This window comes from Mesoplodon bidens (assembly GCF_964165515.1).
Source record: "Mesoplodon bidens genome assembly, chromosome: 13".
Lineage (NCBI taxonomy): Eukaryota > Metazoa > Chordata > Mammalia > Artiodactyla > Ziphiidae > Mesoplodon > Mesoplodon bidens.
The window spans coordinates 51,888,560-53,041,992 of record NC_138169.1 but is presented as its reverse complement, the minus strand read 5'-3'; the positions used below and the strand labels follow the sequence as shown (position 1 = coordinate 53,041,992).

Here is a 1,153,433-nt window from a genome sequence, read left to right as displayed (position 1 = left end):
GAGGCATGGCCTTGACCTTTAGGAGATAGGGCCCAATCCATGCAAGTGGGAAAGCAATACTGATAAGACAATACTGCTCCAAATAAGTCTGACTGATCCATATTTAGTGGTTACAAAGTACCTGGCTCTTTGATGAGTTTTTTGACATTTACCTAATTGAATCCTCACAACAAGTTCAGTTAAATATTATTATCTCCCTTTACAGATGAGAAAACTGAGAAATAGAGAATTAACTCACTTGCCCCGGGTCACACAACTCAGCTGAAAGATACCAATGCCTTAGAATGTTAAGGGAGTCAAAATTCCAACTGAGTGTGACTGATTGAGAGATGACGTATTTAACCCCTACAGAGCCAGAGGGTGGAATTCCTCCCAATCACGTACCCTTTTGACTTCTGTTTATACAAACCCAGTTGATCCTTCCAAAAACCAGCTCATTCTTTGCCTTCACCATGAAGTCTCTAAAATTCACCTTCTCTGGCATGTTGCATAAACATTTTCTTGTCTAACATGTTTAAGTCTTGTTTCTCCAACTAACCTGTAAGTTATTTATACATTACATCAGAAGAAAGTACCTGTTACTATTAATACTCATGGTAGTAGCTGCTTCAGAAAGGTACCACTTATTCATAAAAAACAAATAGTACAGTAGCAACTCTGTCCTCAGTACAGTCCCAGGGCCTGGTACCATGCTCTCACAAAGCACACATTGTCCAACATATGAAAGGCAGTGTGAAGAGGTAAGAGTGGAGAGGGTAATGTAAAAGTCAATCAAACACCCCACCTGCCCTCAAGTCACCACCATCAATTGTGGATCTGTGGTATTTCCTCAATAAATATAATTTATAATGCAAATCAGGAAGTGATGCAAATCAGGTTCCCTGACTTCAGGCTATACTGCAAATCTACGGTAATCAAAACAGTATGGTACTGGCACAAAAACAGAAATATAGATCAATGGAACAGTATAGAAAGCCCAGAAATAAACCCACACACCTATGGCCAATTAATCTATGACAAAGGAGGCTAGACTATACAATGGAGAAAAGACAGTCTGTTCAATAAGTGGTGCTGTGAAAACTGGACAGCTACATGAGAAAGAATGAAACTAGAACATTCTCTAAAACCATACACAAAAATAAATTCAAAATGGATTAAAGAGCTAAATGTAAGACTGGATACTATAAAACTGTTAGAGGAAAACAGAGGCAAAAAACTCTGACATAAATCCCATCTTTTTCAATCCATCTTCCAGACTAATGGAAATAAAAACAAAAATAAACAAATGGGACCTAATTAAACTTAAAAGCTTTTGCACAGCTAAGGAAACCATAAAAAAAAACCAAAAAGACAACCCTCAGAATGGGAGAAAATATTTGCTAATGATGCAACCAACAAGGGATTAATCTCCAAAATTTACAAACGACTCATGCAGCTCAATATCTAAAAAAGAAACAACCCAATCAAAAAATGGGCAGAAGACCTAAACAGACATTTCTCCAAAGAAGACATACAGATGGTCAAGAGGCACATGAAAATATGCTCAACATCACTAAGTATTAGAGAAATGCAAATCAAAACTACAATGAGATATCACCTCACACTAGTCAGGATGGCCATCATCAAAAAGTCTACAAACCATAGACTGGAGGGGGTGTGGAGAAAAAGGGAACCCTTCTACACTACTGGTGGGAATGTAAATTGGAACAGCCACTATGGAGAACAGTATGGAGGTTCCTTACAAAACTAAAAATAGAGCAACCATATGGTCCTGCAATCCCACTCCTGGGCATATATCTGGAGAAATTTGTGGTTCAAAAGGATACATGCACCCCAATGTTCATTGTGGCACTGTTTACAATAGCCAAGACATGGAAACACCCTAAATGTCCATTGACAGATGAATGGATAAAGATGTGGTACATACATACAAGGGAATATTATTCAGCCATTAAAAAGAATGGAATAATGCCATTTGCGGCAATGTGGATAGACCTGGAGATTATCATACTAAGTGAAGTAAGTCAGACAGAGAAAGACAAATATCATATGATATCACTTATATGTGGAATCTAAAAAAAATTAAAAAGATACCAATAAACTTATTTACAAAACAGAAACAGACTCACAGACTTAGAAAACAAACCTATGGTTACCAAGGGGGAAAGGGGGGTGATCAGTTGATAGTTTGGGATTGACATATACACAATACTATATTTAAAATAGATAACAAACAAAGACTTATTGTATAGTACAGTGAATTCTGCTCAATATTCTGTAATAGTCTAAATGGGAAAGAATTTGAAAAAGAATAGATACATGTCTATGTATAACTGAATCACTTTGCTGTACACCTAAAACTAACACAACATTTTTAATCAACTATACTATACTATAAAATATATATTTTTAAAACATGTAAAAAATAAATTAATTTTTTTTAATTTTTACAAAAAGAGAGTGATAAGTGCAGTAATGGGAATGTTAACTTTCAGGAGGTATGAGATCTAGAAAAGAGAGAGGTGTGGGAATAGATCCACACCAAAACTTGAAAATATGTGCTTAATGTAATTAATTTACAATACCTGGAGCCTTAGCTTTTGATATTCACTGTTTCGCTTAAAGGTGCCTGCACTGATATTGACAAGTGATCTGGCTTTGAATCTATAGAGTCTCAGTAAGGAACGGAGGAAGGGCGGCTTATGATTTGACTGGTATAATCACTCTGTTTTTCCTTCTAAATCCATTTCACTTCTCAAGTCAAACCATAACCCTTTCACTGCTGTCATGACTTTCCCAACACCAGGCACAATGATTCAAGTAAATCTCTGCACCTTGAATGTCCCCTGGGGCCTGTCACTCCAGGTACTCAGGTGGGTCATTGTACTGCAACTTACCCTTAAGGTCACAAAATCAACATGTCCTCCTTCCAAGAGGAGACTTCGGTTCTACTCTCCCTGAGTCCCAAATGGGATTCTGGAAGGAGTTTTCTCACCCTGTGCATGAGCGGGTCACCCATTCTTTTGTCCATTGCTCTGTGCCTCAGCGTGGCTATCTGCATCTCACTGTGGGGCAGTAGGGCTCCCACAGTGCATGGCTGGCTTGGTACTTGCCTAAAGCATTGCCTCTCACCACTACTGCTGCTACCAGTGAAGAGGGCCTAAGCTTTCATAGTCTAACTCTGAAACTCTATCTTTTTCTCATGATCATCTCTTTCTGATCTGATTCCCTACAGCAGCCCAGTGCTGTCCCCTTCCCAGTAAGCCTCAGTCCTCCACGAGGGCTGGGTCAGGATGGGTTCAAGTACAGCCTCACACTACCAGACTGATCACTTTGATATACCCTCACGGGGTTCTGTTTTCCTCTCTGTAATTGGATTTATACCAACCCCAAATTATATCTACACATCTGACCCCCAGGAGGTATGGCCAAGTGACCCCAAACAGGCCATGACAGTTGGAAAGGCCTTGTCTGCTCAGAGCACACAGAAGCCCTGAATGGGTAGGAGGTATCATCCGACACTGCATGTTACCCTATCCAATGCCAGAATCACAATTCTACGAGTCATTCCTGTTGTCCCAGAGAAGACAGAAATTTCTGTCATGACCAAATTGTAAAGTGACCTTTTCCTCTTCCTGCTATTAATTTTGTGTCCAAATGCATAAGATACCAAAAGAATTCAGTTTATTTTTCCCACATCAACATTTTATCTATATGCAAGATAAAATGACATCTGGGTGATAGAGGAGGTGATTGATCAATTGATCAAAAACTGATATAGACCTTGGGTAGCTGTGTTCTTGAATTAAAACAAAACTATCTCATATTATTATTGAGAAATAATCATTATTATCAATACTAATAAAAATAATAGGGTTATACTTTCTTTCTACATGGGTGCTTCCTGGATAAACTATTAACATTTTTTAATGTAAAATCCTGAACAGTTTCATATAATTAATCTAGCCTGGGAATTTCTGTTACACATGATCAAGCTCTTCCTCTTGAAGGAGGCGTGGTGGACGGAGACCTGGGGAGGAGTTAGAGCTACAGGGTCAAGTTCAGCAGGAGACCATGAAAGTAACTGAGAGAGGAGAACTGAATGCAACCAGAGAGCCACGGAAGAACTTGACTTGCTCAGGGCGGGGAAGCTGGAGAGGATTTGGTGCAGATGTAAGGTTTCTAACTGGTTTAGGGTTCAATCAGGGAATGGTTTTGGGAACGTTGAGTCCAACGACCCAAACGATGGTTTAGTATTCATAAAAAGTTATTCTGGATATTGCCCCATGAACAAGAGTCACTTGCAAATCTCATTAAAAATATAAGTCCCAATTTCTCACCTGTTTCCTATAAAATCTCTGGAGGTGGAAGCCAGAAAACTGTACTTTTCAAGAAATTCCCCAGGTAAGCCTAACATGCAGTCATGTTTGGGAACCAGTCATTTGAACACCTAAAGAAACTTAGTCCATAGTGTCACTGCTCTGGGTACAGGGACACAGAGCCTAAGGCAAAATATTCTATCTTTGGACCACTACTTTTTTAGAATGATCTATCACATGTTGAGCCAAAATGCATCTCTCCACAATGTCCATCACTGGGTCCTGTTTCTATCCCTTGGGACCTCACAGAACAAACTGAATCTTTCTTCTTGATGATTAGTGATTTCATCTATAAATGAGCCAGAATGTCTTCTGATCCCCTGACCAGACCAGCACAGCTGTGGTCTTCCTCTGCCAGGGTCACAGCTTTGGGTGAGCTGTGAAGGTCATTTTGGAACTTGTTTGAAGAATTGGAGAAGCTGCAGCTGTTATTTTCATTCTGCATCCATGTATAACAACTCTTCGACCTGGAGGCTGAGCTACGGTCTACTAACTCGTCTTGCTCCTCTTGTTTTTTCTTGTTTGTACGGCTGTTTTTCCTCCTTTCATCCCATATCCTTCAAGTGTTTTTTTTTTTTTTTTTTCCGTAGCTTCCCTGCAGCACAGCTCTACAGATTTGTACATCAGTAAAGAAGCCAGAAGAGATGCTGTTTGTGCAGATTCCTCCTTCCTGGCTGCAGAAGTGCCCTTTGGACCCTACAAGTAACTGCAGGTTCTGGGTTTTCTCTCTCCCATATGAAGCAAAACCACAGGGTAATGGACATGGGCTAGCTCCATGCCACAGGCTATAGCACCCTATCTTCCCCCTAATCCTACTTTTGGCCTTTGGTACAAATTTTGCTTAACTAGCACATGGGAAAAAAAACTATATTATTTGGTCCAATATGTCAAAGATATTTGATTTGAAATATTATGTACAAGAGCATGAAAAAAAGTAAGTTGTTAACATTGAAATTATCTCTTGTGAAGGTCACTTATCCCCAAACCATCAAACCCCACACACCACACCCAAAGTGTACACCTAATGTGTGTGTTTGCTTTATCCTGGTGTCACAAACTCCATGAAGATAATCGGCATGTTTTTGTACCACTGCACTGCTTAGCATTTCAATGAAAATACATCATTTGGGTCACATGTACTCATACTACGTATCCAATGTTGATACAATGATAGCAAATCAATTGAATAGACAATAAGATGGCTAAAATGTGTGCAGAGAATCTGGATAATTTGACCCCATCTCTAGATTCACATTCACACTACTGACAGCTATACATGTTGCTTCCACCAGAAATCCAGCTTTGTCCAACTGTAACTTGGTCTTTGCCCCCATGGGGACTATGCCCTAGCTTCATGCTGGCCGAGCTTGACCTCAGTGCAAAAGTCTTTTGATTCTTCTGTCCTAGCTGGCTGCCCCTCACTCTGCTCAGGACATGAGAAGCAGATTTCTGACTTTCCTGTTGTGCCTTTCAAATCATTTCTTGTGGGTCTCCAAATAACCAGCCAGCATTGACCATCTACAGAGGATCTGGTCTCAGGGCTCCTGCTTGTTTCCCGCCTGTCTTATTCTGACCCGGAGACCTAGCTCATTCTGCAGGAAGCTTTCAGGAAAGGAGAGTGTGTGAATATGCAAGTGAGGCCCTGGATTGTGTTGTAGGGTCAATACCAGGTACACCTGGGTTCACATCTTGGCTCTGAAAAATACTGGAGGTGTGATCTGCAAGACTGGGCTCAATGGTATCAACCTCACAGGGTGGGTGTGGGAATTAAGTGAGCTGATCTATTTAAGATAAATGGCAATTGGGCACCTAATAAATATTCATTCCCTTCTCCCCCTCTTTTTCTTACCCTTCATGTGCATTCGACTAGAGGAATGAGAGCTTGTCTCTTCCTAATGTAGCTAAATGATCATACCCTGAATTTGTACAATACTTTATAAAATACAAAACACATTCAAAAGCCCTTCGCCCTAGCAGTTATTCTGAGTGGGCAGAGCAGATGTCATTATCCTCATCTTTCAGGTGAGGAGATGGAACCTCCTAAAATGTTTAGGTGATATGTCCAAGGTCCCATACTAGGAACTCCTGAGCAGAGACGACACGTCTTCTCAAGAGACTGTTAAACAATCTGAGGATCTGCTGGAGGAGCCACCCCTAGTCACCGCATGCACTCATCAGACCCGCATCCCTTAATAAACAAACTCTTCTATCTTAGATTAGTCCCCCTGAGGGTTTGCACACAGCAATCTGACAAATGAATTCACATGCAGGTGCCAGGGGCCGATAATGGCTTAATATGTTAACATTCCACAAGTATTGACTTTTTTTTTTTTTTTTTTTTTTTTTTTTTTTGCAGTACGCGGGTCTCTCACTGTTGTGGCCTCTCCCATTGCAGAGCACAGGCTCCGGACGCGCAGGCTCAGCGGCCATGGCTCACGGGCCTAGCCACTCCACGGCATGTGAGATCTTCCCGGACTGGGGCACGAACCCATGTCCCCTGCATCGGCAGGCGGACTCTCAACCACTGAGCCACCACGGAAGCTCCAAGTATTGACATTTTAACAAGGAAAGGCTCTGGACAATGCCTTAATGCAGGAAAAGCAAATAGATTCCGTCCTGAGCACCAGCTCTGATCAATTAGTAGTGGCTGCCCAGAAAGAGTTTTGAGAAGGACCCTGAGACTTTGGGCTCAGAGGAAAGCCTGCCATTGTCAATGTCTGCCCTAGGTGTGGATAAGGCAGGCGCACCACTCCTCACCCTTTAGCTCTGATCTCAGATCCACCAGAGACTTCCCAGGGAGCATCCCCAGTCTCCACCCCCCACTTTACCTTAACTCCTACAGGATGAGCTAGATGAGCAAGAGGTGGCAAAATGGGGCTTGGACAAGTTCCCTGCATGAATCCTAGCATCCTCTGAGTCTAGGTTTTCTCATCATAAGCACTAAATATGATGCTAGATGTAAAAGCTGTTTGAAAATTATAGAACATTATTCAGTTGTGAGGTGTGACTGCTATTAGTCCAAGTGCCACAGCCACCTGAAGGGGTGGGGAGTGTCCCAGTCTCATGTGGAATCTGGGGCAGGAACAGCTTATTCTGCCTTCACTTTATACCAGAATGAGGAAGAGGGTTTATTCTCTGGAGTCCCTTCTTCCTCCGCCATCTCTCCTCACCTCCTCTCCACTTGCCAGGAGATGAACCAGAAAAGCTGTCCCCGGCAACATCTCCTCCTACCTCCCAGGCTGGGTATTGACATCATTATCTGGATATCAGCAATAACAGATAGGAATGGCAGATACCGATGTTTCATTACCTTTGGTGCCACTGGGGATTTCTGCCCAGATATTTGGATTCATGTGACTTTCTTGCTCCGAGACTGACTTTGAAAAGTGTGAATTTGCCTCAGTAGGTTAACCAGTGCAGGCCTGAGGGACAGAGCACCTCTGGCCTTTGTATGGCCCTGGGTAGCTCCCAGCCATGCCTGGTCTCACCTGGTTCTGTCCACAGTAATGTCAGGCTCACATTCCTAGCATCATTCCATTGCTTGCACCATTAATAAGAAGCTTCTATGCCCGTAAAGCCCTGTATAGCTCTTACCTGGCTCTCCGAATTATCACATCTTTTCCTTGTCACTCACAGTTTGCTTCCAGAAAACTGGACTATCTACTGTTCCCACATACTCACCTCCACACAATGTCCTGTGCTGTCTGCTCTCCCTACCACACCCAGTCCCTAGTCTCTACCTTCTAAGTTCTACCCTTTGCTCAAAGTCCACTCAACATGGCACCTTCACGAGGTCCGTGACAGACTTTGGTTTTTTTTTGAAAATTCTTCATGCTATTTTGCCCTACAGAGGATTTTTTTTTAATTGGAGTATAGTTGTTTTACAATGTTGTGTTAGTTTCTACTGTACAGAGAAGTGGATTTCCCTGTGCTATACAGCAAGTTCTCATTAGTTATTCATTTTATACATATTAGTGTATATGTATTCATCCCAATCTCCCAATGCATCCCACCACCACCCCTTCCCCTCTTGGTGGCCACACACTTGTTCTCTACATCTGTGTCTCTATTTCTGCCTTGCAAACTGGTTCATCTGTACCATTTTTCGAGATTCCACAAATATGCGTTAATGCATCCCAATGTTCACTGCAGCACTATTTACAATAGCCAGGTCATGGAAGCAACCTAAATGCTCATCAACACACGAATGGATAAAGAAGATGTGGTACATATATACAATCGAATATTACTCAGCCATAAAAAGGAATGAAATCGGGTCATTTGTAGGGATGTGGATGGACCTAGAGATTGTCATACAGTGAAGGAAGTCAGAAAGTAAAGAAAATATTGTGTATTAATGCATAAAGACTCTTTTAATCCAGGATCATTTTCTCTTCCTTTTAAATAAATATTTCATAGTAGCTAACAGTTATATAGTGCATGCATGTGCCCTACAGTGTGCTGATTTCATAGCCATGATTTTGGTTAATTCTCACAATAACCATAGGATTAGTCACTATTATTTATCCAATTTTATGGATGATCAAACAGAGGCTCAGAGAAATCAAAGAATTTTCCCTCAATAAAGCAGTCAGTACCAGAGCTGAGATTAAGGCCTCATTCTCTATCTCCAGGACACATGCCTAGAACCACCACAGTCCAGAGTTTATTAAGACCAGCTCTGAACCCCAGGAGCATTTCTCCTGTTGACATAGATTATGTTCCACTTGGTATAAAAACTCGTGGTGATCTTGCCTCCATTTGACTGACTTGATTATAAACTCTGGTAACCAGTCCTCCCTCAGTATCCAAGGGAGACTGGTTCCAGGACCTCCACTGGATACCAAAATCTTTGGATGCTCAAATCCCTTATATACAGTCAGCCCTCTCTCCCACGGAGGTGGAACCCATGGAGGCGGAGAGCTGACCATAATCAAGAAGAGATTATATCTTCCTCAACTTTGTCTCCTCAGCACACAGAAATTGCTGAGTAACTCTCTGGATTTAACGAACCACCCTCTGATTCTATGACACCAGTCTATCTCCCCTGGGCTCCACATCCTGAACCCACCTTCTCACAGCTTAATCTGCTTGCATGTTTCAAGGAACCAGTTCTCCCTGCAGCCTCTCCCAAGTATCATGTTGTTTTCCTGCATCCTTTTTATTTGTGCTGTGCCATTTAACTCTCCATCCTCAATCACCTCTTCTTTTCTAAATCTCCAAAATTTAAAGCTCTACTCCTAGGCTACCTTCTTCTCCCTCCTCCTTTTAACCCTTACAGTGCACACTGGCCTGTACTGAACTACCAACACATATGTAGATGTTCACCAGCTCCTTCACTAATTGATAATCAGTAACACCTGTCATGTGCTGAGCTTCATATCAGGCACTAAGGGGATACAAAAAAAATATGCATTGCCCATACCTTCTATTTCCAACACAAGGGAGACAAGAGTTGTGTACATGAAAATGTAATAAAAAGGCCCAGTCACGTATAAGTGTCAGGTGAAGAATTTAGACAAAAATATATGTTAAAGTTACTCAGAGGAGGGTGAGAGTGTGTGCGTTCTGGAGCTTAGCTTGGAGGCTACCTGTAGGAGGAAGGGCTTAGAGGATGAGTCCAGTCTGGGTATGTAGGAAGGAAAGGGAACATGTTCCAAGTGGGGCAATTGTACAATCACTCGGTGAGAATATGAAACAAGAATGACTTGGGGGACTTCCCTGGTGGCGCAGTGGTTGAGAATCTGCCTGCCAATGCAGGGGACACGGGTTCGAGCCCTGGTAAGGGAGGATCCCACATGCTGCGGAGCAACTGGGCCCGAGCCACAACTACTGAGCCTACGCGTCTGGAGCCTGTGCTCCGCAACAAGAGAGGCCACGACAGTGAGAGGCCCGCACACCGCGATGAAAAGTGGCCCCCACTTGCCGCAACTAGAGAAAGCCTTCACACAGAAATGAAGACCCAACACAGCCATAAATAAATAAATAAATAAATAAATGAATAAATAAATAAAAAAGAATGACTTGGGAAGGAGGCAATGAAGAGACAAGTTTTATGGGTGGGAAAGGTAGACCAAAAATGGGACAGGGAAAATGAAAACTATTGAAGCCTAGCTTCCACATGGAAAGTCTCTTACTCAACCTCTCATTCTACATAAGAGATAATAGAGGTCAAAGATGGCCCTGTGGCTTAGAAATAGCAAAGCTGGGATAAAACTGGGGTCCACGGAACCCCAGGTCTGTGCAACCAAGTGGAAGTTCTTTGGAGCTGGAGAATACCACAACACCTTGGACTAGATTGCTGATCTGAATCTTACCTGAGAAACAGCACATCTCCATGTGGTGACCATCGGCTTAAGGACTAGCAGTCCTGCCAACAACCTGGTGTCTCCCCTTGGCCAGGTTGCTTTAATTCTCAGAGCATGAGTTTCTTCATCTTGGGAAAAAAATAAAGTTTATGGTTATAGCTGAAGTCCAAGATCCTAGTAGTATTTAATGAGATGTTGATTTTCTAGTGCTTAGCACAGAACCTAGAACACAAAGACTTCTCAATATAAATTCCTTTTATATGAAACATGGGGGTGATAATGCCTCTCCCAAGGAGCTATGCAGTCTATGCAATTAAATAACAAAGAACCCAAAACCAAGAGTTTGGAGGACCAAAAGTCTGTCCCAACTTAGATGTACAGAGGCAGCACAGCTGAGGTCTGCCAGCCACAACTCTGTAACTCCTGCTCTATCTAGCCCAGGGCACAATCCTTTGGAGATATTTAATAAAGGTTTCTGCACTGAATGGATTTAAATTGGATCGAATTTAATTGGATCCTTTGCTTAAAATTTTAAAAGGCTGTCTCTGAGAAGAGGTTGAATGGAACACTTCTTGGGTTTGGAGACTGTTAATTCCAGCACTCAGACTTGACCTATCCTATTGATAAGTCCCGACAGAACACCCCACTGTGTTTTCCCTCCTCCACTGTTTGGAGAGTTTATTGCACATGAGACCCACAACTGTGATTGGGGTTTGCTGGGAAACGTCCCTCGTGATTACGAAGTTGCATTTTCTAGACCATTCTTAGCATATGCCCCCAAAGTGCCAAATATCGTCAGCTGATACACAGACCCATTTGTACCCTGCTCTGCCTTTCTCTCTATTCCAGGAGGTGGAAGCCTGGAAACTGTGTGGCTCAGAATCCTTGGCTGCTCCCGAGGGGTACTCACTGGAGCCTGGAAGGCAGGAGGTGGGGAGAAGCCATTCTCCTCCTAGCTCTGGCAACAATTGGGGGTTTCAGGGAATCAAAGGCTCTGGCAACATCACTGGGGGGTTTAATCTTCAGAGATGTGAGCTCCTTTTATTCCTGCTCGCAGCAGAGGGGAGTGATTCCAATGGCAAGATATCTGCCTGTTATGGAGCTCCAGCCACATCAGCACAAGTGCCTGTGAAAGTGACACTAATGGCCAGCCATGAAATGAATAGCTGACAGTCCAGGGGACCAGCTGCCACACTGGGTGTGGATCATGAGATGGAGAGAAAACTGACAATGAAGTTTCTTTAGCCCACTGAGAAAACTCTGCCTTCACTCCCATGGTCAGCTCAAGGAATGACCCATCCACCCTTGTTTAGCGGGCCTCTGTGACTAGTGGTAGCCACAGATTGGGGGGTGGGACTCCATACCCGAGACAGCCTTCAGGGTAACCCTGAGGCCGAGACACAAGCAGAACACCAGTGCCCAGCTCCAAGCGTAATGTCCAGAGCAGCATCTAAGCAATGCTTAGAAAGAACATTTCTCTGCTCAGATATCTGCCACTGTCACACCTCTGCTTCCTTTGCAGAGCAGGAGATCGGTATGCACTGGAGGTGCCTCTAAGGTAAAACTGCAGATTGTAGCAAGATTCACAGCTTTGAAATGATCTGTGCCTTAAAGTTATTGCTTTTGGTTTTGTTTTGTGTTTAGAGGGGGAAAAATAACAGCAACAAAAATCCAAACCTTTAAGAAATCTAATTATATGTTTGAGTTATAGACTGGTTTTAACAACAACCAAAAAAATTAACAGAAAAGGGGGTTCATTAAGAGTCTTTTGTCTCCCAAACAAGTGTGTTTTCCTAAGCCATAGAGCAAGCAAATTCTAATTGCTGGCTTCATTATACAGAAAAGTCTAAGTGTAACAATCAGAAGCCTTATTACACATACATAATTGAGTTTCATTGCAACTTATGAAAACATAAACTCTGTTAAACACACTTGCAGAAAATGTTGCATCATCAAATCAACACTTTTATTATACAAAAGTAATTGTGTTTAAAGACACCAAACATATGTTACTTAAACAAACAAAAAAAATGAGTTGTACTATGATTCAGAAGTCTAAATCTTGAATCTGAGAGCAATGTTTTGTTTGCAAATGTAGAGCCAAAAAACGGGCAAATTACAAACTTTACTAATGAGATATAAAGGAACTTGCTCTGGAAATATTCTGCTTTGGAAATTCTGAAATCTCAAATTCCCTTTTCTGGCCAAATCTTTCATGAGCCTCCTTTCTTCCATGCCTGGCTTCTTCCAAATCTTTTTCATCGTGAATCTTTATATTTTTCCTTCTGGTTTGAATTCCTTCTTCCCCCAATCTAACCCCTGATCATTTGAATGTTTCTTTCACTAGCACCAATAGTCCCTTTGTCCCCTCAAGGTTCCATCATTCTCACCAAATCACACCCACCTCTCACGAATTCTTGCCCTCTAGTTCCTAAACTCCTGTGTCTGGGGTGATGGACCCTATGGAGCATCCTGTCCTGCTTGTCCACCGGGAACTGGTGATCTCCAAGTCCAGCTGCTCCTTGCAACCTGCTCTGCAGCTCTCTTGCTTCCCCAGGTGACTTTCCTCCCTGGGGCCAGCTCATAATTTGTGGGGCCCAATATGAAATGAGAATGTAGGTCTCCTTGTTCAAACAGCAGGGGGGAAGTCTCTTTCTTTCTTCCATGTCTTTTTATTTACTATTTAATACTGCACTCCCTTGAGCCCAGGGATACTTGCTGGAGACGGCAGATTCCGTGGTTGCTCAGACCCTTACCTCACATCTCAGTGCTTGGCCGTGTGCCCGATTTTCACCTCGCCCACACCTGCGTGCGTGAGTGGGTGGGAGTGGGGGAGCAGGAGCCAGGGCCCATCCTGGGAGGTGGGACCGCACATGAGCCAGGGCCAAGTCCCCATTTTACCACTGTACTAACTTACAAGACACAGTTCAATGATAAAACTTGTTAAAATTCCAAGATGGAGATACTCCAAGATGGAATACTCTCTGGGTACCAACCACAGAGCATTAGAGCCCAACAGGGGGGCCCTTTGGCCCTGCACTGGTCGTTAGCCCATAAAACTGGCCCTTCCCAGTTCCCCCCATTCTATTCAGAGCTCAGGCACCTAGCACGTGCCTCCATCCCTGGGTACCAACCACCCTGGCTGCAGACGAGTGGGCCGTATTTCACAGGTGAGTCAGCAGCCATCCCAGCTCCTTCAGTTGCTCTCCAAGCTGCCTCCTCACTCACCTCAAGCCACACACCTCCATCCCTTCTCTCACAGAAGAATAAACTCCTGCTTCATCCTGATCCAGGCCCACTCCTGCCATACAGGGTCCAGGCATGCCTCTTCCTACTATCTCCAAACCTCTCCTTCCTCAGGGTCCTGCTCCTCCCAGCCCAGCACACTACTAAGCACTCACCCAGCCTCTCCTTTGTGCCTCCCAACAAACTTGTACAGGGCGTGCTCTATTTATCCTCATTTCTCATTGAGTCTTAGAAGTTTAAAGTAACTTGCTCGTGATTACATCACTATTAAGAAGCAAAACCACTATTTCAGCCCAGACTCCAAAACCTAAGAGCACTTAGCCACCGTGCCTTCCTTCTGGCATTTTAGAATCCTCTTTCTGCTGTCTTCTTTCTCCCAAATGGAAATTCTCTCTAGTAGTCCACATCCAACAAGAGAAAGTCAAACAAAGACAAAAACAAAAACTAACCCAAAGATATGTGTCATGATCCCACTTGGCTCAAATGCCCACCCTTTCTTCCCTTAACTACCATACTTCTTCCTGACATCACAATATACGCCCCCTACCCTTCTTTCCTCCCTCCCCACGTCCTTCCCATGAAGATGTCTGTCCTTGGTGGGAGCAGTCAGGGATGTTCTGAGGGAGCCTGCGGGTGTTTGTTAGTGCTTTTCCTCCTCGACCTCTCTCCTGCTGTCAACTTGTTTCTCAGCATTCTCCATCCTTGGCCTGCCTGGGTCTCATTCTGCCTCTGTCACTCAGACCACACCTGGAATGGTGGCATCCCCAATCTACAGTCTTGCCCTCTCCTCTGCTGTCTTCCTGCATGGCTCTCACCTATGTGTAAGAGTGTCCCAGATGCCACACACACACTGTGAGAAAGCAAGAACGATCACTGTCTACTCTATGGAAGATATAAATCAGACTCCTTACCTGTATCATCTCTTTGAATCCTCACCAGCTCTTCAAAGTAGTGAGAAATCCGAAGTCTGGAATCTCCACGTCCCCTCTCCACAGGTGCCCTGCTGAGCAGTCCAGAGCTGGGATGCCAGCCGGGTCGGCCTGACTCCAAGCCCATCTTCCACCACTTCCCAGGGTCATCGCCTCTATGATGCATCAGTCACCTTTCAACCAAAAATTTCTGACTTCCTCAGATTTTATCCCAGACACCTCAAAGTTAAAATATCAACATTTCACTCAACTGCTTCCCCCCAGGATTTTCTATCTTGGTTAATAGGTTAGATATTCGATCTTGCCGTTCCATTCCTTTGTTCAAAATCCCTCAAGGGCTCTCTAATTCCTTAAGGGTAAAGTCAGAAATTTTTCTCCAGGACCTGCAAAGCCCTCCATGACCTGGTCCTCGTCTACCTGTGTGCTTGTCTTCAGCCATGTTTCTTGAAAGCATTCAGACCAACCAGTCTACTTGTAGCATCCAGCACTCTACCATATACCTTTCATCCAGCCATTCATTTGACAAATAATTGCTTATTGAGTGTCTGTTGGGTGCCATGCTCTGTTCCCAGTACCTTGGGTTATATCGGTGAACAAAACAGCTAAGATCTCACTATCTTTGAGCTTATAATCTAGTGCAGAGAGGCAGACTACGAATGATAAATGATAGTTATATGGTATATAATAACAGGATAAGTACTATAGAAAAAAGAACAGAAACTGAAAGCAGGGCAAAGGGGAATCACAAGAGCTTCCATGGTGCATAATCCCATAGCACACTCAGGGTGCACCTCACCAGAAGGGAACATGAAGGAGTTGAGGGAGGGGGTCATGCTGACACCTGGGAGAAGCCTGTCCCAAGTAAAAAGAACAGATGATGCAAAGACCCTAAGGTAGGAGTGGGCCCCAGAGAGCCTCAAAGAAGACTATCTCCCCACCAGGCTGTGAGTGCCTTGACTAGAGCAGAGGCAGCAAAGGGGAGAGTAATAGCAGAGGAGGTTACAAAGGTTAAGGGGGCAGGTAGTGAAAGATCTTGGATACCGCGAGGACTTTGCCTTTCCTCTGAGTGAAATGGGATCCCATAGAGAGTGATCTGATGTGACTTACACTTTAAAAGAACCACTCTGGGCACTGGGATGAAACAGACTACATGCAGGCAAGGACAGAAGCAGGGAGCCAGAAGACTATTGCAGTGACTTGGCAAGTGATGACAATGGATCAAACAAGGGTTGTAGCAGTGAAGGTAGGATGAAGTGGTCTGAACTTCAGCAAATAATATCCCCCTCAGTCTGGAATGTTCTTCTCCCACAACCCATCCAGTTGGCAGACTCACCCGACCTTCAAAAATATCCTCACCTCTTGGAAGCCTTCTCAGACCTGTTATCCTTGGCTAAATTCAGCAGTTCTTCTCTTTGCTCTCCCTCTGAACTCCCATAATACTACAGTACTTCATTATTAGAGCACATATCTGTCTATGTCAAAATTATTGATGTTATTGTCTATCTCTCCACCAGACTGTGAGTGCCTTGAGGCCATACTGCCTTATAGTTCTTTGCATGTTCAGGATACAGTTTTCGGAAATGCTCAATAGAAGATGGTGATGGAATAAATGACATAATTGTAAAAAGTAGTCTACATTCTCTGTCTCTATCCAGGCACAAACCCCCAGTGTCAGGAATTCAGGCACTGGTCAGTTCTCAGAATATAAATGCTCAGCAGTGATCATCCACACAAGAGCTCTACCACGTACAGCTGCCAAGACAACACCCTTGTCCTCAGCTGCTGAGTTAAGGAAAATAAGGAGGGTTGGCAATGGATATGTCAAGTAACTGGATGGAAAGACACATGTGTTCTATCACCTCTATTCACCTCACTGGTGAGGAGAGGGATCCCTCACACTATGTAGAATGAGATGGCCAGGCACATGACACCTTACCCTGTGCACGATGAAATGAGATTAACAGCACGCACTAAGTCACACACATGCACAGCCCAGGGGAGGATGCTGCATGCCATGAAAGGTCACACAGAGTTTGCATTCAGGAATAGAGTGAACCAGCAGGAGCTGTGGGAGGGAAGATCTGTAGCAACAAGAGGAGGAGGTGATGCCTAGTTTCCATGTAATTGGCTTGTTTGAATGATCTTATGGGCTGGCCATCAGGTTGAAGGCCTGGTGGAGTACAGCTGGTCCTGCTGATAATGGAAATAACCAGGGGGAGAGTCTTTTCCATGAGTGGGTGTTATATCTGGTGAGAGCAGGGGAACTTACAGTTAGGCCTTTGGGGCCCTGTGAGGCTCAAAGATGTCAAGGCAGCATTTAATATTGCAAGTTAATTTCAGGCCTCCCATCACAACGTGGACCTAAGAGAAGTGTTTAGGTCTAAGATTGGAAGAGGAAGAATATCGAAGAAGACAAAATTAGAGATGGTTTGAAACTTGGGGACAGCATTGAGATAAGGGCTTTATGACTGATGCAGTAGATCCAGACTAAGAGCAAAAGATAATCTGCTAGGAACACACACCATGACCTAGGCCACAAGTCTAGGTTAGATGGATGAATTCATTCTAAAGCACACAGAATAGACAACTCGGGAGGCTCTGAATAGACTTCCTGCTTTAGTCTGAAATCTCATGGAAAACTGAGCAGAGATGAGTTGGCAGTGGGATAAATGTGTGAACCCAAGAACTTATTTTTTTAATTGAAATATAGTTGATTTACAATGTTGTGTTTGTTTCAGGTGTACAGCAAAGTGATTAAGTTATATATATATATATATATATATATGTATGTGCGTGTGTGTGTGTGTTGTGTGCATGTGTGTGTGTGTGTATATATATATATATATATATATATATATATATATATATTCTTTTGCAGGTTCTTTTCTATTATAGGTTATTACAAGAAGTTTAATATAGTTTCCTGTGCTATACAGTAGGTCCTTGTTGTTTACCTATCTTATGTACAGTAGTGTGTATCTGCTAATCCCAAATTCCTAATTTATCCCTCCCCCCCTTCCCCTTTGGTAACCATTAGTTTGTTTTCTATGTGAGTTTATTTCTGTTTTATAAATAAGTTCATCTGTATCTTGTTTTTAGATTCCACATATAAGTGATATCATATGGTATTTGTCTTTCTCTTTGTGACTTACTTCACTTAGTATGATAATCTCTAGGTCCATCCACGTTGCTACAAATGGCATTATTTCATTCTTTTTTATGGCTAAGTAATATTCCATTGCATGTATGTATCACATCTTCTTTATCCATTCATCTGTTCATCAGTGGACACTTAAGTTGCTTCCATGTCTTGGCTATTGTAAATAGTGCTGCAATGAACTATTGCATGTATCTTTTCAAATTAGAGTTTTTGTCTTTTCCAGGTATATTCCCTGGAGTGGAACTGCTGGGTCATATGGTAACTCTAATTTTAGTTTTCTATACTGTTTTCCATTTTGGCTGCACAAATTTACATTCCCACCAACAGTGTACGAAGTTTTCCTTTGCTCCACAGCCTCTCCAGCATTTATTATGGGAGAACCTATTTGAATACCACATTCAGAGAAATATTAGAAAACTTAGAACTTCCACCACTGATGCACTCATATCCTAGCAATGTTTCCCCATTTCTTGAGCAATAAACTCTGAATTCCTATGCCTGTTGGTGAATGCCCCATAGAAGCCAGTTCTACTTACTTAACCTTAGCTTTTATTGCTCTCCTGCAGGAACCATCCTTTGTCAAGTCCCACCTCCTTTGTGAAAGCCTTCCAAAGAAATAAGGCTAACAGTGATGACTTTTTAGGTGATTAATCTCCAGCTATAAGAAAAATGGATTGGGTACCTACTCAATGCCAATACTATCCTAGGAATTGAAGATACAAAAAGATAAAAGATAAGCTCTTGCTTGCAAGGGGCTACAAACCTAGTTGAGGAGAAAGGCACATTCTTAAGTAAGTCAGAACAATGTAACGTAACACATGCTAGGTTGAAACAAGCAATGCAGGATGAAATGATAAGAAATGGAGAGAAGGAAACATAACTGGGGGGGGCAGGGACCTATGCTTTGCCAGTTCTACCTCATTATATATGGTACAAAAACAGGGATATCATCTATTTATGTACAGCCAGAGCCTAACATTGCGTCTAGATTACTGATTGATTGACTGCACAATTGACTGATATATTGATGTTTGCTTACCCTTTGGAATCTTTCAAATGTGCCTACTTCTGTTCTCTAATCATATCAGTAACAAATTAACTCATCTTAAAGGATCTTACCACCCTTGGGAAATTTAGTATCACTAACTTAATATCCTACCTTCTCGTGCTTGGAGGTAGGTATTATTACTGACATAATTAAAACCATATTAATTAGATTTTTTTTTAGTCAACTGGATTTCAGCAGACTGCAGCACTGGGGGTTGGGTAGCTATCTATGTTATGAGATATGAAAGGCATGGAAAGGCCTCTCTGACCCCAAAATATCACACCCAGCTGGACTTATAGAGTGGCTAACATTGGAAATCAACCCCATTAGATAACACAACTCTTGCCCATGCAGGAGTTGTTTTTGCAATGTGAATGCCTCTAGTATAGGTAAAACCAAGTCAGTAAGTATTTAGGGCCTTGGGGTTTTGTCTGTGATCTTTTTAAGAGCTACTCCTGTGTACCAGATGTTGCCCTGGGCATCATGGGGATACAAGATTGATCAAACATAGGCTCCTCCTTTAAGTACATCACTATCTGGTTAGTTGGAAGAAACCTGCAGTTACCCAGCCTTGCAGTGGATATTTACAAGGCAGCAGCACATAATTAAATGATGATTATGGAGTAATTATGAAAGAGGAGTTGGTTAAGAAGAGCTGAGATCTAGCCTAGATTTTGTCATTAAGGCACTGTGTGACCTTGGGGATTACTTGCTTCCAAAGATTTGCTCTGGGTCTGATGTCCTCTGCTTCCACTGGGTGATCTCTGTCTAGAGGTAGTTCATGCTTCAGAAGATCCTTGATAGCATCAGAAGGGACAGAGATCAGAGCTTAGCATAGTGCCTGACATCTTAGTTCCCAGCCCCAGGTTGGCTTGAAATGACTATATCTCCCAAAGCAGGGTGAACAAAGAAACAATGGTGACCTGGAGTGACCAGGAGAACTTCAAAGATAAGGAGGAGCCTAAGATGGACTTGAAGGAGAAGGTGGGATTTGGAAGGAGTGGCATGGGGAGGGCATGGCAGGTGGGGTAAGAACTGTGAGGAGATACCAGCACATTAACCTCACTGTGAATGATCTTTATCAGACAGAGTTCTTTATATGTGATGACTTTATATACCTTTGTGGAACATTAGCAATCATGTTCTAGGAAATGAAGACTTGGAGTTGAAGCTGACAGCAACACAGACACACTCTGCTTTCCACAATGATACCCGTTTCCCCATTCTAGGCAGAGAGGTGGAAGGTTTTCTCTGGAAGTACAGCAAGCATTGAAACCCAGCGAACTTGATCCTATGTCCCAGTCCAGCCTTTGTAGCCCATTGGTTCCTACTGTGCGTTACAGGTCTGCCCAAGTCTGAGGGAACTCTTGTGACTCAGATCAAAAACAGCCTTCAAGAAAAAATCAACTGTAGCCCTTAAACCACTGCACTCATATCTTTGTTGCTGTCTTATTGGCTACTTTGTTGTGCTGTTGTTGTTCAGGGAGGGATGGATACTGAAAGTAGAGAGATACTGTTCTATAAGTATTCCCTGGAGTTGATGTCTTACTTGTGCTATTTCACCTTATCTTCACTGAAATTCTCAGGGGTAAACATAGGTTGCCTATTTTACAGATGAGGAAAATCAGGCTAAGTGAGGTTAAATGACTCTCTCAAAGACCCAGCTAGGAAGTAGTTGAATCACAATTTAACCCTTCAAGCAGAAGCAGAAGTAGAGTAAGTCAAGTGAGTCAACCAAGGTGCAAAATGTCAGGAGGCCCTCATGCTCAGATGTTGACCCTGCACCTAGATGCCACCCCTGCACCTAGATGCCCCTGAGGTGAGTACTTTGTTTCACCCTAGTCCTGGGTATCCAGGACCCTCAGGGCTGTCTGGCTTCAAAACCAATACACTTACATCACACCCACATGTTCTCTACGGCCAGCTTTTCAACAGTAACATCAGCCCCTTAGGAGCCTATAGAGAGAAACAATTCCCAAGCAAGCCCCAGCCTGGGAATCTTAACTCCCAACTGCCTGCTAACCACAATCCCAGATGATGCTCAGACAAGGCAGAGCAGGAAAATAAAGACAGATAAATCATTTTCAGCCAGAACTGCTCCAGTAGGTGCCATGTAACACTCACAAGGAAAGAGATACTCGGCTATGATGTAGCCCCTGCTGGAGCTAAAGAGGGGTGCAGGAGCATAAGCTCCCAATATACCCACTTTTAGAGAGTCAGAACACCTTCAAGAGAACGTGTGCTCTCCAGTGTTCATGGACATCCCAGTTCCTTTAACTCATATAGACACTGCACATAACATTCCCTTGGAGAGACTACACTACTGGTGCAGGAAATTGTTAAAAGACGAAGAGCAGAATAATCACTGGACCCCAGCCCAGACCCATCCCAGAAACAGACACAGCTGTCCTACACAGGGGGCCTCACACCCCTTCCCATTCCCTGTGCATTTGGGACAAAGAGAGCCTCTGTGTGAAATGGCAAGCTGTGGATATTAAGTTGGACAGCAGGGCTGTAAAGCCACCACAGAAGGGTGACATTAAAGAGGCAGCATAAATCCCTTGAAGGCAGCAGTAAGTCAACACTGACATCAGGTTGTGCAAAACACACGGAGATTCAAGAAGCTCATGACAGTTATGTTCAGAGTCTCTGTGGAAAAAGGATGTAGGAGAGTAAAGAAACTAAAAAGTGACATTCTTTGACCATTCTACTAGTCCACATGATCTCAACCCACTTCGTTTCCAAACTATTTGGCTTCCCAATCCTGTTTCATTCTAGAACATTTCATCCCATCTCATCCCCTCCCCCTATACTCCATTCCAATCCATCTCACCTCAGTCTATTCCTGTATCATATGCTGATTATGACTATTTTGTTCAACCTTATCCTATATTCTACCATTCAATTCAATCTGTAACCCATACACCCTTACCAAGCTAACCCATTCCGTATACAACAATAATTTTAGTAACTGTCCTAATCTGATGCTCTTATGGAAAAAGACATATAAGCATGGAGAAATTGGTACTATAATTCGATGGACTCCAAACCTGCCTACCATGCTCAAAGACCCTAAATTATTGAGTAAAGTGAATATTAGAGAGATTTTTAGTGAGATTTTCAATTCTGAACCTTTCTCAAACAGACACTTTTATCAGCATATGGGCTGGAGACATAGAAAGTGGAGAAGAATGAGAACTAACATTTGCTCATTAGGTGCAAATTCTGCTATGAACTAGAATTTGCTTTACATACAATATTTCATCTTATCCTCGCTACAACTTTAAAGGCTATCATTTTAATCCCCATTTTACAAATAACTGAGGCTCAAGGTTTAAAAAACTTGGCCGTGTTACACAGCTAAGAAGTGCTTTCAGACCCAGTAGGACTGGTCACATGGAGCCCATGATCTTTCAGAGCTTCTGTCCTGTGTGGTTGATGACATGAGTGTGTGGTACTGGTGTCACGAGCTGTGGTAGCATTAGCAGTGGTGACAGTTGTTATCGTCATCATGCAAAATTGTCTCCCCATGATTGTGGATGACATAAAGCATGGAGCAGATATGGAAGCTGAAATATACAGTATATGAAATAGCAACACACATATGTACTTTGTATGAAAAGCAACCTCTGCCCAGCTCTGCCTAACACCCTAGTCTCTTTTGTTTCATTCCGTATATTACTTGTTTATTTGTTGATGATCTCTCTCATCCAACTTGAAGGTAAGCTTCAAGAAGGAAAGCACTTTGTTTTATTCACTGGCATATACCCAGCCCCTAAAAGAATGCCTGGCACATGGTTGTGCTCAAATATTATTATTTGTTAAATGAATGACTGAATGGTAGAACATATTTCTAAAAGAAGTTCTTGATATTTGAACAATAAGCAAAAGATAAGATCTAACAGAGAAATTGTTCTACATATAAGATGGGAAACACATGACTTCTTTCAGTTTAAACTACTAGAGCATAAATAAATAAATAAGAAGTGACACTCCTGCCTCCACTAAACTGCTGATCAGAATTCACTAGCACTCTGCAGGACAGGGGAAGACTGGAGGATGTTCGGGGAGGTGCTCAGGTTGACAAGAAGATTCTGGAGGTATTAGACCAAAAAAATTGAAAACCCGCCATGTGGGAAGGGTCATAGCATATGGGTACAATTCCAAAGGTAGAACAAGGGTCTCTGGATGGAAATTACATGGAGTTACATGTCAATACACGGATAAAAATTCCACCATTCTGAAATGTTCAAAACCAGAATTGGTTAATTCTCCCTGGAAACCTTTTTGTATCCTGGGGGGTGCCGCCAAAGCAGAGGCTGTATATTGGTTGTCCTTGTGCAATTCAAGCTTTAGATGGAGATTAGACTAAATGAATTCTAAGATTCTGTCAACTCTGAAACTTGATGGCTCTATGTTTCTCCTGGTCTTGCTCATCTGGGCATCCCCAGAAGCATCTAGAAAAGGCCCTAATGAAGTCCAGTCCCTGACATCAAAGTCCAGGGACTTGATAAGCTCGGCCATCTCCTCAGAACATCCTGACACTTCTGCTGTAGATAATTGTCATCCCCTGCTAAACCTTCCCTCAACCTTCCTGCAGACTCCACTATAGATGTCCTTCTCTTCTTCCTCCATCTTCTTTGCCTCCTCCCTTTCCCATCCCCATAATCTATGCACGTCCTGAATGTGGTCACCCCAGAGCCTGCTCTGTGCTAATTATTTTTAAAGGAAATCAATCCTTGTTTATGTGTCAGTGAATATGAGACAGAAGTCTCACCCAGAGAAAATGTACATGGCTCTTGAAGGACATTTATTATGAAGTAAATCCCAAAGGATCTCAGGTCTCCTCTAAACCTGTAAGAAAACATAATAAAGGTAACAGAAACTATAATAAGTGCTGGAGGTTGCAGTCCAACTAGGAAGGGACACTAGAGGATCCTGTTTGAAGTTGCAATTGCTTTGTAAGAATATTGTGTTCACTTAAAATGTCTATTGATTTGCAGTAACTTTAGATACAGCTTAGGGACATAATGGAAGGGTCTAGGGCTCCAAGCCCAATCTTGCTGCTGCCACTGATTTGGGGGTGAGAAAAACTGATCTCCCTGAATTCTTATCATGTTAAAATGACAATAAGCATACCTGAGGTGAAAGATAAGCCAGAAAAAAAAAAAAAAACGCTGATCATGGTCACTGGGAAGATGTGGGCATCTTTTCTATGGGCACAATTTCTATTGCAATTGTGCAGTAGAAAGCATTGCCAGAGCCACTCCCCTGCCCCAGTAAAGACTTCTTTCAAAAGCATGGATAACAAGAATATAACCTTAGGGATAAAAGGCTGAAGTATATTGAAGGAAGTGGGTAGAGATGGGAAGACTCAGTAAGCAGAATTCCAAGACTACTCAGTGCCTCAGCAGTAAAATCATCAAGAGGAGGAGGAGGAGGAAAAAGGGGGGAGAGGGGGGAGAGGAAGAGGAGGAGAAAGGGGAAGGGAGGGGGAGGGGAGGAGGAGAAGGGGGAGGGAGGGAGAGGAGAGGAGGAGGAGAAAGGGTGAGGGGAAGGGGAGGAGGAAGGGGAGAAGAGGAGGGAGGGAGAGAGGAGGGAGAAGAGAGGAGGAGGAGAAAGGGGAGGGAGGGGGAGGAGAGTGGGAGAAAGGGGAAAAGAAGGGGAGGGGAGGAGAAGGAGAAAGGGGAGGGGGAGGGGAGGGGGAGGGGGAAGGGGAGAAGCAGAGGGGAGGGGGAGGAGGAGGAGGAGTAAGAGGAAGGAGAAGAGATAACTATAGGAATTACTATTATATTTTTATTTTGAGCTAATTTGAATATTTGTAAGTTGAAGCTATACTTGAAGTGCTTGATCTAGACCCAGTGGGGAAGTCCTCTGTAAGTTGTATTGCTAATCCACATCACACACAGGCTCGAGGCGGGCAGGGAAGCTGCCCCAGCAGGCTAGTGACAGAACCCCCAGTTATAACATGGCTCAGAAATTTATATAAACACCCATGGAACTCAGTATTGCAGGCACTCACACCACGCTGGGGAAGCCAGCTTCCTGTTGAACCTCAGTACAAGAATGCAGATCTTTCCCATGGTCCAGAGAGAGAGGGAACCAGGGAAGAACAAGGCAGTCTGTTTGCCCATCATTGAATTCAAGGCTGCAGAGGTTGTGAGAGGCACTGGAGGAAGGATGCTATGAGATCCTCCGCATGCCCTGCTTTCTGAGGCCCACAGCTCTCTCCTCAGGCCACTTGGCCTCAGTCCCCTTACCCAAGTTTCTCGAAAAAGGAGCTCTGATTCTTCCTCTCTTTCTGTTCTTTATCAGTACACCCCACCTGGGCTCCAACTTCACAAGGTAATGTTCATCAATAACAAGTTATGGACAAAGAAATGCTTATGATGTCTTTTTTTCCCAATAAATTTATTTATTTATTTATTTATGGCTGTGTTGGATTTTCGTTGCTGCACACGGGCTTTCTTTAGTTGCATCGAGTGGGGATTACTCTTCCTTGCGGTGCGCGGGCTTCCCACTGCGGGCTTCAGAAGTTGTGGCATGCAAGCTCAGTAGTTGTGGCATGTGGGCTCTAGAGTGCAGGCTCAGTAGTTGTGGCGCACGAGCTTAGTTGCTCCATGGCATGTGGGATCTTCCTGGACCAGGGCTCAAACCTGTGTCCCCTACATTGGCAGGTGGATTCTTAACCACTGAACCACCAGGGAAGGCCACTTATGATGTCTTAATGAATGACACTAGGTAAACCCCACTGCTCTGGCAAACATTTATTGAGAAACTTCTATGTACCCAACACAGTTTTGCACTCATTAGGTCCTGTTATTCTGACAGCAGAATAACAAATCTATCAACTCTTTTCTCAAAATCTATTCCTAGTTAATTTAAGACTCTTCCTGCTGAAGCCTGAGGGTCAAGAACAAAAAGGGGGTCAGGGAGCCTTTGACATCAGGCCACCCCACTGCCGTTCTTACCACTCACTTTTTCATTTATTAATACCTGTGATTTCATACCTAGAAAACACATCCGCAGTCTCTGCTCTGTGCCACGGGGTGGGCAAGGGGCTGGAGAGCTGAGCCAAGAAAGTTGATCTGACCCTAGGCCCTGGGGCACCATCCTTTAGCTCCTTGTTTTTCTGACATTAAATCCCAGGGAAACAGCTTTTACATATTCCTGGCTGGACTGTCTAGTCTTGAAGCAGAGGTACCCCTCCTCCCAGCACAGGGGCTTTCGTCTTTACTGATTGGATTGAATAATTTGATTTAATAAATCAGGAGAGTTTGCAGTGGGTTTTGCACTTTCATTATGGAAGATGTATGTAGTGTAGCTGCTGTTTGGTCATGTGTTTAATTAAATTAATGAATGAACATCTTTGGTGCTAAGGACTCCAGGTGCATAGACCCCCTTGTTCTTTAGCCCCCAGGCTTTATTCAGTAAGATTTCTAAGTTTACCACAAATAGATTTAGAGAAAAGAGCTGAAACTTACTTGTTATTCTTGCACTGAAAGAATGGGGTCTAGTGATCCCCAAGCGGAAGGTTTTCACCTGTTTGTACTTTTGAAGTTAATCTTGCCTAACCCACCCATTCCCAACCCGGTAGCCTGACCTTCAGTCACCTCCTGCTCACTTGGGGATACTTGCTCTCACACACTCGTTCTTACTGAGGAGACCCTGCATGATGACACCTTGGCCATGGAGCGCTACTGGTGAGAGGGGCATTTTAACAAGGACTGAACTCAAAACCTGAGGGATGAAACACCAACTCTAGTGTTTCAGACCCCAGGCAGCAGGAAGGGACGACAGTCTGTGTGCAGACAGCGTCCAGAGCCACTGAGTACTCCTTTACCAGCCTAGAACCAGTGCTGCCCTCTGGAAGGAGGAGTCTGGCTACACGGAGGGCCAGCCAGGTAGCCCAGCTGGCTCCATCATCACTTGTTGGAGTCCATTTCTTGTGTTTTCTGTGGCTTTAACTGGATGGTTTAGTCCTTCATGAAGCAAATGGAGCTGTAATCAAGGTCTTTGTCACTCTCCCATATCTGCATGAAAGTGCTGAGGGTGGTGACAGCTCATCAGCCCTTGGCTTGCTCGGAAAGAGAGTTTTTTAAAGAAACAAAAGGAAAACAACTTTAAAAGGGTCCTAAGCTTTTGGGGACTCTGTGATTTTGGAGACACAGCAGACAAAAATATTCTAAGTCCTCCTTAGCTTACTTTGAATAATATATTGGTCCAAACAAGCCAACGACTAGACTCCAAGCAGAGAGAAGGTACCTCCGTTTGCAATGTTAATGGGCTGCTTCACAGATCAGTGAGGAGGCTGCCCAAGTGTGCAATGCATGCAGCTCCCCAGCTGAGGAGAGCACCCTGAAATCTAGTTTAATGATAGTCATCAAGACAAGGATGTAGAGTCCTGAAGTGAAGGGGAGGTGCTATGCCAGGCACTACAGAGGCAGGTGTCAATTCGGTCCTTACGGTCTGGCTTTGGGTTTTGGAAACAACGTTGTAGAATCATCTATGTCCTGTGGTTGGACCACATTCATGGTTTTCAACTTCTTTCTGTAGCATCATTTATTATTAAATAGAATAGAATAGAATAGAATAGAATATATATTACAAAGAAGCCCTACATGTAAGTCAGGCAAAGAGGAAGCAAAGGTGGGATTCAGGGTCTCTCTCACTCTGACCAAAGCCCTTCCTACAGGCCTCCCTGGAGACATGGGTATGGATTGCCTTAGGGTCATTGTACAAGTCCCTGGATTAGAAAGAAAGTAAGGGTCCCTCTAATCACAAGCTGTAACTCTGAGCTACCAATACAGGCTTCACAGACAGTGTGAAAGTTGGCTGATTCTGCCTGGAAAGGGGGAAGTAGATTGAAGCCAGTCTCCAACTTGCTTAGAAGACCATAAGACCATCATTTTGTATTAGAAGATAAATACAAAATGATGGTCAACTTTTCTGCTTTCTGGAAAAATGAACATCTGTCTCTCCTCTGTGGTGGTCACTAGTAATATTCACTAAATATCTGCAGTTCTCCACCTTCTGGACACATGGTAGGATTGTACTGCCTGCCCCTGTCCCTGGTTGGATGGGGTCATACAGTTAGCTCTGACCAATGAACTGTGGCTGGTGAGCCTTTGATTATGATGCCAGACCCTACAATGCTCTCTTTTCTCTCTGTCACAGCAACTAGCGGTGTCTGAGGTGGAAACTGCCTGGGTTCCTGGATGACTACAATGAATATATTCCCCTCCCCACAATGTTCCATGGTGGCTACATAGCATGAAGAGGAAAAACATTTTGCTACTTTAAGTCACTGAGATTTGCGGATTATTTATGACTAATGCATAACCTAGCCAATCCTGAGTTACACGTCTTCTCAAGACACCTCCATGGTTCCATGAAACAGAGGTCAAGTTGGTTGGTTCTATGTTAGGAAAACAACCAGCCAGTTCATTAACTAGTATTTATTAACCCTAAAAAATGCCCTGTCTCATGCTAGTCATACATAAGAGGGAGAAAAAGGTCCCTGTCCTCCGAGGCTCACCGTCTTAGCTGGAAATACACATTTCATGCAAGGAGGCCATGGGAAATATTTAAATATTAAAATGTGAAGGTGTTTGTTATAAAGACAAAGGAAATTCTACATTGGAGGGTGTTATGGACTGAATGGATGTTGGCCCCCCCCAAATTCATATGTTGAAGCCCTAGTGAACTCCTAGGGTGGTTGTTTGTTTTTTTTGTTTTGTTTTGTTTTGTTTTGTTTTGTTTTTTTGCAGTATGCGGGCCTCTCACTGTTGTGGCCTCTCCCGTTGCGGAGCACAGGCTCCGGGCACGCAGGCCCAGCGGCCATGGCTCATGGGCCCAGCCGCTCCGCGGCATGTGGGATCTTCCCGGACCAGGGCACGAACTCGCATCCCCTGCATCGGCAGGTGGACTCTCAACCACTGTGCCACCAGGGAAGCCCGGGTGATTGTTTTGAGAGTAAGAAAGTAATTAAGGTTAAAGGGGTGATAAGGGTGGCACTGATGGATTAGCATCAGTATAAGAAGAGACACCCCAGATCTTGCCCTTCTTCTCTCTCCACGTGCCTATGCTCAGGAGGGGCCCTAAGTGGCCTTGCTAAGAAGGCAGCTGTCTGCAAGCCAAGAAGAGAGCTCTCACCAGAAACCCACCCTGCTGGACCTCAATCTGGAAAGCACAGCCTCCACAACTGGGCGAAAATTCATTTTTGTTTGAGTCACCAAGCCTGTGTTATTTTGTTATGACAACTGAGCAGATAAGAAAGAGGAAGAAATGTAATTCTGGACTCAGCTTCCAGGAGGACCTTCTGGAAGAGGCAGTACTGCTATGGCCTTGAGGAAGGAAGCTAAGAGTAGCTATTTGTGCCATTCACTGTATATATATTATTTAATTTTCATAAAACAGTAATACAACATAGGAACTACTATCCCCTTTGCAAATGCGGCTCAGCGAGGTGAAGAGTAGGAGGCACTCGAGATCTACAGATTTCCCAGATCCTTTCTCACCTCACAATGCTTGATGGATGGGGGATGATTGGCAGGAGGGGCAGGGGAGCTCTAGATGGCTAGGGGATGACATCTTCAGGAGTAGACTCAGAAAATGGATCTGAATGGGACTAAAGATGCTTCTCTGGAAGCAATGACAGATACAGTGGGGTAGGAAGTCTGGATGATATCAGGTGTGGCTGTACTACTATAGAAAGAGGTAATGAGGAGTCCCCACAGAAATATCTAAATATTTAAAACTCTATTCTTGAAATTGTGATTAGACATCAGTAGACTCTTCATAGTCAGATATACTTTTTTCTGGCCATCTTAAAAATTGATCCAAGTCAGTTTTTAAGGTGTCCTAAAAAGCCTTTTTTGTTGTTTTTGGATTTGATATATTTCATCATTCTGACACAGCCTTGGGACAGAAGCCTCATCCAGGAAAATGTGAACTTTAAGTTGACTGCTTTGAGACAGTTAATCTAAACAGGGAGAGGGTGAAAGGGTGCATGAGTAACAGAAAATGTCCAGCTTCGTTATTGCCAAAAATTTCATACTCTAAAATAACAAACCTTTAATGTCCCTAATTGAGACTTCTCCAGAGCTTGGGTTTGCTAGAGAGAAGAGTGGATTGCCACTCTGCCCAGCAGATGGCTCAGCCTTCTCTCCTGCTGCTTTAATAGCCTTTTAGGTAATAACCTGTTTTATTAAGACAAACACCCAAACCCTTTAAGCTCCAGCAGAGATGAGCTTAAAAATAAAAAGCTCCAGGTGGCCACGGTGAGCTACTGAAACTTTTCTGTTCCTGTTTTCTTCAGTTTTACCCTCCCCTAGGGCAGGAGTTCCTGACCTGGAAACTACAGAGTAGTTTTAGCAGTCCATTAACCCCATGAAAATACAAAATATTGGGAAAATGTGCACTTTTTCCAGGGAGAAGTTCTCTAGCTAAAATTATCACATCCTCAAAGGGCTCTAAGGCTACAGAAAGAGCCACAGCCCTAGGGGTCCTTACCTTGATTCCCACTGAGACCACTGGAGTCTAGAGAGCCAAGGTGGCTGAGCAGAAAAGGTGCTGAATGCAGGTCCACTTTGTAGCTTCATCTCTACCATCTGTGGCCTCAGGCAGGGAATTGCCATGCTCAGGTCAATGTCCTCATTCAAGCTTCTTGCTTCTTCCTTTGCAGGGTTGGACATAATTGGCCAAGATTGGACTTAAAGTATATAACAGGCACTAAGTAAAACTATTCTTCCTAAAAGTATATAACAGGCACTAAGTAAAACTATTCTTCCTTTAATATTCCTATCCAAGCTGGAATGAAATTACCTCATTTACTCAGAAGAGACATAACCTCCATCCACCTCCACAAAAATCTTTCAGTATACAGTTCAGTAAACTCTGTGGTGTGCATCTGTGGTGGCAGGGACAGCATTCACTGGTGGATCTAATGAGCACCCAAACTCTAGGAAGGGAAGGGATCAATGCAGTGATGTGTTTACCAGGCCACTGCTGGGCAAAAATCCACCATTATCTTCTCACAATGTAGTAGAAAGACCATTGTTGTGGAAGCCGCCATACTCGGGTTCCAGTTGAGCTCCACATCTGTTACCCTTGAGAACTCTTTCAATCAATGACTTCATCTTTTCCGTCGAACGAGAAAAATAATACTGTCCCACCTTTTACACAGGACAGTGCTGAAGACAAAAGAGAATCTTGGATTGTATGAAATAATGAGTGTGAAACAACTTCGAAAGTGTTCTAAGGGCTGCAAAAATAAGGAATGGTCATCAACATTGTGATTTTCATCATCAATACACAAAGGCATCTTTACAGGACAAATAAGCACATTGGCTTAGAGAAAAACAATAATGCAGCCCAGATAAGCAGATAAGTTCTAGTCTCCGGAAGTTGGAAGCAAGCCGTCTTTTCCTTTCCTCCTCTGGATTTTCCCCAAGACATATGAGGAAATGTCACATGATTCTGTATGTGGGCACTCAGCTCCTCTATGACCAATGTGTGTAGATTTCCTTGTTTTATATTCCCATAAAATGACACCACTAACCAGCTCCTTATGTCATTCTAAAAATGAAAGCTTTCTCCTCCGGCTGCTGCTGCTCCCCACTTATGTATTCCTACACACACGTAGGTATTCCTAGCAGTCCTTCTCCATTCATGCTTTTCTACCTCTTCAAGGATACCTGAGTACTTCCATGGATCCTGCTCATCCCTCAAGGTATAGCTCGGAAGCCACCTGATGTGGACTTCTCTACTCGTCAGCCCACCCCAGCCCATGCTGGCCCTCCATCCTCTGCACTCCCACAGTCATGGACTCTGGGAACATGCACAGTGTTATTCACCATCCAAACTGGAACTTTTTTTTTTTTTTCCGGTACACAGGCCTCTCACTGTTGCGGCCTCTCCCATTGCAGAGCACAGGCTCAGCGGCCATGGCTCAGGGGTCTAGCCGCTCTGCAGCATGTGGGATCTTCCCAGACCGGGGCACGAAACCGTGTCCTCTGCATCGGCAGGTGGACTCTCAACCACTGCACCACCAGGGAAGCCCCAAACTGGAACACTTTTAAGACTCAAACAGGTAGCTGTTAAGTATCACCACCAGGACAACAGGTATACACAGAGTCTGTTCTGAGATAATGCAAATACATGGTCCCTCTAAGTTTGGGCTACACATGCAGGCCCTTTATTGTGTGGTGCCTGACTTTATTGTTTTACCATTCCTTGTAGGAGTCTGCTATGCCCAGCTGGACTCTTATGGGACAAAACTCATCTTGGTTCTCCTCCACCATTCCACATTCATCTACTGCATTGCCTTAAATACGGTTCCCATGAGGAAAGAGTCTGCAATGGGGATTTGCATGCAAAAGCCTAATGAGACCTGCTCTCAGGAAGACCATCTGTGAGGGGGTAAGGCCAGCAGAACTGGGCACGAAGAGAAGTTAAATTGCACAAGACCAGAGACGTCTCACCTTCCTACAGGCAACTCAAAAGCTGGGATGGCCCTTCAGCATTGTTCCAAATGGAGGCAAGAAGCTCAAGACTTTGTACTTCTATATCAATCAGTCATCAGAGGCAGGCTGCCACCAAATAAGGGACAAAACTTGGCCAGGAAGCTTCCTCCAGTCCAAGATGATTTCTGGAGAGAAACGTGGTTCTGAGTACTCCAAACAAACAGGAGAATGAGTAACTTGAAACTTGTATTAGTTTCCTATTGATACACAAAAAGTTATTAATGCACTGATTTATAGGCTTAAAACAGCACACATTTGGGTGGGGGGGAGGGATGGATTAGGAGTTTGGGATTAACAGATACAAACTATTATATACAGAATGGATAAATAGCACTGTCCTACTGTATAGCACAGGGAACTATAGTCAATATCCTGTAGTAAACCATAATGGAGAAGAATATGAAAAAGAATATATATATATATATATATATATATATATATATATCTGAATCACTTTACTGTACACCAGAAACTAATACAACATTGTAAATCAGCTATACTTAAATATTTTTTTTAAAAGCACACATTTATTAGCTCACAGTTTTGTAGTTCAGAAGTTTAGTTGGACTTGGTTGAGTTCTCAGCTTAGAGTTTCACAAGGCTGAAGTCAAGGAGCCAGCTGGGCTATGTTTTTATCTGAAGGCTTAAGGAAGAACTTGCTTCTGAGCTCATTTAATTTGTTGGCAGAATTCAGGTCCCTGTAGTTGTAGGACTGAGGTTCCTGTTTCCTGTTATCAGACAGGCCTACTCTCAGCTCCTAGAGGCTGCCTACATTCCTTGCCAAGTAACCCCCACCACAGTGGAGAATCTCCCTTGGACTGAATCCCTTATATTTTGAATCTCTGACTTCCTACATCAATGATTTCAATGACCCAGATTGAAAGGTTCATATGATAAGGCCAGAAACATCCAGATAATCTCCATATCCTAAGGTCAACTGATTTGGAACATAATTACATCTGCAGAATCCCTTCACAGCAGTACTTAGATTGATGTTGATTGAATAACTAAGAGAAGGTGTGTGCATGTGTATACCAGGGGCTGGGAATCTTCAGGAGAAACACAGGCCACCACAGAATCCACTGTAACCAGTTACTGAAAATCACTGAACTCCAAAGTTAGGGATACCTAGGCCATGACTGCCAGTTCTTTTCACTCCATTTGATTCTCACCTGTGGTATCTATTCTTACCGTGTGCTTCAACTTGAGTAGTAAAGAACCTCAATTCCCCCCGGGACTCTAAACCAAGAGGGTTGTTCCCACGTTCATACCTGCCTACCTCCAGCTCCTGGAGATCCAGGCCCAGATGGAGTCAAACCCAAACAGTCTAAACAAGGTTCAAAAACGTGATACTTATAAATGAAGGAAAAGAAAACACTGTATCCCCCTGAAAGGAATTCTTTCAACAGCTGATTTCTTAGCTTAGAATAGTGGCTACAGGGTTAGGCCCCAGAGGTCTGCCTGTGTTCAAAGCCTGGTTCTACTGCTTACTGTATGTATTTGGGCAAGTTTTTTAACATCTCTGTGCAGCAGTTTTCTCCTCTGTAAAATGGGCATAATAATACCTTCCTGGTGGGATTTCTGTGAGGATTAAATGAGATAGTACATGAATATGGACTATTTTCCATTTCCCCTCCAGATACATCTTGCATCTTTCTCAGCCTTGCTTGCTCTGAGCCCTAATCAACTATATAGATGGCTTCCCTTGCCTTCTGTCTTCTGATTGGGTATAGCCAGTGGGACACATGGAACACATATCTAAGGGGTATTTATTGTCCTGCTTCCCTCCCTCCAGGGCAACCTCAGGCTGGCTGCCTCCCTCGACCAAAGGTCACAACAATTGCTGAATGCCCTCTCCACTACAGCTCTCTCTTTCCAGGGTCTAGACATTGCCTCCATTTCTGTTCCTTCAAGTCAAGGGTGGTAACTGCCTGATTGTTGCTATAACCTGGATAACAACAGTCAGTCATCATGTGTATTTTCCCTCCATCTTCTCACTCTTCTATAAATAGACATTATAACTTCTTTCACTCCTTTTCCTGCTGGAACTCATGTAAAACTGGCATGTAGCCAGAATTTGCTGCCTTCTAGGTGTTAACAACTGTGGAATTACTGCCCAAGGATTTCTTGGTTTGTGGAACCCTCTTAGCCATAGATTTCCATCCCTCTGCCTCAACCGCACCTCATTTAATGCAGCTCCAAGGTCAAGGTAGAACGAGAAGAGGACACTGCAACATCTGGAGAGGTTCCTGGTCTTCTCTATAGGCCCTGCTAGGGCTCCTCTTCTGACCACAGACCACCTCCAGGGACCCTGGGCTTTACTGAATTTCCTGTGGACCTCTCACAAACTCTCATCTCCTACATGGGGAAAGAACTTTCTGATCTGGTCTCCAGAGTATCCAGCAGTCACGGGGCAGCCGTCTCTCTTGCCCTTCCCTTACAGGTATCTGTAGCCAGCCCTCTATTCAACACACTTCTCCCCTTTTCTCTGCATCTTCCAGAAGCACATTTATTAAACTTATTGGCTGTCAAGGGTGAGATGTTTAAATGTTTATGAAAACCTACAGAGAACTGCCTTCAAAGCCAGTGTTTTATGTGTCAAGACAAAGTCAGCCACAGCTGACAGACAACAAAAGGAGGACAGTCACCCAACAGGTTAAACTGAGACCCCATTCACCATGGACTGATTGAGAATGTCAAAACCAGCAGGAACTGACTGACTCCCAAAGCAGGAGCACCTGCATCATGGCCCCACACCTGCCCCTACAGAGGGTGACCCCACTGAATCCAAAGCTCATAGATTCACGACAAGACCAAAGGTCATTCTACAGTGCACCATATCAACCCGTTTCCTTTATTAAGCAGGAAATCACATTTATGCGTTGGGTCAGATGTCTATTCATTCAAGAAAAATGGGTTTTCTGAGAAAATGAAAATCATTGATTTACATTGAAATTTTACTGGGGAGAAATTCTGTTGTATTTGAATACAAATGGGAGAAAAAAATGCTGGAGTATTCCATTCTTCCTTTATTAATGAAGTAGGATACATAAAAGGCCCATTAAAATTACATAGAAGCCTCATAAGCGTCTTTCCCATCTTCTGACTCCGTCACTTTTTATGGCTTGAGAGCAACATTTCTGTGAGAAGGTGTTACCCAAACACAGGGACACTCACTCTCATACATTCACAGAGTATGGTTGTATTTGTCTATTCATTCATTACTGAAATAGGTATATTTTGAACACCGAGTGTGTGCCAGACACTGTCTTAGTTCCTGGGACCATAAATTAAGTTCCCTGCTCTGAAGGTGCTTACAGTTTAGTGGGGAAAATGAAGAAGCAAATGGGCAATTAAAGGCAGGGAAATCCATGAGTCTTGGGAGTTCAGATAAAGAACATCTAACTCAGACTTGGGACAAGAGGATCAGGGAAGGCTTCTAGATTGATACCTACCTGATGAAAAGGAGAGAATGACAGAGAGCAGGGTGTTCTAGCCCAAGGAAGAGAATCTAAAAAGATAGATGGAAATCTTGCAGTAGTTCAGTAATATTGGAGCAAAGTGTTTAAAGGGAATAGAAGAAGGGTGTAGGAGAAGGGAAAAGTTCGAGGCAAACAATGATAAGCAGTGAGACTGGACAGGTAAGAGAAAATCCAAGGCTGATTAGGGAAGTCTTCCTCGAGGTGGTGAGTTTTGATTTGGAAGTTGAAAGTCATGGTTATGCTAGATGCATTCTTGGGTATGGAGCATTTGGCTGTAAACCAAGAAGAAGTGCATTCATAGAAAATCACCTGTGCTGCTAAGACCTAAATTTATTCATTTACTCATCCATCTATCTGTCCATTCATTAAATTTTAATTGGTCCTCTAGAATGTGACAGCCCTATGCAAGGCTCAATAGAGAACTAAGAGGAATCAGACATGAATTTATGACTTTGTCTTATAGTCAAGCACAAAGTCAAGCTTTGCTGCCTTGGAAACTATTCTGTAACTGGAGGTAGGGGAGAAGTGGTGAGACCTGTAGGGTACACTCAAAGGGTTGATGGGGAATAAAGTCCCCTACCTGGCATTGGAAACCATTACCTTGAGAAGAAACAAGTGATGCTTTCTGGTCCTCTTGAAAACTGTCTGATCTTTCCACTGACCACTTAGGCCATTATCGTAAAATAAAAACTAACTGAGCCACTGCTCCAGTCTCCCTCTTGACCCTCCCTAGTCACATGCTTCAGTTCACAGGCAGAGAGCACATTGCTTCTTGCATGTGTAGCACAGGGGTTCAAATTCCTGCTCTAACACTATGGCAGTTTGACTTTGATGCAGTTATTTAGCCAGTTATTTTGAGTTCTAAAATGGAAATAGTAATATCCACCTTGCAAGTTTATTTAAAACATAATATATGATACCTATTTATAGCATTTAAATTTTTAAAAGAAAAAGTTGTCCAGTGAGTGTCAGAAGTTCTATATAAATTCTGGTGAAGTAGCATATGGCAGAGCAAAGGGAGAGAGTTTCAGAAGATACATCCAAACTGGACCATGAGAATCATCAGAAGAACCCATGTGAGTCAATTTAGGGACTGCCTTACCTAGGGGCAGAGTCTTTCCAGGAATTAATTCATTTATTCCTTCAATAAATAAGAATCATCCCTGTACTTGCCTCTGTTGAACCCATTGCCTGGAATATGTGTCTCCCATTTAATCCTCCATAGTTTTGTCAATCTGATCCATCTTCCAACACCAGACACACCCCTGACCTCCATCCACCGCTTCGCCTGTCTTTGTAGTGTGGTCATATTTTAGTGGTCATGTTCTTTGCATTACACTGAGATTATTTTCTGTTTACATATCTACTTTTCCTGGAATGCAATCTCTTTGACAGCAGTGATCATTTCTCCTCTTTATGTCTCCAGCAATGTTAGATGTCTAATAAATGTTTGTGTTGAATCAAGTGTGTGTGGTTGGTGCTTTGTAGTTTATAAAATGGTTCTATGCTCACTACCTCAGAAAATTTTAGGTACTCTTCAGAACAATCTTTGGAGTGGGCTGGAAAGATACATATGTTAGCTCCATTTTGGAGATGTAAAACCAAAATGAAATTCAGTTATTTCTGAAGAGCATTGATTCAGAAGTCTATACTGTGGGCAAGTCATGGAGCTTACACACAACAAGATCTAAGGGAGATAAGACAAGAGGAGAGGTGGCATGTTTCATACAAAAGAGAAAAATACAGTGTTACACCATACACAAAAATAAACTCAAAATGGATTAAAGACCTAACTGTAAGACAAGACACTATAAAACTCTTAGAGGAAAACATAGGCAGAACACTCTTTGACATAAACTACAGTAAGCTCTGTTTTGACCCACCTCCTAGAGTAATGGAAATAAAAACAAAAATAGACAAATGGGACCTAATGAAACTTAAAAGCTTTTGTACAGCAAAGGAGACCATAAATAAGATGAAAAGACAACACTTGGAATGGAAGAAAATATTTGCAAATGAAGCAACTGACAAAGGATTAATCTCTAATATATATAAGCAGCTCATACAGCTCAATGTCAAAAAAAAAACAAAAACCCAAGCCAAAAATGGGCAGAAGGAGGAGTTTCAAGATGGCAGAAGAGTGAGACGCAGAGATCACCTTCCTCCCCACAAATACCTCAGAAATACATCTACATGTGGAAGAGCTCCTACAGAACAGCTACTGAACGCTGGAAGAAGACCTCAGACCTCCCAAAAGGCAAGAAACTCCCCATGTACCTGGGAAGGGCAAAAGAAAAAAGAAAAAACAGGGAAAAGAATAGGGACGGGACTTGCACCAGTGGGAGGGAGCTGTGAAGGAGGAAAGGTTTCCACACACTAGAAGCCCCTTCCCAGGCGGAGACTGTGGGTGATGGAGGGGAAGCTCCGGAGCCATGGAGGAGAGAGCAGCAACAGGATGTAGAGGGCAAAGCAGAGAGTTTCCCGCACAGAGGATCGGTGCCGAACAGGACTCACCAGGCCGAGATGCTTGTCTGCTCACCCACTGGGGCGGGCGGGGTATGGGAGCTGAGGCTTCGGATTCAGTATGATCCCAGGGAGAGGAATGGGGTTGGCTGCATGAACACAGCCTGAAGGGGTTAGTGCACCACGGTTAGCCCTGAGGGAGTCCGGGGAAGAGTCTGGAGCTGCAGAAGAGGCAGAGACTTTTTCTTGCCTCTTTGTATCCTGGTGCACGAGGAGAGGGGATTCAGAGCACCACTTAAAGGAGCTCCAGAGACGGGCATGAGCCGCGGATAACAGAGCGGACCCCAGAGACGGGCATGAGATGGTAAGGCTGCTGCTGCCACCACCAAGAAGCCTGTGTGCAAGCACAGGTCACTATCCACAATTACCCTCCCAGGAGGCTGTGCAGCCCGCCACTGCCAGGGCCCCGTGATCCAGGGACAACTTCCTTGGAGAACACACGGAGTGCCTCAGGCTGGTGCAACGTCATGGCAGCGTCTGCCACTGTTTGCTCGCCTGGCATCGGTACCCCTCCCTTCCCCCGGCCTGAGTGAGCCAGAGCCCCCAAATCAGCTGCTGCTTTAACCCCATCTTGACTGAGCAAAGAACAGACGCTCTCAGGCGACCTACACGCAGAGGCAGGGCCAAATCCAAAGCTAAACCGCAGGAGCGGTGTAAACAAAGAAGAGAAAGGGAAATTTCTCCCAGTAGCCTCAGAAGCAGTGGATTAAATCTCCACAATAACTTGATGTACCCTGCATCTGTGGAATACCTGAATAGACAAAGAATCATCCCAAATTGAGGAGGTGGACTTTGGGAGCAATGATATATATATATTTTTTCCCTTTCTCCCTTTTTGATACTGTGCATGTGTATGCTTCTGTGTGTGATTTTGTCTGTATAGCTTTGCTTTTACCATTTGTCCTAGGGTTCTCTCTTTCTGTTTTTTTTTTATTACTATAAAAAATTTTTTTCTACAAAAGCATTTTTTTCTTAATATAATTATTAATTTTAATAACTTTATTTTATTTTACTTGATTTTATTTTATTTTATTTTATTCTTTCTTTCCTTATTTTTCTCCCTTTTATTCTGAGCCATGTGGAGGACAGGCACTTGGTGTTCCAGCCAGGCATCAGGGATGTGCCTCTGTGGGAGAGCCAAGTTCAGGACACTGGTCTACAAGAGACCTCTCAGCTCCATGTAATATCAAACAGCAAAAATCTCACAGAGATCTCCATTACAATGCTAAGACCCAGCTCCACTCAATGACTAGCAAGCTACAGTGCTAGACACCCTATACCAAACAACTAACAACACAGGAAGACAACCCCATCCATTAGCAGAGAGGCTGCCTAAAATCATAATAAGGCCACAGACACCCCAAAACACACCACCAGACGTGGACATGCCCACCAGGAAGACAAGATGCAGACTCATCCACCAGAACACAGGCACTAGTCCTCTCTACCGGAAAGCCTACACAACCCACTAAACCAAACATAGCCACTGGGGGGAGACATCAAAAACAAGGGGAACTATGAAGCTGCAGCCTGCAAAAAGGAGACCACAAACACAGTAAGTTAAGCAAAATGAGAAGACAGAGAAACACAGCAGGTGAAGTAGCAAGATAAAAACCCACCAGACCTAACAAATGAAGAGGAAATAGACAGTCTACCTGAAAAAGAATTCAGAATAATGATAGTAAACATGATCCAAAATCTTGGAAATAGAATGAAGAAAATACAAGAAACTTTTAACAAGGATGTAGAAGAAGTAAAGAGCAAACAAAAACTGAGGAAAAACAAAATAAATGAAATAAAAAATTCTCTAGAAGGGATCAATAGCAGAATAACTGAGGCAGAAGAACAGATAAGTGACGTGGAAGATAAAATAGTGGAAATAACTACGGCAGAGCAGAATAAAGAAAAAAGAATGAAAAGAACAGAGGACAGTCTCAGAGACCTCTGGGACAACATTAAATGCACCACCATTCGAACTATAGGGGTCCCAGAAGAAGAAGAGAAAAAGAAAGGGACTGAGAAAATATTTGAAGACATTATAGTTGAAAACATCCCTAATATGGGAAAGGAAATAGTTAGTCAAGTCTAGGAAGAACAGAGAGTCCCATACAGGATAAATACAAGAAGAAACAGGCCAAGACACATATTAAACAAAGTATCAAAAATTAAATACAAAGAAAAAATATTAAAAGCAGCAAAAGAAAAATAACAAATAACACACAAGGGAAACCCCATAAGGTTAACAGCTGATCTTTCAGCTGAAACTCTGCAAGCCAGAAGGGAGTGACAGGACATATTTAAAGTGATGAAGGAGAAAACCTACAACCAAGGTTACTCTACCCAGCAAGGATCACATTCAGTTTTGATGAGATATTAAAACCTTTACAGACAATCAAAAGCTAAGAGAATTCAGCACCACCAAACCAGCTTTACAATAAATGTTAAAGGAACTTCTCTATGCAGGAAACAAAAAAGAAGGAAAACACCTACAATAACAAACCCAAAACAATTAAGAAAATGGTAATAGGAACATACATATCTATAATTACCTTAAATATAAATGGATTGAATGTTCCAAACAAAAGACATAGATTGGCTGAATGGCTACAAACACAAGACCCATATATATGCTGTCTACAAGAGACCCACTTCAGACCTAGGGACACATACAGACTGAAAGTGAGGGGATGGAAAAAGATATTCCACCAAAACGCAAATCAAAAGAAACATGGAGTAGCAATTCTCATATCAGACAAAATAGACTTTAAAACAAAGACTATTATAAGAGACAAAGATGGACACTACATAATGATCAAGGAATCAATCCAAGAGGAAGATATAAAACTTATAAATATTTATGCACCCAACACAGGAGCACATCAATATATAAGGCAAATACTAACAGCCATAAAAGATGAAATTGACCATAACACAATCATAGTAGGGGACTTTAACACCCAACTTTCACCAGTGCACAGATCATCCAAAATGAAAATAAATAAGGAAACACAAGCTTTAAATTTTACATTAAACAAAATGGACTTGATTGATATTTATACGACATTCCATCCAAACACAACAGAATACACATTCGTCTCAAGTGCTCATGGAACATTCTCAAGGATAGATCATATCTTGGGTCACAAATCAAGCCTAGGTAAATTTAAGAAAATTGAAATCATATCAAGTATCTTTTCCGACCACAGTGCTATGAAATTATATATCAATTACAGGAAAAAAGCTGTAAGAAATACAAACACATGGAAGCTAAACAACACACTACTTAATAACCAAGAGATCACTGAAGAAATCAAAGAGAAAATCAAAAAATACCTAGAAACAAATGACAATGAAAACATACTGACCCAAACCTATGGGATGCAGCAAAAGCACTTCTAAGAGGGAAGTTTATAGCTATGAAATCCTACTTTAAGAAACAAGAAATATCTCAAAGAAACCACCTAACCTTACACCTAAAGCAATTAGAGAAAGAAGAAGAAGAAAAAAAAAAAAACCAAAGTTAGCAGAGGGAAAGAAATCATAAAGATCAAATCAGAAATACATGAAAAAGAAATGAAGCAAACTTCATTTGAAGCAAAATTAAATTTAGATTAATAAAACTAAAAGATGGTTCTTTGAGAAGATAAACAAAATTGATAAACCATTAGCCAGACTCATCAAGAAAAAAAGGGAGAAGACTCAAATCAATAGAATTAGAAATGAAACAGGAGAAGTAACAACTGACACTGCAAAAAAATGCAAAGGATCATGAGAGATTACTACAAGCAAGTATATGCCAATAAAATGGACATCCTGGGAGAAATGGTCAAATTCTTAGAAATGCACAACCTTTCAAGACTGTACTAGGAAGAAATAGAAAATATGAACAGACCAATCACAAGCACTGGAATTGAAACTGTGTTTAAATATCTTCCAACAAACAAAAGCCCAGGACCAGATGGCTTCACAGGCGAATTCTTTCAAACATTTAGAGAAGAGCTAACACCTATCCTTCTCAAACTAACTCTTCCAAAATATAGCAGAGGGAGGAGCATTCCCAAATGCATTCTATGAGGCTGACACAAAGATGTCACAAAGAAAGAAAACTACAGGCCAATATCACTGATGAACATAGATGCAAAAATCCTCAGCAACTAGCAAAAGAAATGATCACACACCATGATCAAGTGGGGTTTATCCCAGGAATACAAGGATTCTTCAATATATGCAAATCAATCAATGTGATACACCATATTAACAAACTGAAGGAAAAAACCATATGATCGTCTCAATAGATGAAGAGAAAGCTTTCGACAAATTCAACAGCCATTTCTGATAAAAACCCTCCAGAAATTAGGCATAGAGGGAACTTTTCTCAACATAATAAAGGCCATATATGACAAACCCACAGCCAACATCGTCCTTAATGGTGAAAAACGGAAACCATTCCCACTAAGATCAGGAACAAGACAAGGTTGCCAACTCTCACCACTCTTATTCAACATAGTTTTGAAGTTTTACCCACAGCAATTAGAGAAGAAAAAGAAATAAAGGAATCCAAACCAGAAAACAAGAAGTAAAGTTGTCACTGTTTGCAGATGACAGGATACTATACATAGAGAATCCTAAAGATGCTACCAGAAAACTACTAGAGCTAATCAATGAATTTAGTAAAGTAGCAGGATACAAAATTAATGCACAGAAATCTCTTGCATTCGTATACACTAATGATGAAAAATCTGAAAGTGAAATTAAAGAAACACTCCCATTTACCACTGCAACAAAAAGAATAAAATACCTAGGAATAAACCTACTTAGAGGAGACAAAAGACCTGTATGCAGAAAATTATAAGACACTGATGAAAGAAATTAAAGATGATACAAATAGATGGAGAGATATACAATGTTCTTGGATTGGAAGAATCAATATTGTGAAAATGACTCCACTACCCAAAGCAATCTACAGATTCAATGCAATCCCTATCAAACTACCACTGGCATTTTTCACAGAGCTAGAACAAAAAATTTCACAATTGGTATGGAAACACAAAAGAGCCCGAATAGCCAAAGCAATCTTGAGAAAGCAAAACGGAGCTGGAGGAATCAGGCTCCCTGACCTCAGACTATACTACAAAGCTACAATATCAAGACAGTATGGTACTGACACAAAAACAGAAATATAGGTCAATGGAACAGGATAGAAAACCCAGAGATATACCCAAGCACATATGGTCACCTTATCTTTGATACAAAGGCAAGATTATACAGCAGAAAAAAGACAGCCTCTTCAAAAAGTGGTGCTGGGAAAACTGGACAGGTACATGTAAAAGTATGAGATTAGAACACTGCCTAACACCATACACAAAAATAAACTCAAAATGGATAAAAAACCTAAGTATAAGGCCAGACGCTATCAAACTCTTAGAGGAAAACATACGCAAAACACTCTGACATAAATCACAGCAAGATCTTTTTTGACCCACCTCCTGGAGAAATGGAAATAAAAACAAAAATAAAAAAATGGGACCTAATGAAACTTCAAACCTTTTGCACAGCAAAGGAAACTATAAACAAGACAAAAAGACAACCCTCAGAATGGGAGAAAATATTTGCAAATGAACAACTGACAAAGGATTAATCTCTAAAATTTACAAGCAGCTCGTGCAGGTAAATATCAACAACAACAACAAAAAAAAAACAATCCAAAAATGGGCAGAAGACCTAAACAGACATTTCCCCAAAGAAGATATACAGGGCTTCCCTGGTGGCGCACTGGTTGAGAATCTGCTGACAATGCAGGGGACATGGGTTTGAGCCCTGGTCCGGGAGGATCCCACATGCCATGGAGCAACTAGGTCTGTGCGCCACAACTACTGAGCCTGCGCATCTGGAGCCTGTGCTCCACAACGAGAGAGGCCGCGATAGTGAGAGGCCCCGCGCACCGCGATGAAGAGTGGCCCCAGCTCGCAGCAACTAGAGAAAGCCCTCGCACAGAAACGAAGACCCAACACAGCCATAAATAAACAAACAAATTTAAAAATAAATAAATAAAATCACAGTCTCTTATGGTCTGTACTATAGCAGTAACAATTCCCTATCGTAGAGCTGTAGCAGTCTCCAATTGCTGATTCACAATATTAAGAACTTAGTGGCTTAAAATACAAACTTGTTAAAAAAAAAAGATATACAGATTGCCAACAAACACATGAAAGAATGCTCAACATCATTAATCATTAGAGAAATGTAAATCAAAAGTACAATGAGCGGGAGCCCGGAGGAAGATAGCGGAAGAGTAAGACGCGGAGATCACCTTCCTCCCCACAGATACATCAGAAATTCATCTATACGTGGAACAACTCCTACAGAACACCTACTGAATGCTGACAGAAGACCTCAGACCCTCCAAAAGGCAAGAAACTCCCCACATACCTGGGTAGGGCAAAAGAAAAAAGAATGAACAGAGACAAAAGGATAGGGACGGGACCTGCACCAGTGGGAGGGAGCCATGAAGGATGAAAGGTTTCCACACACTACAAGCCCCTTCGTGGGCAGAGACTGCAGGTGGCGGAGGGGGAAAGCTTCGGAGTAGCGGAGGAGAGCACAGCAACAGGGGTGTGGAGGGCAAAGCGGAGAGATTCCGGCACAGAGGATCGGTGCCCTCAGGCACACACCAGCCCGAGAGGCTTGTCTGCTCGGCCGCCGGGGCGGGCGGGGCTGGCAGCTGAGGCTCGGTTATCGGGTTTCAGTCAGAGCGCAGGGAGAGGACTGGGGCTGGAGGCAGGAAGAGAGCCTGAAGGGGTCAGTGCACCACGGCTAGCCTGGAGGGAGTCCGGGGAAAGGGTCTGGAGCTGCCGAAGAGGCAAGATACTTTTTCTTCCCTTTTGTTTCCTGGTGCGTGAGGAGAGGGCATTAAGAGGGCTGCTTGGGGAAGCGCCAGAGACGGGCGTGAGCCGCGGCTAAAAGCACGGACCCCAGAGACGGGCATGGGACGCTGGGGCTGCTGCTGCCACCACCGCGGGGCCTGTGTGCAAGTGTGGGTCACTGTCCGCCCCGCCTTCCGGGGGACCTGTGCACCCCGCCACTGCCGGGGTCCCGGGACCCAGGGACGGCTTTCCCGGGAAAGCGCACAGAGCGCCTCGGTCTGGTGCAACGTCACGCCGGCCTCTGCCACCGCAGGCCCGCCCCACACTGTGCGCCCCTCCCTCCCCTCTGCCTGAGTGAGCCAGAGCCCCCAAATCAGCGGCTCCTTTAAACCCGTCCTGTCTGAGTGAAGAACGGACACCCTCCGGTGACCTACGTGCAGAGGCGGGTCCAGATCCAAGGCTGAGACCCGGGAGCTGTGAGAGCAGAGGCAGGGAAATCTCTCTGTGCAGCCTCGGAGGCAGCAGATTAAAGCTCCACGGTCCGCTTGATGTGCCCTGCGTCTGTGGAGTGCATGAGTGGACAGCGAATCATCCCAAATTGAGGAAGTGGACTTTGAGGACAAGATTTAAGACTTTCCCCCCTTTTCCTCTTTTTACAACGAATTATCCCAAATTAAGGAGGTGGACTTAGAGAGCAAGATTTCAGACTTCTCGCCCTTTTCCTCTTTTTACAACGAATTATCCCAAATTGAGGAGGTGGACTTGGAGAGCAAGATTTTTTATTTTTCCCCCTGCTCTCTTTTTGTGAATGTGTATGTGTATTTTTCTGTGTAAGATTCTCTCTGTATAGCTTTGCTTCCACCATATGTCCCAGGGTTCTATCTGTCCGTGTTTTTTTCAATAATTACTTTTTAATTTTAATAACGCTACTATATTTCATACTTTATTCTATTTTACTTTACCTGCTCTTTCTTTTTTTCCTACCTTCCCTTCCTCCCTCCCTCCCTCCACCCCTCCTTTCCTTCTTTCTCTCTTTGTTTCCTTCCTCCTTCCCTCCCTCCCTTCTTCCTTTCACTCTTTCTTTTTCTTTCCTTCCTCCCTCCATCTCTCCCTCCTGTCTGTCTTCCTTTCCTTCCTTCCTCCCTCCCACCCTTCTTCCTTTCACTCTTTCTTTTTCTTTCCTTCCTCCCTCCCTCCCTCCCTTCTTCCATTCACTCTTCCTTTTTCTTTCATTCCTCCCTCCCTCCCTCCATTCTTTCTTTCTTTCTTTCTTTCTTTCCTTCATCCCTCCCTCCCTTCTTCCATTCACTCTTCCTTTATCTTTCATTCCGCCCTACCTCCTTTCTTTCTTTCTTTCCATCCTTCCTCCCTCCCTCCCTCCTTTCTTTCTTTCTTTCTTCCTTCCTTCCTTCCTTCCTTTCTTGCCTTCTTCCTTTCTTTCTCTCTCTCTTTCTTTCTTCTACTAATTCATTCTTTCTACTTTTTCTCCCTTTTATTCTGAGCCGGGTAGAAGAAAGGTTCTAGGTGCTGCATCCAGGAGTCAGTGTTGTGCCTCTGAAGTGGGAGAGCCAACTTCAGGACACGGGTCCACAAGAGACCCCCCAACTGCACATAATATCAAGTGGCGAAAATCTCCCAAAGATCTCCATCTCAAAACCAGCACCAAGCTTCAGTCAACAACCAGCAAGCTACAGTGCTGGTCACCCTATGCCAAGCAACTAGCAAGGCAGGAACACAAACCCACCCATTAACAGAGAGGCTGCCTAAAAATATAATAAGGCCACAGGCACCCCAAAACACACCACCAGACGTGGACCTGTCCACCAGAAAAACAAGATCGAGCCTCAACCACCAGAACACAGGCACTAGTCCCCCCCAACAGGAAGCCTACACAACCTACTGAAACAACCTTAGCCACTGGGGACAGACACCAAAAACAATGGGAACTACGAATCTGTAGCCTGCAAAAAGTAGACCCCAAACACAGTAAGATAAGCAAAATGAGAAGACAGAAAAACACACAGCAGGAGAAGGAGCAAGATAAAAACCTACCAATCCTAACAAATGAAGACATAATAGGCAGTCTACCTGAAAAAGAATTCAGAATAATGATAGTAAAGATGATCCAAGATTCTATTTCCAAGATCCAAAATCTTGGAAATAGAATAGACAAAATGCAAGAAACAGTTAACAAGGACCTAGAAGAACTAAAGATGAATCAAGCATCGATTAAAAACACAATAAATGAAATGAAAAATACTCTAGATGGGATCAATAGCAGAATAACTGAGGCAGAAGAACGGATAAGTGAGGTGGAAGATAAAATAATGGAAATAACGGATGCAGAGCAAAATAAAGAAAAAAGAATGAAAAGAACAGAGGACATTCTCAGAGACCTCTGGGACAACATTAAACACACCAACATTCGAATTATAGGGGTTCCAGAAGAAGAAGACAAAAAGAAAGGGACTGAGAAAATATTTGAAGACATTGTAGTTGGAAACTTCCCTAATATGGGAAAGGAAATAGTTAATCAAGTCCAGGAGGCACAGAGAGTCCCATACAGAATAAATCCAAGGAGAAATATGCCACGACACATGTTAATCAAACTGTCAAAAATTAAACACAAAGAAATCATATTAAAACCAGCAAGGGAAAACCAACAAATAACACACAAGGGAATCCCCATCAGGTTAACAGCTGATCTCTCAGAAGAAACTCTACAAGCCAGAAGGGAGTGGCAGGACATAATTAAAGTGATGAAGGAGAGAAACCTGCAACCAAGATTACTCTACCCAGCAAGGATCTCATTCAGATTTGATGGAGAAATTAAAACCTTTACAGACAAGCAAAAGCTGAGAGAGTTCAGCACCACCAAACCAGCTTTACAACAAATGCTAAAGGAACTTCTCTAGGCAAGAAACACAACAGAAGGAAAAGACCTACAATAACGAACCCAAAACAATTAAGAAAATGGGAATAGGAACATACATATCGAAAATTACCTTAAATGTAAATGGACTAAATGCTCCCACCAAAAGACACAGATTGGCTGAATGGATACAAAAACAAGACCCATATATATGCTGTCTACAAGAGACCAACTTCAGACCTAGAGACACATACAGATTGAAAGTAAGGGGATGGAAAAAGATATTCCATGCAAATGGAAATCAAAAGAAAGCTGGAGTAGCAATTCTTATATCAGACAAAATAGACTTTAAAATAAAGACTATTAGAAGAGACAAAGACGGACACTACATAACGATAAACGGATCGATCCAAGAAGAAGATGTAACAACTGTAAATATTTATGCACCCAACATAGGAGCACCTCAATACATAAGGCAAATACTAACAGCCATAAAAGGGGAAATCGACAGTAACACATTCATAGTAGGGGACTTTAACACCCCACTTTCACCAATGGACAGATCATCCAAAATGAAAATAAATAAGGAAACACAAGATTTAAATGATACATTAAACAAGATGGACTTCATTGATATTTATAGGACATTCCATCCAAAAACAACAGAATACACATTTTTCTCAAGTGCTCATGGAACATTCTACAGGATAGATCATATCTTGGGTCACAAATCAAGCCTTGATAAATTTAAGAAAATTGAAATTGTATCAAGTATCTTTTCTGACCACAATGCTATGAGAATAGACATCAAATACAGGAAAAGTTCTGTAAAAAATACAAACACATGGAGGCTAAACAATACACTACTCAATAAGGAAGTGATCACTGAAGAAATCAAAGTTCAAATTTAAAAAAAACCAGAAGCAAATGACAATGGAGACATGACGACCCAAAACCTATGGGATGCAGCAAAAGCAGTTCTAAGGGGGAAGTTTATAGCAATACAATCCCACCTTAAGAAACAGGAAACATCTCGAGTAAACAACCTGACCCTGCACCTAAAGCAATTAGAGAAAGAAGAACAAAAAACCCCAAAACGTAGCAGAAGGAAAGAAATCAAAAAGATCAGATCAGAAATAAATGAAAAAGAAATGAAGGAAATGATAGCAAAGATCAATAAAACTAAAAGCTGATTCTTTGAGAAGATAAACAAAATTGACAAACCATTAGCCAGACTCATCAAGAAAAAAAGGGAGAGGACTCAAATCAATAGAATTAGAAATGAAAAAGAAGAAGTAACAACTGACACTGCAGAAATACAAAAGATCATGAGAGATTACTACAAGCAACTCTATGCCAATAAAATGGACAACCTGGAAGAAATGGACAAATTCTTAGAAATGCACAACCTGCCAAGACTGAATCAGGAAGAAATAGAAAATATGAATAGACCAATCACAAGCACTAAAATTGAAACTGTGATTAAAAATCTTCCAACAAACAAAAGCCCAGGACCAGTTGGTTTCACAGGCGAATTCTATCAAACATTTAGAGAAGAGCTAACACCCATCCTTCTCAAACTCTTCCAAATAATTTCAGAGGAAGGAACACTCCCAAACTCATTCTACGAGGCCACCATCACCTTGATACCAAAACCAGACAACGATGTCACAAAGAAAGAAAACTACAGGCCAATATCACTGATGAACATAGATGAAAACATCCTCAACAAAATACTAGCAAACAGAATCGAACAGCACATTAAAAGGATTATACACCATGATCAAGTGGGGTTTATTCCAGGAATGCAAGGATTCTTCAATATATGCAAATCAATCAATGTGATACACCATATTAACAAATTGAAGGAGAAAAACCATATGATCATCTCAATAGATGCAGAGAAAGCTTTCGACAAAATTCAACATCCATTTATGATAAAATCCCTTCAGAAAGTAGGCATAGAGGGAACTTTCCTCAACATCATAAAGGCCATATATGACAAACCCACAGCCAACATCGTCCTCAATGGTGAAAAACTGAAACCATTTCCACTAAGATCAGGAACAAGACAAGGCTGCCCACTCTCACCATTCTTATTCAACATAGTTTTGGAAGTTTTAGCCACAGCAATCAGAGAAGAAAAGGAAATAAAAGGAATCCAAATTGGAAAAGAAGAAGTAAGCTGTCACTGTTTGCAGATGACATGATACTATACATAGAGAATCCTAAAGATGCTACCAGAAAACTACTAGAACTAATCAATGAGGTTGGTAATGTAGCAGGATACAAAATTAATGCACAGAAATCTCTGGCATTCCTGTACACTCATGATGAAAAATCTGAAAATGAAATCAAGAAAACACTCCCATTTACCACTGCAACAAAAAGAATAAAATGTCTAGGAATAAACCTACCTAAGGAGACAAAAGACCTGTATGCAGAAAATTATAACACACTGATGAAAGAAATTAAAGATGATACAAATAGATGGAGAGATACACCATGTTCCTGGATTGGAAGAATCAATATTGTGAAAATGACTCTACTACCCAAAGCAATCTACAGATTCAATGCAATCCCTATCAAACTACCACTGGCATTTTTCACAGAACTAGAACAAAAAATTTCAAAATTTGTTTGGAAAAACAAAAGACCCCGAATAGCCAAAGCAATCTTGAGAACGAAAAACGGAGCTGGAGGAATCAGGCTCCCTGACTTCAGACTATACTACAAACCTACAGTACTCAAGACAGTGTGTTACTGGCACAAAAACAGAAAGATAGATGAATGGAACAGGATAGAAAGCCCAGAGATAAACCCACGCACATTTGGTCACCTCATCTTTGGTAAAGGAGGCAGGAATGTACAGTGGAGAAAGGACATCCTCTTCAATAAGTGGTGCTGGGAAACCTAGACACGGACATGTAAAAGTTTGAGATTAGATCATTCCCTAACACTATACACAAAAATAAGCTCAAAATGGATTAAAGACCTAAATGTAAGGCCAGAAACTCTCAAACTCTTAGAGGAAAACATAGGCAGAACACTCTATGACATAAATCACATCAAGATCCTTTTGGACCCACCTCGTAGAGAAATGGAAATAAAAACAAAGATAAACAAATGGGACCTAATGAAACTTCAAAGCTTTTGCACAGCAAAGGAAACCATAAACAAGACCAAAAGACAACCCTCAGAATGGGAGAAAATATTTGCAAATGAAGCAACTGACAAAGGATTAATCTCCAAAATTTATGGGCAGCTCATGCAGCTCAATAGCAAAAAAACAAACAACCCAATCCAAAAATGGGCAGAAGGCTTAAATAGGCATTTCTCTAAAGAAGATATACAGACTGCTAACAAACACATGAAAGAATGCTCAACATCATTAATCATTAGAGAAATGCAAATCAAAACTACAATGAGATATCATCTCACACCAGTCAGAATGGCCATCATCAAGAAATCTAGAAACAATAAATGCTGGAGAGGGTGTGGAGAAAAGGGAACACTCTTGCACTGCTGGTGGGAATGTGAATTGGTATAGCCACTATGGAGAACAGTATGGAGGTTCCTTAAAAACTACAAATAGAACTACCATATGACCCAGCAATCCCACTACTAGGCATATACCCTGAGAAAACCATAATTCAAAAAGAGACATGTACCAAAATGTTCATTGCAGCTCTATTCACAATAGCCCGGAGCTGGAAACAACCTAAGTGTCCATCATCGGATGAATGGATAAAGAAGATGTGGCTCATATGTACAATGGAATATTACTCAGCCATATAAAGAAACGAAACTGAGCTATTTGTAATGAGGTGGATAGACCTAGAGTCTGTCATACAGAGTGAAGTAAGTCAGAAAGAGAAAGACAAATACCGTATGCTAACACATATATATGGAATTTAGAAAAAAATGTCATGAAGAACCTAGGGGTAAAACGGGAATAAAGACACAGAGATACATGAGAATGGACTTGAGGATATGGGGAGGGGGAAGGGTAAGCTGTGACAAAGCGAAAGAGAGACATGGACATATATACACTACCAAACGTAAGGTAGATAGCTAGTGGGAAGCAGCCGCAGAGCACAGGGAGATCGGCTCGGTGCTTTGTGACCGCCTGGAGGGGTGGGATGGGGAGGGTGGGAGGGAGGGAGATGCATGAGGGAAGGGATGTGGGAACAGATGTATATGTATGACTGATTCACTTTGTTATAAAGCAGAAACTAATAAAAAAAAAAACTACAATGAGATATCATCTTCCACCAGTCAGAATGGCCATCATCGAAAAATCTACAAACAATGAATGCTGGAGAGGGTGTGGAGAAAAAGAACCCTCTTGCACTGTTGGTGGGAATGTAAACTGATACAGCCACTATGGAGAACTTTATGGAGGTTCCTTAAAAATCTAAAAATAGAATTACCATATGACCTGGCAATCCCCCTACTGAGCATATACCCAGAGAAAACCATAATTCAAAAAACACATACACCCCAATGTTCATAGCAGCACTATTTACAATAGCCAGGTCATGGTAGCAACCTAAATGTCCAACGACAGATTAATGGATAAGGAAGTGGTACCTATACACAATGGAATATTACTCAGCCATAAAAATGAATGGAATTGGGTCATTTGTAGAGATTTGGATGGACCTACAGAATCAGACAGAATGAATAAGTCAGAAAGAGAAAAGCAAATATATAATAATGCATATATATGCAATCCAGAAAAATGGTATAGATGATCTTAGTTGCAGAACAGAAATAGAGACACAGACATAGAGAACAAATGTATGGATACCAAGAGGGAAAGGGCTGGGGTGGGAGGAACGGGAGACTGGGATTGACACATATACATTATTGATACTATGTATAAAATGGACATCTGGGGCTTCCCTGGTGGCTCAGTGTTTGAGAGTCTGCCTGCCGATGCAGGGGACAGGTGTTCGTGCCCTGGTCTGGGAAAATTCCACATGCCGTGGAGTGGCTAGGCCCGTGAGCCATGGCCGCTGAGCCTGTGCTCCGCAATGGGAGAGGCCACAACAGTGAGAGGCCCATGTACCGCAAAAAAAAAAAAAAAATGGAGAGCTGATGGGAACATGCTGTACAGCACAGGGTGCTCACCTTGTGTGCTGTGGTAACCTAAATGGGAGGGAAATCCAAAAGGTAGGGAATGTCTGTGTATGGCTGATTCATTTTGTTGTGCAGTAGAGGTTAACACAACATTGTAAAGCAACCATACTCCATTAAAAATTAATTAAAAGTAAATAAATACATACGTAAATAAGCAGTCAAGTGTAAAAAAAATAGTGTTACAAAATTTTTAGAGGAGCTTTAGCAAGACCTCTTGGAAAAGGAGAAAAAGTATGGTTTTGAGCTTAAAAAAGCAAGATTAACTCCTTCCCTGCCTTTATAGGCTGAGTGATGTGAAAGAGAAAGAAATTGACCCAACTGCTTAGTGTCTCTTTGCTCATCTGCAAAGGAGGACAGTTGCACCTCTTTTGTAAATTATTGTAAACATTAATTTTTAGATATATGCAAAATATACTGCTTTCAAGCAAATATTCAATAAATAGTAAGCCACTCCTCTCCAACCCTCCCTTGGAGTTTGAGAAATAGGGTAGCATCATACTGGAAAAGAATCAGCAGGGGCTCCATGAAGTAGCTAACATCTAAACTGGTCTCCCGTGGCTAATCCAGCAGAGATGGGGATACAAGGTTTTCAGGAGAAAACAAGTAAGTACAATGTGTGTTTTTCAAAGAATAGTTATGTGAGAGTCAATTTATGTCTGTAGTGTATATGTGTCTGAGTATATGTGTGCAGGTGTGTATGACTGTACGCTAGCTATATAGACGTGTGTGTGAGTGTGCATGTATGTTTGTGCATGTGCAGTGTGTGTTGGTATGATGTGTATGCATTTGTGTTTAAAGCAGAGAAATGGGAAAAGAAGTTGGAAACAGGGTGTCAGACTTGGGAATCCCCTACGTGGACATGGCCCACAGAGCAAGGAGTTTATTCTGTAACATTTGAGGGGACTGGGGTAAACTGTTGGGCAGGGGAGGGCGCAAGCATGTCAGCCTTGCAGAAGAAGAGAGCAGCATTAGTTTTCTGGCACCCTGGCAGGAGGAGAGAGCAGATCCAGGGAAAAGAGTGAGGCAGTAATGGTGGGCTGAATGGAGGGATACCACGCAAGCTAGGAAGGAAAGAACAGCCTCTGAAGGAGTAGAACTGAACACGATTTTCAAAAGTCCAGTTAATGGGGAGAGGAGGAGTTAATGCTGATTCCAACATGTGGGGCAGAGTCACTAGGCAAGCTTGGTGGCACCCAAGAGGTTTACAAATCAGAGAGATACCGATAGGATCAGGGCCAAGTAGCCAACTAGACTTTTTGGTTTGGGAGCAGGAGGAAGGAATCATTTTAAAGCTATATATTAAAGTTGAAACTCTCATTAGAAAAAAGAAAAATCCCCTCCTGGGCTTTCTATCCTAAGAACTTTATTCTGATAGGTCTTCAGCCTCCTTCGTTCCCCAGAGAACTCTCATTTGAAGGAAAATACAGGAGGAGAGGTAACATCCTCTCCTGAGTTAACCAGCGGCCCAGGGAGGAGACATTGCTCATTAGTCATCAGGCCAGAAAGCTCTCAGAGGAGGACCGACCCCACAGAAAGGGATTTGTGTGAGAGCGGTAAGAAAGATTCAAGCAAAATGCTGCAGTGCTCTGGGGGCAACAGAGGAACAATCCCTTGCCACTGGCCATCAGAGACCTCCCCTGAGATCCTAGCATTTAATCTGGGGCAGAAGAGGGCTGAAAGGGGAGGTAGGGAGGGAGTGGGAATTATGAATTTTGCCAAGGGCCAACCTGAGCACATCAGGGACCAAAAGAAGAGCAATTTCCTTAATCTTTAGCACATTCCAGAGAGATACTGTAAATATGGTCCAGGCTTTAGACTCCAGGCTGAGATGGAGATGCATTTCCTGTCCACTCAGAGTGAGCTAAGCATGAGGCCGCTTCATGAGGTAGCTCTGAGTAAGAGTCACCCCCTTCCCACTCTGATTTCTCCCAATGTGATTGTTTATTTCCTTATAAAGTGCATACAATTGTGGGGCATCAGGGCTCAGTACACCAGCCCCAGCTGAAAAGCAAGCCCTACTGTGTGTGGTATATATTGGTTAGTCAATTCCATAATGCCATCGCAAATATCTTCCCATATAAAATTACATAGTAGCGCCTCAGAACACAAAAATCCTTGCAATAAACAACACCCACAGAAGAGGTATATTCTGGCTCTTCCAATAAAAGTGGATAACTCCAAAGTTATTAATTCTGAATTCTGGAATAAACTACATGATTTTACTAGATTATTGCTTACTTTTCGATTTTCTTTTCTTTTATATAGAATACTATTCTTTCATTCAAGTGAACTTTTATTGAACACATATTATCAGTCAATAATAATTTTTAATTCTTAGTGTATGCTTACTTCAGCACTGGGTACAACTACAGAAGTTAAGAGATGTAGATGAAGAATGTCACCTGCCATATCAGTAAACAAGGGATGTTGCAGTCATCAAGGTTTCAGCCACTGCAGCCACCTCTGACTGTGCACCCTGAGGGGATTCAGGATGAAGAAAAGTAGGATACTGACCCTAGATAGTTAAGGTGTATACCAAAGGAATGTTTCAATGAACCCAGACTCTTGCATCTTCTCATACATGGAAAAATGATAAATTCATTAACTTGAGAAGTTTGATTTTCTTTAATTAATAGTAATCTTTTGATGTTCCAACTACCTGGGTTTTTTATTGCCAAAACTCCTATATATCCTGGTTCCCCACTTAACTCTTCAGAGCAGTCCCTCAGAGCTATCTGAGAGGCTATCTCCTGGGCTTAAGTCCTCAGTGAGTCCACTAAATAAAACATAATTCTCAACTTTTAGATTGTGCATTTTTTTTCAGTCAAAAGAGGCACACTAAGGATGCCTAGAATGGCAAACACAAGAGGCTTGGAGGTTTATTCCAGAATTCCAATCTCCCCTCTAGGATTCTAGCACCCTCTCTATAACCCTTCCAAGCCAGCATCAAACCTCAGCAACCCATCACACTGAACTTGTTCTTTTAGTAAAAACCCAAGCTGTTTTCAAGTGGCTATAATCTATACCAGTTCTTCCACAGCCCTTAGAAAAAAAATTTATTAAATATATAGAGACCCACTCTCTCCTTTCCTCCATATGATGACAGCTAATATTCACTATAGCTTTCCTGGTCTCCTTAGTCTTTTCTATTTTATATTAAATAACTCCCTGCCTTTCAACTTTCCTTAGATGTAACATAAGTAAGGTGATAAGAATAAACTCACAGATCAAGCTCTACAAAGACTAGTAGTGACAAACCATGACTGCTAATCACAGTGAGGCCACCAGACTTTGTTGCTAATATGTGATCCTAAATTAGTAAAGGGATGCAGGGAGGCTCGGGAGGTTCAAAAGCCTCATCCAACTCTTTGTGTCTGTAACTCTTACCTCTGGTTAGTCATCATTTCCAAGTTTTCAGGACTGGGAACGTTGGTCAAAATAATATGCATCTTGCTGTATTTTGTTTTGCTTTTTAAACTATATATCCTGTCACTCTTCTGCTATGTACAGCAGAAACAAAAAGGAAAAGAGGGCAGGTTGTTGGTGAAGTACATTTGCTTGCTGGACTCATCCATCATTATTTTCTGGTATGAACACTACTTTATAATCAAACATCACACATAATACCTTCCTTTCATTGGCTGATTTCTCATCTCAATACATAACCCATCCTAATTATGCTTTAATCATATTCTGCTGAAGAGTTTTATGTCCTTTGATTAGTAGCCAAAGGACTACTAAAGATTTCACAATTACTATAAGAAAGGGTATCAAGTCTTTGTTATGGTGTTATGTTTTGTATGGAACATTTTGAAGACTTTTCAGAGCAACTCTACTTTGATTTTGGTAGAATGTTCATGATCAGATCAATCAGAATTGTCCATTTAGTTTGTTGAATATTGAGAGGTGAACTTGGATAAGAACAGTAAATTCATATTCTGGCGAAACTGGAATATGGGAATGCTATAGAAAATGAGGGTTCCATGGGTATTGGTGTGAACATGCTGTTTTAGGAGGACATGTCTGCTTGGAGCAGGGGTCTGGAGGCAGAAATCTTGACTGGGGACTTTTGCCAACATGCAGACATACCAGGATGAGGGTCTGTCGCAGGCTGGCCTTAGTGAAAGTGGGAAGAGGAGACAGATTTTGCAATCCTAGAGACCAGCCCTGTAGGAAGAGTGAGAGAGAAGAGTAGTCAGTCAAGATCCAGAAGGTGCAGGCCTGGAGGATTGAGAGGATGATGAACTGATACAAGCATGTTGTTATTTGCTGAGATCACAAAGAAAATGTATGGAGGGAGGGCATCCAGACATCATCCAAACTTGAATACTCCATTCATCTATTCAAAAAAAGACTCATTTGCTTCTCTACTCTGCTATACTGTATTGGTGCAAACAAATGAAACAAAGTATAAAACATTCTTCTGACCACATTGCAAGGGTAAGTGTAGAGTACAATACTCACAGATGTCTACAAAACAAGGCAGTATATAACAGATGAATACTCCAAAACCAAGTGCCCATGAGGCTTCAAGGAAGAAAATAACTCTGGCCAGAAGATGTATGTGGTCTGCTTAGCTGTCTCTCCACCAAGTAACAACAGTGTCTATGAGATGGAAATCTTATCACCATCTACATGGAAACATAATAGAAGTCCCTTGAGGAAGGAGAGGAAACATGAAAGATAGGTCTTCAGGGTAACTTGGGACACTTCTATTCCAGCAGGCTACTTTCACCAATGAGGTATAAAAGCCAAGTAGACAAGCTGTCAGGGCCAGGCCTGCCAAGCAAGCCCATTCCCATTTTTATTGAGGAAGAGTAAAAGAGTTGTGCACATATCTATGTCTTTTAAATCAGAGACATTCCCACCAGTAAATGCAACACAGACATTGTACCAGACTTAATTGATGAGATGGGGCTATTCCTTCTTCCTTGTTGGGGTAGAGAGGGAGCCAAGAAGGGCATGGCATATTGGTTCAAGATGGCAGAGTAGAAGGACGTGCATTCACTCCCTCTTGCGACAGCACTGGAATCACAACTAACTGCTGAACAATCATCAACAGGAAGACACTGGAACTCACCAAAAAAGATACCCCACATCCAAAGACAAGGGAGAAACCAAACTGAGACAGCAGGAGGGGCACAATCACAATAAAATCAAATCCCATAACTGCTGGGTAGGTGACTCACAAACTGGAGAACAATTATACTACAGAAGTCCACCCACTGGAGTGAAGGTTCTGAGCCCCACATCAGGCTTCCCAACCTGCGCATCTGGCAACAGGAGGGGGAATTCTCAGAGAATCAGACTTTGAAGGCTAGTGGAATTTAACTGTAGAACTTCGACAGGACTAAGGGAAAGAGACTCCACTCTTACAGGGCACACACAAAATGGTGTGTGCATCAGGACCAAGGATGAGGGAGCAGTGACCCCATAGAAAACTGAACCAGACTTACCTGCTAGTGTTGGAGGGTCTCCTGCAGAGGCAAATGGTGGCTGTGGCTCACTGTAGGGACAAGGACACTGGCAGCAGAAGTTTTGGGAAGTAGTCCTTGGCATAAGCCCTGCCAGAGTCCACCATTAGTCCCACAAAGAGCCTGTAGCCTCCAGTACTGGGTTGCCACAAGCCAAACAACCAAAAGTAAGGGAACTCAGCCCCACCCATCAGCAGACAAGCAGATTGAAGTTTTACTGAGTTCTGTCCAAAAGAGCAACAGCCACCTCTACCCAACACCAGCCCCTCCCATCAGAAAACATGCACAAGCCACTTAGATAGCCTCAGCCACCAGAGGGCAGACAGCAGAAACAAGAAGAATTAGAATCCTGCAGCCTGTGGGACAAAAACCACATTCACAGAAAGAAATACAAAATGAAAAGGCAGAGGACTGTGTACCAGATGAAGGAAAAAGATAAAACTCCAGAAAAACAACTAAATGAAGTGGAGATAGGCAACATTCCAGAAAAAGGATTCAGAATAATGATAGTGAAGGTGATCAAGGACTATGGAAAAACAGTGGAGGAAAAGTTTGAGAAGATGCAAGAAATGTTTAACAGACAATTAGAAGAATTAAAGAACAAACGCATAGAAGAATGACAGAACAAACAAAGAGAGATGAAAAATACAATGAAATGAAAAATACACTAGAAGGAATCAATAGCAGAATAATGGAGGCAGAAGAATGTATAAGTGACCTGGAAGACAGAATGGTGGAATTCACAGCTGCAGAAGACAATAAAGTAAAAAGAATGAAAAGAAATGAAGACAGTCTAAAAGACCTCTGGGAAAACATTAAACACAACAACATTTGCATTATAGGGGTCCCAGAAGGATAAGAGAGAGAGAAAGGACCTGAGAAAATATTTGCAGAGATGATAGTCGAAAACTTCTTTAACATGGGAAAGGAAATAGCCACCCAAGTCTAGGAAGGGCAGAGAGTCCAATACAGGATAAACCCAAGAAGAAACATGCTGAGACACATCATAATCAAATTGGCAAAAATTAAAGACAAAGAAAAATTATTGAAAGCATCAAGGGAAAAATGACAAATATACAAGGGAATTCCCATCAGGTTAACAGCTGATTGCTCAGCAGAAACTCTACAAGCCAGAAGGGAATGGCATGATATACTTAAGGTGAAAAAAAGGAAGAACCTACAACCAAGATTACTCTACCCAGCAAGGATCTCATTCAGATTCGATGGAGAAATCAAAAGCTTTACAGACAAGCAAAAGCTAAGAGAATTCAGCACCACCAAACCAGCTCTACAACAAATGCTAAAGGAATTTCTCTAAGTGAGAAACACAAGAGAAGAAAAGGACCTCCAAAAACAAACCCAAAACAATTAAGAAAATGGTCATAAGAACATATATATCAATAATTACCTTAAACGTGAATGAATTAAATGCTCCAACAAAAAGATACAGGCTTGCTGAATGGATGCAAAAACAAGACCCATGGCGGAGATCACCTTCCTCCCCACGGATACACCAGAAATACAGCTACACGTGGAACAACTCCTACAGAACACCTACTGAACGCTGGCAGAAGACCCCAGACCTCCCAAAAGGCAAGAAACTCCCCACATACCTGGGTAGGGCAAAGCGGAGAGATTCCCACACAGAGGATCAGTGCCGAGCGGCACTCTCCAGCCCGAGAGGTTTGTCTGCTCGCCCGCCGGGAAGGGCGGTGCTGGAAACTAAGGCTCAGGCTTCGGTCAGAGCGCAGGGAGAGGACTGGGGCTGGCGGCGAGAACTCAGCCTGAAGGGGGCTAATGTGCCACAGCTAGCCGGCAGGGAGTCCGGGAAAACTCTGGAGCTGCCGAAGAGGCAAGAGACTTTTTCTTCCCTCTTGGCTTCCTGGTGCGCGAGGAGAGGGGATTAAAAGCGCTGCTTAAAGGAGCCCTACAGACGGGCGCGAGTCGCGGCTGAAGGCGCAGAGCCCAGTGACGGGAGTGGGACGCTGGGGCTGCTGCTGCCGCCGCCAAGAAGCCTGTGTACGAGCGCAGGTCACTGTCCACACCGCCATTCCGGGAGCCTGTGCAGCCCGCCACTGCCGGGGTCCCGGGATCCAGGGGCGGCTTCCCTGGGAGAACGCACGGCGCGCCACGGGCTGGTGCAACGTCACGCCGGCCTCTGCCGCTGCAGGCTCGCCCCGCACTCCGTGCCCCTCCCTCCCGCCCGGCCTGAGTGAGCCAGAGTCCCCGAAGAGGCTGCTCCTTTAACCCTGTCCTGTCTGAGCGAAGAACAGACGCCCTCCGGCGACCTACACGCAGAGGCGGGGCCGAATCCAAAGCTGAGACCCGGGAGCTGTGAGAACAAAGAAGAGAAAGGGAAACCTCTCCCAGCAGCCTCAGAAGCAGCGGATTAAAGCTCCACAATCAACTTGATGGACCCTGCATCTGTGGAATACATGAATAGACAGCAAATCATGCCAAATTGAGGAGCCCCGAGTCAGTGCTGTGCCTCTGAGGTGGGAGAGCCAACTTCAGGACACTGGTCCACAAGAGACCTCCCAGCTCCACATAATATCAAAGGGCAAAAATCTTCCAGAGATCTCCTTCTCAACACCAGCACCCAGGTTCACTCAACGACCATCAAGCTACGGTGCTGGACACCCTATGCCAAACAACTAGCAAGACAGGAACACAACGCGACCCGTTAGCAGAGAGGTGGCCTAAAATCATAAAAAGTCCGCAGACACCCCAAAACACACCACCAGACGTGGACCTGCCCACCAGAAAGACAAGATCCAGCCTCATCCACCAGAACACAGGCACTAGTCCCCTCCACCAGGAAGCCTACACAACCTACTAAACCAACCTTAGCCACTGGGGACAGACACCAAAAACAACGGGAAATACGAACCTGCAGCCTGCAAAAAGGAGACCCCAAACACAGTAACATAAGCAAAATGAGAAGACAGAAAAACACACAGCAGGAGAAGTAGCAAGATAAAACCCCACCAGACATAACAAATGAAGAGGTAATAGGCAGTCTACCTGAAAAAGAATTCAGATTAATGATGGTAAAGATGATCCAAGATTCTATTTCCAAGATCCAAAATCTTGGAAATAGAATAGACAAAATGCAAGAAACAGTTAACAAGGACCTAGAAGAACTAAAGGTGAATCAAGCATCGATTAAAAACACAATAAGTGAAATGAAAAATACTCTAGATGGGATCAATAGCAGAAAAACTGAGTCAGAAGAACGGATAAGTGAGGTGGAAGATAAAATAGTTGAAATAACTGCTGCAGAACAAAATAAAGAAACAAGAATGAAAAGAACAGAGGACAGTCTCAGAGACCTCTGGGACAACATTAAACGCACCAACATTCGAATTATAGGGGTTCCAGAAGAAGAAGAGAAAAAGAAAGGGACGGAGAAAATATTTGAAGAGATTATAGTTGAAAACTTCCCTAATATGGGAAAGGAAATAGTTAATCAAGTCCAGGAGGCACAGAGAGTCCCACACAGAATAAATCCAAGGAGAAATACACCAAGACACATATTAATTAAACTGTCAAAAAGTAAACACAAAGAAATCATATTAAAAGCAGCAAGGGAAAAACAACAAATAACACACAAGGGAATCCCCATCAGGATAACAGCTGATCTCTCAGCAGAAACTCTACAAGCCAGAAGGGAGTGGCAGGACATAATTAAAGTGATGAAGGAGAAAAACCTGCAATCAAGATTACTCTACCCAGCAAGGATCTCATTCAGATTTGATGGAGAAATTAAAACCTTTACAGGCAAGCAAAAGCTGAGAGAGTTCAGCACCACCAAACCAGCTTTACAACAAATGTAAAGGAACTTCTCTAGGCAAGAAACACAACAGAAGGAAACGACCTACAAAAACGAACCCAAAACAATTAAGAAAATGGGAATAGGAACATACATATTGATAATTACCTTAAATGTAAATGGACTAAATGCTCCCACCAAAAGACACAGATTGGCTGAATGGATACAAAAACAAGACCCATATATATGCTGTCTACAAGAGACCCACTTCAGACCTAGAGACACATACAGACTGAAAGTAAGGGGATGGAAAAAGATACTCCATGCAAATGGAAACCAAAAGAAAGCTGGAGTAGCAATTCTCATATCAGACAAAATAGACTTTAAAATAAAGACTACTAGAAGAGACAAAGAAGGACACTACATAATGATCAAGGGATCGATCCAAGAAGAAGATATAACAATTGTAAATATTTATGCACCCAACATAGGAGCACCTCACTACATAAGGCAAATACTAACAGCCATAAAAGGAGAAATCGACAGTAACACAATCATAGTAGGGGACTTTAACACGCCACTTTCGCCAATGGACAGATCATCCAAAATGAAAATAAATAAGGAAACACAAGCTTTAAATGATACATTAAACAAGATGGACTTAGTTGATATTTATAGGACATTCCATCCAAAAACAACAGAATACACATTTTTCTCAAGTGCTCATGGAACATTCTCCAGGATAGATCATATCTTGGGTCACAAATCAAGCCTTGGTAAATTTAAGAAAATTGAAATTGTATCAAGTATCTTTTCCGACCACAATGCTATGAGACTAGACATCAATTACAGGAAAAGAGCTGTAAAAAATACAAACACATGGAGGCTAAACAATACACTACTCAATAACGAAGTGATCACTGAAGAAATCAAAGAGGAAATTAAAAAATACCTAGAAGCAAATGACAATGGAGACACGACGACACATAACCTATGGGACCCAGCAAAAGCAGTTCTAAGGGGGAAGTTTATAGCAATACAATCCCACCTTAAGAAACAGGAAACATTTCGAGTAAACAACCTGACCGTGCACCTAAAGCAATTAGAGAAAGAAGAACAAAAAACCCCCAAAGTTAGCAGAAGGAAATAAATCATAAAGATCAGATCAGAAATAAATGAAAAAGAAATGAAGGAAATGATAGCAAAGATCAATAAAACTAAAATCTGGTTCTTTGAGAAGATAAACAAAATTGATAAACCATTAGCCAGACTCATCAAGAAAAAAAGGGAGAAGACTCAAATCAATAGAATTAGAAATGAAAAAGGAGAAGTAACGACACTGCAGAAATACAAAAGTTCATGAGAGATTACTACGAGCAACTCTATGCAAATAAAATGGACAACCTGGAAGAAATGGACAAATTCTTAGAAAGGCACAACCTGCCAAGACTGAATCAGGAAGAAATAGAAACTATGAACAGACCAATCACAAGCACTGAAATTGAAACTGTGATAAAAATCTTCCAACAAACAAAAGCCCAGGACCAGATGGCTTCACAGGCGAATTCTATCAAGCATTTAGAGAAGAGCTAACACCTATCCTTCTCAAACTCTTCCAAAATATAGCAGAGGGAGGAACACTCCCAAACTCATTCTACGAGGCCACCATCACCTTGATACCAAAACCAGACAACGATGTCACAAAGAAAGAAAACTATAGGCCAATATCACTGATGAACATAGATGCAAAAATCCTTAACAAAATACTAGCAAACAGAATCCAACAGCACATTAAAACGATCATACACCATGATCAAGTGGGGTTTATTCCAGGAATGCAAGGGTTCTTCAATATACGCAAATCAATCAATGTGATACACCATATTAACACATTGAAGGAGAAAAACCATATGATCATCTCAATAGATGCAGAGAAAGCTTTCGACAAAATTCAACACCCATTTATGATAAAAACCCTGCAGAAAGTAGGCATAGAGGGAACTTTCCTCAACATAATAAAGGCCATATATGACAAAGACACAGCCAGCATCGTCCTCAATGGTGAAAAACTGAAACCATTTCCACTAAGATCAGGAACAAGGCAAGGTTGCCCACTCTCACCACTCTTATTCAACATAGTTTTGGAAGTTTTAGCCACAGCAATCAGAGAAGAAAAGGAAATAAAAGGAATCCAAATCGGAAAAGAAGAAGTAAAGCTGTCACTATTTGCAGATGACATGATACTATACATAGAGAATCCTAAAGATGCTACCGGAAAACTACTAGAGCTAATCAATGAATTTGGTAAAGTTGCAGGATACAAAATTAATGCACAGAAATCTCTGGCATTCCTATACACTAATGATGAAAAATCTGAAAGTGAAATCAAGGAAACACTCCCATTTACCACTGCAACAAAAAGAATAAAATATCTAGGATTAAACCTACCTAAGGAGACCAAAGACCTGTATGCAGAAAATTATAAGACACTGATGAAAGAAATTAAAGATGATACAAATAGATGGAGAGATGTACCATGTTCTTGGATTGGAAGAATCAACATTGTGAAAATGACTCTACTACCCAAAGCAATCTACAGATTCAATGCAATCCCTATCAAACTACCACTGGCATTTTTCACAGAACTAGAACAAAAAATTTCACAATTTGTATGGAAACACAAAAGACCCCGAATAGCCAAAGCAATCTTGAGAACGAAAAACGGAGCTGGAGGAATCAGGCTCCCTGACTTCAGACTATACTACAAAGCTACAGTAATCTAGGCAGTATGGTACTGGCACAAAAACAGAAAAATAGATCAATGGAACAGGATAGAAAGCCCACAGATAAACCCACACACATATGGTCACCTTATCTTTCATAAAGGAGGCAGGAATGTACAGTGGAGAAAGGACAGTCTCTTCAATAAGCGGTGCTGGGAAAACTGGATAGGGACATGTAAAAGTATGAGATTAGATCACTCTCTAACACCATACACAAAAATAAGCTCAAAATGGATTAAAGACCTAAATGTAAGGCCAGACACTCTCAAACTCTTAGAGGAAAACATAGGCAGAACACTCTATGACATAAATCACAGCAAGATCCTTTTGGACCCACCTCCTAGAGAAATGGAAATAAAGACAAAAATAAACACATGGGACCTAATGAAACTTCAAAGCTTTTGCACAGCAAAGGAAACCATAAACAAGACCAAAAGACAACCCTCAGAATCGGAGAAAATATTTGCAAATGAAGCAACTGACAAAGGATTAATCTCCAAAATTTATAAGCAGCTCATGCAGCTCAATAGCAAAAAAACAAACAACCCAATCGAAAAATGGACAGAAGATCTAAATAGACATTTCTCCACAGAAGATATACAGACTGCCAACAAACACATGAAAGGATGCTCAACATCTTTACTCATTAGAGAAATGCAAATCAAAACTACAATGAGATATCATCTCACACCAGTCAGAATGGCCATCATCAAAAAATCTAGAAACAATAAATGCTGGAGAGGGTGTGGAAAAAAGGGAACACTCTTGCACTGCTGGTGGGAATGTGAATTGGTACAGCCACTATGGAGAACGGTATGGAGGTTCCTTAAAAAACTACAAATAGAACTACCATATGACTCAGCAATCCCACTACTGGGCATATATCCTGAGAAAACCATAATTCAAAAAGAGACATGTACCAAAATGTTCATAGCAGCCCTATTTACAATAGCCCATAGATGGAAACAACCTAAGTGTCCATCATCGGATGAATGGGTAAAGAAGATGTGGCACATATATACAATGGAATATTACTCAGCCATAAAAAGAAATGAAATTGAGCTATTTGTAATGAGGTGGATGGACCTAGAGTCTGTCATACAGTGTGAAGTAAGTCAGAAAGAGAAAGACAAATACTGTATGCTGACACATATATATGGAATTTAAGGAAAAAAATGTCATGAAGAACATAGGGGTAAGACAGGAATAAAGACACAGACCTACTAGAGAATGGACTTGAGAATATGGGGATGGGGAAGGGTAAGCTGTGACAAAGTGAAAGAGCGGCATGGACATATATACACTACCAAACGTAAGGTAGATAGCTAGTGGGAAGCAGCCACATAGCACACGGAGATCAACTCGGTGCTTTGTGACCGCCTGGAGGGGTGGGATAGGGAGGGTGGGAGGGAGACGCAAAAGGGAGGGGATATGGGAACATATGTATATGTATAACTGATTAAATTTGTTATAAAGCAAAAAATAAATAAATAAATAAATAAATAAATAAATAAATAAAAACAAGACCCATATATATGCTGTCTACAAGATACCCACTTCAGACTTAGAGACACATAGAGACTGAAATTTAGGGGATGGAAAAAGATATTCCACCCAAATGGAAATCAAAAGAAATGGAGTAGCAATTCTCATATCAGAAAAAATAGACTTTAAAACAAAGACTATTACAAGAGACAAAGAAGGACAGTACATAATGATCAAGGGATCAATCCAAGAAGATATAACAATTTTAAATATTTATGCACCCAATATAGGAGCACATCAATACATAAGGCAACTGCTAACAGCTATAAAAGAGGAAATCAACAGTAAGAGAATAATAGTGGGGGACTTTAACACCTCACTTACACCAAAGGACAGATGATCCAGAAAGAAAATTAATATGGAAAACAGAAGCTTTAAATGATACAATAGACCAGATAGATTTAATTGATATTTATAAGAATTCCAACCAAAAACAACAGAATGCACATTCTTCTCAAGTGCACACAGAACATTCTCCAGGATAGAACACATCTTGTGTCTCAAATCCAGCCTTGGTAAATTTAAGAAAATTGAAATCATATCAAGCAACTTTTCCAATCACAACGTTATGATTTAAAAATCAATTACAGGGAAAATAACATAAAGAACAGAAACACATGGAGGCTAAACAATACGTTACTAAATAACCAAGAGATCACTAGAGAAATCAAAGAGGAAATCAAAAAATACAAAGAGACAAATGACAATGAAAACACAATGACCCAAAACCTATTGGATGCATTAAAAGCAGTTCTAAGAGGGAAGTTTATAGCAATACAATCCTACCTCAAGAAACAAGAAAAGTCTCAAATACACAATCTAAACTTACACCTAAAGGAACTACAGAAAAAGAACAAACCGAACCCAAAGTTACTAGAAGGAAAGAAATCATAAATATCTGATCAGAAATAAATGAAATAGAAACAAAGAAAACAATAGTAAACATCAATAAAACTAAAAGCTGGTTCTTTGAGAAGATAAACAAAATAGATAAACCTTTATTTAGACTCATCAAGAAAAAGAGGGAGAGTACTTAAATCAATAAAATTAGAAATGAAAAAGGAGAAGTTACAATGGATACCACAGAAATACAAAGCATCATAAGAGACTACTACAATCAACCCTATGCCAATAAAATGGACAGCCTACAAGGAATGGACAAATTCTTAGAAAGGTATAACCTTCCAAAACTGAACCAGGAAGAAATACAACATATGAATAGACCAATCACAAGCACTAAAATTGAAACTGCGATTAAAAATCTCCCAACAAACAAAAGCCCAGGACCAGATGGCTTCACAGGCATATTCTATCAAACATTTAGAGAAGAGCTAACACCTATCCTTCACAAACTCTTCGAAACTATAGTAGAGGGAGAAACACTCCCAAACTCATTCTACGAGGCCAATCACCCTGATACCAAAACCAGACAAAGATGTCACAAAGAAAGAAAACAACAAGCCAATATCACTGATGAACATAGATGCAAAAATCCTCAACAAAATACCAGCAAACAGAATCCAACAGCACATTAAAAGGACCATACATCATGATCAAGTGGGGTTTATCCCAGGGATGCAAGGATTCTTCAGTACACACAAATCAATCAACGTGATACACAATATTAACAAACTGAAAAATAAAAACTGTATTTCAATAGATGCAGAGAAATCTTTTCACAAAATTCAACACCCATTTATTAAAAAATAAATAAAACCTCTCTAGAAAGTGGGCATACAGGGAACCTACCTCAACATAATAAAGTCCATATACGAAAAACCCACAGCAAACGTCATTCTCAATGGTCAAAAACTGAAAGCACTTCATAAAAGATCATGAACAAGAAAAGGATATCCACTCTCATCACTATTTTTCAACATGATTTTAGAAGTCCTGGACACAGCAATCAGAAAAGAAAAACAAGTAACAGGAATACAAATTGGAAAAGAAGGAGTAAAACTGCAACTGCAGATCACATGATACTATACATAGAGAATCCTAAAGATGCCACCAGAAAACAACTAGAGCTAATCAATGAACTTGTTAGAGTTGCAGGATACACAATTAATGCACAGAAATCTCTCACATTCCCATATATACATATTTATTTTTTTCCTTTTTTCTTTTTGTGACTGTGTACCTGTATGATTCTTCGGGTGATTTTGTCTGTATAGCTTTGCTTTTACCATTTGTCCTAGGGCTCTGTCTCTCTGTTTTTGGGGGGTTTTCTTTAATAGTTTTTAGTGTTTGTTATCATTGGTGGATTTGTTTTTTGTTTTAGTTGCTCTCTCCTTTCTTTTTTTTATTTTTTTATTTTTAATTTTTAATTTTTTAATAATTTTTTAATCTTTTATTTTAATAACTTTATTTTATTTGTTTTTCTTCTGAGCTGTGTGGCTGACAGGGTCTTGGTGCTCCGGAAAATATCAGGCTTGTGCCTCTGAGGTGAGAAAGATGAATTCAGGCCATTGGTCCACCAGAGACTTCCAGGCTCCATGTAATATCAAATGGCAAAAGCTCTCCCACTGATCTCCATCTCAATGGTAAGACCAAGCTCCACTCAATGACCAGCAAGCTACAGTGCTGGACACCCTATGCCAAACAAAAAACAAGACAAGAACACAACCCCAACCATTAGCAGAGAGGCTGCCTAAAATCATAATAAGGTCACAGACACCCCAAAACACATCACCGTATGTGGTCCTGCCCACCAGAAAGACAAGATCCAGCCTCATCCACCAGAACACAGGCACCAGTCCCCTACACTAGAAAGACTACACAACCCACTGAACCAAGCTTACCAACTGGGGGCAGACACTAAAAACAATGGGAACTACAAACCTGCAGCCTGCAAAAAGGAGAACCCAAACACAGTAAGTTAAGCAAAATGAGAAGACAAACACACAGCAGATGCAGGTACAAGGCAAAATCTCACTAGATAAAACAAATGAAGAGGGAATAGGCAGTCTACCTGAACAATAATTCAGAATAATGATAGTAAAGATGATCCAAAATCTTGGAAATAGAATGAGGAAATACAAGAAACGTTTAACAAGGATGTAGAAGAAGTAAAGAGCAAACAAAAACTGATGAAAAACACAATAAATGAAATTAAAAATTCTCTACAATGAATCAATAGCAGAATAACTGAGGCAGAAGAACGGATAAGTGACCTGGAAGATAAAATATTGGAAATAACTACTGAGAACAGAATAAAGAAAAAAGAATGAAAATAATTGAGGACAGTCTCAGAGACCTCTGGTACAAAAGTAAATGCACCAACATTTGAATTATAGGCGTCCCAGAAGAGAGAAAAAGAAAGGGACTGAGAAAATGTTTGAAGAGATTATAGTTGAAAACTTTCCTAATATAGGAAAGGAAAGAGTCAGTCAAGTCCAGGAAGTTCAGAGAGTCCCATACAGGATAAATCCAAGGAGAAACATGCCATGACACATATTAAGGAAACTATCAAAAATTAAATACAAAGAAAAAAATTAAAAGCAGCAAGAAAAAAACAACAAATAACATACAAGGGAATTCCCATAAGGTTAACAGCTGACCTTCCAGCAGAAACTCTGCAAGCCACAAGGGAGTGGTGGGACATATTTAAAGTGATGAAAGGGAAAAACCTACAAACAAGATTACTCTACCCAGGAAGGATTTCATTCATATTTGATGGGAATTTAAAACCTTTATAGACAAGAAAAAGCTAAGAGGATTCAACAGCACCAAAACAGCTTCACAACAAATGTTAAAGGAACTTCTCTAGGCAAGAAACACAAAAGAAGGAAATGAACTACACTAACAAACCCCAGAAAATTAAGAAAATGGTAATAAGAATATACATATCGATAATTACCTTAAATGTAAACACATTAAATTCTCCAACCAAGAAACATAGACTAACTGATGATAACAAAAACAAGATCCATATATATTCTGTCTACAAGGGACCCACTTCAGACCTAGGGACACATACAGACTGAAAGTGAGGGGATGCAAAAAGATATTCCATGCAAATGGAAATCAAAAGAAACCTGGAGTAACAATTCTCATATCAGACAAAATAGACTTTAAAACAAAGACTATTACAAGAGACAAAGAAGGACATACATAATGATCAAGGGATCAATCCAAGAAGAAGTTATAACAATTGTAAATATTTAATGCACCCAACACAGGAGCAACACAATATATACGGCAAATGTTTAAGCCATAAAAGGGGAAATCGACAGTAACACAATCATAGTAGGGGACTTTAACACCAAACTTTCACCAATGGACAGCACATCCAAAATGAAAATAAATAAGGAAACACAAGCTTTAAATGATGCACTAAAAAAGATGGACTTAATAGATATTGATAGGACATTCCATCCAAAACCAACAGAATGCACTTTTTTCTCAAGTTTTCATGGAACATTCTCCAGGATACATCATATCTTGGGTCACAAATCAAGCCTAGGTAAATTTATGAAAATTGAAATTGTAACAAGTATCTTTTCTGACCGCGACACTATGAGACTAGATATCAATTACAAGAAAAGATCTGTAAAAAGTACAAACACATGGAGGCTAAATAATAAACTACTAAATAACAAAGAGATCACAGAAGAAATCAAACAGGAAATCAAAAAATACCTAGAAACAAATGACAATGAAAACACAACGGCTCAAAACCTATGGGATGCAGCGAAAACAGTTCTAAGCGGAAGTTTATAGCTATTCAATCCTACCTCAAGAAAGAAGAAACATCTCAAATAAAGAACCTAACCTTACACCTAAAACAATTAGAGAAAGAAGAAAAAGAAATAGCACAAAGTTAGCACAAAGAAATCATAAAAATCAGATCAGAAATAAATGAAAAATAAATGAAGGAAACAATAGCAAAGATCAAAAAATTAAATGCTGGTTCTTTGAGAAGATAAAAAAATTGATGAACCATTAGCCACACTCTTCAAGAAAAAAAGGCAGAAGACTCAAATACAATTAGAAATGAAAAAGGAGAAATAACAATTGACATTCAGAAATACAAAGGATCATGGGAGATTACTACAAGCAACTATATGCAAATAAAATGGACAAATAACCTGGAAGAAATGGACAAATTCTTAGAAAAGCACAACCTTCTGAGATTGAAACAGGAAGAAATAGAAAATATAAACAGACAAGTCACAAGCACTGAAATATAGAATGTGATTAAAAATCTTCCAACCAACAAAAGCCCAGGACCAGAAGGCTTCACAGGCGAATTCTATCAAACATTTAGAGAAGAGCTAACACCTATCCTTCTCAAACTCTTCCAAAATATTCAGAGGGAAGAACACTCCCAAACTCATTCTATGAGGCCACCATCACCCTGATACCAAAACCAGACAAAGATGTCACAAAAAAAGAAAACTACAGGCCAATAACACTGATGAACATAGATGCAAAAATCCTCAACAAAATACTAGCAAACAGAATCCAAAAACACATTAAAAGGTTCATAAAACATGATCAAGGGGGCTTTATCCCAGGAATGCAAGGATTCTTCAATATACACAAATCAATCAATGTGATTAACCATATTAACTATTTGAAGGAGAAAAAACATATGATAATCTCAAAAGATGCAGAAAAAGCTTTTGACAAAACTCAGCACACATTTATGATAAAAACCCTCCAGAACGCAGACATAGAGCTTACTTACCTCAACATAATAAAGGCCACATATGACAAACTACCAGCCAACATCCTTCTCACAGGTGAAAACCTGAAACCATTTCCTCAAAGATCTGGAACAAGACAAGGTTGTCCACTCTCACCACTATTATTCAACATAGTTTTGGGAGTATTAGATACAGCAATCAGAGAAGAAAAAGAAATAAAAGGAATCCAAATTGGAAAAGAAGAAGTAAAACTCTCACTGCTTGCAAATGACATGGTACTATACATAGAGAATCCTAAAGATGCTACCAGAAAACTACTAGAGCTAATCAATGAATTTGGTAAAGTAGCAGGATACAAAATTAACACACAGAAATCTCTTGCGTTCCTATTCACTAATGATATAAAATCTGAAAGATAAATTAAGGGAACACTCCCTTTTACCATTGCAACAAACAGAATAAAATACCGAGGAATAAACTTACCTGAGGAGACAAAATACCAGTAGGTAGAAAACTATAAGACACAGATGAAAGAAATTAAAGATGATAAACACAGATGGAGTGATATACCATGTTCTTGGATTGGAAGAATCAACATTGTGAAAATGACTATACTATCCAAAGCAATCTACAGATTCAATGCAATCCCTATCAAACTACCAATGGCATTTTTCACAGAATTAGAACAAAATTTTCACAATTTGTATGGAAACAAAAAAGGCCCCGAATAGTAAAAGCAATCTTGAGAAAGAAAAGCGGAGCTGGAGGGACCAAGCTCCTGGATTTCAGATAGTACTACAAAGCTACATTAATCACAACATTATGGTACTGGAACAAAAACAAATATAGATCAATGGAACAGGATAGAAAGCCCAGAGATAAACCCATGCACACATGGTCACTTTAGTTTTGATAAAGGAGGCAAGAATATACAATGGAAAAAAGACAGCCTCTTCAATAAGTGGTGCTGGGAAAACTGGACAGCTACATATAAAAGAATGAAATTAGAACACTCCCTAACACAATACACAAAAGTAAACTCAAAAAGGATTAAAGACCTAAATGTAAGGCTAGACATTATAAAACTCTTACAGGAAAACATAGGCAGAACACTCTATGACATAAATCACAGCAAGATCCTTTTTGACCCACCTTCTAGAGAAATGGAAATAAAAACAAAAATAAACAAATGGGACCTAATGAAATGTAAAAGCTTTTGCACAGCAAAGGAAACCATAAACAAGACTAAAAGACAACCCTTGGTATGGGAGAAAATATTTGCAAATGAAGCAAATGAGAGAGAATTAATCTCCAAAATTTACAAGCAGCACATGCAGCTCAATATCATAAAAACAAACAACCCAATCCAAAATGGGCAGAAGACCTAAATAGACATTTCTCCAAAGAAGATATCCAGATTGCCAACAAACACAGGAAAGGATGCTCAACATCAATAATCATTAGAGAAATGCAGATCAAAATGACAATGAGGTATCACCTCACACCAGTCAGAAAGGCCATCATCAAAATATCTGCAAACAATAAATGCTGGAGAGGGTGTGGAGAAAAGGGAACCCTCTTGCACTGTTGGTGGGAAATATAAATTGATCCAGCCACTATGGAGAATAGTATGGAAGTTCCTTAAAACACTAAAAATAGAACTACCATAAAACCCAGCAATCCCACTACTGGCCATATACCCTGAGAAAACCATAATTTAAAAAGAGTCATGTACTATAATGTTCATTGCAGTTCTATTTACAAGAGCCAGGACACAGAAGCAACCTAAGTGTCCATCAACAGATGAATGGATAAAGAAGGTGTGGCACATATATACAATGAAATATTACTCAGCCATAAAAAGAAGCAAAATTCAGTTATTTGTAGTGAGCTGGATGGACCTAAAGTCTGTCATACAGAGTGAAGTAAGTCAGAAAGGGAAAAACAAATATCGTATGCTAACACATAGGTATGGAATCTAAAAAAAAAAAAAAAAAGAAAAAATAGTTCTGAAGAACCTAGAGGCAGGACAGGAATAAAGATGCTGACATAGAGAATGGACTTGAGGATATCGGGAGGGGGAAGGGTAAGCTGGGACGAAGTGAGAGATTGGCATGTACATATATACACTACCAAATGTAATATAGATAGATAATGGGAAGCAGTCATATAGCATGGGGAGTTCAGCTCAGTGCTTTGTGACCACCTAGAGGGGTGGGATGGGGAGGGTTGGAAGGAGACATAAGAAGGAGGAGATATGGGAATATATGTATATGTAGAGCTGGTTCACTTTGTTATAAAGCAGAAACTAACACACCATTGAAAACGATTATAGTCCAATAAAGATGTTAAAAATATAAATAAAAAATATACAAATGGGACCTAATGAATCTTAAAAGATTTTGCACCACAAAGGAAACTATAAACAAGAGGAAATGACAATGTTTAGAATGGGAGAAAATATTTGCAAACTAATAATGGACAAAAGGTTAATCTCCAAAATATATAAACAGCTCTTGCAGCTCGATATTAAAAAGCAAACAACCAATCCAAAAACAGGCAGAAGACCTAAATAGACATTTCTCCAAAAAATACATACAGATGGTCAAGAGGTACATGAAAAGCTGCTCAAAATTACTAATTATTAGAGAAATGCAAATCAAAACGACAATGAGATATCACCTCACACCAGTCAGAATGGTCACCATAAGAAAATATACAAACAATAAATGCTGGAGAGGGTGTGGAGAAAAGCGAACCCTTTTGCACTGTTGTTAGGAATGTAAATTGACTGAGCCACTATGGAGGACAGTATGGAGCTTCCTTAAAAAACTAAAAATAGAATTACCATATGACCCAGCCATCCCACTACTGGGCATATACCCAGAGAAAACCATAATTCAGAGAGACCAAGGCACCACAATATTCTTTGCAGCAATATTTACAATACCCAGGTCACTGAAGCAACCTAAATGCCCATCAACAGAAGAATGGATAAAGAAGATATGATACATATACAATGGAATATTACTCAGCCACAAATTAGAATGAAATTGGGTCATTTGTGGAGACCTGGATGGACCTAGAGACTGTCATACAGAGTGAAGGAAGTCAGAAAGAGAAAAACAAATATCGTATATTAACGCATATATGTGAAATCTAGAAAAACATTACAGATGAACTGCTTTGCAAGCAGAAATAGAGACACAGATATAAAGAACAATCATATGGACACCAAGCGGGGAAAGCGTTGGGGGGGAAGCGGGTGAGATGAACTGGGAGATTGACATTGACATATATACACTAATATGTGTAAAATAGGTAACTAATAAGAACCTGCTGTATTAAAAATGAAATAAATTTCAAAAACAAATAGATAACAAGAGGTAGTATTGAATAAATAGAAAAAAAATAAGGGAGTGGCAGAAGCATGGAGGATTGATGTGGGAAGAAGGCTGGAAGCATTGATTTGTTCTCTCCATTGTGCTAAATATCCTTCAAGATCTGAGTAAACCCTATACCTCTCTAAAGTCCTGAAAAGTCTCACCATTTATCTTAAACTAATAAAGAATTTCAACTATATTATATTTCAAAGAGGAAAGGTGGGGACGGGTAACTTGAGAGTTTGGTATTAACATATTCACAGTACTGTATATAAAATAGATAACCGGGCTTCCCTGGTGGCATAGTGGTTGAGAGTCTGCCTGCCGATGCAGGGGACACGGGTTCGTGCCACGGTCCGGGAGGATCCCACATGCCACGGAGCGGCTGGGCCTGAGAGCCATGGCTGCTAAGCCTGTGCGTCCAGAGCCTGTGCTCCACAATGGGAGAGGCCACAGCGGTGAGAGGCCCATGTACCACAAAAAAAAAGATAACCAACAAGGACCTACTGTATAGCACAGGGAACTATACTCAGTATTTTAGAGTAACCTATAAGAGAAAAGGGTCTGAAAAAAAATACATATATATATATATATATATATATATATATATATATATATATGTATAATTGAAGCACTGTGCTGTACACCTGAAACTAACACAACACTGTAAATCAACTTTACTTCAATATATATATATATATATATATATATATAAAACAAATATATATATTTTTTAACAAATTTAATCAGTTATACATATACATATGTTCCCATATCCCCTCCCTTTTATATATATATATAACCAAAAACAGAAATTCAACTATATTCCTCTTTTTATTAATTGCTTTTTTAAAAAAAATTATTTGGTGTGTATGTGTGATTTTCTCCACCTAAATCATGTTTCTTGGAGGCAGATTCTGTGTCCTATTTATCCTCAACCACCCCCCACCCCCAGTATGGCACATTGTGTAAGACACACTCAGTAAAGAGTAAATGTGACCCCAGGGTTGACTGCTTCATTGGACTTCCAGTGCAATCTAGAAAGAATCAAAGGCCCACAAAGAGGAAGACAGTATAAGAAGCCAACTCAGAAAGGGAAAAGATGCTCTATCTGGCTGTCAAGCAACTAAGATTTAAAGAGAAAAAAAAGGCTGCATCCTCAGGTAGAGGGAGTGAGAGCTATCACCTGCTTCTCCACTCAGGGGCAAACTCCACACCCCTGAGCATGACATGCAACTTCAGGGAGGAATAAGAAGGCTAAAAATCAGGAGGGCTGTAGGGGTTGCCGGGCAAGCCCCTTAAGCGGTAGAAGGGAACAGTTTATCGAAAGAAGAGAAATTCATGGATTTGTCCCAGTCCCATGAAGGGAAATCCTTTTCACATTCATCATTAAACCTTTAGCACTTAGCACAGTGACTGTCACTACTTAACACAAGCTGCCTGTATCCATGAAGCTGTGAGCAATCAATTAATGGACACGGGGAATCAATGAATGAATTCTGCACCAACTGTAAGTGCAGGCTTAAAACACAGAGGTCAAGAAAAAGGATTCTGATCCCCTTTTGTTTGTTCAGCCACGTCTCTAGCTTAGGAGGAAAGGCAGAGACCCAGGACTCAGAGAAGAACCAGGTTGTGCGGTAGAGCCTTCACTGCTACCATACTTCTTGGCAATGGTGAAACAACATGAAACATTCTTAATGTCAGACTTCAGTATACATCTGGATTGAATAGGATCAAATGGGATGAACAGAACTGAATTGCAGCATAGAAAAGTAAACAGGTATGGATGAAATCCAGCTAAAGAGATGGAAAATTCCACACAGACTTTTAGATCAGCTTTGGCCCAGTTGGAACTGTAGAGTCACAGAAAAACCCGGGTTACCCAACAATTTCTGTAATCATGGGAGGCATGTGAAGGTGTGTGACCACCAGATAAACCATCTAGGGTCACAGGAGTCAGTCTTTCCCTCTGCTGGCCTACAGCCCCCTTTGGGCATATGTTATCTGCTTGCACCACATGCTGTTCTGAGTTTTATGTATGAACTTCAGGGGAAAACATCCAACTGTGTGGAAGAAATGAAAGATCTTTTTCTCCTTTTTCCTTTTTCTTTTCTTTCTTTCTTTTATTATTATTATTATTATTATTATTATGGCTTCTGCCTTTTGTCCTCCTAGAGGGGCATAACGCATTGGAAAGCCATCAAGAATTTGTGAAGAAAAGGACAGTGACAACACCGACCAGCCCTGAAGCTCCTACTTTGCCCATAAGGAGGGGCTGGGGGCTTAAGGTCCTGGGGCAGGTCCTGGAAGAAGCAAGAAGGGAATCAGAACAAGATCTGGGAGGGGAAGGAGGAGCTGCAGGGGAAGGGGAAGGGTAGGAGTCAAGGGGCCGAGCATGATGAATGAGGAATGCTATGCTGAGGAATCACGTTCTGGGAATAAGTTTGCCCTTCCCATCTGGTGGGGCTGTAATTATGGGAGGATTGAGCTGATGAGGCACGGAGGACCTTTTCTGCTTACATTCACATCTTTCCTCTGTAATCATCTTTGAGAAAAACATTAACTTGGAGATGGATAAACAGCTCGGAAACTCAGATAATCAGCTCAGTGGGTGTGGAGCCCCTGCCACTGGGCTGAGTTTATCCAGAACCACCTGTCTCATGGTCAGAAGATTTGGCTTTCCTATGGGTGTGCTTCTCCAGGAGCTGGGGTATATTGCTGAGAAAAAAAGACAGCAGTCTGAAATATCTGTCCCACTCCAGACCCCATTTGGACAGTGCTCTCTTCCAGAACACAGATGGGCAACTTGGAAGCTACTTATGAAATAAGTATGGTGCTTGCTCACAGCGTGGCTGGAAAAAAACAAGTCTCACCCCATGAAGAGGTCAGCACAGCAAAGGATGAAGCTCAGCCTTGGGCAGGGGGACATAGTGTGGCTTGGTTCAGTAGGGGAAAGCTCCCTGGAATCAGAAAAGGAAGACATGGAGCTGGCTTTCCAGGTAGCATAATAACAGAATGAATAAAGGCAAGTGAGTTGAAGGGAGTGAGGCAAGAGCGGGAGCACTGGGCAAATTCCTTTGACAACTTCCATCCTTTGAGACCTCCTCAAATATTCCATTTTCCATGGATATTTTCCTATTTATCCCAGCTAGGAGTGTCTTCTAGTTCTTCTGAACTCTGGTAGCACATTGCTTTCATGCCTTTCAAGGTGCGGATTGTATATTGCCCTATGCTGAAGTTATTTACTTCCCTCACTTAAAATCCTTACTAGACCCTAGGATGCACAATGTCCTTAATATAAACCTCACCCAGATTAGAAATTTGGTAGAGGTTAGTTGGATTAATTAACCTATTAATGAATGATAGGAGGTATGTTTGGCAGGCATGGTAGGTAGAGGTCTGACTATAATTTGCAGATCTGATCTAACTCAGAAACTTGAAAACCCAAAGATCCAAAGTGGGCAAAATGCTTATCACCCCCTGTGCCTTGATGTTCAGCACACTCTTCTACATAGTGAGTTTCTTCCTTTGTTTTGTATCTTTTGTAGACTGGAGTCTGGGGCCAGCCATCTTAGTGGTTCCCTGCAAATCTCTATGTGCAAATTCCTCCCCAATGAACACGCTCAGGCACACACAGAGAATTATCTGGAAAGAAGTAGTAAAACTAGAATTATGGCCTGGCAGTAGCTTAAACATGAGTGTCTGTTTCATGTTTAAGAAATATAGAGCACTTAAATAATAGTATAAGAAAGAAACTATGATCCTAAAGCAGAAGGAATCATAAACAATAATAATAATAAATAATATAATGTATAATAATATAAATATGTAAATAATATAATAATAAATAATGAATAACATTCATGATACATTTTTATTGATTTCCCTTTTTTTAACATCTTTATTGGAGTATAATTGCTTTACACTGGTGTGTTAGTTTCTGCTTTATAACAAAGTGAATCGGCTATACGTTTACATATATCCCTGTATCTCCTCGCTCTTGCATCTCTCGACCACCCTCCCTATCCCACTCCTCTACGTGGACACAAATCACTGAGCTGATCTCTCTACTATGTGACTGCTTCCCACTAGATATCTATATTACATGTGGTAGTGTATATATGTCCATGCCACTCTCTCACTTAGTCCCAGTTTACCCTTCCCTCTCCCTGTATCCTCAAGTCCACTGTCTACATCTGAGTCTTTATTGCTATCCTGCCCCTAGGTCCTTCAGAACCTTTTTTTTTAGATTCCATATCTATGTGTTAGCATATGGTATTTGTTTTGCTCTTTCTGATTTACTTCACTCTGCATGACAGACTCTAGGTCCATCCACCTCACTAAAAACTCAATTTCATTTCTTTTTATAGCTGAGTAATATTCCATTGTATATATGTGCCACAACTTCTTTATCCATTCATCTGTCAATGGACACTTAGGTTGCTTCCATGTCCTGGCTTTTTAAAATAGAGCTGCAATGAACATTGTGGTACGTGACTATTTTTGAATGGTTTTCTCAGGGTATATTCCCAGTAGTGGGATTGCTGGGTCATATAGTAGTTCTATTTTTAGTTTTATAAGAAAACTCCATACTGTTCTCCATAGTGGCTGTATCAATTTACATTCCCACCAACAATGCAAGAATGTTCCCTCTTCTCCACACCCTCTCCAGCATTTATTGTTTGTAGGTTTTTCATGATGGCCATTCTGACTGGTGTGAGATGATACCTCACTGCCGTTTTGATTTGGATTTCTCTAATGTTTAGTGATGTTGAGCATCCTTTCATGTGTTTGTTGGAAACCTGGATATCTTCTTTGGAGAAATGTCTATTTAAGTCTTCTGTCCATTTTTGGATTGGATTGTTTTTTTTTTTATATTGAGCTGCATGAGCTGCTTGTAAATTTTGGAGATTAATCCTTTGTCAGTTTCTTTGTTTGCAAATATTTTCTCCCATTCTGAGGGTTGTCTTTTCATCTTGTTTATGGTTTCCTTTGTTGTGCAAAAGCTTTTAAGTTTCTTTAGGTCCCATTTGTTTATTTTTTGTTTTTATTTCCATTTCTCTAGGAGGTGGGTCAAAAAGGATCTTGCTGTGATTTATGTCATAGAGGGCTATGCCTATGTTTTCCTGTAAGAGTTTTATAATGTCTGGCCTTACATTTAGGTCTTTAATCCATTTTGAGCTTATTTTTGTGTGTGGTATTAGGGAGTGTTCTAATTTCATTCTTTTACATGTAGAAGTCCAGTTTTCCCAGCACCACTTATTGAAGAGGCTGTCTTTTCTCCATTGTATATTTTGCCTACTTTATCAAAGATAAGGTGACCATATGTGCATGGATTTATCTCTGGGTTTTCTATCCTGTTCCATTGATCTATATTTCTGTGTTTGTGCCAGTACCATATTTTCTTGATTACTGTATCTTTTGTAGTATAGTCTGAAATACAGGAGCCTGATTCCTCCAGCTAAGTTTTTCTTTCTCAAGGTTGCTCTAGCTATTTGGGGTCTTGTGTGTTTTCATACAGATTGTGAAATTTTTTGTTCTAGTTCTGTGAAAACTGCCAGTGATAGTTTGATAGGGATTGAATTGAATCTGTAGATTGCTTTGGATAGTATAGTCATTTTCACAATGTTGATTCTTCCAATCCAGAAACATGGTATATATCTCTGTCTGTGTGTATCATCTTTAATTTCTTTCATCTATGTCTTATAGTTTTCTACATACAGGTATTTTGTCTCCTTAGGTAGGTTTATTCCTCCATATTTTATTCTTTTTTTTGCAATGGTAAATGGGAGTGTTCCCTTAATTTCTCTTTCATATTTTATATCATTAGTGAACAGGAATGCAAGAGATTTCTGTGCATTAATTTTTGTATTTGCTACTTTACCAAATTCATTGATTAGCTCTAGTAGTTTTCTAATAGCATCTTTAGGATTCTCTATGTATAGTATCATGTCTTTTGCAAACAGTAACAGTTTTACTTCTTCTTTTCCAATTTGGATTCCTTTTATTTCTTTTTCTTCTCTGATTGCTGTGGCAAAAACTTCCGAAACTATGTTGGATTACAGTGGTGAGAGTGGACAACCTTGTCTGGTTCCTGATCTTAGAGGAAATGATTTCAGTTTTTCATGATTGAAAATGATGTTACCTGTGAGTTTGTCATATATGGCCTTTATTATGTTGATGTAGGTTCCCTCTATGCCTGCTTTCTGAAGAGTTCTTATCATAAATGTGTGTTGAATTTTGTCAAAAGCTTTTTCTGCATCTATTGAGATTATCATATGGTTTTTATCCTTCAGTTTGTTAATATTGTCTATCACACTGATTTATTTGCATATATTGAAGAATCCTTTCATTCCTGGGATAAAACCCACTTGACCATGGTGTATGATACTTTTAATGTGCTGTTGGATTCTGTTTGCTAGTATTTTCTTGAGAATTTTTTCATCTATGTTAATCAGTGATATTGGCCTATAGTTTTCTTTTTTTGTGACATCTTTGTCTAGTTTTGGTATCAGGGTGATGGTGGCCTCGTAGAAGGAGTTTGGGAACATTCCTCTCTCTGCTATATTTTGGAAGAGTTTGAGAAGGATAGGTGTTAGTTCTCTAATGTTTGATAGAATTCATCTGTAAAGCCATCTGGTCCTGGGCTTTTGTTTGTTGGAAGATTTTTAATCACAGTTTCAATTTCAGTGCTTTTTTGTGATTGGCCTGTTTATATTTTATATTTCTTCATGGTTCAGTCTTGGAAGGTTGTGCTTTTCTAAGAATGTTGTCCACTTCCTCCTGGTTGTCCACTTTATTGGCATATAGTTGCTTGTAGTAATCTCTCGTGAGCCTTTGTATTTCTGCGGTGTCAGTTGTTACTTCTCTTTTTTCATTTCTAATTCTGTTGATTTGAGTCTTCACCCTTTTTATCTTGATGAGTCTGGCCAATTGTTTATCAGTTTGGTTTATCTTCTCAAAGAACCAGCTTTTAGTTTTATTGATCTTTGCTATCATTTTCTTCATTTCTTTTACATTTTTTTCTGATCTGATCTTTATAATTTCTTTCCTTCTGCTAACTTTGGGGTTTTTTTTCTGCTTTCTCTAATTGCTTTAGATGTAACCTTAGATTGTTTTTTTGAGATGTTTCTTATTTCTTAAAGTAGGATTGTATTACTATAAACTTCCCTCTTACGATGGTTTTTGCTGCGTTCCATAGGTTTGGGTCATCGTGTTTTCATTGTCATTTGTTTCTATGTATTTTTTTTAGTTCTTCTTTGATTTCTTCAGAGATACCTTGGGTATTTAGTAGTGTATGTGTTCGTATTTTTTACAGATTTTTTCCTTTAATTGATATTTAGTCTCATAGCATTGTGCTTGGAAAAGATACTTGATATGATTTTAATTTTCATAAATTTACCAAGGCTTGATTTTTGACCCAAGATATGATCTATCCTGAAGAATGTTCCATGAGCACTCGAGAAGAAAGTGTATTCTGTTGTTTTTGAATGGAATGTCTTATAAATATCAATTAAGTCCATCTTATTTAATGTATCACTTAAAGCTTGTGCTTCCCTATTTATTTTCATTTTGGATGATCTGTCCATTGGTGAAAGTGGGATGTTAAAGTCCCTTATTATGTGTTACTGTCTATTTCCCCTTTTATAGTTGTTAGCATTTCCCTTATGTATTGAGTTTCTCCTATGTTAGGTGCATAAATACTTACAGTTTTTATGTCTTCTTCTTGGATTGATCCCTTTATCATTATGTGGTGTCCTTCTTTGTCTCTTGTAATAGTCTTTGTTTTAAAGTCTATTTTGTCTGATATGAGAATTGCTACTCAAGCTTTCTTTTGATTTCCATTTGCATGCAATATCTTTTTCCATCCCCTCACTTTCAGTCTGTATGTGTCCCTTGGTCTGAAGTGGTCTTGTAGACAGCATACATGTGGGTCTTGTTTTTGTATCCATTCAGCAAGTTTGTATCTTTTGTTTGGAGCATATAATCTGTTTACATTTAAGGTAGTTATGGATATGTATGTTCCTATTACCATTTTCTTAATTGTTTTATGTTTGTTATTGTAGTTCTTTTCCTTCTCTTGTGTTTCTTCCCTAGAGAAGTTCCTTTAGCATTTGTTGTAAAGCTGATTTGGTGGTGCTGAATTCTGGTAGCTTTCGCTTGTCTGTAAAAGTTTTAATTTCTCCATCGAATCTGAATGAGATCCTTGCTTGGTTGTAGGTTTTTCCATTTCATCTCTTTAAATATGTCCTTCCACTCCCTTCTGGCTTGCAGAGTTTCTGCTGGAAGATCAGCTGTTAATCTTATGGGGGATTCCCTTGTGTGTTATTTGTTGTTTTCCCCTTGCTGCTTTTAATATTTTTTCTTTGTATTTAATTTTTGATAGTTTGATTAATATGTGTCTTGTCATGTTTCTCCTTGCTTTTATCCATTATGGGACTCTCTGCACTTCCTGGACTTGATTGACCATTTCCTTTCCCACATTAGGGAAGTTTTCAACTATAATCTCTTCAAATATTTTCTCAGTTCCTTTCTTTTTCTTTTCTTCTTCTGGGACCCCTATCCCTTTCTTTATCTCTTCTTCTTCTGGGACCCCTATGATTGGAATGTTGGTGCGTTTATGTTATCCCAGAAGTCTCTGCAACTGTCCTCAATTCTTTTCATTCTTTTTTCTTTATTCTGCTCTGTAGTAGTTATTTGCACTATTTTATCTTCCAGGTCACTTATCCGTTCTTCTGCCTCAGTTATTCTGCTATTGATTCCCTCTAGAGAGTTTTTAATTTCATTTATTGTGTTGTTCATCATTGTTTGTGTGTTCTTTAGTTCTTGTCGGTCCTTGTTAAATGTTTCTTGTATTTTCTCTATTCTCTTTCCAAGATTTTGGATCATCTTTACTATCATTACTCTGAATTATTTTTCAGGTAGACTGCCTATTTCCTCTTCATTTGTTTTGTCTGGTAGGTTTTTGCCTTGCTCCTTCATCTGCTGTGTTTTTCTCTGTCTTCTCATTTTGCTAAACTTACTGTGTTTGGGGTCTCGTTTTCACAGGCTGCACCTTCTTAGTTCCTGTTGTTTTTGGTGTCTGCCCCCAGTGGGTAAGTTTGGTTCAGTGGGTTGTATAGTCTTCCTGGTGGAGGGTCTGGTGCCTGTGTTCTGGTGGATAAGGTTGGATCTTGTCTTTCTGGTGGGCAGGACCATGTCCAGTGGTGTATTTTGGGGTGTCTGTGAACTTATTATGATTTTAGGCAGCCTCTCTGCTAATGGGTGTGGTTGTGTTCCTGTTTTGCTAGTTGTTTAGCATAGGGTGTCTAGAACTGTAGCTTGCTGGTCACTGAGTGGAGCTGGGTCTTAGCATTGAGATGGAGATCTCTGGGAGAGCTTTCACTATTTGATATTACATGGAGCCAGGAGGTCTCTTGTAGACCAAAGTCCTGTACTCGGCTCTCCCACCTCAGAGTCTCAGGCCTGACCCCCATCCAGAGCACCTGTCAGCCACATGTCCAAATATGTGGGCTGTTTCTTGCCTTTTGGGAAGTATTAGGTCTTCTGCCAGCATTCAGTAGGTGTTCTGTAGGAGTTGTTCCTCATGTAGATGTATTTCTGTTGTATGTGTGGGGAGGAAGGTGATCTCCACCTCTTACTCCTCTGTCATCTTGAAGGTCCCTGCCTGATTTCCTTTTTATAGAATATTTTTATTTCTCTCATAATCTGACAGGAGGTAAGGGGGGAGGTCACAACCCTTAAAAGAATGACATAGCCTTTGACATAAATTGGTTAGATCCGATTACACCCAAGATGGCAGAAGATTCAACTTCCATTGGACCTTGAGCCTCATTATATGCTCATTGTAATACATTAGTATCTGCTAAATGACACCCCTAACACAGGCTCCATGACAGTTCCAAGGCCAGAGGATGACCATAAAACCCCCAAAAGTGGACAGCAGCCCAATTCCTGGAAATACCCGCCTCAGTCCCCAAAATAGTTGGAATAATCCTCCCACTTACTTGCCTCTGAAATTACCCAACCCATAAACCTAACCAGCCCATATTTTGAAGCACACTCACCTTCCAAGGTGACCCCATGCCCTGCAGCTGCCTCTCACCTTCTGAGACGGTCCACACTTGGTCTATGTAGTGTATCTCCCTGAATAAATCTGCTTTCACTCTACTTCAGTTTGCTCTTAAATCCTTTCATGCATAAAGCCAAGGACCCTGACTTGGGACCCATCCCAGGGACTCGCCCAAGACCTGGGACATGACCATTCTCTCATGCCCCATTTTCCCGCAACAATATCAGTTGGTCTGAGCTCCACTCTCCACCCTCCAACACACTGCTTGGCCCCAGGCTGACCTTCATAGACCGAATCACCCAGGTTCTCTAACGCCCTGGTTCCTGGACCCCTGGAAGGGGATGAGGGGGTGAGAGGAGACAGCAGCCAAGACGTATTCCTCCAGCTCCCTCCCTGCATTCTGCACACTGGCAGTCATTGTGTTTCCCCACTGAAACCTCTTTTTCTTCAACTGCAGCTACAAGTCTCTCTGAACCCAGCAACTGCTTTGCTCCTTCAGGCCTGAGCCACTAATGCTGGTAATGCCCCTGCTCTTGACAGCTCTGGGGAACTTCAACACCTTTTGCTGATTTTCCTTAATGCTGTCAAACCACCCACCCCATCTGGGTGCTTCCTATCCCTGTTCCTGCAAGGACCTTGACTGACAGAAGATCCCATTGATCCAAAAAATGTTCAGGGAGAAAAAGGATGGTCCATGACCACCCTGGTCTTTGAGATGACACAGAGAAGCACTGGGATATTGGAGCATTTGAGCTAGGTGGATACGTGCTTCTATAACTTGCTCAGAATCTAAAGCCTCCATCTATTTTTTAGTTGAAGTATAATTGATATAAAATATTATAAGTTACAAGTATACAATATAGTGATTCACAATTTTTAAAGGTTATATTCCATTTACAGTTATTATAAAATATTAGCTATATTCCTTGTGTTGTACAATATATCTTTGTAGCTTATTTTATATCTAATAGTTTGAACCCCTTACTCCCCTACCCCTATGTTGCCCTTCTCCCCTTCTCTCTCCCCACTGGTAACCTCTAGTTTGTCCTCTCTATCTGTGAGTCTGTGAAGCCTCCATCTTAACTAATCAGATAAAACCCTGAAAGCTGCATCAATAAGTTTATGATGAGCACAATGGAAAATCTCAGAGGAAGCAAACCATGCACTTCTCCCACAAAGGCCTTGCACTCTGTGGGAGAAGATCTCTTCTCTGCACTTTCCCCTCATCCATGTTCTTATCTTGGAGCTAATAAGCATTTCAGAAAGGAAAGTTTGTGCTGGACCCATGAAAGCTTTGTTACTTATTCCTGTTCTAATTTTTGAAACAGGAAAAGAGAAGACACATGTAAAAAGTAATTCCAGGCCATACACATCAAGTCTCTTATTCTCATAGTAGGAAGTTTAGACTATAGAAGTAGCTCATTTAGCCACTACCCATTAGGGTGGTGGTTTTGCTAGAGCGTGTCCCAGTCATTCTTTTGTGGTAGTGTCAAAGTCAAGGATGCTGCTAATCTAATACTCCTTAAGGGAGAAACTGACTATGATATATGCAAATCACCAAATGGTTGAGGTCTCCTGTTCCTGGATCTGGGGTGCAATCTCTAGGAGTCTCATGACTCCCATCATTGTGAGCACTCCTCTCTCAAAATAAGACACCCACCCCCAACGGCCCTCGTCATACCTGCTGTGAAGGCTCACTCTTCATTGATTGATATCATGGGCACACTATTCAATGCTTATTCAGTTGTCACAATGGCTTTTAAGTTTGTTCTCACTGGGGGTTAGATGTCACAGCCTATAGGCTCCTCAGGGCAGAGACCATGTGTTTTCTGTCACCTCATACAAAGCCCAAGTAGAGAGGGAGGTGGGGTTAAGAAGTAGAGAGGTTTGTTTTAAAAAACACTATGCAAATTCAGATTATTAACACCGTCATTATTAACAGATAATGATGATGGGAATGGCAATGCTGATGATTATAATAATCCCTCAGAAAACATTCTTTCTTTCCTCTCTTTAGAATGCACAGTCCGGCCTGCTCTGTGGTTGACGGCAAAACATACACTCAAGGAATCCAGGTAAAAGCTTATCTTATTTCCCTGAGCTTCTGGTAAAGTGCACAAGAGGCGTATGAGTGTGTGTGTGTGTGTGTGTGTGTGTGTGAGTGTGTACGTGTGCACGTGCTTGTGGATGCATGTACACATGAGGACCTGCAGACACGTAGATGGATTGCCTTCTGTCTCTGACAGGAAATGACTCCAAGGTAAGGCACAGGGGGAGGCTGGGCCGGCTGCAAGCTCCTGAGGTGTAACCATAACCATAAGGTCTGACGATTTGGGGAAAAATAGTTTGCAGTGTGGGAGATGTTCCTGTATTTTAGGGGAAGCATTTCTTCAGGCCATTGTGGACCAATAAACAGTTCAGTGTTTTCATTGTTCTAATTAATTTAATTAAGTTAACTTCCAAGGTGTGTTAAGAAGCAATGCCTTGGGTGATTAACTGTTCCCATATCAAGGTGTTTTCGCAAACACATTTACCCTGATTAGTGTACACATTATTATGTAATTAAATACCTCACACAGAGGAATTTATTAGTGCCTCCTTGTCTTCTAACAAATAAAGCAGCCCTCAGAATCTCTTGATTCCAGTTGCTAGGAGAGAGGGACAGACAGATGTGGAGACACACTGAGATCTAACCTGAGAGGTAGGGACTCACTGCCTCTCCCAGGGCAGTGCCACCTCCCAGGTATTTACAGCCTGACCCCCTCCTGCACCCATTGTCTTTCCTCTCCTCCCCACTTGGTCCAGGAAAAGCCCCCATCACCTACAGTCAAGGTTCTTTCTTTTTCTTCTCCTTTTACAAAGAGGGATAAAGAGGAGGCCTTTGCCTGGAAGGAATGAGGACTCCCTTTCATCTGTCCACATCCCTCTGAGCTAGCCTGCAGAAAACTCATGAAGTTCACAAAGTTTAACTTCCTCCACCTCCTCCTTTGGGTCCATCCAGCACATGCCACAAAATGTTAAGCCAGTTTCTATATGGCTCACTCGCTATTGCTTGGAAGAGAAGGGCTCTGTCTTAATCCATTCAGGCTGCTATAATAGAATACCATAGACTGGATAGCTTACAAACAACAAAAGTTTATTTCTTAGAGTTCTGGAGCCGGGGAAGTCCAAGATCAAGGTGCTGGCAGATTCAGTGTCTATTGAGGACCTGCTTCCCTGTTCATAGATGACTGTCTCTTGCTGTGTCCTCACATGGTGGAAGGGGCTAGGGAGTTCTATAGAGTCTCTTTTATAAATGCACTAGTCCTATTCATGAGGGTTCCCCCCTCATGACCTAATCACTTCCTTAAGGCCCCACCTCCAAATAACATCCCATTGGAGATTAGTTTTCAGCACATGAATTCTGGGAGGACACAAATTCAGTCTATGTCAGGCTTATATTCTGAGATATTGAGCTAAGTGAGTGCTGGCCAGATACTGGGTTCTGAGATAAATTAGAGGAGTAGTTCTTTCTGGACAGGCCACGTTCTCAAGGCCTTTTTCCTGATGGCCACCAACTTTATAATATGTATGATCGATCCTACCCATCCTAATTGTGCCCTAATGATCACAGTATTAATAACTTACACTCACTGATCACACTGCCCTGTACCATACTAAGTACTTTTGCCCTGATCTAATTTAATGTTATAACTCCATGAGGTAGGTGCTATTATTATCACTATTTAACAGATGAGGAAACTGAGGCAAAAAGTAATTAGGTAACATGGTCAAGATCACCCAGTTCCAAAGTGGCAGAGTCCATGGAAACAACTCAGTGCCTTGGGACATTATAGGCCCTGTCCCCTGTGGTCAACTCCCTGCCCCATCCTCGGAAGAGAACACAAGAGCCTGAGAGCAGAGTCTGAACCTTCAGGTCTAGAAGCCCAAGGCCTGTGCCTCTGATGCAAAGCCAGACACGTTTCTTTGCTCTCCTGCCCCATTTGATGCAGTGAGACCCAGGCAACTTAGCCATCTCGGAGAGGATAAATTAAGTGACATTTCTGAGGAATGTAGAAAATACTACTGAAGGCCAAGTGAATCAATGCTGAATGCAGAACAAAACAGTTCCCACCACTGGGATCAGACTGTTCAGGTTGGTGGCAGGGAGAGAGAATTATGTGAGCTGGGGGCCAGCTCCTGAGGGAGCTGAGATTGATTCTGTATGATTGATGACTCGGAGACAGAATGCCAAGTCATCAATTGTCTCGGCTCATGCCACAGACGGCATCAAGATCACTTTTCCCTGGTGTCCAGCCTGAAAGATTTCTCTTCTGTTTGTTTGGCCTGGGGCAGGCGCCTGCCGGGCTCAGCTATGTAACTTTACCATAGCCTTCTGAGAAAAGACAGGTGACAATATATGGCAGGAGGGCACAGAACCTGAAGGAGAAACAGCAGAATTGAGGGTGGGGATAGAGCTGTGTGTGTGTGTGTGTGAGTGTGTGTGTGTGTGTGTGTGTGTGTGTGTGTGTGACACAGAGGAGAGAAGTGGCAATAATTCTACCCTAGGAATCCTGGATTCTGTCCACTTCCACTTGTGCCACTGTGTAATATTGACCAACTAAGATATTTTCTCTGTGATTATGTTTCTTCATATGAATCACAGTAACTAAACTATTCTTTCTATCTCATCAGGATGTTAGGAAAAGACCCTCAACCCTCTCCAAAATTTGCTCATGATCACCTGAAGGTTTAATATTTATTTCCTTGAGCTTTATCATGGGAAATTTTTTTTTCTTGGGAAAATGTATGGTTTGCTTACACTACCTCACACTTGATTGTACACTGTTGGGTGGTCCACTATGGCTCCTGATTCAGAAGTCCTACCACTCAATTAATCGGGATGCTTTCTGAAGTTAGAGACCAGTTTTTCCTAGATCTTCTATAAGCCTGGAGCTTAGCAGACCTCATGCTCCATTACTATGTCCCCTGACCAGTTTTATATATATACATATATATATATATATATATGATATATTTTTTATTTATATATTTATATATATATTATATATTTTATATACATATTATATACTACATATATATGATCAATGTGTCCTATGAATTCCATGAACCTATATAACTGGTAAACTAGTATCAGAAAGGCTACAGCTTAGAGGAGACTGAAGACATTAGAAACTTCCACAAATACAGCAAGTGTGGTTTCAAAGACAATAGAAGAGGGATAAGTATATTGCTTTGGGAAGATAATATCAGGTTAAGAGAGAGTAGTGAGAAATCTCAATCTCTACTATTCTCTTTTGCTCTGTTTCCTCTGACAATGTTGATAAACTTTAACCTGAGAGGTAGAATAATGTAACTAAGAAGGAATTATAGCCCAATTTAAGTAAAAGGATGGTGGTAAAGCACATATCCACCTTTTAAAAATCCCTGTATCATATTGTAAAATGGATAGTTCATAGACATAATAAGGCAACTGGAATAAAAGAGAAAGGTAGAAAGAAGAAAATAAAAAACATGCCCAAGCCACTATTCGGTGCTGAACATTATTAAATACTAGTTTTATTTCTCTATCACACCATCATTGTGTGTGTCTGTGTGTGACTGTGGGCATGCATTTAATTAGAATTTTAATATTTAGTCCCTTTAAATGAGTTCAAATATTTGGACTCAGACTGAAACTCTACCCCAGGGCGGAGAAAACAATTAGAATCTCTTCTATAAGCAAGTGATCATAGAAATCCTATGTGAGTTAACTAAAAGAAATGTAAAAACAGTCTCATTTTCTTCTTAGATAAAGCATATCTTAATTTTTGTAAGTGATTTAACAAATAGCTCATGATATTCTTGAAGATAAGATAGAGAAATATGGGGTGGCATTTAGTCCAGGGATGCAAGAAGGGAATTCATGGCTGTACGTGTTGACCACACCCACAGTTGTTGGACGTGGATCATAAAGGTTCTTCCTGACCCAATCTTTCACTTAAGTCAAGATGAATGTGTCAAACATTTCATCTGTTTATGTGATGAGTGTCAAACATTCATCGCTCATCTGTTTATTACTCCAACAATTACTTACTAAGGGCCTGCCCTTGGACCAGGCACTGCTCTAAGGACCCAGAGTATGGCAACCAGAACAAATTCACAGAAAGTGAGCTCTTCAGGCATCGGCCTGAAATAAATCCAGGCAGTGAACAGGTTGGTACCCTAAAATGAAGGCATTGACTGACAATTAACAATACTAAGATTAACAGGAGAAAATGTAGTGAAATCTGTAACAGTCAAGGTTCTCCAGAGAAAAAGAAACAGTAAGAGACATTTATAATTTATTATAAGGTATTGGGTCGTATCCCACAACCTGCTGTCTACAATCTGGCAACCCAGGAAAACCAGTGGTGTGTGAAGACCTGAGAGCCTATGGTTTAGATTCCAGACTGGGTCTGAAGACCTGAGAACCAGCAAGGCCAAGGACAGGCGAAGAGGGATGCCTCACCTCAAGCATTCAGGCAGTTAATTCAACCTTCCCCTGCCTTTTGGTTCTTTTCAGACCTTCAATGGATTGGATGATGCCCACCCACATTAGGGATGGCAATCTACTTAGTCCACTAATTCAAATGCTAATCTCTTCCAGAAAGGCTCTTGCAGATACCCAGACATAATATTTAACCAAATACCTGGGTGCTTCGTGGCCCAGTCAAGTTAACACATAAAATTAACCCTTACAATATCTATCTAAATTTTAAAAATCACCCCCTTGGGAACACAATTAGCCAAAACTGATTTGAGCCATTCACATAAAGAAAGACTGAGACATTTCTCTCAAGTACAAGCCTAACAACAGTTGGATGCAGTTGCTAAAGAAAAGCTAATGGAGTCCTAGGCTAGCAAGGCATAATCATTATGCCGGCCCCAGCAGAGGAAGAGTCTGGCGTTCCTTGTGCTCTGGGCTGTTATACTGAGCTCTGGGCTCGGAACTTAAGAAGGGACTCTGACAACCCAAGATAAGTGAATCCAAACTCAAGGCCAAGGAGGTGAGAGACAGAAGCCTGGTCAGGAGAGAAAATAGAAGAAAACTGCAATGTTTAACTGGAGTAGAAAATCCACACAAGATGGAGGAGCATAGCCAAGGGGGACATGATGGAAGCTTCCCTTTAAGCCCCTGGGTAGATTGTTTTGGGAGGGCTGGTGGATTAATCCTGCATTACTCCCAGGATAAAGGGTGAAAATTACTGAAATACTGAAAGTTTTAAGTCAATATAAAGAAGAACTTTCCATTTAGCTGGAATGCTCCCTAAATGAACTAGTCTTGACTGTGAGATGGTGAGTTCCATTCCACCAAGGATGTTTGAACAACCAGGGTCACTATGTATCAGGACAGTATTCAGTGTTGGTCAGAGGTTGGAGAACATGCCTCAAGGGGTCTTTCTGTTAGAGAGTCCATGAGTCTCTAATTGCTGAAATTTGGCTGTATAAAAGGGATCAGTAAACTGGGAAGTGTCCATTTTTGGCGTCTTTTGTTCAGTTCTCTAGTGCCCCTGAAAAATCCTATTCTCAGTTATCCAGTAACTTGGAAAGAGCACATGTGTGCTTCACTCTCTAGGGACTCACCCACAGGGCTATTAACATGTTCAATGAGATTAAAACCTAAATTTATAAGCTCAACTCCCACCAGTGGCATGTCAATCATCAGACAGAGGCGGGCAGGGTAAAATTTTTCTGGGGCAGAGTGGACTTCCGAAAGTCCCTCACATCAGGTTGCCCAGGCTGCACTTGTGATTCAGCTGGCCATGGTGGGAATTCAACTTGTTTTATCAAATCACTTCCTACAGTCCCATCTCCACGTCTTCCATAAGGCTTTCCAGGGACAGCTCTGAACACTGACGCTCCCTCTTTTTTCTGAAGCCCAAGCCTATAACCCCCATGAATCCAGTGATGAAGTGAATTTGGTGATGAACTCAGTTGAGGAAGAAACAATCTGTTTCAGAGCAGTGGCAGATCCAAATATGTTAGTGAAACTCTGGAGGCCTAAAGCCATGGGGTGTTACAATGGAAGAGACAGAGAGGCAAAACCCTTTCTTCAAATGTAATTTCATCAGAAGCATAACTTTATCAAACAGATAAAAGCACATCTGCTCTGCCCAAAGCAGTGTTTAAGGGTGAAGGAGGCTGGAGCCTCATGCACTTCACCCTCTACATCTCCCACTCTCCCTTGGGGGGTCCCAAAGAAGCTTCTGCATAACATGGTTTGAAAACCAGTTAAGAGTCACTTCACATATGGGAAAACCGAGGCAAAGCACCAGAAAAGAAAAGTGAATACCTCAAATAAACAGATAATTAGCAATGTGCATGGAGTTTGTTCTCTTGGCTACCACAGTGGTCATGTTCTATGCATGATTACATGGCTAAATTAAGAAGATAGGAAAGACATATGTCCAACTGAAAACAGTGAGTCACTTTTTTTTAATATGCCTTTCATTAATTAGATCTGGGATTAGTTACATATATTTCCCCCAAAGAACATGCATGGTGGTGAAAATGGGGGGGGTGGAATGGGTAGGGGGAGAGATGAGAGAAAATTCTGCCTAGGCAACACAAAAGCATATTTTTAAAAAATTTGCTTCCAGGCATGAGTTTGGCTTTTTTTTTCCGCATGGAATGTCAGCATCTTTAATCTCAAAAACAGCTTTCTCAGCAAAATAATAGTTCTTGGTCCATAGAAGCTGACCTTTGTTCTTGCAAAACAGAAGTTTGAATCAATGAAAACTGGAATGTCCGTCCCTTATTCCCTTTCTTTCCTGGGATTCATGAACCTGGCTTTGTAAGATGGGGAGCTGCATCCAGAGAGACATTTAAGGGAATCAGGGGAGGGGATCTTCTGTAAAGCCAAATTGTTCAACACAGTGGATGTCTACATTTTTTAACATCTTTATTAGAGTATAATTGCTTTCCAATGGTGTGTTAGTTTCTGGTTTATAACAAAGTGAATCAGTTATACATATACATATGTTCCCATATCTCTTCCCTCTTGCGTCTCCCTCCCTCCCACCCTCCCTATCCCACCTCTCTATGTAGTCACAAAGCACCGAGCTGATCTCCCTGTGCTATGTGGCTTCTTCCCACTAGCTATCTATTTTACATTTGGTAGCGTATATATGTCCATGCCACTCTCTCACTTTGTCACAGCTTACCCTTCCCCCTCCCCATATCCTTAAGTCTATTCTCTAGTAGGTCTCTGTCTTTATTCCCGTCTTACCCCTAGATTCTTCATGACCATCTTTTTTTTTTCTTAGATTCCATATATATGTGTTAGCATACGGTATTTGTTTTTCTCTTTCTTACTTACTTCACTCTGTATGGTAGACTCTAGTCCATCCACCTCGCTACAAATAACTCAATTTCTTTTCTTTTTATGGCTGAGTAATGTTCCATTGTATATATGTGCCACATCTTCTTTATCCATTCATCCAATAATGGACACTTAGGTTGCTTCCATCTCCTGGCCATTGTAAAAAGAGATGTCTACTATTTTTAAGAAATAAGAACTTTATTTATATTATACAGTAACTATGACTGTATTCACATTTTTTTTCTTTTTTTATTGAAGTTTAGTTGATTTACAAGGTCATATTAATTTCTGCTCTCAGCAAAATGAATGAGTTATACATATACACAGTCTTTTTTATATTTTTTTTTCATTATGGTTTATCACAGGATATTGAATATAGTTTCCTGTGCTATACAGTAAGACCTTGTCCCATTCTATATATACCAGTTTGCATCTGCTAACTCCAAACTCCCAATTCAACCCTCTCCTACCCTCCTCCCCCTTGGCAACCACCAGTTTATTCTCTATGTCCCTGATTTTGTTTCTGTTTCATAGATAGGTTCATTTGTGTCATATTTTAGATTCCACATATAAGTGATATCATATGGTATTTGTCTTTCTCTTTCTGACTTACTTCACTTAGTATGATAATCTCTAAGTCCATCCATGTTGCTGCAAATGGCATTATTTCATTCTTTTTTATGGCTGAGTAGTATTCCATTGTATAAATGTACCACATTGGATGTCTGCTTTTATGTTTTGTGCAACATGCAGAGGCCAGTCAGCAGATGGGACCTGAGGGGCAGGTGGGCTAACTTCCTCCCTCTTGACCTTACATAGTTAGCACTTAGTGAACACTGCATAAATAATTGAAAATTAATTGAAGTCAAGGATACCATGAGGCCTCCACCATACTTCCTCATTCTCATTCTCATCTTCCTCTCCTCTTTCTCCTCAAGTTTGTGACCTTGAACAAATTACTTATCTTCTCTGAGCTTTAATTTCTCCATCAGCAAATGGGAACATACATGCTTTCATCAGAGGTTCTTTGCAAAGTTAAATAAGATGATATGGAAGTAATGTGAAAACAATCACCACAGGTTAATTTCCTTCTTTTCCTTCTTCCTCTTTCAGTTTTCTCCTTTATTTTTCTTCAGTCCTTTTCAGCACAAGTACACAGAAAACCTATACCTGTCTGGTTAACTGAGTGAATACTTGTATACCCAGAGTTCCTTGCCAAAACTGATACCCTTCCCCCACGTCTTGCTTTATCTTCTCAGAGGTGTATGGTTAAGAGAACACTCAGCTGCCAAGCCTTAGGAGCTGGTGCTAAGGGTTAGCAGAAGAGACTTATGGACCAGAGATGTCTTCATAATTGTGGAATCCAGGGACCATTTGGGGCCATCACTGGATGGTTGCAGGGTTGGAACCCACAGAGTTGTGCACTCAAATCAAAAGAGTTTAGGATAATGGTAAATCAGACCCTCTGAAGGCCTGATAAAACCAGGTGTCAGAGGAAAGAGTGGAATTGGAACCTTGAACTTTCTTCAAGAAACAAGAGAACACATGCAGCCGAAGAGGTGGAAAACCCTGAGCAAGCACCTGTGACCTGCAGCCATCTTTCAGATCTGCCCAGCATCCTTCTGGAATAGGCTGCAGCCTCCTGATACTGGGTGGGGCATCTTCAACCAGGCTCAACCAATCAGAGCTCTTCACCAGCTTTATCACATCTGCCCAAATCTTGTTGTTTTTAAAACATCTTTACTCTGAGCCCAGTTCAGTTTTAAATGCTTTGCTTAGATCATCCCAATAACCCTATGAGGGATATTCTATTATTATCTCCCTTTATTATTCCTTTGTAAAGGAAATTAAAGTAAACAGAAATTAAGTAAACCTACACATGATCTCACAGCTAGTGTATGGAATGTACCCTAAGATAGGCTGATTAGAGATCTTTCCTAGAATTTTTCCAGACTTGTTCAAGAAAGAAAAAGACGCATGGGCTGCACTGCCCAACATGGGTGTGCCATTTGGGTACATTCACATCTTTCTCTTCCTTTTCCAGATTGAGGCTGGCAGGATGTAAGTCAGGATCTGCCTGTAGCCATAATTCTTACCTTAGGAGAAGGCTGGTTTGGCCATCACCCAAACAACAGGAAGGAGATAGAGGATCCTGAGGAGGTCTGACCCCAGGTCCAGTCATCCCCAAGGCCAGCTCTGTTCCAGGTCTGCCTTTTGTGATGTGATCCAAAAGAAGCACCACCCCCTCTCTCATATACACATTTTATTTTTGAAGTAAGATGGTTTGAGGTGGTATTTTTTGTCATTTGCAATCAAAGTGTTGATGAATTCAGTAACTCAGACAGCTTCCTATCTCTAACTCAGTAGCTTTTAACCTCCTCACCTGGTGACACACAGTGAAGCTCTATACAACCTGGCCCCTGAAAAGTACCAGGGGGTAAGGAGGATGGAGGTCAGCAAAAGACACTGTGGAGGGAACAACAGAGCACAGAGGCTCTGATTACCAGTGAGCAAGCAGGGGACCAAGGCAGAGCCTTTTCTTCTGGATGGCCCCAATCATTCTGACAGACCCCTTCCTCACACCCATACATGCCCACCCCAGGCTGGCTGCTGCCTTCACATAACCCTGAGAATCTTGCCCACTGCTACTGTCATATTCATACCTGGAATACCCACAGATAATCTTTATCCAAAGACCTACTACTAGCACTTTAAATTGTAGGGAAAGTTCCAGGCCATCTAAAAGAGGCTCCCCCAAAGCAAGAATCCCAGCAGTAGCATCTGTGATAAAAGGTCATTTAGTGCCTGTCTAGCAACCAGCAGGGACAGCAAGCTCATTCATTTGTGAGAAAGCACTAACAAGGCTGAATTGTCTAGATGTTCAATGCTCCTCACTTCTCTTCACTGATTTTTTTTCCTTTTAAAATTTCTGTAATTTATTCACTCACCACATCTTTATCCAAATTGTGATATTTTTCAGAAAAAAATATTCACTTGTATTCTCACTATCCAAATCTAATAGATATTAATAGTTTGATATATTTGCCTCAGATGATTCTTTTTCTGAGAAAATAGATAGTTGCGGATACGGGTGAGGTGTCCTGCATAACTCCCTCTAACCTCACTCATCTGAATGGATCCCCAGATGTACCACATTGCACTCTCCCTGGGACTTGACTTTTACTGCATGTGCATAGCCATAAAAACATACACATTATTTGCAAGTTTTTCATCTATATGTATTGCATTCTTTACACAATGTTAAGGGTTCAGATCATTCACATATATGCAAGCCATTCGTCATGATGGATGTGTAAGTGTATTAGGTGAACATATAATTTACGATATACAATTTATCCCCTCTCTTATTGATAGACATGTATATTGTTTCCAATTTTTTGCTACTACAAATCATGCTGGAAAAATACCCCTGTAGACATCTACTTCTATACCTGAGTCTGTGTTTTCTAAGGCATACCCTAAGTAGTAGAATTGTGAGGTCATAAAGTATTTTTGACTTTAGTGCACATTGCTAAATTGCCCTCCAAAGTCTTTACCTATTTATTCTCCTATAACTAATATATAAAAATCCCTGGCCTTCAGATCTTCACCAAGACTTGGAATTATTAAACATCTTGACTGACATATGAAGAAGATGGTTTTTATTAATCAGTGATGCATTTCAACTCCTGTTCATGTGTACTGGCTATCTTTGTTTCCTTTTGCATTGACTGTTAGATCATTTCCCTAGATCATTTTCCTGTTAAACTGTTTAGCTTTTCTTATTGGTTTGTAGGACTTCTTTATACCTTCTGATTACCATTATTTTTTGTTATTGATTAAAGGTATTACAAACGTCTTCCCATGCGTGGCTTATCTTTGAACTTTGTATATGGTATCTTCAGTCATACAAATTTAATATTCAATGTTAGAAAAATAAAATTTTTTTTTTATGACTTCTGTTTTATACATCCTGTTTAAGCAATCATTACCCATGCCGATATCATAAAGATATACTTCTATATTCCCTTCTACAAGCATTAAATCTTGATTTCTACATTTTGTCTGTAATCCACATGACTTTTTTGTTTCTTCTTGATATGAAATTGGGATCCAATTTATCTCCACATGGAAAACCAATTGTAGCAGTATAATTATTTATATCAATATCTCTTGAAAAATTTGTCCTTAATTTCTCTCCTCAATCTTTTGAACACACATCAATCAAGAATTTATTCTCACTATTCCTATAAAAATGCTCTTGACAAGGATGCTAGTACCTTCCTCTTGGCTAAATACAATAAGTACAATGGTTTCTCAGTCCTCATCTTACTTGACCCATCAACAACACTGGATACAGTTGATCATTCCCACCTCCTTGATGCACTAATGGGTCTCTTATGGGTTTCCTCCTACCTCACTTACTGATTTTTCTGTCTTTTTCCTAGCTTCTCCTCAACTCTCTCATATGTACCAGGGTTCAGTCCTTGGGTTACTTTCCTTGTCTATTTACAATTATTCCCCTTGGTAACCTCACAAGTCAAGTCTCATGGCTTAATGATGCCTAAATACTGGTGCATTTCTAATTTTATCTCTAGTCCATATCTCTTCACTAAATTCTAATTTCATACACCCAACTACCTACTTGACATCTTCACTTTGATACTAAAAAGACATTTCAAAATTAAAGGTATAAAACTGAAATCCTAAAAATGCCCCAATTCCCCAAAATGTGCTTCTGCCACAATCTTTCCCAACTCAGTAAACACTATCCTTCTTACAGTTCAAGTGAGAAATCTCGGGATCATCTTTGTCTCCTCTCTTTAAATCTCATCCCACAATATCAGAGCATCCAGTTAATTCTGCCTTCAAAGTCTATCAGACGCTCACTACTCCTTACCATCTCCACTGCTACAAGCCTAGTCAGTACTACCTTCATCTCTTACTTCAATTACTCTCTCTAAACTCAGCTCTCTGACTCTATCCTGTCCACCCTCTAATCCAGTCTTAATCCAGAAACCCAAGTGATCCTGTTAAATTGATGCCACTTATCTGCTCAAAATCCAGTGTCTCCCCATCTTGCTCAGGTAAAAGCCGAAGTCCTTTTGGTGACCTATGTGACCTGGTCTCTGGTCACCCTTCCCCTCACTCACTCCACTCCACTTCTATCAGCATCCTCACTGTTCCCTCAATATGCCAAGCATGTTTCTATCTCTAGGTCTTTGCCCTTGCTCTTCCTTTACTCAGAAATGTTCTTTTATAAAAAATAAATAAAATTCAAAAAAAATTCATGTTACAGTGCAAGGGGCATTTCTGATTCTTAAGCTGAATCTTATGTAATGGTTTAAAATAAATACATCCTTAATCAAAAAAAAAAAGAAAGAAAGAGAAAGAAATGTTCTTTTCCCAGATACCCTCACAGCTCACTCTTTCATTTCCTTTAGGTAATATATTTGTTCAAAAGTCCCCTGATGAACGGATGTCTTCCCTGGAACCCTAAAACCATAATTTCCACTCCCAAATATTCTCATCACTTCCCATCCCATCTCCCCCCTTATTTCCTCTCCATATATTTATATTGTGTTATCATCTCTCTCCCCCTAGGATGTAAGTATCATAAAAGCTGGGATTTTTGTCTGATTAGTTCATTGCTACATCCCAGGGCCCAGAGCATACTTGGACATGAGTACTTCCTAGTCCCTTTCCGTGCTTCACCTTGTCAGTTTGGCTTCAGGTGAGTTGTTTAAATATGAACATACTTTCTCCCCATAGCTGAAGATCTAATGACCTTTACATAATTGTCACTCCAGGAAAAAATTGTGTTTATTCAACAAATATGTGTTGAGTGTCTACTATGTGTCAGACCTTGTGTTAGATGCTTGAAACACAATGGTTGGCAAGTTATACAAGGCCCCTACCCTCATGAATATACAGACCCCTCCTCTCCACCCCCAAAATAACTAAACAAGAAAATAAATAAATAGTTCAGAAATAGATTCCTATTGAATGGATAAGAAAATAAAATATTATTTTAGAAACACTATATAACAGATCATATTATGAAGTGATCAATATGAATTTCTGATTAATTAACAAAGTCAAGTATATTTAATAAATGGCTCATATATATATAGGATACTCTCTTAAATGCTTTAAATGTTTAATGGCCTTGCAAGGAACTACACAGCTCTTGTAAAACCAACTACACATCTTAGAAAATACAAATCAGGGAGCATGAACTGGCATCTATCCTATGTGTATGGAGCATCCATTTGGGGGCTGGTAGGAAGGAATGAGTCACTTTAGACCTAGTACACGTTGCTCTATTTAACCCTCACTGCTGTTGTAAGTGGAAGGAATTCCCAGGCTCCTTTCAAGAAGAGGAAACCAAGTATCAGAAAGCAGTCCCTCTGCTTTTAGTAATCAGGTGAGGATTCAAATTCGTGATGGTCAGATTCCAAGCCCTGTGCCTTCTACTAGTCCCCTGGATGAGTCCTGCCACAAATTTTCCAGTCTTTTCTATTTAGAGCTCATCTGTCATGCTGTTTAAGGACAGTCACTAGGCACAAGTCTGAAGTCTGGAAATTTGTCTTTGCTCTCCCTCCTCTCACCCACCCCCACCTAATCTCCCACAATCCACATTCCCCTCCCCTATCAGTCAGTATCTATTCCCTAAGGTCCTTCATTCTCCGGAGGCCCAATGGATTGATAGCAGCTGCAAAACCCAGTCTCCTAAGGGCAGACTTATTTGACATCCTTCAGAACTTTAAGATAGGGCCAGAAGTTTTAATGATGGAATTTTACTTGGTTTTCTCCAGCTGTATGAGAAATGTTGATACATTTGAGCTTTCCCTGTGGTTCCTAAAAACACCCCTCAGGGAAATACAGCACTGAGAGGAACTCCAAAGAACCTCTGAGAGGGGTCTCCAACTGCATCCCGGAGGGGAGGAGGTTCACGAGGTGTGGATACCCAGATCTTCTCCCTACAGTTCCCAAGCATAGCTGCCACCCATGACAGGAAGGTGCAATTGTCACTGACCCTAGAGTGACCACGGACACTCTAGCACACATTTTTCCTGTCCAAGGTCCTTCAATGAGTCATTGTGAAGATTTGGAGGTGGTTTCTATAGAGTGCTGGCACACAGTAGGCACTCAATAGATAGCAGTGGTTAATGGTTCTTTCTCCCTCTCTTAACTAAGGGTTTTAGGTCCACCAGTCTTTCTCAAAACTATTTAATAAAGTCAAGAAACCCTTTGAATAAAAATGGTGATGGAGTATATTGCCTAATTAACTGTGCTGGTAATTAAATTGCAACAGAAACGGCCTGTGTGCACTTAACTAGGCATTTATTATAGCTTAATAAGGTAATGGCTATATGATAAATACATGCCATTTGATTCCAAGGAAGAGATTCCCTAAGCATTAACAAATGCCAGTGACGGGAGGAAAATACTACAAAGTTGGTGGACTTTCTCTCATTTACTCCCTCACACAGTTCTTCAATTTTTTCACATCAAAAATATTCGACCGATTATACAAATACAATTAGACCAATCCAGTTGGTCCCTTTTGCCACAGTGCACCTCGGCTGCTGGCTTTGTGATTAAGCCTGGTGGAGTCAGGTGCCATGGGGAATGATAACTTAGAACTGGAAGGTCAGCTGGCTCACTCCCTCATGACAAACCTGAGGACCAAAGAAGAGGCTGCCTCGCCCAAAGTCACACAGGCAAGAGCCTCAGGATGAGAACCCAGCCTTCATGACTTGCTTTTATATGTTCTTTTCTCCACACAACTTGGTTATGTGCTTGTGAAAGTCAGTCTTCTCATATTCCCTGGAAGACTTTCTCCACCTGCTCATTGACCTCTTTCTCTTACAGAGTAGAAAGGCACTTTGTCTGAGACAGAGAATTAAGACACTGGAATTCACACTAAAATGTAAATGACTGATACACAATCTTGTTCAGACGGTGAGTTTTGACATAGATGACAAGAGAAACAGACAGCATTAGGCCAGCAATAAGCTGTAGCCAGCTCTCACAGGATCTGATTGCAGGAGCCAAATATGCATGTCCCTTCCCTGCTCCTCAGTGAAGTCGAGGTGGTCACTTGAAATCAGCCCTGGTATGAGGAGTATTTATACAATGGGAATCAGTAATTACTATAAATTGAGGCTTGCTTAAAAAAAAAACTGATTTAACAGCAAACCACAAATTGAGGTTCTGTGGGTCTGAAGTGAGTGGGTAACAAGGAAGAAGGAGTGTGCTGGAGGTTGGCTTTGGTTGAGTGTGATTAAGGTCAACAGGACCCATTTTCCAATTGTGCCAAGAGTTGTTTCTGGGCACAGCTTTTATCCCCAGAATCTTTCTGATTCAAATCCATCTGCACAAACATTTTTTAATTAAAAAGGAACTGAACACAAAAAGGAGGTAAACAGGACTGCAAAAGAACATAATTCAGGACACACTTTTGCTTGATTACTGCTGGTTAGCTGTCGAAAAATTATATATCTGAAACAGACTCTCCATTGGTTGGGTATGAAATGTAGTGTTTTCCAGAAAGCATTGTAGATTTGTTTTAAGCTTTGTAGAACTGAGGTGTAAAGCTCCAAAAATTACTGCTCTCATAATCTCATAATTAAAACCCAATAATTAAAACCCAATAATTGCCTTATGAGATCAAAGGAAATCCTTTCTGAATGCATGTAATAGACAAAAAGCCTAACTTTAATTTTTGATTTAAATCAAGCCATTTGGTTCTTTGTCATACTAAAAGACTAAAGAATAATAATAATGGTATTAGCCCAAATATATGAGAAAGCATTGCAAGATAGGATTTGGAAATTAAAAGAATATTGTATCAAGTGAGAAATCATATGTTTAAATCAATTACTTACCTGCTTTATGACTAATAGACATTAAATCCAAGGAGATTTAGAGAGTGGCTAGCACTGTTTTCCCTTCATAATATTTTTGGGTTATTTTTTAAATTGAAGCCCTTGGAGGTTGAAGCAACCTCTCTGTCTCCTGCGGTTCTACAATGAGATTTACTTCTTGTGACAGCAGAGAACACAAACTCTCCCTCATCTGGCCCAGGAGGTTGTGACCCGTCTATCCTCAGGACGTAGACCAGAACTCTAGAGCTCTGTGGAAAGCAGGTGGATGAATGACTCCACAGGTGAGTTCAAAGTCCCCAGGTGATTTGAATGTGTAGCCAGGATAAGAACTGCTGCTTCTGGTCCCTGTCAGTGTCATTGTGTCTTGCTCTCTCTTCCAAGGTGCTCATGTCTCTCATCATTATTATCAAAGTGCAGAGAATAGCACAGATGCCCCTTCCCTTTTCTCCCATGATACGCATCTGCTAGAAGTAATACTCTTTATTGTTATATGATATTATTGTCTCAGTTAAAACTCAAAATCATTCTGCCAGGTAGTTGTTGTTATTATTCCCATTTGATAATAAAGATGGTTTAAAAGTATCTGCCCAAACTAGGATAATACTGAGTGATAGGTCCAGACTCTACTCAGGTTCAGTGATGTGAGACCCAGAGCACCCCAACCCTACTTATAAAAATGCTGATGCCTAAACCTTACTCCACAAGATTTTGATTTAATTGATGGATCACCATTTTTTAAAATAATTCCAAGGGAGATTCTAATATGCAAACAATGATTTTGAGTTGAGCATCATCATGCCAGATATGGCCAAAATTCATGACCATCCCAACAAGCACAGGAAAAGATTTTTAACATAGGTAATCATTAGGGAAATACAAATCAAAACCACAATAAGGTATCATTTGACACCATTAGGGTGGCAAGTATCAAAAGAATAGAAAATGTTGGTGATGATGTAGAGATATTGGAAGCCTTATGGTTTGCTGGTGAGAATGTAAAATGGTGCAGCCGCTGTAGAAAGCTGTATGGCAGTTCCTCAAAAAATAAACATAGAGTTACCGTATGCTCCAGTAGTTCCACTCCTGGATATATACCAAAAAGAATTGAAAGGAAGGGCTCAGATCTTTTTACACCTATGTCCACAGCAGCATTATTCACAAGAGCCAAAAGCAACCTAAGTGTCCATCAACAGATGAATAGATAAAGAAAATCTGGTATGTACATAAAATGGAATATTATTCAGCCTTCATAAGGAAATTCTTACTCATGCTACAACATGGATGAAACTTGAAGCTATTATGCTAAGTGAATTAAGCCCATCACAAAAGGACAAATACTATGTGATTCCACTTATAGGAGACACCTAGAGTCGTCAAATCCATAGAGACAGAAAGTAGATTGGTGGTTGCCAGGGGCTTAGAGAAGGAGAGGAAGGGGAGTGGGGAGTTAGTTAGAGTTTAGTGCACACAGTTTCAAAAAATTTTTAACGTTCTGGAGATAGATAGTAGTGGTGAAGGTTGTAGGACAATGTGGATGGACTTGATGCCCCTGAACTGTACACTTAAAAATGGCTAAAATAGTAAATTTTGTTATGTATATTTTACCACAATAAAAAATCCAATTAAAAATAAAAACTCCTGTCCCTCAATCCCAAACCTGGGTGTGCAAAATCATCATGGGAGTGAACCAGCTGAATGCAGATCCTAGAGACCCACCTCTGGGGATTCTAGTTCAGAAGGCCCATTCAGAGTCTCACTCAGGAAACTGTATTTAACACACACACTCAAGGTGATTAAAATGCCAGTGGTATCAGGAACCCATCTGAGAAACTTTACTCTTAGTGCTATTCTATATTCTTTGGTCCTATACTACAGGTCAGAGAGAAGAGCAGTACAGACTGGAAGGTAGACTGCAGTTCTCAGGCAGAGTTCACAGAAGTAGCAGATTTGAATTACGCCTTGAACTAGTCCTTTCAGTGTGCATAAGAAAATCCTCCTAATGTACCTTTTTCCCCAGACCTGGCCTCTGGTTTTACCTCCTGCCTAATCTCTCAGTTAGAAACTGTTCACTGAAGCTCTCCATGGACACCAGGCTCCATTCACTTGACCTTCCCCACTAGGGGCCGTACCACTGGAGCACCTTCCAGTCAGTTTCCAACATAAAAAGGAGACACCCCTCTGTGCAGCTTCAAGCAGCAATATCTGCTTCATTTCTAAACCCAATGGGGCTCCAAGCTATGAAGAGGCAGAGTGGTGGAGATGAGCTTTCACACCTGTATTACTTACATGGGGGTGACTCCAAAGCCATGGCACAAAGGAGTGAGCTCTGGGTGCAGACAAGCTGACTCCTCCCTAGGATATAGACCCAAAAGAGGTCTTTTCCCCCTCTAATGAGAGAGGAACCATCCCCAGGACATAGGTCAGCTGCAGGACTACCTCCATGTCCATGTCTTATTAGGCATGGTTAGCTCAGGTAGGGTATTTGAGAAAGTACAGTGAAAAGTCAGGACATGTACCCCATTGCTTGGAATCTAGAATAATTCATGCTAGAGTGCCTTGACTGATGAGATGTTGGACATTTTTTTTTCTTCTTGTGACTTTCCAGGATCTCAAAATCAAAGAAGTAGTCTAATTCAGCCATTTGGGGTGGGGTTTTTTTGGATAGATTTTTTTTACACATCAAGATGTCAACTCCTTCTAAGATGGCCCCGGGACTCCTAGGCGACAGGAATGTAAAGCCAGTGAGTCTCTGCCCTCCCAGGAGGGAATTCTGCCTGAAGTCCATTTACTGCCCTCCATGTTGAGAAGCACATCCAGGAATTCTGAGGAGACCGATCTGTGCCCTTTAACCAGAACAGAAGCTAAATACACAGACCTAAACAAATCCCATTCCTGAAGTGTTTTCCTCCAAAAGCAAGGAGTGTTGAGGGTGAAAAACCTCCAGCTCCAGAAACTGCTCTCTAGATGTCTGCTTCTTCATAATTCAGAGGATTTTCAGCCTAGAAAAATCCACAGGCTGCAAAGAGGACCACAGGCCCAACTGAATTACTCTAGAATTTTCCTCAAGAGATGCTTTAAAAACTTGCACTAAAACCCCCAGTTGTGGCAGAGTGGAATCCAAAGGGAGGCATGCACCTTCCCCAAGCAGGGCAGCTATAAACAAGCCCCATCACTGCTCTGGACCCGAGTTTCCCTTCAACAGAAGAAGGTATTGAAGTCCATCACTCATACCCCAGAAGACAAGAAGTCAGCACGTTATTAAATGTATCTTAGGAAGGTCCTTAGAAAAAAAGTCTAATAAATTCAATAAGACAAGGATGTCCACTCTCACCACTATTATTCAACACAGATTTGGAAGTCCTAGCCATGGCAATCAGAGAAGAAAAAGAAATAAAAGTAATACAAATTGGAAAAGAAGAAGTAAAACTGTCACTGTTTGCAGATGACATGATACTATACATAGAGAAACTTAAAGATGCCACCAGAAAACTACTAGAGCTAATCAATGAATTTGGAGAAGCTGCAGGATACAAAATTAATGCACAGAAATCTCTTACATTCCTATATGCTAATGATCAAAAAGCTGAAAGAGAAATTAAGGAAACACTCCCATTTACCATTGCAAAAAAAAGAATAAAATACCTAGGAATAAACCTACCTATGGAGACAAAAGACCTGTATGCAGAAAATTATAAGACACTGATGAAATAAATTAAAGATGACACCAACAGGTGGAGAGATATACCATGTTCTTGGATTAGTAGAATCAATATTGTGAAAATGACTCTACTACCCCAAGCAATCTACAGATGCAGTGCAATCCCTATCAAATTACCCATGGCATTTTTTAGAGAACTAGAAAAAAAATCTTAAAATTTGTATGGAGACACAAAATACCCCGAATAGCAAAAGCAGTCTTGAGGGGAAAAAGCAGAGCCGGAGGAATCAGATTCCCTGACTTCAGACTATACTACAAAGCTACAGTAATCAAGAAAATATGGTACTGGCACAAAAACAGAAACATAGATCAATGCAACAAGATAGAAAGCCCAGAGATAAACCCATGCACCTATGGTCAACTAATCTATGACAAAGGAGGCATGGATATACAATGGAGAAAAGACAGCCTCTTCAATAAGTGGTGCTGGGAAAACTGGACAGCTACATGTAAAAGAATGAAATTAGAACACTCCCTAACACCATACACAAAAATAAGCTCAAAATGGATTAGAGACCTAAATGTAAGACTGGACACTATAAAACTCTTAGAGGAAAACATAGGAAGAACACTCTGACATAAAGCACTGCAAGATCTTCTTTTTTTTTTTTTTTTCAGTATGCGGGCCTCTCACTGTTGTGGCCTCTCCCGTTGCGGAGCACAGGCTCTGGACGCGCAGGCTCAGCGGCCATGGCTGATGGGCCCAGCCGCTCCGCTGCATGTGGGATCTTCCCGGACCGGGGCACGAACCCGTGTCCCCTGCATCGGCAGGCGGACTCTCAACCACTGCGCCACCAGGGAAGCCCACACAAGATCTTTTTTGATCCACCTCTTAGAGTAATGGAAATAAAAACAAAAATAAACAAATGGGACCTAATGAAACTTAAAAGCTTTTGCACAGCAAAGGAAACCATAAACAAGACAAAAAGACAACCCTCAGAATGGGAGAAAATGTTTGCAAACAGACAGAGGATTAATCTCCAAAATATTTAAACAGCTTATGCAGCTCAATATTAAAGAAGCAAACAACCCAATTCAAAAATGGGCAGAAGACCTAAATAAACATTTCTCCAAAGAAGACGTACAGATGGCCAAGAAGCATATGAAAAGCTGCTCAACATCACTAATTATTAGAGAAAAGCAAATCAAAACTACAATGAGGCATCACTTCACACCAATTAGAATGGGCATCCTCAGAAAGTCTACAAACAACAAATGCTGGAGAGGGTGTGGAGAAAAGGGAACCCTCCTGCACTGTTGGTGGGAATGTAAATTGATACAGCCATTATGGAGTACAGTATGAAGTTTCCTTAAGGAACTAAAAATAGAATTACCATATGACCCAGGAATCCTACTACTGGGCATATACCCAGAGAAAACCATAATTCAGAAGGATACATGCACCCCAATGTTCATTGCAACACTATTTACAATAGCCAGGTCATGGAAACAACCTAAATGCCCATCGACAGATGAAGGGATAAAGAAGATATGGTACATATATACAGTGGAATATTATTCAGCCATAAAACGGAACGAAATTGGGTCAGTTGTAGAGACGTGGATGGATCTAGAGACTGTCATACAGAGTAAGTCAGAAAGAGAAAAACAAATACCGTATATTAACGTGTATATGTGGAACCTAGAAAAATGGTACAGATGAACCAGTTTGCAGGACAGAAATTGAAATACAGATGTACAGAACAAACGTACAGACACTAAGGGGGGAAAGCGGTGGCAGGTGGGGATGATGGTGTGATGAATTGGGAGATTGGGCTTAACATGTACACACTGATGTGTATGAAATGGATGATTAATAAGAACCTGCTGTATAAAAAAAAAGTCTAACAAACTCTACAAATACAACATGTTTTCACACTTACACTGTTCCTAGTGCCCTTAATACAGGCCCCAATCTCTCATGGGGGTGGGGAAATGAGGGGTGGCTTGTGGCATTCGGCAACAATTTACCCCACAGATAAATACACCCATCCTGACATTTTCAAAGCCTGGCTCAGAAAAAATGTCCATTTTTCCCCTGAAGCATTAAGAGAAAATGTGTATGATTATTATCTCTCTTAAAAAAAATAGGGAAAGGAAGAGGGAGGAGGAAAGGGAATACAGCTGAACTGACACCAAGAAACTCACCATTTTATTCTGCACAATTGAACTTCATTAGTCATAGAAAATCAGAGATGGAAGAGACCTATTCGGTCACCCCATCTATCCCTCTGAAAGCATTAAAAGCTTTCAAATGAGACAGAAATTGGAGGTCCTGATTGCTGATGGTCATTAAAGATGTTTTTTGTGAAGAAAAATGTTAACCTTTATGTCCCTGACAAATTACACTCTGGATGGTGACAGGCTGCCTTCGCCAGGGTGCCCTGGCTCTGGGGTTGGAGGTCATCAACGCTTAGCATGCATGCCGCTAAGTGGCTTCATCAGGGACCCCTATTAGATAACCACCACTTGCTGGTTGAGAGGGCCAGCTTCCCTGCTCCTGCTCTGCTCTCCCTGCATGAGAAGAGGAACACAGCTTCCCCTCCAAAGGCACCACTTTTCACAGGATGTCATCCTGCCTTCACTAACTCACAATGTGTTCCCCTCTGCTAAGGCCTCACGGCCTGTTGACAGAGCACCTGCGCTCTCAGGATGTGCCAGGTCTTTGTACCCCTTCCTCCAACGAGAGTCCCCACTTTTTATTTTAGAGAGTTGTCCTTCTCCCACTCCAGGTGACTCTTGTGGGCAGAACCCTGTTTTCCAGTTCATAAGAGTGGTCCCATGCCCCAAGCCCACCTACCCTAGTAGTTCAACAAACTGACTACAATTACTGACCAGGAATGAGCAGATGACCCAAGGTACTCCAACATGGGCCATTCTCTGGAACTTTATATATCAACTCTGAGAAAAAGGTGCTTTCTCTTCCCTCTGATGTTGCTAAATTGGCATGATACCTAGCTGAAACTGCAGTGGCCACCCCAGTGCATGACAATAGCCCCTCAGATCAGGATAGAATGAGGAAAGCACTTGAAAGTAGACAGAGAGAATTGTGTGCATCTCATGAGTCCCTAAGGACAGCCACCCCTGTTTACCCAGTTTGGGGACCCAATAAGTTAAGCTTCTTCACTTAAGCTACTTTGAGCTTGGTTTCTTCCCCCGGGAATCCATGGAGTCTTGACTACTAAATGTCCACCATGTTTCTGCCATTCTCTGCTGATTTAAGGACAACTCCCACCGTGGACCAGAAACCATGCTTTCTTCTTCTTTGCAGTGCCACAGACTGAGCCCCACCTCCTAGGTTATTAATAAGTAGTAGATCACTGGATTGTATCCAAATACCTTTGCCAGTAGGAACTAGCTTTTATTTTTCTTCCCTGCAGGGGCTGCTGGTAACTGAGAAGCATCACGAGTCATAACCCCAACTCAATGGTTCATGACACCCCAAGAAAGGCAATTTAATCCTTCCCAGGACATGCATTCTCTTCTAAGGACATAATAAAGATGGCTGGACTGACTGAAGTGTCTCTCAGCCCAGCTGGTCACTCCTGGCTGACCCCCCTTCTCCAGGATATCTCGTGTTCTGGCATTTCATTCAGTGTTTGGATTTGCACTTTACATATCATGTGTGATTATCACACTTGTGTGAATACCACATGATGTGAATATCACACCAACCTTCTGGTCACATTTTCCGGCTGTCGTGGATCAGGCCCCATTTGGAAACCTGCTCTTCAAGGCCACGGACAGAGTTTAGTGGAGGAACTTTTTCATAAAAGCCAAGGAGGCATGTGACATCAGCAAACCTTCAGCCCAAAGGCTGAAGGTAACAAGAAAAATTAGTCTTACTGACATAAGAAATAACTGAAGTTAAGACCTTAAACAAAATCATAAAATGTGTATGCCCTCTCCCTCCCCTGTGGCATCACCCTGTCTACATCCCTGCTCTGGTGTCCCATCCTCCAAAGTCATCTCCTTCCTTTCATCTCCTAAGGACTTCCAAAACCTTCATGTGGCCAACCTCAGACAGGCATCAAGATCATTCATTATGTAATGAATGCCAATATTTATTCATCATCCCAGGGATGAGATGTATGCTTTGTGTTTGATATTTAATACTGAGTCACTGAATCTAATAATAATAATAATGGCAACAAACACTTGTATAGCACTTCCTAAATGCCAGACACTGTTCTAACTGCTTTACAAAGATCAACCTATATAATCTTCACAATAAACCTTAAAGAGAGAGCTAATATTATCATCAGCAGTGAAGTTAGCTCATTGGTTCCCATCCATATGACTGATAAACAACAGTACTAGGAATGCTTTTTACCAAGTAGATATATGCAGTCAATGAAATTAGAAAGATGCATTATTTTAAACTGGGATCAACTGAGGTACTGGCAGTTTGGGAACAAGCCAAAGAGGAAAAAAGGGAAATGGAAGTTGGAAACATAAGTCAGAATGGGCAGATGATTGGGGCTCACCTTGTAGAAGTGGGTAACAAGAGGGAATTTGAACAGGAGGTTGGACACTGAGAAGTCTGGATACCCATGCAACAAGTCATTTGGAGGGAGTTCAGCAGACGCTGCCCTAAGGGAGTAGCACGGGAGTCAGAGGTACCTCACAGGTTCAGTGGCCTCGAATGGCCCCAGGAAGAATGGCCCAGACCAAGGAACAGATACCCTGAGCAGGGCTCCACTAGTTAGGACTCAGGTTCTTCTTGACTGGGACTTTGTTTGCTCTATAGAGAACTATAATCTGAGTTTCAAATAATAACACAATGGTTAAAACACAGGGAATCCATATTTATAATAATAAATTATTATATATTATATATATTATAATGTTATATATATAATATTATATATATATTACATATATTATTATAATAAATTATTTTGATAATTTTAATTGTCCTTAGTAAAACAGATGATTTATATTTAATTGCCTTACTAAAATAAAATTAAATGGTTGTAACTATAATCGTTATATATAATATACAATGCACACTAGAAGCTAAAACGGTTCTGTTATAAACAAACACATGATTTAGTTAACAATTGCACATTTCAGATGTTTAAACCTGAAGGGTCTTTTGCTTCCAGGCAAAGGTTTCTCAGGCAGAGGTCTAATCTGTAAAATTCTGTTCCCTGTTGCCAAGTCAGGCCGTGCATATTCCCTGCCTGGGTAACTGCTGAGCTGACTGTGAGGAGGAAATGATCTCCTGATCCTTCACAAGTCAGCCTCAACAGAGGAAACGTTTCTTTCCATTTTTAAAAGCTACTTCATTAAGGTATAACTTACCCAAATATACTACACATATTTTGAGTGTAAAATCTGATGAGTTTTTACAAATGGGTACGTCCATTTAAGCACCATCATAATACATGACTACTGAGTTGAACATAAACAAATGCAAACACGTATAGTACAATGAGGGTTCCTAATGATAAGGGATGTGATAAAGAAATTCAACCCAAATCAGCACACATTTGTTGATAATGAATTCAAAAGCACCAGGGCTTCCCTGGTGGCGCAGTGGTTGAGAGTCCTCCTGCCAATGCAGAGGGCGCGGATTCGTACCCTGGTCCGGGAAGATCCCACATGCCGTGGAGCGGCTGGGCCCGTGAGCCGTGGCCACTGAGCCTGCGCGTCCGGAGCCCATGCTCCGCAAGAGGAGAGGCCACAACAGTGAGAGGCCCGCGTACATAAAAAAAAAAAAAAAAAGCACCTAGGACAGTGACTAGCACATTAGGCTCCAAGGTAATTTTACATACAAAGTGAAATAACTTCTATGTGCCTGACAGTGTGTTAGATTCTGTAAGTGCAGTGCCACAAAATATGATGCAAACAATTGAAAGAGTATGTAGAAAGGGATGCAAACTCTGAGAGAGGAACACGTTAGTGTGGGAATTAAGAGAAAGAAATGAAGACGTCCAAGTACAGAAACTTGAAAATCGTTCAAGGTAGAATTTTCCGAGCTGAGATTGGATAAATGAACTAGCTTTTCAAAGGTAAAATGTAGGAGTTATCAATGGTGAGAATAGCTTTCCAGAGGAACAGCTCCAGCAAGAGCACTGGAGTCTGAAAGCCAGTATGTGTTCATAGGATACCTATAGGAGGATAATGGGGGCAAAGGCTGAGAAATTAAGTTAATATGCATTTGAGAAGTCCCCTTACCCAAGATGCCCTATCTAGCTCTCTGATGACAATTACTCCACCACCAGAGGCCAAAATATTTATTTTGCTCAAAACTTCACTTATTAAAATGCAAACATATGCATACAGCTATGCTATATAATGCTCTTTAGGCTTTTGTTCTTAGGATAAACATGGAAGGAGGTTTTGAAGTAGGGAAGAACAGTGTGTGTTACCAAATATCCAAGAAAAGAAAGAGAGAGAAGTCTCAAAAAGGGGTCAAGGAGGGCTTCCCTGGTGGTGCAGTGGTTGAGAGTCTGCCTGCCAATGCAGGGGACACGGGTTCGTGCCCCGGTCCGGGAAGATCCCACATGCCGTGAAGTGGCTGGGCCCGTGAGCCATGGCTGCTGAGCCTGCATGTCCAGAGCCTGTGCTCCACAGCGACAACAGTGAGAGGCCCGCGTACCGAAAAAAAAAAAAAAAAAAAAAAGTGTCAAGGAGCAGGAAACCAAGGAGACCTTAAAGGCATTCCTAATGTGAAACCAGTAAACCTTAAGACTCAATGTGCTGGAATGACCCAAGTATGAGAGCACTACTTACAACTATACATTCTGATTCAAAATGGAAGGTCTTACTCAGCCATCCTGCTATGTGACTGCTCTCCATCACTGACTGAGACCTCTCTCAAAGTGTCAGCTCTCTGTAGGACTCCTCATCTTCCTATGTTGGGAGCCTGGATCCCAAGAGGTTAAGCCTTGGCTGCCATAACCAATGTGACTACAAATGAAGTCCAAATTGTTCAGTACAGTGAGATTAAGTGTCCATCAGCCCTCATACATTTGATTCTTTCTCTCAGTACTCTTCAATTATGGGAAAGTCTTAACCCTGTGGTTAAGGTTATTTTGGGAGCCAACGACATCTCCTGCCAAAGACCAAGAGTGATGTGTACTATTAGAGTCCCACAGTTGAGTGCAGCTGTTTTCTGAGACTGTGTTTCCTACAAAATGAAAAAGCAGGCTGCCTCTCTCAGAGGTACTGATGCATAGAAGGCAAGAGGGTAATGGGCAGTTCATGCAGCAAACTGAGACTCTGGAAATTCAGGTCCACTTGAGTTATTTCAGATGTTCTCAGAGGCTCAAGGACCTCGAAAGCACTTTGCCTTTAGTCAAGTGAACTCTAAACATTTCCACTCCTCTTGAGTCTTCAGCTCCAATTTTGATTCCATCACTCTCAGAAGACTGAGAATTTGCTAAACAAATAAGTTAAAATACATTTATTGCTCACTCAATATGTGCTGGCACTCTGCTTTTAAGAAATTGACATCTTTATTGGAAAAACAAGACACCCAGTAATGAAAACCTAGCCAATGAAAGAGGAACACAGCCAGGACTGAAGAAATTCTAAGGTTAGTAATAGTACAGAGAGTGGAAAATTATCTTGTTTAAAAACAAGTAATAAGTCATTAAAATGGTAGTAAGACTTCTCATTCTTCTTATGTTAAACAGAAATTTAAATGTTTTATACCCAACTCAAATTTCCCAGGCTTTAATTTTCTTTCATACGACCCTCTACAGACATGGAAAACCAGCCAATTCATAAAGTTCATTGAAATCTAGCAGTATACTTTCTTTAGAAAAAGACAAATGGAAATACCCTTTTCATGTTCATTCTCTGACCTCTTCACTGGTTCTTTTAAGTTCCTCTTTGTCCTCTTAGTAACTAAATGTGGATGTCTTTAATGTTCTGACATTGGTCCTTGTCTATACTCTTTGCATAGTCTTCCCTGGAATACTCAGCCACTTTTAGAGTGTTAGAATGATAAAAAGATCTTACAATTCTGTGAATGCCCCGTGAAACCCTACTGTGTTCCAGTACCAAGCCAAGGCCCAAACAGAATAACTGACTTTCTTGAAATCATACCACAACTCAGGTTTGGAACCAGTAATAAATCTCTGTCCATAACAACAAAACTCAAACGAGAAATATGACTTACATGGCCTTTCACTGTTTTCACTGAGTTGTTTGGTGGGACGTTTTAAGATTGTGTAGACACAAACTCAGTGCTCTAGACTTGTGCAATTGTAAACAAGTTTAGTCTAATGATTAGAAGTTCAAATATGAGTATCTGCCTTCTGGCAGAACATATTTCTTCTTGGGTCATCTAAGATAAGCACTCCTAAGAATGTACTTTGGGGAGCTATTTCATTAATAAGGTGACTCTCTTTGACCCACATTGTCAAATACAAATCCTCTATTCCCTTTCTTCTAGCAATGAACCAACAGATCTAATATATCTGTCAAATGAAAGAAAATATATACTTCCTAGCTTTCTCTCCCTTCTGTTTCCTTCATCTCCCAGATAAAGCCAACATCCTTTGAAAATGGATAAGAACTCTGTGACAGTGCTGACAACTGGCTCTAGTAAACAGAATGAAAAGGTTACTGGATTATTCATTTTATCCAGGTTCACTATTAACTGATTGACATATAGCTCCCAGCAATCCACTTAACCCTCAGGACCACAATTTCCTTAATTGTTAAATGAGAGTAATACACACTCTTCCCTCCTAGAGTGGTCATTCTTTCTAAACCAAATACCAATATATGTACCTTAAGTCCAAGTATCTCTATGGATGCTATGGTGTTTATTCCTCCACAATCTACCATGATAGATGTCCACATTATTTATTCAGGTAACAGAGATAAGTTTAGCCTAGAGAAACCCCAAAACCTACTCTGTAAACACCATCAGTTAATTCTACTTCCATAATATTTTCTGAAATCTTCCTCCTCTTTATCCATTTCCCTTATTTTAAACTTTTACCATGCTTCATCTGGATTATTTCAGTGGTTCCCAATTGGTCTATGGAGATCCCTGTCTCTGTCTTAGCCCTGTCAATTCATTCTCTACTATTATCAAAGTGACATTTCCAAAAGTTAAATCTAAGATATTATCTTCTATTTAATATCCCTCAATTGCATTGCATTCACAAAAACATCTACATTCTTGGTTGATTAAAACAGCCCTCAAAAATCCCTATCCTCACAACCTGGCCCTTACTAATACTATTTTCTCTAGCTGGATTTTTACTTTTCTTTTTTCCCTGCTTTTTTCTCACCAACATTTTCACATACTCAATTTTCCTAACATTCTTCATATCCTACTATATTACTGCTACTGTATTAGCTAAAATAGGTACACCTTCTTCGTATTTTCACAGTAGCATATGTCAAGACCTGTGAAGGGTCTGAAATTTTATCCTATCTACAAACTAACAAGTTAGCCTGCCACAGTTTCATGGATGCTGGGAGGAGACATAAGACTTTGAGTCAATAATGAGAGACAGTTTATCACTCATAACATTGCAATATCCAGAGTGTCAGCATTTGCTCCAGTTTCCAATTCCTATAGGGTACCTCAAAGGGGGCTATAAGGCATCTACAAACATAGTGGGTGATATAGGAGAAGAACCCAAATCTTATGGAAGCCAAATATTTTATAATGGGCTGTAAACCCACCTGCCTTTTGCCCCAGAGGAAGAGATTCTCTATCTTCCAAGATTGTGTGTTACACTAACATCCTTGAAAAGATAGCCCCAAACAAGAGACAGTGAATGCCTCACTTAAAAGACATGCACAAAATTGAGAGACCCATTGAGATCTGTCTTCCAACACACAACTTTCTGCAATAACGGTATTTATAACACTGAGTTCTTGTTATCCTCATGACTGTCTATCTCTGCCACTAGATTTTGAACTTCTTGACAAGAGACTTGTTATAAGGCTCCTTATTTAGTATATGACACATAGTTGGGATCTCAAATGTATTTGTTGAATAATAATAATTTGATCTAAGAAACATCTGAGATGCACATAATTTGTACATTCCTAAAGAGATAATTCATATAACTTCAATTAGATAATGGATGTGGAATTTTCTAGAAAGTTATAATGATCAATTTTTTAAGTAAGATGTTTTAATATCTTGAAAAGAATTCCCCAAATCACTTTCTTTTCCATTTTAAAAAATGGAGCAATTGAATTCTAAGATTGATTTATTACTCAAAGCCTCACCTACGTCTCCATTTTCTTGGATGTCTTTGAACAATTACTGTGAGAAAACACACCCAAATCCACACTGTCTTCACAGAACAATTCCTGATAAGAAGAGTTGTTATGTCTAATTCCATGGACTCTCCCTACTAGGTGAACAAACACGTCTATTTAATTCCCCTATAATGCCTCCATCTCCCTTGAGCCAAATCCTCCAGGCCTGACTTCTCCATCTCTCCCCTTACATGTCCCTATGTAATAGTCACACTATGAGACTCTCCCTTCCTGGGGTCTAGAAAAGGGTGGCATTATCTTCTGGTGCCCAGTCTCATTCATAGAGTTAGAATTTTCTGAGAGTCATGGAAGTAGTGTTCTGGAGTGTGGACAATTGAAGTGAGGGTCAGGAGGTTTGGAGTTTGTTACTAAATTAATGAAAACAATTTCCCTTTGACATTCCAAGGGTGGTCCAGCTCAGAACCAGCTCGATCTGCAGAGGCTATACATTTTTTTGTGTGTGTCCCAAATTATCACCCTCATTGACTTGTTCTTTCCTACCAGTCTTCAAAAATCTTTGTCCCATCTACCGTTTAATAAATTAGGTACATTGTCTCAAGAAGATCATGATGACAATTATAATTTAAGAAGAGAAGATGGAAACTAGGGAGGAAAGTGCTCACCTATCGTCCTTTTTACATTTGCACATCATTAAAAACATATATGAGGTTTATTGTATTTTATTATCTTTTAATGGGGAACATTTATAAGCATTTATATTTATTTCTGTAATTGATGTTCTTAGGCTTTAGCACTTTATAAGATGTCTTAGCATTCACTTACTTTCCTATCTTTTGCTGGATTGTAATTTAGCTGCTTTTATTTTTTCTAACTATCTAAAAGGTTATAAATCCATGTTTTAATTGTATTAATAGATAATGTTTTAAATATTTTGATGAAGTATAAAATACATGCAGAAAGTGGTACATGTATATCTCATTATACTTTCAGAAATATAAAGCTATGGAAACAACAAGCATGTCAAGAAATGGCACGTTGTTGGTATCTCAGAAGACCTCTTGTCCTCCATTCTAGCCTCTGGCCCTCCAAAATTAATTGCTCCCCTGATTTTTAAGGGCATGAATTAGTTTTGTACTTTATATAAATGGAATTATCCAGTATGTACTCCTTCGTGACTGGCTTCCTTAGCTCAACATTATATGTATGAGTTATATCCACATTGTTTCATGTAGTTACACTGCATTCATTCTCATTGCTATATAGTAGTCCTTTGGGTGAATGTTCCACCCTATATCTACCCATCTGACTACTAATGGGCATTTTTGTAGTTTCCGGTTCAGGAGTATTGACAATAGTGCTACTTCTGGCTTCTGCTTGAGATGTAGAAAGGTAGAAAGAGTGTAACTCTTACTCTCACAACAAAAAACGCTGCACAATCTATAAATTTATAACTTTGCTTGAACTTGTCAGCTATCTGAGCTTGCAGAACAGACAACTAATCTGAAATCTAAGTAAATACAAGTGTGTTTTTACAAGAAGAGGTAGAATATGAGCACTTGCTTAACTGGGGCAAATGCTGCCGGACATGGGTGAGAATTCAGCTGAAATTTTTATTGAACTGTTAAGGCCAAGTAATGTGTCTCAAGAGAATACAGAACTTGTGAGGTTGTAGATATTAGGGAAACATGCAGCTGTTCACAGGCTCTGCTGTATGCACTTAACCAGTGATCACAAAAAAAGATTGATGAAAGTCCAGAAGAAGTGTCCCCTTGTAGTGCAAGCTTGAGGAAAGAGATCAGCAGCAGCTGTAGAAAGTCATAAAACACCATCCATGTTCTCCTTGTCTGGCACCTCTTCATAATAAAAGTCTTAAACTGCTGGGAGAAGGCAACACACACTATCTTACTTAGGGCAATGGGGAAGGCTTCCCCTGCATCTGGGGGAAGAGCACAGAGAAAACAAAACAATTTCTCCTTTATGAGAGGAGCAAAGATCTGAAGTTGGACCAGAACATCCCCCCAGAGAAGCGCAGGAACACTGAGAAGACCGCAGCCCTGAGGCCCAGGGACAGTGCCTTTGTAAGACTGAAACTTAATGAGAAGAACAGAGGATACACCTGCTCCCCACCACAGGCTAAGAATCATGAGGTAACAAGTGATAGTTGAATACTGCTGGCAGATGGACAAGAGCATGAAAAGAAACTCTCTCTGAAGCACAGTATAAAGGGAAGGCCTAAAGCTAAGAGGAGATGAGACACTGAGAAAAATTCTCCAGTAAATCAACACCCAAACTCAAGACAGGGCAGTGCTTGAGGAATCAGAAGCATGTGATGTATGGAAGGTAACCATAGCAACAACAAATCTTAAATCCAGATGAACTAACTACATTTATGCAAATCCCCAAGCCAAAGTTTTAACAGAAAGAAAGGCATGCCTATGTTCAAGCATTCAAACTACTTACCTCAGCCTCAAGTGTCCTACACAAGATATGTCTTTCAACAAGATATATCTTTTCAGTTTCATTAGGTCCCATTTGTTTATTTTTCTTTTTATTTCCATTTCTCTAGGAGGTGGGTCCAAAAGGATCTTGCTGTGATTTATGTCATAGAGTGTTCTGCCTATGTTTTCCTCTAAGAGTTTGATAGTTTCTGGCCTTACATTTAAGTCTTTCATCCATTTTGAGCTTATTTTCGTGTATGGTGTTAGGGAGTGATCTAATCTCATACTTTTACATGTCCCTGTCCAGTTTTCCCAGCACCACTTATTGAAGAGGCTGTCTTTTCTCCACTGTATATTCTTGCCTCCTTTATCAAAGATAAGGTGAATGAAACTTAAAAGCTTTTGCACAGCAAAGGAAACCATAAACAAGACCAAAAGACAACCCTCAGAATGGGAGAAAATATTTGCAAATGAAGCAACTGACAAAGGATTAATCTCCAAAATTTACAAGCAGCACATGCAGCTCAATAACAAAAAAGCAAACAACCCAATCCAAAAATGGACAGAAGACATAAATAGACATTTCTCCAAAGAAGATATCCAGATTGCCAAGAAACACATGAAAGGATGCTCAACATCATTAATCATTAGAGAAATGCAAATCAAAACTACAATGAGATATCATCTCACACCAGTCAGAATGGCCATCATCAAAAAATCTAGAAACAATAAATGCTGGAGAGGGTGTGGAGAAAAGGGAACACTCTTGCACTGCTGGTGAGAATGTGAATTGGTACAGCCACTATGGAGAACAGTATGGAGGTTCCTTAAAAACGACAAATAGAACTACCATATGACCCAGCAATCCCACTACTGGGCATATACCCTGAGAAAACCATAATTCAAAAAGAGTCATGTACCAAAATGTTCATTGCAGCTCTATTTACAATAGCCAGGAGATGGAAGCAACCTAAGTGTCCATTATCGGATGAATGGATAAAGAAGATGTGGCACATATATACAATGGAATATTACTTAGCCATAAAAAGAAACGAAATTGAGTTATTTGTAATGAGGTGGATGGACCTAGAGTCTGTCATACAGAGTGAAGTAAGTCAGGAAGAGAAAAACAAATACTGTATGCTAACACATATATATGGAATCTAAGGGGGAAAAAAAAAGGTCATGAAGAACCGAGGGGTAAGACAGAAATAAAGACACACACCTACTAGAGAATGGACTTGAGGATATGGGGGGGGGTAAGATGTGATGGGGTGGGAGAGTGGCATGGACATATATACACTACTGGGCATGAGGTGGATAGCTGGTGGGAGGCAGCCACGTGGCATGGGGAGATCAGCTAGGTGCTCTGTGACTGCCTGGGGGGGGTGGGATAGGAAGGCTGGGAGGGAGGGAGACACAAGAGGGAGGAGATATGGGAACGTATGTATATATATGGCTGATTCACTTTGTTATAAAGCAGAAACTAACACACCATTGTGAAGCAATTATACTCCAATAAAGATGTTAAAAAAAAATTAACTAGACTTCCGGGGAAGAAGGCAGAAGAGTAAGATGCAGAGATCACCGTCCTCCCTACAGATACACCAGAAATACAGCTACACGTGGAACAACTCCTACAGAACACCTACCGAACGCTGGCAGAAGACCTCAGACCTCCCAAAAGGCAAGAAACTCCCCACGTACCTGGGTAGGGCAAAGCGGAGAGATTCCCACACAGAGGATCGGTGCCAACCGGCACTCACCAGCCCGAGAGGCTTGTCTGCTCACCCGCCAGGGCGGGCGGTGCTGGGAGCTGAGGATCGGGCTTCAGTCGGAGCTCAGGGAGAGGACTGGGGTTGGCGGCATGAACACAGCCTGAAGGGGCTAACGCGCCACAGCTAGCCGGGAGGGAGTCCGGGAAAAAGTCTGGACCTGCCAAAGAGGAAAGAGACTTTTTCTTCCCTCTTTGTTTCCTGGTGCATGAGGAGAGGGGATTAAGAGTGCTGATTCAAGGAGCTCCAGAGATGGACGTGAGCCGTGGCTGAAAGCGCAGACCCCAGAGACGGGCGTGGGACACTGGATTTGCTGCCGCCGCCACGAGGCCTGTGTGCGAGCGCGGGTCACTGTCCACGCCCACTTCCGGGGAGCCTGTGCAGCCCGTCACTGCCAGGGTCCTGGGATCCAGAGACAGCTTCCCTGGGAGAACACACGGTGAGCCTCGGGATCATGAAATGTCACGCCAGCCTCTGCCACTTCAGGCTCGCCCCACACTCCACGCCCCTCCCTCCGCCTCCCCCGACCTAAGTGAGCCAGAGTCCCCGAAGTGGCTTCTCCTTTAACCCTGTCCTGTCTAAGAGAAGAACAGACACCATCCGGCGACCTACACGGAGATGCGGGGCCAAATCCAAAGCTGAGCCCCTGGAGCTGTGAGATCAAAGAAGGGAAAGGGAAGTCTCTCCCAGCAGCCTCAGAAGCAGCGGATTAAAGCTCCACAATCAGCTTGATGTACCCTGCATCTGTGGAATACATGAATAGACAACGAATCATCCCAAATTGAGGAGCCAGGAGTCAGTGCTGTGCCTCTGAGGTGAGAGAGCCAACTTCAGGACACTGGTCCACAAGAGACCTCCCAGCTCCACATAATATAAAACGGCGAAAATCTTCCAGAGATCTCCATCTCAACACGAGCACCCAGCTTCACTCAACGACCAGCAAGCTACAGTGCTGGGCACCCTATACCAAACAACTAGCAAGACAGGAACACAATGTCACCCATTAGCAGAAAGGCAGCCTAAAATCATAAAAAATCCACAGACACCCAAAAACACACCACCAGATGTGGACCTGCCCACCAGAAAGACAAGATCCAGCCTCATCCACCAGAACACAGGCACTAGTCCCCACCACCAGGAAGCCTACACAACCCACTGAACCAACCTTAGCCACTGGGAAGAGACACCAAACACAACGGAAACTACGAACCTGCAGCCTGCAAAAAGGAGACCCCAAACACAGTAAGATAAGCAAAATGAGAAGACAGAAAAACACACAGCAGGAGAAGGAGCAAGATAAAAACCCACCAGACCTAACAAATGAAGAGGAAATAGGCAGTCTACCTGAAAAAGAATTCCGAATAATGATAGTAAATATGATCCAAAATCTTGGAAATAGAATAGACAAAATGCAAGAAACAGTTAACAAGGACCTAGAAGAACTAAAGATGAATCAAGCATCGATTAAAAACACAATAAATGAAATGAAAAATACTCTAGATGGGATCAATAGCAGAATAACTGAGGCAGAAGAACGGATAAGTGAGGTGGAAGATAAAATAGTGGGAATAACTGCTGCAGAGCAGAAGAAAGAAAAAAAAAATGAAAAGAACTGAGGACAGTCTCAGAGACCTCTGGGACAACATTAAACGCACCAACATTCGAATTATAGGGGTTCCAGAAGAAGAAGAGAAAAAGAAAGGGACTGAGAAAATATTTGAAAAGATTATAGTTGAAAACTTCGTAATATGGGAAAGGAAATAGTCAGTCAAGTCCAGGAGGCACAGAGAGTCCCATACAGGATAAATCCAAGGAGAAATACGCCAAGACACATATTAATCAAACTGTCAAAAATTAAACACAAAGAAATCATATTAAAAGCAGCAAGGGAAAAACAACAAATAACACACAAGGGAATCCCCATAAGGTTAACAGCTGATCTCTCAGCAGAAACTCTGCAAGCCAGAAGGGACTGGCAGGACATATTTAAAGTGATGAAGGAGAGAAACCAGCAACCAAGATTACTCTACCCAGCTAGGATCTCATTCAGATTTGATGGAGAAATTAAAACGTTTACAGACAAGCAAAAGCTGAGAGAGTTCAGCACCACCAAACCAGCTTTACAACAAGTGCTAAAGGAACTTCTCTAGGCAAGAAACACAACAGAAGGAAAAGACCTACAATAGCGAACCCAAAAAATTAAGAAAATGGGAATAGGAACATACATATTGATAATTACCTTAAATATAAATGGACTAAATGCTCCCACCAAAAGACACAGAGTGGCTGAATGGATACAAAAACAAGACCCATATATATGCTGTCTACAAGAGACCCACTTCAGACCTAGAGACACATACACACTGAAAGTAAGGGGATGGAAAAAGATATTCCATGCAAATGGAAACCAAAAGAAAGCTGGAGTAGCAATTCTCATATCAGACAAAATAGACTTTAAAATAAAGACTACTAGAAGAGACAAAGAAGGACACTGCATAATGATCAAGGGATCAATCCAAGAAGAAGACATAACAATTGTAAATATTTATGCACCCAACATAGGAGCACCTCAATACATAAGGACAAGACTAACAGCCATAAAAGGGGAAATCGACAGTAACACATTCATAGTAGGGGACTTTAACACCCCACTTTCACCAATGGACAGATCATCCAAAATGAAAATAAATAAGGAAACACAAGCTTTAAATGATACATTAAACAAGCTGGGCTTAATTGATATTTATAGGACATTCCATCCAAAAACAACAGAATACACATTTTTCTCAAGTGCTCATGGAACATTCTCCAGGATAGATCATATCTTGGGTCACAAATCAAGCCTTGGTAAATTTAAGAAAATTGAAATTGTATCAAGTATCTTTCCGACCACAGTGCTATGAGACTAGACATCAATTACAGGAAAAGATCTGTAAAAAATACAAACACTTGGAGGCTAAACAATACACTACTTAATAAGGAAGTGCTCACTGAAGAAATCAAAGAGGAAATTTAAAAATACCTAGAAACAGATGACAATGGAGACACAACGACCCAAAACCTATGGGATGCAGCAAAAGCAGTTCTAAGAGGGAAGTTTATAGCAATACAATCCCACCTTAAGAAACAGGAAACATCCCGAATAAACAACCAAACCTTACACCTAAAGCAATTAGAGAAACAAGAACAAAAACACCCCAAAGTTAGCAGAAGGAAAGAAATCATAAAGATCAGATCAGAAATAAATGAAAAAGAAATGAAGGAAACAATAGCAAAGGTCAATAAAACTAAAAGTTGGTTCTTTGAGAAGATAAACAAAATTGATAAACCATTAGCCAGACTCATCAAGAAAAAAAGGGAGAAGACTCAAAACAATAGAATGAGAAATGAAAAAACAGAAGTAACAACTGACACTGCAGAAATACAAAAGATCATGAGAGATTACTACAAGCAACTCTATGCCAATAAAATGGACAACCTGGAAGAAATGGACAAATTCTTAGAAATGCACAACCTGCCAAGACTGAATCAGGAAGAAATAGAAACTATGAACAGACCAATCACAAGCACTGAAATTGAAATTGTGATAAAAAATCTTCCAACAAACAAAAGCCCAGGACCAGATGGCTTCACAGGTGAAGTTTATCAAACATTTGGAGAAGAGCTAACACCTATCCTTCCCAAACTCTTCCAAAATATAGCAGAGGGAGGAACACTCCCAAACACATTCTACGAGGCCACCATCACCTTGATACCAAAACCAGGCAAGGATGTCACAAAGAAAGAAAACTACAGGCCAATATCACTGATGAACACAGATGCAAACATCCTCAACAAAGTACTAGGAAACAGAATCCAATAGCACATTAAAAGGATCATACACCATGATCAAGTGGGGTTTATTCCAGGAATGCAAGGATTCTTCAATATACACAAATCAATCAACATGAGACACCATATTAACAAACTGAAGGAGAAAAACCATATGATCATCTCCATAGATGAAGAGAAAGCTTTCAACAAAATTCAACACCCATTTATGATAAAAACCCTGCAGAAAGTAGGCATAGAGGGAACTTTCCTCAACATAATAAAGGCCATATATGACAAACCCACAGCCAACGTCATCCTCAATGGTGAAAAACTGAAACCATTTCCACTAAGATCAGGAACAAGACAAGGTTGCCCACTCTCGCCACTCTTATTCAACATAGTTTTGGAAGTTTTAGCCACAGCAATCAGAGAAGAAAAGGAAATAAAAGGAATCCAAATTGGAAAAGAAGAAGTAAAGCTGTCACTGTTTGCAGATGACATGATACTATACATAGAGAATCCTAAGGATACTACCAGAAAACTACTAGAGCTAATCAATGAATTTGGTAAAGTAGCAGGATACAAAATTAATGCAGAGAAATCTCTGGCATTCCTATATACTAATGATGCAAAATCTGAAAGTGAAATCAAGGAAACACTCCCATTTACCACTGCAACATAAAGAATAAAATATCTAGGAAGAAACCTACCTAAGGAGACAAAAGACCTGTATGCAGAAAATTATAAGACACTGATGAAAGAAATTAAACATGATGCAAAGAGATAGAGAGGTATACCATGCTCTTGGATTGGAAGAATCAACATTGTGAAAATGACTCTACTACCCAAAGCAATCTCCAGATTCAATGCAATCCCTATCAAACTACCACTGGCATTTTTCACAGAACTAGAACCAAAAATTTCACGATTTGTATGGAAACACAAGAGACCCTGAATAGCCAAAGCAATCTTGAGAACGAAAAATGGAGCTGGAGGAATCAGGCTCCCTGACTTCAGACTATACTACAAAGCTACAGTAATCAAGACAGTATGGTACTGGCATAAAAACAGAAAGATCAGTGGAACAGGATAGAAAGCCCAGAGATAAACCCACGCACATATGGTCACCTTATCTTTGATAAAGGAGGCAGGAATGTACAGTGGAGAAAGGACAGTCTCTTCAATAAGTGGTGCTGGGGAAACTGGACAGGGACATGTAAAAATATGAGATTAGATCACTCCCTAGCACCATACACAAAAATAAGCTCAAAATGGATTAAAGACCTAAATGTAAGGCCAGACACTATCAAACTCTTAGAGCAAAACATAGGCAGGACATTCTATGACATAAATCACAGCAAGATCCTTTTGGACCCACCTCCTAGAGAAATGGAAATAAAGACAAAAATAAACACATGGGACCTAATGAAACTTCAAAGCTTTTGCACAGCAAAGGAAACCATAAACAAGACCAAAGGACAACCCTCAGAATGGGAGAAAATATTTGCAAATAAAGCAACTGACAAAGGATTAATCTCCAAAATTTACAAGCAGCTCATGCAGCTCAATAACAAAAAAACAAACAACCCAATCGAAAAATGGACAGAAGACCTAAATAGACATTTCTCCACAGAAGATATACAGACTGCCAACAAACACATGAAAGGATGCTCAACATCTTTAATCATTAGAGAATTGCAAATCAAAACTACAATGAGATATCATCTCACACCGGTCAGAATGGCCATCATCAAAAAATCTAGAAACAATAAATGCTGGAGAGGGTGTGGAAAAAAGGGAACACTCTTGCACTGCTGGTGGGAATGTGAATTGGTACAGCCACTATGGAGAACAGTATGGAGGTTCCTTAAAAACGACAAATAGAACTACCATATGACCCAGCAATCCCACTACTGGACATATACCCTGAGAAAACCATAATTCAAAAAGAGTCATGTACCAAAATATTCATAGCAGCCCATTTACAATAGCCCGGAGATGGAAACAAGCTAAGTGTCCATCATCAGATGAATGGATAAAGAAGATGTGGCACATATATACAATGGAATATTACTCAGCCATAAAAAGAAATGAAATTGAGCTATTTGTAATGAGGTGGATGGACCTAGAGCCTGTCATACAGAGTGAAGTAAGTCAGAAAGAGAAAGACAAATACTGTATGCTGACCCATATATATGGAATTTAAGAAAAAAAATATCATGAAGAACATAGGGGTAAGACAGGAATAAAGACCCAGACTTACTAGAGAATGGACTTGAGGATATGGGGAGGGGGAAGGGTAAGCTGTGACAAAGCGAAAGAGAGGCATGGACATATATACACTACCAGACGTAAGGTAGATAGCTAGTGGGAAGCAGCCGCATAGCACAGGGAGATCAGCTCGGTGCTTTGTGACTGCCTGGAGGGGTGGCATAGGGAGGGTGGGAGGGAGACGCAAGAGGGAGTGGATAAAAAAATGTAATTCTATATTTTTAATAATTTAGGAATTATTATTTTTAACATATATATAAATAGTAATAGCAACATCAACAAAAGTAATAAATTATGCCTAACAAGAAAAAAAATTAACTAATTAATTTTAAAAAATAATTAAACAACAACAACACAAAAAAAAGATATATCTTTTCCCCAAAAAGCAAGGAAAAAAAAAAAAAAAACCACTATCAAGAGGCAATGCAATCAAAAGAAGCAGAAACACACATGACACAGATGTTGGAACAATCAGCCAATTTATAATAATGATAATTAATATCTTAAAGACTCTAATGAAAAGATGTATACCATGCAATATCAGTTGGGTAATTTTAGCAGAGGAATGGAAACTAGAAAAAAGAGTCAAATGGAAAAGCTAGAAATGAAAGCACAGTAACAGAGATGAAGACTCATCAGTAGACTTGACAGAGTTGAGGAAAAAATCAGTGACCTTGAAGATAGGGTAATAGAAATTACCCAAATTGAAACAGAAAGAGAATAAAACAGTAGTAATGGTGTAGTAGCAGTAGTAGTAGAAGTACTAGTAGTAGAAGAAGTAGTAGTAAGAGAAGTAGTAATAGTAGTAGTAGCAGTAGTAATAGTAGTAGTAGTAAAAGTAGTAGAAGTAGTAACATTAGTAGTAGTAATAGAAGTAATATTAGTAGAAGAGGAGGAGGGCCAAAAACACAAAACAAAACAAACAAATGAAAGAAAATGGAATACAGAGAAGGGGAAAAGTGAGAGACAATGGGACAGAAAAAGATACATGTAGAAAAAAAGAGCGGAGAACTTTCCAAAACTAATGATAATTATGACACCAAGCAGGGAAAAAAAATAAAACAAAACTATACATGCCATATCAAAACTACTAGAAGCCAAATACAAAGAAAAATCTTGAAGGCCTCCAGAGAAATATGACATCTTACCTACAGAGAAGTGAAGATAAGAACAATAATAGAAGATGGTGGAGTAGAAGGACGTGCTCTGACTCCCTCTTGCGAGAGCACCAGAAACACAGCTAACTGCTGAACAATCATTGACAGGAAGACACTGGAACTCATCAAAAAAGATACCCCACATCCAAAGACAAAGGAGAAGCCACAATGAGATGGTAGGAGGGGCACAATCACAATAAATTCAAATCCCGTATCTGCTGGGTAGGTGAGTCACAAACTGGAGAACACTTATACCACAGAAGTCGACCCACTGCAGTCAAGGTTCTGAGCCCCACGTCAGGCTTTCAAACCTGGGGGTCCAGAAACAAGAGGAGGAATTCCTAGAGAATCAGACTTGGAAAGCTAGTGGGATTTGATTGCAGGACTCTGACAGGACTGGGGGAAACAGAGACTCCACTCTTGGAGGGCACACACAAAGTAGTGTGTGCATTGGGACCCAGGGGAAGGAGCAGTGACCCCAGGGGAGACTTAACCAGACCAACCTGCTAGTGTTGGAGGGTCTCCTACAGAGGCGGTGGGTGGCTGTGGCTCACTGTGAGAACAAGGACACTGGCAGCAAAAGTTCTGGGAAGTACTCCTTGGTGTGAGCCCTCCCAGAGTCCACCATTAGCCCCACCAAAGAGCCTTCAGGCTCCAGTGTTGGGTCACCTCAGGCCAAACAACCAAAAGGGAGGGAACCCAGCTGTTCCCATCAGCAGTCAAGCAGATTAAAGTTTTACTGAGCTCTGCCCACCAGAACAACAGCCAGCTCTACCCACACCAGTCCCTCCCATTAGGAAACTTGCACAAGCCTCTTAGATAGTCTCATCCACCAGAGTGCAGACAGCAGAAGCAAGAAAAACTACAATCCTGCAGCCTTCAGAAAAAAAAAAAAACACATTCACAGAAAGATAGACAAGATGAAAAGGCAGAGGGCTATGTATCAGATGAAAGAACAAGATAAAACCACAGAAAAACAACTAAATGAAGTGGAGATAGGCAACATTCCAGAAAAAGAATTCAGAATAATGATAGTAAAGATGATCCAGGACCGCAGAAAAAGAATGGAGGCAAAGATCGAGAAGATGCAAAAATTGTTTAACAAAGACCTAGAAGAATTAAAGAACAAACAAACAGAGATGAACAATAAAATAACTGAAATGAACACTACACTAGAAGGAATCAATAGCAGAATAACTGAGGCAGAAGAACGGATAAGTGACCTGGAAGACAGAACGCTGGGATTCACTGCTGTGGAATAAAGAGAAAAGAATGGAAAGAAATAAAGACAGCCTAAGAGACCTCAGGGACAATATTAAATGCAACAACATTCACATTATAGGGATCCCAGAAGGAGAAGAGAGAGAGAAAGGACCCCAAAAAATATTTGAAGAGATTATAATCAAAAACCTCCCTACCACAGGAAAGGAAATAGCCACCCAAGTCCAGGAAGGGCAGAGGGTCCCAGTTCCATACAGGATAAACCCAAGGAGAAACACGCCGAGACACATACTAATCAAATTGGCAAAAATTAAAGACAAAGAAAAATTATTGAAAGCAGCTAGGGAAAAATGACAAATAACATACAAGGGAACTCCCATCATGTTAACAGCTGATTTCTCAGCAGAAACTCTACAAGCCAGAAGGGAGTGGCATGACATATTTAAAGTGATGAAACGGAAGAACCTACAACCCAGATTACTCTACCCGGCGAGGATCTCATTCAGATTCAATGGAGAAATCAAAAGCTTTACAGACAAGCAAAAGCTAAAAGAATTCAGCACTACCAAACCAGCTCTGCAACAAATGCTAAAGGAACTTCTCTAAGTGGGGAACACAAGATAAGAACAGGACCTATAAAAACAAACCCAAAACAATTAAGAAAGTGGTAATAGGAACATACATATTGATAATTACCTTAAACGTGAATGGATTAAATGCTCCAAACAAAATACACAGGCCTGCAGAATGGATACAAAAACAGACCCATATATATGCTGTCAACAAGAGACCCACTTCAGACCTAGGGACACATACAGACTGAAAGTGAGGGGATGGAAAAAGATATTCCATGAAAATGGAAATCAGGAGAAAGCTGGGGTAGCAATACTCATATCAGATAAAATAGACTTTAAAATAAAGAATGTTACAAGAGAAAAGGAAGAGAACTACATAATGATCAAGGGATCAATCCAAGAAGAAGAAATAGCAATTATAAATATATACACACCCGGCATAGGAGCACCTCAATACATAAGGAAACTGCTAAAACCTATAAAAGAGGAAATTGACAGTAACACAATAATAGTGGGGGACTTTAACACCTCACTTATACCAATGGACATATCATCCAAACAGAAAATTAATAAGGAAACACACACTTCAAATGACACAATAGACCAGATACATTTAATTGATATTTATAGGACATTCCATCCAAAAACAGCAGATTACACTTTCTTCTCAAGTGCGCATGGAACATTCTCCAGAATACATCACATCTTGGGTCACAAATAAAGCCTCAGTAAATTTCAGAAAATTGAAATCATATCAAGCATCTTTACTGACTACAACACTATGAAATTAGAAATCAATTACAGGGAAAAAAACTGTAAAAAGACACAAACACATGGAGACTAAACAATACATTACTAAATAACCAAGAGATCACTGAAAAAATCAAAGAGGAACTCAGAAATATCTAGAGACAAATGACAGTGAAAACAAGATGATCCAAAACCTATGGGATACAGCAAACGCAGTTCTAAGAGGGAAGTTTATAGCAATAAAATCCTACCTCAAGAAACAATAAACAACCTAACCTTAAACCTAAAGGAGCTAGATAAAGAAGAACAAACAAACCCAAAAGTTAGCAGAAGGAAAGAAATCATAAAGATCAGAGCAAAACTAAATGAAAAAGAAACAAAGAAGACAATAGCAAAGATCAATAAAACTAAAAGCTGCTTCTTTGACAAGGTAAACAAAATTGATAAACCATCAGCCAGACTCATCAAGGAAAAGAGAGGACTCAAATCAATAAAATTAGAAATGAAAAAGGAGAAGTTACAACAGACACCATAGAAATACAAAGCATCCTATGAGACGACTACAAGCAACTCTATGCCAATAACATGGACAAGCTGCAAGAAATGGACAAATTCTTAGAAAGGTATAACCTTCCAAGACTGAACCAGGAAGAAATAGAAAATATGAACAGACCAATCACTAGTAATGAAATTGAAACTGTGATTAAAAATCTTCCAACAAACACAAGTCCAGGACCAGATGGCTTCATAGGTGAATTCTATCAAACATTTAGAGATGAGCTAACATCCATCCATCTCAAACGCTTCCAAAACATTGCAGAGGAAGGAACACTCCCAAACTCAATCTATGAGGCCACCATCACCCTGATAACAAAACCAGACAAAGATAGTACAAAAAAAATCACAGACCAATATCACTGATGAATATAGATGCAAAACTCCTCAACAAAATACTAGCAAACAGAAGCCAACAACACATTAAGAGGATCATACACCATGATCAAGTGGTATTTATCCCAGGGATGCAAGGATTACTCCATATACACAAATCAATCACTGTGATACACCATATTAACAAAATGAGGAAGAAAAAGCATATGATCATCTCAGTAGATGCAGAAAAAGCTTTTGACAAAATTCAATACTGATTTATGATAAAAACTTTCCAGAAAGTGGGCATAGAGGGAACATACCTCAACATAATAAAGGCCACATATGACAAACCCAAAGCAAACATCATTCTCAATGGTGAAAAATTGAAAGCATTTCCTCTAAGATCAGAAACAAGACAAGGATGTCCATTCTCACCACTATTATTCAACATAGTTTTGGAAGTCCTAGACATGGCAATCAGAGAAGAAAAAGAAATGAAAGGAATACAAACTGGAAAAGAAGAAGTAAAACTGTCACTGTTTGCAGATGACATGATACTATACATAGAGAATCTTAAAGATGCTACCAGAAAACTTGAGAGCTAATCAATAAATCTGGTAAAGTAGCAGGATACAAAATTAATGCACAGAAATCTCTTGCATTCCTATACACTAATGATCAAAAAGCTGAAAGAGAAATTAAGGAAGCACTCCCATTTAGCACTGCAACAAAAAGAATAAAATACTTAGGAATAAACCTACCTAGGGAGAGAAAAGACCTGTATGCAGAAGACTATAAGACACTGCTGAAAGAAATTAAATATGACACAAGCAGGTGGAAAGATATACCATGTACTTGGATTGGAAAAATCAACATTGTGAAAATGACTCTGCTACCCAAAGCAATGTACAGATTCAGTGCAATCCCTGTCAAATTACCAATGGCATTTTTTTTGTGTGTGTGGTATGTGGGCCTCTCACTGTTGTGACCTCTCCTGTTGCAGACCACAGGCTCTGGACGTGTAGGCTAAGTGGCCATCGTTCACGGGACTAGCCGCTCCACGGCATGTGGGTTCTTCCCAGAATGGGGCACGAACCTGTGTCCCCTGCATCAGCAGGCGGACTCTCAACCACTGCGCCACCAGGGAAGCCCACCAATGACATTTTTTAACAGAACTAGAACAGAAAATCTTAAAATTTGTATGGAGACACAAAAGACCCCAAATAGCCAAGGTGGTCTTGAGGGGAAAAAAACGTAGCGGGAGGAATCAGACTCCCTGACTTCAGACTATATTACAGAGCTACAGTAATGAAGAAAATATGGTACTGGCATAAAAACAGAAATATAGATCAATGGAACAGGGCAGAAAGTCCAGACATAAACCCACTCCCCTATGGTCAACTAATCTATGACAAAGGAGGCAAGGCTATACAATGGAGAAAAGACAGTCTCTCCAATAAGTGGTGCTTGGAAAACTGGACAGTTACATGTAAAAGAATGAAATTAGAATACTCTCTAACACCATACACCAAAATAAACTCAAAATTGATTAGAGACCTAAATGTGAGACTGGACACTATAAAACTCTTAGAGGAAACCATAGGAAGAACACTCTTTGACATAAATCACAGCAAGGTCTTTTTTGATCCACCTCCTAGAGTATTGGAAATAAAAACAAAAATAAACAAATGGAACCTAATGAAACTTAAAAGCTTTTGCAAAGCAAAAGAAACTACAAACAAGACGAAAAGACAACCCCCAGAATGGGAGAAAATATTTGCAAACGGATCAATGGACAGAGGATTAATATCCAAAATATATAAACAGCTCATGCAGCTCAATATTAAAAAACCAACCCAATCCAAAAATGGGCAGACCATATGACCCAGCCATCCCACTACTGGGCATATACCCAGAGAAAACCATAATTCAGAAAGACACATGCACCCCCATGTTCATTGCAGCACTATTTACAATAGCCAGGACATGGAAGCAACCTAAATGCCCATCGACAGATGAATGGTTAAAGAAGTGGTACATATATACAATGGACTATTACTCAGCCATAAAAAAGGAACAAAAGTTTGTCATTTGTAGAGACCTGGATGGACTTGGAGACTGTCATACAGAGTGAAGTAAGTCAGAAAGAGAAAAACAAATATCGTATATTAATGCATATATGTGAAATCTAGAAAAATATTACAGATGAACTGGTTTGCAAGCAGAAATAGAGACACAGATGTAAAGAACAAGCCTATGGACACCAAGGGGGTAAAGTGGGGGTGGGGTGTGTGTGATGAATTGGGAGACTAGGATTGACATATATACACTATATGTATAAAATGGATAACTAATAAGAACCTGCTGTATAAAAAAATAAATAAAATAAAATTCAAAAAAGAAAAGAACAGTAGTAGACTTTTCATCAGAAACCACGCAAACCAGAGGAAAATAAAGTGGCATTTTAAAGTACTGAAAAAAACTGTCAATTCATTATACTCACCCAAAAAAAGAGTCTTTTAAAAATGAATGAGACAAATATTTCTCAAAGCAAAACAGAGAACTCGTTGTTAGAACACCTATATTTGAAGAAAGATCAAAGAAATTTGTAAAGGCAGAAAGAATATGATACCACGCAGAAACTGGACTCAACACAAAATAAAATGAAGAGGGATGAAAATGGAATTAATAAAGTAAAATAAATTTTCTTTATTCTTGTTTTAATAGCTTTAAAAGATAACTGTTTAAAGCAAAAGTAGTAGCAATGAATTGTGTTACAACATATGTTAAAGTAAAATGTACGATAAAAATAATACAAAAGATCTGAAAGAGAAATTGGGAATAACATTCATGTGAATGAAGAGAGTCCATTGTATTTAAGAAAAATATTGAACTCCAGGCTTTCTGGGACCCCCCCCCACCTCCTATGGAACTACCAGGGTGGCCAGAAGTGCACCAGACATAGCCGCTCTCAGCACCCAGGCTGGACAAGGTGAAGCCCTGATCACCCTCTGGAGTCAAGGGCTGCAAAGCTCCTCCTAAGACAAGCCCAAGGAGAAAGGAAAGCCAACTATTCTTATCTACTCCTGCTGCCTACTTCTCTGGAGTCCTTGACATATTTTTTCAGACACTGGAGAAAGAATTTATGCTTTCTCTCCTGGCTATAATTCAGCTTCTTTTCTGGGGCTCCAGCTCTTGGGACAAAAGCCTCTCTCTGTAGAAATGCAAGTCTTCAGGCCACCTGGACTATGGAAGGGACGGTTCCCTGGTGGCATTTACTTTCCTTTCTGCTCTCTCTTCCACCACAGCAAAGGAACCCACTTAGAAGTAATTTACAACAGAGGCAGGAAATCCAATCTCTTTGGCAAGAGAAATCTAGAAGAAAAAGCTGCAAGTAAAGCTCAGGAAGGTCGAATTTGAGACGGGAATAGCTGCAATTTCAATTGTGTGTCAAACCTGCAATGGCTGAGCGAACTCTGGGAGCTGCCTGGCACTGCCCAGCTCTAGGGGTGCTGAACTGAGCTAAAGAGGTTGGCAGGTGGTGATGAAGACAGTGCAGGACTAGTACAGGCACCTTCCAAAGAGGAGGCAAGGGGCAGGCTGGGGATGTGACACAGACCCAGCTGTACCTCCAAAACTGCCTATACCATTCTATCATGTTCTAGTCAAACCTGAGTAGTGAGCAGCTACCTGTGTGAGAGGCAGGCCTGAAACACACAGCAAGATGGAATCTGCTGGCAGCAACCAGCTCAAGCTGGAGGGCAAAAGCAGTTAGTACCATGTAGCTGCTCTGGTAATGCCTGCTTTGCAAGGGAGCCTGAAAAGCAGCCAAGAATAAATAGTCCACACCCAGAGTCCAAAATCACCACCAATGTGCCTTTGAGGTGGCTTCTTATGTCACCCTCCATCTGTCCAGGAGACATCTGGGTACAGTATCACAGATGAGGTGGGCGGCACCTTCACACGCTCTCCCCCACCTCCTACAACTCATTGGGTCTATGCCTACAGGATGCAAACTTCCAAACATTGAACCTCAGGTCACTATAACAAGAAAGCTTCAAGAGCCTCTACATGCAACTCAACACATTCGAAGCCCTGAGACCACTAAGAACTGTACAATATTAGCTAATTCCACTGTCCCTGTCTCCAAGAAAATGAATACTCCTCTTTCAATGTCCACACATTGTTCCTCCACCACAAACATTTCTCTGACTGTGTCAGTCAAAACCCGATTCCCTAAAAGGATTTGTGTTACTTAGACATAACTTTTCACCTAACAAATAGACAAAGATTAAAAATGCCCAGTCCTGGAAAAATTAAAGGGAAACAAAGCATTTGCACACAGGCTTAGGGAGTTTACTCATTGGTACACTTCTCTGAAGGTCAATTTAGCAACCTGTATAAAATGGAGAATGCATACAACCCTGGACTTGGAGTTCCTCCTCTAGGAATTTTTCCAACAGGGACATGTATGAATGAGGATGTTCACTGAAAACCAACTCATATTGTGGGTAAGTCTGGAGATATTTTCTAGCTCTGGTTCCTGGCTCTGTCACTTAGAAGCTCTAAAACCCTCTGAAACTCATTTTTGCATCTGCAAAATGGAGTTACAGACAGGGTTGTTGTGAAGATTAGACAATATAATGCACGCAATCTGACACATAATGAAAACTCAGTAACTTTTCATTATTGTCCTCTTATTGGAATTCAAATATTTTTCCTATATGTGGATAGCCATCAATAGGATTTGATCAGAATTATGATAGATCTATGCAATGGAATACTATGCAGGCTTTCAAAAGAATAAAAGGTCTATATACATATTGAATATCAAAAAAACACAGATTTCAGAAGAGCTTGTGTGTGTATTGTGGGTCTATGCATCTCTGTGTGGATGTGACTACGTCTGGTGTGGGTGTGTCTGTGTGGCATGTATGTCTGCAATGTGTGTGTCCTGTGTGTATATTTGTGGTGTATGTGAGTTTTCTGTGATTATCTGCAATGTGTTCATGTATGTGAGTTCTGCATGCATACCTTCAGTATGTGTATGAGAGATCTATGTGTGTCTGCAGTGTGTGCATGTGTGTGTATCTTGTGCATGTGTGTGAGCTCTGTATGTGTCATGAGTGTCTGTGTGTAAATTCTCTGTGTGTCTGTAGGGTGTAAGGGACTGCTGTGTGCGGTATGTGTGTACCTGAAGGGTATGTTCGTGTGTCTGTGGGGTGTGTGAGTTCTGTGTGTGCATGTGTGGTGTATCTGCATGTGAGTTCTGTGTGTCTCTTGGGGGGGGGGAGGAGTGTCTGCAGGGTGTGTGTATGAAACCTGCATGTGTATCTGCCAGGTTGTGCAAGTTCTATGTGTGTGTCTATAGTGTGTGCAGGTGCCTGCCTAGGTAGTAAGATCAGAAGGTGAATAAGTACCTGGGCTCAGGAGTGAAGGGAGCCTAGGTTAGGTTCCTGCCCTGTCACATAATAGTGCAACCTGGAGAGATTAGACAACTCCTCTACTTCTAGTTTCTTCATCCATTAAAAATAAAGCTGTCGGGGCTTCCCTGGTGGCGCAGTGGTTGAGAGTCCGCCTGCCGATGCAGGGGACACGGGTTCGTGCCCCTATCCCGGAAGATCCCACATGCCGCGGAGCGGCTGGGCCCGCAAGCCATGGCCGCGGAGCCTGTGTGTCCGGAGCCTGTGCTCCGCAACGGGAGAGGCCACAGCAGTGAGAGGCCCGCGTACAGCAAAAAAAAAAATAAATAAATAAATAAATAAATAAATAAAGCTGTCACCTCCAGCCCCTGGGCCATGTGAGGATTAGATAATAGAATGCATGGAAAGCACCTAACACAATTTCTGACACATAGTAGGTGCTCAAAGTGGTCCAGCTATTTTCATCGTGTCCGCATTTATAGAGAGACATCTGGACAGATGTTGTCTCATATCTTAACCCAGTTGGGTGATAGCAATTGTTGTATATTTAATTTTCTCTTTATAATTTTCTATGTTGTGTGGCTATTTTGCACGCACATATATTATCTCTGTAATGAAAAAAGCAATACATACTCTTTTCAACAAAAGTTGCCTCCACGAGGTAGGTAAAACACTCTTCAAACACCGACCCCCATGTCAAGAATCTCTATCTTTCAGGATGAATCTCTACGCGTCCCCAAAATTCCCATCCTTATTGTATGACTGTATGTAATCCAGCACTTCCGGATTAAGAGCCCAGACTGTGATGTTCTGTCCAGAAAACCCTGCTTTAAATTCCCATGATAACTGGCATTGACCAGTTGTGGGGGCCACTTTCTATCTTAATCCCACTAGAATTGAGTTTTCTAACCAGACTAACTTATTGTCACTTTGGAAGGAATGGTGGTAAAAGGCGGCTCACCACCAGCCTCGGGTGGGGGGGGTGGGGGCGGGGCGGGGAAAGACGCCGGGAGTGGTGGAGACAAGCCCTTGGCGGAGGGGGATTTCAGAGGTGAGCAGTTGCCACCATGGGCTGGCGGGAGCAGGGTGACAGCAAGCTCTGCATGAGTGGGGAGGGGGTGCAGGGAGACTAAAGGAAAAATTCACTTTCGTTACGATTTGGTTCAGGTCAGGTCCCCCCACAAGGGCAGGGTTCCATTTAGCATGTTTATCAGAATCATTCGGAGAGCTTGTTTAAAATGCAGATTCCAGGCAACCATTCCCCCCGACCAAGAGATTCTGGTACAGGTATAAAGTGGGGCCTAGACATCTGATTCCCAGGTGAGGACTGGATTCATCTTTGGGGAGCAATGAGGAAGGTCCCGCGGGATCAAAGTCGCACCGTGAAAAACCGAGTTTTCATAGCTGTGTGTCTTCAGTTTAGTTACACAACCTCTCTGGGCTCTTCACGCCAAGGAAATAAAGGTGACGGTCCAGAACAAAATGATGATGAGGCTACTAAGGATGGCCAGTTTCTGTGTAAAAACAGAAGCTGGTTGATTTGAAGCCAAGCACAGTTTTCCCATTCTCTGAGAGGGGTCAGTGTGCTCTGAGGATGGTTTCTGACCGCCGGGTTGCCGGGCCTGTCTCCCCTGCGTCCGAAGCTTCCGCGGACCTTCCCGGTTCCTGGTCCCACGGCTGCGGGCTGTCTGCGAGTGTGCTCCACTGCCCCCTGGTGGTCTTGTCTGGGAAGGGGACCAGTCTCTTTCCCGACTGGGCTTTATCCAGCTCTGAGCGAACACAAGGCCCCCGGGCCATAGGTGGAGAAGGGAGGAGGGGTCCACGAGGGCCGATTTCTGACACAGTGGAACCTAAAATCCCCCCTTCTCCTGGCACCATCACCACCTCCTCGCTGATGCTGGAGCTGTCACAGTGGAGCCTCACCACCTTGCCTCAGGGTTTCACGTTCCTGGATGCTTCCTGCACCCTGAGCCAGACTCTTGCTGGGAGCCGCACACAGAGAAGGGGAGACACACTTGTTGCCTCCCGAGCTGAAAGAGCCGAGTTTCACCCAGGAAATCACTGCACATGTGGGCGAGGCCATGCAGAATTTTGCACCATAAGGGGTTACAAGGCCAGCCCCGGGAGAGAACGCTGCAGGCTGTGAGCATCATACAGCTCCAGCAAGAAGGACCAAAGGAGAACCCTGTGCTCATGGGGAAACCTTGGCCTCGGGGCACTGCCATGTGCAAGGCAGGTGCTAGTCAGAGAAAACCCTCTTCAGCCACCATCCTGGGAGGCCCATTGCTGCAAACCTGACCTTTCTGACCTTCCTGTTTAGGCCTTAGGCTGTACACTCCAGAGTCTGAGTCCACCACCAAGTCCCCTCCCTTCTCCCCACAGTGAAACACCCCTGCCCTGGACCCCCAGGGTGGGGATCTGGGTCAGGCTGATGCCCCTACTTAAGCCTTCCTGAGTCAGAACCTCACCTTGGTTATCATATTCCTTAGAGACCCTGCTGGTGTCAAAGGCCACAGGATCTGAGGGTGGATTAGTGGTAGAGTCCATAGAGGGCTACATGCCATCCTCTAACACGTGGTGTGGACATGGCCTGGCCACAGGGAGCAGACATTTGGGAAGTCCATCACTCCACTGTGTCCCTGTGTTCGGGCACATGCTCCCTGGTATTGAGGGCTTGCTCACTTCATAGGCTGTGCTCCCTCCCACCCCTACGCGAGAATGGAAGGCAGTGCTGGGGCTCCCAGAGCCATCACCTCTCATAGGCAGCCTCAGATGGTGTCATGAAAGAAGGAGGGAGATGGAGGCGTGAAGGCGGGAGATGGAGGCGCCTAGGCGACCCTCTTAAGCATGGGAGAATGAACTAGACTTCTGCTCGGCAAGCTGTTCTAGCTTCGGGCCCACCAGTATTTCCATCTCAGGCTCTCTGGAAGGGCAGATCAGCGCCGGCCTCCTTTAATGAGACAAAGTGTAAAGGAGCCTGTTGACAACCACAAAGCTACGTATAAATATGACATCTTCACCACCACTGTCAACCCTGCACTGGAAGTGATCTTACTGGAGTTGTAATCACTTTTCTTTTTTTCCCCTGAGATTTCATTACCCACCAACCAACGACTACTTCCCCTGTTCCTTGTTTTCTTTCTCCCCTTAGAAAACAAGCCCCCACATCTGTTTCAATTTAAACAGAAAGGGGTAACACAAATTACAAAGACAAAGAAGATGAATGATTGTATTTTTATAATGAATTGGGTGTACATAGATTGATTTTAGCATAATTTATTCCATTTTACTCTTACGGAAACCCAGATGAGGCAGGAATATACCCAGTTCTAGAGACAAAGGGACAAAGGCTCAGAAAGGCCAAAATAGGATGTGGCAAAGCTAGATCTGGTCCTCGAATCTGAACCCCACATTCTCCTTATTTTATAAGTTGCTGGTCTTGGTGCTTGCCTGTAATTCCCAGTGCTGTTTCTTAGCCCTGCCCCTACAGGCCTGACATCATCTCTCCTCCACTCTTTTATTCCAGAGAGTTAGGTGCCTGATGTCTGTCTGGCCTCTTACTCACAAGCTCTCATTCTCCGCCAGGCACACCTTACAAGTGCAGCTCGGGTCAGATCATAGCATGCGAGTGGCCCACAGAACAAGGAATGTTTGCAACCTGGTCAACCAGATGGAACATTCCACACCCACCACTCTTGCTCCCCCAGGAGAGGTTAGCTCAAGGCACTTTCTCTTATTCCATCCTCCCTCCCCTCAATGTACACATTGCTCATGACACAGCAGTCACTGTCCTCTCAGGACGGCCACTGGCTCAGGCCTCAGGTTTGACCTCATGCTGATTTCCTCTTCCTGAAACTAAATCCTGCCCCCAAGTCACTGTCCCGGTGACAGCAATGCCATAGTGAGTAGATAAGGATGGAAACCGGAAGTGTTTTCCTCACTTGACTTTAGAACACACAGCACCTGCTTCCTACTTACCCCTCTGTCTGTTCCTTCTCAGCCTTTTTTTTCCTGGGGCTTCCTGGTTCTTCCAACCTGTAAACTTTGCAGAGCCCAGGCCCAGTCCGTCCTCTCTTCCTGTCTAGACTCACTCTCCCAGGGACATCATCCAGTCCCTGGGGACTTCCAATACCAAATATATATCCTGATGCCTCCCACCTCTACTACATATGACACCTTCACTTTGATGTTACATCAAAGATAATATGGTTGTCTTAATCCATTCAGGCTGCTGTAACAGAATACCACAGCCTGGGTGGTTTACAAACAACAAAAACTTATTGCTCACAGTTTTGGAAGCAGGAAGTCCAAGATCAGGGCACTGGAAGATTCGGTGTCCGGTGAAAGCCTGCTTACTGGTTCATAGACAGCTGTCTTTTTGCTGTAAACTCACATTGTGTAAGGGACTAGGGAGGTCTCAGGGACCCTTTAAAAGGGCACTAATCCCATGCATGAGGGCTCCACCCTCACAACCTAATCACCTCCCAAAGACCCCACCTCTTAATACTGGCACATTTGGGATTAGGTTTCAACGTAGGAATTTTGAGGGAATGCAAATATTCAGTCTGCTGCATTGGAGGAAACCAACCTCTTCATTTCTCCTCAAGCCTGATTTTCGGACAGTATCTTAGCATCTCAGTAGAGGCAACTGTCTTTTCAGTCACTCAGGCATGAAGTCATTCCTGTCTCTTCTTTTCTCTCCCACCCTCCATCAACCTGCCAGTAAATCCCATCAGCCCCACCATCTACATGTATCTGAAATCCAACCACTCTTCCCCCTCCATGCCCCGTCTGCTCCCAGCCCCTCATCTCCCTCCTGAATCACTGCAATGATCCTGACTCTCCCTGCCTCTGCCCCCACCCCTCCTCAGCCTGTTGTCAGGATGGCAGTTCCTCATGCACCCACAGCAGGAGCTAGGGCCTCACACCGACCTTCACAGCAGATGCCGTGCACCCCAGCCTGTCCAGGACCCTATAGTTTACATCTGTCCTTGTGTGATTCCAAATACCACACCCTTTCACTATCAAAAGACACCCACTGGATAATGCATCATGTGTCGTCCCCCCAACACGCACGTCCGTGATCTGGTCTTTGTTCCTTGGTGCCCTCCATCCTCCTTCTCTCCCCTCCCCCAGCCTAGTTGTCCCTGCCCCACCAGCTGTGTCTTCTGCCTCTATCTGGAACCCTCTCTCCCCAGGTAACCTTATGTCTCCTTCCTCATTACCTTCAGATGCTTCCTAATAATGCCTTGTACACCCCCCTCTCAGGACAACATCCTGCTCACTGTCCACCCCCCTTATCCTGCTGTATCCTTCCTCAGAGCAGGTATCCTCACCTGGCAGCTACCTTTGTATTGCCTTGCTCCACTCATTAGAAGGTAAGCTTGCCGAGCCCAGGGCTTTTTCTTTCTGCTCATGGCTTCATCTCCGGGACCTAGAACATGGGAGGTGCTTAGTAAGTATTGTTAGAAGAATGAAGGAAAGAGTGAATGAACGAATGTCCAGAATCAAGGTAAGTCACAAAATGTGGAGCTTTTCTCTTCCTGTGGACGCTTTGAAACCTGTTACATCTCGTCACGATGCACACAGGGCAGCTTAGATCAATGTAAACCAAGTAAAGGCTGGGCATCGTCAGTAACTCATTCTGGGCTGAGGTTGAGAAGATGTGACATTTGGGTGGACTGTATCACTGAGGCACACCTCAGGACTCCCTGAGCCTTTGCTTCTTTATCTGTAGAATAAAATAATGTCTAAAATTGTTTCTGGCACCAAAAATCTAGGATTCCACAGGTTGGGTGCCAGAAATGTGGCAGCACAAAAGAACAGAGAAAATAAATGGAATCATCAGGAGAGTGATGACTGCTACCTTCTTACCCTGCTGTGGGGTCCCAGCATCACCCACTATCTCAGAAGGTGTTACCTGACACATGCGCGCTCTGGAAGCCCTGGGACCAGGACAGACACAGGGACAAGGAAGTGCCAACATCCTTTAGAGTGCTGTCCTCCCCAGAGGGCTCTGACCTTTATACGTTAATGGGCAGTGACCTTACTTGTGAGCTGTATGTGTCAACATACACATATTAAGCGTACTAGCTGCAACATCACCTCAAGTCATAACCTTGAAACAGAAATGCAGAAGAAATGCATTTGGTGGAAGAGAGAACACAAAGTGACCTTCCTTGGGGGGGGGGGCGCATAACGTCCCAAACTGCATGGGTCCTATATGTCATGGGGAATGTGCCTGGGCAGGAGAAGAGATGAAAGAGCTAGCCCAGGATGCCTACCCAGTGTCACACCCACCACGGTCCTAGGTTTCCTGGAGGCCTAACCTTGTTCTCTGCTCTCGGAAACTTAATGGAAATGCCAGATCAGGGATTGGGCATGATTATTTATTCTATACAATATTATTATATATTTTGTTATAGGTTCTATGTATATAGGATATTTATAATATATATAATAACTACTGGATATGAATGGGGGTGGGAACAGAGATCCTAAAAGATCTATCAGAAATAAAATTAAATCATCTTAGAATTAAATTTTAAGTCCAAGGGAGATTATTAATTTATTTGCAAAAGAAAAAAATCAGTTTACACAAACTAAGAATAAACTGATTTTCAAGTAACCAAATCAGACCCCAGCAGCAGGGAGCTGGCAGGAAAGGAAATGGGCCAATCTCTGGTGCCAACAGGCGTTTTTCTCTCTTCCAGTCCCTCCTTCACTGCAGCTCCCAGCCCAGACTCTGTGCTCTCTCCCCATGCCTATGCTTACGTTCTTCCCTCGTTCCCACTGAGAGGCCTCTGGAATCCTGTCCATCCTTCAAGGCCAGTTTCAAATGGCCCCCTCCCCAGTTTCCTCGGGCTTGGCCTTTTCCTCCTAGGGCAGTGGTAGCTTGGGCCTCATCTGCAGGCCCCCAGCACAGGAACAGCCATATGCTCTAGTCTGCCTCGCCCCTGTCTCCCCGGGCTCTTCCCACCCCCAGCTATGAAAGGACCAGGTCACAGAATCAGGTGGGAAGACAGAAGATCCGCTCCAGATCTGGCAAGCCAGCAGTAATTTCCTGGAGCTCCTTGAAGAAATGAATCCTGTTCTTAGGGTGGGCCTTGTACACAGCACTCACCCCAGCACCCGCACCAGTGCCTGGAGTGTGATGGGAACATAATAAATAGGTGTTGAGTTAGTGAAGGAACAAACAAGTAAATAAATGAAATACACATGTACTCACAAATATCTATTTGGACATATTTTGCTCCCCTAAGCTCTATCCTGGGTTACGATCCATCAGTTCATTTGCTACTTAGAGCATTCAGGAGGGGGCTGGCTCTGCATGGTATCAGGTTATGAAAACAATCTTGAGACCAGTATTCTGTTCGATATTTACCTCCCACTGGTGCCCTCACCCTCAGTCAGTATGCAATCTATTGCCAAGGCTCTGGTTCACAGCGTTATACATACACTGAGTCTGTAATCAGAATCTAACAGAATCTATTTTAAATACATGGGGACTACAGTACATATGAATATGCTAATCAACTAAGCTTAATAGTTCTCGTTTGTATTAATGCAAATTAGGCAGCTGCATTTCTCACCAAATATTTTCCTTGGTATTTACTGACGAAATCAAGGTCCTTCTAATAAGTTCTAATATTTAATCTAAAAGCTCTAAAGAAGGTGCTTTAGTTGAGCATAATCTAATTTCACTGGGCAAAATTGCATCTAAAAGCAATATAAAGTTACAATTTGTTCCTTGTCAAATAGTAAAAATGGCCTTTAAATTTTACATGGTTTTGACCTTTGGTTTTTGCATTTCAATTAAACTTCCCTCAGAGCCCAGAGGATCAAATGTTCCCTGAGTGTGAATTAGGTCCTGGTGAGAGGTGGCAACTGGCCCTCTGCTTCTTTTCTTTTCAAACTGACATCTGTCTTCCTTTTGACACAGAGCAGAAGTTTCTCCCTCAGTGGCTGGAGCAGAGGTAAACAGAAATACCAGGTCTGGACAATGTCATATCTTTAGACCCTTGAAATTTCTACAAGTCAATTTTCAAAATTCATTCCTGGATCAGTACACCATGTTGCCAGACTTCCTATTACAGGTCTGAGAGTGACCCAGCCTCCCCTCTAAGCCATGTTTGAGCAAGAATTTTACCTTTACAATACTTATGGACATCTCTTATCTTGCTCAGGTTTCAAAAGAATCTGAGATACAGAGGAGGAGAGGTCATCTTTTGACTTTTGATAGAATCAGGTGCTCGGGTCTACAAGACACCACTCAATAGCCATCCTCCCCTTTCTTCTTGGTAATAGAGTCCAGTTTTTATTCAGGGCAACAATGCCCCCCGCCCAGCTAAAATACCACTTTTCGTAGCTTTCCTTGCAACTAGTAAAATAAAAAAATAGGAAAAAGTCCTGGCTTTCTAATGACATGGTAGAACCATCTTACTAGCCCTGGCTGTTACTTCCAGGCATCTTTGTACATGGTAGAAAGAAATCAGATGAGTTTTTACATTCTATGCAACTGAACCTAATCACATTTTTTGTGAAATTAGTTAGCACAGTTCCTGGTACATAAGAACTCAATAAATTATAGCAATTAGTCAAGAATCAGATAATCGGTCTAGATGACACATCATGGGATCCAACCAAATACAGGGAAAGAGAGAATAGACAACAACCTCATGTCTACAAAGATAGAGCATAAATTGAGAACAATATGTAGCAATAATAATGATAACAATATTAGCAAATATTTGAGTTTATAGACACCAAGCACTACGCTAAGCATGTTACATGTATTAACTCCTCTGTATCCCCAACATTAATGCAGCACTAGAAATATTGTAGGTCTTTGGTAAATATGTGTTCAATAAGCAAATATACTGAAAGATGATACCTTGCTTACCTGGATCTGAACCTGACATGCTCACTACCTGGGTAAGATCTAGGTCAAATGTCACACTAACTCTTCAGTTCCCTGGATAACATATCCCCTTGACCATGGTTTCCCCAAGGTTGGGATCATTTAGTCTCCAACTAACTGGGGAATTCTCATATGTAAGTATCATACATGTCTTCCCTCAAAAAGGGGATTTTATCAATGCATCTCCTCCCTGAGCTTTGCAAACATATAGCACTCTTTAAGATTTTGCCACCTCCCTGACCTGGGTGGTTCCAGGATGACAACTTTGCCAGAGTCCCCTCAGTGGCCATCGGACGCACCATAGGGCTAGGCCAGCAGAGAATTCTGGAGCTTCTGTAATAACCTACCAGGAAGAGAGCACTAGCAGAGCTCATCTTTGCAATGGCCTCCTAAGTTGGAATACTATTTTATCCAAAACACACTAAAGATCAGAAACATTGTGACTTCTTGCATTCATTCAAACTTGCTAAGCACCTACTATGTGCTAGGCTATAAATTTCAAGAATGTCAGGGAAAAGATGGCATCTTACTTTAAGGAGCTTAGAGTCCAGTGGGAGAGATAGACCCATAAATAAATAAAAACCATACATTTGACTGGTGCTCTAATGAAAGTATCAAATATCGTGGGGACATATTGGGGCTAATAAGAGTGGAGGTACTGTTGGAGCTGAGGCATAGGTAAGGGCAGAGATAGGAACAGAGGGGAAAATATTGCAGGAAAAGAGTTCAGTTACACAGAGATGCTGGGGTAACGGGGGTATAGGCATGATGCCCTTGTAATATGTCCACTTGACAGGCTGAACTACATTTCCCATAATTTCCTTTCTTGTATATTTATGGTCAAGGTGAGCCACAAGGGACATTCCTGGGAGATTTGGGGGTAGGGATGCAGAAGTGAAGCAGCAGCCATTCCATAATTCACACATTGTTGCTGATCTGTTGACTCACCTCAGTGTCCTAAAGCAGCAGCCGGGTGAGCAATTTCACCACTTTCCCTCCGATCTGCCTTCAGTTCCTCTGGCTTCTGCCCAGCTTTGTGATGGGGCCCCGGCTCCTGCACTCTAAAGTCATCACCAAAATCAGAGGTAACAAGCCTCTGAAGCACAGGTTTCAGGCTGGGCTCATGGGTCTCAGCTTGTGCTTGTGAGCTGCAGCCTTCTCGGGATCTTCCTTCCCTGACGACCTGACTTCAGACCTCAACCTCCAGCATCAGATGAGGACACTGTAGCCTCATAGAACTGCTTAACCAGCTCCCACAATTGTGTAAGCGTGTAGCAAAATCTTTAATATATATACATGTATATATGTCTTACTGGTTCTCCTCCTCTGGTTGAATCCTGACCAATACAGAATTCTCATCAGAAGTGGGCTGCTGCTGTAACAAACACGTAAAATGTGGGAGTGGTTTTGGGACCAGAGTAGAGGCTAGAGGAATTTTGAGGAGTATCATGGAGAAAACCTAAATTGCCTTGAGTAGACTATTAGTAGACATGCACAAGGCGATGCTAGTGACGGTTCAGAAGGAAGTGAAGAACATGTTATTAGAAACTGGAGGAAGGGGGATCCTTGTTACATAGTGGCAGAAAGCTTAGCAAAATTGTCCTCTGCTGTAAGGAGAAAGCAGAACTTATAAGGGATGAACCTGGTTATCTAGCTGATTTCCAAGCAAAGGCACTGCCAGGTTTCTTCCTGCTGCTTACAGTAACACGAGAGAGGAGACAGAAATTGAGGAAAGTACTGTTAAATAGAAAGGAATCAGAACTTGATGGTTTTGAAAACTCTCGCCTCTCCAGGTGGCAAAACATGCTGAAACTAAGAAATGACTTCCGAGCACATCAGGGAAACAGGGCGTAGAGTTGAAGTCTTATCTAAGGATGAAGCCACTCCCTTCCTAGAGCTTCCTGAATCACCTCTGATAAGCTACTTATTTCATGCTCTAATTCTTTGAGAACCAACCTAAAATGCATCTTTATTTTTTTCTAAAGTCCAAGGATTTGAAGCTCTCCCTCAGATTCTGGGCCATCACTTTCTCCCAGCTGTCACCCTGCTCTTGGGTTACTGTCTCTCAGTGACTTTTGTGGAGTTCTTTTCTTAAGTCTAGCTCAAAAACTGGTGTTGCCCAGAGGTCCTCACTCACCTCTCCTAGAGGGGGATTTTGTACCATCCCACAGCTTCAAATGTCAATTTACACATTAACACCTCACCTGAAACTTGTATTCAACCCTGTCGTCACTCCTAAAATACAGCCTATCTACCCAGCCTCCCACCGGAAATCTATACAACAGTGTTCTAAAGGCGTCTCCAGCTCACACAACCAGAACTGATATTCCTCTCTCTCTCTCTCTCTCTCTCTCTCTCTCTCTCTCTCTCTTTCTCTCTCTCTCACACACACACACACAAACACACACCAGAGCAAATCTCCTTTTCTAAGACTTACCACCTAGTCTATGAAACTAGACCACCTGACTGGAACTAATTCACCTCATTTGAGTTCCAGCTCTACCTGATTGTGATAGCTTGGACAAGCTGTTTTTTTTTTTTTTTTTTTTTTTTTTTTTTTTTTTTTTTTACCTTTCTGTGTCTCACCTTCTCTTGGGTTAATAATAGTTCTTATATCATTAGGTCTTGTGAAGCTAATATGAGTTCCACACGTAAAAGAAAACAGTACTTGGCACATATTATATTCTCCATAAAGTTTATCTGTCAATACTGGTATATCATCATGAATTGTGAAATCCAATAATCCTTGAACTCCCCTATTGCGCTGAGATACACAACTCTTCAATTAATCATCGAACTTGTTCTACCTCCTAAACACCTTCAGAATCCATCCACTTCTCTCCTTCCTGTCACCTCCTTAGTTCAAGCCTTCATGATTCCCCCATTGATCACAAGCAGTGTACAACCGCCATCACCTCTTACCTAGGTTTCATGTGTCCTGTAACCAAAACAACCCCACCCCAAGATACCTATGTTCAGATCCCTTCTCCGTACTGTAACCAGAATATCCTTCTAAGCTAAAACTTTCATCATGGCTCCCCCCTGCATAAGAGGCCTTAAGAATAAATCTTGAGGTTTTAGCCGAGCACAGCAGAATCCATGCTCTCTTGCCTCAGTGCTCACCGTCCTTAGCCCCACCCTCATCCCCCTGCCTCTTGTGCTCCAGTCATTTTGAACTATTGGCAAATTTTGAACCGTTTGTACTTTTAACATGTTCTTCCTCCTAGAGTCTTAAGTGCTAAAAAATAAGGACTCTTCACATCAAGGAATACCATTATAATCATACCCATATAATGATGTGTCCAGAACTTAGCAACAGGTGAGTAAGGTCTATGGTCCTGGGGCTTGCGATGAGAGGGGTAGGGAGATGGTCAGATCAAGCCCCAGAGCAGTGCCTGCTGTTAGCCCTGGGCTGCTCTGACCACTTCAGAGGGCAGTTCCCAGCTGAATGTGACCCCAAACTCTGCCTTCCTTGCTTCCAAGGCAACAGATAACTCGTGGACTGCCAGATAACGAACTTAACCCTAGGAAAGGTCAGGTAACTCCACCAGTAGAAGCAGATATTTCCTGCAGCAGTGGGGGAGATTTTCACAGGAGCACTCTGATTGAAAGGCTTTTATGTTACAGGGTTTGGGTTTCCTTCTATTTAAAAACAAAAAAAAACTTCCTTTAAAAAAAAGTAGTCCTCACAGGCTGTCAAGCATCTCCGCATCTCCATTAGAATTCAGAGTATTCCACAGTAATTACAAAACAGCTGTAATGGAAAATTGGTAGTCAAATCCATTTTCTAGCGACTAGAACGGTGAATGGGCTCCATTATGTTCCTAATTCTCATTAACTTAATTTGCATAGGAAACAATGAAGGAATACGTAATGAGGTACAGTGGGCGAGCAGCCCAGCCCTCACCCCTCAGAGCTGGGTTCAACCCACACTGACCCACGCAAAGTCCGAATGCCCAGCAGGGCTGCTCTCCACTTGATGATTTGCAATTGCAGATTCAGAGCTAGTTCCAGGATGGGGTCAGGTGAAGGATGACTCTGGAATCGCCTTGCATATGCGGTGCAGGCTATGTTTCTTCTCCAACCCCCACCCGAGCTTCTGGTAAGACAACAAACTGGAAGAGAAGGAGGAGGGAACTTCTTTTGGGGTAAGCAATTTCAGGCTTTGGCTGTGTGTGCACGCATGTTGCTTCCTACAAATCTGGTTTTAAGTGTAATTAGCTCCAGCAAAATGATGAGATCAGCAGCCAGGGAGCTGGATGGGTTAGGGGTGACTTGCTGGGCCTGAATTGGGCTCCTTTTGGGAGGTGAAGCCAGCAGGGCCTTGTCCCAGTCTCCACTCTAAGCAGTGACCACATCAGACCAGAGGCTTGGCTGGCAGACAGAATGGAACTCAAGATGAGGCAGGGATGGATCACAGACAAAGCTCCAAGCTCCAAGTTATCTCCTGACTCCATCTACCAAGCTGTGAGTAGTGGAAAGCTAGAAGTTGAACTCTCTAAAGAAGAATAAAAATTGGAAAAAAAAGTGACACATTCAACTCACTATTATTGACCAGCTGTGATATTTCAGACCCTATATTAGACAATCTCACTGAATCCTTATAGCAAAACTACAAGATAAAATTATGTCCATTTTGCTGATGAGGAAACTTAGGCTCAAGCAATTTGCTATGCTAGGGCTATTTAACTATTAAAAGGCAAAGCCAAGACTGAATCTGTCTTCTGAACCAAGCTAGTCTAGTTAGGCTGATACTTCCCAAATTTGCTTATTTCATGGCACACGTGAGAAATGATAATACAGCTGACCCTTGGACAACACAGTGGTCAAAGGCAGTAACCTTCTGCACACTCGAAAATCTACATATGATTTACAGTCATCCCTCCATATGCACAGTTCTGCATCTGAATATCCAACAAACCTGGGATTCTGTAGTACTGTAATATTTACCACTGAAAAAAATGTATGTACAAGTGGACCCTCACAGCTCAAGCCTGTGTTCTTCAAGGGTTAACTGTATTTTTATGGAACCTCAGGGTGAAGAAGAGGGGACTTGGAACCTAGAGAAGTTTGCATAGCCCCCGACTGGGTGAGAGGATTAATATTTCAAGTTACATGGGTTGGAAAGTCTAGTTCATAGGAAAAATGGTGGCCTCTTGTAGAGATAAACTGAGACCCACCTGGAAGATGAGTATATCCCAAGTGTCGCACTGAGTGAGACAAAAGTGCCTGAAATGTGGCACTTCTGAACTTCCAAATCAGTTTGGATCAATTGTTGCCCTCCCCAATCCCTCTTCTTATATGCATATTTCTGTGGATGGTGTATAATATTCATCCCATAAAGAAATGTAATGCAAGGAGTATTTATCTTTTTTTTTTAATTTTTTTACTTATTTTATTTATTTATTTTTGGCTGTGTTGGGTCTTCGTTGCTGCTCATGGGCTTTCTCTAGTTGTGGTGAGCATGGGCTACTCTTCATTGTGGTGCGCAGGCTTCTCATTGTGGTGGTCTCTCTTGCTGCCGAGCATGGGCTCTAGATGCACGGGCTTCAGGAGTTGTGGCTCGCAGGCTCTGGAGCGCAGACTCAGTAGTTGGGCACATGGGCTTAGTTGCTCCGTGGCATGTGGGATCTTCCCACACCAGGGCTCAAACCTGTGTCCCCTGCACTGCCAGGTGGATTCTCAACCACTGCACCACCAGGGAAGCCCGAGGAGCATTTATCTTGAAAATGATCTGGGTTTGTTCCCTAACTGCCACTTAATAGCTGAAAGAGTTTATGTAACTCACTTCCAGGGGACTGGACCAGAGAATCTTCATACTCTTAAAGCTCTGCAACTTCTTGTGCCATGGGTTTTGCTCTTGAGGTGGGATAGGACCAGTGATATGATGCAACCTGCTAAAAGGAAGAACGGCACAGGCAAACTGACCTAAAACAAGTTTTTCCAACAACCAGCTTCTCCCAGCTGGTCCACACTACTTTTCACTCCCCAAATCTCCAACAATTTCCTGGGAACCTACTAAGTCCTGGGAATTACACATGGTTTCTAATCTCTATAATAGCACTGTGAGATGGGTTTCCTCATCACCATCAGGTGAGGAAACCATCACAAGGGGTTAAAGCTGCACAGCCGAGTGTCTTGTCTCAGGTGGGTGTCCAGCTCTCTCTCACCCTGAATGCTGGGCCTTCTCTATTTTTTTGCAACAACTTGCTGCCTCTCTTTTAGCAAAACTCTCTGAACCTAGAGTTGATGGCACACTCATTCTCATTTCAGTGAGTTCTCAGGGAGGACTGGGGAACCCAAGCATGTCCCATCTTGATTGTTCCCCAACCTCATCCTTGGATATGCTGTCTGCATCCAGGAGACCTGGAGACTTATAGTTTAAGCATAACTTTTGCCTGAGCTGACTAATTGGATTGGTTCTTCAGGTGCCATGCACATGAGGCCCAGACAGAAACAGCCTTGCAAAACAACACAGTATGGAGTTTCCTTAAAAAACTTAAAATAGAGTTACCATATGATCCAGCAATCCCACTCCTGGGTATATACCCAGAAAACATGAAAACTCTAATTCAAAAAGATAATGCACTCCAATGTTCATAGCAGCACTGTTTACAATAACCAAAACATGGAAGCAACCTAAGTGACCATTGACAGATCAACAGATAAAGAAGATATGGTATACATACAATGGAATAGTACTCAGCCATAAAAAAGAATGAAATAATGCCATATGCAGCAACATAGGTGGACCTAGAGATTATTATACTAAGTGAAGTAAGTCAAATAAAGACAAATACAATATGATATCACTTACATATAGAATCTAAAAATAATTATGCAAAAGAACTTATTTAAAAAATAGAAACAGGGCCTCCCTGGTGGCGCAGTGGTTGAGAGTCCGCCTGCCGATGCAGGGGATACGGGTTCGTGCCCCGGTCTGGGAGGATCCCATATGCCGCGGAGCGGCTGGGCCCGTGAGCCATGGCCGCTGGGCCTGCGCGTCCGGAGCCTGTGCTCCACAACGGGAGAGGCCACAGCAGTGAGAGGCCCACATACCGCAAAAAGAAAAAAAAAAAAAATAGAAACAGCCTCACAGACATAGAAAACAAATCTATGGTTACAAAAGGGGTAAAGAAGGGAGGGATAAATGAGGAATTTAGGATTAGCAGATACACACTACTGTATATAAAATATATAATCGACAAGGACTTACTGTACAGCCCCAGGAACTATACTCAATAATATCTTGTAATAACCTATAATGGAAAAGGATCTGAAAAAGAATATGTGTGTGTGTGTGTGTGTGTGTGTAACTGAATCACTTTGCTGTACACCTGAAACTAACACAGCATTGTAAATCAACTAAACTTCAGTTAAAAAAAAACACAGTATGAGATGATGGAAAACAGCTAGTCTGCACTACTGTGGACAGACCACCCTCCTTTCTGTCTGTGCCTACCAGCAACCAGTTCATATAGCACTTGGTGTTTGTTGATTAATGGATTGACTTATTGCTTTTATTACTACCCAAGACTATTTGCTGTTACGTACCTGATATGTGCAGTCACTGTACCAGGAGACATAGAGAATTTTCATTACTTCAGTTCATAAAGCACATTTCATTTTTCTAAGTCTTCCTGTTGTTACTCAGAACTGCTTGGTTGGGACTAAGCATTGGAAGATGGCCATCTTTCTTGATGCTAACCACATGGTTTGCGGGTATACTGTTGTTTATGAAAGGAAGAAGCTCAAGAGACCAAGTACAATGTTCAATTGCTTGTTCCATTTCTCCCCTGATTTCAAAAACAAATATTGGCTCACCTATTATCCAAGCACCAATCCCAAGCCATCCCCACCCCCAGATGGATTGACCTTTAGATTCATTTTCCTGTGGTTCTCCAATCATGATCCCTCATTGTTCTATATATAAGAGAACAAAGCTGAAGATGTTCTAGAAAGATTCAGAGCTGGTTTCTTGCTCCCTTCTTGGATCCACTCAATGGCACTTACACACTGGCAAAACCCACTTGTGGCTGAAGTTTCCCACACAGTGTTGCAGGCACTCAGCATTCCCTCAGTTAAAGAGCCTCTTGCTGCGTTCCTGGGAACCAGCACCACACTGCACAGCTCTGCCAACAGCATCACTGCTAGATTCTGGGCTTTGAAACCAAATAAAAATTGATATGTGTGTAATCACATTTGTTTAATTAAAGTAACACATCTGTGCAGTAAATATTCCAGCACGAGCTGGTCAATAGCAAATCCTCAGCATGTACAGTAATAATTGACTAATGTAATTAAATGCATGTCAGAGTTTTAAAAGAAAATATAATGAGATTTCATCATTTTATATGTACAGGTAATTAGTTCTTAGGAATGTGAGTAAAAGCAAATTATCTACAGATTTGAACTATCAGCAGATAATTCAAATGACCTAGTTTGGGAGAGAAAATGCTATCTAAAAATGAGAGAAATGCAAAACAAAACAAACATTCCCTATGGTTAAATCTGAGAGCTAAGTTAAGAAATGAGCATGTATAATTTTGCTGAACATGTTTTCATCAAGCTTTCCTTTAAGATAAGTTGAGTATTAGTGTGGGTACCAGGTTTGAGTGACACCTCTCCTGGCTCACGCTCTTCTACTGGCTCTTCAGACGTCCAGGAACCTTTTAGTACCAAGTTCTGGGTCATTTTGAATTAGTATTTCTTTTACTTTATATTCAATCTGACTCAGGCTTCTGCTGCTTCCTAACCATTCCTATTTGGCCTGAAAGTTATCATCCTGAATTCGGGACAGCATGTGCTCAGGGAGGCTGTGGGAAGCGCATTCCAAGAGTAGGGAACAACACACACAGATGCAAGGAAGTAGGAAACACATGGCCTGTTTGGGAAGCAACAAACTCAATCTGACTGGAGAAGATTCCAGTAAGAGAAAGGAGGAAGCTGTGACAGTCGAAATAGGCTGGGAAATGATGGACAGAGACTTGAATAGCAGCCAAGAAGCTAAAGCATCATTCCTCTGAAGGCAGCACGGAGTTGCTGAAGATGCTGTTTCTACTACTTCACTCAACACAAATCATACCAAAGCTTCCAAAATCTCAACACCCAAAGGAAAACTTGCTGCTCTGAGAAACAGTTAAGTCCTCATCCCCAAAGCCTGGCAGGTTTGAGATTAGGGCCCTTCTTTTCCAGAATGGGTTGTTATCTGGATGCTTCTCCCTCACTTCAGGTGATTCCTCAGTTCAAACCCCTTCCCTTCTCTACACTCCCAGAAGTGATGACACTGGCCCCCTTAAAGGCCCCTTAGTGGTCACAGCTCTGGATTGTGAATCCTGTCTTGTGTGAATCTTATTGCCATAACCAGGCATGGCAAGGAAGGTGCCAGTTTATTCTATGCATGTAATTTTAGGTTTTTAATATGTATACACAGGGAGGGATAGATTGGGGGTTTGGGATTGACAAGTTCACACTGCTATATTTAAAACAGATAACCAATAAGGACCTACTGTAAAAAAAAATTAAAAATAAGAACTTGGAAAAAGATATATATTCACAGGTTGTTTCATTGCATCTTTGCTGCCATGACCCTGTGTCAGGAAGCAGGAGTAAGAAGATAAAATGACCACAACACACGCAAGACAAGCCCATCATTTGATGTGAAAGGGACACGTTTTTCACTCATTGGAGGACAGAAGCTTTACTGGTGACACAGTCAGTGGCTATACAGAGGGACACTCCCCACCCACTCCCTGGTTTGCACGCAATGATCAGAACCTTCCTTCTGTGGGACGGTTTGTGCTGGTGCATCAGTAGCCGGGAGTAATGGTCAACATGGCCCCAAGTTTAGGGTGTAATCATTGGAAGTTCTTTCAACAGCAATAAAAAATGCAATAAAAGTGATAAAGAGGAAAGTTATAGATTAGAAGAGACAAAGAAACATGTCAACTAATAACAAAGTGCAGACCTTATTTGTATCACCCAACAAACTGGAAGTGTACATATATATGTATATTTTAATATAATATTAATATTATATTAATATATTATATTTTATATAGTTTTTATATAAATATATAGTTAAAGAATTAGATATAATTATAATATATAATTGGAGAAATATTAACACTTACTAGATACTTGTGCATAAGGAATTTTTGTTAAGTTTATTAAGTTTTAGGTGTGATCATTCGTGGTTATAACTTGTCTATCATTTTCAGAAAGAGCCCTTACATTTTATAAATACAAACCAAAATACATACAGACGTTAGGATAAGATGGCGTCTGTATATCCTTCAGAGTAATCCAAGGAGAGGATAGAAAATAGATATGTAAGGATGGGAATGAAACAAGAATGGCCATGTACTGATCATTGTTGGAGCTGGGAGATAACTACATAGGGTTCAATATACAAGTTTCTTGTATATATTTAAATTTTTCCTTTAAAAATGATGATGGTTGGGCTTCCCTGGTGAAGCAGTGGTTGGGAGTCTGCCTGCCAATGCAGGGGACATGGGTTGGTGCCCCGGTCTGGGAGGATCCCACATGCCGCGGAGCGGCTGGGCCCGTGCACCATGGCCGCTGAGCCTGCACGTCCAGAGCCTGTGCTCCGCAATGGGAGAGGCCACAACAGTGAGAGGCCCGCGTACTGAAAAAAAAAATGATAATGGTTATGACTTGCAGTCAGCCAATGGCAGAGGTCTTTCTGCAGCTGGGTTGCTAGTTTATGGCCAGGGTTTGAGGTTGCACTGAGGCTGGAGTCCTGGGTTCCATTTGTGGCAAGGGTTGTAAATTCATGATTTATCAGGTAGGGAGCAATCTATGACCAAAGAAAGAGTACAGGACAGGTCAGAACAAGAGACTGTATGAGCATGGTTAGGGTGTAACTTTGGGTCTCGGCTTGGGATCAGTCTGTGGCCAGCTTAGCAGGAAGTTGGAATTAAGAAGAAACTGTCTGGATCCAAAGTAAGAATTCATTCTTTCGGAAGTTGAAGATGGTCTATGCCATCAATTAGGGAAGTATCTACTTCCAGAGCTAAAATTCAAATTGGTGACCAAATGGAGAGGGATTTGTGGGTATTCTCTGTGGCAATGGCATGGGGTGGACAGTGTACTAGATCTAGCATGACGTCAGCTCAGTGACTGACCCTTGGAAGCCAGTGTGTAGTTGAGGTCAGGTCATCTGTGGCTGACTTGGGGGGGTTAGTTTGCAGTGGGAGTGAAGGGAGCCTACAGTTCAGTTTCTTGATAGGGTTAGGAGGTGGTTTCGCACTCTGCGTCACATGTTGGAGTTACCTACAAGGGGAGGGGACATAAAGGTGCCAATGCCTAGATCCCAGCTAAGCCCGCTGATCCTAGAGCCTTGGTCTTAGTGGAAAACCCTGGGTTAGGGTGTCAGAGAGTGATGGAACTAAAGAATCCTTTGTATCTGGAGTTAAGGGTGTTCTGTGACTGGAGTTGCAAGTGTAGGGGGTAAAGCTATGGCATCTTAATAGAGAAAAGATATCTGGGCTCCAGAATGATGCAAGTTCTTTTTTTTTTTTTGCGGTACGTGGGCCTCTCACTGTTGTGGCCTCTCCCGTTGCAGAGCACAGGCTCCGGACGCGCAGGCTCAGCGGCCATTGTTCACGGGCCCAGCCGCTCGGCGGCATGTGGGATCTTCCCGGACCAGGGCATGAACCCGTGTCCCCTGCATCGGCAGGCGGACTCTCAACCACTGCGCCACCAGGGGAGCCCTGCAAGTTCATTTTATAAGCACTGTGTTCTAATCCCAAGGGCCCTGATTCAGGCCACTCAAAAGCACATACACACAATATGGTGCCTTGATTTAAAACAGTGCTCCTAATCCACCTCTATGACATATGTGGGAGTCTTTTTACCTGAAGCAAGAATGGTTTTCTCCACTAAGAAGACCTGATGCTACGTGGTCTGGAGCCTCTGACCTTTCAAGAGATCATGGATAAAATGGTCCATTAGCCATTTGCAGCTACATGGATGGACCTAGAGATTATCATACTAAGCAAAATAAGTCAGAAAGACAAAGACAAATACCATATGATATTACTTACATGTGGAATCTAAAATACAACCCAAATGAACATATCTACAAAATAGAAACAGACTCACAGACATAGAGAACAAACTTGCTGGTGCCAAGGGGCAGGGGGAGGGATGGATTGGGACTCTGGGACTAGCAGATGCAAACTATTATATGTAGAATGGATAAACAACAAGGTCATACTGTGTAGCACAGGGAATTATATTCAATATTCTGTAATAAACCATAATAGAAAAGAATGTGAAAAAAAAAAATATATATATATATATATATCTGAATCACTTTGCTGTATACCAGAAATTAATACTACATTGTAGATCAACTACACTTCAATTTTAAAAAATTGTCCATTAGGAAACTGAGCCACTGACATTGGCCTCAGTTGATCCATGTGCCAGTACACTTAGCTAACTCACCTAGCAGGACCTTACCAACAACGGTATGTACAGTAAAAGGTATAATGGCAATGGCGTTGAATGGAAAGAAAGGCAAGAGTGTTTTAACTTAAATGCTGGAAGAAGGCAGAGAGGGAAGATGCATCTCTTAGCTTTTCCTTAATCAGTAAACGCTTCCTTGAAGAAGTGAAATTCTGCTCTGCTCTGGATTCTAACTAATCAATCCACAATATGGTTAATGTACACCTATTCTTTGTACCTGTGAGGGTCATGGCTCTGTTCAGAAGCAGCTTGTGACCTAGCATCAAGGGCTCAGGGTCAGCTGGACAAGGAAGATATTGGAGATGTCTTGGTGGGTATGCAAGGAGATGGCAGGGTCACACCACCGCTGGGTTGACTCCTATCAGTTTAAAGGGCTCCAAATGGTCATCAGTCCAGAAGAAGAGCTAGTCATTGTTTCCCTATCAGATAGTCTCTGGTATCCAAAACTGGTCAGAATGTTTCCTATGTGAGACCTGCGACCACAAGAACATGTTCTATAGTTCCTTTGGGGTGACCTGCCATCCATTAGAGTCCTGATCTGGGTGCTGGTGATATGAGAGAGCACACAGAAGAGGCAGGTATGGGATGAAAAGTTGCTGAAGGGGGAGCCCAGAGAAGTGAGAGGCAGGATAGGTTGACCAGAGTTGTTGGCAGTGATAGATACTATAGTTGCCTATCAAATGTTATCTATTTTCCTTCCTACAAACAGAACGACGATTTAATTCATGGAGGCAATGTACCCAGTTTCAAAGATCATTTCCTGGCCTATCTTGCTATTTAAGATAATCATGTGATGTAGTTGTAACCAATGAGATATTAGTGAAATTCTTCTGGAGATATACATAAAATATACCTTCTTCCATTGCTCATTATTTCCAAGTTCCAAACAATTTTTATTTTTGCAACAAGAACAAGAGGCTTGAAATCACCATTTCATGGACAAGAATATCCTCAGACATGTTCCAGAATTGAATGAATTCTCCTTGGTCATTCTTCTGCAGCTACTGTCAAGGAAAGAGACCTCTTCTATGCTGAAGCCACTGACCTATGTGTATGCTAGAGCCTGGGATGGTGCTATGACCATCTCCTGCTAGTCCAGTTGCCATCTACTTAGCCAGGACATCCAGGAAGCCTGGGCAACAGGACAAGAGGCACCTCTTACCTCACTGTTTCCCCAAGCACTAGCAATACCAGGAAAAGAATCTGAGTTGTCCATACCCTATCCTTACTCACCTATGAACTTGTGACATCTACACAATTGGAAAGGAGGAAGGATACACAGATGATCTGCAAGTGTCTCTTTAAGCATGGCAACGGCTGTGGTGAAGGCTATGGTGAGAACTAAGGTATGCTGGGCTCTAGGTTTGGAACAAAACTCGTCCATCTTCACTTTGAATTAGTTTAGGTCACAATAAGTCAAGGGACTAGAAGGTATCTCTAGCCAGAGTATGCATCAGTGACTTATGAGAGTCACAAGACCATGAAACAGACCAGAAACCCTGTGTGTACCTTCTGCAGTCAACCAGGGACGTTCTTGGCTGAGCAAAATCCAGCCAAGAGAATGGGACTAGATCTTAATTGTCTCAGTTTACCAAGATAAGACCTCAGAGAATAACTTTCCAACTTTCCCTCCCAAACAAGCAGGAGCTGCAGGCTCTTGACCATGTTAGGTTACTTGCAAACAAGAACTAGGAATGGAGGAAAGCAAGTTGTGAGAGGTGCAGCAAATGGGAACTAAAGTCTGTGTTTTAATGGAATATTATTCAGCCATAAAAAGAAACAAAATTGAGTTATTTGTAGTGAGGTGGATGGACCTAGAGTCTGTCATACAGAGTGAAGTAAGTCAGAAAGAGAAAAACAAATAAAGTATGCTAACACATATATATGGAATCTAAGAAAAAAAATGGTCATGAAGAACCTAGGGGTAAGATGGGAATAAAGACACAGACCTACTAGAGAATGGACTTGGGGATATGGGGAGGGGGAAGGGTGAGCTGTGACGGGGTGAGAGAGTGACATCGACATATGTACACTACCAAATGTAAAATAGATAGCTAGTGGGAAGCGGCCGCATAGCACAGGGAGATCAGCTCGGTGGTTTGTGACCACCTAGAGGGGTGGGATAGGGAAGGTGGGAGGGAGGGAGACACAAGAGGGGAGAGATATGGGAACATATGTATATGTATGGCTGATTCACTTTGTTATAAAGCAGAAAATAACACACCATTGTAAAGCAATTATACTCCAATAAAGATATTAAAAAAATAAAAAAGACCAACTGTGAATAGTTAAGTAAAGGCCATAAAGTCTAAATGAGGTTGCAAGAACCAAAGGGCAGAGACCCTGGCAGAGAGCAAGCAAGATGGAAGAATTCATTTCCAGAGGTGGGATCACTTTCTAGCCTATAGTAGGGAAGATACTGTGACAGATGACTGTTGACTTCAAATTAAAACAACCCAATATAAGTACCATTATTACTTGGAAAATATCATTATTATTATTACTATTTGTGCATGCAAATGAGGAAGCTGAAGGTCTGCAAGATACACAGTCAGGCAGACAACACATGGCAGAAGATCAAAACAGGTTGTGTTTTGTGACACCAAAGCCTGAATTATCTTCTTTAGTCCTTTGTGGCCCTCATTGCATGGTGTGCCTGTGCATGTGTACATGTGTGTGTGTGTGTTGTATTGGGAGGTGGGGATGAGGGGACAAGAAGAAGGCAGAGGGTCAGCCAGAAGAAAATTATGCTAATAATGGATAGTCCTTAATGTCTAGCAGACAGGTTTTCAGTGGATTTAACAGTAAAGATGATCCATTGTAACTCCTTGAACCAAGGCAGTGACCATAAAAGTACTGTTTGGGGATGCTTAATCTTGCAGAGAAAATTGAAAGATGAAAGTTTTGGGAGCAGGGCACTTGGGCTCCAAGAATCAAAGTTATCCTCATTCCCCTCCTTGGCCACTGACTCAAGAATAACCAGCTAGTTTCATTGTCATATTCCCCCTTCAGTCTTATTGTCTCCTATTTCTGAACTGGAATGTAGGTTAGTGACTATGATTCCTTGTATCGGGATTTGCACCCCTGAGAGAAGTTTTCTCCATAAAAACACAGCAATTTGTTGAATCTTCACCAGTCCTCATTTCATATGAAAGAGAAATATCACAAGGAACACCCTCCCTAGCTACATTCTGGGGCTGAAGTTAACCTCCCACCTAAAGTGGAAAACCCTGTGAAGAGAGCCAAGCAGAGCAGGCAGCCTTATATCTTAAAAGATGTGACCCTCTTGGATAGAAACTTGGAAGAGATGGTGTCAGGGGTCTCCTCCAGCTCTGTGATATCATGTTGATGAGATTCTAATTCTTAAAAATATGTCAGGTTCAGCTTCTGCCTTTAAGCAGACCTACAATCCCGGAGGAAGCTCAATTCCTGGTGCTTGCCAAGCCGTTCTGCATTCCAGGATCTTGGCACTTGCTGTTTCCTCTTCGTGGATGGCTCTTCCTCTCGCTCTTTGCAAAGCTGGCTCATTCTCTTTCTCCAGGTAATTGCTTTAAATGGCTTTTGCTCACAGAGGGCTTTCTTAACCACCTACATAAGTGGATCACTCTGTTTTTTGTTTTTTTCATTTTGGAACACTGGTTATTTCCTACATGAATCTTACCACACTTTTATAATATTATACTTTCCTTGCTTGCTAACTCCACAGATATGTTTACTGATGGATTACCAGCTTGTAGCACAGTGTCTGGCACATAGTGGACACTCAAATTGGCTGGAAGGAAGGATAGATGAATGGATGGATGGATGATGGAGGGATGGGTGATGAAAGCATGGATTGATGATGGATGGAATGAGGAGGGATGGATAGATGAATAGATGAATAGATGGGTAGATGATGGATGGATGATGAATGGATAGATTGAGAGAGGGAAAGGTGAGAGGGAGATAAGAATGAATGAATTATTAAGTGTGCAATGAAAAAAGAAGGTATCTGAGGTCAAATGGGTTTGGAAAATAAGTTCTCTTTCCTTCTTGGAGATTCACAGTGCACATTAGCAAATTAAAGGGTCTGAAAATTCCCCCAGTAAGAAACAACTTGCTTAATTTTATTTAACCCAGCATTTCTTAAACTTATTTTAACTCAAAATACTTCCTTTTCATGATACTCTTACTTAACATTCTGCCAAAGAGTGTTCTTTAAAACACCAGTTTAGAAAATCTGCTCCTTTATAAACATTGCCATGATGTTGAATAGTAATTATTTTTTAACTCCCTTTTCAGACTGTGAAGTCCCAAAAGATATAGACCGAGACTTACTCATCTTTGTAACACAAATGTATAGCACAGTGCCAGGCACAGAGAAAATACTCAGAAATAATTGAGTAATTGAGAAGGAAGGAAAGAAAAGGAAGCGAGGAAGGGAGGAAGCGAGGCAGGAAGGGAGGGGGAGATGGAGGGAGTGGTGGAGGGAAGTAGAATGCAGCTGGGTTACTAAATCACTTCCTGATATGTACCTTCAATTGACTTTGAGGCAAATAATAAAATGCTAATAATGACCTACTGAATCAGAAGTCAGAATTATGTTAACCATCTCAGATAAATTCTAGATTAGTAATTTACCTAGGTTAGGATTAGAGTTAATTCACAGTAAACACTTCCTACCACCCTCCCACATGCAGGCATGCAGACATAGTGTCCTTATGGCAGGCTGTCTCCTATTTCTGAAAGATAATTACTGTATTTAGAGTGTTAGCAACAATGTTATATACTGGTTAAGAGTATAGGTTCTGAAGTAAAATACAGTCTCCATCATTGTCTGAATCTTGCCTACTCTAAAAATATACCATAGAGTGAGTGGCTTATAAGCAACAGGAATTTATTTCTCAGTTCTGGAGGCTGAGAAGTCCAAGATAAAGGCACCGGCAGATGCAGCCTCTGGTGAGGGCCTGCTTCTGGTTCATAGATGACCATTTTCTTATGGTGTCCCCACATGGTGGAAGGAGCTAAGGGTCCCTCAGGGTCTTTATTATAAGGGCACTAATCTCATTCATGAGGGCTCTACCCTCATGATTTAATCACCTTCCAAAGGCCCCACCTTCAAATACTGTCACAGTGGAGATTAGTTTTCAACACATGAATTTTGAGAAGGGACACAAACATTCAATTTATAGCAACCAGTTACTAACTGTGTGAATTTTGTCAAAATATTAACCTTTCTAAGGCTCAGTTTCCTCTTATGTAAAATGCAGATAGTAACAGTATATAATCACAGTACTGCTGTGAATACTAAATTAGATAAATATGTCATGGGCTTAGGATAGTGCCTGGTATGAAACAAGTAATCAGTAAACTACTGCAACCTGTAGGACTCCCTTCCTGGTGATGACATCAGGAGCCAAGGCATTTCATCTCCCGGGTGAAGAATGCCATGAGAAATGTTAACTCAGAAGAGCAATACTCTTTAAGATTTCAGGCCCATAGAAGGACAATTTCAGGGGCTGGGGCTCTTCACAACTTGCCTCAAGATTCTATCTCCCCTTTCTATACCTTGTGAAATTGCACACAAGCCTGTTTCATCTAGTACTTTGTAGATGCTCTCTGCACCAAGGGGCTGGTGGGGAACCACAAAAAAACATACTTTCTCAAGAGAAAATTCAACTCACACTGGCTTGTAGAAATGCACCTGGAGCCGGCTTTGTCCCTTTCCTTCCTTGTAATCATGTAGAATTCATTCCTTTTTTTCACACTGCTTTTTGGGTTTTATGAATTATAAACACAGGTACTTTTTATCTGAAGTTTTCTGTGTATACCTAATGATGGAAGAAGTTGGAGAGGCTATAAGAGGCAGGATGGGGCATAGTCTTGACCTTGGATGGGATTAAGGAGGAGTGGGGTAGGGAGGGAGTGTGCTTAAAAAAGTAGCACCGGGCCGGAGGAAGATGGCGGAAGAGTAAGACGCGGAGATCACCTTCCTCCCCACAGATACATCAGAAATTCATCTACACGTGGAACAACTCCTACAGAACACCTACTGAATGCTGACAGAAGACCTCAGACCCCCCAAAAGGCAAGAAACTCCCCACATACCTGGGTAGGGCAAAAGAAAAAAAGAATAAACAGAGACAATAGGATAGGGACGGGACCTGCACCAGTGGGAGGGAGCCGTGAAGGAGGGAAGGTTTCTACACACTACAAGCCCCTTCGCGGGCGGAGACTGCAGGTGGCGGAGGGGGAAAGCTTCGGAGTAGCGGAGGAGAGCACAGCAACAGGGGTGCGGAGGGGGAAAGCTTCGGAGTAGCGGAGGAGAGCACAGAAACAGGGGTGCGGAGGGCAAAGCGGAGAGATTCTGGCACAGAGGATCGGTGCCCTCAGGCACACACCAGCCCGAGAGGCTTGTCTGCTCGGCCGCCGGGGCGGGCGGGGCTGGGAGCTGAGGCTCGGGTATCGGCTTTCAGTCAGAGCGCAGGGAGAGGACCGGGGCTGGCGGCAGGAAGAGAGCCTGAAGGGGTTAGTGCACCACGGCTAGCCCGGAGGGAGTCCGGGGAAAGGGTCTGGAGCTGCCGAAGAGGCAAGAGACTTTTTTCCCTTTTCTTTCCTGGTGCGCGAGGAGAGGGCATTAAGAGGGCTGCTTGGGGAAGCGCCGAAGACAGGCGCAAGACGCGGGTAAGGCGCGGAACTCGGAGACGGGCGTGGGACGCTGGGGCTGCTGCCGCCGCCACCGCCGCGGGGCCTGTGTGCGAGCGCGGGTCACTGTCCGCCCCGCCTTCCGGGGGGCCTGTGCACCCCGCCACTGCCGGGGTCCCGGGACCCAGGGACGGCTTTCCCGGGAAAGCGCACGAAGCGCCACGGGCTGCTGCAACGTCACGCCGGCCTCTGCCGCTGCAGGCCCACCCCACACTGCGCGCCCCTCCCTCCCCTCTGCCTGAGTGAGCCAGAGCCCCCGAATCAGCGGCTCCTTTAAACCCGTCCTATCTGAGCGAAGAACGGACGCCCTCCGGCGACCTACGCGCAGAGGCGGGGCCCTTCCAAGGCTGAGACCCGGGAGCTGTGAGAGCAGAGACAGGGAAATCTCTCTGTGCAGCCTCGGAGGCAGCGGATTAAAGCTCCACGGTCCATTTGATGTGCCCTGCGTCTGTGGAGTGCATGAATGGACACTGAATCATCCCAAATTGAGGAAGTCGACTTTGAGGACAAGATTTAAGACTTTCCCCCCTTTTCCTCTTTTTACAACGAATTATCCCAAATTAAGGAGGTGGACTTAGAGAGCAAGATTTCAGACTTCTCGCCCTTTTCCTCTTTTTACAACGAATTATCCCAAATTGAGGAGGTGGACTTGGAGAGCAAGATTTTTGATTTTTCCCCCTGCTCTCTTTTTGTGAATGTGTATGTGTAATCTTCTGTGTAAGATTCTCTCTGTATAGCTTTGCTTCCACCATATGTCCCAGGGTTCTATCGGTCCGTTTTTTTTCAATAATAACTTTTTAATTTAGATAACGCTACTATATTTCATACTTTATTCTATTTTACTTTACCTGCTCTTTCTTTTTTTCCTACCTTCCCTTCCTCCCTCCCTCCCTCCGCTCCTCCTTTCCTTCTTTCCTTTTCTTTCCTCCCTCCCTCCCTCCCACCCTTCTTCTTTCCACTTTCTTTTTCTTTCCTTCCTCCCTCCCTCCCTCCTGTCTTTCTTTCTTTCTTTCCTTCCTCCCTCCCTCCCTACCTTCTTCTATTCACTCTTCCTTTTGCTTTTATTCCTCCCTCCCTCCCTCCTTTCTTTCCTTCTTTCTTTCCATCCTTCCTCCCTCCCTCCCTCCTTTCTTTCTTTCTTCCGTCCTTCCTTCCTTTCTTCCCTTCTTCCTTTCTTTCCCTCTCTCTTTCTTTCTTCTACTAATTCTTTCTTTCTACTTTTTCTCCCTGTTATTCTGAGCCGGGTGGATGAAAGGCTCTTGGTGCTGCAGCCAGGAGTCAGTGCTGTGCCTCTGAAGTGAGAGAGCCAACTTCAGGACACGGGTCCACAAGAGGCCTCCCAGCTCCACATAATATCAAGCAGCGAAAATCTCCCAGAGATCTCCATCTCAACACCAGCACCCAGCTTCAGTCAAAGACCAGCAAGCTACAGTGCTGGTCACCCTATGCCAAGCAACTAGCAAGGCAGGGGCACAACCCCACCCATTAGCAGAGAGGCTACCTACAAATATAATAAAGCCATAGTCACCCCAAAACACACCACCAGATGTGGACCTGTCCACCAGAAAGACAAGATCGAGCCTCAACCACCAGTACACAGGCATTAGTCCCCCCCACCAGGAAGCCTACACAACCTACTGAAACAACCTTAGCCACTGGGGACAGACACCAAAAACAACGGGAACTACGAATCTGCAGCCTGCAAAAAGGAGACCCCAAACACAGTAACATAAGCAAAATGAGAAGACAGAAAAACACACAGCAGGTGAAGGAGCAAGATAAAAACCTACCAGACCTAACAAATGAAGAGGTAATAGGCAGTCTACCTGAAAAAGAATTCAGAATAATGATAGTAAAGATGATCCAAGATTCTATTTCCCAGATCCATAATCTTGGAAACAGAATAGACAAAATGCAAGAAACAGTTAACAAGGACCTAGAAGAACTAAAGATGAATCAAGCATCGATTAAAAACACAATAAATGAAATGAAAAATACTCTAGATGGGATCAATAGCAGAATAACTGAGGCAGAAGAACGGATAAGTGAAGTGGAAGATAAAATAGTGGAAATAACTGCTGCAGAGCAAAATAAAGAAAAAAGAATGAAAAGAACAGAGGACAGTCTCAGAGACTTCTGGGACAACGTTAAATGCACCAACATTCGAATTATAGGGGTTCCAGAAGAAGAAGAGAAAAAGAAAGGGACTGAGAAAATATTTCAAGAGATTATAGTTGAAAACTTCCCTAATATGGGAAAGGAAATAGTTAATCAAGTCCAGGAGGCACAGAGAGTCCCATACAGAATAAATCCAAGGAGAAATACGCCAAGACACATATTAATCAAACTGTCAAAAATTAAACACAAAGAAATCATATTAAAAGCAGCAAGGCAAAAACAACAAATAACACACAAGGGAATCCCCATCAGGTTAACAGCTGATCTCTCAGCAGAAACTCTACAAGCCAGAAGGGAGTGGCAGGACATAATTAAAGTGATGAAGGAGAGAAACCTGCAACCAAGATTACTCTACCCAGCAAGGATCTCATTCAGATTTGATGGAGAAATTAAAACGTTTACAGAGAAGCAAAAGCTGAGAGAGTTCAACACCACCAAACCAGCTTTACAACAAATGCTAAAGGAACTTCTCTAGGCAAGAAACACAACAGAAGGAATATACCTACAATAACGAACCCAAAGCAATTAAGGAAATGGGAATAGGAACATACATATCAATAATTACCTTAAATGTAAATGGACTAAATGCTCCCACCAAAAGACACAGAGTGGCTGAATGGATACAAAAACAAGACCCATATATATGCTGTCTACAAGAGACCCACTTCAGACCTAGAGACACATACAGACTGAAAGTAAGGGGATGGAAAAAGATATTCCATGCAAATGGAAATCAAAAGAAAGCTGGAGTAGCAATTCTTATATCAGAAAAAATAGACTTTAAAATAAAGACTATTAGAAGAGACAAAGAAGGACACTACATAACGATAAAGGGATCGATCCAAGAAGAAGATATAACAATTGTAAATATTTATGCACCCAACATAGGAGCACCTCAATACATAAGGCAAAAACTAACAGCCATAAAAGGGGAAATCGACAGTAACACAATCATAGTAGGGGACTTTAACACCCCACTTTCACCAATGGACAGATCATCCAAAATGAAAATAAATAAGGAAACACAAGCTTTAAATGATACATTAAACAAGCTGGACTTAGTTGATATTTATAGGACATTCCATCCAAAAACAACAGAATACACATTTTTCTCATGTGCTCATGGAACATTCTCCAGGATAGATCATATCTTGGGTCACAAATCAAGCCTTGGTAAATATAAGAAAATTGAAATTGTATCAAGTATCTTTTCCGATCACAATGCTATGAGACTAGACATCAATTACAGGAAAAGATCTGTAAAAAATACAAACACATGGAGGCTAAACAATACACTACTCAATAACGAAGTGATCACTGAAGAAATCAAAGAGGAAATTTAAAAATACCTGGAAACAAATGACAATGGAGACACGACGACCCAAAACCTATGGGACGCAGCAAAAGCAGTTTTAAGGGGGAAGTTTATAGCCATACAATCCCACCTTAAGAAACAGGAAACATCTCGAGTAAACAACCTGACCCTGCACCTAAAGCAATTAGAGAAAGAAGAACAAAAAACCCCCAAAGTTAGCAGAAGGAAAGAAATCATAAAGATCAGATCAGAAAAAAATGAAAAAGAAATGAAGGAAAGGATAGCAAAGATCAACCAAGCTAAAAGCTGGTTCTTTGAGAAGATAAACAAAATTGACAAACCATTAGCCAGACTCATCAAGAAAAGAAGGGAGAAGACTCAAATCAATAGAATTAGAAATGAAAAAGGAGAAGTAACAACTGACACTGCAGAAATACAAAAGATCATGAGAGATTACTATAAGCAACTCTATGCCAATAAAATGGACAACCTGGAAGAAATGGACAAATTCTTAGAAATGCACAACCTGCCAAGACTGAATCAGGAAGAAATAGAAACTATGAACAGACCAATCACAAGCACTGAAATTGAAACTGTGATTAAAAATCTTCCAACAAACTAAAGTCCAGGACCAGACGGCTTCACAGGCGAATTCTATCAAACATTAGAGAAGAGCTGACACCCATCCTTCTCAAACTCCTCCAACCAATATCAGAGGAAGGAACACTCCCAAACTCATTCTACGAGGCCACCATCACCTTGATACCAAAACCAGGCAAGGATGTCACAAAGAAAGAAAACTACAGGCCAATATCACTGATGAACATAGATGCAAACCTCCTCAACAAAATACTAGCAAACAGAATCCAACAGCACATTAAAAGGATCATACACCAGGATCAAGTGGGGTTTATTCCAGGAATGCAAGGATTCTTCAATATACGCAAATCAATCAATGTGATACAACATATTAACAAGTTGAAGGAGAAAAACCATATGATCATCTCCATAGATGCAGAGAAAGCTTTCAACAAAATTCAACACCCATTTATGATAAAAACCCTGCAGAAAGTAGGCATAGAGGGAACTTTCCTCAACATCATAAAGGCCATATATGACAAACCCACAGCCAACATTGTCCTCAATGGTGAAAAACTGAAACCATTTCCACTAAGATCAGGAAGAAGACAAGGCTGCCCACTCTCACCACACTTATTCAACATAGTTTTGGAAGTTTTAGCCACAGCAATCAGAGACGAAAAGGAAATAAAAGGAATCCAAATTGGAAAAGAAGAAGTTAAGCTCTCACTGTTTGCAGATGACATGATACTATACATAGAGAATCCTAAAGATGCTACCGAAAAACTACTAGAGCTAAGCAATGAATTTGGTAAAGTAGCAGGATACAAAATTAATGTACAGAAATCTCTGGCATTCCTGTACAGTAATGATGAAAAATCTGAAAATGAAATCAAGAAAACACTCCCATTTACCATTGCAACAAAAAGAATAAAATATCTAGGAATAAACCTACCTAAGGAGACAAAAGACCTGTATGCAGAAAATTATAAGACACTGATGAAAGAAATTAAAGATGATACAAATAGATGGAGAGATATACCATGCTCCTGGATTGGAAGAATCAATATTGTGAAAATGACTCTACTACCCAAAGCAATCTACAGATTCAATGCAATCCCTATCAAACTACCACTGGCATTTTTCACAGAACTAGAACAAAAAATTTCAAAATTTGTTTGGAAAAACAAAAGACCCCGAATAGCTAAAGCAATCTTGAGAACGAAAAACGGAGCTGGAGGAATCAGGCTCCCTGACTTCAGACTATACTACAAAGCTACAGTAATTAAGACAGTGTGGTACTGGCATAAAAACAGAAAGATAGATCAGTGGATCAGGATAGAAAGCCCAGAGATAAACCCACGCACATATAGCCAACTTATCTTTGATAAAGGAGGCAGGAATGTACAGTGGAGAAAGGACAGCCTCTTCAATAAGTGGTGCTGGGAAAACTGGACAGGGACATGTAAAAGTTTGAGATTAGATCATTCCCTAACACCATACACAAAAATAAGCTCAAAATGGATTAAAGACTTAAATGTAAGGCCAGAAACTATCAAACTCTTAGAGGAAAACATAGGTAGAACACTCTATGGCATAAATCACAGCAAGATCCTTTTGGACCCACCTCCTAGAGAAATGGAAATAAAAACAAAGATAAACAAATGGGACCTAATGAAACTTCAAAGCTTTTGCACAGCAAAGGAAACCATAAACAAGACCAAAAGACAACCCTCAGAATGGGAGAAAATATTTGCAAATGAAGCAACTGACAAAGGATTCATCTCCAAAATTTATAAACAGCTCATGCAGCTCAATAGCAAAAAAACAAACAACCCAATCCAAAAATGGGCAGAAGACTTAAATAGGCATTTCTCCAAAGAAGATATACAGACTGCCAACAAACACATGAAAGAATGCTCAACGTCATTAATCATTAGAGAAATGCAAATCAAAACTACAATGAGATATCATCTCACACCAGTCAGAATGGCCATCATCAAGAAATCTAGAAACAATAAATGCTGGAGAGGGTGTGGAGAAAAGGGAACACTCTTGCACTGCTGGTGGGAATGTGAATTGGTACAGCCACTATGGAGAACAGTATGGAGGTTCCTTAAAAAACTAAAAATAGAACTACCATATGACCCAGCAATCCCACTACTAGGCATATACCCTGAGAAAACCATAATTCAAAAAGAGACATGTACCAAAATGTTCATTGCAGCTCTATTCACAATAGCCCGGAGCTGGAAACAACCTAAGTGTCCATCATCGGATGAATGGATAAAGAAGATGTGGCACATATATACAATGGAATATTACTCAGCCATAAAAAGAAACGAAACTGAGCTATTTGTAATGAGGTGGATAGGCCTAGAGTCTGTCATACAGAGTGAAGTAAGTCAGAAAGAGAAAGACAAATACCGTATGCTAACACATATATACGGAATTAAAAAAAAAATGTCATGAAGAACCTAGGGGTAAAACGGGAATAAAGACACAGACCTACTTGAGAATGGACTTGAGGATATGGGGAGGGGGAAGGGTAAGCTGTGACAAAGCGAAAGAGAGGCATGGACATATATACACTACCAAACGTAAGGTAGATAGATAGTGGGAAGCAGCCGCAGAGCACAGGGAGATCAGCTCGGTGCTTTGTGACCGCCTGGAGGGGTGGGATGGGGAGGGTGGGAGGGAGGGAGATGCATGAGGGAAGGGATGTGGGAACAGATGTATATGTATGACTAATTCACTTTGTTATAAAGCAGAAACTAATAAAAAAAAATAGTTGTCCAAAAAAAAAAAAGTAGCACCTAGCTCAACACAAATATATAAGAAATACCCTTTGAAATGAATTGAATACAAGTATGCAATAAAATAATTATTATTTTAAAGGAGGATTTAGGTTCAGAACAAATACAAGTCCCCTTTTCTGACTTCAGATGTACCCCATTTATTGCCTAGTGGAAGAGTTACATGCTCAAAAGGCTGAAAGGAACACAGATAGTTATATAATCCCCCTGCCTCTAGACAAGATTCACCTTAAATCAGTTCAGATGATCTTTACTTCTCTTTTAAATAAAATTTAAACTTATCTAGAAAATCCCAGACTCTTAGAGGTGGAAGGAACTCCTTTCGAAATCCAACATCATTGACAGATGGCTATATAGGCTTGGAGGGTGGAGGAGGGTGGGTTCAAGAGCTGCAGCCCATATCTTTAATCTTTAGAAAGTTAGTTCTTGTGTCAAGCTGAAATCTGCTTCACTGTAACTTCCATCTGCTCTTCGAGTTCTGCCATTTAGAGCTGGGCAGAGCGGGTCTGCTCACTTCCATTCGATACCCTTTCATTCCTGACCCCCACCTCCCATCATCCCTCCTCTGTGTTAAAAACCTTCCTTCCTTTTGAACGTCCCCCCACATGCTGTGGTTTCTATACAATTTACCATGCCAGTGACCTCCCCGTGAAGCCACACTGGTTATTGTGTGTCTTAAAATGCATCTCCTAGAACTAAGTCCAATGCACCAAATATGTTCAGATAACATAGAGCAGTGAGGCAACCAGTGGTTAAGAACAGCAAGTATTGCAATGAGATACCCTTGGTTCCACCACCTCTTAACTCTGTATCCTGCTACAAGTTAAACTTTCAGAATCTAAGTTTCTCCATCCATAAAATGGGCATAATAATAAGATTGTCAGCCAGTGTAGTCATGTATAAAAAGCCTTAAGCACAGTGCCTGGCACATGGTTAGTGGAAAATAAACAGTGGTTACAATGAATGTTGGTGTTATTTGCATTATTAGACATGATATCCCATTAATAGTTTAAAATTTTTAACAGCTATTCATATTGTTAATTCACAAAAGATGAGTCAGCCAAAACACAAATTTTTGTTTTAGTTGTCATCAAGCAAACATGTTCCCTATTTTCTATTTTTTCAACTTGTAATTCAAATCCAAATTCAGAATTTGTCTGTATTCATGTTTATCTTCTGGCTCATTTGTCCAACATATAAGTATCATCTTTTATGGGTGTAAAAGAAAAGACCCTTCCTTGGCTATGAGCTGTAGGACTTGACCACACACAGAATCTAGAAGCTTTTCTAACATAAGCAGGATCCCCATGTAGTTGAGATCGTCTTACATTGTTTTCTTTCCCCACCTGGGACTACAGTTTCTAAATTTCCACCATTAGGAATTCAACCTATGGGTTCATTCAACAAGTTAAATGCATGTTTGTTGAAAGCCTTCTCTATGGAAAGCAGTTTTCTGAACTTGGGCTACACAGTGGATGAGACAGGCAAGACCCCTGCTCTCATGGAGGGTACATTCCAGAGGGGGAGATGAACAAGAAAGAAGTACATGCCCCAGATAAGTTCAGACCAGAAATTTTTCAAGGAAATAAAGCAAATTGCAAGATGAAGAGGGATGTGGGTGGAGAGAGGACCACTAGATTGAGTGGTTCCAGAAGACACTCACTAACTAAAGCGAGGCTAGGAGCTGCCAACCCAACAGACTCACGAGTCAGCATTTCCTTCCCAGTCTCTTTGGTTGCTCCTTTTTTACAGACATGAATGACACCAAAATGTATATCATATAAAGGTAGTCAATTGCTCTATCTTCAAAACTTCTAAAAGCCTGGCCCAGATTGTCTACCCACCACAAGCTCCTTGGGCTCATCAGCCTCCTTTGTCATTGCCAAGAATGACAACAGCTTTGTGTGGTAATCTGGAGCAACACTTGCTCTTTGGAAGTTATGGGAATAATTAAAATGGGAAACATAGTTTTACTAAATTGGTTCACTTGAGAAACAAATCCTATGGGATCCATAAGGAGCTGGGTACAGGAGGTTTAGTTGGTGGGCAGAATCTGGAAATCATTTCCCTAGAGCTCAGGCCAGGGAGGGTCCCCACTCACTCACTGGATCTTCTCTAGCTCAGGGTTCAGAGCACCCCCCTCACTAGGCAAGGTGACTTCTCATAAACGGAAACCTCCCTCTTTTCTAATCAAAGGATTAGAGGTACACTGGCAAAGGGCTTAGAATCTACCTTATTTTCTCCCAGAGTTCCAGGCAACCTGCCCATTCATAGCAATTTGGCCTGCTTGCTTCCCAAGATGAGCTCTCGCAAGCTAAGTTTGGGACTTTGCTTTTGTCAACCCTATTGAAATCATATGAGAAAATGAGAAACTTAACCGTATTAACTAATAAATACACACTGGTCACAATCTGGGGGGACCCTCCACTAGTTACATGAGTCTGAAGCTGAGATGAAGAATAATTGGCAGGTGAGCTTGAAGAGGAAAACAAGGCCACAAGTTTGAGAGGACGGTCTTGCTTTTTCTTATGGAATAAATCTTAAATCAGAGATCTGAGCTCTACCTCACCAGATGCTGGGCCACACACCCACTGTTGCAGAGAGGGGTCTTTTTTCTTAGGTAACATGGTTGCTCTGTACTCCCCACCTCATCCCACCATAAACCCCTCACTGGTGCCTTCAACATATATTCTCAGAGTACCATTTCCCTGGAGTAAAGCTATGTGTTGGCTGTATGGATATATGTATGCAAAGTCATAGAAAACTTTCTGGAAGGATTCACACAAAATGCTAACAGAAGTTACCTCAGTGGAAAGGGCCTGAGTTGAGGAAAGGTTTGGTCAAATAGGATTTTGTTTTTAATGTAAGATCTTTATATTTGGAAGGAGACTATTTTCAAGAATTACTTGTGCAATGAAAATTAATTGTGTGAAAAAAGAACACACACACACACACACACACACACACAGCCCTATCATCTGGATAGAAGGGAACTGGATAGACTTTAAGGGGAAAGAAAGAACAGGCTCAAATATCCATTCAGCACTAAATATGAGGACACATCAAAGAAATACATAGAATTTCTGGGGAAATTCTACAATCAACTAAGTGGTCATTCTGTGCAAACTATATGAAAATGACATATCTTCTGAATGAAATTGCTCCAAAAATGTCAGTTAATTCAATAATAAACCATGTTAAATAATTCAGAATAAAAAAATTGGGGTTCAAAGGGATGGTGGTGAGTATCAAAACCATCTGAATATAGAATTGAGTCTAAATGGTTGTAGGAAATGTGGATGCAAAACAAAATGAAAACATTTTTTAATCAAAAGAATATACATAATATAAAAATAATTAATTATTAATATTCTGGTTCTGAAATTTCCCAGTAACTGCAAAAAAGCAGGAAGTGAATAGAAAGCTAAAAGTATAGGCTGAAGTAAAACAGTACTAATTTCTTCATCTGCAGAGCAGGCAATTGGCCTTTCTGCTTCATTTGGGCAAGTTCCTTCAACTTTCTTTGTCTATGTTTCTTGCAGTGAAAACTAAATGGCTAAAAACACATACATTTTTTGCACAGTGCATGGCATATATTAAGAGCTCAGCAAACATTATGTACAATAATAATATCATAATAATTATTATTATTATATTGAGTTTGATACTTGTAAAATACAGGTGTAAGTATGTTAAGCTGCTCAATTTTTCAATTCTTAGTAAAATTAAAAACCAGATGCATACTTAACAATTCACAAGAGAAAACAAAAGCAAAAAGTACAATCTAAATATGAATGACAGAAAACCAAAACACAAAGAGAAATAATGAATAAGAAGCATGAAATAAAAGGTAAAAAGATGAAAAATGAATGCATGTGGCAGTAAGGTGCTCTTGGCTACATGTATTGAAACTCTGATGTAAACTGGTTTAAACCACAAAAAAGAACTGCCTTATTTTATGTAACAAGAATGCAAGGTGTAAGGACAGCCACAGGGCCATTGATTCAGAAGCTCAGGGAAATCTCCAAGAATCCAGGTTCTTCCCATCTCTTTATTCTGCCATCCTTATGAGGACTCCATTTCAGTCAGACAGCAAGATGGTACCCCATGCTCTATGGCAGCTCCAGGTGCAGCGTCAGACATGATGAAGACCCACAGGAGAAAAGAGACTGCCCTTTCTTGTGGCTTCCTTAGAAACAAAGACATTTTCTCCAGAAAAAAACCCAAACTCATTTCGTTTCTCAGTGTCTCGACCAGAACTGAGTTACCTGCCCATTCCTGAGCCAATCACTAGCACAGGTTGGGATTACATTTGAAGCAATCAGGCACACCTCAGAGCTGGGGTGGAGTCAGTTTCTCCCCAAACCTGGGGTGAATTCCTGGAAATATCTGGCTCCATTAGGACAAAGCAAGAGGGAACCGATGCTGGGCAGAGGACAGCAATGTATACTACAGGTATCAGTTTGAGAAAAAAACTATCAATCTAGTTAACTCCCTCATTAGTAGACAAAGGCTTTTCATGTTTGATCAAAATACAAAATACACAACTCAAACAAAGTTAGAAATAAGGGTTAAATGCTTAGTCAAGATGTAGGTACACAAAAGGAAACATGGATAGAAATTGCAAACAAAGCATTAAATAGGCCAAGAGGGGCATTTTAAATTGATTATGGGTGTAATCCACAATTAGGATGCAACAAATGCACATCTTCATCTCACATTATATTATAGCATCATAGAATGTAAAGCACAGTCTCTGAAAATAAGAACACTGAGAGCCATACAGTAATCACAGAAAAATTGGACATGTATCGACCAGGTTTTGGCTGATCATATTGCCAGTGAAGAGTGGAGGGTTCCAAATAATATAATTAATAATGTTTATTTAACATATTTATAATTTAAATGTCTTCTAAGTGCTCTAATCTGGGCCTCAAAAAAATAGAAAATTCAATTGATGGCACCAGTTATGATCATTTTAAGCACCCACATACCCAGGCAGCCAATAACACCCTTGAAGAGCCTCCCTGCTGTTCCTTACAGCCCCTCAGGGCTCCTCATCCCCAGGGTTGCTACATCAATACAGAAGACCAAGAAAACTAGAAGAGACCTTTCTTTTAAGCCTTATGGCCAAGAGCAGACTCCAGGCTTTACCAAGGCTTTACCTAGTGCTCATAAAAAGGGAAAGAGAGAAGAGATTATTCTTATGAAGAGATGTGCCATTCCAGAGAGTGACCCCAGGCTTACCCACAGGGTCCCTCCAGCTGCTCTCCCTGCTCCACTCTTGCTCTATCCTGGAGATTCACCTTCCTGTCCAGCTGTGCTCTAGTGTATCTCCTTAGGCTATGTTTGGTTTCCCCAGGCTTGACCCCTGTTCCAGGCACAGGCTGACCATGGGAAAGTCAATCAGCTTCAGATGGAATCACTCCCTTCGACAACTGGGTGTGCTCTGGTCCCACCAGTGATACCAATCAAACATTTTACCTTTCTATTATGTTTTCAAAACGTTTAGGACTAAATTTCCCATACAGACACGTAGCTAACGCTATATACTACTAATAGAGTATATTTTTTCAAATGTGCATGAAGCACTATGAAAATGCATACTATATTAACCATAATAAAATCTGAAAAAATTGCTAAGAGGTGACATTTTGCAACGGAATTACAAAGAGTAGAAACAACAAAATACAACCACTTGGAAAATGAAGAAGTCTTTCTAAATCATACTACATCTAAAATGTTTAAATGACTATTTAGAAAATTGAAGTGAATGGAAAATTATATATAAAAACATCTGTGCTACAACCAAAAATTTTTCAGTGATAATTATGAGGTCTATATAATTAATTTTACTAAATAAAATTTAAAATGAAGTATGAAAATAAATGAATAAAACATCCAACTTAGTGATCAGGTGAAAAATAAACCCAATAAAAGCAGAAATTTAAAAATTAATGAAAAATAGTGAATTAGAAATGAGAAAACTGATAAATCCTAGAAATAAAGCTTTGAAAGGAAAATCCAAATACCTAAATATCTTGGAAATATGTTCAAGTAAATAATAAAGAAGACACAACAAAAAGTTAGAAAAGAGGAAGTAAATATATCCATAAGCTTTAAAAAAATTATACAACAATGATGAAATGGGCACAATTTTCTAGGAAAATATAAGTGAATCAAAATTTAATCATGAAGAGAAAAAAGAGCTGAACTGATCAAAAACAATGAGAAAAATCTCAAAATGTAAATATTTATTATCTCCCAAATGGCACAGAAAAATATGTGCGTTCTTTATAACCCTCAAGGAACAGACTATTTCCATGCTCTATAAACTATTCCAGATTTTATTTTTGATGGAATATTTCTAGTTTATTTTCCATAGCACTTATACCTAAACTTGGTAGACATACACACTTACATACTCACATACTGCATACAAACACATACACACCTACAAATACTACTTAGTGACAATATAAATGCAAAAACCCTCAATAAAATATCAACACAAATCAAAAATATAAGTATACTACTGAAAATATACATGATCAGATAAATGAGACTTCAGAAATTTAAGGATTGTGATGATCTTTTTAAATCTATCAATATCATTTCAACTTTTATAGAAAACATAATATTCCTGATATATAAAAGGATACTAAGAATAAAGCTTTCTTCCTTTAAAAAAATTCTATCTTGAAATAGTAGTGGACATTTGGTTAAATGATGAAACCCTGTAGGAGTCCACATTAGAGTGAACATCAATACAAAGGATACCATATATCACTGCTTTTACATAATACTTGGGAAGATGTAGCCAATGCAACAAAACAAGAAAAAATATTGAATTATTATATTTAAATAAAGAGGGCAAAAGGAAAACTTAAGAAAAGCAACCAAAATATTTATGGACAAATACAAAACACACACACTCACATACACACACACACTCCACAATGGCTTTCCCCAAAAAATATCAGCAAATATATGAAATATCTAGCAATAAATGTAGGAAATAAGTAGCAGTTGATGAAGAAAACTATTATACTTTACTGAGGGACATAAAAGAGTCTTGAATAAATAAGAAACAAATAGTATTTCTGAACAGGAAGAAATATTTTGTTTGAAATAATATCATAGGTATATCATTTCCTCCAAAACTAACTCATAAGTTTCAGTTCCTTTTAATCAAAATGCCAAAATCCTTTGAAAATGTAATATAAAAATCCATCTCGAAGAATGAACAAGGAAACCCCATGAAAAGAGAGTAATGAATGGAGACTAACACCACCAGATAATAACACTTATTTTATTATAAAACTCAGTAACTAAAGCAATATGGTGCTGGATTCATTGCCAAGTAAATCAAGGGCACAGGGAAACAGTTCCAGAAATAGACTCTAATACAAATTAAAGTTCAGCATTTGACCAAGATCACATTCAAAATCAGGAAGAAAGAAGAGAATATTTAATAAGTGGCTCTTAGACAACTGATTACGTATTTGAAAAGAAAATGTTACATTTCTGTCCTATATATATCATATACTATAAGTATAGATCCATTAATTATAAAATGAAGGGAAGTAAGGAGGGAGGGGGAAAAGGGGGATAAAACAGAAGAAAATGTATGTTATTTTAAAATGTAATCTAAACCCAAAAACAAAGACACTGTTAGAGGAAAGAATAAGTAAATTTTAATATATAAGAATCAGAAACTTCTTTTGAGAGGAAGGGGGAATCACTACTTAATTTTTAAACAAAAGCAAATATCTGGTGAAGATATTTGTACCATGTATCAGAGTTCTACAAAGAAATAAGATTAATAGAAAACGAACAAAGGATATGAGCGGGTAATTTCAAAAGGGAAATGAAAAATAAGCAAAAATAAGAAGAAAGTATTTAGTATTTTATGTAGACTAAAATACTACTTTTTCTTTTTGTAAATTCCATTCTTCAATTCTGACAAGGTTACACTGGAAACATATGCCTCCAAATATTGTTAATAGGAGTCTAAATTGGTTCAGACTTTCCGGATACCAATAAGTATCAAGATTTGATTTTGATTTTTTTTAAATTTACTTGTAGCAATATTTCCCAAGGAAATAATTTGAGACTTGCCCCATGTATAAATGTGTAAAATGTGCCCACAAATGCTATATTTTTAACTTAAAAAATTTAATAAAGAATAAATTTTATGCCTTCCAAATAGGGCTTTGGTAAAATATGTTTCCAAAATTTTGACAAAGGTGTTTGTAATAGATTGGGTGAAAAATCCTGATGAGTAACTTTATCATGTATAGCATGAATGTGAACTTAAGTTTGTAAAACACAGCAAAGGTAGATGAGAGAGACAGAGACAGAGACAGTGAAACAGAGAGAAAGAGACTAAACATAACAAATGTTAGCTAAGAGGTGGGAATATAGATGTGTTCTGTTTTCTTTTTATATAATATCTTCCTGAGTGTTCGCTTTTTAATTTAATAAATAAGCATTGCTTTTAATATCAGGAAAAGTGTGTTGTTTTAAAAATAGTCATTGTTTGCATCAGAACTCTTATTTAGGTGGAAGTATTTGGATTAGTGTCAAATCTCCTTGAACTCTATTTATGCTTTCAGTGTAGTGCCCACAAATAATCATCACCATCTTTATGCTCAAAAACTCCTTTGTTAAGCCCCTCTTCATTTCAGGTAGGTGGTATATACTGGAGACTCAAATATGTAATAAATTCACTAACACTGAGGAATTTGAAGTCCTGTTTGGCCTTGCATGTGGAACATGATGCCCCATTGAACTTGTATTTATTTTATTCATTTTTCATTCTCTAGAAATAATCTTAGTCTTCCTTACAAGGATAAATCATAATTGAGGAACAAAGATGACTTGCTTTCAGTGACAAAAAATGGCTCATCATCAGGCAAGGGCAGTAAGTAGACCATTCGTTTCTGTGCTTCTGACAAAGAGAAAGTGCCTCCCCCCATGGTCATCCTGGGGAGGAAAAAGGAACAGTATTTCGGACACTAGGACCCTTTCTGACACCACAGCTAGGGCCTTAGGAGACAGTCATAAATGGGGGTGAGCCAGTAAAGTAAGAGAACTGTGGCCCAGGGAACTATGACAAGGGACAAGCTTGACTTGATTGGCCCAGGGAGTGAATCCTTCTCCACACAAGATCCTGGTAAAGATCTTCATCCCTGCCCGGGCAAATTTAACAGAGATGTTCATGATCTAATGTATGTGTTAATCAGCTCAGGCTGCTAAAACAAAGTACCTTAGACTGGATGGCTTATATACAACAGAATTTTATTGCTTACAATTCTGAGGCTGGAAGTTCAAGATCAGGGCAGCAATATGTCATGTTCTGGTGAGGGCCCTTTTCCCAATTGCTGACCACTGACTTGTGTTTATATCCTCACATGGCAGAAAGAGTGAGAGAGCTCTCTGGAATCTTTTATAAGCGCACTAATCCCATGCATGAGGGCTCCACCCTCATGAGCTAATTACCTCCCAAAGGCCCCACCTTTTAATACCATCACATTGGGAGTTAGGATTTCAGCATATGAATTGGGGGAAAAGAAACATTAAGTCCATTATATTAAAAAAAATCCTGATGTATAACTTTATCATGTATAGCATGAATATGAAATTCAATCTGTAAAAGAAAACGTATTTTGTCCCATCCAGTAGTGCACTGCCAACAAGGACTCTGAAAGAGGACCTTTCATGAGTATCAAGATGTGGCAGCAAGAAGAAATAGCAGGACTAGGAAAAGTAGGAGCTCCCCACACAAGCCTGTCATTTAAGGATGACACCTCCCCCTTTTGGATTTTGTAGGCCCTTGTCATTTAATTTTTCTGAAAACTTGATTATACATTCAAAGAATAAGAGATAAATCACAGTAAAGAGAACTACAAAAGCAAAAAGGAAGAACTGGAAATGCTATTGTATCTAAAGGGAGCAATGAGTGGTTGTATTCTCTTTCCATGTGTTTATTATTACAGTTTGTCTCTGATCTAAATTTAAAAACTGTTTATGTCTCCTCACAACAGCATGTGTCAAAAAAAAAGGAAAGAAAGAAAGAAAAAGGCTTAAATTGCATTTACCTAACTTGATTTGCCAACAAAGAAATCACTTTTTTCTTCTTTCCTTTGTTTTTACTCAAGATATTTTGTTCTCCTACTTGGATCCCAAATGGGAGAAAATAATAATCAACGATTGATTTATTTGTGTGGAAAAAATGATTTGATGCTGTTTCTTGTTGTTGACAGAATGATCTGGGTAGAATTGCATTCCATTGATAAAACTGTGGTGAAATGTTATTCGCTGGATGAATAAAGTTAGAAGTCAAGAGAAATTGCTTTGGCTCACATGATATTTTTTCAGCCGTCAGTCATCTCTTGGCATTTGATCACATCATCATCTCTGCTCCCATAATATTGACTTCGTTGTCTGTTATTAATTGAAGCATGACTTTCCTTTCAAAACTACAACAAAGTGCACAAACTCTGGAAGATGGAAGAAATTTTACTTTTACTTTTCCTGGCTCCTTGACTGTCTGGTCCTCTCCAGAGTAATTCACTTTCCTTATTGGTTTACTTCAAATATCACAAACAGATATGTTCTGATTTTAGAGACATACTTTATAAAAGGACACTTCCCATGACATGACTTTATTCAGGATATCTTCAAAAGCCCTTATGAAGATACAAACTTCATAACAAAACTCTCTTACTATGAAGTAAGAATACTCCATGGTACTGAGAAATTTAAAAAAACTGATAACATATCACAGCCTAGGTGCATCCCACAAGCATAATGTTGAGTGAAAGGAGCCAGAATCACAAGATACACACTGTATGAGGTGATTTACATAAAGTCCAAAATCAGACAAGACTAGTCACTGATGTTAGAAGTCAGGGGAATGGTTACCATTGGAAGCTGTGACTGGGACGTGGCAGGTAGGCTACTTCTGCTGGTAAAGTTATGTTGTTTGATCTGCATGTGATTGTAGAGATATATTCACTTTTTTAAAAATCCCATCATGTTACACACTTATGGAAATCTTTTGCATTTTTGTTATATTTTATAAAAATGCACTAATTTTTTTAAAATTTATTTACTATTATTTTTTTTTCTTTTTTAGCCCTTCACTGATTAGATGCTAAAGTAAGAGGTAAGGTGACTGAAGGTGATCCCAAGTTTATCTCAGACATTGGTGGGTGAGTGTGAAGAAGGACACAGAGGACATAGGAGAGGGTCTTCTTTTAGGGGGAGAAGGGGTTGGTTGAAAGAAGTTGAGTTTGAGGTGCTTGCAAGTCAGGACAACCAGTCTAAACTCAGGACAACTGAGATGAAGCATATATTCAATTGTCAGTACAATGATGATAACTAGAGGCTATGAGGGAAAGGGATTGCAAGGGAAAAGCAAAATGAGAAGAGGAAGGCTGAGGAAGGGGCAGGAGAAGGTGCCTGTGGTGGGCTACAAATTCCGATCCCATCCCCGGGTACCTGGGCAGGATGGACTTCCACTCCATTCAGTCTCCGTGTAGCCAGACCTGCCCCTGGGGCCATCTCACCCAGCAGGAAGTGGGGTGAATCTCAAGGTTAAGCCTTTCCCCAATTTACCATCTTGACCTTAACCTCAGCTTTTCACAGTCACACACAAACTCCTTGCACATATTTGATGAACGATCGAAGGCCTCACAGACGTGTCCCGAGTCATAGTAGATTGATAGAATTTTGCAATGCCAAAAAGAAATGAAATGGAAACCACAGGTGAATGTAGTTGCTGTGTGCGTGTGTGTGTGTGTGTGTGTGTGTGTGTTGGCAAAATGAGGGGACCATAGGTACCATAGGTACAGGAGATTTATATTGAGCTTGGGCAGAGTGATAAGGAGGTGCAGTGGGGACAGTTATTAACAGTTCTCTCACTTATAATTCCCTGTCCCCCTTCTCCCAGTTCAGTTCAGTAGAGACACCCATAAAATCAATTCTCTCTCATCCTATAGGTACTCAGTAATATCTGACAACAGGAAGGCCAGCTGCCCCAAGACCCAAACTGTGATTCCCAGCCCTCAAGGTCATCGTTTGCTTGACCCTGCTTGCCTGGATGGGGCGTGTCTCAGTCACCCCCAAAGCTTAGTCTGGGAGGAGAGCAAACAGGTGTCCACTAGCCTTCCCACGAACTGCATGCAGCACCACTGGCTGCCAGTGAGCGGACCAACCATGCAAACTAAGGACTCGATCAAGGTTTCCATCTTTATCTCTTCTTCTAAGAAATAGGCAACTTCCCTTAGGAACCTTTGGAAAATCTGCATTTCTTTCATTTAATCAGAGAACCATCTCCTCAAAAACAAATGAACCAAGATGAAGTTCACTGACCCTGCCGAGGTGCTCCTGGGGGCTCCCTGGGCCACTCGGTGACTGTGGGCTGACTCAGATCCACTCATCCACTGGGGCCCTGCAGGAAGAGTCTCCATCACCGGGTCCCAGTCTGAAGGCTCCATCTCTCCTGAGAATGAGAGAAACTCACTAAATTCGGCCCCTCCTCCTGGGCTGCAGTCTGTGTGAGAGCAGAGATGTGACAAGGGTGACCCTCCCTGCTCCAGAACCACCGATACAGAGACGAGAGAAAGCAGCACACACACAAAGGCACACGATGACACACCCGGAAAATTTCTACACCAGTCAAATCCCCCACACACAGACACACAAGCACACAGATTATGGGACACACACATGCACACCCAGTGTCCCACAATAACATCCACAAACATTCAGTATATACACGCACACAACCTTCCCAGCAAGACAGCCAAGGACACCCACCCACGTCTGCCCAGTGCTGTGTGCACTCCTCCCCTGCCCCTCCACCTGCATTCCCCGGAGCAGTGCAGTTCAGGCCCAGAGTCAGAGGGAATGGAATTTGAATTGCTGTTCTAATTTCCACTCAAGAGCCGTGGACCTTGGGCAAGTTACCCAACCTCACAAGCCTCCACTTCCTCATCTGCAAAATGGCGGTAATAATATGGGTAAGGCTGCTGTGAGGTTTCAATGGGGTAAAGGATTTAAAGTACTTGGTACCCTGCCAACCGAATAGCTTATGTTCCATAAATGAGGTGGGTGGGTTTACAAGCCCACACTCTCGCAATCACAGAATCCAAAAAGATCTGAAAACCAAAAGAATTTTCATAACCTCGCCTGGACTTATAGAAGCTTTTATGATGCTTATTTATCTCACTTGGCATCAGTATTAGTAGGTTTTGCTGCAGAACTCAGTGTGGGCAGTTAGGATACTGCCCGGTTGCTACCAGGATTTTACTTCTAAACAGTATTTATCGCTCTACCTTTCAGAAATCTGAAAAGTCTTGAATTTTGAAACAAATATGGCCCCAAGGTTTTGGATAAGGAATTGCATGCCAGTATAACTATTACTCTCTGTAGTTTTTATTTAAAAAAATAAGAATATAGGATATGTCATAACGAGGATCACAATTTGATTAGGTCACAATGTGATAGCACTTGTTACTATCACTACACCCCGCTCCCTGCCCCTTTAGCATGTACCTCTAAGCGTGAGCCAAGGCGGAGAGTTCACACGCCACCCTTCTTCCTTCCCCTCAGATCCCCACTTTCTCTTTGCACCGTCCCCAACTCAGGAGGGACTGAAGCAAATCACAACTGCCAGTAGGATGAGTGCCAGGCCATCCACGGGTCTTGCTCGCGTACAAATCTTCCTTGGCTAATGCAGCACACGCTGACTTCTCCTATACAAACGCACACACACACAGAGCTCTGCTGGCCCCACTCCAGGGCTCCATGTTAGGCCATGTTTCAGAGCTGCCAGGGAGGGAGGAGGAAGCATCTCTCTCCAGATGCCCCAAGAACACTTGGACAGCAAAGAACAGACATCTCAGATCTCACGTCCTGAAATCCCACACCTGTCTGAGGGCCAAGACCATCAAAAATGACTAGTAGATCACTTCAATACCTTATAGTAGCTATAATGGAAAAGAAGCTGAAAAGGAACATATATATAGGGACTTCCCTGATGGCACAGTGGTTAGGAATCCACCTGCCAATGCAGGGGACATGGGTTCAAGCCCTGGTCCAGGAAGATCCGACATGCTGTGGAGCAACTAAGCCTGTGCACCACAACTACAGAGCCTGCGCTCTAGAGCCTGGGAGCCACAACTACTGAGCTCCCATGATGCAACTACTGAAGCCCGAGCACCTAGAGCCCGTGCTCCACAACAAGATATGCCACCGCAATGTGAGGCCTGAGCACCACAATGAAGAGTCCCCCCGCTCACCACAGCTAAGAGAAAGCCCATGCGTAGCGATGAAGACCCAACACAGCCAAAAATAAATAAATAAATGAAGAACATATATATACATACATATATATAACTGAATCACTTTGCTGTGCACAAAACTAACAAAACATTGTAAATCAACCATACCTCAATTAAATAAATTAATTAAAATAATTTTTTTAAAAATTGCAATCATAGAAGAAAAGCAACCAAAAAAAGCAAAAAGATAAAAAATGACTAGTAGATCCTGGTGCTACTGAGAAGTATACTTGGCTTTCCTTCCTCTTGGAACACTAAGCATGCTCAGTGAACGGGTGGTTCTCTCAAAGTCCCTGTCACCCGAGATCACAGGCTGGACCTGGACTTTTCTGCATCTAAGTCCTTGATCTCAACCTTGCAAGCTCATTAGAATCACCAGGGGAGACTTTGAAAACCCCAGTAGGTAGACCACACCCTAGACCTATTAATCTGGAATCCCTGGGGATGAGACCCAGGAATCAGTATTTTTTTAAGCTCCTCAGATATTTCCAATGTGCAACCAACACAGAAACCACTGTTCACTGGGTTTCTGGGTCGAAGACCACACCTGCACACTGGTGTTACTAAGTCCCCCCCAGTGATCTTCCCCTAGGTGACCCCAGGAGCCAGGGACTTTGGCCTGGGTCCTGAGAAAGGGGACTCTTCTCTGAGAGATTGTTTCTTATTTATCTGAAATTCAAAATTTAACTAGACATCCTGTATTTTTATTTGCTAAATCTGGCAGTGCTGGGCTGGGGGATTGGGTATTCACCCTGACTGCCTCCCACTTGTCATGAAAGTTTGTTTATGCAAAAAAGAAGAAAAGCAGTCATGTCATCTCAGATGACATTCATTCCAGTTGCCCAATAAATACAACTTACACTTTAAAGAAAATGAACAATTTAAAAAATCAAGCTTATCCATATTTTCTTTTTCTTCCAGAGACATGGTGCTTATATCACGCTGGCCCTTTTCCTCCTTGTCACAGGCTCTTCTGAGCTGAAAAGGAGGGAATGAGGGGATGCCTTCCCTTTCTGGGGGTACTGTGTGAAGGTACAACTGAGGGGTCACTGGCAGAAACTCCCTCAGCCACCTCCCGCCTGCTGCTTTTCCCCCAGGGACTCCAGAAGGGCCCTGGGCTCAGGCTCTTGTCTGCCCCAAACCTGGGGAGATTTACTCAGGGAAACAAGCACAGAGGGAACTGGGTTGCAGCAGAGACCGTGCTAACTGGAGCAAAAGATTTCGCCAACTGGAAATAGAAGCTCTAGGCAAGCTCAGGCTCAAGGAGCCCTGGGAAACTAAGGGTCTGACTCCAGCTTGGCTCCCCCAGAGAAGACAAGGCTGAATCCCCACTGAGGCAAGGCGGAAAAAGCTCAGAATGAATCAATTATCAGCAAATATAAGGCAATCAATGTTTGTGTCTTTTTTCTCCTGTCTCTCTGCGAATTTTAAAGTCTTTATAAGAGGAGGAATATTTGCTCCAGAGCCTCAGGACTTGCCGGTCAGGACCGATTCAAGCTTCACCACTGAAGAGACTCTAAAAGGGTCATGGAGGGTGGCCTGGGCCGGGAGCTGTCATCTTACTCTGAGCAGCCTGCTGGGGCTGTGCTGAGCCCTGGTTGGCACTCTTGCCAACCCCTGAGGGTTTTGCATAATATCCAGCTTCTTCAAAATGTCATCTTCCCCAGTCTCAGGAGCATCCTAGCTAAGATCACAGCCCTGCCTCTAAAGCCCACAGTGCACTGCTACACATCTCTTACATAACCTGGTCCCTTCCAGCCACCACCATCTGTGTGCATCAACCCTACCAGATGCATGATGGGGTGTAAGTGCACATCCCACCGTCCTTTTAGCCACACAGCAGCTTGTCTGAAATATTTGGTGGATGAATGAGTGAAAAAATAAATTAGGAGTGACAGCCACCTCCCCTTTAAATATGCATATTTACTATCTCCTTCATCTTTGAATAGCCTCATAATGACAGAAGGACTGCAATTATTTTTTGTTTGGTTGGTTGGTTGGTTTTTCTTTTTTCTTAATTTATTATATTTGAAGTATAGTTGATTTTCAATGTTCTGTTGATTTCTGCTGTGGAGCAAAGTGATTCAGTCATACTTATATATACATTCTTTTCCATATTCTTTTCCTTTATGGTTTGTCACAGGATATTGAATATAGTTCCCCGTGCTATACAGTAGGACCTTGTTGTTTATCCATTATATATATGCAATAGCTTGCATCTACCAATCCCAAACTCCCAATCCATCCCTCCTCCACCCCTCTACTCCTTGGCAACCAGAAGTTTGTTCTCTATGTCTGTGCAGGACTGCAATTATTAAGCTCATTTTATAAGATAGAAAACAAGATTTGGATCTATGACTTTCCCCAGTGGGCAGTAACTCATCTATGGCACTAGCCTGGTGCCTCCCACCCTGTGGTCCTGCCTCGGTGTTACTTCCCCCGCACAGCAGTGCCTCTTCACCAGGCTACTCAGGCTTGAAGGGCGTGCTGGACACAGATCTTCAAATGCCTGAGAGCCATCACCAAAAACATGGAGAGCAGATATGGCCTATCTCTTCAATAGTAAAGAAATAATTAATAGTAATAGCCATCTCAAAATATTAAGGAAAAGACAGGAACCTCCATGTATGTAGTTTGGATAAAATATCCAGACAGAATCCTTTCAAATAAAAATTATTGTCAACCAGAGCCCACTCTCAAAGCTAGAATGTTTTCTCAAGAAAAGCAAAGTATTATAAATCAAAGTGTCTCTTTGGGGTGTATTCATTTATTGAGTCATTAACGAAAGAGGCTTTCTGTCCTCACAGAGGCTACATTCTAGTGAGGGGTAGATAGACAATACAAAATAAACAAGCAACACAGTGTCAAGTTGTGGTGTGTGCGATGAAGAAAACAAAACAGGGTAGTACGACAGAGGAAGACTGAGGAGCTGCTTTACACTTGGTGTCAGGAAAGTTCTCTAAGAGGACGTGACATCTGACCTGAGACCTGCCTGACAGGAAGGAGGCAGCCCCGTGAAGATGCAAGGGAAGAGCATCCAGAGGGAGGGACAACCCTGGGGCTTCGAGAAACAGAAAGGCCAGTGTAGGGAGAGTGGGATGAGCAAGAGGGGAGTGAAGTAAGAGGCCGGACCCCATGAAGCCCAACTATGAGATGGCCTTGCAGGCCAGGATAAAGAGTTTAGACCTTTGTCTCAATGTGATAGAAGGGTTTGGGCGGAAGAGTGCATGCTTTGATTTACATCCTAAAAATGCCATTGGCTTTGTGAAGAGTGGATTTAGGTAAGACGTAGAAGCAAGGAGATGAGTCGTAAGAAGGCTGTTGGAATATTCCCCATTATGAAGATTGTGACCTGTCCCTGGTGGAGAAAGAAAAATTCAGAGGGATGTAGAATGTTATTTTAAGCAAAGTTAGTAGGATTTGCCAGTGAAAGATATCCGGGGAATAAAAGAGCAAGGTAAATGAGGATGAGGCTTCTGCTTGGTTTCAGCAACTAGATATATGGTGACACCATTTAGAGTTCAGGAAAATAAAAGTTAACAGAGGAAATCAAGAGTCTCCTTTTTGGGGCTCCCCTGGTGGTGCAGTGGTGAAGAATCTTCCTGCCAATGCAGGGGATACGGGTTCGAGCCCTGGTGCAGGAAGATCCCACATGCTGCAGAGCAACTAAGCCCATGAGCCACAACTACTGAGCCCACGTGCTGCAACTACCGAAGCCCATGTGCCTAGAGCCCGTGCTCCACAACAACAGAAACCACTGCAATGAGAAGCCTGCACAACACAATGAAGAGTAGCCCCCGCTTGCCACAACTAGAGAAAGCCCGTGTGCAGCAACGAAGACCCAACACAGCCAAAAATAAATAAAATTTAAAAAAAAAAAAAGAAAAAAGAGTTTCCCGTTTGGGTGTTTGAGGTCTGAGGTTCATAACTAGACATCCAAGAAGAGGTGATGAAAAGACAGTTGGATACATGTATCTCAAGATGATGGAAAAGGCCAGGCCTACCCATTTGAATATTGGGGTCATTGATAGAGGGTTAGAATTAAGGTGAAGGAATTCCTTGAAAAGAGATAGTGTAATTAAAGAAGAAAAGGGCCCAGGGTGATGCCCCAGGCATATCAACATTGGGGTGGGTCAGAAGAGCCAGCAAAGATGAGCCAGGTGTGGTCAGTGAAGCAGGTGGAAACTTAGAAGAGTAGGGAATCAGAGCGCCAATGGGCCGAAATAATCATGAAAGGCTTCCTGAAGCAAGTGGTATTTAAGCCAAGCCTTGGAAATGGGGTGGGATTTAGATCAGTGTAAAGCAGTTATGGGCATTCCAGGTGGATGTAAAAGTGTGAGGAAAGACTCAGAGTGGGGCCGGGGCAGTGAGGATCAGTGGTGACAGGCGGGAAGAGGGATCATTGCCCATGCGTTGGGGGCCACCAGCAAGGGGCTGACCATGTCTTCCACAGCCCACTGTCTCCCCCGGGCCTCAGACACCCTAGATGCACCAGGATTCAGGCCTGAGCATCCAGAGCTGTTGCCTCCTCCCTCCCCAACCCCATCAGCAAAGGGCCCAGAAAGGGCTGTCCAGGACCCAGGTCCCTTTGCCCATTGTGCAGCTGGGCCGTCTGCTGCCCTGGATCAAACCCCTCTTTACCTGCAGCCTGCTCTATGGGAGGGACACCATGGGAGTCTTCATCCCAAGAATTCAGGAAATGAACTCTACTTGAAGCTCTACTCCCTTCAGCCAACTTCCTGTAACCCCCTCTCTGCCCCAAATTAAGGTGGTTTCTTAATCAAGCTTCATTTCCCAGCCTCTCTGTAAGTGCAGGAGCCTTGTCTTTCCAACTTTCCTACTCACCTGCTTCTAAAAGTTTGCCCAGGGCTTCCCTGGTGGCTCAGTGGTTGAGAGTCCGCCTGCCGATGCAGGGGACACGGGTTCATGCCCTGGTCCGGGAAGATCCCACATGCCGCGGAGTGGCTGGGCCCGTGAGCCATGGCCGCTGAGCCTGCGCGTCCGGAGCCTGTGCTCTGCAACGGGAGAGGCCACAACAGTGAGAGGCGCGCGTACCGCAAAAAAAAAAAAAGTTTGCCCAACAGTCTCAGCTTCTCCAGATTAAACTTATTTTGAGGAAACTTACAACCTACCCAGACAAAGAACCTGGGCTCCAGCCTGGGCAAATCACACTCCATTTCTGCAGTGTCCTCTAACACCTGTCAGCTGGTGAAATACTTCTCATCTTCAGGCCTGAAAGCAAGAAATAGTCTAGAGCTAGTCCTGAGATCTGACTCCTCAGGAGAGGACCGATTCCCATAGGACACCGGGAGGTCACTACCTTGGTTAAGAGGGAAAGCTTCCTGGATGAAGAGAGAGAGTGGATTGGATAATTTGTGTACTGGCATCTTCAACCTCACCCCAATGTAAGGGAAGCCCCCACAAGTGTGTGCACACACATGTAAATATGCATACATTACACAGAAACACAAAATCATGTTCACCAATCATGAACTTATGTATAGAAACCACTCTAGTGATGCTATTAGAGGCCCCTCAGATATGCCCCCTTAATAATGTCCATGTTTCCACATACACGTGCACACAATTATGCAGTGTTCATTTTCAACCTGGCCTTTGTTTCATAAGGGAGGACAAAGTTTCCTACCAACTGGTTTCTACAATGTGCTTGGTGCTGCCGAGAGCTCTTCCTGTCCCCATTGCCACCTGATCTGACTGGGGGCTGATGGGCTGACCCCATGTGTTCTGGACCTCCTGCTTTGGGCATGCCTCTCTGTCCTGTCCCCTGGCTCTAGCTAGTCATGCGTAACCATTTGTACAAGTTAATGTCTTATTTGTATCTGTTCTTGGGCCTTTTAAATATGCATGTGTGCCCTAAATACTGGCCTGCGGCAGAAACCACATGTCTCAAATTAGGCCAGGAGGCTTGGGGTTCCCCAAGGGTTCAGATTGTTTGTCTTCCACCAGCCTGGAGACACCTGGTGATGCCATGCCTTATGCTGGAGGCTGCTCCAAGGCTGGGCCCTTCAGTTCTATTTCACCAGGTATTCTGTCAGGCCCACATCAGGGCTGGGCACACAGCAGATGCTCTATAGGAGGCATGAGACTGTCTGAGGTCAGGGGAGCTATGAACCCCCTCCTCCTAGGTACTGGTGTGCTTTCCAGTCCTCTTTTCAGCCAGTGCACACAAGGGCCCAGTCCTGTTTGTGCCAACCAGGTCTGGTAACACAGGCGTACATAACCATCTGTCCACATGGGTCCAGTTTCAGAAGCACCAGAAAGACCCTTTGGATGCTCCAAAACCTTGCCCATCTGCTGGTTAATGCCCAGTTTTTCTTCCATCACTGGAGATAAAACACAGAGGACAAGTCTCTCTTGGAAGATGATACAATGACTCTGACATTATTCCCTCTAACAGGCCAGTGTCTGATTCCATCACCTCTTTGAGGGAGGGGATGAGTACAAGAGCTCTGGGGGCCTACTCGTGACGAAGGTGCAGGGGAAATGACCTCCAGGAAGGAAGACTGAGTAACAGATGGGAGACCCAAACTGGACCCTCATGCTATGTTCTACCTATCCTGGTTCTTGTTCTCTTTCTTTATTACCTCTCCTCTGCTCACCACCTTCCCCTCTACTGCCCACCCCAAGTGTAATAAATAGTATCTAGAAGAGGCAAGATTGTGGAGGTGAGCAAGAGCAGCCAGTCCTCTGGTCAGAGCATCAGCACCCCCTTCTTGGGTGCTCTGGCAGCACTTTTACTACACTGTTATTGCAGTAGCTCACACAGGGCATTGGAGTTGGCTGTCGACCACTGGTACCTCTGGCAGATGGCAAGTAGCTTGAGTAGCAGCTGGGTCTTATTTCTCTTCATATTCCAAGTACCTAGCACTGAGCCCAATGTGGTAAACACTCCATGAGTACTAATAAAAAATCTATGAACACAGGGAGAACTTCTTATAGGTTGGGTTCCCCAGAAAGCAGACTCTGAGATGAAGATTGGCAGACAGAAGGTTTATTGGGATGTCCTTGGGACCCACACCTGTGAGTCAGTGGGAGAAGTAGGATTGGGCAGGAGGAGTTGAACTGCAGTACAGTCACTCCAGGGAGTTCTGGAGCTAATATCCCATCTTTATACACCATCATCCACAAGTCTCTGCAGGAGGGCTAGCCCAGGGTACCAACACTGCCAGCAGCTGGGGGAAGGAGTCCTTCAGTGCTGAACAGGGGGTCTGCAACATCTGCCACAGAATCCTCAATGGAGTGTTGGTATTTAGGGAACAGATAGAAATGTACTAGCAGAAGTGTTATGGGACCCAAATCAGGAGCCCTGTGTGCTAACCCACACATGTTTTTTGATCTTGGACAAGTCATCAAATCTCTCTAGCTATTTGTAAAATCGGGATGTGGAATACATCAGTGGTTATGATTACTGGCTGCTCACTAAAATAGCCTGAGAAGTTTTTCAAAGTTATCCAACTCTAGTCCCCACCTCATACCAATTGAATAAGCATATCAAAGGGTAGGAGCCCAGGCATCAGAGTTTTTTTGACACTTCCTGGTGATTTTAACAGGCAGCTGAGTTGGAGAACCAAAGGCTAATACATGGTCCTTGGGGCCCCTTCTGGACTGATGTCTAATATCCATGCACTAGATTTCCAGTGTCTATGCTCTGTAGCCAAGAGCTGGCCCCCTATGTGCATAGAAAAACCAAAGTGACTCGTAGCTGCAGAAGCCCCTCCAAATTCACCCTTTGTGTGGACTGACTGAATTGTGTTCCCCCAAAGTTCATATGTTGAAATCTAACCAGTACCAGAGTGTGACTGTATTTGATGATGAGGCCTTTAAAGAGGTAATTAAGTTACAATGAGGTCATTAAAATGGACCTTAATCCAATACGACTGGTGTCCTTATAAGAAGAGAAGATTAGGACATAGACATGTACAGAAGGAAAACCATGTGACAACACAGGGAGAAGATGGTCATCTACAAACCAAGGAAAGAGGCCTTGAAAGAAGACAACCCCGGTGACACCTTGATCTCAGACTTCCCACCTCCAGAACTAGGAGGAAATAAATATCTGTTGTTTAAGCCACACTTCAACCCCAAATCCTTCTGCCTTCTTTCAATTTCTCTCTCCAATTTATTCCTCCATTTCCTCCAACATCAGAGTTCATAAACATTCTCAAAGGCTCCCTTTCCCTCCAGGTTTAAATACCGATATCACAGGACAGAACTTCGGAAACTTCCATCCCTGTGAAAAATTATTGAAACCTACCCTGCAGATCTGTTCCCTGACATCTTCCTACCCTTTCTGTCTAGTTCATTTGTGAAGACAGAGTTGATCAAAGTCCTTCCAAAACAGCCAGCCCCTTGGGATCATTCTTAGTAAAATCATGGAGGGAAATGAGTAAGAGGACATTTATATGGAAAGCTAATTTTATGTGGAGTAGTGGTGCTATTCAGAGAACTTGAGGAAAGCCAGCCTGTGGCCAGTGCCTGAAATTCAACCATCCACAACATCCTTGAGTGTTAGTCAAGGCCTTTGTTATAATGTCAGTGCCAAAGAAATGTGAAAACAAAGCCATTATATGCTGTTTATATGTTAGGGTCAAGTTGCTATGAAGTTGTGTTCTATGAGCTGGTTTGATTAATGGTTGTTGGAGAAAATTAAGGCATTGGCTAATTAAAAGAAAAAGATGAACTTGCAGAAGGCCTGCTGCCCAAAGAGGCTGCTGCTCCAAAGTAATGGCCACCATCTCCTGTCTTATTTCACAAAAAGCCCCCAAACAAATAAACAGGGAAATTTCCCAGCAAGGGCTTTTATTGAACAGGCATTCCCAAGTTTCTCCAGTTACACTCCAAATGAAGCCAGTTGATTTGTCCAAATAAAAATTGTAAGTACAAAGTGTTTAAATAGCAAAGGTGGGTGGGTAGAAGGAACTTCTGGTCCATCTTCCACTGTAAGTAAATTCTGGTTTCTAAACAATTCCCACAATGACCTGTAGGTCCTGTGAACCCAGTACTACATTTCCTGGGGAGAATTTCCCTGAAGAATGTACTCTCCTTACACACTGTTTTGCATAAACAGGAATGAAGTGTGGAAAATAAAAAGTTCCAAACAGGAGATGCAATTATTTTAGGTCCTTTTCTACAGGAAAAGAAAACATAATCCTGCTATAATTTTCTCTTTACTTCCCTCCCTCGTTCTCTCCTCCTCTTCTACCCACTGTTTAATGAGCCCCATAATTTTTCTCCAGAGAACTTTTCCCCATCATATAACACAACCTTGGAAATACACATCAGCTCTAGTTGTATGGCCTGAAAAAAACAGGAGAGGCCTAAAGAAATGTATTCACCAAAAAGTAATCAAAGGAGTCTGTGTATCAGATAAGGCTGGGTGGCTTCTGATTTCTTCCCCTCCCCTAGTCAGGTAATTCTCACTTTAAGAAAACTCTCTAAGATGGATGCTTGGCATTGCCTTAACATTTGGCCAACACCAAGCCTGAAGAAAGAGTGTTTCAGAGGTCTTTCACAAGATCCTGGGACTCAAAGCTGTTGGCTTTTGTTTAGGGTGGACTAGCTATTGAGCCAGGGAACTTTCTTACCTGATTCTGGTCACTGCCTTCTTACCTTGTTCCTGTGTGTGAATCACTGGTCTCGATCATCAACACAATCCGGCCACTATAGGATGTGGTTCACCCTGCTCCAGACCCCACAGGATAGCCCGCTGTTCACTAACCCCATGCTTGTTTGCTGAGTTTGCCTAAATTGGCTGACTGTTGGGTCCCTCAATTTTGTGCTGCCCACCCCAAGGTCCCGACTCTGCAGAGAAGTCACAGAGGGAGGTTGTAAAAAGAATGGGATCTGCAGTGAGCTAGCCTGGGGTGGAGTCCTGGTACCATTTACCAACCGAGTTACCCAAGAATGTCATTGCTTCACTCTGACTACTTCCTCATCTATAAGAGGAAGAGCGATGTTACCTGTCTCAATAACAGGTTGGCTGTGATGAAAAAGAGTTAACACATGTAGCATGCTGAGAACAGTGCCTGGCACATACAAGCACTGGCCGGCTGTTTGCTTCCTCATAGGCTTCTCCCCACCTTGCGCTTCTTGCCCACTGGGACACTCCTGTTGCTGAGCAGCCACCCCCTTTGAGCAACAAGTTTTCTGTCTACTGCACTGAACCCCACCACCACCCCCCATGTCTGCCTCATGCAACTGGGCCAATCTAATTCCAAGGCCTAGCCACAACCTTACCTAAGTCACTATAGATAAACAGCACTGAATACAAGCCATCTCATCCAAAAATCATTTACTGAGCACGTACCATGTGCCAAGAACTATACCGGATAGGAGGATACACAATGAAGAACTTGTCTTCTCAAAGAGCTTGGAGTCTTGGGGCTTCCCTGGTGGCGCAGTGGTTGAGAGTCTGCCTGCCAATGCAGGGGACACAGGTTCGTGCCCTGGTCCGGGAAGATCCCACATGCCGCGGAGCAGCTGGGCTCATGAGCCATGGCCGCTGAGCCTGCGTGTCCGGAGCCTGTGCTCTGCAATGGGAGAGGCCACAACAGTGAGAGGCCCACGTACCAAAAAAAAAAAAAAAAAAAAAAAAAAAAAAAGAGCTTGGAGTCTGATACACTCATAGAGTGTCTCAAAAATCACAATGGAAGTTTACAGCAAAAAGGAGTCTTGTTTCCCCCTGAAATAGAACCCACTGTATACATTTAGATTCCCCCCAAAGTTGAATGTCTGCAGTTTTCAAGGCCGAGCTCTCTGGGTCAACTGAGATGGGTAGAATTTGGTCACCTATCCCAGCAACCTATTTAAAGACTGACTTTCTCCGTGTTGTAAGGAAAATGGGTCTACAGTGAAGGTACCCTGGAGAGAAATCCCATTGGCATGTCACTAGTTCCTACATATAAAGCCCTTGTTGCCATCAAGAGATTGTTTATGGAGGCTATACTGGGAGACAGAATCTCATCTTAAAGTTAGAAAGCTAGTGAAATTGGTGATCCTTGTTTCTTCTCTGATTCATTCCAGCACTGCTATATGTTTGTGTTCCTCCCGATTCTTAATGTGTTGGTATTTGGAGGTGAGGCCTTTGGAGGTGATTAGGCTACAAGGGTGGGCCCCTCATTAAGTGGGATTAGTGACCTGATAAAAGAGAACCAAAGATTCCTCACTCTCTTCCACCATATGAGGACACAGCAAAGATAGCTTTCTATGAAGCAGGAAGCAAGCCCTCGCCAGGCACTTTATCTGTCAGTGACTTGATCTTGAACTTCCAGGCTTCAGAACTGTGAGGAGTAAAATTCTGTTGTTCATAAGCCACCCAATCTGTGGTACTTCATTATAGCAGCCCAAACGGACTAAGGCAATCACTGTCCCACTCACTCCAGTCCTTAGGAACCCAGCTTGCTCACAGGTGTTCATGCTTATTTTCCTGGAGCTGGACCTGAAGGTATTTCTTGTCCCAGGGCCTTCGGCCAGCACCAACCGAGGATTGTCGGCAGTCCTGGGGTGAGAAGTACCCAGGCTTCAAAGTGCTCATGGGCCAGTGGGCATGCACACTGGGTGCCTCGGGAGGGGGACCACATATGGAGGTGGGAGGCACAGGGCTGCAACATTTCAGTCAACAGACCCTTATGGTACAGTCTATTCAGTGCAATAATCACGTTCCCCAGAAGACGGCCTAGGAGCCCCGAGGCACAGTGTGGGGAAGCTCCAGAAACCTTCCAGGAAAAACAAATGGGTATATTAGACTCAAAGAGGGCCCCAAAGAGGGCAATGTTTAACCCAAATGATATAATGTTTAAGCCAAGCGAGAAAAACACCTCAGGCAGACTTGCAGAGAGCCGCACAGAATGATGGGAATCTTAGCACCAGGCGACCGTGCACTCCAAGGATATTTAAGACAGCCTTGTGAGCGGTCTGTGTAAACCAAATGAAAAAGCAGAACCTGAGGTAGCCAGTGCCCCTCAGGAAGCTGTTTTCCCAGGTCTCAGAAACTGCCCTCCACTCCCTCCTCCTCTCTGCCTTCCCCACTTGCTGCTCTGCCCTCAGGGGCCGCGGTCAGGTGGGTTCCCTGCCTGGGTCTACTTCTGCAGGGTGGGGTTTGGGTCCCAGCAGAGGACTGGAGACTTCAGACCTTCAACTCACCCCCCTTCATCTATTAACAGGGCATGAAAGCACGTCTGTCCCCAGGAAGCCCATTTCTGCAGCATCAGCTTCAGAAAGCAGTTTCCCCACTTCCCTAATGCCTTTTCTGAGACACAGAGTAACTCACAGGAATGAGAGCTGAAGCTCTTCCTCCTTTCTGTGATCTGTGCGTCTTCACAGCATCAGTGTCACAGAGCCCAGCACCAGGAGCACAGGGTCCCTTCCAGGTGCCTGGGGCTCCTTCCTACACACATACCATTGACTCCTCCCTACACATCTCCCGCCCTCATCCCTTTTTCTCAGCACTCTTTCATAGTTGACAGTCACCCTCATCATGGCACATCACAAGTATGTATTTACTTGCTGGGCACCCCCTGCAGACCACCTCCAAGCCTATGAGCCAATAAATGTTGATTGCTTGTTTCCTTCAATCACTCTTCTCCTCAAGGAGGCCTTCTTCTTGGCCAAACACAATTCAGTCTCATCACCCCAGCCCTCTAGAACCTCATAGGCAGTCTTGAGATGGTTTGGCCCTTTCTCAAGTTGACTTACCGTGTGTCCTTCCCATGGGGTCATATTCGCAGCACCAGCACAGGATTGGCACATACCAGGAGTTCAGTGTTTGTGGGATGAATGAATAAGTGAATGAACAAATGAATGTGTCTTTCATGGCAGGCAGCTCTCAAAAGAGTGCGGCTCCATCTCTTTCACTTAGGTCTTGACCTGTCGCCAGCATGGTTCTGCACATAAAGATGTTCACTCACATGTTGGATGATTGCATTTGCAAAAACTATTTGGATGGCTTTCTTTTGAGGGATAACTTTTGTCCTCTCCATCTTTTAATACCTCACCCATCCCTGTCCTACCCCATTCTCCCCACACTGAGAGGCCAAACCTCCTTCTGACCCATTTTTTTTGCCCTCCCACAGCACTGCCTGCTAGTCTGAGCCAACCACACCCTGCCATCCTGATTATTAAAGTGCTGGGGATTTGGGGCTATTTCCCCTGCACAGAGGGTTGTTGCCAGGGCAGGCTCACAGTCTCTGCTGCCTCTTCTGAATCCTCGAAAGAGAGTGTGCTGGGCTCACCATGAACTCTGAACATTCTGCTTGGCCCGACTTGAATCATAACTGTAATTCACTTCCCAGAGGCCCCTTCATGGGGGCCAATTCTGAAATCTGACAGCAGTGGCCCTTGGCTCTCCGTGACCATAGACCCTCCCTCAGCGAGGGGCTCAGTCTGAACCAAAGGCACCTGAAACAGCCCTTTTGTTGTGAAGCTGGATCCTTTTTATGTCGTAACTCTGTTGCCCAAAAGCCATGTGCAATGCGCCTTTTCTAAATCAAATCAGCCTGTAGTGTCTTCAGAAGTGCTCTCCCTTCTACAGACAGATAGAAATCCAGATTCATAGTCACACTCAAGGCTTCGCATGCCACTGGAGCCTGCTGGCCCTTCGCTTCCCCCAACTCCCACCTGTGCCCCAGACAGCCCAGCCCTCCCCCACTGCCCACTCTTGGCTTTGCTGGGCGGACAGCCTGTGAGATTTCCACTCCCCGACCTCAAGGCCAAGTGCTCTTCCTAGTCTCTCCTTAGGAAACCTCCCAGAGCCCCAAAGTCTCCCTTTAGTCCCCCAGCAGACTTTGTTCCAAAACCACGGTCTATGCCACATTTTCCCATAAGATTGTTCATTCAGGTTTGGGGAATAAATGGAGTCTAATTGTAGCAAAGGAGACGCCCGCCTAAAGCATCCTATAGGGAACTGATAGGGAAACCACCTCCTCTGACATGAAATCCATCATCCTCCAGGGTTGGCAAAGTTGGAGACTCTCCCCCAGGGCTCAGGGAGAAGCTAGCCCTTGTACACCAGCACCCACCACTGAGTCAGCTGGTCCTCCAGAAACTCACCTTACCACCATCTCCACAGCCTGGTAGGGCATGCACAAGTCTTGTTTGCATCCTGCCCAGGCAGGATCACTCCAAGAGTCAGAGATTACATAAGGGAAATAAGCTGCTGTGCACCTGGATGATCAGGCAAACCAGGATGGTGATGGTGGGAGGCAGCAGAGACCAGGATTGGGAGGCCGCCTGTAACTCCCTCCACGCAGGGGCAAAGTCAAGTGCAGTGAGACCCTCACATGATCCACGGCCAAGACAGAGATGCAATGCCAGAGAGACCCTGCCCACTGGACTCCCACCAAGATTCCCATTTCCTGTAGATGCTTCACTTCTCTGCAGTCAATTCTGAAAATTATTGTGCCCTGGACACAAAGGACATCCAGGGTGTGACCTTGCCCTATGACCTCAAGGGACCACCATAAACAATACAATAATCAACAAGGCCAACGTTTATCTGAGAGGAAGCCGCCTTCATTGAGGCAGGTGGGGGATGTCATATGATAGTCTTTTCTTCATTCAGTCATTTTCAGTACAGGGAAAACTGCTCTCTCTCCCACTACTCCATCAATAGAGAAGTCTGCTAAATCCAAAGTATTGGGGCATGAACTCTACCACGTGAGTCTGGGTTTGAGAAAGAGAAGTTGAGGGATCTGAGTAAGAAACTGCCCACCAAGAAGTGACAGAGCCAGTAGGATGCACTAGTTAGTCTGGTAAAGTGATTCGGGCTGATGTGCTAACGGGCTGGGCCCAAGGAGCCTCCCCTGCTTCTTCCCAGCAGCATCTGTGCATGTGTGGGGCCATCTGGAGGGCGTCCCCGCCTGATGATGATGGGATTTGATCTGAATAGCAGAGGGCAGCACCGGCTGGTCCAGACCACAGGCCAGGCCTGCCTGGTGAACAGCTCCGCACAATCTCCCCTGTAGCTGGGACGCGCAGGGTCAGCTCCAGGGCCAAGGGAGAGATGCCAGGGCAAACCACACAGGGAAGGCCACTTCTCCCCTCCTCTCCTATTTTACAGCACGTGCTTTGGGGTTGAAGTGAATCAAGGGCAGCTTGACCAACACAACTGAGAGTCTAAATATCAGCTCAGACATAGGAGAGAGGGCATCACAGGTGCAAGAACTACTTTGACAAGGTTTTTGAGGGGGGAATGATCGTGTTGTGTTCTAGGGACAGAAAGGAAATCAGCTGATTTGAATATCAGCTTCTTTTTCATTAGAAGAAAAAAGATTGGGGCTTTTTCCCTGTACTTTTTTCAAAAAGAAATTAAATTTCTCTTCATTGATCTCACACAAAGAAGACCACTCCTTCCCTTAAGGGGTTTAAAATCTATCAGTAGGTAGAAGATAACAAAAATGTATCGTAATTCAGGCCTGAAGGTGAAAACACCACAGCACATGAGGAAGGGCGTGGAGGGCGTACTTTCAAGGAGAGACAGTTTAAGGGAGGTCAGAAAATGCCAGCATTTAAGAGGGTCTCGATGTAAGGATCATAACAAGAAAACTGTCCCAGGACTTGAGAATGCTGCTCCAGGGCACAGTTCCTCTGGGTTTGGCCCCCGAAGCCCCATGTGCTGTAGAGAAAGCAGGAAAATCATTTCCAGGTAAGATGTGCCCACAGTCATTGCTTCAGTGATTCTGCAGGTGGGGACTCATATCTTTCCTGTCTCAGTGATTTATAATAAACGCTGAGGGTGCCTGGAGCCATCTCTCTGCATTGCTAAGTGTGTGCTTCACAGCTCTTTGGGGAGAGACAGAAGAGCTGAGCCAGGCTTCCAGCCCATGCAGGTGACTGAGTGGGAGCAGTGAGATTTGCAGGGTAAAACCAGAGAGAGATTTTCCCCTCCTCCTTCTGTTGTCCCTCTCCAGACCCCACCCCATACTCAGCCTTCCTCGTGAGGGGTACAGTAGAAATGGGTAACAAAGAAAAGGTTGTGCTCCTACCTTCCTCTGCTGTAAAGAGAGAGGAACAAACCCTGGACCAGAGTCCTAGTAATAGGGGACAGGACCTGCCTGTGTGGGATGCCCACTGAGACCCTCCCATATCCTAGAGAATAGCACTGCCCAAAGCTGGTTCACATAAGCAGTGGTGCTGAGACTATAGGATTCTTCGTCCTTTTCAGAAGTCCACCACCCCTTTAGTGCCTGTCTTCCTGACCTTCAGGGGTGCTCAGTGATATCAGGTCCTAAAGGAAAGAGGGTCTTCTCCATCTGATCCAAATTCCTCCTTTTAGTGTGATCAGCCAATGCTCAGCCTGCAGGGAGCTCTCAGAGAGGCATTTGGACATTCAAAGACCTGTGCAATCCCACAGATAGGTGTCATTTCAGATGGCTGCTCTGCATTGGCCTTTGGGAGCTTTGGGCAAATTATTGCATCTCTCTCAGCTTGAGTGTCAGAATGACTAACTTTTCAGGTAGCTTGAATGACTGGGATCACACATATAAAGCTCTTAGATCAATGTCTATGTGCAAAAAATTACATCTTACTTTACATCATTTACAAAATAAAGCCCAGATGGATGAAAAGCTTAATACTTTTAAAAATAGAAGAAAATATCGGGAAATGTGTTTATGATGTTGAGGATGTGGAAAGTCTACTTTTAAAATAGGATACAAAAGCAAGTCATTAAAGAACAGGGTGATACAAATGAACTAAATCAAAATTAAGCACACTTGGGGCTTCCCTGGTGGCGCAGTGGTTGAGAATCTTCCTGCTAATGCAGGGGACACGGGTTCAAGCCCTGGTCTGGGAGGATCCCACATGCCGTGGAGCAACTAGGCCCATGAGCCACAACTACTGAGCCTGCGTGTCTGGAGCCTGTGCTCCACAACAAGAGAGGCCGTGATAGTGAGAGGCCCACGCACCGCGATGAAGAGTGGCGCCCGCTTGCCACAACTAGAGAAAGCCCTCGCACAGAAACGAAGACCCAACATGGCAAAAATTAATTAATTAATTAATAAACTCCTACCCCTAACATCTGAAAGAAAAAAAAAAAGCAGAATCAGAACAGATTAAAACAAAAATTAAGCACACTTACAAGACAAAAAGCAAACAATGCATGGGAGAAAATATTGTCACCAAGTATAACACAAAATATGTCTTTAAAAGATCTGCAAAAATAATTAAGAAAAAGATATGTATCCATTCATCTGTCAACGGGCACTTAGGTTGCTTCCATATCTTGGCTATTGTAAATAACGTTGTTATGAACATTGGAGCACATTTATCTTTTCAAATTAGTGTTTTCATTTTCTTCAGGTAATACTCAGGAGTGGAATTGCTGGATCATAAGGTAGCTCTGTCTTTAATTTTTTGAGGAACCTCCATACTGTTTTCCATAGTGGTTTCACCAATTTACATTCCCACCAACAGTGTTTTATTGTTACCTTTTCTCCACATCCTCGTCAACATTTGTTATTTGTTGTCTTTTTGATAATAGCATTCTGACAGGTGTGAAGTGATATCTTATTGTGGTTTTGATTTGCATTTCCCTGATGATTAACAACGTTGAGATCTTTTCATGCGCCTATTAGCCATCTGAATGTCTTTAGAAAAATGCCTATTTGGGTCCTCTGAGCATTTTTTAATCAGGTTGTTTGTTTTCTTTGATATTGAGTTGTATGAGTTCTTTATATATTTTGGATATTAACCCCTTATTAGACATATTGTTTGCAAATATTTTCTCCCATTTGGCAGGCTGCCTTTTCATTTTCTTGATAGTTTCCTTTGCTGTGCAAAAGCTTTTTAGTTTGATTAGGTTTCACTTGTATGTTTTTGTTTTTGTTGCCATTGCCTGAGGAGACAGTTCCATAAAAATATTACTAAGACCAATGTCAAAGGGTGTACTATATTTTCTTCTAGGAGTCTTTATGATTTCAGGTCTTACATTTAAGTCCCTAATCCATTTTGAGTTTATCTGAATGGATAAAGAAAATGTGAGATATATATATATTATATATATATAGTCAGAACCTCTTTTTTTTTTTTTCTTTTTTTTTTTTCTTTTTTTTTTTTGCTGTACGCGGGCCTCTCACTGTTGTGGCCTCTCCCGTTGCGGAGCACAGGCTCCAGACGCGCAGGCTCAGCGGCCATGGCTCACGGGCCCAGCCGCTCCGCAGCATGTGGGATCTTCCCGGACCGGGGCACGAACCCGTGTCCCCTGCATCAGCAGGCGGACTCTCAACCACTGCGCCACCAGGGAAGCCCTATACACACACACACACACACACACAATGGAATGCTACTTAACCATAAAAAAGAATGAAACCTTTTCATTTGTGACAACATGGATAGACCTGGAGGGTATTATGCTTAGCGAAATAAGTTGGACAGAGAAAGACAAATGATTTCACTTATATGTGGACTCTAGAAAACAGAACAAACAAATATAACAAAACAGCAACAAGCTCACAGATGCAGAGAAGAAACCAGTGGTTACCACAAGGGAGAGGGGTAGAGGAGGGGCAAAACAGATGAAGGGGATTAAGAGGTAGAAACTAGCAATTATAAACTAAATAAGTCATACAGGGATGTAATGTACTACACAGGGACTATAGTCAACATTTTATAATAAGTTTGTACGGTGATAATCTATAAAAATATCAAATCACTATGTTTTACACCTGAAGCTAACATAATATTATAAGTATACTAAAATAAATAAACAAGCAAATAAATAAGAAAAAGAAACCTAACTCAATGAAACAATGGGCAACAAACACAACAGGTAATCCCCAAAAGATACAGTACAAACAGCCAATAAATATATACAGTGGCTCCACTTCACTAGGAAGAAGGAAAGTTCTAATTAAAACACCAACAAAATTCTGTATCCTTTTTACATCTTAGATTGGCAAAATTAAAGTTCGGTAATATACAAGGATGATGAGGTGGTATGAAAGAACATAATTTGTACACAATTGAGGGAAGTGTAAGTTTGCACAACCACTTTTGGAGAGCAAAATGACAACCCTTGAGAAAATTTTAAGATGTATACATACAATAAAACATCTACAAGGACGCTTAGTACAGCACTGTCTACAGTAAGGGGAACTGTTAAACAATGGCTAAGTTAAATGTGATCACCCCATAATATGGAATAGTATGAAGCTGTTAAAATAAATATGGTACACCTCTATGTTCTGGAATGAAATAATCTCTAAGACACACGTTGAGTGGAAAAGACATATAGGTATATACCATTTATACTAGATTAGATATATGATAGATGATACTTACATATACTCTATGATTTTCCACGATCACATATATGTACGTAGATGCCTTCTTAAAAATCTTAGCAGGCTGCATACCAAACTTAAAACTGATAAATGCTGGGGAGGAGCTAGGAATGAGAGTAGTCATATGGAAATAATTTTCACTGTAATGTTTTAATTTTTACAAGATCAGACTTCAAAGTCTGATCTAAAGGATACATAATGATAACAGCTAATGTTAATCGGGAGATTATCAGATGCCAGACCTTGTTCTAAGTGGTTTCTACGTACGTTTTCTCTTCTTGTATGTTTCTGTATTTTCTATGTTTTCACTTTCATCTTCAGGACAACACGATGAGGAAGCACTGTTCTCATCCATCCTGTAAGTAAAGACAGTGTAGCAATAGAAAGATTAAGTGTTGCCTACAGTTCCCACCCCAAAGTAGTTGTACAGCTGGAATTTGCAAACTGACAGCCCATCTGGTTAGTAGCCATGCTCTGTATGTCCTATGGCTCCTTCTTGGCTCAGGGCAGAACATCTGTGTCAGCAACCACCTGGGCCCAGGTAGTGGGCAGCCCTTCCCAGCTGAGGGCCTAACTCTCCCCAAAGAAGACCCGGTCTGCCTTCTCACAGCCCAGACACATCATACTGAGAGGATGGCTTGCTAAGGGGTGGACCTTGAAGAGTAAGAATAATTGGGGAGCCAGTACAGGCATATGGAGTGGGAGATCACACCATATTCAATCCTCCTAAATTGGACATGAATTATTCAAAGAAATTAAAGAAGAAGAAGAAGAAAACCATTCTTGCAGTAAATTGATTCTTTTATTTTTTTTAACATCTTTATTGGAGTATAATTGCTTTACAGTGGTGTGTTAGTTTCTGCTTTGAGGGGGAAGGGTAAGCTGGGACAAAGTGAGAGAGTGGCATGGATGTATATACACTACCAAATGTAAAACCGATAGCTAGTAAATTGACTCTTATCTGATGATTAGCAAGGGGCAAAATGAGGCATTTGGCACAAGGCAAGAGCAATAAGTGAAACAATTCATTTGAAACAAATCCAACACTGACTCCAACCTCGGGCCACCAAGTGCCAGGAACTTCACCAGACTGCTGCCCACATGCCAGCCAGAGATGGTTCCCCAAACAAAGTTTGCTAATGAGGGTCTTCTTCCAGGAGCAAACCTCTGCAAAAGTGAGCAGAAGGAGGCAGCATACATGCAATTTAACAGCCACCAAGAACTGGTCGAATCAAATACACTCCACACTCAAAGCTTCCATGACTTGAAACCCCCCAGTAGACCACACAATGGTGGAGGCCATTGTCCCCAAAATCTCCATGGAGGTGTACCCAGCTAGGGAACCAGAGGAAGGCCCTGGGACATTCCTTAGAGAAATATCTGGACAAGGGGTTTTCAGAACCCTTGCATCGGAGTACTAACGGGTAGCACTTATTGGGTGCTTGCTTAGTGCCATAAGCTCTGCACGTATCACCTAACTTAACTCTCGCTGTAATATATAACTACTCATATTACTCCCATCTCACAGATGAAGAAACTGAGGTATTGAATAGTTGCCCAAGGTTGTGTCATTAATTTGTAGGTGCCAGAGGAGGGACTTGAACACAGGGACCCTGACACTAGAGCCTGTTATGCTCTAATCATACAGGATAGTATTAAGGCAGAAATTCTCAGGGTAGAACCAGGGAATCTGTATTTTAAGCAGCTGCTCAGGTGATTCTTATGCACCCAAAGTTGGAACTTTAGAATAGCGTGTGCCTCAGATAACCGGGTTGCTTCTTTGGGGCTGACTCTGTAATTTAGCTCATCCCACTATGTAGACTGCTTTCCTTCAAGGATCAGTGTTTTCACCTCTTGACATGTCCCCTGCCCCAACCCCAATCCCAGACCCCTTAGCACAGTTCCAGGCATAAAATTCAGTGAATACATTTTAGTCCAGGGAGATGACTCTGGACCCAGGGTCCAGAAGCTGAAACTCACATTTCAGTTGTTATGAAATTTGCCTGGGCAGGTCCCTGCAGCTGGTTTAGCCTCCACATTCTCAGCTATTCAATGGAGATAATGTCAGAAGTGGATTTTAAGGATAATATTTTTTAATTATCTCTTTTATTGGGTGTTTATTCTGTGATGGGCACTATGCCAGGACCTCTGCCATGCATTGACTCATTCTCAGGAAACTTCAAGGAAAGTACTGTTAAAAGGGACAGGTTTTCAGAGACACTGGATTGCTTGGCTAAGCCTGCACAGCCAACAATGACGGAAAAAGCATTCTTACTCAGGTCCCTTTGATTGCACATCACACACTCTTTCCCACATACCACCCAGTGTGGTCAGCCTTTTCTCAATCCCATGGATATAATGAGAACCAAATGAGATCATAGATATATCAGTAGGGTGGGCTAGGCTATGCTGTGATTAAAAAACAGCTCCAAATCTCAGAGGCTTAAAATAGCAAACGTTTACTTCTTGCTGTGGCCACATATCCATCAGGAGTCACCAGGACATTTCTGTGTACCATAATCACTCAGGGACCAAGACGGAGCAGCCACCATGCTGAGTGTCGCTCAAGGGAAGCAGGGTCAAATTGTGCAAGCACATTGAAAACTTCTGCTCAGTTAATAAGGTGTACATCTCATCTACTCATATTCCATTAACCAAAGCAAGTCTTAACTAGACCCAACGTCAGTGGGGTAGGAAAGCATGGCAAGGGCAAAGAAGAAACAATAACTGTGAACAAATAACCTACATAGACCATGGATGTAAAGCATGCTTTGGAAGGTACTCAAGTGAAACAGCATGAAGTATGTTTTCTTCCATAGCAGCATGGTGGCGGCCCCCTGGCTCCAAGCTGAGTCTCCACATCTGCAAACCCATGGATAGCTCCTCTGTTATCAGTAATCTAATTATGACTCTTGTTTCTGCTCAATTATTAAAGACAAGGCAGTGAAGAGCCCTGGAAGAGGAGGAAAATCTGTTTTGCAGCAATGACAAACCATATTTCATATGCATAAAGGAGAGAAATAAAAGCGCATTGCTTTTACTCTTATAATTGCAATTTCCTGCTCGTTTCCTTTTCAAATTAGTGGATGTAATTGTTTGGTAATAAAATATCAGCATAATATATTAGAGGCAGAGAACAGACGGGCTTAAGGGACAGTTGCCAAGAACAGAAGGGAGAGAGGAGTCAACAGAATCAGAGTGTACAAACCTTGTGGGTCTTTCACAAAATGTGTACTAGACTGTGTCCCAGCCCTCTCCATGCTCTTCCTCCGTGGCTCTTAACTGAGGCAAATGAATGGTCCAGATAAATCAGTATTCTCCAGCTACCTTAAAATTCGAGTCAGTACCAAGTTCAGACTGGAAAGAGAGAGAGAGTGGGAGGGAAAACAGGAGTGAGAGTTAAGCAGTGACAGAATGACTGTGGGGCAGTCCAGATTCGGGAACACACTTGGGTTTCATACCAGTTCCACCACCAGCTGGCTGTGGCACCTTGGGAATATTATTAACCTCTCTGAGTCTCCATCATTCATTGGTAAAGAAGGAGGGGAAAATATCTTGTCTTAAAAGGTAGGCGCTCCACAAAGAGTAGCTATTCATATTATTAGAAAATTAGAGCAAGTGGTTTACAACCCTGCAGAGAGGGGAGTGATGGACCACAAGTGTTCACTTTTGGCAGATGTCCAAACGAGGGAAGATTTTTCTTTATTGTCTTCAATTCTACCATTAGCTTCCATTGTCTCCACTCTGGGGCACTTCTCCCTTGACTGCCCCACTTTTTCAAGGCCTAACCCATGTCCCAGTGTTGTCCTCAGGTCAATGGTACCTGACATTTGCCATGGCATTAACCGGCCAACCAGGATTCTACCAGATAAAGAAATCCTGAAGGAGGCTGTCATGGAGGAATGAACGGCTCCTGGATGGGGGATGTGTTATCACCTCCCACATTACACTGTCAAAGCAGCCAACACCTTGCGTGCCTGCCCTAATTGAGTGTTTGGGCCCCATAGGTGAGCCCTAAATTGGGAGCCATGGGAAGTTAGAAATTAAATAACCTCAGAAACGTCCAGACTGCCTAAGGGAGGAGAGGAAGCCAAGTCCACTCGTGTGGAGGTTCTGAGCTCTGCTGCTCTCCGATGTGGGCATACCAGGAAGTCACTTGGTGGCATGAGTTCAGAGACCTGGAGGTCCTCCTGCTGCAGACCTGGGGCTCCCAACCTTCAACAGTAGCAATTCAGGTTTCTTTATACAAACATTGGTGAGCAGATGCCCCTTGGAAAGTATCCCCCATTTACCCTGGAATTTTACTTGCTGATTCCACAGTTGGGGGAGAGTGCGAGAACCTTCCTGAGGAAGGTCACAGGGAAGGGAAGTTGAAAGCTGATGAAGAAGTTCCTCATTCAGCCCTGACCATGTCCCCAGGGAGGTGAGCCATGCCAGAAAATAGGTCTGTGGGAAGCTTTCCCAGCAGGACCAAAAATCAAGAAAATGACCCTCCATTCCAGGAATAGAAAGTTAGTATATTCATAAAGAGGAACCTTCTGGCAATAAAGAACTGAGGCTGTGGGAAGCTGGGAGTTCTCTTGACACTCTATCCCCAAAGCCACTTCAATTTAAAATGCCCCTAGCAGAGAGTCTTATAACAAATACAGTCATTTTCCTCCAGAAGGAGAAAGTCTGTGTAGCAACTCCTCCAAGGGAGATGCCAGGCCAAGGAATAGGAAGGTAGAGAGAAATGCCCAGAGAACAAAGGATCTTGAAGAGCATCTCTGTTCTGTTGGTACCTCCCTGTAAGGCTTGACTTTGTCTTTCCCAGCACAACCTCTGGGGCCCCATCCCAGTCAGAGTCAAAGCCAGAGGTGCCTTGCATCATAAGACCCCAGACGTTCCCACTCAGGTTCTCACTAAATCAACCCACAAATACTTAGAGAAGACCTACTGTGTGCCAGGAAATGCACTGGGTACTTATTAAGCACTGCCTAAAAATTCTGGAAGTGCTGGACTCTTCAGGTGTATGGAATGGTGAGTCAGAGACCCTGCCAAAGTCCTTGCCAGCATCAAATACAGTTAATACCTGTGCATTTGGGGATCCCGGAGGCCATGACTGAGCACAGCCAGGGAGCCAGCCCTTGAGGAGGTGAAGTCCAAAGTGAGACACAGTGAATCCCATCTTCTGGTGCTTTCCTGGACTATGGTAGCAGGAAGGCATCTTTCCTACTGAATTGACCAGGTACTCACTGTCCTCACACGCAAATGTGTCATTACACTGTCCCCAGTAGTAAGTCTAGTTGGGGTCGGGGGGAGCGGGGGGTTATGTGACTCTCATCTCATAGCTACGTGAGAGACTTGACTGTATCTCACAATGCCTGGAATAGAATCTTGTAATATGGTGCATTGTACACCATATTAAGTAATATGGTGCATTGTGTCTATATGTATTGAAGGAATTGGGTGTCTAAATGTTTTTGCCAAGTGACTGTTGTTGACCCAAGTTTATCCCTTCTCCCATGTGCCGAGTTTCTCAGGAGGTTTCTAGAATTGGTCAAAAACACACGTAGGTTAAAAGAACAAGGTTTCCATGCATATGATGCTTAATATAAGTGTGTATTTCATCATTTTCAGTGCTTCTCTGAAGGAGCTGCCTGGATCTGGATGCATTTTCTCAGCCAGTCATTCCCAGGCAGGAGAACCCTTGAAGTTTAGCTCATCACCTCAGAGTGCTTAGACCTTGAATTTCAAGTAGAAAAGCAGTAAGATTCCAGTAAGGCTAAAATTGAATGCTCTGAAAAAACACAGTTATGACTCTACCCTGTGTCCCCATTTCCTCCACCTACCCAAAGCCTAACCTGAACCACAGTGCTCATCATCTGTACCGTGCAATTGAGACTTCAGGCTACTTGATTGTAACGTCTCTTTTCTTGATTTTTAACCTTTTTCTCATTTTGTTTTGGCCCCTCATCTAGACTGTAAGGCCCTTGGAAGGGCAAGGATGTGCAACAAGATAGAACAGGACACTTCCTGCTTCATTTTTCAACCGTACCCCTTTATGCAGAATTTACAAAGGAAAAGAAATCGAACATGGTTTTGCAACTTTTACAGCCCTCAGCTCAGTCAAGGATTTAAAGTGGAAAACGCTATGTTCTCTCCCCAGACCTAACAGAGGGTTCTCCAACAGGGCCACATGCAGGAATTTGAAACTATTTCTGCACTTAAAAGACACAGAGCGCTGCCACCTGACTCACACCTGAGAAGATTAAGGGGACTAGAGGCAGGAGTCTGACACCCACCTGGAAATCTGCCGGGTGAGGACAGAGTTGACCAACGACTCCAGTGGTGAGGGCTGCTTCTCCGCGATTGGCCTTCTCTCTGAGAAGAGAGCAAGATATGCATGAGTGTTTTTCGGGGACCAGATGTGGGCCAGGTGGAGAGAGGCTACCTAGGGCCTTTTTGCATCCTAGCCAATGAAACTGCCTAAAAGAAACAGGGTCCTCAGTAGAAAGAGATTCAGGGTGTACCACTGGATGTCCATGGAAAAAGAAGATGTCACAGTGTCCATTTGAATTAGACAGGGGTCACACACAGGTCAGGGAAACTTCAGAACAAAGGGACCCAGCAGGGAAAGTCTGAAAATCACAAGAAAGTGCCCTCAAGAGGAAGAATCTGGCCAATACCAGAGACCATGATGTCCCCAGCCAAGCCGACACAGTCTGATCCACTCACCACTCCCTCCCATGCCTCCAACCTCATGAGATTCATTACAGGGCCTCGTGACCAAGTCAGGGAAGATATGAGTAAGGAACAAGGGAACAGCAGATAGCCAAAGAACTGTGCCTCGTGTCCCACCCAGGCTTCCAGACCGAAGCAGTTCAAATCAGAGAAGGGAAGTATAGGCAATTCCAAGTTTGGTTCAGAGTTTTGATCATCACATGAGGCTATGTATACTATTTATTGGCTCCAGCCTGTGTTTATGGCCTACAACAATAGCATCTAAAAATGAGCAGAAAAGCCATGAGAACTGCCACAGTTCTCATTGAGCACTGGGAAAATTACTCTCCCTAAGGAAGTTTAAAACAATGTCAGAAAACAAAAATAAAGTCACATGTTGATGATGTCTAAATCATTCATATTCAAAATGCTATGGAACAATGCCAATGTTTCAAAGATCTGGACAAAAGTCCAACTTTTTAAAATAAAAAACATGATCCCCAAAGTAAGAGAAGTTAGGCACCAAAGAACGAATTTGATAGTAAAAAGTCAGAAAATAATCATGAGGGCCCACCCCAAGCTTCCAATCCACCCCAATCCACATTCCAAGAGACCACAACACCTGTCCTGTGGATGGTCACAGAAGGATGGCACATATAGCAAACGAGACCAAAATCTGTGTGGGTCATTTAAGGAGATAAACAGTAAGCCAGGGTGTGGGTTGGCTGGGAAAGCTAATAAACGCCAAACAACAACAACAACAAAAATCCTCTAATTTAAATATATTTTTAAAATTATAAAATCCAGCTGTGTTCCTTAATTCAACTGAATCTTTTTGACACCAACAACTTGCTAAGGCTTCAAAGGGCTGCTGAAAAGTAATGAACACAGTATCTCTAAGTACCAGGGCCTCCTGGGAAGGTATCTGAGTACCAGGCTCCCCTTAATGACATTGTCCTTCTGAAAAGTCAGGGACCACAAGAGACGGTGCCAACTCGCAGGAGTTATGACATGTCCAGGAAGAGTACAGGGTACAGATGTTTGTATCCTGGTCCCTCACCATTCAAATTGTCCCCATAGCAGCCTCGCTCTGGCAGTGGGGTTATTTTCCAAAATCCAAGGAGGTTGTTTGGAAATGGAAAGGAATGCTCATCATCCATCATCAGAAACCTCTTTTTATCCAGCAGGGTCTGGAAAAGTGGGAAAGTGGATTACAACAAGGAGTGTGTTGTGGAAAGCAGGAGGTTGAAGCCTGGTAGTTGCCCCCTCACTGGCTCCCCAAAACCACCGATGTGGGCATCCATACAGCTGTTCTCTCACCCTGGACGCTTCCTACAGATGTTGCCCCTCCATCTGCCACAGAGTCCCTCCAGGATCATTGCTTTCAGCACCCCAGACAGTCCTCTCAGCTCTCTTATTTGCATCTTAGTTTTACATTCCAAGAATCTCAGCTTGCTTGAGGATGAAAGGCTTGTATAAAGAAATTTTTCTGACAAAATCATCCTATGTCAACTTGTGACAGGGGAGGAAATCTCCTTCAAAGACCAAACCAAGCATCCAACATAGGAAGGAGGCTGTCAAAATTCTCTGCTAGTTCATCTGCTTCAAGGCCACCACCAACAAAAACAGCAGAGCTGACCAGTATTAAATAGTTATTTTTAAATTTTCTTTTTACCATTTTCAACATTATAAAGACCCAAACTAAAGTCACAGTTAATAGAGTAGTCTCTCCTTACACTTAGCATTAGTTTCAAAGGAGAGTTTCTTTTATAATCCTTCCTCAGATACCAAATCCTCCTCATCCCCCACCTAAGATGTGCTTTACACACAAGAGGAGATGAGTCAGATGCTCAGGGGATTTGTACAGTAAGTCACTAAAACTCAATTTCCCTGATACTCACATGGAAGGAAAAGAAGAAGAAGAAAAGGCAAATGAACAAAAGGAAAAATGAAAGTCTGGTTAACCTAGGAACTTGAAAGAGAAATGCAATCAACCGGCTCTGAAGTTGAGGGAATCAGGAGCTCTACAACCAAATGCAAATAGGCCCTGGGTGGAAAAATTGTGTGGGAGGTGATGGAAAAGTGGAGAGAGGAAGGAAGATGGAGATTTCTTTGGTACTTACCTGGCATCGACTTCAAGTCGTCTTTAAGTGGAACTGACGGCATTACAAACACAATAAGCACTTCTAGACAAACTGGAATAGCAATCACTTCAGGAGCTGGGAAGCATTCACAATCTTGCTGTTGTCAACGCTTTCAGTGGCTTTAATTTTCAATGGTAAGCACAGCTTCTATACAGTGTTGTCAAAACCGCAATGAAGTCATGTCATGGAATATTAAAGGGCCAGCCCGCGGAATGCCAACACAGAGATTTGAATTTCATGCTCACTCCTAAACATCAAGACAAATATGTCTAATTTCATAAAAACCTGGACAGCCCCAGGGAGGCTGACAATCATATCTATTGTTACCCAAGTTTGCTAGAAGAAAACCTGGCCTTCTTGGGTGCATGGAGCCAGAAGGGAGGAGGAAGGAGAGGAGAGAGAGAACGGAGGATTACCAAAGATAAGCAGTAAAAAATGGCCGACATTGTATGGATTTTGTCGACTGGGGGCAAAGCTCTGATTGCCTCCCAGTTGCTATCTAACTTGACCACTTTGGACTCAACCCTCCTAAGTGGTACTGAGAATTCTCTCTAAAGGAATTCTTTGAGCCTAACAAAGTGATATACTTCACCTCCAAAGAAACATGTACTGGACGTTTCCTACCATATGTCAGCCTGTCTTAAACAAAATAGGCAATGCTCGGAGTTGCCAGAGTGACCAAACTGTTTGGGCTATAATGGAGATGGATTTTAGGAACCAGTGGGAGCTTAAGTTTGAGAGGTGGATGGGGACAAAGGTGGGAAACATCTCCACTGGAGACTTGTCAGCAAGTATTAACATGTTAAATGTGGTGTTCCAAGAAGATTAATTCTAAGATTCACAGAGCTCAATTTGCTCCAAAATAAAGAGCAAAATGCAGGCAAGGACATGGTCCTTTTATGAAGAAGGAACATAATGAAAATGGTTCATAGAATAGGCTCCTCTTACTCTTAACATTCACTTTAAAAGATAGGCCCTTTGTAATCCCTCCTCAGACACCTAACCCCCTGATCCTCGCTGCCACCCACACCCCAGATCCACCTCACATTTGGAAGAAAAATACCAATTATACTAACAATCCAAGGGTCAAGTGTTGTTTTCAAGCCTTCTTAATCCATTTTTGCATCATGGCATTTTAAGATTTATGGGTGTTTTCACAGCTCTTATCTTGTTAGATTCTCGTATTGATCCCATCAAGAAGGTACCTAATGATACTAATTTGATAATCACCTTTTCCAACCCATTTTAAAGTTACCAGATGTGATGCCTGAGGAGCTATGACTTGTCCAAGGGATTCGCTTAAGTTCCATCTTAGGAGTTCTGACTCCAAAACTAATAATTGTTTCATCTCATTTTCTCCTCAGACTTCAGGCAGGGTTCCTGTGTTTCCTTCCACAAAGCTCACATCCTGATCCAGTTGAGATGCCTGCAAAAGAAACCCAGGATTTAAATAATACTTGTTCATTTTATGAGGACATGGGTCTTGTTTCAGGCATGATGAGGAGGGCAGATCTGAGTGTCCATGGAGAGTGGATGGAGTAATTCTTTCTTCCCACATTTCAAAAGGGCACATTTATCTCCAAAAGCTAGGAAAAAATAGGCATCATGAGTGATAGAATGAAGAAACAATGGGCAAACTGTAGGCAAAGAGGCAGAAAGTCATATATATAACCTCCTTCCTATGGCATTTATAGCCAGGACTAAATCATCTAGCCATTGATTAGTTTAATTTTGACCTCTTGTTAAGGGTAAGGACTGTGCATGCTTTTGCTATATTTTCTAAAGCAGTGGTTTCCAATTTTTGTAGTGCTCAGACACATATGAGATGGAAGACACTTGTCAAATACACAGATTCCTGGGACATTCAATGCCAGTGAGTCTCATCCAGCAGGTCTGGAACCATGTTTAATGAACATCTTTAGGAAATTAGGTGGTTAGGTCATGGAATGGCTATTGGGAAACTTGCAGGAGGCAGGAAATATGACTTGAAAGAGGCAGGAAATATGACTTGAAATAAGCAGGAAGCAGATCTATGAGTGCCTTCTACTGCATGCCAAGGCATTTGGACTCCATCTTAAAAGCAGTAGCAATCCTAATAGTATTTTAAGCATGGATGAGGCCATAATCATTTATTAGAAAGATTACTTTGGTTGCAAAGTAAAAACTGGATCAGGCAGGTAAAGCTGGAAACATATAGAACAGTTAAGAATCAGACTCTACCTGAGTCCCTGAACTGGGTCAGCTCTGAAGGAAGCAAAAAAATGGGCAGCTCCAAGAAGCAATCAGGAGATCAAGATCCTTGCTGATGGACAAGATGAAGAGATGGAGAAGGAGAAGTCAGGAATGTCTTCTAGCTTTGTGCTTGGACAACTGGGTGGATAATGATGGATGTTTATTAAGTGCCAACTATGAGCTAGGCTCTATTCCAGTGTGGAGGCACAGCAGGATAAGAAAAGTTGCTCAATTTGGAAGTGGTGGATCCAAGAATCAAATGCTAAAACCCGCATCAACTGGGTCTAGAGTTCATGCTTCTAGATGCAGATGGAGATAGAGAAAGACAATGAGTGTGAGTTTAGAAGCTGAGTTAGGAAAGGAGGAGAGGAAGAACAGAGAGTGAAAGAGATGTAGAGAGTGGATAGAGAGAGGAGGTGACGACAGAGGAAGTGGAATCCTGGAAATCACAAGAGGAAAATATCTGCCAAGATCCTGCAGGAAGAAGGACATTAATGCCATACGTTGCAGAAAGCAAGATAAGAACCAAAAATGTCCTTCAGGTTCAGCCACCTGTAGGTCATTGGAAAATTCACACTTAGGTCCATGAATTGGTATGGGGAGATGGCAGGGACTTAGGCAAAAGAAAAGTGATGAGAGAGGTGACAATCCTCACAGCGAAAGGTGATGTCAAGGAAGAGAGATGAATTATTCTCACACTGAGCTTATGAGGCAGCAAGGCCTTGAAGAGGCTGTTAAGGAGGAATAGAGAAGGCAGTAAGGATATTTGAGGTGAGTGAGGCAGAAGTGAGAGTGATGAGGGTCTGAAATGACAATCTTTAGGGATAAGAGGATATCATGGACCCACAAAGCGGTTGCTGGGAAATGCTGAGGACCTAGTGAGGCTGTGGCTCCACCACTGGCCTGGTTGTGGTGGGGTTTTCTCCAGCTGCACCCCTCAGCTTGAGTCTAGGTGTATGGCTGGGTCCACAGCTGAGGATTTTCAGGAAGGTTTTGTGTGGATATACAGTTAGATGGGATAAGAATAAAGTAGATAGGTGTTTTGATTTGAGTGAGTAAGTAAATAGTAAAGAAATGGGTGGCTGGATAGATGGATTACGTTCCTGAATGTGGCCCCCAGAGTACATGTCCCCATCCAACCATCATGAAGCAAGGAAGAAGGCAAAGCAGGAGTTCACAGGCCACATTCTCACAGGGAATCCAAGAATGGGTTATTGAAAGGTTGTGAAGAGCCTTTAGTGCAGGCAGCTGTGCCCTAGGAAAGCTCACCTCTACAGCCATGCCCTAGATCGCAGCGCAGGGCAGCCCACTGAGCCCAGGGTCTTAGGGAGAATCACGTGGCATGGGCAGGCTCTTCCCGAGTCCATTAAGTTGGGGAGCCATTACTTCTGAATGTAGCACTGGCACTGTGTCCTCATTCCCCTTTTTCTCTTTCTCCACATATCCTAATTTCTTTCCTTCAAGGTACAGGTCAAACCATGCCTCCTTAATGAAATTTCTCATGCCCCAAGGCCTGACACATATTAAGTGCTCAATAAATAATAACGACCATTTTTTCATGATCATGATTAGTGTTGTTTCAATGGTATGTGATTTCTTATATCCCCAGCCAGCCTGTGGACTCCCCAGAGGCAATAAACACACCTTATCATTTCAACATTCCTGCACCCCTCCTCCTGCCCGTGGCAGTTTGCCTGCAGTGGTAGATGACCTTCAGTTTATTCCCAACCCTGAGGGTGACCATGGTTGAAGTCACCTAACCAAACTGTCCAGAAGAAAAGTGTGAGGATAGAAACTCTGGGAGAGGAGACAACAGGGAGCCCCAGTACCTACAGCCAAATCCTGTCCCTACCTTCAGAGAGAAGTGTTTGTCTTCTCTCTGAAGACAAACTCAGTGTATCACTGAGGGCCATCAGGAAATGGAAGGTAACCAAACTGGGGTTTTGAAAAGAATTTGATGATGGGACTAGGGACAGGTTTCAGGAAGCCAACAGTAGATGTCAAGGCATCCAAAGATTCAAATAGCAGGGTCCTGAGGGACCAGGGGAGGGAGGAATTGACATTACCAGAACCCAGGGAGAGCACAGTACTGGAAGAGGGCCCGCGTGGCAGGAGCTGCAGGTGTAGAGAAACAGCTACAACCAGAACTGTTTTCCCAAGTATAAGAGAGCAGGACATACCATATGCTAACACATATATACAGAATTTAAGAAAAAAAAATGTCATGAAGAGCCTAGGGGTAAAACAGGAATAAAGACACAGACCTACTTGAGAATGGACTTGAGGATATGGGGAGGAGGAAGGGTAAGCTGTGACAAAGCGAGAGAGAGGCATGGACATATATACACTACCAAAGGTAGATAGATAGTGGGAAGCAGCCGCATAGCACAGGGAGATCGGCTCGGTGCTTTGTGACCGCCTGGAGGGGTGGGATAGGGAGGGTGGAAGGGAGGGAGACACAAGAGGGAAGGGATATGGGAACAGATGTATATGTATGACTGATTGACTTTGTTATAAAGCAGAAACTAATAAAAAAAAAAGAGAGAGAGAGCAGGACAGAAACACCCCGACCGCACTCTCCTTGTCACCTCCAGCATCCTGCTTGTGTCCCATCGCTGAACTCAACAGGAAGACAGACAGAGGCTGCAAGGGAACTTGGGGGAGGTAGTGTGCAGGGCTCAGCATCAAGGGCAGCGAGCAGGACAGTAAAGGGCAGAAAAAGGTGGAGTGTAATCATCACAATTAGCAAAGACCAAGAACCAGATGAGGGAATGTGGACCACATATTCATCAAAGAGTTAATATTCTCTGAAAGGGCTGGACACCTGATTGACAGGAGGTAATGACGATCACTGACTAAGTGTTTGCTTAATAGTTGTTGGAGACACACTAGGAAAACCAAGCAGTGCCCGTTCAGGCAGAGTAGGAGCAGTGCTAGCCTGATGTGGAATTTCATGACTCTGTGTCCAATAGCAAATTTAGGGATGATCATGAAACCTTCTTTTCCAGTCTTAGCCTCATATCCAGCAATCACTACCATGCAGCAATGGAATAAATAGCTAAAAATAAACTGAAGCCTGGCCTGAGGAAGGGAAGCAGCCCTACCTTCACCAGACCTGAGACAATGAAACATGAGCAAGTGGGTATCTGTCAGTTAAAAAGAAAACCCCCCTAGAAATTCCAGGGGAGAGAGGTCGACACGCCGGGGTCACTGGTAGCATGATGTAGGCAGTGACCACAGAGGCCCTGATGGAACTGGGGAGAGACTCTGATGAAACTCACAGACCAGTGGTTATTTTCTTCCTGGAAGGGAAATCAGGCTGGGAAATAAGCAATGATGCTCCTGGGATTAGCAGTGCAGCCCCTGCCAGGAGCAGGTGGTGATTCAGCGGGCTGGAGAGACTAGAGCCCCATATCCCTTCCCCACAACAACTGTGAGTTTTATTAAGAGATGCTCAGATTCTATGAGAGTGGGGATTATGTGGAACTGATCTTAGCACCCAGTTTCTTTCTCTAAGACCTTATGAAATGAGTATTGGGAGGCTGGTAAGGGAGAAGTCAGTCCCTAAAAGCCTCATCCCTTAAGTAGCTGGGCCACAAGGACTCTTGGCAAAATTTCCAACTAGGTCACCCATAAAGGTGACATAAATGGGAGGGGAGATGAGAATAGTACCAGACCCTCTTACCTTTATAATTATTATTTTGTGATATAATTCATGAAACAGTGCCCTGAAAAGGTAAATAAATATAAGGTATTATAAGAGCCAAGAAATGTAACTTCATACGCAAATGAGACATAAAACGAAATTTTCCTCTTCGGATCAAAATATACCTACACAGCCACACATGCAATTATGTATTACTAAGCATCAGAACCCTTCAATGGCACTTCTCATTTGACTCAGAGGAAAAACCAAAGCCTTACAATGGCCTACAAGCCCTCATGATGTGGCCCCCATCATCCCTCTAAACTCATCTCCAGCTGCTCACACAATCTCACTCCAGCCATATTGAACTCCGTGCTATTCCTCCAACATGCCACAGCCTAAGGCTTTAGCATAATAGGCTGTTCCCTCTTCCTAGTTGCTCTTCCTCCAAATACATGCCCACCTACTTCTTTTCCAAAATCATTTCAATGAAGCCTGCCTTGAACACTCTAATTAAAATTACCTTCACCCCAACCCTCTCAGTCTCTATACCCTTTCCCTTTATCTACTTTTCCCTCTTTTATTTCCACTACACATCACATTCAATCATACTATTTAGTTTCCTTATTTGTTATACTTATTGTTTGTTGTCTGTTTTCTTCACTACAGTGAAAGCTCCGCAAGGACAATGATCCATACATTGTTCACAAATGCTTAGAACAGTGCCTGGAATATATAGTCACTAAGTAGGCATTTGTTGAATGAATGAAAGAGTGAATAAATGCTCTACCATGTGTCAGACCTTAATTATGAGTCTTCATTCCACTCTGCTTGTTCCTAGCATAATTCTTGTCACAAATTAATGCTTCATAAAGGATAATTGATGATGTCATTTAGTCAACAAACATTTATTGAGAGCCTACTTTACCTAAAACATGATGGGAGACACTAAGAAATATAAGATATCCAAGCTACTCTTACAAAGTAATTATGTAGCTAGGGGTGTGTTCCCCAATACCCAGTTCTCCTCCCCTCCCAGACACCTAGAAAACTGTACTTTTCAACTGCCTTGAAGATGGGCAGTTGTGTGACTAATTGGCCAATGAAATTTGAGCAAGAATGATGTTGGCCACATCCAGGATGAGTCAGTGAAAAACATCAGCTACCCCTGGACAGTGACTTAAGTGGCCCTGTACCCCAAGATACAGTTACTAGCTGGAGGAGACCCACTAAGTTTGGATCCTTGAACAAAACAAGAAAACTTTCTAGTGTTGAGCCACTGAGATTTGGGAATCTTTTGTTCCTGCACAACATAGCCCTTCCTGATTATCATGGGGTGTAGGGGGACTACGAAACACAAGAATGATAAGAACTGAGTAAATAGCTTTCATGAAGCGGGATGTAACAAGTGGCCAGTAAGTGGTCCAGACGATCACTGAGGTGTCCATGGAGAGGCAGGAATGTTGGAGAGCTATTGGGTAAATTGAATGAAAGAACTGAGAGCATGGTAAGGATGAGTCGTATTTAGATAAGAAGAAAAAAAAAAGAGAACGTTTTAGTTGGACAAATGGCTTGAAGGAAAACATGATGATGATGATGATGATGATAACAGTGATGGTGGGGGCCACTGATGGGAGTGTTCATGAAAAACAAAGACAGCTGAGGTAATAAGGACAGGCTGATCAACTCACTAATTCATAAGCGTGACTCACAGAAGTATCAGCATCAGGACAAGCCCAGCAAAGAGAAGAACATTTCCCCTCCCATTGCCCCCACGCACATTTCACAGGAGCAAATGTTACTTAAAATTCAATTTACCCTTTTTTGTTGATTTAGGATGGCTGTTTAATTAGTTTTTAGCATTGCATATTGTTTATTGTCCTTGTTTCAATAGAAGTTAAAAGTGAGAACGTTTACTGCTCTTGATTTGTAGACAAAATAAGTAACTGTTCCAGATTTCTCTCCTCTCCCCTTGCCACATTTCTGATTTAAAAGTGTCTCTGACCTAGTGAATTGCTTCTAAATCATATCACTGCGGTTTGCTGAACTTCTATTGCATGGAATTCCTCCCCTAAGACAACATCCCTACAGCTGAGAAAACACATCTTCTCTCAGTGTTTCAAGTGAAAGGATGTCTGATAATAAATGTAATAGGCCAAAAGAACATTTGTCCTCTGGAAGTGGCATCATCCTCAATAAGGAAAATTCCACAAAAAGCTTATGCTAAGAATTTCACTTTGGAGTTCACTAAGTCGGGTTCACTAAGTCTGAGCAAACCTCAGACTTGCCCATGAACCAAACCAAACTTGCAGAGGGCTCCAGGCTGAGGCCATTTCTTTTCATTGTGGGTTTATAATTAATAAACAAAGGGGATCAACTAGGACCTGTGTTGGGAACCAGGGAATATGTAAGCAGAAGAGGGTCTGCCCCCACATTCCTCACAGCATTATCTGAGGACACATAATTAATTCTCATGGAAAGGAGGCTAACAGTGCCTTGACAGCAGCCATGTTACTCAGGCTCCCTTCTTGCTGCCCCGGCATCACAGCCTGCTTGCCCAGGTGCTTTTGACAGCCAAAAAGAGGAGCCATCTTAGAAAGAACTTCCTGAGAGAATTGAAAACACAGACAACTAATAGGAGTAAAGATTACCTAAAGTTCTAAAAATGAGACTGGGAGGAGACTGATACAAACATAGCACATGAAGAAATGGTCTATTTTAGGAATATTCCTATCCGTGGGAATTGCATAAGTGTTGGAGGGATGTACCTTTTGAAAAAGAGTTTTTTTTTTCTCTTGAAGCCCACCAGGATTTCTGCCTTATTGAGCTTCCATTCTTCCAGTCATTTCTAACTTCTCCTCCTATACTGATATAGAAGCTCTGCCTTGCGCACATGCATACACACGTACACACACACACACACACACACAGCATGAAAGCATAGTTCAGCTCAGCGGTTAGGAGCTTAGATGCTGGAACCAGCCTCCCTGGGTTCAAACTCAGCGTTCTGATTCTTTAGATTTGTGACCTTAGTCAAGTTACTCCATCTCCCTTTGCTGTGATGTTTTCATTTGAATAATAGGGCCAGTCATGGTATTTACCACATAAGGCTCTTGCAGGGATTGGACGGAGTGATGTGTGGAACATACTCAGAACAGTACCTGGCTTGAACCTGTGTCTTATGTTTCGGTTATGGTTCTTACTGTGTGCCTGTCAATTCAGTGGGTGGTTAGAAGAATCCCTGCAGTACGCTAGTGCTATGGACTACAGAGAGAATTTCATAGAGTCTCCACCCTTGAGGTTGTGATAATCTGGTTGGGAGTACAAGACTCAGAGAGAGAGAGACTAACTAGAGAAGATTCTAGGGTGTGCTTGAGGGTCAGATCAGAGGGCGCAGCTCCTGGCCCTGAGTAGCTGGACTCCACACATGTGCTCAGCTCTTTCCTTCCTTCCTGTATGACTCCCTCCTTGCCTGAATGCAGTAGGGCAACCATGGAAGCAAAGTCCACATATATCAGGGTGTCATGATGTCCAGGGGAAACTTGACTTCACCACACATTTCCCTCCCACACTCCTCTGTCCTGAAGCCTGGGGCTTCCCACTATGGCCTATAGGCCCAGCCATGCAGAAAATGGGTTGAGAGGTGTTCCCTTATTAAAGTTCTTCGAGCTTGACTATTAAACAGTCAAGAAACACCTCTCAAAATAGCCTAACTTGCTAAGGTGGCTTTGGGCTTCCAATCTGCCACTGCTTCTCTCTAGAGGGAGGGCAACAGCCTGCACAACAGGTCCACTCCCCATCAGAGCCCAGGATGGAGGTGGGACGAACCACCCGCCACTTTGTCTGCCATCCTTTCTTAGAAACTCACAGCCTCTTCATCTTAGGCCAACAAGAACACGTTCTGTCTTTGTTTTCTTTCCACACATAATCTCTCACCCCAGGACACCACAGGGCATTGTGTAAAAATATGATAACTCCTAAACATTTCAATAACACCATCCCACCTGTGCTCACATGGAAAACAACTCACAATTCCAGCTGATAACCAGATAACCAGATGCAGGAACAAGGTGGGGCTGAGGAAGGAGTCCTTCTTGAGTCATTTTCTCCCATTACAGGCTCACAATTCAGAGAAAGGAGGTATCAGAGGTGGTTGGGCAATGAAGAAATGCTTCCCAAAGCCCAGAGGAGTTTAGAGATGCTTGAGAAGTGCTTCCAATTAACATGTAAGGCAACAGTTAGAAATGGCGAGAGGATCCCAGATGTGGGAACTGGCAAAGGCAAAGGTGCAAGAGAAATCAATGTGGCACCTGTAGAGGATGTAGTGCTACAATTATAATGACATGACATGCAAATAGGCCGGGGGTGGGGTACAGACATACATACATACATACGTGTTTATTTATATTAGAGGACATTTCATACTATAAAATGCATCTACACAAATTACCTCATTTGATTTTCACAACTGATCTGTTGGATTAGCAAGATATGATATGATTCTTCATGTCACAGGGAAGAAATTCAAGCAGAGAGAGAGAAGTAATTTGTTTAGCTCATTAGGTTAGTAAATATGGAATTTGGATTTCAAGCCACAAGTTCTGATTCTAGGCTCAATGCATTTTCCAGATCCCCTCTTCCCTCTCCTTTCTCTTCTTCTCCTCTCCTTCTTCTTCCTCTTCCCCTTCCTCACCCTCTCCTGCTCCTCCTTCCTCTTCATTTTCTTCTTATTTTCCTCCTTTTTCCCCCTCCCTCTCCATCTGCCTTCCCCTCATCAATATGGTTACCTCCACCTTTATCTCCACCTCTATCCTTATCTCTATCTCCCTCTCCCTCTCCCTCTCCTTCTCTCTCTCCTTCTCTGTCAGCCCTGTTTGTACAGAGGTTGGTCAGGCATCTAGGATAGGGCTCCTATGTGCCCTCTGAGCCTATACCTCCCTTCAGTCTCTCTCAGGAGGCCTGGGTCCCAATCACTCTAACCTTTCCCCATGTGCCATCTCCTTCCTGCTCAAGGGATGGAACCTGCATGTACACATTCTCTTACCACTGGGCAGTAGAGTGTACCTGAGGCAGAGGGGAGTCCTTCGCAGAAGACCCATCTGCTGAGTCAAGGACATGATGTCCCAGGGTGAAGACAGGAAAAGGAAGAGAGAAAGAGGGGCCCTGGGAAATAACAGGCACAAGAAAGAGGAAGTGCCAGTATGGCAGCTGGGTCACCTGCATTCACGGATCTAAATGCACATAGAGGGCTGTAACAATAAATAAAAATAAACAGAAAAAGAACTGAATCCCTGAGGAGGAAAATGGCAGGCTGCATATGTAAATGTCACTGTCAGATAGTCATTCCTGGCCACTCACCTGGCCCAGGGACCAGACCCAGCCCAAGGCTCAGAGAGCTTGGGCATGTGCTCAATGTAGAAAGAGAGAACCTGGTCTCTGAGGCCTCCCCTCATGCAGTGATCTCTAGAATCTTCCATGGCTTGGAGGACCCCATAGGAATCCTAGATGCTGCCACAGACACCATGTCTCAGACATACACACACACGCACACACACATCACGTATCCCATCCCACTCACCTGTGGGACAGGACCTTGTGCTGGGACAGGACACAGGAACAGGACCCTGTGCTGGGAAACTCTTCACCCCAGACCCTCATCTCCTCCTCCACGATGCCTCACTTGGAAAGGCTGACAATCTCATTCCAATACAGGTGACAATGCATAAGAAAGGGACTTCCAAGTCTTTGTCCTGGGTCATATATGTATTGATGGAGAGCCATGCCTTAGGCCAAATAAAAGGACAAAAATGCTGCACAGGACACACACCTCATTTCCCTTCGGTCCCCAGGCACAGGGAAGTGGAAGCTCTTAGAAACTTTAGCCTTGGCTCAACCTCCATTCGGAGTGCTAGGGACAGGGACAGAGGGTCCTGGCCTCCTTGATTCCCACTCCAATTTGCACTTCAGAGAGCTCAGGGCCTGATGTGCTCTCCAGAGACGTGAACCATTCCCAAAGAAATAAGAGCTCTCAGTTCATCCCACCCTCCCCTTCCCCCACTGTGTCCACAAGTCCATTCTCTACAACTGCATCTCTTTTCCTGCCCTGCAAATAGGTTCATCAGTACCATTTTTCTAGATTCCATATACACGCATTAATATACGATGTTTGTTTGTTTGTTTGTTTGTTTGCAGTATGCGGGCCTCTCACTGTTGTGGCCTCTCCCGTTGCAGAGCACAGTCTCCAGACGTGCAGGCTCAGTGTCCATGGCTCACGGGCCTAGCCACTCCGCGGCATGTGGGATCCTCCCAGACCAGGGCACGAACCCATGTCCCCTGCATCGGCAGGCGGACTCTCAACCACTGCACCACAAGGGAAGCCCCCGATATTTGTTTTTCTCTTTCTGACTTACTTCACTCTGTATGACAGACTCTAGGTTCATCCACATCACTACAAATGACCCAATTTCATTCCTTTTTATGGCTGAGTAATATTCCATTATATATATGTGCCACATCTTCTTTATCCATTCATTTGTCAATGGACATCTAGGTTGCTTTCATGTCCTGGTTATTGTAAATAGTGCTTCAATGAACATTGGGGTACATTGACAAATATACACTACCATGTGTGAAATAGATAGCTAGCGGGAAGCTGCTGTATAGCACAGGGAGCTCAGCTCAGTGCTCTGTGATGACCTAGAGGAGTGGGATGGGGGGGTGGAGAGAGGTTCAAGAGGTAGGGGATATATGTATACATATAGCTGATTCACTTTGTTCTACAGCAGAACCTAACACAATATTGTAAAGCAATTATACTGCAATAAAAAATAAATAAATTCAAACATTTTTTTTAAAAAGCAAAAAAAAAAAAAAAGGGAAGAAAGAAAGAATAAGAGCTCTGAGAGGCCTCACTTCTGCTCCAGGGCTGCAGAGCCTGGCCCCTGGGAGGCCCTGCCCCTGGAAGGGCCGAGACTTATCCTTTCTCACTCAGCTGCTCCTGGCACCCTCCCCAATCCCTGCAAGTGGAATCCCTCAGAGCCCCTCTGAGAAGTCCACAGAACCCTTTGGATTGGTTTCTCTCTCTCTCTTAGGAGAACAAGTCATTCCTCCATGATCTAAATTGCTTTGTGGTCTCACCCTGCTGTAACCTCTTTTGAGCAAACAGAAATGCCCAAGTCTAGGCGTTTAAGAAACAAGACATTCTTCTTCTTCTCACTTCTTCCCCCTTCCAGGCCCAAGCTTCTCCAAATGTGTTTCTTACCCACAAACATACCCTCCAAGCTTTTCCTCACTTTTCTCCTCTGTGCCTCTGGGAGACTACTTGGTGCTTAGCAGTGGATGACTTGTTAGGACAGTGGGGCTGCTGTCTTTCTGGAAAGAGGAGTGGGAGGACAAGGCCCTCCCTCCAAAGGGAACCAGGGTAAGCAAAGGCACTGATGGCAGAAGTGAGTTTATTGTGAAAAGGGCCCAGGGCCACTGGGATCACTGGAGCCAAAGGGTTCAGGCAGGAAGGAGGCATCATGAGAGAATAGAAATTATCAAAACACATTGACCCTCAACTATTTAGACACAACATAGCCCTGTATGTTTTGCCATGGAGCCCTCACCCTATGAGAATTCCATGGGGATGAGCTTAATGGCTGGAGCATTTGTAGTAAGAACCCCAACCCTTGTACCTGATCAAACACTGCTTTAAACTTTAAGCAGGGCCACTCTAGATCACAATTCTCCTTAAGAGTTGTGTGTATATATGAGTCTTATCTGCAAAGAAACTATTAGCTCCTCTAGGACAAGGACCAGATCTCCCCTGGCATTGCTCTTCCTTCTCACCACTCCCTCCATCCCAGGGCAGCACTGGATGTGCAGTAAGGAGGTCACATGCTGTAACTGTGGGAAAAGCCAGGCTCGGAGAGGCAGGCTTGCAAGAAACCTGGGCTTTAACCCTGGACCTAATTATCCTGTGACTTTGGGAAAGTCACCTAAATTCTCTGAGCCTTTCCTTTCTCACCTATAAAGTGACACTTGAGCTACTTTACTTCTTTAATGGAAAATCAGCTTGAAAATGCTTTAATTAAAATACACTATTCAAATCTTAGGTACTACAGACTTGGCATTCACACACTCTATGCTCCATCTTTGACTGCTTGCAAGAGACCCCCAAATCCCATGGTATGACAAGAATTAACCATTCTGCTGGGATCTGAATTCCTTCAGGGGCCAATAAAGTTGAGGCATCTGTGCTCCTAGTGGGTGAGCCTAGCTGACTGCCCAGCATCCATCCTTCCCAAGTGCACCCCACACCTCTCTTTAGAAATCTGAAGAGCAATGGCAGTTTCTATGTGTGTCACCTCTGTCTTCATAACATGCATTGAGTTCCTCCACCTGCCCACCCTGGTCTAACTAATCGCCCTTGGGCTGTTGCAACACCCTCCTAACTAGTTGTCTTACTTTTAGTCTTCATCCCTGATGGTCTGTTCTTAACACAGTGGCTGGTATTTTTGAAAATCATAAGACAGATTCTGTCATCCCTTCATTCAAACTCTCCCATGTCTCCCCAGCCTCCCCATCACATCCAGGGCTGTCTGAGGGCACAGAGTACTGTGGACAGCTCCTGGATGGTACTGAGTAAATACTGGTAGAATTAATAACTGATCACTACTGCATTTGTAGAAAGAGGGAATTATACATGACTGTGTTTTTCATGTGTTTGAGATTCACAAAAGCCTCGGGATATAATCTCACAGATGTCAAGACTTTCCCATACTACAATAGTAAATAATCCATACATATTTAATTGTATATGGAAATGAAGTGAATGACACCTAAATCCACATTTCCAGACAATGCCCAGAATTGGTGTACAAATAAATCCAGGACTGTGCATTGAAGCATGAGGTTAGCACACATGCAGCCCAAGAGAGCATAGGGTCATGGGACAGAGTGAGATGGTAGGGGTCCTGGACAGGCACAGAGAGCCCTCCTGGAGGTGGTTGGGCAGGACAGTGATCCCTGCCCACAGGGGAGAGGAGCTACTCCGGGTGACTTGCTAAGAGAATTCTGTGGAGTATGTTAATTTCTGTGGGACTTCAGAGGCCCCATAACTCTTGGAGATTAATAAGAATCTGGGAAGTATCTGTCTTTGCCAGCTGCTTTCATTTGCACAGTAATAAAGCTCGCCTTTCTTGTTTAATAAAAACAATGTGGAAACAAATGGTTCTGTGCACAGTGGAACTTTAGAGAAGTGAATTCGGTGGAACAGAGGCAAGCATTTCATCATGCTCCTGGCTCCCCATATCCAAAACAGAAGCCGTGTTTCCTCTCTCCCACCCACTCTTGCACACCTCACCCTACATTTTGGTGGTGCATCTGGACCTCTCCCTGTTGCAAAGGGCTGGTGTGTCAGATGGAGAGGGACAGGCAAGTCCCCTGCTTCTGCTGGCCTGCACTTATTCCTCAAACAGAGGAAGCCAGGGCTTGGCTCTTGAGATCCCAGTGGCTGGAGGGAGGTGGGTGGAAGCCCAGTCCCAGGCTGGCAATAAATATGATGAGGAGGCACCAGCTCTCCTGCAAAGGGAAACAAACGTGCCTGTGAAGAGTGAAGAGTAATGGGCTGAGAAACAGTTTAGAAGTATCACTGGAAAACGGATAACTAATGGGTCCTGGGGAAAAGTTGGTTCACATCGCCCATTTGTACAACATGCGCTGGCAGATGACACAGGGAGGACAGACAGTCCCCATCCAACTGCCTCCACCAGTAACGAGCACCTGCTAAACAGCCATCGCTCTGACCCCAACAGTGCTTCTGATGTCCCCCACCCCTAGTTTCTCAACTGAGGACACGATCTCCCAGCTTAAACGTACCATAAAAGCAACAGGCTTTGCTAGAAGGTTATGCTTCCTCTTTAAGGTCCTGTATGACCATCTGAAAAGTGGTACTAAGGCTGGAGAGTATCTAAATGATGCTTTATGATGAGGAGAGAGACTAGTGGACAGCCTCCCACTGTGGGAGAAACTGAAAAATACAGGATTTATTAACTTCCTACTATGTGCCCTGCCCCACTGGCCACCATCCCCAGGGTGACACATGAATCACAGTAATGAATTAGAACTTCTTTAAACTAGACAAGTAGGGGGTCTGGTCTATCTGCACTAATGAAGATCTGATTTATTAACCATCTTTAAAGAAATGCAGTTTTATTACTTTCAAGTATAAGCATTGATTCATATCAAGTGCCGACAAGTATTGCCAAGTGGAGGTCCTGATGGCCCTGCCTTAACAAAAAGATAAGATTAATTTGTAATTAATGGCATCCATTTGCATGGAAACAATTAATGGGCTAAAGTCCTCATAAAAACAGTGCAATCTATTAACTAGATTAATAATGTCCCTTTACAATCTCAGAAAACTTATTAGTTTTTTCCAGAAAAGGCAAAGGTCAGCTCTTCGGGAGCTTGGGGGCTATGCTGAACCCAGAGAAAATTATAAAAATGCCCAGGCTTGTTTGCATGACCCCCAGCTCCCTTATCTCTTTTTCCTTCTCAGTTTCTCTCAGTTGGCATTTATTGAGGGCAACTAAAAGAAATTTAAAGAGAAAAGTATAGGATAATCTTTGACCTCAAGGAGCTTACAGCTTGGCTGGGAAGACAAGACACAGACATACTAAAATATTAGGGGGAAATTCAAATGCTTGATCAAAGCATGAGTAATAAGTAATGAGTAATAAGTTCCAAAAGTGGTTGAACCCCTTAGTTGTGCTAGTCCCTGTAAGAATCCCTTGACATGTGTATGTTAATATGTAAACAACCCTGGGAGGTAGGCATTATAGTTTCCTTTCCCAATCCACAGAGGAAGAAACTGAAGTACTGAGTGCTCCATACCTGGTCTACATTCACACAACTGATAAGATATGTTATAACTAGTCCTCAGAAATGGCCCCACAATGAACCATACCCACTGGCATTCACACCACTGTGTGGACTCATCCTCTTGAAACGGGGCTTGTTCTGTGACTCACTTTTGACCAATAAGGGTCTTGCAGAAGTGGTGGCTTGTGACTTCTGCAGCTAGATCATAAGAAGCCTTACACAGTCTGCCCAGGCCTCTGCAAACACTTCCTCTAGGAGAAGCCAGCCACTATGTAACAAGTCCAACTACCCTGAGACTGACATGCTGTGAGGAAGCCCAAGCTAGCCACATGGAGAGGCTATGTAGGAAAAGAAAGATGCTTAGGAGGTCCTCAGCTATTGTAGCCATGCCCACTAAGGTCCCAGACATGTAATTAAAGGCTCCACCTTGGAAACAGAGCCCAGTTGAGCCTTCAGTTAACGCCAGCACCAGCCACCTTCTGACTACAACCACAAAAGAGACCCCAACAAAGACCCACCCAGTTGAGCCCAGCCAATCCAGAGAACCAATAAAATATGGGTTTTTTCCCTTGTAATTCTCTGCAATAGATAACTAGAACTAGTTGTACACTTTGAATGACAGCAGTATAATTCCAGAGTTACAAAGCATAACCGCCATTCCAGACCAGCAGTTCAGTATCAGAGACCACTGTGTGATAACTGCATGTGTCTGTCCACCTTATCCCTTAGTTTGGAGAATCCCAAGCAGGCTTGCTCCTTCATTCAGATTCCTGTCCTCTAAGAATGGTATTCAGTCTGTGAACATGCTTCAGAGATGCAGTAACCCCACTCAGCTTCTGTGGATCAGCACCCATGACACAGGTATTAAAATACATGGCAGAGGGCAACTGCACCTGTCCTAAAACCCATTTTAATGCCCTCCTTGCAGCTGCTGTGTCCTGAGCACCCTACTCTGACTTACATGTCTCTGGTCTGAGCCCCATACCCTGATCCCTACTTTTTTTTTTTTTTTTTTTGCGGTACACGGGCCTCTCAGTGTTGTGGCCTCTCCCGTTGAGGAGCACAGGCTCCGGATGCGCAGGCTCAGTGGCTATGGCTCATGGGCCCAGCTGCTTCGCGGCATGTGGGATCTTCCCAGACCGGGGCACAAACCTGCGTCCCCTGCATCAGCAGGCGGACTCTCAACCACTGCGCCACCAGGGAAGCCCTCTGGTCCCTACTTTTAAGTTCATACTCCCCTCTCCCTAATACCCCGTTACCCCGCTGGATTCATGGGGGTTAGGCTACTGAGTCGGCTGGTACTTAAATTTGCTTTAGAACTAGGCAGGTGTCACTCTGAACTCAGATGAATTTATACAGAGTCTGACCAATCCCTGGACTTTGGTCTCTATTGGTCAACCCTCCAATAAAAATGCGTCCTTGCTAAATAAAGCTTTGTATTGTGGCCTATTCTGGTTTTGGGGTCTGCTGGCCCTAACAGCACCAACCAGAGGTTGAGACCCATGTACATTAAGGTGGACAAATAATGACAACAGCTCAAAATGTTATACTGCCTTGGCTGCCACCAAAGAAAGTGCATATTGTCAGAGTCAGTCTATTACTAATACAATGAAGTTCCTATTATAAAATTCCTGACATCTGTACATTATGGTCTAGATACTTTGATGAATCTCTTTTCAAAATCCCTGGACATCCCACCAGGTCACTTCCTCTGTGTACATATACCAGTGGATTGATCTCTGGTGACCGTCCACATCTCCAAGATTTTATTGGGATCCCTTTCTATAGTTTAGAACAAAACCAGGAGTTCAACTGGAGGATGAGGCTGTAAAAATGGAAGGATGTTCTTTAACATCTCCCTCCCTCTTCCTCTCAGCTGTCCACACCTCCCAGCCCAGAAGGCTCTAAAAGAAAGCTCCAGATAACGAAGCTCCCTCCTGAAGATGCATGCGACAAGCAAGTACACAGTACACGTGGAAGGTGGAAGATGACTTCCTGGAGACATCACTTGCTGAAGGCTCTGGCTAAGTCCCACTGAGGCAAATCACACAGCCAGCGTCAGGAGCCCTGATCTGGAGGTGACAGCCTGAGTATAAACTTGGACTCTGTTACTTTCTTACTCTGCAGCTTCAAGCAGGTTCTTTAATGTCTAAGACTAGTTTCCTCCTCCATAAAATAGGGTTAGTAGTGCTTACTGCATCAAATTAAATGAGAAAATATTCGTAAAACTCTTACATAAAACATTAAATGTTATCTGTTAGCAATTGTAGCATATATGCGCAGTTTTCATATTTTTGAATCAACTTGTAAGTGTTCAATATTTGGCCACAAATTGTATCTCCAGATTTAATTCAAATGCATAGAGTAAAAAAGTTCTCATATAAGATTTTATTGAATCCTCATAAAATCACTACCACAACTACACTTCTCTTAATGATGAAAATGAGATCTGGAGAGGTGCAGTAACTTGTATTATCATCTCAATTTTTCAAGTTAAGGATCTAAGACCAATGATGTGGCCAAGGTGGCCTAGCCCCCTGAAAAGAGAGGAAAGGTTTGAATCCTATCTTTGAATTTGAAATTTGACTCCAAGCCCATGACCCTCCACCCTGACCTCACTAATGTAACAAGTCACCTCTCCACCAACAGGCACTTGTTGGAGCACCTACTTTCTACCCAGTCCTAGAAAAGATATGAGAAAAAAATTCCGAGGCCCTCTTCTGAACAGTTGATGAAGGAGAGACAAGGGAAATGTCAGCATTATAATTATTGTTTTAATGAATACAGAGGACATTTTTAGATGTGTTCCAAGTTTAAGAAGGCCTATAGCACTTCCAAAGTAAGAAGAGAGAGTAAGACCTGGAAGATAGATATTGGGGATGTATGTCAGGGCCATTCCAGGAAAGGATGGGACACTCAAATTAGAGGGTTTCTTTGCAGAGCATTTATTACAATGGGGCAGGTAGGGTGACAAGGAAGCAAAAGGAGGGCCAGGAGGAGCAGCAGTGGAGCTGTGACGGGCCTCAGACTAAAGGGATGAGGAGAGGGAGGGGTCAGGGTCACTGAAAGGGAGAGAGGCTTGTGTAGAACACTGACAGGGGCAGGACCTTACAGTGACAGGCAATGTGGTCCCAAGGGAAGGAAGGAGGAGAGGAAACACCTTGACTCTACATTAAGTCCTTCCTTATTGGCCCAACCAACCGGAAGCCAGAGGGCTCACGTGCCTGTTGATGTACAGGGCATCCTGCAGGGCAGAGGGCAAGTGAGCAGTGGATCTGGAGGGCCAATGGGAGATATACAGTGTAGAGGGCTCTGAATTGTGATTGGAGACTCATTAGATCAGGAGAAGAAAGTTGAGGGAGCCAGCATTTGAAGGCAGAATGAAGATGTGAGACCAGTAGAAGGCAGTGGATGGTGAGAAAACTGGCTTCGTTGGGCTGGGTGGGCTTGGTAGGGGAAGAGTGGGATTTGAGGCTAGGCCAAATGTTCTGGATCATGGATTAGATCATCAGATCATCCAGCATGATGCCCAGCACATAGTAGGATCTCAATAAATCTTTTTGAAGAAATAAAGCAGCACAACCACTAAATACGTGGCTATGAGAATGTGGGGTGCAGCAAAGGAAAGCCCTCCCTAGATCCTACATGGGAAGGGGAGCTAGTGCAGGCAAACAGGGAGAACAGGCTTCGTGCCTTTTCCTCTTCCTGGCCTCTCTTTGTGGAATCACTGCCCTACTGCAGAACGTTATGGCATATACCCCATCAGGGCAGATATAGCCTAATGAGGCCCAGCAGAGCCACATTTCCTTCAAAGAGAGTCTAATTCTAGGGTTTTCACCCCACTTTTATCTTGAGCAGTAGCCCAAGACACTTACATTGGGATTACTGGGAGGAGGGTTTCTGGGTGGTAGAGGGCACAACAGTGCAGAAAAGAGTAAGGAGGGAGCCAAGCAAAGAGGCAGGCTCTCTAGACCACAGTCTGAAGGTGGACTGTGCCGGTAGGCTCCTGCCTCGACCTCAGACCTAAGGGTTTCCTCTCTCCCTGCTCCAAATTAACACTCAGGGCTGGGACTCTCCACCATCAGTGTAATAGCACAGAGAAATCCTACTTCCTTTGTGTTTGAGTCTCCATGGGACCTTGTGCTGATGTGTCCATTAAATATTCATGGAATGAACAGAGTAGAAGGGAAGAAGGCAGGCAGGAAGGGAGGAGGGGGTCCTCGAATGGTTACCCACACCAAGCCCATCAATAGCATATCCTAACTATCACTCATGTCTCTCCAGGACAACACAGGGTGCTGTTGAAAAGACAGGAAAAGAAGGCTTAGTTCAGTTGGGGGACAAGACTGTGTTAAAAGGCATTCACCAACTACCACCATTAAGTGGCAGGCTGAGTAACATGGAACTGGTCATAAATGTAAAAAATGAATGCATGCGAAGTACAGGTCAGGGGAGTGTGAGACTGAGTGGCTCAAAGGATTGCATTCTATTTTGATAGGATGAGCGAATGGAGCAAGGTTTCCCAGGTGAAGGATACGGCCTGGATGAAGGCAAGGAGGTCAGAACAAAGGAGACCCGTGTCCAGAGCAGATGCTCTCAATTCACATCTACAAATATTCACACACACACACACACACACACACACACACACACACACACACACCACGATTGGCCAAGGTACAAGGGATTGAAGATTAGAAAGACAGAGTCCCTACTCTCCAGAAGCTGCCAGATCGTTACCAGTTCTGAGAATCTAGGAGAGGTGAGAAACTAGCCAGGCCTCTTAACCAAAGATTCTTCTCAAGGAACACTGGAAGGCTGGTAGCCTGGCTTCTGCTCAGACATCCCCAGATAGGGGTTGACATAGGGTCATCTTGATTCTCTCTTGGACAGTTTTAATTGATAGAAAGTTTGTTCTATAATAACTTAAACATCCCAGTTGCTCTGAAATAATGTTGTTTTTGTTGTCACAATCATCATCATGATTATGACATGATTATTATTACGAATATGCCTCTTAGTTTCTCCATGCCCGCTTCTCTCTGTGGACTCTCCCAGGACACCAGCAGACTCTGCAAGAATGTTGGGGCCACCGTCCTCCTGGGCAGGACCTACTCTGATGGCCCTACTCTTTCTCGGGTGCAGGGACTTCAGATCAGGGAAGCCCCTGCTCCCAGCACCCTTGTCCTCTGTGCCTTAGTCACAGTGGGAAACCCATCGAAGGCTCCAGCCTAGCAGGAGAGCCTATGTTTCTGGGCATCACATGGCAAGAACTGTCATGAGAAATGGCAAGTGAAATCTCAGAGCCTCCTGCACCACCTGCCCTGTGGACACCACCCTTTGAAAGCTGTGGGAAGTAGGAAATTGCTCATCTTCTTTAATCAAGGACACTTTTTAAGATGCTTAAGTACAATACTAGTTAAAAATGGGCAGTTTTATATAAAGGAAAGGAGAAACAGTACAGCAGAAATGTAAAGTATATCAGATTGAATTAGTTTTTCTTGCCACAGCATGTAAACAAAACTGTTTAATTAGAACACCTTGTTTTTATTGCCTTCTGAGCAATTTTTCCATGATGAGGAGAAAAATAAGAGAGTGAAGAAGGGATTCTGAAATCTCTCAGGGACTCCCAGAGGTCTTCTCTGCTTCCCCTAATGAACCAGTTCCTGGGGTGCTCCCCCTGCATTCCCCGTAAGTGCCCCTGGCACCCCCTCTTCCCACTCATCCCCTCCCCCAGCTGCCTTCATTTGCAGAGATTACAGCAGATTTTATGCACAGAGGGGAGATGAGGTGTGGTCTCTGACATAACTTGGGACCCCAAAAAACTGGAGAGTCCCCAAGGCTCCAATAGAAGCTGGGAGAAAGGAGCAAGCCCTGGGTTGGAGTCCAGCATCTGGTCCTGAATCTGGTGCTGAGCGGGGGCTGTGGGTTCTGTCCCCCTGCTTCGGCCTCTGACTCTGCAGTTATGTAGGGGAGAGACACCTGCCAGTCCCCACACTCAAGGATTCAGACTTGTGTTTTGGACCTCATGCTACCCTACACACCCACCTGGTACACAGAGGCCTAAACCAGGGGAGCTGAGAAGGATGTATAGAAAGCAGCTGGTTGCCCCTCAGCCCGCTCAGGCCCATATGACACCCCGGTCTGCCCACCTGCAGTGGTTCTCACCTCCCCTCCCCGATGTGCACACGTCCTCACACACACACCCGTGCTTCTCCCCCCACCCCTGCCATGGCACTCACACCTGCAGGGGTGTGAGTATTTGTATTTTTGGTGTCTGGTTGGTTTCTGAACAAGCAGAAGATTTAAGCTTCTAATCCATCTGTTGGGTGCAAAGCATAATATATTCTGGGAGTGGATTAGGGGACTAAATTTGGGAAATGTGTTGTCAAAATGTGGTTTTGCAATGCAAGCTTATTGATGAGGGTGGCATTTGGAGTCTGAAGGCCTTTTGGAAGTCGCTGTGCGAGGAGGGGCAGGGGCTGGGAGGAGCAACAGGTGTACAGAACTCACCCTCCACAAAATGGTGGAAGTGGAAAATTCCTTCTGGGGTACCCCAATCACCACTTTCTGGACCCTCTCCTGTTTCTGCTCTCCTGTAGCAGGACCCTCTACCTTTCAGGATCCCTCCCCTCTATAGTAGCACCTTCAGGATACTGACATATTTATTCACACTCAGGAGTGACATCTAATAATAAAACATAAATCTCGACTTCTTTCTCCGGTGTGGGCATTTTAATGATGTTCAAATCTTATGTTCTCGTAGTAGGAATGCAGGCATCAACCAACATTTAGAGATGATACTGGGAGTGGAGACAGACTGGGAGACCCACTTCCCAGACCCAGACCCAGACACAAGTGCTCACTGGTGGCATCTCAGTCATGTGACACCTGGGATCAGTTTGGTCATTAGAACACAGATACCCATGGACCTGTTGCCCATGGACGTGGCCGAAAAATGGCTTCAGTCTATCTTGTTCCTGACACTAACCTCCATATCCCTCTCCTGTGCCCCTGGCCTCAGATAGGGGTCATGGGAGTGTGTAGCTTGGGATGCAGAAGTCAACTGCAGACTTGGGAGAACTAAGCAGCAGCCATAGGGTTACAGGGTTAGAGAGTAGGTGGAGCTGAGGGATATAGGCTGGGGTGGAGTAAGCATCCCAGAACCCATCACTCACCCATCCAGGTGGAACTGGGCACATCAAAGAAAAACAACAGGGTCCTAAGAGAACATCTACAGCAATGTAGCAATCCCCAGCATCCATGACTGGTAACTACCAACCTCCAATAGATTATCCCCAGGGAGGGAGATCTCACTACCTCTCAGAGAGGCTGACCACCATGCTCCTGGTGTGGAATGATGAGACAGGGGAGAACAGACTGACCCTTGATACATGAATAGATCAGAAAGATCAGAATCCAGTCTCACTATAAATTTGATATAAACGGTTAGGATGAAATCTCCCCATCAAACTCACCCTGCTTTTTTCCCAGCTGACTTGAAGATGGGGCTGAAACCTCTTCCAGTTTGTAGGCTTTGCTCATAACTGACCCCTGTCATCCCTTATCTGAGAATTGCCAAGTATTAATCAGTCCACTGTCCTTCTCCAGACAGGGTCTTAGTGCCCTGGAGCATATGAGAAGTATAGTCCTTGGCTTCAGAAAGCTCACAGACCATGTGGGGCTGAGAGAGAAACTGCTCCTAGGACACAGAGTGATTTCAGTTGGGGCGGGGGAACATGCTGTAGGGTAGGATGTGGATGAGAGTTCAGTAAAGTCAAGGAAAAAAGTAAGATCCTTTAGTTGGAAGTCACAGACACTGGAGACCCCACCCCTCCCAACACCACTGTCCCCACCTTGCTTCTGAACAGGACAGCCCTCACCTGACCCATTTCTCATTACAATCTCCAAAGCCATTGACCCTACCTATCCCTTTCTTTCATGGTCAGTCCCAGTTCGTCTCAACATGACCTTGGTGTCTTAAAATAGAGTCTGTCTGTATCGCTTCATGGACTAAGGTCACAGAGCCCAATTCTGCTTTCTCATGGTCCTCTCTGCAACAAAGGGAAGCACAGGAAATGGTTCAGGGTTCCATATTTAGAAAATAAATGCCCTGGTGCTGCTGTGCCTTGAGTGGAAGGATAATAGACAACAACAGAGGAAACACTGATGCTAATGATGGGATTGAGACTACCAAGGGGACTTGATGTAATCATTTGACAGGCGAGAATCATAACAGTGTAATGAATATCCCTACTGGGGTAAAGAATACCAGGAGTAAAAAGCCGGAAAAGCTTGAGCAGTTCCTTTGGTGGTTTCCATGTCACTATCCTTTCTCCTATTCTCTCCTGCATTATCAGTTTTTCACTTTCTACTGGATGCTTACCATCAGCACATAAACATGCCATTATGCCACATGTCTTCCATTAAAATAAAACTCTCTTGACCCAGCTTTTCTCTGACTCCTGACCCATTTCTTTGTCTCTGCAACAGGCCTCCTCAAAGGATTATCCTCTCTCAAATTCCTCTCCTCACTTTCTCTTAAACCCGCTCTTCACAAACACCTCTCAACCAAAACTTTTCTCATCATGATCCCTAGTGACCTCCACATTGCTGTGTCCACCCATCAATTCCCAATCTTCATCACACTTGCCTTCCAGCAGCATTGGACAACACCTCCTGGGACTCCATACTCTCTCTGCATGTGGAGGGCTTTTGAACATCACCTTGGTCCTCTTTTCTAACAATGCTCACCCCCTTGCTGCTATGACCAGGCCCATGACTTCAAATACTGATGTGGGCTCATGAATCCCACATTCACCTCTCGTCTAGATTTTGCTCCTGGTTTCTAGACGTGTGTCTCTGACTGCCTACGTGACAATCTCCACTTGAATGTCTAAGAACCCTCTTAAAGTCAACATGTCCAAAATTGAATACCCAATTTTTTCCTACCCAAATCCTATTCTGCCCACACCATTTCCTGTCTCAGTTACTCAGGCTGTGAAATCATCCTTGGCTCTTCTTTTTCTGTCACACCCTATATCTAATCTGCCAGTGGATTCTGTGGGCTTGACTTTCAAAACACATGCAAATTCAAGATGTTCACCCCCTCTGTTGTCATCACCCAACCCCAATTAACTATTACGTCCTTCCTTGAGTATTCTCACAGCCTCCCTTACCTTCTTGGAAGTATTCTTAACACAGCAGCCATGTGCTTTAAAACATGTTTCATGGCATTGGACATAAGAACCATGTCATGTGTTCAAAACCTTCCAGGAGCCCCTCACTCCACTAAGACTAAACTGAAGCCCTTGTGATGACCAGCAAGGCCCTCCTCCTTATGACCTCTCCAACCTCAACTCCTTTACTCTTCCCCTCGTTCATGGTCTCCAGTCACACTGAACTCCATGCTGTTCCTCAAGCACACTCTGCATCCCTTAGGCCCTTTGCTCTGGGGTCCCCTGACTAGAACTTCCTTCCCCCCAATGTCTGTTTGGCTCCCTCCATCTCCTTCTTTCAAGTCTTTGCTCTCACTTCCTCGAGAAGGCCCACCTGACCAACCTATTTAATCCTGCAACCTGCCCGCACAGCATCATGCCCCATCCCCTTACTCTCCTCTATGTTCTCCCATAGCATCAATGTACTGTATCATTTACTTATTTTCCTGTTGTTTTATGCTTATATCTTCCCCTGCTGAAATGTAATCTCCACATGGCCAAAAATCTTTGTTTCCTTTGTCCTCAAATGTATGCCAAGTGCAGTGTGTGGCACACAGGTGTTCAATAAATGTTTGTTAAGTGAGTAAATTTTCCTTTTTCTGCCCAAACACAGCCTGCTTCACTGGTTGCTTCCAGCTTAGTTCTCGATGAGTCTTGATCTTTGGGATAACATGCCTGCATCTCTGACAATAACAGTTACAACAGATACAGTAGCTATGGCTTATGCATTGCTTACAAGCTATGTAACCTAACCAATCACATGTGAAGTGCTTACAATACACCAGGCAAGGACCATGACAAGGACCATCTCTTTCAATTTTTCCCATGGTTCAGAAAGGTAGTATGATAAAATGCATTACTGGATCCAGTGTTTCATCCCCACCCCACCTGTAGCATCCATACCACTGAGGTGCCCTTATGAGCCCAGTGTATTCCCTCTCCCCTTAACTTTGAGTGTGGCCATGTGACTTGTTTTGACCAATGTTATATGAGAGAAAATGACAGCAACAAATTCCAAGTCTAGGCCCTAGAAAACCTTGTATGTTTCCTCTTGTCTTCCTGCAATTCTGTAATCCCCAGGGGATCGAGCCCGGGCTGGCCCACTGGTACGAGAGAAAAATAAGAGACATGGAGCCACTTCAGTGAAACCCAGCCTATATCAGACAGACTTCCTTGACCCCCAGCTACATGATCAGTAAAAATGGTTGTTTTAAGCCACCGATCTTTGGGGTGGTTTGTTACACAGCAATAGATAAGTGATAGAGCTACTGCTGTGTTTCACATTGGCTTTGCAAAGGTGAGTAATCCACCCAAGATCTCAGGGCTGGTGGGTAGTAAAGCCAGGGTTCATCTCAGGCCTTCTGATCCCAGAGCCTACATGCTAACCACCAGGAAACTCCACCAACCCCTTTCTTGCCTTCTCTGTTCTGCACTACACATTGCTTGGACATATTCTGAATTCTTCTCCAAATATATTTACTTATTCATTCATTTGTTCAATCATTCATACTTTCAAAAACTAAAAGTTGATTATCACACAGTGCCAATAATTTGAAAGCTGCTGGAAATGCTGAAAAAGAACCTGAGCTATGTAAACAGAAGTGTACCGGAAAGGGAGAAAACACAGAAAGAGTATAGCTAGAGAGAGATGTGTCCAAGATGAAACTGAGAACAATCACAAAGTAGACAGTGCTGGGGACAATTGTTGTGAAGGTTCTCAGAAAGCAGACCCTGATGTGGCCTGGAGCACCCAGCTTTGGGACAAGGTGTTTGAGATAACGAGACAGTTTCTCTCCTGGGTGCTGTGTAGACCCAGCCCTCCTTCCTTACAGATACTTCTTAACCCCCATGACCTTTCACTTCTCTCTCCTCTCTGAATACGAGAAAAGAACCTAATATTATTAGTTACTGCCACTCAATGTTAAAAATAGACAAGCCATTTTCAGGCTTCATCAAAACAATATCATGATGAGTCACTTATTTTTCAGGATCGTGAATATCCAGAAAATATTAAAACGTTCCCAAGACAGCAAGGCAGCTCTCATCGTAAGAACATGTGATTCTTTCTAAGATTTGTGACTTGCCAGGTGCCATGTGGCTAATAAGTGGTATAATGATAATGAGTATTTAAGGATGAACGAGACAATGTATAGAGAGAGGAAGCACGTCACTCTTTGACCTTGGGTGAGTTGGTAAACCTTTCTGAATCTCTGTTTCTCTATTAATAAATTGGAAATGAAAGTACCTAGTTCATAAGGTTGTCGTGAAGTTTAGATAAGTTAAAAAATAAACGGCCCAACATGTGTTTGTCACTAATCCTTGGGCACTGATGCAGCATCATGCCGTCCATTCAATAAATATTCAGTGAATGTCCACCACATGCCAGGTTCTATGTTATGTCCTGGAAATGCCGAGATACACAACATGGACCCATCCCTTCCATCCTGGATTCACTGTCTAGTAAAGGGTACAGATAAGTAAAACTGGCAGATCCAGCAGAGTGAGCCGCTTGCCCTGGTGGGTTATGTACAGGGTAAAAGGGAACACTGGCCAGTTTGCATTTTCAAACTTACAGTTCCCAAACCTAGGGCACTTGTAAAAACCTCAGAAGAGATTTCAAATGATAACACAAAGAACATATTCATCAGGGTGTACTTACCCTGTCACGAGATAGGAAAGACACATTCCAAGTACTCTGATGACACAACCCCGGAATGGGGACTTCCAGCCCAAAAGGAAATGGTCCAGCACTATGAAAACTCAATGAAACAGATGGAATTGCATCCAGATGGGATGTCTGCTTGTCCTCATTCTGCATTAATCCTACCTATGTATTGAATGCTTATTCCACGACCTCACATAATTCTCACAACATTCTCATGAAGTGAGTGCTGATATTTAACCCCTTTTCACAGATGAATGAACTGGTGCTTAGAGACATTTAGTAAAACTTGGAATTGATAGTTAGGAACTTACAGGGCTGTGACTCAAACCCAGGACCTCCTAAGCAGTGAGGGTCCTTCTCTCTCTCTTCATGGGCCTGTCTGGTGGTGCAAAAGAGCCTCTTGTAGGGAGCTCTTGCAGACCTAAGCCTATTTATGATTGCTCCCTTACCAAGAACCACAAGATCAAATTGGGGTTATAAATATAAGGGCTGTGGGTGATCTATGCAGTTTGAGTTACTTGAGAAGACTTTGAAATACAGTTAGGACTTCAGTTTGCCCCTGGGTGGAGAAGAAAAGCAACATCCGTTCTGTAATTCTTTTGATAAAGATGCATGTTCTGTGTACTGAGCTGTAGTTTATTTCTTATTCATCTGTTTCTGTCCTCTTTCTTAGAACATCTTAGATGCATAAAGAAAGAAAACAACTGAGTTGCTTCTATTACTGTAATTACAGCATGATAGGACTGTAATTGAAGAGTAAACCACCTCAGGGGCTGGGGAAGGAGGGACAAATGCCAAGGCAGTCACCCGTGCCTGTAGGAGGGCAGGTCGCAGGGCTTGCAAACAAAGCACTAAAGTTCTCAGTACACAAGATTCTTATCTGTTCCTTCTAGCAAGCCCAGCATGACCCTGACTTAGGAACTAGTTATTAGTTCATGATTCTATCTGCTCCCAGCCCTTCCAACAAGAATAATTCTCTTTTCAGACCTCCCATAACCCATTAACCATGCTTCTTTGGGACGATTTGGAACTTTCCATTTTGTGTGATGTTTATGTACAAGTGCAAGTTACTACTTCTGCTCAGCTCTCACCTCCATGCAGGCAGGCTCTGTTTTAACATGTCTTTGGGTCCCTCACAGCAGACTGTGTGTTTCATTAATGTTCATTGAAAGAATGAAGATACAGCTCCATCCCTTGGGGAAAAACTTGCTTTAATCACACTGGCTTCCTTTGAGGATCTGGATGAATGGGAAAAAAGAATTTGGGTCCTGTTCTCAATTTCTACACAAGAATGTCTGTCTGGTCCTTGGAAATGTCTGTTTAAGTCTCAGAAGAGTGGTAACTGCTAAGATCAATTGATGAAGACCCTGGGCAAGACCCTCATCAAATATTTAGAATAAAAGCTAAAACTGAAGGATACTAAACCCAGCAAACTCCCCTTCCCCTCCCTGCCTTGCTTGCTCCGAGCTTCTCCTCCCCTCTCTGCATCGTCATGGTCCGTCCCCAACCTCGCCTCAGTTTAGGCCCTCATCACTGCATCCTCCGGTATTTCAGAAGCTCCTGACCTCAATCACTCCCCGCTTCCTTCTAACCTGTATAATGTTTCCAGATGAACTTTCTGAAACTCTTACGTTAATTATATTGAGAAATGAATAAACACAGTGGTTGAACACAGAGCTTTAGAAATAGCCAGAGTTGGACTCAGTCCCAGCCCTACCATTTACTAAGCCTCAATCATCTCATCTATAAAACAATGATAATAACAGTACCTGCCTCATAGGCAGTGGTGAGAATTAAATGAAATATTATGTATATTTACCAGAGTACCTGACTCCTCACAAGTCCTCAAGAGATGTTCAGGAACAAAAAACAATAATTTCCCTGTTCCCTAACCTGAAATGGTTCTTGATGCCTACAAGGCACCTCCCTTTGCTTGGCATCCCAGGACCTCCAGAAGGTAAGTGCAATCACCCCTGCAGCTCTGCCCCCTACACAACCCCCGCAAGTCCCCCCCTCTGCTTCAGCCAGAATGACACAATTTCTCCATTTAAGGGTGCTGGCTTCTCCCTCTACTACTGACCTAAATCTTGTCATCCTACATCTAAATATTTGGGAAATATTTGGGAAATATTTGGGAAACGATCTTTAGGAGACCCCCTCCTCAGAATGTATCTTAAGATATAGCCCAGATTGATTTGAGAATTCAGTATTTTATGTATGAGTATGGATGTGGGTACGTGTGTGAACACAAAGGAAAAACAAGGTAAAATTAATCTGTTATTATTGTAATAAAGCCTTTCATACATAAGAGCAAAAGAAAAATACATAAATAAAAAGATTACTAGATTTGACCACACGAAAGCTTCCAAACCTCCCTACATCTAAAAAACACATCACAAACAAACCTGGAAAACAGAAAGATCAAATGAGGAAAAAGCACCATACATGCTAAACAGAAGAGTAATAATTTATAAACAGCTGTTACTAATCAATAGGAGGAAAATACCAATGGAAAAAAATAGGCAACGAATTTAAACTAGCAAATCACTTTAAAAAAATAAAACTCAGATGCTAAAGAAATATATAAGAAAATGCTACCCTTCTAATAATAAGATAAAATCGGAGTAAAGCCCAAAGTTCCACTTTGGTCTCTCAGATAGGAAACTGTCCTTTGCAGCCAGTAACAATCAATACTGGCAAACCAGCAAATAAACAGGGACTCACCCTGGCAGGATGGGCAGCCAGCATGACCTGTCCTAGAAGCCACTATGATAAGATATGTAAAAGAATTTTAAAATATGGATAACTTTTGACCAATAATTCTACCTTTAGCAATTAACCCTAAGAGAATAATCATAGATGAGCACCAAGATCTCTACATAAAGGTTTTCATCAGTGTTTTTTTCAATAGGAAAAAAAAAAAAAACACAACAGCTTAAATTTCCAACAGTAAGTGATTTAAAAGTAAATCATAGCATAGTCAAAGAATAGAATGTTCTGTAGCCTTTCGGCATTATATTTTAGAAAAATATTTAAAAGTTTAGGAAAACATTCACAAAATATTTTAAGTAAAAAAAGTTAAGTAGGATTGCAAACTTGTAATACATTCCCAGGGAAAAAAAACTAGGGGAGATGGACCTGGAAATGCTAAGTAATTATTATCTCATTGGTAATGGGAGGAATTACCAATATATAATTTTGTTTATTATAATTTCTTTTCTGTGTTGGTGAAAAATGAATATAAATTAAACATAACCAAATGGACCCTACACAGGCTTCAAAGTCAGCTCAAAGCCTTACTTCTTCCATGAGGTCTGTCCTGACTCCCACTTTCAGCCATAATTATCCATGTGATACAATCACCCATTTGTTCATACGCTTCCTAGTATTGCTGACTAATTATTCCAGATTAGTCTTCATTAATTAGTATTAGTTCTTCCGCAAGATTTCACTCAAGACCACTCACACCTGGATCTACCTACCTTTTTCAAGATGGCTGCAACAAGTTCTCCCATCCCATGTGCTCTTCTTACAATTGGCATTGACATTCCTCCAGTGAAGAGGCAAGTCATGTCCCCTGCCCTGGCACCTGAGCCAGCCTGTGATGACAGCAGAAGTGATACTAGGTGACTCCTGAAGGCAGAACATACAAGAGGATAGTGCTTCCACCCAGTTTCCTTGAGATGCCCTTTTTTTGGAAACCAGCTGCCATTCTGTGAGGAAACCTAAGCCACATGGAGAGTCCAAGTGTAGGTGATCAGCTGACTAAGAACCTCAGCTGAAGTCCCAGTCAACAGCCAGCAACAACCACCAGTATGCAAGTGAGAAAGCCTTTATGATGACTCCAGCCCCTTGCCACCAACTATCTGCCTGCAGATACCTGAGAGACCCTGAACAACAACTGCCTGGCTGAGCCTTGTCAATCCTTGAACTTGCAGAGATGAAAATAATAAAATGATTGCTATATTTTAAGTCATTAAGTTTGGGGGAGATTTGTCACACAACAATTGATAACTGGAACTTACTTATACTTCCTCTTCTCCTTCGCTGCCTCACAGCTCTCCTCTCAAGAACACTTTCAGTCCTAAATCCTTTGGCCCTATAAAAATTAATCCATGTATATTTATTATACAAATGAATGAGTGAATGAATGGGAGTTCTAAATGCCACTGTATTCCTTAGTTTCAAACTTATGCATGCTGACGAGTCAATTCTTAAGAACTTCCTGACCTAAGAGAACCAGCAAAGCAAATCCTTTTTATCCTTTTAGAGTCTGAACTTTGTTTCCTTCTGCATAACTCCTTTCAGTTACTCCTCTAGCTATCCAGCATGCACAAAAGTTTCATTCACTAAAAAAGAAGAGCTAATAAAACAAGAGGACCAATGAAGAAACTGACAGCACTGAGCTCACACTTTTCTCAGGAAGAAACCACTTTCTAGAAAAAGGTGGTTCCTCTTTATCAACCGACATGTTAGCAGGATATTGCTATCTTCATTCCCCCAGTCAATAGGGAGGCAAGCTATTGACCTCAGAGTCACTAGGAGGAGTCCCAAAGGGCAGAGCCCTCAATTCCATTAAGCCACCATTGCCACAGCCCTAGCACATGGCACCACCTTTGTGGTGTGGTTTGTAGGGCAAAGGGCCTTCTCTGTGCTAATCTATCATTTCAGATCCCCTCAAGGGGTAAGCACTTTCCTCTCCAGCCTCTTTCATTAAAGAGAAAGCTCCCTGGGAAGGGAGCACATGTTCACAGTGTGACAGAACCAGCAACAGCACTATTGTTATTCTGTCCTAACATCACAGAATGAGTCCCTGGGATTTTGTCCCTGGACTGGAGGGATAACTGTGCACAACTAAGGCAGGGGTTCATGGGTGAGGACATCCACAGAGAAGAAAAAAATTAAAGGAAAATAAGGCTAGGAACTCTGAAATCAAATTTCTCACGTTTTACAATCTCACCAAAATTGAGTGATGCTGCCAGTGCCTCTCTTTACTTGATGGTAACTGAGTAAATTGGGTTAATCTCTTTTCTTTTAATGCTTTTGGGAATCAGTGAAATTGGGATTACCTGGAACTCATGTTGCCCCCTCTTTCACTAGCCCTCAGAGACCTTAACTTGTCCCTTGCTGTTGAGGATGCTGTCAGTGACATAAGAAGTCAGACCTCAGAGTTCCTTTGCCTTAATGCTGCCATCTCACCAGTTGGACCCAATTACTAGGAAAAGCAAGGATGTTGGGACTCAAGGGTGGAAATAAGGGATAGAGGACTTATTTCGAGCACAACCTCACATGAAGTGCTCTCCAAAGGCAGTGGGATTGTCTCAGATGTTGAAGAAGAGTTTGATGATTGACTTTTCACATCCTTCCTCCCTAGACACACTTCAGAGAAGGAAAATGAGGATGATTGGTGCCTTCTTGTATTAATCTTACATTTGGGAGGTCAGTGGTTTGTTCGGCCACTAATATCAGCTTGAGTTGGTATCTCAGTGCACACTGCTCTGGGCCCACCAGAAAGCTGGTGCCATGTTGTAATATACTTGGTAGAACTGACACTAAGTATTTGGTTAGATAGAACTGACCACAGAAAAAGGTATTTTCTTTTCCCCTTTCCCAGAGGTAGATTTTTTTTTTTTTTTTGGCCAATAATCTACTTTCCCAGACAAGAAAGTAAAGTTCAAGTTAAGGTTTGTCCCCTAGATTTCCCAACAAATTTCTAAAACCTAGCTCCCTGCTGTTGTCACCACTGTCACTATCATCATCCTCACCATGTGCCCACAAGCTCTATCTTTCCCGTCACCCAATCAGGTTGGTCTCATTACTTTCCCCATCTCCATCATTAGTGCCAATTAATCATCACCATTAACATCATCAGAATAATGGCCTTAGCAAACCCCAACTGGGAGAGGCCTGTTCCCACCACTGCAGGAATTTCCATATTAAGACTTCTGAGCCCGTGAGCTCTGGAATATACTAATAGAGAGAAACCGTATTGGAAAAGACCCCTGGGAGAAGCTGAGGGAAAGCGTGCCCCAGTCACCTCTCAAAATATCCAGCAAGAAGCCATTGGGGAGCATGTGCCCGTTCTTTGAACTCCCTCAAAGTACCTTTCATCTGTTCTAAATCCAGGATCGTCTTTGTACAGGGCTTGCTGTTTCTGGATAAATCCTTGGCCCTTGTTCAAGCCCTGGACTGTGTCAGGATGTTCCACAGACCCCAGCAGGACAGCATTGCTAAACGAGCGTTTCCAGCGGGACCCCTTTCTTGTGACACGGATTCCAAATCCCAGCCCAGAGCGTCTGCACTCAGCAGTACAACATGGCAGTGACCGCGTTCTATTCTCATTTCAACTCCTGTCTTCCTGGAGGAGGGCCCCCACACCCACCACAAGACAGTCAGCAGCTGATCATTCTTTCCTGAGGCACTCTATTTTCGGCTTCATATCATATCACAGACTCTCCCTGTGGAGCAAGCTAGCGAAACACTTTTTCCTTGCCTAAGCATTTGCCTTGTATCTGATTCAAATCTCTAACCTGGAAATTGGGAGAGTAAGCCAACAGGACACCAGTAGGAGGGCCTCCTGCTCTGCCCGCAGATTACACCTCGGTCCAGGGACTTGCTGTGTGATGCTGGGCTGATATCCTTCCCTCTCTGAGCCCCCATCTCACTACCCATTGTCAGAGAGTGTTTTGCACCACCTGCTTCCTGGATGTGTCAGAAGACAAACTCTGTTTTCCAATGCATATTACCAAATTGTAACACTTTCCCCTGGTATTTTTTTCTTTTTTTCTTTTAATTTTTTCTAATTGTCAAATGGTTTTTTATTGAAACATTTTCCTTTGTAGTTCTTAACTAGGTGGGCATTCTGCTGTAACACTATTGATGTCATGTATGATGTCATGAAGGCAGCCATTAACACCGCAACCCACAGACTATGCAGTCATCTCTAATGGCTCCAGAGAGTTCTCTGGCTAAAAATTAGTGCTGCATCTGTCAGGCAATGCTGACAGTGTCATCAAAAGTGGTATTTCCACTGAGCTTAATATTGTTCTTGATGATGATCAGGGTAGAGGCAATGGTACCACCTCCATATAGTTCTGTCTCTTCTGAATAGTTGGTTTCACTGTAACCTTAGACCCATCCAGCCACCTGCTGCCTTGGTGACATCATCATCAACCTTTTCTGGAGACAAGTTCAGGGGGCCGATGACAGACATAGCACTGGCTTCCCCACAGATACAGCTCAGGTACGCGACTTTAATCTCCTCAAGGTCAAACCTGGGCAGTTGGCAGAGGCAGCTGGGGTAGGATGAACTCAGATGAAGGATAACCGAAGAAAGTTGCACCTTGGCCTCCTCCAAGTCAAGAGCCAAGAGCTCCCTGGTATTTTTACACAGTCTCTATCTCTTCATTGCATTTGCATTTAATGTGTCACATAAGCCACAACCTGTGAGCAAAGCAAAATGGTCTTATCCCGTTTTACAAATAAAAACACAGATCAAGAGTAGTAGGTACCTCGGGCTTCCCTGGTGGCGCAGCGGTTGAGAGTCTGCCTGCCGATGCAGGGGACACGGGTTCGTGCCCCAGTCCGGAAAGATCCCACATACCGCGGAGCAGCTGGGCCCGTGACTCGTGGACGCTGAGCCTGCGCGTCCAGAGCCTGTGCTCCACAACGGGAGAGGCCACAGCAGTGAGAGGCCCGCGTACTGCAAAAAAAAAAAAAAAAAAAAAAAAGAGTAGTAGGTACCTCTTTCAAGGTCTCGGCTATCTGGATAGCGGCCACTTTGGGACTGGAACCCAGATGTCCTAATTGCTGGGGCTAAACTCCTTACACTTCCCCCTCACTGCCCTGCATGGAATGAACACGAGTAAGTCACAAAATGAGCCTGAAACCAGCGGAAGGGAGCAAGAAAACTATGAATGGATTGTGAAATGTGAGTGAACTGTGAAAATTATCCATTTAAATATACCTCACACTCCTATGGGGACACTTGTCACATTAAAACACAAAGGTCCACGGACCACTTAGAGTTACAGGCAAGATGTGAGTGCCAGAAGAGGACTTGGGGGTCAGCTCACATTTTATAAAGGAGAAGAGTGATGCCCTGCAAGGCCACTCACTAGTCCAGGCCACTCCAGGACTCAGAAGTTCATCCGATGCCTGTTTCCAAAACCCTTCCCTTCAGAACAATTATCCCTCCTTCTATGAGAAGGACGTGACCTCCTCACAGTGGTAGAGGCTCTGGCATTTCACTGCAAGCCAAGGTAGTTGGCCCTCAGCCATGGACACAGGCAGAGAAACTGAACATACAGCCAAGGAACTTCAGAGTCACTAGGTGGAGCATCCTATGAAGCCACCTCCCTGCAGCCTGCCACAGCTCCTGAACTTCCAACATCAGGTATCCAGGTCCATGGATTATGGCATGGAGGACTGCAGTGCAATTGTGAAAGTGCCACACAGGATTATTGATGGCCAGAGCAATTTTTAGCCATCAGTAGCCTACTATAACTTAATCAAATAAACCTTGGCAGAGGGCAGGGCCCTGAAGAGATGGAGCACAGCACAGGTGTGTTTTGCCAGAAAGAAGAGGGAATAAGTGGTCCCTGGCCTGAAACTTGGAGTTTAGACTAAGGAAACTCCTCAGTCTGGAGGACAGCCCTGGATACTTGGGCAACAAAGGGATGCAGGGGAGAGGAGCAGTGATGACATTATGTGGGTACAGAAATCTTAACTGGGCCAAGTAGTAAAAAACCCATGCAAACTGGCTTAAGCATTAATAAAATAACAAAATTTAAAAATAAAATAAAATGGAATATACTGGCTTATGAAACCCAAAGGTCCAAAGGTGCACTGGCCTGAGGCTCAGCTGTCTCACTTCTCTGCCTGGCACTGATTTCCTCTGGGTGGGCTGAGACCTCCTCCAGGACAGCAAAGAACGCCCATGGCCCCCCCGCGGCTCCGCAACCCCTGCAGAAAAAGAACTCCACCTCCCCGGAGTGCAGAAGTGGACTCTGATTGGCTACCTTAGACCACGTGCCCCTCCTTAACTAATCACTGAGCTCTGATTAGCCAGGTCTAGATCACGTGCTTCCCCAGAGCTGTGTTGGACTGACAGCCTCAACTTTCATTCAGGAGGCCGATTCAGCCTGGGCAGTGCCATCAGCCCTGCCCCTCACGTCCTCAAGCCTATGCCACACGATGGGGGTCCCTGGAGGACACACAAACACACACATACACACACACATACACACTTAGGAGCACCTCTGCCACCAGGACTACCCAGCACTCTTCTGGGAAATGTCACAGTGATGGGATCCAGATGCTCCAGGGTGCAAACTGCTGGAAAGAAACCCAGGGCTCCCCCAGTTCTGAGCAGGACAGTTCCTCGGGAAGGGAACTGTTAAAACCACTATCCGAAGTAGCATTATTCGTTTAGTTGTCTATTGTTTGCTGGCATTCTTGTCGGGTACAAATATTAGCTCTATGAGGTCAGAGACTGAATGTTTCCTTGCTTGTGGAATCCCCAGCACCCAGAATGGGTAGTACCTGGCCCAGGATACAAACTCAGTAAACATTTAAGCTTGTACCACTGAAGCAACAAGTGTGTCTTTTAGGCTGTCCTCTGAGCTTCACCCCTACTCAGTTCGGGCACTGCCACTGCCCCTCTAGATTCCAGGAGCAGCTTAGGCTGACCACGATCAGACACATCCCTTCCCCTGTATCACTGGAGCACAACAGAGACTGATATAGCTCTCACCTCTCCAGATTGCAGGTACAGAGGGGTCCTGCTCTCCCCTTCCCCCTCCAGGGCCTACTCACACTTGGCAAAGTTAAGCCATGGAGGTCTGCCTAAATGAGTACATGCCCATAAGGGGGGAACAGCTGAGGGAGCTCCAGGCGGGGTGTTTAGGGCCTGGGTGGTCCAGATCACTGTAGTCTGAGTGGGGCACTAGGAGGCCAAGAGCACCAGGATTCTGGGGCCTGCATGGAAGGAAGTCCTGCTGGTGGGAGAAGGGAGCAGGAGAACAGGGAGGGGAGGTGGCAAGTGGCCTGAGCAAAGCTTTCCTTCTCTCACCCAGACCTGTCATTTCCTGTATCTCTGGGGGGCTATGAGGGGGGTGCTGTCGTCTTCCTTTCTGCACAGATACCTGTAATCATGGGTTCCATCAACTCCCCATCCCTGTGTGGAGACTGTTCGCCATACCAGCTCCAGACCAGGGTTGCCTAGCAACTCAGAGTCCTGAAAAGAAAGAGAGAAAGCAAAGGAGCCAGACAGGAAAGGACAGAGGGAAGTGGGTCTGGAAGAGGGAGGAGATACCAGGAGCAAACTGCCTTAGGCCCAGGCTCTCTAGTCCTTAGGACTGATCCACCCACCTCCAGCTGTCCTCTCACTGGTCATTAGGTGCCTGACATTCTACCACTGGAGACATTTCTCTTTCAATCCACTAATCTCCCTTGAATTGCAAATCCTCTAGAGAGGCTCTGCCCACTGCGCTGTCCCACTTGACCATGGGAAGAACTTGTCAGATGCTCTTGGGGAGAAGGAAGGGGGAAATGTGGAAATGAAGTCTAATCACATCCTAATCTGCCCTGTGCTTCCCACCACACTTGATACTAATTCAGTGGATTCCACTCTTCTCCATCCAAAGTCTGTCCACAGGGGCAGGGCCAAGATGTCAGGTTTGGGTGTTTGAGAGCCAAATCTGTGGGGCACTCAGTGAGCTGCTTACCTCTTGGAGCCTCAGTCCTTTCTAAAATAATCTTCAACCATGAGATTGTTGTCCAAGTTAGGAAAAATAATGCATTTGAGAATAACTGACACAATATTTGGCACTTAGTACACATATATGCTAGTTTCCCTTCCTGAAGATTGGTCGTAATGCCATGGTCACTGGGACCCTTGCAGTCCATGGAGCCCTTCTACTGTGGTGCAAACTAGCCAGACTCTAATTTTGGAGGTAAAATTTAGCTCCAAGGCTGGAGAAATCCCCGGAACCTAATTCTGACTTTAAAGCTGGGAGACTTCAATCCTTACTCTTGGGGAACACATCACCCAGTGGGCAAAGCAGAGTCCCAACAGTGGGAGTCAGAGAACCACAGATGATGGCACAAGGTTTTGCTCCTGAATTAATCAGGTATTCTGTCGGCCTTATTTTTCCAGCCTGTTGGAGCCATTCTTGCACCTGGCTGCCTTTGATGGGTCATTTCAGTTAACCTAAGGTGGTACTTACAGCTTAGCCTACCTGTCATCACGGTGCAGTGGGAGTCAAGGCTGGGACTAAGAATTTGTCTGGAATTGGGTTTGCCATTCTTTGGCTGGTGTTAGACCTCTAGACAAAAACAAAGCTTCATTTCAGACCCTTGGAGCAGGATTTAAGATCAAGATTTGGCTGGCAAATGAAATGATTTTGTAAACTAATAATCTTGGGTTTATCCATCCTCCTATCCATCCTGCACTTACGAAGTTGGACCCAGTTCTGCACTAAATATAAGGAATACATGAGAAAGAAGAAAATGCCCCCAGCCTGAAGTTTCTGCCTAATAAAAGAACACTAGAAAATAGTCCATCATTCAAATCCAGTTAGAGCGTTTCCTCTTCTTAGGGCAAGCGTAGTCCAGAGGTGGAGTTGGAAATAGTATGGTCAGGGTGAGAGGGCTCCTGGGGCAGAGGGAACTTTTTGAACCATCCTATCTCCACACAAACTACCAAAGCAAATTACGAAACTAATTTGACCTTTTCCAATATCCATATTCCTAGCCTACCCAAACTCTGGAAAAAGGTGTACCTAAGAATGGAGAGAAAAGTGACAGGCAAGCAAGGACCCCAAAGCTTGAAAGATATTAGAGGGGTTAGGAAATTGACAGGAGAGGAAAGAATAAGGGACAAGAGTGCCCCCAGTGTCATTTCTATAGCTACCCATTGGGTGTCTGATTAACAGTCTTAAACATCAGCTCAGCCCTGAGTCTTCATCCATTCACTGCTCTCCAATTAAAGCTGTTGTGTCCTCCATGTTCCCAAGGCCTGTGTGTGCATGTATGTCTGTGCGTGCACATGTGAGTATTGGGAAAGGACATCAGTGTGCCTGCTGAGGAACTGAGGGGCACCTACAGTGCATGCAGGTGGAGTCTGAATGGTGTGTGTGTATAAAACCGTGTGGATTCATGATGGAAAACACTCATATCAAAAAACTGATATTAGGGCTTCCCTGGTGGCACAGTGGTTGAGAGTCTGCCTGCCAATGCAGGGGACACAGGTTCGTGCCCCGGTCTGGGAAGATCCCACATGTCGCGGAGCAGGTGGGCCCATGAGCCATGGCTGCTGAGCCTGCGCACCCGGAGCCTGTGCTCCGCAACGGGAGAGGCCACAACAGTGAGAGGCCCGCGTACTGCAAAAAAAAAAAAAAAAAACTGATATTAAATAGTAAACTGATAATAAAGAACTGGCTCGAAAGCCAGAAATCCCTGGAATCTTTGGAAATATCTGACAATTTGGTTTCCTGTGGGGCCTCTGTTCAGTTTTATTCCTGGTACCAGCATGTGCAGCAGAGAGATGGTCTGAGATCAGAGCCCCTTTTCTCTGAGTTGTCCAAGGCCTTCCCGGTGATTATTTGAGCATCCCCGCCATGGCTGTGGTTGTATTTCATATTTATCTCAGGTGGGCTGGTCTCCTCTGCAGTGGGTGACCCACTTTCAGGGCAAGACAGAAGACTTGAGCGTCAGACGTTTGGTCTCTGCCTGACACCTCATGCACTGGGAGGGGTTCTGGCAGGGAAGAGACCCATGGCCACCCCTTTCTGGCCCTCACTTCTGTCCCGACCAGGAGGTTTCTCATCGCCCCCAGGGTGTGGCCTCTCATTCCCACTCCTGGCCTTTGTCTGTGCTGTGCCCTCCACCAGGAACACTCTCTCCTCTCCTTCTCTGTCCCTTCGGACTCTGCATCCTGCCTGGGGTATCTCCCCACCCCACAACTGACACCCCCCAGATCCCCTTGCCCACACAGCAGCCTCTCTACTGTCTCCCCTCAGACTGTCTGTGCAAACCACTTTGGTTTGCACAGACAAATTATATTCTGTCTTCTAGTCGTTTCTAGATGGATTTTTTTTCTCTCCAACTGAGGCAGGAGGTTGCAAATGTGCTTCCCTCTTTGACACTTCCTCCCTTGCTACGGTCTTTGCCTTAGGCCAGGCCCTTAATAAATCCTGCTTCTGTTGAATTAAGTGTAGCAACCCTGCTGGAAGACTCACAGCTGGATGGCTCAAAATTTACCTGAGCTGAGGACTTTCGTGTTTGCACCAAGCCACTTCTGTGAATCTTATAATCAGAGACTGACAATTCCTCTTTGAGGAAACCAGGAAAGGGCTTATTACCCCCATGTTATAGATTAAGGAAGGTGAGATTCGGGGAGATTCGTGATTTACTCTAAGGTCAAGTAGTCAGGTGAGGGCATCCAGACAGCCAGTCCTGATCCTACAGATCCTACACTCTTTTCACTACTGTATGTGGCCTGGGTATTACCCTGATGCCACTCACATCCTCATCTCAACCGTTTGTTCTCACCCTGTACCCTCCAGGTGATGTCCCTCCGTCTACCTTCTAACTTCCCTTGATCTCCAAAACCCCACCAGCAGTGCTAAATCCTTGGTCATATTTCTACTCCAGCCACATTGGAAAGAAGTTTAGAAACTTGATCACTATTGTTAACACTATTAAAACTAGTGCTAAAATATGAACACTTCAAAGGGGATGTGAGTTAGAACAGTAATGATCCCTTAATCCACTCCCCTCTCCTGGCCCAACTGGCAGAATTTCAGAAGAAAAAGATGGTTTAGACCCATTCCATCCAATATGGTGGCTATTGAGTACTTGAGAAATAGCTGATTCCAACTGATATATACTTTATTTTTTAACACTATTATTATTTTTTATTTAACATTTACCTAACCATGTTTTAAACTTTTTCCATATAAATGTAAATAAATCTGCTTCACTTTTCAAAATTATGGTAAAGCACACAAAAATTACCATCTTAACTATTTTATTGTATAGTTTCTCATTAAATATATTCACTTTGTTGTGTAACCAATCTCTAGAACTTGTTAATCTTGCAAAACTGAAGCTCTGTACCTATTAGACAATTTCCCATCCAATTGATATATAATTTAAATGTAAATAAACACAAAATTTCAAAAACTTATTTTGAAGAAAAGGATGTAAAACATCTTATTAATAATTTCTTATGATGATATGTTGAAATTAGAATATTTTAGATGTAGTGAATTAAATTTAAATGCATTCATAACATTAACTTCACCTGCTTCTTTTTACTTTTATAATATGTCTACTAGTAAATTTTACATTATATTTGTGGCTCACATTATATTTCTATTCAACAGTGCTGGTGTGGATCATACACTTCAAATTTCTAGGACTCTTCAAATAACTCCATGCAGGTAGCCATATGCTCAGATTGTGTTTGAGGTCCCATTAGATGCAGCAATAAGAATTCAGAACAGCGTCTTTTGAGAAGATGGTACTTGTTTCCTCCCAAAAGTTGCCCCTAGCAGTCAGCTTCCCTGACCTCCCAGGGTTGATGGTCGGCCCCACCACGGAAACACTAAGCATTCCCAGCTGAGCAAGCCCTGACTGAATTCCCTGAGCCAGGCTCACTGTCTGGGCGGGGCACCTCTCTAGTCCCTTTGTCTTCCTGCATACTCTAGCCTGGCCCCAGAGGGAGGACTCCTAGTTAAAGTCATGCCTTAACATTCTGCACACTGCCATGGAGTACTGAGAGGCTATGCATGCTCTCTACCGAATCTCCAGTGTCTTTTAAGAGGTTGCTCACTTTGACCAAAGTGAGGATACTAACTCAGGCTGGTTTAGAACAAATTAAGTTGGATCAACAAAGAGTAACTGACCACCTGTTGGTAAAATTTGTCTTCCTGTGTAGTACGTGTACTGCGCACATAGAAGCAGTTAATATAGTCTTGCCCTCATCAAATATATAACAGTTAGAAGACCACTCATTGATAAGCAAAAACTTAAATAATCACAACTCAAGACAAAAAAAAAAATCCCTAAAGACTACAATGGACAGCTTTTTATCTTAGAGTTTAGAAGTCTTCCAGTTAATTTCCACACCCAACACAGCCTCTGTGGCATGGTGGTGGGAAGGGGAATTGAACACCAGCTGAAGCTTGGAGCCAGATTTACTGGCTGTGAGACCCTTAGCAGAACAGCCTCCTGTCCACCTGAGCCTTGGTTTCCTCTATCATATTTTAAAGGTGAGGTGTGGACTGGTTGATCTCTTTAACTACTTGTAATTCTGTCCTCCTTGAAAGCTGCAATCTAACCTTTAGCATCCCCACAAAGGCCCACAGGCACCGTTTCAAACTTTTGGTAACATAGAGCTCTCTCCATGAAAAATATCTACGGTTTTTCAGAGATCTTCCTCTCAGGAGATGCCATTATACTCTCCCTAGCTTCCACCTGCAAAGTGGTACCAAATGGCTGAGTAGATTCTAGTGGCTCTAGGTTTCAGAGGAGGCCAGGGCTTGTCAAGATGGAGGAGTGATCAGCTAATGCAGGGAGGGGAGGAGATTTCAGTGCAGCCTTGAATAATGGATAATATTGGACCTGCAGAAAGCAAGAGTATAGAATAAACCAATGCAAAAAGAAAGGAAGGAATGAAGGGAGGGTGAATTAACTTCTGGCCTGAAAGAGAGACCCAGGGAGAGAGATGGTTCAGAATAAGGGAAATACACAGGTCTTCAATTGCTCTTTTTAGTCTGCAGAAGATCATCTCTAAGTGAGATAATAATATTTATAACCATTAAATGAAACATCTAACACTTATTGAGTACTTACTCTGCACTAAGCACTTTTATTTCATTAAAACTTCATAACCACCCCCATGAAATAGGAACTAAATGTTTCCCATTTTACAGATTAAATAACGATGCACATGGAGGATTTCTTTTTGCTTGTTTGTTTTTGCTTTTTGCTTTTTGTTTGTTCTAGCTCCAAATTCTATTATCTTGTGATTCATAAGAAATATCTTTGTTTCTGTTGGCACTGAAAAGCACCTGGAGATTTAGGACAGTAGATGACGATGAAATGCCTTCAGCAGATATCTCACCCCATAAATAGTTCTTGAGGTAAAGAGAGTGCCTCCCCCTTCACCCAGCGCCTTAGTGTGCATGCTGGTCGAGAGAGGGTAGGTTCAGGAGGGTAGGACTTTTGGGATGAAGTCAATGATCAATTTCTTGACAAGAAAGATGGGGTTGCCTAGGAAGGTGTTCACAGTCCATATTCCATGGGATGGCTGCCACTGGTCTCTGCTCTCATATCCATATCACCCCTTGATGGCCACATTGCCCTGGAACTATAGCTTGTCTCCAAAGATTCCACATAAGCCAAAGGAGGCCACCCTCAGAGGCCACTGCCTGTCTCAGCTCCAGCAAGAAGCTTTGAATAAAACAACAAAAGGAAACCACAAACAGCCATTTTCCAGTAGAGCAAAGGGCCCCCCGAAACATGAATCCACAAAACTAAGAAAGTCTGTAGATCCCAGGCTGCCCCTCACACTGAGGAGGGGGTAGGTAGGGGGTACACAACAATATCATTTCATATGATTAAAAAAATATTGCATAAGTAGGACCAAGGAAAATAGAATAAAATATAAACTAAAAATAAATGGTTGAGTCAACTCATCTTTAATGCTTTTCTCTGTAACATCTATTTTGTAAAATGGAATACGACTTTCATACTCCGACTACAAATTTAACCTTGGCCACAAGTTATGATGTACATTACAATACCCTTTTATTATGTTACACAGTATTGTGGTGGTTTTTTTTAATCTATTGCTAAGCTCCTAACAGTATGTCTGCGTCAGTGGAGCCCATCTGTCACAACCACAGTGGAGATATTATTATGTAAATACTTCTAGGGCCTCCTTTTGGGGGAATTTAATATACTGTCCCAATATCCCAGCCAGGAAAAAAACAATGTTTATGAAAAAACTCTCTTTTTTCCTTTTTTTTTTTTTTTGGTTTGTTTGTTTCGTCTGTAGAGAAAGGCAGGCTGAGTTGCTGAGGGTTTATTTTATTTAATAGTTCAAATATCTTTTCTTCTCTCTCTCATTCACAATGTCTTTAAAAGCTAATGCTATGGCTCCTAATAAAATAAAATAAAATACATGAGAGACTTCTTTTAAACACACCAGCAGAAGTGTAGAGCATTAATATCTAGCAGCCTAGTGCATTAACCATCTTTTCTATATTACAGTCATATTTCAATAAACTAAGTTTTCTTAGCAGGTGCCATCTTGGATTATTTCTTTATTAGACTGAGTTATAAAATATGCAGAATGGTAGGCTGAGTTTTTTTTATTTATTGAGGGTTTTAAAGCTTTGCCAAAATCCATACAACTAAATTTTTCTCCTTAGAGGTGGAGAGGCAACACCTGGAAGGGACCTGCAGGCACTTTTGCTTTCAGGGCTGCCAACCAGGTGGCTTGAGGAATAAGGGCAGGACGGAACAGAGTGTGATTTGCAAACAGAAGATGACAGTTCCCCAGACTTCTTAGTGCATCTTAATTAACCAAGTCAGGATCTTAGGGCAGCACAAAGAAAGGGGTTACCGGGACCTCCCAAGCCCACATCAACCATGTCCCCGATTTTACTCAATCAGGCATCAAAGGTTTGCTTAGCCCTAGCCAAATGGTGAGTACTTTGCAAGAAGCAAGAGAAGCAAATTGCATGTACTCCAAGACCTCAACGGTCACCCAGTCTAGACAGAGAGAAGCGACACCAGGTAGAGAACTGCTTGAGAGTTGTCTTAGTCTGTTCATGCTGCTGTAACAAAGTACCATTAACTGAGTGGCTTATGAACAACAGAAATGTATTGCCCACAGTCTGGAGGCTAGAAGTCCAAGATCAAGGCACTGGAAAATTCAGTGTATGCTAAGAGCCTGCTTCCTGGTTCATAGACAGCCATCTCCTTTTTATGTTTTCACATGGTGGAAGGGCAAGAAGCTCTCTGGGGCCTCTTTTATTTATTTATTTTTCTCTTTCTTTTCCCCACCAGGTTTATTGAAGTATAGTTGACAAATAAAAATTGTATATATTTAAGATGTACAAGATGCTTTTTTGTTTGTTTGTTTGTTTTTATTTTTTACCTTTGGCTGCATTGGGTCTTCATTGCTGCGCATGGGCTTTCTCTAGTTGCAGCAAGTGAGGGCTACTCCTCACTGTGGAGTATGGGCTTCTCATTGTGGTGGCTTCTCTTGTTGTAGAGCATGGGCTCTAGGAGTGTGGGCTTCAGTAGTTGTGGCACGCAGGCTCAGTAGTTGTGGCTCACGGGTTCTAGAGCGCAGCCTCAGTAGATGTGGCACACAGGCTTAGCTGCTCCGTGGCATGTGGGATCTTCCTGGACCAGGGCTCTAACCCATGCCCCCTGCATTGGCAGGCAGGTTCTTAACCACTGCACCACCAGGGAAGCCCACAAGATGTTTTGATCTACATATATTACGCAATAATTACCACAATCAGCTAGTTAGCATTTCTCTCACTTCACATAGTTACCTTTTGTATGGGGGCGGGGGTGTGGTAAGAACACTCAGGATCAACTCTCTTAGCAAATTTCAACTATACCTTATTATTAACTGGTCACCATACTCTACATTAGATCTCCAGTACTGCATCATCTTACAACTGAAAGTTCATTACCTTTGACCAACATTTCACCAGTTCCTCTGGGGCCTCTTTTATAAGGGCACTAATCCCATTCACGAGGGCTCCACCCTCATGACCTAATCTCCTCCCAAAGGCTCCACCTCCATATACCATCACATGGGAGATTAGGTTTAAATATAGGAATTTCAGGGGGTGGGGACATAAACATCCCACCTATAGCTGGGTAAAGTGGTCACGTGACAGTATGGATGGTTCCGACTAAGGGCTGTAGGGTTGGACAGAGGGAGCTGTGGTGCAGGGCTGGCTAATCAAGGGAAGCTTCCCGAGGTGGGGGGGTCTCAGCTGGGCCCAGAAGGAGAAGTAGGATTTAGCTAGATGGAGAGGAGAGAAGTTGCCACCAGGCGTCACAACACAGGCACACATCTGTACTTTTTCCAGGCAGATGAAAGGGCACAATGGAGGTCTGGGGGCAGAAAGAACAGAGGAGATGATAAAGAAGCAGATGGGGTCAGGGTGGCACCTCCCCATTTCAGCTTGCTGGGATCAAGAGAGGTCTAGGAACCAGGTGAGGCGAACCCATCCAGCATCTGTTTCACAAGGGGTTAAGCTTCCCGGCAGTGAACTCTCTTAAAATAAGCAGAAGTCAGGAAGCCAAGCTTGGCCCAGGAACAGAGAAGTAGTTGTTGTGATCAGGCTGAGAGCAGCATAATCCTCATTCCTCACATGCCCCTCCCAGTCCAGCCATCTCTCAGGTCCAAGGGGAAAAGTGGCTATGAAACAGGAAGGAAGGAGACAGGGCACAACCTTTGAAAGAATGACATAGTCCAAGGACATGACATAAACTGATTAGAACCAAATGGATCCAAGATGGCAGACAAGTCGACTTCCACTAGACCTTGAGCCTCAGTATACGCTCACATAAGCCAGCTAAATGACACACCCACAGGCGCCATGACAGTTCCAAGACCGACCATAAAGATCAAAAAGTGGGCGGTCGCAAAATTCCTGGAAATCCCCGCCCCTTCCTAAAATAGCTGGAATACTCATCCCACTCATTAGTCTACAAAATTACCTACTCTTCTAAGAACTGACAACCCCATACCCTGGTGCCTTTCTCACTTTCTGAGATGGCCCACACTCTGTCTGTGGAGTGTGTTTCTCTCTAAATAAATCTACTTCTCACCTATCACTTTGTCTCTCACTGAATTCTTTCTGTGATGAGACATCAAGAACCTGAGCTTCATTGAGCCCTGAAACCAGGTGTGTGATCTTAGTTGGAAGACTGGGATTTGGCAGGGTTTGAGTCCTAGCTGCGTGGGTTCAAGTCCCAATCAGGATTTTGGCCGGGCTCAAGTCCCGGCCACATGGGTTCAAGTCCCAATCTGGGTTTAGGCTGGGTTTGAGTCCCGGCACGTTGGTTCAAGTCCCAATCTGAGGTGCACAGTTTCAGCTACAAGGCAAAACCAGAAAATGCCACTTCACCAAAAGTGTTGCCAGGCATCACAGCACAGGCTTCTACTTGTGACCCCCATCAAAAGGACACAGAGGGGTAGGGAGACATCCTCTGACATGTTGACTGCGCACAGCTTTAGTCCCTAGTGTCACCTGGGCAATGGATGAGGTGGCCACAGCAGCAGTGGTGCCCAGCGGCAGATTGCAGGGGTGCATGGGACAGGAGAGTGAAGGTGGACATGGGCCCAGAGCAGAGAAGGCAGCCGCGCCCAGAGGAAGCGGTGCCCAACAGTAGCGACAGCAGTGCCCGGTGGGTGGGGCCACTACCCAGATTTACAGGAAAGTACATATTATGAAATGTAATCCGGGAAGCTAAGTGTCTTGGTAGAAAGATGTTTGTGAGCATCAGCAAGCGGCTATAGTGAATGTGACTCCATTTATGCACCAGCACCATGCCCTAGGAAGCTTGACACACACAGATGAGGGGAAAGGAAGGAACACTGGAAGTTGGCTGGTACTGAGGTTAGGGATGTGGGACTGAGAGCAGGCCTGCCCGTGGCAGCGTGAAGCCATGTGGGTGACTGGCCATCCTCTGTATAGTCCACTGTCTTCAGTCAGGATTCAGCTAAGCACCTCCAGGCAGAGGGACCCTCCCTGCCCTGCCTCCAGACAAAGCTAGTTCAGGTCAGAGCTGGCAAACGGGAGCCTGGGAGAATTCCCTGTGGCTTAGCTATGCGCAGCACTTGGCTTCTTCATCAGCGTGGACCACCATGGCAAGAGTGGTCAGGGGGTGACACCATGAAGGCCTCATCTGAGCAAACAAGGAGTGCCTTGTCCCAATAGAGGAAGGAGCCCCACAGGGAGAATGAACTTCCTCTGGTCTCCCTGTGCTCACTGCAGGAGCTCAAGACAGTTGGGGGAGAGGAGAGGGGTTGAGAAGCAGGAAACAGGGACCTTCCCAGCAGGGCTGAGTCTGGAACTGGCTTTGAGAAGCGAAAAGAATTTGACTTGGGAGTAAGAGGGGGTCCACTGGGAGCAGAGGACAAGCAGTGCCTGGGGCCCCCTCGTCACACTTCCCCAAGGCAGTCAGGATCCAAACATGCCAAGTTCCCCTTAAAGTCCCAGCCAAGAACCTAGGGGTAAGACGGGAATAAAGACACAGACCTACTAGAGAATGGACTTGAGGATATGGGGGGTGGGGGAAGGGGAAGCTGGGACGAAGTGAGAGAGTGGCATGGACATATATACACTACCAAACGTAAAACAGATAGCTAGTGGGAAGCAGCCGCATAGCACAGGGAGATCAGCTTTGTGACCACCTAGAGGGCTGGGATAGGGAGGGAGGGAGGAAGGGAGACGCAAGAGGGAAGAGATATGGGGATATATGTATATGTGTAACTGATTCACTTTGTTATAAAGCAGAAACTAACACACCATTGTAAAGCAATTACACTCCAATAAAGATGTATAAAAAAAAATGTAAATGGAAAAAAAAAAATCCCAGCCAAGAAACCCCAGCTCTGCCATTTGCTACATTGTGATCTTAGGCTATTTTCACAATCTTTCGGAGCCCCACTGCCCTCATCTGTAAAAGGGCATAACAACGCTTACCTAGCAGGACTGTTGTGAGGGGTATATGAGTTATCAAGGGCCACACAGTAGGTGTTCAACAAATGGCAAGCCTCTCTCTGCCTGTAGTTCCACTTTGGTGTTTGGGATTTATGTCCCATGAACTAATATAAACACACCTGTGGCATCTAATTACATTTCAACCTTCACTGCACACCCCTCTCCAGGAGGGTAGTGAATCCCAAAGTCAATCCCCTCTCCAGGGACCATCTGTGGAGTTTCCTTGATGTTCAGACACACCCTTCCAGTGTCTGCCCCCAAGTCCCACTGCTCATCAGAGGACACATATAAACTCTCTGGGTCCGTGCAGAGCTTTGAAGAGGCCACAATTAAAGCGACTGAAAACATGTGATTTCAAGGGGCCATGTGAACCTAACCCTGAAAGAGGCCAGAAATATCAGGGGGGACTTTCCTCAATTTAGCTTAGATCCCCCACAAACGTGCAAGGCTGCAGGGAGAGCGGCGTCCTAACTCTACCATCACTGACCCCAAGAGGGTCTTGGCAGGATGGGTGAGAGCAGAGAGCCCAAAGGTGGAAGGGCTCCCCAGGGCAGGAGGTGATGGGAAAGCCTGGGGTTCCCAGGATGACTTCACCAGCAGTCTGGCTGTGACAGCTGTGGAAGGTAAATTATAGGGTCCCCTCTAGGGCCAGGACAACAGGAGCTGAGGTTTGGGCATTGTCCACCCCCTCCTCCAGCCTCTCCCCACTAACCAGGTCTAGTGGGTCCCCTGAAATCACCTCCCACTCTCACAGAAGTAAGGCCATGGAAGCGGCCTAGCCTGACCTGGCTGCCCTGAGGACATCTTCATGGGATTTGGGAAAAGAAGGAGGCAGAAGAGGAAAAGGAAGGACCAGCAAAGCAGCCATCTGGAGAAAGAGCAGGATGGCCTTTAAAAGTGAGATTTCCCGGGGAAGAGCTAAACCAGAACCTCTTTTCATCAAATTAGCAGTTAGAACCTTCCAGGTCTTGTGGCAGCTTCGCAGAGATTAATTATCTGTCAGCTGAGAGGCAGAGGGGGGTGGATGCCCCAGGGTGACACCAGGGGATGGGGGACTCTGGAAGAGACTAAGAGGACACCACAGAAACCATGGAGGCCTGGGAGACAAGCTTTCCCTCCTTCAGGGGCTGAAAGTTGGCCCTGACACCTGAAACCATCTGGCACTCCCTCAGGAAGGGCACTGCTGCAGGGACCCCTCTGGTCAGACCCCACCAGGCCTGAGGTGCTGCAGCAAGATGAAAGGCATTGAGGAGAGGATGAGAGCTTTCAACTTTTATCTGAATCCTCTCTATCCAAACTCAGGTATCAGGTAGCAAAGGATGCTAAAATGAGATTTATGGAATATTTTTTCCCCAAAGTCATCAGGATGGGACTTTAGGTCCTTATTTCACAGATGATGATTTGCCACTCAAGAAGACTCACCAAGACCATGCAGTGACTCTGTCGCCCCAGACTCTGAGTCCCATTTCCATGTTCTTTCCATAAACTCATTCAAGCGGAGGTTAGGGCAGCTTTGGTACAGCCAGTCGGCTCCTCTTGTGCCTGGAACTGTGATGTCCAAGAGCAAATGCTTCTTCCCCTGGCTGACCCCATGGTTGCCCCAACTGCTCACCCATTGCTACGTCCAGAGCTGATTTAGCTGTTTGGACACAAGTGGCTGATTAATAAGAGGAAAAGCAAGCACGGTGGGAGGGGCCTAAGGGGGCAGGCACTCCAATGTGTGGGGCAAGATGTCCCGGGAAGACGTAGCTCCATTTGGAAACACCCCCACCAGGATGCAGATGTTCCAGCAGCTGGCTGGGCAGCAGGCCTGGCAGGAAACTGCTCCAGCGCTGACCCCAAAATCCATGCCTCTTCTCCAACCCCCTTCTCAACACTTCTGTCCACCCTTCTCCCTGTCTTCCCTATCCCCTACTCCCTTCCCACTTCCTATGCTTCCCACCTCTTTTCCTCCCCGTTGCTGCATTTCTCACCCACTCCGTCCCTTACACCTTGTCCCTTTCCCCTTTCCCTCCTTGGCATTTTCTCTCTCTCTCTCTCTCTCTCTCTCTCTCTCCCTCCCTCCCTCCCTCCCTCCCTCTTTCTCTCCCTCTCTCCTTCCCTCCCTCCACGTCTGGACTTTCTGGTGCTGAGTAGTTCATCTGGGAAGAACAGCCGACCTGGCAGTGTCTGGGTCTTTTCCTTTTGGCCAAAAACAGGAGTGCAGAACAAGCAAAATGTGCATAAGAGAAGAGGAGAAATTTCATCTAAGAACACGTTGTCTCATCTAAGGACACATTCCATTCTCATACTCCCTCCATTTGATAGATGGATGGGAAAAGAGAAGATAATCAGCCCATTGAACAGTTGGAACTCATAGGGCACAGACATGAAATCATTTTCCTTTTTCCCAACCCCTGTTTTCAGACGGTCCCTGTCAAATCCCTTTTCCCACCCTCAGTGATAACCCAGGCATATCTTATTGCTGGCTAATCACTTCCAATGATTAAAAAAGCACAAATGAACTGAGCCTTTTTCAGAACTCCATCATACATCCAATAAGGCATCATCTCCTCCCTTCCTCCAACACTGGCCAGGCTCTTGCCTAAAGGACAAAGAGATGATAAAGGGAGCTTGGTCTACGCTTAAGACATCTCCTACTCTCCACCCCCACCCCCTGCCACCTCTCATGTGCTGGGGCAAAAAGGATAGAAAAGATGGAAAGTGACAAGTGTCTTTTACAGGAGTGGTGCTATGGTAGTCCTTTGAATTGACAGGCCATTGCTGCCTGTTGGCTTCTAAACTTCACTTGCTCAATGGTGGTGACCACAGCGGCATCTCTGGAAGCCACTCACAGGGCCTGCCCCTGCACAGTGCCCTCAAGGGGGAGATTCAGATTCCCCTCCACCTATTTACCTTCTCATCACCCTCTACACCTCTGCCACTGGGCTCCTCTCCCCAGGCAGCCAACCCCTTGTGGATGGACCAGGGAGGTGCTGTAAAGGGGAGGACATGAACACTGAGGGAAGAACCCAACTTTTACATTTTAGAACATTCTTTGGCTGGGAGATCCAGGATTCTGTGTTCTGGTCCCTCACTAGCTATCTCTGTGTCAATTGACCTTTGAAGTTAGCAGAGCTGTATTCAGATTCTAGTTTGTAACTTGCTCACTTAGTGAATTTGACCAGTTTTCAGCCTCTTTGTACCCCAGTTGCTTCACCTGCAAAATGGGGATAATAATATCTTCATCCAGTGCTGCCAAATATGATAGAACTTCGCACAGGACTGGCACAAAATCAATGTACCATAAGTACTGGGAACAGTATTTTGCCTCTTGGAACCCTAGTTTCCCTCATATGTAAAATAAAAAGGAGAGTTTTGAACTCCCAAGTTCCTTTTCAGCTTTCAATTCTCTAGAATGTATACATTTATCTCCTCTGATGGGGGTATTAGCTATGTCTATGCTGGCAGGAACACAAATCTCCTTCCATGCTTGCTCAAGTATGCATATTGAATGGAGAGGCTGGGAGACTCCGATATCAACAACCCAACCCTTTGAGGATCAGTCAGCATCACTCAGGACTACACACCCAGGCTGGACCACTCACCAAGCCTAAGAGAAAATAAGGATGGACAATTCAGCATTGTCCATGCCCAGTACTAGAGATGGGAGAACACACTCTACTCAAAGGGGTCTGGACTGCCATCTGGGGATCTGGAAAATCATAATTTCTTACTGTGATATTTTTGTTTCCAAAGTTACAAACCACACCAACCACACAAGCAATCTCTAGTAGATGGATCAAAATTTTCAATACTATTTCTCTTACTGTATTTTGAATAAGTGAAGAACAGAAAAGGAACTTCTTTTGCCCAAGGTCACACAGTATCTAGAATTAAAACTCTCTTCATTCTGTAATTAGTCTACTGGCCAAATTGCCTCTAAAGCACTTTTCTCCCTCTCCTGAGCCATCCCTCAGGCTCTGCTAGGAGCAAGGAGAGGAGACCTGAGACCTTGGGGATGCCTGGTACTTTGTTCTCTTTCCAAGCTGATCAGACTGAGAGCCACTGAGACTCAGTGAGGGAAGAGCAGAGCTCAGCAGGTTTGGAATGACTCCAGTTCATAGCATTCTCCGCTCTCCCTGGGCCCCCAGTAAAGACAAAACCCAACAACCCCAGTACACCAAACAGAATTCAATAATATATTGGGATTTCCCAAAAACCCATGGAGAACTTGGCCGGGCAAAGGACATGTCAACAGCTCTTTTGATGAGTTCAATGTAAATGAATTAGAAACAGATGGGCTAAGTTTCCCTTCAAATACACATGTGCTGGAGAGTTACAGCTGAGAAAATGCTTAGATCTGTGCATTCCCAGGGACTGGTCAACCCCAAACAGAGTGGGATGTTTTGCTGAGTCTCAAACGCTGTCTTCTTCCCCTGTCCCTAAAAATAACTGAGCTGTCCAGCTGCTGGATGGATATTTTCTCTTTCGGTTTTGTTTCATTTGCTTTTCTCACAAAGCATCCGGGTGATAAATGACTTCAAAACCCGGTAGAATGTTCTAGAGAAATCAGGCATCCGGAAAAGTAAAAAAAAAAAAATCTGCCACTCTGCTCACATCATTCCCCTCACTGGGTATCCTGCCCCTTGAACATTACCTGTCATTACTTACCCATCTGTCAATGTCAACCCCAAGATCTACTTCCTCTGAGAAATCTTTGGGGATTATTTTGGTCTTCCTGGACATAGAAATAAATCATGGCAACAACATTTTGAGCGCTTAGTACGTGCCCACAATATTCTGAGTATTTAGTGAATGTCTGAGATAAGGCCTTTGCCCTCAGTGAGTATTTTCTCTAATTAAGAAAGTCCTACAAACTTGTGAAGCAATTAAGAGATAATAACAGGTGGTACAGGGAGGTCAAAATTAATGACACAAGCATTAAGTGGCTTCGGGAATTCAGAGAAGGTGCTGTGTGTATTAAAGAGGTCAGAAATCTTGATAGTAACCAGTATCTATTAACGGCTGTGTTTGGGGGAGTTTCACAAATGTTTTCTCTTCGGATCTTCACAAAAGCCCTTTAACATAGACAGGGATTGATTTTACAGAAGAGACTCAGGAAGATTAAATGTCTTGTCCACGGTCATACCACAGGTAAGTGGTGAAGTAGGATTAGAGGGCAAACCCATGGCTTCTAACCCGGGCACGCTCGCCTTACGTCACACCATGTTTTGCAAAGGTCTGTTAAAGTCAGACAGGTGAGGTTCCCTGATGTAACTACAGCCTTATCCTGGAATCTCCTTATGACTGGAACATCCTGGACATTTCTGAATATGTCCAAAGTTGACCTTCACACTCCCACCTTCCCATTTTGCTAATGAAATGCACTCACCTGGGATTTTCTCCTCTTCTCTGCCATTTTTAAAGATTCAGCCTAAGTCTGTACCTAGGATTTCTCCAGCCTAAAATGTTTTCTCCTTTTTTGGAACAAATAGGACTTACTGGTTGCATTTCTCACTTGTCAACCAATTATGCACTGGGTTGCACATCACTTCTGTTACCTTGGATGTTTATTTAAATAATCTTAGGTTATTGTTTAGCACATCAATGTTTCTTCTTCTGCAGAGATTAGTTACCTCTGAGGAGAGCTTTTATGTCTGATACATGCTCCCAGCTGTTTTGAGAGTGTTTCAATGGCCACAATGAGCAACTATGTCTTGATAAAAGTAACAGTCTCCACCCATGATGATGACTCCCAGCTGCAGCCCCAGGTCCCATCCTGCCGTAGGACTGTCCACCTGAAAGTTCTACATGCTTCTCAAACTCCTCATGTTGAAAATGCTACTATCTTCCCCTAAAACTAGCTTTCTTCTAGATATTTCTCTTGCTTCAGAGGCAATGTAATTCTCCCAGACTCCAAAGGTAATCATGAGCTTTGACCCTGACCCTGGACTCCTGTTGATTGTTAATTTGAAGTTTCTTATATGTGTTAAAGGGGGCCCTATCATTCATGTGTTGGATGATCTGGCAGAGATAAGGAACAGATTCCTGGGGGGTGGGGGTGCTGTAAAGTGAAAGGATGAGATACACAGGTGTTGGGCTTCACCCCGCAGGCCTGCAAACCCTGTGTTTGCCCAGCTTCAAGACGGAAGAAAGAGACCGGAGTCAGCAACAGAGACATCAATGGTTTAATGTGTCGGGGAGCTTACACGTCTGAAGCAACGTCCTGGAGCGACACCCCACTGTGTGCAGCAGATGGTGGGCAGGACATGGCAACAGTCCTCACTCCCAGAGGAAAAGGGAGATTGCCAGTTACAGGGGAATTGATGTCAGGTTGGCTCATCGGTTACCAAAGAAACTAGCAGAGGGACACGCCCCTCACTGCCCCTTTGATAAGAACAACCACTAGCTGGGGCCTGGGGCAAGTATGTAGGAATGTCAGTCAAGTGAGTAGGGTATAAGTGAAGCAGCTCGGCACCCATGGGTAGAGCAGGGGATGTACAGAGAGCAAGAGGTCAGCCACTTTGAGTCGCCTGACCACAAAACAGGGAAACAATTAGACAACAACCCAGACCCTGTGTTGTCAGTTCACGTTGCAAGTGCCATGGGTATGACAAGCTTTGGTTGAAGTAAGTCAAAGATGCTTCCTGGAAGAGGATTCAAGTGAGCCTTGGAGGCAGGGAGGGCTGAGTTGGGAGGAGAAGGCTCTGTGGCCTGCCCTTGGGGGAGGGAAGAGAAGATAAAAGCATAATCCTCTTCCCAGGCATCAGAAGAGATCCAGAGGAAAGGCAGATGAGACAGGGAAATGCTGAGATCCAGAAGGGGATATGTCCAATGGGGCTGGCTCAGGGAGCTGAGAAAAAGAATACCAGAACCAATGTTCGGAACCTAGACTACTTCTCTCTTCTCTTTCAGAACAGAGCCAGGTGTAGTCGCCCCATGGCAGGATTCTGGGTTTGTTCTTATGTGACCATGGTACATGCTTTCAGCAGCTTCATTGTCAGCAAGAAATTGTACCCAGAATAAGCCTTCCACACCTCCTTTGAGAGCCTCTCTCTCTGCCCCTAGAGTCTAACTCCCAGGGTGCCTTGGGGTGCCCCCAAGAACAAGAAGCTCAGGAGAGCCTCACAGAGGCTGAAGGATGTGGGCAGCTGAAGCCATTGGGTCTCAGCCTTAGTGACTGCGTTACCTCCATGTCCCAAGGCGATTTTTCAAAGGGGCAAAGAGGAAGTCAGCCAGCTTTCGAAGTTCCCCACCTGGGGGAGGCACTGGGGACTGTCGTCAGAATCCCACCTTCCCTCTCCTTCCTTACTGTGGTAGCCATGAGAATGATCATCCTGGACTTAATGGAACATAAATTACTAAGTGCTCCAACTCCTAATATTTTAAATCCATGGACTATGGCTCAAGGACTCCCAGAGGCTTTGTAGAACTTTCCTTAAATTAATCTAAGGATGCTTCCACCCAATGTTGTCTCCATCTCCTTCACAAAGTCAGATTTGGATGATGGTCTGAAGATTGTGTGTGTGTGTGTGTGGTTGTAATAAAAATGTAACAGGGAAGAAGCTTTTGTATCCTATTACAACTTAATCACTAAAGGGATGTTGTCTATAAGCTTAAATTATGCATAATGGCCCATCTCTGGGAACCCTTCTTCCCAGGTAATGAGCATTAAGCTAAAATACCTTTCTTTAGCTCACAGGAAACATCCTGATTAGGCCCACCTGTGAATGACTGCAGGGAGGAAGAAATTAACACATCCCCTCTGGAGGCTGATGGGAACCAGGAAGTGATTGACTTTACTCTCCCTTTTTAATATAAAAGGAGCCTGAATACTAACTCAGGCAAGATGGTTCTTTGGGGGATGAGTCCACCATCTTCTCAGTTTGCTGGCTTTCCGAATAAGGTCGTTATTCCTTGCCTCAACAACTCGTCTCTCGATTATTGGTCTGTGGTGCAGCGAGCAGTATGAGTTTAGACTTGGTAACAAAAACACATAATATGAAATTTACTTTCTTAACAAATTCTTAAGTGTACAGTAGAGAGTTGTTAACTCTAAACACAGTGTTATACAGCAGATCTCTAGAATTTTTTCAACTTGCATAACTGAAACTTTAAACCCATAGAACTCCCCATTTCCCTCTCCCCCCAGGTCCTGGCAACAACCATTCTACTGTTTCTGTGAGCCTGACTACTTTAGATACTTCATGTAAGTGGAATCATGAAGTATTTGTCCTTCTGTGACTGGCTTACTTAACATAGCATAATATTCTTGAGGTTCATCCCTGTTGTTACATGAGAGGATTTCCTTCTTTTTTAAGGTTAATTTATATTCCATTATATTATGTATTTACTGCATTTTCATTATTCAACAATAAGTGGAATTTAAGTTGTTTCCACATCTTCACTATTGTGAATAATGTTGCAGTGAACATGGGAGCACAAAATATCTCTTCAAGACCCTGACTTAAATTCCTTTGTATAAATACCCAGAAGTGGAATTGATGGATCATTTGGTAGTTCTATTTTTAATTTTTTTGAGAAAATGCCATACTGTTTACCTTAGAGTCTGCACCATTCTATTTTCTCACCAATAGTGCCAAGTGTTCCAATTTCTTCAAATCTTAGCCTACACTTGGTTTGGTTTGGTTTAGTTTGCTTTGGTTTGGTTTGGTTTGGTTTGGTTCCGTTTTATAGTGGCCACCCTAGCAGGTGTGAATTGATATCTCATAGTGGTTTTGATTCACATTTCCCTGAAGATTAGTGATGTTGATGATCTTTCCATATACTTGCTGTTCATTTGTATGACTTTTTTAGAGAAGAATCTGTTCAAGTCCTTTGCCATATTGTCAGCTGATCTTCAACAAAGGTGCCAAGGTTACACAATGGAGAAAGGATAGTTTCTTCAACAAATGGTTGAGAAAACAGGATATCCACTTGCAAAAGAATGAAATTGGACCCCTACCTTACACAATACACAAAAATCTATTCAAAATGGGCTAAAGACTGAAACATAAGGCCTGAAACTGTAAAACTTAAAAGAAAACATAGGCAAAAATCTTCATGACATTGGTCTTTGCAATGATTTCTTAGATATGACATCAAAAGCTCAGACAACAAAAGCAGAAACAGACAACATCAAAGCAAAAATTTTCTGCAAGCAAAGGAAACAATCAATAGAATGAATATGCAACCCACAGAATAGGAGAAAATATTTGCAAATTATGTATCTAATAAGGGGTTACAACTCAATATCAAAAGGACAGGTGACTATTCTAAACCTTCCCTGGTTCCCTCCCTTTTTTATGTCATAGAGGCTGTTCCCTCCTTCACCTCTCCCTGTGCTCAGAGATCAGGCAGGGAAGATAATATCAAGGATTTCATTCTCACAGAGGTGCCAGACACTGAATATGGCTCTAACATCTTCCTCCCAAGGGCAACTGCCTTTCGGAGAGTCTTGAGAGAAAAATTATAAACCAAAGTAATAAATCTCTAAGAGGTTGCAGGTGTGGGTAGAGATTTCAGGTACTTTAACAGGTGGGTAAAGGGTTTGCTTACCTTCATTTCCAAGGGTCAGAGAAGGCTTCTCAGCATTCTCAACATTCATCAGATCTGCCTGCATCCACAATGGGTAGGTAATATTCCTAATCCAAGAAGATTTCAGAGCATCAATATCACCATTAATAAGGAGTATTTTAAAATCTCAACCAGAGTTTATTCACTGCTTTCAGAGCTCCAAACACCAAACGGTATGATTCTTCCCACCGCCACAACTGCAGAGACTAATGGAATGTGGAAAGTACTACAGATGAGCCCTGAGGTGACTAACGATTCGAGGCAGTTCTTTTTTTCTTATCATATATCTTCTGGGATACTTTTCTTTGGAGAATAAAATTGTAAAAAGAAAAAACTCTTTAGGAAAAGATGTTTATTTTGTTTTTACATAAAATAGTTCTAGAACTTATGGACCTATATAATACACAGGAAAAAGAAGAAGGAAGAGGAGGAGGAGGAGGAGGAAGAAGAGAAAAAGAAGGAAGTAGAAGGCAAGTGTTGTTTGTCTCTCAACTCTGTCCCATCTGTTTTGTACTGCAAAATTATACCACACATACAGAAAGGTACCTAAAATATAAGTATATACTTTAATAAATAATTACACTACCCAGGTCAAGATAAAGGCATTTCCAGCATCCAGGATCCCCTCCAACTGCCTCTCTCTCTCTCCAACCAAAGGTAACCATTATCATGATATTTATGATAATCATTTGTTTGCTTTTCTTTATAATCTTATCACCTAATTGGCATTCCTAAACACTACAGTTTAATTTTGCCTGTTTAGAGCCTTATATAAAAGGAATCACATATATATTCTTTCATGTTCGGATTCATTTGCTTAATATTAGGCTTGTGAAGTTCATCCAGGTTTTGCATACAGCAGTAGTTTGCTCACTCTCTTTGCTGAATAGTATGCCACTAGATGAATATACTAAATTTTATTTATCCATCCTACTGGCGATGGGCATTTGGATTGTTTCCGGCATTGGGTTATTGCAAATTATCTCTTGGCCTGTGTGTGCATGAATTTCCACTGACTGTACACTTAAGAGTGAAACTGTTAGGTCACAGGATATGGATATCTTCAGCTCTGGGAAGCACAGCCAAACTGATTTCCAACATGGTTGTGTTGATTTACACTCTCACCAGTATTGTATATGAGCTCACACTGCTCCACATCCTTATAAAAACTTTCTATTAACTTTTTTTTTAATTAGCCATTCTGTAGTGATGTAGTGTTACCTCATTGTGGTTTTAATTTGCATTTTCCCTATTATTATTGATTACTAATGAAAGTGGACATGTCAGGTGAACACATGGTCTTTTTGTGGAAAACCTGTTGAAATCTCTTGTCCATTTTTCTGTTGTGCTGTCTTTTTTTTATTATTGATCTCTAGGAGTTCTTTCTTCTGGAGTTGGTTTTATGTGTTGCAAACATCTTATCTCATTCTTGGGGTTGCATTTTCACTCTCTTGTGGTTTCTTTTAATAGACAGAAGTTCTAAATTTGAACGTAGGTAAATTATCCATCTTTTCCATAGAATCAGTGTTGTTTCCTGTTTAAAAACCTTTTCCTCTTCTGAGATTATGAAGATATTCTCTATCTTGTCTTCAATAAGATTTATTATTTTGCCTTTTACATTTATATACACAATCCATCTGTAATTTTTTTATAATGTTGTTAGGTAGGGGTCAGAATCATTTTCTTTCTTTTTTAACCTTATAGAGATCTATTTTGTTCTGCAAGCATTTATTGAAAAGACCATTCTTTGCCCACTGCAATATAGTGTAACATTTGTCATAAATCAAGTGCTCATATGTACACGAGTCTGTTTCTAGGCCATTTATTCTGTCTCATTCATCTATTAACCTCTTACCGCAACAATACTGCACCATCTTAATTATTGTAGCTTTAAAATAAATCTTAAAATTCAATAGAATAAATCTTCTTATTCCTCTTCAAGAGTATCTTGTTTATTCTTAGCATAATTTACATCTTGTTTGTCTTTTTTTAGGTTTATTCTTAGAATTTCCTTTTATATCTTTGATGGTACTATAAATGGTATATTTATATTTTAAATTCTAATTTTCGAATTGTTTATGGCCGGTATTTCAAAATCAACTGGTTTGTGAGTAGTGACCTGTTTACAGAAAGCTCAGTAAAGTGATTTGTAAATGCTAATGATTTATCTGCAGATTTGTTTAGGTATTTTTTACATATACAACAATATAAGCTATGAATAAATACTGACAATTTTATTTCTTGCCTTGCAATTAAAATAATGTTATTTTTCCACTTGTCATGGTGCATAGGTTAGGGTATCTTATACAATGTTGAATAGAAATGATGATAGTGGGCACCTTGGCCTTGGCCATGATCTCAAAAGAAAATCTGTCAACATTTATACATAAAGTATTATTTTTTGTTTGTCATGCATTTTTTTCATATAATTAATAATTGTTATTTTTAAGAAAACACTTTATTGAGATAAGCTTGACATACCGAACGCTGTATATGTTTAACGTATACAACTTGATGAGTCTGGAGGCAGGTATGTATCTATGAAACTACTGCCACAATCTATGTCATAAACATACCCATCACCTCCAAAAGGTTCCTCCTGTCCTCTTAATTATATTAATTTTTTGTGATAAGCATGTTTCACATAAGATCCACAACCTCAGCAAATTTTTAAGTATACAGTACAGTAATGTTAACTGTAAGATCTATGCTTCACAGATCTCTAAGATGTAAAACTGACACTTTGTACCCTTTGACTAATACCTACCCAATCCTACCTCCCCCGAGCCCCTGGCAACCACTGCTCTGCATCCTGCTTCTATGAGTTTGACTATTTTAGATTCCCCATATAAGTGATAACATGTAGTATTTGCCCTTGGTACTGGCTTATTTCAACCCAGCTGAAAAATGGGCAAAGGAAATAAATATACATTTCTTCAAAAAAGGTATACAAATGGCCAATGGGTATGTGAACCGATACTCAACTATCACTAATTGGCAGAGAAATGAAAATCACAATTGCAGGAACTATCACCTCCCACCTGTTAAGATGGCTACTTTTTTAAATGATAATAATAAATTAAAATTTTTTTAAATAAAAATTATTTTTAATAAATAAAAATAAAAAATAAGTGTTGGCAAGTATGAGGATAAATTGGAACCCTTGGGCACTGTTGGTGGGAATGTAAATTGTTGCAGTCACAACGGAAAACAATATGGAGATTCCTCAAAAACTTAAAAATAGAACTACCATAAGATACAGCAATTCCACTCCTGGGTATATATTCAAAAAAAAAATTAAAATCAGGATCTCGAAGAAATATCTGCATTCCCATGTTCACTGCAACATTACTTACAATGGCCAAGACGTGGAAGCAACCTAAATGTCCATGACTGGATGAATGGATAAAGAAAATGTCAACACACACACACACACACACACACACACACACACACACGAATATTATTCAGCCATAAAAAAGGATACCCTTCCAATTGCAAAAAACATGGATGTACCTGGAAGACATTACACTGAGTAAAATTAAGTATTGTTTAAGGTAGGGGTTTTGTACACCTCCTTTATCAAAAAGATCATCCTTTATGGCAAGGAAGTTTATTTCTATCCCTAGTTTGCTAAAGTTTTCTTTTTATCATAAATTTTATCATTTTTCTTGTACCTATTGAAATAATCACATAACTTTTTCTACTTTAGTCTGCTAATTTGGTAATATATATTCATTGATTTTCAAATATTAAGCCAATTCTATATTCACAGAATAAACCCAGCTCAGAAGTGACAGATTATGTCTTCCCATATATTACTGGGTTTGGTTTGCTTTTTGTTTAGGATTTCTGTCTAAATATTTAGGAGAGATTCTGGCACTTACCTGATACTTTTCTTTTCCTTTTCAAAGATTTTGGTATCAAGTTTATGCTGGCTTCATAAACAAGTTGGAAAATGTCCCCTTCTTTTCCCTGTGTAGAAGAGTTTGGTTAAACGGGCATTATTTCTTTCTTAAAAGTTTGGTAATTCTTTTTGATGACACTTTCTCTTTCCAAAGTTTTCTTTTTTGGGAAAATACAAAATAAATTCCTTTATTAGTTATAGATCAACTTGCATTTTCTGTTCTTATGTTATGTTTAGTAGGTTGTGTTTTTTCTAGAAATTTGTCTTTTTCAAATAAATTTTCAAATTATTTGCAGAGTTTTTATAATACATTCTCTTTTTTTTCTAATGTTTTCCAAATCCATAATATTCATTTTTTCATTATTTGTGCTAGTTATCTTTTTTCATGCTTACTCACACCAAGAGTTTATCAATTATGTTATTCCTTTCAAAGACTATTAGTTTCATTTATCTTTTATTTTGTATGCTAGTTTTTACTTCTATATTTTTGTTTCATCTTTACTTCAATCTTTTCCTTTGTGTTTATTTTCAAGTTTTGTTTCTAACATTTGAAATGATTTATTATTAGTTTTCAGCCTTTTTTCTAATACATAAATTTATGGACATAAAGTTGCCCTTTAAATACTTCTTTTGCCACACTCCACAGCTGTATGTATTTTATGTTTATTACAATCCAATTCCAAATAATTTCTATATTACTTTGTGACTTCCTCTTTCACCAATGGCTTATTTATTTATTTTTATTTTTTGAATTTTATTTTATCTATTTTTTTATACAGCATGTTCTTATTAGTTATCCATTTTATACATATTACTGTATACATGTCAATACCAATCTCCCAATTCATCCCACAACAACCCCCCCAGCCACTTTCCCACCTTTGTGTCCATACATTTGTTTTCCTCACCCATGTCTCTATTTCTGCCCTGCAAACTGGTTCATCTGTACCATTTTTCTAGGTTCCACATATATGCGTTAATACATGGTATTTGTTTTTCTCTTCTGACTTACTTCACTCTGTATGACAGTCTCTACATCCATCTACGTCTCTACAAAGGACCCAATTTTGTTCCTTTATATGGCTGAGTAATAGTCCATTGTATACATGTACCACATCTTCTTTATCCCTTCATCTGTCGATGGACATTTACATTGTTTCCATGACCTGGCTATTGTAAATAGTGCTGCAATGAACATTGAGGTGCATGTGTCTTTTTGAATTATGGTTTTCTCAGGGTATATGCCCAGTAGTGGAATTGCTGGGTCATATGGTAATTCTGTTTTTAGTTTTTTAAGGAACCTCCATACTGTTCTCCATAGTGGCTGTATCGGTTTACATTGCCACCAACAGTGCAAGAGGGTTCCCTTTTCTCCACACCCTCTCCAGCATTTGCTGTTTGTAGACTTTCTGATGATGTCCATTCTAACTGGTTTGAGGTGATACCTCATTGTAGTTTTGATTTGCATTTCTCTAATAATTAGTGATGTTGCTTTTCATGTGCTTATTGGCCATCTGTATGTTTCTTTGGAGAAATGTCTATTTAGGTCTCCTGCCCATTTTTGGATTGGTTCATTTTTTTTAATATTGAGCTGCATGAGCTGTTTATATATTTTGGAGATTAATCCTTTGTCCATTTATTCATTTGCAAATACTTCCTCCCATTTTGAGGGTTGTCTTTTTGTCTTGTTTGTAGTTTCCTTTGCTTTGCAAAGGCTTTTAAGTTCCATTAGGTCCCATTTGTTTATTTTTGTTTTTATTTCCATTACTCTAAGAGGTGGATCAAAGAAGATGTTGCTGTGATTTATGTCTCAGAGTGTTCTTCCTATGTTTTCCTCTAACAGTTTTATAGTGTCTGGTCTAACATTTAGGTCTTTAATCCATTTTGAGTTTATTTTTGTGTATGGTGTTAGGGAGAGTTCTAATTTCATTCTTTTACATGTAGCTGTCCAGTTTTCCCAGCAACACTTGTTGAAGAGACTGTCTTTTCTCCATTGTATACCCTTGCCACCATTGTCATAGATTAGTTGACTATAGGTGCATGGGTTTATCTCTGGGCTTTCTATCCTTTTCCATTGACCTACATTTCTGTTTTTGTGCCAGTACCATACTGTCTTGACTACTGTAGCTTTGTAATGTAGTCTGAAGTCAGGGAGCCTGATTCCTCCATCTCCATTTTTTTCCCTCAAGACTGCTTTGGCTATTCGGGGTCATTTGTGTCTCCATACAAACTTTAAGATTTTTTCCTTCTAGTTCTGTAAAAAATGCCATTGGTAATTTGATAGGGATTGCATTGAATCTGTAGATTGCTTTGAGTAGTATAGTCATTTTCACAATATTGATTCTTCCAATCTGAGAGCATGGTATATCTCTCCATCTGTTTGTATCATCTTTAATTTCTTTCATCAGCATCTTATAGTTTTCTGCATACAGGTCTTTTGTCTCCCTAGGTAGGTTTATTCCTAGGTATTTTATTCTTTTTGTTGCAGTGGTAAATGGGAGTGTTTCCTTAATTTCTCTTTCAGATTTTTCATCATTACTGTGTAGGAATGCAAGAGATTTCTGTGCATTAATTTTGTATCCTGCAACTTTACCAAATTCATTGATTAGCTCTAGTAATTTTCTGGTGGCATCTTTAGGATTCCCTATGTATAGCATCATGTCATCTGCAAAAAGGACTCTTTTATTTCTTCTTTTCCAATTTGTATTCCTTTTATTTCTCTTTCTTCTCTGACTGCCATGGCTAGGACTTCCAAAACTATGTTGAATAATAGTGGTGAGAATGGACATCCTTGTCTTGTTCCTGATCTTAGAGGAAATGCTTTCAGTTTTTCACCATTGAGAATGATGTTTGCTGTGGGTTTGTTGTATATGGCCTTTATTATGTTGAGAGAGGTTCCCTCTATGGCCACTTTCTGGAGAGTTTTTATCATAAATGGGTGTTGAATTTTCTCAATAGCTTTTTCTACATCTATTGAGATGATCATATGACTTTTATTCTTCAGTTCATTAATATGCTGTATCACATTGATTGATTTGTGTATACTGAAGAATCCTTGCATCCCTGGGATAAATCCCACTTGTCATGGTGTATGATCCTTTTAATGTGTTTTTGGATTCTGTTTGCTAGTATTTTGTTGAGGATTTTTGCAACTATATTCATCAGTGATATTGGTCTGTAATTTTCTTTTTTTGTAGTATCTTTGTCTGGTTTTGCTATCAGAGTGATGGTGGCCTCATAGAATGAGTTTGGGAGTGTTCCTTTCTCTGTAATTTTTTGGAATAGTTTGAGAAGGATGGGTGTTAGTGCTTCTCTAAATGTTTGATAGAATTCATCTGTGAAGCCTTCTGGTCCTGGACTTTTGTTTGTTGGAAGATTTTTAATCACAGTTTCAATTTCATTATTTGTGATTGATCTGTTCATATTTTCTATTTCTTCCTGGTTCAATCTTGGAAGGTTATGCCTTTCTAAGAATTTGACTAAGAATTTGCAGCTTGTCCATTTTATTGGCATAGAGTTCCTTGTAGTAGTCTCTTACGATGCTTTGTATTTCTGCAGTGTATCTTGTAACTTCTGCTTTTTTGTTTCTAATTTTATTAACTTGAGTCCTCTCCCTCTTTTTCTTGATGAGTCTGGCTAATGGTTTATCAGTTTTGTTTATCTTCTCAAAGAACTAGCTTTTAGTTTTATTTATCTTTACTCTTGTTTTCTTTGTTTCTATTTCATTCATTTCTGCTCTGATCTTTATGATTTCTTTCCTTCTACTAACTTTGGGTTTTGTTTGTTCTTCTTTCTCTAGTTCCTTTGGGTGTAAGGTTAGATTGTTTACTTAAGACTTTTCTTGTTTCTTTTTTTTTTTTTTTTTTTTTTTTGCGGTACCTGGGCCTCTCAATGTTGCGGCCTCTCCCCTTGCGGAGCACAGGCTCCGGACACGCAGGCTCAGCGGCCATGGCTCACGGGCCCAGCTACTCTGCGGCATGTGGGATCTTCCCGGACCGGGGCACGAACCCGCGTCCCCTGCATCGGCAGGCGGACCCTCAACCGCTGCGCCACCAGGGAAGCCCCCTTTTCTTGTTTCTTGACGTAGGCTTGTATTGCTATAAACTTCCCTCTTAGAACTGCTTTTGCTGTATCCCATGGGTTTTGGATCATCGTGTTTACATTGTAATTTGTCTCTAGATATTTTTTGATTTCCTCTTTGATTTCTTCAGTGATCTCTTAGTTATTTAGTAACATAATGTTTAGACTCCATGTTTTTGTTTTTTACATATTTTTTCCCTGTAATGATTTCTAACCTCATAGCGTTGTGGTAGAAAAGATGCTTGGTATGATTTCAATTTTCTTAACTTTACTGAGGCTTGATTTGTGACCCAAGAATGTTCTGTGTGTACTTGACAAGAAAGTGTGATCTGCTGTTTTTAGATGGAATGTTCTATAAATATCAATTAAATCTATCTGGTCTATTGTGTCATTTAAAGCTTGTGCTTCCTTATTAATTTTCTGTTTGGATGATCTGTCCGTTGGTGTAAGTGAGGTGTTAAAATCCCCCACTATTATTGTGTTACTGTCGATTTCCTCTTTTATAGCTGTTAGCAGTTGCCTTATGTATTAAGGTGTTCCTATGTTGGGTGCATATATATTTGTATTTGTTATATCTTCTTCTTTGATTGATCCCTTAATCGTTATGTAGTGTCCTTCTTTGTCTCTTGTAACATTCTTTTTTTTTAAGTCTATTTTATGTGATATGTGTATCGCTACTCCAGCTTTCTTTTGATTTCCATTTGCATGGAATATCTTTTTCCATCCCCTCACTTTCAGTCTGTATGTGTCCCTAGGTCTGAAGTGGGTCTCTTGTAGACAGCATATATATGGGTCTTGCTTTTGTATCCATTCAGTGAGCCTGTGTCTTTTGGTTGGAGCCTTTCATCCATTCATGTTTAAGGTAATTATCGATATGTATGTTCGTGTTACCATTTTCTTGATTGCTATGGGTTCTTGATTGTTTGTAGGTCCTTTTCTTCTCTTGTGTTTCCCACTTAGAGAAGTTCCTTTAACTGTAGAGCTGGTTTGGTGGTGCTGAGTTCTCTTAGCTTTTGCTTGTCTGTAAAGCTTTTGATTTCTCCATCGAATCTGAATGAGATCCTTGCCGGGTAGAGTAATCTTGGTCATAGGTTCTTCCCTTTCATCACTTTAAATATATCATGCCACTCCTTTCTGGCTTTTAGAGTTTCTGCTGAGAAATCAGCTGTTAACCTTATGGGAGTTCCCTTGTATGTTTTTTGTCATTTTTCCCTTGTTGCTTTCAATAATTTTTCTTTGTCTTTAATTTTTGTCAATTTGATTACTATGTATCTTGGCATGTTTCTCCTTGGGTTTGTCCTGCCTGGGACTCTCTACGCTTCCTGGACTTGGGTGGCTCTTTCCTTTCCCATGTTAGGGAAGTTTTCAACCATAATCTCTTCAAATGTTTCTCAGGTCCTTTCTCTCTCTCTTCTCCTCTGGGACCCCTATAATGTGAATGTTGTTGCATTTAATGTTGGCCCAGAGATCTCTTCATCTGTTTTTATTTCTTTTCATTCCTTTTCCTTTATTCTGTCTTCCAGGTCACTTATCCATTCTTCTACCTCAGTTATTCTGCTATTGATTCCTTCTAGTATATTCTTCATTTCAGTTATTGTATTGTTCATCTCTGTTTGTTTGTTCTTTAATTCTTCTAGGTGTTTGTTCTTTAATTCTTCTAGGTGTTTGTTAAACATTTCTTGCATCTTCTCCATCTTTGCCTCCGTTCCTTTTCCAAGGTCTTGGATCATCTTCACTATCATTATTCTGGATTCTTTTTCTGGAGTGTTGCCTATCTCCACTTCATTTAGTTGTTTTTCTGGGGTTTTAGCTTGTTCCTTCATCTGATACATAGCTCTCTGTTTTTTTATCTTGTCTATCTTTCTGTGAATGTGGTTTTTGTTCCACAGACTGCAGGATTATAGTTCTTCTTGCTTCTGCTGTCTGCCCTCTGGTGGATGAGGTTATCTAAGAGGCTTGTGCAAGTTTCCTGATGGGAGGTACTGGTGGTGGGTAGAGCTGTATGTTGCTTTGGTGGGCAGAGCTCAGTAAAACTTTAATCCACTTCTCTGCTGATGGGTGGGGCTGAGTTCTCTCCCTGTTGGTTGTTTGGTCTGAGGCGACCCAACAACACAGCCTACCTGGCTCTTTGGTGGGGCTCTTGGTGGATTCTAGGAAGGCTCTCACCAAGGTGTACTTCCCAAAACTTCTGCTGTCAGTATCCTTGTCCTCACAATGAGCCACAGCCATCCCCCGTCCCTGCAGGAGACCCTCCAACACTGGCAGATAAGTCTGGTTCAGTTTCCTATGGGGTTACTGCTCCTTCCCCTGGGTCCCGATGCACACACTACTTTGTGTGTGCCCTCCAAGAGTAGAGTCTCTGTTTCCCCCAGTCCTGTCAAAGTTCTGCAATCAAATCCTGCTAGCCTTCAAAGTCTGATTCTCTAGGAATTCCTCCTCCCGTTGCTGGTGCCCCAGGTTGGGAAGCCTGATGCGGGGCTCACAACCTTCACTCCAGTGGGTGGACTTCTGTGGTATAAGTGTTCTCCAGTTTGTGAGTCACCCACCCAGTAGGTATGGGATTTGATTTTATTGTGATTAGGCCCCTCCTTCCATCTCATTGTGGATTCTCCTTTGTCTTTGGATGTGGGGTATCTTTTTTGGTGAGTCCCAGTGTCTTCCTGACAATGATTGTTCAACAGTTAGTTGTAATTCCAGTAGTCTCACAAGAGGGAGTGAGCACACATCCTTCTATTCTGCCATCTTGAACAAATCTCCTTATCTTGTTTTAATTGCTTGAAAATAGTAAGCAATTATTTTAAAGTCTGTGCCTGATATTTTCAGTATATGGATACTCTGTGAGTCTTTATTTGGGCAAGTTCTTATTCATGTTGTCTTTGCCTCCTCATATGTCTGGTTATCTTTGACTGTATGTCAGATAATGTATTTGAAAAATTATTTACAGAAATAATTTGACACCTAGAATGTCAGTTTTTTCCTCCATAGGTGACTTTTTACTTGATTTTGCTTTACACTTGAGGACAATAATCTTGGATTGCCTTAATCCAGTTTCAAGTATTGAGAATTTCTGGGCTATCCAGTGACTCCAGCTAGGCTGGAGTGTTAAGAGGATTCTTTTACTTCTACTTCACCTGTCCTTTCAAAGTCCCACCCCAAAATGAGAGCGATTTACCAGTGCTTCATCTCTGGATTTTTATCCTCTCCTGAGAAATTCTTTAACACTTTGTTAGCTTTTCAGTGCCTTCAGAGTGCTCCTTTTTGTTGTTATTCATCTCTTCTAGTCCTCAACAGAAGGCTTTGTCCAAATTAATTAGTCCCTCAATTCTGGCACTGTCCCACATCTGACACCTAGGAATCCTATACTGCCTCTGTCTCCAGAGAGACCTCTGCCCATCTCCACCCCTTAGCTATACACATGTTACTACCAAAGGGAATTGGAAGAGTTGTAGATTGTTATCCAGTGACCTCTGCCCCAGTCTGGCCTTGGCTTCATGTCTCAGTACTAGTAAATGGGCTATTATCTTATCCTTGTAACCAAATAATACCCACCACAGTTCTGGTAAACACATTCATGTCTTTTTCTTCACAATTAAAGGCATTCCCTGTTCTCTATACCCTCCAGAACTGGATCTCCACCTTGCTCCTTTTCAGGAGGTTCCTAGTCTCCTGCAAAGAGGCTACAGCATCTCTATGGGTATAAACCAGGACCCTGGAACCTGCCAGTGTTCCTGGGATGCCACCTGCTGGCCAGGTCCTCAGTTGCTGACACTTGATCCCTCTTCCTGTCCTTTATAGGACTTCCCTGAGGCTGTTTGTCATGCCATTATCTGGCTGCTCCTAGCACTCACCGTAAGAGTCTTTCCTGAAAAGCTAGACTTCCGCCTACCCTTGCCCTTAGGTTTACCCATCTAGGGATGTTCTTGCCTTTAGCTGGGCTCCAGCTGAGTCTGTCCAGGCTGCCAAATTCCATCTGTTCACCCAATCCCACCAGGAGGCAACCTGGCCATAATATGAGGTGAAGGACCTGAACCACAATAAGGGAGACTATAAAAGATTCATTCATTCATTCATCTACTGACTCATTTCATCTTCATGACCTGGGATTCCAGAGTGAGGGAGGGGGTAGGCATGTTTGTAAGTAAGTAAGACATAACATTAAATTTCTAATTACCAATAGTTTAACTACTCAAAAGCTATTGGCTTTAATCTTACCATCAAGTTGCCTTTTCAACATTGACTGTACAGTGATAATACTAGGTCTAGGAGACCAGTTTGTCCAGGACTTAACTAAAAACTATAAAAGCTTACTCCTAAGATAAAGCCTATTTAAAATAAACACAGTATTCATTTTTATGTAAAGACTGTTCTGTGGAAGCTTTGCTTTATTTATTCACTGAAATAAAACATTTATTTAGGCAGGCTCTGACCTGGAGATACAGAGAAAAGGGACTGGGGGATTGTCCTTGAGGGGTTCCCAGTCTGTTGCATTGTGCTGAGGGCCATGATGGAGGGTAGCAGGCACAGAAGGGCCTGAGCATCTATGGAATAAGAAGTCCAAGAGGGCTTCTGAGCATTGACACTGGGCCTATTCTTGGCAGTCAGCAGTCAGCTGGATCCTGCCCCCATCCCCACCTCCTTCTCTTCTGACGCTGCTCACTGACTTCACAGATACATTTTTCAAAGTGAAAAGTAAAATTCAGCTCAGTGGGTCTGAGTGATTGCTTACTCTAAATTAGTAGAGTTTGACTTAATGAGGTTTAAGAGGGTCATTTTTCTCCATGTAGTCAAATGAGTCCATGCTCTGCCCATGAGGCCCCTGGAATAAGACCTTGTTTTATTTCCTCAAGCTCTATCCTACCTGCTCAGTCTCCTCATTTGAAGGTCTAATTATTTCCTATTGGACAAACTGACCTAAGTCCTCCAAAGTCCCCATCAGGAGGGCTAGCAGGACATATGCTCTAATACCTCTGCTATATTTCTCAGTTTGTTTACCAAGGAGTGTAAGTATTTAATAATCTCCAGCTGCATACCTGGTCCTTAGGTATTATAGCTTTTTAAAATAAGGTTCCTATGTCAAGTTTGCTTATAATCTATGTCAGTGAAAAAGAGATATTTTCATGATAACTTAAGCAGTGCACATTTATTTATTCCACAAGTAGTTTTTGAGTATTGAGGATGTGCTGGGCATTGCACTAGACATCAGAAGCCCTAAGCCACTAGGACAAAAGGACAAGCTAACAGAAGACTACAGTATACACCCCTTCCAAGGGCTCTTCCCACATGGGTCCATATGGTTGCACAACACCCTTCCCACACAACCCTCTTGTTGGATTGGATCAGATCTGGAGTGAGCACTAACTCAGGAAAGACAATCTCTGTGTTGACTGCCAGCCTTTGAAGAGGTGGGCACCTAAATTGTGAGCAAATAAGCTCACTGGTAATCAGCTGAATATATCATATTTTCTCTGCTGAAAAACTTCTATGGGGAGAAAGAAAGTGGGCCCGTTGATAATGGGACCACAGAAATCACACCAAAAGCAGCCAGTCTGCAAAGCCCTTAAGTCTTGAGTTTGCTCAAATAAGCAGAAGCTACAAGTAAACAAAAATTCCAAAATGAGACAGAATAGTGGAGGAGGTGGCTGGTCATTAACGGAAAGAACAGGAGATTATGAGCTCCTGCTTCTCAGGGGGCACCAAGATAACCTGGGCAATAGAGCAGCCTGCTTGGAATCTGAAAGTCCTCCCAGACCCTGAGTATCACAGCCTCAGCATGGCCCCACTCTCCTGAGTTTCTGTCCTGGGAGGTTCAGCCTGTGCCTGTGGGAACCCCACACGATGTAAACCCAAACTCTTGTTGTGAACTGAGCATCTTCCACCTTAAAGAGTCTGAACGATGCAACAGGAGATTCCCACTCCCCAGAGCTCTGGCCAGCTGGTGGGTATTCAGGGAGGCTACCCCATCCACATCCTGAGGTCTGAGCCCGCCATTCACAGGCCGTGCCCCGATGCAGGCTGCTGATGGAGACGTGGATCATAGTTGTTAGAAACAAATTACTTATGGTGAAGCCAGGTGTTACTCTAGAGGTGCATGGCTGCCTGGGAAGAAGAAAAGGAAGGCCACTCCCTGAGCAAGACAGAACTTGGATCCTTCTTAGAAGACAGGTCATCCTTCCTTCATCACCCTCCAACCTCCTCCCACGCCTGGCCCCACAGATCTGGGTCAGGACAAGTGGGAGGTGAGAAGGATGAGAGGTGTGAAGTGACAAACCTCAGGTGACAAACGGGGAAAAGGCCACAGGACAGATTGCTTCTCCAGGGGACACTGAAAACTGTGCCAAAACTTTATGCAAACAAAGATCATATTTATGCAAATACCGACAAGGGCTCTACTAGTTGCCAGAGGCAAAAAGGCAAGTTCTGAGGGGAGAGAGCTCTTGACCTCCCTACCTTCCATACAGTCAAAGGATTGGAGCACAAGTCTTCAAATGTTGGGTCTTTAGGAAGCTCAGCCCAAACTACAAACAGATACGACTTCCTTTAGCAGGACCAGAGCTTCCTTTTGGGTGTAGCCATACTCAGTGCATTTAAACCCTGAACGCAGACAAACCATGCCTCTTGCTGTCCCTTGCTGGCTCCACCCTGCTCTCTTCTCAGGGAAGTGCCCCATGCGACAAACTTTTCTCCCTTCTCTGCTCTCCACACACCTTCTCCCTCACCTCAGCACCCTGAGAGGTGACTAATGCTAACTTAGCACACATTTCTTCCTAAGACAGTCAAGCATCATACACATCTGAACAAGTACCTTCAGTGCCTTAATCTAAAAGATAGCCGTCTCATAATGAAACTCCAAGAAGAAACATATTTTGTTTTGTTTTGTTTTTGAGGGTTTTTTAAACTTTTTATTTTATATTGGAAGATACTTGATTAACACTGTTGTGTTAGTTTCAGGTGTACAGCAAGCAGGCGGTGGGGGGATGATTCAGTTATACATATACATGTATTTATTCTTTTTCAAATTCTTTTCCCATTTAGGTTATTACATAATATTGAGCAGACTTCCCTGTGCTATACAGATATATACTTTGGATGGTGAGAGGCAGAGGCCTCCGTTAGGTTTCCAAAGTCACCTGCACAAGCAACCGACCCTCACCCGGCCGATGACAATGATGACCCCACCCCATGACAACTCATCCCTTCCTGGGAATCCTCAATTCTGCATGTAAATTTTTATTTCCCAAGTGGTCCTGCACCTGAGGCAACTCCCTTGAAGGAAAAAAAAAGGGGGGGGGCTGAATTTTTAGGAAACAACTTCCCCGGAGGCATGGCAGGACTGGCTTCTGGAATTCATTTTCCAGCTAAGCACTTTAGAACAGTGTTTCTTGTGGTTATTAGCACGAGTGACAACAGCCTTTTTCTCCCTGAGCCACACAGATTAAGGAAACCTAAGACTACATTTCTAAAATTGTTTCCATTTCAACCCACAGAGAATCAATACAAGAGAAGAGCATCGCCTTAAACACTAACGTTATCCAAACTCAAATTCATTTCTGATGGATCGGTGGCTGGGTTTTCTCAAGGCGAGGCCAGGATAAATATACACATTTCCTGAGACGCTTTCTCTTCCTCAGCAGCACCTTCCTGCCAACCTCCCTCCCTTCCTACACATGGAGAGGGCAGAGAATGATACACTCACACCACGTCGTCCCTTCAGGACACAATCTGTATGAGGGAATTGGGAAGCTATTTCTAGCAAAGAGGTCCTGGAGCTCTGCTAGAGCCGTCTGTCAGCACTGACTCTGCGTCTCAGGGGTCTGCGATCTGTTGGGAGATGCCTAGCACAAGCTGCAGAGAGCCCTGGGCACAGGGTGCAGACATAGACACCAGGACCGTCCGTAGTCACTGTTCGACTCAGCCCTGCACCAACTTGTCTGTGCTGCTGGGCTCCCTTAATTTCACCATCACCACCATGTATTCAGATGGTGCTCAGGACCAAGCATGGCCTGAAGCAGGAGGGGTTGAAGCTACAGGTCCACATGTCCAGGCTCAGCATCCAGTCATCGCTGGCCTCAGATGTCTGCCTTTCTGCCCTCCTGCTCCCTGAATGCCTGTCCTCACTTTCTTATTCCTCAGGACTCAGCTCAACCTCCCCGAGGAAAGCCTCCTTCCCAAACCCCCTTGTGGGGTCGGGCTTTCTCGTCTGTCTCCTATCATTACACCCAGGCACACCTCCACAAAGGAGATGCTCCATTATTTGATGCAGCAACCTGTGCAAGATGCATGTCTGCACTGCACATGGCTGTTTATGTACCTCCCACATCAATACAAACTACCTGACTGCACGGTCCATGCTTACTCAGCAGCGGATCTGAGACAGCGCCTGTCACACATTTTTTATTTAAGAAAAGGAAGAAAGGAAGGAAGAAATAATTGAATGAACCCCAACCCGGACTTTGTACCCAATGAACAAACCTAGCTTCTGCTTTCATTCCTGAGATTGTAGTGAAAACTTCCATATTGCTCAGTTCCTGCCATCAAAAGATGGATTTTTCTGGCCTTTGACACAGGATTTGGCTGTGTGATTTGCTTTGGCCAATGGAATATTAGCAACTGTGACCCAAGCAGAGGCTTGGAAACACTTGCTCAGTGGAGCTTGCCCTCTCTTGCTAGGAATCCTGCAAACATCATGTGAATAAGCCTGGGTTCCTATAGAAGGATGAGAGACCTCTTGGAGAGGGAGGCCCAGCTGCCCCCACCATCCTTGCTATCCTAGCTGAGGCCCTGGACATGTAAGGGAAGCCATTCTAGACCACCCTGCCCCAGCTACATGCCCAGACTGGAAGAACTTCACAGAATCATACGAAATAATAAATCATTGTTTTATGCCACTAAATGTTAGGGTTGTTTGTTTGCAAAAGCCAGCTACCTGATATGGCTCCATTTGCTATGCCAGCTTTAGTAACCTGTTCTCTCTCCCTTGCCCATTTTCCCACCATTCTGACCCCGTTTTACTTCCTTCAACAAGCCAAGGCTCTTCTGACTCAGGACCTTTGTATATGCTGTTCTCTCCACTGGGTTTCTCTCTTCTACGTTCTGAACCTGACAGACTCCATTTCATCCTCCAAGTCTCAGCTTTCCTAGTCATCCACGCCAAACATTGTTCTCTCTCATAAGCGTTCCCTATCTCGGTACCACACTGCTGATCCAGCCCCTATTACTGAAATGTGGCCTGTGATTGCTGTACCAGTAGGCACTGTGCTTTACTCACATGCCTGAATCTCCTTCCCGAACTTTCTGTGGGGCAGGTCAGTCCCTCCATTGGCGGCTTTGGATCTTATTCACACTAGTTCTTCCTCATCCCGGTTTTCCCAGCCCATGGCTGGCTACCTTCAAATATGTTACCAACAGAGTGACCCAACAGAAATTACAAACATGATACACAGATAAAACCAGTTTTATACCCAGGAGGGTGAAGGCACTATAGTCATTTCTGATGCACTGGAGTCAGTTCAGGCCGACCAAAAAGCAGCGTGGAAGATCAACACTCAAGCAGAGTTCTAATGGATGACAGAAAAGGTCAATTAATTTAGCCCCACCCCATTCCCAACTGTCATGAGAAATTAGTGAGCCGAGGGAAGGTGTGCAAGTGGTGTGGAAAAGCAGAAACATCAAACCATCACTCAACAAACATGACAGAGGACCTACTGTGGGCCAGCGCTGAGATCTCCAGCTGAAAAAATACAAAAGGAGGCAAATACTAGCATAATGAGGAAGCCAGGGTCATGTACGAAATAATCATCAATTAATCTAAGCCCCAGTGATGTTGTCCTAGATTGTGGAGGGGTACAAGAGGATCGGGGGGGATCCCCCCCAAATGGCAAATGGCGGGGTGGGGTGAGAGGGTTTTCTGGGAGAAGGAGGTGTGGGTGGTGAATACACAGAGTGTGGGCTGGGCCCTAATCCAGTACAGGAAACAGTGGGAGATGGTGCAGACACAGCTCTGGTCCTCAACCCTACACGCCTCCCTCGGGAAAGGGAAAGCTAGGGTCTAGCTCAGAAGAGAGCTACCTCACCCCAGCAACAGGACTTGATAAAACGTTGGTGCATTTTATCAGCCCCATAGAATTAATGGGAAGAGCTCACCTGGGGAGATTCCACCCATAAGAATTATGTCCAGCCGCCCTCTTTCCCCTGACTCTCCTGGTTTGGACTCCATGCAGGTCCAGTCCTGGATGTTGTCCCACTTCACCTGGGCATCTTCTGTCCCAACACTAGTGAGACCCTGCCCTCACCTCTTGGGCGGTATCTGATTTTGTTCATTACCTCTCCAATATGAGTCTTGCTACCTCCAGTGCTGTCCTACTGGACATTTACTGGAGTAAAAAGCCATCACAAAGTTCAAGGCTGTCTGCTTTATTGTCCTTACAATCACCCAGCTAGAGCAGACTGGAGGGTTGGCACACTTGTCATCATCATGGTGTGTGGGAAGCGGTTGTCCACCCTTTCCAGGCGCCATCATGATGGTCAGTCCAGCACCTTCCTGTGGGAAAACACCAGAGCAATGATAGTGCAGGCTTGAAGGTCAGCTTCTTGGGAGTTTGGCAGAAGTCTAAATATTCCGTTGTTCTGGCTGGGGAGAAAGAGAAAGGGAAGAACGGATTATGAAAGTATCTTAGCATTGGTCTCAGTCCCAGATTCCTCATATGTGGCTGGGGACTCAACTGAGGAGCAAGACTTCTGCCCTAGGGTGTGGCCCGAACACAGAGGGATCTCCAGGATAGGAAGCTGTCCTCTGGAGGATGAGACCCCTCTGATGGGGCCCTTTTGTAGAAGCTGTGGGACTGCACATTCAGTCACATCTTGGAGTTTTAGGATATGGTGACAAGTTTGAGCTCAGGGAATTCCAAGGGGACACTGAGTCACCACGTTCCTCTAGGAGATCTAGTGTCTGGATTGAAGTGCGGGGTTGGGGTGGGGGTGAAGCATCCTTGGCCTGACCTTTGGCTGGGTGGAGGGATCCACAGCCAGAAGGATTATTACACGTGGGTCAGGAATATCCAATCCTCTTTCCCAGAAGGTTTACCCTGTGAAAGGTGTAATCTAATGAGGCGGTCACAGCACTGATATTTAGTAAAGAAATTAGAGTCATATGCATTTTCGGTGACGTGTTATTATATGATTAGATTTAAAATGTTTCTTCCTGAGGATATTCTCACTGCTCATCATAGAAAACTAACAACTAATTTTAAGTTCTTGGAAGGCAAGGGTGACATTTTTTTTTGCTTGATTGTTCCACAGCATCTAACTGCATAATTGGCAAAATAAATAATTGCTGTGTCTGGCTGAATTTGAATGAACACTGATGAGAGACAGAGAGAGAGACTAGGAACATTGACCAGTGTTTGAAAAGTAGCATTTATTGTTAGACTATGCTTTCCTGACCAGATTCAGGTTTGGGATAAACCAAGTTTAGTCCAGAAGAACCACACCAAAACCTCTGAAGTAGTTTGGCTTAGCAGATAAGCTCAAGACTATCTATTTATTAATCATTTGTTTAATGATTCAATACATTTATTAAGCACCTACTATGTGTAAGCAGAGAATCATGCCTCCCCACAAAGTTGATGGCGGAATTGGGTGGGAGCTAGAAAATGCACATCCGACATGGACATTGCTAATGAAAGAATAGACTCAGGCTGCTAGTCAGGGAAAGAGTAAGGGATTTCTCTTTGCATCACCATCACAGAATCAAACACTCAAGGTTACCTTACATTTAATGCCAGCCTTCTGTTTTCTCCAGTTTCTGCCATCCACCTATTTTCTCCTTCTGCATTATTTACTCTGTACTATTCATTCTGACTTCAATCACATCAACCCTGTCTGGGCAATTCCAAGAGTAAAAATTTAGTGCAGATGTCAGCTCCTCCTCAGAGCTAACCTCAGCTCCATCTAAACCTGCTTCAGTCTACAATGTGCAACTGTCTATAATGCCGGTCTAGCTCCTAACTATAATTTACCTTTATCATGCTTATTGTTTCCTGTGGGGAACTCTATGTCCCCAGAAACTTCCCTCAAGGGACAAGGTTTTCTCCTTCTCTTGGTCTCCTTGGATAAGACAGAGTACACAGTTGGAGCTTAAGAAAAACAATTCTCAAATGAGTAAATCAAAGGGTAAATGAATGGATTATCTATTAGTTACTGTAGATATGGAAAGGCCTTGCATTTGGTAAGTGAGTCATCTACAGGTTAATTTATACTAAAATGTGAATGGTTAATGATTACAAACAGATATTTCTGCAGGATGACATTTGCATTCAGTCAGGGACCTTTAGAGTATTAGCCCCCCCCAATATGTTACAGTGAGTCATTAAGTTAGATGAATATAACCTAAGCTCATGGTGCTGTAACCCATTTAACCCATTAACAAGCCCTGGCTCCTCTTCACAATATCATCACTATCACCAGTTGATTCGATAGTGGTATCACAAGCAGAAGTCTGTGTGTTTGGTGAGACTCAAGGTTAAGGGGCATATGAGTAACCCCAGCCCATGTTAGCAAGCTCTGACCTCCCAAGGTTATGGTAAGCAAGAAAGCAACTACCCCCACCCCACCATCACCACGCCCTCACCACCTATACACACACACACACACACACACACATACACACACACATGCACACATATGCAAACATCCTTAGAAATCTCACGGCTCCCCATTCCTCTCAGCAGAGAGTGGGTTTTTAAGATAAATTCCTTTAAATGTTGTGTGCCTGCCAGCCACCGATGCAAGGAATATAATTAAGATGGAAAACAACCAAATCCTACAAGGAGCAGCAGCAGGACAAGACTGGGTCACCTCAGTGAAAAGTCCTCTCTCCCCTGTGGCTCTGAGCTCAAGAGCTCCCCACAGGCAAAAAAAAAAAAAAAAAAAAAAAAAAAGTGAGAGCAGAAGGGAACACAGGAGTAAAACAAAAGTTATATTTATGGAGCTCTGTCGGGCAACCCCCTCACCACCCCCTGCTGGCTTGACCCCTGGGGTCACCTTCCAGTCTGGGGCTGGATCACCATGTTTCACGATGTCCTTTCCCACAGGTCCCAGATGTCATAAGTCAAGTGAACTCAGGTGGGACTCCTGCTGAGCACTCAGCAACAAGGCATGTGGTGAAGGGGAGGATGCCCAGGGGAGGGAGAAGGAAATTGTGAGAGCTATAGGGCTGACTTTACATCAGTGACCAAGAGCCCCAAAGAGTTGTGATGTAGCCAACCTGGGCTCCAGCAGGCCCTGAGATCCCCAGTTCAGAGGATGGGGAGGTCCAGCAGCATGGGCTGGATGGCCAGTGTTATCAAATTTGGGTGGGGGCAACACCCTTGCCTGAGGTGTTTGGTTCATTTAGAGCCAGAAACTGTCCACTAGCTTGGGAGGCAAGGAACTGAGTTCAGGCACAAAGAGTCTAGGCAAAAACTTGCTGGAGAGTCAAGGCCAAACCCAAGAGGCCTGGGTTTCAAGACAGCTTTCTGTCCCTTCCCAAAGAACTGGATGGCAGGTTAGAAAACGGCAGCAGAAAATCCTCTTGAGGGTTATATAATTAGGGCTTATGGGACTGAGTTTCAAAATCAGGTAGATGTGGGCTGAAATCCAGCCTGTTCTTTTGAAAAATGAGGAGAATACCTCCCTATGGAACTATTGTAAAGGTTAAATGAGATAATGAATGAAAAGTGATTAATACAAAACCAGGCATATATTTATGGTATCATGATGGTGCTGATGGCAGAGATAGGGCTGCTGGTATTGAAGGGAAAATATTAACAGTGACATCTAGAGCTACTGAAAACCAAACTGTCAATTTCAGATTCTACTGGCTCATGGGGCCAGGTGACTAAAAGCTACACTGCCGGGTCAGGATTAATGCAAAAAGTGAAGAACTGTAAACTGAAAGCTGCTCTCACTCCAGCTATCCACTGCTAGAGCTGGCGGAAGCTGTGCCCAGAGACATAGGCAGCTTATCACTCCTCCCATATGTACCACATTGGCTTGGATTGTAGAGTTAAAAGACACATTAGCAATCAGCTTGCCCATGCACGGAAACTGATCTGCACAAGATCACACAGCTGGTTTGTAACAGAGCAAGAATCAGAACTGAGGCCTCCGAACCCAGAGCCTAGTATTCTTGCCATTCTGCTGGAGTTCTTCATCCTCGTGATGATCAGGATGCAAGAAAGCATCCATAACTACATCGCTCCTTTCCTCACTGCCCCATAAGCACACAGACTTATTCTTCTAGGCTTGGGTAGCTCTTCTTGTGGGAAACAGACCTGTACCAATGAACAGGCCAAGCATGGAGAAGCTATACGCCTGCATGAGTCTCCCTTCCTGGATGTGGAGGCCACTTCCTCACTAAGGCACAGGTAAGGGGTGTGGATGCCATGGAGAAGAGTCAGCTTTCCCCAAGAATTCAGATACTGGTCCTGCCCACTTTTTCTCCATATCTTTCTCATTGTCATGAGACACCAACTACTCTTCCAAACATGAGGCATGAATCAGAACTAAAATTCTGTTTCTTAAATTCACAATTGAAAAACAGCAGCATTTACGTTAGTTATTTTTGTCTAGGATACAAGGGCAGTCTATGAATATAATACACACAGTTGGAGAGGAGGAGACAATTCATCCCACATCTCTCTGCCAACCCAAAGGCCAACTGAACCAACTTCGTGACTTTCCATAGTTAAGAACATACCACCAGCCAACTAGAGTGGTTTAACCAATTCTTAGAATATTGAATTCAGGTCTCATCTGAACTGATTTGGTTTGTTGATTTAAAGTAGTTAAATTGAAATGAATTAATTTAACTCCATGAATTACTGAGTTGAATTATTTGAAGTAAAGTAAAATGAAGTGAATCTAGGTTAGTTCATTTTTTAGACTCGGAATAACCAAGGTCCTTAACACTGAGTTGATGACCAATGGATACTGGTGTTGACCTTCAGTAAATAATTGTTCTGGAAAACTGGCACCCAGACAGGGTCCTGCACAACGTAATTGCTGGGTCCTGCAAGTAAGGCCCATCTGGGACCAGGGAATCTAGGTCTGGCTCTGGGTGTTCATCACGCATCATCATGGAACCCCACACACAGAAGGAGAACAGGAAACTAGGGGTGCTTCATGACTGGGGCAAATCCTGTAGCATGTAGACCTTGTTCATACCCTAACCTCTAAATTTAATTCAGTCTTCTTTGTTAATATAGAATTCAAATGCTGATCTTAAAATTAAGAACCTCATGGGTGTGGTGTTGCTTAAAAGAAAGACTATGTGGGTCAAAACATACAAACCTACAGAATATTTTAGATATCCTCTGTGTCTTCTACTCTCCTTCCCTGTAGAATTAAATGTATTTTATACGTGAATATTCACATCTTCCCCCTTCTCCACCAAGAACACGACTTCTACCAATTTTTTCTTCCAATTCCCATTGTTATGTAAGCTGAGTGTCTTGGAAATAGGCATATATCTTAAAAATAGGCTTATCCAAATAATTTAGCTGTGAATGTGGTATTCAAGCAGTCTCCAACTTAAGAGCGTGCTCTGTTCCAAAAGCTTGAGTGGATGTCAGTTTTCTGATGCTCAAAATGCATTTTCCCATAGAAACCATGTTGTGTGTGGTGGTTAGGGCCCCAGGCAGCCCACAGAAGCCTGCCGAAGCCCCATGTGACTAGAGTGCAATAGTGTCCTAATAGCACCCTAGACCCCAACATTTTCTATGGGAGCACATTTGGAGTTCTAACTGGGGACTCCTCCTCCCCTCCAAATCCCACCTCTGATGGTTGTGGGATTGGTCACAGGATCTCCTCAAGTTCCCAGAGAAATGGATCCTCAAGGCATCTCAAGTTCCAAACACCTCCCCTGGAATTCATCAGTCTTCTGCTTTTCTTCCACATCTTGCTATTCACAGTTAAATGATGTTTTTCCTCACAACACACCAATCCAAAGCAGGGAATCAGACAGATGCTCACCCAGGTTGTCCTGCCTTTAGAGAGGAGAGCAGTGGGGAAAGGCCTCACCTGGGAGGCATGTAGCGTGGCTCGCATTGTGTGCTCTATCAGGCCCTGGGTGGCTGGTGGAGAGGGAGAAAGAGGCCCAAGGAGAGTAGGTGGGAGTGTGCCTAAGAATAACTTCATTGACTTAAGAAGCACCCTTAGTGCACAGAACTGCGCCAAACACATCAAAGAAGGAACAAACTATACATGAGGGTATGAGGTCAAAACAGAAGAAAAACAGATACACGTCCCTTTCAAATGATAATCATCCTTGAGTACATTATTAGGTGAAAAACAGAATAAACAAGAGGAAACAAGACAGAATGAGAGAAGGTGAAGGAAGAGATGCCATAGCTGAGTGAAAGTGAGTGCCCTCTCAGGAGACCAGAGAGCACCCCATTAGCCAGCATGCCGCTGGGTCCTGCCAGCCCAGAGCAGCTTAGGCACTGGGTGGAAATTCCCTCGGGCACGCTAGCAAGGTGATTTCTCCATTGCTCCTGACTGTAGTTATTTGTTTGTTTGTTTTTTCAAGTTTTGGTTTTTGGTTTTAGTATTTACCCTAAAGTCACCTATTCAATAAAGAATTGATATAATTAATGTTTGGAGAGAGAATCCATTTTTTAATTTTTTTCATAACCATAAGGTAGATAACTCATCCTCACAGCTCTCACTAAATTCTATTTCCAGCTTCCATTGTTGTACTGGAGAAAGGAAAATAATTCCATACCCAAAGCTTTGGGGCTCTCTTTCATGGTTCAGAAGTCCCTTTCCTTTGGTGAGGTAAGCACCACAAGTATTCAGTGGATCTCATCCGTCAGGAGGAACACAAGGGGTGACCGAGACCACCTGCCATCCCACGCTCTAGTCCTTTGGGCATCATCTCTGCAAAAATAATGGCTTTCACCATCAACAAATGAATGGGTAAACAAAATGTGATCTATACATACAATAGAAGATTATTCAGCTGTAAAAAGAAGAAAATTCTGGCACATGATACAATGTGGTTGAAACTTGTAAACATTATGCTAAGTGAAATAGGCCTCACACACAAAAAAATTGTATGATTCCACTTATATTAGATACATAGAGGAGTCAAATTCATAGAGACAGAAAGTAGAATGTGGTTTCCAGGGGCTGGGAGGTGGGGAGGAAGAAGATGGGGAGTTATTGTTTAATGGGTTCAGAGTTTCAGTTTGGGATCACGGGGAAAGTTCTGGAAATGGATAGTGGTGATGGTTGCACAACAATGTGAATGTACTTAATGCCCCTGAACTGTGCACTTAAGAAATGGTTATAATGGCAAATTTTATCTTATGTATAGTTTACCACACATACAAAAACTAAATGGGCTTCCAGCCTCTGCTCAAACACTCCATTCTAAAAACATGTATTGAGTGAGGACGACATGCAGTGTGTTGTTCAAGGTTGCAATTTTCAATAAGATGATCAGAGGAGGACTCATCATAAAGGTGAAGTCTGGACAAGGACTTGAAGTGGAAGAAGCCATGGCAATATGTGGATAGAGAGAGAAAAGCCAGTGCAAAGTTCCTGAGGCACTTGATGCCTTGATGTGTGGGGACCAAAGTGATGCTGAGACAACTTGCATGGGTTTACATGGTTGTGATTGTAATACTGCTGGAATTTCCAAGCAGAGATATTCTTCAGGTGGTCAATACTGGATTAGAGATGGAGATATCCAATTCAAGTCTCATCCACATGGAAGTAAGGAAGCTAATAGCATAGGCTAAGCATTTAAGCATTCTTTTCATTAAGGCATCACACACTCACCCTCTGTTGTGGCCAGTGATGCAGAGTTTGGGCCAATGTGGTTCAATTTATCCAGAGACTAAACTTCCCTTCTCCTCTCACAGTGTGAATCTAGGTGCTGGAGTGATTCTAGGTGACCTACCACTCCTCAAACAAAATTTTGACAAATGCTTTTTTAGTCCACTTTTTAAAAATCCCAGAACTTGCTCTCACCTTCTGGGGGGCCTGGAGCCTCCATTTCATTTTGTTGTATAAAGGAGTGAGTGGGTGAATAAACAACATACATGAAACCATAGAGAATCTGGTGCTGGAATATTAGTTAGTATTCCAGGGACTCCTGGAGGTCTAGTGAGAAGGAGAACTCACAGAAAACTTTTGAGGAATTAGGAATAGTGTGAAAGAATAGGGGCTGCTATGGATGGAGCACATCATGGGGCCAGAGCCGAGTGTCTAGAATGGTATAGGTGCCCCTACCAAAAGTGTGTCCTAGGACTTGTGTTCAAAAGGCCAGAGTGTATCCATACACACTTTGGGATTAAACCCAAGGGTCCCCTCAAATTCTAAGCCTTCTGTTCTTCTTCAGTGATTTCTTTTTTTTTTTAAACATCTTTATTGGAGAATAATTGCTTTACAGTGGTGTGTTAGTTGCTGCTTTATAACAAAGTGAATCAGTTATACATATATATATGTCCCCATAACTCTTCCCTCTTGGGTCTCCCTCCCTTCCACCCTCCATATCCCACCCCTCTAGGTGGTCACAAAGCACACAGCTGATCTCCCTGTGCCATGCGGCTGCTTCCCACTAGCTATCTATTTTAGTTTTGGTAGTGTATATATGTCCATGCCACTCTCTCACTTTGTCACAACTTACCCTTCCCCCTCCCTATATCCTCAAGTCCATTCTTCATGACCTTTTTTTTTTTCTTAGTTTCCACATATATGTGTTAGCATACAGTATTTATTTTTCTCTTTCTGACTTACTTCACTCTGTATGACAGACTCTAGGTCCATCCACCTCACTACAAATAACTCAATTTCGTTTCTTTTTATGGCTGAGTAATATTCCATTGTATATATGTGCCACATCTTCTTTATCCATTCATCTCTCTATGGACACTTAGGTTGCTTCCATGTCCTGGCTATTGTAAATAGAAGTGCAATGAACATTTTGGTACATGACTCTTTTTGAATTCTGGTTTTCTCAGTGTATATGCCCAGTAGTGGGATTATTGGATCGTATGGTAGTTCTATTTTTAGTTTTTTAAGGGACCTCCATACTGTTCTCCATAGTGGCTGTATCAATTTACATTCCCGCCAACAGTTCAAGAGTGTTCCCTTTTCTCCACACCTTCTCCAGCATTTATTCTTTCTAGATTTTTTGATAATGGCCATTCTGACTGGTGTGAGATGATATCTCATTGTAGTTTTGATTTGCATTTCTCTAATGATTAATGATGTTGAGCATTCTTTCATGTGTTTGTTAGCAGTCTTCTTTGGAGAAATGTCTATTTAGTGCTTCTGCCCATTTTTGCATTGGGTTGTTTGTTTTTTTGATATTGAGCTGCATGAGCTGCTTGTAAATTTTGGAGATTAATCCTTTGTCAGTTGCTTCATTTGCAAATATTTTCTCCCATCCTGAGGGCTGTCTTTTGGTCTTGTTTATGGTTTCCTTTGCTGTGCAAAAGCTTTTAAGTTTCATTAGGTACCATATATTTATTTTTATTTCCATTTCCCTAGGAGGTGGGTCAAAAAGGATCTTGCTGTGATTTATGTCATAGAATGTTCTGCCTATGATTTCCTCTAAGAGTTTGATAGTGTCTGGCCTTACATTTAGGTCTTTAATCCATTTTGAGCTTATTTTTGTGTATGGTGTTAGGGAGTGTTCTAATTTCATACTTTTACATGTACCTGTCCAGTTTTGCCAGCACCACTTATTGAAGAGGCTGTCTTTTCTCCACTGTATACTTTTGCCTCCTTTATCAAACATAAGGTGACCATATGTGCATGGGTTTATCTCTGGGTTTTCTATCCTGTTCCATTTATCTATATTTCTGTTTCTGAGCCAGTACCATACTGTCTTGATTATTGTAGCTATGTAGTATAGTCTAAAGTCAGGGAGCCTGATTCCTCCAGCTCCATTTTTCGTTCTCAAGATTGCTTTGGCTATTCGGGGTCTTTTGTGTTTCCATACAAATTGTGAAATTTTTGGTTCTAGTTCTGTGAAAAATGCCAGTGGTAGTTTGACAGGGATCACATTGAATCTGTAGATTGCTTTGGGTAGTAGAGTCATTTTCACAATGTTGATTTTTCCAGTCCAAGAACATGGTATATCTCTCCATCTATTTGTATCATCTTTAATATATTTCATCAGCGTCTTATAATTTTCTGTATACAGGTCTTTTGTCTCCTTAGGTAGGTTTATTCCTAGATATTTTATTCTTTTTGTTGCAATGGTAAATGGGACGGTTTTCTTAATTTCACTTTCAGATTTTTCATCATTAGTGTATACGAATGTAAGAGATTTCTGTGCATTAATTTTGTATCCTGATACTTTACCAAATTCATTGATTAGCTCTACTAGTTTTTTGGTAGCATCTTTAGGATTCTCTATGTATAGTATCATGTCATCTGCAAACAGTGACAGCTTTACTTCTTTTCCAAGTTGGATTCCTTTTATTTCTTTTTCTTCTCTGATTGCTGTGACTAAAACTTCCAAAACTATGTTGAATAATAGTGGTGAGAGTGGGCAACCTTGTCTTGTTCCTGATCTTAGTGGAAATGGTTTCAGTTTTTCACCATTGAGGACGATGCTGGCTGTGGGTTTGTCATATATGGCCTTTATGATGTTGAGGAAAGTTCCCTCTATGCCTACTTTCTGCAGGGTTTTTAACATAAATGGGTGTTGAATTTTGTCGAAAGCTTTCTCTGCATTGACTGAGATGATCATATGGTTTCTCTGCTTCAATTTGTTAATATGGCTTATCACACTCACTGATTTGCGTATATTGAAGAATCCTTGTGTTCCGGGGATAAACCCCTTGATCATGGTGTATGATCCTTTTAATGTGCTGTTGGATTCTGTTTGCTACTATTCTGTTGAGGATTTTTCCATCTATGTTCATCAGTGATATTGGCCTGTAGTTTTCGTTCTTTGTGACATATTGGTTTTGGTATCAGAGTGATGGTGGTCTTGTAAAATGAGTTTGGGAGTGTTCCTCCCTCTGCTATATTTTGGAAGAGTTTGAGAAGGATAGCTGTTAGCTCTTCTCTAAATGTTTGATAGAATTCACCTGTGAAGCCACCTGGTCCTGGGCTTTTGTTTGTTGGAAGATTTTTAATCACAGTTTCAATTTCAGTGCTTGTGATTGTTCTGTTCATATTTTCTATTTCTTCCTGGTTCAGTCTCAGCAGGTTGTGCATTTCTAAGGATTTGTCCATTTCTTCCAGGTTGTCCATTTTATTGGCATAGAGTTGCTTGTAGTAATCTCTCATGATCCATTGTATTTCTGCAGTGTCAGTTGTTACTTCTATTTCATTTCTAATTCTATTGATTTGAGTCTTCTCCCTTTTTTTCTTGATGAGTCTGGCTAATGGTTTATCATATTTGTTTATCTTCTCAAAGAACCAGCTTTTAGTTTTATTGATCTTTGCCATCGTTTCCTTCATTTCTTTTTCATTTATTTCTGATCTGATCTTTATGATTTTTTTCCTTCTGCTAACTTTGGGGGTTTTTTGTTCTTCTTTCTCTAATTGCTTTAGGTTCAAGGTTAGGTTGTTTATTTGTGAAGTTTCCTGTTTCTTAAGGTGGGATTGTATTGCTATAAACTTCCCTCTTAGAACTGCTTTTGCTGCATCCCATAGGTTTTGGGTCATCGTGTCTCCATTGTCATTTGTTTCTAGGTTTTTTTGATTTCCTCTTTGAATTCTTCAGTGATCACTTGGTTATTAAGTAGTGTATTGTTTAGCCTCCATGTGTTTGTATTTCTTACAGATCTTTTCCTGTATTTGATATCTAGTCTCCTAGCACTGTGGTCAGAAAAGATACTTCATACAATTTCAGTTTTCTTAAATTTACCAAGGCTTGATTTGTGACCCAAGATATGATCTATCCTGGAGAATGTTCCATGAGCACTTGAGAAGAAAGTGTATTCTGTTGTTTTTGAATGGAACGTCCTACAAATATCAATTAAGTCCATCTTGTTTAATGTATCATTTAAAGTTTGTGTTTCCTTATTTATTTTCATTTTGGATGATCTGTCCTTTGGTGAAAGTGGGGTGTTGAAGTCCTGTACTATGATTGTGTTACTGTCGATTTCCCCTTTGATGGCTGTTAGTCTTTGCCTTATGTATTGAGGTGCTCCTATGTTGGGTGCATAAATATTTACAATTGTTATATCTTCTTCTTGGAGCGATCCCTTGATCATTATGTAGTGTCCTTCTTTGTCTCTTCTAGTAGTCTTTATTTTAAAGTCTATTTTGTCTGATATGGTAATTGCTACTCCAGCTTTCTTTTGATTTCCATTTGCATGGAATATTTTTTTCCATCCCCTCACTTTCAGTCTGTATGTGTCCCTAGGTCTGAAGTGGGTCTCTTGTAGACAGCATATATATGGGTCTTGTTTTTGTATCCATTCAGCCACTCTGTGTCTTTTGGTGGGAGCATTTAAACCATTTACATTTAAGGTAATTATTGATATGTATGTTCCTATTCCCATTTTCTTAATTGTTTTGGGTTTGTTATTGTAGGTCTTTTCCTTCTCTTGTGTTTCTTGCCTAGAGAAGTTTCTTTAGCATTTGTTGTAAAGCTGGTTTGCTGGTGCTGAAGTCTCTCAGCTTTTGCTTGTCTGTAAAAGTTTTAATTTCTCCATCAAATCTGCATGAGATCCTTGCTGGGTAGAGTAATCTTGGTTTCAGGTTTTTCTCCTTCATTACTTTAAATATGTCCTGCCACTCCCTTCTGGTCTGTAGAGTTTCTGCTGAAAGATCAGCTGTTAACCTTATGGGGATTCCCTTGTGTGTTATTTGTTGTTTTTCCCTTGTTGCTTATAATATGTTTTCTTTGTATTTAATTTTTGATAGTTTGATTAATATGTGTCTTGGCATGTTTCTCCTTGGATTTATTCTGTATGGGACGTTCTGTGCTTCCTGGACTTGATTAACTATTTCCTTTCCCATATTAGGGAAGTTTTCAACTATAATCGCTTCAAATATTTTCTCAGTCCCTTTATTTTTCTCTTCTTCTTCTGGGACTCCCTATTATTTGAATGTTGGTGCGTTTAATATTGTCCCAGAGGTCTCTGAGACTGTCCTTAGTTCTTTTCATTCTTTTTTTTTTATTCTGCTCTGCAGTAGTTATTTCCACTATTTTATCTTCCAGGTCACTTATCCGTTCTCTGCCTCAGTTATTCTGCTATTGATCCCTTCTAGAGAATTTTTCATTTCATTTATTGTGTTGTTCATCACTGTTTGTTTGCTCTTAGTTTTTCTATGTCCTTGTTAAACGTTTCTTGTATTTTGTCTATTCTATTTCCAAGATTTTGGATCATATTTACTATCATTATTCCGAATTCTTTTTCAGGTAGACTGACTATTTCCTCTTCATTTATTAGGTCTGGTGGGTTTTTATCTTGCTCCTTCATCTCCTGTGTGTTTTTCTGTCTCTCATTTTGCTTAACTTACTGTGTTTGGGGTCTCCTTTTTGGAGGCTGCAGGTTCACAGTTCCCGTTGTTTTTGGTGACTGTCCCCAGTGGCTAAGGTTGGTTCAGTGGGTTGTGTAGGCTTCCTGGTGGAGGGGACTAGTGCCTGTGCTCTGGTGGATGAGGCTGGATCTTGTCTTTCTGATGGGCCGGTCCACGTCTGGTGGTGTGTTTTGGGGTGTCTGTGGCCTTATTATGATTTTAGGCAGCCTCTCTGCTAATGGATGGGGCTGTGTTCCTGTCTTGCTAGTTGTTTGGCATAGGGTGTCCAGCTTGCTGGTCATTGAGTGAAGCTGGGTACATCAAGTTGGTTGTGGAGATTTAATTCGCTGCTCCTGAAGCTGCTGGGAGGGATTTCCCTTTCTCTTCTTTGCTCGCACAGCTCTCGGAGTTCAGCTTTGGATTTGGACCCGCCTCTGCATGTAGGTCGCCAGAGGGCGTCTGTTCTTCACTAGGACAGGACGGGGTTAAAGGAACAGCTGATTCGGGGGCTCTGGCTCACTCAGGCCGGGCGGAGGGAGGGGTACGGATGCGGGGTGAGCCTGCAGCGGCAGAGGCCGGAGTGACGTTGCAGCAGCCTGAGGCGTGCCGTGCGTTCTCCCTGGGAAGTTGTCCCTGGATCACAGGACCCCGGCAGTGGCGGGCTGCACAGGCTCCCGGAAGGGGAGGTGTGGAGAGTGACCTGTGCTTGCACACACGCTTCTTGGTGGCGGCAGCAGCAGCCTTAGCGTCTCGTGCCCGTCTCTGGGGTCCACGCTGATAGCCGCGGCTCGCGCCCGTCTCTGGAGCTCCTTTAAGCAGCGCTCTTAATCCCCTCTCCTCGCGCACCAGGAAACAAAGAGGGAAGAAAAAGTCTCTTGCCTCTTCGGCAGGTCCAGACTTTTTCCCGGACTCCCTCCCTGCTAGCCGTGGCGCACTAGCCCCTTCAGGCTGTGTTCACGCCGCCAACCCCAGTCCTCTCCCTGCGCTCAGACCTCCGAAGCCCGAGCCTCAGCTCCCAGCCCCGCCCGCCCCGGCGGCCGAGCAGACAAGCCTCTCGGGCTGGTGAGTGCCGGTCGGCACCGATCCTCTGTGCAGGAATCTCTCCACTTTGCCCTCCGCGCCCCTGTTGCTGCGCTCTCCCCTGCGGCTCTGGCTCCGAAGCTTCCCCGCTCCGCCACCCGCAGTCTCCACCCGCAAAGGGGCTTCATAGTGTGTGGAAACCTTTCCTCCTTCACGGCTCCCTCCCACTGGTGCAGGTCCCGTCCCTATCCTTTTGTCTCTGTTTATTCTTTTTTCTTTTGCCCTACCCAGGTACATGGGGAGTTTCTTGCCTTTTGGGAGGTCTGAGGTCTTCTGCCAGCGTTCAGTAAGTGTTCTGTAGGAGTTGTTCCACCTGTAGATGTACTTCTGGTGTATCTGTGTGGAGGAAGGTGATCTCCGCGTCTTACTCTTCCGCCATCTTGAAGCTCCCTATCAGTGCTTTCTTTCTTGTTTAGTACTCCCACTGTGAAAGGAGGAATAGGATTTCCAAGAATTCTTGCTACTTTGTAAACATTTTTGTTATATGAGGTTGTATATGGCATCTGGACTTCCAAACCATTTTGAGGGCATTTCAGAACCTTTAATATACTGTATTTCACTCGGTTTCCAAACTATACATCACTGCCCTCACAAAGGCCATGACCTCATCAAAGGAAACAAGGATATCGTATTCATTTCTGTAGCCTATGTTCACAGCACAGCATCTAACTATAACTGGCACTCAGGAAGTATTTATGGAATAAATTAATGACTGATACTGATGCAACTAGAATAAAGTTTCGGTGTTTAAATGTGTCTTAATACCCCATTCTTCCTGCTATATTTAGAAGGGTTGGTGGGAATGGTTCCATTTTACAGATTAGTGACATAAAGAGTGTGTTAGTTATCTGCTGCTGCATAACGAATCACCCCAAAAATAAGTGGCTTAAAACAATCTGCTTTTATTATTTATTATTATCTCTACTATTTTCCTTTTTCTGTGGATCATAAATCTGGGCATATCTTCTGCTCTAGAATCTCTCACCAGCTACAATCCCGGTGTCAGCTAGAGCCACAGTCAATTCACGGTTCAGAGTGGGCAAGATCTGGCTCCAAGCTCACACAGCAGTTGTAGACATGATTAGGTTCTTTCAGGGCCACTGGAGTGAGGGTCTGTCTCAGTTTCCCACTGGCTGTTAACCAGAGGTTACCCTCAGGTCGTTGCCATGTGGGTCTCTCCACCAGGACACCTTGCTTCATCATAGCCAGCAAGCCAAGAAGGCAAGAGATAGAGGGCCAGCAAGATGAAAATCAGTCTGCTATAACTTAATCTCACACGTGGCCTCCCATCACTTTCACAATGTTCTGTTTGTTAGAAGCAATTCACTAGGTCCAGCCCACACCAAAGGCGTGAACTCCACCAGGCAGAGGTCACTGAGACCCATTTAGAAGCAGGTGACCACACAGGGCACTGAAGCTACCTCGGTCCTTCAAGATCATGCAGTGGATTGGAGGTCGGGGTCGATGATTGGAGCTTTGAGCTCTCCAGTCTCCTCCTCCCCATCCCGAATGGTGCTATGCGGCAGGCCTGTGGGAGTGGGGCGAGTGGATGGGGAGGGACAGGAGCAGAGAGTGAGGAAAGGGGAACACCAATCCACTTGCTTAAGTTTACACTGGAGCAGAATTTACATTTTTCACGTTATCAACGAGTTAGGCAGAAATGAAAGGTGACTGCAGGTATGGATTTATTACCACTAATGCAAAAGCTGTGCCTAATAATATTTTAAAGCATTTCCATAGAATACATCTGTTCAGTTCAAATTTATAATTGGGGTCTGAAAAAAAGCACAGTGGTGATCAGGGAGTGCCAAAGAGCTGAGTTTTCCCGGCCTTTTGTGTGCAGGTTTTCTGGTAGGGAAGGGAGTTATTTGGGCTGCTTTTGGTCCAGAAATCATCTCTGGTGAATTCAGCCATTGAAAAGTCCCCCACTCTGCCCCTCACTCTATGATGCTGCTCAGCTGTCACCATCCCCTATGGAAGAAAAGAAAGAGCTTGGGAAACAGTGCTGGGCAGGGGAATGGGTTCTCAAATCTGAAAGCTGTGTGAGTGATTAATTGAGATGATTCTGGACCCAAAGACTTTCCCCTCCTCCATCCATAACTCCACTGCCTGAGCCTCCCCCACTGTGTCCTCAGGTTTTTCCTCCTGTGGGCTTAGCTCCTCTCCGTTCGCAAACCAGGTGTGTATGTGTGTGTGTGTGTGTGTGTGAGAGAGAGAGAGAGAGAGAGAGAGAGAGGGAGGGAGATGGAGGTGGGGGAGCTGAAAATAGCAACATGTTTTTTCTGGGCTTTTTAGAAATAAATGAAGCATGATGAGAACAAAGAGAGGTAAGAGTGGATAACTGAGTTTGAAAGGTGGGGAGAGGCAAGTGGTGAAAGGAAGAAGGAGAGAATTCCACATCTGGTACTTTTTTTCCTCACTCTTCAGATTAGGTCTTCCCATGTGAGGAACAAGAAAACTGAGGCCAAAGAGGTAAAGTAGCTTGTGCAAGGTGACATAGTGGTGCATCAAAAACAGTGTCCCAGTGCTGCCTGATGTGCCTTGGATGTAACGGCAGCCTGACCATGTCTGGGGGAGCAGCTGGCCTTCCGCCGATAGGGGGTTGCCAGTATGATCCTTCTCCCTCCATCTTAGAAATTATATATATATATATATATATATATATATATATATATATACTTCTTGTTTCTGATTGTTCAGACCATTTTAGATGAAAAGTGAGCATTCTAGGAGACCATTTCCAGGAGCGGAACACTGGAGCACATCATCACAAAGTCCCCGCGAGTGAGTGGAGCTGGCAGCAGGACCCTTTGTGGTGCTCCAGGCACACCAGCCCCTCAGCCACACTGTGCTGTGAACAGAGGCTCCTCAGACCAGAAGGATGAGTTGAGAGTGAGGCCTAATAGGAACAAAGGGTCTTTGAAGCCCCAGAAGAGGCTTCTGGTTGCTGAGCGATGGAGTTTCCTGGAAAGCTGGCACCTGCCTACCAGTGGGGCCTCCCGAGAAGTTTAGGCAAGTCTGTCCATCTAGGGACCCCAGGTGACAAGGCTAGCTTTACCTGAAAGTGGAAGCAGTCTTTACAGCTGATCTTCAATAGCCCAAGAAAGGAAGAATTTCAAGGAGGAGAAGCCAATTGTGGACAGTTATGACAGAGGAAATAATGCCAACCCCCTCCAAAGCATGTCCTAATATGTCCCCTTACACGGTAAGGGTGGGATTAAGCTATTGCTGATGAAATGAGGTTGCTAATCAGCTGACTTTGTATAGGGAGATGAGCCTGGATTATTCAGGTGGGAACAATGTCATCACAAGGGTCCTTAAAAGAAGGAAGAGGGAGACAGAGTGTCAGCATCAGAGTGACAGTATGTGGGGACTCAACTGGCCATTGTTGGCTTTGAAGATGAAAGGGGGCCATGAGCCAAGGAATGTGGGTGGCCTCTGGAAGCTGGAAAAGGCAAAAAAGAATGATTCACCTCAAGACACTCCAGAAGGAATGCAGCCCTCCCAACACCCTGATTTCAGCCCAGTGAGACCTGTGTCAGATTTCTGACCCCCAGAATTGTAAAACAATGCATTTGTGTTTTAAGCCACTAAGTTTGTGGTTACTTGTGGCAGAAGCCATAAGAAGCTGGTAGGAAACAGTGTAAGGTTGTCTAAGTACAGAGAGGAACTCTGTGGGGTCCAGAGAAGCCACGGAATTCCTCCCCTGATGTGGGGCTGAGAGGAGAGTGGCAGCACCCAGTCCGGGCAGGGCGCCGCTGGTAGAGTTAGAGGGGAGTCTGAGCAGGCTGGTCTCACTCCTAAGCCATCAAGGGCTGTCGGTGAGACCCCAGACACAGCTCGAGAGGCTCTCAGCCTTCTCCCTGGGAAGCTTTGGAGTCATCATTTAAAAGAATTCAGGAACCACTAGCCAGTAACAGCCACCAAGAAGACCCGGCATCTCTGACGTCTTCACCACCTCTCCTGTTTTTTTTTTAATTTTCCTTGTAATGTTTGACAGTTGAACACTTTAAGGAAAGGGCTCTGTGATTTACTTCATGCAAAACGATGCTAAAGAACAAAACAAAACAGCTTCAATTCCCCAGTCAACCAACAGGGTTGCCAGAAACCTGGGGTAGAGAAACAATTGTTGGCAACAAGGGAGAAGCAGAATCCTGGTGGAGCCTGAGACAGGGAGAAAGAAAGGGCTTTCACAGGCTGTAAGAAGGTTGTCCACACAGGCACGGAGCCAGGACCACAGGAAGCGTGTGGCTACATCCCCAGGAGGGACCACTCTGTGTTCAGCTCAGGCCTGGCATGAAGTTGGCACTCAGCAAACGTGAGCTGCTCTTATTATTATCATTATTACTAATAAGAAAGAATGTCCTTTAGAGGATGATTATCAGATTACCCTCACATTTTTTTAAAAAAGCTTGACATTCTGTCATACGATTGTTTTATCTGATTCTTCCATAACCACGTTGACATGGTAGGACAGGCGGCATTTTCCCCTCCATTTTATACATTTTTAAATGTCAAAGTGGAACACATACTTGTTTTGCATGGACTTCAGGGGTAAGGACCTCAGTGGGCATCATTGCCAAGAGGCTGCAGGACAGAGAAGGAGAGTCAGCGGGGGCACGAAGGCACTGGTCTCAGAGCACCTGGGAGACACCCTGTGTGACCTGTGTGAGGAGACAGAGAGCCCAGAAGCTTGGACCCACTGTCTGCAGACCTCACAGCTGGCCACTGATTGGACCCAGGCTCCCAGATCTCCACTCAGGCCCCGCACCACCCTGCTCTGAACTTCCAGCCTGCCCTGTCTTGAGCTGGTTAGGAATGGGGCCATACATAGAGGAATACCACCCACCTGGCAGGACTCCCACCCTTCCGAGGCTCAGAGCCACACCCTGGTAAGGTTTCCAGCCATTTCTGCCTTCTTCTAGTTACCAAAGGAAAAAATACTGATTGTAAACACCACTTTAAAAGCATGCCATCCGACAGCCAGCTCAGCTGCAGTACATCAGCCTGAACTGTACTCATTTATGGTGAAGCATTTTATATTAATGTTTTCATTGCTTATCACAGACACTGGCTTTAAAGTGCTTAAGCCAGCTGTACTGAGTTATTTATTAGGCTTTTATTTCCAAGTTGCCTTTTCCTTAAATAAATTGTTTGTTTTACTTTCATACATTTAAGAATCCCTCTTGTCTCCTGTCAATCACTTCTGATGGCTGATGTGAATGCACCCCCTACTTCCCCAGGATATCAGATCCTCTGGAAAGAATGCGAACTGGAGCCAGAAATGCTGATGGAAGGACAAGTTTCCAGTGAGATGGAGAGTTTAGTCTCTACAGGGACATTTAGTTTTCCTTCCTCCATTTCCTTCTTTATTCCCACAAGCTGGATTCTACCTCCACTGTAACACTGAAGATCTTCAATGGTTGCCTAAAGAAAACTGATTGGACATCTGGACTATTGATCATCTCCCTCTCCTTGGTTCTCTTCCTGACATTCTGACCACTCCTCTATTCCCTTCATTAACTTTACCCTATTCCTCTTCCCTAAATGCAGGTGGTCCAAGGGTCAGACCTCAGGCCTGTCTCCTTCAGAACTAGCAGCCACATAAAGTCAAGTCTAAAGGCACAATGATGAGATACCCCACTTCCTTCCTCGTCTGGGGCCTCAGAAGACTGACAATAAGACAGAAAGCTAGAGGGTTTGTTGCTAGAGGGTCTGCATTTGTGAGTTGACTAACAAAATTTCCAGGACCCAATCACTCCACACTGAAGCCCATCAGTCAACAAGGCCTACCCATAACCACAGAATTCCAGTCAGCAACATGGTTCCTCACTCTGAAATATGAAGCGATAGCCAAGGATCAGCAGACATTTAAGAAGAACTCCAACAAAAACCAAAACCAAAAACCAAACCAAAAATTGCAAATAAGGGACTCAGGAAACAAAGGTAAAGAAGGAAGCAAAAGAATTCCTTTAAAAAATATATATAGTTAATATCTTCAGAAAAACTAAGTAGCCATGCAACAAGAACAGAAAGCTACTGTAAAAGAGCAGTCAGAAAATAAAAGTGTATGGATTTTAAATATGGAATAACTATAATGGAAAATTAAAGTCTTCTAAAAGATAAATCTAAGAAATCTCTTAGGAAGTAGACAAAGAACAATGAGATGGAGTGAAGAAGAGAAATAATAAGAAAATTAAAGGAGATCCAGTAGCCTTTAATAAACATTTCAATAAGAGAGCCCAGAGAGAACAAGGAAGGTGATTACAAAAAATAAATCCCAAGAAGATTTTCAGAACTAAAGGGTATGAAATTTCAGATATAAAGGTTCCATCAAAAGGTCAAACATATGAATGAATAAAAATGCACACCTACATATCTCATTGTGAAATTTCAAAACATCTGGGATAAAGAGTAGAAATAAAAGCTTTCACAGAAGGACAAAAAAGAGATCTCACACACACGGCTAGAAATCAGGAAAACATCAGACTCCTCAAAAGCAACACTAGAACCTAAAATACAGCAGAACAATGTATTTCCATCCTAGAATTCTATATCCAGCCAACTGGTAAGTCAAATGTGAAGAGATAATAAAGACATGTTGAGATATGCAAGAGCTCTAAAATTTTACCCCTTGCGTGTTTTCACGAAAACTTCTGGAAGAGGATCTTCACCAAATCAAGGACTGAAACAAAGAGAACACAAGATCCAGGAAAGAGGAGGTCATTAGAGGAGACAGTACAGTGGAACCTGGGGCACGAGGGGTGCAGCAGGCCTAGAAGGGGCCAGTCCAAATCGAATAGAGCGAAGGGCTGGGGACCCCAGAGGGACGGTCTCAAGAAAAAAACCAACACCATTCAGTCACCCAATGGGTTTGACAGTTTTGGGATGTTGGTAGCTCTAGCAGGAAGTCTGGGAAAGAATCAATGGTTGGTACATAGAAAACTAGACAAATGATTAAATCTGACCATTTTTAGCTCTTAGAAAAACAAAAAGTTGTTTAAGAAAGGAAGTAATCGTACTTGTATTCTTTTGTGAATATTTTCATAAATATACATATGAAAATACTAAAAATTCACTTAGAAAACTGCAATATAACTAGGCTGGGAGAATGGAAAAAAGAGAAGGGGTGGTGTGTAGGCTGAAAGAGAGAAAGCCTGAACTTCTGTAGATGGAAGTTAAAAAAATCGTGTCCTGAAGATATAGCAATATAATAACATTATTTAGAAATATGAAGGTAAATAGCAGCACTAAGAGCTCCGAAAGTTGAAAATGGTGTTTCTCGGGCATAAGACTCATGAGTAAGGAATAGGAGGCAAAGGAACAGCTAGGCTTTTTTTGTAAGTTTTGTCATAAATTTGAATTTTGTAATCATGTACATGTATTAGTTTGATAGAAAGTAAAAAATTAATTCATGTGTATAAACTTAACGATATATGCAAAGCTGCGTATTCTAGAAAAGGCAAGAGTCCACTATGAGCAGATGTACAATGGGGAGCAAAAGCAGATGCAGACCCTGCCCTCTTGGATCCTCTTTTCAAATGACATGCTGCCTCTTACCTCTGGACCCTGCACAGAGTGCTCCCTGTCCACTTGTCTGTCTGGAAAATGCTGACTAGATTATCGAGGCTCCGTTCACACATTCCCTGACTCCTGAAAGCAGCCAGGCCTGTCCTGGGTCCTACTGCCCTTTGTGCAAATCTCCATTGCAGCCACTGTCTCATTGTACCGAGCGTGTGTGTTTGCAGGCCTATCTCTCAACTAGTCATGCAAGGACCTCATTTTACTCTGAGTGTGTCCCTAGTGTCTAACAGTGTCTGGCTCTATATCAAAGTCCTGTAAGTGCATGTCAAAGAAAGGCATGCATGGATGGATGAGTGGATGGATGGATGGATGGATGCATGCATGCATGGACGCATGGATGCATGCATAGAGAACCAGGCTGTGTTTCCTAGCTGTCATCTAAAAGAAGGAGCAATACTGGCTGTTTAAATAAACAAGGAAGACGGGGAGAACAGGAAATACATAGGATACTGACTGGGCCACCCTCCCCGGGCTAGGCATACAGGTTGCACAGAGTAAGCCACTAGAACCTCAGTAATAGCTAAAGAACTATATTTTTGCTTCTGCAATACTTGGGACCCAATGTGCACACAGAAGAGGGTAAAAAAAGGGAAGTGATACAGAAGGGGGAGGCAGAGACCCTAAACACTTCCTGGCAGTGGCACCTGTTCCCAGCTTATGTCTTCGAGCAGGAAGCTCATATACCTCTTGGTGCTACGGAATGTTGCTCTCAGCTCACAGTGATCATGAAGGCAGAGGCCAGGGCGCCTCCGACAATGACCCTCCATGGCCAGTACCAGGGGCTTGATGAAGGGGTAGAGTTCCTCTCAGGCCCAGCCTGCGGGTGCCATCAGCACTGCTTACACTCATTCTTTCCACAAAGATCCCCAAGCAAGTGGGCCAAATGCAGGGATCATGTGCAAGCCCCCTCATGCCCCTGCCCCATCCAGCAGAGCCGTTTCCTAAATTGGGAACCTCAACTTCACAATCTGACTCTAAAGGGCAAGGGATATTTGTCCAAGACTCCAAGAAAACTTCTAAAGCCCTACTGAGGCGACTCTGTCCCCACCAAAGAATCTTTAGTAATTGAAAATTAAATGAATTTCTCATACATTCGTCCAACCCTGGATGGTAGCTGGTCAGCTTTGCGGCATGATTGAAGGGTTCTGAGAAGGCCACACTGCCCCAAAATATCTCCCCACTGGCCTGAAATTCTTCATTGCACTTTATAACCATGCCTGAAATTCCACCAATTAGAAACTCATTTACAAGCCCCTCTTGTAAAATGTGCAAGAGTGATTAGCTTTATTTGATGCCACTCCAGAATCTAAAATTAGGACCAATGGTTGGGCCTAATAAAGAAAAATTGATGGGCTTTAGTTTGACTGAAAAAGGCTTTTCTGTCAGTTCTTGCTCTTCATAATGGGACTGGCAGTTCCCCTGAATGACAGACAGATAAGCCATCACTTAAGACAAAATCTCCTTCTGGACAGCTCTAAAGGGGCAGAAAGTTCTTCCTCTCAGTGTATTAAAATTTGCTTCCCAACACTCTCAACAGTTTGCCCTAGGTCTGCTCTCAACAACACAAAGGGAGTCTAATTAGCATCTCCTTGTCAGATATTCTAAGCCAGGCCTCCTTACCCTAGGAGCTCCCCGAAGTCCTTCCTCCATGTCTAACAGCTGGACAATCTGTGTGCATTGATTTGGCTAAATAAGGCATGACTCCAGGATTCCTTGCCTGTCCACCAGAGACTGGCCTCTAGTTGGGTAGAAGTTGTAGTGTCTGTGCCATGCAATAAGTCTTCTATTCTCTGCTTCCCACTGACAACCTGTTCTGGCAGTGTGGGGCTGGAAGCATCACATGGATGTTACAGTCAGATAAGGCCATGTGCAGGGAAGTCAAATCAAAGAGGAGGGCTCAAGAATGTACTGACACCTGGGCTGACTGGGTTTGGCAAGACATGTACAGGGTGCAGGAGACCCTGAGGATGTGGTCTGATGTCAAGCCAGAGGTTGTTTGCTCTGTATTTCTCCATGAAAGATCTACTCTTGAAGGCTCAAAGCCTGGCCTTCTAAGCCCTCACTAATTGGAGGCTTCAAACAAGTTTCCTAGGCCCTCTGAGCCTCTATTTCTTCATCTATTCAATGAGGACTTTTCTATCTAGCTTCTGCATAGAGTCCCATGAGAATCCCATGAAATGAAGGACTTGAGGATACTTTGAAAGCTGTAGAGCAAAGCGCTACACAATGGCCCAGGGTGGAGATCACGGTTGACTTCTGTCTGACTGGGGATAGTCCAGGTCCTTAGCTGGGAATTAAGGCCAGAAGGAGAGCCAACGCTCTGCCGTGAAGCGTGTTTCTAATTCAGGCAGGAACTGAGTGTTCCAGAAGCCTAATGGTAGACTCATGGCCTCTTGTACCTTTTTCCAAAGAAAAACAATACCTGATGAAACTGTGTGGTTGCATCTTCTGACATGTTGCATGCAGTTTGGAGTCTGGGGTTCATCCCTCGGCATTGTCCGTTGCATGGAGGTGCCTCACTGGCCACACGGGTCTACGGGCCACACAGCCAGGCGTGAGTGGAGACATCTGTCTGTGTTCCTCACCAGCCAGTCCTAGAGCAGATCTTTGCTTTTCCAGATATAGAGGATATGAAAGCCAGGGGTGGAGGGAATGTGGAGTTCCTCCAAAGGGAGGGTAGAATCAGAGATTGAAAAGGAAACATGACTGAGTCTGTGATGGACTTTCCAAGGCAGCCCTAACTGAAATGTTTTTCTTGACCTAATTCTGGGCACAAATCAAGACAGACCAGCCAGGAAGCCTGGGTCCCTGCTCTTCCCCTAAATGTGGGTGCAACTGGGAGTATCCAGGCCTCACTGTTCTCTCTTGTAACTAAGGGAGCAAGACTGGGTGATCCTTTTTTATAGCTTCATTTTGATCCTTACATTCTACTCCCCTCCCACCCCCAAACATGGCTATCTCCTGACATCCGTCAAGACTCAGCCCTAACTTTGTTTTCTCAAGGAGGCCTTTCTACTTCCCTTAGGCCAGGCTAAAGCTCTCCAGACACTAGCAAAGCACTTCTAGCCTTCCTTCCCTCTTCTCTCTAAGAGCTCTGTGATCACCTGATCTTTCTATAGCCAATGTGCCTGGCACAGAGTGGGTATGTAATTAATTAAAATTAAAGGAGAGAGAGAGAGAGAGTCCTCTCAGTAAAGGTGGAATCACCAGCTCTCTTAGAATGCAAATGGAGACTAAGAAAGAAGCCCACTGCCCGGAGCAAAGGATTTACTATTGTGATTAACTACAAATAAACTCAAACTCTTAGCAGACAAGCATCTTCCATCAAGACTTGGATTTGACCAAGAGAATGTGTGATTTCCAAGCCTAGGCTTCGAAAGGTCTTGTAAGCTTCTTATCTTTCCACCTTTTGAACTCTGAGACAACCCTGTGAAGAAGCCCCAGCTAGCCTGCTGGAAGTTGAAAGCCCCCAAGGAGAAGAAACAAGGCACCCCAGCCAACAGGCAGCTAATTCCTGGCCAATAGCCTACCAACTTCCAGACATGTGAGTGAGAGCATCCCAGCTCATCAAGCCACCAGCCAACCCACCAGGTGACCAGAGACACCTGAGAAAATCCAGCAGAGATGAGCTGAACCAACCCAGGACAGATAAACATTGAACTAAATAAAAAGTTGTCATTTTAAACCCCTGCATTTTTGTAATGATTTCTTACAGAGTGAAAATTAACTGATACAAATTTTCCTCTGCCCCTTTTTGTTCAACTTAGCAGATCTAACTCTTGGCTAGTATCATGGAGGCAAAGGGCATGGACTAAGTTGTATTAGTTGTATCAGGAGTCCGGGAGCCTTCTGAGGCAGACACAGCCCACATCCTAATCCCTGCAGCACAGCTTTAGATTAGGGAAACCTGTATATGTGGATATCTGTGAGCATGATCATTCATAATAGATAATATCTAAAAACGCATCTATAGTTCTTACTTCATGCCAGACACTTGTAAGGGCTTTACATCTATTATCTCATTTAATTTTCAAAACAACCCTATGAGATGGTACCCTTTTATTTCTGCTTTACAGATGATAGCACTGAGGTTCAGAGATGCTAAGTAATTCTCGCAAAATCCCACTCTAGGAAATGGTGAGGCTGGAGTTTGGTCTGATGCAGGCTGATCTCCAGAGTCCTTGCTCTTACTCAGGATGCTAACCTCTGGCAAGAAATGATGGCTGGACCCAAAAGGGCATCTCCCAACAGGGAAGGGAGATGCAACCTGGTGACCCAGGATCAGTCCTAGAGCTTATGGGGTTTCATGGGGACAAGGTGATTTTGGCACAGAACGTGTGGAAACTGGAAATGCCTCAGGGCCCAGTCCCTCTGAAGAAGCAATTTGGGGAAACTGTGGCTCAGCATGTGAGAGTGAGGATCCAAGTATAGGAAACCCCAGGAATGGCTGTGGGTACAGGGATCTGGACCCACAAGGGCATCAGGAGGGTACCAGGGAAGGGCCCACAGACAACACAGGCCCTGTAGACCAGAATGCAGCAAAGACACCACCCCCAAGTAGGTGTGCCGTGGTCAGACGGAGCTTTCAATTTTTTCTCTCCCTGCTTTTGGGAGAATGTGCATGGTCAGGGATAAGAAATAAGGAAACGGACTTCCTGATGATAAGAGAAGTTGAGGTCTTACATGATTGATCAGGAAGATAAAAACAGAAGTGACTGTATTTGCATCCAAAGCAAGTGAAATGGTCTCAGCGGCTTCATAAGTATTTCTTGAGTAGAACTGCATGGTTTAGAAAGTGCTTTCAAATATTTTATTTGTCTGTTTGCTTCTCATAACCCTGCAAGATGGGTAGGACTGGTGTCATTGTTTCTGCTTTTCAGATGATGGGGCTGTGGCTCAGGGGAAGTGCCTTGCCCGGGGTCATGGAACCCATGGGAGGCAGAGGAGGATGCCAACACAGGACTTTGCCCTCCAGATCTAGAATTCCCTTCCAGTGGGCCATGGCACCTCTCCATAATCATGAAAAGCATGTAACAAATAAAGAGAAGTCATAAATAAGGACAGAAATCCAAGGGAATGCACATGGGTGACTCATTATCAAAACAGTGGTGCCAGACCCTAGAGGAGCCCAAAGAAGGTCACCGAATCCCCCACGGAGTCAACAATGGCCTCAAGGAAGAGCTGGGGGTTTGAGCTTGATTTAATTCATTCAAGCAACTCTTTGTTTCGCGAATGGTTATTTGAAAAGCTGCTGACAAATTCCATCCAGTTACTTTTTAGCAACAAGTTGCTTGGGGCTGATCTGCAAAATAGTCTGCTACTTGATGTAATCCATTTTTACCCAAACTCTTTTATGTGCTAAACAAATCACGGCCATTTTTTTATGTTTGCTTGTTTGTTAGCTGATAAACAGAGGCTGTTTTAGGGCAGCAGCCCCAGGTCCCCTACCCTAACACCTGCCCACTTTGGGCCAAGTCCCAGCTGTGGTTATGGCTTTGATGGCGAACACAACTTTCCATGGCTCATTGTTGAACAACTGGAAAAAGACACAAGCGAGAAGAGGACCGGCCCCCCAGCGTCAGAAGTCACTGGCATCGAGAAATTGCTGAAATGAGAGGAATTCTCATTTCTAGAGTTGTCTTTTGATAACAAATTGCTGAGGCCTAACTACCCACAGATTATTCTATCTGAGTTTATCTTGTTGCCACAGATCCACATGCTATAATCAATCACGCTGTGTAGCCGTAAAACAGCTTGATAGTACACATGTATTCGCCTCAAAATAAAGTTGTAACATTTACACATAATAACTTATCATGCTGCAGGCTTTGCCTGATGTAGGCTCAGTATCATCTGATGTTTTATTGGATCCCACACAAACTTTTGCCTAATACAGTCGTTCTACAGAGAAAAGTTAATTGAAGTCTTTTGTATCAAAGAAAATTAAAAAGAAAGAGAAGGAACTGAGGCAACCTGCTCTGGGTCTGAAGAGAGGCCAAGGTGGGTAAAGGCTTGAAGGAGAAGGACAAGGTGGGCTTCAAAGCCCAAAGCCAAGCCCATCACCCCACTCACTGGCCATGCGCTCTGCAGACCTCAGCTGCCTTATCTGTAAAATATTTAGCATCACCAAATGTTAAAATGTAAATTATACAGAGAAAGTCAGGGAGATGCAGGAGGATGCAGAGCTGGGCAGGAACGAGGTATAAGGGGCCAGTACATCATAGGGCACAGGTGGCCATACCCACCAACTCATATAGGGTTGGGTGGAGTCAAAACAGTGTGAAAATAGTTTGAGGCTTTCTTTGTTGACTGTCATTCTTACTAAAACCTGCATAAATGTTATTCATTTGTTGACTTATTCATTATCTCTGTCTCCCCATGGCACCCCATCCCAAACATCAGTTCCATTAGGCAGAGAGTTGCCATCTCACACACCGTGGTGTGAGCAGCACCTGGTGTGTAGTAGACACTCAGTAAACAACTGATGAATGAAGGAAACGTAAATGAGTGAATCAGTTAGGCCTGGAGGATACTGCCTCTGACACTTCTGAAAATCTGCCACAGGTGTCCTACTCTGGGCAGCCCCTCTGGCCAAAGCCCTGGGCTACATCTCTCCTTCCACCTCCATCCAAACTCACTTGTGCTGTGCCCACGCTCTCAGTATTATGACCAACCTAAGAAAGCAAGAGCAAATGGTCATGCTGCTCTTTGTGGACGATTTAAGTATCCCTCTGCTCTCTACCCTGATCAGAGGGCACATGGGATGTGGAAACCACTTTGGGGACACACTTTAAGAAACCCCAGAAACTAGGAAGTGCCATATAAGTAAGCAATGCTTTTTATGTTGTAGAAGTACTCAGTGAATTGGATGAAATGAACAACTATGCTAGTTGTTTTCAGGGCATCAATATCATCCATGAAGTTTTTGCAACTTACCCCTCAGGCTCTACTTTTAGAAGTCCTGATGGAATAGGTTTGTAATGGAGCCTGGACAGTTATGGTTCCTAAAATTTCACAGATGATTTTGATACACTCTGAAAATTGAGAACAGCAGGGCCAAACAATGACTTATGGCCTTCCCCCCAACTTCAATTCTAAGTGCAGTTTTTAAATGCCTTTTGGGGAGGGGGTGGGGAGTGGGAAAGAATGAATGTAGTTTTCTAAGAATTCAGAAAATCTTGAACAAAACCGGTAACTCAAATAGTGCGAGTTTAACATCTGACCCCTCTAGTTTTCACCGTCCACTGAGCATGCCATCCTCACTCCCTGCCCCTGTCCTAGGTTTATGGAATTCTTCAACCACCTACACTGTCTTTTGCATCTTCAATGCCCTCTCCAAATCACACCCATGTGTTTGCGGAAATGATGTATGTGGTTAATCATGTGAAAATCAGTTGACATTTGGGCAAAAACCTATTTAAACACTGTCTTACTGAGACCTTTAAAATTTGCCTTGGGATGGCCCACTCATATTCACTAATTTATTCACTAAGTGAACAAACATATTTAACCCCATTCTATCAGGAACTGTGCTGGGTGCTGGGTATAGAGCAGTGAACAAGCAGATATGGGGACACAATCCTTGCTTCATGCTTAAGCTTCATAACTTAAGAGCTATCTGCTACTTCCAGCTTAGCGCTTTGGGAAGTCAATGGTGTAGACAGCTCCCAAGAGTTTAAGGAGACAGAGATCTCATGAAGAATCACAGACATTATCCTGATGATTATCCATGCAATCATCCAGGGTTTCATTCTCATACCCTAGTGGGATGTAAGAGGCTGAGATTTCACGTGACTCTCTCTAGGAGGGGCTCCTCGGCCCCTGGCAAAATATAACAAAGGGCAAGTTGAGTTTAACCATAAACTCATGAATAATTGCCTGGGAAATGGGCCTGGTGCCTTGGCTCCTCTGTCCGGGTTGGCTGTGCCTTGCTGAAGCAGAGATGTAAACCATGACAAGTGCCTGTGGTTGCCTGGTTACCATGGCTGTGAGGTGGGGAAGGAGACACAGGAGCAGGCTGGGCACAGAATGAAGCAAATGAGCCTGGTATTAGGGTGTTAGGGGTCAGAGTTCTTCCCTCTTCCAGGCCAGTCTGTGTCCTTTGCACAAAGCAGCTGGACATGGTTTGTGGTGGCCTGGGCAAGCCATGAGGCAGGAATTAGGGACATTGCCCATGACATTCCACACTTATTCACAGCCACTGGGGCCCTAGGTTTTGCTCTCACCCTTCTCAGCACAGGCCATTCTGTTTGTCTAGAATGATTTGAGCAGCACCAGGATGGCCCTGGCCCTGGGAAATGGTCCAGGTGGGAGGGATTAATCACCACGCAATGTTCAGCCTTATCATCTCCTAGTTCCTATTGCCAGCAAGTCCCCCCTTTCCTAGCCCAGACCTCTGCTACCCCTGGGATACACAGGCCCCCCTACCTACCACACTGCACACACCCTTTCCCTTTAGTTAACCGGAAGCCAGCCTAGGACTTTCAAAAAGAGCTCTTATTAGGAAACGTTAGGAGCACAAAGAAGAGAAATAGATGAGTGTAATAATGCTTCACATTTGTATAGCACTTTGCAGTTTGCAAAGCACTTGCACATTCATTACCTCATTTACCCAACATGAATTCCTTCCCCTGACTTAAGTAAAGCCTAGCCAGGGACTGGCACAAGTTCCACTGGGAGTTTCCTCCATCCCCACCTGACCACCATTGGTCAGGCGACATCTGGCAACACTGGCAGCCTCCGTGGGTCCTGATGGTCCCCCAAAGTCTGATTCCTGGTCTCAGGTCTGAGTGCTACTTTTTCCCAGAGGTCACTTTCTAAAGCATTTTCACCAACTAGTTGTTAATGGTGGGTCTAACTGAAGTTTCTCGTTTCTAGGACAACACTGGGTTTGGTGTGTCTCAACTTATTTATGGAGAACTATGATACCAAGCATTCATTGAGCACTTACTGAATGTCAGGCACACTGCTTTTTAGGTGAATTAACTCATTTCTTCCTCACGAAAATCATCAGGTAGACAGTATTATTGCCACTTTATAGATGAGAGAGGCTTAGTAAATAAAAGCTATATTTGACATTGTAGAGGAAATCAGTTGGGTGAAATGCAGGACACTGAGACTGAAGTCCTTTTCTTTACTGAGTCATTACCTTAGGGATGCACACATTCAAGATGCATTTACCAACTTCCTCCCACCTCTCTGGCGGGCCACAGGACCCAACAGAGAATCAGTCGTGGCTCTGCCCTGAGGAGCCACTGGCTAGCTGGTCTCCATCAGCCTCTCCTACTGCTGATGATATAATGCAATGAGTATTATCACAGATGCCCAAACCTGGTCCAGGGGCCAGAGAAAACTGCCTTGAGGGCATGGCATCCATGAGAAGGGGGAGACGATGTCCCCAGCAGAAAGAGCAGCAGAAATAAAGGTTTGGAGGTATTGGAGGGCGTGAAACATTTAGGAAATTCAGTACCACTAGTCAAGTAGGGTGGGTGAGTCGGATACTGAGTCAAGGGGCTCGGGCTTTTTCCTGACATCACAAAAGCACTATCAATGGGTTTTAAGCAGAAGGAGCTGGCTATTCCACCTGCAGCATAGGTGATACAGAGGACTTTTACCCTCAAGTTATTTTTTTAAATTAAGTTCTTGCTTATCATCATCTTATTGTCCTATCGTTGTTTCTTTCCAATAAAAGGGAGTTCAGGTAGGGGACTCATTAAATAAGGCTCTCTGGCCACTGGTTGCTAATGAGCTAGCTTTGCCACCCTCTACTGGGGGAAAGGTAAGATGATTTTCTCCATTCTCTTCTGTTCCATGATCTCTCTCCCCCCATATTACAGGCTTTGGGTCACTTAAGCTGTTCTGGTCTGACAGATGACAGCAAATTCCAGGCATGTGTCTCTGAATACTCACAGTTTCCATTTCTTCTGGATTTACCTTTATCTTTGATGTCCATCTGCAATAGGCACCACTGTCCACATATGCTGTCAGAGTTCACAAATTACCCCTCACTGTTCCATGCCCCATTTGTCAGGCGTTAAAGAGCCAAGGCTTGCACAGAACTTTGGGCTGGCTGGCTCTATGCCAATGTTGCCCTTCAACTCTGAGAGGGGACTTCTGGGGGCGGGCCAGGGCCAGGTTTGGAGGAACCCAGACACTGGAACCTCCTTGCCCTTGGTGAGGGGGGGCATTCTTTATTTGGTTCAGCATGCAATTGAAGCAGACATGGGCATGGAGAAGTGAGGGTAGAGGGGGCCAAGGCTTGCCAGCCAGGCCCACCAAACCAATTCTGGTGATTGACAGGGCTGCAGGTGGCATAGCCAGCTCCTTCTCCTAACTGGGACTGTCTTATATAGGTCAGAAATGTCCACGTCCCCAGCTCTGAGTACAAATATAAGCTTGTCTTTGGCTGTCCCCCTCTTCAGGGTCAAAGTCCTGTTTTACTTCCACAGATGGGAGAGGCCTCAGAAATTATATTCTAACCAACCTAGGTTATGATCTGGGTTTGAGACACCAAGACAATAGACACTGGTTTCCTTGGACCATGACAGGCTAAAGGACTCAGAGAGTGCTGGGGTCCGTACACAATTGTGTGGGGTAGGTCTGCCAGTTGCTTTCATCAGACCCCAAAAGGGGCCCACAGTACCCCCCGCAAAAGGTTAATAAGCCCTGATGTGAAGGGTGCTTGCTGATCTGCATTCATCAATCCTATGGCAACCCTCCGAGCCCAGGGCCGACCCTCCCTACTGTGGGTCTGCCGGACCACATCCAGTTGACCCAACTAATGCAAACACAGCAATAATTTATTTCAGTTCAAAGAAATGCAAATTGGGTTAATATCCCTTTCTGTGAACCGTCACATATTCAATGTAAACTAATTCATTTCTACAGCAGTGAATTTTTCTAGAAACAAATGATACTCTGTTCTGCACAATTCAAACTAGCACATTTTTTAATGCAACAAACATTTATAAACCACCCATCCTTCCCCCCTTCCCTCCTTCCTAAAAATACCCATTGCAGCACCATCTTCTAGCCTACAGCCTGTCATCCCGAACTGCTGCATTGTATTTTTATAATGGGACTGTTTCAATCCCAGTCATCAAATTACCCTGTTTATTATTATCCCCATTTTACAGATAAAGGAACTAGGACACAAGGAGGTCACCTGCCTGGCCCCTAGTCCCAGGGCAGGGCTATAATGAAGAAACCATGTTTCCTGGTTACCCTAGCCTTGGGAGAGCAGAGGCAGGCGGGCAGGCTTGGTTATACTTCTGGAAACATCCAGTGTTTAGGAGGAGATGATGCCTGTAGCCTCTGACCAGAGGCCAGGGCAACGCAAGGAAGACCACGGTCAGCCTTGCAGTGATGCCTCCTGAGCCAGCTGCCCTGGACAGATCTGTGTGACTCCATGTGGAAGCAGGAGTCCCGAGAGGGCAGAGAGGAAGCGACGGGGTGAGAGGGAGGCTTCTCAGGGACCAGCAGCTTAGAACCGGCCTGAAAATCTGGAGCCCCGATAGAAAGGGCATTTGCCCAGGAATCCAGGCCCTAGTTGGCACTGCCTCTCCCTCACTAGCCCTGACATTGCAGGATAGTCCCACCTCTCTGAACCTCTGTTTCTCAGAGTGAATGATGGCCTGGATTCCATGATATCCAAAGGCCTTTCAGGAGCACCAAAGGGCGCTTTGTGAAAGGACTCCCAAAATTGCCACCAGTGCCCCCTCCCCGCACAGTGCTGGAGCCCTCTTCAGCCAAGGCCCAGAGGCCGGGTCCTCTGCCACCATGAAGCGTCCCAGACCTCTGTCGTGGGCGGTCAGGCTGCTGTAGGACAGCCAGCTCAGTGGATCATAACACCAGGCAGATTGTGGGTTGATGTCATCCTTTATATATACAAAATTTCATGCACGTGCATACACACACACACTCACAATTTTTCTGAACATGTAGTTTTCGATTTAAAGAACTAAACCCTGGAGATGGGATTGTTTCTGGCTCCTTTCCAAGACCATGATGGCAGAAACTGGGGACTTCGTCCTGGTGCCCATCAAAGTGCCACATCCAGGTACCACCTCCTCAAGAGCTGTCTGAGCTGTCCATCTGTGGGCTCCAAGGCTACAGCAACTGCTCCACTTGTGCATGCCCCGCCCCCCCCGCGGATGCCCCAGCGTCCAGCCCCGCACACGCTGGGCAGAAGTGGGTGTGGGGAGAGAAGCCACGTCAGAGCCATAGCATCAGCACTCTCCTGAGGCAGATTTTGTTATTAATAAACACGATGCTTCGAGCATTTGCTTACGATTGTTTGATATTTCAGTTTTCAGTAATTTTCTCAGTTAATAATTTATTAAATGGATTATTTGTCATTTCAATTTATTAAAAATTGATAAAGGGCTCATTTCTTTTTTCCCAAGCTGGGACACACAGAGAGATATACAGGCCGGAGTACAAATTAAAGGCACCCTACTTCCTTCCCCTTCCTGTCCCCGCCCAGTCACCCATACCTAGTGAACACCCTCGGGTCCCCCCCTTCCCAGTGGCTCTTCGCTCCGGGGTCCAGCGATGAGGCTGGAGAGGCCCGCCCCACCCCCTCCCAACCCCCACACCACCCATCCCCTGGCTTCTTATCTCAGCTCATCTCCCAACCACGCCAGAAGCCGCCCGGCGCAGCTAGAAGGATGCCTTACGGATCCTCCAGCAACGGTGGACTGCGCATGCTCTGTTCGAGGCAGACAGTGGTGGGACCCGAGGCGCCACGACTGGAGCAGGAGGCAGGAGGTGAAAGAACATGCAGGGAGACCTCAGCAGTGCTCTCTGCTCTCCCTGTGGCCACGCCCACCCTGGCGGGCAGCTCTCTTGTGTTTAGTGCTATTCATTTCTTCGTGGCTTCTATAATCTGACTATATTCTGATCGTGGTCCAGCCTATGTTTACCGAACAAGCATATGAAGGCATTTCAGGAGAAAGACAAAAGCAGGACAGTCTCCTGATCCTTTTCTCTCCTCCTTGTCCTCCTTTTCTGCGTCCACTATACGCCTCTCTTATTCACCCCTCTCTCTCTCTTTGCACTCTCTTACCATCGCTACGACCCGCCCTGCTCTCTCCATTCTCCTTGCCTATACCTTTCTTCTCTCTGGACCTTCCTCCCCAAGCACTGAGGATCCGCGGGCTGGTTAAATGCCTTCATTCCCATCTGCGGGCACAGCCTGCAAGGGGTCTCATCAGAGCTTCACCACCAGCTCCCTGAGGTCAAAACAGCTCTGACCTGTTTTCCAGGCTGAGAGGTAAGCCCCATGTACCTGGGTCCTAACCTCAGGTCCCACCCAACCACAGCAAGAAAAAATGACAGTGCCCTCTGGATCAAAGATAGTACAGATGAAGGCCTGCCCAGCTACAGCAGAACCTTAAGGGCAGAGGAAGAGGAAGAAATCATGGGTGGGCGGGAGGGTGAGCAGAGAAACAGCAACCACCATAAAGTCACTTTAGCCAAGAAGGTTTGGTCATCGTTTTGCCATTTTTGTCTGCCTTCATGGGCTCCTTGAGATCCCATGGATCACTGTTTTCCAGAGCGCTTTTCCCCAAGATGAGTTTAATGGACTTATAAAAGTCACATTGTGCACAAATTGGGAAGTTCCTGAAGCACCGTGCCGGCTCTCATGCATATACACTCGCAAAGTTCCCACAGCTGAGCAGGGAAGGCAATTCAAGGCACAAAAACATCCTTGAGTAAATTACTTCCTATTAGTATGTCACACGTTTCTTAGATGAGACTGTAGTTCCAGGAGGTGACGGCAGCAGCTGACAATAAACTTTGCACTTTTTTATATATATTTTCCCTGCTTTCTATTTTGCTGTAGTGTTTTTTCTTTCCCCTCAAAGTTACATAACATCACATCCAACTCCTTGCTCCCAGGGAAACAATGCCTCCTGAGGCTTTTCCTGACTCTCTCCCTGTGGGATTGTCCAACTTGACCTGTAACTTCAAGAGCCAAGGAGGAAACTCAAAGGGGCATTGCCACATCCTGAGGACAGGAGGCTTGGGGTTGAGGCTTGCTCCATCCCCCTCCCATTCCTCCCCAACTCCAGAGCTAGCCACAGCTTCCTGCCTCTCTTCAAATCCATAATTCTCCACTGAACAAATACCAAATGCCTTACACCCGAGCAAGATGAGCTGGAAGAGACAAGAGAAGAGTCCATCGTCTAGTTACTGAGTAAGAAAAGAGAAAAAGAAAGTAAGTATATGAGGAGTGACAACATGAGACTTATCCAACCAGGCTGCAGAATCTTGGCTGGAGGGAGACAAGGTCAGGCTAAAGGAGGCTGTGACCTAACACTAGGCTTTGAAGGGCAGGTAGAGGACAGAGACATTCAGGGCAGTGGGACTCCACCTCATCTTCTGGAAAATGAGGCTTCCTTTATGCTGTTCTCCACAACCACAGTGGCACCTGGGCGTTTAAGTACATCGGGATGGAGTATGAGAAAATAATGCTCCAGCGAGCGTCCCCAGTAGGGAATTGATGCTTCTGAGCAAGAATTTCTCTTGTCCCAAGAGTTGAAAATGTCTCTTCAATACAGGGATGGCCCAGCTTGCCAGCCTTGGGGTTGGAAGTGGAATGCACCCATGGATTTTAGTCCATGCTAAAATCCTACACCTCCAGCCCAGACCTCTCCACTCTCCCAGGACAGAACTGCCCCAGACCTCAAGGGCATGGCCTCTTGGGAATCTGTCTGTCCTCCAAGCATAGGTCTGAGGCTCTTCTGGCCTTTTCACCTTGCAGTAATTCCTTATTCCCACAGTCTGGAGAATTCAGAATCCTACACTCTCCTTGGGAGAATCCCACACTCTTCTTGGGGGACTCCCATACTCACCTTGCCTTCAGTTCTCTGGCCTCTGTTCCCCTTCTGGCTTCAACTCTCCCACCTGCAGGAGCCTCATTCCGGTGGTCCTCATCTCAAGCTCAGAACCAGCCATTGTACTAATGGCAACTCCTCCCCTCCTCCTTCCTGAGAGCAGCCATCTCATTCTCCTCAGATCTCTGGTCTAAAAAGTCTCCCAGCTCAAGCTTATGGCTGAAGAAGTGGTTCAGTTTTCTGCAAGGAATGTTGCAACCCTGTCCCTATAAAAGGATGGGAACCCAGACCCTAAAGAAACATCAGAACCACAAAATGCAGACAAGACCCACACCCACTGAGGAGGAAGGTGGGCAATGCCCTCTGGGGTACTGGATGAGACAGGGCTTTTTAAAGGAAACAGCTCTGGGGCTTCCCTGGTGACGCAGTGGTTGAGAGTCCGCCTGCCGATGCAGGGGACACGGGTTCGTGCCCCAGTCCGGGAGGATCCCGCATGCCGCGGAGCGGCTGGGCCCGTGAGCCGTGGCCGCTGAGCCTGCGCGTCCGGAGCCTGTGCTCCGCAACGGGAGAGGCCACAGCGGTGAGAGGCCCGTGGACCGCAAAAAAAAAAAAAAAGGAAACAGCTCTGAATTTTGTAGAAAATGAGGTCATTTTTTCCATAAGTGGACAAGGAAATAAAGGATTAAGGAACAAGGATTAGGGAAGGAGGCGTGGGATGTCATTTTGTGTAAATGCCACAAAATGGCGAATATAATCATTTTAACTTTTCAGCCAAAAGTTTTGATATTGCACTCAGTGAAACAATGGGAAAAACTATCACTAAAAAATAAAAACATAAACTTCTGTAGTTTAAGCCAAAAAAAATAAAAAATAAAAAAAAAATAAAAACACTGTCAGATCAACCCCCTAACTGTGAACAGTCCAATGCCATCTTTTTTATCAGTGTGGAAACATCCTGAATATTTTAGGACTTTTGGACCTTAATTCTCTACCACTTTTAATTCAAATTTGCATCTCCCCCCACCTTCTCCCAGGACTCTTTTTTTTTTTTTTTTATTCTTTTTTTTACTTTTATTGCGGTACAGGGGCCTCTCACTGTTGTGGCCTTTCCCGTTGTGGAGCACAGGCTCTGCACGCGCAGGCTCAGCGGCCATGGCTCACGGGCCCAGCCGCTCCGCGGCATGTGGGATCTTCCCAGACCGGGGCACGAACCCGTGTCCCCTGCATCGGCAGGCGGACTCCCAACCACTGCGCCATCAGGGAAGCCCTCTCCCAGGACTCTTAATGTCTCTTTTCTCTCCACCATCATTTATTTAAGCCTCCTAACTGTACTATTTATCTTAACATCATATCTGTATTATTTATTTTACTGTAGCTCCATAACAATATTATTTAAGTCTATAAAACAAAGCTTTTTCCCTTGAACTCTCTGGGCAAAACAAATTGTATTCTACTGAAACATGCTTTGAAATGTCCTTCTTTTCTACCACTGGATAATAATAGTAATACTTTGCATTTATATAGTACCTTTTATCCTGGGATTATTTAAGTCTGCAAAAGCGGTCTGTCTGAATCCTCTCTGCAAAAATCAAGTTGTATGAAAATATTCTTTGAAATGCCCTTTATTTTTCACCACTGGCTGGTACAGAAATGCTCTTTGTGCATTACTTTTCACCTAGGAATTCCCAACTGGTTCTCTAATTAATACCCACCTACTTAGAAATGTCCAGGTAAATATTGTCTCCACTTCCTGAGTGGAGAAGACCTCAAAGGACAGGAAATATGTGTAAATCAGAGGACATCGCACCTCACAGCTCCTCCCTGCCTTTGAGATATATCCTCACGGCCTTCCTCCTCCCAGCCATCATCTAGTTTTATCAAAGAAACATGGACTGAGCTCTGGAATCAGACTGCCTGGGTTTAAATCCACTTATTCCCCAAGCAGGTCTTTAAGCCTCAGTTTGCTCATCTGTACTCAGCATCCTCCCCACATCCTATGCTTAGCTCAAGCCTCTCCCCCATCCAGAACTGTCCTTCCTATTCCTAGCCACTTGTCCACCCTTCAACACTCAAACTCCAGGTCCACGTCTAAGACAAGCAAGTGGCAGCCCCTAACCTTCTCCAGTAATGGCAGTGGTACTGGCATTTTCATTTTGGATGACCCTTGGCGTGTAATGCACAGGCAAAACATCCTAGACCTGGATTATGTGTTATTTTGCAGTTTTTAACTGTCTCTTGTGAGTGAACTTTCATGTATTGATGGATTCACTCAACAAGTATTTATTATCTATTATGTATTGGGCACTCTTCTGCCTCTAAGGATACAGCTGTGAACAAAACAAAAACCCCAGCAATTTCAGAGCCGACACTCGTGTGGGAAAATAGATCCACCATCAGGTCTGTAAGGCTACATAGACTCAGCTTCTTCTCTCCTAACTCTCGAAGTGCTGAACCGAGCATGGTGCACACAGCAGGGAAGCAGAAGATATATTTACCTGATTTTTTAAAATATTAATGATAAAGATATAGGAGTCCTTGAAATTATAATGTTAACAGTTTTCTCTAGTTTCAAAAAAAACATTTTTTAAAAGTTGTCTTCACTATACTTCAAAAAAAAAAAAAAAGTTGCCTCCAGCCCCAAACTGGTTATTAAGTCCCTAAGTAACCTTATAATGTTTTATACGGTCAATCTCACTCTTTCCAGAAGTACCTATCACTGTGAAGTGGATCAAATCTACAACCTTCAGTTGCTCATCTGTCACATGGGGCTGGTGCCTTTGGGCCTTATTGAGAGGAAACAATGAGACAGCCAATCAAGGGCCAGCACCAAGCCTAGCACAAAACAGCAGCTTAATAAACCACAGTATCACATCAAATTACATCCTTTTCCTTCTTGAGGCTCTGGTTCTAACTCCATGTGATGACAGTGACTGAAAAGTTTGGGCTGATGAAAAGGGCCATCTGCTCTCCCCAGCGAGGTCCCTCCTTAACACTGGAACACAGAGCAGGGCTCCTGTCTCTTTTGTGGTTTCTGTCTGAACACCAAGCACTCCACAGCCTTCACTGGAGGCACTACGCCCCATGACACTGGGTTAAGGTCTGCTCTTTACACTGTCAAACCTCTTCCACCTTCCTTTGTTCTTTTAATCCCCCTCACCATTTCTTGAATTCTGTGTTTACTGTGTCTTGTGTCCTTGCATTCCTTTGCATTCTTCCCCGGGATGTTTCACCCTAATCAATTTCCAGTTAAATATTGCTCCTTGTTGTACCCATGTCCATCTTTGTGTGCCAACTGGAAGAGGACTGTAGTAGATGCTCAATAAACATTATTTGCATGGAATTTGGTTTGGTGTGGACTACATGAAGTAGTTATAATTACCCCCACGTTAATAGGTCAGAAAGGGAAGCCTGCCCCCTCCCAAGTTCCCCTCACTTGTAGCCCACACTGCCTCCTTTCCCTCAGAGAATAGAATCATTCCTCCCCAAAGCTGCACATTGTGTGTTCTTCCTGAGTACCTTCTCTGTGTCTGTAGTTGTGCTGGGCACTGAGGATACACTAAGGAGCAAGCCACAGTCCCCTGTATGCAAACATCACAATCTAGATGGGGAGACATACAGAAGTAGGCAACCAAAATACTGTGTGGCTATACCATGGGATAAAGCACAGCGTCCCATGGGGCCATGTATCATGGTCTCCTAACCCAGTTATACCAGGTCAAAAGGTTTTCTGACACATGGAGTAAACCAGAGATAGGGGTCAGGGAGATGGTAGACATTCAGGCAGAGGGAACAGTGCAAAGATCCCTAGGCAAGCAAGCATGTTCAAAGAACTAAAATAGTTCAGGGTCTCTGGATCCAGGGCCAGATCCTGAAGGGCCTTCTAAGCCCCACTAAGGAGTTGGGGCATTTCCCTGAGGTTACCAGAAAGACATTGGAGTCACTGAAGTTAATTAATCAGAGAAGTGACATGACTGGAAACAAAGAAAGCTCCCATGAGGGCAGAAATGGTTACCAGGAAGAAAGATAGGTGAGAGATAAGAAAAACCCTTGGAGGATTGATTTAGAAACTACTTGTTTAAATGTTTCTAAAAATGATCTTATATGTAGAAAATCCTAAATATTCCACACCAAAAAAAAAAAAAGAAAAAAGCCAATTTGAGATAATAATCAAATTCTGCAAAGTTGTAGGATACAAAATCAACACACTAAAATCAATTGCATTTCTATACACTAACAATGAACAACCCAAAACAAAAATTAAGAAAACAATTCCATTTACAATAGCATCAAAAAGTATAAAATACTTAGGAATAAATTTAACTAAGGAGATGATAGATTCATATACTGAAAACTAGTGTTCCTGAAAAAAAATTAAAGAAGGCACAAATAAACGGAAAGTCATCCTATGTTCATCAACTGCAAGACTTAATGTTGTTAAGAGTTTCATACTACCCAAAGCAAACTACAGATTTAATGCAATCCCTATCAAAATTACAACCGTGTTTTTTGCAGAAATAGTCAAATCCACCCAAAAATTCATATGCAATCTCAAGGGAGGCTGAATGGCCAAAAAAATCTTGAGAAAAAATAAAGTTTAAGATCTCATGTTTCCTAATTTTAAAGCTTACTACAAAGCCACAGTAATCAAAACAATGCAGTACTGGCATAAAGACAGATGTATATACCAATGTAGTCATATACAGGGCTCAGAAATAAATGCTCACATATATGATTAAGTGTTTTTCAACAAACAGAGCTGGGAAAACTGGATATCCACATGCAAAAGAATGAAGTTGGATCCTTACCTTATACCATATAAAAGCAACCCAAAATGGCTCAAAAACCTAAACAGAAGAGGTATTAGAAGAAAATATAGGGAAAAACTTAATGACATTGAATTAAGTAATGGTTATGAAAAGCACAGGCAACAAAAGCAGAAATAAATAAACTGGACTATATCAAAATTTGAAACTGTTCATCAAGGGACATAATCAACTGAGTGTAAAGGCAACTCACAGAACAAGAGAAAATATTTGCAAATCATATACCTGATAAGGGATTAATATCCATAATATATAAAGAACTCCTACAACTGGAAAAAAACTTGATTAAAAATAGGCAAAGGGCTTGAATAGACATTTCTTAAAATAAACATCCAAATGGCAAACAAACACATGAAAAGATGTTCAATATCACTAATCATTAGGGAAATGCAAATCAAAACCACAATGAGATTATCACCTCACACCCATTAGAATGGTCACTTCCAAGAAAAACAGACGCAAGGGTATAGAGAATTTGGAATCTTTGTGCACTATTGTGCAAATGTAAAAAGGTGCAGCTGCTGTGGAAAACATCATGGCAGTTCCTCAAAAAATCAAACATAGAATTACCATGTGATCCAGAAATCCCACTTCTAAGTATATACCAAAAAGAATTGAAAGCAGGATCTTGAAGAAATATTTGTACACCCATGTAAATAGCAACATTATTCACAATAGTCAAAAGGTAGAGGCAATCCGAGTGTTCTTTGACAGATGAATGGATATATAAAAGGATAAACAATGGGATGTTATTTAGCTTGAAAAAGAAAAGAAATTCTGACACTTGCTACAACATGGATGAATCTTGAGGACATAATGCTAAGTGAAATAAGCCAGTCATAAAAAGTCAAATACTGTATGATTCCACTTATGTGAGGTTACCTAGAGGAGTCAAACTCATAGTGACAGAAAGCAGAAGGGTAATTGTCTGGGGATGGAGAAAGGGGGAAATAGGGAATTGTTTAACGGGTACAGAATTTCAATTTTGCAAGATGAAAAGAGTTAGGGATGTTGGCTGTGCAACAATGTGAATGCATTTAATACTACTGAACTGTACACTTAAAAATGGTTAAGATGGTAAATTTTATGTTATGTGCATTTTACCTCAGTTAAAAAAAATTAATGCAATTGAGAAAAAAATGTTTCTAAAAGAATGATGGTGCTGTGAAGCTTTGCTTCCGAACTTCAGTTTGGGATCATTTTCTTCTCCATCACAATGTCAGGCACATCGGTATCAGCTTTTCCCCATTGTCCTCTCAGAGCCATAGGAGTCAACCTAAGTGTTGACAGAAGATTAACATAGCTCAGCTCTGTGGCCAAGTGGTCTGGCCAGTCCTTCACCCTTAAATTAGAGTCCCCACAGCTGCACGAGCTCTGGCTTGCCCTGCCCTGCACACCATGGTGGAGAACACATGGGCTGGAATCCTGCACATTGGCTGCCTCTGACCAGAGGGAGAGCAAGACCTAAGCTCAGCATCTTCCACCCCCACCCCCCAGCTTCTCATCTCCATCCCCCAACCCATGGAAGGGAGCCTGGGGAGATGTCAGGAGTGTAGATGTCCCTCCACTGAGGCAATGAGGAGTATATATTCTCCCCCGAAGAGCTACTTGGTAAATTAAAAATTGCCCCAACCCCTGTTTTCAAAGTTTTGTACAGAATAACACAAAGGGCAAGAGAAAGCAAACAGTCTTCTTTATCTCCCCTTCCTGGTTACCCCCATTTCCCTCCACAGGATCTGAGGATGAGTCAAAAACTTAGCACACAGCAAGCACCATATTTTTTAGAAGTCTTGTTTGAAAATAATTGCTCCAAAGTATCACCATGACCTTGCTGTCAATGGGGTGTGGGGTTTTTTGGTGATGAGCTTTTCTTAATCCTAATGGGACTTCACTATCTTTGAAGCCTAAGGACTTCAAGAAACTGAGGACTTGTGTGCAAATAGGAAGCATAACCAATGTGTCCCCAGAGATTTACTCTGCCCAGAGAGAGGACGTGTGTGGAGGGAACTTTTTTTTTAATGAATTTATTTGTTTGTTTGTTTGTTTGTTTGTTTTTGGCTGCATTGGGTCTTCACTCCTGCGTGCAGGCTTTCTCTAGTTGTGGTGAGCCAGGGTTACTCTTCGTTGCAGTGCGTGGGATTCTCACTGCCGTGGTTTCTCTTGTTGTGGAGCACCGGCTCTAGGCGCACGGGCCTCAGTAGTTGTGGCATGTGAGCCCAGTAGCAGTGGCTCGCAGGCTCTAGAGTGCAGGCTCAGTAGTTGTGGTGCACAGGCTTAGTTACTCCACAGCATGTGGGATCTTCCCGGACCAGGGCTCGAACCCGTGTCCCCTGCCTTGGCAGGCGGATTCTTAACCACTGCACCACCAGGGAAGCCCGTGTGGAGGGAACTTTTGATTGGTCAGTGGTGTCCAGGAGCAGTGAGGCCAGAGGTGCTGGGTCTCCTCCCCCAACTCACCCTTTTGTATTTGCAGCTGGAGGTTGAGGCTAAGGGTCTGGGTACATCTGCATAAGCACATCAGGGCTTCAGAAGGAAAGAGATGGAAATCCCCGAGCCCTTCTCCTTGAAGCATGGAGTTATTGAAACACACCAGATGGACTAGAGTAAGACTGACCTAGACCGAGTGGCAGGAAAGGAGGGCAAGTTCCCTGGGGAAAAAAAAAAAAAGGCTCTAATGGAATAGGGCCCAGACTCCATGCCAGAGCTCTGTAAAGGGAGAACAGTTCAGGAAGTGTCACTTGCTTGTCCCTCCTGCTAACTCACTCTCCCTAATGCAGACAAGGGGGATAAAAGGCTTCCTGGGAGTAAGAAAGAAGGGTCGTGAGGCCTGCAGCCCGGGCTTTCTTGAAATGAGGTGACCCAGAGTCTCCCAGATGAAGAAGCATCCTCTCTCCCAGGCGGCCGTCCACAGCTTGGACAATCTCAAGAGGCCCACTGCAGTGGCCTTGGAAGCAGGGAAAAGCTAGGTAGACTGATTCTCCAAACTGAGGCTCCAAGAAAAGGCTGAATATTTTATAATAAACATAACAAAAAATTACTATTGAAATCAGTAGAGATTTTCTCACAAAGATGTGCCATCTTTACCTTAGTCTTGGCATCCCCCGTGCCGCACGGCCTGCCCTGAGAACTCGGGGGCCTCAGTTCCAGCGGTGTGGGCTAATGTGTGGGTCTCAAGATCAGAAGTGCCAGTGGGTTTCTTCCGGTGGCATAGCCCCCACCCCACCCCACACCGTGGAGGTGGCTCATGGGCCTTCTATAGAGTGGAATGAAAGATCCTTTTGGTAGTCCAACACTAGTCAACATATTCCCGGTCTCCACTCCAGAAATCCCATCAAATTCCTTCCATAGCAGATGGAGCATCTCCCTCTGGGGCTGCAGGAGTGGAATATGAGTGGAACATGGCATGCAGCAGAGAGTAAAACATTAGGCCCTTGGTGAGTCTATGGGGCTCTAGGACTAGGAAGACTCATGAGGTGTGGAGCCAGTTTCTGAAACTCAGCAGACCCAGGGCTGGCTGCCAGCATGGGTCACAGGGCCGAGGGGTGGCTTCTGAAGAGCTGGGTTCAGAATCAATTAAGCGACAGGGCTATTTACTGACCACTTTAGATTACATAGAAAAGGAAAAAAAATAATCCACCATGAAAATGAAATCCTGTCAGTAACCCCAATAGGCTTGCCCACCAACTAACGAGAACAAGGTAAATTTGAGCTCAATTTACTCAGATGGATAATAAAACTTTCAATTATGGTTGCATTATTTGTTGCTATATGGTTGAAAGATTAGGTGACAATATGCAAAAAACAGTTTCTTCATATTATAATATTTAGTAATGTCATTTTATTTTTTATATGTTTCATTAAATTGTTTTGTGGCTTTATTATCTACCCAGATGCACAGCCCAGAAATACAATTATTCAGATTTAGAAGCAATAAAATTTGGCATGCATTTTCTCGTATTCAGAATTCCTGCATGTTAAAAAGAAATTATAGCGTTCTTCCCACATTGCACTGCTCTGAGGCCCTCACAGACCCATTCATTAACCGAAGACATTACAGAAAGCACACCATTTAGGTTAAAAGGCCCTTCGGATAACAGATATGCATGCACGAAGCAAATATTTCAGTGTAGCCCCGCCTTTTGATTATGACAATAATAGAGGCAAACGGATACGCGTTTGCTGTAATGTGCTGCTCGGTGATGGATCCATTGAGTGGTGAAAACTCTGATTGCAAAGCAGCACACAGAGAAAGCATTATGACAACAAAACCTACCTTCGTAACTATCAGGAAGTGGGAGTTTTACTACTTGGAGAAAAATGAAAGCTTCCTGGGGAATTGTATTTCAGAAGAGTTCTATAATATGTGAACCCTAAACATATTTCAGCTGCCCATGGAGCGGTGGGTGTAGACAGATAAGGGTTGAGGGATGGTGGCCACTCAGCTCAGAAATATTTCTTCCAAGTCACTACCTAGGGCTCAGAAGCCCCCTATTAAAATTCAACTAAGTTCCTTGGGGATACTTGTCTACCACTGGGACACTAACATGTGTTTAACAGACGGTTCCTTGAAATCATGGTAAGCAAAATGCCACTACATCAAGAAATATAACGCAAGACTATGTCAAGATGGCTTTGTTCTGGGGACAGTTAATAGTGTTAACTGGGGGGAGGTGTCAAAGAGGGAAACAAGGTAACAAAATGGGATCTTACACACAAAATAGAGGAAAAGATAAATTACAAATTGAAAAACTATATTTGGGACACATACCACCAACAAAGGATTAGTATTGAGGATATACAAAGAACTACTATAGGTCTGTAAGAAAGGAGCAAACAAGATGATAGAAAGAAAAGGACAGACGACGTAAAGAACCATCTCACAGAAGGCGAAACACATATGGCCAATAAACATTTGAGGAAATATCAAGGAAATGCATAACGAGTTGCACCTGATTTCCATTTAACTGGAAAAATTAAGAAAGATGACACTGGGCTTCCCTAGTGGTGCAGTGGTTGAGAGTCCGCCTGCCGATGCAAGCGACGTGGGTTCGTGCCCCAGTCTGGGAAGATCCCACATGCCGCGGAGCGGCTGGGCCCGTGAGCCATGACCGCTGAGCCTGTGCGTCTGGAGCCTGCCCTCCGCAACGGGAGGGGCCACGGCAGTGAGAGGCCCGCATACCGCAAAAAAAAAAAAAAAAAAGATGACATTAAATGTTAGAGACAATATGGATCCAGAGGATTGCCAGGGGGAGAGAAAATTGGTAAAACCTCACTGGAAAAGAATTTGGCATTATCTTATAAAGTTAAATAGTCATATATCCTACAATGCCCAAATTCTGTTTCTAGGTATATACTCAAGAGAAACTGGTACATATGTGTACCCGGAAGGATGTACAAAAGCATTCATAGCAATACTATTCTCAGAAGAAAAAATCTGGAACCATTCCAAATGGATAAGGAAATTCTAGAGTACATCACAATGAAACATTGTAAAGCACTCAAAACTAATGAACGGCAGCTACACACAACTATGTGGTTGACTCTTGGCAATACCATATTGTTGAAAAATGTTAGTTCCAGGAGACTACAGACAACATGATTTCTTTTTCTGAAAACTTTAATATGTAATAAAACTATCTTTTAAAGGGGATGATGAGCACAAGATCCATGTGAGTCCAGCAGACTATTAGGGTCTAATAAAATTGGGCACATGGGTGGTTGCGGTGTTGTTCTCTGAAGTTTTCTGTATGGTTGAAATATTTCATAATAAATTATTTTAAAAGCAGTACTTTAACATCAGACAGGCCTGCTGTATTCGAGTGTTCGTTCTCTTACCAGCAACCGTAGATGAGACACTTGAACTTTCCAGTTAAAGATCTCAGTTTCCTCATGTGGAAAACTGGAGCAGTAATAACACACACCAATGTGTAAAGGACATCGTACAGGGCTTGGCAATAGCTATTACTTTAAAAACCAAGTTTTTTTCTGTTAATAATAATATAATTAATCCAATTCTTTTCCTTCTCCTATATGTAATGTCCTTACATCTACCAAAAAAAAAAAACAAACAAAAAAAACAGGTCAGTCACGTCGAGCCTTTTGACCGAATTGATGTAGCACATGCTTTGGGGCAGTGTGTGAGATGTACTTACTTACAAGAAGGCTGGGCAGGTCCAGGCTTGGATGAAACCTAAAGTATGAAAGGTAATAAGTATTGGTGCCCACACATCCATTGGCATTCCCTAAGAGCTCCAAAGCCTCTACCTGCTGCCTTATCTCTGCTATTTCCTACTTAGGAGTTAACAGATAACAGAGGTTTGTGAGTATTCCTGTGTTTTGAGAGAGGATTCTTAGAAATAAAATATCTTTCAGATCCAAAGTCCTGATATAAAAAGCAGATTAGATTCTGCCCTAAACCCCCTCAAATCACACCAAGTAGAAATTTCTTGTAAAACAGGACTGGAGCTGGGAATGCAAAAGTCATGTGCCCTGACTTCTGAGCCAATATTCCTGCATTTATACATGCACGCGCACACACACACACACACACACACACAGAATTTTCTCACCCAACCTCTGCTTCTACATGTAAGTAGAGCCATCTAGAACAGGCTGAACATTGTATCCTGATATCCTGTTGTGGTCTGCAGAGTAAAGGTCTTGTCCCTGGAAGTACACATGGTCTCCCTTGAGAGGGACAATCATCCCAGAGTCAGTTATCCAAAGAGATGGCAGGTTCCCGAAAGGCAAGCCTCAGGCAGGGAAGAGAATCTTGTTTCTCTCAGAACCTCATTTTATAGGCTCTGTTCTTCAAGGAGTCAAGACGCCTGGGGTGAGCTCCTGGGTAATAGATGCTGAAGTGATGCCCCCCCCACCCCGCCCATGGAGACAGGCTGGGAGCCAGAATGAGATGAATCCTTTCATAACCAAAGAGCAAGCTGTAGGCTACACATAGATTCTGTAGTGCAGCATCCTCCCTGGGCTTGTTTCTCTTTGGCTTTCTTCCCAAGGACTCAGTAAAGAATTGTTGGAGCACACCAGTACCATCCTCCTGTTCCCATGCTTGTCTTGCTAACATGCATTCCTATGTGAGAATTAGTGGTGGGTCCTCCAATAAGCGCTAATTTTTATGTTTTTAAATTCATAAAGTGAAAACACGATTATAAAGAATGTTTGAACATGGAATAACGTCTCCCTATGACTCATGCCCAGAAGTTCTTACCAAACACCCCTTCCTCCAATGCAGAGACTTTTCCCACTACTACCAACTAGATCAGTGAGTTAGCTCTTTCTGTGTAACAAGCCACTCCAAAACTTAGTGATCTGAAACACCACTTATTTCGTATTATCTCACGATTATGTGGGTGGGCAATCTGGGCCAGGCTCAGCAGGGTGGTTCTTCTGCTGGTCTCCCTGGGATCACTTCTGTGGCTGCATAAAGCTCACAGGTGAGATGAGGGCTTCTTGGTCTAGGATGGCCTCATTCACATGTCAGGCAGCTGGTGGTGGCTGTCAGCTGGGGTGGGCAGGGCCACTGGGCCACATGTCTCCAGCAGGCTTGCCCTGTTCATTGACAGTGTGTTGGTTGAGGGTTCCAAGAGCAGCGAGAGAAGACAACTTCACTGTGCAATTGCTTCTCAGGTCTCTGTGTCACATTTAGTAATGTCCCATTGACTAAAGGCAAGCACATGGCCAAGTCCAGAGTCAGTTTAGGAGGGTATAAATACAAGAAGGGAATTATCACAGCCACTTTTTTAAACAATCTTCTATACCAGCCTTAAGTAGCCTGGATCTTATTTTATGAGATAGGAAAGAATTTTCCTTGGACACACCACACATCCATACACACTCACATACTTACGTCCACACATGCACACAAAGATTCATTGCATATTCTCATGTTAAAGCACATGTATGTACACATCATAGTTACGCATGGCCCCAGACACGGACACATGCCCACAGGAGAGAGTTACATGGAGATACACATAAAGCTGGTCGTGTGTATAGGCACAAAAGACCATTTATAAGGCAAGGTTTTTGCTGTACACACTCCGTTTCATTTTAGCTTTCAGCTTTTCCTTGAGAAAATCTGCCACAGCAAATTCTCGAGGAGGAATCTGCTGCTACAACCCATCCTTTGATATGAAGGGTTAAGCGATTAAAGATGACCCAGCCTGCCAGCTGCAGGCCCATCTCTGTGGTCTGATTTCTCAAGATGATACAGCTCACTTCCCAGTGGTGATTGCAAGATTTAAATCTAAGTCAGAAGAGAGAAAAATGCAATTCTTAGTGCAGTGTTAGAGCACAGCCAGAGACAACATAACCGATGAACAGACAGTTTTACAGAATTGTTTAACCATTTCACCGAATGGAAAATAAGGAGATGCATTTTCATAGAGCTCCAGAGCTTCAGGACCTTAAGAGGTCCCCTGGTCTAGAACTCTGAGTATCTAAAATGGATGTGCTCTGTTCTAGAAAAGATATGGCTTTTTATTTTTATTTATTTATTTTTTGCGGTACGCGGGCCTCTCACTGTTGTGGCCTCTCCCGTTGCGGAGCACAGGCTCCGGACGCGCAGGCTCAGCGGCCATGGCTCACAAGCACAGCCGCTCCGCGGCATGTGGGATCTTCCCGGACCGGGGCACGAACCCGTGTCCCCTGCATCGGCAGGTGGACTCTCAACCACTGCACCACCAGGGAAGCCCCGATATGGCTTTTTAGATAAAGATCTCTTCATTCTCTACTGAAAGCATATGACTTTGGCCTATGTTTTCATATCTCTATGCATATATTATCAACAATTTATAATTAGTAAGTGTTTACATTCATAATTTTTTAAAGTGACAGTATTATGGGAAAATATATTTAAAGTACGATTACATGTACTTTCATTTCTCTCACATTTTTTATGACTATGGGGGGAAAATCTTTTTTTCTACAGAGGCAAAATTTCTAGAGACTGTGTATCTGAAGAGCCAAAAGGGGTTTCAAATATGGAAACACTCCTATAAGCTCACCAAGCCTCCCTATAGACTTCCAGCCCAGGACAGATCTGTAACTCCACTCTGCAACTCCCCACGTGAACCACCTTTAAAACTGATCCCCCTACTTAATGCTTTCTGGATCCAGCCAAGTTCAGCCCTGCCCTCTCCCTTGCCCAAGCCCACTTGGCTGATGGATCACACCCAGTGTCTCAGTCTGTTTGGGCTGCTATAACGAAGTACCCTAAACCAGGTGGCTTAAACAACAAACATTTATTTCTTACAGTTCTGGAGGCTGAGAGTCCAAGATCAAAGTGCCAGCAGATTCAGTGTCTGGTGAGGGCCAACTCTCTGCTTCACAGACGGTTGTCTTCTCCCTGCGTCCTTGCATTGCAGGAGGGGCAAGGGAGCCTGCGCTCTAGAGCCTGCGAGCCACAACTACTGAGCCTGTGTGCCACAACTACTGAAGCCTGCGCACCTAGAGCCCATGTTGCGCAACAAAAGAAGCCACCGCAGTGAGAAGCCAGTGCACCACAACGAAGAGTAGCCCCCAACTCGCCACAAATAGAGAAAGCCCACACACAGCAACAAGGACCCAATGCAGCCAAAAATAAATAAATAAAATAAATTAAAAAAAAAAAAATGATAGACTAGGGAATCACAGACCTCCTGAATGACGTACCTCAACATTTCCAGGTTCCTTTACAGCCAGGAAAAGCCCCCATGGTGTGACTGTCACACATACACACACACACACACACACACACACACACACACACACTCAGAGAATGGGTCCTGCTATGACGAACTGATACAGTTGCATGTTTTAACAATGCATTAACCATAAATCTATCCCGCATTATTTTTTAAAGAAGCTTTTAAAAAGAGTACAATGCACTAGCTCAACAATCTATGAAAATGAGAAAGGTAAAGCTGGTGATAAATAGAGTTGAAATATGAGTGAGGCCGCACTAACTTCACACAAAAGGCGAGGAAGGTCTGACCCCTCACTCAGAGCCTGCCTTCATCCTCCAAAGTGCATTTCCCCTCACATCACCTCAAATCATTATCTGGCAATCCTGTAGGCCAGGGAGCAGCTGGTTAGAAAACAGAGGTCCAGAGAGAAGAGGTCACAAAGGAGTTGTGCTAGAGGCAAAAGGAGACAGGTCGTGGCTCCTCTCCCACATCTGGAAGGGCACTCCTGGGTCTCCCTGCCTGTCCAAACCTCCATCTCCCCCAGCACTGCCCTCAGGATGAAAGCCATATCCCAAGTTTCCAAAGGCAGGGTCTGAGTCTTAGATGCTTAGATGCTTCCCATCTACCCTCAGAACCTAGCATGGAGGGGGGCTATACACTGGGCCCTCTGGGGTGGAGGTTGTGGTCAAGCATATGGAAGAGTCCCTCGAATTCTGCCAAATACAGCTCCAAGGTGGGGGCAGCCCGCAGAAGTTGCCAGGAAGGGGTGGGCAGGGATCTGCTCAGAGGGTTGGACACACCCCTGCTTGGAGTTTAGAATGAAGCATATGCCTGCCCAGCGCCCCTAAAGCTCCAAGGCCGGGATTTCATACTTCATGCTCTGCACGTGAAAATGCTTACTTTGAAGGGAAGAAAAAAGTCAACAGAACAAAAAACATCAGCCCATTGCTAAGCCACGCGAGCTGACTACATTCCTGCAGCCTGTCTTGGGCCAACCATCCCAGAGAAGACAGGAGTACAAAGCGCCCACCATTTGGAAGCGGACGGAGCAGTCTGGGAAGTCAACACGTTCACGGACATGAATGAACAGTGAGGTTCCCGTGGGAGTTCTCATCCCTTAAATGCTCTCGGGCCTCCCAGTTCAGATCTCTGAAAAGATGTGAGGGCACAAAAGCCAGAAGGGCTCTCATGGGAGGCTTGAACCTGGGCCTGAGCCTCAAAGAATGAGCAGGTTGGGATGGGGTGTGTGCTGAGGTACAGGGGTCCGTCACAGGCAGAGCCAAGAGCTACAGTTCAAAGGAGTCCAGTTGGAAATGAGACATCAGACGCTGCCTGGCCAGGGTAAAAGGTTTGAATTGAGAGACAGAAAAGATACTGGAGGGTCAGCAGGTTCCGATCACATGGCCCTTGAACGCCACGAGGAAGAAGCTGACCTGTTCATCCACTTGGCAGGGAAAACAACATCAACGGCTCCCCCTTGGTCCTTCGGCATTTAGCGGAAATGGAAAGGAACACAAGCAAGACGGGAAATCGAAGACCGGGATGGTACCAAGGCCTAGTATTGGACCCAAGGCCCTTGCAAATGGTCCCAGGGCAGATCCAGTCTGTCCTGTAGTCACTAGGGCAGTTCTGGAAGCCGGTAGTGTCCTGATGCTGCACGGCGCCTCCCCCAACACGCTGCAAGCTCTTCTCAGATGGCCGTGCTTAGGCAGCTCCAACCTTGACCATGCAGGAACACGAGTGGCGGTAGCACCAACGAGGAGCACCTGGCCGGTCACAGAACCTCAGGTAGGTGTGGGGACAGGCTGCTTGGGTTCACCTGGGGACAGTTGTTTAACGGCTGCCCCGTCTCCCTCTGCCAAGGGTAGGAGATGGGGCTGGATGGAGGTGATGCCCTAAGCTGATGGAGCCAGAAACTCTTTGATACTGAATACCTCTCTGCAGAGTATAAGAGGGATAAAAGAAAATTAAAATCAAGACAATGAAAATAAATCTGGTAAAATAAGTTATTCATTTTTCATTTTCGTTGCATACCAGGAAATATGGTATGTAGCTTGACTGTAAAGACCAGTTGTAGGAGAAAGCAGTAATGATCTGGGAGTGGTCTGAGGATCACCTGGATGGCCCATGAAGAGTCTCCCCAGTCCACCTGCCCCCATGCCTTCACTCCATTTTTCCATTAGACCCTTACTGATACACGAATGCCCCATTAAAAACTCCACAGGTATTTTTTGGATTAATATGCTGTATTTCAATTTTTATTGAACTATATTTGACATATGTCATTGTGTAAATATAAGGTGTACATGTTGATTCGATGCATTTGTATACCATAATATGATGGCCATTGTAGCAGTAGTTAACACCTCTATCAAGTCACATAATTATCAATTCTTTTTTTTTTTTTTAATTTTTGGCTGCGTTGGGTCTTCATTGTTGCACGCAGACATTTTCTAGTTGTGGCGAGTGGGGGCTGCTCTTTGTTGAGGTGCGTGGGCTTGTCACTGCGGTGGCTTCTCTTGCTGCGGAGCATGGGCTCTAGACGCACGGGCTTCAGTAGTTGTGCACAGGCTTCGTTGCTCCATGGCATGTGGGATCTTCCCGTACCAGGGCTCGAACCCCTGTCCCCTGCGCTGGCAGGTGGATTCTTAACCACTGTGCCACCTTAATTATCATTTCTTTTTTGTGGTGGGAATAATTAAGATCTAGTATCTTAGAAGTTTGATGATTATAACACAATATTGTTGTTTATATTCACTATGCTGCACGTTAGACCTCTAGGATGTATTTATCTACTAGTTCCAAGTTTGTACCCTTAAACAACACTTCTTTTTACTCCCCCAGCCTGTAGCCCCTAGTAACCATCATTTTACTCTCTGTTTTCAGGAATTTGGTTTTTTTAGGTTCCACATATGAGTGATATTATATTATATTATATTATACAGTGTCCTCAAGGTGCACCCATCTTGTCACAAATGGCAGGATTTCCTTCTTTCTCGTGACTGAATAATATTTCATATATATCACCATATTCATTCATCTGCTGATGGGCACTACGTTGTTTCCATACCTTGGCTATTATGCATAATGCTGCAACATTACTGGAGCATGAGGGTACAGATAGCTCTTTGATATCCTGTTTTCCTTTCCTTTGGGCATATACCCAGAAGTGGAATTCCTAGATCATATGGTAGATCTATTTTTATATTTTCGAAGAAACTCCATGCTGTTTTCCATAGTGGCTGCACCAATTTACATTCCCACCAACAGTGTACAAGGGTTCCCTTTCTCTACACCCTCACCAGCACTTTATTTCTCTTGTCTTCTTGATGAGAAACTGCAGTCTGGTTTTACTGAGCTACTTGGGGTTTCCCCAACATTCCCCAACACATCATGCTCCCCGGTCACCAACCCTTCTACTGGCCACAATGCCTCCTTCCCTTGTCTGCCACGTAGACATCTGCTCCTTCCTGACTCAGATGAAACCTAGCCTGGCTGCTCCCACAGTGCTGCATCCATCCCTCTTTAGCACCTGGCTCATTGTTCTGTGATGATCTGTGTAGATGCCTGTGCCTCCTTTCCCCCACAGGAAGTTTCCGAGAACAGAGGTCATGTTTTATTTTGTATTCCTAATGATTGAGTCCTAAATGTAAATGCTAATACCTTTATCTCCTGCTGGTATTTCTCCTGGGCCAGTTTGTGAAAATGGGCAGGATTTGATGCAAGAGAGTATCAGGAACCAGACAGGACAGCGTGCCTTGGGGGAACAGACATGCTTCTTTATCTCATCAGTGAGGTAGGTGACCACATACAGTATAAATTGACAAGGCCTTAGGAAGGGTAGGATACCCACATGGAGAGACCCTCCCAACCTGACCACTGACGCCCAAAAGAGTAATAATAGTTACAATAAGGTAAAGAGTCTGGTGATACTGACTGTCCATTTGCGTGTTTCCTGTGGCCCAGGTGCTACACTAAGCATCTGACATGTCTGATCTCATTCAATCCATACAACAAAACTAGGAGGTATGTTATACTCATCCCAACTCCATAGGTAAGGATGCTGAGCCTCAGAGAAGACACATAACTTGATGATGGTCATGCAGCTGGCCACTGGAAGAGTCGTGATTCAAACCCACTCATCTACCCCAAAGCTCTTACTTTCCACTGTGCTGTCGAACGAGAAATCAGGCTAAAACTGCAGGTTTCATTTGGTGGGAAAACATGTTTATGCACATTTACACTGTCTTCCTCAAATCCTTTCAGACCATAACAAGGCATTAAATAAGTAATTATAAATAGGGATTTTAGCAAATTCACATCCACACACACTTGCCTAAAGCCAATTCTTCCCCTGAGCGAGAGCCTCCCTGTGGAGCGGGAGGTGCAGGTGCCAGACTCCTGAAGGAGATGACGTTAGGGAACAGGCAGGTGGTGGGAGGGGGAGAGGATAGAAGGCTGTGAGTGGAAGCTGCTGGAGAAGGCAGCTCCCACTCCTGCAGATTCTGTCTTGACAAAGCCCCTCTGCCACCCGCAGCTACTGTTGGGATTCAGGACCCTGCTTACCCCACCCAACTGTCTGCAGTTGCCCACAAGGATTCCCCTGCTCCTAGCCCCATCCATCCCAACACAATTCTCTCCTCAACACAGCCTGACCTCACTGAAGCACAGCCCGGATGTGCTCCAACACATTCAGAGACTCCCACTACCTTCTGATTGAAGTCTCAAATCAGCAGCTCAGCTCAAGGACTTTGATACTCAGCCTCCAACCAACCAACCAACCAGATTTGCCCCCCACCCCGTTACTGTTTCAGACACCCCAGGCTTCAGCTTCAGGCCCAGAACATGACTCACTGCATCCCAAATGAGCCTTGCTCTTCCCACTCTTCTTTCCCTTCTCCTAAAACACCACTGTCTTCTCTTAGGCTGCCAACAAACATTTGTGGAGCACCTACTAAGAATCAGGTACAGCGTTGGCTTGTAACATCAGGTTTCTCCTTCAACACTTACTGCAAAGGCTGACTTCTGCATGAGGTGTTCATCAGTCTCCTGATGAGAAGTAACTTCATCCTTCTCTATGTGCTCAAATATTTATAACACCTGGCCTTGAACCACAGGCATACATCTGCCTCCTCCAGCCCTGTAAACTACATAGGGGCAGAGAGTATGGCATTGATGGCCACGAGCCCCATCATTGATCATGGTGAGCTTCAGTCCAATCTGTATGCACCAATGGACAATTCCAGAGTTCCTGGGTCATCACTCCCCACTGGCATTTAAAGCACAACAAAGAATATTATTGAAACAATCACCAAAGTATCAAGGTATGAATTATTTGAAGCATCTAATTATTACAAAGACATAATAGAAGTCATTCAGTGTCCTGGATAATTCTGATTTATCTAACATTCTTCCTATCATGTACCTACACAATTAAACAGACTATGTGAATCTGTAACACTTAGTGCTACCAGACAGAGTCAATATGCAAGCCACAATGAAGAGGATCAAAATTATACTGTGCATTCCCTCTTGGGCTTAGATTCCAACCTCTAATGGTAAAAATAAAAGTGGATGTCAGGGTTGAGACCCATTTGTTCCATCAGCCAGTTGGAAATCATTTATTAAACACCTGTTGCACCATCCTGAAGCTGGGCTACGAAGTAAATGGACACAGTTCCTCCCTCTAGGTGTTTCTGCTCTGGTCAGGAATACAAGACTTACTCATGAAAAAACCAAGCTAAACAACACACAAGCAAGGTGTAAATTAATCACATGAATGCTGAGGAAAAATCAAAGTAAGAGAAAAGTCCAAAAAGTTGAGAGTAATCAGGAAAGATGCATTGGAATCATCTTACTTTCTCAATAGAGACAAGTAATGAGCCTCAAAAATCCCTGTATTAACCATCTTAAGGTGTCAGGTCCAGATGGTTCTGGTGGAGAAGGAGATACTCTGTGTAGGGCATCTAATCCTTTAGGCCTTTCACATATTTCCCAATTCATTACTCAATAAATATTTGTTGAGTACTTACCACATGCCAGACCCTGTGCTAATGCCCAGAATATGGTGGTGAACTCCATGGTCTTTATGAATTAGTGGTGTTTGGAATATACTACAGGAGAGGGTCTTTTTAATTTTGGAACTTTATGCCTTCAAATATAAGTTGATATTCAAGTGAGTTGAATTCCTAGGCATAGAATGGATGATGATTGGGATGGAAGGGTGGTGGTTCAGAGGCAGGTTGGATGGCAGGAGGAAACCTTACTGAGACCAAATCCATCATAATTTATAGCATTTCAAGGGCTAGAGGTTTGGGGGCAGCCATGGGGAAGAAGCCTCTGCCCAAGAAATAGAGGCCACAGAGGGTTCTGCACCAGGGTCAGCCCCCACCCCCAAGCTGAGACTTGGCATTGCTGGCATGGATGGCAGAGCCAAGAAGTGCAAAAACAATCAAATGGGGCTGCCATCAATGAGGAAGCATCGTGCAATGCCAGCACTTGATTTGGAAAGTATTCATAAGGCTTTCTTGGCTAGGATATTTAAGACAAAAATAGAAATATTCTCATCAATGATTTATAAGATTGCTTTAGCGAGATGGGGCAGAACCCAGTATAACAAAGAGCAGGAAAGCAGCCTCCTAACTTGTCACTGGGCTGGAGAACATGGGCCAGAAGAGAGAGAGGCATGAGCGGCTGCTTCTTGTTCCTATCACAGAAATCAGAGCCAGGAAAAAACTACCAATTTAGCCGGTCTGAACCTCAGAACCCAAGCCACTTTTTGGAATCTTCCAACTGCAATTTTATTCTCTCTGGGGTAGAAGTCTCCAGATGTGATATCTGAAAGGTGCACACGTATTATAGAGACTAATAACAGTATGAATAAATTAGCAGCCAATCAGATAGAAACATTATTCCAAACAGAAAGCATCTCTTCTGGATTCTACCCTTGGAAGAGGTGGAGACGGGGACCAAGGAATGAAACAAGAACAGATTTAGAAGGAGCAGAAAGTGAGAGAAAGCCTTCCCACAATCAGGTAAGGTCATTTCACAGTTATGTGCTGAGCTTATTATAAGCCCATTCCTGGATTCTGTTCAGTTATGCACAAACTGACTCCATCTCCTGGACTCTCCATTGGAAGCATATGGGATGGGAGAGGAAAAGTCACTCATTTCAGACCAGCCCCTCACGCCTGTTCACCAATCTCCAGTCCCTGATACCTCCTGCCTCCACCCCATCGTACCTGAAGCTCCCCAGCCAATCGTCCTGAAACTCAAAATCTCATCAAGTCACCACTGTAACGTGGACAACCTTCTGCACCCTATTCCTCAACTACAAGATCAAGATCCTACTCAGACTGACACGTTGGAAGCTCTCCAGTCATATAAGGATTCATTGTGCACACAGGATGCCAGGCTCTGGGGTGCAAAATTGAACAAGAAAGGCACACTTGTGCCCTTGAGGAGCTTACAGTCTACCAGGGCTGGGGGGAGCAGGGAGGAATCAACCAGTAAATTAATCGATTAATAACAATTGTGCAGATGGCTATAAAAAGGAGAGTGAGGATGAGAATTGTACCATCTGAGGCTGAGGGACCCAGCACAGGGGGAAGGGGGAAGTGACAGGAGACAGGCTTAGAAGGAAAAGCAGAGGGGACAGGGTGAGTTATGAGGGTCCTGGAATAACAAGCCTAGGAGTTGGGCTCCATCCCAGACGCAATGGGGAGCCATTGAAGGCTTTTGAGGAGGGAGTTGGCAAGACCAGATCTAGGATTTAGAAAGCCCATTCTGTCTGCAGAATGAAGTGCATGTGGGTCAGAGAAGGCAAAGCCAATGGCAAAAGACCAGTTAGAAGACTACAGCGATAGCATAAGTGAGCAAGAATGGAGGCCTGACAGGGAGGAGGTGAAGATGTGGAGAGCTGGCAGGACTTGGTGGCCAAGGGCATCTGCAGGATGAGGATACAGTCAGGAGTGATACAGTGATACAGTCGGGATGCAGGATACAGTCAGGAGTGATTCACATTTTGGCTGAGATGACTGGATAGATCATGGGGCCAAAATAAGAACCTCAAGTCGGGGGGATATTTTTTCTCATGGGAAGAGAGAACCCCTGAGTCTGAGAGTCTTTTGATGGAAACCTCCAGAAGTTGTAAGTAAGAGGCTGAAGCTCAGGAAGGCAGAGAAGACTGACTGTGCATGTTCGATTGGGACCTTCAGTCTGGGACAGGGAATTACCATCCTGTGTGAGAATGTAGTTCCCTAGGAGACTGCGAAGCCTTAGAAAGAAAATTCAAGGCTGGGACTGGGGTAACCCAGCATTTAAGGACTGGACAGAGAAAGGGCTCAGTCGGGGGACTAATGAGAAGCAGTAGGTGAACAAAGAGAGAACAGTGTATTTCTTAAAAGAGAAAGAAGATGGTTCAAAAAAGTGATTAGTAGCATTAACACGAAAACTAAAAACGTAGCCACTGGATTTGGCCAAGGAAGCCACTGATGACATTAGTAAGAATAATTTTGGTAAAGTGGGAGAGACAAAAACCAGTCTGAGCATATTACAGAACAAATGAGAAACAAAGAAGTAGAGAAAGCAAGGGTAGCCACCTATTTCAAGACCTCTAGCACAGGAAAGGAGAGAGATGGGGACATCTTGAGAGACAGGAGTCATGGCAGGACTTTTTTAAGGAATTGGCCCATTGTTAGGCAGACCCAAGAGACCTCAGGATGCTAGAGGATCGATTCCTCCAAGGCGTGTGGCAGCGAATAAGACGACCTCGAAACTCCATGCCAAATCTGAGATTCCACGCCTCTCTGGAAAATGAGCCACATCAAAACAGTCATTTTCACAGGGTCTGTTGAGGATAGGGAGCCACACTTCAGCATCAGCATCAGGACATCAGGATTAGAAGGGAGCACTTTCCTGTGCATCTTGGATATGAGTCAAGGAACATGTATATCTTCCCTAAAAAAAAACAAAAAACAAAAAACCTGGAGGTCACATGGCTCAGGCTAGAGAAAGGGACTCAGGAGGGAACCCATTCCCTCCCTCTAAGAGAACATCAGCTCCCCCTGGGAGGGAGCCAGGGAAATAGGATCAGGCTGAAAACAGATTGCACAGCAGCAGAGCTGACCCGCCCTCCCACCTCTGTGCCTCTTTCCCCAGGGCGGAGGCACTGCCCCCCAGGCTCCCTGTGAACTGGGAAGCAGACAGTGTTCTGTGCCTCGACCTCCGCCAGCACCCATGGGCCCTGGCCTGGCCAGCTGCTGAGACAGCCTTCCTGGAAGGCAGCATCTCCGCCACCCATGCGGCCTCAGCTCCTGGCCCAGGAATACAGAGGAGCGAGAGAGAGGAGGAAAGACAAACAGACAGGGTGAAAAGGAAGTACAAGGGAGAGACAGAAAGAAACAAAGATGTGCTGAACAATGAAGAAACAGCCATTTATAACTAAAGGGTAAGCGTGTGTGCATGAGAGAGAGAGAAAATGAGAGAGAGCCCTGGGTTGTATATCTGACCCTTGAGCAAGTCACTTTACCTCTTCGGATGTTAATTGCCGGATGTGTAAAATGAGAAAAGTGGATTAGAAGGTGCCTAAGGTTCCTTTCAGGTGGAAAATCCTGTGTTTCTCAAATTCTGTATCTGTATATATATAGCACCCCCAGAGGCCAGAAGCATTAGCAGCACAAAGAAAATATAATAAACCCCAATAAGGACGAGGCGCTCACCCATGTGTGTGTCTGGCAAACACGTAAACACGTGCACACGTGCGCATGCCCACTCTCTCTCTCTCTCTCTCTCACACACACACACACACACGCACACACGCACACACACAGCACACACAGGAGGGTGGGCGCTCTGTTTCAGGGTCTGCCTCTCAGCGAAGGATGCGGTTAGAGCACATTAGAGCTTACACATTAAACTCATCTGATCAATTTACAGTCACGCCTCTTCTACATACTAGGAAATGCTAAATCTCAACTAACCTAAATATTTGAAAAATGAATCATTTTAGATTTTCAAGCTCTCTAAGTAGCTAAGGATTTACTCTTCAAATGATCAAAACTAGTTTTAAAAGCCACCCCAGAGGGACATATTTGGTTTTTTGGATTATAATCAGACTACCGAACCTGGGTTCACTGTAGATTCCCAATAGCGCTGGTTATCCTATTGCTGAGAGCTGTGCCAGGCTGGGCTGGTGTCCCCAGGCACAGCAGCAGGAGGGAACAGACCACAGAAGCCTTCCTGATTTGGGGAGAAGAGCTGGGAGTGGAGACAAGAGAGGTGTTACTACACAGCACATCCCTTCCATCCCAGAGCTGGACCTTAAACAGGAAAGGGGGAGGGGGGAGAAAAAGAACATTTTCAAAGGAAGCTGAAAGCTGGGCGCTGGGCAACACCTCCTGTCTGGGTGGCTCTGGGCAACCTGGGGCCACCACTGGGGTGGGTGGGTATAAAAGGAGAGTGGGTTTAGGCAGAAAGATGGGGTTAAACAGATTCCATCAATTCTTTCTCCCTGTCCATCCCACTTGCCTGAGGTGTGGGAGAATTCCAGAAGCTATCTGGTTGCTGTCTGGGGTGGGAAACACAGGAAGAGACCTAGAAGCCAGGGTCTTCCCCCGCCCCCTGGGTGAGGGAGGGTGAGAGGCTGTAGTTGGGTGTAGGAGATGGGGGGACGTGGAGGCTGCCTGTGACCATGACATCCAGCTGGGGCCTGGTGGGCAGGGGAACTTGTCAGCTCCCACTCTAGGACCCCTAGGTTGGAGATCCTCCAGGAGTCCATCAAGGCCCAGACAACAGCACAAGGACAGCCTGAGGCCCCCTCCCCAGCACAGGTTGTGTAAGTTTCCCCCTACCTCAGATGCCATCTTGGCTAGAAGAGAGAGGGCAAAAACCTCCAAGGACGGAGGATTTGCCCATATAAGACTGATTACCCTGAAGGAAAATGACTGACCACTAACTAACACGTTTGAAGCCTTCCTCTTCCCCTGGCATAAAAGAGCCTGGGCCCTGGGCCGGGAGAGTAAAATGGCAGTTAAAGAAAATAAAGGCCACTGCGTGTTTGCCCCTGTCAGTGTTAAGTCCCTGAATGCTGCTGCAAGTGATAGCTGGCTCTGGCCCTCTCCTCACCTGCTGCCCCTGCTGCCCCTAAGGATCTTCCCAGCCCTTCCTGGGAGGTCTCACCCCAGGGCTCAGGGCCAGGGAGCCGAGGGCAGGGGCATTTCCAGCCTGAGAGGCAGGGCAGTGCTCAGAGAGGCCAGGGAGTTGCACCAGTCAGTGTGGGAGGAGGGGGGGTGTGGGCACTGGGCGCTGGCTGAAGGCCTCTGCCCCGCTCAGAACCTATGAGTTATGGGGCGCAGAGGATGGAGGGGTGGCTCCTTCCGGAGGCACCAGACCACTTCAGGCCAGCCTCAGACTTAGCTTGTAAGATTTGAGGGGCCAGAGAAGGCCTCAGGCTACCCCAGAACTGTTTCCCAGCAAAGCCCTCTTGCTGAGAATCTGTTTCCAAGGCAAAGGACTGAAGAACACAGTAGCCTGTGAGAATATTCAGGCAAAGGGTGAACCTGGAAGGAGGCAGGGAGTATCCCCTGAGACCTGGACAGGTGGGCCCCGGCCCCTGGACCTCCTCCATGGACCCCAGAGCCCAGTGTGACTGCCAATAAGATCACAGCCAGGGGACCCTCTGGACACAGTGGTCTTCAGAGCTCTCAGCCCCTGGGTCCCTGTGGCCTGACAGCCCAGGAGACCCCTGAATCTACTCATCACAGCCCCTGACAGGCCCCACAGCCCATCGTCACCACTGTGCTCTAGACCATGTGGACACACACACACGGACATGCTCACAGACAGACACACAGACACATGTCAACATGACCAGCACTCTGGATAAAGGGCCTCACTTAGAGTCAGGCCTCCCTCTTGTGGCCTTGGTCATCTTATTATTATCAGATTCTGAGGGGTGTGAAAATACCAATAGCCTCAGGCTCTGCCGTCTCTCAGAGGTGGCATGGAACCCACCTGTTCTTTCACAGTCTAGAAACTGACTTCTATCATCATCGTCATCACCATCACCACCATCAGAGCCAAGTGGCCTCAGAGAGATAATCCAAATAGGCGGGTGAGTGCCCTCATCAGGAGCTGCAAGGATCAGGCCCTAGGAGAGATGCTCAGGAGAATACAAGTCCGAGTTGGGAAGGGGAGATGTGAACAGTGATGAAAGCTCAACTTTATCCGATCTGCACAAAGAGATGATTTGTGAATCAACACGGTGGAAGACGGGTGTGCTGTGCCCGCATAGGACCCAGGGGACCTGGTTCCAACTCAAGGGCTATAAGGATTCCGAGTAGCAGAGACCAGTGCTACCACAGTGGTGGGGACGGCAGGGTAGGACTTGGTATGAAGGGAGCTCACAGCACTGCATGGGTTAAGTAAGTGAGCCTAAGTGCGTGGAGTCAGCCAGCCTGATGTTGAGTTTTCACTCTGGCACTTCCTGGCTGTGTGACCCTAGAAAAGACACCCAACCTCTCTGACCTTCAGTAACCTGGTATGTAAAATGCCGGTGCCTCCCTTATAAGGATGCAGAGAGGAGGAACTAAGCCGCTGTCGGGGCTGGGCAGTCGTAATCAGCTGGTAGCACCAGAGAAGGGTAAACAAAGGCAAGGAGACTTAAATGAGGACAGTGTGTGCATAACTGCAGAGGCCAGAAGACAATGATGGCTGGGGACTGCCCAGACGGTCACGCCCCAGAAAGGTGGGGCACCCAGGCTGGACGAGGGTGTGGCTGGAGAGGACACCTCTGAGGCCCCATCGCTGAGGAAGCTAGAGCCGTGGGGTTGGCAACGCTGCCAAACAAGTTGTCAGACCAGCCCTTCAGGGCTTTCTTCCCACTGGTCCTGACTCTGATGGAAATCAGCAGGCCGGCGGTGTGGGCCTGGGCAGCGCAACAGACAAGGCCCTGGAGACAGCTTAAGTGGACAATAATTGCAGGTTATTATATACCGGGCTACAGCCAAAAGCCAGGCAGCTATTAAGTGTGATTGGGAGAAATAATCAGGAGAAGGAGGATGGATGTGAGAACTGAGCTGCTCTTTCTGTTCTCAGGGCTGCTCTGAGGCCAGGGCTGTGCAGAGGCAGAATGGAGGTGGGTGGGGGCAGGAGCCCATCTATTAGTATAAGCACCCTACACCCTGGGAAGCAATTCCATCGTTCCTTGCCTCGGATCCTCCCTGCTTCCCACGATGTATGCAGAGCAAGGATTACTGTCCCCATCCCATAATTCAGAGAACAAGGTCCAGAAAGGGGAAGCAGCCGACCCAATCATACAGCGAGTCTTTCCCGAGTCCCATCAGAGCCTGGACTGAGCCTCTCTGTTATTTGATGGCCACAGAAGTGACTCCTGGCATGAAGTCCATCAAGTCCCAGCTCTGCTCTCAGTGGGGTGGTCATGAGGTTGAGCAGGGATCATCTCAGAACTGGGACTGGGAACGGTCATTAAGACCCAATGAGGGGCTTCCCTGGTGGCGCAGTGGTTGAGAGTCCGCCTGCCGATGCAGGGGACGCGGGTTCGTGCCCCGGTCCGGGAAGATCCCACGTGCCGTGGAGCGGCTGGGCCCGTGAGCCACGGCCGCTGAGCCTGCGTGTCCAGAGCCTGTGCTCCGCAACGGGAGAGGCCACAACAGTGAGAGGCCCACGTACCGCAAAAAAATTTTAAAAAGACCCATTGGGGCACAGATCTTTCCGTGTGGATCTCAGTCAGGACATGAGCGAGGAACTGGGAAATGCAGAGGGGGCAGGTTTATAACAATAAGATTGGTTATTTCTTAGAGCTTTATATATTCATTAGCTCCTTCTCTGGGATAGAAGGAGACCTGGAAGCCCATTTTCTAGATGAGGATACAGAAACCAAAAGCGATTCCGTGACTTGTCGCAGGTGGGGCAGTGATGCTGTCAAAGGCAGGGCCAGTGTGACAATTGCTGGTCTGGGAGCTGGCAGACCACATTCAAGATCTGTCTATTGGGGAAGACTTTGGCACAGGTAACCTTACCCCGTCCTCTGACACCAGGCCAGAAGGATTTGGGATTTTATCCCTTCTGGCCAGAGATTCTTATTTCATCAATATCAGAGGAGGGTCTTTCTTTCTCGGCCAAGGATGACATGAGGTTGCCCTTGTATGATGTGTGGATCACACATTCCCACCTCCCACCTCCCACCCCTCAGCTCCTCAAAGCCCACAGCTCAGTTTGGATACAAGAAGGAGGCACCCGCATCCCTGACACACAGACACCACGGACATCTTCAAGGAGATTCCCACAGGTCAAACACTGCCTTCATTATTTCCTGCAGCAAGTTTTACAGAGACAGCCCTGCCCTGACGGGGACACCAAAGTGTGGTGGTGGGCAGTGGACCAGCCCCCGACTCCTCCAAACACAGCACCTCAGCAGACATCCAGGAGAGTCTGCACAAGGCTCAGGGCCACCCTCAGGATCTGACGACCTGCCCCTCCCTCCGGGGATTGCCTCTCCCCAGACAGGCCCTCCCTCCCACCCCCCGCCAGGCCTCCCCAGCCCCAGTCTGGAAATGACCCTGCTTTGGGTCACAGGAGAGCAGGAACCTCACGCAGAGAGGGATCAATTACATTGTGACTCAGCGAGAGGGCAGGGAGCCAGGCAGTGAGTCACAGAGCTTGCCCACCCTCTCCTTCCCAGGGAGGGGGGCCGGTCATGCAGGCCTGTTGTGGGAGCCTCCCGGGGTCTGGGCACGCAGATGTGTGGAGGCAGGTTCCCAGGCAGTGGGGGGTGCTACAGCGCGGGCCCTTCCTAAAGCTTAAATGAGGTGGGCATCCCTGAACTGCTGGGCTGGAAGAAACTCATGGGGCCCCTCCCTGACATGGGCTCTGCTTCCCCAAACTCCCTCACAACAACACTGCACCCACAGCCAGGTCTCTTCTCTCCCCAACACACTGGAAGGACCACTGAGGAGAAACCCCAGTTGTCCTCTTCCTTAGAAAATCTCCATGTCCTATTACACATAGTCTAAACGCTATTTTCTGCTACAGCTTATATTTATCCCTGGAAAGGAGAGACTTAGTTTACTTTCTAATGAATACACTCATAACAATCACAGCTCACAAATTTATGGGCATCTACTATGTGGCAGATACTATATATTTAATACCTCTTTTAGTAATTTATTATCTCTTTACGACAATCATATGCAGTGTTATCATGCCCATGTTTCAGATGAGGAAACTGAGGCTGAGAGCACAACTTATATGGCTGGTAACTTATAGATCTGTCTGGTTCCAAAGTTCAGACTCTTTCTATACACGATGCATGTACTATGCCTATATGTATCTACCGTAACTTAAGTTTTATATACTTATTTTAAAGCAATAAATACCGAGTTGTGTTTATAGACTGTATTTCTTTAATTTTACTCTGCACAAAATTTACATTAATGTGCCTGTTTAGTAAGAGACCAGAATTTATATACACAACTTTGCTTATACACTTTGGAAGACTTTAAACTTATTAAAAGAAGGTTGCCATCTGGAAATCGTTTGGCGGGAGGAGGATGGTTCTTGAAAACCTACGGCACCTGCTTTAAATATTCCTAGTGGTAGCAAACCTTCATCCTTTGAATGCAGAAATGACCTATGGAAAATGGGTCCAATAAAGGGACCCTCCCCCTCAGCACGTGTGTTGGCCTGGGGGTGGAGGGTGATTTCTTCCTTCTTCATAAATACCCAGTCTTTACCTTCATTGTCCTGCTCTTGTGTCATTGATTACACTCTTCTGTGTTAGAAGCAGCAGCAGGTTAGCAGATGGTCAGTGAGTCCCTACCCTGAGTCTTTCCTATGGGCTCAGCCTGCTGCAAACACCTGCCCCATGGCCACCTGCCACCCCGAACACCAGCCTACAACCTGCCATGGCCTTCACTGCCGGACCTGACTGCCCACATGCCCTCTCCATCCCCATCGTACGCCTCTCCTTCTCTCTCCCCAGGCCACGCAGCCGCAGCCCTCTTGTCAAGCTCTTGTCAGCACCCAGCTGCTGGGTGAGGGAGCAGGAAGGATCCACATAGGTGGGTGAGTCTGAAGCCCCCAGATAACAACCCTTTGAAGATCCAGCCCAGTGTACATGTCCTGCAGTCTCACCTTCCCAAGCCCCCTTCCAGTTGGTGTGTCCCTGTCCCCTCCCAGCCACCTCACTCCATGTCACCTGCATAGCCGGTGGACACTGGGTTTCTTAACCCCAGCACTATCTGAAGGACGATGTGCCAGCCTGGGAGCCTGGCGGTGAGAATTCAGGTGAGAGAGCCAAGGTAGATAGAAGCTGTCCATCTAGCAACATTATCAGAGAAATTGTGGCCACAAGAAAGTGATATTTATGCACAGCATTGGGTGTGTAATAAATACAATGCACTTTTCCAGTTTCCAAAGTGAGTCCAGTGTCTGAAAACCTAAGGGCTCATGTACAGTAAATTAACATGATTAAAAATGAATTGTTAAAAAAAAAAAAAACAACGAATTGGTAAACCATCGCAATTAAAAGGAATTGCTGCGGCAACACCTCTCAGGTAAGAAGGGGCTGCGGGGTGCCAGCAGCCGGTACCCAGGGCAGGCCCCAGGTAGGGGTGCTGATGACGCCTTGCACTCCCGGAAGGCTGCCCGCTCCCAGGAGCACCTGGACAAACAGTCGTGCAGCAAGTGAGGGCACGCACTGTAGGGCCCACTTAGGCCCCAGCTGGAGGGGGTGCACCGCCTCCTCTGTAGGATGTGGGAGGGGCCTGGGACAGCCCCACAGCCACCACCGCACAGGCCATGGGGGGTGATGCTCTGACGACACTGGCTGATCAGACGCTGATCTAAGCGCTTCACCTGCATCTACTCAGTTACTCCTCACAACAACTGGATGAAGCAGCTGTTATTCCTCTTACTAGTTTACAGATGAGGAAACTGAGCCACAAAGAGATTAAAACAAAAAAAAAACCTGTCCAAGGTCCCAGAATTAGTAAGTGGGAGAGGCATGACTTGAAGCCAGCTTTACCTAAGTGCAGTTGTAAGTACCTGCTTCTGTTGGACTGAGTGCTGCCTGGCCCAGACTGTCTCCTTTTGAAAAAATGTAAATTCTCTGTGAAAGATAAAGAGTAAATTCCTAACCCTTCAGTTCAAATAAGTTAACTTTCTCTACACCTTTTTGTAGCCCATTGTGACCCTCAGTTTCTATTCTCACCTTAACAATTTTCACATAAGAACCATGAGTCAGCCTCCCAGATATGCCACGGTCTCCCCTTCTAAGATGTGATGTGAGGAAGAAAAGGAGGGTGGAAGAAAGGATCACGGTCTCCATTTTACAGAGGAGGAAGCTGAGACCCAGGAAAGCCATGACTCAGATCCCTCCCACTGAGCTCAGGCTCGCCCAGCCCAACTCACGGGATGCAGGATGCCTGGGCTGCAAATCCAGGTCCCTCTATCCTGCCTCTCCATTTCCTGCCCGCCCTCAGCCAAAGTGAGGCAAAGCCCAGATTGGCACGAAAGACTGGAACAGGAGCCTCGAGGGCACATCCACGCTGACCCAAATGTCAGAGACTCCCCAAAGCATTTCCCACTGCTGCCCAAGCCCAGGAGCCCCCACAAGACCAAGGCTGTGTGTCCCTGGGGGCTCAGCCAGCCAGGAAAGAAGTCCAGAGGCCCCGCCCTCACCAGCCCTGGCACTAGTCTGAGCTCCGAGAGACAGCCAGTCTCTTCTGAGGAGCCCCTGGGTTTCCCAAAACACACAGCATCCCACCCCCAATTTTCTTCCTCCCTCCAGGGGTTTGCTCCCGCGGCCAGGCCTGCTGTGGGCTCAGGACAGGACAGGGGAACCCTTTGACCGTGCATTCTGGGTGGCAGGAGGCTGTTAATGTTAACTGAGAGAAGGCAGGCGCTGTTTTCCTCTTCTTTCCCACCTCAGTTATTGTTCCTTCCCAAATTATTCAAGGACAGAACCCCTGGGCTTATGAAGAAGATAAAAAACAGACTTCCGGGCTTCCCTGGTGGCGCAGTGGTTGAGAGTCCGCCTGCCGATGCAGGGGACACGGGTTCGTGCCCCAGTCCGGGAAGATCCCACATGCCGCAGAGCGGCTGGGACCGTGAGCCATGGCTGCTGAGCCTGCGCGTCCGGAGCCTGTGCTCCGCAATGGGAGAGGCCACAACAGTGAGAGGCCTGCGTACTACAAAAACAAAACAAAAAAAAAAAAAACAGACTTCCGAGGCTGCCTTCAAAGCCTCATCTTGCCCTCCCCACCCAGCTCCGCACAGGAGCCTCTACCTCCTTACCACCACGCAAGAGCCCAGAGCCCCTTGCCCTCTCCAGGCCCAGCAGCTCCACCCACTGCCTCAACCTCTCTCCTCTCTTCCCAAGCTGATCCACCCCTTCCTGCAGAACCAGATCAGAGCTCTCTCCACCAGCGAGCCTCTCCCGGGTGCCACTGCCCACACAAGCACCGCCTTCTTCAGGGTCCCATGGCACAACTCTCTGGCACCTTTCACTCTAGCCCTGGATTGGGTCGTGCCTGTGTGTGATTACTCAGCTCTCTGAGTCAGTCTCTTGGCCCAAACAGCAAGCAAGTCAATCTCCCTCTCTCCAGCCTCCCCTCACTGCCCTCTGCAGGGCTGGGCCGAGCAGTCACTCCAGAAAGATTTTAACTGGAGGTCTGGTCTCTGTTAGGGGAGCCCATGCAGATGGAAGCTGCTTTCAGCTGGTTCTCAACAAAACCTTAGAGACCCAGATACCTCTTGTGCTCCTAGTGCTAAGGCCAGGCCATCACCCAGCTCTCTGGCCATCTACCCCCTTCGGCACCCTGCCTTCACAAGGACCCCTTTTTCCTCAAGGCTGCTACCCCCATCACAGATCACCACACACAGTTTGGATTGTTTTCTGTTTTCTCGCATGTGAATGTGGAACTCCTTGGGCCTAGAAGATACTTATCCATCTGTTGCCATTCGCTGTTCTGGGGCTTTTCACTTGGTATGACTTTGGTCTCTCTAACAAGACAGCCAGATTCTTCCCAGGTCTGTCCTTTCTCTGCTGCTTCCAGTGGGAGAGTGGAAGGGCTAGATCAACACAGGAATGACTGCGTGGTGGTGCTTCTAAGTCAAGCTGCTGTGTGTGTTCTAAACTACTTGTTCTCATCCTGGGCTCGGAACATCTGGGACAGAGTCTGCCTGGGGCCCTGCAGCTCGCCATTCTTAGAGTCTATTTGAATGAATACGGCATTGCCCCCCAAAGTCAGATTAGCCACTGGTGTCTAGAAACTCCAACCTGAGCACCTACTGTGTGCCCTTGCCTGTCAAGGGGGGCTGCCGTGGAGAGGCGGGGCCAGATGACTTGGTTCCTGCCCTCTACCAGTTCTCAATCTAGATGGAGAGAAGATTCACAGTCAGGAGAGCCAGTGCCCATCTGAGGGTATGTGGCCATGGCCAAGGCTGTGGAATGTGGTTCAGTGGGTGCCAGAAGGAGGGGAATAATGGTGGCCAAACTGGAGGGAAGCTGAGCACAAAGAGGGCCTCCTCCCTCCTTGAGGGAGAGGAGGAGCAAAGGAAGTGAAGAGCAGGGGGCAACGGAGAGGCCTGCACACGGACACCACCTGAACCAAGATCCCCACCACACGGCGCTCCTTACATCCCCAAAGATGAATCAGCAACAAAGTGTAAACCCAGAATGAAGAGAGCAAATGAGAAGCAACTGTTCCCAGCTCCCCCTTCCATTTGCCAGCCTTCTCCCTCTCAGTGGATGGAACAATTGTGGCCATGAAGTGGCACTTGGAGAAAAAGTTTTAAATCTGTTTAAATGTCACAGTGAGTAATACTTTGCCCCTATCTTCCCCTAATTACATTTCTCTTTGATGATTTAAGGTTAAAAAAAATTTAACTCAAGTCTTTCTAGACTATCAAGGGCAAGGAGACCAAAGCACCAACCTAACCATGCTCCTTACTCTTTTCTCAGGGGTCCTACTCCTTTATGGCATTCTTCTGAGACACCTGTGTGTGTTATTTTATCCCTAACACTATGCTGTGGCAGAGAGGTGGGAGCCGAACAGATCCTGCTCTGCGCCTTTAAGAGATCATGCCTCGGCAGAAGTTGTTTCTGTCCCAGGAAGCTGGGGCGAGGTGGGGTATCTCACCACACACCTTCCAGAGAGCTGAAAGTTGAGGAACGTGCTACCCCCTGAGGGGAGACAGCCCAGATCCAAAACCGGCCACTCGAAGGTGGGAGAGAGGGGGGAGTGAGGAATCTTCCCTACGGAAGAAGGGGCTCTCCATAACTTCCGGTCCAGGGTCCAGACGTGGAGGGAGAAAGGGAGGGGGCCTCGGTGCAGGGGGGAGGAGGTGCAGCCCTGGAGGGTGTTGCAGCTCTACCGCACGGAGGAGTCTCTGCGGGTATCTGAAATAACCAGATGCCCCCTTTCAGTAACAACTCGACTCTCCCACTCACTCCTGCCCCGGGGTTGCTTTTATTTATGTATTGGCAATTATTATTATTAATGAAACACCTGTGAATAATTTACCTGAACCTGGGGGGAAGGAGTTGAGGTGAGGTCAGAAAGAAGTGGATGTGAACCTCAGCCCCCTCCCCTGTGCAGGTCCCTCTTTTCCCAGCCCCCCTCAGCTCACTTTCTTTACTTCCCCTTGTCCTCACTTCACTTTGTGGGGAGGACGAGGCAGGGAGAAAAAGAGACCTCAAGGAGGAATTACTCTCCTAAACTCCCCTGTTAAGGCAGAAAGTACATTCCACTCCTTTGTGAGATTCTGGAAGTTAAGTGTCAGTGGCACAAGATGATGTTGGAAGAGATGTTTTCAACAGTTATTGGCCTCTGCTGACGTGTCCTGTGGGAAAGGGGAAGAGGAGGTCTCAGCCGAGTGGGTGTACATACACACAGACAGACAGACACACACACACACACACACACAGGCAGAGTGTGGATATAAACAGGGTCTAGGTACACATCCACAATGCATCCACACAAGCACCCACAATCCTGACAAGACATATGCACACACCTCCAAGCCACCAGCTCAAACCGTCTGTGTGCCTACCAGGGACGTGCTGCCTTATTACAGCACTTCACAGGCACACAAAGCCTATAGCCACATGGCAAAGAAGCTCTGTGTGTGAGTTTCTGTTCCATTGCTTCAACTTGGGCTTTTCTTAGACCGTCAGATAACACTGGATAACGTAAGCCCTGAACCGAGTTATGAATCAACTATACTTACACAGGATTCCATCAAGCAAAGGCAGGAGTATCTTAAAACGAAAGGATGAAATTCCACAGATCTCAGAACTGTACTTGCTGTTTGGTTTGGACCCTGGATCCTCGGGGAGAGGTGACCCGGGTGGGCTCAGGGCCTGGGGCAGCGGAACCTCGGGGCCTCCTCCCGGCGCTGGAGAGCTCGGCGTTGTGGCTGTACCAAAGGAGCTTGGTCTCAGTTTTCAGGCAGCTAGGGTATCATTTCTTTAAATAAAATTTTAAACATGATGTTGTCTAGTAACATCACGTAATCCGAGGGCAAGAAAAGAGAAACCCACAACACCGGAAAGGGGCCGGTGGCCACCAGGACAGGGTCAAGCCAGCAGCTCTGCCCTGCAACCCGCGAGGGAGCAGGCGCGTTATTTTAATTTGCCCGGAAGCCGAGAAGAGGCTGCCCTAGAAACGCAAATGTGGGAGAGCAGGGGTGCAGGTAAATATCATTAAAAGGGGAATCTATCTACTCTCCCAAGCCAAGTTCACCACCAGCGTTCTCCCCCAGAGGCGGGGCTGCTTGAACCCGGCTCCCGCGCCAGCCACTCCCTCTCCCGCGCAGCCGACGTCCTGGCCCCGGCGGGCCTGATGGGGAACCTTACGGAGTCTGGGCTGGGCGGCGGGACCCTTTGCTCTCGCCCGCAGACGTGACTCCCAGCCTCGCACTTCTGGAGCGGGAGGTGCTGCAAACGAAGCCCGAGGGGGCAAAGCACGCCGTAGGAGTCTGGGTCCGGCCGCAGCCCGGAGAGCGATTTGGGGGGTTTATTTCTTTGATGGTGGATTTAGAAAAAAAAAATTTTTTTCTTTTTCAATTTGAACCAGTAAAGCAGACAAGGGCAAAAGCAAGCCAGTCCCTCGTGCTGGCTCACCGGCCACCGCGCCCAGAACCTGCCTCCTTCCCAGCCGGGCGAGCGGGCCGAGGCGCCCGGCTCCTACCTTCCTCCCGCCAGTCGCCTGCCGGTCCAGCCGCCGCGCTTTGGGGCGGGGAGGCCGTCCGGGACGGAATACCCACCTCCAGCCTTCGCGGGCGGGCTGGGACGAGGGTCGGGCCCCGAATCTCTACGCCCCGTCCCCCCAGCGCTGCCCAACCGCTCCCCAGACCCGTCCTCCCCAGGTAGCTCGGGTGGCGGTAGATGCCGTGCGGGAGGGCGAAGATTTGGGGCTGCTCTGGCAGGTTGGGGATGCGAGGAGGGAAAAAGCAGAGAAAGAGAGAGCGCGCGCGCGAGAGAGCTCTTGTCTACCGATTTATCCACATAACATATATTTATGTAGCATTTTTTCTCTCGACACTGATCAATGCGCACTCGGATTGCTGGGCGGACTTCCTCCAAGCCGAGCCGGCTTTTTCAAGTCTAAATAAAGGGAACCAGATGGGAGAAAAAAAGCGCCCATTCCACCTTCGCCGCCGCCCCGCCCGCCATCCCTGCCTTTGCTTCGCCCGCCTGGCGCTCTAATAGAGCGCAGCTCGGGGGATAACGCCCCCCTACATACCCACACGAAAAATGAAAATCAATGTTTTTAAAAACAAAAACAAAGACAAAAGTTGCACCTGCTGCTATTACAAAAAGAACCCCCGAAAGGCAAAGAGGAAGGCAGCAGCCCCGTTCCTAACTGGCACCCGCTCCCCGCGGCCGCCGGGCCCGGAATCTCAGCGCCTCCCGAAGAGCCATGCGCCTGGCGCTATTTATAGCCGGGGGCCGTCTCGGACTGTACCACCGCTGCTCGCCGGGGCCGCCGACAGGGGAGGCGCGGCGGGGCCGGCGCCGCCCCACGCCACCCTGCTCCCGGCCGCCGCCCGCCGCCGCGCTGAGCCCCCCCGCCTAAATCTCGCCCTCCCGGCCCCGCGCCCCCCTCTTCCGCGCGCGCACACTCGCCGCCCCCACCCCTGGTCTGACTGGGAACTTGAACCGGTCCAGCCTGTTTAAACGCAAAGGACAGAGATCCTGTCTGTTCAATGTAAAAAAAAAAAAAAAAAAAAAATCTGATCAGACCGAAAGAGAGAGAGAGAGAGAGAGAGAGGGAGAGAGGGAGAGAGAGAGAAGAGAGGGAGGGAGAGAGAGGGGGGGAGAGGAGAGAGAGCGCGAGCGCGAGCGAGCGAGAGAAGAGAGGAGAAAGAGAGAGAGCAGAGAGCGAGAGGAGAGCGAGGTGTAGAGAAACCGAGGGGGAGAGAACCCGAGTGTGTGTATGCGTGTGCGTGTGTGAGCGCGAGCGAGCTTGCGAGGGAGAGGAGCGAGAGAGTGCGAGCAAGAAAGAATAAAAGGAAAGAAGATTTTCTCTATGTATATAAAGATGGCCACGTTAGCAAACGGACAGGCTGACAACGCGAGCCTCAGTACCAACGGGCTCGGCAGCAGCCCGGGCAGCGCCGGGCATATGAACGGATTAAGCCACAGCCCGGGGAACCCGTCGACCATTCCCATGAAGGACCACGATGCCATCAAGCTGTTCATTGGGCAGATCCCCCGCAACCTGGATGAGAAGGACCTCAAGCCCCTCTTCGAGGAGTTCGGCAAGATCTACGAGCTTACGGTTCTGAAGGACAGGTTCACAGGCATGCACAAAGGTGAGTGCACCTTTCGCTCCCAACTTTGCCGGGGAGAAAGAGCGGGCGGGCGGGCCGATCGGCCAGCGACGAACGAGCGAGCGGGAGACGGCGCGAGAGGGAGCCTCGGGCGGACGCCGAGGAGGGAGGCGCTCCGGCAGCAGAGACCGGGACTGGGGTGCGTGGGGAGCTGTTCGCCGGGGCAAGGATGGGTTTTGGGCAAAAAGCTGAAAGACGCGGTTTCGTGGGGAGAGAAGCGGGAGCAGAAGAAGAAGAGAAAGAGAGAGAGAGGATCGAGGGGAAACGGGGCTTGGATTTTTGGGTACAGCGACTTGAAAGATTGGGATGGGGACGTCTGCACCGGCCGAGCCCGGGACGCTGAGCAGACTGGCGGGCTCTCAGCCGGCCGGGGACCAAGGGTGCTGTCCATCGCCGTGGTGCTGAAATACTGAGCGGAGATGGTTTTCTCCTTCTCCGCTCCGGGCCAGAGTAGCAGGAGCGCAGCCGTCTAAAAAGAAGAGAGGTGACATATTCAAAGATATATTTTTATTTCGCTATCAATTTAACAGTAAACTCTCCGTGTCGAGCTGTATGCCTGAATAATCCGGTTGTGGTGCGAGTGGCGGAGGAGGGGTTGGGGGGGTTAGTTGTTTGAAGGAAAGGGGGACAAAACCTAAGGTAAGAATTAGCAAAGAACCAGCCATCCCCTGGGTGGAGTGGGGGGGTCAGGGAAGCCTGGATGATCCCCTCCTCCAGAAAGCAGGGCTTCGAGAAAAAAAATCTGTGTGTGAAAGATAATGCATTTTGGAGGGTGTATCCTAAATTATCCCAAACTCACCATGCAGAGAGGTTTATAGTACATCGTTTCTTTCCCTTGAAGCAATCATTACTAGTGAGTGCTTGGAGGAGGGGGAAACAGAATGATCAAAGAATTAAAACCCAGCAACTTTTTAGGAAAGTGGTCATGGGAATTGTCTGCAGCCTGCCTGTTTTCTCCTTGTTTTATTATCTTTAAGGCAGAGCCCCAAACGTGTTCAGTTGTAGAACGTGTGTGGGTGGCTGGTGGGTGACGAAATTAGCCCAGTGCTTGCTCCCTAACAGTAATGTATAGGATGTGCAGCGGGAATTAATCGGGGCTGGAGCTGTGTAGGCAAGTTAAATGCTTTCTGAGAGAGATTGATCGTCAGGCAGAGAAGGAGCACTGGGCTAAGGAAGTTGTAAGGGATGTGTATGGATGTTCCTTTTTTAATAAACAGTAGTGTGGAAAGCTGCTGAAGATGCTGTGTTAGAGCTGGTGGTTTTAAAGATGAAAACACACACACACACATGCACACCTACCCACACACAGAGGGCAGCCTCATCCTTGGCCACAAATGGGCTATGAACAGAGCTGATCCTCCGGCACATTAGGTGCAGAGCGCGGAGCTGTCTGGTTCTCTAAGCAGCAGTGGTTTTCACTATCACAGCCTCCCTCCTTCAGCCCTCCCTTCATCCGAATACCAAGCAGAGCTCCAAACTCTTCATAGTTGGAGTCCCAGAGAGCAGTTTTTATTGGCTTTAGCATCTTCCAGCTTGCCTGCTGAGGAGTAAATCTTAAAGTTAATGGCATGTTGAGTTGCACAAAAACATAGCAGAATGGAAATATACTGGGTTTGCTGGGGTGGGGTGAGGGTGGGAGCTGTAATGGAGAGAGAAACCAACCTTTATTCAACATGGAGAAAATGTCTGTTCAGAAGAGAAACTGGAAAGGTGGAATGGGGAGGCAGCCTTCGAAATAATATCAGTTTCCCCCCTTTTCACCCTCTTTCTCAAGTCAACCATATCTCTGTAGTTTTTCCCTTTCCAATCAAGCTCCCTAGAAGCTAATCAAGGTTTGTATTAAACCTTTGTCATTTTTATATGTCCCCAGATTTTAAGATAGCAATGATGAAAATTAAGAAGCAGAGGTAGGGAAATACTTTGCCCATCTTAATGGTAGGTTCTTGTGGGGATTTGAGATTTTAAAGTTTAAAAAAATCAGTATCCACTAGAGGCAAAAAGACAGTTGTGAAGAACTGAGCTTCCTATGAGATCTGGGTTGGAGCACGTTATTTGCTTCTTTATTCCAATGAAGATGATCTTAAACAATATTCCTTGGTTTCTTCTCACGATCCCTTGCTAGGATCATCACTCTGTTTCTGATGTTTTTGGGGCTCCCTTTTACTATAGCAAAGATGTAGAATTATCATCATTTGCATCAGCGAGGTAGAGAAGGTTAAGATATAGTTGCATCATATGTGTCATATCATATATATATACATACACATATCTGACCAGGATTCCTATGACAAGCAAAACTTCATTTTCTAAATAATTCCTCCTCTAAACTGGCTCAGTCAGGGGCAGGCAGGCCCGTTGGCTCTGGAAGGCTGGGTGCTTCATTGTCGAAGCTCACCCTTCAGAGCCTGAGCATATATTTTTTTCCTATGAAACTTCCTGCCTCTCCATCCCTCAGATTTTTATAGGCAAGGTTGGCCCACAATGTCCCTAACAGTGCTTGGAAGCTCTGAGAGAGCTGAATAAATGAGACAGTGTCCGAGGCCTGGTTTATTCATTCCTAGAAGAGTTTGAACTCCTCCTTCAGTGATACAGCCTGATTTATTAGCTAATCCTGATAAAATAAGCTTCCGGCCACCTTAAAAAATTACTTGCTTGCCATTGGTGATTAATTACTGTTAAGTCAAAAGCATGATGAGGCTTGAAGAATGAGGGTTGCATTTGGCTTCTAGATTTCCCCCAAGTCTAAATTATAACATGAGGCTAGGGATAGAAACGTGCCTTTGTTAAGCCTGGTTTCAGGGTATATTTGTGGCTTTTTCTTTCCCCTTCTTGAATTTCTAACTTCTAATGAATCATACTGGAATAAAATTGAGAGACATGACAGGATACTGGCCTTCAGTGTGGATGGAATATGTATGCTATTGGTTAAAAGAAGAAGAAGAAAAAAATAAGTAAAAATTAAATTAAGTACATGAGATTTCAGGTGGGTATCCATTTGTTGGCCACCTGCCATTTCTGGTAACTAAAGAAGGAAACAGTTCTAAGGGTTAATGGAATACCTGCCATGCGTAGAGTGAACCTTAAAAGGCAATTACTCCAGTCAAATTGGGAGTCTGGAGGAGGGAGTAGGTGTGTGTTGTGGAGAAAACCCAGCCGTATCCGAGAAAGGCTGTTGGGCTGGGGAGGCAGCAAATAGCAGTTGTGGACTGGGGTGATTACCGTAAAGGTAAATTCACCCCCTGGAGAACAGAAGGCAAATGGACAGGGGGAGATCTGGGTGCTAGGCAGAGAGAGAAAGAAAGGAAAAAGCCCAGAACAATTTGAAGAAACAACACCTAAGGAAGAAAACCCAGTTTACTGCAAACTCTCCCGGCGAACTCAGAGTCTCCTTTTCTCCCCCATTAGAAGCACTTCGAGAAAGATTGTTTTTCCAGGCTCCAAAGAGAAAGACATTGTGCTATTGATTAAAGAAGAGAGAGGCAAACTCCCAGGGTATCAGCGGAAGTGAACTGAGGACGAATTTTGCCCCTTCTTATAGAATTTTTCTCCCTTGGAGAAGGAAACAGGTCATCCACTCGTCTAATTCTTCCCTTCTATCACTTTTTATTTATTTGTATTTTATTCCTTGTATTTCCTGGAAAACAAAGGCAGTGACTGAAAATACGTACACACACACACAGAGTCACAACTGCTAACACACACACACATACGCAGTTAGTGGATCACACATGAACAAGCCACAATCCATTCATAACTTTGGTCTTATCTAGCAGGATAGGAGGCAGCAAAGACTGAGTTACTGGGAGACATAAAGACTAGTGCTCTCTGGATAGCCATATTATAATGCATTATCTTTGAAGTCATTTAAGTCCAATTTAAGTGGTATTTAGTATAATATTTATGAATTCATGTGATCTAGGCATAAGGCTGTCCCCAAAGGTTTAAACAGCCTTTACTACTGATATGTGCTTGTTCCCGGAGCCTGCGATGCATTTTAATCTAAACAGCCAAGTCCTCATCACAGTCCCTCTTGTTAACCAGTCAGAACAGATCTGTGGCCTGGATAACCACTCTGCATTGAGATTTTCCCCTGCTGCATGGAGGAAAATCTACTCTAGTGGCAGCCCGGGGGCTCCCAACCCAGGAGCCACAGCTTCAGGGACGTCGGGCCCTCATACTGTCATACTACATCCAGAGGGAGGATGAGGACAGAGTAATGGAACCTTGTGTGCATTGAGCTCTGGAGAGTATATCTTTTAGAAATATACTCATCGTCAGCTGCACAACCTCTCATTTCAACGGTATCTGAGTAGTAAATTCCTCAAGCCCCTTGATTTGGGGTACAGCTGGGAGGAGGGGAAAGGGCAAGGGTTATGATTATGTTTGGGTGATTTGTGACCATCTTCATAAAATTATGTCCAGTATTTTTGTGTAAAAGGTAACAATTCTCAAAACATCGAGTTTCTGCCACTTGACTTTAGCTGAAAGAGCTCATTGGGGTTTTTTGTTGTTGTTGTTTTGTCTTTTTTTTTTTCCTGAGATAGGTGAATTAAAGCTAGTGAGGTTCTATCTGATTTCTGTTTTCAAATGAGTCTAAGAGACAGGGAAGCCGAAATATCAGCATGGGCATCAGCTCAAGTAAGATGAACTTTTAAAAACTACTTGGAAAAATAAAAATTCAGTTCTGTCCAGGGAAAAACACTAGCAGAATGGCTGGACACACACCTATAGCTTTTAAAAGAAAGATTTGCCTTGTGAGACAGAGATGTGGAAAATGAGATAGCTGTAATAAGAAGAAAAACATTTAAAAATAAGTTTCACTAAAGAAAATTAACAATAGTAATTGTTGCAAAGTGAAAATAAATCTAAACAACTGCCCCCATTTAAAAAAAAAAAAAAAAACACCTCCAAATTCCAGATGTTGATAAGTATTCTATTTAGTAGCAAAGAAAAAAAACTATTGGGAATTGATTCGTTTATTTAAGACGCTCGTGGTTATTTGCTGGTTGTGCATGATTTCATTTATCTTTTAAACAAACTTCCCGAGAATCGACACACACATACACACACACACACACACCCCCCACAGAGATAAATTAATATGCACATGTGCACGTATATGCATCCATGTGCAAGCATGACTAAGCGCATCCCACACATATGGGAACCAGGGCTGGCCTAGATTTTACTGCAATCCAACAGGGAGATGTTAACACTCTTTCTCCCCCACCCTGCCCCACTCAGCTTTAATGGGGAATTCTAGATTGGGTTGAAAGAACCCCCTTGGCATACGTTCACTCTCTCCACCTGCTCCAGTTGGCTGATGTTTGTGACTTCTCAAACAAAAAACAAAATAAAACAAAAAGAAAAGCTTTTCTTGAATGAAGTCATAGCTTAAAAACAACCCAAAGGAAAACAATTACAAACATGTATGCCATAGATATGCAAACGTCCCCTCAGTTCATGCATATTGTAAAGTTTTCAGAGTGCTTTCAAAGAGCTGATTGCTGGGGGGCTTTCCTGATACCCAGTGATCTCACCACTCTCCGGTGACTCGAGCAAAGGCCATTATCGCTGTCATTATTATTATTATCATCATCATCCTCATTATTATAATTTATAGACGAGGATGGGAGAGGAGCTTCTGAGTGATGCCTGAGGAGATATCCAAAACACCCACTCTTTGGTTGAGAAAAGAGCTGGTCTCACTTGCCTCTGATGGATTTAGGAAAAACACTGCACAGCTCACACCTTCCAAGTCACCAGAGGGTGGTCAGTTTCCAAACTGACCCAGGAGGGATCTCAGTATAGAAGATTTGGAATGAGTACTCTGTAGAGGAGAGGAAGATGCAATAGAGAATGAGCCCCAACATCGTAGGCAGAAAAAAGGAAAACCGAAAGTTAGAAGGCCAAAATGCCAGCCGGAAGCTGGGATCACTGGTTGACAGTGGCTGAAACTGCAGCAGCTTCTGAACTTGGAAGGGAAATCCCATGTGACATGCTGAGAGAAGAGCTCGGGGGTGTGAAATCTGTGTGTGTCTCTGGGTACTGGAGGGTTGGGGGAGGGAAGATGCTGCAGCCTACGTGGGTGTTGGTGTGAGTGCATGCGTGTGTGTGTGTGTGTGTGTGTGTGTGCAGGGAAGACATGACAAATTCAAGTGTCGTGGAGATGATGTTAGGGGTAGTTTCATCTTGCAAGGCTATATGTGTGATCAGGGAGGTGGTTGATAGAGAAAAGAGGAGAATGACGCTGTCCTTGTGATTATGTACATGCTCCACCTCGGAACTCGTGGCTTGGATTTGTCAATGATCTAAGTTCCAGTGTGGAGGCGTGCTCTTGTTCATCTGCCTGATAGCCCCACTCAGGAGTCCAGGCTGAGGAGAGGGTTCATCGCCCCCCACGCATCACTCTTCAGAGGCTTGCCCACTTCTGCTCACCTACTGACTCATTTTAGAAATGACCTTCCATCTGAGATCTGAGTGGCCAGCCACAGAGCCCAACTCTCTGCAGAGATCATTCCCTCCACTCTCTGCATTCCCTACCCTACCTGCTGCCACTTGGCATTCCTGTCCAACTTTTCTTTTGTAGTGCTTACACACACACACACACACACACACACACACACACACACAGGGGAGTTGACCAAGTCAGTCCAGCTAGGCCCTGGCAAGCAAAGGGCTGCATTAGCCTGAAGGCACACAGGGGTGGCAGGGACCTGGTGGCCCGCCTTTTGGGCTCTCTACAAGGAAATCACTTCCTTTACTTTCACCTTTTCTGCAGCCCCTCAAATACACATATTCTCCAAGAATCACAGAAGGCATCTAATTCTGCCCAAATAGCCTAGGGAAGGGGCACAGAGCCCCCAGCTTAGTTGGAGCCCTTTTATCATGTGCTTCCACCTCCCTTTTTTCTTTTTTCTCCTTGCTATTTAAGATGCCCTCGAAAACCCACAGTGGGTCTGAAGAGAAAGATACATGTTCCACTTGGCAACGTGAGGGTACGGTTAAAGATGCCAGGGCAAGAGGACAACGATGGGGTAGAAACGGTGGCAGAGGAATTCCCAGAGTTGATGTGCTTGCCCTAAGGGCTTCCTCCATCTCCACTCATCCAGTTTCCAGTGGTCCCTGGATGGGTATAAAGCCGAAGCCACAGCTCTGCCCCACAGAAACCAACAAAGCAGCCAGGTGGGCAGCCCCAGGGTGATTGCCCTCCTTTCTGTGTCCCTCCGGGAGCAGAAGGGGATGTGCTCAGGACCAGGGAGTCACAGGGCTGCTTCCCTTCCACTCACTCCACCTTTGGTTTCCCTTATCCTCCCTTGTATATCTCCGCTCCAGCATAAGCTGACTGACACTCAAACCAAGCAATTCCCAGCAGCTCAGCTCAGGAACAAATCCTACGTGGCCCTCTGCAAGATGTAAATAAATGGGTGCCCTCGTGGAGACAGACATAGTTCCGGTTCCGTGAGGGTGGAACAGCCAAAAATATTGATCAAAGCTCAGGAAAAAAAAAATTGATAATGAGCTGGCCTCCAACAAGAGTTTAATTGACGGAGACTTCTGAAGGCCAGCTCTGGACAGCGCATAAACTGACCACGATGTTATTTTATTGCAATACACTCTGCTTTAATTAATTAATCACCTTTGTTAAGAGCTGCTCCAGATCAAAGGTTTCTGGATACTTAGCAGATCTTACTGACAAAGCCCCCATGCATTAGGCTATCCTACTGCTCACGGTGAGGCAAGCAACCTTCCTTCCCATTTTCTTTCCTCTTAGCTGTGGCTTCTTCCTCTTTGTTAAAGATGAATGTATCTTACCGCACAGCCGCTCTGTCCTAGGATGGGGATGGTGAGGGGTGTTGCCCACTGAGGGCATGGGGCTTCCTCTCAGCAGCTGTTTCTAAAATTACACAACTAAGACTCGGTTCACCTTCATATCTATCTGGCTGAAATGGGGAGTGTCAATAGAATAAAAACAGAGCTCATGGAAATGCAAGAGACGTGTGTATGTGTGTGTGTGTGAGTGTGTGTGTAGGCACGTGCACAAGCGAGTATGTGCACATCCACATAAATATTATGGGATCGATACATGTCACATCCGCTGCCCACACCTCTTAACTCCTCCCTCCTGTCTCTGGAGCACCTGTGCTACTGTTGTATTTCACTCTGAGAAATGCTCGGAGCTGAAGCGTGCATAGATGATGCTATATTGAACCAAGCCATTGTTTGGATTCGGTTACGGAGTCCGGGTACGCGTTGAAGGATGGTCCTCGCCTGGCGTAGGTGGTGCCTAAAGAATCTACTTCTCAAGATATGACAGGAACCTCATTCTCCAGAGTCCCCCAAACCTCCAAACTGACAGGTGACTTACTTGAAAGCAACCCTTGGAGTCATTCTAGGCAGATTTGAATGCCATACGTGGCTGTTTGTTCATTATTCTAATTTAATGATGCAGTCACACCTAATTAATCCATGTCTGGTTTATTCATACGCTAAGTCTGAGGATCCAAAAGATCTCTCTAGCTAGCTGGCTTCCCTTTACAGGGGCGAGTGAGGGGGCTCCCCCGGCAAGTGAGCGTGTCCGGGTCCAAACCGGAACGGATCACCGTAGACAGATTTGATGAAGGCACTGTCCACCCACGTAGGAATGACAGCAATTCCAGAGATGACACAGCAATCAGAGACTAGCGATGAGATCTGTGTGCCTGTGTGCACACACGTGAGCACACAGTGCGTGCATTCTACCAAATACGCAACGGGCCACACCCCCAGCGTGTACAAAACAACAAGGCCTTATGGAGTGTCAAGCATTCCTATGATTGGGAGTTTCCGTGCAGAAGGTTGTGAGACTGAGCTGAGTCAAACTCCCCTCTCTGGAGAAAGCCGAATGCGTGGCTGCCACTGCACAGATAAAGAGGAGACTGAGGCTGGGAGCAGCAAAGTCCAGTCTGCAGCGTGGCCCTCAGCGGACCTCCCCATAGCTGCTTCTGGCCATACTGCTCCCAGAGAGTGCCGCCTCTTGCCTGGTAGGTACATTGAGAGAACAAGGATCAACCTAATAATATCCTTATAAAGCCAAGCCTCCTGTGCTAGTCCTAGGAGACAAGAGGCATCCAAAGATCAAACACTACATCACAGTGTATTTGTAAGCACTCTCTGATACGGCTACCTGCCTATAATGCTCTAATTGACTATTTGATCAGCTCTAAAAGGCCCGGTGTTCAAGACAGACTCACACACATTCACACACTCACACACATATACACTCACCACACGAGCACACGCATGCAGTCTCTCTCTTGCACGTGGCACTGTACCCACACCAGTTCATCCAGCAAAGGTAGATTTGCACAGGAGATGCTTGAAGGTGAGTGAAATCACACACCTAAGATCATACATGCCCTTCCAGTAATGGGCTTATCAATAGCTCTTAAAGAAATGTGACAGCCAGCCCAGAGTGATTCAGTGGCATGGACAAAGGTCAGCATATAGATATCCATTATTAATAATATCAATATCTTGGTTGACCAATGTAACCAGAAACTGTATCATGTCGCTGCTGATGGGCAAGGCTAGGAGGACTCCTCTGCAATAGCAGGAAATTATGCCCATGTAAAATTAATCATATTGACTGGTTCTAAGAATATACGGAGAGGTGAAGATGTTGAGAGCTCTTGCCGTGGTGGGAAAGGGGGACCTTGTTCCCAGAGGCTCCCTGGTCTTGAACCCTTGGAAAGCGCCCAGGAAGGAGGTGTCTACCAGGGCAACCTTCAAATAGGCAAGAGGCCACACCCCCAGCGTGTACAAAACAGCAAGGCCTTATGGAGTGTCAAGCATTCCTATGATTGGGAGTTTCCGTGCAGAAGGTTGTGAGACTGAGCTGAGTCAAACTCCCCTCTCTGGTCTGAAGAAATCCGAATGCATGGCTGCCCCTGCACAGATAAAGAGACTGAGGCTGGGAGTAGCAAAGTCCAGTCTGCAGCGTGGCCGTCGGCGGACCTCCCCATAGCTGCTTCTGGCCATACTGCTCCCAGAGAGAGCTACCTCTTGCCTGGCAGGTACACCAAAAAGAACGCTTTCCCTCATCCGGCCTCCGCTTTCCAGCGGGGTGAGGTAGAGGAGAGGTGTTCTCTGAACAGGAAAAGAAAGAAATAGGATCCCCTAACCATTATCCACCCGACATATCCACATCTTTCTGTCAAATCAATACTTGGCTTGGCTTGGTCTCACCGGATGGGGCACAGAGAGCATCCTTGCACCCGCCGTGTGAAGAGGTCTATCTCTCAGGGGTGGTGTGAGCCTAAAGCAGCATCCCCAGTTACATGGCTGGGTATTGGCCTCGGGGGGGATGTCAGTGTGCACCCTTTGCAGCTTAAAGGTCCCGGGAAGAAAGGCACCCAATCTCATCAATCATGCGACTGGGTTCTTGAGACCAGCAGAGCCAGGCTCTTGTCTTGTCAGCCTTGCTGGTCAGCTTGGTATGGTCTGGACTGTAGAAGGTCATTGCTCACTCAGGCTCACCTCCAGGCACAGTGAGCAGGAAGGAAAGGGAAGGCCATGTGTCCTTGGCCTTGGAATTGTTGTCTGGCCTGCCCCTGGCCTCTCATGGCCTTGCACACTGGAGCCCAGCTCAGGCTGTTCCTGGTCCTCCTTGGCCACGCTGGGCAGCACCTGATCAGGGGTTCTGAGGGAGAAGTGGACAGCAGAGACTCCAGTGGCCGAGGGCTTGGCAGAGAGAGACAGAACAGAGCCGACAATTTGGATCATTTCTTTTCTCTGTTCCCAGAGCCTGTGCAGGCAGCTGGAAGGGAGACTGCCTTAGAGGTCAGGTCCCCCGGTGGGGTGATGATGGACGATAGGAAAGGAACTGCTAAGGTGCAGGGGAGGTGCCTTTGATGTAAAGGAAGGAGAGGAAATGGTCCCTGTGGCTGGGGTAGGAGCACTTGGAACCCAGCAGACAGGTCACCTGCCTCCCCATCCTGGCCTCAGGCACACTCAGAGTCCCGCCAGACACTTACCCCCAACCCTTGGGGCCAAGGGCTTCGGCCAGTCTCTGTTCCCTCCCCCATGCTAATGGCCCAGCCTTGTTAGCTGAGGCTACCTTGGACAGTTCCCAGATCTCTGGACTTGCCCACCACCCGGGCCCAGATGAGGCGTGGCCACAGAGGTGTGTGGGGAGGGCGTACCCTCCTTGTCCACAGAGCCACACCGCCGCCTCGACCCCAAAGGCCTGGGTCTAAGGAACTCTAGGAGAACAGCCCACAGCCCAGAGGCTAGGACCCTCCTGTAGACCCTTTCCCTACCTTAGGGAGGGATCCCCAAACTGTGCATGTGGAGGGGCTCCCCTCTCCTCCAGCGGTCGCCTGCCCTCTGACCGTGAGAGGGAGAACTTCCTACTCTCAAGCAGGGCCCCTGAAGCCGAGGCGCTGCTCCTGCCGCAGTCCTGGCTCGGTGTCCAAACCTCTCCCACACACCACTCCTTACCCCTACAGGACAAGGGGGGCCACTCTTCTTACGCATGGGAGCCCCGTGCAGGAGTAGGCTGCGTGGGACCCCGAGCCCAAAGCTGGGGCACCAGCAAAACAGTGCCAACGTGAAACAAGAGAGGAGGATCAGAAAATCCAGAAAGTATTGTAGTTCAGTATGCATGTGCGTTTGGTTTCATTTCAAAAATGAGTAATTCGTGTACGGTTTAGTATGGATTTTTTTCTTCATTCCCTATGTTGCGGCACCAGAATCTTTTCCATACTTAGGGGTCTGACACGGGTCCAACTCCAAACTGTTATATCCCTCAGCTTTTGCAAAGGACTCTCCAAATGCCCCCAGAAGACACACACGCACACTCAACCCTGTGCCTGACCACCCGGGCCTGGGCACAGGACTGATTAGTTAGTGATCACTTGGCACACCTGCCACCCAGGTCCAGCTGAGACCCCAGGGCACCAGCTCCGGGGCACCAAAGTTCGGTGGGCCATCGGAGTGAGAGGCACAGAGTGGGAGAGCCACCACTGGCTTATTTCCAGGCTTCATTTTCTCGTGCAATTTTTAAAACTCTTTTTCTTGAAAACTGAGACCTCCGCTTTGCTCTCATCTTGACAATTTCAATAAGTAAATTATTAGATTTATTTTAGAGTCAATTCTGTTGTTATTGTGTTGGGCAGTTTTGAAAATCCACTGGAATGAGAAGTAAAGGGTGAGGCCTGGGGCTGGAAGGGACGAGGCAGCCGAGCAGGTCCCCAGAGAGAGGAGAGGAATGCAGATAACTGGGCGGTGTCTCGGCGGGGAAAGCGCACCCGAAGGCGGCAGTGAGCAGCCACTCCACAGGCCAGGTCACAGTGGCAGGCAGCTGGACGGGAGGACAGGAGCACAGGCCCAGGCGGTGGCCGCAGAGCTGCAGCTGGGGGCGCCAGGTTCCTGCTCCCTTCTGTGCGAGGCGCCCCGTCTGCGACTCACACTCTCTCCAAAGCCTTGTTTTGTTCCTCCTGAGTTTCTCAAGTTTCTCAGCAGAACATTAACTCTGAATGTTCTGACTTATGTCAGCTGAGCCAGGCTGGTCCACAGCAGAGGCCACAGAGCCGGGAGGAGAGGGTTCCCCAAGGCTGGCAGAGGCAGGAGAATCCAGCTGGGGCAAGAGCAGGGGAGTCACCGACCCAGCTGCAGTCTGCATCTAGGGCATACCAGCCCCATGCGGAGAGCAGGGTGCCATTACTACCCCCATGGGGCAGGGCAGCCTTCTGCAAAGCAGAGAGCAAGTGCAGCATTCCAATCTGATGGGGGAGAAACTCAGGGAAGACCAGGGTGGGGTGGGGCGGAAACACGCCTCCCTCAAGGAGGCAGATGCATGTGCGACTCAGGTGCCCTGAGGGTCAAGTTCTCTCCTCGGAAGGCAGGAACCCACCCTCACCACCGAGAATAACTGGGTGTGCTAGGAAGCAGCAAACCCACAAATATAAGACTACCCAATGCGAATGTCCTGTGTGGGGAATGAAGGACCCCCCCCCCAAAGAGGAGTAATCAGATAGGGGTACCAGCTTCCGGCCCAAGGGGCTTGGCCCCAGGCTCCCAGGTAGAGAGGGTGGCCGAAGCCCGGCTGGGACATGGGAACAAGGCAGAGCAGAGCCCGGAGGCCAGCTTGCTGCCGGCCTGCTTGTTTTGTTTCGTTTTGTTCCATTATGTTTCGTTTTTGTCCCACTGCAGTAAAGTCTCGTTCTCAGGCTGGTGGATAAAGGAATTTCTCACTTTGAATAAATCTCGACCTACCACCGGCCCGGCTGAGAGAGAAGAGTTGGGGGCAGGCGTAGGTGGGTGGGTTGCAGATATGTCTGAGGAAGGAGGTGACACACATAGGACCTGCAAGGACGGGCCTCACCTTCTTTGGGGCTGCAGTGTCCTTCAGCTGTCCGAACGGCAGCCCACTTGGGCTGAGAAATTACTCGTGGAATATTTCAACCCGTGCCCATGTTCCCTGTCACCTAGTCAGGCATCCAGACTGTCCCCAAAGCTTACTCCGCTGAACATCCCGAGCAGTAAACTGGGTGTTTCTAGCGGTGGGAACCTGCCCCTGGCCCTCTGCTCTTCCTCTGTGCTGGCCCCCAGTTCAGGAGCGGCTGCAGGAAGCCGGGCAGTGGGTAAAGCCCGGGACAGCATTTCCTGGGGTGACACTGGTCTTGTGGCTGGAAGAATCTTGGCAGATCCCAGGAAGAACCACTCCCAGTGTGGACAGCACACCCGGGCAAGGGTGCCAGGCTCCCTGGGCAGCCTGTTTACTGCATGGGAGCAATTGGGGTGCTTCCTCCATCTCTGGGAGAGAAACCCAGCCCAGAGAAGCAGGAAGAGATGAGGTGACCCTTAGGGCCCGGAACACAGGAGTGTTTGTGGCTGACTCTTTAGGGGAAGGAAAACTCCCCTCGTTCAGGCCTTCCACAGAGCTTGACCCCGCGGCACCTTCCTGACCCCTGGGATTTCTCAGGGTGGGAGCAGAACTGGGCCCCGTCACGGAGCTGGAGTCCTCCAGTGCCCACCGCCCCCCCCGCCTACTCTACACTCCCCCGATGCCCCCAGGCCCCAAACCCCAAGCCCCAGGGCTCTCAGGGCACAATGGTCCCCAACCCAAATGACCTCCCTTTCCTATCCCTTCCAAGTCTTGCCCCTTGCTGATCTGACAAATCAAACTGGGCAGATGCATCCCTAGCGGCTAATGGACACTAATGAGTTACCGTCACTGGTGACATGTGCCTCGTACAGGGACCTTTTAGAGCCCAGGCCATAACCCAAAGAAACATCTCTCATGGTGGGATTTCTGGCACAAGCCAAACCAGAGGGAGAGGCCGTGAGGCTGAGAGGCCTCTGGCTGCTCCCTGGGCATGGGCCTGCCTGGCGTAAAGCTGTGTGGCCAGGACATGGACCACCCCCTCCCACGCCACAGGACCAGATGAAGCAGGCAGCGGAGGGGCTCACACCCTGCCTGTCTCCCAGCAGGGCCGGCGCACCCAGGAGGCTGCCAAGTCAGAGGTCTAATCAAATATTAAACACAGTCAGTAAACTTAAACCAGTGCCGTATCTGAAGTGCCGGGTCCCTTCCTGAGAGCAGCCCAGCTCCAGCTCAGGGACGTTGTCAGCTCAGCTTTGCCTGGGTGCAGGGCTGGGGGCTTCTGGGCCCATGCCCCATGGTGGGCAGTAAAAGGGGAGACACACAGGGACCATGGCAGGGACGGAGGCTCATGGTTTCTCTCCTCCATTCTGTTATTCATTTCCTCTGATTTTTATCTAATCTCTCCTGATTGTCCTGGTGAAACTTAATAGACAAAGTGAATTTTTATTACATCATCAATATAACCTCCAGCTAATCAGCAGACTCGGGGGCCACCGCAAACCCTATAGCTCCTCATCTGGCTTCATAAATAGTAGGAAAAATCACTGCCAAGCGTGACTCCTCCACCTCCTCACAAGAGGCTTTCTCCCCACTGCTCCCCTTTCCCAGACCTATTCTTGGGGTTTCTGCCTTCCCACGGATCCCCCCCCACCCAGTGGGCCACATTGCCGGTCGATGGAGATATCTTCCCCATTCGTATTTTTAGTTTTCTCCCTCCCAGCTTCAGCTGTTAAAATCACAAATCTGGGGCTCGTGTTTTGAATGCCAAAATAGCCTAATGTCGACTGATTTTGATTCTACTTTCCTCTGTGCTCGGAATATGATATGTCATAAGATATTACATAATCCGATAGATCACAGTATATACTCTAAATCACATTATATACCAAATTAAGTCATATATTTTACCGTACCTGAATAACCTATATACCAAAGGTGTTTTGGTCATTTAAAGTCAGATCTTGTATCTTGTAGACTGTATCATACATGTTACATTATATATTTCATTTATATTATAGTATGCCTTCCATTTACATAGCATTTTAATCTGTAAAGTGCTTTCTTGCCTATTACCTCTTTCATCCTTATTGCAACCAGGTACAGTTGATACCTTTTTTATAAAGAAAGATGGAAAAGGGATCATGAAGGAAAATTACAACCTGGTCAAATCCTGCCAGGATACAGCAGAACGGCTCAGGCTCAGAACAGATGCCGGCAAGCCAGGGAAGGGGCCTGGGCGAACCAGAGGGGCAGACGCCTGGCCGATGGCCAAGTAGGCAGATTCCTGGGGCCTGGCCTGGGCAGCCCCTGGCCAAAGGGCAGCGATGATTTAAGGAACGTATGATTGGTTTGTTTGTTTCCCCACCAACCTGCCCAAAGTTAAAGGGGATACTAAGTGTATCTTCTTGGGAGGCTGAGTCCGTTCATTAAATCAGGGTGTCTGTTCCCCTGCTCTCTGGGGCCACACCACTCTGCTCTGCAGTGGTTTGGATTTGGGGAAACCAGCAATCATCACTTAGAGTCAAATCCTATAAATAAGGTGGGTGACAAGGCTATGGAATCTGCCCTTGGGTGTCCACACCCCCGACTGTTTGAGGGGAGGGGGACTCAGCTCCTTGCAGGCAGATCAGAGCCAGCTCTGGGAGGCGCCGGCCACCCTTCACGAAGTCTCCCCTCTGATTCCTGTGCAAAAGTCTGCTTGTTCACATCTGTCCAGCAGATGAGCTGCATATGCATCAGAGGGTCTCGGGAAAGCTCCTTCTCTTTGGACCTGACAGTGCAAGGGGGGCCTGGATCCTCAGAGGGGCCCCCGGGAGCAGGCAGTGTTTGGCGCTCTGGACACTGCCTGCTTGCAGAGGTGGCTGGTGCACCAGGGCTGGAGCTGGACGCCTGGTCCTCGCCCTGCCCAGCCCTCTGGCTCAGAGTCTCAGCTTTCTCCTCTCTCGAATCACTGCAGTGACCCCTGCTCACCCCACCTCTTAGGGTCATTGTGAGGATGGAATGAGCTAAAAGGAGGGAAAACGAGGTGTAAAAGTTAAAAATCTCCAGGGGCATTGTCATGTATTAAGTGCCAGCACCCCCATCACCTGCTCACTCAGAAATAGGATGCTGGGGCTGACATCAGGATGGACAGGAGGGAATATTGACAAAGCACCTACTACATGGCGTACACGTAGGACTCTTGCTTATTTTATCTCATCAAATCCTCGTGACAAAACTGCGACAGAGATGTCACCGTGCCCCTTTGAATGCCACAGGAACAGAAGCTTGAAGAGCAGGAACTCGACGGAGCTTACGCGCTATGGAGACACAGAGCCAGAATTTGCAGCCATATTTGTCATATTCTCAACCCCCCCACATTTCCATGACTGCAGCTCCCTTTATGGAAGTAAATAAAAAGATCACCTCTTCCATCGCCATCATTTTACAGATGGGGATACTGAAGCCCTGTGACATTAAAAGCTAACGTTTTCTTAAATCATCCCACACCACATTTTACAGAGGTTCTGAAAACACACACATACACACACACACACAAGTACATATACACATTACAGACACACAGAGATAACTCACATAAACACACCCTCTTACAGATACACACATACACAGACACACACACATGTATAGACACACGAAGAAATATATACTCAGAGACACACATAGGAACACACACATAAGGACACTTAGATACCCACGTACACAAGCACACATACCCAAAAATATAGATATAGCACACACACATAAACACGTTTCACACACACATGTATAGAAACATACCGAGTCACACATAGACACACACAGACATGCACACATAGAGGTACACACACAGACATAGATGCATATACTCACACAGAAGCACACACTCACACACCAGACCTCAACAAGGCTTAAGAAACCTAAGGCCACAAGCACAATTTAGCCCCATAACTCTTTAGCAGGAGAAGCAAAACCAGCTGGTTTAGAGAAAGGGATGACAAGGGCCCAGCTTGGAGGCAGGGAGGGAGCCCAGTGGCCCCCTCAGCTCACCTTTCAGCCTTAGGCCAGGGGCCAAAAGTCATCTCGCCAGCGCCTGTGTGGCGCGGGAGCCCCGTAAAGGTCAAGGCCAAATCCTCATTAGAAGTCAACAAATCTACGGAAGGCATTTGCTGAGAATGCTCCCTCTGCAATTTTTCTTCCGCATCCACCCCCAGGATCCTGGCCAAGTTTCTGCTCAACTGACCAAGACCAAAGGAAGGTCCTAGAGAAATTTGGGGCAGGCCTTCCAAGGACCCCCCCAGCCCTGTACATCTGCCCTGGGCAGGTCTAGTACAGGTAAAGCCAGGTCTGTGACCAGAAGAGGCACCTCCAGGAAAGAGTGACTGGAAGGGATAAGACGACAGGTGTAGGTTTGCAGCTCATCCGTCCTGGAGGCCAGCACTCGGGCTGCCTCCTCTGTGGCTCCTAGCGATGAGGGGGGATGCCTTCCCACATCGAACCTCTGCTGTCCACCCAGGCCTGCTCCTGGCCTGCAGGGCTCCTGTCGGTCTATGGGACCACACTTTTCCCAGGCTTGGCAGACAAAGTGGCCCTGTCCATCTGTATTAAGAAAATACACACACACACACACACACACACACACACACACACTACATGGAGCAAAGGGTTAGCAATGATGCAATGACAAGGAGCTCATCAGAGAATGGGAAACATATGGTTTTCTTTAGGATAAAATCCTGAGGGTTTGGGAATGAGTTCACTAAATGTTCACCTCCTGAAGGACGAACAAACCATTTGGAAACTGAGACTTTCCTGGGACGATGGGGTGGGCCTGCTCTGCCATGCACGGACCTGGGCCGGGTGTGTTGGATATGAGATGCTCTGGGCTGCCCTGGAAGGTGGTGTGTATGTGTTGCCCCGTCCCACGTGACCATACTGTGCTGATGGGCCGTGAGGGGTGAGGCTCCGTGGGCAGCCCTGGGGACCATGGAGACAGCTATGAACGGCCACGGCATGGCTAGCTGCTGGCACAGGGCGTGTCTGTTCGAGGCATGCTGTGTGGATGCGTGTCGTCTCGTTGTGTTTGGCATTACTGTGTCCTGTGAGTCTCCTGCATGCGTGTACACGTATGCTCATGTTGTATGGGTCATGGGTGCGTGTCAGGTACAGGAGAGCAGTGATTTCTGCCCTGGTTCTGGAAAGGGGTGTAAGGGTGCAGAGGGGGCTCTTGCTTGTTCCTGCACAGCTGCAAAGCTCCCTCATCCTGGGACCTGCTACCCAGGAGGGTCCCCCCTTTCTCTCAGCCCAGGGGGATCTCATGCCAGAAACGCCTCTGCCCCCATCCTGAAGCTCTGGGTCTGAGCAGAGCTCTGGGATCTGGAGCCCTTGCCTGTAGCCTCTGTGAGAACAGTGTGTGTGTGTGTGTGTGTGTGTGTGTGTGTGTATGCACGCACACCACCTCCATATAAGCACACTGCAATCTCAGCTGGGGAGGCCCAGGCAAGGAGCCGTGTGGACGTGTATGCTCAGAAGTGCTGAGGGGATGCCGGTGTATGGGGGACGTCGGGGCCCAGGTGGGCCAGTTTCTAAGTTACAGATTGTAAGTCTATGACTAGAGTTTCTACCGAGTGCACGTGAAAAAGGGCAGAAAAGTTGGGTCCAGCTCCCTGGGCGGGCACTCCTGCAGTTCCCCGCAAATGTGTGTGACGGGGGGTGTCTCGAGGAGCCTCTGGCCAGGGTGTGGGAGAGGGGTGGGAGAAGGTCTGGCGGAGGCAGGGTCCCACACACGTGTTGTATGGGCAGCCTGAGTGGGTGGGACGCTAAGGGAGACTGTCCTCCAGAGACCTCGCTGCTTTCGTGGATGCACGGCTGGACCATCTGTAGCATTTTTCTCACTTTCTGCCCACAGCTTCCCCTGGGAGATGAGGAAGAGGAGGTCGGGACTCCTCAACTTCCGGGTAGCCCTGCGCACCCAGCTCCTCTCGGAGACAACCGAAAGTGTGGGGCTGCGTGTGTGTGTGTGCGTGTGTGTGTGTGCACGCGTGACAGACAGAGACAGAGACAGAGAGGGAGCTTGCGGGGAGGGGCAGCGGCTATGGGAAGAGAGAGGGCCCCCTCCCCACTGCCTCCATCTGGGTGGGAGCAGATGGTACTCAAACTCAACCAGCCCAGAGGCAGGGCTTGGAAGCAGTGTGTCCTGAGGGAGGGACAGCGCAAAGGAGGCCAGGGTGGGGCTCCCGGGAAATGCTCCCGGGCTGAATGCATCTCTGCCCTCCCGGATCCGTCCTCTGTCCAGACACCCAGGGTCCCTGAGCCCTGTCTCGCGTCTAGCTGCAGGGGCCCTGTTCCTTTGCTTCATCTCTGGGCCACTTGAGGCTGATCCAGCTCCTGGGGTGCAGACATGAAGCGCAGGCTCTTCCTAAGTCTGACCCCGGCGTGAACTCACTTTGCTCCAAGGCCTGGCAGGAGAAAAGCCGTGCTACCTGCCTCCATGGGTTCTGAGGTCTTGGGCTCATCAGGAGGGAATCACCGTGCTGGACTCAAATCCAGGGTCGTCATCTGTGCTTTGCCTGAAACATCCTCAGCAGGTAGCCCCCAGGCACACAGAGCCCTTAGGTGAAATCTGCCTTGTTTTCCCGCAGCCCAGGACAGCCCCTGACCCTCCCCTGCCTTTCCTAGGTCCCTGTGTCCAAATACCCTGGAAATCTGATGAGAAATGAAGATCCTGGCCTCTGCCTCAGACCTTGGAATTCCCAAGGTCTGGGACTCTGCAGCTGGAGAACAGCTCAGCAATCTCCAATGCCTGGTCCCCAGAGCCGCCCGGTGGCAACCCCCAGCCCCATGGTCAGTACCCAGTCCAGATTGTTGCTCCCTCCTGATTCAAAGCCGGACACCCTCCCAGCATCTCCTAACTTCCGGCACCCTGCCTCATGGCCCCCAGGGGTGCAGCCTTCTTCCCCAGGGGAGTGACCTCCTGCACAGCCGGGACCGCAGGATCACACATAAATCCCCCTCCTCAGGCTGCCATCGTCACTGCCAGAAACACACGTCTTTCCCACCAGTAGGAAGGGGTCCTGACCTCACACTCTCACATTTTCCTCTCACACACTCACACACATGTGGGCGCACACACATTCACACACAGATACACTCATCCAGACATACAGATACGCACAGGTGCACTGGCAAACACAGAAACACTGACACACACATAGACACACATACACACATGGGTTACGCTATTCTGTTCCCAGCTCCATGGAGTCATGGCTGTGCTCAGCACCTCCCATGGCTTTCCAGGCCCCATTCAGAGGGAGGTGGCGTCTCCAGAGGTGGCCAGGGGCTGTGAGACAGACAGTCCTGAGGTCAAACCCCAGCTGTTCCACAGACAAGATGTGTGACCTTGGGCAAGTCACTTTACTTCATGGGCCAGCCTCAGTTTCCTCGTCTTGCAAATGGGAACATACAAACTGTCTAAATGGGTTTATTTCGAGTATGAAATGCAGTAATCTAGGCAAAGCAGTTGGCACAGTGCCTGGAACACGGTAAGCCTGAGATGAATTGTAGCTGTATAATAAGTGAAAAAGAAAAAGAACTGAGAGAATTCCCATCCCAGCGACTCACCTCTGGCCTCGCTGCTGTTGCCCTTCCTGGGAGATCAGTTCCAACTGCACCTCTGCTCAGCTGTGCCCACACAGTGCACCTCTTCCCTCTGCCTCCCCCAGACCAAAGCCTGTCCCTTTGCAGAGACTGCGCTGAGCATCTTCCAGGAAGCCTCCTACAGCAGCAGCTCGAACCTCCCACCCAGGGCCTCAGACCCACTGCGCCGACCTCCTGCCACTGTGTGTCCATCTGGGTCCATCCAGCCTCTCCTTCCCCAGTGAGCTCCCCACAGACACCCCTGCGGGCCTCGGCTGGACACACCTCAGGCACAGATCCATGGTGGCCACCTTCACTCACCCAGAGGGACAGTCACTCTGGCCCTGGCACAGGCCAGTTGCTTTTTTAATATTAATTTTATTATAATTGTTTTCCATTGTGAGCAGTACCATAGAAAAAATAATCGAGATGGGAAAAGAGAAGAGAAGGTACCCATAGTCCCACCTCTCAAAGATGCTCCTGTGAATGTCATGGTGATTTTACTTAGGTCTGGCTGGCAGGTCCACTCAGAAGCAACACAGACTGAGCTCACTTGCCTACAGTGCACCCCGTGTTGGGCTTCACCTTGTGTAAGAAGCGGAAGGAAGAGCCACAGCCACTCACACTCACCCCCGACCCCCTAGGAGGCTCACAGGCTCGAGAGGAAATAACACTGGGGAACATGATGCCCAAAGCACAAATGAAACACAACCTACCCCCACCCATCACCAGCAGATACCACTGTGTGCCCAGGTCATAGAGGGATGTGCAGCTCCTGTGGCCAGGGTTTGAAAGTGGGTAGAAGCCCTGGGTTCTTGTCCAGGGGCCCCTGGAGTAAGTCATTGGGCTTTTCTAGATTTCCACTTTCTCACTTGGGCATGGAGATAAAATCGGTCACCTCTAAGCATGTTTCCTGTTTCACAGTCTATCACCTACCAGGTGAAGTGCATGCTGGATTTAGAGCCCAGGGTTGCACAAGAATGAGGGACTCTTGGAGGCTGGGGACAAGTGTGCAAAGATTTGAGGAGTCGCTCAGAGACCACAATCAGGGGTCAGAGGTAACAGGAAATGATGAGTCCACGGAGGGATTGAAGAGCCTGTGGCTGAGACTTGGTCATGAGTTGAAATGGAAATGGGGTGTGATGGTTGGCCCTCACTAGCACCGGGTTCTCCCAAAGAACAAGGGGAGGCGGTGGTGGTGCCGTGGAGAGAGCACTAGATCTGGAGTCCAAAGACTTGAGTTTTAATGTTTGAGAGGTGGATGATGACCACAGGCATTTTATTCCCTGAGCTCTGAGCTCCCATCCTGTAAATTGAGAATAGCAACACAGATTCCGCGGTTATCATGGCAATTAAATGAGAATATATAGAAACATCTAGAACAGGCTTGGATAATTAATAAGCAGAATAATAAGAGAATAATAAGAGAAATAGTTAACATGCCTTTGTCATTTACCAAGTGCTCAGCACAAAACCAAGCATTCCTTTGTGTTCTGTCATTTCATACTCCCACTTCTCCTAGAAGGAAGGTTAAGTTTCCAACTTTATTTTGCAGACAAGGAAACAGAGGCACAGAGAGTTTAAGTAACTTCCCAGGTCACACAGTGAGGAAAAGGCAGAGCCAGAATGCCAAGCAGGGCCCCCAAGAGTCACGGGCTTGGTTAAGAGTGCTTGTCCTGGTTGTGGTCAAGTCCCACATCCGGGAATGAGAAAGTCTTCACGTGTAAACACCATGATGGAAGATCAGAAAAGCCAGCTCCTGAAGTTCAGTGGATACACAATAAGCACTCAATAGTGAGTGTTTATTTATTGCTTCTGTTTACAGCTCTGTTCCCAAAGTGAATTGTTTAAGTAAGGAGCATTTACCTTTATTACAGTCATTGGTAAATAAAATTATATTTGCATTTCCACAAATATGTATGAGTTTAATTAGTCTTGCAATTCGTACACAAGAGCCGGTCCAGGAAACACATTCATGAGCTCACACTTCTTACCCCAGGCAAAAAGCCTTCTCAAACACCATCAGGATTAAATCATTCATTCATTCACAAAGAATGATCAAACTTCCATTTCAGCCATGCTGGGGGTAGGATGCCAATTAGATATCCAGGTGGATACATTAAGAAGGCAGGTGAATTAGGATGCTGGAGCTGAGTGAAGGTCTGGGCTGGAGGTATAAATGTGAGAGGCATTCGTGTATCGTGGTACTTAAAGTGATTTACAATAGGACAGATTAAACAAGACTTCATACGTGTGATTCTTGTTCCTCCCCAGCGTGGTCTGAGCATCCGTGAGGTCATGGACTGTGTGATACACACCTAGTCAGGCATGCATGGAGCCCGAGATGGGGTCTTGGGAGCCCCCACCCCTCCCCAATGTCTCAGCAGGGGCTCACCAACACCAGATGCCCCTGGCCCTCACTTTAATGAAGGCAGCAAAGGAGACTGTTGCTCCTGCCTCAGTTCCCCCTCAGACCATCTCACAGAGCTTATCTTGAGTGTGTCCTTCCCAGGCTCCCACCTAAATCCCTCCCGCTGTAGTTTCATTCCCTCCAGCTTTTGCCATGGCCATGGCCACTGCCACTGCCACTGCCCTTTCTTGGAGTGTCTCTTTCCCAGGATGCCCAAGTTGCATTCCACCCAGGAGGGAGAGCAGGAACTCTCTAGGGTGAGTCAGCCGGATTCACAGCGAAGATGTAGGTCGCCCAGCTCCCTCCTCCCTGCTCTGCAGTGGCTGAGGCCTCCCTGCCCCGCCTGCCCCACCAACCGTGTCCTTGTGGCCTGTACACCCTTGCCCCTCCACCCCACCAGCCTGATCTCACTAGTGGCTGCTCTGAACCCCTGGAAGAGAAGCATCCTGCAGGGACTTCTGTGTGGCCCCCAGAGCCACCACCAAACACCTGAGACAGACTGCTGGCCCTATTTTCTCTCTTTTAAAGTTAAAAGCTAATAAAAGCAACACACAATGGAATAAGCTGCTGGTGTTTTACTTACAAATTAGAGCTGAAATCATTCCCTAGGCACCTGGGAGTCTCTGAGAGGCTGGACTGGGGTGAAGGAGCTTGCGTGTAGAAGGTCCTCCAGGGCCACAGACCGCCCTCCGCTGGCCTGCAGCTGCTCCCCCAGGCACCTCAGAGCCAAACCCTCCTTCCTTGTCACCTTCATACATACATCTGGGTCAGAGCTGTCAGGAGGGTGGTCTTCCAAAGCCCCCTATCAAAGAGTGGTGGGTAGCTGGATGGGAGGACAGGTGGCCGAGGAGACGACCCCGTGCATCACTGATCTGGCGACAATAGTAAACATGTACCCATTGCGAAGCGCTCTAACACGCCAGGCCACGCTACCCGCGTGGCCGCAGGAGAGCTCTTCATCCTCTTAACCACCCCATGACACACCAAGTGGGCAGCTGACAGCCATGTGTGGCTACTTCCATGCCCGTTTATTGAAATGTAATTAAAAATTCAGTTCCTCAGTCGCACTAGCCATGTTGCAAGTGTTCAGTAGCCACAGCTAGTGGTAATTTATTATGCTAGACAATGCAGACCTAGAACCTGCCTTGCAGGGCAGAAAATCCTATCAGACAATGCTGTTCTAAAATACTGCAGGCGGGTAAAGCAGTGAGAGTGTCGCACGTGCACGTGCCAACCTGAGCGTGTGTGGAAACGATGTAGGTGGGTGTGGGCTTCACTATACTGTATGTGTGTGTGTGTGTGTGTGTGTGTGTGTGTGTGTCCAAGAGGTGCCTAGCCCTTGTCTACCACCCCAGACCTGCCACCAGAAGCAGTGTTATGAACACGGGCTCTAGAATCAAACTGCCTAGATTCAAATGCTCGCTCTCCCCCTCTCAAGCTGTGTGACCTTCGGCAAGTGGCTTAACTTCTCTGTACCTCAGCCTTCTCTTTATAAAACAAAGATAATAATAGAGCCGTGGCAGAGGGTTGTTAAGAGCATTCCGTGAGATAATACGCACACAGCTCTCAGCATGACTCCCGGCACATTGTGAGCTATTAATAAATGTTAGCTGTTACTGCCGTTTCCAGGAGGCAGTGTGTTTGCTGTGCTGGGGCAGCCTTGGAGAAGAGTCACGTAAGGGAGTGCGCTGAGAACTCTGATGAGGCACGAGGATCCCCTCATACTCGTGCAGTTCAGGGGCTGCGGAATGAGCTGGTGAGAAGCTGCCGGGGGACGGCCCTGTGCGTGCGGGGACGGGTGGTGCCGATGAGAAGAGGTGCACACAGAGGAGGAGGAGGATAAAAATGGAAAACCAGTTGGGCCTTAGCATGTTCTTGACAGCCTAGACCTTTCTATTTTGCTCTGAAGATGTACTGCTTGGAAGGGAGAGAGAGTCATGCACATAACTGTTTTACGATGTCAAATTGCCTTCTCTCTTCAGTGAGGCAGCGAGACAGTTATTCCCTCGTACCTTGCCCTCTAGGATCTAAAGTCTTACCTGGGAGATAAGGCCAACCCACAAGCGCCAACTGGAACGAGAAAGAATCAGAGCCAGGGTGGCACCTCAGGGAATTTCTGGTCCAAGGCAGACATTTGAACACAAATGGTTTCAACAGGTATCTGTGGAGTGCCTGTTCTGTGTAAAGCCAGCTTGTGGGTGCTGCAGGAGATTGAAAGAGAAAAGATATGAAAGGATCTCTGCCCTCAAGGAGGTGAGGGCCTGAGAAAGAGGCCCAAGGCCTCAGCAACCGAAGGTGAGATGGACATTCCAAGGTGGGCGAGGTCCTGTGTGGGAAAGATTGCAGTCAGGAACTGGCATTTGAAGTAGGCTCTGAAGGGTGGCTGAGATCTGAGAGAGCACAAAATGAGGTCCAGAGAGGTGGGACAACTTGTCCAACACCACACGGCTAGTAAAGACCAGAACCAGGCACGAGGTCCTTCCCCCATGGAGAGATGAGGGAAAGGGACCTACCCCTACGCGCGTGGTTCAGACAGTGGGGCCCTCAGAGATGCACAAAGGGAGAGACCAGAGCCATCCCGCTCTGCCAGTGCTGTCTGTCCTGGAAGCCTCCCTCCCGGAAGGTCCCACTCAGAAGCGGACTGGAGGCTGCATGTGTTTTCAGACATGGCCAGCAGAGGGCACCAGGACTACTGCACAGCCTCGACCAGAGAGTGGCCACCCCGGGCTCTGGATTCAGAGCCTGGGGCCCTCCGGGCACAGGGCACAGATATCGCACACTCACACACCCACGCAGGGTGCAGCCGTTCTGGAACACCAGATAGGCGAGCTACACAAGCAGCTCACAGGGACATGCTTGGGTGGGCAAGAGAAATCTCACGGCCCTCCCAGATCCAGGCACATCCGTAAAGGTGGCACCTGCAGTTGAATAAAAGAGGTTTCTCCGAAGACGAACCTGAGCCTGGCTGTGGCATAAAATTGGATGTGCTTTAAGTAGTTTCCATTTGGAGGAGGCAAAGGGAGGGGACTCTCCACGTGTCACCACCTCTGGGGTTCATTCCCCAGCCTCCCCACAGCCAGCCAAGAGGACAGAAAGAGGTCCTGGCAGTTTGTGTGTGTGGACTCAGGGTGGATAGAGTGGTCCGAAACAGACCCCAGAGACCTGCCATTTTCATGTCCCTTTTCAGAGAGAGGAACCATGTCCTCTTCTATAAACCTGACCGGGAACCAGCCTTTCTGCCCAATGATAAAGGCCACAGGCAGTTAGCACTTGGGCTGCTCTTCTGCAGAAGACACCCCCACAGACCTCCCAGGGACCCCCTCTCATGAATAGAGGCCCCATTCCCAGCTGAGCAGCCCAGGTCTTCAGAGCATGCACAGGCCCGCCTCAGTCCAGCCTGGGTAAAATTCAAAACTCCCAAGGGTGTGGGTCTGAATTCAGCTTTTCTTCTTCTGGCTCTGAGAACCAGCATATGTCTGGTTCGGAAGATGACAGCTTGGAGACTCAGATGACAGTGATGATCGAGGTGCCTAACTGAGCACAGAGCAGGAGATGTGAGGGGAGAAGAGGAAGAGATGGAGGATGAGGTGGAGGCAGAGGAGAAAGAGCGGGGGGAAAGGGGGGCGCCGAGTGGCTGGAAGTGCATCGGGAACGCCAGGCTGAGGACCTGCATCAGCCAGGCCTGCCGGGGGACGGTACCAGGCCCACAACGGCTGAGCCGCACAGAGCCACATCAGGCCACGTCAGGCCATGTTGGGCCCGTCTGCCTCGGCTGAGTGTATGAGTCTCGTGAAGTCAGTCACCTGGCAAGGCGGGGCTCCACCTCCGTCTCCGGCAACCCACGGCTCCTTGCGGCCGGGAGGCATCCTTCTCCACCTGCCTTGGAGCTGTGTGTGCACCAGTGCATGTGAGAGACGCAGGCCCCGGGGAGTGGCGCATGTCTGCGGGTTGTGCAGGGGTGGGAAGGAGCCAGTGCAAAGGCATCAGACTTGCAGGCTGGAGGTCAGGGCCCAGGGTTGCCGACCTGTCTCACTAATTCACCCCCTGTCTCAGATGTGTCACCACATCGCTATGGCTCCGCCTTGGCCTCTGTGAATGCAATCAGTAACCCCTGCCTGGCTAACCTCATACACATGTTGTGATGCTCAAATGAGGCAGAGATGGATAGGAAGCCACAAGGCCCATACAGGGGCCCGCGATGGACCTGTGGCTGGGATACCAGCCCCGGCTGGGAAGATGGCTGCCGCTCAGGGAGGGATGAAGAGCCAGGAAAGCACACAGAAGCGAGTCAGGCTCCAGGCAAGAAAGAGTCCCTGGTTGCCAGGCTCCAACCCACCTTTGGCCCTACAGCCTGTCCCCAGGGCTCCCTGAAGACCAGCAGCCTCAGCCCACAGCCATGCTGGCCTGCGCAGTGCTCAGCTTTCCCTGGGGAAGCCTGTTTGCCCCCCACCCCTCCCAACACCCCTCCAGGGAATATCCTCCCACCTCCCCCCATTGCCGCAAACAGCTGTGATTCAGAAAGACAGTCATTTCCAAGGAAACGAAAAAAAAAAATCCAGGCGTCAGGGGAAATTTCAACAACAAAGCAAGTAGTTCCAGAGGAGCATTGACGGCACCCAGGATGCAGCTTGGGGCTCCCGGCATTGTCAACACCATTCTTAGAGGAAGAGACATAAGCAGGACATATGTGCAGGGCATGGGGAGGGAGATGAATGTTTCCCCCAAGCGGAAATTAAAGTTATCAGTAACATTTTGTTGTCATTGTTGTTTAGCCACAGGGCCCTTGCAGCTACCGGAACTGAAAAAGAGCTGAGCAAAAGTTAGCAGGGGCCTTTTCACCAGGGATGAAATCTGGCGCTTGCTTGGGCCAACGTGAAGGGGTTCAGACTGGGCCCAGCTTAGCCTGAACGGAACCCCATGAGCAGGGCTCGCCTGTGCTGGCTCCTCTGGGTCAGTGGGGCTCAGGGTCGGTTTGGATCGCACATGCAGGACCCTGGTCACTAACTGTCCCTTCGGAGCTCACAGTACATATATACACTCAAATAATTCACTCCTATAAATTATCTACCTATGGCCCACGCATGCATGCGCATGCACATGCACGAGCACACACACACACAGAGGAGTGCACCGTATCAGGTGACGGGTTCCGTTAACTTTTCCTGTTACTCCCAGTATCATTCTGTGCTAACATGATAAAGTGAATCGGGTCCGGGATCTTGCCACGTGCATCCGTGAGTCACATGGGGACTGCCTTCTGGTTGGCAAGTCTGCTTCTCAGAGCCTTGGGGCCACCGGTCTTCAGAGAACGGGAACAGCTGCCTTCCGAATTTGTTCTGGATGGTGGCGTTAGTCTCATTTCTGCAATGACCAACTAGGAAAAGCAATGAAAAGACTTAATAAGGTATATACTCTCCTGTAGCTTTGAGTATGAAGAATTGGATTCAGCCTCATCCATATCACACAGAGATGTTATTTCGAATTCCAAGATTGCAGATCATGGGGAGGAAGAATTGCCAGCAGGGGATTCCATACAGGAGAAAGCCTGGGTGCAGGAAGGCAGCCGCAGCAGCTGGCCCTGGGGCCGGCTGTCCTTACTGCAGAGGGCAGTTTCCACCAGCCCTGCTCGGGGACACTGCACCTCTGTCCCCTTATTCCATAGAGTGCTGTGAGCAGCCCGGGCCCCTGCGGCAGTGGAAGGGGCTCTGCAAACATCCAGCTTGTCGGCTCTGTGAGGCTGAAACCATGCAGACAATAGGCCAGTGAGGAAGTGTCTGCATTCATATTCATTCCTCTGCCTTCCCTTCCCTCTCTTCCCCTCCCTCTCCTTCCCCTCTGGCCCTGGGGATGTATTTTGCATCCTTTAAATGATCTTGTTTATTCTATGTGTCGGAATATAGTTATCTGAATATTAATTATGGCTTTAGTGAAGTTCATCGGTTGAATGCAGGAATTGAGAATTCCTCCTTCACTTTCAGCCACCTGCTTTGATTTCTCTGTTTATCTGCTTGACTGAGCTGAAATCAGTTTCCGTAAGTGAAAGTCGGCTGCTTGGAGCAGATGTTAATGCTCAGAAATAGTGTACGGTCTGCTATTAGCATAAGTAGCATGATGCTAATAAATAGAGGTGCGCAGCGCTGGTGGCGGCGGTGGCGGTGGGAACCGAGGGACGGTGGCCTACCCAGTGACTGGGCCTGAGCGCTGCCCAGAGGAAGAGCGAGAGGCCCAGCCTGGGTGCCGGCACCTCTCTGCCTGAGCCAGCCCCGCCCTCCCGTCCCCAGCACCCTGTATGCAGCCGACTGGGGGCAGATGATTAATGATGGCGAGGGCTGTAACCAAATTGTAGTGCCATTAGCACCAAGTCACAACTGACAACTAGATACATCATCTCTGAGGTTTCCATCCAGCTAACTAATTTAACTACGTGAATACGGGAAACACTGCACTGATGCCATAATGCAAATATTGCCAAAGCCGGGAGCCCGTCCGTAATGAAAGAGAGAAGAGGAATCCATCAGGACCCAGTGGCTAGGTCCATGGCCCTGGCAGGGTCAGCAGATCTATCTGTGGGAAAACTCCACCATATGCTCCACCATGGAGCCAGATCCCGATGGGCAGCTCACAGTGGGGAACTGGCCAGTCCAAGCCCCCCAACCCAAGACTCCCCCGCTGGCCGGGAGATGACAGGTTTCCTTCTAAGTCAGAGAATGACAGATTTGATCATGGCAACACCTCTCTCCCTGTCCCCCAAGTTTCTCCCTGTCTCTGCAGCTCCCCACTTTCTCCAGGAGAGGGACTTGCAGACGCTTTGATGAGAAACAGGTGGGCCTCACTTCTCATAAGAGCGGCTCCTGAGATAGTGAATGCGAATTGTTATTATCTTCTTTTTGTCATCTTCCTTTTCTTCTTTTTTTTTTTTTAACAATGAATCCCATTTGAGATGTGCTGTGTTTGCTCATCAGAAGAGCCTTATAAGGAATCCTTTTAGAAATGAAAGACTCCTCTCCCATGTGTATAGTCGCCCTTTCATTTATCTGGTTTATGAGCTTAGGGTTCCCACACGGCCATGTTTCTTAAAGCCACCCACTGAATTATCAGGTGATTGATTCTCTGGATCAGAAACGCCTCACTCAGGTCATCCTCCCTACTGTAGGGGGCAACGGCTGGGGAGTTTGGGGGGCAGGAATGTCAACTCCATGATAGAAACCCTCGACTCTGGAGGCAAAAGAACATCTCACAGGCTCTGTGTGAAATACAGCAAATCTGGCCCTATCTCTGGGGTTCCCCGACTCCCATCCAGGGATGAGCCCATGGAATAACGTCTGTGAAAGCAGGCATTTTGGAAAACTCAAAGCACTCCACCAATGAGAAGGAGACACTTGTGCATAAGCAAACGTGCGGTTCTGCCTCAAAACTGCGCCACCAGCCCTGGCTGAAGCTAAGGGCATGGTATCTGGAGTGGCCAAGCCAGCTTGCTGGAAAGCTCCACGCTGGAAATGGCCACCCACACCAGTAAGCTCGGAAGAAAGGGATGGCGACGACACAGACCATTCTGGGAAATTTAACTTCCATGAGAGAGATACAGATAATGGAGACCGGAAGAAGGACTTTGGCGCCTGAACAACTGTGCAGCATCCCTCTTTCCAAAGGATCACAAAAGACAAAAACTTGGGCTTCCCTGGTGGCGCAGTGGTTGAGAGTCCGCCTGCCGATGCAGGGGACACGGGTTCGTGCCCCGGTCCGGGAAGATCCCACGTGCCGCGGAGCGGCTGGGCCCGTGAGCCATGGCCGCTGAGCCTGCATGTCCGGAGCCTGTACTCCGCAACTGGAGAGGCCACAGCAGTGAGAGGCCCGCGTACCGCAAAAAAAAAAAAAAAAAAAAAAAAAAGACAAAAACTTTAGGTAATCAACAATCACCTAAACAGACAATACATGCACGTGGATAGAGCACTTTCTCCTTTGCAAAGTTCTCTCTCCACCTTTCTCTCATACACGGTTTGTAACTGCCCCATGAGTAGTGGAACAGGGATTACCATCCCAATTGACAGATGAGAAGACTGAGTCTGAATATCAGTGTCAAGGGAGAAGGAAAAGCTAGTTTCGTTTTTGTCAGAAAATTCACACTCTGTCACTCAACTTTTTTTTTTTTCTGTCTTATTTTCCAGAAATAAAAAAATTTAAGATCGTGACCAGGTACCCTATTCTGCTTATCTCAAGTGCAAAAGCGTATGTTTCCTCTGCATCCCCCAAAGAGGCTGTTATCATTTCCCTTAAAGGTCTGTTTCTTAATCTGCAAGCTGCTTCAGATGTAAATGGGGTACAGCCTCCCCAAAAGATAGCCTCCACCCCTCCATCCATTATTCCACACACCCTGGGCAGGGGTTACAAAGGTGACTGAGATTCGGTCCCTGCCCTCAAAATACCTACAAAGAAATCAAGTACAAAACCTCATTTTCCCAAACTGCCACAGGAACACACATTCAAAGTGCCGGGAACGTTCAGAAGAAGAAAGGCCGTCTCCTGAGGGATGACTTGGAGAGCTGACGCACAGGGTGTCCTTCAATCTTGGACTTGATGAATGGATATGATTGTGAAATGCAGAGATCAGCAGGAGTGCCCTCCACAAGGAGAAAGCGGGTTGAGTAACGGCGGAGACGAGCAGAGCCTGGCCAGGCCGGGCAACAGGCCCCTGCGTGGACGGGGCAGAGGGCAGCTGGTGTAAACGGTCCAGGCCTAGATGCTTGGCCAAGGAAGGCGGGCCGTCGTTGATGGGCAGGGACCACACGCTCTGGCCTTGCTCAAGGAGATTTTCTGGGCTTGGCACCCCAGAGATGAAGGCCGGAGACAACTGGGAGAGCCCGAAGGGGGCTGGCCTCACACACTCATCACCCCACAGTAACCAAGGCAGACCAGTGCCCTGCCCTCCCAAACCCCGGCTTCCCTGCACTCAGTGACTCCAGCCGCACCAGATCCCGGGGTGCTGGGGCCCAGCTCCCCTCACTCAGGGCTGCATCCTACATCCTGAAAGCCTGATGGAACCGGCCCTCCAGCCTGGGCACAGGAGACCACCAAGTCCATGAGGGAAATCCTCCATTCCCCAACTTCTCCTGGCAAAGACCCTCTATCGGTTCCCTCCCACCCCACCAACCCCACCCCAGAGTCCTCCGCTTTCTTAAAGGTTTTGCCTTTAAAATAAACTGCTGTTATTAAATAAATAATTGATTCCCATCCCCATTTTTTATTAATCAAAGGCTAATCAGAGCTGCAGATCGGCATGCGGCAACCAGTGTCAGCCACACGGAGTGGATATAATTCTTGCTCAAAGCAGCGAGGTGCTATTTTTGTTTTCCCTGTGCAGACTCATCAAGGGGACATGTGCAATCTCCATTAGGCTTTGTGAAATACTGAGAAAGAGCTTGGGTTCTGAGACTCAAGGTTGCCAACCTCTGCTAAATAGTCCACACCTTTGAGGGATCTTGGGAGCCTAGAAAATGGCACTTTGGGGACCTGGCTCCTGAGCAGTGGGGACTAGCTGCCGGGAGAGAAGGATCTTCTGAAACATGGGAGGAGTCAGGACAGGCAGCCCAGGACTCAGAGAGCCTTCCTGGGCCAAGACTCAGGCTGAAACCTGCCTTGGCCTGAGGTTGAGGATCCTGGGGCTTCAGTCACAAGCCTGTGACTTCACCCCATTCCTGTCTCCCACAGGTGCCCCCTCAGCTCCTACCTTCCACCCTACCCCTGCCTGCAACCACTCCCTCCCCCCCCCCCAGCTGAGAGATACCACTGGCAACCACTGGGTTTACGACCTGGACCAGATTCTTATCAGACCCTTTTTTTATATATATAATCCTGCTGACTTTTTCCTTCCTTTTTTTTTCCTCTCTCTTTCTCTCTCTCTGTACGTATTGATCCCAAACGAAGAAAAAGTCTATTAATCCTAAACCCAGAGAAGATTAGAGATAGGGCCGAAAGGGCTTGTCAGGACAGAGCCACGTGGGCATTTTGTCCTGGGAAGGTGACCACGTCACCAGCAGGAGGAAGGGGAACAAAGGAAGGGAAACAAAGAGTGGCTGCCCCAGAAAGCAACTGTGATCCATCCATCCAGGATGGGAATCCAGGAAGGGGGCGGGGGGAAATGGTGATGGCCATGCCCACCCCCTGCCAGCCCTTCTCCATTCTCAAAGCACCTTGCTGAGCAGGCAGGGATGAGTTTTCATTTCCCCTGGGGCCACAGACACCTGAGCCCTTGCCTGGGGAGGCCCACAATCAGGGACAGCACTGGGGTGACAGCCAGGCCCGTCCAATATGGGGAAGCCTGTCTGGGACCGGGGGACTGCTGGAGTGGCATTCGGCAGGGGTGCTGAGGAGACGGATGAGCCACCAGAGACCTTAGGCAAGTTCCTTAACCTCTCTCTGCCTCAGTTCCCTCCCCCCATAAAACAGACACAATAATTGTCAAAACCTTAGAGGGTCATGGTGAGAATTATTTGAGATTATCTGTATGAAGACCCTGAGTGTTAGTCTTATTATTAATAAATAGTCATTATTACACCTTCATCCAAAACTCCAGAAAAGAGTCTGGCCCACTGTCCTCTTTGCAAGATGGACAGGGTTCCGGCTGGGGCAGGGGGATGCAGTCTTCAGGGACAATACAACGGTTAAGCCATGAGTCAACTCTGCTGTAACCAAAAACGTTTGGCTCTGTGCATTGACTGTCATCCATTCTGTGATTGGACCCTATACCGAGAACACACAGGACTGTCCCCAGCAGCCTCCGAGGACCCAGCTGCGTGTCTCAGCCCCCTCCAGGCCCCATTCGGCACTGACAGAATCAGAATCCCTGGATGTGAGGCCCAGGCACCTGCATTTTTCAGGTGGAGACACTAGGGCCAAGTCAAATTCCTGCCAGTGCTCCGTGGGCTGTTGGGTGGTAACTGGGTACTGGACCCCTGGGAACAGAATCTAGTTTCCTATTCCACAACCAGTATCATACCACAGTCTCCCTCAAAAGGTCATCCCTGGCTTGTCCAGAAATCTGCCAGCTGCTTGCAAAGAAAATCCAAAGACGCGTGGCTTCCCATGCCTGGAGGAAGGTGAGGCAACCAGCTGTCTCACCTGCTGGGGTCTTTCCTCCCTCCCTCTTCCTTTCCCCTGCCCCCATTCCTCTTCCCACCTTCCGCCATGTGGGAGCAGGTGCTAGGTTCCTTGGACGTGCCCTTGTCTATCTGCTTCCCCCGTGGGTCTCCCTCATGCAGTGGGCCGGCTGTGCTGCGTCCAGCCAGGTCTGAACTCCCCAAGGTCAGAGACGGTGTCTTCAAGCTCATGGGCACCTTCACCCATGTTGTCTGGGACCGGGCACTGGACAGATGGGAGCTCTGTTCCTGCTCACCTAGGAGGCTGGAACTGTTACTATCCCCATTTTACAGATGAGGAGGCTGAGGCATAGAGCACTTGAGGAACTTGCCTAGTAAATCTGGGCTTGAGAACCTGGTTCTTAACCCCGTACTGCACCTCCTCCACATGGGATGTTCCACCCTAGAGCCTCAGTCCCCTGGAAAAGCAGCAATTTGGGGCTTAAAAAAGTAAAGGGATGAGCTAAGGGCAGACGGCTTGTTTGTTGTTTATTACCTACTTGAAATTATGACACTTAGACTCCAAGTTACCGATGTACAGAATAATGGCAAGAGAGGCGGCTTGGTACAGTGAGGGGAGACATTGAACTAGGAGACCAGGTGTTGAGGTTTTAAAATTGTTATTATTATAAAAATAACACACACATGTGGTAAAAAGTGCAAGGGAGTATACAATGAAGTGTGATTCTCCCTCCCACTCGAGACCCCATCCCACTCGCCAGGGTGGGGAGCGGTTTCCTGTGTATTCTTCCAAAAATATGTCAAGTACAGACACGCACACGCAAACACGCCCACAGACACTTTCTGTTGTGGAAATTGGGATATGCTCCCCGCACTGCTGTGCACCTTGATTTCTGACTCTGCAGTATATCCTGACTCGTACCCGATCGACACTTGTGTGGATCCACTCCATTCCATTTAGTAGCTGCACCGTATTCTGTTTTCCAGATATTCACTAATTTACATGGCCAGACCTTCACTGAGAGACATTTCGACTGTTTCTAGCTTTGTGTTTTATTTTATTACAAAGCACAAACAGTCAATATCTTCACGCATACCAACTGCACACATGTATGATCCCACCTCTAAAATAAATTCTTACAAGTGAAATCATTTCTGAGCATCCCACATTTTGATTGATATTTGCTTCCAAAGAGATTGTACCAAGTTAAGCTCTCACTAAATCTTTTTTTTTTGAATTCTTGTTTTCCCAAACTCCTTACTAACATAATGTATAATCATAAATATTTACTGTTTGCCAAGACTTGGGTTTCAATTTCTGCCCTGACGCTAACTAGCTATGATGCCTTCAACAAGTCACTCTGCACTCTGGGCCTCAGGTTCCTCACCTGCGAACTGAAGGTTGGACAAGCTGATCTGTAAGGATCCTTCTCGCACTGCCTGTCTGTCATTTTAAGTATCTACCAAGTACCTGCTGTGTGTTGAAACTGTTTGAGACCCATGAGTTCTCCTAGCCCAAAGGAACCTAAAACCCGGTTGGGGAGTGAGTGGAACACACCCAGAGAAGATTTAAGGAGCAACTTGGGACATTCTGAAATCAAGTGCAAATTTGTGTGGTTCAGGCTATGGGCTTGTAGAAGGTCATGGGAGAGTGATCAAAGGGGCCATGGCTGGGGCAGATCCTGGAGAAGGCAGAACTTGCATGGAATGAGCAGGAAAATGCCCAGATGCTCTGCTGGACGGGACAATGGGAAACATTTTATCCACCCCTACCCGAGCCTGGAAAGCCAGCCCGCGGGTCCTCTCTCCCCCAGGCACCCAGCCGTCTGCTTCTTTTCCCACCACGAGCTGAAACCCAGTGAAACATCAGGTTTGTCTCAGAGCTTGGTTTGACGTTCCAGTTCGGGGAGGATCCGTTCCCGCCCCAGCAGTTTCACTAAGTACTGTGTTCTTTGTGGAGACATTGCTTCAGTGTACTGTTCTGGGGGAAAAAATATTATTACATATAAACCTTGATTAACCCGGGTTCTCAGAAAATGGAGGATTCTAATTAATTCTGTTTTCTGGGTAATAGAGGGTAAAAAAAAGTTTTCTGGAGGCTTGAGCTCCTCTCCCGCTTTGGTCAGCCCAGGTGGGTGACCCTTCTCTTGTGTGAGATCCGAACCTGCAGGATCCACACCCTCGGCCAGGCTTCCTGTAGCCAGAGAGTCACAGGTTGGACCGATGGTGACAAGCTGATATCAGGGAACTCGAGTGTCATTTTTTGGCTTTTGATCGGCTCTACAAAGCACAGGGCTTTCTTTTTTTTTTCTTGATTGTGCTCATTTGCAGGCAATTTGGCTCATCTTCCTGAGAAGAGGGTGGGGACAGGGGGGAAGATCATTGCAGCAGGTTGAGGATTCTGCTATATGGATGTTATGCTATTTGGGGCTTATATTCATTACTAGTATTGGTATGGCTTTTTACAGCTGGAGAGGCTCCTGGTCCAACTGGTCACCTTATAGATAAGGAAACTGAGGCCCAGAGAAGCTAGTTTCCCAATTCGGGTGGTGACCACACTCTACAATTCACGTTCTTTTATGACTTTTAGGTTACACACAGCCCACTGGGGGCAGAGCTGGGGTTCAAACTATATCCATTGGACACCAAAGCGTCTCCCATGAGGTCCCCAAAGCCCCGGAACCTCCTTCTTCCTGGGCTTTGGAAACTGTTTGTCAGGCAGGGGGCCTAGGAGCCTATATTTTAAAGGGCACTTGACACAACCCTGAGGTAGGCTGTAGATGTGAAAGATAAAGCTCTATTACAAGCTGCTTTCAATGGTCCAACGAAAAAAAAAAAATCAGTCTTAAAGAATCATCCTGGGCTTCCCTGGTGGTGCAGTGGTTGAGAGTCTGCCTGTCGATGCAGGGGACATGGGTTCGTGCCCCAGTCCAGGAAGATACCACATGCCGCGGAGCGGCTGGGCCCATGAGCCACGGCCACTAAGCCTGCGCGTCCGTAGCCTGTGCTCCGCAACGGGAGAGGCCACAACAGTGAGAGGCCCACGTACCGCAAAAAAAAAAAAAAAAGAATCATCCTACTTTTCAATGCAAGTGGCTATACCCCCAAGTTAGTCCCCTCCCCAAGCGCTGAGGCTAGAGGAGCCTCAAAAATCTGAAACCTTTCCAACTCCTACAGGTCAAAAGAAGATTCACAGCCAGGCAAATGCCAGTCACCGCTCCAGACGGAATACTTACCTCCATAAAATGGTGCTTGTGAGATGAAATAAAACGCACCTCTAACACTCTTAAAGCCTGTCTCACACTGAGGCCAAGAACGGTCCTAGCACTGACCCTGCTACCGTCTGGCCATGCCATGGTTCTCTGCCACCGTTCCTCCAGAGGTAAAAGGAAGATAGAATCATTTCCACCCCACCTACCTCCCAGAGCTGCGGGATAGTTGAGGTCAGTGGTGCTCAAACTTTAGTGCTCTTCAGAGTCCTCTGGAGGGCTTGTTATGCACAGATGGCCAGGCCCCTCCCCAGAGTTTCTGACCCAACCAGTGAGTAAGGCCTGAGAATATACATTTCTAATAGATTCCCAGGTGAGGCCCATGGGCCCATACTGAAGGTCTGGGGCCACACTGAGAACCGTGAACAAGGGAACTTGTGAAAGGGATTGCTTCCACTATTTTAAGTTTTCTGAAATGCAGGATCTTTCTTTAAAGTGGCAAAAGTACTCCTTCCTCCCTCCAACACCATATCTGATAAATTTAAGCTTTCGTGCACGCCATTCGTTTGTCTAAGAACGTATAGAAGTTTCAGAAAATATTCTAGACTCATCAACCAATCACCAAATGAGCCCAGCAGCTCATTCCCTCCCCACCTGTAAGAATGGTCAGCTCAAGAAGAGAAAGGTGAGATGCTTGCTCCAGTGCACAACCTGTCTGTTCCCACCCCCTCACCTCCACCTGCACAAACCTGGTCACAGATACACAGAACCCACAGCTACCCAAACACGGAAGGTTGCTCCCACTCTGCTCCACGCACCCCAGAAACCCAGTGGCCAAGGACTCTGCCACGAGCACAGCTGGTTCTCTGTCTAGATGTGGGGGGGCCTCTCCTAACATGGGGCTGTTGTCTGAGTTAGAAGGGGCAAACGAAAAATGGAAAGGGCTCCCAGAAGTCATTGACTCCAAATCAGAAGGGCCTGATGTTGGTTCCTGTTGGTGAACACGGAAGCTAACGGGCATGAGATCTGAAGGGAGGGACGGCCAACGTCTCAGCCAGGTTGGCGGGACCAGTCCCAGCGGCGCTCAGAACACACTGGGGGAAGGGAAGCAGAAGCCACCCTGTGGCCGTCGGGAGGAAGGGAGAGACAAACAAAAGCAACAGAAGGGTGGTCCGAGGAGGAGCAAGAGGCACCAAGGAGAGAGGGGAGGCTGTAACAAAGAGGAAAAGGAGGAGGGCCGGCAGCGAGAGAAAGGGGGGGAGCTGGAGAGCAGGAGTCCCCGGGAGAGGACGGGAGGTGCAGACAAAGAGAGCGCCAACCGACCGCGGGATGGGCCCGCGTGGGAGGCTCGGAGCGCCCCCCTTCCCGGCCCCCCGGGTCTCCCAGGCAAGCCGATGAGGTCACTAACATTGACCGCCGGGCGGGGGGGGGGGGGGGCGTGGCCGGAGCTCTCGCCGGGGAGCGCAGCGTGGGATGCAGCTCCGCACCCCCAGGGGGCGATGCCCTGCCGGGGGAGCCCCGTCTTTTCTCTGCTCCCTCCCGCCTCCCTGCCCTTAATGGCTCGGTAATTGATTGGCCCCGAGTCCTATTTTCACCGCGGGCGGCCGGCGCCAGAGGTCGGCTAATATCAATATTTCCCGCGGCTGCTCCAGGCCGCCCCGCCGGCCGCCGAGAATTTACCTTTGGTTTAACGAGAAGTGGGAGCTGAGTCAGGGATTAGGGCTTGTCGAGTCAAGTCAACACAAATTTTAAAGGGGTGGGGGGGGCGATGGGGAGAGGGGAGAGACATTCGTCAACGCGGGGGGCAATCACGACAGCCGGGGGTTAATTGTGGGAAGGAGGAGGGAGCAGGAAGCAGAGAGAGGCAGGGAAGGGACGAGATGAATGAGGAGGGAGAAAGAAAGGGATTTTAAAAGGCGTGGAATCCTTATTCCTGGGGTTGGCATTCGAAGCCATTTTCCTTCTTCCCATCCACCTTGTCACCCACCCCAGCCACCAACACCACGACCACAGGCACCCCTCAACCTGACCCATTTCCTTACCTCTCCCTCCCCCATAATATTATCTGGTCCTACTTTAAGTGGCCTTTTCTCTCCAACCAAAAGAGACTCATTCAAGGCAGAGAGAGGAACCAACATCACGGTGCTGTCGCTATATATCAGGCCCTATGCCGGTGATCATCAAATATTAGCTCGTCTAACCTCCTCAACAGCCCCAGAAGACAGGCTCCATGGGTGCGGGTCAGGGTCTGTCTCCTGCCCCAGCCTCAGCCCATCCGCAGCACCCAGTGCAGCCTGTGTAACTCAGAGCCAGTAAAAGTCTGTTGAAAGATGGAATGAAGCTACAAACGAATGATAGTAATGGTAGGGCAGCTGTAGTGGACACTCAGCGAGCCTGAGTTGCCCAAAGCTACACAGTCTCCTCTCCATCACTCCTCCTCGGGTCTTCACCTCTCCTTGACTGATTAATTGTAGATGATTGATCAGTGGTTCTGTATTAAAGACACTGTAGAGACTCAAGTTTCACACTGGGATGAAGGACCAGAAGGGATTGGTGGTAAGAAAGTCTGCAAGACAAAGGGTAGGGGAACCAAGTAAGCCCTGTAGGTGGGGTCCCCCTCAGCAGGCCATGGGGTCTCGCCATCTCCCCAGGACCCATTTTGCTTGCAGCCTAAGCTGCAGGAGTCAGTTGATGAGCAGCCCACGATGCGCCTGAATTTCCCAGAACCAGGCTGGGCCGGTGCCTGCTAGCCGGCTCTCCCAGAAGTTGTTCTCCCCCCACAAGTCTGTCTCCCCAGCCTGGGTCACCGAACTTCTTACCCTTGGTCAGGACTGCAGGTGTGTAGCTCAGGATCCCAGAGCTGGGGGCAGCCCAGGGGTGGAGACATTTGACAGGCACAAGTGGTAAACAATGGAGCTTCCTCCAGGACATCACCCTGCAGGGGAGGTAGGAGGTGTGAGTGGACTTTCTGATATCCCAGAAGAACATCTGGGATCCCTCTGAACCCTACTCCTGGCCCGAAAAGAAACACAGAGGAACATGAGAGTGGATCCAGGTCAACTCTGACCTTTCCTTTTAAGAGATGCCTGACAAATGAACCTCTTAAGACTTCTCCGGATCCATGAGGTCTTCATGTCTGTTCCTACTGCCATCCAGAGTACTGAAGGGTCCAAACCTGCACATCTGCACGTGTACCTGGCCACATGGTGAGCTGTCCAGGGAATCAGAAAGAGGAAGCAGTCCCCACCCCCTCCATTCTCAGTCTAGCTGTGGAAAACAGATCAGTCCACTGCCAAGCAATTACAGAACAGTGCAACGAGGTGACAAGGAACATTGTCCTTTGGTTCTTCACACTGGAAATCCTGCAGTTCAGAGACAGAAGTGCTCTGAGTAGCTGGCCTGACGTGGGATGGTTTTGTGGAGGAGGGTGGACAGGGAAGGGGTGAATACAATGCCGGAAATTTGAGGAGGCTCAAACTGATGGATTAAACCTGGGAGACTGGATGTCACCTGGCTAGGTGTGCTCACAGAGGCTGGAAGGAAGCCAGTGATCAGAAATATGGCCCCAGGGCCTCTGGTGGGCTCTGCTGCCCTGTCAGCAGATGTCCAGTGAGGGTGGGACCACTGAGATGGCCTGGAGTTCTCTCAAACAAACAGTCCTCCACCTGTTGAAATTCCTCTGCACCTCTTCCTCAGCTCTTCTGTCAACCTGCCCGTTAATGTGAGAGGGATAAGGCATTTTCCAGGCTCACTTCATTGACCCCCTCCAACCCCCCCCACACACACACAAACACACACACACACACATACACACATGACTATCTAGCTGGACCTGGCAGTCTCAGTGCAGAGGTGACCAGATTTTCTCCTTGCAATTGATTTCTTTGTCCCAATCTCAGTCCATCTCCCATCTCAGCTCCACCTGGGTCCTGGGCCAGGGCTGGGGGCGCATGGTTCCTGCCATCTTGGAACTCACATCTGGCACAGGCCAGAAGCAGAGAAGAATCTGAGATGGTCAGTGTGCTAAGTGGTAGGTTCTGTATGACAAGGGCAGGGATTTAGCGACAGGAAGGATTGCAGAGGCAGAGGAAGTGGGACTCATTTAGAAAACAATCTAAGAGGTGCCCTTTACGAGGCCTCAGTGTGTGTGCAGGGCGCCTGGCTTCTATGATCTCATTCAGTCCTCACATTTTCACCAGGAAGGAGGTACCATTTCCTTTCTCCGCTTACAGATGCAGAAACAGGCTACGGGAGGTGAAGAACAGAGGTTAGTGGCAGAGAATGAGGTTTGACCCAGGGCTGCCAACTCAGGAGCCCCAGCTCTTAAACTCACTGGGTGCTGAGTGGTGACAACCTGCTGTAACAAGGTGAGGGGTGGGTAGAGAAGACATCAAAAAGTCCCTCTGTAACTTAAAAAAAGGGAAGCTGGATTCTTCTGTGTTTCAGAAGGTATATGAGATGGCGTCCCCTGCTCTCTGTGACTGTCACTCCTCAAGCCCTCCTGCCTGCTTGGCAGGATGAAGGACGGACTTTCACAGGCAGACAGGAGAGGCCAGAGTCACCGCCGGCAAAGGCTCACCCAGTGCTGCTCCTGCTGCCTAGATGGGTGCTCTGATCCTCCGCTGGAGATGTCACGCAGGAGACAGGCAGGCTCTGATCCTCAGAGAGCTGCGGTGCATCTGTGATGACATGTGGGCATCAAGAACTGCATATTTATTATAGATAAGCTGTCAAAATGTATGTTGTCAATTTCACCTTATACTCCAGATTTAATGGTGCGCGTAAAGGACAGAAAATCTTTAATATTAATATTAATATGATTTTAGATTATAAGACCGCAGTGTAGATATCAATCAGCCAACCCTTAAGGACATGTCACTCAAGTTGATATAGTTTATAGAAAATTAATGTAATCCATCCTGTATGATCTATTACAGGGGGCATGAATGGAGAGAAGAAAGTGTGTGCTTGGGGTGGAGGCTGGTGGGCCATTATGACTCGCCCCCAGTTTTCCACACGTGCTAATTTGTGTTCGTGCCTGAAACATCAGAGGGGGGGATCTGCATATTTTAGGCTTGGCACGGGCCTCGGATATCAGCCATGCCACCTCCTTCACTTTGCTGTGAGGGAACAAAGGCCCAGCTAGGGGACTGACAGGACCACAGTCACCCGGTTAGTTGGTGGCAAAGGTGGACTAGAGCCAAGGCTTCGTGATGGCCAGCCCTGCCTCCCTGCCCACTCTCCACGATGCGGCCCAGGGCTCCAGAAGCTGCAGAGGGTTGATCGTTGGCAGAGGCCCTAGGGCTCCCTGGTACACGCCCATCCCCACCCTCCATCCCCAGTTGCAGGAGGCTGCCTGGGCAAATGGTTTCTTCCTCAGTTTCAAAGGATCCCAGGGGTCCCCTGGTCCTTTGAAGGACTCCTCTGCATGACAAGGGGCCTGGAGGTCCACGGAAGTGTGATTGCAGAGGGCCCCAAGCCCCCGATGCGTGCCCACTTGCATTCCAACGCCTGAGGCCCTGGCATTGACCCTCTACTTGTTCAAATACTGGACTGAACATCTACTAGGGCCATGGCAGATTGATGGGGACAAAGTGACCACCAAGAAATGTAAGATGCCGTAAGACTGTTCCCTCTGAGTGGGAAGGGATAATCCCAGACCCATCTTAGGATCCGGGCCGAAGCCTTTGCCCTAGCCTGCATTGGCGCCAGCAGCACCAGGCAGGCCCTGAGGTTTTTGAAAAGAGCTTTTGGGTTCCAGGGAGCCGGCCGAGCTAGATGGGGCTGAACAGAGAGCACCACTGGCCGCTAGGCTCCCGCTCTGCTCTCAGGTCCTGTCATCCCCCTGCCCATCCAGGCCCAGCTTGCTTCAACTGTACAGGGAAAAAACCCCAAAGTCTGTCGGCCTCCACCAGCTGGGTCCACAGTTAACCCAGAGGCCTTCTGGACCAGAGAAACCAGATCCAAAGCCTGCTCTCTTAAATGCTCGGCTCTAACACACTGGCTGACCCAACAGTCCTCCCTGGGCCTCCTTTTCTACACCCATAAAATGTCCTCTGAAAGGTACAAATGCCCACAGCACTCTGCGGTGCTTTCTGCAGCTCTGGGCCCGGACCTCTGCACTGCTGGCCTTGGCCAAGGGCCCAGGATGTGGGCAGAGAGGAGGGGCTGCTCCCGGGAGCTTGGGCCAGGGGCCGGGGCAGCCTATTCTTCTGGGGTCAGGCTCGGCCGATTTGGGCGCCCAGGGAATGGGGGGAGAGAATATAGACCTGGGAAGATGAGGGACAAGGCTCCCTAATTTGCAGGCCCCCCTCCCTCCTCAGGGGTTCGTAAGATCTCTGGAAGCCCTAGCCTTACCCAAGGAGGTGGGCGCAGCAGCATCTTGGTGCCTGAGTCTCCACAGGACCTACTTCCCCCTGGGGTTCTCCTAAGGCCTCAACAGAACACCTGGTCTCCCACCAATCGGCCAGCCCCCTCACTTCGGTCCCCAGTTCCTGCTCAGGCCTGCTGGGTCGCTATCCCTCTCGAGGACAGGATTCAGGAAAGTCCTGGCTGCGGTGGTTCATGACCACTGGAGCTTACATACATCCACACTTCTTATCTGAAGTAAGACAAGGCCTGGCGGGGCTCCATAAATCACAGAGGCGCAGAGGGTGGGCGAGGCCCAGGCGAGCTGGGGGGACACTTGCGGCTGGAGATCCTCAATGACTCCTAATGGACCCAGCCAGACAGACACGCGCCGGGCTGCCCACAGATCTCAGCATCTTATTTACATGCCACTGCAGACTGACGAACACCTGAAGCATTTTTCATTCTGTTCAGACTACAAAAGCTCCTTGGGTACTTCTGTGTTCGTGCTTCAGTACAATGGCAAAATGCTGATAGGAGGATTTTTTTTTTTTTTTTTTTTTTAATCTTCCACTGAAGCCTCCAAGAAACATGCCCCACGGAAGGGGGAGGAAGGAACAAACAAAGCCAGAGGAGGGCATGGCGGCCCTGAGCCTGCTTCTTTCTCCTGGGAAATACAGCGAGTCTGGCGAGGGTTTCAATCTGGGAAGGTGTGGCCACCCCTGACCCTGCCAGCTCAGAAACCCGCCAATTCACCCCAACACTCTTCGGGAGGCAGCTTCTCCCCAGTTGCTGTTCTGGGTCCCAGCTGTTAAAGGTTTAAAGCTGGGTGGGTGGGGACAAACCCGAGTGTCCAGGAAGAAAGGAAAATCAGGTGGGATTAGAGGGGTACCCCCTCCTCCCTCCCCGTGGGCAGGCCCTTAGAAGATGCCCAACTCTTTGTGGGCTCTTAGCACCTCCACCTAGAACTAACAAGAGACGGGTCTTGGTTCCATCCAACTCCAGGATTCTTCACCTGATGCTCCCAGGGGAGGGAGGATCCATGATCAGTTTTCAGGGATCCCATGCCCCCCCCCCGAAACTGTATGCAAAATGGCTTGTTTGTGTGCATATGCATGTGGATGCATTCATGCATGTGCATGCACTAGGACATTTTTCTAGGAAGAATGCCTTCAGCATCCATCACATTCTCAAAGGGCAAGGGATGCCTCTGAATCATTAAGAAACCACTGGGCTGCCCCCAAGCTACTCAGCCGTGGAGTCAGGGCCTCATGAGGCAGTGGGCTGCCCGGCGGTACAAGCGCACAAAGCAAGGCCCTGCACTTAGTAAATCAAACTCCAGCCCGAACAAGATTGCCTGGGGGTGGCAGGGTTTGGGGGGCTCTCCAGGACCCAGCAGCTATCAGGGCTCAGGGGGCCTCCCTGCCTTGGAAGGGAGGCCAGGAGGTTGTCCAAGCTGGCTGTGGCTCTGAGCACGTGGGTTCCCGGCATCTCTGGTACTCTGTCCGCCGTTGCCTGCCCGGAGGTTATTTTCTCTCCCTGACCCTGTCTGTTTATTTCCATGTCACCAATATCTGTTTTTATGTATTCTCGGGCCCGCCTTCCTCCATTAATACTTCTCATTCAGGGGAGGATAAACAGGGTCATAATCACACCATAAAGTGAGCCATGGGCTGCGTGTTGCTTATTGCCCAGGGGTCTGCTAATTGGAATTTATAAAGTTCAATAAAAACTATAATCCAATAAGGCCTGAAATTCTTCTTCATTTATCTTAGGGGTAATATTCTGCCTGCCCACCCACCCGCCTGCCTGCCAGCCAGCAGTGGGAGGCCAGAGAGCAGCCACCAAGAGGGCCTTCCCCAGGGGCCAGAGTCCCGAGAATGGCCAGCACTGAATCAAGAGCTGTGTGGCCAGGGAAAGGAGAGTGGAGGGCTTGATGGCGCCCTGTCCCCACACAGCCAGCTGTGATGGCCGTGCCTTAGAGGCCTGGGGACTCCCAGAGTCCTAGCATTGTCTTGCACCATTACAAACTCTCCCCCAGTTAGAGCCCCCCACCTGTGCTGAGCCGTTGCCCCACCCCGCCAAACCCTGCCTCCCCAAAGCCTCCAGCAGACTCAGGTCATCTGCTGCAGGGAATCCCAGACCTGGGATCGAAGGTGCCTTCCCTGGCCCGAGGGGGTCCACAGAGCACGATGTCACCGCACAGTGTACACCCCAACCAGAACTAGAGCTGTGCTCCCTCAGGCACCCACGACAAGCCATTTCCCAGACTCCACTATTGAGGGAGGCAAGTGAAGGTTGGGAGGGGGTGCCCACAGCCAAGCTGAGGATCTGTACCCTGGAGACAGTTAGAGGAGTGTGTTGGATGAGGGGGGTTACCACCCGTCCGGGTTTGCCCCAGACTGAGAGGGCTCCTGGACGTTTGACCTTTTGTGCTCAAACTGCAGCAAAAAGACTGAATGGTCCATGCAGTGGGCTGAGTGGCGGGGAAGGTGGGTGGAGCTCACCTCCACTGGGCAGCTCCTGGGAGGACCCAGGCTGCCCCTGCCTGGCAGCCACTCTGGGAACAATATCACTTTCCCCCAAACACCTCTTGCAAAAATCATGGAGTTTCCCATCACCTCCCAGGAAGCTCTCTCATTTGAAAAATAAAATGTATGCCCTCCAGCGGGAACACACGTACACCCGAATCCCAAACGCAAACAGCTGGCCCCTTGCTGGACACTCTCTGAGTGGGGAGAGAGAACAGGGCACTGAGCCGGCCAGTGCCAGCCTTCCAATCAGGACAAGCGGGGAGCGACTCATTCTCACAGCATTCATGGCTTGCTCAGGGCTGGGTAGAAGAGAGAGGCCTCCAGAACCAGCTGCCCCCACCAGTCCCCACGCTGGGATGGGGTGTGTGTGCGCGTTGGCGCGTGCGTGTGAGGGGTGTGTGATACCAAAAGGAGAAGTCACAGTCCCCACAGCCTCTCAGGCCTCTGCAGTCTCAAATGGAGACAATATAGGCCATGTTGTTGTCCTAATGCATCTCCCCGGGGGAGGGAAAGTTGGTCAACAGGTGGTGTACCAAGCTCTCAGCCAAAGAGGGCGGCAGCAGGAGCCCGCCGCCCACACCATGCCAGCTGTGGGGTGAGCCACCCTCTCTGAGCCCAAGGCCCTCATGGCCAGTAGTGTAACGGAAATAGCTAAGGCTTTGGCGCCAGACCTGCCTGGGTTCTAAATCAGCTTTCTGCCATGTCTATGGTGTTTAGCCTTGAGTAAGTTATTCACCAGCTCCACGTCTCAGCTTTTATAAAATGCTGACCGCAATGGCTGGTCCGCATGCAGTTAATTCTAGCTACTGTTGAGGGTCATTTATATTTTGTGTGAAATGCCCAGCTGGAGATAAGGGTTAGTCTGTGGCCATGGTCAGGGCTTTTTCTTCCCCAGACTTCCTTTGCTGGCCAGGAACCAGGTTAGGGTGAGCACGGGGATAGAAGAGTTAGTGAGGACTGGAGTCATCGGTCATTTGACTTGGACTTTGAGGTCAAGAAGGAATTCCAGGGAATTCCCTGGCAGTCCAGTAGTTAGGACTCCAAACTTTCACCACCAAGGGCTTGGGTTCAATGCTTGGTTGGGGAACTAAAATCTCCCAAGCTGCCTGGTGCGGCCAAAAAAAAAAAAAAAGAAGGCATTCCAAGAGGAAGTAATGTCTAAAAGTGGTGAGAGAAAGATCCAGGTGGATGGGCGCAGAGCCCCCCATCAGAGGGAACAGCATGTGCGCAGGCCTGGAAGGGAGGAGAAGAGAAGGCCTGGGGTACCAGGAGGCAGAGCCTGGCGGCCCTGTGCTTAGGATGATGGGAAGTCAGGAAATGAATTTTTGTTGTTGTTGTTTGGTGGAAGAGGCAGTTTGCCATTTGGAACAGGAAAGATCTAACACACGCTAACTCCCTTAATCCATCTCCAGCCTCCCCACCCTTTTCCCTTCACAGCATCGTCATTCATTCATTCATTCACTCCACCAGAGTGTATCTAGTGCCTCCAGGAACACAGTCCAGTCCAGGTGTCAGGGACCGAGTGCCTGCTTTCCTGTGGGATGAAGTACCCTCATCCAGTGTGGGCCCACCTCTGCTCCGGCTCTCTCCCCCACCCTGGGATTTTTTCCTATCCTCCACCCAGTCCAGTCTTTCAGGGCACGGCTGAGGTCCACCCCCCAATCTGGAAGTTCTGTCTGTCCTTAGTGGTCATTACCTCTGCCTGTCTTCTTGCTGGAGGGACGGCAGCAGCAACATCCCAGGCCTGAGCCAGGCCCAGCCTCCCGCCTGTAAGGGGCTCAGTTCACTGCTGAGGTTCTGATCCGACACCAGCCTTCCTTCCATCCTTGGCTGGGTCTGTTCTGTCTCCCAGGCGGACTGTGAGCTCCACGATGAGTGACCCTGCAGGCTCCCTCCGACGCTATGGTCCCTCCGCTAGTTGAAGAGATAAGAGACTCGTGCTCCGGCCCCCACTGGAGGGTGGGCCTAGAAATGCCACTTCCTCCCAGCTCCACGCAGGAAGCCTCAGTCTGCAAGAGATGGGGAGAAGGGAGAAAGCCCTTGCTGGGATGGGATCCTCCAGGAAGGAGGTCAGGCTGGGGAGAAGTTGCGGGGGCGTGGGGGGCAGAGAGAAGCATGTGGCGGGCGGAGGAAGACTTGTTGCGTCAGAGAATGGTGAAAAGCAGAAAGAATAAAAAGACTAAGGGGAGTCACGGGGGAGGCAAGACGAGTGTGATCTAAACCGCAAATCCGCCTCCTCCAGGCTCTGTCAGGCTTTCACTGTACTGTAAAAACCACTGCCGAACAGCAAGCCTGCTGGATGACAAAGAGAGATAATTGGCTCTCATGCAGATTTAAGCCCAAAGTTATCAAATAATAATAGCACGCAGAAAGAGACACAGGCAAATGGGCCTGGAGTGCCCGCTTCTTCCAAAGGACGAGGATTTGTTAAAAGTATCTAAATTATGATTCTGCAATGGAACAGGGAAATGGGGCATTTAAAAAAAAAAAAAAAAAGATTTTCTTGTACTGCTTAGATACATTTTTAAAAGTTCTTTTATAATTAGGGCCATAATCTATACAATTTATTTTAAAAATATCCTTTTTTTAATTTCCACCCGGTCCAGTTAAAGATGAACTGAAAAGTCCAGAATAAATTATTTTTTTAATAAAACCATTTAAAGGAGCCCCAACCTGAAGTGAAATAGATATGTGGATTTTCAGAGGAGAGAGGAAAAAAAAATCATATATTGAAAAAATAAATTTCCTAACCCATTTTATACCCCAGATTTTATTACCACCGGAAGGTTTTTAAAATTCTAATTCCCTTTGCTTTCCTTAATCTGTTTATTTACCACAGGGCTTCCTTGGGCCTGGGCTTGGGGCCCAGTGGGTCAGTTTCAGATGAGTGGCCAACCTAGTTTCACTTCCCTGATTCCTCATGTGATTTGTCTGTTCGGGCATCAGCCTTGCTCTTCAAGTGAACTCTGAGCTCCCTGAGGTCAATACCATGCCTGAGGGAGAAATCTCCCTTTCCCTCTCTTCAGCACCTAGTACAAGCTATGTATACAGTAGGTGCTCAGTTAATGTTTGTCAATGATGCGATGATGCGCCACACTGTGGAGAAGCCCTAACCCCCCAACCAACTGGAGACCAGAAAACATTGCTACCTTCACAGGCAGCTTTGGTTCCTGTTATAACATCCTCTTCCTGCATGGGAGTGGGAGCGGGGGGTGGGGGGCTTGTTTTTAGCTCTTAGTCAAAGACCCCTTCTGTTGAGGGGAAGACGAGCAAAAAGCAGACTACCTTGAATACTAGGGCCAGGGAGCCTAAGGGCTCTGGCTGTTTGCAATGGGTTGGGATGCAGAAAATGCAGACAGAGGTACCAAGAGGTGCTATAAACTAGACACGCTGATGTCACCATCCTTCCAGAAACTTGCCCTCAGCATCTCTTCCGTTTGCTGAGCTCAGAGGTGCCCATTTCATACCTGTCAGAAGGCATACACCTACACACACACATACCTCACCCACATGGAAGGGAGAGGGACAGACTCAGAGCCTCATGAACCAGTTGGAGGACACACAAGAAAGCTAGTTAGGACTGTTGCCACTGCAGCAAGACAAGGGGTGGAAAGACTCCTGAACACCTAAGGAAGGCTCCGTGGATGAGGGGGCATTTGAACTTGGCCTGAAAGCACAGGTTGGATAAAAATAAGCATGAGGACTAGGGAGGGTCCATTCCAAGGGCTGGGATCTGTGTGAGCACAGACATGGTGGTGAGAATGAGCAGGTATGTCTCAGGAACAGTAAGAAGAGCTACATAGGATAGCCTAGTCGGTGAAACAGGAGAGAGAAGGTTGGTCCTGGTTAAGGAGGGTCTGGGGTGAATGTAAGAATAGAGAAAATCAAGCTATTCAGTAAGAACAGCCCTCGCCCTGCCCAATGGTTCTAGAAGCCTTTCTTTGGAGTGAGACTGGAGGAAGCCCACACCATGGCCTATCCGTGGACACACTTTTGCTGAACAGCCACGTGACTGCAGAGAAGCCCATAAGGACAAGTCTCGGCCCGTTCCTGGGCTGCTCCCACCCTGTGGGTGGGGCTGCCCCGCCTCCCAGATGACAGACAGGCACTGAATGAGAGGGCCGGGCAGGCAGAAGGGAAGGATGGGCCGTTAGAGTTGGCACAACCAGGGAAGGCTTCTTGGAGGAGGGGAGACTGGCGCTTACCCTTGGAGGTTGAAGGGATCCATACTGGGGCAGGGAAGGGAGGCCTTTGTTCCATCTCCAGTCTCCACAGCAGGACCACACGCAGCCAGTCCAGTGGTGGGTGGGTGGTGAGGAAGGTGGAAGTTTCGTCCTCTCCAGCTGAACCTCTGGGGAAGGCACTTTTGTCACTTGTGCCTGGGTCCCTGTGCCAGTGAGATCACACCAGACCTCTCCCAGCCTCTGGGACACATGCCTTAGGACTCCCATTACCTAAGCTCCTTGTTCCCACAGGACACACCCCACGGCCCCCAAAGGCCAAGTCCTTCTGTAAGACTCCCAGGGCGAAGGGCATTTCCTGAGAAGACGACATCAGAGAGGATGAGGGGGTGGAGAATCAGTAACCTCCTTGAACTAAGCTCCGACAGTGGGGAGATGTCTGGTAAGGTAGCCGGCCCAGAGTGTGGGTCCTATTGATGGTACCTCTCACCATGCTTCCCACATAGTTTCCTGTCTCTTCCAGCCTAGGACACTGGGCTGGAAAGTAGGAACTGTAGCTGAGAGACCAACGGGAAACAATAAAGGTGGCTGAAGAGTTACTTGGAAACAAATCCTTCTTCCAAATGCCACAGGAGGGTGTGAAACACTCTCCCAGCTGTCCCTCGCCTTCCCAGACCCAGGAAGGATGACGGAGCCCAGGGTCCCAGACTGCTGCTTCGTTGCCAAGGAGATGGTAATTACTCTGTGAGCTGGGTAGGGTCTTTCTTTCTTTCTTTCCTTTTTCTTTCTTTCTTTCTTTCTTTCTTTCTTTCTTTCTTTCTTTCTTTCTTTCTTTTTCTTTCTCTCTTTCTTCCTTTCTTTCTTTCTCTCTCTCTTTCTTTCTCTCTCTCTCTCTCTTTCTCTCTTTCTTTCTTTCTCTCTTTCTCTCTTTCAGTTTTTAAATTCTGGGCCTGATAATCTCCGGTGGCCTGGCTGCCCTCTCCTCTACCTCGTCCCCAGCCGCTGACTCTGCATTAAAGGTAGCAAGGGCTATACACAGTTGCTTCCAAAATGACAGATGCCCCTGCTTGGGGTAAGCACGGCAGCAGGGAAACCATTTGTCAAAGTATTTATAAAGTGGGTGGAGATGCTGAAGTTGTATTCCCTCCAGGTTAAAAAAAGAAAGAAAGGAAAAACACGGCAGAGAGCCATGAGGAGAAGAGGAATCCAGCAACTTAGCTCACAGACCCACTCTCCTTTTCTACCAGCTGGAGATATTTACTGAGTGTTAAGTGCTGCGGTGAATGCGGGGATGAAGCGAACTGTGCTCCTGCCCTGAGGGGGCTCACAGTTTGGAGAGACCCACACCTGGGTAATCGGAGGCAGTGCACAGGGTATGAATGTGTCAGAGGGATGTGTGAGACCAAGAGGGTCCCAGGCCGAGCTGGAAGAGAGCAGGTGTGGTGTGAGCGGTCTGAGCCTCATGCCCTGAGGGAGGCTCAGGCTGAGCTGGGTCCTAAGAGGAGAACATGGGGGTGCAAAGCCCTTGGGTTGAGAGTGATAGGACAGAGCCCTGTGCAGGGGCCCTGGAGGTGGGGAGACTGTTCCCTCGCAGGGAGCTTGGTGCGCCCAGGGAGTCCAGACTCATGCATCAGTCACCTGGCCAGCGCAGAGTGGGACCAGGCCAAGCACGGTGACTGGCTTGCAAGGGTGACTGCTGCTTGTGTGTTGGAAAGATGGGTGAGTGAGTCACTGGGGAAGCTTGTGCTTCTGGCTCTAAACACGTGGATTTCAGGGAAGGGGAAGGTTGGTGAGCACTTCCTGAAAGAGGCCATCCCCTTTATTTCTTCATCACTCACCCATTCAACAGATACTTATGCAGCAGCACTGCCTGGGGACTGGGACACAGAGGGGAGCCCTCCGTGACCAGGAGGTGGGATGATGGCAGGTAAGCGGTGCCCTTGGGCAAAGACCCAGAGGCTGGACTGTTTGCAGAGCCATCCCCAGGGGCCACCCCCCAACCTCACTCTCAGGCACAGCCTAGGGTCTGCTCTGACCATTCACATGTCTTCCTGGCTGTTTCAGTGCTGTGATGGGAGGGGTCACATGTGCACGGGCCAGGTGGGAGCACCTGGAAAAGGAGAGAGAGACATTTCCAAAGAGAAAACAGATGCCCAGGGAGGAGAAGTTACTGTTGTACAATCCCATAGGGAGGGGCCTTGGCAATGTGAAGTCTACCCGCTCAGACCACAGGGCCAGCAGGAAAGCCAGGCAAGGGCTAAGGGCAAGCTGACTCTCATTCTCTAAGTATGGAGCCATCATGGGCATCCAGCTCATCTTGGGGCTTCAGACATCCTCCAGGCAGAGTGCAGGGGAGCTCATGCAGGATTTCCCCTACAGAAATGGGAGTACCTCTTTGGCCAGAGCTTGATCTGTGGTTGAAGAGAGCTTTCTGGCGTCACTAAAGAAGCCTGGAGGAGTAGTGAAGCCCCAGAGCTGAGGCACCCCAAGTGCTCGGGAGCCATGCTTGGAAGACGGACCCATGCCAGTTCTGGGGGAGAAGGTCAGTGTCCCTGCAGTGGTTTGGCCAGTGGGCCTAAATAATATTCTGAGAGGTTCGGGCAAGGACATGCCTTGTGTGCACTGAGAATCCCAGGCTGGAATATTCTGCTCTTTCATAGGGGAGGGAGGGCAGGCAGTGCTTGTGTGCTTTAATGTATTAATTTCCCCCTGGTACTTTCATTTCTTTTCTCTTCTTCTTTATCAAGTTAACCATTAACCAGTTTAAAGTATACAATTGGGCAGCATTTAGTACAATCACTGTGTTGTACAACCATCACCTCTATCAAGTTCCAAAACATTTTCATCACCCCAAAAGGAAATCCCATATGCATTAAACAGTTACTCCCCATTCCCACTTCCTCCCGGTCTCTGGCAGCCACTGGTCTTCTTTCTGTCTCTATGGATTACATATTCCAGATGTTTCATGTAAATAGAATCATAAAATAAGTGACTTTTCTGTCTGGCTTTTTTCACTGTGCATAATGTTTTCAAAGTTCATCCACCTTGGATGGATCCAAATTTCCTTCCTTTCTCCGGGCTGAATAATATTCCATTGTATGGTATATCACAGTTTGTGTATCCATTCATCAGCTGATGCAAATTTGGGTTGTTTGTTGAGAATTGTGCTACTGTGGATATGTGTATAGATATTTATTTGGATGCTTGTCTTCAATTCTGTGGAATATAGAGCTGAGAGGAATTGCTGGATCATATGACTAATATCTTCTTATTTTTTGTAAACTTCCAAGCTGACTTGTCTGTTTCAAGGTCTCCACCTTGATCCAGATTAGCTCAACGCTTAGTATGTGCCTACTGTGTATCATGCCCTCACTGATCTAGGAGCTACTCTGTCTAATAAGTTCTATCCCATTTTACAGATGTCAAAGTTAAGGTTCAGATAGATCAGGTCTGAGAGGTGCCAGAAACTTTTGTGCCATTTCTTGGATTTTCCCAAGGTACCACATGGCTCTCCCACATGGCCACTTAGTGCCTAGTTGTCCCAGCTTTATGGTGCTCACTCCAGAACCCAAAATGTCTAAATATTTAACTCCACGTGAAATCAGTATCCTCTAGATCCTACTACAGACAGTTGCAGGTGCTAATATTTTTTCTAACTGGAGGGGAGGACATGAAATTGATAACATTCTTCCATCAAATTCATTTTTATATAAGTGAGTTGGGGAAAGATAAGCTGAAGTCCGTTTCAATGGCTGAGCCCTTAAGCTCTGCCAGAGGGAAGGAGACTAGTATCCCAGCAAAGTCAAGATGGGACTTTGGGTTGGGAAGACAACATCAGGGCAGGAGCAATGTAGGCAGAAGTCTCAGGAGACTGCAGTACAGGTTGCAGCAGCAGGAGAGGTGACCCCAGGGGCAGATGAGCTGCAGACTGCAGAGATGACTGTTCTCAACTAGAGCACAGAGACTCTAATCTCAGGGTTTGCATCGGCACGTGCACAGCTGAGATGGCTTGCCTCCGAGGAAAAGGACCTTCCCCACCTCCCACCTCTGCTTCCCCAGCCAGGAAGAGATGGTTAGCTAAAGGGACCCATCGATGGCAACGAGGGGACTCCAAGCCTGCAGCCCACCAGACCACTTGAGCTCACAGAGTGACCTTGAACAGCACACCGCAGATGTGATGGGAGCAGCTGGCTCGTGTCCCCTGCGGCTGCACCTGTGGCATTTGTCAGCCTGGTGAACAGGCGCACCCGACCTATGCATACCTAGTGCCATCCATCAGCCCAGCAGGAGGTGGGGAAAGGAGCAGGGGACCACTCCACCCGACCCCCACCTGGCAAAAGACCTCAGCTGCCGAGTGTGTGATGAGACCACAGCCCAAGTCCTGGACACCCGCCCTGTAATTCTGTCACGCAATTAGCACAGCAAATGGGCCCAAAGGGGCCTGCCTGTAGGGAGCCGTCCTCCTGCCTCCAACTTCTTTCCCCTGCCTCATCCCATGTGCCGGTTCCAGGCTGAGAGTGCGCACACAGCACTCACCCCCTCCACCCCACACCCCTGGCTCAGCAACCACAGTCTGCATTGGCTCCAAAGCCTCTGATGTCTTAGTCTGGCTTTTGAGGTGCCCTGATCAAGCTCACTCTGTCTCATCTGCCAGGGCAACTTAGAACCAGATTTCAGCCTAATCAGGGAAAAGAAGTGAGAGAAAGGAGAGGCCCCAGTGAGGCCCGCACAGGGACACTGGGGAGGAAGTGGCCAGTCTCGGGAGCTGCAGGAGAGAAACTCAGCAGGTGATGACAAAATCTGGGCCTGAACAGGGGCAGGATAGAGAGGAGAAATCCACTTTGGAGATGGCTGCGGGGCACATGAGGATGAAGGAGAAGGCAGCCCTCCCAAGTTTCTGGCTTGGGATCCAGGAGAACGGGTCCAGGCGTGGGCAAAATAATGGCCACTCCTTTGCACAGGTTACACCTAAGGCACCACGGGCCCTCCAGGCAGCGACGTCCAGCGGATAGTGGTGTGTCTGGGAGATGGACACTAGGCCACTGTGGCTTAAGGGCCACAGGGGAGCCACTGTGATTCCAGGTGAAAGCAGTGAATGGGAGGGCCAACCAGGTATGAACCCAGGCTGGCTCTCAATCAGTTGCCTTCTCACCAAGGAGCCAAGATTTAAAGTAATTCCTCCAACGTCGAGACCAGCTAAGGGGAATGAGAGAGACCAATGTCACCAAGGAAGCCAGGCTGAGAAATATATGCTGATCTTAGAGGAAACAGGAAGTCACAGAAGCTTTCAAGGCAAGGAAGCGACAGATCAGAAGCTGGCTTTAGGACGATCGCCTGAGACTGAGACACTGGAGGCCAAGGGACAAATTAGGAGGTTGTCCTAACAGCCCAGACGAGAGGAGATGAGCCAGCAGACATCAGACAGGAGCTCACGGGGCGAGCGCTGAGACTTCTGTCATTAGGACTAACTTTACAGACCAGTTCTAGACAAATGCAAATGCTCCTCGTCTCAGGGCGGGCGGGGGTGAAGGGAAGAGGAGGCCTCCTCCCCACTCTGGGCCCAGCTCTCATTCAGATGAGGGGAGGGGGCCTCAGGGGCCTTGAGCAGGGTCCCAGGGGAGCAGAGGTGGCCGCCGCTGTGCTCAACCAGGATCCAGCCGATGCCTTGAGGTCTCCAGCATGGCAGGGGAGGCGAGAAACGGTAGCCCTGGTCAGACCCAGAGCTGCCTTCCTGGTGACTGTGACCGCCTGCAGATTATTGCTTCTCTCTGGCCCCTCATTCCCTTACCTTGAGACCGTCCAGTCCTCACTGCTTTTCATCTGTCACTTGGAAACTTAGGGCGCCTGACCCTCCCCCTCCCAGAAAGTGATGAGCAGTGGGGTGGAGGATGGGCAGGAGCTCAGGTGTTGGAAAAGTGCTCAAGGAGGAAGCAAACTTTTCAGAGTTAGTAGGGCTGTAAACTACGAGGCACCAAGGTTCCCGCCCATTTCCCAGGGAAGCTCCGTGTCGTTCATGTGCGCTGCACGCTGACTGTGCGGTGGGCGTCTGTTGGGGCTGGAGAGTCTGAGTGGTGAAGGCAGGCGGGTGGGAGAGGGAACAAGAACGTTCCAGCCCACCTGTGGCCCCAGCTCAAGTTCAGGGAGGTTGCCAAGCCCACTTGACCACATGAGACTGCTCCCCACCCACCTGCCTCCAGGGGATGGCCTGAGTCAAGGTTATAGATGTGTTCTGCGAAGTCACCCCTGGGCCCATGAGGATGGCTTGTCCTGGCTACAGCACCAGTGGGCCCTTCTTGGAGGATCCTGGTGGAGGAAGCTGGTCATGAGAGAGGGCCTTGTAATGGACCCCTCCGGTGAGCCAGCCATGGGCTTGACCTCAGGGGAACTGGTCTGTCTGTCCATACTTCCCTACACAGTGGGTTTTTTGGTTGGCTGTGTTCTCCCCAAACAAGCTCATACAATTAGTTTCTTCTTGTTTCCTAAATTATTTTTGCCACTGCTAATTATTTCACACTCCATATACAAGAGTTATTGGGGTGGGTAATGGGAAGCAAGGGATCGCTTCGCGGGAGCATTGCAGGCTCCAAGACATGCAGGCAACTTTGATTTGTTTTCTGCTCAGCTGCCTGCCTGAGAGAAGGAACGGAGAATTCTGAAAGAAGAGGGGGGCAGCATCGGGGTGGGCAGGGGAGGGGGAGACACAGATACGGGCTGAAGTTTTGGAAGGCGCATCGGGCCCACAGCCCGGGAGGGAACACCTACCAATGGGGCCAAGGCCACCACTCTACTGTCCCAGGTATGTCCTAGGGCAGCTCAGGGAGGGCTGCAAAATCCAGAGGATACCCTTGCTCAACGGCATCAACAAAAGGGACACATGTGGGGCCTGGCACTGCACTGGGAGCTTCACATGTGTCACAACAGGCCTGTATCAATTCCATTGTACAATTTGGAAAGTGGGGCTCAGAGAGGTTAAGGAACTCACCTGAGATCACACAGCCAAGAAATGGTAGAGCTCAGACAGGAACCCAGATCTGTCTGATGCCAAAGCCTGTATGTCTAACTGCCCTGCTCCCCTGCCTGCTTCTGGGGTTCTCTTTTGCCCAAGGATGCTCCCTGGCGGTGCTCCCCTGGGAAGAGAGCACTTACCTTAGGTGGAAAGGGCTTGGTTCCACAGTCATCCCCGCCTGGCCCCCAAAAGCCCACTCTGCCTGAGCTCCATCCAGGACAGATGTGCCCACTGCCACGCCTACCTCAGGGCAGCCTCCATGATGGGTGTGTCCCTTTCACCTTAGCTCTGATGAAGGGAGGTTAGAATTTTACTAAAGAAGATAAACCAGGAATCTAAGTGGGGAGGCAAAACCGAAAAAGATAAGAGCTGTTGAAAGGAAGGGTATGTGGACCCCAGACTGCTTCCCTGGTGCTATGTGTCTTCAGCCTGGCTGGCCTGTCATCTGCCTCAAGGGTCTCAGCCAGGTGAAGCCACTCAGACTTAAACTAGTGAGAGGATCCCACGTCCTGCTAGGACAGCTGGCTCCCTCCTCTCCTTAACCAGAAACCCGCCAGACGCTCCCTCACCTCATCAGGCTCAGCCTGGTGGCCCTTGGCTGCCTGAGGACGGCCGCTCCTGGGGATCCCAGCTGTGGCGATGACCAGCCTCCCTAGTAGTTCAGGCCCATCCTCTGAGGAGGCCTCTCACAGCAGCCAGATGCCAGGAGCTGGGACCCGCTCTGTAGATGCCGACTGACAGCCACACTTCCACGCAACTCTCTGGTCCCGCCTCTGGGACTCCACATTTTCCACACACACACACACACACAAACACACACACACACACTGAAAGCAGAGCCAGTGGACTAAGTGAGGAAATGCGTGCACAGTACTCACTGGGAAGGTGCTTCGTCACTGGCCAGGACTATACGGCCTACGGACTAGAAGCTGACACGGACCAGTGTGCCCTGACCCCGACCAGTGCCCTGACCCCGGACCGGGCACACACGTTCTCATTCAGCCTTTAGCAACCCAGTGAGAGTTAGTCTCCCATTTTACAGGTGAGAAACTGAGGGAGACAGTGGCTAAGAAACCTGCCCCACACCACACAGCTAAGGTGGTAGAGCCACGTGGTGTGCAAGCCCCATCCTTCACCACCTCTCGACACCTGCAAGGAAAGGGCCGCGCAGATCACCTCATCCGGCTCCACTGCCCTCCTTACAAATAAGGCCCCGGGCATCAACCCACTTTCATGATTTCCAGCCCAGGGCTCTTTTAAGAGAGGGCTCTTCCGGGGGGCTCCTCTCCCCTCCTCACCCCCCAGTGGGAGTTCTCTATCGTGGCTTCCGCTGGAGAAGAGGGCTGAGCTCTGACCTCACTCATCCACCCTGGATGGGCGGGCAGGGACAGGAGAGTCCAGGGTGAGCATGAAGCCGGGCGCATGGAACAGGGGCCTTGAGGGAGACGACCAGCAACCTAGTAGCACTACTGCCATCTCCAGTGATGCCCACACCACCCACCTAGGTAAGGGAGCTAGGGCAGGAATCACTGTGCCCATTTTATGGATGGAGAAACTGAGACCCAGAGAGGTGAAGGGCCTCACCAAGTCTTGGTGGCATAAGTGACTTTTGGGGAGTGCCCCATTCTGGGCTCTGGATCTCAGAAAACAGAAGTTAAGGGACCTGGGAAAGGTGACTTGTGGGCTGGGGTCCTGGCGTGGTGTGTCCCTGGGCACAGGACGCAGAGGGAGCTCTACCAAGGCAAGAAGCAGCACTTCTGCTGACGGCGCCAGGTTGGTACAGAGTGTCATGACCCCCAGCAGGCTCTGAGGGCCTCTCTGGCTTTATTGGCTAGAGTGCGAGGACGTGGCAAATGGCCAATGGTCATAAAATCCCAGCCCTGCTTCTTCCTAGGTAATAAGTGACTGTGAACATCCTCCCTGACCTCTCTGAGCTCAGGCTTGTCTTAGGTGAAATTGAAGAGAAGGCATCTGCATCTCAGGGGTGTGGTGATGCAACGGGCAGGACCTGGCTTTGTAGGGCTCCCCCCCCCCGAACTCTGGTGCCCACCCCTTCCTTGGCAGCCGATGTGCAGACTTCAAGGGGGCAGAGAGAAGAATAGACCCCATTGCTGGGTGCCTGGCACAAGCCTCTGGAGTTCAGAATGGAGGTATTGGTGCTACCTAACAGGGTCAGGGAGGCATGGCCTGGTAGAGATGGGATGGTACCCAGGCCCTGGCTGATGAGTGGGAACTCATCAGGCCGAGATGTGGAAGGAAGCTGTCCTCTGTGAGGTGAGACCAAGGGAGCGAGGCAAGGGCCAGACCTGTGGGAGTAGGAGGGAGGCTAGGGTGGGGAAGGAGTGAATAAACCCTGAAGAGGCCGGGGTGGCGGGGGGGGGTGTCTCTCACTGCAGTGCCCAGCAGTCCAGTGAGGGCCCTGGCCAGGCTCGAGCAGCCAAGAGCAGGTACTGGCCATGTAGGTGGCCTGGGCCACTGCGCTGTCTTCCAAGACTCCCTGTACCACCTTTCCCGAGAGCGCTGATTACACCCTTTCTGAAAGATACAGAACAGAAGGAAGAAAAGAAGCAGAGCCCTCTCCTCCGAGCCCTCCCTCCCTCCCACCCTCTGTGCGTCCCCCTCCCTCCCCGTCTCCCACCCGCTCTTGCTCTCCGTTGCTAAGTAGATGGTAGGTTTATTTGCGGCTGTCGGTTCCCAGTAGAAAAATTTCATCTTGGAGAGCCGCCTGGATGGAAATGGCTTCAGCACCGATTTCATGGAGAAGGTCTGTGCAGTAATTAGTGTTCATGAGGGAGGAATTGGACTGGCAGGCTCCCAAGAAAACTACTCCCCAAAAGTTAGCTTGAGTCCAGAGGGCTACATCAAATCCAATTCCAGAGTGTGCATCTCCATCGCTATATATAGACCCGCAGACGAAAACAGGCAGCGCTGTGGCTCGCAGTTCAAGGGGGAACTGGTCCTGGGAGGCAGAGGCGGCCTGTGCTGCTGAAACTGCGGGGGATGCAGAAACTTGATGGCTACTGCCGCCCGCCCGCTGAGCCCTGTGCATCTCCCTCCTTCCTACCCCGCCACCCCAGTTTGGACCCCCTCCACCCCAGCTTGGCCTGGACAGACACCTGGTGATGGAGGAAAGAAAAGAAGGAGAGGGGAAGGGAGGAGAGAGCAAGGCTGGGCTAGCCCGTGCTGGCCAACACTGAGGTACCATCCCACTGCAAATGCCCCCTGCCCCGCGGGTCCCCACACAGAGCACACTCACTCCAGCCACTAGGAATGACATCCCCCCCTTCCTCAACCCTCTGTCAAGGGGGCATGCCTAGGGGCATGCCTGCCTCCACAATGGTCCCCTGCTCGCCCATGCTGTTGCTGGCTTCCCCAGGCCTCTGCATTCAGAAGCTGGGTCACTGGGTGGCATGCCACCTTTCTCGACTTCCTCCGTGTCCCTGTGTCCCAAGCTGGGTGTCGCTGAGGTCCGGCAGCCCATCTTCCAGGCCAGTCCGGGAAAAGAGCAGGTGCCCTTGGACACTTAGGGAAAAACTGAGGGAAGCAGGTCCCGGAGGCCTGCCAGGAACTGGGGACTCCACCTTGTCCACCTGGGCCTTCAGGTTGAGGGAGGAACAGGTAGAAGCTGGATTAAAATCCAGAACTCTGAGTCTGCCTTCTTCATTCCTGGGAAGTGTGCTGCTCCAGCCGGGATTTTACAGACAAGGAAGCCAGAGTCCCCAGGAGACAAGGACCCTCATCTGGCCTCTGATGCAAGTTGCAGCTCCCCCAGGATCTTTTCACACTTCCGTGCTGTGTGGCCTTTGCACCCAGGGTCTCCCTCTGCATTCCTGCTGTTCCTGCCTCTGTTCCCCAAGTCCTGGACCCTCTGCTCTCATGTAGCCTGGCCTCTGGGCCACATTTCTGGTACCACTGGGGAGATCAGCCCGGCACTTCACAGGGTGTGTAAAGCCAGGGCAGGGCCCTCTGCTCAGTCGCAAATGAGGGCCACAGCTGCCCAGGAGGAGGCCCAGCAGCAGTTCCTTTAACCACCCCAATGCCTGGCTTCTCCTCAGCCTCAGCTCACCAAGCTGGCCTTCCTGGCCACAGGGTACAGTTAGCTTAGCCAAGACAAAGCAAAGGTCTAAAGAAAATGTCTAGGAAGCCCAGAGAAAGGGTAAGACCTGAGGATGCAAAGACTGAGAAATGGGCAGCTACGGAGTCAGACCCATCATGGAGGTGATAAGGTTGGGCCTCAGGTTGGCTCCCCCCGGCCCTGGGTCCCCACAAAACCCCCTTCTCAACCCACTCCAGCTGCCCCCCACTCTCCCAGGTGGGGGTGGGGTGCTACGTGGACTCGACCCCCACCCACGCCCGTGAACCTGTTCTACCTGTTCCCTTCCACTTGATGCAAAGCCTTGGAGACACTCTTCCATCTGCTGACCGTCTGCTCCCTGCATGCTTTGTCTGGGGCTTTCCACACTGGCCACCAAACACCAGCCCGCTCACCCCTCCTCAGGGCTGCACTGGGCTCCACAGCCCTCTCAGAGGCTTGCCCTCCGAGAGGCCAGGCAGTGGACCTGAGCTGTTTCTCTCACTGACCAGCTGTGTGCTCTTGGGATGAGTGCCTCACCTTGACCCACAGACGCGTCCCATTCCCCCTCAGTAGAAGAACAGTGGACACCCCCTGCTCCCTCGCCACCCCCCCCCGTTCACTCACTGATGAATTCATATGCGCTAGGACCCACTTTGTGCCAGGACTGTGCTGATGCTGGAGACACAGACTCATGGGATATCAAACCCATTTCACAAAAAGGAAACTGAGGTCCAGAGAGATCTGGTGACTTGCTGCAGGCTGTGGTTTACCAGTCAAGAGATCGCCTTCAGTCGGCATCCTAATGCCAAACCAGTGTGCATCTGTCACCCTGTGCTGGCAAGGCCCTGTGCCAGGAGCAGGGCTTACCAGGGTCCACGGTGGAAAGGTCAGCCCTGCCATCAGGGAGCTCGCAGGGTCCTTGAGAGAAGTCAGTGAGGAACACGGGTGGGAGTGCCCAGTCCACAGCCATCCCCTCCCCACGAGGGTGGAGTAGTCCATGCCCACCCTCAGGGGGTGCCCACCCCTCCCCTGCTGTCCCCTCACAACACTGCCAGGTCCTACACTGCTCCTGAGTGAGACACCCCCAGCCTTCCTCTCCCCAACCCTCCCAGCCCACATTCCCAGGTCTTAACAATCCCTCTCACAAAAGAAACAATTGACACTGAGGTGCCTCTTTGGGGAAGCATGAAGCCAGCTCTTTGTCACCCAGGTCCCTGCCAGCTCATTACTGCCTCCTGTCATTAGCATATTAGATACACGAGGTAAACAAAACACACACCCCAGACTTTCAATGCCAGCCATCTGTCACTCTGCCCCCAGCGTGCCGGCCTGTGCCGGGGCAGGAAGCACACACGGGGTCCACGTCTGTGTGAGTTTGTGTCGCAGGGGGGATGTGCAGGTCCCATGCAAGGAAAGCAGACATCACCAGACAGCGTAAATGCCAAAGCTATTTTTCACACTGTAGGGAATCTTTAGCATCACATCACAGCTGCTGCTACTGAAAATGGTAGCAATAGTAATCCCCTCCATTAAGTATATGCCAGGCGCTCTGCTGGACACCCACTACTCCAGCAGGTAAGTGTCCTTATCCCCATTTCCCGGGTAAGGAGCCTGAGGCCCAGGGGGCTACGCAAACTTCTAGCACAACACAGAGGCTACTGTCAGAACCAGATCCACCTCCCTACGAGGTCGCGGCCCTCTCCCGGACTCCAGACATCCTGCTGATGGAAACAATCAGGCCACAGGGGTTAAATGGTTTTCCCAGAGGCACCAGCTGGCTGACGGCAGAAACCAGGGGGTCAGATGTCACAGTTATTTCGAGATGGAAAAAAATGGTATACCCTGGAGTAGTCAGGATGGGAATTAAATAGATGGACAGGAGAGAATATGGGGTCCCAGCCATGAGGCCAAAAAAGAAAGGAAGGAAGGAGAAAGGGAGAGAGAGGATGTTGGAAGTGGGGGGGGGAGAAAGGAAAGAAAGAGAGGAACAAGGGAAGAAAGGAAGGGAGGAAGTAAAGAGAGGAAGAGGAAAGGAAGAACAGATGAGGGGAAAACCAAGGAAAGGTGCTAGGGAAGGTGTCTGGAGGAGCTTTGAAGGGGCGGGCACTCTCAGGGGCTCCAGCCTTCTAAACCACTTGGGGGGGCCCCAAACTCACCCTGCTGCCCTTACCTCTTCACCTTTGCCCGTGCAGAGCCCTTTTCCCAGCACATCCTTCCCTAGAGGCCATGCTGGGTTCAAGACTCAGGCAGCCTTGCACTGATTCTCCCCCGGGCGGAGCTGAGTATCCTCCTCCATGATTCAGGTCAGAGGCCCGGCAGGCAGCCTGCCCCGGCTCACAGCCCAGCTCCACCATGGACCTGGCCATAAGACCTCGGGCAAGTCTTTCATCTTTGTGTGCCTCAGTTTCCTTACCTGTAAAAGGGGGATAATAGTACTATTTTATAGAGTTATTGTATTCAATGAGACAATACATGTAAAACACTCAGAACAATGCCCAACATATAACCCCCAATCCCTAAGTGTTTGCTGTTATCATTTATGCCACTGATGAGCCCTACACAAACCTCAGCTTAGTGGGTGTGCTTGTTGCAGGTATATCACCTGGCCTTGCAAGTACATTTAGCCAGCGTCTTCTTCAAAGCAGGGGGTATGTCTTTCATCCTTTGGCAAATGGTAGACTATCAGTAAATGGTTGTAGAATGAATGAATGAGTGAGGCATCTTTCACTCCATCCACAGTTGACAGCACCCCGATCCCAGTCACATGGTTTGTTGAGTCTTGAGTACCAGTCAACTGATCAGTGAGTTCAGTCTTCTTTCTTGGTGGGTTCTGTGGACATGTGAGTGGGTCTCTGGGAAAAGAAGACATAGAACTGAATGCCAGGCTCTGTCCCACCGCCCCCATATGTCATCCTCCCCATTTGCCAACTGCCTTTCACAACCTTGGGCACTACCTGTAGGTCAGCAATGAAGGAAGGGTGACGGTGCATGGCCCTGCCTCTTCCCGGGATCAGGGACAGCTGACTCTAAAGCAAAAGCCAGAGCCCCCCACACACACACACACACTGTGAACAATATCTCTGCTAGGCTCGCGGGCTTGAGGGATTGGCTCACTGAAGCCAGCATCCCAATCACGTTTGCTGACTACTCCCTTGCCGCAGTCCTCAGGTTAAATATTGCTAAATGCCGGTGATTGAACCTGTATTACTGATGTTGGGTGAAGTGCAAAGCCTGGCCAGAAGAGTGGCTTAAGTGGTGAGATCATGAGGGAAAGGCATCCTCCACCTAGAGCTGGACCATGGCCTGCCTGGACTGAGTGAGATTGTTTTTCTGCTTTTAAAAAGAAAATCACATTTTCCAAACATCGATCCTGTAATATAGGACTCCTGGCTATTGGTCTTTTCAAAATAGTCTGTCTTGGATGCTGAGGTCGGAATTTCTTGATTGGTGTGCTTCTATTTTTTTGTTGTAGTTGTTCTTTCAGTGAATTAGGGCCTGTTAGGAAGGAGCCGGAGAAGAGAGGTGAGATTAATTCACCTCACCTGGGGGGTCCTGGGTGCCCATTTGCAATCAAAGAGGAGTGGCTCACCCTCCCCTCCTAATTCTGAGCACTTCAACTGATCTTGTGAGGCCCCCATCCCGGGGCTTGGTCGGGGATACGGAAGGAGCGGCACAGCCCCAAGAGCTGCAGTCTAGTTGAGGAGACAGAGTTCCCACAGATGCGAACAGCAGAAAGCTGTTCAACTAAGCACTTGTTTTTATGTTTCGGACACTTGGATGTGGAAGGGCTCATTGGGAGGAGAGTCAGCGCAGGCTGGGAAGCTGGGGAGGGTTCCGATGGTGGGGGAATCTGGTAGAGGACCCAGGTGCGGGGAAGGCATGCTGGTGGGGGGAAGAGCAGGAGCGAAGGCCCAGGAGTGACAGGGACACCCACTGTGGGGGAGCGTGGTTCAGGGTGACAGACAAAGGGACTCGTCAGCCCCCTGCCTTGTGAGTCTGCTTACCTCTCCTTCCGTGGGAGAAAGGAGTCAGAGAGACTGACCGCCCCACCACACAGCACATCATGGGGGTAGAGAGCTGTCTATGTGGGTGTGCTGGGGACAGTTCCAGGCTGCGGTCCCGAGGTTCCAGGATCATACCAAGGAGGGATTCCTCCACACATCCCTCTGCATGCGGAAGGAGATGCTACTGGGGAAAATGACACCCCCTCCCCGCCAATTTGGAGCTGTCCAACCACCGTGTAAAGCTCCAACAAGGGGAAATGTATGCAACTCACAAAGCATTCACTGAGCTCCCTCTGTGGGCATAAGACCTGCACGCGTCCAGCAAATGCTGGTGTCACTGGGGGCTCAGATCCCGCACGTGACCTTCCTGCACGCTGAGGAATCAGTCCGAGGCCAGCAGCAGGGTGGAAGTAAGCCAGCGAGGCTCTGCATTTCCGGCCAAACAGGCAAGGAGAGGGAGACGATCGCGGGCAGGCAGGAGTGGAGATGGGCAGGCAGAGGGCAGAGGCAGAGACCAGGGAGGTGCTTTGCTTCTCAGGTCAGTTATATGGGCCTTGCTTTCTCAGAGGCTCTGCCTGTTGCCCATGTGCCGCAGTTTAGCCATTGGTGGGGTCACACCAATGAGACCCCAGAGCCCCTCTCACGTGGTGCTCGGGGAGCAGTGGTCCCTTCCCAGGGAGTCACGCCCAGCTTCTCAGCAGGTGCATCCTGATCTGAGAAAATTCCAAACAGGAAGATCTGAACTCCCAGGCCAGGTTCGTTAGAAGGGGACACAGTTCGGTGTCTTGGCTCTAGCGTTTATCTTGGTATTTGTATGAGGAACGAGTACCCCACATGCATTTCAGATCCAGCCTTGGTGCTCCGACAGAGCCCTCTGTGGAGGAGCCCAAGACCTGGCTTTCACACTGGAGACGCCACCGGGGGTAAAGGGAGGTCAGGTGCATGGGGTCCAGGGAGGCCCCAGAGACCTCAGCTCTCTCCACCTGGATCCTTGGAGGAAGAGAATGAGGTCATCCCTGAGCCCCTCACCCCAAATCCCAGCCATGGGGTGGGGGTGTGGAGGGAGCACACCTCCCATCAGGGCCCCCAAGGTCCCCACTCACACTCCCTGACACACTGCCCAGGGCCTTGGGAGGGGATGACAGGAACTGAGCCCCAAACCAGGTCTCTGCTTCACCACCAGGCAAGTCACACAGGCCCCCCTGGTTGTCAGATGCTGGTAACACCCCTGTCTACTCTAAGGGGCAAGCATCATGAGCTCCCGGGCATGACAACACAGTGGCAAGTAAAAGCTCAATGCGTGAATGAAAGGGAGCAGTTTGTGCTGTCCTGGGGACCAGCAGGCGCTGCCAGCCTACAGCAGGGGCACAAGGGCAGCCCCTTGGCTGTGGGAACAAAAGCCAGCACGTGTCACGAAGCAGGTTGTACTTGTCTTGTTGGGCCTTAGAAGGGCTGACACTTTCCCTGGGCCCGTCCCCAACCCCTTAGCCTCATGGGCCCATCAGCCCAGCCACAGACCGAGAACTCTTTGTTAAGAAAGGGGAGAGGCCACCAGTATGTCATGTCCACTTTTTCACAGTGCCATAAAGATGTTGCAGCTGACACCAGACATGAAATTCTCCAGCACTGAGGGTATGAACAAGGGTAACTGGAAGGGACAGACCCTTGGCAAAGGCCCGCCTCCTGGTCCATCCTCTGAGGTCTGAGCCAATTAGGTCCCTGGGTCTGAACTTACTGGGCCCTGCCCAGTGCCCCCAGGAAGAGAAAGAGAGGGCTGGTCCCATCCCCTGGGGCTTCCCAGTCTAGGTCTGGGGATGTTCCCCAGCCCCACGCCCATCTGTATCTTGTGGCTGCCAAGGGCAGGAAGGCTGAGACCGTCACAGTGAGCCGGGTCCAATTCCCCACATCACACAACCAGCTTAACTCTGAGAAACTCTTGAACTTGGAGTTCACCTGCAGCTCAAACTCCTCTGGAGTTTCTGGTGTAAAGAGAGTTGACGCAGGAGGGCAGTGCTGAGCCCAAAAGCAGGCTGTGGGCTGAGGGTGGGGTTTCAGCACTGGAGGGCCCTGAAGAAAGGAGCAGACCAACAGCCCTGATTCACTGGCTGAGGGCACCATCCATCTCCCTGTCCTGCTGGCCGCCCTGTCATCCCCACCCCCCAGGCCTCCTCAGAGGAAGATGGATGGCTCCTTCTACCTCTGCGGGCCTCAGCCGGAGGGCAGACATCCCACCCCAGACCCTCTCCACACACGGCTTCCCCTGAGGTCAGCCATCTCTCCCCAGCCTTGCATCTCACTGTCACCCAGCCAGGGCCAGAGTGGAGTTTAACAACCACTGCATTCAATGACGTCTGGGTGGGGAGGGTACCCTGGAGTCAAGCAGCTCCTGTAGTAGAATATTTCCACGTGGGCAAACACACACCACCCAGAAGACACTGGGGAGGCCACCCTTGCCCACACAGACCATGGGGCACAGAGGTAGACAAAGATGTGTAGACAAAGATGTGTCTTCTAACTGCCAAATGAGAGGGACCATTGCTAAGGGCTTTAAGAGATGTTGGGGTTGGTGTAGTCAAGGAAGACTTCCTGGAGGAGGGGGGGCTTAGTCTCTTCTAGGACACGTGGGCTGCAAAGGAAGGAGGCATGGAAGAGGTAGCAGGAGAAAGGGTACTGTTCTGAGGCCTGGATTCCCCCGATGCAGGTGGAGAAGCAAGAGTCAGAGTCATGTTCTATGGGTGAGCGATCATTGTCCTTCTCTTATGGAGAGAGGAGAACATCAGCAGAGAAGTCCCCAGGGAAAGGGAGAGGGAGGGAGTATAGTCCAGGTAGAAAGGCCTGGAGGGACTGGAATGGCCAGGGCGGGTCCTGGGGAAGTTCTGGCAGAAGCATCACCCCGTGGCCGGGCACTGGGAAAGAGAGGCAGAGAGAGTGGCAGGGCCAGCCCCGTGGTTTCTTTCTCTGCCTGCTAGCAGGAGCTCACAGATTCTCAAGGCTCTCAGAGATTAGAAGAGGAGACGAGGCTCACCCCTGGGGCAAGCCATGAGCAGTGGTCAAGGGTACAGCCACATAGGAATCCACAGAAGGTGAGACCACAAGGCCGAGGTAGGCTCTTAGGGCCTCACTGAAGAGCAGGACCCAAGCGGTGGGTCTTGAGGAGGTGCAAACCTGGGGCAGGCCCAGAGGTGGGGGGACATTCCCAGAGGAAGAGCATATATGTGAAGAACTGCTCTGCAGCTGTCTCTCCCACACGAGGGAAGGGGGCATCTGCCCCAGAGGCACTGGGGAGGCCGCCCTCGCCCACCCAGACCATCGGGGACAGAGGCTCGATGGCGGGACACACATGGCCTCGGAACACCAGCAACCCTCTTTCCAGGGAAACTGGAAGACATCCCCTCTCCCCCTCCCTCTATCCACCCACACACAGTCTGCCTTAACTTCTCTGCAGCGGGGCCCACATCCGTTTTGTAAACCCTGGGATGAGGAATGATGCTCTGAGGGTGGGGTTTCAGGCCCCATGGCAGGTGGAAGGGTGGAGATTCAGGGCAAAGAAAATCACTCCGAACAGGGAGCGTCTCCTTGACCCTTAGGTCTGGCTGATTGGTGGGTTTCCTGTTCCCCACCCCCCCACACACCCAGCTTCCTCTCACTTCCTCCAGGCCAGTCAAGTGCAGGGCCTGAGGATCTGATGTTTTATTAAAGTCCAGATCTTCCTATTCTAGGGCCACCTTCCTCTGGCTAATTCTGTAATTCAATCAGTAGGCGGCCAAGGCCCGGCTGGGGTGGGAGGAGGAAGCGCTTTGGGAGCCTTCCTTTCCGTGATGATTACACCCCAGGCTTCAGCCCTGTTCAGAGTTGGGCAGGAAATTGTACTTCCTTCACTTCACAATGACAAGGGCCTTTTATCCCCACACACGGGGGCTTTGTAAATTACTGCCATCTCCGTGCAATTAATTCTGCGGCGCTGTGTTTTTTCCCTCGTGTGGGAGAGGGCACCCGCCCACCTTCTCAGGAATCAGCAGCGCCCCCTGCACCATCAGCCCAGGCTGCCCCGCTGGAGGAGGGTGTCTGCCACCCACCCACCTGCATCCTAGCCGGCAACGCCCACTCTGCCTGCCTCCCCCAGCTGGCTTAACCTCCCCTGGCCCTACCCTTCTCCTCCTCCCTCTCCTTCTCTGCCCACAGTGCTTCCTGATCTCTCTTCAGTGCCCCAAACCCCCAGTCGTGGTCCCCCCACCCTCTTCAGTTCCTTGGGCTAGAAGCTTCCATTTCCATGAAGCTTCAGTTCCGTTTAGAAGACTCTGTCTCCACCCTTCACGGAGCCGACAGTCTATTCAGAGACACAAGCCATGACAAGGATCAACAGAAGGATGGGTAAATAAGAACAGTGGGGGGCTCCCCGGTGGCGCAGTGGTTGAGAGTCCGCCTGCCGATGCAGGGGACACGGGTTCGTGCCCCGGCCCGGGAAGATCCCACATGCCGCGGAGCGGCCGGGCCCGTGAGCCGTGGCCGCTGAGCCTGCGCGTCCGGAGCCTGTGCTCCGCAACGGGAGAGGCCACAACAGTGAGAGGCCCGCGTACCGCAAAAATAATAATAAGAAGAAGAACAGTGAGTGGGAAAGGGTCAGAAGGCAGCATGAGGAAATGTGAGGGTGGACCAGTGTCCAGTGCACACAGTAGAACCGGGAGCAGCAGAGGCGAGGCAGGTCAGGGTGGGCCAGAGGGGTCCACCTCGTTCAGGGAGGCCAGGCCATCAGCAGCTGGTGGCAGCACTGTGGTGTGACTTTTCTGCAACTGTGACATTTCCCTGCCCCCATGCCCACCCCGATGATCTCCCAAGTCCGGTCCTGCTCCGCCAGGCTGCCATTCTATTCCACCAGGTCAGTGCTAGAAAGCGCTCACCCTGAGGCGGGGAGACTCAGGTGATGAGCTGGTGCTGGGAGAACCATCCCAGACACTGGGACAGGACAGGGAAGGCGGGAGCTGAGGGGCGAGGCTGGATCTCACCCAGAGGTTCTCAAGTCACTTCTGCGCCTTTTCACCTCAGATCCTGCCATCAGCGCCACACAGCCGGTTGGGCCTCAGGACACCTGGAGGGCGAGACAGGTGTGGGGGGAGGGTGGGCCTCTGTGCTCCATCATGGATTCTATCCCCCCCCCAGACAGCAACTTCTGGGACTCAGGGCCACAGGACCCAAATGAATACCATTTACAGCTTGCTGGGTGGAGAGAACCTACTTCAACTCCCAGAGCTCAGAGGAAGCTTTGAGGTAGGGCCATAGCAGGACCCACCCATGACAATTTCCCTCATGAAGAACCTGCCAGGAAGCTAATGTCCAGTGATCCTCGTCCGTGCCCTCAGAACGGGCTGTGGGTCCTGCATCCTGCCTGGCTCACCCATTTCCACCCACCCCGCTTTTCACTCCATCTTCCCCTCTTAGCAAAGTTTTTTTTTTTTTCTTTAAAGTTAATTATATAAATGATACATGATACATGCTGGGTCTAAATGTGTCAAACAAAACAAAAAGTGTTAAAGTCATGGGACACACCACCTACCCCCCCCCTTCCTCCCTCTTTTCAGCTTGATGGGACCCTTGTAGACCTTGTGCTATGGTGTAGGCACAAATTTGGGTGCATATGGGAGCCGGGGAGATGTCTCTGATGTGTATACATGGCGTCTGCTATTTTGCAACTTGCTTCTCCCATCTGACAGTGCGTCTTTCTGTGTTGGACATTTAGAACCATTTCATCTTTTTAATTGTTGTAGAGTATTCCACAGTTTAAACATAAAAACATTCTGGCACTGAGAAACCTTTAGACGGTTTTCAATTTTATTGCTATTCCCAAGAGCCACGGTGGACCCATGTCTCCTCCCCTGTGAGCATAAGTATACAGGCAGGGTCAGGCTTGGGAAGGGAAGTGTTGGGCCTGAAGGCAGGAAGAGATGTCTGGGCCACCAGCCCCATCCCCAGGAAGGGCGCTCCATTGTCAGACCTTCTCAAGCCTTCAGGTGCAGAGCCTGTACCACTCCCCCTGCCCACCCCACTCTGCTGCCTTGGATCAGAATGTGGCTGCTCCCTGAGAGAACCCCATTTCCCAACTAGACTGAGAGTTCCCAAGGGGCCTCACTGGGCGTGTCTCTGGGGACACCTCAGCTCCGTACAGGAGAGGGAGCCTGGCAGATTTAGTGACTGCCGAGCTGAGGCCCCCCTGCACCGCCCTCACAGCTCAAAGCCCCCTCCTCCACTCGTAGGAGAAGTGCAGATGAGGACAGGAAGTCACAGCTCGTTCAGCGAGTGTCCAGTGGGTGAGGCTTGGGAGCGCTCTCTCCCCTGGCCACCCTGGGTGCCCACCTTGGCCCCCACCCAGGCCCGCTGCCCTCTGCAGCACCCTGTGAAGGCAGACTCCCCTCCTGAAGCCCCCCCATCCCTGCCAAGCTGCCGCTCCTCCAGGGTTCTGCCCCCAGCAAGGGAGCAGATGTGGTCCCTTCAAGCACACAGTCAGCTGTTAATAACTATGTATTGTGTTTGCCTTTTTAAAAGAGCCACAGCGAGACAGCTCTCTCCGAGTGGACTGTCAGACGTGGCACCGGGCTGGCTGAAGACATAGTTTGAGGAGGCCAGGTGGGGTGGGTGGGCACCAGTTGGCCCCCGTGTAAGGCTGGTCCCTCCTCATGGAGGCGTAGAGGGACAGGAGGGACTCTGCCTCTCTGACCCACCCCCCCATCCACAGGAGTGACTGTGTTTACACTGTGCTCTGCGATTAGAGAGCCCTGCAGAGGTTGTTAATGCTCATTGGCTAGTAAGTCTCCCCGCCAGCCTCTGAAGGGAGTTAGAGATGAGGAAACTGGGACTCAGAAAGAGGCATCAGTAAGTGACCCCTGGCTGAGCACAGCTTCCTGTGTGGAACCACGCATCAGCCTTTTCAGGGGAGGATCAGATGGGGGAGAGAGCAGGACGGTGACAGTTACCATACTGTCAAGCCCTGAGCAAATGGGCTCAAGGAGGCCTTGGGGACAAGAGCCCTCCCTCCAGGGCGGCCTATCAGCTCTCACCAGCAACCTCTGTCCTCCCACTATGGAAGTCCAGTGTGGCTCTGTGTCCTCGGGGCCTTGATCAGCTCCCAGCACCACTGCCATGTCCCCGCACCTCCCGGCACCCCCAAAGTAGCCAAAGTGTTCAGGATTCCATGCTCTTGACAAATATGTGTTGAGCTCCTGCCCCTTTCTGGGCGCCGAGAACTAAGCAGGAACTGAACAAAATCAAGTCCCGACCTCATCTGAGCCCGGGGAAACGCTAATCAAGGAACAAACACACAGTATTAACATGTCTGGGTGAGGGGTGCCAAAGAGAAGCACAAACAAGACGAGGGGTCAGAGAGCAGGCCTGCGTCCTGGGCGGGTGGGGGGGGGAGGCGGGGGAGGAGGGGCTGCGTTAAATGAGGCCGTCAGGGGAGGCATCTCTGAGGAGGTCACGTGTGAGCGGAACCTCAAGGGAGTGAAGGGGCGGGCCGTGCGGACAGCAGGCTGGGCTCCTTCTGAGCAGAGGGAACCACCAGAGCCAAGGTCCGAGGGCAGAGTACGCCTGGCGGGGCAGCGAGGCTGGAATGAGTTGGGTGGGTGAGCAGGGGAGGAATGGCCGAAGGTGAAGTCAGGGGGTGCAGATGACAGGGGAAGTCACACGGGGCCTGGGGGTCCCTCAAAGATTCTGGTTCGCAACGCAGCTGTGAGCGCTCTCAAAAAAAAACTGTGGCAGAAATGCCTAGAAGCTGGACATATGCAACAGATTCTTTTTTTTTTTTTTTCCCTTTCTGGAGCCCTTTCCTTGTTATCCTGGTCCATGGAAACAATGTGGTCATCTTCTCTCCTTCCTCCCTTCTCCTCCTCCCGCTCCAAACCTGCCCTGACCTTGTCCTGAGCTGGCTTGCACAGCGGCTGCCTCCCAGTTGCAGGCAGGCATGGGTGGAGGACAAGGCCAGTGAGGGGACAAGAGGAAAGAGGCCCTGGCAGAGGCAGGCAGCAGCACGAGGGACGACATCATGGGGGCCTCTGACTGCTGTTCATTTTAGTCCCCCAGTGTCTCCATCAATAACTGTCTGCCACAACCAGGATGGAGGAGCGGGGAGCGGGGAGGAGGGGTGATCTGGGGTCTGGATGGGGAGGCATGAGGCGGAGTGGGACGGAGGCTCCTTGGCACTCATAGCTCCTCCCAGCCTGGGACAGAGTTGGAGGCAGGGAAGGCAGAGAGCCGTGGGAGCTGAGAACTCTGTCTCCCAGCTTTCTCTCCCTGCTTCCTTCTGCCCGTCTCTACATCTCCCGCACACATACATTCCCTTCCATCTCCTCTCTGAAGCTAGGAGAGGAAGGGAGGCAGGACCAATTTTTACACTGGAAGAAGAGGAAGGGAGTTTGTATTGGGTGATGGAGGAGTCAGGAACTGCAGAGGATGCTGGGAGCACTCTTACATCGAGGGAAACGAACGAGAGGCCAGAGCGAGCCTGGTGACAAGGCACCAGACTGGCACCAGAAGCCTACAAGCCTCATGAGAAGAGGGCCTGGGCTCCTGGACCTGTCACAGAAACTGGCTCAAGGGCACTCAGGAAATAGTTGATAAATGGCCAGGAGGATGACCACCTGGCCAGCTGTGGGCAGTCAAGAAGGGAGGTTGATTTAAGATGAACTAGACCAGTCAAGGTGGTCTTCCGGGAAGAAGTGGATCTTGATCAGATTCTTGAAAGATGGATGGGATTGGTAGATGTGAAAATGGGGAGAGAAGGCATACCAGGTGAGGAGATTGGAAAGGGGGAGAGCAAAGAAAGGGGGGCAGTGGTGAACACACATGGTTGGGAGGCCAGATCCTGGGAGAGAGAGTGAGACAAGGGAGAGAAAGAAGACAGTGAGACAGAGGTGGTGGCCAGCGCCCAGAGTGCCTTCTCTGGGGCCATGGTGGCTTTAGGAAGTCTGAGGCCACTATGGCCCTCCGGACGCAAGCCTGCTGCTGGCTGAAGTTGGCTTTTTGACTTTCCGTAAGACCCTAGGGCCGCCCAAGCCACACAGCCACATCTGGAGGCAGAGGAAGAGGCCCTGACACTGAGCAGCTTGAGGGAACTCCCAAAAAGCCTCTCCCACCAACAAGTATTCTCTTTGCCTTGTCACCGTGCCTGAAGGGCCAGCATTAAAAAGTCACCGCTTGAGTAAGACACAGTGTTCTGTAAAATCCAGATTCCCCGGTGAGGCACTGTCAGAATCGTGCAAGGGGAAAACTGGACTGGACCTTGCAGACCACTGGATCAACCCTCTCAGTTCACACGCGAGGAGACTGAGGCAGGACAAGGAGACTGCTGGAGTCACCCGGGGAATTAGAGGCAGAACAAGAGTCTCCAAGCCCTCCAGGAAGGGTGTGAAGATATCACTGCAGATGTGACAACCGACTGGGGCAGGGGACACATGGACAGCCCCATTCATTTTCTTAGGACAGCCTGGCCTGGGCTCCTCCTTACAGATGGAGCCTTTGTTTGAAAGGCCGAGAGGGTCCCTGCATCATCCCTCCTAAGGGGCCAGAACAAGAGTTCACGATGGAGTGTAACTAGAGGTGCTGGGGTGAGGGGTGGAAGCTGCCCCTTCTGGGAGGTATCGGGGCTGGAGCTGAAACAGAACAGCATCCGGAGGGAGGCAGGCGGGCACCTGGCACGCGGACAGGAAGAGACCCGCGGGGAGAGGGGGCGTGGCGGGGAGAAGATGCAGAGTGGGGAGACTTCACCGAAGGAGCAAAATAGAAAAGCAAGGAGAGAGACGAAAAGCAGGCACGGGAAAACGGCGAGGCAGGAAAGCTCGAGTCGAGCGCACGGGAGAGAAAGAGAGGTGGCGAGAGGGACCAAGAGCGGGGAGGGGCTGGAGACCGGAGGGCGGGCGGGAGGGCGCGTGGGCGGCCCGAGGGCGCCCCACTGACCCTTCTCGGCGCTTGCTTCCCTCCCCAGGCTGCGCTTTCCTCACCTACTGCGAGCGTGAGTCAGCGCTGAAGGCCCAGAGCGCGCTGCACGAGCAGAAGACTCTGCCCGGGGTAAGTGGCGCCCGCCGAGGCGCGAGCGACGGGCGCGCCGACAGGGGGCGACTTCGTGAGGCCGAGCCGCGGCGCAGCCGGCGGGGGCTCGCGGGCCCCGGTGCGCGGCGCCGGCCTTCGCTCGGGAACTCGTGCGTCGCCCCTTGGGCCCCCAGAAGCCTCGAGGCGCGGGGCTGGGAAGCGGGCGCGTGGGCGCCGAGCTCAGACCTCGCCTGGCGGCCTGCGCACTCGGCCGTCCAGGCCCGACGGAATCCGGGCGGGGGACGAACTCGGCCGTGGCCACAAAGCTCGGGCGCGGCTCCTCCCCTGACCCACCGAGGCGCCGCCGATCGGTTTTCTCCTCCGCGCACTACCCGTGCGGGCAGCCCGGGGTGGGGACGCGGGGTGCCTGGGGCCCTGAGACCCCGGAGCTGCCTCCATTGGGCTCGCCGGGCCGCCTGCGGCAAGGCTGCACGAACACCCACCGATCGACGTCGGACCCTCGCCGTTCCTAGGGTGGGGGCCGGGCCGGGAGGGAGGGAGGGAGGGAGTGCCTACCCGCCCGGGCTCGGCGCCGCGAGTGAGATCACCGCGGTTTTATTTAAGGAGCCAGCCCTCGTCTTTGATAAACTATCGTGCCTCAGCCCTGGTTTATAGCTTCTGTGCGGGGGAGAAGAGAATTATTTATGGCCCCCCTAACTGGGTGTGATATCAGCCATGGCTATTATCGAGGCTAGTTCATCACCATAAAATAAGAAGTGTTCCCCGGGTCAAGGGTCTGCGCGGTCTCTCCTGTGGGTTCAGAGAGATGGGGGTGGTGCGGAAGGAGGGGAGATATGCAGCTCACCGAGTATCTAAAGATAAACGGAAAGATGTGAGTGTTTGTGGGCGTAGTTTAAAGAATTTTAAAATGTACCGTGTTTAAGCTTATACAATGGACACTGCAGGGAAGCACATGTGTTCTGTATATATGCTCACCAATATTTACACATGCATGTTTACATTCTTACCAAGCAAACCGTATGTAAACACACGCTTCCATTTCTGCCCCACAGCGGGAAAGGTTAACCAGGTAGACAGAGAGAAAGCGCAACCAGAGGCGGGAGCAGTCTTCCTTTGCATCAGAGATCCTTCTTTACCCGTTTAGGGGTGGGGAGGGCCTTCCTTCCATTAAGATAGCCTTTGTATTGTATTTTGGTATTTGTGATTGCAAAGCACGAGGCTGAGTCATCTTAATAACACACCCGCGGATGCAAATGTATGGAAATCGTGCACCGCACAGGTTTTTGTGTGGAGCCCAGCTCTGGCAAGGTGGCCATTCCCCAGTTGGTTTTTCAGTGGCGCAGCTACATGCACATATATTATAGTAATTACTTTCTGGGTGCCCTCTGTAAGATGGCAGAAATATGCTCCACATCACCCCATGTTATGTGTGAAGCATAAAGCCATATTGTAAGATAATCAAAGGCTTCTGAGAAAGGTTTGTGCTGATTAATAAAGTGTTTGCGGTACTTTGTTTTGGGGGAGATTGTGATAGATATTTTAGAGCCACCCAAATGGAATAGAAAATACCACATTGTTATGGGAGGTCCTTCATCAGCTTGAGAGAGATTGCTGGGGAGTTTTGTGATGGCTAAAAACCTGGAATTAGATGGGGAAACCGAAAGAGAAGGTGGGAGGGGGAGGCTTGGGATTTTGAAGGGGGAGAGACTGGGGACTGGGAGAATTTCAGTAGCAAGTGTGGATTGTTCAGGATCTAACATTAACTTGTGGTTGTTTATTTTACATATAATAGAATAGCTAAATGATGGAGTGTATTAGTTCTTTAATAATTTATAGAAATACTTTGATGTTGCAGTAATTACATTAAAGGTCACATATCAAAGGTAATTTGGTTGAGCAGCTGTGATGGTTTCTCAGAAGCAATCAATACCACTGTCCGTGGTGCTGATTTCACCAAGGGGCCTGCCAGATTAAAGAAGGCTTATTACCAGGCAGAAAGGCCCAAGGGAAATCAGGAGCATGTTGGAGCGACGCGCCAGCCCCCCTTCCACCAATAATTAACACTGTTCCCCATAATCTGTGCTAATCCTTCATACTGGGAGATCCAGTGGCATTTTTCTGAAACCACAAAGACAAGTTGGGCAAGTCTGGGAGAAAGGACAAAAAGAAAAACAAACCATGAATGTATGTTGGGAGGTGGGAGGGGTGAGGAGGGAGGCCAACAATGGAACTAAAACATAGCCTAGAGTCCCCTTGCAGTGCTTGGAACGCTGTCCTTTCTTCAAAGGCCTCACGGGGAGACTCATGGCCTCAAAGACCTCATCACAATTCTCAGGGCAGGCACAGCCCACAGGGGGAGGGACAGGGAGAAAAGACAGGATTGCAGCTCCAACTTCCCAGGGCACATTGTCCCCCCCCACCACCACAAACTCACATGGGGATTAACGAAAAACAAAATGACCAGATTTTAAAGTGGAGTCATCTGGATTCCAGAAAGCAGAACTGGTGTTACTATTGTTGCTTGGTTCTCTCCTTTGAGATCAGAGAGAGTGAGACGCAAATGCTGGGAAGTGGCCCAAGCAGAATGCTCCACCCAACTGTATAATGGGTGTTCCCACCAGCTGAGGTGGTACTCACAGCTGCCTGCTTGGTTAGGGGGCAGAGGGAGACCTCTTCTTGTCTGGGGTGACCACACTAGGTGCCCTGGTGAGTGCACTCTGTGTCTGACTAAGGAGAAAAAAAATTTAAAAAAAGAACCTGGAAACTGGTAACCTCAGCAATTTAGGCACTTTTCCAGACTTCAAAATCCATTAAAATCAATCCATTAAAATTAGCCCTCCACTTTCTCACTGAAGAGAGAAAGAGGGGAGAAGATGGTGCAGGCAGCCCACTCGTTTCCCAGCAAGTTACAGAGTTAGCATCCTGTTGGCAGCAAGGAACACGATCCCATTGTTTTCATGTGAGAGCTCATGCATGCACACACTGCCACCATCAAAAAACAGTAACAAAACAACAGAGACAGAACTAGAGACAGTGCTCCCACGTGTCCCCATTTAGGGACTGGGAAGGGGAGCTGACATTTCTCTTGGGATAAGTGGAAGCTCAGAAACCAGATCCCAGTGGCTGTTTTTACAAGTCAGAGGTCAGTATCCCTCGGAACCAACCTAACCAAAGTCTCTCAGATGGCTGACCGAGTCATCCCTGGACCAGTGTTACAAATGGATTATTGTTTTTTAATTTGACATGCCTTCAGTGGAATGAGATTACTAAACCACAAAGCCTCATCAGGGTCCCTTCGAGCAGGGCCTTCTGCCGGCATCTAGGCAGAGTGATTCCACTTTTCTAAACTCACCGTCTCTCCCTCACACTCTCAATCTCACTCTCTCTCCTGGCCCCTAACCCTCTCCAGCCCACCTTCTTCCATTCCCAATGTTTGTTCCCTCATTTATAGGGTACAGTCAACATGGTTTCTCAGTTCATCAACAAAAATTTCCTGAGTCTGTGCTGGGCACTGTGCTAGGCATCCAGGCAGACACAGAGATAAGAAAAATGCATCACCACCCCCTCTTGGAGCTGTCCATCAAATTGGAGACAGAAGCCACACACACATCAGTGATACAAGACAGCACGTTATCATAAAATGGGTAGAGTAGGAAACAGTTCAATGATAACAGCTAATATTTATTAAGCACTCACTGTCTGACAGGCGTGATGCAAGCACGTTACCTCCATTACCCCATTTTATCTTCGCAACCACCCTATAAGGAAGATATCATGCGTATCCCTCACACATGAAGAGACCTGGGATTAGAGAGATTAAGCAACTTGCTCAAGGTGACAATATTAATAAATGGCCAAGCCAAGACCAGCACCTGATCTGCTTCCAAAATCCACCTCTCCTTTCTAGGGCCACCAGTTGCTTTAGAGGGGACCTGGGTAGCTATGGGGTGTAGGAGTTGCTCAGAAGTGTGTTCAGGACGTGGGCAAGGTGGGAATAGAGAGCTGGGAGGAAGATGGGTGTGTCAGATGAGAGCGCTGGTCTGAGAACTAGCCTAGAAGACAAGGCACGCGTGACAGGTCAGGAGCCGTGAGCTAGGCAGGAGAGGTCCACTTGGAGAGCTCCCTGGGGTGTGTCTGAGTGTGCACGGGAGGCCTATTGGAAGAGTCCTGTTCCTTAAAATAGTCCCCTGCTGCTTAGTCCCAGCTCCCCCTGCCTTTGGGACTTTTCAGGGAATTGTCTTCCAGGAAGAGCCCATCTGTTTCCAAAGTTAGGAAGGTAGGACCTCTGGGGAGAGACTCCGATCAGAGAAAACCAGGCTACGTGGCCAGCAGTGGCCAGCACTTTGCTCCTGTGGAAGCAGAAAAGGCTCCTCACCAGGGCTGCTGAGGGGGGAAGAGGTGGGTCCAGTTAGCGGGAGGCCTGAAAGCGGGGAGGAGAGAGAGCTGGCAGGGGGGGAGTGGGAGCTGTATCTGCTTGGTAAACATTAAAGTTCCAATTCACTAGTTAAAGATCGGCTTTTGTGCCCTCACTCCGGCAACCTGAGAATGCAAAGCAAACACACACAGTCCTCCATGGCTGTCTCCCACCCGCACCCCTCGCTCGGTTCAGCCTGGTAGACAAGCAGCATCGCTGCCATCACAGCTCCCGACTCAGGTCCCCACCACTCAGGACACGTCATTTCCATGGAAATTCAATGTGACCTTCTTTGAGTTTACCAGGAAAGATGTTAAAATGGAAAAAAAAAAACAACCTCAGTTGGATTTCTAGCACTGCTCTCTCAGGATGTTCTCCTTTCTCCCCCTGCCTCCCATTTTCATTTTCTTAAGTCCCACCTTCCCTTCCTTGCCTTCTCCTCTTTTCTCTTTATGCCTGTTTCCTCCTCTCTTCTCTCCCTCTGGTCACTTTCCTCTTCCTCTCTTCCCCTCTCACTTCCCATCCTTTCTTCTTTATCCTTCTCACTTGCCTCTCCCGTCCCTCTCCTCTCCTCCTCCTTCCCTCACACTCTCCCTTTCTCACCTTCTGCCCACCCCACCTCTACCTTGACACCCACAGGAGGCTCTCGTGGGACCGCCACCAGCTTTACTGGGACTTCCCTGCTGAGGCCCATCTCCCTCCTGACAGCCCCACCATAGAAGGATCCATCTAATTTTATGTACAACTGTAAAGATGAATGATAAGTAGAAAGGATGCAGGCAAGAACAAGATGAATAAATTATAAAGGGCAAATGATGACAAGACAGGGGTCCCCAGAGACACTGATATGATAACAGAAACTAAAGATGAATTTATGATGGATGTACTTGGCGTGTGTGGAGGCTGTTAATTCTTCAGGGTAGTTTTACAACTTCTAGTGATTAGTACAAACAAAGTGTTTCATTTTAGAGATGTGATGCATTTCCACCTGTCTGTCCTGTAGGCACAGTGTTGGCTTTTGTCTCTATACAGTGAGTTGGGTCCCATCAGCACGTATCTCTTCAGATGGTGGGTCACAAGCCAGATCCCTGCGTAGCTCCAGCTTCCTGGTCCTGTGGTCCTTCTTCCTGAGTGTATTGCTTGGGGGGCTGCTGTAAAAAAGTCCCACAAACTGGGTGGCTTAAACAACAGAAATGTTTTGTCTCACAGTTCTGGCGCTAGAAGACCAAGATCAAGGTGTTAGCAGGGCTGGCTCCTTCTGAGGGCTGGGAGGGAGACTCTGTTCCTTGGCTCTCTCTTCACTTCTGGTAGCTTCGGGCATTCCTTGGCTGGTAGATGGTGTTCTTATGTCGTCACATTAACTTCCCCGTGTGCGTGCCTGTTTCTGTGTCCAAATTTCCCCTTTTGATAGAGACATCAATCATATGGGATTAGGGCCCAGCCTAATGCCCTCATCTTAACTTGATTACATCTGCAAAGACCCTGTTTCAAATAAGGTCACATTCCCAGGTACCTTGGGTTCGGTCTTTAATATCTTTTGTGGGGAGGGGAGGAACCAATTCAACCCGTAACACTGAAAAATGGGCAGCCCTATGGCTCTTCCATGGCAGGGAGGGAAAGGGCTTCAACGGTGTTTGAGTCACTGGAAAGGGGGAGGAGAGTCCCACCAGCCCTTCCTCTGCATCTCCCCCCACCCCCGTCCTCATGCTCTTTTCTTTCTCTCTTGGGGAAATATCTTCCCTCTTTCCCCATATTCTCTAAAGAGAACTATTCATCTGTCCTTTTAGGGCGTTGGGTCTTAACAGAGAACACTTTTGCCCCCCAGGGGACATTTGGACACTGTCTGTAGATGCTACTGGCATCTAGTAGGTAGAGGTTAGGATGCTTCTAAATATCCTACAATGCACAGGACAGCTCCACGACAAAGAAGTGTCTGGCCCAAAATGTCAGTAGTGCCCAAGAGCCTGTGCTGGGACCGAGGACAGATGGAAAACGCACAGTGAGGCCCTGGGGTGGAGCTTCCCTCTCACTTACCCACTGCTTCTCATTCACCTGGGGGGACAAACCCCAGGGGTCCTTAGAATGTCAGAGGTGGGAGGGTTTGTCAAGGGGCACACACTCAAACGGTGTAAGCACAGAGGGAACCGTGGGCAGCAGGAGAGGGCAAAGCCCCCTTCCAGGCTTAGAGATCATTTCTGGTTGGCCATTCACACACTCCTATCTGCAGGAGGCCTAGTTTCAGCACCAACTTCTAGCTCAGTTTTCTCATTTTACCCACAGGGAATCTGTGATCCGAGGGAAATGAGTTGAAGTTCTCTTGTGACAGAGCTGGGACCAGAACCCAGGCCTCCACAGCCCACCCACGTGTGGGGTTTCTCCAGCCTCTCCCTTTGGAAGAGTCCCCATCCTGACAGGAAGCAGGCCTGGCGGGAACGTGTCCAGCCATCAGCCCCTCACCCCCTGCCACAGACCACGCCCCAGGCTGCGGCTGAGCGCACGTGGACCCCTCCCGGCTGGCTCTCCCAGCAGGAGGGAGCACTGAGTTCCAGGAGAGAAGGCAGAAATGCTTTAAATCCGGACTCCAGGTGCCAGATGAGCTACATTTGCATCCGCCGCACGCTCAGCTCTTGTCTCTCCTCTTCACACCGGTCCTTAGTCCCACCTCCCTCTGCTTCCATGGAGAGAGTCTTCACTCCCCTTCCCCCTTCCCACAGAAACGTCTTGAAGCCCTCCTCCCACCGGGGCTGTGCCCTGTGTCCTAAGTTGTGCTCTCTTCTCTTCCCTGCCCCTGCCCACACTCTCCTGAGTGCGGAGGTGTCCCCATTTTTCTGGGAGGGACTCTCACACCTTCTCTGAGGCCTCCATGACAGAACCCAGGACCAGCCGTGGCCTGTCCTCAGCAAGACACCCTCACTGATTTGTCTCAAGGACCCAGAGAGCCTTATGTCCACAGCCACCATGTCTAACTTGGAGGGATAAATAAGAGGCCATGTGAGGTGATGGTCAGAGCCTGGGCTGGAGTCAGGGAACCTGGGCACCAGGTCCCACCTGCCCCCAAACAAACCAGGTACTTTGGGCAAAGCGCTCAGCTCAGAGCCTCCCTGGGCCTCCCCCTTCTGGACTGTGGAAGGAGGCGGTGGGCCAGATTGCCTCCGGAGCCCCTTCTAGCTCTGACATTCTTTAAAATTCTAAGAATAATAGACTTGGCATTACTCACATTACTCACATTACTGAAGAAGACAGGGAGAGGAGGGGAGAGTGGGAGGGTGAGGAAGATAAGTGTCTCCTGGCCTCCACGGCCCAACTCCATTTGTGACAAGTATAATTAATAAAGCTCGCGTCAGCTCGGTCTCTCCCTGATGCAGACCAGCCAAACTGCCTGCCCCTGAGGGCCGGCTCCAGGACAGGGCTTCAGGGAAGGGCTGGAGCTCCACCTCCCCTCTGTCTCCATCCTTGCCCCTGGGCCCCAAGCCTTCCTCCTGCCCTCTGCTTAAGTCTCTTTTTAAAGAAACAAGGCAGACATTTCTCAGCTTTCTCCAGCACTTTCCCAGGCACAATTTGGACCATGATGGCCATCACCCAGATCAACAGCAGCAACATTTACAGATTACCTGCCCCATGCAGAATTCTTTTGAGGGGGGTAGGGTACCTGGCATCAGACAAAAATGAGTGAGACATAGCCCGTTGCTGAAGGTTTGGGAGGCAAGTGTGAAGAGAGCTCACGATCCAGAAAATAGCTTTAGGTGCCAAAAACTGGTCGTGATGGCAAGTGCCCAGGAATTCAGCTGAGAGAGACCTCAAGGCACAGCCCAGGGTGTCCTGGGGGAGCCCAGCCCACCCCACCGCAGGCTGCTTGCAGGCTTCTCCCCTTTGACATGCTTCCTAGGCTGGCCGAGGTTATCATGGTGACATAAAGATCTGACCGCCTGGAAACTCCTCTGGTTCTGGTCACCCGAGGGACTCGGATGGGTGCACACTCCCTCCCCCAGTGGCCACAGATCCACGCAGCTCTCACCCAAGTACGTCGCCTTCCTTCAGCCTCCTCTTCTTTCTGTGTCATCCCCTCTGCCCAGAGAGTTTCTCTTCATCCTTGGAGGCTCAAATCCAACTCCGCTTCCTCCGTACCGTCTCTCTGGCTCTCAGAGAGCTTTCCGATGCCCCGTGGCACCCGGTGCAGCCTGTTGATTCCACACTGCTCCGTTAACTCTACTTTTCAGCTATCAGAGTCCCCAGCCCCAGTGTTTCCTGTACCTTCTCCTTCGCCCAGAGCTGATTCAGGGCAGAGCTCTTTCTGCCCCTTGACCTGCCCAGCCTTGGCATCACCCAGCAGCATCCCAGCAGATCCATTCTCAGGGCTCCTCTTCCATCCACATCACCCCCCTGCTCCCTGGAAAGTATTCAGCTGAGCTCACCCTGCGGGGTTACACTTGGAAAGACAGGAAGGTCTCCCTTTGTGGTCGTGGGCACTTGGAGGAAACGCTGTGTGGAAGGCGCTTTGGCCTGGGCAGTGACAGCTGGCACGGGCGTGAGTGCCTGGGCGGCGGTGACAGGAGTGAGGGGGCTTCCCAGGCGGCCTCGGTGGACGCACCCTAGTGAGTCCATGTGAGGCTGTTTGAGGGTTTGCTGACCTTTCGCCAGAGCACGAGGCAGGGAAGCAGGCTGTCTGTGTGAACTCCTGCTCTGGGATGGATGTGTTTTAGGACTGGCAGGGTTTCTTCTAGAGAGTGTGTACGTGGGCCAGGCGAGCGGAGCCAGGCATCTGTGTTGTGGGCCTGCATCGTTCCAGAAAGGTGGGCTGCCAAGTCCCACCAAAGATGGGCAACCCTGGGGGATGATGGCAGAAAGCAGTGTGTTTTTTTGTTCTTCACATCTTCATGAAAATTGTTGTAAAGAGAAAAGGGCTGGAGTTCAGGGCCCCAGTTTACTGTGGCTCCAGTGTGTTTTGATCTAAGGTATTTGTAGTATGGTCTCGACGTGACCACCAGGGGGCGCCAGGCAGGTGGCCTCCTCTCCCGGTGGCTGAGAGGGGACAAGGCAAGTGTGAGCGTGTTGTGCCCAACTCTTGTGCCCAGCGGAACACTCGTTCCATCCTTCAGAGCACTTACAGCCTGCGAGGACGACGCTAACCTGCTGGATGACTTGGGACAAGCCTCATGACCTTTCTGGGCCTGTTTCCTAATTCCATAGTGAAAACCTTATGTGTAGGCTATGGATTGTTATCAATCCAGGGATGATTATTATGAATGACAAACAGCGATGTGAGTGTGGTTGACCTCTGGGTGCTTTGCCACAGTTACGTCCAGTGGCTCCTACTTCATTCATGAAATAGTAACAGGACAATAAAAATATGAAATGGTCAAAGATGCGATTTGTACTCTAAGGCTCATTACGTTTCAGAAAAGGGAAGGCCTGTGAGTGGATTGACCATGAAGGACCCCAGGGAGGGGAGACGGAGCCAGGTGTGTGGCCGGGAGGGGAAATTGGAAAGATAGTAAAGCGGGCAGACTTTAGGGAGCCTGGAAAGTCTGGATTTTCCTCCTGGAGTTAGTGATGAAAATGGGGGGATTGTGGTGGGAGAAGGCACTGCTACCCTTCAGAACATCCAGCCTGTACAGCCTGCCAGCCCTGGGCAACTCCAGGCAAATGAGTCCCGGACATACGGCTCACTCTGGGCATGGTTTGGGCACCAGCAATCCCCAGCTTCCCTCTTCCCTGGGAGGGTCTTGCCTCCCCCTGCCCACACACCCCAGTCCTCCCAGAGCCTCAGGACTTAGCTCCAAGCCCCCATCTTCATCTCGGAAGCTCTCCCAGACAGCTCTAACCCACAGTGCCCCCCACCCAACCCTTGGTCTGAGCATTGGCCTTCCCTTGGTCTGAGCAAGAGGTCTAAACCCTGGCCGAGTATGGACCTGGGCCCAGTGCATCAGCATCACCAGCTGCCTGTTAGAAGTGCAGAGCCTTAAGCCCCACCCAGAGCATCTGAGCCACATCACACAGACTGTGCTCCACTGCATCTTAACAAGATTTCTAGGAGAAACGTGCACATAAAAGTTTGGTGACCACTGGCCTAACTTTAGGCTCTGAAAGGTACGTAGGTTGAGTATTCCCAGAAGCAGACTTCAGAAAAGCATTAGAGTGCAAGTGTTTCTTGGTGACCCCAGAAACACGAATAGGAAGTGAAGAAGTGCCACAGGATGACAACTGCCATTCACCGAGGACTCACTATGGGCCAGACACTGCACAAGTATTCTCTCATTTATTTGTCAAAACAGCGTCACATGGGTGCTCTCAAGTAAGCGTTTACCAGCATGATTTTTTTTTTTTTACATCTTTATTGGAGTATAATTGCTTTCCAATGGTGTGTTAGTTTCTGCTTTATAACAAAGTAAATCAGTTATACATATACATATGTTCCCATATCTCTTCCCTCTTGCATCTCCCTCCCTCCCACCCTCCCTATCCCACCCCTCCAGGCGGTCACAAAGCACCGATCTGATCTCCCTGTGCTATGTGGCTGCTTCCCACTAGCTATCTACCTTACGTTTGGTAGTGTATATATGTCCATGCCTCTCTCTCGCTTTGTCACAGTTTACCCTTCCCGCTCCCCATAAACCATGCATGATTTTATGGACGAGGAGACTGAGGGGAGGGGGCTCGCTCACTAAGGAGCAGTCTGGCTCCAGGGCCCCCCCTCCTTCCACCACATCCTGTGGAGCTAACCCTGTGGAAAACCCAAGCTTCACAGGGCAGGAAGGGTGTCACCTTCCTCTGTTCCTGTCACCCCAAGGTCAAGGCCACGCTGCTCCCATAGGAGACTCTGGCGTGATTGCTAGACCCCCAGGGGGCCACGTGAGACAGGGCGGTGCCCCCACAGGTGTCACCACACGCCAGACCTGACTGTGGATTGGAGAAGTCTTGTTCTGCATGGGAAGCAGGGTCGAATTCCAGCCCCAGGTCTGCCTGGAGCCTATGTGCCCTTGGGGAACCACTTAAACTCTCTGGACCTCAGTTTTAGTGACTACCCTGTCAGTTAGAAATACGTTTGGCTACAGTGGTTTCAACAAATGGAGCTTTGGATTTTTGCATATCACGGAGTCTGGGGTCTGGTGTTGGCTTGGCAACATGACAATGTCAGCATCTGAGTCTCTTTCCTCACGGTTATAAAATGGCTGCCCTAGCTCCATGCATCATACCCACAGTCAAGCAGAGTAAGTCCAGCTGTGTCTGTCCATTTTATCAGGAATGCAAAAGATTTCTCATAGGCACCTCCCCAGTAGAATTCTGCGTGGGTCTCATTAACCAGAACTCCCTGACCACCCTAGCTGCAAGGGAGGCCGAGAAAGGGGATAGATATCTGGCCAGGGATGAGGTATATATCTGCCATGATCAAAACTGTGCTTTGGTCAGTGAGGGGGAAGAGGAGCTGGATGATGGGTTGGAGCCAAGAGAGTCGCCCCTATTAGCCTCCTAGACATGGGTGGGGGTCACAGGGGAGCAAGCTGGGCAGAGCAGCAGCCCACCCCACACACCTGCAGTGTTTGCCTTCACCTCAGATCATGACCCGACGCTTATATGAGGAGGCTGATTGGGAAAGAGCTGTTCAGAAAGAGTGTGTTCTAAGAGCTGCTTCTTCAGCACAGCACTGCTAACTCAGCATGTTCATCCAACTCTGACATGGTTTCTCATTCCATGAAATTCTTCACGGGTGATGAAGATTTCAGCCCCTTAGGTATCATATTTTTATCTTCTACATCTTTCTTGAACTTGCATCTTTCTTGAACTTGTATCCTTCTGTGCCTAGGTATGTGGCTTAAACATCAAAGAGTCAAAGGCCACTGTGCCACCCGACAGCTGTCCCCACGTCACAGGCATTCCATGGTCACGCCTCCACACTCACTTTGTGGCCTGGTGGGTGCACACCTTCTGAAAATGGCCCCACCGGTTTTCCAGGTGACAAGTCGACTTTTCAGAAACGGAAGCCTGTTTTGGGGGGTGTGGAGTGAGGCACATGTGCTCTCTGCCAAGCCTGCCTGAGGAGGGGAGAATTTGCCCCCGTGATTAACTTCAACTGGGCTGCGCTGAGAGTAGGGAGGGAAGGGGCCAGAGACACCCCAGCTGGCCTGTGCGGCCCTCCGCTCCTCAGGCCCTCCCTCGAGGCTCTGCCTGCAGCGGGAGAAAGTCCCACCCAGCCCTCCCCATCCCCCAGGGCATGAGCTTTTTCCCAAGAGGTAGTGAACCTCCAGCTACAGAAGTGTTCAAGCCGGGTCTGAGTCACCTGGGGGTGCAGGGAGGGGAAGGGGGAGCAGCTTGGCAGGTAATTCCCACACTGGACAAATCACTTCTAGGAAGTGAGCCAAGACCCGATGATTATTCTCGTGTTTTAGTTGTGTCTCCGTCATAGATAACCCCACAGTGCGCCAGTGCCAGCCCAGTCCTAAACCCACTGGCCCGCACTCCCAGCCTCCATCCAAGAGGAGGTCCACTCCAGCCCTCTCAATCTCTCCCTTCTCTGAGGACCCTCAGAACTTGGAGGCCAAACCCACCACCTCCCTGGGCAGGCTCAGGCCCCAAATTCAGCCAACCCAGCTCCACCACTCCGAGCTGTGGAACCTTTCCCAAATCACTTCACCTCTCTGTGCCTCGGTTTCCTCCTCTCGACCCTGGGATGCCAGTCTCCGAGCTGTGGAACCTTTCCCAAATCACTTCACCTCTCTGTGCCTCGGTTTCCTCCTCTCGACCCTGGGATGCCAGTGGTGCCTTCATCCAGGGACGGATGCGTGAAGTGATGCCAGCGAAGCACTGAACGCACTGTGCACACATGGGAACTAAGTGATGGTCTCTCCACTGCTGCTGCTACAGCGATATCCCCCACCCCACCCCCACCCTGCCGAGGAGCAGGTCTCCTGGCCTGGCCGCTTCTATCCGTCCCCACCCCTAACTGCCCTGGGCTAGAGGACGACTGGCCCAGGGTGCATAGCAACAAACCCTCCCAGCCACACAGCTAACACAGAACCGGCCACATGGGGGACCGACATACCTCACTGAGTGGAAGCCAAGTGTGGGAGTGGCGGGAACATCCCTCGAGACTGCTGGTCCTGTCCCTGCCAAGGCCTGGCTGTGCTTGAAGAGGGGGGTTTGAGATCACCCCTTCCTGTCCCTCAGCCCCTAAGAGGTGTTAGCTAAGTTTGCCCTGACGGTTTGCACAATCCCCACGTGACACTTATATACCTCCCTCTCCACACCCCGTTCACCAACCCCCCAGCCCTGGAAGCTGGGTGAGGGGAGCCCAGGAGGTTTAAAACCCTAACCAGTGAGAGCAGAAACAGAATCGTGCCCTGGTAGCCACACGGCTTAGGATGGTCCAGGAGGCCCTTCGAGGCAGGGTAACCCAGGGATCTGAAATGAATATGCATTCGGCCTCTCCCAGCAGCTCTGACAGCTGGGGCCGGACCGCTCAGAGCCTGAGAGAAGGTTTTTCATTCAACTGGTAAGTGTTTCCTGAGCACCCACCAGGAGCCCGGCCCTGTGTTGGTGCTGCTTGGCAGGTGGGCACGAGGAGAGGTCAAGGACCCTGCGGCCCCTGGGGCTTTCCCTCCTGCAGAGGAGAATCGATGTACATGCCAACCAATTAGAGGACAATGGATCGAGACTTTGGGCTGAAATGTAGAGCTCTGAGTGATCAGGGAGCACTGCAAGGCCGTGTCTACTGAGCACTTCCATGAGCTGTGGTGCGCTGAGTACCGGGCGCTGTCCTGGGAAGGACAGGCGGGATTTGGGTGGATAGAGAGTGGCTGGAGCCAGCATTCCAATGAGGTGAGGCATATGCAAAGGAGGAGGGAGGGAGGGAGGGAGGGAGGCTGTGAGGGAGACTGCACTCCTGGAGTTCAGGGCGCTCAGAAAGAGGTTACAGGTCTCGAGTTACAGAAGGCTGGGGACCCCAGTGGGGAAGACCTAAACATCCCACTGAGCAACTTGGTCTCTTTTCTTTGGAAACTTGGGAGCTATTGAAGCTTCCAGAGTAGGAGAGTGACAGCCTCAATCAGCAGAGCTGGCACAGCTCGGGCATGGGTTGGCAGAGGCTACTCTCTTGGTGTTGAGAAGGCCTCCTGGAGGAGGGTTGGGGAAAAATCGGCTCCCTCTGGATGCGGAAGTTGGTTCCGAACTCGGCTTCCCGCCACACCACCACTGGGAGGGCTTTTCCCACCTGGAGGAGAGTGCTGGAGAGGTCCTCAAACTACCTGGCTGCACATGGAAGTTTCTGAGACTCTCTCTCTCTCTCTCTCTCTCTCTCTCTCGCTCTCTCTCTCTCTCTCTCTCTCACACACACACACACACACACACAGAGGCAGGAGGTCAGGATGGGGTCTACAAATCCACATGTTGCAAACGCTCCCCCAGTGATTTCAGTGCCCATGCAGCTCCGGGAGACTTGGGCACCCCCGTTCTCTGTCTGGCATTGTTGGGAAACCTTAATTCCTCCTCTCAGGCTAGAGGAGTTTGATCCATGAATGGGACTCTTCTCCACCATTATGTATCTTTCCTGAGGCCCAGAGAACCTCAGAAAAGTAGAAAAGGCAATGGCTTAGCACTCCCCACCATTTTGCCTGGGAGACACAGTAGCCCAAAGAGGGCACATGGCATGTGAAGGTCCATGGACAGTTGGGCACAGCTCTGTCCAGATGCTACACTTGGGTCCTTTCTCATTTGCAATACGGCCTTTATCTCAAAGAGACTCCAAGATTGATGGATCCAGTAAACTGGTCAACCCGCCCCAATTCAGACGAGCTAGGGGGACACCCATTCCCATTAGCATCCATATGACGGGGTTGCTCGGTGCAGTTTTATGACTTTTGAGTAGACAGTCCAACAGTGCTTCCAAGTTAATGTCCTGCCAAGCCTGCTTTAATGAACAGATACAAAGTGTGTGTAATTAGCACCGCCATGGTGTGACAGTGGAAACTAGTGAGCCACTTGCAAATGCTGTCGGTCTCTTAGGTAGACCACACATTCCTACAGACAGTAATGCTGTCTACACTCTTTATTTGCTGATCAAAATGTTTTACGCCATAGATTTTACGAAGACTGACTTCTAAAGTCCAAATTACCTTCCATTCTGACTTGGTGGGCTCGAAATTTACAAAGGCTTCAACCAACTCCTTAAGGGTCGAGCATCTCACACAGAAGGAACTTTCAGTGGGTGGGTCACAACCCTTCCAGAAAGCCTCCCCTAATGTAGTGAACCCCCATTCTCTTTCACCCTCCTAGGGTGTCACGGGGGATTGTCCTGCATTATGAACTAGCAAAGTAGGCTAGACCCCACTGACGTCCCTCACTCCTCTCAGACCCCATGGAGCTTTGCCACTGTTTTGCGTGCTTTGGCCCACACCCTGCCCGGGTGTTCCGCAAACACTTCCAACCTTGTTAGATCACCGGGCAAGAACCCGATCGGTCACCCATCAGGCAGACCCGCTGTCTGGCCACTGTTTGGGCCTCCCTGCCTCCCGCCCACAGGTTCTGGGAAGGCAGTGTGGGTCATCTCCCTCTATTCTTACTAAACGACTCATCTGGGGAACTTAATATTTTCTTTTAAGATAAACTGAGCTAATGCGATGTGCTTGTTTTAATTTGCGAGGTTAACTCATCTAATTATTTGTGGCGTTTAGTTAAATCCTTGTGCCTGGGCTGGCTGCAGGTGTGGGCTTTGAATCCTGCCAACAGGAAATCTCTTAAAAACGAGCTGATCTAACGCAGCGTGGTCTGCTGGTATGAGGGATTTTGTAATAATGCATGAATTTATTAACAGCCAAAGATAAATAGAGGGTGTATTTACCTTCAACAAATTCGCAAGGAGCCGTCTGCTGCTTCCCTGCCCCCCTTCCAGTGGAAGCATCCCCCACCTCATATCACTGTGCCATCAGTGGAGTCGAGCAACCTTGGGGGCCCCATGAAACTACAAGTAGCTACTCCACCATCATGACAGTAAGTGGGGAGCTGCCCTGGCAGGGGTTAAAGACCTGGAGTTTTAGCTGACCCCGAGAGAGGAGCCACTGGTGTTGCCCAGATCCCTAAGGGCCGTCACGATCTTGCCAGGTGAATAGGTGCCTCTCCCTAAGGTAGGAAAGTGATGTCCCACTGTCTCTGGGCTGGGAGGGTGGTCCTGGAAATCTGTGTTTGGGGCTGAGAGCTACACCTCCCAAGGGGAGTGTGTCCAGGGAGGATCACAGGGGAAGGAGAAGGAAATCCTTCCACCTGAAGCGAGTTGATTGGCTGGTGACAAGCAGCCCAAAGGTGAGAGGCAGCCCACTCTGCACAGGGTGTGTCATGAGGAGCTCCCGGCTTGCCCTGACCCACCAGGAGTTGCCCCACCCCCTGCGTGGGGCTCCAGAGACCTCTCAGAGGCTGGGCTGGATGCCAGCACTGTCCCAAGAGAGTGGAATTTTAGCTCCAGAAATTCCACGTTGCTCGAAAATACCGCTAGCCGGTATTGTCTGGAAATCCAGGTTTGGGATGAGGCTAGGCAGCCGCAGCGGCATTGGAAATGCACCTCCCTTTACCTGAGGCCCAGATGCCTGACAGCCCAAGTCACTCAGCACTGACCTGTTTTCATCCAGCGTCAAGCTCTCCCTCTTCCACGTGAGTGATCCCCGATGAAATCACTCTTGCAAAGGCAGGTGTAAAATAAGCACAGATGTGCAAACCGTCCATGTGCATGCATAGATGCACCCCCGACACTCAACATTCAAAGGTGCACACACACGTACACCGGGGTGCATGGCATATATGTATGCAGGAATATGAGACACGTGTGTACACATTAGCACACGCGGGAAGACGTACACACACTGGCATCCAGGCGCACACCCACATGTGGGCACTCAAACACACATGTGCGCGCATCCTCTTCCTCTGGCTCCTTTGGAATTGAATGAGAATATAGCTCTACGGGGACAGCTGAAGATAAACCCTTGATTTCTGATTTCCACAGCAGTTTGGACAAGGTCCTCTGAAATGCATTAAAATGCTAATCACAGCATCTGTCTGAACCCTGGCAGCTGTGTGACTTGGGGGGAAATCGACACGGAACAGATTCGGAAGCCTGCGACTCCTCCTTGACTCTCCTTGCTTCGCTCTCTCCTTTGTCTCCCGCTCCTCTCCCTTGCCTGCCCCCTCGGCCTACACCCAGCATCAGCCTCCCTGCCACTTCATCCCCAGGCTTGGCCACTGTGGTCTCGACTCTGCCAGACTGTCGGTCCCAAAGTGTCACAGCTCCCCAGGGCTAACAAACAAGGCCTCTGCCAGGATGGCCAGGGTCAAGTTTCTCGGCATTAGAGAAATGGCCTCCCACCACTTGGGCCCACTGCTCCCCTGGGCCCCCTGGGTTGGGGGGCTCTAGGCTCCAGGCCTCTCCCCTCAGGGGAGAGCAGAGAAAGTGCCTGAACCATCAAGGATGGATGCTGAAAACATGCTCTGTTTAACCCGAGGAAGGGCACTCAGGGCGGAGTCAAAGGCACCGTGGGAGGCAAGTGGGAGAGCTTTCCGATGCCCTTGCTGACACCACATATGGATGGGGGAAGGGGGCGGGGGAAATCCTGCACCCACACTCACGGTGAACGGGACTAGCCCTCCCCCACCCATCCCTGACTGTTAGCCCAGCTCCTCTCCACAGCTGCCACCTGACACCAGGATCCAGGAACACCCCAGGATCCAAGAACACCTCACTCCCCACTTCCCATGCAGCATCAGATCCTGTGCTCTGCTGTGTTGCTTCCCTTTGCCCGGCATCCTCCTACATCCTAAGCCCTGGTCTACATTGAGACTCAGCCTGGCCACCACCTTCTCCAGGAAGCCTTCCCCCATCTGGACAAGGCTGGATAAGATGCCCCCAACCTGTATTCCCAGAAGCTCCTGTGCATGCCTCAATTGCCAGAATGTAACATGACCTCTTGGCCAGTCCTTCACCCTGGACCGCGTGCTCTTGGAGACAGGGTCTGGGTCCTGCCCATCCCTGTGGACTCGGCGTTGGCACAAGGATTAGCCTGCTAAGTTCTCAGTGGTGGGGGGGACATTGGAATGCATGGGCAGGTGTGCACCTGAATCCTTGGGACAAGGGCCGCTTCGTGGGGCCCCTTAGCGGACATCCTAGAGGTGTTTTTCCCTCTCTGCTGGGACCTGAAGTGGGCTCTGGTCAGACCTAGGTGAGCACAGGTCCCACACCAGTTCCATGTACCCACCCCTCACCCCCACCCCGTGAAGATCGAAGCTCCCAGCATCCCACGGTTCCATTTTTCCTCTTAAGCATCAAACTGTCATTTCACTAAACACCATCTGGAGACTCCTGGCTTCAACCCCTCACTTCTCCCAAACTCTTAGTAATGTGACGGGTGTTTATTCCTTCTTCCTGCTCTTCCACTTCCTCTAGAGCATCTCAGCTCTGTGGCCTGCAGACATTCATCTTATCTTTGGGGAGCTCAGCTCTGGTGGGGAGGCGGCCGCTCAGGCTTGGCTTTAAGCAGCTGACAGTGATAAAGAGCAGACAGAACAAGAGGGAGCTGCGCCAGCCCCTCCCGGAGCCCAGTCCCAGGCGGCCTGGGAGGGGGACGGCGGAAGGCAGGTCGGGAAAGGAACCCGGGTAAACCTGCTCTGCAGTGGCTTTGGCTCTGCCGCACTGATCTTCCCAGAACTCTAGGACCCTCCATGACTCCCTGGTGCTGCCAAACAAAGCCCAGATTCCTATCCCAGCCCTTGGCAGTCTGCAGCCTCCTGCCTTTCCCCGCATCGGCGTCTGCCTCAGCCCCTGGGCACCCATCTCTGCTGCCAGCTCACTGCTCATCCCTCCCTCCACACCTGTGCTCATGTTGTGACACTTATCTGAACACACTCATTCGCATTTCTTGCTCGTCTTCGAAGGAGGAGCTCATGCCTTCCTCCTCCGAGCAGCCTTCCCTGACTCCCCCACCCACATCAACAACCTTCCATGGCCCTCGCCACATGGATCACGCTGTTTCGTTCATTGCTCTAACTCACATCGTACTCATGAATTGTATCTCCTGGAACAGACACAAGACTCCCCAGATGGCGCCCACAGCACCCAGCACAGGACTGGGCACACAGCGGCACACAGTCAACCCCTGCTGTCTTGAATCAAAGTGAAGCTGCAGCAGTGACCCCACTGAGATGAGCCCCAGCTCCTCGGGGTCGCCTGGTTGCCAGTGGAGTGCTCGCAGGTGGAGCCCTCCCTCAGTGCCCGTACGGAGACCCACCCATTCCAGTCCCCACTGTGGCCCAGGCTGGCACTCAGAGGCCAGCCTGCTTCCCCTGGTAAAGCATTAAGCTAATGCATGTTGTGTCTCATTAGTGGCGTTCTGTTTGTGCCAGGGCCAGGCAATCTGATGGGTAGTTGATTGGCTATTCTGTTTATTTATGGCAGGAAAAGCATTCTTTATTGAGGACTGGGCATCACATTTCTGTCCCTGTGGCACTAAGATCCTCTGGCAATCATGCAGTTATAAACTAAGACTAAATAAATAATATATAATAAGCAATAAAGACAGCACGCCTCCATGTAAAGAGCTCTCCTCGGGCAGGGCACAGCATCTTCCCGCGGCTGGGACTGGAGACCCAGCCTGAGAGACACCACCCTCCCAAGCTCTCAGCCGGGTTCTCCGTTGTGGTGAACTTTAGCACCCACGTGGCTCAGCCATAACACCTGGGAGTGGGAAGCACACCTGCATGGATAGAGAGCCTTTAAAATTCTGCTGCCATTGACCCCACAAAACCTTGAGGAAGGGAGGGCAGGTACTGTTACCTCCAACTGATAGATGAGGAAACTAGGTAAGACCCACGGAGGTGGAGAGACCTGCCCAGGACCACCGGGAGAGGCAGCCATGCCTAGATCACCACTGTCCTGCCCTGGGCCCCTTGACCTTGCACAGGTGGTTCAGGCTGGGGATGGGAGGTGGAACCTCTTCCAGGGACGCAAGGTTGGTGTTGCCATCCCAGGGTCAACTCAGAGCCCGCTCACAGTTACCTGAGGGTGAGGGGGGAGAGCAAACATCCACAGCCCAACTCGGAACCTACCTCTCCTCCCCCATCATCATGCCGGAAGCCCCTCCCCTACACCGTCTAGAGGATGCAATTGAGTGGGTAAGCTTGTCACTGTCATCCTTGCTGGGCCTGGAGAGGCAGTCGTGAGGGAGGCAGAGGGAGCCGGTCAAGCCATGGCTGAGGACGGAATATTGTCATGAATCCGCCAAGGGAAGTGCAGGCACCCTGAGGTTTGGGAGCAGAGAGGGGAGAGGGCATGGCGGGGCCTGGACTGAGTGGCTAAAGCAGTCCTGGGGGACTTGGGAGGGTCCCCGGAGAGTCCTTGGGGACCAGTCCACCCATTGGGAGTACAGGCCGAGCAGGTGGTTATTCCCAGAGCGTGTCTGCGGACAGCAGGTGAGGGTCATCTGGAGATGACGCTGTTGCCCCGGCTCCATGCTCACCTGCCAGGGCGAGCTGCAGCTGGGCTTCAGTACTCCCCAGCTGTGAGATGCCTCCCCTCGAGGGGCTGGAGTGCCAGGAGCTCTGGAATTCACAAGGGCTGTGATTCTCAGCCAGCTGATCGCAAAACAGAACACTGGGTCAGCCAGAGCGGCTGTGCTCACCCCAGGCAGACTCCTGTGTCATGGGGCAGATGTGGGCGAACCACGGACATCTCCCCTGAGGGCCCAAGCACGATCAAAAGAGTCTCTCGGTGCAGCCCCCCACCAGGGGCCTGGGGAGGCCCACCTGAGTGTGTCCTGAAGCTAGAACTCCCAGGAACAGCAGGGCTGGGCCTTGCTGGGTGGGCTCTAAGAGCCTGGGGCTGTGCGCTCCGGGATGGCACTGCAGGCAGGCAGTGTGTGTGTGGACTTCCGCTGTACAGATGCAGCCATGTTTCACTCAATCCACACCCCTCTCCCAGCACCCCTCCCCGCTCCCCCCAACTCCCCTGCTCTTCCCTTCATCCTCGCAAAAACGAATTCTCTCTCACCAGCCAGCGCCCCGTGCTTCTGAGAGGTTTCTGCATGAAACTAATTATGCACTGCTAATTTGGAAGCTCGCAGCTTTCCCGCTAACGTTCATTTGATTTGGGTGGTTCTGCTGAGTGGCATTTCTGTAAATATGCCACGGGGTTGGGGGCCTATCAGGGAGGGTAACTGGAGTTCAGGGTCAAGGGGAGGGGTCTAGGGGCCTGGGGGTGGCCTGGTGCGGTGTGTCCCTGTGGGGCAGGGGACAGGAGGCACCATCAGCGTCAACCAGGGGAGGCCTCATGAGGGACCCGATGGCCCTGCGGGGAGGGAGGGAGGAACCTGATTATAAATTGTCAGTTGGGGTGGAGGCAGATGGGAAAATTACCACAAAGGTAAAAAAAGTGCTAGGCTGTCAGGATCATTCATGGGCCTGGGCGCTCTGCAGGGCGGGAGCTGGCACTGCCCTGGTGTCAGGGTGAGCGCTGGGCGAGGTGGGGCTGGAGAGTGTGTTGGGAAACAGCCCATCGCCCTGAGAAGCTCCCTCCAAGGAAAGGTCTCAAGCCCCAGTGGGTGATCCCACTTTGGTCCTGGCAGGTCAAGGAGGGAACAGGTGGGCAGCCCCCGGGGGGAGCAGGACGGTTCCCCTTCTGACCTGCTCTTCCCAAGCCAGCTTCATGGGCAGGTGCCCCATGCTCAGAGGGTTGGCACTTGGTTTCATGCTCTGCCATCACGAGCTCAAAATTCTTAATAATTTCTGAACAGTGGGTTCCAATTTTTCAATTTGCACCCACAAATTATGTCCCCACTCCTGTCAGAACCATTGAGGATGGACATTCTCGGGAGACTTCTGTGTATTCACTGTCCATCCACAAAGTGAAGGCTGGGCTCCCTGAAGCACCCTGCAAAGAACTCCGGCATTTAGCCTGGGTCTTCCACACTGTGTGCCCCAGGTTGGCCAAGATAAGTCACATCGGGCCATCTATTCATGCACACAGTCTTCTCTTCCATCTCCCAGCAATGCAAACAGGGTGCTCCAGCTCCCACCTCAACATAGAAAAGTGGATGCCAGTGCCTTGCCTCAGCATTGGCTCCGATCTCTGGCAGCCAGGAGCTCATCCAGCTACAGCTTGGAGATTTCGGGGCACGTCCACAGGGAGAGATTATCAGAGAAGTCGGGATGCCTGTAGGGCCCACAGTTGGCCCACCAGACAGGAAGTCCTCCTGGGAAGCAAGAAGGAGGGTGGAGAGAAGACATGTGACACCAGGGTCAGCAGTGGGAACCCCAGCTTTCTGCCGGAAAGGAAGTGGACACACCCAGGAGATCAGCAACCCTCCCTTCTCCTTTTCCCTGCCTAAGATGCCCCGGTAGTGCCAGAGATGCCCTTCTGGGACAGGGGTGGCCAAATGGATACAAGGGCCATGCCCAGGTCCCTTCCCACCTCTGCTGGGCTCTGGGGGCTCCATGGAATCAAGCACTCAGTGCTAAGTGTGAAACTCATTGCCTGCCCTGCTCTGTTGCCCACTCACTGTGGATCAAGCATCCATCACTTACTGGGCCATACTTCCCTCTTCAGTAGAAGGAATTCAGTCCTCCCAGGAGCTGTTTCAGCAGTACCATTGAGACTGCCCCTCACTTACCCCCAATCCTTCCTTGTCCTTAGTGTGCTCACCGCCAGACATATGTGGGATCTAATTCCAGCCCAGCAAGCCCAACTGTGTGGCTTGGGAGCTAATCTTTTAACTGTTCTGGGCCTCTGGCTCCTTTCCTACAAAATATGCATGATGAAGCCTCCTTTGGCGGGACCCTCAAGAGGAGGTGGTAATGGCAGCCACTGACAGAGCAGAGGCTCCCACTGTGACTCGGTGGCCATTCTGATGTATGATCATGTGGCCTGGCGGGCAGTTCTGGCTGCCTTCCTCCCACCTGCACTAAAACTGGCCCCATCCTTGATTACAAAGCTCAAGCCCCACCTTCTCAAGGGGATCCCAGTGAATTCCTCCAGGACTCAACAGTGAATCAGCCTCCATGCCTGTGGGTTAGCTGGCTGCTTCTGTGGGTGGCTCTTGTCTTACAAGTCACTCATCAGCCTACATCTCGTCCTCCAAGTCTCACACTTCCTGGGGCACACAGGAGACAGCCAGGAAGGAGATGTCGAACAAGTGTCCATACCTATGCATTACACCTTTGGCCTTCCACACACACACCAGGGTGTATTATATGGCATTTGTCACTGGCTTTTCCTTCCCCTGTTGGGATCTGAGTGTCCTCTTCCAGCAGGCTCGTTCCATTCCCACAGCCAACCTTGGGAGACCCACCTCCCACGTTGCAGCAGTGCAAGACTGTTACTTGACTGTTGACTCAAGTTTCCATTAGTTTCCTAGTCGGCCTGAGAGGCTGGCCTCCTGCTGAGTCATACTGACCAGCTGTCTGTGGTAACCAATGCTGAGTCATGGTTCAAATGGTAACCAGCATTAGCAAATAATTCCTGTGATAATTGCAGTCTAATTTGTGTGTGTGCACATGAATTAGCATGCATCTGTATGCCATTAGCACTCTGAATTATCTCCCGAAGCGGCGCTTGCCTCGGGCCCTGTGGACGAAGCCAACAGTGAGTGGATCTAGAGCTCATTTTCTTCTAAGAACAAAGGACAGAAAATGGAGTTTTAAGGAAGGGAAGGAGTTTGCCTCAAGCCCACTCTGTGGACTGTGGATTCTCTGTGTGAGTGGAACCGCTGGCCCTCCCAAGGCAGGGAGGCAGAACAAATCAGAAGGACCAGGCCTCATCACTGATAGTTGTTGGCGCAGACGAGGTCCTCAGTGGCAGCCTCCTGGGGTCTCTGAGGTAGAACTGAGGGCAAGTCAGGAGGCCCTGGCAGCGTAAGAGCTGGACTGATAGCTGGGCTATGGAAAGGAGCGTGTTCCACTTTAAATGTATTTGAAGAAGTCCCTATGAAAAAGGAGGGATCTCCTCCTCCTGACTTGAGGTTTCCTATCATGGACTTCCTGAGAGCAGAAATTATGGGTGTTAAGGTCTCTACCTGGACCCACTTATGTTCAGACATGGCAAGTCCTGGGCAGTGGTGATGCTTCGGAAAATTCCTGAAGAAATGCTGGTGACATCTGGGTCAGTTCCTTCTACTCCATCTCCCTTGCTCCCTGCTGCCTGTCCATTTACAATTTGAACTACTGGGTTTTCGTAAGAAGAACCTGGAAATTGTTATTTGATCTTCCTTCTGGGTTTCTGAAAAGTCCTTCAATATGACAAATCATGCCTCCAACCCTGCCTTCCAAGGACATGTGTGTTTAAAAGACTGTGTCCCCGCAAAAAACACCCAGCCCAGCACAGCGTTCCTAAGTTGGTTTTAGGGACCGAATGTGTCCACGGGTGACCAGGATTAATCGGGGTGTACCAGCTGCGGCCAAGGACAGCCTTGTACGAGCACCAACACCCCCACCAGTCCCTGAGGGGTACAGAGGCCCACAAGCCAGCGCTGACAAAGATAGTCAGGAATCCTCCTTCCAGGTTCTGAGGGCAAGGTCACATGGCCCCTGGGGCCCAGAGTAGGATTCACATGTGACACAAATGCCCCGCTTCTGGGGCGTTTGCGAGGATGTGCAGGAATTCTATAAACATGCAGGAATACGGAAGCGTTAGGTCTCCGTGCTAAGGAGAGCATGTAGACTGAAGGACATCAGGTCTTACTGAGCCAGCGGTGAAGAGAACCCAGGCACCTGGCTGGACGTTCAAGAGCTCTGAGCAAAGATCGGAGAGTTGGTTACACAGACTGTTAGCTGTGGGAAGGAGAAAACTCAGAGCGTGTTGGCTTTAGACAGGGAACTGAGTCTAGGCATTGAGCCAGCATCGGGGAGACACGGAGACCAGAGGGAATGATATGGAGCCGAGACTTGGTAGACGTCTTGGAGAGAACTCGAAACCCGTAAGTGCAAGAAAACACTTCAAAACCCGAGAGTGTGGGCACATGTTCTTAAAAATTCACCAAGAAGCAGATAATCCAGGCGTAGGAAATAGAATCAGAAAGTGTCCCAGGCTGTATCATCAGTGATGAACCCTGCAAGCAATGTCAGACTTGCAAATAACCCCAGGTTCTCTGACCAAGAGGAACTTTGCAAGCAGTGACGTTTCTGCAAGTAGAGGCAAGCTCTGCAGACAGCAGTAAGCTTTGTGGCTACTGATGAGTTCAGCTTATGAAGCCAGCATCTGCTAAAGACAATAAGACAGTACCTGGTTCTAAAGCTGGTGAACAACTCTGCAAGCAAGGACTGACTCTGCAAACCCTAGCTCTACAAACTGCTATGGGTTCTGCAAACTTTCGTGAGCTTTGCAAGCAATATCAGGCTCCGCAAACCCCAAGGAACTTTACAAGTGGAAGCCAACTTTGTGGCTATTCATGAGCTCTCCATGCAAGGCCTGGTTCTGCTAACAACAGATTCTACAAACAGCAACAGGCTCTAAAGCCAGTGACGAGACCTTCCAGAAACAGCTGACTCTACAAGCAGCAGTAGGCTGTGCAAATATCAACTGGCAGAGCTGAGCTCTTCAAGTAATAACAGAGGTGCTGCAAACTGCATCAAGGTCTCCCATGTCTTGGTCTCCGGAAATAGCAGGCTGAAGAAAGCTCTATCCATGCCACAGGAGCTCTATCAAACCTAGTCCTGCAGTGTTTCTTCCATGTGGGCCTCTGGGGGATGATAGGGTCCTCTCTCCAGAAACACTAGGGTGGCCAGTCTCCTCCATGAAGAAGTCTCCTCTAGTGGTGCATCCCTTTTAGAGCAGAGAACACTCCCAGATGTGGGAGTTGCAGCATGCACTTTGAAAACTCAGAGGTGGTGCCAGGGATGGGTGTCAAGGTAGCCAAAGCAGATGCTTAGATATGCACACCTGTGGGAAAGAAGCTAGACCCTAATGGAAGGAAAAGCTGCCTGGGACAGAGAAGCCTTGGCCATGGGCACAGAAAGAGGCCGCCCCTATTCCGTGATCTTAGTGGCCACTGGGAAGGACTCTTGACCAAAAGAATCCTGCTGCCTAGCCCATCTCTGTTGCTGAAATCCCACCATGAGAGCTTACACTGTTCAAGTTTAAGCGCAAACCTTGTTGAAATGAAATTAGCACCCACCCACTCTCCCAGCGCCGTCAGCCCGCAGCCTCAGTGTGAATCACCTCATCACGTCCTCTCCCTGGTGATAGACGTCCAAGAGCAGCGTCGGAAGGTGTGTGGGAGCGGCGCACACCCGGATCCTTGGAACGTCTATGATGCCCGTGAGGGCCGGGCAGGAGTGGCGGGATTGGAGCAAGAAGACAGCTCATGGGTCAGGCTTGAAAGCGGAAGAGTCAAAGTTCACAATCCTGCCAGGCCAGGGCCTCAGGAAAGCTGAGATCAGACAGTGGAATGGCCTTCTTGGCGTCTCCCAGGTCTGTGGGTGCTGAGTAGGAAAAAGAAAGGAGGGGGAGGGGGAGCTGGGAATGGTCCTCTGGCTGCAGGATGTGAGGTCTGCTCCCAGGCCGAGCTCCCAGACATTGTCAATAGCAGGAAGCCTTGCTCGGTTAATTAATGAGTTATTCAGGCTGACCCTTGATCTCTGGAGCAAATCAAGGGCTTTGTGTGCCTCCTATTAACTCCCTGGATTTGCTCAGCAGCTGCCTGGGAGGTGGGTTGGTGAAGCCTCCTCCCCCCTCCTCTCTCCAAGCTCTGCTCACACCCAGAGATCTAACAGGACACTCAGCCGTAGGTCTCAGGGCGCCCCTGGAGGAGGCTTTCAGGAGGGGACACCCCTCAGAAGAGGAGGAAGACCAAGCACATGCAGCAGTGGCCCAGGATGCAGATAGGGGCCACCATTGGCCATCTGCTGGAGGCAGCAACACACCAGAGCAGGCGACAGAGGTAAGAGCACCACGTAAAGCCAGCTCCTTGCCCCTCAAGGAAAGCCACAGACACCCAGAGGCCCTCCCAGTCCCAAGGAGACGCCCGGCTTCTGCAAGCATCCAGCAATCGAGCTAGCCTCTTTCCACTCAAACTGTACCTTTGGGGTGGGGGCAGGTCTCAAAAGCTCTCTCAGGAGAGATTCCACCCCAGGAGAGATGCTTCCAAGAAGGGCCTGGGAGGGGGAGACCTGTGAGCCAGTTGCACTCTGCAAGCCTCTGAGGATGGGTCACTGTCTCATCCAAGGAAGAGGAAAGGAATGGAGAGATGGGATGAAGGCTGCATCCCCAAACATGGAACCCTGGATCTGGAGGAGAGTCCCAAGGCCCGGTCTCAGGCCCTGCCCCTTGTCTGGTGAAAGTGATTGCTGGACGGGCAGCCCAGAGAGGAAGTATGAGTCTCCACCTCCCACCTGGGCATCACTGTGGTTCATCAGGAATGGGCCCCAGAGTGAACATCCACAGGAGGGTACAGTCCTGGTTCTGCTATTCATGACCGCATGTCATCTGATCACCCAGGCCTCAGTTTCCCCAGCTGTAAATGGGGGCTAAGTAGACCCCCCCCGGGCTTCCCTGGTGGCGCAGTGGTTAGGTATCCTCCTGCCAGTGCAGGGGACATGGGTTCGAGCCCTGGTACGGGAAGATCCTACATGCCACAGAGTAACTAAGCCCATGCGCCACAACTACTGAGCCTGCGCTCTAGAGCCCACTTGCCACAACGACTGAGCCCGTGTGCCACAACTACTGAAGCCCGCCTGCCTAGAGCCCGTGCTCCACAACAAGAGAAGCCACCACAATGAGAAGTCCGCAGCAAAGAGTAGCCCCCGCTCTCTGCAACTAGAGAAAGCCCGCGCACAGCAACAAATACGCAATGCAGCCAAGAAAATAAAATAAATAAATTTAAAAAAAAAGAAGAAGGAGACCCTCCCTGCCTTTGACCCAAGAGAATCCAATCAGAAGATGGCAGTAGAAGCCCTTTGGCAAGATATGGCCCTGTAGGTAAGAAAGTCAAGTTATTATCAAGGAGCTGGGTGGCCCTGAGCCGTTTGATTAAGGTTCCTTTAGCAACTGTGTGCTGTCAGGGTGCAGGGCTGGACAGGGCAGGACAAGGCAGGCTGCTAACCCAGGGCCCGCACACAGAGAGGCAGAGCCCCAGCCCCTCAGTCCACCCAGGGAGGGCGGCGCCTGGGCTGGAGGAAGCAGGCCGGTCCCGTCAACAATCCAGCACCAGCTTGGAGTCTTTGTGGAAGAAGAAGGTGAAATGGCCTGGGCTGAGAGGCCAGGAGAACGGGGAGTGAGACGGACAAAGTGCCGGCCAGAGTGAGGGGAAGCCAGAAAGAAGGCCTGAGTGGGCAGGGCCCACCCCCGCCCAACCCCCTTCTTGAGTTCTTACCAAGAACCATGATGGAGGGTGAGTTTCAGGACACAGAGATGGAGGTGAGGCCTCAGAAGGGAAGGGAAAGGCCGAGGTAGCTCCCCTGGAGAAGGATGAGAGGCCCAGGGAAAACTGGAGCTCAGAAAAGCCTCAGGGAAGGTGGGCAGCTGAAGAGGAAGGTGCTGGCACAGAAGCAGGCTGGAGGCCCGGGGTCCCCCTCTGCCACAGGTGCCAAGGACGGTCCCAGACACTCCACAGGCCTTCAGGATGAGAGCCGAAGCCTCAGGGCCCAGAATCAGCCACAGGACTCGCTCATCACGATTCATGGCATTGGAGATACAAGAGGGAACAAGATGTCCATTGGGGAGTTTCTGGTCTGGTGAGGGAGACAGACCAAGAGGAAGGAAGGAAGCCACAAGAGCCGGCGGTGGAGAACCCTCCGATTCCCCCATGGGGTCAAGGGAGGCCTCCCCACAGAGCCCTGGGGAGATGGGGCGGCCTTTCCCAGTTAAGTTTATGATCAGCCCTTCTCTGAGGATGCCCCATGACCCTATGACCTGAGATCTTGTGTCTGGGTCTGTGCAAGGATCACCATCTGTCCTCCACCGTCATAACATCGTTGCAAATTCTGAGACTCTGCACAGCCCTGATTCCCTGAGATTGAGGCAGAAGCACTCGGGGCTCAGTGCTTCAGCCCCTGTTCCTCAACTACCAGGTTTTGAAAGGGAGGGGTTCTCGGCCCTTGAGGAGGCCCCGCCCCCAGGCTTGTTCCTTCTCAGCCAGGAGAGTGACACTGAGGACAGCCGAGGGGTGGCCCCAGCTTCTGGCTGTGTTTTCCCAGAAGGATAAGGAAACACCAGAATGAAGGGCAAGTGGATCCATGAATAACTCTTGGAACTGAGGAGGAAGAGGTGGAGGAGGAGGGGGGAAGGGAAAAGAATAGGTAGAGAAGTTTTTTCTTGTTTTTTTGTTTTTTTTGAGGTACGCGGGCCTCTCACTGCTGTGGCTTCTCCCTTTGCGGAGCACAGGCTCCGGACGCGCAGGCTCAGTGGCCATGGCTCACGGGCCCAGCTGCTCCGCGGCATGTGGGATCTTCCCAGACCTTCCCGGACCAGGGCATGAACCCGTGTCTCCTGCATCGGCAGGCAGACTCTCAACCACTGCGCCATCAGGGAAGCCCTAGAGAAGTTTTTAAAAGAGGGAATCTCACTCACAAGCACCTTTGGAACAAATTAAGTCCTAAGCCTTAAGACAAAAGAAGGGAGGATTCATTTGTGCCCAGATCCCAGCTGCTGTGTACCAGGTACACTTCATCCTTTGGAGGGTGTGAGAAGGTAGCCTGAGAAATCCACCACCTCCCATCCACTCCTCCCGCCTCTAAATGCTTTAAATCCATCAAACTAAATGAAAGCAACTGCTGTTTTAAGGAAATAAAAGGCTCTCATATTTAAAAGCCCAGAGATTTTGAGTGGAGAGGGAGAGAAATATATACGAATGTAGATTTTTTTTTTTCTCCCAAAGTACCACTTAGTAATGCAAACCCTGCGTATCCTGGAGAACGCTCTCATCAGCAGGGGTGGAATGGGACACAGGCCCTGTAGGGACCGACACCAGTGGTGGGTGCCTGTGTCCTCCCAGTGTGGCCGTAGCAAGGAAGGGGGTCAATGGCTATTAGTTAACTGATGGCTGCTTTCCTCCTTAGGGTTCTTAGCACATCCAGAGCCTGTTTCATGAGCCTGGTGAAATGTGAGGGGCTCACTGTCCTGAGACCGTTAAGGGTGCAGGAAGGAGACCTGCAAAGAGCTGCTGTTCCTTGTCCCGCCAGGAAAGGGTCACTGGGGAGTCAGGTGGTCTGCCTGGGACCATTTGAATAGAGTGCGCCCCTGGGCTCCCGGGGTCCTCTGCAGCCACTTCGCCTGCCTCCTGCCACCACGTCCAGGTGTGGTCGGGTTCTGGCACCTGCCAGCACCTTTCACAGTGAGAGGCTGCTTTCTGCCCAGTGGATTTCCTTTTTTGCTTCCTAGCCAACAGATCTTTACAGAGTTTCCAGTTTCTGTTTTGTTTCATTTTGTTTTTGTGTGAATTACAACCTCCCTTTCCTAATATGATTGGTTTGTCTGAGGCAAGTAAATTGGCTTTTGGGTAGAAAAACAGATGAATGGAGAGAAAAGCATGGGGTGGGGGTGGGGGGCATGATGTGAGGCTGGCTTGTTGGACAGCTGCCTTCCAAGGGCTCCCCGTCCAACTGCAGGCAAGGCCCAAGGTCAGCCTGAGTGACAGGACCTGGGTTAGACCAGATAGGGGGTGGAAGAAGGACAGGACGGGGAGAAAATCAGCCCCTGCCTTTGGCGAGTCTATGATTCCTTCTAGGGAAATAAGCTTCTCTATTTTGCCTTATTAATCATCAGGAGAAAAGGTGAGACAGAGGCTCCTCCGGGCATTTTCTTTCAATGACTACCCCCGTCCCCAAGCTGCCATCCATCCAGTGACATCCAGTGCCTTAGGGGTCCTCAGTGGTCCGTCTTGAGTCCTACCCTCAGCCTGATGATCCCCCTATGCTGGCCGACCTCCTCCATATCAATCAGTCTACACTGTCCCTCCTCCGTGCTGTTGCCCCAAGGGTCCCTCCACCTGAAATGACCTCTCCATCCAAGTATTTCCCAGTTCAAGTGTCAGCCCTTTGTCTTAAATGCTATAGCCCTTAGAGTCTGGACAGCACCTCCAGGCCAAGTGAAGGGTTCTGGTGGGGACTGGTTCTCCTCCAGAGAACGGCACCCGATGCCTCCACCTGGAATCCCCTCCCCATGGCCCCGAGGGCTGACTGGGGCTTAGTCAGAGTAGTAGTGTTGAGCTGAGGGTTAGGGAGCACCCCAGACATGCAGTCTGTTTTCTGTGAACGCCCCTTGGTGTTCATCTGTTCATCCAGCAAACAGCAATAGCACATGGCATGAAGGTGGTCAGTTTAGTAAAAGGAGTCAGTAGGAGGTGCTGGCAACTAAGACCAGAAAGGAACGTTATTTCTATAGTCAGAGTAAGGAAGGAAGGGCAGTCCAGGTAGAGGAAGCCTCAAGGTCAATGGCCAGGAAACAGGGTATTCGAGGGGAGGTTGGGCCCGGCCTCCTCTGGAGCACCTGGACCGGCCTGGAGGCAGCATGACTCTGCAGGCCGGAGGGGACTTGCGCAGGCCGGTGATGTGCCGGCCCCGTCTCAGACTCACTCTGGCTGTGGAGACTAGGAAGGGATGGGAGGCAGTGGGGACCTGGCTTGGGACTGTGTTGGAGTCCCAGCTGTACAGAAGCGAAGGAGATGAATTCTGGAGCCAATTTCAGGGGAGAGAGAAGGGAAGTCAGGGTGAGGCCCCAAGTCAAGACAAGGATTAGTCTTCCGCTCCCGTACGTACTTAGCAAATGTTAATGGAAAACCTACTAATGTGGGGTCTGAGAGAGAAAGGATGTTCTGAAAGCAGCGTCCAATGGACTTGGGGTTAACGGTGGGGCAGGCGCTTGGATGGCGGGGCACCATTGACAGAGACCGTCATGCAGAAAGCCTTCTCTCTGCTTCCAACGCAACGCAGGTGACCTTTTAGACCCTCACACCTGTGGCCTTAACTGCAGGCAGGAGGCGCTGGGCCCTAGAGCCTCCCAGCCTGTGGGTAAATTACTCACCAAAGGCTGGGCCGGGACAGACACGGTCTCCGGGTCCACCTCAGGGTGCCACACACACGGCCACCAAGAGCCAAGTGGCCTTGGTTAGGCAGGTGACGCATTTCCCATTTGTGTGCAATTCACAGTGCTGACCTCAAGGACTGGCCTTGGCAAGTGTGGAGTTCGACCCACAGCCCCTGGTACGTGGCCGCCACTTAACAAGCAGTAGCTGTCACTACTCCCACTGCTATGATTACTATTATTAGACCCCCAAGCGGGACTAAGGGTGATGTGCATTCAACTGCCACCATCGCTGGTGGAGAGCAGGGCCACAAAGACGCTTCATCCTGGGGGAACTTGGCCGGCATCCCCCGGGCTCACCTACTGGCTGGCAAGCAGGGAGTACATGCCACCCAGGGAAGGGGCCAGTGGCAGCCAGGCAGAGTCCTGGGCTCTGGCACAGGCTAGAGGGTGGAGCCTTGTCTGCCGGCCTACCTGGCAAGAGGAGAGCTCAAATACTGAGGTAGGCGGGTAGACAGAAGGTGCTGGGACACCCCCCACCTCCAGGTTTCCCTGGAGGAAGCGGGCCTGTGGAGGCCCACGAGGTCCAGGGTACCGGAACCCCACTCCATCGCAGGTCCCGCGAGATTAGGGCTATAGCTGGGTACCCGGAGGGAGAAGCGGTGATGGTGGGGGAACAGGGGCAGCAGCGGGCCTCCTTGGGCTGCGCAGAGCCGTCCCACTTCTCGCCTGATGGCTCTTCAGGGTGTGCTGACTGGGGCGCTAAGTATGCTGTCCTCCCCAGGACCCCTGTCAGGAGCCACTGAGCTGTGAACACACACTCTAATGTGGCCCAGCTTGGATTCCAAGGGAGGGTCCTATGGCGAGGAGTGTAAAAAGAGGCGGGCAAGACCACACGCGTGCACACACAACAAGCATGCACACACCGCCCCACCTCCCTGTATGGGGCTCACGTTCCTGGACTACAGGGGGCCCCGCTGGGCCCTCAGGCACCAGAAGGCACATCCCCCCAGGGTTTCTTCAGTGTCCCTCTCCTCCTGAGGTGCCCAGTGGGGTCACCATCCTTCCTCCTTCTGCAGCGGGGCTGGGGCAGCCTGATTCTGCGACTGCCCCTCTGCAGAACCGTGCCACCCTAGAAGGGGTCTTTGAGGCCCCCTCTGCAGTGCCCTCCAGCTCCCGGTGCCCAGGGCTCCTTCAGATGGAAACTGCAATGAAAGGGCCGCTTTGCGTTGACAAGACTCCTACACTCACCGTGGGTGTGTCTGTGGCAGGTCCACAGGTGAGGGGATGGGGCCCAGAGCACAGAGCTCTGATACGGATCCCCTCCTTCCCACCCTTAAAACCGGGGCCTAGGCTGTGACAGAGGAATGCTTTGGCCCTGGCCAGGAGCATGTGTGTTATTATTGCACTGGACCCCAGAATGTCCTGAGGAGTGACGTAGACGGGGTGGGGGAGGGGTAAGGCACTTGGGGCCGCCTCACCTCCCTGCCAGGGTGCCTCTTGGGGTCAGCAAGGCTGTGCAGCCCGGAGGCCCCAGCAGGGAGATTGGGAGGGCAACATTCCAGCCACGGAGATCATCAGGGATCGCCATGGCAACAGGGGTGCAATTAAGGCCCGTTTCAGCTGGGAGCAGCTGTGTGCACTTTATCTGTCTTGAATAAGGGGTAGAGAAAAAACCTGGGCAGGGAAAGGGGGTGAGGAGGCGGACGGGAGGGAAATCGCAGTCCTTTGCAGGCCTCTTCCTGTTCTGAGAGAAAGAGGAGAGGGGACGGGAGGAGAGAGGGAGGGAGAGAGAGAGATGGAGACCAATAGAGACAGAGACAGACAGAGAAGGAAGCACCGCAGGGAAACCGAGAGACTGCAGGCGGCACAGACACGGGACGGAGAGCCCTAGAGAGAGACAGAGACATCCCACAGATGCGCACACAGACTCACAGACTGACTCAGGAACACAGACACAGGCACGAGAGGGAAAGAGAGAGAGAGGGAGAATGACCTCCTAACAGAGAAAGGAACAGACACAGGGCCAGAACCGCCACGCCCCCGCCCCCTTTCTTATAGGGGAATGTTTTCCGGCCACAGTGGGGCCTCTTGGCTTCCCCTTCCTCCTGACACACACATCCACTCATCCAGCCTCTGAGCCTTTGCTCCTCTCTTGCCCTGGCCTGGCCACTCCAAAGGCCTACACTCCTTGGGTTCCTCCTCCAGGAAGCCCTCGTGCCTTCCCCAAGACTCCCTCTGCAGGCAGAGACTTCAGCTCCCCTTCTGGCCCAGGTTTCCCTGATAGGGGGCAGGCACAGAGCCCTGCTCAGGACCTGCGTGTGGAGGAAGGAATAGTGGGCAGAGAAAAGAGCCCCACATTAATAAGGGACACATCTTGAGGTTAAGAATTCAGAGTCTTATTTCTTCCTTTCCTGGCTGGGCCACAGATTACATATTTTGTCTTTGTATCACCCTTTGGCAAAGGCATCTCAGCTCTCCTGCCTGGCTGGGGAAAAGATGGGGCCATGAATGCAGGAGCGGCCCTGTTTGAGGAGGCTTGGTCTCGGGAGGGTGAGCTGAGACACTCTTGTGCCATACTTCATTCCACAGGTTGCAGATGGCTCTTCCCCCAGCTGGCCCCCACTCCTGCCTCAGAGCCTTGGCACTTGCTATGCCCTCTGCCTGGAACACTCTTCGTCCACATGCTCACTTGGTTCTTTCCCTCATTTCCTTCAGGTTTCTTCTCCAATGTCCCCTTATCAGAGAGATCTTCCCTGGCCATTCAATATAAAACAGCTGGCCCCTGGCCCCAGGGCCCACATCCTCTCCCCGTTACTCTGCTTCGCTGTTTCCATCCCCACCCAGCCTATCCCATCCTGACCTGCATGCTGGTCTCCCTCCTCTAGACTGTGTGCTTCATGGGGGCTTTGTTCTCTGCTCTATCCCAGGATCCTGGAACAGGACCTGCCACACAGTGTCGAGGGGCCACTCAGTAAACCCTTCACAGCAGTGGCTGATGGCAGAATTTCTCCCACGCCCTTGGAGTCACGCAGGCGGCCTCATAGCAGAGTCGAGATTGAGCTCTCAGTGCCTTGACATCCCTTCCCCTGGGTTCCACATAGTCACAGCCCACCCTCTCCCTTTCCTTGTCTGCATGGGCCTGCTGTCCAGGCCACATTGATCTGCTCACTGGTGCTCAGAGGTAACCCATGCTTCCCCATGTCCTGGGATAATGTCCTTCCTCTTCTCTCATGACCTGAATGTCACCGGCCCAAAGGGGTTCAGGTGTCCCCTTCTCCCTGGAGCCCTGCCCTGCTCCGGCCCCAGAGCCCCGCCTTTCCTGAGGACACCTAGGCTCCTGGCCCGGGTGAGAAGCTGTGGTTGGTGGGCTGCTTCTGTTACTGGCCAGCTATGACTGAGCAAGTCACCTCATCTCCCTGACTTTGTTTCTTGGCTACAAATCGGAGGGGTGCAACTGCACCAATAAGGGCTCCCGCTCAGAAAGACCCCCTGGGGTCTTATGCCTGTACCGTGCCGGCATCGAGCGGTCAGTGGTTCCACATCTGGGTGACTGCCCGGGGCCCGAAGCTTGTTGGCCGAGAGGTGGGCAGGGTAGCGTCTGCTGGGCTGTATCGTGGGAAGATGGCCGTGCACATCCTGAAGAGCTGGGACCAGGCATCCTCCTGCGCGTTCATCCCTACGGAAGCAGGCCACTGGGGCTGGGCGCTCCTTGGGAAGCTCACAGAGAGACTGGAGAAAGGGCAGGCTGAGGCTGCCAGGCCCACTCGGGCGGTGGGATGGCCGCATCTATTCCTGGCAGTGCCCTTGAAGGCGGTCAGAGCGGCTCGCAGCAGTTCCCACCAGCTTCCCAGATGCTGGAGCACGGCTGGGGGCCATTGCCTGTTCCCGGAGCCCACGCAGAAGAGGAAGGGCACAGGGGTGGCTGCCACCCCCGACCCTGCTAGCCAGCAAAGGCCTCTTAACTGGGCACCCCCTGAGTGAGCGCTGAGAGCAGAGTTGGGAAAAGAAGGAAACCCTCCTGGGGAAACAATGCAGGGCCACATGGGAGGTGGGCCTAGCCAGGGGCTTCAGCCGTGGAGGGGCTGCGCCAGTCAGAGAGGCTTCGGGGGAGGCAGGGGGCGCCTTGCCGCATTCTCCGCAGAAGGGCCTGTGACCTCCCAGAGGAGACATAAAGGGTCCTCTAGACCTGCCCAGACCTCAGGCTCCCATCATCATCACGGCCTTGAGGCCTCTGGCGAGAGGACGCTCGTTCCCCCCAGTTCGAGGCAGGAAGCAGATGTGTGGTGATGCCACAGAGATCCTGAAGTTATCTACTGACTGCCAGCTTCTGTACAACTGGTATTTCAACCGCCTCACGGCTCCAGCTAGTTTTAAGGTGGGAGGGTGGCCCTGAGAAGACACGTTCCTGTCACCAGAATGGGGGCCGGGGGCCCAGGGAGCCTAGAGGGGACGTGGAGCTGCCTGCGTGGGGAGGTGAGGGGGACGCACACCCAGGGGTGCTGGCCGTCGGCGTGCTCGCTTGGGGTGCTCAGTCAGCTCGCGTGGCATGCATGAGCAGGGGTGGCACGGGGGGCTGAATACGTGAGTGTGCCCCAGAAAATACAATCAACACGTCGGGAACGCTGGTCCGAACCTGAAATGGAGGAGATGCAAATCAGAAGAGAAGGTGAAAGTCCTGAGGAGTGGAGGGTGCAGATACCACTGCCTGCCCCCCGGGGCCCGCAGGGCATGCAGCTGAGCTTCAAAGAGGGTGCTGTGCCTTCCTGTGGCCAAGGATGTGCAGGGGGGGCCAGGGGTGCTCAGGGGCTCCTGAGGCTGGGGGACAAGCTGCCCAGGGAGGAAAACAAAGGCAGTTACCTGCATTCAGCTACTGGAGAAGAAGGCCCAGGTGGGGACAATAGGGCCTAAAGGGAGTCCCAGGCACAAGGGAAGCTGGGGTCTGTCCCAGCTCTGACAGCACGGGGGACTGCGGGCCGGTCGCTCTCTTTCGCTGGGCGGTGTCTGTAGCAACAGCTGGGGACACTCAGCTCCAACCTGGCTGCCTCCCAGGGCTGCTGAGAGATGCAGTGAGAAAACGCACACAAGGCCCTTCATAAACCTGGACCGTGAGGGTGAGGATTACAATCAGGGTGAATCCTCTCTGTGGCACACCAGGGCACCTGTGAACTGAGATTCCGCATGTCTGCTGAGGGGCTCCTGGGCTCTGGGGCCCCTTGGCAGCTGGCTGCACAGGCAGCTCCCCGTGTCGTGTCATTAGCCTCCCAAGAATGGGACCCCACCTTTTTGAGACTGAATCTTGTATTTTAGTCCACTGCTCAGGCCAGGGCAGAATTCCGCTGTTTGCTCACCTCTGCAACCGATCGATCGCAGCCTGCTGGATCACTGATTATACTGAAGGGATGCTTAGTGGTGAATGAATGAGTGCGTGAGAGTCGCTTGTGTACTCGCCATGCTCCTCCTCTTTGGTGGAAGCTCCTTGAGGGGAAAAGAAAGTCTGATGTGTCTTGCGCTGATCGCAGTTTCTGCAGAGAAAATGCTCAGAGGTGTTGAACTGAATTAATTTTGCCCCTTCCCACCAGCAACCCCGTGTCCTTGCCATGAGTGGTCTAAGCGTAGCAGAGGCACAGCACCTGGAATCCCCCTGAAAACAGGCTCAATGGTTTAGGGAGTGGGGATGGAGCTAAGGAGTAGGGAGAGAGGAGGGGTGAGAAGCCAAAGCAATGATGCTAGTGATTAAAGAAATGTCAGTGCGTATGTACTGCGTGCTCGCTCTGTGCCAGGAATTGTGCTGAGTACAGCACATGGATTCTCATCTGATCATCCACTTTGGGGGCTGGGACCATTTTATAGGTGGGGACACTATCACCCAAAGGTTAAGGACCTTTAACCAAAGGTACACAGCTCTTAAGTGGCAGAGCTGGGACTCAGACCCAACCCTACGGGATCCGCGGCCCAAGGCTACTCTGCCCTCCTTCACACAGGGAGCCTGGTGGTGGGCACCCACACACAGCCTCACTGGGGAGCAACAAGAGGTTTTCTCTTCCGGTTCTAACTGCCTCCTTGTCCACGTCCTCCCAGGGGAGCGGGGGTGTGGACCCTGGAGGGCTGGCTTCAGTCACCCAGGCCTGGCCTGGCCCCTCCAGACTGGGGCTGTGCAAGGGGAAGGTGGACAGGCGCCACCCAGCCCACTGAGCTCTCACTGGCCGGGGGAGCCACTCTCCGGATCTGTTTGGTGCCTGCCTGTGGACAGTGAGGGGGCAAAAGTGAACGGGTGGCCTAGCTTGGTCTCTTCCTGGTGAGGCAAACCTTCCGTTTGCCTGGAAACTTCTCTGGAGCAGCGAGCAAGTGTGAGGGGAAGTGATGCTAGAAAGTCACAGGTCAGAGCCTCCCTTTCCCTTTCTATAAAGTGGAGATATTAATACATGCCTTGAGGTGGGTATTTATGAGGATAAAAGCTGGCGTACATGTGGTGCCTGGCTCAGACTCTCAAAGAGTAGGAAATAATGAGGAGGACGACGGGGTGGGGAGGATGGTGACGTGGTGACAGTCGAACAGACCACATGAAACTTCCAGGCATCCCTGTTGCCCTGTCTTCTTCAGCAAACACCCTCTTTCAGCTTCTCGGGGGAAGCTCTGTGGAAGATAACAAAATAAATCAGACTCGTCCCTCCCTTTTCTTCTTTCCAGGTTCTTGTCGGTGTGTCTGTCCCCCTGCCTGTCTCTCTGTCCCCCTGCCCCCCTCTCTGCCTCTGTCTCCCTGTGTCTGTTACCCCGTCGGCAGGTCTGTGTATGGGCCTCTCTCTCTCTGCCCTCCCCGCCACTCTCTCCTTTGCTTAATCATCTTAATCATTGTGTCCTTGTAACTCAGCCCTGGCTGTCTGGCCGTAGCAGCACCCCACGGGGTGACAACGCTGAGATACACACACACACTTGGATGCCAGCACTGATTGCCAGCCTGCAGACCCCTCCTCAGCAGGCCCCAAGCTCTCCTCAGGGACTCAGCCTCCCAAAACACTGATGAACCCTTCCTGGCTCTATTTCTGTTCCCGGGGGAGGAGTGGAGGGGGCAAACCCCTGTCACGCTCCCTGGGGCAGGACAGCTAGCTGGGGCCCAGACCAGCCCCTGGGGCCTCAGTCTCAGGGGTCTGAAGCGGGGCAGGTAGGGAGGCTGCGTCATCCTAGAGTCTCACCCACCCTTTCTCAGCCTCAGCCGGCCACCTAAGTCAGCCAGCTGGGAGCTGCTGGAGGTTCCCAGGCCCCACCCTCAGGCTTGCTGCATCTTTAGCAAGCGCACCAAAGTTAGAATTACGCGGGCCCCGAGACGGGCCCCAGCCCAGGCCTGTGCACCCGAATGAAGCCTGGCGGGCTGTGTGTGCCCACTGCAGACCCGCCCCAGCGCATCCCACTCACAGGCTGTTCCAACAGCGCCCTCTCCTGGAAACTCCCTCTATTTTTTGGAGCGTCAGACTCTGCTTGCTTTGGGGGACCATACCTGGTGTCTCTGAGAAAGTCTCTGGGGAGACAAGTCAGGGAAGGCTGAAGGGGCGGGGCCTCATCTGAAGCCTGTGGGCCAGGACACCCCCTCCCCAGCAAGCCAGGGGTGCGGCAACTGCTGCCCCAAACCCTGCACTTCTACTTCCTCCTCTCTCCTCCGATACTTCAGGGTGTGTGGGTGTGTGTGTGTGTGTGTGTGTGTGTGTGTGAGAGAGAGAGAGAGAGAGAGAGTGTGTTTCTTCTGGAGAAGGGCAGCTTTGTTTATTTTGGCTGTAACCTTGGCTTTTGGGTAGAGCAGGGCAGTGGGACTCTCTGGAGCCTGGAGCAAAGCATTTAATATTCATAAGTGACCTCACCATAAATGGACTCCAGTGCTACAGAAGGACTCAGAGATGATGGCCTACACCTCCCTGCGCCGTGGCCTCTCAGGGAGCTCATCAACAGCTCAAGCAGCAGCTCCTGACTGACCGCCCATCGTGTCCCCAGACCTGTCCTGGATGCTGGTCTCCTCCATCCCACCTGCGCAGGGGGTCTGTAGGGGTGTGAGGGCCCTGAGTGCAGGGTAAACACCATGGGCCTCAGGGCAGTGGGCTCAGCATCTCACCCAGACTCTCACACATAGTAGGACCTCAGGAAACAAAAGTATAATAGGTCTGGTCTAAGCACTTTATGTATATTAACTCATTTACTTGGCACAGTGGCTCATTTCACAGATGGTGACGTTGAGGCAGGGGGAAGTTATGTAATTGGTCCCAGGTTGCACCACCAGTAAGCAACGGGGCTGGGATTCAAGGCCAGGCATTACAGATTAGGAGGAGAATCTCACGGACACACCTGACTGTGTATCATTGGGCCTATATTCAGTTACATGAACCTCTAAATTTTAGCGTCTGTTTTAGGGCTCTGTGCTCAGAACATGCCCATTGAGTGTCTGAACTGACAGCTTGCTGGGCACTTCGTGGTGGGCAGTAAATATCTGGTAGATGAAGGTTGGATGAATTAGACCCCAAAGCGATTGAGCTTGTGAGCGTGGGAAGAGGCTCGGCCTCCATGTTGGTGACCCCCATGGGGAGGAAGGAGATGCAGGGGCTCGGGGTCTGCCCCCCACTCTCCCAGACTCATGAATCCAGGGGCAGGGGAGCCTGGCCCCTCTGCCTGAGGGTTTTGAGGGACAGAGCTTGGCAGCCTCTCTCCAGCCATAAGGGGATTGATGCCACGTCCTCTGGTCCGCACCCACTCTACACATCAGTGTGCTGGTATAGGGATGGGGTAGGGGCGGGGCAGGGGTGCAGTTGGGAGACGCCCTCGCCTCTTTGCTAACTAACCGAGAGCCTGCCTTGTGCATCTACCTTTAACCAAGCAGAAGGATGACTCCAGTCTTTTCTTCTTCCACTTCTGTAAGCAAAGGAAGGAGAGGAAAGAAATCCCGGGAGGTCGCCAGGCAGATACAGGTGAGGGCTTCACCCCCTGCAAGCCTTACAGCCTGGCACTAATCCGCAGGAGACGGGGCCTCACAACCCACCAGGTCTCACAGGGGACACAGGGTGTCACAGAGAATCGGGGTTCTCGCCCCCTGGTTAGCTCACATTTGGGGAGACTCCTCACTGGAAACAGACGTAACCCAGTGTTGGGCCACAGGTGCTTTAGGACCCTGTGTGCTGGAGGAGTCAGGGTGGGCTTATGGACCCGGTAGGATTTTGGAGCATGGAGAAGACACTAAGATAGGTGTAAACTAGCCCAGCGCATCAGGAGACAGAGAAGGCTGTGTGGTTGGTAGCAGGCACTGTGCAGGAAAGCGGGAGAGCTTAGCAGAGCAGAGAAGGGAGATTATGGATCCTGGCCTGGATGCTCCTTGGAGAAGGCTGAAATTCCAAGTTGCCTCCATTCCTGTGCACGTGGCCCCCAGCCCTCCAGCAGCCTGTGCTACTGGCTTCCTAACAAACGTCCAGAGAAGCACAGCACAATCTGCTTTCTGGTATTTGGAAGTGGGCCCTGTCGATGGAACACAGTCTGTCTGGTTTCCTTCCCCCAGAGTCACCGCAGGGCCTTCTCACGTTCACGTGTGGTTTGGGTCCAGCCCCATTCAGCAGTATCTGGCACTGTGATGCCATTACCCCAGCCACACCCTCCTGCTCCTCCTGAGATATTGATGGGCCATCCCTTCTCCCTTCCTAGAGGGGCTTTTGGCCCACCCAACCATTAATTTGCAAATGGGCCATTTTCTGCTTCAAAGGAAAGATGATTTTTTTTCTCTGAGATCTGCAGTTTTCTGATATTCTCAAATGACTAGCCAGAATCAATCTAAGATCAAGAGTTTTGTGCATGTGGAGTGTGGATTCTCAATTTCCATCTTCATTTCTTCATGGCAAGACCCAGTGAGCTGGCGGATGAATGAGGGACGCCAGGGGCCCCATGGAGGCCTTGTTACCCGGTTTTTTAATTTGTTCCTTCAGCTAAACTGCTGCTGATGATTTGTATCCCTCTTCCACTCCCCCAACTCCAGCCACTTTCCTAAAGCCCCTGTGTAATTCATTCTCCCTTCCCAAGTTTGCAGGCCCAGCAGCATGTCCAGCCCTGTGCCGGGCACTGCGGGGGAGCCCAGCGCAAGGAGAAGCTCCAAGAGAGAGGGCTCTGTGTGATCAAGGGTCTCTGCAGCTCAGACTTGGAGATCCAGGGGGCTTGGGAGGAGAACGCCTGTGAGTTGAGGTAGTCAGGAGGGCTTCCTGAGAGAGGGGGACTGAACTGGGCCTTAAAGAAAGAAGGTTCCCAGGGCCACACGTTTAGTGCTGGTTGAGGAGGGGATCTGGCTGCCACTCCAGAAACCCTGGGCAAGTAGGTGTCCCCCTCTGCTGTTTTTTTTTTTTTTTTTTTTTTGTGGTACGTGGGCCTCTCACTGTTGTGGCCTCTCCTGTTGCGGAGCACAGGCTCCGGACGCGCAGGCTCAGTGGCCATGGCTCACGGGCCCAGCCGCTCCACGGCACGTGGGATCTTCCCGGACCGGGGCACTAACCCGTGTCCCCTGCATCAGCAGGTGGACTCTCAACCACTGCGCCACCAGGGAAGCCCCCCTTCTGTTTTATGTGCACCTTCTCCCAAAGAGGGTGACCTTGAGAGAGAGAAGGTGATCACAAGGCAGATGGCCTGGCTCAAGAGGATGGCCCCCTGGCTGAACTGGGCCAGTCTAACCAAACCACCCTGCTCACTGCACTCCTCCTTCCTAATTGCCCCATTACTGTAAATAATATCTCCCCATCCGAACAATTAACCTCCTGGCTTTAAAGCTCCCAGTTTGTTTTCTCTGGTTCCGAGGCCCTAACTTTGCAAAACACAAGCACAGCCAGCATCTGTCTGTGGTCTCCCTGCAACCAGCCTGGCCATTAATGCTCTTACAGCCCCCGCAGACCTGCTCCCCAGTCCCCCACCCCCTTGTTTGTTCCTCATCCCGTTGCTGGGTTCTAGGAGACAGGGAGGAGCCAGCTCCCCGTATAGTGTCTGAAACCTGCAGGAAAACAAGGAGGGGGATGGGCAACTGGAGCTTCCTCCAGGATCTGCCCCGCCCTGCAGGGCTGGGAGGAGATCTTTATTTTTTATTTTTTTGTTTTGTTTTGTTTTGTTTTTAACATCTTTATTGGAGTATAATTGCTTTACAATGGTGTGTTAGTTTCTGCTTTATAACAGTGAATCAGTTATACATATACATATGTTCCCATATCTCTTCCCTCTTGCGTCTCCCTCCCTCCCACCCTCCATATCCCAACCCTCTAGGTGGTCATAAAGCACCGAGCTGATCTCCCTGTGCTACGCGGCTGCTTCCCACTAGCTATCTACCTTACGTTTGGTAGTGTATATATGTCCATGCCACTCTCTCACTTTGTCACTCAGCCGTAAAAAGAAACGAAATTGAGCTATTTGTAATGAGGTGGATGGACCTAGGGAGGAGATCTTTAAAACAAATTCCCAAGGCTTCCCTCAGTGGATGTGCCGAGTCACTGGTCCAAGGGAGGAGAGAGAAGGAAAAGATCTCAAGTCAGGAAGGGTTTAGATAGCAGCAGCCTGGTAGTAATGGTAACAACAATCGTAATATACCCACCATCTGGTATTTGTATTCTTTGCACCCCTTTACAAATCATCCTCAGGTCCATCAGATTCTTTAAAAAGCTCAGGAGAAGATCAGAGGAGAATTCTTATCTCTGTTTCAACAGAGAAACCTAGGCCCAGAGAGACTGCACGGTTTACCCAAGATCCTAGGAGAACAAGCAGATGGATGGCTAGTTGGGTGGGTGGGGAATCAGGTTGGATGGGTATTTGGATGGGGTGAGGTAGGTGGTTAGGCAGCTGGGTAGTTAGGATGACAGAAAGACTAGATGACTTCAGCCAATAGCCATCTCTCCCCTCCTGGCCACTCAGAGCAGTAATCACCTGCCCCATAGGATGCAGTTAGTTGTATTTTGAATTAAGCCGGTGCTATTCACTAATTATTCCCTGCGGGTCTCACCTCCTCCGTGGAAAGGGAAACAGCTTCTCCTCTGTCTGTTCCTTCACCTCCACGTGTGTATTTTTGGAGCTAAAACTCAGGACATCTGGCCCAATAAGGAGGATGAGCTCCTAGACGGTAGGAGACGTGAAATCATGGCTGCCGGGGACTACAAGGTGAGCTGGGTTGCTGCCCCACTGGGCTGGGGACAAACTGGGCACCCAGCCATGGCCAGCAGGGCCACTGGGGCTGAACGGGAGGCAAAGACATACCTGCCCTTCCTTGGCGGTTCTCCAGAATGTCCTCAGAGCTCCAGGGGGAGCGTGCAACCCAGCCTCCCCCCTCTCCACCTGGTTGTCAGTTCCAGCACGTTCCCCCTCGCAGAGGCCCCCCAGCCAAGGCTGCCTGAAAAACTCCACCGGGAGCATGTACAGGACACCTTGGGTCTAATGTAACATTTAATGGCCACATCTCAGGCCCCTGCATTAATACAGAACTATCTTACTTGTTCTAACCAGAGTCACACTGCTAATGGCTCCAGGGCTGAGCCTGGGCAAGAAGGAGGGGATGAAGGAGGCAGTGGCCACAGACACCTTGCGATGGCCTTGAGAGGTGGAGGTGGGCCATTCCCAGGGCCCGAGGTTTGCCCATGGCCTCTGAGGGCCAGGCCCTGCAACGTTCACCTCTATATCCCAGGAGCCCGAGGCAGAGTCGTGTCCACTTCCATGGATATCAAGGGGCAGGAAGCACTGTACCCTGGCCGGCCAAGTACTTCCGGGCCCCGTCCATACCCCTCTGCCCCTCTCAGGGTAAAACAGAGCAACTCCCCTCTCGGGTGCTCTCTCCAGCCAGACCCCAGCCCAGCTCCGGCTCTGCCTCTGACCAGCTGCCCAACCTCGCACATGTCCCCTTGCCTCTCCGAGCCTCAGTTTTCTCGTCTGTAAAATGAAGGACGGCCTGAAAAGTCCCTGAGGCCCTCTGTAGCTCCAGCATCGGACTGCAGGGCTGCTGGCTCTCAGGTGGAAGCAATTTCCCAGATCACTGAGCCCCACCTGGCCACCATTGTGTGAGGGCCTCCCCTGGGCACTGGCCGTCTGGAAACACCGCCATCCATCTTTGTGAATATCTGGTTAAAACACTCACCTAATCCTTTCAATCTGGGGAGAGAATTGAAGGAAACACACGCAAGCAGCCTGAAGCCTGAATGCTAACAGATGGGTAAAAAGTATGTATAAATTACACCCGCTGTTGTCAATTCAAGCTCTCCAGAGAAAGTGATATGAAAGGTGTTTCATTTATAGGGGAAATTAGTTGCCAGCTGTATGCCTGGATGGTGTGAAGAAACCACAGCCCCACGATGTGTCCCATGTATTTTCCCTCTCTGGATTCAATACCTTCTGTGCCAAGGGTGCCCACTCAACTCCAGACCTGCAGGGGGCACTAGGGTAAACATGACCCTAAACCAACTGTCCGCACGTTAGGACGCAGCCAGGGGAGCTTCAGACTTGGTGGGGGCACATGGCATTAGGAGGCAGGGTGCCTCCCTCCCCTCCACAAGCCATGACCTCATGTAGGTTTCCTCATCCCTCAGGACAGCTTCTTGAGCTGTGTCTATTCTATCTGTGAAGAGATGCCTTCTACTCTGTCAGTGCTCTGAGCACAGGACCACGAGGCAGTCCTCTCGTGCCCCATCCTGCCTTGCCAAGCACCCCCAAGGTAGACACTTGCTCCTGTGTCAGTGGGCAGCGTGTCACCTGGAACACCAGTAACATCATTTATTCTGTGACCACCCACCCACTCTGCAGCCAGAGGGCAACACTTGACCTCTCTGGCCCCAGTCTCCACATCTATGAAGTGAGGCTGTCTTAGTCAGCTCAGGCTGCTGTAATAAAATGTCACAGACTGGATGGCTCGAACTAAAGAAACTTATTTCTCATGGTTATAGAGGTTGAGAAGTCCAGGATCAAGGTGCTGGCAGATTCAGGTCCTGGTGAGAGCCCACTTCTGGGCTTGCAGACAGTCACCTTCACAGTTGGCAGAGAAGGACAAAGCTCTGGTCTCTTCCTGTTCTTACAAGGGCACTAATCCCATCATAGGGCCCCACCCTCATGACCTCATCTAAACCTAACCACGTACCAAAGGCCCCTCCTCCTAATACCATCACCTTGGGGGTTAGGGCTTCAATGTATGAATTTGGGGGGACACAAACATTCAGTCCATAACGGAGGTGCTCAGCCAGAAGGCCCACAGCTCCTGTCCCACGGCTGTGGGCTACTCCAGATGTTAAGGGTCCTATTATCACTGTACTTGCTGTGGAGATCGGGAGGCCAAGAGGATGTCTCTGCAGGAGATGGAAGCAGCAGGACGAGCCTGAATTCCCCTAAACCAGAGATTGTTTACAGGGGAGGAGGTGGGCCTGGCAAGGAAGGGGCTGCCCTCCTAGGCCTTGCCTTGGTCCCCGGGACATGGGATGGGGCTGGGCGTGGGGAGGCAGAGTGCTGGCAAAGCCAAGGCAGTTTGTACCCCATGCCCCTTGTTTCTGTAGACCCACACACACAACCAACCCCACCGAAAGCACCTTCTGGATCATTTGGTGCAGAAGTCTTTATCCCAGAACCATTTCTGAGAAGGGCAGGCTGAGCTGCTGAGAGGCTTCCCGGCTCTCAGACCACAGTCCCCTCTGCGGATGCTCAGAAAGTGTCTCCAGTGCTCTCGCCCTGCCCCCTCACCCCATCCTGTCCAGATAGCTGGGGAAAGGCCTCCAGCTTGGGAAATCGCTCCGTGGTTCCTGCTTTCCCCTCCTTCCCCTTCTCTCTTGGGCTGGAGGCCGGCCTGCATTGCGAGAGCCGATTAGTGAACACACAGGACCCCGTGCTCAAAGCTGCCTGTGCGCCCCGGGATCTGGAGCCGGCCCCCTAGCCTGCCAGCTGCTCACAGGCCCATGGGGTCTTTCCATTCTGATGAGGGGAAGGGGCGAGCGGGAGGATTTCCTTCGTGCACCTCCCCCCAATATTTATCAGAACTATTCAGACAATGAGCTAATATTCTATTCAGATTTAAATAATAAATTAATCTGCATTATACTGAGGAGGCCTGAGAGAGACTTAATTATCTGGTGTCCTTTAGGGTGGAAATGAATGTTGGGAATCGTGCTGGGAATAGACACAGTTACCAGTGATCACACCGATGCAGGCGCTGAGATGCCGGCCCCTGGGCTGAGGTAGGGAAGTGCCCCGCTCTGTCTTGCCCCAGAAACTCCCTCCAGCAGAGGGGGAGGATGCTTCCATTTCTGACCACTCCTCCAGGGAGAACCAGGGACACAATTCCTCACATCACTTGTCCTCCTGCTCAGGAAGCAGGCAGCAGCTGGGAGACAGGAACAGAAACTGGAGACCCTTTACAGCCGGAAGTGTTTGCTGAGGAAGTACTGGGGTCAGACGACCCCACCTCTGCGGCTGGGGGGCCTTAGGCAGGCTAATTAACTTCTCTGAGTCTCCGTTTCCGTCTGTAAAATGAGAGTGCTGCCACCTGTTTCCAGAGCAGCTGGAGGGTTAGATGCCACCAGGTGTGCAGCTTTTAGCTCAGCGCCAAGGGCAGGAAGCCGTCAGGAAATGGGGAGGCACAGACGAGAGTCCCAGTGAGCTGTGCAGGGCTAGTGTGTGGTCCCCCCACCTTAAACAAACTTAACGGTAAGCAGGATGGCAGGGTTGACACTTGTGTTCCTCAGCTAAGCAAGCAAGCTCCAGACCTGTGGTTAATTCTTCTCTCTGGCTGGTTCCTGCTGCTCCCTGGGAGTGGAGCTTTTCACACCCTGAGCCAGCCTGCCCTAGAGAGGACTATTTTCAGCCCAGAAACTACAGCAACAAAGATGTGAAGTCACTCCTGCTGCCTCCAGCTCACCCTGCCTGCCCTCCCCAGCCCCTGGGATGATGAGGGCAGAGGTGGAGAGACCAGTCTGGGGGTCCCGGAGCACTGCCCACCTGCCCTCTGTCCCCTGCACTCTGCGACCGTCTGGGCCCATTTCCTCACATCCATTAGTTTTCTCCTCCCCTCCCTGAAGGCTCCCTCAGGGCTGGGGTGGGGCTCTGCCCTGGAGACTGGGGGCTCCTCCAGGGTTCTGTCCCTTGGGGAGACGTACTAGGATGGGCTAGTGGGCCAAGGACCAGGGTGTCCATCGAGGCTGAACCAAAAGGAGCAGCTTCCTCTGCTGGGAGTCGCCAGGGAGGTGGGACTTGGTAGGTGTGTGATGAGGTGGGGTAAGGGGGGAGGCACCTGAGTGATGAATCACCGCAGAGAACCCAGGCAAGTGGGTGTTGCTGAGATCCTGAGCTGAGAAGAGCTTGATCGTTTGTTAAGTTCAAAACCTGTCAGTTGTCTCATTCAGCTCTGCAAGGAACACTGAGGATCGGAGACCTTCCTACCACAAGAGAGAGAAGCTTAGTGGCCAAGGGAGCAGAAATCAGACAAGAGGTGCAGGAGCTGCCGCTGGGTGTGGAGAGGGGAAGGCGTGGCAGCCTCACCACAACCAGACTAGAACCACTCACAACAGGGCAGTGACACATCAGACACAGCACACAAGCCAGAAGCAGCCCCTCAAACGCGCACACACACCCTCCAGGCCCAGGGAACAAGGCGGTGGGCTGAAACTGGTCAGCCAGCCAAGCCCTGGGCCTCCTGCGAGATATGCAATCCCCAATGGCTTCTAGATGCCCGTGTTGCTCTCTTGGAGAAAGTTCAGCTGGAAAAATTCCCCCTTGTCTCAGCTCAGCTAAAAAGAGGTTTTGTTCACAAGCAACCAGGAGGCGGAGGATCTAAGTCCTGAAACGTGGGATGTGCTGAGGGGCAGCACCCCTGAGCCCCCAAAGGGGGGCCGAGGGAAGCCCCGACGGCGGCTGGGGGAGATGGGAACCCTCACAAGAGAGGGCGGGGCCTGCTCTGGACCCTCACGACACCCCCTAGAGTTTCCCCTCAAGTGGACTTGTCACTCTTCCCACCCGGGGTTCCAGAGGAGATGGTCCAAAGATCTGGATCCGTACTGCCCCCACCACCGAGCTGCCATCCTCCCCCAGGGGTGACAAGAAGCAGCAAAGGAAGACACGCTCATTTTCCCTGCTCAGGGCTTCAGCCGGGACGTGAATGTGGGGCTGGGGACCGGGCCGGGGTGTTCGAGGGTGGGCTTACCACCTGCCTCCCAAACCAGGCATGGAGACACTTGGGGAGTTGGGTATAGGGACCAGAGTCCCCTCCCCACCCCTCCGCTGGGACAGGCTCCTGGCTGTAGGTGTTCGTTGATTGCAGCTGGGTCTCCTGCCATCAACAGACCAGCCCCTGCACGTCCAGCCTCTCCACTGCTTATTCAACCCACTGGGGAGGAGAGGCACCAGCATGCCCCCAAGTCCACGCCACTCTCCCCACACCTGGCTGGTGTAATGCGGCGGCAGACCTCACTCTCAGAGGCAGGGAGGGCAAGGAGGACAATGGCCACGCCCCCTGTTTGTCAGCTCTGCCCTTGGGGACCGGAGCCACAGGCAGCCACTCCGGTGGAGAGGATGGGTGACACGCCCTGTCCCCCAGGGGAGCCGCAGGAGTGGCTCAGGGCTTCCGGACCATTGATGGGCTCTGTTGGATGGTCCTTGGAAGTCAAATCCCAGTGGTCACAACAGCAGTTAACAGACTGAAAATGCCCAACACCAGCCTTCAGAGCTTTCCATGAGCCCTGCAGCCAGAAGTGGATGCTCCCTCCTCCTCGGAGTAACCCCAGGCCTTGTTGTTTGTACTTGTCATTGGGCAGCTAATCGTGTATGGCCTTGCAACACAGTTTCTCTCTTTATTCTGAACTCTTTATTATTAATTTGCTTTTTATGGTTTATGTTTCACTTCTCTTCTCCCCAAGAAAACTAGAAGCTCAGTGAAGTCAGACACCAGGCCTGATTTTTCTGCCTTACCCTTGGTAACAAGGACTCTAAATAACGCCCCCCATATCGGGAAAGCTGAGATTTCTCTATTTAAAACCTTCCGAACTCTCACAGGCATTTCAAGTCCTGAAGGATCTAGCCAACTTCAAGGACTGGTTTCAACAGAGCAAGCCGTCTTCAGGGCTCCAAGACATGTGCCACCCAGGCAACTTCTATCTGTCCCTGCATCCTCAGAGGGACAGAATCATAAAACCTAAGGGAGAGAATGAAACTCTGAAACTCTGTGGTCCATCCCCATGCCCGCTCTGGGAACCCCCTCCTGGGCCATCTCTGATGCGTGGTCACTGGTCTTTGCTTGCACCCACCTTCCAACAGGGACTCCACACTTGGCAGGTCGCCCATTCTGCTGTTGGCTAGTGCATACTAGATGTTCCCAGACAAAGATAGTCATGGCCAAGACATGGCATTTTGAGATTATGTCCAAAACAATGGCTCTGATGTTACTATTCATTGCCTACTGTGTGCTCTGCTGGAGACCCTGGGGACAGAGCAAAAGATGTGATCCTGTCCTGAAGCAGCATTCAGGCTAGTTGGGGACCAGACAATAGAAAAAGGATGGCCCCCGCAGAGGAGGAAACCCCACCTGCTACACCGTGCTGGCAAGACCAGAGCCCGGGACTGCAGGCAGGCCACCTCTAACTGCCGGGTGGTGTGAAGCAGCTCCTTCCCTAGGCAGCCCCTAGTGTCCTTACCTGCAGAAGGAAGGAGGGGGCCCAGAGGTTCTCTCAAGCCCACCCTGGCTCTCGCATTCCTGGAGGCACAGTCACTTCTCCGGGAGACTTCAGCTCGGGGGGCATTGAACCTGGAGGTGGAAGGGCAGTGCCCCACTGGGACACACTTTACATCACTCCTCACCTCCAACGGCAGTTCATCCAGTTCACTCAGTCCATTCAAGCTCAGAAATACGTGTACGTGGCAATAGCATTCCTGTGTTGTATGTCCCATGGATTAGGGCAGGAGCCGGACACTAGAAGGAAACTCGGCAGTCCTTGCAAGCTCACTTCGAACCAAGAACAAATCAAAAGAGCATAAAATATAAGAGTATGAAGGTGCTGAGAGGACACAGTAAGAAAATCATCAGAGGTAGGAGGTCAATCCAAGAAGGCTTCCTGCAAGAAGATGTTGAGGAGGGTGTGAAGCAGTAAGCGGGAGGCTCCGGCCACAGGTGTGGGACAGCAGAGCCAGTCTCTCCACGGGGGCCTCACCGAGGTACCCTGGCATGGATCCTGGGAGTGCCCTCTGGGGCTTCCAGGAGACACCCGGGACCCTGCCTTGAATGGTACCGCTAACCCTGAAACAATAAGTGTTGGTGACCCCTCATTCTCAGTATGACATGGACACGTGGTCTTTTTTTTTTTTTTTTTTTTTTGCGTTACGCGGGCCTCTCACTGTTGTGGCCTCTCCCGTTGCGGAGCACAGGCTCCGGACGTGCAGGCTCAGCAGCCATGGCTCATGGGCCCAGCCGCTCCGCGGCATGTGGGATCTTCCCGGACCGGGGCACAAACCTGCGTCCCCTGCATCAGTAGGCGAACTCTCAACCACTGCGCCACCAGGGAAGCCCGGTCTTTGTATGGACACTTTTATCAAACTATGTGAGTGAGAATATGTTGTATTCTCCCCTGCATTTTCCACTCTAAAAATGCTTGCGTGGCATCTTACAGCTCATCTCCATACCTCTGCTGCTGGGATTTGCTTTGCCGGGTCCACACGCAGTCTTCATTGCACTTTGTTTCTTCTTGTTGTTTATAAAGTTGGAGGACAGTGCCACCTGCCCTGAGTTCTCTTATTTTTGTTCCCTTCTTTCTCTAATTCAGTCTTTTCAAATAAGGGATAGGAGCACAAATGCCCTCTTTCCCATCTCCCAGCTCCCTCTCTGGGCCCAAGTGGGATGCAGGGGGGGTGGGGGGCTCCTGGGATGGGGTGAGCTCTGGAGGCTGAGTCCCCATTCCATCAGGTGACCCTCACAACAGCCCCCCACTGAGATGAGGTGCACAGATGAGAGGTGGGGTCCACTGCAGTGCTGGCTGTGCCTCAGCCAGTGTCCTGGGGACTCAGCAAGAGCAGACCTAAAGGGATGACCAGGCAGGACCCAAGGCTGAGCCACCTGGTGTCCCAGCCTCCCTGCCCTGACAGAAACAGCAATGGACAGGCATCCTTTGCGCCCCTCAATCCTTGCAATCAGTGGAAAATTAAACGTTCCAAGCAGGGAGACCTATTTCATCCCTTTACAGCTTTTCCCCAGGACGGAAGTCTAGGACTCAGGAGGCCTAATTATGTGAGCACAGACAAGCCTCTTGGGACCTCAGTTTCCTCATCTGTAGATTGGGCATGATGGTGCCTGCCCCAACAGCCTTGCAGATGTGTTAGGAAGATGAGAGAGTTAATAAGATAGCACTTTGAAAAGTATAAAGTACGATGCTCACCTGCCACGGAAATTTAATACTTTAATCTTATTACGGTGACTGGTTTATGAAGGCTTCACGTAACTTAAGGGAGAGAGCAGCTGTGTAATGGAAAGGGAAGGGGACACACAAATCAGAAGGGGACGGGGCTTCCCTGGTGGCGCAGTGGTTGAGAGTCTGCCTGCCGATGCGGGGGACACGGGTTCATGCCCCGGTCCGGGAAGATCCCATGTGCCGCGGAGCGGCTGGGCCCGTGAGCCATGGCTGCTGAGCCTGCGCGTCCGGAGCCTGTGCTCTGCAACGCGAGAGGCCACAACAGTGAGAGGCCCGCGTACCGCAAAAAAAAAAAGACTTAATGAAAATCAGAAGGGGACGATAGCCCTCCATGAAGAAAAGTGCTGGTCCTCAGCTAGTCCTCAGCATAATGACTTTGTAATCAATCAGTTGGCCAGTTCTCATTGGGTGCCTACTGTACGTGAGGGAGTGACTAGAGGGTGGGCCGGCCAATGATGACTAAGACACTCAGCATAATGACTTTGTAATCAATCAGTTGGCCAGTTCTCATTGGGTGCCTACTGTATGTGAGGGAGTGACTAGAGGGTGGGCCGGCCAATGATGACTAAGGAGAGAGCTGTCCCCGGGCAGAGGGGAGTGGAGGGGCCTCCTGGTACACAGCTCACCATGACACCCAACCGGAATGGGGTCTAGAGTCCTTTCCTCCCTTTACTCATCCCCAGACCCAGGCCGGACCCAGTACCCAGGCCTCCAGCAGCTGAACCCAGGGACACATGCCCCAGAACCAGGACTGAGGGGGAAGCTGGCAATAGAGGGAGCGTGGGGGAGGCGGCCCTGCCCAGAGACACCTGCAGAAGAAGTTCCTGCCCCCCCTTCAGCCCAAGTGAAAGCTGTTAATGCGAGCACCCTACCAAGATCCCTAGGGTGCCCAAGAGGGGAGCAGCATGGACAGGGCATCCTGGGCGCGGGGGGGGGGGGTCACTTTGGCTCCACCCCCAGAGGGGGTCACTGGCGGAGGCCAGGAGGCGATAACTGATATGGAGCCAGGAAAACAGGCCCCCTGACTCCCTGCTCATCACCCCTCCCATCACTCCACCTCCACCGCCAGGATTTGGGCCCCATCTGCCCAGCAGACTCAAGACATATAAACCATTTCTGCAGCCATTTGTTTGCACACTAGGCCTTAAACCTTAGTTATCTGGGGTCAGTTTCTTTCTGCACTGGGTTGGGTTTCATGCTTGGCTTTAGGTTTTGTTTAAAGCCCCAGCAGGCTTGAGCTGTTGGGCGCTCTGTGCTGTACACCATCCTCCCCGGCTCCGACCTTCCCCTCCCCAGGTGTGTGTGGGATGGGGGTGGGGACCCACTGCAATGCTATTGCAGTATTTGCATTTATATGAGGCACAGACCCCAAGTCTCCAGTCTCTGGATGCTTTTACAACCCTGTGTATACATAATTTATTTTTGTTGCTATTTAATCAGTCTCCGTGTTGAGATGAAAAGTTTCCAAGGGGCCCCAGGTTATTATGCAACTTTCAATTCCAGCAGCATTGACTGAGTGCATGGGGCCTCCAGCCTCGCTCAGCTGCAAAGACCGGGGCAGGGGATAGGGCAGGAGGTCATGCCAGGCTCGAAGTGAGGCTGGGGTGGCTGGGGACAGGGTGCAGATCCGAAGCCCACCTCCTGCGAGGGTCGGACAGGAGGAGAGTGAGCATCAAGCCACAGCCCCTGGGGCAAGATGCTGCCAGAGGAAGAATCCGAGAAAAGGGCACGATCTTCAAAGGAACGAGCCAGGCTGCACTTTTGGTTTCAGAGTCAGGAGACAGAGGGCCTGGGCAGGGAGGGATGCTGGAGGCTAAGTGGGAAACAGAAACTGCAGGTAGGTGCCTGACTCAGGAGGCAGAGGGAGGGAGGGATGAGGCCAAGTGTGTTGTCTTCAGCAGAGATCAGTCCGCAGAGGAGATGAGGTTGTTCTGGGTTCCTGAAGTAAGCCTTAGAGGACAGCCTCCATGCACGGCCAGAGGGGATCCCCAGGCTATCCAAGATCTCCACCTCCGATTATTTGTGGAACGTGGTAGCTTATAAATAAATAACCAAACAAAGGTGCTGTGGTGTGAGCTGAAGTTCTTGCCTCTGTCCTCTAGGGCTGAGGCCCTGGGGAGAGGGCAGTCCTGTGGGGGTGGCACTGCCCGCCTGGAAACTCCAGGACCCTTGACATACAAATGCACACACAGACACACATCAATATACATGTAGACACACAGAGATATTCAGTGACACAGGCACGAATACACACAGATCTGCGCACATAAACACAGGTATAGACACACACAGACACATAGGCACCCATAAAGAGGCACACACAAATGCACACACACACACACACACAGACTTATACACACACCTTTCCACCCTCGGCAGGGAGGGCTGGGGGGTGGGGAGGCTCCTCCTAAGAGAAGGTTGGTTGGAGTGTGGGGAGAGGGAACTGTGAGTAAACGTGCTCTCCTGGAAAAGCATCCTGTCCGGAGTCCTAGGTGTCCTCTGGCAGGGTACAGAGTGACCTTTCCAGCAGATCCTCTTGTCCCACGTAACCCCACTGACAGCAGATCATCTTCCTTGGGGTGCAGAGTTGAAGTTTGTACCAAGCTGAGATTTTAGGGAACTGCATGATCCTGTTCAGGAAAACCCAAGTAGTGAGTCTTTCCAAAGGCTTATGTGTCCCATCAACTGCTGCTGGTGCAGCTCTTCTGTTCCAGCTCCTGTGGGGTGACACCCCATAGACATCATCCTTGGAAACACAGCCACACCCCAGTGGATACGCTCACAGAAGAGAACCTCTCTGCTCAGCTGCTACCCCCCCTACCCCCGACCCTGTGCCTCCGCCCTCACAGTCAAAAGTCTACTTGAGAACGGCCCTGGGGGCCCCTCTCATTTTACAGATGAGAAGATTGAGACCCAGAGCAGAAATGTGGCATCGCCTTCTCTATCCGACCCCTGCCCACCCTTGGCTCATCGCCCAAGTGACGACTGGCCAGGTCCAAGCTTCATATCTAAACCGTCCTGCTCCTTTCCCTTGCTCTGCGTTCAGGAGGACTCAGTCACTGGCCAAAGCTTTTATTTTCTTCTCATCACCCTGATTATTCCCTGTTTAATTAAAATTTGTTTCAGCTAATAGGCCTTAAATTAGTATTTTCAAATATTGACATCTACAGGACCCTCATTCATTATTTTCGAAAGCTCTGGGGCTAATTGCTTTATCACTCTCCAATTAATTACTCATCCACTGGACAGTTAGCCACTACCCCCAGAACATGGATGGACATAGTCACAGGTAGGCGAGGCCACACACACAACAGATGCATGCAGACATGCGTGAGTGCACACACACACACACACACACACACACACACACACACACACACCATGGACGCCTTCCCCAGTAGAAGTCAAGCCTGGTTGGTAGAGTGGGTCTGTGCAAAGCTGGGAGACCGCAAGGAGAGCAAAGCGTTGCACGGCAGGTCTTCGGTACCAGGCCAGTCTCTCTTGCTGTCACACTAAGGACTCTGCAGGACTGCGGCTCTCCGGGTCCCCTCCTCTTTGCGACTGTGTGAGGGACTCAGTTCCCCAGAGGGACCCAGCTGGGGACATTGGCAAATCCATTATGGTCTTACACCGTCCACAGAGCAGATGCCCCAGCAGCCCTGGGAGGAGCTGGACATTGGCCTGTGGGAGCCCCTCTGGAGCGGTCCCCTGTCACTCAACTGCTCGGCCCCCTGTGCTGTTTCCCACCTGTGCTACCGAGACCTTTAGAGAAAAATGGTAATGTGTTCGAAATGTCACCCCAGGACGCCCACCTCCTACCCAGGCCAGTGATCCCGCACAGTCGCTTTGGGTGGGACCAGCTTCCAGCTGATGGAAGAAAGAGGGCTCAGCAGAAAAAGGATCTTCCCCGGATCCCCACCAGGATGTGCTCTAGGCTGCTGGGCCTGGGGGCTTCCCTTGGGATGCCCAGCTTCCGTGTCCATACGTGTCCCTGCTAAGGCTGAGTCTCTGCCCTGCAGAGGGGACAGGACTGGGAGACGGGCACTTGGCTCCATGCGGGCAGGTTTTTTTTTTTTTTTTTCCTCCTTGTAAACAGTCTGGAGTGATTGGGATTAAAGTCTCTGCAAGTTACTGGTATCGCTTTTCAGAAGAGCCAAGTAATCCACGGGGATTAAAGAAGCAGCCGTGCTCATCTCCCACAAATGAATATCTGTCAGAGGCACTGACCTGTTAAAATAATGAATTTAATGTGTAGCAAGCCGCACAGGCAGTAACGCAACATGACCAGGCAAATTGTTTTCCACGTGTCATAAGGACACTTTTAGGGAAACAGGACCCCCATTAGGCTGCCCTGCCCCCAGCCCTCCACACCCTCCAACCCCCTTCCTCACCTCCCTAAGCTGAGCGGTTCCGCGGTTTTTCTGATGGAGGAAGGAGGTTGGTGCCCTAGAAACCATGAAGCCTGGCCTTGCTCAGCTCACTCAGGAAAGGCAATCATCCCTCTCAATTTACTGCAGGTTTGTTATTGTCTTTGTGGGCCGTCGTGGCTTCCTCCATGGGCTCTCCCACAGCTCAGCCCCCATGTGGTCACCAGTAAGGTCTCGTGTGGCCCTGTGCCCCGCCTTAAGGCTCTGTCACAAGACAGTCTGTCTCCCTCCAGACCCTGATCCTGCCACCAAACCCTAGGACCAGAGCTGGGGCTGAAAAGACTGGCCCCTGGGGCCAGCGCTTTCCATAAAGGGAAACTGAAGCCCAGAGAGGGGACCTGGCTTCCCCTCGAGTGTCCATGGCAGGCAGAGGACCAGTGCCCCCATATTCCACCCCGACCCAGTTCTCCGTCCAGTCCCACTCTTCTGAGAACACTGAAAATGGCAGTCTGGGCTGCCACCTGCCAGCACGCATCACAGCTCTTAGGGTGGTAGAATCACGGAGCCAAATTCAGGAGTGGGAGGACGTGGCCACGTAGCCGGGATGAGGGAGTGAGAGCCCGCCACCCCTCCCCACAGCCAGGACCCGTGCTTGGGGGCAGATCTAGCTGGGAGCTGAGGTGCCAGTCCTGTGCTATTGGGGGCAGCCCCTAGCCAGAGTTGGGACCACACTCACCTGAGGGAAGGGGCTGTGTCCTTCTCCTCCCGCCGTGGCCACTGTCTATCACTGCCGACCTGCCTTCTATCCCTCCAGCCGTTGTCAGCGGTACAGGAGCCAGCTCTGCCCTCACCTGTGTCCTCTCTGAGTGATGGAGGCCCTACCCCCAGCACCTAACAGAGAACCAACGTATGGACAAAGGTCCCCTCAACAGGCAGCCCTGTTCTGAGCCCACTGGCGTGCCCATCTTCCACCGTGTCCCGAAGCTGGCGAGGACAGTAGCCCTAGGGCTTTTGCCAACAGCTTTAGCTTTTGCGGATACAGATGGTCTGACCTGTGCCAGGGGAGCTGGTTCTTGCCCCTAGAACTCTCCCAGGGAACCCACTCTTTTCCTTCCTGAATCTACATGAGGTTTCTTCCCCACGGACAACTGTACGGTGCCCGCTCTAATTAGGTAATTATGGACAAGTCGGTGGAATGGAAATGCACTTTCTTTTTTTCTCCTGTCCTTTCTTTTTTTCTTTTTTCTTTTTTTTTTTTTTTTTTTTTTGCGGTACGCTGGCCTCTCACTGTTGTGGCTTCTCCCGTTGCGGAGCACAGGCTCCAGGCGCGCAGGCTCAGCGGCCATGGCTCACGGGCCCAGCCGTTCCGCAGCATGGGATCTTCCTGGACCGGGGCACGAACCCGTGTCCCCTGCATCGGCAGGTGGACTCTCAACCACTGCGCCACCAGGGAAGCCCCCTTTCTTTTTTTTAAAGAAATCATGTGATTATGAATTTTCCAGGTCTCAGGTATTCTAATCTAGGAGGTACCAATAAAGCCAGGGGGCAATTAAATAAAGTTAAGTGGCAAGCTGGGAGGCGAGGCAGGGGAGTTTCTTGAGGTGGCCGCTCTCAGAGACCTCCTTAGTCAGCCTGGCTGAGGCACAGGGAGAGGGTTAGAACCCTGGAAGTGCCTTGTCTTTGCTGCAAAGCCAAAATATTAATAGATGTGTACACAGCTTCCCCATTTTAACCTGAGGGATTCTGCCCACGTCACCAGCCCGCGAGGGACAGATGACATGGTCAGATGATCCATCTTTGCAGTCATGGGCAAAGCATGTTCAGGTGCCAGCCCTGGACTTGGCAGGATGGGAAACCCAGATCATTGGAACAAGTTGTCTCTCTCCTCGGGAGTCCCACATTCACACCTGACAGGTCCCACGACAAGATGGGGCGAGACCAGATGTCCAAAGAGGAGCATAGGCTTTAAGAGACAGGAGTGTCGGGAACGGAGAGCCTGCCGCGTGGACCACAGCGCTCAGAGGACACTCCTGGAGAGGGCGCGGGGGGACCTGCGCGGGGTGATGGCCAGATGTGGAGGGACAGAGGAAGCACTTGGGTCTGAAAAAGCAGAGTGAGGGATGGCACGGAGGGGTCCAGATGACAGCAAGTCAAGGAGCAAGAGAGGAGGCTCTGGAGCCCAGGGCCCCGGACTTGAGAGCATGAGTGGGGAGTCTGGACCTCCTCTTCTAGCCAGAATGGAGGAGGCGTGAGAAGGGGCGGGGGCTGGAGACAGCGGGAGCTTGGTGGCGGGGCGGGGGCGGAATATCCTAATCACCTGGCTGGGAAGCTGGACGGGAGGGCAGATGTGACCCTTCATCCACAGCCTCACGGGAGACAGGCCCCCACTGTGGCCACAGGCATTGCTACCAAGCAGCTGGGAAGACTTAGCCCAGCTGCAGCAGGACTGCACAAGCCCTTAATTAGTAATAGCACAGGTAGTGTTGCTTGTACATGCTCACGGATGCTCAGAGTGCCCAAGGCAAGAGGTGCTGGGTTCTGGAGCCAGGCCAGGACCCTCCAAGGTGGGAGACAGGGTCTCGGGTGGAAGGCCAGAGCTCTCTGCCCAGGAGGCATGTTTCCCTCTTCAGCTCCCTCTGGTGCTGACAAGCCCAGCACCCGTTCTGAGTCCCCTCTGCACCTCTTCCTCCTTGGCAGACTGCTCCTTCTCCATTCCTTCTAGATGCCCCTCCTCCCCAAAGCCTCCCATGATAACCCCCTGCCCCTTGGGGCAGCACACCTGTGCACAAGCTGGGTTTTGTCTTAGATCTTGTCACTTTACCCTGTCTAGGCTTTCTAGGGATAAAGCCAAGAGCAGCTCATTCCTGGGCTGAGAGTACCAGCCAATCAGAGCCTTGTAGGTGCCACACTATTAGAGAAGGGAGCTAGACCATCCCAAGTTCATGGAAGAGGAAGTTGTCACACTAGGCCAGGCGCCATGAGTCCTGAAGGGCTTCTCAAAGGAGAGGACTTAGGAGGGTGGAGGAGGGAGACGCTCAGAGAAGAGGAGGAGGTGGCCTGGCATATGACCAGTCTGGCATCTGGCCAAGGAGCCGCTCCTTATTTGGGGTAGACCGCGTAGCTCGATGACCCCCAGTGGAAGATCCATGACGGTCTCAGCCATGGCCAGTCTCCCTGAGCCTCCCAAAGCCATTCTCCTGAAGGTTTTGAGTGGAGAGAAGGAGAAAGGAGGACAGGCAGGCTTCCTGCACTTTTTCAGAGGGCTTGGGGCTGGCTTCAGTAGACCAAGGCCACGACTGTTGCCAGGACTATGGGTACCTCCACTAGTTTGATTTCTCACTGCAATAGTTTCACACCACCTCTCAGCCCTGGGTTTGGGCGGGGACAATAGGCTAGTGACCCAAGGACACACGTGCCAGCAACAGGGGGAGAGTAGGAAGGCAGGCATCCCGCTGTCTGCCAAGGATGAATTCAAGGGCGCTGCACTCAGACCCCGCCTCTGCCAACAACGTTTCTTAACCCCACTGTAGACCCACCTCCAGCCCCACCCCCTCCAGGCAGCCTTCCCAGCCCATGTTGGTCCCACAGGGTCTTCCTTCCCTGTGAAAGCCAGTCCCCCCTGGAGTCAGCACCCCACAAGACTTGAGAAATTCCAAGAGAAAATCTTTAGTGCCGTTTATTTCACCAGGAAGACTCTCACAGCCCAATCAGATGTGGATGAGCCAAGGACCGGGCCCACCTTGTCTGCTTCCTCTGCCCCCAGCCCACCTGCTAGAACTCTCAGCACTGCACTGGGGCATTACACGGGCTTGTCTTGAGCTGACGAGCAAGCTCATGTGTGCGGGAGGAGTGTCCATTCTAACTGGAAGACCTGCACACTGGGAGCACCAGCTGTTCCTGTATCCTTTCCAGCCCTACTGAGCATCAGAGAACGTGGCTTGGGAAAACGAGACAGAGGGATGGGTACTGCGTGTCCTCTGAAGAGCCCGGGAGAGGTTTGGGGGTGGGCTGTGCTCATTGCAGAAGCTAGGAGGAACAAACAGGAGCATTTGTGGGTCATTTCTGTTGGAGAAGTAAAGCAAGGGAGCCTTTTCCATTGAGAAAGGCAGCAATGGGGGTGGTCTCTGGCCAGTTTCCTTGGCAAAACACGGCAGGGTATGGGCCATGAACGTCACCAGGGCAACTGTAAAGGGCAGCGTCCCCTAGTCACAGGACTCTCCCTCACCCCACCCATGTGCAGGAACACACACATACACACACACACATTCACATACACACTCACATGCACTCACACACATTTACATACACACAGGCTCCCACGTGCAATAATACACATTCAGTCTCACGTTTTTGGGTACAGCTGCTCCCTCCCCCAGGCTTCAGTCTCCTCTCCCGGTTCCCCCACTTATCCCTGACACTTGCAGGAATGACTTTGCCTTTTGAGTGGTGCACTTAATAAAGGCAGGGGTTTGGAGTCAAAGCTACAAGGAGTGTGAGGGAAGGGGGCACTGGGAGCCAAGAGGCTCCTCCTTTCTCCCTGGTAAATATCCTGTTTGTTTCACTGGCGGCCTGTTGGGGTGGGGAAAAGGCAGCTGTTTTTCTTAATGGGCCACAAGGGTTGCCACTGCCTGGCCCTCCCAGGGTGAGGCAGGCTGCCATCCCCTCCCGCTCTGCACTTGCTGATGAAAGAAGGGATGCTGAAAGTGCCTAATGAGGCCAGGAGCCTGGTCCCTGCTCAGGCACTAAACCCTTCTGTGATCTTGAGGGAATCACCTGCCCCCTAGACTCAGTCTCCTCACCTGTCGAATGGACATAGTAATTTGTTACCAGCAGCATAGTGGCGTCTCTTACAGCAAGAGGGATTTGAGCTAGACACAAAGGGCTGGCTTTTGGAAATGAGAGCTCTTAAGGGCAAGGACCCAGGAATATCCCCTCTCCGTGTTTGCTCACACTCTGCTGCGTTCTTTCTAAAAAGACACTAACGTGGGTGATCGGAGAGAGACGTGAGGATTGCCTTCCACGGAGAGAATCAGGCCACACTAATCCACACGGACCGAGGGAAGCTTGAATTCACATCAGATGTTTACAGTTCACGTTCCATAGGCTTCACGTGACTGTCCTCGGGTGGCTTGACCATAAGTTTGCTCCAGGAGCGCATTTTCTACGCAGAGAGCAAAGGTCGACCTCAATCACCCTCACGCCTCAGACGCAGACTCACGCCTGAGTCTCCAGTCCATTTATCACTCAGTGGCTCCCACTGAGTCCCCACTGTGCGCTCAGGCCCCCGGCCTCTGGAGAAAGGAGCGCGTGGCTGCAGTGGCAGGCGGCCAGGTCACTGTCTGGCTGGGGAGACATGACTCACACTCATGACACAAGCAAGAGCAGGGGCGGCCATCCATCAGAGCAGGAGGACTCCAAGTGCCTCCTCCATTGCAGGCAGAGGTGCGTGTGTGCTGACGTGGTTAAAGAAAAGCTTTGCGGGGCCCGGGGTGGCAGCGACGAGGTCCCCCGTATTTAAGAAGGTGGCAGAGACCCCGTGGCATCTGAAGCCGGGCCAGCCAGAGCCCAGGGAGGTAGAGAAGGCGGGCTGAGCAGGAAGAGCCGGGGAGCCGGGGAGCCGGGGAGCCATGTTCTGGTTACAGCCCTGCCTGTAATGCTTCCTCAGAACCTGAGTTTCCACCTCTGCAAACTAGGGGTATGGGGAGATCCTGCCTCCAACCATGGGCTGGGAGACTCTTGGCAGAATGCGGGCTGGCATGTGCCCTGAGAGGGCTGGGAGAGAGGTGATGGGGTCAGAGGTGGGAGGGTCAAGACTGAAGATCCAGCAGATCCTACAGGAAAGAGCGAGTTGGGGGAAGGGGGAAAATTGGCCAAGGAGACTTGGAATGTCCCAGGCTCAAGCCAAGTCCGTACTCAAGCTGGACCGGAGCAGGGCAATCAGACATGGCATTAGGCTCTTACTGGGGAAGGCTAGGCCCTGCGGTCCCTCACAGGCATCCAGACAGTTGAGGCTCCCAGGGAGACCAGGAGGCAGGGCTCCAGGAGCTGGGAGGAAACTCTGATCTGCTGCGGGCACTGCACTTTTCCTGGTGTTGGCAACGCTCTGGGCCTGCGGCTTGTGCTCCGAAAATTCCCTTCGTGAGGCTCAGGAAAACCGTTGCTCTGCCTGTTGGCTGAAGCAGTCATACCTCTGGGCAGGCCCAGCCCCCAAGCTCAGGGGACAAGCACTGTGCCCTGTTCTCTGCCAGGAGCTGGGCCATCCTGATGGCGCCCACGCCACCCGGACCCCTGCCCTGCTGTGCAGAGCATCCTTGCAGGCAGGAGGGGGACACGGCGCCCCCCCATAGGGCTCCCAGGGCCTGTCCCGCCTCCACACTTGGCTCCGGCAGTTCCCTGCACTTCCCTCTCTCGCCACCGGCTCAAGTCCCACCTCCTACACACAGCCTTCCCTGAGGATTCCGTCCACAAGCCTGCAGTCCCATTCTCAGACGCTTCATTCACTCCTCCTAACAGCCGTGTGAGCTAAAGGCTGTCATCCCTTTTACCAGATGAAGAAACTGAGGCGCCAAGAAGTGCAGTAGCTGCCCAGAGTCACGTGGCCGGTGAGGGCCGCACCCTCATGGTGAGGCCACACTGCTTCTCACAGCTGCTGCCGGCCATCAGGCACCAGACAAGAATCAGCCCCTGCAGCTCCTTCCCTGCAGAGGGCCAGTCTTCCCCTCGCTGCATGGCCGTCTTCTTTCAGGCAAGATCAGGGCTGCGAAGTCTTCGGTCCTGGTCCCCACCCCCAAGCCTCACAGCAGGGTGCCAAAAGCTGGTGGATCGATGTGCTGCTGGATTAGGATAGCAGATGGCTCACACGAGCACGAGATGCAGCTGCCAGAAGCCCAGAGTGGCCGTTTTGTGAGTCCTTCACAGAGGACACCCCTCCCACTGACGCTGTGCCACCACAGGGCTCCGTCCCTCCCCCAGATCCTTCTGTGAACTGGCCCTGCCAGAGGTCCGGGGACTTGCGAGGAGAAGCAGACAGGCCAGGAACCCAGCAGGACTGTTGCTCTCTTTGTCCTTAAAAAAATCCTGTAGGGACCCTTGCCAGTGTAGAGTGGACCGTGTTGGCCCCTGGGTCCTATACTGTAGGTACCCGAGAGTTTTCCTGAGGGTTTTATTGTCTCCACTCTGCCAGGGAGAGGGCACCCAGCTGACTTCCTGACCAGCGGTCCAGGCCACAGAGCCACGTCCCTCCCCTCCTGGCCCTGACCACACCCTGAGGCAGCTCTTTGGGCCTCTCCCCAGTGGGAGCACCAAGGTCTCTCCCTGCCCCCTCCCCCTGGGAAGGATGGGATAGGGGCTCCACCCATCCGGAAATGCTGCGAATCCTCAGGCTTGGACTCCGCTCTAGCTCCCAGCAGCCCTGAGGCCGGGGCCCTGGTGGGAGGTTTCTCTGGGGTCACAGACTTCAGCCCCAGCCCCTTCTCCCCTGCCTCTTGCCCTGATTCTCAGAGTGCCTGTGGTTCCCCAAGTAGAACATTGCCGGGAGATTAAACCCCTCCCCAGTACATCTTTCTTGAGTTGCAACCACGAAGATAATTCTGGAATCATTTTAAAGAAATGCAGTTTCATCACTTAAATGTGCAATTCATTTGTAAACCCATGTAATCAAACATAGAAAAGTAAAACCAATATTGATTAGCAATTAGCCTATACGTTCCATCACATTGATTGAGCCCCTCCTGGGTGTGAGGCCCCGCACTAGGCACTGAGGAAATAAAGAGGACTAGGGCACTGCCCGCCCTTGAGGACAGAGGGGACCTGCATCCCAGGTGCTCACAGCTGGACCCTGCAGCCTCGTCAAAGGAATCCAGTAGGTCCCTTCCATCCGGCCCCCCTTCCACCCTACTCTGTGCACCAGCTCCATGCCAGACACCAGATTAGCATGAAAGTCAACTAAGTCTTCCAGAAAGGAACTGTCAAGTGCACCTAACCTTGGCTCAGGTGGACAGTCTGGCTCTCAGGGGACCCACACACTCCCCGACAGTGGGCGCCCCGTCGATGATTCGAGAAGCTGTGTGCCTTTGGCAAGTTACCAAATCTCTCTGGGCATTAGTTTCTCCTCTAAAAAGAAAGTTCAGTGGTCTTCTTCCTGTCTGAGAGATGCTTTGCAACATTTTTTGATTATCCTCACAGCAACCCTATGAGACAGTCAGGGATATGTTTTTATTCCACGTTAAATTTTGAAAATGAGGGCTTCCCTGGTGGCGCAGTGGTTGAGAGTCCACCTGCCGATGCAGGGGACACGGGTTAGTGCCCTGGTCCGGGAAGATCCCACATGCCGCGGAGCGGCTGGGCCCGTGAGCCATGGCTGCTGAGCCTGCGTGTCCGGAGCCTGTGCTCTGCAACGGGAGAGGCCACAACAGTGAGAGGCCCACGTACCGCAAAAAAAAAAAAAAAAAGAAAATGAGGAAAACATAGGTGAGGCAAGGGACTCAACTTGGGCCACACAGCGGGGGGACTGGAGCCGAACCCAAACCTTCTGGTTCCTTCTTCATGGCTCTTTCAGGGTTGGGTTAGGTGGTCTCTAAAGCCCCTTTCACTCTGAAAATTATGTTTGGAGGCTCGGAGGGGGCAGTGGTTCTGAACAAAGGAAGCAGAGCCACCAGGAGTGACCAGCCAGGACGGCCTAAGTGCTCGGGGTTTAGGACTCCACAAAAAATCAGACCTGCCCGAACTTGGCCAAGGTTGAAACCTCCGAGCCACACAGTAATGAGATTTTTCGATGATGTTCCCCCTCTGGTTTATTTATCCAGCGGTAATTACAGCCGGCGGAGCTGGGCACTGGAGTTTCTGGCCTTCTCCAACCACATGCTTACTTTTCTGCATCCCCACTGTGTGGAGGGGGACAGATGGAGAGGCCGGGCGGGGACATGACTGGGGCCTTTGGTCAAACCGCTTTGCCTTGAAAGAGAGATGAGTTTCCATGATATCCCTAACTGGTGGCACTTCCAAGAGATCAGACCCACCAAGGGTGTGGCCAGGTGCCAGCCGTTGAACTGAGGGAACTGAGGGGTTAAGAGGAAGGATTTAGGAGCTTGGGGCTCAGTTGGCCCCAAAACCTCCTTCAGACCATCCTTCAGATAAACTATCACCCACACGACTCATTATGAGCAGGTGACATTTCTTACCCGCCCCTCTGTGGGTCTGGGCTCTAAGTGGTCTTTGCAGAAAGACTGGGTTGCCCAGAGGGTCTGACGGGACAACCAGGTGGGGTTGCCAGGGTCCAGAGATGGCCAAGGTTAGGATCAGACTGGGCTCTGGGGTTCCTGTAACCCTGGTACCTGTAACTCTCTCCTCCTAGCTTTATCTCTCTCCTGATTTCCCGGTGGGCTCTGGGGCAGAACATGCTTCTGGGAGAAGGTTCCAGCTATTGGTCAGACAGGCAAGAAGCACCCCGGGAGGCCTGAGGGTGGGCCCCGCCCCCGCCCCCGCCCCCGCCCCCGCCCTCAGGCTGCCAAAGCGAGTCAGCGCCACTTGGCCAATGGCAGGTGTTCACTGGGCCTGTTGTATTTTACTGGCAGGGCCCTGGGAAGATGTGGGGAAGGACCCTAAACCTGCGGAAAAGGAGATTGCCCACAGGTCAAGTCAGAGAAGCAGGGAGGAAGAGGGGAAAGCTGGGGAAGTCCAGCACTGTCTTTGGGCTGCTTGTGGGGAAGGGAACAGCTGGAGGGAGCTCCCACTCACCACGAGCCACCCCTGCAGATGGGCTTGTTCACACGTAGACCCGACTCCCAGCCTCCTCCCCTCGGAGCCCAGGTTCCCTGTCCAGAAAACTGCAATGGTGCCGGCTCACCAAAGGCTACGGGCAGCCTCACGTGACGGAGGCGGCTTCTTTATTTCCTGTTGCTTTCTTTCCATCCTTCCTTCCTGTCTTTCTTCCTTTCCCCCCGTTAATGTCTTTCTTTACTCCTTCTTCTTCCATACTTTCTCCTTTCATTTCCTCTCTCTCTCTCCTCTCTTGCCCTCCCTCCCTCTTCCCCTCTCAGTTCCCCAGGGAGACACTGCCGCCCCTAACATTTCCACCTGCCTTGCTTCCAAGCCTCCCTGATTTCAGAACTGTGCGTTTCTGCCCCTCAACACACGGCAGATGTGTTGCAACAACAGGGGATATGCAGAGTGAGGAAGAGCAGGAGGAAGGCCACAGCCTGTTAACAAGGCCTGGACACTCGAGAGTCCTATAGCCCCTCAGCTGCCTGAAGGCCCAGCCCTGGGTGTGGTGCCTGAGAAGACACAGGGACCTCCCAGGCTGGCCCAGCAGTGTGCCCAAAGATCCCCTGGGTCCTCTTTTAAAAGGCTGGTTCCCAGGCCTCAGCCCCAGAGCTCAGACTCAGTGTGTCCGGGATGGGGTTCCAGGATGTGCTTTCTTAAGGAACAGACCAGGTGATATGAAACAGGTCCCAAGATACTCTGAGGAATCTTGGGCTAAGGAGACAAGACATTCATGTGAAAACTGTGTTCGGTCAAGTGTGGATCCACCTCAAGCGAAGGGCTGAGGAATTCCTGGGATAGCAGCTGGAGAGCTGGAAAACCGAGGGTGGGGGGTTGTCCTGGAGGTTGATCACTTGAGTTGGGCTCTGAAAGTTGGGAGGATTTGCATGGGTTGTCAGAGAAGGGAGGATTACAGAGCAAATTATTTGAGTCAGATACTTCAAATGGCTAGCAATAAATTGGATGGATGGACAGATGTATGGACAGATGATTAGATGGATGGATGATTGGATGGATGGATAGATGGATGGATGGATGTCCTCAGTTGGCCCCGACAGACCTCTGGGCTCTGCATTGCTCTGTTGTCTTGGATGTCTGTGGTTTCAGGCCACAGCTCTGAGGGGCATGACACACTCCCCCAACCAGATGTCTCACTTGCCACCACCCTTAGCTGTCCTTCCACGTTCTAGAAGAGCCCAAACCAAGGAATGAAGGTTAAATCTGGCTGTTTCCCCCTCCCTGCCCCTCCCTGGGCCCAACATTCAGAGAAGAGTTAAGTGACAGAGCCTCGTTCTCCTGTATGAATTAATAATTGATTCGGTAACAAATCACTAATATTGCAGTAGTCGTGGTGAATAAGATAATGAATGTGATCTGTCCAGGGAGTGTCGTGTTGTGAGGATTCAGCTGAAATTATTCATAAATGTGATACTTTTCCTCAGCTCCAACTGGTGCTAGTTTAGCTCCTCTTTTTAATCTTCCCAACCTGTCACATTCAATGGTGGAAATCGTCAGGCTCCATATACAGCAGAATATTAAAGGGGAGCTGCCAAGGCATTATGTCAATTTTCAAGGGGTAATAGAAACAAAGTGCTCACAGACCCTTTCCCACTTGTCTTGAAGTTAAAAAATAAGGCTTTTTAAAAACTTTCTGGATGGGTTCTTGAGCCCATCATTGAGAAGGAGACCCCAGGTCACAGGGTCCAGAGACTTGGGTTGTGGTCCCTACTTTGTCACACACTTGCTGTATGACTTTGGCCTTGACACTCAACCCTCCTGGACCAAGTTTCCCATCTCTGAAAGAGAGGTGATTGGACCTCTCTGCTTTTGTCCTAAGGGTAATGAAAGAACTGCACGGTGATGGGAAAGAAAGTGCTCTAGGCCATGGATGGGTAGGTGGGCTGAATTTTCTCCACTGCTGCCCCCTACTTGTTCATGCTCTTCTCTAAACATGCCTTCCACGAACCCACCAGGGAGGGCCCCTCCTTTTCTCCTTCCTTCCCCGTCTGACCCTTCCAGCCCTCTGGGTTCAGTTCTGCTCACACCACCTCCCTCATGAAACCTTTCCTGATCCCACCTCTCGAACAGGCTCTTTCTTCCTCTAAGCCCTCCCCAGAGCACTCTGGCCCTTTCTTACCCTGCTCTTCCCTACACACCATCATCCCTAGTAGGCTGCAAGAATCTCAGGAGTGGAAGCTTTCTTTTACATCTTTGAATATATCAATAGTAAGAAAGAAAGAAATGTTTGTAGAATGAATCCATTGCTGGGTGGATGGATAGATGGATGAAAGAATAAAGACACTTGAAACTGGCATCATACTGCTTTCAGTCAATGAGCAAGTGTTTGCTGAGCCCCTGCCATATATCTAGTGTTGGTGTTTATCTCTGCTGCATCAGGTTGGAAATCAGAAAAAGTGTCAATGACCCAACACTGAGTGTTCTTGGAACAGGATAACAGTTATCAGACTGGGTTTGAGAGTAGAAATCACAACATGACAGCTGACAGACCCTAGGATGGGCCTTTTGGAGGCCTTACTGTGGCGCCCCCCACCCTACAAAGGAGACCTGGAGTACAGAGGATGCGGACCCTTAGCTCAGCTACACAGCTGGTGGTACAGGGCCAGATCCTGGGCCTCCGGACCATCAGACTGTTGGTCTTCCTTCATAGCAGAGGGTGACACAGAGAGGGAGGAGGATGGGTCCCTTAGCAAGGAGGAATGGGGCCCTGGAAGGCTGTGGGGCTTCAGTGGGAAGGAAGCATTTGTCCCAAGGGGTAGATGCTGATTCTGCCAAGAGATGGAAGGGGTGAAGGGCTCTCTGAGCTCCCTGAACACGTCCCAATCAAATCAAACCTTTCGAACACATCCCACAACAGCCTCGCACAGCCTTAACCACAAAGTGAGACACATGGTGCACCAGAGCAAATGCTGACACACACAGAGACGCTCACTGACACAGGTGAAAACACTACAGACACCCACATAAATGCAGAAAGGCACCCCATGAAACACACAAGTCCACACACTTGGGACACACAGACATGAAGAAACACACATGCTCATCCAAGCCTTCGTTCCGAGTAAGTTATTAAAAACGTAGACATCGCTGGTGCCCAGGGTCAATATGTTGTTTTTAAATTTAAACATGAATTTCCATTTCATTGAGCCTCCAGGGCTAACAAGATGTGCTGTGACAGGAGCAGCTAGCTGGAAAAGGCATGATTGAGGAGCAAGCCAATAATGTGTGTGCACAGCCTGGGCTGGAAGGGGAGGCTCCTTTGCCCAGCCGCCACCTCCTGGGAGGAGCCAGGGGCAGGCAGTAAGTGTCGCTGCTACCACTTAGCACTGAGTTCTGAGCTGGTCACGCAGTCCATGTTTCCAAAGCTAAGAGGTCAGAATGTGATATAAGCGACATCCATCCATCCATCCATCCATCCATCCATCCATCCATCCATCCATCCATCCATCTCTTCATAGTCTAGGAAAACCCAGACAGACCTGAGATAAGGGCTGTGGAGGTGATGAAGATAAATGCTGTCCTGGGCTCCTGGAAGTTTCCACTCTGATTGGGATAAGATGTGTGACTCAGTGAACTCCAGCCTGGAGACCTTCTGTGTGCTCCAACCCTCCGCTCTGTACTCCAGACAGCACCAGGCACTCCAGTTTATAACCACACCATTAGCAATCTCCCCCACCAGGTTATAAATTCTGTGAAAGAAAGCATCATAGCTGTCTTGTCCAGCACTGGACCCTCAGCACCTCACCCACAGTAGGAGCTCAATGAACACTTAATGAACTTGTATGAGATTGAAGTTCGCCCTTTCTCAACCCCAGCACCTGGCTGGCAGCAGTGTGTATGGTTGATCAGTAGAATAGGAGTAAGTGAGTGGAAAAAAACCCAACACATAGCAAAGAAAGGGGTGCTGAGTGGGCAGGACTTGCTCCTTGGAGGAGGTAGACCGGGAGGGCAGGCGCCCACAGGCCTGGCCACCAGAACGTGGAGAAATGGTGGCCGGGAGGGGCAGCTGTGGGCAGAGCTCCTGGCTGGGAGGGAGGCACGGTCAGACAGCTGAGCCCACCGCCAAGGGCCATGACCCAGGCACGCAGGGAGCCATGCCAGCCCCCCCATCCAGCCCCAGCCTTGTCTTCACCCCAGTCTGGCTGTCCCTCTGGATAAGAGGAGACCCTGAGGAGAGCGCTGCCTCAGTGGTGGCTATTCTCCCAGATTTCGGAGACCTTCAATTTGCTGGACCTGATGGACGCCGTAGGACTTCACATATCTTACTTCTCCTGAGTGCCAATCAATTCCCAAAGTTTTTCACTCACCGGAGACTTTAGCGTGAGAAGGAGAGAGCAGTGACGCCCACAGACAAGTTGCCCCATAGCCTCATCTCCTGGAGAGGGTTTGACCAAAGCTGGCCCTCCAGTCTCCTCCTTCTCTCTCTCTCTCTCTCTCTCTCTCTCTCTCTCTCTCTCACACACACACACACACACACACACACACACACACAACCAGGAGCCAGTGGCTAACGTGGAATCAGGGTGTACCAAACTCACACAGTCTCACAGCTGCAGTCACGTGCACACACAGACAAGCACAGATCTCACATTTTGGGACACTCTCTCTCTTCTAGCTTTCGGAACTCAGAATAAATCCCAAGACTCTCTCCTTAAAATTTGGGCAATTTGGTTTCTGTCTCTGGGAAAGCAGCCCCTCTCCCTGTCTCTGGATGTTACAGAAGCAGAAGTCCAAGAACAAGGGGGCGGCACTCCCTGCAGGTCAGCTCCTGCCAGGCCATGGGGCCAGCCACTGCCCAGACCCTCCCCTCTCTGCTCACGTAAGGAAACATGCCCATTCACTTAGTTTTGCACACCCTGATTCATGCAGTCACGCCTACACGCGCGCACACAAAAGGTGATTGCCGGGCACACAATGGAGCCTTCACGTGCCACAGCCATCCCTCCCCAACACGTCCACAAAACTGTGTGCCCAAACTGTGTATGGGCCTGTGTGCTGAGACAGTGCCCACCAGCACACACACGTGCAGGGGTGCCCACCTGTGTACACGAGCACACCGGTGATGTCACGCCCCATCCTTGGGTCGTCAGCCTGAGGTCCCGGCAGCACAGGGAGGGGTGGGCAGGGGGCAGGGCTGCCTACCCACACCTTCCTGCAGGTCCAGACCTCCAGGCACCCTGGAATGGAGGCCTGGGCCTCTGGCCCTTTAAACATCCATTTAAAGTCTCATCTCTCAAATAATTCAGCGGAGGCATCAGCCAAAAGGGCACGCTCTCCTTCCCTTGTCTTCAGGAGCTGGAGGGGGAAGGAGACAGGGGAGAGAGGAGATTAATTGGACCTGGAACATGGACCAGGGACTGTGTAAGGCCGGGCTGCCAGGGGAGCAGGGGCGGGGCATCCACAGCTCACTTCTCTTATCTCCTCCTTCTGTCCTTTACTTGTCACACTCTCCCAAGGATCTCACGTGTGTCTTCACAGGGAGGGGCAGCCTCTGTCCGGTCAACGCCTGAAAATCTCCCCGAGGCCGTCTCTGCCTCCGATGGCCTTTCTCATCCCCAGTTCTAACAACCAAAACAACTTTCAGGCCGGACCTAAGCAGCTCACTCTGCCCAGGGGTGTGCGTGGCCCTGACACACCGTGAGTGAAGGGTGACTTCGTAAAGCAAAGTGTGTCTCGGTTGCCCAGAGGGAGCCAGGGAAGGATGGCGGTTAGGCCTGGGCAGGGTAATGCAAGAAACCGCCTGTGAACTGCGTCTCCGTCCCTGCGGTGGGTCTCCGGTGTTGGTGCTGAGTGTCCAGTACGTCTGTCGTCCCCAGCAGACCCTCAGCTCCCCACCCCCTACTCCTGTTACCGGCTGTGAACTGCCCGCGTATTGGGAATCAGAAGGCTGGGAGGGCATCGCTGCCAGACTCTGTCGACCTGCCCCCTCCACATCCGGCCCCTTCCAGATGCAGCCCCCTCCCTAGGCTTTCGGAACCTCGATGGCAGGGTCAGGGTGGGGTCCCCAGCCCTTATCAGGATATCCTAGAGTGGGCCGGGGTGTAGGAGGGATGAGCGGGCAGGTTTAGCTCAGCGTAAAGAGCTTGCTTAGGGCTTCCCTGGTGGCACAGTGGTTGAGAGTCCGCCTGCCGATGCAGGGGACACGGGTTTATGCCCCAGTCCGGGAAGATCCCACATGCCGCGGAGCAGCTGGGCCCATGAGCCGTGGCCGCTGAGCCTGCGCGTCCAGAGCCTGTGCTCTGCAGCTGGAGAGGCCACAACAGTGAGAGGTCCACATAACGCAAAAAAAAAAAAAAAAAAAAAAAAGAGCTTGCTTAGAGCAGGGCTGTCCCATAGCACAGGCAGCCTCCTGTGCAGGGACCAGCTGCCCCAGGCTAGAAGCGTCTCCGAGGGGGCCGTGAGGCCCCCTTGATTCCTCCCAACTCCAACGCTTTGCGTTGTCTGCAGGACCCAGTTTGCCCCTCAGTGGGAACCAGCGCATCACACCACCTGCCCCTCATCAGCCAGCAGCCCAGGTTCTCAGGGGAGGGAGAAGCACTAACCGCATTCCGGGTTGGTCCAGGCATCTCTGAAAGCCCGTGGGAGTGTTTGTTCGCGTGGGAAATCCCTGGGGACAGCCACACTCCCCAAGACACGAGATAGGCAGGTCAGGCTCTGCGTTTCTCCTGCATGACCTCAGATACCTGAGGAGAGTCAGCAGGCCGGGCCCACCCTGGCCCCCCTGAGCCTTCACTTACGGCCAGTCAACCCATATGTCCTGAGCACTGGGTGCAGGGGGTCCCGTGGTGAACCTGCAGACTACTCCCGCCTGCTGTCCGGAGGGGCCCCTGCGGGACTAGGCTATGGCTACTGCAGCTACCACGCTCTCATCCTGACCCCCTCAGTTAGTCCCCTGTAGCCAAGAGACCAGAGCTGAGGACAGGGGTCGCAGAGAAGGGGACAGAGACAACCTCATACACCACAGAGCAGGAAGCAATGGGAACTTTGCACCAGGAAGACCATGGGATACCACCAGCAAGGCCGGGTCGGGGGAGAGTGTGTGCACCTGAGTCTGGCCCCGGTCTGAATCCAGACTCTCATACTTATTAGCTGTGGTCTGTGGACAAGTGACCTGGGTGTGGTGAGCCCAGGTCACTTCAGTGGTGATACTGATTACACCTGCCTGAAGCTTGTGGAGAGGCCTATCACACCCCCTCATGCATTGTTGGGACTCAGTAAAGGGGAGCCCCGGACATTGTGAGCCGGGCCCAGGAGAAAGCAGCCTGGAACCTGGGTCTTCCGAGCTCTGCCTGCAGAGCTAGAAAGCGGAAGGATCCAATAGCGAGGTGTGATGAGGTCTTCAGATTTACCAAGCCTTCTCCTCTCTTATCCACCCCCCTGGGGGAAAAAAGAAAAACAAAACTTGATTTTTCCATGAAGGACATGTTTTTAGTCAGGATGGATGACAAGCACCTGTGTCGGGGGAGGGGAGCACGTGGAGGAGTGAGATTCTCGTGCCCTGTGTTCCTGGGAATTCGGGCACTGGGTCCCTTGCACAGCTCTCTGAAAGGTAGGATGTGTCTCGGGGTCTTCCTAAGAGGAAGGCGGTGGCCTCAACTAAATGAAGGAAGCTTCCAGAAGGATGGGTGCCTTACACATAGTTCTTATCACGCATGGGATAACATTTCAACGAACAGTCCTGCTTTCTAACAAAAATAAAGGAGCCACATGTCTCCCCAAGCCCCTTAGTCTAAGAGCAGAAGAATCTGGAAAAGAAGAGGAAAGGAGTGAGGTGGGGAGGAGGGAAGGTGGACGGAGCAGGGTCTTTTCCAGATCCCACTCGCTGCCCTCCAGCTGCACCCCAGCCCCTTCCCCTCACCGATGCCTGTGCCGGCCAAGGTTCATACACGTTGGGATGTCAGTGTAACCGGGCCTTTTAAAAGAAATCCTTTTCTTTCAAATCAATGTAAAAATATTCTGCGATACAGAGCCAATTTGATTAAAAAGGGAAAAGGTTGCCTGAAATATGCCAAAAAAAAAATTCAGCTAATGGGAATCTCATTCATTATTTAATCTCCTGCTTATCAGAACAGGACCAAAATGGAATCTAATATGGCATATGCACGGTGTTGTCCTGGAGAGCAGACAGAAGGTAGGGAGCAAGACGAGGGAAAGACAGATACAGACTTGCCATTTCACTTAATATATTAAACCAGGCCGCAGGCTCTGAATCAGATTAATAACTGTAGCGGGCCTGAAAACCCCAATAAATGTGTGCATGCGTGTATACATAGATAGACACACGCACGCGCAGACCTATACATTTATCTGGTATCCTCTCTTGTGCGTTACACTGTGATTCATATACTGCCGCGTTACTGGACTTCATTAAATACAAATGAAATACACCTCCTCTGGCAGCGGCCGGCGAGACAGAGAGGCCGTGGAATGGCCGGGTGGCGCTGTGTCCTGCTCTCTTATGGTGTGCTGGCAAAACCCGCCTTGTTGTAAAGAAGGCCTGGAAGGGCCTGGAGCAAGCGCCCTGCAGCGCCCTCCCTGGAGTGATGTTGGGGGCGGGGACAACTGCTGAGTCCCCGTGCGCCCAGTTTTAGGTGTGTGGGGTAGCTTCAGGGTGCCTCTAAGCCCCACAGCAACTCTGAAGCCACTATCATCATCCTCGTTGTGCCGGCGAGGAAACTGAGGCACAAAGATGTAAGGAAACTGGCCCTGGTCCAAAGAACAGCGAGTGGCAGATGTGTTGCACCCTAAGGTGCGTGTCCTTTGCCCTGAGGGGTGTCCACGTGGGGCCTGACGTCCACTCTGCGTGGACGGATGAACCGGAATGCGGACCAGCGGCAGCTCTCCCAGATGTTCATTTTGTTCAGACTGGTCCTTCTCCCCACCCCCCAGCCATGCCCCCCTCCACTCCCTGGCTCACCACCTTCCCCCTCCCACCCCACGACCCCTTTCCCAGCCTCTCTTCCAGAGGAACACCTTACACCTCCCTTCCCCCGCCCGCTGAGCACCTGCGGAACACAAGGCCTGGAGGGCCCTGCACTCACAGGGCCGTATTCCATGTGCAGCATCACTGGGTTTTCCTTTTCTTCAACCCTGACCTCCAGTGGAGCATTTGAGGGAATATTCTCTCCCTTTAACCTGCTTTGTGGACGGGGTAACAAATGGGTCAGGTGTGTTGGGACAACTTCCCAGCAAACAGCTCCCTTGCCAGTTGTCCATCTGTGGATCGTTTGTGATGTAGGTCCTTGGTGGCTCCACGGACCAGGCTCCCCAATGCCCAACATCCCACCCCCCTTCCCTCTCAGTCCCAAAGGGCCCACAGCACATGACGGTCAGCCTAGGCCCGAAGATAGGGACGGATATGGGAGGCAAAGGATTCTTTCTAACAGTAATGGGTGGGTTTTTTAATATTTCTTCTTTTCTACTGAAGTATAGTTGATGTACAATGTTGTGTTAGTTTCAGGTATACAGCAAAGTGATTCAGTTATACATATGTATATAAGGAACGTGTGTTTTTCTTTTTTACACCTTTATGGAGTATAATTGCTTTACAATGGTGTGTTAGTTTCTGCTTTATAACAAAGTGAATCAGTTATACATATACATATGTTCCCATATCTCTTTCCTCTTGCGTCTCCCTCCCTCCCACCCTCCGCATCCCACCCCTCCAGGCGGTCACAAAGCACCGAGCTGATCTCCCTGTGCTATGCGGCTGCTCCCCACTAGCTATCTACCTTACGTTTGGTAGTGTATATATGTCCATGCCTCTCTCTCGCTTTGTGTGTTTTTAACGAGCTATATCACATAGGCTCGGTCCCACCGACCAAATCCAGAAGCGGTGTGGAAACATGCATGGGATTCCTGGGGTGAGGAGGGACGGGCCTCGTCAGACCTGCTAACTTCCTTCCCTCCTTTAACGCCAACCAGGGACATCTCTCCTTTACTCTCATCTTCTTTGAAATTCAGCTTGAGCTGTAGGAGAGTTTAAAAAAAATAAATAAATAAATAAACAGAGCAGGGCACCAAACCACCTACAAAACAACTCAGCAAGGCAGTTTCTCCAGCAAACCTGCCTCTTATATCTCCTGTGACAAAGAGATTTATAGCAATTTTTTATTAAAAAAGAGAGAGAGAGAGAGAGCTGCAGATAATCAGATCTGAGACGCAGAAATGGGAGCATGGGGGTGTTTTGCGTGTAAGTTATTTTAAAATATATGTTAGGGGCGTGATGGATTTTCCCGGTCCCGGCTGGAGGGGGGCCAGACCAGCCCCCCCAACCCCACTCTTGACTAAAATGATGGAAATGATGTGTGAAGGGAAGGACAGGAACGGAAGGGGGCCCAGGAAGGCAGGAGCTTGGCTTATTACACTGCCTCTGCTCTCAGGCTTCACCCCAGCCTCTGCCACAACCCCGCTCTCTCAGCAGGTAGAGAGAGGGGCTCCTGCTGCTTTCCAGAGGGGAGGACGCAGTCTGGGGCTCTGAACCCGGAAGCAATCTTAGGGTGCCCCCCCAGCCAGGGTTACACTCTTAACCCGGTTTCATCGATGAAGCAAACGAGGGTTATAAAGAGAAAGGCTCATTCTGCAGAATGAATAAAAATACGGCAATACTGCAGCAAGAAGAAGCATGGTGTAAGGGATAGGCAGTGCTTAACCCCCAAATTAAGTGCTAATGGTGGTGTGTCAGCCACCAGGGCAGACTCACAGGGGAAATACTGGAAGGGCAAGGGCTTTCCAGGTACGTCAGATTGCACTGTTAAGGTCTCCTCATTGGCCTTGGCTGCCAGGTACACACCCTCCAACCTAGTTCTCTGAGTCTTCCCGGGACACCTCCAAATCCTCTGTGAGCCCAGAGTGTGTGGGGTGAGAGGGCTGGGTGATGAGCAGGCATAACCCAGGTGTGGGAGGGCCCACTGTTCCTGGGCATCCAGGTGCTCCCATGCTCCGTCGGGTGAAGCCGGGACCCCTGCTCTCCAAGTTTCCTCCCCTGTCTCCCATCTCAGACCACATCCAGCCTCTTTGTCAGCGAATTAAGAATCTGAAAACAAAAACTTAACTCCAGAAGTGGCCTGCTCAAAGGAATCCCGGGTGAGTTATTCGGAAAAGGTGGCATCCTCCTCTGCAGGGTGAGGTCCAGAGAGCCGAGAAGTCCCCACCATGTGGCTGGGACCCTCTGCTTCTCCTTGGATAGTGAACTGACCACGAGCTGGACAGGAGCATGGCGGGTCCTCATGGTTGCCGCCAGGCGTGTGCTGTGGTCTCTCCGAGCTGAGTTGTCATTGTCTTGTCTATGAAACGTGGTCAGTTTTCACCTGGTGGTGGGGCTGTCGTGGGAGTAACGGAGATGAGGCACGTGGAGGCCTGGCCAAGCCCTGGGAGGGAAAAAAGGATGAGTAGACGGTGGTCAAGATCCCACTTGGGGGGAAGATGTTGGCTCTGAACCATCCTGGCTTTCTGGACAGATGGCCTCACGGCAGGGCCAAGACCAGAGCAAGGCCAGCCATTGGCACTGAAGCCGAAGTTGGGGAGTGGCCTCTGGAAACAGGATGGGAGAATTGGGGCCAGATCTGGGGGAGCCTCTAGCCAAGACCATCTCAGAAGAGGGGATGGTGGCCTGTTTCTTGAGGACAGTCCCAGCCCAGAAGATCTATGCGCTTCTTTCCCTGCCACGATGTCTATCTGTCCGTCTGTCTCACACACACGACCCATCACACATCATTTGAATGTGTACCTATGGAAACACTGACCTGTGTCACTCACGCCTGTGCCCAGCGCCACCCGTCTGCCAGGCGGGAACATACAAGATAGCATCCGTCACCTCCGCCTGTGCTGTCACGCCCTGTTACAAGCCCCTCCCCTCAGCCCCACACAGGCAGGGCCAGGCCTCTCCCCACTGCACCTTCACGCGCTGGCACAGCAACACAGGCCATCCCAGCAGCACACGACCCCACGGTCCCGGGGTCACACGATGTCACATGCAAACACTGTGGCCCGCCCCTCCACTACAGCCATTTGTCCCCAGCCCTTCTCATGGGCCTTGCTGAACTGGGGGAGGGGTGTGGAGAGCAGCAGGAAAGGGGGTGGCCTCGCCTTCATGGAGGGTGACTCCTTGAGGTATTTTTAAGCCTTCTCCTCATTTGCTAAATGAGGCTTTCGCTCTAGCTCCCTTAGAAACGGCTGCTCCTTTCACGGCGGGGGGTGGGGAGGCAGTGGCCTGACAGATGCTTAAGAAATTATGGGTGAACTGTGCTGACTCAGGCCTGGAGTACTTGCTGTCCCGGGACTGTGTTTAGTCCAATAAGCGCTGCTGGCTTCACCCCTCCTCCCTCACCTTCCTCTTCCTTTTCTGTGCCTCCCCCATTTCTGCCCTTTGCCCCGCTCCCTGCCTCTCTCCCCTTGCTCTGGCTGTCTCAGCCCAAGCATCTTTCTCTACCCGCCTCCTTCCCTTCTTGGGTACCCGTCATGCCCCCGTCCCCTGGAGGTGGCAAGCCTGCCCAGAGAGGGAAAAACGCCACCCCACACCAGCCACAGGAAGTGGGGTGGGGGCCTGGGTGTGCGTGGAGGGCGGGGAGGTCAGGACAATGTTGAGGTGGGGGCAGGAGCCGGCGAAGGCGCCACGGAAGGAGGGGCACTTGAGTTCGGCCTGAAAGGGACCTTGAACTTGGGAGGTGATGAAAGGGCACAAGGCTGCCCAGAGAAGGAGCAGCATCACCGTCCCCGGGGCGGAATGAACCGGGCATGGAGGATCAGGGATGAGTTCTGTGAAGTTGGAAGGAAGACCATTTTGAATTTTAGAAGTTCCCTTTGACTTGAACTTGGATTTATTTCTATACTTATTTGTTGTCTTTCCTCCTCACCTTTTCCCCACCCAGACCCTGGCTCTTCGCTGAAATAAAGAATGACAAAGAGCTTCTAGCCTCACTCCATCCCATACCCACACCCCATCTGCCACTTCTGAGCTGCAGAGATTGGGAAGGGGGCTCCTGCTTAGGCCACAAGGAGAGGAGGATCCAGTGGCACCTCAGCGCAGGACGGGTCAGGGAAGGGTCAGCATGCCCGATGGGGCCCGAAGGCGGTGGGCCGCCGGAGGTGGGAAGCCAGGCATACATCCCAAGCAGTTACAGGGGAAGGAGGGTTTAGAAGCAGGAGCAAGCATCCAGGGGGCCCAAATGCCTCTTCTCCCACATTGGCAACATGAAAGGAGATGGTAATCAAACTTGAATGCAAATGAAAATGGTTCAAATCAAACACTTAAAGACTCCTCTTGGCAAACTCCTTGCTCCTTCCCACTAAATCATGAGAAGGGACCGCCCCCCTCCAGGCAGCCCTGCAAATAAAAAAGGAAGGAAGCCCAGAGACAAGGAGTCCAGATGCCCAGGGACTGAATGGGGGAGGCTGAGGCCCAGAGAGGTGCAGGGATTTGTCTCAGGCCACAAGCAAACTGGTGGAATACTCATACTGAGGTTTTAAGGCCAAGGCATGGCCAGGGAGTGACATACCTGGACAAGCAGGAAGACCTGGGGTCTGGTTCTGCCTCCTTACAGATCACTGAAGGCCCTGGTCAAGGCAACTCTGGGCTTGAAGCACAAAGTTCTCATCTCTTTACTGGGCTGGGTGACAGCCTGCTGTGCCAGGGAGGTGGGAGTCAGCCCCTTGTGAGTGCAGTGGCTGGGAAGGATTCTGGATTATTTCCTCTATCTCCCCAATCATCTGCAAGCACCTTAAAGGCTGGGGCCTTTCTGGCCCTTGGCTGGTGCCAGGGAACCCCCAGACCCATGTCACATGGGAGCAGGAGCTGAGCCCCGTGTCTCACTGGCTGGGAGGTCTTGGACAAGCACCTGAACTTTCCCTGGCCATGTTGTCTGTGGAACTGGCTCATAGGGCTGTTCTGAGGACTAAATGAGTTCATGCCTGGACAGCACTTGACCCGTGATCAGGGCTAGGTCAACATGAGTTAGTATTAGTTCCTAAGATGGCCCAGGTCACAATGAAAGGTGCTTTTCTGAGGTCTTCCCCAATAAAAGCAAAGCCCACTCTCACTTCCATGATGATGCTGTGCCCAACAGGAGCTGAGGATGAGGCCTTCGTAGTTGCTTGCTGAGCTGCCAGACACAGCCCCCGCATGAAAGGGTTCAATTTGAAAGGAAATAATGGCCTGATGGGAGAAGGGAAATTGCCATGCCCATCTTTTCCATTTCCATCACTTTCTTTTCTAATTGAAGAAGACCCACCTGGGCCCACCTGCTGGGACCTCATGAAGCCCAAGCATCCCAGTGGCTGGTCAAATCCCTAGGCAGGGCCCCTCCCACAGCCTCTGGGACCAGTGGAGTCCAGCAGAAACAGCTGCAGAAGGGTCCCCACCACCAGCCTTTGCCCGGAGCCAGCTCTGTGTCAAGAGTGCCCAGGACCTGCTGGGATCAAGCTGTTCCAACAATGAAACACAAATCAGCCACCCTCAGCCCTGCCATTTGCCAGAACCAAATTCATGATCCTCTGATAAATAATTCAGGCTTCTCCATCTGTGGAAAAGTTGGATTTGGCCTAATTTCTCTCATAAACAAAGAACATCATCTGCTCAGAACAGTAAAATAGATACCAAATTTTTAAAAAAATATAGCCCAGGGAACCTCATGCATTTGGGGTCTGGGATCATGGAATCCGGGTTGCCTCTAGGAATCTAAGCAGACAGGGTGGACCAAGAATTCCAAGTCTGGCCTGAGAAATGGGCTGGGCAAGTGGTTCACTGAAGAAGAAGAGGACATACTTAAGACCAATGGATGCACCCAACTGCAAATGAGTCTCCATTACCGAAGTCCACCTGATTTGTTTTTCTGGGTATTGCTGAAAGAATGTGAAAGCAACAAACGCATTTCTCTGAAGAGTTCTTGGGCCCAGGTACATCAGCAGAGTTCTCTAGAGAAACAGAACCAATAGGAAATATACACACACACACACACACACAAACACATACACATATAATCTATGTTAATATAGATTAAAAGTATATACACATACATAATATATATTAATATATATTAAAAGATCTATTTCAAGGGATTGGCTCACGGAACTGTGATAAGTCTGAAGTCTGCGGTGCAGCAGCAGACAGAAGCTCTCAGGTGGGAGCTAGCACTGCAGTCCTGAGGCAGAATTTCTTCCTCCTCAGGGAAACCTCTGCTTGCTTTTAAGTCCTTTCAACTGGTTGCATGAGGCCCACCCAGATAATGGAGAATATGACTTTACTCAAAGTCAATCGATGTGGGCTTCCCTGGTGGCGCAGTGGTTGAGAGTCCGCCTGCCGATGCAGGGGACACGGGTTCGTGCCCCGGTCCGGGAAGATCCCACATGCCGCGGAGTGGCTGGGCCCGTGAGCCATGGCCGCTGAGCCTGCGCGTCCGGAGCCTGTGCTCCGCAACGGGAGAGGCCACAGCAGTGAGAGGCCCGCGTACTGCAAAAAAAAAAAAAAAAAAAAAAAAGTCAATCGATGTGGATGTTACCCACATCTTCAAAATTCCATCACTACACCACCTAGATTAGTGTGTGGTTGGCTGACTGGGTGCCAGAGCCTCACCAGGCTGACCCATGAATGAACCACCTCTCCAGGTCTGCCTTGGTGGCTGCTCTTCCTTGGTGTCTCCGCCCCCAACCAGCCTAAACCAGTGAGGCCCCCCTGCATGGGTGAGAAGCACTGCATCAGGGAAGGTGTGTGACAGCGTAGACCCCAGGAGGATGTGACTGGGGAGACTAAAGCCAAGAGCTCTGAATCTGTTTGCCTGAGGTCACGTGGCTACCTAGATGGGCAGGTGTGTTCAGAGGCCAGGACCACAGTGTTCTCACTGGCCACCTGGATGAAGTACTTGCTCCTGCCTTCGGTCCTGGACAGGGTTGAGCGTCTAGGAAGACACGGGAAGCGCACGGGCTCCACGTGTGTGGCTCTGTTACACACCAACCCTGGGCCAGCGGACAATGACTGGTGGGTCTCGGGCGCCCAGTGTTTCTGTTGTTTGGGGACTTTTTGACCGACAGTCATCCAGCTGTTACTAAAAGCCCCCTCAGCATGCCATCGTGCTGGCGATCGAGTATTTCTGAATAAAAACGACTGCGAACTATTCTTCTCTTCATGAATCAGATGGGGTGCCGTGCCGTCTGGCACAGCGCCTGGCATAGAACGGAGCCTCATAGTTGCTGACCCAAAAGAGGGTCTCCTGGCGTGAAAGGAGGGGCAGGCCTACCACACGGGGGAGCCATAACAGTTAGTCCTCTCAGCATCCCCCCCCCGGGGGTATGTGTTCACCCCACTGCACAGTTGAAGAGCACGGGACTGCCCAAGGTGTCCCGGCTTATGGTGGCAGCTGGGTGGCTACAAGCACGGTACTCTGCCCACCAAGCCCACCTCTCCGTGAGTCCCCACACCTTGGAGGCAAAGGCCGGGGACTCCAGGCAGCGTCCATGGTGGAGTTGTTCCTGCCCCTCTCCACCTACCTATCCTTCGGAGGACCCCCCGGGCCAGGGAGGAGGGGAAATGGAGGCAACTGGCCACAGCTCTTGGGGAGCCAGCCGGCCCCCTCCTGGACCACAGCAAAAAGCCTCCTCCCACAGATATGGGCCAGCTTCTTCCTCAAGATGGAAGCAGGTCTGCTCCCCACGGCCCCTCACAGTCCAGAGCCAGGCCATGGAGCAGCCCTGTGCATGGTGCCACGGCCGAGCAGGAAGGATCCCTTCTCCGCAGAAGTCATCGTCCGGAATAGAACAGCTCTCCTGGTCGAGATGCACCAGCCCATCCTCCCAGGACAGGATCTTCACTGTCATCCCTGCATGCTTTGGCTAATGTTTCCCAGCTCCACTCCCTTCTGACCTCCAAACTCCAGAACTTTAGAGGAGGAAGCAATTTGGCCGGACTATTATTAAAAGGGAAGGAAAGCCTGGCCTCCTGGGCCGTAAAAGCTCTCCCAGCAGCGGGGGCTGGCAGCTCCCGTCCCTCACCTGGCACACTCGTCCTCCCTGACGCGCCTGACCTTCACACTCTGGATGGGCCCAGGGCCCCTTTACAGCCCTGCTGCCCGGCCCAGGCCTGGGCTGGGAGGGACAGGAGGGAGGACGCAGCCCATAATCAGGACAGAGGGCCAGAAAAGCCCCTGCTTCAAAGGCAGAGCGACCTTGTGTCGGAGCAAAGCACATCCAAGGTTACCGCCCCACCCCAGGGTTGGGGCACAGGATTCCCAGGAGGCGCCGGGCTCAGAGACAGACCTGGGTTCTTGCACAGTCATTATTTACGATCAGGCAGTGTCTCCCCACGCTGGGTCCAGTTTCCGGTTCCGCGTGACCTGTGCGGCTCAACAGGAAGTAGCCAGAAGGGGCTCAGAGCCCAGATCCCACCTCCGTGGATTCCCCAGGGCCCCTCAAGGTACAGTGTACAGATCCCAACCAACACTTTCAACCTGCAGGTGAGGAAACGGAAGGCTAAAGAAGGCAGGAGATCCTCCCTGAGCTACCCAGCCAGTCCCACCCCTTCCCAGTTTAGACTGGAAACTCCCAGAGGGCAGGGACCATGCTTTGTCCAGCCCGGCACCAGGCACACCACAGGGTCCTGCAAACCTCCCTGAAGGAATGAAGGGTCCGCCAAGGCTCTCTGTGCACGGATGCACCTCAGGCTCCTTGAATGACGTGAGGGGCTGGGTGTGTCGGCACTGAGGGAGCTCAGAAAGTCAGGGCCACGGCCAGGCGTCCAGCACTGAACAGCCACTCCGCATCGCGGAGGGGAGAGCCCCGGGCCCTTTAAGGTTTGGGAGGGGTGAGGGTTTGCAGGAAGCTAGGGGTGATGGGGGCAGTGGGGAGGCCTGTGTGCCAAGCTGCAGTGGGTCAGGGCTCCTGCACTCACCTCCCCACCGGTCCCATGAGCCCCAGCGTCCAGCTGCCAGAGCAGGCGGGCATAGCAATGGCACAGCCAAAATGAAGACATCCAGACACGAGGCTGCACCTTCTGAGATGGAATCCTGGCTCGTGCTACTTTAATTAAGAAAAACAAAAGACATGAGCAGGGCAAGTGTGCCTGGGAGATGCCGGGGGAGGTGAAAAGGATGGGTTCTTGGCTTCCTCCAGGAGGGCTGTCTGTAAGGAACACTTGGTGGTTTGGTCGTGCTGTCAGTGACACTGAAGTCACGTTTTACAACCCACAAGGCACAGGGAAAGAACCCAAATCCCCTGTCTGAGACTGACGCCAACCATGGCCTCCAAGTGACCCTCATTCTGTCTGGCCACCGGCCTCATCCCTGCCGCCTCTCACGAGGGCCACTGCATTCCCTCCATCAGGGCTGTTTAAGCACCTACTAAGCTGAGCCCAGTGCAGGAGCTATAGCAGTGAGCCATGCAAGCTCCCTGCCCTTCAGATGTGACTCACCCTTGTTTGTGTCTGTCTGTTTCTAGTCCTTTCAAAGCCTCTTCCCATCTACCATCTTCAGGAATATTCTCAACAGCCAAAATTTACAGATGGGAAAAGGGCAGCACAGCTAGGACAAGAATTTGGGTTCCCGTCTTGTAACCACACATTCTTGGAGCCTTGCAGCACATACTGTGTGGTTGCACCCAGGGGGCTGCACAAGGGAATCCGAGGCCAGATGTCAGGGTGTGTGGGGTTGGGGAGAGTCGGTGGGGGGAGTAAAGGAGCTTCCAGCCTCACAGGAGGCATCCCACGAGTTCACTCAAATATACCTCCGGTCTCCAGGGAAATTTAAGAAGTCAGAGGCTTTGTGCTCATGGTCTGGATGGAGAGAAAGAACTTGCCCTCACAAACAATACAACAGGGTCCATAACCTGGCCTGGAACTGTGAGTTGGGTTTACCTAGACAGGCAAGAACAGGGAGAGGTAGCAGGTGGAACAAAGCAAAGATTCCATGGAAGAGTGAGAGGCAGTTGCTGGGGGTCCGTGAGGCGGCACTGCAACAGGAGAGCAGGATGTGGCATGGGGCTGGGGGCCCTGGCTCCCAGGCTGGCACCACGGGCTGTGGGGAGCACTGAAGGCAGAGCGCCCTGATGCCTGCTCCTTCCTCCTCTGGTGGGAGCATCGCCACCACGGGCAGGGGTATCAGAACTGGGTCTGGTACTGGTGTGTGGTCCTTGGAGTCCTCTCACCCGGCAGGCAGAGCTGGCCCCCGCCAATCACGCAGGCTTGGATTGGCCTTCAGTACCCCCAGCAGCTAAAGGAGTCTTCCCCCCAGGCTGGAGACCTCCAGGTGACACAGTCACACTTGGAGATGGGGACCCTAGTGTTCACCCCTCCCTGACCCGACCTCTCAGGGGGCTTGATATTTTACAAGGGGAGCCCAGAGAGGAGATCCTAATCCCAAAATGATGAGTTGCTAGTGGGGAAACCACTCATTGTGTCGACACATCTCCACCGAGCACCTAGCATGCACCAAGTTTGGGGCACAGTGACGGGAAGGATGCAGAGAAGCCACCATGGGAGTGATCCCCACCCTCCCCCTGCGGCTCGGCTCTGCTGGGAAGAAGAGTAGACATGCCACAGGGGAGGTGCCCCGGTGAGGGCATATTTAGACAGAGAAATAGTGGGCAACTGTGAGGCTGGGGCGCCATTTTCCATTATGGAAGAACATTCATCTGGACAGATTTGGGGGGTTGGAGTTTGAGGATTATCCGGAAGCAGGAGTGGAGGCCCTGGGAGTTGTGGAGGGTGGGGCTCACTTAGGGTCATGCCTTGGGAAGGGCAGGGAGGCTGGGAAGAAGGCTGCAGGAGTCATGCTGGGGGCACCCACTCAGCCGCAGGCTAGGAGGTGGCCCCAGTGGCCAGAGCAGGGGCAGGTCAGGAGCTCCCTTGTAGGGAAATGGGCCACACACATTTGGGGCCTGGAGGGGGCAACCCTGCTGGGCCAGCACCTCTGTGGGGGCGCGCTCCAGTCTTCCCATCCCTTAACGCCTCTGCACCCCGACCTCTGTGTGTGGATCCTGGGAGGACACTGGCATAGCGGTATTAAGACATCTGCGACTCTAATGAAAAGTTACCCTTTGCCGGCCAGGGGAGAGACACAAATCATTATGAATCAATTTAGCTCCGGCCAGCCGTCTGCCCGGGCCTCACGTGGTGGGAGCCAGACCATCGAAGGAAGGGCCGCTGCGCTCTCCCTTCCCAGCCAACCTTGGGGCTAGAGGAGCGGCCAGAGAGGGTCCCGGGCCGCCCATAGGCGGGGACGCTGGACTGAGGGCAGCCTGTCGTCGGGATTCCATCCCACAGCCGGCCTGGGGTGGACGCCTGCGGTGCGTCCGGGTATGCCGGGGTCGCAGGCCAGGTCCAGGGGCCAGGCGATGGCCTGTGAACCGGAGGAGAAAGGCGGACAATTCCGCGCCCCCTCGGGATCCACGCCGCCGCTCCGCAGCCCGCGCCCTCCGCGCCGCCCCTCGCGCCTGGTCCCGGGGTGGTGGGCGGCCTTTGCGCAGCGCGCTGGGGCCACGGTCACGGCTGCGCTGGCAACGAGGCCGGCCGCCTCCGGTCCCGAGCATCTGCCGCGGGCCCCTCCTGCGGGCCCGGGAGCCGATCGCCGCCCAGAGAGCGCGCCAGTTGTCTAGAGCGCCCCGCGGCCTCCGACAAGCTGGCAATTTGTTGTTGTTTGTCGAGTGCTTTGTCATGCAAATCCCAGAGCCGGCCGCTGGCGCTACGCTCGGAGGAGGTGGGGTGTTTTTGCCTTTTTTTCCCCTTCCCTTGGCCTTTGCCGTCGCAATTGTTAGTGTCGTTCCAAAAGAAAAAGGAATATCACTTATTTAATCTTCTTTGCACTGAGCGTGTGTGGCTCCCCAGCGTGCAGCTCACCTTCAGAGGATGCCAAGGCTGGGGTGGGGGTTGCTGATTAGGAGGTGAAGGAGTCCGCCTAGGGGGCACCCCCATCACCAAGACAGACTCAGACAGTGGGCTGGGGCACCGAATCCCAACTCCAAAAACCAGCGCCCTGGCAGGAAACGCCCTACCTCCCCGCCCCCACCCCCCCACAGGCCTCTACTATAGTGGCTTGCATCAGTGATGAGGACCTCAGGCAGGGCGGGGCCTCGGGCTGCCAGCAAAGCCCTCCCTCCATGGGCACTGTGCTCCCCCCAGATCCCTGGCAGCCCAAGTCCAGTATTGTCCACACTGACCCGGGCCTGGGTGCCCAGAGCACTGGTTCCTGCAGACCTGGGCCACCTCCTCCACATGTAGCTACACAGCCCCTCCTGATGGTGAAAGTTTGGCCCCAAAAAGTTATTTTGTATCAGATTCCCGTAAGCAGGGAGTCAGCTGATTCTCCAAAGGGATTTTTGTTGAATTCTTGGCAAACCTGATAATCCCTGGAAAGCAAAGAATGTCCCCTTTATGTAATATTTACATCATCTAAGCTAAGCTGAGACCAGCTAAACTGGTTACCCCTTGACCAGAAGGTACTGGGAGGGCACCAGGGTCTTCCTGAGGGGATCAGAGCTGTTCCCCAAGCCTCTGTTCTGTTCCCCCAATCCAGGTGTTCATTTAATGCATAGTGCCTGTATCAGTCAGCTCAGGCTGTGTAACAGACTACCACAGACTAGGCAGCTGAAACAGCAGAAAGTTATCTGGAGGCTGAGAAATCCAAGATCAAGATGCTGACAGGGTTGGTTGCCTGATGAGGGCTCTTTTCCTGGGTTGCAGACAGCTGCCTTCTCACTGTGTCCTCACACAGCAGAGAGAGAAGCAAACCCTCTGGTGTCTCTTCTTGTAAGGGCACTAATCCCATCATGAAGGCCCCTCCCTCATGACCTCATCTAAACCTAATTACCTCCCAAAGGCCCCACCTCCTAATACCACCACAAAGAATGAGGCAGGTGACGGGTCAGAGAGGGAAGGGGCAGTTTGAGCTGGAGTGGCAGGGAAGTCCCCTCTGAAGAGACTTTAGGCTGAGACCTGATGGGGCCCCAACACGGTCAGCAACACAACAGGCTGCTTCTCTTCTGCTTCTTCCTTCTTCCTCACCTCCTTGAACCCTACCCTTTCCTTCAACGCTCACCTTCTTCAGGAAGTTCTGTCAGAGGTACCAAAACAGAGACCCCAGCTCCAGCCAACCACAGAAGATGCAGTGTGGGGGGTGTGTGTGTATGTGTGTGTGTGTGTGTTATGTGTGTGTCTGTGTACGTGTCTATGTGTGTGTGCCTGAACACATCACTGTAACACAAGAGTCCCCAACCCCCAGGCCACGGACTGGTACCGGTCCGAGGCCTGTTAGGAACCGGACCGCACAGCAGGAGGGGAGTGGCCAGTGAGCGAGCAAAGCTTCATCTGCCGCTCCCCACCGCTTCCCATCACTCGCATTATTGCCTGAACCATCCCCACCCCCTCCCACCCACCCACCCCGGCCCCATCCATGGAAAAATTGTCTTCCACGAAACCGGTCCCTGGTGCCAAAAAGGTTGGCGACTGCTGCTGTAACTGACAAAATGCGTCTGAGTTTGTGAATTGCAGAATGGGTTTTTGCACATTCAGGTTCAGTGCTTTGGAGACCAAGAATTCCTGGGAAATGGCCCACTCGGGAGAGTTGCCAGGCCACACTGGGCAACATCTCATCTGCCTGTGAGCACAAAGGAATTTTCCAAGTGCAGGAAATAGCCTGCTGTTTTAAAGAAGGCAGACCCCAGCCTTGCAGTGGTCTCCCCTCTCTTCGCTCAGCTCAGCTGGGTTCTTAGGGGTCAGATTCAACAGGATGTGGGCCAGGCACCCCCTCTATCTCTCACAGGCTGTGCACATAAATAGGAGCCTTTCAACAGCACATTCAGTGGTTGCCCCGTATGCAAAGCAGACAGCCCAGTGCAAACCCAGCAGTTAAAATGAGGATGGCTGAGGGTGATGTTCTAAGCACTTGCTTATGCGGCCCGAGTGTGGCTGGGTGGGCAACAGGGATCATGGTCCTGTCATGGTGATGGAGCCCCCACTGGACTCAGCTTCCAGCCTGTTCTCAGGGAGAACCTTTCTTTCTCCCGCTTCCCCCACCACAGCGACGAGCAGATCTGAGCAAGTGCAGCTGAATCATCATCACAGAAGTGATTCTAGTTGAAGGGGAGCAGAGAGGCCCATAGCCCCCGGGGTCCCCCACATTCCGTTCCTGTGACCCAGTTGCAGGCAGCATCACTCACTCCTCCCGGCTTAACTCCACACACTAAAAGCCGCCCAGGGACCAGTTGTGCCCTGGATCTGGGCTCTCAGTGTGGGGTACAGCAAGCAGAATAATGCAGCTGGAAAGGCTCCCCGCAACTGCCTGCATCCTGTCTGCCCAGCTCCGCCTCTCCCTCCCTCCTCCACCTCACCTGAGTCCTGTCCTCCCTCTGCTCCTCCCCTGACCCTCAGGAAACCTGCCCTTCTCCAGCCTTTACTGTGTGCCTGGCCCCATGCAGAGCCCAGGGGGCTCCGGAGAGGACGACTCACTTCTGGTGCCAGCGTTGATTGGGCTGCAGCTGGGTTCCTCTCCCTGTGCTGGGAGTCAGGGAAGCCGTGGTCTGGTGGGAGAGGCAGACACACCAGCAGATCCCAGCAATGTCAGAAACATTCCTGGGCGCCCGGACTGGAACACAGGACCACTCGTGCACAGAGATCGTGATGGCACAGGGGACTTGTCCAGTGGGACTTGGAGCCGGAAGACCGCCCTGAGTTCAGAGCAAGCAGGACAGACACTATTTGGGGGCTTCAGAGAAGAGAGAGGGACGCCAGGGAGGATTCCTGTAGGCGTGGGCATGGGGGCTGCACCTCGAAGAGGGACCACTTGCCTGAGGCTGTGTCCGTGTGCCCTAATGGTTAAGGGAAGGCTTGGGGCCCCTGCCCCGCTGCTTCTTTTGGGAAACAAGTGTGAATTAGACTATAGGGGACCTCTGCCTGCTCCTTAATGCTTTTGTCTCCGGCCACCTATGGCTATGGTTTGGGGCCCTATCCCAAGGTCGTCCATTCCCTGCCCTCTCCTCCTCATGTCCCCTGTCCGGTGGCAGCCCATGAGACCAGACATGACTGAGGCGGGCAGCCAGTGCATTCTGGGCCGCTGCGACAGCTGACAAAGTTACAAGGACGGGGACGTCAGGGAGGACGGGTGGCCCGCTCCCTCCGGCGGCTGCCCCTCTCCTCCATTCCATTAGGATTGATCAGGCTGGGTCAGGGGTCCGCTGGGCCTGCACCGGGCACCTGGAGCTTTCACAATGACGGATGGCAGTACCGCCACCACAGCCCCCGCCCCTCCCCCACCCCCACTTCCACCTCCCTCCTCTCCATTAGTCCACGTCCAGGTCCCCCTCAAGTGGCTCTGGTTCTGACTGCTCCTTCCTGCCTTCCCTCCTTCCTTCCTTCCACGCTTCTGCTCCATCCCCCACCCCCGGCTGAGCCCCGCTCACCAGCGCCTTTGCCGGGCCATCCGCCCCAGCACACTGCAGGAGCCCTCACTCACCCAGCAGCGGGATGGTCCCAGCCAACCAGCGTTGACTTAGCCGGGCCCTGTGTGCCCAGCAGAGGAAAAGAGAGAGCCACGTCCCCAGCAATGGCCCAGAAAGAGTTGCCCTCCAGGTGGGGTAAGAAGACCCACCTGCACAAAACTGTTAAAAAATCAAACCTAGCCTGGGAGGGCCCAGGGATGGTGTGCATGCCAGGGCTGGGGGGGCAGCCACCAGTGTTTTCCAGTTGTCTCATTCTTGGGGCTCCAGGGGCCATCAGGGTGTCATGGAATGACGAAGAGAAAAAATCCAGTGGAGAAACTGCCTCACCACACGGGGCACCTCCACACACCACACTGCAGGCTCCCGCACAGCCATACTTGTGGACACGTGCCCCCGGCTCACGCGGAGGGGCAGGCAGGGGCACCTTGGAGGAGATCCTGGGCCAGAGTTGCTGGTTCCTCTGCCCTGAGTGGGACAGGGCAGGCTCAGGACCCTGAGTCCCGTGCAGAAGCAAAGCTCTATCCCCAGAACACTCCAGGGGCCCACCCCAAGGGATCCAGGGGGCATGAGGGAGGGTGAGCGCCCCAGACCATGTCCCGACAGTGTCCTCTGCAAGACAGCCACATGAGACTCTCCAGGTGTGTATGTGTATTGGGGACCAGCGTGGACTCCCTGCACAAGGCCTGGGTGACAGATTGGGTATGGGTGGGGCCCAGTGTTTTGCTGGTGTACTTGAGGTGATGTCTGTAAATATGTCTGAGCATGTGTGTGCGGGTGAGAGTCTGTGTGTGAGTGGCTGTGGGTGTAACTGTGGCTGCAGGGTGCGGGTTTATGGGAGGTGACCGTACCTAGCGGAGTGGGGAGTAGACATCTGCTCTCTGCTTTCTGCCGCCTTCCTCCTCCCCCCGGGCACCCAGAGGTCCGGCCGTAGTGAGCAAGTCACAGCCCAACCCCCGTTCTACACACACTTTTAATTAATTTGGTGCTTTCTTGTCAAGAAGACAAGCTAGTTGCTTCCTGAGGATCAGATGGTGATGGATGAAATATAGGGAATAATTAAATTAGCAGTGTAATGGTGGTACAAACCTCAATTAAAAAAATATTTCCATTGTCATAAAGTCTAGCCATAAATTTTAGGAGCCCTGCATTCCTGTGGCCTGCCGTGCTCAGCAGCTAGACCTGCTGCCTGTGATTGTGGGTTCCCAGCAGGGAGCAGGGCTGGGCAGCTTGACAGAGGTTTGAAGCCTGCCCCACCCATACCCTCTTCGCTGTCCCTGTCACAGCTGGGCATCTGGCTCCAGCCAGGTGTGTCCCCAGTGCTCACTCGTTGACCCCTCTCTCCCTCCACATTTCTTCTCACTTTATACTGACCATGAGGTATCTGGGAGGCCAGCTCCCACTCTATTTCATGTGCATAGAATCCCAGGCCTTTTCTCGAGGGGCTGACTCTGTCCCAGGTGTGGGGTGGGGGGGCAGTGAGGAGAGCATCAGCAGGAGCCTCAGGAAGTCTATGGAGAGGGAGCCACATGCCTGTATATGGCAGGCACCCAGGGCATCCCTGTCCACTGATGAACAGAGGTCACTCTCCAGGGCACTGGGGATGGTTTCCTGGACCAGAGGGACCAGGATGGAGAGTACTGAGGTGCTCTGGACAGAAGCAGAGGGTACAGGGTGGAGGGGTTGGAGAGGGAGAGGGACCCCAGGGGAGGGGGGAGCCCGCTTGCTTAGGAGGGGCCCTCAGATGTCCTGTGGAGGGCCTGGAAAGGCCCCCACTCCTGCATAGAGGGGATTGGCTGCTCCTCCCACCCACTAGCTATTGTGTGGCCTGTTATGCTAATGAATTCCAGCAACGGGCCAGAAAGGATGTAAGTGGGGGAGGAGAGGGGCCCCAGCCACAGGACCAATGGAGAGGGAACCTGCAGGGTCGCCTCTGGGACCCAGGCACCGCTGGTACATCTGGAGGAGGGAGAGAAGGAAGAGAAGAGCAGAGGGGAGGAGGATGGGGGTAGAGGAAGCCGAGAGGAAGGAGGAGGAGGGGAAAGCAGAGAGGGAAGAGCCAGAGCAGCAGTCAGAGGCCAGTGGGTGACCCATTCGGTGAGGCGGACAATATTCCCCACCCCCATCTCTGTACACAGCTCCTGGCACCACTAGGATCAAGCCTGACAAATGTGCTAAGGTTAGCCTGGACACCCTCATCCCCACCTTCGTTTTTTAAGAAGCCCCTGTTCCCACCTCAGACCATCCCTCCCCTTTCTAACATCTGCCCCAGAGAAAGTACCAACTAACTCACCGTAACCCCCGGGGGTGTTGCATTAAGGCAGAGGTGAGGACAGTGAGTAGGGATGCAGAGAATCATCATAGGATGGGGAAGAGGAGGGTCTGGGGAGAGAGGGCTCTGCTCAGCTGTAGGGTCAGTGCCCCTCCCTGCCCCGGGGTCCCTTTGGTAATCTGCTCAGGATACTGCAAAAATGAGGTCTAGCCCACAAGGAGCTGCCAGGGTACAAGAAGAAACAGGGGCTTCGGTCAGCCCTGGACTTTCCACCAGCCACTTGAGGCCAGAAAAGGCCCCAGTCCAGTGTCCCCAGGTTTCTAGCCAGTCTCTAGATTTGCCCAAAGAGGTTCAGCAGGAACAGCTGCGTTCAGTCCCATGGAGCAGAGACCTGGCTCAGACTTAGGTCTGGCACCAGCAAGGCTGCCAGATCCTGAACCTCCAGAATTGAATGCAAGCATCTGAGTGGCAAGAGGGCACTTGGAGGTTAAGGAAGCAGTTGATTGGCTGTAGTTTTGGGCATCCAGGGCCCAGATCACAGAGGCAGAGGCCATCCAGAGGCTTGGGGGCAGGGGGAGGTTCTGAGGGCCCCTGCCCCACTGCTGCACAGTGGGGAGCAGGACCTGGCCCAGCTGTGTGAGTTCAGCTTCGCTGAGGGGCTCAGCTAACCCAGACCACCCAGCTGCCAGCAAAGTGGAAATTAGTAGGAGGACAGGAAAGGAGGGGTGGCCTCCAGCTTTCTGCTAAAGAGTCTTGGGCACAAATAATGCTCAGTACAAGGGACCAGAGGAACTTGTGTTATGAACCAAAACTTGGGTCCACTCACTCACGCAGTAAAGCCAATCTACTGACACTGGGTTGTGGCGAAGGAAAGTGCAGCATTTATTGTAAGGCACCAAGCAAGGAGTCCAGGTAGCTAGTGCTCAAAACACCCGAACTCCCCAATGGGTTTCAGCAAAGCATTTTTAAAGGCAAGGTGAGGGAGGGGCGTCACAGGTTATGTGCTCAGCTTGTGAGCAATTCTCTGATTGGTTGATGGTGAGATAACAGGGCAGTGTCAAAGGGCTTAGCATTATCAATCCTTAGACTCCAGTAGGTCTGGGGGCTACATGCTCATCGTCACCAAGTAGTTAATTTCTTCCATTTCATGGGGGTTTTAACACCTGTGAAACAGCTCAGGAACTGTGCATCAGATACTATTATCTAGGTGCTCCAGAGTGGAGCTAAAGCAGAAGGTATGGGGGAGGAGTACACCTGGGGAGGGCCCCATAGTGTCCTGCTCTGTTAGACTTGGAGTCACCTCTCTCCCTTAGCTGCTAGAATCTGTGCTTTGGGCAAGGGCCAAAGCAATATCCGCATATCCCCAAGTGAGGCCCCGAGGGCTGTGAGCCATGGATGCAGCCCTGGGGACCCCACCTCTCTGATGTCACCAGTTAAACTAAGAGCTGAGAAATCTCCAGAACCATATGAGAGGCACGTTTTTCATTTTCCTCTGCTGGTGGTTTCTTCTTCAGGTCACTGCAAGAGAGTGCAGACTTATTCCATCAGAGGCAATAAAACCTTTTTATTGCAAAGAGAATTCACAGAACCCAACTCTGTACCCACCCTGAGGTGTGAGAGCAGAGTGAGGGGTGAGTGTGTAGTCAAGGGTTTCTTTGTGAAACCCTAGAAGGGAAACAATTTAGGAAAAAAGAAACTATTTAGGACCATAACAGTTAAAGATTATTGAGAAAGGGACTGAATTGTACCTAGGTGGTTTTTTCTTTGTAGGCTTGTTTTATAAGACTTTCCAATCTCCTGTTTAATGGTGCCATGTTCAAGTTAATTTAATTCAATCAAAGGTTCTATTTTGACTTTTTCTAAGGATAATTAGTAGGAAAGCGTGTGTTCTCTCTTGGTTAATGGTGTCATCATCTACACTGTCTCCAGATCAAGATAGCTCAGTGTCATCCGTGCTGATTCCGCCTCACCCATCCCTTCCCTCTTTGACCATCCAGTCCACCCCCCTTCCCCAGGCTTCCCTCTCTGTGTCTCTGCATCCCCTTCCTCCATCTCTCCCTGCAACCCTGCAGCTCCAGCTTGGCTCCCAACCACGGAAGGCCAGCATGCTTAGCTTTCACCCACTCTGCCCCAGAACTGCTTCTCTAGACATAAAACAATTGCCATTTTCTTGATGCACTCTACACTGCCCACAGGTAAAGGGAAGGTGTTTAAGGCTCATGATGGTCCAGCCCAGGAGCTGCTGAAGCCCCTCAGCTCCTGCTCTTCTTCCGGAAACTCTCTCCCTTCAGCCACATCACTTCTCATCCCTCCTGTCATCACCTCTATTTCTTTGCACATTTTGACTTCTCATTCTTGCTGAGAGCTCATCCCTTCCAATGGACACACACATTCCTGGCAAACTCTTGTTTTCTTCTTACTTGGCTCACTCTGATGTTAACCTCGTCTGTGAAGACTTCCCCTTCTTTGAGCTGATTATCCCTTTCTCTAAGCTTCTAGAACCCTTGGTTTATTTCAACACACATCACATGATATTGTCCTCCTCTTTGTCCATTTGTCAGTCCCACAGCAGACACATTTTTGGAGGTGGGGGTGGTTATACCTGGAACATAGAGGCAGGTAAATTAAAATTGTAGAAAAATAAGAAAGGGAAATACATTAATTCATGGTCTCCAGAAAAATATGCTCAAAGCATGTACCAAAGGCATATATCACCACCTGGTGGCCATCTTAAGAATTGCAAGTTTAGTCCATTTTGATAAACTAAGTGAAGTAAATCTAAATTTGTGAAGTAACAATAAATATCACGCTTGAGCACTATGAGTGTCTGAAAGTAACAGCCTGGCCATTTCACAGTCTTGAACAAAGGTGAAGGGTGTTAACTGACAAAAGTGCTTTGGAAAATTGATAAGTGTATGTTGAACCAGGCCACATGTCTGGTCCCTGCCACATACTGTGGAGGAGGAAGCTCCCCATGTAACTAGAAAAACAAGATTCACACATGAAGCGATCAGAGAAACATTCAAAACTGCAGGTGAGTGGCACAAGGTGACAGAAAAAACCATTCTGGACAGGACGTTGAGAGGGTTTGATAGCACAGGGCAGGGTTTGAAGAATGAATCAAATCAGAACATAGCCAGTCAACAGGAAGATGTTGTAGGTTCGGGGAGTTTGAAGGGAAGGGGCACATCAATTCAGATGGCTACTGGCCTGTCTGATTATCCGAGGATGTGAACCAGCTAAGGTAGAGGGGAGGCCACTGCACCCAGCTCCCACTTTTCTCTTGACATCCCATCACTGCCCAAACCACCATTGCTGAACCCATTACAAGTGATCACTATTTTCTTAACATAAAAGTCTGATAGAGTCTGACAAATATAACTGTATTTACTGGGACAAATGGAGGGAGGGTTTGGGGTGGAGGTTGACCCAGCACATCAGAGATGAATGGCTCTGTACTCATGGATACAGAATGGGGGATAGGAGTCCACTGAGGAAGGCAGAGAGAGGAGGCCACCTCTCTGGGGATGGAGGATGGGCCATGGTCCAGGAAGGAACAAGTAAATCAGGAGGAGCTCCTTAGCCATTCCTCCACTCACAAGATGCCCATTACTGTGAGTGGGACAACAGTAGCCCTGTCCAGCCTGTGTCCTGTGATGTTCCCCACTTATTTCTCTTACCACCTTCACTCTGCTCTGTCAGCACCGGCATCCTCTCTGGACTAAGACTTCTGCAGCCTCCCTTTCCTTGCACAAGTCCCAACATGGCCCTGAGGACTTCCAGGCACCAGAAAGGGCAAAAGGCCAGTGTCACATCCTGCCTTGATCATGGACTGAACTTTCTGAACCGAGGTGCATCCCAGTTCTTCCACTGCAGACCCCTCTTTGTCAGGGCGGGCCACAGGCCCCCTCCAGGCCCCCCTCCACCCTGCCCCACCTGCTCCCTTCCTCCCCACTCCCCATTCCCAGCCCCACTGGCTCCCTCTCCAGAGCTGAGGCCGGCCTGAAGACAGATATTAATGTGCAAATTAGCACAACCCGACTGGGTCCAGATTGCCACTTAGAATTTGCATATTAATAAATGTTTTTGTGACAGCATTTAGCAGCTCAGGAAGGACAGGGAGTCTCCCCTCCCCCCTCCATAAGCGAGATAAACAGACTTGATAAGGCAAACTTGCCCCCTCCCATCCCCCAACCTGCACAACTTCCTCTCATCAGTCCTTCTATCATCCGTCTATCTACCTATCTACCTATCTCTCTCACAGGTTGCTTCCCCCCACCGCCCACCCCCATCCCACCCTCCCAACCCCCCACCCCACCCTCCCGCCCTATGCCCAGCGTTGAGCCTCTCATCCCAGTCTCACAATTAGCTGGAAGAGGCAGGAGACCAGCTCAGAACCCCGGAAGAGCTGTGCAGAGCTGGCGGGGAGCAGTCAGTGTGGCCGGTGTGTCTGGAAGGTCTACCAGAGAAGGGAGAGCCATCTAGGCCCCCAGACAGGACAGGCATGGTGTCCTGAGGGAGAATTCATTTTTTCTGGAGATCCTGAGGGTCCTGCCTTCCTGACCAGTAAGGAGAGGGATTTAGGAGGCATCAGGGGCCCTGGCTCTGAGCGGGTCTCAGTCATAACTCACACAAGACCTGGGATCTTTTGGGGCCTCTATTTCCTCTTCTGTAAAATAATAGGTTTCCCCCTGACTCCCCACATCACAGGACTATCATGGGAATCAAACGAGATAACGGATGTAGACATGCTCTGCAAAGAAAGGAGGGGTTTACAGATGCCACATGACATTTGGCATGGGAGGAAGAAATCCTGGGGCTGTATATTACAGACTTCTGTATTATACATGAACCATCTGGAAATTAAGAATTATGTATAATAGAGTTCTCAGCTGGTTGAGGATTGCCACCTTCAAGCATCAAAACTTTTTTTTTTTTTTTTTTTCGGTATGTGGGCCTCTCACTGTTGTGGCCTCTCCCGTTGTGGAGCACAGGCTCCGGACGCACAGGCCCAGCGGCCATGGCTCACGGGCCCAGCCACTCCGCGGCATGTGGGATCTTCCCAGACCGGGGCACGAACCCGTTTCCCCTGCATCGGCAGGTGGACTCTCAACCACTGCGCCACCAGGGAAGCCCAAGCATCAAAACTTGTAAACTTTCATTTTAACTACTTGGAGGGTAGTAGTGAAAATGCATTTTAACTCCTTTAATTTAGGAATTAAAACTCATTTTAATTCCTAAAATGCATTCCAGTGCCCTGTTTTTTTATTCAGTATAAAAACATCACCTAAAGTTTTCCTCCTGACTCGGAGTTTGTCTTTTGCAGGGTGCTGTTGTCAAAAGTGCCAGAGGGGGTGGGCCGGTCTCTGTGCAGGCAGTGGCCGCCCATGTGTTCTGGTGGTTCTTGCTTCTCCCAGTGGTGGTGGCTCTGCTCGGCCTCTTGGTCCTTCATTAAATCAGTTGCCCGTCAGCTTTAGTGATGGAAACCAGAATCACTAGGCTTCACTCAGTTATCCAGGAGTATGTGTGCCAGGCTCCGTTCTGGCGTGGGAAATAGTAGTGACTCGATCAGGGTGCTCACATTTCTGGGGAGGGGAGTGGGGAGCAGCTTGTCAGCATTGTTTGTAAACTAGCAGTTAATAGCCCTAGAGTAGGTTTTCTATGAGCAAAGCACACAAGAGTTTTAATACATGGACCATAAATATTTTACATTTGTCGAATCAATGAAGGGATTAATAAACCTTAGGGGCCTTTATGACCTACTTCCTGCTTCTCTTGTGTTCTGAAGTGTGGAAAGCTTGCTTGCTAGTTGCACTGCAGATGGAAAAGGCATTATACATGCATGAGTGTGCACAAGTGATGTGTGTGTTGTGTGCGCACACGCGTAAATTCACTGGCCTTTGCCCCCTTGGAAGGAATAAACAGGACCTCTGGAAGCAGTGAACCTTCTTCTCCCAAGCCCAAGGTACAAGGCAGAGTGGGAGGAGCCCCAGTCTGCAGTTGCCATGCATGAGATGGAGCCTGGCTGGGTTATGGACCGACTGTGGGGGTGGGGAGACCCTGAACCCCCCGGATCCACGTTTCTCGTTTTCTACAAACGGCTTCTACCAAGAGAGACAGACAAGAAGAGCGGTTCAGTGTTCGAGAGCCAGAGTGCACCGGCTTGACTGCTGATACCAGCTCTGTGGACCTGGGCAAGCTGTCTACCCTCTCTGTGTCTTGGCTTTCCCATCTTTGAAATGGGATGGTAACAGTCCTCATCTCATCATTATCAGGCTGTTCTCCGTTAACAGATGCCCAGCACTTTTCAGTGTCGGCACATAACTAGCTCTAAGTAAATATTTCCGGGTTTTTTTTTTTCACTTTAACTTCCTTAGCAGGTCATTTTAAGGACCCCACAAGATTTAATGTAAAGAGTGGTCTTTTAGTGCTAGTTATTACCCTTGGGCCGCCTCCCAAGCCTGAGGCTCCTGCTCTCAGGGCTTGGAGCAGGTAGAGGCCTCCTTTATAAGACCCTGGGTTGCCTCTTCCCTCCCCATCCTTGCCCCCACTGGGCCCATCGATAAATATTCAGTCAGTGTTGATGGGTGATAAAGAGCTCAGGCTGAGACTGGGACAGGGCAGGATCTTGCTATGATTTCTTTAGATGTAAAAAGTGGGTCAGGGCTTCCCTGGTGGCGCAGTGGTTGAGAGTCCGCCTGCCGATGCAGGGGACACGGGTTCGTGCTCCCGTCCGGGAAGATCCCACATGCCACAGAGCGGCTGGGCCCGTGAGCCATGGCCACTGAGCCTGCACGTCCGGAGCCTGTGCTCCGCAATGGGAGAGGCCACAACAGTGAGAGGCCCGCGTACCACACACACACAAAATAATAAATAAATAAATAATAAAATAAAATTTAAAAAAATAAAAAAAATAAAAAGTGGGTCAAGCCAGAGGGAGGGTTGGGGGACAAACAAGAATGTGAGCCTTAATCCAGATGGCAGCTGGGGGTCAGCAAATCAGCCACGAGATATCCTGTGAGCTCAGTTAAGAAAACCTCTAGCATCTGAGTCCTGGCCTGGGAAGTGGGAAGAGATGTGGAGGAATAAATTGTGCCACCCCTGTCATTGGCGAGATCCTATTCAAATGGCAGAAGCAAGGCTTTCCTTTACCTCCTGTTAAAGGAGTGCTAGCGTGATGGATGAGTCAGTCCCGACCTAGGGCACCTGCAAGGCTCCCACCTAAGGGAGCCTGCTTGCCTTCTGGAGCCCCCATATGGTGTGATAATAGCCTTCAGCATTCCGAGAGCTTGGAACCTGGAGCTTGGGGGCCTGAGTTGAGCCCAGGCAGAGGGTGAGTTGTCCTTTAAAGCTCCCCTTCTCCAGAAGCCTTACCTGGTTTTGTGACATAATCACACAGTAAACTGTCTACAATCTTTACTCCGGCGTGGCCTCCTGAAGACTGGGACTGGACCTTATCCCAGCACCACTGCAGGAGCCAGCATTAAGTACGCCCTCAATACTGGTTGTTGGATGGACGGATGGATGCATGCATGGGTGCATAGATGCATGCATTCATGGATGGATGGATGGATGACAGAGGGATGGTTGGATGGATGAATGGATGGATAGAGTAGATAGATGGGTGTTGCTGGATGGATGCATGCATGGGTGCCTAGATGTATGGATGGATGCATGGATAGATGGATGGATGGATGGATGGTTGGATGGCAGGTGGAGGGGTGCAGGATTGAGTACTTGTAGAATAATGTCAGGAGTAGTAAGGTAGAGAGGAGGATATGGGTGTGGAGTTGGGCAAGGACACTGAGTAGTGGTTTGGTGGGAATAGTGGGGAGAGGGAACCTGCATGCAGACCTGAAACCCAAGGCCCAGGAGCAGAGACCTCAGCACCACAAGGGCACTGGGGAAAGCAGAAGTTTCCCCAAAGGGACAGATGCAGTGGGGAGTGGGGAGTGGTGCTTGACAGGATGTGGGAGGGAGGGCAGCTGGTCTGAGAAGGAGATAAGGTCAGAGGAGTTTCTCTCTGCATCTCCAAAATCACAACAGTTTTGGGAGGGGAGGGCCCAGGGCCCACCCTGTCACCGGTGACTCACCGTTGGGTTCAGAACAAATACAGCACTGGGCAGGAAAGTGGGGGCCACAGCCCCAAGCTGAAAGTAATGTCAAGTTCTGGGCCCAGTGGAAAATGTAGACATGAAGTCTGGTCCTGAATCCATGGACATCAGGGACTCATCAACCCTCTGCATGAGTGTCTAGGGGTGAAGGCCCCAGAACAGAATGCAGTTTAGTCTCCCTCACTGGGGCTCCTTGAGAGCCTGATACTGAGTCCACCCCTGCTTCTCTTCAATATCATGTACCATGCACACAAAATTGGGAGAGGAAGGAGGGAGCAGCAGGGCCATGGGATCGCTCAAGCACTCTCTTGGGAGAAGCCTTTCCAGCTCTGCTCATCCCAGCCCAGGCAGAAAGTCCTTCCCTGAGTCTCACCTCCATCCCTCTTGGTACACTTGCAGATGAAGAACAAAAGGGAGTCCGTTGGAGGTCCTAAAAGATGGTTCTCAGAATTTCCTAGAATTTGTCTAGGGCGAGGAGACATTGAAGGACTTTTCTGGCCTCAATGGGGCCCCAGATCTTGCCGGCTCATTCAGGAGCAAAGGACTGTACTTTTTTTTTTTTTTTTTTCTCATTGTGATGCCAGACCTGGCCATTATGGAGGTGATTAAATTTAAAGACACTGCAGTAAGCTCCAGCCTACGATAGACAGCCAGCATCATTAACACATAATTGGAAGCTAAGTTTAATGAGGTAAGAGAGGAAAAAATAACCTCCAGTCCATTTTAGGATGTCCACCGCACCTGCACTTCCGCCGCCTTTCCTCAGCAGCAGCGGCTAACGAAAGTCTGGCCGAGAGGTGTGTCTCCTGGCCAGGACAGGACACCAGGTGATGAAAAGCAGGGTGTCGTGATCGGACACAAGGACAGGAAGACCAAGGAGGCTGAGAATGGAGAGCGGGAGGTTAGTTGGGGGGAAGGACAGTGGAGGACTTTCTGGGGAAGGAGACATGTCAGCCTTGAAGGGTACAAAGGACAAGCTTATGCCATGAAATCGGGCGCTCAGGAGGTACTGGCTGCCTGGGGCCGTCTGGCCTTCCTGGACCCCCATGTTGACGTGGGACCATGTACCCCCAGCTTCTCCTTCCCTATCAGGCCTGGGCACCCCCACACTGTTTCCTTGTAGATCTGCTCTCCCAATATCTGTGGGTTTTCATAAGACTCTAAAAAATAAAAGCAGGGCTTACCCCCGAGTGCTATTTCCCTTTAATTTGGGGTTTATAATATATGTGTGTTTATGTCATGGCAATGAATGCTTCCAAGGGACTTGCTCATTGCAAGCGTTGTCTGATTTATTTCCTCTCCACGTTCCAAGAAGGATGTGGTTGTTAATAACAATAATGCTGCCCGTCTTACAGCACTCTGCTTTTCGGAGCATTTTAAAATCCATTATCCTATTTAATAGAATTGTTGACTCTCAGGGAAATTGTAAAGTCTGGGGGGTTTGTCCTTGGCCACCCCTATGGCCTACCAGTGCCCACCTCCTTCCCTGGGCTCCCCCGTCTAGCTGCCCCACCCCCGCGGAGCCGCTGTGAGGCCAGACCCAACGTCCTGTGACCCAAGCAAGGGGTGGCCCAGAATGCCTCCCTCTCCTCTGCCCTTCCTCTATCCCCCACCCCTGCCCAGGGGAATGAGTGCTCCTTCCTGGCTGGGCAGCCTGAGTCCCAGACCAGCCAGGCACCATCTCAGATGGGGGTCCCTCCTCTAACCCCAGAAGCATTTGGCTTGAATAACTCAAACCATTTCCCCCTGAGCACACCTGTCTTTTCCTGACAGCCCAGACCCAAGACTTGGGTTATCATCCCATTTATATACATTCATTTCATTTTCTCCATTTCCTCTCATGGCTATTTTCTCGGTGCCTCCCCCTCATTTCTGAAGCCTTCAGAAATGACCCTTCAGCTGGCATCTGCCCCGCCCTACCCTGCATCCTGCGTTAGCACGTGAGAAGCACCCGAGGAGCTGAAAAACATCCCAGGCCAGGGTCCCACATATGGATTCCAGTTGAGTTCGTCTGGGATGGGTGTTTTTCTTTTTTCTTTTCTTTTCTTGGAGTTCCTCTGGTAGCTCTCAGTGCAGCCGGGGCGGGGGCCCACGGAGGTAGTCCTTTGAGCTGTGTAGACCTCAGAGCCTTAAACAGGGTGGGCGGCTCCTGGAGCTGCCGGAGCCTGTCCTCAGTCGGTCCACCGAGGGGCCGTTGGAGGATGGGCACCCATGCCCACCTGGGTCACTAGACACCAGACCTTTGCCCTCCTGCCTGGACCCCTCTGCCTTCCTGCCTCTCAGGAAGCCTCTCGTCCATTCCCCCCACCCCACCCCTAGCCTGGCCCTCCCTACTGCACACCCAGCTGAAAGCCAATACTCAGTATAGAACCCCAGGGGCACCCAAAATGTAGGGAGGGACCCTCTGCTCTGCTTTCAAATTTCCACGTCCACCCCTATGAGCTGAACTGCAGGTTAGGACGCTAGTTCTCGCCAGGCCAGAGGGAAGCTGGGTCTGCCCTCCCCCTGCATCCCCGGAGGTGAGCCAGGCCAGCACTACCACCCGCTTTGTGGTGGCTCCAGGGACCTGACCCATTTTCAACCAAGGCAAGGCTAGACCCCAAGGCTCCTGTTCTCCTGCCCAGAGCCCCAAATTCCCGGGGATGGTGCATCATGGCAGGAGAGAAGTGGAGAGGGGCTCTTTTGCAGGCAGGTCTTCCTCAAGGCCTTCCTGGAATTCTTCAGCACCCAGCACTGGACCCTTGGAAGCCTTGAAGGCCAGAGGAGGCCTGCACTTTGGCCAGAGGGATAAGAGAAGGCAGGAGCACACCCGTGTGGGGCCGAGTTGCAGGAGGCAGCAAGAGGAGGCATGGGTACAGCGTTCGCAGAGGTGCCCAGGATGGGCTGCAGAGGGGACGCAGCTGGAAAGAGGATAATCAGGCCGGGAAGGGGCTTGGAGCACAGCACAGAAGAAGGAGGGCTGAGCTGATTCCATGAGGGTCAGGGAGCCATAGAAGCTCCTGAGAGGTAGGTGGTCCCAAGAGGGGACATGATCTGGAGCAGTGGGAGGCTGCCAGGTCAGGACAGGGCTGGACGGGGGTTGTCCTTGCAGGAAGGGGTGAGGGCTGACGGGGATGGGGGGAGGCGGAGGCAGCCATGGGTGCACTGCAGAGCCCGCTGGATGCTTCAGGGGCCCTCCTCATTAAAAACCCAGTCTCTGCTCCGGACTAACCTGCCCCCAAGTCTGGGCTCAGTAAAGGAAATTGATTACTTTCCATTGCAATTAACGTGTGGTCCTGGGTCACATCCTTAGGATAATTTGTTACAGGAAAAGCAAAGGAACTAGCTCCCAGGTAATAAAGTTCTCCTGGACCCAGTGAAAGAGACCTTCTCCAGACCATGGGGAGGGGCTGGGCTGGGGCAGGCGGAGCTGGTGACCTGGGAGACTGGGAGCGGGTGGGGAGAGGTCATCAGAAGCAGCTGTCTGGGGGTGAAAAAGTACAGGAGCTTGGCTCTGGCCCCAGCTCCAGCCAGGCCATGGGTGGCAGTCGGTATCGGGTGCTGGTAGGAGCCAGGTCTAGCCTCACGCAGACTTGGGTTTGCGTCCTGCTCCGCCGCCCAGGGAAGCCACTTCCCTCTCTGTGCCTCAGTTTCCTCTACCTCGTGGGGATGTGAAGGATTGAATGAGCACTTTGTACAGACAGGGCAGGCGGTCAGTGACAGCTCGTTCTGGTTGGGCAATTTGTGTGTCCACCCCCTGCCACCAGCACAGTTCAGTTTGTGGCGGGCTCCACAGGGTGTGTCCCTCCCTCCTCGCTGAGGGGACCAGCCCTGAGGGGACCCAGCTGCCTGCCCCGGGACCGGGGACGGGACCCTGCAGCTTCAGGCTTCATCACCATAATGCTCCTCCGTTCTCCAACCCCTTCCCTGCCGAGCACCTTCATAAAAACTCCCAAAGTTACGTTTGCAGTTCATTTGTTTGCCAGGCGGGCAGATTTATGGCAGTTATCTGTATAAATATTTATACTCTGCAGCAAGGAGGTTTTGGAGGTCACACACACACACACACACACAGGTCCTCGGGTCCCCCCGCCTCCCTCTCTGGCCAGCTGCAGCTAGTGGATGAGTGACGGCCACCCTGTGCACACACTCGACCTGAAAACACACGTCCAAGGCTGGCCAGGCCCACACCGCGGTCGTGCCCACCTGCACTGCCTCGTCCGCCGGACTGGCCCTGTGCCACCATCTCACTCCGTCTCTGTTCCACAGAGGAGGGGCCGCGGCTCGGAGAGACAGGGCTGGACCCAGAGCTCCAGGGCCAGTAAGAAACAGGGGTGAGGTTTGAGGGCATCGCTGGACAAGGATAACGTTTCTCTACTCTGTGCCTTCCTCGCACGGGGGGTTACCCTCTGTAGGAAAAGAAACCAGGCAGGAAGGGACACAATGGCCTTCCCGAGACTTTTCTATCAGGATTAATTCAAAACAATCCCCCTGAGACTTTGGGGGCACCTGTGTACACCTGAGGGCAAGACCAGGGAGACCCCAGTTCTGCACACTAGCCTGAGGTGGTCAGCACTCAGACCTCGGGACAGGGAGCCCAATGGTGGCCAGAGAGGGTGGAGATGAGAGAGGAGGCCTCCTGCAGGGGAGGGCTAAGATGGGTTAAGATGGTCTATTTTGTGTTATGTGCTTCACCACAATTTCTTAATTTTAAAAATAAAATAAAATTCTGCCATTGGGGAACTTAAAACAATAACTTTAAAAAAGAAAGAAAGAAAGAAATTTAGTCTTGTTGAGCCTGCACAAGGCTGGGCTAGGGGCTGGGGTGGGGGGCGGCAGTGGAAACCTGCAGGGAACTTCTGGGCCGCGCTGTGGCTGGGAGCTGCTGTCTTGGCAGTGGGAACAGTTGTCTCTCTAGCATGTAAATTGCTGTCGATTTGGGTAAAATGCACACTCCCAGTCCATCGCTCACCTCCCACGTTCTCCTCTCAAATTTTTCATTTGACGAGAGCTGATGTATGGTGGCTCATCACTCCCCAGTATTATTGTTCGATTAAAGCAGGCCTTTAACCCGGCAGCTGTAGATCATCCTCCATCACGGAGCCCACGGGCAGCTCGCCTGAGGCTACAGTGCTGGGAGGGACCTGCCTACTTGGGCCTCTCATGTCCATTAGCAGCTGGGCAGGGGCACTCATGCCTGGACACCCCCAGCCCTCCGTTCCCAGCTGGCACGATGCCCCACCTGGATGGCCTGCCCAGCTCCTCTCCGGCTCGCTGGTGCCCACCCATTCTCACATTTCAGCCTCCTCCGACTGACACCTGCATCCCTTGGAGGCAGGGAGGTGTGGGGACACAGTGGGCTCTGGGGCTGGGCGGCCTTGGGCATGCTACTGACCCTCTCTGTGCCTCAGTTTTCTCATCTGTAAAATGATGATTCTAAGTGCTGCTCTCACGGGATTGTGGTGAAAATCAAATGAGTAAATACTCAGATCTGCTGATCATCGGTAACTAATCATCACTGTTACTGCAACAACAGTCTTTGCTCCAACTAAGTTCCTCCAGGAGCAAGAGGCTCTGCCTCGTGGGTGTTTATTTCCCTCACATGGCTCTTCAGTGTCCGGGCCAGGTCCAGGGCTCTTGCAGTCTCTGGTCAGTGGGTGGGTGGAGCGTATGAGGTACACTGAGGCTCTGCCACCACTTACCAGGTGGGGTCCAATCCGGCCTCAGTCTCAGGGCCACCAAGGCATCCCCCCCGCCTGTAAAATGGAATCATCTTTTCCCCTGTCTTCCTGGCTTGCTGTGAGATGTAAGGAGACAGTGACTCACCTTAGAGGATCCAGTAAAGGGAGACTGAGTCTTGTCTTGTCTTGTCGATTGAGTCTCCTTGGTTGAAACCTTCTGATACGCGGCGCTCTTGCTTTTGGCCTCAGCACATCCCCCACCCCAGCCCTCAACAGACCACACCAGTCACTTGCCTAAGCAGGACCCTGCCACAGAGAGAACGCTTCTCTTTTTAAGGCTCTACTGTTTATGCTGCTTTTACCAAGCTCCAACTGCACACTGGAAGAGAAAGAAGTAAAAGAAACACGTGCTTCCAAGGGTCTGAACAGTGTCTGTCCCCAGGCCAGTCCTGTGACCTCTCTGGCCCCAGAGCTTTGTTCTCTCTGAGCCCTTGAATCGGGTAAATGTCTCAGTCACCCTCGATGCCACCCCCAGGGCCTGGCACTGCTTGAGGACTGCCCCAAGCCCTCCCTGGCTCTGTTCTTATTCCTTCCTGGGCCCGTGAGTGGTCACCCTCACTGGGGGTAGCAGAGGGCCTTGATTGCCCCCTCCCAGCTTCCAAGATCCCAGGTCCTGGAAGCAAGACCAGGCCTCTCCTCTCCTGTCCTCTCAATCCAGCAACAAACCAAGAAAACCCATACTAGGATCCTGGCACTGCTCAAGGAGCTTTTCTGCATGCAGATCATGAGAGGTCTCTAGCTGTTCAGTGTGAGGGCTGCATGGGAGAAGGGACCTTTCTATCAGGACAAGCGTGGCCAGAGACCTCAAGAAAAGGGGATGTTGGATGAGATGTCCACAAAAAGCCCTCCCCAGGAGGGGCCATATGCATCCTCAGAGGCCAGAGTCCCAGGGCTTCTGGTCAGTAATCAGGCCCCAAAGGACCGGCAGAGCACCGCAGGACGTTGGTACAACTAAGGCCTGGTACCATGAACTTTTCGGCTTTACACTGCCTGTTCCTAGCATGGGCAGTAAATGTTTGTTGACTGAATTCTTGGTTAATGATCTCTGAGAAATCATGGCAAGTGGGAAAGATGCCGAGGGGTGGAGCCAGGCGAATGTAAGTCTGATTTCCACCAAAGAGTAGGGTGGTTCCTCAAGCAACAAACCAGTGTGTACATGCCACCCCTCAGAGAGATTCTAGAAGAGGTGGCATCTGATAGCTTAGACAAATATGTGGTGGACCTTGGAGCTACCGAAGACCACCCAAGAAGCCAGGCCAGACAAGTTGTTTCCTTTGCAAACAAGTCAATTTGAGTTGGGGGACCCTCAGCCAGTTTTCTCATGAGGAATCTTGTGAGCAATTGACAAAGTATAGTCTGGAATTGGTTGAAGACCTGTTACTAGGGCATCATGGCAATTAGGAGGGTAACAACCCAGGGAGAGGTGTCCAAGATCAAGCGGCAGCCTATGGCCTTGGTCTTGCCCTGACCCGCATTGTTATCAATGACTTGGCTGCAGATGTGTCGGTCAGACTGACCAAATTTTCAGGTGGCTTAAAACTGAGAGGAAAGGTATTTCCATTAGATGACAGAATAAGAATGCAAAAATATCTCTGCAGATGAAAGTGATGGGTAGATTCCAACAAAATCAAGTTCGATAGGGAGAAATTCGGGGCCTTTCACTTGGAGCTGACATTCTAACTGCAGACACACGGAAAGGAGAAGGTATAGCTTCCAGCAGCTTTGGCAGCTCAGTGGGAATCTCCAGTATAACTCGGCTGCCCTGGAACCCGGGTGCACCTCAGACTGTGTTAAGACAAGTGCAGTGTCTGGAAGGAGGAAGTCATGGTCCAACTCTGCTCTGTGCTGTTGAGCCGGGTCTGGGGCCCAGTGAGAGGCTGGTAAACACTGGGTGTGCTCAGAGGCATGAGGTAAGACATGGAAGAATTTACACGTGTGACACATGACATTGTTTAAGGAACCAGCACTGTTAGGCCGAGGGAGGACCAACTGGGAAAAATGGTCACGCAAGGGTAGTTCCACAGAAAAGGCTTGTTTCCTGGGGCTCCAAAGGATGAACTTAGGATGACCTATGGAAACTACTGATAGTCAGATTTTGGGTAAACACTGAAAGCATGCTGACTTTCTCATTGCTGTACAAGGGATGCGTGGCCACTGTGGTGGTGAAGTTACTGTACATAGATGAACTGGACACTTCAGAGTTGGGGTCATTTAATGAGAACTTATGGTCAGGACACAGAGAGGCCAGATGGCCTCAAAGTTCCCTCAAAGTGCAGCTGGGTTCCGCAGTTCCTCCAGCGTGTGGAGAAATCCCAGGGGCATCTCCACCCTGCCATACACCTTCTAAGTGTAATTGTTCCAGTAACGTCCAAGACCAAGGTGGATGGGGCTGGTGGGAAGAGTGGAACCCTCCACCTCTGCTTCAGAGCAGCAGAATGAATCCATTAGCATATAACCCTGGGAAAACAGCCCCACCCTGGACAGAGAGAGGCAACCATCCTCTCCTGCTTCTCCCTGGGCTCAGGAAAGTAGGGTTGCTGGTCCCTCAGAAGGAGGAATGAAAGGGCTGTATGCCCAGAGAAGCTTTCTAGGATGGCACCTATTGGGCAGGGAGCTGGGAACCTTAGTGGGCCCTCAACTTGTAGGCTTTGGGAGTTAGGGTCTGGGGGTCTCTCTTGTCTGCTCACTCTCTCCATCCTTGTCTCTCTTGCTTCAGGAAGTAGGTACTGTCTGCTTTGGAAGAGCACTGACTGGGGATCAGGCGAGGGTCTGAGGAGAGAGAGCAAAGGTTTTGCATATTCTCACCCAGAGGCAGGGATGAGGGGAGCTGAGGCTTCCTGCAGTTTGCACAGCCCAAGGCCCCAGGGCACAGAGGAGCTGAGCAAGGGTCTCGTGCAAGGGACACAGTGCCCTGGTGCCTTCCCTGGGCAGCATCTCGCAGAATATGCTGTGGTCTGTGGTGGTTGGGTCCCCAGAGAGTGTAAGACCATGGCCCGGCCTGGCTGGAGCAGAAGGTATGAACAGGGTTAGAGGAAGCAGTCATTCTGGGAAAGCCACTGGGAGCAGACCACACAAGACCATGAACACCAGGCTGGAGAATTTAGAGCTAATCCTCTGGCACTGGGGAGCCATAGCATGTCTTTGAGCAGTTGAGTGATGGAATCAGGCATAGGTGTGGGGCAATAAGGAGAGAAACTAGGGCAGAGATGGTGAGACTAGAGAGGAAGGGGCAATTCAGCAAGGAGAGGGAGCGGTCAGGATCCTGCCCTGAGACTTCAGAAAACCCAGGGTAAACACACACTCACACTGTCACAAGGAGGGGTCACCCCTACATCTCTCTCCCTCCTACATGGAGTCCCTAGAGCCAATCATAGATTCTTCCAGAGGCCCAGAGAGCCAGTCCTCCAGGAGATCAGGAGGTGAGGAAGCATCTGAGGCCCTTGAGCAATGGCTGGACGAGAGTTTGGGTCCCACCAGACCCTGGGACCCAGCCCAGCCTCCTGTTGTCCCTCATACCCCATGGTGTCCTGGAGAGAGTTACATGTTCACAGATTTGGGTGCTGAGGACCCAGGGGTGGGGTCTGCAGGCCAGGGCAGAGGCTCAGCATTGGAAAGGGCCTGGGGGGCAGGAACTTGCTCATCCCTGTGGCAGCGTCTTTAAACGAGCCTCCCCCCAGCCTGCCCACCTCTCCTTAGTGCTGCTCAAACAAGCACCCGGCCCCTAGGAGGCAGATGCCTCTGAGGTTTGCTCGGGCTCCTGTGTGCAGGCCTGTGTGCTGAAGGGACCAGCGTGCCCGCCAAAACAAGGGCACCCAGGGGTTCACCCAGGTCCTCGCAGCCCTGCACCTGCTCGCACACGGATGGTGCTCGCCCACCTGCACCAGGCAAGGGCCCAGCAGACAGGCAGGCCTGAGCTCACACGCTGGGGGGCGGGGCACAGCGGCTTGCTCCCTCCGTGCCAGGGTGGCCCCAGACCCTGGGGTCAGGCTGGAAAAATGACTTTGCTGGCTGAAAGTGACGGCGGCTGGCCACCGACACAGAGAAAGAGGAAGTTTGATGGCAGAAAATTGGATTTGAAATCAAACCAGGCCCCTGGGAAGAGGGCCAGTCCGAGGCCGCAGCAGTCAGGACAAGCAGTGGACGGAGAGGCCAGCCAGGAGCCAGGGTGGGGGAGACAGTGCCCTCCGCTCCCCTCCCCGGGGAGCCAGGCCCTGCTGTCTGCCTGTTGGGGGAAAGGATCAAGACCCCAGGGCCAAACAGGCAGAAAGGGCTGAAAGAGACATTTGTGCACCATGAGTACGAGGGCAAAAGGGCAAGAGGAGGGAAACTGGCAGGGAGGCAGAGGAGAGATGGGGTCGCACGGTGGTGTCACCTGCATTGCACACAGGGGTGTGGGCGTGGGGGAAGGTTGTGTTCTCGCCTAACGGATCGATGAATAATGAATGAAATCTACATCCTGGGACATACTGTATCTAGTGTCACCGCACCCAGGTCACAGATGGAGTCTCTGAGACCCAAATGACCCACAGGCTGTGTTAAGTGGGGGCTGGAACCTGGCTCTGAGAACACCAGGGCCGGCACCCCACCCACATCACCCAGCCTGTGTCCCTGGGTTTTAAGTGCCCACCCCACTGGCCCACCTGCTCACCAAGGCCACCCTCCCCTGACCCTGCTGGAAGGCCGGCTGGGTCTGGGGGTGCTGTTAGTGCAGCCAAACAATGAACAGGAATTGCACAAAGGGGCGGGGGAACGCTGGGCGATGCCACAGTTGGCGTAGGGAGAGATGGATGAACTTTCCCAGTTCGTGGGCGCCACGGAGCTTACAGTAAATATCAGAGGTAATGATATTGACTTTAAGGTATTAGGGCTCCAAATGTCACTTGTGCTCTCGTTCTCTTTCTCTCTCTTAAGGAAAAAAAAGTCTCCCCGACTTGATTTACATTTTTCCTTCCTCTGCTTCCCAGTTCCTAGAGCAGGGAGGATGGAAACAGTCCAGCACTTTGCACCTGGTGGGTACCCAGCACCAGAGCTCGTTAGGAGAGAGTGCCTTTTGTCCCAAGGGTCTCTTACGGGACAAGGAAGACATCCCCAGAGCATCCTTTCCCTCCCTTCCAGCCTCGACCCAGCTCAGGAACCCTTTGCAGCCCCCAAGGCTGGGAGAAGCAAGCTCCAGAGGCTGAAAGGCCCCGCCCCCAACTCCTTGCAGCGGCCTCTCTCCCCTCCCCATGTTTGTCTCCAGTCAGGCCCCATCATTCCCGCCCCTTTGAGTACGTAGCTTCCTTCCTGTCCACCTGCCCCATCCTCTCCATCTCTCAGGTCACACCTCCTCCAGGAAGCCCACCACCACCACTACCTGAGTCCCCTCTTCCTCACTTCCTCCTGCAAACACCCTGTGACTGTGCCTCCTCCAGTGACACTGGCCCCACAGCCTCCCGGGTTTCCTCCCCCAGATCTCATCTCTAAGGCAGCTTAAAGCTTCTGAGAGGCCAGGATCCCAGCTCCTCTATTTCTGGATCCAGCAGAGCTTAGCACTTTCATTTAGTAAATATCTCTTAAATGGGAAACCAGTAAGGAGCCACTCAGAAAAGCTCCACGGGGAACGGGGAGATGAGTGCAAGCAGAAGAAAAGAGGAGGGCAGAGTGAGAGTGGGGCACCAGATCCACCCCAGACGGGGAGGCTCCGGGTGTAGTGGGAAGAGCAGAAGCACGTGAAGTAGGCGGGTCTCGGATTCCAGCCCAGGTGTTCTGGGACCCCAAGGACGCTACTTCCTTCTTCAAGCTCAGCCTCCTGGTCTTCCATTGGAAATATTGATGCCTCCTCTACTGGCTGCATCTCCATGGGAGCCGAGCTTCAGGTCCCTCTGAGCCAGGAGTGGACCAAGCAAGGGCCCCAGACAAGAGCGTAGGGATGATGGGATGGGGCAGACTGCAGCCACCTCCACACGAGCTGCCCACCTCTGAGCCCCAGTTCATTGTTTGCAAAGAAGGGATAGGGACCTATCCTGCGAGACCTGGGTGGGGTTTTGAGCTAGCAGGTAGAAGTCAGAAGCAGAGGGCCTGGGACACAGCAAAGCTGACATCTGGGCACGACTTGGGCGTCACTGTGGATGTGCTTAAGAACCAGGGTAATATAAAGGCTTGGCTAGGTGGTACTCTGCACTGTAAGAGGTCTTCTGGGTCCACCCACCGCTGTTCCAGCCAAAGCCCTATTCTGATGAGCACCTCGAGGTCTGGTGTGGGGAGAACAGAGACCACCCCTCTTGGCAGGGTCTTCACAGGACTAAGAACTAGTGAACACTAGCGGTGATAGTTATTGCCCACCCGAGTCCTCTCCTTCTCAAACATTTCCAGTGACCAAGGGCACATGGCCTTTTCAAGATGTTCTATTCCATGGTCCGACAGGTTTTTTTTGTTTGCTTTTTTTTTTTGCGCGGTACGCGGGCCTCTCACTGTTGTGGCCTCTCCTGTTACGGAGCACAGGCTCCGGATGCGCAGGCTCAGCGGCCATGGCTCACGGGCCCAGCCGCTCCGCAGCATGTGGGATCTTCCCGGACAGGGGCATGAACCCGTGTCCCCTACATCGGCAGGCGGACTCTCAACCACTGCGCCACCAGGGAAGCCCAGTCAGACAGTTTTAAGGGTTCGAAAATTCTACTTTAGGCTGAGCCAAAGCCTGCCTCTCTCTAAATTCCGACTGAAACCCCCTTGTCATGTTCACACAGATGACTGTCAAGAGGGAGCCCTCATTCCTGATCACGCAGTTGACCACCTGGACGCTCAGTGGGATTTTACTATTGTCCCCGCGAAGTGCCGTTGACTTAGTTTGCAGTGTGTCCTATCCCCCTGCAGGGAAAGTGAAGGAACCCTCTCTCCTCTGCTTGCTCAAGACCCCTCCCCAGTCCTTGGCTCCCAACCTCAGTCAGAGGGTGGGGGACATGCTACCCCTTCTGATGAGGGTTTCTGCCCCCGGTGGGGTGGGAGAGGGGTGGTCAGGAAGGGTTCCACCCACCCTCTGTGAAGAATTTCACAGAACAAAGGAACCTCCACTGGGCAAGGAGGCTGCTCTGTTTATCCCCTTTCTTCAGTCTCCACACCCAGAGGGGCCTAGGTTTTAGAGTGGTGTGTTCCTAGAGACACAGTGACAGATGTGGTCCCCACCCTGACAGTCCTCAGTATAGACAGATGGGGGACAAAGTGGAGAAGAACAGAGAATGGGGAGGGTGCTGGGCATGAGGCTAGGGGGCCAGCGAAGTGCCCAGCGGTGGGAGGGGGCTGGGCACCATTCAGGGGATGTTCCCAGAGACAGCTTTAGGGCCCCAAACTCCATTATCTAGAAGCTTCTGTAAGGAACTTGCTTTGAATAACTAAAGATAATCCAGATCACATCCTTCTCCCTATAAGGTGCTTGACAGCTGACAGTTCCCACTTCTACTAGGTTACTCTCGGGTTAACACCTGCAGCCCCTCATAAGTCTTAATTCCAGGCTCTTGTATGCTGAGAGCTCTTGTATGTTAAGATTCTGCCTAAAGTAAGAGTTATAAAGCTCTAAGAGAAGGCCTGAGAAAATCTACAGTATGAAAAATGTTTGTACTTCTTTTTTCATAACCTGTAACTTATTTTCTTTATGTTGATTTTAGATACCTGGGAAAATGTTTCCCCCTTTCCTATTTCTTGTCTGTGTCCTGGGAGGTGATAAATTTCTGTACATGGAAATACTGCCTGGGTAGGAAGTTCCCTTCCTTTGTCGTGAGGCTCCTCATGGCTTTTTCGAGGCACAAAAGCAACGCTCAGCATCTCGCAGCCTCGCCCAGCCCTGCAGGCTCTTCCCTCGAGCACATGCACACCCCTCCAAATGCAGGTCCAGGGCCCTCCTTGAAGGCCCCGCAGCACCTGTGCCCAGGGGGCATCTCTGCTCCTGTGGCCTCCAGCCAGCGCTGGAGAGGTGGGATTCCACCTTGTGCGGGGTGTGTGCCTAGAGGGACAAAAAGAAAGGACACAGTTTCAGAGAGAATCAGAGAAGATGGAGGAAGAAACCAGCGGAGTCTAGAGGGGACCTACTGTGTGCCAGGCTCTCCATCTCCTGGGGGATGGACCGTGCGTAAATATCACCTCCATCGTCCAGACAGGGAGGCTGCCCAGACCGCTCCTGAGCCCTGAGCCAGTGTGTGCACACGCAGAGAGATCTGTCAGGAGGGCCTGGTGGGGGAGGCAGGCAAACGGAGAGCCAGGAGGTGATGGACAAGAGATGGAGGGGAAAGGCTGCGGGTGACACAGGATGGGGAGCGAGGGTCAGAGAACTCAGGGAGGGCTGAAGAGGAAAGCAGGGGTGTGGGACCCTCCGATAAGTCCAGGGTGCGTTCACTCCGGGCTGTGGCATCCCCGCGGTCCTCCCTGTGTCCTGGCAGCGGAGTGCCCAGCAGGGCAGGCTGTACCTGCTCCCTGGCCGCACCCCAGCTTGCCCTGCCCCTTCCTGAGAGCCCGGAGTGTGGCCGGCCCCAGGTCCTGGGTGAAGGACCCGTGGAATTGCCAATCCCAGCCCTGGTGGGCAGGGGGGGCTGCCTCTCAGGCTTGGCCTCGACCTTCCGACCTTCCGCTGCCGCTGCCGTAGGGGAATGGAGCAGCGGCAAGCCTGACTTGATTAACATTTAAATGCCATTTGGTGTGAGGAGGCAGGAGCAGCAGCGGGGCTGGAACAAACAAACCTCGGAGCTGAAATGCAGGGGGTCGTCTGGCCCAAGGAGCCCGCTCCGCGGACTCTGAAGTGAAGACCTTTTCTGGTCCTGGGGCTTAAGGTGGCGAGGAGGGCCAGAAGGGGTGTGGCCAGGCCTCTGTGCCTTCTCGGAGCCTCCTGGCTCAGCGCTGCCTTAAGCTCTTCGCTCCTTTCGCCAGGACTGAGAGACACTGCCCATCAGGCCCACCCGAAACACAGAGTCTTTGCCTTTGCCGTCCTTTGTCAGACCACGAGTCCAGGTGGGAGTCTGACCGCAGAGCTTCTCTGATCCTCTGGCTTCCGCTCCTGCAGCACCATGGCCTGGCCTGGCCTTTGTGCCCCCGGACGTCGGGGTGCACGCAGTCCATCCTCTGAAGCTCCCCTTGTCCTCCCCTCACCTGTCCTCCCCGGCAGGTGTCTCAGAGGCGAAGGGAAGGAATCCTCCCCACTCTCCCCGGCCCCCTCCCCGGCCCTCCCTGGCAGGGGCTGCCACTAGAGCAGCTCTAATGGGCCAGGTTGCTCCCCGGCTGGGCATCTCCGAGGGGAGCCTTAACGTCAGCAAAGTCTTTAAAAGCCACTTAAAATGTCCTTGATGAGCAGGAGTGACCCCTCAGGAAGAAAAAAGGCCGGAATAGAGCGCAGAGCTGAGGGGAGCCATAGGGCAAGCCCGCCTCCCGCTCGCCTCCCCCCTTGCTGCAAAGGGGTCTACCTGCGGGTGGGGCCCAGCCACCGCTCCAGGCCACACCTCCGACTGTAAACTAAGCAGGCTAATTTTGTTAGCCCCCAGGGCTTGATTTGCACATCCAGGAGGAGTGCGGTCCTCAGAAGTCATTAACACAAGAGTCTAAATATCTTCGCTAATGGGCGGCCTGCCTTTCCGGTGTTTGCCAGACCTCAGATCTCTGCCCGCGTCTCTGGATGAGCCCGAGCCACTGGGGCAGCTGCAATGGGGTGAGGGGGTCGAGTTCCCCGAAACCCCATTTAGCCATTTCAGGTCTGGTGCATCCCTTAACCCAATAGCCCAAGGCGAGTTCCTGCCCTTTGGGTAGAGATGAGTTTGCTGAGCCAACTCCAGGGCAGGAGTGCAACACTTCCAAAGGTCAACGCTCTTGTGGAAACGCAAACGCTCCTGTACAAACGACAGCCATTGTCCTATAAGAACGGCCTTCTCAAGCTGAGTTTTTCAAGGCCTGGTCTGTGCCCAGCATTGCTGGGGACGCTGTGAGGGCTGCTAATAATAGCTGGAATTGAGTGAGCCCCTGTGACGCGCCAGCCTGTGTGTGCCCTCACGGAGACTCACCCCGCCACGAGGAAGGCGGTAACATTCTCACCTGCGATGACCCCATGGAGACCCATGGATTGGAGCTGAGAGTCAACTCCAGCCCATCTGGCTGCAAAGCCCAGGCAGTTCCCACACCCTCCTGCTGGTGCTCCCCCAAAACTTACCCACAGATCTGGCCAGAACCCAGACATCAAGCCAGCAGGGAACCTTCCCTCCTCCGGAAGGACATCGTGGTCATTAAGAGCACGGGCTGGAGCTGGGTTGCCGCCTCCAGACAGCCTCCACCCTGACCAGCTGCATATCTTTTGGCAAGTGATTTCACCTGTCTGGGCCTCAGTTTCCTCATCTGTCCAACGGGGATGATATCAGTAGTCCCACCCTTGAGTGGGGCTTAGTACACAGTAAGATCTCACTCACAGTGTTATTAACAAGAGACCACTTGGGGGTTTCTCCACTTGAAGGGCTCCACAGAAGGAAGTCTGGACTCTGCTCAGTGCAGGCTGGTTATTGTGTAGCTAGTGGCGCTGGTGCTGGGGTGAGGTCCCTGGCCCAGCAGTGATGACATGGCGCTAGCCTGGAGCCCTCAGGTCTCTGGTATCTCTGAGGCTCCATCCCTGGGTCAGATGGTGAGAGCCCGGGTGGCGGTGGCTGGAGAGTGGAGAGGGGGCACTGGGCAGACCTGAGCGAGTATAGCAGGCAGCTCCAGCCTCAAAGGCAATGACTGATGGCTGCACTGGGGTCCAGGCAGCCCAGGGCTGCTTAGCTCCAGGCTCAGAAATGGCCACTGACCAACCCTTCCCCAGGCACCCCTGAGAGCCTCCCACATGGGCCAAGGCTCCAGTGTACCTGACCTTTATCTTTCTCCTTGAGGCTCACCGTCCCTTCACTCACTCACCGGTCTTTACTGAGTTTCTATTATGTGTCAGGCCACAGGGAACAAGTCAGGCACACTGTGTGCACTCCTGGAGCCTGCGGTCTACCAGGCAACCAGGAGCTGACTGGGCACAGCCTACAAGCACGTGGGTCAGCCCTGGAGGGAGGGCCTGCGCCTGTGTGGTCCAGCCAAGATTCACAGCCAGATGTAAAGTACACCTGGGCTCAGGAGAGCACAGACAAAGATAGTTTTGGGGGGCCGGTCTCCCTGCCAGGCTCCCCGTGTCCTGCCTCAGCCCTCACCAGTCCTGCTCCAGCCACGTAGCCCACACTTTCACCCTCCTCACCTTTTCACTTGCTGTTCCCTCACCTGGATGCCCTCGGACCTTCAGCTGCCCGCAGGCCCCAAGCTCAGACCTCAGCTCCTCTGGAAACTTCCTCTGACACCTCCACAACCTCGTCTAAGGCTCCCGCTGGGCCTTGCACAAACCTCCATGGGCCCCTTGGGCATTTCAGGCCAAAAAGACGTTGGACCACAAAAGCACACGGGTGACCCAGAGAGCCTGGCACGAGCTGGGCCACCGGCCGGTGGAGAGATCTAGATCAGTGTCAGCAAGACCAAGGTCAGAACGTGGCTTAGCCGGAGGCTTGAGTGAGTTGCCAAAGCTCAAGGCCTCCACGCTTCTCTCCTAGAATGATGCCTTTCAGGACCATGGAGAGGATTCGGGTGGAACAGGCATGAAATGCACAGCCATTCCTGGGCCTCAGGGGCCCTCATTGGTGGGGCCCTTCCAGACACTAGGGTTCCCCCGTGTGCCTAGGTCTGGGCTCTGTCTCCTCCACTCCCTTCTCTCTCTGCACCTCTGTCCTTCCCGTGCCTCCTTCCATGTCCATCTCTCTGTTTGAGCCTCTCTCGGGCCCCTGCTCCACACGCCCCCACCACCCCTTTCTCTTTGCTGCCTCCCTACCCTTTGGTCACTCTCCTTTCAATTAGCATAACGCAGAACAGAAGAATATTTTATTATTTGGTGTCTTTATTAAATCAGGTTTTCTATTCCCTGTTTTTCATTTGTAAAGTGGATGAGTGCCACACTGTATTTTCCTATTAAAAAGCAAAGACTGAACAACAGAGTGGCCAGGATGGCCCCAAGGTGGTTTTGCCCACAGGTCTGTGCTCCTCGATAGAAAACGAGAAGGTGAGGGTGTTCTCCTGGGCCACGGGGATGCCACCTAATCAGAAAATAAGGAGTCTCAGCACACCCATGGCAACATTTCCAGAGAGGCCCTGGGACCAGGCCCTGCGCTGAGCCGGGCACCTGTAGCTGAAGGAGACAGAGTCGGTGGACTGAGGGGAAGGCCTGCGCAGGCCCTCTCCCCCCGGAGCCCCAGGCCTGGGCTTCGGCTCAGCCTGTAAAGCGCCACCATCACAAGCCCCCCGCAGGCCACAGGGTGAGGAGTCAGGGATGCAGAAGCCAAAAGGTTCCTGCCGCCTCCAGTCTGAGAACCTGGCTCAAAACAGCCCAGGCGTTTGCTGAGAGAATAGGTGAATTTTTACCTACTCATGGGCACCAGGGTGTTTTCCAGTTTACATTGTGTATAGCCACTCATGGGGCCATGGAAGAAACATCCTCACGGAGGTGTCTCGAAGCTCCCCCAGATGACGATGGAACTGTCCAAGTCCCCTGCACCCCCTCCAACCTGATGCATCCACCCCTCATCCTGCACCCCATTTCCCCTGCGGTGAACTTGGAGCCAAGCTGCATCTGGCAAGGTTAGATTTGTTCTCCCTTACTTGGAGTGAACTTGGTAGACTACTCACCTAGACTCAGTTTGACTGTCTGTAAAATGGGACAATAGTACCACTTCCTCCTACAGCTGTTGGGAGGGGAAGTGAGCTCCTGATGCCCTGCCTGGAACACAGTAGGTGCTCAGCAAACTTCAGGTCCTCCCCTAAGAGTCTAAGTCTTAAAAGAATAAAATTCCAAACCCACACCCCTGGTTCCAATCACCATCCTAAGGAAGGAACAGGCTCCACCACCCCATGGGTCCATCTGACATCTGCACCTGGAGTCTTAGCATAGTTAAATGCAAGCTCATCACGTCCCCATCCTCCGCGATCCCCCATCACCCACCCTCCTGACGTCCTTATTACTGTCAAAGGCATCGCTGCTATCAAGCGTTTGAGTCCCCTTGGGTGGCTCCTGGTCCCCCCTGCTGCTGACCCATCCCAGTGGTCCTTCCCCCCTACCCCATTGCTGCCAGCCAGCTCCAAGTCCTTTTGGTTCTCCCAAGTCCACACTCCATCACCTCAGACCCTTCCCCAGGAGCCAACCTCACTGCTCCACTGCTGTCCCCTGGGACTGCTCAGTCTGGCCCCCTGGGAGTTTCACTCTATCTGTAAAACCATATTCCCAATCAAGTTTACCTCTGGCCCCTTAGCCCCTTGAGAAAGGGTCCTTCCTGATGCCTTCTTGTAACGCCCGGCCCTGGCACAGAGTCACACCGACGGCATTGTTCTGCCCAGCTCAACCTCTGTGCCATAGCCTCTATCTCCCTGCCTTCCCAGCTGCCTGCCCTCGGCTGGCTGAGTCCCGCACCCACTCCCAGGAGTCTTGCGTACCTGAGGCTCCAAGTGGCAGCTTCCATCATCTGAGCCAGTTCCCCACCCTCCCCCACCGCTGATCCAACTCCCAGATTCTGACCTGAATTTGGCTGCTGAGAAGGGCAACCAAGGGTGCACCAGCTCAGGGGCCAGACTCCCTGGGCTCCACACCAGATACATTTCTGTTCTGTAGAATGGGCAGGAGGTGATGTGGAGGATGGATGGAGTGGTATGTGTAAGCTCTGAGCATGGTCCTGGAACTACATGAACACTCAGAACTGGCAGCCGTCACGGTCACTCTGTCTGGTGGCTTGCTTTGGTGTTCTTGCCCTGGCCTTGCCTTCGCCTGGCTCCTGCACTTCCAGCTACCAGAACCCTGGTGTGGAACCCAGGATCACAGTTCACAACTTGACGTTTGAGCTAGAAGGGAGGGTTGCTGGCAGCATCCCACGGCACACACCCCTGGTTCAAACTGCGCCATTGGCTGAGCATTTAGAACCTTGTTGTATGTCCAGTTTTCACTATCCTGACTTCACCTGCTGGCCACTCCTGTGGCCACCTGGAGCTTCACCTGAGCAGTGAAAAGGTCTTCTTGAAAGAGCTTTTTCTAGACACCTGCTCAATCTCAGGGTGAAACCAGCCCCTTCATATCACAGGCAACCCATTTCAGCAACCAGGCAGTGAGGACACCTTTGGAGACCTGGGCAGGAGGTTTAGGGCAGGTGGAACCACATGGGGATCTACGAGGCTGGTGGCACAGGCAGGTGGAGAGGGGAGAGGTGCCGTTTCTTGGAGAGGAGGCCACATGTCCTAATAATCCTTAGGACTTCCCTGGTGGTGCAGTGGGTAAGAATCCACCTGACAATGCAGGGGACACGGGTTCGAGCCCTGGTCTGGGAAGATCCCACATGCCGCGGAGCAACTAAGCCCGTGCGCCACAACTACTGAGCCTGTGCTCTAGAGTCCGTGAGCCACAACTACTGAGCCCGCGCTCTAGAGCCCGCGAGCCTCAACTACTGAAGCCTGCGCGCCTAGAGCCCGTGCTCCACAACAAGAGAAGCCACCACAATGAGAAGCCCATGCACCGCAAGGAAGAGTAGCCCCCGCTTGCTGCAGCTAGAGAAAGCATGTGTGCAGCAAGGAAGACCCAATGCAACCAAAAATAACTAACTAACTAAATAAATTTCTTAAAAAAAATCATTAGTAGCGATTCAGCTGTCTGCCACTGGTTTGCAAGATAAATTGCATTAATCAACACGATGACTTCAGAACTTTTGGGGAGCCGTTTCTTATGCTAATTGGGCCACTTAAAGTAGACTTTCATTGCACCAGGATCTCGGGCTGTCAAGACAGTTACTGGCATGTGCAAGCCCCTCCCTCCCAACCCCCTCTCTCCCCCACCATCACCTTTTCTTTTTTAAATATGAAATGAATGAGAAGAGCTATGCTAATTACCTGGCCAAAAATTAAACCTTGAAGGAAGAAGGGTGGAAATGGGTAAGGATGTGACGGATAGGAAGACTCAGGTCACCTTGAAGGCCGTAGGGAGGAGCCGTCTGGGTGGGGGCTCCCTGGAGGAGGTGGTAAATCAAAGACCAGGCCTGCAGCTTGCCAGGGTAGAATCCTGACCCATCCTCCTACCCCTGGGTGACCTGCAGGACTCAGGTCAGACACAGCATGAACCCTGGGAATGGGGATCCCAGAATCCTAGGGTCTTGGATGAGGAAAGCCCACAATCCCAGAACCAGACATTTCAAATCTTCTAGACTCTGAGATATCAAAGAATCCTTGAAAAGCCATCTGATTTCAGCCTGTCTCCCTGAAAAGACCAGCAAAATAACCCACTGATCAAGCAATGCCAAGTCCATTGCCCACCATCTTGGCGGTCTTAGTGCTGTCTGAGAAGGGGGAAGTATTTATAAGGTTGGGGGTCTGGTTGAAGATTAATCCCTACCTGACTGGTATTGGGGAGGGTTGTCAAAATAAAACCAGAGCCAGACAGTGGTTAAAGCAGTAAAAACAGATTTTATTCAGGGACTGTTGCAGTAGGAGACAAGAGACCTCAGCTGAGAACTGAGCTCAGTTCCAAATACAGTAGGGCAGGGGGGGTTTTATAGCCAAGGAGAAGGGTCGGGGGATGGGGGAAGTGGATGGAAAATTCCTAAGGGGAGACATCAGGGTTAAGGGAGATTCCTACTTGACAGGGCTCTTGATGAAGGCAGGCCAGGGAGGTCAGACATCACCTGGAGGGTGGGGGAAGTGAGGAATTTGGTCAGATACGAGGGTGGGGAATTCTTTCTAAACTGACTTGACAGGATTCTTGCTAAAATTGGGTGATGAGGCCTCACAAGGACAGACACCAAGAGTGCCTAGTGGTCTTAGAGGCGCTTGGCTGAAGTTGAGTCAAGGAGCCAGTCCTTGCAGGCCCCGTGGTATGACGGCTTGGAATTGCCACTGGTTTGCAAGATAAATTGCATTAATCAACATGATGCCTTCTGCCAGGGGAGGGTTTTCAGCTGGTGAGGATGAGGGAACAGCCACTCACAGGCAGGCGAGCAGGTTTGCCCAGGTGAGTGATGTATTGTCCCAAGAAAGGGAGCTTGAGGTGTTTACTACCTACAAACGTGGATTTTTCAGGAAGTTCCTGGAACAAACCACAAAGTTACTTGCAACTCTCTCTTCCTGGGTTGAGAAGTTTCTGGAATGGTCACGATTATGTGGACGGCATGGTCCCTGCCCATCCAGCGGTGCAGCTGTACGCGTTCGTCAGGGTGGGAACACAGTTCTGCCCGTCATGTGCCTGGTCCTGGTTGCTAACGGCCCCCGTCCGCCCAGCCGGACGCTGAATTCTCTCAAGTCTTGCTCTAACTCAATCCCCAGCATGCTCCTCTCCTACATCCCACTACCTAGCCCCACCCCTGACTTCAGGACCTCGCTGGGCCCTTCCTCATGGAGGCCGCAGGAGTGGCCCTACAAACCCAGTCAGAGCGACCAAGCCCACTCCCCTGGCCTTGACACCCAGAGCTGCCTCACCCTGGTCCCTCCAGCTTCTCCCCACCCGCCTCCACCTCCTCTCTTCTCTCTGGGCCGCGCCTCCCCTCCCCCTCCCGGCAGCCCCGCCCCCCCACCCCCACCCCGTGCAGTTTTCTGTCTCTGAAGCTTTGCACCTGCCACCCCTCTGCCCAAATGCCCTTCTCAGCCTGTGCTCCTGGCCAACTCCTGTCTGTCCTCAGGAGTCAGCTGCACCGCCCACCCGAGAGCAGGTCCTCCGTCACCTGCTGCCTTGTGGCCTCGTGCATCTCTGCCTGCATGATTCATGCCCATATGTGCTTGTGGAGCGAATGGGTACATCTTTCTATTGCCTTTTGGATAAAAAGAGGAATTCTTCCTGAGGCCCGCTGTAACCCCTCCTGCTCTACTGTGAGCCCCGCGTCCTCTGCCTGTCACCTCCTTCCTCCATAAACCCACCGTGGAAAGGACCCAGCCCCTCTACAGCCGCATCTGCATGCTGACAGGCCACCCGGGCCTCTGTGCCCGGGATCTGGAGGCATCCTAGTTTCTCCACCACCTCTGTCCTGCTCCTGTTAGACCCACCGGGGGAGGGGTGTGTGGGGCAGCGCGGCCAGCACTGTCGGGGGGCAGGGGCTGGGGTTGGGGGTTCTTCCGACTGCAGCTTCTCCCCACCCAGCCCCGCTCCTCTCAGGGATAGTGGCTTTCAGGGCTGTACCACCCGAGAGCCGCCCTGGGTGACTGCCCTCTGGCTTCCTGGAGCGGAGGGTGGGCCTGTGCCTCACATTGTATGTGGGATAATAAAGCTTCCTTGAAGAAGAGAAGGAAAGGAAGGAGGGGTGAGAAAAGAATGAAGAACGAGGGAGCTGGGGACCGGCCCTGGGGTCCTGGGGTCCTGGATTGTTTTGGATGCTGAGCGAATCCACAAAGGAATTCCGCCCCAGACTTTCAAAGGCCCCGGTCCTGTCCCTTGAGCTGCAGATCCAGGCAGAGGGAAAAGGGGAAGGAGATAGCCTTCGTGATGGGGGGCATAGGGGGCTATAGAGTGAGATGGGCCTGTTGCACAGGCTCCTGCTGTGCGTGTGGACAGGGCTCCGCATCTATGGGGAGCAAGTTGGGAGGACACACCCTAGTGGGAGGAATAACGACTCTGGACGATTTGGGGGTCCCAGGTGTGTGTGTGTGTGTGTGTGTGTGTGTGTGTGTGTGTGTGTGTGTGTGTGTGTGTGATCTGACTTTCACATCGCCCGGGTGAAGGACGTGTGACCCTGTGACGATTTGGGGGTCCCAGGTGTGTGTGTGTGTGTGTGTGTGTGTGTGTGTGTGTGTGTGTGTGTGTGATCTGACTTTCACATCGCCCGGGTGAAGGACGTGTGACCCTGTCTAGCAGAGGAGGAAACTGAGGCTAAGAGGGGTTAAATGGCAGCTGATTCCTGTGCTCTTTCTGCAAAGCTGTTGAAAGGAGAGAAAAGGGGATCAAGAAAGAACAGCCCAAGCAAAAGGCAGAGGTAGATGGAGGCAGAGCGGGGAACTGGGGGTCCAGGGCGCCGGGCAAGCGGGCAGGGATGCTCAGGCCTGGAGGCCAGGCTGGGAGAGAAGCACCCGAGCCGACCTCGGGCACCCCCTCCACACCCATGCCAGGCCCGCCACCTCTCTCCTGGGCACCCCCAGCCACCTGACTGGCCCCTCTTTGAGCGGGGAGAGTTAGAATCAGCCGGAAGAAAGGACAAATGGAGCCCTCAGGGAGGGTGCACTGAGCCCTAATCTGAGGCTCTGGGACCAACGCTTGCCCTGGCAGGCCAGGCAGCAACAGGTGAGCCCAGGAGGGTCAGACTCTGCTCTCTGCCCTTCTCCTCCTCCAGGAAGCCCTTCCACCTGCTCCCAGGACCCACTGGCTTCTCCACCACCAACCAGCACCCCACCCTGGAGTCAGACCCTGTGCACCCTCACACCCCAAATCCTCATACTTCCTGTTGAGCCTCCTCTCCCAGTGGGGCCAGGAAGGCCTGGCAGGTGTGGGCAGGTGTGGGGAAGGTGTGGGCAGGTGTAGGCAGGGGTAGGGCTGGCTCTGATGTCCCCAGAGCGGCGCTCAGGTGGGAATGAGGCAGGGGCAGGGCCGGGAGGACCCTCCAGCAGAGCGTGTGCAGCTGCTCAGTCCTGTCTGTGGGTGAGGAGAGCCTGCCCAGGCGGAGGGCAGAGCGATCGTCTCCGGGACACTTTCCAGGATAAAAGCAGATACTCAGGCACAGAGAGGCCGGGGCAGGGCAGGGGAGGCTCCCCAAATTCCTTATTAGTAAATGAAGAATCGGCATCACGGTCCCCTGATGGATGAGCCCCAGCCGTGTGTCAGCATCTCCCACATGAGACCACACATAAAGCTTCCCTGCGTGGCCACTGTCACCAACCCACTTGGCCAGGGAGGTGGAGACTCCCAGTGCACCCCTAGTGCTCTGGGCTCCCGCTTCTCTTCCCAGTGATGCCTCAGAGCCTGCAGGCTTCTCCGCAGGCCCCACCATGGGGCATCCTAGCGAGTGCCCTGAGGTCTCCTCCAAAGGCTCTTGCTGCGGCTGGGAACCGCTTCCTCAGGTGGTAACCCCTCCATCAGCAGGTCCTAGAGGCCCATCTCCAGGTCACCTCTCCCCACCAGCCCACAACTCAGGTCAGGAGCCCCCCTCCTTCACACGCATCAAGGCTCCCCATCAAGACTCCCCAGGGCTGCTGGGATAAGGACTCACTGGGGTGGCATCCCGGGGCCCTGCTGATTCCCCAGCCCAGCCTTCCTGAAGCCCCTCAGCCCTGCCTCCCTCCGCCCCACCCCACCTCTTGCTGACCCCAGAGCCTTTGCACAAGCAGCTCCTGTGGCCCCAAGAGTTTTTCCCACCTTCCGCCGTCCCCCGCTGTCTCCCTGTGCTCACCCTCAGTGTCACCACGGAGACAGATGCCTTCTCCAACTGCCCTAGCTAAACTGGACCCCCAACACTTTCCTCCATCCTGCCCGGCAGCCCTTTTACAATCCATCATCATTCGTACACAGTTCGCTTGCATTCCGCCTCCTGCCCTGGGCTGAATGGTCACACAGCAGGTACCCATGGCATGGCGGCCACATGATAAAGCAAGTCCATTCCAGGAGGCCAGTTAGGAAACTGACAGCTCTGTCACACCTGCGACCCACTCTGAGTTCATCTCCCACCTCCTCCCTAGGGCCCAGAGCCCTGTCTTCCCTGGGCCTCCCCATGGAGGCGCCTTCCTTCTGACGTACCGTGCTTTGAGCGTGTCTCCTCCCTCGGGGTGTGCGTTCAGAAGAAGACTTGGAGAAGGAGACTTGTGACTCATTCAGTAGGTGATGCTCAGATGGCGTGATGTCAGGCGCCGGGCAGGCCAGGTGGAGAAGGTGGGCGCTATTCTGCACAGGAGAGGAACCCCTCCTTCCCCTCCCACACAGAGGAGGTGACCGTGGGACGTCCCTGCCCCACGCCCCAGGGATGGCGTCCACAGAGGGCCAGGAGGACAGGCACGGCATGCCTCTCCTCAGGAAGGCACCATTTGGAGTAATCAGTTTTTTAATTACTAGTAATTAAATGTGTGTAACCTGCCCAGCTGCCATTCCAGGAACTGGGACAGAACTCCTGGGGGGGCAGCGGGTCCGGCACATGCTGGGAGGGGCAGGACCTGTCTTCAGCCCAGGCGCTGAGGAGGGTGGGTGGGTGAGCGGGAATAAGTGCTAACCCCCAGGCGCCAGAGAAGCCCCCGGGGTGGGGGTGGGGGGGCTGGAGAGACTTCAGCCTCAGGGCGGGCTTCCTGCGTCTCTGTCTCAGGGTCCCCAGCCTCCTTGGGGCCTCTTGCCATTTTCCCTTCAGCCCGGAGCAGCAGGATGCCTGCCCGAGCCCCGCCCAAAAGGCAGGTGTTCGCAGGGGGTCCCACCCTACAGTTTCCTCCCTTCCAGCTTCCCAGGAGCCCAGCCACTCCCCAAGGAGTCCTCCGAGTGCTTCCCCAGGCACCACTCCACGGAGCAAAAAGCCCACCCTATCCTCTAACCAAAGCACTTGCTTAATTTAAACATCTGTGAAGCATCCTCCGTCTACCCTGTGCGGGCTGCTGCAGCCTTCCCTCAGGGGATCCTCACCGCTCCCACCGGGTTCAGATTGAGGCTGGCGGTGGCCGGGCCTTCCAGGCCACACCTTCCTCTCAGGCTCCACTCTTTGCTCTGCCCTCGGCCCCCTGGCATCTCTGCCTCGCTCTCCCGCTCACTTTCTCAGTCCTAGCTCGCTCGCGCTCTCTCTCTCTCTCTCTGTCTCTCTGTCTCTGTCTCTCTCTCTCTCTCTTTCTCGCTCTCTGTCTGTCTCTCTCTCTCGCTCGCTGTCTCTCTCTCTCTCTCTCTCTCTCTCTCTCTCTCTCGCTCTTGCTCTCTCTCTGTCTCTCTCTCTCTCTCTCTGTCTCTCTCTCTCTCTCTGTCTCTCTCTGTCTCTCTCTCTCGGTCTCTCTCTCTCGCGCTCTCACTCTCTCTCTCTCTCTCTCTCGCTCTCGCTCTCGCTCTCTGTCTGTCTCTCTCTCTCTCTGTCCCTCTCTCTCTCTCTCCTTCATCTCTCTCCTTCTCTGCTCCCCGACTTTATCTCCCATTTAGAGTCTTTTGCAGAACAATTAAGAGAAAGTCAACCAGTTTGCTTTCTTACTTTCATTCCCCTTTGGCGGGGGCAGCCCCTGCTGGGATGCAGACCTGGACCAGATCCTTATAGGTGCCCCACGTGCCCGCAGTCCTAGGACTCCAGCCCCATTGGAGATGAGCTACCCCTGCCTTCTGAGGGGCTCACACTCCACAGCCCCTCTCCACCTCCTTGCTTCAATTCTCCCCTCCTCACCCCAAGTCCTACATCCTCCACACCTGGCCTTATGCAGACTCTGGACAAACAGGAAGAGGTTCCAGTGGGTGGAGTGGAATCTGAGGCTACAGGCACTGACAGGATCGGGAAGGGCACCTCCCCTCTTAGAGCCTTCAAAATGGGGGAAGGACCCCTGCATGCACCCCTCGGGGATGAAATCCAGGAGGCTGCAAGGCCACTTGCAGGCTGGGCTGCCAGGGCGAGTCCCCCTCTCCAGCCACGTGCCCCTCATCTGTCACACAGGAACAGTGACAGCTCCTGTCTTCAGGTTCACGAGTGGCTGTGTGCCTCTGTAAACCCTTTGCCAAAGTGTGACGCGGGGTCAGCGCATGGAGAGCAGACACATCAGAAACTACAGGAAGCCGTGCAAATGGACATGGCGATGAAGCCCTTGTTAGCTCCAAGGGCAAGAATTTTCATGCCTCACACCAGAGCCTCTCCTTGTCGCAGCAAGGACCAGTTCTTCCAGAGTCTAACTGGAGTTCCTCCTGCTGCAGCCAAGGAATACTGCCATCTTTCCGTACCTGCCTAGAAAGCAGATGGCCCACATGTGGGTCTTAAAAACAGCCCCAGGAGCCACTGTCCTCCACATTACCACTTTTTTCCTCTGCCCCTCATCACCCCAGGGCTCAGCCACAGCTTAAGTCACTTGTCCTGTGTCCCAGGGGCTGCTTGCAGGGGGTCCTCCAACAGTCTGTCCTTGGCACCAGCTTCCTGGGGCCCCATGGGGCAGGCAAGTTGGGGAAATGTGCCCCTTGATGATCTGGCTTTTACCTGGCACTTCCTCTGGGCGCCTGGCCCCGGGCTGGGCACCACCTGCCCTTGCAGGTCTCAACCTCTCTGGGGAGATTCAGGAATGAACTGTCTCAAGCAGGCAGTTGCTAAACAGTGTGGGCCCGACAGACAGTTCTGAGCCGTGGCTGGTTAGAGAAAGAGCAAAATGGGTGGCGGGGCCAAGGGGTTGATCTGGGGAGATCTAATGAGCTTCCCGGAGAAGGGCCTCTTAGGTAGAAGTCTTTGAAGGATGGGTAGGAGCTGAGGTGGAGGGAGACCACTCTCGGCAAGGGGAACATTCTCAGTGTGGGTAAAGGAGGGAGGGACAAACCATGGTGAGGGGCAGCCTGGCAGGAGTGAAAGGTGAGGCTCTGGGGAGCGGGAGGCTGGATGGGATCTGCTTAACACACACGCAGCCAGCAGCTTGTCACACATATTCCAGGGGAGCCAGAGTTTGCAGGGCATGGAGGGTGGGCTGTGCCCAAGGGGTCATGGCAGGAGGAGGATGCCGTGTGCAGGATAGCCACCCTGTGTACACGCGCAGGTGCAGCCCTGCAGCCAGGCGGTCCCTTCCTGCCCACCCCCAACACACACCCCACAGGCGCGCGCACGCGTGCGCGCTCCCCACCCCCATGGGAGGGGGGCAGGCGCGGAGGTTGAACACAAAGCCCAGCCTGGCCCAAGCCCACAGCGCTGAACCTTAGGCTGCACCTGGGCGCCATCTGGTGGTTGTGTGGAATTCTGCACCCTCTGAGGTTTCCGGCTTCTTGGAGCCTTTGGAACGTCACACAGAGAAGTGACATCCCTGGTCCTCACACACAGAATTATCAATGGCCGTTCATGACACAATGGCCCCACCCAGATGCACACAGGGCCTCACAATAAAACTCCAGCAGATACATATGGACGCAGATACAGTCATTCCCATTCACACTTCTTTTTACTCTTGTCACCAAATAAAATTTTTAGGAAGTAAGGAGAGAAAACACTATTCATAGCCCAGCACAAACATAACCACAGCGAACATCTTCTGTGTGTTTCCACTCGGCCTTGGTCTGTTTTCAGCACATTGTTCATTCTCTCCTGTGGCCATACTGCACACGGTTTCAGGCTCGCACATCTAGCTGTGTCCACATGGTTCCAGGACCTCCTCCTCTGATGTGAGCCCTGGGATGCTTCCGCAGGCAGCCCCTGCTGGCATGCGTGCTCACACAGACACACCTACACCCTGGGGGCCACATGGGGGACAGGACACTCGGTGCCCATCACGTAATCCATCACATGCTACCACCCAAAGGGCTTCCTCTCACTAATAGGAATGGTAAAGTGAAACACACTCTCTTGCCTTGGTTTTGATTTTTTTTTGGAAAAAAAACTTTTATTTTTTTAAACATCTTTATTGGAGTATAATTGTCTTACAATGGTGTGTTAGTTTCTGCTGTATAACAAAGTGAATCAGCTGTACATATTCATATATCCCCATATCTCCTCCTTCTTGCGTCTCCCTCCCACCCTCCCTATCCCACCCCTCTAGGTGGTCACAAAGCACCGAGCTGATCTCCCTGTGCTATGCGGCTGCTTCCCACTAGCTATCTATTTTACATTTGGTTGTGTATATATGTCCATGCCACTCTCTCACTTTGTCCCACCTTACCCTTCCCAATCCCACTGTCCTCAAGTCCATTTTCTATGTCAGCATCTTTATTCCTGTCCTGCCCCTGGGTTCTTCAGAACCATTTCTTTTTTTTTTTTTTTTTTTTTTAGATTCCATATATGTGTGTTAGCGTATGGTATTTTTTCTTCTCTTTCTGACTTACTTTACTCTGTATGACTGACTCTATTTTGTTTCTTTTTATGGCTGAGTAATATTCCGAATGTGCCACATCTTCTTTATCCATTCATCTGTCGATGGACACTTAGGTCGCTTCCATGTCCTGGCTATTGTAAATAGTGCTTCTTGCGTTGGTTTTGTCCCATGAGACTCACCATGCAACTTTATATACACTAGCTCAAACACTAGTTATTACATTCCCCCCATTATTTCCCAGATGAAGACACTGAGATTCAGAGAGATGAACTCGCCCACGGTTGCAAGATCAGGAGCTGGCTGCGGGGACCCCAGCCTCCCTTCCCTGGACTCTGGCCTGTGCTCCCTGGGGAGGGAGGGGCTGCCGGGAGGGCGGAGGCCGAGGGACGTTTCCAGTGCAAGCAGGGTGGGCAGAGTGCGGCTGCAGAGCGCAGCGGGTGTGGAGGCCAGCTCCTCACTCCTGCTCTGTGCTCCCTTCGGGAGGCCTCCCCACCCTGTGAGGCAGGGACCCTTCCCCACCAAGGCCGCCACAACAGAAAATAGAAGTGGCCACAGTTATTCTGCTAGAGGTGAAGGCTGCCCCTGGAACCAGCAGGGCCCAACCTTGCACTCCTAGCTGAAGCTGCTCAGAGAAGGTTGCTGTCCCTGAGGGCCCCCAGGGACTGCTGGCAGGGAGCAGGAGGACTCGGGAGGAGGTAGAGAGCCTGCCACGTGCTTCTGTGTGTGTATGTGTGTGTGTGCACACACATGCACACACATACTACTATTTTCCCCCGGTCTAAATTCCTGTATGGATGTAAAATGGCCTTAACCCTCTCAGGACAGAATAACCAGGGATGGCTCTAGGCGGCTGGGTAGACGGGGATGAAGGAGGAAAGAAGCTGGGGGTGGCACCTAGGATGAGCTGCAATGCTCCTCCATCCTCAGAGACTGGGACACACACACACACACACACACACACACATATACACACACCAAGCCCCACAGACAATGCAGCCTGCAGATACCCATTTATGGGTAGACCACAAATAAGAAGAGTGTGTGAATCCTAGCAGGGAGACCCAAATCAGTCAGAGAAGGGTGGGATTAATCAAGGCAGACTTCCTGGAGGAGGAGGATCTTGAGCCTAGTGGCCCCAGGAATCCATTAGAGAGATAAGTACCTGCTATGAGGCAAGCATCGTTAGCAGCTTGGTGTGAATACCTTATTTAATACTCATAGCAATCTTTACGTGTAGGAATTATCATTTCCCTTTTTATGGATGAGGAAACTGAGGCTCAGCAGAGTCAAGTAAGATATTTAAGGTCACACAGCCAGTAAGTGACAGAGCCGCGATGGAAACCTTAGCCACTCTGGCTCCTGGGAGCAACTTTCTTTCATCATCATATAATCGTAGTGTCAGAAGGAACCGAAGTGGCGGTTGGGCCCAACTGAACATGTGTGCAGATGCAGCCCAGGATCCGCTGGAGCCCTCTCATGGGACAGGTAGCAGTCCCCCAGCTGCAAGGTGGCCCAGCCCCTTGTTGGAGCTGGAGATGCTCCAGCCACAACCTGACACCCTCCACCCACCACTTTCCAGCCCTTTGGAGAGAGTGTGATGCCCCCACCCCTGCCCCTACCACCCTCATGTAAGGTGCTTCCAGACAATGTAGGTCCAAATGGATGTTCTTGTCCCCTGTCTGAGCACCCCGCATATTTCCACCTGAATGTCTGCATCCCACAGCACAGACTTCCCTTCCTGTCGGCAGTAGTTAGAACCCCGAGCTGGTGCCGTGAGGGGATGCTACCGCTTCTGCTCCTCTGGAACCACCAGGACTACTGATTTCCCAGGGACAGCCCAGCCTGCAGAACACACAGCCACACCACAGAGCTGGCCATTCACACGCGGATGGATCAGTTTCCTGCCTGTTACAGTAAGATCTGCTGACACCTAGCTTCCTAGCCCACCACATCCCACTGAGACCCCACCCCAGGGTGTCCCAAAGGCTGGTGCTGTTCCCTAGCCACCAAGGTGATTCTCACCATCATCTCTACTTTGACCAATTATCCTCAAGAAGAGAAATTGGGCATTTCTTGTATGAAGGCAAGAGATGAAAGGAGTAGAAGCTTCCAGTTGCTCAGGCTTCAGCTTGACATCCATGAAAGTGCGTCTAGTAGAGACAGCAGACTCACGGGTGGAGTGAGGGTGCCATCATGGGAGGCATCCAAGCCGGGGCTGCATGAGCACTGGAGGGTGCCATGCCGTGAGATTGCTGTCAGTGTCTCGAGGCTGGTGGGATTAGACACCTGTCATCTTCTGAGTCTATGATTCACTGTCACCGTCATCTCCATCAGCAGGGGCACTTTCTTCAAGAACCAGACATGTTTAGCACGACCGTCTGAGAAAACTCACCAGACCCCAACCCAGGGATCTCAGACCAGTAGGCCATGGTGTAGACAGTGGAGAGGGCACTGAGGTCCACCCTTAGGCCTGTGGGGCTGGTGGACAGGAAAGGGCACTCGGCTCAAGAATACTTGTTGAGTGGATGAGCAGGTGAATGAATGAACGGGCAGCCGCAAGACCACATCCCTGCTGAATCCTCTTTCAGCTCTGAGGCAGACCCCCAAGTCAGAGAACCAGTAGGCTCCCCTGGGACTCCCCACCCTATGGTGCACAGCCCAAAGCCTCGTGAGAAATGCTACAACGCTGCATCCAGGACCCAGTATCTTTGTCACCCTCTTAAGGGACCCCCAGCTCAGTCAGAGCTGAGCCCAGCCTAGCTGGCAGAGACATAAGCCCCAAAACTCAGAGAGCCATAAACCAACTTCGCCCTCCAAACAGATGTGGCATTTCTGAGGTCAGAAAGGATGCCCCAGCCTGAGAGTTAACTGGATTTCGTGATCCAGGGCTTTGTAGAAAAATGCTGCTGACACCCACCTTGCAAGCCCGGATGTCAACATGAGGGTTAACGTGAGATGCCTTGTACGGGGAAAACAACGGGACCCACCGAATCCCAAGTCACTGGGAATCCCAAGGCTGGGACAGCTGCCCCTTGGGAAGCTCAGAGCAGACCTCCCCACAGCTCCCTCCTGCCAAGTGTGACTGGCCAGAGCATCACCACGTGCCCACACAAAATACATCGAGGAAGAAAACTTACAAGCCTGTGACTCGACTCACGGGCACTTTTGTGTCCGCATGTTCAGGTGCAAGGACCCTCACAGCCAAGCTCAGGTGAGCTCCCTCCCAAAACCCAGCAGAAGTCCCCGCGTTCCAATAAAGGGATCCATCTGGGGGACAAACGCCCCCCTCCTCCACACAGAGAGAGTGGCTTGGCTGCAAGGTAAAATTTATCATCATTCTCCTAATATCTCGAAGATCGGCAGTGGCAGCAGCTAAAGAAAATACGAAGGCTTAACTTGGGGCACACGGGACAGCGAGGCAGAAGATAGGAAATATGATTTATGATGGAAATCAATGCAATCATAATACTCTGTGCTTGTGAAATTGGGCTGTGCCTTCCGTGCCCACAGGCCCACTTCAGTCCTGCCTCTCAGAGGGTGTTGGGGACCCTGGGGACTGGACCAAGGTGGGTGGAGGGGCCCCAATGATTGGGACACTGTCCAGCTCCTTCCCCTGCCTTCTGTGGGGGGAGTAGGGGTGCAGGGCCTTGTCTAAAGAGGAAGATGGAAGGAAGCAAATTAACCTATATCAAGCCGGGTTTGGGGCACACACTTTTGCCCATAGGACTTGTTCTGCTCACAACATATCCTGTGACGGTAGAGGATTCTATCCTGCATTTTCAAGTCCATGAAACTGGAGCACAGAGAGGTGAAGTGTCTAAGTTAAGGTCACACAGCTAGTCACGGCAGAGCCAGCTGTGCTGTTCCCATAACATCACACAAACAGAAAGGCTGTAGGGGGCTGCCCATGCCATGCGGTGTGAGGGGCCCCAAGAAGGCCCCACCTCACCCAAAACGTCCCCTGCCTGTCCCAGCATTCAGAATTCCACCATTAGCAATATCCCCTTGAATTAAGCCATATCTTATTCATATTTATAAAATGCAGTGGTGGCGGTGGTGGTGATGGTGACAATAATAGAGGTGGTGACACTGGTGATGGTGACAGTTGTGACAGCGGTGATGGTGACAGTGATGGTTTTCAGACATGTTTGTCACTAAAAAGGGCAGGGGGTCAGGGTAAGATACAGTCAGGCATTGCAGGGGATAAACATTTCTACTTCACAACATTTCTAGAAGAACCGAACCAAGAATTCTGCACTGCGGCCTGGGAGACCCAGAAATGTGTGGGGCAATCTTTCTTCCTGGCAGATCTGGACACGAGCATTCTTCTGTCACTGAGTGAAAAACCCCTTCACTTTGTGACAAGCCATTTGTGCTAAAGATGTGGCAGCGAGGGGCGGGGGGATGATGGAAAAACGACGTCCAAGGATCCCACACCTGAATTCCAGCCGTCTTGAGGAGTTGGCCTGGGGAGCAGCAGTAACTGAGAGAGTGTCCTAAAAGGGGCACTTTCTCCCTAGGTCCTCCTAGAACAAGGCAGGGTTTAAATCACAGGGAGGGATGAAGGAATGAGTGAAGGAATGAATGAATGCTGTCGGGAGCAGCTTCTTTCTGGCTGCACTTGTTGAATTCAGAGGCAGAGAATGAAACTGGACCCTGATGAAGAGCAGCCTCAGGGGAGCCAGGTCTCTGGGGGAACAGGCTGCTGGAGAGGGGCTTTGTGAGGGCACAGAGAGTCCAGCCCCAGGGAAGCTCTGAGGCCAGGACATCTCAGGAAGGAGCCTTTCTTAAATCAGGCTCTAATGGTGGGGTGAATCCCGAAGAGGGGGTGTGGGATTCAAGATGCGGGATGGTGGGTGTCCCCATCTCTCTACCACGCCCTCCTCTCTGGACACCGGGGCCCAGGCCAGCTCTGCATGCACCGTCAGCTTCCTGTCCACCAGACCAAGGGCCACTGCATTCCCCTTCCGAATCAGCACTCTGAGCCCCTGAGACCGAGGCGATGCTGGCGGGTGAGTGCAAAGGGACGCAGGGAGAAGGAAGATATCCGACGGGCGGACAGACACCGCCAGGCCAGAGAGCCAGGGGGAGCAGTGATGCAGCCAGGGCCAGGGAGACACCATAAGATGGAGAGAAATGAAGCGGGACTCCGCCCGAAGCCTGGGGTTGCGGGGCCGGTCCAGAGGGTCAGCCGTGGGGGTCAAAGGGTGACAGCTCTGGCATTTCGAAGGGCACCCGGGGGCCAGCGCCTGCCTTGATGAGTCCTCGGGAGCTCGATATAGACTTTCCAAACCTAATTAGTGTTTAATGGTCTGGAGAGACGCCGCATCCGCCGTCACCAGCCACACCACGCCGTCCGGCTTCAGATTCTTAATTAACCTTTAAGGAGATGATCCACTGTGGCCGCCTCGAGAGGCCATGTCCATCCCCATTCGTGCGCGCCAGGGCCCACGGCTCTCTTGGGCAGAGTGAAGTGCCCCACGCGCGAGTCTGAGGGTGACTCCAGCCCCCCAATTTGAATCAGGTTTTCGAAACTGCTCTGGAGCGCTCATCCCACAGAGGCTACCAACTCAGAACCACCGCCAAGTCTAGGGGAGGTAGCGCTGTGCACACTTAGGGTAAAGGAAAGAAAAGCCGCAGATATCTGCCGCGGCCGATAGGGGGCGCGCAACCCGGCAGGGAGCCTCCCACCCCCACCCCAGGGAGGCATGTGACGTCGAGGCAGCCGGAGGGGTGGGGCGTCTTCAGACCAACAGGGACCTGTCCCCTTGTGAGGAGGGGGGCTTTAGCCTCTGGGCAGGGAGAGTCCCTGAGGTGTTCCCAGCGGCTCGTGGTTCAGAATCATCCTGCTTCCTGCAAGGAATGTGGGACGGGACGAAGCAAAAGGAGGGGACAATCCAGTTAGAGGTCCTCCAGTTAGAGGACAATCCAGTTAGAGGCGGTGCCTGGAATAGGGCTGGATTCCAACCTGCGGGTGCAGAAGGTATTGGAGGGTGTGAGCCTGGCCCCTGGGCGGCGGCAGTGATGTTCCTAAAGCCAGACAACCCAGGGAGGGAGTCAGCCTTTGGGCTGGAGGTCACGCGTACCTGTGGGACAGCCAAGGGCCAAAGACCAAGAGAATCCAGAATGCAAAGCAAAAGAGGATGGGGATGGCAAGGGGGATTTGGGGATCGCCTCCATGGGGCGCAAGTTGAAGAGAAGGGGTTGGGCAAAGTCTCTGAGGGGAGAGCAGGGGAGGGGTAAGGGCCCAGCGGCACCTGGGAGAGCCCCGCCCCCGCTCCCCGCAGTTCAGGGGACAGGGATCAACAAGCAGAGGAGGGCACAGTGCAGGCAAGGAGGGGACAGCAGCGTGGAGAGTGAACCCGTGCACTCCAGCACCCCACCCGCACACACCTCACCGCCCACACGGCACACACACACACACACACACACACACACTGACAACCACACACCCACCACACAGGCACCACACCCTCCCAGTCACCCGCTCCCTCCGCACCCCTGCCTCCTCGCACACGCACTCACGTGTCCACCCCCGCCAAGCCCTTCAGCCCCCACGCACACGCGATCACACTCACGCCTAAGCCTGACACACTCGTGGGCAGTGCCCGTGACCCAGAGACCCTGGCGAGTTCCAGGAGGAGGGCCATGATCGATGCTTATTAATGAAGCTGCCCCGGAGATGGCTAATTGATGGCGGTGCGCGGCTGTTGTCTGGAATTTAACCTGATTCATCATTTAGCCTGTTGGAGGCTGGAGAGCTGTGTTAATTAATGCCAGGAAAACAGACTTGGATGAGCTGGCGGTGCAGCCTCATATTAGAAAACCGAGAGCAAGGGGCAAAGGGAGGCGGTGGGGGGAGGGGGGAGAGAGAGAAGGAATGATTAAATCTAAAGCCCAGAGACAAATTCCAAAAAGCCAATGTCGGTGCTGTTTCTAGGATGACTCAGGCTTGCGCTTGGCTGGCATCGTCAGGCTATGGTGTGGGACTGAGAGCAATTTCCTCTAGATTTGTCATTTACGTGGTGTGGGCTTTGTTTTTTCCTTTATCTTGTGTGGGGACTGTCCCTCCAGGCCCGAGACTGAGCCCTAAGAGACAGGGAGGAGGGGCCCGGGGTTGGGGGAGGGCGGTGGGAAAGGCCCCCTTCTGCTCATGGAGGAGGCTGAGCCTGGCAACAGGGTCCAGGGTCCAGGGCAGCCTGGTGGGGCAGGTGGTGGAGGAGGACTCAGCGCATCTGACTCAGGGGCAGGCTGAAGGGAGATGGGGAGAAGCAGAAGGGAAGGTGGGCTGTGGGACACATAGACGAGGGTCTCCATCCAGCCCCCCGGAGCCAGGGTGTCCACTCCCCTTCTCGGCTTGTTAGGAGGGTCAGAGTCTAAATGAAGAAGGCAGTGGTTCCACTGTGGCCTGGGAAAGGTCACACCCAGCTGGAGAGCACCGCGGCCACCCCCAGGTGCAGAGCCCCACAGCCAAGGGCCCTAGGGAGGCGTGAGCTCTCATGGTGGGATGGAAGAAACAGGTTCTCAGGTCCACGTAGCTGAGGGCAGCCTTGGAAGGTGGGCTTGCCTTGCCCTGTGGAGCTCTGGTACCAGGGCTGGTGAGAGGAAAGGGGAGGGGTTTTCGGGCTGGAAACACATCCTCTCTCGTCACTAGAGCTGGCCAGAGTGGAACTGGGACACCCATGCAAGAGGAACTCCCACTGTGGTGTGGGAGCAGGTACGGAAGAGCCAGCGCCCGAGACGAGGAAGGGACTTCCAGGTGGTGGGTGGCTAGGCCCTGCCAAGTGCAGGGCTGTGGGGCTGGGCGTTTGGGGGATCGCTTCTGAAACTGTGCTGAGAGCAGAAGGCACCCCGCGTGGCTGGGGTCCAGGAAGGGTGGGCTTGAACGCCTTTCAGCCAGGCCCTTCTGCAGACTGGATGGTGCGCTCCCCCCAGGGAAGGTTTGCTGTGCCATCCTCGTGCCAGGGAACAGGGCACAGCGAGGGCAGAGCCGGGGCAGGTGGAGGAGAGGCTTTGGGGGGACAAGGAGCAGGGAGAGGAAGGGAGGGGAAAGGCCTGGAGAGCATAGCTGTTGTTTGTTTCTTGAGCACTTACTAGGCGCCAGGCGCCGAGGGGCTCCCCACACCTCCCCTGGGATGTGACCCTAAGAGGTCAGGTAACTGCCCCAGCTCACATGCACAAGGAGGGGGCAGGGCTAGGACTGAAGTCCAGGCCTCCCAACTAAACCGGGACTCGTTTCATCCAGAATTATCTATCCACTGCTGTTTTTAAAAAAATCCCACACCCCCACCCTGAAGAGGGTTAGCGACCCAGCCTGGGCGTGCAGGCTAATGAGCTTCGTTTCCACGGCAGCAGATCTTAATTAGGACCACAAGGGTCCGCCCACCCTTGCCAGGGCAGCTCTGGCACGTTGGTGGGAGCGGATGAGAAGGACATGGGGCTTGGAGACAAAGAGACAGGCTGCCCTTGGCCACGTGGATCTGGGAAGCCCTGACTGCCAGGTAGGGGCTGAGCCCAGCGGCACTATGCCATCTCCAGGATTCCATCTCCTTACCTGCCACAGCCCAGAGAAGCTTCCACCCACGCAGATGGGGCCCAATCCCAGCCCCATGGCAATGGGGGGACGAGGAAAACTAAGAGGCTGACTGGGGATCACCCTCCCTTGTGGAAACAAGCAGAAGAGACCTCTGACTGGCCCAGGGAAGGGGGCACCTCCTTTGTTTGTACCCAGTGGGTGAGGGGAAAGCATTCTGTAAACTTAGATGCCAGAGAGCAGAGAGGGTGGAGGTTGGGAGAGGGATGGGAGAGAGAGAGGAGACAGAGAGAAGGGGAGGGGGCCACCCCAGGCAGTCCCACCAATAGGCTCCGTCAGCGCCGCCGCCGTTGGCTGGACACTGCAGAGCAGAGCATCCTGTTGCATAGCAACTGCCTGGGGCCTTGTTTGTGGGGCTGGACCACGGACGATGTACGGGCTGCAGAGGCCCCCGTGCCCTGCTCCCCTCCCCGCACCGCGGGCATCTAGCTCCCCACCCCACCTGCCTACAGGTGGGGAGGGGACCAGATGCCAAGGTAGTACTGGCCGTTCCTGATCTAAACGTTCACCCCCGACCAGGCTCCACTGCCCCAAGCCCTCTTGCTCTTTCTGAATGTGGCCCTAGTGGAATGCTGTTCCTGCCAAAAACTGACAGGGGACACCACTGCCCACTGCACAGGCTCAGACCCTCCAGGGGCCACACCAGGCCCCCCGCCTCCACCCGACCTGCCTGCACGTCACACTCTGAGACTTTCCTCACACTCTGTGACACGCTGCTGACTCTTCCCTCCACTCACCTACGTCGTCCGCGGTTATGCCTGCCAGCCAACCCCCTCCACATCCTCCCCACCCCGTGAGTTTGCTCACCGGGCTCATCTGGTGTCAGAGAGGATGGAAGGACATAGCCAAGACGCGCAGTCAGTGCAAGGTCTGGAGTTGCGAAGGACTCGATAACTGTCACCTGTCACGGTCACTCATGCCTCCCCGTCCTCCATCCAGGCACACGGCAGAGGCCATGCAGGTCCACCCACTCTCCTGTCTTGATGGTCATTAAGGCAGTCAGGCCTCTGTGCTGCTTCTCAGCCGCCTTCCTTCATCCCCTTGAGGGCCACTTTTGACAGCAGCTGACTGAAGGGATCTAGAGGCCATGACTGGCAGAGTGACAGGTGTGACTGGGGGGGACCCATCCCAAAGCCTCGCTGGAGGGGGGCACAAGGGCTTAGGACTCTGCCCTTCAGACCAATGAGAGGAGGTGAGGATGAAGGGGAAGAAGGGGAAGGATCCAGAGGTGACCTCAAGTGTTTTACCAAGGGACCAACAGAGGGCCTTGCCTGGCAGGCACCCCCACCACCACCACCACTTCAGGGGCAGCTCCGAGCTGGGCCATCTAAATGAGGAGAGGGGTGAAGAGCTGACAGGGCCTACATGCCTGACCCAACAAGCATCAGATGGCCTCCTGGATGCGGGGAATGGGAGCAGAACCAGATTTATTAAAAATCTTATCTGGAGGGTTTGCATTTCAATGGGCTGTGGATTTGCATATTTTAACAATAACCTCCAGGTTCTTCTGTCTGGTCTGCGCTCACTGGCTGTCTCTCTAAACCATGATCACTGGTTCAGTAAACCCTTCCTAATCCGGAGGTACAACATCGCCACTTTGCTGGAGGATGGGAGGGTTAAAGGGCCTTTCTCTCTGGATCAGAAATAGGGCTGTTCAGCAGGTGACCACTTCTGGCCTCTGGACACTCCTGTCGCCAGCCCGTGGCTGAGGCAGGAGGGAACGGTGCCAGTGACAGGCACAATAGAGGATTCAGTCATCCATTTGGTCAGTGAGCATTTATTGAACACCTATGGTGTACTGGGTGCCACGCCCGACTCTGGGTGTGCAGTGGGAACAGAAAAAGTGTGGACCTTCCCTTGTAAAGAGGAGACAAATATTAAACAAATAAATCCACAGCTTGAGAACCATAATGGCTTATCACTGTCCCAGATTGTGGCAAGGCAATGAAGGAAAGAAAGGGGAGCTTGAAGGGACCCCTAATTTATTGCAAGGCCAGGGGGATGCTGAGACCTGAGGGAGGCATGGGTGGTGGCTGAGCCGAGAAGGGAACAAGCACGCTGCACCCACAGCAGGCTCGGGACTTGCCCTCAGGCCCTGGGAGCAGCACCACCAACTGGCCTGGCCAGGGTCACCTCGGAGTCTGGCCCGTGGTGGGGGAGTGCCTCCAGCAAAGGCACATGTCACTCTGCAGTCACTGCTGGGGTGTCCTTAAGTCAAAACTTTATGACGACAGCAAACGGGATTCCTTGAACCTCTAACCCCACCCTGTGGAGTGAACCTTACACAATTTATTAAGGAGGTAATTAAAACAATACATTTACAACAAGCTACAAATAATGTGCGCTGCTTCTGCCATTCCCCTTCGATCCCTTCTCTCTGGGGGACTGGGGGGCCCCTGCAGCAAGGGTTCATCCTTTCCTTCCAAGGTTACTGAGGGCCCGCTGTGCACAGCCAGGGGAATCCAGCGGGGCCCAGGATTCAGAATCTGCCCTCCTGGGGCTTTAAACAAACAATTTCTCTATTAATTAATTTGTTCATTATGAATGCTAAGTGCCATGAAGACAAAATCCTGATGGAGGGCAGGGTCACTGTAGAGCCGCCCACCTGTGGTCCCCATGCTCTCATTAGTGAGTTCTCTTCTCTAGCTGTATCAGATGGTTGCATCCTCACCACCAGCCTTTTACACCAAAGTCTGGAAATTCTCAGTCTATCCTCCCAAACTTGCCCAAAGTTCACCTATAAAAGATAAATCTTGGGACTTCCCTGGTGGCGCAATGGTTAAGAATCCTCCTGCCAATGCAGGGGACACGGGTTCCATCCCTGGTATGGGAAGATCCCACATGCCGCGGAGCAACTAAGCCGGTGCGCCACAACTACTGAGCCCCCGTGCTGCAACTACTGAAGCCCGAGCGCCTAGAGCCCGTGCTCTGCACCAAGACAAGCCACCACAACGAGAAGTCTGTGCACCGCAACGAAGAGTAGGCCCCGCTCTCCGCAACTAGAGAAAGCCCGCGCGCAGCAACGAAGACCCAACGTGGCCAAAAATAAATAAATAAATTTATTTAAAAAAAAAATTTTTTTTTAAGATAAATCTTTGAGTACCATTCTCTGTTTCAGGAGCTTGTGCACAGCTCCACCTGAAAACACCTGATGGTCAGGGATATGTCTGATGCCTGGAGCTGGCGGATAGAGATAAGCTTGCAGGATGATGGGGACCCAGAAGGGCATCACGCTCAGGGCAAGTTCATGGGCAGGTCCCCTGTGCTGTCACACAGGGCCCCACGCTCAGAAGGGTCTCATGCTTAGGGTTTAGCGCTCTGCAGTTGCCACCTTGAAATTCTTAAAATTTTATCTTTGAACTTGTGCTTCATAAGTGAAGTCTGTGGCATGAAGGAGCCCGTGTAGGGGGCTTGGGGCCTCTGCTTATGATCGGTTTTGCCTCCCACCGCCTGCCTGATCCATTTACATCCTGGTCCCCACATGAAATCACTCTGCCTTCTAGGCCAGCCAGCAACGGCCTGGGTGGGGTATAGGGGGGAGCGGGTGGGGCCCACTTTCCCTGTGGTACCCCAGGCTGGCAGCGCTGTGGCATGTCTGTCTGGTCAACAGAGGCATTGTCTTAGCAGGGGTGAGCATCTTGCCCAGCTGACTAATGCATCCCTGGCACAGCATTTACAATCCCCTTGAGGATCACCTGCCCACTGTGGGTTAGGTCAGGGGGTACCATGGGCACAAGTAAAGTCTGGCTTTACTTCCCAGGGCACACCCTTGGCTGGATTGTACCAGGTCAGTCTGTAGTCAGTGGAAGAGAGAACCCAGCAGTCCTCAGGCCCAGCCTGCCCCCCATGTTGCAGGGCGGGGCTCTGGGTACCTGTGAGGGTCTCCATGCCTGAGGAGACCCTCTCTTTCTTCTTAACCTTCCTGAGTCTGGCTTGCATTTCTCTCCTCTGGCCAGCTCAAGGCACCCTCCAGGCATGAGTCACAAAAACGAATTGTATAATTTTGGTGATTCTGCATAGGCGTTAAATGTTCTGATGTTTGCACTTAAAACTGGCATCACACAAAATAAAGATGAATGGTAGAATCCATGCTAATAATTTAAAATTTATATTTTTCTTTACTTAAAACGACATCAAATAGCAGGTAAAAAAATACCATGACAAGTCAAGAAAGAGAAAGACCATGAAAGAAAGGGAAAGCTTTATATTTTAGTGCTTTAATGATGCTTTTTTCCTTGCTTTTTGAACAGGGGGCCCTGCAAATTATGTCTCTCTTCCCAGAGCAGCAGTGCCACTGAAGATGGGGCACAGATGCCCCAACAGTTCCAGAATGCAGGGTCTGCTGCTTCACCATTTCCATGACCGTCGTGTGTGCTGGGGTGGGGGGCAGACAGCATAAAAGCTGAGTTCTCTGGGGGGATGAGAACAAACAGCAGGACAGATGAAGAGCAGGGGCCAGGCTCTGAGGAATGTGTGGGCGCACAGAGCTAAGAGCTGCTTCCAGTGCAGACTGCAGGTTTGAACAGAAGAAGGATCAGCATTACCAGATTACTGCATGGTTTGGGGAGATGCGAGCCCTCCTGGTGAGCAGAAAACGGGGTATCACCAGACACCCACACATCCCAAAAGGAGCCAGAAAGGACCCTCAGCTTTGAGGTTTGGACACCCACCCTGGAAGTACATTTGGGGGCTCAGCTGCCGGCTGGAGAGCACGCTGGCCATCTCCATAGGCCACGCCAGTAACCCTGCCACCCCAACTGTCCTCCCCCTCCCCAGCCCCGTGCAGGGCATTGGTCCAGCCCTTCCTGCGGCATTTCTGGGTCACAGACTGGCAAACAGCATGGAAGCTGAGGTTTGTTGGGAGCACTGCACTTGTTTCCTCCCTCGTCTCGGTTAATCCCAACACCCAAGCTGAATGAATTGTTTCATGATGTCTGTGATGTCACACAAGTACTACTCAAGCGTGAGCATGGGTGCATGTGTGCATACACACACACACACACACACACACACACAGACTCCAGGGGAGCTCAGTCCTGAGTTAGGGTCTGGGGGTCTGTGAGTAGGAAATCATTGCCCTGCTGTTGCTTGAGAAACAAGTGTCTCTCTGTCGCAGTCACGCGTGCGCACGCGCACACGCACACACACACACACACACACTGAGAGAGAGAGAGAGTGGTATAGGGCCATGTGTGGCTGGGGGGCTGAGAGACAACCAAGGAAGTCTTATTGGAAGAGCAGGAAGTCTTTTGAGGAAGAGGAGGGTTTGGATGGCCTTTGAGGAGTGACAGGGAACTTCCCAGGCTCTTTCTGAGACAGCTCTGGGTCAGCTCACTGGGGCCTGGTGTGAAGCAGGGGGCTAAGGGTCCTGAGAAAACAGGTGGAGGGGGACCCAGCTCCAGGGGGAAGGGCCCCAAGTGATCCTGCGGGCAGCAAGGGCTGTCCCCAGTGAAGCAGGGGCGAGCTCCGGACGTCCCCAGGGCTCACCCTGGCACTGGCTTAGGCAGGTGCCAGGCAGTGAGGGACAGAGGGGGCTCAGCCACCCCCCAAAACCTCCACGCCAGCCCTCAGGAAGGTGATTGCAGCAGAAGGGAAGCCGAGTGAAGACAGTCTGGTCTGGTGGCAGAACACATCTGGGCACTTAGGGACCAGGGGCCCCCTCTGCAGGCTGGGCCTGCTCTGGTGGGGTTTCATTCCAGCCTCAGGGAGCCCCTCTCAGGGCCGGGGTGAAGAGGCGCACAGACAAGAGAATGGCTGTCACACAGGCACAAGCCCAGGGGCACAGCCCAGGTTGTACCAGGAGGACAAGGAAAGCGGCAACTGGAACCACAAGGGTTAATCAGGGCCAGCTTCCCAGATGCGGAGGGACGGCCCTGCACCCTGGCCCACAGGGGGCAGCAGAGACCCTCAGACCCCTGTGGGAGGGAGATGTGGCCCCCGGAGCAGAGATGGGAGGGGGTGTTGGGAGGGGGAGAGGGAGTCAAGAAAGAGCCAGCTGGCCTGTCCATCAGTCTGTCTGTCTGCCCACTGGCCACAGGCCTCTCCTTACGCGGGAAGCCACGCTGGACGGACAGGTGAAGACTTTGGACCAGATCAATCATTGTATTTATTCTAATTGTATCGTAATCGTCCCCAAGGAACCCAGTTCAAATGAGCTTGACATTATTAAAATTTTAATGCCCAGTTTTCATAGCTGAATGAATATTTAAAGGGTATGTCCCAGCTTAAGTTATGATGATGAAGAAATTAATGGAATGTCTTGTTTAATGCATGGGTATGTGTTGATGCAAAAAGTGGCAGAGACGGGGAGGAGGAGGGGAGGCGGGGCCAGGACAGAGAGGCCTGGGAGGGAAGGAGGCCCCGCCACCCACCACTGGCTGCAGCAGGGAGCAGAGAGGGCCCCAGACCTAGGCCAGGACCACTTGCTCCCCCTGAGGGGCCCCTGGGGCTGGAAGCAGGAACACAGTGGATGACAAAGGAAGTTAGTGATGTCCCCAGAGGGCTGACCCCAGAAGCCTGAGGGTGGCTTCAGGGAACTGTTCCTGACCCAGGGAAGGCGGCCCAGCTCAGGCACCTGGAGGCACAACCGGGGCTGAAGGCCACAGGGGAACATGGGGATGCTGATGACCCAGCCCCCAGGCCCAGGCCCAGGCCCAGTCCCTCCCAGAAGGATAATACAGTGGCCGAGAGGGACAGGATGGCTGCACAGAGGAGCAAGGGATGGGTTAAAGGAAAGGCACCAAGAAATGGGCCCCAGCATCCTCGACATTCACCTGCAGGGGATGCCCTGGGGCTCATGTGGCCAAGAGGTCCTGAGGCCACAGTCAAAGTTAGAAGACAGGCAAGGAGATGGCAAATGCCCCTCCCACCTTCCTACCAGTATCCTCTCTCCCCTTCTTCACCGTTCCTGCCTCACTGCCCATCTCTGTGGCATGGTCTGCCCTCTGCCCCCAGGATGTAAGCAGGCCCAGCCGAGGCTAGATGGGGCTGGAGTCTGGAACAGGGAAGAGAAACACGGGCCGAAGGAGGGAGATCTCCCTTCAGGCCTGAGGCATCTGTACAGAGTCTGCTCTACCTAAGAAATCTTCCCAGCTGAGCCTGACACTTTATTTCTGCTGAGAATTAAGAAAGCACGGGATTTCTTTCTCTCTCCATCTATCCTGGCACCCCCCTGACAGCCCTGCAAAGGCTGTATGGACTCTGACCATCCCTAGATAATAATAGGACATGAAATATGACCCCAGGAGCCACAGGTCCATGGGAACCAGGGCAATTCTGCTCCCTTGTGGGTGCCCAGACCATGGCTGAGGACAGGTGGGAGGCTAGATGAGCCCCTGGGTCCCCACTGCCAGGAGCCTAGTGATGGAGGAGGTCTGGGAGCACCGTCCAGGGCTGGCCTGGTCAGGGAGGGCTTGCTGGGGGGTGGGGGTGGAACTGAGGGGAATCAGGGCTAAGTCCGTGAGCCTGGGGCAGAGCATTCACGAGTGCCCAGGTGTCAAGGACAGCGGGACCGTGGCTGGCTGCCTGAGGGTTACATGCCCAGGGTGGAAGGCTCCATGCACAGGCAGATTCCATTTGCCTTGTTTAATTTACCATGGAAAATGGGCCCCATTATAACAGAAACAGTTGTACCCCAGCCCTTGTCCATCCATAGGACTCCCCGCCTCTGCTCTCCATAGAGACTTGCCATGGGACTCAGAAACAAGGTGCCAGGGGAGGCGTCCTCCCAGGGTCCCTGCCTTTCCTCCCAGCATTGCCTCTAAGCATTCGGGTCGGCCTGGGCCTGCTCTGGCCCCAGGGATGGAGCCTCCTCTGCGGCCTCCTCCTTCCCTCGTCTCCACAGCAGCAGAGCCCAGCTGAGCCTGGTTCACACTCCTCTGCCTGGCCCTCCTCACACCCCACTCCTTACCGGGGAAGCCTGAACCAGCCCACCACTCACCCCCTTCCCCATACTCTGGTTTGAACTTTCCCGGACCTTTCCTAAGCCTGTCACGTCTGGTTCCCAGAATCTCCCGAACATGTAGGCTGGTGTTAAGAGTCCTGGGTTCATCTTGATCACCGTGTACCACCTGTGTGACCTCAAGCTAGTTTCTTAACCTCTCTGAAACTCCATTTCCTTGGTTAAGGATCATCTATTTGCACACATCCTAGGGGAAGTGATGATAATCCAACACTATAATTTTGTAGCAGCTGTTCGTGTTCACTGTAGGTGTAGCAGTGCGGTGTCCCCCTTGCAACTCCATTCTCAACTTGACTGTACATTCTATATGGAAAAGGGAGAATTCCTGCAGGACCCTTCCCTGCTGGAAGGCCCCCTGGAAGTACCAGGAAGGCTTCAGGGTCAAGGGCCAGAGGCTGGTGGGGGTATGGGAAAAGAGCTCACAGGCCGAAGGAACAGATCGGGGAGGAAAGTGCCCGGTCGTGAGGAATGGAATGATGCAAGAGGTGGTGGGGGCCAGATTTGGGGGACCAGGCTGAGGAGGTTGTATTCGATTTGGTGGCCCTTGCCAGATGGACATCTTCCCTTGACCCCCTCCTTTCAGAGCAGCTTTGGGGTCAAATGAGGTGAAGTATAGGAAGTCCAACCCACCTTATCATGGTAGCACCATGCCTACCCACCCTGGCTGCAGCCTGGATCTGCCACTCCTCCGAGCTTGGCTTTTCATTGGCAGGAGAGAGATAATAATCCCTCTGTGGAGCATTATAATAATTACATAAGCAAGAAAGCCATAGAAATATACCCAGGAGAATACAATGTCGAGAACTGGGTCCAGGTCAGCCGTGGGGCCTTTCTGGAGTAAGAGACTATTGCAGCTTTGGGGGAGACTAGGAGGAAGGGGTGTTCCAGAAGGGAGGGACAGCCTAGGGAAGGGCTGGATGTGGAGTCTCCGAAGACACAGAATGGGCACCCGAGAGTACAGCCCTTCTCCCACAGCCAGATGCAAGCTCAGCCTTCTGGACCCTTCGCTCAAGGACTGGAAAGGAGGTGGTCTATGGGGGAGCCAGGACCCCTGAAATGAAGCTGGGAATTTCCTATGCCCCTCTTCCTTCTCCCTGTTAATTGGAGGTTCCCATAAACCCACACCTTCCTCCGCAGGCAGAGCGTACATACCAAGTACCTGCATTTCCCTCCACTCCATAAGGGGTGCCGAGTGGGGACCTCCTGGCAAACAATGGCACCCGGACCCCCTCTTAGTGGACTGGCCCCCCAGAATCCTATCTTACCCCCCGGGCCACCTGTGCTTCCTTTTCCTCGGTTCTGTGCCCTGCCTCCTGCCTCTGTCCTTCCTTGCGTGGCTCTGACCTTCCCCTGGCCTCATCTTCACCTTGCTGAGTCACGGGCACCCACACTCCCCCACCCAGCGTCTTGACGCAACCAAAGCTCACTTCGAATCCTAGACCAGAAGGAAGCTTGTGACTGGCTAGTCCAGCCTCCATACACAAGGGGAATTGGCAACGGAAAGTCACCTGGTGCAGGACAAAAGCCCAAAAATAGCCCTGGCGGACCCAGGTTCCCAGGCACATCTTGCCACAAGGTGGCCCCGCCTCAGCTTCTCCATCTACAAAATGGGGGCATTTAGTACCTGCGCTGACTGCCTCTCAGGGTTGGTTTGTGAGAGAAATGCAAATAGAGTAAGGGATAAGAGAGGTACAGGACAAGCAAAAGCACTGGCAAAGACATAAAATACAATTCCATTTGCGTGATTCCTACCATTTTTATTGTTTGAAATATCGTCAGGGCCTGAGAGCCCACCTTATGCCTCCGGCATCCGGAGGATGAAAAACAGGCTGCGGAGCCCCAGATCCTTGGAGTTCAGAGCCCCCTAGTGGCCTGAATGAGGCATTGAAACGGATCCTCCAGAGAGGCTGGCGGCTAAAAGGCTGGGGGCGTCAGGCCGTGCTTGGTGTCGTCCTGGCACCCAGACACCACGTGAGACAAGTAGCTGTGCCCACTCCACATACACCCCGAGGGGACAGCCTGGCCGCAGTCAGGAGCCCCGGCCCTGAGCTCTGCTCCGACAAGGAGCTGGGTGGTCCAGAGCCTCAGGCACCCCTGGGACCCACAGCCAGCGTCTGCGGGATACTGCAGGGATGGGGTGCAACTCACTGCCATGCCCCAACCTGGGCAGGAGTTGGTCTTTGGCCAGAGACCAGCTAGTTTCAGCAAAGCGATCTGTCTCCAGGGTGGGCCAGAGAGGGGACACCTCAGATTCTAGTATCACAGCAAGAGCTGCTCAAAGCTGGGAGAGGGACCACTGGAGGTCCCTCTCAGGATTGGAGGTCTCCAATCCTGAGAAACCCTCCTGAAATCAGGGGACCCTGGGGAGGGGAGATGGGTGGGGCTTTAGTGAAGACCCGCTAGTTTGCAGCTGCGCGGGTGCGCGGGTGTATGTGTCGGTGGTGTGGTCCGTGTGCTATGTCCCCGTGAACACCTGCGTACCTTCGGGTGCAGGTGTGTCTGCTCTAACACTGCCCCCCTGTGCTCTGTTGCAGATGAACCGGCCGATCCAGGTGAAGCCAGCGGACAGCGAGAGCCGAGGAGGTAGTAGCTGCCTGCGCCAGCCCCCTTCACGTGAGGGCCCACTTGTCTCTGCCCCTCCCCCTCCCTCCTTTCCTTCCCTCCCCCCTTCCCTCCCCCTGATGCAGCGTTGCAGCAACTCCCTGCCGCCTCCCCCTGCCCCCTGGGGACCTCATGGCCCAGGGTTGGGACAGGGCTTTGGAGCTCTGGGTGACGGATGGGGGGACAGAGTGGGGGAGCATTGGGGTCTGCCGTATGCTGGGGTTCCCTCCTTCCCATGAGTAAACAAGTAGGATGTCCTGGGCACCCCACTGCCCCCTTTAAGACACCCAAAAGGGTAGGCCCACCTCTCTGTCACCAAGGAAAACCCCACTGGGATGGGACTGGACTAGTTGAAAGGGTGCCAGGCTGGGAGGCAGGAAATGTGTTTCAGTCCTGCCCTGGGAAGGCTCAGGCCAGAGTGGGTGAATCTGAGGGGGGCTGCCCACTGCGGGGTGGGGTGCCGAAGTCAAGATCCTGGACCTACATACAGGTGGACAGGCAGATGTCTGGAAGGGGACAGAGCCTCACCCCCAGCCTCAGGCCTCTGTGCCCCAAGGGGAGGCTCTGTTCCGTCCACAGCGGGGGCCTCCCCCCAGCACCCCCCCCCCCACTGCACACAGAGGCTCGACCAGGCCAGGCTCTGGCTCCTCTGCCGAGTGCCCACCCTCCAGGCTTCTGGTCCGGGTGTCCGTGCCCACACCATGCCCAAGCCAGTGCCCTCTGCCCCTGGGCTCTCCCTGGCTAGGCCTGAAAACTCACTCTCAGCTCACCTCAACTGGGCGCTGAGGAACTTCTCTCTCCTTCCCCCTCTCTCCCCCACCAATTTTCCAGGAAATTAAAAGCAAAAAATAGGCAAAAGCTATTTGCAAATTCAGAGTCAAGGCTCTTGTCCTGAGGAAACTGTAGTGTGGCCACGGGCGGCCTGCCCACCCCTGGGACCTGTGGTCCCTCCAGCACAGGCCTCTGCCCTCTGGGCCCCAACAGGGCCTCCACCTTGGCACAAGGCCTCTATGGCTCTGGGGCCCTCCTGACCCAGGCCTCGAATCCCACCCAACAAGCCCAGCTGCCCGAAGGGGCCCCGTGCCCCAGGGCACAGGTGCGCCTCCCTGTGGCCCTCTGAGAGCTCCCCATCCAGAGGACCCCGATCATGGGGGCGGGTTGGTTGAAGAGTAAAAATGGTTCGGGTGTGAAGGGCTCGTGCTGCAGACCACACCTGGGTCACGCTGCTTGCTCCTGCCCCTCTCCTGGCAGTCCAGTTACTTGGTTTTCTCTGCACAAGAGGCTCCTCAAACACCCAGGGCCAGGCCCCCTGCCCTGGCGGAGAGAGGCATGCGGTCTGGCCTCATGCAGGTGCCCTCGGTGACACGGGGCAGGGGCAGGGCCTCTCCCAGAGACTGTCTCCGGGAGAAAGGACCAGCAGGACCTGGCCTCCAGGTCACCTGTCAGGCAGTGACTCACCTGCAACGCCCTGTCCGTGTAGCAGGGCCAGGAAGCAGCAGAGACCCCTGGCTTTGGTGGGGAGGGAGCTCGGACGGTAAGTGGTACCTGCGGTCCCAGAGGAGGGGTCCCCGAGGTGGGGGCAGCCAGAGACCTCGGAGGACGTGGCACCTGAGCTGCCTTGAAGGAGCGGATATTCCACACCTGGAGAAGTCGGGGTGGCATGAAGAAGGCCTAGTTTAATCCAGGACGGGAGCAGGGTGTCGGGAAGCCTGCTGCCAGCGAGGCCGCGCTGCGCTCTGATGCAAACCGTTTCTCCCCTCACCGGCCTTGGAGGCACTAACTCTCCGACTTCAAGCTGCTAACCTCATCTCCTTTCTCCCATATATCTCCTGCGCTGACACTTGCCCCAAACCAGATTAATCAGCTTTTTTATTCTTCCTGCAGTAGAAAGGGGGGAAAAGAGAGCCAAACCTAAACATCTATCTATTAATTGCATATTCGGTATTAAACAGGGAGATGATCCTGAGTCAGCATCATCACCAAGCTATTTGAAAAAAAAAAAGAAAGTTTAAAATAATTTAATATCCATTAAATACTTCTTCAGTGGGGGGAGGGGATGGGGAGAGGTGAACATTAAAAAGATGAAAGAAGTGGGAACAGGAGAAGGGTATGGAAGGCAGGGGTGGGAGTGGAAGGGGCGGGGGAGAAACACGATGGGAAAGGAAGAGCCCAGAAAGGTGAAGGGAAAGGGGCAGGGGGAGGAGCGAGGCCTGGGAGAAAGTGGGGAGAGGGGAAGGCGGCAGGGAGCTGGGAAGACCTGGGGGCACAGCTGGGAGGAGGAAGGAGGGGCCGGAAGAGGAAGTGGCCCCAGAGGGAGAGGGGGGTCTGCCCCTCCCGGGCTCTCCTCATCCCGGATTACACAGGCTAGGTGCTTGGCTGGGGCTCCCCAGGAAGAGTACAGGACGGCAGCTCTTGTCCTGGTCCTGGGTTCTAGTCCCATATTTGTCCAGAATGAGCTCTGGCCCAGACACTGCTTCTCTGGGCCTCCATCCCCCCACCCAGGGGTGGGAGATCTCACTATCCAGGAAAGCTGCTGTTTACGGAGCACCCACTGAGGGCTGGGATTTGATCTGATTTGATTTGATTTGATTTGATTTGGTCACACCACGCAGCCTGTGGGACCTTAGTTCCCCAACCAGGGATTGAACCCAGGCCCTCAGCAGTGAGAGCGCAGAGTCTTAACCACTGGACTGCCGAGGGCTGGGACTTGAAACAAATACATTTAATCCATACAAAAACCTTGGGAGGTGGAAGTTATTGGCCCCACTTAAAGGTACAAACCAAGGCACAGAGAGGCTGAGTAACTTGTTTCAGGTCACACAGCTAGGGGGTGGCAGAGCCAGAATTCAAAGCCCTGCCCGTCAGTAACCAGCACCCAGGTACTCTGCATTCCTCTGACTCCTAGGATAGTCTTTCGGACTCAGGGGACAGTGGGAAGGTGCTGCAGGCGTTTGTCATACCTCTAGGGCTATCCTCAAGGTAAATGAGGGGAGAGGAAGAGGGTCCCAGGTGAGGGAGGCAGGGCCAGGCTGGACGAGAAGCTCCCGGACCTACCCATAAGACATGAGAGACCAGGGCTGCAGGGGTCAGAGAAGAGAGAACCCACTGTGGCCTGGAGCAAGCAGGGAGGGCTTCCTGGAGGAGGTGAAAATTGGACCAAGAGGTGTAGACTTGGCAGGAGACAGTGAGGACCCAAAGTGAAAATGGGACCTGAACACAAGGCCAAGGGGTTGCACTTGTCTCCATCAGAAGCAGGAGGCACTGACCCTGTGGAGGACCAGGCAAAGAGAGGGCATCACAGCTGTAACATCCCTGGGCAGGAAGACAGGAAACAGCCCCTGATACCACCACCAAGAGCCAGGGCTCCAGCTAGGTGGGGAAAGAAAACCAAAGGAGAAAGAGCTTCCCCAGGACCCATCCCGCTGCAAGGAGGATCCTGTTAACCCCACAGAACTTGCCGGAGCAAGTCGTATATCAACTCAGATTCACCCCCAAATAAGCAAGCCAGTTCATTCACCAGGGGAGTGAGGCAGGCTGGGGATAGAGAGGAACCAGGTAGAGGGCACCCTCCCACCTGCCCTGGCCATCTCAGAGGCAAGGACGCTTTCTTTGGCGTGCACTGTTGTGTCCTTTGCCTCCTAGCAGGCAGACATACCCGCCCCAAGATCTGGTTCTCGGTCCCCGTCTGAACTGGGTCTCCACAGCTGCAGGGGCCCTTCAGCCTCTCCGTTTCACTCTCAGCCTCTGGGTGGGTGCCCGCAGTGTGCTGCCCTGTAGCCCTGACCCCCTCCCCATCCTCCCTGGTCTCAGTCCAAATGAGTGCTATGGCTTAAGACAGGATAAGCTTCCCCCACCAGGCAAGGCTCCTGCAGCCAGAATGTAGGGGGTCCTTTCAGGAAGTCAGGCTCTGAGCAGCCTGGCCTCAGGCAGGAAACATGCTTGGGGGCTCCCTGGGCTGAACCGGAGGAGGCTGGGGCTGGGGTCCACCGCTCACTCAAGGGGCTCAAGAGGGTCAGCAAACAAGTAGGAGCCCTTGAGGAGGGAAGGAGTGGCTGAGACCTGGGCCAGTACAGCAGACGTCGGCCTGGTCCCACCCCACCTCCGCCAGTCCCAGCCACAGAGCAGCAGATGTGAGCTGTGCCCTGGGAAGCCACACCCCTCTGGCCCCATCACCAGAAACCACCCCCACCTCTTCCCAGTAGCCAGCTGCAGGTCAGAAGTTTCAGCTAATGCAGGCCTCATCCAGGCCCCAGATGAGAGAGGCACTCACACACCTTTCCCACCAACACGCTATCCGCTCAGCGCTGACAAAGGCACCCACAGACACACACCCAATTCCACACTCCTGGTGAAGTGAAACGGAACGTCCCCACCAGGGATCCAGTGACTGGGGGCGGGGCACAGACTGGGGCCACCCGTTTGTATCTCATCTGCATGAAATGACAGAACAAAGCAGCAAGATGTCAGGCTGAGGCGCTGGAGAAGTTAGAAACCAAGATGGCTTGGGAGGGAGTCCTGAGAAAGAGGGGACTCAGGGTCCAAGGGGCTGCCCCCTCAGAAGGAGCAGGGAGGCACTGGGGAGCCCTTCCGAGAGAACAGGAGCAACGGTGAAAGCAGCCCTCCGGGGTGGCCGCCACACTCTCACCCCTCCAGACACCCAGACTGGAAACCACATGAGCACAGACACGCTCCAGCCTCCAGCAGCGTGTGAGACATGTGAGCCCGAGCGAGGGAAGCGGTCATGCCCACCGTGGGGACCGACGAGGGGCTCCCACGGTCCCTCTCTGGCCCATCAGGCTTGTTTTCCTGAGGGGGCCTTGGTCAGGCCCAGGCTAGGGAGGCAAAGGGGCAGCTGAGACTGAACCTGATAGGGGAGCCTGGACGGAGGCCCGATGATGGTGGAAGGAAAGGTGTAGGGTGGACACAGCAGGAGGGCTGAGCTCCGTGTTATAAAGTCCTGTGGTTCCCCCACCCCACCCCGCCCCGGGCAGCAGGGCCTGGAGGAGGCTCGGGCGATGTCAAGGGGAGCGGCCCTGAGCTGCAGCCATGGACTGTCCCCACCCTGCCCCTGCCCACCCTGACACACACACACACGGAAGCTTCTAGAGGGTGACGGAACTTCTTTTATGTACCCCTCCAAGTCCTGCAGAACCACCTGGGGCTGAAGTCCCCCACCCCCGAGCTTCCACTGCCTCCCTCTCCTCCCTTTGTGGACCTGGGAGCCCATGTCTGCGTCTCTCCACCAGTTCAGTCTCCCGCTCCTGTCTCCCTCTCTCTCTGGCAGGAAAGGCAGGGCGAGGAAGGCATGGAGGGTTGGGGGGCGGGTGCGACAGCCCGTGAGTCATTTGAGGCAGGTGAGGGCCGGTCACTTAGCCAAGCGGCTCCTGCAGGCTCTCGCGGCTCCCTGTCCGTTTAACAGCATCTTCAGGGTGTCCGTCCCCCTCATCACAGCCGGTGCTCACGTGGCAGCGGCGTCCCACTGGGCCAGCAAATGAGGTTGGACATGATGCATGTGGACGTGGCTCTGAGGCCCTCCCCGAGGCCACATTCCCCACCATAAAACCGGGGCTGACTCCGTCTTCCCAGCCCCTCCACCATCTGTAGCCCCATCAGTTCCTGTGGCTTTTAAAATCCTATTAAGTTCCTCACTTCTCCTCTAAGCATTATTTTATTTCTAAACAGACCCAGAGCATGTGCTGTCGGGAGGCCTTCAAGGGTCTGTTGGGAACCGGCTGAGGGGTGTGGGCCTCACCTTGCGGTCCTGGGGCCCCTGAGACCCATGGCCACACTGGTGACCCCCCGATGCTGGGCTTCTCACGTCCAGACTTTTCTAGCTATTTAGTTCCATGCTCTAGGTAGGCAATTTCGTGAGCAGCAGATGAGATGGCCCCGCTTTAGGAAAATTCAATATACAGAAGTTCCCATTTTCCAATCTTGAGAGGCAATAAATGACTCACTTGACAAAAGCTTCTGGATGAACAGAAACCCCTCAGGGTTCTGCTAGGAAGCCCCTGTCCCAGGCAGGAGGGGGTACAAGAAACATAAGGCTAAAGGGTGGGGGTGGGGCACAGCACACTGAAGATTCATCTGAAATGATACCGTGACAGTAAGACACAAGGTTTTAAAAAACGGTGTTACTCTAGATGACCCCTGACCCGATGTGCAGTTCAGGGAGAGGGGAGGGGGAAGGTGTGAGGAAAGCCTTGGAGGACAGGTGTGAACCCCTGCAGAAGGTCCTGGGGGCGGGGTGGACAGAGGCTCTGGCCCCAAGAACAGCCCCATTTCTGCCACAGCCAAGCCACCGTCTGGAAGTCAAGTCCCACAGCAAGAACCCCCACTACCTCTGCCCCAGTCTCCCCACTTTGGGGCCTCAGGAGCATCCCCCCCAGGTCCAGCACATCCTGACCTCTACTTTGGGGCTCCTGGTTTGTACCCTGCTGGAGAGACCTCAGAATGAGTGGAGCCAACCCCACCCCAACTAGAGGGTGCGACCCTGGGGTGAGAAGGGGTCCAGTGACTGAGGCCCAAAGCAGCCACCTAAAGGAGAGGGGTCTGCAGCTCAGAGCAGAAAACGCCCCGCCCCCGATCTTTCTGTGTCCCCACAGAAGCGCCTGGAAGCAGGCAGTGTGTGGACCCCTGGAAGTGTGTGTGATGGGGATGTGTTTCCTTCCTACACGCCCCCCTCCCAGACCCTGCAGACCCCCGTATCCTCAGATCCTCCGTCCTCCGGTTCAGCATCGTGCTCCCTCCCTTCCCGCAGCTGTGTCTGCGCCCAGGGGCCTGGAGCGAGACGTCAAGGTGAACCTTTGGCTGGAGGAGAGCTAAGTGCCCTGTTGGCCAGGACACAGCACCCCGTGGCCTGGAGGGGCCCAAGGAGCCACTGTGTCCGCCTTCCCTGTGGGTCGGCCTCTCACCCAGCTCCCCCCGCTTTCAAAAACCACCAAGAAGAAGAGCAACCCCAGGGCCTCTCAGCCTCCATCAGAGCTCAGAAACCCTGTTTTGTCAGCCTGCCTTGCCCTATTCCCACTGGAATTTCTCAAGCTGTAGACTGTAATGTTTTCCCTTGAACACCAGCCCCAAAGCCAGTGTCCCGGCAGATCGTCCCAGTACTTGCATCCCTGATGTATTTTGGACTGATGTTTAAGAAAAAGCAGTACAGTGTTCAGCTTGGGAAATTCATGTCAGACCTAAGACAGCACTTCCCCACTTCCCAGACAGTGGTGGTGCTCAGCCTCGGGCAGGGGCCGTCTGCTTTTTGGAAGGACTGAGGATTAGACACTTCATCACCAGGCCAAGTGGCCCACCAGGGCTTGGCTTCTTTGATGGGCAGGAAGTTCTACCACATATCTGACCGTAATCTCTCCTACTGTTGTTTAAGCACTTCCAAGTTAGGCTCCCTAGATCATGGTGCAAGGTTCCCCTGCCCTGGGTTTTATTCTCCATAACCCCTGTTCCTTCTGTCTTAAAAGGATCTTTGTCTCCTTTCTTTCCCAAGCTCCTTTTAAAAAGAAATTTTAAAACTCCAGAAAGGTCCTCTGGTTGACACAACTGAACCCAAATAGCAGCTGCATGAAGACAGGTCTTTGTGGTTGGGGAAGGAGGTGGCTGGTGGGAACGGTCCCTAGAGAGGGCCCCGTGGGGCAGACACACGTTATAAATACCTTGGTAACTCCTGTCATAAGTGTGAAATTATAATTAACTGCAAACCTGCCAAGCTTAAATGGACTTTAGGTTTTCAGCTGGGGGAAAGGGTGTTGATTGATCTGCATTTTGTTTTGAAGGTTCTTTTAATCCGTTCGGCAAGTTAAGTTGAGACTCATGGCTCCTCACCAAAATCCCTCTGGCCCCGGCTAATTTAGCAAAGGACTGTTTCAGGGGAAATGGGATATTAATTATTGCAAATGGGCTCCTGGATGATATTTAAAAGCTGCCCAGGGTGAAGGGGCTGATGACAGGAATAGGAATGACAGAGAGAGGGAACCACGGGGCCCTGTCTCCCACCCCGTGCCGCTCCCACGGAGTCCTGCTGCGGGCACTGTGTGGGCAATGCAGGAGGAAGATGCCCGCTTCCTCAGGAGACGGGCAGGATGAGCAAGAGGATGTCACAGGCAGTCCTTCCTGGACCAGGCATTCCTCAGCGAGGCAGCCCTGACGTGGGCAAGATGTATCCAGTGCCCTCCTGGCCCCCGACACACCCCACTTGGAACAGCCTGAGAGCAGTATGGGAGCAGTGAGGCTGTGCAGTGGGAGGATGGGATGGGAGGCAGGGAGAGACAGCACGGACCAGAGAGATCAGAAAGGGAAACACCTGGGACTCCCCTGGTGGCGCAGGGGTTAAGAATCCGCCTGCCAATTCAGGGGACACGGGTTCGAGCCCTGGTCCGGGAAGATCCCACATGCCACGGAGCAACTAAGCCCGTGCGCTACAACTACTTGAGCCTGCACTCTAGAGCCCGCGAGCCACAACTACTGAGCCCGCATGCCACAACTACAGAAGCCTGCGCTTAGAGCCCGTGCTCCACAACAAGACAAACCACCACAGTAGGAAGCCCACGCAAGAGTAGCCCACGCTAGCCACAACTAGAGGAAGCCCTCACCCAGCAACGAAAACCCACGGCAGCCAAAAATAATAAATAAATAAATTTATTTTTTTTAAAAAAAAAGAAAGGGTAACACCTGATTGACCTTCAGAGGGGAGAGGATTTGAGCGAGGAAAGGCAGAGTTTCCCAGGTGGGAAAATAACCCGAGTCAAGGAAAGCTTGGAGGATCCCAAGAGGCCAGAATCAGGGGTCTCCTGTGGGGGGAGGGCAAGATATGGGAACAGGGATTTCCAGAAGGTGCTGTAATTTGTTGCCTTTAGGCAAAGGGAAGCCGCCTAAGGCTTTGGGGCAGATATAAGTCGTGCTTTGGAAACCGTAGCTTAGGGAGACTCAGCCAGATGGGGGAAGGGAGCCGGAGCAGGGGAAAGAGCAGCACCAATGCTGGCATCGCACCCACATGTCCTGCCCTTCCCACAGTGATGTCTCGCCACCTCCTGTTACAAAGGGGATGGTGACAGCCCCTTGGAGCTGCCATAGGTGGAATACAGTTGGTGAGCTGTGGGATCTTCCTTGATGACAGCTGCTGCAGTTATTTTATTCTTAGAGTCCAGTCCATGGGAAATGAGAGGTGACGGGGGTGAGGACCTCTGACAAGTTGTGATCAACAAAGTGCAAAGAGAAATCATACTGCCCAGGGCCAGAGCTCTACTGTGCGTATGAAGTTACCAGAATGGGGTGGGACAAGGAAGGCTTCCTGGAGGAGGTGATTATTGGAATGACAGGTTTACCAAGAGGTAGGATCTGGGCTGTGTCACAGGCAAAGACATGAAAACAGGGACAAGCAAGGCAAGTATGTGGCATCTTAGACTTTTAAAAAAATAATTTAGAAGAATTGGTTTGGCTAAAGAAGAGAGAGTCCACTCCCTGCAGTCAGAAGACCAGATGTGATGCGTTGTGGGTCTCACTGCTGCTCGCATTCCAGGGTGTGGACACCTACACCCATGCACGCACAGTGTCTGAATCTGGGTGGGGGGGCCTGTATCTTCTCACCCTTCAGTCCAAGTTCACGAGGCCCAGTCTTCCTGATCAGATGTGCCTGTCCACTCTCCTTCCCCACCCAGCCCAGGATGACGCACAGGGGAACCAGGCAAAGCCTGCAGCAACTGCTGCTAAAGCCAAGCCAGGGCTCTGGAAGGAAGATGGATAGAGCCAGCAGGGCCTTGGCTCTCTCATTAGGTCCTCCAGAGCCTCCAGGAAGAGTACCTCAAGCCCTGCACCAGCCCCGCAAGGTGGATCGAGCAGCACCCCCATTCTCCTCAGAGAGGAGAGGTGACTTGCCCAAGATCACGCAGCCAGTAATCAGCCTTCACACCTCAACCCTTCTGGGCAGGACCCATGCCTTGCTGCCTTCTCTCAGGTCTGGCTGGGGTGCTGAGACCCAGAGGAAGTTCTCCCAGCATCAATGCCACCCATCAGAGGCACAAAGGGTGAGGCTGGACCACAGCCTTAAGGATGAGCCCTCCAGCTCCTCACTCCCCTCCCCCATGTCCTTTGGGAATGGGGGTGGGTGTAGGAGGAATCGGGGAGGGTCTGAAGCTGAACTATCCAAGGTGCAAACCCAGTCAGCAGCAGGAGGAGCCTGTCTGTGGCCCTTCTCAGTGTGGAGGCCCTTCTCAGGGAGGAGCAGGTGGAGAAACTCCACGTCTGCCCAGCAGAGGAGAGCCAGCCTGGGCACTCAGGGCGTTGTCTGTCCGGACCTGACGAGGAGGAAGGCTTTGCAGAGGCTGGAGGTCAGCAGGGACCAGCCAGCACAGATTTTCTTTTTGATCATATCAGAGACAAACCCATGATCCTGACATCACGGATGCCACATCCCAACAGAGTAACAGGCCCTGGTGACTTAGGAGGTTTAAGGCTTGGACATGAACGGCCAACGGCAAGTGACTCAAAAGTGCAGACAGATGACCCCTGCCCCTGGAGGGCTGACCATGAAAGTCAGATGCATGGTCAGGAAGGTGTCTTCAAGTCTTTGCCGAGCTTTGGACCCTAGGGAAGCTCACAGTCTGGTGAGGAGATCAGTTTACGGCCTCAAGAGCACCAGATGAGCAGTGGAGACAGCAGGAGCCACGGCTGGCAGAGGAGAGAGCTGTGCAGGCGGAAGCAGTCAGGGAAGGCTTTCTGGAGGAGGCTCCCTACTGGAGGGGATTCAGGCTGAGAAGACGGTGAGACAAGAATGCAGGGTAAGATGAGGAAACCAGCTGGCCCAAGGAGAGGGTTCCAAGGAAGGTCCCGCTAAAGAGATGGAGGTTTTCTGGAAGATGAGGGGAAGTGGTGATTGGTGGAAGCTGGATGTGGGAAGACTGGCTACCTGCAGGGGGGGACTGGACAGGGTGTCAAGGAGACCAGGGAGAGACTCTTCCAGCCTCCAGCTGTGAGGGGAGGGGCAGGGGCCATGGGAATTAAACCCAGGGTTCAAGAGCCCTTTTGTCACCATGAAATACAAGCCCCAAAGCCACCTGTGTCCTGACCACTACCTGCTGCCTTGAGACCTCCAGCTACATGCCCACTTTCAGGCACATGACCACCCTCGGACAGCCCTCTCTGACCCTTCCCAGCCGCCCAGCTCTACGTGGTCAGAGCCCTCGTCAGGGTCCACCCTGCTGGAATGCTTTGTCCAGCTGTTCCTCGCTGGTCTTTCCAGCTTAGAACCCCTTTCCTGTCCTCTGTCTGAGCCGTGAAGTCAAGCAGTGGTTGTTAGTTTCCCGTCTCTCCCGTCGAGACTGTGCCCTCGGTGCAGGCAGGCGTGTCCAGCCCTGCACCAGAGGCCAGTCTCCCACTCATCTCGCTAAACAGCAACTTTCTCTACTATCCCAGCTCTCTGCTGGCCTAAAAGCTGCCCCCTCTTGCATCTCCCCACCCCCAGCCCCTCCAAAGCCAGGCCCACAAGCAGGGGGCAGATGTGGGCAGCGGGGTGGGTGCCGCTGACATTGGCATTCTCCTTGCAGTGCGTCTTAATAATTTAATGGCTATTAGCAGAGCCGCAGTGATGGGGGGCAGGGGGCGCAAGGGGAAGATTTATAGAGAGAATTCACTCCAGATTGGGGTTTTGTCTTCCTCTGTTTTCCTGGCATTTATCATGCATGTTTTAATTTGGATTGGAGAGTTGCTACCATCTGGCCATTATCGCAAAGAAATATTCATTTTCACTGAGTGACACAGGCTCCATTCATCACAGAGCGTGCTGATGGCCCCGTGAGTGTGGGGCTGCACTTTCTCCTTCATTTGAAATGAACCTTGAGCTATGAGCAGGTCCAGTTCGAGGGGAGCAAAGGCACAGGGCCGGTGACCTCCCAGCCAGGTGGGCAGAGAGCACTTTGGGGGAGGGCCAGGGTGGGAGTGGGGGGAGCCCTCCCTGCCATCCCAGTCCTCCCACCTCCCCTCGCCTCCCCTGGGTGTGTGCGGGGTGGGGGGGCGCTATTGGCGGCCTCCACAGTTTCCCCCAGGCGTCTGACAATCCCCCACTCACCCTCATATACAGGGAAGCCCTCAGGCCAGACCAGAGAGATGGCAAAGGGTGGCCCCCTGCTCTGGCATCAGCATCTGCTAAAGGCACTGATGCTGTCCTGCCAAGGGCAGACCGTGCTTAAGCACTCTCTCCCTAACAGGACATCGCTCTAGTGGTGTCATCTCAGGTCAGGGCTGTGTGAGGAACAGAAGGGCCTCCTGGTTCTCCTCTCATCACGTTATGGTGGCACCATCGGGGCTGGGCCTGTGGGGAGAGACGTGTCTGCCTCCAATTGGGACATTTCTGGAGTGTCACCCTCGTACCCACGCGCCGCTCACTGCACAAGCCGTCAGGGGCCAGAAGGCCTCCTGTCAGCAATGGGAACCCAAGCACAACGCTGGACACCCAAGCCGGGGTGGGTGGTGAGAGAGCAACCCTTGATTGAGCTGAGCCCCACTCTAAGCCCACTCAATAAACAGGCATCCAGATCTGCAAAACAGAGAAAATCATTTTTCATCCATTTTAAATAGTGAGTTTTCAGGGCACCCAGAATTTGCTGGGCCCCTTCTGTATTCCCTGCCTGGTGGAGATCAGACTCCCCACCTCACCCTCCCATCCACAGCGTTTAACACTCCCAGAGGGGAGCCAAGGAGAGTCTGAAACAGCTTCATAGGGGAGATGTGTGCTTTGCCAGAAAGGCAAAATCGGGCAGGAGGGCTTTCAACTACAGAAGTTCCATATCCCAGGGGCCTGCTGACTTTCCTGGTCTCTGTCCCAGAAACTGTGGCCAGACTCTGAGCCTGAGGCCCTGACACCCACCCTCCCACCCGCCGCCACTAGGACCCACGTCTGACCAAGACCCAGGGGACGGTGCTGAAGGAACGGGAGCCCAAGGGGAGGACTGTGCGAGCTTTGCTGCCTCTTCCCCCATCAGAGAAGAAAGGCGCAGACGTCCTACCCCCGCAGTAGCCCCCCTTCACCTGGACTCTGTTCTGTAAGCTCTGAGTGATTGAACCTTCGTTGTGTGCACGCCACACCCGTCCAGAGGAGCCCAGCCAACATGATTCTTGGCCATAGGCAGTTTATAGTCTAGCTGGGTCTGGGGTAAAAACAATGAGCCCACTAGGAAACCAGAAAAGACCTCTAACACACGAAGGGGCCATTGCGTACGGTAAAGAAACCAACAGACCTTATCCCACCCCCTCTGCCTTGGGCCAGGTCCTTTCTGTGGGTGACTGTTTCCCCATCTTCCAGTTCTGTGACTTCCGTAATATCATCTAATAACATTGCTCCATTGTATAGATGAGGCAACTGAGGCCCACAGGTTTCCTAGCTGGTGCATCTGGAAAGGAACCCAGGTCCCTCTGATTCCCAGCACCACGCGGTGGGTGTGGAAAAACCTAAAACAACTTTGAGTAGGAGGTGGCATTTCAGCTGGATAGGATAGGAGCAGCAACATTATAGGCGGGGACCTGCCTGCCTGTCCTCAACCCCTGGCTTTCTATCCTGGCACTTGTTGAGCTAAATTAGCTGTCCTCCGCGGGATCCCGCCTCCCCGCTTCCGGCAGCCTGGGGTGAGGTCCCCACCCCCTAGGAAGGCGGGGACTGTCGCTAATCTGTGAGAAGGGCCCCTCCCCGCGCCCCCCTCCCCAGGAACGCGGCACCGCCCCCTCCTCCCTTGGAACTCATTCCGTGACACCAGCAGCTCTGAAACATCTGCTCCTCTATCCGGGACCCGCAGTTTGAATAAATTACCCCGACTTGGCGGCAGCCTGTTATTAATGGCCTGAGTTTTATAAGATGCTTTAGTTTAATAACACTGTAGCCCAGCGCTGCACTTCTCCCGGATATTTTTATATTTCGCCTCCTCCTGCCTCCCTCCACCCTCCGCCGCCTCCAGAGCCCCGGTCCCAGAGCCACGACCCCATCATCCCCTCCCCGCGCCCCGCTGGCTCCTCGCCGGGAACCCGGGACCCCCAGCCCCCACCTCCGTGCCACTGTCTCAAGCCTCGGAAGAGGGGACCACCACCTGGCTGGTTGCTCCTCCCCCAAGGGAAGCCCACGGGGACGGAGAGGCTGAAGGCAGGGCGATGGGCAGAGAAGATGGCCGAGGCACGTTCTGCACCCCTCACCCCATAGCCAGGGCTCTGCTGCCTTTGGGGACCTGCAGAAATCTGGTGAGCGAAGCTGCCTCTCCCCAGTTGGGCTGGCACTGTCTGCAGCTTGCCAGGGGCCGAGGCCACAACTTTTATCTTTATTCACTGTCCTTGGCTCTTCATTATTTTGTTGGCTTGTCCACGTGCTCATGCCCCACACACCTCCCACAGGAAGCCCCCCCAGGTTACCGCCCATGGCCCTTTCTGCTCTTCCTACAAGCCCAGACACACCCCTTCTCCACTGCCTTCTCTCTGTCCCCGTCTCTTCTCTCCACAGCCTACCGGCCAGTCTTCTTCAGGAACCCTCTGGGGCCTGGCCAACCCTTCTAGAATTAACAATAGGCACTCAAACGCGCGTGTTGCTTCAACAAGCTTGTGCATCTGTGTGGGTGAGGCTTCCTGCAAAGAATGGGTGCAATCGCTGAGAGGGAAAAAAGTGGGCCAAGGGGTGGGTGGGTTTGTTCGCTGGGGATATAGGATAGAAAGCGTTGAGGCTTAAATAAGTAGCCAGTGTAGTCACGTCCTCAATCTGTTCCCAAAAATGTAGACCACAGTCACGGTCTAGAAGTGCAGAGATGCGGGCTCCCTGCAGGCCCATCCCCCCAGCTCAGGAAGCCACGGATACACCTCACCATGAGGCTGCAAGGAGTTGGCCCTGGGATAGGTTTGGGAGCCTGCCACCAGGAGGCCCCCTGAGTGAGTGCTTGGAAGTAGAAAGAGAGGCTGTTCCTGGTTGGGAAGGGTGGGATGGGACAGGCAGGACAAAAGGAGGGCCAGATCCACCAGTCTCTGTCACCATGAGGGTTCTGTGAGCCCCAGAAGCCCAGACGCCACACTCCAGGGAGGTCTTGGAGGACCCTTCCGTGCCAGGGCCAAATTTAACTGTGTAGTCCCCTGTTCCTGGGGAGCCGGTGGTGACCCAGCCAGCCCTAAAAGGGAGGGTATTGCACCCCCTTCTATCCCCCCACCCCAGCCTGTGCCCAGTTCCAAGGGCTCCAGTGGAACGGCTGTTGCTGCTTCCCATTTGGTCTCATACTCCTTTGGGACTCTGCATTTGCTAAGAGCCCCACCATTATAACATAATTACTGCTGAAAATGACCTTTAAAATATATTTTAAATTCAAAATGTCTTTAAACCCTTCACTGAGCACCATTTTTCAGTTTCAATGACTATCTTCCTTTTTGCGGGGGAAGTGAGGGGTGGGGGGTGAACGAAGGAGTCCTCCGCAAGGATTTCGAGTGTTAGCCTCTCCTACAGAGAAGACCGAGCGGGCTCGGCACTGCCTGGCAGGGGCTCAGCGTGGGCAGGAGGAGAGGACGGGCCAGACCCAGACCAGAGCTCTCTGCCCTCAGCCTCCAGCCTAACAGGCTCTCACTCACCCTGGAGCATGTGAATAAGAGCCGGGGAAGTGCCCTCCTCCTCCAGCTTTCTTCCTCATCTGTTCTCCTTCCAGAGGCCATCCACATGTGATGTTCAGTTCCCTGCCTTCTCAGCACCCTCCAGGGGCCCCCAGGTCCTGCAGGATGGCGCCCCTTCCCCACTCTGCAGCCGCACAGCTCCATTTCATGCCCCCTTTGCCCTGACCTGGCTGGTAGCCCTGTCCTCACGCAGCCTGTGCTCCTGGCTGCTTCTGGCCACTCCAGGACAGCACCACGTGGAAGGAGAATGGAGAGGAAGCAAAGCTGGGAGAGGAGGGCCGTTTGCAAGCCCCCGACCCTGCTCTCCCGAAGGCTCACACAGGCGGCTCTGGGAGAAGGGTCTCACCGGCTGGACCCACCGCACTCCCCCGTACTGCTTCTACACGCTGTCCTCCGCCCCCGCAGCCCCCAGGAAACTCTGCTGTGCCCCCGCCCCCAGAACGTCCCCTTGCTTCTGTCCTCGCTAGTCCTGGCCCTTCCTCCCCTGCACCACCTCCAGGAAACCTGGGCTGGGAGTCCTGTGCTACCCGGTGTCTTCTCAGCACCTTCCGATGTGGTCCCCGACTTGCATCCTCCCTCCTAGGTGACCACAGGGCAGTCTGCCTGCTGTTCAGCCTGTCTCCACATCAGAAGGGGGCTCCCATAGGCCATGAGGGCTGCTGGTATGAGTGCTAATGGAGGGCTGCCTGGCATGGTGACAGGGGATAGAGGCATTGTGAGGCCTCTGGCCCCCTACATGGAGGGGGTACTTTGGGGGATCAAGTCCTGCAGATACTGACAGAGCTCCACTCTCCCCATCCACTTCCAGCGGCAGGAGAGGGTAGAAGCAGCAGTGAGGGAGGGGGCTCTGCTGTGGTGGGAGCGGTATGTGGGTAACTCCACAGATCTTTACCAGGAAGGCGTGGCCAATGGGCATCAGACAGTGTATTCTTAGGACTTTTTCTAAAATGGCCATATTCCCTTAGCATCCAACATGCTCAGCATGAAAGTCGACATATGTTCCAAAGTCCAAACAAAATGATGTGCATACTATCCAACTCTTTGGATCACCTGAGTTTTTAGATCATCCTTAATTTTGAATGACCTCTGCCTTTGAGGGGGAAACTAGGGCTGCGAAGCTGAGAGGTCATTTCAGCAGCTGCCCCTCCTAGATTGAGCTTTGGGGGTGGGTGGCAGCTCCTTGACCTCCCACAAAGGAGCTCAGTGGATGAGGGAGAGGAGAGAGGTGAGATGGACTCTCAGAGGTCCGAAGAGGGGCTTGTGGGGTGGGTGACATGGGGTGGCATCTATGACCCGACTTTGAGCCCAAGTCCAGTTCTTGGAATCCTTGCTCTGCCCGAGAAGGTCTTGAGAAAGGTGGATGGGGGGGCAGGCGGGCATGAGACCAGTCCGAAATGATGAGGCTGCTACAGAGAGTAAGATGCCAGAGGGATGGAGCAAAAAGCAGCGCTGGGGGTGGGACGCCAGCAACCATCCTGGCCAGGCATCTTGGCCTCCAACTCCTCCTACGATGACACCCTACGTACCTCCACCAGATCGGCATTCCTCAAACTAACCTGATACTCTATTCCCAAATGCAAGAATCTACAATGTTTCCCTATTTCCTATTCCCTTTGACTGACCTTCAAGAGTACCCCTCAATCTGGCCCGTTGTTCATCCCCTCCAATGGGAGTACAGGGTGGGCATGGAGTTACTTAGGAGTAGCCAGCATGAAGAGTTCTATTGCGATTCACCTTGCAGTATGGCCATCCTAAGGGAAGTATGGTGTCCAGGAGAGAGGAGATGATGGTTCTATTTTAATAACAAGATCACAGGTCCATCTTACAAATGAGGCATTTGTGATTCGTAAGGACTAAATTACTTGCCCAGAGCCACACAAATATTAAATGGTAACGACTGGATTGGAATCCAGATGTGCGTGACTCCAAAGTCTTGGCTCTCAGCCCCTTGTCTCTTCATTCTTTCTCCAAATCCTACCCAGGCACAAAGTCCAGTTCAAAGCCTCCTCACTCCAGAAAAGCTTCCCTGCTTGCATCAGCTCTCCCTGACCTCTCCTAGTCTCTGTACAACCTTGATCACGCTGTGTGTGTGTGTGTGTGTGTTTGTTCATCAATAAGGTCATAAGTTCCTGAAGGTCAGAGAGTAGCCCCAGCCCACACACCCCTCTGCAGGTCCTCCCCAAACCCGGGCCCAGGTGAAGGAAGGTGGAGGAAGGCCCACCCACCTTCCCGCACCAACAGCCCGCCTTTTCCTTTGCCCGCCCAGGCCCAGAGCAGGCAGGAGGTCTGCACAGTGGTGGTGAGGACAGCAGAGCAGGGAGAAGGCCGATGGTGGAAGGTTTGCATGTCAGAGAGACATCCGTGCTCTGTGATGTACAGTGACAAGAGAATGCATTGTTTCCCAGTATCACATTTATAACATCAATTCAATGCCTGCGACTTAAATCATTTTTAATAGAGATATGGCCACTCAATGAACCATTGGCAGAGTTAGCACTTTCTTGATCTCAGCAGGGTCCGACACAGAGCAATGGTTCAGCCAGGGCTCAGGCTCCCAGTACCTCCCCAGAGGGGCTCCTGGGGCTCATGGAACGGGAGGAGGGGCAGCACGGAGCAGGCGAGTCTGCTCTCCTGGGAGGCGCAGGCAGGCAAGGCTGAGCTGGGAGAAACCGTTTGGTCCAAACCCCTGCCTTGCCTGAAGCAGCCACGAGCGCAATGAGATGGAGGAAGAACGCCTGTCCTCAGGGCTTTCCTGGAGCCCTCAGCCCATAAGCTTCACCGCCGGGCCAAGCGAGCACTGCTTTGGGGGCTGTGTGGGAGCGGATGGATGGCTTTGGCCTCTGACAGTGCTGTGCTGGATGCAGCGCTGGGGTACAGGAGCCAGTGCAACAAGCAACCAGTGAACGGCTGCAATGGCAGGGGCACGGTGCCCCTGCCTCTGCCCCCTTGCCGCGTCAGGTCTGGTGGAGGACAGGGACGAGGAATCAGGCAGGGACAAGAGTATATGAGGACATGCAGGCTGTGCAACCCTGGGGTGGCCTGTCACTCTAGCCGAGGCACTTCTCCTTCATCCCCTGCCCGCTCGAGCCTCCCTTCCTTTCCATCTCCCTGCCTCCACCTCGGCCTCCACAGCCCATTCTCTACACAGGGATCCCAGCAGAGCCTGTGTCTCTGCTGTTAACTCTCCAGAGGCTTCTGTTCGTCTCACTCAGGTGGGAGTCCAAGGTCCTTACCTCCCCTGGCCCTGCAGTCCTGCAGCCTCCATGACTCCGCCCCCAGCCTCCCTCACTCCCTGGCTCCAGCTCCCTGGCCTCCTGGCTCCTCAAACATCCCTGCTCTGGCCTTTGCAGCACCTCTTCCTTCTCCCCCATGATCGCTTTTCATCGCGTCTCAGCTTATGCATCCCTCTCACCCAGGCCTGCCTGACTTGCCAACTGATGTAGCCTCAGCTGCCCCAGCTGCCACCTTGTTTTATTTTATTCATGGCACAGGCCACCATCCTGATCTCTTCTCACCCATCGTCCTCCTCTCCCCACTCAAAGGTGAGCTCTGTGCAGGCAGGGACTCTATTTGTTCCTCTCTGTATCTTGGCACCTTGCCCTGTGCCTGGCCCAGAGCAGGGGCCCGGGAATGGTTGTGTGGATGCACAGGATAAGAACCACGCAGGCGGTGCTGTGAAAGTGCTGGGGTGTGGGACTCCACCTGGGGCAGTTAGTGACAGTCTACAATGCAGGGGTTACATTTACGAAGCCCTGGGCCAGGTGCCAGGGGTCAGAAGTGAAGGGGGAAGGCCCTCCTTCAAGGAACCTAAAGGAGCTCAGAGGGTGCCCCCAGGCTCAGGTCTCCCCAGGTGGTGGAAGGGAGCAGGCTCCAAGCTCAGGTCCTGAGACAGCCTGACAGCAGCTGGGAGAAGATGTGCCCCAAGTGGGTCTATTTAGAAGTAAGAAGTGGAGGCAAACCACACAGGAATCTTGAGGCGGAGGGTCAAAGGCACAGAAGCCCAGGACTGGAAATGCAACTCACTGGCCTGGCCAGCTTCCAGAAAACTCTGTGCAATCAACCAGAGAAACATATTTGAGAAAACAGAATTGTGAGAGTAACTTTGAAGCCTCGGTTGCCATGGGAACATATCTGTAAATAACTGCAAACATTAAGTGACACTTGGGAGGGAGGGAGGGACCTGGAGGCTGCAGCGATAGATAGCCGCGGGAGCCAGCCAAGTCCAGCGGTGTCTCAGTCCTCAGCCAGGCTGCCACGCCTCTCCTTCCTCCCAGGGTCTCCGTCCTGGATTCTCTTCCCTCCACTCTCTCACTCGTTCCTCCTGTCCCCATGCACCAGACACTCCACGAGGGATGCTTCCAAGTGGTCCCCGAGACTCCCTTTCTGTCCCAGGTCTTCTGCCTGGTCCCTGGTCCCCACACCAGACCCCAGGACCCTTGCTCTCAGGAGCTTCCCAGCCTGGAGATGCCCGGGCCCCTGACCATTCCCTCCCCACCCCCTTCATCCATCTCAATTCTAACGGATGGCGCAGGAAAACAGCGTAAATCAAGGAAGTCTTTGCAACAAGTGCATTAAGAGACCCGGATGTTTTGCCTTCAGGTACTCTTGGCCTCGCTTGCTGATAAGGAGCCCCCCACTCTTTCTCTTCACGGTGCCTCCTCTGTCTGCCTGGTTGGGCCTCTCCCACCAGCCTCTTTGCCCCATGGGGGAGCCTTCTGTCCTTGACCTGGCGCTGACCTGGCTGCTGTGCTCCTGCCTAGCGGTTCTTAACCTTTCTGGGTCCCAGACTCCTTTGGGAAACCGAGAGAAGATTTTCATTCATGCATTCAATTGTGTGCGAACTGCTGGGCTGCCCTCCCGGGACTCACAGTTAGGGGAGGGGGCAGACAGTAGCAAGAACCCCAATCAAACACAGAGCTCCTGCATGTGTCAGCCAGCGCTCAAGGTCAGGACAGGGCCTGGCGTGGCTGGAGAGGGACAAGTGAGGACACAGAAGGAATGGGTAGAGAGCACGGGGAGAGAGACTCTGTAGGATCTAGCAGACCGTTAAAGAGGCTTTGGGTGTTATTCAGAGTGAAACAGGGAGCACCGGGCAGCTTTGAGCAGAGGAGAAACGTGCTCTGCTTGCTCTGGCTGCTGCGTGGAGACACTATAGAGGACGAGGTGGAAGCAGGGGACGGTTAGGAGGTCCCTGCAGTGACAAAGGAGAGATGGGCATGGCTCGAACCTGGCTGGTGGGTGTCATGGTGAGAAAAACTACAGTCCTTCTCCCTGGAAGAGGGGGCGTTTGTGCATCCTTGGGCTATTTTATGCACACTCTCAACATGCTGCAGGACCCCAGTTCTCAGCCATAGTCCCCCTAAGGTCTTGTGGCCCTGGGTTCAGAGCCCACCCCCCCCTGGGCCTCTCACCCTAACTGCACTGGAAATCTCTAATCCTTTGGCCATCTGTGGAGCGAAGGTGAGCCCGGTGTCAGCCAGGCTCCATTCCCATCTCCAGCAAGAGCCGTTCACCATTGGTGGCAGCGCCCCTGCCCAATACCCAGCAGGCTCCACGGAGCACCTGGAGAGGGCAGGGGATGCCTGGACGGGCCAGACAACATTGATGAATCTCCCAGACTGAGGGAAAGGAGCCAGACACGCATCAGTACATTATGAATAAAGTTCTAGAACAGGCAAAACCCAACTGTGGTGAAAAAAATTAGAATACTGGGTGTCTTTGAGGAGGTCGGGATGCTGCCCGGAAACGGTCACGAGGGAACGTTCTGGGGAGATAGAAATGTTTTATATCTTGACAGGAGTGTGGGGTACATCAGTGTTTGTATAGGTCAAAACATATTAAATTATACACTTAAGATGTATACATTTCACTACTGGTAAATTTTATCTTTAAAAAAAAAAGGAGACCTAAGAAGGATGGTGTGTCCCAGACAGAACCAGGATGGGTCAGCTGCCTAAAAGGATGCCCGTCTCTGGGAAAAATGCCCCCAGCCCCCTGCCCCACCACCACCTCCTGTCAAGTGCTCTGAGGCAGCTGCCAGCAGGAGGAACAGGGGGATCTGATAAAGGAATCTGTGTTGAAGTGTTAGAGGTTGACTACAGGGATAGCGCGATTTTGCATTTGAAAAGGGAAGCCTGAAGACAGCCATGCTTACCCCAAAGAGATGAGCCTAATGGTGGGATTCAAGACCCCTTGGCAGGCAGTGAGTAGGGGTCTCCCAGTGCCCTCAGCCACATGTCACACCTCGCAGATGATCTGCCCTGTGAACACGATGGGCAAAAAGGAGAGAGACAGAGAGACAGAGAGACAGAGACAGCACTTTATAAGCATTCCTCTCCTTCCAGCTGACTTTCCATCGGCCTCCGGGCCCTGTCTGTCTAGCCTTTGATTTCCCCTGCTCTCCTCTTATCTCCCAGTTGCTGTCGCTATCGTCCTAATTGATTTCTGGTCCAGGTCAGAGCTCTTGCAGTTTGGTTTCAGCCTGTTGTGTTTCTCACCCTGCTCAGATGAGGCCTGTGGGTCCGTGGGAAAAGCCTGGAGGGGAGATTTTGCTCCTTGATTTAGCCCTTGGTTGGCAGCGGGGGCGGGGAGGGCCTCTCCAGCTCACCGTGGACTTAGCCCCAGAGCTCGCACACTGCCCAGGCTGAAAGGAGAAAGACTCTTTAAGAAAATGATGCTGGGGACTTCCCTGGTGGTCCAGTGGGTAAGACTCCATGCTCCCAATGCAGGGGGCCCGGGGTTCGATCCCTGGTCCAGGAACTAGACCCTGCACGATTGCCGCAACTGAGTCCACATGTCGCAACTGAAGAGTACGCATGCCGCAAAAAAGACCCGGCACAGCCAAAAATAAATTAATTATTTTTTTAAAAAAAAGAAAAAGAAAATGATGCTGGACTGTGGGTGGGACCAGAGCCAGGGGCTGTCCCTTGGGTGGGGCATTGGTGTGGGCTGGAGAAGTCAGGGAGGGATTCCAGGGAGGGGTGTTACACAGGCTTTCAAGATGGGGGAGGACCAAAATCAGCAGGAAGAGGGAGACAGCACGATACTAGGGTTCCCATGAGTCCCTGTGAGTCAGGACAGGTCCGGAGTTGCCATTGTCCAGGACTAATTACGAATAGTGTCCCCTTTCAACCTAACAAGAGTCCCAGTTTGAGCAATAAATTATATAGTCATCCAATACATTAAAAGCAAACTGATAACAGAATGACAAAGCTGAGAGGCAGGTATGCCCGTAGGTGTGCCAAGTAGCTGGAATGAGGGGTCCTGTAGGAGGAGAGGAAAAAGGAGGGAGCAAGCAGGGAGGACAGAGATGGGGCTGGAGGCCTCAGAGCACCGTGCAGGGCCGCTCCCCAAGCCAGTGGGTCTCGGCAATCCTACACGCCTCTTTCCAAGGGAAGACAAAGACCCAGAGACGTGACTGCATTGAGCATGGACCACACAGCTCCAGCCTTTTGGTGATGACCTAGGGTGGAACCCGGGTTCCTCTCCCACACTCCAACACTAACAGAGATCTACCGGGAAAAGAGGGACAGCTGGGTGTCCCACTTCTGCTGCTGGGGGTGGAGGACTCCCCAGGCCCAACCTGGGATTTCCAGCCGGGGTGTGAGTACAGATCATAAAATTCTACCCCTTACTAACTGTGCAGCTGTGGGTGAGCCTCTTAATCCCTTTATGTGCCTCCCTTTCTTTATCTGTAGAGTAACCGTAACCATAAAAATGTCATTTCTGATGGCTGGCGCATTGTAGGATCTTCAAAAATAGACAATGTCCTTTCCCGGAGCCCCCAGGAGAGCACCCCTGCCCCCAGCTCTGCATGGAGCATTCTCTTACCCATGCCAATATGTGTAGCTTCATCACAACCCTCTGTGGGGTCACTGGCATTGAGTTCATGGAGTGCCCCTCATTTACCCCCAAAGTATAGTCCTCTCAGCTTATTAGCCACTCCACCCCAAACTGCATTCAAGCTCCTTGAAAAGTTGCAAGTCTGGGCTTAGGCATCATACGTGCCTTAGACACCAGTGACCACTGGATGATGTCCTTGAGGAAAACAGGAGGAGGAGACTGGACCTTCACAGCCCTCCTCAATCACCGCCTCTAGGACAGAGATTGGAATGGCCCGAGCCAACATCCAGGGCAGACAGCTGCTTCCACCTGCTCCTGGGGGAAGAGGAGGCGCAGTGTGAGGAAACGCCTCCCCCCACCCCCGATGTCAAACCAGAGCCCCAGAGATGGCAAGAGAATTGCCCTTCACCCACATGGCTCAGAAAGATGGACACTGACGGGGCTGGTACGATGCCTTTGGGGGGTGCCTTCCTGCCTGAGACTCGCCAATTATATCTGCTTGGAGAACAAACTCTAAACTGTCTAAGAGAAAACAGAGTTTAACTTCTGCATCTCTCCTATCTTCTTCAGCAAAGAGATTGGACTCAGGATGAGAAATGTGGATAAACACCGTAAAAAGAGAATTAACATCCCAACAAGGCAAGGAGATCAAACCTAGCCCTGTAAATTAGATTGAATCTCCAGGCCAGAGCAAACTGTGAGCCGTGGCCCTGGGAAAAGAGATGAAACAGGCAGACGGGATCTTGGAGCGGCTGGGGGTCGTCTTTGAGGCATCAGTAGAGCCTGGAAATAAACAACATTCAAGTTTTCAAAAGGTGAAGAGTCTGGATTCCAAAAACTGGCAGCTTATCAATCTTGAAGACAATCTTTGGCAACGTTCTAGAATGAATTTGTCAAACTGGGGGAAAGTGATGGTGAGTTAGGAACCACTATGGTTCACCCAGAATGGGTTGGGTTGGGGGCTGGGCACCTGTCTTAAGTGGGCACTGCTGGGCCTAAAACCTGGCATCGTGTCACCTAATGGGGGCAAATGACAAAGTTGCCCAGGGTCACTCAGAGCTGGGTGAACGGGGAGGGAGGTCCCTGGAGACAACCGTGGCCTCTGTCTTTGTGTCCTTCTGTTGAACATTTTTATCTAGGATGTGGGGAGCGGGGGAGGGGAAGTCATACAAGCTGAATTTTAAATTACTCATGACTCACAGCTGGTCTGGAGAATGAGATGCTAGATCATACATTCAAAACCCAAAGACATCTCCCCAGTGAAGGTCTCATTCCAGATGCAGTGTTGTGTGAGCCGCTGTGCCTCCCCACTGCCTTTGCCACAATAATAGTACTGAGGTTCCAACTGCTTGCTTTCTGAGTTCTGAGAAGCTACACCCCTGTTGAGATGAAGAGTACTGGAAGATTCTGGAAACTGTGTAAGATTGTGTATTTGCGAGTTCTTTGTCGGTTGGCTGGCTGGTTGGTTGATTAGTTTCTATGATCCCTCCCTCCCTGACCCCTACATACTTCACAAAATAATGAGACAAGAATCCTTTGGGGTCCTTTGAGAATCTGATGGAAGCTATGAACTCTTTCTCCAGGAGAAATACTCATAGATATGAAATGGTGCTGACCACTTTAGGGGATCCACAGGCCCCCTTTAGCCTGTCAGAGAGCCTCCTAGGAAACCACGGATTTCCAATAACGGGCCCCCACCTCATCTGGCAGGTTCAGCCCCTCAGCCTGACTCAGTCTATTCCTTCCTTCCTGGGAGAGGAGGGGCAATGGTCATACAATCCCTTGGTGACTGTTGTGAGTTAAATAGTGTCCCTCCAAAATTCACGTCCACCTGGAACCTCAGAATGTGACCTTATCTGGAAATAGGGTCTTTGCGGATGTAATCAAGTGCAGATGAGGTCACACTGGATTAGGGTGGGCCCTAGATCCAGTAGGACTGGTGCCCCTAGAAGAAGGAGGAAATTCAAGCACAGAGGCACAGAACATACAGAGAGAACACCATGTGATGATGGAGGCAGAGACTGGAGTGATGCCACTGCAAGCTAAGGAAAGCCGAGGATTGCCGGCAAACACCAGAAGCTAGGAAGAGGCAAGGGAGGATTCTCCCCTAGAGCCTGTAGAGAAATCCCAGCCCTGCCGGCTTCTAGAATCCAGAGCTGTGAAAGAATAGATTTCTGTTGCTTTAGGACACCCAGTTTGTGTACTCTGTTTTGGCCACCCTAGTGTAACTGAAAGTGTGGGCCGGCTGCTCCCCGCTCCAAAGCCATTAAAGAGGCAAGGCTGGTGGAAAGGAATGTTTGCTTTATTTTAGATGCTGGCAAACAGCAGGGGTTGGGGGGTGGCGGTGAGGGCCGATTCCTGTCCAAAGGCCGACTCCCCACCCCTGACTATCAGTGGGCAAGGGCTTTTATAGACAGAGGGATGGGGCTACATGCAGAAACAGCACAGTCAGCTCTGACAGTCACCTTGAAACTGGTCATGCGGTGGCCTGACCAGCGTCATCTTGATTGTTTTAAGTACAGTTTAATCTTCAGTTCCAGGGCCGATTTGTTCCCATTTCCTTGAGGCCAGTTCTCGGAATTGTGGCAGCTTATGTCATGGCCACAATCTGGCCATTATGTAGTTAACTGCTTTCACCTGGTGTGAGTTTCAATATCTACAAGACAGCTCACAGGATATGGCTCAGGATATTTATCTACAGCCCATGAAGAGGAACTAAAGGTCCTTGACTATGTTTAATGACTATTATTATTTGGTGTCCTTTGACTGTTTTCCTTTGTTTCTGCATTTTTTCACTTCTCTGATTAAACTTATCCTTTGGCTAATTTTTTTCCAGAGACAAAAGGCAGGTGAAGGACAGTGTTCGGGGCAGGGGTGTGGGGTTGGGGGGTCGGTCCCGCTCTGTTTCACTAGGAAACTAGTACAGTGCCCGAAGGAAGCTGGGGCTGCCCTCACCCCCCACACTGCATGGGTTTCTGTTGGTCCAGACTGTCCACCTGAGCCACTGCCACCATGTAGACCCCGGGTTTCCCAAAGAGAGGGTTACAGGCCACTTGAAGAGACGTTAGCAATCCCAGCACAACCATCTTAATAAGTTTTATTGTAGCCTGCCAGTTTAGACTAATGACTCATTTACTGTATAACATACCAGCAGTATATTTGTAAATTTTTTAAAATTAATTGTCTCAAACAAAGGTGAAATTTATAAAAGTGTTCAGAAACGGTGCACATTATAAAACTGCCTTGCAGCAGGAGATGAAATTATTACTAATATGGGATCAAATTATGACTGTATTGACTTAGCTACTTTATGACTTTGTAATGGATTTCTTCATTATTTTCTCGGGATTGTGGCATCCATGATTGCATTAAAGTCTGTTAATCTATGCAAGTGTCATTAGGCACCACTAATAACCAGGCAACTTTCCTCCATTTCAGGGACTGTGCTAAGTACTTGGCCTGCGTGGGTCACTTTCGGGTGGCAGGGAGCAGGCGAGACAGGCAGCAGGCAGCTCTCCGGGAAACCCTCTCCAAGCACAGCCCCACCCAAGGCAGAATGGGTGGGTGCTTCCAAAGGGCAGTTTGAGGGTCTTAGGAAGGTCTCCTTGCCCAAGCCATCACACATCTTCCCCCTGCAGTCAGAGGGCCTGACTTGTCACCATAAACCCCCATTCCTTTGGATTAAGGCTTTCGAGGGCCTTGTTAAAATGCTTCTGTCTTAGAAAGAAAACCTCATCCTCTCAATGTCCACCATTATTGCTCTGGAAGTGACAAGGCCTTCAAGGGGAGCACAGGGCCTTACTGTTTTGGGACAAGAGACTGGACAGTTTTTTATGAAGGTAAAAAAGGGGGCTGGATCTAATCATGAGTGCTACCTGAATAGAGTTGGCCAAAAAAGGATGTTCCTGGCGACACCTGTGGACCTAGAGACCTGGGAGGGATGTCCCCAGTGTGGTGGCGTAGGGGTGGGCAGGGCAGATGAGTAGAGGTAAACACCCTGTGAGCAGTCCTTTATTCAGAGAGATTCTATTTTTTTTTATTTTTTCTTAGAGTATAGTTGATTTACAACGTTGTGTCCGTTTCTGCTGTACAGCAAGACACATATATTTTCCCATATAGGTCATTACAGAGTATTGAGTAAAGTTCCCTGTGCTATACACTAGAGCCTTATTAGTTGCCTATTTTATATATAATAGTGTGTATATGTTAATCCCAATCTCCCAGTTGACCCCTCCCCCCAATCATAAGTTTGTTTTCTACATCTGTGATTCTAGTTCTGTTTTGTAAATAAGTTCATTTGTATCATTTTTTTAGATCAAAGGGATTCTAAATCCCGGTGGCCTCAGGTCTCCCCACAGCTGCAGGCCTAGTTATCCCATCACCCAGGAGAGGTGGTGAGACCAGAATGACTCCCCCAACCCCAATCACAGAGCTGATCCCAGCGGGTGAGAACCAAATCCAGGCCCCAGCCACTAAACCCAATGTGGGTTCCCATTTTACCTTTGCTGAAGGTAGACCCTGGTCACGCTGGGTGTGGGATAGAAAGAGATGCATCTGTGGGCCCAGGCTCCCTTCCTAACCTTTAGTGCTCTCAGACTAAATCTCCCCATGAATACGTGGGTTACTGTTATTCACTCCAAGACCATTTATCAAGCGAGCCTGTGCCACGTGAGGCCCTAAGCTAGGCACTCCCAGCAGCGAAAGACAGCAAGCTCCTTTCCTGGCATCGACAGCATTGAACACCATCCACTCACGGTTTTATCTGAAAGCTGCTGTGGGACTCAATCCTTCCAGCTCTTCTGGCTGCATCCAAGGATGAGCTTGAGTTTGAGGCTCAGAGAAGGGCAGACACCCGACCCAGCTGGCAGCTTTGGGGGACTCAGGGCTAGAAGCGAGTTTCCTAACTGCAGGTCTGGGGTGCTGCCCGTGTCCACCACGTTCCCCTTCCTGGGCAACAGCCCTGCAGTCTTGCAGGTGAGATGGCGTCAGGCCTAGGATTCACTCACCGCACGTGCTGCTTCTTGAGCTCCAGCTGCCCTCCTTGGAGCAGCATGCCCAGACTTTTCAAGGTTAAGAGACATGTTTAACATCAACAATTTCATCAGCATCCCACCACCACCCCCCACAGATATTTTACTTTGAGTATCCACTGTTTGAGAGAATGCAAAATGGCAATAAGCTACCTGGAAGTCAGCAGTGCTTTTAAATGAATTGCTACTCCTTAAATCACAACAGCATCTATATGCATTTGAAAAATAGGCACGTGTACCCAGGAGTGAAGTATTTCTGATGCAGTCAACAGACAAAGCTTGAGTGCCTGGGACCCCAAGGTCAGGTGGCACCACTGCCCTAGGCCATCTGGCTGCTGTGTGCTGGGAGGAGAGGAAGGAGGGCAGGGGCACGGGGCTGGCAGGGATCACTCCCACAGCCAGTAAGGGGGCACCTAGGCTGAGAGTCCTTGTCCTTCTCCTGTTCCTCTCTCATCAGCCTCTTCAGCCTCCTCTTTCTCACCCTAAGCCCAGGGTTGGGGGGTGGGGGGCCCCTGGCTGGGGCTACTGTAGCAAATGGGACACTTCCCACTGCCCATACACACCCGTCCCCGTCCCCACTGCGTGTCCTGTTACATGACAGAGCCCCTCCCCTCCCCTCTCGCCCCGCCCACCCTCTGTGGCCACCCCCCCCACTCCCCCCCCCTCAGCACCATCATCGCCCTCCTCCCAGCCACAAGCCACCCCCTCCCCCGACCCCTCTGATCCTTTCCCAGCCCTGTCCCTTCATGCTGCCTTCCCTGCATCGAATTTTCCACTCTCAGGCCTAAATGCTTATCTGGTCCCTTTGATCATAGGGGACATTTTCTAGCAAAATCAGTCCTGTTGAGGTGACCTAAGCCACCACATTTCAAAGACCTCCCAGAAGAGGGCAATGCTGAGTCCACAGGCATGGAGCCCAAAAGACAGAGTTCCAGGCCCTGGGGCAGACACGTGGGGGTCATTTTCTATCGTGTGCACCAGAGCTGGCAGAGACACCTGGCTCTGGTCCCACCTATGTCACATACTGCCCCGGTGAGCTTGAGCCTGTTCCTCAGCTTCTCTGAGCCTCAGCTGACTGATCTGTCAGGTGGGGTTACGATCATGTTATTGCAGAATGGCAGGGAGAAGTGGACAGAATGCTGGAAGTGCCCAGCCAGCGCCAGCCCTTGCGGAAGAGTCTGAGGAGGACTGGGGGCGGGGCGGGGGGAGGTGCCCCAGCCAACGAGGCGGGGTCTTCACCCTCCTCCACTTCCGGACACGCCTGCTGCAGGCATAGTGGGCCCACGGCACTGTCACTTCCGGCCACACACCTTCCAGACCTGTTGGTGGGAGGGTAGTGTGGCTTTTCCAAACACAATTCTCCAGCAAACAGGCACTGGAGTTGAGTAAAAGGCTTTGCATTCTCTCCTCTGTGCTCCCATCCCGGGTTTCCTTCCTTATCCCCACCCCTTCCTGCCCATCTCTTCCCAGAAAAGGGAGGCAGACAGCCTGTCCTCAGCGCCCGTGGTCTCAATGGTCATGATGGTCCACCCCGGCAAAGTCTTCGTGCTCTGCAGCGTAACTCCCCCCCGCCCATCAGCCCCATCCTGCTCTGCCTTCCATAGCTAGGCCATTCCAGCCCCGATCTGGAAACACTTTTGCCCAAGGCTCAGATCTACTCCTTACATCTCCCAGTACTATATACCTTGCACACAGTTTGCTGACGGACTGCGTGACTGACTCAAGGATAATGGAAGGGGTCCGGGGCTGCCCCACAGCTGGCTTTCTGCCTTCCTGCAAACTGAACTTCATGGTTACCAAATACTGCCAACCTGAAGGCCTTGGGGGGCCGCTCTGAGTGACAAGAGCAGGGTCCTCTGCAGTTAGCAGTGCCAGCCACGCACCAATAGTTAATATGCTGCCACCCTTCAAAATAATTTGTTCTCTAGAGGAAACTGACACTCCCCTCACAATCTCATTAGTCATTAGAAATAATGACATCTTGCAAATCGTGCAGCTCTTTCCAGTTCCCAGAGCCACATGCTCTCCTGAGCTCACCAGAGCCTCGCAGCCATCTGGTTGGGGGAGGGGGACCTTCTGCGTGGTGGATGAAAGCTCGGGAGCCAGACCACCTGGGTTCAAATCTGGGCCCTGCAGTTTTTAGCTCTGGGACGTCCAGAAAGTTGCCAAACCTCTCTGTGCCTCAGTTTCCTCATCTGTAAAGTGGGGGTGACAGTGGTACCCACCTCATAAAATTAAAGTGCTCGGAGCAGTGCCTGGCTCGTGGCGAGTGCTTCAGATGAGTCAGCCCTCCTTGTCCTCTCTGAGGGCATGGGTCCCAATGGAGGGAGTGAATGGATGAATCTCTGCATGTACCATATGGGCTGACACCTGCCATCTAACTGCAGGGGCCAGTCCAGCCTACCCGACTCCAAAAACCAACCTGCTCTGTGGGGTTGGAGGGCATGGCCTTGGGCTTTGAGGAGCATGCATCTAGAGGGGAGACAGACAGGAAGGGAGGTCCTCCTTAGGTATCGCAGGGACTCAGGAGGCAAAACGTCAAAGAGAAGCTTCAGGTGTCCCCAGGAAACCAGCCCTACTGCAACCTAAGTTAACCTCAAACCCATCAGACAAGTGTATGTTCAGGGGTCTGAGCTGAAAGAGAAGTTGCTTTAAGACAGGTCTTGAGCAGAACAGAGTTCCTTGTTCCTGGAAGCAGATACCCCAACAGGTGTGGGTGGCCGTGACTAGTTTTCTCACCTTTTACATTTCGAGCCCCTTATCTGAAGTCCTCAGAAACATCTTGGCCATCCATCCATCCATCTATCCATATTTACCCGTCACTATTTATGTACCACCGATCATAAATCTATCTGCTTTCTGCAATCATTTTTCTCTCACCTGTGTATCTATCATCCAACATTTAATCTGGATATCTAGCATCTATTAATAATGTCTGCCATCCGTCCATCTCTGTGTCTATCTGTAGTCCCTTATCAGTCATGAGTTAATACAGTGAGTATGCGTATACTTAAACCTGGACCATCTAGTTCCAAGGGGACGGGGGTGGGGCCAGGGGTGACTCCAGGAGGACTAGGGTGGCTGGAACAAAGATGGACGGGAAGGAAACTGGAGGGCTGATGAAAGAAGAGCCTGGGACCCTCCTCTCACAGCTGGCCTGGCCTGATGGATGGAGGGGAGAGGGGCATGAGAGAGGGGAGAAGAAGAAGAGGGGGAGGCCTGCTAAGCCATTAGAGGGGTGGGCTTCATGCTAACCTAGATAATCCCCCCTCAGTCTACCCCCCCAGATTAGTACAGTGTCTTTCCAAGGATAACCCCGTGAGGGATGGGGGGATGCCCAGGCTCAGGTGTCAGGGCAGAGAACACACACAGAATCCTGCAGTCTCAAGGGCTGAGCTTCTGCAGACAGGCCGAGGGCAGAGATGGGGTGCCCAAGGAGAGATGGCCAGGAGCAGCCTGGAAAAGACCCATCCCAGCCCTTCCCGGCCCTGGCTGTGTGCTGGTATCACCTGAGTAGCTTTTGAAACAAACAAAAACCAAAAACATAGAGGCCTGGACCAATCCATATCTCAGGGGCCAGCTGGGCACACCTGTATTTTGAAAGCCCCCAGGTGAATATCATAGCATCCAGGGGTGAGAACCACCATCTTACAAGAACCAAGACTCCTGCTATTATTCTCAGAAGTGTGTCTTGAGGAGGAAGGAGCAGACTTTGGTGCTCTAGGGGCAGGACTTGGGCTCTGGGCAGGGTTGAGCTCTCCAGGGTGCAAAAGAGGGAATATTCTTCTGGGCTGCCTCCATGGGGGCCAGGGAGACTTCTGCCAGGGTGTCCAGAAAGCATCATCCTCACCTTGGGTCATACTGCAGGAGGCTGGCCAGGTGACCTCTGAAGACTCCATCCCCACCCAGGGCCACCAGAAGTCCTTGTCACAGTTGTAGCCTCTGGTTCGGGTGTGACTCCTGCTGTGTTAGACTAGTCAGTTTGACCCTGAGCCGCGTGCACCTCCCCAGGAGGACAGCGGGCAGGCCATTAGAAGCTGGGGTGTCCCTCTCCTCCCTCGTCCCACAAGAAGCTGAGCCCCACCTTCAGTGTTAAAAATGAGCCATGGCTCAGCGGGGCAGGAGGTTTGCCGGGCACTGCATTCTGTCTCTGGCTGTGGCAGGGGGTGGGGAGGAAGGGGGTGGACCCATGAACACCACTCTCCTTGTGAGGCTGTGGGAAGATCTGCGGCCAAGGTAAGGGTCAGCCCGTGGCTAGGGTTAGAAGTTGGTCTATGGCCGGGTCATGTGCAGGTGGCGGGCAACTGTGCAGCTCTATGGCTCGGCTAACAAGAGCCCCCTCCACGGTTAATAGCGACAAGCACTCCAAGTGGGTACTGTTACTTCTTCCTCGGTATCTGTGGCCGCCTCAACTAGATTCTCACCCCGTCAATGAGATGTTCTTAAGGCGTTCCTTGGTCTCTCCTCCTGTTGCCCCTGCTGCCTTGTGGACCACCCTGCCCTTACCCACCCCCTGCAAAAACCTCCTCCCTTTGCTGGAATAAAGCCCGGCTTTGTCTGTCTCCTTGAGAGCTGAGGACAAACTGGCCATAATTTATGCTCCCGCATGATATAAAGGAAAAAATGCCCCATTATGCTATAAATTATCCTGTGATGGGTAAAATGCTGGAGACTGCGCCAGACGCCAGCGGAAACCCCATTAGACAACAGTGTTGGGCTGCAGAAGTCCCCATAGAACGCAGGGCCGTCTGTCGTGCGCCACGCGCCTGCGAAGGATAAGGTAGCAGATCTAACGTATAATCAGTTACCTGGAGAGCCGGCCACGTGCCGCAGCCCCACTGAAAGGTGACTTCTACTTAGTGCCACCGCGTGCCCTGAGCTCCTTCTGGGAGGCCTGGCGCAGACTTACAGGCATGAGGGTCACGGGCTGAAGGCCAGAGAAGGAGGTAGTGAGGGATGTGGGTATGGCCTCCGGGCCCCTCACCCATGCTGCCCCTCCAGGGCTTAGCTCTTGCCTAACTCAGGGCTCCCACGCCTGTCCATCAACTCAAAAAGCACAAGAGAAGAGGGTGCAGGGGCCATTCGTGGCGCCCCGGGGTGGTGACAATCTTCTGGTTGGGCCTCCCTGGTCATGCTGCAAGCCCCCGAGGGCACAGAGCATACCTCTGCCCTGGGCAGGTACCAGGGGCTGGAGGGGTGTGGGCTGCGAGTCGAGGGGATTCTGCCAGCAGGTCCGATTCTCTGTGTGGTGAGGGGAGAGGACCTTGCAGCCTAGATCCCAGGCAGAGGAAGGCCTGGGGACTCATCAGGACAGAGCTTAACATCTTTGGTCACCCGGGAGACTTCAAGACAGCCGTGCGCTGGGCAGAGGGGGTGAGTGAAACTGAAGAGGGGCTGTGAGGCATGTCTGCGGGTCATCGGGCACTCAGGAACCACCGGAGCCTGCTCCATCTGAGCTAAGCAGGGCCCCACCAGGCCCCTCTTCTGGGCTCTGGACAGAAGCCCTGGCCCATGCAGAGCAATGGGGTTATTAGGCCTTTGCCAGCTGTCTGTGCAGACATGGAGGGGTGGAGAGTGAAGAGAGAGAGAGATCTCCAGGTAGCACTGTCTTCTACCAGGAAGGAGGGTGACCCGAGAGCTTAGCTCCATTCAGACCCCCTGGGTCTGAGTCCTGGCTTCTGCAGTGACCGGCTATGTATTCTTGGGAAAGATATTTAACTTCTCTGAGCCTCAGTTTCCTCATCTGTACGGTGGAAAGAATAAAATATCCATTATACTTGCAAAGGGCTTATTTCAGTGTGGGCGTCATGGTAAATATTTGATAAATGAGAACCATTCTGATTATTAGTATTGTGGCGGTTATAACCACCTCGTGGAGGAGTGGGTGTGGTCAGAGCTATGGTCTCCCTTGGGCAGGGGCACCACAGAGCCCTGGGGAGGGAGCCAGTCTGACCAGTGCTGTCTGGGGGCAGCAGAGGCTCTGTGATGTGGGAGCTCGGTCCACTGGCTCTTGTCATGAAGAAGACACCGGGGTGACATTGAGGGGGTTGGGCCTGGGAGTCCAGTTGGACCACAGGAGAATCCCCGGGTGCTATGACTTAGGAGCCAGTCTGAGCCAAGAGAGGACATGGTGGGCAGTGAGTATGGACACAGGCAAGGAGGAGCCTGCACGCAGGGTCTGAGTCCCAGGCTAGGCTTCTAGTGGTCAGCGGTGAGGGTGCAGGCTTGGACCCTGAGGGAATTGTTGAGAATATGGTGGGTGGGGAAGAGGAAGGAGGGAGGGGTGTGTGTGTCCCTGTGACTCCTCGTCCCACGTGACTGTCACACTCCGTGCCTTTGCACATGCCACGCTCCCTGACCTGGGATGCTTGCCCCGTGCCTTTTCCACCTGGCAAACCCTGCATGTGCAGCCCCTAGGGCCTGGCTCAAGACTCCTAGACACCCCACACCCCCAGGGCTCATCACGGCAGGCTCTGTGCCTGCAGCGTGGCCGCTGCCCACTCATCTCCAGGAGACACTCACTTCCCAGTTTCTGAGGAATCCTGGAGTTCAGTGTCCTGCAGATGCCGAGGACATGATCTTGGAGACAAGAGGAGGACCTGCAGTGCACAGGCAGTGCCCTGCCGTGGGGCAGGCCGTGCCTGGAGTATTCCCGAGACTTCGCAAGACCTACGTTTCTGAGCAGAGGGATGGCGGGATCGGGGGAGTCAGAGTGTGGGGTGCCTGCGCAGCCCCTCACAAGGCTTGTGCTCAGTGAGATGGGAGCACCTGCGGGGTCTGAGCAGGAGATAGACAGGATCTGCCTTGGGTTGTAGCTGACTCCTGTGGCTGCCCTGTGGAGAGTGGCCAGCAGGGGCCTGGGTAGGATGGCAGGAGACAGTGAGGAAGGGACTCTCACGGCCTGGGCCCTACCCCGAAGCATTTGGAAGGCAGAGCTGGCTGAAAGAATGCGAGTGGGGGAGACTGGATGTGCTCTGAATCCTCCCACCCCGACATCAAGCAGAGACCGTCTGGAGGGAGCTGGCCAGATCAAGGCCTGGCACCGCCTGCCCTGGGGGCTGGAGCGGCTGAGGGTCCTCATTTTCATCTCCAGTGGAGCAGGAGCCCCATCTCGGCCCTTCTCACCGCCCCATCTCCAGTAGCCTTTCATCTGGTTTGATGTCTCCTTCAGCCTTCTTCCCAGGCAGGAAGGCTTTTATCCTTGGGAGGCTGCTCCCGCCCAGCTGCACCCCTGGCCCTGGCTCTGGCACAGTGTGAGTTGTGGGGACAAAGGGGGGCATCGCTCGGCTCCTTACTGGCGCATTTCACGTGGAGAGCTCTCCCAGGCCTGGCCCGTCTCAGGAGGGCAGTGACATGGTGACACGGCTGCAGAGGGACCCCACCCAGTTCAGGCCCTTAACCTTGTTGTGGATGGTGAGGCTGGAAACTCCCGCACCAGCAGGAGAGCAGGCAGTTGTGGGTCCCCAGGCAGAAGAGGGGGTGCAGACCCCCAGCCCTACCCACTGCTCCCCTGTTTGAAAGGCAGGCGTGGGGCTGCGTGCTGCCCACCTCAGGGCTGGCCAGGAAGGGGAAGAGGAGGCCTCTGGTCTCAGGGTGGGGGGTCAGCGACCTTGAAAATGGCACAGATTTCAGTTCAGACAACCAGTTTGACACCTACTTGTCCCTTAGGAGCCAGGGTGCTTGACAGGTCAGGACACAGAGAATTCATGGAAAGGGCACAGAGGGTTCTCAGTGTAACTTTGGGGGAAATGTCTCTTGTTGTGGATTAATCCAGGCAGACCACGTGGAGGATGCTGGGGAGCATCTCAGAGGGCCCCCAAATGTTGCCATTTGGTCAGGGGAGGCAAAGGAAAGCCCGGCTTCTCAGGCTGACCCCTGGCAGATGACTGTTCAGTGTCCCTGGGGTCCTCTCCACACCCCCAGGGGTGGTGTGGGCATCCCCATCCCAGCAGCTGCCACTGCTGCGGATGAGCAGTAGTCCTGGCTGTAACTAGCACAGAGCTGCATTTATTGAGCATTTTACCCTGTGCCAGGCTCTGGGCTAAAATCCTCAGGTACCTTAACGAATTTCATCTCCCAGCAGCCCTATGAGGTGGGTGTGATTATTCTCCCCTTTTACAGATGAGGAACTGGAGGCCCAGGGAGGGTATGTGACTTGCCTAAGGGGGCCCAGTCAACCAGGATTTGACAAAGAGCCTCAGTTACTCTCTGCAAGACGCCCCGGCCCCGCCCCTCCTGTCAAGTCTGTGTGCCTTAGATTCAAGGTCCTTCCTCATCTATGGGTGAAGTTAGGGAGAAGGAACAGGTTTTTCCCCCTAAGACTCACTGCCTGTGGCCCTTCAGGCATGAAATCACTCCCCAGGGAGAGCAGATGGTCCTGGGATCCAGAAGGCGGTCCGGCAAGTCCCCTGGTCCCACAGTAAAGACGCTAAGAGATGCTGAGGGTCTGGCATGGCCTCTGCCAGCAGCTGAGGGGCAGGTGCATGGGTACCCGGGGCTCTGGGTTCTGGCCCTGCCCTGCCCACCCCCAGGGCCAAAGGCTCAAGAGCAGGAGAGAGTCCTCTGGCTCAGTCACTGGGAGTGTCTGGAGGTTTCTTCTCACTCCCCAAACTGCTGCCCTTGAGCCTCCAGGGCCCTTTAAGAGCGTCTCCTACAGGTCTGGCCCTACATCCACCACCCCCAGGCAGGCCCTCCTGGTCTCCTAGCAACCCCTCTGGCTGCCCCACCAGCCACAGAACTCAAAACCATTTATTCCCCACCCCTGCCCCTGGCCCCCCGGTTCTCCCCAGCTCAGGTCCCCCCACAAACCCTCCCTCGGCAGCTGGAGGGAAGAGAACAGTAAAAGTCTATTGTGTCCATAAAGGCATTGGCCCTCTGAACACTCGTCCATGGCGCCCCAGCAGCCATCTATCCTTAAGCAGAAAATATCGTTTAATGCCCATGGTAATGAGCGAATCACATTTTGAAACCTAAACCAGAATCTGAGCATTGGCGCCAGGGTGCTGGCACTTGGCAAGTCAAGTGGCGCTGCTGCCATCCACCTCCTCCCCCCTCGGGGCCCACTCATCCTGCACAGCCAGCAGGATGCTCCCCACACAGACGTCTGGGGGCCCCGGGGTGCCACCCTGATATACCCCAAGAGGGGCCTGTCCTCGACTTGCTGTCAGTGTCTTGCTTCTCTGTTTTCTGGGCTCTCCTTTGAAAATGCAAATCCTTCCAGCCAGAGCCCTGTTCTGCCCAGACATGCTTTTTTTTTTTTTTTTAATTAGTTTCTGCTTTATAACAAAGTGAATCAGTCATACGTATACATCTGTTCCCACATCCCTTCCCTCTTGTGTCTCCCTCCCTCCCACCCTCCCCATCCCACCCCTCCAGGCGGTCACAAAGCACCGAGCTGATCTCCCTGTGCTATGAGGCTGCTTCCCACTATCTACCTTACGTTTGGTAGTGCCCAGACATTCTAAGTGAACAAGAGAGAGGCGTCTGTCTCCCAACTGGAGGGGCTGGAGGAAGCATGAGATTCTGGCAACTAGACTCCTCTGCCTTTTCATCTGCACTTAAATCTTCCTGGAGGTGTCCTCCAATGCTAATAGGTTGGGAAACTGAAACTCAGAATTAGATTGAGGTTCTGGGAAAATGAAGAATACTCCCGAGGTCAGAGGACTGGGAGATGTGTGTGTGTTGGCGGGGGGTACGGCAGGCCAGAGGGAGTTGGGAAAGCAAAGTCCAGCTCCCCCTGAACCCCCAGGCAGGGGCGGCCACTTGGGAGCAAGTGAAAAGAACAGCCAAAAAGGGCCCTCCCATCTCTCAGCCTTTGCTCAAATCCTGTTGTGGGTCTGGAGCCCCTGACCCTGACGCCAGGCCACCTCCTCCTGGAAGCCTTCAGAGTGTTGCCACTGCCCCCTGCCCCAACTGGCCCCTACAGACCTGCAGTCCAGAGCTATTACCTGGCTGTCCTCTCTCATGGGGGGCTCCGTGGCAGAGGCTCTGGGGCCAAAGACTGGATTCTCCAGGGATCTGAGAGCCAAGCATCCCCACACACACACACTTGCCCAAAGAGGAAAACCAGAAGGGCCCCCAAGGCTCATCTCAGACTCTCTGATCAGCCGAGTCCCAGGCACACAGTAAGTGCTCAGTCAATGCTTGCTGAAGGAGTGACCGGAGGCGGGATGCCAGGGGCTCTGGTCCATTCCCTTCTCAGGTGGTTGGAAACACGTGCACCTGACAGAACATGGTACTTTTCCCACCCGTTATTTTATTGGCTTCCCCCACCCACGGCTCCTGGGGAGGGGGAGGAAGATAACCTGTGCCCACTCCCCCCACAGTGAGAGCAGGACATCTGGGCACAGAGAGCTGAGTTGCCCGCTCTGGTTCAGGAAGGGCCGGGACTAGTGCCAACCTTCTGGGGTGTCACACCCCTGCCTCCTGGAACCCCAGGTGCTCCCTCACCCCTGCAGACACAGGCACTCATAGCTTAAAAGAGCAGGAAGGCAGCAGCAAGGGGGTCAGGATAAGGAATTCAAGAGACTCCAAGAACCCGGGCTTAGTCCCGGCCCCAGCTGCCCCGACCTCCTCATCTAAAAAAGGTGGGAGCCTTGGTGTTTTCCAGGGTCCAGCCCAGCTCTGCCATTCTGCGGCCTTGTTACCGCTGGGGAGGGCACACCAGCTCTGGGGGCCACTCTGTTGCAGCCCTGCTGGCCTTTGTCTTGTTCTGGAACTTGTTTCTTGTGGACGGCCTCTGTCCCCATCCGGAAGTCAGCTCCAGTGAGCCGACTCACCTCTCTTGTTTCCTGCTGTAGAAGCAGGGCATGGAACAGTGTCTGGCACAGAGAAGCTGCTCAGCAAACAGTTGTTGAATCACTGCGGGAGCATGAGCCCCTGATCAGCCCCTGGGCCAGGAGGAGCCCATGTGAAAACCCAAGGGCAGGGGAGAGTTGGGGTATTTGCCCATCACCCAGCAGGTCACTGGCAGAGCCCGTGACAGCCAAAACTTTCCTGTGCCAGCCACTGGGCTCAGCCCAGGAAGTCAGAAGTTGAGCTTAATGGAGCCACCTGCCTGCCCTAAGCTGGGCTCTGTCAAGAGGCAGATACTGGGCTGCAGACCAGCCTCCTGCATCTCTGAGGGAGACTGCTCCCATGCGGTCTCAGCGACCTCCCACTCAGGGATGTCTTCAGCCCCTTTTCCCCCTGACCCTGAGGTCTGTCCTGGCTTCACCTCCCATCAAGGTGGCCTGCATGGCCCAGTCCCAGCAATACCTGCCTGAACATCTCGTCAGAGGAGCAGCGACAGCCCCACAGCCCTAAAACAGGCTCAGGCTGAGGTTTCACGGGGTGGGGGGGGCAGTGAGAGCATCATAGCCCCACCATCAGCCAGGGACCCTGCGTCACTCAGGCAGGAGGGCTGAGGGCAGGGACTGCTCAGCCTGTGCCAGGAAATCGGGGTCTGTGTCCATGATGGAGCGGGTGGGAAGTAGCTGGGGAAATGGAGTCATTCTCTGAGACTCTCGCTAGGTTGGCATAAGATCCAAGACGCCAGCCAAATGGTGTCGCTGGTCATCTGACACAGCTTGGGGACAGAGCCTTGGGAAAGTGGCCCGGGGGGAGGAGGGCATGGGGGGTGGGGACACAAGGAAAGGTTGTCCATCTCAGCTGAGCAGCCACAGCCTGAGTCCAGTCCCACTTGTCACTTCAAGCGCTCCTCCCCCAGATGTGGATCCTCTGGCCTCTCCCTCTCTGTGACCTCTGTCCCCTCCAGTCAGGGCGGGGAGCCCCATTTCCTCTTCCTCCTGGATAGAGAACCCCAGGTCATGGTCATCGCTGTTGTTGTTACTGCTGGCCGGGCTCTGTCCTGCAGCATCTCCTGGGAGCCTATTGTCCACCACATGAGGAGGGCTGAGTTATTCCCATTTTAGAGACCGAAAAACCTGAGAGGACGAACAGGTATGCAGCTGGAAGGCAGCAGAGCTGGGGTGTGAGCCAGTGGGCCTGGGCCAAAGGGGGAGATCCACCCTCAGGCTGAGTCCTTCTCCTCCCTGGTCTGAAAGACAAGCCTTAGAATCACTCACCCAGTACCAAAGCCAGCTCGAAATAAAGAGCATCCTAGAAACAAATAAACCTTTGTGTTGGGTGGGGTCAATCCAGATCACCTAGAAGAAGTGAGTCTGGAGCCAGGTTTATTTGGTTTCTGGCAGCCTTCCAGAAAGGTCAGGCTAGTTGTAGTTTCCCTGGGGAAGTCCGGACAGGCAGGAAGAGTGGGACCCTGGCCCCCTCCACACTGGGAAAGTCCTCAGACAGGAAGGGCTCAGGCCTAGAACGGAGAATGGAGAATTGGCAGTAAGGGGTGATTTCAGGGAGTGGAAGAAGGAATTAGAAAAAACAAACAAACAAACAAAAAAAAAAAACCCCTGGCAAAAGGGAAGTGGCTGGATAGAAAGGCACGTGGGGATGAATTTTAATGTAATCAGAAAGCGACTCATAATGAAACGAGAGGAATCTATTCCGACGTCAGGAGAGAGGCAGGAGCTGCTGTTCCAGCATCTAAATCAGGCTCCGGGCAGGACCGGCCTTCTCTTCCTTTCCTAGTTCCTTCCTGGGAGGAGATGTTTGAGCAGGAGGGTCAGGGATAAGCAGGGGGCAGGTTTTCACTTCTTGGTCTTCCTGGAAATCCCATTTAATTGGAGCCTTTAAAAGTGGCTGGGGGAGGGGGAGCACCTGGCCGACCTGGGGAGCAGAATTTCAAGGCTCTCCGGAAGGCTTCCAAACTCCATTCACTTCATGTTCATGCTGCTGTGCTTCTGGGAGTTAAACGTAAGCCCTCGGCCCTCTCGCCTCTGTCTCTGCCCTCTCCTCCTGCCTGGCTCTTCTCTCTGCTCTTTGTTTCTAGTTCTTTTTCCTCTGTCTCCGCCTTTTCCCCTCCCTTTCTCCTCCTGTCCCTCCTCAGGAGGAAGTTTCACCCCTTCCACTCCCTCTGTCTTCCTTCCTCTTGGTCTCCAAGTCTCTGCTTCCCCCAGCCCAGAGCTTGGAGTTGGGGATGCCTGGAGATGGGGTGGGGGCATGCCCAGCCCTGCCAGCGCCTGAGCCACCAGGCAGAGCGCCCAGGCTAGGGCAGGCTCCGGGCCCAGAGCTTTGGCTGAAGCCCACCCATGTTGGAGGTCCAGGCTGGCGTGCCCTGACACAGCATTGGTCACAGGAACTGACAATGATACCCCGTGGGCATGGAAGGGGCACCTCATCGCTGACAGCTTGCCCAGTGCTGAGTGCTCCAGGCTGGGGGTACCAGCAGCATGGTGGTCAGGCCTTCCTGAGGAGGAGGACTCTGCAGTGGCTTGTGAAGCAGGGCAGGGCCTGGAAGTTTCCTCTGCTTTGCTCCAGACCCCAGGTCAGCCCCTCATCTCTATGTTAACTCTCCTGGCCGTGTGAGTGACGGGGGTGCTCTGGTGCAGGAGGTACCAACCACCCTGAATCCAGAAGGCCATGGTCCTGGAGTGCCCTTGCATTCTGTGGAAACCATGAACACATGGCCATTTGCAATTTTGCGGTGAGCATTTCTGCAGTTTTGGCTGTGTGTGTCAGTTATTGAATAGTCAACAAGCATCTAGAGGGTGTCTGCCACCACGGGGACCCTGTTCCAGCAACTATGGCTGCCTAACAACTTAGCCCCAAACGGAGTGGTATAAAACAAACATTTATTATGTTCATGGATTCTGTGGGTCAGGAATTCAGACAGGGCACAGCTTGGAGGGACTGTCTCTGCTCCAGGATGTCTGGGCCTCAGCTGTAAGACTCACAGGCTGGGGCCTGGAATCATCTCAGGACTCATTCACTCCATGTCTGGTGGTTGATGCTGGCTGTCAGCTGGAGGCCTCGGTTCCTTTCTGTGTGGACTCCTGGTATGAGCTAGTTGGGGGTTCTTCACAGCATGGTGGCTGGCTTCCACAGAGCAACCATCCCCAAAAGAGAGAGCTGAGAGTGGAAGCTGATCCTTTTTATGACCGAGCCTTTGAAGGCAGCTCGTGTCACTTCTGCCATTCTTTATTGGTTAGAGCAGTCACAGCCCCACCCAGATTCAAGGGGAGGGAACTTAGACCCCACCTCCCTGGGAGGAGTGAAAGTCACACTGCAGTAAGAGCTTGTGGGATGGGAAATCTTTTTGCATTCACAAGCTACTACAAATCCACACAGCCTAACGTGATCCCTGTCACCCTGAGCACACATCTGAGTGTTGTCAACAAACCATTTGGTACTCAACACAAGTGTGGGGGGAGGCTGCTGAGGGAGCCCAGTCTTCAGAAACAGGCCCTCCCAAGTGCCCAGGGCTGAATTTCGCAGCATGAATAGGAAGGGGCAAGAGGAGGGAGCACCAGATGGAGGTAAGAACATGTGAGGCAGAAAGGAGGTGTGCTCCTGGGACTGGCATAGGACACTCATTCATTCATTCCACAGCTCAGTCCTGCGGGCCTACTATGTGCCTGCTACCACTGCTCCAGCAGAGGCCTGGCCTCTTGCCTCAGGGAGCATAGATTGAGGGGTGGGGAGCTAGACAGAAACCCACTACTCAGGCAAAGCAGTAAATACTTGTCCTTTGAATTTTGGACCATGGGAAGGGCTGAGACAGAGAATAAAGAAGTGGAAGGAGGGGCTTTGATGAGAAAGCAATATTTAAACTGAGACCTAGCATTAGAGGATTCAACTTTGTGATGTGGAGGACACTCCAGGCAGAGAGAACAGCATATGCAAAGGCCCTGTGGCAGACTTGCCAGTTGGAAATTAATTTTGGCATCTGGGGGTGAAAGTGGCTGAGGAAGATAGTTTGTGTCTAAGCGGAGGGAGGAAGAGAACGTAGGGCTGCCCATAGGACCAGTGTGCCGGTGCCTGCCAGTGGCCCTGCCCCTCAGTGTGAGGTCTGCTCTCTAGGCAGGAAGGGGCAGAGTCGCTGCAATCCTGCCCCCGCTTAGACCCACCCCCTCCTGCCTCCCCTCCCCCTCTGGCCTTGCCCTCCTCTCCCCCTAACCCCCTCACCCCGCGTCCTTCCTCCCCTTCTAGGGTGCCCCACCCGCCTCCCTCTCTTTGTTTTCCCTCCCCCTCCTGCTGTGCGGCCCCCTTCCCGCCCCCTACCCAGCTCCTACCCTTCCCCTCCGTAACCCTTCCACCTCCGGCCGTGCCCTCCCCCCGGGCCCGACCCCGCGCAGCCGGGCCCGCGGCCCCGGTAAGCATCTCCTAATTTTGTTCCAGAAGATAGAAAACTCTTTGTGGGCATGCTCAACAAGCAGCAGTCTGAGGACGATGTGCGCCGCCTCTTTGAGGCCTTCGGGAACATCGAGGAGTGTACCATCCTGCGCGGGCCAGACGGCAACAGCAAGGGTGCGTGGGGGCGGGGCGGGGAGTGGGTGGGGCGAGTGGGTGGGCGGGGCGAGGCCGCGGTCTCCTGCCAGCCTGACGGCAGAGTCCCGAGCCGTCTCGGGCTGGCCCCGTCGGGCAAGCCGGGTAAGGCTGCTTGGAAGGGCCGAGGCGCTTGGGCCTGCGGGGATGGAAAGGCCGCGATCCAAGTCGCGGGGGACGGGCCCACTTAAGGGTCCTTGGAGGACTCTGGCCGGTCCCGGTCTTTCTCTGCCTCCTTGTGTGGCTCTGAGTTCGTCGGTTCTCTCTCACTCTTTCTGTGTCTCACTCTGCTTTCTTCTGGGAGGCGCCCTCTCCCCTCGGCCCCTCCCGTGCCCCGCCTTTCAGTCCTCCGCTTCTCTGACCTTCCTCTGGGCCCCGGCGCCGTGGCTCAGCCTCTCCCGTCCCCTCAGGGTGCGCCTTTGTGAAGTACTCCTCCCACGCCGAGGCGCAAGCCGCCATCAACGCTCTGCACGGCAGCCAGACCATGCCGGTGAGTGCGGCCGCCCCTGGGTAGTTGGGAGGCGGGGAGGGAATGGGGCAATGAGGGACAGAGACATCCCGGCCACCTCACGCATCCGCAGGGCCCCGCCAGGCCTCGCGCGCTTGGCCACAGGATGCTAAACGCTTGGGGTGCCCACAGCCTCCCCATGAGACCGGAAGGCACTGCCAATATCCGCACTTCTAAGACAAGGACATTGAGACCCAGAGATGTTAAGGAAGTGGCCCAAGGTCACCCAGATAGAAAAAGCCTGAGGTGGGGGGGGGGTTAAGACTCCAGACCCCTGGACAGAGGGTTGGTGCTTGTCACCATGCCACCTACCCCGCCCCCATAGCACCCCGTGGAGAGGACTGGGTGGGCCCAGGCCAGGGAGCAGAGGCGGTTAGGGCTGGCGGGCCTCACGCACAGTCCTGGCTGCAGGGAGCCTCATCCAGTCTGGTGGTCAAGTTCGCCGACACGGACAAGGAGCGCACAATGCGGCGAATGCAGCAGATGGCTGGCCAAATGGGCATGTTCAACCCCATGGCCATCCCGTTCGGGGCCTATGGCGCCTACGCACAGGCAGTAAGTGAGGGCACAGCAGGGTGGGGCGGGGGGCGGCAGTTCTTCGCAAATCCTAGGAAGCACTGACTGGAACAGGGAGAGCGGTTCAGTGTCCTGCTGACACCACACCACCCCCGCCACCGCTCATGGAAGGGTGTCCTCAGGCCTTCTGGTTACTCCTGGCAGGGGTCCTTTGAGGTGCCCCCCAAGCCCTCATCCCCTACACCTCCTCTGTAGTCCCCTCAGGCCCCAGCTCAGGCCCCCGCCCATCAACTTCTTTCTTCCACACTGGGGCGGGCTCTGCCAGCATCTCCCCTCAGCTGCCTCTCAGACCTGTAGCCCCACGTGGGTGACACTAAGATAGGCCAGGGTTCTGCTTCTAAAAATGCAAGCTCCCCTCACTTGTTCAGCAGGGTCCAAACTTGGCCACTTTCAGCAACCTCCCCAGTCCCCACTCAGCTCTGTGAGAACCTTGGGGTGCCTGAGGTTTTATTTGTGATTCTCCTGTAGCTTCTACCCTACAGACTCCAAGTTAGGACCATTTTGAACAGACATCCATTCCAACTTAGTTCTACAGAGGCTCATCCAACATGTCTCTAGAGCTTTGGATGTCACATCTCCATGAGGCCCATGGAGCCAGTCCCCTTCCCCCACCCTCTACAACTTTAGAGTGCCAAGGACCTTACTATTACTTTTGAACACAGTTTTCTCTTGGGGGGCGGGAGGGGGGTGGTCTCTAACAGCCACTGAAAGCTAGGGCAGGTATGGGGAAGGCATCAGGGCTCTCTGGGGGTGGGGGTCGGGAGATGTGTCTGAGCTCCCTGGGGTTCAGGGCCTAGGAGGCTGGTCTCTGGGAGCTGAACCCTTTGGTGGGGAGGGTCGCCCCCCCTGGAAGCGCATGATATTTTTTGCACTCCCTCTGCCCCAGCTGATGCAGCAGCAAGCGGCACTAATGGCGTCAGTCGCACAGGGTGGTTACCTGAACCCCATGGCTGCCTTCGCCGCCGCCCAGATGCAGCAGATGGCGGCCCTCAACATGAATGGCCTGGCGGCCGCACCCATGACCCCAACCTCAGGTAAGTGGGCAGGTACCAACACAGGGCCTGGCCTGGCAGGAAAGCAGCTGGACCCACATCGGTACCTTTTGTTTGGCCAATTTTGGCTACCAATGGACCATCCTGTGTCAAGAGCACATGGTGTCTGGGCCCAATGCAGGCCTTATCCTTGGGCAATGTGTCTCAAAAATGTTCTAATTCCTGAGGACCCATGGGAAGATGGGATGTGGACCCCTGATGTCTGTGATATGATTTCAGAGTGGTGAGAATTTCACTCAGATTGTTTAGCCATATCAGGAAGCAACTCATGTTGATCTCTGGTATAGATATCTGGAAAGAAATTGACCTGAACACATCTCCCTTTGAGGTTTGAGAGGGGACCAGCCCTGCCCATCCTGCGACCCCTGGCCCAAGCACAGAAGGAACCCCATTTTTTCATTTCCCTTTAACCCAACCTAGATTCACTGACTTTTTCCAAGACAGCTTCACAACAAGCAAGAGAGAACTGTAAGAGTTACTAAAGGTCAGAGGGGTTGGAAACAGCTCCGCTTACAAAGCATGTTTTTAATTGGATCCTGGCTATAATCCAGTTCAATGATTCTCAACCAGGGCAATTTTGCCCCTCCCTCCCAAATATCTGGCAATGTCCTGGACATTTTTGGTTGTCACAACTGAAGGGGGGCGGTGCCGCTGTAATCTGGTAGGTAGAGACCAGGGATGCTGCTAAACCTCCTACGATGCACAGGACAGTTCCCTACAAGGAAATGTGTGGCTACAGATGCCAGTAGTTTCAAAGTTAAGAATCCCTGTCTAGCCCCAAGGGCTGAGTTCTCATTCACCAAGTTTCCTTCGCTATCTGCACTCAGATGCACAGGACAGTTCCCTACAAGGAAATGTGTGGCTACAGATGCCAGTAGTTTCAAAGTTAAGAATCCCTGTCTAGCCCCAAGGGCTGAGTTCTCATTCACCAAGTTTCCTTCGCTATCTGCACTCAGATGCACAGGACAGTTCCCTACAAGGAAATGTGTGGCTACAGATGCCAGTAGTTTCAAAGTTAAGAATCCCTGTCTAGCCCCAAGGGCTGAGTTCTCATTCACCAAGTTTCCTTCGCTATCTGCACTCAGGCCATAGCAGCAGCCTTCCTGACATCCAGGAGCTATTCCTTTCCCAGCTAAAAGCTATAAAAGACTGTGCCATCTCTAGCCCCAACTTGAACACCACCCCAAAGCTCTGATCCCCAATCTAGGGACACTCCTGATGGCCTCAGGTCCTTATCCACAGAGAGACCCTGCTTCCTACATGAAGAGGAAGGCCTTTCCAGCCTCTGGGGCCTCAGTACAATCACCATGCCATCCACACCTTGGTTTCCATCCACCTCATGTAGGGGGGGCACGGCATATTGTCATCTGACCCCAACTTTACCCCTGCCACAATGAGCATTACCACGGTCCTAAGAGGAGGAGGCCAGGGTGTCTACTTTTTGGGTGAATAGGGCCGAGTGTGGACTCTGCAAAGGCCTTTCTCCCTCAATGCAAGGGAACACCACAGTTAAGACCTCCTCCACCTGAGTATCAAGACTCCCTCATAGGGAGTCAAATCAGCCCCACAGTGATCCAATTAAGATAGCAGAGAGCAGAGCCATAGCTTCGAAACCCCTTGGTGGCTAGACAAAGACCAGTCCATCCTGACTTAACTGGGGTGAGCACGAATCATTGAAAAAGACTAAAGGAAGACCAACTGTGGTCAAAGTCAAGGGCACTTAGAGGTCTATGTGCTGCAGGTCCAAGGTCAAGCAGTCAGTGGTAATAAGAGAAGTCCTTGTGGGGTAGGTGAGATTTGGACTCTGCTTTGAAGTATAGATACAGTTGGGATGAGTAGAGCCATTACATATAGGGAGATGATAACCCAAGGTCTGATTCACAGATAGGACTGAGTTGACGTGTGAGTTCCAAGTCTATCCCCAGGTCCTTGGAGCCAGCAGGGTGGAGCTCCATGGGTTGGCCTTCATCACCTTTGTTCTGTTTGCCTCCCCTTCTCCACCCATCTTCACTTCTGGAACCAGGTGGCAGCACTCCTCCGGGCATCACTGCCCCAGCCGTGCCTAGCATCCCGTCCCCCATTGGGGTGAACGGCTTCACTGGCCTCCCCCCACAGGCCAATGGGCAACCTGCTGCAGAAGCTGTGTTTGCCAATGGCATTCACCCCTACCCAGGTAAGAACATCTGGTAGCCCTTCCGCATGCAACACACTCCTCGTCCATTCTGTGCATGCCCTAGCTGTTATAACAGGGAGTGTGTGGCTCCCTGCCCTCTGTTCCTTGGTGGAACCCCAAATGTGATCAGGGAAAGCCAGCCTCCTGCCTTCCTTCAGGGAGCTCCTGATGGAAGAGAAGACAGATCCCTGGGGGTTTGTCAGTCTGATGGGTGAGAAAAAAACCCATTCCTGGGGCTCCCTCAGGGGAAACGAGAATAGATGAGTTGTCCAGCTCATCTAGAGAGAGGCTAATAACTGCAAATTACTTGAGAGTGAATTTGACCCAAAAGAAGTGAGGGGATAGAAGCTAAAAGAATAATCATATTTAGTATTAAATAGGAAAAGCCTCTTTTGGGAAGGAAGTGGAGGTATATAGATTGGCAATCTGGCCAATACATACCAGTTCGGTCCCTTGGTGCATACGAAACCGCGGTCAGAACTTTGGACAGAGGACCAGAACGTTGGACAGTTCCTGGGTCCTACCTTCATGAATTCTGGCGCACAAGAAGATCCAGGAGGCCTGTTCCTGATTAACTTTGTTCCTCTAAAACTTAGCAGTTCTCCTGTGGTAAGAGTGTCCAGTTGACTTTAAGCAGCTCATCTCCTTGGTCTTGAGGACTGGAGCTGGGAAGCTGGGCCCAAAGCCCTAGAGTAGACTGGCAAGAGGCAGCGTAATAGCGATGAGGAGAATGCTGTCCTTCTTCCTGGAGGGCAGGGGATGAGGCCACAGAGTCCCCATAAGTACTAGTAAGTGCCCAGTCTATGACAGATGAAAGGGGGTGGCCCAGAAGGAGAGCAGGACATGGGCCTATCTCCTGGGAGGTCAAAATCCAGTCAGGAACATGATATGCATCAACAGAATAGTGAGGCAATAAGGCAGAGTAGACTTTGGTCAAGAGTGAGTGTTCTCTGCTTTGAGATGCTTAAGGATTCCAATGAAGGTAGAGTTCTTTCATTCTGTAGGCTGAGGAAGCCCAACAGAGCTTCCTGAGGAGGCGCTCAGATCAAACATTAAGTACAGATGAGCAAGGAGCACACTGCTATGGAGGGGCTGTCCTGGCAGGGGCAGGGTGGGTTAGGAGGTTGGCCCAACTAGGGCAGAGGAGGTCAGCCTTGGGGGGCAAAGTAGTGCTTCCCACTCTGGTTGCCCATCAGAATCTACTGTGTGGCTTTGCAAAACCACAGAAGCCCAGAGATTCTGATTTCACTGTCTGGAGTGAGGCCGAGACATCCATAGAATATAAACGTTGTACCAGCAGCAGAGTACAAGTTCAGTGTGCCAGAGAGAAATAGAGGAGAATTTCCTGACTTTGAACTTGGAGTTGTTCATGATCCCATCTCAGTGCTTTTCCCACAACTCACCCCTCAGTGCATAGCGAAGAGACCAGAGAAGCCTAGAGAATGAAGTGACGGGGCCTGGAGGGGGATCTGGAGTGTTGTTTAATGGTGAAGGCTCCAGGCTGGGAGGGGCTTGGCAAGCTGGAGGTGGGAGAGAGCCCACCTATCTCAGGCTCTTGGGCTCCTCCTCACTCAGGCTCATGGGCTGGGAGGTACAGTCCCCAGCACATCTGGGTGGTTTCACCACCCCCTCCCTCGCCTGCCCACAAGCCCATCTGGGTCCCTGGATTTTGACAAACCTGCTCCTTCCCCACCCCTACCAGCATCCGTGAGCTACTTCCCTCGTGGAGTTTGGAAACGTTTCTCTGCCCATTTGTAACCATCTGTCATATCCCATAAACAATCCCCTGCCAGAGCAGGAGGGAGGGATGGAGGGAAGGGAAGGAAAAACGTAGTACGTTAAAAAAATTAATTTACCGTCTTTAAATGCAGAGTTTGGAGCTGCTGTAATGAGCGAGATCCTTCGAAGCGCTCATTCTTTGGCAGTTACTAATGAGGTCATTAAGCAGAGAAGCAGAGAGGGGTCTCAGAAATGCTTTTCTCCACTTCCTAGCCCCAGGGAGCATCTCTGCTCTCCCCTTTACTCATCGGGATCATGCTGGAAGCACACAGTGTGGCTTTTACTGCCACAAAACACCCCTGAAGGGGTGGCTCTCGCACATGATAGGGACTGGTTATTTCTTGCCTACGTCACGGTATTTGCTGAGCACTTGCTATGATCCTGGCACTGCGCTGGGGGAGCTGCCATAGAAGTTGTGCAGGTTATCTTTTGCACAGGGCACCAAAACTCTGCCCAGTGAAGAGACATCTTTTTTCTAATTGGCATAAAGGCATTCTGTGGTTGAGCAGCTGGGTAGCCCAAGAGGACAAGCAAGCTGTGGCTCTCCCTCCAGGGAGCTCAGGCTGGTGGAAGAGTCAGGCAGAGGGAGCAGGAGGCCACCTGCCAAACACCACCACTACTGCTACGTCACCACTGGGAGCTCCAGTGTCCACCGTGGGGGAAATAGAGGGATAGGGTTTTGTTCTGGACAACCCCAGGCGGGAAGGAGCCTGCATCCTTACCCATCTTCAGCTCCCCACTCTGGGCAGTGCCCTCCTGGGCCCAGCTCACGTGCTACCATCCACATGATCTCTAAGGACCTCTGCCCCAGGACTTTCCCTTGTCCCTCAGAGACCCAGGAGCTATTGTTCTAGTGTAATGTTACTGAGAGGCTCAGGGAAGAGAGCTCAGAAGGGAAATTTGGGAATTCCTCCTGGTCTGCAGGCCCCAAAGCCTGGCACTGCCATTTAGCTTTGCTGGCCTGGGTCACCAGGCCGATAAGCCTGGATGGTTTCCTATCTGCCTCCCTGTGTTCTCCAGCTTGCCTCAAATGTACTGAGGCTGGATGTGTCCCCACCCATCTCCCTGGGCCCCCAAGGCCAGCCCACTCCCACTTCAGTCATCACTGCCCTTGATCACCAAAGGCAGTGCCCACCATCGGTCCATGCTGCAGCCAGGCTTTTGCCCACCACATCTGCAGGCACAACAAAGGCAACAGAAGTGAACCAAGAAGTCCAGCGTCTCTGGGTTGCTTGCCAAATTATCAGCCTAAGGGCCCCTGCGCACTGGACAGTAGATGTCCCAGTCATGAGCTCAGGTGTTAGAAGGTCCTTGGTCTTCTTGTTCTTTGGTGTCTGTGGGCACCGTGGGGCAGATCTATTTGTGTGGTCAGTTCTACTAAGGGCATGCCCAGGAATGAAAGACCTCTGTGCCTCGTGCAAACTCCCTAAGAATTTGGGAGGGGGTCCCTCTATTTGAGTAGGCATGGGTGGCCCAGGAAGAATGGCAGGATGAGGCCTCCATGCCCTTTCTTTTGCCTAGCTGGGCTCTGCCCCTGAGTCCTGCTAGGGGTAAGTGAGGAGGAAACCACCCTCCTGATAGCCTCTAGCACCCTTGTCCGCTTTCCCACAGCCCTTCTCCAGGGCCAGGTCCCTCAGGTGTCTCCCCACCAAGCCGCTCATGGTCAAGCCCTTCTCTGGTGTCTCCTTCCCCGCCCTTCCCAGCCTTCTGCATGAACCACACCTCTCACCCCCGACCCAAGCCAGCGGCAGCCCGCATCCCCCCAGCCAGGGGAAACAGCTTTCCACGCTACCAAGGGCCCCAGGCTGAAGAAAGAGGAACCCCCATTCAGGGTTCCTGCCTCAGATGCCCTGCCCCAGGACAGAGACCACAGTGGCTGGGAAGGCAGTGCAGCTACAGCCTCATCTCCAGGGGTGTGGTGGGAGAGGAGCTGGTTTGGGTAGGCATCGCTGACCTCTGCCCCCTTGGCTCCCCTGCAGCGCAGAGCCCCACCGCCGCGGACCCCCTGCAGCAGGCCTACGCCGGAGTGCAGCAGTATGCAGGTCGTTAGTATCCACGCGTCCCCACGGTGGTCCCCCGGCTGTATGCACCTCCCCATGCCTGGGCACCGGTGCCCCCTACCCAGCCAGGCCTGGGCCTAGCACTGTGAGGGAGGGGGGTGCAGGGCAGGACGGGCCAGGAGCTGTGGTGGAAGGAGGGAGGGTTATGCTGACAGAGATCCCCCACCCCCGCTGGGCTCCCTCCCTCTCTGCAGGTGCCCCTTGGCCTTCAGGCAGAGCTTACCTAACCCTAACCCAACACGGCGGTGGTGGGTGGTCCGAACATGCGATGAGTTGGTGAGCCAGGCTAAGCTTTAACCTTGCTGTGAAGTGACTCATCTTTGAGGCCAGATTTCCCTCCCCTGTGGTGCTGCCAGGCCTGGCTTGTCCAGGAGCACCAAGCCTCCCAGCAGCACTGGGGTGAGGCCGGAGCTAGGTGTCACTGGCTCAGAAAGCACAGATGCCTGGGTTTGAGGGAAGGCAAGCAGTTTCCATCCCCCCGTCGTAGCCATACACCGGCAACAGGAGTGGGGCCCGAGCAAGGAGGACAGGGAACAAGGGAGGATAGGCGGCCAGAGGTAGAAAACAGGAGAGGCGAGCAGATGGCCTTGGGTCAGTGAATGGGAAGGTGCTGAGCTACCATAGGAAGCCCAAGGCCCGCTGTCAGCCACGCTTCTGTCCCTCCCCTGGGCTCGGCAAAAAACACACACACACACACACACACACACACACACACACACACACACACACACACACACACACACACACACACACACACACACACACACACACACACACACACACACACACACACACACACACACACACACACACACACACACACACACACACACACACACACTCTCTCTCTCTCTCTCTCTCTCTCTCTCTCTCTCTCTCTCTCTCTCTCTCTCTCTCTCTCTCTCTCTCTCTCTCTCTCTCCCCCCCACCTCTCTCTCTCTCTCTCTCTCTCTCTCTCTCTCTCTCATCCCCGCCCAGCCAGTGTCCTGCTGTCTGGCCTGGTCAGGGTCCCTCCTTGCTGAGTTTAGGAGCCAGCAGTGTCTCCCCTGAGGGTGATAGAGCTTCCTGGCACCATGGGCACCTGGATAAAGCGGGCTTCTCACATCTGGAGTCCAGAGGAAGCTCTCTCCTTCATCTGCTGAGCCCCCCTGAACCCCTTTGGGAGCCAGGCCAGGCTGAGGAGGGGGCTAGCCACTCCTGTCCCACCTCTGACCCTTTCCAGTTGAGTATAGAAAGCATCAGATTTGTTCAACTCAGCCCTCCGCCCCTGGGGAGCCACCCATTGGCAGGATCCCAGAGGCCAAGCTCACACCTGGGGGGGTCCCGTCTCCCACACAGGCGCCAGCTGAGCGAGAGGCCGGAGTCATTCGGGGCTCAGAGAAGGGGGAAACCTTGTGGGTTCCAGGTGGTGTGGGGCGATCCTCTCCAGGGCATTCTGATGTTTTTGATTATTCGTTATTGTGGATTACCCACACGTGGGTTGTCCACTGCAGATTAAACTCGCCTCCCCCATGCACACACCAGCGTGCGCGTGCACACACACACACACCAGCGCACATACACATCTAGTCTTCCCTTTGCCGCTTCTCCTTCATTACTGCTGAAAACTGGCTTTGTCTTAAAAATGCATTTTTTCGCTGGTCTGCTTTTACTGCTCAACACTGAAATTTCTCTCTTTCTTCCTGCCTCTCACCCTGTCTCTCTCTGTGTCACTGTCACCGTCTCTTGCCTCTTCTCTTTGGCCCTCCAGCAGCTGCCTACCCTGCTGCCTATGGTCAGATAAGCCAGGCCTTTCCTCAGCCACCTCCAATGATCCCCCAGCAACAGAGAGAAGGTGAGTCTGCCAGCGGGGCTCCTACGCCTCTTCCCCCCTTCTCTCCCCAAAGAGGCTGCGCGCCTGGGCCTTTGGCAGGGGTGTTCCGTTGGCAAGGTGACCACATCTGCATTGTGCTGAGGGTGAGAGGAGCCGCGGGACGGTGAGAGGCAGCGCCCTCCAATCCAGGCGCGGAGGTGCACTGTCACGGGCAGCTCTGTAAACCCAGGTGGAGGGAGGTCAGGAAGGTGGGGTCCCGGAGGAGGCAGCGTCCAAGAATCTCCCCTCCCTCGATGGGCAGCATTTGTCCAGTGGCAGGGAAGGGGAGAAATATGAATGGTCACGGCTGGGATGGTGGGTGGGAGTGGGGATACCAGTTCATCAGGGACAGAGGTTGTGCTTTCTAGGTGAGAAGGAGAGTCAGCTGGAGCTCCCAGGGCAGGACTCCATGGGCAGGTGAGGGGATGGGGTGCCCCAGTGTAGGCCTAGTGAAAGAAGGGGATCCTGGAAAGTCACATCTGGAGGCCCTGGTGTGAACAGGGCAGCAAGGCCAGTGGGCCTCGGGAGGCTGGAACCTCGTAAAGAATCTGAGTCCTCCCATTCCAGAGTCCGGAGCCCCACAGGAGCTGGATAACAGGTCCACGCTCAGGGGTGCAGGGATGCTCACAGAGCTCAGTTTGATGGGGTCCTGTCTCTCCACCCCGTGAAGAGGGTCAGCCTGCCAGTGAGGCCACCACACCTGCCCATGTAGCCCACGTGGCCAGAGGGTTCCAGTGGTTTCCTTATCGCTGGCTCGTAGCCCCTGCGGCAGACTCTCCCCGAGCTGTGGGATGTGGGCTAGTCCTGGAAAGGACCCCGGGGTCTGCTCTTCCAAAGCCCTGTGGTCAGACAGGCCCCGAACAGGCCCCAGAGCCTGGATGGTTGAAAGGCTGGTCTTTGAAAGCAAACCCTTCTGGGTCTGACTCCCAGCTCAGCCCCTCCTCTCTCAGCCTTGGTGTCCTCACCTGTAAAATGAGGACAGTGATGATCATTCCCTAGAGGGGTATGAGGATCAGACTAGCTCAAGTCTGCCTTCCAAACTCCAGCAATCGCCTGTGGATTTCTCACCATGCACACAGCCCTCCCCTCACCAGTTTGTCACCCTCTCCAAAGTTGTACGTGAGGCATTATCTTAATTCACATGCACCAGGCAGCTCCTGAGACCTGTGTCATCACCTCCCTGGGCCCATGAGGAGGAAGCTGCAGGAACCCAGAGGGTGCATGGTGAGGCCCCCTGCTCACTTCTGCAGCCATGCTGCAGCTCCAAGTCACGCCTGGGCCCATTGGTGAAGTGGGGGTGGACGATGGCCCATCAGCCTGCCGCTGCCTGATGGTCCCCTCACTGGGCTTTGGCCCTGGAGTCTGCCCTGCCCCCGCCCTCCTCCCTCCATTGATGCCTTCCAGCACCACATCAGTCGGGTCAGGGCCACAAGCAGTGGGTCCAAGAGTCCAGCATTGCCTGTCCCAGGCCCAGAGCAGAGAGCTGTGCCCAGTGGCCCTTACTGCTTCTGTCACCCCACTGGCTTCAGGCTGACCTGCCCTCACCTTGTAGTCAGTGCCCTGTATCACTCTGACGTGTGGCTCGGAGGTCTCTAAACCCTGCTCTACACACACACACACACACACACACACACACACACACACACACACACACACACACACACACACACACACACACACACACACACACACACACACACACACACACACACACACACACACACACACACACACACACACACACACACACACACACACACACACACACACACACACACACACACACACACACACACACACACACACACACACACACACTCTCCCTCCCTCCCTCCCTCCCTCCCTCCGCAGGTCAGTGGAGGTCTCTAAACCCTGCTCTACACACACACACACACACACACACACACACACACACACACTCTCACTCCCTCCCTCCCTCCCTCCCTCCGCAGGTCAGTGCTGCTCTGACTAACACATATGACAGCCCTTACACACTGTCCTTAAACACAGTCCCCCCCATCTGCTCCCTGCCCCACCCCCTACCTCATACTTTGTACCAACCCATGAGTCTAGCTCTGAACTCTTTCACATACCCCTCTCCATCTCCGAGCAGCTTCAGCTACCCCCACCCCCATGCCCTGCTCTCTAGAGCAGACCCTGTGTGGCCAGTCCCCACTCCAGCCTCCCATCGGGCAGGAGGATCTCCCACTGTTGTCCCCATCCTCCCTGACGTCGGTGCGCTGCGCGAGCAGGCCATGGGAAGCAGTGAGATGTGAACCTAGATCCCTATAGAAGCACGCTGCATATGAGGGCGAGCTCATGGTGCCGGAAGTGGGGTCTTCGGGGAAATCTGTGGGGTCCTGAAGGATGAGGACTCCCCTCCAGCACATAGAGATGGGGAGATGGGCATTTGAGGCTGGGAGAACAGCAGGAGCAAAGGCATGGGTGCTGCAAAGCCTGAGGTGAGCCTGGAAATGGGGTGGAGACAGGCTTAGAGTGGGTTGGAGCCAGACCAAAGCCGTGTCCAGTATTGTGTGAGGCATGAGCAAGAAGGCTGTGCTCCTCCAGCCACGCCCGTAGTTAGCCTCTTTCCACCGTGGTCACCTCCCCTTGTGTCTTGCCACTGAAACACCAGGACACACTGGTTGTTGGGCAGGACCCTCCTTCCAGCTCCCTTGTCTTTGAGCTGAGCCTGAAAACAGATGCCTGAAGGCCCTGAGGCTGTCTGCCCACAGACCAGCCCAGGTGACTGTGCCAGGTGCTGCAGTGTGGTCCAGGGCAGTCATTTTCTGTCTCTGGAGCTCCGTTTCACCCTTTGTCAGAAGGCTGGTTTGGACCAGATTGATCTCCAAAGTCCTGCGCAGGGTTATGCCACCTGGATGCTCTATAATCTGGGAATTAGGGTTCCAGGGTAGCCCCAGTAAGGCAGTGTGTAGGCTCACTGTTAAGGGGTGAGGGGCAGGGGGCTGGGAGAGCCGTCCCTGTGGGGCTCAGCCACACACCATGCTGATGGGACTGAGCCCAGAGGCTCTACCCTTGAAGGCTCCTTGACTCTTTAAGGAGAACAGAAATAACATCCACACAAAGCAGCTTGCAGAACTTGAACTTGTAGGGAGGACCCCAAGTTCAAGGCGGGTGTCAGCGTAGGTTGGAGGGGTGGGGGAAGTCTGGAAGAGTTGGGATGGGAGAGGAAGGGAGGCACGTGCTGGGGGAGGGGAGTAGGAGGACGGGGGTGGGGTGGGGGGAAGGCAAATGCCCCTGCCCCTAGAGAGCACCCGCTTCTGGCTGGAGAGAAAGCTTCCCAGACCTACCCGAGAAAGAGCCTCAGACTGCAGAATATGGGCTATGGACTCAGGGAGCCCCAGGAAGGGAGAGGGTGTGGGGAGGATCTGGGTGGGACCCTGGAGGAGGTGTGGATTAGGTGAGGCCTTCAGGCTGGTTCCTGCTGCAAGGGGACTCACATCTAGCTGGGGACCATCAAGGGACACATTCACAAAGAGTGTGAACCAGTGAGAACCTGCCATGGTTGGAGGGGAGGGGGCAGGGCCACCAGAGCTTGGGGAATCCAGCCCTGGGACCCCTGGCAGTGGGTGAAGGAGCTCGCTTGCGCCGGTTCTGAAAGCGCCGTCAGCTGGCAGAGCCAGCAGTCCAGGGAGGGGAAGCCGGAGGCCGGGGGTGGGCAGGTGGTGCAGGGCAGGGACCAGGGCCGAGGAGGTCGTTGGTTCAGAGGGAGGCTTTGGTGGTCAGAGGACTCTTAGCTATCAGCTGTGAACCTCAAGGGGGTGCGGATAGATGGAGGGAGGAAGTTAGGAGAGCGGGAGGGGAGAGGAGAGGAAGAAGAGGGCGGAGAGATTCCAGAGCTGATGATTTGCTCCAGACCCAGGTTATCTGGCAGCCTCACACGTCCCAGAGAACCAGGGTGCTGGCTGTGAAAGCCACACAGCAGCCCACGTCGGTGCCTTACGGTCTTCACTTTTAAGCTCCTGCCTAGTTTCTACCAGCCTCTGATCAGAACCTTGTTCTTATCCAACTCTTAGCAAGTGCAGCTGTTTCCTCTGCATGTCCTCCATAGGCTGGAAACAAACATTGAAATGTCCACACTTTAAAAGGTTAAGTTATCTGTGGCATACTCTATTTTAGATGGCAGGGAAAAAATGAAGGAGCTTGGAGAGATTTCCCATTCAAAGAGTTAAAATTGAGCATTTTGGTCATTTAAAAAGAAACATGTGAATCTTTAGCTATCTGCAAATTTCAGAAATCCAAAGACCTCAGCGGGGTTCAGGGTTTCTGGGGCACTGAGATGAATGATAGGTAGGTAGAGAGAGAGGAGGGCACAGACTACGGAGGCAGACAGCCTGGGTCTGGGTTCATATCCTGGCTCCATTGCCTACTAGCTATGTGACTTGGCAGGTGACAACTTCTCTGGCCTCAGTTTTCTCTTCTGTGAAGTGGGAATGACAACAGCCTCAGCGCTGCTGTAAGGATTAAGAGAATTAACATTCACGTAAAGTGTGTAGAGCAGCCTGGCATGTAATTCATGCTACAGAAGTGGCAGGGCTGTTACTGCTGTAATGAAACAGGAAGACTTACACCATAAGGCTCGTGGTACCCTGGCTTGTGGGTATCCCATCACGGAGCCTGGCAGTGAAGCCCCTTCTGCTCACCTAGCTTGCTGGAGGCGGTGGGATCAATCTTGGTTTCCACCTCCAAGATCAGGGCTGACTTTAAGGTTCGGGGCAGCAGAGGGTAGGGCCGTTGGAGACCAGATGGGAAGCAGGGGCTGCTGGCCACGAGGAGGATGGGGATTCCAGGCCCCAGAGTCCTGCCTCTGGGGGCTGAAGTGAGGCTTCCAGAGGCCCCAGCACCACAGGCACGGCTGCCCCAGGGCAGTTCCCTCCGACGTCCCCTGAGCAGGGGCCTGGCAGGTCTCCCTACCCCTGCCTCTTCTCAGCATCTCCCCTCCATGACTGATCAGGCCTTGGCACATTCACCCCATTCACTGGTTGACTCCACCCCTGGAGCCCTAGAGTTGCAAGGCACCCTGTTATGGACCCATTTTGCAGAAAAGGTCACTGAGGCGCAGAGAGGTTCAGTGACTTGCCCAAGGGCAGAGTGGAGACCAGAGTTCAGACCCGGGGCTCAGCAGCCCCCCCTTTTCCGTGGCCACTTTTGGATCTTGAATGAGACTCCCCCTCCTAACCTCGCCCCCACCCCTCCCTGCTGCCGCTGCCTAACTCGCTCACCTCTCCTCTGTCTCTCTCTTCCCCCACCCCGCCATCCCTCCTCCCCCGCCCTCCCCCTCACCGCAGGGCCCGAGGGCTGTAACCTGTTCATCTACCATCTGCCCCAGGAGTTTGGGGACGCTGAGCTGATGCAGATGTTCCTCCCTTTCGGTAATGTCATCTCCTCGAAAGTGTTTGTGGATCGGGCGACTAACCAAAGTAAATGCTTTGGTGGGTAAAGATAACAAACCAACTTCACCTAGGACAGGGTGGTGCTCGCACCAATTTACCGGTGTCCAACTGCTTTTAACCTGCTCCTTCACATCGGCCCCCACCCCCAAGTGCTCCCTGTGCCCAGCCTCCAGCCTCCACCTCTCACCCCTCTTCTCTCTTCTGTTCTTTTGGCTTCTTGGCTTTCTCTGCCCACCCCACCCCCCGCCCCATCCAGCCCCCCTACCCCCTGTCCCAGTCCAAGAGATAGTCTCTCCTCCCAGGCAAAAAGTTCCATTCCCACCGACTGAGAAGGGGAAGGGACCCACCTTGGGCAGGGGTGGGAGGGCAGGGAGCGGAACCTGGCGACACCCATTCTCCCAGAGCCCTTCTCCTCTCAGGGTCACAGTGGCCCCAGGGTAAAAGCCAAGCATGATCCTTGGGGTGGGAGATCCGCCCAGCCGAGGCCCCTACCCCGCCGGCCCCGTGGCCTCCTCTGTCCATCTCTCTGTCCTGCCCCTGCCCCCGTTCTCTGTCTACCCTGCTCTTTGCTCCCCTCCTGCCATCCAATGAACCCTCCTCCCCCTACCAACCCCCTCAGGCCACCAGAGCCAAATTGTTGAGGAATCAGGAAGAGGAAACTGGTTCCTGCCCTCAGGTAGCCTCAGGTCTGAGCTTAGATGAAAATCACATCTATTCAACAGCAGTGAAATCTGCGAGGCACCAAGTAATGGAGGAAGGAGAAAGGCAGGTGGATGCAAATAGACAAAAAGGAAGGGGAGGAAATTCCAGGCAGGGGGAATAGGGGGCTGGGATGAGAAGAGTCAAAGGTCAGTGAATGAGGAAGCAGGAGGCTCTGGGGAGAAAGGAGGGTTCAGGGGAGACCAGCTGTGAGGGTGGGCCTGTGCTGGGGAGGGTTTCAGCCATTCAGGTGAAGATGCTTCCTGTGGTGTGGTAGGTAGTGGAAGATGGTGGGAGTAACAGGATGAAGATACTTCTGGTAAATTCTCCTGGGCAGGGTGTTAGATAGGAGACGAAGGTTTGGGAGGATCTAGGAGTATGGTTGTCATATAAAACCCAGGATGCCCGGTTAAATCAGAACTTTGGATAAACAATGGATACATTTTTAGCATACATATATCCCAAATATTACGTGTAGTATGTCCCATGCAATATTGGGGATATACTTATACTAAAAAAGTAATTCATTGTTTATCTGAAATTCCAATTCAACTGGGCATCCTGAGTTTCAATTTGCTTCCAACCTCCTGGAAACCCACCTCATCCCCACACCTCTCCTCTCCACTCCTCCTTAGCCCCTCTCCCACCTCTTCTGCCTCCATGGGAGCTTCTTTCTGGGGCCAGACCCACTCATGATTCCCCAAGGATTGAGGAGTCCAGTCCCCAGAGCTGAGTCAGCCAGAAGCTCAGAATCTCCAGGTTGACCCCCAGATTCTGGGGCTGTGAGGACAGAATAGGATCCTGCTTTGGCCAGGGAACCTGGGTCCCCCCTTGGGAGTGGGGAAGGGGAGAAGGTACAAAAATGCAGAAGCACCAGGAAGCACATGTTAAGGAGATTCCAGTTTGGAGACCAGCTTTCCAGGACCAGGAAGGGCTTCAGGGTGGAAAGCATGTTCGCCAAGGCAGTCAAGGTCTTTGCACATTGTCCTTTCCCCTCTGGCAGCTGCCACTGACAATCTGTGGCATTTCAGTGGCACAGAGTTGCCCCAGCAGCTCATTTCTCTGGGAGATGGGAAAACAAGGCAAAAGGAAAAGACCAGGTTGCACCCCTCCACTGTTTGGTGTTTCTTCTGACGAATTACATTATGTATGTAAAAACGACAAACTGGGGATCAGCTGCCTTTGCTCTCTAAGTAAGCCTCAGATGTTCCATAAATCAGAAGAAAACTGTGAAGAGCCCAGAACATGCTGAGCCCCCGGGCTGGAGTGCGTTTGACTCCCTGGAGTCAGCCCCGGACTACCCTTGCCATTAGCTCATTCAAGTTCTCCAGCAAAGGCTTTCGCCCTGCTGCTTCTGGGAGTCCATCCCCACCTACCTCTACTCTGGCTCTTTCCTCTCTTCCTGAACAAACATCTAGCGCTGAACATCCACTGGCCTTGAGAAAGGACAGGCTCCCGCCAAGCTGGCTGGCCCAATAGCTCCTCCTTCAGCCTCTTGGGTTCCCTTCCTTGCTCTGGCAACCGAGCCTGTGCAGCTCTCCCCAGCACACACTCATGGGCAAGTTTACTCTCTGGGCCTCAGTGTCCTTATTTGTGGAATGGGGATTTCAGCAGTCAGCTCTCAGCAGTGTTGTGAATGTCATACGAGATGGTCCATGTGAGGGACCTGGCCAGAGCGGACCCTCAGGAGGTGCTAGGGTCCCCTTTATTCCCCAAAGGAAGGGCCATTTTTCTGCACACGTGGTCCTCTGTTAAAGTGAACTCCTTAAAGGCCCCGCTTGCTCTTTATAAACATAAACAGAATCTTTCAGAGGCCGTCGTGAACATATGTGCAGCACAGATGGTTTCTGCATTGGAAGACGGGCTGGAGGGCCGCCAGGAGGGCATCCTACCTGCACATACTCCCACGGTCTGGAAGGCAGGAATCTTCTCGGGAGTGGGAGGAATGGGGCAGGGGTGTCTGGGAGAAGGGACACAGCCCTGGAAACCGTGAACATGGGAGATGGTGCCTAGAGCCTTGCCGAGGGGGGGCCAGCAGGGGAGATGCTCCTTGCCCTGACTGCTAGCCAGTTAACAAAACTAGTTCAGGAAGAAAAGTTTCTTGAGCCCGGAATCCTTCCCAACCCCCAGGCTTCCAGAAACTCAACCCAAAGGCTGGGCTTCTTCCTTCCTCCAGGACCCTCTCTCTCCCTTTACACCTCCACCCTAGACAGCATCTCCAGCCGTTTTAATCTTTCTCCCATCTCTTCCCCACTTTGCTCGTATTTGTTCTTTTGTGGGGGGAACTGTCACCCACAGTTCGGCTATCTTGTCCCAGGAGGAAGAGAGGCGTTTAGTTTGCCCACCCTCTTAATCTGGGCGAGAGCAGTATAACAGATGCACCATTCACACATTTGAAAACTGCTCTGCTGACAGCTTGATTTAGTCATCAGTCAGAGAAGTTGGTGGGGAAGGGATGGGCCAGGAGGGCATGAGAGGGGGAGGTGGAAAGATGACTCACATTGATTTCCAGCTACGGATAATCAGAAATCTTTCCTCTGTGTTTTCGCCCATAGATTAATACATAATACATAGATGTTGGTCATGTTGCCCTGGGCCCATCTCTGACCAATCTCATCCGAGCTCACATGCTGCCACTCTTGAGTACACTCACGTGCGTGTACACACACCCCTCCCCCATCTTTGATGACGCATGGCCTCAAGAGAAAATGCACACAAATGCAGGAAGGAGAAAGAGAAAAGAGGCCGGTGGAGGCATTGTCTGGGGCGGAGGTAAAAGGGCCACCACACGGGGAGAGTAAGGGAGGGGTCACAGGCAGGCCCAAGGTACCACAGACAATTAACCAAGAAAGCAGCTTTCTACTTCAACGGAGTCTGTACACCTATCCCTTATATATCTAATGGCCGTTTGGAGACAAGCACCCCAAATGAAGTGTATTTGCAGGATGGCCTGGGAACTTCGCCAAGCTTAGTTTCATATATTTTGCAGGGTCTAAGTCCATTTTACAGGAGAAAAGGCCTCTAAAGTCAAATAAATTCCAGGGAATACTAGGTTAAACAAAGCCATAAAGAAGAGAGAAGTTGGGGTGGTAGAGGGATGTTTTTATTTGTGAATGTGCCATGAACTGTCCCAGAGGGGCCTGGCTGTCAATTTGCTTGACCACCAAAGGCCCTTTCTCAGGGAGCACCTTTTAGGGCCATTTTTGGGAAATGCTGATGTAGTGTAGTCTATAAGGAGATGCATTCGAAGTTCCAAAAGGTGACTTCTAAATCAGCTTTGGGAACCTAATCCGTTCCCACCTGGGAACTGCTTGTTTCAGAAGGTGACTGGGAGCCATGGATGGTTCTATATCCTGTCCTGGGATATTGGGAGGGGTGAACACGTGAAAAGCACTTCTGCAGTCTGTAGTACACGGAGAAGGCGCTCAGCTAACTTTCGCTAATAGGGTCAATTTGTACTATTATTGTTATACCATTATTAGTGTTAGAGGGATTCACAGGGGACACATCAATGGGCGCGTGCTTAGTCCGGGGCAAGAGCCCCTGCTCCCAGGGTGGAGTTTTACTAAATACAAGGATGGTGCAGACGGCCCCTGGGAGCGAGATGGCGGGTTAATGTGAGCCGGTGTGGACTGGCCCCGGTGGCCACCCGGAGCCTGGCTGGGGGCAGCCTCGGCAGGGACGGAGCGGGAGGAGGGGCGGCGGGGACCCTGCCTCTGCCCTGCCCCGCGGCCGGGCGGCGCTCGCGAGGGGGGCGGCCGGAATCGGCGGCGGCGAAGTTCGCTCCGTGGCGCCTCCCCTCCCTCCCCTCGCACTCCTCTCTCTCCCCAGGCCGGCACCCCGTGCCCTCCCGCTGCCAGGCCCCCTCCTGTCAGGGAGGACAGTGTCCAATAAACTCCTCCACCCGCAGGTGTGTCCGCCCTCTCCCACCGCAGGCGGGGGCTGAGGTGCCGGGGCCGGCGCGGGTGGGGGGCGGGCGCCTCTCCGAGCCCCGCCGCGCCGCGGGCGCCCCGCCTTGGGGAGAGGGCACGCGGGACAGCGGCGCCGCCCAGAGCCGAGGTGGAGCCGGGGCGGCCCGACCCGGGGCCGCCTGGGTCGGGGAGCCGGGAACCTCGGCAGCGCCCGCCCCGGGATGGGCCGCAAGCACGCGGGCTGTGGGGGGCACTAGGCCGGGACGGGGGCGGGGCCCCCAAGGGGAGGAGCCTTGAGCCCCGCCCCCGCCCGGAGGCGCGGCGGGAGCGGGGAGACACCGCCGCCCGCCCCGCCCTCGGCCCCCATGGACCTTCTCCGCCCCCGCCCCCTCCCGGCCGGGGCGGCCCCGTGGAAACCCAGGCCCTCGTCCCTCGTGTCTCGCCAGGCTTCGTGAGCTTCGACAACCCGGCCAGCGCGCAGACCGCCATCCAGGCCATGAACGGCTTCCAGATCGGCATGAAGAGGCTCAAGGTGCAGCTGAAGCGGCCCAAAGACGCCAATCGCCCGTACTGAGTGCAGGCGGGAGCGTCCCCCGGGGGAGACCAGGACTCGCACAGGTAACCGGGGTCGGCCGGGGCGCGGGGACGGGGGGCTGGGGAGGTTGATACCGGACGGACCCGCCGCCTCCCCTGACCTCTGTGGACCGGATGGAGCCTCGCTGTGCCTTGGACCCGCTGCGCCCGGCTCGACCTGCTCCTCGCCCGGTGCCTAGGGGGCAGGCGCAGAGCTGTGGTCACCCCGTCAGAAATGGGTATGACCATCCCCCTGCCGCAGAGCCAAGAGGAGCAGGAGTGAGGGAACCGGTGTGAGAAGGTCTACACCGGCAATTTTGTTTGCCAGAAAACCCTGGGGTGAGCAGATGGCAAGCTCAGGGCTGGGAGAGTTTGGGGGAGGAGTAGGCCCTGTGGGGAGCTGTAGGCCTGTGCTGGGGCCTTCTCCCAGACTCCCTGGCTCTCCCCTCCCCAGCTCTCTTGCCTGAAGGGCTGGTGGCTTTTAGACACTTGACCCCTTCACCCCTTCAGTTCCCCGCAGCTCAGTCTGGAGAGGAGGGACAGGACTTTTCAAAGGGAACTTTACCAAAAAGCAAAAGAGGATGGGACAGACGCTGAGGAGGGTGATGGTACGGGACTGGGGCCACTTACCCCGCCCTCTTTACAGAGGCCATGATGAGTGCGCAGGTGTCACCTTTCCCTTCTCTGTCTGGGTCCTGCCTTACAGCTGAAGGCACAGAGTCGGCCATTCCTCTTCCAGGCCACGTGCTCCCCTGGGTGAAGCAGCTTTCTGGGGAAGGGGGGAGGGAGGAGATGTGCCTGGCCATCAGAAGTCCACCCCCAGCCTGGTTTCTCCCATTGAGGTGCGCTCCACCCGTCCCAGCTCGTTCACAGTCCAGGGCCAGGCTGCCCAGGCCTCCGCTGCTTCAGCAGTACTGTGTGCCAGGTACTGTTAGGTACTCAGCATGAGTAAGACTAATCAGGATCCTTGTCCTTAGCAGGGGAGGCAGACAACAAACAAGGGCAGGATCAAAGAGTAAATTGTATAGTGTATCAAAATTGTTGGTTACAGTTAAATCAGGTAGTCAGGGTAGGCCTTGTTGAGGAAGTGACATCTGAGCAAAGATCTGAAGAAGGGGAGGCAGGGAGCCACGCCAGGGTTTGGCTGTTCCCTCCGTCCTCGCGCCGAGGGAACAGCCAGTGCACAGGCTCCAAGGTGTGGGCAATGCGGTGTGTTCAAGGACCAGCAGGAGGCCAAGGTGACTGGAGGAGAGCGAGCACGGTGGGGTGTAGTGGAAAAGGAGATCCCAGAGGTGAGGAGGGCCACCTCGTGTAGGACCTACAAGCTGTTGCATGGACTTTGGCCTCTCCTCAGAGATGAGGGGCTGCGGGGGAGCCATTGGAGAGCTCTGCACAGAAGAGTGATGCGATTAACTTGCATTTCAGGAGGCTCGCTGGCTGCCATGTTGATAGATCGTAGGGCCCAAAGCAGAGGTCTAGCGCCGGGACCGCTCAGTCCAGGGCGACAGCAGTGGGTGTGGTGTGAGGGAGTTGGTGCTGTTTGTAAGGAATTAGAGGGGATGTGAGAGAAGGAGGCATCAAGGGTGACGCTTGGCTTTTGGCCGGAGTAACTGGAAGAGCAGAGTTGTCGTGGTCTGAGATGGAGAGGGGCTGGGAGAAAGGTGAGGCACGTGACAGTTACACATCCGAGTGGAGGGTCGGAGTCTGGAGTTTGGGAGGGAGGTCTCCAGCTTCCCAGTCTCCTCTCAAGTCCCACCGCTGCCAGCAGGACCCCCTTCATCCACGCAGGAGCAGCCACACTCACCTTCTCTCAAAGAGGGTGCTTGAGCCTCTACTCGCCACAAAGCTAGAAAAGCAGAGTCCACCTCTCGTGCTTCCTCAGTGCCTGCCCCTGTCCGCCTTTGGTCTGTGTGAAATGCACACGCACACGTTCATTCAGAGCGTGGGCACCTTCCTGTGCCAGATGCTGGCTCAGTGCCGGGAGGCCGAGATGCATGGTCACCGTGCTGCCCGCGTGGAGCTTCCAGCTCTGTGCTCACACCGACACGGTGGCAGCCAGCCAATGGGTACATTTCCATAGGAGGGGAGGGATGGTGCAGTGAAAGCAGCCCTTTCGTGACGTGGAGCACTTTTTCTTAAACAGGCTTAGCTCTGCCACGAAGGCATGACCTGGGTCAAGGTGCTTTCCCTCTTGGGCTTCCATTTCTTCAGTGATGAAACCCAGGCATTGGATCCATCAGAGGACTTTTAAGGAGGCGGCATGCTCCAGTGTCAGGCCCTGAGATTCTGAGGGGCCCCTGTGGGTGTGTTTTGTGGCTCCCCCCAAAACAGCTTGTCTTAGCCTCCTAGACCTTGATGCAACTAAAACCCCAAGAAAGGAGAGAACATCTAGGTCAGAGAAATTCCCAGATGAAGGGGGGAGGACGGCAGACTTGTGGTTTGAGGCAGAAGGTAAGAAGTGGCCCTCAGGGTAGAACCAGTTAGCGGTCATGATTGGGGAGGGGGCTTGAGAGGAGTGGCTAAAAAACAGAGGGGTTCTTCCACCAGGGAGTACAAAGGCCAGAAAGATGAGAACCACAGACTTTCACACTGCGCTTACCATGCAAGAGACTGTTCTTGTAGGTGACAACTCTAAGACATAACTATACTTGTAGCTGCCTGTAAGGTAGGTAGTGTCATTATTCCCATTTTATAGATGGAGCACAGACAGATTAAATCACTTGCTAATCAGCTACGGAGCAGTAGAGTCATGATTTGAAGGGGGAGTGGTTACTTCCAGAGGCTGAGCTCTTAACCCCTTCAAGTAAGGAGATGGATAAACCCCACTCTGCTATCTTCACCTCACCCCTCCTACCCCAGAGTGTCCTGAATATCAGAGGGGACACATCAGGACATCTCATTTCTCTGGGGTCAGCCATCTGACTAGCCCTCCACTAGGCAGTCTTCTAAAAAACTGTGAGCTCGCGTAGCTCCTACAGTAAAGTTGACCTTTCAGCTCCATTCACAGGATTTTAACAAATGGTGCATTCAGGTTCCCAACCCAAGACTGTTAGAGGGTGTAACAGAAGGCAGGTGCCATAGGGCCAGGCTCGGGGAGTGCCGTGGGCAGTGGCTGCTGCCAGTAAGAGAGGGAGGAAGCAGCCCGCAAAGGCAACTTAAAAACTGCATGATTTTACAGGCCAGCAAAGGATGTTTACAGATGCTGGGTCCTAGATGCTCGGAAGGGCGGGGCTCGCCTAAGCAGGGGCTCGGGGGCCATAGTTAGGTGTGAAGAGGCACCGGGAGGGTGGTCTCATGGCCAGTGTTAAAGACAGAAGGCAAATAGGTGGCCAGGTCAGAACTGGAGTGAGGGGGTTCTGGGGAAGGAGAGGGCCCCTGGCAGGCAGCCGTGGGGAGGGGGAGTGTGGCAGGGCTTTGGTTCCATAAAATGAGGCCTGGGTAGGGTGGGGTCTGCGCACCCTGATGGATGGGAGTGTGGGTTCCGGGCTTCATTGCTGCCCCTGCCCCTCATCTCACGCTAAGATGGGAGTTTCTCCCAGAAATCTTTACGGGGAAACTAAGAGGAAGGAAACAAAGGCAGGGAAAGTGGGCAGAAACACGAACGTGGCCAGGTCCAGGCAGACACCCAAGTCCCTTGTTCCACCTCTGGGCCCAAGCTGAGGGCGGGCGCGCAGGCATCCGGCTCTTTGGAGGGAGAACCCTCTGAGTGGCGTGTCTGACTCCCTGGGAGCCCCGTTTCTTCTGGCCCCTGGGCTTTGGTTCTGAGTGTGCTTTTGCACAGCGTCTGCTCTGAGCTTTGCAGGCACGGGTGCTTCGGGTCAGACCTGCCCAGTGCTGGGCTGTGGCTTTGGGCCTGGGCCTTCTCTGGCTAGAGGCCAACTGTGTTTAGGACCTGGCATCTGAACTGGCTCAGCTTGACCATAATTTCCTCACCCAGGTCATGAGGTGGGGCTTCCCAGTCCTGATTCAAGCTCCCCTACGCCGGTCGGTGACTCTGTTGCCACCTCTAGGGCTGTGCCCGGAGAGGCCCTTCCAGAGGGTGGCCAGGCAGGGGTCACTGTGCAGGCAGAGGTGCCACTGCTCCCTAATAAAGAAAGTGGTCAGCAGTGCATAGGTAGAACCCCAGGGAGCCTCCTTAGCGGCTGAGCGAGTTTAAGAGAGTGTTTGTGTGCTGGGGGCCAAGCGTGTGTGAGAGATGAGTGGGTACGAGAAGGTTCCCTAGATGGAGATTTGGGGCGGGGCTGTGTGATATTCAGGCTTGAATCCCCAGCACTGGGCAGTGCCAGGCACTGAAGGGTGGCTGGAGGAAAGCTGGCAGCCGGCAAAGGAGCACAGTGGAGTGGGGAGGAGTGGGCGTCCCAGGACTGGGTGCACGTGTCCCTGGGTCGCCGTGGCTGACACCTGATGGCGCTGCCCTCTGTGCCGTGAGGCTTTCGGGATCTTAGTTCCCCCACCAGGGATTGAACCCGGGCCCTCGGCAGTGAGGGCACAGTCCTAACCACCGGAGCGCCGGGGAATTGCCCCCTCCTCAGTTCTTAGGCCTCTTCTCCCACCCCAAGGGCCCGCCAGTTGGCTCTCCTGGGTGGTGGGTCTAAGGGCTTTCTTTCTGGAGGGGCTGGAGATGCAGACGGGCCTTGGTGGGCCCTGGTCTTGGTGAGGGAGATCTGCTGAGGGAAGAGCAGGATGGGCAGGCAGGGCAGGGCTCTGTGGAGGAAGAGGGGCGGGGGGCTCTTCTGAGAAGGCAGAGCTGGAGGCCGGGGTCAGGCTTAAAATAGTCACCTCTCAGCTATTTTGCATCTTATCCACAGTGACATGTCATGATCTCAGGCTTCCCTTCCACACTCCCTGTGGGAAAACACAAAGCTGAGAGTGGAAGCCGCTGCGTGTAGAAGCCCGGTGCATCAGAAACCCCTGCAAACTCTGCAAGCCTGGTGCACAGACCCGGGGGCTGCAGGGGAGCAGGGACTGGGAAGTGAGCTCAGGGGTAACCGTGAGGAGGGCGTAGGGCTGGGGGCCCCCGGTGCCCTGGGTGGGGGCAAAGGACCCCAGATGGAGAAGCGTGCTCAAGACCACTCAAAACGGAATAATTGGATGATGCTTGACAGAGAAGGGAGCTCAGCCTCCACCACTTAGGGCTCCATTAGTGAAGAAGGCAGGTCGGGGCTTGTGAGATGGGTCAGTCTAGAAAGCTGTACGTGGAGGGGTATAGAGTATGAAGGAATGGAGAAGGGGGAGGTGGAGTGGGGGAGGGCAGCAGAGCACAAGTGCCAGCAGCAGAGAGACTGGGGAAACAGGGCCATAGCCCGCCCCTCTCCAGTGGAGTCTCCTGTTCCGTATGACCAGCCCTGCAGGGCACCCTAGTCTTCCACGTGGCCGTTTCCTGGGTCAGAGCTGCAGAGCCGTCTAAAGGCTTCACGTGCCAGGAAGCAGCCTTGCTTTGGCCACGTGGGCCACCTTGAGAGCAAAGCAGAGAGAGTAAGGCGATCATGAAATAAAATCAGTTGTGCCAGGATGTGTCTGTAGAATTCTGAGAACGTTGATGTGATTTACTCTAAATCTCAGAACTACAAGTGTTCATTTTCTGAAGGCTCTGAGGAAAGAGGGTTGAGGCAGAGTGGACGGGGAGAGGCTCACGACCTCATGCGGTGGGGGCTCTTTTAGTGGAGACGCCCTTCTCTGGGGATGGCGGCCACGGCGGGACGGGACAGGGCGGGAGGGCTGAGTTGCTGTCTACGTGGACTGTACTGGGCAGCAGGGTGTTTCGTGGATGGACCCCACGGATACAGCAGTCGCCTTAATCAGCCTCTGACCCACCCGGCAAATCGGGGCCACCCTGACAGGCTCTCCCTGCTGGTCCACAGGCTGAAGCCATGGAAGGCTGGGGAGGCGAGGAGAGCTCGGCACCTGGGGCGGGGAGAGAGAAAGAATCAAGGGTGGTCGGAGGCAGAGAGCCTGCTCCCTGACCTGCTTGCCGGCCAAGGTGGTTTGAGGGGCTGTTTTATTTTTTTCTGGCCCCCTCACCAAACTGCCTACACCCTCCCTCCTCTTCCCAGCGCATGATGGATGCCCTTAGTGGCCCTGTGTGAGGTTCTGCTACTGTTCACGGTGTATCATGTGTCTGCACAAACAACCGTGTGTGCGTGTGCGTGTGCGTGAGTGTGTGTGTGTGTTGACGTGCCCGTGTTGTTTGTCTGCCGGCTTCCTCCATCCTTTGAGTTTTTTTCAGTTCTCTTATGATTTGACTGCTGTTCTCTCATTAGAGCTTTTAGATCGATGCTGTGGTCTGGTGCTGTATAAATATTTTTCCTTTTAATTTTGTTTTAACTTCTTCCTTGCCCTTCTTCACCCTCAACCCGACTCTCCCTGTCCCACCCCCCACACTCCCCGACCCAACCCGCCCCCCCTCCTCCCCCCTTGCCCACACTCTCTTGTCCTCTCTCTCTTTCTCTCTCTCTCTACATATATAAATATATATATAAATCTTTTCTTCTTTTGTCATTCAATCAAATTCCAACAACCCAACCAGGGCCAGTCAAATCCACCACAGTCTCGCGCTGAGCTAGGAATAAAGTTCACGTAATCACATGAGAGTGGAGAAAACAGTCCCCCATCCGTAAGTTCAAATCAACTCAAAGTTCACAGTGTGACATGATGGCGTCATGTAACAAGGCTAAGAATCGGTTGCATGACAATTGCCGTCAAGTTTCGTGGAGGTGCTGTGATTGGAGCGTTTTTCTTGGATGTTGTATCAGTTGATGATTGGCCAGTCATGATCACACGTGCATTTTCTTGACTTTTGTGCTGCCACAATCTTTTTTGCTGTGCTCATTTTCGTTTCGTTCTTGGTGCTTGCAGTGGTTTTACTTTCTGTTGTTTGGTTTTTCTTGTTCAGCGTTTTTTATGCTTCTCTAGATGTCACATAGAGAAAAAAAACAAAAGAACAAAAAAATAGTAAAAATAAAGATGAATTCCCGAATTATCAGACATGGGATCATTTAACTGTGCAAACCATTATTTTTTTTTCTTAAAAATGAGGAAAACATCTTAAAAGTATCTATGCGTGGTTGATTTACTTGCACTTGAAAATATTGTGATTTTATTTTTTTCTAGAAATTTGGGGGCCTTTTTCAATTGACACTTTCCTAGGTCTGGTCTTTTTCCAGTTAGGCTATTTTAAATCTCACTTCAAAAGGAAAAACAAAAAGAAAAAAACAAAAACAAAATCTCTACAGTAACAGAATGATAAAAAAAAAAAAAAATTCTAAACCAAAAAACTAGAGTTCAAAGCCCGGGGCCTCTGAGAGAGAGCCCGGTAGCAATTGTAAGGTTTGTATTGTAGCCACTTCTGCTAAATTAAATGTGGGGAGGGAGGTGGGGGCCTGGGAGTTGGGAGGGCTTTTTGGTCGGTTTGGAAAAAACAGTACTAACAAAAGCAAAATGCACTTTTTTGTTTACAACTGAAAAAGGGTCCTTGACAAGTGTTTTTTAATTTTATTATTATTTTATTTGGTGTTGTAATTGTTTAGATTGCTGTGTACGGTTTGCTGTTTGTTGAATCAACAGTGTGAAAAACCTGCCAGCATGGATTGATATACGCATGACGTTGTCCCCTCAACTGGGGGCTTTGCAGTTCTAACTCTCTTGATGTAACCAGTCACCCCCATGTATAAGTGGAAGCTGCTTGCTAGAATGGAGACGAGTCTCATTTGTTAATTCACAATGATTAAGCATTTTCCTTCTGATTCTAGTCGGATCATGATTTTTTTTCTTTGAAATGCAAAACAAAACACCAAAAAGCCACCATTCAAAACAAAAATCAAGAATTGTCCTGAGTTAATTTAACTTTGATGATTAAATCCGTTCTGACTTCTTTTAGGTTCTCCCCATCCACTTCCTCGAAGTGCTGAATTTCCTCTAAATTCCCTGGCATGTATGAGAAAAATATTACGTGTGTGTGTGTGTGTATGTGTGTATCTATGCATATACATACACACATATCCATGTATATCCACATATGTGCAGGTGAATATATTCTACACATATATCCAGATATACATATATATACATAGCCTCGCAAATAGTGACCTTGGGAAAGAGGTGGTTGGCTTGGAAACTGGGCAAGAATTCTGCAAAATTCATGTCACGGATCTTGGGGGGGAGTGGGCTGGGCTGCTAGATTTTTGCTATCTTGTTTGCTAGGCTTCTGTATACATATTGTATCTGGGCTAGATCCCTTAGAGATCAGTTTAATGATGAATTCATATCCCACAGTCCCAAATTCTTCCCTTAGATCTAGCCGTCCCCCAATCCAGAACTCTAAAGGAACCCAAATCAAAAACCCTCTCCCAACAACCAAACCTCAGCTACAACCATCACCACTAGACCTCCCAGTGGTTTCTTACTCTGAATGGAAGAGTCGATTTCTTTTTTATGTATCATGATCATGACTAATTCTCATACTAGTCTCTCCCGCTATCCCCCAGAGCTCCCGCCCTAACCCCCGAGGCAGGTTCCTTTTGGTGTTTGGATGCATTTTGTGTTTCCTCTCTTGGCTTAATCAGCCCTGATTTTCTTCATTTTAGGGCAGGATGCTGAATGGGCTACATTAAAAAACAAACCTCTCTCTATATATATTTATAAATGAGAACTGTTGGATGACACCTTTGACATATCAGCCAATATCAATCAAGCTGAAGACTCCAGACACCCTCTGTGACTGTCACATTTCTTCAAGGAAAGTATAGCGTCTATGGAGTTCAGAGGGCACGTGTTTGGGGGAAAAATGTATATGACATAAAGAAGAAGAAGATGAAGAAAAACGAGAAAAAAAGAAAAGGCAACTTTAAAACAAAATAACTTGAGACAAGGTGGGGAGGCTGCAGTGCTGGGAACCGGGAAGGGCCACTGCTTCCCGATCCCTGGGGCTTTTCCAGCCCATGGGCGCCTGAGGCAGGCTGGGGTAAGCGGTGTGTCTGGTGGGGCCTGGTCCCCAGGGGGGCGGCTGGGAGGCCGCCACTGATCATCTCTGTCATTCCTTTAGCTATTTAGGGACCAAAGGACCAAACTTTTTATTGCAGATGTGTAGCTCTAGGTCAAATAGAGGGGGAACGGAGGAGAACCTCCTTCCTGCCTCATGGCTGTTCTTGAAACAGCTTAGAGCGATTCTATGAAAAATGTAATTAAAAAAAAAACACACAAAAAAAACAAAAAAAAAAGAAAAATAATGCTTCAATGCTTTTAAAACAGCAAGATAATAGTTCTTTGATACTTTGAGAGGCGCTTTGATTACTGTCATTCAAGTCTATGACACTTTCCTATGGTTTTCTGTATTATATGTCTGGATGGAGCTGTTAAGATGAACAAATTGGTGGATATTCGGGGAAAGTAACAAAATATGAAAACTCGTTAACTGTGAAGTGTGAGAAAAGGAGGGGAAAAAAAGGGACTGACGAGGCAAGATAATTGTTGTGAAAAGTCTGTAAATGCTTCTAACTCTTCCCCCTCTTAAAATCATAATAGTTGTACAGAATTTTAAAAAGGAGAAGTTTAAAATACCTATATAATAGAAGAAAAATTAGAGGAAAGCAAAAAAAAAAAAAAAAACCTATAGAAGTTAGCGTTACTGCTAAAATCCCAGATGTTGTAGGACTGTACTTTTGTAGAGTTTAGACTGAGCATCAATCCCTTCTCCCCGCGAGTGCTGTTGGACGCCGTTGACCCCGAGGGCCAGGCCGGACCCGCCCAGACCTGTGGGCCCCTGGCTGCCCACTTCCGGTGGAGGCCGCGCCTCTGGCAGGAAGGCCCGCCGCCGCCGCCTCCGCCCTCGCCTCGCTTCGCTCCGGGAGCTGCGCGCGCTCGCCTGCTCTCCGCAAGCCCTCGACACCTCCGCTTCACTCGCCTTCCATGCTTGCTCCAGAGACTTTCCGGGCAAGGGAGACCTGGGAACTTTCATCTTAAAACAACTAAGCAACACACACACACACAAAAACCTTAAACAAGAGAGAGAAAAAAAAAAAACAATCTTTGAAGAATTTCTGAAACTGTTTACAAGGAATTTTGAAAAACAGGGATGTTTAAATGATGCCGGCTCTGTTTTTCTGTAAATAAATTTGCATATTTTGTAGGACTTTTAATTGTAATGATAGAGAAAAAAAAACAAGGAAAACTATTTAATGAAAGCACGATATTTATCTTTGGTAAATGACTTTAGAGCAGTTAAAAAAGACATTGCTTAAAAAAACTCAGAATCAGAAAAAAACACTGAATTATTTAAGAACACATATATTTTAAAGTATAACATATTTATTATAATTTATTTGCACCATTGGGAGGACTTGCTTTGGCTTTCCGCCTTGACGCCCTCCTCACTGACGTCCTGTTCATCTGGAGGCTGGGGGGCCTTCGGACCTACCATGTTTTTTCCTTTTTTGCTTTAGAAGGACATCTGTCTGGTTCCTCTCAGGCCTTCTGCCTTTCCTTTCTTTCTATTTTGTTGGGTAATTATTATTTTAAAAATTTTCTTTTTCTTTTTCTTGGCTCCTTTTAGGATGTCCAGATGTTGTAAAAAAAAAAAAAAAACGAAAAAAACAAAACAGCTGCAGTTCAGTACAACTGCTCTTTTCACACTCAACTCCCTAAAACTCCTTGTAACCTTCTGTAACTATTGGATGACGCTTTCTCCAGCTTAGCCCTAAATAAAGCACAGTTTAAAAAAAAAAAAAAGCCTTATCCGTGGTGGTCTGTGGTTCATGGAATCTGGCCAGCCGTGCCTCTGAGGCCTAGGGCTGGCCCACTGGAAGCAGCTTTGATCCTTCCCTCCGTGGAATCTGTCTGCTACCTGGACCCTCTAGAAAAATCTCTCTCGACCGGTGTGTGCCTCTGAAAGTCTCCACTGCAAGCCCATCCCTAGGTTCCTGGGCAGGGATGGCCACATTGCCCAAACCTGACAAGAAGTCCCCCTTTCCTCCCTGACAGGGGGAAAAGCAAGCCACCAGACTGGGGCTGGGGTGGGGACGAAGTGCTGCAAGGAGCTGGGCAGTAAAGGAAGGTGAGGACACAGCCCCAGACTTGCCACCCAGCACTTTGCCCTGCACTTCCCACTGCATTGACAGTGTGCCTGGGTAGACAGGACCAAGGGTTCTAGATGATCCTCAGAGGCGGGGTTCTGGTGGGAGGAGCTTGGGGTGCCGCCATCTCTGTATCGTGACACAGAGACAGAGATAGGGAGATGTCCAAACCTGAATGCCACAGGAGGTTTGAGAGGAAGGTATTGGGGGGGGTTGGTGGTCAGGGGGAGGGTTCCAAAGGAGGAAGAATGTGAAACAGGGCTTGGAGGAGGGGAGGTGGAGAGGACGGAACAGGTCCTCCTGAGGTGAGAGCCCAGACACGCACACCAGCCTCAAGCCTTCATCAGACTCTGTCCTAAGACAGCCCTTTCTCTCGATTCCATCTTGTCCCCCCTGCCCCAGCCTCCAGCCTTGCAGCTCGGTCTAGGAACGGGCAGTTTCCACCAAGGGTTTCCACCTTGGAAAACCCTTGTGGTGGGGTGGGGAGAAGACGAGAGTCCTAGGACACCCGGGTGTTTGTCTGTCTGTGCCCTCCCGTGAGAAAGTGGGGAATGGCTCAGCCCCACCTGTCCTCTCTGCAGGAAGACTGGTGGAGGGCAGCGCGCAGAGCCCCAGCTACAGAGCAGCACCCGGACCCTGCTTCTATCCTCTCCTCCCATCTCGCTTCCCAGGGCCAAGGCCCAATCCCAGGTTTCCCACACTAGCCTGTGGAATTGTTAGCCTGGGGAGAAAAGACCTTTATGCATCAGGACCCGGGGCAAGCCTTCAAGCCTTGGCTTCAGACTTGGAGACAGTTCCAAGATGAGACCTTCCCTCATAAGTATGTGAAAATAACCCACGCTTAACCTGCCAGTTCTGGGGAGCTTGTGAGGGGCTGGACTTCTTGGAGGAATTCACTGCAAGGGGTGGTTGTCACACTGGGGGTTATGCTACCCTGTGAGGAACAGAAAAGTGTCTTCTAGGGAGTTCTCTGGGTTTTGAGCCTCAGACTATTCAAAACCGTGGTTTCTGTTGGACATTTGCCGCCAAAAGGCACTGAGTCTGCCAGAGGATGACAGCCTCAACCATACCGCGTCCTGTCGCTCTTTCAGACCCCAGGGAGCCTCACGGGCCTCCCCAGACCTCCCCTGTGCCTTTGTCCCCACTTCCCCACCGTGCTTCTCTCTGGCACAGCCCTCCTGCCACCTCCACCGCTCCGGCTCAGGGGCACTAGGGGCCCAGGGAGCTGCCCCCAAGGAGCTGGGCTGTGCAGGGGGTTGGCCACTTACGCTCTGTTCCAGGCACGGTTGACTGAGAGATGAAAACACCAGGCCCAGATGTGAATCCGCCAGTTCTATAAATGAAACCTCTATTTAAAACCACGCACCAAGTGACTGATGTATGCACAGCGCGTTTAAGAGAGAATGTAATTTATTAGCCTCTGGGGGGAAAACCATAGGTTCCTTGAAAAGTTGCTGAAAACTCTCAGGTCACTTTGCACACGATTACAGGGAGCACAGGGATCCCGCGGCTCATCCATCATCCCCTGGTTAAGAACCCCTGGTTTGCAGTGTTATTTAAGAAAACCCCAGACACAATTCTCATTAATTTCTGCTTATATTCTATGGCTTCTATTTCTCTGCTAGTACAGCCATCCCTTGGAATCTGCAGGGGATTCATTCCAGGACCCTTGCAGATACCGAAATCTGTAGATGCTCAAAATGGTGCAGTACAGTTGGGCCTCCGTAACCGTGGGTTCTTCATCCATGGATATGGAGGGCCGGATATGTTCTACCTGCAATGTTTGATTCCTTCATAGCTCCCCTATTTTTATTTATTTATTTTTAATTTTTTAAAATTTAAAAAAAAATTTTTTTTTTTTAATCTTTTGTCCACGCCGCGTGGCATATGGGATCTTCGTTCCCTGAGCAGGGATCAAATCCATTCCCCCTCATTGGAAGCATAGAGTCTTAACCACTGGACCACCAGGGAAGTCCCTCCCCTATTTTTAAAAGACTTTTTATTTATTATTATAAACCTTTTATTTCAAGCATAATGGAAAGTAGAGATACTTGCAAAACAAACCCCTGTGCACACACCACTTAACTTTAACATATATCAACTCATGAATTATTTTGAAGTTATCAAGTCATTTCATTGGTAGATACCTCAGTTTCCCCGCAACAGTTTCGATGCTGCATTGATGTGTTCAGGCTGGCTCTGGCCTGTCGGGCAGCTGCACCCCTGCTGTGGCAATTGCGGGGCTTTGTGGCCTCTCCCAGCCTCATCCATGGGTGGGCACTGGCGCCTGGTGTGAGGCCAGGCCTCCCTCCAGCCTCTGTTCCGGCAGCACCTTCAAAGGACTTTCAGCTCTTCATCCACCCCTTTGTACTCATATCTTCTCTCTTGCTTTTCTCTTTCTTTCTCTCCTTTCCCCCCTCCTTTCTGTTTGATGTTAATGTGAGAAAAGTGTTTCTGAGCTAGATCCCACCCTCTCCTGGACACAGAGCACCAGTCCAGTGACACAGGGTGTCCCAGAGCTCTCCCACCCACACGAGTGCCTCCAAGGCCAATATCCACCTTCCAAGTTCTGCCGCCCCTGGGCTGGGCAAATACGCAGCTCCTCCTGGCACGGGGTCTGCAGGGTCAGTGTTTGAATGACACCTGGTTAAAGCCAAATGGACATTCCTCCCCTGGGTAAGGTGGGTAAGCAACATCTGGGCAGTGAGCTCAGGGGCCCAGCCCCACCCGAGGTAACAGCATCAGACTTGGTCGTGAGTGCCACTTGTCTCTCTCCCAAGATGGAATCCGCCCCCAAACAAGAAGTATTAGCCACCACTGACGTCCCACCTTCAATAGACTCTTCACTCCAGGCAGTCGGGTATTCAGTCCATGTTGATTCACTGCCTGCGGCAATGCATGGGTTAAGGAAGGAAGGAAATAACAAACTGCAGACAACTGAAAGCATGTTCCGAAGAGGTAGGTGTTCGGGAAATGCTTTTAAAGCAATAGCACATGTGGAATAAGCGGATAGCCAACACTCCCTTCCCCTCAGATAACTATTTGCAAGTATACGTTTTTTGCTTTCTGGTTTCCTTTCTCTGCTGCAGATCTCCCCTTCCCCCATCAGTCTCTGGTCTTCAACTCTCCCAAGCGCCCTGGGGCCTGGTTCGTGGACAGCCATCACCCCAGGCCCCTCCTTATCACCCCAACTTCTCTTCCCTCATGCTAGCCTAGCTCCTCATCTCTTCAGGGGCCTCTGCATGTCTCCATCCCTGCTTGCACCCTCTGTGGACATCTAACCAGGATTTGCCCAGACCAGGAGGAGGGTTGGAGACTGTGTATCAGAGTGAAAAAGGCATGGGCTTTGACGTCAGGGATGCATATACCTTCTGTGTCACTTTGGAAAATGACCTAACCTCCCTGAGCCTCAATTCTCCTATCTCTCAAAGGGGGATAATAATACACCCCGCCCCCAAGAGTTGTGAGCAGTAAACAGAGACAGACACAGCCAGACCACATCCTAAGGGTCCTCTGAGTTGTAAACGCCTTAATAGTGCAGATCCTCAGAATGAGTAGGTCAGGCTCTGATCCCTTCTTCCTTCCCTTTCCTTAGTTCCATTCCCCTGACAATTCCCGTCCCAACCGAAATGAGCTTGAACTTGACACCAGACCACTTTCAGTCGTTTTCTCTTGAGTTCAGTCAGCCCGTGACACTCCCAGAGAATGCCTGCCATGCTGGGGTGCACACACCTCTGTCTCTCGCAGCTCACGCTCCTTCCCGGGGACCCCGATCCGCGGATACTCCTCTGCCCTTTCCCTTTCTTTTCCCCACACCACTGTGGCTGTCGTTGTCTGCAGCCATCCTCGCCTGGTTCGTGTGGCCTCAGGCTGCAAATTAGTTTGGTCTTTGCGTTTAAAAAGTACTGTCTATTTTGGGGGGGCTTCCCTGGTGGCGCAGTGGTTAAGAAGCCGCCTACCAATGCAGTGGACATGGGTTCCATCCCTGGTCCGAGAAGATCCCACATGCCGCGGAGCAACCAAGCCCGTGCGCCACAACTACCGAGCCTGCACTCTGCAACAAGAGAAGCCACCGCAATGAGAAGCCTGCGCACCGCAAAGAAGAGTAGCCCCCGCTCGCCGCAACTAGAGAAAGCCCATGCGCAGCAACGAAGACGCAACGCAGCCAAAAACAATTTTTTTTTAAAAAGTGTTATCTATTTTTTGGAATAAGTAACATATTGATAAATTTGAAAATTCAAAAAAATATGAAAAAGCCTATAATGAAAAGTCTTCTTCACACCCCTGAATCCAGCCACCCATTCCTGTCTCCAGAGGCAGCCAGTGTTACCAGCTGTTCTTGTTTATCTTGGTCTTTAGTGTGTAGATGTACGTGCCTTGGTGTAAGGAACTCAGCTATCACCTTCACTTTCGGGGGGGAGACCCAGAGCCAGGCTGTGCCATGCCCAGGCCCGAAGCTGGCCCGTGGGATTCCCAGGAGATGAGCCCAGGCCTGGGGCTGCTGACGACCCCCTGGCTGAGTAGAGGACCTGGGGCCTTTCCAGTCCACACTAATTAGCTGGGTGCTTCCCTTTGAGGCCCGATGGAGCTGTCGTTGCTGGGGTGCTTGCCCTGAGCTAGACACTACGAGCTGCTTAATTATAATCTCATCTAATTCTCTGAGGTTGGTGTTATCATCCCTATTTGACAGATGAGGCAACAGACTCAGAGGGGTTAAGTCCTGGCCAAGATGACCCAGCATCGGGGTTCCAGCCCAGGTCTGTCTGCAGAGCTGTGCTCTTAATGTCAGCATCTTGTCTCCCTCAGATGTAAATTCTCTGCACAGTCGCTCCCCTCCAGCCCTTCTCTTGTGTCCCCCATCTCCTTTCCCTCCTTCTCACTTTTTTCCCTCAATAATATCAATTCTACCTTTAGGGAATGGCATCGCCTCTACGGACTTAGGTACCTGTCCTTTTCTTCCCTCCTCTCCTTGATTATCTGGGCTGGCCCGGAGCTCTTAAAGGTGAGGGAGTGCAGGTTACTGAAGGTGCCCCTCCCCGCCTGTTGGTGGGGACAGAGGGAGCGTGTGGAGGGAGAGAGAAAAAAGACCCGGTTAAGCTTTTATTATGAACAAGGAGAGGAAATGAAATTGAAATAGATGGAGAATTTGTTAACATTTTATGCAGCTACCTGAAGTTCAAAACCCTTTTGAGCTGTGTCAGCTCGATTTTCCCCAGCACGGTAAACTCTGGAAAAAACTACAAGCACACTGTTAAGATCAGTGCAAACTCGTTCTCCGTCACTAAAGCTCAAGGGGAAATTGTAGCCAATCCTGAACGCCCCACACTCCACTAACTGAGGCACGAAGATTCCTCTCGTCTCCAGAATCTCCACATGAATCATCTTTGCTGTTGCTCTTCTCTCCCTACCTCCTCTTGGGGCCTGGCTCTGGGAGCCGTGGGCGTGCGGGTGGCAGGAAATCCAGCACAGCCAGGTGCTGTCAACCTGTCTCCCTTCCCCTCCCTGAAGAGGGGCTTCGGAAGCAAGGCTACTAAGGGGCATTTTCACTCTGCACAGGCAGCTCCTGGGAACTAACATGAGGGCCACCAGACAGACCCACACCCCTGCCCCACTGCACTCCAGCCCTGCTCAGGGCCTGGGATCCTATGGTTAGACCTTTTTCTTTGGGTGAGACTTGGGCCTCAATTAGTTCTGCTTTTTTAATGAAAATCACCTTGGGATGGGGGTGTATATGTTTCCACACCTGCTCAACCAAGTGCACATACCAAGTGCCAGCTGGGTGGTGAGGATCGGGGGGTGGGGTGATGACGACATACACACGCAGCTGCCTTCTGGGCACAAGGCCGGGTGTGTTGTGGGTGGGCTCTCTACTCCTGGGAGCCATCCTGCAGGGTGCTGCCAGATGGCCAATCAGAGGCTCGGGGAAGGTAAGTAACTTGCCCCAAGTCACACTGCAAAATCAGCTGCGCTCACCCCTCCCATGGGGTTCCCTGACAGGTAGAAGACAGCTGCAGGATGACGTGGTAAATTGTGCAGGGGCCCCCAGGGTGGCCCCGAGGAGGGAAGCCCAGTAGCCCAGCCTGGGGAGGAGGAGACCCTTGGGCCGAGTGTTGGAGGGTGTGCAGGGGTTAAACAGACCCCAAGGGATGGGGACATGGAGGAACAAAGGACCCCAGACTTGAAGAACTGCAAGATGTCTCAGGTAGGTGGGGAATATGCTGGGGAAGACACAGGGCCTTGTCTAAAAAGACTCCATTACTGATTGCCCAGGCAGTGTCCTGGCTACTTCACTGACACCATCCCAGTTAACCCTCCCAAGAAGCCTTGACCCAAAACTAAAAATAGAACTACCATAGGACCCAGCAATCCCACTACTGGGCATATACCCTGGGAAAACCATAATTCAAGAAGAGTCATGTACCACAATGTTCATTGCAGCTGTATTTACAATAGCCAAGACATGGAACCAACCTAAGTGTCCATCAACAGGTGAATGGATAAAGAAGATGTGGCACATATATACAATGGAATATTACTCAGCCATAAAAAGAAACGAAATTGAGTTATTTATAGTGAGGTGGATGGACCTAGAGTCTGTCATACATAGTGAAGTAAGTCAGAAAGAGAAAAACAAATACCGTATGCTAACACATACACATGGAATCTTAAAAAAAAAAAAAAAAAGGTCATGAAGAACCTAGGGGCAGGATGGGAATAAAGACGCAGACCTACTAGCGAACGGACTTGAGGACATGGGGAGGGGGAAGGGTAAGCTGTGACAAAGTGAGAGAGTGGCATGGACATATATACACTACCGAACGTAAAATAGATAGCTAGCGGGAAGCAGCTGCATGGCACAGGGAGATCAGCTCGGTGCTTTGTGACCACCTAGAGGGGTGGGATAAGGAGGGTGGGAGGGAGGGAGACGTAAGAGGGAGGAGATATGGGAACATGTGTATATGTGTATAACTGATTCACTTTGTTATAAAGCAGAAACTAACACACCATCGTAAAGTAATTATATTCCGATAAAGATGTTTTAAAAAGAAAAGAGAGAAGCGTTGACCCTGTTTTACAGGCGGGCTTAGTGATGTACTGGAAGTCACATGGTTTGGCAGAGCTGGGGTTTGAGCCCTGGTCCCCGAAAGGAGGTTCCATGCTTGTAATCACTGTATTACTTTGGAGGGGGCTACCTTTCCAAGGCACAAGTGTAAGAACTCTTCACTTGGAAGCCTCTTACTGACTGTATTTCCAAGCCTCATACAAAGACGCACAGCCTAACTACAGGACAGGAGAGTGGAGTCGGGACTGGCCTGGAAAGCCTCAGACCTCTGTGCCTCAGTTTCCTCCTCTGCAAAGTGAGGTGTCCTGAGTCTCAAGGATTCAGCGCAGCTCCCATGTGCCCAGAGCTCTCCGCTAAGTGCCAGGGGGGAGAAGAGGGAGGGCAGAGGAGGGATGCCCCGAATGCCCTCAGTCAAGCTCTCGAGATGAGAGTCACCTGGATGAGGGAACTGAGCTCCTGGATGAGCAGTGCTTTACCCACCACTCTATTCCACTCTCGACTGGGCAGATGACACTTGCTACCTTGTTCCAAGTGCTGGGTGACACGAAGGGGCCTCTGGGCTTGGGGCATCCTCTTTAATCAAGAACTACTTGAGAGCATTTTGTACTTTTAGCACCGAACTCAGTGCCCGGCACAGAGTCGATGCCCGATGATGTTTGCTAAATGAACGAGAAGAGGTGCAGGGTGGGGAGACTGCCTCTTGTGAGCCCCTTCTGAAGCACCCAGCGCCTGCACCCTCTCAGCAAGGCCCCTCTGCCCTACCTTGCCCAAACTCTGACCAGAAATCAGAAGAAAGCCTGGTCTTCTCGGTACCCGGGAGCTCCTGGGATGACAAGGGTCGTCCTGGGATGAGGGTCCTATTGGGGCCCTCAAAGATGGCTTAGGACACAGATTCTCCTGTTTTCCCAAGTCTCTGACCATTCAAATTCCCCTGCCCTTTGCTCAGGGTCCATCTGCTCCAGGGGGGCTCCAACTCAAACTGAGCACCTATTTTCTGACTTCCTGTTGCCCTCAGAGTGGGGACCACTTCACTGGGCCCTTGTTCAGACTGTTCTCCGTTGCTCTGAGTGTGTAGCTCCCTCCTAGCTGAAGGCCCTGAGGATAAGCATTGTCTCCTTTTCCAACCTGTCTCCTAGTGCTGGGATGGTCAAAGAGGGCAGTGGGAACACAGCAGAAGGCTAAGGATTTAAATGGAATGTGCCCAGTCATCCTCAATGCATGCTGAAACTCGTGGGTCAAAGGTAGATGAGACATGGTATTTACATAGTCTCAAGTAACCCCCTCCTGACACACACACAAGATACTAACAAATTACACAGGGAAAGGTAATGATTTTACAGTGGAGTAACCTGGCAGACATCACTTTAACCTGGTGATCAAAGTTAATATCACCTGGAATGAAGGAAATAGCTATCATGGGCCTCCTGGTATAATTACTGAGAAGGACACAACATTACCTATTCTTGCTGAAAATGCATAGCTGAATTTGGTCATAAGAAAACAAACAAACCCAAATTGGGGAACATCCTACAAAATAAGTGGTTTGTACTCATCTAAAGAGACATGATGACTAAATACAACTTTTTTTTTAAGTTTTTATTTTAAATTGGAGTATAGTTGATTAACAGTGTGATAGTTTCAGGTGTACAGCAAAGCCACTCAGCCATGCATATACATGTATCCATTCTCCCCCAGACTCCCCTCCCATCCAAGCTGCCACATAACATTGAGCAGAGTTCCCTGTGCTATACAGTAGGTTCTTGTTGGTTATCCTTTTTAAATATAGCAGTGTGTACATGTCAATCCCAAACTCCCTGTAACTATCCCTTCCCTTCCCCCTTCCCCTTCGGTAACCATAAGTTCATTCTCTAAGTCTGTGAGTCCGTTTCTGTTTTGTAAATACGTTCATTTGTATCATTTCTTTTTAGATTCCGCATATAAGTGATATCATACGATATTTCTTTCTCTTTCTGACTTACTTCACTCAGTATGACAATCTCTAGGTCCATCCATGTTGCTACAAATGGCATTATTTCATCCTTTTTTATGGCTGAGTAATATTCCATTGTATATATGTACCACATCTTCTTTATTCATTTCTCTGTCAACAGACATTTAGGTTGCTTCCAAGTCTTGGTTATTGTAAACAGTGCTGCAATGAACATTGGGGTGCATGTATCCTTTTGAATTATGGTTTTCTCTGGGTATATGCCCAGGAGTGGGATTACAGGGTCGTATGGTAGCTCTATTTTTTTTTTTTTTTTTTTTTTTGCAGTACGCGGGCCTCTCACTGTTGTGGCCTCTCCCGTTGCGGAGCACAGGCTCCGGACGCGCAGGCTCAGTGGCCATGGCTCACGGGCCCATCCGCTCCGCGGCATGTGGGATCTTCCCAGACCGGGGTACGAACCCGTGTCCCCTGCATCGGCAGGCGGACTCTCAACCACTGCGCCACCAGGGAAGCCCCATGTAGCTCTATTTCTAGTTCTCCATATTGGCTGTACCAACTTACACCCCCACCAACAGTGTGGGAGGGTCCCCTTCTCTCCACACCCTTTCCAGCATTTATTGTTTGTGGATTTTTTGACGATAGCCATTTTGACGACTAATGCAATTTATGATCGTAGATTACATCCTGGCTAGATTTTATTTTTCTTTTGTCGAAAAGGATATTTGAGGGAAGGAAATTAAAAAGTTAAAAAGGAAAGTTGGAAAATTTTAAATATGGTCTGTAGATTAGATACTAGTGTTCTATTAATGTTCATTTCCTGATTTCAATCATGGTCCTGTGGGTATGCAAGAGGATGTCCTTGTTTTTAGGAAATACGTGCTGAATTATTAGGAAAAAGAAGAGTATTATGTCTGCAATTTACTCTCAAATATTTCAGAAGAAAAGTAATATGTGTGTTCGTTTATATATGTGTGAGAAAGAGTGAATGATAAAGCAAATGAGTTAAAATGTTAACACTGGGGAATACGGGTGAAGGGTGTACAGGAGTTCTTTGTATTATTTCTAAAATTTTCTGTAGGTCTGACTTCAAAATTAAATGTCTGAAAAAAAATGTGGCCCGTTTGAGCATTAGCTGGGTCAGCCTGGGGAGAGCTGTCAGCCGTTTGGATTGGGCGCTCCAGGGACCAGCACCCCTCCCACCCCTTCTTCCCCTGGAAACGTCCTGGGGATCTGAAAGGAGAAGCCCTCCGACATGGACATGAGCAGCTGGTGTCATGGGCTGCCTGATGGGGCCACTGTGGCTCCTGCCTGTAGACCACTGAGAAAACACTAGCCAGCCCTGGCTCCTGGGGGTGCCTATTCCCACCCTCATCCCCAGGAGCAGCCTGACTAGCAAAACAAGAAAACAACATCATCATCAGTTCTGAAGGGAGATGGGACAGATTTGAATAAACTAGAGGTGGAGAGTGGAGACGGGCGGAGAGGGAAGGGCTGCGAGCCGCTCACAGGCGCCCTTATGGAGGTGGGCGGACCGCAGCCCCAGGGCCCCTGCTCTGGAACAGCTCTTGACGCTGTCTGCTCCAGACAGCCCTCAAGGCTGGGGTCTGGAGAGTCAGGGCTGTGGAAGCAGAGGTGGCCAGGACGCTGCATAGGGTATGAGGTGGTGAGAGCACAGTCCCGACTCCCAGGAAGGCAGCCCAGGCTGAGGGGAGAGACCGAGGTAAACAGTAGTCTGCAACAGGCAGGTGTGCAGTGGGCTGCCCTGCTGGAGACCAAGGAGGGGGCGCTGGGAGCATCAGTGAGGTGGGGACCTGCAGCAGGTAAGCGAGACGGTGGGGGGCTGGCCGGCCTAGGTTTGCCTGGCTGCCATGGAACCCGCAGTTCTCCGTGCTCTGGAGGGGCCCGCTGCCCCTTGCCAGCCTTCAGATAAATGACAAAAGCACCCGATATGTAGAAAGTGCTTCGCAGTTGATTACTCAGCAGATGCCTGAGCATCCTTTCACTGCATCCCCATGTAGTCTGAGAGCCAGCTGTGCACGAGTGTGCTGCCCTACATTTTGCAGGTAGAGGCACTGAGTTTGCACTGGTGAAGGGACCTGCACATGTCACACAGCTACGGTGGCACAGCAAGGACTTGAACCTCAGCCTCTGACGGAGCACTAGGTAAACTGGAAACTGTTGCTGAGTAACGGAATCTACACAGTTCTCTTTCCACTGGGCCCTGCTCCTCCCCAAGTTTAAACACTAGGCCTAGCAATGAGCTCACTCATCTTGGGGTCCCTGTCTCCATGCCTTTGACACAGTGTTCCTCTCTCTGGGGCACCTTCCTTCCTTCCTTCCTGCCCTGGCCCAGCAACAATGTCTTATCTTCCAGGAAATTCTGATTGGAGTCCCCCTCCTAGGGGCTGCCGTTCAGGCCTCTGGGGCTGCACCGACTTCTGGGCACTTTAATTGCAGCTGGACACAGTTCCTAGGTGCTGCTGGAGGCCAGGAACCACATCACTGGACTTTGTCTTGTACCTAATGGACAGTTCAAAGATGCTTCAGAGCTTCCTGAAGACCAGTGATTCTTGAACTCTTTGGATTACAGATTCCTTTGAGAATCTGATGAAAACTATGAATCCTCTGGTCCAGCTAAGCATCCAAGTGAGGAGGGAGGTGAGACAGGTAATGAGAGAGGGCTGTACGCAGGGCAGATCTCTAGCCAGACTGATGCTTTTGGAAGGGATTTCACATCATGGGGAGAGAGAGCTTTCATTTCTAATAGAGCCCCACTCTAACACCTCCCCCTGGACAGGACAGGACAGGACAGAACAGAAGGCCGCTGGAGTCCCTGGCCACATTTCTCCGTTCAAAGGCTCAGCTGGCAGATTCCGGGGAGGCGCCCCTAGCCAGGCCCTCCCGGGCTGCGGCCGCATGTGCTGCCCCACCTGCCGGGTGAGAAGCAAGCAGAGAGGCGGGGAGAAGGTCTGCTTGGGGGTCACGCTCTCAAGTCCCTTCTCAGACTCATTGCTACTCAACTTTCTTTTTTCTCCAACTCAGTAAATCTTCTATTATTCTCCAAGTTGATATAGTAAGCTGTGTCATTTTGAGAAGAAATACACAATGGTTTATTAGAGGAATCATGGATCTCCTCATTCATGCTTAGAAAAAATTTATTACAATGTAAGAAAGTCTGAATAGCACGAATTTATTATAATGATTTAACACTCCTGCACTTGAGTTAAAAATGCCCCTCCATAAATAACTGTCCCTGGAAAACATAGCAAATTTACACAGTTTACCATTCCTCAGTGTTATATAAATCCAGCAAGCTTAAATCACTTCCAGCCGGGAAGGCGAACACCACCCACTGGGGCTGAAGCTCATCCTGTCTCAACTGGCAGCCACAAGAGGCAGGAGAGCAAACTCGCCTTCCTACAGCCCCTCCTCTCAGCACCAGACAAGCCCACCGCAGAGCTTAAAGTGGCTCAAGTAGGGGGAAGAGAGGGACAAAGAGGGGGAAAACCAGAGTTTATAACTGCTGCACAGGTGAAGGACAGTGGGCCCTGGGCATCCCCGCAGCCGTCAGGCCGTGGGCCGCGGTCTGCATGCCGGTGCCAGCGCGGTGCCTGCCAAGGCTGCCAGCCGTCGGCTGCAAAGGAGGGGGCGGGAGAGGCCAGTGCCACACGCTGTCCAGACTTCAGCCGGAGCCTGGTCTTCTGGACAATCACCTCTTCAGCTCCTCACAAACGCAGCCCTGCGCTTCCCTCCTGGGCCTCTGGTTCCTCCTGTTCCAAGGAGCCCCTCTCAGAGCCTCCTCGGGCCCCACTGGCCGCCCTGCCTGCCCTACTTTCATGGACCCTTTGGCCTCATCATTCTGGCTTTCCTCTGGGCTAGTTTCCAGGGCTAGGTCAGCATGCCAGGCCCCAAACTTGTAAGGTAGGGATATCATCTCCATTTTTGAAAATAATTTTCTAAGTTATTATATCTGAGGCCTAGTGGATATGAGTAACTTGCTTAAATGTACACAGCTCACAAATGGTAAAGCTGGGTTGATTCCAAGGTCAATATATGCTGTATTTAGACACTTAACATTCTAATAGGGAGGACAGACAGCGCACGAAACAGCACAGCACAGTTTGAGGTGGGCCGTCACAGAAGGCTCTACAGGGTATTGTTGGAGGCCAGAGAAGAGTTGATACTGATGCCTGGGGGGAGGGGGGCGGTGAGGAAAACATGGCAGCGGTGACACTGCAGCCAGGCTCTGGGAAGATTCACCCCCAAGGAAGGGCCTGCAAAAGCCACGCAGGCAGGAAAGAGCGGCGCGCCTTCAGGAGGTGTGAAGGCTGTGAGGTGCAAGGGGAGCAGAATGAAGGGAGGGAGGTGAGGAGGGTGGGGATGTGGGCCAGGCGCCCGGAGCCTGGGACGCCCCTCTCAGGGGTGTGCTCCTTGCCCGAAAGCACTGCCGAGTCCTTGGATTTTAGGCAGGGAAGTTACAAATCTCAGATTTGTTTCAGAAAGAGAAGCCTAGTCAGTGCGGGGACGCAGTGGAGGCGTCCCAAGCCCCACTCCCCCCGAGGCCTCTCAGCACGGTCCTCTCTTCCTCCTGAGGGAGTTGCAAGCAGCCTGGAATAGTGTCAGGAGTGCTGGACTTTGGAAACACGGCTCTGTTTCATTTCTTCCCTCCCTGGCTCCCTTCCTCCCATGCACCTTACCTATCCACCTGGGTGATACACAATGAATGAGAGCCTGCAATGTGCCAGGAACCATGCTAAGCTCTGGGGAGTTAGTGATAAATGAGACTGACAACTTAGTCTGACTGTATGGTCTAAAGGAGGAATCAGATATATAGGTAAACCTAGCACAGTAAATGTTACTGTGTGCAAAGGGATAAAGGATGCGCAAAGGGCTAAAAGAGCTCACGAGACAGTCAGGAAACGAACATTACAGTGCCTTCAGGAACTAAGAGAAGCTCATGGTGGTTGGAGGACAGAAGTCAAGAGAAAGAAAGAGCAGGAAAAAGGAGCTGGAGGTCTCCAGACTGCAGTGGAGCCTTGTGCACTGCGCTCAGAAGTCCAAGCTCTCTCTTTTTTTTTTTTTTTTTTGCGGTACGCGGGCCTCTCACTGTTGTGGCCTCTCCCGTTGCGGAGCACAGGCTCCGGACGCGCAGGCTCAGCGGCCATGGCTCACGGGCCCAGCAGCTCCGCGGCATGTGGGATCCTCCCAGACCAGGGCACGAACCCGCGTCCCCTGCATCGGCAGGCGGACTCTCAACCACTGCGCCACCAGGGAAGCCCTCCAAGCTCTCTCTTAAGGGCAATAGGAAACTATCTAACACGTTAAGCTGGGGTGTGACATAACGATGACCCTGGTAGTTTTCTGGAGAATGGTAATAACAGGTAACCCATATTCAGTGCTGATTTATTCTCTGCTGAGCACTCTTCACACATTGGTTCATTTAACCTTCACAGTAACCCTGTGAGGTAGGTTCTGTTATGGTCTCCACTTAAAGCTAAGAGTGAGGCAGAGAGAGGTGAAGTCGCATACTGAAGGATGAATCCAGGGCACCTGACAGGAAGGCCAGTGAAGAGACTGTTGTACTAGAGAAGCGTCAGCAGAGAGAGAGAGAGAGAGAGCAGTGGGCAGGCTGAGAAGTAGGAGGACGTGGTGCTACTTGGAGACTGAGGGTAGGAGGGCGGAAGGAGTGAGAAATGACCCTCCCAAACCCCAGTTTCTGAGTCTGAATTCCATCCATTTGGAATGGTCTAGCAGACGACCTTGGTTAAGTCTTGGTTAAGTCTTTCATTATTGGTGCCAAAGGTATCACCCTCAAATTTTAGGTGTGCATCGACGTATGCCTAGCCTCATTCCATGAAGGATTTGAGGTGGCTCACAAGAAAAACCCCATATGATGAAATGATTTCTTTTAAGTATGAAAAGAGGCCCCATCTCATAAGGACTGAATAAGACACACAGGGCCAGCCCAGGGTCTGGTGCCCAGTTAGTGCTTTGTGAGTTTCTGATGTTTTCCTGGCACCCAGCGGCCTCTACTCACATGCCTGACAGGGTCTGGGTTTCCATCCTTCTTTCCTGGTTCTTTCTGTCCCTCCCACACCATCACCCTACAGTGACGTTATTTTTCTTCCCCATCTCTATTTCTTCCTATCCATGGCTTTGTTCTCCCCTTTGTTTGTTGAAAGTAGCCCCTGATTTTTGCATCTCCAAGGAGCCCCTTTGATGATACCCCCATGTACCCCACGTTGGGAAACAATCTGTTTCCTGAAATGAATATATAGATTTATCTGCCCATGTTTATTAAGCACAGATTAGCGTGTTGCGCATATAGATATGCCAACAAATCAGAGGTGACCCCCCTGCCCCAATAACTGAGGTCATCACGACTTGATAGAGTGATTTCCAGTTGAATATAAAGAAGTAATGTTACAGTTGGCCTGTGCAGCTCTTCTCCACAGACCCGCAAGGTTTCCATCAGTCTTTCTAAAATCATGAAAACTGCTCACGGATTACTGGTAACCCCTGTGGCGACCAGGCTGGGAATCAAGGGGAGGCCCCCACCAAGTTGGGAAAGTGCCCTGTAGCCAGCCCGAACTTTCACGTCCATCAGCCATTCTGGTCTCGCCTTCCTTTCACAGGCTGATTTCTAAGATGAGCGGCCCTGGACTCACTCTCCCCAACACCTTGCAGAATGGCTTCACCCAAGCCCAGTTTGGAGCCATAGTGATCAGGTGTTTGCTCTTGACTTTCCAGCACTCCTTGGCCGGCCAGCAACCAACGCCCATGGACACTTCTTTTGTGATAGCTTTATGAGATCTAATTCACATACCATACAATGTACCAATTTGAAGGGTACAGTTCAGTGGTCTTTAGTATATTCACAGTTATGCAACCATCACCACAATCAAGGAGAAACCCCATACTCTTTAGCACTCACTCTCCATTACCTCTATTTACCCCTGCCCTAGGCAACCATTAATAGACTCTCTGTCCCTGTAGATGTGCCTATCTGGACATTTCATATAAATGAAATCCTACCATGTGTGGTCTTTTGCGAGTGGCTTCTTTCACTTAGCATAATTCATGTTGTAGGACGTATTTCATTCCCTTTTATGGCCAAATATTCCACTATGTCTATATGCCACATTTTGTTTATCCATTAATCAGCTAATAGACATTTGGGTTGTTTCTACCTTTTGGTTATTATGAGTAATGCTGCTATGAATATCCATGCAAAAGTTTTTGTGTGGACATATACTTTTATTTCTCTTGGGTATTCACCTATGAGTGAAATTGCTGGTCATATGGTAACTTTATGTTTAACTTTTTGAGGAAATTACAGACTGTTTTCCAAGGCAGCTGTAGCATTTCACATTCCCACCAGCAGGGTATGAGGGTTCATGGACATTTCTTACTTTCCTTTAAGATCTTCCCCTTTGACACTACTGGGGTTTAGCACCTTATCAACCCTCCTGTCTAGTGCTTCCGTGAAGGGAGCTCCACTGGAGCAATTTCTGACTTCTTTCCGCATCCCCTGCTCATCACTCCCTCCTCGATGCTCTATTATTTATCTTTTCAGCCAGTGGCAATCTGACTTTTGGTGCACATTCTCAACTGAAGCAAGGCTGATCTAAGTGCTGCATTCGAGGTCTTTCTTTCCAACTCAGTCCCGGGCATGTGATGTGGATCCTAGGTTGTCTGATCTGCAGCCCCTAACTCTCCTTTGGGTGGGTCGTCATAAGGTCTGCACTTGGGAGGAGGTATTAGCAAGCCTGATGGTAGTGGCATATCAACTCTACACCCTTCTATCCAGTCCTACAGATGGGGGTGGCAATCTCTCAACACCTCACCTGACCTGTGGCAATAGCTTCGTAACAATTGGTGTCTCTGCCTAAAGTGCCACCCGCTTAGGCTAGAGGAAGCCTTGTACAGTAGAAAGAGCACAGCTGTGGAACTAGACAGCTCGTCTCCAGGCCACTTACTAGCTCTGCCATTTAGCAGCTGAGGCCCAACACCTAACCTCTCCAAGATCAATTTCCTTATCTCTTACAGGGGGATACTATCACCTATGTTTTGGGGTTGCTGTGTGGATTAAATGAAATAAGGTATCTATGGACCTTGCTCAACACTTAGTAGGCACACAGTAGATGTTTCCTTCCAACCTTATCCCATCCCCTCTGATAGAGCCGGACACTACTGCAAGGTAGATATTTCTAAACAAGTCATTCCAAGATAGTTTATGGATTTTGTTGCTCGAAGGATGGAACTCCACTGCCTGACATTTAACATTCTTCACAATTTGGGCCCAGCATATTTCTCTCAGTGTAGGTCGATGCCTTCTCTCTGGAACCTCACCTACTAGCTGTGATCTCCTCAGCATTCTTTCAAAACACATCTTGAGCTTTCTTGCCAATGAACACTCAACTTCTGCACCTTCCCACCCCCCAAGTCCCTCCCCACTCTCCATCCATCTTAGATACTCTGGCAAAGCCTAGGTCAAATCTCCCTCCTTTTACCCCTTCTCCCACAAATCCTAAGTAAACTCAGCCCAGCAATTGGCTCTCTGAAACCATAGTGTTTACAGCTTCCTACCAGTTGCTGGAAGACATACTGTGATGGCTTTTGTTTTATTATTGTTAAAAATTTAAAGTACGAAGCTTTGTCTTCTTCTATCTAGTCTGTAAGTTAACTGAGACATAAATGATAATAATGATAGCTACCATTAGTGGAACACTTTGTATGTGCCAGGTACTATTCCTAGGCCCTTCACATACATTATTTCACTGAATTTCACCCTTACAACCATCCTATGATGTATGCGTTATCATCCCAATTTTACAGATTAAGAAATTTAGGTTTAGTGTGGTTAATATATTGCCTAAGATGATTCAGCTAGGAAGCAGTGTAACTGAGATTTGTATAAGGTCTACTGAGTTCCACAGCTTGTGCTGTTAACCTCTTCCTTAGTGGGATCAACAACATCTAACACTGGGCCCAGGGAGCCACTCAGCTGGCCAAGAGCACTGATGAAGACAAGCCTTGGGTTCTGGCAAGTCATGGTCAAAGTGGTCGCCCCATTGGCAACATATGATATAGGTCATTCCTACTGGTTTTACTAGCCACCTCCCCTGCCAATTGAAGGTGGGCCTCACCCTCATTGTAGCCACTGTCTTTTCAGAACAAGTCTTAACTAGGGCTGTAACAGCCTTTATTATTTAGAGAAGACAGTGATGTCCATTATGCCACCTGGAGAGATTTATCTTTTTCCCAGGGGTATTTCTTGAGATAGCCTTCCCATGGCCTCTACCTCCACAAACAGAAAGAAGTTCCAGATGGTGGCACTTGAGGGTTACTGACCTAAAACCCCCCTGAGGAATGGACATGCTGCATTTTTGCCCCCTTGGCCCAAGTGGTTTGTGAGAGCTCACTTCTAACAGATGGTGGTAGAATGTTCAGTCCTAGTTGAGATTCTTAAAAATGTTCATCTTGGAATACCAGATCAAGGTAGTGATGTCCTGCAGTGGGGAGGATACCAGCTTGGCAGCCAGACTGGCCACTGACAGGATGCAAGAGCTCACCTTTCTCTGAACTTTCTTCATCTGTAAAATGAAAGTGATGGATTCTATGGGCTCTAAGGTCCAATCCAGCCACAGAATTCTGTGACTCTGGAAGGTGATGGCAGGGGCGGGGGGTAAGGAGTGGAGGTAGAAAAGGCCCTGAGCATTTTCTAGGTGCTCACTCAATTCTGAGTGTGCCTGTGGTGGAGGTGGATGGGAGGGAGAATAGCTATGGAGCTGAAGCCTGAGAGGGTAGAAAATCCCAGTTCTAAATGGAACAATGGAGTCCAAGGGGCTCAGGAACAATCCACTTTGAATAGCAACTCTGAGAAACTCTGAGGAACTGTGTAGATGGCTACTCATTTATGAAACTGGCTCTCTAGCTGCCAGGTTATTCTTCCTCTGAGGACCAGGGTGTCACCCTCACCCTACTCATCTCTAGCTTTGTTCCTAGACTCAAGGGTTATCTTATTACAATCGGGGCAACGATTACTTTGCTCATTTTCAGCTTGGGAGCCAGTTGAGTGATGATTTTGTCCTTGCCACCTCTGTCTCTGAGGGGAGCTGCAAAGCCTCCTGGTTCAGGGGAAGGTGTCAGGCTGACTGGGGGAGCAGGGGCAGGATAGAGTCTCTGGCTGTCTTGGTTGAATCCACAGAACTGGCTGTCTTGGTGATCTCTGAACTGGGCATTTCAGGTACCCAAGCCCTCGCCTATGTTCTACCAGCACCGAAAGCCAACTAGGCAGCACTATTTTTCTTGTGTCAAAGTGCCAAGACATTTCTTTGCTAAGCAGTTTTGGGGAAAAGCACAAAGAAGGGACTCAAAGGTGTGCACAGATGGAACCTCCCATTCTAGTGACCACACAACCTAGAGGAGGCCTGGTGTTCATGTGATGGGAGGGAAAACCTGTAGGATGTGGCAAACTACTTCCTTTCTTTCAACTGACCATTCCTGTTTTTTTTTTAACAAATACTAAGAGAAATAACATTTTGATAACCTGAGGCTCTTCTCTTGCTTTCAAGCTATACTCCACTTATCCGATGGGGGATGTTCAAGGAACAATTCAATATCAACACCACATGGGGACAATAGCCACTGAGATGTTGGCTATGACGGCAGACTTCGTCCAGCTCTGTTCCTTTAGGCCTGTCCCCTCCCCAGAGTCTGACCAGCAAATAACTCATGTGAACAATGGTACTGAAAAGAGCGCCGAGTGGAAGGAACGGCTCTGGGGGAGGAGAGAGCCCCTCCCTCCCCGTGACATTCGGGGTGCTCTGGACAAGTCTCCCCATGGAGGTCAGGTTTGTAAACACAAATGTGCCTCCTGGAAGGGTGGCTGTCAGAGAAAGCTTCTCCTTGACTGACTCTTGTCTTCTAAATCAAGCACTTTGGGCCCTACTTAAGGAGCTTCCATGGGCATTTGTCCTGACCCGTTTTGTAAACACTGGTTGGTCTTTCTCTCCCAGAACAGTGGGGAGCAGGGTAGGCAATGTGGTAACACTACCTGCAGCATCGCCAACACGTGTCCAGTCTTGCTTTGGGGAAATGGCTGGAGGCTGGGCAAGCGCATTACAGCCAGTCACTGTTGGGAGTGCTTAACAGGGAGGAAAGGCAGATTCCTGTGTGCCAGGCCCTCTCCCTTGGTAGATTAGTCTGCAATTAGGTCAAGCCTCTAGGCTCTACAAAAGCCTCGAGGCTCTACAACAACCTTTTCATACATATATATATAGATTTCAAAGTGAGACACAGATTAAAATGTTAACATATATTGTTCAATTCATAATGAAGATGTTAGACTAGACACAAATTCACATCCTATTGCCCTGACGACCAGGAAATGCCTACAGGATAGAGAAAGGCAACTGGCGGGGGCGGGGAATGTGGCATATGAAAAATAGGTTGATTGATGCTCTGCTGAAAATCCATCTTTGCTCTTCCAATTTGCTCATTCAGGAGAGGTAAAGAAGCAATTAAACTCCATTTTGTGGCTTGTGACACCCCCCCAAAGCCTTTAGTTTAGGTCCTGTTTATGACTGTTCTAAAGGCAAACAAGCTTCTTGAAGAAATCACAATCCTTTTCTTGGTCTTTCTGGCATCCTCTTACTCCAGAGAGCAGTAAGGACACTGGTGTCCAGAATAGGAAAGTGTGGTTATGGATGATCCGAGGGAGCTGGGTGTACTTAAGGTGGTCATGACACGTGGGGCAAGGAAAAGATAGCTCTGGAAACCTAACTTTAACTGAGAAAATGGTCAAGGGCTCTCTGTTTGTTTTCACCCAGTTTTTGGCCACACCAAAGAAAGCTCTATATTCCAAAGGCTTCTGGAATGGGATGAAACTGATTCAGTTACTTTCTTAGGGGTGAACTTTAAGAGGAAATTGTAATCTGCAATAATTTTCAACCTTTCAACTGAATGACTACAACTGGTTTGTCCCGACCTGATATTTACCTCAGATTAAGAATATGGTATTGGTAGGCTATATTCTTCTCTCCTCCAAAGAACAAAAAGACTCAAGTGAAGGAAGGTTGGGCGGAGGTGACAGGGCCTCGGTCTGAAGAGACAATGAGATTTGGATTTACCCAGACAAGGAAGTTGCTCCAGAAGGCTTTGGTAGCCTGAAATAATCTAGTTGGGTTTTTTTTTTTTTTTTTTGCGGTATGCGGGCCTCTCACTGTTGTGGCCTCTCCCGTTGTGGAGCACAGGATCCGGACACACAGGCTCAGCAGCCATGGCTCACGGGCCTAGCTGCTCCACGGCATGTGGGATCTTCCCGGACCAGGGCATGAACCCATGTCCCCTGCATCGGCAGGCGGACTCTCAACCACTGTGCCACCAGGGAAGCCCTGAAATAATCTAGTTTTGATAAAGACTTCAGGGAAGCCATGCAGTCTCACTAAGTGCAGGCTGCCCTGCATGGTCTGACATTAGCTACCAATAATGACTGACAGGCTTAGTCTCAGTTCAGGCCAGGGGTTGGTGAAAGGGAGAGAGAAAAAAGCAACACGCTCCATACCAATTAAAGTCATCAAGTAATGCATATCTTCCCCTGGCTTCCAATGACTGGAGAGTTTTTTTTTTTTTTTTTTTTTTTTTTTTCTTTTGCGGTACGCGGGCTTCTCACTGTTGTGGCCTCTCCCGTTGCGGCGCACAGGCTCCGGACGCGCAGGCTCAGCGGCCATGGCTCACAGGCGCAGCCGCTCCGCGGCATGTGGGATCCTCCCAAACTGGGGCACGAACCCGTGTCCCCTGCATCGGCAGGCGGACTCTCAACCACTTGCGCCACCAGGGAAGCCCAGGGAGAGTTTTAAACTCACTGGCTCCACCAGGCTCATCATACTGCCCATAAGCTTGGGAGGCCACTAGAGTCCACTGTAAGCTGAGGGACCCATCTCAAGAGCTCTGCCGAACAGGAGAGCAGAGAGAGTACGTCTTGAGTGTACTTCTTCCACAGGCTTTCTCTGTGAGGCCCAGTGGGAGAAAGGGGGAGACTCTGCGTGGGGTGGTGGAACATTATGAGCAGAGCACGTGCAAGGCCTGGTCAGTTGGGGCCTTGACTCCACATGGGGAGAGAGGGGAGGCCAGGGGAAGTCTGTCAGCCTGTAGCAGCTGATGGGAAGTTCACCAGGGTGAATAAAACAGACACTTGGGGCAAGGAAAAATACTGAGAGAGTGCTCTTATTTATCCTGGGAAATGGCCGACCATAGGACAAGCATTTCAGGCCAGTGCCTCCCTTAGGGCAGTACTCGCTTGTGTAATCTAATGCTGGTTTCTAAGGGTTGGGAGGGCCTCGCTCTAGCTCATTAAGCCCTTTTGGTTATAGGGTGGGCAGCAGCCAGGCTGATGACTGCTGAGACTGACTCACAGTTGGCCCTCAGTGTTGCTTATGATGGGAGGGGCACCACCAACTCTAACCTCAGAATTAACTGACTGACTTAGAAAGAGGTAGGTGGTAAGAAAACAGGGTGGAGAGGTAAAAGGGTCTATCTTTCTGAAATTGCTTATGTTACAAAGGGGCTACGTTTAAACTAGAGGGATCTCTCAATGGAAAGGTTTTCCTTATGTACAAAAGAGAGCCAACCTTTTCCAGCAAAATACTGAGAAGGAAACACTCTTGAATGAGGCTGAGTATGCAAAAGCCTCTGCCATGCAGAAAGTGTCCTATGTTAATGTTCTAATCTCTGCTTGGCATAGAAAAGCTACTGTCCTCCATCCCCGATCCGTCCTTAATGTGTTATCTACTGATTGGTCTGATCAGAAACACCCTGGGTGGTTAGAATGATTTCTATATTCGACACGTAACAGGATGCTAGTGAGATAGGTCCCTCCCTGTGAAAGGAGAGACACAATTACATTGCAGTCAAATAATTTAAAATCCCGGATCAGTATATAAAAACACCCACTCATTTCTGACGGAAATTTTGCAGCATGTGCTTCAGTGTCAAATGAAAAAGATATCTTCCAGAATTTGATCCTCCTCCAGGTCTTCAGGGGTCCTGCCTGCCCTGGTCTTGTTCCAGGTTGACTTTAGAGGACTGAGTAGGCAAGTACTGTGATGCCATGACCCAGCTTCTCTGGAGCGATGGGGCCGCGGTTTGGTAGCAGTCTTGGGACTCAGAGATTGAACCAAATCCAATAGAGATGTCTCATACCTGTTAACACATACAACCCAGACAGAAAATGATCAGATCAGTAAAACATTAAAATCCAAAAAGCCCACAGAGATGGGCTGCCCAGGGTAAGAATCAGATCACAGATCACAACATACGCAGGAGGGCCTTCTAGGGGAACTTTAGGGAAGGTAAACACCAGAGGGGCTCTGCTGTCTGTCTGTCTCTAAGCTCTTCTTTTCTGCTGACTACTAACATTCTTTTCTAACCCGTGAAGACAGACCGTGGAGTGGAGTGGGCAAAGTAATCATGAAAACAATAACAATATTAGTAGCAACGTTTATCGCAGGCTTACTAAAGCATCAGGCACTGTTCTCAATGCTTTACATGTATCTCACTTTCATTTAACCCTCTACATAATCCTATGAGGTAGGTCCTGTATACTCTGATCCCCATTATATACACGAAGAAAGCAAGGCTCAGAGAAGTAACTCATCTAGCAAGAAGACACTGCATGGCAGGGTCAGGATTTGAACCCAGGTCATTTGCTTCCAGCCCTTGTACACAGGACACTATGCTGCCTCTCAACTTCTTTGCAGCCAGACAGACTTGGTTGAAATCTCTGCTCTACCACGTGCAAGCTCTGTGACTTAGGGAAAGTTATTCAGTCTCTCAGTTCAGTTTGTCATGCGTAAGGGATCAACAGAAATCCTGTTAGGATTAAATTAATGAGTTGGTATAAATTAACATATGATAAGTACTCAAACGAAATGAACCACCATCAACCACAACAAAGACCGGTTTTCATGCAAAGAAGGTGATGTTGTGTATATGGTGGGATTGGAAGGGAGTCCTCTATGATGAGCTCCTTCAGGAAATCCAAACAATTGATTCCAACAAGTACTGCTCCCACTTAGACCGACCGAAAGCAGCACTCGACAAAAAGTGTCCGGAATGAGTCAACAGAAGTTGCATAATCTTCCATCAGGATAACGCAAGACTGCATGTTTCTTTGAAGACCAGGCAAAAACTGCTACAGCTTGGCTGGGAAGTTCTGATTCATTCGTCGTAATGGAAAATATTTCAATTCCCTGGAAGACTGTAAGAGGCACCTTGGAAGAGTTCTATGCTCAAAAAGATAAAAAGTTTTGGGAAGATGGAATTATGAAGTTGCCTGAAAAATGGCAGAAGGTAATGGAACAAAAGGGTAAATACGTTGTTCAATAAAGTTCTTGGTGAAAATGAAAAATGTGTCTTTTATCTTTACTTAAAAACCAAAAGCACTTTTTGGCCAACCCAATAAAATGTGATGGGACAAGGGAGCATGTGTGTGAACAGAGGAGATATGCCAGGCATGTATATGTGGGTTCTGGCCCATAGCACAGTGTGTATGCCAAACAGTTGGCTGTCTGTTTGGTATGCACATTCATGCCAGAATCAGTCTGGGGTGGTGCAGGGCCCCAGATTAGTGATGGTGATGGTGGCAGAAGCAGCAGTGGTGGTGGCAGTCGTGGGAGGCTGGCTTGCCTATCTTCCCAGAGCTCATCCCCAAGGCAAAAATATTAGCTCTCTGGCCTGATCACTGGGATAAGAACTGCTAGTGTTTAGGCAATAAACATCAATAAATTATAACAAAATAAAAGCATACGCATGGACATTGTAATATAGCATATCAAAGAGATATCAGAAATCTTCAAAGAGTTTAGAATCTCTGGTTTTAAAAACTGCTGCAATATTGCAAAGCAAATATCCACAGGCTGAGAAACAGAAATTAAATATAAAGATTGTTGCATTTGATGGAAAAGAACATTGTTTTTATATGCAGCTTCAAATGAACCAATTAATGAGGAATACAGTTTTAAAATTAATTTTTTCTTTGTAATTTAAGATACAGTAATAGAAAGCATAATAGGCGTTTTGAATTACCTACAAACCATTAGGTGACTTTCGGTTTCTCATATGACCTCTACAAGTTACAGAAAATGCCAGAGAAAACATTAAAATGGCATTGTATAAATTTAAATTTATATACATACATGAAACTATGTGTATGAAGAGTTAAATCTTTAAAAAAAATTGTTCCATAAAAACCATCAGTTCTAGATACACTAAAATATACTAATTATATTTGTATAATATACAAAATATACTATTTATATTTGAAATAATTTATCAGAAATCTATCCAAATGTCACAGCTTATAAAATATCCTTAACAGTTCCAGTGTCAGTTGCCTCAGCAGAAAGATCTTTCTCAAAATTAAAAATTACCAAAATTTATGTGTGATGTTTCATTTGCTAAGAGCAACTAATCTGATTTTAAGTATATCACTTAAAATAAAGTTGCTAAAAGTATAAACTTTGATAATCTAATAAATGAATTTGAAAAAACATGAACCAGAAAAATCTTATGATCAACCAAGTTATCACATTAATAAAGTATTATTATTTATTATATTATATAAAATTATAACATCAAAAATATTTTTTTGCTATCTGCGGGTTTATATTACTCATGTATCACCTGTTATTTTATAAATTTCTTCTTAAAGGAAAATGCTTTGTAGTTTAGTCCCTTTAACTGCATTTTTCATCCTACCTTTTGAAGAAGGGATTTTCATATTGCACTGGTCTTGTAAGTTATGTAGCTGACCCTGCCCTTAAGTCCCAGGCAAGACCTTGAAATGAAACAATTTCAAGGTCCAGTGCGTAAGCTGCACTGGATGAAAAGCTAAACATGATGCAGGAGCTTTCCCTTCCCACTCTCTTTTTTCACCTTTGGTGATTTCAGTAGACCTCTCCCGATTACCCTCCTCTTCTCTTACCTTTTAAATGATGGAATGTCCCAGGGCTTAATCTTTAGTTCTCACGTTTTAGGTAATTCCATTCATTCTCATGGCTTTTAATAACAGCAATATGTTAATGACTCCTAAATGTATAGCTCTAACATCAACCTCGCTCTCGAGGTCCAGACTCATACACCCAACTGTTGCCTGATATCTCCACTTGGATGTGTGATAGACATCTCAAACTATCTAAAACAGAACTATTATTTTTTTTTTCTCTAAATCCCACTCCTCTCCATCAACGCAGCTGCTCAGGGTTGCCAAAACCCTGCCGGTATGCTTGATTCCTACCTCTGGGCCTGTGTGTGTGTTGAATCCTCTGCTTAGGATGCTCTTCTCTCAGATCTTATTTGCTTTTCTCTTTCAACAGTTACAAGAGTAGGGTCATTATTTTGTTTATGTTATTATCTCCAGTGCCAAGAATGGTACCTGACCCAAGGTAGGAGCTAAATATTTGTTGAAAAAATGAATGGTTCTACGGTTCAAGTTTTAGCACCTTCCTCCATAGGCAGCTTTTTAGATCTTTGGACAGCTAGTCTTTTAAAAAATTACAATATATTTCAAACAATATGAAAGTATTACTCATCCAATTATTCTTCTTGTTCTCCTTTTATAAAAAAGGATAATATACATATGGATTGTGTAAACTACTTTTTCACTTAATATATTGGGAATATTTCTTCCATATCAATTTTTTATAACATTATTTTTAATGATTTCAGATTACTTTGTCTCCTGGAAGCACTCTTAATTTAGTTAACCAATCTGCTATTGAAGAGCACTTAGGTTAGGTCTAAGGTCTTTTGAGACTAAATCAGCTATGCCTCTCATTCCTTTTTTCAATCAGTCAATGCCCAAAGCATATTCTCTACCCCAATTCATCATAAATTAGCGAAGTACTGCTATCCCTATTACGTTCTATAGTTTTACTCTCTTTTTTCCCCAACCCGTCCCATCTCCTATTTTAACTGAAACTTGGCTCTTTCCTGAGGTCAATGTTTCCCTTACATCCTTCTCAGTGAGAATTGTTAATACTCAATATACCCTATATATTTCAGGGCCAAGAGGTCGTATTTGGATGATCACTGCTTCCATTTTTGCTTTTTGATCATTATTCTCCCTGTCTCTCATTAAACTCCCAGTGCTCTGAGGATTCTGTCACCTGCTCTACCACCTTCAACCTCTCTTCACCTGTAACATCTATTTACCCATTCACTCTCAATCACTGATGATAACACTTGATTCAGTCTTCTCCTTCAACTGTTACCACCATCCCTGCTAATGTCAACATTACATGAATGACACTCAACCAACACTCGACTTAGTTCTTTGACCTCTCAGGTCAAATACTTTCTCAGTAAGGCTTTCTTTTTATATCCAGGAACTTGTGACCAATTAAACAGCATCTCTTCTGAATTCAGTAGTTCAAACATCCTACTACTTCCTGATGCCCACATCTTACCCTCAAGCTTGTTTTTTCAACTATTCCCACTATCTCTGCCCATTGGTCTCAACGAACCATTAATTCAAACAATCATTGCTCTAAGAACTGGGAGTGAAGTGGTGAACAAGATATCTCAAATCTCTGTCCTGTGGGACCATTAATAGCTTACCTTCTTCCCAACCCTTTACTTCTTATTGAACTTGAATTTCATGGTCCAGCATTCCAAACACTCCTTTAACAAAGCTCTTAAAAACATGTCCCCTGTATATTTGTCCCCTCCCCTAAATCTGGCAAAATCATAATACTGCATGAATCCAAATGTCTGCCTTTTCTGTGAATTATAGTTGGGAAACTTAGTGTAAATAAAACAAAATCAAAGAAACAAGAAAGAAACAAAGAGCAGATCCAAAATAGATTCCTAGTCACTAAACTTAAATGGGTGCTAAAGATTTTCTGACAGAGCTACTGTATTTCTGTAATCAGCTGTTCTGCTCTGTTCATTTCCCCTTCTCGCAACTTATGCTAAACAGATGGCCTTGCTTCCCACATCAGAGAAAGGAGGTCATTAACGAGAAATTGTCGTCACTTTGTCACAAGTCTTTCAGCGCCTATCATTTCCTCCTTTTACACTGAAGGAAGTGATCCTTCTCTTAGACAAGGCTAATCACTCCATCTGTGCTTCTTAGGAACATTTTAGTATTGACTATCCACTCTAGAACCTTCAATCTTTTCCTGTTTACTAGATAACTAAGAGCACGTAAGACATTCTTTCATTTCCATAACCACACCATTTCTCAATTTTTTCCAACTTGGCTTTCATATTCTATACTAAAATTGAACTCACCAAATTTCACCAGTGACTTCCATGCTGCTAAATCCAATGGACATTTTGTAGTCCTTGTTTTACATAATGTCTCGCCAGCATTCAATGTGGCTGATTGCTTCTTTATAAACTTTAAACTATTGTATTGAGGTAAAACATGCATACAGAAAAGTATTTAAAGCATTCAGCTAGCTCAGTGGTTTTTAGTTTAACAGAGTTGTGCAACTATCATAATTTAATTTGAGAACATTTCATTCCCCGCTCCCCCCTCCCCCCCCGAGAAACTACCCATTAGCAGTCACTCCCTATTACATTCCTTTTTTTGCCAAATAATATGCCACAGTATGAATATACCACATTTTATTTATCTTTCATCTCATGATAGACACTGGATTGTTTCTATCTTTTGGCTATTGTGAACAGTGCTGCTATGAACAGTCATGTATGTGTTTTTAGTAAACATATGTTTTCATTTCTCTTGGGTCGATACCTAAGGGTGGGATTGCAAATTCTATGTTTAACCTTTTAAGGAACTGCCAGACTGTTCTCTAAAGTGGATGTGTCACTTCATGTCAGTATTTGGAGGTCTTTTGCCTGGGACTATTAAGCTTCTTCAAGAAGAATCTTTCAGTATTCTGGGAGGGAGATGTGATCTACTTCTGGGACAGGGAAGGAGGTCGACTTTTTCCATTTGTATACTTTGAATTCATCCCATTTTCAGCACTCATCTAATCTTCCAAAGTACATGACATTCCTGTGTCTTCTCTTCTCTGTTGAATTTCTCCAGTCTTTTGTCTGGGACTAATATTCCATATATGGCACTGTGGCAGGAATACTGGGTTTTTTGATTCTTGCTTCAAATGTCCACCTCATTTTTAGTTCTACCTCATATCACCACTCTTTATTGTTCATGTTGCTTCCAATTCCCAAACTTTTACAAAGTTCTGTGACATCAATCTCTTTTCATTTGAATACCCTTCTCAGTGTTTTCTATGTGGTAGCTTCCTCTGTCCTGTTTAGTAAGTTACTAACCCTCCATTCATTTTCCAAAAATGTATATAAATCTCAGGTATATTGATGACTCTTCTCCCATTTATTCTTGTGGATTTACATCTTTAAAAACATTAATTTACTCTCATCTTACTGGTGTCTCAGGAAATAGAAGAGATAAATACAAATTCTCAACTAATCATCTTAGCTAGGAAATACATTTGCAGAAAGGTTCCATAAATTTCTAGGTTTATTATTAGAAATTTCTGAGTTTTTTCATTGCTATTACAAATGAGTTTCCCCCTCCCCACTTTATCTTTCAAATAGCTAATGTTAGTATCAAGATTTATAGCAATTGAGTTTTTTGGGTTTTTTTTTTTTGGCCACACCACATGGCATGTGGGATTTTAGCTCCCACATCCTCTGCACTGGAAAAGTGGAGTCTTAACCACTGGACCGCCAAGGAAGTCCCTATAGTGACTGAGTTTTGTACATTATTGAATTCTCAATTCTTTATTTTTTCAATTGATTTTATGGGTTTTATGGGTGAACAATTACAAACCTTATAATCATAAGGTTTATGTTTTCTCCCATATTTATATTATTTTTTCTTATATTATTGTATTGGCTAGAACTTCCAGGGCAATACAAGTTTTATAGCCACCTTTGTATAATTCTGATCTAAACAGAAATTATTCTATTTTATCACTATTAAGTATTTCTCATCTAGATATTCTTTATTATATTAAGAAATATTTTTTCTTTGGCTTACTAAAAGCAGGAATGAAAAATTAATTTTACCAAGTAACTTTTAAGTATATACTGAGACGATAATACACTTTTTCTTCTTTGGCATATTGTTAAGAAATATTCTATTTTTGGTTTCCAAAATAGTAGCCATATTTTAATTATTAGAATACATTCTTCCTGGTTATATAGTATTATTCTTTATATTTACTCAGATTTTTATGATTATTTTAGGGTTTAAAAATCTATATTTATAGGAAATATTTGTTCATAATCCTTCTTATGGTTCTTTATATCCCTATATATTAGTCTTACCTCAGTGGGAGAAAAGGAATAGTACCAATTTAAGACAGAATGAATTTATAAAGAAGGTAGAAGGATAACCAATTACCACACTGGACTAGGAGACCTAAAATAGGTCTTCTCAGGAATCTTAAAACAGTTCCCCTCAAAAGTTTCCTACTTTTTAATTGCTAAAGCAAACCTAGGCTGGCATTCAGGTTTCTGAAAAATAGAAGATATTGCATATTTTATAAGTGCTTCCCAATCATCTGTCAAACATCAGCAAAAAGCTTAGTTAAGAAAAAAGGGTGGTCTTGAACCTGCCTATGAGGCTGCAGACCTCATAGAAGAACTACTCACATAGATGGAGAGAAAGTCAGATACGTGCAGACACAGAATTGAGGGTGATACTCAGAAACTTACCTTTCTATCTCTTGTTCTCCATTCAACAGAGGCGCTGTCACAAAAGGACTCTGCTAATCCTAATTTAATATATTTCTTCTTGGAGTGCATATAAGCCACAGAGTGAATACTATGCAAAGTCAGTGCACTTTGGAGGGAGGCTAAATAATTTACCAGAAAGTCGATGGGTATACAGGAGATCCTCTAATCAAGAACAATTTTAATATAACATATTAAAAGGCACAAATAACAGAGTAAAATCTTTTAGTCATGTTATTACATTTATATTTTCATATAATATTTACATTTTATCTAAGACTCCGTTTCTTACAGGGAAGAAGAAGGAACTAAAGTAGGCACAATAATTTTGAAGAAAAAAACAAAGCCAGAGGGCTCATACAACATGATTTTAAGACTTACTGTAAAGCTACATTAATCGAGACAATGTGGTATTAGTGAAGAATGCATAGACAGATCAATAGAAAAACAGACAGAGTCCAGAAATATACCAACACAAATATGATCAACTGAGGTGTTTACAGATGTATAAAGTAAATTCAGTGGAGAAAGGATAACCTTTTCAACAAATAGTGTTAGTGTCTAGTTTCAACAACTAGACATCATATGCAAAAACAAACTATAGCATAAACCTCATAACTTATACAAAAATTAACTGTACAGTCACCAAGATAGAACACATTCTGGGCCATAAAACACACCTTAACAAACTGAAAAAAATAGAAATCATATAAATCATACAATGTCTGCTATTAGACCACAATGGAATTAAATTAGAAATCAATAACAGAAAGATAACTGGAAAATCCAAAAATATATGGAGAATAAACAGCACACTTCTAAATAACAAATGGGTCAAAGAAGAAATCTTAAAATAAACTTAAATATATTTTGAATTAAATAGAAATGAAAACATAACTTATCACAGTCTATGGGATGCAGTGAAAGCAGTACTTAGAGGGAAATTTATAGCATTGAATGCATACATTAGAAAAAAAGAAAACTAAAATCAATCATCTAAGTGTCCACTTTAGGAAACCAGAAAAAGAAGAGCAAATTAAATCCAAAAAGAGGGGATGTATGTATATGTACATCTGATTCACTTTGCTGTACAGCAGAAACTAACACAACATTGTAAAGCATCTATACTCCAATAAAAATTAACAAAAAAACCTAAAGTAAGCAGAAGAGAAGAAATAATAGGAAGTAGAGCAGAAATCAGTGGAACTGAAAACAGGAAATCAACAGAGAAAAATCAATGAAACCAAAAGCTAGTTTTTTGAAAAGATCAATAAAATCGATAAGTCTTTAGCCAGGCTAATTAAAAGCAAAACAAAGCAAAACAAATGGCACAAATAACTAACATTAGAAATGAAAGTATATCACTACAGATCCTATGGACCTTAAAAGGATAATCAGAGAATACTATGAATACTAAGAATACTATGCTCATAAATGTAATAACCTAGATGAAAAGGAACAATTCCTTAAGACACAATTTGCCAAATCTCACACAAGAAGAAATAGACAATCTGAATAGGCCTTTATCTATTAAATAAATTGAATCAATAATTAATAACCTTCCAAAATAGAAAGCACAAGGCCCACATTGGTTCACTGGTGAACTCTAGCAAACATTTAAGGAAGAAACTATAAGAATTCTCTACAACATTTTTCAGAAGACAGAAGAGAGGGAATTCTTCCTAACACATTCTATGAGACCAGATTACTGTAATACCAAAACCAGACAAAGAGATTACAAGAAAAGAAAACTACAGACCAATATCTTTTATGAGCACAGATGGAAAAATTCTCAACCAAGTGGGATTTATCTCAGTAATGCAAGGCTGATTCAACATTTAAAAAATCCATTAATGTAATCCATCACATCAACAGGTTAATAAAACCCCACATTATCATATCAATAAACGTAGAAAAAGTATTTGACAAATCCAACACCCATTCATGGTAAAAACTCTCGGTAAACTAGGAATACAGGGAACTTCCTCAACTTGATATGAACATCTACAAAAAACCTACAGGTAACATCATACTTAATGTTGAGAAACTTGTAGCTTTCCCACTAAGTTCAGATACAAGGCAAGAATATCCTTTCACCACTCCTTTCCACATCATACTGGAAATGCTAGCTAATGATTAAGATCAGAAAAGGAAATAAAAGGTATACAGATTGGAAAGGAAGAAATAAAACTGTCTTTGTTTACAGATGACATGACTTTCTATGTAGAGATCCAAAAGAATCAACAAAACCCTGCTGGAACTAATAAGTAATTATAACCAATGTTGTAGTATACAAGGTTGACAAACAAAAGTCAACTGCTTTCCTATATAGTAGAAATTAACAGATAGAATTTGAAATAAAATTAGCACCCCCCAATGAAATGCTTAGGTATAAATCTAACAAAATATGTATAAGATTTATATGAGGAAAACTACAAAACTCTGATGAACAAAACCAAAGAAGAACTAAATAAATGAAGAGGTATTCCACATTCATGGATAGGAAGACAATATTGTTAAGAAATCAGTTCTTCACAAGTTGACCTACAGATTCAATATAATCAATCCCAATCAAAATCCCAGCATGTTATTTTGTGGATATTGACAAGCTGATTCTAAAGTTAATGTGGAGAGGCAAAAGATCCAGAATAGACAACACAAAAATGAAGGAGGAGAAAAAAGTTGAGGAGTGACTTTACCTGACTTCAAAACTTAATATAAAGCTACAGTAATCAAGACAGTGTGTTACTGGCAAAAAAAAAAAAAAAAAAAAAAAAAAAAAGACAAATAGATCAATGAAACAGAATAGAGAGCCCACATAAGTATTGATATAATCAATTGATCTCTGAAAAAGGAGCAAAAGCAATGGAGCAAAGATAACCTTTTCAACAAATGCTCAAAGATGGCCTGGAACAACTAGATATCCATATGCAAAAAGATGAATCTGGACACAGACCCTACACCTTCCACAACAATTAACTCAAAATGTAAAATGCAAGACTATAAAACTCCTAGAAGATAAATAGGAGGAAACCTAGAAGACCCTGGATATAATGATTACTCCATAAATACCACACCAAAGGCACTACCCATGAAAGAAATAATTGATAAAATGGACTTCATTAAAATTAAAAACTTCTGCTTGGCAAAAGACAATCTCAAGAGAATGAGAAGACAAGCCATGGACAGGGAGAAAATATTTGCAAAACCCACATCTGATAAAATACTATTAACCAAAACATACAAAGAACACTTACAACTCAACAATAAGAACACAAATGACCTGATTAAAAAATGGACCAAAGATCTTAACAGACACCTTTCCGAAGAAGATACACAGATGGCAAATAAGCATATGAAAAGATGCCCACATCTATGTCATCAGGGAAATGCAAATTAAAATAACAATGAGATACTACTACACACCTTTTTCTGTAAAGGACCAAATAGTAAATATTTTAGGCTTTGTTGCCAAGAAGCAAAATCCATGAGAAGGTTTTCTTATATAACAAGGGAGAAAACAAATTCCACAAAGCTTATATTGGCAAAATTAAAAACAGAATAATTGAGTATACTTAAAAATTTTTTCATTCAGGTCCACTAGTGAGAAGACTAGAATTCTTATTTTTTGGAGGGGGAGGGGAAATAATTTCACTTAATTAGGGTTCAAAGTTAATGTTCCCTATCATCCAAATTGAAAATGTTCAATAGCTAATGCTGATCTGTAATGAGATTTTTAACATTTTAATATACATATAAATATATATGAAATATATTTAATATATGTAATATATTTTATTACATATGTTATATAATACATATATAAAACATTAAATATAATATTATATTTAATTATATAAGTATAGTATAATTATAACATAATTATACTATAGTTATATATAATTATAATATATAATACATATAAAATGCATAATATAAAAATATAATACATATAATATATAATATTATAATATATAATAATTATTATAATTATATATAATTATAACAAAATTTATAATTATAATAAAATTTATTAAATTATATATAGTTATAATTTATAATTGTATATGAACTGTAATATATAAAACATATAAAATATAATATATAAAATATAATACATAACATAATAATATGATATATAATAATATATAACATTATTATATATTATATATTATACATTATATATATTATAATACATTATAACATTTAAAATTACATATAATATATTATATATTATATATTATATACTACAATACATATATTATTAATATGATGCATATAATATATTATATACATTATATTTACTATATTATAATATATAATATATATTATGTTATATATACATTATATAATACATTATATATATTATAATATATATTAATATAATGTGTATAATACATAGCATTAATATTAATATATGTTATATAGTATTATAAATATTTATATGAAATAACATAATTATTATATATTTATAATATTTATAGTAATATATTTATATATAATCATATATAAAATATATTTATAATATTAATGTTTTGTATGATATATATTATTATATTATATTAATATATATTAAATGTATAATATATATTAGTATATTAATATTATATATTATGTGTTATATTATATAATATATAAACTTGAAAATATATCATATATTATTATTATTAATAATATATAATACAATACACCATATATTAATTCTATAATTACAATTATTATATTATTAATTATATAATAATTAATAATTATCAGCAATATATTAATATATTATACAATTTAAATACTAATATTTAATGTAATATATAAAATTATATTTATATACGTTATATTTAATATATAATATATATTTAAAATATATGAAATATATTTTAAATATATTTCATATGTGAAAATGCAGACAGGTATTGTCAAATAGTGATATTAATCCACAAGTATATGATTTTAATATTAATATATAAGAATTCTATTAGATTCTTCTCTTAATATTTGCCTTTTAGCATGTCATTACATTGAAGACTAATCACTCCAATTGATGGTTAGGCAGAATGGCACAGTTAAACGAATTTTGCAATGTAGAAATATCCTTTCTCTGCCTTTGCATCCAAGTCAGAAAAACATTCCTAGAAGTGTAGGTTGAGCTCAGAAATCATATCCATGACAGATTTTTATGAGAATGAAGGTCTCACTTCTTTTAGGTTTTGACAGCATGAGAAGCCATAATTCAGAAAGAGTCATGTACCACAATGTTCATTGCAGCTCTGTTTACAATAGCCAGGACATGGAAGCAACCTAAGTGTCCATCAACAGATGAATGGATAAAGAAGATGTGGCACATATATACAATGGTATATTACTCAGCCATAAAAAAAACCAAAATTGAGTTATTTGTAGTGAGGTGGATGGACCTAGAGTCTGTCATACAGAGTGAAGTAAGTCAGAAAGAGAAAAACAAATACCATATGCTAACACATATTTATGGAATCTAAAAAAAAAAAGGTTCTGAAGAACCTAGGTGAAGGACAGGAACAAAGACGCAGATGTAGAGAATCGACTTGAGGACACTGGGAGCGGGGAGGGAAAGCTGGGATGAAGTGAGAGAGTGGCATGGACATATATACACTACCAAATATAAAATAGATAGCTGGTGGGAAGCAGCCACATGGCACAGGGAGATCAGCTCGGGGCTTTGTGACCACCTAGAGGGGTGGGATAGGGAGGGTGGGAGGGAGATGCAAGAGGGAGGGGATATGGGGGTATATGTATAAGTATAGCTGATTCACTTTGTTATACAGCAGAAACTAACACAACATTGTAAAGAAATTATACTCCAATAAAGATGTTAAAAAAAACTGTGTGAAAACAACAACAAAAACAACAACTTGATATTACTTGTGATTCACACAAGGTTAGTTCACTGAAATGACTATCACAGTACAAATTTGTATATAAGCATCTGTTTTGCCTTTTAAGTTTAGGTTGACTTCATTAAGAAACATTGTCAAACCTGCAGCAAAAGCTAATTTTCAAAGTGAATCTCAATAATAGAAGTCAAAGGGGATTTTTCTCATTCAGAAAAATTTCAATTTCAGTCCTCAAAAAAATCACAAAACTAAAAAAAAATCACAAAAATCTTTACCACTTCCAAGCCACTGAACTATTGTGTGGCAAGTCAGGATATTCATCCTTTGTATCAAAAACTCATGGAAGTGGGGCTTCCCTGGTGGCGCAGTGGTTGAGAGTCTGCCTGCCGATGCAGGGGACACAGGTTCGTGCCCTGGTCCGGGAAGATCCCACATGCCATGGAGCGGCTGGGCCCGTGAGCCATGGCCACTGAGCCTGGACATCTGGAACCTGTGCTCCACAACGGGAGAGGCCACAACAGAGAGGCCTGCGTACCGCAAAAAAAAAAAAAAAACAACAAAAAACAAAAAACAAAAAAACTCATGGAACTGATGATGGTTAAGACCATGAGGACAAATGAAGTTTGCCATTGACACTACTGATTCAATAACTTGTAATAAATTAAAATATGTTCCTCAAAGTAGCTGCTGATGAATAAAGTGATGAATAACAATAAGTTTTAAATACCTTACATTTTTCACAAGCTTTATAAATTGGGTTAATTAAACCTTTGTCTGCTCCATACATAATTTTGCCACCATCAGTTGTAATACTAGAGGATTCCACTTAAGGTTGTACTGAAAATATACTTTCTCAACTTCATTGAAAATATTCTTGCCTGTAATTTTTCCACATAGACTATTCACAGAAGGTAATTCTTCAGTCACTGGTACAAACTTGGCACTTGGCACTGACTCCAACAGAACCCAATCTGTAATATGAGTCAACTCATTAAGAGTCAAGGAAAACCACCTGAAATCATTTGCCTTGTTTTTAAATTGACTACTGATGCTCCTCCTAATGTTAGCTCTTTAATCAATTTTAGACACTACAGATATCTAGAGCTCTCTCTTTTGTAGCTCTCTCCTGTTCACTCCTCTGCCCTGCAAACACTAGCCATCTTGGTATCCTCAGACTCCCAGATCTGCCTCCTCAAGTCAGTGAACTTGCTGGGCTCCATGGAGGTTCCTGATTTGTGGTCTAGAAATGTGATTGTACAGCTAACCTCATTTATTTCTCCTCTTTCATGGATAACTGTCCTTGATGTACAATATTTGAAAACAGTTGTTTCATGTATTTTGTCTGTTTGTTTTCTTGTTCAGCTGGGGGAATAAATCCAATCCCGGTTACTCTATCTTGGCTGGAAAAGGAAGCACCTTGATAGGACCTAGACTTGAATTTTAAGAGCAAGCTTTAAGAATATGCTCTAAGTCACATCATAGACAAAAGTAAACTCAAAATGGATTAAAGACTTAATGTTAACACCTGAAACCATAAGACTCCTAGAAGAAAACATAAGCAATACACTTTTTGACATCATGCTTAGAAATTTTTATTTTAGATATGTCTCCTCAGGCAAGGAAAATAAAAACAGTTAAACATTTTTTGATTTTTTGATTGATTAATATAAATCAATGAATTAAAATTGCTTGTATATTAATTTAAAAAATAAAATCACTTGCAAGATTAAAAAAAAGAAAATATAAACAAATGGGACTACATCAAAATAAGAAGCTTTTGTGCAACGAAGGAAACCACCAACAAAAGGAAAAGGCAGCCTCCTTAGTGGGAGAAGATATTGCAAACAATATATCCAATAAGGATTTAATATCCAAAATACACAAAGAACTCATGTAACTCACCTAATTTATGACAAAGGAGGCAAGAACATACAGCGGAGAAAAGACAGCCTCTTCAATAAGTGGTGCTGGGAAAACTGGACAGCTACATGTAAAAGAATGGAATCAGAATACTCCCCAACACCATACACAAAAATAAACTCAAAATGGATTACAGACCTAAATGTAAGACCAGACACTATAAAACTCTTACAGGAAAACATAGGAAAAACACCCTTTGACATAAACCACAGCAGGATCTTTTTTGACCCACCTCCTAGAGTAATGAAAATAAAAACAAAAATAAACAAATGGGACCTAATTAAACTTAAAAGCTTTGGCACAGCAAAGGAAACCATAAACAAGACGAAAAGACAACCCTCAGAATGGGAGAAAATATTTGCAAATGAAGCAACTGACAAAGGATTAATCTCCAAAATATACAAGCAGCTCATGCAGCTCAATATTAAAAAAACAAAAAACACAATCCAAAAATGGGCAGAAGATCTAAATAGACACTTCTCCAAAGAAGATATACAGATTGCCAACAAACACATGAAAGGATGCTCAACATCACTAATCATTAGAGAAATGCAAATCAAAACTACAATGAGGTATCACCTCATGCCAGTCAGAATGGCCATCGTCAAAAAATCTACAAACAATAAATGCTGGAGAGGGTGTGGATAAGAGGGAACCCTCTTGCACTGTTGGTGGGAATGTAAATTGATACTGCCACTATGGAGAACAGTATGGAGGTTCCTTAAAAAACTAAAAATAGAACTACCATATGACCCAGCAATCCTACTACTGGGCATACACCCAGAGAAAACCATAATTCAAAAGGACACATGTACCCCAATGTTCACTGCAGCACTATTTACAATAGCCAGGACATGGAAACAACCTACATGTCCAACAACAGATGAATGGATAAAGACAATGTGGTACATATATACAATGGAATATTACTCAGCCATAAAAAGAAACGAAATTGAGTCATTTGTAGTGAGGTGGATGGACCTAGAGTCTGTCATACAGAGTGAAGTAAGTGAGAAAAAGAAAAACAAATATCATATATTAACGCATATATGTGGAATCTAGAAAAATGGTACAGATGAACTGGTTTGCAGGACAGGAATAGAGACACAGGCATAGAGAATGGACATGTGGACACAGTGGGGGAAGGAGAGGGTGGGACGAATTGGGAGATTAGGATTGACACATATACACTACCATGTGTAAAATAGACAGCTAGCAAGCACATGCTATACAGCACAGGAAGCTCAGCTCAGTGCTGTGATGACCTAGATGGGTGGGATGGGGGTGGGTGGGAGGGAGGTCCAAGAGGGAGGGGATATAGGTATACATATAGCTGATTCACTTCATTGTACAGCAGAAACTAACACAGCATTGTAAAGCAATTATACTCCAATAAAAAAAAAAAAAAGGAAAAGGCAGCCTCCTTGATGGGAGAAGATATCTGCAAAAAATATATGCAATAAGGATTTAACATCCAAAATGTACAAAGAACTCATATAACTCAACATTAAAAAAAACAAACAACCCAATTAAAAATGGGCAGAGGATATGAATAGACATTTTTCCCAAGAAGATAAGTGGATGGTCAGCAGACAGGTGAAAATATGCTCAACATCACTAATCATCAGAGAAATGCAAATCAAAACCTCAACGAGATACCACCTCACACCTGTCAGAACGACTATTACCAAAAAGACACAAATAATAACTGTTGGCAAGGATGTGTAGAATGCTGTTGATGGGATTGTAAATTGGTGCAGCCACTATGGAAAACAGTATGAAGGCCCCTCAAATCATATGATCCAACAATTCCACTCCTGGGTATTTACCCAAAGAAAACAAAAATACTAATTTGAAAAGACATATGCACCCTAGTGTTCACTGCAGCATTATTTACAATAGCCAAGATGTGGAAGTGACCTAAGTGTCCACTGATAGATAAATGCATAAAGAAGATGTGGTATACATATACAATGGAATATTACTTAGCCATTAAAAAATAATAAATTTGCCTCTAGCGACAACATGGATGATTCTAGAGGGTATCATGCTAAGTGAAATAAGTCAGACAGAGAAAGACAAATACTGTATGATCTCACTTACATTTGGAAACCAAAAACAAAACAAAATGAAAACAGACTCAGAGACACAGAGCACAAACGGGTGGGTGCCTGATGGGAGGAAGGTGGGAGGATGGATGAAATAGGTAAAGGGGATTAAGACGTACAAACCTTCAGTTATAAAATAAGCCACGGGGATGTAACATACAGCATAAGGGATATGGTCAATAATATTGTAATAACTTTGTATGGGGACAAATGGTTATTAAACTCACCATGGTGATCATTTCATAATGCCAAATCACTATGTCCTACACCTGAAACTAACATGATATTATACATCAACTATATTTCAATTAAAAAAATAATATGCTTTAAGAGGGTATCCTGCTTCCTTATGGTATTTAGGTTTTGCCGCTGAAGGTATTTAACCTTGCCTGCAAATGTTAATTATTTTGCTTAAAATAATTACTATTTTACTATTTACTATAATTTTACTATTTCCAAAAGTAACACTTTTGGAAATATACTTAGCATTTGCATTCTACAGGTGCCAGAACATAATGCATTTATTTCCCAAAATACCCAGATTAAAGTTACAAGAAAAAAGCTGCATGAATTCATGTAATGGCAATCCACACTTCCAGTTTCTCAGGGACCAAAAGGACAAGTAAGACATTCACAGGGTGAAACAGATCTCAGAGGCAAACAATCAGGTTTCAAAAATGTATATCAATGTGATCCAAATCAACATCAAGAATTAACTAACAAGAAGAATCAGGTTAAGATCTCAGGAAGGAATAGAGAAAACACAGACAGAATAGTATATTGGAACAAATTCTTGATTTCTTCTTCCATCAAAGAGATTAGACAGCTTTCAGGAATCCCTTTGAAAGATAAGATTTCTAAGAAAAAGTAATTTTAGTTTGAGGGCTCCAATAAAGCCATTGGCATTACAGAAATTTTCACAGTTTTTTTTTTAAAGTTGTCACTAAACATAAAAGAAAAATTAAAACGTTTGCTCCCCTACTTCCTTCCCCCAATTTCTCCACCTCCTAGTCAATGACTTTGCTGCGTACTTCATTGAAAAAATATAACCACAGGGAACTAAGGAAACTAAATTACTCTTCTGATCACCCAATTACCAACTTCCTTGCATCTGCATCTGTCTTGTTTCTTCCCTCTCTTACAATGGAAGAAGTGGACCATCTCCTAACAAAAGCTGACCCTTCCTTATCTGCTCTGAATCCCATCCCCTGTCACCTTCTTGGGGATCATCATCATTTGATCTTCTCTTCTCTCTTCTTTAGTATCAGTTTTTCTCTCTGTACAAAATCATTGCCATCAGCATTACCTGGTACCTTCCAAAATTAAAAAAAACATCCTTAAAGTCCTTCTTGTTTTAGAAAAATCGTAGCTTATAAATGAAGAGAGAATAACAATAGAAAAGTTGTCATTTTGCAGCCCCTAATCTATTTAGCAGTCATCAATGGCTGCTAAATTCCTAAGTGAAAGGTCAATAGTGACCTTTATAATAGATGGGTCAGGATGACATCATCTAAGCACACTGATACATCTTAAAATCATGAAAATAGGACAACCAGTAATTATTTTCTTCCTAATGTATTACAACAGGAAGTACACATCATCACCTATGAAGTATTCTTACTATAGGACAATTAGACTTTAAACTAATCAAACCTCTCGATCTACTTTGTCAATTTGCATGAAATGCAAAGTACAGAGGAAGAGGCTAAATGTTATAAGGATATAATTATCTAAGTCCCAGAATATGTGAAATTCTATAAAACAAATGACTCAGCTACTTCAACAAATAAATGTCATTACAAAAGAAGGGAAACCTGTTATAGGTCAAAAGAGATTTAAGAGATCCATCAGCCAAAAGCAGTATGTGGACCTTAATCGAATAGTGATTTAAAAAATCAATGATAGATATGTAGGTTTGAAACAAATGAGGAAAAACTGAATATGGACAGAGTACTAGATGATATTAAAGAACTTTTATTTTGTTGGGGGCGTGTTAGTGGTATTGTGGTTATGTTTTAAAAAATCATCATCTGTTAGAAATACATATTGAAGTATTTATTGGTAAAGTGATATGATGCCTCGGATTAAGAGGGAGTAGTGAACACTGAAGGTTGCTGAAACTCAGTAAAGTATATGGGTCCATTATATTCTCTCTATTTTTGTGTGCATTTGAAAACTTCCATAGTACAAAATTAAAAAGAAATCCTCCCTTCACTCATATTCCCTTCTGCTTCTTTCTATAACAAGCCTTTTGAAACAGTAGCACACACTGTCACTTCTTCCTCACCTCTCAGTTGGTCAGCAATCACTTCAACTTGGCTTTCTCCTGACCACTTTCTTGAAACCATTCTTCCCAACGTCACCGAAAAACCTCCATTTTGGCAAATCCAGTGGACATTTCGATTATAATATTTTGACCTCTTAGACTCATTCTACAGAATTGACCATATCCTCCTCCTTGAAATACTTTTCTCTGTTCTTGGTTTCCATGACATTACAAACTCCTGAATTTCTTCTGGCCTTTTGGGCCACTTCTCAAAATAATTCTAGCTCTTTTTCTTCCATCCAACTTAAAAATACTGACATTCCTCAGGGCTTAGGTCAGAGGTCTCTTTTCTGCTTTTCTCCTTTTACTCTTCCTTTTGAGCCGACCTCAGTATTATATAACATCTCCGTGACAATTCTCGAATTTATTATCTTTAGTCCAAGATCCAAAATCCAATCATTTACATGATTTCTCCACTGGACATCTAGAAGCATCTCAAACTTAGCTTTCCCTAAACCAAAGTCTTCATCTTTGCCTCATACCTACCTTCTCCTCATGGCTAAACTTGCTTCTTCCTCTCCCAGTTTTCTCATTTCAACAAAAGCTCTTTCATCCGCTCCATTACTAAAGCCAAAACCTAAGAATCATCCTTGACATCTCCCTCTCTTTACTGCCCTCTCCCCTGTAAGGTCCTGTTTGTTCTGCTTCCTAAATATATTATGGCTTGATTGTTCTTATTCCATTTCAACCTTTGGGTCCTGGTTCCTATCATCTCTCATCTGTATTACTGCAACAGCCTCAGTGGTTTCCCATTTTACTCCTGTTCTCTTCCACAGAGCAACCAGAGTTAACTTTTACAAAGTCAAAATGGATCTTGTCAAGCCCCTTGCACTTAAGTATAAAACAGCTAACAAGGGCAGTGTGATGGGTAAGTTATGTGTCAACTTGGCTAGGATGTGGTACTCAGTTGTATGGTCAAACAGCTGTCCAGAGAATCCTTTTTAGATATAATTAACATTTACCAGTTGACTTTAAAGCAAATTATCTTCTATAATGTGTGTGTGTTCTTAAGGGCGGCCTTAAGAGCAAGGATTGAGGTTTCCTAATGGAGAAGGAATTTTGTTTTCAGACTGCAGCATAGATATTCTGCAGGAGAAGGAATTGTCTTAAGACTGCAACATAGATATTCTGCCTGAATTTCCAGCCTGCTGACCTGCCTTATGGATTTCAGTGTCAAGACTGCAAACATCAACTCTTACTGAATTTCCTCACAACTCATGAATTCCTTACAATAACACTCTCTATATCTCTCTCCTAATTGGTTCCATTTCTTGGGAACAAGACCCCAAATGTCCTGTCTCCTGCCTGCTTCTCCTTTCTCATTTCACATATGACTTTCTGCTTCACTCATTACAATCCAGCTACAATGGCCTTCTTTCTATTTCTGGAATGGAAAAGTTATTTCCTGCTTTAAGACCTGCATATTTGCTCTTTCATCTGTTAGGAATGTTTTCCCTCTCTCATTCTCTTTCCTTTCTCTCCCTTTTTTGCTTTTTAATACACAAGAGTGCATATAGTATTTTATGTATAGTTAAGAATAATAACAAGGTAAACACTTGAATATCAACTATCTACCTATTTTTCTCCTGTAAAACTGTAATTCACCCTATTAGATATCAACTGAAATATCACTGCTTCAGAAAAGCCTTCCTTAACTCCACTATCTAAATTAGATTGCCTTAGTTATTTTTTTCTCATAATAATCTGTTTTTTTCTTCCTATTATTTATCACAATTTGTAATTATTTATTTGTATGGGTTTATTTGTTTAATGTCTGTCTCCCTCATTACACTGGAAACGAGGGCAAGAAACATTGTATTCTTAATGTAAAGTATGCAATAAATAACAAATGAAACTACCTTGTCACAACTGTGTTCTTAATTATAATTGCTCAATATGAGTATGTTTTCATTATAAAAATTCAAATATATAGAATTATACACAGAAAAATAAAATTCCCTTCAACATGTTACGTCCTACCAAAATACAAACCCCATTCTATTTCCCAGAAATCACTGTAAATAGTTTAGTATATATCCTTCCAAATTTTTTTATACAATTACATGCTTATACGTGCATACACAAATAAACATACATTGACACACATGTATTGATATTTAAAAACTTAAATTGAGTCATGCTTATGTGCTATGATCTATGATCTGCTTTTGCACTTAACAGAATGTTTTGGAGATCATTCCACAATAATGCATATAGATCTACCTAATTCTTGTAAACTACAGCAGTATTATATTTTATGGAGATGCCATTGCTCAATTTTATTAAAGAATCCCCATAGCTTTTATTATCTTACTCTAGCTATATTTTGTATTTATTCTGTTACCTTAAGGGAAAAAAATCAGTCTTTGGTCATTAGTGTTGATTTAAGGATAGTTTGCTTGAAAATATTTCCTTTAAAGCATGCTTTTCTTAAACTTCCTTTCTACTACCTTCATACAAGATAATGTCAACATAACTTGCTTTAATGAGCAGAAATAAGATGGCAAGACACAGTGAAGGGTTTGGGAAATCTCAGATAAAATAGCTCAAATTAGGTTTGTTTAACCATGCCATAATCTAGCCAGGTTCATAAAGATCTAGCATCTATCTTCCTTTCTGAGATAGTGAATTCAGATAGGTATCAGTGATCGCATGAGATAAGTACTTTTTTCTCACATTCATGCCAACCAGTCCCCAGTCTATAAGCAAGGTGTGCAGAGCCCAGGCATCATTCTGGTACACGCACTGGAGAAATTAAGAGTTCCTATGGGTTCTCTTCTGCCTTCTTAATGTTATTAGTTCTATAGTATCGGTTAAACTGAAATTATGTTGGCTGAAAAGTTTAACTCCTATTTCTATATCAATTTCATGATCTCAACCTCTAGATCTACTAAGTCAATATTATCTGTTGTGTTAGGGCTTTTAAAAGTGAATCCAGTTGATGAAACTGTTATTCTGATAAGTCATTACCAATTAAATAAAGTTGTAGCTAGAGACTTTCAGCAAAGTAGAAAAATTCAATGGGCTAAATTCATGAGTATATATACTTCTAATAGATGACAATTCTATTTTATCTATTTTAAATGGCATGGCTTTTCAGACACCAGTGGGAAACAGGCAATAACAAAGAGAATAAATATGGAAGAATTTGGAAATCTTCATGCCCAAGACTTTTCTATTCAAGGAGAATAATATCTTAGTCATCCTTATAGGGCTGATCATAACTCTAATATAGCATTTCTGGTAATAGCTCCAAATTTATATTCTTTATTAAAACACTTCATTCAAGGTAGTAGTAAGAGCTCAGGCTCCAAAGTAAAGATGCTATATTTGAATCCTGGTTCTACCAATTTCTAACTAAGTGACTTGGGGCAAGTTGCTTAGTTTTTCCAAGCTTCAGTTGCCTCACCTTTAAATTGGGGATAAAGACAATGTTTATCTTTGGAATTATGATAATGTATGTAAAGTGTTTAGCTCTATGCCTGGCATATAATAAGTGCTCAATAAATGAAATCTATTACTATTATTATTTTTTTTGAAGTATTGTTAGGAAGCAGGATATAGGCAGAGAAAGGGAGACTAGCTACCATAGAACCCAAGTTAAAAGATGAAAGAGAAGCTGGGAAAAATGTTTGTAACATATTACAAAAAGGACTACTTTTTTTCACATATAAAGAAAATGACTAACATATTAGTGGAAAAATAGATAAAAAATAGAACAATAGTTTGTAGAAAATACAAATGACTGAAATATAAAACTTCACTCATAACAAGAAAAATGTAAATTATAACTAAAAGATACCATTTTCACCTCTCAGATTGGCAAAGAACTAAACTTTTTGATTATACTCTTTAAAGTATAATAAAACAGGCACTTTCAAATATTGCAAGTGGGAACATAAGTTGTACAACCTCTATTAAAGCAATTTAGCAATATCTATCAAAATTTATAATGAATTTATCTCTGACCCACAATTACATTTCTAGGAATTTATCTTACAGATATCCTCACACATTTATAAATGACATGTATAGGAATATTCATTGCAGCATTATAGTCTGCAATCATGAAAGACTGAAAATAACTCAAATATTCATTCACTAGTGGGCTGGCTAAATGCACTGTGGTACATTCATACAATGGGACATCGTGTGGATTTTAAAAAATGGGGTACTTTTACAGTGCACAGATTCATATACATAGTCAAGATTGTATATGTATAACTATCCCTGAAAAGACACATAGGAAACTGAGAGAGGTTACATCCAAGGAGGGCGCTTGGCTGGCTGGGAAACTGGGGTGTGAGAAAGCCTATTTTCACTAAATATCCCTATGAATTTTTATTTACTGAATATGACAATAATTATAAAAGCAATTTAGTTCAGTTCTCTGTCTCTGAAAGTGAATATTTAACCCAACTGGATTTGAAATTCCTTAATGGGTTCCTCCTGAAATCTGTATAGCCTTTATCTAGGAGAACAATATGAAGATATAATTTAGAGAAAAGCAGAGACAATGCCTTTTACGGAGATTCCTGAAGTAGGAATAAATAAAATAAAATGGTGATGTGGGCCCAGAATCCTTATCTGTAATTGTGAAATCTTTTAATTTTTTAAATTTATTTGGCTGCACCCAGCCTTAGTAGTGGCATGTGGGATCTTCACTGTGGCATGTGGGATCTTCATTGTGGCATGTGGGATCTTTAGTTGCAGCATTCAGGATCTTTAGTTGCAGCATGCTGGATCCTTAGTTGTGGCATGCAGGCTCTTAGTTACAGCACGTGGGATCTAGGATCTAGTTCTCTGAGCAGGCATTGAACACGGGCCCCCTGCATTGGGAGCACGGAGTCTTAACCATAGGGAAGTCCCGTGAAATATTAAGAGTAATGAAAAGTGAAAGTTTTTTCATAACCTTTTTGGTAGCAATATCTGACCTAACCCAAATCCATTTGGTTGTAAAATCTGACCTGAACTGATATGAGGCTATTTATACTTATTGTTTATTACATTTAATGTGAATAATCATACATCATAGTGTATCCCATATGGTATGTAAACCACGTTACCTTAAAATTTTGTTAATTCTGAAATATGTTTGGCTCTAAGAATTTTGGATGAAAGACTGTGGACCTGTACGATTTTCTCTCCTGGCTGTCAGTCCTGAGTTAAGTCTTCACACAAAATATTATCATTACCAGAAAGAGCCTTCTAACAGTTAGTTATCCAGTCCTCTTCTTCAACAATACCCACCACTCAAGGTTTATGAGTTGCCTGCTTTTGGCTTTTTGTTCTTACTCTTTGGGAGTTTTGGTTAAAGACAATCACTATGCAAGCAATGTACCTGATCTCAGAGATTCTGATATGGAAAGAAAATTTGGGCAAATCTGATAATTTATGCAACTATAAAAATGAAATTCTTTAAGAAGAATTTATATTCTTTCTGTCATTGTAGCAAGAGCTACACACAGGTTAAAAAAAATTGCCACCCCACTCCCCATGCCTGTATCTTTCAGTATTGGGAAACTTAAGATATCTTAATTATTTTCTAGTGTCTTAATCATTTTGTGAAATCATGAAGTTGGATAATGGTCATTTAATATAAAATGTTCTCTTTTCTATGGAATTGTAGCTTCTTACTAATTATGAATTAAAGCCTAATTTAGTATGGCTGGAAGCCAGAATGACAAGTGAAATTTAGAGACCTCAACCTTGGTTATCTTGAGAGAAAAGCACTGTTAGATAGTTTGGAGTCAAAGAATGTTACCTGCTAGGCTCCAGTTGCAAAAGCAGTAAGCTGACTTCCAGAGAACATAATGCAGAAACCAAAACCGAGAGGAGAAATACCTGCTTGTGAACTCTACCAGGCCGAAGTGATGCCAGGTTACCCTGTTTATTAGCCTGCACTTTAGAAAGTTCAGGGCACGTATGGATATGCATTTATTCCATTGTATGTTACACATTATTGAAAACACATTCTACAATATAACATAATTCATCCATGCATTGCTTGAAATTTAAGATTACAAAACGAAATGATAGTGTTTTGTTTTATGACTGCCTGTACTTTCAAAAAGAAAGACAATATGGGTAGATTGACTTTATAACTTTTATATGCACCTATTAGGGAGAACAACACAACAGAAAAGAAACAACCCCCACCCCCTACACACACAGAGTTTCCCTATGTGTGTGCCACAGGCTGTCACCTTTAGTTTAGGTAAAACCACGTGCTCAGGGCTGTGTTAGTGGGGAGAGCATGAGCTGGAGGTTAAGGTGTTCTGCTTGCTCTCTGTGCCACAGCTGAAGCTGGGAGACTTGAACTGATTGGAAGCAAGCTGGGATGGAAGTTCTTTGGAAGGAAGGGACCTCAGATTCTTCCAGTTTAATATAGCAGATTATACCCTTCCATCCTCTGGTCACAAAGAAGGTGATACAGGTTGGCAGAGGGCAAAGTCATGAAACAACAGAAACTGGAGGACATAGTTAAAGAGCTCAACTACTTTGTTGATAAGTATAGGTAGCTCCCAGAAGAGTCACTACTTAAATGGTTTTTCAGGATTGTGGACTCAGACTGTTTGCCTAATTCTGGACACAGCTGCATAAAGAGGCATGTATTGGTTAACATATGACCCCCAAATAGTCACAGTCTGTGACGGCTTGGATGAAAATTAGAGATGGGGGAACATCCAGCATTTTGGGGTGACTAAGGGCAACAACAGTACACAGTATGCATCCTGAAAAAGGCAATTGCCCAACTCCCCTACTAAATGGAACACCACGGGTACAGCAGCTGATATGCTGTGAATGCAAGTCGTGTTGGACTGGCATTACGGTAACCAGGATATTCGCCTAATGAAGATGCCTGTGACCCAACCCAGACCACCATAAGAGATGTGATTAGAGTACACCTAATGTTCTTCCCATATTGCTTTGTTACTGGGGGTGGGGGTGGGGAGGCAGGTATGGATAAGAAATAATGCAAGAAACTATGTCTGATTTACTGTCCTAACTTCTTTCAATGGGCTTTACTGATGCTAGGAAAATTAGAATGATTCACTAGAAAGAGAGGAAAGGAAGGGGAGTCAACAGAGGAGAAAACAAAATAGGGAGAAAATATTTCAGTTGCTGTAAACACATGGAATGGAAAAAGCAGAAATTGATGGGGAAGAAGCCAGAGTTTTGACAGAGCATTACCAAGACTGGGGAAGCCACTGGCACCGGCAGTAACAAGACCCAGACAGATCAACTATGTATCCCAGTTTGGAAGAATTTAGAAAATTGGATGACAAGGAAAAGCACAATAAATTTGATATTGAAATACAAGAGGTGTCAGTAAGAAAGATTGAAACTGATGAAGACTGATGGGAAGGCCAGGATCTCCTGGCTCATTAGAGCTGGAATGGAGCCATAGTAACTGAACCTGACGTCCGTTGTTTGGGTCAAAGTTAATGATAAAATGGAAGGAAGGAAGTAAAAGAATAAATAAATGGGGTATGCTAAGGTGAAATCCAACCTTACTTTGGTGTCTTAAGAGAGGCTCAGAGCAAGACAATAATATTCTTTCTTAGCTCAAACTCTAGATGCCTGGAAGGTAAAGCAATATGGCTTGGCAAAGCTTCCTCTGCTTCTGAAAATTGGCAAAACAGAATGGCGACTGGCAAATAGGAATGGTATCCTTCAGCAAACACCTTTGTCTCGCATTACTCCTAACCAGGAAGATTACACTTAATCACTTTTTTTTCCTCTACAAAGAAATTCATTCTAATTGTGTGATTTAACTTTAATACATATTTTTCTCGTCTAAAAGGTAGACGTGGGAGTCATGTTTAGAATATACCATACGTTTTATAGCAGTGACTTATACTTCTGATTAAATTTGTGTATAGATCCAATAAAGAAGAAAAAAGGAGGGAAGTTTTATTGGAAACACAGTCACATTGTAGCATCCCTAAGGTAACTTAGGAGAGAAACATGTACATTCTCATTCCAACAATCAACCTTTCTAACAGGTCTATCTACGCACTTTTTTTTAGCACTGCTAATTCTCGCCTACCTCTTTCTTATTTATTCATGGAATACTTAACACAAAGAAGAGTTTTTGCTTTTTAAACTTCCAGATATTTCACAATTTAGAAAGAGTTAATCTAAAAAAAAGAGAAGTATATAGGAAGTGAAAGAAAAAAAAAGGATTAGAAGGAAACATACCAAATACTAAACTATTAACAGTGGGTAGAAGGACTATAGGTGGTTTAAAATATCACTTTTAAAGATATATATTCCACCACAATTGTCCCAAGTAAGCACAGGTGCTTAACCGATTATTGCCAATTCACTGGTGTCAGTTTCTTTAAAAACAAATTAGCAGAGAGTAACAGCCAGCACTACCCACCACCAGTCCCTCCCATCAGGAAACTTGCAGAAGCCTCTTAGATAGCCTCAACCACCAGAGGGTAGACAGCAGGAGCAAGAACTACAATCCTGCAGCCTGTGGGGAAAAAACACATTTACGAAAGATAGATAAGATGAAAAAGCAGAGGGCTACATGCCAGATGAAGGAACAAGATAAAACCCCAGAAAAACAATTCAGAATAATGATAGTGAAGCTGATCCAGGACCTAGGAAAAAGAATGGAGGCAAAGATAGAGAAGATGCAAGAAATGTTTAACAAAGACCTAGCAGATTTAAAGAACAAACAAGCAGAGATGAACAATACAATAACTGAAATGAAAACTACACTAGAAGGAATCAAAAGCAGAATAACTGAGGCAGAGGAACGGATAAGTGACCTGGAAGACAGAATGGTGGAATTCACTGCTGTGAAACAAAATAAAAAAGAATGAAAAGAAATGAAGACAGACTGAGAGACCTCTGGGACAACATTAAACACAACAACATTCGCATTATAGGGGTCCCAGAAGGAGAAGAGAGAGAAAGGACACAAGAAAATATTTGAAGATATTATAGTCAAAAACTTCCCCAACATGGGAAAGGAAATAGCCACCCAAGTCCAGGAAATGTAGAGAGTCCCATACAGGATAAACCTAAGGAGAAACATGCCGAGACACATAGTAATCAAATAGGCAAAAGTTAAAGACAAAGAAAAATTACTGAAAGCAGCAAGGGAAAAATGATAAAAAACATACAAGGGAACTCCCACGAGGTTAACAGCTGATTTCTCAGCAGAAACTCTACAAGCCAGAAGGGAGTGGCATGATATACTTAAAGTGATGAAAGGGAAGAACCTACAACCAAGATTACTCTACCCGGAAAGGATCTCATTCAGGTTCGATGGAGAAATCAAAAGCTTTACAGACAAGCAAAAGCAAAGAGAATTCAGGACCACCAAACCAGCTCTACAACAAATGCTAAAGGAACTTCTCTAAGTGGGAAACACAAGAGAAGAAAAGGACCTAAAAAAACAAACCCCAAACCATTAAGAAAATGGTCATAGGAACATACATATTGATAATTACCTTAAATGTGAATGGATTAAATGCTCCAACCAAAAGACACAGGCTGCCTGAATGGATACAAAAACAAGACCCATATATATGCTGTCTACAAGAGGCCCACTTCAGACCTAGGGACACATACAGACTGAAAGTGAGGGGATGGAAAAAGATATTCCATGCAAATGGAAATCAAAAGAAAGCTGGAGTAGCAATACTCATATCAGATAAAATAGACTTTAAAGTAAGGAATGTTACAAGAGACAAGGAAGGACACTACATAATGATCAAGGGATCAATCCAAGGAGAAGATATAACAATTATAAATATAAATGCACCCAACATAGGAGCACCTCAATACATAAGGAAACTGCTAACAGCTAGAAAAGAGGAAATCGACAGTAACACAATAATAATGGGGAACTTTAACACCTCACCCAATGGACAGATCATCCAGACAGAAAATTAATAAGGAAACACACGCTTTAAATGACATAAAAGACCAGAGAGATTTAATTGATATTTATAGGACATTCCATCCAAAACAGCAGATTACACTTTCATCTCAAGTGTGCACAAAACATCCTTCAGGATAGATCACATCTTGGGTCATAGATCAAGCCTCAGTAAATTTAAGAAAATTAAAATCATATCAAGCATCTTTTCTGACCATAACGCTATGAGATTAGAAACCAATTACAGGGAAAAAACCATAAAAAACACAAACACATGGAAACTAAACAATACATTACTAAATAACCAAGAGATCACTGAAGAAATCAAAGAAGAAAACAAAAAATACCTAGAGACAAATGACAATGAAAACACGACAATCCAAAACCTATGGGATGCAGCAAAAGCAGTTCTAAGAGGGAAGTTTATAGCAGTACAAGCCTACCTCAAGAAACAAGAAAATCTCAAATAAACAACCTAACCTTACACCTAAAGGAACTAGAAAAAGAAGAACAAACAAAACCCAAAGTTAGCAGAAGGAAAGAAATCATAAAGATCAGAGCAGAAATAAGTGAAACTGAAACACAGAAAAAGAAATATCAATAAAACTAAAAGCTGGTTCCTTGAGAAGATAAACAAAATTGATAAACCATTAGCCAGACTCATCAAGAAAAAGAGGGAGAGGACTCAAATCAATAAAATTAGAAATGAAAAAGGAGAAGCTACAACAGACACTGCAGAAATACAAAGCATCGTAAGAGACTACTACAAGCAACTCTATGCCAATAAAATGGACAACCTGGAAGAAATGGACAAATTCTTGCAAAGGTATAACCTTCCAAGGCTGAACCAGGAAGAAATAGAAAATATGAACAGACCAATCACAAGTAATGAAATTGAAACTGTGATTAAAAATCTTCCAACAAACAAAAGTCCAGGACCAGATGGCTTCACAGGTGAATTCTATCAAACATTTAGAGAAGAGATAACACCTGTCCTTCTCAAACTCTTCCAAAAAATTGCAGAGGAAGGAACATTCCCAAACTCATTCTATGAGGCCACCATCAACCTGATACCAAAACCAGACAAATATACTACAAAAAAAGAAAATTACAGAGCAATATCACTGATGAATATAGATGCAAAAATCCTCAACAAAATACTAGCAAACAGAATCCAACAACACATTAAAAGTGGGATTTATCCCAGGGATGCCAGGATTCATCATCCCAGGATTCATCAATATATGCAAATCAATCAATGTGATACACCATTTAAGAATAAAAACCATATGATCATCTCAATAGATGCAGAAAAAGCTTTTGACAAAATTCAACACCCATTTATGACAAAAACTCTCCAGAAAGTGGGCAGAGAGGGAACCTACCTCAGCATAATAAAGGCCATATATGACAAACCCACAGTAAACATCATTCTCAATGGTGAAATACTGAAATAATTTCCTCTAAGATCAGGAACAAGATAAGGATGTCCACTCTTGCCACTATTATTCAAGATAGTTTTGGAAGTCTTAGTCACAGCAATCAGAGAAGAAAAAGAAATAGAAGGAATACAAATTGGAAATGGAGAAGTAAAACTGTCATTGTTGGCACATGACATGATACTATACATAGAGAATCCTAAAGATGCCACCAGAAAACTACTGAAGCTAATCAATGAATTTGGTAAAGCTGCAGGATACAAAATTAATGCACAGAAATCTCTTGCATTCCTATACACGAATGATGAAAAAACCTGAAAGAGAAATTAAGGAAACACTCCCATTTACCACTGCAACAAAAAGAATAAAATATCTAGGAATAAACCTACCTAGGGAGACAAAAGACCTGTATGCAGAAAACTATAAGACACTGATGAAAGAAATTAAAGATGATATCAACAGATGGAGAGATATACCATGTTCTTGGATTGGAAGAATCAATACTGTGAAAATGACTATAGTACACAAAGCAATCTACAGATTCAATGCAATCCCTATCAAATTAGCAATGGCATTTTTTATGGAACTAGAACAAAAAATCTTAAAATTGGTATGGAGACACAAAAGACCCTGAATAGTCAAAGCAGTCTTGAGGGAGAAAAACGGAGCAGGAGGAATCAGACTCTCTGACTTCAGACTATAATACAAAGCTACAGTAATCAAGACAATGTGGTACTGGCACAAAAACAGAAACATAGATCAATGGAACAAGATAGAAAGCCCAGAGATAAACCAACACACCTATGGTCAACTAATCTATGACAAAGGAGGCAAGGGTATACAATGGAGAAAAGGCAGTCTCTTCAATAAGTGGTGCTGGGAAAACTGGACAGCTACATGTAAAAGAATGAATTAGAACACTCCCTAACACCATACACAAAAGTAAACTCAAAATGGATTAGAGACCTAAATGCAAGACCGGACACTATAAAACTCTTAGAGGAAGAACACTCCTTGACATAAATCGCAGAAAGATCTTTTTTGATCCACCTCGTAATGGAAATAAAAACAAAAATTAACAAATGGGACCTAATGAAACTTCAAAGTTTTTGCACAGCAAAGGAAACCATAAACAAGATGAAAATACAACCCTCAGAATGGGAGAAAATATTTGCAAATGAATCAACGGACAAAGGATTAATCTCCAAAATATATAAACAGCTCATGCAGCTCAATATTAAAATAACAAACAACCCAATCCAAAAATGGGCAGAAGACCGAAATAGACATTTCTCCAAAGAAGACATACAGATAGCCAAGAAGCACATGAAAAGCTGCTCAACATCACTACTTATTAGAGAAATGCAAATCAAAACTACAATGAGGTATCACCTCACACAACTTAGAATGGGCATCATCAGAAAATCTACAAACAACAAGTGCTGGAGAGGGTGTGGAGAAAAGGGAACCCTCTTGCACTGTTGATGGGAATGTAAATTGATATATCCACTATGGAGGTTTCTTAAAAAACTAAAAATAGAATTACCATATGATTCAGCAATCCCAGTCTTGGGCATATACCCAGAGAAAACCATTATTCAAAAAGACACACGTACCCCAGTGTTCACTGCAGCACTATTTACAATAGCCAGGTCATGGAAGCAAACTAAATGTCCATCGACATATTAATGGATAAAGAAGATGTGGTACATATATATGATGGAATATTACTCAGCCATAAAAAGGAAAGAAACTGGGTCATTTGTTGAGACATGGATGGATCTAGAGACTGTCATACAGAGTGAAGGAAGCCAGAAAGAGAAAAACAAATATCTTATTTTAACACATATATGTGGAACCTAGAAAAATGGTACAGATGAACTGGTTTGCAGGGCAGAAACTGAGACACAGATGTAGAGAACAAACGTATGGACACCAAGGGGGGAAGCAGGGGGTTGTGTTGGTGGTGGGATGAGTTGGGTGATTGGGATTGACATGTATACACTGATGTGGATAAAATTGATGACTAATAACAACCTGCTGTATAAAAAAAATAAAATTAAAATAAACCATTCTGGAGTCAATTTTATCATCTATGAATTTATCATGATAAATTTTATCATGATTAAAAAAATACATTCTGGAGTAAATTTTATCATCTGTGAATTACATATCAATAAAGCTGCTATTAAAAAACGAAACAAGGGCTTCCCTGGTGGCGCAGTGGTTAAGAATCCGCCTGCCAATGCAGGAGATACAGGTTTGAGCCCTGGTCTGGGAAGATCCCACATACCGCAGAGCAACTAAGCCTGTGCACCACAACTGCTGAGCCCATGAACCACAACTACTGAGCCCATGTGCCTAGAGCCCGTGCTCTGCAACAAGAGAAGCCACTGCAATGAGAAGCCCGTTGCACTGCTCCTGCTTGCCACAACTAGAGAAAGCCCACACGCAGCAGGAAAGACCCAATGCAGCCAAAAGTAAATAAATTAAATAAATAAAATTTAAAAAAAATTTAAAAACTGAAACAAAAGAAAAAAAACAAATTAGCAAACATATCCTTGAATGGCTCTCCCCTCACCCATACCCAACAGCCCTCTAAAAGGTTACAAAAAAAAATAAAATAAATAAATAGATAGATAAATAAATAAATTAATTTAAAAAAAGGATTAGAGTTGGCATGATGAGGGAGTGAGAGCTGGGTGCCTGTGTCATAGCCAATTGATCTCATTCAGTAGTTAAACCTGACTGGACTATAGGCTGCAGGTGGTGGCAAGAAAGTAAATTTGAAACAGTTCATTGTAGGCCACACAGTATTTCATAATTTTTGTAAAGGCTAAATGAATATATCTCTGAGAAGTTAATGTTAAAGCTACAATTCTAATTCTGTGATATCTTTGATCTTAAACCTCTGATATGGAAAACATCCAGAGGTAAGCTTTTTATTTCAACTAAAAAATTCGTTTTAATCAAATATCCAATTTAAATAATAAGTTCTGATTTGTTTCCACCTGGTTTGCTATTAACTTATTGCAGACATTTCCTTATACTGATAGCTTCCTCTACTACAATGTTTCCTTTTCTCTTTCAAATAAACAGTTGTATGAAGGAGAAATTTTTATTTCTTTGCCAGCAATGACTAGCTAAAAAAACATCTTGGGGGCTTCCCTGGTGGCGCAGTGGTTGGGAGTCCGCCTGCCGATTCAGGGGACACGGGTTCGTGCCCCGATCCGGGAAGATCCCACATGCCGCAGAGCAGCTGGGCCCGTGAGCCATGGCCGCTGAGCCTGCGCGTCTGGAGCCTGTGCTCCGCAACGGGAGAGGCCACAACAGTGAGAGGCCCGCATACCGCAAAAAAAAAAAAAAAAAAAAAAAAAAAAGATCTTGGCCCCAGTCTGATTATTTTTGATACCCAAACACTTGAGGGTACCTTGTGTTTCAGTCAGTACATTCACGATAATCTGTACTAATGAAATAGTACCAGTGGCCAATGTTAACTGAGAGATTTTTTCCTCTTTCGTGCCTTCAGGCCGTATTCATCCACATGGAAAGCCATATTAGCAGAAAATAATTCATTTTTTTTTGTCTTAGTAAAAGCTTTTTGCCAACAGATTTTTATCTGTCTTTGTTTGGAGATCTCAAATGGATCAACTTTACCTTTTTTCAACCTAAGATGAATGTGACACAGGGGTTTACCCTTTATGCAACAACAGGGTCAGAGAGAGAACGAAAGACTATGAAGTCTGCAGGGCGTGAAATTAAAATTCTCACACTGATACCAAAGCCTCCACTGAGGTAATGACACAATGCTACAGTCCTAGCATGAAACCTTCCGGTTTGAATAAAAGTCAGTGCCATGTGACCTACAGCTGTATATCAGTAGAAACATTTTGCTGTTCACAAAAATATTTATGTCCAAAGGGAGAAGATAAAAAATTGGGGCAAGCTTCGGTGAAGCATCAACTTACTGAAGGGGACAGTTCTGGAAAAGTTACTGAGCTCCAGCAGCACCTGGATGAGTGAAGGGAAACTGCAACCCTGGTGGAGGGTGCCTCATCTACAGCATCTACAGCATCACAGCAATGCCACTGACTCCTACCTCACCTCTTGTCCAGAGTGTCATGGTTCCCAGTGGTTCCAGGGCCAGTTCCAGTTTTAGTTCTGCCACTAATTAGCTTGTTTCTTTGTAAACCAACGGCTTGACTTACAATTATGATCTGCCCTTGAGATGAAGCAACATCTCAGCTTTTACCAGAAGCTGGCTCTTCCACCACCAGTCTATTTCTTTCCAAAGCCCAGAAGACAGGGTTTGGCTGTAAGGTGTATCAACTGGTTCAAAGAGAAGTTTTATTTTAGGAGCAGCACATTTCTCAGTCATGAGCTGAGATTGTGAGGACAGCAGACATGGGGCTGGATGGGATGAAGAGACACTGACTGAAAAGTCTCCTTCAAGCTAGCTGGAGCCATACTGCCAACTACCCATGCAGGAAGGCACCACTTCATTAATGAAGAACAGTTAGAAGCATCCTAATGAAAGTCCACATTGAATGCCATTTGTGGTGAATGGTCCAGTCTGCACCTGGTAGGACACGTGTCCCAAGGCAAGATACCAAGTGTCAAGTGCATGGCTGTGCTAACTTCTGTTGTACAGACTTTCAGGGTGAGGAGAAGAGACAGCCCTCAACAAGAAATAAACAACATCCTTTTCTTCATTGTGAACTGGCATGGTGCCCCATCTCTGGCTTTCATCCTGGCTCTTAAAAATGCTTCAGTGGGGTTACTCAGAGCCCCAGAAAGAAGAAAATCCCTAGGGTACAACTTCTAGCATCCTTTTATTTATTTACTGAATAACATTTAACAAACAATCCCACTGAAAAACAATCCCATGGGTAAGTGTACCTTTTATCTTATCTTCCTTATATATTATTATTATTATTATTTAATATGAACATTAATCCAGGTGATTTTTAAACTGTCAAAATGTAGAAAGGATGAATTCTCCATGTATGCTAAGGAACACAACTGCACGCAAGGCTTTTATAAGACATGCAGTTGTATACAAGGTTGGTCTGCTTTCTAAATAACTTGCCATCCTGGTATTAGGCTGGAGCCTTCTCGGCTCTAACGATTGGCTCTGGTTTTCAAGTAGCCCATGTCCTGGGACAGGGAAAGCCTGAGGCAGCGTCCCTATTCTAATACAAGTCACAATCCACCTCAGAATTTTCCAGCTTTCCCAGAGGAAGAAACAGCCTCTCATGTATAATAGTAATCACTCTCCCCTTGCTGGCCAAGAGGCTCACATTCCAGACAAGTTGATCATTTTATAAGCATTTAAGGACAAGTACAAAGCAACGAGATGATGCGCTTTCAATCTCAGTAATAGTCTTACTTTAGTATGCACCCACGACAGAAAGAAAATCAATGAAATGCTTGGTAAGTAAACAGGTAATGCATTGGCCAATTACTCTTGGGCTTCAAGACCAACTTGGACTCTTTCTTTCATGGGTAATGTTACGATTTGTACAGCAAGTGGCCCATTCTTATTCCCTATAAAGGTATAGAAGACATATTCCAGAAGTCTTAAGGCTAATGAAAATAACAATATTTATGTGTCTCCCTTTATTATTTACAAAGAACTTTCATATGTACCTGTCTCTTAAGTTTTGTGGTTAAACGCACAAAAGTTTACAGGTAATACAAAATGTTAAAATGCGTTTCTCCACAAGAAATAAAGAGAAGGTAGGTTGGAAGAAAATAAAGGACTGTCATATATTTTTTGGGGGGGGAGCTTATTAATATCAAAAGCAAATAATTTATAGGGAAAATATGAACAGTGTTAAATATGTTAAAAGTGGTATATATACACATATGATACATATATTTGAATATATAAACAGTGTACAAAAGTGTCCAGCTGTGCTGAAAATGCATTAGTCAATGACCATTAATTACTACATTATTCTGTTCTCTTCATTGTAAGTATTCTTATTGATAACGTCTTTGATTTACTCAGGGGCATACTTGGCACTATCATGCACAATCCTGACCATTTTTTTCCTAAGACAAAGCATGTAGCCTACACTAATATACAGTAACCTTTTTCAATATGACTAATGACCTCAATTTGGCCTTCAAGGGGACAAACTTCTTTTTCTCCTAGTGTCCTTCCTAAAGTAAAATCTGATGTTTTCCAGACACAGTTTCGTTTAAACCTAAAAATGAAAAAACCTTCAGTAAACACATGTTCACAGAGCATAATCTCAGGAAACGTAAATTATACCTGGGCCCCTGTCAACTGGGAAGGCCAAAGATATCCGAGGAATGGCTCTTCCCTGTGCTGTGAATGACGTGGTGCCAAGTTTGCTTATCTAGTTAGCATTTCTAAACTACCGGCCAGCAGAAAACCCAAAGATTTTGAAGAGAAGTTTAAACTGTGTTATTCTGAAATCAATTACTTAATTTTTAAAAATTAATTAATTAATTAATTATTTTGGGGGGCTGTGTTGGGTCTTTGTTGCTGCGCGTGGGCTTCCTATATTTGCAGCACGTGGGGGCTACTCTTTATTGCAGTGCGTGGGCTTCTTATTGCAGTGGCTTCTCTTGTTGTGGAGCATGGGCTCTAACCCGTGTCCCCTGCACTGACAGGTGACTCTTAACCACTGTGCCACTAGGGAAGTCCATATTTAATTATTTTTGAAAATACTCATCTCTTTATTATTTTCTCCTCAGAATGTGTAAATTACTCTGAAATCGAGAGATAGATGTACACGTTTTCATTTTGATTTCATCTCTAAACAAAGGGTACGGTTCAGACATAGGATGGACAGCTGGAAAACTGAGGTTCCATGTGGTCAAGGGACTTTGTCAAGGCTTTGCTACTGCTAAGCTGTGAGGCAGGATGAATACAGGTCTTTGGACTTTAATTCTCAAGGTCTTTCCTGTAAGCCATGCTGCCTGTCTACATGCAAGGATTTTTAATTTGAGAAAACCAAAACAAAGAACTGGTCATAGGCCTAAGTAGAAGAAGCTCTATGATATGGCTGAACACAAGATAATGGAGTGGTATATATTCTATACTAAGTGAAAACAATTGTGAGACGTTATCTAAGCAATCAAATCCCAATGCAGGGACTTCCCTGGTGGCACAGTGGTTGAGAATCCGCCTGGTTCAATTAATCTTGTTCAATGAATCCAGGTGAGGCCTAGAAACAGGTACTTTGTCAAAGGTTCCTAAGTGATTTCAATATGCAGATAGATTTTAGAACCACTGCTCTGAAGGGAATTAAGCCCTTTCAGAAGTTTTACAAAGAGCTAATTATGAGAAGAAATCCATTATCAATAACTTTGAATTCAGGGTTATTCAGTTTGCTTCTAAGCCACATTTCTGCACAACACTGTCACTCAGTGCATTTGGCAAGGGGGAGCCTGTGTCATTCACATGTACTGTGCTCCAGGTGCCCCCCAAAATCTTGTTGCCCAGAGCATAGAGAAAGAAGCTAACACTGAGGGCACACTGTGGCCCAGAACCAAGTTAAGGCTTTGCACACCTAGTCACGTTTAATCTGAGCAAATTTGCAAGGCAGTTATTAATACTCTTATTTTCACATGAGGAATCAGGCTCAGGCATGTTTGCAAGCATGTTTGCATGGTGAATATTAAAAAATACAACCCTATCGCCCACCTCTGAGATGAGTCTAACCTTATTCCTAACCTTTTGTCAGGGAACTCACATAGAGTTTAGAATTACAATAGCAAGGTCCAAACCTGAGCTCTGTTTCTTATTGCTTGTGCAGTCCTGGGAAGTTCTACAATGACAACTACTATTAGCCATGTACCAAGACTCTTCTAAGTACTTTATATAAACTATGTTGCTTAACCATCATGTCCAGACTATGGGAGATATTATTACCCCCATTTTAGAGATTAAACTAAGCGATTTGTTCAAAACCACATAGGCTAGCATTCAAACCTAGGCCTATAAACCTAGGTGTTATAATTATTACCCCTGGGCTCTTAAATGTTCTATTGCCTCTCTGAGCTTTGTCTTCTCATGATTGTGAGGATTACATTAGGTAACATACATAAAAGAATTTTTTTTTTTTTTTTTTTTTTGGCGGTATGCAGGCCTGTTGTGGCCTCTCCCGTTGCGGAGCACAGGCTCCGGACACGCAGGCTCAGCAGCCATGGCTCACAGGCCCAGCCGCTCCACGGCATGTGGGATCTTCCCAGACTGGGGCATGAACCCGTGTCCCCTGCACCACCAGGGAAGCCTCCCATAAAAGAATTTTTATAAAAGCATTTAAGTGCCTAGGACAGCAAGTGGCACTCAACAAATGTTTCTTAACATTGAAGTGAAGGGAATTTGATGATCTTGGACCAAAGGCACAAGTCTAAAACATCAGCTGACGAGGCCAAAAACTGAAATGATAGCAGGAACTGGCAATACTGAAGAGATGTCACTAATCGTAGCATTTTCCAGAGTTCAGTGCCCTGGAGAAGACCCACCAGGAAGCATAATCCTCACCTACTGCTGGCTCAACAAAGAAATAACATAATTATGTCTTATGTTCCAAGGGTAACCTTAGATTTTTTGCAACTACTTGGAACTACAGAGTGTAAAATTTTGAAATGGGTTAACCTCCTATAAATGTGTGCCCTTTGTTTTCTTTTTAAATATTGTTTTTAAAACTACGTAATACATTGTTGTTGTAGAATATTTGGAAGATATAGAAAAGTGTGAGCAATAAAATAGCTCTTATAATCCCTTCCCCTAGAATTTAGAGAGATTTCCTGAAGCCAAGGACTAGAACTCTAAGTGGCTAGTAAGTATAAGCTGTTGTAATGTACACTTTCCCTACTGTACGTTCATCCTATGTCAAGAGTGTCTTGACAAGATTCCTCAAACTGAATTCATTTCTTGGAATTATACTGTGTCTTTATTATTTCTACTTAGCCTATTTGTTTCTGTTTTCTTAATTTACACACTCTATAAGCAGTATGTGCAAGAGGAATGGATGATTATATTAATGGTTTTTAACAGTGGGAATTATTAGAGTAACACCCCAAAATCATGGCTTAATTAAAAGGAACATCTTTTCATCAAACACCTAAAAATTTCCATGCATTCAGCTGTTCTTGGTAGTAATGCACCTGCCAGCAGGGAATGTCAATTTATCAACATAGCTTCTATAAAAATCCTTTTGAATGGCTGGACTTTTCATCCTCCTGATATGGAAGACAGGTGTATTTATAACTTCATATTTTCTTTTACATATTCAACCAATTCTTTTCTGAAGTTTTTGGATTATCCCTTTTTATTGTCATCATTTATGTGCAATATATCATTCAATTTTGTTTTTATTTTGTTATCTGCAATATACACAAAATGGAAAAGTTATAGTAAATGGCATTTTGATTGCGTGTAGTATGTAAACTATTATTCAGAGCGCATATAAAGCTAAAATGATAGTTCTTGGCCTAGAAGCCCACACTTTTGGAAATCATTTTGAAAAAAATCTAAGAAGAAAATCTATCTAATACTTTGAAAATGAATTTTAGTAGTCATTAAAAAGAGCTTTACAATGATACATAGTTTGTATGAACATATATTGTGAAAGGACATAGCCGAACTTGCCCAACACAAGATGTGATACATAATAGGCATTCAGTGAATAGTAGCCAGTATTGCCACATATGGTCACCACTCATGTGCTCTATTGTATAGCAGCAATGAGTTCTGCTGTTCAAACCTACCACATAAACCCAAGTAGTGCCTGTAAGGCTCTAGTTTGAGGTTTGGGATTTTAATTTAGTTCCTCTTTCTTCACCTTGGAAGGATAACACATTATGTGCTAGGCACATGAGGGGATCTGGTTAAGTTCTAAAAATATCTGTGTGAATGTACAGGTGAGAAAAAAGTCTGATTTTTTAAAAAAAGGATTTTGTTACAGTTAGGATTCTGGGCACAAGTGCAAGAAAGCGTTGCAATTTGGCTGTTGTGTGTAATAGAAACACAGCACTTCCCCTTCTGTGTAAGACTAATTTTCTTCCTATCAAGTTATAAAAACAAATTCTAACTCTTAAAGTAAGTTTGCCGGATTCCTACTCTAAATCAGAATTTTATAGGCTTAGTGCCTACACCTCAGAATAAAATTCAAGTTTCACACAGTGTGAGAAAATGAAAAAACACTGAAATTTGGGATCAGAAGAAAGAAAGAAAGAAGTAAAAGACATCCAAATAGTTAAGAAGTAAAATTATCTCTTCGAATGACATGGTTTTCTATGTAGGAAACCCTAAAGACCACCCCCCCACACACACACACACAAAAACCTGTTAGAACTAATAAATGAATTTGGTGAAGCTGCAGGATACAAAATCAAGATATAAAAATCAGTTGTGTCTCTTTACACCAACAATGATCTATCAGAAAAAGAAATCAAGAAAAAAATCTCATTTATGATAGCATAAGATAGAATAGAATACTTGGGAATAAATTTAATCAAGAAGGTGAAAGATCTGTACACTGAAAACTATAAAACATTGAAGAAAAGAATTGAAAAAGACACAAGTAAATGGAAAGATATCCTGTGTTCATGGATTAAAATAATTAAAATTCTTAAAATAGCCATACTACCCAAAGTGATATACAGATTCAATGTAATCTCTAACAAAATTCCAATGAAATTTTTTGTAGAAATAGAAAAAACAACCTTAAAATTCATATGGAAACACAAAAGACTCTGAATAGCCAAAGCAATCTTGAGAAAGAAGAACAAAGTTGGAGGAATCACACTTCTTGATTTCAAATTATATTACAAACAGTATGGTACTGGCATAAAAAAAAGACACATAGACTCACTGGAGAGAGTCAAGTGCCCAGAAATAAACCCAAGCATAAATGGTCAATGGATTTTCAACAAGATATGCAATGGGGAAAGGATAACCTCTTCAATAAATAGGACAGCATGTGGGAAAACTGAATATCCACATGCAAAAGAATGAAACTGGACCCTCATCTTATACTATACACAAAAATCAACTCAAGATGGATTAAAGACTGAAATGTAAGACCAGAGACTATAAAACTCCTAGAAGAAAACACAGGGAAAAAGCTCCTGACATTAGCCTTCAAAATGATATTTTGCATGTGACACCAAAAGCTCAAGCAACAAAAGCAAAAATAAAACAGTGGGACTACATCAAATAAAAAAGCTTCTGCACCACAAAGGAAACATTAAACAAAGTGAAATGGCAACCTACAGATTGGGATTAAAATATCTGCAAGCTATACATCTGATAAGGGGTTAATATCCAAAATATATAAGGAACTCTTACAACTCAACAGCAAAAAGCAAACAGTCTGATGAAAAAATGGGCAAAGGACCTGAATAGACATTTTCCCAAAAAAGACATAGAAAAACACTCTTTTCAAGACAGAAGTTTAAGTTTTAGATTGCAGGGTACTTGGATCCTTCCAGCCTGGGTTGGCAGAGTGTGGTTTCAGGTTCCCAATATTCTGAGCCTGGGTCCCTCAATCTCAAACTCAGTGGGCAAGGAGTCTCCACAAGCCACCTTCAAGTCAGCCGTGTGTGAACAGTTGCCTGTGAGCTTGACTGTGCAGTGGGAATTGCTTTATAGAAAGCTCGGCAAGGTGGAAACTTACAGCAAAATTTTCAGAACACATTAAGCATATGGTCTGACAGCAAAGGAACAAGGTCTTAAAAAAAAAAAGAACAAATTAATCTATTATTTTTTAAAAGTTCCCCAAATAAGCTATTAAATCCTTCAAAGCACATACACAAATATTTTCCAACCTCCCTCAACAAAAAACAAGCTCTACAAAATCATCCCTCTTGACATAGCTCAAAAAACAAACCAAACAAAGTAAAACAAAAACCTTCAACTTGGTGTTGTGATAAAAACTAATCTTTCTGAAAAAACCTAGAGTAGTGAGGTGAACAGTGCTTCCTAGAAATAGGCTAACTACAGTTCCAGTTCCAAAAATTCACTAATTGGGCATGATTTGGTGAGATCAGTCTTTCTCTCTTCACATCTCACAGGGAAAAATAAAAAAAGAGGTCAAGAGTACCAGTCTTAACTCCTACGAGTCAGGAAAGAACAGAGAGAAGGAGCCTCCGTAACCTTTTACTTCAGGGACCGAGCGTGTAAGCCTGCTGCTGCAGGCCTGGTATTTGGCTCTATCAGTTTGGAAGGAATCCTTATTGCGTTGTCATAAGACTGAGAGATAGAAACTCCACTGGTATTTTAAAAAGTGACAAGATATCTGTTTCACTGAACAATCCCAGAAGATAGTCTTCATTTTAACATAAAATGTTTCAGATTTACATACCTGAATAGAAAAAAGACACCAACATATAAAAAATATACTGCATGCAGTAGACTTTTCTCCTTGGTCAAATTTGAAATAAAAGATTTGAAGATCCAAAGCTACATTAATGCAAATAACTGCCTGTTGAAAGTATACTTTTTGATTAAATTGGCATACATCAAGTACAATTAGAAAGGTTATTTATAATGAAGAAATACATAATTCTGCATCTTAATGGGGATGACAATTACAGCTGATGGTTTTTAATTAACATTAACTTCTTTTGCTCTGAGTCTCAGATATTTCTTATACGGTCTGTATGCTGGCAATGGACACAACTAATTCTGCAAGGTACAAAAGGGTTAATTATCAGCAACATTTGTGCTCATAACAAATTCATTGGTAACTTGCCCAGCTCTGGCTCCACACTGGAGACCTGAGGATCAAGTAGAATTGGTAAACTCTGACTCAGTGTCATGGCAGGACAGGTATTTGTTCAACTTTCTGAGCAAAGGCACACCTACCCACCAGGTGTTCAGAATGACAGAGAAAAGCCCCTCCAGTTCTCTCTCCTGGTGGAATGGTCTGTGGGTGTTGCCTGTTCCAGGCAAACAGAAATGCAAGGCATTGTTCAGTTCAGTGGTGCCACCCTCCTGTACCGAGATGCCCACTGTGCTTACTTTCTTGGACAGCTCAGGGATGTGTGAGCAGTATTGGAGGCTGGAAGTAAGATGGAAAGAGAGAAGCACTGCAGCTCTCAGCACAGAAAACTATTATAAAGCCCTCTTTGCTTGTGCTGTAAATTACATATTTATTTTGTTAGCATGAGATAGATGAATATTTCCACATACAAAGGTGCCCTGCTAAAATCAGGATAAGTGATATTAATGTCCTCTGGTCAGTATGATTGAACCTCGAAAGCAATAAACTTTATGCGTCAATAAATATTACATTTGCAACATAATTAACATTCCTTTACTGTCTCTAGCACTTATTACACATTGTAACCACAAGTCTACAATACATTATTCACATTTGGTGTGTCACCAAGTGATGGATTGCTGTAGGAGAGGCTGTCCTTTAAATAAATCAACAAATAAAAATGCAAATGTTAACATTTTCAGCCACAACTTCTCCCATCTTGAAAGCGGAATGAAAATTTCACATTACATTGACATGCAGCAGAGAGAACAATTAACAACGTACACTGTGAACGAGAAAGATGACTTTGCCAAGCTAGGTTTTATCACCTGCACATGGACCCACATGGGACTCTTATAGATGCCAGCACTTTTCAGAGAACAAAGGAAAACCTGTCGCCCACCGGCATCTGTCCCATTCCCATCCTTTTCTGCAGGTCTTGAAAATTCTTGGAATTTAGGGTGGACAGGGAAAGGACTTTTATTCTTGTTCTCCTCAGTACTTTCAAAGGTTTCTTGGGATGAAGAACAACAGGCTTTCCTCTTGCATTAAGAGTTTATATGTAAAAGCAGTCTATAAAAAAATGCCTTTTCTATACTTTGAAATAAAAATAATTCAAATAATCTTGATTCTGAAGTCTGGAAAGCAACCACTGTGCCTTCCTGGTAACTGATTTTCATAGTACTGAATCTTTTTTTTTCAACTCTGCACTTTGTATAATAGACCTATAATATGCCATCAAGCACTTCTAAGGATAAAATCTGGTGTGCTGCACATTGTTTTGTTTAGTCAAATGCTCATTATTTAAGAAGCTTCTGAGAATCTGTATTTAGCTGAACTGTAGCATTAAGAACTAATAGATAAAGAATCCTTTTTTTAAGGTCTGTAGATATGAGTTTTCACAGCGATTTTAACCTGGGCTTGTAAAACTCTACAAAGTTGATATTGCCATTTCAGAAAATGTGTGCTGAGGATGTACTATAAAACCCTCACTGGGGAAACATTTTATTCTTCTTTTTCATGCTTTTCTCTAAACTGAAGTGCAATCATCAAAAACACATTAGAGTAGTGTTAAAGATCTCATTGAAGATCTTAGTGTCAAAGATAGGAAAATTCATTAAGTTTGAAAATCCAGATTGTCTTTCCTCTTTACCTATAACTCCTCCAAAGAAATCCCTCAAGATGAGCTAGGATGGATCCTCTCTGAGCACAAGCATTCATCCACAATGTTAAGTGGTCCAAGGTGGAAGCCCCATCAACCTTTCAGAACCACAACTCACTGTAGGTCTTTGGCAAAATGCCATGCATGGTAGCATTAAAAATAAAAGAAAGGAGTAATGGACAAAGAATGTGGTAAACTAGTTAAATTTTCTTTTGACTGTGGGTGGCTTCCAAAATAGGGACGTTGTCACTGTCAACTATTATAATATTTAAGATCATGGACTTTGGAGTCTGAAATGCTGGCTCTACCTCTTACTAGCTATGTGACCTTAGGCAAGTCACTCAATCTCTCTGAACCTTAGTTTCCTGATTTTTAAAATGAGGATGATAGTAGTACCACCTCATAAGGCTGTGATGAAGATTAAATCAGATAATGCGTACAAAGGGCTGGGCACATAGTAGATGCTTAATAGATGATAGCCATTATTATTATCCTCTGTGTTAAGAGTCATTTCCCAAAAGTTCTTTAAAATTAAATCTATGTTTATCTGATAAGATGCTAGGAATTTAAGTGCTCAAACAATCATATCCCCAAGGAAACATAAACCAAGCCCTTTTGGTGTTGATGTTTATATATTCAGCCTTAAATGCATAATATGGGAGTTGGCTTATTAGATATGAGAAATTTTAATAACATGTTTCTTTTCCTGACTCCAGAAAAGGCTGATCAAAGTATTAACTCCTCAAATGTCTCTGGTATAAGTAAATGTTGACAGTCATTTAACTGTAGTACAAAACCCACTACAGTGTTTAATATCAATGAATTCAGTTAGTTAAGCTTATAGTCCAAGTGTATAACCATTCCATGATAAATTGGGAAGGACCTGCTGCTAAACAGATTCTTTGATGAAAGGCAGGATTAGCTTTGTGTTTCTATGGAAATCCTTGTCAATTGCCATTACCAATTAAGGAAAAGCATGCATAAAGGAAAGGGCTCCATGAGTTCAACCTGGTCATATCTAGATGCTTCCAAATAAGGGCCTCTCTCTTGAGTAGGAGGCATTAACAATTGTCAAGATTTTTCAATACTTATTAAATAACTCAAAAAAAGTTCTTATCTGCAGAATATTAAAACAAAGAATCCCTGAAACTTACCGGGGGGTGTCATGTTGCAATGATGCTGTGGTTGTGATTACAAGCTCCTTTTGGCTTCCTGTTGTCATAGGAGATGTGGACACATCTTTTCTAACTTCTGCCATTGTCCCTGCATGAACAATAAAGGAAATAATTTGGGCACTTAATAAAAGGAAAAGTCTACTCTGAGTAATATATTCGTATAGGAATCCCCAAACTTTAGAAGCAAGCCATTTTCCCCCATGAAATGAAACAACGGCAGATGGAAAACTCGGTGAGTTGTTTTGGTTTTGTAAACATCAGTGATCCATAATATCTTGTTTTTAAAAAAGTGCATTTGTGCAATAACAGACTAACTAGAGATTTTGTTTTTAAACCTGATGGCCTATCAAGGTCCTGCTGATTTGGGTTTATTGTAAAAATGCCCAAGGAGGTAGACTGGTTTATTTTGTTCCTTTTAACTATCAATATCATAAGAAAAGTTCTTTCCTCTCTTTGACAAAATTGATAATTCCAGCACTTTGTAGTTCTACACCCCTCAAATTAAATTGATCCTAATCCCAGAACTTTCAAGGTAGACATAAATCTTGAATATTTCTTTTAAAGAACTCAACATGTAAGATGCTAAACAAGTAAGATGCAAAAACAAGTAAGATAGTAAAACAAGTAAGATGCTCAACTAACCATTCTAGGGCTGATTTGGCCTTTGTTCCTTTCTAGCAAGAAATGTTTAGTTGATAATTACTTTCCTCTTCTGGAGTGCTCAAGACTAAGATGGCATGGACAGGAAGATGTTTTGTTTCTGTTTGTTTTATAATTATTATTATTTCTAATAACAATAAATTTATCCTCCTTTTTTAAAAAAATTAACAAAATTGCCAACTTTTTATTTATTAAAAATACAATAAGGCTTTTTAACTTATCAAATTCTCATGTTACAGCTGGAGGAGACCTTGGACATCATCTCATCCTACTTCTTATATGATAGATGATTTTTGTAGGACAAGCTCTCAGAAATGTTTTATTTTTAAAAAATTTTTTATTGGAGTATAGTTGATTTACAATGTTGTGTTAGTTTCTGCTGTACAGCAAAGTGAATCAGTTATACATATACATATATCGACTCTTTTTTAGATTCTTTTCCCATATAGGTCATTACAGAGTATTGAGAAGAGTTCCCTGTGTTATACAGTAGGTCCTTATTAGTTATCTATTTTATATATAGTAGTGTGTATATGTCAATCCCAATCTCCCAATTTATCCCTCTCCCCTGCCTCCCCACTTTCCCCCTGGTAACCATAAGTTTGTTTTCTACATCTGTGACTCTGTTTCTGTTTTGTGAGCTCATTTGTACCATTTTTAGATTCCACATATAAGCAATATCATATGATATTTGTCTTTCTCTTTCCGACTTGCTTCACTCAGTCTGACAATCTCTGGGTCCATCCACGTTGCTGCAAATGGCATTGTTTCGTTCTTTTTCATGGCTGAATAATATTCCATTGTATATATGTATCACTTCTTCTTTATCCATTCCTCTGTCAATGGACATTTAGGTTGCTTCCATGTCCTGGCTATTGTAAACAGTGCTGCAATGAACACTGGGGTGCATGTATCCTTTTGAATTATAGTTTTCTCAGGGTATATGCCCAGTAGTGGGATTGCTGGGTCGTATGGTAGTTCTATTTTTAGGTTTTTAAGGAACGTCCATACTGTTCTCTACAGTAGCTGTATCAAGTTACATTCCCACCAATAGCACAAGAGGGTTCCCTTTTCTCCACACCCTCTCCAGCACTGGTTAATTGCAGACTTTTTGATGATGGCCATTCTGATTGGTGTGAGGTGAGGTATCATTGTAGTTTTGATTTGCATTTCTCTAATAATTAGCAGTGGTGAGCAGATTTTCATGCGCTTTTTGGCCATCTATATGTCTTCTTTGGAGAAATGTCTATTTAGGTCTTCTGCCCATTTTATGATTGGCTTGTTTGTATTTTGATAACGAGCTGCATGAGCAGTTTGTGTATTTTGGAGATTAATCCCTGGTCAGCTGTTTCATTTGTAAATATTTTCTAACATGTTTTGGGTTGTCTTTTAGTTCTGTTGATGGTTTCCTTTGCTGTGCAAAAGTTTTAAGTTTAATCAGGTCCCATTCATTTATTTTTGTTTTTATTTTCATTACTCTAGATATTGCTGGGGCTTCCCTGGTGGCACAGTGGTTGAGAGTCTGCCTGCCGATGCAGGGGACACGGGTTCGTGCCCCGGTCTGGGAGGATCCCACGTGCCGCGGAGCGGCTGGGCCTGTGAGCCATGGCCGCTGAGCCTGCGCATCCGGAGCCTGTGCTCCGCAAAGGGAGAGGCCACAATGGTGAGAGGCCCGCGTATCGCAAAAAAAAAAAAAAAAAAAAAAAAGATATTGCTGTGATTTATGTCAGAGAGTGTTCTGCCTATGTTTTCCTCTAAGAGTTTTATAGTATCTGGCCTTACATTTAGGTCTTTAATCCATTTTGAGTTTATTTTTGTGTATGGTGTTAGGGAGTGTTCTAATTTCATTCTTTTACATGTAGCTGTCCAGTTTTCCCAGCACCACTTACTGAAGAGACTATCTTTTCTCCATTGTATGTCCTTGCCTCCTTTGTCATAGACTATGTGACTGTAGGTGCATGGGTTTATCTCTGGACTTTCTACCCGGTTCCATTGATCTATATTTCTGCTTTTGTGCCAGTACCATACTGTTTTGATTACTGTAGCTTTGTAGTATAGTCTGAATTCAGGGAACCTGATTCCTCCATCTCCATTTTTCTTTCTCAAGATTGCTTTGACTATTCAGGGTCTTTTGTGTTTCTACACAAATGTAAAATTTTTTATTCTAATTCTGTGAAAAATGCCATTGGTAATTTGATAGGGATTACATTGAATCTGGAGATTGCTTTGGGTAGTCTAGACATTTTCACAATATTGATTCTTCCAATCCAAGAACATGGTATATCTCTCCACCTGTTAGTGTCACCTTTAATTTTTTTTCATCAGTATCTTATAATTTTCTGAGTACAGGTCTTTTGCCTCTTTAGGGAGGTTTATTCCTAGGTATTTTATTCTTTTTGGATGCAATGTTAAATGGGATTGTTTCCTTAATTTTTCTTTCTGATCTTTCATTATTAGTGTATAGGAATGCAAGAGATTTCTGTGTATTAATTTTGTATCCTGCAATTTTACCAAATTCATTGACGAGCTCTAGTAGTTTTCTGGTGCCATCTTTAGGATTTTCTATGTATAGTATCATCCCATCTGCAAACAGTGACAGTTTCACTTCTTCTTTTCCAATTTGTATTCTTTTCTTCTTTTTCTTCTCTGATTGTTGTGGCTAGGACATCCAGAACTATGGTGAATAAAAGTGGCGAGAGTGGACATCCTTGTCTTGTTCCTGATCTTAGAGGAAATGCTTTCAGTTTTTCACCATTGAGAATGATGTTTGCTGTGGGTTTGTTGTATATGACCTTTATTATGTTGCGGTAGGTTCCCTCTATGCACACTTTCTGGATTTTTTTTATCATAAGTGGGTGTTGAATTTTCAAAAGCTTTTTCTGCATCTATTGAGATGATCATATGGTTTTTATTCTTCAGTTTGTTAATGTGGTGTATCACATTGATTGACTTATGTATATTGAAGAAACCTTGCATCCTTGGGATAAATCCCACTTGATCATGGTGTATGATCCTTTTAAGTTGTTGTTGGATTTGGTTTGCTAGTATTTTGTTGAGGATTTTTGCGTCTATGTTCATCAGTGATATTGGTATGTAATTTTCCTATTTTGTGATATCTTTGTCTGGTTTTAGTATCAGGGTGATGGTGGCCTCATAGAATGAGTTTGGGAGTGTTCCTTCCTCTGTAATTTTTTGGAAGAGTTTCAGAAGGATAGGTGTTAACTCTTCTCTAAATGTTTGACAGAATTTGCCTGTGAAGCCATCTGGTCCTGGACTTCGGTTTGTTGAAAGTTTTAAAATCACAGTGTCAATTTCAGTAGTTGTGATTGGTCTGTTCTTTTTTTAAATTTCTTCCTGGTTCAGTCTTGGAAGGCTGTACCTTTCTAAAAATTTGTCCATTTCTTCTAGGCTGTCCATTTTACTGGCATATAGTTGCTTGTAGTAGTTTCTTATGATCCTTTGTATTTCTGTGATGTCAGTTGTAACTTCTCCTTTCTCATTTCTAATTTTATTGATTTGACTCCTCCTCTGCCTTTTTTTCTTGATGAGTCTGGCTAAAGGTTTATCAATTCTCTGTCTTCTCAAAGAACCAGCTTTTAGTTTCATTGATCTTTGCTATTGCTTTCTTCACATCTATTTCATTTATTTCTGCTCTGATCTATATGACTTCTTTCCTTCTACAACTTTGGGTTTTGTTTGTTCTTCTTTCTCTAGTTGCTTTAGGTGTAAGGTTAGGTTGTTTATTTGAGATTTTTCTTGTTTCCTGAGGTAAGATTGTATTGCTATAAACTTCCCTCTTAGAACTTCTTTTGCTGCATCCCATAGGTTTTGGATCATCATGTTTTTGCTGTCATTTATCTCTAGGTATTTTCTGATTTCCTCTTTGATTTCTTCAGTGATCCACTGGTTGTTTAGTAACACATTGTTTAGCCTCCATGTGTTTGTGTTTTTTACAGTTTTTTTTCCCTGTAATTGATTTCTAATCTCATAGCATTGTGGTCAGAAAAGATGCTTGAAATGATTTCAATTTTCTTAAATTTAAAAAGGCTTGATTTGTGACCCATGATGTGGTCTATTCTGGAGAATGTTCCATGTACACTTGAGAAGAAAGTGTATGCTGTTGTTTTTGGATGGAATGTCCTATAAAAATCAATTAAGTCTCTCTGGTCTAATGTATCACTTAAGGCTTGTGTTTCCTTACTTATTTCCTGTTTGGATGATCTGTCCATTGGCGTAAGTGTGGTGTTAAAGTCCCCCAACATTACTGTGTTACTGTCAATTTTCCTTTTTATGGCTGTTAGCATTTGCCTTATATATTGAGGTTCTCCTATGTGGGTTCATATATATTTACAGTTGTTATATCTTTCTTCATGGATTGATCTGTTGATCATTATGTAGTGTCCTTCATTTTCATCTCTAATTTAAAATTCTATTTTGTCAGATATGAGTATTGCTACTCCAGCTTTCTTTTGATTTCCATTTGCATGGAATATCTTTTTCTATCCCTTAATTTTCAGTCTATATGTCCCTCTAGGTCTGAAGTGGATCTCTTGTAGACAGCATATATATGGGTCTTGTTTTTGTATGCACTCAGCTAGTTTATGTCTTTTGGTTGGAGCATTTAATCCATTTACATTTAAGGTAATTATTGATATGTATGTTCCTATTGCCATTTTCTTAATTGCTTTGGGTTTGTTTTTGTAGGTCTTTTTTCTTCCCTTCCTCTTTTGTTCTCTTCTCTTGTGGTTTGATGACCATCTTTAGTATTGTGTTTGGGTTGCTTTTCCTTTTGTATGTGTGTTATCTATTGTAGTTTTCTGGTTTGCATTTCCCATGAGCTTTTGAAATAGCAGTCTATATATATACAAGGTTGTTTTAAGTTGCTGGTCTCTTCATTTCAAATGCAATTCCCATTTCCTGCATTTGTACTCTCCTCTTCTCATGGTTTCTGGTTTAGATATCATATTTGTGTGTGGATGATTTCCTGCTTTTACTGTATTTTTGCCTCTACCAGTGAGCTTTCCCATTTGTGATTTTCTTATTTCTAGATGTGGCCTCTTTATTTTCCTCCCTGCCTAGAGAAGTTCCTTTAGCATTTGTTGTAAAGCTGGTTTGGTTGTGCTGAATTCTCTTAGCTTTTGCTTGCCTGTAAAGCTTTTGATTTCTCTGTTGAATATGAATGAGAGCCTTGCTGGGTAGAGTATTCTTGGCTGCAGGTTTTTCCCTTTCATCACTTTAAATATATTGTGCCACTCCCTTCTGACCTGCAGAGTTCCTTCTGAAAAGTTAGCTGATAACCTTATGGGGATTCCCTTGTATGTTATTTGTTGTTTTTTCCTTGTTGCTTTTAATATTTTTCCTTTGTATTTAATTTTTGTCAGTTTGATTAATATAATACAATATAATATTATAATTAATATATAATCTCAGGCCCTTTCTCTTTCTCTTCTTCTTCTGGGACCCCTATAATATGAATATTGGTGAGTTTAATGTTGTCCCAGAGGTCTCTTAGACTGTCTTCATTTCTTTTTATTTGCTTTTCTTTATTCTGTTCTGCAGAAGTGATTTCCACCACTCTGTCTTCCAGCTCACTTATTCTTTGTTCTGCCTCAGTTATTCTGCTATTGATTCCTTCTAGTATATTTTTCATTTCAGTTGTTGTGTTGTTCATCTCTGTTTGTTTGTTCTTTAGATCTTCTATCTCTTTGTTAAACAATTCTTGTATCTTCTCAGTCTGTGTCTCCATCCTTTTTCAGAGATTTTGGATCATCTTTACTATCATTACTCTGAATTCTTTTGCAGGTAGATTGCCTATCTCCTCTTCATTTAGTTGTTTATCCTGCTTCTTCTTCTGCAACATATTTCTTTGTCATCTCATTTTGTCTAACTTACTGTGTTCATGGTCTCCTTTCTGCAGGCTGCAGGACTGTAGTTCCTCTTGCTTCTAGTGTCTGCCCCCTGGTGAGTGAGGTTGGTCCAGGGTCTTGTGCAGGCTTCCTGGTGGGAGGGAATGGTGCTTGCCCTTTTGTGGGTGGAGTTTGGTCTTGTCCCTCTGGTGGGCAAGGACATGTCAGGGGGTGTGTTTTGGGATGGCTGCAAGCTTAGTACGACTTAGTACAACTTAGACAGGAAGGCTGTCTGCTGATGGGTGGGGCTGTATTACTGTCTTGCTGGTTGTTTGGTCTGAGGCATTCCAGCACTGGAACCTGCAGGCTGTTGGGTGGGGATGGGCCTTGGTGCCGAAATGGGAACCTCTGGGAGAGCTCATGCCAATTAATATTGCCTGGGGCCTCTGCTACTAGTGTTCTCGCCCCCATGGTGAGCTACATCCAACCCCTGCCTCCCCACAAGTCCCTCCAAGATCCCTAGGTAGGTCTAGCCAGGCTCCTATGGAGGTACTGCTTTGTGCTGGGTCCCAGTGCATTTGAGACCTCATGTGTGCCCTCCAAGAGTAGAGTCTCCATTTCTCCCAGCCCCGTGGAGCCCCTACACTCAAGCCCCACTGGCCTTCAAGGCTAAATGCTCTGGGGGTTCTTCCTCCCAATCCCAGACCCTTAGACTCTCTTGGAGGGCTATTTTTATATGGGAAGGTCCCTGTGTAGCCTGCATGGGTTTAAGATATATATATATATATATATATATATATATATATATATATATATATATATATTGTTGTTGTTGTTGTTGTTGTTGCAAGGGCTGTTTTTAGTATGGATGTCTGCTCCCTCTTTCCTCAGTGTATGCTGGATGTTATCCCCTTGATAGGGGTTTGACTGGTGTTGTGGTGACTAGAGCCTGCCCTGGGTATTGAGTGGGGCCTCTCCTTTGCTCTGTGGTTGTCGGGGTGGGGTCTGCCCCCTAGTTGGAGTAGAGACCCTAGATCTGTTTCTTAGCTGTGTTTCTGATCTGTGATGAGAGGTAGGTGGGATTGGAGCAGTCCCACTGGGAGAGAAGCCACTGAGTATTCCTCCTCTGGAGCTGTTCACCTGTGAACATGCTATGTTGTGTCACCTTTCACCTGTTGTGTGAGCTCACAAGTTACTCTGTTATTGGCACTGCTCTCAGCCCCATCTTAACTGTGGGTATGCTGGCAGTTGGCCCTGGAGTCTCTCAGGCGTTGTTTTTACCAGGCCACCAACATAGATACACTGAAGTCATGTCCCAAGATTGTGGTAATCCTGGATCTGGACCCACTGTGGGCGCTATGGGGGCAGCTCTGACTCTGACCTGGACCAACCCCCACATGTACGTGCCCACAAAGTTCACACCTGTTAAAGCCAGATCCACCTCAGTTGCAGGAGCACTTGTTGTCTGTTCAGATGTTCCGCAGGTGCTGAGTTTACCAAGCCAGTTGCAGGGGTTTAATCTGTGGCTTGTGCAGGTAAAAGGAGAGAATTTCAGCTCTTCTTCCTTAGTCGCACAGCCCCTGGGGCTCAGCTTTGGTTTCAGCCCCACCTCTGCATGTGGGCCATCCATAGGCGTCTGCTCCCTGCCCAGTCGAGAGGGGGTGGAGGTGGTGACCGGGGGTGCACTGGCATGCTTTGGTGGGAGGGGGCAGAGGTGGCGACTGACGGGGACATGCGAACCTGCTCCAGCAGGAACCCCTCTTAGTGCCTCTGGGGGCGGGGGCTGGAGGGCGGGGAGAGAGGCTGTCATGGTGGCCCTGCCCTTCACATGTCACTTAACAATGGCGCTTCACTTCCGTGGTGGTCTGGGATTCCTCCAGGAGCATTCCCAGTTGTGGAGTTCCTCACTCCCATCCCCTCAGGCTGTCTCCACACAGCCCACAGCAGTCCTCTCCCCAGGTCTGCTCTCCAAACCCCACGTTCCAGCATCCAGCCCCCGTCCACACCAGCAGACACATAACTCAGGCTGGGGCATGCAGGGCTGTGTCACAGACCATGTGTGTAAGTCTCACTCTGTCCTGCCTGCCACAGACTGGCTGCTGTGCTCTCCTTCAGGCCCCTGATGCTCCCCTTCTGTCTCAGCTGATCTTCCCACTGGCAATGGGGGTTCCCTCGGTGCAGGAACCTCTCCTCTCCTTCAGCTCCTCCCGAAGCCCCCACAGGGCGCAGGTCCCATCCTGCTTCCTCTTTTCTTTTTTTCCTTTTCTCTTTTTCGTTCTACCTGGTTATGCAGGGATCTTTTCTTATCCTTTTAGGTGTCCGAGGTCCTCTGCTAGTGTTCAGTTGGCGCTCTGTAAGAACTGTTCCATTTGTAGATGTATTCTTGATACCCCTGTGGGAAGAGGTGAACTCCATGTCCTCCTACTCCACCATCTTCTCCTTCTCCCCGCTTCTTCTTAATATTATTTTCCACATAACACAAAACTTTCCTGTCTTTTTTCTTGGAAGACTATAAAAATCTCATTCACAATTCTATTCTGGTTCCTAGGAAACTGTTGCCCAGGCTGCTGAAAGAAGTTATTTGGGAAGAGTCACTATTTCTTTGAGAAAAGGGTGAATATTCAAATGACCTGAAATCAGCTTTGGCTCTGGAATACCAGACCAAGAATACCATGTGCTAACTCTGGGAATGGTACAGTTTAAGTGTGACCAGAGAAAACCAGGTCTGGAGAAGGCAAGAGTCTTATATCTGTAGAGATTAGCACCAAAACAATCACCAAGATCCTTGGTATTCAAAAGCCATACTCAATATTGACTGTTCTCTATCATGTATAGATATAAAAGACCAGTCATCCAAATGTACAATTCAGACTTATATACAAACCTGTGGGACCTTCAACCTAAATCAGTACTTTCTCATACTGGACACGAACTCCTTTAGTTCATACAATGAATTCAGTCAGTAAATGTTTACCAAGTACCTAATGATTCACAGGGGCTGGTGCTAGGATTAAGCTCAGGCTTAGTTTATGGAGAGGGGAAGGAAGATGTGAGACTAAGAAATGAGATACTGTGAACAATCTGGTAAAGAATCATAAATAACTCAAGGCAGTATAAGGTAATAATAACAGCTAACAGATATAGTATGCTTAGTATGTGCCTGGTACTGTTCTAAGCCTTTTCCATATACAATGTATTCTTTAAAAAAAAATAGCTTTATTGAAGTATAATTTGAATACCATAAAATTTACCCCTCTTAAGTGTACAGTTTAATAAATAGTAGTAAATTTATACAGCTATGAAAGCATGGCCACAACCCAGTTTTTAATATTTTTGTCATGAATTTACTTATTCATTTTTGTAATCCAGTTTTAGAATATTTCATCACTTCAAAAAGTTCCCTCATGTGCATTTGTAGTCAATCTCTTCTCCCTGTTTGGTCTGCTCCCATTACCCTCCAGCTCTTTATAGTTTTGCCATTTCCAGAAATAGATACTATTAATTAATATATAATTTACAGATAAGGAAAATAAGCTGTAGGGGACTTCAATGACCTGCCCAAGATCACAAAGCTAATAAGTGACCAGCATTCATATTCAGCCAATCTGATCCCAGGGTTTTCACCATTATGCTATACTGCTGTAAAAAATAATATGAAAAGTCTGAGGAATTAAGAAGTGGGAGAGATCACATCTGGCTGTAGGATTAGGGAAGATCTGATGCAGGAGGTGAAATTTTGAAAGAAAGGAATAAGGAGCATAGAATTAGCAAAAGCATTAAATTAGAAAACCTTAAGGCTAAATATTTAATGTATTCAGGAAATATTTATTGAGCATCACTATGTCCTTTTAGCTTGCTAATGACTTTAAATCACTTTACCTGCATTATCTCATTAATCTTTATAGCAGTCCATAAATTATATTATTGTCCTCAATTTACAGATAAGGAAGTGGAAACTGTGAAAAGGTCAAGCAGCGTGTCCAATATCACATAGGGGCTGGTCAGAACAAGGCTGGGCTTTGAATGCAGTCAAGGTCTGTTTGACTCTGAATTGCAAACTCTTAAACATTGTGTTAGTTGAGCTCTAAAATAAAACAAAGCAGCAACAACAATTAAAAAACCCAAACTGGGACTTCCCTGGCGGTCCAGTGGTTAAGATTCTGTGCTCCCAATGCAGGGGGCATGGGTTCGATCCCTGGTCAGGGAACTAAGATCCTGCATGCCACATGGTGTGGCCTAAAAAATAAATAAATAAAAATTAAATAAACAAACAAATAAATGAATAAATAAAAAAAAACCCAAACTGATCTTTGGAGAGATTATTCTTGTGGCAGAACTTAGAATAGAGTGGAACAGAGAGAATGGAGGTAGGCAAAGCAGTTCACTACGACTACAACTGCTGGGTGGAATCTTGGGTGACAGAAGGGGAAATTAAAATAGGTAATAGGAGGAGAAACAACTGGAAGGGATTTGTGGCTGAAGTGAGAGGGGAGAAGAAATGCCTGGTAGTGATCAGAAGAGAAATATCTTTTTAGTCACTATCACGGAAAACCTGAACATTAGTCTTTTTTTTTTTTTTCCGTTTTGATACTTCTGTCAAAAACTTGGTTGAGACAATTGATATTTGATGGGGAAAATTTTTAAAAGAAATTTTAACAGAGAGTGCAGGGACTTCTATGTACTTCAAGAGTATGTAGAATTATGAGGAATCCCTCATAATTGCAGGCACAATAATGTATGTATACATGCTCATTCATTTTTCTGGGTAAAGAGACAATAGTTTTCATTATATTCTGAAAGGGACCCCAAAAAGTTAAGAATGATTGCTTTAAGGCATAGGGCAAGTTTATTCCTTTTTCTTAATTCTATAAGCTCTATTCCTTATTAAGTTTCCAGAAAGCTATATATCAGCTTTTAATTACATTTGTTCCTTCTATAAAATTTGATTTAATATTAAGTATACCAACAATTACATACAGTTAATGAATATTCATAGAATGACATATCTCTCTATATTTACACACACACATGCACACACAACCACACCCACACAAACACAATGTACACATTTTAAAAACAAAAGTGCTGGTAAGATAATCATCCACTAAGCAGATAAATCTCATGTATAAATGCATATGTGTATATATATGTAAATATATGTGAATATATTTATGTAAATAAACACACATATTTTTGCATACACAGATGGAATTGAACATAATGGATCACATCCTATTTATATAGAGCTGGGGGGTATGTCTGCTCATCCATCAATTGACATCTCATGATAAGAGAACTTCTTAGAGTTAACATTGAAGAAAACTCTGTTTCTTGACCCTTTGTTTCATTTTGCATTTTTGAAATAGCTGAGCTATATTATAGCATTCAGTTTAGTTTAAAGAATAAATGATAAAGAAAATACCAGGGTGAAACCTTTCTAGGTCAAGAAATAAAATACTGGCAGCATACAACCTGGAAGCATCACCAATACCCATTCCCGATTACAATCTCTTCTCACATCCAAGAGCCAGCCACTATTCTCGTAAGTACTCCCTTTCTATTCTCTATAGTTTTACCACTTATGTGTGCATCCCAAAATGTGATTTAGTTTTGACATTTTTGAACTTTATACAAATAGAAATATACTGTATATATTCTTTTTGAGACTTTTTTTGCTCAATATTATGTCTGTGAAATTGATCTGTGTTGATGGTTTATGTAGCTTCAGTTTGTGTTCTTTGCTATACAGTATTCCACTGTATGCAGTTATGACTTTTTATCCACTCTGTGATTGATGGACATTTGGAATATTTCTGGTTTGGGGCTAATGTGAATAATGCTGCTGTGACAGAGGCCACTAGTTATCCACCAAAACACACTCTTCCCTTCTTCCGGGGTACACAGCTAGATTATATTCCTCAGTCTTCCCTGTAATTATGTATGGTCAGGTGGAAAACTAATGGGCGCTATGTGTGCCATTTCAGGCCTGTCCTATAAAAACCTTGAAGCCTTTCACGTGTACTCTTCCATACCCCTCCTACTCTTTGTTGACCTGCTATGGCAGGGCCAACAATTTCTTACACAAACTCCTTCAGAAAACAAAGGAGAAAAAAAAGACTTCCTGACTCATTAAAAAAGAAAACTGTGGTGAAATACACATTTACCATTTTAACCATTTTAATGTGTACAATTCACTGGCATTAGGTGCATTATAATGAATGTTGTAAAACCATTGCCACGCTCTAGTTCCATAACTTTTTCATCACTCTAAATGGAAACCCTGTACCAATTAGGCAGTCATTCTCCTTTTTCCCCTCCCCCTGAGCCCCTGTGAACCACTAATTTCCTTTGTCTATTCTGGATATTTCATATAAGTAAAATCATACAACATGATTCCATCAACATGGCCTTTTGTATCTGGCTACTTTCACTTAGCAAAATGTTTTCAAGGTTCATCTACATTGTAGCATATATCAGAAGTTTATTCCTTCTTATGGTTAAATTATATTCCACTGTATGTATATATTGCATTTTGTTTATACATTCATCTGTTCATGGACATTTGCATTGTTCCCACCTTTTGGATATTATGAATAGAGTTGTTATGATCACTTGTGTACAAGATTTGCCTGAAAGCATTTTGTCAATTACTTTGGGTATAAACTTATGAGTGGAATTGATGAGTTATATGGTAATACTATGTTTAATGTATTGAGGAATCACCAAAGTGTTTTCCATAATGGCTCCATAATTTTAAAGTTCTAGCAGCAATATATGAGGGTTCTGATTTCTCTGCATCCTCTCTAACTTATTTTACATTTTAAAAATTATAACAATCATAGTGGGTGTTAAAGTGGGTATCTTATTTGATTGGATTTCCCTAACGATTAGGGATGTTGAACATCTTTTCATGCTTGTTGGCCATTTGTACATCTTCTTCAGAGAAATGTCTTTTCATGTACTTTGCCCAGTTTTTAAATAGGTTGTCTTTTTGTTTTTGAGTTGTAATAGTTCTTTATATATTCTGGATACCAGACCCATATAAGATACATGAGTTTCAAAATTTTAACCCACTCTGTGGACTATCTTTTCATTCTCTTGATAGTGTTCTTTGGCACAAAAATTTTTAATTTTCATGAAATCAAATTAAGCTATTTTTTCTTTTGGTTGCTTGTGTTTTTGGTGTCAAATCTAAGAAACCACTGCCTTATCCAAGGTTCTGAAGATCTGTACCTATGTGTTCTCTGAAGAGCTTTATAGTTTTAGCCCTTATATTTAGGTCTTTGATTCATTTTGAGTTAATTTTTATATATGGTGTGAGGTATACAAATGAAGGATCCAGCTTCATTTTTTTCACATGTGGATAGCCAGTTGTCCCAGCATCATTTGTTGAAAAGACTATGCCTTCCCTATTGAATTGTCACAGCACTCCTGTCAAAAATCAATTGTATCAACTATCTATCTATCTATCTATCTGTCTGTCTACCTACCTACCTACCTATCTATCCATCTCTAGCTATCTCCTTATATCAGTACCACACTGTTTTGATTACTGTACCTTTGTAGTAAGTTTTGAAGTCACAAAGTTTGAATCCTCCAACTTTGTTCTTTTTCAAGACTGTGTTAGCTATTGGGAACCCTTGCAATTCTTTATGAGTTCTAGGATCAGCTTTTCCATTTTTGCAAAAAGGTGTTGTTGGGATTTTGATAGGAATTGCACTGAATCTGTAGGCCAACTTGCAGAGTATTGCCATCTAAATAATATTAAGTCTTCAAATCCATGACTGTGGGATGTCTTTCCATTTATGTCTTCTTTAATTTGTTGCAGAACAGTACGCTGTACTGTTCAGCATACAAGTCTTACACTCAGTTAAATTTATTGCTAGGTATTTTATTGTTTTGATGCTGTTATAAATGGAATTGTTTCCCTGTTCCTTTTCAGTAGTTCTACTAGTGTATAGAAATACAATGGATTTTTGTGTTAAATTCTTTCCTGAAACTTTGCTAAATTCATTTATTAGCTCTAAAAGTTTTTGTGCAATTAGCTGTAGTAGTTTTTGGTTTTCTTTTGCATTCTCTAGGATTTTCTATATATAAAATCACGTAATCTGCTAATGCAGTTTAACTTCTTCCTTTCCAACTTGAATATGTTTTATTTCTTTTTCTTGCCTAATTTTTCTGGCTAGAACTTCCAGTAAAATGTTGAATAGAATTGGCAAAAGTGGGAATATTTGGCTTGTTCCTGATCTTAGAGGAAAAACGTGCAGTCTTTCACAATTGAAAATGACATTAGCTGTGGGTTTCTCATAGATGCCCTTCATTTTGTTGAAGAAGTCCCTGCTACTCCTATTTTATTATTGTTTCTATCATGGAGTGTTGAATTTTGTCAAATGCTTTTTCTGTGTTAAGATGATCATATTTTTTCTTTTTATTAATATGGTATATTATATTGATTGATTTTCATATGTTGAAGTACCTTTGAATTCCTGGGCTAAATCCTATTTGGTCATGATATATAATCCTTTTAACATGTTGCTGCATTCAGTTTGTTATTATTTTTTGGGGATATTTTCATCTATATTCACAAGGGATTTTGGTCTGTAGTTTTCCTTTCTTGTGATGTCTTTGGCTCTGGTATCAGACTAATGCTGGCCTCATTTTAATGACTGAGTAAGTGTTCCTTCCTCTTCTATTTTTTTGGGAAGAGTTTGAAAAAAAATTGTGTTAATTCTTCTTTAATATTTGGTAGAGTTCACCAGTGAAGCCATCTGGTCCTGGGCTTGTCCTGTTGGGAGTTTTTTGATTACTGATTTAATCTCTTTACTTGTTATAGGTCTATTCAGATGTTCTACTTTTCTTGAGTCAGTTTTGGTAGTTTGTGTATTTTTAGGAATGTGTCCATTTCATCTAGGTTTGTTGCCTTTTGGTTGTCTACTGTTTGTCTCAACTGTTATTTTTTACCCCAGGCAGCAGTGTTCATTTGGCTTTCAGTGTTTTCAAGGAATGTCCTACATGTAACTGCTTCTCTGTCCTGAAAAAGTCCAGAGGTAGGAAAAACAAAGGCAGTCTCCTTGTATCAGTCTTTTGGGAGATCCACACACAGGTTGAAACAGACAAACACAACTCCTTGAGAATAAGGTCTGCTTCCTCTGGGACCAGGTACGCACACCTGGAACTTGGCTGCAATCTACAAGACTGCTGCCATGCTGTGGAAAGGCGCAGGGCAAGGATAAATTAAAACTTCATTAAGTTCTCCTACCATGTTTCAGTGGCCTTTTTTTCTGGTTAAGCATTTGCTTGGTTTCCATAAATCATTCACCATCTTTCAGAGCTCTGATAATGTTGGTTCTGACAGTATGTGCCAGGTTTTTCAGTGTCTCTGGCAAAGGACAACCCCTGGAAGTCCCTACTCTGCCATTTTTGCTGACATGCTCCTGACTCATTTATGACACTAGTATAACTCTGATACCAAAACCTGACAAGGTCATTACAAAACAAAGGATATTACACACCAATATCTCCCAATCAGTGTAATTCATCAAATTAACAGAATAAGGAAGAAAACACATGATCATCTCAATAGGTGCAGAAAGAAAAGATGTGATGAAATTTAACACTCATTACAACAAAGGCTCTCAGCAAATGAGGAGGGAACTTTCTTAACCTGATAAAAGGCATTTACAAAAAGCCTACAGCTAAAATCATACTTAATGGTGAAAGACTGTCTGCCTTCCCTATGACAATGGGAACAAGGCATGAAGTCCACTTTTACCATTTTATTCTACATTGTAATAGACGTCCTAGAGAGTACAATGAAATAATAAGAAGAAATAAAAGGCATAAAAAGATTGGAAAGAGAGTAACTGTTATGGACTGAATTGTGGTGTCCCCCTTCACTCCCTGCAATTCATATGCAGAAGTCCTAGCCCCCAGTACAGCTCAGAATGGGACTGTATTTGGAGACAGGGCCTTTAAAGAGGTAATTAAGGTCAAATTAAGTCATATGTGTGGCCCCTAATCCAACATGACTCTTTGTCCTTATAAGAAAAGGGAGACACACCAAGAATGCACATTCACAGCAAAAAGGGCATGTGAGGACACACTGAGAAGGCAGCCGTCTGCAAACCAAGGAGAGAGGCCTCATGGGGAATGACTGGAAAGGAACGTGAGGAAGTTTTCATGAATAATGGAAATGTACTATTTCTTAATTATGTAGGTATATCCAATTGTCAAGGCTTATCAAACTGTACTATTAAGTCCTGTGCAATTTTATTGTATATAAATTAAACCTCAATTAGAATAAAAGAAAATGAAAAAAACCCCACAGTTTTCTTGGCTCTCAAGCAGTGCTGTTTTTTTTTTTTTTTTTTTTTTTTTTGTGCAGTACGCGGGCCTCTCACTGTTGTGGCCTCTCCCGTTGCGGAGCACAGGCTCCGGACGCGCAGGCTCAGCAGCCATGGCTCACGGGCCCAGCCGCTCCGCGGCATATGGGATCCTCCCGGACCGGGGCACGAACCCGTATCACCTGCATCGGCAGGCGGACTCTCAACCACTGCACCACCAGGGAGGCCCAAGCAGTGCTGTTTTTAAGACCCCACTCTACTGACTTTCTTTGACATTACCAATCAATCACCATTAGGACTTTGAAGGGACCAGCACATACACTTCTTAAGCCACTAAATCACTGCAGGGACTGAGGTCAAAAGGTCTAATTGATTAGATCCTTGTTGTGGGAAAATGGGGCAAGGACACAAAAAGAAAAATTAATATGTATAGAGTCAACCTTTGAACAACGTGAGGGTTAATGCGAGTGTAACTTAGAGTTGGCCCTCCGTATAGGCGGTTCCTCCACTTCCGTGGATTCAATCAATCATGGACTGTTTAGAACTGTAGTATTTACTACTGAAAAAAGTCCGCATGTCAGTGGACTTGGCAGTTCAACCCTGAGTTGTTCAAGGGTCAACTGTAATATATTAATGCATTAAACAAATACATTATGAGCACCTACCACATGTTAAGCAACATTCAAGGAAATGGGGAAACAACAGTGAACATAAGGAGTGTTTATATTCTCATGGGAGAAGACACAAAACATACATAATAAGCAAGTAAATTATATAGTATTTTGAGATTCTTCTATTGCAGAGGATAGGAAATGTAGAGCCTCTGGTTCAAGTTACTATTCGATATATAGCAACTTCAACTCTGAATGTTAGTCTCTTGCGTTTGAATTTTTTTTTGAGTGGGCGGGGCAGGACGATTTAATCTACATGTTTAGGTTTATTCATAGCTCTGTACTATGCTTGTCTTCTGTGTTCTAATGATAAAGGTACCAATTTTTAACAAATCTTTTAGCTCAGACTACTGGGAACCAGAAGTAATATATTGTGGTATCCTTTCTAATGATTAAACATATAATAATAATGATAATGCTAATAATAAAAGAAACATAAATAAATGTTCCTTAGAGGCAAGATGGAAATGGTTTCTGTACTTTAGATACTCCTACTTGCTTATTTCTTTAATCAGGACTGCAATATTAATCCAACATGGGCTGCAAAGAACGCTCACATCATTGCAAGCACAGGTTCACTTAGAGGAACAACTAGGAGCTTCAGAGATTATTTCTCACTTCAGATTATTCCTTCATTTCCAGTAAAAGAAAAATGTGTTTGGGAGTCTCTCAGGGAGTCTCAACCAGTGACAGCTGCTGTATATTATATAACCTAAAAAAACCCGAAAGACAAAATGAAGGGCATGGTCAATACCATCAGGTAAATCCAACTTACTCTAGGTTCAGCCTCTCTTATACCCTCTCAAAGTGTTAAAGGGAGTCAGAGATCGATGTCAGAGAAATAAACAGGAGGTAGCTCTAAATGTAGTATTGGGCTTTTAGTATTGGGTTAGTATTTTCCTAATTAATTCTGGAACATGCATGCTCAGTGGCCTCGCAACCTCTGCCACCCCATCAGCAAAACAGGAAAGAATATTCTCCCAGATTCGAGGGCTCTTATAAAAGAGAGTCAGTGATTGTTCAGGAAGGGGAAGTTCTAGGCAAGCTAGGAGAGAATAAAAATACTGCTGTGTAGGGAGGAAAAAAGAAGAATGAAGATTGGCTATTTTTAGATTTATGCCTTTGGCTTAAAAGTTCTTTACTCAAGTTTGGATTTTCCTAAGTAATGTCTCTTTGTTCCACAGAGCTCAATAAAAGCAACTAAGACAGAACATTCCAAGCATCTATGACTGGAAAACAATTTATATTTTAAGCATAATTCTGACAATACTGTACTGTACTTATATTTTTGCAATCACAAGGTTATTTCTTAAGACAAGAATCAGGTCTTTTTTTTTTTATACATGTTTAGTATTAATAAAGTTGACAGAATGGTGAGGAGGATAGGAGAGGTAAAGAAGAAAGAGACTGATAATAAAGATTAATGGTCCTGCAGTAAATGTCCTAGGTAGTACTTAATGATTAAAGGACAACAAAAGTAACAAAGGATATAAAAGAGAAGAATAATATATTTAAAAACTTAGACACGCTAAAGAGAGGAAAGCAATTAAGGAGATGCTAAACCAAGCAGTGTAACAGGTAATTGGTGTCAGGTCATTGCCTCATGCTAAACAGGGGGTCCAATCCCACTACAGCACACCTTGGAAAGTTGGTCTCCCACAAAAAATGCCAATGCAATAACTTTTCCCTGTACTGTGATCTGTGTATACCACCAGCTCTGCAACAGGCAGAATGGCTCAAAGGGGCAGTTTTAGCTCCTCAATCATCAGGTATACCATAATTTTGCTAATGGCTCCATATTAGAATAAAAGAAGAGAGAAATACAAGACAGCATTTCTTATGAGTAGAAGAAAAAGTTAATAGTTACTGTGAATACCTTGAAACAAAACTCTTTTAAAAAGATGAAAATTTTTCCATTTTCCTCACTAGAATGCTACAACCCTCCCCACCCCCGAAAAAAAGAGAAGGAGAAAAAAAAAAAAAACGAATGAAAAAAAAAACCATGAGTGAAAACTGTTCTTGAAAACTGCAGAATTATAACAGCTTTCTCTTGGTTAAATTGATTGGTATAGTAACATTATAAAATGACTATTAGGATTCATTGTGCACAACAGAAAGTGCTGAAATGTCAGCAGACTACACAGCAAAAAGTAATGGGTTCTGAACTCCTGTTAGTCAAAAATGATTTTGTTTCAAATTAGAAATTGATTTTTTTTTTGGACAAAAGCCCTTTCTAGACTTCCGGCTTCTGTAGCTGGGCCTGGGAGAGATTAACCTCCACCATGGCCAGGGCTGGCCTGATGATACCTTTCTCAGAGTGCCTTTTCAATTGCAGCTTTCTAATGTTGCTGTGGTCTCAACCAATAACACAAGTTAATTGTCCCTTTGCTATCACACTGCATTTTTCTCATTTTGCTATTTTATTTTAGTGCTGACACACAACACAAATTTATTGTCAAGTTAATAGAAGACTATGTTGAGCCTTGCAGTGTAACTACCACACCAATTCTGACTGGTTCTCCACTCTCCAAAGTGCAATGACTAAGAATAGAGGGAGCCAAAAGTAAGAGTTTCCCATCTCCGAAGGACTACCAATAGAGAAAGTAGAGAAGATTCCATCTCAGATACTAAGTCTACTCAATTTCATTTTTGTTTCTGGTAGCAAAGTCTACAAAGCCAAAAGTTGTCCTAAGTTGTCCTAAAACAACAGAGGTCTGTAGAACTTTTGCCCTATGTCAAACAAAATGTACCTTTGCTTTTGTTTCAAATTGTGGATAGTCTCCCTTCTGAAGCTTGGACTAATTATCATCTCTCAGTTATCTGGGAGAGGACTAAGCGATTTCTAGATTAATCACAATTAAAACCAAAAAACATGACAAAGTTGGCAGCTGATGAGGAAAGGCAGAGAGTAGTATACCTGTAAGATCTCATAAAGCACTGCTCAATTCTCAAATAAATAAATGTGAGAGTGGTTAGAGAGATTATGAAAAGTTGGTTGATTAACACTAGCAGTGGGCAGTGCTAGCTAGCCCAGTAAAAAAAGAGGTAAACAAGGAGGAAATCAGGGCTAGTGGTTGTGAGCAGGAACAAAAGATGTCTGGGAAAGAGGCGTGAGGGGAAGGGGGCTCTGAGACCTTTTGTGCTCTTTGTTTTCTGTACATGATTTCTGACTGATGAAGCTCAGACTTGTTCCATTCTGTCCCAGAGTCCCTCCTTTAATGATTCCAGGAGAGATTTAAGCCAAAACTCACTCCAGAAACAACTGAGAAATGCAATTAAATTTGACTGCCTCACTCAACCTTTCACATAGTTATTTATAATTGATTTCTTTTAAAATATCTACGATATATAAAATAGGAAGGATTATTGGCACTTCAAAGACTGCTAGGTAATATAGGCTTAAGACGTATGAGGTTCTGTTTTAGACGCAATGACCTCTCCTCCACCCTCCTTGTATTTCCAGTTAAACGAGGATTAACTGTAGTTATTAGAGTTTACTTTCCCAGCAAAGATCTATGTTCAATTTCTTGTCCTCTTTATTTGCTTTAAGCATTATTTTATGTCTATGACCACATTTACTGCTTAATAATTCTTACAGTTTGCTGTTTGCAAAAAGAGGGACACATTAGACAGTTTCTCATATGAGTGTTCTAAGAGAAATGTTGTTGCAATTCACTGATCTAGGTGACGTGCTACCTTTGGCCTTACAGGCCCATGTCAGTTTGTAACACATTTAACTCTTGTTCAGGGTTATAGGAAATCATCTGGAGCTCATGGCTAGCAGCCATCTGCAATCACCTGCCCCCAAGAGCTTCCTGTTTTGCTACTACAGATGCTGAGCTTACCTCTTTGGAGTTGATATGCATCTTTCCTTTGACCTGTCCACAGGGCATCATCTTCCATGTGTGACTGAAACCCAACTGTCTTCTTCTCCCTTCTATTCTCTCCATTGTTAGTGGAGTCTTGGTACTTTTTGCTGGATGATGATGTTCCAAGCGTCCAGCCATCACATTTTGACTTCAATAACCTGAAAAGAATAAACATTTATGAGCTGTAGAGACCACAGCAGGGGGTATAGATCACACAAAGGCATATATATTCAGTATGAGTTGAAATGCAATTCATGGCATAGAAACTTTCTTTTTCTTATCTTTTATTGATGTATAATTTAAATAATTTACTGAAGGTCTATTTTGTGTTCTGCCAAAACAATTTTGGAGAAGAAATGGTTTTTATCCTCAAAAAGTTTATATTTGGGGTTGGGGAAATGAGACTCAGACCCTAAAACTGCTAATAAAGCCATAGAATATGACTAAGAACCAGAGTATCTGTAAAAATAAAAAGTATGCTAAAACAAGACTTGCATAACTAAAATGTTTCCGAGTACTAAAAATGAACATAAGGGATGAAAATATCACCAATTTGCTTCAAAATATATTTGTGTTTCTCATTTTCAATTGTTATAGTATTTATTATGTACTCAGGGTATGTGAGGAATAGTACTATAGTGCTTGTGGGAGAATTGGTCTCTGTCCTCACATAATTTCATTATAAAGTCAACAAGGCAAATATGGCATAAAAGAAATTTTAATGAAAATAAACACACGTGCATATGTTTTTCTCTCCAATGAACTATGTTCCCACCATTAGCACCATTCCTCTTATAACATTTTATTTTTTAGAGAGAAATGTTATGATGATGTGTATCACTTACTATTCTACCAGCCCCTTCCTTCTAACTTAAGTTCACCATAGACTCATGATACTTTAGTTTTGTCTTCCCCATGACCATAAACAAGGTGAAAATTAAAATGAAGAAAAATAATTTATTCAAAAAGTAACATTCTAAAAACTAGGATATTTAAACTCCCCAGCAGCAGAGGCAATCTCTAGACAAGAATAAGTTGATGGAGTATTACTGGATCCATTATGAATGCTAGGTGGCCCTTGACCAGGATTCAAATCACATAAACCCATCAAAGTCACTGGCCTTCTTTTGTGTGGATCAGAATTTTTAGTAATGTTTGCTCACATCATAATTTATTAATAAAAACCAATACATTAAATGGTTGTATGTTCAGAGTGGTGAAAAGAAACAAACTATTAGCAGTATGGCTTTACAGGGGCATAAAGCAGTGTATTAAATTTATACACTTAACATTTTTTTTACCAGAACCCAAGGATCACTTTCCCTTGTGGACCTACCAGTGGACACATATCTTAGCTAATGTAACTTCTACTCATGGGATGGGAAAATACGGAGAGTAAAACTGTATTACTGTTAATGAAAGATAAGTTTACCTCAACCCAGAAGTCCCAAACCCTGGCAAATCCAACAACTACATCTCTACTTGTTCTTACAGAAAAGTTAATGTGACCAAGACTACTGGGTTTCCCAAAATCATACATTCTCAGGTCAGCCAAGCTCCCAATACTAGCCAATGTTGATCACTCCCAATACTGAATAGTTCCTTCCATTTTACACAGAAGCTTGTCTGTACCTTTATTCCAAATCCCATCCTGGGAACCTGGGTTCTAATTTCCCTGAAATAAAGATGACCATATAAAAAATTCCTTCTTTCATTTGCATTAATTTCCAAATTTACCCATCTACTATTCTTCTATCAACATCTCAGAAGAAAATCACACCTTTTACTCATACTCTTGATACCATTTTGGCCCCTCCCCTCTGTGACTATAGCCTGCCAATCATCTCCTTTTCTTATAACTTACAAACTCCTCCTCTAAAATGAAGTCTCTCCTAGGATTACTAATAAGACCAGACTTTCCATTAAAAATCAAAACCTAAATCTAAATCCCAAAACTATCCCTTAAGTGGAAACGAATAATAATACTCAGTGTCGATGAGAGTGTGGGGACAGGAGGATTTTAGTATAGTATAGTACTAGGGAAACTGCAAATTGGGATAACCCTTCTGTGAGTGATTTGTCACTACAAAATAAAAGTGCACCTAACCTCCTACAATTTCACTTTTAAGAAGTTACCCTATAGAATTACATAAACAACAGTGGAATTAGAAAATTTTCTCACACTACATACAAAAATAAATTCAAAATGGATTAAAGACCTAAATGTAAGACTGGAAGCCATAAAATTCCTAGAAGAAAACATAGGCAGAACACTCTTTGACATAAATCATAGCAATATTTGTTTTGGATTTGTTTCTTAAGGCAAAGGAAATAAAAGCAAGAATAAATGAATGGGACCTAGTTAAACTTAAAAGCTTTTGCACAGCAAAGGAAACCACTGAAAAAATGAAAAGACAACCCACTGAATGGGAGAAAATATTTGCAAATGACATGACTGATAAGGGGTTAACAGTCAAAATATATAAACAGCTCATACAACTTAACATCAAAAAACCCAAACAACCCAATTTAAAAAAATGGGCAGAAGATCTGAATAGACATTCTTCCAAAGAAGATATACAGATGGTCAACAGGCACATGAAAAGACATCGCTAATCATCAGAGGAATGCAAGTGAAAACTATGATGAGATATCACCTCATACCTGTCAGAATGGCTATCACCAAAAAGACAACAAACAACAAATGTTGGCAAGGATGTGAAGAAAAGGGAACCTTTATATACTGTTGGTGGGAATGTAAATTGGTGCAGCCTCTATGAAAAACAATACAGAGACTCCTCAAAAAGCTAAAAATAGAACCAACATATGATCTAGCAATTTCACTCTTGGGTATACATCTGAAGAAAACGAAAACATTAAATTGAAAAGATGCATGCACCCCATTTGTCATAGCAGCATTATTTACAGTAGCCAAGCTATAGAAGCAACCTAAGTGTCCATCAACAGATGAATGGATAAAGAAGATGTGGTATATATATCCAATAAAACACTACTCAGTCATAAAAAAAATGAAATTTTGCCATTTACAACAACATGGATGTATCTGGAGGGTATTATGCTTAGTGAAATAAGTCAGACAGGGAAAGACAAATACTATATGCTATCACTTATATGTGGAACCTAAAAAATAAAACAAATGAATGACTATAACAAAATAGAAACAGATTCACAGATAGAGAGAACAACTAGTGGTTACCAGTGGGGAGAGGGAAGAGGAGAGCGGCAGTATAGGGGTACGGAATTAAGAGGTACAAACTACTATGTATAACATAAGTAAGCTACAAGTATATATTGTACAGCACAGGGAATATAGTCTGTTTTATAATAATATAAATGGAACAAAATCTATAAAAATTCTGAATCACTGTCTCATACACCTGAAACTAATACAATATTGTAAATAAACTATACCTTAATTTAAAAAAATAAATAGGGACTTCCCTGGTGGTATAGTGGTTAAGAATCCACCTGCCAATGCAGGGGACATGGGTTTGAACCCTGGTCAGGGCAGATCCCACATGCCATGGAGCAACTAAGCCCATGCTCCACAACTACTTAACCTGCACTCTAGAGCCCATGAGCCACAACTACTGAGCCCGCATGCCACAACTACTGAAGCCCAGGTGCCTAGAGCCTGTGTTCCGCAACAAGAGAAGCCACCGCAATGAAAAGCCCATGCACCGCAACGAAGAGGAGCCCCCGCTTGCCGCAACTAGAGAAAGCTGGTGCGGAGCTACGAAGACCCAATGCAGCCAAAGTAAATAAATAAATAAAATCCTACTATCATCATTTATAAAATAAATAAATAAAATAAATGAAAACAGAGAAAAAAAGAATGAGGTAGTTCTCTATACTATACTGTGAATAAACTTCATGACATACTATTAAGTAAAAAAAGGGTAATTTGCAATAATAAAATATATAATATGATCTCATTTTTGTAAAAACAAAAATATACAAAATATATTTTTTAAGTTCTGGATAGATAAATAACAAATCAGAAAAGTAGAACAGAGTTACTGAGGGAAAGATTTTTATAATTTAATTTATATACTTCTGAATGTTTAAATTTCTTCCAATAGGCATGTACTTTCGTAATTATAAAACAAAAAATTTCACCATCTCCTTTATGTTACCATCTTCTCTCCTTCCCTTCTTTTTTTTTTTTTAAAGGTGACAGTGTTCTAGGCAGAGGGCCCCACAGGAAGGGGAGCCGGATTTTCTTTTTTTAGATGTTGGGGTAGGAGTTTATTGATTAATTTATTTATTTTTGCTGTGTTGGGTCTTCGTTTCTGTGCGAGGGCTTTCTTTAGTTGTGGCAAGCGGGGGGCCACTCTTCATCGCAGTGCGCGGGCCTCTCACTATCGCGGCCTCTCTTGTTGCGGAGCACAGGCTCCAGACGCACAGGCTCAGTAGTTGTGGCTCATGGGCCTAGTTGCTCCGCGGCATGTGGGATCCTCCCAGCCCAGGGCTCGAACCCGTGTCCCCTGCATCAGCAGGCAGACTCTCAACCACTGTGCCACCAGGGAAGCCCTCTCCTTCCCTTCTTTGCCAAACTTCTAGAAAACAATAATTTTAACAGATATGCCTACTAAAACTATTTTTTAAAGAACAAGTCTAGTGGCGTTTTCTCTTTCAACCATCTTGCTTGTTATAAGACTACTTCAGGGCCTCCCTGGTGGCGCAGTGGTTGAGAGTCCGCCTGCCGATGCAGGGGATACGGGTTCGTGCCCCGGTCCGGGAGGATCCCATATGCCGCGGAGCGGCTGGGCCCGTGAGCCATGGCCGCTGAGCCTGCGCGTCCGGAGCCTGTGCTCCGCAGGGGGAGAGGCCACAGCAGTGAGAGGCCCGCGTACCGCAAAAAAAAAAAAAAAAAAAAAAAAAAAAGACTACTTCACAGCAACTGACTCCTTCCTTAAAACTTATTTCCCTTGGAGTTCGTTACATATATCGTGATTGGTTTTCTAGCTTTAGGAGGCTGCTGCTCATATTCTTTTATTGGGAGCCCTTGTACTTCCCTCCCCCTAAATGCAGACATTCCTGATGATTCTGCCCTTGTCCTTTTCTCTTCCTCCCTTAGCACTTCCTTAGTGATCCCTGTCACACCACTGTATCTTCAATTATGATTTATAAATAGATTCATCTAGCCCACAATGTTCTCCAAAACTGCTGACCTCTTCAAGTATCTGTTGAAAAGCTGTGAAGAGGTGCCTTGTCCTACCTCCCAAAACCAACTCACGCTAAAGCAATGAATAATCTTTATCTTGAAACCTGTTCCTTTATCTGTTTCCATTCTCATTTAATGTATCACCATCCTCCCTGTTACTCAGATGAAAAACTTCAGCTGTCTCAAATTCTGCTTTCCTTATTCCTGTTCAATAAGTTGCCAAATCAGTCATTCATTTATATATTCATTAGATATTTATTAAGGACATACTCATATGTATGAAGGGGCTGGGGCGGGCAAATAGGGAAAAGAAATATTTACTGAGGACTTGTTATGAGCTAGGTGCTAGGTATACAAACCAGCAAGACCTGGTTCCTGCTCTCCAAGTGATTTTAATGGCGGAGACAGACATGGAAACAGATTTTTTTTAATATGATATTATACAAGTTATGATTCAGGAATATGTGTGGTGTTTAAGGGAGCACAAAGGCAGGGCATCTTACTCTATTTGAATAACTGAAGGGAACTTCCTGAAGCTTTCAAACTAAGTCTTGGTGGATAAGCAGGGGATAAGGAAGGACAGTAGGATGGAAGGCAGAAGAGAATAGTATTAGCAACTATACTAACTAGTAAAACTTCAACATATATTTTGGGCAAGTTAAATCACTTGGTATACTGTTAACTGTTATAGCATTGAGTTTGGGGTTTTGGGTGGGGAGAAGTGTAAGGTGAAGCAAGACAGATGGGCTGGGTCAGAACATGAAAGGTTTGGTTTTCCATGTCAAGGGGCTTGAACTTTATTTTGTCAGCAAATCAAAGTCATTGAAGGGCTCTAAGGCGAAAAATGACATGATACAACTTGAATTTATGAAGAATTGCCCTGGCACAATTTACAGAATGGATTGCATGAGTGGGAAGGCTGCTGAAATAGCTGTGATGAGAGATGATGAGGGTCTAAATAGAGATGCAGTGCTAGGAATGGGAAGGAGACAACTTTTAAAATACACTTAGGATTTAAAATTGGCAGAATTTGATACGTGTTTGAATGTGAAAAGTGAGGGAGAGGAGTGAGTTGAGAATGAATGACAGAATTTGGGTGGATAAGCAATATAGAGAAGGTGGCGGAGGGGGGGATTAAATGTAGCTTGAGGTGCCTATGAAACATCTGGAAAGATATTTCAAGAGAGCAACTGGATCAATAACCCTGCAGCTTTTTGCTTGTTGGCTGACTGACTTGAGAAAGCATGTGCTTTACTTTCAATTTCATAGGTGAAGTAGGAGGTAAACTCATTCCTGTAGTTGAAAGAAATGGGTATTGAGAAAAGTGATGATTTAGAGAAGGTATTTAGGGAATTCAAGGTAAAAATGACCAAGAACAAAAACAAGACTGTCCTGCAACATTTAGGGCTCTAACAGAATTAGAAATCATAAATTTGTATCTGGGCTCAGGTGCACAGATGTAAAAGCAGAGAAAGCAGCCTGAGAGCTTGATCCAGGGTTAGGATTTTTTGTGTAGGGTGCAGCAGAGTAGAGGTCAAGGGAAATTTGTATGCTAATAAGGGAATAGTTTAGGTCAACCATTTGGTCCAGAATGTACATGGGGAAGAAAGTGAGACAAAGACGGGCCTGAAAGACTGGCAAAAAAAAAGGGGGAGAAATGAAGGATTTAGATGTCTCTTTAAGGTAAAACAAAGATAAAACAAAACAAGAAAAACAAACAAAACACTTGGTATAGTCTATATGAGAAATGAGAACATGAACAGACCCAAGCGAAAGAGGTGAACTATAAAGGGGGTACCAGTCAGCGATTTCTGTGATGGAACCACAGCAGGGGAAGGCAAGCTCTGGACGTGGCCAGGGACAATACGGCTAAAGAAAACGAGTGAACCACGGAAGACAAATCTCTTTAGCTATGGCAACGGAGAGATCAACCACGTGAATACTGGAATCTCACAGAATGGGGTTAGGAGACGTGGGGGAGGAAATGACTGAGTGGATGTCAAATTCCTAGTGAGATCACAGTGGAAAACAAAGAAAAGGAAGGATGGACTGTAAGACCAGATATCCTGAGATTCACATAAACAAGGAGTTTCGCTAGAGAGTAAACTAGTTAAAAGTTTGAGATGTTGGAATGAGGAGAACAGGAAATGCTGGCACTACTGTCTCTGTTGTTTGCCAAATGTGACAGAAAGAATGGCCTGGATAGTAGCATTCTCAGAAAAGATGCCAAATTTAGGCAGTGATTCACAGCCTGCTATACATTAAAATTATGTGGGAAAAATTTTAAAAGAGCGATGGGCTGTCCTACCCATTCTTAGAAATAGAATGAATCCATCTGGAGTGAGCTGCATTATGTGCCACCCTCTCTCACCCTCTCTTGTCCTTTTTTTTAAAACTCCACAGGTAATCCCAATGTCCAGTCAGTGCTGAAAATCACTAACTTATGGCCAAGAATGAAAATATTTTGTGTGTGTGAAAAGGTTGAGGATGAAGTTTATTTTCTATGAAATAGGTGTTTGGTAAGGCACCTTTAGGAAATCCTGGGGGCAGTAGGAAGGAAAGGGGTGTTAGGGAAGGAAAGGTAGACTTTTAAGAGAATGAAAGTACAAGAGAGAAAAATCAATACAAATTACTCAAATTTTGGCATGAGTCACTTAACAAAAAGTGAAGGGGAACACATCCTCGATTTAGAAGACTATAAAATCTAGGATGGGGAAACATGTATTAAATCTTTCCTTCCTTTTTCCAGTTGCCAAATTTGGGTGCTAGTCATGCCATGTCTAAACAATTGCTATATCATCCAGTTTCTGGCTCAGTCATGGAATCAGACGTTTCTTCAAGGAGATCTAGTATATTTTAGTTTAAAAAAAAGAAAAAGAGCTAACGGAATTGGATTATCACTGTTCCTAAGTTCTCATAGAGCAAGAGACTATATGCATGTATGTACGTATATACACATATGTTTATTTATATATCTAGGTAAATATATTGAAAATCATGAGTTTACACTAATATCTTCAATTCCAAACCAACAGGGTTCATTTTAGTTTTCTACCTTTCCATATATATAACTCCATTCTGTAACAGTGAAAAAACTTGGCTACCATTTTCCTTAATACAATTACTTACTTAGTCATTTTGTATGAAAACCATATTCCATCACCACTGCCATGATCCTTTCCCCTCCCTCCCGTCAGTCACCACCACATTGTTCCAGGTGTTTCTGCCAGCACACCTCTGTATAGGCATTCTCCCCACTAAGCTCTGAGTGGGCTACCTCTGCTGTGAGAAAGCCCTCCTCATATCTCAGGCTCTCAAGACCCCATGCATGGCTGACTTCCACATGGATACCATCCTCATTTTGTTCAAGCTCCAACACCCTACACCAATACAGTCACCAGGATGAAAGCACTCCCCACCCTGCACAAGCTCTGACATTCAGTGTCAAGCTGCCCTCCTCTGTGGATCAAGCTCCAACCCCATGATCAAATAAATTTGGGGTATGATGTGAGGCTGGGGTCAAGGTTAATTTTTTTCATATCTATATCCAGTATATCCAGCATTATTTATTTAAAAGACTTTCCTTTTTCCACAGAATGCTTCATAGCTTTGTCAAAAAGCAGTCAAACATATGACTGTGTGGGTCTATTTCTGGACTCTATTATGTTCCATTGATCAATAGCTAATATATATCTATCATATGAAAATAAATTTGATTTTTATATATTGAACTTGAACTCTGTGGTTGTGTTAAATTCACTTAATAATTCTAGCAGTTTGGGAGTAGGTTCCTTAGGATTTTTCTATGTTGACAGTCATATTATTTAACAATAAAGACAGTTTTACTTATTTATTTCTAATATTTTTCATGCCCAATCACATCAGCTAGGACTTCTAGTACAATGCTGAATAGAAGTGGTAAGAGTGAACATCCTTACCTTGTTCCTAAGTGTTCATCATTAAAGAGATGTATCTTTATCTATATGCTCTATCTGATTTCTAGTTTGATAAGTCATTTTAAAAAAATGAGCATTGGAAGAGTTTTTTGCATCTGTTTGAAATGGTGTTTTTCTTCCTTACTATGTTAATATGGCAAATCACATTGATTGATCTTCAAATGTTAAGCCAACTCTGCATACCTGGGATAAACTCTATTTAGTCAAGCTGGATTATATATATTTTTATATATTCTGGGACTTAATTTGCTAATATTTTGTTAAGGAACTTTTTTGTTTTGCATTTATGTTCATGAGGAAGATTAGTCTGTCATTTCTTTTCTTCTCACACTTTTACCTGGGTTAGGTCTCATAAAAGGAGTTGGGAAAAGTTCTTTCTTCCTCTAGCCCAGTGGTTCTCAAGTGTGGTAGAAGAAGAGGATTTTGCCACACAGGGGCATTTAGCAATGTCTGGAGGGTTTTTGATTGTCACAGTTGTGGGGGGTGCTAATGAGTAAAAGACAGGGATGTTGCTAAACATCCTGCAATGTACAGGACAGACCACCACCACCCCACAACCTCACCCCAAACTATTATCTGGTCCAAAATGTCAAGAGTACCAAGGCTGAAAAACCCTGCTCTAGTCTTTGAAAGAATTTGTGTAAGATTGATATATCTTCTTTAGATGTTTGGTAGAATTCATGAGTGAAGTCTTATGGGATTGTGATTGTAGTTTTATTTATGGGACATTTCTTAATTAGAAATTAAATTTGTTTAACAGAGGGCTATTCAGATTCTCTATTTCTTTGGTATCAATTTTGTTATATCTTCAATTTCAAGGAATTTATATCATTTAAGTTATCAAATGTGCTTACAAAAATTATTCATAATATTCTTTAATTACTTTAAAAATATTGTTAGAATCTATGGTGATATCTTCTTTTTCATTACTGATACTGATAATTTGTTTTCCTCTCAATAACAGGTTGATCATCTTGAAAAGGCTTATTGACTTTATTTACATTTTCAAAAAGTCAACTTTTAGCTTTACAGATTTTCTCTATTGCTTGTTTTCTTTTTCACTGCAAGACTTAACAAACATTGGCTGCTATAAGGATAAAAGCAGAATATAAATACAGAAATAATACAAATTGGGCAATGCTGACAGAAACTGGAGTTCTGGCCCAGAATGGAAGATACTGTTAATGCCCACTGAGACACTAGAAAGTCCATATCCTGGATAAAGGCTTACTGTAAAGCTCTAACAAAGCCTAAAATGAAGATATAACAAAATGCACAGGGACAAAAAAGTTTGGAGATTGATTCTTACCAATTTAGAGGGCCTTGGGAAATACCTCAGGCTTTCCAGACATCTGTCCTTACAAAGTATATAACCAAACCTATCCAAGTTCAAGGTGAATAGGAGGTGATTGAATTGCTGAGAAGAGCAAAAATCAACATTCTTTAGAGAATGATAATAAAATCCGCATCTCTAAATGTATCATCCGTAATACCCAGCGTACAATATAAATTGTCAGACACAAAAAGAAAAAATATGTGACCCATAGTTAAGAAAAATATCAGTCAATTAAAATCAACCAAAAGATGCCGCAAATGTTGGACCTAGCAGATAAAGACTTTATTTAAACTAGCTATTATAAATATATTGATGGACATAAAGGAGAACATGGTTTTAATGAATGAAAAGACAGGCAGTCTCAGCAGAAAGAGACAGAAACTCTCTGGCTGGAAATTACAGTGACTGAAATGAAAATTGGAAAATGGAGATGAGAGGTTAAAGAATAAGTGAATTTTATGGAAGAATCAACAAAAATGACCCAATTTGAAGAACATAGGGAAAAAGAGATTGAAGAAAAATGATGAGTCCCAGAGATTTGAGAGACAATATTAAACTGCCTAACAAACATAACTGAAGTTGCAGAAGGAGAAGAGACTGAGAATGGGGTAGAAAAAATATTTGAAAAAATATATGTTAAAGAAACAATGGCAGAATATTTCCAAATTTGATGAAAAACTTTAACCCACAGATCACAGTCAAACTGTTGAAAACCAAAGATAAAGACAACCTTGCAAACAACCAGATGAAATGTTAATTACATAAAAAATAATGATTTTAACAGTTAACTTCTCATAAGAACAATGAAAGCTAGAAGATAGTATAATATCCTTAAAGTGCTAAAAGGAAAAAACAAAACAAAACAAACCCAAAGTGTCATCCTAGAATTCTGGATCGCATGAAAATATCCTTAAAAAAAAAGGAAGGAGAAACAAGATTTTCAGATAAACAAAAACTGGGAAAATTTGTTGTTGGCAGACCTGCACTTTCGGGTTGAAAGAAAATGATATTAGATGGAAACCTGAATCTAAGAAATGAAGAGCATCAGAAATAGTACATACGTGAATAAATATAAAATTCTGTATGTTTTTATTCTTCTCTTAATGTCATTAAAAGATATATGAATGTTTAAAGCATGGGATTTATAATACACTTAGCTGTAATGTATATGACAATAATATCAAAAAGAATGGAGAATATACCTATACAGTATAAAAGTTCTTACAGTCTACATAAAATGACACAATGTTAGTATTATATAATAAGACTTTAATAAGTTAGGAAAGCATATTATAATCCCTACAGAAATCACTAAAGGAAATGCAAAAAGGTATAGCTAATAAAATATTAGAGGAATTTTTAAAAAATTGAAAAAAATTATTATTTTCCCTTTCCCCTCCCAATAAAAGAAGAAAAGGAGAAACAGGAACAAAGAATACATAAGATTAGCAGGAAGGAAAAAAGAAAAGCAAAATGTTAGACCTAAATCCAATAGTATCAATAATAAATTAAATCAGACTATACTACAAAGCTACAGTAATCAAGACAGTACGGCACTGGCACAAAAACAGAAATATAGATTAATGGAACAGGATAGAAAGCCGAGAGATAAACCCACACACATATGGACACCTTATCTTTGATAAAGGAGGCAAGAATATACAGTGGAGAAAAGACAGCCTCTTCAATAAGTGGTGCTGGGAAAACTGGACAGCTACATGTAAAAGTATGAAATTACAACACTCCCTAACACCATACACAAAAATAAACTCAAAATGGATTAAAGACCTAAATGTAAGGCCAAAAACTATCAAACTCTTAGAGGAAAACATAGGCAGAACACTCTGTGACATAAAGCACAGCAAGATCCTTTTTGACTCACCTACTAGAGAAATGGAAATAAAAACAAAAATAAACAAATGGGACCTAATGAAACTTAAAAGCTTTTGCACAGCAAAGGAAACCATAAACAAGACAAAAAGACAACCCTCAGAATGGGAGAAAATATTTGCAAATGAAGCAACTGACAAAGGATTAATCTCCAAAATTTACCAGCAACTCATGCAGCTCAATAACAAAAAAACAAACAACCCAATCCAAAAATGGGAAGAAGACCTAAATAGACATTTCTCCAAAGAAGATATACAGACTGCCAACAAACACATGAAAGAATGCTCAACATCATTAATCATTAGAGAATTGCAAATCAAAACTACAATGAGGGCTTCCCTGGTAGCGCAGTGGTTGGGGGTCTGCCTGCCGATGCAGGGGATGCGGGTTTGTGCCTTGGTCTGGGAGGATCCCATGTGCCACGGAGTGGCTGGGCCCGTGGGCCATGGCCGCTGGGCCTGCACGTCCGGAGCCTTGCTCCACAATGGGAGAGGCCACAGTGGTGAGAGGCCCGCGTACCGCAAAAAAACAAAAACAAAAACAAAAAAAACCCTACAATTAGATATCATCTGACACCAGTCAGAATGGCCATCATCAAAAAATTTAGAAAAAATAAATGCTGGAGAGGGTGTGGAGAAAAGGGAACACTCTTGCACTGTTGGTGGGAATGCAAATTGATACAGCCACTATGGAGAACAGTATGGAGGTTTAAAATAAATAAATAAATTAAGTAAAGTGAATTAAACACCCAAATCAAATGGAAGGGAAATTGTCAGGCTAGAGAAAAATGCAAAACCAAAGCCATATGTTGTTTACAAGAGTCATGTTTTATTTTTATTTTTTTAACATGTTTATTGGAGTATCATTGCTTTACAGTGTTGCATTAGTTTCTGTTGTATAACAAAGTGAATCAGCTATATGTATACACACATCCCCATATCCCATCCCTCTTGCGTCTCCCTCCCACCTTTCTTGTCCCACCCCTCTAGGTGGTCACAAAGCACCAAACTGATCTCCCTGTGCTATGCAGCTGCTTCCCACTAGCTATCTATTTTACATTTGGTAGTGTATATATGTCAATGCTAAGGAGTCATACTTTAAATGTAAAAGAATAAATAGGTTGACATAGAGGATGTAAGGTGATAAGCCAAGCAAACAGTACACATGGAAGGCTAGAGTGCTTATATAATGTCAAATAAAGTAGATGTTAAGAAAAGGAGTAGAACCAGAGATAAAAAGATACATTTCATCACGATTAAAATATTTTATCATGATTAAAGGGGCAAATCATCAAACATACATAACAGCCCCAAATATATTTGCATCTAAAATAGTTTCAAAATACACATAACAAAACTCATAAGGGTAAAGGAAGAAGTAGAGAAATGCACAATCGTATTTGGAGATTTTAACATCTCGTTATCAATTGATAGGAAAAAAAATGAAAAAAATTTGGTAGGCTACATAAGATCTGAACAACACTACTCATCAATTTGATTTAATTGACATGTACAGAGCATTATACTCTATAGCAGAATATAAATATTTAAAAGTGCACATGCAATATTGACCAAGATAAATCATATGTTGAGTCATAAAATAAATTTTAATGTATTTCAAAAGAATAAACACTTATGGAGTATGTAACCACAATGGAGTTAAATTGAAAATAAAAAAAACAAGATATCTAGAAAAATCTAAAGTATTTGGAAGTTTTATAACATAATTCTAAGTAACTCATGGGTCAAAAAAATCACAAGAGAAATTAATAAGCATTTTGAAATGAATGATAACGAAAATACAACATATTAAGATTTGAGGGATACAGAAGGCAAGTGCTGAAATGCTTTTACTAAAAAAGAAGAAAAGTTTAAAGTCAATGACATAATGGGACTTCCCTGGTGGTCCAGTGGTTAAGATTCCATGCTCCCATTGCAGGCGGCACAGGTTCAATCCCTAGTCGAGGAACTAAGATCCCACATGCTGCACAGTATGGCCAAAAAAAAAAAAAAGTCAATGACATAATATTCCATTTTATGAAGCTAGAAAAATAAGAACAATCTAGATATAAAGCAAGTAGAAAGAAGGAAACAATAAACAGTAGAAATCCATGAAATAAATAACAATAAAAACATAAAAGTCAGCCCTTTGAAAATATTAATAAAATTGATAAACTCCTAATCCAAGACAAACTAAGAAAAAGGGAAAATTTATGAATATCAGGAATCAGAGAGGGGATATCACTGTAGATGCTACAGATAGTAAAAGAATATTGAGGCTATCTCATAAACAACTTTATGCCCCATATTCAATAACTAAGATGAAATGAAATGCACACATTGCTTGGAAAATATAACTGGTTAAAACTAACTCAAGAAGAAACAGGAAATATATGAATAGCCTCATATATATTAAAGAAATTAAATTCATAATCAAAACAGCCCCACAAAGAAAACTGATCAGATAGCTTCACTGGTATATTTTATCATATTTAAGGAAGCAATACTACTAATTTTAGACAAGCTTTCAGTAAATAGAAGAGGAGTGACCTCTTCTCAACTCATTTTATGTTACCATGTGATACCAAAACCTGATTAAGCTATTACGATAAAGTAATATTACAAACTAGTATCGCTCATGAACACAGACACAAAAATCCTAAACAAAATATTAGCATATTAAATCCAGCAATATATAAAAGGTACTACATCATGGCCAAATGAGTATTTTTCCAAAATGTAATGTTGGGTTAACATTAAAAAAAGGAAATCCACGTAAATTGTCACATTAAAAGAATAAAGGTGCAAAACCATATGATTATATCAATAAATGTAGGAAAAGCATTTGACAAAATAAAAACTCAGAAAACTAGGGAACTTATTTCACCATGAAAATTCTGTCATACGTTACTAGTCCTACAGTTAATGGGTACTACCCTTCTGGAATGTACTTGGCAATATGTATATATCAAGAACTATAAAAACGTTCACATAAAAAAGGGGGGGGGGAACTTACTTTAAGCTGATAAAGGGCATCTATCAAAGATCTATATTTAACATTATATTAATTGGTGAATTATTGGATGCCTTTTCCTTGAGAACAAAGCAAGGGTGTCTTGTTTAATCATTTCTCTTCAATATTGTAATGAATGTTCTAGCCAATGCAACAAGTTAAAAATAAGAAACACAAGGCACGAAGTTGGAAAGCTTTGAAGCTGTTATTATGGCTGTTCATGTGATTATGAACTTGAAAATCCTAAGGAATCTACCAATAAAACACCAAAAAACAAACAAAAAAACCCCAAAACAAACAAACCCCCTGCTAGAATACATGCATTTAGCAAGATTGTAGTATATGATGTAAATATTAAAAAATCAATATTCTTCCTATATACTACTAATAAATTCAATGAAAAAAGGGCAAGATTGTTACACTAAAAACTACATAATATAACTGAGTTAAATTTTTAAAGATGTAAATAAATTTAGAGATATACCATGTTCATGGATTGGAAAACAATATTTTTAGGATGTCAATTCTCCCCAAATCGATCTAATAACAATTCCACTTCCTTAACAGAAATCAATAAACTGAATCTAGAATGTAAAGAAAAGAAGTTGGAATAGCTAAAAGAATTTTTAATAAGAAAAATATTTGGAAGACAATCTAATTTCAAGATTTTTCTATAATGTTAAAGTAATCTAGACTGTGTGACATTGACAGAAGAATGGACATGAAGATGAAGGGAACAGAAATCCATAAACGTGTGTCCATGTGTATACATATCCAACTGACATTTGAAAATGCATCAGGCAATGAATGAAAAAAAATAGTTTTTTTCAACAAACGGTGCTAGAATAATGGCATATTGGTACAGATAACGAATGAACCTTGAGCCCTACCTCACACCACACAGAGAAATGTATTTGAAATGGATCATAGACTTAAATATAAAATATAAAGCTATATAACTTCTATAAGAAAATATAGGAAAATATCATTTTAACCTTCCTCAATAAAAAATCTTGCTCTTCAAAAACACCATTAAGGAAATAAAAGAGCGAGACACACCCTGAGAGAAAATATTCACAAAACATATACCTGATGAAGGTTTTATATCCAAATATGCAAAGAATTCTATGTTCAATAATGGAGTTGTTTACCCAATTAAAACTGATTAAAAAGAGACTAGTTCAAGATGGTGGAGTAGAAGGATGTGCTCTCACTCCCTCTTGCGAGAGCACTGGAATCACAACTAACTGCTGAACAATCATTGACAGGAAGATACAGGAACTCACCAAAAAAGATACCCGACATTCATAGAAAAAGGAGAAGCCACAGTGAGACAGGAGGAGGGACGCAATCACAATAAAATCTAATCCTGTAACTGCTGGGTGGGTGACTCACAAACGGGAGAACACTTATACCACAGAAGTCCACCCATTGGAGTGAAGGTTCTGAGCCCCACGACAGGCTTCCCAACCTGGGGGTCCGGTAACGAGAGGAGGAATTCCTAGACAATCAGACTTTGAAGGCTAGTAGGATTTGATTGCAGGACTTCGACAAGACTGGGGGAAACAGAGACTCCATTCTTGGAGGGTACACACAAAGTAGTATGTGCATCAGGACCCAGGGGAAGGAGCAGTGACCCCATAGGAGACTGAGCCACACCTACCTGCTAGTGTTGGAGGGTCTCCTAAAGAGGTAGGGGGTGGCTGTGTCTCGCCGTGAGGACAAGGACACTGACAGCAGAAGATCTGGGTAGTACTCCTTGGTGTGAGCCCTCCCAGAGTCTGCCATTAGCACAAACAAAGGGCCTGGGTAGGCTCCAGTGTTGGGTTGACTCAGGCCAAATAACCAACAGGGAGGGAACCCAGCCCAACCCATCAGCAGACAAGCAGGTTAAAGTTTCACTGAGCTCTGCGCATCAGAGCAACACCCAGCTCTACCCACCACCAGTCCCTCCCATTAGGAAACTTGCACAAGTCTCTTAGATAGCCTCATCCACCAGAGGGCAGATAGCAGAAGCAAGAAGAACTACAGTCCTGCAGCTTGTGGAACAAAAACTACATTCACAAAAAGATAGACAAGATGTAAAGGCAGAGGGCTACGTACCAGATGAAGGAACAAGATAAAACCCCAGAAAAACAACTAAACGAAGTGGAGATAGGCAACCCTCCAGAAAAAGAATTCAGAATAACGATACTGAAGATGATCCAGGACCTCGGAAAAAGAATGGAGGCAAAGATTGCGAAGATGCAAGAAATGTTTAACAAACACCTAGAAATATTAAAGAATAAACAAACAGAGATGAACAATACAACAACTGAAATGAAAACTACAATAGAAGGAATCAGTAGCAGAACAACTGAGGCAGAAGAATGGATAAGTGACCTGGAAGACAGAATTGTGGAATTCACTGCTGTAGAACAGAATAAAGAAAAAACAATGAAAAGAAATGAAGACAGCCTAAGAGACTGCTGGGACAACATTAAATGCACCAACATTTGCATTATAGGGGTCCCAGAAGGAGAAGAGAGAGAGAAAGTATGCGAAAAAATATTTGAAGAGATTAGAGTCGAAAACTTCCCTAACATGGGAAAGGAAATAGCCACCCAAGTACAGGAAGCGCAGAAAGTCCCATACAGGATAAACCCAAGGAGAAACATGCCGAGACACATAGTAATCAAATTGTCAAAAATTAAAGACAAAGAAAAAATATTAAAAGCAGCAAGGGAAAAATGACAACATACAAGGAAACTCCCATAAGATCAACAGCTGATTTCTCAGCAGAAACTCTAAAAGCCAGAAGGGAGTGGCATGACATATTTAAAGGGATGAAAGGGAAGAAACTACAACCAAGATTACTCTACCCAGCAAGGATCTAATTCAGGTTCGATGGAGAAATCAAAAGCTTTACAGACAAGCAAAAGCGAAGAGAATTCAGCAACACCAAACCAGCTCTGCAACAAATGCTAAAGGAACTTGTTTAAGTGGGAAACACAAGCCAGGAACAGGACCTACAAAAGCAAAACCAAAAAACAATTAAGATAATGGTATTAGGAACATACATATCGATAATTACCTTAAACATGAATGGATGAAATGCTCCAACCAAAAGACACAGTCTTGCTGAATGGATACAAAAACAAGACCCATATATATGCTGTCTACAAGAGACCCACTTCAGACCTAGGGACACATACAGACTGAAAGTGAGGGGATGGAAAAAGATATTCCATGCAAATGGAAATCAAAAGAAAGATGGAGTAGCAATACTCATATCAGATAAAATAGATGTTAAAATAAAGAATATTACAAGAGACAAGGAAGGACACTACATAATGATCAAGGGATCAATCCAAGAAGAAGATATAACAATTATAAATATATATGCACCCAACACAGGAGCACTTCAATACATAAGGCAACTGCTAAGAGCTAGAAAAGAGGAAATCAACAGTAACACAATAATAATGGGGAACTTTAACACCTCACCCAATGGACAGATCATCCAGACAGAAAATTAATAGGGAAACACAAGCTTTAAATAACACAATAGACCAGACAGATTTAATTGATATTTATAGGACATTCCATCCAAAAACAGCAGACTACACTTTCTTCTCAAGTGTGCACAAAACGTTCTCAAGGATAGATCACATCTTGGGTCACAGATCAAGCCTCAGTAAATTTAAGAAAATTAAAATCATATCAAGCATCTTTTCTGACCATAATGCTATGAGATTAGAAACCAATTACAGGGAGAAAACCGTAAAAAACAAAAACACATGGAATCTAAACAACACATTACTAATAACCAAGAGATCCCTGAAGAAATCAAAGAGGAAATAAAAAAATACCTAGAGACAAATGACAATGAAAACACAACAATCCAAACCTATGGGATGCAGGAAAAGCAGTTCTAAGAGGGAAGTTTATAGCAGTACAAGCCTACCTCAAGAAACAAGAAAATCTCAAATAAACAACCTAACCTTACACCTAAAGGAACTAGAGAAAGAAGAACAAACAAAACCCAAAGATAGCAGAAGCAAAGAAATCATAAAGATCACAGCAGAAATGAATGAAATAGAAACAAAGAAAAAATAGCAAAGATCAATAAAACTAAAAGCTGGTTCTTTGAGAAGATAAACAAAATTGATAAACCATTAGCCAGACTCATCAAGAAAAAGAGGGAGAGGACTCAAATCAATAAAATTAGAAATGAAAAAGGAGAAGCTACAACAGACACTGCAGAAATACAAAGCATCATAAGAGACTACTACAAGCAACTCTATGCCAATAAAATGGACAACCTGGAAGAAATGGACAAATTCTTGCAAAGGTATAACCTTCCAAGGCTGAACCAGGAAGAAATAGAAAATATGAACAGACCAATCACAAGTAATGAATTGAAACTGTGATTAAAAATCTTCCAACAAACAAAATGGACCAGATGGCTTCACAGGTGAATTCTATCAAACATTTAGAGAAGAGCTAACACCTATCCTTCTCAAACTCTTCCAAAAAATTGCAGAGGAAGGAACACTCCCAAACTCATTTTATGAGGTCACCATCACCCTGATACCAAAACCAGACAAAGATACTGCAAAAAAAGAAAATTACAGACCAATATCACTGATGAATATAGATGCAAAAATCCTCAACAAAATACTAGCAAAACAGAATCCAACAACACATTAAAAGGATCATACACCATGATCAAGTGGGATTTATGCCAGGGATGCAAGGATTCTTCAATATATGTAAATCAATCAATGTGATACACCATATTAACAAATTGAAGAAGAAAAACCATATGATCATCTCAATAGGTGCAGAAAAAGCTTATGACACAATTCAACACCCATGTATGATAAAAACTCTCCTGAAAGTGGGCATAGAGCGAACCTACCTCAACATAATAAAGGCCATATATGACAAAGCCAGAGCAAACATCATTATCAATGGTGAAAAACTAAAAGCATTTCCTTAAGATCAGGACCAATGGTGTCCACTCTCACCACTAGTATTCAACATAGTTTTGAAAGTCCTAGCCACAGCAATCAGAGAAGAAAAAGAAATAAAAGGAATACAAATTGGAAAGGAAGAAGTAAAACTCTCACTGTTTGCAGATGACATGATACTATACATAGAGAATCCTAAAGATGCTACTAGAAAAGTGCAGCTAATCAATAAATTTGGAAAAGTTGCAGGATACAAAATTAATGCACAGAAATCTCTTGCATTCCTATACACTAACAGTGAAAAATCTGAATGAGAAATTAAGGAAACAATTACATTTACCATCGCAACAAAAAGGATAAAATACCTAGGAATAAACCTACCTAGGGAGACAAAAGACCTGTGCTCAGAAAACTATAAGACACTGATGAAAGAGATTGATGATGATACAAACAGATGGAGAGGTATACCATGTTCTTGGATTGGAAGAATCAATACTGTGAAAATGACTACACTACCCAAAGAAATCTACAGGTTCAATGCAATCCCTATCAAATTACCTATGGCATTTTTTACAGAACTAGAAACAAATATCTTAAAATTTGTATGGAGGCACAAAAGACCCCGAATAGCCAAAGCAGTCTTGAAGTAAAAAAAACGGAGCTGGAGGAATCAGACTCCCTGACTTCAGACTATACCACAAAGCTACAGTAATCAAGACAATATTGTACTGGCACAAAAACAGAAACATAGACCAATTTAACAGGATAGAATGCCCACAGAGAAACCCATGCACCTATGGTCAACTAAGCTACAACAAAGGAGGCAAGGATATACAATGGAGAAAAGACAGTCTCTTCAATAAGTGGTGCTGGAAAAACTGGACAGCTACGTGTAAAAGAATGAAATTAGAACACTCCCTTACACCATACACAAAAATAAACTCAAGATGGATTAGAGACCTAAATCTAAGACCAGACACTATAAAACTCTTAGAGGAAAACATAGGAAGAACACTCTTTGACATAAATCACAGCAAGATCTTTTTTTGATCCATCTGCTAGAGTAATGGAAATAAAAACAAAAATAAACAAATGGGACCTAATGAAACGTATAAGCTTTTGCAAAGCATAGGAAATTAGAAAGAAGACGAAAAGACAACCCTTAGAATGGGAGAAAATATTTGCAAACGAATGAACAAAGGATTAATCTCCAAAACATATAAACAGCCCATGCAGCTCAATATTAAAAAAACAAACAACCCAGTCCAAAAATGGGGAGAAAACCTAAGTAAACATTTCTCTAAAGAAGACTCACCAATGGCCAAGAAGCACATGAAAAGCTGCTCAATATCACTATTAGAGAAATGCAAATCAAAACTACAATGAGGTATCACCTCACACCAGTTAGAATGAGCATCATCAGAAAATCTACAAACAACAAGTGCTGGAGAGGGTGTGGAGAAAAGGGAACCCGCTTGCACTGTTGGTGGGAATGTAAATTGATACAGCCACTATGGAGAACAGTACGGAGGTTCCTTAAAAAACTAAAAATAGGGCTTTCCTGGTGGCGCAGTGGTTGAGAGTCCGCCTGCTGATGCAGGGGACATGGGTTCGTGCCCAGGGCCAGGAGGATCCCACATGCAGTGGATCGGCTGGGCCCGTGAGCCATGGCTGCTGAGCCTGCGCGTCCGGAGCCTGTGCTCCATAGCGGGAGAGCCCACAGCAGTGAGAGACCCGTGTACCACAAAAGAGAAAAAAAGAAAAAAACAAAAACAAAAACAAAAAACTAAAAATAGAATTACCATATGACCCAGCAATTGCACTACTGGGCATATACCCAGAGAAAACCATAATTCAAAAAGACACATGTACCCCAATGTTCATTGCCGCACTATTTACAATAGCCAGGTCATGGAAGCAACCTAAATGCCCATTGACAGATGAATGGATAAAGAAGAAGTGGTATATATATACAATGGAATACTACTCAGTCATAAAAAGGAACGAAACTGGGTCATTTGTAGAGATGTGGATGAATCTAGAGACTGTAACACATAGTGAAGTAAGTCAGAAAGAGAAAAACAAATATTGTATATTAACGCATATATGTGGAACCTAGAAAAATGGTACAGATGTACTTGTTTGCAGGGCAGAAATTGAGACACAGATGTACAGAACAAACATATGGACACCAAGGGGGGGAAGTGGCTGGCAGGGGGTGGTGGTGGTGGGATTAATCGGTGATTGGGATTGACATATATACACTAATATGTATAAAATGGATAACTAATAAGAACCTGCTGTTTAAAAAAAATTAAACTTAAAAATACTGATTAAAAGATCTTAATGGATACTTTGCAAAAGAAGATCTATGAATGGCCAATAAGAACATTAAAATATGCTCTTCATCATTAGTCATCAGAGAACTGCGTATTAAAGCCACAATAAGGTACCATTTCACATTCACTAAAATGGTTAAAATGAAAAAGTCTGACTACACCAAGCCTTGGCAATGACACGATGCAAATAGAATTCTGATACTTCAGTGGTAAGATTGTAAAGTTATACAACTCTGTAAAATAGTTTGGCGATCTCATATATAGTTAAGAATAAAATTAGAATATGATACAGTGATTCTACCGCTGTCTGGTTACTTAAGAGAAAGAAAACATGTCTACAAAAGAGTGATATACAAATGTTTATAGCAGGTCAGTTTTTTTGTTTTCTGCCCAAATCTGGAAACAATGTAAATGTCCATCAACAAATGAATTGATAAACTTGTTGTGGTGTACTTATACAGTGCACTGCTACTCAGGAATAAAAAAGCAATGGACTAATGAAACATGCAGCAACATGCATAAATTTCCAAAACATATGGTGAGTAGAAGATGCCAGTCACATGCATACTGTGTGATTTCATTTGTATGAAGATTTAGAATAGACAAAGGTATCTTAAGTGATAGAACTCAGATCATTAGTTGCCTGGGCCTGGGGTTTGTGAGGGGATTTACTGGTATCCATCTGGGATGATGAATGGATAAAGATGAATGGATAAAGTATCCATTTCCATCTGGGACGATGGATACTTTTTATATTAATTGGATTGTTAGTTACACAGGTAAAAACACATCAAACTTCTTGTACATTTTATTAAATGTGTATTTCAATAAAGTGGATCAAAAAATAAAGTTAAAACAGTAAAAATAATTTACCAAAGAAACTTTTCAACATGCTGAGATAAAATCAAAATTAATAGCTATATTTTATTTCCAAACTTACACAGAATCAAGTACTAAGCTGAAGAACCATTCACTGTCCACATACTTTGTATCATTCATTCTCTATGTGAGGCACCATAAAGTCAAAACCTAATTTTCAGATGATCAGTGTTTCTCATCACTTCATACAGTCCAGATAAAATGTGTATAAAATTCATTGAGGGGCTCTAATATAAAACATCATTTACTGATATGATGAAATTATTAGAAATAATTTTCTGCTATTCTTATCTAGTATCTGTTGGAGCTGTTAAAGTGATAGTAAAATAGTGAAAATCAAGATAGCAGAAGAGGTTAAACTCATGGCATTTAGGACTGCCACACTGTATAAGTCACTCTTAAGGTACTAAGATTTTATTGAATTATATCTCCATATTTTAACATTATAAAATACTAGATGGGAAACTTTGGTAGCCCTGATTTAGGATGGGGAAATAAGAAAACATTTTCAGTTCTTCAAGTTCAATAAAATTCTAATAATCCAAAACTCCTTGAACTTTTCTATTTTGCCCAAATCTAATATCGCGATAGTCTGTCTGAACTTGAATAGTAAATTGTAGATGTCATTCAGGACCAATTGAATAACACTTGTATTTGCATTCCTTAAAAAGTAGAAAAACATTAACCTTTTGTTTTATTGAATTAAAATGCCACGGAAATGCTGATGTAGTCTTGAGAGACTGGAATACTTTTACAAAGAAGAATAGCTGTCATTTATTAAACACAAAGAACAATTACTTGATAGGATGCCTTCCGACAAAAAGCAGATTGGTATTCTTATCATAGAAAAGGCATTATAAAAAAAAAATCTAGCCCAGACCTCTGAGATTTGAATAATTTAAAGCTGCATTTGGTGCAATTTGAATTTTTCTTTAGGGAGGCAAAGTTAAATACCTTTAATTTGTTCTAATTATTTCAAATTTGCAAGTTAATTATGGCTGATCATTAAATAACAAAAAGGACTATCGTCTCCATAGAGTTTTACCTCCTACCCTCTGAATTACTTAAGCTAGATTTTAGTATGCATGAATTAACTTTCTAAATAATCACACGGTTTGACTAAGTGGCTCAGTAAAATGAGCTCTGATCCTCAGAATAAGCTTTAATGGACATTAGAAATGCTATTGGGACTCATGTTACTTACATTATAAGTATTTTTAACGGGGCTTTATTTACTAATCTTTATGTACTGTTCAAGATAGAACACCAGATAGATATGTTATTCTGCTTTACTGGAGGAAAAGTCCAATCTTTGAGACAATAAAAACAAATGTCCATTTAATACCAACTAAATTCATTTAAAAATTATGCAGGCACATGATGATGGATTTTAACTTGTTTTAGCTGTTCATCTCAATGAATCAATCCACCAAAAATGGCCTGCTTGGTCTGTAAATGGACTATTATGGATCTACTGATGTGCTAAGTAGCAAAAGGAGGTCCAATAAGCTAGTATTTAATTCCACCTGCTACTTCCAGAGAAAGAATTCATGATTTATTGTGTTGTGAGTTTCTAGTTATCATTTCTCTGCATACTTGTCTACCAACGAATGTGAAGCCAGATGGCACATAACCCTAATGCTTAGAACTATTAAAAGTAATTTTTCTAAATGTCCCAACTAAATCTTTACACTCCCCAGAGATGGACCTGTCAATGAACAAAATATTCTGAGATCAAAGAGTTTAAAGAATAAATCTTCAAAAATGAGATATTCCATATACTGTCAGATCTTTATATTTTCCCACTCCAAAATTATTAATACAAGTTTGATTTCCATATATCCAATAAATATTATCTGAGAGCCCACTGTGTGTCAGTTCTGTGTTTGGGTATGAGAGTACACAAGGGAATAAGTGACTATACCTTTGAATATTTACAAGTAAACAAGAAGAGATAGCTAGCTTGACAATGAACACACAATGGCAGGTGTGATGATGGCAGTATAAGCAAAGTGCTACATGGAGCTGAAAAATGTAACAGGAAGCTTGCAAGAAGGGAATGAGGGGTCATGAAGGGGATGAGGTAAGAAAAGTCAGTTAAAAGAAAAGATAACTTTATCAGCGTATAATATAGAAAAGGCGCTGGCCTGGTCCCTGGTTCCAAAAGTTGTAGCCATCCTAGTAAAGAATTTACTTATGAAAGGATGCCAAATCTCTCAGGTATGCTGCGTAGAATAATGGTGTCCAGAAGACAATAGGTGAGCAGAAAACACATAACTTAGATGTGCATGGCACAGGAAAGAGAGAGTCTGACCCTAGTTAGCCCCGTGTAATAGTTTAGTATATTAGTTTTGGTCAGACAGAACTGGGTACTCTAGAGCTATTTATAAGTTCTTATAGATGTGATTTCTTAAGCAAGTTACTTAAAGTTACTGAGCCTCATTTCCTCATTTATAAAATGAGATAAATAACAGTGTGTAGGATTGTTGTGAGGATTAAATGAATTAACATATGTAAGATACACAAAAGAGTGCCCAGCACATAAACACTCCCTAAATGTTAGCTTCTATTCTTATCATTATTTCTATTATTATTAAATGAAGCAACATTTAAAAGACGTAGAGCAACACCTAGTACTTTGTAGTTGCTTAATAAGTTATTAGAGACTAGCTAAATAAATGGATGGTATAATTGCTCAGAATTACGGAGAAAGAGTAGGTCACTGGGGCAGTGGGAGAGATAACTAGATTAGATTTGAAAACCTTGAATTTGAGGGACCCTAAGTCATTTGGGCTAGATAATATTAATATTATCATGCAGTTATAAGGACAGGTTTGGACCTCAGGAGGGAAAAGCTGAGACCAGAGATAAACATTTTAGAGTTATCAGCATAGAGATATATCTAAAGTCATGGGAATGAATTAAATTTCCCACAGAGACATCTGTTGAGAAGAGGGAAGAGAATGGAATTGTCACTACTTAAACGGTAGGTAGAGGCAAAGGAAAGTGTAAAATACTCTGGGGGGAGGGGAAGCAAATGCCAACAGGGAGAGAGACTCTCCAACAGGGAAATAAGCAGAGAAAGAAAGAATAGTATCAAGAAAACAAGTGAATGAAAGGTATATCAGAAAGGTTAGCTGTGTTGCTAGCTATTGAGAAGTCAAGTAAGATGAGGATTGAAAAGTAGTAAAAAGATTTGGGAATTAGGAAGATACTTGTGACCATGGAAGCAGGGTTTTAGTTGCATGATACAGTAGAAGAGGAATAAATGGACGATGAGGAAGTGGAAGCAGAGACAATGTAGATTATGCTATCAAGAAGCGTGGAAAAATGAAAAGAAAGATAGAGCAGTGCGGGGTTTTTGTTGTTTTTTAAGGAAGGATCTTTGAGCATATAGAAGAAGAACCTGAAGATGTATGAGAAGTATTGATGCAGTGAAATCTTTGAGAAAATAGGAAGGGAGGTGAACGAGGCACTGATGCAGGAGATATGTGGATTTGAGATACACTATGGGACCACTAAGCAGTAATGCCGATGGGCACTTTAAACTATGAACTCTGGAGAGATGTCAGTGTTTCACACAAAGATGGGACCCTCACCATATAATTAGAAATGAGGGCGGACCTAATTTTTAGTGGAGGCACACTTTGTACTTGAAGATGTCACTAGATTGTAATTTGCTCCCTCACCAAAGGGAATGTAGCTGGATTTTCATTAATTATAATATCTTTACTTTAATTCTTCTCAGAAGCAGCAGCAACTGAGGGAGAATCAGGAAAAAGAGAATGGTGATGAAGCTGTGATAAATAAAACACTACTGTATCCACCACCAAACCACTAATTTAGAGTTCTGTTGCTCTGATCCTAGAAATGCCTTCAGAATTTCTCTATGGCCTTCAATAAGGAAAATAGCTCTTTAAGCTAATTAATGCACATTTTAATGTAGAATGTGCACTTTTTAACTTTTTTTTTTTTTTTTTTTTTTTTGCGGTACGCAGGCCTCTCACTGCTGTGGCCTCTCCCGTTGCGGAGCACAGGCTCCGGACATGCAGGCCCAGCAGCCACGGCCCACGGGCCCAGCCACTCCACGGCATGTGGGATCTTCCCGGACCGGGGCACGAACCCGCGTCCCCTGCATCGGCAGGCGGACTCTCAACCACTGCACCACCAGGAAAGCCCCTAACTTTTTAAAAGTATGTTTTTACATATTTCTACAGTCTTCTTTTGAAGATTGACAGTTGGGAAGATGAAAATGTCAGTTCAATATAAACTAAGAAACACAGGTATAAACAAAGATTGCCTACTACACAATCAATTTCCTAAGGGCAGATTCTGTGCCCTCCTCTTCTTTGTAACCCCAGCAATGCCTTCTATGGGGGTGCACACAGAGAAGAGGCCCCACATACATCTACTGAAGAAATGATTATAATTTGGAAGGCATCTGTGGAATGAAAACAACAGAACTCTGAGTTAGTTAACTATTACCTCTTCCTTGCATTGTGGACCATTCATAGTCATTCCTAGATCTATAATCCATATTTTAATTTCATCAAAACGTGCACTTACAAAACTTCAAAAATCTGGTATAAGATGAGATTTGCAAAAATGTAAAGCAATGATACCCTTTTCACTAATTTTTTTTGTTTTGGAAAATACAGTTTTCACAAAAGTATATTATTTATATCACTATGCAATGGGTTTACTATTATTTTTAAATGAATAAATGTTTAATTTTTCTGTTTTTATTTCTAATACAGTAATAGATATAATCCACATTAAATAATGTACATAAAAGCTCCTGGGGGAACTCCATAAAGTTTGAGTGTAAAGGGGTCCTGAGATCAGAATATTTGAGAACTGCTATTCTATGTAGCATGATAAATGATGAGTCCATGGAAATAATTACCAACATGTTCTTTCAGAAGTTGAATTTGGCATCAATATGGAAGATTCTAGAGAATCAATGGCAGAAATAAATCTTCCTGCAAAAAGTTTTAATTTAAAAAGTTAGTATATAGTAAAATTGACTTTGGGGATAAGGTATATTGTTCTGTGAATCTTAACACATACGTAGATTCTTTAAAGCATCATCACAATGAAGATACAAAATCGTTCCATCACCCTAAAAAACTTCCTCTACTAGTCCTATGTAGTCACATACTCTTCTCATCCCTAACCTAACTCTGGCAACCACTTATATGTTCTCTATCACTACAGCTTTGTCTTTTCCAGAATACCATGTAAATAAAATCGAACAGGATTTGGTTTTGTTTTGAAGATTGGCTTCTTTCATTCAGCACATCTTTGAGATTCATCTAAGTTTTTGTGTATATCAATATTTCATTCATTTTTATTTCTGAGTAGTATTCCATTGTATGAACTTACCAGAGTTTGTTTATCCATTCACCTACTGAAGGTCCTTTGTGTGGTCTCCAGGTTTGGACTATAGTAAATAAAGTTACTATGATAATTCAACTAACTAAAGGTAGCTCCTAAATTTCAGTCAGAGGATAAAGTAGGAAGTCTTCTGGCTCTTACCACTGATAATAGTATGTATAAAAAGGAGCCCTGTTCCTGCATTCTCAACAGAAGTTTTGTGACAAACTTCAAAAATACCATCCAAATTTTCCGAGATCAGACTACATCGTTTACATTAAAGGGAATTCCTATTCTCCATTTATTGAAGGAAAGTAAACTTGCCTTCCAATAAACACCTTGAGAATTTATCACGAGTTCCAATTCCAATTTGCCCTTCCCTTTTGCCCATTTAAGAAACTCACATTAACCTTGCCTGATCAACAATCATCACGAAAATAACCCATTTTCTGGCATTTACAGAATCATGTGTTTTGGGGTCTGACTGCTGAGTAATACCAATTAGCAAGAGGTCAACAGGCTTTCTCATCTCCTTGGACCAAATAGAATGACGAATCTCCCTCTAGAGCTTTGATTATTATATAAGGGGACAACCAAACTGGCAATGTGAGACTCAGAATCAATAAACTTTCTATAAAAATCCTGGGCACATCAGCATGCTACAAGATCTTTTATGTTTTCATACACTCAATATGACCATAAGTATATACACACCATTCTCTACCACAGGGGTCTTAGAACTGGCTCACGGCCACTGACAGCAGGAAGCTTTGGATAAATGAATAGCAATTTTGAAATCCTCCCCCACCTTTTTTTTTTTTTTGCCAGTGGGTCCTATTCATAGAACCATCACCCACTGAAGTAAATGAGGATGTAAAAAAATAGAAAGCTGGCAAATAGAAAAGATAGCATTTTAGAGGGGTTTAAAGAAAACACTTAAAAGGACCAATAATTAGAGCAGCCAGCTTTGAGCTATAAAATTGTGGTTTTATTATAGTTTGTATGGGCCATGGCCTGGCACCCATTTGACCCAGAACCCTCCAACAGTATGAAAAGCTCCGGAGTATAAGGATAAAATGAAAGCCTTTAATTACCTCAGTATGACTCATTTAAAGGAAATCAATCATGCTACCTTAATGTTAATAGTTATATATAATTTACACAAAGACAGTCTTTTTGCATGTTTTTCTCAAAAACGTTTGTTGCTATTGGTGTTACTATATAGTTACCAGATGAACCATAGTTTTAAAATTCTGCTAAAATTTAAAATTGGTCTCTGTTGAGTTGTGCTGTTTTGCAAAGGCTTCTGTGCAGTGTGTTTCATCAAAAACCTTACTGCTAGGTGTCATGCTGAATTTCTTGTTGGGGATAAGTGAGAGGTCGGAGCAGGGAGGTGCTAAGTATGAATATATAATAACTACTTGACCATGCAAAACAAATCATGACAGCTTATTATGTCTATTAGTTCATTCATTTAGAGATGCAACTTCCTTTTACATTGCTCAAAGGCTGTGCAGGCACAAAATCAACGGATGAGAAGCCATGGTTCAAAAGGTTGACTTCAGATAGCACTACTCAGCCACCTTTGGCACATACCTCTTCTGGCAAGAAAAGGCAATTTTTTTTTTTTTTTTTTTTTTTGCGTTACGCGGGCCTCTTTCTGTTGTGGCCTCTCCCGTTGCGGAGCACAGGCTCCGGACACGCAGGCTCAGCAGTCACGGCTCACGGGTCCAGCCGCTTCGCCGCATGTGGGATCTTCCCGGATCAGGGCACGAACCCGTGTCCCCTGCATCGGCAGGCGGACTCTCTACCACTGCGCTATGAGGGAAGCCCAAGAAAAGGCAATTTTTTTTTAAATTTTTTTAATTAGTTACTGCTTTATAACAAAGTGAATCAGTCATACATATACATCTGTTCCCACATCCCTTCCCTCATGCATCTCCCTCCCTCCCACCCTCCCCATCCCACCCCTCCAGGCGGTCACAAAGCACCGAGCTGATCTCCCTGTGCTCTGTGGCTGCTTCCCACTATCTATCTACCTTACGTTTGGTAGTGTATATATGTCCATGCCTCTCTTTCGCTTTGTCACAGCTTACCCTTCCCCCTCCCCATATCCTCAAGTCCATTCTCAAGTAGGTCTGTGTCTTTATTCCTGTTTTGTCCCTAGGTCCTTCATGACTTTTTTTTTTTTTTTTTAAATTCCGTATATATGTGTTAGCATACGGTATTTGTCTTTCTCTTTCTGACTTACTTCACTCTGTATGACAGACTCTAGGTCTATCCACCTCATTACAAATAGCTCAGTTTCGTTTCTTTTTATGGCTGAGTAATATTCCATTGTATATATGTGCCACATCTTCTTTATCCATTCATCCGATGATGGACACTTAGGTTGTTTCCAGCTCCGGGCTATTGTGAATAGAGCTGCAATGAACATTTTGGTACATGTCTCTTTTTGAATTATGGTTTTCTCAGGGTATATGCCTAGTAGTGGGATTGCTGGGTCATATGGTAGTTCTATTTTTAGTTTTTTAAGGAACCTCCATACTGTTCTCCATAGTGGCTGTACCAATTCACATTCCCACCAGCAGTGCAAGAGTGTTCCCTTTTTTCCACACCCTCTCCAGCATTTATTGTTTCTAGATTTCTTGATGATGGCCATTCTGACTGGTGTGAGATGATATCTCATTGTAGTTTTGATTTGCATTTCTCTAATGATTAATGATGTTGAGCATCCTTTCATGTGTTTGTTGGCAGTCTGTATATCTTCTTTGGAGAAATGCCTATTTAAGTCTTCTGCCCACTTTTGGATTGGGTTGTGTGTTTTTTTGCTATTGAGCTGCATGAGCTGTTTATAAATTTTGGAGATTAATCCTTTGTCAGTTGCTTCATTTGCAAATATTTTCTCCCATTCTGAGGGTTGTCTTTTGGTCCTGTTTATGGTTTCCTTTGCTGTGCAAAAGCTTTGAAGTTTCATTAGGTCCCATTTGTTTATCTTTGTTTTTATTTCCATTTTCTAGGAGGTGGGTCAAAAAGGATCTTGCTGTGATTTATGTCATAGAGTGTTCTACCTATGTTTTCCTCTAAGAGTTTGATAGTTTCTGGCCTTACATTTAAGTCTTTAATCCATTTTGAGCTTATTTTTGTGTAAGGTGTTAGGGAATGATCTAATCTCAAACTTTTACATGTCCCTGGCCAGTTTTCCCAGCACCACTTATTGAAGAGGCTGTCCTTTCTCCACTGTACATTCCTGCCTCCTTTATCAAAGATAAGTTGGCCATATGTGCGTGGGTTTATCTCTGGGCTTTCTATCCTGATCCACTGATCTATCTTTCTGTTTTTATGCCAGTACCACACTGTCTTGATTACTGTAGCTTTGTAGTATAGTCTGAAGTCAGGGAGCCTGATTCCTCCAGCTCCGTTTTTCGTTCTCAAGATTGCTTTGGCTATTCGGGGTCTTTTGTTTTTCCAAACAAATTTTGAAATTTTTTGTTCTAGTTCTGTGAAAAATGCCAGTGGTAGTTTGATAGGGATTGCATTGAATCTGTAGATTGCTTTGGGTAGTAGAGTCATTTTAACAATACTGATTCTTCCAATCCAGGAGCATGGTATATCTCTCCATCTATTTGTATCATCTTTAATTTCTTTCATCAGTGTCTTATAATTTTCTGCATACAGGTCTTTTGTCTCCTTAGGTAGGTTTATTCCTAGATATTTTATTCTTTTTGTTGCAATGGTAAATGGGAGTGTTTTCTTGATTTCATTTTCAGATTTTTCATCATTAGTGTACAGGAATGCCAGAGATTTCTGTACATTAATTTTGTATCCTGCTACTTTACCAAATTCATTGATTAGCTCTAGTAGTTTTTCGGTAGCATCTTTAGGATTCTCTATGTATAGTATCATGTCATCTGCAAACAGTGACAGCTTTACTTCTTCTTTTCCAATTTGGATTCCTTTTATTTCCTTTTCTTCTCTGATTGCTGTGGCTAAAACTTCCAAAACTATGTTGAATAAGAGTGGTGAGAGTGGGCAGCCTTGTCTTGTTCCTGATCTTAGTGGAAATGGTTTCAGTTTTTCACCATTGAGGACAATGTTGGCTGTGGGTTTGTCATATATGGCCTTTATGATGTTGAGGAAAGTTCCCTCTATGCCTACTTTCTGCAGGGTTTTTATCATATATGGGTGTTGAATTTTGTCGAAAGCTTTCTCTGCATCTATTGAGATGATCATATGGTTTTTCTCCTTCAACTTGTTAATATGGTGTATCACATTGATTGATTTGCGTATATTGAAGAATCCTTGCATTCCTGGAATAAACCCCACTTGATCATGGTGTATGATCCTTTTAATGTGCTGTTGGATTCTGTTTGCTAGTATTTTGTTGAGGATTTTTACATCTATGTTCATCAGTGATATTGGCCTGTATTTTTCTTTCTTTGTGACATCCTTGCCTGGTTTTGGTATCAAGGTGATGGTGGCCTCGTAGACTGGGTTTAGGAGTGTTCCTTCCTCTGATATTGTTTGGAAGAGTTTGAGAAGGATGGGTGTTAGCTCTTCTCTAAATGTTTGATAGAATTCGCCTGTGAAGCCATCTGGTCCTGGGCTTTTGTTTGATGGAAGATTTTTAATCACAGTTTCAATTTCAGTGCTTGTGATTGGTCTATTCATATTTTCTATTTCTTCCTGAGTCAGTCTTGGCAGGTTGTGCATTTCTAAGAATTTGTCCATCTCTTCCAGGTTGTCCATTTTATGGGCATAGAGTTGCTTGTAGTAATCTCTCATGATCTTTTGTATTTCTGCAGTGTCAGTTGTTACTTCTCCTTTTTCATTTCTAATTCTATTGATTTGAGTCTTCTCCCTTCTTTTCTTGATGAGTCTGGCTAATGGTTTATCAATTTTGTTTATCTTCTCAAAGAACCAGCTTTTAGTTTTATTGATCTTTCCTGTCGTTTCCTTCATTTCTTTTTCATTTATTTCTGATCTGATTTTTATGATTTCTTTCCTTCTGCTAACTTTGGGGTGTTTTTGTTCTTCTTTCTCTAATTGCTTTAGGTGCAAGGTTAGGTTGTTTATTCGAGATGTTTCCTGTTTCTTAAGGTGGGATTGTATTGCTATAAACTTCCCTCTTAGAACTGCTTTTGCTGCATCCCATAGGTTTTGGGTCGTCGTGTCTCCATTGTCATTTGTTTCTAGGTATTTTTTAAATTCCTCTTTGATTTCTTCAGTGATCACTTCGTTATTAAGTAGTGTATTGTTTAGCCGCCATGTGTTTGTATTTTTTACAGCTCTTTTCCTGTAATTGATATCTACTCTCATAGCATTGTGGTCAGAAAAGACACTTGATACAATTTCAATTTTCTTAAATTTACCAAGGCTTGATTTGTGACCCAAGATATGATCTATCCTGGAGAATGTTCCATGAGCACTTGAGAAAAATGTGTATTCTGTTGTTTTTGGATGGAATGTCCTATAAATATCAATTAAGTCCATCTTGTTTAATGTATCATTTAAAGCTTGTGTTTCCTTATTTATTTTCATTTTGGAAGATCTGTCCATTGGTGAAAGTGGGGTGTTAAAGTCCCCTACTATGATTGTGTTACTGTCGATTTCTCCTTTTATGGCTGTTAGTATTTGCCTTATGTATTGAGGTGCTCCTATGTTTGGTGCATAAATATTTACAATTGTTATATCTTCTTCTTGGATCGATCCCTTGATCATTATGTAGTGTCCTTCTTTGTCTCTTCTAGTAGTCTTTATTTTAAAGTCTATTTTGTCTGAGATGAGAATTGCTACTCCAGCTTTCTTTTGGTTTCCATTTGCATGGAATATCTTTTTCCATCCCCTTACTTTCAGTCTGTATGTGTCTCTAGGTCTGAAGTGGGTCTCTTGTAGACAGCATATATATGGGTCTTGTTTTTGTATCCATTCAGCCAATCTGTGTCTTTTGGTGGGAGCATTTAGTCCATTTACATTTAAGGTAATTATCGATATGTATGTTCCTATTCCCATTTTCTTAATTGTTTTGGGTTCGTTATTGTAGGTCTTTTCCTTCTGTTGTGTTTCTTGCCTAGAGAAGTTCCTTTAGCATTTGTTGTAAAGCTGGTTTGGTGGTGCTGAACTCTCTCAGCTTTTGCTTGTCTGTAAACGTTTTAATTTCTCCATCAAATCTGAATGAGATCCTTGCTGGGTAGAGTAATCTTGGTTGCAGGTTTTTCTCCTTCATCACTTTAATTATGTCCTGCCACTCCCTTCTGGCTTGTAGAGTTTCTGCTGAGAGATCAGCTGTTATCCTGATGGGGATTCCCTTGTGTGTTATTTGTTGTTTTTGCCTTGCTGCTTTTAATATGATTTCTTTGTGTTTAATTTTTGACAGTTTGATTAATATGTGTCTTGGCGTATTTCTCCTTGGATTTATTCTGTATGGGACTCTCTGTGCTTCCTGGACTTGATTAACTATTTCCTTTCCCATATTAGGGAAGTTTTCAACTATAATCTCTTCAAATATTTTCTCAGTCTCTTTCTTTTTCTCTTCTTCTTCTGGAACCCCTATAATTCGTATGTTGGTGCGTTTAATGTTGTCCCAGAGGTCTCTGAGACTGTCCTCTGTTCTTTTCATTCTTTTTTCTTTATTTTGCTCTGCAGCAGTTATTTCCACTATTTTATCTTCCACCTCACTTATCCGTTCTTCTGCCTCAGTTATTCTGCTATTGATCCCATCTAGAGTATTTTTTATTTCATGTATTGTGTTTTTAATCGATGCTTGATTCATCTTTAGTTCTTCTAGGTCCTTGTTAACTGTTTCTTGCATTTTGTCTATTCTATTTCCAAGATTTTGGATCTGGGAAATAGAATCTTGGATCATCTTTACCATCATTATTCTGAGTTCTTTTTCAGGTAGACTGCCTACTACCTCTTCATTTGTTAGGTCTGGTGGGTTTTTATCTTGCTCCTTCTCCTGCTGTGTGTTTTTCTGTCTTCTCATTTTGCTTATGTTACTGTGTTTGGGGTCTCCTTTTTGCAGGCTGCAGCTTCGTAGTTCCCGTTGTTTTTGGTGTCTGGCCCCAGTGGCTAAGGTTGGTTTAGTGGGTTGTGTAGGCTTCCTGGTGGAGGGGACTAGTGCCTGTGTTCTGGTGGATGAGGCTGGATCTTGTCTTTCTGGTGGGCAGGTCCACGTCTGGTGGTGTGTTTTGAGGTGTCTGTGGACTTTTTATGATTTTAGGCCACCTCTCTGCTAATGGGTGGCGTTGTGTTCCTGTCTTGCTAGTTGTTTGGCATAGGGTGTCCAGCACTGTAGCTTGCTGGTCGTTGAGTGAAGCTGGGTGCTGGTGTTGAGATGGAGATCTCTGGAAGATTTTCGCCGTTTGATATTATGTGGAGCTGGGAGGTCTCTTGTGGACCAGTGTCCTGAAGTTGGCTCTCCCACCTCAGAGGCACAGCACTGACTCCTGGCTCCTCAATTTGGGATGATTTGCTGTCTATTCATGTATTCCACAGATGCAGGGTCCATCAAGTTGATTGTGGAGCTTTAATCCGCTGCTTCTGAGGCTGCTGGGAGAGGTTTCCCTTTCTCTTCTTTGTTCTCACAGCTCCTGGGTCTCAGCTTTGGATTTGGCCCCGCCTCTGCGTGTAGGTCGCCGGAGGGCGTCTGTTCTTCGCTCAGACAGGACAGGGTTAAAGGAGCAGCCTCTTCGGGGACTCTGGCTCACTCAGGCCGGGCGGGAGGGAGGGGCACGGAGTGCGGGGCGAGCCTGCAGCGGCAGAGTTCCGCGTGATGTTGCACCAGCCCGAGGCGCGCCGTGCGTTCTCCCAGGGAAGCCGCCCCTGGATCCCGGGACCCCAGCAGTGGCGGCCTGCACAGGCTCCCGGAAGGGCGGTGTGGACAGTGACCTGCGCTCGCACACAGGCTTCTTGGCGGCGGCAGCAGCAGCCCCAGCGTCCCACGCCCGTCACTGGGCTCCGCGCTTTCAGTCGTGACTCGCGCCCGTCTGTGGAGCCCCTTTAAGCAGCGCTCTTAATCCCCTCTCCTCGCGCACCAGGAAACCAAGAGGGAAGAAAAAGTCTCTTGCCTCTTCGGCAGCTCCAGAGTTTTCCCGGACTCCCTGCCGGCTAGCTGTGGCACATTAGCCCCCTTCAGGCTGAGTTCTCGCCACCAGCCCCAGTCCTTTCCCTGCGCTCTGACCGAAGCCCGAGCCTCAGCTTCCAGCGCCGCCCGCCCTGGCGGGCGAGCAGACAAGCCTCTCGGGCGGGTGAGTGCCGCTCGGCACCGATCCTCTGTGCGGGAATCTCTCCGCTTTGCCCTACCCAGGTATATGGGGAGTTTCTTGCCTTTTGGGAGGTCTGGGGTCTTCTGCCAGCATTCAGTAGGTGTTCTGTAGGAGTTGTTCCACGTGTAGCTGTATTTCTGGTGTATCCGTGGGGAGGAAGGTGATCTCCGCGTCTTACTCTTCCGCCATCTTACCCGGAAGTCAGAAAAGGCAATTTTGATACAACTTTGAATCTCTAGTGACCATAAAAATATGTAAATACTATTTGCTAAAGATAATGACAATAGCATTATAATAAAATGTTTACTGTTCATCAGTTACATTATAGCAGGACATGTAAGAATTATAAAGTAATTCACATAACGAGCACAACCTGAGCATAGAAAGGATTTTTCTCTAGTTCGTTCCCAAATTAGACAGCAGAATCTCCTAGGAGCTTTCTAAAAATACAGATTCCTGGGCCCCATCGATGGATATCGTGATTTAATAGGTTGGGGTTAAATATCCTTAGTTTCCTCCGTTACTTCTCCTGTAACATGGATTTTAGTTCCCTTACCTCCATGAAAGGACTAAATAACATCTGTCTATAAGATTACCTCTAAACACTGTTTTATCTGCATCCCACAAGTTTTAATATGTTGTGCTTTTACCTTCATTCAGTTTTATATTTTCAATTTTAACTGTGGAGTCAGCTTGCTTTACAAAATAATCTATATTTTCACCAGATATGCATATTATAATTTTCCCTGCAGCCCTACAAGCATGGGTGTTATCATTCTTTAATTTTTATCAGTATACAAAATGAGAAGTGACAGTTGACTGCTTTTTCCTTGATGAGTAAGAAGCCAATCACGTAAGAATCTAGGGACAGACTATTCCAGGCAGAGGAAACTGCCAGTACAAAGGAACTGGGGTGAAAATAAGCTTAGCATATTTGAGAAACTGAAAGGCCACTGTGGCTGGAATATCCTGAGCAGAGTGACAGCTGTATACAATGAGCTCAGAGAGGTACGCAAGGACCACTTCATGTAGGGCCTTGTAGCGTTTGGATTTGTATTTCAAGTATAATTGGAAGCCATTCGAGGGTTTTCAGCAGAGGACTGACATGATTCTGACATAGGCTCTAAGAAGGATGGGTTGTAGGAGTTTCAAGTAGAAATAGGAACATCAGTCAGCAGGCAACTGCAATAATCTGGGTGGAAGTGGAAATGGTGGTAGTGTGGATTAGAGTAGAAAATGGAAATGGAGGGAATTTGACAGAACGTGGATAATTTTAGAAGTAGGGTCAATAGGACTTACTAATGAATCAGATATGGAGGGTGAAGGAAGAAGGGAAATAAAGTCAAGGTGGTTTATGTAGTTTTTGACTTGAGCAACAGGACACAAATCTACTTGAAATGGGTAAGAAGAAAGGTATAAATGTGGCTTTTTCAAACATATTTTTTGGTCACCTTAGTGGTATTCCATAGGAGAGAGTGGTAAACATGTACTCAATCTAATTTCTTAGATCATAAATAATTTTATAATTAAGAATCATGTTCAGAATCAATGTCTAGTTCATTGGCATATGATATGCAGAATCCATTGTTTTAAAAAAATTTTTTACTGAACTTTAACCGTCTAGCCTCCTGGTACCTCCATAGTTTTCCAAAAATCTTCAAGGTTACCAATTAATGTTTAGCAGCCTTATTTACAGGAACTTTTACTACCCTGAGATGTATATAAACTAAGCTGGAATGGTTGAATTTATACATCTATATCCAAGTATGTATGTAAACTCCTCACCTATCTTTTGCTTCAGTTTTCATGTACGAACCATTGCTCTGCTCTTTCTAGACCAAAGATCATTCATCTTGGGAAGAAAAATAGTAACTGGGTAGTGTAATAATAATACGTAATAATATTAATAATAATAATAATTATTATTATTAAAAAAATGGCAACTGGAACACTCTTTGCCATGGGTTAACACATCATAGGTCCTAAATAATAAGGCTGTTCTTGATTTGCCCTTAATCCTTTAAACAAAATCAAATAAGTTACTCCATTCATTCATGACATGTTTTAAAATCTTAAACCTATTTTGGACTTTAGTATATTTTACAGTATTCTTACTGTTCTTTGAAATCCTCTTAAACCTTACCCTTAGACATATCTTCCTATTTTTGCAGCCATAATCTAAAGAATCCTCTCTTAATTCCTCAATTAATTATGTTTGAATGGTTAGAATTATACTTTTGATAGTTTCCCAGCTCTTTCAACTCTTATACTTTTGAATTTCAGATCAGAAGAGCATGCTTCTCTTTTCTCTGCCTTTCTTAAGTTTTGGTTACATATCTAATTATTATGAATTTTTCATTTGTCAGAAGTAGGATGACTATGTCAACTCTACTGGTTGTCTTCATCTCCTTTTAGGATATGAAATGCTAACATGAGGCAGTCAAGACATCTTAGAGTGAAATAAAATTTCCAGGGTCCTTTCTCTTTGATTTTAACCAAATGCTCTCCAGTATAATGACAAGTGAGAGTGTCTTTTCTCTTAACTCTGACCTATAGTCATACATTCACACTTAGATGAATAATTAGATTCAAAGAGTCTCAACAGGTTTTTTTTTTAAATAACAGTATAGACAGAGGTTCTAATGATAGCCTACTTTCTTATGAACTATGTCAAGTCTATATACCTCCAAATGAATATAAGAGAATCATCAACTAACCTGATGAACTCCATTCTCATAGAAGACAACAGTAGATTTTCTTGATTCTGCTAGAACTTAAACATTTTTTTTACTGTTTTTGTGATTTAAAATTGTTGGACATATACCTAATGGTAACTGAATTCATTCTTTTTCAAATTTCTTTATTTAGTTTACACACTGATAAAATGAGATTTGGATTATGCTTCTACAGGTTCTTTAAGCTCTAAAACTGTAAAATTCCATCTTTATACTCTGGTTTTTATTATTTACTTATTACTTTTCAAGAAGCACAACTTCTCTTTCAAAAAAGCTAAAAATAGAACTACTATATGACCCAGCAATTCCACTCCTGAGTATATATCTGAAAGAAATAAAAACACTAACTCGAAAAGATAGATGCATCCAATGTTCATAGCAGCATTATTTACAATTGCCAAGATATGGAAGCAACCTAAGTGTGCATCAACAGATGAATGGATAAAGAAGATGTGGTGTGTATGTGTGTGTGTGTGTATATATATATATATATATATATATATACTCACACATATACACACATATATATACAATGGAACACTACTCAGCCAATAAAAAGGAATGAAATTTTACCATCTGCAACAACATGGATGGACTTGGAGGGTATTATGCTAAGTGAAATAAATCAGACAAAGAGAAATACTATATGATATTACTTATATGTAGAATCTAAAAAATACAACAAAATAGTGAATATAACAAAAAAGAAACAGACTCATAGATATATAGAACAAATTAGTGGTTACCAGTAACTTATATAATACTGTACATCAAGTATACTTCAATAAAAATAATAAATTAAAAAAAAACCCATAGGAAAGCCAAGGTAAGAAATGCTGACTATCTCACTTAAAAAAAAAAGGAGTATAAACATATTGATTACCTCCAATTCTAAAATATACATTTTAACCTTAAAAAAATGTACAATTTCTACTGTATAAGTATGGTAGAACAGAGATTGTTTTTCCTCTTTATATTGACATATTTTTCTAGTTGCCACCTACCTGATAGTGCTTTTCCTGTTAAGAAAGGAGGAAATTTCTAAAATCTACATCCTTGCTTGGAATCTTATACTTCCAGATTCCTTTTATATTAGTTTCTTCGTTTTTTTTCTAGAAGTGCATCAAACTTTCTAATGAAGTAGAGTTTAAAATGGTATCCTTTTCTACTTTTGCCTCAAAGACACTTGCTTTCACATAAAACACTTATGACTGAAAGACAGAGCAAAATTTCTACAGTTTATCAGAATAGTAAACTACCTCATGGCTAAAAATTTCACTTTCAAGCAGAACTAGAGCCTTTTCTGGTTCTCTTTATGAGTTCCTGAGCTGGCTCTCTGGATGAGCTGCAAGACCTTTTGATTTCTTTAATAAAACCATTCCTTTCTTACACCATCTAGAATTTTTGCCCTTTACTTTACTAACAAAGAACAAAGATTATATAATCCCTTTACCAAACCACAAGGAATTAGAGATAATTACTCATCTTTCTCATTCTCCATGAGCAGTAAGCTCAAGTTGTGCTTTTTTTTACCCTTCCAGCTCAGCCAAAGTAATTTCTGTGTATCATTTTACAAGGAAGCAAATAAGCAAATAAAAAACAAAACACTTGACATTAATATTCTATGGAGAGCATTTTAGTAAGTGTCACTGAGATTCAGTGCATTGAAGTTCTGTTTACAATCCCACCTTTTCTTATTGCTAAAGCAGCGCAGCTACCATTAGATCACACAAAGAAGTCATGGACTAATTAATACATTGTAAAACCAAGATGAATTTTTTTTTTTAAAAACCTATGCTTTCTGGAGGGTTTTTATCATAAACGGGTGTTGAACTTTGTCGAAAGCTTTTTCTGCATCTATTTAGATGATCATATGGTTTTCCTCTTTCAATTTGTTAATATGGCGTATCACATTGATTGATTTGCATATATTGAAGAATACTTGCATTCCTGGGATAAACCCCACTTGATCATGGTGTATGATCCTTTTAATGTGCTGTTGGGTTCTGTTTGCTAGTATTTTGTTGAGGATTTTTGCATCTATGTTCATCAGTGATATTGGCCTGTAGTTTTCTTTCTTTGTGACATCTTTGTCTGGTTTTGGTATCAGGGTGATGGTGGCCTCATAGAATGAGTTTGGGAGTGTTCCTCCCTTTGCTAGATTTTGGAGAGCTTGAGAAGGATAGGTGTTCGCTCTTCTCTAAATGTTTGATAGAATTTGCTTGTGAAGCCATCTGGTCCTGGGCTTTTGTCTGTTGGAAGATTTTTAATCACAGTCTCAATTTCAGTGCTTGTGATTGGTCTGTTTATATTTTCTATTTCTTCCTGGTTCAGTCTTGGAAGGTTCTGCTTTTCTAAGAATTTGTCCATTTCTTCCAGGTTGTCCATTTTATTGGCATAGTTACTTGTAGTAATCTCTCATGATCCTTTGTATTTCTGCAGGGTCAGTTGTTACTTCTCCTTTTTCATTTCTAATTCTATTGATTTCAGTCTTCTCCCTTTCTAAGAGGAGACACCAGAGATCTTGCTCATTCTGTCTCCACCATGTGAGGACACAGTGAAAAGGCAGCCATCTGCAAGCCAAGAAGAGCCCTCACCAGAACATGAACATGCTGGCACTCTGATTTCACATTTCCAGCTTCCAGAACTGTGAAAAAATAAATTTCTTTTGTTTAAGCCACCCAGTCTTTGGTATTTGGTTATGGCAGCCTGAACAGACTAAGACAATACATAAACATGTATATATACTGATGTCTCCGACTCTAATCTAGTACCATAATATTCATTCTAGCCTTATGCTTTTGTTTATGTTTAATTTTTCCCTCAGTCTTTTTTCAATTTATAGATTATAGGTATCTAGTATTAGTAGCTGTCAGGGGGCTGGAGATATATCTTACTGGAATAGACATTTACTCTGGATATGGGTTTGTCTTCTGTGCCCACATTGCTTATACCAAAATTACCATCCATGGATCTACAGAATGGTTTATTTATCATCATGGTATTTTACACAGCACTGCCTCTGCTAAAAGAACTTACTAAAGGGAGGAAAAATAATAGTCATTGTATATCAGTCAAGGTCCAGTGAGGAAAGAGACATTATAGAATTACTTGAACAGGAAATGTTTAACATTAGGAATGATTAATTATAACATGGAATTGAAGTCATGAGTGATTGGCTAGTAAGAGGTACATGGAATTCTGGAGAATATAGAAAGAGTAGATAGAAAGAGCAGTTACCACCCCTAAGTGCTGAGCTAGACTCATGAAGATGAAGCCCTCACTCACAGAGGTTAGATTCAGATTTTATTGGAGGGAGCACGGCCAACAGAACTTTTTGGAAATCTGACCTATGATCTTGCTAGAAATCCATCTTCTCGGACAAGCATTGGCAAACTTTTCTGTAAAGGCCAAATGGTAAATATTGTAGGCTTTGTGGGACATACAGTCTCTGTCACAATTACTCAGTTCCGCAGTTGGAATGCGAAACTTCCCGGTACTGATTAGAGGAATGGTTGTAGCTAGGTTTCAATGAAACTTTACAAAAACACCTGGTGGCTCGATTTGGCATGCAGGCCGTAGTCTTTCAATGCCTCCTTTAGAGTGTCTGGGAGTTCTGTTCAAAGGATGATGTCTCACTAGAGGAACTCTGCTACAAAACAGCTTAGAGGGGAGAGGGGAGTATTGGGGAAAGCTGCTCGCTTCTGAGTGCTGCTTGGAGCCTGATGCTGGAGAAGCCCACATTGCTAAGGGAGCTGGGTGCTGAGGAAGCTGTGCATGATGCAGGAATCACTTATTTGTCCAGTGCTTCCCCCTCCCCCAAGAAGGCCTTAGGATTCTAATATAATTTTTATATTTACAGTATTTTCATTCCTATAATACATCTGTCTCTCATAGCTCATGTTTATCAATAATTAAATATTCCTTCAAAAAAAAACTTACTTCACAGCAAGTTAAATAGTACAATATGCCATGCTTATGGAATTCACTTGTCTTAGCATATCCCCCGTTATCCTGAAGCAGCTATCCTGAAGAACAATGAAGTGGCCTTTAGTGACTTGCAACAACGCCAGCTAGGAGGCAATACCTTGTGGGGCTGGAGAAAGGTCCTCCAGGATGCTCTAAATATGCTTTAAATCAGTATCCAATATATGGTGCTGTTTCTCCCATAGCCATGATTCACAAGTCCAAGAAAGAAGATGGAAATGGAAGTAGCCCACTCACCATTGACCAGAGTGATCCGTTAGCAAGTTTTTTGCTTTCCTTCCCCATGAACGTAGTGTCTATTGGTCTAGAGGTCTTAGTTCCAAAGGGAGGAATGTTTCTACTAGGAGACACCAGAGTGATTCCACTGAACTGGAAGATGACACTGCCACCCAACCACTTTGGGTTCCTCATGCCTCTGAATTATCAGACAAATAAAAGGGTTACTGTACAGGCTAGGGTAATTGATCATAACTACTGAGAGGGAAATGAGCTGCTATTACACAATGGAGATAAGGAGAAATGTGTTTGGAATACAGGAGCTCCCTTAGGGTGTCCTATGATTACAAGTCAATGGGAGGCTATAGAAATCCAATTCAGGCACGACTGTTAATGGCCCACCCCTTCAGGAGTGAAGTTTTGGGTCACCCCACCAGACAAAGAACCACGACTAGCTGAAGTGTTCACTGACAGCAAAGGGAATAAGGAATGGGTAGTGGAACAAAGTAGTTATAGATACCAGCTACAGCCATGTGGTCAGTTGCAGAAATAAGGACTGTAATAGTTGAGTATTTCTTCCTTATTTTGTTATAAATATGTTTGTATAGGTATATTAACCACATATTTTTGTTTTCTCTCCTATCTTATCTCTTTATCACCTAAGATGCACTAATAATAATTAACTTTACATCACAACATTGAAATGAAAGGATATCAAGGAGAAGAGTGACCATCACCCAAGGACTTCTCATCCTCTTCTGGGGAAAGGATGTTTTGAGTTGTATTTGAGATAGTTGTATCATGTTAGGTGGGAGTACTCCTTTTTTATGATCTCTATTTAGAGATTAAATACAGTTTAAGGAGATGCGTATGGGTGCTGAGTTGACAAGGGGTGGACTATGATGGTCTTATTTATATGTCAACTTGGCTAGGCTACAGTTCATAAATCAAACACTAAACTAGGTGGTGTTGTGAAGGTATTTTACAGATGTGATTAAAATCCATAAAATCTTAGGTAATCTAGATGGGCCTGATTCAATTTCTTGAGAAGCCTTCAAAGCAGAGCTGAGGCTTCCCTGAAAAAGAAAAAAAATACCCGCTGTGGACAGCAGCTTCAGCCCTTACCTGAGATTTCCAGCCTGTCCTTACTGACAGCCTGCCTTATGGACCTCAGACTTGCCTTAGCCAGTTCCTTGCAATACATCTCATAATACATACCTCCTACTGGTTCTGTTTCCCTGGTTGTCCCTGACCTATACAATCCTTCACCATGTCACATGATATAATAAAGAAAGATTCTCTTTCCATCAAATAGCTAAGGGTTCAGATTCAAGGTTAAAGGATTAAAGCTTGCACACCCTATTTACCAAAAGAGAAAATGCCAAATAGCAAAAGCAACACAGAAATCAATCCTTTTCACCACTGGAGAAAGAGAAAAACAAATGAGTTAAGTTCAATATAAAATTTTTTTTCTGTAGTATTATCAAAAATTAGCACTGTTTCATATGTAATAGCCAGTTCTTCTGAGACAGGCATCCACCTACAGCAAACCACCACAGGATAATCAAGATCATAACCATATCCGCAGACACTTTATGATCAAAAGGTATGCCCAGAAACACAGTCATTATCTCTTTTCATCTTACCTTCAAATAACCCCCCAGTTACCTGATCTACCCAGGAGTTCCTGCATACACACTTCTACAGATAAAAGAATGCCTTGATTTTTAAACTTTTGCATTTATATGTGTTTGCCCTCTGCATATTCAATTGTCCTGAATCCAAAAATCAAATTTTAAACTATATCCAGGCAGTTAGAAAAGCCACCAGAAGCTACTGTTAATTAAAAATAAAAAAACTTTTACGGCACCTAAAAACCTTACATCCTTTCAGACAGAACTGTTGGGACTTCTGAAAACAAGAATAAATAAATTGACCTAATAATCACTAGTCTTAATCTTGCTGCCTCCACTCTTTTATAGGCATATAAAAGTCTTATATGCCATGGTGGGGGCTCCCCTGGTGGCGCAGTGGTTAAGAATCCACCTGCCAATGCAGGGGACACGGGTTTGATCCGTGGTCTGGGAGGATCCCACATGCCACGGAGCAACTAAACCAACGCGCCAGTTACTGAAGCCCGCGCGTCTAGAGCCTGTGCTCCGCAAAGAGAAGCCACCGCAATGAGAAGCCCACGCACCGCAACGAAGAGTGGCCCTCGCTTGCAGCAACTAGGGAAAGCCCTCTCGCAGCAACGAAGACCCAGTGCAGCCAAAAATAAATAAATTAAAAAAAAAAAAAGGTAGCATGATGGTGTACTAAGGACACAAAGAAAATAAATCAGAAAGTCTTTTAGTTATTTATTCTCTACCTGTGTTTCATTGTTTTCTTAGAACCTTTTTTTCCAATTGATTGTGTAAAATTCAATGTATAAAATTAAAAAAAAGGACATTTAATGTATCTTTAAAAAAAAAGTCTTACACGCCAATGTGACGCTTTTGGTAAAATGTTTTTGGCGTCCATTCATTTTGTCTTAGCACTTACTCCCTCTTCCCTCTGCAAAATATCTTATGTGCAAATACTTCAACTGTACAGATGAAACACAGCAATATGTTCAAAGATTCCTTTCATAGAAAAATATTATGTACTTGTAGAGAGAAAGAAGGACTCAAGAATGGACATATTTTATCAACTACGTCATAATATCCAGAAACAGTCCTTTGTATTCTACCAAAGATTTGATATGATAATTAAATCTGCATTTGTAGGCTTCATACTAATCTCTATTTATTGGGGCTTGCAAAAAATGCTAAAAAATAAATGATATTTTTAAACCAACGGACACCTCTAGCACAACTGTTTTTCTCTGTCTCCTGGGAAACAATGTTCACTATCCAAGATGCCACCTCTGTTCCATATTGTGACAAGAACCCATATGTTTCAGACTGGAACAGGACAGGCAGTTACTGTCTAAAAAGAAATCAAATAGCTCTTATTCTAAGTAAATCTGGGAATGAGGTTATCAAAGCAAGCTGCACTGAAACTTCCAACTCCCCAATCCCGCTAATATTGTTGGCTGTGAGAAAATTACTTTCACAAAGATTTGTGTAACTACGTTAAAGCAAAAGGTGGAAAACCACCAGGTTATTCATTTGTGTGCAGCTGATAAAGTGTAAATGTTTACACAATTTATTATCCAGCTCCTTGTATTTAACCAGTGGTAGAGGTAATATTCTTCAGGAGATTTTTCTAATTTCTATAGATGATGCTCTCTATCCTCTACCCCCATGTACATATAAACCAGACCCTGGGAAAATGCTATGCAGCCAAATAATCTAACACCCTGAAAAATCTATGACTTGCCAGTTCAGAAAATACTTATCCCACAAATTCATTATGTACTAAGATGACAAATGTGATTTAAATTATCCAGAGCCAAGAACATGTAGATATCACACATGAAGAAGCTAATTCTAAGGATATGCTATACAAGGGGCAAAGGTTTGTCTTTTCCTATTTGAGTGCTATCAATCTGCAAAGTAACAAAGCATGTGCAGACAACAGCTTGGGAGAACTCTAAGTAGCCTTATGTTTCAATCTATAGCTATTATTTGAAAACCTGTGTTTGTGCTCAGGGTAGAGAAGGGAGGTACACTAGTATGGAATGTAAGAAGGAAGCTTTGCTCTTGAAGGCTATGTAAGGTCATGGTAAGGCATGGATAGAACAGGCACCAGACTGAGGGCTGTGCTTCCATCCCCATAATGCTTAAAATTAAGAAAAAGTAAAACTTGGTTTAATAAATTATATATTTATCACCAGTTTATCTTAAAATTTTTTTTGGTTATATAGTTTTTAAAAATAAAATTATCATTCACCAGGAAATAGGTCTTGTAAATAGAATTTGAATAGTATTTGCTCCTGCTTTTCATATCATTGTATCTGTTATAAATACAGAATGGGATGCCATCTTGGAGAACTAAGTTTTAAAAAGCAATTCCCAAGTACAGGAAGGGGTAAGAAAAATCTTGAGGAGCAAGACAGAAAGGCTGATGCAGTCTGAAAGCAAGCAAAGCTTTGTACTATCTCTTTTGTTCTTAGCTATCTTTATTTTGAATATTGAAAAATACTAAAAATGGAAGACAATTTTTTAAAGTTTTACTGAGATAAATTTATACTATAAAATTCACCCATTTAAAGCAATTCTTAGTAAGTTTAGTAGGTGCACTTAGAAAGTGCAACCATCACCACAATCTAACTTTATAACAGTTCCAACACCCCAAAAAGAAACCTCATGTATATTGCAGTTCCTCCCCATTCCCACCACCCACATTAGGCAATCACTAATTTACATTCTTTATTTATAGATTTGCCTTTTCTGGACATTTCATATAAATGGAAAGACACAATTTGTGGTGTTTGTGATGACCTTCTTTCAGTTAGCATGTTTTCAAGGTTCATCCTTGCTGTAGAATGTATTAATATTATGTTCCTTTTCATTGCCAAATGTTACATTGTATGGATATATGACATTTGTTTACCTATTCACCAGCTACTGGACATTTGGCTTGTTTTTACTTTTTGGCTATTCTGAATAATGATGCCATGAGCAGTCACACAGAAGTCTTTGTGTGGATGTACGTTACCTGGGAGTGGAATTGTTGGGTCATATGGTAATTTTAAGTGATGATTTTTATATTTATCAAAAAGGTGAAGGATTTAAAAAGATTAAAATGTGGGTCTAGAAGAAAGTACTGAAGAGGAAACAGATTTTTATATTATAGCTCAAAAAAAATGAGAGAAGATAGGAAGATCACAGTCTAATCCCTGAAAATTTCTCTATTATCAAAGCTATGTAATATTCAATAGGACAATTTTTTCTCATTTTACTTTAGTTATGCTTTATGCTGCAATGTCTCTGAGCCCTATTTTACAGTTTTACTGATGATGTCTAATGTGTCTAAGGTAGACAGCAGTGATCCACACCCACGTTAGTCAGACATGTTGTTAAAGAATTTTGAGGGAGAGAAATGTTCTCTTTTTGCATGAGCAATTCTTATGGCCAAAAGGTTATCTATGAGTTACAAAGAGCAAAGAAATGAAGAGAAGTTAGAAGGTAGGGGAAGATAATCAGAAGGGGAGTTGCTATGCCAAAAATAATTGTAAAATGATATTGCCAAATTGACCACCAAAGTGGCTCTAGCAATTTGCATTCCTACCAGCAGTGTATCAAAGGATATGTTTCCTCACAGCCTTGTTAACACTTGATATTATTAAACTTTTCAGTTTTGCCAATTTATTGATTTAAAATCAGTTTAAATTGATCTTAAAATTTTACTTTTGCTGTTTTTAATTTTCATTTTTCCAAGATTAGTTGTGAGAAGATTTTATATATGTATTGGCTATTTGAGGTTTACTTTTCTGAGAGTTGCCTATTTGGGGTAGTTTATCTTATCAGATAAATCAGAAATTTGAGGGAATTTCTACATTATAGATGTAATACTTCTTATTCATCATCTTTTGATGACTTCTTCCTATACCTTCTTTTGAGGCTATTCCAAGCATCCTCCTACCAGATGCTATCCTTACTGTCACCATTTTTAGTAGATGATCTCCCTTCTTACTTTACTGAGAAGATTGGGATCTTTAAAAAAACCCATTTCACAAATATTTTATAAGCACCTACTATATGCTGAAGATACAATCTGCATAACATGTAGAAGATATATCATCTGTAACACATATTGTGATCTATGCACTCATGAAGCTTAAAGTTGGGTGTTGGTGTGCGGGACTTCAGAGTACTGAAACAGGGAGCAATGGGAGACACGCTTTTTACATAGGGTGATCAGGAAAACACCCTCTCAGGAGATGATATTTAAGCTCTCATCTAAATAGGTTAATAGAAGGAAGAACAGGGTTAAGAGTGTTAAAGGCAGCTATACACATGATGCAGCACACACTAGAAACTGAAAGAAGACCAAGGCCAATGGTTGGAACACAGGATGCAAGGAAGAAAGTGCAAAGTCAAGATAGTAGAGCATAAAGGGCCCTAAAGGCCATGGTAGGAAGTTTGAATTTTAAGTAAAATGGGTGTAGGGATGACTAAGTGTTTAAGACAGAGAGTGGTATGAGATGAGATAAGCAGAAGCCAGATCATGAGCATTCTAAGCCAGCCAAGGAGTTCAGATTTTATTCTATGTGCACTGAGGGCTTTGAAGAGTTTAAGGCAAGAAAGTAGTTTGCTATTTTTGAATGATTTCTCCAGCTGCTGTGGAAAATGGATTGTAGGGGTGGTAAGAACAGAAATAAATAAAGTGGACTACATAGGAAACCTCTGCAGAAGTCCAGGCTTGGACTGTGGTGGGAGGAGTGCATATATTTTGGAGGTAGAATAGAAACATAAGAATGTGCTTATAGATTGGAGGGGAGAAGGAAGGAAGGAGAGAAATCAAGAACATTTTTTGACTTGAGCAACTAATAATAATTCTTGAGATGGCGAAGTCTGGGATGGGGTGAATGTGGAGTGGGTGGTGGAAAAAGGCCACAAGATTTGTTTTAGGCTTTGTGATTTGTGAGATGTCTATCTGTGAGAGTCTAGTGGAAGTTGTGTGGACAAGATCTGTGGGTTTAATGCCTTGAGGAAAGGTCAGGCCTGTAGAGATAAATTTGGGAATTATCAGCATATGGCTGATATTCAAAGTCAAGGGTCTACGTAGGGAGAATGTGTAGAAAGAACAAAGAAGGTATGGGTCCAAGTACGAGCAGAGGAAGAGAAGCCAGCACAAATAATTGAGAAATTGACAAGTGATTTGAATTGATCCCCCTACCTTTTCTAGGACTACACTCCATTAATTATGGAATTTCTATAATCTCTTCCTTAACTAGCCACTTCCCCAAGATTATAAAAATGTTTAGGTCAGGGCTTCCCTGGTGGCGCAGTGGTTTAGGGTCCGCCTGACGATGCAGGGGACGTGGGTTCATGGCCCGGTCTGGGAGGATCCCACATGCCGCGGAGTGGCTGGGCCCGTGGGCCATGGCCACTGAGTCTGCGCGTCTGGAGCCTGTCCTCCGCAACGGGAGAGGCCACAACAGTGAGAGGCCCGCGTACAGCAAAAAAAAAAAAAAAAAAAAAAAAAAAATTGTTTAGGTCATTCCTATCCTTAAAATTATACTCCCTCAACCAAATTTCTTTCCAAAGTACCATTTCTGCCTTTTCTCCTTTGTTTCCATGACACTGCCCCAGGCTGCTTCTTTGTCAACTTTTCACATTGTCACTCTTCTTTCAGATTCCCACATGTAGGCATTTTCTAAGGTTCTGTTTACATTTCTCTAAACTCGTCCCCAGAAATTAGCATCTTTTCTCACAGGTGCAACATCAATGCAGATGACTCCCAAATTTAAATCTTTAAATTCAATTTCTTTTAGGAAATTTAGATTCAAATTTCTACTTATATCCTCCCCCACTCCTGCCCTTCCTCCTCCCCCTCCTCCCGAGGCAAAGATAGCTTTGCTGGAAACCTGTTTAATAATCATGAACTGTTAGAGATGGAAGAAACTCTTAGTAAAATCCAGTTTAACTCTCATTTAAAAGGCAAGAAGATTGAGGCACACAGCATTATTTTTAAAGCCACACGGCTAATTATTAGAAAGACTAAAACCTAGAATTCTTGATTCTTATTCCAATGGTCTTTAAAATCAACTTAATCTTCTTCATCACAAAATCAGTTCTTTTTTCTTAGTTTTTTATTATTCCAGTCACACAGGTCCAAAATCTTTGGCCTGAGAGTTAAACCCTTTCATAATCGAATCTAATTTACTAATGTAATCTTTGGTTTCATTTTCCCTAACTCTTCTGGTCATACTAAAGCATACTAACTTCTGTGCCTCATTGTGTGATTTCCTTCCTTTACTCAGACTGCTTCCATGTCTTCTCCCATCAGAAACACACACACACACACACACACCCCTATATATATCCCATAGCCTATCAAAATTCTACCCTATATTTTAGGACTTATCTTAAATATTACCTCTTAGAAAAACCTTTTTTTAATTTCTTTGTATTTCTTTCATAGCTCTTCTATTCTTTATGGATGATAAATATTTGTATATTTGCCTTACTCTACTGTTAGGGGCTTCTTATATTTCCTACAGTACTTAGCAAGCCAGATTTTTAAAAATAATAGGTGTTTAATAAACTTTTTGTTGAATTGCTCATTATCATATGAAAATACAAAAATGGTCATATATTTAGAAATCTGCAAATTTACAAAACTAATGTTAGTTTATAAGGGTCAACTTGCATTGCTGACAAACAAACATCAAGCAAACTACAAAACAAACCAGAGAACCTATAAGCAATCAGACTTGCTCGTGACTTTTTAAGTCATTACCATCTTTCATGTGATAGTTACCTTCCAATGGTTTGGCTCAGCTGTGCTCTACTATTCGCTCTTATTTGTCATTAAGGCCTCACATATTATTTATTCTCATTCTATAGCATTAATGCAGGAAAGCAGCAATGTAAGCTCCCTTGACTGTGATTCTTCCCACAGATAATAGAAAATAAATTGCAATTAGATTTTGGTAATTGTATATAATTAACTCAAAATGAGCTGTTAATTATAAAAAATATGTTTTTCATTTCCTCATTATCTCATTTATTTTAGTTGCAAATTCTTAATGCCTCACTTGAGTAATTTAATATTTTAAATACACAGAGCATTTTTAATACTGAGATAATTTAAATTTCCAAATAAAGAAAATTCAGCTTAAAATTAAATTCTATCTAGGGAGTTCTACTGGCAAAATCAAAGAGCCTGCAAGGTAGAAAAAAGGTCACTTCCCATAACAATTCTTGATTACATTTTTTAAAGTCAGCAGACATTTTCATTTAAATAATTCTACAAAGCCTGCTCAAGGCTGTACACTATTCTCCCTGGACTCATCTCTACCTCTTTCTTGGGTTTGGCTATCATTTCCATAGCCAAATGAATCAAGAAGACAAATGAACTCATTGTCTATACTTCTTTTAATCTCACATTAGATTAAATAATTTAAGGGCTGCTGAGTGACAATTCTTGGCTTCCCAATGACCGTCAGACTTCGGAAACAGTTGCCAGAGTTTCTTCAAATCCTTATACTATATATTAAGATTTTAAAAGATCTATGATCTTATCGAAGACATATTAGGGAAGACTTCTTTTGGAAGCAGTGCATAGTCTTACCTTATTTTTGTCATAATTATTTGAATGTAGGACATGCATGCCCAGATGCACTAAAGTTTAAAGCATGTCCATCTCTTAGATTGGAGCACTAGTTTCTAAAGCATTTAATACATCTACCTGACTAACAGCGATAAAAACTTTCATAAATTGCAAGTGTAAGTATGAATTGCTATAACCTTTTGGAAAAGAAAGTTAGCATGGATTATTATAACTGTAAATTATACAAAACAGCCTTATGTAAAAATAGCCTTTGACCTAGCAATTTCATTTTTGGAAATTTATCCTAAAAAAATAAAAGTACCAGAACACAAGAATGTAAGTACAGTCATGCTTATTATAGCATTCTTTGCAGTGGTAAAGAACTTGAAACAATATCAATGTCTGACAGTAGAAATGCTGAATAACTTACAGTGTATATTATCTCATGTTTCTATAGAAACCAGGAATGATTATCCACTTATAGGAAATAAGTTAGTATTTGTATTAACTTTGTATTGCCAGTATAACAAACTACCACAAATTTAGTGACTTAAACAACACAAATTTATTATCCTATAGTTCTGTAGGTTAGAAGTCTGAAACAGGTCTCACTGGGTGAACACTGAGGTGTCGGCGGGGCTATGTTCCTTTCTGGAGGCTGTAGAGGAGGATCTGTTTCCTTGCTCATTCAGGCTGTTGGCAGAAATCTGTTCCTTGCAGTCTGAGGACTGAGATTCCCATTTCCTTGCAGGCCAGCAGATGAGGACTGTTCCAAACTTCTAGAAGCTACTTATATCCCTTGGGTGGTCATATATCCTTCCTCCATCTTGAGAGCCAGCAAAGGCAGGATGAGGCATTCTCTGCTTCAAATCTCTCCTCCTCCTTTGTCTTATCTCTCTGACACAGCAAGGGAAGGTTCTTCATTTTTCAGAACTCAAGTGATTAGACTGAGCCAATACAGATAACCCAGGATAATCTCCCTCTCTCAAGGTCTGTTCCCTTGATCATAACTGCAAAGTCCCTTAGCCACATAAGGTAACATATTCAGAAGTTCCAGGGATTAGAACACCGATGTCTTGGAGGGACAATCATTCTGCTTACCACAGGTCTACATATAAGAACCTGACAAATGACCATTAAAGCACCATTAAGTGGAATAAAAAAAGATTAACAAGTAATGTGTTCAGTTTGATCTCAAATGTATGTAGATGTTTATATACATGTAAGCATTAAAAAAGTATAGAAAGATAAACGTCAGGGTGCTAACAATAATTCCACCAAAACAGGATAGTGAATGAAAGATGACTGATCTTTTCTTAATGTGTCTTTGGATGTTTTACTTTTTACAAGTGTTTTTCTTTTGAAATTTAGAAAAAGTTTAATTAAAAATAAGGTGAATTATAAGACAAGATGTATAATATAAACATACATCACATGTTCATAAAAAAATAAGACCTAGAAGTTACAACCTAAGATTACCTCTAGATGATATTATGGGTATGCTTTATTTTCTTTTGGCTTACCAGCATTTTATATATTTTTCCTACCATAAGCAAGCAACTAAATATATGAAGATATAGGTAAACATGAGTAGCACTAAGAATAAGTAAGAAATTATTTTAAGTTAAAAACATATATAATAAAAAAACATATATAATAAAAAGTTCTTACACATCAGCTAAAGAAGGAATATAATACCCATACATAGAAAATGTGGATATAGTCAGGAAATAAAAATTCTACAAAGAAGCACAAAGCGTTAATAAATACATAGAAAAACATTCAGCTTAACTGAATATTGAATAATTGAAAATTACAGTAAGATTGCATTTTGGTACCTATTAAACTCCCAAATATTGCTTAATTATACAAATCAACATTGGAGAGCCAATTTACATGGTTGATTGAAAACAAACCATTATTCTTTTGTGACACTTCTCAAATAATTGTAAAAGGATAAAAAAAAAGACATAAAACAATGTGGTTGCAGAAAAATAAAGAGGAAAGGACAACAAACAAGAGATGTTGCAAAATTTAAAAAGCCTGGAAATAAGACATATAAGTTCAAATTCAATTAATCAACCCGAAAAATCAAAACTGAAATATTGGCTGGCTGAAATGGAGGAGGGTGTTAAGCTGAAACATGCTAGAGAACTCCTGACAGGCTCAGAGATTGAAGGAACCAAGTAGGGCTGCACATGGGAATGAAAGCATGGCTGGCTGGAAGTATGTATAGTAGTAAAAATCCAAGATACCCTCCTCTATCTCCAGAGCCAGTCAGCTATCTCTTTCCATCTTGTAAGATTGGAGGCTTATTTCCCTAGAGTGGTTGAATCAGACTGACTCTGGTCTTAGGGGTCTAAAATACAGTTGAGGGCAGAAATACCACAGAGTTAAAAGGGGTATTAAGTAAAAGCCTACATAATGAGCGATGGGTCTCATTCCTCTTCCTCCACTGAGCTCCCCACATTAGCAGCCAAGCTTATATAATGTTCCCATTCTTTCTTCCCAACCAGACAGAAGGTTTATGCCTAGGAAAATTGATCACCTAACAGAAAAGACCCACCAATACTAACAGGCAGGGGAGTCCCAGGGTCCCTACATAATCACCCCACAGTGAAGTCTATCAGTTGACAAGCCCTGCTTATATATACTGAGAACTTTCAATAGCTTTTCACCATTTTGTTTGCAAATATAAATAGATGATCAGACATCTGTGGAAAAAGGAAACTTGAACTTGGTGAAAATAGACAACAACTGTAAAAAAATAGAAACTTTAAAAACTGGTATTAATACACTCAGAGATAAGAAAAAATATTTCAATAAGCATGGGTTCTCATATTTTTTAATTTACAGAATAAAATGTTCTTGGAAATTATAGCAGTAAAAAATTTAACAGAAGGGTTAAAAAAATAAAGTTCAGGAAGTCTTCTGGAAAGTAGGGAAAAAGACAGATATGAAGGATGAGAGAAAAAATAAGAAAATGAGAGTTTCAACATCTGGCTAATAGTGTAATGAATGAAAAAAGGCCCAATTGATGCACACTGGCAATAATTTTTACAACAATGCAGAGAAAGATAAGATTCTTATAGTGTCCATGGAAAATGGGTCACATAAAATAGATAACGAACTCCCTCTTGTGAGAGCACCGGAATCACAACTAACTGCTGAACAATCATCGACAGGAAAACACTGGAACTCACCAAAAAAGATACCCCATATCCAAAGACAAAGGTAGGATGGGCACAATCACAATAAACGCAAATCCCATAACCGCTGGGTGGGTGACTCACAAACTGGAGAACAATTATACCACAGAAGCCCACCCACTGGAGTGAAGGTTCTGAGCCCCACGTTAGGCATCCCAACCTGGGGCTCCGGCAATGGAAGGGGGAATTCCCAGAGAATCACACATTGAAGGCTAGAGGGATTTGATTGCAGGACTTCAATAGGACTGAGGAAACAGAGACTCCACCCTTGGAGGGCACACACAAAGTAGTGTGCCCATCAGGACCCGGGGAAAAGAGCAGTCATGCCATAGGAGACTGAACCAGACCTACCTGCTAGTGTTGGAGGGTCTCCTACAGAGGCTGGGGGTGTCTGTGGATCACCGCAAGGACAAGGACACTGGCAGCAGAAGTTCTGGGAACTACTCCTTGGCATGAGCCCTCTTGAGTCCACCATTAGGCCCACCAAAGAGCCGGAAGCCTGCAGTGCTGGGTCGCCTTAGCCCAAACAACCAACAGGGAGGGAACTTAGCCCCACCCATCACCAGACAAGTGGATTAAAGTTTAATTGAGCTCTTCCCAACAGAGAAACAGTCAGCTCTACCCACCAGTCCCTCCCATCAGGAAGATTGCACAAGGCTCTTAGATAGCCTCATCCACCAGAGGGCAGACAGCAGAAGCAAGAACTACAATCCTGCAGCCTGTGAAACAAAAACCACATTCACAGAAAGATAGACAAGAAGAAAAGACAGAGGGCTATGTACCAGATGAAGGAACAAGATAAAACCCCAGAAAAACAACTAAATGAAGTGGAGATAGGCAACCGTCTAGAAAAAGAATTCAGAATAATGATAGTGAAGATGATCTAGGACCTCAGAAAAGGAATGGAGGAAAAGATCGAGATGTAAGAAATATTTAACAAAGATCTAGAAGAGGGTTTCCTTGTTGGCGCAGTGCTTTAGAGTCTGCCTGCCGATGCAGGGGACATGGGTTCGTGCCCCGGTCCACGAGGATCCCACATGCCGCGGAGCGGCTGGGCCCGTGAGCCATGCCTGCTGAGCCTGTGAGTCGAGAGCCTGTGCAATGGGAGAGGCCACAACAGTGAGAGGCCCATGTACCGCAAAAAAAAAAAAAAAAAAAAAATCGAGAAGAATTAAAGAGCAAACATCTAGAAGAATAAAAGAGCAAACAAACAGAGATGAACAATACAGTAACTGAAATGAAAAATACACTAGAAAGAATTAATAGCAGAATAACTGAGGCAAAAGAACGGATAAGTGACCCGGAAGACAGAATGGTGGAATTCACTGCTGCAGAAGAGAATAAAGAAAAAAGAATGGAAAGAAATGAAGACAACTTAAGAGGCCTCTGGGACAACATTAAATGCACCAACATTCACATTATAGAGGTCCCAGAAGGAGAAGAGAGAGAGAAAGGACCTGAGAAAATATTTGAAGAGATTACAGTTGAAAACTTCCCTAACATGGGAAGGGAAATAGCCAGCCAAGTCCAGGAAACACAGAGAGCCCCATACAGGATAAACCCAAGGAGAAACACAGCAAGACACACAGTAATCAAACTGAAAAAATAAAAATAAAGACAAAGAAAAATTATTAAAAGCAACAAGGGAAAAACGACAAATAACATAAAAGGGAACTCCCATAAGGTTAATAGCTGATTTTTCAACAGAAACTCTACAAGCTAGAAGGGAATGGCACAATATATTTAAAGTGATGAACGGGAATAACCTACAACCAAAATTACTCTACCTGGCAAGGATCTAATTCAGATTCAACGGAGAAATCAAGAGCTATACAGACAAGCAAAAGCTAAGAGAATTCAGCATCACCAAACCAGCTTTATGACAAATGCTAAAGGAACTTCTCTAAGTGGGAAACACAAGAGAAGAAAAGGGCCTACAAAAACAAACCAAAAACAATTAAGATAATGGTAATAGGAACATACATATCAATAATTACCTTAAATGTGAATGGATTAAATGCTCCAACCGAAAGACACAGGCTGTCTGAATGGATATAAAAACAAGACCCACATATATGCTGTCTACAAGAGACCCACTTCAGACCTAGGGACACATACAGACTGAAAGTGAGGGGATGGAAAAAGATATTCCATGCAAATGGAAATCAAAAGTAAGCTGGAGTAGCAATAATCATATCAGATAAAATAGACCTTAAAATAAAAAAAGTTACAAGAGACAAGGAAGGACACTACATAATGATCAAGAGATCAAATCAAGAAGAAGATATAACAATTCTAAATATATATGCACCCAACATAGGAGCACCACAATACATAAGGCAAATGCTAACAGCTATAAAATAGGAAATCGACAGTAGCACAATAATAGTGGGGGACTTTAACACCTCACTTACACCAATGGACAGATCATCCAGACAGAAAATTAATAATCAGGAAACACAAGCTTTAAATGATGCAGTAGACCAGAGAGATATCATTGATATTTATAGGACATTCCATCCTAAAACAGCAGATTACACTTTCTTCTCAAGTGCACAAGGAACATTCTCCATGAAAGGTCACATCTTGGGTCACAAATCAAGCCTTGGTAAATTTAAGAAAACTGAAATCATGTCAAGCATCTTTTTTGACCACAATGCTATTAGATTAGAATAAATTACACGGAAAAAAACATGAAAAACACAAACACATGGAGGCTAAACAATAACCTAGATCACTGAAGAAATCAAAGAGGAAATTACAAAATACCTAGAGACAAATGACAATGAAAACATGACGATCCAAAACCTATGGGATGCAGTAAAAGTAGTTCTAAGAGGGAAGTTTATAGCAATACAAACCTACCTCAAGAAACAAGAAAAATCTCAAATAAACAATCTAACCTTACACCTAAAGGAACTAGAGAAAGAAGAACAAACAAAACCCAAAGTTAGTAGAAGGAAAGAAATCATAAAGATCAGAGCAGAAATAAATGAATTAGAAACAAAGAAAATAATAGCAAAGATCAATAAAACTAAAAGCTGGTTCTTTGAGAAGATAAACAAAACTGATACACCTTTAGCCAGACTCATCAAGAGAAAGAGGGAGAGGACTCAAATCAATAAAATTAGAAACGAAAAAGGAGAGGTTGCAATGGACACCACAGAAATATAAAGCATCCTAAGAGACTACTACAAGCAACTCTATGACAATAAAATGGACAACCTGGATGAAATGGACAAATTCTTACAAAGGTATAACCTTCCAAGGCTGAACCAGGAAGAAATAGAAAATATGAACAGACCAATCACAAGTAACGAAATTGAGACTGTGATTAAAAACCTCCCAACAAACAAAAGTCCAGGACCAGATGGCTTCACAGGCGAATTCTACCAAACATTTAGAGAAGAGCTAACATCCATCCTTCTCAAACTCTTCCAAAAAATTGCAGAGGGATGAACACTCCCAAACTCATTCTATGAGGCCACTATCACCCTGATATCAAAACGAGACAAAGATACTACAAAAAAAGAAAACTACAGACCAATATCACTGATGAATATAGATGCAAAAATCCTCAGCAAAATACTAGCAAACAGAATCCAACAACACATTAAAAGGATGATACACTATGATCAAGTGGGATTTATCCCAGGGATGCAAGGATTCTTCAATATACACAAATCAATCAATATGATACACCACATTAACAAATCGAAGAAGAAAAACCATATGATCATCTCAATAGATGCAGAAAAGGCTTTGGACACAATTCAACACTGATTTATGATAAAAACTCTCCAGAGAGTGGGCACAGAGGGAAACTATCTCAACATAATAAAGGCCATATACAAAAAACCCACAGCAAACATCATTCTCAAAGGTGAAAACTGAAAGAATTTCCTCTAAGATTAGGAACAAGACAAAGATGTCCACTCTTGCCACTATTACTCAACATAGTTTTGGAAGTCCTGGCCATGGCTATCAGAGAAGAAAAGAAATAAAAGGAATAGAAATTGGAAAACAAGAAGTAAAATTGTCACTGTTTGCAGATGACATGATACCATATATAGATAATCCTAAAGAGGCCACCAGAAAACTACTAGAGCTAATCAATGAATTTGGTAAAGTTGCAGGATACAAAATCTCTTGCATTCCTGTACACTAACAATGAAAGATCAGAAAGAGAAATTAAAGAAACAATTCCATTCACCACTGCAACAAAAAGAATAAAATACCTAGGAATTAACCTAACTAAGAAGGTAAAAGACCTGTACTCGGAAAAGTATAAGACACTGATGAAAGAAATCAGAGATGACACAAACAGATGGAGAGGTATACCACGTTCTTGGACTGGAAGAATCAATATGGTAAAAATGACTATACTACCCAAAGCAATCTACAGATTCAATGCAATCCCTCTCAAATTACCAATGCCATTTTTTTACAGAACTAGAACAAAAAATCTTAAAATTTGTATGGAGACATAAAAGACCCTGAATAGCCAAAGCAATTTTGAGGTAAAAAAAACAGAGCTGGAGGAATCAGACTCCCTAACTTCAGTAATCAAGACAATATGGTACTGGCACAAAAACAGGAAAATAGATCAATGGAACAGTATAGAAAGCCCAGAGATAAACCCACACACCTATGGTCAACTAATCTATGACAAAGGAGGCAAGGATATACAATGGAGAAAAGACAGTCTCTTCAATATGTGGTGCTGGGAAAACTGGACAGTTACATGTAAAAGAATGAAATTAGAACACTTCCTAACACCATACACAAAAATAAACTGAAAATGGATTAAAGACCTAAGTGTAAGGCTGGACACTATAAAACTCTTAGAGGGAAACATAGGAAGAACACTCTTTGACATAAATCACAGCAAGATCTTTCGTGACCCACTTCCTAGGGTAATGGAAATAAAAACAAAAATAAATGAATGGCACCTAAGGAAACTTAAAAGCTTTTTCATAGCAAGGGAAACTATAAACAAGATGAAAAGACAATGCTCAGAATGGGAGGAAATATCTGAAAATCAATCAATGGACAAGGGATTAATCTCCAAAATATATAAACAGCTTATGCAGTTCAACATTAAGAAAACAAAAAACTCAGTCAAAATATGGGCAGGGGCTTCCCTGGTGGAGCAGTGGTTGAGAGTCTGCCTGCCGATGCAGGGGACACGGGTTTGTGCCCCGGTCAGGGAAGATCTCACATACTGCGGAGCGGCTGGGCCTGTGAGCCATGGCCACTGAGCCTGCATGTCCAGAGTGTGTGCTCCGCAACGGGAGAGGCCACAACAGTGAGAGGCCCGTGTACCGCAAAAAAAAAAAAAAAAAAAAAAAAAAAAAAGATGCTGAACATCACTAATTATTAGAGAAATGCAAATCAAAACTACAATTAGGTATCACCTCACACCCGTTAGAATAGGCATCATCAGAAAATCTACAAACAACAAATGCTGGAGATGGTGTGGAGAAAAGGGAACCCTCTTGCACTGTTGGTAGGAATGTAAATTGATACAGCCACTATGGAGAACAGTATGGACATTTCTTAAAAACCTAAAAATAGGATTACCATATGACCCAGTACTGGGCATATAGCCAGAGAAATCCAGAATTCAAAAAGACACATGCACCCCAGTGTTCTTTGCAGCACTATCTACAATAGCTAGGTCATGGCAGCAACATAAATGCCCATCGACAGACGAATGGATAAAGAAGATGTGGTACATATATACAATGGAATATTAATCAGCCACAAAAAGGAATGAAATTGGGTTATTTGTAGAGACGTGGATGGACCTAGAGACTGTCATACAGGGTGAAGTATGTCAGAAAGATAAAATCAAATATCAGATATTAATGCATATATGTGGAATCTAGAAAAATGGTACAGGTTTGCAAGGCAGAAAGAGAGACACAGATGTAGAGGACAAACGTATGGACACCAGGGGGGAAGCCGGGGGGGTGGGGTAGTGGTGGTGGGATGAATTGGGAGATTGGGATTGACATATATGTACTAAGAGGGATAAAATAGATAACTAATAAGAACCTGGTGTATTAAAAAAATAAAATTCAGAAAAATGATAAAGAATCAAACTGCACCAAAGTTCTTAATGCCAACACTAGAAATTAGAAGATAATGGAACATAACCTTCATTCTGTTCTGAGGAAATTTAATTACCAACCAAGAATTCTATATGCAGCTAAAGTATACATTAAATGTGAAGATACATGTAAGGCACTTTCCAGGGGCAGGAAGTCTCAAAAAATTTGTTGCCTCTGTACTCCTTGTCAGTAAGCTACTGAAGGACATGATTCAGGAAGATAAGTATAAAACTAAAAGAGGACATGTGATCCAGCAAAAGAGGAGGATAGCGAGAAAATTAAAGAAAATTTCCAGGATGATGGATAAGGAAAATTTCAGGATGAAATCTCTAAATAGCAAGCTTAGAGAAAAACCAGACTAGAGCAGAATCATGGAGGGCTCCAAGAGGATCTATTTTAAAAAATGAAGAGATATGACAGAATAACTGATATATCTGAATATATTCAGATAATTATACTTTTTTTGGGTGAGTTTGTAAATGGAAAGACACAAGAATTCTGGGCAGAAACTTTGGTGTTTTGTTTACTGCTATATTCCCCCAAAGTCTAGAAAGTGGCTAGCACTTGGTGGGAAACTTTATAAGTATTTGAGTGAATTAATAAATTAATGAGTGCATGGAAAATTAAACAAGGCTTTTCTAAACTCTGGAAAAAACTTATTATATAAAAATTAAATTTAATAATTATATAGTAGATGGCTCAGCTGTGTAGAAATTATCTATAGTTTTATTGTAAACAAATTGTGATAGCTATATTGAGAAGACAGAAGAAAGGAAATAGCATGTGTGTGAGTATGTATGTTAGAGAGAGAGAGGAAGGGGAAGAGAGCAGGAGCGAGAAGAAGGAAGGGAGGGAAAAAGGAGAAAATAGGGAGACAGCATGTAGGTCGTTATCTGTGAGAGCTAAATCATCTTTCATAGCAGAAAGTCAATACTTAAATCTGATGTTAAAAAATATGGGGCTTCCCTGGTGGCGCAGTGGTTGGGAGTCCACCTGCTGATGCAGGGGACATGGGTTCATGCCCCGGTCCGGGAGGATCCCGCATGTCACGGAGCAGCTGGGCCCATGAGCCATGGCCGCTGAGCCTGCACGTCCGGAGCCTGTGCTCTGCAGTGGGAGAGGCCACGGCAGTGGGGGGCCCATGTACCACAAAAGGAGAAAAGAAAAAAAAATGGATACAAATAGTAGAATAAACAGATTAAAACACATCTAAAACAGTAAAAACTTTTATCTCTAAAGAGTAGAAATTTGGAGTAGGTAGGAGTTGTAGAGGAGGGCACTATTTTTGCATAAACCTTATTGAACAACTGACTTTTTAAACTATGTACATGCTTGATTTTAAAAGTTATAAAATTAAACTATAGCAAGTCACAAAAAGACAAATACTGGCAACCTACCTCAACATAATAAAGGCCATACATGACAAACACACAGCTAACATCATACTTAACAGTGAAAAGCTGAAAGCATTTCCTCTAAGATCAGGAAAAAGACAAGGATGTCCACTCTCACCACTTTTATTCAGCATAGTTTTGGAAGTCCTAGCCATAGCAATCACAGAAGATAAATAAATAAAATGAACTCAAATTGGAAAAGAAGAAATAAAATGATCACTGTTTGCAGATGACATCATACTATACATAGAAAATCCTGGGGCTTCCTTGGTGGCACAGTGGTTAAGAATCCTCCTGCCAATGCAGGGGACACAGGTTCAAGTCCTGGTCCAGGAAGATCCCACATGTCGTGGAGCAACTAAGCCCATGCACCACAGCTACTGAGCCTGTGCTCTAAAGCCCACGAGCCACAACTACTCAGGCTGTGTGCCATAACTACTGAAGCCTGTGCACCTACAGCCTGTGCTTCAGAACAAGAGAAGCCACCATGATGAGAAGCCCTTGAACTGCAACAAAGAGTAGCCCCCACTCACCACAACTAGAGAAAGCCTGCGTGCAGCAGCGAAGACCCAATGCAGCCAAAAATAAAATAAATAAATTTATATGTAAAAAAAAGAAAATCCTAAAGTCATTACCAGAAAACTGCTAGAGCTCATCATGAATTTGGTAAAGTTGCAGGATAAAAAATTAATAAACAGAAATCTGTAGTATTTCTATACATTAACAGTGAAAGATCAGAAAGGGAAATTAAGGAAACAATTCCATTTACCATTGCATCAAAAAGGATAAAATACCTAAAAATAAAGCAACCTAAGGAAACAAAAGACCTGTATTCTGAAAACTATAAGACACTCATGAAAGAAATCAGAGATGACACAAACAGATGCAAAGATATACCATGTTCTTGGGTTGGAAGACTTAATATCATCACAATGACTATACTACCCAAGGTAATCTAATATTCAGTGCAATCCCTATCAAATTACTAATGGCATTTTTCACAGAACTAGAACAAAAAAATTTTACAATTTGTAGGAAATACAAAAGACTCTGAATAGGCAAAGCAACCTTGAGAAAGAAAAATGGAGATGCAGGAATAAGGCTCCCTGAATTCAGACTAAGCTACAGTAATCAAAACAGTATGGTACTGGCATGAAAACAGAAATATAGATCAATGGAACAGGATAGAAAGCCCAGAAATAAACCCATGCACCTATGGTCAGTTAATCTATGACAAAGGATGCAAGGAATATACAATGGAGAAAAGACATTCTCCTCAATAAGTGGTACTGGAGAAACTGGATAGCTATGTGTAAGAGAATGAAATTAGAACATTCTCTAACATCATACACAAAAATAAACTCAAAATGGATCAAAGACCTAAATGTAAGGCTGGATACTAAAAAACTATTACAGGAAAACGGGCAGAATATTCTCTTACATAAATCGCAGCAATATGTTTCTGGATCTGTCTCCTAGAGTAATGGAAACAAAAACAAAAATAAACAAACAGGACCTAATTAAACTTAAAAGCTTTTGCACAGCAAACAAAACCATAAACAAAATGAAAAGTCAACCTACAGAAAGGGAGAAAATATTTGCAAACAAATGACCAACAAGGGATTAATCTCCAAAATATACAAACAGCTCATAAAGCTCAATATCAAAACTACAAACAACCCAATCAAAAAATGGGCAGAAGACCTAAATAGACATGTCTCTAAAGAAGACATATAGATAGATGGCCAAAATGCACATCAAAAGATGTTGAACATCACTAATTATTAGAGAAATGCAAATCAAAACTACAATCAGGTATCACCTCACATCGGTTAGAATGGGCGTCATCAGAAAATCTACAAACAACAGATGCTATAGAGGGTGTGGAGACAAGGAAACTCTCTTGCACTGTTGGTGGGAATGTAAACTGATACAGCCACTATGGAGAACAGTATGGAGGTTCCTTAAAAAACTAAAAAGAGAATTACCATATGACCCAGCAATCCCAGTACTGGGCATATATCCTGAGAAAATCATAATTCAAAAAGACACATGCACCCCAATGTTCATTGCATCACTATTTACAATAACCAGGTCATGGAAACAACCTAAATGCCCATTGACAGATGAATGGATAAAGAAGATGTTGTACACATATACAATGGAATATTACTCAGCCATAAAAAGGAACAAAATTGGGTCATTTGTAGAGACGTAGATGAACCTAGAGACTGTCATACAGAGTGAAGTAAGTCAGAAAAAGAAAAACAAATATTGTATATTAATGCATATATGTGGAATCTAGAAAAATGGTACAGATGAACCTGTTTGCAGGGCAGAAATTGAGACACAGATGTAGAGAACAAATGTATGGACACCAAGGGAGGAAGCGAGGGGTTGTGGTGGTGGTGGGATGAGTTGGAAGATTGGCATTGACATGTATACACTGATGTGTATAAAATTGATGACTAATAAGAACCTGCTGTATAAGAAAATAAATTAATTTAATTAATTTAAAAAACACAATAAGGTATCACAAAGAAAGAAAACCATAATTCAAAAAGATACATGCATTCCAACACTCATTGCAGCACTATTTACAACAGCCAAGACATGGAAGCAACTTAAATGTCCATCAACAGAGGAATGGATAAAGAAAATGTGGTGTGTGTGTATATGTATATATATATATATATATATATATATATATATATATATATATATACACACACACACACACATACATATACATATATATATGTATATAATGGAATATTACTTAGCCATAAAAAAGAATAAAATTCTTTTTATTTACAGCAACGTGAATGGACCTGAGCAAAGTAAGTCAGACAGAGAAATACAAATGTCCTATGTTATCACTTATATGTGGAATCTAAAAAATGATACAAATGAACTTATTCACAAAACAGAATAGACTCACAGACATAGAAAAGAAACTTATGATTACCAAAGGGGAAAGGTGATAGGGATGGATAAATTAGGAATTTGAGAGTAACATATACACAGCACTATATATAAAATAGATAAACAACAAGGACCTACTGTATAGCACAGGGACTATACTCAATATCTTGTAATAATCTACATGGGAAAAGAATTTGTAAAAGAATATCTATCTATCTATCTATCTATCTATATATCTGAATCACTTTGCTGTACACCTGAAACTAACGTAACATTGTAAATCAACTATACTTCAATAAAATAACTTATTCTTATTTATTAAAAAGACAAATACTGTATGATTCCAGTTATTTGAGGTAACCAGAATAATCTAAGTGTGGAAACAGAAAATAAAATGGTGGTTGCTAGGGGCTGGAGGTAAGAGGAAATGAAGAGTAGTTATTAATGGGCACAGAGTTTCAGTTTTGTAGGATAAAAGAGTTCTGGAGATTGGTTTCACAACACTGTAGATATGTTTACTATTATTGAATACTATACTAAAAAATGGTTGAGATGGTAACTTTTATGTTATGTGTATTTTACCACAATTAAAAAAATTAATTATGGCAAAATTGTGCTAAAATAAGAATTCTTGGGTTCTGATAATGGCTGAGTAGCTCCTATAGGATCAAATCTACATATAACAACTATAAACTCTGAGAGGAAAAAAATAACATGAACACACTGAAAAGTGGCCAAAAGCAAGCAGAAACTGTAAGACGATTAGCACTTAAAAGAAAAGAGTGGCACTGGAAGAGTTCCCAATTTTTTTTAATGGCTTTTAGCTGAAAGTAGGCTTAAAGAACCAGAGGATAGAGTCTAGGCTGACCAAAGTAGCTAAAAAGTGAAAAATCTTGGAGTGGAGAGAGAGAAAGAGGAAAGCCTCAAATTCTATGCAACAATCCTGCCAGTTTGGGCTGACCCCGAACTACACATAAACTACACATGAACAGTGCAGACTCAGCAACCTAATTAAAGTTAAAATAACTCAATAGTGATTATCACTGCCACTTACTCCAGGGAGATAGAGCTTGGAATCTGAGTTCAGTTAAATTAACTGCCCACTAGCACACAGAAAATTAACATTGTTCACAGAAATACAGGCATACCTTGAAGACGCTGTAGTTTTTGTTCCAGACCCCCACAATGAAGTGGATATTGCAATAAAAGGAGTCACACAAATTGTTTGGTTTCCCAGGGCATATAAAAGTTATGTTTACACTATATTGTAGTCTATTAAATGTGCAGTAGCATTATGTCTAAAAAAAACACCTTAATTAAAAAATACTTTATTGCTAAAAGATGCTAACAATCATCTGAGCTTTCAGCAAGTCATAATCTTTCTGCAATAGTAAAATCAAAGATCACTGATCACTATAACAAATATAATAATAATGATAGTAATAATAATAATGTTAGAAATATTGTAAGGATTAGGAAAATGTAGCACGGAGATACAAAGTGAGCAAATGCTGTTGGAAAAATGGTGCCAATAGACTTGCTCGACACAAGGTTGCCACAAGCCTTCAATATGTAAAAACCACAATTATTTGTGAAGCATGATAAAGTGAAGCATAATAAAATGAGATATACCTATATAACTGAATTCTAGAGTTACTTACAATGAACAGGAAACAGTCCAAAATTACTAAACATACAAAAAAAACAGAGGAACGTGACCAACACTCAAAAGAAAAGTCAATTAGTGGAGACAAACCCCAAGATGAACCAGGTGTTAGAATTAGCAGACAAGGACTTTAAAGGAAAAAACACACCTATAATGAATAAAATAGAAAATTTTAACAGAGAAATAGAAATTATAACAAAGATCCAAATGGAAATTCTAAAACCAAAAAAGCCAACATCTGAAATTTAAAAAAATCATTGTATGGGCTTAACGGCAGATTAGAAGTAAAAGAAGAGACTTGATGAATCTGAGAATAGATCAATAGAAACTATTCAATATGAAGAATAAAGAAAAACAGATTTTAAAAAATTAGCAAAGAGCCAGGGACCTGTGGGACAATAAACTAAAGCTCTAATATACATGTAAACAGAGTTCCAAAAGGAGAGGATAAAGAGAATAGAGAAAAAATATATTTGAAAAAATACTGGCCAAAAATTCTTTATATTTCATGAAAACAGCATTCTCAAACATTGATTTTTGGGGTGTAAACCGATTTAACTTTTTATGAAAAGCAATTTGGCAATGTGAATCAAGAATCTTAAAAGGATTTATACGTACTTTAAGCTAGTAATTCTGCTTACAGGAATCTATTCCTAGGAAATAGGTAAAGTTAAAAATGTATGTACAGAAATGTTCCTCAAAGCATAATTTATTGTATAATAGTAAAACCTTATATTATCCAATAACAGGCTTATTAAATATTGAGTAATAGTAGTCACACAATAAATATTTGTTAAATGAATTAATATCAAGTTTTCATAAAAAAGGACATCAGAAACTGGGATACACCAAAATAAGCAAAAAATAAAATTCTGTATAAGCATAATCCCTATTGCGATATAGAAATTATTATTATGAAAGAGATAGAAAGGGGAAAAGGCCTCAGAGGATTGTCTCTGAGTGGTAGGATTATGAATGATTTTTATTTTCTTCTTTACACTTTTCTATATTTTTCAAAAATATATAATGTGAATATATTTATTCATATGATCAGAAAACTGGATTCACCAATATGAAGCTATAAATATATACCAAGCATATCCTTAATATCTGTGTGCTACATATTTTGCCTTCACTGACCACCCAAGTTTACCTTGGTCCAGAGCCACTCTCATTCATATCCAGACTGAGCTCTTGGGGTTTAGTAATGTCTTTATTAGCAACCAGTTCTCTTGACTTAAATACAGCTTGAGTTCTTAACCTGTAAGTATAAATTTAGACATAGAAATAGACCAAACAATACTAAAATTTGTATGGAACCACAAAAGACCCTGAATAGCTAAATCTTGAGAAAGAAGAACAAAGTTGGAAGCATTACATTCTCTGATTTCAAACTATATTACAAAGCTATAGTCAAAACAGTACTGGCATACAATTCAACACTAAAACACCAAATAACCAGGTTAAAAAAATGGGCAGACGATCTGAATAGACATTTGTTCAAAGAAGACATACAGATGGCCAACAGGCACATGAAAAGATGCTTAACATCACTTATCATCAGGGAAATGAAAATCAAAACCATAATGAGATATCACCTCACACCTGTCAGAATGGCCATTATCAAGAAGACAGCAAATAACAAGTGTTGACAAGGATGTGAAGAAAAGGGAATTCTCGTGCACTGTTGGTAGGAATGTAAATTGCTGTAGCCGCTATGGAAAGTACAGAGATTCCTCAATAAATTAAAAATAGAACTATTATATGATGTAGCAATTCCACTCCTGGGTATTTATCTGAAGAAAACAAAAACGCTAATTATTCAACAGAAAAGATACATGCATCCCTGTGTTCATTGCAGCATTATTTACAATAGCCAAGATATGGAAGCAACCTTAGTGTCCACCAACAGATGAATGGATAAAGAAGATGTGGTATATGTATATAATGGAGTATTACACAGTCATAAAAAGGATAAAATCTTGCCATGTGCAACAACATGGATGGACTTGGGGGGTATTATGCTAAGTAAAATAAGTCAGACAGAGAAAGATAAATACTGTATGATTTCACTTATATGTGGACTCTAAAAAACAAAACAAATGAACAAACATAATGAAACAGAAACAGAGTCATAGATATAGAGAACAAATAGGTGGTTGCCAGAGGGGAGACGGGTCAGGGAAGGTGAGAAATAGGTGAGGGAGATTAAGAGGTACAGTACAAATTTCCAGTTGCAAAATAAATGAGACATGGGTATGAAATGTACAGTATGGGGAATATAGTCAATAATTATGTAATGCCTTTGGTGACAGATGACAACTAGACTTATTGTGGTGATCATTTTGAAATGTATAGATATATCAAGTCACTATGTTATATACCAGGAACTAACATAGTATTGTAGGTCAATTATACTTCAAAAACAAAGAAACAAACTCATAGGAAAAAAAAGGTGAGATTTGTGCTATCAGAGATGATAGGTAGGGAGAAAGGGAATTAGATAAAAGTAGTCAAAAGGTACAAACTTCCAATTATAAGATAAACAAGTATCAGGGCTGTAATATACAACATAATAAATATAATTAACACTGCTGTATGTTATATATGAAAGTTGTTAAGAGAGTAAACCCTAATGGTTCTTATCACAAGGAAAAAACATTTTTTTCTATTTAATTTTGTATCTATATAAGATGATAGATATTTACTAAACTTATCTTGGTAGTCATTTCATGATGTATGTAAGTGAAATTACCATGCTGTACACCCTAAACTTATACAGTGCTGTATGCCAAATATAGCTTAATAAAACTAGAAGAGGGGCTTCCCTGCTGGCACAGTGGTTAAGAATCCACCTGCCAATGCAAGGGACATGGGTTCAATCCCTGGGCCGGGAAGATCCCACATGCCACGGAGCAACTAAGCCCGTGTACCACAACTACTGAGCCTGTGCTCTAGAGCCCGCGAGCCACATCTACTGAGCCCATGTGCCACAACTACTGAAGCCCGCACACCTAGAGCCTGTGCTCCACAACAAGAGAAGCCACCACAATGAGCAGCCTGCACACCACAACAAAGAGTAGCCCCAGCTCACCGCAACTAGAGAAAGCCTACGCACAGCAACAAAGACCCAATGCAGCCAAAGATAAATAAATAAATTTATTTAAAAAAACTAGAAGTAAAAAGAGTAAATCAGAAATAAATAGAAGAAAAATACTAAATCAAAATACAAAATCAAATGAGTGAGTATACACACCCACACATACAAACTGACATATAAACAGTCACAAAGACCAATAAAACAGAAAAGAAAACCCAGAAATAAACCCTTGCATATATGGTCAACTAATCTTTGATCAGGGCACTTAGAATACACAATTGGGAAAGGATAGTCTCTTCAATAAATGGTTTTGGGAACAATGGACAGCCCCGTGCAAAAGAATGAAATTAGACCAGTATCTTACACGTTACACATCACATAAGAATGAACTCAAAATGGGTTAAAGACTAGAATGTAAGACCTAAAACCATGAAAGTCCTAGAAGAAAACATAGGTGGTAAGCTCACTGACATAGTCTTGGTGATGATCTTTTGGAGCTGACACAAAAAATAAAGGCAACAAAAAGCAAAAATAAGTAAGTGGGACTACATCAAACTATAAAGCCTCTGCACAGCAAAGGAAACCACAAACAAAATGAAAAGGAGACCTACCAAATGGGAGAAAATATTTGCAAATCATATATCTGATAAAGGGGTAATATCCAAAATGTATAAGGAACTTACATAATTCAATAGCAAAAAACCAAACAATCCAATTAAAAAATGAGCAGAGGATGTGAATAGACATTTTCCCAAAGAAGGCATACAGATGGCTAACAGGTACATGAAAAGATGCTCAATATCACTAATCATCAGGGAAATGCAAATCAAAACTACAATGAGATATCACCTCATACCTGTTAGAATGGCTATTATCAAAAAGACAAGAAACAACAGTTGTTGGTGAGGATATGGAGAATTGGGAATCCCTATATATTCTTGGTGAGAATGTAAAGTGGTACAGTCATTATGGAAAACAGTATGGAAGATCCTCAAAAATTTAAAAATAGAACTACCATATGACCTAGCAATTGGGTATTTATCTTAAGGAAATGAAATTTGTATCTTAAAGAGATGTCTGCGCTTCCATGTTCATTGCTGTATTAATCACAATAGCCAAGATATGGAATCAACCTAAGTATCTATTGACAGATGAATGGATAAAGAAGATGTGAGATAGTCACACACACACACACAAACATACACACAGTGGAATATTATTCAGCCAGAAAAAAGAAGGAAATCCTGCCATTTGCAACAGCATGCATGAACCTAGAGGACATTATGTTCAGTGAACATACCAACATACCAAAATATGTGAGACTAACAAGCAGTGCTGAGAGGGAAATTTAGGGCACTAAATGCTTCCAATAAAAAAGAAGAAAAATATCAAATCAATAATCTAAGCTCCCACCTTAAGACAGAAAAAAAGAACAAGATAAATCCAAAGCAAGCAGAAATAAGGAAATAATAAAGAAATGAATGAAATAAATAAATGAGACCCATATTATCTTGATACCAAAACCAAAGACAGTATAAAAAAAGAAAACTACAGACCAATATCCCTCATACATCTTTATATAAATATCCTTAACAAAATATTAGTAAATAGAAATTTGTAGTATATTAAAAGTATTATACACTATGACCAAGGAGATTTATTCCAGGGATACAATGCTAGGTCAATATTAAAAAGAATAGTCAATGCAACCCACCAGATTGGCAGGCTAAAAAAGAAAAATCACACAATCATGTCAATTAACACATAAAAGGTATTTGACAAAATTCAACAGTCATTATGGAAACTTTATATAATCTACAATAAAAATAAAAAATCAAACTTTATCAAAACTGAAAACTTTTGCTTTGTGAAAGATCCTTTTTGAGACTGAAAAGACAGGCTACAGACCAGGAGAAAATACTTGCAATCTAACTATCTGACAAAGGACTTATATCCTTTGAATATACAAGGAACTCTCAAAATTCAACAGGAAACCAATTCAAACAATCCAGTTGGAATATGGCAGAAATATTAAAGGGACAATTTACCCAAAAGGATGGAAGGAGGGCAAACTAGCAAATGAAAAGATATTCAATATCACTAGCCATTAGGAAAATGCAAACTAAGACGACAATGAAATATCACTACACACAGATTAGAACATGTCAAATAAAAATCTGTGACACTATCAAATGCCGACAAGGATGTGGAGAAATGATCTTTCATACATTACTGGTAGAAAAGTATTTTAAACTAAATGTGGTGTAAGTTAAGTATGATCTTATCATAAGATTTAGCAATCTTACTCCTAGTTTTCATTTGTAGAAACAAAAACCTTAGGCCACACAAAAACTTGTATTAGAATACATAGCAGCTCTATTTGTAGCAGAAAAAAACTGAAAACAACCAATTGTCCTTTAACAGATAAATGGTTAAACATATCATGGTATATCCATATCGTGGAATAGTACTCAGAAATCAAAAGGTACAATACATGCAACAACCTAGATGGATGTCAAGAACATTATGCTAAATGAGAAAAGCCAATATCAAAATTTCACATACTGTATAATTCCATTTATATAACATTTTCAAAATAACAAAATTATAGAAATAGATAACAGATTAGGAGTCTCCAGGGGTTAGGGATGGGGCGGCAGAGAGTGACTCTAACAGAAGAGTACAAAGGAAATCTTGGTGGTGCTGAAATAGTCCTGTATTTTGATTGTGGTGGTGGTTACACAAATCCACACATGTGATAAAAGGGCATAGAAATACACATACACACTGTACCAATGTTAATTTACTAGTTTTGATAATATATTACAGTTGTATAAAATGTAGTCAGTGGGAGAAGCTGGTTTTTGCAACTTCTATCAATCTAAAAAATATAATTATTTAAAAATAAAGTTTAAAAAAATCTCTATACATATACATAAACGTTTACAATTTAATACACACAAAACTTGTTCAAAATCTGTGTTTCATAGCTCTTTCATCTAAGCTAGGGTGATCAAGAGAACAATAAAGACTTTATTATCATTATGCAGCACTATTTGAACATACAGTGCTGTTCAAATGAACATGATGCCTAATCTAAAATTACCCATTCTCCCCTGCTAGACTGTGACCTCTTTAAAGACTGCACTTGAAAATTTTTTTATCTATCCCAAGTACCTAGAACCATTCCTCACATAACATAGGCATTCGATAAATGTTTGTTGAATGAAGTTCTCAGAAGAGACTACACATTAACTGGAGTATTAGAGATTGGGGTCATAAAATTGAAGCAACATTTCAGCCTTTGGTTACAATCTTGTTACAAGAGACTTCATTTTCACTTCCTTTAAAAGCCTCCAGGTTTCAACAATGAAGAATAAAACTATCTGATCATGAAGGAAGAGAAAGAGGAAGACCATTTTTGCTTCCTAGAAGAGTCAGTATTACACTGGTAGGAAAAATGTCAAGATGGAACTTCCAAAGAAATTAGAATTTAAAAAATATTAGGCAAGATCTGAAAATGAAAGAAAATTAACTCCAAGAAGTAAAAGAAAACAACACTAGTATTAAGTGTGTCTGTATAGGATCTATGTGTCTAAGAATGCATACAAAGGGGAAATGGTATGTTTGACTAAGGAGGAAATGGCAGGGAAAGACATGCACACACACACACACACACACACACAAATTCCCTACGAAAACTTGAAACTTACTTTTTAAAAAAGACATAAATGCCATATTTTCTTGTGTTTAAAATACAATTGTGTCTGATTTATTACTATTTTTAAACTAAGATAACAAACTTTATGACTCTGCCTGTAAAACTATGCTGAACACTACATGATATAAAACAGGACTTTAGCTTTGGAAACATTGTTCTCAGGGAAAAATTGTTACAGGAAGAACAGTTTAAACGTGGGTAAGTGTATAAGAAACTGGTTATTGAACAGGCTATGCTTCATGACCAGAAAAGACTGAATTAGAAGGTTCCCATCATTTGTTGCATGGAATGATGACAGCTAGCCACACTTCGGTCTGACTTCACATCCTGAAATCTCAAGCTTTTGCTTAATGGTAATATTCTCTACAATGACATCAAACAGCAAAGGATTTTGTGTAATGGTAATATTTTAAAATACTGTCTTTCGAATCCAGCAAAAATTATACTGGACTGCTGAGAAGTAGATATTCTAAGCTAACGTTTTGGAAGACAAGGTAATCTTTCAAGTCTTCCCCAAAAGACAGTGCAATTTACTTGGAAGTCATAGCTGGTGTGCATCTTGAGCAAACCAAAGTCCCGAGGAACTTCTGTTCCTACACATCTGTTATAGTAACACAGCTGTCATTTTATACTGTGTTCTCCAAGCTATAGATACTACTGAAAGAACAGGTAGGACTCACCAGTTATAGTCCAGTCGAGACTGATGAAGCTGCTGCTGTTTTAGGAGTAGTTTTGTCTCCTGCTGGGCCAGTAGATGCTGAAGGCGTTCCTTTTCAATTTCCAGCTCCATTTTCTGAAGCATGAGTTGCTGCCTTCTATCTTCTGAGAGTTGCTTTTTGACATCAGTTTCACTAGGCTGCAGTGCCCCTTGGCCACGCATCAGAGACGCCCAGAAAAGCCCACAATACCTGCATGATTCCAGATGTGTCTTGGAATATTGAGGGGCCATGTTTGTCGGATGGCTCTCACGAACATGATCCGCATTTTCAGAAAGTCTATGACCACAACACTGACTAGATGGAGTAGCCTTAAGGTGTTGGCATTCCTTCATCTTCAGTTCCTCTGGTGGAACTTTCTCCGTAGGGACTGCATCTACTAGTTTTTTCCCTGGGGATCCATAATTACATGTTCTGGTCTCTGATGGCACCTTGTCCATATCCTCTTTGGGATAATGAAGGGCTGCTGGTTTCAAAGAATTATTCCTAAATTCTGCAAGGGATTCTGAAGCTGAGTCCTGATTTGCAGACTTAGGCCTTTGCTTGGTTTGAGTGTGGGTTTGTGGTTTGGCTACACTCAAGTAGGAACCATCCAGTCCCACAGACGAAGACCAGAGAGTGCTTTTCCTATTGGATACCTAAAAGGAACCGCAAGATCGCTTGTCAAATAAGAGCACAATAGGAGTTCTTTTGACTTTTCAGAAATCAGTGATACATGTTTACCAAGACAAAGCTGTGTTTTTGTCTTCTTAATTAATAAATGTTAGTATTCACATAGCTAAACAGACATGTGCCATAAAGCTAATCTCATTTTCAAACAATCTACATTTCAGTAAATCCACAAGGATGAGAAAAAGAAAGTGTTGCCACTCGCTGCTTAAGCAAAATTTCAGGAATTGCAAATAATGAGGGGTATATAGCATCAACTTTGAGAAGAAGAAAAACATTGAATGTTAATGCCTTAAAATGTTTAATTTTGAATACTAAGCCAAGAAATCCATTCAGCCACCTTAAATATCCTTTGATTGGCCATTACACAGCATGAGATTGGATGCAGAACATTTCACCTTACACTGAACAGGATGTTAGTTACTGCTAGAAATTTGATGAGTTCTTATGAATATCTTTACAGCACACAGATAAGACCAACCACTTTCCACAAAATATGATTCTAATCAAAAGCAGTTATTTAAATACAAAACATATTTAATTTCAGCTGTAAACATAAGTGATTTTTCAATTAAGCTGTTCAAGTGATTATAGTCTGATAGAACTCGGGCAGAAAGGAAGAGTTGCAAACTACCTTTGACAGACCAGTAGAGTGAGCTTTCCCAGCATTTTAGCCTCAAGCCTGTTTTATCAAGGAGAGCAAAACTTAGTTCATATCAATGACTCTCAAACTTTAGGATGTATCAGAATCACCTGGGGGCCTTGTTCAATGTAAATTGCTTGGCTTACTCCCCAGAGTTTCCAATTCAGTAACTCTAGAGCAGAGTCGGAGAATCTGCATTTTTAACAAGTTCCAATCTGGAACCACACTTTGAGAACCACTGGTCTGTACCATGGGCCACTGGACTGCTCCTTTGTCCCTATTTTAAGGACCATTTTGATTACATTGGGCTTACCCATGTAATCCTGGCTAATTTCCTCATCTCAAGATCCTTAACTTAATCACATCTGTAAAGCCTCTTGTCATACAAAGTCGCTTGTGCCATATAAAATGACATTTACAGGTTCCAGGAATTAGGACATGGACATGTTTGGGAGGCTATTATTCAGTTTGCCCCAACTTCTTTTAAAGTAAGAACTAATTCATAAACAGTTGAGATGGTTATGTATTCCAGAGACATGTACTCTAGAATGAATGAATAATTGAGATCCCTAGCAGAGGGGGAAAAAAAAATCCCACCAATTTACTTTGCAATAGTTGAAAATGATGAACTGATTGGTAAAAAGTGTCACCTAACATATATATAGCAATACAATTTGTCCTCTCCTATGATAAAAGAGGGCCATTACAATGACTCTTTTAAGATTTTGAGTTTCTAAAGCAATGTTAAAGGAGTTCTATTTAAATGAGAATGAGCCACATCTGCGGAGATGACTTGGGCCTCTTCAAAGAAGCCACACAATTTTATATGCTGAACAGATGACACTGAGCAGATGACAAGCTACATAAAAGGAACTAGTCCTAGGGCAAAATTTATGATAAACTACCTCACAAAAAAAATTAACCTTATTTTACACCTAAAGGAAAACTCTAGTCCACATTAATCTCCCCTACACTGAACTTCTGTAGCACTTATTGTCAACAGAAATATTTAACATTTATCACCTGCTATTTTGTATGATAAACCCTTTTTATAGATTATACTTTTAAAATGAGAAATAAATTTTTTTAAAGTCCAGAAACTTAAATCAACTATTTTATATCATCATATAGTTTCTAATCCATGTATCATTAATATAACAGTAGATAGCATGTATATATTATTTTATATTCTCATTTTTGTTCCTTAACATTATTTACATATGTGCATTTTTAGGTATTTACATAGCTTACACTTACTTTAATGGTGCTGAGTGTTACATTATTCACAAATGTCAGGTATTTGGAATATTTCTAAAATATTTTGTAGTTAGCTTTTACGCTTTTGAGAGGCACTACAACTTAATGATTTCCATGCATGCTTTGCTCAAAGAGAATACTGCTCTGCCAATTACCTGCTGGGTGACTGTGCAACTTGGCAGACCGAGTTCTAAGATGGTCCTCAAGATTCCCATCCTTTTGGTGTCCCCACCCTGTATTATCTCCTCCCTTAAGTGAGGGTAGAACTTGTGAATATGATCAGATCAATCCTGTAGTTATGTTACCTTATATGGCAAAAAGGACTTTGCAGATATAACTGAGGCTCCAGCTGACTTTGAATTAATAAAAAGGGAGATTTTCTCATGCAGGCCAGACCTAGTTAGGTAAGCCCTTTAACAGAGGGTCTGGTGCCCTTCCCAAGATCAGAGATTCTCCTGCTGGCCTTGAAGAAATAAGCTACTGTGTTGTGGGAGGGCTTTTTTTTAAAAAAGATTTTATTGAAGTAGAGTTGATTTACATGTTGTGTTAATTTCTGCTGTACAGCAAAGCAACTCAGTTACACATATATATTGGGTTGACCAAAAAGTTTGTTCAGTCAGTGAATACATTGTTCAATAAAGTTCTTGGTGAAAATGAAAAAAATGTGTCTTTTTACTTAAAACCGAACGAACTTTTGGGCCAAACCAATATATTCTTTTTCATATTCATTATGGTTTGTCACAGGATATTGAATATAGTTGCCTGTGCTAATACAGTAGGACCTTGCTGTTTATCCATCCTATACATAATAGTTTGCATCTGCTAACCCCAGACCCATATATAGAGAACAGTCTTGTGGTTGCCAAGGGGAGTGGGGTGGGGGGAAGGAATGGGAGTTTGGGATTAGCAGAGGCAAACTATTATACATAGGGTGGGATGGCTTATGGAGGGGCTCATGTGGCAATGACCTCTGGAGCAGAAGGCAGTTTCCAGACAACAGTGGCAAGAAAATGAGGCACCTACCATACATACACAAGGAAATAAATCCTGCCAACAACCCACTGAATGTAGCCCAGCTGGCATCTTGATTGCAGCCTTCTAAGATGAGCATAGGACCCAACTAAGCTGTGCCAGACTCTTGACCCACAGACACTGTGAGATAGTAAATGTGTGTTGTTTTAAGCTGCTAAGTTTGTAGTAATTTGTTACACAGCAATAAAAAACTAATATAGCATATTATCCAAGTTGCCTGAGCCTCAGGTTCCTCAACAGAAAACCAGGGATTAAAAATAGCAGCTACATCAAAACTGAACGTGGTGGTGAGACAGATGAGCAGTTATCAAGGGTGCTAATTTATAAGGGTACTAATTTACAAAAAGGAAACACAAACCTTATATTTACCCAACTTCTTTCAAGGAGAACATTGTGGTGTATGTGTGCCGGGGGAGTGGGGTGAGGTGAGATCACCAAGGGGCATGTTCAGTTACAACACATTATCTCTGAACTGTCTTCAAGGAGAATGAGTTCAGTTATCTATCTTCATTTTGCTACAGTGAGGTTTGTAGTTGGGCCAGAGTTGAATTGCTTGAGATAATAGAGAGATTCTTCATCTTTCTCCTTCATATAAAGGATGTCAGTCTTAACACTAATATCTTGTACCACCTCTTAAGGTTGTTGTGATGATTAGATGAGATAATTCATATAAAGTGCTTTGGATGGGGCTTAGTTTGCCTTTGGGACACACGGAAGTCACAGTGGGCCTAAATGAAACAGATGTATTTTTCTTTCTGGGGCTGCTCCATGCTTTCTATATGATATTTACAAATATAACTTCTCTTAACTAAGGCTTAAACTAACAACAAATCCCAAACTGCTGTCTCTGGTATATGGGTTTGACACAAATTTTTCAGATATATAACACTAACTTAGAAACCATTAGATTTTTTTTTAAATGGAAGCATAACTTATACATAATAAAATGCACATACCTTAAGTATACAGCTTGATGAATTTTTATACTTGCATTTACCCATGTAATCATCACCCAGATCAAGTTATAGAACAATTCCATTACCCCAGAAAGTTCCTCTGTGTCCTTTCTAGTCAATATCACATCCTCACACTCCCAGGAGTAACCATTATTCTGATTCTTATGATCATAGATTAGTTTTGCCTATGTTGAACTTCATATAAATGGAATCATACAGTATGCTACCCTTTTGTGACTGGTTTCTTAAGCTCAACATAATTTTTGAGTATCTTCTATGTTGCTGTGTATATCAATAGTTTACTCTTTTTTACTGCTGCATAGTACTTCATTGTATGAATAAAGCAAAATTTGTTTATCCTTTTATTGGATTAGGTTGTTTCCAGTTTAGGGCTATTATACATAAAGCTAAGAATATTCTCATACAAGCCATTTTTTTAAGACATACACATTTGTTTCTCTTGGGCACAGGGTAGGCATATTTGCCTTTATTAGAAACAGACAATAAGCTTTCCAAAGTGGTTATTCCGTTTCACATCCCCATCCACAAATTAAGAGAATCCCAGTTGCTTCACATTCACAGCAGCACTCCTTAGTGTGTTTCATTTTTAGACAATCTGGTGCCTGTATAGTTAAATAACACTGTGGTTTTATTTTCCATTTCCCTGATATGTAATGATATTAATGAACATATGCTTATTGGTCATTTGGATATCTTCTTTTATGAAGTTCTTGTTGAAACTAATATATTTAAATAATTCAAAATAATTTTTAAAGGAGTGAAGATGAGAAATGAAAAATGAAGGTCAGGGGAGACAATTTCATGCAAATTGTTTCTGATGAGATAACTTGGCTCTAAATGGTCACCTTCATTGACCACTGAATGAAGAACGTGCTCCCAGAACACCCTGTCACTTTGGCTTTTCTCAACTCAGAGTTTACCATATACTGTGCTAAATGTTTTACATATTCAACCTATTATTCTTAACAATAATTCTGTAAGGTAGTTATTATAATTAGCATTTTACAGATGAGAAAATGAAGTTCAAGGAATCAATACAACTTTCCCAAGGTCACATCAATACAATATGTGAGACATGGGACTATGCTTCACTCCAAATCTGTAATCTTCCATTGCTTTCTGCTGTAGATCTTTTTAAAAAAATTCTTTAATATGAAATACATTAAACATAGAAAAGTACACAAAACAATTATGAGCAAGGCAATGCCCAATGTAACTACCATCCAAGATATAGAAAACGACCCTTGTCTTCTGTACTCAGAAGACCCTGATGGCCCTGAGCAATCACCACTCTCTACCTCTCTTGCCAAAGCGAATGACTACCTTGAGTTTAATGGGAATCACTTCTTTGCTTTAATACTTCTCTGCTTAAGTATCCATACTAGAGTTCAGTTTTACCTGCTTTTTTTTAAAGTATAAATGAAATCATACGATATACATTCTTTTGTGTTTAACTTCTTTCACCCAAAGTTATATTTGTGAAGTTCATACATGGTGCTGCATGTGGCTATATTTTCATAGCTATATAGCAGGGGTCAGCAAATTTATTCTGTAAAGGGTCTGACAATAAACACTTTAAACTTTGCAGTCCATACAGACTTTGTCATAACTACTCAGTTATGCTTTTGTAGTGTGAAAGCAAGAGATAATACATAAATGAATAACTATTCTAGGAAAACCTTATTTGTAGACACACTGAAATTTAAATTTCATGTAATTTTCCCATTTCATGAAATATTCTTTTTTTCCCAACCATCTAAAAAGCTAAAACCATTCTTAGCTCATGAGTTGTACAAAACGATACAGTTAGCTAGATTTAGCATTCCACAGTTTGCCAAGTGAACTTGATAATTACGTTGTGTGCTCTTCCATTTAAAGGAGTCTATGAATATACTAAGATATGGTCAAAACTCAATAAGCAAACTGAACAATATGACTTGGGATGTGCTATCTATTTACATGTTTTCTGTGTGATGAAAATGAGTTGGACTGAGTGCTTAATTAGAAATAAACATAAAGCATGTAGAAGAATATACCTGGGCAGGACAAACACATTGTATAAATTAAAAAAAAAAGTTTAGATAGAAAATGATCTATGGAAAACAACAAATAAAAAAGTTAAGTTCAAAATGGTAGCATATTCGGATTTGTCTTATATAAAAGGTACCATAATCTTGGCTACATCTTTAGACTCTAGATGTGGCAGAAATGAAGCCATAAAATCTTTGACAGGGTATGCTGTGGGATTTACTGTACAAAAGAAAGATGAGGAGAAAATGCAGGCAATACTTGTCTTATGACAGAGTAGAAGCATAATATCTATTAATTTGGGTAGACACAGGCCAATGACTAGATTAAAAAAAACACCAATGAGAAAAGTATAAGGTTTAAAAAAAAGTGTGAGAGACTTATCTTGGACAAAGAAGAATTTTCTGATACTGAAAGTTAGTAAATTTCTGAGTTGGAAGGTTTTCAGAATCTTTAAGATACTCTTTTAAAATATGACAGATATTTTTAAAAGACTTCATAGAAAATAAAGGATGTCTATTTTATAAACATTTATGATATGATCTTGTATGCATGCATGGAAGCACACACAGATGTGTAGGTACATATATGAACATACACATTCCTATGGTAATCTAGGGCTTTCTGGTGTTCTCACATAATAAGAAATAACTGCAGTATTGCTTCATAAAATACCATCAACAAGTAAACAGTGATGTTTTATAAATTTCTGCAAATCATTTTTGCAGGCCTGGCCAATCTCTGCTATGAGCCATAAGGAGAGAGCCAAACTAAACTGCAGTAATTATTTCCTGCAACAGGTTGTTATTTACATAATTAGGAAGAGATTACTTACAATGCATTTATGAGTTGTTAACTACAGGATTAGTCAATAGTACCAACAGATCTTATTGGTATTCATTTCTCTAATGGTAAATAATAATTTACGATCCTGGCAAGCACCCTATTAACAATCCTCATATTCCCACGGAGAGCCTTATAAGAATAAAAATCTCAATTTTGTAACTTCAGAATTTCCCCCATCCTCTTTATTTTATGATGAAGTCAGAAATTCAAGAGCTAGATAAATATTTCTAAACCTAAACTACTGTGTGTGGGGCAGGTCATTGTATTACCAAGAACATTTGGAGTTAATATAAAATAAGGCAGAGAATGACAAGCTGCATTTTTAGTCAAACTTACATGAACAAGTTGTCAAGCTGACAGAAGCTACGTAATGCAACAGCTGCACTGTATGGTTTGCCAAAGTCTCATCCCAAATAAATGTTCATTCTCCCCAGTGCAATTAACTCTCCTATACTGGCAGATTTTGCTAGATCATCAAGGTAGATTACCTTTTAGTGTTATGAACTAAATACTTACAGGTGTTATATCATCAGTTATAACTTACAAACTTTGGCATTTAGCAAGACATCCAGGCAAATGAATCATCTAATTTATGAATTATTTATAAGAAATTCACAGCATGCTCCTGGCATCATCCATGGCCTTTTCCAGGTCATATGACACCAATTAGAGCTGAATTTTAAATTATTCAATAACCTGAACTCTCTTGTCATTTAACATATAGATATCAACGCAGCAAACAAGTTAAATCTAATGGGCCCTCGAGGTTTAAGCTTCTCCACTGCAAAATCGCTAAAGCTGTAGGCCATCAATGGAAGTAACAGAATGCAGCAGTCAAACACATTTGCAAGCCTCTAATAACTTTTTCTATTTCCCATAGGGACTGTGGCACAACCTAGGATTATTGAATCTAAAAGGCACTGAAGTCAATAATTATGAGATTTAAAAAGTATAGGCACACAAGATTGTATAAAAGACAGAATATTAGCAACAGATACCAAATGTGGTACCAACTCTTAAGATACATACATTATAGGCCTGCCAAAATTTTTAACAGTAATTACCAGACTCAGAAAAGGCTAAACCTCATATTCTTTAATCATTACTACATTTCCTGAAAGCTGGAATGTGTTGATTTGTTATAAGAATGAATACAGAACACAGAATAATTGACACTATACTTAAGGTCAAAATACCTTGATTAGAATTCCAGTACAGCTACTTAGGAATTCTATTATTTTTGACAAGTCATTTTACATCTCTTGGGCAATTTAGATGTTAGTAAAATGGTTGGGTTTGATAAGCTCTATAGTTTATGCTATCCTTAAGTGCTGAAAAACCCAGGGATTGGGTTGTTGTACCCCAAGGAAATGAGAGAAAAGAAAAGGATAGATGAGAAATTATACCAATCAGTAAATGTTCACCTATCAACTAACAGGCATACCAAAAAATTACTGAATGCCCCTTGGTTCTATTTCCCCTAGCAAATTCTGTGTTTTAACATTACTGCCTTATATGACTCACATGCTCAATAATTTAAATCAGCATCATAATTTATCTATCTGGTCACTAAATCTGAGAGAGACACAAATGAAGATTGAGTAAGACAAAAATACAGTTGTGAGGAGAGTCCTAAATATTTGATGGGATTTAAATATTTTGATGGGATGGAACGATCATTCACCATAGAAATACATAACAGTGGTACTGATTCAAATCACTTCCACGTATATGATCATAATTGCCAGAAGACAAAAAAGGCGCTTTATACATGGTTTTCTAAATCTACAAGAAGAAACAGATACCCAAGGCTAGCTTTAATTATATAATGAAGATCAGAAAGAAGCTAAAATAATTCTTATAGAGAAGATGAGACAAAGACAAATTAGAAGTGGTGAGGACAATCTTCACAGGTACAAAATGAAAACAAGACATATTGAATAATAAAGCCAAGGGTACTTGGATTCAGTTAGGGATGCAGCATAAGAAAATGATCCAAAAGAGCTAACACCAGTTTTCCCCTGCCACTCCCTTGGAGTTACGTTTGGACAGAGTGTCCTGGGGCTCACTGTCCTCTCATATATCCCAGTAGTAACAGCCAGGTTCAAGGATGGAAACAAAAACTGCATGTAGGCAAGATGTTTCAATGCAGTTTTTCTTCTTAAAGGAAACAAACAAGATTGGTTTGTGTCAAATGAAGGAAAGCTGTAACAAGGAATTCTTAATACACCTTCTAGAAAACATAAAGTTAACACTATTTGAATTTGACCAACTGTCCCTGAAGGGGAAATCAGAATGCATTTATGTTGTTGGTTCAGGGGAAAAAGTATTTGTGTTATATTTTTGAGACTAGAAAATAAAAATAAACTCTTGAAAAAGAGCATTTATGAAATACCAAGAAAGATAACCTATAGCCTACTTGCAGGAAATAGGAGGAAGGTAAAACCAGGCTCTTTATTATATCAAGGTTTCCCAAAGTGAATCACAGTCCTTTTACTAAAGATTAATGTCTTCCATATTCATTTTATCCCCATATAAATGGCTGCAGACCGGAAATGTTGAAGAAACTTAATGAGAAGCATTTCTGAATGAACAAAAACCTACCAAACCAAAGAGGTGGTCACCCTTAAAGGTCAAGCTCTTCTTGGGAGCTCAAGATTTTTTAGAATTCTTAGTCCTTTAATTATATAGTACCAAATCCCGACTTTTAAAAATTTAGAACATTTTTTACTAGCTATTTTAATTTACTGTAAAAAAAACCAAGAGAAAAGATTTCATTTAGAAACTAATAAAAGATAAAATGAGTGATGCAATTTCCTAGTACTCAAATGCCCTAACTCCTTTTTCTATGCTTTGAAATTCGACTCTTGTTTTAAGGCTGGCTTAGTACCACTGCCTCCCACTGTAGTTCCCTCACTTCCCAAGCTCAGATAAGCTGTGCCTTCCCCAGGAGGCACCCCAGGACAACTCCGTTCAGCCCTTTATTGTCGTATTTATTTCATCCTGCTCTATCACAGTTAGCTGTTTTCACATCTTTAACTTTCTTTGTGATGTGTAAGAATGTACATTTCTCCTTGTGGAAATTGTGAAATCTTTGAGGGCAGTGACCTCAAAAGATACCACCACTTTCATTCATTGCTGTATCTCAATAAGAGATAATAGGTGCTCAATAATTTTTTTTGCATACAGTTTGGCCCCTCTCCAGTACACATTTTATGGAACTTGAGGAGAGGGGCAATGTTACTCTCAATTTCATATTTCAATGACACTGGTCTTTATAAATAAAAGATACTTAAAGTAATAAATATTTGTGGAATGAACCAGTAAGCAGGAAGCAGAAGCAGCAACAGCTAAATGACCTAATTTGTATCCTAAGGAATTTGATAACTTAGTTTTACTTATTATAAAATATATTGTACTTTTTGCAGGAGCCACTTACTTCTTCTATAAGTACTTTTTTCCAATAAGTCTTTAAAAGTTAATAAAAATTCTATAAATGCAGGAAAAATTCCAACTATATCTGTCATTACACAGGGTCAATAAACACAGGGATCTCAATGCCTTATTTGGTTTGGATCTATGAATCAGTAAATTACAAGAGCACTTTTTGCTTTTGAGATGAGAATCTAAACTTAAAGCACATCATTATATTACTTTCTAAAATGTTCGATGAAATGGTTTTAAAACAAGAAACTATATTGAAAGACCACAAAATGTGTGCTATATCAACCTAGATTAGGGATAGGCAAACAGACTGGTTGTAAGACACACCTGAATAAAAGGCAACTAACTGCCTCAGGATTCCTACTTTGAGTTATTAAAAAAATATCAGTCATGACATAATTGACTTTCATATCATAAACAAGGCTGACATATTTTGAGAGAGACAACATTAAGTTCAGAAGCAAGATTTATGAAAATTTTACAAGCAGGGCTTTCAAAAATGTAAAGTTAATTGTGTTTTCCCCCAATCCTTTTTCAGTTAAGGGTGTCCTTCAATTTGTAAAAGATACCCCCAAATAAGTACAGTCCTAGAACTATTTAAAAAATACTTAAAATAATACATTATTAAGCAATATACATAATAAACAATAATACATAAATAAGCAAAACTTTTGCAGCTAAAAGTCAAATCTTGCATATTTGTTTAACAATAGAAGGGAAGAGTATATATAAGCAAAATACTATGGATAAACACATTTGGTATTATTATCCTCCTCCTGATCTATAATTTTACCCAAAGGTATAGGCTGCCACCTTGGGGTAAGTGAGGAGGACAGGCATCTGGAAGTGTCCGTGAGATACTGTCCTAGATGCCGGGAATACAAAGTTTGATGAGAATCCCAACATTCATGGCTCTCAAATTTTGGCTAAGGGAGAAAACATTTTATGTGATAAGAGTGTTATTGCAAAGAGTTGAGGACCATTAGTGACGCTACCTTTGCCTTTAGTGGGGGGAGCGGAAGTTGGGGCATTTTCATAATAGAGGGGACATTTAGACTAAATTATGGAAGACAGATTGGAGTTTTTTAATAATAAAGGTATATATGAAGTTGTATAGTGTATGTAGGGTAGGACATTTCAGGCAGTGGGGAGAATATGAGTAGGAAACCAGAGATTATGAAAATAAATGTGTATGGTGAACTCTAAGTAGTCCAGGGCATGGTGGACAGGGTGAGGCAGAATGAAGGAAGCCAAAATGTCAGAGAGGTGGCAGAGTACAAATGGTGTAACTGCCATGTTAAAAGAAGTTTCACTTTAAATTGTTTATGCCTACCTAACACAGAAGATGGCCAATAATCCATCTGTGGTCGGCAGTTGGAAGCAAATGAAATAACAAAAGGCAAGATAATCTACTCAGTACTTAAAGGAATCAAGACATGCTATATAAATGAGAGATAGTAAAAGACAAAAAAGGAAAGGAAGACCTATCATACACCAAAACATTAACTAAACGAATTAGTATAATTAAAATTAAAGTGTTTAGATCTACATATTATATTGAGTGATCTTTATAGAGAGTAAGGGGACTAGGTAGAGAGTAGGTGCCTAGCCAAGGCACAAAAAGGAGCTATAGCAGGAGGAAGTTACCAACGACCTTTCTACAATTTGTTGATTAAGTACCCAATAGAATTCAATCAGAATCCAGTACCTCCAAATTCTCAAAAGGGTTGGACAGAATACATTGTAGATTAGTTTGTTTTAAACCTCCCTTCATGAATAACTATGAGAACAAAATATATTATATATTAAAAAATCTGTTTGAAGGCACTGAAGTGTTACCAAGGTAGTGAGGAGGACATGAAGGGGCCAAGATCCCAGATCAAAGGTAAACAAGAAGGAAAGAAAAAAACAAAAAAGACAAGTGCTCAGCAAGATAACCCCTCCCCCCCCAAAAAAAAAGGTAAACAAGAAAAGTTAGCTTTACATTAGTTGCCACTCTTCTATTCAAGACAGAAGGAAGTTCTGGCTAAGAAGCTGAGAAGAGCTTTAAGCAGTGTCACAGGGGTAGAAACAAAATTTAGATTTTAGAGGCTTCCAAGAAAGAGGTCCTGTCAAAAACCCCAGACTCTCAATTGAGACCCCTAAAAAGCTAGTAATAAGAATGTAATAAAAAAGCCCATACTACAATTGGACTTCAAATCCACTCAGTCTAAGACTGGGTTAAGGTTATTTGAACTATGCTAACTGCCTGCAAGAAGCAGCAGCAAATTCTCTCTGGAGAAAGATAACATCAAACAGAAACTCATATTACATCTAATTTTTCCACAGACAATGTCTAACATTCAATAAAAAATAATGAAGCATACAAAAATAACAGACTTACAAGAGAAAAAAAAAGTCAATAGGAATAGAACCACAAGAGGTTTACATATTGACATTATCAAACATGGACTTTAAAATAATTGTGATTTATGTGATTAAGAAATTAAATGATATGATGAAGATATTACAGAGAACTGGAAACTAGAAAAAATCAAATGAAAATTTTAGGACTGAAAATACAATTAAAAACTTATCAGCAGATTAGATATATCTGAGGAGACAATTAGTAAACTGGAATAAAAGTCCAAAGATAATATCTAGACTAACAGGAAGAGATGGACATAAAAGGATGGAAAGATATAAAAGAATGTGTGAAACATGATGAAACGAGCCTAAAATAAATGTAATTATAATACTAGAAGGGAAAAAGACAGAATGAGGAAGAAGTAATATTTGAAGAGATAATGCAGAGAAGTTTTCAAAACTGTTATCAAGCCACAAATTTAAGAAGTAGCGTGAATCCAAAGGAGGATAAATATAGAGGAAGCCAAAATCCACAACAGAGTACATCATAGTAAAATTGGTAAAAATCAAGGACAAATAAAAAAATTCTCAAAAGCCAACAGAAAAGCAGGCACTTTACAAACTTCAAGGAGACAATAATAAAACTTGCAAATGACTTTTTTTTTTTTTTTTTTTTGCGGTACACAGGCCTCTCACTGTTGTGGCCTCTCCTGTTGTGGAGCACAGGCTCCGGATGCACAGGCTCAGCAGCCATGGCTCATGGGCCCAGCCGCTCCATGGCATGTGAGATCTTCCTGGACCGGGGCACGAACCCATGTCTCCTGCATCGGCAGGCGGACTGTCAACCACTGCGCCACCAGGGAAGCCCCCAAATGACTTTTAAAGTTAAAATAATTCTATTACCTAGCAAAAATATTCACTAAAAATGAAAGTGACAGATATTTGCTTCCAGTCCTGAGTACATCAGAAATTAATGTCCAAACTTAAACAAGAAAAACTGATCGCAAGAAAAGAAGAGAAAACTAAGAAAAACCTATCTCAAGAGGAGGAAACAGGTAGCAGAGATTGTGTTGTCTGAGAGAAAAGAATAAAATTCAGTGAATTCCACAATAGCCTATGTTTTCTGCCTGAAGGGAACTTCTAAATTGCAGCACAGAGAAGGAGGAAAACAAATGGAGCCCAGCAATCTCACTGAGTTGAGGAATCAGAGATTAGAGCTGGGGGAAGCAGAAATGGCTAGTATTTGAGGGACTAAGTACCTAAGGGAAGGGAGCATAAGGGTCTGCTTGAGTCTCTGGCTGAATCCCAATCTGTGCATGTGCAGGATGAAAACTCATGAGGAACTCCAGGGAAAGAACAATTACGGGGAAGCTGCAAAAAGAACAATTCACAAAACTCAAGAGATGGGGAACTCATACCAGTCAGAGTGGAGAGGTCTCAATGAATACAACAGCATTCAAGACAGATCACAAAAGGGCCACACCTTAGGTGTGTGGCAAAATTAACCCTCGAGTAAAGGCTGAACTAGAATTACTCTAAAATAGCTTAAATAAAGGCCTTGAATTGATCAAACTAATCTTAAAGCAAACTTACTGCTGTCCAGAACAAACCTCAACACTTTGTAGAGGAACACAACCAAATTCAGCACTGAACAACAGAAAATTCATAATGTATGACATTCAATTACTAGACAAATGAAGAAACAAAAATGTGACCCATAACCAGAAGAAAATCAATCAGTAGAGGTTGAAGAATAACAGAAATGATGGAATTATTTTAAAAAGACCTAAAATGAGCTACTACAAATATGTTCAAAGATATCATGGAAAACATGATAAGGAGAGAAATGTAAGAAATATTTTTTTAAACATGGAATTTCTGGGAAAGAGAAATACAACGTGTTAAATGAAAATTTCACTTTATGAGATGAACAGTACATTAGATACCTGCAGAAGAAACGATCAGTGATCATGAAGATACAGAATGACAAATTATCCAAAATGAAGCAGAGAGAAAAAAAAGATAGTGAGTCAGTGAAAGAGAAAGCGGAGGGGAGGGGAGAAAGAAATAGAATATTGGTAACATTTGTAAAATATGAAACAATCTAATGTTTTTATGTATGAATATTTGTGTTTCTATATATATACATGCATATGTGTATACATACATGTGTACATACTCACACATACTAGAGTGCCAGAAGAAAACAATGGGGAGGGAAACAGAAAAAATACTTGAAGGGATAAAAGCCTAAAATTTTTCAAATTTGTTAAAGAAGCTCAATAAAGCCTGTGTGGGAAAAATATAAAGAAAACCACATCAATGCACATCATAATAAAATAACTGAAAACTAGTGATAAGAAAAAAAATCTCAATAGTAAGCACAGAAAAAGGAAACATTACATATAGAACATAAAGAACTATGGCAGACTTCTTACTAGAAATTATGAATGCCAAAAGACAAAGGCATGATATCTTTAAAGAGCTAACAGAACTACCAACCTAGAATTCTATATGCAATAAAAATATCCTTCAGAAATAAAGAAGAAATGATTTTTTTCCCTCAGAAAAACAAAAGCTACGATAATTCATTGACAGGAAATCTGCACTGCATGAAATGTCAAAGAAGTTTTTCAGGCACAAGCAACTGACACCAGATAGAAACCTGGTAAAAGAAAAATAAAATGTTACAAATAGTAAGTTAGTTACAAATGATCACTAAGCAGATAATATAAAAGGCTTTTCTTTCTCATTAATTGATCTCTTTAAAAGATAACTGATTGTTTAATGCAGTAATAATAACAATGTATCAAAATTTTAAATATATGTAGAAGCAAAATGTTTTACAACAATAGCACCAAGGACAAAAGCATATTGATATAAGGTTCATATATTCTATATAACATGGAATGATAGTATTTGAAAGTAGAATGTAGTAAGTTAAAGGTTGACATTATAAAACTTAGAACCACTAAAAAACAAAACATAGAAGCATAGCTAATATGTCAATAGGAAATCCTAAAACATAATCAATTAACCTAAAAGAAGAGAACGAAAAGAAAAAGTACAGATGGGACAGAGAGAAATTAAAAAGCAACATGGTAGATTGAAATACAAACATATCAATGATTGCAACTAATGTAAATGAACTTAATGCTCGAAATCAAAGGACAAGATTCTCAGACTGCATAAAAAAAGCAAGACTGAATTATATGCTATCTACAAGAAACTCACACAAAATAAAAAGGTGAGGACAAATTAAAAGTAAATTGAATAAAAAAGAATGTACCATTCAAACATTAGTCAAAAAAAGGTGGAATGGGATGACTTCCGGGTAAGATAGCGGAAGAGTAAGACGCGGAGATCACCTTCTTCCCCACGGATACACCAGAAATACAGCTACACGTGGAACAACTCCTACAGAACACCTACTGAACGCTGGCAGAAGACCCCAGACCTCCCAAAAGGCAAGAAGCTCCCCACATACCTGGGTAGGGCAAAGCGGAGAGATTCCCGCACAGAGGATCGGTGCCGAGCAGCACTCACCAGCCTGAGAGGCTTGTCTGCTCGCCCACCAGGGCGGGCGGCGCTGGAAGCTGAGGCTCGGGCTTCGGTCAGAGCGCAGGGAGAGGACTGGGGCTGGCGGCGAGAACTCAGCCTGAAGGGGGCTAATGTGCCACAGCTAGCCGGCAGGGAGTCCGGGAAAACTCTGGAGCTGCCGAAGAGGCAAGAGACTTTTTCTTCCCTCTTGGTTTCCTGGTGCGCGAGGAGAGGGGATTAAGAGCGCTGCTTAAAGGGGCTCCACAGACGGGCGCGAGTCACGACTGAAAGCGTGGAGCCCAGTGACGGGCGTGGGACGCTGGGGCTGCTGCTGCCGCCGCCAAGAAGCCTGTGTGCGAGCGCAGGTCACTGTCCACACCGCCCTTCCGGGAGCCTGTGCAGCCCGCCACTGCCGGGGTCCCGGGATCCAGGGGCGGCTTCCCTGGGAGAACGCACGGCACGCCTCGGGCTGGTGCAACGTCACGCCGACCTCTGCTGCTGCAGGCTCGCCCCGCACTCCGTGCCCCTCCCTCCCGCCCGGCCTGAGTGAGCCAGAGTCCCCGAAGAGGCTGCTCCTTTAACCCTGTCCTGTCTGAGCGAAGAACAGACGCCCTCCGGCGACCTACACGCAGAGGCGGGGCCAAATCCAAAGCTGAGACCCAGGAGCTGTGAGAACAAAGAAGAGAAAGGGAAACCTCTCCCAGCAGCCTCAGAAGCAGCGGATTAAAGTTCCACAATCAACTTGATGTACCCTGCATCTGTGGAATACATGAATAGACAACACATCATCCCAAATTGAGGAGCCAGGAGTCAGTGCTGCGCCTCTGAGGTGGGAGAGCCAACTTCAGGACACTGGTCCACAAGAGACCTCCCAGCTCCACATAATATCAAACGGCGAAAATCTTCCAGAGATCTCCATCTCAACACGAGCACCCAGCTTCACTCAACGACCAGCAAGCTACAGTGCTGGACACCCTATGCCAAACAACTAGCAAGACAGGAACACAACGCCACCCATTAGCAGAGAGGTGGCCTAAAATCATAAAAAGTCCACAGACACCTCAAAACACACCACCAGACGTGGACCTGCCCACCAGAAAGACAAGATCCAGCCTCATCCACCAGAACACAGGCACTAGTCCCCTCCACCAGGAAGCCTACACAACCCACTAAACCAACCTTAGCCACTGGGGCCAGACACCAAAAACAACGGGAACTACGAACCTGCAGCCTGCAAAAAGGAGACCCCAAACACAGTAACATAAGCAAAAGGAGAAGACAGAAAAACACACAGCAGGAGAAGGAGCAAGATAAAAACCCACCAGACCTAACAAATGAAGAGGTAGTAGGCAGTCTACCTGAAAAAGAACTCAGAATAATGATGGTAAAGATGATCCAAGATTCTATTTCCCAGATCCAAAATCTTGGAAATAGAATAGACAAAATGCAAGAAACAGTTAACAAGGACCTAGAAGAACTAAAGATGAATCAAGCATCGATTAAAAACACAATACATGAAATAAAAAATACTCTAGATGGGATCAATAGCAGAATAACTGAGGCAGAAGAACGGATAAGTGAGGTGGAAGATAAAATAGTGGAAATAACTGCTGCAGAGCAAAATAAAGAAAAAAGAATGAAAAGAACAGAGGACAGTCTCAGAGACCTCTGGGACAACATTAAACACACCAACATTCGAATTATAGGGGTTCCAGAAGAAGAAGAGAAAAAGAAAGGGACTGAGAAGATATTTGAAGAGATTATAGTTGAAAACTTCCCTAATATGGGAAAGGAAATAGTTAATCAAGTCCAGGAGGCACAGAGAGTCCCATACGGAATAAATCCAAGGAGAAATACGCCAAGACACATATTAATCAAACTGTCAAAAATTAAACACAAAGAAATCATATTAAAAGCAGCAAGGCAAAAACAACAAATAACACACAAGGGAATCCCCATCAGGATAACAGCTGATCTCTCAGCAGAAACTCTACAAGCCAGAAGGGAGTGGCAGGACATAATTAAAGTGATGAAGGAGAAAAACCTGCAACCAAGATTACTCTACCCAGCAAGGAATCTCATTCAGATTTGATGGAGAAATTAAAACGTTTACAGACAAGCAAAAGCTGAGAGAGTTCAGCACCACCAAACCAGCTTTACAACAAATACTAAAGGAACTTCTTTAGGCAAGAAACACAACAAAAGGAAAAGACCTACAATAATGAACCCAAAACAATTAAGAAAATGGGAATAGGAACATACATATCGATAATTACCTTAAATGTAAATGGACTAAATGCTCCCACCAAAAGACACAGATTGGCTGAATGGATACAAAAACAAGACCCATATATATGCTGTCTACAAGAGACCCACTTCAGACCTAGAGACACATACAGACTGAAAGTAAGGGGATGGAAAAAGATATTCCATGCAAATGGAAACCAAAAGAAAGCTGGAGTAGCAATTCTCATCTCAGACAAAATAGACTTTAAAATAAAGACTACTAGAAGAGACAAAGAAGGACACTACATAATGATCAAGGGATCGATCCAGGAAGAAGATATAACAATTGTAAATATTTATGCACCAAACATAGGAGCACCTCAATACATAAGGCAAACACTAACAGCCATAAAAGGAGAAATCAACAGTAACACAATCATAGTAGGGGACTTTAACACCCCACTTTCACCAATGGACAGATCTTCCAAAATGAAAATAAATAAGGAAACACAGGATTTAAATGATACATTAAACAAGATGGACTTAATTGATATTTATAGGACATCCCATCCAAAAACTACAGAATACACATTTTTCTCAAGTGCTCATGGAACATTCTCCAGGATAGATCATATTTTGGGTCACAAATCAAGCCTTGGTAAATTTAAGAAAATTGAAATTGTATCAAGTATCTTTTCCGACCACAATGCTATGAGAGTAGATATCAATTACAGGAAAAGAGCTGTAAAAAATACAAACACATGGAGGCTAAACAATACACTACTTAATAACAAAGTGATCACTGAAGAAAACAAAGGGGAAATTAAAAAATACCTAGAAATAAATGACAATGGAGACACGACGACCCAAAACCTATGGGATGCAGCAAAAGCAGTTCTAAGAGGGAAGTTTATAGCAATACAATCCCACCTTAAGAAACAGGAAACATCTCGAATAAACAACCTAACCTTGCACCTAAAGCAATTAGAGAAAGAAGAACAAAAACATCCCAAAGTTAGCAGAAGGAAAGAAATCATAAAAATCAGATCAGAAATAAATGAAAAAGAAATGAAGGAAATGATAGCTAAGATCAATAAACTAAAAGCTGGTTCTTTGAGAAGATAAACAAAATTGATAAACCATTAGCCAGACTCATCAAGAAAAAAAGCGAGAAGACTCAAATCAATAGAATTAGAAATGAAAAAGGAGAAGTAACAACTGACACTGCAGAAATACAAAAGATCATGAGAGATTACTACAAGCAACTCTATGCCAATAAAATGGACAACCTGGACGAAATGGACAAATTCTTAGAAATGCACAACCTGCCAAGACTGAATCAGGAAGAAATAGAAAATATGAACAGACCAATCACAAGCACTGAAATTGAAACTGTGATAAAAAATCTTCCAACAAACAAAAGCCCAGGACCAGATGGCTTCACAGGTAAATTCTATCAAGCATTTAGAGAAGAGCTAACACCTATCCTTCTCAAACTCTTCCAAAATATAGCAGAGGGAGGAACACTCCCAAACTCATTCTACGAGGCCACCATCACCTTGATACCAAAACCAGACAAGGATGTCACAAAGAAAGAAAACTACAGGCCAATATCACTGATGAACATAGATGCAAAAATCCTCAACAAAATACTAGCAAACAGAATCCAACAGCACATTAAAAGGATCATACACCATGATCAAGTGGGGTTTATTCCAGGAATGCAAGGATTCTTCAATATACGCAAATCAATCAACGTGATACACCATATTAACAAATTGAAGGAGAAAAACCATATGATCATCTCAATAGATGCAGAGAAAGCTTTCGACAAAATTCAACACCCATTTATGATAAAAACCCTGCAGAAAGTAGGCATATAGGGAACTTTCCTCAACATCATAAAGGCCATCTATGACAAACCCACTGCCAGCATCGTCCTCAATGGTGAAAAACTGAAACCATTTCCACTAAGATCAGGAACAAGACAAGGTTGCCCACTCTCACCACTCTTATTCAACATAGTTTTGGAAGTTTTAGCCACAGCAATCAGAGAAGAAAAGGAAATAAAAGGAATCCAAATCGGAAAAGAATAAGTAAAGCTGTCACTGTTTGCAGATGACATGATACTATACATAGAGAATCCTAAAGATGCTACCAGAAAACTACTAGAGCTAATCAATGAATTTGGTAAAGTTGCAGGATACAAAATTAATGCACAGAAATCTCTGGCATTCCTATATACTAATGATTAAAAATCTGAAATTGAAATTAAGGAAACACTCTTATTTACCACTGCAACAAAAAGAATAAAATATCTAGGAATAAACCTACCTAAGGAGACAAAAGACCTGTATGCAGAAAATTATAAGACACTGATGAAAGAAATTAAAGATGATACAAATAGATGGAGAGATGTACCATGTTCTTGGATTGGAAGAATCAACATTGTGAAAATGACTCTACTACCCAAAGCAATCTACAGATTCAATGCAATCCCTATCAAACTACCACTGGCATTTTTCACAGAACTAGAGAAAAAAATTTCGCAGTTTGTATGGAAACACAAAAGACTCCGAATAGCCAAAGCAATCTTGAGAACGAAAAATGGAGCTGGAGGAATCAGGCTCCCTGACTTCAGACTATACTACAAAGCTATAGTAATCAAGACAGTATGGTACTGGCACAAAAACAGAAAGATAGATCAATGGAACAGGATAGAAAGCCCAGAGATAAACCCACGGACATATGATCACCTTATCTTTGATAAAGGAGGCAGGAATGTACAGTGGAGAAAGGACAGTCTCTTCAATAAGTGGTGCTGGGAAAACTGGATAGGGACATGTAAAAGTATGAGATTAGATCACTCCCTAACACCATACACAAAAATAAGCTCAAAATGGATTAAAGACCTAAATGTAAGGTCAGACACTATCAAACTCTTAGAGGAAAACATAGGCAGAACACTCTATGACATAAATCACAGCAAGATCCTTTTGGACCCACCTCCTAGAGAAATGGAAATAAAGACAAAAATAAACACATGGGACCTAATGAAACTTAAAAGCTTTTCCACAGCAAAGGTAACCATAAACAAGACCAAAAGACAACCCTCAGAATGGGAGAAAATATTTGCAAATGAAGCAACTGACAAAGGATTAATCTCCAAAATTTATAAGCAGCTCATGCAGCTCAATAACAAAAAAACAAACAACCCAATCCCAAAATGGGCAGAAGATCTAAATAGACATTTCTCCACAGAAGATATACAGACTGCCAACAAACACATGAAAGGATGCTCAACATCTTTACTCATTAGAGAAATGTAAATCAAAACTACAATGAGATATCATCTCACACCAGTCAGAATGGCCATCATCAAAAAATCTACAAACAATAAATGCTGGAGAGGGTGTGGAAAAAAAGGAACACTCTTGCACTGCTGGTGGGAATGTGAATTGGTACAGCCACTATGGAGAACGGTATGGAGGTTCCTTAAAAAACTACAAATAGAACTACCATATGACCCAGCAATCCCACTACTGGGCATATACCCTGAGAAAACCATAATTCAAAAAGAGACATGTACCAAAATGTTCATAGCAGCCCTATTTACAATAGCATGGAGATGGAAACAACCTAAGTGTCCATCATCGGATGAATGGGTAAAGAAGATGTGGCACATATATACAATGGAATATTACTCAGCCATAAAAAGAAATGACATTGAGCTATTTGTAATGAGGTGGATGGACCTAGAGTCTGTCATACGGAGTGAAGTAAGTCAGAAAGAGAAAGACAAATACTCTATGCTGACACATATATATGGAATTTAAGAAAAAAAATGTCATGAAGAACATAGGGGTAAGACAGGAATACAGACACAGACCTACTAGAGAATGGACTTGAGGATATGGGGAGGGGGAAGGTAAGCTGTGACAAAGTGAAAGAGCGGCATGGACATATATACACTACCAAACGTAAGGTAGATAGCTAGTGGGAAGCAGCCGCATAGCACAGGGAGATCAGCTCGGTGCTTTGTGACTGCCTGGAGGGGTGGGATAGGGAGGGTGGGAGGGAGACGCAAAAGGGAGGGGATATGGGAACATATGTATATGTATAACTGATTAAATTTGTTATAAAGCAAAAAAAAAAAAAGGTGGAATGGCTGTGTTAATTTCAGACAAAGTAGACATCAAAACAATAAAACTGCCAGGGAAAATGCAGACATTTCATAATGATAAAGGGCTCAATTCATCAAAGCATCAAAGTAATCCAACTGAGTATGCACCTAACAACAGAGTTTAAAAATATATGAAGGAAAAATGACAGAATGGAAATGAAAAATAGAATAACAAACAATAAAAGTTAGAGATTTCAACACTCTTCTGTCATTAAGCAATAGAGGAAGAAGAAAAATCAATAGGGTTATAGAACACAAACAAGACTATCAACCAATTCAATCGAATTCACATTCATTTTAAGTGTGCATGAAAAAGCTAGTAATATAAACTTTATGCTGAGCCATAAAACAAGTTTCAACAAATCAAAAAGAACTGACATTGAGACAAAGAAATTAAACAAGAAATCAATAACAGAAAGCTATCTGGAAAATCACCAATTATTTTAATATTCAGCAGTACACTTCTAAATATACTATGGGTCAAAGAACTCATAAGGGAAATTAGAAAATATTTTGAACTGAAGGAAAATGAACATATAACACATCAAAATTTAGGGGATGCAGTTAAAACAGTGTATAGAGGGAAATTTATAGCTCTAAACACCTATTTTAGAAAATAAGAAAGATCTCAAATCAATACAGTGTTTCCATATTAAGAAACCTGAAAAAGAAGAATACACTAAACCCCCATAGCAATCAGGACAGAACTAATAAAGATTAGGGCAGAAATGAATGAAGTATAACATGGACAAACAGAGAAACAATGAAAACAAATTCTTTGAAAAGGTAAAACTTTAGACAGATCAAGAGAGAAGACAAACTACAGTATCAGGAATCAAAGACAAACACCACTACACATCCTAGTCATTAAAAAAATAACAAAGAAATATGAATAACTTTATGCCAATAAATTTGACAACCTAGATAAACAAATTGTTTTAAGGACACAAATTACCAAAACAGATCAAGACATAATAGAACACTTATTAGCTCTAAATCATTTAAACAAATTGAATTTGTAATTAAAAACTTCTCATAAAGATAGCTTCAGGCTCAGATGGCTTCACTGATGAATTCTCTTAAAATTTAAGTAAAAAGTAATACCAGTCTACACAAATTCTTTCATGAGGTAGAGGAAAGAGGAACATTTTATGTGGCTGATAAAAAAAAAAAACCCAAAGACATTACAAGAAAAGTATAAACCAAAATCCTTTATGAACATGAATGCAAACATTCTTAGTAAAATGTTATGAAACTAAATATAGCAATATGTGAAAAGAGTAATATAAAATGACCAAATGGGATTTATCACAGAAAAAATAGATTAGCCTAACAATTGAAAATCAATCCACTATCTTGATAGAAAAAAAGATAATTATATGATCACATTGATAGAAGCAAAAGAAGCATTCGAGAAAACTCAACAACCATCCAGCAAGTTATAAAAAGAAATTTCCTCAATTAGATAAAGGGTACTTACACAAAAACCATAGCTACAATTAGACTTAATGATGAAAGAAATAATGCATGCCATATGAGATTGGGAAAACCCCAAAAATGCCCACTCTCAGCACATCTCTTTGAATCTCCTCTGTATCGTATTGGAGATCATAGCCAGTGCAATATGGAAAACGAATGAATAAGTGAATGAATGAATGAATGGCATAGAGTTCAGAAATTAGAAAATAAAACTGCCATTATGTATAGACAGCATGATCATATATGTAGAAAATCATAAGGAATTCAGAATATGAAAATTCTTATTAATTTTAGCAAGCTCGCAGTGTATAAGGACAATATATACAAATAAGGTATATTTCTATATTAGCAAATAGAAATTGAAACAAAAATAATATTTATAGTAACATCCCAGACATGAAATCACTTAGAGATAAATTTAACAAAATATGTACACTATTATACAGTGAAAATTTAAAAGTACTACTGAGAAAAATTGAAAAAGACCTGAATATATGGAGAGAGAGATTGTGTCCATGGATCAAAAGACTCAATATGGTTAAGATGTCAATTTTCCCCAAATTGATTTATAGATTCAATGAAATCCCAGTATATTCTTTTGTAGAAGTTGACAAGCTTAATCTGAAATCTATATGGAAATTCAATGCAACTAGAATAGCAAAAACAATTTTGAAGACAAATAATAAAGTTGAAGAACTTACAGTGCCTAATTTCAGAATTTCTTACAAAGCTATGTAATAAAGACATTGAGGCACTGGTATTAGGATTAGAGAGATAACTGGAAAAGGGTAATGAGTCCAGAAATGGACTCACATATAGGTGATCAATCGTCTCTTGACAAAGGTACTGTATTAGCTTTCTAATGTTGTGCAACAAATTACCACAAAGTTAGAAGCTTAAAACAACATACATTTATTATCCCACAGTTTTTGTTAACTGCGTTCTCTGCTCAGAATCCTAAAAGGCTGCAATTAAAGTGTTGGCCATGGTCAAATATGGGGCTTGAAGTCCTCTTTCAAACTCACATAGTTGTTGGCAGAATTCATATCCCTGCAGTTGTGGAATCCATGGAGGCTTGCTTCTTTAAGTCCATCAGGAGAGCTCTTTACAGAGAGGGCCCTACTCTCTCTTTTAAAGGCTTCTGCTTGATGAAATCAGGTTACCCAGGCTCTCCTTTTTTATTAACTCAAAACCAACAAATTTGGGACCTTAATTCCATCTGCAAAATTCCTCTACCTTTGTCACCTTCTGTTGGCTAGATGCAAGTTACAAGTTCCGCCCCCATTCAAAAGGAAGGAACTGTACAAGGACATGACACATTAGTGGTCACCTTAGTGTGTGTCTGTCACAGGTAGGAAGGTAACTCAATGGGGGAAAAGATAGCGTATTCAACAAATGATCCTGGACAACTGCAAAGCCATAAGGAAAAAATAAAACTTCAATCCTTACATCACTCCATACACAAAAATCAACTCAAAAGGAGAATATAAAAAAAAGAATGTCCATGTGTATAACTGAGTCACTTTGCGGTACAGCAGAGATTGGTACAATACTGTAAATCAACTATACTTCAATAAAAAATAAATTAAAAAAATAACTCAGAAGGAATTATAGACCTAAATATAAAAACAAAAAACTAAAATTCTGAAGAAAACATGAGATAATCTATGCAACTATATAGTAAGCAAAATATGGTTTCCAGATTTAGCAAATAAAAAAAAAGGACTCCCAGTTAAATTTGAAATTTAGATAAACAATAAATAACTTTTTAGCATACATATGTTACATTACATAGGACATACCAATATTTTAAAAAATCCACACATGGGTTATCGGTGGGCTCGGGTAGTTAAATCGGACACAGAGTATTCTAGGTGATTCTGAAATCATGACTGAGTCATGAGCTGCAGACTAGTTCTGTACTAAAACTGTGGTATAATGTGTGATACTTCAAGAATAGTTTGTCATGTTTACCCCAAAATTGTATTAAAATCTGAGAAAATTTTTTAAGTACATGAGTTTTACCTATAATAACTGAGTTACTGTAGTAATACTGTTTTAACCCTTTTTTAAAATAAATTTATTTCATTTATTTATTTTTGGGTGTGTTGGGTCTTCATTGCTGCGTGGGGCTTTCTCTAGTTGTGGAGAGCGGGGGCTACTCCTCCTTGCGGTGGCTTCTCTTGTTGCAGAGCACAGGCCCTAGAGCACATGGGCTTCAGGATTTGTGGCACGTGGGCTCAGTAGTTGTGGCTTGCGGGCTCTAGAGTGCAGGCACAATAGTTGTGGCTCATAGGCTTAGTTGCTCTGCGGCATGTGGGATCTTCCTGGACCAGGGATCGAACCCGTGTCCCCTGCACTGGCAGGTGGATTCTTAACCACTGTGCCACCAGGGAAGTCACAATACTGTTTTAATTCTTAATCAATCCTGTTTTTAAATTGTGATTTTATATTATTAGCTAAATTAGGGAAGTAATATTTTACTTATTTATTTACAATTTTATTTTATATGTAGTGAAACAAGCTTCACTGGACTTTTTGGTCAAGAAAAGACATCCTTTTAAAAAAAATTGAACTATAGTTGATTTAAAATATTGTGTTAGTTTCAAGTATATAGCAAAGTATGGTCACATATGTATTCTTTTTCAGATTCTTTTCCATTATAGGTTATTACAAGATGATGAATGTAGTTCTCTGTGCGATACAAAAAATCCTTGTTGTTTATTTTATATACAGTGGAATGTATTTGTTAAACCTATAGTTCTAATTTATCCCTCCCCCTGCCAAGACATCCCTTTTCTGAATACAGAAGTAGTTTATTACTATAAACCAAATGATGATGATGGAAGTGATTCTAAAGAAATAAAGGCCAAGGGGTCATACTAGCTCTACTTCATACTAGTTTTACTTAGAAGTGTGATCCCTCATATACTGAGTTCAGTTTTGTGGCCACAAATGACAGTAAAGTGCTAAAACCACAGTGTGTTACCCACTGATATATTCTGGCTAAAGAAGTAATGAAATTATCAAAACTTAAGAAGCATTTACATACATACATAAAGAAATAAGGGATTTTGTAATAAAGAGTACTGATCCAACAGAAGCAGTGTACAATATTCACATATAATCATTAGTATTTTGTAGGCTTATAAGGTAGCAATTTGGTTTGCTAAGAACATAAAGACTATGTACAATTGTTGAAACATTAGTGAAAGACTGTTATCAAAGGTGTATGTGTGATGTTGGGTAAATCTGTAGAAAAGAGAGTAACTCTTTTTTCATGACACCATAGCTTGATGTGGCTATGCAGGAACTAGCTAGTAATATTGAAAACAACTCCATAGAATAAAACTAGCAAAGTGTTTGTCACTGGAAGCTGTAGAATGCAAATATTCCACTAACACGGCAGTTTTTCTAGTACACATGCATTTTAAACATCATAATGATATGAAGAAAGAATAGCATTTTGGGGCTTCATTGCCAACAAACATAACCAGTTTTGAACAGTATAAAACTATGAAGGCTTACATTATCCATAGATGTCGTTTAACAGCACAGCAGCAATAGGAAAATATTCTGAACCATGAATCAAATTATAAATAAACATATTAATTCCTTCATCTAGAATGTTCTACTATTTTAAAAATCAGGTGAATTAAATAGTGTGCTTAGCAACATGTTAAAAATGTGGATTTTATAAAGGCAAATGCATAAAATTTGATTTTATTCTATTTATTTCTAATACAGAAGCCAACTGCTAACAAATTACATGCTGATGCATGATGGTTATAGAAGGGAAAAGTTTTGTTGGGAATTTGGAACAAATCTTAAGTGTTTCTGCAATGTAAGAAACTAATTTGATCACAATTTTTATAAGATAGGAACCGGAGAGCCAACCTGCCTTATTTGACTGATACTGTTATTTTTTTTACTGATTTTTAATACTTCTTTGCAAGGTTGAAATCCAACATGGTCTTCAATGGCAGATCAGATTGAGAGCAAAAATGAATGGCAGTATTTTGGAAGAGCAGCGTCACTATGTATTGTTATGTCATATTCCATAATTTCAATAAAATTTATTTGTGATGATTTTTTTTTTTTGCCCCACTGTGTGTCATGTGGGATCTTAGTTCCCTGACCAGGGATCGAACCTAGGCCCCAGCAGTGAAAGCACAGAGTCCTAACCCCTGGACCACCAGGGAATTCCCTATTTATGATGATCTTGATACTGAACATCTGTGAAAAATTATCATTGAACTCCTCTCAAATTAGATGTTTCAAATTTTATTTTCCATCAAAAGAAGATACATGCATAGAAAATCCATTTCTTTCACTGAAAGAATTTTAAATTTAACTATAATTTTAAAGAATTGTTGAAATTGGTTAGTGATAAAGGGCTAGAGACAAATTTTGAAAAAATACCACCACTTCCTTCATTTTGGACAAAAAGTTAAAAGTTTAGAATGAATAATCAAAGCCTATTGAAACTGTTTTAAAATCTTTTCTTCCATTCCTAGCAATATACTATTGTGATATTTCTCTAATGTGAGTGTTAATGAAACAAAACAGAAAGAGTTTAAATCTATATGTTATCACCTGTGGGTATCATATCACCTCTCCAAACAAGACTGCACAGGTTATAAATGAAGGAGCAAGCTTGTGTATCACATTGAAAACTTTCAATGTTAACATACATAGTACTACTGATATAGCTGGTGCTCATTCAAAGTGTGTACAGGCACTTATTCTGGGGGAATTGTGATTTCACACATACTTTTTTTTTTTTTAGTTATGATTGCAAACAAGAAAAAGTGATGTAATAGTCATTCTCTGTCTTAATCACCTGTATGCATACTTTCAATGAAGCTTTTTACCATTTTTTCCTATGTTGTTTCTGTTCAGATTATGTTTACTAAAATATAATGTCTATTGAAACTTTTAATAAAAATTTTGTCACATTTCATTTTATAGTATTTAATTTTTAATAAATTTTTTAAAAGTTTTAGTCCATGGAGATGGACAAAAAAAATCAAACCTACTTCTTCACCACAGATAGTTTATTTAGGAAGCCCTGACCCACATCATCTAGAATACAGTCAGTCTATTAGAACACTACTTTGAAAAGATGGATTTGTTCCAACATGATTTATATATTAGGGAATAATCTGAAAATAATGTGAACTTCATGATTGCTCCTGAACAGTTCTTTTTGTGAAACAATCTATGCGAACACAGAAAACTGCACCCAGTCGAACTGGGCCATGTAGGAATTTACACAATGCACACACCCACACACCTGAAACAACCATCAGTTATCTCAGTTCCCCAGGAATGTAACACTACAAGGTTGTGCTTTGCTATCCTTTTACATTGTGAACTTTTCAATATAAGAAAACAATCTCCTAAATGTCTAAGCATCCTGGTTCAGAAACATCAAGCAGTACACGCAAAAGCCAAGTTTCAAGTATTGAGGAGAAGCTTGATATAATAAAGTATTTGGAAAGAAACATGGGAATGTGTCATTCCCTGAGCAATGAGCATAAAGGAATCCACATTGAGGAACATCAGAGACAATCTGCAAAAAAGTCTATGGCTGATATAACTTCAAGTGCTGCAAAGTCACTAAGAACATGGTCTAAAGAAAAAAAAAATGGAAAGACTGGTGAACATTTAGATTGAAGGCCAAACAGCAAAATAACCAAGAACAACCTTTTTCACAAAGAGAAAGCAGTATCAATATACAATGACCTTCAATGTGAATCACCAAAACTTGTAGAAGTGGCTCCTTTTCATGCTAGTTATGGCTGGCTTAATGCTTTCAACTACCATTTTATCTGTCTCACAAAGCTCATAAATCCAGGGATTATTGCTATTTATTTTAAAGAAATTGAAAAGGGATACTTTGCAACTGAATAATGATATGTCTGAGAATTCCTCCTTTCCTCAAAAAAGTAAATGTTAAACAGAGTTTTAAATAAAGTTAGAAAGCAAAATGCGTGAAATGCTATAGTGCATGAATTATGAAGTTAAAGGTCAAAACTACTACCCATTTTGTTTGAGATGTCTTGAAATACGGTACTTGCTTCTTATTTTGAGGGATTCACCTTATGCAATCAAGCATATGGAACCAACAAAGGTGCCATTTTGCCTGCCATTGGTAGCTTAATTTTAAAGTTTTTTACATTACTACTAGCTTAGAAAATAGCAACATGAAGAGGCATGGCAGACAGTGAAAGCATTCTCCAACTCACAAACATCCATTGGCAAAGGGTGGAAGCCATACTGACTCAAGGTATTTGAGCACAACCTATCAACAATCATTAACTGTTTGCTAATTAAGTTATGTTGACTCAGCACTGTCCCCTATGAAGCTAGATTTAAAAAGAAAACAAGAAAAGGTTGAGCAGAGACATCAGTGGACACACATTGAGGGGAGATATATTCTACAGAATTAACACAGGCAAGTCACAAAACAAACAAAGAAAAGGACAGCAACAAAAATAACCTTCAATAAGAAGCCAGAGTTGCTACAATATATTACATAAAATGTCCAGTTTTCAATGAAAAAATTACAAGAATTTCAAAGGAATAGGAAAGGGTTACCCATGTTAAGAAAAAAAAGTCAACTGTCTCTGAAGGGGCCCAAATATTGGACTTACAAAGGTTTCAAAGAGCTATTATAAATATGTTGAAAGACCTAAAGAAAAACACGTTTAAAGAATTAAGGAAAGCACAATATTGACAACAAATGGAGAATCTCACCAAAGAGATAGAGGGAAAAAATATATATGAAAGAACCAAATGGAAATACTGGAATTGAAAAGTATAATGAGTAAAATGAAAAATTTAGTAGAGGGCTCCTCAACAGATGTGAGATAGCAGAAGAAAGAACAGTAAATTTAAAAGTAGGTCAATAGAGATTATCTAATCTGAAGAGCAGAAAAAGAAAAAAAAGGGATGAAGAATAATTAGTCTCAGAAACCTGTGGGTAACCAGGAATACCTACATACATGAAATGGGAGTCCCAGAAAGAGAGGAAAGAGAAATGGGGGAGAAAAATATTTGAAAAAAAAATGACAGTGAAAATATTTTTATTTTGATGAAAAATATTAATCTACAGATCCAGGAAGCTCAACAAATTCCAGAAGGATAAACATAAAAGATCCACATTTAGACAAGTTATGGTCAAGCTGTTTAAAGCCAAGCAAAACGAAAATCTTCAAAGGAGTAAGGGAAATGACTTATTACATATAGGGAACAAGAACACATTACACACACACACACACACACACACACACGCAAAGCAATCAAGGAAGACACAAATAAATGGAAAGCTACTGCCAAAAAAATACATTTAACAACTAACAGCTCATCAAAAACAGTTGAACAAAAAGGCAGTGGGATGGTACAAAGTCCTAAAAGAAGTAAACTGTCAAGCAAGAATTTTATATCCATCTAAACTATCTTTCAAAATGAAGGCAGAATAAAGGTATTTCCATGTTTAAAAACAAAGCAAAGCAAAACAAAAAGACTTAGAGAATAGTTGCTGGTAGACCTGCCCTATAAGAAATGTTAAATGAAATCCTTTAGGCTAAACAGAAATTTACACCAGTTACTTCAATGTACAGACATAAAGGACACCAGAAAGGATAATCTTGTAGGTAAACGTAAAAGAATTTGTATATGTGTGAATTCTTAACTGCTTTATAAGACAATTACATAAAAATCACAGTTATAAAACAGTATTATTGGGCTTTTAACATGAAAAGATTATATGTATGACAACAATAGCATAGTAGAGTAGGGAGGAAATGTTATATTGGAGCCAAGCTTATATTTTACTGGAATACTGTTAGAATTCTTCTTAAGGAGATTATGGTAAATTAAAATGCATATTGTAATCACAAGAGCAATGATATTTATGTTATTTATTTATTTTTTTGTGGTACGCGGGCCTCTCACTGTTGTGGCCTCCTCCATCGTGGAGCACAGGCTCCGGACGCACAGACTCAGCGGCCATGGCTCACGGGCCCAGCCACTCCACGGCATGTGGGATCTTCCCAGACTGGGGCACAAACCCGTGTCCCCTGCGTAGGCAGGTGGACTCTCAACCACTGAGCCACCAGGGAAGCCCACAAGAGCAATGATTTTAAAAATAGCCAAGGAATACATTACAAAACATTTATTTAACACAAAAGAAGGCTGTGAAGCAGCAGCAGAGGAACAAAACCACATGAGATATAAAGAAAAAAAAGGAGTAAAATGCAGGATATAAATCCAACCATATCACAATTACATTAAATGCAAATGGTTTAAACTTTCCAAGCAAAAGGCAGGGATTGTCAAACTAGATAAAACAACAAGATCCAAATGTATGCTATCTATAATAGACACACTTTAGATTCACACATAAATAGCTTGAAAGTAAAAGGATGGAAAAAGATATACCATGCCCATAGTAACATAAGAGAACTAAAGTAGCTATGCTAATATCTTTAAGCAAAATATATTACTAGCAATGAAGAACATTTCCTATTGATAAAATGATCAATTTATAAGAAAAAAAGTGATTATAAATGTATATGAACCTAACAGCTGAATTCTCAAGGCACATAAATCAAAACTTGAAAAAAACTGAGGGAGAAATAAACAATTTAATAATAAGAAATGGGAGACTTCAATACTCCATTTTCAACACAAGGTGGAATAACTAAACAGAAAATCAGCAAAAACATAAAAGAACAATAAGTCAACCAACCTGACCTGACATCTATAGAACATTCTATCTAACAACAGTAGAAATCATATGAAACATTCTTCGGGAAAAAAAATTTTTTTTGCTAGAGCATAAAACAAATCTTAACAAATTTCAAAGGGTTGAAATTATGTGAAATATATTTCCTGTACATAATGAATTTAAATCAGAAACCAACAACAGAAAATAATTTGGGAATTCAAATGTTTAAAAATTAATGTATGTCTAAATAAATCATGGATCCAAGAAGAAGTCAAAAGGTGTTACTACTATGATTATGTTATGTTATATGGCAAAATAAAGATCATCTGCATGGGTCTAGTCTAATCATAGGAGTGCTTTAAAAGGAAAGTTTTCTTCAGCTGGTAGAAGAAGGGGAAGTCAAAGAGGTTTGAAAAAACAAGAACAAATCAACATGCTGTTGTTGGCTTGAAGATGAACAAGGCCAGGTGATTAAAAATGTGGGCAGCCTGTCAAAGTTGAGAGTGGCCCCCAGATGACAGTAAGCAAGGAAAAGGGGACCTTAGTCCTACATTGCAAGGACCTGAATTATACCAAAACCTGAATGAGTTAGGAAGTGGATTCTTCTTCAGAGTGTCCACAGGAGAGCCCAGGCCAGGGGACCCCTTCATTTCAGCCTTGTGGGACACTCAGCAGAGACCCCCATCAAGATCAACCAGGCTTGTGACCTATAGAACTGTGAAATAATCAATGAATGTTGTTTTAAAATGCTAAATTTATTATAATTTGTGAACATAAATAGAAAACTAATAGAACTCATAACTAATAAGGAAACTGAACTAGTAATAAAACAATCTTTCCACAAAGGAAAGTTCAGGCCCAGATGGCTTTACTGATTAATTCTCTCAAATATATAAAGAAATAATAACATCCATTCACAAACTTTCAGGAAATAGAGGAGGAAACACTTCTCAACACATTCTATGAGACTAGTATTATGATAATATCAAGCCAAAGATATCTTAAGAAAAACAAGGATCAATCTCTCTAAGAATGTAGACCTAAATATCATCAACAAAATATTAGTAAACCAAATCTTACATAAGATAAAAGAACTTATACACAATGATCAAGTGAGATTTATTCCAGGAATGTAAGGTTGGCTTAACATCAAAAAAATCAATTCAAGTAATACAGTGTGTTCATAGAATGAAAAACAAAAACCAAAACCACACTATTATCTCAACAGAAGCAGAAAAAACGTTTGACAAAATTCAACAACGATTCACAATAAAGACTCTCAGCAAACTAGGAAGGGAACTTTCTTAACTTGATAAACAGTATCTATAAAAAAATCTATAGCTATAGGTTTTATTTAAGAGTACTTAATGGAAAAAGATCAAAAACAAAATAAGCATGTCCACTGTCATCTCTTCAAGTCAACATTATACTAAAAGTTTTAGCCAGTGCAATAAGGCAAAAAAAAAAAAAAGACATTATGGAAAGAAAGGAAAACTTATTTGTAGACGTCATGATCCTTTATGTGGAAAATACTGAGGAACCTACAAACAAAAGAGAAAAACTACTAGAATAGTTCAGCAAGGTCACAAAATACAAGATCCATATACAAACATCAATTTTACCCTTGAACAACACAGGGTTTGAACTGTGTGGTTCCACTTACACAAGGATTTTTTTCCATGAGAAAAATAACTCAATTTAAAAATGGGTAAATAAATGGGTAAAAGATATAGGCCTTTAACCAATGAAGACATACAAATGGATAATAACCATATGAAAAGATGCTCATCATTATTAAACATTAGGAAAGCTAAAGTGAATAGCCTGGGACTTCCCTGGTGGTGAAGTGATTAAGAATCCGCCTGCCAATGCAGGGGGACATGGGTTCGAGCCCTGGTCTGGGAAGATCCCACATGCCGCAGAGCCACTAAGCCCGTGCACCACAACTACTGAGCCTGTGCTCTTGAGCCCGTGAGCTACAACTACTGAGCCTGTGTGCCACAACTACTGAAGCCTGTGTGCCTACAGCCCGTGCTCTGCAACAAGAGAAGCCACCGCATTGAGAAGCCCACGCACCAAAACGAAGAGTAGCCCCTGCTCGCTGTAACTAGAGAAAGCCCGCACGCAGCAATGAAGACCCAACACAGCCGAAAACAATTAATTAATTTAAAAAATAAATAAAGTGAATACCCTGTTAAAACCAAAGAGAGAAAGTACTTCACATCTACTATAATGGTGATAATCAAAAATATAGAAAATGAGGAGTTGGAGAAACTGGAATTCACATATACTGTTGGTGAGAATGTAAAATGATATGGCCATTTGGGAAACAGTTTAGTAATTTCTTCAAAAATTAAGCATAAAATTACCATACTACCCAGCAATTTCTCTCCTAGGTATCTATCCAAGAGAAATGAAAACATATGTCCACATAAACACTTGTAACACAAATGTGCATGATGACACTATTCATAATAGCCCCAAACTGGAAACATTCCAAATCTCTATTAACTGGTGAACTGTGAAACCAAATGTGGTGTATCTATAAAATGGAACAGTATTCAGCAATAAAAAGAAGCAAACTACTGATACATGCTCCAACATGGATGAACCTCAAAAAATGATGCTAAGGGAAAGAAACCAAATGCAAATGGCTCTCTATTGTACGACCCTATTTATATGAAATGTCCCGAAAAGGCAAATGCATAGAGACAGAAAGCAGACTAGTGGTTGCCTAGGGCTGAGGGTAGTAACAGGAATGACTGCAACAGGGCATGAGGGATCCTTCAGCAGGCATGGTCCTTAATGGACCAATGATGGTTGAATGTCATAAAACTGGATTGTGTGATGATTGTATATTCTATAAATTTATCAGCATCATTCACCTTTAAAATGGGTGAATTTTATAATAAAAAGACAACATTCATTCATTCACTAACATTTACCAAATGCATACCTTGTACTAAATACTGATCAAGGTACTATGGAACCATCAAACATAATGAGCCTGCTGTAATGAAAATCCACATTTTAGTGGAAAGAGACAAATTAGTAAACAAACTAATTACAAGGTCACTTGTCATTTTTTAAGTAGTATAAAGACAATAAAAATCAGGCTTTTTGATGAAGAATAACTGGGGTGAATGATAGAGGCTCAGTGAACCCTTTCCACTTCTTTTACTTGCCTCAAGATTTCTTTACAAGGTCCCTTCTGCTATGATAGACAACATGTCATTAATACAGGAGATCCACACTTCATCTTGTTTCAGATGGGCCTTTAGAAACTACTGGCTGAAAAGTAATTTGATTTGGGAGAGATTTATTACACAATGTCCTAAATACTTAATGGCAATATATAATTAGAGAACAATACAATTTGTAGAAAATAGGTGGAAAGACGTAAAGTTAACTATAATGACAACAAAAAATACAAGTGGGGCAGATGGTGCTCACATCACTGCTGAGAGGGCGTGATGATGAATGCTCAAATCAAAAATTAATCACTGCACAATTTATAGTATATAGTTTCTTTAGGGCCTGAAAATCATTATGATATACTGTATACTGATAACTTTTGGACATATTTTGGCTGAGGTCATGATTAGGATGATTATTTAAGCTTGAAACAGTCTAAAGAGCACAAAAACTTAAATTAGTTCTTTAGACTAAGTTTAGAAAGTAGGAGAAGCCCTGCTCACAGAAAACTGTCCTAAAATGCTGCTGTGGAGAAGAGGGAAGGGCTATGGGAAGCAACAACACAAACCTGAATTCTCACAGCACTTTTCATGTGGGATGGAAAGGAGTGAACCCAGGCATTTAAACCAGGCCATTCCTCTTGGCAATGATACCAAATATTGGGTTGGCCAAAAAGTTCGTTCGGGTTTCCCATACCATCTTACAGGAAAACCTGAAAGAACTTTTTGGCCAACCCAATACAGAAAGCAGGTACCTGTGAGCACAGACCGGCCTACTCGCAACAGTCTTCATGATTCTACACGTCTCAACAAGAACTAAACAAGTCAAATTGTATGGAATATCTGTGCATGCCATCGTCTGTTCAACACAGTCGATATGTCTAAATGACCTGTATGTAAAGGGCTTCCATCATTAAGTCTCACCCAGGAAGACTGGCACAACTTGGGTAGGAACAGACAGCATCCCCAGTCTATAAGGTTTATTAGCCAAGTCCTAAACACCTAGTAATTTAAATGACACCACAGTCAATGTGATTTTGATTAATCTCTTAGCGAGAAGGACAGGACAATCGGCTTCTTCCCAAGAAGTATTCAAACCTGGAAGTCTTGCTCATTAGTATAATATTAGTCATAGTTATAGTTCCTCTCCCAGTTAATATTTTTCAGGTTGGTGCAATGGGTGTCCAGCATAAAGTGGCTGCAAATCCATAAGATATTTAATATATTTCTTGGAAATACAAATAAACAACTGTACATGTTTGTTAACTTGGCTATGAAAGACTGCTAAATCAGCCTACTTTAGTCCGCAAGAAAGGCATTTTCCTTAGTTGTCACAATGTTGCCTTTCAACGCTCTCTGGAAATCACTCTGACCAAGTGTGGTTTCTTCTACGGGGCAGCCGAAGTTGCTAGGCAGCACCAAACACACCTGCAATCAAGTGCTTACAAAACAGAGTGAGAATTTTTTTGGCACTATTAAGAAAACGGAAACAGCCATTACCATAAGACCTTCCTAATATTCGTAAACCCAAACCTGACACAGAATCTCTCTTCTCCTCGGAAGGCATACTTTGAGGGAAAGGCAGAGGGGAGAAAGCTGAGGCATCATGGAGAAGTAGAGAGGAACAGAGGGGAGCAGAGAAGAGTGGAGGAGAGAGGAAAGGAAGAGCAACATTGAAAAAATAACACTTTAGTGCAGTTCATACAGGTTTCTAAAAACTATTTTAAGCTCAAAGGACTCATTTTTGTGCTAAAAATTGCATATTTGATTACTTCACTCCAAACCAAAATTAGTTTAAATCCTTCTATCTACACAGAAAAATCAGAGAAAAAGGACATAAAGAATGGATAAAAGTGATGACAAAGAAAGAGACTTGTCAGTTTCCATCTAATAGACTTTTCCTGTTTTCTAGTACTTGTGTGATTAAGCACGCTGATCATTTCTTCAGACAGAAAATATTTCTAACCTATCTGTACCAAGAAGATAATTCAGGAAGATGTATTTATAAAACGCTGCATGTGATAGGACTCACCAGCAGTTTGATTAACAGAAGACATTTATTTCTATTACACTAGCACAAATATTCTCCAACTTTAGTGTTCATAAGAATCACCTGGAGGGCTTGTTAAAAATGCAGATTTCTGGGTCCCACTGCCAGAGTTTCTAATTCAGTAGGTATGAGTTGGGTCCTGAGGATCTGCATTTTTAGAAAATTTCCCAAGTGATGCTGATGCTGCTGGTCTAGGAGACACATTTTGAGAACCACTGTGCTACCAAATGCATCCTGACTTGATGAATGTGTTCCATCTGGCTGTGGGAAGTCAGTGTTCAGATATTTTTCATTCCCTCACCTCATAAATGGGCCAAACACAATTTCCTTTCCTGCTCTGGTCTCCTCCTCTATGACTGGTTTATACCTAAACATTTATTATTTATCCTCTTTTTGTGACTATTGGAACAAATAATTCTTTCCCATTAAAGTAGGTACCTCTGTCCATAAAGTATCTTTGTCTCCAAAGTCTCTGTGTGGTCTATATGTAACTAATAGAAGAAAAATATATTTGGAGTTCTTTTCACTCCTTTCGCTCTCCCCTTTATTCTTATTTTATATCCATTACTTTTCAGCATCTTTTAGTCCTGCACAGTAGCAGATGAACCTTATTCAGCTCTTTTGTTCAACAATGTTGATTAAATTTTCTACTTCCTACCTTATCTGAATTTGTTTTTATTTTAAGACCAAATCTACTTATGACAAGAGCACACATAAACCTTTGGGATGCAGAGGATTATTAACCTATCCGTAACTACATTTCATTTCTCTGTCCTTTCAGGGTATTAACAAATTTTCACAAAGTACTGCATCTACAGAAGGCACATGATCCCACATATCTGATAGAGCTCCTTTTAGTGGGTGAAGTCACAGTTTATTTTTTTTAAGAGAATTATTTATTTATTTATTTTAGTTTTGGCTGTGTTGAGTCTTTGCTGCTGCGCGCAGGCTTTCTCTAGTTGTGGAGAGTGGGGGCTGTGCTTGGTTGCAGTGTGCGGACTTCTCATTGCGTTGGCTTCTCTTATTGCAGAGCATGGGCTCTAGGCACACGGGCTTCAGTAGCTGTGGCGCATGGGCTCAGTAGCTGTGGCTCGTGGGCTCTAGAGCGCAGGCTCAGTAGTTGCGGTGCACGGGCTTAGTTGCTCTGCGGCATGTGGGATCTTTCCAGACCAGGACATGGGTTTGAGTGTCCTGCATTGCCAGGCGGATTCTTAACCACTGCACCACCAGGGAAGCCCCCAAAGTTTATTTTTATTAGGAGTTAAATCTGATTCATATAAGGAGATGTTAATAAAGCTCAAAGACATGCCCAAAGTAACTGAATCTAGAGCCAAAACGATGAAGTTTGGTTTCCAGCGTGAAAGCCAGATATTTATATTTCTGCAGTTCTTATTTAAATCTGTATTTCTCTTTTATTACTTTGGACCCTCAAAATAAGTATTCTTCACGAGATTTCTATTACACATCAATTTGGGCTTTAATTACAAGTTACAATACATCTGACAACAATGTATCTTCTCTTCCCTTAAATTTTCTCATTTAAGTATTTTTTTGGTCCATAAGGTTATATTTTTACCTTCTTTAAAAGAGCAAAAAGCATTCAATACTATATCTCCTATAAGTTTTTGTTACTGTGCATTTGGTATGCTCACAATACACTTTCTCCCTCCCATAAAACCTCTTTGTTTTCTTAAGAATACCATTAAATTTGTATGCTAAAATTTAAAAACTACATTTAAAAGACAGTTTCAATGAAAATTTCCGTTTTGGGGTATTACAAAGGGGGATACACTTACCTGCCCACTACAAACTAGAAAAAAATATATAAAACAACTGTTTTCAGACATTGGACAACAGCTAGTAAAGGTATATGATCCCTGGAAGAAGGCAAACAAATGAGCTAAGCCATACAATGGCCCTGCATTTCTGTTTGGACAAACATTCCAGACTATGCTAGAGGGAGGGTAGTCCTAAGCAGAACACAAAAGTCCTGGTGAATTATGGAGACAGAGATCGGAGTTCAGGGAGGCTGAGGTGACCAGAAGTTACAGAACAGAGTCCCAGAGAAGAGAGAGCTATTCAGAAAAATAGTTGAGTAATCAGCACATAGGCCCGTTTGAGTTTTTGCTGAATGCCAAGACTGCACATGTGTAGAGTTAAACTGCGATAGCCTGGGAAAAGAACAACCAGGGAGTTGGAAGTAAAACAATTCCCAGAAGTCACACAGAACAGGGAGGTGTACAAGTTTTGACCAGTCAGAATGAGAGAGTCATAGCTGATCCCAGGATACTCAGTCCTATTGAGAACCCAGAAAGAGCTAACTAAATGGTTGTTAGAGAATAATCTAGCCTACAGACTAGTCCTAATAAAGCCTAAACATAAGCCTCTAAGAAGTCAAGATCTACCAATAACTTAAATGCGCGCTAGGACACTCTACAAAGGAAGACAACAAAATCTAGATACTCATTAATGTAACATACACACTAACGAACAGCCAATAAAAAATTACAAGACATATGATGAAATTTGACTAGTCAATCAAGAGGAAAAAAACCAGAAATGACAAATGATGAAATTAGCATATGAGGATTTAAAAAAATCTATTATAAATAAGCCCAACATAATTAAAGATTTAAAGAAAAACATGAACATAATAATAAGATATAAAAAATAACCAAATGATAGTCAATAGATGAAAAATGACAAATCTCAAATGTTAACTCCATGCAGTAAAAGTTTCAGGAGATTAGATGTTGCTTAAGGAACTTGAAGACACAGAAATAGACACTATCCAAAATGAAATACATAGAGAAAAAAATAGAAAACAAAAACACACTGCTAAGCCAGAACTGTATAAAAATTTCCTTTAAAATTGAAAGTGAAATAGATATTTTCACACAAACAAAAGATAGAAGAATTTATTACCAGATAATCTGTATGGCCATAAACAAACATATATCTTCAGGTATAAATAAAATAATACTAAATGGAAACTTGGAAACAAATGAATAAAGACTTCCAGAAAATGGAAATATAAGCAATATTTTTTCATATTTAAAATTTAGCTAAAACAAAGAAAATGAGCCCAAGCTTTTCCCATGGGAGCCGCCAGGTTGAGAGGAGCGTAGTCTTCTCCTCTCGCTGCCATGGCACGTTCTCATCCACTCATATCAGTGTTCTCTTAAAAGGAGGAGTCATCTGGCATAAATGTCACTTTACCTGCTGTGTTCAAGGCTCCTGCTCAACCAGATATTGTGAACTCTGTTCACACCAACTTGCACAAACACAGCAGACAGCCCTATGCTGTCAATGAATTAGCAGGTCATCAAACCAGTGCTGAGTCTTTGGGTGCTGGCTAGGCTCTGGCTCAAGTTTCCAGGGTTCGAGGCAGTTGGACTGACTGTTCTGGCCAGGGTGCCTTTGGAAATATGTATCATGGGGGCCACATGTTTGCGCCAACCAGAACCTGGCAACATTCGCACCGCAGAGTGAACACAACACAGAAGTGATATGCCATCTGCTCTTCCCTGGATGCCTCGGACTTATCAGCACTGGTTATGTCTAAAAGTCATTGTATTGAGGAAGTTCCTGAACTTCCTTTGGTGGCTGAATATAAAGCTGAAGGCTACAAGAAGAACAAGGAGGCTGTTTTGCTTCTTAAGTAATTTAAGGCCTGGAATGATTTCAAAAAGGTCTATGGCTCACAGCAAATGAGAGCTGGCAAAGGCAAAATGAGAAACTGTGTCATATCCAGGGTAGGGAACCCTGCATCATCTATAATGAGGACAATGGTATCATTGAGGCCTTCAGAAACATCCCTGGAATTACTCTGCTTAGTGTAAGCAAACTGAACATCTTGCAAGTTACTCCTGATGAGCACATGGGACATTTCTGCATTTGGACTGAAGTACTTTCCACAAGTAAGATGATCTGTATGGCATTCGGCGTGAAGCTGCCTCCTTCAAGAGCAACTATAACCTTCCCATGTGCAAGATGCTCAAAACAGACCTTTGCAGAATCTTGAAAAGCCCAGAGATCCAAAGAGCCCTCAGAACACCACGCAGATTCATCTGTGAGTCCAGAAGAAGAATCCACTGAAAAACCTGAGAATCACGCTGAAGCTAAACCCATATGCTAAGACCATGCACTGGATGGACATAACTCTTCTCTAGGAGAAGAATCACAAATTCTGGATGGATAAGGCGGCAGCAGCGTTAGCAGCCATATCAGATGAGGAAGGGGCTCCAGGCAAGAAGCCTGTGGTGGAGAAGAAAGGAAAGAAGGCTGCTGAAGACTTTTATGGGGAAAAAGGCTGCAGTGACCAAAAAACCACCAGCTGAAAAGAAGCCCACAGAAAAGAAACCCACCACAGAAGAAAAGAAGTCTGCTGCATAAACTTAAATTTGTGCATTCCATAAAGGTCAGATCATTTCGGACAGTTAATTCTGAATAAAGACCTGATCAAAGAGGCAAAAAAGTAAAGAAAAGAAAACAAAAACAAACAAAAAAATGAGCACCAAGTAGAGATAATGCTAAAACTGTTGACATATATACATTACTATGTATGAAATAGATAACTAATGAGAACCTACTGTATAGCACAGGGAACTCTATCTACTCAGTGCTCTGTGGTGACCTAAATGGGAAAGAAGGGGGGACATATGTATACATACAGCTGATTCACTTTGGTGTACAGAAGAAACTAATACATTATAAAGCAACAATACTCCAATAAATATTTTTAAAAAAGGACAGGAAAAACTAAAGAAAAACTGAAAAATTGGTGAAAAATAGAAAATAAATTACAAGATGGTAGATTTAAAGCCAACCATATTGGATAATTAATCAAGTGTAAAAGATACTAACACTCCAATAAAAAGCCAGGGATGTCAGACAGGATTATAAACCAAATCCAAGTACATGCCAAATCCAACTATGAGAACCCTACTTTAATTATAAAGACAAAGATAGGGAAAACTAGAAGGATGGAAAAGAATATACTCTACAAATTCTAATTATAAGAAAGCTGGAGTGGCTATATTAATATCATACAAGGTATTTCAGAACAAGTAATGTTATCAGGGATAAAGAAGCATGTTACAAAATGAAAGAACTTAATGCACCAAGAAGACATTACAATCCTAAATGCAAAGGCATCTGATAACTGAAATTGAAAATATGTGAAGGAAAGATAGAAATAAAAAGAAAAATAAATCCATAATCATATTTGAAGCTTTCAAAGCTCTCAGTTAATGACAGAAAAAAACAGACCCCAAATCAGTAAGTATACAGAAGACCTGAACAAATACTATAAAAACATTGACCTTATTGCTATATATTGACTACTCCATCCAATAATTGTAGATTAGGTTAGTTTTACATGCGGATGAAATATTCAGCAAGATAGGTCATATCACAGGATATAAAACAAGTCGCAATAATTTCAACATATTGAAATTGTGGAGACTCCATTTTCTGACACAGAGGAATTAAATTAGAAATAAATGTCAGAAAGCTATCTGAGAAATCTGCAGAAATTTGAAATTAAGAAAAATTTATAAATGATTATAAACCATTCAAAGAGGAAACCACAAAGGGAATTAGAAAATATTTTGAAAAAAAAAAAGCACAACATAAGAAAGTGTGGGATGCAGGTAAAGGAGTTCTCAGAGGGAAATTTATAACATTAAATGTTTATAACTTTAAATCTTTAAATGTGTAAATTTGTAACTTTAAATGAAAAGAATAAAGTCCCAAACCAATGATCTAAATGTCAATCTTGGAAGTTAGAAAAAGAAATGCAAATTAAAACAGAAATAAACAGAAGGAAAAATTAACATAAGGCCAGAAATAAATGATATAGAAAACAAACAATGGAGAAAATCTAATAAAAGCTGTTTTGTTAAAAAATCAATAAGATTGATTAAGAAAAAAAGATACAAATCATCAAAATAAAAAATGAAAAAGGGGAACACAGATGCAATGCCACAGACATTATCAAGTTGAAAAAGGAATATTATGAATAACTTCATGCTACTTATATGACAACTTATGAAATGTACAAATCCCTTAAAAGACAGAAATTACCAAAACTGACTGAAGACAAAACAGAACATCTTAATACCTCCATGTCAATTAAAGAAATTATAATATCACAAAGATAGAAAATAGAAAAAGGAAGAAACAATTTCCAATTCATTTAGTGAAGCCAGAATTACCTTAATACCAAACCAGATAAAACTACTAGGAAAAAAAAAAAACCCTACAAATAACCTCACAAAACATAGATGATGTTAAAATGTTGGGGGGGCTTCCCTGGTGGCGCAGTGGTTGAGAGTCCGCCTACTGATGCAGGGGACGCGGGTTCGTGCCCCGGTCCGGGAGGATCCCACATGCCGCAGAGCGGCTGGTCCCGTGAGCCATGGCCGCTGGGCCTGCGGGTCCGGGGCCTGTGCTCTGCAACAGAAGAGGCCGCAATAGTGAGAGGCCCGCGTACAGCAAAAAAAAAAAAAAAAAAGTAAAAAAAAAAATGTTGGGGAAACAAGAAAAATAAGACAATGCAGAGATAACCAAACGGTCAGTTGCTCCTTGCCAACTGCTGCCACAGTCTCCACACACAATCACTGTCAGCTGTAAACAAATTAAGCCCAGTGGTTCACAGGCATTCACAGTCATAACACAAAAACGAACCTTCCTTCAGAAATGTAGCATTTAAAAGTTCTGAGGTGGAACTAAGATAAAAACCAGAATCAAGTGCACTGCTTGCTACCTTATGCTTCACTCCAACGCAGATTTTAAGTAGACTCCTACTGGTATGAAAAAATATGATAACCATCTGCATTTCAATGTTAGCAGTGGTATTCAAAGAATGTATTAGAACTCACTTGTTTACTGTTAAAGTCGTACAGCAACATGATCAAATTATTTGCCTGATGGACTATGGAAACTTTATCCTAAGCCAGTAGAATATGTATGATGGCTTAGATTTTCCTAATTATTTTTTCATCTTAACATAACTCTCATCTCCCAAAACAACAACTTCTTAACAATTTAATGAGAATAAAACCACAGTAAGATAATCTCTATTTCTTATATTCAGATTAAAAATATAAAATGACAGAAGTAAAGGAGTAAACTTGGATTTCCAACCAGTCTCCAGATTCCTTAAACTGCCATGTGATGACAATACTGTGTACCAAGCAAAAGCATAAAGTATGTTTTAAGAGATTTTCCACTGGAAAATATACACAATTTAACATTCAAAGGTCTTTAATTTCCCACTGCATTATTAAATAGCAGCCTTTTCTCAAGGCACTTTGTTATCTAAACAGAAGACAGCAACAGAAACAACCCACCAGTCCCTGTGCAGTGAAGTTCTCCTAAGACTGAAGTACCACCCTGAGACTTTAGCCACCTTTGATTTTAAAGCTGTCATTCTAAAATTTTAATAGGGAGTATAGTGGGTGATAGAGGATCTAAATCGGGGCTCACTCCTAGTAAATTCTCATTATTATATGAATTTTGAAAAATTAAAATTATATCCTCTATCTATACTCCATTAATAAATTTAACCAGAAATTCTATATGATCAGAAGAGAAATTGGCAATTCTTATACTCCTGAGTGTCAACAGCAGCTCTGACCTCAATTTCACTGAAACACACACCTGGGTGGGTCTCTGCCAGGTCAAGTGCCAACTAAATTCTTCAATTAAAAAAAAAAAAGCATTTAAGGAACATTTATGCACTAACTGCTGCAAGGTAACTTTCAGGAAACTTTTTTTTTTTTTTTTTTCGGTACGCGGGCCTCTCACTGTTGTGGCCTCTCCCGTTGCGGAGCACAGGCTCTGGACGCGCAGGCTCAGCAACCACTGCGGGCCCAGCCGCTCCGCGGCATGTGGGATCTTCCCGGACCGGGGCACGAACCCGTGTCCCCTGCATCAGCAGGCGGACTCTCAACCACTGCGTCACCAGGGAAGCCCCCAGGAAACTATCTTAACACCAAAACAAACACAAAGAAATCCTACCAAATAATTTTTAGAAACTGTGAAATGCCATCTCTAGAGTCAGAAGTTGGTAGTTGGTAGTTGTGTTAAGGACATTTTTCCTCCTTAAAAAGAAGTTTCTTATACAATAGGTTTCATTACAGGAATGTATTGATTGAAACTAGCTTCACTACCACTAATGTTCTGCTTAATTTTAAAGATAACATAATACTGAACAGAATAATGTGTTCTATTTATAACCTTTTATTGAAACAGTAGACTGATTTATTGCACGTTTGTCCAAATAAACACCCAGATCATTTGCCATAAATCTTCTGGAGTCTAAACAGAAGGCTGAGATGCAACTTGATAAAAATAAAAAGTTATCATAAAACATAATGAAAAATCCAATCTGAAAATTAAACTGTGCACTGCCCAGCTTCATGCTTTGTTTAGGGTCTGAAGCTTGCAATGAAGATGAAAGAATTGCTGTAGTTTACTTAAAATGGCTATTGTGAGTCTTCATTTGGGAAAAACTATAAAAATAATTAAAATCTGTTAGAGGAAGTCTGGCCATTTAGTTTCTGAGGCAATTCACTCTAAGCGCATTGCTCGTACACTTTAAGATAAAATAGCTTATTTTTTATTTAAAGATACTTTTTAACTTGAACTTTATTTTGTGGGGGTGAGAGAGGGCCGAACTTAACAGGCTTGTGTTCACAAACTAAAGTACTTCTCCCTGGAGCTTTAAGTTTGCAGTGAGTCTACTCAGACCCATTCTGGTGGTGTACGTACACACAGGAGTGTGCATGTACACCAGCTATGTCGTAGGTGATATGTGAGAGGATGCCATCAGGGCATTCCTCTGAGAACGATGATCCACATGCCACTTGGAAGGCAACATTTGCATTTCACAGCCAAGAGATGAGGCTGTGTTCTACTACATATTCTATATAAACTTAGTCCTTTATCTGTCGCTGATCTGCCTCATGTAGAAAGTTGTTAAAGATCTCTTCTATATTATTTACCATTTTGAAAAGTTCTTGTTTTCTAAATTTATGTATGGCATTCTCAATATTAGGAAGCCTAACTTGTCCTGTAATCTTTCAAACTAATTTTGAAAAAGAGAAGTTATTTAACTATCTTAAAGAAATAGCAATGTTTGCTACACAAATTTAAAAGTAGGATTATAGAAACTGTAATATATTGACTTCAGTAACATTAGATGTAAGAGTTCTATATTTAAAGCACCAGAATTTATTAACCAAGACTCAACAGTGCAATTATATACTCCAGCTTACAGAATACCTGCCACCTGGGTAAATCCTTCATCTACTGTATAACATATCATAATTCATTAAACAGTCCCTTATTGATGGAAGCTTAGATATTGTGCTGACCACTGATGCATGGCTTACTCCACCCTCCATTTAATTATAAAATGTGGGAAACTACAGACTCCCTTCTATTAGCCAGAGCTCTGGATGTCAGTTAGGTTCTGCTTATTTCACATGATTTTGGGGGTCTTCTTTGTTTGTCTCTGCTGGCAAGGACAATGTTGAAAACATGAGAATTCTCTCCAGCATTGACAAAATAGGGAACATTTTTCAGTCTTTTGGATAAGAAGCAGCAGTGTGCCAGCAGCAGAAGCACCAATGGCTTGTTGACCTGGCTTCCTAACCCTTTGGTCTCACTGGTGGGAATCTATTCTGTGGTTTCCTGGATGTCCAGAGACCAGTGCAGCAGCAGTAGATGCTTTGTTCCGGATTCCAGCATAGCTCCAGTGATGGCCTCAGAGCATTATGCCCTGAGTATATTAGTTCTATATTGTTCTGAAGTCACCAACCGAAGTCCAACATAAAATCGCTTCTTAGGCCCTTCCAAAGCTTTTATTCCTAGTATATAAAATTCACTCTTGTTTAAAATATCTTGAATGGTTTCTGTTTCCCACACTGAACTCTGACTGACAAGTCTTTTGCTATTACTAACAATGAATACTCTTTTTTTCTGAATTAAGATACAATTTATGTACAATAAGATTCATCCTTAAGTCTATGGTTTTTCAAGTTTTAAGAAATGAGTACAGTCGGGTAAGCACCATAGTAATCAAGAAAGTTCCATCGTACCAAAAGAACTCCTCATGCTTTGGAATCAGCCCTAAAAATTCTTGATTTGCTTCTGTCTCTGTAGTTTTCCTCTTCAGGAATGTCATATAAATGGACTCACACTTTGAGTCTCGCTTCTTTCACTTAGCATAATGCATTGGAGATCCAGGTGTGTAGTGTGTATGTTAACAGTCCGTTCCTTTTTTTGCTGAGTAGGGCCATGTGGATTGTTTCCAGTTTTTAAGGAATATGAATAAAGCCACTGTAAATACTCACATATAGGTTTTCATGTGAATATAGGTCTTCATTTCACTTGGGTAAAAATCTAGGAGGTAATCCTGGTAAAACGTGGACCTGAACTAGGGTGGAAGCAGTGAAGGTGGTAAGCAATGGTATTAGTTGGGATATGTTTAGAATGGGCTGGATTTGGTGATGGATTGGCTCTGGGGGTGAGAGAGAAAGAAAAATGTAAATTATGACTTCAAAGATTTTTCCTGAGAAACAGAAAGAATAGGAATGCCATTTACCGAGCTAGGCAGATGAGAGAGTTACAGGTTTGGAAGGGAAATCAAGAGTTCAATTTTAGTCACACTAATTTTGAGATGTTAGTGGACAGACCCAGTATATGTTTACTGTTATAGCTTCATTAGATTGAAACCCTTTAGGGTAAAATCTGTATCTTTTACTGATATACAATTTCCCACAATAGTAAGGGAATGGATTAGAAGGTTTGGGGGTGTTTTTCACCCCTAGAATTCTGCAGTGAGAATCAGGCTGTCACAGGTATAAATTTACAAGTGCACTAAGTTTCTTGTATTCCACAAATGGCTATTTAAAGGGTCCCTATAATTAGGTAAATATGGCATCGCTCTGCAACAGCTTCAAACCAGCATTTTTAAAACAAAGAAATACCATTTTCTGGAGAACATGAGGCAATTTCATGGTTAGGGAAATTTTTATGTTGAATTTTCCATTTTTTGTTTCCATCAATTATTGCTATACCTCTATCCTCTTTTTGGTCAGAACAAACAGCTTTAGTTCCTCAGATCTTAGTGTGGCATGATTTCAAATGACAGCATTATTTTAACTGAATTCCAAGGCTAGACATGGTGTTTTAGCTTTGATGTTGCCCCCATAATCAGAAAGGGATCCCCAAAAGCTCAACCAACATTACCTCTTAACCTTCCATAGTATATACGATGCTTAACCTCCATCACTTTCCCTTTAGTGGATCTGCAACCCCAGGCAACGGAGCCTCAAGTAGTTAAGTCCCTATGTGATCCAAGCTAACTACAGATCTAGTGGAAGTTGAGGGGACCAAATTCTGGCACTAGAACGAAATATGTTATAGTAACAACAGAAAAGTTCCTCATTAAAAAACCCCACAAAATGGTACAACTCCTTTCGAGATATCTTTAGTCTTTCAACAATAGGCAAAATTATGACAGTAACCCAGTATTTCTGATGTTTTCTCAGATTTTGTACTCTTTCACCAAGTGTACTTTCTTCAAATGCCTCTTTGCCCAGATAAACATGATAAGCTTTTCCTTATTCTTTTCAATACCTAAGACCTCTTCATTACTATTTATATTTTAGCTGCCCTAATCTTTATGACTAACAACTTCTAAATACATACTCTATCAGTTAGTAAATGAGTAAGGAAAGAGAAATCCATTAACTTAAATAAATTAGGTGTTTTCTTTTTCTTATAATGAAGCCTCTGGAAGAACACAGTCTGCAGCTGTTACAGCAGTGTTGCAATGTCATCAGGACTTCAGTTCCTTCTTTATTTTTGTTCAGACATGGACTTGCCACCTTCTACTCACAAAATCTCCATCATTCGATCTATTCTATTCTCCAACCTATTCTATCTATCTATAATTCGATCTATTCCAACATGGAGATCTATTCGATCTCCAACATCAGGTCAGCATTCCATAGAGCAAAGCTTCTCAATCTGGCCTCTTGACATTTGGACAAGATGATTCCTTGTTGTGGGAGACTGCCCTGTAGGCTGTAGGATGTTTAGCAATAGCCACGACCTCTACCTACTAGATGCTGCTAGCAACTGTCAGTTGTAAAAACCAAAGATGTCTCCAGACATTGCCAAATTTCCCCTGGGGGTCAAAATGATCCCTGGTTGAGAACTGCTGCCATAGGGGAAAAAGAGACTGGACAAAGGATGAAAAGAGGCAGAAAATCCAGTGTAGCAGATAGTGGAGCCCGCTACACTCCCACCCCACCCCCACCCCCGGGCCCACTTAAGGGAGTTTCTTAGAAACCCCATGGCACAAATTCTACTTACATCTCACTGGCCAGAACTGGATCCCAGTGACGCCCCATCTGCAAAAGAGGCTGGGTAATGCGGGTTTTATCCTGCGATACTGTTGCTCTCAGTAAGACTGGCATTCATTTAAGAAGGAATAAGGGAAGAACAGATAATAGGTAGGCAACTAGCATTCTCTGTGACAGAAAATGTTTCAGTACTTTATTTGCAAGACAATTTTGTGCAAACTGACATTCTTGAGCATATCCTTGCAAAGGCTCCCAAGACTTTAAAAAGAAAGCTTACCTTGATTTGCATCTTATATAAAAGACTTACTCTTTTTTGGCAGAGGCTGCCTTCTTCCTTAAGAATTGGTTATTCTTTCCGGCTTTTTGTACGTAATCTTTTTGTTCCTTCTGGATATAAGTTAGGTTTTAAGGCTCTGTTCATTTTTATCCCCAATCTTTCTTTTTTCTTTCTGTTTTAAAAGTTGAAAAATATCCATTGATCTATCTTTAAGTTTACTGACTTTTTTTTTCTGTCACTCCACTATGTTGATAAGCCCACCCAGTGAATTTTTTATTTCAGATACTGTATTTTTTTGGTTCCAAAATTTCCATTTGGTTGTTTTTAATAGTTTCTATTTCTCTACTGAGAAATTAATTTAAAGTGTTTACATTTATGCCATGGAGAATTGCTATAAAAGCTTTCAAAGTCTTCCCCTGATAACTTCAAAATCTGGGTGACCCTGGGCTTGGCATCTGTCTTTTCCTTTGATAATTGTTTATAATTTCCTGGGTTTTTTTGTAGGTAGTATAATTTTGAATCATACCCTGGACATTTTAATATTATGCTGTATTGGCTGTCAGTCCTTTGATCTTTTATAATCTGCTAGAGGATTTGTTTGTCTATTTTAACAGGCAATCAGGACAGTTAGGTTCAGACCACAAGTTCTTCCTCACCTCCTCTGAGGAGTGGTTCTAACTGAAGGCCAGTTCTCAAAGACTGTGGTATGCTGCTGTGGGTTTGTCTGACACATGCACAAGCTAGTACTTGTGCTGGTTATACACAAAATGAGGGGACACCCTCCTCAGCTCTCTTTTTTTTCTAAGATGTCCTCCTTAGTCTTCATCACAGATGCCCCTTTCTGGGTTATCTGGCAGGAAAGACAGAGTTTCTCCTGTAGCACTTCTCCTATAGCTGCAGCCTTGCAACTGGGTCTGTCTTAGGAGCAAAGCTGGGAAAGGTAGAAAAAACATAAAGATCCCCCCCCCATATTATTAAATGCAGGACCCATTTTCTTGATTTCTCTGGATAGAAAAATGAGGTTTCTATCAGAGTTTTAATTACCAGAGCCACTGTTGCCCAGCTCCATAACTGGGGGCAAAGCCATGGGAAAAAAGAAACAAAACAAAATAAAACACTAGGAAACTCACCCCAAACTAGTTGCCCCTCCAGGTATTAATTGCCCAGCACCAACTGTCTGCTTTTGATTATTTATGTAGTTGCTTTTGTATTTTGTCCAGAGTTTTTAGTTCTAATCAGCAGGAAAGGTAGGCTATAGGGGGCTTACCTCAACGAGGCAGGAGTATAAACTTTCTAAAATGTCTTTTATGAGTCACAGAAGTATAAGCTTCTATGAAAGTCATAGGAACTAGCTGCACAAATCACAAAACCTTAATAATAACAAAAAATAAAGAGAAATTAAATACATTCATTCTTAAATCAAAAGTGTTAAAATAAAACAATAATCAGAATGAAAAAGGAATTTTTCATAGCCAAGTGTCTGAAATAATAAAGTCAGACTGTCAATGGGTCAATCTGGTTATGGAGAAAGAGACCAAAATACTTCTATTATTCTTCCTTTTAAAACAACTTTTTGGGAGAGGGAGTGAGGTGAGAAGGGGACAAGCCTAATAAGAAGCAAGGCATTTAATACTGCAAAGACAAAGCATCATCTAGGAACCCTAGAGTGGCTTCCTCCTATATGAATGTCTTACAGTGTCACAGACATAACAGGAAAGCAAAGCCAGTGTGTATGTCCAGGTTAGACACAGGCAGTGCTCTAACAGATTGAAATGTCTAATTCTAGACATAGGAGTTTTCTCCTAAAACACTGCCAAGATAATGCATGCTATCTTCAGCCTCTTGGTATAGTTAAGGATGGATGAAATACATATTGTAGTCTCTCTTGGAATTAGAAACAACATTAAAGATTAGATAAAGAGGGTACTTCAGAGAAAATTCTTGAGCTTTTCTCAATCTGCAAATGTTAATGCCAGAACTCTAATACAAAAACACCTCCCCTTTCTCCTGCTCCCCCACTATTTAATTACTTTTTCTTGGTAAGGGTTGGTATACTAACTAGAAACCTTAAGCTGTGGCAAGATGTTTATTGTTTCATGTTACCTTCTCATAGCTTTAAAGAAAAAAGAACCCAAGTATTTATTTACTTTCTGTTTTTAAAGTTTAGAGCCCTTTTAACAGACTCAGCAATCAATGGGAACAAATATAAACATTCTCATCTACTCCAATAACAACCAAACAACTGTCTTAGAATCCTGGTCCACATCACTATAGCCATACTAATTGACCTTCAGCAAGTTACTTACTCTCCCTGACCTCCACAGAAGAGGATAATGATGGTGCTTACCTCATAAGGTTAAGGCATAAGAATTAAATATGTCAATATATATAAAGAGGATAAAATAGTATGTGTAATAGTATCTAGTAGAGAGTATGTGCTAGAGTATCTAGTAGAGAGTATGTGCTAGATAACTATCAGCTATCATTGTTGCTGTTATTAAAATAGTATGAGTCTAACAAGGTGGAAAAGTGGGAAAAGAATGGATTTTAGAGTCATTTGATAATGTGCCCAACACTCACTGTGTAACCTTGGGCAAGTCACTTAACCTTAGAAAAGTTATTTCATCCTTTGTTAAAAGGAGTAAATAATAACTACTTATGGCAGTTTGAGGATTAATAAAAGACACTGTTTGTAAAACAAACTGCACACAGAAGCAATCAATAAATAATAGTAATTATTATTATCACCATCACCCAGCATCTCCCCAAACAATAAGGAATTCTTCTGCCCTCTGTAGAAATCACACATTTTACTTTGAGTTCTTCAAGAGAAACCAGAAAGATGCAACTTTTCTTGCATTGAAAACCACTAGAACTTTCCTTCATTCCAAAAAAGGAGAAGTAGGAGAAAGGTGTATTTAACTAAAGTTTTTGCCAAATCCAATCCTCTGACAAAAGAATGATTCTCTTGTTAGAGATCTAGGTCAGAACATATCAACAAAGCAGTTTCATCATTATGCACTTCTCATTTTAAGAGCAGTCACTTCATGTTGTTGCTTTACTAATGTATCAGTGATTCTTCTGTACTGGAATGGTTCTTTATTTGACACTTGTAAAAATAAAACTAGACCTTAGATTAAAGTTGGTGGATTGAATAGTAGAGGAATGGCAGGAAAGGAATATAAAAAGGTATAGACATACTGAGAAAAAAATTGGAAAAGATACCAACAAAACTTTGGATGTTAGAAAGCAGGTGGATGAATCAGTAACTGATTTAGCATGAACAAAGCAGAAAGCTCACTCAGAAGCAGGCTGACTGGTAGTAGCTCAGGAATGGGAAACACTGGGTTTTACCAAAAATGAGAGAAGAAATGAGGCTGAAAAGAGAAAGACTGATTGAAAATCTCTTTAAGGAGACATTAAGTTTTAGGAGGAGAGGAGTTTTTAAGAGTTCACTCAACAGAAACCCACTGTGAGCTTTCCTATACAACATCTTAAAGCACATCAGGGACAGGCATAGAAAAATAACAGTATGAATTTACTTCACTCATGAATGTCTGTCAAATGAATGAGTGTATCCATGTATTGTCATGAGTTGAATTCTATAACTCAAACTAACTAGGTTTATTTCTTATAAACTACTATATGGCATAAACTTTCTTGATATGGAAAGTTTATAAATGGACTCATAAACTATATAACACCCTTAACTCTATTTTTGTCCCACTGACTGATTTGATGTTGATATTGTTGTTTCCCACAATTGTCTTAATTATCCCATCATGGAGTTATAGCTTCAGCTTTCCTTTTTAAATCTATTTTCTATATTATTTGGAAAGTAATCAATAAACACAGAACTAGAAAGACCAACAGTTAAAGGAGGAAATAAAAATAAAAACATCTCCGTTCCCTACTACCAATCTCACTCCTCAGAGGTAAACTTTCTTCTCTATTTCTGACTTTAGTTATTCAGTGTTACCTCCGAAACTTTAAATTATATGTTTAGACCTCTATTTCTTCTGTAATTACAGTTACAGATTTGTTAAGTAAAATCCAGTATTTTCCTCCCTATGAAAGATATAAAATTTAGCTCATTTACACTACATCCTTTAAAGTTTTTGTTAGCCGTGTTTTTATCTTTAGTTCTTCTGTACATTACCTTACTAACATTGAATAATAATTATAATCTCTACTTGATCCATTACTTTAGATTGTATCTCTGTAAAAATGAGAAAGTCAGTATCCATACTTCCTTCCACCTCCATGCATCCCCTTCCCTATCTAATTCTAAGGACCAATGAATAAATGGAAAGAACAAATATGAATGAGGAGTCAGGGAAACTGTTAATTTTTTTAAGTCCTAGAAATCACTATTAACTGTTTACACAAGGAGCTAACTCAAGTGAGAGCAAAGCAAAGCCTGCCATTCCCACTGTCAGTATCTACTATTAATGTTATGAGTTACTTTTTTCTCTCAACAAGCACCTCTAAGTTGTCAGTATCTACCATTAAAATTTTTTTTTATTCTTTGAGCACACATTTCCACTTTAGGGAAAAGAACTTGTAAACACATTCAAAATTATGTGTACACGGATATTCACTGCAGTATATTTTGTAATAGAAAATTACAAATAACCCAAACATGTATCAATAAGGGATTGAATAAATAAACTGATATATCCGCACACTAAAATGCTGAATGAGCATTAAAAAGGATGCCATGGGCTTCCCTGGTGGCGCAGTGGTTGAGAGTCCACCTGCCGATGCAGGGGACACGGGTTTGTGCCCCGGTCCGGGAAGGTCCCACATGCCGCGGAGCGGCTGGGCCCGTGAGCCATGGCCGCTGAGCCTGCGCATCCGGAGCCTGTGCTCCACAACGGAGAGGCCACAACAGTGAGAGGCCCGCATACTGAAGAAAAAAAAAAAAAAAAAAAAAAAAAAGGATGCCATTAATACATACATGTAATCCCCTGGAAAGTATAGGATACATATTATTAAGTAAGAAAATAAAGTTGTAAAAATTATATGTATAGTATTAACCTACTTTCCTAAAAATTAGTATTAGATCTGCTTAGAAAAAAAACTGGAGTAATATACAAAGTTAACAAGTTATTGCTGAGGAAGGAGAATACAGAGGACTTGGAATTAATATACCGTATATTTTTGAATTGCTTGAATATTCTAAGGCCAGAATATATTAGCTTAACAATAACAAAGAAACAATAAACAACCTTAAAAAGTAATATACTAACAACAAACTATCTTTAAACATTTTCTGTTTTTCCTGGCTCATGTTCACAATCTAATCTAATACTAATCTCCCCAGCTATTTCTGGAGTTCCTGGGACAGAACCTCTCTCCTAAATAATTTAAAGAAACCAAAAGGCCATGCTGGAATGAAAAGGAAAGCAGAAAAAAATTTTTAAAAAATTTGGGTGGGGCTTCTGTTAGTTCTTGTAGATTTACCCATGTTCTCTCCTTGAGAACCTATCCAAGAGCAAATGCTAGTCTAGATGGACCACAGATCTAAGCTTAGGCAGTAATTCTGAGGAACTCAAATAACAGTTGAACATAGTAATCCATTTTATAAAGCACAATTTTTCCTTGTGGTTTAAACCAAATGAATACTGGTGGTTACAAAAATTTTATTCCTAGAAGATTAAAAAAAACCCTTTATTCATCAATATCAATTTTATTCTTAAAGCGCTCAATTCTGATGAATACAGTACCTCAGGACGAAAAGAAATGAAAACCAGGTGTGATAATCCCTAAATTGACATAAAAATTCTGACTGAATGTCATAAGTACAAAAGATGAATAACTAAACATAAGGTCATTCCCAACCACATGATATTTTTGGTTTCCACCAGAACCTACTCCACAATCACAATAAAATCAGTTATAACAATAAACGATGATACCAACTGGGAAGCTAAGTTATATATTACTTACTGCATGCAAGGTACAGTTCTACTTGCATTTATTAACTTTTCAATCCTGAAAGATAATCTATGAGCTATAGTCATTACATTTTCCCCATCTTGCAGATGAGGGAATTGAGGCTTACTGATGTTAAGTAACTTGCCAAGGTGGTAGAGTTTAATATATAGAAACCCGAGCATTCTGGATCCAAAGTTCATGCTCTTAACTGGCATTCAGAAAGAATCCTTGAGGAATGAGCAGAAAAATATCTTGTCCACCAAATAGCAAGCCCTAGAGCAAGACTATAGTTATAAGTAAACATCTCCAAATATGGCTTAAGGAAGTAGAATGCTGTAGCTTATCCAGTGGTCACTCAAAGTCTTTCACACCCACACAATATTTAAAAGCCATGAACTATATTCCAGGGTATAGCCAAATGCCTAACATTTCTAACTCATGGTGATGGTTGTCTATTTATTGGTCAGGAGGGAAGTAATTTATTGCAGAGTAAACAATGAAGTGTGCACAATACCTAGCTATACCATGATAACATTCATGGTAAAAAAGAATTGAATCATGGAAATTTCAGGTTTTATACCTACTTCTTCAATCTATATTCACTTATATAAAGATGTCACAGTCCGGGCCTGGTCCTCTGTTCTCTGGGGGCCCCCACCGGGAAACACAGGTCCTAGGGGTGCAGGAGGGAGATGGGGGGAGAAGAGGAATGGCAGACAGGGAGGGGCTCTCCGGGACCAGAGGATCAGGGGAGGTGTGGAGGGCCTCCAGAAAGTGGGCAGAGATGGAACATACCTCAACATAATAAAGCCTATATAAGACAAACCTACAACTAACATCATATTCAACAGTGAAAAGCTGAAAGCACTTCCTCTAAGATCAGGAACAAGACAAGGATGCCCACTCTCGCCACTCTTATTCAACATAATTTTGGAAGTCCTAGCCATGGCAATCAGAGAAGAAAAAGAAGTAAAAGGAATAAAAATTAGAAAAGAAGAAGTAAAACTGCCACTGTTTGCAGATGACATGATACTATACATAGAAAATCCTAAAGATGCCACAGAAAACTACTAGAACTAATCAATGAATTGGTAAGGTTGCAGGATACAAAATTAATGCACTAAAATCTCTTGCATTCCTATACACTAACAATGAAAAATCAGAATGAGAAATTAAGGAAACAACCCCACTTACCATTGCAACAAAAAGAATAAAATACCTAGGAATAAACCTACCGAAGCAGGCAAAAGCCTTGTACTCAGAAAACTATAAAACACTGATGAAAGAAATCAAAGATGACATAAACAAATGGAGAAATATACCATGTTCTTGGATTGGAAGAATCAATATTGTGAAAATGACTATACTACCCAGAGCAATCTACAGATTCAATGCAATCTCCATCAAATTACCAATGGCATTCCTCACAGACTTAGAACAAAAAAATTTACAACTTGTATGGAAACACAAAAGTCCCTGAATAGCCAAAGCAATACCGAAAGAGAAAAACAGAGTTGGAGGAATCAGGCTCCCCAACTTCAAACTATACTACAAAGCTACCGTAATCAAGACAGTATGGTATGGCACAAAAACAAACATAGATGAATGGTACAGGATAGAAAGCCCAGAGATAAACCCATGCACATATGGTGACCTAATTTATGAAAAAGGAGGCAAGAACATACAATGGAGAAAAGACAGCCTCTTCAATAAGTGGTGCTGGGAAAACTGGACAGCTACATGTAAAAGAATGAAAATTAGAACACCACCTAACACCATATGCAAAAATAAACTCAAAATGGATTAAAGACCTAAATGTAAGACTGGACACTCCAAAACTCTTAGAGGAAAGCACAGGAAAAACATTCTTTGACAAAAACCAGAGCAAGATCTTTTTTGACCCACCTCCTAGGGTAATGAAAAAAAAAAAGGGACCTAATTAAATTTAAAAGCTTTTGCACAGCAAAGGAAACCATAAACAAGATGAAAAGACAGCCCTCAGAATGGGAGAAAATATTTGCAGATGAAGCAACGGACAAAGGATTAATCTCCAAAATATACAAACAGCTCATGGAGCTCAATATCAAAAAAAACAAACAACCCAATTTAAAAATGGGCAGAAGACCTAAATAGACATTCCACCAAAGAAGACATACAGATGGCCAAGAGGCATATGAGAAACTGCTCAACATCACTAATTATTAGAGAAATGCAAATCAAAACTACAATGAGATATCATCTCACACTGGTCAGATGGCCATCATCAAAATATCTACAAACAATAAATGCTGGAGAGGGTGTGGAGAAAAGGGAACCCTCTTGCACTGTTGGTGGGAATGTAAATTGATACAGCCACTATGGAGAACAGTATGGAGGTTCCTTAAAAAACTAAAAATAGAACTACCATATGACCCAGCAACCCCACTACTGGGCATATATCCTGAGAAAACCATAATTCAAAAAGAGTCATGTACCAAAATGTTCATTGCAGCTCTGTTTACAATAGCCAGGACATGGAAGCAACCTAAGTGTCCATCAACAGATGAATGGATAAAGAAGATGTGGCACATATATACAATGGAATATTACTCAGCCATAAAAAGAAACAAAACTGACTTATTTGTAGTGAGATGGATGGACCTGGAGTCTGTCATACAGAGTGAAGTAAGTCAGAAGGAGAAAAACAAATACCGTATGGTAACACATATATATGGAATCTAAGAAAAAAAAAATGTCATGAAGAGCCTAGGGGTAGGACGGGTATAAAGACAGAGACTTACTTGAGAATGGACTTGAGGATATGGGGAGGGGGAAGGGTAAGCTGTGACAAAGTGAGAGAGTGGCATGGACATATATACACTACCAAACGTAGGGTGGATAGCTAGTGGGAAGCAGCCACATGGCACAGGGAGATCAGCTAGGTCGTTTGTGACCACCTAGAGGGGTGGGATAGGGAGGGTGGGAGGGAGGGAGACACAAGAGGGAAGAGGAGGGAGACACAAGAGGGAAGAGATATGGGAACATATGTATATGTATAACTGATTCACTTAGTTGTAAAGTAGAAACTAACACACCATTGTAAAGCAATTATACTCCAATAAAGATGTTAATAAATAATTAAATAATTAAATAAATAATAATAAAAAACTACAATGAGGTGTCACCTCACACTGGTCAGAATGACCACCATCAAAAAATCAACAAACAATAAATGCTGGAGAGGGTGTGGGGAAAAGGGAACCCTCTTGCATTTTTGGTGGGAATGTAAACTGATTCAGCCACTATGGAGAACAGTATGGAGGTTCCTTATAAAACTAAAAATAGAACTACCATATGACCCAGCAATCCCACTACTGGGCATATACCCTGAGAAAACCATAATTCAAGAGGACACACGTACCCCAATGTTTATTGCAGCACTATTTACAATAGCCAGGACATGGAAACAACCTAAATGTCCAACGACAGATGAATGGACAAAGAAGATGTGGTAAATATATACAATGGTATAATAGTCATAAAAAGGAACGAAATGGGGACGTTTGTAGAGATGTGGATGGACCTAGAGTCTGTCATACAGACTGGCATACAGTGACGTAAGCCAGAAAGAGAAAAACAAATATCGTATATTAATGCTTATTTGTGGAATCTAGAAAAATGGTACAGATGAACCTATTGGCAGGGCAGGAATAGAGACTCAGACATAGAGGATGGACATGTGGACACGGGGGGGAAGGGGAAGGTGGGACGAACTGGGAGATTAGGTTTGACATAAATACACTGCCATGTGTAAAATAGATAGCTAATGGGAACCTGCTGTATAGCACAGGGAGCTCAGCTCGGTGCTCTGCGACGATCTAGATGGGTGTGATGGCGGGGGGGTGGGGGGTGGGAGGGAGGTCCAAGAGGGAGGGGATATACATATACATATAGCTGATTCACTTCATTGTACAGCAGAAACTAACACAACATTGTAAAGCAATTATACTCCAATAAAAAATAAAAAATTAAAAAATAGATGTCACAGTTAAAGACATTTAAAACTCAAATTATTTGGAGAAAAGATTCATATAAAATTTATTTTCAGAAACTGATATTCAGCCTTTTGCTATAGGAATCGATTGCTCTTATATGTAAACTTCATTTTAGTTTTTGCACGTTTGAAAATACAAAGACTGACATTTAAAGCCTGTGTAATGTGTCATTAAAAAGAAATTCAAATGGGAACATTTCTACTTTGTCAGGAATATATAGTTTGTTAGGACAGTGGCTATACTAACTGCTTACAAGTTTATTTTGAGTACAAAATATATCATGAACTGTTAAGTATATTACAAGGGAAAAGATAAAGCTGAAACAGGGCTGGAGAATTTGTTCTGATCCCAATGAGGCCAGGCAACTAGAATGTTAAAGGAAGACCATGCAGTTTTCTGAAAAGCTGCTTTATTGAGGTATAATTGACATGTAATAACCTGCACATATCTAAATTGTACAAACTAATAAGTTTTGGTATATGTACATACCCAGGAACCATCATCATAATCAAGATAATGAACATATCCATCACCTCCAGAAGTCTCGTTGTGTCCCTTTTTTTAAATTTAATTTTTATTTTATATTGGAGTACAATTTATTTACAGTTGTGTTAGTTTCAGTGTATAGCAAAGTGATTCATCTATACCATATACGTATATCCATTCTCTTTCAGATTCTTTTCCCATATAGGTTATTACAGAATATTGAGTAGAGTTCCCTGTGCTGTACAGTAGGTTCCTGTTGCCTGTGTCCCTTTGTAATCCTTTCCACTTACTCCCCTACTCCTGCATCTGCCCAACCAGACAAGCACTGATCTACTTCCTGCCATTAGAGATTATTTTGATTTTCCTAGTGTTTTATATTAATGGAATTATAGTATGTAATCTTTTAAGTCTGGATTCTCTAACTTAGCTTAACTACTTTGACATCTATCCTTGTTACGTGTATCAGTAGTTCCCTCTCATTGCCAAGTAGTATTCCATTATATAAGTATACCATAATTTATCAGTGTATCTGCTAATGACAACTAGGATGTTTCAAGTTTGGGGCTATCAAAAATAAAGCTGTGGGGGCTTCCCTGGTGGCGCAGTGGTTGAGAGTCCGCCTGCAGATGCAGGGGACACGGGTTCGTGCTCCGGTCCGGGAAGATCCCACATGCCGCGGAGCGGCTAGGCCCGTGAGCCATGGCCGCTGAGCCTATGGGTCCGGAACCTGTGCTCCGCAACGGGAGAGGACACAACAGTGAGAGGCCCGCGTACCGCAAAAAAAAAAAAAAAAAAAAAAAAGCTGTGAAAATTAGTGAGTGGATATATGCTTTTACTTCTTCTGGATTAATACCTAGTAAAATGGATGGAGCATACAGTAAGTGTATCTTTGGCACTTTCTTAAATAAACTTTTGTAAAGTTTTACAATTTTACATTCCTATCAGCAGTGCATGAGAGTTACAGTTCCTCCACATCTTTGTTTGACAGGTCAAGATTTTAACATTTTGACCAATAGCCAAATGTTGAATAGGTGTGTAGTGGTATGTTATTATGATTTTTATGTTCATTTCCCTAATTACTAATGAAATTGAGCATCTTTTCAAGGTGCTTATTTGCCATCTGTACATCTTCTTTCATGAGGTATCTGTCCAAATATTTTTCTCATTGTTTTAATTCAGTAGTTTGTTTCCTTGTTACTGTGTTTTATGAGTTCTTTACGTATTCTGGATTAATTTTTATCAAACATACTTTTAAAAATATTTATTTATTTATTTAGGCTGCTCCAGGTCTTAGTTGTGGCATGTGGGATCTTCGCTGCGGCATGCAGGATCTTAGTTGAGGCATGCAGACTTTTTTTTTTTAAAATAAAAAATGATATACTTTATTTTTTAGAGAAGTTTAAGTTCAGCAGAGAGTACAGAGTTACCATATACCTCCTTTCTCACAACCTCAGTTTCTACTGTTATTAACATGTTACATTACTATGGTGCATTTGTTACCGTAGCTGAACTAATGTTAATACATTGTTAATAATTAAACTGCATAGTTTACGTTATGGTTCACTCTGTTATATTGAAAGTTCTATGGTTTTGACAAATATATAATGACAGTTATCCACCATCACAGCATCATAAAGAATAGTTCACCATGGTAAAAATCACCCCTGCTACCTATTAATTCCTTCCCTGAACTCCTAACAAAGAGTGATCTCTTTACTAGTAATCTTTTTACTATCTCTAAGGTTTATCTTTTCCAGAATGTCATATGGGTGGGATTATATACTATGTAGCATTTACTGACTGACTTCTTTTACTAAGCAATATGCTTTTTATGTTCCTCCATGCCTTTTGTGTCTTGATAGCTTGTTTCTTTTTATTGCCTATTAACATGCTCTGGATGCACCACAATTTACTTATCCATTCACCCTTTGAAGAACATCTTAGTTAATTTTAAGTTTTACAAATTCTGAGTAAAACATTTATGAACATTTATGTGAGGGTTTTTATGTGGACATGTTTTCAGCTCACTTGAGTAAATACTTTGGAGCATGACTGCTGGATCATATGGTTAAGAGTATATTTCATTTTTTTTTTAAACTACCAAGCTGTCTTTCAAGGTGGCTGTGCCATTTTGCATTCCCACCACCAATGAATAAGAGTTCCTATAGCTTCACTTCCTCACCAGTATTTGGTGTTGTCAATGTTTGTAGATGTTCTTTAGCAAAATGAGAAAGTTATCCTCTATTACTAGTTTGCTAACATTTTTATAATACAGTGATGTTGCATTCTGTCAAATGCTTTTTCTACATCAGTTGATATAATCATGATTTTTATTCTGCAACCTGTTGACATGATGCATTACATTAATTGATGTTTGAACATTGAACCAACCTTGGCTACTTGAAATAAATCCCACTTGACCATGATGTACAATTTTTATTAATTGTTGAATTTGATTCAACAATATTTTGTTGAATATTTTTGCATATGTTTATGAGATATTGGTCTGTATTTTTCTTTTCTTATAAAGTTGTTGCTTGGTTTTAGTATTAGAGTAGTGCGGCCTCATAGAATGAGTTGGAAATTGTCATTCATCACTGCTGGGAGAGTAACACATCTATGATTCTATGGAGTGAAGGCAATGGGAGCCCCATAGTTGGTAAATCTTCTGGATTCTGTCCTAGATGCTTACTCTCTTGGCTGATTTGAATCTGTATCCTTTCCTTGTAATAAAACATGTAATAAAATTATAACCATGCTTTTTAACAGCTTTCAGTTATTTCTGTAGTCTTTCCAGTGAATTGTCAAACCTGAGAATGATTTGGGGAATCCACTGAACTTGCAGTTGGTGTCAGAAGTGAGGGCAATCTTGGAGACTGTTCTCTCTAACTTTGCAGTGGGCCTAAACTCTATACACCTTTTTTTTTTTTTTTCATGTAAAGGCGTTTTTTTTTTAAAATAAACATACATATATTTAAGATGTAAAGCATGATTATTTTATATGTATAGTTTAATGACTGACACAGTCAAGTTAATTTTCATATCTTCTCACACAGCTACCATTTGTGTGTGTGTGTGTGTGTGTGATGAGACAACCTGAAATCTACTCTCATAGCAAATTTCTGGTATTCAACACAGCATTATTAACCACAGTCATCGTGCTGTACATTAGCTCTCCAGACATTCATCTTACATAACTGCAACTTTGTGCCCTTCGTCCAGCATCTCCCTGTTTCCCTACCTCCCCACCCATGGTAACCACTGCTCTATTCTCTGCTTCTATGTATTTGACTTTAAAAAATTGCACATGTAAGTAGGATCATCTTTTTATTTATGTCTACCTTATTTCAGTTATAATATTCTTTTTATTTCTCTTTTGGCTTAAACAAGCATTTATTTCTCAAAGTTCTTGTCAATATCTGTGAGTCTACTTCTACTTGTTTTATTCACTACTTCACTGTATACTTTAGATTCCACATATAAGTGGTATCATACAGTATTTGTCTTACTCTGTTTGAATTATTTCACTTAGCATAATGCCCTCCAGTCCATCCATGTTGCTGAAAATGGTAAAGTTTCATTCTTTTTTATGGCTGAGTAATATCGTATTGTGCATATATACCAGAACTTCTTTATCCATTCAACTGTTGATGGACACTTGGGTTGCTTCCATGTCTTGGCAATTGTAAATAATGCTGCTATGAACAGTTGGGTGCATGTATCTTTTTGAATTAGTGTTTTTGTTTATTTGGGTATATACCAAGGAATGGAGTCACTGGGTCATATAGCAGTTCTATTTTTAGATTTTTGAGAGACCTTCATATATTCCACAGTGGCTGCACCAATTTACATTCCCACCAACAGTGTAGGAGGGTTCCCTTTTCTCCACATCCTCACCAACATTCGTTATTTGTGTTCTTTTTGATTATAGGTATTCTGACAGGTGTGAGATGATATAGAGACTACTACAAACAACTACATGCCAACAAAATGAACAATGTAGAAGAAACAGACAAACTCCCAGAGAGGCACAATCTCCCAAGGTGAACCAAGAAGAAACACAATATATGAACAGACCAATTACCAGTAATGAAATTAAAACAGTAATTTAAAAACTCCTAACAACCAGAGGTCCAGGAACAGACGGCCCCACAGGTGAAATCCACCAAGCACTCTGAGAAGAGCCAACACCCACCCCTGTCAAACTACTCCAAAAATTTCAGAGGAAGGAACACTTCCGAACTCATCTCACGAGGCCAGCATTGCCCCAGTTATCCAAAACTTGTATTTGTCAAAAAGTTCTTTTTAAAAATCTTCTTGAAGATCTTTATTTTACAAGAGCATCAGAGTAAAACAATAATTGTTTTCATCACCCTCTTGGGCATTAGCACAAGGTGGGAATCAGCTGCATTCTTTATTTATCCCTCTGATTTTTCTGGAAACTTTCCTTCAAGGAGAAATCGCTGGGTTCTGCAGAAACTGTGAGTGGTGACCATCAGGTAAATCTGAGACCAGACCAAGTTCAACCAAAGTTGTCATGCTTATTTCCCTTGTAGGATTCCACATGGTATTAAGAGGCACTGTGGGAAGAGCATACTAGTAACTGCCATGTCTTGGGTCCCGTGTATTACCTCTGCCCGGGGAGAAATTCCAGTGGCAGGTATGGGTGACACATGCTCTTCCTTAGCAGATAGCAGCCTGGGAACTCGTCTGACACTTTGACCTCCACATGGAAAAATCCTTTCTTTTTGTGAATAAAGGTGGCCTTGGAGGTTCAGATTTCAGGGAACGGGCCCGCGGTCCCCAGGAGGGTCGTGGCTTCCGCCGGTGGTGCCCCTCCAGAGCCGGCAGCGTCGTGAGGCCGCCCTGCCCTGGGGCTGCGGGGCAGCCGGCGTGCAGACTTCTTAGTTGTGCATGCAGACTTCTTAGTTGTGGCATGTGGACTCTTAGTTGTGGCATGTGGACTTCTTAGTTGCAGCACGCATGCGGGATCTAGTTCACTGACCAGGCATCGAACCCTGGCACCCTGCATTGGGAGCACAGAGTCTTATCCACTGGACCACCAGGGAAGTCCCTATCAAATATTTGTATTCCAGATGTTTTCTCTCAGCCTGTGGCTTGTCTTTTCATTCTTTTAACAGGGTCTTTGGAAAAACAGAAGTTTTACATTTTGATGAAGTCCAATCTCAATTGGTTCTTTTATGGATTGAGCTTCTGGTGTTGCAGCTAATAAATTTATAACTGATTGCAAAGATTTTCTCCTGTTTTTTTTTTGGGGGGGGAGTTTTATAGTTTTAGGTTTTCATTGTTAAAAAGGAGACAACCGGCTCAAAATGAAGTCACTTGTCCAAAACCCAGGTCACCAAACTGAGACTTAATACCTAACTTTTAAAGTTTCAACCTTTCCCAGGAGAGGACTCTTAATCCAGTCAATCCAAAATTACCTGTGAGGGGACTTCCCTGGTGGCACGGTGGTTAAGAATCCACCAATGCAGGGGACATGGGTTCGAGTCCTAGTCTGGGAAGATCCCACATGCTGCAGAGCAACTAAGCCCGTGCGTCACAACTACTGAGCCCGAGAGCCACAACTACTGAAGCCCATGCACCTAGAGACCGTGCTCCGCAACAAGAGAAGCCACCACAACGAGAAGCCTGAGCGCTGCAACGAAGAGTAGCCCCCGCTCACCACAACTAGAGAAAGCCTGCATGCAGCAGTGAAGACCGAACGCAGCCAAAATAAATAAATAAATAAATAAAATTTATAAAAAAAAATTATCTGTGAGGTAATGCACCTGATAGATCCCTGCCCTCCCCCAAAGGATGGTGACCTCGCCTGAAACAATGCACTCTTTACTAGTAACTTTCTTGTCCTGCTCCCTTCTGCCTATAAGAGTCTTCCATGTTGTATAGCTCCTCAGAGCTCCTTTCTATTTACTAGAAGGGATGCTGCCCAATTCATGAATTGTTGAATAAAGCCAATAAGATTCTTAAAATTTAATTGGTTGAATTTTGTTTTTTAACAACATTTAGGTCTATGATCCATAAGACATGATTTAATGGGAATACTCTACCTAATGCCCCAAGAATTATAAATTTTATCCCTCTGGTTGATAGGAACAGCTACTATTCCCAGTTGTTATTTTACTAATATGAATTCTAAAATGAAATGGTCACTTTCTCTGAAAAGTTCCTATCACTTGTTCCTCACCAATTAGGTTTTCCTTGTTAGTTGGAATTAACTCAAAATAATAGTACTTCTCACTACCTCCTTCCCTTCATTTAGCCCAGTCAAACATCATTACATATTCCAAATTGACAACAGTGAGTGTTCTAGCATATACCCAATATTATATATTTGGAGCCCCTGTTGCTATCTTATTTCTATGCCAACCTTTACTTTTTTTTAGGGCAGAATCATCTACTTCCTATTCTGTGGACTCCCACAATTATATCACTTCCATATTTCTTTCCTATTGTCTTTACCCAAATGCTTTTAACTATGATTCCACCTGAAGAATAGAAAGGTTTCTTTATACTTAAATTCTTAAATCACTTGGAAGTATGAGTTGACATTGATTTAGACCTGATTTAAAGGCCCAATTTATATTTCTCAGTCTGCTCATATACTGGCTACAGTTTATATCTATGATAGACACAAGGGCTTCTCTAAGATGCTGCAGTTAAATTCTAAGGTTTCTATGTCTCAAGAAGCATATTGAGAGGCATTCATGCAATACTAGCCTGGAGCTTTGGGGGAGAAAGAAATCTGTGGTTAAAGGTTCTGATGCAACTTTGAGACCATACTCTTGAAGAAATGAGCAAAGCAAATCCAGAAAGAAAAAAAAAACAAAAAACAAAACAGTGATAAGGATCAAGAGGAAAGATTAGGTGCTCTAGCCTACAAGAAATTGAAATGGTTCCATTTGGCAAAAGTAGGTGTGTAGTACACCACATTTCCATTAATCTCTAAGTGATCTAATGATCAACAAAAAGCCAGTAAAGAGACTAGACATAAGAAAAGTTAAAAACAGATTAAAAATTCCAAGTCTGAATGGTGGCCGACACATACCCAGATACAGAAGAGAGTTAACGTAGCAGGCTTGAGACTGCTCTCCTTAGAAGAGCCTACTTACAAGACTGGCCCTTGGATGGCATTTTGGGAAACTGGATTTGGGGAGCAGGCCCACCATTTCCTAAGTGATAAGAGTATTTTATTGTGCCTTAATTGTTTATACAAGCAATACGGTTTATGCTGAATAAAACTGGTACATGCTAGACAGAGGGTGCCAACCTGACCAGCTTCCAATGAAGACCTTGGGCACTGAGTCTCTAATGAGCTTTCCTGGTAGAGAGCACTTCACATGTTTCATAATTAGATGCTGGAGGAATTAAGGGTGTAATATAAGTTAGCAGGTCCCCTGAGAAAGAGAACCAGGAATGGCTTTCTTGACATAAGAGAAGCCATTTTGGCCTAAGTCATTTTGTTATCTAAGCCCAGCCATAATGCCTGCCCTTGAACAGTTCTCAGTAATTAATGATCTTAAGGGAACAAAGGAATGCAGGAACAGAGAAAAGGCAGTCAAACAATAGTGCAGTGATGAATCAGAGTCCCAGTTCCTCCTCAAGGGATATACATAATATCTTTGAGTTCTGCAGGAACTAAGGTCCCCCCACCCAGGTGGAGGATGGAATGATGATGTGGACCTTCCTGACTTCAATCGACTAAAGCTTGGACTCTGTCGACCTCTGCTCTAATTCTCCTGTGCTCAAGCCCCTTCATGAATATGCATGTACCCTTAGCTTAAAACTTGCCCAATTTTGCTGTTCAGTGAGACATTGCTTTGGTCAAGATCTCTGGTGTTCCCCTTCCTTGCTGCAAGCAATAATAAACCCTTCCTTCTCTTGATCTTTGGCTTGATTGTGTCTACTGGCTCAACACTCAGCAAGAGGTGAACCCAGTTTTCGAGTAACAAGTGAATCTGGTGTGACTCCACTTCGACAAAATTCTTATAAGGCTGTACATGATTTTCTCCAGACTTCACCCCATGTACCTTTTCCCTTTGTTGATTCTGCTTTGTATCCTTTCACTGTAATAAATTTTAGCTGTGAATATGACTATATGCCGAGTCTAGTAGGCCCTCCTACTAAATCACCAAATCACCTAGTGGGGGTGGTCATGGGAACCCTGATACATTCAGTTTCCGAGTTTAATAGATTAATATGGTCCCTTGCTTTAAAAACAAAAGAGTGATATGAAGGTGGCACATAGTTCCAGCTGGGTGTGAGTGCTGTGAGAACTCAGGCAAATGCTGAGAGAAGAGGTGCCAAGCAAGAATCATTTATGTAGCAGAGTGAGGGTAGATGGAAAAACAGCAGTCACTCAGCCTGCCAAGCAGGTGGCTTTCATCAGACACTTACTTCATGACCAAGGCAGAGCAAAATGTTTAAGCCTACACATCTTTTGAGAACTTTGAACACTGTGCAAAGATTTAAGCCACACAGAGCAATAGATTTACAAATCAACAAAGCATTAAACTTAAAAAATTAATACTTTGACTCAGTCTGGAAGGAGAAATGAAGTTACCAACATGGTTAGCTAACCACCTAGAACAGTATTACCTCCCAATGCCAATGTAAGGCCTTACTGATACACAGTGAAAGACAGGAACAATGGACTGAGAGGTTCAGTGCTTAAATAGTGCTGTATTTGGGAAGACACACAGGTTACCATTTATGTTCATACCTCCTTCTAGCCTATTCTCTCAACGTGTTGCCTCCATAAGTAGTATATTTTATCTGACTGATTAAAAAGCATGCCTATCACTGTTTAAAAAGCTATTAAAGTAACCAGGAAGATACCATACTCTAGAGAGTATTTATCAGAGCTTTCTGTTAATCAGTACATTGGTTGAAATGAAATAAATTTACTTAGCAATACAGAAATCATTCATATAGGATGGGAGATTATGATCATATAACACCACCAGTAAAACACTGAACTCCAAATCCTAAACTAATCTGACTGCTCCAGTCTCAGAGATTTCCTCCTGCTCAATATTCTTAAGATTTAGCATCACGAAAGTTAGAGCAGGGAAAGAACCTTACATAACAGCAGGTCTGTTCACATTTGATAAAACAGACTTAATGTAACCCTCCTGTGGCATTTAGAATAGAATATCTTGCATTGTCTTCTTGTCCATCAAACTATTCATCTTTCCTTCTCTTCTTTCCTCCTTTTCCTCCCTATGTATCATCCGTTAAGTTTCTTTAATCAGAGTAAGTCATTAAAAGGGAAGTCTTGCATCTACTTTGGGTTTTTGGTGGCAGATGCTGTAAACTGTAAAATGAAGACTTGCAATAATTATACTTAATTTTGACATTGAAATTTTCATTGGGTTTGATTCACTATTATTCAACAATAAATTTTTCTACTAGTATAAAGTTATAACATATGCAATAACATATCAGAGAATCTTTCTGAAAAGGACGGATCTTACTTAAGCTAACAAGCCCAGCTGTATTGATCTCTTTAAATAATCAGCTTATTGATTATGGGAACTTATAAACTTCTCATATCCAGGCATTAATCACCACTCCCGAACTGCACTATTTAATACGGTAGTCACTAGCCATGTGTGCCTACTGAAATTACACTAATTAAAATGAAAAGTCCAGTCTCATTACCCACATTTCAAGTGCTCAATAGCCACACTGATGATGTGTTACCATGTTGGACAGTGCACACTAAGAACAGTTCCATCAGCACAGAACTGATGGGACAGTTTTATGGGACAGAACTGCTCTAGGAGTTGTTCTACTTCTTCTATTAATAGGGAACTTGGATTTACAACAGATTTCTCAGTCTCTCTGTCTGTTTTACTTATATTCCATGATGTGCCTAGTCCAGAGGCTTTCTATCATGAAAAACAGTAAGCATATATGTATCTTTACATATAAAAATCATAGTTATAAAAATAAATAGAGTATTTAAAGTAGCCATGTCATAGAACTATAAAACTATTATTTCTCTAAAAGATACATGATTGGCCAGTAATTCTGAGATGGACAAATGCTTTAATTGGTCTTAAACATTCTTTTTAATTGGAAAAGTTATTTAGAAACTATCATTTGTGTGAAGGTGGTCGAAAAGGACAAACTTTCAGTTACGAGATAAGTTCTGAAGATAAAATGTACAACATAATATGGTTAACGAGACCATACTGTATATTCAAAAGTTGCTAAGAGAGTAGGTGCTAAAAGTTCTCATCGCAAGAAAAAAAAATGTAACTATGTGAGGTGATGGATGCTAATAACTAAGCTTACTGTGGTAATCCCTTTGTAATATATACATATATCAAATCATTATGATGTACATCTTAAAGTTATATTATTTTTATGTCATTTATATCTCAATAAAACTGGAAAAAAAAGAGAAAAAAGGGGAAAAATATCAAACAACAAAAAAGTGTAAAAATAAGGTACATTAACACTCATATGCCCTTTACCCAGATTTACATACCGTTTACATTATACCCCATTTTATCATTTGCAGATATTTGTGCACATACATATGTAATATTTTTCTGAAGTATTTGAGAGTACTTTACATATATCATGACCATTTATCCCTAAATACTTCACTGAGCATTGCTTATGAACAGGAATTTTCTTACATATATAACTACAGTACAGTTATCAATTTCATAAACTTTATCTCACCCATCATCCACATTATGATTTATCAGTTGACCTAATAATATTTTTTATACTATATTCCTCCCATCATGGTTAGACACTGAATTCAGTTTTCATATCTCTTAATTCTCTTTTAATCTGAAATATTGTCACAGCCTTTGTCTTTTATGACATTTCCATTTTTGAAGTATACAGTTCCCTTCCTCCTTTATTTAGAAGAAAGTTTGTCATTTTGTGTTTGATGTTTCCTTGAGATTTAGATTCAGGTTGTGTACTCTCACTGGGAACACTGAATAGGTGATGTGTTCTCAGAGTTTAATACCTGCAGACATGATCTCTCCATGCTGTATAATTACTGTTTTCTTTTTCTTCCTTACAATTAATAAACAGTCTTAGGGGAAACACTTAAAGACCGTGGAAATATCCTGCTTCTCCTCCTCATTTCTCCCTAGACTTAGCAGCCACTGATGACTCTTGCTTGATTCAACCTTTTCTGATGGTTTCAAAATAATGATTTTCCTACTTTAGCACTCCTTCCACATTTACTAGCTGACCTTGCAACATTTTACTGTAAATAACAGCCCTCCTTCCTCCCCATCCACCCACATATATATGTATATATGTATCTGCCTGTATGTCTGTTTATGTCTCTATCACTGATATAGACTCATGAATGTCTATTTTCCCCCCAAAGTATATAATTAATTAATTCATTACTGTTCTTAATTATTTAGTTTATTTAAGTAAGTTCTTATTAAGTAAGATAGTTCCTATATTTGGTGATATTATTTTAAAATGAAGCGATGACTGGGTTATTAACACAATGCCAAACTGGCTGGAAATGTCAGGCCAGATGCCTGACCATAAGAAAGTGGGGGAGGAGGAGAGGAGGGTAAGGGAAATGGAGAAGGCTGGATGGTGTGGAAGTGTTCCCACATGGACATCAGACTTATGAAAGAAGGGTACCTAGAATTAAAGCAGCCACAGGCTTTCCAACTATACCTGTTAGTCGCAAATGGAAATGTCCTATTTTACATTTTGAAAATTGGCTTCCATTTAAGGGAAAACACATGGTTAATGAGTTAAGCTTCTGTGCAAGAAAATTCCTGAGAAATTGTGATGCACAACAAAATGGGGCTAAAATAAATGTAAAAGAATGACAAAAGTGGCAGCACTAGTTGAACATGAATAAAATCAGGACTACAATTAAATATAAAAATATGGTTATAGCTACTCTTGTAATTCAGCATCTCCACAATTAGTTTTTTCCTCACTAGGACTAAAAAGTATGCAGTGCTGCCTTGCATCCTCCCCTCCACTATCCAATTCAATCAGTGCTCAGAGATCCTAAAGAAATGTGATTTTTTCCAGTGGTTAATTTAGAGCTGTAGAAAAGGGCAGACTTGTCATTAAATAACTACCCTTGAATAAAAAAAATCTCAGGAAGTAAAAGAATGAGAAGACAACTGTTTCTGCATGTGAAAATTTAGAAATAAGTTTTCCAGCTAGGTATGTTCAAGATGACAATCATAACAACTGATTTTCAGTTTTAGAGTATGGTGTGCTTTAGAGACAGAAAAAGTAGAACGGGAGTGACAATCCCACTGGTGGGAAGACAGGAAAACAGGGCTGCAGCCAGCAAGGAAAGCTTACTAGGCAATCTTCTGAGAGTTTGTGAGGTACATATGTCACTCAATAGAGGCAACTTTCATACAACAACTTGACTCATAAGGAGAGTTCATTGATGGTAAAAGAGAAAAAGAGGGAGAAAAAGGTTGAGCAAGGGGCAGGAAAAGTGAAGGAGAACATGAAGGATAAAAAATAATAGAAAGTTAGAATGAAAAGGGCTAGGGTCTTTCTTCTCTTTCCTTCTACTTTCTCATTTTCTATCTGAGAAAATGGAAGATGAGAGAAATTAAATGACTGAACCAAGTTCACACAACTGAATAGTAAGAAGAGCAAAAATTAGAACCCCAAACTCATTTTCAACCAAGCAGCTGAGGCAGAACAGAAAAAGCATTGACCTTCAGATTACAAAGTCTGGGTTTGAATCTTTACTACCGCTGGCTCATTCTACGGGCCTAGGCAAAGTCATAGCATTTCATGAACACTTTGAAGAAACTCGTTGGCAGTCTAAGAAAAGTGAATTAACAGAGATTTCTGTGAGTAGAGACTAGGGTAGCATTAGCAGCTAGCTGTTAAGTCAATGTTAAGAGGTCCCCAACACTGAACTCCGAAATGTAAGTGGTGAGACCTATAGAAACCAGAGAGAACCTATTACCTCAGTGTATACAAGAGATAAAATTCCAAATAGTACTGAGGATATTTTAAACAGCGTGAATTTGGAAAAAATACATTTGCATTTTCTTCTCTGTTCTCTCCGCCTTTGAAACCCAACAACAAAGTTCTAAAAGTAGTAAAGGGCTAAACTCCTAGTTTCTCTTCCTAATATTGAGTTTTGAGAGTTCTTCATATATTTTGGATACAATTTTTTTTTGAAATTTTGAATTTTATTTTATCTTTATTACAGCAGGTTCTTATTAGTTATCTATTTTATACATATTAGTGCGTAACGGGATACAATTTTATCAGATGTGTGATTTAAAAATATTTTCCTAGAGTCTGTGATTCGAATTTTCATCCTCACTACAGTACCTGTAGAAGACTAGTTCTTAATTCTGATGAAGTGCAATTTATCAATTTTTCTTTTATAAATCATGCTTGTGGTATTGATTCTAAGACATTTTTCCTTAACCCAAAGTGAAAAGGTTTATTTTTTTTTGGTTGGTTTTTTTTTTAATGTTCTCTTCTAGAAGTTTCATAGCTTTAGGTTTCACATTTAAGTTTAGGTACAATACATTATATATAAGTAGGTCTAACTCTGGATGCTGTATTCTGATGCATTGATCTGTTTATCTTTACCATATTGTCTTAATTACTGTAATTTAAAAATAAGTCTTATTTGACTCTTTGGATTTTAAAATGAATTTCCAATTCAGCTGTCTTTTTCTACAAAAAAAGCATGCTGGAATTTCACCTGGTATCAGTTGAATTGTTAGGTCAATTTTGGGAGAATTGACATATTAACAATATTGGTTTTCTGATCCACAAACACAGTATATCTTTCCAATATGGGGTGTTAATCTTTTGCAGAGCAGTTATCAGACTACGGGTCACATTTATCCCTAAGTATTTCATATATTCTGATGCTATTATAAAATGGTATTTTATTTTTATTTTTTATTTATTTATTTTTTTTTTTTGCAGTACGTGGGCTTCTCAATGCTGTGGCCTCTCCCGCTGCGGAGCACAGGCTCCGGATGCGCAGGCTCAGCGGCCATGGCTCACGGGCCCAGCCGCTCCGCGGCATGTGGGATCCTCCCGGACCGGGGCACGAACCCACGTCCCCTGCATCGGCAGGCAGACTCTCAACCACTGCGCCACCAGGGAAGCCCTAAAATGGTATTTTAAAAATTAAACCATTTAAAATGTTTTTAAGTTTTAACATCCTACTTTGTTGTTAACATGTAGATATACAATTGATTTTTTAAACTTTTTGGGGTAAATACACATATGATTTTCCATCTTAACCATTTTTAAGGGTACAGTTCAGTGGTATTAAATACATTCATAATGTTGCATAACCAACACCACCATCTATCTTCATAGCTGTTTTCACCTTGTAAAGCAGAAATTCTGTATGAATTAAACAACAGCTTCCCATTCCCACCCTACAGCCCCTGACAACAATTCTACTTTTTATCTCTATGATTTTGACTACTCTCAGTATCTCATATACGTGTTATACAATTGGTTTCTATAAACTGATCTTGTACTTTGTAACCTTCCTAAACTCATAACTTCTAGTAGCTTTTTTTGTAATTACATGGAAAGTCTGTTTGTACACTTATGGTTTATGTAGACTTACATTTTGATCATGTCACCTTCAAATAAAGGTAGTTGTAGTTCTTTTACAATCTGTATGTCTTTTTCATGACTTACTGCACTGGCAAGACCCTCCAATACAATGGTGAATAGAAGAAGTGAAAGAAAATAACCTTCCCTTATTCCTGATCTGTCACCATTAAAAGTATTATGCTAACCACATGTTTTTCTGAGATGTACTTAATCAAGATAAAGACATTCTCTTCTATTCTTACTTTTTGAAGCTTTTATCATGAATGGAAGTGGGTTTTCCTCAAATATCTTTTTTGCATCTACTGAGATGAGCATATGATTTTTTCATTTTTAGACTGTTAATATGGTAAATTACACTGACTGATTTTCAAATGTTAAATCAACCTCACATTCCTGAGGTAAACACTTAGTCATAATGTATTATTAGTTATATATTTTGAATGAAATTGCTAAAACTGTGTTGTTTTCCTGCATCTATTATAACTGAGAAATATTGGTTTGTAGTGTTCTTCCCTTGTAATCCCCTTGTCTGGTTTTTTATCATAGTGTTGGCCTCATATAAGGAGTTGAGAAGAATTACCTCTTGAATTTTCTGTAAAATGTGTGTAGAATTAACACTATTTCTTAAATAAATAATAATGCTTGGTAGAATTCACCAGTGAAGCGATCTGAGCCTAATGTTTTCTTTGTGGGAAGGCTTTTAGCTACAAGTTCAATGACTATTATAGGGCTATCCAGTTATCTATTTCTTCTTAAGTAAGCTTTGGTAGTTTGTGTCTTTCAAGGAATTTATAAGTTGTTAAATTTATCAACAGAAAGTTGTTCATTATACATCCTTATTTTCCTTTTAATATCTGTAGAAACTGTAGTAATGTTACATATCTCATTGTTCCTGTTGGTAATTAGCATCCTCTCTTTTCTCTTTTAAATATTTATTTATTTATTTTTGGCTGCCTTGGGTCTTAGTTGCAGCACGTGGGATCTTTCATTGTGGCACACAGGCTCTTCACTGCGGCACACAGGCTTCTCTCTAGTTGTGGCACATGGGTTCCAGGGTGTGCAGGCTCAGTAGTTGCAGCACGCAGGCTCTGGAGCATGTGGGCTCTGTAGTTGTGGCATGTGGGCTCTAGAGAACATGGGCTCTGTAGCTGTGGCATGCGGGCTCCTAGTTGTGGTGCATGGGCTTAGTTGCCCTGCAGCATGTGGGATCTTAGTTCCCCAACTTGGGATTGAACCCACGTCCCCTGCATTAGAAGGCAGATGCTCAACCACTGGACCACCAGGGAAGTCCCACTTCTCTCTTTTTTTCTTGAGCAGTTTGTCTAGAGGTATATCAACTTTACTGGTCTTCTCAAAGAATCAGGTTTTGATTTCACTTTTTTTTTTTGGTTTTCTATTTCATTGATTTCTGCTCTAATCTTTATTATTTCTTATCTTCTGCTTACTTTGAACTTAATTTTCTTATTGTAGTTTCTTAAGGCAGAAGCTGAGGTGATTTACTTGAGACCCTTCTTTTCTGATATAGATGGTTAGACCTATATGCTTCTAAGTACGGCTTTATCTGTATTCCACAAATTTTGATATGTGTTTTCATTTTCATTCAGTTCAATATACTATCTAATTCCCTTTGATTTTTTTCTATGACCCATGGGTTATCTAGACTTCTGTTATTTGCTTCCAAATATTTGGTGATTTCACAGATAACTTTCTGTTATAGATTTCTAAATTAATCCCACTGTGGCCAGAGAAGCACTTTGTATAACTTGAATTATTTTAAACATATTGTGACTTGTTTTATGGTGCACAATATAAATTCTCTTATTAAATGCTCTGTGTACACTTGAAAGAATTGTATTAGATTATTTTTGGGCAGAGTTTTAAATGTCACCTCAAATTGGCTGATGTAATTCTACTTTTTTACATCCTTACTGATTTTCTGATAAATTGTTCTGTCAATTGTTGAAAGAAGGATATTAAAATATCTGACTAAAATTGTCAATGTGTCTATTTCTCCTTGTAGTTCTATCATGTTTTACTTTACATATTTTGAAGCTCTGTTATTAAGTGCATAAACATTTAGCATTATTATGTTCTCTTGAACTGAACACTTTATCATTATGAAATGCTCTTCTTTTTCTTCAAATATTCTTTGCTATGAAATATACATTGTCTAATATTAACATAGCTACTCCAGTTTTCTTTTTATTAATGTTAGCATAGTATATCTTTTCTTTCCCCCATCCTTTTACTTTTAATATTGTTTTTTGTTTCCTAGGTGTCCTTTCTGTTCTTTGTTCCCTTTTCTCTCTTCTTCTGCCTTCTTTAGGATTATTTCTCATGATTCCAATTGATCTACTTTGTTGACTTATTAGCTATAATGTTTGTCTTATTATTTTGGGGATAGATTTAGAGTTGCTAGCATATATCTTTAACTTATCATAATCTACCTTCAGGAGATATTATGCCACTTCAGACATCAAGTAAGAAAACTTACAACAGTATAACTTATTTATGCTCACCCAGTCTTTGTACTACTGTTATACATTTTGCTTCTACATACCTGATAAATTCCACATTACTTTTCTTAAATGTGTAAACTGTCTTTTACTCTTAAACAGACATAAATAATATGAAGAATATTATTTTATATTTATGTTTAGTGCCTTTCTTCTTACTGGCTTTTCTTTCTTCACACAGCCATCTTGTATCTCTGCTCTGCTTTTTATATTGTTCTCAAAAGGCTCATTCATGTATGCCCTGCCCAATTATTTATCATAAAGCACTTGTCATTATCTGAAATTTCAAAAATTTAATTTCTTTTCTTTTTTGAGATTATAAGGTTCATGAGGGCAGGATCTGTACCCACATAACTCAGAACAATGAGCACATAGTAGGTGCTCTATAAACATTTGCCAAATAATTCCATCTTTACCTATTTGTTCCACTTATCTTCCTCCCATATTAGAAAATTAATTTTTACACACTGACATGAACATTAAAATGTCGAATCAGATAATGAGCATTATTACTGTAATGACAGAATTAATCAAATAATGTACCAAGGCTCAATCACATTCATTTGAAAAAAAGCAACAAACAGGTTAGCAAAGGTTCAAAAAAAGTTAGTAATTAAGGGAAGAAATAATTTAATGTTCATTGAATAATAAAGACAATAAAAATCAGGTGGCAAAAGTATTTGAAATTTAATTTAGCTAACAGGCATTTGAAGGAAGTTATAAGAAGGTTTGACTCCATAAACAGAAGCACAAATATTACATTTTCGTGTTTACCTGCACGGTGCCTGTCAAATTGCTTTGTCAGTAATGCCTGATATATGAATGTCAATATTCCCATACAAAATGGGGGGAAGAGTATTTAGGACTTCTTCCAGTTTAGAGAGGCTCTTGGATCAACAGCTTAGCTTTGAAAGAGTCCAGATGGATACCAGGCAATGTCAATGTAATACTGAAGAGTGGGCTAGATCTCACGCTCTGATTTCTTATCTTAGCATGCTGATGTTAACTCTGCAAAATCAAGTACTACTAATGTGGCTGCTTATATACCACAACAGAACTGGTTCCACATCAAGCCTTTCTGTTGCATGAGGAAATATTCATTCATACTTTGGCTGAGACAATCTATCTATTTATTTTTAATTGTGGTCAAAACCACAAACATAAAAGTTACCATCTTAACAATTTCTGGTCTGCAGTACAGTAGTGTTAACCATATACATTGCTGTATGACAGAACTCTAAACTTTTTCATCCTGCAAAAGTAAAACTGTATATTCATTGAAAAGTAGCTCCCCCTTTCCCCCTTCCCCAGCCTCTGTCATCCACCATTCTATTTTCTGTTTCTAAGAATTTCACTATTTTAGAAACCTCATATAAGTAGAATCATTGAGGCAATCTGTTGAGTACTAGATTCCTTTTCCTATCCCATAATGATCTATGACAGATGGCACAGTCTTAGAGCCAAAGTTCATTTGAAATAAATGAACAACATAATTAGCTTTCTGTGATCTAGGGTTGAGAATCAATATCAAATAAATAGTCAAATATAAGGACAAATATTCTTGACTCCAAAAAGAATGATCATGAATCTAAATTTGTCCAACACATTTTAACCACTTTATCCCAATCACACCTAACGTAGAGAACATACAAAATTTAATATTATTAGTATATTATCAGTTTAAACACCTTTCAGATTTCATTTTGAATCTATAAACTACTAGTATAAAACATATTTCTTCACGTCAATAACTAGGTATCAATGTCTAGACTGCATTTTTCAATAGATTTTCTGGTTTGAAAAAATATTTGTGGAATATGCAAGTACATATAAAACTGTGCACCCAGTACCAATTATCAATTTGATTTGAAACAATTAACATTAAGACAATAGTAAATACATGTCTAAACTGTTGATTTAGTTTTCAGCTATTATGATACTTGTAGTATGTCACCGAATAATTATTTATTATTATTAAATTTAGCCTGATTCGAAGATCTGGAGTAGGTACGCATGACTTTCATTGGAGTTTACAGAGGCTCATCCCTTCTCTCACACTGGTAGCAACTGGTCTATAATAATTTGTGCAAGTGTCCAAATAAATAATAAAAAGGAGATGATAAATAACTGGTAAAACATACAGCAAAGTAAAATATTTAAAACCTAGTAAGAATAATTCATTCCACAGACTGGTCAGCTACCATGACAACATCTTCAACATAAAATTCACATACAGTTGACCTTTGAACATGGATTTGAACTGCGTGGGTCCACTTCTACGTGGATTTTTTCAATAAATATATTGGAAAAAATTTTTGAAATTTGTGACAATTTGAAAAAACTCACAGAGGAACCACATAGCCTAGAAATATAAAAAAAATTAAGGAAAAGGCATGTCATGAATGCATAAAATATATGGAGATGCTAGTCTATTTTATCATTTACTACCATGAAATATACATAAATCTATCACAAAACGTGAAAATTTATCAAAATTTACACAAACATACTGTACATGGTGCCATTCACAGTTGAGGGAAATGTAAACAACCATAAAGGTTCAGTTTTAAATCATAACTGCATAAATGAACTGTACATGCTGTAGTACTGTAATAACTTCTCAGCCACCTCCTGATGCTATTGCGATGAGCTCGTGTTGCAAGTATGAGTATCCACTTAAAACATCATGTGACACTCATCATCTCTGCATGAGCAGTTTGCCTCTCCAGTAAACTGTGTAACTCAGTAAAAAAGTGATCTCTGTGGTTCTCGTGTATTTTTCATCATTTTTAGTGCAATACCATAAACCTTGAATAACACCATGGGACCCACACAAAGTGCCACTAACAGTGCTGGAAGTGGTCCCCAGAGGCAGAGAAAAGTCATGACACTACCAGAAAAAGTTGAATTGCTTAATATGTACTGTAGATTGAGGTCTGCAGCTGTGGCTGCCCACCATTTCAAGATAAAGGAATCCAGCAGAAGGACCATTGTAAAAAAAAGAAAAGGAAATTCGTGAAGCTGTTGCTACAGCTACTCCAGCAGACACAAAAACCTCACACGTTTTGCGAAATATCTTTTTATCTCATACTGAAAATGCAGCGTTTATGTGGGTGCAGGATTATTTTAAGAAAGGCATACCAATAGGCTCCAACATGATTTTTTAAAAAGTGAAGTTATTATATGACAACTTAAAGCAAAAGGAAGATAAAAGGTCTAAAGCTGGAGAATTTAATGACAGCAAAGGATGGTTTTATGACAGAGCCAATCAAGGAAATCATGAAAGAGATTATGGATGGGGGGGGGGAAAGGTGGGGGGGGTGAAGGGTTTTAAGACAAAGATCTTGGAAAAATTCAAGAGATAACAGACACCACACCAGAGGAATTAACAGAAGACAATTGGATGAAGATGAGTGCTTCTGAACCAGTGCCAGATGATGAGGAAGAAGACATAGAAGAAACAGTGCCAGAAAACAGATTGCATTAGACAGTCTGGCAGAAGGGTTCAAATTATTCAAGACTGCTTTTAAGTTATTTTATGACATGGACCACTCGGTGATATAGGCACTGAAACTAATGCAAACAGCGGAAGAACGATTAGTACCGTAGAGAAACATTTTTAGAGAAATGAAAAACCAAAAAAGTCAGACAGAAATTAGGATGTATTTCCATAGAGTTACACTGAGTGTGCCTGCCTCCCCTTCCACCTCCTCCATCTCTTCCACTTCTGCCACCTGAAACAGCAAGACCAACCCCTCCTCTCCCTCCTCCTCCTCAGCCTACTCAACATGAAGACAAGGATGAAGACATTTATGATGATTCAATTCCACTTAATGAATAGTAAATAATATTTATTAACTCATCTGAGTTAATAAACAAACTAATCTGTTGTATATGTGTGTGTGTTCATGTGAAAATCAAATAAATGTACAGTAAGAACTGTATGAGACCTTTTTGTGTCACCATCATAATCACCTAAGTTTTCATGATACAGAACATCATGTGCAAGGCCTGTATTGAAGTGGATAGCCTTTCCTTACATAGGCATAAGGTGAGTGATATTTAATATAAAATTAATAATGTGTTAGTTTTCTTGCTTTCTTATAACTTTGCTTTCAAAGAATTACATTACCATACAGTATGCCTCTCTCTCTCATACTTCGAGTAACTGTGTATCAGTCTATCATCACAGGTAAGTGGTTTTTTAAAAAAAGTAACAATGTTTCCAATATTATATTATGAATATGACTATAATACTGTATGCCATAAAAATTTTATTTGACAATGATTCATTCATTAGTGTATAGGCTAGGCTACCATGAAGCAATTGTTATCGATTATACTAGGCTACCATAAACAACTGTATTGTTGCTTCTTCATTAACAATGGATAAGTCGTTATACCTGTAAATAAAGATGAATTTCTTTTTCACATTATCTTTTCATTTTGATTCCAGTGCTAGTGTTATATGTATAACATCTACAGGGTTTTGTATCATATAAGACAATGCTTATATAGGTACTGAGAGACAGCCAATTCATCTTGTAAACAGATGACATAAACTTATGGTATTGATAAATACAGTACAGTACTGTAAATGTATTTTCTCTTCTTATGATTTTGTTAATAATATTTTCTTTTTTATAGCTTACTTTATTATAAGAATAGGGTATATAATAAATATAACATACAAAATATGTGCTATTCAACTGTTTATGTTATCAGTAAGGGTCAACAGTGGGCTATTATTAGCAGTTAAGTTCCGGGGGAGTCAAAAGTTATATGCAGATTTTTAACTGTGTGTGGATTTAGCACAGTTTCTAACCAAACAAACTTGGGACCAGGATATAGAGAGTAGGCTATGGCCAGAGCTAGAGTGGGTCTGCCCTGGTTTAAACTCTGTTCCAGCCTAACAAGGAAAAATTGGCTGGTTTGGGGTCTCTGCCTTTGCCTTTAAGCCCTGATGTAACTTTCTGCCCCCAAGGTTGCTAATTAAAGAAAAAAAAATCCAATCCCCACATTGTTCAACGGTCAACCGTATTCAGATATCAGAGAAATCAAGTATTTAGAAAACAGAAAATAAAGATGTAAATTTCCATAAAACAAAGTAGAATCTAACTAGAGAAATATGTCCTAAGAACTAATTTCCAAATACTCAAATACCACTATGGCATACAATTTACTTAACTTCGCCTCCTGTGGCAGGCAGGCGGCTTCTCAGATGGCCCCAATGATCACAGCCTGTCTGCTGGTACTCGTGCCCTTGTGTGTGAACATCTGCCCCGGCATGTAGGCAGGACCTGTGACTTGCTTCAAATACAACAAAGGTGATGAAATGTCATCCCACAATTAGGTTATATAAAACAGCAACTTCTATCTTGCTAATAGACTCTAGTGCCTTCTTGACTCACCTGTTTTGATGAAACAAACAGCCACGATGGAGAGGTCTATATGACAAGGAACTGAAGTTGGCCTCCAGCAAAGAGCCAGGTAGGAACTGAGGCCTGCAGTGCAAAAGCCCACGAGGAACTGATTCTTTCCAACTACACATAAGAGTGGAAGTGGATCCTCCCCCAGGCTGTTAACGCCTTTGTTGTAGCCTGTGGAAGACCCCAAAGCACAGGAACCAGCCAAGACTTGACTGGATTTCTGACCCACAGAAACTGTGTGTTAGGTATGTTTTAAGCGGCAACTTTTGTAGTAATTTGTAACAGAGAATAGAAAACTAATACACCATCTTTAAAGTAGAGATATCTCATAGTCTTATGACATTAATTAAATGACTTATTGAAGATGGTGGAGTAGAAGGACATGCTCTCACTCCCTCTTTCAAGAACACCAGAATCACAACTAACTGGTGAACAATCATTGACAGAAAGACACTGGAACTCACCAAAAAAGATACCCCACATGTAAAGACAAAGGAGAAGCCACAATGAGATGGTAAGAGGGGCACTATCACAATAAAATCAAATCCCGTAACTTCTGGGTGGCTGACTCACAAACTGTAGAACACTTATACCACAGAAGTCCACCCACTGGAGTGAAGGTTCTGAGCCCCAAGTCAGGCTTCCCACCTGGAGGCCAGGCAACAGGAGGAGGAATTCCTAGAGAATCAGACTTTGAAGGCTAGCAGGAATTGATTGCAGGACTTTGGCAGGACTGGGGGAAACAGAGACTCCACTCTTGGAGGATACATACAAAGTAAGGTGCACGTCGGGACCCATAGGAAGGAGCAGTGACCACATAGGAGACGGAACCAGACCTACCTGCTAGTGTTGGAGGGTCTCCTGCAGAAGGGGGGGCAGCTGTGGCTCACCAAGGGACAAGGACACTGGCAGCAGAAGTTCTGGGAAGTAAAACTTGGCGTGAGCCCTCCCAGAGTCCGCCAGAGGGCAGACACCAGAAGCAAGAAGAACTACAATACTGCAGCCTGTGGAACAAAAACCACATTCACAGAAAGACAGACAAGATGAAAAGGCAGAGAGCTATGTACCAGATGAAGGAACAAGATAAAACCCCAGAAAAACAATTAAATGAAATGGAGATAGGCAATCTTCCAGAAAAAGAATTCAGAATAATGATAGTGAAGATGATCCAGGACCTAGGAAAAGCAATGGAGTCAAAGACTGAGAAGATGCAAGAAATGTTTAACAAAGATCTAGAAGAATTAAAGAACAAACAAACAGAGAGGAACAATACAATAACTGAAATGAAAAATACACTAGAAGGAATCAATAGCAGAATAACTGAGACAGAAGAACAGATAACTGACCTGGAAGACAGATGGTGGAATTCACTGCCACAGAACAGAATAAAGAAAAAAGAATGAAAAGAAATGAAGAAAGCCTAAGAGACCTCTGAGACAACATTAAATGCAACAACATTTGCATTATAGGGGTCCCAGAAGGAGAACAGAGAGAGAAAGGACCCGAGAAAATATTTGAAGAGATTATAGTCGAATACTTCCCTAACATGGGAAAGGAAATGGCCACCGAAGTCCAGGAAGCACAGAGAGTCCCATACAGGATAAACCCAAGGAGAAACACGCTGAGACACACAGTAATCAAATTGGCAAAAATTAAAGACAAAGAAAAATTAGTGAAAGCAGCAAGGGAAAAACAACAAATAACATACAAGGGAACTCCCATAAGGTTAACAGCTTATTTATCAGCAGAAAGTCTACAAGCCAGAAGGGAGTGGCATGAAATATTTAAAGTGATGAAAGGGAAGAACGTACAACCAAGATTACTCTACGCAGCAAGGATCATATTCAGATTCAATGGAGAAATCAAAAGCTTTACAGACAAGCAAAAGTTAAGAGAATTCAGCACCACCAAACCAGCTCTACAATAAACGCTAAAGGAACTTCTCTAAGTGGGAAACACAAGAGAAGAAAAGGACCTACAAAAACAAACCCAAAACAATTAAGAAAATGGTAATAGGAACATACATATCCATAATTACCTTAAACGTGAATGGATTAAATGCTCCAACCAAAAGACACAGGCTTGCTGAATGGATACAAAAACAAGACCCATATATATGCTGTCCACAAGAGACCCAGTTCAAACCTAGGGACACTTGCAGACTGAAAGTGAGAGGATGGAAAAAGATATTCCATGCAAATGGAAATCAAAAGAAAGCTGGAGTAGCAATACTCATATCAGATAAAATAGACGTTAAAATAAAGAATGTTACAAGAGACATGGAAGGATACTATGTAATGATCAAGGGATCAATCCAAGAAGAAGATATAACAATTATAAATATATATGCACCCAACATAGGAGCACCTCAATACATAAAGCAACTGCTAACAGCTATAAAAGAAGAAATCGACAGTAACACAATAATAGTGGGGGACTTTAACACCTCACTTACACTGATGGACAGATCATCCAAACAGAAAATTAATAAGGAAACACAAGCTTTAAATGATACAACAGACCAGATAGATAGAGTTAATTGATATTTATAGGACATTCCATCCAAAACCAGCAGATTATACTTTCTTCTCAAGTGTGAATGGAACATTCTCCAGGATAGATCACATCTTGGGTCACAGATCAAGCCTCAGTAAATTTAAGAAAATTGAAATCATATCAAACATCTTTTCTGACCACAATCACCGATGAATATAGATGCAAAAATCCTCAACAAAATACTAGCAAACAGAATCCAACAACACATTAGAAGGATCATACACCATGATCAAGTGGGATTTATCCCAGAGATGCAAGGATTCTTCAATACACACAAATCAATCAATGTGATACACCATATTAATAAACTGAAGAATAAAAACCATATGATCATCTCTATAGATGCAGAAAAAGCTTTTGGCAAAATTCAACACCCATTTATGATAAAAACCCTCTAGTAAGTGGGCATAGAGGGAACCTACTTCAACATAATAAAGGTCATATATGACAAACCCACAGCAAACATCATTCTCAATGGTGAAAAAATGAAAGCATTTCCTCTAAGATCAGGAACAAGCCAAGGATGTCCACTCTCACCACTATTATTCAACATAGTTTTGGAAGTCCTAGTCACAGCAATCAGAGAAGAAAAAGAAATAAAAGGAATACAATTTGGAAAAGAAGAAGTAAAACTGTCACTGTGTGCAGATGACATGATACTATATATAGAGAATCCTAAAGATGCCACCAGAAAACTACTAGAGCTAATCAATGAATTTGGTAAACTTGCAGGATACAAAATTAACACACAGAAATCTCTTGCATTCCTATACACTGATGATGAAAAATCTGAAAGAGAAATTAAGGAAACACTCTCATTTACCACTGCAACCAAAAGAATAAAATACCTAGGAATAAACCTACCTAGGGAGACAAAGACCTGTATGCAGAAAACTATAAGACACTGATGAAAGATATTAATGATGATAACAATAGATGGAGAGATATACCATGTTCTTGGATTGGAAGAATCAATATTGTGAAAATGACTATACTACCTAAAGCAATCTACAGTTTCAATGCAATCCCTATCAAATTACCAATGGCATTTTTTACAGAACTAGAACAAAAAATCTTAAAATTTGTATGGAGACTCAGAAGACCCCGAATAGCCAAAGCAGTCTTGAGGGGAAAAAACAGAGCTGGAGGAATCAGACTCCTGACCTCAGAGTATACTACAAAGCTACAGTAATCAAGACAATATGGTACTGGCACAAAAACAGAAATATAGATCAATGGTACAGGATAGAAAGCCCAGAGATAAACCCACGCACATACAGTCAACTAATCTATGACAAAGGATGTAAGGATATACAATGGAGAAAAGACAGTATCTTCAATAAGTGGTGCTGGGAAAACTGGACAGCTACATGTAAAAGAATGTACTTAGAACACTCCCTCAAACCACACACAAAAATAAACTGAAAATGGATTCAAGACCTAAATGTAAGACCGGACACTATAAAACTCTTAGAGGAAAACATAGGAAGAACACTCTTTGACATAAATCACAGCAAGATCTTTTTTGATCCACCTCCTAAAGCAATGGAAATAAAAACAAATATAAACAAATGGGACCTAATGAAACTTAAAAGCTTTTGCACAGCAAAGGAAACCCTAAGGATGAAAAGACAACCCTCAGAATGGAAGAAAATATTTGCAAAGGAATCATCTGACAAAGGATTAATCTCCAAAATATATAAACAGCTCATGCAGCTCAATATTAATAAAACAAACAACTCAATCAAAAAATGGGCAGAAGGGGCTTCCCTGGTGGTGCAGTGGTTGAGAGTCCACCTGCCAATGCAGGGGCCACGGGTTCGTGCCCTGGTCCGGGAAGATCCCACATGCTGTGGAGCGGCTAGGCCCGTGAGCCTTGGCCACTGAGCCTGCGCGTCCGGAGCCTGTGCTCCGCAACGGGAGAGGCCACAACAGTGAGAGGCCCGCGTACAGCAAAAAAAAAAAAAAAAAAAAAGGCAGAAGACCTAAATAGACAATTCTCCATTGAAGACATATAGATGGCCAAGAAGCACATGAAAAGCTGCTCAACATCACTAATTATTAGGGAAATGCAAATCAAAACTACAATGAGGTATCACATCACCCCAGTTAGAATGGGCATCGTCAGAAAATCTACAAACAACAAATGCTGGAGAGGGTGTGGAGAAAAGGAAACCCTCTTGCACTGTTGGTGGGAATGTAAATTGATACAGCCACTATGGAGAACAGTATGGAGGTTCCTTAAAAAACTAAAAAGAGAATTACCATATGACCCAGCAATCCCACTACTGGGCATATACCCAAAGAAAACCATAATTCAAAAAGACACATGCACCCCAATGTTCACTGCAGCACTATTTACAATAGCCAGGTCATGGAAGCAAACTAAATGCCCATTGACAGATGAATGGATAAAGAAGATGCGGTACATATATACAATGGAATATTACCCAGTCATAAAAAGGAACGAAATTGGGTCATTGGTAGAGACGTGGATGTATCCAGAGACTGTCATACAGAGTGAAGTAAGTCAGAAAGAGAAAAACAAATATTGTATATTAAAGCATATATGTGGAACCTAGAAAATGGTACAGATGAACAAGTTTGAAGAGCAGAAATTGAGACACAGATGTAGAGAGCAAACATATGGACAGCAAGGGGGGAAAGTGGCGGAGGGTGGGGGTGGGGGTGTGCTGAATTGGGAGATTGGGATCGACATGTATACACTGATGTATATAAAATGGATGACTGGGCTTCCCTGGTGGCGCAGTGGTTGAGAGTCCGCCTGCCGATGCAGGGGACACGGGTTCGCGCCCTGGTCCGGGGGGATCCCACATGCCGCGGAACGGCTGGGTCCGTGAGCCATGGCCGCTGAGCCTGCGCGTCCGGAGCCTGCGCGTCCGGAGCCTGTGCTCCACAACGGGAGAGGCCACAACAGTGAGAGGCCCGTGTACCACAAAAAAAAAAAAAAAAAAAAAATGGATGACTAATAAGAAAATAAATAAACATTAGAAAAATGACATTAAATAAGTAAAACTAAATTGCCTAAAATACAGATATTAGATGGTTAGTTCTACTCACTTTCTAGTTAATTAACTTGTGGCATTCCAACCAATAGCTGGAAGAATATAGTTTGTTTAGAATATAAAACAAATTTTGGTAGCAAACAACTTTATAGTAACTTAAACCCTGTACTTTATCTTCATTGTATTTTTAAAATTAATAGACTTTTTAAGAGCAGTTTTAGATTTAAAAATTGAGCAGATAGTTCCCATATACTCCCTCTCTGCCCCTCATGGTTTCCCTGATTTTTAACATCTTCCATTAGCATAGTGCATTTGTTACAATTGATTAACCAGTATTGATGCATTATTATTAGTCCATAAAATCCATAGTTTAATTAGGGTTCACTCTTTGTGTCTTTGTGTTATACAGTTCTATGGATTTTGACAAATGTTCTAGCTATTCATCCCTCATTCCCTCTCCCTGACTGCAGGCAACTATGGATCATTTTACTGTCTGCATAGTTTTGCCTTTACCCTACACTTTGGGTTGTGATCTCCTACAGTAATATAGCTTACTCTTTCCAGACCAGATAATATACAGTGAGTCAGAGCCAGTAAATGTGACTCAGTATTCATGCTTCTCATGTTCCCTATTAGAGTTATTCTCATGTTCTTTATTAGAGTTATCCTCATTTACATTTCAGCTAATTATTCTGCATTTTGATAAAGCATTACCTTCTTTGGTCAGTCTCTCTCTCTCTCTCTCTCTCTCTCTCTCTGGGAGAGAGAGCCTTAACTATTTTCTTACAATAAGTGGTTTAAATTGTCTCATTTTAAGTTTACTTTCTGGGTAAAGGACATTACAGTAGCAGACAAGCCAAAATTCTATGCATTGGGCTTAAGAATGTATTTGATTGGTGGTGGAGGGAGACACAGAACTGCCTTTCTAACTGTTTGTTTAGCCCAATCCTCACAGTTCACAGTGACATAGAAATTCAATATGCATAATCATCTTAGGATTCAAAATTCATATGGCACAGTATGCTATATGCAGACAACAGAAACTTGCCTGCACCCAAGACCTTCATTATCATTATGATTCATACCACTGAACCACATTTTAAATAAATCTGTCAAAATGAATCCTACAAACACTTTTAATATTAATTCCTATTGAACTCAGAATCTTTGCAACATAACTGATATAATACCAGATTTATTAGGTTCACCCATCTGTGAAGAGTAGCATTTCCTTGGCTATTAAAAGTATATATTTTATTGACTAGGATTGTTTATTGACTTAAGGGTACAGCTGTTAAAGTGATCTGGCAATCGAGCCTACAAGCACACTGAATTTATCAGCAAGATACCCAGACATTCGGAAATGGTTTTAATATTACAGCTCCAAAAAGCAAAGCTTCAGGCACTATTCTAGGATCTCTTGAAATTTGTAGTTACTTGAATACCAGAACATTCACTGTTTTTTTTTCTTATTAAGGATTTCATGTACGATAAAAGTAATACTCTATTCTTTTTTGTGTGTGTAGTTAAGTAAGTTGGATTTATTATTTGCGGCAGCGAGGGGAAACACACACCTTGGGGAAACATGGATGTGTTAGGAAGATCCTACTATATAGGATTTGGGATTTGGTTGAGTAATTTGAGGGAAGTAGGTGGGAGTTTGCTCTAGATTGGATGCTGTCAGAAAACAGGGATGATTCTATGAGTGGATATCTCAATAAGTTTTATCTTTAGGGAGGGGAGACTCACAAGAGGATAAGCTATAATTGGTAGAGAAATAGCAGTTACTCATTTTGGCCAAGAGAGGGGATGTTTGGTAACTTGTGGGCTGCAGAGTGACCTTGGTTTTGTCTGTATTTAGATATAATTATGAAGTGGGCTTGTTCTGTCTTATTTTGTCATGGTCTCAGAGTAACCTTGCATGGGGTTAGTGTTCTGTGAGATTGTTTCTGTTCAGTAGGGAAATAACATGGCCCACAGTGAGTGCTAGGCCAGTTTTCAAGTGTCAGGTACCGCCCCCTCCTCTTTTTTTCCTTTCTCACAAGTTCCAGGTGATGCTGATACTACTGGTCCAGAGACCACCAGCCTTTGAGAACCACTCTCTGAGAGGGTAAAGAGACCTGAGACCTATGTTTAGAACAGGTACATAATAAAGTAATACTCTATTCTTCTTAATTAAAGGCAGTACTTCTGGTTACTATTAATTACATAAGACTAAATGAAATACTGTGATCAATGTTCAAGTTCAGGTGGTCACTTTAATATGCATAAAAAACACTGTACCTAAAGAAGAACAAAAACTGGTACTGAGAAAAATCAATATATGAAGTTAGGCTTCAAAAATGGTGTCGTCAATGTTGGAATAATGTTGAAGTTAATTTTTGTGCATGGTGCAAAAGGTCTAAATTTATCTTTTCTGCATGTGTCCAATTGTCCTATCAATGCTTGTTGAAAAGATTATTTTTTCCACATTGAATTGCGTTAGCACCTTTGTTGAAGATCAGTTGACCATAATTGCTAGTTTATTTCTGAATTCACAATTCTGTTCCACTGATCTAAATGTCCATCATTATGGCAGTACTATATTCTTGGAAACTGTATGTATTAGTTTTCTATTTCTGTATAACAAATTACCACAAACATAGCAATTTACAATAACACAAATTTATTACCTCATAGTTCTGTAGGTCAGAAGTTCAGGCAGGCTTGGCTAGGTTCTCTGCTTAGTTTCTCACAAGACTGAAATCAAGCTATCAGCTAGGCCAGGCTCTAATTGGAAATATCTGAGAAAGAACCTGCTTCCAAGCTCAGGCTGGTGACAGAATATAGTTCCTTGTGGTGGCAAGACTTAAATCACTCTTTTCTTGCTACTTGTCCAAGACAGCTCTCAGCTCTAACCCCTTCCATCTTCAAAGCCTGCAATGGTATGTTGAATACCATTCTTATGCTTTAAATCTCTCTGACTTTCTCTTTTGCTCCCAGCTGGGGAAAACTCTCTGCTTTTATCATGTAATTAGGTTAGGCCCACCTAAATAATCTCCTTTTTATTATATAACATAACATATCATGGGAGTAAAACCATTTCGGCAGGGGTCAAAAGTCATGCAAGTCAGGTTAAAATTCTATCTACTATACTGTACCTTTAGAGTAAACATTAAAATTAGAAAGAGTGATCATATACTTTACTGTTCTTGCTCAAAATCTTTTGGTTATTAGTATTACTTTGCATTTCCATATAAACTTTAGGATCATCTTATCAATTTCTGTAAAAATGAAATTATCAAAATTTGCTGGAAATCTGATGGAGATTGCAACAAACCTATAGACTAATTTGGGGAAAAGTGCCACTTTAATAACATTGAGTCTTGCAATCCATGAACATGGAATAATATCTTCGATCTTTATTTCTCTCATCGATGTTTTGTTATTTTCAGTATTTTTATTGCACTGCTTTTATTAAATATATCCATTTTTGAATTGTTCATTGGAAGTAAATAGAAATAACATTGACTTGCATACTGATCTTGTATCCTGCAACTTGCTGAACTTATTTATTAGTTCTATCATGTTTTTGTGTGTGTGTTTGTGGATTTCTTAAGATTTTCTACATATAGGACCATGCTGTCAATGAATAAAGACAGTCTTATTCCAGTAATATAGAGAAAATTTTCTCCAACAGTTCTGCCTTCTGTCCTCCTCCCTTTGTGCAAGTACACATACCCACACACACATACAACATCTTTATATCTTATAAGCTCAACAATACAGTTTTATAATTATTGTTTTATTCAGGTGTCTTTTAAGTTTTCTATTTAAGAAAAGAGAGATATGTAATTACTTTTACCAGTGCTCTATTTCTTTATGTGAATTTGAGTTACTGGCTTATGTCATTTTCTTTCACCTGAGCAGACTTCTATTAGTATTTATTGTAAGGCAGATAAGCTAGCAATGAATTCTCCCAGTCTTTATTTATTTAGGAATGTCTTTATGTCACTTTCATTTTTGAAGGATAGTTTTATTTGATTGCCAGTTTTTTTTTCCTTCAGCTCTTTGAATATGCCATCCCACTGACTCTTTCCTCCACTGTTTCTGATGAGAAGTCAGCTGTTAATCATATCTTTGTTCTATGTACAAATCTTTTATTCCGCAAGGAGTTTAGTAGTACATTTGAGTCAGACATATAACAGATATCCAAAGAGCATAACATTTTTGATTTGGTTTCTTTGTCAGTTAGAAGTGTGGTGACACTTCTGGACTGCCAAGAAAATCTGGGCTTCTTATAACAGACTCAAATATAGCTTAGTATAGATAGAATTAAAATAAATATTACACATTAAATACACATTAAAATGCATAAGTAAGTTAGACAGAATTAAAATGGTAAGGAGCTCTATTAGCACATGCCTATATGAGGCAGTTAAAAAATGTTTAACCAAAAGAATACATGAAAATAATCACAAAATAGGAAATAGTCCCAAGACACTGTGGTCCTAAGCACTACAAAAACTGTTTTAACAAACTATAGAGACAATAGTAATGGAAACCACCCAGAAACAATTAAACATGCACTCAGCAATGATTTACCTATTATAGTTCAGATTCTGTCCAGTCCATGACCTAGACCTAAATAAAGACAGAACAAGTAATCATAGGAAAAATGGAAAAGTTTCTATAAAAGGCCTTTTACCAGATCAGAACAGCATGGATTCATTAATATCCATTGGCCTTGGCTGAAAAGTAATGATGATTTTATCCATTTTATAGAAAAGGGGGAAATCTCAAGATGAATCCAAATTTACCTTTTTACATCTACTTGGCAAAAAAATGGAAGAGTTAAGAAAAACATTAAGGCAATCTTGCATAGAGACATTTTCAAACTGCAGCAGGAAAAGCTACTCAAAGTGCTGCCTAGGCTTTCTCTTAACATAAAGAATACTGTGGAAATATCATACCTCTCCTGAAATGATAAGCCTATCAAATAAGATTAAAATAGAAGTTATAAGCATCAGAGTTTAAGGTGACATTATTTAAGTTCAGATTCACACACACACAAAATAATAACACTCAACTGTGACAAGAAGAGCTATATTCTAAAATGTACTCTGGTTAAAACTATGGTTACTAGATCCTCCCATGTCCAAGAACAAGGTTATACTGTGGGTAAGTACTATTTCTTAAGATAAGAAAATGGAGTAACAGACACACATCAGTGAGGTATCTCAGTCTAAATAGAACAAGTGAAGAATCTTTCTAGATTCCACAATGAAGAACTTGTAATGCTGAACAAATTACAAGATGAATGGAGAATGCATTCATCTTTGAGGCAAAGCAAGAAAGAGGATGGGGGGAAAAGCAAGGGAAAAATTCACCCAGTAAATGGAGCAACTTCTTTTCAACCAAATGGAGGGAGTAAAAAGAAAACCATAAGCTAGCACATTCTTCTGAAGAACTGCAAATTTAATAAAAGTATACACAAAACCTATACTGAGCAAGTTGAACCACATGGCAACCAACACAAAGAAGAAAAAAAAGAAGTCTCTTAAAGTCAAATGAATGCCTCATGAAAAATGAACTGCTGCATCTCTATCACAAAATCTGAAGGTGAGTTTAAAAAAACCTTATTTTTTTTTGCTTTATATTTATTTATTTATTTTTTAAACATCTTTATTGGAGTATAATTGCTTTACAATGGTGTGTTAGTTTCTGCTTTATAACAAAGTGAATCAGTTATACATATACATATGTTCCCATATCTCTTGCCTCTTGCATCTCCCTCCCTCCCACCCTCCCTATCCCACCCCTCTAGGTGGTCACAAAGGACCGAGCTGATCTCCCTGTGCTATGTGGCTGCTTCCCACTAGCTATATATTTTACGTTTGGTAGTGTATATATGTTCATGCCACTCTCTCACTTTGTCACAGCTTACCCTTCCCCCTCCCCATATCCTCAAGTCCATTCTCAAGTAGGTCTGTGTCTTTATTCCCATCCTACCCCTAGACTCTTCATGACATTTTTTTTCTTAGATTCCATATATATGTGTTAGCATACGGAATTTGTTTTTCTCCTTCTGACTTACTTCACTCTGTGTGACAGACTCTAGGTCCATCCACCTCACTACAAATAACTCAATTTCGTTTCTTTTTATGGCTGAGTAATATTCCATTGTATATATGTGCCACATCTTCTTAATCCATTCATCTGTCAATGGGCACTTAGGTTGCTTCCATGTCCTGGCTATTGTTACAAGAGCTGCAATGAACATCATGATACATGACTCTTTTTGAATTCTCATTTTCTCAGTGTATATGCCCAGTAGTGGGATTGCTGGGTCATATGGTAGTTCTATTTTTAGTTTATTAAGGAACCTCCATACTGTTCTCCATAGTGGCTGTATCAATCTACATTCCCACCAACAGTGCAAGAGGGTTCCCTTTTCTCCACATCTCCTCCAGCATTTATTGTTTCTAGATTTTTTGATGATGGCCATTCTGACCGGTGTGAGATGATATCTCATTGTAGTTTTGATTTTCATTTCTCTAATGATTAATGATGTTGAACATTCTTTCATGTGTTTGTTGGCAATCTGTATATCTTCTTTGGAAAAATGTCTATTTAGGTCTTCTGCCCATTTTTGGATTGGGTTGTTTTTTTGATATTGAGCTGCATGAGCTGCTTATAAATTCTGGAGATTAATCCTTTGTCAGTTGCTTCATTTGCAAATATTTTCTCCCATTTTGAGGGTTGTCTTTTGGTCTTGTTTACGGTTTCCTTTGCTGTGCAAAAGCTTTTAAGTTTCATTAGGTCCCTTTGTTTATGTTTGTTTTTATTTCCATTTCTCTAGGAGGTGGGTCAAAAAGGATCTTGCTGTGATTTATGTCATAGAGTGTTCTGCCTATGAAAAAACCTTATTTTGAGAACAAATAAAATTTTATGTTTACCTGACATTTTGGCTACTCACAAAAAAATCAAATAGTTTCCCACCATCTCTAATGTATTTGTGCTCTGGCATTCAAAAAACTGGATTTCAGATTAAGATCCAAAAGAGGGTTGGTCATAGAAACAACAGCTTGTAAAGCAAATTTTCAATATTTTTTAGCTATCTCAAGATTTTCTTGTCTTTCTCTCTTCAAGAAAATATGGAGTCAGACTGTTTAGGTTCATATCTTGATTTCCTAACTTGCTACCTGGATTACAAGGCAAATCTCTTGTTCTGCCTGGGATTCCTCCTCTGTAAAATGGGGATAATAACTTCATTGGGCTACTGAGGGACTAAACGATTTAATGTGTGTTAAGAGCTTAGAACAGTACCTGGCGCACACAGTATTTACCATATTAAATTTTGTTAAATAAAAATTAAAACTTTATTAGGCCAACCTATGTTAGGTTCTGAGTATAAAAAACCCAACAGGATGCTGTTTTTTAAAAAGCTTGGTGAGAGAGATGGATGAATAAACAATGATTACAGAAGAACAAGAACAGTGCTATGATACAGATGAGTAGTCTATTTGTGAGCACATAAAGAGGACCTCTAAGTTTACCACATCCTCATTCAGAGTGTTCACAATGATGCCCTTCCTGACAGGAAGTAGACTTGTCCACCAAATCCACCCAATTCCCATGAGGGTGAGTGAGAAGGTGCTTACCTTTGCTTAGCTAAGAGAAGCCTGTCACAAAGAATAAATCAGATAACAAAGGAAACAGGTGATAATCTCCACTTGGTATCCAAAAAGAAACTTATTTTCCCTCTCTAGGTTCAAATAGCAGAGTCTACAAGTGGTCTCAGTTTCATTTTCATTGTATGTATGACATAATCTAAAGTCTGACCACCAAACACTTCCTGAAAACATGGTTTTAAAATTTCTCATGATTAAGTCAAAATGAAAATTCAAAAGTATCTCCTTTTTTTTTTGCGGTACGCGGGTCTCTCACTGATGTGGGCTCTCCCGTTGCGGAGCACAGGCTCCGGACGCGCAGGCCCAGTGGCCATGGCTCACAGGCCTATCCGCTCTGTGGCACGTGGGACCTTCCTGGACTGGGGCACGAACCCGTGTCCCCTGCATCGGCAGGCAGACTCTCAACCACTGCACCACCAAGGAAGCCCCTAAAAGTATCTCCTTTTGAGAGTATACTTTCTCCATACTCGTGACCAACAGTTTCTTCCTAGTATTTGTAATTTTTTTAGTTTTGCTCCTCAAGGTTGAGGTTAAGAGAGGCAGTGTTAACTATGATTGGTCTCTAGGGAAACCTCCAAGAATCACTCTTGTAAACATAAAACACTACCCTTTAAGAAAGTTTTATTTTCTCCTCATTTCAGCAGTAGATAGAAAAAGGGCTAGGCCTCCTTATCTAGATGTCTTTAGAACTCCCTAATGACTATTTCTTGACTCTCAGTCTATATCCTTAAATACTGGCAATTGAAAAGTCCCTCAGCCTCTCCTCCACTACACTTGGCCAACGTTTTTGTGCCCTTAAACACCTGTCATAGAGACAGAGGGAGTGGAAGCGCAAAGACAAAAGTCAGAAATCTGATCTTCATGTTATAATTTTCTCTAGCCCAACCATGAGAGCATTAGGAAAATGCCACCTTAAAAACTGCCTGCCCTTTTTCAAAGTGGCAAAACAAATCCAGATAAAAAGATTAGCTTCCACCTTCCTCTGCCTCATTTTATAGCCTAGGTTTTCAGAAAACAGAACAAAAGAAAATATTTCAAGTTAGAATACAAATAAACCATTCATACTTTTGGTTCTTTCTTATAAATATTGTGACTTCAAAAAACAAAAGGGAGGGTATGTTAAAAGTCTAAGCTATGCCACATTCCAGCAAAATTATTATTCTTTCTTTCTTTTCTTTTTACTTTTCCATATGTCCAAACTTGAGGTTTAAAAGTGGAGTTTTCTTAGCCGAAACTCTTAACCCATCTGAGACAGGTGTCTCTAGGTTGAACAGAACAGTGTTCTTTAGAAGGTTTACAGAAAACCGTTCAAGACCTGTTACTATTCAAAGGGAGAGGATAAGCCTTTAGTTAGTACATTATCCATGTTTTAATAATAATATGAATGACTTTGAAACTCTATATAGTTTTTTCTACAACGTTTTAATACAAAAGCTATCCTCATCCATTTAAATTCATTTGGATATGAAAAAGACATCCAATGTCACTTGCTAGAGGGCAAGAAGTAAGTCTTCAGAACTTGTTTCACATCACAACTGGCAGGGTTCTGAACTTTCATTTAATTATATAATATATACTATTTGATGATATGTATATAAATGTTAATATGCAAACACTCTCATATATACTTATGTGATTAATACATACATACAAACACAGAATCATGCTAAATGTTCCAGTTTTCTGCAATTAAAGCTTTTACAAGTTGCCAAGTCACTTTCATTACTCTAAAACTCTAAACATGAGTTAGAAGAGGCTTATGAGTAAGAAAAAAGAGCCCACCTGATCTTCATTAAGTAACAAGAGCAGTGGGTTTTCTTTATCACTCCTGCTGTGCTTTCATACAACCAGGAGCTTCCCTTCTGACCCAAAGCCTGCTTCAAGTAATCATTCCTGACCTCTGGGCCCCAGGAACAGAAGAGGAAAGGGAAACAGGGAAGTAAATGAAACCAACTCAATCACATGCTGTAACTGTAAGTCTAAAGACAATGTTGTACACAGTGAGACAAAGTAAAAGGCAGATGACTCTTCTGACATCTTGCTGATCCATTAAAGACAAGAAAAGGTAAGAAAAAAGATGTTTACCTGTTGTTCCTGAATTTTAGCAGCACCAAGTTCTGAGAGAGACACAGTGAGCTTCTCCTGCTGTTCTGATAGATATTTCTGATAGAGGCTTAGAAGTTCTTGGCATTCTTTATACTGTAGCTGAAGAGGTGAGATTGCAAATTAAGGGAAAAAGCTAATAAATGGATTTAAACTGAATATATCAGTATTGTTTTTCAGATTTCAACAAACAAAATAGAGACAGAAATGTAAACATACTTGGTGAGAGTGCAGGTAAGCTGTAGTCCTCAGATAAACACAGCATATGTATCCCCTTCAAAATCATCAAACAATAATTCACAGGGAGTAATAATGTTTATCCCATTAAATTTTTTCTTTCTCAAGTCTTTAAATTTGATAAAAACAAACATATGCACAAGAATGAAGGTGGACCCCCATCTCACACCATATATAAAACTAACTGAAAATGGACCACTGACCTAAATGTAATAGCTAAAACTATAAACTTTATAAAAGCAAAACTCTGTGACCTTGGATTAGGCAATGGTAACCTAAAAGCACAGCAATGAAGAGTAAATAAATTGGATTTCAAATTTTAAAACTTTGTGCTTCAAAGGACACTATTAAGAAATTGAAAAGACAACCTCCAGAATGAGAGAAAATATTTGCAAATCATAGAAATGATAACGGTCTGGTATCCATATATATGTTAAGATGTTATATGACTCAACAATAAAAAAACTATTACCTAATTAAAAATGGGCAAAGGACTTGAATAGACATTTCCCAAAAGAAAATATACAAATGGCCAAGCAGCACAAGAAAAGATGCTTTACATCGTTAGCCATTAGTTACTAGGAAATGCAAATCAAAATCACAGTGAGATACCACTTTGCATTTACTAGGATGGCTATAAACAAAAAGACTGACAATAACAAGCACTGGCAAGAATAGGTGAAATTAGAACCCTCCCACATAGCTGATGGGAATGTAAAATGCTGCTGCTTTGGAAAATAATTTAGCAGTGCCTCAAAAAGTTAGACACAGAGTTATCATATGACCCACAATTCTACTCCAATTCCCCAAGAGAATTGAAAATATAGGTTCACATTAAAAACTTATACATGCATATTTAGAGCAACATTATCCATAACAGTGAAAAAGTGAAAACAATCCAAATGTCTATCAAGTGACAAATGGATAAACAAAATGTGGTATACGTATAAAATGGAATATTATTCAGCCATAAAAAGAAACAAAGTATCCCTACATTCTACTATATGAGTGAAACTTGAATATATTATATGCTAAAGAAGCCAGACACAAAAGGCTACAAATTCTATGTATGTTGTTGTTTAAAATACCTCTTCCAATGAGCCAGGGAAAAGAATACTTAGTTCTAAGTATACCAGATCACAAGTAAGAGTTACATTCATCCATGTTCACTTTCTGTCCTCTTCTCCAATTTTCTGAAGTACCCATTATGTGAGAAAAGCTAAATGCGGAAACAAAGAGAAATGTCCAGAATAGGCAAATCCATATAGATAGAAAGTATATTAGTGGTTGCCAAAAGATGGAGGAGGGACATAGGGAGCACTTGCTGATGAGTATGCATTTTACGGGGGAGCCAATGAACATGATCTGGAACTAGAAGGCTGTCTTTGTACACCTTTGGGAATATACTCAAAACCACTGAATTCTATATTTCCAAAGGGTGATTTTTATTGTATGTGAATTATATCTCAATAAAGCTGTTACTAAAAAATTCAGGGTAGAAGTGATGATACTGTTCTGGTCAAAGTAATTACTGCCTAATTTACATAGGAGGTTCTAACTATATTAAACATAACAGGATTATGATTAGATTTTTGTCCTATTTGTTTGGTTTTGCATAATGTCGATTAAGTCAATATTTCCTTAATAAAAGCATCATCAGGAAATTTTCTGCCCATATACCTCCCTACATGTTTTACAGTCTAGTATGAAGAACACAGCAACCTAACTTGGGGTACCCTCTCCCACAGCTCCTCAAACTTGCAAAGTGCTCAGGAAGAAGATACTAAACTGCACAGATCAGGTGTCTGGAAGACAGCGAGTTCCATCCAAGGGAGAGTTCTCTGTTCCTTATTTCTCACTGTGGTGATTTCTTCCCCAGGCTCATTCTTCTCTCAGATCATTTCTGAATCTCCCCAACACCTAATTATATATGCTGTTGTATAAAAATTACTGTCCAATAAGATTATTCTGTATAAATACTTTTATAACAGGTCATCATGATTAAGGGTGGGAATAGTATTTCTTAAATGTCGAAAATGGTGACTGGCTTCAGTGTTCTTCTTAACATTTTCATAACCTAATCATTGCTTCTGGGCAGATTCCTATTCTAATAACTTTTGCCAATCCTGACTGAATAAATAACCAATTGCTTCATTATTCTCATTGTTAACCTTTAACAAAAACCAGAGATGGCTTGTAGAAGAGGAGCTGGTTCATAATGAAAGGATAGGTTACTAAGCTAAACAATATATTAAGTAGAAGAGCATGTTTAATACTCAGCATCTTAAAAACAACCACAACAATACAATGAACAGTGGTCTAGATAAGCTAACATGTTTTCAAAGCCAATTTATATCAGACCAGGTTGGTTTTACATCTCCATGCTTTTCCTCAGCAAGCTCAAAAAGACAGGAATGATTTGTGGCGGTCCCAAGAGCCTCGCCAGCTATGATGTATATAAAAAGAATTTTTTATTCTAGCTGTTACCATAGGCAATAATGTCTGTAATAGGTGAACATATTAGCCTGGACACAGAATATGAATTTGTCTCGAAAATGCCAGCACAATTATACAGTCTAAGAGTTAAATGTCAGCGTTTGAAGACAAATTATAGGCAAGTTCATTTAAACACATGCTATGTGGCAGAATATAAAAACAAGCAGCCCTATCTTTATCAATTTTTTATATCTGTATTGATCCACCAGATTTTGAAATGCCCTCCCCTTTCCTATAAAATCCAAAATATATGTACATGCAAAACAGTAATTTTCCTTCCTCCTTATTAGCACAATGAGACTTCAACCCTCCATCTGGAGAGAGAGATTTATGTTAGGAAAATGTAAGTAAAATGCCTTCTTAACTGATTTGGGGGAGGGAGTACAGTGAGAAAGAAGACATATTTAACTCAAGCCTGGCCAACTGACAGAAAAGAATGCAACAGATGTAGGAAATTGAACCTAACGGAAGGTGTGCACCAACCATGATGTGAACCTAGCATACTGCTGGTCTGCCCAACCACCATTCAAGAACTGAGAGAAACAGCAGTCATCACAGCCTCATCAAAGAAAGCAAGCTTCGTAAGATAACACAAATAAATATAAATTAATATTGAGCAACATCACATCAAAACCTAAACATATCAAATTAATTAGTTGAGATGGATGTTGGAAAGGGTCATTTTGCAAAGCTTAAAGCCTTAACTCCAAAATGCATTATATAGAAAAATAAAACTAAAGATTGAAGCAGAATGAATAGGGAGATGAAAGAATAAAAACTGTGTGAGAAAAATCAGGGGTGGAAGTAGAAGGACCAGGAGACAGAATATACTAGTAGTATGCTGCCCAAGTGATTGTCTTAAACTGGAAGAATTCCTCTGGTGGAGCAGAGACCACTCCCATCACCCCATCCCACCCTGGCTTTGGGTATTTAGGACACTTGAATCTGGTAGTTTACTACGTAAATCCTGATCTAATACAGAATGAAATGAAGAAAGGTCTCCATGAGAGGAGAAAAGGGAGAATAATCAATTTTTTTAAAACAACTCCATTTTGGGAACCGTCTCCTCAGAAAAATGGCTGATTCCTATTCTGGGGTAGGGGAAGTACAAAGTGAGCTTGAAACTCTTGTTATTTTAATGTAAGAAAGTGTTTAAAGATGAATAGAGGAGGGCTTATCAAAAGGAATAGCAGCAACCCTGAAGGGGACTCAGCCAAATTTGGGACAATTTGAGCATCAAAAGGAATGACTCTAATTAATAGCAAATTAAATAAATAAAAATCTACCAGTTCATAGTGATACTTCAAAAGAAGGGAAGAGTGAAAGTGGAAAAAATTGAAGTTCTTCTTTATAGAAAAATGCTAATTGCTTAGAAGGAATGGTCAAATTTTAAAAATCACCATTTTGCAATCCCCAATGTAATAACTAATTCAGGCGAGGATCATTAATTGATATTAAAACCAGTACGTAAAAGGTTAATAAATAAGATATTCATAAGGTGTCAAGATTAGTTATAGCAAAGAAGAAAATGTACCTTTAAATGGTAAAATCTGGTAGTCATCACCTAAACAAAGTAAATTAATGTAGGATTACTAATAGTGAAAAAACCAGACATTATGTACCTCTTAATGTGTGAAGCAGGCAACATCACCTAAGAAATATTCTTGCCAAGAATGTTTTACCTGAATCAAACCAAATCTGTAAATCTAACTTCCACTGCACAGGAATTAAAATAAATAAAGGAACAAATTATATTATACCACAAGGAAACAATCAGACAAATCCATAATGTGGGAGATTTTGCAAAGCACTTGACCTGAACTCTTCAAAAAGTAAAGTCATGGGGGAAAAAAGTGGGTAGGCCTATTTTAGATGAAGAGAGCAAAGACACAACCAAATGTAAGCCATGAATCAGACTGAATCCTGGCTCAGGAAGAGAAACAGCTATAAAAGACATTCTTGGGACAACTAGGGGAATTGGAATAGGGACTCAATACCAGTTGATATTATAGAATTACTGCTTATTGTCTTAGGTATCATAATGTGGCTTATAAAGAGTCTTATGAGTGTGAAGTACTTAGGGGTGACATATGACACCTGCCACTTTAAAGTAGTAAAAAAATAAGCAAAATAAATTTTATATATGTAAGTAAATGTATTTACTTATATGAATTTATAATATAAACATAAATATGTATATAGATTTGTATATATATACATATATATATGAGGGGGCAAAGAAAATAGAGCAAAATGTCAACAACTGTGGAATCTAGGTAGCAGGTATATGGTGGTTCATTGCACTATTCTGTCAACTTTTCTATATATTTGGAAACTGTCATAATTAAAAGTTGTAAAAATACTTTTTTTGTTTTTGTTTGTGTTTTTTGTGTTTTCTTCTTTCTACTATTATTCAGTCACTTCTTGTCTTCCTACTCCCACCATAAGTTATCATGAAAGAAGCAGAAACCTAAACATCAGGTCAGACTCATAAGAGCTCTACAACTCCATTTATCCGTCCGTGTTCATTAAGTCAGGTGACTAACCCTTAGTATGGTCTGATGATACACTAACTGGAACCTGTCATTTGAGCGAAGAATAGGCACATCCATGGCAGCAAAAGGCCATATAAAAAAGGCCCATTAAGGTTTCTTCCAGTTATTTAACAAAGGCACTAAGGTAGAATGAGTAAAAGCACAGACTTAGGTGTCATCCAACACTCTTGGCTCAAATCTTAATTCTGGTACTTAGTAATGATATAACTTTGACAAGAAACTTCTCTGACACCCTCACCTGGGAATAATAATACCTACCTCACCTCACAGGGCAACTATGAATATGAATGAGCTAATAAAAGAATTTAGCATAGGGCAGAGCACAAGCATACATTCAATAGACTTTTTACATCAAGGGAACAAGAGATAACAAGTGCTGGTGAGGATGTGGTGAAAAGGGAACGCTTGAAAACCATTGATTGAAATGTAAATTGGGGAAGCCACTATGAAAAACAGTACAGAGGTTCCCCCCAAAATTAAAAATATGATCCAGCAATTCCACTTCTGGGTATATACCCGAAGGAAATGAAATCACTATTTTGAAGAGATATCTACACCCTCATGTTCATTGCAGCATTATTTACAACTGCCAAGACATGTAAACTACCTAAGTGTCTGTCAACAGATGAATGGATTAAAATGTTATACACAAACACACACAAACACACATACATATATACAATGCAATATTATTCAGTCTTAAAAAAGAAGGAAGTCTTCCCATTTGTAACAACATGGATAAAAACTTGAGGGCATTATGCTAAGGGAAATAAATCAGACAGGGAAAGAAAATACTGCATAATCTCACTTATATGTAGAATCTAAAGAAACTGAACTCATAGAAACGGAGAGGAGACTGGTGGTTGCCAATGGCTCAGGAGGGTGGGGGAAATGGGTGAGCGTGGTCAAAGTATACAGACATATAATTTTAGGATGAATAAGCTCTACGGAATGTAATGTACAACATGGTGACTACAGTTAACAACACTGTATTTTATACTTGAAAGTTGCTAAGAAAGTACATCTTAAATGTTCTCAACACACACACACACACAGGTAACTATATGAGGTAATAGGTGTGTTAACTAATATTACTGTGGTAATCATTTCACCAAATATACATATTACACCTTAATCTTATATAATGTTATATGCCGAATACATCTAAATAAAGCTGAGATAAAAAAGACATCAAAGGGTTTAGAGAAAGATTTAAATAAATAAGGATAACATGTTCTGGGAGAGACATTTAAACAAAGGGTACAATGGATTTTTTTAAATGGGGGTAAGTAGTCACTTTGACAACATTGAGGGGATGTCAGAAAATGTTTCAGAGAAGATGTGACCCTAGAAATGAATTCTGGAAGAGGAGTTTACAGATGCACTGGGTAGGAAGGAAAGGGAGTACCCTTGGCTGAAAGGTCATCAGGAGCAAAGGCATGGAGAAATGAAACAGATTTGCACATTAAGGGAACTGCAAATAGGACAGTATGGATGGTCAACTGGGGTTGAGTAGGGAGAATGAGTGAAGAGGCTGCGGAGACAAACAGGGGCCAGATCTTGAATGTTACACTAAGTTGTTTGGATTTTATTTCTATGTAACCCATTGATGTCTTACAACCAATTTGTATGCTGTACAGATACCTTTGGTCAGAATGTGAAGGGTGGAGTGGAGAACTTGAAGAGAGAATGAAAGCAACCAATTAGAAAATGGCTATAACAGTCTAAAGCTAGAGATGAGAGGGGTCTGAATTGAAGTAATAATGGTAGGAATTAGGAGGTGACTGAGTTGAAGAGGGAAATTTAAGACAATGTCAAGTTATAAATTGGGTAGCAAGATGTATGACCAGTTGTATGATGCACAGTTCCATTTACCAAGACAGGGAATGCAGCACAAAGAAAAGGTATGGGGGAAGCGGTGCAGCTTTAGACACACTGAGTTGGAGATGCTTGGGGAGCATTTAGTTGAGATGGCCAATTGGGAAATTTGAATCCCTGGGCCTGGAATTCAAAGAAGAGGTCTCATTAGAAACAGAGATTTGGGAGTTAATCACTTTGTAAGTGGTGGCTGAAGACACAAGAGTGTTTAATATTGTCTAGGAAAGTATTCAGTTTTGTTTTTTTGTTCATTCTTTCATTCATTCAACAAATAAGCACCATTAGGCCAGGAATATTTGTCTGTTCTGTTTACTGCTGAATTCCTTAGCTTACATAATAGGAGCTCAATAAACACTGAATAATACTTACTGAGTACATTAACACCAGAGACTGTGCCAGGTGCTAGACATACAATGATGAACAAGACCAACACTGTCTCCTGCAGGGAGCTTACCATCGAGCAAGGAGAGCGGATAATCAAGCGCATACTTAAGGTAACAAATGATGAAAGCAATAGCAAGAACATTAATGTAGTTCTATGCAAGCACTTCCTAAGGGGACCCAGATGATGGAGGAGCAAGGGAAAGCCTCTTGGAGGAAAAAATGTTCAAACTGAGAGAAGAGAAGAGGGCCAATGTAACAACATGTAAAGGGCAGGCAGAGAGGAGGAATCAATAGAAAGATGTAGTCAACTGTGCCCAGTGGTGCAGAGGCCACACCAGTTAAAGATGACATTGAGGAGGCTACAGTGACCCTTGCCAGAACACAAGTTTGTTCACCATTTCCCCCACTGTTTGGCTAGATCTTGTTTTCCCATCAGAGAGAAGCTCCTGGACAGAAAGAGCTGTTTTACTCAGGGTCCCTCGCGGTAAAGACAGCTGACCATGTGCCTCCCACTCTCATGCAGTCCATTAGCCACGAGGCTCTCAGGGGATCTAGAACTCAAAGAGCTTCACTAGGGCAGGTCCTCCCTTTACTCAGAACACCCACATACTACTTAGTATATAAAGACAGCACATACTCTATATTCTGCTTCAAATGTTTTGCCTGCCCCCAGTCCTATGCAATTCCTACTTATCCTTTCAAATTTAGCTTTATGTCAGCTCTTCCTCCTAACTTTGATCTCCATGCAGAGTTAAGCATTTCATTGTAGTAAACAGCATAGAGCTAAAATTATTTGATTATATTACTATCACCTGAAGTGGCCTGTGAGTTCCTGAAATCATAGTATATTAATCTTGATCTCTCTCTATCACAGCAGGCACTTTAAAAATGTTAGAGAAATGAATAAAGGAATAAAAGTAAAGGAGTGCCTACTGAATTTCATGTGAGGTTTGGATTTGGAATCAAAGCAAACCAAAGATAGGCTATGTGGTCTTTAGCCAAGAAGACACCTAAAAATACCAATTCATTAAAAATTTTAAATTGTTCTAACCTCACAGATTTTCCTCTCTTGAAGCAAATAAAGATTCTGATCATGTTATATTTCTTACTGCACAATCATTTCCTTTTTTCTCTTTTCAAAAAAAGAACATATTTTCTGAGATAAACACTGAGGTCCAAATTATATATCTAGTTTGGCACTCAATGACAATATGTGCAATTGGAAACAGATTATTGGTAAAAGAAAAACTGATACCAAGATGAATTGACTAGTAGAGTTAGACAAGAATTTCATATGAATGTTTATACTCTTTTATTAAGTTGTGATCTGTACTGGGGTACAAACCACTGATACAAGTCTGAAATTTTCCATTTAATTAAAAGAGAAATTTATGGCAAATTTCCTGACAACAGTAACCTGTTAGGAAGGGAAACAAATCTCCAAATCAAACAGGGGAAAACTCAGTGCTCTGGACACTTACAAAGGGAAGAAGAGGAGAATGCCTCACCCATTTTCTTCTGCACTCTACTCATTCTGTTTGAATAATAGCAACAAAACAAGAAGCCATGGAAAGATACCTAATTAGAATATATAACTAGCTTTATAAGAGTTTTCTAAGCCTTACGGTCTTTACCTTGTTACTTGCAGAATCACAGAACAATATAGGGCAGAAACAGAGTTGGAACTAAGATGCTTTACACCATGTATTTTGCTCAGATCATTGAACCCTGAGGTTTTCCAGGAAACCAGCTATACAATGGAGATAAAATATTTATTTCTCCAACTTTAAAGGCAAGGACCCTTATTTAAAAGTTCATATGCAGATATCTTAAAAAGCAGGCTATCAATGTATCAGGTTGATTAGAATTTTGAATTGTTTATACTAGTTTCCTTTCCACATAACACTCTAAGGATATACATTTTCTCAAGCGTTCATGGTAGATGTTAAAGACAAGGTTACAAAAACATTTCTAATGAAAGTCACGCATTTTATCTTGCTTCTAACCTGCCTAAAAATGTATCTTTTGTGTAAGGTTCCCTGTTTCAGCTAGATCTGAATAAGTATTTTCTCCATTTGGAAGGCTGCTTTAAATCAGTACCTTTTTTTTTTGACATCTTTATTGGAATATAATTGCTTTACAATGGTGTGTTAGTTTCTGATGCATAACAAAGTGAATCAGATATGCATATACATATATCCCCATATCTCCTTCCTCTTGCATCTCCCTCCCACCCTCCCTATAGCACTCCTCTAGGTGGAGACAAAGCACCGAGCTGATCTCCCTGTGCTATGCGGCTGCTTCCCACTGGCTATCTATTTTACATTTGGTAGTGTATGTATGTCTATGCCACTCTCTCACTTAGTCCCAGCTTACCCTCCCTCTCCCTATGTCCTCAAGTCCATGCTCTATGTCTACGTCTTTATTCTTGTCCTGCCCCTAGGTTCTTCAGAACCATTTTGTCTTTTTTTTAGATTCCATATATATGTGTTAGCAAATGGTACTTGTTTTTCTCTTTCTGACTTACTTCACTCTGTATGACAGACTCTAGGTCCATCCACCTCATTACAAATAACTCAATTTCGTTTCTTTTTATGGCTGAGTAATATTCCATTGTATACATGTGCCACATCTTCTTTATCTATCCATCTGTCAATGGGCACTTAGGTTGCTTCCATGTCCTGCCCTGGCTATTGTAAATAGAGCTGCAATGAACATCATGATACACGACTCTTTTTGAATTATGTTTTTTCTCAGGGTATATGCCCAGTAGCGGGATTGCTGGGTCATATGGTAGTTCTATTTTTAGTTTTTTAAGGGACCTCCATACTGTTCTCCATAGTGGCTGTATCCATTTACATTCCCACCAACAGTGCAAGAGGGTTCCCTTTTCTCCACACCCTCTCCAGCATTTATTGTTTGTAGATTTTTTTAATGACGGCCATTCTGACCAGTGTGAGGTGATACCTCATTGTAGTTTTGATTTGCATTTCTCTGATAATTAGTGATGTTGAGAATCCTTTCATGTGTTTGTTGGCAATCTGTATATCTTCTTTGGAGAAATGTCTATTTACGTCTTCTGCCCATTTTTGGATTGTGCTGTTTGTTTTTTGGATATTGAGCTGCATGAGCTGCTTGTATATTTTGGAGATTAATCCTTTGTCAGTTGCTTCGTTTGCAAATATTTTCTCCCATTCTGAGGATTGTCTTTTCGTCTTCTTTATGGTTTTGTTTGCTGTGCAAAAGCTTTTAAGTTTCATTAGGTCCCATTTGTTTATTTTGCTTTTATTTCCATTTCTCTAGGAGGTTGGTCAAAAAGGATCTTGCTGTGATTTATGTCATAGAGTGTTCTGCTTATGTTTCTGTCTAAGAGTTTTATAGTGTCTGGCTTTCCATTTAGCACTTTAATCCATTTTGAGTTTATTTTTGTGTATGGTGTTAGGAGGTTTTCTAATTTCATTCTTTTTCTGTTTTTGTGCCAGTACCATACTGTCTGGATTACTGTAGCTCTGTAGTATAGTCTGAAGCCAGGGAGCCTGATTCCTCCAGCTGTTTTTCTTTCTCAAGATTGCTTTGGCTATTCAGGGTCTTTGGTGTTTCCATACAAACTGTGAAATTTTTTGTTCAAGTTCTGTGACAAATGCCAGTGGTAGTTTGATAGGGATTGCATTGAATCTGTAGATTGCTTTGGGTAGTAGAGTCATTTTCACAATGTTGATTCTTACCATCCAAGAACATGGTATATCTCTCCATCTGTTGGTATCATCTTTAGTATCTTTCATCAGTGTCTTATAGTTTTCTGCATACAGGCCTTTCATCTCCTTTGGTAGGTTTATTCCTAGGTATTTTATTCTTTTTGTTGCAATGGTAAATGGGAATGTTTCCTTAATTTCTCCTTCATATTTTTCATCATTAGTGTATAGGAATGCAAGAGATTTCTGTGAATTAATTTTGTATCCTGCAAATTTACCAAATTCATTAATTAGCTTAGTAGTTTTCTGGTAGCATCTTTAGGATTCTCTATGTATAGTATCATGTCATCTACAAACAGTGACAGCTTTATTTCTTCTTTTTCTATTTGGATCCCTTTTATTTCTTTTTCTTCTCTGATTTCTGTGGCTAAAACTTCCAAGATTATGTTGAATAACAGTGGTGAGACGGGGCAACTGTGTCTTGTTCCTGATCTTAGTGGAAATGGTTTCAGTTTTTCACAATTGAGAATGATGTTGGCTGTGCGTTTGTCATACATGGCCTTTATTATGTTGAGGTAAGTTCCCTCTATGTCTACTTTCTGGAGGGTTTTTATCATAAATGGGTGTTGAATTTTGTCAAAAGTTTTTCTGCATCTATTGAGATGATCATATAGTTTTTATTCTTCAATTTGTTAATATGGTGTATCACACTGACTGATTTGCGTATATTGAAGAATCCTTGCATTCCTGGGATACACACCACTTGATCATGGTGTATGATCCTTTTAATGTGCTGTTGGATTCTATTTGCTATTATTTTGTTGAGGATTTTTGCATCTATGTTCATCAGTGATATTGGCCTGTAGTTTTCTTTTTTCGTGACATCTTTGTCTGGTTTTGGTATCAGGATGATAGTGGCCTCGTAGAATGAGTTTGGGAGTGTTCATCCCTCTGCTATATTTTGGAAGAGTTTGAGAAGGATAGGTGTTAGCTCTTCTCTAAATGTTTGATAGAATTCGCCTGTGAAGCCATCTGGTCCTGGGCTTTTGTTTGTTGGAAGATTTTTAATCAGAGTTTCAAGTTCAGTGCTTGTGATTGGTCTGTTTATATTTCTATTTCTTCCTGGTTCAGTCTCGGAAGGTTGTGCTTTTCTAGGAATTTGTCCGTTTCTTCCAGGTTGTCCATTTAATTGGCATATGGTTGCTTGTAATAATCTTTCATGATCCTTTGTATTTCTGCAGTGTCAGTTGTTACTTCTCCTTTTTAATTTCTAATTCTATTGATTTGAGTCTTCTCCCTTTTTTTCTTGATGAGTCTGGCTAATGGTTAATTACAGGAGCTAGCCTAGAATTGTAGAAGAAAAGGCTGTTATCACACCCCTCCCCTCATCAGAAGCTACTTTATAAGGCAAACTGCAGTAACAACAATTAACACTTGAAAATTTCAAATTTCAATAGGGGTAAATTCCTGACAACACAGACCACTGAAAATGGCCTGCACACTAAGCTCTCTAGACTCTGAAAGGCCAATAAGTGAAGTTATGTGTATAATGCTTTGTGAAGCAGGGCTAAACATACCAAGCCACAGCCTACTACCTCCAGCCATGAGGAACAGGGTAAAAGCACCTTAGAAAGAAGTCATCTCATTCTGCTCCCTACCTTCAAGAAGAAGAGTCTTGTTCTTGTCATTAAATTAAAACCCTTCATTAACCATCAATATCAATATATACAACACCTCTCTCTCTTCATACACCTCTATTTGTCTACTTGAACTATTTATGCTGCTGTGTAAGATCATCCACTTCTGAGTGGAAATGTAAAATGAGTGTAAGAGGTCCCTTAATCTTCTCTTTTCCAAACTAAGTAATCCAGGGGCACTACGCTTCCCTCATATAGTTCATCTTCCAGGTCTTATCAGTTTTGTGCTTGTCATCTCTCCCTTCTTCAGTTCCTCATTAGAGTTGTTTTATAAGAGTCAGACCACCATCGCCTACTGCACACTTAAATGCTTATCACCAGGAATAGGTACCTGAATTAGAATATCTGAATACAGCTCAGTATAACCTCTACTTGGGGGTGGGGTACTTCTATGTGCTTTAAAGAAATTATCATATTTAACCCTCATCAAAAGAAAAAACATAAAGTACTATTATTACTCTCATTTTACAAATAAATTTGCAGCACAGAATGGCTGAACATTTATGCAAGGTTAGTTACTCTGCCAGTGAGCTGGGGTTTGGAGTATAGTATTATACATAGGTATCACCTGTGAATCTCGTTAGAAAGCAGACACTGATTCAGTAGATCTGAGGTAGGGCCTAAGGTTCTACATTTCTAACAAGCTTCTGAGGGATGCTGATTGCTGGTCCAGGGACCACACTTTCAGTGTGCATACCATCTCCTAGAACCCTCCCTACTCCATATCAGTGGGAGGAGGCCCATCCTCCTCCCTTATGTTGAAGTGTAATACCTTATTGGACTCCTTTGCTTCCTCCCTTTAATCTATCCTTACAAATGATGATGCTTTTTCTCTTTTTTGGTCAACTGTTTTGTTTTGGAAAGAAGCATACAGAAATACATTTCTATTGTGGCTGACTACTGAAGTCATAACAATTAGCAAGTATTAACTGTAAGGCTTGACCATCTATACTGGGAAAGAGTCCACAGGAAAAAATAAAACAACCACATTTTTGTCTCTTCTACTTTCAAATAGATATCCATCCCCTACCTTGCCCAAGCACACTTTTAAGCCTAACTTTATAGTATAACTTATGAATTCAGTTTAACATTGCAGACCATTAGCCTTGGGGAATAGCACTCTCACCAAAGTTGCATGCACTTTTTAATGCAGTATGAAAATATGACCAATATAATAATTCTAAGTAAAAAAATCAAACAATTTCCATAAAATAGTATTCATAACTAGAGTAAAAAAGGAGAGTTCTTATAGAATGGAATCACATCTAACATTTTAAGGTTAAATTGGAAGAAGCAGTAGGAATATCTCACTTCTTCCCTCTTTGAAAATGACTAGGGCTACTGCTCACAAATGTAACTTACTGCACAGAGAAAAATTAAGTAACATCTATGTGCAGGTTTATTATCTAAACCCAGCAAATGCTGCAAAAACCGAAGGTAATAAAGCATTTTATGAACAACTTCACTTCACTGGTTCCTAATATAACTGAGCTTACGTGAACTGTTTAGCAGAATGATATTTTAAAAACTGGTAAAGAACCAGATTATTTACTTGACCTTCCTCTCAAGAAAAGTTATAGAGAAACAGCCCAAAATATTCAAGGAGAAAAGTTTTACAGTGTCATTAAAATCAAGAAGTTAGGTTTTTGACTTACTATTTTTTAACAATATTGACTACTACATAAATTAATCCAAGAGGCCACATTTAAAAGAACAATCCCTGGGCTTCCCTGGTGGCGCAGTGGTTGAGAGTCCGCCTGCCGGTGGAGGGGACACGGGTTCGAGCCCTGGTCCGGGAGGATCCCACATGCCGTGGAGCGGCTGGGCCCGTGAGCCATGGCCGCTGAGCCTGCGTGTCCAAAGCCTGTGCTCCGCAATGGGAGAGGCCACAACAGTGGGAGGCCCACATACCACACACACACAAAAAAAAATAATAAAAAAAAAATAAAAGAAAAGAACAATTCCTGAGACCTACGTTTCTATCTACATATGCTTAACAGAGAATTGAAATCTATCATAAAATTCAAAAGTAATGAACTGAATAGCCAATGATTTATATTCTATTTTTTGACTAGTTTAAGAAATTCTACTAGGAGGCAGAAACTTTATATATTTAGTTTCTGTCTAGTAGTGATTTTTGTTGTTGTTGAAAAATCAGTCTTAGCTAAATCAATTCACCCATGTCTGCACTGGGAGGGAAAATATCTTATGGACTAAGGTAAAGTGTCTAAATACAATAGGATATGTTCAGAAAATTGAATCAATTTAAGTAGCCAGAAAAAAAATTAAAGAAAAAAGTAAAATAAGTATAATGGGATTTCTGGTTCCAGACAAGATGGCATAAACATAATTTTCCCTATCTCTTTCACTAATGACAGTTAAGAGTCCTGGTCATGATATATAATACAAACATAAGAAGACTCTAAAAGATGGAGAGGTGGTAGAATGGCTAGGAGTCTCAGAACCTGGGGAACAACACAGCGGAGAGCTGCCTAGTTTTGTTTTTACCTCATATATCCGGGACTGAGTGCTAGAGAAAACAACAACCCAGAAATGGCAATGGACACAGACAAAAAGAAAAATCCAAGAGAGGCCTGCTTTCACCAGCCAAAAGAAAAAAAGGGGGAAGGGGGGGAACCTAGCAAAATGAAAACCTTTTAGGCAAGAACTGCCTTAATCGAGCCAAACACCACACAAAAGATTGCAACACTACCCCACCTCCATCAGCAAAAGCTCAATGAGGAGCTTAGACTTCTAGGTGTCCCTCTATTCCCCCACCCCTCTCTGCTGGGGTGGTATCAGAGAAGACTGAATGGGGAAGGCTGATGGTAATGACTCTCTCCCCTACCTCTTTCACCCTCATGATTATCAGCAGAGGTCTCTTAGGTTGGACTTCCACTCCCATCTACCTTTAATGAGGTATCCCTCCCTACTGGGGTGGTGTCAGAGGAAGCTGAGTGGAAAGCCAAGAATTTCATGACATATCAGCAGTAACAGTGGAGGCCATTTAGGAAGCCCCTGTCCAAGCCAGGTGGTGTCAGCAGAGGTCTAGTACAGCGCTGAACTATCCCCCACCCAGCAGTAATTAAGTGTCCACCTCACCCTGGGTGTCAAAAGAGGCTGAGTAGGGACCCTGAACTTCCACCTCCACCTAAAAGTAATGAGGTGGAGCCTCCTCTTTCCCCACTAGTGTGATGTCAGAAGAAGTTTGCTAAAAGAGATGATTTAAATAAGACCACAACATAATACTCAAAATGTCTAGAATACAATTAAAAATCACTTGTCATACCAAGAACCAGGATAAACTTGAATTAGAAAAGACAATCAACAGATGCCAATACTGAAATGACACAGTTGTTGGAATTATCTGACAAGAATTTTAAAGGAGCCATCATGAAATGCTTCAATAAGCAATTACATACACGCTTAAAACATATGAAAAAAGTCTCAGCAAAGAAATGGAAAATATAAAGAACAATCAAATGGAAACTTTAGAACTGAAAAAAATAATAACCAAAATAAAAAGCTTACTGGATGGGTTCAACAACAGAATGGAGGGTACATAGGAAAGAATTAGTGAAGTTGAAGACAGAACAATACACCTTATCCAATCTGAATATCAGAGAGAAAGCAAACAAAGAAGATGAGCAGAGCCTCAGGAACCTGAGGGACTATAATAAAAGATCCAGTGTTCCAGTCACTGAAGTCCCAGAAAGAGGGCAGAAAGAGGGTGGACCTGGAAAAATATACAAAGAACCAACACCTGAAAATTCCCCAAATTTGGAAAGAACCATAAACCTACAGTCCAGAAGTCAAGCAAGGGACTTCCCTGGTGGCACAGTGGTTAAGAACCCACCTCCCAATGCAGGGGACATGGGTTTGATCCCTGGTCCGGGAAGATTCCACACACCATGGAGCAACTAAGCCTCTGCAACACAACTACTGAGCCTGTGCTCTAAAGCCTGTGAGCCACAACTTCTAAGCCCACATGCCACAACTACTGAAGCCTGAGTGCTCTAGGGCCCCTGTGCCACAACTACTGCACATGCATGCTGCAACTTCGAAAGCCCGCACCCCTAGAGCCCATGCTCTGCAACAAGAGAAGCCACCACAGTGAGAAGCCTGTGCACCGCAATGAAGAGTAGCCCTTGCTCGCCACAACTAGAGAAAGCCCATATGCAGCAATGAAGACCCAATGTGGACAAAAAAAAAAAAAAAAAGTCAAGCAAACCCCAAGCAGAATAAACCTCAAAAAATGCACACCAAGACTTCCAAACTTCTGGAAACTAAAGACAAAGAAAACTCTCGAAAGCAAGAGAGAGGCAACACCTCATTTAAAGAAGGAAAAAACTGAATTATAGGACTTCCCTGCTGGTACAATGGTTAAGAATCCGCCTGCCAATTCAGGGGACGGTGGTTCGAGCCCTGGTCCAGGAGGATCCCACATGCCGTGAAGCAACTAAGCCCGTGCTCCACAACTACTGAGCCTGTGCTCTAGAGCCCGCGAGCCACAACTACTGAAGCCTGCGTGCCTAGAGCCCGTGCTCCGCAACAAGAGAAGCCACCACAATGAGAAGCCTGTGCCCCTCAACGAAGAGTAGCCCCCACTTGCTGCAACTAGAGAAGGCCTGCATGAAGCAATGAAGACCCAACCCAGCCAAAAATAAATGAATGAATTAACTTAAAATAATTTTTTTAAATGAATGACAGTGGATTTTCATCATAAAACATGAAGGGCAGAGGAAGTGACACATTCTTCAAGTGCTGAAAGAAAAGAACTATTGACCCCAGAATTCTATATCCAACAAAAATATCCTTCAGAAATGCAGGAGAAATCAAGAAATTCTTAGATGAAAGACAGCTAAGAGAATTTATATTTATTCTAAAAGAGTAGATAAAGATTCTCTAAATAGGAAGGAAATGATAAAGGAAGGAATTTTGGAACATCAAGAAGGAAGAATGGAAAGAATACAAATATGGATAAACAGACTTTCCTTTCCCTCTTACATTTTCTGAATTATGTTTGACAGTTGAAACATAACACGGTCTGATGTGAATTTAAAAAGACCTGTAATGGAATGGTAATGCTTTAAGCAACTGTATCTGGAAGCAAAAAACTTACTCATTTTTAAGTACGTCCTATTTCACTGAAAAGGCAGATGGCCAACATGACCTTGTTAAATATCCCCAACTTCCATCTCAATACATCATGCCCTCAGGTCTTGGCATTCAATAAATGTTGAAAAAACGAGTGAATGAATGAATGCTTTCTAAGACAAACTTCTCCATCTGTATTTCTGACTTCACCTTCTTCTATATCATTCAGACACTGTCCTATAAATTATACTATCTTTCTCATGGTCTCAACAGATTTTGGCTCCTTCCCATAAGTCTTCAACTAAGTGCATCTTAAGAAACTCCCTCCGCAAATAATACCTCCTTCTTGAGCAGCCAACATCTCTCTCTCCTCCCCATTACCAAAACTCTAAAAAATTAATCCATATTCATTATCTCTATTTCTCATGTCCAATTTAATTTTGGCCCAAAACAATGTTTCCCTGTCTTCTCAGTTTATTTATACTGTATTCTTGACAAATATCCTCTAATTTATTAATTGATAAATATAACACCCTGATTTTATCTTCCTTGCTGGCCACTTTTTCCCTCTTCAAAGGATCTCCTCTTCTGGTTTCTGAGCTACTGGCCCATTCTGCTTTTTCCTTACTGATTTCTCCTTTTTAAATCTCTTTCACTGACTTTCCCTTGCTTATCCTTAAATGCAGATATTCCCTAAGATAATGTCCTAGAACTTATTCACTACTTTTTCCCATGACCCTATATAATACCATAGTTTCAAATTCAATATATATGCTGGTGATCCCCAAATTTCTGTTTTTTAGCTATTCAAGAGAAGTGACTACACTTCTATAGCAGTCCCATGTTACAAACATGATTATTATACAGTAGAGTACATGCACATACTTGGCACTATATGTTTTATAAAATATAGCTAAGATAATTGCTAAACTTCTAATTTCTCAAATCATTTTCAGCATTTTCAAATCATAATGTTGAGTTTTCACATTTAAATAACCAGTTAGTGCTCCAAAAAATTTTCACATCCTACTATCATTTAGAGCATCACCATTATATTGTTGAAGAATGTCACTTTATTATAAAGTGCTAATACATACCAGTTTCATTTGAAGGAAACATGAAGTTTACTTTACTAGAGAATAATATGGCACAATCAGTTCCTGACTTGATTACCCTTTGAAATGAATCCAAAATGACATATGCTCTAATACAAGTGAATTAAGTTAGGGTACCATATACAACAAAAAAGAAATCACATTGAATAAAATTAAGGACTATGTTATCCATCAATATAAATTTTTTTCTTTTTCTCCAACTAGTGTCAATAAGATTACAGTAATATTCAGGTTTCTAACCCCCAAAATGAATTGTTTTCTAATTCCATCTATACCACTTGTGCAACAATTGTTTTAAAATGACTTAAAAGCAATGAAAAATGCTAAATAACTCCCCACTCTGATAAAATCACTGATATGACTTATTTATACTAATGGAATAAAGATCACAAGCACTACATTACTTCACTGAATTTAACATTTTCAATGATCAAGCAGTTTGTGTATAGCTTCTCCCCAGTACTGGTAATGGCTCTGAATATACAGACCACGTAAAAATGATAGGCTGTGTTTTAAGATATAGAGATCACCATAAGGGTATCAACAGGTATTAATGCTAAGCAAGTCAAGAAAATATGTAAGGAAGACTTAATAACAAACGAAATTGTGCACTTAAATAAATACTACAAACAAAATTTGCCTTTACTCAAGGCAAATCCATTGTTTTATAATAGAGATGTATTCCAAGTTGGATACCTGTGGAATTTCACATGAGTGTTAGGTACTGATTTTCTGACACTCCCTTTGAATATACAAGTCCCAAACAACCAAGGTAGGCACTCTGAACATCTTTTCCCTGGCATATTCCTTCAATTAAAAAAAGGGTTGTATGTACAGATGCCAATGGGCCATGATGCCTATAACCAGCAAGCACTCTAAGTAGCACTGTACCAAATCCTGTTAGCGCTCAGTGAAGTAAATTTGCTTTGGCATCATTTCTAGGGATGCCTCCTGGAATAAAATTTGGGAATGTTCTGTCTCTAGGAAATGGTAGAGGATTTTTTAATTTACATATTTTTCAATCCAATTGCCAGCAAAATCTCTCTTTTAGTAAGCAGTAAGAATTATGATAATGTAGCTGAAAACAACACTCCCCAGAATACAGACATAACCTCTCAGCTGTGTGCTTCACTTTCTATCATACACAAGAGATCCGTTAAAAATGAAACGCTAGCTCCACTGGGTGGCACATGACTAAGACAGAGGAAGGGTTACTCTTACTACTAAATATTATTCTGTCTTTTGTTTCCTCATGAAAAAATATATATATATTTAGATTACCAAATTAAAACAAATAAAAGTAACACTGCATAATTTAGTTGTCGTTTTCTACCAAATTGCTTATAACTGTAACCATAAAATGATAATAATCTACCATATGTGCAGCTGCAAAACTAAGAAAAGCACTGGTCAGTTCTGCTGAGAAATGTGAACCTACTACTCCCCCTGGTGCCTGTGCAACTGAATTGCAATAAAATCAAAGTTTCATTTCTCCAAGTGGGAAATTTTATATACTGTCAGTTCTGCCATAGTGCTTGTTTTGAAAACACAAATTTGTTTCAGTGTATTTGATGTATCTGAAAATAATCTGAGCACAATGTGACTCTCAACCCATAAGAAACGCTAGGTGCATGCAGAAAATGGCAGCCAGCTGACTCAAGCCCAGTAGGAATACACAAAAACACACCCACACACCTCACACCTCAAACATCTACCAGATAAGGTAGTTCACCCTGTGTTATGGTCACACACACACACTAGTGTGTGTTAAAACTTTCTATACAATCTCAGTAACTCTTCTTCTACCACTTAACAATAACTCACAAACTGCAACCCCTTTCAGTGTCCATTTCCATTAGCATACTTGAGGTATTTTCAAGGTAAAGCACCATGTCTATTGCAGTATTTATGTGTTTCTTAATTATTCAATATTTGTAAAACTGTGCTATCATTTTTATTAGTTTCCTTTAAAAATGTGTTGCACTGATGAACTTTTTGAGTGTTGTGCCCCTAAACACATTTTTCCCATAAGTGGGGTTTTGGGGGCATGATTTTGCAGTGTGATTTTTAGGAACATGTATGCCTCCTTTTAGCAGAACTAATTGTATAATAAATAGTAAAATGTATGCCTCTACTATATTTGTGTATAGGACAAGAGTAATTATAAATAATTATTTAAATTTTATAACTTAAAAAATGTTTTATGTGTTTATTTTCATTAGAGTATTACTGACTTTTTCTATCTCCTTTTAGAAAGGCTGTTTTCTCAGTTATAGACCTTTATAAGAATTCAGGAAGGAAGCAGTTTTACATATATACATAATACAAAATTTATTATGTGTGTGTGTATACACACACACACACACACACACACTGCCATTTTTCCCATTCAAGCTATTAATCATAAAAAATAATTTGTGCCCCTGCTATGACTTGACAACCAAATTCTCTCCAGAAGTCTGAGGTGAGAAAAGGTCCAAATGACTCAAAAAACAGACAGGATGATTCCTTGTTTTGTGTTCATATATCACTTAAAACTGGAATTAACCAAAAAGTTGCATAAGACAAATAAGCAATCCATTAAGGAGAGAGACTGGGGTTCAAGGCAATACAAACAGCCCAAAGAGCTATATGCAGTTTCTTATAATAGGTTTTCCATTTTTCTGAAAAATACCCACATTGTATTCAGATAAAAAGGAAGTCACTATAACCTTTAGGAATTCATAAGCCTTCACTTAGTTAAATACTCTTGCTTACATCCAATGTTTCTCAATCACAGCAAGGTTTGTCAACTGCATACCTTCCTTATCAGAGTATATACTTCAACATTAGCAGTTTGTCTACATCGGGTTTAACCTTTTCACATTATCAACCTACTGTAAATAAAGGAAAACTTAACTGTCAGGCAGGAAAGTCTAAGTGTGGGCCACGGACAGCAGCATCAGTATCACCTGGGAGCTTTTAAGAAATGCAAAATCCTGGGCCTCTCTCCAGATATGGGTTAGTCTGCATTTTATCAAGCTGCATAGGTGACTGATGTACACATTAAAGTCTGAGAAGCACAGGTCTAAACTACTATATGACAAACTCCCAGCCTCCATTTCTGCCTGTTTTGTACTTCTATGAAGTTAAGAAAAACAGCTTTCCTGCCACCAAAGTATAAGTCTTTTATAGTGAATTAACTGGAATGCTAATTTACAAAAAATATGTTGCCATTTTGTTAGTCTTTCTAACCTTGTTAGAACACAATCTGTTTGGATCACAATGGATAAGAATGGAGAGTATGGCCACAAAAGATATGTGAGATAAAACTGATTAAATATGACTAAATATTAATTCCTAAAAAGGCAGAATTTTAAGTATAAGTATATATACAATATAAAACGTTTTTTTTCATTTATACATGCAAAACAGCAGACGTGTGCAATAAAAACCCTAGCAACTCATGCTTATGTCATATGCCTAGGACATATTTCATTAATTAGACAAACATTTAAAAAACTACAGAGAGTTAACGTTTCTTCCCCAATTGTATATAAAAGCACTAAATTGAGTGAGCTGGTTACAATGAATTAAAACCTACAGAAGAAATGGTTTAATAATGGTACCTTTATACAATTCGGTGTGATAGAACAATTTATCACAGATTTTTACTGAAAACCAGTATACAGCTCATTAATACATGCATATTGCCATACAATTTTAAGTGCCAAGCACCCAGAAATTCTCTGGTAAAATGTCCCATTATCTCAAGCTATCCCCTTTGACCTCTAAATAGGCACACACACGGTATACACTTGACACAGACTAGCCTGGCTGCTTCATTAGGACAAAGGGCTGCAAAGTGCTGAGGGATAGAGCCTCCACTTTCCCTATTTTTTTTTGTGTGTGTGTGTATGCTTTTATTTTTTAATTGAAATGTATTTGACATATTACACTGTGTAAATTTAAGGTGTACAAAAAAATGCTAATTTGATACATTTATATATACTGCGCCAATATGACTGCATTACAGCGAGAGCACCTCTATCATGTCACATAATTATCATTTTTTTTTTTTTTTTTTTTTGCGGGCCTCTCACTGTTGTGGCCTCTCCCGTTGCGAAGCACAGGCTCCGGACGCGCAGGCCCAGCGGCCATGGCTCACAGGCCCAGCCGCTCCGCGGCATGTGGGATCCTCCCGGACCAGGGCACGAACCCGCGTCCCCTGCATCGGCAGGCAGACTCTCAACCACTGCGCCACCAGGGAAGCCCTCATTTCTTTTTTGTGGTGAGAATATTTAAGACCTATTCTCTTGGCAAGTTAATAATTATAATACAATATTGTTATCTATATTCACCATACTGTGCATTAGAGCTCCAGGACTTGTTTATCTCCTAATCACAAGTTTTCCTCTCTCCTTGATATGCTTCTTACAAGTCCATAACAAAACAAAACCAAACTAAAACCAAAATCCCAACTAAGCAAATATATGGTTCCAGATAACATAATGAATCATATGGTCATATGCTATCTGGGATGGCAAAGATGGCATTATCTGGGCAGCTATTCACGAGCAGGGGAGAGGCCCTTTTCCTTAAAATATAAACTGAAAGACTTATATCAAAGGAGCTCCAAATTTGCTGTTTTTAGTAAGTGACTTCAGGTCTGGGTAAGTGGGGAAAGGGAAAAGGGAATAGGAGAACAGAATAAAGGAAAATGCAGCAAGGAAGAAAATATGTATGCTCAGGCAAACAGACTAACCAATAAAGGTTAAAGACAAACAAAAGTGCAAAAATACAACAAAAACTTTTCTTCCTAATTCATTGGGAGAATTATAATGTCTTGCTTTCCTCAGAAAGATAAGGGTACAAATTCTTGAACTGAAATGTTGGAATTCCAGATATAAGTAGTATTAAAAATCAGATTCAGCAAGAGAAGAAAGGCAAAATAAACTATGCGAGCTAATAAAAGCACAACAATAGAGATTAAGACAAAAAAGGGAGACCTGTTTGGATCTAGAGATTTCATTTAGGGTGGATGTTTTCCACCCAAACTTTGGCAAACTTTTTCTAAAGGTCCAGATAGTATTTCATGTTTTGCGGGCCATACTGTATCCCACAACTGAACAACTCTGTGATTGCAGTGTAAACATAGACAATACAGAACCAAGTAAGCATGGCTGTGGTCCAAAAAAGCTTAATTTACAAAAGTAGGCAGTAGCCTGGATTTGACCTGTAGGCCGTAGTTTGCAAGTACTGCTATAGCCTAGCTTAGAACTAGAAAAACTATGGCTGCAACTTTCCTGGGGTTTTATGAGAAACAGAAATGATGAGTGAGAATCACTTGGCCTCCAGCAGGAAGTGGTCTCTAAGATCTCTGACACTGATTTTAAGAGTGATTAGCCCTTTGCAAACTAACTTGGGTTAGTATTTATATAGTTTTACAGACCTTGTTTTATCATATTGCAGTGACATATACTTTTCCTTTCCCTAAGCTTCCTTCTTGTTATTTTCATAATAATAAAAAAACAATTTTCCACTGGAAGTGCTAGCCAGAGCAATTAGGCAAGAAAAAGAAATACAGTTGGCTGTCCATATCCACAGGTTCTGTATCTGAGAATAGAGGGTCAACTGTACAACTGTACAACACCCATTTTATATAAGAGACTTGAGAATCCGTGGTATCTACAGGGGTCCTGGAACCAATCCCCAATGGATAATGAGAGCCAACTGTAAAAAGGCATCCAAATCAGAAAAGAATAATTAAAATTATCTCCATTTGAGGATGATGTGATATTACATATAGAAAAGCCTAAAGGCTCCACCAAAAAAAATGTAAGAACTAATAAATTCAACAAAGTTACAGGATAAAAAAATCAATATACAAAAATCTGTCACATTTCTGCACACCACCAACAAACTATCAGAAGGAGAAATTAAGAAAAATAATTGCATTTACCATAGCATCAGTAAGAGTAAAATACTTAGGAATAATTTTAACCAAAAAGGTGAAAGATCTGTACACTGAAAACTATAAGACATTGATGAAAGAAAGTGAAGAAGACACAAATAAATGGAAATTATTCCATTTCATGGATTGGAAGAATTAATATTGTTAAAATGTCCATACTACCCAAAGCGATCTACAGATTCAGTGCAATCTCTATCAAACTTCCAATGGCATTTTTCACAGAAATAAAACAATCATAAAATCTGTAGGGAACCACAAAAGTCCCCAAATAGCCAAAACAATCTTGAAGAAGATGAACAAAGCTGAAGGCATCATGCTCCCTGATCTCAAACTATATTACAAAGGTATAGTAATCAAAATAGTATGGTACTGGCATAAAAACAGATACACAGATCAATGGAACAGAATAGGGAGTCCAGAAATAAACCCATGGATATATGGTCAATTAATTTATGACAAAGGAGCCAAGAATATACAATGGGAAGAGGATAGTCTCTTCAATAAATTGTGTTGGCAAAACTGGAGAGCCACATGCAAAAGAATCAAACTGAACCACTATCTTACACCATACACAAAAATCAACTTAAAGTGGATTAAAGGCTTGAATGTAAGACCTGAAATTATAAAACTCCTGGAAGAAAATATAGGGATAAGCTCCTTGACGTTGGTCTTGGCAATGATGTTTTGGATTTGACACCAAACGCAAAGACAAATAAGTGAGACTACAACAAACTAAAAAGCTTCTGCATAGCAAAGGAAACCCATCAACAAAATGAAAAGGCAGCCTATGGGATGGGAGAAAATATCTGCAAACCACATATTCAATAACGGGTTAATAAACAAAATACACAAGAACACATACAACTCAATAGCAAAAAAACAAATAACTCAATTTAAAAAAATGGGCAAAGAACCTAAATAGACCTTTTTCCAAAGAAGACGTACAAATGGCCAACAGGTACATAAAGAGGTGCTCAACATCATTAATCATCACGGCGAAGGAATGATCCCTTATTTGTGGGCAGAAACATGACTATCAGTGACAGAGAAGGGTAATTATGGGACTCTCATCAAAAGCTATATCAAATGAAATGATTGAAACACAGGAAAATCTTGCAAAGACTGAAAATACAAAGAAGAGACCCAGTTTATCCTTTACTTCATGTCCACTCTAGAAAATAAACAAAATTGGCCAAATTAAAGAAACCCTGCTTTGTTTTTCTTTCTTATTCTTGTACCCTCAATTTCTGACTGAGTTCCTGATTCTCTATATCGAAATCTAGATGTCTGTCTTGAGGTAAAAAGACATATGAAAAGGACATTAAAAACACTTAATGAATACATAAAACATATATACTAGAGTGCTGAAAATCCAAGGGTGAACATACTTTCATCATTTTTTTATACTGATTAAAAAGTAGAATTTGAAACCAGTTCCAGTATCACTAACAGTTTTCATCTTCTACTAATTCTACAAGCAACACACACACAAGACAGAGCACCTCAGCTTTGTTGCTTTGTTTCTGACCTCAGAGCAAATTCCTCAAAATATGCTATGGAGCTACTTCCCCACATTTACTGTTGAATTTAATTTCTTTCAGGGCTTTAGGTAATTACAGTAAATGTCAGTTATAGAAAAACCTGAATAAAATCGCAAACTTATTTTTTAATGTAAATCAAAAGACTGATTATTGCAAATGTTTATGGTCACTAAGGTGTCTAGTATGGTCCATGTCATAAAGATAATAAGAGCATAATCATAAGCTTTTGATAAAACTTACTTCTTTTGTTCATATTATATATTTTCCCCTACGCTCCCCTGGTAAAAATAAACTGATAGAACAGGTTATATCACGGATACAAAGTAGGGAAAAGCACATTACATTTAAGTGCATATGGTTTAAATCTTTTATAACTGATTTTCCTAAATTATACAATCATACTTTCTGTGTAATATATGCAAGGTGGAATTCTAAGGAGCAAAACCATTCTTATAGAATATATAAAAGTATGAGTACACTGTTACATGTTAAAACAAATAAAACTAAAATTAAAAAAAATAAAATAGCTAGGCTTGGTAATCTTCAAAAATTTATATTACAACATAGATTCCCTAAAGCGAAGAACAGCAGAAACATTGCAAAATAGCCAATTATTTACTACTTTATTTATCTCTGGTTTAAAATAAAGCCTAGAGAATAAATGAATATTTCACAATTCTGAAAGTCAGAGAACAAGTCTTCAGATATCTGATTGGGCTAAGCTACCTCAAGAGTGAGGCCAACTAGAACCAGAAGCCCTCTTACTGTGTGCAGAGAAAAAGGTCAGGATGTCTTGAACTGTTTTTATGAATCCAAGTCCTAGCCAAAAGACTTCTTTGTCGTTTGAGGTTTTTGCCTATTTGTTTTTTCTTTTTTTGCTTTTTCACTGGATTCATGTTGGGTTCATGTTGGGAAGAAAAATCCATGTGACAGTCTTAGTGACTGCCCTAATTTTGGAATATGGGCAACCAATAGGGAAATATACTGAATGTCATAAAGACATTATGAGGTAACAAAAACTGGTAATTATGGCAAAGTGTAGGGTCCTGACTTTCCAAAGAAATTTTTTTTTTACTTTAATCCTTGCAATTATTGTGAGTTGCTATGGAACTGTTACAGCATTGAATCTATACCATAATATTCAGATTCATTCTGAATGGGATCCTTTTTATGCATCCTAGATTTAAAATAGAAGAATTAAGGAAAAACTGATTGGCCATTGCTGTGATCTGATTTAATGTGTATAACACTAATTATAAAGTGGATTCCATAACTACATGCAGAGTGCAATAGGAGGACCATTCTTCTAACACCTCAGACTCAAAGCATCTTAATGCACAACTCACCTCATTACACAGCACACTTTATAACATCTCTTTGTGGGACTCAAGATGCCTGTTAAAAATATGCTCCTATACATTCATTTCAGCACTGCTACTACTATTTTAAAACATACTACTATTAGCTTCAAAGTTAGAAAAGGCAGTTCTATATGTGACATATTTCTTCTTAGAGCTCTTTAACTCGTATATAAAAGATATATCATGATTATAAGGGAGGTCCACTCTACTTAGAAGGTAGAAAGTCTCAAGAGAAGGTTACTCCTACACTAATGATGAGAAAGAGCCAGAGAATCTGTAGAACTCTTTTGCGCCCATCAGAGTTCATGTCACAAGGACTGAACTCCAAAGGTGACAAGCCTCTCTAAGGAGAGACAGGACACAGAACTCAGAGGAAGAAGTGATCATCATAAAAGGCAGATAAGAAAAAACAGCTGAAAAATTATAATACCACCTCCTAGAGAAATAGAAATAAAAGCAAAGATAAACACATGGGACCTAATGAAACTTCAAAGCTTTTGCACAGCAAAGGAAACCATAAACAAGACCAAAAGACAACCCTCAGAATGGGAGAAAATATTTGCAAATGAAGCAACTGACAAAGGATTAATCTCCAAAATTTATAAACAGCTCATGCAGCTCAATAGCAAAAAAACAAACAACCCAATCCAAAAATGGGCAGAAGACTTAAATAGGCATTTCTCCAAAGAAGATATACAGACTGCCAACAAACACATGAAAGAATGCTCAACATCATTAATCATTAGAGAAATGCAAATCAAAACTACAATGAGATATCATCTCACACCAGTCAGAATGGCCATCATCAAAAAATCTAGAAACAATAAATGCTGGAGAGGGTGTGGTGAAAAGGGAACACTCTTGCACTGCTGGTGGGAATGTGAATTGGTACAGCCACTATGGAGAACAGTATGGAGGTTCCTTAAAAAACTAAAAATAGAACTACCATATGACCCAGCAATCCCACTACTAGGCATATACCCTGAGAAAACCATAATTCCAAAAGAGACATGTACCAAAATGTTCATTGCAGCTCTATTCACAATAGCCTGGAGCTGGAAACAACCTAAGTGTCCATCATCGGATGAATGGATAAAGAAGATGTGGCACATATATACAATGGAATATTACTCAGCCATAAAAAGAAACGAAACTGAGCTATTTGTAATGAGGTGGATAGACCTAGAGTCTGTCATACAGAGTGAAGTTAGTCAGAAAGAGAAAGACAAATACCGTATGCTAACACATATATACGGAATTTAAAAAAAAAAAAAAAAAGTCATGAAGGACCTAGGGACAAAACGGGAATAAAGACACAGACCTACTTGAGAATGGACTTGAGGATATGGGGAGGGGGAAGGGTAATCTGTGACAAAGCGAAAGAGAGGCATGGACATATATACACTACCAAACGTAAGGTGGATAGATAGTGGGAAACAGCCGCAGAGCACAGGGAGATGAGCTTGGTGCTTTGTGTCCGCCTGGAGGGGTGGGATGGGGAGGGTGGGAGGGAGGGAGATGCATGGGGGAGGGGATGTGGGAGCAGATGTATATGTATGACTGATTCACTTTGTTATAAAGCAGAAACTAATAAAAAAATAAATAAAAAAAATTATAATAAAATTTTGATAAAGGCTGAGTGCAGGCTAATATGACAGCTTACACATTCCTGGGAGCACCAGACATAGAAGACACAGGAGAGTATTCATTCCCTCACCAGATTTTTCTCACAGGCCCCTACCAGGGGCTTATAGGACATATAATGAAGCAAGAGACCTAAGAGAATTCCCATCAGTGATGCCTATGTACAAAACTCTGCTTACGTCTTGGACCATTCTCTTATAGAAAACAAAAGCTAGAAGTTTCTATGAGGTCAGGAAACACTGCTGCCCTACTATACCCAGAGAGACCAGGAACATTAGGAAAACCCTGCCAGTACTCCAGAACCCACAATAAGCACAAGGTAGCAGAAGCCATCCACTAGAGAAATTTCAAGTCTGGTGCAATGAGGATAACTACAGTAATAATAAGACACAAATCCAATTCAACAATTGACTAGAATGACTCAAAGTGGATACTAACTGCCTGCCTGATAGAGGAGAGAGGTGCCTTTTCTGAGCATAAATACTATTTACCTCAATCTCTGCTATTCTTTAGCACACAATGTCAGGTATTAAATAATAAATAAAGAATTCCTCCGATGGCTTTATCAGCAGACTTGATACAGCACAGGAAACAGTCAACTTGAAAGTAAGGCAGCAGAAATTAGCCAAAATGAAACACAAAGAAGATAAAAAGAACAGAGCATCCCAGATCTGTGGTACCACAGCAAACATGTATAACCAGAATCCCAGAAAGAGAAAAGAGAGAGAAGGGGATGGAAGGAATGTCTGAAGAGATAATGAATGGTCAAGAACTTTGCAAAATTAATGAAACACAACAAACCACAGACAAGAGAAGCTCAAGGAACTCCAAGTAGGATACACACACACACATACATACACACACACATACATACACACACACACTCCTCCCTAGACATATCATAGTCAAATTGCCGAAAACCAAAGCCAAAGACAAAATTTTGAAGACAGCAGGAAAAAAGCATTTGGAAGTATTTTAAAAAGCATATCACAATAGCAACCATATTCCACATTTGTGACTTGATAGTTAAAAATAATAAAACAGGAATATCTAACACTTACTGAGAACTTATTACATGTCAGAAACTGTTCTAAGTGTCACAAAACCCCTGTGAGGTACATTTAATATCTTATTTTACAGATAAAGAAACTGAGATACCAAGAGGTTAAATAAACTGCTAAGGGGCTTCCCTGGTGGCGCAGTGGTTGAGAGTCCGCCTGCCGATGCAGGGGACATGGGTTCGTGCCCTGGTCCGGGAAGATCCCACATGCCGCGGAGCGGCTAGGCCCGTGAGCCATGGCCGCTGAGCCTGTGCGTCCGGAGCCTGTGCTCCGCAACGGGAGAGGCCACAACAGTGAGAGGCCCGCGTACAGCAAAAAAAAAAAAAATTGCTGAGGATCACACAGTTAGAATCTGTGGAATCAGGGTTCAAGTCCCAGCAGTCTAGCACCAGGGTCCATGCTCTTAATCACTATACCATTCTGTTTTGGTCAAGATCTTTATCTCCACCCCATTAGGGTACCATAAACAAAAATAATTAATACACCATGACTACCACCACCATACACATCTTGCCCTGTCTGTGCTCCTAAAAGAGAAAGCAACACTGATGTTTGGAAGAACAGAAATTTCTTCTATCACTACTGCGGTTGGCAGTGAATGTTAGTATAGTTTACACAGTTCCTTCTAAATTAGGTAAATACTTCTAGGCAACAAGAAATCTGGACTTTAAATGTACCGCATGAATATATTTTGGTGCTGAATTGCACCTACTTGTTCTTACAATGGCACTCCCATTTGAAACCACTTTTCTCCTTTAAAGGACAGTGAACATAATATCAAGGAAAAAGTTATTACTATTTCTAAATTGTCTCTGCTCACAGCAGGCAGTCTTCAGGCAGCAATTTTGTCATAGCATTATAATTAATTTATTTTCAATAGGCTTTATTTTAGAATAATTTTAGATTTATAGAAAAGTTGAAAAGACACTACAGAGAGTTCTTATATACCTCTCCTCCAGTTTTCCCTATTGCTAATATCTTATATCACTGTAGTATATTTGTCACACCTAAGAAACCAACACTGTTACATTACTATTAACTAAACTCCAGACTTTATTCAGATTTCACTAATTTTTCCATTAATGTCCTTTTTCTATTCCACAGTCCTATTCAGGGTACATTGAGTTTATCATGTCTCCTCAGTTTCCTGTAGTCTGTGACAGTTTCTCAGTCTTTCCTTGTTTTCCATGGCCTTGATAATTTTGAGGAATACTGGCCAATTTCCAATCTGAGTTTGTCGAATGTTTTTCTCATGGCTGGAGTGGGGTTATGGATTTTGGGAAAGAATGCCACAGAGGAGAAATGCCATTCTCATCCCATCAGAGCAGGGGTATCTGAGAGCCACAAGATTCTGGTGATGTTAACCTTCATTACCTGGTTAAAGTAGTGTTTGCTGGGCTTCTCCATTGTGAAGTTATTATTTTTCCTTTCATTCTCTATTCTTTGAATGCAAGTAAGTGAGACTATCTCAGGAGCAGAGGATGGAAATTAAGCTCCACCTTTTGAAAGGGGGAGTATCTACATTTATTATTTGAAATTCTTCTATAAGAAAGAGTTGTCTCTCCTCCCCCATTTGACTAATTTATATGTAAGCTATTGTTTAACATGGGTAAAATGATCATATAAAGTACATGTTTTTAGCTGAGATTTCACTCTCTTAAAGCCAAGGAACAAGCCCCTGGCCCACTTTTCAGCCCAACTGAAAAGAAACAAATTTAAAGGGTCACAGTTGAGTAAACAATTTTGCCCAGCATCTGTATAACCTTAGGAAAGAAGCAAAGTTCATTCAAGGTATGCTTTGAATGGAGGAATATGGAACAGGACTTGGTATTCTCATCACCGTGCAACCAAAGTCTGTCTCCCTTCCTCCCTCCTTCCCTCCCTCTCCCTTCTCCCCCTTCGGAGTAGAGGTGCTCCCCTTTCCTAATAATAACACAAGGATGCCTCGTGCTGGCATCTGCTAGATGCTGCTAGAGTTTATATCTCTAGAGGCCAAACAAGGCATGATAACCAGATATATTAAAATAAGAATTTCAATTATTCTTGGTTAGACTATAAATAAGTTCTCAGATAATCTATCCTTCATCCGATCAGTTAGACCCCAGGAAACAGAACTCCTTGAGCAAGGAGCTCACCTCACGGTAAAATGAATGTGAAAATGCTTAGAAAACCGCATACCCAGAAGACCTACACTCAAAAGCTACAAGAGCTGAGGGTTTCAGACAACAACAACTAAAACAGCAATAAGAGAAAAATAAGGGTTCAGAGAACTTTTAAAAGAAGAAGAAATCAAAGGGGAGAAGAGAGAGAAGAAGAAAAACTAGATGAAATGAATACAACCCTGGAAACTAAATCATTGGTAAGAAATACATAAGAGTCATTTTTTTTTCAAGCAGGCTAAATTGTAACTAATGTAACTAGCATGAACATATCTAAGGAAGAGTGACCTGTTTGCACAGTACAAGAAAGGCTTCAAACTTGTTTAGTGTATTCTAGATCTGCCCAGGAGGAAGGTATTCAGCCAAATGGTCTGCTAATCACAAATATTCTATTTCTCTTCCTCACTCAGTCCAGCCTTACTCTTTTGTCTCATAACTTCACTGTTCATACGATTCTAATTGGTCCTCCAGAATCTCTAATATTCTACCAAGATATGTCTTGGTGTCTTCTGGCTTTACCTAAAATCCTCCCTCCCATCTTCTTAACCTTCAATTAAACATAGATTTCACCTAAAAGTAATCACAATTCTGTAAACTTAAAAATAAACTTCAGAGTTTACAAAATACTTTTTCTCTTATTCCCTCACTTGATCTTTATAATAATAAAAACACCATGGTATATTATCATCTTACAAATGAAGCAAGGGTAACTTACATGGCTGAAGTTACCCATATCAGTTCTGTTACTCCCAATGACCCTTTACAAATTCACCTCAAGTGAAGATCTGAATTCACTTGGTAGTTCAGCGTACTGTAATTCCTAAACGTCCCTAGTGACTTCTTGTTCAACGAATCCAATATATACTTTATGCTTCTCCTTATATGACTTATCTGTACAAGTAAGTCTCTTGAAATGCTATCTTCCTTCAGCTCCTTCTGACTCAACTTTTTATTAACACTATTCCCTTGTCTCTATTCCTTCTCATTCTCATTCTAAGGCCCTATCTCTTTACACCTAATAAATGTTAGGGTCTGTCTTTGGCTCTTCTCTCTTCATGTTGTATGTTCTTCCTGGGCAATCTCACCCAAAGTCTAAGCTTCAAAAGCCAATTATATTCTGACTCCCAGAAGTACATATCTAGTCCCAAATTGTATTCTCAACTCCAGACTCTTATCTGAATTAGATTGGGCCTATCTTCAAAGTTAATGTGGCCAAAATTAAAGTCACAACCTTTATCTCTTTTTAAAACCTGCTTTTCCCCATATATGTCCTATCCCATCTCCCTACATGCCTAACCCCGAAATCAGAGCCACCCAGATTCTGTTAGCTCCACAATCATCACACCTACTCTACCTTTAAATAGCTGTCAAGTCTGTCTCCCCCTTTCTATCCTCATTATCTCTGATTTAGCTCAGATTTTAGCATCTCTCCCACCTGGACTACTGCTCTACTACACAGTAAACTTCTGAACACTAATTTCACCCTTTCAATCGATCTTTTGTCTTGCTGCCTAAAAGATTCTTTTACAACACCAATCAGATCAATTCTCCAGGCCCTACCTTCAATTATCAAAAGTAAACACCAAACCTCTCCCCCACCCCAAGCTGATATCCCACAGGGTAAGCCCAAATACCCTGGCCATTCAAGACCCTCAGTGATTTGGACTAAGCTTACCTTTTCAGCATCATTTCCTTCCACCTTGCCTTTGCAACTTCAAACTCACCATTGCAACCTGTACTTTCAGTAAATCAAACTCCTGAAATTTCCTAAACACATTATGACAGTGCTGTCCAACAGAACTTTCTGTGATGATGTAAATGTTCTATATCCATTCTATACAGTACCAGTCACATGTGGGCATTTGGGAACTTAAAATATGTTGTGGTGACTACGGTACCGAGTTTTTTATTTTATTCAATTATAATTAAATTTAAATTGTCACATGTAGCTAGTGGCTTCCATATTAAAGAGGGCAGCTCTATGCTCTCTATAACTCTATATCTTGGGATGTCCAGAATGTTCCTTTCTTTACCCCTTACTTGCAGGCACGATAATTTTCTATTCACCTTTCAAGCCTCAACTCAATGACTATTTTATTCAAAGTCTTCTTTGCCCACAATCCCTTATGCCAAATAAAAGTACCATTTATCATATTGTGTATATTGTGGTCATTCTTTCAAGAATTATTTACCCAGGATCTGTTATATGTTAAATGCTGTGCAAGACACTGATGTCACAAAGAGTAAGTAAACATTTTGTAATAAGAGATTCATTGTTCACTAGGACAAACAACTGCAAGCTGATTAAGAGGTGCTTTACTGGAATTATCTGCCAATACTGTTTTCTGAATAATACCATGCTTATTTACATCTTGATGCTTTTTCACATGCTTTTCCTTTTGTGCGACATTCCCTCCTTTGCCTTCTCTATTTGATAAATTCCTTTTGCCTTAAGATTCAGATCAAGAGTCAATTCCTCTGGGAAGTCTTCCTGAATCCCTAGTTAGCCTCTCCTCTGCTCTCTGAAATCTCATCCTGCAAATATCTCTATCATAGACTTCGCACACTGCATTACAAATATCTTGTTTGTTTCCCCCATACAACATGTCAGACAGTGCCTAGTACATAGCTGGCACTCAAAAACTGTTTGCAAAATATATGTCTACATACTAAATAAGATATTATCAATTAATATTATTCTTACTTTCACTTCTGCCAATAATATATATATACAACTCTGACTTTTCACCTGAGCCTTATAGGCAAATTTCCATTTACTACTTTGGTAAATGGACATATTCTGAAAGACCTACCACACTAGTCAAGCTGAACACATCCAAAATTTATTTAACTTATTCCAAACCACCTGAGCCTTCTCCTGGGTCCCTGTCTCTTCAGGGGACCAATACCTACAGGGGAAAAAAAGGGTTTTAAGCATTTTGAAACCAAGTACAATATGTTAAACATGGTTCACCTTTACTCAAAACACTACAATCACCTGTCACTATTTTAATCTTGCACCACCTCTCCTCTTAAATCAAACTAAACAACTTAAGGATCACAAAATGGCCATTTTATAATTTTGGTTACATATGCTTAGAAGAGTCTTAAATCAAAATGACGTTAATATCTTCCAGAGAGTTTCACAGAGCAAAACCAAAATTACTCAAAAGAATATATATTACTTTTATTCTTTATCCCGTTATCCACAATTCCTATTTAAATATGAAATAAAATAAAATAAATGATAATAAAACAGCAGAGAAAAAAAACCACAGGAAAAAATAGTGTCCCACCAAGAAAAAAAAATGTATTTGTTGCACTTAAGTATTAAAGTTCCATACATATGTGAAAGTAAAGAATCATAAATCAATTTAAAATGATGATTTGGAGTTCTACTTCCAACTACCAGCCTTGCTTCTAAGCTTAAGTGGAAAGGTATAAAATCTTCACATTTAAGTATTAGTGTAAATTTTTCATAAATACCCTAGAACAGGTTCTATTTCTAGTTGGCACAGACATTTATAAGAAAGGGATGTTGAATTCTGTCATATTTTTTTCTCCATCTATTGAGATAATCATATAGGTTTTTTTTGGTTTTGGCTAATATGGTGAATTACACTGATTTTTGAATGTTAAACCAGTCTTTCATTCTAGAAAAAATTGGTTATGATATATTATGGAGTTTCTATATTGTTGGATTTGATTTGCATATATTCTATTGAGAATTATTGCACCTATATTAATAACAAGGAATACTGGGGACTTCCCTGGCGGTGCAGTGGTTAAGAATCCGCCTGCCAATGCAGGGGACACAGGTTCAAGTCCTGGTCCAGGAGGATCCCACATGTTGCGGAGAAACCAAGCCTGTGCACCACAACTACTGAGCCTGCGCTCTAAAGCCCGCGAGCCACCACTACTGAGCCCATGTACCACAACTACTAAAGCCAGTGCACCTAGAGCCCGTGCTCTGCAAGAAGAGAAGCCACCACAATGAGAAGCCCATGCACCACAATGAAGACCTAATGCAGCCATAAACAAACAAACAAACAAGGGATATTCGTTTGCAATATTACTATTTCTTGTAGTATCTTTGTCAGGTTCTCCTATCAGGAAATTGTAGGTAATGAGTTGGGAATTTTCATAAAAATTTTCAGAAAAAGTTTGTGTAGGACTATCTGCAGGCTTGATTTGCTCAAATCTTGCACATTTCCAGAAGTGCCTGATTTTGTGACTGGCTCTTGGCTGACTCTTGGGAACTGAACACTTAGAATGTTCTACAAAAATTGTTTTGCACGTTTGGAGTCTTGAATGGCACTGTACCAGTATGTCAATTTGTCTAGATAGTTTATGCAAACAATGTGGTTTATAGTGAATATCTGGCTTTCAGTAACTACACTGGTCACACAGGCACTGCGTGACTGATCTCCAGTAAAAACCCTAGATTATTAGCATCAAGCAAGATTCCCTGGTAGACAACACTTATACATATCACTTTTGCTTTGTATCCTTTTGCTTTTTTAAAAAAATGTAACTATGAGTATGATGACTTCTGGGTCCTAGGGATCCTTGTAGCAAATCACTAACCTTAGAGGTGATCTTCAGGACACCCAACACAGTGTGATACTGGGGACCACTGAAAGACACTAGTAGTATTTTCTCCTTAAACACTTGGCATCATTTACCAGTGAAGCCATCAGAGCTTGATATTTTCTTTATAGGAAATTCTTTTCCTCCCTTAATTAACAGACTTTATCTTTTAGAGCAACTTTAAGTTTATAGAAAAATTGAGCAGAAAGTACAGAGAGCTCTTATACAGTGCCCCCCACCCCCAGTTTCCCCTAGTATTAACACATTACATTAGTGTGGTACATTTGTTACATTTGATGGACAAATCTTGATTATTTCTAACTAAGCTTAATAGTTTACATCAGGGTTCACTCTTCATGTTGTACAGCTCTATGGGATTTAACAAATGAATAATGTCATGTATCCACCATTACCATATGATACAAAATAGCTTCATGGCCCTAAAAAATCCCCTCCACCTATTCATCCTTCCCTCCTTCCCGACCCTGGGTCCCTGGTAACTACTGATCTTTTTACTGTCTCTATACTTTTGTCCTTTCCAGAACTCATATATTTACAATCATTCAGTATGTGGCCTTTTCAGATTGACTTCTATCAGTGAACAACATATATTTAAAATTCTTCCATGTCTTTTGGAGGCCTGAAAGCTCATTTCTTTTATCAATGAATAATATTCCACTGTATAAATACACCACAATTTGTTTATCCATTCACCTATTGAAGAACATCTTGGTTGCTTTTGTTAGCAATTATGAATAAAGCTGCTATAAACATCTCTGCGCGGTTTTTGTATGGATGTAAGATTTCAATTCATTTGAATAGCAAGGAGCATGATTGTTGAACCACATTTTAAGACTATGTTTAGCTTTGTAAGAAACTGCCAAACTGTCTTCCAAAGTGGCTGTACCATTTTACATTGCCACCAGTAACAGTTCCTTTTGCTCCACATCCTCATCAGCATTTGGTGTTGGCAGTGTTTTAGATTTTATCCATTCTAATACGTGTGTAGTAGTCTCACTGTTGCGTAAACTTGCAATTACCTAATGACATATAATATTGAGCATCTTTCCATATGCATATTTGCCAAGAGTATGTCTTCTTTGGTGAGGTGTCTGTTCACATCTGTTGCCGATATTTAAAACTGAGTTGTTAGTTTTCTTACTGTTGAGTTTTAAGAGTTCTTGATATATTCTGGGTTTAAGTCTTTTATCAGATAATGTGTTTGCAAAGATTTTCTCCCAGTCTATGGCCTGTCTTTTCATTCTCTTAACAGTGGCTTTTACAGAGAAGTTTTAAATTTTAATAAAGTCCCACTTGTTCATTTTCCTTTCATGAACTGTGCTTTTGGTGTTATATCTTAAAACTTATCACCCAACCCAAGGTTACATAGATTTTCTCCCATCTTCTAGAAGTTTTGTTGTTTTGCATTTTATATTTAGGTCTATGACCCATTTGCAGTTAATTTTTATAAAAGGTATAAACTGTGTCTAGATTCATTTCTTTGCATATGGTTGTCCAGTAGTTTCAGCACCATTTGTTGAAAAGACTGGCTTTTCTCCATTGAACTGTTTTTGCTCCTTTGTCAAAGATCAGTTCACTATATTTGTGTGGGTCTATTTCTAGGCTTTCTATTTAGTTTCATTGATCTATTTGTCTATTGCTAATACCACACTCTCTTCATTACCATAATTTTATAGTAAGTCTTGAAGTTGGGTAGCATCAGTCTTCTGACTTCATTCCTCTTCAAAAATGTGTTTGCTATTCTGGGTCTTTTACTTTTTTGTATAAACCTTAGAATCAGTTTGTAAATATCCACAAAATAACCTGCTGGGGTTTTGACTGAGATTGCATTGAATCTATAGATCAAGCTGGGAAGAACTGACATCTTCAAAATGTTGTCTTCATATCTGAACACAGAATCTCTCTCAAGTTATTTAGTTCTCCTTTGCTTTTGCTCATCAGAGTTTTGAAGTTTTCCTCATTTAGATATTGTATATATTTTGATAGACTTATACCTAGGAATGTATTTCTTTCTCTTTTTCTCTGGCTGTGAATGTAAATGATGTTATGTCTTTAATTTCAAATTCAATTGCTCATTGCTGGTATATACAAAAGCAATTGACTTTTGCATATTAACCTTGTTTCCTGCAACCTTGCTATAATTGCTTGTTAGGTTCCAGGAGTTTGGGAGTAGATTCTTTAGAATTTTCTACAGAGACAATCATGTCACCTGTGAACAAAGGCAGCTTTTTATTTCTTCTTTCCCAATATGTATACCCTTTCTTTTCTTGTCTTATTGAACTAGTAAGACTTTTAGTAGGACATTCTGTGAGAGTTTTAAACTACAAGTTCATTTTAAAAAATAGATATAGAGCTTGTTAGAAGTCACCTGTGAAGCCATCTGTTCCTGGACTTTTGTTTGTTGGGAATTTTTAAATCATGGATTCAATTTCAGTACTTATAATTGGTCTGTTCATATTTTCTATTTCTTCCTGGTTCAGTCTTGGGACATTGCACCTTTCTAAGAATTTGTCCATTTCTTCTAGGTTGTCCATTTTATGGCATTTAGTTGCTTTTTATTTATGGCATATAGTTGCTTGTAGTAGTCTCTTGTGTTCCTTTGTATTTCTGTGGTGTTGGTTGTAACTTCTCCTTTTTCATTTCTAATTTTATTGATTTGGACCCTCTCCCTTTTCTTGATGAGCCTGGCTAAAGGTTTATCAATTTTGTTTATCTTTTCAAAGAACCAGCTTCTAGTTTCATTGATCTTTTCTACTGTTTTCTCTATTTCATTTATCTCTGCTCTGATCTTTATGATTTCTTTCCTTCTACTAGCTTTGGGTTTTGTTTGTTCTTCTTTCTCTAGCTGCTTTAAGTATAAGGTTAGGTTGTTTATTTGAGATGTTTCTTGTAAGCTGTCAAATTTATATGCATAAAGTTGTTCACAGTAATCCCTTATTATTCTTTTAATAACTGTAGAATGTAGAAATGAGACCTATCTCACTCCTGATTTGGCAATTTGTCTCCTCTTTTTCTGCCTGATCACCAGTATGACTAATGTTTTATCAAATTTATTATCTTCTCAAAGAAACATGTTGGCTTCACTAATTTTTCTCTATTGTTTTTCTGTTTTCTGTTTCAATGATTTCCTTCCTGGTCTTTATTATATTATTTCCCCTACAAAGTCCTGGTTTTATTTGTTTTACTTTTTCTACTTTCTTAAGGTGAAAGCTGAAGGTACTGACTTGAGACTTTTCTTCTTTTCTAAGGTAGGTGTTCAGTGCTAAAAATTTCCCTCTAAGTACTGCTTTAACTGCATCCAAGTAATTTTAATATGTTATGTTTTGATTTTTGTTAAGTTAAAAATACTCTCCATTTTCCATTTGAATTTCTTCTCTGGCTCATGGGTATTTAGAAATGAAGAGCAAGATAAAGGTGAAAAAAAACTCAGTCATAAGTGTCTTCATTACTTTTTGACATAGAGGAAGCACCATCTCTTCTAAAAAACAAGGTTAAGAATTATATTCCAAGGGTTGATAGAGTTTCTTTCACTGTAACAAGTTCTATATCTAAATGTTATACATACACTTTAAACCAAGAGATATCAAAGGCATTTGTGTTAAGTACCACTTAAATAGTAAAAGATTTGTAATATGGGACAAATGAATGAAGAAGGTAATGCTGCAGACTGAAAGAAAGAGATCAAAGAAGAGTGCAAAAATATCAGATGACTTTATCCGATGGGGTGCAGGGGAGAGGGATGACAAAAGGATATTCTTTCAAAATAATTTACATATATGAGAATAAAAATGGGAGTAAGATAAATGTCCAGCAATTGATCTGTAAATATATTAACATATATATTGTAATACCATGCAAACAATAAGAGTAGAATTACAATAACAAACCAAAAGGCAACAAGACTCCTCTCAGGGAAGTGTGTAAAATGTCCCCCAAATAATCTCTATTATGAGAAATACATTTCCAACCTAAGTGACTTAAAGGATGAAACCTGAGTACAGTCATATGCTCATTAACCCAACACTTGTGTTCTCTATTAAATATGAAACAGTCTACCTTTTTTAGACTTCTATTGAGCTAAAAAGTTTTTCCCTTTTACAAAGGCATGCATAAAAGGAAGAAATATTACCTCAACAAGTCCAAATGTAAACATTTTTAGATGTAACCAACACAGAGGGGCATTCACAGGCCAGCCTACTAAATTTGAACTAGTGAAAAAGCAGCCTATTAAGTTTTAACAGAGAACCACATTTAACCCCTGTGACAAAATACCAAGAAACTTCTCAATACCTGAATCAGAAGGATAACATATAACATGATGGATTCTTCATGACTGATTTTCCAGGATGATGCAGACCCCAAATATAAAATCTTCAATTACTGAAAAATAGCTCATCAACTCCACCCTTCACTTAAAGAGGCAACCAAATTGCCAAGTGAAAGATGGGTTAGGAGAGGTAGGCAAACATGTTTGGACTAAATCAAAGTATGGTACCATACAGAGGATGAAAGGAAGAGAAAGCAGACCCTGCCTACTCAAGAATTCTATGATCATGAGGTAAGTGTAGACAATTAACATTCAAAACACAGCAAACAAAGACAATGGCATCAATGCCTGAAAAAAACCTAAGAATGGTGTTAAATGCTATCCTTATCCTGCTGAGATCTATGTAATCTTCTAAAATATAAAATAAAATGAAATGCTATGACTTGACTAAATAATACAGGTTGTCTCTATTAAAAAGTATTTTCAAAAATTTCCAAACCACACCTGAAATAAACTAAGTATAAGTACTTTGATAAAAACGTGAATAAGGGAAAATGAGTACTAGGAGCGGGTTCCTAGAATAAAAATGCAACCATAACTAGGCAGCTTGTCAAAATCCAATAATTTATATGAATCTTGGAAGATTCTGATAGTGAAAAGAATGGACCAGACAAGTCATACTAAACTCGTAAGCTGGATATCTGTTAAATTTAAGACCTTAGATGACCTAAGGTAAAAATATATCTAGAATTTCATTCAACCTGAACTACGAAAAAACTCTCTGGTAATCATGACCATGAAAACTGTCTTTTCAGGAACTTCCCTGGTGGCGCAGTGGTTAAGAATCAACCTGCCAGTGTAGGGGACACAGGTTTTGAGCCCTGGTCCAGGAAGATCCCACATGCCGCAGAGCAACTAAGCCTGTGCACCACAACTACTGAGCCTGCGCTCTAGAGCCTGTGAGCCACAATTACTGAGCCTGCATGCCACAACTACTGAAGCCCACGCACCTAGAGCCCATGCTCTGCAACGAGAAGCCACCTCCATGAGAAGCCTGTGCACCACAACGAAGAGTAGCCTCCAACTGCTGCAACTAGAGGAAGCCTGCACACAGCAACGAAGACCCAACGCAGCCAAAAATAATAAACCAACAAACAAACAAAACCTGTGTTTTCAGGAGCTTCTGCTTCTACCCATGAAGGAAGGGTTTGGACAAAAACTGCCCTCCTGTCATGAGTAATTAGAAAAGAGGACAAAATATATGAAATAACTGTGTTCAGATGATGGACAATGGACAGAGCAGGATTACAGTGCCAGGGAAAAGATTTTAAGTTAGGTAAGCCCTATACTTACCTAAGCTTTCTATTTAAAGGAAGTTGCCAGGCCACAGCACAGTGAGAGGAAATCCCTATTGAACATGGTAGGTTTGCTGAGTTAAGTAAGAGACTGACATACAGGGAGGCCATGGATGCTAGTATTCACATGGTTAGTACCAGGGAAGAAGAAGCGGCACAGAGAGAGTGTTCTGGAGAGCTGCAGAGGGATGCAATCTTTGGCTGAGTACTAATCTGCATACTGATGAAGTGAAACACCATGAAGTCAGTGAAAGAACCACTGGGAAAGCAGAAGGCTGGACAATCCCAGAGATCACACAGGGATGAAAACAGGCAGCATTCCCATCAGCCAGAGTAGAGAAACTATGTAATACAAAAGGTATTTGATAGGCTTCTCAGAGAGGTCACACCTTAATAATGGTGACTAAACCCTAGAATAAAGGTTGACATAGATATACTCTAATAAAACTTAAAAGCAAGATTTGAAAGATGTAAAGTATTTCCAAATAACTTATTTTAGTGTCTGAACAAAGACCAAAACTTTTTATGATCTACAAAAACTGAAACAATTTAAGGTTCACAAGGTAGAGCGTAAATGTTATTCTACTTTTGCAAGGTTCCTTTAACAAGAAATAGTACAATATTAACTCTATGTAGATTTTGATAATTTAATGTTCATACTGTAATCCCTAGAGCAACTTAAACAATAATGTAAAGTGGTAAAGCTAAAATTCCAATAGAGGAATCAATACAATATACTGAATATTCAACTAACTCAAAATAAGGCAAGAAAGCTGCCTCACAGACAAACACAAATATAACAAAGGGTAAGCCAACAGCACAATGGAAGACCTAAATTCAACCATACCAGTAACTAAATAAATATAATAGACTAAGCACTCATGATTAAATACAGAGATTGTCAGACTGGATAAAAAAATACCCAACTATATGCTATATATAAGAAAGGCACTGGAAATAAAAGTAACAGATATTATAGATTGTAAGTATGAAGAATAAATAAGATATATTATGGAAACAGTAAGCTTAAGAGAGTTGTGACCATATCAATGTCAAATAAAATAGATTTCAAGAGAAGAAGCATTATCACAGATATAGAAGAAAATTTCATAATAATAAATGGATAAATCCATCATGCACATATCACGGCTTCAAATGACACCATCAAGCACCATGATCCAACTGACAATTAAATTGAAAACACTGTAACAACAACTGTAAAATATATGTTCTTAACAAATGCACATAGAATGTTCTTCAACATATACTACATACTGGGCTGTAATACAGGCATACCTCAGAGATACTGGGGGTTTGGTTCCAGACCACTGCAATAAAACAAACATTATAATAAAGTGAGTCCAACAAACTTTTTAGTTTCCCAGTGCATTTGAAAGTTATATTAACATTATACTGTAGCTTATTAAGTGTGCAATAGCATTATGTCTAAAATAACAAAGTACATACCTTAATTTAAAAATACTTTATTGCAAAAAAATGCTAACCATCATCTGAGCCTTCAAGAAGTCATAATAGTAACATCAAAGATCACAGGTCACCATAACAAATATAACAATAATAAAAAAAAGTTTGAAATATTGGAAGAACTATTGAATGTGACATAGAGACATTAAGTGAGCAAATGATGTTGGAAAAATGGCACTGATAGACTTGCTCGTCGCAGGTTTGCCACAAAACTTCAATTTGTAAAAAATGCAATATTTTGGAAGCACAATAAAGCAAAGTACAATAAAATGAGGTATGCCTGTATAAGTCTCATTACATTTAAAAGGGTAAAATTATACAGAGTATGTTCTGTAAGCATAAAGGAATTAAATTAGAAATCAATACAATATACTTCTAAATAACTCACATGTCAAAAAAAATTTTTTTTAATTCAAGAGTATTTCAAACTGAATGATAATGCAAATACAGTATTTCATAATTTGTGGAATGCAGCTAAATCAGAGCTTAGATGGGTATCTATGTATTTAAATGCTTATGTTAAAAATGAATGAAGGCTTGGGCTTCCCTGGTGGCGCAGTGGTTGAGAGTCCGCCTGCCGATGCAGGGGACATGGGTTCGTGCCCCGGTCTGGGAGGATCCCACATGCCGCGGAGCGGCTGGGCCCGTGAGCCATGGCTGCTGAGCCTGCGCGTCCGGAGCCTGTGCTCTGCAGGGGGAGAGGCCACAACAGTGAGAGGCCCGCCTACCGCAAAAAAAAAAAAAAAAAAAAATGAATGAAGGCTTAAAAACAATGATCTCAGTTTCTATCTTCAGATGCTAGAAAACGATTAGCAAATTAAGCCCAAAGTCAGTGGAAGGAAAGAATAAATATAAGAACAGAAATCAAGAAAATAGAAAACAGACATGAAAGAAAATTAAGAATGCCAAACACTGGCTTTCTGAATATTAATAAAATTGGTAAGACCTTTGCAAGACTAACAGAAAAAAAGGAAAAACACTAATTACCAATACAAGGAATAAGAGACGAGGTGTCACTATAGATGTTACATAAATCAAAAGGAAAATAAGGAGAACCCCACTTCCTGTAACAGTGAAGTAGTTTGATTTGAACCAACCCTCCTACAGATAACAAATTAAAGCTCTAAAATTAGAACACTCCCTAAAACCATACACAAAAATAAACTCAAAATGGATTAAAGACCTAAATGTAAGAGCAGACACTATAAAACTCTTAGAGGAAAACATAGGCAGAACACTCTTTGACATAAATCACAGCAAGATCTTTTTTAACCCACCTCTTAGACTAATGGAAATAAAAACAAAAATAAACAAATGGGACCTAATGAAACTTAAAAGCTTTTGCACAGCAAACGAAACTATAAACAAGATGAAAAGACAACCTTCAGAATGGGAGAAAATATTTACAAACGAATCAATGGACAAAGGATTAATCTCCAAAATATATAAACAGCTCATGCAGCTCAATATTAAAAAAAAAACAACCCAATCAAAAATGGGCAGAAGACCTAAATAGACATTTCTCCAAAGAAGACATAGAGATGGTCAAGAGGAACATGAAAGGCTGCTCAACATCACTAATTATTAGAGAAATGCAAATCAAAACTACCATGAGGTATCGCCTCACACCAGTTAGAATGGGCATCATCAGAAAATCTATAAACAACTGCTGGAGAGGGTGTGGAGAAAAGGGAACCCTCTTGCACTGTTGGTGGGAATGTAAACTGATACAGCCACTATGCAGAATAGTATGGAGGTTCCTTAAAAAACTAAAAATAGAATTACCATATGACCAAGCAATCCCACTACTAGGCATATACCCAGAAAAACCATAATTCAAAAAAACACATGCACCCCAATGTTCACTGCAGCACTATTTACAATAGCCAGGTCATGGAAGCAACCTAAATGCCCATCAACAGATGAACGGATAAAGAAGATGTGGTATATATATACAATGGAATATTACTCAGCCATAAAAAGGAACGAAATTGGGTCATCTGTAGAGACGTGGATGGACCTAGAGACTGCCAGAGTGAAGTAAGTCAGAAAGAGAAAAACAAATATCGTATATTAACGCATATATGTGGAATCTAGAAAAATGGTACCGATGACCTGGTTTGCAAGGCAGAAATAGAGACACAGATGTAGAGAACAAACATATGGACACCAAGAGGGGAAGCGGGGGGTTGTGTTGGTGGTGGGATGAATTGGGAGATTGGGATTGACATATATACACTAATATGAATAAAATAGATAACTAATAAGAACTTGCTGTATTAAAAAAATAAAATTCAAAAAAAAATAAAGCTCTAGACATCAAGATCCTAGATATTAAAAAACAAAACAAAACAAAAACACTCTCTCAAGGCACTAGAGATTAACCAGAAGCAGAAAAAATGGAAGGGGAACTGACAATCGGAAGAAGGGAGCACTGGGTAAGCTTCCTGTTCTTAGGAAAAATAGCTTAGGAAAAAGCTTCTTAGGAAGTTTTTTACCAGAGTGCAAGTCCCAGTCGATGTTCAGCAGAATTGATAGATTTTAGAGAAATCGTCTTATCTGTTACTAAATTAGAGAACAGAATTAAGGATGATTATGGCAGCTTGAAACTGAGGAGGAATATTCCAGGAAGGAGAAAGGAAGTGCACAAATCCTATGTATTAAACTCTGTTTAAATCTCTGGGCTGACACCTGAACTACACATACAGTCTCCACCAGCCCAGCTAGGACTAAACGAACTGAGCAAGGATTTCAGCTACTGCCCAATGTTGGAAAAGAGAGTTTGGAGTCCTAATTCAGGCAAAACAAAACAAAACAAAATTCAAACCTCTTTAGAGTAATATGATAGAATACTAACTGTCTACAATGTATCATTCATAATATGGAGGAGATAATCCAAAATTATAAGAAAATGTGACCCATAAAGGCAATCAATGCAGACCTTACCCTAAAATGACCGAGACATTAGAGTTATCTGACATGGACTTAAAGTAGCTATTATAACTATGTTCATAATTAATAAACAGATGAGAAAATCTGCACAGAGGAAGAGAAAATGCAAAAATTACAAAACAGATGTTTTAGAACTGAAAAATTCAGTATCTGAAATGAAAATTTCACTGAATGGGCTTTAAAAAACAAATTGGAGATGTCAGAAGAATGAGTCAGTGAGCTTCAAGACATATCAATATCTATCATCTAATCTAATAAGCAGAAAATAAAAAGATCTTAAAAATAAACAGAGATTCATTGGACTTTGAAACACTATTAGAGAGACACATACAAGTAAACTGAAGTCCCAGGATTAAAAAAAAGTGAAAGAAAAAGTTAGAAAATTTTTTTGAAAAAATAATGGTTGCAAATTTCCCCAATAATTGAAAAACATAAATGTGTATGTTCAAGAATCTCAGTGAACCCCATATAGGAAGGAAAATCACACCTATACATATCACAGTAAAACTATTTGAAAAAAAGAGAAAGGAAAACATTACATACAAGTGAAAAATGATATCAATCATAACTTACTTCTTATGAGAAACAATGTAAGTCAGAAGAAAATAGAATAACATCTTTAAAGAACTGAAAAAAAAGAATAACATAATACTATGAAATACTTATGTCAAGAAATGCAGTAACATAAATAAAAAGGAAACTCCTTAAAAACACAAGTGACAAAAACTAAAACAAGATGAATTAGAAAATATAGTTTTTAATATATCAAAGAAATTAAATTTTTAAAATTAATTTTACCCAAGACAACTTCAGGCTAGAAAGCTTCACTGGTGAATTCTATCAATGATGTAAAGAATAAATACAACCAATCTTACACAAAATTTGGGGGGAAATAGAGGATGAACGAACTTTCCCTACCGACTATATTGACTTCCATAACAATAAAACCAAAACCTGAAAAAGATATTATAAGAAAAGAAAACTACAGAACAATATACTTCATATGTTAGAATAAAAATTCTAGATAACTTTAATCCGGTGCAAAAGACTCTCCATCATGATCAGGTAAGGATTATTCCAGGAATAAATTTCAAATTTCAAATTAATATTTGAAAAATCAATCAATGAAATCCATCATATTAACTGAATAAAAGACAAAGACTATATGATACAATCAAATAAATGCAAAATAAGCCTTCAAGGTAGTTTAATCCATTCACAATAAAAATATTCAGAAAACTAGAAGTTATTCAACCTGATAAGAAATCTATGAAAAGCTTACAGCTAACATCATAGTATATATTATGAAAGACGGAATGTTCTCACTAGTATCAGGAAGAAAGCAAGAATGTCTGCTCTATTCAACACTGTACTGAATGTCCTGCCAGGAAAATAAACTATGAGGAAAATTGAAGGCATACAGATTGTTAAGGAAGAAATGCTTCCATCTGTAAACCATTTAGGTAGAACATGCCAAGAAATCAACAAATAAACCTGTTAATTTCATTAATCAGTTGAGGAAGGTCTCAGTATACAAAATCAATGGACAAACATTACTTATGTTGCTCTTTGATAGCAGCAAACTGGAAAACAAAATTAAAAAAAAATCTTTCACATATAACAGAGTCAAAAAACCAAGTACTTAGGAATACATTTGACAAAAGGTATGCAATACCTTCACAATGAGAACTTTAAAACATTGCTGAGAAAAATTAAAGAATAACTACATAAATGGATAGATGTAACAATTTTAGAGATTGGAAGACACAATATTAAGATCTCAATTTTCTGCAGAATTTATGGATTCAAGTCTCCTAATCATAATCCCTGCAAAGTTTTTTCTTTTTTTTTCATAGAAAACAACAAGCTGATTCTGCAATTTATACAGAAATGCAAAGACCTAAATAGCCAAAACAATCTTGACAAAGAACTAAATGGAGGATGTGCATTACCTGGTTTAGACATTTACTATAAAGCTACAGTACTCAGCACAGTACTGTACTGGCATAAAAATAACAAATACAGAGTCCAGAAATAAACATTTATCATCAACAAAGATGACATAGCAACAATGTGATAGATATTTGCATGTTGATTTTGTATCCTGTAACATTTTAAACTCATTTAATAATTGTAGTTTTCTTAAAGACACTGTGAGATTTTTATGAAAATAATCAAAGTATTAGAGCTTAAAGCTAATACCTAATCCTCTCTTCCACCACCATGTCCAGGATTTTTTGCTTTCTCATCAAAAGGCCTTCCTTTATGGATCACATGCCTATGTGCTTTGGCACACAAAGAAAGAGACCGACTCAACTGAGCAGTCTTTGTTTCTTATATTTCTTTATCACATCTGTATAATACTCTAAAGATATTATGGTAGGAAAATGAAATGTTCAAGTGATTTCACAAGATCACCCTAAGAATTTATCATGAGATGACCTTCCTGTATTTTTTCAGCTAAAATTTATACTACCTGGCTGGTATAAGATGACATTCCAGATTATACAACACCCAAAAGGGACCTGGAAAAAACCCCAAACCTACTTTGGAAAAACCTAACTTTATCACAAACGAACCTCAAAGAATTTCCCAAAATAAAACTGCAAAGCAAATAAGTAATGCACAGCCCCAAATTCAGTAACTACACAGCAATAAACACCATGAGTGAGAATCAGCAAAACAACAGACAGCAGATATAGACCTACAAAGGCTTAACAAGGCTTCACATTTTGAAACTATTTCTCATGGAATGTAAAATAAAACATATTTAATAAGCCTAATAAAAAAATGAAAATATAAACAGAGGAGAGAAAACGATTAAGAATCCAGAAAGGGGCTTCCCTGGTGGCGCAGTGGTTGAAAGTCCACCTGCCGATGCAGGGGACACGGGTTCGTGCCCCGGTCTGGGAGGATCCCACATGCCGCGGAGTGGCTGGGCTCATAAGCCATGGCTGCTGAGCCTGAGCGTCCGGAGCCTGTGCTCCACAACGGGAGAGGCCTGTGTACTGCAAAAAAAAAAAAAAAAAGAATACCCAGAAAGACTTGAGGACCTAATAACACTTTTTAGCTATGAAAATATAATGACTGAAATTTAGAATTTAAATGAATGCATTTAACACAGTAGCTTAGACAGAAATAAAAAGAGAAATAGGTTTTAAGAGAGATCTGAAAAAGTTAGCCAGAATGCTGCATAGAGAAATGAAGAAATAGTATGAAGAGAGATGAAAGTATAGGAAGGATGGAATGAAGTGATCGAAAATTTACCTACTCAGTTTCCTGAAGGCAAAGAATGAAAGAAATGAGCAACAGTAATATATAAATAATTAACTAGAAGATGGTGGAAGAGTAAGACGCGGAGATCACCTTCCTCCCCACGGATACACCAGAAATACAGCTACACGTGGAACAACTCCTACAGAACACCTACTGAATGCTGGCAGAAGACCCCAGACCTCACAAAAGGCAAGAAACTCCCCACATACATGGGTAGGGCAAAGCGAAGAGATTCCCGCACAGAGGATCGGTGCCGAGCAGCACTCACCAGCCTGAGAGGCTTGTCTGCTCGCCCACCAGGGCGGGCGGCGCTGGAAGCTGAGGCTCGGGCTTCGGTCAGAGCGCAGGGAGAGGACTGGGGCTGGCGGCGAGAACTCAGCCTGAAGGGGGCTAATGTGCCACAGCTAGCCGGCAGGGAGTCCGGGAAAACTCTGGAGCTGCCGAAGAGGCAAGAGACTTTTTCTTCCCTCTTGGTTTCCTGGTGCGCGAGGAGAGGGGATTAAGAGCGCTGCTTAAAGGGGCTCCACAGACGGGCGCGAGTCACGACTGAAAGCGCGGAGCCCAGTGACGGGCGTGGGACGCTGGGGCTGCTGCTGCCGCCGCCAAGAAGCCTGTGTGTGAGCGCAGGTCACTGTCCACATCGCCCTTCCGGGAGCCTGTGCAGCCCGCCACTGCCGGGGTCCCGGGATCCAGGGGCGGCTTCCCTGGGAGAACGCACGGCGCGCCTCGGGCTGGTACAACGTCACGCCGACCTCTGCCGCTGCAGGCTCGCCCCGCACTCCGTGCCCCACCCTCCCGCCCGGCCTGAGTGAGCCAGAGTCCCCGAAGAGGCTGCTCCTTTAACCCTGTCCTGTCTGAGCGAAGAACAGACGCCCTCCGGCGACCTACACGCAGAGGCGGGGCCAAATCCAAAGCTGAGACCCAGGAGCTGTGAGAACAAAGAAGAGAAAGGGAAACCTCTCCCAGCAGCCTCAGAAGCAGCGGATTAAAGCTCCATAATCAACTTGATGTACCCTGCAGCTGTGGAATACATGAATAGACAACAAATCATTCCAAATTGAGGAGCCAGGAGTCAGTGCTGTGCCTCTGAGGTGGGAGAGCCAACTTCAGGACACTGGTCCACAAGAGACCTCGCAGCTCCACATAATATCAAATGGCGAAAATCTTCCAGAGATCTCCATCTCAACAGCAGCACCCAGCTTCACTCAACGACCAGCAAGCTACAGTGCTGGACACCCTATGCCAAACAACTAGCAAGACAGGAACACAATGCCACCCATTAGCAGAGAGGCGGCCTAAAATCATAAAAAGTCCGCAGACACCGCAAAACACACCACCAGTCGTGGACCTGCCCACCAGAAAGACAAGATCCAGCCTCATCCACCAGAACACAGGCACTAGTCCCCTCCACCAGGAAGCCTACACAACCCACTAAACCAACCTTAGCCACTGGGGCCAGACACCAAAAACAACGGGAACTACGAACCTGCAGCCTGCAAAAAGGAGACCCCAAACACAGTAACATAAGCAAAAGGAGAAGACAGAAAAACACACAGCAGGAGAAGGAGCAAGATAAAAACCCACCAGACCTAACAAATGAAGAGGTAATAGGCAGTCTACCTGAAAAAGAATTCAGAATAATGATGGTAAAGATGATCCAAGATTCTATTTCCAAGATCCAAAATCTTGTAAATAGAATAGACAAAATGCAAGAAACAGTTAACAAGGACCTAGAAGAACTAAAGATGAATCAAGCATCGATTAAAAACACAATAAATGAAATAAAAAATACTCTAGATGGGATCAATAGCAGAATAACTGAGGCAGAAGAACGGATAAGTGAGGTGGAAGATAAAATAGTGGAAATAACTGCTGCAGAGCAAAATAAAGAAAAAAGAATGAAAAGAACAGAGGACAGTCTCAGAGACCTCTGGGACAACATTAAACGCACCAACATTCGAATTATAGGGGTTCCAGAAGAAGAAGAGAAAAAGAAAGGGACTGAGAAAATATTTGAAGAGATTATAGTTGAAAACTTCCCTAATATGGGAAAGGAAATAGTTAATCAAGTCCAGGAGGCACAGAGAGTCCCATACAGAATAAATCCAAGGAGAAATACGCCAAGACACATATTAATCAAACTGTCAAAAATTAAACACAAAGAAATCATATTAAAAGCAGCAAGGCAAAAACAACAAATAACACACAAGGGAATCCCCATCAGGATAACAGCTGATCTCTCAGCAGAAACTCTACAAGCCAGAAGGGAGTGGCAGGACATAATTAAAGTGATGAAGGAGAAAAACCTGCAACCAAGATTACTCTACCCAACAAGGATCTCATTCAGATTTGATGGAGAAATTAAAACGTTTACAGACAAGCAAAAGCTGAGAGAGTTCAGCACCAACAAACCAGCTTTACAACAAATGCTAAAGGAACTTCTCTAGGCAAGAAACACAACGAAGGAAAAGACCTACAATAATGAACCCAAAACAATTAAGAAAATGGGAATAGGAACATACATATCGATAATTACCTTAAATGTAAATGGACTAAATGCTCCCACCAAAAGACACAGATTGGCTGAATGGATACAAAAACAAGACCCATATATATGCTGTCTACAAGAGACCCACTTCAGACCTAGAGACACATACAGACTGAAAGTAAGGGGATGGAAAAAGATATTCCATGCAAATGGAAACCAAAAGAAAGCTGGAGTAGCAATTCTCATCTCAGACAAAATAGACTTTAAAATAAAGACTACTAGAAGAGACAAAGAAGGACACTACCTAATGATCAAGGGATCGATCCAAGAAGAAGATATAACAATTGTAAATATTTATGCACCCAACATAGGAGCACCTCAATACATAAGGCAAATACTAACAGCCATAAAAGGAGAAATCGACAGTAACACAATCATAGTAGGGGACTTTAACACCCCACTTTCACCAATGGACAGATCTTCCAAAATGAAAATAAATAAGGAAACACAAGCTTTAAATGATACATTAAACAAGATGGACTTAATTGATATTTATAGGACATTCCATCCAAAAACAACAGAATACACATTTTTCTCAAGTGCTCATGGAACATTCTCCAGGATAGATCATATCTTGGGTCACAAATCAAGCCTTGGTAAATATAAGAAAATTGAAATTGTATCAAGTATCTTTTCTGACCACAATGCTATGAGACTAGATATCAATTACAGGAAAAGAGCTGTAAAAAATACAAACACATGGAGGCTAAACAATACACTACTTAATAACGAAGTGATCACTGAAGAAATCAAAGAGGATATAAAAAAAATACCTAGAAACAAATGAAAATGGAGACACGACGACCCAAAACCTATGGGATGCAGCAAAAGCAGTTCTAAGAGGGAAGTTTATAGCAATACAATCCCACCTTAAGAAACAGGAAACATCTCGAATAAACAACCTAACCTTGCACCTAAAGCAATTAGAGAAAGAAGAACAAAAACATCCCAAAGTTAGCAGAAGGAAAGAAATCATAAAAATCAGATCAGAAATAAATGAAAAAGAAATGAAGGAAACGATAGCAAAGATCAATAAAACTAAAAGCTGGTTCTTTGAGAAGATAAACAAAATTGATAAACCATTAGCCAGACTCATCAAGAAAAGAAGGGAGAAGACTCAAATCAATAGAATTAGAAATGAAAAAGGAGAAGTAACAACTGACACTGCAGAAATACAGAAGATCATGAGAGATTACTACAAGCAACTCTATGCCCATAAAATGGACAACCTGGAAGAGATGGACAAATTCTTAGAAATGCACAACCTGCCAAGACTGACTCAGGAAGAAATAGAAAATATGAATAGACCAATCACAAGCACTGAAATTGAAACTGTGATTAAAAATCTTCCATCAAACAAAAGCCCAGGACCAGATGGCTTCACAGGCGAATTCTATCAAACATTTAGAGAAGAGCTAACACCCATCCTTCTCAAACTCTTCCAAACAATATCAGAGGAAGGAACACTCCCAAACTCATTCTACGAGGCCACCATCACCTTGATACCAAAACCAGGCAAGGATGTCACAAAGAAAGAAAACTACAGGCCAATATCACTGATGAACATAGATGCAAAAATCCTCAACAAAATACTAGCAAACAGAATCCAATAGCACATTAAAAGGATCATACACCATGATCAAGTGGGGTTTATTCCAGGAATGCAAGGATTCTTCAATATACGCAAATCAATCAATGTGATACACCATATTAACAAGTTGAAGGAGAAAAACCATATGATCATCTCAATAGATGCAGAGAAAGCTTTCGACAAAATTCAACACCCATTTATGATAAAAACCCTGCAGAAAGTAGGCATAGAGGGAACTTTCCTCAACATCATAAAGGCCATATATGACAAACCCACAGCCAACATTGTCCTCAATGGTGAAAAACTGAAACCATTTCCACTAAGATCAGGAACAAGACAAGGCTGCCCACTCTCACCACTCTTATTCAACATAGTTTTGGAAGTTTTAGCCACAGCAATCAGAGAAGAAAAGGAAATAAAAGGAATCCAAATTGGAAAAGAAGAAGTAAAGCTGTCACTGTTTGCAGATGACATGATACTATACATAGAGAATCCTAAAGATGCTACCGAAAAACTACTAGAGCTAATCAATGAATTTGGTAAAGTAGCAGGATACAAAATTAATGTACAGAAATCTCTGGCATTCCTGTACACTAATGATGAAAAATCTGAAAATGAAATCAAGAAAACACTCCCATTTACCATTGCAACAAAAAGAATAAAATATCTAGGAATAAACCTACCTAAGGAGACAAAAGACCTGTATGCAGAAAACTATAAGACACTGATGAAAGAAATTAAAGATGATACAAATAGATGGAGAGATATACCATGCTCCTGGATTGGAAGAATCAATATTGTGAAAATGACTCTACTACCCAAAGCAATCTACAGATTCAATGCAATCCCTATCAAACTACCACTGGCATTTTTCACAGAACTAGAACAAAAAATTTCAAAATTTATTTGGAAAAACAAAAGACCCCGAATAGCCAAAGCAATCTTGAGAACGAAAAACGGAGCTGGAGGAATCAGGCTCCCTGACTTCAGACTATACTACAAAGCTACAGTAATCAAGACAGTGTGGTACTGGCATAAAAACAGAAAGATAGATCAGTGGATTAGGATAGAAAGCCCAGAGATAAACCCACGCACATATGGCCAACTTATCTTTGATAAAGGAGGCAGGAATGTACAGTGGAGAAAGGACAGCCTCTTCAATAAGTGGTGCTGGGAAAACAGGACAGGGACATGTAAAAGTTTGAGATTAGGTCATTCCCTAACACCATACACAAAAATAAGCTCAAAATGGATTAAAGACTTAAATGTAAGGCCAGAAACTATCAAAGTCTTAGAGGAAAACATAGGTAGAACACTCTATGACATAAATCACAGCAAGATCCTTTTGGACCCACCTCCTAGAGAAATGGAAATAAAAACAAAGATAAACAAATGGGACCTAATGAAACTTCAAAGCTTTTGCACAGCAAAGGAAACCATAAACAAGACCAAAAGACAACCCTCAGAATGGGAGAAAATATTTGCAAGTGAGGCAACTGACAAGGGATTAATCTCCAAGATTTATAGACAGCTCATGCAGCTCAATGGCAAAAAAACAAACAACCCAATCCAAAAATGGGCAGAAGACTTAAATAGGCATTTCTCCAAAGAAGATATACAGACTGCCAACAAACACATGAAAGAATGCTCAACATCATTAATCACTGGAGAAATGCAAGTCAAAGCTACAATGAGATATCATCTCACACCAGTCAGAATGGCCATCATCAAGAAATCTAGAAACAATGAATGCTGGAGAGGGTGTGGAGAAAAGGGAACACTCTTGCACTGCTGGTGGGAATGTGAATTGGTGCAGCCACTATGGAGAACAGTATGGAGGTTCCTTAAAAAACTAAAAATAGAACTACCATATGACCCAGCAATCCCACTACTGGGCATATACCCTGAGAAAACCATAATTCCAAAAGAGACATGTACCAAAATGTTCATTGCAGCTCTATTCACAATAGCCCGAAGCTGGAAACAACCTAAGTGTCCATCATCGGATGAATGGATAAAGAAGATGTGGCACATATATACAATGGAATATTACTCAGCCATAAAAAGAAACGAAACTGAGCTATTTGTAATGAGGTGGATAGACCTAGAGTCTGTCATACAGAGTGAAGTAAGTCAGAAAGAGAAAGACAAATACCGTATGCTAACACATATATACGGAATTAAAAAAAAAAAATGTCATGAAGAACCTAGGGGTAAAACGGGAATAAAGACACAGACCTACTTGAGAATGGACTTGTGGATATGGGGAGGGGGAAGGGTAAGCTGTGACAAAGCGAAAGAGAGGCATGGACATATATACACTACCAAACGTAAGGTAGATAGATAGTGGGAAGCAGCCGCAGAGCACAGGGAGATCATCTCGGTGCTTTGTGACCGCCTGGAGGGGTGTGATGGGGAGGGTGGGAGGGAGGGAGATGCATGAGGGAAGGGATGTGGGAACAGATGTATATGTATGACTGATTCACTTTGTTATAAAGCAGAAACTAATAAAAAAAATAAAATTAAAAAAAAAATTGTTATCAGCATAAAATAAACTGTTTTATGCATATGTTTTATGTAAAACTCACTGGAACCACAATGCAAAAATTTACAAAAGACACACAAAAGATAAAGAGAAAGGAAATGAAGCATACCACTATAAAAAAAAATCAATTCACACAAAAAAATAAATAAATAATTAACTAAAAATTTTCGCTAGCATTGAAAAAAATCTACAGATTTAAGATAACAAATGAATCCTAAGTAGAATATATAGAAGGAAATTCATACCGAGAGTCATCACAAAGAAGCCACAGAACAAAACAGATAAAGAAAGGAGGACTGAGAATTATGGAAACAGACGGCTCTATAAGAACAAAAATAGAAGCCATAAGACAGTGGAGTGTTATCTTCAATGAGTTGACAAAATGTAACTGTCAACCTAGCATTTTAAAAATGAAGGTAAAATAAGAACATTTTTAGACAAAAGTGTAAATGAACACCAGGAAATCCTCACAAAAAGAAATGCTAAACAACATACTTGAAACAGTAAGTGATGCCAGGTAGAAGGTCTCAGATGGAAGAAATAATTTGTGGGGATGTTTTCTAAGCTATAACTCAAAAAGCTTTAAAAAAACCCTATAACTCAAATTATGTAACAATGACGACATATAACTGGAGAGCAGTTAAGAGAATTAATGTGTTCTACTGAAGAAGAAAAAAGAATAACTTTAAACTTTGGTAAGTCAAATATATATGTGAAAATCTGTGGAGGAACCAGTAATAAATAGATACTTAAAAACAAAGTACAGAACTTTCTTTTTTCATGAAAAATATTTATAAGTGCACACAATTTAGTATAAATATAAGTAATTAATAAAGAATTTCAAAATAAGGGCAACAACATCTCCTAATCATGTGAGTTAGGGAACATTAATTTCTTTGGTTAGTAGGGGAGAGACTTAGCTTGATAGAGAATAAGCAGTGCTGTAGCAAAGAAAATAGACAACATGAATAAATAAAAGGAAAGAAAATGGGTGAACTAACTAGAAGACTTGTTTTAGGATAAGATGGCTATGTAACATGGGAGTCAACTAATGCAAAGACAAATTGCCAGACTGAGCATAAATAAAAATAAGTCAATAAAGTATTTGAAACTGTGTAAAACTGACTTTTATGCTCTTAAATGTAATAAATGACTATTTGTATATAATGGAAAGATTACGATCTGTAGCTGCCAATATGGAAAAGACTGCCACTTAAACATTAATCTTTGTAGTAACATTGGAAATTAGAGGAAACTCTACTTAAACATTATTTTTTTGAGGCATGCAAAATAAACAAACATATATACAGATATAATTATAACCAATTAGACCACCTTAATTCAATACAATACACAAAATATGTTACCTTTTAAAATTTTCATCTCAAAGCCAACTGCTTCTTTAGTATAAAAGTGTCTCTGGCAGGGGGACTTTCAAGATGGCGGAGTAGTAAGACGTGGAGATCACCCTCCTCCCCACAAATACATCAGAAATACATCTACATGTGGAACAAGTCCTACAGAACACCTACTGAATGCTGGCAGAAGACCTCAGATTCCCCAAAAGGCAAGCAACTCCCCACGTACCTGGGTAAGGCAAAAGAAAAAAGAAAAAACAGAGACGAAAGAATAGGGACAGGACCTGCTGCACCTCAGGGAGGGAGCTGTAAAGGAGGCAGAGTTTCCACACACTAGGAAGCCCCTTCACTGGCAGAGACGGTGGGTGGGCGGGGGGAAGCTTTGGAGCCACAGAGGAGAGTGCAGCAACAGGGGTGCGGAGGGCAAAGCAGAGAGATTACTGCACAAAGGATCAGTGCTGACCAACACTCATCATCCTGAGAGGCTTGTCTGTTCACCTGCTGGGATGGGTGGGGGCTGGGAACCTGAAGGGCGCTAGTGCACCACAGCTAGCTGGGAGGGGGTCCAGGAAAAACTCTGGAGCTGCCTAAAAGGCGAGAGACCACTGTTTTGGGGTGCATGAGGAGAAGGGCTTCCTTCCCAGTCTGCCCACAGAAGGCAGAGCACCACCTACGAGCTCCAGAAATGGGCACGAGATGCAGCTGTCAGCTTGGACACTGGAGACAGGCATGAAGCTCTACTGCTGCCACTGCAGCCACCAAGAATCCTGTGTGCAAGCACATGTCACTATCCACACACCCCTGGGAGCCTGCGCAGCCCACAACTGCCAGGGTCCCATGATCTAGGGACAACTTCCCCAGGAGAACACACAGCGTGTCTCAGGCTGTTGAAACGTCATGCTGGCCTCTGGCGTCACAGGCTCACCCGCATTCCAATTATAACTACAGTAGCCCTCCCTCCCCCACCCCCCTACCCCCCCCCCGCATGAGTGAGCCAGAGCCCCCTAATCAGCCGCTGCTTTAACTCTGTCCTGTCTGGGCGGGAACAGATGCCCTCAGGCGACCTACACGCAGACGCGGAGCCAAATTCCAATCTGAACCACAGGAGCTGTGCGAACAAAGAAGGGAAAGGGAAATTTCTCCCATAAGCCTAGGGAGCAGCAGATTAAATCCCCACAATCAACTTGAGGTACCCTGCAACTGTGGAATACATAAATAGACAACAAATCATCTCAGAATTGAGGCGGTGGACTTTGGGAGCAACGGTAGACTCAGGGATAGCTGTCTGTGACTGACCTGTTTCTGATTTTTATGTTTATATTAGCATAGTACTCAGGGCTTCTTATCATTGGTGGATTTGTTTATTGGTTTGGTTGCTCTCTTCTATTTTTTTAAAAAATTATTATTACCTTTAAATTTTTTATTTTAGTAATTTTTAAACAATTTTTTATTTTAATAATAAAAACTTTATTTATTCTTTCTTTTTTACTCCCTTTTCATCTGAGCTGTGTGGCTGACAGGGTCTTGGTGCTCCGGCCTGCTGTCAGGCCTGAGCCTCTGAGGTGGAAGAGCTGAGTTCAGGACACTGGACGACCAGAGACCTCCCGGCCCCATGTAATATCAGTTGGCGAGAGCTCTCCCAAAGATCTCCGTCTCAATGCTAAGACCCAGCACCACCCAACAGCCAGCAATCTTCAGTGCTGGACACCCCATGCCAAACAACTTGCAAGACAGGAACACGACCCCATGCATTAGCAGAGAGGCTGCCTAAAATCATAATAAGGTCACAGACACCCCAAAACACACCACCAGAGGTGGCCCTGAACACCAGAAAGAAAGATCCAGTCCCACCCACCGGAATACAGGCACCAGTCCCCTCCACCAGGAAGCCTACACAACCAATGAACCAACCTTACCCACTGGGGGCAGACACCAAAAACAACGGTAAGTATGAACCTGCAGCCTGCAAAAAGGAGACCCCAAACACAGTAAGTTAAGCAAAATGGGAAAACAGAGAAATATGCAGCAGATGAAGAAGCAAGGTAAAAACCCACCACCAAACAAATGAAGAGGAAATAGGCAGTCCACCTGAAAAAGAATTCAGAGTGGGTGTCCCTGGTGGTGAGGTGGTTAAGAATCTGCCTGCCAATGCAGGGAACACAGGTAAGAGCCCATCCCACATGCTGTGGAACAACAAAGCCAGTGAACCACAACTACTGAGCCTGAGCTCTACAGCCTGCAAGCCACAACTATTGAGCCCATGTGCCACAACTACTGAAGGCTGCGTGCCTAGAGACTGTGCTCTGCAGTAAGAGAAGTCACGAAAATGAGAAGCCTGCACACCGCAACAAAGAGTAGACCCCGTTCACCACAACGAGAGAAAGCCTGCACACAGCAACGAAGACCCAACAAAGCCAAAAATGAATAAATAAATAAACAGATAGATAAACAAATTTATTAAAAAAATAAAGAATTCCGAGTAATGACAGAAAATATGATACAAAATCTTGGAAACAGAATGGAGAAAATATAACACACATTTAACAAGGACCTAGAAGAACTAAAGAGCAAACAAACAATGATGAACACAATAAATGAAATTAAAAATTCTCAGAAAGGAATCAACACCAGAATAACTCAGGCAGAAGAATGGATAAGTGACCTGGAAGATACAATAGTGGAAATAACTACCACAGAGCAGAATAAAGGAAAAAGAATGAAAAGAATTGAAGACAGTCTCAGAGACCTATGGGACAATATTAAATGCACCAACATTCGAATTATAGGGGTCCCAGAAGAAGAAGAGAAGAAGAAAAAATCTGAGAAAAAATTTGAATAAATTACAGTTGAAAACTTCCCTAACATGGGAAAGGAAATAGCCAATCAGCTCCAGAAAGCGCAGAGTCCCATACAAGATAAATCCAAGGAGAAACATGCCAAGACACATATTAATCAAACTATCAAAAACTAAACACAAGGAAAAATTACTGAAAGCAGCAAAGGAAAACCAACAAATAACATACAAGGGAAACCCCATAAGGTTAACAGCTGATTTTCAGCAGAAACTCTGCGAGCCAGAAGGGAGTGGCAGGGCATATTTAAAGTGACAAAAGGGAAAAACCTACAAACAAGATTATTCTACCCAGCAAGGATCTCATTCAGATTCGATGGAGAAATTTAAACCTTTACAGACAAGCAAAAGTTAAGACAATTCAACACCACTAAACTAGCGTAACACAAATGCTAAAGGAACTTCTCTAGGCATGAACAACAAGAGAAGGAAGTCATCCACAATAACAAACCCAAAACAACTTAAGAAAATGGTAATAGGAACATACATATTGTTAATTACCTTAAATGTAAATGGATTAAATGCTCTAACCAAAACACATAGACTGGCTGAATGGATACAAAAACAAGACCCATATATATGCTGTCTAAAAGAGACCTGCTTCAGACCTAGGGACACATACACACTGAAAGTGAAGGGATGGAAAAAGATATTCCATGCAAATGAAAATCAAAAGAAAGCTGGAGTAGCAATTCTTGTATCAGACAAAATAGACTTTAAAATAAACACTATTACAAGAGACAAAGAAGGACACTACATAACGATCAAGGAATCAATCCAAGAAGATATAAAAACTGTAAATATTTATGCACCCAACATAGCAGCACCTCAATACATAAGGCAAATGCTAACAGCCATAAAAGAGAAAATCGACAGTTAAAACAATCATAGTAAGTGATTTCAACATCCCATTTTCACCAATGGACAGATCATCCAAAATGAAAATGAATAAGGAAACAAAAGCTTTAAATGACATAATAAACAAGATGGACTTAATTGATATTTATAGGATATTGCATCCAAAAACAACAGAATACATTTTCTTCCCACGTGTACATGGAACATTCTCCAGGAGGGATCATATCTTGGGTCACAAATCAAGCTTTGGTAAATTTAAGAAAATTGAAATTGTACCAAGTATCTTTTCTCACCACAACACTATGAGACTAGATATCAATTACAGGAAAAATACAGTAAAAAAATACAAACACACAGGGGCTAAACATACACTACTACATAACCAAGAGATCACTGAAGAAATCAAAAAGGAAATCAGAAAATACCTAGAAACAAATGACAATGAAAACATGACAACCCAAAACCTATGGGATGCAGCAAAAGCAGTTCTAAGAGGAAAGTTTATAGCAATACAATCCTACCTCAAGAGACAAGAAAAATCTCAAATAAACAACCTAACCTTAAACCTAAAGCAATTAGAGAAAGAAGAACAAAACAACCCCAAAGTTAGCAGAAGGAAAGAAACCATAAAGATCAGATCAGAAATAAATGAAAAAGAAATAAAGGAAACGACAGCAAAGATCAATAAAATTAAAAGTTGGTTCTTTGAGAAGATAAACAAAATTGATAAACGTTTAGCCAACATCATCAAGAAGAAAAGGGAGAAGACTCAAATCAGTAGACTTAGAAATGAAAAGGGAGAAGTAACAACTGACACTGCAGAAATACAAAGGATCATGAGAGATTATTACAAGCAAGTATAGGCCAATAAAATGGACAACCTGGAAGAAACGGACAAATTCCTAGAAAAGCAAAACCTTCCGAGACTGAACTAGGAAGAAATAGAAAATATAAATAGACCAATAACAAGCATTGAAATTGAAACTGTGATTAAAAATATTCCAACAAACAAAAGCCCAGGACCAGATTGCCTCACAGGTGAATTCTATCAAACATTTAGAGAAGACACAACACCTATCCTCCTCAACTCTTCCAAAATATAGCAGAGGGAGGAACACTCCCAAACTCATTCTGCGAGGTCACCATCACCCTGATACAAAAACCAGACAAAGACGTCACAAAAAAGAAAACTACAGGCCAATATCGCTGATAAACATAGATGCAAATATCCTCAACAAAATACTAGCAAACAGAATCCAACAGCACATTAAAAGGATCATACACCATGATCAAGTGGGCTTTATCCCAGGAATGCAAGGATTCTTCAATATAAGCAAATCAAACAATGTGATTAAAAATATTAATAAATTGAAGGATAACTAACCATATGATAATTTCAATAGATGCACAGAAATCTTTCGACAAAATTCAACACCCATTTATGATAAAAACCCTGCAGAAAGTAGGCATAGAGGGAACTTTCCTCAACATAATAAAAGCCATATATGACAAACCCACAGCCAACATCGTCCTCAATGGTGAAAAACTGAAAGCACTTCCACTAAGATCAGGAATAAGACAAGGTTGCCCACTCTCACCACTCTTATTCAACAGTTTTGGAAGTTTTAGCCACAGCAATCAAAGAAAAGGAAATAAAAGGAATCCAAATCGGAAACGAAGAAGTTAAGCTGTCACTGTTTGCAGATGACATGATACTATACATAGAGAATCCTAAAGATGCTACCGAAAAACTACTAGAACTAATCAATGAATTTGGTAAAGTAGCAGGATACAAAATTAATGTACAGAAATCTCTGGCATTCCTGTACACTAATGATGAAAAATCTGAAAATGAAATCAAGAAAACACTCCCATTTACCATCGCAACAAAAAGAATAAAATATCTAGGAATAAACCTACCTAAGGAGACAAAAGACCTGTATGCAGAAAATTATAAGACACTGATGAAAGAAATTAAAGATGATACAAATAGATGGAGAGATATACCATGCTCCTGGATTGGAAGAATCAATATTGTGAAAATGACTCTACTACCCAAAGCAATCTACAGATTCAATGCAATCCCTATCAAACTACCACTGGCATTTTTCACAGAACTAGAACAAAAAATTTCACAAATAGTATGGAAACACAAAAGACTGCGAATAGCCAAAGCAATCTTAAGAAAGAAAAACGGAGCTGGAGGTATCAGGCTCCCTGACTTCAGATTATACTACAGAGCTACAGTAATCAAGACAGTATGGTACGGGCACAAAAATAGAGATATAGATCAATGGAACAGGATAGAAAGACCAGAGATAAACCCACGCACATATGGTCACCTTATCTTTGATAAAGGAGGCAAGAATATACAGTGGAGAAAAGACAGCCTCTTCAATAAGTGGTGCTGGGAAAACTGGACAGCTACATGTAAAAGAATGAAATTAGAATACACCCTAACACCATACACAAAAATAAACTCAAAATGGATTAAAGACCTAAATGTAAGGCCAGACACTAAAAAACTCTCAGAGGAAAACATAGGCAGAACACTCTATCACATAAATTACAGCAAGATCCTTTTTGACCCACCTCCTAGAGAAATGGAAATTAAAAGAAAAATAAACAAATGGGACCTAATGAAACTTAAAAGCTTTTGCACAGCAAAAGAAACCATAACAAGACAAAAAGACAACCCTCAAAATGGGAGAAAATATTTGCAAACGAAGCAACTGACAACGGATTAATCTCCAAAGTATACAAGCAGCTTATACAGCTCAATATCAAAAAAACAAACAGCCTAATCCAAAAATGGGCAGAAGATCTAAATAGACATTTCTCCAAAGAAGATATACAGATGGCCAACAAACACATGAAAGGATGTTCAATATCACTAATCATTAGAGAAATGCAAATCAAAACTACAATGAGGTATCACCTCACAATGGTCAGAATGGCCATCAACAAAAAATCTACTAACAATAAATGCTGGAGAGGGTGTGGATAAAAGGGAACCCTCTTGCACTGTTCGTGGGAATGTAAATTGATACAGCCACTATGGAGAACAGTATGGAATTCCCTTAAAAAACTAAAAGTAGAACTACCATATGATCCAGCAATCCCACTACTGGGCATATACCCTGAGAAAACCATAATTCAAAAAGAGTCATGTACCACAATGTTCACTGCAGCACTATTTACAATAGCCCGGACATGAAAACAACGTAAGTGTCCATCGACAGATGAATGGATAAAGAATATGTAGCACATATATGCAATGAAATATTGCTCAGCTATAAAAGGGAACGAAATTGAGTTATTTGTAGTGAGGTGGATGGACCTAGAGTCTGTCATACAGAGTGAAGTAAGTCAGAAAGAGAAAAACAAATACCATATGCTTACACATATTATGGAATCTAAAAAAAAAAAAAGAAAATGGTTCTGATGAACCTAGGGGCAGGACAGGAATAAATATGCAGACGTAGAGACTGGACTTGAGGACACGGGGACGGGGAAGGGAAGCTGGGACAAAGTCAGAGAGTAGCACTGACATACACACACTATCAAATGTCAAACAGACAGCTAGTGGGAAGTAGCTGCATTGCACAGGGAGATCAGCTCTGTGCTTTGTGACCACCTAGAGGGGTGGGATAGGGAGGGCAGCAGGGAGATCCAAGAGGGAGGGGATATGGGGATATACGTATACATATAGCTGATTCACTTTGTTATACAGCAGAAACTAACACAACATTGTAAAGCAATTATAGTCCAATAAAGATGTTAAAAAAAAATAGGCAACAGATATTATCAGACACCTCACCAAAGAATATAGACAGGTGACAAATTAGCATATCAAGACATGATTAAAATCTAATGTCGGGCTTCCCTGGTGGCGCAGTGGTTGAGAGTTCACCTGCCGATGCAGAGGACACGGTTTCGTGCCCCGGTCCAGGTAGATCCCCCATGCCGCAGAGCGGCTGGGCCTGTGAGCCATGGCCGCGGAGCCTGTGCTCCGCAATGTGAGAGGCCACAGCAGTGAGGGGCCCGCGTACCTCAAAAAAAAAAAAAAATCTAATGTCATTAAGGAAAGGCAATGAGCTATCACTGCATACCTATTAGAATGGCTGAAGTCCAAAAACACTGAAAATAACAGCTGTTGGTGAGAATGCAGAGCAAGAGTAACTCTAATTTACTGCTGGTCTTAATGTAAAATGTTGCAGCCATTTTGCGAGAGAATTTGGCAGTATCTTACAAATCTAAACATATTTTTACCATTCAATCCAGCAATTATTCTCCTAGATATTTACCTAATTGTTTTGAAATCTTATGTCCACACAAAACTTGTCTGTAAATGTTTATAATAGCTTTATTCACAATCACCAAAAGACAGAAGCAACCAAGATATCCTTTAATAAATGAGTAGATTAACTAACTGTGGTACATCCATACGATGTAGTACTATTAAGTGCTAAAAAGTAATGAACTATTAGGCCCTGCAAAAACATCAGTAAGTACTTATCAGCAATGATGAGATGTTATGCAATAACTTGCAGATATGGGAGTCAGTGAATGAGCTGTGCTTAGAGGCAAAAAGGAAGGCGGTCAGTAAGACAAAAGACAACCACTGCTCATTGGTAGAAATGACTGTGTAATGATAGCGGAGCAACATTTTTAATGAACTTAAGGGAAAAAACTTAAAAAAATAAGGAAAAACAAAGACTTTTTCATATATTCAAAAACAAAGAATGCATACCAACACTAATTGTTAATGGAAGTCTGTCAGGCAGAAGGAAGTGGTAACAGAAATATGGACTACATGAAGAGCACTGGCAGTAGTTACAAGGGTAGATATATGTTGCCTTATTATTTAAACCTCCTTAAAGATAACTGATTTCTAACACAAAAAATAAGGTATGGGTATAAAATTAAAATGTATCTTGACAACTGTACAAAGATCAGGGAGTGAGAAATGGTATTATACTATTGTAAGGTAGTTAAAATGGTATAATCCATCATTGGAAGGTTGACTGTTAATAGTTAGGTGAATATACACACCTTAGAGCAACCATTAAATACCAAAAAGAACAAAGTGATAACTAATAAGCCAACAAAGGAGACAAAAAATTTTAATATTCAATTAATCCAAAGGCAGAAAAAAAAGGAAAAGAGGAACAAAGATCAAATAAGACAAATTGCAAAATGATAAACTCAAAACCAACATATCAAGAACCATAAAATGTAAATGGTCTAAATACCCTAATTAAAAGGTATAGATGTCAGATTGCATTAAAAAGCAAGACTCACCTATGTCCTGGCTACAAGAAATGTGCTTTAAATATAAAGACACAATTAGGTTAAAACATAACGGATACAAAAAAATATACCACGATAACACTAATCAAAAGAAGCTGGAGTAGCTCAAGAAATATTAGTCAATGTAGATTTCAGAGCAAAGAATATTACCAGGAATAAAGAAGGTCATTTCATAATGATAAAGAGGTCAATTCATCAGGAAGAGATAATCTCTAACTTCTGTGCACCTAAAAGCAGATCTTCCAAATCCATGAAGCAAAAACTGAAAAAACTTCAAGGAGAAATAGATAAATCCACAATTATACTCAGAGATTTCAATTCCACTTTCTCAGTAATTGATAAAACAAGTAGATGAAAAATCAATAGGCATAGAGAAGCTTTACAGCACACATCTGACACTTGTAGAATAACCCACCTAACAGCAGCAGAATACAAGTTAATACAATACACTCCTCTCATATACACATCCCTTCATTATCCAAAGATATTAATTGGAAAGTGAGAACTGAGAAAAGAGAGCAAAAGCTTTTATTTATCCACTGCTCATATCTCTTACAGTAAACATTCCTTATTGAAAGAAATTAGTACAAACACTACTATACAGGGGTCTTGTTAAAATGCAGATTCTGAAAAAGTAAAATCTGGCATGAGGTCTAAGACTCTACATTTTTTTTAAGATTTTTTTTGATGTGGGCCATTTTAAAAGTCTTCACAGAATTTGTTACAATATTGCTTCTGTTTTACGTTTTGGTTTTTTGGCTCCGAGGCATGTGGGATCTTAGCTCCCCGACCAGGGATCAAACCTGCACCCCCTGCACTGGAAGGCAAAATCTTAACCACTGGATCACCAGGGAAGTCCCAGATTCTGCATTTCTAACAAGCTTCCAGGTATTGCTGGGGATGCTGACATTACAAGTCCACGGAGTATGCTTGGAGTTGCATGGGACTAGAAGATGAGAGGAAAGTGAATAAAGCAAGCCAGGATCACTTTAGCATTGCCTGCTTCTAGGAATTTTTCTGAGTGATTCTAATGTGGTTAGTCATATGAATTATTTCATTTAACCTTCAAAACAACTCCTCGAAATAAATACCATTATGATCCTCACTTTTCAGAGAAGGAACCTGAAGTTTAAAGAGTTATTTACACACATCACAGAGCGATCTAACCACCTGGCTTAGTAAAGCACAGATGTTCTGGGCAATATAGGAGCTCCATGGAAATTTTCTTTTCCCAACATTTTCCTTAAAATCACATCAATTTCAGATTTCTCTTTCTTTTGGGTCCTCCCCCACCCTCCTCACTTGAAAGACCTAAGCATAACCACAAAACTGAGCAGAGAACTTTCACAAATACCATTATACAATTGAACTGGCAAGTATTACTGTAAATATATACCATTAAGTATATTTTGGCTGACTTTTCTGTTGTGCTTAAAACAGATGTTTAATACTTTACCTTAAATAATATAATTAATTCATACAAAATTAAAGGTAAGAGAGCTAAAAAATTCTTTCATTGTAATGTCAAATTATATAAACCTACTTGCATCCATTTAGCTACTCAAATGGTGATTAAATGATGAACTAGGAAAACATGGATATACCACACTGATGACTTCAAGAATAAAGCAATATTCTGCATTATTCCAAAATATCCCATAACGTACATGTACTGTTTTTGAAATCAGGAAAAACAGGTTAAAAGTTTTTAATTAAGTAAGGCATTAATTTTCAAGTATTCCAAAGCTCCCCCGTGTCCTCAAATACTAGCACTAATCATATAGCTGAGGAAAGATTAACAGATATATATTTGTAAATATCTCAGGCTAGACAATTTTAAGAGTAATTACTGTCATACCCACCAATGAAAAAATAAATAAAATATATGAACTGAAAAATCAAATACCCTAAATTAAAGTTTCCTTAAACAGGTGTAACACAGTGGATGCCGAAGAGTCCCTGCAGTTGTGCACAACATGTGGCACTCAGGCATCTCACAGTGCTTGATGTTTATTTCAAAGCACTTGCACCTCTCTATAAGGGTGTTGGTAATTGTGTTCCCCCAGCCATAAAAGAGAAAATAAGTATAACCAAACAGGTAATGTCCTCCTACTGGCTGGCACATTATGGAAAATACCTGACTTGGTCTCAAATTTTTAACTTTATAAGAAACCTACAAAGAGACTGTCATAAAACAAAATTTAGAATTCCTTTATCCTCTCAAGTCAGGGCTTGGAAACCAGTCACACAGCACTTAAAACACACCTCCTTTGCAACCTTGAAGGTAGTAACGTTCTACAGCAACAGAGACATTCAGGGGCAAGTTGTCAAATTAAGTATCATGACACTTTAAAACTGAATAGGCGGATGAAATTTTCATTTCATCATTAAATCTCTTTCCAGAAAAGAGAGAAATGTGCATAGGGAGGAAAAAGATAAATGGTATTTTTTGGTGACAGGGAATGTATTTCTTTAGTTTTGTGAAAAACTGCACCCCACCAAAAAGAGTTTCGTTGCTAAAGAATGCAATCACAAATAGTTTTATAAATAGCTGAAAATATCGCCTTGCTTAAAATAAGGCTAGATTTTAAGAACTTTCTAAAATTTTTCACATACAATGTCTACCTGGCAACTATAAAGGCTACATTTTCCCTAGGCAGAAGGGCATGACCAATGTTTTCAATACCATAGTTCAGAGGATCCCATTGTTGTGAGAAGTACTAATCTCAGACAAAATTCATTAAAAAGTTGAGGTAAAACTGAATAGCTATGAAACTCCACCTCCATAGTAGTTTCTTCACAGCCCTTATCATACTTCTTCCCTGGAAATTCCCCCAAATTTCAGTTGCCTCCTGACCTGTTTAAGCCAAATAATATTTCTATGCAAATAATCCTTTTATGCTGCATCAGTTTTATGCTCTATCAGTTCCAAAATATTTTTAGCAAGTAATTTAGGGCAAGAGCTCTTGAAGATTTTTCTTTAGCCTATCTTGCCAGAATGCCAACCTTGCATTTTGAACTTTGCAGAGTCAGCTCTGGCACCGCAGGTCCACTAAGAGTCAACAATAAAATGCCACCTTGAGCTGTAAGAACACAAGAAAAGAAAGGGCTGGAAAAAAAAAAAGAGGTAATCCCCAAAAAGACCTGAATTAACTCCCAAAACAATTCTTTAATTGGTTGCTCCTGTTTAAACTTTTCCAACCAGCTGTCCAATTGACATCATTCACAAAAGTATCCACAGTGTTGGAGAAATAAAAGCTGATAGTACACATAGATGTCCAAAAGGCACTGAGTTTTTCCAGAAAACCTGTCCTTTCATATTAGTTCTGCTACCTCACTGACATGCTCTTGGCATCCCATCCTGCAGGCCTCCCCCCACCAAGTGACTTATTTTTTACATTGAGCATTTTCTAAGTGCATACAAAAAGCTTAGATGCCCAAGAGCATTAACATAACAGCTTCCACCATGAGCTATTACAATCTAGGTTCTGAAACTAAAGGAACAAAAATACAGGGAATACTTTCAAAACTAATGCTGTGGCCTGATATATGCAAAGGCACTGAAAAGCGTGCATCTCAAGATCAACATTTCAGAAGCAGAATTCTAAATATTCATAAGCAACAAGATCTTTACTGAGACTCATCGCCTCATTCAAGACAACAAAACTAACCTTAGTCAGGTAAATAGCTATTCATAATGAAGTATTTTGAAGAGAAAACCAGATTATAAAAGTTTTATTTCATAAACCTATTTATATGGAGACAGACTCTATATCTAAAAGTGCAGATTTAAAAAATTTCCTTTGCCATTGGGGGGATGGAAAAGCATCCCTGATTTGTATATTAAAGCACAAGCATCTGTCCTACTGATGATATTCTAGGGAAGCACATTAGCATAAAATTTAACGATGTCAAATAAGTGGATGTGAAATAGGGACTGCGTAAAGACACTATTTCCACCGCTCACAGAAACATCACTGTTTAGAAATGCAAATGAAACCATTATGTTCAATAATTATATGAAAATATGAACAGTTCAGCATGTTTTCCAGCCCTGATGGCAGTTAATGGGATGTACGCTTATGTAAATAACTACTATTAAAGCTAATGCTGAAAAAAACTAATAAATTCATACTAAAGCAACTGATTTAGTATGCTTTTAAACCCCAGCAGTGCTCACTTATTAGAAAAGAGTGCATTATGTTTAGAACTCATTACTGCTACAAGTCACTGCAACTCCATCAATTACCATGCATTAATGAAAATGGGACACATACAAAAAAAAATTATCGCCTCTCAGCAGTTTTCTTTAATGACAAAATCTAGGGGTATTACCATCATGGGGCCTTGTAGGGAACTTATCCATACTATAATCTTTATTACTAAAACAGTACTCCCAATACTATCGCCCTAGGGTATTTTGATCATAAGAAGGGCTAACCTTCATGTAAAAATATCAATATTTTACAAGATTGACCATTTAACATAAATAAGAAAGTTTTAATATTTGAACTGCATTTAAAAAATGTATTAACATATATGTGGCACATGGTTCTTTTTTTTTAAAGGGAGGCTAAGAAGTGAAAATACACATTGATAATCATACCAGTATAGAGGATAGACAGTTTCATTCGAAGATGCTGCCTGATAAAACAGATAAATGCCACTCAGTTCAACATTTATGTCTCAGTGAATACCGTAGAACTAATTCTACAGAATTAGTTGGATTGGATATTTACGAACAAACCTAAAGTTTCCTTCTCGGCCGTAAGATGGACTTTCTTGAAATATATTAATTATTTAGTGCAAGAAATTAAGAAGCTGGAAAATCCCTGTTGTTTAAAATTCAAATTTGGCTAACACCTAATAGCAAGGAAATGCTGACAGAGCAGGAATGCAAATATAGAAATGCCTTTGCCCTCACTCTACTTGTGTCAACTTTCACAATTTATTCTGTTTCTTTAACATGTGTAATTAAGCTGATCCTTCATCCTTTTCTAGCATCCAGGAAAAGAGAAAACACTTCAGCACCTACCAAATGTGAAAAATATTTGCTAAATCTCAGACACAGTCTTGTTATATATAATGAGTATATGTTTATTTGAAATTGTAACTGTCACATCAGCCCAATCATTTGCAGTTTTAGTTCTCATAAGTTTATTCACCTCCCAAGAAGCTCTTACTACAATTTATATATATATATATCACCATGTGGCAATAAAGTGCTATGATCATGCAGTTCCAGCAGTAAAGTACAAGTTCTCTCTTCAGAGTCTGATCAAGCAACTCATGGATGTTTAAAATTCGTTCATGTAACAAGTATTTTTTGAATACATACAGAGTACCATGTACTATGCTAGACTCTCAATGTACAGTAGTGCACAAGACAGAAATGATGTCCCATGAGGGAAATAGACAATAAATAAATATGTAATCAAATGTCAAGTACTATGAATAATCAATGTTCATTGACAACTTAAGAATGAAAAAATAACTTTTAGAAAACTAGATATAAAATAGAAATTCCTCAGTATGATGAATGGCACCCATCAAAATACCATGCAGCTAAATGAATCTTAAGGATGAAATATGTATTTCCCACTAACATGTGGAACAAGACAAGGATGTTCTCACTCATCACTTCTGTTCAGTACGTAACTGGAGGTACTGCAATAAGGCAAGAAAAAGAAATAAAAGGCAGACAGAGTAGACAAAAAGAACTAATTGCTTTCATTTGCAGATGATATAACTGTTTGCATATAAAACCCAAAGGAACAACTATTACAATTAACAAGTGAGAATTTAGCAAGGTCAAAAGATATAAAATCAATATACAGAAATTGACTATATTTCCAAACCCAACACTGAAAATTAAAATTAAAACTAAATTGAGAACAAACTTTTCAAAATTAACAGGCTCCTTCCTGCTGATTAGAATGTGCACATGATGGCTGAAGCTTAGAACGCCAAGATAAAAAAGTTGTGGCTCCCCAAAAATCTACAGTCATCATATCTGCCTCAAATTGCCAAAACTCAGATCTCTTTTTCGTGAAAATGAAATAAACATATATCCTGTTTTGATTACTGTTAACTTTGGCATTTCTTGTTATATACAAGAAAGCTTAATCTTGACAGATTCACAAAATATCCTTAAGTAGGTTCCACCTAATCCTAGTCTTTTCAGCTTTGTTTCTATATTACTTTCCTTGTGATCTCTTCTACACCTTGTCAGAACAGCATGAGATTCCTTAGCAATTCCTACCTGATTTCTCTTAACAAAAAACTTCCTTGAAACTGCTTTAAAAATTTAAAAGCATGCTCACTCATATAATCAAAAAACATTTTGCTCCAAAAACTATGTTGTCTCTTCAAAAACTAGAAACCTAGACACCCTTTGGGCAACAGAAATCTGAACGAGAACTCTAAAGACAAACAACAACAACAGCAACAAAAACTTCAAATAGAAGACAGCATCTGAAATAAAAGATAATTTTTGAAAGATTATACAGAGTGATTTCAGAAACACGGCAGGATGAAAAACTACTTTTGTCTCCCCACTTTAATCTACAACAAGTAATACAAACACAACTCAACAAAGGTGCCTCTGCCCGACACAACAGGACACCGGAGAATTCCACACATCTGTACGTCTAAAGGTGGGTGGGCTGAAACACATAGAGGAGGCAGAACCAAGGGAACAGCAGAGATGGTGCGTGCAATCCTGGCCCTCTGACCATGGCAGCAGAGCCCACAGCTACAGAGAACCTAGTAGCAGCAGGGAAGGCAGTGCACACAACTCCGGCCACCAAACGGCACCAGTGACCATGACTGCAGGTAACCTGGGCAGCAGCGGCAGTGGGGCCTGGGACCCTACCCCTCCAATGCTGAGGTGCCCATGACCCCAGCCTCTGCCCCACCATCCACAGTAGTGGAACCCACAAACCTTACAAAAACAAACACGGTGGAGGTGCCTGTGCAACCCCAGTTCCCCCAGCAATGTACCACTCACCCCACAGTGTAGCCTGTGCCTCAGGGGATACGAGACACAAGGAAAGAGCCCAACATCCTGATGGATGACAGTGGCTCTGGAAGAAGCAAGGCAGCAACAACCCTGGTGGCACAAGAAGCAATAATGGAGGCAAGAAGCCACACCTCTTACAGAGATGGTAGAGGCTGGAAAGTGCCACTCTCAAATATAGAGGCAGTGCAGGTAAGAGAAGCCGAAAACTTGTGTGATAGTGCCACCTACCAGAAAACAAAAGAAAGGAAACTCTTAACCTGTCATTTAACTTCAAATGAGCAGGCAGAGGAACAATTCAAGCAACATGAAGAACCACAGTAACACCATACCACAAAAAGAAAATGACAATTCTGAAGAAACTAAACTTCAAGTCATGGAATATTGCAATCTAATGATAGAGAATTCAAAATAGTTGTCATGAAAAAACTCAACAAGATACTAGAAAACTCAGAAAGGCAGTTTAATGAGCTCAGGAATACAATTAAATAACAAGTGGAATACTTTACCAAAGAGATTGAAACTTTAAAAAAGAATTAAACAAGAATCAATCAAATTCTTAAGCTGAACAACACAATAAACAACATTAAGAATGCATTAGAAAGCACTGGAAATAGAGCAGACTATATGAAAGAGAGAGTTAGTGAGCTGGAAGATGAAATGTAGAAATGATACAAGTGGAAAAGGAAAGAGAAATAAGATGTAAAAAAAAAAAATAACAAAATCCTATGAGAGATGTTCATCTCTTTTAGAAAGGACAACATTAGGATAATGGGTATCCCAGAAGGAGAAGAAAGGGAGCAGGGAGCAGAGTTTATTTAAAGAAATTATAGCTGAGAACCTCCCAGACTTGGGAAAGAAACTGGATATACAAGTCCATGAAACTAAGAGAACATTTAATTACCTCAATGCAAAAAGACCTTCTACCAGAAATATTAAAAAAAAAAAACTGTCAAAAGTCAATGACAAAGAATTTTCAAGGCAGCCAGGGAAAAAAGGATGATAACCTACAAAGAAACCCCTATTAGGCTATCAGCAGATTTCTTAGCAGAAACCCTACAGGCCAGGAGGGAGTAAAATGACACTCTCAAAATACTGAAAGATAAAACCTGTCACCCAAGAATACTCTATTCAGCAAAATTATCATTCAGATATGAAGGAGAAATAAAGACTCTCCCAGACAAACAAAAGCTGAGGGAGGTCATCAACACTCGACCTGTCTTACAAGAGATGTTGACAGGAGCACTTCTACTAGAAACAAAATGGAAAAAATATACAAAGCTTTGAGCAGGTAATAAATAGACAGAACTGGAAAACTGCATCTATCAGAATAGATTTTAAACACTTTATTATAGTATAAAGGTTAAAGGGGGAAAAAAGAAAGTAAAAGAATAACTATAGCTATCTCCATTTGGTAACAAACCCACGACATAAAATGGGATAATTTAAGACAACAAAAACATAAAAGGTGAAGAGGAAAAGAATGGAACATAAATCCATTGCATTTCTATATGCCAATAATGAGCTAGCAGAGAGAGAAATTAACAAAACAATCCCATTTATAATTGCAACAAATACAATAAAATACCTAGGAATAAATTTAACCAAGAGGTGAAAGACTTGTACACTGAAAACTATATGACATTATTGAAAGAAACTGAAGAAGACACATATAAATGGAAAGATATTCCATGCTCCTAGCTTGGAAGAATTAACATTGTCAAATGTCCTCATTACCTAAAGCAATCTACAGATTCAATGTAATCTCTATCAAATAACAAGTGTTGGAGAGGATGTGGAGAAAAGGGAACTTTCATAAACTGTCAGTGGTAATGTAAATTGGTGTAGCCACTATGGAAGACAGTATGGAGATTCCTCAAAAAAAATTAAGACTAGAACTACCATATGATTCACTAGTCCACTTCTGGGTATTTATCCAAAGAATATGAAAACACTAATCCAAAAAGATATCTGCACCCCCATGTTCATTTCAGCATTATTTACAATAGCCAAGATATGGAAACAACCTAAGTACCCATGAACAGATGAATAAAGAAGATAAGAGATACATATATATATTGGAATACTACTCAGCCATAAAAAAGATGAAATCTTGCCATCTGCAATAACATCAATGGACCCTGAGGGTATTATGCTAAGTGAAATAAGTCAGACAGAGAAGGGAAAATACCATGGGATGTTGCTTATATGTGGAACATAAAAAAACTAATAAAGAATAAAATAAATGAATAAACCAAACCAAACAAAAACAGACATGTAGATACAGAGAACAGAGTAGTGGTTACAGGGGGGTAGGGGGAAGGGCAAAATGGGTAAAGGGGATCAACTGTACGGTGACGAATGGAAAATAAATTTTTGGTGATGAGCACATTGTGGGGTATACAGAAGTAGAAATATAATATTGTACAGATGAAACTATAATATTATAAATCAACATTACTTTAATAAAAAACAAAATAAAACATATGATAACTTGAAAAAGAATTATAATAGCATTTGCTTTGGTACAAAAAGAGGCTTATTTAAATTCACAGCATGCTTGAAATGATAACATTTTAAATGTGTGAGGGAATATAATAAAGAATAAAAATAAAATGATTTATCAAATATATCTTCACATCCATTTGTATGTTGTAAACTTTTTCAGGGAGAGAAAATATTTTTGTAGACTTCAAATTTTTATAGAACTTTTACAGTTTTGATCACTTTTTGTGGTAAACAGTTCAGATATTATTAACATGTTAAATATGATAAAATTCAGACTTGCAGAGATTAGTTTATCCAAGGTCATATAGCTAAAGGTAAAACGAAGTCAAGATTTCAAATTTATGATTTTCGTGTTCTTTCCAAAATACTACAGTGTTTTTATTATGTCACATATTGAGATAAGTCATATTTGAGACACCCAATTGCTAATTAACTAAAAGTTTACAAAGAATTGTTCATATAGATTTTTTACTTAATAAAGATAAAAAAGCTGCCTTAGCCGCATAAAGCACTTCTCTGCCATCTCAAATTACTGTATAATACTATATGAAGAATATACTTATAAAGGCTGTGATATCTCTAAATGATTACACTTACTATCACACTAAAACCTCCTCTCACTCCCTTTGCCTCTAGACTGTTAAACTAGTCCTTGTGCTTTTAGCCTGGCACACGGATGCCTCGGGGTTATTATGTGAGACAGAGGTAGCTATCTGGCAACTTTTCCCTGCACTCAGCTAATAACTATTCTCTTCTATCACCATATCCTAGGCTCTCTTCTCAATTGTCAAACTTTCTCTAATACAAATTTCTCATTAGGGTAATTCCTATTATTTCTAACCTTCTTTTCTATTGGTTTCATCTTTCTTATTTTCTCCTTTGCCTGTTGCCATTTTTCCTGTGTTTATCAGCCTTTGTGTAGATAAAGGTCTTTTAAAGGTATGGCCAAAAAATAAGACACACACATTATAACTACTATTAGAAAAACTGACCAACTGGAACACCAACTGGAAGATAAACAAGTATCATCTTTAGATATTTAAGTTTTCTAGGTCATATTTATTTAGAAATTCAAGGAATGTGTAAGACTTTTGTTAGGAAGGGTTCTTTCTCCATTTTTCACCAGCCTGAGCATTCAGGAAAGGAGTTGAACAGCCTGGGATTTCTGTATTAACAAAAGATAATGAAATTGGGAGAAGGTGACAATACTTACCATCTTATCTATAGGGAGATCCATTTCAGATATTCAGTTAATTTTTGTCATTACATGACTATACCATAATTAGATTTACTACATCTGAAAAATTAGAGTTGGAAATGTAAAATCTTGGGCATAAGTATAAAAATAAAAAAGGAAATGCTATTGTATAAACCTATAACCGAGGTGAGACTATTACCATCTGAATCATTTAACTATTCAAAAGTGAAGGCCATACTGAGGTTAAGAACACTTAAGACAAATTTGCTACTGGTCAATAATAAACTCATTCATCATATTCTTCAAATCTAAAGCAATTATAAGCTGTGGTATGGCAAATGGATTTAGCTGAAGAGATTACGTCAGAACAGCCCTTTAAAGAAGATCAGTAACGTAAAAGGCTAAATGAAATAATGAACTCTCCTCAACAATAATTATTATGGAATTGATTTATCAAAAGTCTATTTCTTCATGCAAGAACTGTTGAAACTTCCCAAAGTAATTTTAAATTATGCTAAACAGATTAACTACCGTTTATCCAGTGCAGAACTATTACTAAAAACAAATTTAGTTAAACAGAAATGTAGAAAATAAATTTTTTTGACTTTCAGTCTGCTTAGCTTATTTACATGTGGGCATCAAAGTGAATACTTTAGCTACTAGGGTAGGGCTATTTTAGAAGCCCCAATCCACATCTATTTGAATTCCAGTGTCACTTACTATAAAGCAACATAGAAGTTGCTCTCTCGGGGTGCTCAGGCTCCACATCTAGAGCCTTCAGCAAGTCAAAGAAATCAAAACACTTTCAAAACCAAACCTGCAAAGTAAAGCTATTTGTTTTATTATAAAATGGTACACCACAGATATTAAAAGGATCTCAAACAATAAGGCAGAAAAATCCTTAAAAGAAAATCTCATTAAAAAATACAAAATAATATCTTAAAAATTAGTGTTCAAAGTTCAATAATACCCAACCAGGAGACTAAAAATAGAGGAAAACTATCAGAGAATGATATCTGAAACCACACTAATTATTCAGAAATTTAGAAACATTACCCTTCTACAGATACACTGAAAGGCTTTTTCAACATATACACAGAATAAAAATATCAAAGAACTAAGTACATATTAAATACTGTCTAAATCTGCTCAGGCTGACAAAATGCCATAGACTGGGTGGCTTAAAACAGAAATTTATTTTCTCATGGTTCTAGAGGCTGGAAAGTCCAATCAATGTCTCAGAGGATTTGGTTTCTGGTGAGAGCTCTCTTCCTGGCTTTCAGATGGCTACTGTGTCCTCACATGTGGGGGATGCAGAGAAGGGAGGGAGAGAGAGATCTCTCTTTCTCTTCTTATAAGGCCACAGTCTTATTGGATTAGGGCCTCACCCCCATGACCTCATTTAACCTTAATCACCTCCTAAAAACCCTTCTCCAGATAGTTACATCGGGGGAGGGAGAGAGGTGTTAGGGCTTCAACACACGAATTTTGGAGGGACACAATTCAGTCCATAGCAAACACTAAAATAACAAACACATACATACGTAAACAAATGAACCTTGCTAAGCCCAGAATAGAAAGCAAAGTGGTTGAAAAGCACAATCTTATATCTTAATACTCCAAAACATCTAAGTTTAACAGTTAGATATATTTATCAAGATTTCTTTAAGACTTGTTTCATTTTCACAGAAGAAAAACTAAAAATCAGAAAAGATACTATGAGATGGAAAGCAGATCTTAATCGTTTCCTAGCACATTTGTTTCAACATATAAATATACTCAACATTCTTTTCCAGCCTTAAAACAAAACAAAAAACATTTCTTCAAATACAGATACCCTTTGGCTAGATAATATCTCCTTTTCTTCACAGCCTTCACTTTCTCTACTACTCAAGTCTAAAGCAACTAAATTGGCTTATTCTTCTAAAATGAAATTGACATGGTCTTGCGTTCAATGACTGTGTAAAGTCACAAAGGTATAAATTAGCTGATCCAAGACTGACGTAAATTTTCTTATTCAAAATCCAGTACTACTGAAAGAGCACTACAGTTGCCCAAGGAAGCACAAGATGCACAAGTTAGGGCAGTTGGTATAGGTATGAATGCTTGAAGAGTTCTAAGAGTCAAATACTGTTAAAAAAATTTCAGAAAAATGTCCTGAAGTCTCAAAGAAAACTAGCGAAAGGAACAATGACAAAGAAATAGAAATAAACTGCAATAAGTAGGAAAAACTAACGAATTTTTCCTACCTAGTATGTAGGTACCACACAGGGGAGTCATAAAAATGAAGGTCACATGTGTTACGTGATATCAGTAACGGAGGGCTTAAACGTCAAAATTAAGAACACACATTTGATATTTTAGGCCATAAGAAGCCAAGGCAAGTTATTAAAAAGACAAGTGATGTGATAAAAATAGTCCTCAAGAAAGATTAATCTGGCAACAGTGATGAAATGAAGTCAATCAAAGGGCAGCTGTAGATAATGGAGATGGGCAAAAGGATACTACACAGGAATGCAGTGAAGTGTCAGTGAAAACAGCAAAAGACAATGGGTTCACAACTTCTTTATCCATATATACAATGGTATATACTCAGGCATAAAAAAAGAACAAAATAATGCCATTTGCAGCAATATGGATGAACCTACAGATTCTCATGCTGAGTGAAGTAAGTCAGACAGAGAGAGACAAATATCATATGATATCACATGTGAAATCTAAAAAAAAGGCTACAAATGAACTTATCTACAGAACAGAAACAAAGTGATAGATGTGAAAAATAAACTTATGGTTACTGGGGAGTAAGCAGGGGGAGGAAAAAATTGGAAGATTGGGATTGACACATATAAAATACACTACTATATATAAAATACATAACTAATAAGGACCTACTGTGTAGCACAGGGAACTCTACTCAATACTCTGTAAATGGCCTATATGGGAAAAGAAGGTAAAAAAGAGTGGATATATGTATATGTCCAACAGATTCACTTTGCTGTACACCTGAAACTAACACAACATTGTAAATCAATTATACCCCAATAAAAATTTTTAAAAAAAGACAATGGGTTCAGAATAACATTTCAGAGGGAAAAATGATAAAGACTTGGTGACTGAATAGAAAAGCCAAAATACAAGTGAATCTCAGAACATTCTATATACCTGATTTCTGGATAATTAGGTTACACTCTATTAAGTAATGCTCCCCCCTCCCATTTTTTTTAACCAACTTTGGATAGAAAGCCCTGTAAAATATAATTTTTTGATAAAATTGTGCTTTAACTATAAAGCAGGTTAGAAAAGTAAGGCTTATTGATATTTGTATCACTCACTGCTGCAGAAATAATTTGGTGTAAAGACAGTTGGTGTCGAAAGATTTCACTCTTAACTCTGCAATGGGCTGTTTCAGTTACCTCTCCAGTCCTATATCTTTATCTGTAAAATAAGGATATGAGTACCTGCCTCACCTACTTAATCAGGTTATTGTGAAGATTAAAAAGTATAAGTGAAAGTGCTCTGTAAACAGAAAACCAACACACAAATGTAAGATGTCTTACTAGCAGAAGTACTAGAAGTACCAAGAAAAGAGAATGGGCTAAAAACAATTTAGCATTATTTTGATGCCTCAGAATCATCATTATGAATGTTAAGTACTGTACTTCATTTAATATATGATGGCCTTGAGATATATCTAGGTGGGGAGAAGCTCTAGACTGCTGTGCATTTTCAGTTTTTATGTCATTTTTAATGGTTTTAATAGCTGACTCTCCTGTCAGCTTCAATATTCTCACTGTAGCTCCTTTCCCTACTTCTAATTTTCTATTTCTCATCTGCAATGGACTTACAAACTAGATACCAGATAATGAATTTATTATTATACATGTGACAGCCTCAGGAATTTTCATATAAGAAAAGTCCATATATAGGGGACCAGAGCAGGTGAGGAGTACTTCTTTTTATTCTTATTCTTGAATGAGTTCCAGAAAAGTAGTGTAAATATAACTCACTACCACAGAGTAACTCAAACCCTAAAGGCTTATTGAAATGAAGTTGTATATAGATAAAATTTTAATATATTTTTTTACTTTCTGCAAGCATTTATCATCAATTTCTCCCTTCAGTTAGCATTAATATCTAAGTATTTTTAAGAGAACAACATAATCTTTAAGAACAGCTTAAGGGGACTTCCCTGGCGCAGTGGTTGGGAGTCCGCCTGCCAATGCAGGGGACACGGGTTCAAGCCCTGGTCCGGGAAGGTCCCACATGTCACGGAGCAACTAAGCCCGTGCACCACAACTACTGAAGCCTGTGCTCTAGAGCCTGTGCTCCGCAACAAGAAGCCACCACAAGGAGAAGCCCGTGCATCGCAACAAAGAGTAGCCCCTGCTCACCACAACTAGAGAAAGCCTGCACGCAGCATCGAAGACCCAACGCAACCAAAAAAAAAAAAAAAGAACAGCTTAGGCAACAATAATACTAGTAATAACTAGTTCTTTCCTTAAGCATGCTTATTTCTTTGTAATACAAATGTAAAGGGTTATTTAATCTGTTATTATGATTTATAATGACATTACAGGATAATATACAATAATAATGGTCCAAAACCTGCTTAAGTTATACAGCATCACAGAGCAAATAAAATGGCCCCCAAAAGCACAACTTCTACAGTCCTAGAGATTGTTATTTGATTAGTAAAACAATATTGTCTAGCACTTGTTAAGTGGAATAAACTGACTATCCAAGTGCACAGAATATATCCTACCACCATAAAATTCAATTTGTAAACATAAAAAAACAAAAACCCAATATTTATTCAAAACAAAAAGGCTGATAAGGTGTTGGGCAACATACTTTGCTATATTCATATACCACATTGCCAGACACCACAATACCCTCTCCTCTGCCTATAGGCTTCTTCACTAAGTTTAGAGTTTTAATTCTCCCCAAACTATTTCCAGGACTGGAGAATCTCCTGCCTTTTGTTATGAAGGATCAGAAAGAGTAATTAGAAAGGGAAGACGTATGCTTTCTTTTGAAATTCATTTCCTTTCTCATGAAACTTATTTCTATTTATTATCTTTTCCCACCCTGCATACCCACCCAAGACCACTGCATCCAGAACTATGATAGAGCTTCCTACAGTATGGTTCCAATTCTTGGTAAAAGTCTATCAGATCGTGGTAGTTCGGCTCATGTAGCAGAGATGTATATAGTTAAATAGAAAGCTTTGAATACCTCTGAAGTATTATTGCTATTTGAACAAATGATTTCTTTTTACATAAATTAGATAAAATTCTTGTGAATTTTCTCTAGTCTAATTTCAGCACAGACATACTGAGACCTTTGGCTCATTCTAAAACATTCCTCAAAAAGGTTAAGGCTGGTTCCTTTAAAATTCTTTCTTCCTAGAGCAAGGTTTCTAAAACAACCTCTGATGCAATCAATGGGCTTGAGGATCTAAGCTCTAAGTACCTCTGAACGTCTTCAATTTACTAAGTCTCAATCAGAGAGACAATGGAAACAGACCAGAAGGAGAAAAAACCAAACATTTCTGTCAGTCTGGTTTCTGGGACCTGGTTTGTTCTCAATGAGCACCTAACTGGTATATATGGTGCAGAAAGGTTTCCTCTTTCATAGAAAAAGCAGAGAACAGATCAATTTCACTCTCCTACTGGGCCTCTAAGCAGCCTAAGCATCTGCCTAATCTAATGTAAACCATCAAAACCCCACTGAAGAAAGGCACAGAAGTGAGAAACAGAGAAGCTAGTCAACTCATCCCTCATCCATATTAATAGTAGTAATAACGAGAATCGCTATCTTTTTTTCAGTGTCCCGAAGTATAAAACACTGCTAGATTCTTTACACACACAATGTAAAGAGTCTGCCAAATTTCAACAAGCCTGCAAAAAAGGCATTATTAGCTATCCGTATATTACAGATGAAAAAAGAGACTGAGAAAAGTTCAGTAGCATTCCCAAGGTCAGACAGCTAGGCAGTGCCGAAACAATTTTGATTCTAAAGCCCTTTGTGCTTTCTTCTCTTGTCACTTCCTTTGCTCTGTCAGTTAAAATGGTGAAATCAGAAAATATCAAACTTTACTTTCCTTCTGTAAGCTTTTGATACCATCCTGACCTGAGAACTATATTCTGGAAATACAATCAGCTCAAACATTAATCAACTTTTGTAATGGCTACATCCTCTGTGTCTTATACTATTACATGCTAACATGTTCTAGAATTATTCCTATTGGACATATTTCTCTCTACATTTCAGATTTATCTCTCCATTCATACTCATTTAGCTAGGCAAAAATCAACTAGGTTCATCAGATTGCTTGACTTTGTAAATGGCATATTCATTTACATAGTTAATTTCTCAAGAAATAAGCTTTCTTTGTTCAAAGACTGAAAACTACCAAGGATTTTTATGTTTTAGTAATAAATTCTCTATTTCGTGTAAGAACAAATCCTTCAAAAGCCTGATCCAAATGCAAATATGTAAAATATCTTTACTCTTTTCTACTAAGGGACTGGACTGGTCTGGGTTCGTATAGTTGATCAATAAATCCTGTTATTAGAACTTTTAAAACAAAAAACCCATAAATTAGGATAACACACCTTTAAAATGCCAAAAATCAGAATCCATATAGTTCCTCACACAGAAACAGGCTTTAAAATAATTTGAAATTAGCTGATTTCATGCATATGAGTCTGAATCATTCATGTACGAGAGGTTAATGTATCTGTAGTTAAAATTGTATTGTTTTAAATCATATCCTTGTTTTATGTTTCTAAGTTTTACAGAGTTTTATGTACTGTAAAATCATCTATATTAACCTTTGACAAGTTTATACTGGTAAAGGAGATTTGTACTTGAGCAATCTACTTTGAATAAAAACCATGGATGTCACTGTTTTTTAATCATGTCTTCCATTCTCTTTTCTTTGACAAGTTCTACAAATACCACTTATCTTTAGGTGATTCAAAAAATCTTAAACCAATCATACTAACTAAACCATTTTAATTTTTGAACATGGTCTAATATTTACTCCAATCTTCACTCACAATAATAATAAATGCTCAAATCAAATCCTTTTATACCAAATGCAAAATAGGTCTAACTACAACACATGTCTATGTCTTTGACTTATTTACATGCCTTTTCCTTTACTTTAATCTTATAAGGTAGATGGGGGTGAGCAAACTTTTCTGCTGAGGGCCAGATAGTAAATATTTCGGGCTATGTAGGCCACAGGGTCTTTGTTGCAACTGCACCACTTGCAGTTGTAGCACAAGAACAGCCACAGAAGATACATAAATGAATGTGTGTGGCTGCACTTAGCTGGAACCCTGATAGATCTGGCCCATGGCAGTAGTTTGCTGACCTATGTGCTAAGAAAACAGGAAAAACTGTGTCACTACAATCACCTGGGGGTATCTTAATATTCATCCTGATAGAAGAAACTATTCTGTCCATAACCATGCTGAGTTTAGACTGCTTCGACACTAAATACAATTAATCTTGATCCAGAAGAGTGTTAAATGTAATAGTCCACCAAAGTTAAATTCTGCTTTATCAGACAGCCACACATTTTTGTTAAGCATACAGATAAACAAGGTCGCACTCTAACTGTGGCCAGGATTTCTAAATTGTCTGCTACCTCCTCCTTCTCTCACCTTATTTCTCCAACTCACCCCAATTCCACTTGACATAATATTTATTTATTTATTTATCTTGCTCCGGGGAGATCAAGGTATCACCACCTCCTCTGTATTTAAGAAGTGATTTCAGGGACTTCCCTAGCGGTCCAGTGGTTAAGACTCCGTGCTCCCAGTGCAGGGGGCATGGGTCCTACCCCTGGTTGGGGAACTAAGATCCCACATGCCGCATGGAGCAGCCAGAAAAATAAAAATTAAAAAAAAAATTTTTTTTAAAGTGACTTCAATTTCCCCTACTTCTGCTACCAGAGTTGGAGGCTGACTTCATTTCCAATCTCCTTCCCTGCTGCCTCCCACTGTCTAAATTGGATAAACTAAACGCTCACTTCCTCAGCCTCCCTTGCAGATTAGCATGCCCATGTGATAAGGTTCAGGACAATAAATATCTCATGAAAGACTGCTGGGGGGCATCGTCGAGGGAAATGCCCTGAGAAAGATTTTATGTATTTTGAAAAAGGATAGGGAGTCACAACTACCAGAATGTCTTCCTTCCCCTGTCTTTCTACCTTAATGAAAATGTAATACCAGGAATTGGAGCAACCACCTTGAAACCTGGAATCCTGCAACCATTAGAAGAAGCTAAGAGAACTGTATGGATCCAGCACTGAAAACTTTAAGCCACTGAACCAATGCCAGAGGCCACTTATCTCCAGAATTGTTAGTGCAAAGAAATAGACCCTGTAAAGTGAACTTCTGTTACAAATAAAAGCATTCCTAGTCCACCTTTTCTTGAAAGTGCTAGGGTCCTGAGTCACTATTCCTTTTGCAAAGTGAAAGACTAACACTGGCTGAGCACAGATGTGAATTCTGACTAAACAGTGCTATTTTAACCAAGAGAGAAAAGTAGCAAGAAGAAAATCACAGAGGTGGGGGCGTAGCCTGAGAGTAGACAACCCAGCACAATAAAGTCAATGAAAGCAAAGAAAAGAGAAGGCCCAAGATGATTATTCAAATGCTAAAGAAATATAGAGAAAAAAAAATTGAAAAAGTACTCCTTTCGAACTGTGGGGCCCATAAAACTAACAAATGTTCTAGTCCAAAAATCAAATCAGAGAATTCTGATTCTATTAATTTGCAATCACACACTCCCACTGTTTAAAAAATACAAGCTCAGAACTCAATTTTTATAGTTATTTTTTGTGCTTTTTTCCCCAGTGAATTAATTTATCTTTATGCTTCTATTTCCCTGGTTTTCACAAAGGTATAGTTACTGTCAATACATGATCATTTTTGACACTCAAAGAATCTTCAAAAAAATTATTAAAATCAAGTAAATGGGGGACTTCCCTGGTGGTCCAGTGGTTAAGATTTTACCTTCCAATGCAGGGGGTGCAGGTTCAATCCCTGGTCGGGGAGCTAAGATCCCACATGCCTTGGGGCCAAAAAACCAAAACATAAAACAGAAGCAATATGGTAACAAATTCAATAAAGACCTAAAAAATGGTCAACATCAAAAAAAAAATTTTTTAAAAATCAAGTAAATGATGCTACTGACAATAAGGACAATCGTTCCTTTAAGCATTCACATACTCCTTTAGCTGGCAGATCCAGCATCCTAACTTTAGGGACAGTCACTTCTCTTTTATACCAATGTCACTGCAAAAAACACCCAAAGATAAGTATCTACCCAGTCAAAACAAACTTCAGAAATATGCTTATTTCAACTCACATATCCCTTGAAGTACAATTCTTAAGTTAAAACATCATTTTTAATTTTACTTTCTTACAAATAATGAAATTATACATATTTACACTCACACACACATAACCCTCTCTCTAATTCTAAACCCAATAGTTTTCTCTTCCATGAGAATAGTTTGGTAGTATTATGTTGCAGTATAAACATTTATCAATTACAACATCTATAAGTTACAACAGATTTTTTTTATTTTTATGATTTCAGAATAGAATTCCTTAGAACTGTCAAAGCTTTAGCTAGAAAGAATACCAAAAAGGGTTCAGGCTCAATTACAGTAGTGGAACGGAATTTAATAAAGTTCCAACACTACATTTTAATGCCCAAATTTCTTATTGTCTCTTTGAATTGACAAATGTGTGCTCCACAGTATAATAGCAGCAGTGGAACAGCTGGACGACTGTATCAAGCACAAAGGAAGCAACAACACATGCTGTTAAGTGTCGTTCTGATTGCCTAAAACTGGCAGCCCATGCAGATTTACTCTCTGTTATAAATTAAAACAATTATTTCTCTGGAGTTTACATTTTCTTCATGAAAGAGTCAAACTTTCTGCATGTTAAAAAAGAGGACTTTCAAAAAGGATATCTTCCCTTTCTTTTATGATCAGTTCATTCTGTTCTTCCAACTGCCTGATCTTCTTCTCAAATGATTCCTGCTCAGCTTTGAGTCTTTCTTCTGTTACTTCCTTTTCCTCACTTACTCTGAAAGAAATACAAGTGAAAAGAAAATGCCCATGAGAATAAAATAAAATATGTGCCTACAGCTGTGGTTTACCAAAACTAGATTTATTCCAGAGGTATGCTGGTTTCTTCAGGGATACTTTATATTTTTTGAATTTTTTAAAATTAACCTTTCACAAGGCAATATTCCACACCTTTGTAATAAAATATGCATGTGGTTTTTACATCAAAAATGTTTGCAATAATCAGAATTGTCTTAAATATGGAAAGTCCTATACTTTATGGGTTCCCAATTATGACCCAGAACAGAAAACTATCCAATTTTTAAAACAAAGGTTTCATCTCTTGATTATCAAATAAGGCACAATTTATTTTGATTTAGATCTTTTTCATACTTCTATTTAAATCCTGTCAATAAAATAAACAACATATATACTGCTTAAATATTGCATTAAACATACATAGGTGATTTTACTTTTTCCTGGTACTGATACACTGCAATCTTCAGTAGCATATAAATAACAGGACTGGAATTTTTTAATGGCATTAAGATAAAAAAAGGTTTGCACATTTATTCTTAATTCAAAATGGGGTTATAAAGTAAAAAACACTGACCAAAAATATGTAACTTTAATGCTTAACTCTGAAAGGTATTCCAACTCAATCCTATCAAAAATGGGTGATTTCTGATAAGAGCACAGAGAGGGGAAAAAAAAAACTAAACAACATTAAAACTTACCTTAAAATGACAACCCTAATTTTCATGTTACTCTGTGAACAGAGATGTTGGCTCTGAATTTCTGTCACTGGTGATTAATTCTCCAAAGAGAGTACAACACATTTTATTTTATAAGATCACAAAGGGATATGTGTTAGTGAAATCCACAGGGAAGCCAAATCTTTTCTTTGAGCATCTAAATTTATTTCCTCCCACACCTGTACTCCACCAGAGCAATTTCTGAATAACATGAACTCCACAGCCTTTTCTTTGTTGCTAGCTTTCTGGTGGAGATATTAAGATCAATGAAATAACAGAATGAAAATTAGAATTTTGAATGTTCAAGAGTTGATTGCATCTTGTCTTTGAATTAATTTGTGTGAAAGTGCATGGCATACAGTAATGTTCAAAAAATAGCTTTATTTTTGCTTGCTTATCATGACATTCAAATCATTTTCCCGACTCGTATTATTTACATTTAGCATACTACTAGGCTCATGTATGGCACTCAGGACCTTCTTTCTACAAGCATAATCTCTAATACTGATACAATTACAAGGAATCCACACAACTAAACAAAGAACAAATATACACATACGTAGAGGATTTATAATCTGGTCTCAGGTTAGCCTGCTACCTTGTTGCCATCTTTTTACAATGCCTTCACTTTTCTTGTCATTATCCTCAACCACATTTGTACTAACATCTTTCACAGTAATTCCCCACTGCCTCTTAAGTTTTTTCTAAAATTGTCAAACATTTGAACCATTAATTCATTCTATCATCTAAATTGCTCCTCTTCAATCTATCAACCAGCTTCTGAAACACCTTTGCTAGGAAACTGTTCCAGATCAAGTACACCCCAACACTGTAAATCAGAAAACCACGTACATATGGTGACTGTGGCAAAGCATGCTTATTTCTCTGGGCATCATTACTCCCACTCATAAACAAAAAAGGCTAGACTAGACAATTTTAAAAATTCTTTCCAGCTTAAGTTCTATAATTTCCTTTACTATACTATAAACATACTGGAACTATATATATGTCCTTTACAAATATGGAGAGCATTTGTAAAGAAATAAGAAAGAAGTTAACAAACATCTGGTCAGGGTACAAGGCATACAATACTGTAATCTATGCAAAAGCTACAGCCATAGGCTGAAAGAGGCAGTGGAAGAGGATGACAAGAGAAATATTAAAAAGTGTAACGATGCAAAATTTTGCATGAGGTTAACGTAAAACAAAAGAAGTGATGAATCTGTAGGATTATGCATAAAAGAAAGATGAAATAGGTAATGCTATATATTATAAGGAGAGAATAAACACTGTCAAGGTGAGAAAATATGTGGCAACTTCTCTCCCTGTTTAGATTGGTCAAATCTTAAAGATGAGACTTAAGAGGAAAACCCATAAGCAGATAAGAGAAGATTTATTTTCATTTACTTATTAAAAAATATTAACTGAATGCCTACTATAGGAAAAAATAATCACAGTTTATCCAGTTATGAGATATCTGAAAGGAAATTCACAATGGCCCCTGTCATTTCAATTCCATTCATAAAAGCCAAATAAATATGAGGAATGACCCAAAGATTTGTTTGTTCAAGAAAGCAAGGCTTCCAAGGTCATAAAAACAGTAACAACAAAGTACACTGCCACATTTACCTAACATTAAAGTAAATGAAGAAAGTATGTCTAGAGACTGCCAGGTCAGAACATATACCCCAGCATTTACTTACTCCCTTTGCCAAACCGGAAGAAAATCCACGAAAACTCTAGGGATCACTGATGGCAAAAAATGCTTGTACATATATTCAATAATGCTAGTGGCTATGATGAGCTTCTCCCAAAACTTAAAGTGCTCTATCCAGAAGAACCACTCTTTCCTAAATTTAGTTTCTAGAGATATTTGAAAATTTTGTTGCTACACTATTTAAACAGGGCTTTTTTTCAAAAAAAAAGAAAATCTTTGCTGTTACACTGCTATGATTGGACTACCCGTTAGCAATTATTATGCTCTGGAAGGCTATAAACTTAACAAGCTGTGTTAAGCACAAAAGGCAACACTTCTATAGGCCTATCTAAAGATATGCATGACTTCTCTGTGGCCTATTAGCATAGTTAATAGGAGCAAGTATATTAATTCAGCCTTTAAATTCAAAGGACTTGCCAATAAAACAAACTCAAGATTTTATATCCACTCTGAAATATGTCTTCCTGTTTAATTTATGTTCAATAATATTTCCTATGAGGTGTATGTATGAGAAATTATCTGGTATCATGATCTACATTTTTTATCAAAGCATTCTCAGACCACAAAGTAACATAAAAATACCTAATCCTCTAGCTCATTTAGAGTACAGCAATAAGCTAGTTAACAAAATGAGAACGTAAACACAAAAAAGGGAAATATTTGACTAATAGGATAGAAAAGTTGAAAACTCTGGTCAAGAGAATATTCCCAGTGTTGGTTTGTTAGTTATTTACAAGGAGGACAATAGTCTGTTCATAAAGAAATAATCATTTCAGCATTTATTTAACATCTCAGAGTATTTCTCAATAATGTCCACAAACTGTACTCTTATCTAACAAGGAAAGAGAATTCATACACTTAGAGTTGGGTGGTTGGGCTGAAAACCATGGCAAAAAACCTGAGTTTCCTTGAAGGCTTATGTTTTAGCTTAAACATCCCTGCACATTCTGTATTTTTCTCCATAAAACAATCTTTTCTGTTTTAATATAAAAAGTTTCCCCATACCCATCTATTCTAAACTTTTTAGTAAAACTAATGTTCTAGGAAGAGATTTATTTTATGGCTTTACATATCCCCAATGTTCTTCTAGGTACTCCAGAAATGTCTTTCTAATGTGAAAGACAAGGTCAAGGCAACGAAGCTTCTATCTCAAAGAGAATTAATTAGAGCTCACCAATGGTCAACCAGATAAATTTCCTTCCCTGATTGATATCTCATATTTGGAAGCAGAGACTGCTGGTAGCATTCTATAAATTCTCAATTTAACTTAGTGGATAAGATTTAGAGAGATTAGATGTCCTAGATTTCACAGGACATCTAGCAGACAGAAAGGGATACATTGTTTTTAAGCAAATGTAAATGCATGGTAAAAAAGAAGAGCTTTCATCATTAAAAAAATATATTTATACAAATATATATATGGCAGTGAAATCATCTTAATGCCCTCTTTACAAATTTTAACATTTGACTGTAATTTAAAATGTACTGTCTAAAGGAACACAGGTGATTTAAGAAACAAGAAACACAGCAATCTATGTCAAAAGAGCTCTAAGAACTACAAAACAACAGCAAATGAATGTAGATGCAAAAATCTTCAACAAAATACCAGCAAGCACAATCCAGGAACATTAAAAAAAAAAAAAAAAGGATTATACATCATGCCTAACTGGGATTTAACTCAGGAATGAAAAGTTGGTTTAATAATCAAACATCAATTAATGTAATATACCATATCAATAAAATAAAGGACAAAAACCACATGATCATCTAAATAGATGCAGAAAAGGGATTGAAAAAATCCAACAATGATTCATGATTAAAAAAAAAAAAAAACCTCAGTAAATAGGAAGAAAAGGTAACTTCCTCAACCTGAAAAAGGCCATCTATGAAAAACCCACATCTAATACCATATTTAATGGTGAAAAACTAAGTGCTTTCCCCCTGTGATCACAAACAAGTCAAGGATGTCTGCTCTCGCCACTGCAAGTCAACTTTGTATTAGAGATTATAGTCAGGGCAATTAGGCAGGGAAAATAAAAGGTATCTAGATTCTAGAGAAAGAAGTCAAACCATCTCTATTTTACATGACACAATTTTGTACACAGAAAATCTAAAAAATCCACTTAAAAACTATTACAACTAATAAAGGAGTTCAGCAAGGTTACAGGATAAAAGATTAATATATAAAAGTCAACTATATGTTTATACAATGACAGTGAACAACCTCCAAAAGAAATTAAGGAAACAATTCCATGTACATCTGCATCAAGAAAAATAAAACACAAAGGAATAAATTCAACAGAAGAAGCAAGACTTGTACACTGAAAACTATAAAAACATTGTCGAAAGAAATTAAACACCTGTATTAATGGAAAGACATTCCATGTTCATGACTGGAAAACTTACTATTGTTAAGATGGCAGTACTCCCCACATTGATCTTCAGATTCAACTCAATCTCTATTAAAATCTCAGGTTTATTTGCAGAAATGGACAAATTGATCCAATCCTAAAACTCATATGGAAATGAAAGGGACTCAGAAAACCTAAAATATTCCTGAAAAAGGAGAAAAAGATGGGGGTCTCACCCTTGCCAATTTTAAAACTTACTACAAAACTACAATAATCAAGAGTGTGGTACTGGCATAAAGACAGACATATAGATGAATTAAACAAATAAGCACTCATTTTTATAATAAATTGATTTTTCAACCAGGGTAACAAGAAAATCAAAGGGAAAGAACAGTCTTTTCAACATGCAGTGCAGGGAGAACTTGCTATCCACATGCAAAACAATAAAGTTGGGCCCCTATAACTCAGAGCATTTACAAAAATTAACTCTAAATGAATTAAAGACCAAAATGTGAAAGCTAAAACTATAAACTCGTGGAAGAAAACATAGGCATAAATCTTCACAACCTTGAATTAGGCAATGGTTTCTTAGATATGACACCAAAAACACAAGCAACAACAACAAAAATAAATTGGACTTCATCAAAATTTAAAAACATTTGTGCTTCAAATGACACCATCAAGAAAGTGAAAAAAACAATGCACAGAATGGGATCAAATTTTTGCAAATAATATATCTGATAAAGGACGTGTAAATGGAATATATAAAGAACACTGAGAACTCGACAATAAAAAGACAACCCAGACTTCCCTGGTGGCACAGAGGTTAAGAATCCGCCTGCCAATGCAGGGGACACGGGTTTGAACCCTGGTCCAGGAAGACTCCACATGCCGCAGAGCAACTAAGCTCGTGCTGCCACAACTACTGAGCCTGTGCTCTAGAGCCCACGTGCCACAACTACTGAGCCTGGATGCCACAACTACCGAAGCCCGCATGCCTAGAGCCTGTGCTCCGCAACAAGAGAAGCTACTGCAACAAGAAGGCTGTGCACCACAACGAAGAGTAGCCCCCGGTCGCCGCAACTAGAGAAAGCCTGCACACAGCAATGAAGACCCAACGCAGCCAATAAATAAATAAATATTAAATTAAAAAGACAACCCAATTTAAAAGGATCTGAATAGATATTTCTTCAAAGAAGATACACAAATAGACAAAAAGTACATGGAAATATGTTCAACATCATTAGCCATTATGCAAAAGGACAGATAAGAACCTTCACAGATTTCTGGTGGAAACATTAAACGGTGCAGCCTCTCCGGAAAACAGTCTGGCAGTTCCTCAAAAACTTAAACAGAGTTACTATTTGACCCAGCATTCCTAGACATGTACCCAAGAGAAACGAAAATGTATGTCCACACAAAAACTTACACATAGGGCTTCCCTGGTGGCGCAGTGGTTGAGAGTCTGCCTCCCGATGCGGGGGACTCGGGTTCGTGCCCCAGTCCAGGAAGATCCCACATGCCGCGGAGCGGCTGGGCCCGTGAGCCATGGCCGCTGAGCCTGCGCATCTGGAGTCTGTGCTCCACAACGGGAAAGGCCACAACAGTGAGAGGCCCGTGTATCGCAAAAAAAAAAAAAAAAAAACTTACGCATGTATGTTCACAGCAGCATTATCCAATAATCAAAAAGTATAAATAACCCAAATGCCATCAATAAATGAATAGATAAGTTAAATGTGGTACTGCCTATAAAATTTAATATTTATTTGGTAATAAACAGAAATGAGATACTAATACATGCTACCACAGAAATAAACTTTGAAATTATCATGCTAAGTTAAACTAGTTTAAAAAGACTACATATTATATAATTCCATGTATATGAAATATCCAAAATAGGCAAATTCATTGAGACAAAACTAAAGAGTGGTTGTCTAGGGCCAGGAAGGTTGGTGAGAAGTGAGGAGTGGCTGCTAATGGGTACAGGATTTGATTCTGATGTAATGAGAATGTTCTAAAATTGATTGTGGTGACGACTGCACAACTCTGTGAACATATTTAAAAAAAACTGAAAAATAAATCAAAGGAATCCAAATTGGGAAGAAAGAAGCAAAACTGTCCCTGTTTGCAGATGATATGATACTATACATAGAAAATCCTAAAGATACCACCAAAAACTACTAGAACTCATCAATGAGTTCGGTAAAGTTGCAAGATACAAAATTAATATTCAGAAATATGTCACTTTTCTATACACAAACAATGAACTATCAGAAAGAGAAAATAGGGAAAAAGTTCCATTTACAATTGCATCAAAAAGAATAAAAAACCTAGGAATGAACCAACCTAAAGAGGTAAAAGACCTGTACTCGGAAAACCATAAGACACTGATGAAAGAAATTGAGGACAACACAAACAGATGGAAAGATATGCTGTTTTCGTGTATTGGAAGAATTAATATTGTTAAAATGACCATACTACCCAAGGCAATTTACAGATTCAATGCAATCCCTATCAAAATACAAAGGACATTTTCACAGAACTAGAACAAATAATTTTTAAAAATTGTATGGAAACACAAAAGACCCCGAATAGCCAAAACAATCTTGAAAAAGAAGAACAGAACTGGAGGAATCACACTCCCTTACTTCAGACTATACTACATAGCTGCACTAATCAGAACAGTATGGTGCTGGCATAAAAAAAGACACTTAGATCAAAGGAACAGAATAAAGAGTCCAGAAATAAACCCATGCACTTATGGTCAATTAATCTACAACAAAGGAGGCAAGAATATACAATGGAGAAAAAACAGTCTCTTCAGTAAATGGTGTTCGGAAAACTGGACAACTACATGTAAAAGAATGAAATTAGAACATTCTCTAACACCATACACAAAAATAAACTCAAAGTGGATTAAAGACCTAAATGTAACACCAGAAACCATAAAACTCCTAGAAGAAAATACAGGCGGAACACTCTTTGACATAAATTGTAACAATATTTATGGATCTATCCCCTAAAGCAAAAGGAACAAAAGCAAAAATAAACAAATGGGACCTAATTAAACTTAAAAGCTTTTGCACAGCAAAGGAAACCATCTACAAAATGAAAAGACAACCTACCGAATGGGAGAAAATATTTGCAAATGATATGACTGATAAGGGGTTAATATTCAAAATGTATAAACAGCTTATACAACTCAACATCAAAAAAGCAAACAACCTGATTAAAAAATGGGCAGGAGATCTGAATAGACATTTTTCCAAAGAAGATATACAGATGGCCTACAGGCACATGAAAAGATGCTCAACATTGTTAATCATCAGGGAAGTGCAAGTTAAAACCACAATAAGATATCACCTCACACCTGCCAGAATGGCTACCATCAAAAAGAACATAGATAACATGTTGTACATCTGAAACTTATACAATATTGTACATCAACTATACCTGAAATAAGAAGTATGAGATGAAAGATGGAATGCATGATTTCCCCTAAAATTAACATAATAGTTAAGACATCAAAAATGGAAACGACAAAAATGAATCTGAATATAGGAAGAAAGATCAGGTATAGAGAAAACTGATAAAAAATGTTGCTTTAAAAGAATAAAACACATTTTCCAAGGAACAAAGCATAAGAGGCAGCATGATATATAATACTTAAATCTGTGAGATGTCTGATAATTTAAATTCATGTTTAAATTTGAACCCCCCAAAAGTTAACATTCTAATACTCACTGGTTATTTCTTTCAGTTCAAGTATATACTCATTTTATGAAGCAGCCATAATAATCTTAATACCAAAATCTAACAAGGATTTATGGAAAACAAAAATTATAGTCCAATCTATCTAATAAATATAGCGGAAAAAATCTTAAAAAACAATTAGCAAAGCAAATCCAGTGTTACAAAAAGAAAATGTTTCCAAGTTCAGTTTAGCCCAGGAAGGCAAGATTTATTCAAGAGTTGAAAAATTAACTGATGTAATTCACCATATTAATAGTATAAAGGAGAAATCTTACATGATCATCTCTAAATGCAGAAAAGGCATTTGTCAAACTTCACCCTATTCATAATAAAAACTCTTCTACAATCTAGGAACTGAAGGAACTTCTTCAATCTAATAAAGAACATCCATGAAAAACCTCCAGTATCATATCTATGAGGATGAAAAAAGAGCACTTTGTCCCTTTCCTTGTACTTCAGGAATGAGGCAAGAGTGTCAACTATTACTACCTCTATTCAATAATGGTTGGAGGTCCTAGCCAGTGCAATAATGCAAGAAAATAAAATGCATACAGATTGGAAAGAAAGAAGTAAAATTTTATGTGCCAATGATATGATTGTTATGTAGACAATATTAAGGAATCAGAGAAAATATATCAGAACAAGTAAATTTAGGAAAATCACAATGTTATTGCAGTAGCCAGCCTCTAAAATGGGTCCTGGTGATCCCTGTCTCTTGCTATTCATGTCCTTCTTTAATTCCCTCCCCTTGAGTATGGGCTGACCTAGTGACTATCAAAATTAACTGAATGTAACTTCTGAAATTAGGTTACCAAAATATAGTGACTTCTGTCTTGATTGCTCTTGCTTACTCTGATGGGAGCCAGTTGCCAAGTTGTAATCTACCATATGGAAAGGCCCTTGAAACAAGAAACTAAGGGAGGCCTCTAGCCAACAGTCAGCAAGGAACTGAGAAACTCAGTCTCAGGAAGACATAACTGGAAATTGTAGGAAGGAGAAGTAATGCATGTGATGGCAGAAAGTTTACCAACATCCTTAGAAATGTTGAAAGGAGGAAATGTGCCTAATGAACTGGGTAACTAATCTAAGGAGATTTCCAAGTAAAGTGTTGAAAGTGCTGCCTGGTTTCTTCCTGGTGTTTACAGTAAATTGGGAGAAGAGAGAGATAAGTTGAAGGAAAAACTATTAAACCAAAATGAGGCAGGATTTTCACAGTTTCAAAAATTCTCAGCCTCTCCAGATAGCAAAACTGCTAAAATTAAGAAATGTCTTCTGAGTAGATTTCAAAACCAGGACACTGCCAGGAAAAACAAGCTCTGGAGATAAAGACTAGGTAATAACTTCTGTTGAAGACGTCAGAAACATCAAAGTTGATGCCTCAATAGAGTCAAACGAAAAGCACTTTGAAGACATTAAGGTTGGGTCTCACAAATTCTCTCAAATAATGGGGCCTCTGGGAAGCTTACTAGTATTTTAAATGGCTAAAATTTTGTAATAATGTTAGGCAGCCATAGATAACTAATACAAATTTTAACATTAATCAGTCACTTTAAATTCCTCATCAGATCATTCCACCTGCATCTGCTGCTTTATCTCTTTCCAACATGTTGTTTTCTCTTGCCTTTTCATATACTCATAGTTTTATTAATATCTGGATATCTTGGGTAGGACAGTAGTAACTGAGGCAAATAATTTCTATGCTTGGTAATGAGCAGACTTTTCCTTTGGCCAGGTGTTTAGGGTAGGGGTTGTATTTATCTAATCACACGTTAGGCAGGTTTAAGGTTTACTGTTGCTATGGTTACCCTCAGTACACCACAGGCTTCAAATTCCTCTAGGCATAACCATCCCCTCAAGTGGACCATATGTTTTCCTCAATGTCTGCTCCACCCTTAGCTTTCAGTCTTCGCTCTAGAGGGTCTGTCTCTTGTGAGGTTCTCATTAGTATTCAACTGCTACTTTTTTTTTTTTTTTTTGTAGTACGCGGCCCTCTCACTGTTGTGGCCTCTCCCGTTGCGGAGCACAGGCTCCGGACACGCAGGCTCAGAGGCCATGGCTCACGGTCCCAGCTGCTCTGTGGCATGTGGGATCTTCCTGGACCGGGGCACAAACCCGTGTCCCCTGCATTGGCAGGCGGACTCTCAACCACTGCGCCACCAGGGAAGGCCTCAACTGCTACTTTTATTAGACACTTATTAGTCTAGGGGTGGGGGTCTGCATTGGAGTGGTATTCTCTATTATTCTCATTAGGCTTGTGCTAATCAAACTCTGTATGCCTGAGTCTTACAAGTGCTCCTGTCTCTCCTCCCCAGTTCTGTGATCAGCATGTAACCCCGCCCTCCCACCAAGTTATTTTCTGCCTACCCCCAGCTTCACTGTTGTTTTTTTTATTTTTTTTAATTTATTTTTTTATATAGCAGGTTATTAGTTATCTATTTTATACATATTAGTGTATATATGTCAATCCCAATCTCCCAGTTTATCCCACCTCCACCACCCACTTCAGTGGTTTTTACCAGTGCCATATAGGCTACATTTTACAGAATCCCTCTTCCTAAACTTACGGTTTTTGTTACATAGCAAAGATACAGGAGAAGGATCCAGGAAATATTTTGTGCACTTTCCATAACAACTGCTGTTCCTCCTCCCAGGCCTGTACCAGGAGGAATGCTTTATCAGGGCTCTCATCAAGTGGGGCCTATGGAGAAAAAGTTTGCAAGAGAGTTCAAGCTGCCCCTATACTTGCTGCCCTAGGGGGCTCCCCATTCTTACCTGCCCACATGTGGCCTCTACCAATTTGTTGCCTATTGTAGCTTGAAATGTTCTTACCCATTTTGAGAGGTGTCTGCCCCATGTAAGTTAGTGCTCACACCTCATCTTTCCCTGTAGGCACAGGTCTCTCCTGAGATTTTGAGTTAGTTGGTTGAACTGAACATTCTGTTTCAAGAACTGTCCAGAGCTTGCAGTTTGTCCACCTTATTTTTAAGTGTAAGTTTGGGAGCAACATTCTTTACAGTCATGTAGACTTAGCTACGTAATTATTTATACATATTTATATATTTGTTTTTGCTCCTGTTAAATTAAACAAGGAGGCCATTAGACTGAGGTGCTTCTAGTACCTTAGCTGCCTACTTAAGCAAACCAAAACCTATGCCTATAATATGTCAAGATTAAGAAGTCAAAACCCAGGACTTAACTGGTGGTGCAGTGGCTAAGACTCTGTGCTCCCAATGCAGGGGGCGTGAGTTCGATCCCTAGTCAGGGAACTAGGTCCCACATGCTGCAACTAAAAGGTCCTTCATGCCCCAAGTAAAAGATCCTGCATGCTGCAACTAATACCCGACGTAGCCAAATAAATAAAGAAATATTTTTTTTAAAAAAGAAATAAAAACCCAAGAACAACCTGTCACAAACAGCCACCTAGGTTTTCCCAAATAAGGCAACTGCTTAAGCTACAGCCAATCAAATGCTTTCCTTGCTTTGCTTCTGAGCTTGCTTTATAATAAAGTCTCTCCCCTCACTCTTGTGCGTAGAGGGTTCCCAACGACTTCTGGTTCAAGGCTGCCCTATTTGATTTTTGCTCAAATAAAGTCTTAAAAATGTGATATGCCTCAATTTATTTTTGAAAACTCTTATTTTCCTCCCAATTTTCAAAGCTGGAACAATTTTAGCAACAAAATAACTATAACATTAGATTATAACCCATAGAACTACGATATTTATTAATGTTAAAAGATAACCTGAGGCATTATTACATTACCCACAGGAGCTAGGAGATTTTTATAGAGGAGGCATTATTACATTACCCACAGGAGATTTTTATAGAGAAGAGGTGGAAGCCAAGCAGGGAGAGTATTTTCCTGGCTACAGTGTAAGCAACTGCCTTATTTAGGAAAGTCTAGGTGGCTGTTTGTTATGGGTTGTCCTTAGGTTTTGATTTCTTAACCTTGAGTCATTAAAGGTATAGGTTTCAGTTTGCTTATTTAGGCTGCTAAAGCATTAAAGCCTCCTCAGGCTAATGACCTCCCTATTTAATTAATTTAATGTTACTTTAAAAAGAGAAAAATAACTTCACAGTGGAAAAACCTGGCAGAAGCTACCTTAATCATGTGATCAAGGTTAATATCATCAGTAAAAAGACATATTAATTTCACGTAGCCCCTGCTATGACATACTGGAAAGGCACATCACTTCTGTGGTATTCTTGCCAAAAATGCATAATCTGAATTTAATCAAGAGAAAACACTAGACAAATCCATATTGAGAGACATAGCACAAAATATCTGATTAGTGCCAAGGTTATGAAAGACCAAAGAATTATCACAGATTAGAGAAAACTAAGGAGATGTGACAACTAAATATGATGTGAGATACTTAAGTGGATATTGGATTAGAAAAATGTTATCAGTGACATGACATTGGTGAAATGTGAATAAAGTCTATAGTTTAGCAGACAGTACTACATTACTGTTAATTTCTTAGTTTTGATAACTGTACTATGATAATGCAAAATGTTAACAGTATGGAAAGCTGAGTAGAGAATATATGGATATTCTACGTAACTTTTCTGTAAGTCTAAAATTATTTCAAAATAAAAAGGTTAAAAAGAAACAAACTCAACCTAAACATAAACAGAGTGTGTATGGGAAGTAGGGAGAGTGTCAAAGAGGAATTTTACTTTATTGCACTTTTTTTAATAAGATGATAATTTTAATATTTGTGTAATTACATTAAAATTAGGAGGAAAGGTATACCATAAAGTGAATAAAGATGCCATTTCTGGCTCTGCAAGAGCAAATATAAAATATCACTCAATATTATCCAATTCCCTTTGTTGTGTCCTAATCAATTAATTTAAAAACTACCAGGAAGACCTTCAAGATGGCAGAGGGGTAAGACATGGAGATCACCTTCCTCCCCACAAATACATCACAAATACATCTACATGTGGAACAACTCCTACAGAACACCTACTGAATGTTGGCAGAAGACCTCAGACTTCCCAAAAGGCAAGAAACTCCCCACGTACCTGGGTAGGGCAAAAGAAAACAGAAAAAACAGAGACAAAAGAATAGGGACAGGACCTGCACCTCTGGAAGGGAGCTGTGAAGGAGGAAAAATTTCCACGCACTAGGAGGTCCCTTCACTGGCGGAGACAGGGGGTGGCAGGGGAGGGGGAGCTTTGGAGCCACGAAGGAGAGTGCAGCAACAGGGGTGCAAAGGGCAAAGCAGAGAGATTTCTGCACAGAGGATCAGTGCCAACCAGCACTCACCAGCAGGAGAGGCTTGTCTACTCACCTGCCTGTGTAGGTGGGGGCTGGGAGCGGAGGCTCGAGCTTCGGAGGTCAGACCCCAGGGAGAGGACTGGGGTTGGCTGCGTGAACACAGACTGAAGGGGTCTACTGCACCACAGCTAGCCGGAACAAAGTTCGTGAAAAAGTCTGGAACTGCCTAAGAGGCAAAAGACCATTGTACCGGGGTGTGTGAGGAGAGGGGATTCAGAGAACTGCCTAAACGAGCTCCAGAGACGGGCGCTAGCCATGGCTATCAGCACAGACAGCAGAGACAGGCGTGAAACCCTAAGGCTGCTACCAAGAAGGCTGTGTGCAAGCACAGGTCACTAACCACACCTCCCCTCCAGGGAGCCTGTACAGCCCGCCACTGCCAGGGTCCCATGATCCAGCGACAACTTGCCTGGGAGAACACACGGTGCACCATAGGCTGTTGGAACGTCACTCCGGCCTCTGCCACCTCAGGCTCGCCCCACGTTCTATGCCCCTCCCTCTCCCCAGCCTGAGTGAGCCAGAGCCCCCTAATCAACTGCTCATTTAACCCCGCCCTGTCTGGGAGGGAACAGATGCCCTCAGGTGACCTACACGCAGAGGCAGGGGCAAATCCAAAGCTGAACCCCGGGAGCTGTGTGAACAAAGAGGAGAAAGGGAAATCTCCCCCAGCAGCCTCAGGAGGAGCAGATTAAATCTCCACAATCAACTTGATGGACCCTGCATCTGTGGAATAACTGAACAGACAACAAATCATCCCAAAAGTGAGGTGGTGGACATTTGGAGCAACAGCAGACTTGGGGTTTGCTGTATGCGAATGACTGGTTTATGGTTTTATGTTTATCTTAGTTTAGTATTTAGAGTTTATTATTATTGGTAGACTTCTTTATTGTTTTGGTTGCACTCTTCATTTTTTTGTTTTTTTTAACATATAGATATATATATTTTTTTCCTTTTTCTCTTTTTGTGTGTATGTGCATGCTTCTTTGTGTGATTTTGTGTGTATAGCTTTGCTTTTACCATTTGTCCTGGGTTCTGTCCATTTGTTTTTTTAAATATAGTTTTTAGTGTTTGTTATCATTGGTGGATTTGTTTCTTGGTTTGGTTGCTCTCTTCTTTTCCTTCTGTCTTTTTTCTTTGTTTCTTATTACTTTTTAATTATTTTATTTTATTTTTAATAATTTTCTTAGTTTTTTATTTTAATAACTTTATTTCATTTATTATTTTCTTTCTTTCTTTTTATCTCCCGTTTCTTCTGAGCCGTGTGTCTGACAGGGTCTTTGTGCTCTGGCTAGGTGTCAGGACTATGCCTCTGAAGTGGGAGAGCCAAGTTCAGGACACTGGTCCACCAGAGACCTCCCAGCTCCAAATAATATCAAATGGTGAAAGCTCTCCCAGAGATCTCCATCTCAACGCTAAAACCCAGCTCCACTCAACAACCAGTAAGGTACAGTGCTGGACACCCTATGCCAAACAACTAGCAAGACAGGAACACAGCCCCACCCATTAGCAGAGAGGCTGCCTAAATTCATAATACAGTCACAGACACCCCAAAAAACACCAGTGGATGCGGGCCTGCCCAGCAGAAAGACAAGATCCAGCCTCATCCACCAAACACAGGCAATAGTAGCCTACATCAGAAAACCTACACAACCCACTGAACCTTAGCCACTGGGGGCAGACACCAAAAAGAACGGGAACTATGAACCAGCAGCCTGTGAAAAGGAGACCTGAAACACAGTAAGTTAAGCAAAATGAGAAAACAGAGAAAAACACAGCAGATGAAGGAGAAAGGTTAAAACCCACCAGACTAAACAAATGAAGAGGAAATAGGCAGTCTACCTGAAAAAGAATTCAGAATAATGATAGTAAAGATGATCCAAAATCTTGTAAAAAGAATGGAGAAAATACAAGACACATTTAACAAGGACCTAGAAGAACTAAACAGAAAAGAAACAATGATGAACAAAACAATAAATGAAATTTAAAACTCTCTAGAAGAAATCAGTAGCAGAATAACTAAGAGAAGAACAGATAAGTGACACGGAAGATAAAATAGTGGAAATAACTACTGCTGAGCAGAATAAAGCAAAAAGAATGAAAAGAATTGAGGACAGTATTAGAGACCTCTGGGACAACATTAAACGCACCAACATTCAAAAGATAGGGGTCCAAGAAGAAGAGAAAAAAAAAGGGACTGAGAAAATATTTGAAGAGATGATAGTTGAAAACTTCCCTAATATGGGAAAGGAAATAGTAAATCAACTCCAGGAGGTGCAGAGAGTCCCATACAGGAAAAATCCAAGGAGAAACACGCCAATGCATATTAATCAAACTATCAAAAACTAAATACAAAGAACAAATATTAAAAGTATCAAGGGAAAAGCAACAAATAACACACAAGGGAATACCCATAAGGTTAACAGCTGATCTTTCAGTAGAAACTCTGCAAGCCAGAAGGGAGTGGCAGGACATATTTAAAGTTAAGAAACGGAAAAATCTACAACCAAGATTATTCTACCCAGCAAGGATCTCATTTAGATGTGACGGAGAAATTAAAACCTTTACAGACAAGCAAAAGCTAAGAGAAATCAGCACCACCAAACCAGCTCTACAACAAATGCTAAAGGAACATCTCTAGGCAGGAAACACAAGAGAAGGAAAAGTCCCACAATAACAAACCCAAAACAATTAAGAAAATGGTCATAGAAACATACATATCGATAAATAAACGTGAATGGATGAAATGCTCCAACCAAAAGACACAGGCTTGCTGAATAGATACAAAAACAAGACACATATATATTGGGTCTCTATAAGAGACCCAATTCAGACATAGGGACACATACAAACTGAAAGTCAGGGGACGGAAAAATATATTCCATGCAAATGGAAATCAAAAGGAACCTGGAGGAGCAATACTCATATCAGATAAAATAGACTTTAAAATAAAGAATGTTACAAGAGACAAGGAAGGACACTACATAATGATCAAAGGATCAATCCAAGAAGAAGATATAACAATTATAAATATATACGCACCCAACATAGGAGCACCTCAATACATAAGGCAACTGGTAACAGCTAAAAAAGAGGAAATCAACAGTAACACAATAATAGTGGGGGACTTTAGCACCTCACTTACACCAATGGACAGATCATTTAAAATGAAAATAAATAAGGAAACAGAAACTTTAAATGACACAATGGATCAGAGATATTTAATTGATATTTATAGTACATTCCATCCCAAAACAACAAAATACACTTTCTTCTCAGGTGCTCATGGAACATCTTCCTGGAAAGATCATATCTTGGATCACAAATCTAGCCTTGGTAAATTTAAGAAAACTGAAGTCATATCAAGTGTCTTTTCTGACCACAATGCTATGACAATAGATATCAATTACAGGAAAAAATCTCTAAAAAATACAAACACACAGAGGCGAAACAATACACTCCTTAATAAGCAAGAGATCACTGAAGAAATCAAAGAGGAAATCAAAAAATACCTACAAACAAATGATAATGAAAACACGATGATCCAAAACCTATGGGATGCAGCAAAAGAAGTTCTAAGATGGAACGTTATAGCCATACAATCCTACCTCAAAAAAGAAGAAACATCTCAAATAAACAACCTAAACTTACACCTAAAGCAATTAGAGAAAGAAGAAAAAAAACCTCCCAAAGTTAGCAAAAATAAAGAAATCATAAAGATCAGAACAGAAATAAATGAAAAAGAAATGAAGAAAACGATAGCAAAGATCAATAAAACTAAAAGCTGCTACTGTGAGAAGATAAACAAAATTGATAAACCATTAGCCAGATTCACCAAGAAAAAAAGGGAGAAGACTCAAATCAATAGAATTAAAAATGAAAAAGGAGAAGTAACAACTGACACTGCAGAAATACAAAGGATCATGACAGATTACTACAAGCAACTGTATGCTAATAAAATGGACAACCTGGAAGAAATGGACAAATTCTTAGAAAACCAAACCTTCCGATACGGAAACAGGAAGAAATGGCAAATATTAACAGAACAATCACAACCACTGAACTTGAAACTGTAATTAAAAATCTTCCAACAGACAAAAGGCCAGGACCAGATGGCTTCACAGGCGAATTCTATCAAATATTTAGAGAAGAGCTAACACCTATCTTTCTCAAACTCTTCCAAAATATTCAGAGGCAGGAACACTCCCAAACTCATTCTATGAGGCCACCATCACCCTGATACCAAAAACAGACAAAGATAATACAAAAAAAGAAAACTACAGACCAATATCACTGATGAATATAGATGCAAAAATCCTCAACAAAATACTAGCAAACAGAATCCAACAACACATTAAAAGATTCATACACCATGATCAAGTGGGATTTATCCCAGAGATGCAAGGATTCTTCAATATACGCAAATCAATCAATGTGATACACCATATTAACAAATTGAAGAATAAAAACCATATGATCATCTCAATAAATACACAAAAAGCTTTTGACAAAATTCAACATCCATTTATCATAAAAACCCTCTAGTAAGTGGGCATAGAGGGAACCTACTTCAACATAATAAAGGCCATATATGACAAACCCACAGCAAACATCATTCTCAATGGTGAAAAACTGAAAGCATTTCTTCTAAGATCAGGAACAAGACAAGGACGTCCACTCTCGGCACTATTATTCAACACAGTTTTGGAAGTCCTAGCCACTGTAATCAGAGAAGAAAAAGAAATAAAAGGAATCCAAATTGGAAAAGAAGAAGTAAAACTGTCACTGTTTCCAGATGACATGATACTATACATAGAGAATCCTAAAGATGTCACCAGAAAACTATTAGAGCTAATCAATGAATTTGGTAAAGTTGCAGGACACAAACTTAATACACAGAAATCTCTTGCATTCCTATACACTAATGATGAAATATCTGAAAGAGAAATTAAGGAAACACTCGCATTTACCATTGCAACAAAAAGAATGAAATACCTAGAAATAAACCTACCTGAGAGACAAAAGACCTGTGTGCAGAAAACTATAAGACACTGATGAAAGAAATCAAAGATGATACCAAAACATGGAGAGATACACCATGTTCTTGGATTGGAAGAAGCGATATTGTGAAAATGACTATACTACCCAAAGCAATATACAGATTCAATGCAATCCCTATCAAATTACCAACGGCATATTTTACGGAACTAGAACAAAAATCTTAAAATTCGTATGGAGACACAAAAGACCCCTAATAGCCAAAGCGGTCTTGAGGGAAAAAAACAGAGCTGGAGGAATCAGACTCCCTGACTTCAGACTATACTACAAAGGTACAATAATGAAGACAATATTGTATGGCACAAAAACAGAAACATAGATCAATGGAACAAGATAGAAAGCCCAGAGATAAACCCACGCACCTATGGTCAACTAATCTATGATAAAGGAGGCAAGGATATACAATGGAGAAAAGACAGTCTCTTCAATAAGTAGTGTTGGGAAAACTGGACAGCTACATATAAAAGAATGAAATTAGAACACTCCCTAACACCATACACAAAAATAAACTCAAAATGGATTAGACACCTAAATGTAAGATCAGACACTATAAAACTCTTAGAGGAAAACATAGGCAGAACACTCTTTGACATAAAACACAGCAAGATCTTTTTTGATCCACCTCCTAGAGTAATGGAAATAAAAACAAAAATAAACAAATGGGACCTAATGAAACTTCAAAGCTTTTGCACAGCAAAGGAAAGCATAAACAAGACGAAAAACAGCCCTGAGAATGGGAGAAAATATTTGCAAACAAATCCACGGACAAAGGATTAATCTCCAAAATGTATTAGCAGCTCATGCAGCTCAATATTAAAAAAACAAACAACCCAGCCCAAAAATGGGTAGAAGACCTAAATAGACATTTCTCCAAAGAAAACAAAAAGATGGCCAAGAAGCACATGAAAAGCTGTTCAACATCATTAATTATTAGAGAAATGCAAATCAAAACAACCATGAGGTATCACCTCACACCAGTTAGAATGGGCGTCATCAGAAAATCTACAAACAACAAATGCTGGAGAGGGTGTGGAGAATAGGGAACCATCTTGCACTGTTGGTGGCAATGTAAATTGATAGAGCCACTCTGGAGAACAGTATGGAGGTTCCTTAAAAAACTAAAAATAGAATTACCATATGATCCAGCAATCCCACTACTGGGCATGTTACCAGAGAAAACCATTATTCAAAAAGACACATGTACCCCAATGTTCATTGCAGCACTATTTACAATAGCCAGGTCATGGAAGCAACCTAAATGCCCATCGATAGATGAATGGATAAAGAAGATGTGGTACATATAAACAATGGAATATTACTCAGCCATAAAAAGGAACAAAATTGGTTCATTTGTAGACGTGGATGGATCTAGAGACTGTCATACAGAGTGAAGTAAGTCAGAAAGACAAAAAGAAATACCATGTATTACCGCATATATGTGGAACCTAGAAAAATGGTACAGATGAACTGGTTTGCAGGGCAGAAACTGAGACACAGATGTGGAGAACAAACGTATGGACACCAAGGGGGGAAAGCGCCGGGGTGGTGGTGGTGGTGGTGTGATGAATTGGGCAATTGGGATTGACATGTATACACTGATGTGTATAAAACTGGTGACTAATACGGACCTGCTGTATAAAAAAATAAGTAATATTAAATTTAAAAAAAGACTGCAATGTAGGGAATAGACTTGAGGACACGGGGAGGGGAAAGGGTAAGTTGGGACGAAGTGAGAGAGTGGCAGGGACATATATACACTAGCAAATGTAAAATAGATAGCTAGTGGAAAGCAGCCACAGAGCACAGGAGGATCAGCTCGGTGCTTTGTGACCACCTTGAGGGGTGCAATAGGGAGGGTGGGAGGGAGATGCAAGAGGGAGGAGATATGGGGATACATGTATATGTATAGCTGATTCACTTTGTTATACAGCAGAAACTAACACACCATTGTAAAGCAATTATACTCCAATGAAGATGTTAAAAAAATAACTACTAGAAAATATTCATCATAATATATGATAAGAATTGATTACCTCTTCCACAAATGCTTTGAAAAAGTAGATCATCATGTAGCAAATACTCAATAATTGTTTTTCAATAAAAACTGAGTAATTAATGTGGTTAAAATAAACACTTTCAGTTATAAAGTACTAACCTGATAATAGTCAAATCTCAAATGCCATAATTCAAGCTATAGTTCCAATTTTGAGACACCAATCTAATAAAATAGTTGTATAAGAATTTCTGAATCTATGCTCTTCACTCTTCCCTTAGTTCAATGTTTTCCTTTCGCTTGTTGATTTCAGATGTAAGAAATCTGAATCCATTAAAACAGGCATATAAAAAAAAGAGAATAATCAGCATATATAAAGCCTCTTGGTAAAAAAATAAAAATTGCCTGAGAAAAGAATGAAAAGCTACTGCATATACTTACATATCACATGTACCTACAATTGTGGCCATTCAACTTTTCATAACCAAACTGTGGCCCAAGCATAATTCTAAGTAGGTCAAGCAGGCATAATTCTGCATAGATCCAGCAGGGTCAGAGGAGTCTGTCCACATTCAAATGGCACTGTGCATGTTTCCAGAGGCCATGCAGAAGGGATAAAAAAAATGCTATAGAAAAATTAACCTCTTTTAGGAAGAAGTATCTGGCCAGAACCAAGAGAAAGATTGTACACTAGTCACTCAGAAACTGTTCTTTCAATTCTAGAGCTCAGAATCGACAATCTGAGAATGCATTTTGGCATATTAATTGTTCTACAGCATCAAGATACACTGAAGTTCAGAGAATGCCTTTCTACCTAAAGCAAATAAAAAATTCCTTATCTTTTCTTGAAATTTACTATATAATCCATTATAAATTCTATTTATACCCCACCCCAAGTCCATAAAGGCTTCAAATGGGAAGACAAAAAACTGAGTCACTGAAAAATTAAAGTCTAACCTTCTTATTGTACTGCAATGTACATTTAATTATGACCAAAAATTATGACTGATTTCAAAAAATAAAAGACAGGAATATATATAAAATAATGATGACCTACTCATTTTACAATGGGAACCTAATGCTGCTACACTTTCTATTTTTCTTCTGAGAAGTGTTAAGTAGAAATAGCAAACTGTCCTCTGCGAAAAATCAGAGTATCTGAGCCTAAAAAAGAACCCTGTCCTCAAATGAGTTAGCACACAGGTATTCACTAGGGAACCAAGCACAATGTGACAGTGTGGGATCAGAACATGAAATAGTGGAGGTTTTCTAAGGCTTCTTAGAATATGGCTCACATATATCAAAAACTGCAGTTGTATCCAAGATTATTTTAAAACTTTTTTTTTCCATTTAAAGAATGAGCTATAGTATGGTTTGTGCATTAGTCTATGGTACCCCTGCCCATCTTAAAAAGTCTCAGTAAAAAAATGCAAATGCGTAAATAAAGAACTGCACCATCTTTCAGCACAAGCTACAATATTTTGCAGAGCCATTCATTTTTCAAGTCCTCATAAATGAACTACTTTTCCCATCTATGCAAACAATTCATTAATTTTACTGTAAAAGACTTTCTGAGGTCACTTAATTCAGCAATCTTGAACAAAATTTTCTCTAACCTAATACCTCTTAAAAAGATTAATCAATATTCCACTTATCCTTCTGCAAATGTAAATCAATGCTGGACACCTCAGGGAAACCCTTTTATTTACTTGAAACTCATATATCAAGTCATGTCTTATACTCTCTTCTACAAACTAAATAATGCATAATATTCCTAATTTATCTTTGTGGTATGTGTTATCCATTAGCCTGTAAATTTTGATTTGTATTTGTATTCTATTATTTTATTAGTGTAGTTAACACAAGTGAAAAAGTTCTCTGAGCATATATAGATTATTAAGGAGGCATCTACAGATTAAAAACTCACACCAAGTGTTTTTATCTATTTGTTTTCTTGCCAAATAGCATAATATTGCTTGCTCATGTTCAGGTTAAATTTAACTAGGAACCATGCATTTTTTTCTTTCACTCACTGGGCCTAACCAGTAAGCCTCTCTCTAAAATGAATTTCTAATTTATTTTTATCCTAGGCACTTAATAACCTGTACTTGTCACTACTGTCTTCTATCCTGCTTGAATGAAAGCATTTTCCAAGCTCTTATACCAATTCTGAATTTTATTTATATCTTCTATTAACATTTACTTTCATTTAGAAACAGCAATAAATCTTATAGGCATCTTTTTTATTCTTTCATACATAACACCAATAAAGATACTGACTAAAAAGGACCTCACAGCTAGATTCTCAATGGATCCCCCTAAGATATATGTAAGCCAGTCTTAGAATTTGGATATATTTGGTTTTCCCTCTTATACTGATAAAGTCAAGTCCATGTTTTTATTAAAAAGGCTATACTTTGGTAAGAATGCTTTTCACCTCAAAGGCAACATTAAAAAAAGATAGTTATCACTTTGCCTTTATATTGCATGTCACTCTGTAATTGCAAACATGCTATTTGTTCTGTATGTTGTACTGAGAGTTACTGAATACTACAGAATTCTGAAAATTAGCTTGTTAATGGTCAACACTGGGTGCTAAGCACTCAGTGACTTCTCTCCTAAAACAATGTTAGTAGATCTGCATAGTAGCTGAAATTCTTAAGCATACTATACTTGAATATGAAACAGGAATACGTAAGATTTCCTAAATCTTCCAACACTTTCCCCATTTGGTTTGACCTTTATCACAACTGAAACAACCTCCATTCTTTTTTTTTTTTTTTTTTTTTTTTGCGGTACGCGGGCCTCTCACTGTTGTGGCCTCTCCCGCCGCGGAGCACAGGCTCCGGACGCGCAGGCTCAGCGGCCATGGCTCACGGGCCCAGCCGCTCCGCGGCATGTGGGATCCTCCCAGACCGGGGCACGAACCCGTGTCCCCCGCATCGGCAGGCGGACGCTCAACCACTGCGCCACCAGGGAAGCCCAACCTCCATTCTTTATGCCTAATTTTTACTGAAAAAACATGAATGAAAACAACTTTCAAAACTTTAGCCTCCTAATAACCCTCTATTAATACATTTTCATTATTCTCTATTTATTCAAAAGTGTATTAGTTTTAAAAAAGCAATGTACCAGGCAAGGTAGGCAGAACACAAAAGAATCAGAGTTTTTGTCTTATTTTATATGACACGAGTCGGAAAGCAAAGTATATAAATATAAAACAGTGTGTTCCTCCAAGAATAAGAAAATACATCTAAATGTCCTTTACGCAAAGAGAAAACTTTTTTTCTCTTCTAAACTGAACGCTGAGCTTTCATTTCCTATTTCTCTTCTTCATTTTCGACTTTCCTTTTTCTTCCTGAACAATTAAGTCCTAAAACCACGACACAGGGCAGAGTCAGAATCAGAGTGAGATCAAGAGGTGCACAGAAGGTCTGCCCAGTGGGATGTCACTGGCCAAGCTAGCTGAGGGCATCAACAAGTGAGGGTAATCCAGCACAGGCAGCAGAGCCTCAATGAGATGAGAAGAGCATCCATGTGGAGGGGTAGCCCAGCATGGGTGTCAGAGCCTACGTATTTGAGGTGGGTATCCTTGCAAGAGGATGGGAGTGATCCAGCATCGAGATTCAGAGCCCCAGTACGGTGAAGAGGGGTCTATGCAAGGGTTGGGAGTGGCTGCTGGTGTAGAGTAGTCTACAAAAAGTAAAGAGAGCATCCACACAGTGTTAACCTGAAGCAGGTTATCATAGCCCAAGGAGGATGAAAAGGACACACACTCAGAGGGCAGCCCCATGAGTAGTATCAGAGCCCAGGCAGAGTGAGAAGGGTCAATCTCAAGAAGGGGCAAGCTGGTGAAATGTCAGAGCCAAGATGAAGGAGGGCATCCACACAAGGGAGAGGACCAGCATGTGGAGGTCAGAGCCAGAGAAAGGGAGGGAGGACATAACTGCAAAGGGGTGGCTTGGTGTAGGGTGTCAAAGCCTAATCAGAGGAAAGAGGAGAGAACATCCAAGGCGTGGAGACATCTCAACATGAAGAGTCAGAAGCAGAGTGCAGTGAAGAGGATATTCAGGAAGAGTATGGCCTGGGTTGGTGTGCTGGAATGTAAGCAGAAAGGGCATCCTTGAGGGAAACTGGTGGACGGTAATGGGGAGTCCAGGCTCCACCAGGATGAGGTGGCTTCTGTGCAGGAGAGGGAGTAGAGGCAGAGGTGGAGGATGAGTTACATACAGGATGATCAAACAAAAAAAGGAAATATATTAAAGATAATATAAACCAGGTTTTTCTTTTATTTTATTAGGGATTTAAAAATATGATTACAAGTTTATTGTCATTTGCTTCTTGTTTTTATTTTTTTCTTTATAACAAATTTAATCAGTTATACATATACATATGTTCCCATATCCCCTCCCTTTTGCATCTCCCTCCCAATGTAAACTGGGAGAATTACAATTATAAACATTTTCTTCAAGCACTCATGAACACTCATCAAGATCAACCATATCTTGGGCCATGAGACAAACCTCAAAAAATTTTTGAAATTGTTCTCTTAGCATAATAGAACCAAACTAGAAATCGATAACAGAAAGACAAGAGGAAAACCTCCAAATGCTTGGAAATTATACAGTGCAGGTCTAAATAATCCATGGGTCAAAGAGGAAGTCTCAAAGGAAATATTTTTTAAAAATACATAGAAGTGAATGAAATGAAAATACAAAAAATCAAAACATGTGAGATGCACTGAAAGTAGTAATGAAAGGGACTAAATAGTTATATCAAGAAAAGAAGAGTCTCAAGTTCCTATTTTAATAAACTAGAAAAAGAACAAAATAAATATAAAATGAGAAGGAAGAAAATAACAAACATAAGAGCAATACATGGCCTTTATTATGTTGAGGTAGGTTCCCTCTATGCCCACTTTCTGGAGAGCTTTTATCATAAATGGGTGTTGAATTTTGTCAAAAGATTTTTCTGCTTCTATTGAGATGATCATATGGTTTTTATTCTTCAATTTGTTTATATTGTGTATCACATTGATTGATTTGCATATATTGAAGAATCCTTGCATCCCTGGCATAAATCCCACTTGATCATGGTGTATGAATCTCTGAATGTGTTGTTGGATTCTGTTTGCTAGTATTCTGTTGAGGATTTTTGCATCTATATTCATCAGTGATATTGGTCTGTAATTTTCTTTATTTGTAGTATCTTTGTCTGGTTGTGGTATCAGGGTGATGGCGGCCTCGTAGAATGAGTTTGGGAGTGTTCCTTCCTCTGCAATTTTTTGGAAGAGTTTGAGAATGATGGGTGTTAGCTGTTCTATAAATGTTTGATAAAATTCACCTGTGAAGCCATCTGGTCCTGGACTTTTGTTTGTTGGAAGGTTTTTAGTCACAGTTTCAATTTCATTACTTGTGATTGGTCTGTTCATATTTTCTATTTCCTGGTTAACTCTTGGAAGGTTATACCTTTCTAAGAATTTGTCCATTTCTTCCAGGTTTTCCATTTTATTTGCAGAGTTGCTTGTAGTACTCTCTTAGGATGCTTTGTATTTTTTCAGTGTCTGTTGTAACTTCTCCTTTTTCATTTCTAATTTTATTCATTTGAGTCCTCTCCCTCTTTTTCTTGATGAGTCTGGCTAATGGTTTATCAACTTTGTTTATCTTCCCAAAGAACCAGCATTTAGTTTCATTGATCTTTGCTACTGTTTTCTTTGTTTTTATTTCATTTATTTCTGCTCTGATCTTTATGATTTCTTTCCTTCTGCTAAATTTGAGTTTTGTTTCTTCTTTTTTCTCTAGTTCCTTTAGGTGTAAGGTTAGATTGTTTATTTGAGATTTTTCTTGTTCCTTGAGGTAGGCTTGTATAGCTATAAACTTCCCTCTTAGAACTGTTTTGCTGCATCCCATAGGTTTTGGATCATCGTGTTTTCATTGTCATTTGTGTCTAGGTATTTTTTGATTTCATCTTTGATTTCTTCAGTGATCCCTTGGTTATTAAGTAATGTATTGTTTAGCCTCCATGTGTTCGTGTTTTTACAGTTTTTTTTCCCTGTAATTCAATTCTAATCTCACAGCGTTGTGTTCAGAAAAGATGCTTGATATGATTTCAATTTTCTTAAATTTACCAAGGCTTGATCTGTGATCCAAGATGTTATCTATCCTGGAGAATGTTCCATGCGCACTTGAGAAGAAAGTGTAATCTGCTGTTTTTGGATGGAATGTCCTATAAATATCAATTAAATCTATCTGGTGTACTGTGTCATTTAAAGCTTCTGTTTCCTTATTTATTTTGATTTCGGATGATTGGTGTGAGGTGTTAAAGTCCCCCACTATTATTGTGTTACTGTCGATTTCCTCTTTTATAGCTGTTACCAGTTGCCTTATGTATTGAGGTGCTCCTACGTTGGGTGCATATGTATTTATAATTGCTATATCTTCTTCATGGATTGATCCCTTGATCATTATGTAGTGTCCTTCCTTGTCTCTTGTAACATTCTTTATTTTAAAGTCTATTTTATCTGATACGAGTATTGCTACTCCAGGTTTCTTTTGATTGCCATTTGCATGGAATATCTTTTTCCATCCCCTCACTTTCAGTCTGTATGTATCCCTAGGTATGAAGTGGGTCTCTTGTAGACAGCATATATATGGGTGTCTTTTATGCATCCATTCAGCAAGCCTGTGTCTTTTGGTTGTAGCATTTAATCCATTCACTTTTAAGGTAATTATTGATATGTATGTTCCTATGACCATTTTTTTAATTGTTTGGGGTTTGTTTTTGTAGGTCCTTTTCTTCTCTTGTGTTTCCCACTTAGAGAAGTTCCTTTAGCATTTGTTGTAGAGCAGGTTTGGTGGTGCTGAACTCTCTTAGCTTTTGCTTGTTTGTAAAGCTTTTGATTTCTCCATCAAATCTGAATGAGATCCTTGCCAGGTAGAGTAATCTTGGTTGTAGATTCTTCCCTTTGATCACTTTAAGTATATCATGACACTCCCTTGTGGCTTGTAGACTTGCTGATGAGAAATCAGTTGTTAACCTTATGGGAGTTCCCTTGTATATTGTCTTTTTTCCCTTGCTGCTTTCAATAATTTTTCTTTGTCTTTAATTTTTGCCAACTTGATTACTATGTGTCTCGGCATGTTTCTACTTGGGTTTATCCTGCATGGGACTCTGTACTTCCTGGACTTGGGTGGCTATTTACTTTCCCATGTTAGGGAAGTTTTCATCTATAATCTCTTCAAATATTTTCTCGGGTCCTTTCTCTCTCTCTTCTCCTTCTGAGACCCCAATAATGTGAATGTTGTTATGTTTAATGTTTTCCCAGAGGTCTCTTAGGCTGTCTTCATTTCTTTTCATTCTTTTTTTTTTTTATTCTGTTCCGTTGCAGTGAATTCCACCATTCTGCCTTCCAGGTCACTTTTCCATTCTTATGCTTCAGTTATTCTGCTATTAATTCCTTCTAATGTAGTTTTCATTTCAGTTATTGTATCATTCATCTCTGTTTGTTTGTTGTTTAATTCTTCCAAGTCTTTGTTAAACATTTCTTGCATCTTCTCGATCTTTGCCTCCAGTTGTTTTCCAAGATCCTGGATCATCTTCACTATCATTATTCTGAATTGTTTTTCTGGAAGGTTGCCTATCTCCACTTCATTTGGTTGTTTTTCTGGGGTTTTATCTTGTTCCTTCATCTGGTACATAGCCCTCTGCCTTTTCATCTTATATATGTTTCTATGAATGTGGTTTTTGTTCCACAGGCTGCAGGACTGTAATTCTTGCTTCTTCTGTCTGCCCTCTGGTGCTCACTAATTAACTTTTGAGGAGTGAAACCTTAGTACACTGTACATCAACCAAATTAACCACAGTTAAAACCATCAGTAATGACATATCAACATCACATGCCCCCAATACAACATATCATAATGCAACACAATCATGAGGAAAACCCATATTGAAAAAAAATACTGGGATTTCCCTGGTGGCGCAGGAGTTGAGATTCTATCTGCCAATACGGGGACATGGGTTCAAGCCCTGGTTCAGGAAGATCCCACATGCCACGGAACAGCTAAGCCTGTGAGCCACAACTACTGAGCCTGTGCTCCAGAGCCCATGAGCCACAACCACTGAGCCCGTGTGCCACAACCACTAAACCCACATGCCACAACTACTGAAGCCTGCATGCCTAGAGCCCATGCTCCACAACAAGAAGCCACCATAATGAGAAGCCCACACACTGCAATGAAAACCTAACGCAGCCAAAAATAATTAAATAAATAAAGTAATTAATTTAAAAAAAAAAAAAGAAATACTACAAAATACCTGATCACTTTCTTCAAAAGTGTCAAAGTCATGGAAGGCAAAGCAAGACTAAGGAAATGCCACAAATGGAAGGAGGTTAAGGAAACATGAAAACTGAATACAAAAGGTGATACTGGAATAGAAAAAAATTATTAGTGGAAAAACTGGCAAAATATGAATATACTCTGTAGTTAATTAGTACTATTGTACCAATGTTAATTTTTGATAATTAAACTCTGGTTAATCAAGATGTTATGCTTGGAGAAAGCTAAATGAAAGGTATTCAAACCCTCCATACTATTAATTTTTTTAATTAATTAATTATTATTTATTTTTGGCTGCGCTGGGTCTTCGTTGCTGCACATGGGCCTTCTCTTGTTGCGGCGAGCGGGGACTACTCTTAATTGCGGCGCACAGGCTTCTCACTGTGGTGGCTTCTCCTGTTGTGGAGCATGGGCTCTAGGCATGCGGGCTTCAGTAACTGTGGCACACAGGCTCAGTACTTGTGGCTCACAGGCTCTAGAGTGCAGGCTCAGTATCTGTGGTGCACGGGCTTAGTTGCTCCACAGCATGTGGGATCTTCCCAGACCAGGGCTCGAACCCGTGTCCTCTGCGGTGGCAGGCGGATTCTTAACCACTACATCACCAGGGAAGTCCCCCATACTATTAATTTTTAGGAGCTTTATTGAGATAAGACCTTTATTGAGATATAATTTACATACAATAAGTTTCATTCAGAGTGTACAATTCACTGACTTTTCGTATATTTACAGAGTTCTGCAACCATCGTCATAATCTAATTTTAGAACAGTTTTATCCTCTCAAAAGGAAACCTTATACTCATTAACCATTACTCCCAATTCCTCATTCCCCCAATAATGTACTATTTTTTGAAACTTTTCTGTAAGCCTAAAAAATAATACAAAAAAGTAATGATTATATTACATTGAATTAAGTTGTATATGGAGAAGAAATTATGATATACTATATAATGGCACATAGGAGGGAAAATGAAGCTCATGTGATCTAGAGTTCTTAATTTGCTTAGGAGAGCTAAAACTACCAGTTAATATTAGACTGCTATTAGTCAAGGATGCATGTTACAAATATCCAGGGTGAGCAGAGGTTCACTTAACCAGAAACTGCAAACTATAATTGGGTACAACTAATAACCATAGGATCAGATATATGAGGCAAAAATTGACAAAACTAAGAAGTAAAATGCACAACTCTTCAATCACAGTGCGACCTCGTTTTACCTTAATAACCATATTAAAGGTCCTCTTTTCAATTCTAGTTATACTCTAAGGTACTGGGGGTTAGCATTTCAACACGCGAAATTGGGGGGTGGGTCACAATGCAGTCCATAACAAGCACACAATGTATAAAGGTGTAATTGGTGACAAAAATAAAATAAAGACTGGGGAATGCAGTTGTACAGTTTTTATGTACCACTAAAGATAAGTTGGTATGAATTCAAATTAGAGTGTTATAAAATTTAGGAAGTTAACTGTAATCCCCAGGGTAGCTGCTAAGAAAATAATGAAAAATTTTACCAATAAAGAATCAGGGAGCTAGTGAAAATTTCTCTCTCTCTCTCTCTCTCTCTCTCTCTCACACACACACACACACACACACACACACAAATCAAACAGAAAAGATAGTACTGTTAAAGTAACTGAGGAACAAGAAATGTCTTTTTTCATCTTTATATTTTACATAAACTCTTGCTGTTTTATATATAGGCATACCTTGTTTTATTGCACTTCACTTTTTTGCATTTTGCAGATATTGCATTTTTAAAAATTTGAAGGTTTGTGCAGCCCTGTGTTGAGCAACTCCACAGGCACTACTTTTCCAACAACATCTGCTCACTTTGTGTCTCTATGTCACATTTTGGTATTTCCTGCAATATTTCAAACTTTTCCACTATTATTAAATGTTTTATGGTGATGTGTGATCAGTGATCTTCGATGTTACCATTGTAATTGTTTTGGAGTGCCATGAACCACACTCATATAAAACAGTGAACTTAATCAATAAATGTTGTGTGTGTGTTCTGACTGTTCCATCAACTGGCCATTCTCCTCTGTCTCTCCCTCTCTTTGGTGCTCCCTATTCCCTGAGACACTACAATATTGAAATTAAGCCAATTTATAACTGTACAATGACCTCTAACGGTTCACGTGAAAGGAAGAGTCACACAACTCTCACTTCAAATCAAAAGCTAGATGTAATTAAGCTTAGTGAAGAATGCATGTTGAAAGCCAAGATAGGCCAAAAGGTAGGGCTCTTGCACCAAACAGTTAGCCAAGTTGTGAATGGAAAGAAAAGGTTCTTGAAAGAATTAAAAGTGCTACTACAGTGAACACACCAGTAAAGCCATTTCCATAACATAAAAGTGCAAGGTTAAGCAGCAAGTACTGATGCAGAAGCTGTAGTAAGTTATCGAGACCTAGCTAAGATAATTAATGAAGGTTGCTACACTAAACAACAGATTTTCAGTGGAGGTGAAACAGCCTTCTACTGGGAAAAGATGCCATTTAGGATTTTCATAGCTAGAGAGGAGAAGTCAATGCCTGGCTTCAAAGCTTCAAAGGACAGGCTGACTCGCTTGTTATAGGCTAATGCAGCTAGTGAGTTGAAGTTGAAGCCAATGCTCATTTACCATTCTGAAAATCCTAGGGCCCTTAAGAATTATGCTAAATCTACTCTGCCTGCACTCTATAAGTGGAAAAAAAAAAAAGGCTGAATGACAGCGCATCTGTTTACAACATGGTTTACTGAATATTTTAAGCCCACTGTTGAGACCTACTACTGCTCAGAAAAAGATTCCTTTTAAAATATTACTGCTCAATGACAATGAGACTGGTCATGTAGGAGCTCTGATGGAGATGTATAAAGATTAATGTTGTTTTCATGCCTGCTAACACAACATCCATTCTGCAGCAAGGAGTCATTTCAATTTCCAAGTCTTATTATTTAAAAAATACATTTTGTAAGCTGCCATAGACAGTGATTCATCTGAGGATCTGGGCAAAGTAAACTGAAAAGCTTTTGGAAAGGATTCACTATTCTAGATGCCATTAAGAACATTTGTGATATATGGAAAGAGGTTAAAATATCAACATTAACAGGAGTTTGGAAGAAGTTGATGTCAACCCTCATGAATGACTTTGAGGGGTTCAAGACTTCAGTAAAGGAAGTAACTGCAGATGTGGTAGAAACAGCAAGAGAAGTAGAATTAGAAAAGTAGCCAAAGATGTGACTTAATTGCTACAATTTCATGATAACTTTAACTCATGGAAAAAGAGTTGCTTCTTACAAATGAGCCAAGAAAGTGGTTTCTTGAGATGGAATATATTCCTGGTAAAGATACTATGAAGATTGTTGAAATAACAACAAAGAACTTAGAATATTACATAAACTTAGTTGATAAAGAAGAAGAGGGTTTAAGAAGATTGACTCCAATTTTGAAAGAAGCTTACTGGGGGTTAAATGCTGTCAAACAGCATTGCAGGCTACAGAGAAATTGCTAGTAAAAGGAAAAGTCAATTGATGCAGCAAACTTCATTGTTGTCTTAAGAATTGTCACATACACCTTCAAGAACCACCACCCTGCAGTCAGCAGGCATCAACAGTGTGGTATGGTCCTCCACCAGCAAAAAGATCACAACTTGCTGAAAGCTCAGATGATGGTTAGTTTTTTTTAACAATAAAGTATTTTTAAATTAAGATATATACATTGGTTTTTTTTATATATATAATGCTATTGCACACTTAACATACTACAGTATAGTGTAAATATAACTTTTACATGTACTGGGAAACCAAAAGGTTTGTGTAACTCACTTTACTGTGATACTCGCTTTACTGTGATGGTCTAGAACCTGCAATATGTCTGAGGTACACCTGCATATAATATATATATATATATATACACACACACACACACACACACACACACACATGCACATATACGTATATATATGTGTATAAATGTATACACACACACACCCATATGTGTAAAGCAAAATGGTACTTCCTTACAGAAATTACTTCAAATGTAAATGGACTACATACACCAAATGAAAAACAGAGGTTGGCAAAATGGATTAAAAAAAAACCCCACAGTCCAACTAAACATTGCCTGCAAGAGACTCACTTTAAATTAAAAGACAGAAAGGTTGAAAGCTAAAATATGGTAAAAAGATATTTCATGCAAATACCATGCAAATAGTAACCAAAACAGAACTGGGTTCGCTTTTTACTAACATCACCCAAAATAAACCTTAAAACAAAAAATGTTACAAGACAAAGAGACAGATGACATAGATTTATAAATGGGTCAATTCTCTAAGGATATGTAAAAATTATAAAAGTAAACATGCTACACATCAGAGACCCAAAATATATAAAGAAAACATGAACATAATTGAAGAGAAAAGTAGATAGTTCTACAATAATAGTTGGAGACCTCAATAATCTACTTTCAATGAATAGAACATCTAGATGAAATATCATCAATACGAAAAGAGGGGACTTGAACAACACTATAAACCAACTAGGTCTAAAAGACATATATAGAACACTCTACCAAGCAACAGATGAATCAACATTTTTTTCAACTGCACATGGAGCATTCTCCAGAATAAATTATATGTTAGGTCACAAACAAATCTCAATCTCACAAACAAATCACAAACAAATCTCACAAACAAATCTCAATACAGTTAAACAGGATTGAATGAATACAAAGTATCTTCTCCAAATGCAAATCAAAACTACAATGAGATATCATCTCATACCAGTCAGAATGGCCATCATCAAAAAATCTACAAACAATAAATGCTGGAGAGGGTGTGGAGAAAAGGGAACCCTCTTGCACTGTTGGTGGGAATGTAAATTGATACAGCCACTATGGAGAACAGTATGGAGGTTCCTTAAAAAACTGAAAATAGAACTACCATATGACCCAGCAAACCCACTATTTGGCATATATCCTGAGAAAACTGTAACTCAAAAAGAGTCATGTACCAGAATGTTCACTGCAGCTCTATTTACAATAGCCAGGACATGGAAGCAACCTAAGTGTCCATCAACAGATGAATGGATAAAGAAGATGTGGCACATATATACAATGGAATATTACTCAGCCATAAAAAGAAACGAAACTGAGTTATTTGTAGTGAGGTGGATGGACCTAGAGACTGTCATACAGAGTGAAGTTAAGTCAGAAAGAGAAAAACAAATACTGTATGCTAACACATATATATGGAATCTAAAAAAAGAAAAAAGAAAAAAAAAGGTCAGAAGAACCTAGGGGCAAGACGGGAATAAAGATGCAGACCTACTAGAGAATGGACTTGAGGATACAGGGAGGGGGAAGGGTAAGCTGGGACAACGTGAGAGAGTGGCATGGACATATATACACTACCAAACGTAAAATATATAGCTAGTGGGAAACAGCCGCATAGCACAGGGAGATCAGCTTGGTGCTTTGTGACCACCTAGAGGGGTGGGATAGGGAGGGTGGGAGGGAGGGAGATGCAAGAGGGAAGAGATATGGGGACATATGTATATGTATAACTGATTCACTCTGTTATAAAGCAGAAACTAACACACCATTGTAAAGCAATTATACTCTAATAACGATGTTAAAAAAAAAAGTATCTTCTCCAGTACAATAAAATAAAGCTAAAAATCAAGGGAAAGAAGAGTGGAAATTCATAAATATATGGAAATTAAAAACACACTCAACAAATGGGTAAAAGAAAAAAATCATAAGGAAAATTAGAAAGTACTTTCAGATGAAATGAAAAAATAAAACATACCAAAACCTATAGGGTGCAGCAAAAGCAGTGCACAGATGGATATTTATAGCTGTAAATGCCTACATTAAAAAAGGAGAGAGATTTAAGGACTTCCCTGGTGGTCCAGGGGTTAAGACTCAGCACTCCCAATGCAGGGAACATGGGTTCGATCCCTGGTGGGGGAGCTAAGATCCTGCATGCCGTGAGGCATGGTCAAATAAAATAAAATTAGAAAAAGAAAGAAAGAAAAATAAAGAAGAGAGATTTAAAGTCAGTAACTTAACTTTACACCTTAAGGACTAGAAACTCGAACCCAAAAGTAGCAAAAGGAAGAAAATAATAAAGATTAGAGGAAAGATGAATGAAATAGAAAAACAATATAGAGAATATACAAAACCAAAAGCTGGTTCTTTGAAAGGATTAACAAAATTTAAAATTCTTTAGCTAGACTGATAAATGAGAGATCATGTAAATAAAATCAGAAATGAAAGTGGGCACATTACTAACTATACAGAAATAAAAAGGATTGTAAGAAAATAGTACAAACAATTGTATGTCAACAAACTGGATAACCAAGATATAATGAACATATTCCTAGAAATACAAAAATTACCTAAACTGACTCAAGGACAAATGGAAAATCTGAACAGATCTATAACAAGTAAAGAGATTGAAACAGTTACAAAAAGCCACCCAATAAAGACAAGCCAAGGACCAGATGACTTCACGGATGAATTCCACCAAATATTTAAAGAAAAATTAACACCAGTACTTCTCAAACTCTTCCAAAGAACATAAGGAGAGGAAACACTTCCTAACTCATATTATAAGGCCAGCATTACCTGATATCTAAGCCAGACAAAGACACTATGAGAAAAGAAAACTACAGACCAATATCCCTTATGAATATAGATTCAAAAATCCTCAAAAATGCCAGCAAACTAAATCCAAAAACATATTAAAGGGATTATACAACATGACCAATTGGTATTTATCCCAGTAATACAAGAATTGTTCAACATAAGAAAATCAATTGAAACACCATATTTAATACAAAAAAGGAAACAAACAAACAAAAAGTTATGACCATATCAGTTGATACACAGAAAGCTTTTGACAAAAACTAAAACATTCAAACTAGGAATAGAAGGGAACTTCCTTAACATGATAAAGGGCATTTATGAAAAACACACAGCTAACATTCTATCTCACTGATGAAAAACTGAAACCTTTCCCACAAGACAAGGATGCCTGCTTCCACCACTCCATTCAATGTTTCATTCAGGCTTGAAACTTCAAGCCAGAGTACTTAAACAGGAAAAAGAAACAAGAGGCATCCAAACTGGAAAGGAGGAAGTAAAACTATCTCTATTTTCAGATGACACAATCCTATATATAGACAATCCATAGAGAATGTACAAAAAAAATATTTGAACTAATTAATAAACAAATTTAACAAAGTTTCAGAGTACAAGACCAACATAAAAAAATCTTTCGGGGACTTCCCTGGTGGTGAAGTGGTTAAGAATCCGCCTGCCAATGAAGGGGACATGGGTTCGAGCCCTGGTCCAGGAAGATCCCACATGCCACGGAGCAACTAAGCCCATGTGCCACAATGACTGAGCTTGTGCTCTAGAGCCTGCGAGCCACAACTACTGAGCCCATGTGATGCAACTACTGAAGCCCACGTGCCTAGAGCCCATGTGCCGCAACAAGAGAAGCTACCGCAATGAGAAGCTGTGCACCGCAACAAAGAGTAGCCCCCACTGGATGCAACCAGAGAAAACCCATGCGCAGCAACAAAGACCCAATTCAGCCAAAAATAAGTAAATAAATAAATAAATTTATTTTTAAAAAATCTTTCGTATTTCTATACACCAACAATGAACAATCTGACAAGAATATTAATAAAACAGTTCTAAGAGTATCAAAAAGAAGAAAACACTTGGAAATAACCAAGGAAGTGAAAGACTTGTACACTGAAATCTATAAAACTGAAAGAAATTAAAGAAGACCTAAATACTGAAAGATATTTCATGTTTGTGGATTGGAAGACTTAATACTGTTAACATGGCAGTACTCAAAGCAATCTATAGATTCAACGTGATCCTATCAAAATCTCAACTGCCTTTTTGCAGAAATGTAAAAGCTGATCATAAAATTCATACAGAATTGCAAGGGACCAAGAATAGCTGAAACAATCTTGAAAAGGAAGAAGCAAGCAGGATTTGTATTTTATGTTCTCTACAAAGTTAACACTAATCAAAACAGTGTTGGGGACTTCCCTGGTGGCAAAGTGGTGAAGACTCCGGGCTCCCAATGCAGGGGGCCCAGGTTTGATCCCTGGTCAGGGAACTAGATCCCACATGCATGCCGCAACTAAGGAGTTGGTGAGCCGCAACTAAGTAGCCCACCAGCCACAACCAAATAAACAAACAAATAAATAAATAAATATATTTTTTTAAAAACCAAAAAATAGTGTTGCATGGGCATTAGAATAGACATGAGGATCAATGGAAAAGAACTGAGAGTCCGGAAATAAAGCCATACACCTCTGGCCAATCATTTTTTGACAATGGTGCTGAGACCACTAAATGGGAAAACAATGGTCTCTTCAACAAATGGGACAAATGGATTTCCACATGCAAAAGAATAAAGTTGAACCACTACCACTTACCATACACAAAAATTAAACCAAAATGAGCCAAAGACCTGAATAAAGAGCTAAAACCATAAAACTCACAGAAGAAAACATAGGGTTAAATCTTCATGATCTTTGATATGGCAGTATTTTCTTAGATATGTCACCAAAAGCACAATCAACAGGAGAAAAATTAGAAAATTTAGACTTCATCAATAGTAAAATATTTTATGCTTCAAAGGACACAATCAAGAAAGTGAAAAAACAACTTACATAATGAGAGATTATTTGTAAATCATGTATCTTTTAGTGGTCTAAAATCTAGAATATGTAAAACTATTACAACAACAACAACAACAAGACAAACAACCCAATTAAAAAATGGGCAAAGGACTTGAATAGACATTTCTCCAAAGAAGACTTACAAATGTTGACATCATTAGCCACTAGGAAAATCACGATCAAAACCACAAATAAGATACCACTTCATACTTACTAGGATGGCTATTATCAAAAAAATGAAATACAACAGGTGTTGGTGAGGATATAGAAACATTGGAATCCTTGTACACTGTTGGGGGAATATAAAGTGGTTCAGCTGCTGTGGAAATGATTGGTAGCTCCCCAAAAAGTTCAACATAGAACAACCTAAGACCTAGTAATTCCACTCCTGGGTATACAGCCAAAATAACTGAAACAGGTGTTCAAACAAAAACCTGCACATGAATATTCATAGCAGCACTACTCGATATAGTCAAAAGGTAGAAACCCAAATGTCTATAAACGAATGAATGGAGAAACAAAATGTGATGTATCCACACAATGGAGTATTTTTCAGCCGACCTTGAAAACATTATGCTAAGTGAAAGAAATCAGACACAAGAGGCCACATATTGTATGATTCCAGTTAAATGAAATATCGAGAGTCAGCAAATCAATACAGACAGAAAACTGATTAGCTATTGTCAGGGGTTACATGGAAAGGGAGAATGGGGAGCAACTACTTAATGGGTACAGTTTCCTTTGGGGTGAAAATGTTCTGGAACTTAAAAGTGATGGTTATGCAAAACTGTTAATGTACTGAATATCACGAGGGGTCAATTGTATGTTATATGTATTTTACCACATTATGGTAAAAAACACAATGATTTGACACATATATAAGGTACTAGAATAGTAAAATTTGCAGACAGAGAAAATACAATGGTGACTGCCAGGGGCTGGCAAAGGGAGGAATGGGGAGCTTTAATGGGCACAGAGTTTTAGTTTTGCAAGATGAAAAGGGTTCTGGAGACTGGTTGAACAACAACGTGAATACATTTAATACTACTGAACTGTAGACTTAAAAATTGGTTAAGATGGTAAAATTTATGTTATGTGTATTTTACCATAATTAAAACATAAAGTTAAAAAATACATAATGACACCAGAAATACAGCTACACGTGGAACAACTCCTACAGAACACCTACTGAATGCTGGCAGAAGACCCCAGACCTCCCAAAAGGCAAGAAACTCCCCACATACCTGGGTAGGGCAAAGCGGAGAGATTCCCGCACAGAGGATCGGTGCCGAGCGGCACTCACCCGCCCAAGAGGCTTGTCTGCTCGCCCGCCAGGGCGGGCGGCGCTGGAAGCTGAGGCTCGGGCTTCGGTCAGAGCGCAGGGAAAGGACTGGGGCTGGCGGCGAGAACTCAGCCTGAAGGGGGCTAATGTGCCACAGCTAGCCGGCAGGGAGTCCGGGAAAACTCTGGAGCTGCCGAAGAGGCAAGAGACTTTTTCTTCCCTCTTGGTTTCCTGGTGCGTGAGGAGAGGGGATTAAGAGCGCTGCTTAAAGGGGCTCCACAGACGGGCGCGAGTCACGACTGAAAGCGCGGAGCCCAGTGACGGGCGTGGGACGCTGGGGCTGCTGCTGCCGCCGCCAAGAAGCCTGTGTGCAAGCGCAGGTCACTGTCCACACCGCCCTTCCGGGAGCCTGTGCAGCCCGCCACTGCCGGGGTCCCGGGATCCAGGGGCGGCTTCCCTGGGACAACGCACGGCGCGCCTCGGGCTGGTGCAACGTCACGCCGAACTCTGCCGCTGCAGGCTCGCCCCGCACTCTGTGCCCCTCCCTCCCGCCCGGCCTGAGTGAGCCAGAGTCCCCGAAGAGGCTGCTCCTTTAACCCTGTCCTGTCTGAGCGAAGAACAGACGCCCTCCGGCGACCTACACGCAGAGGCGGGGCCAAATCCAAAGCTGAGACCCAGGAGCTGTGAGAACAAAGAAGAGAAAGGGAAACCTCTCCCAGCAGCCTCAGAAGCAGCGGATTAAAGCTCCACAATCAACTTGATGTACCCTGCATCTGTGGAATACATGAATAGACAACAAATCATCCCAAATTGAGGAGCCAGGAGTCAGTGCTGTGCCTCTGAGGTGGGAGAGCCAACTTCAGGACACTGGTCCACAAGAGACCTCGCAGCTCCACATAATATCAAACGGCGAAAATCTTCCAGAGATCTCCATCTCAACACCAGCACCCAGCTTCACTCAACGACCAGCAAGCTACAGTGCTGGACACCCTATGCCAAACAACTAGCAAGACAGAAACACAACGCCACCCATTAGCAGAGAGGTGGCCTAAAATCATAAAAAGTCCGCAGACACCCCAAAACACACCACGAGACGTGGACCTGCCCACCAGAAAGACAAGATCCAGCCTCATTCACCAGAACACAGGCACTAGTACCTTCCACCAGGAAGCCTACACAACCCACTAAACCAACCTTAGCCACTGGGGACAGACACCAAAAACAACGGGAACTACGAACCTGCAGCCTGCAAAAAGGAGACCCCAAACACAGTAACATAAGCAAAATGAGAAGACAGAAAAACACACAGCAGGAGAAGGAACAAGGTAAAAACCCACCAGACCTAACAAATGAAGACGTAATAGGCAGTCTACCTGAAAAAGAATTCAGAATAATGATGGTAAAGATGATCCAAGATTCTATTTCCCAGATCCAAAATCTTGGAAATAGAATAGACAAAATGCAAGAAACAGTTAACAAGGACCTAGAAGGACTAAAGATGAATCAAGCATGGATTAAAAACACAATACATGAAATAAAAAATACTCTAGATAGGATCAATAGCAGAATAACTGAGGCAGAAGAACGGATAAGTGAGGTGGAAGATAAAATAGTGGAAATAACTGCTGCAGAGCAAAATAAAGAAAAACGAATGAAAAGAACAGAGGACAGTCTCAGAGACCTCTGGGACAACATTAAAGGCACCAACATACGAATTATAGGGGTTCCAGAAGAAGAAGAGAAAAAGAAAGGGACTGAGAAAATATTTGAAGAGATTATAGTTGAAAACGTCCCTAATATGGGAAAGGAAATAGTTAATCAAGTCCAGGAAGCACAGAGAGTCCCATACAGAATAAATCCAAGGAGAAATACGCCAAGACACATATTAATCAAACTGTCAAAAATTAAACACAAAGAAATCATATTAAAAGCAGCAAGGCAAAAACAACAAATTACACACAAGGGAATCCCCATCAGGATAACAGCTGATCTCTCAGCAGAAACTCTACAAGCCAGAAGGGAGTGGCAGGACATAATTAAAGTGATGAAGGAGAAAAACCTGCAACCAAGATTACTCTACCCAGCAAGGATCTCATTCAGATTTGATGGAGAAATTAAAACGTTTACAGACAAGCAAAAGCTGAGAGAGTTCAGCACCACCAAACCAGCTTTACAACAAATGCTAAAGGAACTTCTCTAGGCAAGAAACACAAGAGAAGGAAAAGACCTACAATAACGAACCCAAAACAATTAAGAAAATGGGAATAGGAACATACATATCGATAATTACCTTAAATGTAAATGGACTAAATGCTCCCACCAAAAGACACAGAGTGGCTGAATGGATACAAAAACAAGACCCATATATATGCTGTCTACAAGAGACCCACTTCAGACCTAGAGACACATACAGACTGAAAGTAAGGGGATGGAAAAAGATATTCCATGCAAATGGAAACCAAAAGAAAGCTGGAGTAGCAATTCTCATATCAGACAAAATAGACTTTAAAATAAAGACTACTAGAAGAGACAAAGAAGGACACTACATAATGATCAAGGGATCGATCCAAGAAGAAGATATAACAATTGTAAATATTTATGCACCCAACATAGGAGCACCTCAATACATAAGGCAAATACTAACAGCCATAAAAGGAGAAATCGACAGCAACACAATCATAGTAGGGGACTTTAACACCCCACTTTCACCAATGGACAGATCTTCCAAAATGAAAATAAATAAGGAAACACAAGCTTTAAATGATACATTAAACAAGATGGACTTAATTGATATTTATAGGACATTCCATCCAAAAACAACAGAATACACATTTTTCTCAAGTGCTCATGGAACATTCTCCAGGATAGATCATATCTTGGGTCACAAATCAAGCCTTGGTAAATTTAAGAAAATTGAAATTGTATCAAGTGTCTTTTCTGACCACAATGCTATGAGAGTAGATATCAATTACAGGAAAAGAGCTGTAAAAAATACAAACACATGGAGGCTAAACAATACACTACTTAATAACGAAGTGATCACTGAAGAAATCAAAGAGGAAATTAAAAAATACCTAGAAACAAATGACAATGGAGACACGACGACCCAAAACCTATGGGATGCAGCAAAAGCAGTTCTAAGAGGGAAGTTTATAGCAATACAATCCCACCTTAAGAAACAGGAAACATCTCGAATAAACAACCTAACCTTGCACCTAAAGCAATTAGAGAAAGAAGAACAAAAACATCCCAAAGTTAGCAGAAGGAAAGAAATCATAAAAATCAGATCAGAAATAAATGAAAAAGAAATGAAGGAAACAATAGCAAAGATCAATAAAACTAAAAGCTGGTTCTTTGAGAAGATAAACAAAATTGATAAACCATTAGCCAGACTCATCAAGAAAAGAAGGGAGAAGACTCAAATCAATAGAATTAGAAATGAAAAAGGAGAAGTAACAACTGACACTGCAGAAATACAGAAGATCATGAGAGATTACTACAAGCAACTCTATGCCCATAAAATGGACAACCTGGAAGAGATGGACAAATTCTTAGAAATGCACAACCTGCCAAGACTGACTCAGGAAGAAATAGAAAATATGAATAGACCAATCACAAGCACTGAAATTGAAACTGTGATTAAAAATCTTCCATCAAACAAAAGCCCAGGACCAGATGGCTTCACAGGCGAATTCTATCAAACATTTAGAGAAGAGCTAACACCCATCCTTCTCAAACTCTTCCAAACAATATCAGAGGAAGGAACACTCCCAAACTCATTCTACGAGGCCACCATCACCTTGATACCAAAACCAGGCAAGGATGTCACAAAGAAAGAAAACTACAGGCCAATATCACTGATGAACATAGATGCAAAAATCCTCAACAAAATACTAGCAAACAGAATCCAACAGCACATTAAAAGGATCATACACCATGATCAAGTGGGGTTTATTCCAGGAATGCAAGGATTCTTCAATATACGCAAATCAATCAATGTGATACACCATATTAACAAGTTGAAGGAGAAAAACCATATGATCATCTCAATAGATGCAGAGAAAGCTTTCGACAAAATTCAACACCCATTTATGATAAAAACCCTGCAGAAAGTAGGCATAGAGGGAACTTTCCTCAACATCATAAAGGCCATATATGACAAACCCACAGCCAACATTGTCCTCAATGGTGAAAAACTGAAACCATTTCCACTAAGATCAGGAACAAGACAAGGCTGCCCACTCTCACCACTCTTATTCAACATAGTTTTGGAAGTTTTAGCCACAGCAATCAGAGAAGAAAAGGAAATAAAAGGAATCCAAATCGGAAAAGAAGAAGTAAAGCTGTCACTGTTTGCAGATGACATGATACTATACATAGAGAATCCTAAAGATGCTACCGAAAAACTACTAGAACTAATCAATGAATTTGGTAAAGTAGCAGGATACAAAATTAATGTACAGAAATCTCTGGCATTCGTACACTAATGATGAAAAATCTGAAAATGAAATCAAGAAAACACTCCCATTTACCATCGCAACAAAAAGAATAAAATATCTAGGAATAAACCTACCTAAGGAGACAAAAGACCTGTATGCAGAAAATTATAAGACACTGATGAAAGAAATTAAAGATGATACAAATAGATGGAGAGATATACCATGCTCCTGGATTGGAAGAATCAATATTGTGAAAACGACTCTACTACCCAAAGCAATCTACAGATTCAATGCAATCCCTATCAAACTACCACTGGCATTTTTCACAGAACTAGAACAAAAAATTTCAAAATTTGTTTGGAAAAACAAAAGACCCCGAATAGCCAAAGCAATCTTGAGAACGAAAAACGGAGCTGGAGGAATCAGGCTCCCTGACTTCAGACTATACTACAAAGCTACAGTAATCAAGACAGTGTGGTACTGGCATAAAAACAGAAAGATAGATCAGTGGATCAGGATAGAAAGCCCAGAGATAAACCCACGCACATATGGCCAACTTATCTTTGATAAAGGAGGCAGGAATGTACAGTGGAGAAAGGACAGCCTCTTCAATAAGTGGTGCTGGGAAAACTGGACAGGGACATGTAAAAGTTTGAGATTAGATCATTCCCTAACACCATACACAAAAATAAGCTCAAAATGGATTAAAGACTTAAATGTAAGGCCAGAAACTATCAAACTCTTAGAGGAAAACATAGGTAGAACACTCTATGACATAAATCACAGCAAGATCCTTTTGGACCCACCTCCTAGAGAAATGGAAATAAAAACAAAGATAAACAAATGGGACCTAATGAAACTTCAAAGCTTTTGCACAGCAAAGGAAACCATAAACAAGACCAAAAGACAACCCTCAGAATGGGAGAAAATATTTGCAAATGAAACAACTGACAAAGGATTAATCTCCAAAATTTATAAACAGCTCATGCAGCTCAATAGCAAAAAAACAGACAACCCAATCCAAAAATGGGCAGAAGACTTAAATAGGCATTTCTCCAAAGAAGATATACAGACTGCCAACAAACACATGAAAGAATGCTCAACATCATTAATCATTAGAGAAATGCAAATCAAAACTACAATGAGATATCATCTCACACCAGTCAGAATGGCCATCATCAAGAAATCTAGAAACAATAAATGCTGGAGAGGGTGTGGAGAAAAGGGAACACTCTTGCACTGCTGGTGGGAATGTGAATTGGTACAGCCACTATGGAGAACAGTATGGAGGTTCCTTAAAAAACTAAAAATAGAACTACCATATGACCCAGCAATCCCACTACTAGGCATATACCCTGAGAAAACCATAATTCCAAAAGAGACATGTACCAAAATGTTCATGGCAGCTCTATTCACAATAGCCCGGAGCTGGAAACAACCTAAGTGTCCATCATCGGATGAATGGATAAAGAAGATGTGGCACATATATACAATGGAATATTACTCAGCCATAAAAAGAAACGAAACTGAGCTATTTGTAATGAGGTGGATAGACCTAGAGTCTGTCATACAGAGTGAAGTAAGTCAGAAAGAGAAAGACAAATACCGTATGCTAACACATATATACGGAATTTAAAAAAAAAAAAAAGTCATGAAGGACCTAGGGGCAAAACGGGAATAAAGACACAGACCTACTTGAGAATGGACTTGAGGATATGGGGAGGGGGAAGGGTAAGCTGTGACAAAGCGAAAGAGAGGCATGGACATATATACACTACCAAACGTAAGGTAGATAGATAGTGGGAAGCAGCCACAGAGCACAGGGAGATCAGCTCGGTGCTTTGTGACCGCCTGGAGGGGTGGGATGGGGAGGGTGGGAGGGAGGGAGATGCATGAGGGAAGGGATGTGGGAACAGATGTATATGTATGACTGATTCACTTTGTTATAAAGCAGAAACTAATTAAAAAATTAAAAAAAAATACATAATGACATTTCATGAAAACTACAAGCATTTCTCATGTTACAAAAACCTCTAATAAAATATTAGCAAATCAAACTCAGTAACAGATTAAAAACAAAACCAAAAACCACCATGACCAAATGAGGCTTAGGCCAGGAAGGCAAGGTAAATTAAGCATTCAAAAACCAATCAACATATTTTACCAGAGTATAACAGAGAAGAAAAACATATTATCAGCACAGTAAATGAAGAAAAATCATTTGACAAAATTCTACTCCTATTTATGACTAAAAAAAAAAACAACCTCACCAAACTAGAGACAAAAATATATATCCTCAACCTGATAAAGAACATCTACAAAAAACCTATAGCTTACATCGTGCTTAATAAAGATTTAAGGTAACAAAAAGAAGGCAAAGATGTCCACTCTCATCACTTTCATTCCACATTGTCCTGCAGGTTCTAGCCAATGCCAAAGGGCAAGAAAAAGAAACAAAGAATCTATAGATTGTAAAGAAAAAATAAAACTGTTTTTATCTGTAGATGACATAATCCTGTATGTGGAAAATCCAAAGTACTCTGGCAAAAAAAACTACTATAACAAGTGAATTTTAAGAAGTTGATGGATACCAAGTCAATATTAAAAAATCAATTCTGTTTTTTTTCAAATTAGAAATGAAATAAAATTTAAAATTAAGTGTACAGTATAATATAAAATTAAAATTACACCATTTATAATAGTATCAAAAAACATAAAATACTTAAGGATAAATACAACAAAATATGAGCATATTTTACACCCTGTACCCCTGAAAACTACAAATTATGCAGAAAAAATGAAAGAAAATCTAAAAAAAATAATGGAGAGATATGATATATTCATAGATTGGAAGACTCAGTGCATGTTAATTTTCCCCACTTTGATCTGTAAGCTCAATATACCCCAAACAAAATTCCAGGAGGCAATGTTCTTTTAGGAATTAATAAGCTGACTAAAATTTAGTGGAATGCAAAGGACCTCAAAAGAGCCAAAACAATTTTCAAAAAGCACAAAAAATCAATAGGATTTACCTGATTTCAAGACTTACTATAAAATTGGCATCAGGTCAATGGAATGAAATAAAGTGCCCAGAAATAGGCCATGCCTGTATGGTCAACTGATTTTTGACAAGGAGGCGGAGGTTAATTCTACAGAAAAGATATAGTCTTTTCTAACATAGGAAAAAATCTTTGCTACTGTGGGATGGGCAAGATTTCTTAGATGGAACACTAAAAACATGAACCATAAAAGAAAAAACTGATGAAGTGAAGTTCATCAAAAGAAAAAAAATTTGCTTTTCAAAAGAAAATATTAAGAGCATTAAAAGCAAGCTGCAGGTTGGGAGGAAAAAACAAATATTTGAAAACTTACATCCAGAATATATAAAGAACTCTAATACTTCAATGTCAAGAAGGAAGGGGGTGAGTGAAAAAAAAAAAAAAACAATAGGCAAAAGATTTGAACAGACACTTAACAAAAGACTGGCCAATCATCACATTAATCATTGGGGAAACACAAATTCATTCCACAAGGAGATATCACTATACTCATGAGAATGGTCAAAATGCAAAGAAATGATAATACCAAGAGTTATTGAATATGCAGAATGATGGAACTCTCATAAGTTCCTAGCGGGAGTGTGAAATAGCACAACTACATTGGGAAACATTTCGGCAGTTTTTTAATAAAGTTAAATATACACTTAACATATAACTGAGTAATTCCACTCCTAAGTATTTACAGAAGAAAAATAAAACATCATAGCCACACAAAGACTTGTACATGAATGTTAGAGTAGCACCATTCATAAAAGGCAAATACTGGAACAACCCTAATGTCCATTAATAGATGAATAGATGAACAAATTAAGGTACAGGCATACAATGGAATACTACTCTGATAAAAAATGCATTACTCCTACACAAAACAAATTTTAAAAAGTCTCAAAAACATTATGCTCTGAAATAGATACAAAAGGACAAATATTATGTGATTCCACTTATATGAGGTATCTAGAATAGCCAAATTCATGAAGCACATAGAACAGTGGTTACCAGGGAATAGGCAGTGGGGAGAGTGAGGAGTTATTTAATGGGGACAGAGTTTCAGCGATGAAAAAGCTCTGGGAATGGATGGCAGAAATGGTCACATAGCAACACGAATGTACTTAATATCACTGACCTTACACTTAAAAACAGTTAAGATGGTAAATTTTATGTTATGTATATTTTACCACACACCAAAAATCATTTTGCTGAGGGAAAAAAGCCAGACAGAAAAAAGTACATACTGTTGGGCCATTTATACGGGTGTGTCAGAACATATAAAACTAAGCAGTAATAATAGAGATCACATTAATGGCTGCCTGGGATGGAGGACAGAGGAGGGGACTGACTGTAAAAGTTCTCAATGTAACTTTCTGGAGTAATCCTACATTTGTCAAAACTCAGTGAAATAGGGGCTTCCCTGGTGGCGCAGTGGTTGAGAGTCTGCCTGCCGATGCAGGGGACACGGGTTCGTGCCCCGGTCTGGGAAGATCCCACATGCCGCGGAGCGGCTGGGCCCGTGAGCCATGGCTGCTGAGCCTGCACGTATGGAGCCTGTGCTCCGCAATGGGAGAGGCCAGAACAGTGAGAGGTCCACGTACCACAAAAAAAAAAAAAAAAAAAAAAAAAAAAAAACTCAGTGAAATATATAATTAAAACGGGTACATATTATCGTATATAAATTGCACTTCCATATATTATATTTTAAAATAAATGAATAAGTTTGAGGAGGGAATGAAATGCAACAGAGTAGAAAACAGTATTATAGATATTATAGACTCTTTTCTAGGAATGAGGTTATGTTGTAGTACAAAGAAGGTAGTAGCTAGAGGGAAATATCTGGTCAAAGGAGTATATACTTTATTTCTCAAGGTGAAAGAGAAATGACTGTATTTAATGCCAACAGGAAACCAGTTATTTGAAATCAGGTTGAAACTTCAGAGGTAAAAGAACATGAAGGCTAGAAATGTTTTGTTGCCAGTGTTTGAGGTACATGGAATTCTATCTCTACTTTCCCAGTAGCACAAAACTGTCTTGAAGAAAAACAACGGTTTGGCAAGTATGAGTAGAAAAACATAGATTGAAATATCCAGCAGAGGAACCTTAGCAAATTCAAGGAAACAAGAATACATTATCCCCATATACCTGTATGTTAATAGTTAATATAATAATAACAGGGGGTTTTAGCAGTCAAAGTTGTACTAATATTAACCTTGTACTAACACAATGACCTTCTACCAAGAATTGAGCACTTTGCTAGAAAGCAGAAGTTTACTGAAACCAAAACAATATACTCTGAGATGTCAAGTACTCTCTAAGCCTGGTAGCTGAAAATGTTATCAGTCAGGACAATAATGGCAATTCAGGGCCAGTATATATGAAGTCAAACTAATTGTAATTGCTTTAAGGACATCCACATCCATCTTCATGGTAAAAAGCCTTGTGAGATGATCATAAATTAGTGTTTAACAATTAAATATTTTCCCAATACAAAAAACACTACGTGAGATCATGAAAACTCTACTTCAGGGAACAGAACAGTCAAAGAATTCTAGTGAAAGAGGTTACTGCTTATCTCAGGTGGCATATCACATTCAGACTAAGGCATGTACTTTGAAATCTCATACCTTATAACCTAAGCCCCCAAAACATCACTGCTTTTTGTCATCTTTGATACCTGTGATTCTATGATTTAATAAGGTAATTTTTAACTTCAGTCTTTCTAGAAAAGCCTCTACAAACATTCTTTTAAGTTCTCAAAATGAAACACTTCATGTAGTTATCTTTAATTAAAAGTAGAGAAAGAAGAAAAAGACCTACTATTTCCAAACATGCAATTCAATGATAAAAATAAATACAATTTTATCAGTTTTTAGGTATGGCCTTCCCCTGAACTTAACTTTTATAATTTATATTAATACAGTCCTCTATAAGCATCTTCATTTATTATTTAAGACCCCAAAACTTGATATGTATATTAACAAAAAATTATACAAAGTTAATATGCTTCATACACATCATTAGTAAACTGGAATAGTATATCCAAACAGCTAAGAACACTCATTCTCAAAATTTAAAATCCCGTATTTGGAAGTATCAGAAGTTAGCAAAATGACAACTAGTATTCTTGTGAAAGATGACAATAAAATGTTCTTTTCTGTTTCAGATACTGAAGCAAAACCAAAGTGCTATGCCTCTGATTACAATATCAACCTACATCAATAGCAGAGCTAAGTTTCAAAATGTTCCCTCTTGATAAATGACTGCTGCAGATATTTCCATGAAACAATTTGGGAAATTAAATAAACCAGAAAACATAACTGGAGAGTGTTTCTTTTCCATTTTACGTTTTTTTCTACTTTTCTTTTTGGCACCACAGGATACCTTTTTTTCTAAAAGTCACTGCTCCCATAAGATCAATGACACAATGACATCAGAACATATTTGTAATTTTCTATTTACAAAAAAACCACTCTCTCATATAGTAATGCATTTCATATAAGGTTTTGTCTCACCTGGCCAGTTCTTTAATTAAGTTTGCAATGCGTCTTTTGTCTTCAAGACATAAATCCTTCAATGATGCACTCTTTATTCCTTCCCTGCAGAAATTCTTAAAAAAAAAAAAAAAAAGGCTTCTGATCAATTTTCACAAAAAACAATTTTTAAGACTTTTTGAGAAATTTCTTAAAATAAGCACAGGAGATGAAATTTCTTGGATCTCTTTTATCTGGTAGAACACTATTTACCCATTTCATTTAAACATACTGTGAACTCAACACAGGCTAAGGAACTATCTGTCCACCAGGGGACATCTGAAATTTACACAGAAAAGCACACAGAAAGAACTCTTAGGCAGAAATGTGCCTGCTTAAGTGTTAGGGAGTATTAAGGAAACAACTTTCCCTTGGTGAATGTCACAGAAACAAACACCTAATGGAAGATACTGAGAATCTTTCCTACACCATAGCCCCATGGCTGCTTAAAGGTGTACTAAGGCTGGCAGCAGAAGCACCAGTTCTAAGCTCTCAATATATCCAAAGGTTCATTCCAAACGGTATTAGACCAAAGAGTAATAGTAATAATAGATAACATTATACCTAGTATTATTAGGAATATTCTAAGTATTTTATACTTATCCATTTAATCTTCACAACATTATTGGGTAGGTATTATTCCTATCCTACAAGGAGGTTACATATCTTGCCTAGGAATATAGCAGTTAGGTAGCAAAATCAAGACTCAAGCATTGATTCCAGAGTCTATATTCTTACCCACTGTACTATCCTATCTCTTGTGCTATAAAAAGTTCTCCTAGTTCCTGAACATCAAAGGGGGGCTTTAAAGCCATGAAACCTAGGGATTCACAAGGGAACTGGAGGTAACATGTAAAAGGAGCATGTTAAAAAAAAAAAAAAGAATCCTTGGCATTTGCATAACCACGAAGTAGGTTAGTCCAATTACTTCAGGTGGCCAAGAATAATCCAAGACCCCTAAAATGAATCCTGGAATTATTGCTACCCAAATATGGAAAAGACAGGGGAGAAAAAGGAAATGAGAAAGAGGATATAGTAAAAAAAAAAAAAAAAAAAAAAAAAATTAAATGGATTTGGCTTTAGATACTAGATATGGTCAATATAAGATGCCAGGAGGATATTCATGTGGAAATGTTTAGTCAGGAAGTTAGAAATGTGGGTCTGGCTCTCAAGTCAGAGTTTTAAAGATTTAAAACTCAGCTATATGTTATTATTGATAATTTTAGATTTTTATTATTTTCTTTATACTTTTCTATGTTGTAGAATTTTCCTTAAAGTTAAGAAAAAAATATTAGTTTTTAAAAATCATCTCCTAACCCAAGAAATAAATTAAAATTGGTTTTTGAAAAGACAAGAGAAGAATCAGAAGCATACGACATTGTGGGAGAAAAAAGTTTCAAGAAGAATGTGGGGTTAATGGCGTTAATGATCAAAAAAGTTAAACAGAATATAAAAAGAAGTCACTGGATTTGGCAATGTGAAAAATTGCTGAAAACCCTTTAAAAGAAATTTCAGTAAACAAACAAGAGAAACCCTTGCACACAGGCAAGAACTTCGGCAGCACTGTGTTTAGGCAAAAACCTGAAAACACAAATGTTTGTCAACCAGAGTTAAACTGTGGTATATTTATACAATGGAATTCTGTAGCTACTGGTTGTTATGCTGTTGACATTCATCTTCAAACCCATCCCCCATGCTCTGTTTTGTGATGCTGAGGCTGAGACTCTGGAAACTTCATTTCTTCTTTGTCACAACGTTCTGTTAAACTCTGCCAACAGGAAGAACCAGAGGCTCTTTAGAGGAAGAAAGGACACATTCCTTTCTCTTTGCTTCCTGTTTCTATCAGTGCCACCCCTGTCAGAGATCTTTACCCTGGCAAGAACAGCTGATTCCAGTTGGTAATTCTTCTGGCCCTTGTAGAACCAGCCTTTATCATGTCTGCTTGGGGATAGCAACACCAGTCAGGCAGGTTTCCCGTCATCGGAGGTCAAAGTTCCAGCTCTAAGTGGCTCCCCCTCCAAGCTTCTAGGTTTTAGTAATTCCAACTTGTTGTTTTCCCAGCCCTAAAGATGGTGGTTGTTTCTTGCAGTTACTACCTACACGATAACCTAGTGTGCCCTTTTTGCTTTACAGTTCTCCAGCACCAATTTAACAAGTCTTTGTATTAAATACTCTCAGTTAAAATAACTGACTAAACCCTGACTGAAATATCAGTGAAAGGAAATGAAATATAACTATATGCAACATAAATAAATCTCAGGAACATAATGTTGAACAAAAAAGCAAATCACACAATATGAGATCATTTATATAAAGTTTGAAATATATATAAAACTAAACATTGTTTAAAAAATAAATACATGTTTAGACCATATAGGACAGGGGTTGGTAAACTATGACTGCAAGCCAAATCTGGCCCAAAGCTTGTTTTTGTAAAAAAGGTTTATTAAAACACAGCCATGGGGGACTTCCCTGGTGGCGCAGTGGTTAAGAATCTGCCTGCCAATGCAGGGGACATGGGTTCAAGCCCTGGCCCGGGAAGATCCCACATGCCGTGGAGCAACTAAGCCCGTGCACCACAACTACTGAGCCTGCGCTCTAGAGCCCGCAAGCCACAACTACTGAGCCCACGTGCCACAATTACTGAAGCCTGCGCGCCTAGAGCCCATGCTCCACAACGAGAAGCCACCACAATCAGAAGCCTGCGCACCACAACAAAGAGTAGGCCCCACTTGCCGCAACTAGAGAAAGCCTGCGTGCAGCAACAAAGACCCAACAGAGCCAAAAATAAATACATTAATTAATTAAAAACAAAACAAAACACAGCCATGCACGTTCTTTTATACATTGACATACATATGGCTTTTTCCACGCTATAGTGGCAGACTTAGATAATTAAGACAGAAACCATGTGTCTCACAGAGGCTAAATATTTTCCATCTGGCCCTTTACAGAAAACGTTTGTCGGGCTTCCCTGGTGGCGCAGTGGTTGAGTCCACCTGCCGATGCAGGGGATGCGGGTTCGTGCCCCAGTCCGGGAGGATCCCACATGCCGCGGAGAGGCTAGGCCTGTGAGCCATGGCCACAGAGCCTGCGCGTCCGGAGCCTGTGCTCCGCAATGGGAGAGGCCACAACAGTGAGAGGCCCGCATACCGCAAAAAAAAAAAAAAAAAAAAAGTTTGTCAACCCCTGATATAGAAAAACAAAAGAATGACAAATACAAAATTCAGGATAGAGATTACCAAAAAAGACGCTGTGCTATAATAAGGGAAGGATACATCTCTACAGACAGACACTACCTCAGACTGCAAGGAAGTCTGAGGCTCTTCCTAGTCAATCTTTCTTTCTTTCTCCTCTCACAGTTGCCAGACTTGTAGTGAAATTTTAAGTCTCTCCCTGAATTACAATAGCATCATGGCAATTCAATGGGGAAAAGAATGGTCCTCTTAATAAATGATACTGGACCAACAGACTATCAGTATGGAAAAATGAACTTGCTATAAAGTTTGTTGCATTTTTAAATCTCTTTAGAAGACAGTTGAAATAAAAGGAATCCAAACTGAAAAGGGGTATGCAAAACTATCTCTATTCACAGATGGCATGACCTTATATATAGAAAATTGTAAGGAATTTACCAAAAAACTATTAGATTAGAACTAATAAATGAATTTAGAAAGGTTGCAGGATAAAAAAGCAACTGTGTTTCTGGACACTAGCAGTGAAAAATCCAAAAATGAAATTAAGAAGACAATTCTATGGGTCACTACCCATAGCATGTACAGAAATTACATCAAAATGGATCAAAGCCTAAATGTAATATCTAAAATTATAAAACTCCTAGATATTGGTATAAATCTTTGAGACCTTGGTTTAGTCAATGATTTCTTAGATATGACAGCAAATAAATAATTAAATAAATAAAAGGAAAACACTGATAAGTTGGACTTCATCAGAATTTAAAACTTTCAAGCTTCAAAGGACACCAATAAGAAAGTGAAAAGAGGATTTCACTTGTGGCACAGTGATTAAGAATCTGCCTTCCAATGCAGGGGACACGGATTCGAGCCCTGGTCTGGGAAGATCCCACATGCCGCAGAGCAACAAAGCCCATGTGCCACAGCTACTGAGCCTGCACTCTAGAGCCAGCAAGCCACAACTACTGAAGCCCGCTGACCTAGAGCCCGTGCTCCGTCCACAACAAGAGTAGCCCGCACAACACAACGAAGAGTAAGCCCCCATTCGCCGCAACTAGAGAAAGCCCACGCACAGCAGTGAAGACCCAATGCAGCCAAAAATAAAAATAAATAAATAAATTTTATTAAAAAAAGAAAAGAAAGTGAAAAGACAATTCACAAAATGGGAGAAAATATCTGCAAATCATATATCTGACAAGGAACTTGGAGATGGAATCTATAAAGAACTCTACAACTCATCAATAAGAAGACAAACAACCCAACTGAAAAAGATCTGGATAGACATTTCTCTAAAGGACACATACAAATGGCCAAGAAGCACATAAAGAGATGATCATTATTGGCCATTAGGAAAATACAAATCAAAACCACAATGAGATACCACTTCACACTCACTACGACAATTATAAATAAAAAAGATGGATATAAAGTGTTGGTGAGAATGTGGAGAATCTGGAATCCTCATACATTGCTGGTGGAATGTAAAATGGTATAGCTACTTTGGTAGTTCATCAAAAGGTTAAACACAGAATTACTACATGACCCAGAAATTCTACTTCTAGGCGTATACACAAGAAAATTGAAAACATACATCCACACAAAAACTTGTACATGAATGTTGACAGCAATATTATTGATAATAGCCAAAAACTGTAACAACCCAAATGTCCTTCAACTGGTGGTTAAACAAAATATGTATTGAGCCATAAAAAGGTATGAAGTAAGGATACATGATACAACATAGATGAAACTTGAAATCACTATACTAAATGAAAAAAGCCAGTCACAAAAGGCCACATGTTACATTATTCCAGTTATATGAAATGTCCAGAACAGACAAATAGAGAGAGACTAAAAGCAGATTAGTGGTTGCCAGGAGCTGATATGAATGGGGAATAGTTTCTGTTCACTATAAAACACACAAACCATTATATGAAAAAATACTTTCAATTTTTGATAAGAACTTGCAAATTCAACTATTCACATCCTAGTGTGGAGTGTACACACTGGGGATATAAGTAACATAGGCAGGCCTTTTGAGCTAATCACAGTTAAATCCTGTAGATAACTAAACGTAAAACAGCTGACCCTTAAACAACATGGGTTTGAACTGCACAAGTCTACTTACAAGCAGATTTTTTTCAATAAATATATTGGAAAACTTTTTGGAGGTTTACAACAATTTGAATAAGCTTGCAGACAAACCACAGAGCCTAAGAAATATTAAAAAAAAATTAAGAAAAAAGGTGTGTCATGAATGCTTAAGTGTATGTAAATATACATATAACATTCAAAATATGTGTTAATTGACTATGTTATCAGTAAGGCTTTCATTCAACAGTAGGCTATTAGTAAAGTTTTGGGGAGCCAAAAGGTATACACAAATATTCAACTGCCCGGAGTTCAACACCCCTAACATCCGTGTTGTTCAAGGGTCAACTGTAATTATTAACAAACTAGACATTGAAAATTTCAATATCTGAACATAAACCAGGTACTGAAAAACATTTTTTATATAGAGTTCAATAGGAAATGATTTTGGCTTTGTGAGCATTCGTCTTTACAGCGCCTCTGCCATTGTAATACGGAAGTGGCAATAACATAACACTAAAAGACTGAGAGTGGCTGTGTTCCAGCAACACTTTACTCACAAAACAGGAAGAAGCAGATTTGGCCTACAGGTCATAGATTGCCAAACCCTGAGTTAAACTCTGGTTGGGGAGACAAAATATAACAAAAAGTAAAGTGAAATAAACCAATCAGATAGAGCCTATACCAAAGGAATGTACAGACACTATTACAGAGGCAAAGAAAGCCAAAGGAGAAATCAATGACTGAGCTATAAAAATAAAGTCTTTATGATATTATTCACCAAATGAAGGAACTAATAATAATAACAACAATAATACAGGCTAATTTTGTTTTAATAAAGCATTTTCTTATATACAAAGGTTTATCCATCATCAACTAACAAATTCAGATGAACAAAAATCACAAAGGACACCTAATACAAAAAAAAATTGTCAATTTGATTTACTAACTCCACACAGATCAGGATTTAAGTCTTTGGAGACATACTAAGACAATAAATGTTTCTTAACTAAGGCTTAAAGCAAGCCTGGACATTTTGGAACAAAATGAGTAACACACATACTTTATATTCATACTAAGCAAAGCATCCTAGAATCCTCTGTATCTTTAAAAATGCTTGTAGATCATCTAATGTTCTTTCAAGGGCTCTTCTACCCTTATCTATCAGTTATTGGTCAGCACAAAAAAATGACTTACTGGTCAGCATTTATAAAGACTGGAGAATAAGGAAAAAAAAAAAAACAGAAAAAGAGAAAAAGAAATTACTGACCTGTTCATCTACTGAATCTCCTGCACCTTTTAAAGACTCCATGGAGACTGAAGTAGCAGTCACCCTGGAAGTCTTAAGTTTAACATCAGCTTTTGGATTCACCATCTTGTGTCTTGATCTGATATTTCCTTCTGTAGAAATTCCTAAGGATTTCCATCAAACAAGATTTCAAAATTATATCTTTTCATTCTCTTAAACCCTCCCCCCACCAACCTCTTCCTTGATATCCTCTACTTATGGCACCGGATGGGGAAATCTCTTACTTTATAAACTTCATTTTAAGGCTCTGTTAATAAATAACGAATCATGAAAAGATGTTTTGCATGCAAAGATTCAACTGAAGTATTTTTAAATGGGGATGTGAACATCCATAAGTCACATTAAAACCAATAAACTACAACATACCATACATCCTTAACTTATTGGAAATTAAAAATCTGATTTTTCACATAATTAGGATGTCTCCAGTGGTTCAGTTTGACTACTCATCTCTTAACAACCAGTAAGTAAGCTTTCAAGTCTATTACATAAACACTATATAAAGAAGTTTTCACATTTTTTTGAAATATAAAATTTAAACTATTATTTGTAATATGTCAAAAAAAGGATCTCTTGCTCTTTAACACATGAATGAAGTATTCTGTAAATTCATCAAAAGCTGACTTGCCCAGCCAGCCCCTAAAATAAGGCAGTATTTCAAACCTTAGTGCGGTCATACCAAACATTTAAAAAAATTAGGTTCTGATGAACTGTTCTGCATCTACTTATACCTACAAAGTTATCCTAATGTTTTTATTTTCTCCTAACTCTTAAGAAGCAAAGGAAGTTTACCAAATTAATGCAGAAAATCATACCTGGAACATACACTACTGACTGTTCTTCATCAGAAACTATGTAGGAAGTCATAAAGGAAAATATTAGAAAAGATTATCCAACATCCAAACATTGCTGTTCTGTACTTCTGTTATAATTTGTAATTTCTTTTGACCTGGGCATTTATAACTAGCTTTTAAAAACAAAACTAGAAAGCACCATAATTAAAATAAATGTAGCAAAATTAATAATCTTTTAAAGTTAATCTTTATATATTCACAACTATCTGCTTTGTAAAAATTTTGGAAGCCCTTGTTCCATAAAAGTTTTATCCATGCTTATTCCCAAGTGAGATACACTACAAATTAGTGTCCTTTCATTTTCTTTCCTTTCGTAAACAAGGAGATAAATACTCCATTTTGCTCATCATCGGTGAATGACAAGTTATTTTAGGCATGAATTCGTAATTTCAAAGTGAGCTTTAGCTTTTAATTTTAAAGTAAGCTTTAGCATTGACATATATACAGTACCAAATGTAAAATGGATAGCTAGTGGGAAGCTGCTGCATAGCACAGGGAGATCAGCTCTGATGCTTTGTGAGGACCTAGAGGGGTGGGATAGGGAGGATGGGAAGAGGCTCAAGAGGGAGGGAATATAGGGATATATGTATACTTATAGCTGATTCACTTTGTTGTACAACATAAACTAACACAACATTGTGAAGCGATTATACTCCAATAAATATATATTTAAAAAAAGAATTTGTAATTTCAAAGTGAGCTTCAGCTTTGAAGAACAAACACTGTTTGAGGGCAAGTCAATCACGCAAACACAAAAAACATTTTTTATTCTTCTGCAGTATATTCATGAAATGTCTCAAGAAGCCCTACTTTTTAACAATTTAAAGAAATTTAAGACAAAAAGAACTATTTTGAATTTCAAAAGGAGAAATTCAGAAAGGCTAGAACACTGCTATAGAAAGGGAACCAATATAATAAGAAAGTTTACTTTCCAGAAGTAAAATTTTATTCAGAACTATATCTAAATCCAGGTACGTCCACCATTTGATAACCTTCTATTACACTTCCAGGAAGTAAGTGTCTAAACAATTTTTTCCAAATGATCTAGAAAATACTAAAGTTTTCTGTTACTTTATAAAACTCTTTCTTTTCCAAAATTTGTAGACAAACCAATTATTAACTATTTCCTCCTGGGAAAAGGCTGGAATAAAAACAGTGGATTAATAACATGTTAAAAAAATCAATATATTTCAGTTCAGAATCAATTCTAGTAATGGAATCTTTTCAAGGAATGCTGATTGGAAATGCCTAGAATCCCTATGGAACACAAAGATGGTGCTTACTGTCTGAGCTGCCTGGTGGTTTCTAACAGCTCTCTGCAGCACTATCACAGCTTCAAGCTTTTGGCTGATAGGGCCTCTAAAAACTTTAAATTCCCTTAGACATCAGGGATGGAGCTTAGAAAATTTTAGGAGGCACATAAGACAAGTAAACAAGCAAAAACTTAGACCCCACAAGTCCAAGGAAATTGACTGCAACTAACACTGGAGCAGAGAGAGAATTTCTAAATTCACTGACAAACAATCCAAAAAAAATCCTTACAAAATGAAATTGTGCACGCTCTTTAACAGCAGATTCATTTTTTACATCCCTTGGGACTGCACACACTGCAGGTGCTCAATAAATGTTTAATCATTTGCTGTTGGAAATATACACATGGGAAAAAGTACCCAGGGGAAAAAATTCAAGATGACCCAGGACACGTTCCATATGGCAGTGTCTTCAATTAGAGTATAAAGTAGTGATGAATTTGCAGAATATTCTCCATTTCCAAGGATGACCTATGGAAAGACTGACATAACAGAGTCCTGGAAAACATACTACACTTCTCTGGATCATTCACAAAGGAGCCTGCTCAACAGCTGGAAGAGACCAGCCACTGAGGACCCCACTCAGCTGCACCTTGATTTGGAAGCTCATCAAGTATTTTACACTTTCTCCTCTCTTCTCAAACCAGATACCACCTCCCCCATCCTTACTCTAAGCTAATAACCTTGCTTCCTATTTCTTTAAGAAAAACAAACTGTAGAAGCCTTCCACAAGCTTCTATTTGCAGATTACATGATACTACATATAGAAAACCCTAAAGACTCCACAAAAAAACTGTTAGAACGAATAAATAAATTCAGTTTGTTTATAAACAAAAGTTGTAGGATACAAAATCAATATATAAAAATCTGTTGCATTTCTATACAAGAATAACCAACTATCAGAAAGACAAATTAGGAAAATAATCCAATTTACAAATGCATCAAAAAAGAGTAAAATATCTAGGAATAAATTTAACCAAGGAGGTGAAAGACCTATCCACTGAAAACTATAAGACATTGATAAAAGAAAATGAAGAAAACACAAATAAATAGATATTCCATGCTCATGAATTGAAAGAATATTGTTAAAATGTCCATAAAGCAATCTACAGATTCAATGCAATCTGTATCAAAATTCCAATGCCATTTTTCACAGAAATAGAACAAACAATCCTAAAATTTGTATGGTGCCACAAAAGACCCCAATTAGACAAAGCAATTTTGAGAAAGAAGAATAAAGCTGGAGGTATCACACTTCCTGGTTTCAAAATATTACAAAGCTATAGTTATCAAAACAGTACAGTACTGGCATAAAAACAGACACAAAAGACCCCCATGACAGCTACACTTTTCCTGCTTTATTTTTCTCCACGGCACCCATAATCACTGGACATACAATATTATTTTACTTATTCATGAACTCATCTCATTTCACTAAAATGTAAGCAGCAAGCGGGTGAAGATTTGCATCGTTTTGTTCAATGTTGTATCACCTAAGGTCAAAGCATGCCTGGCTCATGGTAAACCATCTATGAACGAATTAAATTGATACTTATTTAATCCTATGAGGCACTGTCCAACAACTCAGTGTTATCCTTCTCTTTTTGTCCTATTCAAAATATGCACACAAAACCCACTAGCTACATCTATGCCAAATTTCTTTTCAAGTATAAAAACGCTAAATAAACAGACCTTAACAAAAGTTTTTATAAATAAGACAGAAATATTTGAAATTGCCTCCATCCAACCTATCCTTTCTAATCATTTGTATTCTATCTTCAGCTCATTATCTTAAGAACCCAAATATTTACCTTCTTCAAATACAAAGATTACCAACAAATATATATCTTATGGCAAAGTCAAAGAGACACAATATATACCAAATGTACATTGGACCTCTTATTGGGTTCTATGTGCCACCTTAGTTCTACTTGGTTCATTTGGAAGTGCCTCAATAAGACAAGTACAGCAAATTATAAAGAGCCTTTAATGCCCAAGTTTCCGGAATTAAAGTAGTAATGAGAAACCCAAGGCAGAAGTGGTAGAGAGAAATAAGCATACCTACCCTGACCAGGATCTGAAGAAAATAAACTTAGTACTTCCCACTTTACCCTACCTTATGAGTTTGAATCACTTAACAACAACGTGTGTATTATTATTACTAACCACAACAATTTTCCTGACTAGTATATTATTTTAACATCAACGTAAAGTCTCTATTTTTTTTTCTTTTTTTTTGCGGTACGCCGGCCTCTCACTGTTGTGGCCTCTCCAGTTGCGGAGCACAGGCTCCAGACGCGCAGGCTCAGCGGCCATGGCTCACGGGCCCAGCCGCTCCGCGGCATGTGGGATCTTCCCGGACCGGGGCACAAACCCGTGTCCCCTGCATCGGCAGGTGGACTCTCAACCACTGAGCCACCAGGGAAGCCCTAAAGTCTCTATTTTTAATTAAAAACTCAATGGCAGAGGTTATAGCTACTGCAATGTTTTGACCAGGTCCTTTACAGTTCATATTTGTTAATATCAAGTTCATAATACTGTTAATGATAATACACTTGAGTGCACTTCAGCAAATTTAAATATTGCAGAAACACTAACTTCTTTTGATATTACCAGGAGCTATAATGAAGGAGGAAAGCAGTTTATGGCCGAAGGGGCATATTCTACTTGCAGATTTAAGCCATAAATGACAACATGGCATACTCATTGTTTACACATTGGGTATAAAGACATACCTTGTGCAAAACAGCACTGCTGAATCATACTGTGCAGGAGATACATAACTCATAAGAACAACAGTATGAAAAAGGTGATATTCAGTCACAGATGATCTGTCCTCACATGATGGAAACATCCAGGACTAGGAAATCGCTCAATCATATTTTTCTGATTGTTTAGGTGAAACACAGAAAATCTTTCAATAGTGTGAAAAGAATACCAGATCATAGGTGCATACTTTTTGGTCTTTTTCTATTGCAAGTTCTAACTATAAATGCTTTGGGGTGGTCTGGGAAGTCATCATTGTGACAAGAAAAGAGATCAAGATCAAAAGACACCTGATTAAATCAAATGATTCATAATTATTGTTATGCTTTTTAGCAAAGACTCAGTAACAAATTTATATCTGACAATGCTTTTACGTCCTATAGAGATTAAAATGAAAATATCTGAGACTGGATATTAATTGGTCATTATGTGGAATAGGAAGGGTGATACTGGTAACCTTGCAATTCCTTTCAAGCATCTGAATTTCTACAGAACGTAATCAACACCATTTTCCCCATATAATTTCAACTCCCCACTTTGAATGGGAAGATTAGTATTTTACATAAATTTTTAGAGTAAGGGAGAGTGTAAGAGAAAAGGAAGGCTATGTGACTTCTATATGAAATAGGGAGTAATATGACTGCACAAATAAGTGAGAGTACAGGGTTGCTAAGACCAAGAGCACAGATTCATTTTACATACCTATTAACTTAATCAGACCCACTGCAACAGACTGTCTCCCCTCCCCATGCCCCACACACATTCTATATCAGAACAATATTCTTATATATTCTGTATCAGCACAATAGCATTGGTTATACAGAAAGTTAAGGAATAATAACCAAAGCCACATGTGTGGTTATGAAAATAATTACACTAAAGAAGCACATTAGGGCTTCCCTGGTTGCGCAGTGGCTGAGAGTCTGCCTGCCGATGAAGAGAACGCGCGGGTTCGTGCCCCGATCCGGGAAGATCCCACATGCCGCGAAGCGGCTGGGCCCGTGAGCCATGGCCGCTGAGCCTGAGCGTCCGGAGCCTGTGCTCCGCAACGGGAGAGGCCACAACAATGAGAGGCCCACGTACCACAAAAAAAAAAAAAAAAAGAAGCACATTATAAGCTAATAATCTTCAAATATCTCTATCACAAAATTCTAACAATGCAGAGGTAATGTTTCACGAGAAAGTATGACTCATCCATCCCAGTTTCCTGACTTCCTAATTCAGCCCACTTGTTCCCAGTGTACATATTCTCCTGATAGGTAAAGAAAAAAAATATTTGATTTGCACAGTGCATCAGTGTGCTTTTATCCACCGTGTACACGATTTCACTTGATTCTCACCGACCTATCACACACAAGTGGTAATTATGTTTAGAAAGTGCATAACACTAAACACGGAGCAGCAAGAAATGCAAAAATATCCCACTCTCCATGGCATGACACTTTAATCCTAGTAATTCAACAAGGGTAACTGATAATACAACTTTCTAAGTTTTACTGAGAGCTAAGTAGAACGTGCAAAGAATGATTCTGCCAAAGTTAAGAGCAATGCCTCCAACAATGCCATCACCAATCCTAGTAAACAGACAAAAAGACTTGCCTCTGAGGGCACCCAATACACTGAATGCCTTCCTTTCAGGTAACACTCCTCTGACATGAAGCAAATTATCAGAACCAAAGATCAGTCTAGAACAGTCTACCTAACACAGGGAAAGAACCAGTTCTGTCACACATCTCATCATAGATATTAATCTGGGAATACTACCGCAAGGATAAAAGGCCACAGCTTCTCTACCATAAAACAACCCAAGAACTTCAGTCCTGCTAGTGGGACTCGCAATCTACATGCAAATCAACACTACTTCCAGGCCCTAAAATCTGCATCGCGTCTTATTCCATAATCATCATCACCAGATCATGTCCGCGTGAAACCAAGTCCACACTTCTCCGAAGATCTCAGTATGAAAATAAATCACCACTGACAGGCCTTCTAAGTCCGACAAGGTCCTGACTTACTCTTAACAACGCATACTGAGGACACTCCTAAACCAAGACAAAAAGCTCTTGGACCCAACACCATGCACTCCTCCACAAGCTCACTCCGCACAGACTAGGCCGGCCGGAGGTCATCCCGGGCAGAGGGACCCTTCCAGCCCCAGGAGAGGCCAAGACTCTAGGCCATCTTTCCAGAGCTCACCGCCAAGGAGGACTGGGAAACATCTGTGCCGAGTCCCCACGCCTGAACTCCAGCCTGGAGACAGTGCAGGCTCTCTGACACCTAATACCCAAGGAAGAGCATAGCCCAGCACCCGGACGGCGGCCGGACGGGACGGCCCCGCCACCGGGGTCCGCGGCAAGCTTCTCCCCTGCACTCCGCGTCCCTCGCGACCGCTCGCCGCCCCGGGGAAAGCGCCGGCGCCCCCTGCCAGGTGGGCAAAGGATACAGTCGCGGCTCCAGAACGCCGCCGCGCCAGGTCGGGAGGGGCCCGCCACGTCCGCCATCTTGAAACAACCGCCACTCGGGGCGTCCCGCCGGGGCCGTCCAACCCCGGCCTCCAGGCCTGGTCCCGATTGGCCGCACTGAGCAGAGGCCCGCCCCCGCTTGCGCAGCCGGCCCCGGCGGGGCGGGAGGGTCCGGGCGGTGGAGTCGCTGTGTCCCGGCGGCGTGGCGTGGAGCCCCCGCCGGGGCCGCGGGAACGAGTGCCTCGCGGAGCTGCTACTCCCAGAGCAGCCCGGGACCCCCATCTCCGCCCCGCCGCGCTCTCAGGCTCCGAGCACTACAACTCCCGGCATGCCGTGAACTTGACGGCCGCGCCTCCCGGGCGGAGTCCGGCCCTCCCGGCCGCCCCGCTCCCCCGCCCTGTCCCAGCCGCTCCTCCGACCGCGCGCGGAGCTGGGGCGCGAGCCATGGAGGAGACACCGCCCCCGTTGCTGGGCAGCAACAAGCCGCACCTGGAGAAGCTGACCTTGGGGGTCACCCGCATCCTAGGTGAGTGGGACGAGGGGCCGTGGGGGGCACTGCGAGACGAGGGGTGTGCAGTGGAAGCACGGAGGGAAGGCAAGAGCCAGACCCTGTAGGCCAGTGGGCATCGCGGCTGTAACTTCCGTTGTTAAGGGGGAGAGTGGGGAGTGGGGTGCTTGACTAGGCCGGGGAAGGGTTTGCGGGGAGTGTGGATGCAGAGATGTGAAGCTCGAAGGTCCCCCCACCCGAAGTCCCACCACAGGGCCCAAGAAGGTCGGGCATAGATGTTCAAAGGGGAGACAGCAGGCACCTGACAGTTGGGAGGTTGGCTGTCCCGAGAGGCCTTCTTGGCCTCTGGTGGCAGAGAGAGCTGGGGGAATGTTGCAGCCAACCTCCCAGGGTACCAATTCCCATGCGCCTCCCGTGCATGGCACCTGAAGTGGTCCAGAGGAATCAAGGCTGGCACCATTGAATGAATGGGTGGTTTTCCTTTACTAACCTTTACTAAGCACTAACCTTTACTCAGTACCCACCGCTATGTTACATGCTGGGGCAACAATAAAATAAAATGAAACACAAACACAGTTCAGTAATCTATTATCGCTCAGAAGTAGCACACAGGAGGAGGTGATTGACCTTATCTGGAGAGTTAAGAAATACGTCCCACAGGAGATGATGCTAAATTTTGAAAGAGAAATGGGAGTTAGCCAGATAACTAAGGAGAAAGGCAATCTAAGCAGGCCGGAACAGTGTGCTTCAGTTCCTTCCCATCGCATTCATAATAAAATCCAAATTCTGTACCGTGGCCCACAAGTCTGCTATAATTTGCCCTCATCTGTCTTTCTGACGTTATTTTAACTCTGGCACTGCCGCAGTAGCCTCCTTGTACCATGAGCACACTAAGCTTATTCCCACTTAAAGGCTTTTGCGATTTACTAGACCTTGCATCTGGAATTCTCTTCCTGTCAATGTCTCTCTCTGACTTCATTCAGATCTCTGATTAAATAGCACGAGCTCAGAGAAGCCCTTCCTGAATATAGTCTTAATAACACCCTTCCCTATTACTCTGTTCCCTTATCCCCCCTTTTTTTTTTTTTTAATCCTCACGGCTTTGTCACTACTTGAAATTTTATATTTTACTTGAAATTATATATTTATTTGGTTGGTTTTTTGTCTGTCTTTTTTCTGTAGTAGAAGTCCATGAGAATAGGAACTTTGTATTGCTCTTCCCTGTATTCCCCAGTGCCTAAGACAGTAAATGAGGCATGAAACATCCTGGTGTGTTTGGGAGAAGTGATAGATTTTAGAAATGAAACTATAGAGTAGGGCAAGGAGAGATCTAATCATCAAGACCACCCATATCCTATCTCCTCATTCTTATCCAAACTTCTGCCCTGTTGCTTCTTGTACTCCTGGACTCAGGCAGGTCTTGCTATTCCACAGGGATGCTTCATTAGTATCTTTATAAGTCTAGGAAGTTTTCTCTAAATAAGAAGTTATTTTCTTTTGATAAATGTTTAATCTGCTCAAGTCAAGCCAACTAAATTTCCCTTAAGCTGTTTTAAAGACCTAAATAATTAAGTGACTGTAAACATTTTAAATTTCATTTATGCGTTTAATATATTCTATCTATTAAGCATTTCACATGTCTGGCAAACTGGTAATAGCTACAAGTCAAAAACTACGTAAGGAATTAACCGACTCTGTTAATTAAACTTTTAGGAAATCTAGCCCCCTGTAAACAGTCTATTTATAAACTTAATCAAAACCTAATAATTTCAAGTTAATAATCACAAGTCGAAAATCATTGGCAGACATACCTCAGAAAAATTGAGGGTTTGGTTCCAGACCACTGCAATAAAGTGAACATCCTAATAAAGTGAGCCACACAAATTTTTGGTTTCCCAGTGCATATAAAAGTTATGATTACACTATACTGTAGTCTATTAAGTGTGCAATAGCATTATGTCTAAAAAAATGTGCATACCTTAATTAAAAAATTTATTGCTAAAAAATGCTAAATATCATCTGACAATGCAGGGTTGCCACAAACCTTCAATTTGTAAAAAACGCAATACCTGAGAAAAACAATAAAGCAAAGTGCAGTAAAATGAGTATGCCTGTATATTATTTTTTCACGTTTGTTTTTTGTTTGAAAAGATAATATATTAAGGGGATTTTTTTTATAACAAGGCTGCTGAAGTCAGTGGTGGGTGTATGGTAAACAACCTCCCTAAAAGATATGAAATAACTCCACAATTGCATTTTTATCCAAAACCAAACTCTCAGCATTGCTTAAAGACAGAGAATACCATCTGTTCAGAATGGCTGAATAAAAAGAGAAAAAGCAACAAATCACAGGGCCAGACCCTAATTGTTCCTGCCACACTCCCTCACTACTAGAAGGCTCTGTAACAAGCAGACAGACCCATGAAGAGGCTAGTTGCAAAAATCAACAGAAACTAGAGTCACTAACCTAGAAATCTTTTTAAACAGCACAATAATGCAAAATGAAGGAGATAAAAGTAAAACCTATAGAGAACTAATGCTGAAATCAGGAAATAAAATGTCAAACAGACAACTGAGGAAAACTCTTACCAAAAAACAACTGTGAAGCTGAAGAAAATGGTAAGTCTAAACTCCAAACAAAATTAAAATACATGAACAAGTATAGAAAATTCAATGAAAGAAAGTGTGAACCAAGGATATAATATCTAGCCAAACTGTCTTTAAAATAAAAGAACTTAGGGAATTCTACACCCATGAACCCTTCCTGAGGAATCTACTGGAGGATGGATTTCATCAAATCAAATATAGCTTGGGAAACCTTCAGCAAAAAGACTGATGCTGAGCATCATTTTCATACAGACACATACACATGAACATACATAAATACATACATGTAAGACTAAAACAAAGGTGGGAGGAGAGTGAAGGAATGTTGTACCAGTTGTTATCTATTATGACAAATTAAAAGGGCATTTGAAAGGGTATAAGTACAATGTAACTGGTGGGCAGATTTCTTAGATGACCTCCAATGCCACCTACCTGTGTATAACACTTTACTCTTGAAAATGGGCAGGACCTGTGAAGATGATGAATGTCATTCTATGGCTTAGGTTACATTATATGACAAAGGCAGAGATTTTTTGGTGTATGTAATTGAAGTACCTAATCAGTTGACTTTGACTTAAAAGGGACCTTATCCTAGGTAGGCCTGACCTAATCAGGTGAGCATTCTAAAAGAGGGTATAGAAGTCAGACAGATTTCCTCCTGGCTTTGAAAAACTAAGCTGCCATGTTGTGAGAGGTCCTAGGAGAGGACCAATAGCAAGGAACTGCTAGTGGCTTCTAGGAGCTGAGAGCAGCCTCCTAGCTCATGGTCATCAAGAGAACAGGATCATCAGTCCTACCACTGCTAAGTGTGGTAATTTGTTATGCAGCACAGAAAACTAGTGCATATTTTATTACCTGGAAGTGGGTGCTGCTGTAACATATACCTATATGGAAGTGTCTTTGGAACTGGGAAGTGGGTGGAGGCTGGAGGAACTTTCAGGAACTTGATAGAGAAAGTCTAAATCACCATGAAAAGGCTGTAATAGAAATCTGGACTATGACAATATGGAGAATACTGCTGGTGAGGACTCAGAAGGAAATAGCATAATGGCAGAAATAAATCCTACCTTATCAGTAGCTGCATTTAATATAAATAAACTAGACACTCCCATGAGAAGGCAGAAATTGACATAAGATTTTAGAAAAACAAAAACATGATTCAAATATACCCAGTCTACAAGAGACACATTTTGTATTTAAAGACACAAATAGGTTAAAAGTGAAAAGATGGGAGAAACATATACCATGCAAATAGAACCCAAAGTAGAGATTGAGTGGCTATACTAATACCAGGCAAAATAATCTTTAAAACAAAGTTCATTATTAGAAACAAAGGAGGACAGTTCATAATGATAATAGGTGTCAATGCTCAGAAAGGCAAAACAATTATAATCTATGTGCACCTACAAAGGCCCAAAATACATGAAGCAAAAACTGACAGACTTGAACGGAGAAGTAGACAATTCAACAATAATAGTTTGAGACTTAAACGCCCTACTTATAACAATGGATAAAACACCTAAGCAGAAAGTCAACAAGGAAACAGTAAACTTAAGCAACACTGTAAATTGACTATACCTAACAGACATCCATAGAACACTTTACCCAAAAAGAGTAGAATAAAAATTCTTCTCAAGTATACATGGAGTAACCTCAAGAATAAACCATATGTTTGACAAGCTGAAATGAATTTTAAAGGATTGATATCATACAAAGTGTGTTCTCTGATGATAGAACACACCCAAACTGTGGGACAGAGGGAAATCATAAAAACAGAAATCAAACTTCCTCAACCTGATAAAGGGCATCTATGAGAAATCCACGGCTAACATTATGCTCAATGGTGAAAAACTGTATGATTTCCCATTAAAATCAGGAACAAGACAAATATTCATGGGATCCCCAGCACCACACCAGGTTCGACAGTTCATTAGGAGCATTACAGGACTTGGGAGACAGTCATGTTGTGATTTATTACAGCAGAAGCAAAGGGAAAGGTGCATGTGGGGAAATCAAGGAAACCAGATGTAAGTTTTCAAGAATCCTCTCTCAGTGAAATCACATGGGACACAATTGTTCCAGCAACGTGTGACAACACATCTGAAATGTCTACTAGGGAAGCTTATTTGAGCCCAGAAGTCCAGACCTTTTATTGGAAATCCATCATTCAGACATCCTCTACCTAGTATGTACCAAATTTGAGACTCCCAGCAGAAAGCTTGTGTTCAGCATAAACCATATTGTAACAACAGGTAGGTACAATGAGCCATTCTTTTTTTTTTTTTTTTTTTTTTTAAATAAAGTGAGCCATTCTTACCAGGCAGTGGTGGGAACCCTCCTGAAATCCAAGTTCCCAGATGCCAGCCAAGAACCAACCTTACAAGCAGGCCTTTCTAAATATTGCAGTCTCAGGCATGCTGTGTTCACTCTTTTTTGCACAAGAACTCCCCTCTTACAACTTCTATTCAGCATTTTACTGGAGATTCTAGTCAGAACAATTAGACAAGAAAATGAAATAAAGACATACATTGGGAAAGAAAGAAGTAAAGAGCTATTTGCAGATAACATGCTCTTGTATATTAAAAAAGTCCTAAGAAATCCACCAAAAAAAGGGAAAAAACCCTACACATTAGCAATGAACAATCCAAAAATAAAATTACAGAAACAATTCAATTTACAATTGGGTCAAAACAGTAAAATACTTAGTAAAAAGTTAAATTAACAGAAGTAAGCAGTAAACGAGCACACTAAAAGAAGTGCATGACTTGTAGACTGAAAACTACAACACATATAAAGAAATTAAAGAACACCTAAATAAATTGGAAGACATCTCACATTTATGGTTTGGAAGTCTTAATACTGTTAGAATCCCATACTCCCCAAAGTGATCTAAATCTACAATCCCTATGAAAATGTCAGCTGCTTCTTTTGCAGAAATTGACAAATAACCCAGTCCTAAAATTAATATGGAAATGAAGGACACCCAGAATAGCCAAAACAATCTTGGAAAAGAGGAACAAAAGTTAGAGGACTTAAACTCCACTATTTGAAAATTTACTACACTTGGGATAATGAAAATGTTCAGATGAATAGTGGTAATAGTTGCACAACAATGTGAGTGTACTTAACTGTACACTTCAAAATAGTTAATATGGCAAATTTCATGTATATTTTACTATGATAAAAAAATTTACTCCAAAGCTACAATAGTCTTCACTGTGGCACTGGCATAAAGATAGAAATATAGATCAATGGAATAGGATTGAGACTCCAAAACTAAACTAACACATATATGGTCCACTGATTTTCAACAAGGATGTCTGTACAACTCAGTGGGGGAAAAACAATCTTGCCAACAAATTGTTTTGTGACAACTGGATAGCCACATGCAAAAGAATGAAGTTGGACTCTTACCTCAATTCAAATACAAAAATTAACTCAAAATGGATCTTAGATATAAATGTAAGCACTAAAACATAGACCTTGGATTCTTTTTTTTTTTTTTTTTTTTTTTTTTTTTTTTTTTGCGTTACGCAGGCCTCTCACTGTTGTGGCCTCTCCCGTTGCGGAGCACAGGCTCCGGACGCGCAGGCTCAGCGGCCATGGCTCACGGGCCCAGCCGCTCCGCGGCATGTGGGATCTTCCCGGACCAGGGCATGAACTCGTGTCCCTTGCATCAGCAGGCGGACTCTCAACCACTGCGCCACCAGGGAAGCCCTAGACCTTGGATTCATTTTTAATGACTTTGGATTAGGCAATAGATTCTTAGATCTGATACCTAAAGTACAAGAAACAAACAAACAAAAAAATAGTTAAATTGGACTTCATCAAAATTAAAGATGTTTGTGCTTTTAAGGATACCATCAAGAAAGTGAAAAGACATCCACAGAAAAGGAGAGACTTTCTGCAAATCACATATACAATGAGGGACTTATGGGTGGAATCTATAAAGAACTCATACAATTCAACAAAAGAAGTCAAATAACCCAATTTAAAAGGATCTGAATAGATAAACATTTGTCCAAGGAAGATATACAAAGGCCAATAAGCACGTGTAAAGATGGTCATCATTTATCATTAAGGAAATTCAAATCAAAACCACAGTGAAATACCACTTCACACCCACTAGGATGCCCATAATCAGAAAGACTGACCTAAGTGTTGGCAAGGAAATGGAGAAACTGGAACACACATACACCACAGGTGGGAATGTAAAATGGCACTGTCACTTTGGAAAACAGTTTGCCACTTCCTCAAGTGACCATATGACCTAGCAATTCCACTTCTGGTTATATACCCAAGAGAAATGAAAACATTTACATGCAAAAATAGGTACACAAATGTTCTTAGAAGCATTATTTGTAATAAAGTAGAAACAGTCCAAATGTCCATCAACTGATGATTGGGTCTAAAAAATGTGGTATATCTATACAATAGAAAATGTTGGCAATAGTAAGGAGTAAAGTACTGATACATGCTACAATATGGATGAACCTTGAAAACTAAATGAAAGAAGAGTTATGAAACCCATGTGTTGTGTGATTTCATTTATATGATCTATGGTAGGCAAATCTATAGAGACTTAAAGTAAATTAGTGATTGCCAGAGGATGCTGGAAATGGGAAATGGTGCAAGGTTACTTTTTCAGGAAAGGGCGCATAACTCTGAATATACTAAAAACCACTGAAATATATACTTTAAAAGGGTGAACTTTATGGTATGTGAGTTATATCTCAATAAGGCTTTTTTTTTTAAATAAAAAGGAATCCTAAAAACAGCCCTCCAAGATTTCCTGCACCAGGACTGTGAAACTGATGAGATATAACACCTGTGATTTGTTGTGTTAAATGGCAAAAGGGAGATTATCCAGGTGAGCCTAATCTAATCACTTGAGCCCTTTACAACATGCTGTTAACAGAAGGAGGAGTCAAAGAGATTTGAAACATGAAAGATTTGTTATGCTGTTGCTGCCTTGAAGGTGGATGGGAACACATGGGAAAGAATACAGCTGAGAGTGGCCCCAGGTGACAGCAAGCAAGGAATGGAGACTTCATTGCTACAACCACAAGGAGTTGAATTCTGCCAGTAACAGGAATGGAAGATGACCTGGAGCACCAGGTGAAAACAGAACAGCTGACACCTGAGCAGTCAGTGCACCTGGCTTATGGATTTCAGGCTCAGCAGAGAATCCAGTCATGCTGTGCCAGACTTCTGAGCTACAGAACTGTGACCTGGGTGTTGTTTAAAGCTGCTAATTTGTGGTAATTTATCATGCATCAGTAGAAAATGATACATTCCCCCAAATATTTTAAAGAAAAGAATGAATGATACCCATCTCAAAAAGAAATATGTGTAATATAATACGTGTAATTATAAAATATTAAGATAAAGCTGAGACCAGACATATCCCTCATAGCAACAAATATGAATGGGCTTAAGTCACCTAGTAATAGAAAAAGATTTTAAATTTAGCTTACAAAACCCAACTTTTTGCTGTTTCCCAAAACAACTAAAGCAAACTAATTCAGAAATATTAAAAATGAAGAGATGGATATATGTTTTGGGGTCCCACAACTGTCCACAAGTTCAGTGATTCACTAGAAGGACTTACAGGATGCAGACAGGACTCCCAGCTATAGTTTATTATATCAGTCAGCTGGTGCCTGGGAATCTGACCTTTGACATATCAGGTGGCATCTAGAGGAAGCCATGTATAGGCTTCTGCAGTTTTCCCTGCTGTGAGTGGTCACATAGAATACACTCCTTCCTTAAGCAATGAAAGGCTGCAGTATGTGTGCAGTGTTTCTGCCCAGGGAAGCTTGCCTAAGACTCAGATTCCAGAGATTTTATTGGGACCTGGTCAGGTAGGCAAAACAACAAGCCACAGCTGTTGTTACCAACCCTTTGAGTTAGGCCCCAACAAGGGTCCTTCTGCCCAGTTTCCTTAGAGCCAATAGAACGAGACCGAGTTTGGTTCAGAAGCAAAGGAAAGTTTTATTCTTTGGTCAAAGAATGGAAAGGTGCCAGCTCACACTCTAGAGTCCAGCTCTCCCTCACAGGCTGTGGGTGGGTCTGCTTTATAGGGTTCTAGTCAGTGGGGAGGGAAGGGGTTGGAGTTCTCACATGGCAGCACAGCTGTGCTGTTTGCACTCCAGATCGCAGTGCCAGGCGCAGCCTCTCTGCACACGGCCCTCTGAGGCCATCTTGAGTTGAGGTGTTATGCACAGAGCTGCACACAGTCCATTGAGGTGTCTGCACAGCCATTTTGCACCAGGAGCTCTGGTCTGAGGTGGTGAGTGTGAGGCCTCTGCACACAGTACCCTATGAACAAGTGAAACAAGATGAAGCACAAAGGAAAAAGAAAAAGGTTAGACTTTATTACCCAGATTCTATTTTTTATTTCCTGGGAATTGTTAATTCCAGCTCTGCGGGTGACAAACCCCTCTCCTGCTTTTTGTCCTGCTCCTCATTCTCGAGGGGCGCTGAGGGGTGCAGGTCTGTCTTCTGTAACTACTTCCTGCTGATTTGAGGCATTGTCATCACCCTGGGTGGAGGAGTGGAAGTCCCCAGCTGCCTTTAGATCTGTGTGGTTGTACCCAGGCCTTGGCCCTGTTTGTAGCCCTGAGCAACCATTTGTCTAACCTTTTGGAGACAAAGGACTTCAGACAATTTAAGATACATGGCCTAAGAGAACAGTGGTTACATGTCAAATGACAAGAGAATAATGGTGACATGTCAAATTTTTCCTAAAATTGAAAGTATCTTGGTCTTTGTCCTGTGGGCAAGTCTGCCCTGATGTCAAGGCTCAGTGCCAGGGCTGCGTCTCCCTGGTCATCCTTTCGTTGTTTTACAGGAGAAAAGCTTAGGGTCTTAGAGAGGATCACACGAGTAGTCAGGGGGGCCATTGCCCCAGGTTGTCTCTCTGCAGGTTGGGGCTCGGGGGTCTCTTCCCTTGAGTGCCAAGTCCCCATGGAGTGATCCCTGCAACTTCAGGGCAGAGTGGGTGGTTAGGGTCACCAAGTGGATTCTGTTCCACCTAGCCGTGAGCTGATCTTGCAGCTGCTGGTTTTTGAGATTTTTAGGTTCACCCAGGCTCCTGGCCAGAAGGGGTGGAGGGCCAGGTCAGTGGGTGTGGGCAGCACCTGGTCACCATCTTCTGTGACAGCTTTCATTATTTCTCCTACCTGGAGGGCATGCTTGAGTTGTTCCATTTCAAGGGGGCTAAGGTGTCCCTTCTCTTGGACTTGGGGAATGGGTCTACCATACATGAGTTCAAGTGCACTTAACTTTAATTACCCCTTGGGGTAACCACATGCAGAGCAGGGCTATCAAAAGCAACTTAATCCAGTATTCTTGAGCTTCCTAACATAGCTTGGCTAAGGCTGATTGGACCTTGAGTTTCAAGGTCTGATTGGATCTCTGTCCTTGATGATTGGGGTCTCCAGACTGAGTGCAAGGTCCATATTATGCCCAGGGCACTCATTACCTCCTTCATCACTTGAGACACAAATGCTGTACCATTATTGCTTTGCAGGGATCTTGGGAGCCCGAACCTGGTGATTATATCTTTTAGTAATGCCTTAGCCACTTCAGCTGCCATTTCAGTTCTAGCAGGGAATGCTTCTATCCACTCAGAAACTGTGTCTACTAGCACCAAGAGATACCTGAAATTGCCCAGATACCTGAAATTGCTCTTGGCATGATGGTGAAATCAATCTGCCAGTCTTCTCCAGGATATGTCCCTCTGGCCTGAATGGGCCTTATCTGGGGGCCTCTGGAGGGTCTGGTTTTGGGGGTTGTTCATTGTGCAGATGGGGCATGTCTCATCTATCCGACTGATTATACTTTTCATGCCAGGAGTTACCATGAGCTCAACTAACCAATTATATAGGGCTTCCTTCCTGTAGTGAGTCTTTTGATGAGCCTCTCTGATCGCTTGACAAGCTATAGTTTGGGAAAAGAAGCATTGACCATGTTCATTAGCTAGCCACCCATGGCCTCCTAGATCTCTGTTGAAGCCCAATTTTCAGTCTTTGTCTAATTTTGTAGATCTTGTACAGTCTTTTTGTGGATTGGGGAATAATTGGATGGATCTGGCCTTTGAAGTATGAGGGGTAGTTGACAAGTTACAGGTTCTAGGGCCACCCTTTTGGCAGTTGCACCCGCTTTGTTTCCCTTTATTACCTCTGTATTCCCTTTTCGTGAGACCTACAATGAATCACTGCCACCCTTTTTGGAAGCTGTACTCCTTTTACGAGCTTCAATATGCTTAAGCCACGTTTCACCTGTTTATTCCCTGCAGTAAGCATACCTTGTTCCTTCCAGATAGCCCTGTGTGTGGGTAGGATGGCATACACATACCCAGGAATCTGTGTAAACATTTAAGATTTTCCCTGTCCCGTGCTCTAGGGCTCAGGTGAGGGCTATCAACTCCACCTTTTGGGCGGAAGTCCTAGTGGGGGAATGGGGGTGGGTAGCTTCTCACTTCTATGACTTGGGTGTGGGAGGTTACTGCATGTCCCACCAGCCTTTTCTCCTCTCATAAAACTACTCCCGTCTGTGAGCCATTCCTCTTTGGCATTTGGGATGAGGCTCACTTCCTAGGTCGGGGCAACTGGAATAGATTGTGTCTGTGGTTTCTATACGATCATGCTCCAGGGGCCCTGTTTCTGTGGGTAGCAGGGTGGCAGGATTTAGTGTGTGACAGGTTTTTGTGGTAACCACTGGGTTGTCTAAAGGCATAGCCTGAACTTGAATCAACCTTCCAGGGGATAACTATTCTGTTCCCTTGGAACTTCCTAAAACCTGAACCTGGTGTGGAGTCAAGCTGAAATGTCAGGTGCAGCTGCTTTGCACTAGGAGCTCTGGTCTGAAGTGCCAGGTACAAAGCCTCTGCACGCAGTACCCTACTAAGGAAGTGAAACTAGACCAAGGCGAAAGGAAATAAGACAGATTAGACTTTACCTTATTATCCAGATTCTATGTTTATTTCCTGGGAATTGTTAATGAGCTTTGCCCATGACACTATGGAAATTTTAGACTCCCAAAAGGATAGCAAATGTTTATTGGTTTAGCCAAAAATGGGCAAAACAGACTTATCAATGTAGAACACATGCAAAGGCCAGATTACGAGGCACCAGCTACAGGTGAACCCTACAAGCTGGTCCTTCTAAAGATACCAACCTCAGGTTGGCTATGTGCAGTCCACCCTACTCCACCCCCAGCCCTCCAGATGCCTCACCTTCAAGCCCTGGCTTCACGTATTCTCCTTACCCACTTCTTTGATTTGTGTAATAAACTGTTAACTTGTTCTCTTTGAATAATCTTATGTAGTCTTAAGTTTTCTTTTCTGACTCTAAAGGCCTTCAGTGTCATATCTTGGATTCCAAAACCTCTCACACTTTTTGTCTGGCTCCGTGGCCACAATTTTTAAATCATATAAATGACCACTTCCTCTGACCTGCACACATTCACTTGTCCTGAAAGTGAGTCTACAGATGCACACTGTCTGTGTCTATCAGGGTTCTTGGTGGCAGACCATAGAATACTCAGCTAGTTTAAGGCTAGAAGTACACTCTAGCTAGTTAAGGCAGAAAGGGCTTGATTGAGGGGCATTAGCCCATAAAATCATTGGAAGATCAAGCAGAACAGATTCTAAGCTGAGAACCAAACTGAAAAGGGGATGCTAAGTGGGGCGTACCTGCACCTAGCGTGGTTAGGAAGCTGCAGAATTGAGAAGTTGCTGCTGCTTCTGCCGCACGACAACTCTCAAACCCATGAGATCAAAATACCTTTGCAACGATGACTGTGAAAAGAGCCAGTCTCCCCATTTGCTCCTCTACCTGACCTGTTCATTCCCTCCTTCCAGGTTTTAGGGGAGTGGGTTTCCCTGCAGAAAGCTTGGCCTCCAGTGGGTGCCTAGCTGCAGTGGAATCTGGGAAATGTAGTCTTTAGCCAGCCAGTCTCTAAAATACAGGAAAGCACACTGGAAGGAGCAGGAGGTGTTAATTAAGCCAATGTGCAGGAACGGCCATGTCATCCTTCAAGGCCCATATCAACTGTGCATAGTTTGTGACAGCCTCAGGGATTATTGACTCAGCGACTGTTGTCTACTAGGCAGTCTGTTCCAGTTATTTATTCCTGGGTAACAAACCACCCCAAAACAGTGGTTTGAAACAGCAGTTTACTGTCTCTCCCAGTCCTGTGGGTTGACTAGGCCCAGGTGGGACTCTTCTCATTTCGAGTCTCTCAGGTGTATGCAGTGAGATAGCAGATGGGGCTGGAATTATCTGATGGCTCAACTAGGCTGGAAGTCCAAGATGGCTTCTGCACTCACATGTCTGGCCCCTCCGTGCTCCTCAGCATGGCCTCTCTGTCCAGAAGAGTAGCTTGGATTTAGTCTGTGATGGCCCAGAGCAAAAAGAGGAAACGGGAACCTGCCAGTCCTCTTGAAGTTCAAAACTTGCATGGTGTCTCTTCGCCATATTTTATTGGTCAAGGCAGTCACAGGCTAACCCCTGTTAACGTCTCTTCACAGAGGCAGAGAAATAGACTTCACCTTTCATTGGGGAACTGGTGTGGGCAGGGAGTGAAGGAAGAAATGGTAGCACCCAACTTTGGAGTAGGCTGCCTCAGAGAGTTTTCATCTGCAGCATGTCATAGTTACCTAGAGCAGACTGTGCTGTGTCTGAAGACCTGACCTTCATATCTTCATTCAGTATTTCGTTTCATACTCTGCCATACAGATTATTCCAGCCAGGCAGCTCACAAGTGCTTGTCATTGGTCACAAAGGCAGGAGAGTAGGGATGGCTATATTTAGTCAGATACTACTTCTCATGTGGCATATTAATAAACCAAACACAACTTGTTATTGCTATTGCTTTCTAAACATCCTCATGATGGTTTTGGTTATCTGTAGTATTATGATTTATAATAAACATATATTTAGACCTCATCCCTGTTTCAGGCAGAGTTCCTAAAACCCCTCGAATTTCCTAAGTGATAGGAGAAAAGAAAGTGTCTTTTGTTATGTTAATGAGGTGACTTTTGGAAAGTCCTTGGGTAACCTAAAGATGGGGCTGGTTCCCAAGGGAACCAACCAGGATTAGAGGGTTGGAACTTTCACTCCCCCACCTGATTTCCAGGGAGGGGAGAGAGGCTGGAAGTTGAGTCATTTGCCAACGGGCCAGTTATTTAATCAAGCATGCCTATGTAATGAAGCCTCCATAAAAAACCAAAAGGAGAGTGCAGAGAGCTTCCAGACCGGTTAGCCAGACACTTCCTCATGCCACTGTGCCAGGCCCCAAACTCAACGAGGACAGAAGCCCCCTTGTTCAGGACCTTGCCCTATGTATCTTATCTCCCTGTTGATCTGTAATATCCTTTATAATAAACCAGCAACCTGGTGAGTAAAGGGGTTTCCTGACTTCTCTAGCAAACTAATCAAACCCAAGGAGGGGATCATAGGAACCCCTGATTTATAGCCAGTCTGTCAGGAGCCCAGGTAACACCCTGGACCTGCAATTAGCATCTGAAGTAAGGGCAGTTTTGTGGGACTGAGCTCTTAACCCGTGGGATCTGATGCCTTCTCCTGGTAGATAGCGTCAGGATTGTGTTGAATTGTAGGACACCCAGCTGGTGTCTGAGAACTGCTTGGTGGTGAGGGGAAAACCTCCCTTCATGTTGGAATTAGCTACTAAGGCAACATGGTAGCAAAAGCATTAGGCTTGGTATCTGAGGCTGTGGTCAGAGATTTAGTTCTGTGAGATTATTTAGTATTGCTGAGCCTGTTTCCTTATCTTTAAAATAAAGTCACGATGCCTGCTTCACACGATTGTTGAAAGAGTAAACGAGATAACTCATACCAGTTCCCAGAAGTAGAGCATTATACAAATGGAGTTTATTGTGCGTCCCTCTCTTCCTCATCCCCAGCACCTCCTCCTTATCAGTGCTGAAGTATTGGGTAGCGGAGTCTCTGCAGTGGGTACTTCCTAAGCAACTTGTTATATGAAAGTTCTTAAAGTCAGTATGTTGACCCGTTGTCCTATCCCGGAGGTGTTCAAAGGTTGAAAGTGAAATGTTCTCATCTGAAGTGTACCACAGCAATTCTGTCTGAGCCTGTAGCCCCTCCACGTAGGTCTGTTATAAACTGAAGAATGGTGTGTTGAGTCTGTCTCAGCTTATTGATAGTGATGCTGTTGGCTAGGAATACCTGAGGCACTCACCTAGGTCTGTACTACTTGGATGAGCTCTACAGACATTTCCCGGACTGGAGCTCATGTTGTGGCTGGACCAGCCATTGTGGTTTTTATTATGATTGAAGATACACCTCAGCAACAACTGTCAGGGAACTTTGAAAAAAAATTTTTTATTACGCACAGGTCCTGGAGGATACATGGTATGCCCAGGGCTACACAGCCAGGTAGCTGGGAGTGAGCAAGCAGAGCTGGGTCTTTGTCTTTATTAGGGTCCCAGGACTTGGTGTCTGGGGTTTTGTGGGTTCACTCTTTATTGGTGAATTTAAAACATAAGAGCAAGAATTAGGGCATGAGAAGGGAAAAGGTGGGTGACCACTCAAGTGGTCAGTTACCCAGGGCTTTCTAAAGGGGAACTTCATGGGTGGGGGTGGCCTGGTTCCTTACCTAGTTACTTAGTTAGTAGCTGTGTCATACAGCTGGCAATTTGTTTATTCAAGATGGATGTATTTGAAATGGATGCCTCAGTAAAGCTTAATGTCAGGCACTTACATTAGCTGTGTGTCCTCTTGCAACCCTAGACACTAGATTGCCCTGTGAGTGTAGTCAGATGACATCCCTATGTAACCAGCTGGTCTGTTGGCAAGGAATTCTGTATTCTTCTGTCCCACTGCAGGTGGAGCGGTAGGTTGCTAAGACTGATTAAAGCTATAGACTCTGCATTTGCATAGGATTAGTGCTTTAAAGGGCTGTGCCAAGGGGCATGTAGTGACTTCTGCACATGCTCTTCATTTCTCAACTAGACCCATACTTGGAGTCAGAGGCTTGGCTTTGTGGCTTTACCTCTCAGGCTCAGTGTCCTTGCTGTAAAATTGAATAATGACATTTATTAGTCACTATCTTGGCTCTCGTGGGACAGTGCCAAATAGGACCACCCTTGAAGGGACAAGACAGTGTCTTCCATCCTAACCAATCATGGGGATAGCAAGGACTCACCCCAGGTCAAATGGCTTGAAGCTCACAGTGGTTTTCTACCACAGTACCATGCTTCCCAACATATTAGGAAGAACACTGAACAGAAGGCAGAAAAAAAATTGTATATGTGGTACTTTTTGCTTTTCCAAAGCACCTTCCTTTCTGGTTCCCTGCTTCGCTTGTCAAGGAAAGTATTATTGTAATTCTTTTTTTTTTTTTTTTTTTTTTTTTTCTTTTTGCGGTATGCGGGCCTCTCACTGTTGTGGCCTCTCCCGTTGCGGAGCACAGGCTCCGGACGCGCAGGCCCAGCGGCCATGGCTCACGGGCCCAGCCGCTCCGCGGCATATGGGATCCTCCCAGACCGGGGCACGAACCCGTATCCCCTGCATCGGCAGGCGGACTCTCAACCACTGCGCCACCAGGGAGGCCCCTGTAATTCTTGTCTTACTAAATGCAAAGGGAAATGAGCACTCATGTAAGGTTACACAACTAGTGAACGCATAAAACAAGACTTGGATAGGTGGAGTCCAGAATTCTTAGCTGGTATATTGGACTATTGCTGCATCCCAAGATTTGAGCCTTCTGAAAACTTAAGGGAAACTTTATGATGCATCGAAAGGATACTGGCATAATTATTACCAGGAAGACTACATGGTCTTAGGTTATGGGACCAAGTGCCTTTGAGGGACCAATTGCTTTTATCACAGGGGTAATAAATGCTCCTCAGAGGGATCTGGTATTCCTAGAGCAGTCTTCAAGAGTTAGTCAACCTCTGGTGTAGAAATACGTGAGAATGGACCAACTGCAACTCTACAGACTCTCTTTTTCCTCTTTCAGAATCATCCCCAGGTGTGACAGAGGTGACCATCATAGAAAAGGCGCCTGCTGAACGTCATATGATTTCTTCATGGGAACAAGTAAGTGTTGCCCTGTTGAATCCTCACCTCCCAACAAAGGGAGGTCAACTCAAATGCCCCTGAGAAGGAAAGATTGGACAGGAAACCTATTCTTATCTCAGGCCACGGCCACCTTCAAAGTAGAGTTCACCTTTCTCTCTTTTCCTGTTCAGGCCATTTAACACTCCCTTCCATTCCATGCCATCTCCCCAACACAGAGCAGCTCCTCTGAGCCTGTCGTACGGAGTCAATGGAACGTTTGAAGTTGTATATACAACAAAGCTGGAAATCCAGCAAGGAAAGGAAGAATTAAATATTAATAAGCGTGCAGGGAAGAACGTGGTTAAATGTTGCAGAGAAGTATCAATACTACCCAGAGTAATAGCGAATGCTTTCCAGCCCTCCTCTGAACTTCCATTCATTCATTTATTCAATAAATGTTTTAAGCCCCTAAAATGGGCCAAGCATTGTGCTTGATGTTGAGTCCTGGAGAGTCAGTGATAATCAAAAAAGAGCACAGTGTCTTACCTCTTGATCTTACTGTCTAAGGCATAGTATAAGTCATTCCAAATATAATTACAAAGCAGATCAAGTTCTGTGAAAGAGAGGTAAAGGGAGCACTGTCAGGAGGCCTGACCTAGTCTGGAGGTTGAGAAACGTTTTCCCCAAAGAAGTTATGAGAAGTTGTTAACCAGATAGGTGAGATCTGGGAATAAGGGGCTTTTAGCCTGTGTGAAGGCTTCAAGATAGGAAGGATTACATGTTTCCAGAGCATAAAGAAGGTCCATGTGGCTAGAGCACAGGAGAACAAGGGAGAGAGGTTGACAAGGACCAGGACATGCAGGGCTTCGTAGATCATCAGGAATTTGTTCTTTATCTTGGGAGAAAAGGGGAGCCACTGAAATGTTTTAAGTAGAGAAGTCAGATTTCTGCTTTGGAAAATCACTGTGGCTGAGTAGCAGCAAGTGGATTTGACTGGGGGCAAGAAGTTACCTTGCCATTTAGTGAGTGCTGCTAACACATATCAGATAGGTTGTTTCATTTAACCCTCAAAATAATCCTGCAAGATAGGCACTGATATCTCTGTGTTACAGATGAAGGAACTGAGGGTCAGAGAGGTCAAAGAATTGGTCCTGGGCCACATAGCTACCAAGGGGCAGAGCCTGAATGTGAACTCAGTTGTCTGCCTCTAAGCACACGCGCTTTCTGCTCTGGCAGACTGCCCCTCCTATAGAGGGCGACACTATGGCAGCCTTGCCCTAGCCAGCCAAGCAGCCCACAGGTATGTGGACATGTTCAGTCCCTGCCAACAGCGCTCACTCTCCCAGGGCTGAGCCAGTAGCAGCTTAACTGGAATCTCAGTAACTGGTAATCAAGGTTTCTCTCCATGACCTCGGCTCCGCAGCACCTCAGCGTTTATCATGGGCTCACTCAACTCCCACTCCCATTTTCACTCACAGCGCATGAGAGAAAATGGAATTCCAGAGCAACGTCTATCTGGTAAACTCTTACTGGCTGATGAGTCCTGGTGCAGCTGTGGCTATGCCAGCCTGTCCTGTTGACATTGTTGATTACATCCCTCCTGATCCTTAGCAGGCTTAAGTCAGCCCTTTAGGGAGAACTGCCTCGGGACTCTTTTTAAGAATAAGATTCTGAGGTGTTTCTGTCTGTTGAAGAGGAGATTCCTGGCTTAGAAACCCAGTCATAGACCTGGATGGGAGAATGAGAGGACAGGAATGCATTGTCTGGGGTGGAACACCATTAAGGCTGTGGCATATTATGTCACTTATTTATTGAGATAATTTCTGAGGCATATTCTTCCTGTGTCTTATAGCAGATATTCCCTAGAATTCTCTAAGATGACTTCACCCATTTGTTCCAGTTTTACTTACGCTATTCATTGGAAGTATGCTTTCCATGTCTGCTTTTCAGGGCTAGAGTCTACATCCGGTGTCATTGGGATCTAATCTGCCTCCTGGACAAGACAACTTTTTTGGGTTCCCACTTAGCTTAGACTGACATTGAGGAGAATACAGTTGTAGAGCTGAGTAAATAGTCATCAGCAGTCAGAAAGAATTAAAGGGCATGCACGAGAGAAAGAGATTTTTAACTAACTGAGATAGCCAATGGAACATTTTCTTCAGACATATTCAGTTGGGGGAAGTTTTGTGAAAGCACTTACAATAATAAGATACATAGATTTGAATATCTCAGACCTAAGTACAGTAAAATATGCCATATCTGAAGTATCAGTACAAACAGTATTAGGATCAGTAACGTAAAAATTCACTTGAGCAGTTGGCACGTCTGAGTTTTATGAAGGGCTATGAGGTGCTTGAAAGCTAACATATGAACACAGACGATAGGAGTTTTGGATGGGTACTTTTATATAACACTTTTTCTGATTATACTAAACAAAAAAATGGTGACCATAGAAAATTTGGAAAATACAAAAAATGATTTTTAAAAATGAAAAGTCCTATAGGATCTTATCACTTAGGAGGTAACCACTGTTAGTGTAATTTTAGCTATGGGTGGAGGGTGGGTAATGGGTAGTGGTCCAGGAACCCCCCTAAGAGCCCATGAATGGAAAGTGGTCCATGGACTCCTTGAAATATGTGTTAATTTATGAAGTATGTACATTTTTCTGTGGAAAGATCTTCAGGTTCTGAAAGGGGCTCATAACCCCATAAACCTTAAGAACATGTTTCTGTATGATTTTTTTTTTTTACATTCAAACTAGAGGCAATATACTATGTGCCGTTTTGTCACTTAAGCAATGGAGAGCAGAAGTTTTGGTCTGAAACTCACCCACCCCACTTCTTCACCCGAGGGTTAACTGAAGAGCACCTTTCCATAGGAGCAAGCTAGGCAGGGCCCCTCTGGCTCGTGCCTGCTCCCAGAAGTACCTGTACTAGAGGAGCAGGAGGGTCCCAAGGAGCTGGTCCTTCTCTAGGGGACTGACCCTTGAGAACTGTGTCCTTGGAGACGGCCCAGCCAGAGCACAGCCATCATGTGGTAAACCTGCTGTCTACAGCTGCATCTATATAGCCAGATAATATTTTTTCCTTCCAAGAAGAGGCCCACTGCCTCTGCCCTGCCCTCTGGGAAGCCCACTGACATAAGATAATAGTAAGGCTATGGAGGCCCTGATGTGAGGAAAACAGCCTAGAGTAGGAGTCTTGTGCCAGCTCAGGCCCTTGGCTAAATATCATAACTTCTCTGTGTCCCCTGTTCATCATCCATAAAATAAGTGGTTTGACATTAGTGTTATTTTTTTTTAATTTTACTGAAGTATAGTTGATTTACAATGTTGTGTTAATTTCTGCTGTACAGCAAAGTGACTCAGTTATACATTATATTCTTTTTCATATTCTTTTCCATTATGGTTTATAACAGGATATTGAGTATAGTTCCCTGTGCTGTACAGTAGGACCTTGTTGTTTATCCATCCTAGATACACTAGTTTACATCTGCTAATCCCAAACTCCCAGTCCTTCTCTCCCCCCTTGCCTCCCACCTTGGTAGTCTGTTCTCTGTCTGTGAGGCTGTTTCTGTTTCATAGATATGTTCATTTGTGTCGTATTTTAGATTCCACATATAAGTGATACCATATGGTATTTGTCTTTCTTTTTCTGACTGATATGATAATCTCTAGGTCCATCCACATTGCTGCAAATGGCATTATTTCATTATTTATGGCCAAGTAATATTCCATTGTGTGTATGTATGTGTATGTCTGTCTCTCTATATATATATAGAGAGAGAGAGACACACATACACACCACATCTTCTTTATCCATTCATCTGTCAGTGGACATTTAGGTTGTTTCCATGTCTTGGCTATTGTAAATCATGCTGCTATAAACATAGGGGTGCATGTATTTTTTGAATTATATTTTTGTCAGCGTATATGCCCAGGAGTGGGATTGCTGGATCATATGGCAACTCAATTTTTAATTTTTTGAGGAATCTCCATACTGTTTTCCATAATGGCTGCACCAATTTACATTCCCACCAGCAGTGTAAGAGGGTTCTCTTTTCTCCACCCCCTCTCCAACATTTATTATTTGTAGACTTTTTTTTTTTTAATTTTTGGCTGCATTGGGTCTTTGTCGCTGCACGCTGTCTTTCTCTAGTTGCGGCGAGTGGGGCTACTCTTCGTTGTGGTGCGCGGGCTTCTCATTGCGGTGGTTTGTCTTGTTGTGGAGCACAGGCTCTAGGCGCATGGGCTTCAGTAGCTGTGGCACGCAGGCTCAGTAGTTGTGGCTCACGGGCTCTAGAGCACAGGCTCAGTAGTTATGGCGCACGGACTTAGTTGCTCCGCGGCACGTGGGATCTTCCCAGAACAGGGCTTGAACCCCTGTCGCCTGCATTGGCAGGCAGATTCTTAACCACTGTGCCATGAGGGAAGCCCTGGAGACTTTTTGATGATGGCCATTCTGACCAGTGTGAGGTGGTACCTCATTGTAGTTTTGATTTGCATTTCTCTAATAATTAGTGATGTTGAGCAGCTTTTCACGTGCCTATTGGCCATCTGTATGTCTTCTTTGGAGAAATGTCTATTTAAGTCTTCTGGCCGTTTTTCGATTGGGTTGTTTGTTTTTTTTGTTATTGAGTTGTATGAGCTGTTTGTATATTTTGGAAATTAAGGCCTGTCAGTCGCATCATTTGCAAATATTTTCTCCCAGTCCGTAGGTTGCCTTTTCATTCTGTTTATGGTTTCCTTTGCTGTGCAAAAGCTTGTAAGTTTGATTAGGTTCCATTTATTTATTTTTGCTTTTATTTCTATTGTTTTGGGAGACTGACCTAAGAAAACATTTGTACGATTTATGTCAGAGAATGTTTTGCCTATATTCTCTTCTAGGAGTTTTGTGGTGTCATGTCTTATATTTTTAGGTCTTTAAGCCATTTTGAGTTTATTTTTATGTATGGTGTGAGGTTATGTTCTAAAATCATTGGTTTACATGTGGCTGGCTATCCCAGTTTTCCAGCACCACTTGCTGAAGAGACTGTCTTTACCCCATTATATATTCTTGCCTCTTTTGTTGAAGATTAATTGTCTGCAGGTGTGCGGGTTTATCTCTGGGCTCTCTATTCTGTTCCATTGATCCATATGTCTGTTTTTGTGCCAGTCCTATGCTGTTTTGATTGCTATAGCTTTGTAGTATTGTCTGAAGTCTGGGAGGGTTATGCCTCCTGCTTTGTTCTTTTTCCTTAGGATTGCTTTGGCAATTATGGGTCTTTTATGGTTCCACATAAATTTTAGGATTGTTTGTTCCAGTTCTGTGAAAAATGTCATGGGTAATTTGATGGGGATCACATTGAATCTGTAGATTGCTTTGGGTGGTATGGCCATTTTAACAATATTAATTCTTCTAATCCAAGAGCATGGGATACCTTTCCATTTCTTTGAATCATCTTCAGTTTCCTTTACTAGTGTTTTGTAATTCTCAGCATATAAGTTTTTCACCTCCTTGGTGAGGTTTATTCCTATTTTTTTTTGGATGCGATTTTAAAAGGGACTGTTTACATTCCCTTTCTGATATTTCATTGTTAGTGTAAAGAAATGCAACTGATTCCTGTATGTTAATCTTGTATCCTGCTACCTTGCTGAATTCGTTTATCTGTTCCAGTAGTTTTTATTTGGAGCCTTTAGAGTTTTCTATATATAGTATCGTGTCATCTGCATATAATGACACTTTTACCTCTTCCCTACCAATTTGAATACCTTTTATTTCTTTTTCTTGTCTGATTGCTGTGGCTAGGATTTCCAATACTATGTTGAAGAGAAGTGGTGAGAGTGAGCATCCTTGTCTTGTTCCAGAATTTAGCAGGAAAGCTTTCAGCTTTTCACCACTGAGTATTATATTGGCTGTGGGTTTGTTGTAAATAGCTTTTACAATAAGTCCCCTACATATGAACAAGTTCCGTTCCAAGAGCAAGTTCGTAAGTCCAATTTGTTCATAAGTTCAACAAAGTTAGCCTAGGTACCCAACTAACACAATCAGATATATAGTACTGTACTATAATAGGTTTATAATACTTTTCACACAAATAATACATACATAAAAACAAACAAACACAAAAAATAAAGAAAACATTTTTAATCTTACAGTACCTTGAAAAGTAAAGTAGTACAGTACAACAGCTGGCATATGGGGCTGGCATCGAGTGAACAGGCAAGAAGAGTTACTGACTGGAGGAGGAAGAGGAGGTGGGAGATGGTAGAGCTGAAGGATCATCAGCAATAGGAGACGAGGGCAAGCTGCAGTTTCACTCATACCTGATGTTGATGGCACAGGTTCTGGCTTTTTGCTGGATTCAATTCTATGCACCTTCTTGAAAAAATGATCCAGTGATGTCTGGATAGTACCTCTTTTTTTTCTCGTCATAGATGGCCCAGTAGCACTGGATTGCATTCTGAATGGCTCTTGCAGCCTTTGTGTACCATTCTATGTTCGGGTCCCGTGCCTCAAAAACTAACAGTGCCTCCTCAAATAGAAAAATTTATGTGATTGGACATGCAAATGCATGTTTGCATCTTTGAAAGTTCGCAACTTGAAGATTCATATGTTGGGGACTTACTGTATTATGTTGAAATATGTTCTCTCTGTACCTACTTTGGTAAGAGTTTTTATCATAAATGGACGTTGAATTTTATCAAATGCTTTTTCTTCATCTGTTGAGATGATCATGTGGTTTTTGTCTTTTGTTATGTGGTGTATCATGTGCATGTTCAACACACGCAAATCACATTGATTGATTTGTGTTTTCTGGAACCATCCTTGCGACCCTGGGATGAATCCAACTTGGTTGTGGTGTATGATATTTTTTATGTGTTGTTGGATTGGGTTTGCTAATATTTTGTTGATAATTTTTGCATCTATATTCTACAAAGATACTGGCCTGTAATTTTCTTTTCTTGTAGTGTCTTTGTCTGGTTTTGATATCAGGGTCATGGTGACTTCCTAGAATGTCTTCGGGAGTGTTCCTGCCTCTTCAATCTTTTGGAAGAGTTTGAGAAGGATCAGTATAAGTTCTTCCTTGTATGTTTGGTAGAATATGCCTGTGAAGCCATCTGGCCCTGGACTTTTGTAGGGAGGTTTTTTTTTTTTTTTTTAAATTACAGATTCTATTTCACTTCTAAGCATCAGTCTGTTCAAGTTATCTGTTTCTTCTTGATTCAGTTTTGGTAGGCTGTACGTTTCTAGACAGTTGTCCATTTCTTCTAAGTTGTCAAATTTGTTGATGTATAATTGTACATATAATTGATATATAATTGTTCGCTTATAGTTTTTTGTATTTCTGAGGTATCAGTTGTGATTTCTCCTCTTTCATTTCTTATTTTGTTCATTTGAGTCTTCTCTCTTTTCTTCTTGGTGAGCCTGGCCAGAGATTTGTCAATTTTCTTTGCCCTTTTGGAGAACCAGCTCTTGGTTCTTATTGAGTTTTTTTTCTATTGTTTTTTAATCTCTATTTATTTCCTCTCTGAACTTTTTTAGCTCCTTACTTCTGCTGACTTTAGGTTTTGTTTTGTTCTTCTTTTTCTAATTCTTTTAGATGTTGGGTTAGGTTGTTTATTTGAGACTTTTCTTGTTTCTTAAAGGCCTGTGTTGCTATGAAATTCACTCTAAGAACTTCTTTTGCTGCATCCCATAGATTTTGTATAGTTGTGTTTTCATTGTCATTAGCCTCAAGGTATTTTTTAATTTCTTCTTTAAATTAATCATTGACCCATTGGTTTTTAAATAGCATGTTGTTTAGTCTCCATGTAATTGTGGTTTTTTGTCATTTCTTTTTTTGTGTTGATTTCTAGTTTCATGCTGTTGTGGTCAGAAAAGATGCTTGAAATAGTTTCTATACTCTTAAATTTGTTGAGGCTTGTTTTGTGCCCTAGTGTGTGGTCAGTCCTAGAGAATATTCCATGTGCACTTGAAAAGAATGTGTATTCTGCTTTTTTTGGATATAATGTCCTGAAAATATCAATTAAGTCTAACTGTGCTATTGTATCATTTAAGATCTCTGTTGCCTTGTTGATTTTCTGTCTCAAAGATCTTTCCATTGATGTGAGTGTATTCCCATCAATTTCTCGCTTTATGTCTGTTAGTAATTTTTTATGTATTTGGGTGCTCCTATATTGAATATATATATGTTGATGAGTATAATATCCTCTCCTTGTATTGATCCTTTTATAATTATATACTGTCCTTCTTTATCTTTCCTTATAGCCTTTGTTCTAAAGTCTATTTTGTCTGATGTGAGTAGTGCAACCCCACTTTCTTGTCATTTCTGTTTGCATGAAATATCTTTTTCCATGCCCTCACTTCAATTTTTGTGTGTCCTTTGCCCTAAAGTGGGTCTCTTGTAGGCAGAATAATGTAGGCTCTTGCTTTTTTAATCCAATAGACCACTCTGTGTCTTTTGACTGGAGAATTTAGTCCATTGACATTTAAGGTAATTATTGATAGATACGTATTTATTGCCATTTTAAACTTTATTTTCCCGTTGCTTTTATATTCCTTCTTTGTCCCTTTCTTTTTGTTTTTCCTTTTGTGTGTGGTTTCATGAATTTCTTTTGTATTCTAGTCATGTTCTCTTTATTTTTGTTTTTTTTAATCCATTGCATTTTTTTGCTTTGTGATTGCCCTGTTTTCAAGTATGTTAACCACTTCCTATATCTACTTGCCTTATTTTTTTTAAATCTATTTTAATTAATTATTTATTCATTTATTTTGGCTGCATTGGGTCTTCGTTGCTGCACGTGGGCTTTCTCTAGTTGTGGTGAGGGGGGGTACTCTTCATTGAGGTGCGCAGGCTTCTCATTGCGGTGGTTTCTCTTGTTGTGGAGCACGGGCTTTAGGCGCGCGGGCTCAGTAGTTGTGGCTTGCAGGCTCAGTAGTTGTGGCTCACGGGCTCTAGAGCTCAGGCTCAGTAGTTGTGGCAAGCGAGCTTAGTTGCTCTATGGTATGTGGGATCTTCCCAGACCAGGGATCAAAACCATGTCCCCTGCATTGGCAGGTGAATTCTTCACCACTGCGCCACCAGGGAAGCCCCTCTACCTGCCTTAGACTGGTAGTCATATAGGCTCAAACACATTCTAGGGGGTAAAAAAATCTATATTTTATTACTCTTCTCCCCCACATTTTATGATTTTGATCCTCTTTTACATCTTCATTTTCATTCTTTTGCAGTTCATTGTGGTTATCATCACTTTCACAGAAGTTTTTTGATTTTTTGTTTTAATCAGTGTACTGGGTTATTTAAGTGATTTACTCTTTCCTGTAGATTCTTACTTCTTTTCTATTTAGAGAAGACCTTTCAATATTTCCTTTAGGGTAGGTTTAGCATTGCTGTATTCTTTTACTTTTGCTTGTCTTTATCTCTCCTTCTATTCTAAATGATAATTTGGCTGAGTATAGCATCCTAGGTTGCAGTTTTTTCCTGTTCAGGGCTTTGAATATATCTTGCTACTCCCTTCTGGCCTGCAATCTTTCTGTAGAGAAATCAGCTGATAGCCTTATGGGGGTTCCCTTGCAATTAACTTTTTGTTTTCCTCTTGCTGCCTTTAGAATCCTCTCTATCTTTAACTTTTGTCATTTTTATTATAATATGTCTTGGTGTAGGTCTGTTTGCGTTTACCTTGTGTGGGACTGTCTGTGCTTCCTTTACCTGGATATCTGTTTCCTTCTTTAGGCTTGGGAAGTTTTCAGCCATAATTCTTCAAATACATTTTCAATCCCCTTTTCTCTTTCTTCTCCTCTGGGATCCCTATTATTTATAGATTAGCATGCTTTATATTATCCCATAGGTGTCTTGTATTGCTTTCATTTCTTTTCATTTAGTTTTCTGTCTGCTGTTCTAATTGGGTGATTTCCATTATTCTATCTTCCAAATCACTTATTCATTCTTCCACATTATTCATTCTGCTATTCATTACCTTTAGCTCAGCTTTCATCTCGGCGAATGAATTTTCTAATTTTTCTTGGCTTCTCCTTATAGTTTCTACAGTAGTTCCTTTTTATATTAATCTGCATTTCTATCAATAGTCCTTCTTAATTCCTTCAGTATCTTTATTATCTCCTTTTTGAACTCAGTGTCTATTAGACTGAAGAGGTCTGTTTCATTGTTCTTTCAGGGGAATTCTCTTGATCTTTTAATTGGGAGTGGTTCTTCTGCTTCATTTTACTTATATTTCTCTTGCTCTATGAGTTTAGGAGACACAATTATCTACTGTGGTCTTGGAGGGCTATTTTTATGTGGGAGTATCCCTGTATAGCCTGTGTGGGTGTAATATTTTTTGGTGTGAAGGCTGTTCTTAGTGTGGATGTCTGCCACCTCTTTCCCTAATATGTGCTGGCCATTATCCCCTTGATAGGAGGAGTGACTGGTGTTATGGTGACCAGAGCCTGCACTGGATATTGAGTGGGGCCTCCTCTTTGCTCTGTGGTTGTCACTGCCCTGTCAGGGGCCGGGTCTGTTCCCTAGTTGTTGGAATAGAAACCCCCAGATCCGTTTCTGAGCTGCATTTATGAGCTGCAGTGCGAGATAGATGGGATTGGAGCGCTCCCACTGGGAGAGGAGCCACTAATTATTCCTCTGCCAGAGCTGTTCGCCAGTGAGCGTGCTTTGTTGTATCACCTGTCACCTGTTGTGCGGGCTCACAAAGTACACTGCTGTTGGCACTGCCTTCGGCCCGCCTCAACCTTGAGAATGCCCTCTCAACCCTGGGAATCCCATCTCAAACTTGGTGTCCCTCAGACATTGTTTCACAAGGCCACCAGTGCAGATCCACCAAAGTCAGGTCCCAGGACCTCATTAGTCACACATTTGGACCCGCTGTGGGAGCTATGGAAGCAGCTCAGACACTGGCCCAGCCCAGCCCCCCCTTCCACGTGCCCACAAAGCCCACAGCTGCTAAGCCAGAGCCATCCCAGCTGTAGGCACACCTGCTGTCTACTCAGATGTCCTGCAGGCACTAAATTTACAAAGCCAGAGGCGGAGGTGTAAATCTGTGGCTCGCACAACCTCGGGGTGAGATTTCAACCCTACTTCCTAAGGTGCATGGCCCCTGGGGCTCAGCTATTGTTTCAGCCCCACCTCTGTGAGTGGGCAACCCGCTGGCATATGCTCCCAGTGCCCCCGAGGCAGCAGCTGGGGGCTCCCACAGAGCTTGCGGAGGCGGGGCCGGCACATGGAGAAGGTGGCTGTAATGGCAGCCCCGCCCCTCCCTTCATGCACCACTTAACAATGGCGCTTCGCTTCTGTGGCAGGCCCAGGCTTTTTCCGCGAACGCCCCCATTCCAGCTATGCCACACTCCACCCCCTTCAGGCTGTCCCCGCACAGCCAACAACAGTCCTTTCCCCGGGTCTGTTCTCTAAACCCTGAGTTCCAGCACCCAGCCCCACCCATACCAGCAGACGTGTCCCAGGCTGGGGCATACGGGGCAGTGGCATGGACTGTCTGTGCAAGTCTCCCTCTGTTCTGCCTGCTACAAGCTGGTTGTTGCGTTCTCCTATGAGCCTCTGAAGCTCCCCTTCTGTCCCAGCTGATCTCCCCACTGGTGAAGTGGCTTCCCAGGGTGCAGGAACCTTTCCTCTTTATCCGCTCTCCCCGCCGCCCCCCGGCACAGGTCCCATCCTGCTTCCTTTTGTCTTTTCTTTTTTTTCTTTCTTTTGTCCTACCCAGTTACATGGGGATCTTTCATGTCCTTTAAGGGGGTTTGAGGTCTTCTGTTAGTGTTCAGTAGGTGTTCTGTGAGAATTGTTCCATTTGTAGATGCATTTTTGATGTATGTGTGGGAGGAGGTGAGTTCCACATCCTTCTACTCTGCCATCTTGATTGGAGCCCTTGACATTAGTGTTATTGAAGGACTCATCCACTTCCAATATTTTGTGATTCTTTGCTGCAAATGCAGAAGAAAAGGTTGAAACTAAAACCTAAATGACTGTATACCTGCTGCAGTCTCCTAAGGTTAGAGAAAAAAAATGCACAACCTCTTTTTATTTTAATAAAAGGCAGTTCCAAACTGCCCGGTTTTGTGCCCTTACATGATTCATGTTCACTGTGCCTGCTACCTGCCTTTTGTAATGATGGTAGTTAGTTAGACGTAATGTCTACACAAAGCTTTTCATCACTATGAAAGCATCTGCCTCTTAATCCTCACAGCATCCTGGGGTCAGGAGCGTTCTGTTATTAAACATTTCAGTGGCATTTCATAGTTGCGGAGTGCTGTACAATTCTTGATTGGTTAGACTTTTCAATCCCCAGATAAAAATTCAATTTACTGGTGGTGAAACTATGGCCCAAGAGACCAAACAATTTGGCCGAATATCCCCTCTCTTTTTAGCCTCACTTTTTCTACAGTCTGCAGAGAAGAGAGTGGGTTCTGAACCTTCTTGCAAATGTGTCCCTCACATGCCCCTGCTCTGAATGTATTCTAAGCACCCCTGGTGGCAGAGAGCAGCCTACAGCATCCTTTCACTGTGGAACCCCTCACATGGTGCTCTCACTCTGCCCCAGTAGCTCTTCCGGGACAGGTAAGCCCCCTCTCTCCAGTGCCTCGCTTCCTCCCTCTGCACCGGCAACTGCCCCAGAGGGTCTTCCCCATCTCTTTAAAATTAAAAACAAAAACAAAACTCTCAACCTTATGTCTCCCTCTGGCTGCTTGGCCATTTGTTGCTTTGCACAGCCAAGCACGTAGAAAAATGGTCTAAATCAGGGGTCAGCAAATGATTTCTTTAAAGGACCACATGGTAAATATTTTTGGCTCTGTGGGCCGTACAGTCTGTATCTCAACTACTCATCGGCCATTGTAGCACCAAAAGCACCCATGGATAGTACTAAAATGCATGGGTGTGACTGGGTTCCGATTAAACATTATTTACAAAACCAGGTGGCAGGGCAGAGACCCCTGGTGTAAATTACTGTCCCCTTCCTTCACTTCCCAGTCACTTCACCCTTTTGCATCCTCTGTTTCTCCACCACCATTCCGTGGACACCGCTGTGTCAAAAATCACCAGGGGCCTCTTCATTGTTAAAGCCACCTTCTCGCTTGACATCTTTCCTGCATTTCTTGCTGTTAACCACCCTCCTATACCTAGCTATCTCCTCCCTTGGATTCTGTAGCTCCACCCTCCCTGACTGTTGCCCTGCCTTCTGACTGTTCCTTCCTAGTTATCTCTGCCTCTACAGATCCACAACACTCCTCTGTTACACATTTGTCTCTGGATCAAGTAGGAATACGTTTGGCTCAAAGAGGTATAATATTAAACTAAGAATAGCTTAAACAAATGGTAACTAACTTTTCTTACATAGCAAGATCTGAGGTAAGCAGTTGTCAATTGTTCACTGGCCCTGACAGTGTTCAGCCATTATCTCTGTAATTCTTTTGGTCTTTTCCTTTATGGTGGCTAAACGACCACTAGGGCCCCACCTGTCACCTCCAAGCTCAAGGCAGGGAAAAGGTAAGGGATGTTGCCAGCTATACCTGTCACGTTTTAATCGGGAAGTGATAGTTTCCTAGAAACCCCGTCATTGGACTTGGGTTTACATTTTAATGTCCAGCACTGGTTACAGAGGAGGTTCTGAAGACAGGTGTTCAACCGGGCACGTTACCATCTCAAACAAAACGAGGGTGCTGTCAAGGAGGAAGTAGAGGAAGATGGATTTGAATACGCAACCTATGGGTCTGCCACAGTCTTCTCTGCACCTTGCCTCATTCCTTTCTGTTTCTAGTGCCCAGCACAGTACTTATTCCACAACAGACACGAATAAATGTTGAATGAATGAGTGAATTAGGTAAAACACAAAGGGGGGAAAGAGTGTAGAACTTACCCAAGGTCACCCAGCTTCTTTTCCATAAACAGTTCTTAGTTGAGTCCCGAGAGTGAGGCCGCCACAGCCACCATCTCTGGAGCAAGGCGGCCGCAGGTGCAAAGACTTCCCCCACTAATGTCCCCCCGTCTGTTAGATCCTAAGGACTAGTTACGCCTGGGGGCATTGCTGTTCGGAAGGTTGTCTTGGCTGATGTCTGCCTTATACAGAGTCTCACCAAGACATGTGGTGCCCCAGACAGGCCAGTATTTATATTCTTTTCCACCATGCATTTTTAGAGGGAGACTGATGGTTGTGCGGAGAAAGGGTGTAGGGAAGAGTATGCTGCCTCTCCTCTGCGTCTTAGGCAACTCAGCTCCGTCCCCAAACTGTTATACCTGACCCACCAAGACCAAAGGTTCCAGCTAACCAGGCCTTCCCCCTCTCCTTAGGAAAGAGTTTGAGAACATACTTGAGACTTCTCCTGAGGACCTCACCCCGTCCCTCCACAGCCCACTCGGGTTTTCCTCCATTGCATGGGACATCCTCCCTGAGAAGAGTTTCAGGAGATGCAGGTGTCCTCACTGCCTCACGTTTCCAGTTAGATTTTAGTGCTCCTCATTGATGGGCATTCTGGGCAACTCTTCCTCTGCTGTTCTTGCAAATGGACTCATGGAGAGCCTGTCCACTGTGGATAAGCACCTACAGAAACATTCATTTCCATGCTCTGGCCCCTGGCCTCTTTGCCAACCTGATCCTGCATCTCCCCACCAGCCCCCTTCCCTGGTGAAGTGGCCTCTGAAAGCGAGGGGACAGTGGGCCACAGGATTCTCAGAAGTACAGCAGGTGAGCAGGAGGCTGTGGACGGCCCTTAACCCTTCCCTCAAGGCTCAGGCAGTGCTCAGGAAGGCTCTCTGGGAATCCAGCTGACGACTCCTAAAACGTCAGAGTGGCTCTGCGGTCCAGCTGATGAAGCAGTAACACAGCTTGTGGTGGACTCTTCCTAGCATAGCTTAAAGAAACTATTGTAGATAGCCTCCTCAGGAGGAGGGGAAAAAATCTGAAGTTGGGAGTTATGTGACAGAATCATCACTGGGGTACAGGGAGATTGCAATACCATGTTGACGCCACTGTTATTTCAAACACTGGTCAGCAGTGTTACTCTCCCTTCTTGACTTTCTCCCAAATCCTCTCTCTAATCCTTACACCCCGACTTCCATTTGCTTTCTGCCAGTCTTCTTCCTTCCCTTCTTTTTCATCCCCTCAAAATAGAGACTGAGCCTGAATCTGGCAAGAGAAGCCCTCTGAAGTGGGCAGATTACTCCCCGCCGAAGAGTAGTCTCTTCCCACAGTGTGCAGGAGAGAAATTAAAACGGCAGCAACTCTGAGTTACTGGCCAGGGTGTAGGAGCCACCTAAAAGTGGCGCCCTGAAAGCCTCACTCAGAAGGAAGCCCCACCATGCAGGCTGCCAGGTGGTAAGGTCTACAGCAAGGAGGCAGCACAGCTGGGGCCACAGTGATTTATATGAAAATGACAATGCAGGTTTAATGTTTTTTCATGAACTTGGTTTACTTGACATTTTGCATGTGTATGTTATTTGAATTGTATTAAATATTTTATTTCACTGTTTTTTTTCTATTTTTATGTATTTCAAATAATTTTTTAAATACCAGGATAAAGTATTACCAAAATTTCTTTCTTGAGTGAAATCAATACTGTAATAAATGTTATAATCACTACTATTGAAATTCTCCAGCCTAACTTAAAGGTGAACAATGCTACCAGCCCATCTCGGCTCGGATCTCATGGAATCTGGGTTAAGAAAGACTTTCAGACAGTAGTTTCCTTGTCTCTTCCACTAGATGGCACTAGTGACCAAAATCTCACGTTGGATGCTGGCCTTCGGGGATGACAGAGGGAGCAAGAACTTTGTCAGAACACTGACAAGTATAGGCTTCCTGTGCTAGGGTCCCAGGGATGGGAGAAAGGCATTCTGCATACACACTTTTTCTCTCGGAAAGCACAGAGAATGTGTCATACTTGGAGGCATTAGGAGAAAACCCTAAACTGCAAATAACTTACTGAGCAGGAAAATAAATGTTTAGCCCAAGGAGTCAGAGAGTTCTTTATGTTACTCATCTCTGAAATTGAGAACTAGATGGTGAAGAGAGAAAAAACAAAAGAAGATCAGAATGCATATTTTAGTTCTTAGATCAAGAAAATGAAAAACCTGTTTCATTAAAATGACAACTATTGTATATTTAACAATATAAAAACACTGCTTACAATTACCTGCAAGCTTGAAGCTTGCTTCTCACATATAGTTCTTGAAGATGATATGCCCTAAAACCATAATAATTACTCTGATTACCTAATCTCTCTTCCTCCCAGGCTTCCACCTCCTCCCACCTCCAGTGTTTTGTAGACTCAATCTTAGAGATTATTCTTGAACCTGGATTCACAGAGTTTGACACTCAAGGTCACTCAGCTAGTGGCAGAAATGGGAAATAAATTCAGATCATACTGCTACACTCAACTTCCTCACACATTGGGTACCTGGAATTGACTGACAGTATGACCTAAAGCAAACTTGATATAAGCAGTGTTCAGTGGCGCATCTCAAACGGGTCCAATAATCAAAAAGTTTGGAAATTGCCCCTCCACCTGTATAAACATAAGACATGATAAGTCAGAAAAGTAATTGGAGAACTCATCCTCCTGTACGCAGTGGTTTGACTGGCTAGAGAAGACTGGCCAGACATGTGCACAGATGTGAGTTACTTAGAATTTAATGCTCCTAGTACCTCCTAGAAGGAATCAAAGCTGTTACTTTGTTCTTTCCACACCAGTTTGGATGGTTTGTTGTTCATATGAAGTATTTGTTTATATCCTATTGTGCTTCTTTACTTTCTAAGAACTTTCATAACTGTTAGGTTCATTGCATTAAATGCTCTAGAAGTATATACTTTTTACCTTTACGATGTTCTCATTGAGCCAATAATTTGTTTCAGGAAATAATTTATGAGCATGGGTCTGAAATTTATAGAAGTGATTGCTTTGCTCCGGCATCATCGAAACTTTGTGTAGGATCTCCTCTCACACCACGTTCCTCTAGGTCTCCTCCTCTTGTTCCCTTGATCCCCTTTCTCCAGCTAGCTCTCCAGAGAGGCATTACCACAGCAGAACACACGCCTACTCTGCCTTATCAGGTGAGGCAAAAAGAGATCAAACTGGTGAACTGGTGTCTCTCTGCTCTGTCTCTCTAATAGGGTTTTTTTGTTGTTTAATTTTTATTGCAATATAATTGACATATAACATTTTATTAGTTTTATGTCTACAAAATAATGATTTGATATATATGTGTGTGTACATATATATATACACACACACATATATGTTGTGAAATGACAGGTGTAATTAACACCCATTTCAAGAGTTACAGACTTTTTTTCTTGTGATGAATAACTTTAAAGATTTACTCTCTTAGCAACATTGAAATATACAGTACAGTATTGTAAACTGTCATCACCTTGTTGTACATCACATCCCCAAGACTAGTTTATCTTATAACTGCAAGTGTGTACCTTTTGACCACCTTCACCCATTTCGTTCACCCGCACCCCCCACCTCTGGCAACCACCAATCTAGTCTCTGTATTTATGAGTTCATTTTTTTTTGATTCCACATATTAGTGAGGTTATATAGTATTTGTCTTTCTCTGACTTACTTCACTTAGCATAATGCCCTCAAGGTCCATACATGTTGCCACAAATGGCAGGATTTCCTTTTTTATGGATGAATAATATTCTGGTGTGTGTGTGTGTGTGTATATATATATATATATATATATATATATATATATATATATATATACACACACACACCATATTTTATCCATTCATCCATCGATGGACACTTAGCTTGTTTCCACATCTAGGCTATTGTAAATAATGCTGCAGTGAACATAGTGGTGCAGGTATCTTTTCAAGATAGTGATTTTATTTCCTTCATATAAATACCTAGGGGTGGAATTGCTGGATCATATAGTTGTTATATTTTTAATTTTTCAGGAACCTCCATACTGTTTTCCATAGTGGCTGCACGAATTTACATTCCACTAGCGAATGCACCCTTTTCTCCACATCCTCGCCAACACTTGCTAATTTGTTGTCTCTTTTGATAATAGCCGTTCTAACAGGTGTGCAGTGATATCTCACTGTGGTTTTGATTTGTATTTCCCTGATGATTAATGATGTTGAGCATCTTTTCATTTACCAATTTCATACAATTGCCCATTTGTATGACTTCTTTGGAAAAATGTCTGTTCACTTCATCTGCCCATTTTTTAATCAGCTTGTTTCATTTTTTCCTATTGAGTTGTATGAGTTCTTTATATATTTTGGATATTAACCTCTTATCAGCGAATTTTCACAATCAGCGAAAATTGTGAATATTTTCTCCTGTTGTCTAGGTTGTCTTTTCATTTTGTTGATGGTTTACTTTGCTATGCAGAAGCCTTTTAGTTTGATATAGTCCCACTTGTTTACTTTTGCTTTTGTTGCCTTTGTTTTTGGTGTCAAATCCAAAACATTATTGTCAAGACCAATGTCAAGGAGCTTGTCCCCATGTTTTCTTCTAGAAATTTTATGATTTCAAGTCTAACATTCAAGTCTTTACTCGATTTTGAGTTGATTTTTGTATATGGTGCAAGATACTGGTCCAGTTTCATTCTTTGACATGTGGTTGTCCAGTTTTCCCAACACCATTTATTGAAGAGACTGTTTTTTCCCCATTGTGTATTTTTGACTCCTTTGTCATAAATTAATTGACCATGTATGTGTGGGTTTATTTCTGGGTCTCTGTTCTGTTCTGTTGATCTGTGTGTCTGTTTTTATGCCAATATACTGTTTTGATTACTCTCCCTTTCTACTCCAGTTTGAAATCAGGGAGAGTGATTCCCGCAGCTTTGTTCTTCTTTCTCAAGATTGTTTTGGCTATTTGAGGTCTTTTGTGGTTCCCTACAAATTTTATGATTGTTCTATTTCTGAGAAAAATGCCACTGGAAGTTTGATAGGGATTGTACTGAATCTGTAGTTTGCTTTGGGTAGTATGGACGTAACAATATTAATTCTTCCAACACGTGAACATGGAATATCTTTCCGTTTATTTGTATTTTCTTCATTTTTTTTCCATCAATATCTTATAGTTTTCCATGTACAGGTTTTTCACCTCCTTGGTGAAACTTATTCCTAGGTATTTTATTCTTTTTGATGCAATTTTAAATGAGATCATTTTCTTAATTTCTCTTTCTGATACTTGGTTATTCTTGCTTAGAAAAGCAATAGATTTTTTATATTGATTTTGTATCCTGCAACTTTACTGAATTCGTTTATTAGTTCTAATGTTGAATAAAGTTAGCAAGAGTGGGCATCCTTATCTTCCTCATCTTTGAGGAACCACTTTCAGCTTTTAACCCTTCAATATGATGTTACCCATGGGCTAATTATATGACCTTCATTATGTTGAGTTATGTTCCATCTATACCTACTTGTTGAGAGGTTTTTTTTTTATCATGAATGGATGTTGAATTTTGTGAGATGCTTTTTCTGCATGTATTGAGATGATCATATGATTTTTATCCTTCATTTTGTTATAGGTGTACCATATTGATTTATTTGCAGATGTTGAACCATCCATTCATCCCTGGAATAACTTCCACATGGTATATGATCCTTTTAATGTATTGTTGAATTCAGTTTGGTAATATTTTGTTGAGAGTTTTTGTATCTATGTTCATCAAGGATATTAGCCTGTAATTTTCTTTTCTTAGAGTGTCCTTGTCTGGTTATACGAGGGTAATGCTGGACTCATAAAAGGAGTTTGGGAGTGTTCCTTTTTTCTGTGTTTTGGACTAGTTTGAAAAGGTGTTTAGTGTTATTTCTTCTTTAGTATTTGGTAGTATTCACCAGGGAAGCTATCTGTTTCTATAATTTTGTTTTTTGGGAGGTTTTGATAACTGATTCAATCTCCTTACTAGTAATTGGTCTGTTCAGATTTTCTATTTCTTCATGATTCAGCCATGACAAGTTGTATATTCCTTGGAATTCATCTGTTTCTTCTAGGTTGTCCAATTTGTTGGTGTATGATGTTCATCATAATCTCACGATCCTTTGTCTTTCTGTGGTATCAGTTGTGATGTCTCCTCTTTGATGTCTAATTTTTTTCAGTTCTTTTTTTCTTGGTGAGTCTTGCTAAAGGTTTGTCTGTTTATATATTTTTTTAAATATCAGCTCTTGGGGCTTCCCTGGTGGCGCAGTGGTTGAGAGTCCGCCTGCCGATGCAGGGGACACAGGTTCGTGCCCCGGTCCGGGAGGATCCCACATGCCACAGAGTGGCTGGGCCCGTGAGCCATGGACGCTGAGCCTGCACGTCTGGAGCCTGTGCTCCTCAACGGGAGAGGCCACAACAGTGAGAGGCCCACATATGCAAAAAAAAAAAAAAAAAAATCAGCTCTTAGTTTCATTGATCTTTTCTATTATCTCTTTAGCCTCTCTTTCATTTATCTCTGCTCTGATCTTTGTTATTGCCCTCCTTGTACTAATTTTGGTCCTAGTTTGTTCTTTTTTCTCTGGTTCCTTGAAGAGTAAAGTTAGGTTGTTTACTTGAGAACTTTCCTATTTCCTGATACAGACATTCATTGCTATGAATTCCCCTCCAGAACTGCTTTTGCAGCATTCCATAAGTTTTGGTATATTGTATTTCTATTTTTTATTTGTTCAAGATATTTTTTCATTTTTCTTTTGAGTTCTTCTTTGATCCATTGGTTGTTCAGTAGTATGTTGTTTACTCTCCACATATTTGTGAATTTTCCTGTTTCCTTACTATAATTGATTCTCGTTTCATACCATTGTGCACAGAAAAGATGCTTGATATGATTTCAGTTTTCTTAATTTTGTTAATACTTATTTTGTGGCCTAACCTATTATCTATTCTGGAGAATATTCCACGTACACCTGAGCAGAGTGTGTATTCTGCTGATTTTCGGTGGAGTGTTCTGTAAATGTCTCTTAAGTCCATCTGGCTTAACATGTCACTTAAGTCCATTGCTTCATTGTATTGCTGTCTTTTTCTCCCTTTACGTCTACTAATATTTGTTTTTTATATTTAGGTGCATCTGTGTTGGATGCATAAATATTTATAAATATTATATCATCTTGTTGGATTAACCCCTTTATCATTATATAATGCCCTTCTTTGTCTCTTGTTAGAGTCTTGTCTTAAAGTCTCCCAACTTTCTTTGGTTCCATTTACATGGAATATCTTTCCATCCCTTCACTTTTAGTCTATGTGTTATTACATCTGAAGTGAATCTCTTGTAAACAACAGAGTTTGGCCTTAGATAAGTCCTTTCTTATCCATTCAGTCACTCTTTGTTTTTTGATTGAAAAATTTAGTTCATTTACATTTAAAGTTATTGTTGATAGGTATGGACTTACTGCCATTTTGTTCATTGATTTCTAGCTATTTTGTAATTCTTCTGTTTCTTTCTTCTTCTCTTGCTTCCTTTGTGATTTGATGATTTTTGGTAATGCTGTGCTTAGACTCCTTTTTCTTTATCTTTTCTGTGTCCGTTATGGGTTTTTGCTCTGTGATCACCATGAGGCTTATATTTAACTGTAACAGTCTATTTTAAGCTGATAACAGCTTGTTTGAATGCATTTTAAAGCTTTATATCTTTACTCTCCCCACCACACATTTTAAAAGGTGTCACAATTTACATTTTTTATCTTGTGTATCCATTAACAAATTATGGTAGTTATAGTTATTTTTACTACTAAAATATAGTGTATTTTACTACTCTTACTATAGTTACTTTACTCTGTCTTTTAATCTTCATGCTATAAGTGATTGACCCACCACCATGACAACATTAGGTTATTCTGAATTTAACTATACATTTACTTTTGCCTGTGAGATTTATATTTTCATATTTTTTCCTGTTACCAATTAGCACCCTTTTGTTTCACCTTAAGGAAGTCCCTTTAACATTTGTTGTAAGGCTGGTCTAGTGGTGATGAGCTCCTTCAACTTTTGCTTATCTGGAAAACTTTATTTCTCCTTACATTCTGAAGGACAGCTTTTCCAGGTAGAGTATTCCTGGTTGGCAGGTTTTTTTTTTTTCTTTCAGCACATTGAATCTATTGTGCCACCCTCTTCTGGCCTGCCAAGTTTCTACCTAAAAATTTGCTGATAGTCTTATGGGGGTTCCCTTGTACATAACAAGTTGTTTTTCTCTTGCTCCTTTTAAGATTTTCTCCTTTAACTTCTGACAATTTAATTATAATGTCTCTTTGGATTCTTCTTTTTTGGAACTCTCTGGGATTCCTGGATTTATTTCCAGGTAGTCTGTTTCTTTCCCCAGCTTAGGGAAGTTTTCAGCCATTATTTCTTCAAATAAGCTTTCTGCCCCTTTCTCTCTCTTTTCTTCTGACTCCCCTATAAATGTGAATATTGATCTGCTTGATGTTGTCCCATAAGTCCTTTAAACTCTATTCACTCTTTCTTATTCTTTTTTCTTTTAGCTGGTCTGATTGAATGAATTCCAATACACTGTCTTCTAGTTCACTGATCCTTTCACTTCATCTAGTCTGCTGTTGAACCCCTTTATTGAATTTTTCAGCTCAGTTATTGTATCCTTCACCTCTGTGATTTCTGTTTAGTACTTTTTTATATTTTCTTTTTGTTGAAATTCTCACTTTGTTCATGTATTGTTTCCCTGACCTCTGTGAGCATCTTTATGACATTATTTGAGCCCTCTATCAGGTAAAAATTACTTATCTTAATTTCATTAAGGTCTTCTCCTGGGGTTTTATCTAATTCTTTCACCTAGAATATATTCCTCTCTTTCTTCATTTTTCTTGACTCTCTATGTTGGTTTCTATGCATTAGATACAATAGCCAGTCTTGAAGGGGTGGCCTCATCTAAGAGATGAACCTTATTATTCAACCCTGCCGTGGCTTTTGTTTGTCTCTCAAACCTTTGTGACTGTCCAGCCTACTTTGTTCTTAGTGGCTCCCAGTAGTTGTGGGTATACCAAGACCTGTCAGTGTCCCAAAGAGAAGGATCTCAGCACCTAGATGCAGGCTGATTGGAAGCTGTACACTCAGGCAGTAACTTTTAAAGTATGCCCGTATACCTCTTTCAGGGGAAGACTGAGAGATGGGCATTCTGTCTGCTCCCTCTGCACTGAGCCCTAGGGGGATAGCAGGTTAAGAACTATTTCTTTGTTTGCTACCATGCCATTGAACCCATGAACACAAGCCGTGCTGCTCACCAGAGCCAGATATCAAGGGATGTGTCCTCTGAGCAGCAGCCACAAAAGCTGGAGCACCAGGTATTTGCACAACCTCCATTCATAGAAACACTGGTGACCCAGGGCAGGGCAAAGGGAGAGTGCAGAGATGGCACCCACTGGCCTCCCCAGTCTCTGGAGAGGATTGCAGTTGGCCCCTAGATGTTGTTAACTTATAAGTCTGACCCTCAGGCTGCAGTTAAGATCTATAAATAGGCCTCTTTCACTTACAGACTGGGCATTTCAGTCTGCTGCCTCTGCCCTGTGCCCTGGTGGCATAGCTTAAGATCTGCTACTCTGTTTATTAGAGTCCTGTGGGACCCAGGAACATAAGCCTTGTTGGCCAGCAGAGCCAGGCAATCAAGAGGTGTGTCCCCTGGGCAGTAGCTGCAAAAGCTGGGGTGCCAGACGTGTGTATAAGCTCCTTTCCAGAAGATACCTGCTAGTGAGGCAGAAGGAGAGCATGAAGGTGGTATGGTGCCCACTAGCCTCCCTGGTCTCTGGAGAGGATTACAGTTGGCATCTAGATGTGTACTAAATTAGAAGCCTGCCCCCTCAGGCCAAAGCGTTTAAGATAAGCAATTAGGCTTCCTTAATGAAAAGACTGGGCATTTTAGTCTGCTGCCTTTGTACTGGGCCCTGAGGGTATATCCATGGTAAGTAAGTCCATGAGAGCCCATTAAGAACTATCTCTTAGTTCACTACAGCCTTATGAGTCTCTTGGACCCAAACCCCACTGGCTTTCAGAGCTAGATGTTATGGGGGCCCATCTCTCAGGTGGAAGTCTTAAAAGTTGGGGTGCTAGATGTAGGGTCCAAGCCCGTTGCTCCTCAGAGAGAATCCAGGAGTTGTGAGTTCCCTCCTCGTTGCGTGTCGCCCTGCCGGGAGTGGGTTTTATGGCGAGGTTGTGATCAGCCTCTCGTACCCATTTCAGTGTGTCTTCTTGTTCACCCGATGCGTAGGAGTCGCTCAGCTAGTTTCTGGATTTCTTTCAGAGGGATTGTTGTTCAATTTGTAGCTGTAGATTCAGTGTGTCAGTGAAACGAGGTGAGTGGAGGAGCCTGCTTTGTTGCCGTCTCAATCCAGAACTCTCCAATAGAGTTTTATAGGTAATTATTCAGAGTTTTCCTGTTTTGGGGATCTGAAACACAGTAAATAGCATCCCCAGATGCTTTGAGGCATAGCCCTACACCCTCCTTCCCAGCCCTGACCTAACAGTCTGCTTCTTTGTGGTTCTAGAAAAATAACTGTGTGCTGCCTGAGGATCTGAAGAACTTTTACCTGATGACCAATGGCTTCCACATGACATGGAATGTGAAGCTGGATGGTGAGTCAGCCTCCTTGCTGTAGAGGAACATTTCCCTGGCTGAGAGGTTAGATGAGACGACTCTGAGGGCCTTTACAACTTATGAGTCTTTGAATCTGGACAGTTTTTGTGGGTTCTTCTAAAGTGCAGTGTATCCCCCAACGCTAACACATGCCATCACTGCTTCACCCACTGCCTCCCCAGCCCCTGTGCCAGGGTCTACGCAGTACTTAACTGGAAGCTCAATTTAGAGGCTTCCTGTTGGCATGAGGTGGAGGGAAAGATTAGTCACTACACAAAAATCCTGAGCCACCTCGAACTTAAAGCCTCTGAGGATTCCACCTTGGAGCAGTCTCCTCAGGATGAGCTGCAGTGACAGCCTCTGGTGGTCATAAGAGGGGCTCCTTCCTTCATTCCATGGTGGAGACCTCAGGGCTCCGAGGTCTGGACCTCCGACCCTCAGACCAGAGCCTTTCCTTCTCTGCCTCACATCTCCTCAGCCTGAGTCATCAACCCCCTTAGTTCGCAGGCTATCATCCTTGGTATTAAATACGTCCAGGATAAACATTTCTATCGTGAATGTGGGAAATCACACCTTGGTACATGTCAGAGATTCAGGTACTATGCAGGCATGAAAGTCAGTGCTGCGCATTTAGGTGAAGACTCTAGGAACATTCCATAGACCAGGAAATCCGGATCTAGCCCCTGGAGTCCAGCTCATTCCTGACAGACTTCCCTGTTCTCAAGAGGACTTTATTATCTCCAAACTGCAACCACATCCCCAGATCTACTTTGGTCCTTGGGAATCAGCCTATACCCCTCCTTGCTGCCACTAAGAATGCAGTCACTTCTGTGACACAGCAAATCTGCAGAACTGACTCCTCCCCTTCATTGCCACTACCTCCTAGGTTCCCTTGTTTTGGTGACTCCCCAAACCTTCCTGTTTTTCTCGCAGCTGACCAGAGGCATATTTTATAGCTTACTACTAAGCATTTAACATGAACTTTTAGCTTAGAATCATTTCCTCTGATGGTCTAGAAACCATTGTTGTCACCAACATCAGAAACCCTCATGGCCATGGCCTTTGAAGTCTGGAGCAACAGAGTGAGTGGACAGAGGCTAGAGTGACTCAGATTTTCCCTTGCCCACATCACGGAGACAGGCTAGCCCCTTCAGAAGCCTGCATCAGAAAAGAAACATTTCATGAAGGTTTTATGAATGAGTCCCTATTCATTATTAATACTTTTTTTAATGTAACCTTCCCAGCCCATCTTCTTATCCTTATCCCCATTGCTGTACCCATTCTTTACTGGATGGCTAAAATCATTATCAGAAAAGCCAGCAAAGGCAGCTTCCAATGTTTACCTCCTTAGTGGTCTTTTCTTAGACATGCCATGGTCTGTACATCAGCTGTTTTATTGCCTTCAGTTATTCCAGTTTTTTAGCAGTCATATGTCCAAGTCTTTGTGTGCCATCCCATGTCCAGCACCCTATATTATAAGGATTCTCTATGATAGATAAGGAAAATACATAGTCTGCCTGTTTCTTGTTTACACCTGAATCACAGAAGACTGAACCAAGCACGAAGGCTTTCAAGACAGTTTGCTCCATTGAGTAAGAAAAAATGACAAGTAGAGGGGGAGATAGTTTCCATAGTGAAAGCTTATGACAAGAAGGGTAGAAGCGGTCAGTTATATAATCAAAGCTGTTACTCCTTTGGAAAGTATAACCCTTCATTCAAGGGATGGCGGGAGCAAAAACATTTTTAAGTCCTTTGATCTTCAAACTAGGGCCCCTACCCTAGAATTCCCAGTTCTCTTTGAGAATCCCCTTTTAAAATTTCCTTTGGTGCTCCGCCCTAACACATGCAGTGGGGACTCTTCACTCATGGCCCCAGCTGTTTGCTTTTTTTTTTTTTTTTTTTTTTTCATAAAAGGCTGGTGCTTTGGAGCATGTAGTGCATTGATTCTCTCCTTTTCCACTTTCCATTCAGTTCCTCGGCCCTGGGATCAAATAATAGCTGGGCTTAAGTTAATCAAACAGAAGCCCTTCTGATGACCATGGTAACTAGCTTATTACTCCATGTAATTCTTTTTGTTAACGTTCCCATAGAACATACCATTCCATTGGGCAGCATGGCAATTAACAGCATCTCAAAACTGACTCAACTCAACCAGTCTTCCCTGTACTCACTTCCTAACGCACCAACTCTTGCAGACCTGGAGGACGATACAGAAGAAGGTAACTGGAGGGACTTCTGCTTTGAGTTAGAAATCAGCCTGCTTGTTTCCATTTTATAATGTTGAAAATAATAGGAAGACATTGTGGCATTGTTACATGTTCCCCTAAACCCAACCCTTCCCATTTATGGCTCCTCTGAACCACGGGAGTAAGGTTAAAAAAAAAAAAAAAAGCAGCCTATATCTAAAAAGGAAATTTTCATGAAGAAAATGCTAGGGTTGGGATCTTTGTTTCCAGTACCCACTTCAGCCCCTGGCACATAGTAGGCAGTTAATGAATACCTGGTAAGTGAATGAATGTTACAGATTAAACTTCACTCTACATTTCAGTATTGAGAGGTTTCAGGGACCGTGACAGTCTAAATGTAGCTCCCTTCCTCCCTTCAGGCTCTTTGCCACTTCTGAGTGAAATGGCTTATAATTCAAATGGCTGCTAAAGCTGTGATCAACTATGTATAAGTGAGGACTTCTTCAGTCAGAACTGTGTTTGGCTGCGTATAACAGACCCCCGTTACAATGTTTAAATAGGAATTTATTTTTCTCATAATAAGAAATCTGGAACTAGGCTGGTGTAGCTGCTTGAGAAACTCAATGATAAAGTCTCCCTCTGGATTCCTGGCGCACCAGCCTCTGTGTCTGTTTGGTTTTCATCCTCATGGTTGAAGAATGTGGGCTCTACCTCCAAGCTTCAAGTCTATGTTCCAGGCAGGAAAAAGAAGAGCAAAGGGCAAAATAACTGTCTCTTGGCAGAATATTTTCCTTTTGGTCAGAAAAATAATAGTTTTCCCAGAAGCCCCTCCCAATAACCACTGGCCAGAATAGAGTCAAAAGGTTACCCATAATGCAAGGGAATTTGAGGAGATAAGTATTTTTAGCTGTGTAGTATTGCCTCAACAAACAGAACTGGAGTTTTAAAAAGGGAGAACGAATATTCAGTAGGCAACTAGTGTCTCCAGTACTAATGCCTTGGAGTGCATTGAAGTTCTGACAGAGAGAACTGATGCAAGGCTTTCTCCTTCAACTGGACAAGCAGCTGGACAATAGGAGGAGGAGTCCAAGAGCTGAGCCTGGAAAGTGTTGCACCCTGGGAAGAGTTTGTCACTCAGAAATGTGTGGAATCCTCAAGGATGGGAAAAAGGTCACATTTGCTTCCTGTGTGTATACAGGGGCTCTCTAACCCCTAAAAGGCAAAGGAGTTGTTAAATAAGTAGAATGGGTGTACCCTGCTTTTGAAGCTGGTAGATAAAGGTAGACTAGATGATAGGATTTCAAGGGACCTCAGCAAAGGACTGAGCTAGGGGTAGAGACTACACTGTCCTACATACTGATGGGGATAAGAGCCACGTGGGCTTCTGGCACCTTCTGAGTTCATGCTTTTTAGGATAGTCCAACAATTAGACCTAAGTTTCATTAAACTTAAGTAGAAAAATGCTGACTTTTCTCAGGGGACTCAGCAGTTAGAAAGAGGGCAATCAGGAAGCAATATCAGAATACACAACCAGAGAAATAACACTGCTAGAGGACACAGATGAAAACCTAAATAAAAACAAGAACACTTAAGGGCATTTAAGACAGCACAAAGACTTCCTATAGAAAAAAGTAAAATTTCTTGATTAAACAACTGACTAGATGAATTGAAGACGAGTATAAATATTGAGACCTGAGTTAGTAGCCTGAAAAAGCAAGTGCAAGAAATATCTAAAAGGACAGATAAATAAATTTTAAAAGGAGAAATGAGTGAAAAGGTGGAGGTTGAGAGAAATAGAAAATACATCCAGGTGACCTTCCATTGGAATTGTAGCTGCTCAAAAAGAGAAAAAAGCTGGAAAGGGAATAATAAATAAACAGTAATAAATGAAAACTTTTATTCAATCTGCAGATTGAAAGGGCTCTCCTAGACTCAAATTGAATTCAGGAGAAAACAGACACCTAGGCATTACATGTTGCAGAAAAAAATCACAAGCTTCTAGGCAAAAATAACAAATTACTTGCGAAGAGAGAATAATCAGACTGACATCAGACTTCTCACCTGCAACAGTGGAAACTAGAAGGCAGTGAAAAAACATAAACAGGTTACTGAGATAAAAAGAGTGAAAATCAAGAGTCCTGTATATACAGATGAAACAGACCTCTCAGGTTATTAAAAGAATATTAAAGGATGTGTAAAACTTCAAGAACATAAATACTCCAACCAAAAGACAGATGAAACGGAATGGAGATCTCAAGATGCAGATATATAAAGAGGAAAGGAAACAAGAGATTAGTGACCCTCCTATGAAAGAGAAAGACTAAATTAAATCTTAATATCCAGGAATGTATACAACTTTTACATAAGAACTCTCGGAAAAGAGGGGACGTAGTGGACAGAATATGTTTAAACGTATACTCTCAGCTAAACCTAACAGAAAGGAGAGAGGCAAGATATAAGAGCTTTATGGGTTAAATTGTGTCCCTTCCCCCCCAGAAATATTCATATGTTGAAGTCCTAACCTCACTACCTCAGACTGTGACCTTATTTGGAAATAGGGACATTATAGATGTAAGTAGGTAAGATGAGGTCATACTGGAGTTGGGTGGAGCCCTAATCCAATATGACTGACAACCTTTTAAAAGGGGAAATTTGGAGATACAGATATAAAAGAAAGCCATGTGAAGATGAAGACAGCGATGGGGTGGTACTTTTACATACCAAGGAAAGCTAAAAGTTGCAAGCAAACCACCAGGGGCTAGGGGAGAGGCATAGAACAGATTCTTCTCCACAGCCCTCAGAAGGAACCGACCTTGACCTTGGATCTGTGGCCTCCAGAAGCGTGAGATAACAAATTTCTGCTATTCAAGCCATTCAGTTTGTGGTACTTTGCTACAGTAGCCCTAGCAACTAATACAAAGAATGTTCCAGAGAGTCCTTTTAAAAGAAAACGTAGGACAAAGAGGAAAGGAAGTAGAAAGTGGGAGCCCTCATCCTACTCTAGGAAAGAAATAGTATGCCTTGTTGGGGGAAACAGAGTGTCTTGGTGTATTGGTTTTCTATTCACGTATAACAGATTACCAAAACTTTATCGGCTTGAAACACTACAAATTTATTATCTAACAGTTTTCATGAGTCAAAAATTCAGCTACAGATTAGTAGAGTCTTCTGCTTAGGATCTTATCAGGCTAAAAACAAGGTGTCAGCTGGTGCTGTGGTCTCATCTGAGGCATAGGGGCCTCTTCCAAGCTCACGGGTGGTTGACCTTATTCAGTTTCTTGCAGTTGTGGGACTAAGTCCCTGTTTTCTTGTTGCCTGTTGGCCAGGGCTCACTCTTGGCTCATTTAGGCTGCCCTCAGATTCTAGCCACAAGACCCTCTCACAATATGGCCACTTGCTTCTCAGCCAGCAGGAATATTTCTCTCCAGTCTGCTACAACAGAGTCTCATAATGTTACCTAATCAAGGGAATGACTACTCCATCATATTATAGGTCCTGACCACACTCAGGGGAGGAGGTTGTACAGGTGTGTATACACACAAGCATGAATCTTGGGGGCCATCTTAGAATTCTGCATACCACATTTGGTTAGAGAAACAATGGCATATTATTTTCAAGTAAGGGTAGAATCATATGGATCCAGTCATGCAAATACATAACAAAAAGGAAGATAACCATTAAAGGAATAAAAAGTTACTTTAGAATCTCTAACCTAATAAAGGGAATGTTGAATCACATGAGTAAAAATAAGAAAAAGGGAAAAGAAACAACATTATAAAATAAGCAACAAAACATTAAGAGGAATAAAATAAAACAGATAAATCATTACGTTAAGTGTTCTGGGATTGAATTTCCCTTTTGAAAAGCAGAAACTATCAGATTGATGTAAAAAGCAAAGCTCATCTATATGTTATTTTCAGGAGCATACTTAAACTGATGGAGAGGCCTCCTGGTAATGGCAGATAGGTAATTCAGAGCAGTCTTCCTGCTGAAGACAACTGAAAAGTCAGGGAACATATAAAAATCATCAAAGAAGAGCTAATAAGATGAGGAGATAGCACCAGGTCAACATCCAGAAGAAGACAGAAGTCCAGGGAAGAGGCTCAATGTTCAGGGTTGCTTTTGCCTAGGATACATTGTCCTTTTCAAAAGAGGCAATGAGGCTACGGAAAAGCTGAGGATTTGGCCCATATGTGAGACTAGAAGGATAAAATGGAGTCTAGAACCTACAAAAGATGGCACCCATAAAAACTACCCTACCCTTTTGGTTAGCACCGTGAGGAGCTATATACTCTAGGAGATAGAATGAACCAGAAATAACCACTCTTCACATGGATCGAAGCCCAAGTATAAGTCACCTATGCATCCCAGAGAACGTTAATCCCAAAATTGGACTAATTTGATTCCAGATTACTAATCTCCTCAGGGGCCTGGCAGAAAAAAACAGAAATTCACTCCAGAGAAATGTACTAAAATTGACTGTGTTAATGGTTGCACAGCTCTGTAAGTATACTAAAAACCATTAAATTGTACACTTTAAGTGAATGGTATGGTAGGTGAATTATATCTCAGTATAAAACTCATATAAAAATAAAATTCTTGCCTAGAGGAAGAAAACATTATCCTAGACCTCATTGTTTTAATAAATATTTTTTCAAAAATAATCCTACTAAAAAAGAAGCAGGCACATGAAGAAACACAACACCATGAACAAGAACCAGTACAAATAACAGGTAACAGAAAGACATCCACTGTTATTCCTGAGGGTGAAATTATTAGGCACAGACTGTAGGACAGTGTGCTAATGTGCACATGGAGATAAAACCAAGCTAAAAATTCAGTAAAGCACTAATAAGAGTGACATTGTAGATCTAACCTTATGATTCTGGCCATATGGCATACTACCTTTTACCAGATCAGGACTTGTGCAGATAGTACTCTAAACTCTGGGGAAACTTTTAAAATAATTACCTAAAAGGACTGGAGAGTAACCAAAAATAAGCAGAAACTGGAGTGGCATCTACAAATGGCAGAAGGGAACCACACTGAATGATTTTCCTATTTTTATAACTTTTCACCTGAGGGCAGACCCCAGTCAGCATCAGTCAAGGCTGCTAAAACTTGGTGGGAGCCTACAGTCTGGACTTTTGATTTCATCCAAGATGGAATAGTAGAGGCCAGATTTATCTTCCCACCTTGAACAACAACAAAAAAAACAAAAACAGACAAAATATATAAAACAATGGATGTTGTCAAGATACTGACCATGATACAGGGAAGAACGATGAGCTCTGAATGATGGGAAGCAAATGAGGTGAACCCTAGCTTATTATCTGAAAGTTTCCAGTCACAGCATAGAGAAGGGAACCCAAGGAGAACCTGTTGTACCTGTTAATTGAGAAGACATAACTAAGAGCCCAGCTGGATGAAGACAGGTAGAGTTCACAGGACTGAGTAACAGAGAGGAATGAGCTGCATAGAGAGAGAACTGCAGAGATCTGCAGAGTGTCCTCCTCAAGTATTCAGGAAAGAACTGATGAGCACACACATGTGAAGATACTGCCCAAGGCCAGGGACAAAACCACCCAAGAAGATTAGAGGGAACAATGCCTGGTACTCACACTGTACCAGGAATAGTGTCCGTTTCTACCAGCCAGGCTGAAACACCTCATGGCTTACATAGAATTAGGTAGAGTACTCAGAAGGGTCCTGCCTCAGTAATGGGGAGAAAATTAGCCCTAGGTTAAATGCTGCCTTGGGGTCTGCCTGTCAAATACTAAGCACAAGACCTGAAAGTATCTGTTTTCGAGTAATTTAACTGTGTCACAGAACAAAGCTCAACAATATTTATAGCAATATAAAAATAGCAAGCACTCAACGATGCAAAATTAACAATTTCTGGCATCCAATCAAAGATTACCAGGTATGCAAAAAAGCAGGAAAAAAATGACCATAATGAGAAGAAAAATGAATTGAAACAAATCCAGAATTAAGATACAGTTTAGAATTAGCAGATACAGACTTTATAACAGTCATTACTATATTCTATATGTCCAAAAACTTAGTACAGACATGGAAGATAGGAGAAAACAAATCCAAACTTAACTTTTAGAGATGAAACTAGTTTCTGAGATGAAAAATACACTGGATGGGACTAACAATAGTTTAGATATTGCCAAAGAAAAGACTGGAGAACTTAAAGACATAACAGTAGACAATCCAAAATAACACAGAAAGAAAATAAAAAATTATTTTAATCAAAAGAGCATCAGTGAACTGAGGGACAACAAATGGTATAATGTATGTATAATTGGAGTCCCTGAAGAGAGGGGGATGGACCAGGAAATACTATTTGAAGAAATAGTGGCTCAAAACTGTACCAGTTACTTGGAAACTTAAACCATATCTAAGAAGCCAGGAACAAGAAACGTGAAGAAGCAATACTAGGAAACATAATCAAATTGCTCAAAATCAGGGATAAAGAGAAAATCTTAAAAGCAGTCAATGGGAAAAGACAATTCCATACAAAGGAGCAAAGATAAGGACAATAGCATATTTCTCATTGGAAACAATTCAATCAAGATAAAATACTCAGGGAAGGGGGAGGGATAAATTGGGAGATTGGGATTGACATATACATACTACTATATATAAAATAGATAACTAATAAGGACCGACTATATATAGCCCAGGAAACTCTACTCAGTACTCTGTAATGACCTATACAGGAAAAGAATCTAAAAAAGAGTGGATATATGTATAACTGATTCACTTTGCTGTACACCTGAAACTAACACAACATTGTAAATCAACTATCCTCCAATAAAAGGAAAGAAAGAAAGAAACAATCAGAGGAAAATCATGCTGTTAGACCGGAATAAAAAATAAATACATTAAAAATTAAAAAATAAAATATTCTTTAAGCAAATTCATTTGATTAAAAAATAGTTAAAATACTCAGAGGAAAAAATTGTCAACCTAGAATTCTATACCCCATGAAAATATCTTTCAAAAACAAAGGCCTTTTCGAAAAGCAGTCTGGCAATGTCCATTCTATAATACTTCAGGGTGTCTAGCCATATAACAAAGGCACCAGAACAAAGGGACAGGTACAGAGATGATTACTGTAGCATTTGTAGCAGAATAATATTAGCCCCCTATCAATAGGTGGCTGACAGGATAAATTAGGGTGCATCCACTCCCACAGACTGTCAGGCAGCCATTAAAAAGAATGCATTAGAGTTACAACCCTTAGAGGGCTTTCCACATGGTATTATTGTATAGAAAGTAAGATTCAGGTAACATGTGTGGTATCCCATTTTTATATAGTAAATGATCTCACAAAATTTAAATGTATACCTATATGTCTGCCTAGGACCATATGAGATGAAGAATATGAAGGTATAACCACCAGGGGAGGGTAAAACCATGTTAAAGAAAGACAAAAAAAAAAGCCACCTTATTTAGAAATGTAAATATTTATGCATTTATGTAAAATTTTATGTATGGGTATATGTGTAAATCAAAAATATTATTTTTACATACTCTGTTTTATCCAATCTCTCCTAGGTTTGTTAAACCCTTTCCACCCCAGTCACTAATGCTAATCATTATTGCATAATTGCTGTAATGAAAGAAGCAGGAGAGAAGGTTTCTGATGCTTGCTTTTCTAAGAATTTATCTTTTTTTCTGTTACATCATGGTATTTCATTTCTAGGTAGGTATTTCTAACAGAGCCAGACTTAGCATTAATTATAATGTTATAATTATAATAGAAATAAACATAAAATGCCACAAATATACATTTTAGACAGAGGAAAAAGGATTCTAATAAAAAGATCATGAAGTGCTATAAACAAGGGGAAAGCATGTATCTGGGGAAAAAGAAAAAAGTTGTTCAGATCACTCTGACTTATGTAGTCCCACTCCCAAGAAGTTCAGTTTGTTGTCCTCATGCCCCCTTCCCCAGATTCCATGACACTCTATTGGTGGTAGGGGAGCCCAGACAGAGGCTTAGACCATGAATAAGACCCAGGGCATTTAGAGTATAGAATACATTTGGTCCACATTTGAAAATAATAGTTAAGAATATGTTTGAGATAAGGCTTTTTTTCCCTCTGTTTTCTTCATCCAAGCAAAGCTGTATGAATAAGTATGTTTGAGCTGAGTGTGTTTGAACATTACCATTAACTTCTGGGTTTGCAGCTAGTGAGAACCAGCCAGAGAAGCCTCACTTTGATGCTCGCAGTGTAATATTTGAGCTGGATCCTTGCAACGGAAATGGGAAGGTTTGCCTTGTCTACAAAAGAGGGAAACCAGGTAAGAATCATGGCAGGCATGGTCCTGTAGTTTGGGAATGGCCTTGGCTGACCTTGCTCTCCAGCCATCACACAAAAGGCATGCTCTTCCCCGACCTCCTGAGGTGCTGCTGGGTCTCTTGTAGATGCCAAGACCCAGAAAACCCCTTTGGTCCTCTCTGAGCATCCCCCTCCAGGCCAATTACTAGAGTCTTTTTAAGCTATTGTCATTTGTGTCACTTGTGAGTTACTGCAAAATAATAAGATTAGGATAATAAGTGAATAAAAGCTAAAAGAAATAGTCATTCTTTTTATAACTCCTCCAGCAGGCTCATGCATTAGAAAAGCATCCAGGAAAAACACTGTCTTTCTTTTACACGTATTTATGTAGGCCAATTAACAGCAATAAAAATCTGAATTACTAGACCTCAAACTAAGATCCCAGATGGGAAATCAAGAGAAGGCTCTGGCTTCTTGAGCAGTGGGCACCACCTGGCCCCCTAACAGCAATTCAGTCCCTAGGAACTACAGAGTTGGACAAGGTTCAGCCCTCTTCAAGTAGCTTTCTGCCTGCAAAGGGTGAGAAGACACACCAGGGTTTACCTCTGGGGGAAAGGAGAGATCATCTCCAGCTGGAGGAGTCTTTGTGAAGTAGCCTTTGAGCTGCATCTTTTTTTTTTTAATATTTATTTATTTATCTATTTGGTTGCACCGGGTCTTAGTTGCAGCATGTGGGGCCACAACTAAAGAGCCTATGTGCCACAACTAAGGAGCCAGTGAGCCGCAACTAATGAGCTGCATCTTGAAGTACAGGTCTGAATGAGATATGGGGGGTGTGGGGTGAGGGGCAAAAGGGGGCATCCAAGCAAAGGGATATAGGTAAAAGCCATGCCATGGGAGAATGCACCTGATCTGGGGGGAATGACAATTCCACTTCATTGGCCACATGGTTCATCTTGTGGGTGAGAAGGAGATGACACCAGAAGCCCTGTGATTCCCTTTCATGCAGAGTTTTGAAAGCCAGGTGAAGGAGTTTTGAGGTTACGTGGAAGTAGGTGGGGAGTCAAGGTTATTTAGCAGAAGTATGGCAGGATTCAAATGAAAATGTGACCACAAGTAGAAATGGAAGTGGAAGGTACTGGAGGACGGAGGCCACTTAGGGAGATGTTAGAGCCATTAGACAGGAGATGAAATAGGAGAGGCCTAGGAGATGAACTAGGAGTACTAAGAATGGACGGTCAGAAGCAAGCGTGAGGCAGGAGCTGGTACAATAGTGCCTGCTTCAGCTCAGCCAGCACATCACACAGCCGCACAGGCAGGAGTCCCAGGAGAGGAAGCTGGTCTGGGCTCCTCCGTGGTGGTTTCTCACAGCACTTCTAATTCCTGACAGACCTCCTGAGAAAGCCAGAACTATTCAGACAGCGGGTCTCTCCATCAGGAAGGCTGAGACCACAGTATGTACCTCCTGGAGGAGGGGGAGTGTTGAGTCCACACAAGAAAGGAGTGCTGCTTAGATAGCCTGAATGCACAGATGGCCAAAGCCCAGCAGATAGATCAGTCGACTGACTGACCAAGAATTTGTAAAAGAACATAAAGAAGCCAGTAACAGTGGCCACTGAAGAACAGAACTGGGAGGTTGGAAGGGAAAAAAGGGAACTTTTACTTATAGTTTACATTCCTTCTACTATTGAAATATGTTTTAACCATGAGTAGATGTTGACTTTATAGATAAAAGGAAAAAAGTGTTAAGCCATCCCTTCCTTTATGTCCTTTGTCTGCTATTTCAGCATTAGCACAAGACACTGAGATCTGGTTCCTGGACAGAGCATTATACTGGCATTTTCTCACAGATACCTTTACTGCCTATTATCGCCTGCTCATCACCCACCTGGGCCTGCCCCAGTGGCAGTATGCTTTCACCAGCTATGGCATTAGCCCACAGGCCAAGGTAAGGGGGGACCACCTGTCATCTCAAACTATAGAATGTATCAGAATCTTCTGAGGAAATGCTTAAATTGCAGATTCCCAGCTTCCTCATCTGATGCAGGAGATCTGGGGTTGAGCCCAGGAGCCTGTATGTTCAATAAGCACGGCAGATGCTTCCAATTTAGGTGGACAACCTCACTTTATACTAATCTAGTTAAGTGGTTCCCAAACTTGGCTGATCCTCAGAATCACCTGGGGAGTTTTTACTTCTAATGAAAAGGGGTTGGTGGTGGGCAGAGATTAGGTTTGCTCATTCATTTTGGATAGGCAGTACATGCATACAGGAACAGTGAAAAATCAGTCTCTTATTCACTGGTTCTCCAGCTTCCCCATCCACTTCCCCACAGGCAGCCACTGTTAGTTTCTCTTGTGCCCTCACTGAGATACTTTATTGGATAGAAAGCATGCATGCATACAGTTTTTGGTTCCTTTCTTCTAAATCACAAGTGCGATATACTATTCACATTGTTCTGCACCTTCTTTTCACTTAACTCCATGTTGGCGCTCATTCCCTATCAATATATAGAGAGCTGTCTTTTTCAATGATATAGAGTATTTCAAAGTATGGATGTGCCTCATTTATATTATAGATCCAGACACCATTTTAAACATACAGATGTCAGGTAATGCTGATATACTGCCTGATTTGAGAACACCAGGTGTGGCTAGAAGAACTTTTGACTGGGTGGCAAAAAATGAGGGACTCGATGAATGTATTCATTGAGTGGACCTCACTTTCCTCAAATGTCACATGACAGTGACATACATCCAGGCAACATAGTGGGTGGTTGTGATCAATGAAAATAAATGTAGATGCCCTTTGCCCTCAGCTGCCCAGAAAGCCTGTAGGGAAGACAGCAGGCAGCTTCCCTCAGTAGAGGCCTGCTCTGGCCTCTGTCTGCTCCTTCCCTGTGGGAAGGATGCTACCAAGTCCACCTGATGGGCAGCGGCTGGTTTGGAGGCAGAACAATTAGAAGGACACTGTACCCTGATGATTTGGGACCTAGCATACCAGGCTCAGTGCACACTAGGTTAGAAGGAAGCACATTTACTCAGATTCTTAGTCCTCATGTTTAAAGGTTATGAGACCCCATAAAGCAATGTGTGTCTTCCCTTTTACCTAAAGGAAGTGCTAATAGATTGTAGAGGCAGTTTTTCCTAAAGTCTTTTACTCTGCCTCATCTCCCCAGCTCTCTACCCCTGTATCTCCCCTAAAGAACATAAACACATGCTCTTCTCCTTTTGAATTGTGACCCTCTCTCCTAATTCTGCCTTACAGCAATGGTTCAACATGTATAAACCCATCACCTACAACACAAACCTACTCACGGAAGAGACCGACTCCTTTGTGAACAAGCTGGATCCCAGCAAAGTGTTCAAGAGCAAGAACAAGACCTTAATCCCCAAAAAGAAAGGGTCTGTTCAGCCTGCAGGTGGCCAGAAAGGGCCTGCAGGTCCTCCTTCCACCTCTAAATCCTCCTCTGGCTCTGGAAACCCTGTGCGAAAATGAGCGCCCCACCTCCAGCTCCCTGCCAGCCCCACAGTGACGATTTCCATGCACAGATGCCGCAGGCACGGCCCAAGCCTCAGATTCTGTGTGTGGAACCATAATCCTCTCCCCATCTGAGTAACAAAATCCTAGGCCCTTTTTACTGCCATTGGCTTGAGCCAGGAGTTGGAAGGGCATACTCAGGTCTCCCCAAGAATCCTTCCCTCATACCCCTTACAGCAGGTTGTGCCACCTACTGATTCTGGAAGCTGTGGCGAATATAAGGTGTTGTGTAAGTGACTAAGTAGATCTGTTAAGAGCTTTCTTCTCTTTCTACTCCAGACCCCTACCCCTCAGCAGTAATTAGAGAAGTCCACCATAGAAACCACTGGTTTTGACCTATGAGGCATTAGAACTATGCTGCTCAATTGGTAGCCACTTTTTAAAGCAGCTAAATTTAAGCCATGTTAAAAATTCAGTTCCTCGGTTATATTAGCCACAATGGGAGTACCATGTGGCTAGTGGATTCTGTATTAGCACAGAGATGACCAAACATTTCTATCATCACAGAAAGTTCTATTGGGCAGCACTGCGTTAGAATACTTTTGCATTACCCTTCCTCGGATCAGTTAATTTTTGTTAGAGAATACTGATACCTTAATTTGATGGGTTATAATGTTCCATGAAAAACCTTGAATATACATTTTTATGTTCTTTATATCCTTCACCACAAACAGATCTTGCTTTGCTCATTTTCAGTTTCCTATAGTTTCTCATGTTCATCAGTTTCCTATAAAGCTTCTTGTTTCCAGTTTTGTGATGTGATGTTTGCACATTTGCCAAAATTATCTTTCTCGCTTTTTTTAAAAAGAAGAGGTGATTCTGCTGTACCATTAAAACCAAAACAAAATAAACCTTCCAAGCACTGCTTTGCCAGGACTCTTCCTGCAGAGTTTTGATGAAATCAGTCACTGTTGACAAGACCCTCCACCTGCTCTGCCTGCTCACAACTGCTCAACAATTCATGGGGTAGCAGAAAAGGATAGAGAGGAACCAAGTTGTCAAGGATAATAGCTGAGGTTTAGTCTTCCAGAAGCATTTTTCTGCCAAAACTCATCAAAGGGAGAACCAGCAGTGCCAGATAAGAGATGTCAGCATTTGGCTGCCTCCCCAAGTCAGGGTTAGAAGGAGACTAAGAAGTTGTGTCATCTTCCACTTTGGCAGGTGTCCTTCCTCTAGAGATCATGGAGCCCCTGAATTATTTCTTAAGTCCTGGTCCAGCTCTGGATTTCATAAATGAAGCACCAGAGGAGCCACGAAACAATGGCGGCCTTCAAATCAGTGACAATCAGGTGGAATCCCCAAAGGGCTGTAGACAGAAGGGGGTTCCAACAAGGAAAGGTTTGAGACCTCCCTCAGGAGGAGCCGAGCACTCAAGAGCAGGAATGGCTACCCAATACGTAGGACCCAGTGCAGAATGAAACTGTGGGGCCTTTTGTCCAAAACTCAGATAAACAGTACCATTAAAAGTACTAATAGGGAGTAGCAATTCTCATGTTACACAAAATAGACTTTAAAATAAAGACTATTACAAGAGACAAAGAAGGCCACTACATAATGATCAAGGGATCAATCCAGGAAGAAGATATAACAATTGTAAATATTTATGCACCCAATATAGGAGCACCTCAATGCATAAGGAAAATGCTAACAGCCATAAAAGGGGAAATCGACAGTAGCACAATAACAGTAGGGGACTTTAACACCCCACTTTCACCAATGGACAGATCATCCAAAATGAAAATATAAGGAAACACAAGCTTTAAATGACACATTAAATAAGATGGACTTAATTGATATTTATAGGCCATTCCATCCAAAAACGACAGAATACACTTTCTTCTCGAGTGCTAATGGAACATTCTCCAGGATCATACTTTGGGTCACAAACCAAACCTTGGTAAATTTAAGAAAAGTGAAATCATATCAAGTATCTTTTCTGACCACAATGCTATGAGACTAGATATCAATTACAGGAAAAAAATCTGTAAAAAATAAATACATGGAGGCTAAAAAATACACTGCTAAATAACCAAGAGATCACTGAAGAAATCAAAGAGAAAATCAAAAAATACCGAGACACAAATGACAATGAAAACACAATGACCCAAAACCTATGGGATGCAGCAAAAGCAGTTCTAAGAGGGAAGTTTATAGCAATGCAATCCTACCTCAAGAAACAAGAAAAATCTCAACCTAACCTTACACTTAAAGCAGAGAAAGAAGAACAAGAAACCCCCAAAGTTAGCAGAAGGAAAGAAATCATAAAGATCAGAAATAAATGAAAAAGAAATGAAGGAAACGATAGCAAAGATTAATAAAACTAAAAGCTGGTTCTTTGAGAAGATAAACAAAATTGATAAACCATTAGCCAGGATCATCAAGAAAAAAAGGGAGAAGACTCAAATCAATAGACTTAGAAATGAAAAAGGAGAAGTAACAACTGACACTGCAGAAATACAAAGGATCATGAGAGATTACTACAAGCAACTCTGCCAATAAAATGGACAACCTGGAAGAAACGGACAAATTCTTAGAAAAGCACAACCTTCCAAGACTGAACCAGGAAGAAATAGAAAACATAAACCAGTCACAGGCACTGAAACTGAAACTGTGATTGAAAATGTTCCAGCAAACAAAAGCCCAGGACCAGATGGCTTCACAGGCGAATTCTATCAAACATTTAGAGAAGAGCTAACACCTATCCTTTTCAAACTCTTCCAAAATAGAGCAGAGGGAGGAACACTCCCAAACTCATTCTATGAGGCTACCATCACCCTGGTATCAAAACCAGACAAAGATGTCACAACAAAAGAAAACTACAGGCCAATATCACTGATGAACGTAGATGCAAAAATCCTCAACTAAATACTAGCAAACAGAATCCAACAGCACATTAAAAGGATCATACACCATGATCAAGGGGTTTATCACAGGAATGCAAGGATTCTTCAGTATACACAAATTAATCAATGTGATAAACCATATTAACAAACTGAAGGATAAAAACCATCATCTCAATAGATGCAGAAAAAGCTTTTGACAAAATTCAACACCCATTTATGATAAATAAAACCCTTCAGAAAGTAGGCATAGAGGGAACTTACCTCAACATATTAAAGGCCATCTATGACAAACCTAAAGCCAACATCGTTCTCGGTGGTGAAAAACTGAAGCTATTTCCTCTAAGATCAGGAACAAGACAAAGGTGCCCACACTCACAACTATTATTCAACATAGTCTTTGAAGTTTTAGCCACAGCAACCAGAGAAGAAAAGGAAATAAAAGGAATCCAACTCGGAAAAGAAGAAGTAAAGCTGTCACTGTTTGCAGATGACATGATACTATACATAGAGAATCCTAAAGATGCTACCAGAAAACTACTAGAGCTAATCAATGAATTTGGTAAAGTTGCAGGATACAAAATTAATGCACAGAAATCCCTTGCATTCCTATACACTAATGATGAAAACTCTGAAAGAGAAATTAAGGAAACATTCCCATTTACCATTGCAACAAAAAGAATAAAATACCTAGGAATAAACCTACCTAAGGAGAAAAAAGACCTGTATGCAGAAAACTATTAAGAAACTGATGAAAGAAAGATGATACAAACAGATGGAGAGATATATCATGTTCTTGGATTGGAATAATCAACATTGTGAAAATGACTCTACTACCCAAAGCAATCTACAGATTCAATGCAATCCCTATCAAACTACCAATGGCATTTTTCACATTTTCAGAACTAGAACAAAAAGCTGCACAATTTGTATGGAAACACAAAAGACCCCGAATAGCCAAAGCAATCTTGAGAAAGAAAAACGGGCCTGGAGGAATCAGGCTCCTGGGCGTCAGACTATATTACAAAGCTACAGTAATCAAGATAGTATGGTACTGGCCCAAAAACAGAAATATAGATCAATGGAACAGGATAGAAGCTCAGAGATAAACCCATGCACATATGGTCACCTTATCTTTGATAAAGGAGGCAAGAATATACAATGGAGGAAAGACAGCCTCTTCAATAAGTGATGCTGGGAAAACTGGACAGCTACATGTAAAAGAATGAAGTTAGAATACTCCCTAGCACCCTACACAAAAATAAACTCAAAATGGATTAAAGACCTAAATGTAAGGCCAGACACTATAAAAGTCTTAGAGGAAAACATAGGCAGAACTCTTTATGACATAAATCAACAGTAAGATCCTTTTTGACCCACCTCCTAGAGAAATGGAAATAAAAACAAAAAATAAACAAGTGGGACCTAATGAAACCTAAAAGCTTTTGCACAGCAAAGGAAACCATAAACAAGACGAAAAGACAGGCCTCAGAATGGGAGAAAATATTTGTAAATGAAGCAACTGACAAAGGATTCATCTCCAAAATATACAAGCAGCTCATGCAGCTCAATATCCAAAAAGCAAACAACCCAATCAAAAAATGGGCAGAACACCTAAATTGACATTTCTCCAAAGAAGATATACTGATTGCCAACAAACACATGAAGGGATGCTTAACATCACTAATCATTAGAGACATGCAAATCAAAACTACAGTGAGGTATCACCTCTCACCAGTCAGAATGGCCACCATCAAAAAATCTACAAACCGTAAATGCCGGAGAGGGTGTGGAGAAAAGGGAACCCTCTTGCACTGTTGGTGGGAATGTAAATGGATACAGCCACTGTGGAGAACAGTATGGAGGTTCCTTAAAAAACAAAATAGAACTACCATGCGACCCACCAGTCCCACTAGTGGACATATACCCTGAGAAAACCATAATTCAAAAAGAGTCATGTACCACAGTGTTCTTTGCAGCTCTGTTTACAATAGCCAGGACATGGAAACAACCTAAGGGTCCATTGACAAATGAATGGATAAAGAGGATGTGGCACATATATACAATGGAATATTACTCAGCCATAAAAAAGTTGTTTGAGTTCTTTGTAGTGAGGTGGATGGACCTAGAGACTGTCGTACAGAGTGAAGTAACTCAGAAAGAGAAAAAACAAGTACCGTATGCTAACACATATATATGGGATCTAAAAAAAAAAAAAAAAAAGATTCTGAAGAACCTAGGGGTAGGACAGGAATAAAGACGCAGACGTAGAGCATGGACTTGAGGACAAGGGGAGGGGGAAGGGTAAGCTGGGACGAAGTGAGAGAGTGGCATGGACATATATACACTACCAAATGTAAAATAGATAGCTAGTGGGAAGCAGCCGCATAGCACAGGGAGATCAGCTCAGTGCTTTGTGTCCACCTAGAGGGGTGGGATAGGGTGGATGGGAGGGAGATGCAAGAGGGAGGGGATATGGGGATATATGTATACATATAGTTGATCCACTTTTTTATACAGCAGAAAACTAACACAACATTGTTAAGCAATTATACTCCAATAAAGATGTTAAAAAAAAGAGTACTTGTTTGTTTTACCTTTCTTCTGTGGTCTCTCTCACAACTTGTTACAGTGTTTTATCTGTTTGCTACTTGATGGTGTTCTAGGAAAAATTAAAACTTTAAATTATTAGCGTTAATTTTATCATGCCTCTTTCTATTGTGCTATTCCAGTTCTTAGTGCAGCTATAGAGCATTTAACTCCTGTACAGTATCACCAAAAATTACACAGTTATTACTTTATACCTTTTGTATGTGTATATGTTTCATTCTTATCAGAACAGTGGAAACAACACGCAAAAGTAGCTCAACTGATATTTCACTTCCTGATATGTACACCTTCTATCAACACTCTGAACTTACCGATGACTAAGGAAGGACTGAAAGAGAAATTTTGAGCTGCCCTATGTTTTCCTTCTGTGTCATCATTTCAGCGTAAGTGGTTGGCTAATACAGGAAAGTAACATGAGTAAGAAAGGGAATGTTTGGGTGCCATGGTCATTCATGCTTCTTAGAATGCCATTACCTTCTTTTTGCATTCAAATCAAGTCTGGTTCAAATAGAAAGTATGACCTTTTGGGGCCCTTGTGTCCCCACTTTCTCAGTTGTAGACATAACATGCTTGCCTTGTACTTAACTCTGAACCTCCCTGGACTCTCATGTATGGTGGGCCCACTAGAATTCTGTGCTCACGAGAATCACGATGGCTGTAAATGAAAGAGGTGGTAAGGAACAGTGGACACACATATTGCACATATCTCCTCTGCTCATGTGTATGCTTGTCTCATCACGCTTGACTTACAAAACACAAGTTCAAAGATAAAACTAAGAATTTCAAGGCAGTAACAGGAGAGCATTAAACCAAGTGTGAGGCCTTCTGAGTGTGGAGCTCTGTGTGAC

General features: G+C 43.9%; 3 protein-coding genes and 1 pseudogene across 34 annotated transcripts; 3 read left to right on the top strand and 1 right to left on the bottom strand.

Annotated features, from left to right (window-relative positions):
• Positions 1–369,091: 369,091 nt before the first annotated feature.
• CELF4 (CUGBP Elav-like family member 4) lies at positions 369,092–670,988 on the top strand (the record flags this gene model as incomplete). 27 transcript variants are annotated; one of them, XM_081252856.1, is made up of 14 exons in its annotated part: positions 369,092–369,377; positions 445,212–445,294; positions 595,748–595,796; positions 639,542–639,667; positions 640,096–640,175; positions 640,605–640,748; positions 641,659–641,803; positions 643,845–643,994; positions 647,753–647,818; positions 649,587–649,667; positions 654,995–655,078; positions 659,630–659,708; positions 660,156–660,327; positions 668,865–670,988. In XM_081252856.1, the coding sequence occupies 14 exons, from the start codon at positions 369,092–369,094 to the stop codon at positions 668,889–668,891; spliced, it is 1,572 nt and encodes a 523-aa protein (XP_081108982.1). The 27 variants fall into 27 exon arrangements, with proteins under 27 accessions (XP_081108982.1, XP_081108989.1, XP_081108981.1 ...); XM_081252863.1 differs by having other exon boundaries at positions 654,995–655,138; XM_081252855.1 differs by having other exon boundaries at positions 649,584–649,667.
• A 20,676-nt stretch (positions 670,989–691,664) lies between these two features.
• On the bottom strand, positions 691,665–1,091,521 carry KIAA1328. Of its 2 annotated transcripts, XM_081252539.1 has the most exons (11): positions 1,091,417–1,091,521; positions 1,084,859–1,084,894; positions 1,084,005–1,084,147; positions 1,077,432–1,077,526; positions 1,027,112–1,027,227; positions 938,488–938,615; positions 838,783–839,456; positions 832,435–832,542; positions 762,608–762,789; positions 741,222–741,330; positions 691,665–694,564 (listed from the first exon to the last, which is right to left on the bottom strand). In XM_081252539.1, the coding sequence occupies exons 1-11, from the start codon at positions 1,091,472–1,091,474 to the stop codon at positions 694,354–694,356; spliced, it is 1,860 nt and encodes a 619-aa protein (XP_081108665.1). In that variant the 5' UTR covers positions 1,091,475–1,091,521; the 3' UTR covers positions 691,665–694,353. The 2 variants fall into 2 exon arrangements, with proteins under 2 accessions (XP_081108665.1, XP_081108666.1); XM_081252540.1 differs by lacking the exon at positions 832,435–832,542.
• LOC308626959 (large ribosomal subunit protein uL4-like) lies at positions 880,601–882,185 on the top strand (annotated as a pseudogene). The gene has a single exon. The product of its transcript is annotated as a large ribosomal subunit protein uL4-like (transcript).
• Positions 1,091,522–1,091,587: 66 nt separating the features above from the next.
• TPGS2 (tubulin polyglutamylase complex subunit 2) lies at positions 1,091,588–1,147,986 on the top strand. Of its 4 annotated transcripts, XM_081252543.1 has the most exons (8): positions 1,091,588–1,091,961; positions 1,108,558–1,108,637; positions 1,128,090–1,128,155; positions 1,133,026–1,133,113; positions 1,135,205–1,135,333; positions 1,143,506–1,143,619; positions 1,145,385–1,145,545; positions 1,146,863–1,147,986. In XM_081252543.1, exons 1-8 carry the CDS (start codon positions 1,091,880–1,091,882, stop codon positions 1,147,091–1,147,093), a joined length of 951 nt encoding a protein of 316 aa, XP_081108669.1. In that variant the 5' UTR covers positions 1,091,588–1,091,879; the 3' UTR covers positions 1,147,094–1,147,986. The 4 variants fall into 4 exon arrangements, with proteins under 4 accessions (XP_081108669.1, XP_081108670.1, XP_081108667.1 ...); XM_081252544.1 differs by lacking the exon at positions 1,128,090–1,128,155; XM_081252541.1 differs by lacking the exon at positions 1,135,205–1,135,333 and having other exon boundaries at positions 1,091,795–1,091,961.
• The last annotated feature ends 5,447 nt before the right edge of the window (positions 1,147,987–1,153,433 follow it).

Bases quoted from the DNA above. Each gene is read 5' to 3' on its own strand.
- TPGS2 (XM_081252543.1), top strand. From the start codon at position 1,091,880: ATGGAGGAGACACCGCCCCCGTTGCTGGGCAGCAACAAGCCGCACCTG. The intron at 1,128,156-1,133,025 runs GTATATGATCCT...TTGTGGTTCTAG, and splicing joins CCTGGAATAACTTCCACATG to AAAAATAACTGTGTGCTGCC. The intron at 1,143,620-1,145,384 runs GTAAGAATCATG...CTGCTATTTCAG, and splicing joins CTACAAAAGAGGGAAACCAG to CATTAGCACAAGACACTGAG.
- KIAA1328 (XM_081252539.1), bottom strand. From the start codon at position 1,091,474: ATGGCGGACGTGGCGGGCCCCTCCCGACCTGGCGCGGCGGCGTTCTGG. The intron at 832,543-838,782 runs GTGAGTCCTACC...TTATACTTACAG, and splicing joins TCTCGACTGGACTATAACTG to GTTAAGAACTCAAGCTGTAT. The intron at 694,565-741,221 runs GTAAGTTTCAGG...ATGTGTTAACAG, and splicing joins TTGCAACATGACACCCCCCG to GTATGAGACATCTCTATTGG.